This window comes from Pelodiscus sinensis, chromosome 2 (assembly GCF_049634645.1).
Source record: "Pelodiscus sinensis isolate JC-2024 chromosome 2, ASM4963464v1, whole genome shotgun sequence".
NCBI lineage: Eukaryota > Metazoa > Chordata > Testudines > Trionychidae > Pelodiscus > Pelodiscus sinensis.
The window spans coordinates 77,145,022-78,298,454 of NC_134712.1; the positions used below are offsets into that span (position 1 = coordinate 77,145,022).

Genomic DNA, 1,153,433 nt, shown 5'->3' on the forward strand with positions numbered 1-1,153,433 from the left:
GGAGACTCGGGAATTTTTTTTTCTTCCTTATTTGCACAAAGTGTACAATGTCAGTGTTGTAACTCCTTTTGATCTGTCCATACAGCGCCTAGCACCATGGGGGCCTGGTCCATGATTGGAGTTCCAACTCCTACTACAAGATAAATAATAAACTTTTCTTTCCCCTCACCTCACCCACTCCATTTGTTCCATATCTTCTTAGATTGTCCACGTCTTCAGGTTGGGACCAGAGTGGCCCCTTCCTTCATCTCTGTGGGCTGCAAGAGTGCCGTGACCAAGACTGGCTCTCAGGAGAGGAGAGTTTTGTTAACTAAATTTGCATAACTAGAATTTGCATTGAAATGTAGCAGCACTTTGTTTGGCTTAAAGAGGGAGCACGTGGCTCTCATAATGTGTGTAATCAGCACGCACCTCACTTCACGTGCCCTTGCTTTATGTGTAGGTCACTTCTGTAATACTGGTAGGAAAATAATCTATGCTGATGAAAACCAGCAGAATCTGGCCACCCTATGCATGGGCAACAAAAGGGCCCACACATTGTAAACAAAAGTAAACAAAAGGGCCACACATTGAACCCCAATGGGCTACATGTGGCCAGTGCCCACCACTGACCCAGAGCCTGTGTGGGATGGTTGACCACTAGTGCTGTTCTAATCAAACGTAATATATTACAAAGCAAGACTTAAGACCAATTTTTTCTACTCACTCTTGCCACAGGAAGTGTTAGGAAGATCAGAAGTAATGATAATGATGTTAGGCTTACTGCTGTACATATAAGGGCAGTTACTGACCTCAATAAGGTGAAACAGCCCTTGTTCCTGCTGTGGCCTATTTTCTCTGAGTCATTATTTACCCCCACTCTTCACAACCCTGCTGTGCTAATTCTGTTTCAACAGTGAGTTTTAACAGTTGATGAAGGAGCCATGTTAGCGTTTACCCAGTTGATTGTTAAGCTCCATGTAGCTAAATCTAATTTTTCCCCCTCCAATTTCTTCTTGAAGCTAAACATCACATTTTATTTCAACCCAATCACTCCCTTAACAGGCCAAATCTAAGCCTGATGGAGCTTGCCAATGACTTCTCTACCAGTGGAGCATGTAACAATGTCTAGCATATATATGTTTTTGCAATTTAATTCCGAATGATAGATCAGGAACCAAACTAAAAAGGAGGTTAACTCAGATCAGGGTCTCTGTCTTAGGAAGTATTATATCCTTAAGAAAGGTTGAGGACCTCTGATCTACAGGATAGACCAGACTGTGAGCGGTCATGAACTTGAGTATGGGCAGGACTCAAGGAGACTCCCCCATCCTCCATAGCCCACCTGTGGGGGTTTGCTATAATTACAGGCCTTGTGACCAGGGGAACATGTGAGCCAATCCCTGAATAAATCCTAGTGCAGGTGGAGGGATGGGGAAGAGGCAAGTCTACAGTACACCCCAGTATGAGCACCAATAAGCTCAAGGAGGGCACATCTACACTACAGATCCATGTCCTCACTGCGGGGAAGAACTGAATGTAGTCCGAAGTAGCACATCCCCAGTAGGGAGCCTACCATTGACTCAGAGAGTGATGCACCATGGGCAGCTTTGCATTCTGGGATATTCTCATGGGGCTACGTCTACACTGGCCCCTTTTCCGGAAGGGGCATGTAAATTTCACCAGTCGTCGTAGGGAAATCCGCGGGGGATTTAAATATCCCCCGCGGCATTTAAATAAAAATGTCCGCCGCTTTTTTCCGGCTTTTAAAAAAGCCGGAAAAGAGCGTCTACACTGGCCCCGATCCTCCGGAAAAAGTGCCCTTTTCCGGAGGGTCTTATTCCTACTTCAAAGTAGGAATAAGACCCTCTGGAAAAGGGTGCTTTTTCCGGAGGATCGGGGCCAGTGTAGATGCTCTTTTCCGGCTTTTTTAAAAGCCGGAAAAAAGCGGCGGACATTTTTATTTAAATGCCGCGGGGGATATTTAAATCCCCCGCGGATTTCCCTACGACGACTGGTGAAATTTACATGCCCCTTCCGGAAAAGGGGCCAGTGTAGACGAGCCCATGGTGTCTGGTGGATCCAAAACTCTGCAACAGGTGGTCAGCTTCCCAGAATGCACTCATTTACTCCCTCCCCCCCTTGCATGAGGCAGTTTGCTCATGCCTTTTTGTGCCCTGGTTGCTCATGCAGATGTCATAGCAGTGCAAGCATGGAGCCCAGTGTGCTGCAAAGGGTAGTCATGTTCATGTGTGTTGTGGTGTGCCTCATGGTGCTGTGTTTCGAGAGTATATGCATGTTGCTCTTCCAGGAAGAGGAGGACGACAAAGCTCAGCATGGCATGGAGGTGCAGCTCAGGCAAGGCCTAGTGCACCCACCAATCTTTCCTCTGGACACTCTGCAATGCTGGTTCTGGCACCATGTGATAAGCTCAGACTGGTGGGACCACATTGTGAGGCAGACATGGGATGATCAGCTGTGGCTGTGGAACTTGTGAATGTGCAAGGCCACATTCCTAGAACTGTGCAAAGGGTCTTCCCCTACCCTGGGGCACCAGGATACCCGCATTAGACCCACTCTAATCATGGAGAAGTGCATGGCAACTGCCCTATGGAAGCTAACCACACCAGAACGTAACTTGTCAGTGGAGAATCAGTTCAGGGTGGGGAAATCTACAGTCCAGGCTGTTGTCACAGAAATAGACAAGGCCACCAATAACTTTCTGCTCCAGAGGATTGTGACTCTGGGAAATGTAGACACCATAGTGCAGGGGTCTCCAAACTACGGCCCGCGGGCCGGATGCGGCCCGCGAGGCCCTCTCATCCGGCCCGTGGAGACCTTTTTGTCTACGGAAAAAAAATTATGTGAAGAACAATTTGAGAACAAACTTGTCCGATGATAATTTCAGGTCACTGTTGATGTTAGGGACAACAAATCTAAAGCCAGAAATGTCTGCTATTTTGGCATCCAGGAAACAATTTCACCATTCACACTAATACAGGTGTTCATGTGTAGTGTATCAATGTGTTATTAAATAACGGAATAAAATAATATTAAATAAATAATTAAAAACAACATCCATGTTTTGATTGTTTTTTATTTGGACCTCAAGTGTGTAGTCAGCCCCCGAACTGCTGTTTGATAGTTAATGCGGCCCTTGGGCTGAAAAGTTTGGAGACCCCTGCCATAGTGGATGGCTTTGCTGCGGTGGCACCATCGATGGAACACACATCCCCATGTTGGCCCCCAAACACCTTGCCACGGAGTATATCAACTGCAAGGGGTAGAGTGGTCAGGGAGGCAAATATGGTCTCATGCTGTCTCACGAGCTGTTCCCGGGTGTCTTTTCTCCCCTGCCACTCTGCAATCTGGCCCTGCCATTCTGCCCGGATCTCTGCTACGAGGGTGTGCATGCAGTCCATTTGCTCACAGAACAGCTCCTCTCTCATGTGTTTACACCTGCAGATGAGAGTCAGGTGGGCAGATGTTGGAAGAAGTGAAGATGCACTGCGCTGGCAGCTGTCCCAGCTGCAAAGAAAAGTTACAAGGGCAGACGATGCAGCAGTTACATTGTTTTAAGCCTAGCCCTAATCTGTTAGCCTACACCGAATGTCTCTGTAAAGACAAAGGAAATGTGTTCTGTGAAAAGCCAAATGTTTGCTTTAAAGTGGGCACTTTACAGCAGGTACTCAGACTTCTCAGGGGAGCATTGGGGCACACTTGGTCTGGAGGCAGGCAATCATGGTAAGGAGCCAACCAGGGTTGGAGTCTGCAGGAGGGAGAGGGTGGTGGCAGAGGGCGGCTTCCCACTGTGTCTGGCACATGCTGCTTCCCAGGCCAGTGCTACTTTCCCAGGCAGGGCAGGAGCCTGCAGGCAGAAGGGGAGGGGGGAGGGACAGGTCAGCTTGCTACTGTGTCCAGCAACATGCCATGTCTGCCACATGCAGCCTCCTGGGGACATTGGTTCTTTTCCTGCTGGGGGCGGGGGGATTGTATGTCCAGAACATGCAGCTTCCCAGGGAAAGTGCTACTATGTTCCTCTCCTCCTTCAGGCTGCCATGTGAGATTTCAGTGTTCTCTGAATCACACTGAGTGATCAGGAGTATATGCTGCTGAATGTGGCCATAAACCTGAGCCTTAGGCTGCAATGCTTTGTGGTACAGTGATGTCAGACTGCTTACCGGTGGTTTGGTGTGGGAAGGTGTCCTACTGGGGAGGATGACATAAGGCTGGCCCCCCCAGAAACTTTGTGAGAGGATCAAAGAATTCCTATGTGAGAGCTTCATGGAACTGTGAAGACAAGACTGCCGCTCCATCTACAGACATATGAACAAGCTGTTTCAGGCCCCCATGGTATGTAGACAAAGTCTGTGAACTCACCAGAAATGCCCTCCCAGAATTCGGTGCTAGAGTGGGTGGTAGGACGGGGTAAGAAGCTGGCCGTTTGGACAAAGGTTTCTGGTTTTCTGTCTGCCCTCTTCCTTAAGACCCTATGAACACAGTTGCACCCAATCAGCCAGTGGACAATTTACCGCCTGAGAAACCTCATGAGATAGCAGTTCAAGCATTATTCCCAAAACATATAAGGGGAGGAAGTGGGTTAGTTTACACTGAGAATCAGGGAGTAAATGTGAGTTTTCAGCCAATAAGAAAACACCTGTTTTGATAAACCTAGAATAGATGTAGTACTGGGGGGGAAAAACAACCAAAACAAAACAATGAGTCCACCTTTGATCTCATGAGGCTTAGGCGAGTTGTAAATTAGACAAAACATGTTCTCAATACCTAGTTTTACATACAACAGAGATTCAGCATTAAAGTTCCTTACTGCACAGTGGACCCAAATTGCATCGCAAACTTTATTTCATATAGCCGGCTTCAGATCTCTCCCCTTTCTCCCTTGGGCTTGGTTACTGCTTTCAGCATCACTTCATGGCCACTCAGCTTCTTTCAACTCTTAGAAAAGGTAAGTGGCCTGACTGCCTGCAAAGCACCGGCTGTGGCAATGGGACAGTTTGAAATGCAGCCTCTTTGTGGACTGACTGTCTCACCAGAAGGCTCACCACAGCCCCTCAGGTGACCAGAATGTCCTGGAAGCTTTCCTTTCAATTAATAGTTCTAAACCAGGAGCCGTTATGGAAGATGAAGAATTATTTATCAGAGTCAAAGGAGACAAGACAGAGGCTAATGGCCTGAAGCTAGGAATAAAGACTATCTGAGATCAAAGGAATCCTAACAGAAAGTCAGCTGAGTAACACGATAATCACCCAAAGGAAGTCAGCAAGGCACCATCACTGGATTTATTCCAGTCAAGATGGGATTTAACACTTTCCATAGGGCAGAGTAAAACCTCCACTGGCGGCTTTGGGGAGCAAAAAGATGACTTCCTAGATCAGTGGTAGTGCATGAGTGGCTGATACCCTTCTTCCCCACCTGTCCACCCCTGCCTCAATGCACTGTGCCCACCCTCCCTGCCTCCTCTCCCAAGGGTGCTCCATCCCCCATTTTCCTGAACACCCCCCAAGCAACCCGGACCCCAGCCTTATTCCCAGGCACTCCCTGCCCCCATCTGAACCCCCTCAGCCATGCTGACCCCCAGCTTTATCCCCAGGCACCCCCTGCTTCCATCTCCCTGCCCCTGGCAAGATACCCTACCCCAAGGTCCCTCCTACACCCTCCCTCCTGGCCAGACACCCTTCCCCCAGCCTGCTCCTGCACCCTCCCTTACTCCTGCACCTTTCCCCCAGGACCCACACAAACCAAGCTCCTGCATCCACTGTTGCTCCTTGCACCCTCCCTCCTAGCCACACACTGCTCCCTCCTACTGGCCAGACACCCTACTACCAGCCTGCTTCTGCACCCTACCTCCTACCCAGACCTCACAACCTCTCCCCCTTCTGCACCCCACCTCCCTCCCAGATCCTGCACCCCATCCCTATCCCACTCACTGGCAGTCCTGTCATTGCACACTGAACCCCTCATTTTTGTCCCCATCCTAGAGCCTAAAAGGGTCCATAAAATCCACCAACTCCGGAAACCCAGAAAAGTAAATCTGGCCTATGGGAAGCCCTGAACCTTAATCCTGCCTGTTCCTTTTCCTCGCCCCTTGATGCTGGAGCACTAGAGGAGTCTCAGTCGGAAGCCACATCAGTGAGGGTTGGAGGTTTTGGAGGAGTTCTTTTGCTTCTCACTTGTGTGGTCCCCAAGGCTATGTCTAGACTGCAGGCTTCTTTCGAAAGAGGCTCTTTCGAAAGCATCTTTCGAAACAGCCTCTTTCGAAAGAGAGCGTCTAGACTGCACGGAGAAATTTCGAAAAAGCAGCTTGCTTTTTCGAAAGAAAGCATCCAGTGAGTCTGGATGCTCTCTTTTGAAGAAGCCCTATTTACATTGAAGAACGCCTTCTTTCGAAAGAGGAACTTTCGAAAGAAGGCGTTCTTCCTCGTGAAATGAGGTTTACCGCCATCGAAAGAAAAGCCGCGTTCTTTCGAATTAATTTCGAAAGAACGCGGCTTGAGTCTGGACGCAGGGGAAGTTTTTTCGAAAAAAGGCTACTTTTTTCGAAAAAACCCCTGAGTCTGGACACAGCCCAACTGACTTTTCTGTGGGTCAGTAGCCCCAACACAAAAAAGACTCCCCACACCTGCCATAAATAAAGAAAACAATGAAACCTTTTGTGTTGGACATAAAGTAAAATATTAATTTATTTAAAATGAAGTTTGATAAACTAACATGAGAAATTTAAAACACTTGATCTGTTTAATAATTTAAATTAAACCATTTTCCCTACTTGTAGCACTAGCAAAATGGCACCAGCATTAATTATGTAATTAACAGTGAGTTTCCATTAGCAAGTGGTAGTCCATAGAAAAGTTTGCATTGAGCCAGGTGGTCCATGGACCAAAAAGTTTGAGAACCACTGTATTAGATGGAGCCTTTCTGCCTCTAACTGGATGATACAAAGAAAACCAGTCTAGAACTAAAAACCACTGTAGACTTTAAGCCACTCCATTCTTGGTGGGGAAGTGCATATCCTTCCACATTTTTTAAGCTGCATTACTGCACAACAATAGCCAAGGGGAGATTTTATTACCTGTTTTTTCCCTTGACATCTTATTTACATATCCAATGTACTTGAAAACCAAAGAAACCATCTTTTGTGGCTAATGATCTCATAAACTACTGTCCAATTTCTAACCTCCCTTTTTGAAACAAGTTAATTGAGAAGCTAAGAAAGAAAAATTAGGGTTTCCAGTTAACCCTCTTAGCCGCTAGTATCCTGGATCCCTCCTAGCTAGGGGTCTGCCAGGGTATGGTATTGAGATTACACTTTTGCTCACCTCTTCCTGGCTGTGGACAAGGGAAAGGTAAATCCTTACTAAATTAGTGGGAGTTAGGCACCTAACCAACAGAGGAGCTGGGTCTCAGACATCATGATTTTGCAGGGTACAGGTAAGTAGGCAGATAGACAGGTCTGTTTGTAAAGACCTGAGCTGGTGGTTTACACTGGTGCTATAATTCTAAAACATGGATGGTCCTTTTAGAGTCTGCTGAGACATCACCAAAAATATAATTGACCAGTCAGAATTCGACACTGGACATCTGTGGCATAATCAGAATAAGATTAGCTGATGTATAATAAAATCAACTAGTTTAAATTAGTTATTTGTAGGAAATTGAAAGGACGAACTATACATGCAAAAAATGATACTATAAAAGCAATGCAATAAATGTATCTAAAACAGCAACAGTGGGACAGATTGGAAAAAAAATGTGTTTATCTGAATAACACCAGAGGGCCTGACCCCAAGTGCCTTCTGCATGAAATAAGTGGCTTTCCAAATGGTTCAGTACTTCTGAGGAGCTGTTCATCTTCTAGCAGGATCAATTCCCAAACGTGTAGCAGTGAGTATCCCTTCACATTGGCAAATCACACACTGAAGTCCAGATCCTCATCTGATATAAGCTGGTGTAGCTCTATTAAAGTCAAAGAGCTCAGCTGATTTACACTACCTTAGGCGCTGCCTTAGCAGCTACTTTGGGAGAACAGCACTAATCATAAGAGGAAAAGAATATATTTTTTCCAGGTGAACATTCTGCTTCTCTATACAGTCACATGTGGCTCATTACCTCTTTACAATGCTGAGAGGTGGCCTTGGGATTCCAATGCAGAATGCAAGGCAGCTCCCACACTAGAGTTTAGACAAAGTTCGGTATCAGGATATGATTACCTGTATGATTAAACACTTGCTTTCTTCACAGGATAACGTGTCTTCCCGCTAACTTTTTTCTTAATCTGATTAAATAGAAAGCAAAATGTAAACGGTTTGGTAGCTTTTGAGGGGGGCCATAATTATCTGTCTCATATTATATGGCTTTGCGCAGGGAGTTGACTCTTGAAAAAACCATGAATCTGCAAAGTTTTAAAATAACATGGAGCGTTAGTGACATCTACTGGGGGGAGCCTGTTGAAACTGATAGGAAAACAAAAGTTGAACTCGGTCTCCTCCTGCAAATGCCTCATTTGTCTACATAGACCCAAAGTTTGGACTATGGCAGTATGGGTATGGCTGTACTGTAACTTCCCTGTAGGGGGTGTCACTGTTTGAACTAAAAGTCATCTAGCTTGCATTAATGTAGCCCTGTTTGAAGAGGACTTTGCTAACACAAACTAGGGACCCTTCAGTTTTCACAACCAGCCTCCACACAGGGGAGTTACAGCTCTGCACTTCACATTTCCTACAGCCTACAGGGGAGCATAATATTAGATACAGCCTAAACTCCAACTTTAAGTCAGTTTTGAAATACATGCCATAGTTCAGGCACTTAGTGGAAGCAGTTTTGCATATACTCTCAATCTCTAATTTTATTCTAGACGATCTGTTTGTGAGCAATAATAGAATCATTGTCAGTAGATGTTTGTGTGGCTTCCTCCATCAGTCCCAGAGAGACTGAATCACGATAGACTAACATGTAACAAACACATGAATTAACATGGTTAGATCCTTGTCAAAGAAAGGACAAAAAAAATAGTTTTGTTTTTCCAAGACTCATGGGCTACGTCTAGACTGCAGCTCCTTTCCGGGATACCAGATGTATCCTAGAAAAGTTATGCCGAATCCAAAGAACACGTCCGCTTTTCCGAAAAAAATTCAGAAAAGCAGACACGTTCTTTCATCATCCCTGTAAACCTCATTTCACACGGAAGAAGGGATGGCTCAAAAGATGTTTTTCCAAAATTTGGTATCAGGTAGATGCACCAAATTTTGGAAAAACCTCTTTCGAAAGAAAAGTGGGAAAAGATACACAAATTGCAAATCGCAATTTGTGTATCTTTTTCTGACTTTTCTTTGTAGTGTAGACATAGCCATAGAGAAAGCAGGCCAGTAAAATATCAACCAGTTAGAGCATATTGAGCATAAACTTTTTTTCCATGTGTATGAGGATGATGGACAGCAGTGCAGTGTGATGGGGCATTCACACACACACCCCCACCCCCTTTGTCCTAAAAGGCAGGCTGAGACGGGGATTTATTAATCCAACAGACCACACCTGAAGGGGATTATGTAAATAAGCAGTTCTCTGATTGAATGAGGTAGCCCAACTGAGGGGGAACCAGCTGGGGGACTATGAAGACAGAAAACTGGAAATAGAAGAGACTGCTGGAAAAGTCTGCAGCCATGTCCTGGGAGAAGGGAAGAGTGTTTGGCCACAACGCTGACCATTAATCTGCAGTTGCCCCAAAAGAGGGTATGTCTACACTACCCCACTAGTTCGAACTAGCGGGGGTAATGTAGTCATCCGCAGTTACAAATGAAGCCTGGGATTTGAATTTCCCGGGCTTCATTTGCATGAAGCCGGCCGGCGCCATTTTTAAATGCCGGCTAGTTCGGACCCCGTGCCGCGCAGCTACACGCGGCACGGACTAGCTAGTTCGGATTATTCCACGTTCCACAAGGCGTACAGCTAGTTCGGATTAGAAGCCTAATCCGAACTAGCTAGTCCGTGCCGCGTGTAGCCGCGCAGCACGGACTCCGAACTAGCCGGCATTTAAAAATGGCGCCGGCTGGCTTCATGCAAATGAAGCCCGGGAAATTCAAATCCCGGGCTTCATTTGCAACTGCAGATGACTACATTACCCTCGCTAGTTCGAACTAGTGGGGTAGTGTAGACATACCCGGAGGGAGTAGTGAAGCTATAGACCCAGAGAAGGAAGGCAGGAGCAAATTGTATTTAGGAAAGGGATCAGGGAAATACTCCAAGAGCATGGATGGCACAAATCTTTTCTGCTGACTAGAGGGTCTGAGAGCCAGAATTTTGGGTCTGACTAGGGAAGTTGCACGGTTGGGCAGTGAATAGGAAGATTTTCCAGGAAGACTTTCCACACATGTACCTCTCCCAGAAGGGAAAAAACAGATAGTGATTTGGCTGGAAGACCAAGTCACAAAAACGTAGCAGCAGCAGCTTGTGGAGCGAGAGAGGGGGTTCAGAACCAGAGAAAGGGAGAGGCAGATGGTAGCCTGCAACTGTCAGAAGGATTGTTGACCTTATGAGCTATTTCCCAGAATGACGAGGAAGAGGTGATTCATGGTAGCACTCGGGAGGTACACTGCCCTCTCTGGGTTCCCCCCAATTTTAATTGATAAATGGGGTGCCCCTCATGCCCCTTCCCCTCCTTTTCTCCATAGGCACCAGTTGCCCTTGGAAGCCATCCAAGCAGGGCGTGAAGCAGCCCATCACCTGCAGGAAGAAAAAATTGCGATATAATCAATATCATTATGCAGGATGGTAAGATATACTGCAGTGAGCATTGTGAGTGCTGAACAGTACTCTGTGATGTTCACCCTTCCTCTATGTCAGTGGTTCTCAAAGTGCGGTCTGTGGACCATTAGAGGTTTGTGGCCACCTTACAGGTGGTCCGTGGCTAGAGCTCAGGCCCCCACCTCTCAATTCCGCTGCAGCGGAGAGCCCATGTTGTCGCTTCTACCTCAGACCTGCCGTGCAGCCATGAGACAGGAGCACAAGCGCCATCTCCCTACTTGGAGGGCATTGGGAGAGGGGGTGAAGAAAGCACTGACCTTCCCCGCCAGACTTGGCTCATGGAGACAGACAGAGCAAGCGGCTCCATGTGCTCCTGCTCCCTCACACACACACACACACACACACACACAAACACCCGCTGGGGGAATGGCAGCACAGTGGCGAGCTGTGTGGAGGCTTTCCCCACTACTCACGTTGGCCAGAGTTGCAGCCGATGGGTTGCAGCCCTCCCAGATGTGCTTGTGAGTTATGGGGGCATGAAGCCAGGTAAGCACCCACTTTTATGCCCAGATTCTGAACCCCAAACCTCCTCACTCATCCACCCCTGCCAAGAGCCCGCACCCACAGCTTGCTCCTACACCCTCCCTCCTGGCCACACTCTGCACCCTCTCTGGCTCCTGAACCCTCTCCCCCAGCCAGACACCCTACTCCCAGCCTGCTTCGGCACTCTACCTCTCACCCAGACCTTATATCCTCACCCTCTTCTGCACCTCACCCAGACCCTGCACCCCCATCCCTATCCCACTTGCTGGCAGCCCTGTCCCACACACTGAACTCCTCATTTTTGGCCCTACCCCAGAGCCTAGGGAGGTCCAAGTAGAGTTAACCTGGCCTCTGGGAAGCCCTGCACCTCAGTCCTCTCTGTCCCTCCCTCCCCAGAGGAGGCTGGAGCACCAGAGAAGTGAAGTGTCTCAGTTGGGGGCACATCAGTGAGGGTTGGGGGTTTTGCTTGGTTTTTTTGCTTCTCACTTGTGGTCCCCAACTCAAAAAAGGTCTCCACTCTTGCCATAAATAAAGACAATGTTGAAACCTTTTGGGTTGGATATAAATTAATGTTTTACTTTATTTAAAATGAAGTTCGATAAACTAACATGAGCAAGTTAAAGCACTTAATCTGTTCAATAATGTCAATTAATATTTCCTTTACAGGCAGTCCCCGACTTACGCGGATCCGACTTATGTCGGATCCGCACTTACGAACGGGGCTTTCTCGCCCCGGAGCTCACAGGCAGCGGTCAGCCACCTTGACCTCCGGGGCGAGAAAAGCTGCTCCCGGTGCCCCTGGTCTGCTGGGGACCGTCTCCAGCAGACCAGGGGCATCGGGAGCAAAGCAGCAGCCCCGGCGGGTTTGCTTGCGGTGCCCCTGGTCTGCTGGAGACGGTCCCCAGCAGACCAGGGGCACCGCGAGCAAACCCGCAGCAGCGGCGGGTTCCCCCACTTCTGAGGCTTTGCCAGAGCAAAGCCTCAGAAGCGCGGGACCCCACCACGGCTGCGGGTTTGCTCGCGGTGCCCCTGGTCTGCTGGGGACCGTCTCCAGCAGACATGGGGCACCGGGAGCAAAGCGGGTCCCACGCCAGAGCAAAGCCTCAGAGGCGAGGCACCCCGCCGCTGCGGCTTTGCTCCCCGTGTCCCTGGTCTGCTGGGGGGGGGGGGCGCAGCTAGTGTGCCCCCCCCCCAGCAGACCAGGCTTTTGTTGTGGACCCTGGGGCAGAGCAGCTGGGGCGCTGCTGGTTGGTCCCGCAGCGCCGCTCTGGGCACTACTGGACCAACCCGGCAGCACCCCAGCCCTCTGCCCCAGGTGTCCTGATTCAGCCGCTGCTGGTCAGTTTCAGCAGCGGCTGAATCAGGACGCCTGGGGCAGAGCAGCTGGGGTGCTGCTGGGTTGGTCCAGTAGCGCCAAGGAGCCGTGCTACTGGAGCAACCCAGCAGCACCCCAGCTGCTCTGCCCCAGGCGTCCCCAAGTCAGCTGTTGCTGAAACTGACCAGCGCTGACTACAGGAAGCCCGAGGCACAGTTGCTCTGCCCTGGGCTTCCTGGAATCAGCGGCTGATCAGTTTCAGCAGCAGCTGACTTGGGGTTCTTAAGTTGAATCTGTATGTAAGTCAGAACTGACGGTCAGTTTCAGCAGCAGCTGAATCTGGACGCCAGTTCCGACTTACATACAGATTCGACTTTAGAACAAACCTACAGTCCCTATCTTGTACGTAACCCGGGGACTGCCTGTATTTCTGGTTAAATTAAACTGTTCTCCCTAACTGCAGCACTAGCAAAATGGCTCAAGTGCAATTAACAGCCAGTTTCCATTAGCAGCTGGTAGTCCACAGAAAGGTTTGTGTTGAGCGGATGGGCCATGGGCCAAAAAATTTGAGAACCACTGATCTATGTGATTGCTAAACTTTTGAACTCCACCTTCCCCTACCATAGTGTGCTGTTCCAGTATTTCAAAATGCATACCCACACCCTCTCAACCCAACCAATAACCACATGCACCATTTTATAGTAAAAAAGAAAAATTGTTTAAGCTTTAGTCAGACATTGCTAAACAATGTAATTAGACCAGAACTTTTATAGCTCCAGAAAAATTAGAAAGATCTCTAAGAGTAACTGAATGCTCTTCCACTTTGGGCATGTTTAGTGTGTTCCTTGGCTTAAAATGCCAGCTTTCTGTTCTTTCAGAAGATGAAGCAGAATTTTATTTAGTAAACAATACTTCTGCACATAATAGTGCTTTTCATCTAAGGCTCTCACAGAACTTGCTCCTAAGTGAGTGTAAATAGCCATAACTGTATTGACATAAATCAGGGCTACTCAACATGTGGCCTGCTTGTTTGCGGCCTGTATTGGGTTTACAAGGGGCTCAATACATGGCACGCGGGTGGGAGCCAAAACAAAAAAGTAGCCGATATAATGGTCTTCTGTTGATAAGAGTTTTAGTAGTTCAATTCCTGGATTGTCATTGCTCATTGAAAGTGCTGTCATATGGGTGGAAATTGGGTAAAGATTGCATTTTATTAGCATCAGCAGAACTGACTTAAATGTAGCCAGTGTGTTGTTCAGTCTTGCCTTAATCTTTATATTCATGCCCATCGGTGTGAAAAACTATTTGCATATATTTGCATATATATTTGCCTTTATATACAACCACACTTAAGTTGCGGTCCTCCGCATGTGCTGTGAGTATCATTGTAGCCCTGATCCAAAGTTGAGTAGCCCTGACATAAATGGTACTAGGACAATTTACACCAGTTAAGAATCTGATTCACTAAGTCAAAACACAGATTCCCTGTGAGGTAGAGAGGAATTTACAACATTTTACAGCTACATTAGGGCATTGAAAGAATGATACATTAAAGATCACTCTGTAATTCTGTATGAAAACTGGCAATAGAACCCAGAAAAATCTGAGTACTTGTTTGCCCCCTAAGAGACTAAGGAGAGAACAGGATTGCCTTCAATATGCTCACAACACTGATTGCTCTGAATTAAGATCATGGCCGTTGACTAGATGTATTTTGTATATTTCCTCTGAAACTTCAGGAGTGGCTGTGGTGGAGACACCTGATGAGATGGATTAGTGTGTGAAGATGGGACCAACAATCTTTTTAAATGCCTGGCTGATGTGTGTCGCCCACATACTCAGATTGCCATACTGATCACAGATTTGAAATCAGAAAGAAATTATCTCCCGAGGGCAGATTGGCAAGGGCTTAAGGGTTTTTCACACCCCTCTGCAGTATGGAGTGTGGTGGCCTGCTGAAATCATGTGGGCAGACAGGGCTGGCCTTACCATGAGGCGAACTGAGGCAGCCGCTTCAGTTGCCAGACTGTAGGGGGATGCCCCTAGGACCCAGAGTGTAGAAAATTGTGTCTGCTGCTGTTGCATATGTATTCTCTCTGCAGTACCATGAGAGGAGTAGAACAGGAAGAAGGCAGAATTGAGACCTTTCAAAGTTTTGGCCCAAGCGAGGGGACATGAGGGCGTCATTTGAGCTCCCTGCCTCAGGTGCCAAAATGTTGTGGGCCTGCCCTGTGGGCAGAACTCATATAATAGCTAGGTCTCTTCAATTGCATGGTGACATGTTGGTCTCTTCTGTTCTCTCCCTGGTTTACAGCATTTCAGTCCTCAGCCTTTTACACTATCCTACATGATAACCACTTTATGGAAAAAAAAGAAAGATGTAGTCCCTGCTCTGTAAAGATCAGTCTAGTTTTAGACAAACAAGACAGGAGTGGGCAACAAACAGTAAGGAGAGTGAGGAAGAATGACTTTTGCAACAATATGATCTCACAGTTATTAAACCCAGGCATGTGGAAATCTTGATTTCAAAGATTCATAGATTATAAAACCAGAAGAGAGCCTTAGATAATCTCTCTCACTTCCTGTATTACACAGTCCATAGAATTTCACCTAGTCACCCACATGCTGAGCCCAGTAAATTGTTCAAGGCATGTCCTGAGAAAGGCCTCCAGTCTTGATATGAAGACATCAAGAGATGGAGACTTCACCATTTCTGTTTGCTCCAATAACTAATAGTCCTGAGGGAATTCTGCAACAAACGATCAAAAACTCTGCAAAATTCTGCACGTTTTATTGTCAATAAATAAATGCAGAGAGTGGGTGATCACCTTGCAGCCTCCCCAGCCTCCACCCCCAGCATAGGGACTAACTGCTGAAACAACACAGAGCCTGACCCAGAGACACCCTGGGACCCTGCCCCTATGCAGTAGACGTGCGCAGGCAGGCTCAGCTGAGCAGGATCGAAGTGTGAGGTGGCTCAGTGTAAGGGCATCCAGCTGTGGGGTGAGAGGATTCTTTGTGAGACAACCCGAGTGCAGGCATCTCTGTGGGGGGATCAGGATGCACAGAGGCTTATTGGGGAGGTTCCAGGTGCAGTGGTACTGGGACTCTGCAGGGACTTACAGGTGACTGTGGGTGGAGCTCTGTGGAGAGGTCTGGGTGACCCAACAGGGGGGTCTGGGTGCTGAGCAAGTGAGATTTGGGGGGGGGGAGTGGAAGTCTGAGTGCAGCTAATTGGGAATCAGTGGCATTGGGGCTCAGAGTAGTGCAGAGGATGGGGCTGGACAAGGTGAGAGTTTGAGTGAAGCTTAGAGGGGGTAGTCTGGGTGCAGAGAAAGGGTCTGGAGGCAGGAGGTGTGTCTGCAGGGGCTGAGATTCTGAAAGGGGGCATTCAGACATGGGGGGCTAGCTAGGTTCTGGATGTGCCAGGTGAGGGGTGCCTAGGTATGGCAAGTCTGGATGCTTGGTGGTCGGGTTAAAGGGGTAGCAGCTCCCCATGCAGCGACCCCTGTAATTGAAGAGCAATAAGGGTAAAAATCAAGGAAAATTGCTGAGCTTCCTGGAGCTGGGGAGGTTTCTTGGAACTAGGTTTGACACAGCCCCAGCAACTCTTTGCAGGGGAAGAGGAACCCCTGTCCTCTCCCGCCTCCAGCTCAGCCAGGACTAGCAGTTGATCCCGGTTCATGGTAGCAGTCATTGGCTAGGGTATCTCCAGCCCCGTAGCAATCTATCCCTCTGCTGGCTGCTCTGGGTGCCTGAAACTATATATTTGCACTGATGGGGAGTGTTGTGTGGCTGCTCTTGCAGTTTCTCTTTGCTTCCCTGTCAGAAAGTCATTTTTCAGCAGGGAAGCAAAGAAATATTTGGGGGACATGAATTCTGCATGAGCAGTGGTGCCAAATTTTCCCAGGAGTAAACTAAGCAGCCTCCCAATTAAATAATGTGAGTTTTGTTTCCAATTTGAATTTGTCTAATTTCTTGTTATGCCTTGCTCCATTAAATTAAAGAGTCTCTTAATACCTTGTATTTCTCCCTGTGAAGGTATTTATAAACCATGATCAAGTCACCTCTTGATTTTCTTTTTGAAGCTAAACAGATTGAGCTCATTAACTCTCCCACTGTAACCTTTGCCAAAGGTTACACTGCTTACAAAGTAAACAGCACTTGCTTGTGCTGGAGGCCAAAGCAAAAGGACTTCCGTGTGCAAGAAAGGTATCCTTTTGCACCCTACTGAATTTAACAAATAGTCTTGAAACTAATAAGAGCCAATCTCTATGAAGGACAGAACTGATGAAGATGACACTTTAGAGACAGCTGATCACATTGGCCACTTGTGCTTCAATTTCTGGCTTGCTTTAGATATTTCCTGCAACTATTAGTGAACATCTTTTAAAATCTGGCATGGAGTTTAAATCATAATACAATAGAATCCTCTTGATCAGGAGAAATCAATGGATGGTCGATAACCATCATTAAATGGAAGTTCTAGTCAAAAGGAGAACCTTAATAAAGGAATTTGAAATGTCAAATGACAGAATATTCTTCTAAATAATGATTAAAGAATAAATGGATATCACTATAATTTACATTTAATATTGTTTTACTTTTTAAATATTTGGCAATTACTGCCTTACTGCCAGTATGATGCTAGATAGCATTCTAGAGAGTTGGTTCTGCTTATGTCTGTGGTGAATTTGGTCCAAGATCTCAGAATTTGCCTGATGAATACTTTGGAAACTGGTCCATTATGAGGAAGTTGGGCTCATATGGTCCTAATTAAACAACAGCCATTACTATCCAATATCATTAGACTAAATTGGTTCTCTGGGAATGGTGCTAATTAGGCACATCCCAGTGATGGATTGTATCCTTCATTAGTTGTACAATCAAAACTTATTAGCTGTATTGTACCCAAAAAGTGTGTAGGTACTTTAAACACCTGTCATAAAATAGGTCCTTGTCCCATAGAGTTTATAACCTAAACAGATAGCATACAGACAGAGGAGAAGAGAAGAGTAAGAACTCAAGACATTTTGCTATAATAATTGCTGCCTACTGGCACATTGAATTCAGTGGGATTTTGCATGCACATAGAATGCGCTTGACTGAAATGGAGTATGGTTTCATTGGAAATTGAAAAGGCCTGCTGTCAGATTATGTTAGCCTGTTTAGTCTCTCGCACTCTCTAACAGAGGCAACTCATAGTGACCAAAAGGTCTTACCTAGCTTCTATAACATTCCTGCCAAAAATATTTCTGCTCCTCAAAGGATTTCTGTGTCATTTCATTCATAGTTGTTGAATTCCTGTTCCTTTAAATGATAGTTATGGATGCATGAATATGCTCTACTCTAAATTTTCAGCAACCACATTGAAATGTGTGATGCAGACTGATGTGTCTTTCCCATGGATGCTGCTGTAGCAGTCTTTAAATATATATGACTTGTGTTGTCCAAATTGTAAATAAATAGTATGAATAAAAGAAATGGATCCTGCTCTGTGCCTGAAAAACAAAATTAATAAATTAAAGGTATAGTGCACAATCCGGTAAAAGTGGCTGTTGAATTTGACATGACATGAGCAAACGAAAAGGAAACTAATGCAATGAAAATGATTAGACTATTAGCAAATTCACATTTATTGCATTCTTGACTGATGCCACCTAAGACACACATTTATCTACTGTATTACTGAAGATAATCAGAACAAGCTTAACTAAAATAAGGTGAGGGTGCTTCTCTTGTCTCTTCATAGTGAGCCAAACTAAGAAACTGACTGGGCTGGTGTCAATACCTCAATCTTCTTGGGGCACAATATTTTCCTGAAAGCCTGTCGAAACCTAGCATGGCAGAGAGGGTAGAGGAAAGGATTCACAGAAGAATTGAGCCACAAAAGCCAAAATGTTATTTCATACATGGATTCGTGGATACACCCTTCATAGCAAGCTGCACGAACTATCATAAGTAATGAATATGGTGCCCAGCAAATGACAAAGACAAAGACAATAATGGCAAGTGACTTGGCAATTTTTTTGTCCCTGTCCAATTTTGATTTGGTCTTCATTCTGGGGGCTACTGACTGATCCTTGTCAGGGGTTACAGAATAGCCTCTAGCCACATGTCTACGGCTGGTCCCCAGTGACTGCATCACTGTCCTGGAAGAAGTAGAAGTACTGTCCTGTGTTTCTAAATCATGAGAAGAAACTTCTTCCTTAAGTGAGCAATGGTCAGCCATCAAAACTTTGTTTCCTGTTGAAGATACAGACATCTGTTTGCTACAGGTGACTGTGCTCTGGAGCCTGATTCTCTGGCGATTTTGTATATCCTGGTAGATTTGAATGTTGAAATAGGCCACAAAGATACAAGGTATGAAGAATTCAAAGACGGAAGCACACAGGAGAAAGGACCAGTTGTTATGGAATCCAGCATAGCAGTTTCCATCATGTGTGATGTTTTTGTCAACCACATGTTCCCAAATGATGAGTGCAGGGCCATAGATTAAGAATGCAAAGACCCAGATTGCCAGCATTTTAGCAACAGTATTTGAAGTCATTTTCTGTTCAATCCTGTATGTCACCTAAAAGTAAAAGACTCCCATGTCAGTCACATATTGAGTTCTCTTTATAACTAGTATAAATACTTTGTAAAAATTTCTGGGAATAACCGAATAAACGCTGCAAAACCTGTGATTCCCAGAGATAAACGTATTCAATCTCAGTCCCTTTGAGATTAAAAAAAAACAAAACACAAGACTGGTTCTTCCCTGCCACCACCCAAGTGATTCCAAGAACATCAGGGAAGAAATCACTTGGGAAATCCCCTCCCCAAGGTAAAACTCTCCTCCCTCTGCCCCAGCCTCTGTTTTGCTTGGAGTTGGAAAAACAGAGGGAATCCACAGACAACAATGGACTCTGCCCTTGTAACTAGGCACTTAGTCCTAAGGACACAATAAACCGGTTAATTAGAATAAAAAGAAAACTCTTTTATTATAAAAAAACAAACTATTTTTGCAAGCGTAGGAAATTGGCTAGATGGTAAATAGCCACCATTTGATATATACTCAGAGAAAGTCCCTGGGCTGTAATCCTTAGTTACAAAAGAGAAAAACAATAAGCCAGCTCAGACATGATTTCCAAACTCCCAAACAAAGAAAACAATAAACCCTGACAGACTATCCTCATCTGAAGAAGTGGGTTGGGCCCATGAAAGCTCACGATACCATCTACATGTTTTGTTAGTCAATAAAATGCCACTAGACTATTCATTGTTTTTTAAGTTTTTCTAGTTACGGACTAACTTGGCTACCCCTCTGAAACTTCTGTAATAAGAAAGTAATTATGACTGCTTCCAAACATTAGATAGCATCTAAATTTGAAGAGTTATGATGCTTTATTTATCATTTAAATGTTCACTCAGATTCCTTTAGTTGTTTAGGGTTATATAGATTACCAGATTTTTTTTTAAAGTATCCAGCAGCAAAAAGGTTGCCTGTGCAACCTTAATTGAGACCCCTTGTGTATATGCACTACGACAGTGATTAATTACATGGTCACTTACTACTTTTTCCCACAGGACCCTGACTCATTCAATGCATAGGATTTATGGTATTTCCTGAATGAGCAGTTATTCAATAGTTTGTTGTTTTCCTTATTTTTCAGTATTTGGCCCCAGGATTTATTTATTGCACACTATTCAAATCCTGCTCTCAAGACAGAATTAGTAATTTCCTCATGGGCTTGTCTGTGGCACTTATCACTATAGCATCTGAGTGTTTCACCTGGAAATAGAGAGAGTATCAGCATTCCTATTTTACACATAGTGACTGAAGTACAGAGACAATGACAAAATTATCCACTAATTTTGGGTACCAATCTAAAATGGTTTAATTTTTTTTCATAAGACATAATATTTTACAACACTTTTGTCTGTTCAAAGCACAGCTCCCTCTGACTTCAGCAATAGCAGTGAGTGCTCAGGACTGTGCAAATAAGACCCCGGGTGTCTCAATTTGGGATACAGACAATAAAAAATATAATTAAGTAGCCACTTGTGAAAAGTCTGGTGTAGGTGATTTGCCCAGCATCACATAGGAGCTCTATGGCAGAGGCAGGGATAGAACCCAATATCCCAGGATTCTATTCCTGCTCCATTCACTATGTACCTTCCAATCCTCCCTCTTAGCAATGGGGGGATAGGCCTTTGGTTTTGGCATAGGCCTACTCCTGCCTGTCCCAGACTTGCAAGTAGTATACACCTTCCATTTCTGCACTTAGGGGATGTCTAGACTAAATGGCTCCGTCGACGCTTCATTTTTTAAATCACTTCGTTATTTAAATCGCCGCTTCATTTTCCTATGTCTAGTAAACTCATCTACAAGGCTCCGTTGATGGAGCCATGTAGTCTAGACATACCCTTAATGAGTCACAGATCCAGAAGTAAGAACAGCCTGTGATCATGTAATTAATGATTGTTTCATTCTACACATGCATTCTTCCTAACTTTTGAGGGCTAAATACTGCAACTTTAATACTCCATAAGAGAAAGTTACTCACCCTGTGCAGTAACGATGGTTCTTCGAGATGCGTGTCCCGTGGGTGCTCCACTATATGGATGCTCCACTATAGGTGTTGGGCTTGTCCCGGTGCCACAGATTGGAGAATTTTCGTAGCTGTAGTCCGCCGGACCGCGCATGCACGAAGCGCAGCTCGTGCTCTTTCGCCCCGTTTGTGTTCATGCGGTCCGGCTCCCGCCAGTTCCTCCTGATCCTCTTGGTCTGAAAGACAAATAGAAATTCCGAAGAGGGGAGGAGGGCGGGTCGTGGAGCACCCATGGGACACGCATCTCGAAGAACCATCGTTACTGCACAGGGTGAGTAACTTCCTCTTCTTCTTCGAGCAGTGTCCCGTGGGTGCTCCACTATAGGTGAATTTGCAGCAGTAGCCCCTAAAAGGAGGGGGGTTCGGAGCTATCGTGCTGCAACTGAGGACAGCATCGCTGTTGCCACTGCTCCTTCTGGAAGGTGGAGGTTGGGAATGGCATAGTGCTTGGCAAAGGTGAAATTTGACGACCACGTAGCAGCCCTACAAATGTCTTTTAGAGGTACGCCCTTCAAGAATATAGTTGATGTAGCGACTGCACGCGTGGAATGCGCTGTCGGATTCTGTAGCAGCGGTCTACTACATAGGGTATAGCATTCCTTTATGCAATTCACTATGATTGACGAAATGCGTTGTGCTGACAACTGTTGACCCTTAGAACGATCGGCTGTAGACCCGAACAGATTGTTTGTCTTCCTGATGGACCTGGTTCTGTCTATGTAGAAAGCCAGGGCACGTCTGGCATCCAAAGTGTGTAGCCGAGCTTGTTCTGCCAAGATGTGGGGCTTTGGGTAGAAAGTGGGAAGCACTATCGGCTCATTGATGTGAAATTTTGAATTCACTTTTGGAAGGAAAGTGGGTTGAGGACATAAAATGACTCCTTGATCAGTAAACAGAGTGTATGGGGGTAAGGCCAATAAGGCAGCCAGCTCACCAACCCGTCTTGCAGAGGTTATAGCCGTGAGAAAGATAACTTTCATTGTGAGAGTGCGCAAGTCACATGTGGCCAAGGGCTCAAAGGGTTTTTGAGTTAACGTATTAAGAACGAGCTCTAGGTCCCATGGTTGCGCTGGTTGTGTTCGGTGTGGAAAGAGATTATGTAAGCCTTTCATGAAACGTAGCATCGTCGGGTGAGAGAAAACTGAGTAACCATCCACAGTGTGGTGTAACGCAGTGATTGCGGCGACGTGCACTCTAAGAGAGGTGAGCTCTTGAGGTGCACGAGGTAGTCCAGAATACGGTGGATGGGCACAGAGTAAGGATCCAGGGATGCCGACGCGCACCATGCAGAAAATCGTGCCCATTTGTGAAGGTAGGTGGATCTCGTGGATAATTTCCTGCTATGTAAAAGAATGTGTTTGACCTCTTGCGAACAGATCATTTCTGTTTGTTGGAACCAACTAGGAACCATGCCATCAGTGCCAGAAGATCGATCTGGGGATGGAACAGGCACTGCCTGTTCTGGACAAGGAGGTCGCACCTCTTGGACAGAGGGAATGGACGCTGCGCTGACATATGATGGAGGTAAGGAAACCACGTTTGTCTTGGCCAAAAAGGAGCTATCAGGATTACAGTGTCTTTGTCCATCAGTATCTTTTCTAGTACTCTGGGGATTAGAGGTGTGGGAGGGAACGCATACAGCAGTTGATGACTCCAATTGTATAGGAAGGCGTCTCCCTTGGAGTTCCGACCTATTCCTGCCCTTGAACAGTATTGGGGGCATTTGGCGTTCATGCGGGTCGCAAATAGGTCCACTGTTGGGAATCCCCAGGAGCGGAATATGGTTAAGAGGACTTCCGGGTGAAGCTACCATTCGTGCTTCAGGGAAAAATGTCTGCTTAGTGCATCGGCTATAGAGTTCTGCTGACCGGGTAAGTATTCTGCAATCAGGGAGATTTTGTGGTGGATGCACCAATTCCATAAGGCAATTGCCTCGGCGCAGAGTGACCGGGACCGGGCCCCGCCCTGCCTGTTTATATAGTATACTGTCGTCATGTTGTCAGTAAAAATTCAGATAGTTTGGGCATGAATCTTTGGGAGAAAGTGACGACAGGCATTGCGCACCGCTCGTAATTCTAGGAGATTGATATGCATTATCGACTCCTCTGGGGACCAAAGCCCTTGTACCTGATTGTGTTCCAGGTGTTCCAGCCTATTAAGGATGCGTCGGTGGTCAGCTGTATTGTCGGGTGTTGGCAATGAAATGGCACACCCGACATCAGATTCTTGGGGACTGTCCACCAAGTTAGAGAATTTGTGACGTGCACGGGGATTGATACCCGTTTGTGGACATCTCGAACATTTGGAGTATAAACCGTAGCTATCCAGTGCTGAAGGCAACGGAAGTGTAGTCTTGCATGCTCAACAACGTATGTCATGGCTGCCATGTGTCCCATAAGCCGGAGACATTGTAGGACCGAGGGTCTGGGACTGGTGGTGATGGCCTGTATAAGGTCTTGCATTGCTTGAAATCTGGTTATTGGCAATAGAGCACAAGCAGTGGTTGAATCGAGTTGTGCGCCTATAAATTGTATCGACTGTTGTGGCGTCATGGCCGATTTTGAAATGTTGATGATCAGGCCCAAGGTTTCGAAAACTGTTTTCATGAGGCGTGTCGCACGGAGAGCCTCCACCGCTGAAGGAGCCTTGATTAGGCAGTCATCTAGGTAGGGGAATATTATTACGCCTAGACGTCGTAGGTACGCTGTTACCACTGCCAGCGTCTTGGAGAAAACCCTGGGAGCCAACAAGAGACCGAAGGGCAGGACCCTGTATTGAAAATGGCCTGCTCCTAGTTGAAAACGTAGAAATTGTCTGTGAGCCAGGTGTATCGCTACATGAAAATAGGCATCCTGTAAATCAAGGGACGTGAACCAATCTCCGCTGTGAAGCGCTGGAATGATAGTGGCTAGAGTAACCATTCTGAAGCGGTACCTGCGGAGGTACCAGTTTAATCCTCTGAGGTCGAGGATCGGTCTCCATCCCCCTGATTTTTTCTCTGTTAGGAAATATCGAGAATAGAACCCCCGTCCCCAGAATTGTTTTGGTACTATTTCTATTGCTCCGATGGCGAGGAGGTGATCAACCTCTTGTTTTAAGAGAGGCTCGTGAGATGGGTCCCTGAAAAGGGATGGGGCGGGGGGATTGGGTGAGGGTAGAGTGGTGAATGGAATGGTATGCCCTAGTGTGATTGTTTGCAGTACCCATCTGTCGGTGGTGATATGAGACCATCGGAGTTCGAAAGGTCTCAGGCGGTGGTGGAATAATGCCTGTGGAAGTTTGGGATGGGTGTTCAGCAGAATGGTGCACAGTCCCTCGGCTGGGATGTCAAACTTGTTGCTTGGCATTTAGACGGCCAGATGTTTTTGGCTGAGGTCTTCTCTTCTGCTGTCGCTGCCGGTTGCGTTGCTGGTCCTGCTGTCTGTATTGGGATGGCTGAAAGGCAAACGATCTCTGTTTCTGATATGGAGTATACCTTTTCCGACGGAAGGGAGGAGTATACATGCCCAGAGTCTTGAGTGTGGTTCTAGAGTCTTTACCCGAATGAAGCACCTGATCAGTTTTTGTCAGAAAAGAGATTCTGTCTGTCAAAGGGTAGGTCTTGGACTTTGGTCAGAAGGTCTTTAGGAACTGCCGCCTGGTGTAGCAACGAGGCCCTGCGCATGACCACGGATGTAGCTGTGGTACGCGCTGTGGTATCAGCCATGTCCAGAGCTATGTGAAGAGCTGTTCTGGAAGCAATATAGCCCTCATGGACCACCGCTTTAAGGACCTCCCTTTTGCCCTCAGATAGATGGTCCAGTAGGGGCGCTAGTTTGGCATAGTTATCAAAGCTATGGTTAGCTAATAGCGCCGCATAATTTGCCATCCGGAGTGAAAGGGTAGCAGACGAGTAGACCTTTCGTCCGAAGAGGTCTAGCTGTTTCATGTCCCTGTCCGGGACACTCGGTCTTTGCTGCGGGCCCCTCGTTCTTTGTTGGGCCGCATCGGCGACCAGAGAATTTGGTGGAGGATGAGAGAAAAGGAACTCCATCCCTTTCGCCGGAACGTAATATTTTTTGTCAGCCTTTTTGTTGGTGGCCGGTGCAGAAGCCGGCAGCTGCCATATGTCATCAACAATCTCCAGGATGGCATCATCCAATGGGAGAGCCACCTTCACCTGTTGTGAAGGATGAAGGTTTCTAAGCAAGTGGTGGGATTTCTGCTGAACTTCCGCAAGCTGTACTTTTTGTGATACCGCCACTCTTCTGAAAAGGTCTTGAAACTGACGAAGGTCGTCCGATGGAGATGTGTCTTCCTGAAATACGGCATCATCCGAGAGGAAGAGAATTGGTCGGTAGGAGATTGATGTTGAGACTCATCCTCAGTGGTATGTTGTAGGAGTACCTGAGGCTCAGGTGGTTGGGGCGGCGGGATACTTGATGGAGTTGGTGGTCTGGCTGTTGCTGGTAAGGATTGACAGTCCCTGCTGTGTGGTGTGTGTGAACGATGAGGAGAGTAGGACACCGAGGAATGTCGAGACTGGAAGTAGTGTCTATAATAACGGTGTTCCGGTGACCTATGATAATATGAGGAGCGGTGCGGAGATCTAGAATAGTAACGGGATCTGTGAAAGGTATAATACGCATAGCGCCCGGAACGTGACGGAGACCGGGGAGATAGAGATCGTTCTCTGGATCTCGGGGTCAGTGGAGGTGACCAGTGATAACGGCATCTTGGCGAGACACGTGGAGAATGGTAAACCCTCTGCGAGTGTCTGATAGATTGGGGAGAGAGTCCTGATGAAGGAGAAGGCGGATCAGGTGAAAATTGGATGTTTTCTGGTGAGGGAGAAGGTGTAATGATTCTCCTCGATGTTCGGTGCGTGGATGACTCAGTTCGTCCCGCAGAAGGTCGTGGAGGCTGCACATTTCCTTCCATCGGTGCCGACGGTGCCATGTCAGAAGGCGGAGAACGTTGTGGGAGAACAGACTCCCGAGCCAGAGTGAGTTCCCGCACCGAAGAGTCGCTCGGCGCTGGCGAGTTACTCGGTGCCGGCGAAGCGCGCGGTGCCTGACCATCTGACGGTGCCGGGGGGCGACACGGTGCTGGCGACGCGTTCGGTGCCAGGGGTTCCTTCGGTGCCGAGGTGGTCGGTTCCGTAGGAGTGGTCTGCGTCGGGGTCGCTTGCGGTGCCGCCGTCGGCAGCGCAGCGGGTGTTCTCGGTGCCGCATGTAACGTCGGTGCCAGGAACGGCTTCGGTGCCGACGATGACTTAGGTGCCCGAAGAGTCACGGGCTGCGGCGCCGAGGTACTGCGGCTGGGCTTTGCCTTAGAGCCATGCACGCCCGAGGTACCAGGTTTGTCCCCCATGCTAACACGTGTCGGGGGAAGGGAACGAGAAGGCGATGGTCTTTTCTTCACCTTCTTTGGGGACGGCTCAGCTGAAGGAGCAGGGAGGGATCCGGGATTTGCTCCATCTTGTGGCTGTAATGCCCTATCAAAGAGGAGCATTTTGAGCCTCACGTCCCTGTCCTTCCTCGCTCTCGTGGTAAGCTTGGAGCAGTGAGGGCACTTCTGGGGTATGTGCTCCTCACCCAAACAGCGGATGCAGAGAGCGTGACCGTCGGAGGCAGGCATTGCTTCGTGACATGAGCTGCACTTTTTAAAACCAGGAGAACCGGGCATGGTCACCTCTGTCTTCTTCTGACGGGGTAAGAAGAAAACTATATACAGTAGAAACTATTTACAAATAAAAAAAAAATATTTTCTTCAGAAGTTAACTAACGACTATGACTAAAAGTAATGTCAGTATATAACTGGAAAGAACTAACTATGAACTAAACTAACTAAATCCTAAAAGTTCTCTCTCTCTCTCAGCCTGACAGAGTCTGAGGAGAAAACAGTATTCCGTCCGCGGCCGAGGACGATCAGGAGGAACTGGCGGGAGCCGGACAGCGCGAACACAAACGGCGCGAAAGAGCACGAGCCGCGCTTCGCGCATGTGCGGTCTGGCGGACTACGGCTATGAAAATTCTCCGATCTGCGGCGCTGGGACAAGCCCGACACCTATAGTGGAGCACCCATATAGTGGAGCACCCACGGGACACTGCTCGAAGAAGAAATGTAGGTTTTCTGGGTGCAATGTTATAGAGCTTTTTTGTTTAAAGCAAACTGGAAAAAAATTCTATCCTATAGCATCCTACCAACACTCACATGGGTCATCAGCAGGCTTGGAACCTTTAGATCCAAAGCACATAGCCTCTTGAGCTAACCCAGCAAGTGATATCAATATTAGCCTGTCATTCTCCATATAGGCCAGACACTAGGGGGAGGTGAACCCCACTTTGCCAGTGGGTTTCATGGACATTTACTGGCCACAGAGAAACATTAAGACTCAGGAAACAGGGTTTATTCCGGGTGGTAGATCTACGAAGGTGGTTACAGACCTTTCTGTCCTTGCTGCTCCGATCTGTCCTTGGTCCAGTCCTAGTGTAATCTCCTGTCCTCTCTTAGTCCCCATCCAAAACTCCCACTAGCTCCAACTTGGCTCCATTTCCCAATTTCAATCTCACTTGAGTTCCCACCCTCCCCATTTAGCTCCTTTTCCTACTCTTCCCCTTCATCCACTCAACTCAGGCCCTGTCTTCCCATCATCAGCCTCTTTCAGGTGTTCATTCTCCCACCTCTTCATTCCGGCCCAATCCCCCATTCCCACTTTCTCCCTGCCCCTTGTTCTCATCTCCCCCCTTGCCACTGCCCCAGGCCTGATATTTCACAAGTCTGCCTGCAAGACAAGCAGCTTCTTCTTCATCATCGGGAGCACAAGACAGACATATTCCCTGTACCCAGTCCTAGTGCCACAGCAGCTCGCAGCATCCATGTGCAGCAATTGCAGCAGAAGACCAATTCCACACCCGCAAGATGATCAGTGAAGATGGAATTGTTAGAGAATTTAGCTGCCAAACTGACAACTCCTTACCAAGCCTACTCAAACAGATTTCCAGAGACTCTTAAAATGGGCTAATTTTCACAAGAATAGAAAAAAAAACATGCCTGAAAGCAGGGTAACCCTGATTCCAAATGTCAAGTCTCTGCTCCAGAGAATGGAAGAGCTAGAGCTACTCCATGAAACACTTAAGAGTTTTTATCACTGTCAAAACTAAGTATTACCTCTAATCTTATTCTGAGAAACAGATGAATTGTTAGCTGACACTTTCAACAACAAAGAATTCAGCCTGAGGAAGACAGCCAACATAGAAAACATCAACCAGGATGGTAAAAGTTTGTAAAAGTTGTAAGTTACATGAAAATAAGATCTTATAACTCCAGAGAACATGAAATATAGGCACTATTACCTGTGCCACCTATAACTTAGATTAGCCAAATTCACTGGTCTGGGAGTGTGGAGAGTTATTTCCAGGTCTGCCATTGACTCAGTGTGTGACTATGGGGAAGTCTCTTAAATTCTTTGCTGGATATGCTTATCCATCTTTGTAAAGTGCCTTCCACTCTATTGGTGAAAAGTGTTTATGTAAATGTTAGGTAGGATTCTAAACACACACAATTACATATAAATATCACAAGGCATATAAAATTATCTATGAATGTTATACTCACAGCTTTAGTAACTGACAGGAACCGATCATAGCTGATAAGGACAACATTAAATGCTGAAGCTGTGCACATAAGATAGTCTACAACTAGCCAGAGCTGGCAGACATGTCTTCCAAATTTCCACTTGCCTGTCAAGATGTAAGGGATATAGAGAGGGATACAGAATGCACCTAGAGAAAAAAATCAATTCAGTTATAGACAGGACTGCAAATGGTGCTATCCAGAACACAGAACAATTTTTGTGGTATCCAATTGAAAAACCACCAGATTGGAATTTTCAAAGCTGATGTCTGAACTACTACAGAAAGTTGACCTAAGATATGCAATTACAGCAGCACAAATAACATAGCCAGAGGTGATATACCTTAGACTTTGCAGTGACTCAACCTACACTGAGAGTGGTCGACAAAAGACACTCTCCCATCAACTTACCATACTCTTCTCCTCAGGGGGGCAGAATATAAGGATTGACTGCAGAATGATCAGCAGTCAATTAGTTGGGTCTTCACTAGACCCTCTAAATCAACCACTAGTGAATTAGTCTCAGAGCATTGATCTCCACTGTATGGTAGATGTAGCCAAACTCAAGTTCTCATGTTCTCAGTAAATTAGTTAATGGGTTCCTTTATACTTGATCTCAATGATGATTTTATGCACTGTTAATTCTCTGGAAGGTATAATATAGTTATTATTATTGGTATTTTCCAGACTTGCATGATAACTGAAGGAAAGAGTAACTAGTTTGTGGAATTTGCCTTACAGTTAGTGGTCTAAATGAAATAACTAAAGAAGTGAAGTGCAAAGTCTGGTATAAACAAATCAGACTATTGAACTGTATCAGCAAAAGAGATAATAAGATTTTATAGTTACCTATATTTACTCAGGCTAGAATTTTCCTCTTTTTGGCATTGAACTGGTAAGATATTAGCATGGAACATGCATGAAGCGGTCTCAACACCCAGGCTAAGCCTAAATTTAGGATCCTAAAATCCACATGTTGGCACTTAAACCTCTTTTCTAAGATGATGAGCACCTATACTTATCTTCAGTGGGACTAGATGAAGCTTAGAACCTCTGAAAAATCAAGTTATTTTTACATAGATGCCTAGATGTGGATTTAGGAATCTCTCTTTATACATGTAAATTTGAAAACGATGGCCACACTGGCAATCTTTCTCCTTTAGTTAGTACACAAAAGGCACAAGGTGTGAATTGTCTGTTTCGAGCATATCTGGGAATGACTTAAATATTCTGATGGGAAAGAGGAGCTATACAATAGAAACATGCATCAGGCACTTCTTGAAGTTATGTAGATGGCTCACTAGGAGGTTCTCCTTCTCCTGGATCAGTGAACTAATGACTGTCTTGCATTGGAAAACAGAAAGTTCTTTCTGCTGATCCAGGCTATCTTGTGAACTCGCTGAAAATCAGGGTGCCCCATGAGAACATTTATAACACCTCAAAATATGGTGCCCTCACTGAACTCCTAAACCAAAAGTTTCAAAAACAGAAACCTACAGCTACTGCTTAAATAAAATAAACAGGATATAAACATGTTACTTACTGAAAATTCAATAGTATCTTGGAAAAATTAACATTCTTGAAATATTAACATAGTAAAAGTTCTTAGTCTGAACTTACAATTATTTATTTCTCTTCTATACATTTGTTTAAATTCCATAGGGGGGGTATAATTTCAGATTTCAACAATCAATTTTGTTTATTTCAAGCATAGTTTTTTTTAAAGGGGATCTCTGTGTGTGCATGCATACATAGCATCAACCCACAGAAATAATCATTTATTCTTTGAGTATGTCCTTAAGTGTGCAGCCAGATACAGAAATGTACAGTGGAATGCTTACAAAAACTGCCTAATGCTAGTAAGTTAGCTAACAGTGAATGGAATGATGTAGTCTGTGTGCTCTTGAGGTGGAAAAAAATCTCTAATAATTCTTAAACTTTGGGCTACTGGCTAATTTCACCTGAATACAGAAAAATCAAAGGGTATTTGCAATACATACAAGATCTATTGATTAGAATATACCATGCTCCATCTGACAATCTACAATAAGAAGTTAAATTCCAAGTTTTAAAGATAAGTGGAGATTAAATAAAACAAGTTACAAACAATAACCCCTAAGCGGCAATGGTTTCATATCCATTCTACGTACAATAGTTGTTCTCTTTTCCAGAGCACACATCTTTCACATTACTAATAGTTCAATTTTTCTTTGTATTGCATTTCTGAGAATTAATAGTCTCCTAAAGTACTTTATACAGTTTCCACCCCATTATTCTGATCTTAAGTGTATGTTCAAGAAATGTGCATGTTAAGATAAATGCTACAATAAAAATAAACCTTTCTTTGCTTTAAACTATACAATGAATGTTACATTTGTTTCATTATAATAACTTACCCACTATAAAGTCTGAAATAGCAAGATTAAGAAAGAAATAATTACTCCGATGCCTAAGATTTTTGTTCACCAAAAAGGCTAGGATGACCAAGCCATTTCCAAAAACTGTAATCACGACTACCAAAACCATAAGAACTGCCAGAAACACCAAAACAGCCAATGTAAATTTTAGTTCTGAGTTCAATGTAGGTGAAGTTGTCCTTCTGCTATATGTTGTAGTCATGTATAAATCTTCAGCACTGTTGTTATCCATATCATGAAGCCTCTTCAGTCTCTTTTATGAAAAAGCAGTACAACGTTTCTAAGAAGGTAATGAAGATAAAGAATGTAATTAGGTACCATATATTGAAAAGCAAAATGTCGAGCATCCAAAATTATTTCATAAAGTAAAAAAAAATTGCAATATTCTGATGCTCAGTAAATCTAGATTTTGTACAGCTTCCTTGTTTTTAAAAGCATGCTTTGTTTAACTGAAATGTCTTGAAAACTGAATATGCAGAAGTATTACCAATAAACAGTGACGTTTTCAAGTACTCACTTTAAAGTACAGTGACTGTGTTTCCTTTAGTCTTTTCTTTGTTGCTGGAGGTCAAAAAAGCTGGCTTGAGAAATAGCTTTCTTGCTCACTCTTATTATAGACAAAAAAAATTGATTTTTAGAATAGTGTGTGGACCAGATTTTCTCTGAAATTTGTTAACCATGTACATGTATTTGCAGGAAATTAAATCTAGAGAAGAAAAAAAGAGGTTTAATTGCTTCAATATTTAGCTGGAAACAACAAATGATTATTTTATTCCTATAGATTGAGGTCTCATTTGCTTGATGATGTATGAGCATAACATGATATTGAAGATTAGAATTTTATATATTTTCCTTTTTATACAGTCTCTTTAGTTCAAAGCTCACATACAGCACAACTATTTCAGATATATTTTGGACTGATGTTAACCAATAAGATTTTAATCTTGCACCCACTAACACCTATTGATGTCATGACCAAGATCAGAAGCAAACTTTCTAAAAACAGGAGAGAAGTCCTGACCCTGGTGAAGTCAGTGGAAACTTTGCTTTTGGGGCCAGTGAGGCCAATGACTTCACCAAAGGGCTGGTAATAAAAAGAGAGTTGCAATTATGTGTGCACTTTAGTTTTTATTTGTATTCAAGCCATTCACTGGGCTCTTCAATACAGTTCTGGAAAAAAACCAAGCAATTTTTATTCAACAGACTAAAATATTTTTGGGGGCTCTAACTGTTAAGTACACCCATGTTTGCAAATGCTGGTCTCAATCTGTAACTCTAGTTACCCATCTTCAAAATGGGAATACAAATATTTAGCCTGAAGGATGCTAGCGTAAATTCATTATTGCTTGCAAAATGTTTTCAGATAATCCTTGGATATAATGCATTATAGGCATGCAAACCATTATTATTCAGACAAAAGTCTGCATGCTATGTTGTTATGAATTTAAACTATATAAGAAAATGCTTACTTCTGTTTTGAGCCTTACCATTTCCAGGTATTGCTGTACAAACCACAGACCTTAACAGATGATAAGTAGTCCTGCAAACTGTTTTTCTGTACAAACCACAGACCTTAACTGATAAGTGGTCCTGAAACCAACATACTATTTTTTGATCTAAATTGAAAATTAAAAGTAGAAGCAGCATATTATTTCCATATATAGAAATAGAAATAAAAGCTTTCATTTAGCCATATGGAAATTTAAGAGACCATCTTACCAATTCTTCCTGTTAGCTTGGACACCTTGCTTAACTTTGTCAGGATTTTGGCAACAACTTGTGGAATGAGGTTTACACGGATGTCAGAATAGTGAGCCCATTATTTTGAAAGCTATTTCGAAATAACGTGCATGCTGTCAAGAAAGAGAATAGCTATTTCAGCATACTAAACGTATCCCAAAATAGCGCCGCAGTGCAGATGTACCCTTAGTTGGAATTGATCTTGCTTCTAATAGGGGATTAGACTCTATGACCTCCTGAGGTCTCTTCCAACCCTGTGATTCTAAAATTCTATCTTCTGCTCCTATTGCTCCCTTGTATGATAATCTTTAAAGGCAAAAACATTATTCATAGAATCATAGACTACTAGGACTGGAAGGGACCTCGAGAGGTCATCGAGTCCAGTCCCCTGCCCTCATGGCAGGATCCAGTACTGGCTAGACCATCCCTGATAAATGTCTATCTAACCTACTCTTAAATATCTCCACAGATGGAGATTCCACAACCTCCCTGGGCAATTTATTCCAGTGTTTAACCACCCTGACGGTTAAGAACTTTTTCCTAATGTGCAACCTAAACCTCCCTTGCTGCAGCTTAAGCCCATTGCTTCTTGTTCTATCCTCAGAGGCCAAGATGAACAAGTTTTCTCCCTCCTCTTTATGACACCCTTTTAGATACCTGAAAACTGCTATCATGTCCCCCCTCAATCTTCTCTTTTCCAAACTAAACAAACCCAATTCTTTGCAGCCTTGCTTCATAGGTCTCTAGACCTTTAATCATTCTTGTTGCTCTTCTCTGGATCCTCTCCAATTTCTCCACATCTTTCTTGAAATGCAGTGCCCAGAACTGAACACAATACTCCAGTTGAGGCCTAACCAGCACAGAGTAGAGCGGAAGAATGACTTCTCGTGTCTTGCTCATAACACACCTGTTAATACATCCCAGAATCATGTTTGCTTTTTTTGCAACAGCATCACACTGTTGACTCATATTTAGCTTGTGGTCCACTATAACCCCTAGTTCCTTTTCTGCCATACTCCTTACTAGACAGTCGCTTCCCATTCTGTATGTGTGAAACTGATTGTTCCTTCCTAAGTGGAGCACTTTGCATTTGTCTTTATTAAACTTCATCCTGTTTACCTCAGACGATTTCTCCAATTTGTCCAGATCATTTTGAATTATGACCCTATCCTCCAGAGCAGTCGCAACCCCTCCAAGCTTGGTATCATCTGCAAACTTAATAAGCATACTTTCTATGCCAATATCTAAATCATTGATGAAGATATTGAACAGAGCCGATCCCAAAACAGACTCCTGTGGAACCCCACTTGTTATACCTTTCCAGAAGGATTGAGAACCATTAATAACTACTTTCTGAGTACGGTTATCCAGCTAGTTATGCACCCACCTTATAGTAGCCCCATCTAAGTTGTATTTGCCAGGTTTATTGATAAGAATATCATGCGAGACCGTATCAAATGCCTTACTAAAGTCTAGGTATACCACATCCACCGCTTCTCCCTTATCCACAAGACTCGTTATCCTATCAAAGAAAGCTATCAGATTGTTTTGACATGATTTGTTCTTTACAAATCCATGCTGGCTGTTCCCTATCACCTTGCCACCTTCCAAGTGTTTGCAGATGATGTCCTTAATTACTTGCTCCATTATCTTCCCTGGCATAGAAGTTAAACTAACTGGTCTGTAGTTTCCTGGGTTGTTCTTATTTCCCTTTTTATAGATGGGCACTATATTTGCCCTTTTTCAGTCTTCTGGGATCTCTCCTGTCTCCCATGATTTTCCAGAGATGATAGCTAAAGGCTCAGATACCTCCACTATCAGCTCCTTGAGTATTCTAGGATGCATTTCATCAGGCACTGGTGACTTGCAGGCATCTAACTTTTCTAAGTGATTTTTAACTCGTTCTTTTTTTATTTTATCTTCTAAACCTACTCCCTTCCCACTAGCATTCACTATGTTAGACATTCCTTCATCAGACTTCTTTGTTTAGGTCTTCACTGAGAAGTCATTAAGCATCTCTGCCATTTTCAAGTTTCCTGTTACTGTTTCTCCCTCCTCACTGAGCAGTGGGCCTACCCTGTCCTTGGTCTTCCTCTTGCTTCTAATATATTTATAAAAAGTCTTCTTGTTTCCCTTTATTCCTGTAGCTAGTTTGAGCTCATTTTGTGCCTTTGCCTTTCTAATCTTGCCCCTACATTCCTGTGTTGTTTGCCTATATTCATCCTTTGTAATTTCTCCTAGTTTCCATTTTTTATATGACTCCTTTTTTATTTTTAGATCATGCAAGATCTCATCGTTAAGCCAAGGCGGTCTTTTGCCATACTTTCTATCTTTCCTACGCAGTGGAATAACTTGCTTTTGGGCCCTTAACAATGTCCCTTTGAAAAACTGCCAACTCTCCTCGGTTGTTTTTCCCCCTCAATCTTGATTCTCATGGGACCTTACCTATCAGCTCTCTGAGCTTAGCAAAATCTGCCTTCCTGAAATCCATTGTCTCTATTTTACTGTTCTTCCTTCTACCCTTCCTTAGAATTGTGAACCCTATGATTTCATGATCACTTTCACCCAAGCTGCCTTCCACTTTCAAATTCTCAACCAGTTCCTCCCTATTTGTTAATATCAAATCTAGAACAGTTTCTCCCCGGAAGCTTTTTCAATTATTAGTTTCATAAGCTATTATTCATATTATTGTTTAGTCTCAGAATCGTGGCGTAATACCCCATTGTGCTATGCACTATTCAAACACAGAGCTAAAGATGGTTTCTGTCCCAAAATACTTTGCAGTTTAAGAAAGAGAAAATAACTTCTTAATTTCTAATAATACACTTATGGAAGAATCTGCTACAGGTTGAAAGAAAATTATATAAATATCCATCAGTGGAATATCCTGCTAACCAGTGTAGACAACATGAAAATCTGGACCTATTAATTTAGATATTTCCAGTATTGTTAGAAATGAAGCAGGGTCTTGGGACCTCAATATCAGTTTTAGGTGGGAGAAGTGTGTATGATATCACCATGGCCAAAAAGAAGTTAGTTAGTGCCAACTATCATAGAAGCTTTAGGGGTATGATAAATAGACCAAACTCACAAATTTAGTTCACATAGGTCATTAAACAGCAATAAGCTCTATCAGCAAATACGCTTTTCACCCACCACTGGTTGGGAGCAGCCAGGTACAGAGAGGTGAGAGGGAGGAGAAATGGCTGTGTTCCTGACAGTGCCCTGCTCATGGGACCAGTTGAGGAGTCACAAGGTATGTTGGGGACAGACAACATGGGACACATTGGACTGCCTGGGGGAATATGTCACAGACTGGAGTTCAGAATGGCTAGTGTGGGAACAAACTAGGGTGGAAGCTGAATGGCACTGCAGGGCTATGGGCAGATGTCCCTGACTGAACAAGAGGATAGAGTCAGCCAGAGTTTGCATGGGAGTAGTTCCCCAACTCTCTAAGAACACCTTTCTTTTCTCTTCCCCCCAAAACGTATTCCATATTTCTCCTGCTCACTTCCAACAATCCTGCAGGTTCACTCCTAAGCTTCTTCCCAGCACTTACTTCCCTTCTCCCTCAGTTCCTCCCTTAGCCCTAATTCCTCCAAGCCTTTGAACTCTGGGAAATACATTTCTATACTGAAGTCTACTGTGCTCCAAGTTCTATATTAATATGTTTAGTAAGGAATGTGTCAAAACCATATCCTGACTCTTATGTATGCATCACAGACATACTTGCCAAAAAAGTATTTTTTGAAATTAACAAAATAATTAAAAGTGATTCTATTGTGCTTTTCACAAATATGCAGAATTTTACAATATTATGTGCAAAATGTTTAATTATTTTGGTACAGAATTCCCCCAGAAATATGAAATGCAAACATAAAACTGTAGAATAATAGGTACAATAGATCTGCATACAATACTTTTTCAAAGTATTAAGACACTACAAGACCAACCTATTACTACAAATTCAAAATTTTAAATCACCATGTTGGAATAATAAAATTATTTTATCTTTTGTAAAAAAATGTTTAATAATCAACTAATCCTTTTGAAATTTACGTACTACAATTCCAAGTAGACAGGAGTGTTAGATTAAATGTTTTATGCAATCATTTTTTTCACCATAAATAACTTCTTACTGAGAGCAATCAAAGCACATCCTGCAAACCATCTGACCTCAGGACCCTACAGTCTATAAGACCAACTGTATTAGAATTATTACTAATTTATTACTTGTAGTATTAAACCTCCCCATGGATCATCACCTTGTAGTGGTGGAGAGGCTTGCATGTTCCAATGATGCCCAAGAACAATGCTGCCTGGAGTCATGTACTCCCTTAGGGTACGTGCTGATGACTGCTGGACTGACCATCACCTCATTCAATCCACAATGAAAATTAAGACCGCCCCCAAATGCAGGCTGCAAAGAAACAGATCAGGTGCAAAGTGAAGGTTCAAGAACTGAAAGACCCCATTAAGTGTGACCACTTCCAAGCAGTCATAGAAGAAATGCTTCCATCAGAGTTTCATGAAGAAACTGAGGAATATTGAAGCCAGCTGAAAGCAGCAATCATTAGTATCTGTGAGGAAACCACTGGCGACCACACCAGACAGCATCAAAACTGGTTTGATGAGAATGATGTTGAAATTGAGCAGCTCAACAATGAGAAGAAAATGGCATTTAGTGCATGGCAGAATGATATAAATTGAAGACAAAGACTACGGCAAAGGTGGAAGTCCAATGTAAAACCAGAGAAACTCAAGAACAAATGGTGGACTGAGAAAGAGCAAGAACTCCAACATTTTGTGGATACCCATAATACATGTGGTTTCTTTTGTGCTATTAAGGCTGTTTATGGGCCAGCTTGCCATGGCATGAGCCCCCTCTGCTCAAAGGATAGAACCATTGTTTGAAGGACAATGAAGCCATTAATTTTCTCTGGAAAGAACATTTTGAAGATCTTAATTGTAACTCCATGGTTGCAGATGAAGTTCTTGAACAAGTTCTGTGGGGAAGCAGAGCAACTGGGCTGGCCTGGAGATGGCAGCAGAGCAGAGCAGGCTGCTGCTTCATTCCGCTTCCCCACTACTCCTGCTGCTGTGGTGAGGCCCTGACCACTGCTGCCAGCCCCAGCCCACCCAGGCCCCATAGGATGGTTGGGTGGCCACTGCAGGGCTCTTCAAGGAGCAGGGCCCAGGGCAGCTGGTCCAAACCATCATATGAATGGGATGATTCTGCACACACCACCCCGAGGCCACAGGGACATATTGGCAGCAGCGTTGAGCTAACAGCAGGAAGTTGTTCTACTCTGCACCATCAGTGATAATAGTGCCCCCCCCCGGGGGGGAAGTTAACTGCCTGATGGTGGCAGATGGGGCAGGACACATGCAAGGAGGTGCACATGGGCTGGCAGTCAAGGCTGGGTGACATCTCCACCCCCCAGAGCCCTCTGACTCGCTAGGAGGATTTGAGAATTGGCACTGGCCCTAAAGTAAGTTTGAGACCACAGATCTAGACCCAGGCAAGAGGGCACGCTGTCTGTGTCTATCTATTCTGGCATTCCTATTGAATTCACACTGGCTCTTGGAGAACCCAGCACTTTGATAGAAGAGGCTTTTTAACGATGGGGGGGGGTGTTTAAAATTCTTATCAGACACCAGATTATCAATGTCAAAAGGAGCTGTCGGCAGAATGATAGCCCCCTTCAATTTAAATACTAAGAAAAAAAGAAATGCAGATACTGTTTCTAGGCACTTTAAGGTCCTAGAGTAGTCAGATGGGCTTCAAATTTCTGATTTGCTTCAAATATAGCAACATCATTACAATCACAATAATCAAAACATTTAAAGAACCCTTTTCTCCTCCCCCTCTGTTCTCCAGTTGCTATATGCACCCTTTTATGGGCATATTTGTACAGAGGAGGAAGCTGTATTTAATGACTTGCAGGGCGACTAATGCCATAGTAATTTCTCTCTCTGAATTGTCTTCTGACACATAGATTGCTCAATTTTTTTCAGCCTGCTGGATAATTCTTGTTTATCTACTGAATTAAATATGTATATAGTTCATAATTTAGTATCTAAATTAGAGTAATACAGGATATTTAACAATGAATTGGTTTCTGTGACTGTTTTAAAGCACCATCATAATTTATTAGGAGTATAAAATATATTTGGATAATTGGTTTTAATGTATAGCAGGGGTGAGGAACCTAAGGCTTGTCTAGATCCAGGCCCCCCCACCAAGGCTCAGGGCTCACACTGGCACTCCAGCTTCCCCCCACCCACTCCTCTGTTTCCCTCGTGGGACTGGAGTACAAAATCTACTAGCTTGGGCCCAGCTGATTTTTTCTGTGGGTCAGCAGCCCCTGACCCAGTAAAGGTTCTCCAAGCCTGACATAAGGGAATCAGAATGATTTTTGCATATTTTGATCCTATTTGCCAGTTAAAGTCTTGCAAGATTTGCTTAAATGTAGCGGATCCTATAGTAAATGTAGCATTATTGGGTTTGGAGGAGGAGCATTGCTTTGTATTTAAATTGTGTTAATTAAAATGCAGCTATCCGAACCCTTATGAAAATACTATAATATTTTGCAACCAAGTTCTAAATCACACCAACTTGCAAAAGTCAGCAATACTCCTGCAACGTTTTGGGTTATTACTTTAGAATATAGTTCATAATTTAGTATCTAATAGTACCTAATTAAGGGTGTGTCTAGACTACAGGGTTGTGTCGACAGCAGTGGCCTTTTGTTGACAAAACTATACCTGTGTCTACACTACTGCCAAGTTCTTTCGACATAACATTGACAGAACTCGGCAGTTTTGTCGACGGCGGTAAACCTAATTCTACGAGGAATAACGCCTTTTGTCAACAGGGTTATGCTGACAGAAGGCATTATTGCATCTACACTGTCCTTTGAGTCTACACTCTCATGTCAACAAAGCGGCTTGCTTTGTCAACAGAACTGGATGGAGTCTAGACGCTCTTTGTCGACAGTATCTGCCGACAAAGCCTCTGTCGACAAAAGCCTGTAGTCTAGACATACCTTAAGATAATATGTTTCACTACCAAAGTGAAGTATAGGAATGTCCATTTATTTTGCATTAGATTTGCTGAGTTAAGAGACAGACCAGGAACCATATTTTGACTCAGGCCCAACATACTGCCTGTTTCACCCCTTGCTCCATTTGGGGAAATTACACTGTGTCAATCCAGATTGTTTCTGCCACATGCTGGCTGGCACAGTTAAATTGGCATGGAGGGAATGGTGTGAAATCTCCACCCACTTCACCAATCTCTGTCAGATCAGGGAAAATCAGCCTTACAGAGTCTGCTATTCCCTTAGGCTATGTCTACACTGCATGCTTATTTCAAAATAACTCATGTTATTTCAAAATAACAGTGTGCGTGTCTACACAGCAAGCCAGTTATTTCGAAATAACAGGCTTCTTATTCTGACTTCTGTAACCCTCATTTCATGAGGTTTAAGGGAAGTCGACAGAAGAGTGGTCTTCCTTTGACTTCCTGCAGTGTAGACAGCACCAAAAACCGAATTAAGCTACTTTGACTTCAGCTACACTATTTATGTAGCTGAAGTTGCATATCTTAATTTGACTTTTGCCCTGCAGTGTAGACGTGCCCTGAAAGATCCTTATCTCACACAAAAGAGAAAGAAGGTGTCCTACTCCTATTTAGTCCTCTGAATTGGTGCATGCTACTAAAACTATGCTTTTTATTGCCTATAGATATCTCTCAAAATCACCAAGAAAGTTTTTACAGCTCTGATGTAATCCACCAACAGACTATCATGGCGAGAAAGTTCCCTATAATATACTGATCGGCAGGGGTGGCCCATCCATATAGGCGAACTAGGCGGTCGCCTAGGGTGCCAAGTTAAATGGGGCGCAATGGGGCGCCAAATGGTGGCACAATATTGTTGAGGGGTTTGGAGGTGGGGGCACCGATTGCATGGTTTGCTTAGGGCGCCAGTTGCTGGCAGCTAGTCTAGGGCCGCTCCTGCTGATCGGAACAAAATTTACATCAATCTAGAATTTAACAGAGATTAAACTAGAAGTAAATAGCATACTCTCGGAGTTGCACAAATTGTACTCCAGCAGAGTATCCTTAAATGCCATGCACATCTTCACTGTAAGATTTCAATCATCTCCTCAGTGATCCTCATATCTACAATCCTAAAACTTTTGATATCTGACCTATGTTGCCCTTCTGTGCTTAGTTTAGAGGACTTTGAAGAGACAGTTGTATGCAATCAAATGACTGAGACCAGCCCACCGAAAAGTTTCCCAGCAGTCCAAAGTATCACAGGGAACACATGTTCTTTATCTGTAAGATACATTGAAGCATTTCTCACAATGTTTGGAATAAAAATCTATCATCATGTTTTTGTTGTAAAACAACCATCTTGTGGAAAGCTACAAGCAAAACTGTTTTCAACCAAAGAAGCTTTAAATTAGAAAAATACCTTTAAAAAAAGAGCATGTAACTTCTCTTAGCATATCAGATCAGAAAAATGAAGTAGTACACCAGCAGTTAACACTCTTGCAGAAGAAACAATTGTAAGCGTGATGGAGTTGACACAGGGAACTGAACGAGGGACATCCAGAGCTAAAACAAGCTTTAGCTAAATAGAAAAGGCTTTGTAGTTGGCTGCAGTAACAAGTCAACTATTCTCTGTGTATTAGCACAAGATTTATTTATTCATGCCAGTGGATTACACAAACAGACACATACTGTCATTTTGACTATTTGTTCTTAAAGATGCTGTTTGCCACACGAATTAAATAGATTTGGTTTTGCCCACTGATTGGTTCACAAACTTTTGTACCGTATTTTCCGGCGTATAGGGCAACTGGGCGTATAAGACGACCCCCTATCTTTTTAATTAAAAGATAGGGTTTCATCTTATACCCCAGCGCCCCTCCGCCTCCTTTGCTCCCGGTGTCCCTGGTCTGCTGGAGATGGTCCCCAGGCGCGCATGGGCTGCCCGCCCGCCGGAGCCCCTCCGCGGCTTTGAAAGCCTCGGGGGAAGCTGGCGGCGGGGCATCCCAGGCGCGCATGGGCTGCCCGCCCGCCGGAGCCCCTCCGCGGCTTTGAAAGACGACCCCCGATTTTTGGGGGATGTTTTTTAACTTCAGAGGTCGTCTTGTACGCCGGAATATACGGTAATAGGAAAATAAATGTCAAACTACTCATCTGAATTTTCAGCTAATTATTTGGTCTAAAATTCATGGAACTTTGGGAGTTCCCTAATGTCTTCATAAATAAACTGTCATTTGTCAATGTAGTCAAACAACAAATCATATGACGACAGGAATAGCAGCTTAGCAAATCACTTTTAGTATTATTTGAACAGTTCTAAACTAGAGACTTCCAAGTCAACCTTGCCTAAGTGCTCTCAAGTCTCTTAGCTTTGACAGTCTGCTTCCCCATCTCCTTCAACATGAGTATTGGTTTTTTATAGTTTATTTTAGGAGACACTTAGACCTTAATTTTTAGTCATGACCAAGGATTATGAGTTTTGAGGTGTCTGACTTGACATTCCAGAGAAGGACTTGCTTTTCAGAGGGCAGGGACTCGGCATTTTCTGAAAATTAGATCCCTTTAAGGTATCTCAACATGGGCACCTAAAAATCTTAGAAACTCAAAATCACAAGTCGCTTTGGAAAACATAAGAAAATGTGCATTTTGGAAATGAATTAAATATACATATTATTGTCATCGTTGTGGGTCTGGAATCAATAATGTCTGTAGTAAAATATCTGAAGCCCAACCTGCTTTTACCTAAAATAACTGGGACCATTACTACCCCTAAGGAAAATACTGGAACATTGGGAATTTTGTCAATAGCTTACCAGAAATAAAGGATAGTATTTTGACTTTAAATTAATCCATCTGTAATATAACTAACTGGCTGCAAAGGGATTTATGGATATTCCATTCCTTTCAAAAATCAGGCCACTAGATGACTTGTCTGTAACTTTACTGTGATTGAACATGTTAATATTTCTCCATTTCTCTGTGACATTCTGTAGTAACTAATTTAATCAGCCCATGTCTATCCTACAAAAAGTGGGTATGTAAAACTATCCCAACAACTCAAGGGTAGATCCATGTTATACCAGCAAAAAAGTCAAAGAACTTTTTTGCTGGTACAGCTACATCTACACGAAGGCTTTGCTAATATATAAATGCCTTTTTTTTTTTAAGTATCTCTCATCGACATTACTTATTACTAGCAGTTTCTAGTGTTATCACTGGAAGTGTTTATGCCTATGTGGCTTTGTTAGAACCCAACAGAAATTATCAGCCCCAACAATTAAAAGATCATAAAGGTTAAGAGGATGGCTACTGCAGCAAAAAAACTTCAGGACCAGACTTCAAAGAGAAACTGCTGAGCTACAGTTCATCTTTAAGTTTGACACAATCAACTCTGGATTAAACAAAGACTGTGAATGGCTTGCTAACTACAAAAGCAGCTTCTGCTCTCTGGGAATTCACACCTCCAGATCAGCTGCTAGAAGTGGGCCTCCTCCTCCTTGATTGGATCCACCTCGTCATCTCCAGCCTGATCCTGGCCTGCATATTTATTCCTGCCTCTGGAAATTTCCACTACATGCATCTGACGAAGTGGGTCTTTGCCCACGAAAGCTTATGCTCCTACACTTCAGTTAGTCTATAAGGTGCCACAGGACTCCTCGTCGCTTTCGCAGATTCAGACTAACACGGCTACCCCTCTGATATTATTAGGTGGAATCCATGGTGATTTCAAAATTGCTATTTCCTGTTTCAAAAACATTGGCTCTTTCAATGTTACGACATTTCTCCTACATAGGTTTCAACCTAACACTTAAACAAAATGAACAATTGCTTTGCCACCTTTTGACACGCTTGAATCAAGTGGACATCAAACTATGTTCAAGGACTAGATACACAAGAGATCCTCTCAAAGGCAATTTAGCAGTATATGATCTGTTTTTCTTCTCAAGTACAGAAAGTTTTAAATGACAATATTATAAAACTTTTCCATGTCTTCATCCTGATGGTGAAGAATCCTGCTCAAGTCTCAGTACAAAATAGGCAATTGATTACTGAACTGATGGTATGGAGGACAGTTGATTCAAACAGAACATGGATGAAGTGCAATTGACCAAAAAAAAATTGTTCTGGGTAGACACAGCATCTAGTTTAAAGGTATGAAACTGTTAATCTCTCCATTTCAGAAAAGCAGAGGCAACCATAGAACAGAGGAAAATGTTTCTATGCCCTTCTTGAATTTTCTGCTGAATAAAAATATATATTTCTCAGAGTCTTTGCAGCAACTGAGTATCCTTCATGTTTAATTTTATATAAATGTGTAAGCTAAACTTTTGTAAGTGATTTTTAAATGAATTAATGTTCAGCTTGCTTCTTTTCCTTCCTTATTCTTTTGTTCTTTCCCAAATGCTTAGCTGATTCTTCCTGAAAGAAAAAAAAAAATCACACAAATATTATTCGGTTATCTCTTCCCTTCTAGTAAAGGCTATCCTGCCTGTACGCTAACTTTTTTTGAGGTCACTCATTCACTCCATTTAATAGTGTAATCTGTTTAAAATATTTATAGTTCAGAAATTTTGTTTATTCAGACCTGTACAGTATTTAACAAGCTACCTTTCTTATTTAGTACATTTTTGTCTTGAGCATTCTAAAACCTTTATGTTCATACTTACAGACGTAATTATTATTTTCCTGCCTCTGACCTTGCTTACAGCTGTTAACTTGGGGTGGGCAATAATATTTTATGGGGGGCCACTCCCAAGATTTTGGTAAATGGTCAAGGGCTAAACTGTCAGTTCTGGAAGGTTTCTTTCCCCCCACCTGGTAAAACTAGTAAGTTGCTGTGAGTTTTTACACTTTCCACATGGCATCCAGGAGGTCTGTTTGTGGGAGATTTAAAACAACTGTTATAACGTTAGTGCAATCTGGTTTGCTTATTGGATTAGGAAGAGTACATTTAAAGGCCTTAAACTGAGCAGGGTGCCTGGACATTAGTACAGAGTACTTTCACGGATTAGTGAGGGGGTATGCCTCTACATCTCATGGAACATGTGGTTCCCTTCAACTCCTGTCTCTTACCTCTAACATGGAGAAATGTAGGGAGTCAGGATTTTAGCTACCAGGCTGGGCTGCCTAGTAGACATGTGGGTGGCCTTCATTCTCCTCTGAGGTTTGTAGTATATTGGGGTGTAGTATGGGGGGGCCATATCCTAGTATGGTATTACACTAGTGATTAAAAATATGTCCTCCACATTTAACCACATTATAGTACCTGCATCTCACTCTATCCCTATCCAAATCAAGAGCCAGTGTTTATAATCTTACCACAATACAATATTCATTTATCTGGTATGAGCAAGTACTATAGTTTACACAATTTATTACATGAGAATTATCATCTGAATTTTACATATTGGGAAACAAAATCCAAAAAAATGTAAGAGACTTTCTTATGGTGACACACAGAGTCTGCAGTAGGATCAGAACTCAGATCACCAAACTGCAAATTATATATTTTAACCACAAGCCCAACTTTACTCTCTGCCTCAAGGACCTTTTAGGAGTAATGCCCAAATTGGAATTTTACTCTGGAACGCTACTTTAAACCATATAAATTTGATTGCTGGGATCCTGTGCTAAACAGAAGTGTGAGCAGTTAAGGGAAGACACAGGAGAGGAAATATAGATTCACTCTGGACTTTATAAAACTATAAAAGTGTTTAATTCAAGCACTGTATAAGTGTATTACAGTAAATATTTTCAAAACCAGATATGTAATGTAGGAGGCTAGCTCCCATTCAAAGACAATCCACTTGAGTGTTTTTTTAATTACTCTCATTCTTTTCTTTGTTTTTGCTTTCCACTCTTCTAATCTAGTTTAAAAAGGGGAAGGTTTGGTGATTTACAGTTTATAAACTGTTTCCATATTTTCTGTACATATACATTTTTTCTAAGAGCTGCTTTCTCTTTGATAAAGCATCTAAGGTGTTGAATAATACAATCAGTGAAGAGTGAATTGTGTCATTTCTAAAAAAAACACCTCACTGTAGTTAAATAACCTGTGATTCACAAAGTGTATCAAAACAAATGAAGTGTCTAAAAAAATATGAATATCAGATAAAATCCTGACCTCTTTGATGTTAATGTCAAAGCTTCCACTAATTTCAACAGAACGGCTGTGTCTATACTGGCCGCCTATTACGAAATAGACATGCTAATGTAGAACTTTGGAAAAGGCAAATGCGCGGGGGATTTAAATATCCCCTGCGTCATTTGCATTTTCATGGCCGCCGCTTTTTTCCGGCTTGGAGATAAGCCGGAGAAAAGCGTCCAGACTGGTGCGATCCTCCGGAATAGGGCTTTATTCCAGAGGATCGCGCCAGTCTGGACACTTTTCTCCGGCTTATCTCCAAGCCGGAAAAAAGCGGCGGCCATGAAAATGCAAATGCTGCGGGGGATATTTAAATCCCCCGCGGATTTGCCTCTTTCAAAGTGCTACATTTGCATGCCTATTTCGTAATAGGGGCCAATGTAGACGTAGCCCACTAGAATTTGGCTTCCCTCGATCTGTGGGTCATTTGAGGATATGTCCCATGATGGTATCTTTCATGAAATTGGTTATCGAGCACATACTCTAACTTAGGGATCTCTAATGCAGTAGACTTGAGCCATATAAGGCAGTCAGATATTTACAAATTAATTTTATTATTACTTTTACATTTAACAAGCAATAAAACCAAAACTATACAACACAAGGGAAAATTCCAAAGAAATAAGAAAACGAAGAGAAGTCTATGGGATCTTAATAAGGAAAAAAGTTGTTAAGGAATCTTTTTCATTGAGCTCTCAGGAAAATTTAGCATAAGCATTCAAAATGTACCACAAGACAGATCCTTTGCTGGTATAAATTATCATAGCTTCATTCACTCCTTAGAATCTTAAAACTGGAGAGGACCTCAAGAGGTCATCTAGTGCAAGTCTCCTGCATTCATGGCAGGACTAAGTATTATTTTAGACCATTACTGACAGGTGTTTGCCTAAGCTGCTCTTAAAATCTCCAATGATGGAGAGTTCACAATCTCCCTAGGCAATTTATTCCAGTGTTTTACCACTGACAGGAAGTTTTTCCTAATGTCAAACCTAAACCTCCCTTGCTGCAATTTAAGCTCACAGCTTCTCTTATACTCAGAGGTTAAGGAGAACAATTTTCTCCCTCCTCCTTGTAACAATCTTTTATATACTTGAAAACGGTTATCTCCTCTCAGTCTTCTCTTTTCCAGACTACATAATCCCAGTTTTTTCCTTCTTCCCTCATAAGTCATGTTTTCTAGATGTCTAATAATTTTGGATGCTCTTATCTTCTTCAGTTGAGTTATGACAATTTACACAAATTGTGTATGTTCAGATATTGACATCGTCAATCTATCAGTAATAACTTACAGCTGAATTTATGTAATTGTATTCCACCAATATACTTCTGGCACAATTGTTGATGTGTTTAAAGCGATCTGGTCCCAGCAGGATCCCTCCATACCAGCGGGATACCACAACTAAAACATTACGCACATTCAAAATCTGTTTGGGGAAAAAAACATTATTTTAAATAGATAAACACATAAGTTAACAGTGAAACTTGTTTCTTTTGTACAATGGACAATTTTTCCCCAAAGGAACTTGCAATCAGATTGCTACCATTCAGTTGCAAATTAGTTTGGAGTAGGGAAGTCTACCAGGGCACCACTTACGCAAATATGCAGGGCAATAAATCACATTTTGCTGCATAGGACTGTGACTCTGGGAAATGAGGATGACATAGTGACTGGCTTTGCTGATAGGGGCTTTCCAAACTGTGGCGGGCAATTGATGGGACACACATTCCCATTATAGCACCACCCATCTTGCCTCAGAGTACATCATTTGTAAGGGGTACTACTCCATGGTCCTTGTGAATCACCGTGGGTGTTTCACAGACATAAATGTGACGTGGTCTAGAAAGGTGCACGATGCATGCATCTTTAGGAACAGTGGTGTGTACAGAAAGCTGCATGCTGGCACTTTCTTTCCAGACCAGAAAATTACAGTGGGGGACATGGAAATGCCCATAGTTATCCTAGGTGACGCAGCCTATTCTTTACAGCCCTGGGTCATGAAGCTTACCACGGGGCACCTGGACATCAGTAAGGAGTGGTTCAACAACAGGCTAAGCTGATGTCACATGGTTGTTGAATGTACCTCTGGCAGACTGAAAAGCAAGATAGTGGTGTTTCTATGACCGGCTGGACCTTTTGAAGCATCATATCCCCAAACTAGTGGCCGCATGCTGTTGCTTACATAATTTATGTGACAATAAGGGTGAGAGTAAGAGTTTGCCTGTGCATGGAATAATGAAACATGGTGCCTGGACACACAGTTTGAATAGCTAGACACTTGTGCTGTCAGAGGAGCCTATAGGGTGGCCATAAATATCTGAGGAAGCACTCTGACATGAGGGGTGCTGACTTTTCTGTGTGTTGGGATTGCTTCCCTGCCTCATTCATCCCACTGGTCATCCTGAGGAGGTATTTCCAAGAAACCAAGAGAGTGCAGGCTTCCACAGGGGCCAGAGCAATTGGTGTGGATTGTGCCACACAAAATAAACTCATGGAAATCTGCATCACATTTGTCTTTATTGATGTCTTGTGGTAAGGGATGATAAGGATTATTGGAAAACCTCATAATAATGTTAACATCCAGCTATCAAACTCACTGCTTTCACAGGCAGTGGAGTGTGCTGAGAAGAAACCATTACTGGATTGTGAAAATGAGCGTGTGGATGTAGAGGGAGGGTTGCTGGATAAAGATGTTCTGCACGTGCGACCATGGAGGCTGATGTCTGGGCGCAGAGGGATGGTTGCTGTGAAAAGAGTTCTGCATGTGCTGACAGGGAGACCCTTGGTTCTGGTCACTCTGAAGCTTGATAAGACACTTCAGCATCTCATTTTGGTCTTCCATGAGCTTCTACATGCACTCAGTGACTTCTGTTCTGACTTCCATCTCTCTAGCTCTTCTTTGCTCCCCTTTCTCTGTTTGAAGTGTTGAATGCTGCAACACATCCTTGACCAGATCCTCCCTCATTCTCCGAGTTTTTTTTCTTAGTTGACAGAGCGTGTCTGCTGGTGGATATGCCTGACTTCTCAAAACCTGGTCTGGAAAAGTAACCATTAACAATATAGTAACTCTACTTTTTATGACAAAGATTGTAACATTTCACTAACATGCACGGCTCTGAGTAAAATGGCCCACTTTTCTCGTTACCCTAAAGGCAATCACAGATCTCTCCAGACACTCTGATCATGGTGAGTTTTAAGGGCGGGGGGGGTGGGGGGAAGAGGAGGGCATAGGTCCCCAAAAAAGTACAAACCGTACTTGTACTGCAGGTGTACATGGAAACCCACTGTAATAATCTTACTCTTGTCCACAGGCTGTCCTTACTCTGGCTGACATATCCTTGCTAAAGGTAAACAGGCAAACCCAGACTCAGTTTCTGAATGCAAGTGGAGGGTACCTCCGCTCCTTATGCAGCCAAACAATGTGCTGGCTTGGCTCTGGCAGCACAAATTGAGGAATGGTTTGGGAGAGTGTTGTATCATGGCAGTGGGGAAATGGCAGCCCTGCCAGGGAATCTCTGTGAGAAAATTAGTAAGCACATCTGGCAAAACTTCAACCTCACCTCCTAGCAAGATTCTATTGTTATCTGTGTGTACGTTAATGCTGATTGGACAGAACACAGAACCAGGCAGGGTTTAGTCAGCTCACAGAAATATAGCCTCTGGTCACCTATCCCAGTTGCAAGAGCAACTTCCTTTGCCACTGTCCACCTCACCCTGCTGCAATACATAGCAACTACTGCCCCATGCCACCCCAACCTCTCCCCACCCGGCTCGCTAGAGTAACTTACTGCCCTGCATAGCCACCGCCTCCTGCTCTGCTCCCCCCAGCCTGCACAGCTACTTACCCTGCATCTCTTCCCTTGGTTCATGACTCTGTGTCTCTTCCACATTCAGTTGCTGAAGAGTCCTCACAAACGTCAGGACTTGAGAACAATTCCTTGCTGCCTGGTGCATAGGTTTGTCACTGGATTAACCCTCAACTCCTGGTCTGTTTCACTCTCTTCACCAATAACTTCTGCCTGCAGGCTAATTGTTTCTGACTCTGTACTATAGGAAATATCCACATTCTCCTTGGGTATAGTCGTGGGATCCTCATCCAGGACTGGGCCCAATTCTTTATAAAACCAGCATATTGTGGGTGCAGCACCAGACTGGCTGTCTGATAGGAAGCAACAAACCGGGGGGGTGAGAGCAAGTGGGTCTGCGGAGCTGGCAGGCATGGAGAGCAGGCTGAAAAGATGGCTCCATGTGCGATTGGCTCCTGCCTGCCCCCTTACCCTCTTCGTTGCTGTCTTTCTATAAGAGGCAACAGCACAGAGTTGGGGGAACTCTTGTACATTTCAAAGGAGGAATGTGGAACTCCACGTGCAGCCCGAAGTCTCACTGACTCCGGGCTCCATGAGGGCACTTTTGTGCACTTCAAAATGGAAGCACCCGCATGGAGCCTGCATCAAGATGTGGTAGAATAGAGATTAGTTAGATAGCAAATAATACAAGAATCTGAAAAACATTGTAACCCTGCAAATGAAGATTAAAATCTGAGAAACAGCAGAAGTGGGTTAACCTAATGAATTTCCCAATGTATATTATCAGTCATAAGTGTGTAAGCAGGAAGTCAAGAAAACTCACTGAGGAGCTAACAAATAAACTTATGAACAGCAACTACCCAAGTGCTGTGGAATCCATCTTGTAAAATAGCTGCCATTTCATGTAGGCGAGAAGGTCACGTAGTTTCAAAGTGTGAGAAAGCGAAACATTTTATCATAAAAGAAAATGTAATCATGCTGAAAGTTTGCCCAGTAACAAGCATGCACAGAGTGATAGTTTGTTATGTAGCTCCTACTATAAGAGGAATTGTAGTTGTATTCTAAGGTAGAACACACTTTGGTGGGTTCTCACTATGCTGCAGCATTTCTAAATAAACTATTCTCCATACCTTTTACTGAGTGTAAGGCTCATTTCGACAAGTCTCATACACTTATTTCCTCTGGGAACTATGTTTTCCTGATCCACGAAGAATAATTCTCTCAAATATCTAATTGATGTAGTGTTAAGCAAAGTGATGGTCATAAGAAGTACCTTACAAGCTGGTTTGCACTGTTCCTTTGGAAATAGCAGACCTGGTAATTCAATAATTGTTCAGTTGATAAGGGGCTGGACACTGCAGGGAACGCTCTGAGAATTGGTGGTTGGTGCGTGCTGTAGTAAGATGAAGGCCTAAAACAAAAGCCCATGTAGCACAGCCCTGATTTGAGGCCTGAGGCCTAGCTAACAATGGACAAAACATGGCTAATATAAAGCAAAGCTAAGCAGTGAGCAAGAGGCAGGCCCCTGCTCACAGAACTTGGCACGAACAGGGATGAGAGTTCACAACACTAATTGGTAATAGGCCCAGGTGTAGAACAGTAATTGCTATTTGTTATAAGTTAAAAGCACATGGTAACACCAGCTCATTAAAAAAGACTTTGATACCCACTTCCCACAGATACTGACCCAGGTTCAGGAAAGGGTCTAAAATGACAGCATGATGGACAGAGATGTTCTAAGCGAACCACGAGGAATAGGGCGATGGGTGGTATCTAAGTAGTTTCAGAGGGTGGTAACCAGACAACGTCAGAGAGTGGCAACCTCACACATCAGCAGGGATGTGTAATTTGTTTGTACCTGTATATTAAGTGGTGTCTTGGGGGACAGTCTTTGTCCAGCTGGGAGGCAGTGGGAGTTTCCCACTGGTTGAGCTGAGGCCACTGTTGTAAGTATGTGTGTGTAGTTATTCAGTAGAGTCTACTGACAACTATTACTGTACTTTGCTTAACAAAAAACTTGGCCAGGCACCTTCAATCCATATCTGATTTGTGGTCTTTAGGGACTCTCTTGGGGTCGCCGGTGGTCATTGGGCCCACATCATCGAGCACACATGCAAGCAGCCTTCTGGTTGTCATCATCAACAGAGCTAGAAACCCGTCCGGATGCTACGGCAGTAAATCCTGACCCCTCCTGAATTTGAACATGTGCCTATCACTACCTAGAAGAACTTTTTTTTTTTAAGCCAGGTGATACATAGAAGATGGCTAAATCTACTGGGCCGTATACAGAGCAAGAATGAAAATCAGCTTAAGTACTTAAAGTTCTGAGCCTTATTTATGAGCTGCAATTTTTAAAACTATTTAAAGATAAAGTTTGTTTCCTTTAACCTGCATAAGATGAAGGAGGCGTCTACCTGCTGCTGTCTCCCCATCATCTTCACAATCCTGTAAGTACGTCTGTTTGTCCTCACAGTATATTCTGAAAACAAGCAACAGCATCAGGACCTAATCCAAAAGTATCAATCAATATTTTTAAAGATTTTCTGATATCTTCAAAAACTTTCATAAAGACTATGTAATCACAACTTTGTTTACCCAGGACACATGCCTGAAAACAGGATACCCTGTTTAAGAGCCAACCTGTAGAGACTGAATGTATAAGGTGGTTGGTAATAGAAAGCATAATTTTTTACTTTTTGGACACAAGCTCATATTACCCAGGTGAGCTGTCAGTTATTACTATTTGATGGCTGTTCTGACAGGACTAGAACTCTCACACATGGACAGAAATTCATCCAAAGGCTCAAACTAAACACAGAAATTCTCAATGGAGTTTTCAATTTATTTACAAGTTTTTTAATGTGACCAAAAAAAAACTAAAATAATGTGACCAAAATAAAACTTCCATATGTAGCTCAATAGATTTTTTTTAAACACTTAAAACAAACAAACAAAAAGCAAAGTAGCTCTTATCTCTCCAGTAATCCCTGCCCTGGATCTCAGATGCACACTTCTAGAAACTGGAAGGAAGCCTTACATGCTTCTTACACAGATATGTGGTGTTAGAGAGTGCATGGGTGTGTGTATTCATTTCTTTTCTCACTCCATTCCCACAGTACCATGTTTACTTATATTGCAATAATGTCTTGGGGCTTTCATCACAGATGGGAATCTTATATAGATACATACAAACAACAACAAAAGAATTCTATTTTCCTTTATTTTCATTATGAATTAAACAGCTCTACTGAAACAACTGTTTTCATCCAATAGTTTCCATAGGTGTATGACTAGATTTAGAAAGATCAATAACTTTCAAACCATAAGCAATCAATATATACACTTTTGACTTGCAGTTTTAGGTCACAATTGGGCTTTGTTTGACTCCCAATGCAGTCTTTTGTACGATCCTATAACACAATTTCGGATTTATATTTTACATTTGTGATCTTCAGGGTTTCTCTGAATATTAATACTTTTAATGTATAGCTAGAGTCAAAGTTACTGAGGCTCAAAGAAAAATACAAAAATGGATTTCATTAGCAAAGAGTTTGTATGAGGGATTCTTTCTGAATAGCATTTCATTTCTCTCATACATTTCATCAGATTATAAAAAAGTTTGCTGAAAATTCTTTACTCTTCACTAACCTGTATGCATATATGTTGTGGGTAGCGCTTGCTATTTTCTTATTCTGATATAACTTGGCAAGAACCATTTTCACCTTGAAAAAGAACAACAGGGTTTGTAAGCATCATTTGTAAAGGATTTGTATACAGATCTTGAATTATCTTAATGTATCAAAAGAAATTGGTGTTTTTTTTTGTTTTGTTTTTTTAAAGGTAAAGTATCCAACAAAGAAGAAAAGAAAACCCTATCCCTTCATCCTCTCAATGTCCCGGATTCAAGCAGGTACTTATGCACATGCCTAACTTTAAGCACAAAAGTAACTCCAGTGGACCTATTCAGATGTTTATGTAATTTGTAAAATCAGGGCCCGAACACAGTTCTAGAGCTCCCATCATACTAGAATTTAAGTGCTATTCTGACTACAGCATACTCACTTGACATGCATGTGTAACTACTGAAAGCAACATGACAGTTATACAATAATTTCTGTATCATCAAAGGTGTTTACTTCTGGGAAGAAGCATGAATTTGCTAAACTCTCTCTTTTTTGTGTTAATATGCAATGCATCTGTTGTTCACACTGTGAAAAACACTCGTATAACATGCGTGATGGTCTTCACAGTTGCACATTACATAAGTTTCACAAGCATAAATATTGCAAACTCAGCAGATGACTGGAATTCTATTATGTATTCTGGGGACAATCTGAGGAACACTACTAATATTTCTTAAAGGTTATGAACAGTTCATTCAGTACAGCTTAATGTAACATTCAGAAGAGCTTTATTTATTCATCAAACTTCACTCTTTGAGTAGGAAGCCTTTTGAAATTGCTTCGGTAAATGTAGAGGAAGAAGATTTCCTTCATTTAACAAATATAGCACAGTATGTAAACACTAGAGCCAGTTCTTAGTAAAACAAAAACATTGCAAAGTTATCAATATTATATATTAAAATAGTTCTATCTTTTCAGCTCATCAATTTCTTACATTGTCAACGATGTGCTCAACTGGAACAATAATCAGTAAGGGTACGTCTACACTTGCACCCTAGTTCGAACTAAGGATGCAAATGTAGGCGACTGAAATTGCTAATGAAGCAGGGATTTAAATACCCCGCGCTTCATTAGCATGATCTTGCCGGCGTGTTACTCCGCTCAACAGCTGTTCCGAAAGTGAAAGTGCGTGCCGGGACTTGTTAGTTCGAACCAAACCCCTTGGTTCGAACTAACATTTCTCCTCATTTTTTGCTATTTTCATTTTTTGAGGAGTAATGTTAGTTCGAACCAAGGGCTTTGATTCAAACTAACGCGTTCCAGCGCGCACTTTCACTTTCGGAACAGCTGCTGAACGCAGTAACGTGCCAGCAAGATCATGCTAATGAAGCACGGGATATTTAAATCCCCTCTTCATTAGCAATTTCAGTCGCCTACATTTGCATCCCTAGTTCGAACTAGGGTGCAAGTGTAGACGTACCCTTACGATTATTGTTCCAGTTGAGCACATCGTTGACAATGTAAGAAATTGATGAGCTGAAAAGATAGAGCTATTTTAATATATAATATTGATAACTTTGCAATGTTTTTGTTTTACTATGCAGGAAAATCTCTTAAATTGCTAACTCTGCTTTTCATAAATTGTACTTTTAAAAACATCATTTATTAAATCAATATTAGTTCCTCTTCTATGTTTAATTAAACTTGCAATTGTTCTGCCCTGATCAACTGAATCTAGCAAAGAAAACAGCTTTGATAAAGACACCGTTTTAATAAACAATGCATAATTAATATTACTCTAAGCAAAACATTATTAAAGTTGTTAGAGCTTGAAAAAGCATGCCTGGTAGCAAATTATTTTTAATTCAAAAGAAAAAAGGTCTCTCTAGAGTAATCAGTATACAACTACAATATTAATCTTTGCAGTATGGTGCTATTCTCATTTTTTTCACGGTAAAACCAGTCAACATGGTGCAAACATAGGCCTAATACACCTCAAGAAACAATTTACTGCATCTTGGAAAAAAATCCTTCTTCAAAAAGCTATTTTTCCTCATCTCTTCCTTTTACATATATAAATACTAGCTGGAGTTACCCAGCATTGCTCGGGGTGGACGGTGGGGTCCTGCCAGGGGTGCACTGCGTGGGAGGCAGGTGGGAGGGGACGAGCATGGGACTTAGGGTGGGCGGGGCAGCCCAGCTCGCGCCCGGGGCTGCAGGTGCCATGGGGGGCAACAACGTGACTGCCCACCCCAAAACTTTCGCCCCACTACCGGCCGCACCGGAGGCTCCCCTCTCCCGCTGGCCACGCTGAGCAGCTGCCGGGCTCCCTGCCACGCAACCAGGAAGCTGCGCCGGACCCCGAGCTGCTCCCAGCACCACCGTCTCCCTGCTGAGCTCGCCCCACTGCGCCTGCAACAGCCCCCTATTGGCAACCGCGAGCCTCTGCCTGCCGCTCGACAACCCTCGGCTGCTGCTGTAGGGGAGGGGCCCGGGCCAAGTGACATCACGGGCAGGAGGGAGGAGAGGGCTCTTCCGCCCCACAGGTGCCTGCGCAGTGGAACGGCCTGGTAGAGTGAGTGGGGGCAGCTGCCACTCGGCGCACTGCCCTCCCCCCGGGAAGCTGCTTCTCCCTGCACTGCCAAAAGTACCTTAAAACCTTTCCCTGGAGGAAAGGTTACCCCATGCAAAGTTTGGTTGCTGTAGCTCTTATAGTGCCCAAGTTATTAGTGCACAAACATACAAACATTCTCCTTTACATATTTTATATATATATATATATATATATATATATATATATATATATATATATATATATATATATATATATAGAGAGAGAGAGAGAGAGAGAGAGAGAGAGAGAGAGAGAGAGAGAGAGAGAGAGAGAGAGAGAGAGGAGTTATATCACTTAACACACTTTCAGACATTTGTCTGAATGGATGCAATTAATGATATAACACACAATATTATCACCAGTATTGAGATTGCTTACCTAAAGAAGTACATTATTTATTATGTGTCAGGTTGCCAAAAGCATGTAATAAATGTTCATTCTAAAGAACATTTCAGACATACACATAAAACTAATTAATCACGTGATGTTCTCTATTTCTCCTCCCCATTGATTCTCCATAAGCTACTAGAAGCAGAGAATATGACTCTATATATCCATCAGGCACTTGGGATGTAAACATGTATTTAAAAGGTAACCGTGTAACCGCTAAAGAACCTAGCAATTAGACACTGTGAGCTCTGCAGTATAAAGCTTAAATAAGCCCCCTCTCTGGGAGTGGAGCCACCAGCCCCTGCCAATCCCACTGCCGCAGCAAAGCTTCTTCCCTGGGAGCGGAGCTGGCAAGGCTAAGAGACCAGGAATCAGAGGAACTGGAATTGCTAATTTATTATCATAAATTCAATCTAGTTGATATTACTGAAACCTGTTCGGGTGATCTGAACAACTGGGATGTTAAAATGTATGGGTTATAAACTATTTAGGAAGGATGAAGTGAGCAAAACAGGAGGAAGAATGGTACTGTATCAAATATAGCATTAACTGTTTCTGAATCACTGATAACTCAGAAAAAACAATTTTGTATGCATTTGAATCAATGTGCTAACAGATAAAGCACAAGGGTGGGTTATTAGTATCTGTCACAGATCACCAAATCACAGCAGGAAACAGAACAACAAACTCCTTATGTGCCTGTCTACAAAAAGGCAGCATGATCATGGGAAACTGATGAAAATGACATTAATGCTGCGAGTACTAAAATATCCTTAGAATTACTAAACATTAAAAGATGAGAATTTCCTAACAGAAAAAGTGTTGCAACCAACATAGGGGAATTCTGTATCTGACCTTGCCCTAGCAGATAAAACAGGAACTGATCACATTACTAAAAATTAATGGTCGCTTAAGTACAAATTATCATAACTTTATCACATTTACAATGTTTAAGCGGACTAACACCCAGAACAATAATATATATATTTGGTGCTTCAAAAAGGACCAATTTCACAAAGTTCAAAACAACTATGACTAATTTAAAATAAAAATTGGTTGCTTTTCAAAAAATATGCTCTAGGAATTATTTCAGGGAAAATCTTTGGCCTGTATTATACAGCAGCTCATACTAGATAATCATAATGATCTCTTTACTATTTTAGGTAAAAACAAGGAGTCCTGCGGTATCTTGTAGACTAACAGATTTATTTGGGCATAAGATTTCATGGGTAAAAACCACTTTGTCAGATGTATGGAGAGGAAATCACAGAGATTGGTGTGTGTATATGTACTAGCATATCAAAAGAAGTGAGTTACAGGACTCCTTGTTTTTGCAGATACAGATTAACATGGCTATTCTCTAAGGGTATGTCTACACTACAAAGTAAATTCGAACTAACAGACGTTAGTTCGAATTAACTTTGATAGGCGCTACACTAGCGCTCCGCTAGTTCGAACTTAATTCGAGCTAAGAGAGCGCTTAGTTCGAACTAGGTAATCCTTGTTCCACGAGGATTAAGCCTAGTTCGAACTACCTAGTTCAAATTAAGGGGTGTGTAGCCCCTTAATTCGAACTAGTGGGAGGCTAGCCCTCCCCAGCTTTCCCTGCTCGCCACTCTGGCCAACACCAGGGAAACTCTACTACCCCCCTCCCGGCCCTGAACCTCTTAAAGGGGCACGGGCTGGCTACAGTGCCCGTGCCAGGTGCATGTCTGCCAGCACCCAGCTAGCAGACCCTGCACCTGGCACGGCTCGAGCCAGCCACCCGATGCCCCCCAGCTCTCCCCCTCTTCCCGGGACCAGGCTGGCGGCTCCCGGGAGCTTGCCCGGGACCGCAAGAGGCGGGCACCCGCCTGGTCTAGTGCGAACATCGTGGACCTCGTCCACGATCTCTGCAGTAGGCACAGGAAAGTGGCTGTCTAGGGCAGGAGAGCTGCCAGCCTGGCCACCCAGGAGCAGGTGTGCATGAAAATCAAGGTGGTCCACTGAGACCCCCAACCCTGAGCCCTGAGCTTACAACGGCCGTACTGGGTCAGACCAAAGATCCATCTAGCCCAGTAGCCTGTCTGCCGACAGCGGCCAACCCTAGGGACCCTGAAGGGGATGGACCGACGACAGTGACCAAGCCATTTGTCTTGTGCCATCCATCTCCAGCCTTCCACAAACTTTGGGCAGGGACACGACTCCTACCCCCTGGCTAATACCACTCCATGGACCCAACCTCCATCACTTTATCTCACTTCTCTTTAAACTCTGTTCTAGTTCTAGCCTTCACAGCCTCCTGCAGCAAGGAGTTCCACAGATTGACTCTTTGCTTTGTGAAGAACAACTTTCTGTTACTAGTTTCAAGCCTGCTACCCATTCCTTTCCTTTGGTGTCCTCTAGTCCTTCTATTATGGGAACTAATGAAGAACTTTTCTGTATGCACCCTCTCCACCCCACTCATGCTTTTATAGACCTCTATCCTATCCCCCTTCCAACTCCTCTTTTCTAAACTGAAAAGTCCAGTCTCTTTAGCCTCTCTTCATATGGGACCTCTTCCAAACCTCTGATCATTTTAGTTGCCCTCCCCTCTCCCACCCTCTCTTCCCCTCTCCCACCTCCTTTTCCCAGTCTCCCCGAGTTTTGTTCAATAAAGAGAGATTCTATTTTTGATCACACGTTTTCTTTATTTTGTACATCAGGAAGGGGAGCTAGGAAAGGGTAAGTGGAAGGAGGTGAGGGAGGAATGGGGTACGAGCCCCCGATGGGGAGGACTGGGCTGGCTCTGTGTGCTTCTGGGGGTGGAAGCTCTCCTGCAGCCCCCAATTGCCCCCTCTCCCCAGATGGCACCCTGCGGCAAGTGCAGCCCGTCTGATGGCCGAGTGCTGTGATGTGCCCAGTGTGGGCACTCAGGGCACTCCAAGACAGGATTGCTTTGCAAGCGGGGCACCCCTGAGAACTGTCTGTCTGGGGTGGGGGTCGGGTCCCTTTAAGCACAGCCCTCGGCTAGCCTGAGGAAGCAGCTACACGCTCTAAGTCCTCATCTGATGCCCTGCCGGCACTGCTTCCGGCCATCCTTAACCCCGGTTCAGGGTCCACTTAATGTGGACGCGCTAGTTCGAATTAGCAAAATGCTAATTCGAACTAGTTTTTAGTTCCAGATGCGTTAGTTCGAATTAGCTTAGTTCGAATTAACTAATTCGAACTAAGTTAATTCGAATTAGCGCTGTAGTGTAGACATACCCTAAGACAATTTTAGGTAACAAGTATCAGAGGGGTAGCCGTGTCAGTCTGAGTCTGCAAAAATGACGAGAAGTCATGCGGCACCTTATAGACTAACAGGTTTATTGCACATGAATCTGACGAAGTGGGTCTTTGCCCACGAAAGCTTATGCTCCAATAAATCTGTTAGTCTATAAGGTGCCACAGGACTTCGTCAAATTTAGGTAAGTAGACTATATACTGGTGATATTATACGTCACAAAATATCATTCCATCCATTCAGATGAATCTTTGCAAACTTACTATGGTACAGATTTAAACTGTGATCCAAGATATTCAGAGAGAGTTCAGTTATTTCTACTATGAGTTTTTTTGTATGCTTCTCATGAATTTTATTTACGGCAAATTGTGAACAACAGAGTGTGTATGTGGGGCTGGCTATTTTAATCTCTAGATCATTATTTGAGCAGCTCTCATCTATTATTTCAAATAAATGTATCTGGGATGTTTTCTATTTCTAAATGGTGTAATTTGTCATACTTGTTACTAGGATACAAGATTAGAGGCTTGAAGTTCTATTTATTTCAAATTTTGTATACTCTTCTCATAAAGAATTCTAAACAATTTCTATCAAAAGTATATTGGTATTTTTCCCACATATTTCTCTCCAGCTTTTTTTCAATTTTTTAACTGTGTGTTAAAGTTAAATACATACACATATTTTCCATAACAGATTTAAATCAATCTCTCCCTTATAAAGGCATTTTCAATAACATATAATGAATATGAAGATTTGTCAGTATGACTTTTTCTAAATCAGCTTAATCTGATTTCACATTAGCAGCTAGATTATTCCCCACACTTCTGTGAGCAAAAGAACTGAACTCATAAACTCTCTCAGTTGGGACATACTGGGAGATAAGCAGCCACTACACTACTCTGAAGCCAAATAAAAAATGCAGAGTCCCACAAAAGCTCTTGTGAAGCTCTGAAGCAGGGGTGGGCAAAAGCCTCTCAGCAGGCCAAATTCAGCCCACTTAGGGTTTTGATCTAGCCCGCAAGGCAGTTCCAGGCCCCACACCCTAACGGGCATGCCCAACCTGTGGCACATGTGCCGCGGAGGAAGGAGCTCAGCTCCTACCTCTTCCCCCGTGAAGCCACAGGAGAGCGCTCCTTCCTCTGGCTACAGGTTAGGCTGCAGTGGAAAGAGACAGCACTAGGGCTGAGGCTCCTCAGCGATGCCTCGGCTATGCGGTCCAGGGCTGGCCCCGGAGGCGCCACTGCTGCGGCCATGTGGTCCAGGTCCAGTCCTGGAGGCACCAGCCCCGGAGGCGTCACTGCCACAGTGCCTCTGGGGCCGGCCCTGGGTTGCATAGCCGCGGTGTCTCCTGCCTCCAGGGCCAGCCCTGGGCTGCATAGCCATGGCAGCAGCACCTTGAGCCTCCGGGGATGGCCTGGGGCCACGTAGGACCACGGTGCCTCTGGGGCTGCATGGCCATAGTAGCAGCACCTCCAGGGCCAACCTCGGGCCACGTAGCCATGGTGCCTCTGGGTCCGCGGTAGCAGCACCTCCAGGGCTGGCCCCAGACTGCATGGCTGCAGTAGCGGTGCCTCCAGCCTACGGGGCTGGCCCGGGGTTACATGGCTGCGGCAGTGGCACCTCCAGCCTCTGAGACCACGTGGCCATAGTAGCGGTACCTCTGGGGCTAGCCCCAGGCTGCATGACCATGGTAGTGGCACCGCCAGCCTCCAGGGCTGAGTGGCTATGGCAGCAGCACCTCCAGGGACAGACCTGGACTGTGTGGCCACCATGACAGCAGGGCCTCTCTCCGGGGTGACTAGGACAGCAGGGCTGCAAGGGGGCACAAAGCCAGGTAAGGTTCCCCCTCATGCCCATACCCTTGCACTCCAATCTCTTCACTACCCTCTCCCCCAAGACTTGGCACCCCCAGCTTGTTCTTGCACCCTCTCTCCTGGCCACACATTGCACCCTCCTTTGTTCCTGCTCTCTCCACTTGGCCAGACACCCTACTCCCAGCCTGCTTCTGCACCCCAGCTCCATCCCAGATCTTGCACCCAATCCCTATCCTATTTTCTGGTAGCCCTGTCTCACCCACTGTACCCCTCATGTTTGTCCCCACCCCGGAGCCTATGGGCAGGGCTCAACAAATAATGCAATCTACTCGCCTGTGGCGAGTAGATTACAACCCAGAAAAGCCAGGTTCGGGCGATCTACGCATGCGCAGATCGCCGGACAGTGTGGCTGGCGAGCAGGGCTTGCCGCGGTTCGGCAAGCTCTGCCTATGGGGATCCACAAATCCACTAATTCTGGAAAACCAAAAAAGTTAATCTGGCCTATGGGAAGCCCAGAACCTCAGTCCTCCCTGTCCCTTTCCCTCACTTCATTGGGCTGGAGGGCCAGAGGAGTGAGGTGTCTCAGCTGGGGCCATATCAGTGAAGGTTGGAGGGTCCGGGGAAAGTTTTTTTGCTTCTCACTTGTGTGATCCCCAACTGATTTTAAAAGGTTCCCCACCCTGCCATAAAAAAAGAAAACATTGAAACCTTTTGTGTTGGACATAATATTTTACTTTATTTAAAATAAAGTTTGATAACTTTCTCATGTTAGTTTAAAACACTTGATCTGTTTCATAATTTAAATTAAACTATTCTCACTAGCTACTGCTGGTTCAGAAAATAAGGTCACCGTACCCAGCAGGGTAGCTCTCAACCCTGCCCCTTCCACCTGAGGCCCTGCCCCCTTCCACCTGAAGCCCATGGCCACTTCCAAAATTTGTGAAGTGGCCTCCTCTTCCAAAATTATTGCCCACTCCTACTCTGAAGAGTTTTTCTTCCACCTTGGTTTGGAGGTGATATCAAAGGTGATAGAACTCTCCGAGTCTTCTGAGACATCATGCCTAACTGACCACGCAGATATCTAAGTGGATAGCCAATTGAGTGTTAATACAGAATTAACTCTTTAAGAGCATGATTCTTCTGTATTTGCTACTTTACAACTCCAGAGGGATTCAATGCATGGATGCACAGGAGCTGAAAAAGACATACTGCCAGGGCAGGGATGGATGCCAATGGAGAACCAAGAAGAGAAGCCAGCCCTCCAAGTAGACGCCTCTAAAACCATAGCAAGAGGGTTCTCTTTCACTTTGAGCCAGCAAGAATAAGAGCCCAAACACTCCACCTAGTCCTTACTCCCTAAATATCTCCCAGCAGAAAGGATAATCAATTTGGAGGCTAAGCTTATATATTTCTGGCCTCCTCCTGAGGGTAAGCACAAACTAGCTTAGGTAATTCATTATTGCTTTTTCATCTCACCTGTCAGAATTAAAGAAGAATTTTTTCAGTGTCTCTTGTATGAATTAATTTGTTTGGTGGGGAAAATGAGGATACTCAAACGGAGGTAATAAGTTCAAACTGTATTAGTATTGTTTTACTTCCAAGCATATATATGGAAAAGATGCCAAGTAAAGATAGCATCCAGAATGATCAACCAATCCAGTCACACAGATTGTATACGCAATGACATGTTTTTTGTTTCTTTTATTTCAGAAGAATGAACAAACAACAAAACATTTAGAATAATAAATAATGTTCAATAAATGTAGACCCAGAGAGAATAAGGAAGCCCCTTTGCAAACTCCCAATATAAAAGACAAAAATGGTCTTAAAAATACCAAGTCAACTCTTTGTAGCATTTTCCAAAAATGTAAATACCAACCATGGAACCTTTGTGCATTTTAAACATCTAATCCATTCAGACAAAAAAGATTAGAAAAAGCAATGCTACAAAACATGCTAAATTGTATCCTTTAACTTTGTTTTCCATTTTAAAATAATCATGATACCAATTAAAAGTAATATTATTTAAAAGGAAATTGAAACTGTTAGAAATAAGTGTGAAATACTGAAGTTATAATTTGCATAACATTTTACATTTTCATAGTGCTTTATAAATATTAATTAATACAGTGAGGTAGGCAAAGTATTATGAATAGATGCTACTCCCTCCATACTTACTGATGAAGCTAGTTTTTGTTGTGAATCCTGTTTTAACCACACATACCATCACTTTAACTTTGCCTAATCAAAACCTGTCTGTTTGAAATTTCCTAAGTATTTCAGGGAGGGAATGATGGGAGGAAAAGAGAAGAATTACTTAGTTTTCTGCATAGGTAGCTCTAAAAACCTAGTCATATGTCCCATGTTTTAGGGAGCCCGCACTCACTGGTTATAGGCTTCCATCAACCAATATCTGCTAAGTATAGCTTAAGAATGTTAGTGCCCCCCAGTCACTATAGTCAAAATAATATGAATATGTCAAGTAATAAAGATTCTGTAGGTCACATTATGCCCTCCATGGCAACCATGCAACTCTATTACCTCTATCAGGTTTGTTCTATGTATCTTAAGTACTGATATGGTCCCCATTTCCATAGAGTCAGAGCTCTTCTCTATCTTTAATGCAAGGGTGGACAAACTTTTTGACCTGAGGCCCACATCAGAGTATGGAAGTTGTATGGAGGGCCAGGAATGGTCATGAAATTGGGATTGGGGTGCAGGAGGAGATGAGGATTCATGCTGGGTTTGTGGGCTCAAAGGTGGGGTCAGAAATTAGGAGTTCAGGGTGCAGGTGGGTGTTCCATGCTGGGGCAAGGGGTTAGAGTGCAGAGGAATAGGGGGATAAGGGCTCTAGCTTTAGGGTGGGGCTCTGGATAAGGGGCTTGAGGCACAGGAGAGCGCTCCAGGCTAGGACTGAGGGATTCGGAGGAGAAGAGGGAGATCAGGGATAGGCCTGGGACTCAGGGTAAAGGCTCCTGGCTACATGTACCTTTCTTCCTGGAAGCAGCAGCACATCCTCCTTCTGGCTGGCTCCTATGCAGAGGTGCAGTAAAACAGCTCCATGTGTTGCCTCCTCTCCATTGTCAGGCACTGCCCCTCCAGCTCCCATTGGCCATGGTTTCCACATCCATGGGAGATGCCAGGGCAGTATTTGGTATGGGGGCAGTGCATGGAGTCTTCTGGTTGCCCCTACATGTAGGAGCTGATCAGAAGTGGGACATGCTGCTGATTCAGGGAGATGTGGCACACACAGAGGAGGGCAAGCTCCAAACATCAGTTCCCAGGGGGAGATTGAGGGCCGAATTCAAAAGCTGACAGGCTATAGTTTGTCCCACTCTGCTTTAATGCATTTAATCTTCAGCAGGCCTCAGAGGTAGGAAAGTACTTTTAGTCAATGTTTTTCCTGTAAAATGGAGCTAAGTGACTTGTCCAAGGTCCCACAATCTTCTTGTGAACTCCCAAGTCCTTGGCTATACCCTACCATCATTCTCTTCTTTGTAACATCTGTCCAAAATGTAAATGCCAATCACAAAAGCTTTGTGCATTTTTAACAAATCCCCTTATAATCAGCCAAAGAAAAGCAGAAAAGATAATGCTACAAAAAAGACTAAACTGCATCCATTACTCATGTTTTCTGTTTTTGTTCAAGTACAATAGACATAAACAATCCGGATCACTTTGCCATAGCAGTATTAGTTATGCAGAACCAAAGGGACTGTCACTAAAGCAAGTAACTGTGTCTAAGAATACAAAAAAGATTACAGCCGTTGAGCTAGGAAATGAAATGTGCATGCATTTCCTTTGCAGGGTAGAAACACCATTTTAATTGATTTTCCTAAGGTCACAGTGTCACAATCAGGACTAGAACCTAAATCTCCTCACCAGAGGTGTAGCGAGGGTTTTATGCACCCGGGGACAAAGGCAAAATTTGCACTCCCGCCCCCCGCCGCCACTGCTGTGCGATGGGGCCCAGAACCTGGTTCATGGCTGACCCCGACCCTGGGAGGAGGTGGGGAGCTTGTAATATGTCTTTGCCCGCCACCTCCAGTTTGGGGCCAGGCCCCTGCACACACTAACCCGCTGGTGGAGATGGAGGAGGATCGGGGAGGAGGCTCCAGCCACTGCTGGCGGGCGGAGGAGGAGCAGGCGAGCCAAGAGATGACAGAGGAGCAGAGGGGAACTAAACTGGTGCCCCTCTAGCATGGTGTCCGGGGCAACTGCACCCCCAATTCCTCTCGCTACGCCACTGCTCCTCACTCCCAATCCCATGTCTAGTCCACTTAAAAGCAAATGATAATAATATTTACTTTCTTCAACAGTAAGATGGAACAACTGCTTTAATGGGAATTATCACAGGAACGGATTCGGCTAATAGTAAATGACAGTGACTGGTTCTTATTAGAACAGTAATTGCATACTGTTCACAAAACAGAGATGCATTCAGATAATTCCAAGTACATCAGTGGTATTTAATCAAGCACAAAACTAGAGACTACAAATTTGACATACAAGATTTACTAACCTGTTTGGGGTTCACTACAGGAGCCAGATGTGCCTGAAAAGTACTCCTTCGGTCCGAGATTGGATTCCCGTGATTAATTGGGGGAAGTTCTTCATCTACAGATTTAAGATTAAGGCCTCTTTATTTTGTATTTTGGGGAGAAATGTGTCTACAAATTTCTAACACTTTATTTAGATAGGTAGGAAATAAGGCTAGCTAGGAGATAAGGTATAAAGAAGAACTCATCAAAAGTTGAAATGACAATATCTCTCACACTACAAAAAAGTATGTTTTATAGTTACTATACAGTATTGTAGACCAGGGAACCAAAATACTTTTTTTAAACCAAAGACTACATTATTGTTTGCTAATATATAATGGATAGTGATAAAAAGTAGACATAGAAAGGTTTTCTCTTCTAAATTATTGCATCACAATTATCAGTGATTCTTTTACCTTCTTGGCTTTCAGATATAACAAAATTCAGTGTTTTAATTGCTTCTTCTTGAACTGGTTTATACTCCAGGGAATAATCATCTTCATCAATCTCTTCTGTAATTTTCTTAACATCTGGTTCTGCTGGAATGGAGCAATAGAATTTGTAACTAATTATATCAGGGTGGTCTAGTGCAAAGTAAAATCTTCAACCACTTTGCTGGTCTCTAAAACCAACAATACAAATCATTTTATGACTGTGATTAAACTATTCAGTATATTCGATAGGGATGTAAAAATTAATCTAAAAATGTAACCATGTAACTACTAAAAATCCTAGCAACTACATGTGCTGCAGGCTCTGCAGTATAAAACTTAAATATTCTTTATATTGCAGAGCCCACAGTGAAGCCACCTCCTTCGAAGCAGGGCTGGCAAAGGCTGCTGCGGGCCCCACTCCTGTGGAGGCTTCCTTGGGAGTGTTGCAAACAGCTCCTTGGAAGCCAGCATGTAACTGTGGTGGGAGGAGGGACATGTACTGGGGCTGCCCATTAACCAGAGGCTTACTGGTTAACCATTTACATTCCTAGGATTTGACAATAACAGTAATTACAGCTGGCATTTTTGGTCAAATATTCATTATTGCAATCTTGCTAAAAAGCGCTGTTGCAATACTGACAGTATGAGAGATATATGCAACAGATTATAAAACAGATTCTGTTTTAATATTGGTTTAAAAAAAAAGAAAATCAAGTTTAAAATATTATTGCTGTTAAACTATGGCATCAGAATAAACTGAAGTTTAGCCATCCAATTGTGATTCATGTTAAACAGGGTTCCATAACATAAAAACACTCCACAAAATTCAGCACAAATTATAAGCTTTGGTCAAGAAAGAGTGAAGACTGATCTCTTCACAGAATCAGAAATTAAATTAAAATGTCCTGGAAGGTTATCAAACCTATTCCCTGAGAAAGTAGGATTGTTCCCTATAGACTAGTGCACGCTTTTAGTATTTTGTCTACTATATTTTTAAGTATAAAGACTAAGCTTTTTAGCCTCATCTAGTGACTGTTACTGTTAGGCTATGTCTACACTCGCAAAGTTATGCACCAAAAGTTATACTACTTTTATTAAAGCGCTTTGCATGTCCACAATAGCTCCTTATGTTGGTAGAGCAGATCCATACTAGCAGCTCTTGCAAAAACAAAGAGAGCAGTGCAATATACTAACTCTCCCACTGTGCAAGTGGCCAAAGGGTTCCTTGGGAAGAGTTTGCAATGCCTCAGGAGGCAGGTACATGATCACATGATGCAGGTTTCTCAATCCAATTCTTTCAGGGATATCCTATATTGCCATCTGCTTTTCAACTGAAGTGTGGGGGAGAGAGTGTGGGATAGGGAGAGGCAGTGTGATGGGGGAAGGAGAGCAAGCATGTTGGCATTCTGTCTCATAAATTCAGTTAGTCACAGGAAGCAACGAGTCATGACTTGGGGGTGAGGACACCAACCTCAGCCCCAACCTCCTTCGCTAGCACAGCACAGCACCTGAAGAAGTGGGTCTGCCCCATGAAAGCTCATCACCTAATAAACTATATTATTAGTCTTTAAAGTGCTACATGACTGCTTTTTATATCCACTCCTATCTTTCTGACTGTTTCTATTCTGGGAGACATCAAGAGCATTCCATTGTGATGATTTGCTTTGTGTCCCAGAGCAGAGCAACATAGCATGTCTTTCCCCCTTACCCCCCTTTCCCTCACTGTCAGAACGAAGCTTTGAAATGGGAGGGGTGCATGTCTGCAGAGTTCAAAACAATGATCAGAGCCTTCAGTCCAGGCATTGTGGGACACCTCTGGAGGCCAATTACAGTGATAAATGCAGTCAAGGCATTCACACTGGCACTACAGCGTTAAAGCCTTAGTGCAAAAAGCTTTATAACTCTCATCAAGGTATATTACAGTACTGCAACTGAGGAGTTCTGGTGTAAAAATGGCTTTTCAGTGTAGATGCCTCAGCTGTTTCTTCACCAGAAGATGATTTTTTTGGGAAAAAACCCAAAAAAAACACCCTTGCCAGTGTAGACCAGACTTTAATCACTTTTCCCTCCAGCTCAGGTTCAGGTCACTAGTTGAGCATTGTATGAAAGATCTCAACCTAATGCTCAACTCTAACTAGTCTGGGTTGATAAAATACTTTACTTTTTATAAATTAAAAAAAAACAATGATGGTACCATGGGGTAAGGTACTGAGGCACTCTCCCAGACTGGGGAGGTTTCCTGCAGAGCTATTACTTGTTCCTCCACTCAGTTATTGAAGCTTGTGTTGTGATCTGAACTGGCAGTGTTGTGGGTCGTTTCTCCAAGATGGTCAGAGAGAAGTGATGCAAGAACAACACTGATATCATTGAGAGACCCAATGCAATCCAATAAGGCCATTGAGCTGGTCAGTGACTTTACTACCATGTAGTTGTTGTGGGTACCATGCTGACATCCAGCACTCAGGGTGATCCGTGCTTGTGTGGCAAAAGGCTGAATTCCTGATCCAATTCAGAGGAGTCTCTTCTCATGGACCATGGAGAAGCCATGGAAATCTTTGTCTGGCACCTGATGCCTAGAGTGGGAGATCGGTGCTGAGCAAGCAGTGACCAGTGCACTTGAGACAGTTTGGGAGGTGGTGACTTGTACTGGGACATCAGTTGCTAAGAGGGAGGGCAATACTGGGAGGGCAGGGACCAGCATCTAAAGACAAGTGATCTATGCATCTGCAGTGAGAGAGACCTGGATCACAGAATTAGGGTACAATGCCTCTGTTCCAAGGACTACTGACACTGCCCTTTGAGGTGATCTCACAGTGGGCTTGCCTTTGGATGAAGGAGCCTTAACTATATCTATGCCAGCCAAGGCTTAGACGATGTCAGGAGGGCCATAAAGCTTCAATGTTAAAGCCACTGTCAAGTGCCAGGGTCCCCTGCCTCGGATTCCTGAGCAGACTGAAAGGTGTAGCCAGGGAAATACCCCCTTGGTAATCCAGCGCAAGCAACCCGAATAGGTCTCTTTGCTCACCACTCTCTTCCTCTCTTTACTTGGTACCAGGAAGCACATGCACTGTTTTTTCTAGTGCTTGCCAGGCACCAGCAAGGGGGAAAGTTGCAAGGAGGAAATTGGTTCCAGCAGAGCCCTCCACATTGACACCAATGTGCTCAGAGTTGAATCGCAGAGGAGCAGCTCCAATACCAGGTGAAGTGCAGCCTCCAAGAGGAGGGCTTTTAGGCAAAGATCCCATTCTTTTTGGGTTCCTAGCCTAAAGCTTTTACAAATCATGCACTTCTCCTTCATATACAACTCCCCTAAACACTTCAGGGAGCTGCTATGGGGGTTGCTAACTGGCATAGACTTCTTGCAAATTGAGCACAGTTTGAAGCCCAGGGACTGGGGCATTCCCCATCCTTGGGACAAAATCCCAGTGAGGACTCTAGCTACTACACACTACTCACTAACAATGTAATCAGAACTATATACAATTAGAAATAATGAAGCATAGACGAGAACCCTTATTGCACTTGAAGATGCAAGAGGGCAGGTGCTCTGACCAACAATCACAGGCTGTAAGAGAGAACTGAGAGGACATAGGGTCACCAGTGATTCTCATACCACCAATGAGTGCAGAACTTGAGAGGTGACAGAGCCATTACTACAGATACCATTAAGGCAAAAAATTCTGACAGTAATGCGCATGGGCATGCATACACCTAACATACAACTGACATGAGCAAGCATCTTAAAATAAGAAACGTACAACTGACACGAGCAAGAATCTTAAAATAAAACCAAAAGTAAACAGAAAACAGTACATATTTTTTACATCACCTGGATCAGATGATTGAGATTTGTCTATCAGAACTTCTCGTATCTTCTCCACCCAGAGATAAAGTATGCTTTCACCAAGATTCTTCCTGGAAGTTGTATAAAATTCATGGTAAGTAAAAGAACCTTTTCATAGGTTTCACTTGAGAAATTATTTATGTTCAATAAATAATATGAACAAATTTTAGAAGTACAAGACAATACAGATTGAAATACTGTAGGACTTAAACATACACATTAAAGTAGAATAGAGTTTTACAAGTGAGGGTTTACAGTTTGAAATTCTTGATCACTTCCATTACAACATACTACAATTTCGTCTTTCTTTAGCTTCAAGGATCCCACTCAGATTTCCCTTAGCATTCCCTAGGAATTTATGTATTGCTCATGACTCCCATTATCACATTGTATATGAAATCTCTTTAAAAGTCTCAAAATATTGTACAATTCTATAGCATAAAACCTCAGTAGAATACTGTCCCCTACCCAGAATGTGAAGGTCTTGTTTTTGCAGACCGGGGGGGGGGGACAAAGCAGAGCCAAGCCGCGGAGCGCCCGGCCAGCTGACAGCCCAGACACGTCTGGGCTGTCAGCTGATCGTGCGCTCCGTGGCTTGGCTCTGCTTGGCTCTGCTTTGCCCCCCCACCGTCCCCCTGGTCTGCAGACCAGGAGGACGGGGGGGAGCAAAGCAGAGCAAAGCCGTGGAGCACGCGGTCAGCGGACAGCCACGGCGCGTCTGGGCTGTCCCGCTGCCCCCGTGCTCCGTGGCTTTGCTCCAGACACCTGTGGTACAGCAGCTGGGGCGCTGCCAGTTGGTCCCGTAGCGCCGCTCTGGGCGCTACTGGACCAACCGGGCAGCACCCCAGCTGTTCTGCCCCAGGCGTCCTGATTCAGCCACTGCTGGTCAGATTCAGCAGCGGCTGAATCAGGACGCCCGGGGCAGAGCAGCTTGGGTGCTGCTGGGTTGGTCCAGTAGCGCCGAGGAGCGGCGGCGCTACTGGACCAACCCAGCAGCACCCCAGCTGCTCTGCCCCAGGCGTCCCCAAGTCAGCCGCTGCTGAAACTGACCAGTGGCTGACTACAGGAAGCCCCTGCCCCAGGCTTCCTGGAATCAGCCGCTGATCAGTTTCAGCAGCAGCTGACTTGGGGATGCCTGGGGTTCTTAAGTTGAATTTGTATGTAAGTCAGAACTGGCGTCCAAGATTCAGCCGCTGTTGAAACTGATCAGTTTCAGCAGCGGCTGAATCTGGACGCCAGTTCCGACTTACATACAGATTCAACTTAAGAACAAACCTACAGTCCCTATCTTGTACGTAACCCAGGGACTGCCTGTATTTCACTTGTCAGATTCATATCATGCTTTCAGATCTGATTGGATAAAACAGACTATATAAAATTATTGTTTCCCACAAATACATAATCTGAGCATTTCTCAATATTATTTATTTATTCTTACATATTATGAGAAGTTCTGTCATTCAAGCTGTGGAATGACTTATAGTTAATATTTTCTAAAGCTGTTTAAAATTTACCTTTTCTTTAGTTATTTTATTTTAATTAAAACTGGTTTTCCACTTGTGTACATAGGTCTGAGTAGGTATTTTCACATCTTACATTTTAATATATGAATATAGATTGGACATCAAAAATTTGACTTATTGGGACCAAACTCTAAAAGTAGCCCAATATATATTAGCAGTCAAAATAAGGACTTCTGTATCAATGTACAAAGGGTTTAAACATACAATTATAACAGAAATTATCCATCAAGATTAATGCTTGTAATTTTATATTATGCCCTGTTCAGCATGTACAAATGTACAGTATCTATTAGATTATTTTATTTATGCAGATGTCTTATTTTTTCAGCTGTTACAGCAATTACCTCAATTCTTCTGATTCATGCATCTAGTTAACATGCTAGGTTTAGAAAGATGTGCAACTGAAAATACTTTAAGTAATTTTTAGAATTTTCCATTTACTGACACTTACACATAGATTTCTTCCAGACTATTTGCTAGTTCCATATATTCTTGTCCTCGAAGCCAAGGGGCACTAGAATTACAAAAAACAAATGAAGTTAGCACCATTAACTGTGAGTTTCAGTGTCTTTGCTCAGCTCAAAAAATTATAACTTCAAAAAATACATTCAAAAGTAAGACTTTTAAGAACAGTTTTGTCTTACTGATACATATTTTGTCTTACTGATACAGATTTTAGTTTTGTTAACATCTCAGGATAAGCAGTCTTCCAAGATCTTCTACTGGTCCCCTTTAATGCTCTTCTTTGGGATGACCCCATTACACCATTTGAAGAAAGCTGAGCACACATTCCATTAACATGGCTTCAGAGTTGCTCAGAGTATAACAAATTATCCCTACTGCCCACCGCTTTTTCTGACAAAACTGTGCATGCTGCTGCTTTTGTTCTCTCCATCCCAGTCTGACGCAATTGACAGTGCTCCTTTAATCCTGTAGTGCTAACATTTAAATCCCAAATTAACCTGTAAATTTTACAAATGTTTGTTAATATCTCTAATTTCCTGGATGTATATTCAATTCAATCAGCTAGCTATCTTAAACTTCAACAAACAGCTGCAATAAACATTTGAAAAAAAATACAGTAAACTTTTAAAAGAAAAATCTGCTGACAAAGGCTAGGTCTACACTAAAAAGGGAAGGTCAAATAAAGATATGCAGCTGGAGATGACATAACTTGTTTTGAATTTTCCTGCTGTCCCCACAGCAGGGGGCTGACGACAATAAATGCTCCCATTGGCTTCCCTTACTTTTTGCAGAAGCAGGAGTACTGGCAACCACCAAGGGCATCATCTGAGTTCAATTTAGTGAGTCTTAACGAGACTCACTAAATCGAACCCCGGAAGATCAATCATTTTTTTAGTGAAGATTAAAGATGTTAAGATGTGGGGAATTAACTAATCGTGTGCTCGATACAATTTGTATCAAGTACACAATTAGTCATTAGGGGCCCCGCTGCAGCAGACGGTCCCAGACCTGGCACAAATTGGGACAAATTGAGTCCCGCTCATGATGGGTCCCGAAGCTACCCCGCTGTAGCTCTTCCTTTTAAATGTAGTAAGAGCTTGGGGGCTTTTACTACTTTTAAAAGGCAGAGCTGCAGCAGGGTAGATCTGGGTCCTGGAGCAAGCCAGGACTGCTGAGATCTCCCCCCGTTGCAGTTCTGCCTTTTCGATGCTTTACTACATTTAAAAGGCAGAGCTACAGTGGTGTAGGTCTCAGACCCAACACGAACCAAGACTCAGCAGTTCCAGCTTGCGCCAGGTCCCTAACCGCTGCTCCTCTGTCTCTCTTGTCCTCCCACACCATGGGGACAAACCAGCTTATAAACTGGCTCCCCACAGCACTGGCTTCTGCCCCCCCTTTGCTGCCTCTGATATAAAGGCAGCGGGGGGAGGGAGCAGGAAGCAAGTAGTCGACTAATTGACTACTCTTTTACATCCCAAATGAAGACATGGCCAAAGAGACATCACTTACTTTAGTTGATAAATAGGTGGGGCAGTAGCTGGATATTCAGAAGGTAGAATCACCTAAAAAGAATTTTAAATGTAAATAGTCATCAGGTTGGACCTCCAAAACTAGCTAAATAAAATAAGTACCATAACAAAACCAATTAAGAGTATTTGGATGGTGAGCAGTGTTATAAAAAGAAGAAAATAGACTGCTTCATTATTATGTGATGAAATAAAGGCTGTATGTTTATCCTGAGGGTATAATTTAGACTTTTGCTCATCCATGATACACAGAAGTAACTTGACATACGGTCTACTCCAGGGGTGAGCAAGATAAGGTCTGTGGTCCGGATCCAGCCCGCCAAAGCGTTTGATCCAGCCCCTGGCACACTCTGCTGCTCCCCCAGGGTCAATCAAGACCTCCCCTCGCAAGGGGCATACAGCACCTAGAGGAAACAGCCAGCTGCTCAAAATAGCTGGTGGTTCCCTCTAGGTGCCATGCAACCTGGGCAGGGCGGAGCTGGAGGGCTGAGAGAGTTTGCACACTTCCCTGCCCTCAGGCCCTGATTAGCCTAGGGGTGGAGAGAGTGTGTGAAGTCTCCTGCACCCACCAAGGGTATTTAGCAAAGGGCCTCTGCAGGCCAGATCCGGCCCACCAAGAGAGTTGGATAAAGCGAGATTCTAGGATTAGAATCTATAAAATGCTAGGATTAGAATCTCACTTCATCCATAAATTCAATTCACACGCTAATGGACTCAATCATGATATGGGCTGGCTAGGACACTACCTACTTCATAACCACTGAAGGTGCTAACTGCTCTGTGAGCCGTATCCTTCCTGTCTTAGCATCTATTTACTTTGATCTACTTAGGGTTAAGTACCCATTCTCCAGTTACTTAATGATGCTCTGTCTCACACACCCCTTCCTTTTTTCTTCCCCGCCCCCCTCCTTCCCCTCTCCTTTTTATTTCCAGTTTCTATATCCCCTACTCATAACTCCGGACATCTGAAGAAGTGGGCTGTGCCTACGAAAGCTCATGATACCGTCTACATGTTTTGTTAGTCTCTAAAGTGCTACCAGATCATTTGTTGTTTTTTTTCTGTAACAGAGTCACTCGGCTATCCCCTGAAGTAATGTTTTAAGGAGACAACAGCTAAACAGACTACTGGATTCATAGGAGTGGACCCTTGAGTCTAGGGATGTTAAAATGTGTTTAATCAAGTAAATGTGTAATTGCTGAAAATTTCAGTGGTTACTCAATTACACACAGGAGGGAGAAGTGGAAGTTCCTGTCTGCCCAAGCCCACGTTGCTGCCTCTGTTACACGCAGGCTCCCAGTAAGCACAGGAAACCTGGTTCCCCACACATACCGCTTCCCTCCCCACTCTGATGCCTCTATATCAGAGGCAGCAGAGCTGTGGGGCAGGTGGCTCCCCAGTTGCCAGTGTGCTCTGGAAGCTGGCTTTTAAGCCGTCTCCCCACGCATACTGGGACCCTGCATGTATGTGAAGGTTAACCAATGAGCCCAGGTTCCTCAGTTAACCATGCACACCATTACACTTTCACATTCCTACTTCAGTTTATATGGAGCCCCTTTAAATGTGGCACAAAGATCCACCTGCATGATTCTGATCATAGAATCTGGGCCAAACGCTGCACCAACACCATACCTGCAAACAGAGAGTCCATTTTGGTTGCTCCAAACAATCACTAATCTTAATGCAAAATATCTTTTCATCTTCATCAACAGCACACCAGTCATCACCATATATAGATGAGAGAGCATCAATTTCATCAATCTACAAGAAAAGTATGTTAAAAGACACACACACAAAAAAGGATCCTCTAAGGTATTTAGCACCTTCAATTCCTAATCACCAGAATTCTGCCCCATTGCAAGTGAAATGAAAAGTGGTCAAACACATAGGCTACGTCTACACTGGCATGATTTTCCGAAAATGCTTTTAACGGAAAAGTTTTCCGTTAAAAGCATTTTCGGAAAAGTGCGTCTAGATTGGCAGGATGCTTTGCCGCAAAAGCATTTTTTGCAGAAAAGAATCCGTGGCCAATCTAGACGCGCTTTTCCACAAAAAAGCCCTGATCGCCATTTTCGTGATCGGGGCTTTTTTGCGGAAAACAGTACTGTGCTGTCTACACTGGCCCTTTTGCGCAAAAGTCTTTCAGAAAAAGACTTTTGCCCAAATGGGAGCAGCATAGTATTTCCGGAAAAGCACTGACAATCTTACATAAGATCGTCAGTGCTTTTCCGGAAATTCAAGTGGCCAGTGTAGACAGCCGGCAAGTTTTTCCGGAAAAGTGGCTGATTTTCCGGAAAACTTGCCAGTCTAGACACAGCTATAATGTACTTCATTGATATGACTTTTCCAACTTTTCAGTGTTAACACATCAAATATTTTAAATATACACCATCATGGGTGTCTGGTGTGTAAGGCAAGGGAAGGCTCTGCCTTCTCAAACCATCAGTCTGTGTCCAACCATGCTCTGCCCCCAGAACACCTACTGTAGGGCTACGTCTACACTGGCATGATTTTCCGGAAATGCTTTTAACGGAAAAGTTTTCCGTTAAAAGCATTTTCGGAAAAGCACGTCTAGATTGGCAGGACACTTTTCCACTTTTTGCAGAAAAGCGTCCGTGGCCAATCTAGATGCACTTTTCTGCAAAAAAGCCCTGATCGCCATTTTTGCGATCGGGGCTTTTTTGCGGAAAACAAATCTCTCCTGTCTACACTGGCCCTTTTGCCCAAAAGTTTTTCAGAAAAAGACTTTTGCCCGAACGGGAGCAGCACAGTATTTCCGCAAAAACACCGACAATCTTACATGAGATCGTCAGTGCTTTGCGGAAATTCAAGCAGCCAGTGTAGACAGCTGGCAAGTTTTTCCGCAAAAGCAGATGATTTTGCGGAAAAACTTGCCAGTCTAGACACAGCCTAGGTGTTCTGGGGGCAGAGAGTTCCTGCCCCCCACATCCACCCTCCCAGTGCTGGAGAGCCTGGGCTGCTCCACATGGCGTGCCCTACTCCCTCCATTGGTGCTCTGGGGCTGGAGAGGCTAGGCTGGGCTGGGCTTCACGGCATGTCCTCCTCCCTCCTCCAGTGTTCCAGGGCTGGAGAGGCCGAGCTGAGCCACGTGGCATGCCCCCCTCCTTCTTCCTCCTCCAGTGCTAGAGAGGCTAAGTGGCATTCCTTCCTCTGGGGAAGTTGGGGAGAATGTGCACCCACCCACTTCCCTCACCATGGTTGGAAGGGGGGAGCTTGTGTGAGACATGCTGCTCCATCTCCCCGTGGAGGAGGGCGGAAGGACCTCAGCAGACAGGGGAGGGCTGGAGGTGGGGCTGGGAGCTTGCCTCCCCCAGCCCTGCCTTCACCAACCACTCATGGACACCATCAACTTGAAAAACCACACCCTTGAAAATTAGGGATCTGAATGTTTAATTGGATAACCAGTGGGTGCTGGGGCAGCTACCTGCCTGCCATGGACAGAGGCTGCTCCAACCTCGACCCCCTCTTTAATTAGTTAAATGGCTAAACTGTATGTTTAGCTGGGACTTTACATCCCTGCTGAAAATATCACATGCATGGAACCCAGCTGAAGTCAATAGATCCGACTCTGAATAACTGGAGTCTGTCTGAAAAAAACTCATTGCAGGATTGGGGCCTATGTGAACACATTATTCTGTCTTTTACCTATTATTTTGACAGGACAAATGGAAAGTTTGCAGACAATACCAAGCTGGAAGGAGTTACAAATGCGTTAGAGGATAGGATTATAATTCAAAATGATCTGGACAAACTGGAGAAATGTTCTGAAGTAAATAGGACAAAATTCAGTAAGGACAAATGCAAAGTACTCCACTTAGGAGACTACCTGGAGTTGTGAACTGGTAGCCCTGAGGGTTCAGAAATCCCAATCTGAGAACTCCTGGTTAAGCCAAAGCTTAACCCTTTGTAAAACAAAGCCAAGGACATGGACCTCTACCCCTGGGGAAGGCTGCCAGGTATCACAACACTAAACATACCAATGCGAATGGTAGCAGCCAGGGCCAGGCCATATTAGGCAATGAGGTTATATGAGGTCATGGGGCCCCTGCACTAGGAATATTCCCAGCCCAGGGCTAAGCTCCATAAAAACTCTCTGTATGGCCCTGCATCACTAAATCCCCGTGTGCTCCCCCATGCTTTCCATAGCCCCACCTGCCACTTCCACATGCGTTAAAACGTGTGGGGAGGGGAGCACGGTCACCACTGGCAGCGCAGCAAGGCTAGAACAACTTCCTACTGCTCACTAACCCCAGCTATCAGCATGTGTCCCCCTGCAGACAGGAGGAAGGGAGAGCAGGGACCCACATGCCAGCAGCTGCAGGGATCATAGCTACTCTAACCCTGATGTGCTGCTCATGATGGCACCCTCCCCCCAGGCATATTAACTCACCTGGGAATGGTAGGTGGGGTTGGAAGAAGCCTGGTGGAGCATGCAGGGGCAGCAGCACCCAGAGACCCCTGCCCCTCCAGGAAAGGGCAGTACCCCCTATCCACTTCCCTCACACCCTCTTGTACACCCCACTCCTTAACCGTCTCCTTCTATCCCCATCCTGCCTCCAAACTTTCTGGCAGTGGTGTCCAACCAGTTCTGAAGCAATAGCCACTGTATAGTGCAGAGCTACTCAACATGTGGCCTGTGGGCCGCATGCGGCCCGCAGCCTGTTTGTTTGCAGCCCACGGTGCAGCTTGCGTTTACGTGGGGCTCAACATGCAGCTCACGGCTGGGAGCCAAAACAAAAACATAGTCAATATAATGGTCTTCTGTTGATAAGCATTTTAGTAGTTAAATTCCTGGACTGTCATTGGTCATTAAAAATGCTTTCATATGGGTGGAAATGGGGTAAATATTGCATTTTATTAATTATCAGCAGAACTGTCTTAAATGGGGCCTATGTGTTATGAAGTCTTGCCTTAATCTTTGTATTCATGCCTATGGGTGTGAAAGAAGCTATCTGTATGTATAGTTGCATGTACATGCAACCACACTCAAGTTGCGGTCCTCGGCATGTGCTGTATCACTGTGGTCCCCAGAGCTTCCAAAGTTGAGTAGCCCTGCTATAGTGGCTACTGCTAGAGCAAACTAACCACTCTCACCCATCCAAATAGCCACCTGTAGCTAGTGGAAAGTGTGTTGGACTCCAGGGGCCTTAGAGCCTGCATCCCCGACCACCATCACCTGCCCCAGGCCAGAGTCAAAGCCAGCACCCCTCCCCCCACCCTGCAACCACATTGCCTCTCAGACTCTGTACCCCAGACTTCACCTGCACCTAACCCCCCCCCCCGAGATGCAACCTCACCCCTCCTGCACCCAAACTTGTTTCCAGAACTTGTCCCTTCTCCTGCCCCCACCCCCTGCTCCAGTCCAGCGCCTGCACCCCTCCCCCACCCAAACTCCCTCCCGGAGCCATAGGAAGGCGGGGGGGGGGGGGTAGCGAGTTTGAGTGGGGGAGGGGCGCGTGCGCTGGGCACCACCCAATATTTCTGCAAACCCCCCCCCCCCGCAGGCCCCAACGTGCAGCTGCTCCGGGGCGTGTGGGGGAGCAGGGGGCGAGAACCAGGCAGCGCCGGCCTCACGCGGCACCCGACGTGGCGGGAGGAGATGTGAACGCGGGGCCAGGCTTGCAGGGGACTCTGGCGGCAAAGGGGGGCGGGGGCCACTCACTTGTCTCTGAGCCGTTTCCGGGTCACTCGCCGCCATTGGGCCGGGGGGGCGGGGCACGTTCCTCCCCTCCCCGCCCCGCCCACGGGGCGTGTTGCTACGGCGCGTGCGCGCGGACGGTTGGACGCGGAGCCTCGGTGCTGATGTTGTGTCCCGTTCCTGGCATGGGCAGCGGCGCGCGGGCGGGCGGGCGGGCGCGCGGCCCGAGTTCCGAGGGGGGCCGTGTCAGTGATCCGCGCCAGCCGCCCTGGGCTCTGCCGCTAGTGCCCCGGCCGCGCGCGGGCCGCGCGCGGGCCGCGCTCTCGTGCTGGCCGCTGCTGCGCGCGCTTTGTAGGGCGCGCGGGCTCGTCCCCGGGACTCTGCCGCCGGCCGGCCAGCCAGCGCGCGCGCCGGGCTTGCTGCGCCCAGTCCTCCCATGGCGCGTGCAAGCGCTTCTCGTCACGGGGCTGCAAACCCCGGCGCGGCCCGATCCTGATTTTGGCTTCAGTCTCTAGACCCTGATACCTGGTGACAACAACCCTCAGGGGGTTCATGTCCGCGAAAGCTGCCAATCCTGGGTCTGCCGCAGCAGAGGCACGAATAACAGTTACCGGGCCAGCGGCACGGCTGTCCCCTTCCTGATCTTTCAGCGCACCCAGCTGTCTGGGCTTGTGCGCGCTCATCTTTTCTGGGGTGGCATTGTGCAGATCTCCCGCTCCTAGATCAGGCCCAGGACTCCGGCACCCTATCAACCACGCTGACACAGCATGTCCCATGTTCTTCCTTTTAGGTGTCTTATGGCCAGTAGCATGCAGCGATCAGGCAACCTTTTTAAACAAAAATGTACTGTTCGTTTTAACAGGGAAAATATGTAACATTACGGTAGCACGTAGCAGGCCTCGTCATTGACTAGGACCTGGTGACTAGCAATACACAAAACAACAGCAAGAATCTTTCTGCAGCTAAGAGGTTATGAATGAAATATAACAGAAGAGACATCCGAAAGTGACAAATTGATGAGGGAGTACAAGAAATCAGCATGATAGAAAATGGTCGCAGAGCAGCAGCAGCAGCAGTCGGACTTAAGTTTCTTGTAGGCATCACAGAAGAGAGTTTTGAGAAGGGGATTCAAAAAATGATAATTAGGCAGCTTTGAAAGTGATTATGAGGAACATATCCCAAGAATGAGGAGCAGCATGCATAGAGGTAAAGCACATACCTAAGTTCTCTTGAATTAAGAGTCTCCTGGCTACGTCTACACTGGCTGCGAGTTCTTGCGCAAGAACACTGAGGCTCCCGCACAGGAATAAGCCCTCGTGCGCAAGTGTTCTTGCACAAGAGGCCAGTGTAGACAGGCAACACGAATTTCTTGCGCAAGAAAGCCCAATGGCTAAAATGGCCATCGGAGCTTTCTTGCGCAAGAGAGCGTCTACAAAGGCACAAATGCTTTTGCGCAAAAGCACATCTCTTGTCCATTGTAGACGCTTTCTTGTGCAAATACCGTCCCCAGCAGACCACAGGCACCGGGACTGGAGCCGCAGCCGCGGGGGGGTCCCGCGCCCCTGAGGCTTTGCCAGAGCAAAGCCTCAGAGGCGCGGCACCCCGCTGCCGCTGCGGTTCTGCTCCCCGTGTCCCTGGTCTGCTGGGGGGGGGGGCGCGGCTAGTGTGCCCCTCTCCCAGCAGACCAGGCTTTTGTTTTGGACCCTGGAGCAGAGCAGCTGGGGCGCTGCCGATTGGTCCTGCAGCGCTGCTCTGGGCACTACTGGACCAACCCAGCAGCACCCCAGCTGCTCTGCCCCAGGTCCTGATTCAGCCGCTGCTGGTCAGTTTCAGCAGTGGCTGAATCAGGACGCCTGGGGCAGAGCAGCTGGGGTGCTGCTGGGTTGGTCCAGTAGCGCCGAGGAGCGGTGCTACTGGAGCAACCCAGCAGCACCCCAACTGCTCTGCCCCAGGCGTCCCCAAGTCAGCCGCTGCTGAAACTGACCAGCGCTGACTACAGGAAGCCCGAGGCAGAGTTGCTCTGCCCCAGGCTTCCTGGAATCAGCCGCTGATCAGTTTCAGCAGCAGCTGACTTGGGGACGCTTGGAGTTCTTAAGTTGAATCTGTATGTAAGTCAGAACTGGCAGTCAGTTTCAGCAGCGGCTGAATCTGGACGCCAGTTCCGACTTACATACAGATTCAACTTAAGAACAAACCTACAGTCCCTATCTTGTACGTAACCCGGGGATTGCCTGTATCTGCATGCCATTGTTACTTTTAAAGTCAATAATACTTACATTGGGTAGGATGTGTGTACGACTCAGGCTCTGTATTAGTCAACTGCTTCTGTCTGTCGATGGGGCACTCAGAAGAATGAAGCTCCCTGCACTTTGTCAAGGACGGTGCAGCGGCTGGTCTGGCAAGTAGCAGCCGAGGAGCAAGTTATTAAGGGGTGGGGGCCATGGGAAGATGCGGGCTTCCCCATCCTCCCAACTGAGGAGAGCTTTTACTCCTTCCTGCCAGAGACCCAGGGGCCAATGCGACTTTGGGGCAGAGGGACCCCCTATGTATTTTCCTCTCCCCTCAGCTGCCTCTGTCGCCGTCCAGCCCCAGAGCCACAGCCCGGGTAACAGTCACCCTCTAGCGGGGCCCCGTAGACGGCGATGCTGGCAGCTGGGCGAGACTTCAACACCATCTTCAGCCCACCTGCCAGGGACACAGAGGCAGAAAGGGAGGTGAGCGGAGTGAAGAATGCTGAGGCTGTAGAGCTGGGGCTGCACAACCAGGGGAAAGCAGCAGACTGGAAGAGGTGGGGATGGGATTGCCAGGCAAAGGTGGTGCAGGAGCTAGAAGTCGGTACCGCACCCCCATCACATTATTGAATTTTAAAAGTGAGCAGACAGATCATTGTCGTACCCACTTGTGGCATTTGTCCCAAATTCTGTACAAAGTGGGCCATGTGATGTGTCAAACAAAAGCTTATGCTCTACTGATTCTATGTATGATACTCATGTACTTGTATCGTTTTTGTATTTGAAATTATGAATATGGTCTCTGGTCTTGTATTGTAAATGTTCTGTCTGTGAGAGAGCAATGGGCTGGACTGTATTGTGAGGAAGGATTGTTCAGTAAATGGCTATGCTAACTAGCCCTGCTTCATGGACAATGGCTCTCGGAGTGGCCAATACACACCTGAGGGATGTGTCTGGAAACCTGCAGACTGGCCAGTGCATAATGGCTACTTGCATGTGAAACTGATATAGGTCACTTGATCATGTGACCAGCTCCAGCTTGGGAGACTCCAGGAATATAAAAGTGCCATAAGGCCATCTCCATCTTGTCGTCAATTTTGCTACTGATTCCAGATGCATCCTTGCTAGGGACAGAGAGCCGGAAAGGATTGCTGATCCATCCTAATATAGGATGTATACCAGAGACTTTTAAGCTAGCAGATTGTAATATTTCTGCTAAGAATCTGCATCAAGAACTTGGTAATTGATGTATGTAATATATTCTCTCTCCTCAACAATCTTACGCTCACCTTTTCTTTATTTTATTAATAAACCTTTAGGTTTTAGATTCTAAAGGATTGGCTCAACATGCTCTTGTGGGTAAGATCGAAAGTGTACATTGACCGGGGACTATGGCTGGTTCTTTGGGACCGGGAGGATCTGTTTGAGATAGGTTTTACACCTGTCACCTGTGTGTAAGGCCCGGGGCTGATTGTGGCACAGGGAGAGCTGGGGTGTCAGGGGTTTTGCTCGTGAAGCTTTCTGCTGGCCAGATTGGCAGCTGAAGCACTCTGTATGACTGGTTGGTGGCCTATTTTGGGCAAGGTCTCCAGTCAAGGGTTCTAAGCAGCCCTGATTCTGAGCAATTCACCCTGAGCAGATGCCCTCAGCGGTCCGCAGACCTGGCCCGGTCTGTCACACCCCCCACTCTCCAAATCAGGAAAACAGCGCCCCAGAGTGAGACTCCCTCCTTTCCGCAGCCACCGTACCTCACCCCAGCCTAGCTCCAGCCTGAGGCTAGCAGCCGGCTCGGGGGCACCTTTGACTACCCAGCCTAGCCGCTGTGCACACAGCCTAATCTGCTGCCAGGGAAAGGGGAGGGTGCCAGGTATTTGTGCACCATGAGAGCCCCTTGCAGCTCAATCTGCAGCCTCCCTACCTGCCCCCCAGAGCTGCTGCTGCAGCCTTACGGCAGTTTAGGCTCCCCGGTGTAGAGGGAGGGGGGAGGGACTGAGCTCCCACCATGAACCATGCCCATGACACTCAAAATCATCTTGAGTGCCTGTGACGGCGCGATGGGGTTCCCCCGTCTCCTGGACCCCGAAATGGCACAAACAGACTGCACCAGCTGGTGTAATGGAGGTTGTTTATTGCCTCTCCAGGATACAGCACAGCACAGATGTAATCTGGTCACAGAGCTGGGCTAGGATGCCTCAGGCCCCCTTGAGATGGGGGAGACTGGGCCCCTAAACTCCAGTCCCTTTCCCTAGGCTGTCTCCTCCATGCTTCCAGCCAACAACTCACTAACCCTCTTCCAGCCCTGCCCCCCAGCCAGGGCAGCATTCCACCTTCCTTTGTTCCTCTCCATGGGGGGTGTCTGGCCACTGGTTTGCATAGTGACTCATCCTGTTTTGCTGGGTCGTGGTACCCACAGCAGCCAGTGGGGGTTACCCCAGAGCCAGCAGCATAGAAACCAGCCAGGTACCCCCACTACGTCACAGTGCCACTTATGGCACCCGTGCCATACATTGCCAATCCCTGAACTGGAGAAAGATGTGATTACATGCACTCAGTAAAGGAAAATAACTCTCTTTGACTTCAGTGAGAGTCAAAGTGTATGTTGTTATGTAGACCATCCCTGATAGGTGTTGGTCTAACCTGCTCTTAAAATTTTCCACTGATGGAGATTTCACAACCTCCCCAGTGTCATCCAAAATTAGTTTTGTAAAAATTAATTCCTATCACCAACTTTATGTCCTCTAAAAAGCATGAAACGTTTTGTTATTCCATAAGAAATAATTATAAACATGCATTGCAATACCTTGGTCTGTTATAAGTATTATTCACGTATTTTCAGTCTGGTACCAATTTTAAAATAGAAAAAACAAGATGGTAGATATCCTACGATATTTTCAATGTTGACTAGTTAATCTCTGTGACAATCCATAGGGGATAAGTGAAATTCCAAATGTTAAAGATATATGATTCAATTCATGAACAAAACTAGCATCAAACAACAACTTTTAAACTGAGTTGATTTTAATATATATACTACTACAGTTGTTGCTTTTTTTCACAATAAAAATATTGCATGTTGTGATCTAATAAATCATTAATTAACTTATATCCCTCTGAATTGCAGCATTCAATTTCCTGCTCATTAGTCTGCTAAGTATATTATATGTTTGGTAATTTTTTTTAAGATGAGAAACAGCTTAATGACATAAACCTTTTTATTTGCCTTAAAGATATATTTAACATTGACGTTATAAATAATACATTATTTCATTATGCTAATATAATTTACCGACTTCAAAATCCAAAATAGCCAAATTAAACAAGAAAGAAATAATTCTTTGTCTAAATATTTTGTTCATCACAAAGGTATAGTTAACCACGGCATTTCTAAAAAACGATAATAAGGACTAAAAGTCCCATAAGAACGGCCAATAATATCAAAACACTCAATGAAAAGATTGTTCCTAAGGTCTTGCTGAATGAAGTTAGATTTTTGATACATGTTATAGCCACACATAGGCTACATCTAGACTGGCAAGTTTTTTCCGCAAAAGCAGCTGCTTTTGCGGAAAAACTTGCCAGCTATCTACACAGGCCACTTGAATTTCCGCAAGAACACTGACGATCTCATGTAGTTACGCGACCCCCGAGCATCATCTAATAAACCATCTTGTTAGTCTTTAAAGTGCTACATTGTCCTGCATTTTGCTTCAACTACCCCAGACTAACACGGCTACATTTCTATCACGATCTCATGTAAGATTGTCAGTATTCTTGCAGAAATACTATGCTGCTCCCGTTCAGGCAAAAGCCCTCTTGCGTAAATGCTTTTGTGCAAGAGGGCCAGTGTAGACAATGCAGTATTGTTTTGCGCAAAAAAGCCCCAATCGTGAAAATGGTGATTGGGATTTTCTTGTGCAAAACCGCGTCTAGATCGGCACGGACGCTTTTCTGCAAAAAGTGCTTTTACGGAAAAGCGTCCGTGCCAATCCAGACGCTCTTTTCCGCAAATGCTTTTAACGGAAAAAGTTTTCTGTTAAAAGCATTTGTGGAAAATCATGCCAGTCTAGACGTAGCCATAGAATACTGGTACTGTTGTTATTCATATTTTGCATCTACTTCATCTCACTTAACAAAGGAATTCAGAATAATCCAGTAAATTAATGCTAAAATATTTTTTCAATAAGATACATTAGAAAAGCAAGTATTGGTACACCCAAAAATATCTCAAGTGCAAGATAAATGGTTTCAAGATTGTGATGCTTCAACATTTTTTAAATTGCATCTTTCATGTTCTAAAAACAAGTGTAGGTGTAATTTCTTTTAAACTCAAATTGCACAATTTTAAATTCAGTGTTTGTTTCTTCATTGTACAGGCAGTCCCCGGGTTACATACAAGATAGGGACTGTAGGTTTGTTCTTAAGTTGAATTTGTATGTAAGTCGGAACTGGTACACATTGTAGGGGAAACTCTAGCCAAACATTTCTCCAGAGCTCAGTTTTATTCTCCCACACCTCACTTCCCTCAGTCCTTTATTCTCAAGCTGAGGTATCTGCTGAGAAAAGCCGCTCCGCATCTCCCTGGTCTGCTGGGGGAGGGGCGCTAGCTTCGCATCTCCCTGGTCTGCTGGGGGGAAGCAGCTAGTGCGGGGTTGCCTCACCCCGTTTGTAAATAGGGATCCGATGTAAGTCGGATCCATGTAACCCGGGGACTGCCTGTAGCTGTATTTTCCTTATCTGTGATAGTAAAGATGGCTTGAAAATATATTTATATTAGTATATCATTTGAGTATTAATTTCTCTATTTTTGAAAAATATATGAGCCACCTTTTCTCTGCAATTTTAAATTTGCATGCTTTCTTTTTGTATATTTTCATAGAGATTCCATAGTGAAGAATTAAGATAAGATACATTTTCCCTTTCCTCTACATTTCTTCGGAAAGAGATCAAACTTTTTCATATTTTTCTGTTTATAGTGTTATAGTTGAAAGCTCAGATACAGCAAAATTAGATTTGATGGACTCCTCAAATTAAGGGGCTGATGATAGAAATGATTTTGCATTAGCAAATTTCTGATTTATATGTACAGTTTAGACAAACAAATTTTGTTGTGAAAGTGAGTATGAACTAGTTCAGCAGCTGGCAATCTACTTGAAAATGAAATAGAGGAGTCCAACTGCTTCTATACACAGTAACAAAAAAATACAGTTAACTGTACTGTGTATTTTTTTCACCTAGCCTTCAAAAATTATTACTTTGTTACATGGCCTTGTTAGCCTCAACATTTTTGCTTCCTTTCTAAGGATTAGTAACAACAAGAAAATCAGCTGACTTGAGAAGTATATCAATATTTTAGAAATGCCTTTTTGACTTTGATGGTTAGTTACAAGGCTTGAGCTCTTCTGCTTTTGCTCTTCTGATTTTTTTCACGGAAGAACAGACACGCTCTTTTGGAAGCCCTGTCTTCCTCATTCCACGAGGAAGAAGGGCTCTTCCAAAAGAGGAAGTTTTTCTGAAATGTGGGCCGATGTAGACAGGCCAAATTTCAGAAAAGCCTCTTCTGACAAAACTATCGGAAATAGGTACACAAATTGTGGACCACAATTTGCATACCTTTTTCTGATAAAACATTGTAGTCTAGACATCCTCAGACTGGTAGCTGTGTTTGTCTGTAACTAAAAAAAAAACATAAAAAACAACTAAACAAAAGCACCTTAGAAACTAAGCAAAAAATATATAGATAGTGTCATGAGCTTTTGGGGGGCACAACCCATGTCTTCAGATGACAAATATGAAGCCAGAGGGACAGAGCTTTAAATAAAAAGGAGAAAAATAGGAGAGAGGAGGAGGGGGAAAAAACCTGCCAATTAAAGTGTCCTTGCTAAATGAGGTTAATAGAGTGGGCTGTAGGTGTTTAATACTTAGCTTTTGATGTCATTTGGGTATTGAATATAGCGGCCCATCCAGTTCATGTCTTTGTTCAAGCTGTGAGAGATAGTGTCAAATTTGCATATGGCCAGTTCCGCAGATTCTCTCACTAGATGATTCCTGAAATTACTTTGTAAGGGTGCATCTACACAGCAGGGCTTAACTTGAAATAAGCTATGAATTAACTTTGAAATAATGTAGCTTATTTTGAAGTAGCTTTATTTCAAAATTGGGAGGGTCTACACAGCTCTTATTTCAAAACAGAGCACTCTTCCTCCGACTTCCCTTACTCAATGTACAATGAGGGTTATAACACTCAGGCTGTGTCTAGATTGCATCCCTTTTTCGTAAGGAATAAGGGATCTTTCGGAAAAGGCTTTATTTTCCAAAAGATCCCCGTCTAGACGCGCTTTTTGCCGGCAAAGCCCCGAGCCGGAAAAAAGCAGCAGCCATGTTTATTCAAATGAAGTAGGGGAGATTTAAATCCCCGCTTCATTTGCAATTGCGCTGTGTCTAATTTGCATCCCTTTTACGGAAAAGGGATGCAATCTAGACAGCCTCAGAGTAAGAAGTCCTCCAGCTTGACAGTATTTTGACATTAATTCAAAATAACTGCCTGCTGAATAAACACGGACTAAGTTATTTTGAAATAACGCTAGTTATTCTGAAATAATGTTGCTGGGTAGACAAAGCTTTTGCACAAAAGGGCCAATGTAGACAGCTCAGATTTGTTTTCCGCAAAAAAGCCCCGATTGTGAAAATGGCAATCAGGGCTTTTTTGTGGAAAAGCGCGTCTAGATTGGCACATACGCTTTTCCGCAAAAAGTGCTTTTTACATTTTCAAACCATGTCCAAACATCAACTAGTAAGTAACATTATTATTAAAGTAACATTATAATTGTCCAATCTTTTTTAAGTCTCATAAGAGGATTTGACCTCTTGCAGCAGTGAATTCAACAGATTGATTATGTGCTGCATAAAGCAGAAGTTTCCTTTTATTGGTTCTGTATTTACAACCCATTTAGTCAGTACTCTTTTTGGTCTTGCATTCTGGAGCAGTTAAAAGAGATGGACTGATCCTTCAAAACTTTGAATTCTGCAGTGAAGTTGCCCTTAATTCTTTACCTGTCCAGCATAAATAATTACAGCAGAGGAGATGGTGTACAATATATTCTGTTAAAGAAAATAATTGACAAAACCAATTCACATCATATGCATTAATTTTATCCTGAAGTGGTTGCCAACACTCAATCATCCAACATAACTTGTTGGATGTTCTACTTTTTACTAACTCCAGCAGGGCACCTGAAAAAGAAAGGAAAAGATTACCCAATTCATGGGGAAACATGTGCTTGTGGTTGCCAAACTTTAAAGAGCAAAACTGACTAGATTATTCTTCTTTATGCAGTGCTGGGAATGTACACAAGGGGCTGTAAAACTGGCAAACTACGACGAAGAAATAATAGGACTGCCTTGGAGAATCTGCAAATATGAGATACAGTCCAGTTAGCTTCACCACAGACATTGTGTTGTGTGATAAATTACAGCTAGGATCCTTTGTGGAAGAGGTAGGTTATTGTTTGTTTTTTGTTGCTTTTTATATGGGGGCTTGGCTGTTCCATGCAGTCATGGTGTTGTGAAAGAAGGCACAAAGCTATGAGTGGGTGAATGAGAGACGCTTAAGTGGAGCCAAGGGTGTAGCTTCATGCGTGGGAGAAGAGGTGCTGGAAGAGCAGAGTTATGCTGAAAATAAGAAGGCCGAAAAGTTATGGAAGAAGAAGAGGCCAGTGTGAGCATGAATGTAAGTGAATCTCTTCAGACAGTCAATGCTGAAACTAGGCAGAAAATGGGTTTCCTGTCCTGAAAAAATATAGATTTTTTAAAAATCCATACTAAACCAGGACAAAAAGTCAATCCCTACATTTTTCACAAACTAAAAATATATTTAAAAAAAAGTTTAGGTCAATGTAAATGATTCCTTTTGATTTTGACCTTTTAATTTATTTTTATTGTAAATTAAATTGAAAAACCATTTTGAAGCAAAAAAAAAAACTTTTTATTTAGAAAATGTTAAAATGGGACATTTTTAAAACATTGAAGTTTTTTGTCATTTTTTTCAGTGAGAAATTGGTAGAAATCAAGCCTTTCTGATTAAGATTTGATTTTTATTTATCATAATTTTTTACTTTTATTTGTGAAATTCCTGACCATCTCTACCATACACCCATTGCCAAAGCCCACATGTGGAGTGATGTCTTACTTAACTTCAGAAAGACCACATTCACTAGAGAAGACACAAATCAAAACATGAGACTAGCAAATTCTGATTAATCAACTCTACAGATAGGGAACTATTATATTTCCTCGTTTTGTATACTGTAATTTCATGTTTAGAATTGCCATATTTTAATATAGAAAATAAATGAGAAACAGTAATCTACAGTTAAATAAAACATTCTTTATTAATCCCTCTTTATGTGATCTTGGTTTCTCAATAATTTAGCAATTAGTTTTAAATTTGTCCATTCAAGGACAGGTGATCACCCTACCTGGCTGATTGGTGTACTGACAGCACTTGTAGCTCATAATCTTTCACCAAATGCAGTAGAGTCAATGTCTCAATGACATATGCTACAATAATATTAAATGATTGCACATCCTCCTGCAAGGCTTCAAGCAGCATCACGGGAGGATTCCAAATGCAAAAAGCATTCTCCACTTGTCAGTTATGGGAAGAATTAAATAGTGGCAGGCAAAGTGGAACAGATAGGAAGAGAATGGTGGATCAAAGGGTCTTGAACCAAAGTACTATTTCAACTCATACAGCTGTATAGTCACTCTGAATTCCTACTCGGTGGTATTGTATTTGTATATAAACTGAAGAGCCCGCAAAAAGTGTATTTTATAACTATATCCATATAGAAGAGTTACATTTATCAGAGTTCCTGTATCTATTTATGAATTTAATCTAGTTTTATTCATATCTAGTTCTAGCATACTATGTCCTCTTTGTACTACAACTTTTTAGAAGCAAATAGATGATGGGGTCAGAGACTGAAGAGATGGAAAACCTAGCTCTGTTCCCCACTCTGCCACTCAGTGTGGCGTTATGCTTAGTCGTGCCTCAGTTTCCCCTTCTATACAACTACTACGGGCATCATTGTAAATAGCTTCGGAGTCATCAAATGAACGATGCTGTATAAGCACTTATTATGAAGGTCACGGAGGCCGTTTAGTTTCAATGTGCCCAGCCTCTCTCACATCCCAGGGTCTTGTCATCAGTTCATTCCCGGCGGTTCACACAGAGCTTAAGTGGAGCCAAGGACGTAGCTTCATGCGTGGGAGAAGAGGTGCTGGAAGAGCAGAGTTATGCTGAACATAAGAAGGCTGAAAAGTTATGGAAGAAGGAGAGGCCAGTGTGAGCATGAATGTAAGTGAAACATCCCCCAGGATGTTCACACAGAGCTTTCGGACAGTGCTCGCCTGCAGAGCAGACCCCTGTTACTGTTACGCCGCCTGCCAGGCTGTGCTGCAGACCCACCCCTTGGAGCAGGGAAGAGTGGCTGCAGGAAGGCTCCGTAGAACCTCTGGCTCAGCTGCTGCGGCGCCACCGAGCACCCCCCTCCCCAAGGACCACGGGCGGGGCTGCGGCTGGGAGAGGAGCTTTGCCCCCTCTCGCTTCCCGTTGGGAGAATCCCCGAGCCGGGCGGGGGAGGCGGAGGGAATCCTCCCCGCTGGGGCGGGCGGGTCACGTGCGGGGTGGCTGCGTATAAAGCACTCGGGAAGGGGGGCGGCGGGGGAAGCTGGCGCGCGAGCGAGGCTCGGTGGCTGCGCGAGGGAGGGCGCCTGCCTGCTTGCAGCGGTGAGGCGGCGGCGGCGGAGCGGGCAGGCTGGGCGCGCGATGCGGTTACCCCGGGCGCGTCCCAGCAGCCGCTGTGACAATGCGGCCGGGAGCCCCTTCGTGCCGGGAGCCGCGCAGGCCCCTGCGGAGCGCGGGGTGTCTCGCCGCGCCGCTGGCTGCCCCCCGAGGGGCTGCTTTGCGGACCCGTCCCGGGGCTGCGTGGCGCCTGCTCCCTGCAGGCGCGTGACTGGTTTCCGGGCTGCTCGCTCTGGCGGGGCCCCCCCAGCCGGCCCTTGGCGGCTCCGGTGCCTCTGGGAGCCTGGCCCCGTTTGGCCAGTGGGGCGCGGAGAGCGAGTGAACCCCGCTGTGAACCCCATGTCTGGCGGAAACCGCCGTGAGCCGGCCGGCGGGGCTGGAACACCCGCCTGGCTCCGGCACCGCTGAGTTGCGTTCGCATCGCTACGAGCTGGAGCGCTGCCCCCAGAGGCTGAGCCCTGTTGCTGTGCGATAGGAAACATTCCCCCTCCCCTCTGCGTGATTACAACATACATGGCTGGCTGCATGTTCGCATGTAGTAGTGTTGGTCTGGCGAATCATAAGACTCGCGATCAGTTACAAAAATCTAAACTAGATGCTTGATGATCAAGGCCCTCAGGAAGTAGCTGGCGCTGTCACGCTAGCCTCTGCCCAGGCACACACAAACTAAAGTGGATGTACAAGTGACCCCGCTTCCCCTCCCTGTCTAGCTCAAGCAATCGGAGTTATGCACCCGTTGAGTAGAGGGCAGTCAGAGTGGTGGTGTCAACTATTGATTGTGTTTAGGGCATGCCTTGTTCTCACCCATCTTACTTATGCTTCAGATGAGGGAATTTCTATATAGCCTGACAGGTGTTCATGTAGACATGTCCTTAGTTAATACTAAGTAATCTTGAGACTGCTATGACAGTGCAGGTCTCTGGATTTTAGCTTTTTTTATTTGAGACTGAATACATTGGTTGCTATACAATGTAGTTAGACACTTCAAACTTCTTTCCATTGCATATCTAGTAGCAGCTCTAGAGTGGATCAGTATTAGTAGACTACTACTGTTCTTTATTAAAGCTGGAACAATAGAGGAGTGCCATCAAAATTGGCAGAATCTTAACTTTCATTTAACTGTCTGAGTTTCAGGGTCCTGCTATGTATGTTAATCTACCGAACCGTGAATCATTGTAGTGTTATTTTAGGATGATTGTCTAATGATGGATTGTAAGTGGTGGCTTCCCATAACTTCAGACCTTTGTATGTGAATGGTTAGCTTCAATGCTGCTGTGGCTGCTCCATCTTGTAAAACTGCAGCAGAGTGAAAAGGATGCAGATTCTTGGCTTCCACTACTGACCGTAGAGTTCTGAATAGTAGTCATGAAACAGAAAATCTGTCTTGTATTCAAACTAATGCTTCTGGTAAACTCTACATATTTGTAGGAGCAAGCCCAGGATCACTTCATTGAGGAGGATCCAGAAGTGAACTGGCAGGTGTATACATCTTTTACCCTGGCTAGTAGGTTTGGTTGTCAAGTTGGTATGTGTTGGATCTGGGGGGGGGGGGGGAGGAGTTTGGAATTACATAAGCCCTAATTGCAAGTTATAACTTATGTATTAGCTTTGCTATGTAAATCCAAATTAAATTGTGTATCAGGCCTCCAGTTTCAGCTAGACAGCACAACCTTCAGGTGATTAGGGTTCAAATGATATAGAGCTTTTCCCACCACTAAATCACATGTCTTAGGAGTTGCAGCCTTGACTACAATGGAGAGTTTTGGGGCGTGAAAAATAAAATTATTGGTTAGTAGTACTCAGCATCAATATGTACACTTGTTTCAAACATTATATAATTGTGCCTAATGCCCTCTATGTGCCCTGCTCTGTGCTACTCCTGAATGTTCTTCCTTGGCTCTGTGGTGTCCAACCAGTTCTGAAGCAATAGCCACTATAGTGGCTACGGCTAGTCACACTCAATCGGCTAAATAGCCACATGTGGCTAGTGTGTTAGATACATGGCCTTAGATGGTGCTCTTGTATGAGATACTAGTGTAGGTAATGACCATTGGTTGCCTAGTTTGAATATTACAACTGTCTTGCGACACACCAGCCATTCTAAGCACATAAATTTCCCACAGGCCAATGCCAGTAGTGCCAAGAAATGTAGGATAAGTTTCTAGAAGACCATGCATAGGTAGTGTTTGTGGGATAATTGCAATCAATATAGCATGATGTAATGTGCCGGGTACACATGGGCAAGTCATACCGCTTCTTTCATGTGGCACAATTTTCTAGTGTAAACAAGACTTAAGCTCTTACTATTTAAAGACTCGCTCTTTATGTGAATGGTCAGTCTTGATTATAGTAAGCATACACATTAAACACCATCACTGGTTAGCACTTTAGTGTTTTCAAGAGAGGATTGCACGTGATACAAATTCCCCTCTTTTCTTTAAAGGTGGTCTCTTTAGGTAAGGAATCAGGCAATTTGGTGGAAGACTATAAGGAAATCTTACTTGATGAAGAGAATGTCAGTGTCCAGGACTGTCAGTGTGGTGCCTTCTCACAACTGCTAAATTTGCTTAGAAGAGTTTGGGAAGAACAATTTTCTCTGTCTCCTTGCATGACTCCCTTTGCCCTGGAATTTCATTGCATTTAAACTGATCATGTCTGTAACCTTTATTGATTGTTACGCTTTGCTCTCTAGTATATGTTGTCAGCTAGGTTATAAAAGTATTTTTTTCAATCCCTTACCCTAAAATGATGCTTTGTGAACATGCATACTAAATGGAATAAACTTCTCTAGTTGAAATCTTAAATGTGGAGAGTGACCGCAGGCAGATTCACTTACATGTGTACAAATTTCCATATAAATAATCCCTCAAACATCTATGACTAATAGTCAGTCAGCGTTCTGCACTAGTCTGTATCTTACACTGTAGTTTTCGGTTATTCATTAATGCAAATATATAATGCTCATTCTAGGATGAGAAACGTGATTAGATAGTGAAGTACCTGAGTAAATAAACCTTGTTTAGTTTTAGCATACATATTTAATACTCTTCCAGTGTATGCAATTGCAAGAGCAGAAATTGTTTACCTTAGTTAGTAAATCAAGATTTAACAACCCTGAATTCTAATGTCCATTTCTCCTAGACAGGTGATTGTTGCTCAGTGGTTCCATAACATGGGTCTCAAATAGTTCTTGTAACACTAGCTATTAGCACAGCGCTGATCAAAAGAGAACCAATTTCTATTGCTGCAGAAGCACAGAGGAGTGCTAAGCAAATGGACTGGGTTGCCTTCCCATCTGCCCAAAGGCAGGGGAAGGGAAGACAAAGTGCTAAATAGAACAATTTATGTTGAAAGAGTACTGCAGTGTTTGCACACTGTCAACATGATGCAAAGTTGTGGTATAAACTTTACAATTGGGATGTCCATCTGACTTTAAATGGAGTGAGAGTCTCCCTGAAGAACTGACTGGTTTGGACTATGGCTGATGCCTCCTGTCTTCCTACTGCATTCCTGGGGCCAATGGGAAAGACATCATGCATCATAGCTTGAGAAGCAGTGTTCCAGATATTGATCACAGTTCACTCAAACTTTAAGAATATTTGTTCCATGAATTCTGTCATGGTTTGGGTATTCCTATTATTCTTGTGTTAAGTACCGTATTTTCCGGCGTATAGGGCGACTGGGTGTATAAGACGACCCCCTATCTTTTTAATTAAAAGATAGGGTTTCATCTTATACCCCAGCGCCCCTCCGCCTCCTTTGCTCCCGGTGTCCCTGGTCTGCTGGAGATGGTCCCCAGCAGACCAGAGGCACCGGGAGCAAAGCCGCCAGGAGCGCCTGGGCTGCCCCCCCCTCCCGCCGGAGCCCCTCCGCGGCTTTGAAAGCCTCGGGGGAAGCCGGCGGCGGGGCATCCCAGGCGCGCATGGGCTGCCCCCCCGCCGGAGCCCCTCCGTGGCTTTGAAAGCCTCGGGGGAAGCCGGCGGGGGGGCATCCCAGGCGCGCATGGGCTGCCCCCCCGCCGGAGCCCCTCCGCGGCTTTGAAAGCCTCGGGGGAAGCCGGCGGGGGGGCATCCCAGGCGCGCATGGGCTGCCCCCCCGCCGGAGCCCCTCCGCGGCGGCGCGGAGGGGCTCCGGCGGGGGGGCAGCCCATGCGCGCCTGGGATGCCCCCCCGCCGGCTTCCCCCGAGGCTTTCAAAGCCGCGGAGGGGCTCCGGCGGGGGGGCAGCCCATGCGCGCCTGGGATGCCCCCCCGCCGGCTTCCCCCGAGGCTTTCAAAGCCGCGGAGGAGCTCCGGCGGGGGGGCAGCCCATGCGCGCCTGGGATGCCCCCCGCCGGCTTCCCCCGAGGCTTTCAAAGCCGCGGAGGGGCTCCGGCGGGGGGGCAGCCCATGCGCGCCTGGGATGCCCCGCCGCCGGCTTCCCCCGAGGCTTTCAAAGCCGCGGAGGGGCTCCGGCGGCGGGGCATCCGGCGTACAAGACGACCCCCGATTTTTGGGGGATGTTTTTTAACATCAGAGGTCGTCTTGTACGCCGGAATATACGGTACCTTTTCTCAGTGCCTGGTAGAATTGTGGCAGAACTCAGTCTGCTTTGATTATATTAAATTGTCTGTATTTGACTAGCATATGCCTATGATTCCCTTCCCCATTGGAAGTAAGTTTTGTTACTTAGTTTCTAGTATTAAGGATGTTGCATAACTAGCATGTGTTTAATAGATACAGGATCTAAGACAGTCAAGAATGGTATGTTACTGAAGTGATCTTTTTCAAGAAAACCAGAAATGTGAGGGGAGGGGGAAGGAAATGAGTAGTGGCAGAGCCCCAGCAGCAATGCCTTCTAAGAAAACAATGTGTAGGCACCATGTGCCCCTGACAATCCCAACAGACTGGGTTTGTCATCAGGTTGCTCTTTCTGGACCCTGTTTGGAAGAGAGAGCTAGCTCAATCTTTCATGTTGGCTTTGGGCAAGGAGTCTTTTGTTTCAATCGGAAAACTTTTCTCTCCTTCTCTTCTCCCCCCCCCCCCCCCCCAGCTGCTTCTGTCATCTTCAAAACCAGAGTCTTTGAGAGCTTTTCTCTGCTACTGTATGTTTCCCCTGCCTCTTATGATGCTGTAAGGTTGTGGCTTTATGTGATTTCTCCCCCCTCCCCTGTTTACCCCCCTCCTTCCCAGTGTCCTAGTGTTTCTTCTTCTGGAGCATTTGCTATGAGTAGCTCCTATACTCCAGGCATAGGGGAGTCAATTCTCTGGCTATGATCCCCAATTGCTATCCTTCCTCTGGCTAGTGCATTGAGGGCTAGCTTCTGACCCAAGCTACTGTAAATGCTGCTCCTGACCCAAGCTACTGTAAATGCTGCTCATAGAACTCTGAATAAGTGTAACTGATCAGGATTGTTAGCTTTGCCAGGCAGCTAGGTGAAGTTATGAGAAGCAGCAGAACAACTGGAGATTTCTCTAAGTGGGATAACTATGCTGAATTATAAATTCATTTAACACTTGGCCACGCCCTTGCAACTTGTTGCCCCTGTGGTTAACTTGCACTTACTGGAGAATTTGCTTCTGCAGGATTCAGCATAGGCAATCCTTGCATGTGTCTAGTGGACTTGTCAAAACCTGACTTCTATCCTCTACCAACCTGCTAGTCTGCTGATGTCTCTGGCAAAAGCAATTTCCTGGATTTTGCAGAAGCAAAGTCTTTGCAGGCTATTACGTAAAAGCAGCACCCTGATTCTTTTCAGAGGGATCAGGCTTCACTTAAGACTTGAGGATTTCTTGCAGGTAAGTTCTGAGAGATGCTGTGTATCAAGGCAGTTTTGTTGTAATAAGCAGCAAGCCAGGAAGAGAGAGAGAGAGAGAGTGTGTGGGTGGGTGGGTGGGTGGGTGGTGTGTGTATATCAAGGCAGTTTTGTTGTAATAAGCAGCAAGCCAGGAACACATTTTGTGTGTGTGTGTGTGTGTGTGCGCGCGCGTGTGCATTATATTACTCTTGCTTTGTGTGAGTGTTGTACTTTTAGAAGTGAACCCCATAAATCTTGGTAATATAAAACTTTCTAAAATAGTACCCAGTAGTGCTGAGCAGTCCCAGTTACAGATCACTTCACACTAATGGGCCTCTTTTTAAAATAAAGGATTAAGTCTCTTATAGGGGCTTATTTCAATGGCTTATCCTTCCTGTTACCATAGGCAGCCAGCGAACAATGAGAATTTTATCCCACAAACTGGCTCCGTTCTCCAGTTGAGCTTCATTTGCTAAAGGGATTCCAATTAATCCCCAGCCAGATGCTCGGACTAAACGTTATACTTGTGGTGTCTCAAAGCATTAAGAGGTAGATGGAGGTAAAGGGGGAAAATAATTGCTACAGATGGCATCTATATAATCAATGGCCAGGGCTGGCTCTAGGCACCAGCAAATCAAGCACAGGCTTGGGGTGGCACATTTCCAGGTAAGCAGCCACCCCCCCAATTTTAAAGGGACATGGGAGATGCCACTACCCACTGTGCAGCGCTGGCACCCATGCATGCCCAGAGCCTGCTGGCCACCCTCTGCCTCCTGCTGCTGCCTCGCTCCGCTGCCTACTTTGGGTCAGCCCTACCTGAGGGGGGCCAGGGCGGGTTCGTGGGGGGATGTCCCCGGTGCAGAAAGTGCAGTCTCTCCTCTGGCCAGGGCCATGGCGGCTGCAGGGGGGACGGGCACCCACCGGGGTCCCTGGGCATGGCCACACAGACTGTGCTGGACAAGGCCCTGCAGGCGCTGGAGAAGCTGCTGCTCCACCAGTACCTACTGGGCCTGGGGCTGAGGAGCAGCCCCCCCACCTGTCCCAGCTCCTGCCCCAGACATGCCAGCACCTGCTGCTGATCTGGGCCCAGCCTGAGCTGCCTCTGGGAGGCTGGCTACTTCCCCATCCTCATCAGCAACCTCCAGTGCAAGGTCTAGCAGGCCACCAAGCTCTTCAAAGGAGACCCCGAGGGAATTTGTCAGGAGGGGTTGGCCTCCAGGTACTGGCTCCTAGGCAGCGGGGGCGGGGCGAGGCAGGGATGCCTAGGGCTGTAGGTCAGGGAATGAGGGGCACCGGCAGCTGGTGGGGAGAGCCCATGGCTGGTCTGCTGTGGGTCAGGAGTGAGGGGCACCAGCATGTGGGGGGACGACCCAGGACTGAGCTGGCTGTGGGAGCTGTGGGTCAGGAGTGAGGGGCACTGGCAGCTGTGGGGGGGCAGGGCTAGGCTGGCTGTGGGTCGGGAGTGAGGGAAGACACTAATGTTTTTCATTAGTGTAACCCAAATTGTTTGTAATTGTGATTTTGTAAAAATTAAATTACACTAGTAGGAAATTGTTTTATTTCACTAACTACAAATTTTCTGTGTTCATTTTTAAAAAAAATTTAAACAGTCAATCCCCTCCCCCCCAAAATTGCAAAGTGCAAACGTGTAAAAGCCAACAAAAAAGCGGGGGGGGGGGGGGGGGGGAAGGGAGCATGGCCAAAATTTTTTTTGCTTGGGGCGGCAAAAACCTAGAGCAGGCCCTATCAATGGTGTTATTTGCTCATTAGCTAGGAACGTGAACTGAAAGTGACCAATAAGCAGGAGAACATCTTCTATTTAAGCCATATCAGTGTAGTCTGTAGGTTCATTTTGCTTAGGATATGAATATTTAGACTAAGTGAGCACATCGCCAGTTTACAATAATTGCCCTATGACGGAAATTTAAATGTGAGTAGCAGCATTAAAAGGGAGGCTACAATACAGTGAAGTAACTTAAATGGACTGGACACCTCTTGGAATATACTGTAACTTTTACAGTGATTTATCTTGTTTTATTTTGGTGTTACTGATGTTATTGTTGGAGACAGAGGAGAGAATGAAAATGTAGCAACTAATAGTCTGTATTTATAATCTAGTAGGGATGAGCACTGAAGCAGAACAGCAGCTTCTCCATGATGCTAGAAATGGAAACTGTGAAGAAGTTAGACAACTGTTGGAAACTATGGACAAAGGAGAAGTAGTTGTTGACATCAACTGCAAAGGTTAGTATGGCTAACTGGTCAAACAAGACCCTGATAAGGTTATAAACCTTAATGGCTAGCTTAATTGATGTACTGCCCAATCGTTTTCCTCTAAAAGGAACAACAGAAAACTGTATCGTTTGTGTGAACATATGTATATGCATAAATGCTGCTCTATGCACCTTACGTAGTAGGTACGGTACAATGCTTTTAAAGTTCTCTTGTTAAAGCAGAGTGTACTACTATATACAAATGACTACAAGATTGCAGAAATCTCATGTGTTGGGTTGTGTGTGGTTTCCTGTTTTAGTAATTAAGTGGTGCCATTTGCAAAGAACATTGATGCCATGTGCTAGCACTTCCAGTGGTGGACATGCACTAATAAGTCTTGAACATGTGTGCTGTAACTGCTTGTCTCTGTCTTGTGTCTTTGAATCTTTGTAGTACAGCACACCCCTAGTCAATACTTCTTTATAACTCGGTTGAGAGGTAAGATTGCATATTTGATATCTGTAGAACTTGAGCAGAATCAGGGACTCTAAACAGGGAGGAGAGGGTATGGAAGAGGGTAAATAGTTGATGTTAATATAGCATTAGCATTATAGTAGGGTCTGCAGACCCCACCTGGGACTACGTGCCCCACTATTACCTTTCTGTAAAGTTTATAAAAGCTGCTGTATTGACACATTATGATGTAGTTCGATGAAACACAAGGTAGAGGAGAAAATGGAGCCTTTGCAGAAATGAGGTAACTGACTTTGACCAAAATCACACATCACATCTCTGGCAGCAATGACAATAAAAGCCAGATTTACTGAGTCCACTCCAATGCTTTTTCTCTTGCACCATGCTGCATATCCTTTCCCTTAAGCTATAGATGTTTCACTTATTTGTGCCTCCACTTCTAAAATATTAGAGCTAATCTCCAAAAAAAAAAAAAAAAAAAAAATTGTTCCATCCTGTTCCGTGTAGGAAGAAGGGAACAAATGGCTTAAATAGGAGGTTTTTTGTTTGACTGATAGCAGGATAAAAACAATTCCCTTAAAGGATCTTTTGCATAACTCAAGCCAGCAGTTTGGACAATTAAAATTTACACTTATCAAGATTTTTGCATCAGCTGGATTTGTCATAATACAGGTACAGCTGTGCCACCAGCAACTGCCCATTATGAATCAACTTCCTCAGTTATACACATGTATGTGCTAGTGACATGGTATTATGTATTTTTCTGATGTGAACATTAAGACTATGCTACTGTATTGTACAGGTTTTTTTTACTATGCTTACTTCATTTTGGAGTTAAAATTTGGGACAAAAACAAGACAAGCCCTGCAAACTCCACTGTAGGGTCAATGATGGATCTTTTAAAAAAAATCTTTATTGCTCCCCCTCTATCCCTAAACAGGGACATCTGGAGCTTAGCCAACAGGTCTAATTTACCTACCAATATCTCAACGCTTCTCTCAAAGGACCCTCTGAGGGAATAGTTCAGGTACCATGGTAGTTCAGTCCCTGGTATGTACAGATATTTTCAGTAGTGTCATTCCAAGAGGTGCCACTTTTAAGAACATAAGAACGGCCATACTGGGTCAAACCAAAGGTCCCTCTATCCTGTCTTCCAACAGTGGCCAATGCCAGGTGTCCCACAGAGTGAACAGAACAAGTAATCATCAAATGATTCCTCTCCTGTCATCCATTTCCTGCTTCTGACAAACAGACTAGGGACACCATTCCTGCCCATCCTGGCTAGTAGCCATTGATGGACCTAACCTCCATGAATTTATCTAGTTCTTTTTTGAGTCCTGGTCTTCACAACATCCTCTGGCAAGGAGTTCCATAGCTGATGCTGTGCTGCATGAAGAAAAACTTCCTTGTTTTAAATCTGCTACCTATTAATGTACATTGGATCACCAAAAGACTATAAAGTGCACACTTGTTCTATTAGAAATAGATTGAAAGATCAGCTTATTTTCCCAAAGGCTAAGCAACATCCACGGGCAAGTAAAGACCCTTTTATCTATTTAGTACAACTGTTAGGACTGTGCTAGGCACTGTGGACTTATTTAAAAACTAACTTGCCTTATAACTTTTAGCCTAGAACAAAGAATGTGGAGAAGGGATGCAACTTTAACTTTTGATCTTATATTTTTTCCTATCAACTTGGAACTGGGTAATCCTTTCCTTTCACAATCTGTTTAAATTTCTTCCACACTTGCTCCTAGTACTCATTGCCTCTCATTCCAACAAAATGAGTTGTGTTAATGAAAAATAGCACTGCTGACATTAGTGGGCTGTGTAGAATTTTATTATGCAGTTACTGCCTTTCTAGTTTATGGTTTGTATTTTCCCTTTAGCTACAGCGTAGTTGCTATCATGACTTGCACAAAATGCAAACAGGAAGGATAATCTATTTTGAGTGGTGGCTAATTAAATTTTCTTAGAAGTAGTAGAGCTTTGGTTTTCTATTTGTTTCTCCACGCTGATGCTTTCTTGTAATGTCTGCTCTTGTAGAAACAGAAGCTTTATGTGCAGGTGTGACAGCCTTGGAATTATCTTAACTCGGTCTTCATTCTTGCCTACCTTTGTGCTTCACTAAACCATCTCCTAACAGATAGCTTGCATGTTACTGAACAGTTGAGATGGCTGATGGGAAAACATTGCTGGCCACCTCAGTTCTGGTTTAAGAATCCAACTTAATTGAAGCTGCAGCAGCTTGCACCCATTTGGGTCACTATTCTGTGAAACAGTTTTATCCATACTGCAGTAGCATAACCCGTCACATAAGTGCAGCATGATGCTCTTAAAGCCATCTGCTAGCTGCCACCATACTTTACATGCAAGCAGTACAAAAGAGCAAACTACAGTATCTTTTAGTAAGAGCTTTCAGAGGCTAACATTAAATGGCTTCAAAAAGGCTACACAATAAAGAGATTTTAAAAATACAACGAATAGTCCTGCAGCACCTTAGAGACTGATTTAAAAAAATGTACATGGGCACAACCCACTTCTCCAGATGAATGAAGTTAAGGTGTCCAGGGTACAAATAAATAGCGGTGAAAGAGAGAATGTGGGGGGAAGAGGGAAAAATATTGTCAATTAGAGTTCAAGCTAAATGAGACTAATAGTGGGCTCTAAGTACCCAGTGCTTAAGTTTTTATGTTAGGGTGTGCAATGTAGTGGCCCATCCAATTCAAGTCTTTGTTCTAGGGACGTAAGTGACTAGTTGACTACCCAATAAGCATAAACTTATTGGATAGTCAAGTAGTGACTCAACTAGTCACTTCCCTCTCCCCCTTGCTGCCTCTATCAGCCTCCATAGGGGCAGGGGAGGTAGAGGCACAGCAGGAAAACCATACGAGCAGGGACTGAAGCAGTCTCAGCTTGTGCCAGATTCCAAATGCTGTGCTTCTGCTTTTGCAATAGTGCTTGCTAGTATAGCAGAGCCACTGAGGTGCAACCGGGATAGTGAGCATCCCACCTTCCCCTTATCGACTAATCAGTAGTCGATGGAAATTCCATCAACTATTTCATTAGCTGATTTAACCGAAATGTAACATCTCTACTTTTTTTTCAGACCTCGATTTCAGGTGTCAAACTTATAAAAGAAATGAAGTTCTACAGCTTCTCTCAAGCTCGTTTTTGAAATTGCTTTGTAATATAGTCATTTTTAGATCCATTAGTGAGTTGCCCGATCAAGTTGAAATGTTCCCCATCAGGTTTCTGTGTTACCATTTTGAATATTTCATTTGTGTCCATAATCCTTTGTTGTAGAGACTGTCCAGTTGGCTCACGATACCATTTACACTTTTTGTTCATCTCTAAGGTGCTGTTTAAAAAAAAAAAAAATTCAGTTGGACTAAGACAGATATCCTGAAACTTTTGAACTTGAGACTTTAAGTTCATTTATAGGAAGTGACACACTGCTTAGTTATTAAATCGAAACTTTAAGATTTCACTTTGCTAAAGATTCAGTTTCCTTATTCTGTACAAATTCCCTCAGTGATTTGTCCATATTCCATAAAGCTATCCTAAATTACCAGTGCTACAAGCTGTTTTTGACAGGACAAGTTAAGTTTTGAAAGCCATTTGTCTGATATCTGTGGCCATATCATTAATGTAGGCTACTTAAAAACCCATGACTTTTCATTGTAGGTGTTCCTTGTCCCTCAGCTTCTGAAAACATGACTCCTTGTGCACAGAAGGAAGACTTTCCAGGTTAACACACAATACTGTTGGGTGACTAGTAGACCTTTCTGGACTTGTAGAAGCAAGTGAGATGGGAGTATATTTGTCCTTACTTAGACTGGATATGAAATGTTGGCTTTTCCCCAAGTGTTAAGTTTAAATGAAGGTTTTGTACTATTGGTATTCAGGACTTCAGAATTATGCTCAGTTTAAAAGCATACATTGTAGCTATTTCTGCATTTGAGTTATTGCAGAACAATTTTCTGCTAACTTTTTTATGTGGATTTACTCTTGGTGAGAGCCAGGCTCCCTGGGAAAATCTGGCAAACATGTGCATTTCAATTGAGATGCTGCCCTTGAGCCTCTCCAATGACACTGTTTCACACATTCCATTTCACTTCTGTGACATGGATGTCATATTTTATGTGTTTGGGTTTACAGTAAAGAGTGCTGGGTGCAGGTTTAATGCTGTAGCATTCCACTTACTTTCCACTTATGTTCTGCACTGAACATACCAGCAAGTGGTGAGATGGAAAATACAGTGCTACGTAAAGAGGATAAACTGTTACAGGGCTCTCATTGTATGCCTACTTCAGTTTTATCTGCAGTACTTCTGGCAACCTTTGCACTTTATTCTTCCTTTGCCCTCATTGCTTATATTTTCATTATCTGGAACAGGATCATAACACTAAAAAATAACCCTGCACACTTTACACTTCTATTCAGTAGACTTCTGTTTGTAGTGGCAGATATTAGTTTTGAAACAAACTGTACAACCTGCTGGTGGCATTCAACATGGATATCAAATTGTAACAGTAAAAAATTGGGGTAGTAAGAGAGACTAGCTTACATTCTAGGACTTATGCATTTTGCTTGGTTACCATGCCTTGTTAGAGGTTACACATAGGATCTTATTCCAACATAACACAAAGGCAGATTTAACAATTGTGCTTGCTTGTGTGGGTTTATATTGGGAATCCAATGATACCTATAACTCCTACTCCTACTGGGCTTTCACTTTAGCCCATGATAGCTGATCATTAACCAGTCTGCCTATACAGTACTGTTGACTAAAGACATTGCCTCTTAAAGCATGAAGCTGGGAAATACCTGTCTTCCACATCAACCTTGTGGGGAAAATATGAACAGTTTCTAGCTAATATCTTTAAAAGATGTAGGCATGGGGATGTAAAGTTAGAAGACCTGAAGTATAGGTGAGGGGGGTCTTGGGAAAGAGAAGACAATATATTACCACGTTTGGTTTGGGGTGTGTGTGTGTGTGTGTGTGTGTGTGTGTGTGTGTGTGTGTGTGTACACACACTGTTATCCTAACTATACTGGCAGACTTCTTGGTTAGAACTCTTTGGAAGAGATCCTAATCTCATTTGCTTCACTGTCTTATGAGAAAATGTGTAAATAACCCAGTTTGGTACCACTTGGAAGGTATTCCTCTAGTGTGGTGAAAGGCACTGATGCATGGAAACTGAAGTGAAAAGGACAAGCCACATTTTACACAAAAAAGATGGATATGGTTTAATCTAATGTTAGAATCCTAACACTCTGAACAAGTGGAAAAACCATTGGAGGAAGCCAAATGAGGTGGTCTTGAATCTTTCTGCCAGTAACTTGCCCATGCGAGTCACTGTATTTAGCAAGTATAAATATAGCATCTGTTTACTGTGAGGTGATACTGCAGAGCAATCAAGGCTGTTGCCATTTTGCAGGCATGCAGTAAAGATTCCTTTCCCAAGGAGCTTACAGTTGAGGCTATGGTACATGGCAGCAGATCAATGAGACAAACTAGGGAGGTGGGCACAAAAGTGGAAGAGCTCACAAGGTAATGAAGTAAGCAAATATACTACAATAGGAAGGCTCATCTTGATGCTTGAAATGAAGGGGATAAGGGACAGCAAGGTGTAGCTTGGGAAGGGGTTAAGGGACCACAATCTTCAAATCTTTAAGTGTTGAGGAAATTTGTGAGGGGGATGGGGGTGGGGGAGGGGCAGCGACCCTATTTAACCATAAGGCAGTTTTAATTTGAAGGCACTTAGTGCTGCTTATCTCTGCTGAAATTGGTAGCGGGGGAGGGGGGGAACTACATGAAGATAACTCTCATATTCAATTAGTGCTTTGAGCCCCATTTTTAAGAACGGTGTCAGGTTCGCTGCCAGTGATTTGTCAACTTTGACAAAATTGCATAGGCTGCAGAGGTCAACTTGGAAGGCAGTCATAAGATGAAAGAACTTGCCTACACTGTAAAAGTGTTACTAAACCAAGGTCCTCTTAATGCCCCCTCCACACCCAAAAACAAGTTTTATGGCTGATATTTAAAAAGCATCATCAATATGCAACATGTTATGTTGTAGTCCAGAACAGCTTAAGTTGTTGTCTACGGCTATGTCTAGACTGCAGAGCTTTTCCAGGGTACCAGAGGTATCCCGGAAAATCTATGCCACATCCAAGGAATGCGTCTGCTTTTTCATAACAATCTCTGAAAAAGCTGATGTGTTTTGGTTTTTTGCCATCCCTGTAATCCTCATTGAGGAAGAAGGGATGTGTCAAGAGGAGGTTTTTCCAAAATTTGACCCTGTGTTGATGGACCAAATTTCAGAAAAGCCTCTTTAGAAAGAAAAATTGAAAAAGATATGCAAATTGCAGCTTGCAATTTGTATCTTTTTCCGACTTTTCTTTTGTAGTATAGACCTAGCCTACATGTAGCAACTAGGGAAACTAAACTCTGTTACCAGCTCAGTGTAATGTATTTGACTACAGCAGCGGTTCTCAAACTTTTTGGGCTCAGGAATCCTTTACATGCGTAAAAATTTATGCAGAGCCCCAGCAGTCCACTGATTGCCTGTATTGTACCTATCGATGTTTCCAGTTTTTCAACCTTGAGGAGCCCCTGGAGATGGAGCTCCGCGGAGCACAGTTTGAGAAACAATGCACTACAGTATTAACCTAGAAATTTTAATCTAGAAGTCTACCAAGTTTGTTCAAGAACAGTGAATATTTAACTAAAGCTGATGTTTCAGGGAATGTCTAACACAGCTAGTTGCTACTTTAGCTTTGTTTTAAACGTATCACAATCAGATTCAGAAAAAAATGGTGGTTATCCAAGAACCTTGTTCTGTGTCCACTTCCTGCTGATTCTATACTGTTAGATCTCACTCTTGCGGGGTGGTGGAGCTGAACTTATGAGCTCTGTGGACTGCAGACTGCTTTTACCAGTTCAACTTGCTTGACATAGAAAGCTTTCTATGCTGTTGCCAGTGCATAGTATTTCTAACATAGTTTATAACCCGAGTTACCTTTTAACTTGTTTTTCGTGTTCTAAGACCGTGTTTCTCAACTTTTTTATAAAGTACCCCTTTAAAAAAAAAGTACCCTCAGTACCTATAGTTTTCAGACACACTTTTTTTTTTCTACCATTGCAACTCATTTGTTTAAACAACTTAATCGTAGTTGGGCGGGTGGTGAGATTTTTGGGTGTAAAAGTACAAAAATAATAAAGCGCTGTAAAACTTAAAACAAATTCAGTTTTCTCCAAATTTCAGTTGTGTTGACACATCCCTCCTCCCCCAGCCAGACTTCTCTCGAGTACCCCTGAGGGTACTCGAACCACTGGTTGAGAAACACTGTTCTAAGTTCTTAAATGCAGGTATTTGCTCTGACTCTTAGAGTTGTGTAATAGGAATGGAGGTAGTTAAACTGGAATTGGCTCTTTTGACTCTCCTAGATCTTTTTTTTAAAAGATAAATATCTAGTTCTTTGAATTCTCTTTTTACCCATGCATGTCAAAGAACACAGAATAAGAAATATGGAAGCCACAATTTAATGCTAGGCAGCTACTCTATTAGGGTATGTCTACACTACCCCGCTAGTTCGAACTAGCGGGGTAATGTATGCATACCGAACTTGCTAATGAAGCCCGGGATTTGAATTTCCCGGGCTTCATTAGCATAAAGCCGGCGCCTCCATTTTTAAAAGCCGGCTAGTGCGAACCCCGTGCCGCGCGGCTACACACGGCACGGGCTAGATAGTTCGAACTACGTAGCCATTCCGAACTATCTGTACTCCTCATGGAACGAGGAACGTGGAACGAGGAGTACAGATAGTTTGAACTACGTAGCCATTCCGAACTATCTAGCCCGTGCCGCATGTAGCCGCGCGGCACGGGGTTCGCACTAGCCGGCTTTTAAAAATGGCGGCGCCGGCTTTATGCTAATGAAGCCCGGGAAATTCAAATCCCGGGCTTCATTAGCAAGTTCGGTATGCATACATTACCCCGCTAGTTCGAACTAGCGGGGTAGTGTAGACATACCCCTAGAGATGCTCTCATTCAATCAGAAGCTATGGGTTTGATGCCATAATTAGTGGGTGGAATTTTTTATTCTGCTGAGGGTCTGATTATGAATATTTAGTCCTCTCTTGGCTGAAATCTATAAATGATTACTCTCGCTGTAGAGTCTAACTATGCTTGTTATGTGTTTGAGAGTTGGCAAGAACTTAGTTTACACTGAATTGTTCCTGTAGTCTTATAGTACAAAAACCTTTGTTTACCTGATGTTCTGTTTCATTTTTAGGTAGAAGTAAATCTAATTTGGGTTGGACACCTCTTCACCTTGCATGCTATTTTGGACATGGCAATGTGGTCAAGGATTTGCTGAAGGTATACTTAAAGCTTTTTATATTCTAAAATGAGTCTGAAGCTCCTATGTAACCAAGCGGTACCATGAAAAATATTGCTACTTTTTTTTCGTAATACTGCAAGTTGCTCTTGTTAGTGGAGGAGAACCTCCCTCTTTTACTTAAGCTTTTTTTTTAATGCTAATTTGGTGGCTATAATTGTAGGGCACTTGGCTCTTTCTAGCTTAGTTTGAAATGAGATTTCCTCCTCCTCCTCTTCCCCACCCCCAAAAAGTTTTTGCATTTAATCTAAACTAAAGCTAACCAACTGCACACTATTGCTAATGGCAGCATTCAGATACATGTACAAAGAGTAAATATAGCTTCTTGTTTTGCTTTTTGTGACCGTTTCAGTGAGGGGTGACTTCTTACAAACTGATTGGAAATGCAAAGAATAGACCCAGGTAAACTGGGTCTCCAGGGAAGAACTAATCAGGTTCTGATGTTGGAACAGATATTTCACAAGGATTCCATCTCTAGTCCTACAGACATAACTAGTATCAATAAATGATACTGTCCCTGACCTAAATACTTTGCTTACAACATAGAGTAAACAATGGCAAACTTTCAGCAGTGAGAAGGGTAGATTTATTGTGTCAACACAGCCTTGGCGCTAAAGGTCAGCCTGTGTAAGTGCTGGCTTTTGGCACTTTTGGGAACAAAATACTTTACATACACTGTTCCCAACAAAGCAGTATTCATACTTGCTGCACATAACTTAGTCTTTTGGGGTAAGTGAGCTCCTCATCTCCTGACACTAGTCCTCATGAGCTCAATCACTAGACCAGCTTCCCAGGTAATAGTAAACCATCCCAGTTAGTTGTGTTGCACATGCAGCTTGTCTTGAGCTCTTTCTGACTGTATTAAGAATAAGGTGCAGCAGGAGCAGTGTAAATGGTAGACTTTAAAGAATAAGAAGGATTTCAGGTGCAGGAAGGGAATGGGGAAAAAATTAGCTGAGATTTAGCTAGGAAGCTAAACCACAAAGGCAATGTACATAGTTTCTACTTGATATGGAAAGAGGCAAGGACCCAGTAAAGAGATCTTGAAACAGACTAGTTATGGCCCATTTAATCTCAGAGAAGACTGCACTGCAGTGTATTTACTACTACTACTGTGTGATGTCTTCCTGCTATAGTGAACTTAAAACTTTCATGGCTGCTGTATGCCGTTTGTAGAGATGAATGACAAAAAGCTGTACCTTTGAGCAAGGTGGTTAAGCCAATTTAATGGCTGCTGTTGACAGCTCTAGGGCTGTGTCTTAACTATCACTTACGTTGTAGAACTTATTTTGCTCGGGAGGAGTGATAGTGGTGGAAACTCCTTGCTCCCTCGCTAAGTGACATAAGTTGGTGTAACAGTGTAACTTAAATGCTGGGGTGGGCAGCACTGTCAGTGGAAGAGTTTCTCCTGCCATCATGGCAGCTCATTGGGGGGTGGTTTAATAATACCGAGGGGAGAACTGTTTCCCATCAGCATAGAGCTACTACACTAGAAGTTGGACAACAGTTCAGCGCATTGGCACAATGGCACCTCTGTAAGCTCTTTAGTGTAGACATAACCTAGGTTGACAGGCTTCTTGACCTCGCCATTGCCTCTCAGGGAGATAAGCTAACTAACAGGAGCGGTTCTCCCATCTCTGTACTGTAGTGAGTGTCTATGCTGAATCAGTAGAGCAGCACTGCTGTAGCAATTTACATTCAGATTGGGGCGATGGCTACACTTAATGCTCTCTTTCACAAGGGCTCCTTATTGTAGATTTCCTCCCCTCTAAATCTTTCCAAGTTGTCACTGATTAGTCATTACAAATATACTGGGATAGAGAGAGAGAGTTAGAGCCTTGCATGGATACAAAATGTGTACTGTATTCACATCTGTATCTGCAGAAATGGGCTGCAGACATCTGCACTGACATCTGCCGATACGGATACCCACGTATATAAAGTAGATATCCACAGATTTTCAGAGCTCTACAAAAAACCTCCTAATTCATGTTATTGATCTTTGACAAATATAAGTCAAGAGGTGTTGGTAGGAAGGAATGTTAAAGGAATATTTTTATTGTAGAGGTAAACTATTGATCTGCCTGTGTTTCCAGCATTACTTAACAGTCTCTGCATTGGCAGGCTGGTGCAGAAGTAAATGTGTTAAACGATATGGGGGACACTCCACTGCATCGTGCAGCCTTCACTGGACGCAAGGTAAAATACACTGATTCTAACTATGTGTGTTCCACCCTCATGATACAAAAAGGCAATGCAGCATAAGATTGTGTCCCTATAAAGAGTGCTATAATATGTCAAGAGCATCTAAAATGTTAATTGATTTTTAAATAGGTATAGATTGAAACCAAAGCATTTGAGGTAGGAAAAATCCTTGTAAATACCAAAAAGCAAAATTTTACATGCCTAACTTCTAATCTGTCTAGTCTTCAAATGGGATTGGGTTTTTTTGGGGGGAGGGGGGTTGGCAAAGGAAGAACTGCTCCCTCCCTCTGCCCCTTGTGAGGATAGAGGAAACATAAGTAGTCTTTCTCAATAGCTGCTCTTTCCTTTTTTGTTCTACCGGATGTGGCTGGCAGCTATAAAGGGGGAACAGTTATTTTCTTGTGAAGCCCTTCACCAGCACGCTTATCTGTGCAATCACTTCCTATGTCACTCTTGCTATGTGCATGGGATAAAGTGCTTTAGTGCAGGAGCATGGTGCTTATCAGCCTCCCAGCTGTAAATGCTGGCTGTCAGGTGGAAGCCAGTTTAAAGGAATAGGATAAGTACCTGTTTCTACACACCACTTGACAGGCCACTTATTAATCCCCTCACATACCATAGCATGAAGTAGTGATGCTCAGACCGCAGAGGTTCAGAAGCCAAGTTAGTGATTAGCATTACCCAAAAGAGCCACAGTAATGTGACTTGTTTCATTTGTATACTGTATATTCATGTTTATACAATATAGTGGGGAAATATTGAGTTGTATATTTCCTATCATAGGGTGCGTCTCTACAGCACAGTTGTTTTGAAATAACAATGCGAGCCTCTACGCAGCAATTCCATTATTTCAAAATAATTACGAAATAATGGGTGGTATATTTAGAAATCTGTAAACTTCATTCCCCAAGGAATATCGCCTATTCTGAAATAGCTATTTTGGAATAGCAGTACTGTGTATGCTCCACTGCTGCTATTTTGAAATAGCTCCTCCTCAGGGCCATTTAAAGTAATTACTCCCCAGTGCCTCCTGGGGCTCTAAATTTTGGTAGCAGGTCCACATTAGGAAAGCCTAATTGTGAGGCTTCCCTGTAGTGTAAACATGATATGTAGCAATAAGCAATTTTGGAAAAAATTCCAAATAGCTTATTTCTAAATAAGCGTGAATATACTTCTTCATTTTGCTGTGAGAATATATTCTTTTCTTACAATTGGCTAGTAACATAAGAAAAGCATCCTGATTGGTTAATAATTCAATCAATGTTTTAAAATATCCTGTGATGCAAATTTCTGGAAGGAATATTTTTGTAGAGGTAAATTATTGACCTGCCTGTGTTACCAGAATTACTTAAGTCTCTGTATTGGCAGGCAGGTGCAGAAGTAAATTTGTTTAATGAGTCTCCCATATCCTTTAAGAGTCACTTATAGCTCTGTACCCTCAGTCTGGGTATCACTGGCATAAAGAATAATTAAACTTAAGAATCGCCATCCTGAGTCAAACCAGTGGTCCATCTAACCAGCATCCCATCTCTGATGTTGGCCAGTGCCAGATGCTTTGTAACTCTTGCAGCCAGCTTTCGACTTGCCTATCTTGAGTAATTTTGTATCAGCAAATTTGCCATTTTACAGTTTCTGGTTTTTCCAGATCACTGAATATGTTGAATAGCAGGGTCCCACAGGAACAGGTACTATTTACCTCTCCATTATGAAAACTGGCCCTTTATTCCTACCCTTTGGTTACTCTCTTTAAACCGGTTACTGACTTAGGAGCACCTTCTATAATCCCATGATTGCTGCTTTGCTTAAGAGCCTTGTCAAAGTTTCTTTTCAAAGTCCCAGTACGCTTAGTCAACTGGATCACCCTTGTCCCAGTGTTTGACACACAAAGAATTCTAATAGATTAAGCCATGATTTTTCTTCACAGAAGCTGTATTCACTCTTCTCAACATATCACATTCATCCATGTGTCTGATAATTCTGTTCTCTAAAGTAGCTTCAAATTTGCTGGATACTGAAGTTAATCTTACTAGCCTGTATTGGCCAGGGGTACCTCAAACATTTTTAAAAATTGGTGTTAAATCAGCTACCCTCAGCTGCCTGGTACAGAGGCTGATTTCAGTGATAGGTTCACAGTTGATAGTTCAACTCTGTATCTCCATTTCTCAGAACTCTTGGGAGAACAGACTCATAGACTTTAAGGTCAGAAGGGACCATTATGATCCTCTAGTCTGACTCCCTGCACAATGCAGGCCACAGAATCTCACCCACTCTCTCCTAGAATAATCCTCTCACCTATATCTCAGATATTGAAGTCCTCAAATGGTTTAAGGACCCCAAGATGCAGAGAATCCTCCAGCAACTGATCCGTGCCCCATGCTACAAAGAAAGGCGAAAAATCTCCAGGGCCTCTGCCAATCTACCCTGGAGGAAAATTCCTTCCCGACCCCAAACATGATGATCAGCTGAAGCCTGAGCATGTGGGCAAGACTCACCAGCCAGACACCCAGGAAAGTTCTTGATAGTAGCTCCTATCATCTCACCATTGGCCTATTTACCACTGATAGTGAAAGGTCAATTAGTTGCCCAGATCATGTTATCCCATCAGACCATCCCCTTCATAAACACATCTAGCTTAATCTTGAAGCCAGAGAGGTCTTTTGCCCCCACTACTTCCCTTGAAGGCTGTTCCAGAACTTCACTCCTCTAATGATTAGAAACCTTCATCTAATGTCGAGTCTAAACTTCCTAATGGCCAGTTTATATCCATTTGTTCTTGTGTCCACATTGGTATTAAGCTTAAATAATTCCTCTCCCTCCCTGGTATTTATCCCTCTAATATATTTAAAGAGAGCAGTCATGGTCTTGGAGACCTATTTCTGTATAACTTTCCAGTTTGTTCCAAATTTCTTTTGACACCTCAATCTGGGATAATTCCTCGGATACGTCACTTGAAAAGAGGCTTGATATGGGAATCTCCCTTGCATCCTCTGCAATAAAGCAAAGAATTAATTTAGTTTTTTCTGCAATGGTCTTGTTTTTCCTTGAGTGTTTGTTTAGCACCTTGATCATCTGGTGGCCCCGTTGATTGTTTTTGGTCAGGCTTCCTACTTCTGATGTACTTAAAACACAAACAGCAAAAAAAGTTTTAGTTGCGTGGTGTGGTTTTTTTTTGTGATCTGCCTAATTATAGACTTTAAGGCTGACTTGGTTGGCTTAGTTAGACACTAATGCATAGCTAAAGAGGATTGTTTAAGTGCTCATTCATATAAAGCTCTACATCCAATAATCATGGAAACAGTGTTGTTAATACTGGTTTCCTGTCCACTTACTGTATAGAATACTAGAATTAAGATGAACTGATTCAATAGCTAATCAATGTGAACAACTTGTTCTTTCAAATACAAGCTATTTGCCTCTTACTGCTGAGTAGGCATAAGCATGTAAAATGTAGAACTGGTTCTCATACACAGCAGAAAGTGTTTGTGCCGAAGTGATACTGAAAATTATCCAGCACCACAAGGTTCCTATTGCATATGTTTAGTGTCACACTTTTTAGTATGATGTCTCTGCCTGACTTCACTGCAGTGTATTTTCAAGTTCAGCTAACTTAGTGTGGTCCCCCTAGTCCGAATAATACAAGAAAAATAAGCAACATAGCTGTGACTATCTCTTCCCTTGGCACGTTTTACCAACTCATTTGGCAGTGAATCATTACACACTACAAAACAATAGACCAGCCTAATTCTGGGGAAGTGCCATGGTGATAAAATATAATACCTTTGTCTTTGTCTTCTAGGAAGTGGTGATGCTGCTCTTGCAGTATGATGCTGATATATCTATTGTTAATGGGGGAGGTCAGATGGCAAGAGATGTTACACAAGACAAAGAGATCAGACATATGCTGGAAGGTAACTTCCTGTGTCTTCCCTGCCTTTCGTAAGCATTTGTAACTCTGAAGAAATTGCTGCTTCACCTACAAGTTCACTTGATTTCAAAGTAACTTCTGGTTCAAAATTAATGTTGTCACTTATGTTGTAAAAACACTGACTAGTCAGTACAACAGGGCTGGCTGTTAGGTTTTAAGACTTCTTCCAAAGACAGTATTGTAAGTGTGGTTTCTGATAGACATTAAGGCCTTAAAAGCAACAGAGGTGTTTTTTCCCCCTCAGAGCCCTTTAATGATATAGACTTGGCTGAAATTCAAAGCCATATGTAGCGCTTAAAACCTTAGCTCACTGCATAGGGGAAAGGAATTCATGTGCTGATAACAAAAGCTGCTTTGTGTAAACAAGATGAGATATAAACCACTTCACTTGGACGCAAACATTTCTAGCATTTTGCAGAGATGGTGGGCAAACTTGCTCAGACAACATTAACTTAATTTTTCCTGTAAATAGTTACTATAGTTAGTATAGCTGCCTCGGACCGTGCCCGGATCACCCGGCTTCAAAAAATGCAACACTTGCTGTGAAGCGATGTTCCTTAAAAATTGAGATTTAAGGGTTATTTTGAAATAGCGGTTGGACCTGATTATGCAAACATAGCGCAGGAAATTCAAATCCGCGCTTCATTTGCAATTTCACTCTGCTACATTTGCGTTCCTCTCTCGAAAGAGGAATGCAGTGTAGACATACCCTTAGAGAATAATATCTCTGCTCTAAAATTCTAACCAACGAAGAGGCCAGGTAGGCTTTATGGGCATCTTTATAGGAGAATGGAAAAGGGAAATCTGCCTACTTTCCATTTGGATACAAAATGGTCAATGGGAGAAGATTCACTGACTTAGCTCCAGGCTGTTTCAGTTCAGGCTGAAGATGCAAAATCTCTTGGATAAAGCCTCCATTTTCAGATATTAAGTGTGTGACTTCCAGAAGGCATGTGCTTGACTCTTCTTGGAAACTGGTCCTTTTTAGAAGTGTTCAAAGCTGAATACCCAGTTGATTTACTTTTTAAAGCAGGGGTGGGGAACCTCCGACCCGGGGGCCGGATGCAGCCCCCAGCTTGCTTGGATCCAGCCTCCCCAAGGCTCATTGACTCCCCTGCATTGGGGAGCATGTGCTGGTGCTCCAGCCTTCTCCTCTTCCCTCCCCCCAAATCCACCATGGGTCTGGAGCACACAATCTACTAGACTCGGCCCCCTAGGCTCTGGTGTGCAAGAGAAATGTGAGGAGTGTCTTTCTGCTTCTCAGTCGGGCGCCGTGTCAGTGAGGGATTTTCGTGTGGTCCTCAACTGATATTTTTTTCAACGGGTCAGTGGCTCCTGATACCAAAAAGGTTCACCACCCCTGTTTAAAGTCTTGACTAATTCTACTTTAAAAAACAAGTATGCTATGTATCAATTCACGGTTATGTTATCTGCAAACAAAGGGTAAGAAAGCAACTATCCCTTAATCGCGCGCGCGCGTGTGTGTGTGTGTGTGTGTGTGTGTGTGTGTGTGTGTGCGCGCGCGCGCAATATATATTTTTTAGACATGGGTTCTTAACCTAACACTGAATAGACTTTATGCATTAATGATCTTAATTCAATTGTAATTCTTTAATCTGAACAGATCGGTAAATGTGTCTCAAATTTTAAAAGTAAGGATTGAGACTGAAACTTTCCAAACAAAATCATTCCAAACAGTACTTTTCCTGAAAACATGGTATTGCTTAACTGTACATCAGATTAGTGATGGTTCTCATAAACAGATGCTCTAAAAATAAATTCTAAGAATGAAGACCATTATCAAATGCACTCAGTGAAGCATTTATTAAAGCTCTTATTAATCTGGCTAACAATGTCAGTTTCACAGTTGTTGCTATGGTTGAAATCTGAAACCCTGCCTCCCCCATTCCACATTTCTGAAAATCAAGACTTCCAAGTCTGATTAGCCTGCAGGGGAATTTACTTTTCTATTAAATCTAATTAAACTTTTTAAAACACTTGATCAAATTCTGTTAGTAAATGAAAATAAATCTACCAGAGGAATTTACCATGACACATTTGTGAAGGCAACAAGATAATTCTGCATGGTCACAAACTTCCATTGTTAAAGATGGTGTTTGTATACTTACATATGTATGTGCCAACAGCCAGATTTTTTGGGAAGATCAAAGCACACAGTCTCCAACTGAAGTCAGGCTACTGCTCTGCACTTCTCGAAAAACCGGTTCAAATTCTACAACTGTACCTAAAATTCTGGCTCCATAACTTGGAAATCCTGGAGTAAATATCTATGTAAACCAAGGAATTCTTGAGCTTTGTCCCCTACAGCACAGGCAAGCTTGTCTACATCCTTCTGTTATCCAGGTTAATCAGTGTTTGTATCTAAAATGCTATTGTTTCCACTTCCTCTTCATAACTTGCCAAATGGTTATGCCAGTCACATGTCTTTGATTTCAGATGCATGTAAATAAATTACTTCAATATTTAAAGGAAGACTTCTGCATAGATTCTTGTTAGGTAGTAACCCATCAGTGCTTGAAAAATCTTAGTGCTAGTAGTTGGCAAGAGAACTTTCCAAATGTGACTAGTATAAAGCAATGCTGTGATATCATTTCAAGTCTGCAGTCAGTTCCAGGACTGGTGCTCATAGCATTGACAAGCACCAGCAGAAGGAAAACAAGCCAGTATTCGTTTTCCCTATTGCCATTAGAACACTGGATAGCAGTGAAAAGGATAGTTGCAACAATACTACATACCACAGTCATGCAATAACAGATCACAGTTGGTCTTGGCTGAGTGGGGGAGAAGCTCTTTTCTTCAAAAATATTAGAGTTATAAGTAAAGAGCAGGATGTGAAATATATTTGAGAGGAGTAAACTAGTAAAGACCTCTACAACTGATGACTACCACCAGGAAGAAATGAGGGGGAAATAGCAGAATCCTCTATGCTATGCTGTAGCATCCAGAGAACTTCAAGGTGGAATAGAGGGTAATTTAAACTATGCACTTTCTTAGAAGCCCTTGGCAGGTAGGGCTCATAGGGATTGGTAGTGGGTTGTGTCCTAGGATAATAGCTGGAGCCATTATGGGGCAGAAGTTAGTGGTAAGTAAAGGGGAGTAGAGAACATCTTTTATAGGAAGAGAGAAAATATAATCAAGATGCAAATAGAGCAGGTTAAATAGTGTTGGTGTCCTGTTACCACTGAACTTCCCTGTTATTGTGGAAAAAACCTCAAGACAAATAACTTCTTGCACTATTGAACCTGTGCTGCTTGGTAAATGTATGGATACTTGTGAAACTTAAGTAACTTCAGAATCTTTCTGCAGTGATTTGTCATCTTTTAGACTTGTGCACTATATTTGACTCTGGAGAGCACTGTTCTAAGTGTTTCACCATGTCTGGTAGACATAGCCTTCAAATTAATGTTAGGGAAATTGTTTGAACATTCCTTATACAAGGACTGTATACATCACTTTTTGCTGATTTTTCATGTGTCCCTCTGAGAATACAACTGGGGTTGCTAAAGCTATTTTTGCTTTGAAAACAGCAGTGGAAAGGACACAAGAAAGGAAACTGGAAGAACAGCTTTTAGGGGCAGCGAGAGAAGGGGAGACTGCAAAACTATCAGCACTGGTAAGAATCTGAAATTGTTTGCTACATTATGCTGTCTTGACACCAAGCACCCCCTATTGCATGCAACAATCAAAAATACATGAAATCCTGGTGATTTGTGGAATCCCTGTTTGCAGGTCTCTCCCATCCCCTGAATTGCACCCCATCTCCCAAGCTGGGAAGGGAGGTGGCCTCGGGAGTCTGTTGTGGGATGGTAGCAGCAGTCATCCATCCCCTCCCCCACACACTGCAGCAGCTGGGGGCTGTGGGGAAACAGAGCATTCACCCCATTTCTCTGCCCCCAGTATTCGGTGGTGTTAGGAATCAACCCTCACCATGGTGGATGAACTGTACAGTGCTTCACTGTTGCTAGGGTTCTCCTTGTTGTTGTATCAGATTGATGCAAAATTTTCAAGTGTTTTCTAATATCCTTCCTGATTTCTAACATCCTTCCTGAGTTAGCTAAAGGATACTGTAAAGTGCTGAATGTTAAACTTTTACAGTACCTCAGTCACTGGTCATTCCAGGAGAAACACAGAATCAGTATCTGTTAGTAGCTGCTAGTATTGTAATATACCTGTGTCTCCAAGAGAAATGGATCTGTCCTTGCAGGCCTTTTGGTACCTCCAAAGAGCACTCATGGAAGTGATGTCTGTACTGAACCAATATACCCAGGTGTTAATAGGCACTTTACTGCTGAAGATGCTGGCCCTTGGATGAAATGGCAAACTAATGATTCAGTGTGATGTTTAAAGTTTTTGTGTTGTAATGTGAATCTCATACTATTTGTGGTACTCTTTTTTTACTACCAATATAATTCTGACCACACCAAGGTCATCAGCAGGCAGGAATAAACTTGAGGTCTTTGGAGCTAAACGTGCAAGCTTCTACCACATGAGCTAAATGCCAGCTGTCCCTTAATTGAGGGTGTAGAACAAACTCCCTAATATCTTTCTTGATTCTCTGCTACTGGGTTACATATTAAAAGCTTTCATAGAGTGCATGGAAGAAATGTCTTAAATGTGTGTCTAGGAGAAATGAATTTTTCACCTGTCACCTGAAATGGTTGGGAGAATAAGTTTCTAAAAACGCCTCCTGAAATGAGAGCAATGTGAAATTTAGTTGAAATGGTATCTTTCTGGGAAAGTTGTAAGCCCATCTTGTCATAAGGCTTTGAAATGATCAGATTTCATTACAGCAGAAATCCAGAAACATCAAATGTGGTGCAAAAACTGACAATCTAGAAGTGACACCTACCACTAAGATAATACAATTGTACTAGTAAAGAGAAACTGACTACATACTTCAAAGCTTCTAAAGGACCTTTCCAACCATTACCTGAATGAGGAAATGATTCTACCACTTCCTTTTTTTTTTTTTTTTTTTTTTTTTTGGGCTGAAGAGTACATGTTTGGTTGTAAATAATTTTCCTGCTAGCTCTATCTGAGGCTGCTGATCACTTAGAATATTCCTTTCCTTAGTTTTAATGGACTTGTATGGCCATCTGAGCTTACGGTGGCTCCCCCTCTGGCCTTATAATCTATTAACATAATGGTTCTCAAGCTATGCAGTGGACTCCCAACGGAGGTGCAAGCTGTGTACTCTGGAAAGAGCTCTCGTGGTCACCCTTGATTGGCTGGGGTTTGTGCAGAAGAGTAGTGTACACCTAAGAGGTGGAAATAAAGGGGAAGCCTGAAGCCCTGCCACCTGGACTTGGCCTCTCCACCCTGCCTTGTTGGGAGGTGGTCGAGTTCTAACGATCAGCCCTGGAGTAGTGGTAGCAGTGCAGAAGTAAGGGTTGCAATGGACTGCAAAAAGTTATATTAGTGAAGATCACTATTCAGTGTCACCCTTACTTTTGTGCTACTGCTGGCACATCGCTGCCCTTAGAGCCAGGTACACAGCCAAGAGCTGCTGCTCTCTGCTCTGCCTTCAGATCTGGATAGCGATGTGTGTAAAGTGCCAGGAGGAATAGGCATGAACAACTACAAATTCAAAGAAGCGGGGCCTGATCAAATAAGTTTCAGAATTACAGTATTAGTACAAATAGCTTCAACAGAGTAAGGGACTTTTGGCAGTAATTTGTCTATTTTCCATGTTACAGAAGACTTATATGGGTTTTCGTTTGAATCTGTTAAAATTGTTCTTGTATATTTATTACAAGAATAATCCCTTTCCTAATGAGTTAGGATTTTCCTGAGAATCTTGTCTTGTATGCACTGGGTTTTATTAGCAACTGCTTCAGAAGTTTCCTATTGAGTTTTTTTTTGTACTCCTTCCAAACATTCATTTGAACAAAATGAGGCTATATTGGGGGCATAAGTGATGGGTGCATGCCTATACAGAATTATAGATACTATGAACAGATTCCCCCCCCCTTTTTTGTGTCATACTGTCCTCCTCAACTTCAGAAACTGTGGTGGTAAAAGTCTCTCTGTTTTAGAATCTCTATTTTGGACTCCTTCAGGAACAGAACGGCACTCTGTTAATACTTTCTAAAAACTGTTTCTAGAGTACCTTGGAAATGCAGCCAGTTGTATTCTATATTTAGGGATGTAAAGGGTTAACCAGCCACCTGGTTAGCATGTCTCTTACCATCATGCTTATCTGGGTAACCAGTTAACTATTGTGGGGCTGCTCCAGACCTGCTGTGCCATGGATGGGGGGTTGCTTCACCCTCACTGGGCTGGAGCAGCCCCCAGCCACAACTGGGATTTAACATCCCTAGCTATCTTGCCCATTGGAGATAGGAAGGGGACATTTGAGCCAAGAACACAGGAAAGTAGCTACTTGTAACTGAACATCTTATTTTACTGCTGTAGCCCTCACTCTTCTCATAGCATGGCCCCCTTTTGCCACCATACCTGTCAGTGCCTAGTCTATATTTCAAGGCAGTGAGCAGAGCGTTACTGGGTCTATATGTTGTGTAATAGAACTAACCTGTAACTGTCTGTTTTTGTGTTTTTGTTTTTTTAGTTAAATAGGCCAAAGCCTCCTGATATTAACTGCACTGATCAGATGGGAAATACACCACTACATTGTGCAGCATACCGTGCCCACAAGCACTGTGCCTTAAAACTTCTAAAAAATGGTGCAGACTCTAAAATCAGAAACAAAAATTGTAAGTAAAACTCTTACAATTTTAAATGGACTGCAACACTGATTAAATTATAAGAAAAATTAGACTATGTAATCCTAGCCAAACGCTTACCAATGTTAGAAAATTCAACTTGCCCATGATTTTAGCATAACAAATGTAATATGATTTATCTTTCAATTAAAAATTGCTCAAGTCTAGCAGGTGAGCAGATAATTTTGTACAGTAGAAGTACTGGTGTAGAAATCTAGAAATTTCAGAAGGTGTCTTGCTATAGGAAGTGAATTATAGCTAACATACTGATCTCCTGACCGCAGTTTTCTATTAATAAAATGAGTGGTTCTGTAGCACCTTAAGGTACATCTACATAGCAGGGCTAAAGTCAAATTAAGCTACACAACTTCAGCTATATCAATTATGTAGCTTAAATTGAAATAGCTTAATTTGGCTTTTGGTGCTCTCTCAACACCAAAAGGAACACTCTTCCTTTGACTTTCCTTACTCCTTGTGAAATGAGGATTACCATGAGTCAGAGTAAGAAGTCCTACAGCTGACGTTATTTCGAAATAAAGGCTTATGGGGTATTTGTGCACTCCGTTATTTTGGAATAACATTAGTTATTCCGAAATAATGCTACGGTATAGATGTACTCTTGGACGCTAATTTGTGTGTATGTATATAAATAAAAAATAGTACCATGACCTTTGGTGGGCACAACCCACTTCAGATGAGTCAGATTTTTCTATTGATGATATTCAAACAAGCAAACAATCGCTGTTCTAGCTAGCTCTTAGGGAAAGCAACACTTGTGCCATATTAAATGCATCCAGTATACAGGCAGTCCCTGGGTTACGTACAAGATAGGGACTATAGGTTTGTTCTTAAGTTGAATTTGTATGCAAGTCGGAACTGGCTCCAGATTCAGCTGCTGCCACTGAAACTGACCAGGGGCTGACTACAGGAAGTTGCTCTGCCCCAGCTTCCTGGAATCAGCCTGATCAGTTTCAACAGCTGCTGAATCTGGAGCCTGGGACAGAACAGCTGGGGCGCTGCCCGGTAGGTTCCCAGAGGACCAACCCGGCGGCAGCACCCCAGCTGCTCTACCCGAGGCATCCAGCAACAAAAGCCTGATCTGCTGGGCCCTCCCGCCCCCCCCCCCCCCCGCCCCCAGCAGACCAGGGAGACCCGAGCAAAGCTGCACAGGTGGAGGGACCCCGCTGCCCATGTGGCTTTGCTCCTTTGCCCCCGAGCAAAGCCACACAGGCGGCAGGATGCCGCCTGTGCGGCTTTGCTCCTGTCTCTCTGGTCTGCTGGGGAGGTCCAACAAAGCCGCTGGACCCCCCCCCCCCCCAGCAGACCCGGGACACCCGAGCAAAGCTGCTGCCTTGGCGGCTTTACGAGCAAAGCCGCCCAGGCGGCGGCTTTGCTCGGGTGTCCCTGGTCTGCTGGGGGGGTCCAGTGGCTTTGCTGGACCCCCCCCCCCCCCCCACCAGCAGACCAGGGAGACTGGGAGAAGCTTTTCTCGCCCCGGAGGACACGGGTGGCGACCCGCCGCCCGTGAGCTCCGGGGCGAGAAAAGCCCCGTTCATAAGTGCGGATCCGACATAAGTCGGATCCGCGTAAGTCGGGGACTGCCTGTAATTACTTTCTAATACCTATACACAGCATTAAATACCCTACAACAGAGCTAACGCATAAAGCTAAACTCTCCTTTGAATTTTATTTCTGTTATTAAACAGCCCAGACACCATTTGATCTAGCACAAGGTGCAGAAATGAAACTGATACTTGGAGGAAGCCTTGAAAAGGTAGGTTCAATAGATCCTATGTTACACTCATCAAGGAAAAATCAGACTGGTTTTAAAATATTTTATTTTATATAGGTGATCAACAAACGCCTGAAACGATATGAAGGTCTCCTGTGGAAGGTACGTCCTCTTTTCCATTTTTTGTAATATGTAAAACAACATGAATTATTTTTTCCAAATCTCTCCTTGAAGATTGTCTTCTGCTCTTGAGAGGGGGCTAATAGATGAGACTTATCAGTGATATCTTAACTGGTACATTTATAATCCATTTCCCAACCTAATCCTAGGACAGGAAGGCTAGTCTGAGATTCAAGATTTCTGGGTGTAATACCTGGCTCAGCTGTAGATTCCCTGTGACCTTGGGAAAAATCTCCCTTCAACTGCCTTGTCACACTTCACATCCGTACAATGGGGATAGTACTTGCCTACTTTTAAAGATCAACTTGATTGATAACTGAGCAGTGCTTCTACTACAGTTTTGAAGGCCACAAGTATCTAGATAATCTAATTGCTGGTTCACTGCAGTTCAGCACGATCCATTGGATAGATCCTGTTCCCAAAAGCCTTGAAAACTGAACAGCAAAGAAGATGGTAATAATTTAAAAAAAATGTTGTTCTGTACCGTTCCCAAGAGACGTTCTATCTCTCATGACTTATTATAGGCAAAAATATGCATAACTCCACTAAATCCCGTTAGATGTTTGATAAAGTTGCTTTACCTATTGTACCTAAAGTTTTTGAAGAGTGAAATTATTTTTTAAAAAATCCTATAAATAGTTTGGCTTAAACCAGAATTCAGTGTAATGATTTATAGTTGGCTAACTCCAGATACAAAGCTATTTATTTACATCCCAAGAACAACATAGTATGCTGTAGTTTGTAGAATGCACTCCCCTCAATCTCTAATGGTGACTAAAAGGCCTGATATTTAGGTGTTACTTAATATTGCTATGAAGTCTTAAAAGCAGATACCACCATGCATCTGCAACCCTTTAGGTCACTTCCCGCTATCTGCATTTCATCCTCCATTTCTCTGTTGCATGTCAGACTGTTTAGATGAGTTATTTTGATCAAGGTAATATGTAAAACACCTTTCTGGTAGGTATTAACAACCACTCTAGTATAAGGGATCAGACACATGGATGACCATAACAAGTCCTGAATTAAAACAAACTTAATTGACCAGGAAAGGTTCCGATTGAGTAACACTGTTCATTAAAACTCCATAAATGTGTTTCGGGGCAACAAAATTTATATTTGTTTTTTTATGTTCTCTCCTTTCTTGGGAGAAAGAAATAGAATAGTTTCAAAAACCACAACTATTAAAATTCTGAACATAATAATTTGTTTTTTAATCACATTTGAAGTTATTTTATTTATATATAATTTAATTGCAAGCTACAAGAAATGTAGACCATTGACTATTGGCCACCAAGCTCTGCTATCTATTATCAGGAGTAGCAATGGCCTTTGAAATGACTAACTTTCTCTTTTTAGAGTTTAAGGTTTTTTGGCTGGAAACTTTACTGGGTAGTACTAGAACATGGAGTCCTTTCCTGGTATCGCAAACAGTAAGTGTCACACTTAAGAGATTCTAATTATCAAGAAGTTAATGACCTCCTTACCTTTCCACTTTAAAATCTCCCCTTTTTTTGTTTAAATCTTCCAAAGGGCTGATGCAATAAATAATGATCGTCGCCAAGGCTGCAAGCATCTAACGCAAGCTGTTTGCACGGTAAGGTGTGAAGCAGGGCTTCTAAAATAGCAGTCTGTGTGCACAGTACCAGCATGTAAGACTGAATTCGTTTGCAAGTCACTACTTACGGCTTCTAGTTCAGTTCCTTCAACTCTTTTCCCCAATCACTGTGGCTTAGACAACCTTCCATATTTCATGCTTTGTATGATACGTCTGATATATAGGACAGAATCATTATTTTGTTTGTAATATGTAGCATGAAATAACAATTTTACAAGGAATATTATCTTTGTGTAACTAAAGCTAGGTCTGCTTCACCTGTAGTGCCCATATTTTACACACTGCTGTGTATACATGCTACACTGCAGCATCAGGCTCCATCCATACTTGTCACTGCACAGCATTGCTATATGCTGCAGCTAAGGGCTCTGGCAGGAGGAGGCTATTGTAGTGGGTATGAACCTACATCTCAAGTCCGCACTATCAGGGTAAAAGTGTGCGCATGCAGGGGCAGATGAGAGCGCCGCGGGGCCCCAGGCAGCGAAATTTTGCGTGGCCCCGCCTTTGACACGGCGCATGCGCCGGGCCTCGGGAAGCACGGGGCCCGGGGCAGCCGCCCCGCTCGCCCTGCCCTAAATCTGCCGCTGTGCGAATGCACTTGCATACTTCCCCCTGCCATTGCTTTCGCCTAAAATCTTAATCCCTATGCAACCTAGTTATACCCGCTATCTAAAGAGAATGAGAGAGACTGTTTACTTCATTTTTTTGCCAGAAGTCTGAGCTGCTAGTGGTGACTTTTTTGAATTAAGCAAAAATGGCTGAAATGTGCTTTTCTTAAAGATGAGGAATGTTGCAAATACGGTGCTCTAGCAAAATTTAATGTTGGCAGTAATGATGCTACTTCAAGTGCTTGTTTATGTACATGTGAGCTGTGTGTGTATGGTGCCATGGTGCTGGAAGGCTTTCCTTAGTGCTTCATATAAAGGGCAGTGCTGTCTACCCTTTGTACTCTTGCTCTTTCTTACCATTCATAGCTGGAGCATTGGTGTTCCTTGTGAACAGCTCAGTCTGCTCAGTATTAATTAATAGAAAAAGGTCTTTGGTCTTTAAGTTACTGTCTTTTGATTTAGCCCTGCTTTTGGGGTTCTTCCAGTCTGGTGGGTCTTTAAATCCTGCCTGGTACCAGAGAACCTATATTGAGGTCCTGGGGGTTCAAATCTTGCCGAGGCTGTGGGAAGTTTTGCCTTAGCGACACCCCCCCACAAACATTGCCTCCAGTGTTTGGGTGCAGGCTACATCAGAGATGTAGATCACTTACCTGTTAGTCTTCAAGACCTGGATGAAGTTGAGGAAGGAATGCCTTCCTTCTATTCTTATGGAAGCTGTTCTTAGACCGGCACTGAAGCCATAATCATCAAAGGGAAGCTCTTCAGACTCCTTCACCAAAAGTGCTTTCCTAGTCACGAAAGCTGAGAGAATGTAAAAGATCCCAGTCTCCAGGGCTGTTGTCATAAAAGGACAGAGGATCCAAGTCCTGGCTTGAAAGCACAAAGAAATGGACATTTGCGAGTCCTTGAAGCATAAAGTATAGGACTCCTCCAAAAAGATCGTTCAAATACTGATGGTAGAGTGCTCCCTTTGACTTGCTGCTCCCCAGTACAGACTCACTCAGATTTCAGACTTCGACCCTGGTGCCCTATCAGGGTCTATTGTGACAGACTACTTCTACAGCAGTGACAGCAGTCTTTGCTGATTGCTGCAGGTCAGCAGCCTGTGGATACAGTCTCAAATGGAGGCTGGACTTCTCATGCCTGTCATCTCTGCTTCAGTCTAGAGACTGATAGTCTTTTGGAAGCACCAGGTCGCTTGTCCTTGGCACTGCCTGCCTAGGCTCAGTACTGCCATGTTTCATGGGGACAGCTTAACATCCCCTGTGCAGAGTAATACAGGCTAGGGAGCTATCCATGCTATGTCTGTACTGTGTTCCAGTAATAGGTTCTGACTGAGGTGACAGGACCTGTGCTAGCACCAAATGCTCCCGGTGCTCCATGACTTCTCCAGACTCTTGGGTTCCCTAGTACCATGAGCATAGAGACATCTGTTTCTTATTGCTGAATATTCATGTGCGTGTGCACCAGTAATTACTCAGGTCACCAGAGCACATTCAACTTTGATTTTTTTGGGACATGTACCAGTTGTGGAGCAGCGATGTGGTCTTTACATCAGTTTCACCAGACATTATGCAACATCTGCAGCTTCAAGGAATATAATGCAAATGAAGGCAAAGTGTCCATAAATCCCTTCCCCGATAAGACTGAGCTCTACTTCCTGGGGTAATAGCTTTGGAGTCACCTGAAATGTAGGGGACATATGCACACACCCGAAGGAACAACAGTTACGTACTTTCTTGTAACTGTTTTTGGGTTGGTTTCATATACCCATTACACAATCATCCTTCTTCCCCGATGCATCAGAATCCAGTGTTGGGTTCAGGTACAAAGAAACTGGAGGATGGGTAGAGTTTCTCTGCCCCTTATCCTTTGCTCCTAACACAGGGAGCTGAGTGGGGCTGCCCCATGGATACAGCGAGGAAAAATTCTCCAGCACTGGAGAAGTGCGCCCATACCTCCAATATTATGGACATATGCAATACATCTTGTACAACAGTTAGGAGAAGGTAAGTACCTGTTTCTTCTTGTATTTAAAACCTATATTAAACTTTCTTCAGTGAGTCTTTGTGACTTGCCTTACTTTATGCAGGTCTGCTTCTTGTGGATGGTCACAGCAGCCTTTTTTTCCTACTCTTCAGTCCTGCTGAGTGTGTTTATGCATCCATAAGCTTGCCAAGTTCCAACTGCTTCCGGTGGCTTGCACAGATACAGCCAATAATGGAACAGGGCTTGCCAAGGGCTTTAAATTTAAAGATATTCGGAATGTGCAGATTTAATAACTTTGTAGTCTGAACAGCCTTTATTTGTGATGCATGAGATAAGGGCAAGGAATAACTTGGCTAAAACAAAACTCCCTTTGAATGGCAGGTAGCTAGTTTAAATCATTTTTGCTTGTAAAGTAAGTTCAAATTTGCTCACAAGGGCAGCAGTTACTTTTTAGTTTGGTTTACTTTGCTCTAGTATCTTTTATAACTGCTAATAAAACTTTTTTTAAAAATTAGTTGCCTGTTTCTAGAGTCTCTAAACTCACTAGTGTTGGTTTTGTATTTGTTTTTGTTTTTTAATCAAAGGTAAAAACTACAGACAGCTGCCTTTTCTCTGTCAGGTGCTTCGATGACACTATTCACAGTTTTAAAGTTCCTAAAAACTCTCCTCCTAAGGCCAGAGAGGTAACTACCAATTTTATTGTCTCTAATCTAGTAACATTTGAGTAGATGGAAGAAAAAAAACTAATTTTGATTGCATAAAGCTTAGTCTGAATCCTAGAGCTGTACATATGAATACTGTACTTTCAGATTCCCGAGTAGATCAGAGACCTGGCTAATGGCATTCAGAATAGTTGTATGTTTGTTACTGTTTCCCTGCTGAAAGTATTTGAATGGCTGACTTTTGACAGTCTGTGGGCACTGCCTAAATGTGAGAAGTTGTTTCTGTTTGCGCTCCTAAACTTCTGTTCCAGCCTACTCTATCCCTCATCCCAACAAAGAAATGTAGCTAATTAGTGTATTCTTGCAAAAATAGGTTCAAAGCTATCCCTTCTTTAAAACACATGGCTCTGATCATAATGTCCTATCCAAAACTGGGAGGTGGGAGAAACAAAAGAGCACTGTTGTGGACTTCTAGGTGCTACAGTAAAAAATGCACTGAACGTAGTATTTATCCTTCACTTGCAAGTCATGATTAAGGGCTTTCAGAGGTAAAGAAAGCTTGGGACAAAAAGCTGTTTGTCTTGCAAGTAGTACCTAGATGCCCAACTTGATCATAAGCCCCATTGTGGCAGGCGTTGTACAATATGGTAAAGTAGTCCTTGCCCTAGAGAGCTTGTAATCTAAATAGACAGGACTATGGAAGAGAGATTGGAAACAGAAGCACAGATTCCTTGTATGACCTCCAGTAAACCACTTTGCATCTAACAAAGTAAGGAAACTTACCCAGCTTGAGTCCCTGTCATAATGGCCATTCTGGATCAGATTAAGGATCCATCTAGCCAAGCATTCTGTCTTTTGACAGCTGCTAATGCTGGGTACCCTGAGGGAGTGAATAGAACAGGCAATCCCCAACTGATTCAACCCCTGCTGCCCACTCTCAACCTCTGTCAAACAGCATCCCTGCCCACCCTGGGTAATAGCTTTTGATTGACCTATCTCCATGACTTCATCTACCTTTTTTATCGTTATTGTCTTGGCTTTCACAACATCCTCTGGCAAAGCGTTCCACAGGTTGATTATGTATTGGGTGAACAAATACTTCAAAAGGCAGCTGGTTTAAAAAACAAATGTAACTTCTAGCTCTTGTTTTTATGAGGAGTAACTAACATTTATCCAGCACCTTAACTATGCCATTCTCCTTTGTTTTATATATGTAGTTTTGAAAATGGAGTAACTATCTTAAAACGCTAGACATTTTTCTAACCATGTCAGTGTATTTAAGAAAAAAATAGTTGTTACTACTTCTGAGGCTCCAGTTGTCTCTTGTGTGCCAGGGACCTGCTGCAAACTAATAGTGTGCTCTTAAAATGAGTGTGCTGAATTCTTGCAGTGGCTTCTTTAATTTCAGAACTGGCTGGAAGCAATAGAAGATCACTCTGCATACAGCACCCACTATTGTATGCAAGAGCAGTTGAGTGATGATGAGGAAGAAGATGATCTCCTATCTGTTGCAGAATTGCAAGACACGTTGAAAGTATGTATGGGAATGTGACTTTTTTTTACATCTGGCAAACTTTAAATTGGTGCTCATGATTCTTTATCTACAAAATACTGGAGCAGTATTAGAGTAGTATTACCATATCTTGTTGGGGCAATATGTCTTCTGCATTTATTTGGCTGTTCAATGGTCACAAACACTACTGGTATTTGGAATACAATTTGTGATCTCATGCTCAATACTGTCCATCTAATGGTAGAATGTCTACAACTTGCATTTTAAAACGAATGCTCCTGCAGCACCTTAGGGTACGTCTAGACTACGTGCCTCTGTCGCCAGAGGCATGTAGATTAGGCTACCAGACATAGTAAACTGAAGCGGCGATTTAAATAATCGCCGCTTCATTTAAATTTACATGGTTGCCGCGCTGAGCCGACAAACAGCTGATTAGCTGTTTGTCGGCTCAGCGCGATAGTCTGGACGCACGGGTGGCGACATCAAAGGTATTTGTCAACCACCCAGGTAAACCTCATCCCAGGAGGCTAATCTACATGCCTCTGTCGCCAGAGGCATGTAGTCTAGACGTACCCTTAGAGACTAACAAAAATGTAGATGGTATCATGAGATTTTTGTGGGTGCAACCCACTTCTTCCAGTGAAGAATTACTTGTATTTAGTAATTTAAAAATGTACTGTACATACAAATGAACTATTGCAAGTTAAACTGTTTTGAGCACTTCTGGCCAGAAGAGGGCAGCTGACACACTTGACTAAATGTTCTCTAACACTTAAATCTTCGCTCAGGTATTTCAGACTTACAGGATGTAACCCTCAGCAATATATTGTATTGATATAATATGGTTTTGTTTTATATACTGCTTAGAAAGTGTTAATGCATAATTCCCTTATTTGAATTGTCTTAATGCAAGGCACTCTTCACAACTTCAGAGTAGCTTACAAGAAGGTCTTCAGTTTATGAACCTTAAGTTCCCGCTGTAGTACTGGTTCTACCATCAGACTTCTGGCTTCAGAAAATATGCCAAGCACATTAAATGAAAGTAGCCGGATACAGAAAAGTTCAATTATCTAGATAAGAAACACTGAAGGCTACACTAATGAAAAACAAACCTTTATTTCAGGATAACTTGGCCATCTATATCTAGAAACTTTATCCCTGCAGGTCACTGCAGTCATTTTATATTGTGATCAGAGCTGACTGGGGGGAGGAGTGACACTTCAATTTGGAAATCGTGGTTCATGCACCGTTCTTCATTGTGGGCTGTGCTCCTCAGCCAAATTACATGTCCTTTGATAAATTTAAACAACAAATGGTCTGGTAGCACTTTATAGACTAACTCGGCTACCCCATGTCCTTTGATGTACCATTAGGGTGGTACAACATGGGAGATGGGTCAGGCTCCTCTGCCAGACCAGAGAGGAAGATTAGATGCATGACCCCTAAACTACCGCTTCCAGAAAGCCCTATGGATGCATTTCCAAAACTTAGTTTATTTTTGACAACTTTTTTTTCCTATGAGAAAGCAGATACTCCCCCCCCCCCCCCAAACAAAATATAACTCAGTCTAAAACTCAATTTGCTGTCAAGAAAAATTTGAACCATCCCTAATATTGATACATTCTTAATTCTGTAGAAAAATCTCATAAAATACATATGCTTTTGGGCAAAACACTACTGTATTTGTGCTCTGGTAATGTCCACAAAGGAAGAAAATAATACCTTCTGCTTTAGAGTATTCTTTTTTAAAGTCTTCAGAGAAGTTGTCAAACTGTGGTCCATGGATCACCAGTGGTCCATGAGCTCCATTCGGGTGGTCTGTGGATAGTTGCGTACCTGCGTGACCACACGAGAATGAAGTGCTGCCCACTTAATTAATGACTCATAGACATGGCTCCACTAATTAGGTGCCTGGACCGTCACATGTAAGATGAGGAGGTGGCCTTAGAGTAGATGGCAGAAATAGGAGTTAGGTGCAGGGACAGTGGGGCAAGAAGGAGGTGGGAGGATGTGCAGGACTGCAATGGCCAGAAAGTCAACTTTCCCCAGCTCCAGGGCTGTAGCTGCTGGGGAGAGGAGATTCTCCTTCCCAGCCTCAATTGTATGTTTTTATTTGTAGAACAATACAGGGTTTTTTTATAGCACTTTTATCCAGAGCACTTTACACTAAGGAATTAGCTAATAGGACAAACAACATTTGGAAAGATCATTAACTGGTCATGCAGATATTTAACTTTTTTTAAATTGCTTCAACTACATTTTTATGACTCATTCTTTGAAGACTTTTTTTTTTTTTTTTTTCCAGCAAGGGTTCTGAACAGTTGTTAAATAAGCCCCATGGTTTTTACCATGTGGTTTTCAGTCTTGGATTTGACATTTCAGAGTGAAAGATTCCCCCAAGATTAATCTTCACAGCTCATGCCAATACAACTTCATTTTTCTAATGAAATAGGGTCATCATTGTGCCTTGGCTACCCCTAACACTTTTTCAAATCTGCACACTGTCTCGCTCCCACCAATGAGAATGCTAGTGTAGAAAGTCTGCTGGAATTCTATCTTTGTCTACTCCTTTGAGCTGAGTAGCTAAAATGCTAGTGTCACTCCTACACTAGCTCTGATAGCAGTGCAGAAGCTTAGAGTAGTGATATTGCAGGCAAAGCTTTCATAACTGGTATTATGGTAGATACTGCAGTAGGTAATGGCAAGGCTTCCTTTTTACGTTCTTGGAATCTAACCACACAGAAGTGAGATGCCTGGAGGATTCCCACATAAAGCAGAACTAGCAGTATGTGGTACAGCACTTTGCTCCTGAAAGGATGGCATGCCCAAGGCAGTTAATTGTAAGTGTACTAGTCATGCTACAAGAAGAGAGAACAAAACAGCACTATGCCACCCTAGGCCTCTGATTGAGATGACCTACTACTAGTTGACCAGGTTACTAACCATTTTAATCTGTTTGAACACCAAATTTAGAGCTATCATGCCAGCAAATGTATACATCTCCTAATTACAGTAACTTGAGTGAACTGGTAACGAACACCTTTTGTAAATGCTCATATGAACCCTCTCCATGTTTGTTCCAGGCTACAAACTGATTCTTTACCATAAGCTGATTAGTCTAATTTTAGCAAAAATCAATTGGGAGGGGGATGCTTTTTTCTTGATGCTTTTTTCTTGCTTAAAGTGTAGAGTTGCTGGGGGTAGAGTTCTAGAGTAGCCTTTCACTTATGTAGACCCCAACAGTGGCTTTCTCTTAGTGTATTCTTACCCCTGCTCTACCTCCTCCCCCAACAACCTCATGTCATAAAAGGAAATAAACATAACTCTTTCTATGTGAACTTTTGTCTAGACGAATGTGATGCTTTTTAGCTTTGAAGTGACTTATTATGCCCTATATGTCGTATTTATTATGAAGTCTTATGAGTTCATGCCCAATAGCTTGTACAACACAACAGTATTACATCACTGCTCCCTTTACCGGAGAAACAGCATCATATCTCACTTACATGATTAATGAGTAATTCTGCTCTCATTAAACTAAACTTCATTAGTGTTTAAATTTATGCTGTGAAATCTGAGTTTCTTAGCTATGTCACCTTGACACGGGCAGTACGAAGATTTATTTAGATATACATTTTATGAATAGCTTACATCTTCCCCCTAAAAGGAGTTTAAAGAGAAGAAATGGCATGACTTCAGATCAGACTTCATGTATTACAGAGGCTAAGTGTCCTGGTTACTCTGTAAATACAGCAATGTATGCTGAAATCCCTGTATGAGAAGAAAAGAGTATTTGGAGATTCATTGGTAAGGGAATGTTTTGTGTAAGTCAATGTTTCTAAATTAAAATGGACCCTAAGGAGGACCTGGGACCCTGGGAGGCAGGGCCCACTCCTTCCTGAACATTTGGAGATCTGAAAACGATGCTCAGGGTTTGATAATTCTTCTTTTGCTGGTATTTGCCCATTCTAATCAGCTGAAGCATGGATAGAAGCTGCTTGTGAGGATTAGGTCTCTGCTGCATGCAGTGGCACAGCTCTGACTGTGCCCAAGCCTCATTTCCATCCACACACCAGTAGGCCTCAGGTCAGCATGCACTTGGGACTTACATTGTAGACCAAGGATGAGAGCCAGAGTACCACTATGATTGAGGGCCAAGCCCAGTCATTTTGCAGTATAGATAAAGGTCAAGGTATAGACCCATGTTAGAAGAGCTGTGTAGTGCAATATGGACACATTCTCTCAGTTGCAAGAACTGGAGCTAGCTACTGCAAATGCAAGTTTAAGCTGATGTGTGTATGCTCAGTCAGATGTTGCACAGAACTGGGCTTTAGCTTACAGAACAGACATACCCTAAATGACAAGACTAAGTGGAAAGAAAATATCTTGTATAACTCTTCCTCTCTGACCAAAACTTGATTGCTCCTAAAAAAAGCTTATTGAAATGCACATGCTGCAGATGAAGTGGTTTTAGATGGAGCTGTGTGCTGTGACCCTTTTTGAGCTAATGAACACTATATATGAAGCTTTTTTACTTTCTATCAGAAGTGCTTCAGCTGTATGACGTATAGAGAAGATAGGGAGAGTGTTGCTTCTGCTACCCCAGCAGCAACTGAGGCTATGTCTAGACTGCAAGCCTCTTTCGAAAGAGGCTCTTTCGAAAGAGAGCGTCTAGACTGCACGCGGAACTTTCGAAAAAGCGGCTTGCTTTTTCGAAAGAAAGCACCCAGTGAGTCTGGATGCTCTCTTTCGAAGAAGCCCTATTTACATTCAAGAACACCTTCTTTCGAAAGAGGAACTTTCGAAAGAAGGCGTTCTTCCTCGTGCAATGAGGTTTACCGCCGTCGAAAGAAAAGCTGCGTTCTTTCGATTTAATTTCGAAAGAATGCGGCTGCAGTCTAGACGCAGGTGAAGTTTTTTCGAAAAAAGGCTACTTTTTTTGAAAAAACCCCTGAGTCTGGACACAGCCTGAGTAGGGAGAGAGGTGGGGGCAGAGCCTTTCCAGCTATTAGGATGCTACCTGGTGCAGTGCTGTGGCTGGCTGGGAGCATTTGTTTGCAGGAGTGGCAGGCTACCCCCTGCCCAGGCTCAGCTTCTGGGGACTATGGCCAAGCAAGCCAGTGCCCTCTGCTTCCCTGCATTGCTCAGCCCTTATCTCCAGAGAGGCTGTGCCCTGGTAGGGAGGGTGGAGGAAAAAGCATTGGGGTTCCTGGGCTAGATGCAGGGCAGAGATGCATGGGGAGGTTACAAATCCTACTCTTTAGTCATATACCATATAAAATAACTTCTCATTTTTCTGCAAAGAAACAATTTACAAATTGTTAGGTATTTCTAATTTGCTTTTCTGAAAGCTTTAGGTTTGTATAATACAATGTATGAACAATCCTTCAACTTAGCAGTTCATCTTTTAAATAGCGTTTTATTTTTGTTTGCAGAAGGCACAAACATGTCAACAAAGGCTAGATAAAGAGATTGTCAACTTCCTCACAATGATTAAATCATGCAACACTACTAAAGGTAACATTTTTGTTAGCAATTGTAATTCTTTCTGCAGTTTCATTATGTGCTCTGTTTTGGATAAGCCACATGATTTAAAAAAAAGAAAATCAGGATGTCTGCTTTTTTTTTTTTTCCCCGTCAAATAAGACTTCCCCAAAATGGAAACATAAAAGCTTGCAAATATAGGACCACTGCTTTTAAATGAGACATTGAGAATGAATATTTCTGTTTTCAAGTAAGTAATAATTTGACATAACTGCTAAATAGCTAGTGCAAAATCAGGAGTCAATATGTCTCCTAAAACAGCTCACCTTTGGTACTTTACATTTTCAGGAATGCCGCCTTCTTTTCTTCAGAAAATTGAGGTAGTCTCTGAAGTGTCAAAAGAAACTTGTGAGGCTCTGGGTAACTGCCTTAAGCTCTTCACAAAGCAGGAAGGGGTATGTATTGCTGTACTTCTCATCCTTAATGTGTAAACTATTTTAAGAGCAGCATTCTACCCATAGCTAATGGGAGGTGGGGAGAAAGGAGACAATTGTAATGGGGCTTCCAAAATGTCTTCAGAATCCATATAAATGAAGAAATGAGCAGGGCATAAGCCCCAGCAAACATGTATCGGGTCCCTAAATTTCTCTCGACAGGCCTGTAAATACTGGCTTGCTTAACGTGCTGAACCAAATATACCTCTAAAGTTTCTGCCTTTACTAGATGAGCTGTCTTTCACTTGCTAACCACCTCATGGAATCTAGGTAGTACATCAAGGAATGTAGCTATTTTCCTCTGCAGGTAGGAATCAATACAAAAAATCTTAGGTTTATGTACTGTACAGATTAACTGATGTTTTGCCTTCTTCCATGTGTTTCGGAAAGGTCCGTCTTTTGACTTAGTTTTCCTGGACAGTTTGAAAAAGCTATTTAAGTGTCTGTTTTATTGAATTTACTATTACGAATATGCAGGACTCCTATACAGATGGTCCTTCCCTCTGCGTGAAATTGGTTAAATCCAAGGTGTTAACAGCATCTTTACTATTCCAATGAATTCCTTTTTGTGTGTATCTTTAGTTTATCTACCTTCCCTACTCATTGGACTTTGTGTAGGTTTGAGTGTAATTCCAACACATCAATGCAAATACTTCATGTTATCTGGAGGGAGCTTTCTAACCAAGTTACCATAGATTGACTGTTCTCCTAAACTGTGACCATACTAAATTTCCTTCAGTTCAGCTTTGTTTTCATCAGTAATTTGTATTACAAAATGAGGAAAATGATGTTGGTGTTGAGTCATTTTCAGTTCCTTAGCAATGAGCCACACACACTGGATCCATTGTCAAGGCTTGGATAGGAATGAAAAGTCTTAATGCAAACCACCTTTAGTCACAAGCCTGCTCTGCTTGCAACAAAATACAACATAATGGAGTGAGTGAATGATTAGTTTGTCTTGTCCTAGATAAACTTTAATTTTCCTCTAATAGTGAACTAATACCTAATTGTCTCAACTCCATTTGTGCATGATGCAGAGCGTTCTAAATGGTAGTTCTTATTCTGTGTTTTATTTTTTTTTATAATTGGTAGGTATGCTGCTTTATGCAAAACTAAACTTACGCCTCTAATGTTATTTTAATGAACAAAGTAGTGTTAGAAATACCATATGAAGTTACAAAAAGGCACCAGATTTTAAACTTTGCATTTCTGACCTTTATAGTAAGATACAAATATGGGCTTGATAGAATTGTTTCCATGAAAGAGGTGGCAAAGTTTAACTATTGTGTTAATTGCATGTTGGTAATCTATTGCCATTTTTAATTTGAATAGTTGTTGGTAATCATGATAAAGAATCTTAAAATGCTTAGGCAATACAAATTCTAACTGAGTTTCAAAGCATTGCTCTAACAAGCTCACATATTAATATAGAAAGCTCTTAAACCCTGAAAAGATGGTCTGATACCTTACAGAGAACTTTTAGTAGACTGCTTCTGTCCCTGATGAGCTGAGCTTAGCGAATGTTGCTACTTAAAACCAGAACTTAGCTTTCTGTTGGAAATCCCATTCAACAAAAAGCATTAATGCTACATGAATAGTCCCTGTTCCTGCTGATCTCTCCAGCTTTGTCTACACTGCAGCGTTTTTGCACAAGAAGCTTTTTGCAGCAGAGATCTTGTGCAATATGTTTTGGCGGAAAAGTGCATCCATGCCTCAAAAGCACATCACAAAAGTAATGTGCTTTTGCGCAAGAGAGCATCCACGCTGCATACACTCTTGCACAAGAACGTCGATTGCCATTCACAGAATAGCCATCAGAGCACCTGTGCTTTTTCTGATAGGCTCTTTTTGCGCAAGAAACCCCTATTGAGTGTCCACATGTACCTTTTTGCACAAGAACTCTTGTGTAAAAAAGAACTCTAGCTCCTTGCCAGGCCTGGATAAGGGACTGCTTCAGCCCTATAGGGGCCACCAGAGCAGATCTGGTCTGTGGCAGGACTTGCCCCATCACCCCCGCAGGTTACATGCTGGCCCCCCAGGAGCAGAGCCAGCAGAGATTTCTGTCCCCACTTCTGGATGCAGGAGGTCTGGCTCCATTTCTGGAGAGCTATCTGCTTTATACTGCAGAACCTGTACCACTATGATTTTTAGCATTTTTAAATGCATTTTTACATACCTACTCAAAAACAGAGTTAATTTAGATTGTGCCATGCACAATTGGAAATGTAGGCAAGGGAAGGTACAGCCTTTCCAAAACTGCCTAGACAGCCAACTGCCTAAGGTTGGGGCCACTGCCGGGGAGGGCTGGGGATCAGGGCATGGCAGCTCGGCTGCCAAGGGGTGCAGGCTGCGACACCCAGTGATTGTGCCAACTCCTTCCATAAGGGATCTTGCAGTCTTTCAGATGTGGGCTTCTTTGACACTCATGTCTGCTGCAGTCTCTGGGGCTCTTTACCTAGACACTGCTTGTTTTCACAGCCTCTCTAGAGAGATCTTTACCCCTTCTTTAAGTCACTTTAGGCAAGGATGAAATATGATCAATGTCCACTGACTAACTGCACTAATGTTGTTGAACTTTGCAGCCAATGATGTAGTTTGACAGGTGGCATTAAATACAAGTATATAATTGTACAAAAAATGCCTTCTCATGCTCAGTGGCTTATGTAGTTTTATCAAACATTGACTTTTTTCTAGTGTATCCTAACTTAAACTTTTCAGATAATAAAAAGTACTACCTGAGAACTAGTTAGAATGCAAAGTTAACTTTTAGAATGCTGCTGTGTAGCAATTGTATGGCATCTAATTTTTTTTAACCTTTGAAAAAATGCAAATGACAGGTTGAACCTCTATAATCCAGACTTCCCCTGGTCCAACATCAGTGACTTTGGGGCTGGAACACTCATGGGGAAAGCCCCTTTAAGTCCAGCAACGCTCCTGTCCCAGGGAAGAACGGAGTCATGAAATCTGGGAGCTGAGTCCTAGGGTCTGGCACCTTTGTGGGCCAGCATTGAATTTGCCTGGTTTGGGAGTGGTCAGTTATTGAGGGTGCAAAGAGAATGTTTGCTTGTCCATAGCACTACCCCTTCATGAGTAAAGCTGTAGCATGATTATACAGTACATACACAAATGGTACTGAGACCTTAGGAATAATGCATTACGAATTACATGCCTTCCACCTTCAAACTTTTTAACTAGTGTGTGAATTCTCTTTCCAGCTCCTGGTTGAGAACTTCAGCCCCATCTCCCACACTTCCCAATCTCCTAATCATATCAGGCTGGGCAAAGTGATTTATGAAGGGTAAAGCTGACTTACAGGAAAGCCTGGACCTTTAGAACATGCAATGTTTATAAAGAATCTGAATTGGTAAAGCTTGGGCACGGTCAATGCCTGCCTGCAGCTCATCAAAGCAAAAAAGGCACTTTCCTGTCCTTTTTAGGAATAAGTCAGAGGGCAGTGCATTGGCGTAGGCTTATGGCACATGGAACTGATGCACAAAGTGCAGCAAGACCTTAAGAGGGGCTATTGTGGCGCCTAAATGCAAGGAAATTAGGAAACTAAACCATTAAGCACGTACCAACCCATTTTGCCCTGAGAGCTTTAGAGAGAAGGGCAGCAGTTCACTGCTAGGCTGGCTCTGAACACCCAGCGCTTGCATGAGTCCCCACAGGGTCCTAGCTAAGTACAGCCATATGGCCAAGTTTCTGCAGTGCTGTAGGGATCACCTCCCCAGCCCGTCTCTGTCCCACGCCACCAGCTGAAAAGCATCATGCCCGGCAGCTGTGGGTAACGTGCAGGAGCATGGAGGGCTCGGTGGCAGCAGCCCGGCCAGCTCTGGCCCTTCCTATTCACCCTGTGTGCAGGTGGCTGCAGCAGTGCAGGGCTGGGGAACTTCTGCCTAGTGCAAGGGCCCATTGCTTTGGGAACCATCTAGTCTCCAGCAAGCCTGCAGTGGGACCTGCTCAGCTCCTGTGATACGACCCACAGAAGGGCTAGGTGCCAGTTCCTGTGGACGGCTGAGGTTTGGTGGCTGAGGCAACGGGCCTCTGGCAGCACTGAGCACTGGATCAGGCATTCCCCTGCCGGCTGCAGAGTGCTCTGTCCTGGCAGTGCCCTACTGGGTGTTGAGAGCCAGGCCAGGCACTACAGGATTGGCAGCCTAGGATAAGGTGCGTCTGAGGCACTCGCTTCTCCTTTCTAAGGCAGGCAACTACAGCAGCCTGGAAGGCAGCTGTGACAGGAAGGTGATGAGGGGCTGCTGCAGACTAGCCCTCAGCCAGTGTTCCCTCTAAGATTTTTCCATCCTTGGCAAGTAGAACTTTCTTTTGGGTGGGTCTACCGGTACAGGCAGTCCCCGGGTTACGTACAAGATAGGGACTGTAGGTTTGTTCTTAAGTTGAACCTGTATGTAAGTCGGAACTGGCGTCCAGATTCAGCCACTGCTGAAACTGATCAGTTTCAACAGCGGCTGAATCTGGACGCCAGTTCCGACTTACATACAGGTTCAACTTAAGAACCCCAGGCATCCCCAAGTCAGCTGCTGCTGAAACTGATCAGCGGCTGATTCCAGGAAGCCCGGGGCAGGGGCTTCCTGTAGTCAGCCACTGGTCAGTTTCAGCAGCGGCTGACTTGGGGAGGCCTGGGGCAGAGCAGCTGGGGTGCTGCTGGGTTGGTCCAGTAGCGCCGCCGCTCCTCGGCGCTACTGGACCAACCCAGCAGCACCCAAGCTGCTCTGCCCCAGGCGTCCTGATTCAGCCACTGCTGAAACTGACCAGCAGTGGCTGAATCAGGACGCCTGGGGCAGAGCAGCTGGGGTGCTGCCCGGTTGGTCCAGTAGTGCCCAGAGCGGCGCTACGGGACCAACTGGCAGCGTCCCAGCTGCTGTACCACAGGTGTCCGGAGCAAAGCCACGGAGCATGGGGGCAGCGGGACAGCCCAGACGCGCCGTGGCTGTCCTGCTGCCCTCGGGCTCCGTGGCTTTGCTCTGCTTTGCTCCCCGTCCCCCTGGTCTGCAGACCAGGGGGACGGGGAGCAAAGCGGCGGAGCGCGCAGTCAGCGGACAGCCCAGACACATCTGGGCTGTCCGCTGCCCACGTGCTCCGCGGCTTGGCTTTGCTTTGCCCCCCGTCCCCCTGGTCTGCAGAGCCAAGCCGCGGAGCGTGCGGACAGCCCAGACGCGTCCAGCTCCGCGGCTTGGCTCTGCTTTGCCCCCCTTCCGTCCCCCTGGTCTGTAGGACCGGGGGGGGGGGGGGGGGGGCAAAGCAGAGCCAAGCAGCGGAGCACGTGGGCAGTGGACAGCCCTGCCCGCATGTTCCGCCGCTTTGCTTCCTCTCCCTAGTCTGCTGGAGACCAGGGAGAGGAAGGGCCCCGTTCGTAACTGCGGATCCGACATAAGTCGGATCCGTGTAACTCGGGGACACCCAATATTGAGAGAGTTTTGGAGTTTTCTCCAAGAGGCTCTTCCTCACACATGTGCACACATGTGCAGGAACCTGAATTGTCTTTCAGTGCATAAGAAGGAGACTCCTTGCAGCAAAGTCACAAGGGTCTGTGAGATTGCCCCTACCCTGCAGCCTCTCTTACTTGTCAATTGTCATGGGCTCTCTGAGGTCACCGCCTCCTTTGACCAATCAGCTGAGGTTCTACAAAAGGCCTTGTGGTATCCTTGCCATGCCCATAATATCCTGCCTCTGGTCAGCCCCTTTGGATGTTTTAGCTGCTCTCTCTCTCTGTCATCCCCACTCACTCAATAATACACATGATAATATCAGAGCTCTGGGTATGAGTTCTTGTCTGTACCCAGGAGGTAAGGGCTTTCTCCCTGTCTGCACTCCATCATTCTCCTCCAGCCCACCAGACTATGGTTGCTTTCTTCCCAGACTCTTGTATAGCCCTGGGCTAATTGGGCTGGCAGCTGGTTTTATTTACCCAATTCCAGCAGCTCTACTTTAGTCACCTAAATGGGGCTAACATGGCAGGGGGCTGATTCTGAGTATATGGATGTGCACCAACCTGTACAAACAAAGTGTAGTTATAAATATATATTTGAAATAGTCCATAGGTGTGGATGAAAATATATTAGACAGGGGATAATTAATATGAAATCAACTAAAAAAAATTAACACTATCCTTGGCTGTAGAAATGGGTTGTGCCCACAAATTCATGATGCACTAACAAATATATAAATACCGTATATTCCGGCGTACAAGACGACCTCTGATGTTAAAAAACATCCCCCCAAAATCGGGGGTCGTCTTGTACGCCGGATGCACCGCCGCCGGAGCCCCTCCGCGGCTTTGAAAGCCTCGGGGGAAGCCGGCAGGGGGGCATCCCAGGCGCGCATGGGCTGCCCCCCCGCCGGAGCCCCTCTGCGGCTTTGAAAGCCTCGGGGGAAGCCGGCGGCGGGGCATCCCAGGCGCGCATGGGCTGCCCCCCCGCCGGAGCCCCTCCGCGGCTTTGAAAGCCTCGGGGGAAGCCGGCGGCGGGGCATCCCAGGCGCGCATGGGCTGCCCCCCCGCCGGAGCCCCTCCGCGGCTTTGAAAGCCTCGGGGGAAGCCGGCGGCGGGGCATCCCAGGCGCGCATGGGCTGCCCCCCCGCCGGAGCCCCTCCGCGGCTTTGAAAGCCTCGGGGGAAGCCGGCGGCGGGGCATCCCAGGCGCGCATGGGCTGTCCCCCCGCCGGAGCCCCTCCGCGCCGCCGCGGAGGGGCTCCGGCGGGGGGACAGCCCATGCGCGCCTGGGATGCCCCGCCGCCGGCTTCCCCCGAGGCTTTCAAAGCCGCGGAGGGGCTCCGGCGGGGGGGCAGCCCATGCGCGCCTGGGATGCCCCGCCGCCGGCTTCCCCCGAGGCTTTCAAAGCCGCGGAGGGGCTCCGGCGGGGGGGCAGCCCATGCGCGCCTGGGATGCCCCCCCGCCGGCTTCCCCCCAGGCTTTCAAAGCCTCGGAGGGGCTCCGGCGGGGGGGGGGGGGGGGGGGGGGCAGCCCAGGCGCTCCTGGCGGCTTTGCTCCCGGTGCCTCTGGTCTGCTGGGGACCATCTCCAGCAGACCAGGGACACCGGGAGCAAAGGAGGCGGAGGGGCGCTGGGGTATAAGATGAAACCCTATCTTTTAATTAAAAAGATAGGGGGTCGTCTTATACACCCAGTCGCCCTATACGCCGGAAAATACGGTAGTAAGGTGGTACAGTTTTTGAATTACATACTAACACAGCTACCCCACGGTAACCTGGGAGTACATGTATCATCATCTCCTAACATACAGACAGATGCAGGTTTCAAAGATCTTACAAATAAGGTTACATTCTAAAACCGCTAGCATCACACAAAGTACTTGCTATTTCTGACTCATAAGAACCAGAACTCTACCACATAGCAAAAGATCTGGCCTTAATGCAATACAGTTCATCAATTATGTATTAGCAACACAGGATTTAAAAAAAATCATTAAGGTCAGAGTGTTTGACATCTACAACGCTAAAAAAAAAAATCTGTTAATCTTTTTCTTCATTATTTTAAGTCAGTCGTCTCCAACCTTTTTAAGCATGAGATCACTTTTTGAATTTAAGTGCAATCCAAGATCTACCTCAAATATAAATACCCTTGCCCACCTCCTTCCCATGGCTTCTGCAAGGCCCTGCCCCTGCTCACTCCATCGTCCCTCTCTTGCCCATCCTCACTCACTTTCATCAGGCTGGGGCAGAGGCCTGGGGTGCAGGTTCTGGTCTTAGATTAAGGGATTTGGAGTGTCTCTGAGCTGCTCTTGGGGCAGGCAGTTAGGATGTAGGAGGGGGTTCTAGGTGCAGGCTCTGGGACAGTGTTTGGATGCAGCAGTGCTTGGGGCTAGGACGAGGGTTTAGGATGCAGGAGTAGGTTCATGACTGGGGTAGGAGTTTGGGATGTAGGCTCAAGCTGGGCACTGCTGGTGGCTCCTGGTGCACTGGGGCTAAGGCAGGCTCTCATCCCTGCCCTGGGTCACTCCCTAAAGCAGCCAGCAAATTCCATCCCAAGTCCTATTCCCCTTCTCTGCTCTGTGGAGAAAGGATAAAGAGTGGGAGAGGGGGCACCCTGACATCAGCACCCCTCATCTGCCCTGCACAGAAAGCAGGAGGCTCCGAGGGGGAGGGGGAGAGCTCCGAGGCAAAGGGCCGGAGATGAACAGCGGCGGGGGGGGGGGGGGGGGGGAGGGGGGAGGAAGCTGAAGTGGTTGATAGTCTCTTGGCCAAACTAGTCAGGATCATCTGTCAGAGGCTCCAAATCTACTGGTTGGTGACCACTGCCTTAAGCCATTAACACAGGGGTGGGCAGTTTTTTGGGGGGAGGGGCTACTCCAAGAATTTGGTAAATGGTGGAAGGCTGCACTCTTCCATTATATTAATGAGCTGGGGGAAGGGTGCTTGGGGTAAGGAATTGCGGTGTGGGATCTGGGAGGGAGTTTGGGTGAAGTATGGGATTGTGACCTGGGGTTAAAGGGATGCAGGTCCTGGGAGCGGGTTGTGACCTGGGGCAGGAATGCGGGGGGTGGGGGGGGGTGCAGGGATTTGGGCTCTGACCAGGGATAGCAAATTGGGGTGCAAGTTCTGAGAGGGCTTTGTGACCTGAGGAGTGTAGCGGGGGACAGTGTCTGGGAAGGTATATGGGGGCTGGAGCAGGGGTGCAGAAGGTTTGGGTTACATGGGGTAGGAGGGCAGAGGGTTGTGGGAGGGAGGCTCTGGTGGGGAGACCTTACCTGGCTCCCAGCCAGCAGGTTTCTTAGCCGGGGTCCCTGTCTTCCAGCACCTGTACATGCTCAGGGGAGAGGCAGGAGCCATGTTTATTGCTCTGCACCGAATGCTGTGAGCCCGGGGAAGAAGGGGCACTTCACATGCTGCCTGGCCTACAAACAGGCAGCTGCTATAGGCCAAACTGGCCAGTGGGAGCTGGGGTGGGAGGGGGCAGCATGAGAGCCTGTCTCCCCTCCCTTCAGGCTCTCAGCGTTCAGAAACACACACGTGGCCCTGCACCCAGCTTTCCTGAGAGGCGGGCGGGTGTGGGGCAGGCAGGGAGCTGGCCGAGGCTCTCGCGGCTGGATCCGGCCCACAGATCATCTTTTGCCCAGCCCGGGAGTAGAAGCTGGAGCCAGCTTCTCCATTTATAGCAGGCAGCGGCTGCTGCTGTTTCTGCAACTCCTCCGAGAGAGCAAGTGCTCCGCCCCCCTCCCCTTTCTCGCTGATCAGCTGAGCTCCTTGCCCGAGCTGAAAGCTCCGAACCTTGCACGGGACTCAGACAAGGGCTGTGCGGTTACGCGTCTTAGACTGAGGGCAAGGTTCCCTGTAAGGCAGGATACCGGCAGGGAGGGAGAGGGAGGAGAGCAGGCTTTGCCCTCTGGCTTTAGCTACTCGGTTGCCTTGATCATAGCGTCTTTTTTGCAACTACAAACCTGTCAGCTGTTTGCCGTGGCGTTCACCCTCTGAGCTGCTGGGGTTATTGTGCTCCGTGTTGACATTGGGATGAAGTGTTTAAAGAGAATTCCCCAAACTATGGAAGCCTGAAAACTGAATAGCTTCCTAAGTCCTCCTACCCTCTGGATTTTGACTGGAGCTTAGTTTGTCATTGAAGCTCCGTTGTCAGAACAAGTCGACTTGGAATGTTTCCTGCAATGACTTTGGCACAAGGTTAGTTAACATTGTTAAAACACTTTTTTTTTCTGGATCTAGTATCCTAGCTGGACTTGCCTTCGGAATACAATCGAAGGGCAGTTTAACCTGGTATTGATAATGACATCAGTAACATAAAATTACTGCATCACTGTAGCAATAGCACTGTTAAGGGGTTCTGCGTAATGTCCCAAAATTATAAAGGTTCAGACTGATTAGTTAAATTCAGTATAAACAGATATGAGAATCTGTTTCTAACCATATTAGAACTTCATACATTGCATTACTAAGGACCTGAAAGAGAAGCTCGATAAAGCGAAGCTGATTTAACTTGTGTTGGAAGATCCTAGAAAAAATTCTACAAAAACTGTGTTGGAGGATTAAATCATGAAAAGTGAGTTTTAGGAGGCTCTAAGTGGAATTAGTAACAAAGATAGTAACCTCTTTAAAGATTTAAAAATTGATGCTGTTCTTTTTTTAAGATTGAAATATTACTTGCTCATTGCCTGTTTTCACTTTCAACAATTTTCTCCTTCCTTATTCTAGCCTGCCTGATTTTCATTGCCTGTGGTAAAGCTTCCAAAAGAGAATTATCTGTAAATGGCTGAAAATTTTTTATTAAAGATGGTAAATGGGAAAATGCAGGTTAATTTGTGTGGCTTATTTGGCCAGTGTCAAATATCAGGCTTCTTGTTCATAATGCAGAAATACAGAACCCTTAAATTTTGTCTGGAACTAATCACAGTATATTTAACTTAGGTAGCTATATCAAGGCATGATATTTCACTAGTCACACATACATAGCTAGCATTATCTGTCATATAAGAGTTTGCAGTTTGAATGATCATAGTGCTTACGCTATTATGTAGAAGACCACTGGGACAGTGATTGCTTTTTATGTTTCATGTTGCTTTAAATAGCTTGAAAGCTCAAGCTGCTCCCAGGACTCTAGCCTTGTAAATGTTTGTCATTGTTGCCTCACTTGGTTCTCATTTTACACTCCTATCTTTAAATTGGATTGCATGGTCTTCCAATCATGAAACTATTTGTCACGCATAGCCCCTCTCACCGGGGTATCTATGTTGTGACTGAGAGACCTCTTGTGAAAATCAGAGCTCTAAATGATTATACTTCAGAGTGACTGTGGTAACAGACTTGATAATAAATTGAAAACTGAGCTGTCTCCTGTGTTGACGTGTATTGTGCATTGAGTAGGCTTTACAGCCTCCTGTGGGGAGAAAGTGGTGGGGGAGGTGCCTCCCCATAGCCTGAGATGACCTGGGTGTGAGCATTTTGAGCAACTGCAACAAAGCTCCCTTCACTGCCTGCCCATGGGTATTGCAGGAAAGTGAGGAGAGCTGCTCTGGTTGCTGTATTGCCTGCCACACTTGTGGGACCCTTGGGATGGAAGAATAAAAGCTCAGTTGGCTCTGTGAAGGATGCCTAACAGCCATCCAGGAATCTGGGAGACAGGGAAAAAAGCTGAGGATGAGCAACCAATTGATTCCATGAGTCTCTTTCCCAGCCTTGACTCAGGTTAGAGCTGTCTGAACACTGTTCTACTTAAACTGGCTGCTTGTGGTCCTCTAGAGACCTTCTGCCCTCTGGGGATAGTTAGAATGCTGTTGCCATACACACTTCCTAACCTCTGGCTTGCCATCTGTTATGAAGGAGGCATGGAAGCTATCTATGCTGGCTCTGGAATATTGGGAATGCTCCCTTTTCCCTTGCACCCAGTGGGAAACTTGCAGGTCAGTACCGCTCCCTTTCCACCACCTGAGCACAGCAGAGAGAGACCAGGACCAAACACCTGCTGTAAAGTGCATATTATGCCTCCTTGGCCCCTTAAAGTAGTTTGTGCTTTTGGTCTGAATACACTTGTCTGTGACTAGGACCTAAGGTATAACGAAAATATCCTGATGTGCAGCCAGCTGGCTTCTTCACTGTTCCTGTTAGGAAGAACCTTCAGGCCTGTCATAGTCCATATCCTAGAGAAAAATTGTTCTCTATGTAGCTAGGCCCTTACAATTAGGATTTGCAGTCTGAACTAGAGCTTGTCTGCTTCGGCAAGTTTTACCAGTGCAGGTTGCACCTCTAAAATCTGGGATTCTCTGGTCTGGTAACATATGTACAGATGTTCCAGGATCAGAGAGTCCAGTGCGCTGCAGGGAGGTGGGGACGCTGGGAGCCGGTGCATGGCTCAGCTGGGCTGCAGAGAGGTGAGGTGGCAGCAGGGCGCTTGAAATGATTTCCCCTGGTCTGGAAAAATCCCTCATCTGGGACCAGTCAGGTCCTGAGGGTGCTGGATCAGGGAAGCCCAACCTGTACTGTAATTATTTCACTAGTTATGCCAGTATAGTGATGCTGTTAGTGTTCCACTCCACATCCCAGTCTGAACAATTTTCCTGTAGAAGAATAGCTCTTTCTCCTGTGAGCCCATTTCTCAAGTGACAAACTGAACCAAAAACAATATTTTTAATACTGGAATGAGTGTCCACATAAGTATTTAACCCGGGTTAAATACTTACTTGGGTTCTACCATAAAAACATAACTACATACATGGGTTATGGGAGGACATTGGTGATGTAACCTGTAAACCTTTCTATAAACTTATCATGAATCATCTATTATTGCCCAAAGGCTTCAGGCATGGGAAGGTCTCATTGTGCCGAAGACGTGCCTAACAATACTTGGCCTCTCCCCCAAAAGAGAACTAGTCTTAAGAAGGAAATGGTGAGTGGAAGAGAGGAGATGGATTACTACGCATGAGAAGAGTAAGGGTGAAGTTGAGCACACATCTTGTTGGATCCAAGTTTTTATAAAGGCTATCCTGACAGCATGCTAGGTACTATTCTTTTCCACCCATGCAGGAAAGATTTTTTTTTTCTTCTCACTGATGTCCTGAAAGAGGAAAAACTAGTCTTGTAAAAGGATTTTCTTTCCTCCGTCACATAATCTAGGAGAGGGAGCTGCTGAAATTCAGGGAGCCCAAGGCCTCACGCTGCCAACTCTTGAGCAGAGCGGTTGAGGAATGTTCTTCTGATTCCAAACTTTTCTGCCTGGACTGGGTTTAAAGCATCTCCTCTGTGTGCAGAACAGCTGATAGCTCTAAAGGACAGACCTACCTGTTCACTCTGTAATGGCACAGTCCAAGCCTTATACCATTGTATATCTTATTTCAATTGATATCATTGTGTTTCATATTTTTACTGTCTTGTTTTTAAAGTTAATTTAAAAAAAACCCGAAACATGGCTCGGTACCGGCACTGAGGTAACTTTAAATATCCAACAGGTAAATATCAGAGGGGTAGCCATGTTAGTCTGAATCTGCAAAAGCGGATTCGTCATGCATCTGACGAAGTGGGTCTTTGCCCATGAAAGCTTATGCTCCTACACTTCAGTTAGTCTACAGGTAAATAGACCATTAGCCTATTTCTTATGCTTGAGGAGGTTTAAGACTTTTATGCTCTCAGAGCACTATTGATATTTGTAAGATATTTGCAGCAGAGATCCTTCCTTTATACAGTTACCAGTAGAGTGGGGTTCTGGCCTGTGACTGGGGCACTTATGTGCTGTGGTCATACGTATGCTTCTATTCTGATAGTTAAAATGCAAACTCTGAAATTATTGCTCCCTTGTCAAAAGCTCTATTGATGCAACGTTTTTCCTTAGAAGAATGAGTTTTGATTCAAGGAAAGTCTTGTGTCCTCTCAACAATTTTATTTTTCACTGTAATAAGTAATATGTTTGCATATAACTCTTATCAGCAAGATTCAGAATCTCTGGCGGTGTAGCTATAATGGAACTCTGTTGGGAGAATTAAATTGGCCCATGTAAAAGTTTTTATCTGGCTTGGATCAATTTGAGATGAGACTGAAGGGAGAATGTCTTCAGCCTCTCTAGTGCATTAGCTGCTTATTAATGCACATACTGGAGTGACCGATTGCTGATGGAATACAGTTTTAGTTTGATTTCATTTCAAACAGTCCCCTGCAATTTATGCAGCATTTCACTAGGAATGCTTTACATAGGACTCTGAAGTTGAGGCATGGCTGAAAACTGTCCTTTTTCTTTAATGTAGCCTCTCATTCTCCTGCCCCTTGCTTGACCTCTGTTCCCACAAGCTGTCCCACATAAATATCTTTCCTCTTCATGCATTAATAAACAACAACAAAAAATCCCCACAGCACTTCATGTTCAGAACCTCAGAACAAAAATCTTAGAGTTGGTGTACAGCTGTAACGACATAAAGGCCCAAACAGCTTAAGGAATCTGGTTATGGAGAATCTGGTTCCAACAAGCAGCGACCAAGCAATCTGTAGACTACAGAATCCTTCTCCTCTTAAGTGACTAGAACCATGTTAGCTCTAGATGGGAAGCCTGGAGGCCAAAGACATAAAATATATTTTGGCACTTAGGCCTATACTACAAACTTTGGTTGACTCAAGTTGTTGACATAAAGCAGCTGCAGTTGATATATCGTTTGTATACATACATGGCTTCCAGCATTGGTGCTGTACATAGTCACCAGGAGTACATCTTGATGCAGAGTAGTGCTCCGATGCAGAGTAGTGCTCCATGGAAGGGTATCACAGTGTGCACTCCTGCCACCACCCAGCATGCTACCTTAGGGAAAGTTTTGACAATGGGGGGCAGACATGAGTCCTGCAGGGGTGATTGGGAGCAAGGGATCAACTCTCTAGCATGCAACTGTTTCCATCCCATAATGCCATCTGTGTCCCACAATTTTTGTATCTTTTTAAAAATCCATGAACTCTCTGTCTTCCTTACAGTCTATCTTCTCTGATAGAAGCATGGAGCCTATGCAGCACTCTACTATTTTGTGCTTGCAATGCTTCTGATAGTTGATCCTCTGGGATTTGCAGAGCCATTAGAATAACAAAATCAGCAGGGAACATGACTTTCTTGGAAGACAGATTTCTGTGGTACACCGTAAGAACCAATTAAATGTTAGAGGCAGTCATGGAGCAGCTGCAGATGGAGTGCCACTTTGGGGACCAAGAAACAGGCCCTGATTGGTAGATCACCTTGTTATATTGGTGAGACATGATGAGCAGTGGATGCAGAACTTTCAGCTGCACAAATCAGAGTTCTTGAATCGGTCAAGCTTGCTCTAGCACAGGGCTTTTACCAGAATAAGAGCTCCACTACAAGTGAAAGTGAGTGGTGACCACACTGTGGGAACTTAGTTCTGGATTGCTACCAGTCAGAGGGAAATAATTTTAGACTTGGAAAATACATTGTGTGGGCCATTGTCATGCAGGTGTGCAATGCTGTTGACCCTCTCCTGCTATGCAATACTGTGACTTTGGCAGTGAAAAGGGCATAGTGAATGGATTTGTATCAGTTTGCTTTCTGAATTGCAGTGGAGGGAGTGCACTCACTTATTTTGGCTGCCGCAGAGTATAGCTACAGAAAAAGCTACATTTTCTATGGTTATGCAAGTGTTGGTGGGTCACTATGAATGTTTTGATATCAGGCTTACCTGATGGTAAGGTGCATGACGCGTGCAACTTTAAGAGAACAGGATTGTTCAGAAAGCTTCCAGCAGGAACTCCTCAACCAAAGGATTACCATTGTCGAAATGCCAATAGTTACCTTAAGGAGCCCAGCCTATCCCTTTTTCCCTGGACTCTTAAACCTGTACTTTGGCCACTTCAGCACCAGTGAAAGATTCAGCTAATGGCTGAGGAAGTGAAGATAGACAATTTTTTTTAAGAGGTTGAAAGAATGTTGGTGTTTATTCTCAAGACTGGATGTTAGGGAAACAAATATGCCAATGTTTACAGCTGCCTGCTTAGTCCTACATAATGTACGTGAAGCAAAGGGGATGGGGTATTTCTCTTAGTTGGCAGTATAGCAACATTTAGTCAGACAAGGGCTATCAGAAGAGCTCAGCACACAGCTGAACAGCTTAGGAAGGGTTTTAAAAAGCAACTACTTGTGACTGTTTTCAGAATTAGGTATTCTGCAGCATGTTTTGTGAACTAATAAAGATGATTTTTTTTCCAAATTAAAATTTTGTATTCTGTAACCAAGCCAGTGCACAGAAGAATGTGCACTTGAAAAGCAAATATATGAAAATGCTTAATGGAACATAACAAAGGGAAAGAATATTCATGTCCATTTTACCTATTTTTACTGGTTGATTGTAGAAGCTTCAGTTGCTATATGTGAAGCTATGGTTGCCTTGATGTCCTCTAGGGTAGAGTGGTAGCAGAGGGAACATGGCCTCTGATACTATATGGAATGTGGTAGGAGGAGTGGATTTGTAATGAAGTTATCCATGGACTGCAAAGGGAAGCAAGGCTGGGATTGAAGTTACAGGACCACCAAAGTCTACAGTATGTTTGGGTTTTTTATTCCAGAGAAGCCCCATGATGTATTGGCTCATTTCCCTCCCTTTTTTAATGACTGTACATTTGGGCATTTCTCCTCTTTATTATTTCCTTCATCAGACTGTCTGCAGTGTTCACCCTCCAAGCTCTTTGCTCAGTCTGATTAAGGATTTCACAGAACATGTCATCTGAGTTATCATTTTTCACACGCCTAATCTGGCTTAGGTATTTGACAGTGTGGTGTGGGAAGCCTCACAAATCTGCTGCACCAGCTACAGAAAAAACAGATTGCATATAGTTACAGAGAGTCAAAGTTAAGAGTCAGAATTCTCTTCCCTTGCTCCCCTGAAGCTTTAAGACATGCTTATGACCCTTCTGCTTAAAAGTGCTTATGCATGGTGCCCCTTACAGTTCTAGCCATGGTAAACATAGTCAGCCATGGTGAATATAGCTTGCTGAAGTGAGGAGGGAATTGCTTAGTGAACATAAGAATGGCCATAATGGGTCAGACCAATGTCCATCTAGACCAGTATCTTGTCTTCCAACAATGGCAGATACCAGATGCTTCAGCGGGAATAAACAGAACAAGCAATCAAGTGATCATCTCCTGTTATCCTCTCACAGTTTCTGGAAATCAGAAGCTAGGGAGCCTCAAGCTGGGGGCTTCATTTTTCCTACTTGTCTAATAGCCATTTATGGCTCTATCCTCCATGAGCTTATATAGGCCAGGTCTGCACTATAAACCTATATATGTATAACTGCTCAGGAGTGTGAAAAATCCACAACTGAATGGTATAATTATACCATCCTAACCTCACATTTAGACAGTGCTGTGTCAAGGTTAGGGATGTTAATGGTTAATGAGGTACCTGGGGAGCAGCTCCCTGCCAGCAGCCCTGTTTAATCAGTTAACCAGTTAAACTTTCCCATTTAGTTGACCAGTTAAATGTTGTTTTACATCCCTAGTCAAGGTACCATCGCTCAGGGAGATGACTGACTACACTGCCATGAAAGCTTCTTCCATTGGCATAGGAGCATCTTTTAAATTGCTATAACAGGGCAGCACCACTGGAGTACTGTATGTGAAGCCACTACAGGAAGTCCCCAACTTGTGTTCCAAAAGTTCATTTGTAAATTAGTTGTCTGGAACTCAGAGTACATTTTCCTATAGAAACAAGGCTATAAATGGTAATTAGGTTGCCAGGCTAGCCTGTAGAAGCCTATTAACCCATAATGTAGCTGAAATATTGTATACTTGCAGTGAAAAATAGTAGTTGTAGTTTTTATTTAACCTTGAGTGCTGGGCGCCCTTTTTCCTCCCTCCATGCATGGCCATGGGCCCAGCTAGTTAACTGGTAAGCATCACCCAGTAACAGGTTAACCACTGGCATGGCTAGTGCCTGTAGTTCTTTTTTTGAAAACTGTTGGTGTCAGCCAGTAACTGAGTGTCAGTTTGTGTTGTGTGAAGAAATGCTTCCTTATGTTTGAAATTAACAGATTTTAAAACATTAGGTGGTTCCTAGTTCCTGTGTTATGTGAATTAAATAACATTTTCCTTATTCCCTTTCCATATATCATTTATGATTTTTATAGTCTTCTGTCCTATCCTCTTTAGTAGTCTCTTCCAAGATGAAAAATCCCAGTTGTCTTAATCTCTCCTCATGTGACCGCTCTTCTGCATCCTTAATCACTTTGGTTTCCTTTCTGTATACCTTTTCCAGTACCAATATATCTTTTTGGAAGTGGGGTGTTAAGACAAATATAATAACACTATATAAATCCATGACTTTATATAGTGCCATTATTATATTTTGGACTTTTATTATTCATCCTTTCCTAATGGTTCCTAACGTGGTTAGCCCTTTTTTTGGGGGGAGGGGGGCTGCTGTTGCACACTGAGTAGATGCTTTCAGTGAACTATCTACAGTGACTCCAAGGTCTTGAGTGGTAACAGATAATTTATGCCCCCTTTTTTTGTGTCTATATTGTTTTCCATTGCATGTTACTTTATTAACACTGAATTTTTATCTGATACTGTTGTCCAGTAACCTAGTTTAGTAAAAACCCTCTAACTCTTGAGTCCAGTTTTGGACTTAAAATTTGCAGGTAAATATCTTGAGTAATTTTGTATCACCTCACTCTTTACACCTTTTTTCCCAAATCATTAACACTGTTCCCAGTGTAGATCTGGAATGGGAATGCAGGAAAAGTTTCAGTTTGTCTCTCTGGTAAAAATTGATCAATTAGTCATGTTCTTTGATTTGTCTTTTAACCAGCTACTCTATCACATCTTCCTGCTTTTTTTGGGGGGGAGGGAAGTGTGTGTGTGTGTGTGTGTGTGTGTGTGTGTGTGTGTGTGAATACATTGGAATAGGTAGGAGTACAACTCACCTTAGCTGTCTTCATGAGCAGTGAGTGAACTGATAGTTTGGGGAGGCACCATTGTGGCTGCTGGTCCTGGCTCTCCCAGCCCCAGCACTGCAGGGGCTGTCAGGCAGCATGCCCCCAGCCTTGCTGGCTTTGGAGTGCCATGGGGCTTCCAGGCAACATGGCCACAGGAGAGCCAAATGTAGGAGGGGTTCTGCCAGAGTATGGGTGGTCCACACCTGTCTGTTGGGGAAGGCTTTGTTTGGGATTATACTGAACTTGAAAGGTAACAGATAAGAAACTGAAGTTCCAAAACTTGTTGTATGTTAATGCTCACTGGATTGTATCCAGCCAGGCAGTATATTTTTGGCTAGCAGTGTCTTTTGTGCAAAGAACACAAATATCTATTAGTAACATTCTGACTTCTGTTTGTACAGCTAATTGTGACTGTATGAAACTGCATAAAATATTAGGTTATGTCTTTTAGTAGCTTACATAGTCCACAGTTGAATATGTTGTGTGGGGATTTGTTCAGTCTTGCCTTTTTTGACCTTCATATGAACCATGAGGGTTTTTAAAATGGACTATACTATTTTTCTTTTATGGGACTGCCTTTATGTATTAAAGCCACACCTAGTTTTGAACATCTAATTTATTGCATCTCTCATTATTTGACTGAATTTCAGGGATCATCGCTTTTTTTGAGGTTGAAAAGATGTAGTGGGATACTAACGGTTACTTATCATTTTATGCTTGTTGACTTCATTTTCTTACTGGCTACTCTATTTTGTGAGTCTGTCACTGAGCAGAATTAATAGTTCTTATTCAGCATTAGTTAAGCTTTAGCTAAACCTCATTCAGGACTTGGTGTAGAAGTGTGAGAGAGAAGACCCCCTCAAATTTGTTAGACACCATGCAAATGATTTGTCTTCACTAATCATTAAGTGCTCAGACTTCATGGCATTGCAAGTATCAATGATTGCAAACCAAAAATCAATTTCACGTGTGCAGTCTGGCTACTATAATGTGGGTGCATTATTGGGTGGATAACTGTTCTCAGAGTAGGTGTGAGTGGTTCAGTCATGCTGGAAGGGCATAACAAGTGAGGTTCCTGATGTCTGTTTTGGGACGGGTTCTGTTAGATATCATCATCAACTATTTAGATGATGGCATAGAAAGTATGCTTATTAAGTTTGTGGATGATACCAAGCTGGGAGGGGTTGCAACTGCTTTGGAGGATAGGGTCAAAATTCAAAATGATTTGGACAAACTAGAGAAATGATCTGAGGTAAATATGATGAAGTTTAATAAGGACAAATGCAAAGTACTCCATTTAGGAAGAAATAATCCATTTCTCATACAGAGTGAGAAGTGACTGTCTAGAAAGGAATCCTACAGAGTGATCTAGGGGTCATAGTGAACCACAAGCTAAATATGAGTCAACAGTGTGATGCTGTTGCAAAAAAAGCAAACATGATTCTGGGATGCACTAACAGGAGTCTCAGACACGAGAAGTCATTCTTCCATTTTTACTCTGCGCTGGTTAGGCCTCAGTTGGAGTATTGTGTCCAGTTCTGGGCACCATATTTCAAGAAAGATGTGGAGAAACTGAAGAAGGTTCAGGGGAAGAGCAACAAAAACGATTAAAGGTTTAGAAAACAGGAGCTATGAGGGAAGACTGCCTCAGACATATTAGTAAATTGTGAAACCTGTGCTGCTATTTGACTTGCTTGTTAGAAGCCTATGACTTAGTTTTAATCTTTTGTAAGTAAACGTTTCTTGGCCTTGCATCCAAAGGGCAGATGATGGCATTGTCATTACATGGGCAGAGCTGATAAGCAATCTACAGTGTCACTTGTGTGAAAGTTGAGGGCAGAATATGGCTGCAAATGAGCAATGAACTGAAGGTCTTTCCTTAAACTATTAGAAGTCATATTTTGTCATAGATATCCTGAGTACCAAGGGTAAGAAGAGCACAGTCACTATCAACTTAGCTTTGAGTAATCCTTTGTGGTATCTGAGTGCTCACAAATGCATTTGGCTTTTTCACTCAGTATTGTGCTATTTGCTTGAAAGCTCTGTAGTAGGAATGTGAATGGTTAACCAGTAAGTATGACCCTTATTGGGTGGTACTTAACCAGTTACAGCTAGCCAATGGGGGGCAGGAGAAGCCACAACAGGGCCTGTCTGGTTAAGCAGCTAACCAGTTGAAATAACATTTAACTAGTTAACTGATTAAACAGGATTGTACATCCCTACTCTGCAGACAGAATTTCTCCATCACAAACAGATATAATAGTCCAGGCTTTTTCAAACCCATGTGCTCTACCTCAACCTTCAAGGGCCATGTCTTTAGGTAATGAGTAATTCAGTCTCTGTGCCCACCCATGGTTTCTGGTCTATTGAGTCGCATAACATTTATAGAGGCAGTTGTGTGGCCCAGCACTTCTCAAATAGAAATTCTTCTATTAAAACTTCAGTTAATCTTCAACTGAAGCTTTTTGGGTATTAAAATACATCTATTAGAAGAAACAGACTAGAAACTAGAGTGAAAATGGATTATCTGAGTGGGCTCAATATCATAGCAGAGCTATAGCTATAACGGTTCACTTCTTTGAATGCTCTTATCTTCTCCAGATCTAAATGCCTCAACACGGGGGCTTTGTCTACATGTGCAGAATGCGACCACTGGTCATGGTGCCAGCACTAGAAGACAGGCTCCTAGCACTGGGAGCTATGTCCCTCAAAGATGGTTTTCCTAAAGTGCTAGGAGAGCATTCCAAACTGGCAAGTTACTTCACTGAAACTTTCTGTGCTTAGGGGATTGATACTTTTTTCACACCTTTTGAGTGAGTTTCAGTGCCATAACTTACCAATGTAGACAAGCCATATGCTAAGGGCCAAACTTTTGCCCTCAGCCATAAGCTACATCTAGTGTTATGCATGATATTTCCATTGAAGTATTCAGAGGGCTGTACTGTAAAAACAATTCTAGAGCCTTCCCTTTCATTTATCTTCCCTGCTCCTTCCCCCATTCCCCCCCCCCCAAAAAAAAAACCTGTCATATCCATACACACTTATGGGAAACAACTCTATTCTACAGAGTGGCTGAATGGACTATTTGGAGAATCTGAGAGAATGGTAAATGATCTTTCAGCAGACTTCCCAAGTAGCTTTCTCGATTTCATAGTTTTAGGTTCAAGGAAGCTGTTCTTCCAGAGCATGCACCTTGGTGACCTTAAGTCATGTTCTGATACTCTGTTCTCCCCCACAATGGTCAGAATAGAAAACTGGATTTCCATGATGTCTCCTCCTTTAATGGGGTCTTTAATATTGGTGTATTTTCAACAGCATGCATGTGAATTACAAAAATTATACCTTCCTTTCGCCTTCATTGGAGGAAGGTAACCTCTTCAGCCTGGAAGCAGTCTTTCTTTCTTTAATATATGAAAATTTTATTTAAAAAACTGCAAGTAGAATTGCAGAATAAAAAAGCAGATGAGCAGCAAATAACAAGCTATTATAATTGTTACTCCAAGATCCAACAGCATGGCTTAAGGCAAGGCTACTCAACTTTGGAAGCATCAATGGCTACAATTATACTTGCAGCACACACGGAAGGCCGTAACTTAAGTGTGGTTGCATATGCTTATAAATATATATGCAAGTAGCTACTTTCACATTGACGAGCATGAATGCAAAGATTTAAGGCGAAACCACACATGCAGGCCCTATTTAAGTCAGTTCTGCTGATGCTAATAAAATCCAATATTTACCCAATTTCCACCCATATGACAGCACTTTTAATGAGCAATGACAGTCCAGGAATTTAACTACTAAAACGCATATCAACAGAAGACCATTATATTGACTCTCCATTGTGGAGCATGTTCCCCGTGGAGGCCATGTTTAAAGGATCCCACCCATGGGCCGTGTGTCGAGCCCTGTGTAAATCCAAACTGTGCTGTGGGCCGCATGCAGCCTGCGGGTCACGTGTTGAGTAGCCCTGGCTTAAGGCAATCATATCACTTACTATAGACCCTGTGTTTTTACAGTGTACATAAAATGAAACTAGTAAGTAGGATGGGAAGGAAAGCTTTTGTTCAAAAGCATGCTCATATTGTTACCCTCAGTTTACTCCTCCACAGCTTTCTCATTTATTTTATCCACCTGCTGCTGTTGGTTTTATGATACACTTTTTGACACGGGCTTACTAGAAGCTTGGTTAATGCCCTAGCACAATGAGAACCAGATCCCTGATTCGGGTCCCTCTCCATTGATATGCTTAGCAGATAATGTAATACACTGAGGAAACTTTTTTTCTTGTATGTCTGCACCACACAGCTTTCAGCAACAAAATTGTCAACACAGCCTTGTCACTAAAAGTCTGCATGTATGAATGCTGTTGACACTTTGCCGACAAAATACTACTTCTCCCACCCTGCAACCTGAATGGCTTTCGCATTGTGGAAGGAACATGCTCCTGCTGCAAAAGCAGCATTCACACTTGCATTTGCTACAGCAAAATTTTTGTCCTTTTGGGAGGTGGTGTTTAAACACCTGTAAGTGATCAACAAAATGTGTGTTGTTCTAGTATAAACAGTCCCTTTATTCCAAGGACAGGCAGATTGAATCAGTGCTTCTAAACTGGCTAAAAGATAAAATGGATATTGGATTAAAAAGGGATAACACACTTGCTGACTGTAGCCTCTTATAAATTGTGAATTCATCAGGCAGTTCAATAACATTTAGTATTGAGGTGTCTTGTGTAACAGACCTACACGTGTAACATAATTGATCAAAACTTGCTTTTCCTGTAAACTGTATGATAAGAATGTGTACCTTGGATTACATCTTTGATAAAGGTAAAGCAATTCTATCCTGAGATGCCATGTGTTGCTACTACATTAGAATAAAAATTCAAAGTTCTTGAAAAGCAATAAAACTTAAATATAGAGTAGTAATTAAAAGATGCTTCAAAATGAAAATCTTTTGGTTTGTTCAAATGAAAATCTGTACAGTTCGGCTTTTTGGGTTTTGAACCAGTTAAAATTTCTGGGGCCTAAACAATAGCGCATCTGAGGTTTTTTGTGGTCTTTTTAAACTACAAATCTGTATGTGTTGCACTCAGTCTCAGGATTTACATTCCTCTTATAGAACGTACATGTTTTGTTCTAAACAGACTTAGTCTGTTGCAAGCAACTTATTTTCCATTGTTAAACATATCACATCTTTATTGTGTAAATGGCTTTTGTTTGTTCAGCGTCTTGTTTTTGCTAGCACTGCATAAAACTTTTTATGGCAACACTTCCACGGGAGTCTGATTTAAAGCATATGTAGAGGGAGGGGAACCCCATGAAACAGCTTCACACTGTGGGGAGAGTCAAGCTTCCTCACTGCCTTTCTGGTTATTCTGTTGCACACTCTTGTGTGCATGCACCCTAAAGGCCTATATGAGACTGCCCTACTAGCTTGCATAACGTTTATTTTTAAGATAAGCTGAGATCTGCAGGTAGATTGGGGAAGAATCCCTACTGAACGGGAGAATCTCACTGAAGATGACTTAAACTTGTCAGTTTAAGCCTACGCTGGCACTTTACAACACTAACTTTCTGGCTCAGGAGTGTGAAAAAACACCACCCCAGTGCAGCAAGTTAGTGCTGTAAAGCACTAGTGTGAATCAGGCTACAGCACTGGGAGCTGCGTTCTCAGCACTGTTAGCTACTCTCCTCTCACAGAGGTGGCTTATATAGAGCACTGGGAGTTTACATAGAGTGCTGCTATGATTTGCCAGTTTATCCTTTGGTGTAGAAACTGTATAGTTTGGCCAACATACATGGCAGAGGGGCATGATACATGCCATCAAGTGCCAGCAATGCCCCTCTGCCTTGTAGATTGGCTAAACTGAACAGTCTGTACACCCAAAGGATAAATGGACACAAATCAGACATCAGGAATGGTAATACATAAAATCTGTAGGGGAACACTTTAAACTCCCTGCACTTTCAGTAATGAGTTTGAAAGTAGCAATCCTTCTACAAAAGAGAAATTCAATACTCTAGGATTCAATAAGGATCTCAACTAGTTAATGCTTTACAAAGGTAATTTCCCCCTCGGTGGATATTCATTTTTCCACACGGAACACTGTGATTGACCCACTTTCACCCTGACTTGATTAGCTTAATTAACTCAAGCAACTTCTTCCTTGTATATACACTGGAGTGGAAGTTACAGAAACATGAGTATCTGATGAAGTGAGTTTTACCCACATAAATGTTACCCTCCGTGGTTGTGTCTACACTGCTAGGTTAATTTGAAGCAAGTTATTTTGAGATATGCTTCTTCCTCTTCAGAAGCAGGAGTTATTTTGGTAGTGGGACTGCTCATCTGTTTCAAAATAGGGGGCGTTATTTTGAAATAACTCTGTGTAGACATGCCCTAAGGTGCTACAGGACTCCTCATTAATTCCTCAAAATTGAGAGCTCACAGCTACACATGATACTGCTCAAGTCAGCTGAAAAGGCTGTGGAAGAACTCAAGGAGTCCCAATCTGATGCAGCAATCTGCTCCACCTTCTCACCACACTGCATTATGTGATACATAACCACAGTACACTGCTCACACTGTCCGTAATGATGCCCCCAATGTGGACATGATCTGTGGCTAGAGGGAGCAAATGTGGACGCTCTGATTTTCTTTTGTTTGTCTTTTTTGTTGACTTTTGGATGTTGGCATAAGTTTTGTCAACAAAACTTGGTAAAATAGACAAGGCCTAAATGTTTTCCAACACACTCCTTTATAGATGTGTAAGAATCTCTGGGTACATCTAAACTACTTTTTTAAAATGATATGCAAATTCTGTGGGAATTTGCATATCTTCGGATCTCGCTTTCGAAAGAGGATCTTTCAAAAGTGAAAGTAGTCTGGATGCGTTTTTTGGGAAAACCCCCTTTTCGAGAAACTGTGTAAACCTCATTTTTTAAGGATGAACAGTTTTTTGAAAAGGCGGTTTTCCCAAAAAAACTGCATCCAGACTACTTTCACTTTTGAAAGAGCCTTTTTTGAAAATAGAACGTAGTCTAGACATTGCCTTCTATAAAAAGGTGTGTAACAGAAATGTGGCATTGACTATGGAACAGAAGTAGAATGTCATTTGGAGCCATCAGTTTTGTTCTATTTACTCAGTTTAAATGCGTCTATGATAATGATGGTCAGATCCCTGTACAGCAGCATTATTTTTCATTGTGGGCAGAGGAGTTTGTCAGAATCAGCACAAGCCTCTGATAGCTGCCTGCACAGGGAAACCGCCAACAAATTAATGCTGAAATAGTGGATGTAAGGATTCACCAGGGATAAAAGGGGAAAATGTAATTATCAGGAACACAGTCTCTGGTGTTCTGAGACCTGAAATATAGCGTGTTCTAAACATTCCTTTTATCTTACTAAATTTCTAAAATCTTAATCAAAAAAGGTTTCCAAATTACAAGGTGCAGTGGCCAGGGTGTGTGTGTATATATTTTAAGATCTTACTGCTCTAACGTTTTGGTCTCTTGGGCATCCCTTGCATTCATCCTACCATCACTGAAAATCTCTTGAAGCTTATGGCCTTGATCTTTGGTTTAATGTTTAACATATAATCTTATGCATGCAAACAATCTTGTTGATGCTACTATTAGATGCATGAGGTTATTAATGGATGTAAGTGTTTTTAAGGAAGGGGACCTAATTTTCTAAAGACTACTTTTTTTTATCTCTCTTCTGATTCTGCTGCAAGTTATTCTAAAGCAAAATCCCAAAGATAGTGATGTACAAAGACTTTGGCATAAGTTTAGCACCAGCCGTATTGATTTCAGCTCAACTCAAAAATAGCATAGTAATAAAATATTAAATGGAAATCGACAAAATTGATTAATTTGAGTCTTAGTGTTTGACTAAATAGGATGGGGGCAGAATGCATTGTTTGGCATCTCACTGGTTTAATGCTGGATTAGAATTTGTGTATATGGCTGAATATCTCATCTCACAACTGTCATCTAAATAAAATGCAAGGTAAAAATACTCTGAAGGAGAGGCTTGTCTATATGTGTACCCATTGCAAATTTCTAGTTTTAAAAAAAGCTCTAAAAGGGTCTGGCTCTTTGAGTTTGATAAACACTTAATTCCTGTCTCAGACTTGACACCCATATTGTTGGTTAGAAACACAGTGCAAAAACCACTGTAGAATCACAATAGCACTTCTTCCCCTAAAGAAAGCAGTAAGATAGGAAAGCATGAAACAAATCAATGTTCTAACACCAGCTCCTTCAGCCTTCCTCTGGAAGCTTTCTGGAAAAGATGGATTTTGCCTCATCCAGGCTTACACCCTAGAGTTTAGTGAATTTCTTCTGCTGTGATGGCTGGGGTGAATTTCAGTCACAAGGTCTTATTGGAGAATGTTCTGCTGATAGCAGCTCCCTTGTGCTGTAATGTCTCTGGGATACTCTTGCTGGTATTGAGTGTAATAGAATCTTGCAAGGACAGAAGTGTATATGGCTAGGCTAGGATCACTTTAGTTCAAATCAAATACGTGAATTGTAGTCTGTTCGGATTGTGGAGGAATGTGGTCACATTCAAATCCTAGTTGCCTCCCTTGACCCACCATTATCACCTCAATTTTACTGATACATTCTAGCCCTAGTCTGAGCATCTTGCAATTTCTGGGCAAAAGTAGTTTATCAAGCTAATGGTAAGAGCTGTGATCAGAGTACTCTGTCTAGTAGACCTTTTTCTGTAAACTTCAGTATTTAGCAGGGCTACTTTAAATGGCTGAGGTGAGCCAATGCTGGTAGCTTGTTTGCAATGGGAAAATAGACTCATAAGGGAAGGGATTGGCTCTTATTTTGCATGCCAAGGTGTGACAGTGTGCGGATAAACTTATTTGCAAGGCTCTGGAGAGGATTCCTTCAGGAAGCTTTGGGGTGTTTCGGAAGTGTGAGATGCCTGGAGGGGCAAATCACCAGTGAGAGTCTTGTGCAACTTACCACCTGTGTGGATCTATTACTGTGCTGTCATCAGTGACTTTTGGATTAGGCAGAGGTGATAAATTGTCAGGATGCCTGGATTAGCTTTTGGATTTACAGATTAGGTGGGATGTACTGAAGGAATTTTTTTTATTGGAAGCGAGCATTTTCTGCGTTTGAGCCAGGAAGGAAAAGAAATATCATCTTTGGAGCTGATGACTAAAATATCCAGAGCCTGATGTCGTGAGCCAACTCTGAGTCTATGGTATCGATCAGCCACCCTTCTGTGATGCAGACCAAGATGTGCTTTGGTAATAGTCTGACACTTTACCTGTCAGTGTATTCAGCTTACCTCTTTGATTACCCAACATCTTTTTTTGTCTTTGAAGTGTACCTATAGTAGCAGCATAAATCAGTTGTTAATGACATACCAATATTCTATAAATTTCTCTCTAAAATGAGTAAACAGCAAATGTTATCAGAGCTGAGCAGGCATCTCTCTGAGCAAGAAAAGATGATTGCATTGCAGTATTTTGCAACAAAGCATGATAGATGGTTAAAAAAAAGTCTCATTGTTTACTGGCTCCGCGAAGTCATCCTTGTAGCTTTCAGCAAAGTCTCTAGCTTTCTTTCTTTGGCAGAGTGAAGCCACAATGTGACGTGGTTGTAAGCTTCCTTATTGTTAATGGCTTTAGCTTCCATTTAAAGTCGGGGTGGGTACAGATTGTGGGCTGAATCTGGCCCACCAAGCCGCTGGAACCCTCAGGCACAGAGCAGCCCCACCTTGCTTTAAACAGCTGGCTGCTCACTGTGGCTCTTTGTTCCAGGTGCTGGGGAGAGGAGGCTTCACGTGCTGCCCCAGCCCTAGCACAATCTCTCAGCTCATATTGGCCAGTTTCTGAGAGATTGTGCTGGGTGCGGAGGCAGTGTGCAAAGCATCTCCCACACTCTGGCACCCAAAGCAGAGAGCCACAGGGAGCAGCCAGCCATTTTGAGCAGACTGGGAGTTTTGCCTTGGGGTCCTGCAAGGCTGTTGGCTGGGAGCTGGCTAGATAAGTACCTCCCAGCCACAGTCTGTTTGTGGCACTGCAACCCCTCCTTCCATCTAACTCCCTGCCCCTGGTCACCACCCCCTCCTGCAGGTTATCATGCAAACCCTCTGTACCCTTCCTCTCCCAAGTCACACTTCCCTCCCAGGCCCTGCACCCTCTCCTATACCTTTTCCCCAGGCCAGAATCTTCTCCTGCACTCCTGTTCCCTACCCCTACCTCCCTTCTGCACCCGATCTCCATCCCATATGCTATAACCCCCCATAGAAAAGTGCAGCCCTTGAACATTTACCAACATCATGGAGTGGCCCCCTCATCAAAATTATTTCCCACCCCTGGTTTAAAGCAATACGTGGGTGAAAGCTTTCTCAAAGTGTATTTAAGTATTGGGGCACTATTAAATACTCCAGGAACTTTGCTATGCCATCTAAACTGTTACCCTCACAAGTCTTTGTTCTATGATTCCATTCTCTTCCAGGCTAGTCATCTTTGTCTTTTTACTGTATATTTTAGAAATATGCATCTGTCTGTCTGAATTCATTTTGTTCAAGAACACTCTTACCCGGTAAGAGCTAGGACCTCCAAATTTGGTATCCTAACTTAAAGTAAGGTCAGGGTTTATGCAAGGACAATGGGATGTGCCTGGAGTGTGATTGCTTCTCATAAAATGGAAAGTGAGGGGTCTGGTAAGAGGAACAATTATACTGTAGAATGACCACTGGGGGGCAGCAAGGGGTCAGATGGGGACCAAGACAGCTGTAACCCTAATGGGACTGCAGGGGAAAAGGGAATGGCTATAGACAATATACTTATCAGACCTCCTTGGTCCGGCACCCTTGGGACCTGACCAGTCCCAAACAAGGGAATTTGCTGGACCAGTGGAGGTCCCCTGTCACCGGCCTCCCAGGCACCTGCTGGCTCTGCTTCTGGCCTCAGATGGCTGAGGGCAGGGGGGCTAGCTGTTCTGCCAGCCTTGGCTGGACCCGTCAACCCTAGGACTTCCAGCTATGGCGCTCTCCAAGCCAATTGAGTCCCCTGCCATTGGTGGCTCCTGCAGAGCTGCTCCTTACAATGATGTGCTATTAGAATCCTAAGTTCTCCCTAAGTAGCACAGGGAGCCGCTCTGTACAAACCATTGGCATTCCCTGCTCCACTTGAGCCCCTGCTGCAGGGCTCCCAACTGCATCCCGGGATTCCTCACACCCCCTGAGCCCTCTGGTGCTGTGCTTCCTGTGTTGCCTGAGCCCCTCTACTCACCACTGGCCTCCCTGCCCTTGGGTGCTCTGGTCCAGGAACATCTATGGTTCTGCTAGACCACAGATGTTGTTGGGCCAGACAGTCCCAGTTTAGCAAGGTACAGCCTGTATTTCAAAGAGCTTGTGCATCTATTTGTCTGTGTGTCAGTCCCCAAGCTGGGGGACATGCAGCCCATCCTCAGCTGTGCCTGCTGCAGCAGATAGGTACAGGCGCTTCTCAGCTGGCTCCAAGCTGCTGAAGAGAAGGTTGTGGTTGTCCTGTCTCCGAGGCAACCTGCAAACTGAACCCCTCATCCTCCGCTACACCTCAGAGCAATGATTTAAATGAAGAAAAAAAACTTACTTGAGTTAAGGACCTGAGCAACACTGGGTAAATCTTCTAGTTGCTTTTACTGAAACTCAGATGATGCTTAAAACCAGGAATACGTGTCATAGAAACTTATGTGCATCCTGTTGTCTGTATACCCGACTGCCTTCAGTTTTCACTTCAGTGCAGCATGTTAGTTAATAAGAAAGGACTCTGGCCCACCTTTGAAATGACCACATATTTGCATTTGTTCTGCTCAGAGGATGTTGGGAAGATTCCTATAATCTTATCAATGATGAAGGTGCTGAAAGATCAGTCACTAACTGTAGCTGAACTGTAAGTGTTTGGACAGACAGATGGAACTATGTAGATGCAAGTAATACCAGATATTAAACATGGAAGCTGTAAGTAATAGAATAAATTACTCCACACTAGTTCAAACTGGTCATGACTGAAAGGAATGGACTATGCAGGGAGAAACTGGCACTAGGGAACAATGAGCTGCATTGTAGCAGTTGAAGTAGCAATTGTGGGCGTTTGTTTTTGTATTGGAATAGATAGCTGTGTGCATGTTTCAGACTTCTCTCTGCAGTTGAAGGCCAACTTTTATAGTATTACGCTTTCCTTGGTGGTCATCTTATATTGAATACCAAGTATCACAAGTCAAACAATCCCCTATTTTGATTCCTACTACAACTCCCTGTAGTTGTAGCTTTACGAAAGTTCACAAGGCACACTAGGCTTGGAGCTGGCTGCAACACTTTAGTTAAATACTATCTTTCTAGATCAAAATAAATCTCTAAGAACTTTTATTCCAAAAGGTGAAGCTGATTTTGGTAAACATTTTGCAAAAACTTTGACTTTTCATAGGTGATTAAAGAAAAGCATATAAGAGCAGTTCTAACTTTGGTGAAATATGCATGCTTAAAATTCATTTTAAATGTTGTAACAATATTTCTTAGCTACAAAAATTGAAACTGGAGAACAGCTCACCTTAAATTGCAACACTAAACTTGTGCAATGGATTAATTTTATTCAATAGCATGCAGTCTATTGGGATAGTATTTCTCAAACAGCTGTGGGGTGAAATGCAGAACCTGCAAGTTGAAGAGCTGATTGTCAGAAGCAGTCTTGAGGTGGATAGCTGAGAAGAGTTGATTGAAGATGGGACAATTGAGGAACAGGAGGTTTTTAAAAAAAGCTTTTTCTAAAGCCTGGCAGGTATACATGTGTAAGCGGGGGAATGGTCCTGCTATTGTGGGGTACTTTCCTGGCTTCTATACAACCCTGGTGAAATGGACCAGCAAAAGCATCTGAGTCCCCACTCCCACTTCCTTTACCCCACAGCCTCCCTGATCCTGAGGGCTCCCCTTCCACTCTCCTGAGTAGCAGAGTCCTCGAAACCCCAACAAGGCTGGGCCCAGGTTTCCTGGGGCTTAATCCCCGACCTTGTAGTCACATGGGGTAGGGAATAGGGTATCCCCACTCCGGGGTGCTCTCTTCTCACTGGATGCTTTCTTGGCCCAGTGATCATTTCATACAGTTCAAGCAAATACAATTTATTAAACATCAGCTGATTAAAGAGAAAAGAATAAGAAAAAATGAGTGGTTAAATGAGAACACACAGTCTTGCTCTGTAGCATGGGGACATCACAAACAGCAGTCTGCAGAGTGTAAGGACAGTTCACAGTCTGTTCCTTATAGATCCTAGCTGTGCTGCAGGGAGGCTGCAGGCTGGACACACTTGCTCTGACCGTGACCACACGGCCTCAGGCTCTAGGTAGCAAGACCGCAGTGACGGACCGGGCTGGTCTGGGCACATCTGAGGGCGTCTGCTTAGGGCGAATTGCTCAAATCCGGGGCTCCTTATAGCCCCCTGACTGGTGACCTCTCCAAACAGGCCACAAACCAGTCCCACCGAGCGCTTCAGCTGCCTGCCTGAAGCCTCACTAGCAAAACCCCTCCGACACCCCAGCAATAGCCGTGCCCCAGATTGCCCCGGGCCTCATACACCGGTGGAGGGGGAGGTGTCTTAGAACCCAATCCCATCTACCCCGAACAAGTTCTGTCCGGTTCCAAGAAACCAGCCAGAAATCCCTGGTCGATTTGCCCTCTGGACCTTACCCACAAATCACGCTGGGCCAATCCTTTAGCATCTAACAACTAAAGGTTTATTACCACAATAAAGAAAAGCATAAGAGTAAGGTTGTTAAAGGATAGTACATTACATGCATCAAATCTCCCAGTTCTTGATGCAGGCTCTAGCAGAGATGTTACAGCTGCTGGTTTAAAAGTCCTTGTTGCGCATCCTAGGATCAGGATGGGTCCACAGGTCTTTCTGGCTCTTCGATCCCTGCATTGCTGCCTCTGGGACGAAGTGCTGAGCTGAAGACCAAAATGGAGTCCACCACATGGCCTCTTTATACATTCTTCCTGGCCTCTTCTTGGCTGCAGCAGGTCACCTGGCCAGCGGCCTATCCCTGCTGGCAGCTCTCAGCTGTCCGCCCTCATGCTTTAGGTGTGTCCTTGGCCCATGGAGTGCCATTGTCCCACAGAGCCCCGCTAATTAGCATGTCCATAGGCTGGGTGGGCTCTGCCCAATGCTCAACCACATTCAGAGAAATATTCAGTATCCACACAGATTAGATTCCTAACTATACACACAGACATTATATACTCACATAAATAGCATATACAGGACCAGCAGACAGTAAGCTCCTATTCAACACCCCACATGGCCCCCTTTTATATCATTTTTTAGGCCAATTCTTGAAGAGTTGATGATTTATGCTCCGTGCTGCATTGAACTCCAGACCTGTAGATGTTTTTAAATTCTGGGCTCTGCCTGAGTATCTTCACACTTGACTAAACTGATATGTTCAGAGCCTGTACTTGATGTTAAGCTTGATTTTTTTTTTCTCCCTTTTCTCCCCCATCCCCTTCCTTTACTTTGGATTTTTAATCCCTGAGACGGATTCAATTTTCAATTTCTATCTACATTAAGTTGAATAATCTAATTTTCCCCTCGCTTTGTTTACTTACTTAACTGCTGTCCTAATGATACAAGAATTACAGAGGGAGAAGCTTTTTTTATTCTAGTATAAGACCTTTAAATATTTGTGTAAGTGTTCAGCAGCTGTTAAACCTGACACTTTATGGAAGACAGTTGTTGCTGAAAAGCTGGTTATTTTTCAGAAATAATTCACTTTTGGGTTATGGTACTTGTTGCTCAATTATGAGTAACAGTCCATAAATGGCCAAGCAGACTAAAGGACTGTAAAAGAGCTGTTTTAAGATCCTGATTCTACCAGTAAGAGAGCAGACTGAATTACTGGGCTGCTTATTGGAACACATGGCATGGAAGCTTTACCTAATGTCGTCCTTTGATGCCGTGGGAATCTTTTCACAACATTTAGTAGAGGATTAGATTGTATTAGCTTAATTACTTTGGTACAGTTTTCAAAAGTACAGAAGTTCTATTTGACACAGGCACTTAGAAGCCTAAATCACTTTTGAAAATGGGAGTTGGTAAAAATTTCCAAAAAGCACCCATCTTTTATCACTATGGTGGGATAAAGCCAGGAAGTAGCAACTTTAACATTTCATCTACCTGAGAAATTTAATATTCTTTCTATTTAAACAGGCAAAATTTAAGGGAATCATTTAACTTATTTTGTTAAAATACCCCAAGTGAAGTTTTGCATTAAATCTTTTTTATAAATTGTGAGCACAGCTGACTTCAAACATGCTACCTTGTTTGAGGCCCAAGGATTGTAGCACGTGATGTCAAAAGTAAGCTTCGCTATAAACAAAAATGAAACTGGCTTAATCCACTTTAAATGTTCAAGCAGTCATTTGATGCAAAAAGCATGAAGGCAAGTAAATTACATGTATAAAATTGTTTTAGAATCTTTGCTAATGTTGGTACATGAGCAATTTTTGCTTACAAAATAAGCTGAAATTGAGTCACTACAACTGTTCCAATGCTGTTTCTGTTAACAGTGTGAGAGAACTAGGAAGGCTGTGATGGGGGATGTAAAGAGAACAGAGGGAAAGGAGGTGGTTGGAGAAGCTGAATGCCTTTACACTGGGGATCAGGAGGAAAAGCAGAGCAGGGAAGAGAAGGTTGAAGACTGAAGCAGTCTTTGGATTGGAGGGAAGGCAGCGGGTGGAAGGCTTGTTGAGGTGAGGGAGGCTCTGGGAGAGGTTCAAGTGTAAATCTTCCCTCCCTTTCTTTCCTTGTAGGGGAATAGTACAGGGAAGAGGAGGAGGGTTAGTAAAAATGTTACTGTTTTCATGTTAGTAGCTCACGAAGTTCAGAAGAGAGTGACACTAGCACCATCTACATCCATATCTTCTTCCCTCTTCCTTTCCTCTCCTTTTTCTCTTGTCAGTTTGTGGCTGTTCTGTGCACAGTTTGATGTGGTGATAGGAATATTACATTGGAGACAAATCAGCCAGCCTCACTTTTCCTCCTTTCTTCTAATCTGTTTTGCTTCCTTAACTAACTTGCAAACAGAAATCCTAGGGGTAAACATTCTCCAATTTTTAAAATGTTAATTATTTACACCAGTGTAACTTACAGCTGCTTAGAAATGCAATTCAATTTATACCAGTTATCCCACATTAGAGTAGAACAGTAGAAGTGGCTTATTGCATGTGGATACAGGTTAAACACTAGAACAGGCTTTTTATCCTGGCTACAAACAAATCGGGGAAACGTTTAAAATTTAGTAATTCTTTGGAACATCAGCCAGATAGTTGTGTTGAATTCAGTTGCAGAATTCTGATTTATATGAAACGTAATCTTCTTTTCCGCAGAGACTTTTCAAGAGTTTAAAAAATGCTGTGACAAAAAAAATCATGTGATGGGAACAAAATTATCCTATAATATCACTCTTTTAATCCACAAGTAACAGCTGCTTCAGTTCTTATTGTAAATAGCTGGTTCAAAGACAAACTAAAACCTCATCTCTTCCAAGAATGTGTGGCTCAAAGCTATTTCAGAGGATAGATTCTATTCATGTATGTATCTACTTATAGGTGAGGAATTTGAAACTGGAGCATGAGCAGGAGAAAAACAAGATCTTGTCAGAAGCACTAGAGACCCTAGCCACTGAACACCATGAATTAGAACAGTCTCTTGTTAAAGGATCACCACCTCTAAGCATCCTTAGTGAGGAACAGTTCTATGATGCTGTTTCAGGTAAGCAAATAACATCCAGTACTTAAACATGTGGCAAATGTGTGTATATATTTGTTTCTTCCAAAAATGGGAGGGGCCCAGATAATCAAATTGTATCATAGGACACCAGTATGGAACAGTACTTCAACTTTTGCTTTACTGCAGCAGGGTTTCTTACGTACTCAGTTAAATATGTGCGTTTATATCTCCTGAACTTGGGCCTGGTATGTGAAAACATGCATGTGACATGTTTCCATCTACCAGATGCAAAGGTGCAACATCTTGATCATAGCAAGGCTGATCACCAGAATAGCTGTTCCCTCAAGTTTTTTCTGTCAAGTAAAATTTAAGGATGTTCTGTAAAGATACAAGCTAAGAAACTTACCGCTGACATTGATTCAGAAAACTTTGCTTTCTTTACAATGTTTCATTATGGATTGGGTTAAGGATTATCTTCGGCCATGAGCTGGAAGATGGCACCTCGCAAACATGCAAATTCTCCTTCTCCTTCCCCAAACTGAAATGTCTGTACCGCAACAAATATTTTAATGCAAATTTTTAATTAAAAGTACCTGAGACCATGGCATCTGTGCCTCCCTCGTTCTATTTCACTGAAAATAAAGAATGTTAGTTTTTTTTCCTCTCGGGCATAAGGGTGTGGGATGTGTGCATGTATTTTTATCTTTCCCTATGAACACTTTCTCAAGTCTTTAAAATATATTTCAAGTCTGAATTCTAATCTGAACATTAAGATTTGAACTCCATCTAAGTTCTCCAAGCAGTGAGTTTATTGATTAGGAGCCTACTGCTGAAAACACAGTAGTGGACACCTACCTATTAGTCTAGGGCAGATCTATAACAATGGGTATGCTACACAAGGATCAACCAATACTGGTACAGTTCACTACCACAGGCTAATGGGACTCAGGCTTTGGGGCTGAAAAATCACTGTGTAATCTGGGTTAAGCTAAAGCAGAGGTCCCCAAATTATGAGGCCTTCCCCTTGGGGGGGGACATGGAGAAATATTATGGGGGATGGGTCAGCCCCCATAGTGGGGGAGAGAGTGCCATCCAACTCTGCTCCTGACCTTTGGGCTCTGGCTGCCAACCTCAGTGTTAGCCTTCCTACTCTTGTTCATGCGTGATCCTCTCCCACTTCCCCCCCGCAGCTTCTGCTCTACTCTTGGCTCCTTGGTGGACACGGACAAGGGTAAAGACGGGCACAAGATAAAAAGTGTAGGGACCACTGGGCAAGAGCCTGAGCTCTGGTACCCCATGAGTGGAAGGTTACAGAGCTCTGGCTCCAACTTGGACCTGGACATCTACACATCAGTTTTTAACCCCATAGCTTGGCCATGCTGAGGTCTATTATTCTTGCGTGGACATACCTATTGTGGTAGCTTATAAGTCTCATTCTGAGTCGAATGTCATTAAATTTTATTCCTTGGCCCTGAAGAACTTCAAATGTCCTGGGAAGTGTTCTGTGACTTAGAATAGAAATAAGAAGCAGTGGTATTTGTTTTTCATCAGATCCATGTTGGTTGCTCAAGGAGTCTTTCCTAAGTAATGTTTTGGAAGTAGATCCGTAGGGCTTATCTTTGGCTAAAGGGAAAATTAAGTCCTTTATTGATGATGGTGGCAGCAGGGATACAAATATAATGAACAATGGAAATTAATTTTTAAATTTATATCTTTGGCTAATGCACCCTCTAAGTTCTGTCTACATTTCATACTTTTAAAAAAGGGGATTGTCAGACAGGATTTCCTATGGTTGAACTGCAGGAATTGTATGAAGCTGAAAAATACAATTTTCTGATTTTCAGAATTCCAGTCTAGCCATAGATTAAGGCAAGAAGGGGCCCAGCCCCTGCCAGAGCTCTTACCCCCATGCACCCAACCCTCAGTCCCAGTCTGGCACCCCCTCCCATACCCTGAAACCCTCCCACAATACTCCATACACATTTTATGTGCACCAGTATGGAGGCCAGTGTGTGTCATTGCTATAATGGTGCACATAACAAAACTCATTCCACACCTGGATACGAAAAATTAGAGGGAAGACTACTAGAGACCCAAATTAAAATCTGTGGGCCTTACTACACAGACACTTTGCAATTCACAACATTTACAAGTGAAAGTCAGTGTTCTAATCTTAGGTTTGTACATATACTCTGTACTGCTTTTAGAAATACATTGATCTGTGCTTGTCTATAATTCATAACATCTAGTGGTATAGCAAGGAAGGCCAGTAATTGTTGTCTGTTGCATCAGATTTTTAAAGGAGCTCTGACCTTCACAAAACTAAATTCCTCATTTAGTATGTTTTGACATTTGAATATATTAAATGGTGCTTATTGTAAGTGCGAACTCTCTGCTGACAGAGGCCTTGTCCAGAAAACTAACCCAAATTAGCTAACTGAGTGAGTTTCAAGTAGGTTGAACTGCATAAAACTTATGTGGACATCCTTATTCAGAATTGACGTGGCCTAAATTCAGTTCTATGTAACGAATGTTGGAAGTAAGAGTATAAAATTGAGTTAAGGTCATTTTATTGATGCAAGACAGAATCCATAAGGGGTTTAATGTGATTACTCCACTTCATATCTTTAGTTAATCTGGATTAATTTTCCTGTATGTCCCTTGTGCAGACAAGCTGTCAGACTGAGCTCAGCATTGAATGAGAGGGTTAATATTGTTTGGGGATAAAACTTTCCAAGGGTTAATGGTATTTTGTCTAGTGAGATGGATTACATGGATAAGCTTTGGGAGGCTCATTCAAACTTCAGGAGGTGCATTCAAATGGAGTCTAATTGTGGAAGTTCTATAATCACTAGCCAGTTTCTTCACTGCAGACATTAATTTAGTAGGTAAAAATCGAGTATGAGTCCAAAGTAAGCCAGCCTATACCTCTCAAATCAAAACTTCCTAAGATTAGTAAGCCTGATTTTGGTAAAACTAAAACTCTTCTGATTTGGCCCATCTTTTCATGTAGTGTTAAGACCAGACCTAGAGCTGAAACATGGTTTTAACGACGTTTATGCAAAATGCTAGTGTGCTGCTTTTACACTGCTGTTAAAAGATCCATATGGCTAGCTATAAGCACCTTTATGATGTAGCTGTATGTTAAATCTGTACACTAATCCCTCCATTTGCAGCTTTAGTTAACTTGAACAATTGATCTTTGGTCAACAGCTTCCTGCTTAGGAGATGTGAGTTTGTCCCCAAGTTAATGTTTTTGTTGCTTTGGTTTGGTGGTGGTCTAGTGTCTGGTCTCCGTTTTATTCTTTCCTTGTACATATTTGTGTGTTGTCATGTTAGTCAGGCATGTTTATTCTCTGAATTCACCCCCCCCCCCCTTGCCCGCAAGACAGCACTTTATATACAGGTACAACAAATCACACCTCACTGCTGACGTCAGGTTACCACCCTCTGATGTTGTCCGGTTACCACCCATCACCCTGTATCCTGGGTTGATTAGATCATCTCTATCCATCATGTTGTCATTTTAGATCCTTTCTTGAACCTGGGCCTGTATCAGAGGAGTGGGTGCCAAGGTCTTTTTTTAACCGGAGCTGGCCTAAGCCATTCGTGCACCCTGGGCTCCGGGAGCACGGCGCCACCCACGGGAGTGCGGCACATGCGCAGCCCCGGCGCATGGCTCCACCGGGCACGAGGCGCATGCACGGCCCCGCCCCCGGTGCCCAGCGCATGCGCAGCAGTCCTGCACAGCGCCCCCTACAATGGAGCACCCTGGGCGGTAGTCCGATCAGCCTGTAGCTTGGGCTGGCTCTGTTTTTAACTAGTGGTATTATGTGATTTCAACTTATGATCAGTACCAGTTATTGCTCTGCAGTCGATACTTATCACCAGTTAGTGTTTTGCGCGCTCAGCCCTGTTCATGCCAAGTTCTGTGAGCAGGGGCCTGCCTCTTGTTCACACCTTAGCTTTGCTTTGTTAGCCAAGTTTTGTCCATTGTTAGCTGGGCCTCAGGCCTCTGACCAGGCCTGTGCTGCATGGGCTTATGTTTTAGGCCTTCATCTTATTACGCCACCTCCTGCAGGAAGCTGGAACTGGCACTGTAATCTTGAGAGGGAGAGGGAGGGTAACGGGGCTGGAGGGAGCTTGGGCCAGCAGGAAGCCCAGGGTGTACCCTGAGGAGGGGTTGGGGGGGGGGGAGGGAACCCCGAGCTATGGCCAGTGCTTCTGTCTCCGCATAGGCTGGGAAGGTGGGAGTGATACAAAGTGATGGGATTACGTCACTGTCTTCTCACAGGAAACTTTTGGAAATGTTTGTATGTACCTTGCCCCTAAGGGGGCTGCGTTCACATACCCCTGAGGGGTTGAATGTTAAGATAGCCTTGTAAGTGACCAGTAGTGCAAACTGTGTACATATGACAAGCGAGTTTCTCTTCTCTTTTCCTCTCTGGGGTCTTATGGCATTTCACAAGTGTATTGTCTAGTGGAATGTATTGGAGACCTTTTTATTATTATTATTATTTTATTTCAGAGGTGGAGAAACAGCCACAGAGCAGAGGCTTTTATAGATGTGGTTTTCACAAATAGGAAAGTGGGAGGTTGCTTCAGTGCAAATGAGAATGAAATGGTAGAGTTAAGGATTCTAAAGAAAGATAATGTATTTCAGGAATGCAGACTTTAGAAAACTCAAGAAGTTGGTAGCAAAGATCTGATGGGAAGTAAGTTGAAGGGAATAAACAGTTGGTGAGTTGGGAGTTTTACGAAGAGACATTAGTAGGGTCACAAGCAAGGACAGAATTTCGGGAGAGGAGAGGAGTAGCTGCTGTGCACTCCAGGATGTGGCTTGCTTTTCATCCTGTTCCCCAGATGCTAAGGGAGTGAGGGAAAGTGCTTGCATTCCATGCATGTGCCTCTCACCTGGCTGGTGAGCAACCTTCATCAGCCAGGTGAGGCATGCATGGGAAGCAAACATTTGTGTCTCACTCCCTTAGCATCCAGAGAACAGGATGGAAAGGAAGCCATGTAACAGAGCACATGGCTGCTGCCCCCTCCCCCCTCCACAAAATAATTCTGCCCTTGGTCACAAACACACTATCTTTGTAGGTAGAAATAGGAGTGTTACAAAGGATGAATATCAACAAAAAACACAAGTATGTAGGAACAAAAATAGAAAAGCTAAGGCACAAACCAAGGGACTAGCAAGGGACATAAAAGATAACAAAAAATATTCTCTAAATACATTAGAAACAAAGGAAGACTAATGAGAAAGTAAATCTGTTGTTCAGTGGAAGCTGGGGTGGGGGCAATTACAGAACATATGGAACTGGCAGGAGTGTTAAGAGACTTCTGTTTCAGTTTTCACCAAAAAGGCTAGTAGTGATTGGACATCTAACATAGTGAATGCCAGTGAAAATGAGGTGGTAGCAGAAGCTAAAATAATGAGTGAGTGAGTCCTCATTTTTGTTCCCCTTCATCCTTCCCACCTCCCAAAAGATCCAGGATCCTTTCATCCATTTATAGGTACAGAGTATCAGCAGTATCTAGGTACTAGTAGTTACCAGACGGATGCTGTCATCAGAACAAAGTAACCTACTTAGGTTTCAGAGTTTTGTATGAGGAAGAAGGTGTGTTAATCTCTGAAGGCTAGCATTCAAGTTTATATTAACATGAACCTGACTCTCTTGCAGATTCAGAATCTGAAAAATCATTAAGTGGATTTGAAACAGTAACAACGTACTCATTAGAGGATAGTCTGGAGTCAAACAATACAATAACCTCCAGCATGTCCGAAGAAAAGGTCTGTGGTGGTGGAGGAGAGTCTCTGTCTAACGGCATCAAAAAACACAGGTAGGATGTTGACTAATCTTTTTAAAGATATACTGTAAACTTTATTGCCATGTAAGCAAAAACCATGAGATTCCAGTGAAAGGTAATTGTAGGTATTTTTCTCCTGGGTATGAGAACTGAAAAGCAGATAGTTGCTTTGTACTTTTAAAAAGGTTTCCTTTTCTCCTATATTAACACCATTTTGAAGTAAATTATTACATGCCATTTCATATTTAGTAAGCAAGGGTACACACACACACACTTATATATAGGGAATGCTTTAAAATGGACATGTGTTAACTCATTTTAAACAACTTGTGTTGAAATTGAAACTGGTTCTTATTTCTTATCATGCATTTTTAATGACTTGTGCATCCTATTGCTTTTTTAGTTTCCAGGCACTTGGTCTCCTTACTTGTATTATGGATAGTAATATTGCTATATTAACATCACTATAAGTCTAAGTATAAACACAATGATTTTATTTTAAAACTGATGTACATTGTGTAGGTTCATTTTATGCTGTCAAATAATCCATTTTTGTTTGTTCCTGTCTTTGCTGGTAAAGGAGGACAATAGGGCTAGAGTTAATGAGCTGTAATAGATACCACTATTCTCAAGTTTCAGTGCAGAGGCAATTGAACGTGTACATTACAGTTCAGTCCCAACACTGACATGTTTTTAAAATACTGCTCTAACTGGCCCTTCATAATTATCTTCTTTATTTCCAAAGAGATGGGATAAAACTTTTTAAGGCAGGCACTAAAATGGCACTTTTTACTCAAGTACGTTAAGAAGTACCGTGGTTACTTGACATCTGAATTGAATAACTAAATTTCAGTGGCTACAGCAGTGTATGGTAATGTAAGAGACTTGATGTGAGGTTCAACCTCTGAACTTCAGCTCCTCCGAAACCAAACAAAGACAAGGAGTGATGAGGATGTGAGGCAAAGATGCTGACTGCCTATATTGTTCCTTTAAGATGTCTTACTGATAGTGATCTGCGTATTAGTGATCTCTTCTAGGGATATAAAATCCTGATTATTCAGTTAACCAGTTAAATGTTAACTGACTAACCAGGCTCCTGCTCCTGGGCACTAGTTAACACAGGCCTGGGCAAAATATGACCCGCAGGCTAAATCCAGCTTGCCAAGCCACCAGATCTGGCCCGCAGACACTGTGGGGAGCACCAGGCAGGCTCCCCACTTGCCTTGCCCCACCTGCACACTGCTCAAATGCAGCTGTGGGGTGGTTTTTCTTTAAAAACAGTAAGTCTGGAGGGGAGAGAGGAAGCTTTAGGAGCTGCTTCCACCCCCAGCACAATCTTGTTGGCCAGTTTCTGGCCAGAAACTGGCCAATGGGAGCCGTCTGTTTTGTTTCAGTAACAGGCAGCCATGAAGTAGAAGAGGTTCTAGAGCACATGGCTGCAGCCTGGGTGGGATGGGGCAGGCAGGGAGGCTGATTCAGGAACTGCTGCTCACGGGTAAGTCTCCTGACAGCACCTACCTCTGGCACCCCAGTCGCTCCCTTTCCCAATCCTCTGCCCCCTACTCCACATGCCCAGATCCAGCACCCTGCCCTAGATCACAACCCAAATCCCTGCCCCCCGTCCTGTAATCCAAATCCCTGCCCTAGGTCACAATCCAACCCCTTCCATCCCAGTCCAGTGCCCCAGATCACAACTGCCTCCTCCTATCAAACTCCTCCTTACCCCAAGCTCCCTTCTGCACCCAATCTCCATCCCAGACCCTGCACCTCCTCCATTAATATCATGGAAAAGTTCGGCCCTCAACCACTTTCCAAATTCTTGGAGTGGCCCCCCCCATCAAAAAGTATTGCCCACCCCTGAGTTCACCATTCACATCCCTAAACTCTTCTCTATGCCTTCCTAGTTACAGGTGAAAGTCCTGTTAGTGGCAGCTGGAAGGGGAAAGGAGAACACTAAGTGAAAGTAGGTGTTGCAGAATAGAGACTTGTAATCCCTCTTTGTTGCCTGAGAAATTGGGAAGGGAGGGAGAGGAAAGTTAAGACCACCTGTAAAAATGACAGCTGTATTTGTTATAGTGTATAAATACAATCCATTGGAAAAGTTTAAATGAAAGCCAGATTTCTCGAAGTACAGGATACAATAGCTTGGCTAGTTTCCTTGAGTCTCTTGTTATGAAATGACACTGTCAGGATTGTAAACAAGAGGTGACTAGAGCGTCTAAGCTCCATTATTCATTCTCCAGTCCCCTGATGCTACTCCGCTTTCCACCTAAATGCCTCATTAGACTTTTTGATCACTAGGCTGCCTTTCCATCCCTTAGTTGCATATCTTGCCCTTTGTCCTTTAATGGTCAGTGTATAAAACTGATACAGTTGTGATCATCTTTGTAACATTTTCTAACAGCTTGCTGTGGCACATTATTGAAGGTTCAGACAGTAAATATATATCGCGTAGTAATGTCAGTTCTTTACTTGTCATCATGGTAATGCTAAATTGGTTCCCCACTCTAGAGCTCTGCCAATCCAAATTTTGCCTCAGCTTTGCTTGTGGAAGAAGTTTTTGTGTTTTGATTTGTCTTGGGATTCTTGGCTGATGCTGTTGCTTGTGTTTAGCTTCATGACATAATTAATACTACAGCTGAACTGCAGTTACATAATAAATGCAGCTAGACCTATAGGCACTGTGACAGTGTGTTGGGGTTCACCCCGATCCTGTACCCCGGTAGCAGCCAGAACAGACTCCACCAGCCAGTAGAAAAAAGGATTTATTGCTTCTCCAGGATACAGCACAGAAGTGATGTGGTTACAGTAGTCAGCGTCAGGGTGCCTCAGACCCTTTGGGTTAGGGGATCCATTGCCCCCTCAGCACTCACTTAGTCTGTTCCCTTCATGTTCACCAGACCCTGCTCCCCACCCAGGTGGCTGTCTCTGCCTTCCTTCCTTTTTGTCTCCCTCTGGGAAGAGACTTGTTATCTGCTCAAGCTGGGACTAGGTGTCTGGGCCAATACACATGTGGGTGAGTCAGTGGGAATCACACATCACAGCGCATGGGAACTCCGGGTTACAGAGCAGACAGCACCCCCACTATGTCACAGGTATGCTTTTAGAAAATGTTTATATGCACACTACTTGGATGCTTCTTTTAGAATACATCCCTCAGATGTATTCTGTCCTGAAAGTGCAACACTCAGATGATCGTGAAACTAACACTCAAAGCTTAGAATGCTTTGAGGAGCTATGTAGTACATAGTATGGAGAGCCCTGCAAATCCATGGATATCCACCTTATGTTCGCAAGTATCCACATCTATGGATGTGGTTATCTGTTGCTAAGTTTTGTCAGACATGGATACAGTGGGGTTTTTTCTAAAAACTAGCAAACTTTCAGTTATCTATCTTATATCCATGGCTACCCGCAACTTACTTTTGTGAAGGCAGATACAAATTTTGTATCCTCATAGAGCGCAACTAATAGCCTTTGTTAGCATCTCTCCCCTTCCAGGATGTATTGGGCCCTAAAAGAAGGAAACATTCATCTTTACAGTTCTATGTGATTGTTGGCTCTTGTTTTATCGGGTTTCCTTTGTGTTGTAGAGCCCTGCAAATCTGTGGCTATTTGCATCTGCCAATGTGGACATCTGCAGATCATTTTTTGCAGATGTGGATATCAATTTTATATCCATACAGAGCTCGATTGTGTTGGACAGGTTCAAGACTTGTGTATCTCAGTGGCCTAGAATTTACTATTTTAACTCTTGCTTTCTGTTTTGCCTTTCAATTTGTCTTACTGGAGACCTTTGAAGAAATGTTGTATATCCAGCCTACTGACATTTTTACCAGGCCTGTCTCACTGTCCATCTATTTCCTGTCAAAAACATTCTGGGCTCTCATCTGCCTTTATGTTTGTGCAGTGTGAACACACTGGTTGAGCCAAGGAAATGGGAAAACAGTTTATTCATATGAGGAATATTCCCTGTTGTGACCACTCCATTTTTCTCTATTACTGTCAGGTTATTTAACATTTATGGCTTAGAAACACTTCAGTGTTGTGCTCCAGCTGTTTGTTTGCGTGATCATGGACACTTACTAGACAGGTGGGTAGCATATCACGTGAAAACGCCAAAGATCACACTGGATGTCCTGATAATGCTACTCAGTGACACGGTACCCATCGGTATGCTTCTGGGTGACATAGCAAGTTCTGATATGGAAGATGGGATGCGTGCTCTGATAGATGTGATTGGAAACTTGATGTGGTGTGGTGCCACTTGGATCTGTGAGTGGACTTCATCAACCTAAAATATGGCTAATGCCTTTGCCACTGACCTCAATTAAGGGGTATTGAAAAAATAGCAGCAAGAATGGTACTGAAATATGACCAGCCTGGAGATGTTCATAGTCAAATCTGTCACTTAGATTTAAAGGGACAGTTTGAAATCAAGCCAATTTTTAAAAAAAGTTAAAAGTAGATTGTTACAGCTGCCACTGAGCTGCCCTGCCATGTTTTTTATTTATCATTTAAAGTATTTTCTGTTTGGATGGGTCTTTTACATACAAATTAGAGAAAGTTTGTCTATGGGGACATTGCATTTGACATTCATAAAGAAAAGAAGCTGAAAAAATAAACCTTATACCTACTAGTAAGGCTTTTCAGTCAGGAGTGATTTTCTTTTAGGGGTGCCTCTTTAAAATATGCTGCTTTCATTGCTTCTAGTTATTCTTTGCAGTAGAGCAAATATTTTCATTGCTTTAGCTTTAACTTTCTGAAACTTTCCTGAGTTGTTTGCCTTCTATAAATGACATCTGAAAGGAAATCTGCTTGCAGACACTGAAAGTCAACTTCTCGTTTACATGCCTTCTTTTATTTATTGGGACTCTGTCAATGTCAGTGGGCCTAATATTTGACTTTCTTTCCATATCTTTCAGTCTGTCACTTTTACCCTGGTAAGAACATTTTGGTCCATTTAAAAACTGCTATTGTAACAACAGAATAAATGTGAGCAGTTATGGAGAAAAGAACAGATCTCGCTTTCAGATTTAGCTGATGTAAGCAATGTAGGAAATTGGCTTAATCCATGAAAAATTACTTTCACGCACTATCACTTTATGTAATAAGGGGAGTGTATTCCTTTGTAAACCTACCCTCATGTACAATTCAGTAAGCTAGAAAAATATATTCATAGCTCCTTGTGCAGAAGTGCTAATTGCTAAACACCGTGTAAACTTCACAAATTGCCTTTTTTTGCAGTTTAATTAAATTACAAATAGATCAAATTTAAAATACTTGCTGGACACTGTCCTCTTCTGGGCATATGCATAAAAGCATCACCAGAGGAAATATTTATACTTAGTGTTCAGGATAACCAGTTTATATCATTTCAGGTTACTGAAGTTTAGAATAGCAGGTCTATTAAAATGTAAAGGAGATGTGAGATGTTTCATATTTGATCCAAAAGGAGTTTTCCATTAGTTAACACTAACTTTCTCTCACTGAACACCCACACTTCAAAGGTAAATAAATGTTGTTGAATAGTTGTGGCAAACTAGTACAAAACTTAACTTTTTCCACAGATTCCTATATGCAATTGGAAGCACTATATTTGTAGAAGATTGGCATTTCTTTGCTTTCAGCCAGACTTTGAACAATGTCTTTTCATGCACATTTAGCTACTGGATTTGAGAATGGTATTTCATATTCTGAAAATTTAAACAATCAGCCTTTGCATGGCTTTTCAATAGTGGAAGTGTCAGTGAAAGATGCATGCAAAAGTGAGAGAAGTGACTCAAGTTAATAAAATTAACGAATTTTGCCATTGCAAAGGAAGATGATTCACTTAAACCTTCTACCAAAAGAAAATGTGCTGCTCTAAAGATCTCTGAAAACATTTAATTCCTTAATTTGGGAGAAAAGGAGAACCTTGTTTAGAAGCATGGCATGTGCCTGACCATTTTGCTAAAGTAACAAAAATTGAAGACTTAAAAGGTACTATAGAGTGCGATGATCTGTGATTCTCAAACCACATAGTGCTAACTTTATCTTGGATAGAAAATTTTATTTGTTACCTTCCTAATATGGGTAATTGTTTCATGGTGCCAGTCTTTTAATTAGGATTATCAGTACTAAAGCCCTTTTTAAATGAGACATCATGAATGTTAAAGCGCAATTTTATAAGAACAGCCATGCTGGGTCAGACCAAAGGTCCATCTAGCCCAGTATCCTGTTTTCCGACAGTGGCCAATGCCAGATGCCCCAGAGTGAGGGAACACAACAGGTAATGCTCACATGATCCCTTCCCTGTCACCCATTTCCAGACAGAGGCTAGGGACACCATATGTACTCATTCATAAAATGACTATTTTTGGGAGGGAGGAGGTGAAATGACCCCTGCTCTTCACACTGGGATGACTTTCTTCACATTTTTCCACTGGGGGGAGGGGGATGGAAACTTCCCATTAGCTAATGGCCCCTGCAGCCAAGGTACATGCAGCCAAGGTAGAAGACCAGTGGGCAGGAGCCCATTGGCCAATGGGAGCCACAGGAAGCAGCGCAGGCTGAGGGATGTGCTAGCTGCAGGCACGGAGCCTCACAGCTTCCAATGGCCTGTAACAGAGAACAGCAGCCAACGGGAGTGGAAGAGTCCCATGCCTGCACCCAGCACGTCCCTCAGCCCATGCTGACAAGCTTGGTCTGGGTGTCTTTACGCTGGAGTCAGCTTATAAACAAGTAATTGACTTAACATTTTTTTCTGTAAGTTTAGGGGGTCAGCTTATGAACAAACAGGCTTATTCAAATATATACAGGCAGTCCCCGGCTTATGTACAAGATAGGGACTGTAGGTTTGTTAAGTTGAATCTGTATGTAAGTCAGAACTGGTGTCCAGATTCAGCTGCTGCTGAAACTGACCAGTGGCTGATTCCAGGAAGCCCGGGGCAGGGGCTTCCTGTAGTCAGCCACTGGTCAGTTTCAGCAGCGGCTGATGTGGGGACATCTGGGGCAGAGCAGCTGGGGTGCTGCTGGGTTGGTCCAGTAGCGCCGCCGCTCCTCGGCGTTACTGGACCAACCCAGCAGCACCCAAGCTGCTCTGCCCCAGGCGTCCTGATTCAGCCGCTGCTGAAACTGACCAGCGGTGACTGAATCAGGACGCCTGGGGCAGAGCAGCTGGGGTGCTGCCGGGTTGGTCAAGTAGCGCCCAGAGCTGCGCTACGGGACCAACCGGCAGCGCCCCAGCTGCTGTACCACAGGCGTCCGGAGCAAAGCCACGGAGCACGGGGGCAGCGGGACAGCCCAGACGCGCCGTGGCTGTCCTGCTGCCCTCGGGCTCCGTGGTTTTGCTCTGCTTTGCTCCCCATCCCCCCGGTCTGCAGACCAGGGGGACGGGGAGCAAAGCAGAGCAAAGCCACGGAGCACGGGGGCAGCGGACATCCCAGACGCGTCGGGGCTGTCCGCTGCCCGCATGCTCCGCCGCTTTGCTTCCTCTCCCTGGTCTGCTGGAGACCAGGGAGACGGGCCCCGTTTGTAACTGTGGATCCGACATAAGTCAGATCCGCGTAACTCGGGGACTGCCTGTACAGTAGTTTAGCTGGCTGTTAAGGATTTGGTCCTAACAGCTTTAAAGAACTAGGGTTTCACACCTGTGAAGATCTAGGTTAAGGCCACATATTTTACAAGGCACCAAATCATAGTAAATCCATTTGGTCTGAAATTGTATAAACCATGCGTAAGCTTGTATGTTAGTCTTCTCTAAGAAAAGTGTACATTATCCACTCCTTTACTTTTCTGTTCTTTCAGTGACTGTTTCCCAATCCAGATAATGTCACTTTTGGCTAATTATAATTTTTTAATTAGCCTTTTGCTAAACACTATAAAACTGAAACCTGTTCACATATAAATGGATTATCTTCACCTTCTCTCATGAATATACATTTTGAAAGTGTAGTGACAGCACCATATTTAAGTACTTTTCAGGAAACTGAGGTACAACATTCTTTCCACTCCTTTAACATCAGCATTTGATATATTATTTGAACTATTGCTTTCTTTAGAGAAACAATTATTTGACTAAAACATGTAAGGGTTGGGATATTCACACGTTGCTTGTGTCCTCTATGGACACTGAGTGAACACCCAAGATATTTTACGTGCTTTCATTAAAAGTTATTGTAATATAAAGAACATTTATCTTTGTATAGGTCTGTCTTACCATTAAGTCAATTCTGAGAACCTGAAAGTTAAAACAATATTAATACAGTTAACAACTGAAATCATTTGTTAAGAGGTTAATAAAATTGTTTGCTTTCTCTCTCCCTTTCACTCCCCCTCAGAACAAGCTTACCATCTCCAATGTTCTCCAGGAATGACTTTAGTATTTGGAGTATCTTGCGAAAATGTATTGGAATGGTAAGTAAAATATATATGTTGTGATAGAGAAAAAATTAGTGATAAGTTATAGCTGTGGCTATCTCTACAAAGGATCACACAGTGAATTGAAACCTCTTTACTTGCTGCTTACACTGTGCTAACAACCAAAAAGACAAAGGGTGACTCCAACAGCCAATGTATTAAATAAAGGCATTTTCTCTTCTAAATCCTCTCAGCATCATGTAGCATGAGAGCTTTCACAGTTCTATTTTATACTTGTAGCATAAAATCTTCCAATTTCACTACAGTACTTCAGATGAGTTAGTAAAATACTAATCTTCTGGGCACCTCGGTGACAGGTCAACCAGGATCATTCTAGTAGAAAAAGGTATACAGGCAGTCCCTGAGTTACGCGGATCTGACTTATGTTGGATCCGCAGTTACGAACGGGGCCCGTCTCCCTGGTCTCCAGCAGACCAGGGAGAGGAAGCAAAGCGGCGGAGCACGCTGTCCCGCTGCCCCCGTGCTCCACGGCTTTGCTCCGGACGCCTGTGGTACAGCAGCTGGGGCGCTGCCGGTTGGTCCCGTAGCGCCGCTCTGGGCGCTACTTGACCAACCCGGCAGCACCCCAGCTGCTCTGCCCCAGGCATCCCCAAGTCAGCCGCTGCTGAAACTGACCAGTGGCTGACTACAGGAAGCCCCTGCCCCGGGCTTCCTAGAATCAGCCGCTGATCAGTTTCAGCAGTGGCTGAATCTGGACGCCAGTTCCGACTTACATACAGATTCAACTTAGGGACTGTAGGTTTGTTCTTATCTTGTACGTAACCCGGGGACTGCCTGTAGTATGATCCAGTGGCTAGAAGTTTGATAAAATAAGGCCAGAACGAAGTCATGAACATTTTGATTCAGAAAAAATCTTTGGCCTGTTTGACAAGAAGTCAAAATGGCCCCTTCTGGTCTCCCTTACGGATCCTAGGGCTGCTCACTGTTAATGGTTAATTGGTGGTACTGCTTTTCTTTACTTTAAGAAATCCCTCCACATAGGCAGGTTCATCTTGGGTGAGCCTCTCTGAAGTGCAGTGTGCCAAACTGAAAGTTACGTGTTGCCTTACTAAGAGAATCTGCTTAGACATGAGGTGAAACCACTTTCTGGGAGTAAGTTTCCTGTGTGACAAAATTACATGAACTTCAAAAGCTCATTCCTCTCTCACTGCAGTCAGAAAACAAACACGATAAGTAAGAAACCCACTGAAAGTCCATACAATAGAATTCCTCAGAAATGTTTTGAACTCCCAGGGCACTCCGTGAAGCACTTATCTGATAAGTGTTAGCTGAAAGCTAAAAAAAGGGCTGTTAGCTGCAGGTCTAGCTTGCTCTGCAATGTAGCTCCTCTGTGCAGTGCCCAAAGACATCTGAAAAGCCCTCCATGTAGTCAAGAAGGTACCAGTTGAACAGAGGTTGGTGCTATCTTGGTCTCTTAGCTCTTTTCCTTGAACAGATCATTGAGGCATCTGTTGTGCTTGTTGCAGATTGCTCCCTATTCTGCGCCCGCCTTCCCCACTTCTCTTCCTCCCTCTCCCCCCTCATGGGTAAGATCACAGTATTGTATCTAAGTGCAGTGTTGAGCAATTTCACACATGGTATATGAGGCTGAGAGGAAGCTAAAGGGCAGGGAAAACTGCATTTGGGAAATAAATTACCCCATTCTAAAATATTGCAGGTTTATATTTAAATCTGAAGTTAAGTGAGTCACTTGCATACCATGTCTTCTGACTTACTCCATTCTTTAATTTTTATTAGAGTTAAATACTCTTTGCCAGTTTCCTATTTATACACTTAATGGGATCCACTTTCACTTGAGAAACTTAGTTTACTGCACCTTATCTAGAATACCAACTTTGAGAGAGGTTTTAACTTGTATGTTTACTAATACAGTAAGGCTGTGTCTACACTGGTGCGATCTTGTGCAAAAGCGGCCGCTCTTGTGCAAAAACTTGCTGCCTGTCTACACTGGCCGCGTGTTCTTGCACAAGTAAACTGACATTCTAATGTATGAAATCAGGGCTTCTTGCACCTGAACTCTGACGCTCCTGCTCAGGAATAAGCCCTTTTGCGCAACTGTTCTTGCGCAAGAGGTCAGTGTAGACAGGCAACATGAATTTCTTGTGCAAGAAAGCCCTATGGTTAACATGGCCATCAGAGCTTTCTTGCGCAAGAGCGCGTCTACACTGGCAAGGATGCTTTTGCGCAAAAGCACATCTCTTGTGCAAAGGCATATGCCAGTGTAGACTCTCTTGCGCAACTGCTTTAACTCAAGAACTCTTGCGCTAAAGAGTTTTTGTGCAAGATCACGCCAGTGTAGGCATAGCCTATATATTTGTTTATAAATTATTTAAATAATTAATTACATTAAAAATTAATTTAATTTTAAAATGTCAAAAGCGTGAGCAGTTTAGAAGTACAGGCAGTCCCCGAGTTACAGCAGCGGCTGAATCAGGACGCCTGGGGCAGAGCAGCTGGGGTGCTGCTGGGTTGGTCCAGTAGCGCCGAGGAGCGGCCACGCTACTGGACCAACCCAGCAGCACCTGAGCTGCTCTGCCCCAGGCGTCCCCAAGTCAGCCGCTGCTGAAACTGACCAGCGGCTGACTACAGGAAGCCCGAGGCAGAGTTGCTCTGCCCCGGGCTTCCTGGAATCAGCTGCTGATCAGTTTCAGCAGCAGCTGACTTGGGGACGCCTGGGGTTCTTAAGTTGAATCTGTATGTAAGTCGGAACTGGTGTCCAGATTCAGCCGCTGTTGAAAGTGATCAGTTTCAGCAGCGGCTGAATCTGGATGCCAGTTCCGACTTACATACAGATTCAACTTAAGAACAAACCTACAGTCCCTATCTTGTACGTAACCTGGGGACTGCCTGTAGTTTGTTAGAAATTGTAAGAGATTCCTTATCCATCTGAGTACCAAACTTAAACTAAATTGTTGGGTTGTATCAATTTTCATGCTGGATGCCTCAAAACATGTTTTTCTCCTTTTCTGGGTGTTGGAGGTTAGCTGATATTGGAACTGTCTCAGTTTTTAATAGGTGGCAGCTTAACATGAGGATTATCTGGCACAACTATTGTACTGATCCAGTAGGGAAAATAAACACCTTTATTGCTGAAATTTGATTGTCCTGTCTCTCAAGTTTACCAAGAATGAGTCTTAGATTGCTTTAATGCAATAGCATATAATGACAGTTAACTTAAAGGGATTTAGTTAACTCTATAGTTGAATTTTATAATTTATAGTATCTGATCATTCCAGTCTGTCCAATAAATAAAATGAATAATGGAAAATAAGTGTTGTCTGAACTGAAGATTAAGTATTCCAGATTCATTAGGTTGGTCAGTTTAAGTGAAGAATGAATAGATTTCTTTCAAGACTTTACATAATGTATTCATATTACACACCATACCATATTTGACCTGGATTCCTGTAACACTATTTGATCAAGGTAAAGTTCATTGAAGAAGCTTATGTCTTTCCCTTCACACCACCCCTCTCCTCTCCCAAAGATGACTGTTTGACTAATCAGATGGCCCGTACCTATTATAAAAGCATTCTGAATCATGTTGCTTTCATTTGGTATGCTTCTCTCTAGCTGTCCCTTCACCAGTGCAAAGGAGAGGCTTAGCTCAACAGACTTTGGGCTCTTTCAGAGTTTGCTGGCTAGGTCAAAGGGATGTTGCACTGTCACTCGATTTGCTCAACTTACCTCTCTGAGTCAATTAAATTCTGCTTCTTTAGTTCATTGTGTTTAATCTCTGTTTCCTGTGTCAGGAGCTGTCCAAGATCACAATGCCGGTTATTTTCAACGAGCCACTGAGCTTCCTGCAGCGACTTACAGAATATATGGAGCATACATACCTCATCCACCAGGCTAGCTCGCTTTCTGGCACAGTTGAAAGGATGCAGGTAGTCTACGCTGTAGTGGTGTCTTAAAACACTTATGGTTGCCTGTTTGAGCAGGTTGGCCTGTGGTTCAGCTTTCAGCTAAGAACACAAGAATGGCCATACTGGGTGAGATAGGGCACTGGGTTAGACAGAGCCTATTTCACAATGCCCAGTGCCATGTGTTTCAAAGGGAGCAAATGGAACAGGGTGGTAGAGTGAACCATCCCCTGTCGTCCAGTCCTAACTTCTTTTGTCAGAGGTTTAAGAAGGCTCAGAGTACGGAGTTACACCCCTGACTATCTTGGCTATTTCTCTTTTTGAACCCAGTTGCACGTTTTTGCTTTCATAACATCCCCGGCAACGAATTTTAAAGGCTGACTGTACATTGTGTGAATCAGTTATTTATTTTTGTTTTCAAACCTGCTGCCTTTTAAACCTTCTGGTGGAGAGGAGGGACTCTGTGATCTGCTGCACAGAGAACTGCTTTACTAGTTCTGTTAGCCAGTGCTGTTTAGTTAACGGAATGTGTCTTCAATTTTAAACATTTTAATCTTTCTTTCTGCAAAACGATCAAGATCTTTTTGCATTTTTTTCCAAAACTCCCTGGGAGGAAACATTTAGGCTGAAGACAGAACTAATTTACAGAGCCCTGCACACCTAGAAATGTCTACCCGCAGCTATAGATATCCATGGACACATGACTAGATCTGTTGATCTGCAGGTGTCTACTCCTGGAAGACACTGCAGCCAATGGAGAGGACGTGGTCTGATCACACCTGGGAACCAGCACCCCAGGCCAGCAATTCGAGTCTGTTAGTGTGACCACACCACCCCCCACTCTACCGCCAGCGGGGCTGTACAACCCCAGACAGAAGATGCCATGGCTGGGGATGGGGCAGCCACACTGCTGGGAGGAGCTGCCTGCATGGGGCTCTGGCTCCCAAGCATGATGAACCACACTCATCTCCATTGGTCTCAGTGGCTCTTGGGAGTAGAGCCTTGTGGATCCCAATGCCTATCAATGGATATCTGCATCTTTGGGTAGACCTTTCTATCCGCACAGGGATGAAAGGATTTAAGAGCAAAGATGAAGAGCAATAGGATAATTGTCTATTTAAAGCAGAAATATTAAAGGGCCAAAGTTAATTGAATGTGTTTAATGTTCCATTGAACAGTGTGTAGCTGCATTTGCTGTGTCTGCTGTTGCCTCACAGTGGGAACGTACAGGGAAACCATTCAACCCACTTCTTGGAGAGACCTATGAACTAGTCAGGTAACACATGCTTTTAAATGCACTTTCAACATGTTATGAAACTTGCAGGTTCATGTAAATTGCTTGGTGTGTTTGAAAATGGGCTGTATTTTCAGAGCAACTGGTTCATATACTCAGTGTAGGTTGTTGCCATTTCTGTTGTTAGTTCCTCTCTGTGGGAGTCTGACTTGCCTGTAAAATTGCTCTGGGTTGAAAAGTTATGAAAATGTGTCTTACTTGAAAGCAGCCTTAATGTAAATCTAAGTGATTAGAAGAGTATCAGCTTTGTAGTGTAGAAACTTAAGCTTCCGCTCTATACATGGCAAGTCTTTATTTAGTGAACACACTATTCCCTGAAACACAATTGCAATCTATTATGCAAATGTCCATTGTTGCACAAACGTGGATAAGGTACACAGATTGTTTTTAATTAAGAACTATAAATGAATCCCCTTCTCTTTTGGGTCACTTTCCTGCCTATTGTATCAGGCTCTATCAGATACGTAATATGGATGCTGTAATGTGTAGTCAAAAATGTATCCTTGAAAAATAACTACACCTGTTAGTATTTCTGTTAAACTTCTCTGAGACACTCCTGTGGTGGCGTAGCTACAATGGTGCAAGTTAGTGCAGTCACACTAGAGCCTTGAAAGTAATGGGGGCCCAGTCATTCTCATAGATGCAACAGCTGTTGCTGCTGGTGGCAGTAATGATGCCTGCGGTGCTGTTGCTGCCCACCCAGCACTACTGATGCTCCTGCTCCCAGCTTGGGTGGGAACCTGACTGTGCTTGCCTGGAGGCTGAGTGGTGTGGGGGGTGTGCACTGTGCTGCAAGGTTCCACTGTTACCTGCACTCAGACACTGAGCTGCCCCTGCAGGTTCTGGTGCAGGTGAGGAGGAGCCCAGGGGAGTGGGTGAGGAGAGGCTGGTGATGGGAACAGGAAGCCAGGAGGAGTGAGTGGGGTGTGAATCATGGATGAAGGTGAGGGGGGCTGGCAAAGTGGTGGTAGGGAGATGGGATGTTAGCTGTCAATTAATTTAATACTCATGTAACCACATCAAATCTGAGTGGTTACATGATTATTCAATAGTCCCCGGGGCAGGGCCGGCACCCAGTGCCTGGCCCCACTCCCAGGGAGCCCCCCACCATCCCGTGCTGCTCCCTCTCTATTGGGGTGGCAGGTGGGAACTGTTCCGGGGGAAGCAGCTCTGCAGGAGCCGATACGTGTGCAAGCCAGCTTTCTGCATGTACCGGCTCCCACCTACCCCTCTCACCCTCCGTGCTGCTGCTTCTCTATCAGAAGCAGCAGGGTGGTGGGAAGGCAGCTCCATGGGATCCAGTGCTCACGGGGAGCCAGCTTGAAAGCCGGCTCGCCAAGGGTTCTGGCTCCTACCTCCCACTGTGGTGCCTCTGATAGAGGCAGCATCGGGTGGGGGAATGTGTGTAGTCATTAGGATTAACTGATAAGCCCAGGCTCATTGGTTAATCATGAAGTTGGCTACATGTTGACATCCCTAGTAAGGCCTGGCAGGGGTGTGAGAGCAGAGCACCAAGTGGTAGGACGCAGATAGCTGCAAAGCACAGGGATGTGGTGAGATGAACCAGGCATTGGGGCACAAAGGAGGAGCAACGGAGGCAAAGCTGCTAGCATGGGAAAGATTGAGGCTGGGGATCTGAGCTGCCATGTTGGAGATGTGGGAGCTCTTCTCCTGTGACTTGCATCCTCACAGGATTCTCGTTGTGTGTCCTGAATCCCTACCCCCCCCCCCCCCCCCCCAGGGAAGCACCACCAGCAGCTAGTACAGCAGAAGGAACAAAGTGTGTCTAAACACTTCTGGACCTGTTGCTCTAATGATTGTGGGAGGATACTATGCTGAAGATGTTAGCCCAATACTTTTCCCTTTTAAAAAAAATCATTATTGATTCTTCAGAAGCTTTCTCCCTTTGATTCAGATCCTTAGCTTCCAGAACTGTATTGTGGTGGGAACAAACACTCCCAATGTAAACATTTTTTTCCCTTGACTTTTGGATTTTTTGGGATTGGGGTCAAAGTAGAAACATTTGTTTTATTCCTGTAGCTTTTTTTATCTTGCTTATATCACTGGCTTAGGCATCCAGTTTGAGGCTCTTCTCCTTCACTTCCTGAAACTCATTTAAAGCTTGGCAAAGCTGTTGGATGGGAGGGCAGGACTGGGGTTATGGGAGTTCGAAAGGCGTCGAAGGGCTGAACTGGGGCTGTACAGGAGCTGGATGGGTTGGGTTTCAGAATCAGGAAGAGATCCCCCTAACTTATTCTTGCACCAGGGAGAGATCTGTCTTCAAGTGAGTGATAAGTAATTGGTGGCTTAAATATACAGATCCATAGAGCCCTGCATAGATACAGAATTTGTATATCATCTGTACCTACAAAAATGAGCTGGGGATATCTGCATTGACCACCATGGATATGGTTACCTGCAGATATCCACAAATTTGCAGAGTTCTAGACATAAAATTTGTATCGACATGTGCACCCATATCTGCAAAAGTGAGCTGTGTATATCTGTGGATTTTCAGGGCTCTATAAATCCATATGTAATTATAAGTTTAATTTTGTATTTCAGAATGGGTAGAGGGAATTCTTTTACTTTGGTACCAGTCACATCAATGAAATGCTCTAAAATGCAAAGTTTTAACTGAGAGAATAATGATCCTGGAAATTTTACCTTTTTTTTTTTTTTTTTTTTTTTTTTTAATTATTATTATTTTTAGAGATGATCTTGGGTTTAGACTCATCTCAGAACAAGTTAGTCATCACCCACCAATCAGTGCTTTTTATGCTGAAGGTTTGAATAATGATTTCGTGTTTCATGGCTCAATCTATCCTAAACTCAAGTTCTGGGGCAAGAGTGTGGAAGCAGAACCTAAAGGAACTATAACTCTGGAACTTCTTGAGTAAGTTTATCTGATTAATATTTTAGACTATAGTTTTGAGGCTGTGCAGAATAAAGGCAAATATCACTGTTTAGTGCTGTAAGGTGACACCGTATCCACCACTCCATATAGATGAAGCACAGGTTTGTTTTTGTTTTTGTTTTTTTAAATGCAGTTTGCATATTTCCTGCTTTTGTGGAGTGTCTCAATGTCAAACATGTGTCTGCCTCCTAACCCTTTATTACCCACTTCATTTTTAGTGGTCTCCTACAGCATGTATGACCACTGATACAAGATGGGACACATTGTTAAGAGTTTATCTTGATGCTTCAGTTGCCTTCTCCAAACCTGAGGAACAACTCTGTGAAGCTGAAACGTTTGTCCCTTCCATTGGAAATTTGGTCCGATAAGATAGTACCTCACTTATCCTGGAACCAAAATGCAAACAGTACCACTGCAAACAGAATTGTACAGTTCACTGACACCCCGAATTGCAAAGGCTTCAGATAATTAAGGCCTTAATTCTGCAAACGCTTGCATGTGCTTAACTTGACTACTGTAAATAGTCCCATTTATTTGCTGGTTGTGGTTGCACTGAAGATGCCTTGCTAAGCAGTTAACAAAATCCAGCAGTGTCTCCTATTCTTGCCCCACCACGCATGGCTCTTGCATCTTGTTTCCTTGACTTGCTGCCATTAACAAATAGAATTCCAGAATCAGATATTTGCTGTAGAGTTATTAAAGTACATTGTTGAAAGGTGTGATTATGCAAATGTTTTTTTCTTTCCTTCCCCACCCTCCAGGCACAATGAAGCCTACACATGGACCAATCCTACGTGCTGTGTGCATAATATTATAGTGGGTAAACTTTGGATTGAGCAGTATGGAAATGTAGAAATAACTAATCACAAGTAAGCTGAAACACGACTCGTTAATTTACTATGTTTTAAAACGTTATTTCAAAGTAATTTGAGCTAAATTCTTTTCTTAGAACTGGTGAAAAATGTGTATTAAACTTCAAACCATGTGGGCTTTTTGGGAAAGAGTTGCACAAAGTTGAAGGCTACATTCAAGACAAAAGGTAAAAATCCTTCCTTTTTTATTAAACCTTCTGTATAATAAAATGCTGCTTAAATTTCTAATATATGTAGGAACTGTTGGAATTAAATAGTCACAAGGGCCTGAATAACTTGGCTTTTTTTGTTTGTTTTTAGGGTAGCTTGTTAGTAACAATATATAGTAAGATTGTCATTCAGTCTTAAATCTGTTCTTAGATCCCTTTTCATCTTATTAAAATCAGAAAACCATGAAATCTAACTTCATAAATTGTTTAAGCTCTACCTAAAATCAGTCTTTTTTTTTTAACAGCAAAAAGAAACTTTGTGCACTCTATGGGAAATGGACTGAGTGCTTGTACAGTGTTGATGCAGCTACATTTGATGCTTTCAAAAAAAATGACAAGAAAAATACAGAAGAGAAGAAAAACCTTAGACAGGTACTAGATAAGTAAAAGAGATGGTATGTCAAAAACAGAATGGGACACTGGGAGCCAGTCTAGGGTGCCTTTTTGGCTTTGCTACTGTTTTATGCCTTTTCCTTTAGATTTTTTTTTTTAAGTAAGAACTTGGAGTCAAAGGGTTTGGACATATAATTAATGCAGATAATACAAGTATTATGTGCATTAATTATAATTATACTGGCTATTATCCAAACAGTTTTGGAAGGGTTAAAATCTTTGTTTCAGCATTTAAGATGATATCTAATTATGAATTCTCATGAAAGTTTCATGAGAGCAGATTTCCTCACACTGCATCCTGTCAGATTATTTCACTAGACTGGACTAGTGGGACCATGTGTCTCAGAGCCATAATGAAGGTGGGATAAACAGGGTGCTCACTCTGGGGGCATCATAATCGGGGCGCAAAGACGCAATAAGTAAAAAATAATCTGCAAAAGAAAAGAGCCTGACACGTGCTCCTCTAAGGAGAGGCAGGCACATAATAATTTGCCCGGGGCACGAAAGTACCTAGTTACGGCACTGATGGGTCTGATCTATTATGGAAACTACAACCTGATGCTTTTCAGACGCAAGGTAGATATGTTTAAAAGGGTTTCATAACTTGCAGGAATAATAGTTTTGCAGGGATTTTTAGTCTGTACCCTCATAGGAAATCTTACACTTCATGTTTCCGTAACCCCATACGTTAATCTTTAATGATGCATTCAGTAGAAAAACACTCTTAAACCAATGTCAGTGAACATTCTTACAGTAATTACACATACTTGCCACCATTCGTTTTAAAGGAGTAGAGAACATTTTAAACAAATATCTAAGAACCTTAAAAGTAGGTGTTCACCTTTCCATGCCACTGGAGATCATGATGCTAGCTACTCTGGTGCCCTGTTACATTCTAACCTCTCTAAAGGCAAGTATGCCTGTGTAGATTTACATTATTGTTGTACATGAGAGATCCTGTGTTTTGTAATCAGGAGAGTGCTAAAGCTCTGGGGATTACCACCCTCTCTTTGAGGCTGCACTTCTGAGCCTTTGGGAGTAGGAGAAAAGAAAAATATACCCTACACACTTGTTATCATCAACCTACTAGTTTGTTTACCTTGAAAATACCAAAGCTTCATTTGAATGAAATGCTTTTGTGTACATAGCTCAAGCTTCAGATTACTTTTGACTTCTCATTGGCTTCTACTTGATAAAATATACTTGCCTATTTTGCCTTTTCATCCATGTAGTTCTTAACTGGATCTGCTTTTCAGAATTTTATTCTGTTCTCTCTAGCTAGCTTTTTAGTGTGGTTCCCTTCCCCTCCCCTTCCATTTCTCTGACTAGACAAGGTTTTTGACATCCTTATCTAGTCTGTCTGATCTTGGGAGTTGTCACAAACTTAAAATGCAAAATCTGCTGAAGAATGATTTTCTTCCCCCGTCAGTCTTATAAGCAGTTCTAATTTAACAATCTAGTGAAAACATGTTTTTCTGACCATATCTTAGAACTGTCAGGACTCTGAAAGAAGTACAGTGATGTTTCTTGTATTTAAAAAAAAAAAAAAAAAACCTCCTAAAGAGCAGCCTGAAAGGTGTGTGGTGATGTTTGGCAAACAGAATGACTGAGTTGCTAGCAATTGGGGTGTTCTCTGAAAGCACTTCAGGTTAGAGACTTGGGTCCCGCAGAGAGCCTGCCCCCCACTCTGCAGCATAACTCTAGGTGCCAAAATTGCCTAGATAAACACTAATAGTTCCCTACGGTTGTCTACACAGCCCCCTACACTCAAAATAAGATACGCAGTTTGTTCAATTTGCTAGATTATTTCAAATCTATTTAGAAATAGCTTATTTTGAAGTTTGGTGTGTCTGCAAAGTGCCAAGTTTCAAAATAATGTGCTATTTTGAGAGATTCCTTAATCCTCGTGGAATGAGGATTACTGGGATGCTGAAATAGCGCACCCATTATTTCAAAAAATATTTTGAGATAATGGGTGGCTTGTGTAAATATAGGGGAGGAGGGGAAGGTAGCTATTTCAGGGTACCTCCAGTTCAATCACCTAACTCGTGTCTAAAACCTGGCAGGGTTGTCAAACTGGGTTTCTCCCAATCTCCCATGCAGGGCCCAATCCAGTAAGCATTCTTGGGACAATCCTAAGTGACACAAGATAGGACTAAGCAGATTGGTGGTGAACCTTGTTATATTTGATGGACCACTGGTTAGGGACGGATTTAAACCCTAGTATAGACAGCTTGCCAGTCTAGATGCACCCAAAATGTACAGAATAGTGATGGGGATGTTGTTCCAGTAGTTTTCAACCTTTCAAGACTACTGTACTCCTCTCAGGAGTCTAATTTGTCTTGTGTACCGAGAATTGCACTTCACTTAAGCTATGTGTTCACAAAATCAGAGAGAAAAATACAAAATTGCCTACTTTCTCATTTCTACCATATAATTATAAAATGAATGGATTGGAATAGAAATACTTTGTATTTACATTTCAGGGTGATATTGAGCCTGTGTTTCATTTTAGTCTCATCTGAAGCCGGAGCCTTGGGCAGAGTGGCTGAATTCCAAGCCCTGCCTCCCAGGCTGAAGTGTGTGACTTAGCTTCGCAAGGCCTGCTGTGGTGTGGGGCTCTGGGCAGCTGCTTTGCTTGCACCAGCCCTGCACTTGCAACCCCCTTAAGCCCATCTTAGAACCCCTGGTTGTGAAACACTCCTCTTGAAGAGTTGAGTACTCCCTGCAAGCTCATGCCTTCATCTCCTTTCACTAGCACTTTTGTAGGACTGTTCTGTAGCTTGCTTAAAATTGTTTAAATAGCCTGTGACTCAAATTTTTTTTCTTATGTTGCTTATAGGTGGGCAATTCTGAAGAACCAGATGAGATGCCTTTGCCAGATTCTGAGAGTGTGCATGTTATACCTGGAAGTATTTTACTCTGGAGGATAGCACCAAGGCCTCCAAATTCTGTCCAGGTTAGCCAGGGCTCTGAACACTTGGTGGTTTGACAGTTTGTTAAACTGTAAAATGTACAAGGAACATCTTAGCCACTGACTTGCCTTGCTCGTGATGCACCACAAATAATTTTTGCTGCAATGACCTTGAACTTTCGCATGAAGACACATGCTCTAATGAGCTATGTAATGTGGAACTGCATATATAGATCTTACATTGTGGATAGACGGGAAAGTGTGCATGCTTGGCTTCTTTCTAGTTTAGCATAACTTCACCACAGAATCCTTGATTATGATGAATTAGGGAATTGCTCTACTTAGTGGTGGCCTAGAGAATTCAGTCCCACTCTGCTGCTACTTAAGTGCTGCCATCCATTTAGGAAGCAGGGTTAGTGCATGACAGGCAGTTCATATGAGAGCTCACCAGAGAGGGTCCATAGAGGAGCACAGTTGTCAAAAGACCAACCATGGAACAAGAACCCATAAGTCAGGCGGCTGAGCAGGACAGAGGAGTAGATGTGTGGCTAGAGACATTTGGAAGCAGAAAAGAGAATAGAGTAGAGTGGCTGGTTGGGTAGGTGCATACAGAGAAAAGGGAAGGTTGCTTTAGCAGAGGCCGTAAGAGTCCCTGCAGGATGAAGAATAAGGACAAATGGAGGGAAGGAAGGAGGGAGAAATTATGTTTCTGGCTAGTCAGATCTCATTCAAATTAGATGAGTATAAAGGAACATCCACATATACCAGGAACACTTTCACCTTGCTAGCATCTTAAAACTACTATTTTTATAATTAAGTGATTAGAAAGCGGCTATGATTGCATGTTACTACAGATCAGTCAGTGTTCTTTTTTTGAAAACCTCTTTTTATATGTAAAGACTCTTAACAGCCAAAATTTTCATAGTGATCCTTCAATTTTTGTTTCTCTCTTTCAGATGTACAATTTCACTAGCTTTGCTATGGCTTTGAATGAATTGGATAAAGAAATGGAGAGTGTTGTTCCTAAAACTGATTGCCGGTTACGGCCAGATATAAGAGCAATGGAAAATGGTGAAATAGGTAACTATTTTAAAAATAAATACAAGGTAATTTAAAGTTGAAAGACTCATGGGAACACCAGCTGAAAAGTTATAAATATTACTTTGGGTACAATACCAAGCTGCCTTTACAAATGAGCTTTGTGGTGATTGTGGAACACAACTTTGAAATATACCGTCGTAGGAGTGAGTGAAAAATGTATGCTCACGTCAAAATTATTCACAGCAAAAGAGTAAGGAAAAAGCACTCCCCAGGGAAGAGAGAAGCTTTCCTCTAAATGTCTGTGAGCCTAGTACAAATTACATGCATTTCTAAATCTAGAAGTGTCCAAGGTGCCTGTCGTCATGGTGTCAGTGCAGTGTTTGCTGATGGGATAGTGAGCACACAGTTCTCTTAGAGCATGGCTTGGTGCTTCATATTCTGACTTGTAACACTTGGTGGGGTTTTCTAAAGGAGCAATAGGCTTTTCCCCTCCCTGATAACTGATACCAATTTATATGAAAGCAGCATGTCCTAGAGCTGTGGTCCCCAACCTTTTTATGCATGAGATCACTTTTTGAATTTAAGTGCAATTGAGGATCTACCTCGAACCCAAACATGCTTGTCCTTTCCCTTCTCCAAGGGCCCACCCCTGCTCACTTCACCCTCCCTCCCCCATCCTTGCTCACTTTTATCAGGCTGTGGCCAGAGGCTTGGGGTGCAGGAGGGATTCAGGACTGGGCCTGGGGTTTGGAATGTGGGCTCCAGCTGGGCACCAATTACCACAGGTGGCTTCTGGGTAGTGGTGCAGGGGGCTAAGGCAGGCTCACCCCTACCCTGGCCCTGCACCACTCCCTAAAGCAGCCAGCAAACTCTCTGCTCTATGGAGATGGGGTATAAGGTGGAGGGAGGGGCATCCTGACATCAGCACCCTGCCTTTCCTCTTCTTTCCATGCCCTGCACAGCAAGCAGGAGGCTCCCAGGGGTGAGGGGCACCTCCAAAGTAGAGGGCAGAAGCAGCACGGCAATACTGAGAGGGGCAGATGAAGTGCCGGCACTTGATAGCCTCCCAGCCAAACCATCAGGATCACCTGTCAAACGTCCCAAGATCTACCAGTAGATCCCGATCTACGGGTTGGTGACACTAGCCTAGAGGATGCAACTCAGGAACTGACTATTTGGGTTCTGTTGCTGGCCTGGAGGGTGACCCTGGGAAAATGTCTTCACCTCTGTGCCTCTGTCTGCACACCTGTAAAATGGGGATAACGCCTTTTTCATCGGCTTTAATCACTTTGAGATGTATAGATTAAAGAGTATCTTGGCATTGCAATACTGTGATACTGGGGAGCTCTCAAAAGCAATGAGCTCTTTTGAGGCTTTTTAAAACTCCCTGTAGACAAGCTGCTTTCTTTGACCAGTCTGACTTGTCTCTACTTTCCCCTGTATTTTGTGGCTAGCGGAAGTAACTCTTACAATGTTGCCTCCTTATTTACCTAAAGTATGTAGTGTTGCATTCTTAGCTTACCGAATGTAGCAATATTCAGTGATCTGTCAATATCCGCAAGCTGTGTACTGGTGGTAGTGTCTTGTTTCTACTCAGCAGTCAGACTGCCACATGCCAAGTGCTGCAGTAAGCCAGTGGAGCAGGAGAGTTAGAGAGGTTGTGATTCTTCTGATTTTCTTGGATAACCATTTTAAACTCTGATCATTAATTGAATACTTGGTTTATCATGGGGAGTTGAGACCCAGATATGAAACAGAGAGGTCACACAATCTTGTGACACAGGTGGGAGGTGAATCTGAGTCTTAATCCCATGCAGCCACGTAACCATTTTCTCTTCTAAAGGAATCTTAGATACTCTTCTCAAGAATGGGAACAAATTCTCAGGTTCCTTTGCTCATGACTCAACCCAGAGTTTGGGTATATACCAAGACCAATCTCCACTTAATCTGCCTGGCAGAGCTTGTCCTCTAGTTGGCCTTCCTTCTAAAACAGAAGTACTTCTCATAAACTTGCCCCTCTGCTCTCTTGGGTCTGCTCTTTAAAGGAAGCTTTTAAAACTGGCATGATCTGACCAAATTAGTGTTGGAAACAAGTTGAAACTTCAGTATAACAGGGACTTCAGGGAAAGTGATCAGGAAACTGTTAAGATGGGTTTTTTTCAACTTCTGTTCCTTTTCAGATATAGCTAGTGAGGAGAAAAAAAGGCTAGAGGAGAAACAAAGGACCGCCCGCAAAAACCGGTCCAAGTCAGAGGAAGAATGGAAAACAAGGTCAGTATGTTTGAGAATAACCTGAACAGCAAAGAACTATCAGTCACCAGAAGCACTTGACCTCATCAGTCCTGCTGCTCCTATCCTATTTGTGAGCTTGGTCAGAGTATTTGTCGTGCCTGGTTTTTAGCGAGGGATGTACTGGGCTCTGACATCAGCACAGTTCTATTTTCCCATTAAGCCCCTGCCAGTCTCTAGTCAGTTGTGCCTTCTCGGTCAAGAACAGAGCTGTTTTCCTTGATGCCTGCTCTGTGGTGCTGTACCGCTGCCCAAAATACATGTGCTCTGCCCTGCAATAGAAGAGATTCCGGTATGATCTGATCTCCTTAGGCTATCAGATGAAAATAGAAGAGATGACAGTGTGCTTGGCCCCAGAGGGAAGGGAGTGTCTTTTTTTAAATGATTGTTCCAGTAACTATTAAGTTTTATGTATCCTCACATCCATGATTCCCTAACCCACCATGTTCTATTCCTGTGGGTGCACACTGGTGCCAAAGACTAATCAAAGGAGTGTTCCTTTCCCAAAGACTATATTAGAAAGCAAATCAGCTGTATTTAAAACAGTACCCACATTATACATCCTATGACCTTTTTTGCTTCCTGCGAGTTGATTAATATACCCAACTATTGCAGCTGCTCATGATCTAGCTATCTTCACAGTTAGAATTGGGAGGGGGGGAAGTCCAATGCTGGGACAGAGGGTTGAGGAGTGGGCTCTGGGGTGGGGCTAGGGATGCTCTGGGGCTAAGGTGGGGAGAGGACCTTACCTGCCCCATCTGCTCTGTAGCACTGGGGTTGGGGCAGCAGGATAGCCACCCTGGTCCCAGTAAGTCCAGGCCAGGGGAGAGGTACTGGGGTGGGTTGGGGAGTTCCCTGAGTGCCTGTATGGTGCTAAATAGGCTGCCATGTGGCCATGCAACTTACAGGGAAATTACCCAGAAAGCCCATGTCAGTAATAGATGCGTGACCATAAAGTCTTATCGCAACTTTATGAGCCTTTTATGCAGAATTATATACACAAAGCTTTGGGACTTGACATTATGTCTCTGTCACTCTGCTAGACTGTTTCCAACTTAGTTGAAATCCACTTCAGTAACCTCTAACTTCATGTGCATGTGCTCTTGAATTCTTCACTGAATTAAGAAGAGCTTTAGAAAGTTCTGTAAAAGAAACATGAGTGAACGAACCTGGGAAGCGCTAGGGTAAGAGGGTTTAAATCTGAAAAGTAAATTAAGAGTAAAGACTTTGCCACGTGGTTCAGAAGTTAATGGGGAATGTGCCTTTCCAAGTATCCTCTCACGGTCATCACTACCTTGTAGCGAACCAATATAGATGTATGCTGACCCAGGCGATTGTCCTTCTGGATTTAGACCAGAAAATCTAGCTGATGGTTTCAGTGGACTCTGCACCAGACACTGATGATGCTCATCACCCTATTTCTCTTAAGAGAAATTGAGCTCTGCTAGCTAGTACATACTTGGCTATATTCCATAAATGGTTCTATTCCACTTTTGGGAATTGTAGGGATGTGAAGGACTAGTCGATAAGCAAATGCTTATCGGATAGTCGACTAGTTGCTTCCCCTCCCCCCTTCCTCTGCTGCCTCTATTAGATAGAGGCAGCAAGGGAAGGAAAGGGGGGGATACTTCAAAGCCCAGTGTCAGGCTCCTCACAGCATTTCAAAGCAGCAGCACTGTGTGGATCCCGGGGTCAGCTCGGCACTTTCACCTTTGAAGTGTGGCAACAGCCCTAGGGTTGTTGCCACACTTCAGTGGTGGAGGCGCCTTATCGACTAATTGATGAAAAATGTATTGACTAGTTGATTTAGGGTGTGTCTAAAATACACCCCTCTGTTGGCAGAGGGATATAAATTAGACACCTCGAAAGTGCAAATAAGGCTGGGATTTAAATATCCCATGCTTCATTTGCATTATGGCGGCCACCGCTTTTTTTCAAAACGGGGCTTTTTTGAGGAGTACAGGATCTTTAGAAATGGGACATTTCTGTCGAAAATGCCCTGTCTAAACTGCTGGGTTTTTTCAAAGCCCCATTTTTGGGGGAGGGGGAGGAAGTGGCAGCTGCCATTATGCAAATGAAGCACGGGATATTTAAATCCCAGCCTCATTTGCACTTTTGAGGTGTCTAATTTACATCCCTCTGCCGACAGGGGTGTAGTTTAGACACACCCTTAGTGAATTACGCGATACTTAATATCCTTAGTCATACCAGAGCAGTGCCATGATCCTGGAATGCCACATTGCCTCAGGGGTTGAGTCTATACAAGTACCTTTCTGAGAACTTTCCACTGGTAAGCAAACTCATTGCTGCCGTATACCCACATAGTGTAGTAAAGCCACCTAATCAGACTGTTTGGTTTTTACACAATGTCTAGTTGTAACTAAGTTGCTTTTTTTCCTTTTCCAACTCAAGTCGTCTGACAGCCCAGGGTCCCAGGTTTGGACTTGTCTGATTTCCCTCTTCCCATGTCACTCCACTTTTTGCTTTGCTTTCTCAAAGTGCTTGGCTTGGTTTGGTTTGCCCTAAGACTAGCATAGAACAATGGTTTGTAATTTTTCTGAGTAAGACACAGTTGGTCTCATCTCCTCCTTGTCAGAATGCCACGGCTCATTTGTTTTGTGACTGAATCATCCCACACATTGGTTAGATTCCCTTGCCTTCATGACTGTAAGTATACAGACTGCAATAGATGGGCACAGCATGCATTCCCATAGCCTTCTTTTCAACTTCCCCATTATCATTCTGCATCAGGCATTCTTCAGTTTACTTAAAAGAAAAGTGGAGGGGAAATATTTGAAGGATTGCTAGGATCTAAAAACCATCTCTTGGACAAAAGCATTCAGCACTTCTTATCAGAAGATCAAGGTGTGATCGTGAAAAGCTAGATTGCCTTATCGTCTCTCCATTTAAGAAAATTATGCAGGAAACAATCCACACTTTGAGATGAACCCTTCTGCATATTTTCAAGTATGTTTGTGCCTCTGTCAGAGGAGGGAGTGCGTAACAAGACTATACTGTATTGTAGAGAAGAACATGACTTAGGGCAAGATCCCTATTATCTACTACTGTCTCCTTTTGTCTACTCTTTTCATAGTAGGTAGAATTTTCATAGGGACTAGGGGTGCCCAGTTTGATACACCCAAAAGAGACCTGACATCCTAGGGCTTGTTTAGTTGTTTCTGGAAAATGAGGTATTGAGTAGAGCACCAAAAGTTACTAGTCCACTTTTGAAAATCGTGGCCAGTGTCTTTGATCTAAAGACTGTAAAGCTTCTTGGGAAAAGGGCTTTGTTTTTCTCTAAAACACAACTGCTGTTGCAAGTAATATTAGCACTTTCTTCTCTCTCTCTCCTCCAAGCATTCCAAGTTCAGTGGTTTATCTAGTATATCCTAGATCCTTCACATTCTAAACCTCCTCTCCCATTAACTTCACGGGTGCATAATCTCTAACACTATTCCCAGTAAACTAAATTTTGCTTGTACAGCATCACCCACTGGAAATAACATTAACAGGGAGGCGAAATTAACTATTGGAACAACGTAGAAAGGGTCACAGAATCCACTTCATCACTGGCAATTTTAAAATTGAGTGGATATTATCTCAAAATATTGGGGCATTATATAGGAAATATATTGGGGGCATTTCTGTGTTCTGTGCTATACAGAAGATCAGACTAAATGAACACAGTGGTCGATTGTGCTCTTGAAATTTGTGAACTAGTAGCAGTAGATCAGCTATAGTAAGCAGTGCAACAGTTTTGCTGCATGTTCCACAGTCCTTCCTGCTCACTTTAACTAGTACTTGGCACAGGTTGCTACAAAAAATACGGCATAGTCTAGTAGATGTATGTCACCATGCTTTTAATTCAGATAAAACATTCTACAGTTTGCGAGCCCATTTTATTATGTCATAGAATGCACTGTGTATATATAATTTATAATATGTAATATAACAGTGCTATGAGCCATTCTGTTTTTTAAAAGGCAAAATATATAATACCCAAAGATCCCAATATGCTAAACTTCTATTTTATGAAATTCTTTCTGAAATCTTACAGTAATCCTGAATAGTCTCTTATGCTGGACAGTGCTTACAGATGAGTATACAAAGCAAGGGTTATTCTGTTGTGCTTTAAGCTCCAAAAGGAATCTGGGATGTTAACTATAAAACAGTTTACAGCAGGTGCTTTCACATGCTATATTCATTTTTATTTAGCAAATACAGCAGGCCGATTTAAAAAACCCAACCTTTTCTGAGGGTTGCTGCTGTCTGAGTTATTGCTGAGAGGCAGAGCTGGTTAACTGGGCACATTTAATGGTGAATAAAGACTGGGAGAAGGTTGACATTGTGTGTTATGTTAATAGCAGTGTTTCTGTTGGGGGGGGGGGAATACATGTGAGATTATCTGGGCTATGGTAAGATGGGCTGCTTGTTATAACATAGAGATGAACACATACTATTGGGTATCTGAAGATGTAGTATTGCTGGAGAGAGGGGAGTAGAGTTGCCAACTATGAAGCCATGAAAGGGGACTCCATGCTACATCAGAAATGTAAAGCCCAGTGCAGATACAAAACTGGTATCCAGATCTGCAAAAATGATCCATGGATAACCATGTCCGCAGATGTAAATACCCATAAATATCTGCAAACTTGCAGAGATCTAGATATAAAATTTAATATTCACATCTGTAAAAATGAGCTATGGATACCTGCAGAGATCCACAGATTTGAAGGGCTTTACAGAAGGGTACTTATCAATAGTATGGCTCCTTAGTACATCTTGCCTTGCAAATGTGTAACTCTCACTGTGATGGTGTATATACTGTAGAGCTGGGAACATTCACAGACTTTTCAATAAGTGAACTTACAGTATTTCTAGCAAGAGGCAAGCAAAAGCTATCTGGAAGCATGAAAATAACCATGAAAATTAGGGACGTAAAAATTGTTTAAAAAGGTAACTATGTAATCACTAAAATTCCTAGTGGTTACATGCACTGCAGGCTCTACACTAACCCACAGCATGGGGTGACAGTCAGCTCCCATGGAGCCAGTGTGCGACCATAACACAAACCGATAAGCTCATGCTTATCTGTTAACTATTTAGATGGAAATGGTTACTTACACATCCCTAATGAGACCAATCTTGTGCCATAGAACGGCTCTACAGTCTATGCTTCACACAAACACATGTCTTATAATTGCTGTAAACTTGCTGGGACTGTTCTGTATTTTCATCGACAGCTGTATTGCTGTTGGAAAGCAAATCACCAGTCTGCATTAGCGTGAGCTGTGGTTTTTGACACTTGGCAACACAATGATCCCATAATCTGGGGAAATCAGATTGCTGATGGAAATGCATAGATTTCTGCTTTCAGGAATGCAGTGCTTGTGGTGTATTTGTGTCCTTCTGTAATAAATTGTTCTTAAATGCATGCCAAAGATGGTTTATTCAAAGCTGCTTTGAAGTAAATAGTTTTTTACAAAATCTCTCTACCATCTATTCATAATATATCAGCACTGATTTTGGTCTCAAACTACTGAGATGACAAAGCACTGAATTCTGAGTGTGCTACTTTGAAAATCAACACGAAAGATGCAACAAAGCTGCTTTGAACTTCATTACAATGAAATGTGGGGTAGCTTCCTTACAAAAATATTATCTTTTTTTACAGGTGGTTCCATCAAAGTCCCAATCCCTACACTGGTGCACAGGATTGGCTTTACTCGGGCAACTACTGGGACAGAAACTACTGTAATTTACCTGACATTTACTGAAATGTCAAAGGAGCCCCATGACTAATGCAAATTAAGTCTTAATCTGTTTTTAACATTTTCCCATTTCTACTCATCTCTTGGAAAAACTGACAAGTTACTGAACAGTATATTAAGCATCTTCTGAAGTAAATATGGTGGTACAGATTTGAAAGCCCATGGGTAGGGAAGTCATTTTGTCTAGTGAAATATTTATTGAAGGTAGTTACTTGCATGGACAACTGCTCAGAACTGTTGTTTTTCTGATGGGTTAGTGCTACCGTATTTGCTGAATTCACCTATTAAGTTTTGGTGGATAACAAATAGAGCATCTGAAGGTGTTCTATGAATCCTTTCTCTTAATGATTATGCTGGCACAATAGCCCTGTGGGGTGGATTTACTGTGGCATGGAAATGTTTAAAAGCACAGGTATGAATTGCAATATTCTGTGCTTAAACTAAAGAAGGCAAGTTTATTTTTGTGAAAATGTATTTAACTTTCATAAGATGGCTTTCTATTAATAAACTCTCAGAATCCTGGGTTCTGGTCAATGATTCCAGAACTATTGCCCTCTCCCCAAATGCTCATGATGTAGGTTACACTGGTAACACTACTTCAAGTATTTATTCCATGTTTAGTGCAGTGTTTTGAATTTGCTCTTTCATGCTCTGTTAAGGAAGCAAGAGCCATTTGAACTGAACACTAGTAAGAGACTTAAAAAAAAAAGCTGTTTACTGCACTACAAACTATAGGTATGCAGCACCATCAGTGTACAATTGCAAACACTTTTTAAAAATCAGGACTCCGTGGAACGTAACTACCGGAGAAATTAAACTGCACCTGTGTATGCACTGTACAGACCACACTTTCTAGAAGAAATTCATGTGCATTTGAAGTCCATAAGGCACCATAGAGAGACTGCTGTACACACCAGCTTTACCCCTTTAATTGGGGTGCATTAGCTCTTGCATATAAATACATATTTATACAGAACTGGGGTACAGTGCTTCCAGCTGCTCTTTATACACTATTTTAATTGCTATCTGGAGGCAGGTTTTAATTACATTAATTGCTGCTAAATAAAGGCTTTCAAATGTTCCAATGCTCTGATTTCTCAGATTCTTTTTAATAGGGGTTGCGTGAACTGATAGGAGCAAAGGCATCTGCTTGTAAGTCCTCTTGCTGAGATTGGGTTTAGGATGAAGTAGCTGAAGCTTGTTGTTCTGTTTTCATAAAGTCTGTAATTTTCTCAGGCAAAAGCTGCTCAGCAAACAAGGAACAAGGTTTCTAACTCAAGGCTGAATCACACAAGATTCTCCTGCATCACTGTGACACATCAACTGTAGAAGAACAGATTATACCTCAAACTTGGAAGGGTTTTCTTGTGAAATTACTCCTGGAATGTCTTTGCCTCAATTGTAATAACTTCAGAAAGTGGCAGTCCTATGCTATGGAATTGGTGGTGGGAGAGATTGACTAGAAAGAAGCATTCAGGGGCATGTCTCCCAGCCCCTCAGGTAATGGTTTCCTTTACTGCAAGAGGGGACTGAAGCTACATCTAGACTGCAGAGTTTACATACCCTTCCCCCCCCCCCACCCCCCCGAGGCTTTTCTGAAATTTGGCCCATCTCCATAGGGCCTAATTTTCGAAAAACCTTTTGGAACATCCCTTATTCCTCTCACCAATGCAACAGAGCTTTTCCAGGATAGCTCCGGTGTCCTGGAAAAACTCTGCAGTCTAGACAGCCTGAGGCGACTGTGGTTCAGTGGCATTTGATTTTTATTTTAAATGTAAGAAGCTGTGCAAGAGGAGCATAGTGAGCTCCTAAAAACTGGGCCTCTAAGAATAGATTCAGAAATGAAGCTATTTTCACTAATAGTTTAGAAAAGATACTAATTTTCTGATACAGTTCTCAGTGGTTACGAGGGAGTAAGAGTCCAACTGTAAAGCAAAAGTAGATTGTCTTCCATGTCCATTGTAATTGAATAAATGCCTGGAGCACTGGCCCTCTGTGTGGCACAGTACTATCTGCTAGATATACAGTGGTTCTCTTCTCTCTCTTCCCCCCCCCCCCCCCCCCCCCCCATTGCAGCTCCCAGCTGTAATGTCTGTTTGGTGACATCCCAAATATAAAGGCATTGCTTAAGAATCTACAGCACTGTTGGAACAGTATAGGATGGTTTCAAGTTAGTTCCATGCACACTTAGCTAAGGGTAGGTACCATGTAACCTTCCATATAGCCATTAAAAAGTGCACTGAACTCTATTAGCTAAACATTGCCAGGGGAACTCAGCCACCCACATGCTACAGTGAGGAAGCATTCTTATGGGTATAAGTGTCATTGCCTGTGCTGCTGGTGCTATAATTTCCCCTAGAAGCCTCATTATGTAATTATCTTCAGTAAGCTGTTAGTATTCTACCAACACTCCAGAAAGTGTTTAAAAAAAAAAAAAAGCATTCTAGCAGACTGCCTAGTTTTTGAGTGCTTGTATTAAGGTGATTTATTTTAAGTTGCAGATTTCCATCCCAGGGTGAAGTTAACATGACATCTTCTTTCAACCTGTTAAAAAAATATATACTTAGTTAATATGTTTTCATACCATTCATCCACATGCACAGTCCTCTCCTATCCTTTCCAAAAGGATTTGGAAATAACACCCCCCCCACACACACACACACACACGCCTGGGATCAGTCTACTAAACAGGGCACATGGGGTTGTATGCAATGGAATTGGAAGGTGTATATTGCAGCTTGGAGACAGAATTGGACTAACTCTTACCCAAGCTAAAAATCCACAAGTGCTTGAGGTTATAGAGGGGATTGTACATAGGATGACTAGCCTTTTGTCCAATTACATTTACACTCCTGTTTTGCATGGGCCCAGGTCTTGAAGCTGTAATTTGTACCTCTGTGCTCATCTGTGGCCATACACTGTAACGGAGTATAAAGCTACAGTGCGTCTAGTAGAGGATTCTGACAGAGGGTGATGAAAATAGTTATTCAACCCTAACTAGCAACTTACAGGATTTGCAAAGGCCAGAGCTAGAAAACTCCAAATCTTTTCAGAGCAAGCACTCATCACAGCTTATCTAAAATCAAAATGTACTGAACCTCCCTCTGCACTTGCACTGTATGTCAGATACACTAGCTCCAACCTTGTGAAGCATCATGGGCTAAGGCAATGGGAAGAGGAATCAATGTCCCCAATCAGTGTTAAGCAGGCTTCAAATCAAATATGTTGTGTGGTTTCAGCTGTCACTCAAGGCACTTTAGGTTCAGGGGAAGTTATGTCGTCAGCACCTCTAAATTCCAGGCTGTGTTCAAAATCAGCCTTGCCATAAATCTGAATGTAAAGCAAAACTTCAGCTATGCACATTGACATGAAGCTGCCTACCTTATGAGTCTGCTCTGCGGACCGGGCCAGAAGTAAATGTAATCTCGCCTGCTATACCATAGCTTCCTGCAAAGGGATTTATGCCTGTTTGTTTGTCACCAGCTGCACCTCTCTTTGCAGCCATTACATCATCCAAGGGGATGGCAACTGAAAGAAAAACTGGGGTTGGTGGTCTAGCAGTTTCTTGTGCAGAATTAGAATTGGGGCTTGGAGTGGCCATTTTCAGATCTGCTGGTCTGGCAACTGGTATGGGTACGGTAGTGAATCTCCTCACAGCACTTGTCTCATGCTGTGCAAGAACAGCATGGCCAGGAATAGATTTCCAGTCCTGTACATTCTGAACAGTAGAGCCCACTAAAATGAAGGGTGGTGCATTTCCCCTCTTGCCTTCTTCCATCACATAAGTTGGAGAGGATACTTGTGGCGGTGGACCTTGTGGTGGCAGCTGCTGTTGTAGGAACGGCTGTTGTTCCTTCCCACTAGATATATAGAGGGTTGCTTGGGGATAAGGAGCACCAGTTCCAGCAGGAGGAAGGGGTGGTGGTGACTTTCGACCTTGTTGACTCAAATCAGTTAGACAATAGAGTGTCCACACATTAGAATATGGTGGTGGTTGTCCTGCTTCGGTTGTTGCCATTGCTATAAAATAAAAAATTTAAAAAATTGCTGGTATCAGGAGCTATGAATTGCAATCTAATTGCAAACCCTTACATATAACATGCCTATACTTACACATGCCATACGAAAGCATGTTAGAGAGGACTGATGGGGATTTTTGCACAGGCTGAAATGAAGAGAGCAGCAGTGTTGCAGCAAAGGGTAATGGTGCTGAAGTTATGTCCAAAGAGATCCTTACTCTTCCTCTGACTATAGACCCTCAAAGAGTCTGTTAGCAGCACAAGAGGAATTTCTACAGTCTGCCCCCACCTAAAAGTCAGAGGAGGCGCTTACTTTTTACAGCTGTTTTCAAAGGAGAATTTGATAAAGAACCTTTATCAACACCCAAACGGGGATCAGAGTACGTGTAGTGCTTCCAATCATAACTAAAACCCCACTGCCCCCACCACAACACTTCTTTCTTCATTTCAGCCATGAAAAATCCCTTGGTGTTGCTTAACATGGTTTGGTTCAGTAACATGCTTTGATATGTCTCAACACCTCTACCTTTCTTGGGGCCTGGAAGGGGCTCGAAGGGTTCTGCAATAATAGGGAGAGTCAGGAAGGCACTTCTTGCTGGAGAAGGGGGCACAGGAGGGATTCTCCAGCTGGGAGAAGGGGATGGGCTGAGCACATGTTAGAGGCCAGAGAGTGGATTTGCAGCTGGGAGGGGAGTCTGCATAGGGTGCTTGACAGGTGAAGAGTTTGTTCCAGCACCACCTCACCAGGACAAGTGCCAGACCCTCTTGCCAGCTGCAGCAGCTCCTGCCAAGTGCCTCGTCCTTCCACCTCGACCCAGCTGCAGAACAGGACAGTGCAGGCAAACACCACCATTTCTTTTTTAAAGGCAAACAGGCTATGTTAATGCAAGGGCTAGGATTGAAAGGTTTCAAAGTCAGGGCACATTCAAAGTTCTGACCACCTCCAGCACCTTTCCTCAGCCACAAGTATTACATCTTACACCTCTGCCATTGCTTCAAACTGAGTGGCTCATTTGCAGCAAGACCAAGGCTTGTTTAAAGGCAAAACACACCTCCACCTCTCTCTTACATAGGCCTAGAGCTAGTGCTGTCTGCATCCCTGATGCCACAACAAATCAATTTGAAGGCACCTGTGAACACATTTCTCTGATGCGGACAATACTAATCTCCAAGACGTTTACAGGTCTTACTCACAATTAGTCACACATTTTGGAACAAACTGCAGAGAGATCTAATACCTGTGCATTGGGGCCAGGTGATTGTAGAGGAAACCAGAACTTCTTATGTGCCCCAAAGTGAGGAAGTTCAATCTCGCTCCCATAGCCTTGCAGTGGCATAGGTGCTTGCATTTAATAATTTAGCTATTGAGCTACAGCTACCTTTAACTTGGAATATGAAACTTTCATTAAGAGCCAACTTTCTTACCTGACATAATAAAACCTTGCTCAGCTGATGCCATTTGCGCAGTAGTTTCCATTCTTTCAGGGTCACATTCTGCATCATCTGCAGATGGATCTAAAAGCTTAGCGCATGTAAACTGACCTGCATTTAGTGAAGGCATTAGTGGCTGCTGAATCTCTATCAGACAAGCTACTTGTTCTAAAAAGGGAATTACTATTTGCTGTGGGAACTGCTCTATATAAGGTGGAACTTCTCCTTTAGTAGTGAGCTCATCATCAGTATGTATTGACATAGCCTGAATGTTTGATGTAACCTCAATTTCGCTTTGGGAAGACACAGCCTGTATTGGTGGTGGTGGAGGAGGAGGAGGTGGTGGTGCTGGTGGTGGTTCATCCTGCAAGGGGGTTGAGGAAGCTTGGTTTACATCACTTGTTGTTCGTTCAACCTGACTGCTGGAGGACCTTATGGCAGTAGAGGACTCTGCGGCAATAGAAGCCCGACTCTGGGCCGCGGCAACGGACGCCTGACTCTGGGCCGCGGCAACGGACGCCTGACTCTGGGCCGCGGCAACGGACGCCTGACTCTGGGCCGCGGCAACGGACGCCTGACTCTGGGTGCCTGACTTCAGTTTAACAGAATGTGCAGAACCCTCAGCGGCTGGGGAAAGTGGAGCATCTTCAGCAGCAGCACCCTCTACTGGTGCAGCTGTTGTGTCCTCTGCGCTCAGACATACTTCAGGAAGAGTCTGCACGCTTGTTGCCACATCCTTCAAAGAAGGAACAGAATCAGTGTTACCTAACATCTGTGCAGCAAGCTGGGCAGGATCAGCTGGAACATAGGCAAGTTCCGGTCCCTTAGGGGAGGATTCTGGTCCTGTAGGGGATGGTTCACTTTCTACAAGGTCACCGTGAGCGGATGGGTACTGAGTAGTTTTGCTGCTGTATTCAGGTTCAGGGCCTTCATGCAGCTGGTCCTCCTCTGTGTCTGTGGATTTTTCCTTTCGTTTCGGTTCCTCAGTAAGTGGAGACACGGCACTTAGGTCTCCAAGATCAGGTCTCTTTTCTGGCAGTCTTTCTGTCCAGCCCTCGACTAATTAAAAGAAGACAAAGACAGTTAGCTGGTGCTTCCAAAACTCTTGGTGCTCTTGGTATAACCTGTTTATCAAGCTTTTAAAGCAGGGATAGTTAATAGGCAAGGCGAATTGCAGGCCCAACATCAGACTGCTAAAGACTTATAAACTGATTCTGAAAACTTTTAGTTTTTATTTTCTCTGGAGTCTGGATGGACCTTGACATACGCAAAACTGACTACACCTGCTTTAAAGTTAATTCAATCAGTTCATTCTAGATACAAGAGGAAGACATTGGATTTTTGTTTAACTTAACATTTCAGGCTAAAAATCATGGAGCAGAATATGTACAATTTCACTAATACTAAACCCTCTCTTCTGCCATATTGTAGCTACCATCTTCTTCCCCAGAGCACCAAACAAATTAAGAGTTGTGAGCAAAACAAAACAATACGAAAAAGCAAATCAGTCCAACTACGATCGAGCGCTTAGCTTGAGAAATTATCCTTCCCTGTGGGACCTATAAAGCATTTATATTGGCCATACACATCACAAATCCTACAAAGTTGGAATGTTTGTATGGTCAGGAGAGGTGTGTATGTGTGTCAGTGGGAGGCCCGGAACAAAGTTTTGGCAGTAGAGATGGAAAGGTGGATTTGAGAGAAACAGGAACTACTGAGTGGTTTCTGTGGGAACTAGGTCCATTTTTTTCAACCATATCACCAGTGGAGAGGAGGAGAAGAAAAGTTCTGTTTTTTATTGTGTTTCGTTTGGCCACTGCACAAGCAAAAATGGCACTACTCAAGATATATAAGACTAGGACTGGAAGGGACCTCGAGAGGACATCGAGTCCAGCCCCCTGCCCTCATGGCAGAATCACATACTGTCTAGACCATCCCTGATAGACATTTATCTAACCTACTCTTAAATATCTCCAGAGATGGAGATTCCACAACCTCCCTGGGCAATTTATTCCAGTGTTTGACTACCCTGACAGTTAGGAACTTTTTCCTAATGTCCACCACGAGAGGGTGTGGGAGATGTAAAGAGGTGGATATTGAGGGCAGGAGAAATGAATTGGTACCTAATGTCATACAGGGATGAGATCATCTGGAGAGGTTTAGGAGGAGAAAGGAGCAGGAGCTACAACAAATCTAAACCCCCTATTCTAGGCAAGTTTAAACTAATAGCAAAAAAACCTCTATAAACTGTGTGCTTTGACATCTCTCTCTGTGCACACATCATTAATAACCCAGCAGAAGTGCACACCCTTCACAGCTGCAGAAACAATAGGAGCCATGCTTACATGTGTTCTTCCCACTTTCCGCCCCCACCGCCCACTCTCTTGCCTTCCCACAAGCATTACATGTTCCCTGCTGGGGCATCGCTGACTAACCCTGTCAAGAGCAGTCACCGGTGCAGGGCACAGCATCACACAGTGCAGAGGATCATCTTCCCTGTACTGAATGTCCAGGGGTACTGGAGTAGTGAGAGTGGGGGCTGTGTGTTAGGCATTATGAAGCAGTCCCCGCCTACAGTCTCAATTTGGGAGGTAAGCGAGTAGTAGACTATTCGACTACCCAATAAGGAGGACTCGACAATCTATATAATCTACTTGCCCGTAGTGAGTAGATCACAACCCGGAAGAGCTGGGTTCGGGCGATCTGCGCATGCACAGAATGCCAGGCAGCGCGGCTGGCGAGCGGGGCTCACTGTGGCTCAGCGAGCCCTGCCAATAAGTATAAGCTTATTGGGTGGTCAAGTGGAGTACTCAGCTACTCGCTCCCCACCTCCTTGCTGCCTCTGTATGAGAAGCAGCAGGGGAGGGGTGACCGGACCAGATGGTGGGGTGAGCTGGCTTAAAAGTGTGTTGCAGCCAGTACAGTATAGATGTATAAGGCATTTGCATATCTCTGCAGTGCCACCTGCTCCTCCTCCCCCAACTGTTGTCTCTATCAGAGGCAGCTGGGAGGCAGGGGAGGCTGCTACTGGAGCAGCCCCTGCCTCTGGCCAGCCCATGCCACTGTAAACAGGCTGCTGGTTCTGGCATGAGCAAGAATTGAGTAGTCCTCGCTTGCGCTGGTCTGTGACTGCAGTGCCTCTGCATTTTAAATGTAGTAAGAGCTGCTGGGCATTTAAAATGCAAAGGCACAGTGGTCCCAGAGGGATCCTCCTGATATCGACTAACTGTGCAGTAGATACAAATTGTATCAACTACACGATTAGCAAAATACCCATTCCTTAACAAGATTAGTGTGAATAGACAAAGCAGGCTGAGGAAAGAGCTATAGAGGCAAAACTCACATCTGCCGATTCCTACTCTAGCATCTAGCCCCTAAGTCCTTAGATCACCTGGCTTGTCAGTTCTCAAATACAACCAGTACCAATTTATTCGCACAGCACATCAGCCTAAGCTACTCCAACAACTCGAGTCCTTTTAGCTAGAGACAGGCCTTCCTCCCCGCACAGCTCTGCCTATGATGTCACAAAGACAACTTGTGGCATCAGAAACATGTTCCAGGCCTATGGCATCATGACAATACAATGACAGAGGGGCAGGGACAAGAGACCTTTGGCTTCTGAGAAGCACCCTTTATCTACTGGGTTTATGTGCAACTGACTAGACGGGGAGGGGCAGGGATGAGCATACTGAGGTAAAGGGTGGCATTCAGGTGAGATGACTGGATCATAATGGAGTTGATGGGTGAGCAAATGGTCAGTTCAAAATGATCCAAGCAGATGACTGATGAGCTGACAGACTAATTTCTGATATGACATAATTAATGCAATACTTCCTAGTACCCGACAACTGAGATGTGGCCCCGTGTGATGCACTCATGTTACAATCTCTGCCAGAGAAATTCTTTGCTAAACAGAAATGACACCTCAAATACCAAAAACAATTGTTGTGGGAGTGTAGAGACTAGCCCCTAAACTGAGAGCCAGTAGTCCCAATACACATTTGCAGGGATTCCTGTATAGAGTCCCAGCCTGTGAGGAGTCAAAAGAAGGCACTCAGCAGCTCACAGAACTAGGCTCATACTTGATAAAGGTACTTTGTGATGACTGGTACTACATAGTACTTTATTATTAATAATGAAAATGGTCAAATTATCAGAGAGAGGATTGTGCATGACAATACAGGTTTGACCGATTTGTAATCACAATATACTGTTATTTTAAAACCTAGTAGATTAAGAGGCCACATTTGACACTTTTCTTACCTCTAGTAAAATGAAATTCTCTAACCAGGTCTGTTATATCCAAATTAGGATTTTCTGGAAGTAAAAATATAAAGCAAGATGGACAGTTTGGTTAGCGTTCTGAAATAACACAGCTTTCCAAATGTACTGAAAAGTATCACAGCATACAAGTAGGAACAAACCTTCTCTAAATGCAATTAGCTCTCTGAAGTAAAGAGCTGCAAATTCAGTGATGTTGCTTGGACTGGTTTTGAGAACAGCTCTGCTCACTCCTTCCAGTAAAGTCTTGAGGCCATATGGAACAACAAGCCTGGGCTTTACAGAATGCATCTTCAACTGAAGACAAATTGCACTCTCACAACTACAATGAAAAACATCGGCGTAAGTACTGTGTGTGGCGCAGTGGGGACCTACTGAGACGTGTCTAGTTCCAGGATTTATCACCATGGCACCTGATTTCTCCTGGCCCTTCTCAATCCCAACCCCACTAACTACCGAAGAAAGGGGGTTTCTGGTCTATAACAACAAACCAGAAATGGTGATTTGGAAACGGTGTCAAATTCCTCTGTTTCCAAATGATCCCTTACACACCCACAAACCTGAGTGCCTGTTACAATATTTAGCTCTGCAAGGTCCCTGCCACTGCTCAAAAAAACGGCTCTCAGGGACACCAGCTTGTCTTAGACCCCTCTGAACGCAGCCGCTGCTGGGCAGGGTGCGGTGCACAGCTCGGGCACACCAGCCCCCGCGTACAAGCAGGGGAGCCCCCCCCCCCTCCCCGTAAGGCGGGGCTCGCACTGAAAAGCCGCTGCCGGGCTTGGAGAGCCCGATAAAAGGGGCGCATTACTGTTAGCTACTCGCTGAGTCGCAGGGTGGGTTGGGAACAGCTGAACCTCCCGCTCAACCCCCGCCGCGGTGGGCCCGGCCGGGCACACGCTGCCAGCTGCTCGCCTGCTGGGAAGCCCTTTGCCCCCGCCCCAGGAGCGGTTCACACCACACACACCCCGCTCCTCAACGCTGCGGGGACAGAGAGCCAGGGGCGACAGCCCGGACCTTTTTGCTTCCTCGGCTGCGCAAGCGCTTCCTCCTCCGCCTCCCTTGCCGGAGCCTCCTCTACAGGGGGCCACCGCAGGCCAGGCCTCTTATAGGTAGGGGGTCGTGGTGGGCGTGGCCAGGGGAGGTGATGGCGTACCATTTGTGAGGTCACAAAGTCTTCTCCACACTTACCTAGCCAGCCAGGGTGGTCACCAGTGGGGCGGGGGGCCTCTGCTGGCGCTCAGCCTATGAGAGAAGAGGGTGCTGCTTCCTGTGGCATTGCCTCCAGCTGTTGGCAGCTGGATTCAGGGTGTACAGCGAGGGGCTTTTGCCCCGCTACACTCAGAGCTAGACTTCCTTGCTTTCTCCAGCCGGGACAAACTATGCGGAGCTTTCTTTTTCATTCATGTCCACAATCGGGACCTTGCTAGGTTACTTAAATAACGTCTGAAAACTGAATAAGTCATTACTTCTAAACCAAATTAGAAGTCAAAGTTTTACTTACGGGGGAAGAGGGGACTTTTGTTGTCAGGTGTATGGTCCGTTTACAAATGTCCATACCCATTCACGTTTTTTAAAGTTTTGGAAATGCCAAAATTACCAGCAAAATGCAGATTGATGAGGCTGCAACTGCCGTAGGGGTTTTTCTTATGATTTCATATAAACAGGAGGAAGTGCTGCAGAGATTAAATTGGAGACCTGATTATTATCCAGGATTGTATCAGAGCTGCTTTCTTACAGAACTCAGATCTTCGTCTTTTAACATTTAAAACTATTTATCTTAGAAATCAAACAATCCAAGATTTCTTGTATCGGTGAATATAAAATAAGAGTGGAGAAAAGAGAGAGTAGGTAAAACAGATTTTGCTACAGGAGATTTTAGTTTCCTTGACTGAGACAGATTGTCAAATTTATATACAGTAAGAGGAAAAACTTAAAAAACAACAAATAGTCTGGTAGCACTTTATAGACTAACAAACATGTAGATGGTATCATGAGCTTTTGTGGGAACAATAGACTTCTTCAGATAACCTGGACTGATGAAGCAGTGGGCTGTGCCCACGAAAGCTCATGATACCATCTACATGTTTTGTTAGTCTTTAAAGAGCTACCAGACTGTTGTTTTCTATGTTTTTTCCTGTTATAGACTAACTCTGAATCTAAAGTAAGAGTTAGCCATGTGCTAAATCCTTCGCCAACCTCATCAGACTTTTCACTGAGGTGGGTTTAGGTGGGGCTGTCCAAAACCTGACCCAGAATAATAGTTCAGATTTGTCTTGCCTTATGCCAGAGACTAGACTCTCAAACAACTGCCTCAGTATCAGGTTGCTGGAATAAGTTTCCATATCATAAGGGCATCTTCATTCCTGGTTAGGATGTAGAAGCAGAAGACAATTAATTATACACAAAGGCTTTGCCAGCCTCTCACAAATTAAGGACTGCTTGAGCATCAGCAGCACTCAAGCCCATCCTGTTCATGAAGGGTCAGGCTAATTCAAAGCACCACTTAACTTGAGCTAGAAATGTGTGTATGGATGTGTACTGGGTTGGGGCAAAATATGAATTCTAGTTCAAGCTAACATGCAATGAACACAAGCCCTTAGAATTTCAATTTCACATCTCTGCCTCCTCCCTTCTGGGGGCTAAAGGAGTTCTATTGTTTTAATATCACACCTATATAGACTACAGACTGTCAGCCGATGGTCAGGGCAGTGAGTCCCTTCTGACCGGCTGAAGTTCTTTTAAATTGTGCTTGGTTCTGTTACAGCAACTGAAGGAGTCAGGTTAAAGCTTAAACAGTTACTATTTTATTGTTACAGGGTAAACTTAGTTGTTAAATGCTACTGCTGTGTTACAGATAACACAGCCACTACAAAGGACAGGACAGAAATTACACTAATAAGTCACTTACAGGTACCATGAAACCCTTTGGTTCTCTGAGCTCTTATTAAATGCATGCAAAATACACATAGCAGGTATATATTCTCACCCCTGCGTTCCAGACTTGGCGTGGCCAGCGTCTTTCTCTCAATCCCTCGGGAAGAAGTAGGGCGAGGTTGGGCGTCCCACAGACCTCGGGAGACAATCAATACCTGCCAGCAGGTATAGATGATTGGAGCTCAAATGGGGTGGGCTGCTGAACCTCTTTTATACCCCTTGGGTCATGTAGGCTTCTTCCTGATCTCAAATGGCCAATTAGGAAAAATGGCTTTGAATGCCAAGTTTCCCACGAAGGGTGCAAAGCATAATTCACACCTGGGAAAATGCAGACAATGGGCACCTCTGGTATGTGATGGGCGAAGATTCCTCTCTGGGACAGTGCAGGCGTGTCAATTACTGGTACTAGCCATCAGGGCGACGGGAGGCCCCGGGTCGTCAGCTAGCCCATTTACTGTCTGGTTTCTGTTTATGGTAGAGTCAGGGACAGGCAGCAAACCTGTGTTCCCAGGGCATCAAAGGCTGACTGCCTTTCTCTTGCTCTCTGGGGGGGGGGGGGGGGGGAGAAGATGGGGTTTTGTGTCTGGCTACATTCCACCCCCTTGACACGCCTCACTATGTCCCAGAACGCAAGATGGCGGTGATGCCAGCACCCTTTGCCCTCCTTGGAGGAAGCTAAAATCGCCCTATCAGCAGGGTCTGATCAGATAATTTGGATCAAGGGATTGATTAGGATCGCTTCCCAACGCCATATACCAGATTTGTGCAGAGGAGGTAGCAGTGTACACAAAACGCCTAACAATACATAGAAGCATGCAGCAAGCAATTACAACAAGTAAAATGGTTAATATAGTATTTACAATAGAGTGAAGGAAGGGAGTTAACGAAAGTCCTAGGTGTTGGGCTAGACAATCTAGCCATGAGGCTTTACATTTTTAGTTACAGCATGTCTTAGCCCATACCGTTTGTTGCCACTTCCCTTGCCTCCCCCCTTGACCTCCCCCCAGAGTTATTTAGAGGATTGCGGTAGTCGCTGTCATCGAACCATACCAGTCCCCATCGGAAGATGTCACTTTGTTTCACCAGTCATTTGGGCTGAGAGGGACAAACTAGATTCCCAGTCCAGTAGAGGAGTCAAGTAAGGTGTTCTGGTACAGCAGTAGCAGTTGGGATGAGGAAGAAGACCATGGCGAGTTGGAGTACCATGTCTCATTTCAATAGTCTGTAACTAACAACAGTGGTTGCAAGCGCTACAACAGCAAGCGATGTATATATACAAAAAGTTCATGGTGGTTTCCCGGATCCACACCAGCACTGGGAGGGATCCATCCCACTGGAGCACTGTTTAGGGCTATTGCCTCAGTTTCCTGTAAGAAAACATAAGGTTTGCCGGTCTTGGATACAATCCAAGCCTCAGTGATGGTTATTGGTGTTAGCCCAGCATCTGCAGTTGTCCAGACTCCTTTTCCCTTATAGGAGTGCAGTACATGGGTTTGTGTCCCCAAATTGGGGTGTTGGGACAAGGGCTATTAAGTGGTTTAGTCCCATGACTGTAAACAACCCTGTTGCCACTGGGGTTGAGTAAGCAAAAACCAATTCCTGAAACAATTTCCATTCCAGTTAAAACATACTCCCACACTTGCTTACTGGTGGGTAGTGTACCAATATAATTTACTTGCCAGGTTGCCCATAGTATTTTTCCATCTCTTAGCCTGGCAAATCATTGCCTTTCTGTTATGTTTCCTGAGTTCAGCACATAGGGTGCAAGCTTGTACCAGATCTCTGGCTTGTTTGTGGGTGATAGGCCACCCCCTGGCATGTGCCTGCCACACCAGCTTATCGCTCTCTGTGTGTCCCAAGGTTTCATGTAGCCAAATGTACAGGCGTTCCCAATCCACCTGGGCAGCAAAAATTTGTACTGCTGCATCTGCTAGGTTATTTAGCTGTGCAGTCAGGGTGTTATTCTTTTGGTGAGCTGCCACATGACCTATGCTTAACTCATTTTGGGTTGCATAGTGGTATATCCATTTCCAATATTCCAATCTCCAAACAGGCTTTCCTATTTCCCAGTTATTATTCTTCCAATTAGTTATCCACTGGGTGGCTCCAGCCCATACAGCATAGGAGTTAGTGTAGATGGTACTGGCCCCTGCCTCACAAGCTAATCGATTGCTGCCAGCTCTGCAAGCTGAGCTGTTCCTTCTATGTTTGTGGACAGGGGTGCAGTGGATGTGTCTGCTGAAACAGCAACAGCCTTCCCTGTCCACTTTCCTTTGAAATAACCAGGCAGCCTGTATTTACATATAATGTTGAATTTAAAAGCAAGCCAAAAGTGTTATTAACTCAGCCTTGAAAGAGACAGTTAAGTTTCAAAGCTTGAATTTCTAAACTAATAATTTGGTTTCTAGAAAGTTAAATTTAACCTTAAAAGTTGAATGCCCAACAGAAGCACTAACCAATTAAGTTTCAGTAGAATCCTTAATTTTCCTTTGCAGATTTAACAAAGGTGTCCATAGACAAAATGTTTACATTTGATTGTTTCTTTGCCTACATGATTTGCACAGTGCTTAATGAAGAGGCTGCAAAGAAACAAGGTATCATTTTTAAAACAAGATTTCCCTTCACATATTACTACCATTGCTTAATTCCTTCCACACTCCCATGGAGTCCACCTTTATCTTCACATTCCCTCAAATCACTTGCTTTGTTCTTTCAAAAATGTTTCTCATTCCTAGTAACTTTCCAATGTCTGCTCTACTTTCCTTATTCCTTCAACTTTGCCTATAGGGCTCCAGACTTTTTGCCTTCCCCTTTTCACATGCTAAATGACTTTTCCCAATGACACAGGTTTGTCTACTATTAATTTGGTAAGGAGGGTGAGCTTGTTTACTAAGCCTCATACCTCCTGGTCCTTTTCTTAAACATATTCCTGAGGGAAGAAAAAAAATAAATAAATCTGAGAGTTGCTTTAACTCTCAGCACCCATCCTTAAGGGAATCTAGCTCTGTCTGGGTACTGAGGGGCATGCATTTCTACCTCTCCACTTCTGCAGTAGAGGCTTTTACATTTTTCGTTTCATGTTTGCATTCTTATATTCAGTTAATTTTGAAGAACACCTCATTACAGGTTTTCCATAGAAGTTAAGCTGCAGCTGTTTCCCTCTCCATTTAAGTTTCCCTCTCCATTGGAGCCAAGGGTTTACATATTTACAGGTAGTTAGCCAATTTGTACTTGATCAGACCAAGGGCTATGCCCAAACCTTTGCAAGATTTTGTTCAAAAGGGGTAACATCTTTTACAAATGCCAATTTCTCAGTCTTCTCTCTGCCTTCTTAAGAGACTGCTTACATTTAAACTTTTCTAGTATACCCAACCTGCTATTGGGACTAAAATAGCAATACCAATACCTCATTTTTCTTTCTTTCTGGAGGGCTACAATTTGAACTTTCTGATATTAGGTAGTTTGCTAATCAAACTTAGCTATTACCTGCAAAGCTTCTTTGTGCTGCCAGCTAGGGCATTTGCACCACAAAGGAAATCACAACCTGTTGTGGCTCCTGGAGCTTTCACAGCATTTTAGTTTGTTTGCAGTTTTTCCCTTCTACAATATACATAGCATTTTACAGGAAAAATGTGCAATCTTTGTTTACCACACTACTTAGCCACATTAAACTTTGCATAGAGTGTAACTCTTTCTTTATGCTTACAGTTTTCCTGTACTTTCATTAAACAACTTGGACTAAAATGGTCTTACCAAATCAATTTGTTTTAAACCTGCAAACAAGATTACTGGACCTTAAAACTTCATTTATTTACACTATATATATATATATATATATATATATATATATATCTACACACAGATACACATACATTCTCTCTGAACCTTTCTTACACTATTTCTACGTAGATGTACAACAATTACATTCCCTTTTTATTCAATGGGGTAGTTTAGTTCCAATAGAACACCCTCCCTTTAGAGTTCTTTTGACAGTCTCTCTCTAATCAAATGTTCAGATTTGAATCAAATTTGCCTGGATTATTTACAGACATTCCTTTGGAAAAAGGGCCCATTTTTCCTTCAGAATGACTGTAAAGAAACCACAATTTCCTATCTACACCATTTTAGCATTTGCACAACTGCATTTGCTCTCCATTCTCTGCAGAGTTTAAATTCTCTGATTCTCTTTTCTTAAAACACTTTCTTATCTCTAAAATAAAAACTGGCCTTGTTTCAGATATTACTCTTGTAAGTATGCTTAAGGACTTAGATTTCCAGTACTTACTGCCTTTTTCTCAGTTTCTACCACAAGGCTTTCAATCTTATCTGTTACCTGCCTGCTTGTCTGGGCCTGATCCTGTTTTCCTTTTCTGCCTGCTTGTCTGGGCCTGATCCTGTTTTCCTCTCTAAATGGAAAGTGGCTCCTTTCCACAGACTCAGGCTTTGTCCCATTCTTTAGCTTGCAGGCAGTTCTATACTTACAGAACTGCACCCACAACTCCTCAGGATTTCCCCAATCCTTTCCTAACATTTCTCTATTCCATTTTGGGTTGCCCCAACCTTCCTGGGCAAACCCTTTCTCTATACCACTAAAATCCATGTCTATCATGACAGGCTTCATGTTGCTGTATGTGAACCAGTAGCACAATCCTGCCGACTACGCCAATTCTGTCAGCCGATGGTCAGGGCAGTGAGTCCCTTCTGACCGGCTGAAGTTCTTTTAAATTGTGCTTGGTTCTGTTACAGCAACTGAAGGAGTCAGGTTAAAGCTTAAACAGTTACTATTTTATTGTTACAGGGTAAACTTAGTTGTTAAATGCTACTGCTGTGTTACAGATAACACAGCCACTACAAAGGACAGGACAGAAATTACACTAATAAGTCACTTACAGGTACCATGAAACCCTTTGGTTCTCTGAGCTCTTATTAAATGCATGCAAAATACACATAGCAGGTATATATTCTCACCCCTGCGTTCCAGACTTGGCGTGGCCAGCGTCTTTCTCTCAATCCCTCGGGAAGAAGTAGGGCGAGGTTGGGCGTCCCACAGACCTCGGGAGACAATCAATACCTGCCAGCAGGTATAGATGATTGGAGCTCAAATGGGGTGGGCTGCTGAACCTCTTTTATACCCCTTGGGTCATGTAGGCTTCTTCCTGATCTCAAATGGCCAATTAGGAAAAATGGCTTTGAATGCCAAGTTTCCCACGAAGGGTGCAAAGCATAATTCACACCTGGGAAAATGCAGACAATGGGCACCTCTGGTATGTGATGGGCGAAGATTCCTCTCTGGGACAGTGCAGGCGTGTCAATTACTGGTACTAGCCATCAGGGCGACGGGAGGCCCCGGGTCGTCAGCTAGCCCATTTACTGTCTGGTTTCTGTTTATGGTAGAGTCAGGGACAGGCAGCAAACCTGTGTTCCCAGGGCATCAAAGGCTGACTGCCTTTCTCTTGCTCTCTGGGGGGGGGGGGGGGGAGAAGATGGGGTTTTGTGTCTGGCTACACAGACACAACTATACGTGGGGATTATGGCATAGCTACAGCACCATAGCTAGTGCAGGGTAGACACCACCTACACCAATGGAAGGAGTTTTTCCTCTGTGTGTAGGAACATGAACTCCCCAAATGACAGTAGGAAGGTCAACAGAAACTTTCTTCCCTCAACCAAGCTGCATTTGCACCTGGCATGGGCATAGTTAACATGGTCAAAGGTGTGGATTTTTTATGTTGACCTATAGACCTGTGCTACACTTAAAATACATTTTTCTAACAGCACAGAACTGAATCGCCAGCATGCACTTCCTCGTTGATCCCTTTAGCAAAAGAGTTAAAAAGGCACAGGAACACTTGTGTATTAAAAAGCACAGTGACAAGAGCTAAATCCCTGCAAGCTGCATGGAAACTTTTTAAAGACACCATAATAGAGGCCCAACTTAAATGTATACCCCAAATTAAAAAACATAGTAAGAAACCTAAAAAAGAGTCACCGTGGCTTAACCACCATGTAAAAGAAGCAGTGAGGGACAAAAAGGCATCTTTCAAGAAATGGAAGTCCAATCCCAGTGAGATATATAGAAAGGAACAGAAACACTGTCAAATTAAGTGTAAAACTGTAATAAGCAAAAAAAGATTTTGAGGAACAGCTAGCCAAAAACTCAAAAAACAATAGCAAAATGTTTTTTAAATACATTAGAAGCAGGTAGCCTGCTAAAAAAACCAGTGGGTCCCCTAGACAATCAAGATACAAAAGGAGCAATCAAGGACGATAAAGCCATTGCGGAGAAGCTAAATGATTTCTTTGCATCAGTCTTCAAGGCTGAGGATGTTGAGGAGATTCCCAAACCTGCACCGTGCTTTGTGGGAGATGAATCTGAGGAACTGTCCTGGACTGAAGTGTCATTAGAGGAGGTTTTGGAACAAATGGAAAAACTTAATGTGAACAAATCTCCGGGACCGGATGGCATTCACCCAAGGGTTCTAAAAGAACTCAAATGGGAAATTGTAGAACAGTTAACTGTGGTTTGTAATCTATCCCTTAAATCGGCTTCCGTACCTACTAACTGGAAGATAGCTAACGAGACACCAATATTTTAAAAGGGCTCTAGAGGCGATCCCGGCAATTACAGACTGGTAAATCTAACGTCGGTACCAGGCAAATTAGTCGAAACAATAGTTAAGAATAAAATTGTTAGGCACGTAAAAGAACATAATTTGTAGGTCAAAACTCAACATGGTTTTTGTAAAGGGGAATCATGTCTTACTAATCTATTAGAGTTCTTTGAAGGGGTTAACAAACATGCGGACAGGGGGGATCCAGTAGATATACTTAGATTTTCAGAAAGCCTTTGACAAGATCCCTCACCAAAGGCTCTTGTGTGAGGGTATGTCTACACTACCCTCCTAGTTCGATCTAGGAGGGTAATGTAGGCATACCGCACTTGCAAATGAAGCCCGGGATTTGAATTTCCCGGGCTTCATTTGCATAAACTGGGCGCCGCCATTTTTAAATCCCTGCTTGTTCAAACCCCGTGCCTCGCGGCTACATGCGGCACGAACTAGGTAGTTCGAACTAGGCTTCCTAGTCCGAACTACCGTTACTCCTCGTGGAATGAGGAGTAACGGTAGTTCGGACTAGGAAGCCTAGTCCGAACTACCTAGTTCGTGCCGCGTGTAGCCGCGAGGCACGGGGTTCGAACGAGCAGGGATTTAAAAACGGCGGCACCCAGTTTATGCAAATGAAGCCCAGGAAATTAAAATCCCGGGCTTCATTTGCAAGTGCGGTATGCATACATTACCCCGCTAGTTCGAACTAGCGGGGTAGTGTAGACATACCCTAAGTTACATTGTCATGGGATAAGAGGGAAAAGAATGGTTACTTATTTGTAACTGTTGTTCTTCGAGATGTGTTGCTCATGTCCATTCGAATCAGGTGTGCACACCGTGTGCACCGCGTCTTCCGGAGTGTTTTCCCTAGCAGTATCCATAGTGCCAGCAGGGCGCCCCCTGGAGTGGCTCCGCTATGGCGGAGCATAAGTACCCCTGCCGGTGCTCCCCCTCCTCAGTTCCTTCTTGCTGGATGCTCCGACGAAGGTTAAGTAGAGGGGGAATCGAATGGACATGAGCAACACATCTCAAAGAACAACAGTTTACAGGTAAGTAATCGTTCTTTTCCTCTGAGTGGTTGCTCATGTCCATTCGAATCAGGTGACTTCCAAGCCAACACCATTTACGAAGGAGGGGTCGGAGCACCAAGAAAGAGAAGTCCAGGAAAGTTGAACAACCCAAAACATACTTATTCCAGTAACATAACACAGAGAACTATTGAATAAAGTGCACTGTGGTATAGAGAAAAAATAAACATATTTACAACACAGAACTAAGGACCGCAGAGCCCAAACCCTGTGTCCTCCCTGGCCTGCTGTGTCAGTGCATAGTGTGCCGTAAAGGTATGCACTGACGACCACGTGGCCGCCCTGCAGATTTCTGTAATGGGAACCTGCGCCCCAAAAGCTACGGAGGAGGCCTGTGCCCTGGTGGAATGTGCTGTAACGCAGGGCGGGACCTTCCCGGCCAGGACATAAGACTCCCTGATACACCCCGTGACCCAATTGGACAACCTCTGGGTCGAGATAGAGAGCCCTTTCATTCTGTCCGTGAAAGCCATAAACAGTTGTGTGGACTTGCAAAAAGGTTTTGTTCTATCAACATTAAAGGCTAACGCCCGCCTATCGTCTAGGGAGTGGAGTACTTGCTCCCTAGGAGAGGCATGGGGATTTGGAAAGAAAATCGGGAGGTAAATTTCTTGGGACAGATGGAACGGTGACACCACCTTGGGGAGAAAGGTCAGGTGAGGGTGAAGCCTCACATTATTCTCTGAGAACAGTAGGTAGGGCGGGTTTACAGTTAGCGCCCTCAGCTCGGAGACCCTGCAAGCCGACGTAATGGCTACAATGAACGCAACCTTCACAGAGAAGTGCTTTAAAGAGCACGTGGTCAGCAGCTCAAAAGGGGGCAACAAGTCTAGACAACATGAGGTTAAGGTCCCAAGCTGGGAGAGGGGGTTTAACCGAGGGGTATAACTTATCCAAACCCTTAAGGAACCTTTTGACCACCGGGTCAGAGAACAGAGAGACTCCAGCCGATCCAACATGGAAGGCGGAGAGTGATGCCACATGGACTTTGATAGAAGAGGTAAAGAGGTCACCAGACCTAAGCTCAAAAAGGTAGTCCAGAATGGATGGGACAGGTGCACAGGATGGGTGCATCCCCCTTCTGGACACCCAAGACAAGAACCGCTGCCACTTGGCTGCATAGGACCACCTGGTAGACGGCTTCTTGCTACCTAGGAGCACCATCTGCACCTCCTGGGAACATTCCCTTTCTGGTTGGGTCAGCCACGGATAAACCAGGCCATCAGGTGGAGAGAACTGAGATGCGGGGGACAGGGGCTCATGGTTCACAAGGTTGGGTGAGGAGATCCCGAACCAGCGGGAGCATAACAGGCTCCTCAGTGAGCATATCCACCAGGATCGGGAACCAGAACTGCCTGGGCCACCGAGGGGCTATCAGGATGACCATGGACCTGAAGGTCCTGACCCTGGTCAGAACCCTGGGAATTAGGGGGAACAGAGGGAATGCATAGAGGATGCCGGCCGGCCATGGTACAGTCATGGCATCTCCCCTGGAGAGATCCTCCAGGCCCAACAGGCAGCAGTAATTCTGGCACTTGGTGTTGAGTGCTGAGGCAAACAGGTCTAGTAGGGGACAACCCCACCTGTGGAAGACGGGACAAAGGGCAGAATCCTTGAGGGACCATTCTTGGGCTCCGAAAGACCTGTTCAGAGCATCGGCCAGCAAGCGTTTGCACCCCAGCAGGTACTCTGCCTTCAAAGCTATATTGTGCACTATGCATAAGTCCCATAGCCACAAAGCCTCGTGGCAGAGGGGAGGCGACCCACCTCCTCCCTGCCTGTTGAGGTAAAAATAGCTACCGTGTTGTCTAGGCACACCAGGACAGAGCGGCGGAACAACTTTGAGAGGAAGGTCTCACAAGCTCTCCTAACCGCCCTGAGCTCCAGGACATTTATGTGCAGGGCTCGCTCTACCAGAGACCACAAGCCCTGGGTCCTGTGACACCCCAGGTGCACTCCCCAACCCAGGTCCAAGGCATCTGTCACCAGTGTGACCGAGGGGGGAGGCACAGTAAAAAGAACCCCGCTACACACCACAGCCTCCTGAGTCTACCACTGTAAGGTGGCGATTACCTGTGGAGGCACTGTGAGAACCGTGTCCCAGAAGCCCTTGGACTGGTTGAATGACTTTGCTAACGAGGCTTGCAGGGGTCTGAGCTTCATTCGAGCATGGCGTACCGTATATGTGCATGCCACCATGTGGCCCAGCAGTCTTGAGCAGACTCAGGCAGTCGTAATGGGGAACTGGGTTAACTTGGAGACCAGCTCCACTATGGCCAGAAATCTGTTTCTGGGGAGGAATGCTCTCGCCACCCTGGCGTCCAAGAGAGCCCCCACGAATTCGAGGCACTGAGAGGGAGTCAACAGTGACTTTTCCTCGTTGAGCATGAGGTCCAGTCTTATGAAGAGAGTTCTTGTAAGGGAAACATGAGCCTCCACTTGTTGGTAGGATCGACCACGAATCAGCCAGTCATCTAGGTATGGAAAGACGTGTACCCCTTTTTTGCGGAGAAAAGCCGCTACGACTGACATGCATTTCATGAAGACCTTGGGTGTTGTCGAGAGACCAAATGGGAGCACCACAAACTGGAAGTGACAGCGGAATACAATAAAGCAGAGAAACCTCCTGTGGCTGGGTCTTACTGCCACATGAAGTATGCATCCTTGAGATCGAGAGTTGTGTACTAGTCTCCTATCTGTAATACCGGGATAACAGAAGCCAGGGTTACCATTCTGAATTTGGATTATACCACCTTCTTGTTGAGGTCCCTGAGGTCTAGGATGGGACGAACCCCACCCTTGGGTTTTGGGACAATAAAATACTGGGAATAAAACCACTTGCCCCTTAAATGTGGAGGAACCCTCTCTACCACTCCCTTTTGGAGTAGTGCTGACACCTCTTGACGGAGAATGCCTTTGTGAGAGGTGTCCCTGAAAAGGGACAGGGTGGGCAGATTGGAAGGGGGCGAACCCAGGAAGAGGACAGTATAGCCATCTCTGACTATTCACAGAACCCAGGCGTCGGTGGTAATTCCTGCCCAGGCGTGGGCAAAACAGGATAACCTGGCCCCAGAGGACCGGGGGGGAAACTGGTGAACAACGCTCTAGAGGACCGTCAAAACTGCTTGGACTGTTGAGAGGGGCCCTGTCCAACCCCACGGGGGTTGTCCCCTCTTGGGCGGTGACGACAACCTCTGGCAGACGACAGGGCCATGGTCGCCCCCAAACCCCCCACTGGGAGCACGAGGACGGCGTCTCCAGTAATTCCCATGGGGGACCTGGGACTGTGTTCTTCCCTGCTATCTGTAGGGAAGTTGACGTGTCTGAGGAGCCGGCGTGTGGATCCCCAGGGACTGGAGAGTAGACCTCGTGTCCTTGAGTGTATGGAGCCTCGAGTCTGTATGCTCCAAGAATAACGCCTTGCCATCAAAAGGCAGATCCTGAATAGTAGTCTGGACATCAGGAGGTATTCCAGACACCTGCAGCCAGGCACCACGGTGCATAACTACACCTGACGCCATGGTGCGGGCTACAGAGTCAACAGTGTCCAGGGAAGCCTGAAGAGCTGTACAGGCGATAATCCTGCACTCTGTGGTCATAGCCGCAAACTTCTGACGCACCTTGGCAGGAAGCCTATCCTTAAACTTATCCATCGCCTGCCATGTGTAATAGGCATATCGGCTCAGCATTGCCTGCTGGTTAGCAATGCGGAGCTGCACCCCACCAGGGCTATGTCTAGACTGCAGGCTTCTTTTGAAAGAGCCTCTTTCGAAAGCATCTTTCGAAAGAGCGCGTCTAGACTACAATGCGCGGATCGAAAGATCGATCCGCTATTTCGAAAAAGAGTGTCCAGACTGCTGGACGCTCTTTCGAAATTCAAAGCCACCCAGAACTGCTTCTGCCAGGGCATGGGGGCAGCATTTCCTTCCGGGTGCTGCCTGCCTGCCCTTTGCAGAGACGCGTGGTTAAAGGGACGCCCCTGAACACCCGTTGCTCTGCTCCTGCAGCTGCCTTTGCTGTCCCTCGAGGAATTAAGCAAGGCATTGCAGTGCTGGTTTGGAGTGCTCAGCTTCCTGGGACACCCCAGCAGCTTTTTTCTTTTGAGGTTTTTCGCTTTGACACCCTTTTTTTTTGGCATGGAGCCAGAGCTGCCCCTGGGCAGGCGATGGCCCCACACCACCATACTGCAGCTGTTGCTGCATCTGCATGACACTGTCATGAGGCTCCTTCCCGAGCTGCTCCCAGACCAGAGGGACGAGAGGTTCCTCCGTCAAGCAGCCGCACTGCCCTTGCCTCCTAACTTTTTTGTGGACAGGCGTGTTTGGAGGTTTGACACCAGCTCTGAATGGTGGGACCAGCTCGTGATGGAGATCTGGGATGACCAAGACTGGCTACGGAACTTCCGGATGAGAAAGACCACTTTCCAGGAGCTGTGTACCTGGCTCGCCCCTGCTCTGCAACGGCAAGACACCCACCTGCGGCCCGCCATCCCCCTGGAAAAGAGGGTCGCCTTTGCCCTCTGGAAGCTGGCAACCCCCGACAGCTACCGCTCCGTGGGACACCAATTTGGCGTGGGGAGATCTACTGTCGGGGCCGTCTTGATGGAGGTAAGTCATTGTCTGGGGACAGTTACAGTTTGGGGTGGGGGGAAGGGAGACTGTCAGGAAGGGCCAAGTGGAGTGGGAGTGGGAGGGAGCTCCTCCACTCACCCTGAATTGTGGGGGGGGGGGTTCTGAGGAGGGGATTCCCGGGGTGGTTGAGAGGGAAGGTGGGCGGTGGGTTCTCCTCCTAAGACATAAGGCACCCCTTCTAACATTTTGTTGTCTGTCTCGTTCTGCAGGTGGTGAGGGCCATCAATTCGGAGCTGCTCAACAGGCTCATCTGTCTACCAGATCTGGACAGCGTCATGGCCGGCTTTGCTGCCCTCGGCTTCCCCAATTGCGGAGGAGCGCTCGATGGGACACACATTGCAATCCGTGCACCGCCCCATCGAGCAGCCCAATTCATCAATAGAAAGGGCTACTTTTCTATGGTCCTCCAGGCCCTGGTCGACCATCGTGGCCAGTTTTCGGACATTTGTGTTGGGTGGTCAGGGCGGGCACACGATGCCCGGATCTTCAGAAACTCATACCTCTACTGGAGGCTTCAGGCAGGAACATTTTTCCCCCATCGCCAGTTTGCGGTTGGGGATGTGCACATGCCGGTGTGCATAGTGGCTGATGCCGCCTATCCTCTGATGCCGTGGCTGATGAAGCCCTACACCGGCCAACTGGATGCGAGCAAGGAGCAGTTTAATGCTCGCCTTAACCGGGCTCGCAACCAGGTCGAATGTGCGTTTGGCCGTTTAAAGGGCAGATTCCGGTGCTTGCTCACACGCCTCGACATGGGGGAGACCAACATCCCCGAGGTGGTGGCCGCGTGTTGCGTCCTCCATAACCTCGTGGAGAGGAAAGGGGAGGCCTTCCTACCAGGGTGGGGGAGAGCTGCTGATGCCCAGGAGAGGCTCTTTGCCCAGCCCCGGACAGCTGCCATCCGCCAGGCTCACCGGTCTGCAGTTGGCATCCGGGAGGCCCTCCGGGAGCAATTCTCCAGTGGAGGCCACTGAGACTGAGTGCACTGAGGGGCTTCTGCCTGGGGACTGGGCCCTGGCCCAATAGAAGCTTCCCTCCACAACCCATCTCCTGACCCTGTTTGGACACATCAGTTACAGCAGGGTGTGTTTCAAAATAAAATGTTCTGTTTACTTATTTATAATTTTGTACATATTATCAAACAATGTTGCAAACATAACAATTTTTTTCATTTTTGTTGTTGCCAAACTATATACAATAAAGAAACATTTCGTTTAACCCTTTGTTTGTGCTTTAACTGGGGTGATGGGGGTGCTTGAAACCTGGACGGGGGAAGGGGACTGGAAACCTGGAGGGGAGAAGGGGACTGGAAACCTGGAGGGGGGAAGGGGACTGGAAACCTGGAGGGGGGAAGGGGATCAGGTTGAACGGGGCTTGGCAGATTTCCCTTTCCTGCCTGGGCCTCGTGTTTGGGGTGCTCCCCGGGTGCGGGATCGGGTGGTGCACCTGTCGGTTGGCTGGCTGCTGGGGTGCTCTTGGGACGTGGAAGCCTGGGGGAGAGGAGAGCCAGGGGGACATAGGGGCTGGGGAACTGTGGGGGCTGGGGGAGAGGGAGGTCCAAGGGGGGAAAGGGATGCTGTTGTGGAAGGGGGGTTTGGTGGGGTGGGGTCATGGGGTGCTGGAGGAGCAGGACCAGGCACAGCAGCAGGCAAGCCGCTGACCTCCCTCAGGGTGCTGTACAGGACCGTGCGCTGCAGGACCAGCTCGTTCATGAGCCGATCATGCCAGCGATCCTCTGCCTCCGCCCTCTGTCGCAGGATGGAGTTCTGCTCCTGCACAGCCTCGACGTGCTGCCAGAGGATGTCCGCGTAGACACGCCTGTGTCTGCGGCTCCCATGTCCCCGAGATGGAGATGGAGATGGAGATGGAGGTGGGGCTGGGGTGCTGCGGCCCTCTTCCACGGCTGGTCCGGCTGTGGAGGAAAAGAAGAACACACAATCAGTCCTATAAACTGGACTCTGTAGCACTTAAAATACAAACAGGATGGTTTATTAGGGGATGAGCTTTCCTGGGCCAGACCCACTTCCTCAGATCAGAGTAACACAGCTACATTTCTATCACAATCAGTCATGTGTGCAACAGCTGTCCAAAAGGGCATGCCCTCTCCCTTGAGACAGGGGAAGCAGACATTCTGAAGGTCACACTGTGTGTGTGTGTGTGTGACCTGGGCATCAGCCTGAGCATGACAGGTTTCCCTTGTGCATCACCCACTGTGCACCCACCTACCTCCCCCCCCCCCCCCGGGTGTGACACAAACTCACTGTACTCACCTGCTGCTTCCTCTCCCACGCCAGATGACGCCTGGGAGGCCTCAGAGGTCTGGGTGACTGGCTCCAAGGTGGTGAGGGTCGCCGTCTCCTCGCTGTCCTCCTCCTCTGGGACCATGTCCCCGTCTCCAGAGTGCTGTAGCTCCTGCTCTGGAGCGTCCACCACGGGGTCTGCCAGTCCAGACTGTACGAACCTCCGTGGTGTGCGTGCTTCTGCACTGCCACCCAGGATCTGGTCCAGCTCTGGGTAGTAGGGGCAGTAGTGGGGGGCTGCCCCAGACCGGGAGCTCTCCTCCCTGGCCTTGACGTAGCCCTGGCGCAGCTCTTTTACCTTTGAGCGCACCTGGTCCTGGGTGCGGGGGTAGTGGCCCTTCTGGGCCAGGGCTTCAGCCATGCGGCCATAAATTTCGGCGTTTCGCCGCCGGCTTTTGAGGGCCTGTAAGGCCTCCTCCTCTCCCCACAGCTCCAGCAGGCTCTTTATCTCTGCGCCAGACCAGGATGGTGCCCGGCGCTTGGAGCCCTTGGCTGGGTCCCCAGAAGGCTCGGTGGAAGGGCCAGGACGGTCTTGGGGCTGGGACATGCTGCAGCAAAGTAGCCGTGTGCTCTGGCTCCTTGTCTGCAACAATTGTCTGTGAGGGTGCCTGTCCCTTTAAGGAATGGCTGCAGCCAGGAACCACAGACGTGCAACCCATGGCCCCGATTGTCCACCAGGGCTTCTTCCTGGAGGCCAATTCTTTCGAAAGAAAGGGCTCCCCCTGTCCACACTCACGTTCTTTCGACGGATCTCCCTCGAAAAAGGCGTTCTTCCTCGTAAAATTAGGTGTACAGCCGTCGAAAGAAAAGCCGCGTTCTTTCGATTTAATTTCGAAAGAACGCGGCTTGAGTCTGGATGCAGGGGAAGTTCTTTCGAAAAAAGGCTACTTTTTTCGAAAGAACCCCTGAGTCTGGACACGGCCCAGTAGCATACACCTTATGCCCCATCAAGTCAAGGCGTTAGGGCTCTCTAGCCTTCGGGGACAGCCCCGGCTGCGGGAGTCTCTCCTTCTGGGCCGTGGCTTGGACTACCAGGGACCCTGGAACAGGCTGGGAATATAGGTGCTCGTGCCCCAACTGCAGGACATAATAGCTCCTCTCGACTCCCTTTAAGGTAGGGGTCAAAGAAGCCGGGGTCTGCCACAGGGTGTTAGTGATCTTAGCCACAGTCTTGTTGAGTGGCAAAGCCAAATGGGCCGGCGCATCGTCGGACAGGATGTCTATCGTGGGATCCGTGTCTTCCACTACTGGTTCGACTGGGACACCCAGGTTGGAAGCCAGGTGCTGGAGCAGATCTTGATGCGACCGAGCTTGATCCACTAACGCTTTGTCAGGAGACGAGAATGACGACAACTCCTGGAGCAGCACCAGATCCAGCGTAGGGCCCAATGGAGGAGGCGGTTGAGCAGGTGGCACCACATGCGGAAGCAGGTCCGGCACCAAAGCCTGTGGATCTCTAGCGGCCTCGATAGTAGCAACCTTCTGGGGTGAGGGAGGGGGTCATGACAGCAACGCTGACAGAGGAGCTGGTGCCCAGAGACACTCGACACTGCGGAGGGGGGCACAGGCCCTTGCTACTGGTGGTATGCCCACGGCGTCCAAACAGGCCAATGCGGCTGAGGCAGCCAAGTCTGCTGCACGCGTGAATGGTCACGCCGGTGCTGGGAACGGGATCTATGATGCGACAAAGCTGCCGAGGAGTCTGACCTGAAAGAGCCCACATCAGAATCCGAAGACTAGTCAGACTCAGGCCAGGGTGGTGCCGATGACGAATGCCCTGCCACTATCAGGGGGCAAACCTGGCCATAGATTCTGGCTTGTCCGCGTGCGTGCGGTGAGGGCGTACCAGTACCAGTGCCGGTGCGGGGAAGTCGGGCCCCTGTGCCTCATGCAGCATCGACCCAGTGAATGTGAACTGCGGTGCCGAAGTCGGTGCTGGTTGCGGGCATGGAACTCCCAAGTCCCGTTGCCCAAAGGCAGCGCCCCAATCATCACCCCCATGGACACCACAGCAGGCAGGACGGAAGGCGCTGGAGCCGTAGAGGTCGCCACCAAAAAGATCGACGTTATCAGCGTTGGTGGTACTGGCATGGCCACAGGGCCGATGCTGGTACCTGCAGCGGTGCCAAAGAGCCCGGTGCCTGTGCTCATATCGGTGCCAAAGAGCCTGGTGCCCAAGACTGAAGTGGCACCCTGGCCAAGAGGGTTAGTGCTAGTCCGTTGACGGTGCCACAAGGCTTGAGTAATACAGTGCCGTTGACAGTGCCACAAGGCCTGAGTAATACGGCACCGGAACAGCCAAGACCGGTTCCGGGAGAGGTCCCAGCACCTACAGGGGTCAAGGCCAGTTGGGCACCGCGTGAGGCCTGGCAGCCTGCGTCGAGGCTGGCACCGAGGTAGAGGAAAGCGGTACTGGTCCCACAGGGGATGGTCCAGCTGCATATGTAACCAGTGCCGACCAATCCAACCGGTGCGGAGGAGAAGCCGGTGCCAACATGGCTCCCAGCGTTGAAGACCTCGACCTCTCCGCCTCAACCGACAATGGAGGGGAGGTAGTGAGGCTAATCAGGTCCTGCGCTGCCTCAAAAGCATCCAGAGTCGAAGGACGATGTGAGGGTAGCTGACGTGGACTTGATGGTGGTCCAGCTCTTATGCTGCACCGCAGTACTCGGAGATGCCTGCACCGCAGATTCGAGGCGACAGTGTAGGCCGGAGCTGGACTTCTGGCTCGGAGACCTACCTCACGAAGATCTTGACTTCTTCAGCTCCGGGGAGTGAGAGCGGTGCCGAGGCCTCGGTATCGAAGTCTGTGCATGGGACAGAGCGTCAACGCCGGTGCACTGCGCACCATGGAATGTCCAGTCGGTGCCGGCTGTAAAGCCACCTCCACGAGGAGAAGCTTCAAACGAGAGTCCCGCTCCCTCTTCATGTGCAGCTTGAACGACCTGCAGATCTTACAGGCGTCTGCTAGGTGACCCTCACCCAAACACTTTAAACAGCTATCATGAGGGTCTCCCTTGGGCATGAATTTAGCGCATACAGCGCAAGCCTTATAGCCTTGCAGCCCAGGCATTCCTCACCCCCGAAAGGGGAGAAGGAAAAAACAAAGAACTGCCAAGAGAAACAGGAACCATTAACTGCTCTAACAGAGAGACACGCTCCAATGACTGCCACAGGCGGTAAGAAGGAACTGAGGAGGGGGAGCACTGGCAGGGGTACTTATGTTCTGCCATAGCGGTGCCACTCCGGGGGCGCCCTGCCAGAGCTATGCGTACCGCTAGGGAAAACACTCCGGAAGACACGGTGCACACACCTGATTTGAATGAACATGAGGAACCACTCGAAGAAGAAAGTTTCAATTCATGGTATCAGGCTATCCCATCCAAGGTGTGGTCAACTAAACATGTTATTCTGTGGAGTTGCCTGAGCTTTGTGTATTTAAAAGGCATGTATGGGGTGAGAGAAGGGGTGTCTCAGTTCTGTTAATGTGTCTATCACCTTGGAATCCAAGGGCAGACCAACTAGAATTACTGAAATTGTTTGACAATCTTGCCTTTCACAGATTTTCAAATATATTTTTATTCCATTCCTATACCCCCTTACTATAAACAACCACACAAGCCTCAGCTTCCTTTCTTTATAAAAGTGCCACTTTTTTTGTTAAGGATATTTAACCTGTTTGGTCAATCTGAACTTTTACTCAAAGGTTGTGTAGGAGTTTTTTTGACCTTACAAAGTACGTTTGTATAGAGTGAACACAATAATAGAATTTTCTATTTTTTTAATAAAATATTATTACCTTATAAGAACATAAGAGTGGCCGTACTGGGTCAGACCAAAGGTCTGTCTAGCCCAGTAGCCTATCTGCCGACAGTAGCCAGTACCAGGTGCCCCATAGGGGGTGGACTGAAGACAATGATCAAGTGATTTATCTCGTGCCATCCATCACCAGCCTCTGACAAACAGAGGCTAGGGACACCATTTCTATCCCCTGGCTAATAGCCTTTTATGGACCTAACCTCCATGAAATTATCTAGCTTCTCTTTAAACTCTGTTATAGTCCTAGCCTTCACAGCCTCCTCTGGCAGGGAGTTCCACAGGTTGACTGTGCGCTGTGTGAAGAACTTTCTTTTATTAGTTTTAAACCTGCTATCCATTAATTTCAGTTGGTGTCCTCTAGTTCTTCTATTATGGTAACTAATAAATAACTTTTCTTTATTCGCCCTCTCCACACCACTCATGATTTTATATACCTCTATCATATCCCCCCTCAGTCTCCTCTTTTCTAAACTGAAAAGTCCCAGTCGCTTTAATCTCTCTTCATATGGGTCCTGTTCCAAACCCCTAATAATTTTAATTGCCCTTTTCTGAACCCTTTCCAAGGCCAAAATATCTTTTTTGACGTGAGGAGACCACATCTGCAGAGAGTATTCAAGATGTGGGCGTACCATTGTTTTATACAGGAGCAATAAGATATTTTGGCTCTTATTTTCTATCCCTTTCTTAATAATTCCTAACATCCCATTTGCCTTTTTGACTGCCACTGCACACTGTGTAAAAGTTTTCAGAGAACTATCCACAATAACTCCAAGATCTCTTTCCTGATTTGTCGTAGCCAAATTAGCCCCCATCATATTGTACATATAGTTGGGGTTATTTCTTCCAACGTGCATTGCTTTACACTTATCCACATTAAATTTCATTTGCCATTTTGTTGCCTAATCACGCAGTTTGGTGAGATCTTTCTGAAGTTCTTCACAGTCTGCTTCTGTCTTGACTATCTTAAATAGTTGAGTATCATCCGCAAACTTTACCAACTCACTGCTTACCCCTTTCTTCAGATCATTTATGAATAAGTTGAACGGGATTGGTCCCAGCTCTGACTCTTGGAGGACACCACTAGTTACCCCTCTTCATTCTGAAAATTTACCATTTATTCCTACCCTTTGTTTCCTGTCTTTTAACCAGTTCTCAATCCATGAAAGGACCTTCCCTCTTATCCCATGACAGTGTAATTTACACAAGAGCCTTTGGTGAGGGACCTTGTCAAAGGCTTTCTGAAAATCTAAGTATACTATATCTACTGGATCCCTCGTCTGCATGTTTGTTAACCCCTTCAAAGAACTCTAACAGATTAGTAAGACAGGATTTCCCTTTACAGAAACCATATTGACTTTTGTCCAACAAATTATGTTTTTCTACGTGCCTGACAATTTTATTCTTTACTATTGTTTCGACTAATTTGCCCGGTACCGACGTTAGACTTACCAGTCTGTAATTGCCAGGATCATCTCTAGAGCCCTTTTTAAATATTGGTGTCTCGTTAGCTATCTTCCAGTAAGTAGACACGGAAACCGATTTAAGGGATAGAGTACAAACCACAGTTAACTGTTCTACAATTTCCCATTTGAGTTCTTTTAGAACCCTTGGGTCAATGCCATCCGGTCCCGGTGATTTGTTCACATTAAGTTTTTCCATTTGTTCCAAAACCTCCTCTAATGACACTTCAATCCAGGACAGTTCCTCAGATTCAACTCCCACAAAGGACGGTGCAGGTTTGGGAATCTCCTCAACATCCTCAGCCGTGAAGACTGAAGCAAAGAAATAATTTAGTTTCTCTGCAATGGCTTTATCGTCCTTGATTACTCCTTCTGTATCTCGATTGTCTAGGGGACCCACTGGTTTTTTAGCAGGCTTCCTGCTTCTAATGTACTTAAAAAATATTTTGCTATTGTTTTTTGAGTTTTTGGCTAGCTGTTCCTCAAAATCATTTTTTGCTTTTCTTATTACATTTTTACACTTGATTTGACAGTTTTTATGTTCCTTTCTATTTATCTCACTAGGATTGGACTTCCATTTCTTAAAAGATGCCTTTTTGTCCCTCACTGCTTCTTTTACATTGTGGTTAAGCCACGGTGACTCTTTTTCAGCTCTCGTTTTGTTTTTTAATTTGGGGTATACATTTAAGTTGGGCCTCTATTATGGCGTCTTTAAAAGTTTCCATGCAGCTTGCAGACTCTAGTCACTGTTCTTTTAATTTCTGTTTAACTAACCTCCTCATTTTTGTGTAATTCCCCTTTTTGAAATTAAATGCCAGAGTGCTGGACTGCTGAGATGTTTTTCCCACCACAGGAATGTTAAACATTATATTATGGTCACTATTCCCAAGCAGTCCTGTAATAGTTATCTCCTGGACCTGATCCTGCACTCCACTCAGGATTAAATCGAGAATTGCCTCTCCCCTTGTGGGTTCCTGTACCAGCTGCTCGAAGAAGCAGTCATTAAAGCCACTGAGAAATTTTCTCTCTGTTTCTCTTCCTGAGGTTACATGTATCCAGTCAACATGGGGATAATTAAAATCCCCCATTATTACACAGTTTTTTATTTTGGTAGCCTCGCTAATCTCCCTTAGCATTTCAATGTCAGTATCACTGTCCTGGTCAGGTGGTCAATAATATATCCCTACTGCTAAATTCTTATTATTGGAGCATGGAATTATTATCTGTAGTGATTCTATTGATCATGTTGATTCATTTAAGATTTTTATTTAATTTGATTTTATGTTATCTTTCACATATAGTGCCACTCCACCATCCACATGGCCTGCTCTATCCTTCCGATATATTTTATATCCCTGTATGATTGTGTCCCACAGATTTTCCTCATTCCACCAGGTTTCAGTGATGCCTATTATGTCAATCTCCTCCTTTAATACAAGGTATTCTTGTTCACCCATCTTATTAGTCAGACTCCTAGCATTTGTGTAGAAGCACTTTAAAAAATATCCGCTATTTACTTGTCTGCCCTTCCCTGATGCTTTGGATTCCTTTATATGTGGTTATTTGTCTGCTCTGGCCCATTGTTTGTCCTCTCCCCTCCTCTCTTTCTGACTACAGACTAGAGAATCTATCAATAGAGTCTCCTCTAAGAGAAGTCTCCATCCGATTTATGTGCTTCTCTGCACCAATCGGCTTTCCTCCCATCTCTTAGTTTAAAAACCTTATATTGTAATTGATCAATCCTTCTCCCTTAATTTTGTTAAGGGATTACTACCAAATAAAACTATTTAGTGGCAGATAAAATGAGTTAGAATTTAAGTCTACAAAACAATAAGATGTGAAGTATTTTTCACATTTACGACTTGTAAATAAGGAAAAGTAATAACATTTTAAACTAAAATAGTTGAAAATTAAGTCCTTTCAACAGTCTTAATGAACCATGTGGATTGTCAGAACACTGAATATTTCAAATTCTTTCTAAGAAATTCATTCAATGGGTGATCAGGGTGGGGGGAAAGGGGGAATTAAACCCAACAGAGTAGGACATCAAAAAGTTGTTAGCTTTTTATCCTAAATTGTGTATTTCAGTTCAGAAACTTCAAAGTATTAAGAAAGACTTGAACAGTTAAAGGTCTTTGTTGCTTAAAGCTCTTTATAAAGTTGAAATATAATACATTAAACTCAGTAAGAATTCATTCAGAAGCAACAGACCCAACCACATACATTGTATTACTGTTATCTATGGTCATGACACCTACACAACATGACACCTTAAAGGTAGCCTATGGTCACCACACTATGGTCATGACACCTACCTGTGGCCTGAGTGTTAATAGCCTTGAATTTCATCCTGTTTATTTCTGATAAAATTCTCCAATTTGTCACTTTAATTTTGTTTTCTAATTACTTAATTTGAGCTTCTGAAATGAATTATTAAGACATTTAACTATCTCATAAGCTATCTTCTGAAAAAGACCTTCATGGTAAAATATATGCATGGTATACAATATTCTTCATGAAAGCCGCAGACTAGTAATTACATACCTTCAGTTGTACTGTTGGGTCCTTGTATCTGTGTTGAGGCTTGGCAAGAAGTCCCATATACCTGCCATTCTAAGTTACTGGATGCAATGGTGGTTGACTTATGCCTTTTCTGTTGAATACTCAGGGTGCTTAAAGTGATCCTTTTGAACGAGTTAAAAATATCACCCTAGAAAGAGCCAATAAAAATTAATATGAAGTTACAGATTCTACAGTTTGGTGTGTTGGAAGGTAGCCACTTTTTTGGTAAACCACTGAGAAGTGTACCGTCTGCGGGGAAAATCATGTCACTAATTACTTCTTTGCTAAAGAAACTCCACTCAAAGGCTTCTCACTCTTGGAAAATAAAGACCTGGACCGTACTACAAAAATAAAATATGAAGCACTGATATAGGACAACTGTTATGATCCTTCTTGCCATGAACATAAAAAAAATTAAGCAACCATGGCTGGGGCTAAGTTTTAAACTGGGTTAGAACATGCAAATAAGAAAACTCCATGAAACAACACACTGAGGCTCACAATCACATGTCACAGCTGTGATTTTTTAATACTCATTGTAGTGAGAAATTTCAAATTGTCAAGTATGTCGCTAAAATAAAAAAAGGCCAACTACTGAATCAGTCAATGAGAAACAACAAATAAAGTGAACAATTCATGACTAGTAAGATTAACTATATTTTCATATGTGGAGAAATAGGATACTCCTTGAAAGTATAACAGAGGTCTAAAATAATAGATAAAATTCATGGGAATGAGAGGTAGGACAATTAAGGTAACCACCCTGCCTGGCAAAGCAATCTACCTACAGATTTCAGTCTGGAAGCCAAATCTAAGCAAAAGGATTTAGTATTGATAACACAATGGCTGGATGCACCTGCCTCCTACACCAGAGACTGACATAACGTTCAAGGTCTGCAAAGCTGTAACAGTAAAAGTTGCATAATCGTCTTGGAAACAAAAAGCTGGATGGATTTTCAAAGACTTTCAGTCAACAGCAAATATTCACCCATTTTGAGTTTGAGAACACAGGAAAAAAGTCTGGATAACTGATTCACTTATGTAGAACTCCATCACTGCCTTTGAAATGAGCCAAGGATAAATCCACCACACCACTTTTATTTGAAGAGTTTAGCATACATTGGACTGGACATTATGGTCTCATGTTTACTTGTACAAGGTGAAGTTTCTTTGCCCCCCCCCCCCCAAATTAACTTCAGTGTAAAACTTGTTCAAAAGTATCTGCTTAAGACATTAACCATTACTATTTTAGAGAGTTTGTCTTTTTGATCAAAAATTCCTCCTAAACGGTGAGAGCTAGGACCACCAAATTCAGTATACAGCTTCCTCTTATAACTTAAAGCAACATAAGGGTTTGGTTGTGCCAGAGAAATGGGACATACCTGGAATGTGATTGCTTCTCAAAAAACCAAACAGGAAAGAGACAGAATCATCAAATCAAGTACAATCCTCACAATTGACGTACCTGAATGAATGTTGGAAGAGATGGAATCAAGATCAGCCAGAAAAATAGGATGAATCTTCACTAGGATTGCTTCTCAAAAACCTTTCAGAAAATAGATAAAATGGAGAAATTTGGAGTAGTGCTCTGTTTTGGCACAACTAAATCAATGCTTCAGGTCTGAAAACTAGAAAAAAATGTTATTGGAAACCAAACTGAGTATAGCCTTTTTTGTTAAAACATACAAATGATAAAACATACAAATATACATTCATTTGAACGAAATGAGGCTATATTGGGGGCATAAGCGATGGGTGCATGCCTATGCAGAATTATAGATACTATGAACAGACCACTTATTTTGTCATACTGTCCTCATCAACTTCAGAAACTGTGGTGGTAAAAGTCTCTGTTTTAGAATCTCTATTTTGGACTCCTTCAGGAACAGAACGGCACTCTGTTAATACTTTCTAAAAACTCAGTTTCTAGAGTACCTTGGAAATGCAGCCAGTTGTATTCTATATTTAGGGATGTAAAGGGTTAACCAGCCACCTGGTTAGCATGTCTCTTACCATCATGCTTATCTGGGTAACCAGTTAACCGTTGTGGGGCTGCTTCAGACCTGCTGTGCCATGGATGGGGGGTTGCTTCACCCTCACTGGGCTGGAGCAGCCCCCAGCCACAACTGGGATTTAACATCCCTAGCTATCTTGCCCATTGGAGATAGGAAGGGGACATTTGAGCCAAGAACACAGGAAAGTAGCTACTTGTAACTGAACATCTCATTTTACTGCTGGAGCCCTCACTCTTCCCATAGCATGGCCCCCTTTTGCCACCATACCTGTCAATGCCTAGTCTATATTTCTACACCAGGGAAGTGGCAGGGAGCAGAGCGTTACTGGGTCTATACGTTGTGTAATAGAACTAACCTGTAACTGTCTGTTTTTGTGTTTTGCTTTTTTTACTTATATAGGCCAAAGCCTCCTGATATTAACTGCACTGATCAGATGGGAAATACACCACTACATTGTGCAGCATACCGTGCCCACAGGCACTGTGCCTTAAAACTTCTAAAAAATGGTGCAGACTCTAAAATCAGAAACAAAAATTGTAAGTAAAACCCTTACAATTTTAAATGGACTGCAACACTGTTTAAATTATAAGAAAAATTAGACTTTATGTAATCCTAGCCAAACGCTTACCAATGTTAGAAAATTCAACTTGCCCATAATTTTAGCATAACAAATGTAATATGATTTATCTTTGGATTAAAAATTGCTCAAGTCTAGCAGGTGAGCAGATAATTTTGTACAGTAGAAGTACTGGTGTAGAAATCTAGAAATTTCAGAAGGTGTCTCGCTATAGGAAGTGAATTATAGCTAACATACTGATCTCCTGACCGCAGTTTTCTATTAATAAAATGAGTGTTTCTGTAGCACCTTAAGGTACATCTACATAGCAGGGCTAAAGTCAAATTAAGCTACACAACTTCAGCTATATCAATTATGTAGCTTAAATTGAAATAGCACCAAAAGCCAAATTAAGCTATCTCAACACCAAAAGGAACACTCTTCCTTTGACTTTCCTTACTCCTTGTGAAATGAGGATTACCGTGAGTCGGAGTAAGAAGTCCTACATCTTGACGTTATTTCGAAATAAAGGCTTGTAGGGTATTTGTGCACTCTGTTATTTTGGAATAACACTACGGTGCAGATGTACTCTTGGACGCTAATTTGTGTGTGTATATAAATAAAAAATAGTACCATGAGCTTTTGCGGGCACAACCCACTTCAGATGAGTCAGATTTTTTCTATTGATGATGTTCAAACAAGCAAACAATCGCTGTTCTAGCTAGCTCTGAGGGAAAGCAACACTTGTGCCATATTAAATGCATCCAGTATAATTACTTTATAATACCTATACACAGCATTAAATGCCCTACAACAGAGCTAATGCATAAAGCTAAACTCTCCTTTGAATTTTATTTCTGTTATTAAACAGCCCAGACACCATTTGATCTAGCACAAGGTGCAGAAATGAAACTGATACTTGGAGGAAGCCTTGAAAAGGTAGGTTCAATAGATCCTATGTTACACTCATCAAGGAAAAATTAGACTGGTTTTAAAATATTTTATTTTATATAGGTAATCAACAAACGCCTGAAACGATATGAAGGTCTCCTGTGGATGGTACGTCCTCTTTTCCGTTTTTTGTAATATGTAAAACAACATGAATTGTTTTTTCCAAATCTCTCCTTGAAGATTGTCTTCTGTTCTTGAGAGGGGGCTGATAGATGAGACTTATCAGTGATACCTTAACTGGTACATTTATAATCCATTTCCCAACCTAATCCTAGGACAGGAAGGCTAGTCCGAGATTCAAAATTTCTGGGTGTAATACCTGGGTGTAGATTCCCTGTGACATTGGGAAAAATCTCCCTTCATCTGCCTTGTCACACTTCACATCTGTACAATGGGGATAGTACTTGCCTACTTTTAAAGATCAACTTGATTGATAACTGAGCAGTGCTTCTACTACAGTTTTGAAGGCCACATAAGTATCTAGATAATCTAATTGCTGGTTCACTGCAGTTCAGCATGATCCATTGGATAGATCCTATTCCCAAATCCTTGAAAACTGAACAGCAAAGAAGATGGTAATAATTAAAAAAATGTTGTTCTGTACCGTTCCCAAGAGACGTTCTATCTCTCATGACTTATTATAGGCAAAAATATGCATATAACTCCACTAAATCCCATTAGATGTTTGATAAAGTTGCTTCATCTATTGTACCTAAAGTTTTTGAAGAGTGAATTTATTTTTTTAAAAATCCTATAAATAGTTTGGCTTAAACCAGAATTCAGTGTAATGATTTATAGTCAGCTAACTCCAGATACAAAGCTATTTATTTATATCCTAAGAACAACATATTAAGCTGTAGTTTGTAGAATGCACTCCCCTCAATCTCTAATGGTGACTAAAAGGCCTGATATTTAGGTGTTACTTAATATTGCTATGAAGTCTTAAAAGCAGAGACCACCATGCATCTGCAACCCTTTAGGTCACTTCCCACTATCTGCATTTCATCCTCCATTTCTCTGTTGCACGTCAGACTGTTTAGATGAGTTATTTTGATCAAGGTAATATGTAAAACGCCTTTCTGGTAGGTATTAACAACCACTCCAGTATAAGGGATCAGACACATGGATGACCATAACAAGTCCTGAATTAAAACAAACTTAATTGACCAGGAAAGGTTCCGATTGAGTAACACTATTCATTAAAACTCCATAAATGTGTTTCAGGGGCAACAAAATTTATATTTGGTTTTTTTATGTTCTCTCCTTTCTTGGGAGAAGGAAATAGAATAGTTTAAAAAATACCAAATTATTACGTTCAGAATTTTAATAGTTCTGGTTTTTGAATCACATTTGAAGTCATTTATTTTTATTTTTATTTATTTATATATATATAATTGCAAGCTACAAGAAATGTAGACTGCTGACTATTGGCCACCAGGCCCTGCTATCTGTTATCAGGAGTAGCAATGGTCTTTGAAATGACTAACTTTCTCTTTTTAGAGTTTAAGGTTTTTTGGCTGGAAACTCTACTGGGTAGTACTAGAACATGGAGTCCTTTCCTGGTATCACAAACAGTAAGTGTCACACTTAAGAGATTCTAATTATCAAGAAGTTAATGAGCCCCTTACCTTTCCACTTTAAAATCTCCCCTTTTTTTGTTTAAATCTTCCAAAGGGCTTATGCAATAAATAATGCTCATCGCCAAGGCTGCAAGCATCTAACGCAAGCTATTTGCACGGTAAGGTGTGAAGCAGGGCTTCTAAAATCGCAGTGTGTGTACAGTACCAGCATGTAAGACTGAATTCCTTGGCAAGTTACTATTTACGGCTTCTGGCTCAGTTCCTTCAACTCTTTTCCTTGATCACTGTGGCTTAGACAACCTTCCATATTTCATGCTTTGTATGATATGTCTGATATATAGGACAGAATCATTATTTTGTTTTTAATATGTGGCATGAAATAATTTTACAAGGAATATTATCTTTGTGTAACTAAAGCTAGGTCTGCTTCACCTGTAGTGCCCATATTTTACACACTGCTGTGTATACATGCTACACTGCAGCATCAGGCTCCATACATACCTGTCACTGCACAGCATTGCTATACGCTGCAACTAAGGGCTCTGGCAGGAGGAGGCATCAAGAATACTACACTTATAGTTAGAGGCATTATTTGGGTATGTAGAAAGCCATGTAGGGTGAAAACTGGGGGGGCTCAGGTAATAAGCACTAAAGAGCTAGTATGAACCTACATCTCAAGTCTGCACTATCAGGGTAAAAGTGTGCGAATGCACTTGCACACTTCTCCCTGCCATTGCTTCCGCATAAAATCTTAAAATCCCCATGCAACCTAGTTATACCCGCTATCTAAAGAGAATGTAAGAGACTGTTTACTTCATGTTTTGCCAGAAGTCTGAGCTGCTAGTGGTGATTTTTTTTGAATTAAGCAAAAATGGCTGAAATTTGCTTTTCTTAAAGATGAGGAATTTTGCAAATACGGTGCTCTAGCAAAATTTAATGTTGGCAGTAATGATGCTACTTTAAGTGCTTGTTTATGTACATTGTGGGCTGTATGTGTATGGTGCCATGGTGCTGGAAGGCTTTCCTTAGTGCTTTATATAAAGGGCAGTGCTGTCTATACTTTGTATTCTTGCTCTTTCTTACCATTCATAGCTGGAGCATTGGTGTTCCTTGTGAACAGCTCAGTCTGCTCAGTATTAATTAACAGAAAAAGGTCTTTGCTCTTTAAGTTACTGTCTTTTGATTTAGCCCTGCTTTTGGGGTTCTTCCAGTCTGGTGGGTCTTTAAATCCTGCCTGGTACCAGAGAACCTATATTGAGGTCCTGGGGGTTCAAATCTTGCCGAGGCTGTGGGAAGTTTTGCCTTAGCGACACCCCACACACACATTGCCTCCAGTGTTTGGGTGCAGGCTACATCAGAGATGTAGATCACTTACCTGTTAGTCTTCAAGACCTGGATGCAGTTGAGGAAGGAATGCCTTCCTTCTATTCTTATGGAAGCTGTTCTTAGACTGGCGCTGAAGCCATAGTCATCAAAGGGAAGCTCTTCAGACTCCTTCACCAAAAGTGCTTTCCTAGTCACGAAAGCTGAGAGAATGTAAAAGATCCCAGTCTCCAGGGCTGTTGTCGTAAAAGGACAGAGGATACAAGTCCTGGCCTGAAAGCACAAAGAAATGGACATTTGCGAGTCCTTGAAGCATAAAGTATAGGACTCCTCTGAAAAGATCATTTTCATATGTGTTCATTTTTTTTAATTGTATCCTTTGGTACATATGGCTGTGACTATTTTCTTCTGCTATTTGATCTGAGGAAGTGGGTCTGGCCCACGAAAGCTCATCATCTAATAAACCATCTTGTTAGTCTTTAAAGTGCTACATAGTCCTGTATTTTCTAATCATATCAGGCTGGGCAAAGTGATTTATGAAGGGTAAAGCTGACTTACAGGAAAGCCTGGACCTTTTTATAAACATTGCATGTTCTAGAATCTGAATTGGTAAAGCTTGGGCACAGTCAATGCCTGGCTGCAGCTAGTCAGAAAGCAAAAAAGGCACTTTCCTGTCCTTCTTAGGAATAAGTCAGAGGGCAGTGCATTGGCGTAGGCTTATGGCACATGGAACTGATGTACAAAGTGCAAGACCTTAAGAGGAGCTATTGCGGCGCCGTAAATGCAAGGAAATTAGGAAACTAAACCATTAAGCACGTACCAACCCATTTTGCCCTAAGAGCTTTAGAGAGAAGGGCAGCAGTTCACTGCTAGGCTGGCTCTGAACACCCAGCACTTGCATGACTCCCCACAGGGTCATCTAGCTCAGGGGTCTCCAAACTTTTCAGCCCGAGGGCCGCATTAACTATCAAACAGCAGTTCGGGGGCCGACTACACACTTGAGGTCCAAATAAAAAACAATCAAAACATGGATGTTGTTTTTAATTATTTATTTAATATTATTTTATTCAGTTATTATTTAATAACACATTGATACACTACACATGAACACCTGTATTAGTGTGAATGGTGAAATTGTTTCCTGGATGCCAAAATAGCAGACATTTCTGGCTTTAGATTTGTTGTCCCTAACATCAACAGTGACCTGAGATTATCATCGGACAAGTTTGTTCTCAAATTGTTCTTCACATATTTCATTCTTGAAAATGTTTGTTCACACAGGTATGTTGTTCCAAAGATTGAAAGGTACCTTGATGCAAAAGTTTTGACATTAGGAAAGTCTTCCTTGGGCAAAAACTGGTAAAAACCCACCAGTCCTATTTTGAACTTGTCCCTAAGGAGGTCATTTGCTTGCAATTCAATGACTTCCAGCTGCAGTTCATCTGGGCAACTGGCCACATCTGCTTCAAATGGGTTTTGAAACAATCTCACTTCTTCTGCCTTTGAATCCAAGTCAGAAAACCGCTGCTGAAACTGCAGCTGGAGGTCTTTGATGATCTCACATGCAAATGACGTGGGGAACTCAGCTGTTGCTTCAGCCATGAAGACCTTGCACTGCTGAAAGTGCGTCAAGTTGTTGGCCTGTACTTGTTCCAAAAACAAGACAAGTTTGGATCTGAAGGCCTTTAGGTGGGTGTATAGATCAGAAACTAGATTTTGCTCTCCTTGTAGTTTTAGGTTCAGAAAATTTAAATGACTAGTTATGTCTGCAGCAAAAGCCAATTTCCATACCCACTCTTCATCAGACAGTAATGGCTGTGGCTTGCCTTTACTTTCCAGGAAGTCACCTATTTCCTTTCTTAACTTAAATACTCTGCTCAGAACTTTCTCACAACTTAGCCATCTTACTGCTGTGTAATATGGTAAATCTTGTGATTCTGTGTCTGTATCTTTCAACATGTCTCTGAACTGTCTATGGTTGAGCCCATGTGACCTTATTAAATTCACCATCTTCACCACAGGATTCAGTACACTGCTAATGTCCACATATTTAGCACACAAAGCTTGCTGGTGAATAATACAGTGCAGGAACATTGGTTGTATAATGTTTTTCTCATTACACATCTGCTTCACTTGTCCAACCAAGCCTTTCTTTATGCCACTCATGTTCTTTCCTCCATCAACAGTCAGGCAACTGAGGTTAGTCCAGTCCAAGTTATAATCAGCAAATGTTTTTTTCAACTCATTGAATATATCCTCTCCGGTAACAGTGCCATACATGCTATGTAGGGAAGCCAGCTCTTGTGTTATGTTCATGTCTTCATCCACACCTCTAATGAACACAAGCAGTTGAGAGGTGGAGCAGCTGTCCAGCGATTCATCCATTGCAATTGAAAAATGGCGAAACTTGCTTGCATTTTTCGCTATTTGAGTCACAATGTTTTCACCCATGTCTGCAACACGGCGGGCAATGGTATTCGCACCCAAAGCTACGTTTTCAAATTGTTTTGACTTTTCTGGGCAAAGTTCCTCAGCCACTTCCAACAAACATTCCTTCACTACTTCACCATCTGTAAAGGGTTTGCCACTTTTAGCCAGGACGTAGGCAACTTTAGAACTGGCCTTAGTTAAGGATTCATTTTCATTTGAGGATTTACTGAACAATGTCCTCTGAGATGTGAGTTGATTTTGTAATTTAGAAAATTTTTCGGCACGGACTTTACCCTTCAACTGTACATATTTCTCCTGATGTTTGCTTTGATGATGACGGCGCAGGTTGTATTCTTTCATCACAGCCACGGTTTCGTTGCAAATCACACACAATGCTTTCTCGCCGGATTTGATGAAGAAGTATTTCAAACTCCATTCTTCTTGAAATTGCCGACACTCATCGTCTATTTTTCTTTTCCTCTTCTCGGCCATCGCTGGGCACTAAAATAAAGTGAATTCAACATGAATAAATAATGAAACTGAAAGTATCTTGCACACAATATCGCTCAAAAAACCTGATTATGCGAACTAATTTTGTCGCAATAATAGCTGCAAATGACCCGAAACAATTTTTAAAAATTCTTATGATTTCTTAAGTTAAACTTACCTGAATATAGTGTGCAAATATATCCACTTAAGGTAGAGAGATTGTTGCTTTTAATGTTTCCTCTTCAGAATATTCGCCTGCGAATCCGTTTCTCCTGGAAGGGGGGGGCTTTTCCCCCTGCTCTCCCCTTCCTCTGCACGCTGTCCTCCCCTCCTGCTTGCCACCGCTCACTCCTTCCCCCCCCCGGGCGGAAGGGGTCACCTTTTTAAAGTTCCCGCCGGGGTTCACGTTCCCCCGCACGTCGCCGGGCGGGCGTTACCACCACCGCCTATCCTGCCCCCTGATTGGCCGGCTGCCCTGTCAGTCTGGGCGGGGGAACGCCGCCCGTGCTAACCCCCGCCCCTGCGCCGTTTGCCGCCGCGCGGCTGCTTGTCAGAGGAGCGGCCCGCTTCTCCTGCCCCCTGATTGGCCGGCTGCCCTGTCAGTCTGGGCGGGGGAACGCAGCCCGTGCTAACCCCCGCCCCCTGCGCCGTTTGCCGCCGCGCGGCCGCTTGTCAGAGGAGCGGCCCGCATCTCCTGCCCCCTGATTGGCCGGCTGCCCTGTCAGTCTGGGCGGGGGAACGCCGCCCGTGCTAACCCCCGCCCCCTGCGCCGTTTGCCGCCGCGTGGCCGCTTGTCAGCGGAGCGGCCCGCTTCTCCTGCCCCGGCGCGGCGTGAGTACACGCCGCACAACCCCTAACAGGGCAAGAAGGGCCCGTTCAGCGGCACCCCAGGGACGGTCTCCACGGGCCGGATGAGAGGGCCTCGCGGGCTGCATCCGGCCCGCGGGCCGTAGTTTGGAGACCCCTGATCTAGCTAATTACAGCCATATGGCCAAGTTTCTGCAGTGCTGTAGGGATCAACTTGCCGACCCATCCATCTGTCCCATGCCACCAGCTGAAAAGCATTATGCCCGGCACCTGTGGGTAACGTGTGGGAGCATGGAGGGCTCGGCAGCAGTCCAGCCATCCCTGGCCCTTCCTATTCACCCTGTGTGCAGGTGGCTGCAGCAGTGCAGGGCTGGGGAACTTCTGCCTAGTGCAAGGGCCCATTGCTTTGGGAACCATCTAGTCTCCAGCAAGCCTGCGGTGGGACCTGCTCAGCTCTTGTGATACGACCCACGGAAGGGCTAGGTGCCAGTTCCTGCGGATGGCTGAGGTTTGGTGGCTGAGGCAACGGGCCTCTGGCAGCACTGAGCACTGGATCAGGCATGCCCCTGCCGGCTGCAGAGCGCTCTGCCCTGGCAGTGCCCAATTGGGTGTTGAGGGCCAGGCCAGGCACTGCAGGATTGACAGCCTAGGATAAGGTACGTCTGAGGTACTCGCTTCTCCTCTTCTCTAAGGCAGGCAACTACAGCAACCTGGAAAGCATCTGGGACCGGAAGGTGATAAGGGGCTGCTGCAGACTAGCCCTCAGCTAGTGTTCCCTCTAAGATTTTTCCATCCTTGGAAAGCAGAACTTTCTTTTGGGTAGGTCTACCGGTATATGAAATTTCTTGTGTAACACCCAATATTGAGAGAGTATATGGATGTGCATCACCTGTACAAACAAACTGTAGATATAAATATATATTAGAAATAGTCCATAGGTGTGGATGAAAATATATTAGACCGGATAATTAATATGAAATCAACTAAAAAAAATTAACACTATCCTTGGCTGTAGAAATGGGTTGTGCCCACAAAAGTTCATGATGCACTAACAAAAATATAAATAGTAAGATGGTACAGGACCATTGTTTTTGAATTACATACTAACACAGCTACCCCACGGAAACCTACATCATCTCTTCTAACATACAGACAGATGCAGGTTTCAAAGATCTTACAAATAAGGTTACATTCTAAAACCGCTAGCATCACACAAAGTACTTGCTATTTCTGACTCATAAGAACCAGAACTCTACCACATAGCAAAGATCTGGCCTTAATGCAATAAAGTTCATCATTTATGTATTAGCAACACAGGATTTAAAAAAAATCATTAAGGTCAGAGTGTTTGACATCTACAACGCTAAAAAAAAATCTGTTAATCTTTTTCTTCATTACCTTAAGTCAGTCGTCTCCAACCTTTTTAAGCACAAGATCACTTTTTGAATTTAAGTGCAATCCAAGATCTACCTCAAATATAAATACCCTTGCCCACCTCCTTCCCATGGCTTCTGCAAGGCCCTGCCCCTGCTCACTCCATCGTCCCTCTCTTGCCCATCCTCACTCACTTTCATCAGGCTGGGGCAGAGGCCTGGGGTGCAGACTCTGGTCTTAGATTAAGGGATTTGGAGTGCTTCTGAGCTGCTCTTGGGGAAGGTAGTTGGATGTAGGGGGAGTTCTAGGTGCAGGCTCTGGGACAGTGTTTGGATGCAGGGGTTCTTGGGGCTAGGACAAGGGCTTAGGATGCAGGAGCGGGTTCGTGACTGGGGTAGGAGTTTGGGATGTAGGCTCAAGCTGGGCACTGCTGGTGGCTCCTGGTGCAGTGGGGCTAAAGCAGTCTCTCATCCCAGCCCTGGACCACTCTCTAAACCAGCCAGCAAATTCCATCCCAAGTCCTGTTCCCCTTCTCTGCTCTGTGGAGAAAGGATAAAGAGTGGGAGAGGGGGCACCCTGACATCAGCACCCCTCATCTGCCCTGCACAGAAAGCAGGAGGCTCCGATGGGGAGGGGGAGAGCTCCGAGGCAAAGGGCCGGAGATGAACAGCGGCGGGCTGAAGTGGTTGATAGTCTCTTGGCCAAACTAGTCAGGATCATCTGTCAGAGGGTCCAAATCTACTGGTTGGTGACCACTGCCTTAAGCCATTAACACAGGGGTGGGCAGTTTTTTTGGGGGGAGGGGCTACTCCAAAAATTTGGTAAATGGTGGAAGGCTGCACTCTTCCATTATATTAATGAGCTGGGATTTGGGCTCTGACCAGGGATAGCAAATTGGGGTGCAAGTTCTGAGAGGGCTTTGTGACCTGAGGAGTGTAGCAGGGGACAGTGTCTGGGAAGGTATATGGGGGCTGGAGCAGGGGTGCAGAAGGTTTGGGTTACATGGAGTAGGAGGGCAGAGGGTTGTGGGAGGGAGGCTCTGGTGGGGAGACCTTACCTGGCTCCCAGCCAGCAGGTTTCTTAGCCGGGGTCCCTGTCTTCCAGCACCTGTACATGCTCAGGGGAGAGGCAGGAGCCATGTTTATTGCTCTGCACCGAATGCTGTGAGCCCGGGGAAGAAGGGGCACTTCACATGCTGCCTGGCCTACAAACAGGCAGCTGCTATAGGCCAAACTGGCCAGTGGGAGCTGGCGTGGGAGGGGGCAGCATGAGAGCCTGTCTCCCCTCCCTTCAGGCTCTCAGCGTTCAGAAACACACGTGTGGCCCTGCACCCAGCTTTCCTGAGAGGCGGGCGGGTGTGGGGCAGGCAGGGAGCTGGCCGAGGCTCTCGCGGCTGGATCCGGCCCACAGATCATCTTTTGCCCAGCCCGGGAGTAGAAGCTGGAGCCAGCTTCTCCATTTATAGCAGGCAGCGGCTGCTGCTGTTTCTGCAACTCCTCCGAGAGAGCAAGTGCTCCGCCCCCCTCCCCTTTCTCGCTGATCAGCTGAGCTCCTTGCCCGAGCTGAAAGCTCCGAACCTTTGCACGGGACTCAGACAAGGGCTGTGCGGTTACGCGTCTTAGACTGAGGGCAAGGTTCCCTGTAAGGCAGGATACCGGCAGGGAGGGAGAGGGAGGAGAGCAAGCTTTGCCCTCTGGCTTTAGCTACTCGGTTGCCTTGATCATAGCGTCTTTTTTGCAACTACAAACCTGTCAGCTGTTTGCCGTGGCGTTCACCCTCTGAGCTGCTGGGGTTATTGTGCTCCGTGTTGACATTGGGATGAAGTGTTTAAAGAGAATTCCCCAAACTATGGAAGCCTGAAAACTGAATAGCTTCCTAAGTCCTCCTACCCTCTGGATTTTGACTGGAGCTTAGTTTGTCATTGAAGCTCCGTTGTCAGAACAAGTCGACTTGGAATGTTTCCTGCAGTGACTTTGGCACAAGGTTAGTTAACATTGTTAAAACACTTTTTTTTTTCTTGCTGGATCTAGTATCCTAGCCGGACTTGCCTTCGGAATACAATCGAAGGGCAGTTTAACCTGGTATTGATAATGACATCAGTAACATAAAATTACTGCATCACTGTAGCAATAGCACTGTTAAGGGGTTCTGCGTAATGTCCCAAAATTATAAAGGTTCAGACTGATTAGTTAAATTCAGTATAAACAGATATGAGAATCTGTTTCTAACTGTATTAGAACTTCATACATTGCATTGCTAAGGACCTGAAAGAGAAGCTCGATAAAGCGAAGCTGATTTAACTTGTGTTGGAGGATCCTGAAAAAAATTCTACAAAAACTGTGTTGGAGGATTAAATCATGAAAAGTGAGTTTTAGGAGGCTCTAAGTGGAATTAGTAACAAAGATAGTAACCTCTTTAAAGATTTAAAAATTGATGCTGTTCGTTTTCTTAAAGATTGAAATATTACTTGCTTATTGCCTGTTTTCACTTTTAACAATTTTCTCCTTCCTTATTCTAGCCTGCCTGATTTTCATTGCCTGTGGTAAAGCTTCCAAAAGAGAATTATCTGTAAATGGCTGAAAGATTTTTATTAAAGATGGTAAATGGGGAAATGCAGGTTTGTGTGGCTTATTTTGGCCAGTGTCAAATATCAGGCTTCTTGTTCATAATGCAGAAATAAGGAACCCTTAAATTTTGTCTGGAACTAATCAGTATATATAACTTAGGTAGCTATATCAAGGCATGATACTTCTAGTCACACATACATAGCTAGCATTATCTGTTCATATAAATGTGTTTGCAGTTTGAATGATCATAGTGCTTACGCTACTATGTAGAAGACCACTGGGACAGTGATTGCTTTTTATGTTTCATGTTGCTTTAAATAGCTTGAAAGCTCAAGCTGCTCACAGGACTCTAGCCTTGTAAATGTTTGTCATTGTTGCCTCACTTGGTTCTCATTTTACACTCCTATCTTTAAATTGGATTGCATGGTCTTCCAATCATGAAACTATTTGTCACGCATAGCCCCTCTCACCGGGGTGTCCATGTTGTGACTGAGAGACCTCTTGTGAAAATCAGAGCTCTAAATTATTATACTTCAGGGTGACTGTGGTAACAGACTTGATAATGAATTGAAAACGGAGCTGCCTCCTGTGTTGACTTGTATTACGCATTGAATAGGCTTCACTGCCTCCTGTGGGGAGAAAGTGGTGGAGGAGGTGCCTCCCCATAGCCTGAGATGACCTGGGTGTGAGCATTTTGAGCAACTGCAACAAAGCTCCCTTCACTGCCTGCCCATGGGTATTGCAGGAAAGTGAGGAGAGCTGCTCTGGTTGCTGTATTGCCTGCCACACTTGTGGGACCCTTGGGACAGAAGAATAAAAGCTCAGTTGGCTCTGTGAAGGATGCTTAACAGTCATCCAGGAATCTGGGAGACAGTGAAAAAAGCTGAGGATGAGCAACCAATTGATTCAATGAGTCTCTTTCCCAGCCTTGACTCAGGTTAGAGCTGTCTGAACACTGTTCTACTTAAACTGGCTTCTTGTGGTTCCCTAGAGACCTTCTGCCCTCTGGGGATAGTTAGAATGCTGTTGCCATACACACTTCCTAACCTCTGGCTTGCCATCTGTTATGAAGGAGGCATGGAAGCTATTTTTGCTGGCTCTGGAATATTGGGAATGCTCCCTTTCCCCTTGCACCCAGTGGGAAACTTGCAGGTCAGTACCGCTCCCTTTCCACCACCTGAGCACAGCAGAGAGAGACCCGGACCAAACACCTGCTGTAAAGTGCATATTATGCCTCCTTGGCCCCTTAAAGTAGTTTGTGCTTTTGGTCTGAATACACTTGTCAGTGATTAGGACCTAAGGTATAACGAAAATATCCTGATGTGCAGCCAGCTGGCTTCTTCACTGTTCCTGTTAGGAAGAACCTTCAGGCCTGTCATAGTCCATATCCTAGAAAAAATTGTTCTGTATGTAGCTAGGATCAGAGAGTCCAGTGGAGGTGCGGACGCTGGGAGCCGGTGCATGGCTCAGCTGGGCTGCAGAGAGGTGAGGTGGCAGCAGGGTGCCTGAAATGATTTCCCCTGGTCTGGAAAAATCCCTCATCTGGGACCAGTCAGGTCCTGAGGTTGCTGGATCAGGGAAGCCCAACCTGTACAGGCAGTCCCTGGGTTACGTACAAGATAGGGACTGTAGGTTTGTTCTTAAGTTGAATCTGTATGTAAGTCAGAACTGGCGTCCAGATTCAGCCGCTGCTGAAACTGACCAGCGGCTGACTACAGGAAGCCCGAGGCAGAGTTGCTCTGCCCCGGGCTTCCTGGAATCAGCCTCTGATCAGTTTCAACAGGCTGAATCTGGATGCCAGTTCCATACAGATTCAACTTAAGAACCCCAGGCGTCCCCAAGTCAGCTGCTGCTGAAACTGATCAGCGGTTGATTCCAGGAAGCCCGGGGCAGAGCAATTCTGCCTCGGGCTTCCTGTAGTCAGCGCTGGTCAGTTTCAGCAGCGGCTGACTTGGGGACACCTGGGGCAGAGCAGCTGGGGTGCTGCTGGGTTGCTCCAGTAGCACCACTCCTCAGCGCTACTGGACCAACCCAGCAGCACCCCAGCTGCTCTACCCCAGGCGTCCTGATTCAGCCGCTGCTGAAACTGACCAGCAGCGGCTAAATCAGGACGCCTGGGGCAGAGCAGCTGAGGTGCTGCCGGGTTGGTCCAGTAGCACCCAGAGAGGCGCTGCGGGACCAACCGGAAGCACCCCAGCTGCTCTACCACAGGCGTCCGGAGAAAAGCCTGGTCTCCCGGGGGGGGGGGGGGGGCGTACTAGCTGCGCCCCCTCCCCCCAGCAGACCAGGGAGACGCGGGCGGTGGACCGAGACACACTGCGGTCCTGCCGCCTGGGTCCTCCGCGGCTTTGCTCTGCGTCTTCCCTGGTCTGCTGGACACCAGCAGACCAGGGAGACGGGGAGCAAAGCCTCTGAGGACGCCGGCAGCGGGACAGCCGTGGCATGTCTAGGCTGTCCGCTGCCTGCGTGCTCCGCGGCTTTGCTCCCCGTCTCCCTGGTCTGCTGGTCTCCAGCAGACCAGGGAGATGCGGAGCAAACCCCGTTCGTAACTGCGGATCCGACATAAGTCGGATCCGTGTAACTCGGGGACTGCCTGTATAGTAAGATTGGCATTCAGTCTTAAATCTGTTCTGAGATCCCTTTTCATCTTATTAGATTTCATGGTTTTCTGACTTTAACTTCAAAACTTGTTTAAGCTCTACCTAAAATCAGTCTTCTTTTTTTTTTAATAGCAAAAAGAACTTTGTGCACTATATGGGAAATGGACCGAGTGTTTGTACAGTGTTGATGCAGCTACATTTGATGCTTTAAAAAAAAATGACAAGAAAAATACAGAAGAGAAGAAAAACCTTAGACAGGTACTAGATAAGTAAAAGAGATGGTATGTCAAAAGCAGAATGGGACACTGGGGGAGCAGTCTAGGGTGCCTTTTTTGGTTTTGCTACTGTTTTATGCCTTTTCCTTTAGATTTTTTTTCTTAGTAAGAACTTAGAGTCAAAGGGTTTGGACATGTATTATCTGCATTAATTATGAGTGTTATGTGCATTAATTATAATTATACTGGCTATTGTTATCCAAACAGTTTTGGAAGGGTTAAAATCTTTGTGCTTCAGCATTTAAGATGATATCTAATTATGAATTCTCATGAAAGTTTCATGAGAGTGGATTTCCTCACACTGCATCCTGTCAGATTATTTCACTAGACTGGACTAGTGGGACTATGGGTCTCAGGGCCATAATAAAGGTGGGATAAGCAGGGTGCTCACCCTGGGGGCATCATAATTGGGGCGTAAAGATGCAATAAGTAAAAAAATAATCTGCAAAAGTAAAGAGCATGACACGTGCTCCTCAAAGGAGAGGCAGGCACATAATATTTTGCCCGGGGCACAAAAGTACCTAGTTACGGCACTGATGGGTCTGATCTATAATGGAAATTACAACCTGATGCTTTTCAGACCTATAAACAAGGTAGATAAAGGTATGTTTCAAAGGGTTTCATAACTTGCAGGAATAATAGTTTTGCAGGGATTTTTAGTCTGCACCCTCATAGGAAATCTTACACTTCATGTTTCCGTAACCCCATACGTTAATCTTTAATGATGCTTTCAGTAGAAAAACACTCTTAAACCAATGTCAGTGAACATTCTTACAGTAATTACACATACTTGCCACCATTCGTTTTAAAGGAGTAGAGAACATTTTAAACAAATATCTAAGAACCTTAAAAGTAGGTGTTCACCTTTCCATGCCACTGGAGATCATGATGCTTGTTACTCTGGTGCCCTGTTACATTCTAACCTCTCTAAAGGCAAGTATGCCTGTGTAGATTTACATTATTGTTGTACATGAGAGATCTTGTGCTTGTTATCAGGAGAGCGCTAAAGCTCTGGGGATTACCACCCTCTCTTTGACGCTGCACTTCTGAGCTTTTGGGAGTAGGACAAAAGAAAAATATACCCTACACACTTGTTATCATCAACCTACTAGTTTGTTTACCTTGAAAATACCAAAGCTTCATTTGAATGAAATGCTTTTGTGTACATAGCTCAAGCTTCAGATTACTTTTGACTTCTCATTGGCTTCTACTTGATAAAATATACTTGCCTATTTTGCCTTTTCATCCATGTAGTCTTAACTGGATCTGCTTTTCAGAATTTTATTCTGTTCTCTCTGGCTAGCTTTTTAGTGTGGTTTCTTCTCCCCCCCCCCCCTTCCATTTCTCTGACTAGACAAGATTTTTGACATCCATATCTAGTCTGTCTGATCTTGGGAGTTGTCACAAACTTAAAATGCAAAATCTGCTGAAGAATGTTTTTTCCCCCGTCAGTCTTATAAGCAGTTCTAATTTAACAATCTAGCGAAAACATGTTTTTCTGACCATATCTTAGAACTGTCAGGACTCGGAAAAAAGTACAGGGATGTTTCTTGTATTTAAAAAAAAAAAAAAAAAAGACCTCCCAAAGAGCAGCCTGGAAGGTGTGTGGTGATGTTTGACAAACAGAATGACGAAGTTGCTAGCAATTGGGGTGTTCTCTGAAAGCTCTTCAGGTTAGAGACTTGGGTCCTGCAGAGAGCCTGCCCCCACTTAGATGTAGCATAACTCTAGGTGTCAAAATTGCCTAGATGCACACTAAACTCAAACTACACAGCCCCCTAAACTCAAAATAAGATACGCAATTTGTGCAATTTGCTAGATCTATTTCGAAATGGCACTTTGCAGACACACCAAATTTCAAAATAAGTGAAGTCTCAAAATAATGTGCTATTTTGAGACATTCCTTAATCCTCGTGGAATGAGGGTTACTGGGATGCTGAAATAGCGCACCCATTATTTCAAAAAATATTTTGAGATAATGGGTGGCTTGTGTAAATATGGGGGAGGAGGGGAAGGTAGCTATTTCAGGGTACCTCCAGTTCAATCACCTAACTCGTGTCTAAAACCTGGCAGGGTTGTCAACCTGGGTTTCTCCCAATCTCCCATGCAGGGCCCAATCCAGTAAGCATTCTTGGGACAATCCTAAGTGACACAAGATAGGACTAAGCAGATTGGTGGTGAACCTTGTTATATTTGATGGACCACTGGTTAGGGACGGATTTAAACCCTAATCTTTCACACAAGAGGAGAGTGCTTAGATTGCCAGTTGATGGGCTGTTCTGATGTGGGATTCTGTCTCTCCTGTTGAAGATGTTCCACTTTCTAGAAATTGAATATTCATTGGGCAAGAGAGTGCCCATGAGGGGCACACTCCTGGGAGAAAGACCTGGATTGCTTTAGGGGCTGCAGCCCTGGGATAAGGGAGGGAGCCCACAAAAATGAGCCACCAAAAGTGCAGATCTTTTTATGGGATTCACTTAGACCAGGGACCTCGGCTGCAGCCCCTGAAACGCTTGTATTCAGCACTGCTTGGCACAGAGGGCATGCAGCTCCATGCTCTGTTGTTGCCCTCCCCCAAAAACAGAGCTGCAAGCACCAGGAAGTTCCCCCACTTCCCTCACCTGCAGACTCAGCCCCTGCATCTCCCATTGGCCCAGAATCAGGGACAATGGGGGCTTCAGAAGGTTGGTGCCTGTGGGTGAGAGCAGAGCCACCAGCCACCTCCTGTACTCTTCCTCCCCTCCCCCCCCCAGGTTTAGGCTACAATAGGGGAGCTGTTCCAGGTAAATGCCCTGCTCTCCCTCACCAACTCCCTCCTATTCCTACCTCCCGCCCTGAGCTCCATTCTGTATCTCAAACACCTCATCCTCACACCCAATCGGAGTCCTCCGCTCCTGCACCACTTGCCTTAACCATAGCCTCCTCCTGCACTCTGAACCCCTATCTTGTTCCTTCTCCAATGCCTACATGCCCCCCCCCAAATTCTAATAGCCCCAGGTACCCCTTCTCTTTTTTTGACCAGGGTATGTCCAGAAGTCCCCTTCAGAATCTCCACCTTACTACTTCACTTTCCTTTAATTAAAACAAACACAATTGATTAAAATAGTTTAGGCAGGTTTAATTGCTAGTATTACAACAGAAGTATTTTCTACTACTTTCCATTGCAAATATACAGTATTTCAGCTACAGTATTTCTACATTACTAACCACCATTTAAGACATCATTTCTATGGGAAAGTGCATTTCAAGTTCCAAACAGTTGACTTACAAAATAACTTTTGGAACACAACCCACTTGTAAGTTAGGGGCTTCCTGTCATGCTATCATGTAAGTTCACTTTCCTTGTCTTTTAGGGGCCTATTTGGATGTGCTACAAGAGACCCTGGTCTCATAGGCAAATTATCCTGCACCTTCACATAAAGCCTTTGATTTGTTTAGGGATAAATCTCACTGTGGAAAAACTTGATATCTGTGTCCAAGATGTTGAGACACTAGACCAGTCTCTGTGTGCAGTGATGGATATCCCATTAGCACACTGACAGACTGAATGAAATGAATAGTGTGCCTCTGTTATATGAAGGCTGTCACACCATTATACCAGGGTGACCTGCTGTAACTCCTAGAACTGGAGAGATCTCTCTGATCAAGCAGGAGTATTCCATGCTCCGGAATGTTCCTCCTGCATTTAAAGATGAGGGCAGCTACAGTCGACTTTCTTGTGTGTGCTGGTGCAGTCCTCAGAAGTTTCACTTAGGTGAAGTCCGGCTACTATTGGATTTAGGGGTCCTTGTAGCCTAAATGGAGTGAAGCTAGAGGGATGATTTAACAGACTGGAAAGCTAATATCCTTAATGTACAGAATAGTGATGGGGATGTTGTTCCAGTAGTTTTCAGCCTTTCAAGACTACTGTACTCCTCTCAGGAGTCTGATTTGTCTTGTGTACCGAGAATTGCACTTCACTTAAGCTATGTGTTCACAAAATCAGAGAGAAAAATACAAAATTGCCTACTTTCTCATTTCTACCATATAATTATAAAATGAATGGATTGGAATATAAATACTTTGTATTTACATTTCAGGGTGATATTGAGACTGTGTTTCATTTTAGTCTCATCTGAAGCTGGAGCCTTGGGCAGAGTGGCTGAATTCCAAGCTCTGCAACCCAGGCTGAAGTGTGTGACTTAGCTTCGCAGGGTCTGCTGTAGTGTGGGGCTCTGGGCAGCTGCTTTGCTTGCACCAGCCCTGCACTTGCAACCCCCTTAAGCCCATCTTAGAACCCCTGGTTGTGAAACACTCCTCTTGAAGAGTTGAGTACTCCCTGCAAGCTCATGCCTTCGTCTCCTTTCACTAGCACTTCTGTAGGACTGTCCTGTAGCTTGCTTAAAATTATTTAAATGGCCGTGACTCAAACTTTTTTCTTATGTTGCTTATAGGTGGGCAATTCGGAAGAACCAGATGAGATGCCTTTGCCAGATTCTGAGAGTGTGCATGTTATACCTGGAAGTATTTTACTCTGGAGGATAGCACCAAGGCCTCCAGATTCTGTCCAGGTTAGCCAGGGCTCTGAACACTTGGTGGTTTGACAGTTTGTTAAACTGTAAAATGTACAAGGAACATCTTAGCCACTGACTTGCCTTGCTCGTGATGCACCACAATTAATTTTTGCTGCAATGACCTTGAACTTTCGCATGAAGACACATGCTCTAATGAGCTATGTAATGTGGAACTGCATATATAGATCTTACATTGTGGATGGACGGGCAAGTGTGCATGCTTGGCTTCTTTCTAGTTTAGCATAACTTCACCACAGAATCCTTGATTATGATCAAGTAGAGCAATTCCCTAATTCGTAGTGGCCTAGAGAATTCAGTCCCACTCTGCTGCTACTTAAGTGCTGCCATCCATTTAGGAAGCACGGTTAGTGCATGACAGGCAGTTCATATGAGAGCTCACCAGAGAGGGTCCATAGAGGAGCACAGTTGTCAAAAGACCAACCATGGAACAAGAACCCATAAGTCAGGCGGCTGAGCAGGACAGAGGAGTAGATGTGTGGCTAGAGAGATTTGGAAGCAGAAAAGAGAATAGAGTGGCTGGTTGGGTAGGTGCATACAGAGAAAAGGGAAGGTTGCTTTAGCAGAGGCCGTAAGAGTCCCTGCAGGATGAAGAATAAGGACAAATGGAGGGAAGGAAGGAGGGAGGGAGAAACTATGTATTTGGCTAGTCAGATCTCATTCAAATTAGATGAGTATAAAGGAACATCCACATATACCAGGAACACTTTCACCTTGCTAGCATCTTAAAACTACTATTTTAATAATTAAGTGATTAGAAAGCGGCTATGATTGCATGTTACTACAGATCAGTCAGTGTTCTTTTTTTGAAAACCTCTTTTTATATGTAAAGACTCTTAGCCAAAATTTTCATAGTGATCCTTCAATTTTTGTTTGTCTCTTTCAGATGTACAATTTCACTAGCTTTGCTATGGCTTTGAATGAATTGGATAAAGAAATGGAGAGTGTTGTTCCTAAAACTGATTGCCGATTACGGCCAGATATAAGAGCAATGGAAAATGGTGAAATAGGTAACTATTTTAAAAATAAATACAAGGTAATTTAAAGTTGAAAGACTCATGGGAACACCAGCTGAAAAGTTATAAATATTACTTTGGGTACAATACCAAGCTGCCTTTACAAATGAGCTTTGTGGTGATTGTGGAACACAACTTTGAAATATACCGTCGTAGGAGTGAGTGAAAAATGTATGCTCACGTCACAATTATTCACAGCAAAAAGAGTAAGGAAAAAGCACTCCCCAGGGAAGAGAGAAGCTTTCCTCTAAATGTCTGTGAGCCTAGTACAAATTACATGCATTTCTAAATCTAGAAGTGTCCAAGGTGCCTGTCGTCATGGTGTCAGTGCAGTGTTTGCTGATGGGATAGTGAGCACACAGTTCTCTTAGAGCATGGCTTGGTGCTTCATATTCTGACTTGTAACACTTGGTGGGGTTTTCTAAAGGAGCAATAGGCTTTTCCCCTCCCTGATAACTGATACCAATTTGTATGAAAGCAGCATGGCCTAGAGCTGTGGTCCCCAACCTTTTTATGCATGAGATCACTTTTTGAATTTAAGTGCAATCGAGGATCTACCTCGAACCCAAACATGCTTGTCCTTTCCCTTCTCCAAGGGCCCACCCCTGCTCACTTCACCCTCCCTCCCCCATCCTTGCTCACTTTTATCAGGCTGGGGCCAGAGGCTTGGGGTGCAGGAGGGATTCAGGACTGGGCCTGGGGTTTGGAATGTGGGCTCCAGCTGGGCACCAATTACCACAGGTGGCTTCTGGGTAGTGGTGCAGGGGGCTAAGGCAGGCTCACCCCTACCCTGGCCCTGCACCACTCCCTAAAGCAGCCAGCAAACTCTCTGCTCTATGGAGATGGGGTATAAGGTGGAGGGGCATCCTGACATCAGCACCCTGCCTTTCCTCTTCTTCCCATGCCCTGCACAGCAAGCAGGAGGCTCCCAGGGGTGAGGGGAACCTCCAAAGTAGAGGGCAGAAGCAGCACGGCAATACTGAGAGGGGCAGATGAAGTGCCGGCACTTGATAGCCTCCCAGCCAAACCATCAGGATCACCTGTCAAACGTCCCAAGATCTACCAGTAGATCCCGATCTACGGGTTGGTGACACTAGCCTAGAGGATGCAACTCAGGAACTGAAGATTTGGGTTCTGTTTCTGGCCTGGAGGGTGACCCTGGGAAAATGTCTTCACCTCTGTGCCTCTGTCTGCACACCTGTAAAATGGTGATAATGCCTTTTTCATCTGCTTTAATCACTTTGAGATGTATAGATTAAATAGTATCTTGGCATTGCAATACTGTGGTACTGGGGAGCTCTCAAAAGCAATGAGCTCTTTTGAGGCTTTTTAAAACTCCCTGTAGACAAGCTGCTAGAATTGGGAGGGGGGAAGTCCAATGCTGGGACAGAGGCTGGGACAAGAGCTGGGACAGCAGGTTGAGGAGTGGGCTCTGGGGTGGGGCTAGGGATGCTCTGGGGCTAAGGTGGGGAGAGGACCTTACCTGCCCCATCTGCTCTGCAGCACTGGGGTTGGGGTGGCAGGATAGCCACCCCGGCCCCAGTAAGTCCAGGCGAGGGGAGAGGTACTGGGGAGGGCTAGGGCAGTTCCCTGAGTGCCTGTATGGTGCTAAATAGGCTGCCATGTGGCCATGCAGCTTACAGGGAAATTACCCAGAAAGCCTGTGTCAGTAATAGATGCGTGACCATAAAGCCTTATCACAACTTTGAGCCTCTTATGCAGAATTATATACACAAAGCTTTGGGACTTGACATTATGTTTCTGTCACTCTGCTAGACTGTTTCCAACTTAGTTGAAATCCACTTCAGTAACCTCTAACTTCATGTGCATGTGCTCTCGAATTCTTCACTGAATTAAGAAGAGCTTTAGAAAGTTCTGTAAAAGAAACATGAGTGAACGAACCTGGGAAGCGCTAGGATGAGGGTTTAAATCTGAAAAGTAAATTAAGAGTAAAGACTTTGCCACGTGGTTCAGAAGTTAATGGGGAATGTGCCTTTCCAAGTATCCTCTCACAGTCATCACTACCTTGTAGCGAACCAATATAGATGTATGCTGACCCAGGCGATTGTCCTTCTGGATTTAGACCAGAAAATCTAGCTGATGGTTTCAGTGGACTCTGCACCAGACACTGATGATGCTCATCACCCTATTTCTCTTAAGAGAAATTGAGCTCTGCTAGCTAGTACATACTTGGCTAGTACATAAATGGTTTTATTCCACTTTTGGGAATTGTAGGGATGTGAAGGACTAGTCGATAAGCAAATGCTTATTGGATAGTCGACTAGTTGCTCCTCCCTTTTCCCCCCCTCCTCCTCCGGCTGCCTCTATTAGATGGATCCCAGGGTCAACTCGGCACTTACACTTCAAAGGTGAAAGTGCCCTACTGTTGTTGCCACACTTCAAAGGTGGAGGCGCCTTATTGACTAATCAATGCAAAAATGTATTGACTATTCGATTAGGGTGTGTCTAAGCTACACCCCTCTGTCAGCAGAGGGATGTAAATTAGATACATGGAAAGTGCAAATAAAGCTGGGATTTAAAAGCAAATAAAGCTGGGATTTTTCAAAACGGGGCTTTTTGAGGAGTACAGGGATCTTTAGAAATGGGACATTTCTGTCGAAAATGCCCCATCTAAACTGCTGGGTTTTTTCAAAGCCCCATTTCAGGGGGAAAAATGGTGTCCGCCATTATGCAAATGAAGCACGGGATATTTAAATCCCAGCCTCATTTGCACTTTCGAGGTATCTAATTTACATCCCTCTGCTGACAGAGGGGTGTAGTTTAGACACACCCTTAGTGAATTACCCGATACTTCACATCCTTAGTCATACCAGAGCAGTGCCATGTTCCTGGAATGCCACATTGCCTCAGGGGTTGAGTCTATACAAGTACCTTTCTGAGAACTTTCCACTAGTAAGCAAACTCATTGCTGCCGTATACCCACATAGTGTAGTAAAGCCACCTAATCAGACTGTTTGTCTAGTTGTAACTAAGTTGCTTTTTTTCCTTTTCCAACTCAAGTCATCTGACAGCCCAGGGTCCCAGGTTTGGACTTGTCTGATTTTCCTCTTCCCATGTCACTCCAGTTTTTGCTTTGCTTTCTCAAAGTGCTTGGCTTGGCTTGGTTTGGTTTGCCCTAAGACTAGCATAGAACAATGGTTTGTAATTTTTCTGAGTAAGACACAGTTGGTCTCATCTCCTCCTTGTCAGAATGCCACGGCTCATTTGTTTTGTGACCGAATCATCCCACACATTGGTTAGATTTCCTCGCCTTCATGACTGTAAGTATACAAATTGCAATAGATGGGCACAGCATGCATTCCCATAGCCTTCTTTTCAACTTCCCCATTATCATTCTGCATCAGGCATTCTTCAGTTTACTTAAAAGAAAAGTGGAGGGGAAATATTTGAAGGATTGCTAGGATCTAAAAACCATCTCTTGGACAAAAGCATTCAGCATTCAGCACTTCTTATCAGAAGATCAAGGTGTGATCGTGAAAAGCTAGATTGCCTTATCGTCTCTCCATTTAAGAAAATTATGCAGAAAACAATCCACACTTTGAGATGAACCCTTCTGCATATTTTCAAGTATGTTTGTGCCTCTGTCAGAGGAGGGAGTGCGTAACAAGACTATACTGTATTGTAGAGAAGAGCATGACTTAGGGCAAGATCCCTATTATCTACTACTGTCTCCTTTTGTCTACTCTTTTCATAGTAGGTAGAATTTTCATAGGGACTAGTGACTTTGGGTGCCCAGTTTGATACACCCGAAAGAGACCTGACATCCTAGGGCTTGTTTAGTTGTTTCTGGAAAATGAGGTATTGAGTAGAGCACCAAAAGTTACTAGTCCACTTTTGAAAATCTTGGCCAGTGTCTTTGATCTAAAGACTGTTAAGCTTCTTGGGGAAAGTTCTTTGTTTTTCTCTAAAACACAACTGCTGTTGCAAGTAATATTAGCACTTTCTTCTCTCTCTCTCTCCTCCAAGCATTCCAAGTTCAGTGGTTTATCTAGTATACCCTAGATCCTTCACATTCTAAACCTCCTTTCCCATTAACTTCACGGGGGCATAATCTCTAAGACTATTCCCAGTAAACTAAATTTTGCTTGTACAGCATCACCCACTGGAAATAACATTTTTAACAGGGAGGCGAAATTAACCATTGGAACAACTTAGAAAGGGTCACAGAATCCACTTCATCACTGGCAATTTTTAAATTGAGTGGATATTATCTCAAAATATTGGGGCATTATATAGGAAATATATTGGGGGCATTTCTGTGGTCTGTGCTAAATGAACACAGTGGTACATTGTGCTCTTCATATTTGTGAACTAGTAGCAGATCAGCTATAATAAGCAGTGCAACAGTTTTGCTGCATGTTCCACAGTCCTTCCTGCTCACTTTAACTAGTACTTGGCTCAGGTTGCTACAAAAAAATATGGCATAGTCTAGTAGATGTAGGTCACCACACTTTTAATTCAGATAAAACATTCTGCAGTTTGCAAGCTCATTTTATGTCATAGAATGCACTGTGTATATATAATTTATAATATGTAATATAAAACAGTGCTATCAGCCATTCTGATTTTTAAAAGGCAAAATATATAATACCCAAAGATCCCAATATGCTAAACTTCCATTTTATGAAATTCTATCTGAAATCTTACAGTAATCCTGAATAGTCTCTTATGCTGGACAGTGCTTACAGATGAGTATACAAAGCAAGGGTTATTCTGTTGTGCTTTAAGCTCCAAAAGGAATCTGGGATATTAACTATAAAACAGTTTACAGCAGGTGCTTTCACATGCTATATTCATTTTTATTTAGCAAATACAGCAGGCCCATTTAAAAAAAAATTCCTTTTCGGAGGGTTGCTGCTGTCTGAGTTATTGCTGAGAGGCAGAGATGGTTAACTGGGCACATTAAAAGGTGAATAAAGACTGGGAGAAGGTTGACATTGTGTGTTATGTTAATAGCAGTGTTTCTGTTGGGGGGAATACATGTGAGATTATCTGGGCTATGGTAAGATGGGCTGCTTGATATAACATAGAGATGAACACATACTATTGGGTATCTGAAGATGTAGTATTGCTGGAGTGAGGGGAGTAGAGTTGCCAACTATGAAGCCATGAAAGGGGACTCCATGCTACATCAGAAATGTAAAGCCCAGTGCAGATACAAAACTGGTATCCAGATCTGCAAAAATGATCCATGGATAACCATGTCCGCAGATGTAAATACCCATAAATATCTGCAAACTTGCAGAGATCTAGATATAAAACTTAATATTCACATCTGTAAAAATGAGCTATGGATACCTGCAGAGATCCACAGATTTGAAGGGCTTTACAGAAGGGTACTTATCAATAGTATGGCTCCTTAGTACATCTTGCCTTGCAAATGTGTAACTCTCACTGTGATGGTGTATATACTGTAGAGCTGGGAACATTCACAGACTTTTCAATAAGTGAACTTACAGTATTTCTAGCAAGAGGCAAGCAAAAGCTATCTGGAAGCATGAAAATAACCATGAAAATTAGGGACGTAAAAATTGTTTAATAAGGTAACTATGTAATCACTAAAATTCCTAGTGGTTACATGCATTGCAGGCTCTACACTAACCCGCAGCATGGGGTGACAGTCAGCTCCCATGGAGCCAGTGTGTGACCATAACACAAACCGATAAGCTCATGCTTATCTGTTAACTATTTAGATGGAAATGGTTACTTACACATCCCTAATGAGACCAATCTTGTGCCATAGAACGGCTCTACAGTGTATGCTTCACACAAACACATGTCTTATAATTGCAGTAAACTTGCTGGGACTGTTCTGTATTTTCATCAAGAGAGCTGTATTGCTGTTGGAAAGCAAATCACCAGTCTGCATTAACAAAAAAACAGGACTATGTAGCACTTTAAAGACTAATAAATATCACCTAATAAACCATCTTGTTAGTCTTTAAATGCTACATAGTCCTGTTTTTTATTTCAGCTACACCAGACTAACACGGCTACATTTCTGTCACTTTCAGTCTGCATTAGCGTGAGCTGTGGTTTTTGACACTTAGCGAAACAATGATCCCATAATCTTGGGGAAATCAGATTGCTGATGGAAATGTATAGACTTCTGCTTTCAGGAATGCAGTGCTTGTGGTGTATTTGTGTCCTTCTGTAATAAATTGTTCTTAAATGCATGCCAAAAATGGTTTATTCAAAACTGCTTTGAAGTAAATAGTTTTTTACAAAATCTTTCCACCATCTATTCATAACATATCAGCACTGATTTTAGTCACAGAATTCAGTGCTTTGTTATCTCAGAGTAGTTTAAGTGTGCTACTTTGAAAATCAACACGAAAGATGCAACAAAGCAGCTTTGAACTTCATTACAATGAAATGTAGGGTAGCTTCCTTACAAAAAAATATTATCCTCTCTTACAGGTGGTTCCATCAAGCTCCCAATCCCTGCACTGGTGCACAGGATTGGCTTTACTCGGGCAACTACTGGGACAGAAACTACTGTAATTTACCTGACATTTACTGAAATGTCAAAGGAGCCCATGACTAATGCAAATTAAGTCTTAATTTGTTTTTAACATTTTCCCATTTCTACTCATCTCTTGGAAAAACTGACAAGTTACTGAACAGTATATTAAGCATCTTCTGAAGTAAATATGGTGGCAGATTTGAAAGCCCATGGGTAGGGAAGTCATTTTGTCTAGTGAAATATTTATTGAAGGTAGTTACTTGCATGGACAACTGCTCAGAAACGTCGTTTTTCTGATGGGTTAGTGCTACCGTATTTGCTGAATTCACCTATTAAGTTTTGGTGGATAACAAATAGAGCATCTGAAGGTGTTCTATGAATCCTTTCTCTTAATGATTATGCTGGCACAATAGCCCTGTGGGGTGGATTTACTGTGGCATGGAAATGTTTAAAAGCACAGGTATGAATTGCAATATTCTGTGCTTAAACTAAAGAAGGCAAGTTTATTTTTGTGAAAATGTATTTAACTTTCATAAGATGGCTTTCTATTAATAAACTCTCAGAATCCTGGGTTCTGGTCAATGATTCCAGAACTATTGCCCTCTCCCCAAATGCTCATGATGTAGGTTACACTGGTAACACTACTTCAAGTATTTATTCCATGTTTAGTGCAGTGTTTTGAATTTGCTCTTTCATGCTCTACCAGCCTCATTTTGTTAAGGAAGCAAGAGCCATTTGAACTGAACACTAGTAAGAGACTTAAAAAAAAAAAGCTGTTTACTGCACTACAAACTATAGGTATGCAGCACCATCAGTGTACAATTGCAAACACTTTTTAAAAATCAGGACTCCGTGGAACGTAACTACCGGAGAAATTAAACTGCACCTGTGTATGCACTGTACAGACCACACTTTCTAGAAGAAATTCATGTGCATTTGAAGTCCATAAGGCACCGTAGAGAGACTGCTGTACACACCAGCTTTAACCCTTTAATTGGGGTGCATTAGCTCTTGCATATAAATACATATTTATACAGAACTGGGGTATAGTGCTTCCAGCTGCTCTTTATACACTATTTTAATTGCTATCTGGAGGCAGGGTTTAATTATATTAATTGCTGCTAAATAAAGGCTTTCAAATGTTCCAATGCTCTGATTTCTCAGATTCTTTTTAATAGGGGTTGCGTGAACTGATAGGAGCAAAGGCATCTGCTTGTAAGTCCTCTTGCTGAGATTGGGTTTAGGATGAAGTAGCTGAAGCTTGTTGTTCTGTTTTCATAAAGTCTGTAACTTTCTCAGGCAAAAGCTGCTCAGCAAACAAGGAACAAGGTTTCTAACTCAAGGCTGAATCACACAAGATTCTCCTGCATCACTGACCTATCAACTGGAGAAGAACAGATTATACCTCAAACTTGGAAGGGTTTTGTTGTGAAATTAATCCTGGAATGTCTTTGCCTCAAAACTTGAATATCTTCCAGTCACCCTCTACCCCTTGTGATACCTTGGGGATTGTTCCAATTGACTGGGGATTGTTCCAGTTGACTGGGTTTCAAAAGTCAATCTGAGCACCAGAAAGTGGCAGAGTCTTGTCCCTGGAATTGGTGGTTGGAGAGTGACTAGAAAGAAGCATTCAGGGGCATGTCTCCCAGCCCCTCAGCTAGTGGTTTCCTTTACTGCAAGAGGGAACTGAGGCTACATCTAGACTGCAGAGTTTACATACCTTTTTCTGCCTCTTTTCCTCCCCTCAAAAGAGGCTTTTCTGAAATTTGGCCCAGCTCCATGGGGCCCAATTTTGGAAAAACCTTTTGGAACATCCCTTATTCCTCTCAACAAAATGCAACAGCTTTTCCAGGATACCTCCAGAGTCCTGGAAAAACTCTGCAGTCTAGACATAGCCTGAGGAGACTGTTTGTGGTTCAGTAGCATTTGATTTTTATTTTAAATGTAAGAAGCTGTGCAAGAGGAGCATAGTGAGCTCCTAAAGACTGGGCCTCTAAGAATAGATTCAGAAATCAAGCTATTATCACTAGATAGTTTAGAAAAGATACGGATACTCTCTGGTAACCGCTGAGAACTGTTAAGAGTCTAACAGAGCAAAACTAGATTGTCTTCAATGTCCATTGTAGTTTAATAAATGCCTGGAGCACTGGCCCTCTGTGTGGCACAGTACTATCTGCTAGCTATGTAGTGGTTCTTCCCCTCTCCCCCATACCTCATTGCAGCTCCCAGCTGTAATGTCTGTTTGGGGACATCCTAAGTATAAAGGCATTGCTTAAGTGTCTACAGAACTGTTGTAACAGTATAGGATGGTTTTAAATTAGTTCCATGCACACTTAGCTAAGGGTACCATGTAGCCTTCCATATAGCCATTAAAAGTGCACTGAACTCTATTAGCTAAACATTGCCAGGGGAACTCAGCCACCCACTTGCTACAGTGAGGAAGCATTCTTATGGGTATAAGTGTCATTGCCTGTGCTGCTGGTGCTATAATTTCCCCTGGAAGCCTCATTATGTAACTATCTTCAGTAAGCTGTTAGTATTCTGCCAACACTCCAGAAAGTGTCCCCCCCCCCCCCCAAAAAAAAAAAAGCATTCTAGCAGACTGCCTAGTTTTTGAGTGCTTGTATTAAGTTAATTTATTTTAAGTTGCAGATTTCCATCTCAGGGTGAAGTTAACATGACATCTTCTTTCAACCTGTTAAAGAAATTATACTTAGTTAATATGTTTTCTCATACCACTCATCCACATGCACAGTCGTCTCCTATCCTTTCCAAAAGAGATTTGGAAATAGCACTCCCCCACATGGGATAGGTCTACTAAACAGGGCACATAGGGGTTGTATGCAATGGAATTGGAAGGTGTATATTGCAGCTTGGAGACAGAACAGGACTAGCTCTTGCCCAAGCTAAAAATCAACAAGTGCTTGAGGTTATAGCAGGGACTGTACATGGGATGACTAGCCCTTTGTCCAATTACATTTACACTCCTGTTTTGCATGAGCCCAGGTCTTGAAGCTGTAATTTGTACCTCTGTGCTCATCTGTGGCCATGCACTGTAACAGGGTATAAATCTACAATGCATCTAGTAGAGGATTCTGGCAGAGGGTGATGAAAATAAGTTATTCATCCCTAATTAGCAATTTACAGGATTTGCAAAGGCCAGAGCTAGAATCAGCTCCAAACCTCATCACAGCTTATCTAAAATCAAAATGTACTGAACCTCCCTCTGCACTTGCACTGTATGTCAGATACACTAGCTCCAACCTTGTGAAGCATCATGGGCTAAGGCAATGGGAAGAGGAATCAATGTCCCCAATCAGTGTTAAGCAGGCTTCAAATCAAATATGTTGTGTGGTTTCAGCTGTCACTCAAGGCACTTTAGGTTCAGGGGAAGTTATGTCGTCAGCACCTCTAAATTCCAGGCTGTGTTCAAAATCAGCCTTGCCATAAATCTGAATGTAAAGCAAAACTTCAGCTATGCACATTGACATGAAGCTGCCTACCTTATGAGTCTGCTCTGCGGACCGGGCCAGAAGTAAATGTAATCTCGCCTGCTATACCATAGCTTCCTGCAAAGGGATTTATGCCTGTTTGTTTGTCACCAGCTGCACCTCTCTTTGCAGCCATTACATCATCCAAGGGGATGGCAACTGAAAGAAAAACTGGGGTTGGTGGTCTAGCAGTTTCTTGTGCAGAATTAGAATTGGGGCTTGGAGTGGCCATTTTCAGATCTGCTGGTCTGGCAACTGGTATGGGTACGGTAGTGAATCTCCTCACAGCACTTGTCTCATGCTGTGCAAGAACAGCATGGCCAGGAATAGATTTCCAGTCCTGTACATTCTGAACTGTAGAGCCCACTAAAATGAAGGGTGGTGCATTTTCCCTCTTGCCTTCTTCCATCACATAAGTTGGAGAGGATACTTGTGGCGGTGGACCTTGTGGTGGCAGCTGCTGTTGTAGGAACGGCTGTTGTTCCTTCCCACTAGATATATAGAGGGTTGCTTGGGGATAAGGAGCACCAGTTCCAGCAGGAGGAAGGGGTGGTGGTGACTTTCGACCTTGTTGATTCAAATCAGTTAGACAATAGAGTGTCCACACATTAGAATATGGTGGTGGTTGTCCTGCTTCGGTTGTTGCCATTGCTATAAAATAAAAAATTTAAAAAATTGCTGGTATCAGGAGCTATGAATTGCAATCTAATTGCAAACCCTTACATATAACATGCCTATACTTACACATGCCATACGAAAGCATGTTAGAGAGGACTGATGGGGATTTTTGCACAGGCTGAAATGAAGAGAGCAGCAGTGTTGCAGCAAAGGGTAGTGGTGCTGAAGTTATGTCCAAAGAGATCCATACTCTTCCTCTGACTATAGATCCTCAAAGAGGAATTTCTACAGTCTGCCCCCACCTAAAAGTCAGAGGGGGCTCTTACTTTTTACAGCTGTTTTCAAAGGAGAATTTGATAAAGAACCTTTATCAACACCCAAACGGGGATCAGAGTACGTGTAGTGCTTCCAATCATAACTAAAACCCCACTGCCCCCACCACAACACTTCTTTCTTCATTTCAGCCATGAAAAATCCCTTGGTGTTGCTTAACATGGTTTGGTTCAGTAACATGCTTTGATATGTCTCAACACCTCTACCTTTCTTGGGGCCTGGAAGGGGCTCGAAGGGTTCTGCAATAATAGGGAGAGTCAGGCAGGCACTTCTTGCTGGAGAAGGGGGCACAGGAGGGATTCTCCAGCTGGGAGAAGGGGATGGGCTGAGCACATGTTAGAGGCCAGAGAGTGGATTTGCAGCTGGGAGGGGAGTCTGCATAGGGTGCTTGACAGGTGAAGAGTTTGTTCCAGCACCACCTCACCAGAACAAGTGCCAGACCCTCTTGCCAGCTGCAGCAGCTCCTGCCAAGTGCCTCGTCCTTCCACCTCGACCCAGCTGCAGAACAGGACAGTGCAGGCAAACACCACCATTTCTTTTTTAAAGGCAAACAGGCTATGTTAATGCAAGGGCTAGGATTGAAAGGTTTCAAAGTCAGGGCACATTCAAAGTTCTGACCACCTCCAGCACCTTTCCTCAGCCACAAGTATTACATCTTACACCTCTGCCATTGCTTCAAACTGAGTGGCTCATTTGCAGCAAGACCAAGGCTTGTTTAAAGGCAAAACACACCTCCACCTCTCTCTTACATAGGCCTAGAGCTAGTGCTGTCTGCATCCCTGATGCCACAACAAATCAATTTGAAGGCACCTGTGAACACATTTCTCTGATGCGGACAATACTAATCTCCAAGACGTTTACAGGTCTTACTCACAATTAGTCACACATTTTGGAACAAACTGCAGAGAGATCTAATACCTGTGCATTGGGGCCAGGTGATTGTAGAGGAAACCAGAACTTCTTATGTGCCCCAAAGTGAGGAAGTTCAATCTCGCTCCCATAGCCTTGCAGTGGCATAGGTGCTTGCATTTAATAATTTAGCTATTGAGCTACAGCTACCTTTAACTTGGAATATGAAACTTTCATTAAGAGCCAACTTTCTTACCTGACATAATAAAACCTTGCTCAGCTGATGCCATTTGCGCAGTAGTTTCCATTCTTTCAGGGTCACATTCTGCATCATCTGCAGATGGATCTAAAAGCTTAGCGCATGTAAACTGACCTGCATTTAGTGAAGGCATTAGTGGCTGCTGAATCTCTATCAGACAAGCTACTTGTTCTAAAAAGGGAATTACTATTTGCTGTGGGAACTGCTCTATATAAGGTGGAACTTCTCCTTTAGTAGTGAGCTCATCATCAGTATGTATTGGCATAGCCTGAATCTCTGATGTAACCTCAATTTCGCTTTGGGAAGACACAGCCTGTATTGGTGGTGGTGGAGGAGGAGGAGGTGGTGGTGCTGGTGGTGGTTCATCCTGCAAGGGGGTTGAGGAAGCTTGATTTACATCACTTGTTGTTCGTTCAACCTGACTGCTGGAGGACCTTAGGGCAGTAGAGGACTCTGCGGCAACAGAAGCCCGACTCTGGGCCGCGGCAACCGACGCCTGACTCTGGGCCGCGGCAACGGACGCCTGACTCTGGGCCGCGGCAACGGACGCCTGACTCTGGGCGCCTGACTTCAGTTTAACAGAATGTGCAGAACCCTCAGCAGCTGGGGAAAGTGGAACATCTTCAGCAGCAGCACCCTCTACTGGTGCAGCTGTTGTATCCTCTGCGCTCAGACATACTTCAGGAAGAGTCTGCACGCTTGTTGCCACATCCTTCAAAGAAGGAACAGAATCAGTGTTACCTAACATCTGTGCAGCAAGCTGGGCAGGATCAGCTGGAACATAGGCAAGTTCCGGTCCCTTAGGGGAGGATTCTGGTCCTGTAGGGGATGGTTCACTTTCTACAAGGTCACCGTGAGCGGATGGGTACTGAGTAGTTTTGCTGCTGTATTCAGGTTCAGGGCCTTCATGCAGCTGGTCCTCCTCTGTGTCTGTGGATTTTTCCTTTCGTTTCGGTTCCTCAGTAAGTGGAGACACGGCACTTAGGTCTCCAAGATCAGGTCTCTTTTCTGGCAGTCTTTCTGTCCAGCCCTCTACTAATTAAAAGAAGACAAGGACAGTTAGCTGGTGCTTCCAAAACTCTTGGTGCTCTTGGTATAACCTGTTTATCAAGCTTTTAAAGCAGGGATAGTTAATAGGCGAGGCGAATTGCAGGCCCAACATCAGACTGCTAAAGACTTATAAACTGATTCTGAAAACTTTTAGTTTTTATTTTCTCTGGAGTCTGGATGGACCTTGACATACGCAAAACTGACTACACCTGCTTTAAAGTTAATTCAATCAGTTCATTCTAGATACAAGAGGAAGACATTGGATTTTTGTTTAACTGTCAACAATTCAGGCTAAAAATCATGGAGCAGAATATGTACAATTTCACTAATACTAAACCCTCTCTTCTGCCATATTGTAGCTACCATCTTCCCCAGAGTAGTAAAAAATTAAGAGTTGTGAGCAAAACAATAGGAAAAATCAAATCAGTCCAACTACGATCGAGCGCTTAGCTTGAGAAATTATCCTTCCCTGTGGGACCTATAAAGCATTTATGTTGGCCATACACATCACAAATCCCACGAAGTTGGAATGTTTGTATGGTCAGGAGAGGTGTGTATGTGTGTCAGTGGGAGGCCCGGAACAAAGTTTTGGCAGTAGAGATCGAAAGGTAGATTTGAGAGAAACAGGAACTACTGAGTGGTTTCTGTGGGAACTAGGTCCATTTTTTCAACCATATCACCAGCGGAGAGGAGGAGAAGAAAAGTTCTGTTTTTATTATGTTTAGTTTGGCCACTGCACAAGCAAAAATGGCACTACTCAAGATATATAAGACTAGGACTGGAAGGGACCTTGAGAGGTCATCGAGTCCAGCCCCCTGCCGTAATGGCAGAATCAAATACTGTCTAGACCATCCCTGACAGACATTTATCTAACCTACTCTTAAATATCTCCACAGATGGAGATTCCACAACCTCCCTGGGCAATTTATTCCAGTGTTTGACTACCCTGACAGTTAGAAACTTTTCCTAATATCCACCATGAAAGGATGTGGGAGATGTAAAGAGGTGGATATTGAGGGCAGGAGAAATGAATTGGTACCTAATGTCATACAGGGATGAGATCATCTGGAGAGGTTTAGGAGGAGAAAGTAGCAGGAGCTACAACAAATCTCAACCCCCTATTCTTGGCAAGTTTAAACTAATAGCAAAAAAACCTCTATAAACTGTGTGCTTTGACATCTCTCTCTGTGCACACATCATTAATAACCCAGCAGAAGTGCACACCCTTCACAGCTGCAGAAACAATAGGAGCCATGCTTACATGTGTTCTTCCCACTTTCCGCCCCCACCGCCCACTCTCTTGCCTTCCCACGAGCATTACATGTTCCCTGCTGGGGCATCGCTGACTAACCCTGTCAAGAGCAGTCACCGGTGCAGGGCACAGCATCACACAGTGCAGAGGATCATCTTCCCTGTACTGAATGTCCAGGGGTGCAACCTACTCTTCAATACACTACATTGTTTTAACCTTTCAGTCAGGCATTAATATTGATTTTACTGGAGTAGTGAGAGTGGGGGCTGTGTGTTAGGCATTATGAAGCAGTCCCCGCCTACAGTCTCAATTTGGGAGGTAAGCGAGTAGTAGACTATTCGACTACCCAATAAGGAGGACTCGACAATCTATATAATCTACTTGCCCGTGGTGAGTAGATTACAACCCGGAAGAGCTGGGTTCGGGCGATCTGCGCATGCACAGAATGTCAGGCAGCGCGGCTGGCGAGCGGGGCTCACTGCGGCTCAGCGAGCCCTGCCAATAAGTATAAGCTTATTGGGTAGCTGAGTGGAGTACTCAGCTACTCGCTCCCCGCCTCCTTGCTGCCTCTGTATGAGAGGCAGCAGGGGAGAGGTGACAGGACCAGATGGTGGGGGGAGCTGGCTTAAAAGTGTGTTGCAGCCAGTACAGTATAGATGTATAAGGCATTTGCATATCTCTGCAGTGCCACCTGCTCCCCCTCCCCCAACTGTTGTCTCTATCAGAGGCAGCTGGGAGGCAGGGGAGGCTGCTACTGGAGCAGCCCCTGCCTGTGGCCAGGCATGAGCATGACCTGGCATGAGCAAGAATTGAGTAGTCCTCGCTTGCGCTGGTCTGTGACTGCAGTGCCTCTGCATTTTATATGTAGTAAGAGCTGCTGGGCATTTAAAATGCAAAGGCACAGTGGTCCCAGAGGGAGCCTCCTGATATTGACTAACTGTGCAGTAGATACAAATTATATCAACTACACGATTAGCAAAATACCCATTCCTTAACAAGATTAGTGTGAATAGACAAAGCAGGCTGAGGAAAGAGCTACAGAGGCAAAGCCACTTGTCCAAAACTCACATCTGCCAATTCCTACTCTAGCATCTAGCCCCTAAGTCCTTAGATCACCTGGCTTGTCAGTTCTCAAATACAACCAGTACCAATTTATTCGCACAGCACATCAGCCTAAGCTACTCCAACAACTCGAGTCCTTTTAGCTAGAGACAGGCTTTCCTTTCCGCACAGCTCTGCCTATGACGTCACAAAGACAACTTGTGGCATCAGAAACATGTTCCAGGCCTATGGCATCATGACAATACAATGACAGAGGGGCAGGGACAAGAGACCTTTGGCTTCTGAGAAGCACCCTTTATCTACTGGGTTCATGTGCAACTGACTAGACGGGGAGGGGCAGGGATGAGCATACTGAGGTAAAGGGTGGCATACAGGTGAGATGACTGGATCATAATGGAGTTGATGGGTGAGCAAATGGTCAGTTCAAAATAATCCAAGCAGATGACTGATGAGCTGACAGACTAATTTCTGATATGACATAATTAATGCAATACTTCCTAGTACCCGACAACTGAGATGTGGCCCCTTGTGATGCACTCATGTTACAATCTCAGCTAGAGAAATTCTTTGCTAAACAGAAATGACACCTCAAATACCAAAAACAATTGTTGTGGGAGTGTAGAGACTAGCCCCTAAACTGAGAGCCAGTAGTCCCAATACACATTTGCAGGGATTCCTATATAGAGTCCCAGCCTGTGAGGAGTCAAAAGAAGGCACTCAGCAGCTCACAGAACTAGGCTCATACTTGATAAAGGTACTTTGTGATGACTGGTACTACATAGTACTTTATTATTAATAATGAAAATGGTCAAATTATCAGAGAGAGGATTGTGCATGACAATACATGTTTGACCAATTTGTAATCACAATATACTGTTATTTTAAAACCTAGTAGATTAAGAGGCCACATTTGACACACTTCTTACCTCTAGTAAAATGAAATTCTCTAACCAAGTCTGTTATATCCAAATTAGGATTTTCTGGAAGTAAAAATATAAAGCAAGATGGACAGTTTGGTTAGCGTTCTGAAATAACACAGCTTTCCAAATGTACTGAAAAGTATCACAGCATACAAGTAGGAACAAACCTTCTCTAAATGCAATTAGCTCTCTGAAGTAAAGAGCTGTAAATTCAGTGATATTGCTTGGACTGGCTTTGAGGACAGCTCTGCTCACTCCTTCCAGTAAAGTCTTGAGGCCATATGGAACAACAAGCCTGGGCTTTACAGAATGCATCTTCAACTGAAGACAAATTGCACTCTCACAACTACAATGAAAAACATCGGCGTAAGTAGGGTGTGTGGCGCAGTGGGGACCTACTGAGACGTGTCTAGTTCCAGGATTTATCACCATGGCACCTGATTTCACCTGGCCCTTCTCAATCCCAACCCCACTAACTACCGAAGAAAGGGGGTTTCTGGTCTATAACAACAAACGAGAAACAGTGATTTGGAAATGGTGTCAAATTCCTCTGTTTCCAAATGATCTTACACACCCACAAACCTGAGCGCCTGTTACAATATTTAGCTCGGCAAAGTCCCTGCCACTGCACAAAGGAGCAGCTCTCAGGGACACCAGCTTGTCTTAGACCCCTCTGAACGCAGCCTCTGCTGGGCAGGGTGCAGCGCACAGCTTGGGCACACCAGCCCCCAAGTACAAGCGGGGGAGCTAACCCCCTCCCCGTAAGGCGGGGCTCGCACTGAAAAGCCACTGCCGGGCCGGGAGAGCCCGATCAAAGGGGCGTGTTACAGTCAGCTACTCGCTGAGTCGCAGGGTGGGTTGGGAACAGCTGGCTCACGCCCCGCTCAGCCTCCGCCGCGGCGGGCCCGGCCAGGCACACGCTGCCACCTGCGCGCCTGCCAGGAAGCCCTTTGCCCCCGCCCCAGGAGCGGTTCACACCACACACACCCCGCTCCTCAACGCTGCGGGGACAGAGAGCCAGGGGCGACAGCCTGGACCTTTTCACTTCCTCGGCTGTGCGAGTGCTTCCTCCTCCGCCTCCCTTGCCGGAGCCTCCTCTACAGGGGGCCGCCGCAGGCCAGGCCTCTTATAGGTAGCGGGTCGTGGTGGGCGTGGCCAGGGGAGGTGACGGCGTACCATTTGTGAGGTCACAAAGTCTTCTCCGCACTCACCTAGCCAGCCAGGCTGGTCACCAATGGGGGGTGGGGGAGGCCTCCGCTGGCGCTCAGCCTATGAGAGAAGAGGGTGCTGCTTTCTGTGGCGTTTGACTCCAGCTGTTGGCAGCTGGATTCAGGGCGCACAGCGAGGGGCTTTTTGCCCCGCTACACTCATAGCTAGACTTCCTTGCTCTCTCCAGCTGGGACAAACTATGCGGAGCTTTCTTTTTCGTTCATGTCCACAATCGGGACCTCGCCAGGTTACTTAAATAACGTCTGAAAACTGAATAAGTCATTACTTCTTCTAAACCAAATTAGAAGTCAAAGTTTTACTTACATGGGGGAGGGGGCTTTTGTTGTAAGGTGTATGGTTCGTTTACAAATGTCCATACCCATTCACATTTTTAAAAGTTTTGGAAATGCCAAAATTACCAGCAAAATGCAGCTTGATGAGGCTGCGACTGTCGTAGGGGTTTTTCTTATGATTTCATATAAACAGGAGGAAGTGCTGCAGAGATTAAATTGGAGACCTGATTATTAACCAGGATTGTATCAGAGCTCCTTTCTTACAGAACTCAGATCTTCGTCTTTTAACAACATTTAAAACTATTTATCTTAGAAACCAAACAGTCCAAGATTTCTCATCTCACTGCATATAAAATAGGAGAGGAGAAAAGAGAGTAGGTAAAACAGATTTTTCTACCAGAGATTTTAGTTTCCTTGACTGAGACAGATTGTCAAATTTATATACAGTAAGAGGAAAAAAACTTTAAAAAGAACAAATTGTTTGGTAGCACTTTATAGACTAACAAAACATGTAGATGGTATCATGAGCTTTCGTGGGAACAGTCCACTTCTTCAGATGACCTGGACTGATGAAGCAGCGGGCTGTGCCCGTGAAATATCATGATACCATCTACATGTTTTGTTAGTCTTTAAAGTGCTACCAGACTGTTTTCTTCTATGTTTTTTCCTGTTACAGACTAAGTTTAGTTTCTCTGCAATGGGTTTATCATCCTGGATTGCTCCTTTTGTATCTCAATTGTCTACGGGACCCACTGTTTTTTAGCAGGCTTCCTGCTTCTAATGTATTTAAAAATATTTTGCTATTGTTTTTTGAGTTTTTGGCTAGCTGTTCCTCAAAATCTTTTTATGCTTTTCTTATTACATTTTTACACTTGATTTAACAGTGTTTATGTTCCTTTCTATTTATCTCACTAGGATTAGACTTTCACTTCTTAAAAGATGCCTTTTTGTCCCTCACTGCTTCTTTTACATTGTGGTTAAGCCACGGTGACTCTTTTTTAGGTCTCTTGCTTTGTTTTTTAATTTGGAGTATACATTTAAGTTGTGCCTCTATTATGGTGGCTTTAAAAAGTTTCCATGCAGCTTGCAGGCTCTAGTCACTGTGCCTTTTAATTTCTGTTTAACTAACCTCCTCATTTTTGTGTAATTCCCCTTTTTTAAATTAAATGCCAGAGTGCTGGACTGCTGAGGAGTTTTTCCCACCACAGGAATGTTAAACATTATATTATGGTCACTATTCCCAAGTGGTCCTGTAATAGTTATCTCCTGGACCTGATCCTTCACTCCACTCAGGATTAAATTGAGAGTTGCCTCTCCCCTTGTGGGTTCCTGTACCAGCTGCTCGAAGAAGCAGTCATTAAAAGCCACTGAGAAATTTTCTCTCTGCTTCTCTTCCTGAGGTTACATGTATCCAGTCAACATGGGGATAATTAAAATCCCCCATTATTATAGAGTTTTTTATTTCGGTAGCCTCGCTATTCTCTTTTAGCATTTCAATGTCAGTATCACTGTCCTGGTCAGGTGGTCAATAATATATCCCTACTGCTAAATTCTTATTATTGGAGCATGGAATTATTATCCATAATGATTCTATTGAACATGTTGATTCATTTAAGATTTTTATTTAATTTGATTTTATGTTATCTTTCACATACAGTGCCACTCCACCATCCACATGGCCTGCTCTATCTTTCCGATATATTTTATATCCCCGTATGATTGTGTCCCACAGATTTTCCTCATTCCACCAGGTTTCAGTGATGCCTATTATGTCAATCTCCTCCTTTAATACAAGGTACTCTAGTTCAACCATCTTATTAGTCAGACTCCTAGCATTTGTGTAGAAGCACTTTAAAAAATATCCACTGTTTATTTGTCTGCCCTTCCCTGATGCTTTGGATTCCTTTATATGTGGTTATTTGTCTGCTCTGGCCCATTGTTTGTCCTCTCCCTTCCTCTCTTTCTGACTACAGACTAGAGAATCTCTATCAATGGATTCTCCTCTAAGAGAAGTCTCCATCCGATTTATGTGCTTCTCTGCACCAATCGGCTTTCCTCCCATCTCTTAGTTTAAAAACCTCATACAGTATATTGTAATTGATCAATCCTTCTCCCTTAATTGTGTTAAGGGATTACTATCAAATAAAACTATTTAGTGGCAGATAAAATGAGTTAGAATTTAAGTCTACAAAACAATAAGATGTGAAGTATTTTCCACATTTACGACTTGTAAATAAGGAAAAGTAATAACATTTTAAACTAAAATAGTTGAAAATTAAGTCCTTTCAACAGTCTTAATGAACCATGTGGATTGTCAGAACACTGAATATTTCAAATTCTTTCTAAGAAATTCATTCAATGGTTGATCAGGGTGGGGGGGAAAGGGGGAATTAAACCCAACAGAGTAGGACATCAAAAAGCAGTTAGCTTTTTATCCTAAATTGTGTATTTCAGTTCAGAAACTTCAAAGTATTAAGAAAGACTTGAACAGTTAAAGGTCTTTATTTTGTTGCTTAAAGCTCTTTATAAAGTTGAAATATAATACATTAAACTCAGTAAGAATTCATTCAGGAGCAACAGATCTAACCACATAAATTGTATTACTGTTATCTATGGTCATGCCACCTACACAACATGACACCTTAAAGGTGGCCTATGGTCACCACACTATGGTCATGACACCTACCTGTGGCCTGAGTGTTAATAGCCTTGAATTTCATCCTATTTATTTCTGATAAAATTCTCCAATTTGTCACTTTAATTTTGTGTTCTAATTACTTAATTTGAGCTTCTGAAATGAATTATTAAGGTATTTAACTATCTCATAAGCTAACTTCTGAAAAAGACCTACATGGTAAAATATACGCATGGTATACAATATTCTTCATGAAAGCTGCAGACTAGTAATTACATACCTTCAGTTGTACTATTGGGTCCTTGTATGCCTTTTCTGTTGAATACTCAGGGTGCTTAAGGTGATCCTTTTGAACGTGTTAAAAATATCACCCTAGAAAGAGACAATAAAAATTAATATGAACTTACAGATTCTACAGTTTGGTGTGTAGGAAGGTAGCCAGTTTTATGGTAAACCACTGAGAAGTGTACCGTCTGGGCAAAAAGTGTCATTAATTATTTCCCTGCTAAAGAAACTCCACTCAAAGGCTTCTCACTCTTGGAAAATAAAGAACTGGACTGCATGACAAAAATAAAATATGAAGCACTGATATAGCACAATTGTTATGATCCTTCTTGCCATGAACATAAAAAAAAATTAAGCAACCATGGCTGGGGCTAAGTTTTAAACTAGGTAGTTAAGTAGGTTAGAACATGCAAATAAGAAAACTCCATGAAACAACACACTGGGGCTCACAATCACATTTCACAGCTGTGGTTTTTTAATAGTCATTGTAGTGAGAAATTTCAAATTGTCAAGTATGTCGCTAAAATAAAAAAAGTCCAACTACTGAATCAGTCAATGAGAAACAACAAATAAAGTGAACAATTCATGACTAGTAAGATTAACTATATTTTCATATGTGGAGAAATAGGATACTCCTTGAAAGTATAACAGAGGTCTAAAATAATAGATAAAATTCATGGGAATGAGAGGTAGGACAATTAAGGTAACCACCCTGCCTGGCAAAGCAATCTACATACAGATTTCAGTCTGGAAGCCAAATCTAAGCAAAAGGATTTAGTATTGATAACACAATGGCTACTTTACAAGTGTCCTGGATGCACCTGCCTCCTACACCAGAGACATAACATTCAAAGTCTGCAAAGCTGTAACAGTAAAAGTTGCATAATCCTCTTGGAAACAGCAACACTTTTTAGCATCACCTGAAACAAAAAGCTGGATGGATTTTCAGAGACTTTCAGTCAAGAGCAAACATTCACCCATTTTGAGTCTGAGAACACAGGAAAAAAATCTGGATAAGTGATTCACTTATGTAGAACTCCATCACTGCCTTTGGAAAGAGCCAAGGAGAAATCCACCATAGCACTTTTACTTGAAGAGTTTAGCATAAATTGGACTGGACATTATGGTCTCATGTTTACTTGTTCACAGTGAAGTTTCTATCTCCCCCCCCCAAATTAACTTCAGTGTAAAACTTGTTCAAAAGTATCTGCTTAAGACATTAACCATTACTATTTTAGAGAGTTTGTCTTTTTGATCAAGAACTCCTCCTAAACGGTGAGAGCTAGGACCACCAAATTCAGTATACAGCTTCCTCTTGTAACTTAAAGGAACACAAGGGTTTGGTTGTGCCAGAGAAAAGGGACACACCTGGAATGTGATTGCTTCTCAAAAAACCAAACAGGAAAGAGACAGAATCATCAAATCAAGTACAATTCTCACAATTGATGTACCTGAACGAATGTTGGAAGAGATGGAATCAAGATCAGCCAGAAAAATAGGATGAATCTGCAATAGGATTGCTTCTCAAAAACCTTACAGAAAAATAGATAAAATGGAGAAATTTGGAGTAGTGCTCTGTTTGGGCACAACTAAATCAATGCTTTAGGTCTGAAAACTAAAAGAAAATGTTATTGGAAACCAAACTGAGTATAGCCCTTTTTTGTTAAAACATACAAATGATGAGTTTATAGGGATGAAGAAAAAATACACTTTATGGAATTCCCTTATAAAAATATTACTACAAATATAAAACTGAAAAAATTTAAACAATCCCTTTTTAAAGAAATCCCAAAATATTTACTTCATAAAAATAACACTGTATTTTTAAAAAAACACAATCATTTAAATAATCCATGCACTTTTTCCTTTTATTTTCAAAAAAACCTTGTGTTTCAGACCCGAGCACCACCGGCCAGGTACATCTGCTAAGTTATTTAAATGGGAATGGTTTAACTGACTCACAACCCCTAATGAACCTGACAACTTGAAACTGCAGAGAAACAGCTTTATTATCAATATATTAAAGGCCAAAACAGTAAACAAACGGATTTGAGGTTGTTTTCCCCCCCACTAACCATGATAAATGAAGAAGGCAACAGAGCAGTTTTTGAGGGGAGCATGACTCTGACACCTTTTGCATCTTGTAACTAAACTTTTCCTATTTGTAACAGTCTTTTTGATGGACTCTTGAACAATTAGAATTAGATGAGACATCTTTTTCAAAAACACTTCAGATTTCATCTTCTACCTTTTTAGGAGTTAGGCCCCAGAAAACGGTATCATACGTTGGAGCGGAAAGAGGTACATTGGGTGTCTGAGATCAGATGTTGAAAGCTATGAACCTCAAAGATTAAACTTTACTGGTTAAAGCACAAAAGGATTTTTCCCACTTAACTATTGTATTTTATTTGGAATATTACATCAAATGGTATTAGTGGATGGAGAAGGAATGTGTTTCCAATACAATGTATGTAGGCTTGAAAGGATTAGATTTTTATCTGGAAATGTTGACAAATGTTAATTTCACCATATATAAACCAACTAAATATAATTTCCATTGATGACTAACCCCCTATTATCTTGCAGGGGGCTCTCTTTGATCAGTCTCATCACAGCAAAATACCCTCATTCTATATATGTGTGTGATCACTGCTGCCAAGCATTTTGTGAACACATACTCTGCTAACAAAGACAATACACAGAACTGTAAGGGATATTCCTCTAGTCTATGAGGAAGTATATGTTTCCCCAAGCAGATGATGTAACATGCCTATGTATATCTGAGCACATAGGCATTTAAAATGCACAGTAAATTACCAGTTGCCTGGAAGCACTACTATTGGGTGGAGTGGCTGAACTAACATTCAGACAGAATATCAATTTGCAAACACTGTTACAGGATTTTGGTTTTTCTTAAAACAGTTGCATTGTTTTCTAGTGTATCTTGTAAATGGGATTCAGAGATTCCAAGGCTAAAAAGGATCATGGAGATTATTTAGTCTGACTTCCTGTACAGGCAGTCCCCGACTTACGCGGATCCGACTTAAGTTGGATCCGCACTTACGAACGGGGCTTTTCTCGCCCCGGAGCCCACGGGCAGCGGGTCGCCATCCGTGTCCTCCAGGGCGAGAAAAGCTTCTCCCAGTCTTCCTGGTCTGCTGGGGGGGTCCAGCAGCGGCTGAATCAGGACGCCTGGGGCACAGCATCTGGGGTGCTGCTGGGTTGCTCCAGTAGCGCCGAGGAGCCACACTACTGGAGCAACCCAGCAGCACCCCAGCTGCTCTGCCCCAGGCATCCCCAAGTCAGCCACTGCTGAAACTGACCAGCGGCTGACTACAGGAAGCCCGAGGCAGAGTTGCTCTGCCCCGGGCTTCCTGGAATCAGCCACTGATCAGTTTCAGCAGCAGCTGACTTGGGGACGCCTGGGTTTCTTAAGTTGAATCTGTATGTAAGTCAGAACTGGCATCCAGATTCAGCCGCAGTTGAAACTGATCTGTTTCAGCAGCGGCTGACACCAGTTCCGACTTACATACAGATTCAACTTAAGAACAAACCTACAGTCCCTATCTTGTACGTAACCCGGGGACTGCTTGTACTACACAGGCCAGAGAATGTCCCCAAAATAATTCTTAGTACAGAACTCTTAGGAATAAAAAGAGCCAATGTTGATTTAAAAATTGTCAGTGATGTTCAGTCCACCACAACCCTTGATAAATGGTTAATCTATTTGTACCATTAAAATTTACATCTTATCTCCAGTTTGACTTTGCTAGCTTCAACTTCTAACTCTTGAATTACTATTACTTTCTCTGTTAGACTGAAAATCTCATTATTAAATATTTGTTCTCCATATAAATATTTAGATACTAATCGTGTCACTCATTAACCATCTCTTTGTTAAACTAAATAGACTGAACTTGTTAAGTATCACCATAAGATATGTTTTCTAACCGTTTATTCATTGTGATGGGTATTCTCTGATTAGTCTCTAATTTATCAACAACCATCTTGAATTATGGGCACCAAAATGGGACATAGTTGTTCAGGGCTGAGTAATTTTTTACTATTGTTTCATTGATTTGACATAGATTAAAATTATACAGGTGCATGCAATTCAGAAAAACCAGGACAAGTCCCAGTGATTCACCTATCAGTATACAGACTGCTTATTATGCCATGTTTTGATTGTGCATGCAACATAACGGGCTAGAATCAGACCTTGTTATAAATGAAGTTATTCCATTGATTCCGAGTAGACTCGCATTCTATTCATTTTTATGAGGCTCTGGCCCACAGAGTATATTTATTTCTTGCTTCTTACAGTTAAAGATTAGTGGAGTCTAGTATGTAAGAGATTTCCAAATTGTGGCATATAGAGCACTGTTGGTGGTTCCAGAATAGCTGGCTGGTCAGATGGCACTGGCTGCTGATCTCCAACTAATAAATTAAAGACAGCTAAACATACATTACATATATTTTCCTTGTTGGCAATAACTGTTATTGTTACAGGGATTTTGATTTGTCATCATTACTGTAAAGGGAGGTGGTTTGTGCAGCCATTTCATGGACAGCTAACCCTGTCACAACCTCAGTATTAAAATGTGTGTATTGTGTGGCACTACCAACATACTGCTTTGCATTTGGAATCTGGAACATAATTTTGAAAACTTAGAAAATGTCCAATAAGCTCTTTAGACAGGACTATATTTGGAAAATTGACAGGCAATTCAATAATAGGTTTTGGGAATTTTATTGAAGAACCAAGCATGGCTAGAATACAAAAGTAGCATCTAAAGTCAGCAAAGGAAGAAATTAATGTGCTCACTTGAGAGAAAACTAGAGGCATTTTTGGAAAACAAAGAAATACTGTGGGTACAGATTTTTAGGGAGAATAAAATTAAGGTCTTTACAATTCATGTCAAATCTTCATGTCCATGTCATGAAGTGAGCTCAATACGTAACCCACTTTCTAAACCAGAAGACTAAAACCATGATGAAAGAACAGAGGATGAGATAACTGCTGACCAAAAAACTTTGTTACACAGTTAACATCCTGGATGTTTATGAATACTTCATATCTTTGTATTTGGGAAGCCACTCACTAAGTGTAATTTTAAAGAGCAAGAGAACAATAGGATTTGTGTTTTCTTTTAATTTTATGAGCAGAAATATAAAAGTGCAAGTTCTGTAAATTAATGACATTTACAGTACATCACAATAAATAATCTTATTTTGGTGACATCTAAAAATTCTGGTTATTTACTTGAAATGAGCCATAATGAGATAAAAAACTGTGTAAACACCAAAAAATACCTGACTCAATAAAGATAAAATATTAAACATATTCACCAGGAAGATGCATATTGCATTATTGCTATTAGACCATGCCTCCGAGCTCTAAAATATAAAAACTCATTCAAGTTACATAAAATACAGTTGAGATTGTTCTCATCACAGGCATAATCTAATATAAAAATAACTGACATTTACAAATAAGGATATTCTCCTATGAGGGGAGAAAAATACAGAAACAGTTCCACTTCAGTGATAATTTTCTGACTCCTTGAAGAAACTGAAACTTGCACAGAGCTTAGGTGTTGTATATGAATACATAATGTGATAAGTCTGTTTCCATACCACTCCAACTCCACAGGCCCGGTGACAGGAGTAGGCCATTTTGTAAACCTACTTGTATACTGTCTCTACTGTACAACTTGGTTATCCAGACCCTTCACATCCCAACACTAAGTGAATGCAGGAGTTTTGTGTTCTGGACGGTGTGTTGTTGTGTTCAGTTCAAATGGTGCACTATAAGAAATCCGTGGGTAAAGTAAAGTTACTCATTTGCTATTTATCCAGAGTGGAGTATATCCTTGATTAAAAAACAAAAAGCAGATAAATCAGAAATAAAAATAATTAAAGTATATTAAGCTCACTTTTAAATCACAATCAAGGTTACAATTGAAAGGGGAGCTTGGACTACTCCTAACTGAATCCTTAACAGTGGGAATTCTGTATTTCTAGTTAGAAAGCAAAGGTTGTTAATCTTTTCTGTTTTCTCCCTGTCTAAAGAATTCAGAGCATTATTTCCCACCCCCCAAATACTAGGTAACATTTGAGTCCAGGTCTACACTGGGGGAGAAATTCAACTTCAGATATGCAACTTCAGCTACAAAAATAGCATAGCTGGAGCCGATGTACTTTAAATCAAATTTTTGTGGCAGACAGCTATGGGAGGTCAGGGAGTATCAGCACTGAATTTAGCGAGTCCTTACTAGACTTGCTAAATCGAACCCCAGAAGGTCACTCTCCAGCAGTACTGATCTCTGGGTAACTATAGACAAGGACTGAAATGCAACTCCTAAAGCAAACCCTCACAGGTGAGATGTGGACTATATTTTGAAAACATTCAGGGGGGGGGGAGGGGGGGGGGAGGAGAGAGAGAGAGAGAGAGAGAGAGAGAGAGAAACACTAGAGAAACATTTAAAGTAATCTGGCCAGAGCAAAGATAAGGTGTGAAGGTAACCTTTTCCAAGGAAATCCAGTCATCAGTTATACAAAGCAGCTATTATTCCGGCCAGGTTTTTGATAAACAAAATGTGTATCTCCATAAAATATTATACTAAAAAAATGACAACATAAAAAGACAGTGAGTATCACTGATTGACAAACAGATTACAGTATTATTACACATTTGGCCATGTTTTTAAAGTTATATGGTTGTCAATATTCTTAGGCTGACTGAGGTATATGAATACTTTAAACACCTGAGGTTTAGAGTACCATATATGGAAGTAAGTGAAGTGATACTATTCAGTAAGACATCCTTGCTTAAAAATAAAGATTATTTTTTAAGGTTACTGCCTTATCTTACAAGATTTAGCAACTTGAGTGGGAAACAATATGCTAAGTCTTGTAACATACAGCCTAGCAGGCCACTGCACCATTTAGAACATTAATAAAACAAAATATTTGGCGGGAAAATATCAGAAGAAAAGACCCTAAAATGTTCATAATTTATCACAATAATGAGTGAAAGTTTTCTAAAATACACACATATTATGCACCATAAAGACATTGGATTAACTCAGTAAATATAATGAACAAACTGGCTGTTATCCTGGCTGAACAGTTTTCTTTTGTGCCCCTCCTTTTCGTTGGCTTTTGAAGGAAAAAAGTTCTGTCGATCTCTGATAACTTACAATTTTCCCACAGTTATTTATATGGTATTATTTTTATCAAACAGGAGGTTCTCCCTAGAAAACATCTTTTAGACATATTTAAATTGGTAAATTATATTTGTCAAAACTGAGCCAATGTTGTTCCAGTAAATTAGATATGTGCTTATTGTAGCCTTACCTGCACAATCACAAACTACACATGTTCAGCTTGGCTTAAACTAAATGAAGAGTTAAAACACAACATCACTTAACCCTCTCCCTCTGGCTGACTTATTTTATTTTTAATTATTAAGATTGTAATACTTTTACTACACAACACCAATCTCAACATTCTAGGAAAGTGTCTCTGGCACAGTGGTATTCAGAAGAAAAGCCAATCTTCTCAAAAGCTTTATCCTCTGCTTTATCTTAAAGTGCGGAACTATGGGAAAGGATATGTAATGAATTCCCATCTGTCACTGTGGAACCACTTCTTTCAGAGAGGCTAAGGCTGCATGTATGCGGACATGCAATCTGTTCTCAAAATCATATCCAGTGAATTCCTCCTGCAATACAAAATACATACAACTATTAACCTCATCCACCTCAGGGGTTCAAGGTGCTTAAGAAGTCACCAAGCTACAAAACAGTAACTAGAACAAAAGTAGCAATGATGCTGGTAGAGAGATTTCCACCCAGCACAGTCCATGAAAGAAGGGACAGGAGGTTCTCCTCTGCCTCCCAAGTGCAAGCAGAAACCAGTCTACTTGTCTATTAAAGGCTTGCACAATAACTGGGAAATTGTACATGTCCAAAAGCTCCAGGAAATCCCAATGCAATGAGTGGAAGGACTAGTTCCATTACGTATAAAGTTATAGGACACTGGTGATAGATAGCAACCCTATTAAACCTGCACCACAAGCTGAACTCTTAAATGCACTTAACTGCAGGGCAGCAGATTAGGGTGTGTTGGTTTATTACCTTTGCCTGGAGAAGTAAGATTTTGCCTCTTGGCACAGTCTAGAAAAAGAAGAAAATATCACTTTTGGAGAGCATACACATGGCAGAAAAGAAAGAATCTTCTAAAGTATAATGGTGAGTCAACAAGAACTAAGGTCTCAACCTTGTAAATACTACTGGACATGGTGTTTACTGGGACTACTCAGAGTAGTAAACACTATGCCCTATAAGGCTGTGTCTAGACTACATGCCTCTGTCGGCAGAGGCATGTAGATTAGACACATAGGCAAAGGCAAATGAAGCCGCGATTTAAATGATCGCGGCTTCATTTACATTTACATGGCTGCCGCGCTGAGCCGACAAACAGCTGATCAGCTGTTTGTCAGCTCGTGTGCTAGTCTGGACGTTCCCCCTGTCGACATCAAAGGCCTTTGTCGGCAGCCCCGTTATTCCTCGTGGAATGAGGTTTACCGGGGATGCTGACAAAGGGCTTTGATGTCGACAGGGGGAACATCCAGACTAGCGTGCGAGCCGACAAACAGCTGATCAGCTGTTTGTCGGCTCAGCGCGGCAGCCATGTAAATGTAAATGAAGCCGCGATCATTTAAATCGTGGCTTCATTTGCCTTTGCCAAAAAAACAAATCTACATGGCTCCGTCGACGGAGCCATGTAGTTTAGACGTACCCTAAGTGTTTACAGCTCCTAACAAAGAACCCAACTGGTCCTGCAGTATGTATTTCTATATCTATACTCTTTTGTCTACTTTAAAGAAGAAATAAAATCTACTTTAGAACTATGAGCACTATAGTGAAATACATTATACAATGAAAGCACCAAAGTTTAAGAATTTCAAATTTACTCCTTTTGACCAATTCAACTTGCAAAAATACACCAATTATTCACTGAGCTTTCTGAAGAATTTCCAGTTTTAATTGTTTTTTCTTATCTATTTCAGTTTATTTACTTGAATCCCATCTTTGGAAATACCGGAAGATTTCTATACTTCATACAACTTGCGCTTCTGCAATAATAATCATGGAATAAATACAGACCTTATTAGAATGATCTGGAAGAGAAAAAGGAATATTTTGTTTTTCAATAATGAGCGATTTTTCTTGACATAGCAAAGGTTACTCAAATTTATGAAAAATTTGTTGATATTTTCAACTGAATCTCTGGATTTGAAGGCTTCTACTCTATTCCCCAGTTAGATGCACGTGCTCTTTTATTTTAAATCTTATATAACAGAAGATTTTCTATGCCATAAAAAGATACTGAGAAAGATTAAAATGATTCAGATGAGTCTTATTAATTTTTTCTGAATATAAATACCTTAAATATTTGAAGTTTTTATTTCTAAATAGTATAGCTGCATTTAACAGTGTATACAAATATTATCTATGAAGTCTGTCTTGCACAAACTGATCTTAGTCTCTTATGAGGGCTTGATGAATGGATGAGTTTAAAAATGTTAATTCATATTAAAAGTTGTTTTACTTGTTAAATCTGAGTAACTTCAAATTAAATTGGAGAGTAAATTTTTATGAAAATTATTTTTATGATAAATTGCAAAAATGATAAAAATCTTTCAGTCATTAATTTCAGTATGTTTAATTCTTTCTTCTATGTCCCAAGTTGATTTCTAGAGTTTATTTTTATGAGATCTAAACCTCTGAGAATCATATAGTAAGTAACTAAAGATGATCCACACTTGTGGGATATGCACGCATATTCTTTGGCTGTGAACTCTATCTTCTAGGAAGCACTGTATGCTGGGATCCACTTACCCCCATGCCTAGTTCTGATGGTATAAAATGGTGAGCAGTTACAATCATCAGTTAATTCCTCTAATTCACAAATCTCTTCACAAGAGACTCCAAAGAAATAAGAAGGTGACAAAGATGTATCTATAACATCCAAAACATATCTACAAATATTAGAATTGAAAAGTCAAGCTTCTAAAAGTTAGGCCTGTGCACCTACCAAGACAGGGGTCCCATGGAAAAGATAACAAGTGAGCACATAATTCATAATTAGACTATATCATAATTAGGCTTGGAAGGATTAGATTTTTATTGGTCAATGTCAGTAAATGTCAATTTCACCACACACACAAAAAATATTTTCACTGACAATCACATTTTCAGATATGCAAAGAAAGAAAAATGAAGCTTGAGACCTTAGATGACACAAACACTGGGGGAATGATAAATAAAGAGGACAGGTCACTTATGCAGAGCAATTTGGATCGGTTGGTAGAATTCAACCACTTTGCAAACAGTAAATATTTTAAAACAGCTACTTGTAAATGAACAGAAAATATAAATCAGATTTATATAATGGAGGGAAGGACTCTTAGAAAGCAGTGATTCTGAAAAGGAGTTGGAGACATAGTGGGTAATCAGCTGAACATGAGCTCCCAGTGTGACACTGTGGGGGAAAAAGTTATTGTAATCCTGAGAAACAGAAGGGGAATCCCAAGTAGAGAAGGAATGTTCCTTGCCCTCTGTATTTAGCACTGCTGACCCACCAATGAAAAACTGCCCAGGTTCTGGTGCTCATAAACGGAAGAGCTTTCAGAGAAGAGTCATTAGAATGATTAACGGATTAGAAGACATACCTCCCAGTGACAGATTCAAAGAGCTCAATCCAGTAGGTTTAACAAAGAGGTTACGGGGTGACTTGACTATAGTTTGTAAGTATCTACCTGGATAACAAATATTCAATAATGGGCTCTTCAATCTAGCATGGAAATAAGACATGGGAATGGGTGGCCCCAATAAAAATAGCTTCCAGAAGATTATGAGTTCATGAGCCAGGCATGTACTAATTTCAAGACTGGGGGATATATATCTATATAGACAATCCTTAAAGATGTTTATTCTGACACAGAACTAATCAAGCTTGCCAATATTCTTGCTTCAATCATTTTTGTTGTTCAATTAACGTTCTTTTTTTTAAACTTCAGCTATCCAAAAGACAGCAACTAGGAGTGATTCCACTGATCTTACTGCTAGAGTGTCAGCCTCATGGCCAGGACGGAAAATGCTTCAATGCAGCTCTCCTGGCCAAAGTCAGATCCATATTTATTATTATAATAGCTAAAAATAAGCAGTATTGAAACATGTCATTAGTATAGCATCACAGGTTTACAAAAAGCCCCTGCAAATGTCACAGTGTGAACTTTGTATGATGTATGTTAATCTCTATAGGATATCACCACCTAGACAATAATATGTTATCCGACACACTAAGGACATAAAATTAAAGCAATTCTTTATATATAAAGTGGAAAATTCAAATTAACTCTTAAACTCTGATCACTTGTAAAATAACACATTTTCATTGTTTGTTTAAAGCAGTCATAGGTGGCCCCCTTTTTCACTTCCAAAAATTCAAGATTTACTCTACTATTACCTCTGGATTGTCCAACAATAGACAGCCAAGTTCATAGCAAGCATACGGCTGAATGTATAAGTTGTTTTGACGGCACAGTTCATCTTTAACAGCTCGCTGAAAAAACTGTAAGAGAAAATCAATATTTATACATTAAAATTACAGGTTTAACCTCTCTAATCCAGCTTGTTCGGGATCTGACTGGTGCAGAGCCAGAGAATATGCCGAATCACATGAGGTCAATATTGTCTAGCAGCATAACTAACACATCCACTGATTACTGGGCTCTTACAAGACATTTAGGGGTTAAACTAGAACTAAATAAATGTTGCTAAACATTAGCCCTTAAGAGAAAATGGGATGTCACTGAAGCCTGGCTCTTAGCCTTTTACCTGCATATAATTTGAAATCCAGTGATACATATTTCACAGAGTACTCTGAAAAGACTTAGCCTCTACTATCATTCACCTAATGTATCTGTAGCATTGACAAACATACATTTGGTCTTCATCAGGAATGGGGCCATTTATAAAGACAACTGGGTGCAGCATTACTGTACTTGTAACAACTTACCTGAACAGCATCTTCAGAATTTCCTAAGCATTTATGTATGGCACCAAGAAGCAAATTTTTCAAACCGACAGAAGATGAATCATCAACCTCCTGACAAGCTAAGCAAAAAAATCAAATTAAACTTTTAAATATATTACACTCACATTAAAATAAACGTGCCTTTATAGTGTATTCTTTTTTCAAAAAATTGGATTAGAAAGTGTCTCATTTCTGTATCTTAATTGTAACTAGAAATAGCCAATCTATAGCTTTAATGTTCACTTCCTCTCAATCACCTTTGTTTTAAATAAAATGATGCATATCATCCACAAAAATGAATATATTTATTACAGCACAAAAATATCTCAACTCTATTTTATTTTTACTTTTGTAAAAAAGTAAACTGCAGGTAAATAGTCAAATATGTAAAAACATTTAAAACAATAAAATGGGTTTACAGAGTTGTTTTATTTAATATAACATTTTTAGGAGAGTTCAGTTACTGAAAGCCCTTAGTCATGTGAATAATTCTTACTCACAGGAGTACCCCCACTGAAATCAATGAAATCTTCTGGAACTAAGAACTAATAAGCCTCTAGGGTTACCAGATGCTTTCAAAAAAATACCGGACACACTTGATCTCAGATTGGGGGTGGGGGAGAACCGGCCAGGAGGGGAGCGGGACTGGCTGGGGGATACTGGGAGAGGGGAAGTTGGCGAGAAGCAGGGTTGGCTGGGAGGAGGTTGGGGGCAGTGGGGCTGGCTGGGAGAGGGAGAACTGGCTGGCAGGGAACGGGGCTGGCCCTGGCACATGCAGATCTCGGGGTGCTGCCCATCCCATGCATAGTCCCGGTGGGGCGCACGGGTGAGTCCAGCCCCGGGGATTCCATCCCGCCCCAGTCCCTCCCCCCCACTGTGTGGTTGTGTACTGCCTGGCTGGTAGACACGCTCATGCAGTGGGAGTGTGTCTACCAGCCAGGCAGTACACAACTACATACTGATACTCATGATAATAAATAAAACTTACTTAATCAGAAAATACTGGACATTTTTATGTCTGGTATTGTCTCAATTTGTTTTCCAGACAGAAAGCTCAAATACCAGACTGAGTTCAAAACCGGACACCTGGCAACTCTATCAAGCCTCTGTTCCAAATGCAAGGCACATTTCTTAGACCTTGCACCGTCTCGAATATAAATGCACAGCAACATGCATATTTAAAAAATCCTACCAAAATAATACACTCCACTGCACACACTCCTCCCAAACTAGAGGAGACAGGCGACCAAACAACACATGACAGAAGTTAGTCATATTGCTTGATGCACTCCAGGAAGGCAGTAAGACACTATGGTGATGAGCACAGTACAAGAACCTACATAAAACAGACCACAGTCGTGCAGTTTTTCACAAAATGCAGGGTGCACAAGACTGCTTGGAGGAGTGGACAGCATTCCTCAATGTTCTCCAGAATCTGAGATTCAAATTTTTTTTAAAGACAGTAAGTCTCTAGGGGTGCATCTACACTGCACAGTTATTTCAAGATAATTAGCTTTATTTCAAAATAATGCGAGAGCCTACAAAGGCACAGTTATTTCGAAATTATTTCAAAAGAGCAGATGGCTTATTCTGAAATCTGTAAACTTCATTCTATGAGGAATAACACCTATTCCAAAATAGCTATTTCGTAATAAGGCATGTGTAGATGCGCCACTGCTGCTATTTCAAAACAGCCCGTCACCAAAGCCATTCTAAGTTATTCCTCCCCAGTGCCTCCTGTGGCTCTAAATCGAGATAGCATGTCTACATTAGGGAAGCCTACCTCAGACTAGTTTTGAGGATTCTCTGCAGTGTAGACGTGCTATTTCAAACTAACTATTCTGGAATACCTTATTTCGAAATTAGCGTGTGGTGTACAGGTACCCTCGATGTTATACGATGCTGCCAATTGTTGCACTTTCCTCTTGAGTCTTGTGGCATTTGGTGTTTGCACCAACACATCCCCACATTTAAGCTGAGTGGTAATTAAATCAAGAGTAATTTTCTAGCCCTCATGTCATAGAGAAAGCTTGAAAATGTAATTCAAGTGAACTTTAACAGCTCACAATCAGAAGACAAATTAAAATAGACCATTTTTGTTTTATTTAAAACTCAGAACTTTTGGGGCTTGATAATGATATTTGAATGTTTGGGGGTAGCAATACTGGTTATGACTGGGAAAACAGACTCACTTCACGTCAAGGTAATAATGCAGACATATCTACCTGAGTTTACATAGACCCTCAAACTGAATGTCTGAGATGTGAAATGCACCATGCATTTCACTGTTCAATAGACCATGTAAGAAAAAAGAAGTATCCATATTATGTAGATCTATATAGTTTCCCATTATGGGACTGGGACATGTATGCATATATTATGGGTAGGCCTTTAACACCACATGGTAAGTTTGCAGGGGGAGCACAATAGGTTTTTATTTTCCTGAAATAAACAAGGCTTAGCTTTCAGAAGTGTGGGAAACATGTTAGTGAGGGAAACAAGATTTAGTATTTATTATTTCAATGTATTTTGAGTGTCCACCTTATGCTCTAGATGCTTTACAAAAATTAACAGACATTAGAAACATTAACATTTATATATCACAAGAATATAAACTAATGTGATCTAAAGGTTATATCAGCATGAATATTGGGTTATTCATGAGGTATGAGCAGAATATAATCACATGCTAAAAGAACCTTAATATCATACAGCACAGTGAATTTATTCCGCATGTGCTACCTATATTTCAGAAAAGCTTTTATAAAACCTGTATAGGAAATATTTTTCATATATGTGTACTATAAGAACCAGATGCCTTAGCACCTAGAAGTCCAAATGTACAGAGCACAGATGGAGCTATTTTTAAAAAGCACCCACAAAAAGTCCTCTAGAAACTTATTTTTAGACAAAAACAATTTTTTATTTAAAGATCTTTATAGCTCCTTCCAGAACTAGAAGATTGAAGATCTGAATTGTTCCCCTTTCTAAAGTATAACACTCCTGCAGGGGTATGAATTAAGGTACTTTAAAGTTATTTTCATAGATAGAAAAACTATTACTGGGGTAGGCCTGTGGGCCTCCAGCAGACATAATTTCCAAAGTGTTGAGTGCATATGTGGCATGCATAGAAATTCACTATGTAGAGGTGGAAGGAAGAGAGCTTTCAATGGTGGGTGGATTTTTTTTAAGAGGAATTATTTGAAGCTGCACAGAAATCCTAAGGGAAATTGATCAATAGGCAGAGAGGTGGTCAAAGATGCATGATACATTTACACAGTTCTGTAATTTTACACATGGATATCACCATTACTGCTACTTTTTAAGGGGGAGGGGAAGAGAATTGTGAGTTGTGAAAGAGTGAAGGTGTGGATATACACACACCTTTCACTGTTGAGTGATTTAGAGCGATTTATAATCGTTACAATTTCCTGTCTAACTATCTCTCTCTAATCTTCAAATATTTATGGAAGTTATGTACACTTAGAGGATAATTTAAACAAAAATAGATCACTGTGGTTTTTGGTTTCTTTTGTGGCTAGGTTAAAAGTCAATCAACAAAGTCAAAGTAATACAATTATCTTCAATACACTGGATTTTAAACTTAAAAGATGTTATGAATGTCAACTCTTTTAGCTCTTTCCTTCCTAGTGTCACCTTGTATTTAAAAATAAGTGTTAAATTGAATCCTAATGCATGCCCTTTTCCATAACTATCCAAATAATTTAGCTCACTCATCAAGCATCCATACATATTTTGGCCTTCTTACTGTTGCAATCACCTAGTCTTCATGAAAGAGAGAAAAAAGAAAGAGATATTATCTGACTGAAAAACATAGCCAAGGAAGCATCCTACCTTGGCTCATATGCTGAAGATTAGAAAAGGAACAGTTTGGAAGGGCTTTCCATAAATACAACACTTCAATAGATGCCAGAACACAGAGCTCTTTGGTTGGTATTTGCTTCCTGAATCTGTCTGCCTGAAAACAGCAAACATAGTAGTGCTAAATTCCTCTCAGGTGAAGAGACAAATAAGAGTCAAAAACAGTAATTCTGATGTTTTCATTAAAGCAAGTAACAGTGTTAAAGTTGTCAGGATGTGAAAATTTAGTTTGCAGCTCTTTAGGACTTACTTTCAGAATGAGCTAACTACATGCACATCAGAGTAAAATGAAGTAGGAAAAATGAAGCTGGAAGAAAGACTAGAGCTGCAGCTTTAGTACCACAGTATTTTTTTTCTCTGGATAATTGTGTAAGCCAAGCTTAGTTGCAAGCTACCAACCATTTTTCTGTTTGTAGCTTATTAAACTATAAAGCACTATTCATTTTTCCTCGCCAAGTTAATACCAGGAAAAAAAAGATATTTTGTTCCAAATCCTGGAATAATTGTCCATTGTAGTTACTGTACTGAAGTGACAATACATGCCAACCAAACCTTTTTGACTGAGAATTGTTCAATTTGATTGTTTTTTCTTTTGAAAAGCTTCTGAACTTCCTTGAATACATTCTGTGCACCATCCACATCACCAGTGGCTCCTTGACACACTGTAATAAAGTGCACACACACAAAAACTCTGCTAAAGCTTTCAGGATATGAAAGAGAGGGACAAATAGAGACAGGGCATTATGCAGGGAAAAGCACGGTATTTTGATAAAGGCAATTCAGAAAAACTGGATACAGATTCCAGTGCTGCCACAGGCTTTATGTATGGTATCTGACAAGTCAATTTCTTGGTGCCTCAGTTCCTCAATGTGTAAAAGGAGAAAAACAATATTTCTCTCTTAGGGTATTGTGTGTATTAATTCATTATTGTTTGTAATACACTGAGTAATTATGGTAATGGTGGTCTTATAACTTTCTACAAAATTTGAACCACAGCATTTTCAAATGGACAATATAAAAGGAGGGGTCAAAGTTCCAATTGTGCAATTAATTTCCACTATCACACAGGTTGTAATCAAATATCTGTGTCCCCCTCTCCCCCATACATCCCTATTAATTTGATCACTAAAAATACTAACCTGCTGTCAGGTAGGCATAATAGCACTGGGACCATCTCGATTCATTTTTAAGCCTTTCAAAGGATTCAAATGCATCTTTGAAATTCATTTCTATCATGCTGCACCAGCCTTAAAAAAAACAAAAAAACCAACAACTTTAACTTATGACAGTAGTCATGTTTGCCTATATTATGTAAAGCTATTCAACTAAACAAAGAGCTAATGTTTGTGAACATTTTAGACTGCAACAAGCACAAGAATTTTAAGATACCCTGAGGAATTCTACAACATTTAAAAAAAAATTGTTTCTGAAAAATCTGAAGAGAAGTGTACCTAAAACTTTATTGGAAAGTGCCTTGTTACACATAACCACTGTATTATACAAGATAAACACATTTTTAGGGACCAATTAGAGGGCATCAATAAAACAGATTTCAAAACTTTCAAGCAAAAAGATGTATTTTTATCTTCAGTTCTCAAACTAATAACAGAGTAGGGATGTTACATTTCAAGTAATTGATTAATTGAATAGCCGATGCAATTTGCAGGGTGTCCCCAGCTGAACCCAGGCTCCACGTGGCGCTGCCACTTTGAAATGCAACAGGGAGCCCAGCGTCAGCCCACACACGGCATTTCAAAGCAGCAGCGCCACACGGAGCCCGGGGTCAGCGGGGGAAGCCCCAGCTGATCCCAGGCTCCATGTGGCACTGCTGCTTTGAAAAGTCGCGTGCAGCCTGGGGACACCCCAGTTGGCCCCGGGCTGCATTCAGCGTTTCAAAGTGGCAGCGCTGTGTGGAGCCTGGGGTCTGGCCCCTGGCTCCACACAGTGCTGCCACATTGCTCTTCTCCCCTCCCCTCCCTTCCCCCTGCTGCCTCTTTCTCAGAGGCAGCAAGGGGAGGGGAGAGAGCGTCTAGTTGACTAGGCCATTGACTAGTTATTCACATCCCTGTAACAAAGAACTGCTGTACTCACCTGCTGTTTATGTGAAAGGAGATTCAGTAACAAGGAGCTCTTCTAAGTACTTACAGGTATACCAAAGTTACAGAACCTTCTGTGTTTCTCACAGAATCAAAGAATTGTACACTGGAAGGGACCTTGAGAGGTCAGCCAGTCCAGTCCCTTGAACTCATCGTAGTACTAAATATCATCTAGACCATCCCTGACAGGTGTTTGTCTAACCTGATTCGCATCACTGGAGATATTAAAGATTCCAGAACATCCCTAGGCAATTTATTTCAGTATTTAACCACCCGGACAGAAAGTTTTCTAATGTTCAACCTAAAACACCCCTGCTGCAATTTAAGCCTACTGATTTTTGTCCTACTATCAGAGGTTAAGCACAACAATTTTTCCTCCCTCCTCCTTGCAACAATCTTTTATGTACTTAACAAATATTATAGTGTACCACAGTCTTCTCTTCTCCTGACTAAACATACCAATTTTTTCAATCTTCCTCCACAGGTCATGTTTTCAAACATTTTAAACATTTTTATTGCTTTTCTCTGGATGTGACAGTCCTCATCCCCATGCCTTATGAAAATTGGCTTAGGAATATGAAGATGCATAACTCAAAGATACTTATGCAAATCAGGTCATGTGATGTATCAATTTTACAATTACGATCCGCTGAATCTGTATATCCTATTTTTGTGAATGTATCATTCTTGTATGTGAAGTTAGAAATGTGAAGTTTGGATCTGTTTATAGTTTAAAACAGGGCTACTCAACTTTGGAAGCCCCAGGGGCCACAATAATACTCACAGCACATGCCAAGGTCCACAGCTTAAGTGTAGTTGCATATATATATATATATATATATATATATGCAAATAGCTTTTCACAGTTATGGGCATGAATACAAATCACTTCCCATTGTGCCCCGGTGATCCTGACACCTCCTCCTTGGGGGCTAGAAACACCAACACCCTGCACTCGTCTGTTCCAGCCAGCCCATCCACTTGCATTTTTCAGTGCTCACCCTGCCTGGGAGATGCCTTGCCATTGTGGAGTGTGTTCCCAGTGGAGGCCATGTTCAAAGGATCCCTCCCGTGGACCATGTGTTGAGCCCGGCATAAACCCAAGGCGTACCATGGGCCGCAAACAAACATGCTGCGGACCTCATGTGGCCCATGGACTGGGTGTTGAGTAGCCCCCAGTTTAAAATATGCTAAAGAGATCCATTAAAGGTGCCCTGAATGCCTAGTGTCTTGGTGATCAACTTAACAACCTGTAAATAGGTTTGTTTGTCCTGTAAGTCGAAAAAGTGGTTGGTGTAGAAAAACGTGACCATACCACCATTTTGAACCTGGTGTTTTAGCATGGGAAAGGGGACATGCTAAACAAAAGATGCCCTAGGGGAAAAGTCTATTTAAGCAATAAGAAGCTTTCGGCCCTTTGTGTTCAGCTAGCCTTTGAAATTACCTAACCTATCCTAAGAGGATACTTGAACTCTGACAGGCTGGAGACCCAAGTCAAAAATTTTTACTCTGATTTGGAACTTTTACTTGAAATAAGAACAGCTATTTAGAGTAAGAATTTGCATGTAACAAGTTTCTGAGTGGATTAGAACTAGCTATGCTTTTTCTATTCATTTTAATTTAGTAACTAACTTGGATCTGTTTTCACTCTTAAATCCTACATTTCGTATTTAATGGAACTCTTTTGTTTACTATTAAGTCCAAAGTAAATACAGTAAAACTCCATTAGTCCGGCATCCAATGCTCCGGGACTCCTGATGGTCCGGCACCATCAGGAACCCGGAAGTGCTGGGGCAGCCGGACAGGCTTCCCCATTCAGCTGCTGCTGAAACTGACCAGCAGCTGAATCGGGGAAGCCGGGAGCAGAGCAGCTGGGGTGCTGCCGGGTTGGTCTGGTAGCACTGCCCGCCGGGGCTTCCTGGAATCAGCCGCTGATCTGTTTCAGCAGCAGCTGACTTGGGGACCCCTGGGGCAGAGCAGCTGGGGTCCTGCCGGGTTGGTCCCGCAGCGCCGTCCTTTGGCGCTGCGGGACCAACCCGGCAGCACTGCAGCTGCTCTTCCCCAGGCGTCCCCAAGAGCAGCTGGGGTGCTGCCGGGTTGGTCCCGCAGCCCCGACGGGCAGTGCTATCAGACCAACCCGGCAGCACCCCAGCTGCTCTGTCCCAGGCATCCCCAAGAGCAGCTGGAGTGCTGCTGGGTTGGTGCCATAGCGCCGCCCCTTGGCGCTGCGGGACCAACCCTGTAGCACCCCAGCTGCTTTATTGCAGGCATCCCGATTCAGCTGCTGCTGAAACTGACCAGCAGCAGCTGAATCAGGGACTCCTGGGGCAGAGCCTGACTATCGTAAGGGGGGGGAGGGCTATGAGGGATCTGGGGTGGCATCCCCTCCCACCGCACTCCAGACCCCTCATAGCCCCCCCTTCTGATAGTCCAGCATATCTGATAATCCGGCACCCCCTGGGTCCTAAAGGTGCCGGATTGTCGGAAGTTTACTGTAACATATTTCCTGAAATGTGGCTTCCAAAACAGGACACACTACTCCAGTACAGAATGAGCAGAAGTTTTACTTTTTGTGTCTTGGTTATTTCCCTGGGCTGTTCTTGTTTACCTTTTTATAGATGGACACTATAACTACCCTTTTCCAGTCCTTTGGAATCTCTCCCATTTTTCATGACTTTTTGAAGATAATCGGGCCCTGATGACCTGAAGACATCCAAGTTGTCACATTAACTTTTAACTTGTTTTCTCCCTATTTTAGCCTCTGCTTCGACCTCATTTTCCACTGACATTCACTATGTTAGATGTCCAATTGCTATTAACTTTGTTTTTCCACCAAAAAAAGGTATTGAGTTGGCACTTCTGAAATCTCCACATTTTTGGTTATTGTTTTCCTCTTCTTTTTGAGTAAGAGACCTACTCTGTTCTTGGTCTTCCCTCTTGCTTCTAATATATTTATATAATTTTTTTGTTACCCTTTTAGGTCTCTAGTTCAATCTAATTTTGTGCCTACGCCTAATTTCTTTCCCTACAGACTTGTGTATGTTTCTAGTCATTCTTTGCCATTTGACCTAGTTTCCACTTTTTGTACAACTCTTGAGTTTCAGATAACTGAAGATCTTATGATTAAAGCAAGGATGGTCTCTCACCATACTTCCTATCCTTCCTATGCATTAGAGTAGCTTGCTCTTAGTTTTGCTAATCATAAGAGTTACACTGAAAGAAAAAAAACAACCCTGTGTGAGATCTCCAAACTTTAATTGTTGAATTACATGTTAATAAAAGGCAATAGACATGTATATGCAAGCCCTGGCAGCTCTGAAGCACCAGCAGGATTGTTAATCATTGGCATAGAATCATTGATTTAATGGCAATGGACAGAAGCAGGCTTTCAGTCTTATGGAGTGGACACTAAAGCCTTAATTTAAAAAAGGCAGAGTAAAAAGTAGCTGGCTCTAATTTGTACACTGTGCTCTTGATTCTATGGTAGCTTCTACATATAGAAAATCATGGAGTACTACAGATTGTATATCTGTTGTATGTTCAAAGATCATGCAGTCCTAAAATGTTACAATCCAATAGGCAACTAAGAAATCATAGGAAGGAGCATTATTAACAATCCATGCAATTAAGACACTCAAAATTTAATAACTTTTAAGGCATCACATAATCATAAAAGCTTAACTAGAAAGAGCTAGTGTATACAATGGTGTTATTTAATCATAATTTCCATGCAAAATATGTACATGGTATTGAAGTTGTATTATTTACCAATTTCATATAGACAGACATGTTGGATCTCTCTCTGATCTGTTGCAAGCTCCAAAGCGGTATGAAAGGAGGTCAAGGCACTGTTGATTTGACACTAAGAAGAAAAAAATAGAGATGTTCATAACTCTACTATTAAATAAATGCAAATTGGAATGGAATAAGTACCATTATAATCAATTCAAAATGAGACAAATCACTATTGTGAGTAGCAATTTAAGAAAACATTATTATATAGCAAACAGAAGACCCCATACTTCAGACAATAGTCACTAGGTTGCTGAGAAGGAGCACAATACTCTGCTAAGTGAAAGACTTGAGTCCAAGACAAATTGCCGAAATTCCTAACCTTAAGATGAGCTGAGCAGGAAGAAGGTAAAAGAAGTGAAATTAATGAAGTATTTGAATTAGTGAATTATTAATAGCTTGGTGATATGACGTAGTCTGACTGGTTACATAACTTGAGGGTGCTTTCTGCACTGAATAATACCATTAGTCCAAGCTAAATCAAATATTTACACCAAGCAATCTGATGCCTTTCATAGCCAATTTAGTTCTGAGCCAACAATGGGATCTGTCTCCACCTTTGCACCCAAGTGGAGCCAGAAAAAGCCAATGGTTAGTAACCGAAGATTAATGACAGCATACTTGGTAAAGGAAGAAGGGACTGTGTAGCATACTTAAAAGTATTTAAACAATATAAAAGGTACCACACATACACACACCCCAGATAGAATCACATAATTTCTGTCTGTAAATGTGAATTCAGAGTGTTTGGTGAAACTCAGCCTCCCCCAGTTTGCTGAGAACAGTGAAGGTGCTCCTTTCTCTTATTAGACAGATTTCCAAAGAAATAGCTCAGGGGTGGGGGAAATCTACCCTTAGTATCAACCTAAAACAAGAAGATGCCTGATCAATATGTTGTCCTTCATTTTGCCCTCTTTTAGTAGCTAGAAAGGAGATGCACATGTTTTCATGCCTATCTCATGAATAATTCCAGTATTTTGTTAAGTTGTATACACTAATTGCTTGAAATGATTATCCTTCAAAGACTAGCCTCCCAAACTGATGGTATCATATGTGCAAATCAAGTAGGTTTCAGACCAAACCATAGTACCTGTAATTGTCGGCATTTAAAACTCTACACTGAGAACGCCTTCCACACCAAGCGGAAAACATGCAGTATTTCTAGATCCTGCTGGTCATGACATGATCCAGCATACAGGCCTACTGTACAAACTTTTATTGATCCTACTATATTATCATGGCTATAGAACTCCTGCTGAGAGACCACTTGCTCCAAGTTTCAGTTGGACAAAAAATACACACTCCCCAGCTCCTACAGGTCTTAGAACTAAATCCTGAGGTAGACCATTTTTATCACAACATATTTGAATCTCTTCCCAAAGGACCTTTCCTACACCACTGCCAAGTGTTTTATCTATGCAGACATCTCTCTGGCAGTGCAGGATCAGGATTTCTGTCAAGTCCTAAATGCAGTTGCTATTTTCATTTAAACCATTCAAGGCCAATCAAACAACTCAATATCTTCCTGAATGACCACCAGCTAGACCATGATCAAAAAACTGTAATTAGATGTTACACTGGACTCAACTTGACATTCAAGGAATACCTTACCAAGACTTTGCTGAAAATTAAAGTAAACACCTTGATCAGCGAACAAAATGCTGAGGAGTCAATACATACACAATAAGCATTTCTGAGCTTATCTTGAGCTCTTTTGTAGCAGAGTGTTGCTCCTCAGCATGGCTCAGCTCGTCTGACACTGATCTAATGGACACACAGCTCAATGAAACTAGGCACAGAATAACTGGTACTAGGAGACCAGCCAGCCTGGCTTGGAAGCTGATTCTGTCCAACACTGCCTCTTCTGACATCAGGCAACAAGTCTTGTAGAATCGGTCTCTTATGGTGCAAGACATGCCCATCTACTCCTGTTTAAAGATAGGTCTAATCCACTACACCACCTAATTATTAGTTCAAGGCACCCCATTTGAACAATTCATTTAAGGGGATCACAATGTCACCGTGACCAGACGGCATACTAGGTGGCAAGAACAAGCTTCAAACATAGTGCCTATCTTGTGATAGATTCAATGGTCCAGCCACTGGTTTTGACTTTCCATGCCACCTGTAGGAAATTACTTCAGATGCAGAGTGATGTGATCTGCTACAACAGGATAACCAGATAGCAAATGTGAAAAACTGGAACACTTTTTTTTGGGGGGGGGAAGGGGAGTAGAATATTGCATACAGAAGACAAAGCCCCTAATATTGGGATACCTGGTCATGATACTTTCACTTTAAGAACTGTAAAATGTCTGTTGAAGGAGTGCCTGTAAAGAACAATGTGTAGCCAAGTTTGCAGACATCACATATGAAGCCTGGTATGCTTCACAACAAACATAAATGTAATAGGAATTTTACATAATCTGGGTGAAATTTTCAGACCCACAGACTTCAGTGGTGCCAACATTTCACTCTGATTGTATTTTAAAGTGATGTTCTTCACAATATATTTCTCCAGTTGCCTAAAAGCTTTTATTGAATGTGTCTCATACCTTTTCTATCAAAGCATGAATTCTCTCTTTTTTCTGGACACACACAAATCATTTTAGAAATTACTTTTATCAATTCAACTCATTAGTTTTGAATTGACCTACATCAACTTGATAAAAGCCATTTCTAAACCAGTTTAAGAGTGACCATGCGAAGGTTTGCAAGGGTGTAACTAAACTAGCATAAGTTTGTACATGGTCAAGATCTGATTCACATTATGACAAAGATTATAAAAATCTCACCATTCTAATGAGTGATACACCCCTTAACACTTCACAATCAGCATGACCCAGCACCGTTACTTCTGACAGACTCACAAACCCACCCCATGTACCAATACCATTTATTTTTATTCACACATATGTGATGAGCTTTTCTAAACAACCCGATATGTATTTCCATTAGTCAGTGTTGATGGGAAGCAGAATGAAAGGGACCCATAAATAAGTAAAGTAAAGTATAATATAAAATTTCCAAGAATCCTTACTAATTTTATGTGCATCTTATGGCACCAAATGAAAGGATAGTTGTTAATTGGTTTTCATGGACTTGGCATGGGGTGAGGTGGTTTTGTTTAATTTGCTTCTCTCTCATCAGGGAATACTATTTTAGTTGCTAAGAAACTAGCTCATTGTAAAGTATACGTGCTGCAGTGATATACAGAAACTCCCTATGGGAGTAAACCACAGTTATAATGTAACAGTGTAAACAAGCACAGTATAAATTATATAGTTTTCTTGTATAGAATGTTTGTTGATGTGATGCGAGAATATGCAATGGAGAAAGTAAGGAAATATTTTCATGACAGTATACTTAATTGTCCCATGAGACTGCATGAGTGAGTTATGGTATGCTTTGCTTGCTCTCAAGGTTATCAAGATGTCATCAAGGACCCTGTGTGTATATATAGTATAATATGCCTTCTACTTACACACACCAATAATGTATTTTAAAAACAAATGACAACACTGATACTAACATTACAAAATCATAATGTTTCAGTTGTGATTAGGCAAACTTCAAAAATAAAGTTAGATTTTCCAGATTTTGCAATCTTCTAAAAAAGTGTTAGACACATAAAAAGCTTCAGCCTCATCCCAAAAGTCCAATTTGATAAATTTGTAAAATTTTATTCTGAACATTTCTGGACAGCGGTGTTAAAACAAACAAATGAAGATTCTTTTACATATCTGTAGATAATTTAATTTTCAAATATAAGTTTGTATTCGCAGAACTACTACAAGTTAGCATAAAATATTACACAATATATAGTATAATAGTCTCCTTACATGTAATGCCAATTAAAGCTATTGAGAGAACTGTAACTTTAGCTTTTTTTTTTTTACTTAGTATTTGCACACAATACTTTTATTTATATTGAAGCCAAGATTTACTAAATGTAGTATATTTAACCTCAAATCATTGTACTGACACTCTCTAACGCCAGCTAACTTGGGGCAATGCTGGTCTTCTCTCTACAGTGCTCCAATCCCTTTTCAATGTCAACCAGTTTTATCAGTACCAAAGGAGCCAAACTAGTAGCTATGAGTCTGCTGGTATTCTCTAAAAGCAGGGGAAATTGCCTTGAATGTTTGAGGACTTCACATGTAGGTTTCAAGAGCTGGAGAAATTCCTCTGATTTTATGTTCCAGAAACCTCAATTATTTCTCTCAAGGTTTCAGGTATCACTCCAAACTAACTGAAAATTAAGATTGCACTGGATTGTTACATGGTTTATAGCCCAGAACACGAGTAAACAATTTTCTTAGTACTTTTGATTAAAAATAATTCAATTTCTTAAAAAGAAAATATTGGTAGTACAGCGTTTTTGGGAAAGTTTTCATCTCGTATATATCTAACCCTTTATTTTAAGTATTATTGGTTTAAGAAGCTCTAATGGTTACTATTTAATTTTGGTGGTGATCTGTACATTTTTCAATCAAAATTATACCAACAGCATCCCAAATTTCAGGTAACTTTTTTTTCTAAATTCCTGAGTGTCCAATGGGATAGAAGGCGTTTTAATATTAGTTGCAAATATGAATTTTTTAGTGCAAGAAGCTTATGCTCCTGACAAGTGGAGCATGTTACTCTGATGGCTAAAAGCTAAATGAAATACAAAAGTTGTAAATACTCCCACGTATAGTGACAAACACACAGTTAAGTGTGCGTTTGTTTACTACTACTCATCTCTAGAAACTTGGGAACAGATTATTAGGTGGCTTAAGCTGTCATAGTTTTATTGGAATCAATGGAGCTATAAAACTGAAGTCAGCTCTGGCTCTGCCCCTTGGCTGGTGTGTAGGGACCAAATGGCTTACAAAATTAGGATTCTGTCAGATGTTCATTCTTACTGGTTTATATTATTTGATGGTATTAATCAGCTGCTTTTAGTTATTTCAGTGTATGGACATTCATGTCTTCCTACTGAGGAAAACAAACAGATAAAAAAGTAAGTACTAGTATGTGAAACACCAACAGCAAGAAGAATGATAAACCTTAGTTAAGGATTGAATACTACCACCCTTAACTTTGCCCATTTACCTGATACTATTATCCCCATCTATCTTCAGTTACTGGCCACAGATACTGGTGTTATAAATAAATGACTATTTAACAGTAACAAGCATTCATCAGCATAATTACCTTAAACAAGTTTGGTTTGGGAATATATTTCTGTTTACTTAATACCACCTACACTCCAATAATGAGAAAGCCTCCAAGGCACAGCCAAAAAATGCTTAATTTCGGGTAGTTAATTAATTGTAATTTTTCTAATATCAAACTATTTAAATATTTTTCAGATTCACTAATGAAGTGGTGCCCAAACTTCTTCTGTCATACTTCCCCCTTACCTGTAATGGTATCTGTTCACCCACCTCCAATACTGCACAGTTTGCTCTGCAGCAGAGCTTGGGCTGAAGACATAGCTGGGAGCAGAACTAAGGATGGGGGATGAGCTGAGGCTGGGGGAAGAACTAAGGACGGGAAAGACAGGAAATGGAGCAGAGCTGGGGACAGATCAGGGCAGTAGCCAGAAGACGGCCAGGGCAAATGAAGATTTCGTGGGGCCCAAGGCCAGAGTAGGTGGGGAGCCTCCACCCCTTCCATCTGCAATCCTCTCTCCCTTTCTGTGCCTTCTGCCTGGGCCCGCCATGGTCTCACACCAATCTGTCCCTTCGTCCACAACTTCCCCCTGCTCCCTCCACTCTCCATGTGTCCCAATCCACCGCCCTCCCCCCCCCACACACACACTGTATCCTTACAACCCTTTTGCTCCTTTCTGAGCCTCCCACTGCTGCCCGAAGACCAAGGAAACTCTCCTTCCCACTCTGTCACAGCAGAGAGCTGGAGCTCCCCCAACCTCAGGACAGGGGGCCACAGCTAGGATCCAGGTACTGGGTCTTCCTCTACTTGGCACATGGAGCCATTGGCACCCCTTCTGCACACCTGCCCCTGGAGCTGCACCTCCATCCCCTGCCCTCTTCTAACCAGACCCCGCACCACCTCTCTGCTCCTGCAGCCACATCTACATATAAGAACATCAGAACGGCCGTACTGGGTCAGACCAAAAGTCCATTTAGCCCAGTAGCCTGTCTGCCGACAGTGGCCAGCACCAGGTGCCCCAGAGAGGGTGGACCAAAGACAATGATCTAGACCTCACATTTCCAGCCCAGCCTTCTCCTGCATCCTTCCTTCCACCAAGACCCTGCACTCCCACCCCCAGCATGCTCCTGGCAAGACCCTGGAAAGGGTACAGAGAAGAGCGACAAGAATGATTAAAGGCCTAGAGAACATGACCTATGAAGCCAGGCTTCATGAACCGGGCTTGTTTAGTTTGGAAAAAAGAAGATTAAGGGGGGACATGATAGCGGTTTTCAAATATCTAAAAGGGTGTCACAAGGAGGAAGGAGAAAATTTGTTCCTCTTGGTTTCTGAGGACGGGACAAGGAGTAATGGGCTTAAAGTGCAGCAGGGGAGGTTTAGATTGGACATTAGGAAAAAATTCCTAACTGTCAGGGTGGTCAAATATTGGAATAAATTGCCAAGGGAGGTGGTGGAATCTCCCTCTCCATTAAGAGGAAGCTCCATACCAAAGTTGGTGGTCCTAGCTCTTACCGTTTAGGAAGAGTTGCTGAACAAATGGTCTCAGACAGGAACAGAGACAGGTGGACTCTCAAAAGCACAAATCTCTCTGTGTGCATGTGTTTTAAATTTATAAAAGAACATCCCACTCAAAGGCTTGCTGTGTGAAAGGGGTTGCCAATACAAAACTTTGAGAACCGCTATTTTATAGCAATTGAATTCTTGGAGTCTGTCTCGCTTAATGAAGAGAAGGTTAAGAAATTACTTGACTACAGTCTTAATATCTCTTTGGGCATCAAATAACTAATAATGAGATCTTCAGTCTTGCAGAGAAAGATATAACAAATCCAACAGCTGGATGTTGCAGCTATAAAAAAAAATCAGACTGGAAATAAGCCATACATTTTTAATGACACGAGTAATTAACCACTGAAACAGTTTACAAAAGGTTGTGGTAGATTCTCCATCACAGACAATTTTTTTCTAAAAATATCTGCTATAAGAAATGTTTTGGAGAAATAGCTTTTATTGTACAGGAGATCGAATTAGATAATCGTAAGGATCCCTTCTGGCCTTGGAATCTATGAATCTTCTCCCTGAGAGACATCAACCATTTGCATGGCTTCAACTATCATGAAACTCTCAAATTTACCTTTTCACAACAATCCTCTCTATGCCCAGTCTGGCATATCTGTCTCTTATCTGGATGTCTGACATCTGTTCATGGTTTACATAGCCAGACAGAACTGTTTGCTCATTATATCTTCACATGAGTAACACCCACATGCAGTACAGTATGCAATAATATTCCATGCCAACAGTTGAAATTACAGAATATACACATTGAGCATGTACAGGCCCAAAGAATATAAAAACCCAGTGCTGCCACTCTCAGAACAAATATAGCCTACAAATTCTGTTTTTCTATCAACCACTATGAGAACTACTGGCTTCAGATATACAAGCTATTGTGAATCCTTGATACAAGTAAAGTACTTGTAATCAGCCAGATAGTTTGAATTTTCACAGCTGGTAAAGTAAATGAAATTCTAACTATATGGTTCCTTTAAGACAAAAAGCAAGACTTATGTTTAGATAGCGCCCAACATTACCTTCAAAATCAGAAGACTCCTTTGGCAGATTTGCAGCGTTAGATTTGTCTATATACAATGAAATTCAGTCCTGCTGTTAAAGTTTCATCAGGAATTACACTACATTTTTCCATAGGCCTTTACATATGAAACATCCTTTCTGGCACTGACGACTTTTACTTTAAGCCCAATACACTTCTATTGTATCACATTTCTTTCTATATTTGCTGTCTCTTAAAAACATTTACATTTCAACAAAGGGTTGCTCCTTCCCAGCTCATTCTTCTTCTTACTGGATTACATACTGAAGTCACAACATTGAATTTGTGATATTCTGAATTAAATGTATAATAAATTAATATAAAAAACTGTGATTTGCGTTTGTAACATAGTATTGCATTTCCATGGCAACAATGTGCCACAAAGGATACAATACCATTCAGGACACTGCTTGTAAAGGAAAAATTTCTTATAAAAACAAGTAAGTCCAATAATAGAAAAGAGAACTCACAAAGTACCTCTCTGTCATCGTCTTTCACATTCACAAGAGTATGAAATTTTCCCTGAAGTGCAAATGCTTTCTCCTTACTGAGATGGAGGAATAATTCTAAAGTGACTGTGTGAAACTGACACCCTGTTACTCACGAGATCTGTGCCCTGTATGTATTCAGGGTCATAAATGTTCATTTTATTGACAGAAATGTTTTTACTGATTTTATTCTGGTTAGTCCCACAGAGACAATATTACTATACATGTTAATAGTTCCAAATACAAGGTCATATTCTGGGATGAAGCATTACCAACTCTAACTTCTATGAACTTCGCAGTATGTATTTTGCATATCTATACCTATTCCACCAACACTTTGAAACACATTCAATCCCATGGAATGCCTGAAGGATTCAGCAAAAGGCAGTTAAAATATAGCCCACCCACAAACAGCATCAAAATAATGCTCACAAAAGAGTTTGCCTGGGACAGCACAAAATCAACTCAATTTAGAAATTTATTAGCGTATTTCCAGGTAAAACCAAACAAGATGAACACAAATCTGATCTGTCTAATAAAGCAAGGCTAAAAGCCTTGTTATTCAGGCTTCCTCCATAGAAACAGCAGGATCTATTTCAGAATTAACCACAAACCACAGCAGATATGAGTACACTAAGATCTGAACTAGCCCTAGCAATTAATGAGTTCAGATATAGCATTTCAGCAGAATGGCTGTAGTTTGCCCAAAAACAATATTTAGAATAGCTCTAGCTGCTAGTGTTTTTATTAAAGCAGCCCTGGGAATATTCAGACACAGACAGATGAAGCAGCAACAGATAAGAGAAGATGTTTAAAGTTCTCTTGCCTGCCTCAAACTAGTATGAGAACATCAAAAGGACAGGATTCAGAGCCAAAACGTGGGACTGCTTCAGTAGTTGAACACCTTTTCAACTCAGGGTACGTCTACACTAGCTCCCTATAGTTCAAACTAGGGAGGCTAATGAGGGTGACCGAAATTGCAAATGAAGTGCGGGATTTAAATATCCTGCACTTCATTAGCATGTTCCCTGGCAGTCGCCATTTTGGAAACTGACTAGCCCGGAATAACTGCCAGCGTCTACACGCGATAGAGAAGCGCGATTCCGAGATAACAGTTAAACCTCATTCGAACTAAGGGGTTTATCTCGGAATCACGCTTCTCTGCCACATGTAGAAGCGGGCAGATATTCCAGGCTAGTCAGTTTCCAAAATGGCGACCGCCCGGGAACATGCTAATGAAGTGCAGGATATTTAAATCCCGCACTTCATTTGCAATTTTGGTTGCCCTCATTAGCCTCCCTAGTTCGAACTAGAGGGCTAGTGTAGACGTATCCTCAGACAGTATTATGGAATCATATTTTCAGCAAACAACCCTATTCAGCTCACACCTCTGTGAGAATTAAGAATACTCCGGTTTAATGTCTAAACAGCAAAGGAAGTTACCTAAACTTTATAAAGTTACTGAAATGGGTAACCTATACTTGAACAGAGCACAGTCAGGAAAAACACATCCAAAAGGAAAATATATTCTGCTCATATTTTCAATAATATTAAATTCAGATTTCAATGTGACAAATTCAAAGCTTAAATACCTATTAATACTGCAATAAATACATTTTATTTTATTAGGGTGCTGCAAATACACCAAGTAGCAAAAGAACAAGAATCAGATCTTGATAATTCAGTTGGCCAGAGCTAAATTACAATAGGACGGAATCAGACTGTGGACTTAAAAAAAATCCCTTTCACTTTATTTTCCTTCATGTTTGATTTATTTAGCTCTATTGTTTTAACATAATAGATAAACCAACTACATTTACAATACAAAGAAAAAATAATCTATATAATACCTCTAATCGCTGTATTCTTCCCTTAAAGAACATAAACAGAGAAGAATTTGGATAAGCAGCTTCTTTTTTCAGAAGAATCTCTTTAGCCTCTTTCAGTCCTGCCTTGTTATCACTGCCATCCAAAGCAAAAAAGGGACGAACTACTGTGTGGTACCACAGTAAAGCTAATCTGAAAGAAAAAACAAGAAAAATGATGATTACAGTCTGTTCACAGCATATGAATCTATTATAAGATGAAGAGCATGAGTATTCTCTTGCTTGTCCTGGCTTTAAACCAGTGTCCTCTATTGACAAACAGATTACTTCAAAATTACACCACAGTATACAAAAGTAAAATGAGGCTCACAATTTCCAAAGTATTGGATGATTTGGGTTTTTTAAATCTCTAGAACTAAGAACAAGATAATTACTTTTAAAAGTTAAGTTTGTAAAAACACTGTAAGGCAAACAGCAATTAAAGATGTGAGGGAAAAGGGGAGATACTGAGCTTGCTATTCCAAAGTGTTGACAAACAACTGACCTAGATCAGACTCACTGTGGTTGAGATCAGGAAATGCTCGTTTCCTGGGCCAACTGACAGGAGAAACACCAAGAAAGGATAGTATTCTCAATTTTCACACAGAATGTGTTATGTCAAAATTACTAGAAGAATGAATCTTCAAGGAATGTTAAATCTGATTATTAGATCAGTTTCTTCTTCTGTCCAGCATTCAAAGCTTGGTTCTGCTCCTGTTAAGTCAAGAGGGCTTTTGGCTTTGACTGCAAGGGAAGCAGGATCAGACCCAACCCTGGCCAGTCCTAAGCTCACTCTGATCCTTCTCTCCAAGCAGAAAGGGTTTAGCGTGACACTGTAGACTTACGGCTATGGGAAACTGTAGTTCCTATGCAACCCCGATAGTAAAGGAATGAATTTTGCAGCATTGAAGAGTAAAAAGACCTTCATGAGGAGCTGTAAATTAAACCTGGGTGAAAACTAAACCATAACAAATAGCAGAATGCAGCATGAAGAGTCACGAAATCTTGTTATGAGGGATGCCCACCAAAGGCCAATATACTGAATACCCTTTTTGTGTGTAAAAAGCTCCAATGCTCCCAAATTTTTGCACAAGGAAAATAGACAGATAGAAAAAAAAGTCATCATATTAAAATAAGTATATATAATGAGCAGGTAGACATTTATGGTTTTTATGACATGGACATTCTCCCTGGCAGACACTGTAAAATAGTAAGCTATTTAAATATTTCAGCTGTGTTTTTTAGGTTACATTATTCTGTTTTAAGTGCAATAATTTATCCCATCATAGAAACTATTCAATGATATAATAAAAAACTTCAGGAGAATACCCTCAACACAATCTAAATCTAAATATTTTAAAGAAGTCAATAAAAAGGTCTCATTATAATAGATCAGATTTAATAAAAATCGGAAAGCTTTTTACCTGCTATTTCCTTTAAAGCAACATGCTTTTTATTTTTTGTTTCTCTGTTGTTCATTCTCACTACTAAGTTATCTACCAAAGAATTTCAATATAGCTACTCACGTAGCTAAAGGGGCCTTCATGTCCTTACTTTCACTTGCATACATCAGTGATGAAAGCCCCTGTAGGCGGTCTCCAGGAAAACCCAGCAGATTGATGATTTTGAGCAGGTTTGGGGGCACCATGGATATGCAAAGATGAAAAAGTCCATATCCAAAGCTAACAGCACCTTTCAGTCTGTTTAGCGAATCCTCCGTTACACCTTCTGCAGCAATATGATTATCATTTGCAGCATCAGAAGTCAAGGATTCCTGAGTTATCTTCTTTTGATATATTTCCTGAAGCATATTAATGTCCATGTAGCATTTATTGTAAATTTTCCAGGCTTTTCGAAGGATCCACCCACCTTTTATATATGCTGAAAACAGAAATAAAATCTCTCAATGGTTGCCTACAGAGAAAAGCTAACAAAAAAAGTCATAAACAGTCTTTTACAGAATGACAATTAATACAATTTCTCTTTATTTAAACTGATTTCACTTCACCACTACAAAAACGTTCTGTAGGGTTTATAGCAATTGATAGTCTGTTACCTTGAGATTATCTAATTAAAATAAAATTTTAAAGGAATACTATCACATACCTTTGGCCGAAAACCTGATTTGTTTTGTAGAATATATAATGTAGGGGGAAAAGTTAATAGTAATAATGCTATGAGTTTATAAAGTACTTTTTAGGCAAACTTATGGTACAGTTACTCCCTGTAGCAGGCAGGCAAACAAGGATGATGCAGACAAATAGAAAAATAAACAATGCTAGCCTCTGCTACTTTACCAACACATAGTGTGGAGTAGGGGGAATGTAGTGTCTAACAAATGGAAAGCAGCAAAAAATTAAACATTTTCCTGTTTCAGTTTAATTCCAAATGGTGTTGAAATAATAGAGAATGAAGAAAAAAATACCAAAACTTGATCTAGAGTAGATGACAATTTTTTATAACTTATTTGATTTTTTTCCCAACTGTATTCCAAAATGTTTTGCACAATTAAATAGTGACTCATAAAAAAGATGACTATTAAAAAGTATGAAAGAAGAGGAACGTGAAGCAGTGAAATGAGAGCAAGAGCTGCCAAGATGTATGGGAAGTGCATTTGAGACAGCAGAATATACAAGGAAGAGTTAAAAACTAAAAGTGGAAACTTGTATGATTGGGCAGAGAAGAGACACATGCTCAACAAATACCAGGGAAGTTAAACACAGGTTGCAGTTAATGAATGGACAAGGGAATAGTTCTGAACTTGAATTATTGAAGGATTTGAGTTTATACTACCATTCTTTGTAAGCATGAGAATGTAGACAATGACCCCACTGCATGTTTGAAGAGTTGGGCATTGAAGTGATACAAGAGCAGAGATGCAATCTACAATATATATTTGAGAGCGTTTGTGCATTTGGCTGTACGTCTGTCCATCTGTGAGTTACTTTGTTCAAGAACAGTAAAAGCTCAGACCAAATTGGTATACAGCTTCCTCTTATCATAACTTAAATTATGGTCAGGATTTGACTGTGCCAGAATAATAGGTGGTGTGTGGAATGTGAATGTTTCTCATCAAGTGGAAAGGGAGGGTGTGATAGCAGGGAGAGTTGTACTCACAAATGACTACAGTGGGCAGCAAGCATAAGGGACAATTATACCCCTGAATGATCACCGGCAGGGAGGAGAGTGGCAGCAAGTGCCCTAGCCCTAGGAAGCAGCCATCTGCTGGCCAGCATGGCTTCTGCTACCCTGGGCAGACTTTAGGCCAACCCCAGGGAGCAGCTGCTAGCTGGACCACATGGTACCTCTGCTGCACTGGAGAGAAGGTGCCAGGCACCCCCAGCCCCTCCCTTGAGTGCTCCCATACCTCCCAACTCCTTGCCCTGACTTCTGCACCCCCACCACATGCCCTGATTCCCTCCACTCCCTACTCTGACTCCTGCATCCTCCACCCTGAGCCCGTCATCCCCCAACACTCCCAAGCTTCCAGCCTGAACCCCTCTTCACCCTCCAAACCAAAACTCTTGCATTCCCCCATACCTCCAGCCTCCTGCGCCCTGAGCTCCGCACAGCCACCAAGCCCCTGCCCTGACTCCTACACCCCCACAACCCCAACTCCTTGCCCTGAAGGACCTGAGTATCTCCAGGTTAGTCTTCTAGTAGTCCATACAGGAAGAAATGTAAGCAAGTATTTATGTGGATACTGTTGTAGGTAGAGGGATAAATAGATTCTCAGACACAAAATTCAGTATCCACGATTATACCAATTTTACAGAGTGTAAAGACAAATAGGGACATGAAACAAAAAAAGGAGGTCTGGAACAAAAAAGGAGGTATGGAGACTAATCTACTCTCTCCGCATATTTGTATATTATTGTATTATTCTTGACAAAAAAACCTCTCTGCGCTTACAAAAGGAAGTAGAGGAGAAGGATTTGTGAAAGAATTCTCAACTACCCTAACCACCCTTAGACACGGGGTTCATGAAATGGAAATAAAGTCACAAGCTTACTTTAGTCCTGGTCTACAATAGGGAATTATTTCAAAATAACTCCCCTTATTTCAAAATAACAAGCAGCGTGTCCATACTACCAAGCCCGTTATTTCGAAATAAGGGCCTGGTTATTTCAAAATAACTCCTCCTTTCTCTGGGGAATAAGCTTATTTCTAAATAGTTATTTCGGGAGCTATTATTTCAAAATAAGTTATTTCAAAATAATTTCCTAGTGTTGACATGCCCTTACAATATTCAGGGTGATATAATTGCACAAAGCATTAAAAATTATGTTTGGGCTCTCCATAAGAAGCCATGCGCAGACAGAAGAATAACTCATATTGGGTACTGAGTGAAGGAATGGGAGATTACTATAATACTAGGAAATGTCCAAAGCTATTCTGGACAGGGACTTACAGAATTTTCAGTCAGCAGGCTTTATAGATGAAGTAACAAGAAATCAACATTCTGTATACAGTTCTATAAGGTGCTGCAGAATAGCAGATTAAAGGTGAAATTCATGTTTTTTATTTCCAAGACAAACCAGAGATCTGAATCTGTTCTATCATTGTTAATATTACCAGCACCATATACTGTGCCAAATACTGAATTCCCTATATTGTTTTAAGTATTAGTGATATCGTGAGCTGTAGCAAGGGAAACAGATTTGAGGGCCTGATCACAGATTTTAGCAGGTAAATAAAGGTTTTTAAATAAAGTAAGTTCTATGTCTATTATATTGAACTAAGGCGCTCGTTGGAAATAAATACAAAAATAATTTAATTAAGATCAGATTTCTAATCTCCAATTGCTTTGTTCAGCAGAGCACTTCAGGGCTGCAACAGACCTCCTGGGTTTTAAGCTTTTTTACTGTGTGTGTTGCCAAATGATGGTTTGTTGGTTTTTTTTTAATACTATCTCAACAGGAAAAATGAACTTATTTATTGTAATGAAATATTACAGCCACAACCATGATTCAGCTATATTGCAAAGCTAATGTTACTTCAGTTTTCTGTAATTAGGGCACCTTTTTGATGCATAAAATATTCAGTACTTTTGTGGTTTGCCATAGTACAAGTGATTGTACAACTCTCTATAATAACGCAGTAGGCATAGAGCAAGGAGAAAGAAACAAGCCACATTTCACTCATCCCTGCAGACTATGTTTCGGTTAGTGCCTTTGATAACATCACTGCATCCCTGATGCATACATTGCAGAACATCATTCTTCATGCTTACCAAGGTACCACACTTTTAAAAAAATGTCTGAGAAAAAAAGCACATCTGCTGGTATGCTAACATATTAAAACCCATAAATCTCAGCCTTTATTTATTCAAAATGTGGATTATTTAACTCTGAAGACATCTGAGTTGAGCTTTCCTGACATTAACTATTAATGGATTATCTGTGCTATGACTGCAGTGATTCGTTTGAATTTTTAAATCTCTGCAACAATGTTAATGCACCTAAGTACCAGACCAATAGACTTGTTTTATAAATTTAGTAAGATGAAAACAGCTAAAATATGTGTAGGAGAGGGGGGATGGTTTATAACTGTTAGTTCAAGGAGTCACTTAAAAGCAAATTGTTCATAAGACTCAAATTGTTCAGCGAAGAGTCACTGATTCAAAGAACTGATCAACTTACACATGAAGATTTTATTTCGATAATTTGGTTCTCTTCCTATGCAAAAGTCTAGGCCTAATACCATACAAACTAAATATGTATGTAACAACAAAAAACTAACCCATCTAAAAGCTGCATTTCTAAATAATTAACGGGTGACTGATTCAACTGGTCAGCAGTTCACTCTCTTAGGGTATGTCTACACTACCACCCTAGTTTGAACTAGGGTGGTAATGTAGGCATACCGCACTTGCAAATGAAGCCCGGGATTTGAATTTCCCGGGCTTCATTTGCATAAGCCAGCCGGCGCCATTTTTAAATGCCGGCTTGTTCGAACCCCGTGCCGCGTGGCTACACGCGGCACGGGCTAGATAGTTCGGAATGGCTTGCTAGTTCTAACTATCTGTACGCCTCGTGGAACGAGGCGTACAGATAGTTCGGAATGGCTTGCTAGTTCGAACTATCTAGCCCGTGCCGCGTGTAGCCGCGCGGCACGGGGTTCGAACAAGCTGGCATTTAAAAATGGCGCCGGCCGGCTTATGCAAATGAAGCCCGGGAAATTCAAATCCCGGGCTTCATTTGCAAGTGCAGTATGCCTACATTACCCCGCTAGTTCGAACTAGCGGGGTACTGTAGACATACCCATACTGAGAAGAAACTGGTGAATCACAGAGGCAGCCCTTAGCATCAGGAGAGTATAGCTTAAGATTTCAAATTTATGTTTCTGAGTGGACAGACTGAGCTGTGCTGCAAGGTCTTTTCTATCCCGAGTTGTTACGTCTGCTGCTTCAGCACTATCAACAGCAGACCAGAGGAGGAGAGGAGACCCGAAAGCTGAGAAAACGGTCAATCAGATGCTGCAATGCAATTATGGTATAAATGCTGAAAGGAGGGAACATTTCAAAGGAAAAATAATGAGCAAAAAGAGTGAATGAAAGCCAAATACTGCCCAGTTGGAGTACCAAGAAATCCTAAATTGGTTTGCAGCTAATTGGTATGAAGTGTTGTTGTATCTATGTTGGTCCCAGGCTATTGAGACATGATGGGTGAGGTATTATCTTTTACTGAACCAACTTCTGTTCAAGAGAGATAAGCTTTTGAGCTCACACAGAGCTTAAGAACAGATCTTGTAAATCTGAAGGTATGTTTCACCCACAGAAGTTGGTCCAATAACAGATTACGTCACCCATTTTATCTCATCTTATTGGTACAGGCAACAATAGTCCCTTATTTACAACCATGCAGACTGGAGAAATACTGAATGTTCTGGTTTTGAATAGGTATTTCCATAATGAAAGGACCTATGCTCTCAACCAATGACATTTACATTATTCTAATTTTCATTGGGATGTTACTTCTTGAATTTTCTTCAGTAATTCTCCCTCAGTCTTTAATAATATAAGCAAATACTTGGGAGCATGATCAGTTAGCACATAATCTGGATCAACTTTCTGTATAAATTAATGGGGAGAGGAATGTCTTTCAATGCAATGAAACCTCAAAATAGTTTTACAGCTGAGACAAGGAGAGGTTTGTGTTCCCTAAATCAAGATTAATTTCTGTGGCAAGCAAGTACCTGAAACTGTCATGCTCCACGGTTTAATAATACAATCTTTAGTGCATTAGAAGTTTAAAGTGTTCAGTCAGCTTTTCCATCTGTAGCACTATACTTGTTAATTCAAAATCACTTTAACCAGAAATTTCTTGCTACCTCCCCCACTTCCGGAACAGGATTGCCAACAACTGTATGGGTGGGGGAGGGACAGGCATGAGTCTGGTCCCATTTCCTGGGCTTTGTAGGACAGAATTTTTTCATACAGTTGTAGCCAGTATAATATAGATGTATAAGGCATCTACATATCTTTGTAGTGATTCCTGAGATGCCTCCATGAGGATATGCAAAGTATTCTCAGGCATATATAAGGAGAGACAGTAGAATGCTCGATATTGGTATAAAAAGAGAATGCCCTAATTTATACAAATTAAATATACATTATTTAAAGGCCCTACTATATATCTATGCATACTTATGTGAAAAGATATCATATATATTTTAAATTTGTATTTAGGATTAAAGTTGCCTTGTTTTTGGACTACTGAGACCCAATTTTTAAAACTACCAAAAAACTGTCAAAAGAACCTGCAAATATACCCTTTTACCAGCAAAACCTTCTATTTCCATATGCAGCTGAATAATTGTACATAACTATTGGTGCATGCGCACATATAAATCTGTATGAACAAATATAGGGGTTTAGGCACGAATCAGTTTTGAAAAATTTAACCCCCATTTCAAATGCAAAGTGTCTCTTTACTCACATCGATAAAGATGGTTGCTTTGTGTAAATCATTCTCGCATTTTAGAAATCAGAAATTAATATTCCCTCTACATGCCATGGGAAAATAAAAACTAAAATATTATTATAGTCACACCACACCTGACAATTCCTGTTTTACAAAAGAAAGCACAGCCAGATAAACCTGACAGTCTGCTACAATTATCTGTCTCTGTAGTCGATCCATCATGGATTGTGCAGATTTTCGGCCATCAACCTGTTTGAAATATATAAAAGCAGGGTGTAAAACTAAATTATTTTAATTTCAAATTAAACTCTTACAATCTGTGCAATATTTATTAAATCACATAATTTATATTGTATGAATTTTTCAATTTTGACTGCTGGTACACAGGAAACCTTGATTTTTCAGCAAGTAGTTAAACATTCTGTATGGCAACTGTAATAATCTGAGAGTGTGTGTGTGACGAGACTTGGGGTGCACACAGCTCGCAGCTCCCTTCCTCTCTCCCCCTCCCCCCGGAGCACCAGGGAGGAAAGAGGGGAGGAGGCTGCGTGGCTCCGGCCCCGCCAGAGTACTGGGGGTGAGGGTGGGCGGGGGGGAGGGGAAGGGCAGAGAAGAGGCAGGGCAGCTGAGGGCAGAGAGGACATAGATCTTTTACTTTGTCTGAGCAATGCTCACCACCCTTTTTCTGTAACAATAACCCTCAACTTGTCCATAAAGTATCATTTTATACAATTGTGAAAGTCTAATGGCATAACAAGTTCAGGTAATGATAAAGCCCATGTAAAGGTGCATCTTGGGAAGATTAGATTATTACAAAAAACTGCACAAGAGATTCAACTAGGCCCACTAGTGGCAGAAGACAGCATATTTTCTTTTACTACATATTGTAGGTAATGCTGCTCACTTTGGCTGGTGAATTCCCTCCTCAGATTCTTCTTAGAGTGCATTCCTCTTCTTTTGGGTTAAGGTGTACATTTATTTACACTAAAATCTTTTTGTATACTACACTTACCTAACTAGAGCAACTGTCACTTTTTGAGGAAAGATGAAATTACAAAAGTTTCAGAGGTAGCCAAGTTAGTCTTTACAGGATAAACTGTAACAACAAATAGTCTGATAGCACTTTAAAGACTAACAAAACATGTAGATGGAATCATGAGCTTTCGTGGGCACTTCTTCAGATGACCAGTGTGTTGGATTTCCAGAACGAAAACAAACAGGGGGAGGAGAGGAAAGAAGGAGCGGGGGGGGTGGGGGGGGGGGGGGGGGGGGGGGGGGGGGGGGGGGGAGGAGAAGGAAAGAAATGTGAGGGGAGGGGGAACAAGAAGAGGTAGTGAGTATAAAAAAAAATATCAAGGGGAAAGCCATGCTGGAATGCAACAGGAAAAACAAATAGTCTATAAACACCTAAAGACTGGGTAGTCAAAAGAAGTAGATAAGGACCTTAGTAAGCAAGGGTATGTCTACACTACCCTCCTAGTTCGAACTAAGAGGATAATGTAGGCATACCGCACTTGCAAATGAAGCCCGGGATTTGAATTTCCCGGGCTTCATTTGCATAAGCGGGGAGCCGCCATTTTTAAAACCCCGCTGGTTCGAACCCCGTGCAGCGCGGCTACACGGGGCTCGAACTAGGTAGTTCGGAATAGGAAGCCTAGTCCGAACTACCTAGTTCGAGCCCCGTGTAGCCGTGCTGCACGGGGTTCGAACCAGCGGGGTTTTAAAAATGGCGGCTCCCCGCTTATGCAAATGAAGCCCGGGAAATTCAAATCCCGGGCTTCATTTGCAAGTGCGGTATGCCTACATTACCCCGCTAGTTCGAACTAGCGGGGTAGTGTAGACATACCCCAATAGAGAAGAAGAGTACTAACACCAAATTACAAGAATCTGAAAATTCGTCTTTTCCTTATAGGACCTGATTCTGCTCTCACTGCAGCGAGAATCGGACATAACACTGAAATCCCTTCTCTATCACTGATTACATAACCTTGGACAAATCACTTCACATTTCTGTGTCTGTTTTGCGTAATTTAGAGGGTACACTTTTCAGGGGGAAAAATGCATCTTATTACATGTTTGTACAGCACAATAGAACCCTAATCCAAAAGTCTTGTTTGTGATATTTCTGACCCAGGAACCCCTTAGTGCCAACTAACAGAGGGTATAAGGCAGGGGCAGACAAGATGTGGCCCATGAAGCTTTTGAATCTGGCCCACAGCCGCCCCCCCCCCCCCCCCCCCACCTGCATACAGCACAGAAACCAAGATGGTGCAACCATCTGCTTTTGAGCTGCCTGGGACTGCGGCAGGCAGGGAGCCTGCCTGAAGATCCTGCTGGGCTGCTGGCAAGGAGCAGCCTAGGTAAGTGCCTCTGAGCCAGAAGCGGCATCTGGCAACCCCGCCCCCCCGCCACACACACACCAACTCCCTGCCCCACGTCACCACCCAAGATTTCTGCACTTCCCCCTCTGCCCCAGGTCACAACTCCCTCCCAGACCTGCACCCCTTCCTACACCTCTCCCCTGGTCAGAATCCTCTCCTGCACCTCCCCCCCCCCCAACCCTGCAATCCAATCCCCTGCCACAGGTCAACACGCCCCCCTTCACCCAAACTCCCTCTCATACTCCCAACTCCCTTTCCTATGCCCCAGTCTCTACCCCAAGCTCCCTTCTACACCCAACTTCCACCCCAGACCCTGCACTTCCTCCATAGAAAAGTGTGATCTTTGACCATTTATCAAAATCTTGGCATGCTCCCCCCCAAAAAAAAAATTATTGTCCAACCCTTGCATAAGAGTCTGATGTCTACATAATGACGTACTGAAGAGCGGCATGTGGAGTCTCTACCAATAGCCAGTAATACAGTGGTCATCCAATCATTGCCAGATGCATGTGCAGATGTTATTTAAGGAATCAGGTACCTATACTGAAAATTAAGCTCTTAAAAGTATGGGTGACAGATTCTGTTCAGGGGGAGAGCGGAGCAGTAAACATTTATCTCCCTAGTTGGTCACATGAAAGATCTACAGGAAATAACAAAACACACGTCATATTGTTTATGAGTAAAGACAACTTTTTGGGCTATACCTGGGGATATTGCAGTACACCCTGGGTCCCTCATTAAGAAGATGGATTGTAAGCGTGCTCTGTACGCATAGAGCCAACTAGGCTAGAAAATACTGCAAGACTTTAAGGGAGTTAAACTTCATTAGACAAGAAAAGTATCTTGTTAATTAAATCTAGGCTCTAAAAGGCATTAGGATTTTATTTTATATGTAAACATTTGTTTCCAATACTTTCACTTGCTACCTCTAGAATCTGTAATCTTTGTTAAATAAATATGTTCAGTGAAAGCAAGTAAAAGCTCAAGTGTAACTTTTGTGCATTAAATGGAGTGGTGATCTTCAGGTAAGCAATGAATTTGTCAATTTTTGAAATTCTGGGACACTCCAAGGGGATACTCAGGGAGCACAGGGGTTGGAGTGTACCTAGCTCTCATCTGTAGAGACAACAGGGTCTGCATAGATCTAGAGCAGTGTTTCTCAAAGTGGACCACGGGCTCACTTTTGGAAAGCTGCTAGTGGGCCTGCTCCACTTTGTTTACCTAAAAGGTTCATAGCCACGGAGCCTTATGGCTCCCATTGGCTCCAGTTGGCCATTTCCAGCCTAGGGGAACTACGGAAGTGGCAGCCTGGGCCATGCTGTTTCCCGTGGTTCCCCTTGGCTGGAAATGGCAAACCAGAGCCAATGGGAGCCACAAGGCTCCTTGGCTATGCACCCTTTAGGTAAAAAAAAGTGGCATGGGCCACAGCCCATTGTGAGGAACGCTGGCCTAGAGTGCTGGTGTTGCCTGTGGTTATTGAGACTGGAAAGCTAACCCCTGGAAAGCACAGACAAGCCTTCCTCATTCTAACAGCAGGCAATAGTGAGGTGCCTCACAACCCTGGCTACCCCTAAAAAAGTGTCACAAGGTATTACAATATGTATAAACTAAACAAATAATTATCCAGAGTAATCAAACTGCATGCTTCCTGAAAGAAATTCCAGATGGTCCCTTGAAGGGAGCATGCTGAGAGCACACAATATTTCTTGGAAGTAATCACAGCTCTTCTGTAGAGTCACAAATTCCCTGTATAAAATTTTTAAAAAAAATCAGACTCCAGGTGGCTCCTCAGATAACTTCATCTCAATATAGCCCAATTAATTAAATTCCTAGAGCTCATCATTAATTCCCAATCATGGCATCCAGACACCAAAGTCACCAGGTTACAGTGAGGAACTAGAGTGAAGAGCCTCCTCTAACAGCTGATAAATGCAGCTGGTAACCTGATGGAAATGTCATTTGGGAGGATAGATCAGGCATGCTTCATCAGCAGAGACCACCACACATCTGTGAGGTTATGACTTAAAACCTGGCTCTGATGCCAACCTGGGTATAGGATAGCCTCTGCATTAAAATGGAAGAGATGATGACTGGGCCACCCAACAATATTCAGAATATCCAGGTCCTGCAGAAGACAACTCAGGCTTACGGGAACTGTCCACATCTCTGTGTTGGGGGGGAAGGGATAGCTCAGTGGTTCGAGCATTGGCCTACTAAACCCAGGGTTGTGAGTTCAATCCTTGCAGAGGCCATTTAGGGATTTTGGGGCAAAAATTCATCAGGGATGGTACTTGGTCCTGCTGTGAAGGCAGGGGACTGGACTTAATGACCTTGCAAGGTCCCTTCCAGCTCTAGGAGATAGGCAATCTCCATTATTAAAAACCTAGGAATTCAATATGCCAGGCTCTAGCACATCTGAACTGACAATGTCATGCATACTGAAATTTTAGAGAACAAGCCACCAGGATTCCCAATAGCAGTTCTGACATAACTCACTCATGAAAACCAGTCTTGAATGCCAAAAACAAGATGGCTAGAAGGAAGTTTTCACAAACAGTTGCACACAATACACAATAGCTAATATTTTACAGATACTCCACTTACATTCCTTTTAATTTTATTCTTGATTGTTTCTATAACTCCAGTTTCTTCACTCTCACACAGTTTTTCTGTGGCCTTTAAATCATCACAAGCCAACTGCATTTTCTCTTCTTCAAATGTCATCATGGCATTCTTCCAAATAAAACAAAATGGATTAGAAAGACAAAATAATAAAAACAATTAAATCAGCTATTGGTGCAGAAACTACAGAAAACCCCCACAAAATTTAAAAAAAAGTTAGGATTAAATTGCACTTGACTCATGTAGTATATACACATAGCTAGCTATTTATACACCCCTGCCCAATTGCATCCAAGCATGCCTCACTAAAATGTCAAGAAAGTGAAATCAGAAATTATTAGTCGATTCTCTCTCTCTCTCTCTCTCTCGAGAGCTGAATGTTTAATATACAAGTGAACAGAAAATACTGTCATATTACATTAGCTGAGAAACTAATTACATTATATAAATTCATTTTCTATTACTGTTATACAAGATGCAATTTGCGTCTGTGCACATACTATTTTCTATAATTTATCCACAGAAATACCATGCCTCAAAGTCAAGAACAAATAAAACCTAATGCATTATGAGCGATAATGAGCAGAATCCCTATACTTGTGGTTAACGTCAGTTCAGCTTCCATTAAACCTACCTAAAGAAAGTCACAGGACAACGGACTTCTTTTTCTGATGCTTTTGTCTAATGGAAATTCTGAATGACATAGGCATGCAAAGTGCTGTAGCTATCTTTAGAACAGTAACTAAGCAGAAGCTTTTCAAGGTGCAGTGATGCTGTACTGTGCTGTTACACTGGTTCCGTGAACCAGCTCAGATGAGCAAGCCTAAAAATTTCATCATGTTGGCCTAAGGCAAGAGGGAAAAAGCCTCCTACTTAATATGCCTTTCCAAGTTACATAGTCCACAGACTGAGATGTTTAAATTAATGTACAAAAATGCATTTCTGGAATAACGATAAATGAGATTTAGGAATTAACAGTTTATTATAGAAGAAAATTGTAATTATTTTTTTAAATGAAGTAAGATAATCTCTTTGGATTTTGCTTTTAATGGAACATTTAAATGATGTTTCATATATTTGAGATGCTGAATTTATAGAATCTTTTACTCCCAATTAAAACACAAAGAAGCAAAACAAGTTACGATTCTATATATACACACACAACATCATGAGTTATGCACACTTTAAAACTACATTAATATTCTGAAAGAGTTGAGCCTCACAGGAAAAAAATAAATTACAATATGTACCAATACATACAAGGAAATTAACAGTGAGATGAACACACTCCACCAATTTGTTCACCCACTTACCAAAAAACTAACGAAACTGGCACCAAAACTCATTAATGGACTGTGGTTTCTGTCAAAAAACAAAAATATAGTTATATGTAAACATACATGTTACCATAATAAGCACTGGGAATAAATCTGCTTCACTACATCAAATTCTGAAATCAAAATGGTTTTTAATCCGCCACTATATCTTCATGCAAACAAACAAACAAACAAAAAATCAGGAAGCCAAAAGCTAAGTCCATTGTATCAAGAGGTCAGCATACTTTTTCTAGGGATGTTAAATTTAGTTTAATCAACTAATTGACTAGTCGATGGATTTTCCATCAACTATTAGTGGATAAGCTGGGGAGCCATAGCGGGCTTAGCTCCCAGCCCCAGGAGCTAACCCCGTTGCAGCTCCGCCTTTTAAATGCATTATGAGCCAGCATACTCTTAATTAATTTAAAAGACTGGAGTGCAGCAGGGGTGAGAGGGACCTGGCATGAGCCAGTAATCAGCTGTCTTGGCTCGCGCCAGGTCCCTCCGCTGCACTTCTGATTTTAAAATTTATTGAGACAGCATGCTCTTAATACATTTACTTAATACATTTAAAAAGCAGAGGCGCAGCGTCTAAGACTGGGCTCAAGCTGGGAATCTGGAACTGGGTGTGTGCCCTACTAGTTGCTAGGGGAATGACTAGTTGGCTATTAGATAAGCCACTTACTTCCCTAATTTTTTCAAAAAATATATTGATTGCATTTTCAATTTACTCATCTAAAATATAACTAATCAATGATAAGATGTTTAAAAAAAAAAAATCTATTGTTATTGCCAAAATATATCTAGTACTGATTAAATTACATGAAAAACTATACAAGTTTGATGCACTCAAACTGTTCATCTTTTTGGTGGTTGTGTGAAAAATATGCTTGTCCTCTCATATAAATGTTAACTGGTTCCATTTAAAAAGTTGTATTTGCTTTTAATTGAAATATCATAATTTGAAAGAAGTGGATACATGCTTTCTCAAGGACAAAAAGGCACAACATGGAAAGAATTCAATATAATTCTCTATGGTTATGTCTACACTGGCAGCTTCTTGCGGAAGAACAGCCATTTTTCCACAAAAACTTGCCGGCTGTCTACACTGTACGAGCATTCTTCCAGAAGTAAATTTACAGTATAGCGTTGTAAAACAGGGCTTCTTCCGGAAAAGTTATTCCTCTCCCCACGAGGAATAAGCCCTCTTACGCAAGAACTGTTCCAGAAGAGGGCAAGGTAGACAGGAAGCATGAATTTCTTGCGCAAGAAGCTCCTACAGTTAAAATGGCCATCAGAGCTTTCTTGTAGAAGAGTGCGTCTACACTGCCATGGATGCTCTTGCGCAAAAGCACATGGCAGTGTAGACACTCTCTTGTGGAAGAGTTTTTGCACAAGAACTCTTCTGCAAAAGAGTTCTTGTGCAAGAAGCTGCCAGTGTAGACATAGCCTATGGATTTGATTCATCCCTACCAGTACAAGAAGTGGCAACTGCAAATTTCTGTCTTTCAGGGTCTCTGCAGTGCCACTGATCCTCCATTTGGCTTTCGGCAAATCATTTATTTTCCCCATGTATAAAGTATGTAAATATATCAGTAAAGCTAGAATGGTTTGTGTTGCTCTCAGAAATCCAAGATGTCATTATGTCAATACAGGTTTTTCAAAGTTTACCCATGTTTTACTTTATGTATCTTATGTAACCCATAAAAATCAATAAGCTTAGGGGAAGCAAGAGAGGAAAAGGACAGAGGGAAATGCAAAGGAAACAAGAACTGAAAAACCTACACCTCAAATAAATATGATCGTGTGTTGATAAGTTTGTAAATATAAACTAGGAGTATTAAAAAACAGTTAATTAGGTAACGGTTAAAAATCTTAGCTGCTACATGCTGCAGGCTCTGCAGTATAAAGCTTATACTGCACAACCCACAACGTAGCCAGCTTCCCGGGAGTGGGGCCAGCAGCCAGTGCACACTGGGAGCCAGTTGCCTGTCATACTCCCAGGGACATGATTGTGCTGTGGTCCCTGCAGTAAAAGCTTTCTACTTCAGAGCTCACAGTGCGGGATGGCAGCCAGTTCCCAAAAGCTGGTGTGCACTGGAAGCTGACTTGTAAGCCAGTTCCCAGCATGCACAAGCTCCTGCCTGCTGCCACACTCCCAAGGAGCTCTCTGCTGCCCCGTGGTGCTAGCTCTGATACAGAACCAGCAGTGCTGGGTGACAGACGGCTCCCTGGGAGCGGGATCAGGAGCCAGTGTGTAACAGTAACCAATAAGTTCATACTTACCGATTAACCGTTTAAACTGTTACATGCTTACTACATACTCTCATTTTGAAAATCTAAATATCTTGCTGTAGGTTTCCTCAAATAAATATTCTAACACAGGTTGAACCTCTCTAGTCTGGCACCCTCAGGACCTGACAGAATTTGCCAAGCCACAGGAAGTCAATATTGTCTAGCAGCATTATCAACACTTCCACTGCTTACTGGGTTCTTAGAGCACATTTAGGGTAAATTAAAGCTAAGTAAGAGCACAGAACACTAAAGCCAGGATTAGTGGCTCTAAACAAACTTTATGGAACCATGCGAAACTGTCATACCCACGGTAAGTGGACATCCAGATAACTAAAATCATGTCAAACCATGGATGTTGCCAGACCAAAGAGTGCCAGACTAAAGAGGCTCAACCTGTATATAAAAATCAAGAAAGGAAAGCACACACTTCAGAACAAACTTTCTAGATATTTTAATTTGCCTCTCAATAACATTCGGGAAAAACAAAGAAGCAGCCACCAGAAATATTGTTATATAGTATCTAAACTTTTGTCTAAATAGAACCTGTGTTATGGACCTAGTATCAAGCCTGCCATCATCTTGTGACCCATCTGGACTCTCAGGCAGGCTCCCTGCCTGCTGAGCCCCCATATTCTGCTCAAAGCAACTGCTACAGGGGCCATGTGTGTCTCTGCATGGCAGGGGAGGGGGATGTTGTATGCTGTCCCCATCCCAGTATAATCTTGCAGTTCCCATTGGCTAGTTTCTGGCCAACAAGAGCTGCCTGAGCTGTCTTTGCGACACAAGCAGCACACAGAGGGCCCCCTCCCAAAAGGTGTGAGGTGCACAAAGTTGCAAATAGCTCCCGCTGCCAGCCGCTCTGAGCAACATGCAGGGGTGCAGCAGGCAGGGAGCCCACCCAAAGGTCCTGCTGGGCTGCTATCTGGGAGCCACTTTCCTTCCAACTCCTTGCACCAGGTCACAGCTCAAACTCCTGTACCCCACCTACACCTCTGCCTCAGGTCACAATCTCCTCCCAGACCCAGCACCCTCTCAATACGTTCCTCCTCCAGGTCAAAATCCTCTTCTGCACCCCAGTCTCCTGCCTCAGGTCACAATTTACTTTACCCAAACTTCCTCCCAGACCCCACATCCCCTCCTGCAACCCTAATCCCCTACCCTGAGCTTCCTTCTGCACCCAGCTTCCATCCCAGAACCCACACCTTCTCCATTAATATCACAGAAGAGTGTGATGCTTGACCACTTACCAAATTCTTAGAGTGGCCCCCCAATCAAAAATTACTGCCCACTCCTGGACTAGTAGAAATTAGTCACCCATGTTGTGTGTTTCCATTATGCTTCCACCTACAATTGATAAATTCCACTGAACTGCTTAAGTACTCTTCTGAATATAGAAGCATTCCTGAATTGGGGTCTTTATTGCATTATTAGTAACTATGCACTAACAAAGATGTTAAGAGGCGGGTAATTCATTGTTAGTCAACAGAATTTTTATCAACTACATGATTAATTGATAAGGGAAGAAACAACTCTTGTTGTGGCTCTGCAGTTTAAATGTAGTAAGAGCCGGGCGGGCAGGCAGCCCGGCTCTTACTACATTTAAACTGCAGAGTCGTGGCAGTGGTAGCTCTTGGATCCAGCGTGAGCCAGGACTGAGCCAGGCTACATGCCCAGCCAGAGCGGCCGTTGGCCATGGACAGGGGCAGCTGCCAAAGCATGGCGGGAGGGGAGAGAGAGTAGGCAGCACCGCAGAGATGGTGCTGAGGGGGACCAACTTTTAAGCCAGCTTCCCTCAGCACCAGCTCTTGCTTTCCCCACTCCTTGATGCCTCTGATACAGAGGAAGCAAGCTGGGGGGAATGCAAGTAGTCAACTACTTGCTTACATCCCTACAATAACCTGCAAAATACTGAATTAGTTTCTCAATGAGCAACCAATACTTCTAGCCTCATGCCCCCCCCTTCCCGCCGCATTAATCCTGCCTCTGATTATTCAGCATTTTATCCGCTGTCTCCAATTCTTTGCACTCACATAATTTCCACATTTTAATCTCATAATTTCTACCTTTTTCATTTGGGTGGGCATTTTTCCCACATCATTACCATGCCAATCCCTACAGCTGTTTACAAAAATATCATTACCCTGTGTAGTGGGTCTCTCTTTATTGCAACATATTCTCCTATGCATTGATGTCTATGCCTCCTAATCATTTTAATATTTCCTGTCATTTCATTTCATCACATCAGTTAGCTTGGTGTCCTAGCCAGAAACATAATTAAAACACTGTTATCCTCACCATTCCTTTTGAACAATAGAGAGCCATAAGAAATATAAACCACTAAAGTGTTGAAAAGAGATTTACTGAATAAAAAAGAGTGCATCTCCTTTATTTGCTAATCTTCTGGAATTTAAGAGAACTAGAATGAAATGTGCATCCATAATTTATTATTTTTTTAAAAACAATGTTGGGGGAAGATTTTCTTAAACACTCAAAGGGAAATGAACTTTTATCATCTTTAAACAGTTTGCAGAATTGCAGAGGGAGGGTGCTACGATTGCTTACCCTATTGCCTTTTGCTTTTTTCCCTCCCAAACTACTCTTGTGAAGATCATGTTGCTGTATATTTTTCAAGTGAACATAAAAATTGCTTTTGTTCCATGTTTCTTAAAAAATTACTTACTTAAATTCCATGTTTTAAGATGACTATGTCAAGTAGTGAAAACAATCCAATAGCTGAATTGTCTTCAAGAACAATTACTGAAGTGAACTCATGTATTTAGTATGGTGGTGATCTTTCTAGGCGCTAAGCTGTCGATCAGTAAGTTTTTAGTTTCTTAGATCTCCTGTGCCACCTTTCTTGTGTGAAACAGTAGTATCACACCATTCTCATGCCCTTCATTTGCTCAACTGCATTCTTTGAACATTGCCAGTTATTTCTGAAGACTTCCCTATGCTTTAGAAAGATCTAAATCAATACATCCATGCTAGCTATTTTCTTTGTTCAGTGATTCTACGTAGGCAATTATTTTATTATGATAGATAACTAACTTAGAACATATTATAAAATCCTTAGCCAGCTTACTGAATAAGTGACAAAAAATTAGGTTGTACCTGTGCAGTACATTTGTTAAATAATATTTTGCAACATATTTTCAATGTTACATTAAAGTTTACATAACTATAAACCTCTACAATATGCTTTAACTTACGAAAGTACAGAAATATGTTTGAAAAAACCTGTTACTTTGGATATCTAGCTGCCAGACAGAAGGGCTATGCCTAGACTGGCATGATTTTCCGCAAATGCTTTTAACGGAAAAGTTTTTCCATTAAAAGCATTTGCGGAAAAGAGCGTCTAGATTGGCATGGACGCTTTTCCGCAAAAGCACTTTTTGCGGAAAAGTATCCATGCCAATCTAGACACGGTTATGCACAAGAAAGCCCCAATCGCCATTTTCACCATCGGGGCTTTTTTGCGCAAAACAGTTTTCAGTTGTCTATACTGGCCCTTTTGCGCAAAAGCATTTCCGGAAAAGGGCTTTTGCCCGAATGGGAGCAGCATAGTATTTGCAGAAGAACACTAATCTTACATTAGATTGTCAGTGTTCTTGCTCAAATTCAAGCGGTCAGTGTAGACAGCTGGCAGGTTTTCCGCAAAAGTGGCTGCTTTTGCGGAAAAACTTGCCAGTCTAGATGCAGCCAAGGTGTTTTGTGGTAAAATAATGTAAAAACAGGATTAACAAGTGCTTACAGGATCTTAATGACAGTACTGCTGCTAGATGCCACAATACAATTATGTCTATGTAGTTCCTTTCAATATGGCTCTTAATATGGCCTATTCTGTTCAGAGGAAAGGTGCTTGTCCTGCTCCTCCTTGATATATCCATTTAAATCCTATAATTAATGTTAATCAGAGTTTCAAGCATGGTTTGTGGAAAGACTACAGCATTTGTCATAGAAAAGTTGAAGTGTGAGGCAGAAGTGACAACCAATCTTTTCTTTCACAACTCTTCCTTTTCTACCCTTATTTTTCTTGAGTATATTCCACAAAATTTAGAAATACATTTGAGACTTTCCTTTCAATCTATTATCTTATATGTATATCGCCATCAAGAAGGAAAACAATGGCAGGCTTCATCAAATGCTACTTTCCTAGTTTACATGTCCAATGTAGCTATTTTCTATAGCCTATTGTAGGATACATTAAGGTATGTATTGCCATATTAAGGAATATGGCATAGTGTCAGAGAGCTACAAGCAACCAGCTCGCTGGTAAGCTAGAAATGGTTCAACTTCTATCTCCTGGAACTGAACTCTGAAAAGGAGAACTGACGAGTTGAGCATCAGAGGAAACCTGATTTAGAGGGCAGATGAATCTTAAATACTGAAAACATCTACATTACTGAGAACACATTTCTGAAGAATCCAAAAATACTTGCTCACTTCTGTAGCTAATTAGAGAAAGAAAATGTGCTTCTGATTTTCCCTCTACCTATTAGTTCTGCTTTTGTCTTAGAGGCACTGGCCACTGCCAGAAGACAGGATACTGGGCTAGATGGACCTTTGGTCTGACCTAGTATGACCATTCTTATGTTCTTATCCCTAATTAGTAGCCGGAAAACTCTTTTTACTATATCAACCTGTTTCAGCCTCAGTTCCAGGTGCCCTTCTTTTCTCCGATATGCTCTCACTGTTTAAAGAACTGTTGGCAACAATTTTAAAGCCAATAATTCTCCAACAACGACCCATATTTTAGGCAAGTGAAATAGAAGTCAGTGACCAGAACAAGAAAGTGTTAGCTTCACCGAATAATCATCTTAGGCTGCTGAAGTGCTGAGACTACCTTGTTTTATGCTAAAACAGTCTCATCATTTGTTTCTACTCTTGCCTGTATCCATCTGTTGTCTCTTATCTTAAGCTTACACTGTAAGCTCTTTGAGGCTGGTAAATTTTTTGTTCTGTCTTGCACAGCACCTAACACAGGGTGGGGCAAGATGTAGCCCAGGGGTTCAATCTGGCTTACATAACATTTTGATCTGTCTCGAGGACTGCATCTGACTTCTTTCTATTTACATCCTGCTGCCCGGGCCACCAAATTTCCAGGCGGTGGCTCAGGCAGCAAGCACCTATTTAAATGGCTCACGGCTCCCAGTCACAGTGCTGCCCCGGTAGTGGCCTGGAGCTGTGAGCCCTTTAAATATTCCAGGCGCCACCCCTAAAAGGACCACATACCAAAATTATTGCCCACCCCTAGCCTAACATAATGGAGTCTGTGTCTCAGACCCTGAATAGGGCTCCCAGTCACTAGAATACCAATAATTAATAATCTTTCCAATTTCACATTTAAATAATTCTTCCCACAGATGATGCTATATCAAGGGTGGACAATAATTGTTAATGGGGGTCCACTCCAAGATTTTGGCAAGTGATCAAGGGCTGCATTTCTACTGAGGGGCTGTGGGGTCTGGGACAGAGGTTGGGTGCAAAAGGGAGTTTGGGGAACGGTACTGGGGTGCAGGAGGGAGTGTGGAGTCTGAAAGGGAGTTTAGGTGAAGGAGGGGATTGTGAACTCGGGCAGAGGCTTGGGTGCAGAGTCCAGAAGGGGGTAAAGGTTCAGGAGAGGATTCTGGCCTGGGGGAGGGCCTCTAGGAGAGGGTGCAAAGTCTGGGAGGGACTTGTGACCTGGGTTAAGGAGTTGCAGAGGGTTTGGGTGGTGACCTGGGGCAGGGGACTGGGATGCCCGGTCAGGGAAAGGATGTACATCCCGGTGTTGGAGGTAGCAGAGAAAGAGACTTGCAGCACAGCGGTGGCAACCTCGGTGGCGAAGAGGATGGTGCCGGCAAGAAGGCTGGTGATGGAGGAGAAGGACTGCAAGGTCTATCAGACTTTGCTCATGCCTTCCTCGGTGCCGATGGGTCCAGTGCCAGGGAGGGAAAGGGGGGCCCATGCCGGTGCAGATGGCAGTATCAGTGCCGAGGACTGCGGTGGCTGGTTCTTTGTAGAGGCAGCTGCTGGTGCCAATGATGCCTTCGGTGCTGGGTGCTGAGAGTCGGAATGGATTTTCAGGTCCAAGTGAGCCTTTGGGTGAGCGGAGATGGAGCCGGACGTACAAGGCTTGTCTGCACTGCTGACCCTAGTTATGGGCACCAATGGCAAGGAGCGTGCCAGACACATGAGCTTCTTTGACAAAGACTCTGTAGCTGGAAAAGAGGCCCTGCGTTTTTGGGGCCAAGAAGGATCAGAAGGAGCCACAGACAATGTAGAGTCTGAAGGCTGGAACGCTTTGTCAAACAGGAGCATGCGAAGTCGCATTTCTCTGTCTCGGCAAGCCCTGGCAGTGAGCTTTGAATAGCACAGGCCCTTTTGTGGTACATGTGCCTTTCCCAGGCATCTTATGCAAGAGGAGTGCCCATCTGATGCTGGCATGGGTTTGCAGCACGAATCATATACCGTATTTTCCGGCGTATAGGGCGACTGGGCGTATAAGACGACCCCCTATCTTTTTAATTAAAAGATAGGGTTTCATCTTATACCCCAGCGCCCCTCCGCCTCCTTTGCTCCCGGTGTCCCTGGTCTGCTGGAGATGGTCCCCAGCAGACCAGAGGCACCGGGAGCAAAGCCGCCAGGAGCGCCTGGGCTACCCCCCCCCCCCGGAGCCCCTCCGTGGCTTTGAAAGCCTCGGGGGAAGCCGGCGGGGGGGGCATCCCAGGCGCGCATGGGTTGCCCCCCCGCCGGAGCCCCTCCGCGGCTTTGAAAGCCTCGGGGGAAGCCGGCGGGGGGGCATCCCAGGCGCGCCTGGGATGCCCCGCCGCCGGCTTCCCCCGAGGCTTTCAAAGCCGCGGAGGGGCTCCGGCGGTGGGGCATCCGGCGTACAAGACGACCCCCGATTTTTGGGGGATGTTTTTTAACTTCAGAGGTCGTCTTGTACGCCGGAATATACGGTATTTAAAAACTCAGTAAAGCTGTTACTGTGTGAAGGGGATGACCGCGTTCCCCTCAAAATAACAAATTGTCCTTTTCTTCTACCTTTCTCTTACTACTTCTCTCGCTCTCTGTTTTTTCTAAAACAAACAAACGGATGCTTAATGGAAAAAAAAGAAGGCCTTAATTTAAAAAAAAAAAAAATGGAGGGTAACTATAACAAGAACTAACTAGGATTTTCTTATTCTGACTAAACAGGCTGAGGAGAGGAGTTCACTCCGTCTGCAACCGAGAGTGGCAACAAAGGAACTGACGGGAGCCAGTCCACGTATATGAGGAAAATGGCACAAATGGCACGAGACGGTAACTGTGCACGCGCAGTCCGGCTGACTACTGCTCTTCAAATTCTCAATCTGCAGAGCTGGGACAAGCCCGACACCTACAGTGGAGTACCCATGGTTACATCACTCAAAGAAGAAATGCTATTTATATCAGAAGTTCACTTTTAGTAATGAAATCTTAACTTTCAATATATATATTAATTTTGTCTAATGCTTTAGGAGAAAAGTTTCCCCTAAAGAATTATCCTTTCTGCTCCTATTTTAAACTATGTACAGTATTTTGGAAGGAATGGACGCTTTAGGTTAAAACGAATGCAACAATTAAGACATTTTAAGAAGCGATCATAAAAATTATACGTAGGCTTAGTCAAATCCATGCCTATGTACATCTGTATATTCTATTGTTGTAAAAATATTTTGTTTTATAGCTCCTTACAGAAATTAAGTACATTTGTAACATGTAGGTTTAATGCATGATCGCCTCAGCAGAGTCTACACTGACTTTCAAACAGTATTTACATACAGTACCACATTATACGGAAGGAAGCTACCATTCAAGTTCCAGTTGCCTCTAAAGCAAGTGACAACTTGAATAGCTTTAAAATCTGAAAGCCATGGCAAGAAAGCACTGAAAATTCAGGCCAGTGACCGCCAGAATAACTAACAGTATATCAACAGTAAAGCAGTAGTACAGTAAAAAGATAACTCCACAGTTATGGAAGTTGAAAGACTGTAACTTTTAGTTTTAAGTCATGTCTTTTGTAATATGGATTTCAAGAGAATCGGACATACATTTAGGCTGTGTCTACATTGGCACCCTTTTCCGTAAAAGGGATGCTAATGAGACACTTCGGAATTGCAAATGCCACGGGGGATTTAAATATCCCCCGCGGCATTTGCATGAACATGGCTGCCGCTTTTTTCCGGCTCTGGGTTTTGCCGGAGAAAAGTGCCAGTTTCGACAGGATCTTGCGGAAAATAAACCCTTTTCCGGAAGATCCCTTATTCCTACTTGAAAGTAAGAATAAGGGATTTTCCGGAAAAGGGTTTATTTTCCGCAAGATCCCGTCTAGACTGGCGCTTTTCTCCGGCAAAACCCCGAGCCGGAAAAAAGCGGCAGCCATGTTCATGCAAATGCCGCGGGGGATATTTAAATCCCCCGTGGCATTTGCAATTCCGAAGTGTCTCATTAGCATCCCTTTTACGGAAAAGGGTGCCAATGTAGACACAGCCTTACTGAAACTACTGCATTATATGTGCAAAGTCTTAAAACAAGAGTCCCTAGAATAATTTTGATATGGCAAATTAAATGTGACATTTTCTCCAAAGAAGCTGATGGGAAGATATTAAATTGTGACACCTTACATGGGCTAAATGTGTATTCTCATTGATTTAAGGTTATTTTTTAAACCTGACTGACGGCTTCAAGTGTCTGGGTGAAAGATCCTGTATTCTCAAAACCTGAATTTATTTCTTGAGTGAGGTTGAAAGATCAGCTTCCCTTAGCTCCTAGTAAATTAAAAGGCCTGCTTTCCACCAGAATCTTTAAGGCACTTCTCTGGGTCTCTTCATGACAGAGGCTCATCTCTCATATTTCTGCAGGGGCATGAAGCTTCTCAGAGCACAGCTCCCTAACTTCCTTTCCCATTAAATTCTACATTTCTACTCCTCATCCCATTTTTATTGCTCAGAAAAAAAAAATCTTTCCTACTTTTCTCATGTCTGTACTTTCTGTTTCGTACTTCCCCTAATTGTGGACTTCTCCTCTGTCTCTCTTCTTACTGCTACAAGAGAGGGATTACTTTTTGCTGGTCTGGATGTGGGTTACCAATGCCATCCAGAGCATGGGCAGAAACCATACCTTTTACACTGTTCTGATGCTGCTCAAAGTCAAAAAGACAAACACAAGGAAGGGGAAATGAATTTGGGTTAGTTTTAAGCTCAAGTCCCACTGATCAAGCCTATAAAACTCTGAACTCCCAACGAGAGCCACTAAGTTATCAGTTATTTCAACTGATTGCCCTCTTTTCCTCGAACTTAAGAAAGTCTTTCAACTTTTTCCACGACTAGTCAGGGGGCGCAGGGTGGGGGTGGGCAGCCCTCAGAGCTTCATCCTCCAACAGCCTACAGGGAGGGCACTGGAAGTGGGAGCAGCCTCTGGAGCCCGGACCCTCCCCAGAGAGCTCGGATGTGGTGTGCAGGGGAATCGCTAGAGAAAGGAAATCGCAGCACCCGGAGCCTCAAACCTCCCCCCAACAACCTGCAAAAGTCACTGGAGGCCAGGGGCAGCCCCCCAGAGCCTCACCCCACAGACAGCCTGCAGGCTGAGGGGGCCACTAGAGGGAGGCATCTGAAGGGGGCAGCCCCCAGAGCCTGGCACCTCTCCAGACAGCCTCTAGACTCCGGTGGGGGAGGGAGGGTGCACTGGAGGACGATGTAGCCCCCAGAGCGTCATCCCCCCCAGACAGTCTGCAGACCACAGAAGGGCATTGCAAAATGGGGCCCTCCTTGAGCCAGCTCCCCACCATAATCTGCAGGCCAGGGCAACCCCTGAAGCTGGACCCCTCAACCCTGACTGCCTATGGAGGGGCCTTTGGAGAGGGGAGAAGCCCTCAGAGCCTTCTCTCCCCACACATACAGCCTGCAGGAGGGGCACTAAATGCCAAGACCAGCCCCCACAGCCTAACACCCAGGCAGACAGCCTGCTGGCCACCAGGAGCCCTGAGGGATGAAGCAGTCCACTGAGCATTGCCAGACCCCCAAAGTGCCCCCCCAAACAGGCTGTAGGAAGGAGGTGCCCACTGGGGGTAGCCCCTGACGTGCTGCCCCTCCCCCCCAGAACAGCTGGAGGCCAAGGGGCATCCTGCAGAGCATCCCCCCCCCCCAACAGGCTGCAGGACAGGGGGTCACTGCCCAAGCAACATCCGCCTCAGAGAAATTGCTGTCCTCCCTTCCCAACCTGCAATTTCTCTGAGGCGGATGTTGCTTGGGCAGTGACCCCCTGTCCTGCAGCCTGTTGGGGGTGGGGACCAGCCCCTAGCCTGTAGCTGTCCTCCCTTCCCAACCTGCTATAGGCTAGGGGCTGGTCCCCACCCCCGACAGGCTGCAGGTGGGGATGGCAGCTGGAGGCCAAGGCCAGCTCACAGATTTCCCCCCCCCCCCCACTCCTCCCTTGGGGAGGAACCACCCTCCAGGTAACACAGCCCTGGCCCCTCGGGAGGAGCCACCACCACAGCAGCTCACCCACTCCACAGGCAGCCCTGATAACCTCCCCCCACCTTGAGCCCTGCACCTCCCACCTGCCCTGACTTCTGTACCCCCTCTCTTTTCCTCTGCCCTGAGCCCCTCCACTCCTGCCTCTCCTTACCCCTGAAACTTCATTCCAGCATTTTTTTCCTTCATTTAAAAAAAAAATAGTCATAAAATGTAAAATGTACATGCTTTATTTTTAAAAAATTACTTCAGTTAAGCAACATCATGTACATCTGCTAGTCACATAATATATCTTACATATGCACAATTGCTACTTTTCATGACCAGTAGATACCAAAGTGATTTATTGTATAGTCAAAGCCATGTCCATCACCTGGAAAATTTTGTTCAGATGTTAGTATTACTGATTCCAGTGACAGTATTCAGGTACCACCAGTGTTCCCTGTGAGCTGAGCACTTGGGACAGCCATCCAGAAGAGATTTAGGTGCTGCCCAGCTGATTAGCAGAGTGCCCACAGTTGATACCATGTGTTTCCACTGGTGGTACACATCTGTACTTGTCTTAGTTCACATTACAAAATGTATTTCTGGATGAAAAAAATAAAAGGAACACGGGATATCACTAGAACAGGTTTTCCAAGTGTGGTCAGCAGACCACTAGTGGTTCGTGGCTCGAATGCAGACCCCTCTCCCTATGCAGGCTTGGAGCACCAGCTCCAGCTTCCGGGCTCATGGGAGGTGAAGAACGCCCAGACCAGACCCAGCATCCAAGAGTTGCCCCGGCTCCCAACCTGCCATCCCTGGGCAACATAGGGACCCCCGTGCAGAGCCGAGGCCCCCCTGCCACAGGATTGAGGCCCTGCTCCCACATGTGTGCCACTGCTGTTCCAACTGCCATGGCGGCATGCGGTGGTCTGGGGAAGAAGGAAGCAGTGGGGTGGGGGAATCCGCTTCAAGTGCCCCTGAGAGCCACCCTGGCTCCCCACCCACTTCCACTGAGCAGAACAGGGACCCCACACAGAGCCACAGGACTGAGGTCCCACCCACACACTTCTTCTGCTCCACCTATCGGCAGGCGGGCATCCACAGGTGGGGGGGGAGGAACAGGCTGCTCTGCCCCTAGGGCCTGGCCAGGAACGTCCCTGAGCAGGCGCCACCGTGCAAGATGGAAAGGGGGGGAATCTGGGGTGTCAAAGGTTGGGGAGGTAATGAGGCAGTAGGGGAGCTGGGAGAGGAGGAGGAGGAAATAGGGTGGGGGAGTCTGCCCTCGGTGCCTCAGAGCTGTCGTGGCTCCCTGCCCACCACCAAGGGCAGCAGAGGGACCCCACACAGAACCAGGACCCCACCATGGGAGGGGTGGGGGAATGGGGATCAGAGGCGAGAGAAGCCAGGGCAAGGAGGCAATGGGGGAATTGGGGTCTGAGATGTGATGGGGTCAGGCTCAAAGATTGTAGGACCTGGGGGCACATGGTAAAGTGTGACCCCACCCCACAGGCAAGACTGTGCAAGGAACAGACCACAGGATCTGCCCAAAACTCAACCCATGCCAAGGAACGGGGCACAGACAGAGCGCAAGCCCTGGACTATTACAGGGGGAGAGCAGGCCTGGCTTGCTTTGAGGGAGGACAAGGATGCCCGGGTCAGTCTGTTGCTCTGAAATCACCCCCTGCTCCAACAAACCTGACCCTCCCACCCCTAGCTGAGGACAGAACATCACCCTTTTAGCATCACATCAGAGAACTGAGGTCAGTGTCAACCAACAGTTCTTCCTGAAACTCACTGAATGACTGTGCAGTGCTGCTTTTACACAGTGCCATCCCAGAGGTAGCTGCATCTCAGCATTGAGCAGGGAATCCCTGCCTAAACAACTCCACTGCCCCACCCAAGGGACAACTGCTTCTTTGCACCAGGTGAGAGATCCCTGTATAGCCAGCACTAGTGTCAATGCTGCACAGTCCCTGGCTTGCACTCTTACCCCCTCCTGCCCAGATCCTGCACCCCATCCCTATCCCACTCTGTGGAAGCCCTGTCCCACACATTGAACCCCTTTTTTGTCCCCTAGAGCCTAGGGGGTCCCCACAAATCCATTAACTCAGGAAACCCCAAAAAGTAAATCTGGCCTATGGGAAGTCCTGAACCTCAATTCTCCCTATCCCTTTCCATTGCCTCATTGGGCTGGAGGGCCAAGAGTGAGATGTCTCACATCATTGAAGGTCAGGGGCTTTTGGGGGAGTGTTTTTGCTTCTCACTTGTGTGATCCCCAACTGATTTTTCTGTGGGTCAGTGGCCTCTGACCCAAAAAAAGTTCCCCATCCTTGCCATAAATAAAGAAAATATTGAAACCTTGTGTGTTGAACATAAATTAATATTTTACTTTATTTAAAATGAGGTTTGATAAACTAACATGAGAAGGTTAAAATGCTTAACCTGTTTAATCATTTAAATTAAACCATTATCCTTAGCTGCAGCACTAGCAAAATGGCTCGGGCATACTTATGCAATTAATGGTGAGTTTCCATTAGCAACTGGTGGTCCGTGGAAAGGTTTGCATTGAACCAGGTGGTCCACAGACCAAACAATTTGAGAACCATTGCACTAGAACCTAGTTTCTGTAATATACATATGTGGTCCAGTTTCAATAAATAGCATTGAAAAGATACGTCTCTTAATTAACTTTGCAATGTATTGTGCATACTGCAGAAAATCAGCCTCCCACACATCGGCACTAGATGAAAGACACAGAGATCATTCTTCTAGTAAAAACCACCCATACAGAAAGAGAAAAACAGAAGGAATTAGTTTCCACTCAAGCTAAAAGTAGCTTTAAAAAATTAGAAGAAATTTTTTTTTTTTTTTTTTGAAAACTGGTCCTGCGGCTTTGAAGTACTCCTTCCTCTTCCTCCCTCCGCCCACCCTTGCTGCTTCTTTCTGGTAGAGGCAGCAAGAGGGGGGAGCAACTAGTCATTCACATCCCTATTCATTTCAATAAGTTTTTTCCCATTTCTAACTACATCGGAATAATTCATCCAGAGAGCACAAGCTCAAGGAATAAGCCAAAGAGCAAGAATGATTTCACTGCTCTTTGCCCAACTGGCCAGAAGTAAAGAGGTTGTTGTCTCTATAACGGCCTCCTCTGGAACTGGTGTCAATAAGGTAAGAAGGCAAAGGTGCTCCTAAACAGAGCAGAGAGGAACAGAAAGTGGCTGGACCAAATGAAGGACATTTTACGTCTAGTTGACACTGCAGGGAAGGAGGTGCGGGGTGGGGGGGAAAGGGAGAAGGAAGATTTATAGCTTGGTCGGTTTTGGAGAAGATCCCTCTGTGAATGAGCTGTCAACATTCACACTCACACCCATGGAATCAGAGCAGGACTGAGTTTTTTTTATGATCCTCTGTATTACACTAGTCAGCTTTTTCCTTCAGGGCAGGAAAGGAATTTTACCCCTCACTACCAGATAAGCAGTGGTTAGAAACAGAGTTTTGCTTTCCCCACATCAGGTTCCAGACCCAACGGGATAGACATGGAGTTTAAGTTAAAATGTTGTAAGTCAGTAATTAAAAATAACAGCTGCCCAGAAATAGGTACTCCTTACAGAAGTGATAAAGTTATTAAAAATAAAAAGGAATGGAAAGGGATTTATAAGATAGCACCCCTTAATGTTAGGGTAGTGAGATTTGGGGCTCAGTGTCTGGTACAGCAGGGAATCAACTCCCCTCTTTTTTCCAGCCACTTAACACTCATATGTACAGGTTGGGAAGAGCTGACAGCAGCTCCCCCCAGAAAGGGGAAACAATTAAGGAATGATGACATGCACTATGTGATTTGTTGTCAGGTATTCCCAAATATTTTAAGTGAACAAAACTGCAGCCTAAGTAAACCACATCCATTGCCACCTAGCTTTCTTCCAGAGTGGCTAGGTCACAATGTTGCAACATCCTACTACAAAAGCAATGCCTTTGCAATTTAAAAGAATGAGATGGATACTATACTTCATTGTAACATTAGCAACTTTACTTTTTTTTAAATGTAATGAAGTAGAATTACAGTAGAATCTCAGAATTATGACACTAGTTATGAATTGACCAACTATAGCTCATTTGTAATCAGAGGTATGCTATCAGACAACAGTGGAGACAAAAAAAACCCACCCCCACACTACATTACTGTGTTATACAAACTAAAAACAATAACAGGAAAGCAGCATTCTTCTTCTGCATAGCAAAGTTTCAAAGCTGTCTGAAATCAATGTTCAGTTGTACACTTTTGAAAGAATGAGCGCAACATTTTATTCAGAGTTACAAACAACCTTCATTGATAGACTCATGGAGATTAGGTCCATCAATTAGCCAGAATGGGTAGGAATGGTGTCCCTAGCCTCTGTTTCTCAGGGGAAGAATCACGTGAGGACTACCTGTTGTGATCCCTCCCCTCTGGGACATCTGGTATTGGCCACTGTCGGCAGACAGGATACTAGGCTGGATGGACCGTTGGTCTGACTCAGTATGGCTGTTCTTATGTTACAACCACTTTGGGAATGAACTCTGAGGTTATACTGTACTCCTCTCACTTTTATTTTTAATCTTTTCACTTGTCTTTACCCTGCTTTTCACACAGATCATGGTGCTGTTTTCCTGTGTGTCTTCTCCTTTGTTGCCACTATCCCCTCAGACCTTCTCCCATGCTGTCTCCCCTATAATCTCTTTTCCCCCACAAACTTTATTACATTTTCTTATGTTATATTTATCTTTCCTCACTTCTTCCCCAGGCACCCACCTACAGCTTGAAATTTTTATCACATCTCTTAGCAAAACAATTAAGCAGGAACAACACCCAAGTAAGAAGCCAAACACCTTTTTTTGCTAAGAAAGGGAAGGTTGCTGGATTCTTAACAAGATGCTGTCCCTGGACCTACTTGGAAGCTTCATCTTTCACATTAGTTTCCAGTTAGGAGTCACATTTAAAGAACCTTCCTCTCTCCAGTGTGATTAGCAAAGGAGAAAAAAATCACTAACAGGTGTGTTGTGTGCAAGACACGAGAAGTCATTCTTCCGCTCTACTCTGCGCTGGTTAAGCCTCAATTGGAGTATTGTGTCCAGTTCTGGGCACCGCATTTCAAGAAAGATGGAGAAATTGGAGAGGGTCCAGAGAATGATTAAAGGTCTAGAGAACATGACCTATGAGGGAAGGCTGAAGGAATTGGATTTGTTTAGTTTAGAAAAGAGAACATTAAGAGGGGACATGATAGCAGTTTTCAGATATCGAACAGGGTGTCATAAGGAGGAGGGAGAAAACTTGTTCATCTTGGCCTATGAGGATAAAACAAGAAGCAATGGGCTTAAACTGCAGCAAGGGAGGTTTAGGTTGGACATTAGAAAAAAGTTCCTGTCAGGGTGGTCAAACACTGGAATAAATTGCCCAGGGAGGTTGTGGAATCCCCATCTCTGGAGATATTTAAGAGTAGGTTAGATAAATGTCTATCAGGGATGGTCTAGACAGTATTTGGTGCTGCCATGAGGGCAGGGGACTGGACTCGATGACATCTCAAGGTCCCTTCCAGTCCTAGTATTCTATGATTCTCTCTATGTTTAAGCCTATCTGATGCTACCAGGTTGGTACTCTGACACTCTCTCATCCCACAGCCTTTGATTCTGGTGCCCTTTTCCAATTACTAGATTTCCAGGTCTAATTCCATTTTGCTTTCACAAGTACAAGAATGAAGTTAACCTGTTTGTATTATTTTCAGTGTTGGTCAAAAACCTCTGAACAGCTTCAGTTAAATCTGAGTAATTTTTTATTCAGGGGCAATCTTACAAAATTATAGTAGAACCTTAGAGTTATGAAAGCCTGAGGAATGGAAGTTGTTCATAACTCTGAAGAAAGCATTACTTTTTTTCTTTCAAAAGTTTACAACTGAACATTAACTTAATACAGCTTTGAAACTTTACTGAAAAAGTGAAGCAGCATTTTTTTTCTGCACAGTATTTTATGTTTAATGCAGAACTGTACTGTATGTATTTTAAATCTCTGCTACTGCCATTGCCTACTTCCAGTTCCAACAAGACGTGTGGTTGATTGGTCAGTTTGTAACTGAGGTTATACTGCACAAGTATCCAACAGAGGCACTGGAGCTGTCTAATGAATTAAGGCAACACGTAATCAGTTTATATTTGGTTCATGATTGTTTAAAATGTCGCCATGGCAACCACTATTGCTAGAATTTAAGCTTTTATTTAAAAAAAACTGCAGACATTGATTAAACTCATCCTGGAAAACTGTCTCCTCATGAACAGCAAACTCCTTTTTCAAGCCTTGAGGGTCCCCCTCTGTCAGGTGTGCTTTAACATATGGCAAGTCACAAGTTTTGTCCTAACAAGATGCCAATAAGTTTACAAAAGCAGTCATTCCAGTTGCAATTATTTGCATGACCTGACATGTGGTACATTAGTTCAACTGCCTAGTTTGTTTGTTCTCCAAATAGATATATACAGATATACACAGAAACAAAAAAGTTCTTTCTTTAATAGCTATTCACAATACTGAGGAAAAATAAGCCTTCTTGTGAATCAGGTCAGTGGTTCTCAATGAAGGGTAGGTGTACCCTTACTTGGAGGTCTTCTACGGGGGTACATCAATTCATCTAGATATTTGCCTAATTTTACTATAGCATATAGAAAAAGCTCTGGCAAAGTCAGTACAAACTACTATTTCATATAGACAATTACTTGTCCATACTACACTTACATGTAAGTACCATATTTATATTTCAATAAATTTATTTCACAATTACATAGTAAAAATTAGAGAGCAAGAAATTTTTCAGTAAGTGTGCTGTGACTTGTATTTTTATGTCTGCTTGTGTAAGGAAGCAGTTTTTAAGGGGTAAAATTTAGGGGCAAATACAAGACAAATTATATTCCTGAAGGAGTTCAGCACAGTTGGGAAAGGCTGAGAGTCACTTAGTTCAAGGAAGTATTCATTGAGAGCCAACATAGTATTACTATGGTAATATGCAAGGAGGTCTAGTTAGGAAGGAAAATTGGTTTGGAACTGAAATCCTAACTGGGCTGTAGGTAGGAGGAAGGGAGCAAGAAAGATCCCAACTAATTTGGGATGATGTACTTAGTAGCACATTATGTTCCTAAAGACTGATTATAAATTCATAGGTTAGAGGCCTCAATTAATATGCTTCATGGGATCTTCCAGAAGCCAAGTGATGAAAGAAACTAAACACAATAGTTTCATTTCTGAAGAGCAGTTTCAAATTAGTTAGGTCAAAGCATTTGCTGCATAATTCAATTTTCAAATAGGGAGTTTCCATAAGAAACACGGATTTCTGCTTCACTCTCTTTCTGAAACCAATCAAGAAGGGGGATGTCAATGTGTAGTCAAGTACATGATTAACCAATAACCCTGGGCTTATCGACTACACACACTCTCTCCACCCCCCAATAAAGGGGAGAAAGTGAGAGCTAGTGGTGTGGAGAGCTGGCTCCCCACAAGCATCAGATCCATGGAGCTGTCTACTCCCCCACCACCACCACGCACGTCCCAGGGCTACTGCCTCTGATAGAGGCAGCAGCGCAAAGGGTGAAGGGGGCAGGCAGGAGTTGGTGCATGCAGGAAGCTGGCTTTCAAGCCATCTCCCCATGCATATCAGCTCACAGGAGCTGCTTCCTTCCTCCCCGTGCTGCTGGCTCTTTATGCATGAATCTACACTGTAGAGCTGAACTAGAAATAAGATACAGTAATTCCTCATTTAACACGTGCCCGCTTAACACGTTTTCACGATAGCACGATTTTTTTTTAGGGAATGTTTTTTGAATTATACAACTGTCCCTGGAATAACATGATTTCTCCAACTGGCCTGTCGCTGGCAGCTGCAGGGGGCTTCCCCCACCTCTCTACAAAGCGGAAGAGGGTTCGCCGCTCACCACACCTTTCCCCGCTGACTCCCCCTCGCCGGACGCCTTGCCCCCCTCTCCTCCGCCCCCTCCTTGCAGGCCGGCGGCTGGGTTTCCCCAGCTGGCCCGTCACCGGCGGCTGTGTGGGGCTTCCCCCACCTCCCTGCAAAGTGGTGGAGGGTTTCCCCCCTTGCCGGATGCAGCGCAGATCCCAGCAGACCCATCACAAGGGCATACTCCCACCCAATCCCCCTCTTCTCTCCTCCTCTTCCCTTCCCCAAAGCCAAACACCTCCCCTACCTGCTGTAACCATTCCCCTTTTTTCCCCCCAACCTTATGTCCCGGTCCCAACAGACACCACCGCTTGAAACGCAATCCCCACCTTTTTCATTATTGTCAATGAGAAAATTGACCCCACATAACACATTTTCACTTAACACAATCATTTTCTGAAACATATCTATAGTGTTAAATGAGGGATTACTATACACAATTGATGTAGCTGAGTTTGCATAGCTTATTTCAAAATAGCTTATTTTGAAATAGGGAGCGTCTACACAGCGCTTATTTCGAGCTAGAACACACTTCCTCTGACTTGCCTTATTCTGCATACAATGAGGGTTTCAGGAGTTGGAGTAGGAAGTCCTCTAGCTTGACAGTATCTTGACACTATTTCAAAATAATTGCCTGCTGTGTAGACACGAACTAAGTTATTTGGGAATATCACTAGTTATTCTGAAATAGTGTTGCAGTGTAGACCTATCAGAGGCAGCAGCACAAGGGGGCAGGCACAAGCCAACATGCATGGGGAGCTGGCTTTTAAGTTGGCTCCATGGAGCCCCCACCTTCCATGCCCCGTTGCTGCCTCTAATAGAGGCAGCAGCAGAGCAGGCGGTGGAGCAGGGGAGGCTGCTCCATAGGATGCCATCACAGACCCTGTCCACAGAGGCAGCAGCACAGGACAGCAGGCAGGAGCCATTCTGCACAGAGAGCCGGTTTTTAAACTGGCTCCCCTCACAAGGTGGCAGGGTGTTCCCTGGAGTGGGGCCAGGAGTGCACTGGCTGCCAGCCCTGCACCAGGGACTAACAAATTGTAATGTAAACGATAATATTTTATGCAGTTACACAACTATTAAATTAATCACTATCTAACATCTCTAATCCAGAAGCCATTTGAAAAATGACACAGACCTGTTTCTGAATCTTAAACTAGCTGGCTAGACAGCACTCTAAACAATTTCTATCATAGCTAAAATACTTATTTGAAGAAACACACATAAATAAATATGCAAAATGCACATGCACCTTAACAGTTTTCTGAGTGACACTGATGTCAGTAAGATTAAGACCCATCTCTAAATTTGACAAACAACAGGCTTGTCAATGCAGCAAAATGCTGTTCTTTGGAAATAGCACTCCCAATAGGAGTTAATTTAGAATTAGCTATGCATTTCAAGCACACAAGAACAAAAATATATTGCTTAATGACTAACAGGTACATGGAAGTTAATGATGTTTATTCAGTCCCAGTTAGTAAGAATATACCCAACACAAATGTACAAAAAAGGAAAATTGATAGAAAAACAGTCTAAAATTTTATTTATATATATATATATATATATATATATATATATATATATACACACACACACACACACTCCCCCCACCCCCAGCTAGAAATCTAAAGATTATGGTTAAAAAGTCAACCTTGAATATTCCCTTCCCTCCCATATTCATCTCTACATTCTGATCAGTTCTATTATTTAGGAACAAAATATTTAAAAGATATGGACTTCTGCAGTTAAAGTTGCAAGGCTAGAAATTCTTAACCTATGGATTCATAATATAAGCAAGAGTGATAAACCCTGATCCAGGCAAATGTAGTTTATTTAAGCAATCTGTGTAACTAAATTTTCCTTCGTTATAAATTATTACTATTTAAGCATCAATGAGAAAACTAAATCAACAGATTTTAATGAAAGACTTTAGAAACAAAATAGCCCTGTAACAAGATGAACAATCGGAACACACAACTTGAAACCGGAGCACAGTATAAACCAGTGGTTCCCAACGAAGTGCCCGCGGGTGCCATGGCGCCCGCCGGGGCATTTGTGTGCACCAGCAGACAACCTGGACCGGCCCCACCCGCGGCGCACGGGAGGCGCCGGCCTCAGGCGCTCGACACACACCGGCGCCGGGTGCACGGCAGTCGGGCGGCCCTAGCCCCAGGGCATATGCAGGCACTCGGGCGCGCGGCGCTCGAGCAGTGCCGGTGCCAGCCCCAGGCGCACGGCTTGGGCGGCAGCGCCGGCCCCGGGCACAAGGCGCGCCCGGGGCCGAGGCCGCCCCAAGCAAGGCGCTCGGGCGGCCCCAGCCCCGGCCCTAGGGCACATGCCGGCGCCGGGTGCAAGGGCATCCCAGTTCCCTGGCGTGCTCCCGGACGCGCGGCCCCGCCCCCAGGCGCCCGGCGCATGAGTGGCACCCACTCCCGGGAGCCTCTAAAGGTTGGGACCACTGGTATAAACTAATTTTAATGCCCCAGTTTTTTAGTGCTTAAGTTTTCATACACCAGTCCACTCAAAAATTTGCATCAGATTTTAGTTTTTGTAAAGGAAAAAATAAGGATCACTATGATGTACTTGCAACACAGGCTTATTTTTAAAGTCTATTTAGGTCTCAAGTGAATTGTGCTGTACAGAGAACAGCACTGTTGTGCATATACGTTTTGAAAACAAAGTCTATCCAGTTGGATTCATTATGGAACTGGGTAATTTCTCTCACCTATGCAGGAAACATAACTATCTTAAGACTAGTGTAGTAAACATCCGCTGTTATTATAGTCAAGGAATCTCTGAAAGAGACCTCTTTGTTAATCTAAATACAACGCGTTGTACAGATTGTCTAGTTATTTTGTGGCTCATCGCAGTAGCATTCAAACACTTCTGTTTATATTCTCTCAGTCCAACTCACTCACACACATAGAAGCTTACAAGATAAAAACCGCAGGAGGTTCTCTTTGGAGACCGGGGCATATTAACCAAATCCTATTTATTCTGCTGTGCACATGCACAGCTAATCATCAGCATTTGTGAGAGTTAAAGTGCCCATGAAGGAAAGAAATTACCCTTATTTGTATATTTAAAAATGGTGGTTCGCCTCTGCCAGATGAGGAAACACAGACGAACCGTTTGCAAACGTCATATATTAAAATGCTTCCCTAGTGTGAAGATGCCATGAACAGAAGCGTGCGACTCCTCACTTCTCACGCAATGCTGGCGCGGCACCTGTGCTGAACCAGTCAGAGGCGCAGAGGCGCAAAAACGAAACGCCAAGCGGCTACATCTGCCTCAAGGAAAAGCCTGACGGCGGCGGCATGGCACGAGGCACCTCCTGCAGGAGCCGCTCGCACGAGGAAGCGCCCCGGCCCGGCGTGGCTGTGCGCTCCCGCTCACTGGGGCTGGCTCCAGGCGGAGCCCGCAAGCTGCCGGCTGCGCGCGGTGGCCGCGTGGGAAGAGCGGCGCGCGCTTTGCACTGGGGGGGGGGCGGGGCACGAGCCAGGGCAGGTGTCGCGGGGGGAGAACGAAGGGCCTGGGCCGCTGCAGGAGGGGCCCGGTACCCGGGGGGGGGGAGGGGCACGTTCGCTGCCCCAGGGGGCGGGACAGGCGGGGCCGGTACCGGTATTTCCTGAAGAGCTGGTCGGACTCGCGGAAGCCGTTGTTCAGCAGCATGTTGATCCCGGCCAGCGCCAGCTCCGCGTCCTCGATGGGCAGCGGCTCGTCCGCCGGCTGCGACCCGGCCATGACGACGAGACCGAGCCGGCTCCCCGGGCTCCTGTCACCTCCGCCGGGATGGAGGGGGAGGGGGAGGGGAGCCGGCCGGCAGCGCCGCCGCGTATGGGAGACCCCCCCAGGGGAGGGGGAGGAGCCGCAGCCGCGCTCTGGCTCTGGTGACTGGAGCCGGTTCACATTCTCCCCCTCCCGCTCTACAGCAAAGACTTAGATAACGCGCATGCGCTGAAATCCCGCGCGTGCGCACTGTGGGGCGGCTGCCCTTGGTGCCTGTCAGCTTCTGCTGCTGCAGCCGGCGGGACAAGGGTAGCACGAGGCTGGAGGGGTCGCGCGGCGGAGGCTGCGCGCGCGCGGGACAAAGCCGCGAGGGGCCGCGCACAGCAAGAAGCGCGGCAGGGCGCTGCGCGGGGGGGGGGGGCGGAACCTTGGTCCGAGCCACTCAGCCAACTCCCGTGTCCACCGCAAAGCCACCACCCACAACGTGTCCCCCGCCTGCAACTGGGTCCCGAGCCCGCAGTGATTCACCTCCAGCCTGGCCGGCTGAGCAGCAGGATTTAGGCTCCAGTCCTACAGAGGGACCCGAAGAAGAGCTCTGTTGTATAGCTGGGACGCTTGACTCACCAACAGAGGTTGGTCCAATAAAAGCTACTGCCTCACCCATCTTGTCCCTCCAGCGTCCCACAGACGCACAGCTAGGGTTGGCAGTCCTGGAGTCCATGAGGCTGCTTCCAGGTACCAAAGACCACACAGTGGTCTTTAAACATTTCCATCTTACAATGCACATGAGACTCTGTCTCAAGGACTCAGCCCCTTCCAAACTCAAATTCCTCCCCTTGCAAACGTCCTCCGAATTGGACTCCTGTGCACAAGCTGGTTGGCAGGGATGGCGCAGGAAGCCCATGTAGCATATGGGGATTTCTGCCTAAAGCTTTTCTAAGTTTCCTTCCTCACCCTTTGCATCTTCTCAGCACTCCCGCTCTTCCCTGCATTGGTACACAGAGCACATGAAGCAGCATGAGTTTTCTCCAGCTGCAGGGCCTGCAGAAGAGCTATAAATAGTTCTGAGTCCCTGTGCAGAATCCTCTGTTTCTCTCCAGGAGACATAGTGTCTCAGGCTGCAGCAGCTAAGCCCCCAAAGCTGTGTAACTGGGAAACTCAAGCCTTTCTCTGCATTGTAGCTTTCACTTTTCATTGCATTTTTTATTTCATTTTTAAAGTAATTTTAGTGCTAGTGAAAGGGTGAATTCATTGCTAGGCTTAGAGATGGAAGGTTTTGTTTTTTTACCTAGAGCAACGCCTTTGCAGATCTCTCTGTGCCACTCTGCCAATGATCAGCACTCATATGAGTTTACCTCTCCCCACCCTCACCAATGTACCTATTGCAGTGGTAATGGGAATTTTCCCCTGCAGTTGACTGTAAAACCTCATGTCTATGCCAGAGCATCCCTTTTTTAGTTTCATTTAAATCCAAATCATGCTGATCATTCAATTTACTATGGACAAGTGTACTACTATAAAGTTATCACTTAGCCCCAAAATTTAAATTTAACACACTTCTAAGTTCCCCCCACCTAAACAAGAGACTATTATTCTCACATTCAGTTTTAAGACACAAAACACCACCATCTTCATAATCCTGAACCCCTCTAAGAAGTATACGAGTGGAACAAAATACAAATCTGTTTATCGTTGGGATAGGTATAGGGTGAGGAAAAGGCTTTCCCTTGCATCTAAAAGGAATGGGGTTGAGGTCACATTACCATCACCGAACCTTTCCTCCAACCTGGTGCAAAAGAATACTGAGCAAATTAAAATTGCACTCAGGTGATTCTAGGGGCATCTGCTCATTGGAGCCATGTGATCATGGAGTCAGTGAATCCAAGAAGCAATGTAGAAATATGTGGCCTGTGGATTTCCTGAGCCTGAGAGCGACAGATGTTCAAGGCTAACCCATCCATCTCCCACCTCCATTGAGCAGCAAACAGCCACTGCTCTGTTCCCCAAAGTCATATAGTTTCCCAGTCATTGTGTGTGAATAACTTTAGCCCAGGGCTCTGTGTTAAGCACTATTGTTCTATGGATCCAGAGTGTAAGGAACTTGGAATCCTCACAGTTTTGTCTTCAGGCCTATCTGGACCATTTTGATAGAGCTGCTACTACTAATCTATGTCCTGAAACAAATGCTATTGTTACTACTTTGCAGCTAGTTATCCATTTTAGACTTAGGAAATTAATTACTTACTACTTCAGAAAAGAATAGGTATATGGAATAGTTTTGCAGCATAGGGCTGCAATTCACCTGTACAAGGAGAAATGTAATGTATTTAAACATCAGTGAACAGGCAATGTGACTTTTGCAGTGGGAGTTGCAGCCATAGTTTTATAGTGCCTTGGTTGTTATTAACTGCATTTTATTCTTTTAGTGCAGATCAGATCAGCTGTTGAGATCAGCAATGCTGCAAGTTTCATTGTGTGTTGCATAGTGATAAAGGCTTTAGCAGATCCGAGGATGGATTAAGGTTAGTACAATTTACACAGGGGATATGAAACTGCTGATTCAGTTTACAAGATGGGCTGTGGTAATGAGAAAACCAGAATGCACAGAGCAACATATGGGATTTGTACTGGTTAATCTCAGCTAATGTGTGCTTTCCACCCTACCAGCCTCATAAAGCACCATTCATTCTTAATGTCACTTTAGTAGTTCAGAATCATATATAGTAGTATTCTTTTTAGAGAGTGTTTGATTACTAATTAATTTTTTCTCAACACATCTATTAGTAGCAATGTAGCACTATTATCCCCTTTTTCAAAAACAGAGATGGTAACATAACCACGTTACATAATTTTAACCCCACTTTGAAAACTTTTAATGCTATCATGCATTTGAAATAAATTTTGTAAATACAGTAAAACTCCATTAGTCCGGCATCCAATGCTCCGGGACTCCTGATGGTCCGGCACCATCAGGAACCCGGAAGTTCTGGGGCAGCTGGACAGGCTTCCCCCATTCAGCTGCTGCTGAAACTGACCAGCAGCTGAATCGGGGAAGCCGGGAGCAGAGCAGCTGGGGTGCTGCTGGGTTGGTCTCGTAGCGCTGCCCCTCAGGACTGCGGGACCAACCCGGCAGCACCCCAGCTGCTCTTGGGGACGCCTGGGGCAGAGCAGCTGAAGTGCTGCCGGGTTGGTCCCGCAGCGCCAAAGGACGGTGCTGCGGAACCAACCCGGCAGGACCCCAGCTGCTCTGCCCCAGAGGTCCCTGATTCAGCCGCTACTGAAACAGATCAGCGGCTGATTCCAGGAAGCCGCGGGCAGAGCTGCTCTGCCCGGGGCTTCCTGGAGTCAGCCGCTGATCTGTTTCAGCAGCGGTTGACTTGGGGACCCCTGGGGCAGAGCAGCTGGGGTGCTGCCGGGTTGGTCCCGCAGCGCCGAGGGGCGGCGCTACGGGACCAACCCGGCAGCACCCCAGCTGCTTTGCCCCAGGCCACGGGATTCAGCCGCTGCTGAAACTGACCAGCAGTGTCAGTTTCACCAGCAGGCTGAATCCGGACGCCTGGGGCAGAGCAGCCGGGGTGCTGCGGGGTTGGTCCCGCAGCCCCAAGGGGCAGCACTATGGGACCAACCGGGCAGTACCCCAGCTACTCTGTCCCAGGTATCCCCAAGAGCAGCTGGAGTGCTGCTGGGTTGGTGCCGTAGCGCCGCCCCTCGGCGCTGCGGGACCAACCTGGCAGCACCCCAGCTGCTCTATTGCAGGCTTCCCCGATTCAGCTGCTGCTGAAACTGACCAGCAGCGGCTGAATCAGGGACGCTTGGGGCAGAGCGAGACTATCGTAAGGGGGGGGCTATGAGAGGTCTGGGGTGGCATCCCCTCCCACCCCACTCCAGACCCCTCATAGCCCCCCCTTCTGATAGTCCGGCATATCTGATAATCCGGCACCCCCTGGGTCCTAAAGGTGCCGGATTATCGGAAGTTTACTGTAATTGTCAATGAAACTTTGATTTTGGGAGAAAGGGTCTCAGAAAACTGGAAGAGAAATACATTTTGTTGGAAGTTGGATTTATTTTTGCATAGCTCAAGTCCTATGTATCCTTGTTTTTGAATCTTAAAATCAGTCTAATATTTTTTTAGTATATTCCAGTTATTGATCACAAATTAACTCTAAAAAACCCTAAATCTTTGTACTGTGAATGGCTCACTAATGAGATAAAGGGATACTGGAAGTGCCTTTCACTTCTAAGTCACAAATTCAGATTTGCCCCAGTTTGGTAATGGCTGAAAACTATTACCGTATGATGGCTCTTCAGAAGTCTATATGAAATGATTTTATGTTTCCAGTCCAGTTTTTAGTGGCTAGAGACCCAAACTGCAAAGCCACCATCACAGTTGGCTCTCATTAACATGTATGTTGACAGTCTCAACAGTAGAGAGGCCAACAGTCCATTACAATTAAATTACCCTCTCTCCTTTAGAAGAGCTCCCTCCAATACATTATGAAGAAGCCTGCAGTGCTGCTGCCTGTCCTATATTTTGTTAGGGATAGACAGAGATCTTCTGCCTCCCAACTGTCAGACTAACATTTTTCAAGATCAATAAAATTCATGGGGCAAACAAGAATTGAACTCTTTCATTTACTAGCCTAAATGTTCTCTGTAGCTTCCAGGATACCTTTTTTTTTTAAAAAGGATGACAGCTACATTATTCATATCCTTTAAGAACTACGAGACATTCACAACTACTAAGCGTAGTAAAGGAAATTAGAGTCGAAGTTCATTACACTCACTTTGTAAATGTCCACTGTCACACTTTAGGTGAGCTGTATCTTAGTCTAAAGAGGGGTCAATCTGTGGAGACACCTTTAAAGTAACATGCCTGCTCTTGTGGAATCTATCCTTCAGCAAGATTTTGACATCAAGAGAAAGGTCTGGGTTCATTATCTAGGGCCTTTTAGCTAATGCCAGCTTGAGTCACCATCCAGAAACCTAGGAAATTACATTTACTACCATAGGTGTCCCCTCCAGTTGCCAGGAGAACTGAGTTTGGGACTACTATTAAAGCCTGCCACAGGGTTGAAATCTTGCCTCAAATAATTTGATTTATTATTTCTGGCTTTTCCAAATTTATTCTATCTAGCCCGCTTTCTCTCCCTACTAAAGTTATCTTTGTTTTAACCCTTAAGTGCCTGCAAGTTGGGAAGTATATTGCTGTTGGTACCATGTGGCTGGTACATTCTACCCATGTCACTCCTCTCCCATTCCCCTCCTCCTCAATTAGTTGACCAGATTTGGAAATGTCCAAGAATGCTGGCAGACCAGGGTTGCCTGGACTACACTGGAGACTCTACCATCTAACCCAGCTAGAATATTTCAGCTTTAACTGAATGGCAGGGCGGGCCATACCAGTGTCTCTTGGGTAGGCTGCTCTTGTCTCTGCAGTCTTGGCCCGAACTACCTCATCTCTGCCCCATCTATCACTTTGAAAGTGCCTTGGCTACTCTGCATCATCTGTTGCCTCAGAGCTGCCACCACGGGACAGTACCATCAGAGAGAAACAGGTTAAAACCACAGACCTCTATACATACTATCTCATCTAAGCCTTAGCCTTGCAAATTTAGAAAGTCACAGTTGTCCCAGGCACTCCCTAGCACTGAGGTTGGTGAGTAGATCTGCAACCCTACAGTTGCTGCTTCCCTCTGACAGACTCTGTCACTATCTCCACCTCTGCATTCCCCTGGCCATTTTTATCCATTTCAAAGCTCCTTTGTCTGTCCTGGGTCACTCCAACTTGGGGTATCCAGTTTATGTATCTCATCCCCAATTTCCAGCAGTGGTTTTGCTGTTTTTGTCCATTTGAATACCAGCAATTGAGTTAAAGTCATTGTCTTCTTGGAGATGTGAAAAACCACTCATGATTGAGTAAATTCCCCCCCCCCCCCATGTAGCAGAAAACATGATGATAATCATATAAAACAGAAGTACACACAATATTTATAAAAAGAATGCAGATGTCTCCTGTGATCTTCACAACTGCTAAGGTGCAAGAGTGTTAGAATCAGGCCCCCATTACTTTACAGTCCTTCCAAGTACTTGCCATTCTAGTTTAAGATTAAATATAATTCCATTGTTAATTTTGAAAAGGGGTTAGAATTCAGCATGCTAATGTCACTTTCAGACTGGCCTGTCTGGAATGTTTTAGCTGTCAGTAATAGCCAGTGAATGTATAACTTTCAACATTTTCCTCTTTTATTTATAAATTCTGTTTTTTAAGAGTGATATGACAAGCCCAGGTAAATTCTAAGGAGCCATCATTTGTAAATATCTAAAAATCACTTTGTCTTTGTGCCTCATAATATACCACCAACCAGTGGATGCAATAATGTAAGTCACTGCCTATTGTGTATTATCACTTAAATATTTATGAGGTGAGCTTTACATTTGTTATCATGTGTTGTTTATAAAGCACAGCAGCCAAATGAAAGTACATAATCACACTAATCTTCATAGCTTGCATGCCACAATTTCCTTTTAATGTGATTTGTCATTTTTAGGCTAAATCCTGACATTTGGTGAATACATGTGCCAGCTGGTGAAGTGTTTTTCCACTCAAGCACTCCTCGCCTGTTTTTCAGTGGCCTTCTCAAAGCTCGTAGTGAGGAAGATAGATAAGCCAAAGATGATCCACAGGAAATGGCTATACTTTCAGAGTTGCCAGGCTGCTCATAGATGTCTCAAAACTCCACTAGTGGCAAGTTGGCAACTGATTCTTTTCTTTTTTACTGCTATAGAGCTAACAAAATTCAGGCTTTTTCCAGGTTTACTTTTGCTCTGGACCCAACATTTACTCAGTCATTCAACTAGAGGAATTTATGGGTTTACTTGTTACTGCTTCTGGCCTTTCTGGTACTGTCAGCTTAAATCAAACAAATAATATTTTTAAAAATCTGTAATATAAAACAAAATTCACTGTCATATGCACAGTCACACAGCTACTATTTTGTACTGTGACATATGGTGTGTTATTTAAGGAACACAAAATAACATTTTTTTTTAAGAACAGACACCAAACATAGGTCCATAATTCCAGAGAAAACAAAGGAAAAACAAGTACTAAAAATAGCTCTGTTCATGCAGCAGCTACATGCTGTCCTGGTTTACCAAAATTACTTGGGAAAACTTCTGTCCACACAACAATCTTATCTGAGGTACCATCACAATATTATAATTTTTAAAAGACAAATTTAAAATGTTACTTTCAGAAGGCTAACATCTTAGCAAGAAAAATATACCTACTTAGGTTGCTTCTATTACAAATAGTGATAGAAATGTAGCTGTGTTAGTCCTGTATTTTGTTTCTTCTATTACAAAGGAACCTAAATGCTTACATCCAGTTAACAGACTGGCTTTATGGATAAAGTGCTCTTTCTTTCTCTTATCATTTGCAAATAAATGGTAAAACCATTTTTATAAGTGCCATTATGCTTCACGCTTGTGGGGGGAAATTAATGATCTGTAAAGCTGTAGATAATTACGACAAACATTTCAGCCTTAGTAAACTCAGTCTAAATTAGTGTCTCGAAAATGTTCATGTAGTTTAAAATGAAAAAAAATGCTGGTAGGTCATAATCACAACATAATAAATAACCCAGAACAGCACACTCCAGCTAAGGGTTATTATGTTTCCACTATTTTAGCAATACTTTTTCAGTACACTTTCACATTTGTCATACTGCATGATGTATTAATATGATTTGGTAGGGAATTATTTAAAGATTATTCACACTTCTTCTATCTCACTTTGGGGCTTTAGACATATGTAATATCTTAAATATTCCAATTCTTTCATCATTTTGTCCTCTAACTCTGCTCTACAAAAGTAGAAAGTCTGCAAGGTATGAAACGTCACTGGGTGAGAGAGATTGTTTCAAGGATTTTGGTATCATTTATGTGGTAGAATTTTGAGGTCAAATTTTGGTATTCATCTCACTTGCTATTCTTCCTGGTTAGAGAAAAGGGCTGGGGGAGTTTTGTTGAAAATGCCTGTCAGAAAACCAGTTAACAAACACAGCAACAGTTATGCAGTCTTGGTAGGCTTGGAAAACTATTACCTGCTAGCTTAATTTTTTACATTCAGATTACTCCTTTATAGACCCAGTTGGGAGAAGGTGCGTGACAAACCTACCTTTTATTTAAGAGAGGAAAGTCAAAAATCAATGCTGTCAATAGCAGAGGTACATAGAAGGGGGTAGCTATATGGGTTCACAGAGCAGACCCTCCTAAGGAGAGTGGGTCTTGAATCCTCTGTAATAGAACTATGGACTTCATTTTCATTTCCCTAAGACCCCTCAAGCAATAGTTCCTCTCCTGGCAGTACCAAAAGCACATAATTCTTCTTTGAGTGCTCCCCATGGGTGCTCCACTCAAGGTGTCGGGTCCCAACCCGGTACCGCTAGTCGGAGATTTCCAGAGCCATAGCCGGGCCGGACCACGCATGCGCGAGAGCAGCACGTGGCGTTCGTGCCTTTGCAACGTCTCGCGGTCCCGCCCCCCCTCGCCAGTTCCTCTCAAACGCCTATGGTTGCTGGCGGAGCACCGTTTATCTCCTCAGAGAAAGCCGTTTTGTTAAAAAAACCCACACAAATTGTTTAATTCTAATACTTATAGGTAGTTAGTTAGTAGTTAGTTAGTTCTTTCCTCAGAAAAGCAAAAAAAAAAAAATTTTTTTTCTACTCACTGTTTCTTAGTTTTATTAGATTAGTCACTGTAAATAGTTACGCTGATCAAGCATAATGCCTGGGTCACCTGGGTTTAAACGGTGTACTCAGTGTAAGGACACGATGCCCGCATCTGATGGGCATGCAGCATGCATCAGATGTCTAGGGGAATCGCATGTCCCACGGAAATGCTCCCATTGTGCGAAATTGACTCCGAGAGCATGCAGGGAGAGAGACATGTGGTTAAAACTCCTGCTGTGCAATAAAGCTTTACAGCCTTCTGATGACCATGGCTCAGAACCTCCTGCAGGGCAGAAAAGGAGAGCGCAATTGGTGACAAAAAGGAAGAGAGCCTCTCCTACGCGCTCTCTTCCAGCCAGTTCACTGTCCCGGATTAGTCATGGGGACAAGCCGGAGTGATGGGACAGCCAGAGAGATCACACTGGGCGCTGTCAGTTATGCCTGCACCTCCGAGCCGGTCGGCATCGGCACCGGCACCAGCACCAGCTCTTCAGCCCTGTAAGCGCTCGGTGTCTCACCGCGAGCAATCGGCACCGCCAGAGGTGCTTGGACCAGTAGCGTCCGCGCAGCTGCAGACTCTAGCGGCACCAGAAGCGGCACCAATGAGCCGCGAGAAGCCGGCACCGGAGCCAACGCCAAAGTTGGCACTGAGGGACAGGCCCGTGGAGGAGCATGAACGGGCCCGACGGCTGAGCGCCCCGCAGTGTGCCGAGTCGGCACCGGTAGGTCGCTCTCTGTCAACAGTCTCGGCAGAGACAGAGCTGCCCACGGTGCCATGTGGGATCCCAGCACAGCAGCAGTGTAGCACAGTGCACCTGATGGAGGGTCAATCCCCTCCTCTCTCCTCCCGTTCTTTACCATCAGAAGAACGTGAATATGCCCATACAACTAAGGTCCATACTAAAGCGGCCAAGGCACTCAATTTTGCCCTCACCAGTTTTTTCCCCAGAATCTTCGCTTTCGCCGCATCATTCAGCGGTGGTCAGAGATTATTCAGCGTCTCACAGTCGTACAATGCGCTCTCCGTGATGGAGATCAGTGTCTCGTCACTCTGATTATTACGACCGGTATTCCTATTATCACCAGGGATCATCATATAGGTCTTGCTCACCGAGCTACTCCCCTCCGAGATCTTATCACAGGAGGCATGCTAGCAGATATTCCTCACGACGATCGTCCCCTGAGCACATTGACCACAGGAGTCACCATTCATCCTGTGGGCATGGTAGATCTCAGTCCTGTTCCCATCTGTGCTGCTGCCATACCTTTTATGGGTCACGACAGTAACCTCCGATCCAGGATTGTCAAAGGGTGAAATCTCGTCTAGAGACCCCCTCGGCCCCAGCTCAACTGTCGGAGCCTGAGGAAGGGCAAATTTCTGATACGGACGATCGCCCACATCCTATATCTCTGGAGGATATTTCGTCATCCTCCCCAGATGATGCTGTATTTGAGGGGGATTCCTCACCTCCTGATGACACAAAAGAATTTCAGGATCTTTTTAGGAGGGTGGCTCAGTCGCAGAACGTCCAATTATCAGATGTCCCGATGAAGCAATTCAAGCTCTGGAGAAATTTACACCCAAGCAACAATCTAAGGTCGCTCTCCCTATTGATGAGGCAATCCTCCAATTGGCAGCAGAAATCTGGCATACCCCAGCTTCGACCACTCCAACTTCGAAACCAGCGGAAAAGTGTTACTTTGTCTCATCTAAAGACTCAGAATTTCTTTTTACCCATCCTCAACCAAACTCTTTGGTCGTCGATGCAGCTCTACAAAGGGCTAAGAACCCGCAGCTAAAAAATATAGGGGCAGATAAGGAGGCCAAGAAATTGGATATATTTGGCCGCAAAGTATACTCATCGGCCATGTTACTTCTCTGCATTGCAAATTATGCAGCCCTATTGGCAAACCATAGTTTCGATAATATCGCGAAGCTTACAGAGTTGGCCCAAAGAACATCAGAGGCCGATAAAGAGCTCTTACGGACAATCCTCAAGGAAGGCTACGCGTGCTCAAAAGCGAATCCCCAGATAGCTATGGATGTGGCAGACACAGCGGCTCGAGGAGTAGCAACAGCAGTGTCTATGAGACACTCGTCCTGGCTTGCCAGAGCGGCGGTATCCAAGGAGCTACACTCCAAAGTCGAAGACCTCCCGTTTGACAGGATAAAACTGTTTGTGGAAAAGACTGATGAGGTACTTCATACTGGCAAAGATTCAAGAATGACACTCCTTATGCTAGGAATGTATGTCCCACCATTCTGTCGTCATCGTTATTTTCCGTACCAGAGACGGTATGATTATCATCTCATAGACAGCAAAACCGCATGTTTGACCAATCCCGCCCTAGACAGCAGACTCAGCGAAGGTGCCCACAACCACCTAGAGCGTCCGGCATGTCCGCCTCAAAACAGCAAGTTTGACTTCTTTGTCGAGAGCATGCAAACTCCGCCAATTGTTATTGCGCACACAGATCCCATTTTCCATCATCATCTATGACCCTATTATCACCAATGAGTCAAAATAACATTGGACAAATGGGTGCTGGAAGTCATAAAGGTTGGCTTCACCATCCCCTTCACTTCCATTCCCCACACCACCCCACCTTCCCCGTCCCTTTTCAGGGACCCATCTCATGAAGGCCTCCTGCGACAGGAAGCCTATCGTCTCCTTACCCTCGGAGCGATAGAGAGGGTCCCAGATCAGTTCAAGGGAAGAGGGTTCTATTCAAGGTACTTCGTAATGGAAAAGAAAACAGGGTGTTGGAGACCCATTCTCGATCTACGCCACCTAAATCGTTATCTCCGGAAGTAGCGCTTCAAAATGATAACCTTGAATTCCATAATCCCGTCCCTCGAATACAACGATTGGTTCGCTGCCCTTGACTTACAAGATGCGTACTTTCACATAGCCATACATCCCGCGCACAGGCGTTTTCTCCAATTTGTGATAAACGATGATCATTTTCAGTATCGAGTTCTGCCTTTCGGTCTCACCTCAGTGCCCAGAGCTTTCTCGAAGACCCTGGCTGTCGTAGAAGCTCATCTGCGTCGGCTACGAGTGGTAATATTCCCGTGCCTGGACGATTGCTTAATAAAAGGTTCCACGGAGCAAGAAGCATCACAGATGGTGGCGACGTTCGAACGCACATTCGAATCCTTCGGTCTTCTCTTGAAAAAACAAAAATCAACACTTATCCCGACGCAAATTATAAAGTTCATAGGGGCGAACCTGGATTCCCTCACGGTGAGGGCATACTTACCGCAGGAAAGGTTTCAGGTGATCAAAGATCTCGTCATCATACTCAACGGGAATGTGAGTGTCTCTGTTCACAATTGCCTCCATATCCTGGGACACATGGCTGCTGCCACCATTGTAGTTCCTCACGCATGACACTATCTGAGGAACCTCCAGCACTGGTTGTCGATGATTTCTGTTCCTGTGAAACATGACATTCACAAGACAGTATGGCTACCCTTGCATGTTCAAAGGTCTCTGCGTTGGTGGACAAAAGCCCGAAATCTTTTGTTGTGGATTCCATTCCACTGACAACAACCATCGGTACAAATAATGTTGGATGCCTTATTCATCGGCTGGGGTGCTCACATGGCCAACGAACGAATCCAGGGCAAATGGTCTCTCATCGAGAGGCATCTTCATATCAATCGACTAGAGCACCGAGCAATTTTCTGTGCATGCAAACATTTTTCTCCCACGTATCAAAGGTCTCACAGTAAGAATACTGATGGACAGCATAGCAACGATGTATTATGTGAACAGGCAGGGAGGAGCACAATCATGCTCCCTATGCGCCGAGGCAGTATGGTGTTGGAATTGGTGCATACAGAACAACGTAACCTTAATAGCATTGTACTTACCTGGCACTGCCAATGTAATTGTGGACTCCCTCAGCAGGCGTTTTCCCATGGACCATGAGTGGGAAATAAGGACAGATGTGATTCGGGTGATATTTCGCAAATGGGCTACGTCTAGACTGGCATGATTTTCCACAAATGCTTTTAAAGGAAAAGTTTTTCCGTTAAAAGCATTTGCAGAAAAGAGCGTCTAGATTGGCACAGACGCTAATCAGTGCATCTCAATAATCCTGATCAAGGTGACAAAGATGGTGAGTTTGCTCCTATGCATATGCAGGAATCTGAACTACGGAAATCCTAAATCTTGTCTGACTTAGTTACTTACATTTTAAGATTGTGATCCTGCCCTCTAGTAAGTGGCGTTCTGTGCCTGCTTGAGTATATATAAAAATTAGTTCTGGGGCTTGCATACATAAACACAGTAGTTGACTTTTCCAAGAACAACAGTATTGTTGCATACCTCAGAAGGCAGAACAAAATCCTAAAATACTCTAAGGAGCAGGAGAGGTCTCTGACTGTCAAAATTAGTCTTTCTAGCTGCTGGGTGGTTATCTGTGAAATAGTGCTGTGGTCTGAAAAGTTTTGCCACGTCCTCAGTCAAACTGCTGGCTGTGCTATATTTAAAGGAAGTGAGGAGAATTCTTTCTCTTTCTTAAGTCCAAAGTGAAGGGCTCTTCCTCTGTTAAATCTGTTAAATGTGTGCATTCAAGCAGGATAATTTTCATGCACAATCAAGAGATAATCTCCAGTGGCAATAGCTGTGTAGTGTTGATCATGATTAGATAATATTTATACCAGTGCCTTTCATTCTTTCATCTGCTCTTCTAATATAAAAAAACTAAGTGTTTTGATAAGAGTATTTCACCTAACAGGCCCTGAATTTTGACTGTAACTATACAGCAGAGAAAGTGGCGAGGAGTCCTGTGGCACCTTATAGACTAACTGAAGTGTAGGAGCATAAGCTTTCGTGGGCAAAGACCCACTTCGTCAAATGCAGGGTGCCAAGCCAGGTAAGCCTCCCCCCTCATGCCCAGACCCCGCATGCATATCCTCTTTAATCTCCTCCCACTGCCAAGAGCCCGCATTCTCAGCTTGCTCTGACACCCTGCCCCAAATCCCCTCTTCTACCCTCCCTTCTAACCTAGTGTGCCCCCCCCCAAGGTCGGCCGGAGAGCACCCTCTGCAGTGTCCTTTTATAGACAGGTACAAACAACTTACATCATTTCTTTACGTACCAGGTTACCACCCTCTGTTGCCTAGTTACCACCCCTCACCTTATGGAAGGGGAGCTTACTTACTATCCTTCATGCTGTCAATCTCGACCTGGTCCCGAACCTAGGTCGATATGTGCATTAGTTTTTAGGGAGTTTATGTTCCAAGACATTTCTTATTAAGATGTTCCAATACTCCCCTTTGGCTTACAGTCTGTACCCAGTACCTCCCTGTGTCCTTCCATGCTCGACCTAACTTACACAATCACACAATTTATCAATAGGGCCTCTTTCTTGGCTCCTGTTACTGAACCAAAGTCTTGCACACTAGATTGCAGGTCTGTTGCTGTTTTTATGTTATAGGCCTCTATTTAGGCCTGCTGACTCGTTACTGACCTCAACTTATTACAGCACCTACTTGTGTGAAACTGGGTTCTCGAATTATGCAGCAACAAAAACAAAATACATAAATTGACTGAATGCAGCACCAGATATGCAAATCCAACTTTTTAGTATTAAAAAAATGTAAAAATAATTTGCCAAGAAAAGAAGAAAAAACACTCTTCACATTTAAAACTGCTAATTCATATTAGTTTTTGAGCTTTATTTTTTTGTACACATTAAATGTGATTTTTGTTTTTAAATATGTGCAATTAAACTAAATGTTGATCTCATGACCTTATTTAGCATTTGTTCATTATTATTATCCTTACTTATTTGTGGTCTACTTTTTCAGCTCCATATACCAGACTGTCTTCCTAGGAGGGGATGGGGCATGGTGTTTCGTGGCGCTTAGGTCTGGCGGCTCCTTTTTTTTTTTTTTTTTTTGTATTATTATTATTATTTTGCTCAACAAATTTTCCTTACGGGTTCCTCGAAATTCTTCCAAGTTTAAAAGGGTTCCATGGCCAAATAAAATTGGAAAACACTGCTATAAGGTATTCTAAACATCCCTTTACTTTAAAAAAGACCTCTAATTTTGAGCCCTCAATGAACTCTGGCTTGCAAGTGACAGAACTGATACACCAGACTACTTATACACACACCATTTTAATTCTGTGCAGTGTTGTTATAGCCATGTCAGTTCCAGATATTACACCTAAAGAAGAGCTCTGTGTCCGTTTGAAAGCTTGTCTCTCTCACAAACCAATAAAAGATATCACTTCTCCCACCTGTGATCTCACTTCTAAATTCTGTTGTTAGAACCACAGATGAAATCCTTGCTTTGTGGAATCAATGGCAAACCCCTTATTGACCTTAATGGGGGGTCAGGATTTCAAGCACAGCCTGTAGCACCTGCAAAATGTAAAGCAGTCAGGTTGAAGCTCCTTTGAAAAATAGCCCAAAATAAATTCTGTCACCTATGAACGGAAGTGATAGTGTGTCAGAATGAGTAACAGTTTATGCTCCAGCCCACACTGTTTTAAAAATGTTGCCCTGTGTATTTATTCTCCTTCTGGTCATATGAACCTTCCCTACTAGATTTAGCACTTGACTTTTCAAATGAAACTTGGCATTTATAGACATCCTTTTAACATGTTTTCTGAGCTTAGGGCAAAAATTTCCAACATGTCCCTTGATTCCGACTATCTCAATTGATAGATGCACATCTTAGCACTCTAATGGGTCAGCTTCTGCCCTCCACAGACAGATAGCACATCCCAAAATGGGCACTCATCAGACAAGGGACTCAGATTAGTGGACACTTGATAACATTTATCTTTGCTATCAAAAAACATCAGGACCAATTCATAACTATGGACTGAGGAGAGATTAGACCACAGCTTATATTTTGCAAAAGAAACAGCTTATATTTTGCAATTAAAGTGAAATTACAAACTCAAAATTGCACGTGTAATGATAATTAAAGGTGAAACTAAGAACATTTATTATTTTATTATCTTAATTAATATACAATATGATCCATATTCAAATATGGCAGAACCAATATTAACAACCCTAATCTTTTTTAATGTCCTTGGATCCTAAATGCTCACAACAGCGCCTGATACAGAATATTGCCTTTTTACACCATATGCTGGGTGAGTTGTTCAGTATTAATTCATTAGGTGCTCCATGTTATTTCACCACTATCTGCCCAAGAGGCTTAGTGCCCTATACCATGAAAGCTTCCTTCAGTGGTTAGTGAACTGTACCACATATAGTGTGGTAGCACTTTATAGACAAACAAAACATGTAGATGGTATCATGAGATTTTGAGCCTACTTCTTCAGATGACCGGAGTTATGAGTAGGGGATATGAAAACTCGAAATAAACAGGAGAAGGGAAAGGGGGTTATTTCGAGTTTTCATATCCCCTACTCATAGCTCCGGTCATCTGAAGAAGTGGGCTGTGCCCACGAAAGCTCATGATACCATCTACATGTTTTGTTAGTCTATAAAATGCTACCGATCATTTGTTTTTTTCTGTAACAGACTAACTCGGCTACCCCCTAAAGCTCCTGTACCACATATGTGTAACACACAACAATAATCATGATACTAGAGTCGGGAAATGTATTGAAGACCATTGTTTTGTAAGTATCTCTTCTATACATAACACAGGAAAATCATCTCTTCCTCCCCATGAGGGCTCTTCATTTTTTATTCCATTAACATTTTTCCACATGAATTTTTTTTCTTTTTATCAGAAATCATTTTACTCAGTTGCACTTCCTTCAGAAAGCAGTCTTCTCTCTCTTTTTTCCCCCTCTCTTTCTCCCTTCCTTTCTTTCATCGGGTTGTTTTTTTAAAGAGTTGTAGCCACACACATCCACATCTTATAGTCACACCTTTTTTTAATCTCTCTCATGGTGTTTGGGTTACATTTCCCCTTAGAGTGCCATATCCTATATATCACATAGCAGTATCATTCTGTGTTTGCAGGGGAGGGAGTGTGTGTACACACTCATCTCTCCAACCCTTCAAATATCATTCAATACAGAAGATAATACCGAGGTGCTGAGAGAAGGATGCTGGAATGATGGGGAAATACTAGTGTGGTCTATGAAAGCCATTTCACCTGCACCCGGGGCTCATATTAACATCATGATGAACTGTTGTATCATCAGCACAGAGATGCACGCAGCTAACCACACTACACTTAAGTAAATCAGTTAAAAAAAACACTTGAGTAACCAAAGCATTAATAATAGGGAGTTTCCCTTGTAATTGGAAACAGGATTGCTTTCACTCTTGTGAGCCTCTTCCTTTATTGAGCTCTACTGATAGCAATGTGGGCTAATTATTTATTGTGACTGAATTTTATACAAAGGCTGCATCCACCTTCAAAGGGTTAGCAAAGTGACTTTCCTGGCAAGTGCATTGGGAGCTCAGTGGTGCTGGAGCCATGTGGATAGCCCCCTCATTTTGCTTTCTTCTTGCTCTAATTAGGTGGAGGCGGAGGAGGGCAGCTGGTGGTGGAACTAGAGTCAGGGGAGAGGAGATTAATTGGCTAGATCAGAGGCAGGAAAAAGCAGAACAAGAGAGGAGTAAAAGCAGAGGGACAGAACTGGAGGAGACTGGATGAGGTTGGAGACAGAGGTAGTGGAGGTAGGAGAAAAACTAGGTGAAACAGAGTGGGTAGATGAGGGCTTCTATGTAGATTCATGGTAGGATTTCGTTACATTAGTGCTAAGTGTTATTATAAAGGGCACTACGGACATATGCTGTGGACTTTCACGATAGTAGGAGAAACAAGTCCTGTGGCATGTTAAAGACTGACAGATTTATTTGGGCATAAACTTTCCATGGGTACAAACCACTTCATCAGATGCACATCTGACAAAGTGTTTTATACTCACGAGGCTAGGTCTACACTAGGAGATAAGTACAAATTAAGATACACAATTCCAGCTATGTTAATTGTGTAGCTTGAGTCTAAGTATCTTAAATTGAATTTTGGTGCCATTCATACTGCAGGAGGTTGATGGGAGCACTCTCCCTTCGACTTCCCTTACTCTGCTTAGGAGCAGGACTACCAGCATCAATAGGAGCACCCTTCTCAGTTAAAAATTAATGTCTTCCCTCAACTCACTAATTCAAACCCCAGAAGATCAACTGCAGCTGCATCAATCTTCTCTATAGGGTAGACATGGTCTTAGTCTTTATGGTGCTACAGGACTTCTCGTTTTTGCAGATCCAGACTAACATAGCTACCCCTCTGAGACTTGATATTAGAGTTAGCATGATGGGGGAACATCACATAGTAGTTCCTCCCTTATAGTTGAAGCCCATCACATTCAGGCTTTATTGAGTTCTGTAGACATTGTCTAACATGTTCTACAAATGCTATGAATTCTACTGAGCACACTTGTGGTATGATGTTGATCAGCAGCCATATACTCTCAAGCAGGCACAGATCTACATGTACTGTATGGGTAAGTCTACACTGGCGCATTCTCACGCAAAAACTCTTTCGCGGAAGAGTTCTTCTGCAAAAACTCTTCTAGAAGAGAGCGTCTACACTGGCATGTGCTTTTGTGCAAGAGATATGCTTTTGCGCAAGAGCATCCATGCCAGTGTAGATGCTGTCTTGCACAAGAAAGCTCTGATGGCCATTTTAACCATAGGGCTTTATTGTGCAAGAAATTCATGTTGCCTGTCTACACTGGCCTCTTCTGAAAGAGCTCTTGCACAAAAGAGCTTATTCCTGAGCAGGAGTGTCAAGAGTTCTAGCGCAAGAAGCCCTGATTTTATACATTAGAATGTCAGTTTACTTGCACAAGAACACGCAGCCAGTGTAGACAGGCAGCAAGTTTTTGCGCAAGAGCAGTTGCTTTTGCGCGAGATCGTGCCTGTGTAGACACAGCTTATCTGTATAGTTTGCCTTCATTCAGTTATATCATCATATTCCTGAACTTTCAAAGAGTTCCAAAGAAAGAATTGATTCACGTCTTCTAGAAGTTTGTCTTAACATTTTTGCCTGGATATGTTTTGTTCAGTCTATCTCCACTCAAACGATCCACACACATGTAATAACACCACAGTGCTTGTTAGTGCCAGCCAGGCTCCATGGTGAGGATTTGTTCATAATTGTTAAAGGACAGTGATTCTTCCAAAGAACCATACATTGAATTTGCATTAGCTATTGATCTCCCCACAGACTTTTTGGCACTTGTAACAAACATACAACTATTTTCATACAGGTTTTCAAAAATAAGTTTTTTCCTGGTTTTTTAAATTTTCTTTAGGGTTTTTGTACCCAAGTTATTATGAGAAATGGTGGTGATACCAATAAAACCAAATTGATGATAAGCTATAGCAATTGGAAGTTATAAATTAGTTAACTTTCAGATTAGTAATACAGTAATTATCTAAAACATTTTAAATAGTGGCTCTCATGCATATTTTTAAATGCTTCAACACACGGTGAAAACCTCCATGATTTTCTTTACTGTAACTGTTTGGCTTTAATTTAATTACTTGAATTATTTTTATCTTCATCTACTAAAGTTTGCTGGCAAAGTTATGGTTCGGTGTGGCGTATGTAATTTGTGTTTGTTCAGTTGTCATAATTTAAAGGGCCTACCTACTAGAACAAGAGAGGCACAAAAAAAATCAATAAAATACATAAATAAGTCATATGGAAATGTTACTAAATATACCAAAGAATCTCTTTCAAACATATAAGGATTGTTTATCAAAGATGCTTGCATAATTGTCAGACCCTCAGTTGAAGGCAAATCCATTGCCCACCTCAGCTCAAGAAGACAGAGCTGTAGCAGATAGGAGGTGGATGGGATGGCTAATCCCCATCTTTAAAGTTAAGTAGCCATTTCATGGAATCTATCCCATTCCAATGGCTATAGTTGCCCTATAACTTCATTTAGGCCTGCCCTTCTCTAGCTTGTCCCTATCCCTCCCCCCTGCTTGCCCTGACCTCTGTTGCAGGAGAGATTTATTGATAGAGGTTCCACTAAATGGCACTCACGAATCCACTACACAGTACTGTACCTGGATTGTGTAGGACTAATCAAACTTGTTGTACATGGCCAGTGGTAGCTTATATGTAGTTCTTCACCTGGAGCTGCTAACACCCATCCCCCCTGTCCAAAGTACTGGGCTCTGTCATAAAAGGGATGAGAATCTCCCTTATGTTTCCCACAACAGTATGTGCAGCAAACCATACCCCAGGTTCCATTGCTAGTAGTCTGCACAACATTGAAAGCAATGGTAGGATCTGTGAATTTCCCAGGTGTGATTGTGATCCAGTTTAGTTATATGTCTCCTAAGCTGAGATGGATCTGAGGTGCTGAATTCAGATCCAGAGCCAAACTTTCCTACAGTTTAAAAGGTGCTTGGATTCAGGTTTTTGTTTTGGCCAGATGCCGGGAGACAGTTTCTGACACAAAGTTCTGAGCCAGAAATGAATCTTCTCAAGAGGCCAGAGGACAGGATTGGGAACTGAACTAAAGGCCCTGATTCTATCTTTTCTTTCAATGGAAGTATTGGATTTGGATGAGGTTACAGTACTTGGGCGGAGGTTGATTAGCTCACTTGTTACACACAAAGTACTGTTGTTCTCAGAATGGATCAAAGAAGCAAAGATTCAGTCTGATCAAAGCTGCACAAAGGGGTTTAAGCTCAGTCACACAACATTCTTCATAAACATAAGGAGCCCAGTTTTCAGTGTGCCACAGAAGAGACGTGCTTCAGCTGGCATTCTTAATGGGGCCAGCAAAATAGGCAGGAAGAGGTGTGGAAAGCTTTAGGGATGACTAATTGCTATTTGCTGCTGTAAACAGACGTGTTTAATTAGCTGGTAGCTGCATGCATTTAAATTTGTTTATCTGTCATTAGAAGCCAGATGTTTTCTTGCACCACACACATTGGAGCAAAGAGGAGAAAGAAGAGTATGAAAGGAGAAAAGAAATATGTGTGTGTGGCAGCCTCACATCATCTTTCTTCCTCTTTCCATCCCTGTTCCCTCAGATCTCCTTGGTGTGAACACACTGAGAGTTTGCAGGGGAATGCCTGGCCTCAGAAGAGATGGAGCCACAAAGAACCTGACAGCCTGCTGCTGGGCAAACTGGCAGGAATGAATGCTGCTCAGTAACAGGGAGCCAGGCTATACAGGCACATGGGAAGCAGGTTAGATGATCAGGATCAGAGCCTGATTTTTGCACAGACTGTGTATGTTGCCAGGTTTAATGGCTGGACCACTTGCTGCCTTCATGGAGCTTGAATGGATTGCCTCTGGACAGGACCATGTTCAGTCACAGAGTTTGTTCATGGGAGGCCATGAGAGCCTGCCTGCCTCCTAGGCAGGTGCTTATTGAGGGTCTTTCCTCAACCCTCTTTTTGTCTCTACTTTGCCTATAACCACTTTTTACTTGTTTTGGCAGTGCATGTGTAACACCAACAGGTGAAACCGAACCAGGGACTTCTGGAGCTTAGTACATGAGCTTCCACTGCAGGAGCCAAAAGCCAGCTGGCTCTCACCTATGGCTGAAGAGTAGACTCATTCTCTCTGTAAGTGGTCACTACCAGTAGATGGGGCAGCACAGCATACCCAGATGATGTGTGGGGGTTACACACGGATTTTACCTTTTTCTCCTGTCAGTTTTTTAGGCAATGTAAGAATTATGTTTCTGTAAGAATAGACATATTTGCTGTGGCTTAGCTATATGAAGACTGTTTCACACTTGTATATACTTACATAGCTTTTTCCCCCCTCAATATTGCATATTTAACTGGAAGGAGGATGGGTGAATATCAGAGAATATGTATTGAGAAAATGGTCTCAAGTTGCAGTGGGGAAGGTCTAGGTTGGATATTAGGAAAAACTGTTTCGCTAGGAGGGTGGAGAAGTACTGGAATGGGTTACCTAGGGAGGTGGTGGAATCGCCATCCCTAGAGGTTTTTAAATCTTGGCCTGACAAAGCCCCTGGCTGGGTTAATTTAGTTGGGATCGGTCCTGCTTTGGGAAGGGGGCTGGACTTGATGACCTCCTTAGATCTCTTCCAGCTTATGATTCTATGATTTTTTTTAAATGTTCATAAAGAGCCTGATTCAGCAGCTCTTTCCATGGTCTTCAGAAGACTTTGGATCGAGCCCACATACATTCTTGGAGAACAGAAGAGAGCTTACTTTGCCCCTTGCATGTACTATTTTGATTACTGTATTCTTGAATAATGTTTCAGTGCTCTGATTTCAGTAAAGGGATAGTTAAAAATTATGAATTATTGTACATCCTTATTCCACAAATGGGATTCTTTCACCACAAAGTGTGTTAGTGTAGTCTCTGGGAAAAGAGTTGGTGTCCATATATCTTACATATTCCATAAGCTATAGGGTCTGCTTGATAATATGATCATTCAATCTTACAGAAAGTCATCAGAATGCTTCCCACTTAGGATTAATGGTAAATGCTGTTACTGAAGATAAATGCTAGAAACACAGGCAAGATGTTTCCGAGTGCCTTTGTCCTCCTAAATTATTTTTTCATATTTATTTGGTCCTCAGAAACAGCAATTGGTTGCATGGCAAAGTAATATTAGTCAAGTATTAACATTTCCCTTTTAGCTGTAGTCATAGACTCACAAAAATGTACAGCTGTAAGGACCTTAAGAACTGAAGTCCAGTTCCTGTGCTGAGGCAGGACCAAGTAAACCTAGACCATCCCTGGCATGTGTTTGTCCAATCTACAGTAATTCCTCATTTAACACGTGCCCGCTTAACATTTTGCGACAGCACGATTTTTTTTAAGGGAATATTTTTTGAATTACATGACTGTCCCACGATTTCCCCAGCCAGCCCATTGCTGGCGGCTGCACAGGGCTTCCCCCGCCTCCCTGCAAAGCGGCAGAGGGTTCGCCGCTCACCACGCCGTTCCTTGCTGCCTCACCGGCTGCTTTGCCCCCGCTTGCAGGCCAGTGGCTGGATTTCCCCAGCCGGACCATCGCCAGTGGCTGTGCAGGGCTTCCCCTGCCTCTTGCAAAGCGGCAGAGGGTTTGCTGCTCACCACTCTGTTCCCCAGCGACCCCCCCTCACCAGACACAGTGCAGGTCCCGGCAGACCAGTCACAGGGACATACTCCCAACCCAATCCCCCTCCTCTCTCCTCCCCTTCCCCAGAGCTAAACACCTCTCCTACCTGCTGTAACCCAATCCCCTTTCTCCCCCAACCTTATGTCCCGGTTCCAACAGACACCACCCCTGGAAACACAACCCCCACCTTTTCCATTATTTTCAATGGGAAAATTGACCCCACATAACACTTTCACTTAACACAATCATTTTCTGAAATAGAGCTATAGTGTTAAATGAGGAATTACTGTATTCTTAAAAACCTCCAATAATCCAGCTTCCTCAACTTCCTTTGGAAGTCTGTTCTGGAGCATAACTACATTTAACTGTTTGGAATGGAAATCCATCAACCATAACACCAGACTTTATGGCAGGGTCACTCCCACTCCTGGGTCCCAGAACCCTGTCTCACTCGCCTTGTTTCAGCATTTGGCTTTCTGTCCCTGGCAAACCAGTGGTGTGTTGGGGCCAATGCCCTGGGCCAGTCCTCCTCTGGCCACTTGAGGAAAAGGAATCTCCAAACACTCCCTGCCCCAGTCCCTCCCCTCCTACCTTTAGGGGCTCCTTATCAGTTGTTTGCTCCACTCCCCCAGTATCTTCCCCCACAGGGAAGGCTTTTAAAGAGGTCCCGTGGCAGCCTGAATCAACTCACCTGGCCCTTGTGTTATAGCAGCCCTGTCTCAGCTGCCCCTGATTAGCTAGGGCTGTTGCTGGTTTTTTAAAGAGCTGCCTCTCTCCTCTTCTATCAAGCCCTTTAAGTGGTCCGGTCACACCTTAAAGTCAGAAAGTTTTCCCTATTTTCACACCTACATCTTTTTTTGCTACAGATTAAGACCGTTACTTCTCATCCTGCCTTTCGTGGACATGGAGAACAAGTAGGCACAGCCTTCTTTATAACAGCCCTTAATGTATTTGAAGACTGTTATCAGGTAATACTATGTATCAGCTGGAAACAAGGCACTCCAGCTCAGCATGACCAGCCCCTTCCCCACCTCTGCCTGCAAATATGATGCCCGAGTCAGCAGTTGTGAGAAGGAGATTAGTACTCATGTCTTGTAGAGTTAGTGCCTAGAGTAATGCTATCCAATTAGTTTGCAAATCTATCCATTTTAAAATCAAGTGGTTTCTTCTGCAAAGGGTCCCACTTAATGTCCTTTTAGGAGACACATGGGGTGCGTCTAGATTGGTAAGATTTTGCGCAAAAGCAGCTGCCAGCTGTCTACACTGGCCACTTGAATTTGCGCAAGAGCACTGACTTTGTAATGTACAAAATCAGTGCTTCTTGCACAAATACTTTCACGCTCCTGCTCGGGAAAAAGCCCTCTTGCGCAAGAGTGCCAGTGTAGACAGGGAAGAACTGTTTTGCACAAAAAAGCCCCGATGGCTAAAATGGCGATTGGGGCTTTCTTGCGCAAAATCGCATCTAGACTGGCCACGGATGCTTTTGCCCAAAAGCACTTTTTGCACAAAAGCATCCGTGCCAATCTAGACACGCTTTTGCGGAAATACTTTTAACGGAAAAACTATTTCCACAAAATCATAGAATCATAGGACTGGAAGGGACCTCGAGAGGTCATCGAGTCCAGCCCCCTGCCCTCAAGGCAGGACCAAGCTCCGTCTACACCATCCCTCACAGATGTCTATCTAACCTGTTCTTAAATATCTCCAGAGAGGGAGATTCCACCACCTCCCTTGGCAATTTATTCCAATATTTGACCACCCTGACAGTTAGGAATTTTTTCCTAATGTCCAATCTAAACCTCCCTTGCTGCACTTTAAGCCCATTACTCCTTGTCCTGTCCTCAGAAACCAAGAGGAACAAATTTTCTCCTTCCTCCTTGTGACACCCTTTTAGATATTTGAAAACCGCTATCATGTCCCCCCTTAATCTTCTTTTTTCCAAACTAAACAAGCCCAGTTCATGAAGCCTGGCTTCATAGGTCATGTTCTCTAGACCTTTAATCATTCTTGTCGCTCTTCTCTGTACCCTTTCCAATTTCTCCACATCTTTCTTGAAATGTGGCGCCCAGAACTGGACACAGTACTCCAGCTGAGGCATAACTAGTGCAGAGTAGAGCGGCAGAATGACTTCACGAGTTTTGCTTACAACACACCTGTTGATACAACCTAGAATCATATTTGCTTTTTTTGCAACAGCATCACACTGTTGACTCATATTCAACTTGTGGTCCACTATGACCCCTAGATCCCTTTCCGCCATGCTCCTTCCTAGACAGTCGCTTCCCATCTTGTATGTATGGAACTGATTGTTCCTTCCTAAGTGGAGCACTGTGCCAGTCTAGACACAGCCATGGAGATTGATAGAAAATTGTACCTGTTTGTTTTATTTCTGACATGAGCTAAAGAAAGAAGTAGACATTTTTAAAAATTACACTCTCCCCCCCCCCCCCCACACACACACACAATTAAACAGGCCAAGAGCACAGCAAGGAATGCATTGTGAAGCCATAATATAATGCAGGATCTGCTCAGGGAGGCAGGGCCATTGTGTGTATGGTTATGCAGCCATTGTGTGTATGGGGGAGAGATGTACTTCATAGGAGGCAGCAGGATAAACAAAGCTTTGATGTTCCCAGCAGGGGGAGAACAATATGAAATAAAACTGCTCATTGCTGACTGGGGAAAAAGGATACAAATACAGTAGAAAATAAAGACAGGAGAGAGCCACCACACTTGTTCTTTTGTTGGAGGTGGAACAGTTGGGTAGCAGATGAAAGGGCCATGGATTGGCTGAAGGGTTTATTAGCCAATTGTAGATCTGTGTGTGTCTAGGTGCATATATATCCAAGTTCTTGATTGTTTTACTTGTTGGCACAAGTTGCTGAGACGAGCTGATGTTATGGAACAATCAGTTGACTATGGGACTGACAGAAATGATGAAAAACAGAACTGACTTTGCAACACAATTACAGTACATATTAGAGTTTGTTAGCTTTTAAGTAATACCAGTCACTAAAGATTATTCAATATAACTGTCTAAATATATTTCCAGTCAGCACTAGAACGAGCTCTGGTTAAATGAAAGGGTCTGGAATCTGAGATCTGCCTAGGGCTGTGATACAAAATCTTAGCTATTGCAAAATTAGAAATTATTTTTGGGGTTGTTCTATGGCCTGTGCTATACAGAAGGTCAGACTAGATCAGGGGTGGTCAACCCATTTAACAGAAAGAGCCAAAACAGCGGTGGAAAAAATGCGAAGAGCCGCACCAGAATTGTCCAAAAAAAAAAGAAGCTCCCCCCCGGAACAGAATTGTCAAGCAAAAACAACAAATTTTTTTTTAAAGGTGGCTGCTCCTTTAAGATGGCCACCATCTTGGCCTCCATTTTTAAAACCCCGCAGCTCTGACCCAGTAAGCACAGGGAAGCCGAAGGCCCAGGTGGGAGCCAGCAGAAGCCATTGTGGGGGCGCAGGAGCAGCTTCACAAGCCACACTTTTGGGGGGCAAGAGCCGCATGCAGCTCAGGAGCCGCAAGTTGGCCACGGCTGGACTAGATTATCACAGTACATCCTTCTGGCCTTCGAATTCAAGAGCTTTCTGGGTTGTGGGGAGGAGGACTAGACTGACTGACACTACTTTGGGAGGCAGGAAGAATCTGCTGCAGAGAGCGGTTTGGCACGCAGGAATTATGGGAATACTGCTGGGCAATTGCTGGAGAATTTATCATTGTCTTGTGCAAGAGGGGACTCCAGGCTGGTGCAAAGTGATAGGGTGCAGAAGAGGATGAGGGCTGTGGCCTCTGGAAGGAAGTTTGGTGCAGAAGGGGGCTCTGGGCTGGGCCAAAGGACTTGGGTGTTGGGTCTGGGAGTCTGAATGCAGGAGAGGGGGTGAGGTGCGGGAAGGAGATGTGAGGTGTAGGCTCTGACAGCATAGCAGGCCTGAGGCAGGCTGCCTACCTGCCATGGCCCCACGTTGCTCCTGGAAGCATCTGGCTGCTGGCATGTCTCTGCATGCTCCTTAGGGGAAGGGGGGCATCTGGTCTCTGTGTGCACCTGCACCACCTGTAGCTCCTATTGGCTGCTTCCTGGCCCGTAGGATTTGTGAGGACAGTGCTGGGGTCAACAGCAGTAGATGGACCTGCCTCCGTCCCCACCATGGGCGTGCAGAGACATTTCAGCAGCCATCTGCTTCCAGCCAGCCAGCGGGTAGCCTGCCTGAGTCCTGTTGAACCGCTAGACTTTTAGCAGCCAGGAGATTGCAATTGACTGGCAAAGGCTACAGCTGTGGTCACCAACCAGTAGATCACGATCTACCGGTAGATCTCGGAGGCTCTAAGAGTAGCTCTTGAGCCCTCTCTGAACTGCGCGCCTGCACAATACATTTACATTAGATTTCCTCATTTGAGGAGCAGCTACTCACCGAGCAACAGCACAGGTGAGTAGCTGCGAGGAATGGTGGGAATTTTTTTTTAAAGTAGCAGTATAAGGATTGGGGATAGCAAGTGATGGAGAGGAGGAGAAGAGAGGGCGGGGCTTCAAGGAAGAGGCGGGGCGGTAGATCTTGGCTTGGTCTGTCATTTAAAAAGTGATCTTGGGTGTAAAAAGGTTGGAGACCACTGGGCTACAGGATCAACCGGTTGATCATGATCAATGGGTTGCGGACCACTGTTGAGTATAAAGAAGCAAATAAAGTAAATTTAGTGGGTTTTTTTTCCAAAAAATAGCTGCCCGCAAGGGCACAGCCAAAGAGCCACATGCTCTAGTCTCCGTCACAGTTCATCCTCTGTGCAGTTTCTTCACACCCTGTCTGCCCCTCACCCCCCACTATGATGCAATAGAATTAGACTGCTGACATGCAGTGTTCTGTGGCAGCATAGCCAAAGAGGGACTGGCTTTGCCCATCACAGAATCACCATCCAAAAAGGAGCAAGTTTCAACACAGATCTGGTATAATGGAGGGTTTTTTGTTTGATTAACAAATTAAAGCATTGAAGCCACAAGATAATGTATGCAAGTCATGCTCAAATCTATCTAGCTAGGCAGCATGTGTTATACCCATTCTACATGTCCTGTAAACTCTCACAGGTAGGAAGGGCTTCTGAATCTTTGGCTGCAAGGCATTGGAGGTGAAACTCACAGACTTGTTTATACTGCCACCTAATGGCTAACTTTAGGAACAATGTTAGAGCTTCCAAAGAGACTTGCCTAGCTAAGCCTTGGAAGGGAGTGAGTGGAGTTGTCAAAGATGGGGACTACAGCCCTGCTGAGGAGTGAACTAAAGCTTAAATACGTAGAAAATGCTGGGCTTGAATGAGGCTGGCGATTGAAGCCCCACAACATCTACTCAGTCCAGCCCTATATCCATAACAAGGTAAACAGGGTTCTGAAGGGATTATAGACAAAAAATGAAAATTTGAACATCAGATTAAATATTTTCCTGATTTTAATATTGCACAGGCCTGCTGAAGGGGGTGGGAAAAGGAGGCAGAGGCCCCAGGGCCTGGCGATTCAACTGGTGTTGCAGCTTGTGCTGTTTAAGTGTGTGAGGTACCTCTGTGTTAATATATCTGCCTTGTCTTCATTTCATCGCAAAAAGAAACAGAGCATCTATCCTGGCTCTGAGGTCCATAGGGAAAATTATCTTAATCAGAAGTGTTTCAGATCTAAATTCTGTTGAAGAGAAATATGGCACCAGTCCTGCTTACTCAAGTTGTCTCCTTGAAGTCAATGGCTATGGGTGAACAAGTTAAGGGAAAAAATACATATTTGAAGAATTTAGTCTTCTTACCCAAATAAGAATATAGAAGACTTAAAAAGAGCACACTGCATTTATTTGGCTCCAGAACTTTTAGCACACCAACAATCTTCCAGAGTTCTACTCTTTAAAGTGCTTCAAAAATAATAATATTTATATTATTATTGTTTTTAACATTAATATACACTTCAGTATAAATGCTGTTCATCAACCCAAAGACATGTATATTTTTAAAATAAAATTATTTATATTAGGCCAGATTCTGCAATCACTTACACTAACATAAAACCAAAATAACTCCAGTTAAGTCAATAGAGTTATTCTAATTCTACATCAAGGATGCTGAATTCAGTGTGTGGCCCACAACGTGTATATACAACACTAGTTTATATTTTATGTATATGTCACACACCCAATGAATTACCATGTGAAGCAATACAATTTAATAAAAAGTCCAACAAAACCAAGACTTAATTAGCTCTAGCACAGGCCGCCATTCCAGAAGATGCATCAACTTGTAAGTCATTTTGAACATCATAATTGATGAGTGAAACAGTGCTCAGGGAAGAGAAAACCATACTTAAGTAATTCTCTCAGTACATCAGGTGATCCAAATCAATGAGTGTACAAATAATTTCCTTAATATGTAATGGCAAAGTTAATTGGCAGGGCACCCATGCAAGCTGACTACTCCGTGGACCTCTGAAATTTTGCTGATGGAGACAGGCTTATCATTTATTTTAATGTTTTGCAGACAGCCAAGGAACGAGTCCCGAACAGGAAGCCATGGTGTTTCCAAATTCGCTGTAAAGACAAAAATGAAAGAGCAGCTCAATAATATGACCTATTTTCACTGGCTACAGCACGCAGGTGGCTTTAGGAGTAAGAGGATTGGAGAGTCTTTATTTTCAGATGCCAACATTTGATGCCAACATTTCAAGTTGAACTTTACTACGGTAAATACAATAATTTCAGTGATATTGATGGGTGTGAATGCACCCTTCAGTTAATACAACTGGAAGGATAAATTCATCTCAAGCCCCCACCTAAGACGAAAGGAGTATGAGAACCTGCCAAGGAGTTGGGACTATATGGGCAGAGGGCCTTCTTTGTTTTGGTGGGAGGATGGGGGAACACAACCAGGCAGTAGAGACACATGCGACTAGTCGACTACCCAATAAGCATATGCTTATCGTGTAGTCGAGTAGTGACCCAACTCATCACTCCCCCCATCCACTTGCTGCCTCTATCAGAGAGAGGCAGCAACGGGTGGGGAGAGCAGGAGCTGTTGCTAGGGGGAGCCAGCTTAAAAGCCAATTCTCCCCAGCACCGTCTCTGCAGGGGGGAGGAAAGGCAGGGGAACACAGGGTGAGCGGGGACTCAAGCAGTGGAGCTCTTGCTACATTTCAAAGGCAGAAGTGCAGCAGGAGAACACTAGGGCTGTGTCTACACTGGGCCACTTATTCCGGAAAATCAGCCGCTTTTCCGTAATAAGCTGTGAGCTGTCTACACTGGCCCTTGAATTTCTGGAAAAGCAACGACGATCTACTGTACAAAATCAGCCGCTATTCCAGAAAAGCTACGCTGCTCCCGCTCGGGCATAAGTCCTTATTCCAGAACACTGTTCCGGAAAAGGGCCAGTGTAGACAGCCCAATAGTCTTTTCCGGAAAAAAGCCCCGATCGCAAAAATGACGATCGGGGCTCTTTTCCGGAAAAGCGCGTCTACATTGGCCACGGATGCTTTTCCGGAAAAGCAGCCTGCTAATGTAGACACTCTTTTTCCGGAAATACTTATAACGAAAACTACTCTGTTTTAAGCATTTCCGGAAATTCATGCCAGTGTAGACACAGCCTAGGTGAGCGGGGACTGCTTGAGTACCCGCTTGTCCCGTGTTCTGACTGCTGCTCGTCTGCCTTCAGTTCTGACTACATTTAAAAGGAAGAAGAGCAGCCGGGATAGCGTGCACCCCACCTCCCCCTTATCAACTAATCGAGTAGTCGATGGAAGTTCCATCGACTACTCAATTAGCTGATTAATCGAAATTTAACATCCCTACCAGGCAGGTGTCTGAGACAGCATGATGTGACCCGGAAAGATGCTTAGAGAAAAATGCTGTTTGGGAAGTTTTGGTCAAAAGAAGCGTGGGCATGTAAGCTAAGAAACTCCTTTTTGCTTTTGCTTCCCTCCTGCATTCAGAAAAGCAGGACTTTGGGTGAATGAAACTCCATCATCGGTTTTTACTCTGAACTGAAGCATCCCGAGGATCCCTAATTTAGATGGGGTGAAAACAGAAGAAGGGCCATCAGACTCAGTATAAATACTGAAATGTTCATAGTATTGCCCCTTTTTGATCAGAGGCCTAGCTTGGATTGCAGAAAAGAGCAAGTGTCAGATCTGAGGCTCTCTCTGCCTTCCTCACTGCACCCGTTCATTTTTACACTAGCATTTTTTACCTCCCTCTTGGCTCAAATTTCACATAACAGAATTGTGACCCCTGTAGCACAGAAAAAACCAAACTCTGAGGCTACGTCTACACTGGCAAAAACTCTTCCAGAAGAGAGCGTCTACACTGGCATGTGCCTTTGCGCAAGAGATGTGCTTTTGCGCAAGAGCATTCATGCCAGTGTAGACGCTCTCTTCCGCAAGAAAGCGACGATGGCCATTTTAATCATAGGGCTTTCTTGCGCAAGAAATTCATGTTGCCTGTCTACACTGGGCTCTTGCGCAAGAACAGTTGCTCAAAAGGGCTTATTCCTGAGCAGGAGCATCATAGTTCTGGCACAAGAAGCCCTGATTTCATACATCAGTACGTCAGTGTTCTTGCGCAAGAACTCACGGTCAGTGTAGACAGGCAGCAAGTTTTGGTGCAAAAGCAGCCGTTTTTGCGCAAGATCGCACCAAGGTAGACACAGCCTGATTGTGGGGCTAGGACAGTGAGGAGGTATTGACAGCACAGACCCTGATAGAGCCAGGCAGACTTCGGAGCGATGGGAAAGTTGGGATACAGTGCAAATCCATAGGGTTCCCAATGGATGGCACTGACCTCTAAAGATAACAGATGTGTGGGTTTACAGCAGTGGGTCTGCTCCCGATGCCAGGTTTGGTTGACACATGAAAGTTATATCAGTATAACTATGTAAGTTGAGGTATGCAAAAACTATTCCCCTGACTGATGTAGCTTTGCCAACTTAACTCACAGAGTAGACATAGCTATGTCTACTGAAGAGTGCTTCTGTTCCTAATGGATGAAAATGATGAAATAATACAAGCTAAGTCTCCTGTCATGTGTTTTTTCCCTTATAGGGGATGATATGGTTCATAGCATGTTTATTGTTTTTTTCTGAAAGGAAAAAAGTCAAAACACCAGGAGGAGCAATGAAAGATTAATTTTAAGTAATATTACCTGGAATGCTTCCAAAATAAAGTGAATGAGCCACATTAGCAGAAAGTGTGGCAGAGAAGCCAATGGTAGAGTTGCTCTTTGTATCCACATCCAGCTGCACAAGGTGTTGTTTCTTAGTTACTGTAAGAAATTTGGTAAATCAGTAACTTTGCACTAGTTAAGCATCCACTGGCCCTAACTTACTATTTTAAGAAGCATTTGTCTTTCAGGAATGTGATTTACAGGGGAAGTTTTAGTTCACTATTATTCCAAAGTCAAACTGACATATCAAAAACTCTGGGACTGAAAAACGATTCAACATGAAAGCCCAGATGTTTTCTCCCCTATATGCAATCTTAGAATAATAACAGGTGTTCTCAGAAGAAACAACAATGGAATTACTTAAAATTTGGGGCTACGACAGTCTTTGTTGTTTTCCCCACCCTTTCCAGTTTCAGAAGCGCAGGCAACAGGATACTGTACCTGCTATCGAGTGCCACTGTCCATCACACAGTGACTGCTGAGGTGTGACAGTTGTCTGGAACTCTCTAGCACCATTATTTCCAGAGACAGCAACCTGTAATACAGTCATCTCTCAAATTATTAGGGAAAAGAGAGACAAAAGAATATCCTGCCCTAAACAATTTACTGAACTTGCTGACTGGTGCATTCTCCCAACACTTTAAAAGGCAGAGTCAAAATATTTGGACTCCCAGACTTCCTTAAAGGAAGGTAGATTCTACAGTATCCTCAGAGAGCACTGTTTATACTCTATAAACACATCCCTCCATCCCCTTGCCTTGACTCCTTTGTTTCCTCCAACCTTTCTGACACATCCTTCAGCTGCCACAAAAGATACTAAAATAGAGCTGCTGAGATTCTGCGCTGGGTATGTGCAGAAAGCTAAGGAGAAACTACACAGGGGTTTGCACAGAGCAGTGCTCCATGGATGTGCTCTTCCTAGCAGCTTTGCAAAGGGCGCATCTAATGGTTCCACGATCCACTGTCCTAAACCCTTTTAGATTTTTGCTCTTTGTCCTGAGGAGTGGAGGATTCTCTGCACGGTTATGGAGCTGCCCCTTGCAAGCCTGTGTGCATATAATGGAAGCTGGTCATACTGGTTTAGTAACAGATTTAGGGTCCAAGCTCCCAAGAGGTGATTATAAGACACCACCATGATGGGGTTTTTTTGTATAAAGTTAGTGTGGTTTTCAAAGTAAGGTCTCTCTCTTCTAAGTTATGGTAAAAAAATGCAAATGCAAATGAATCATATACTCACCCTTCCTGCCTCCATGTAAACAGTAAAATAGTTGCCTTGTTTGTTTCCGGTATGGAGTAAGACACCAGTGAGGCTTCTGACACGGATGTTAAATATGATTTTAAATTCCAAACCCATCACAAAAGAATTATCTGCAGGTATAAAAGGGGGAGGAGGGAGAATAATTAGAACAGCACATTAAAAAGGGAAACATATCATACATACACACAAGTATCAGTTTGTTATACAATACAGATACACACACACACACACACAAATATCAGTTTGTGATACAATACAGATACAGCTCCATTATCTAGCTAGCTAGGATTATTATATAATAAAGACATATCTTCCTGTAGTGATTGCTGCACTACTTACCAATGATGATATATCCCCCTTCATTAAAGAAATATACCCCAGTCTCCAAAGAACCATCCAAACATGGAGGGACACCAATGTTCTGGTGAGGAGTATTAATGACCTTTCCATTCATTTTGAAATTTCTCAGGCAACCCACAAAACTCTTTCTTGGTATATTCTGAAAACATATTTAAAACATGAACAACAACAACATGGTTTATTTTATTTTTTATTTTAGCAATGGATCAGCCAAGCAGTTCTTCAGCATTGTTTGATGGTGGAAAACCCACCTAAAGACTCTTCCTGATACAGTGAAAATGGGTACTATGTCATGAAACAATGCCAATGAATTATTAAAAAGTCAAGCATTCTAGAAAATGTTGAAATATTGGAAGGGTTATTACTAGGATCCTATCAATTACATAGCCATGAAAAACATGTCACATACTGTGAGAAAAGCCCTTTTTCTGTGAAATCTTATTTGTAGAACAGATGTCTTCCAATGAGACATCAAAGTACTGACAACATACTGTCCACGCACCCACCCACCCTAACAGGTCATTTTTAAAGGTGACAGAAGCAATGCATACCTAAGATTAGAATCAGGTTCTACATCTATAATTAATCACTGTGATTTGAGGAGGGATAAGTGGGAATCCCTCCCTCTTGTACTGAATATTACTAAATCTAGTATAGCTGGAAACACCTGAAGTATCTACTGAAGTAAACATTCTAAGGGAAAGGGATGTTCATGGAGAAAAGAGAAATTTGACTTTTGGAGGCAAAGGGGAATTGGGGCAGCACATGGCTGCAATCAGTTTATAGACTGAAATGCTGATAATCTGTGTCAAATTGAGGACTGAGCATACAGGTGGGGATTGAAGGAGCCTATAATTAGGAATTTGCGGACACCATATATAGATGACCGTAGTAATCTAAATCTCATCATTATGATCTCCCTTTACAACACTTCAGTGTCTTCATCTGCAGTGCATGAAAAGCCAAACAAACAAAATCTCCATTATTTACCTGTACTTTCAGGGATGGAAGTCCACCCAGATAGACTGGTGGCTTAATGCTGAAGGTGGAATTACTTGCCAATTTTCCTTCCTTGACCCTCAGACCATCAATAACAAGACGGCCATTTTTCCCATCTATACTGAATACCACCTTTAAGGAGAAAAGCATAATTAACATTAGACGCATTGGGTGGGATTTCAAATCACATATGTGAGGTAGAAGCACAAGTCCCAATGAAAGTCAGTGGAACTTGTGCTCCTAAATTATATTGGTACTTTTGAAAATCCTATCCACCAAGTTATAGACTGGATAGTTCTAAAATCAATGCACATTTTTGAAAGCTCACTTGAAACTAACAAAAATATAAAGAAAGTTGGTGCACAACACGCTATTTCAAATGCCTTATAGTTGAAAACTAAGGGTATGTCTACACTACCCCGCTAGTTCGAACTAGCGGGGTAATGTAGGCATACCGCACTTGCAAATGAAGCCCGGGATTTGAATTTCCCGGGCTTCATTTGCATAAGCGGGGAGCCGCCATTTTTAAAACCCCGCTGGTTCGAACCCCGTGCAGCGCGGCTACACGGGGCTCGAACTAGGTAGTTCGGACTAGGCTTCCTATTCCGAACTACCGGTACACCACGAGGTGTACTGGTAGTTCGGAATAGGAAGCCTAGTCCGAACTACCTAGTTCGAGCCCCGTGTAGCCGCGCTGCGCGGAGTTTTAAAAATGGCGGCTCCCCGCTTATGCAAATGAAGCCCGGGAAATTCAAATCCCGGGCTTCATTTGCAAGTGCGGTATGCCTACATTACCCTCCTAGTTCGAACTAGGGGGTAGTGTAGACATACCCTAAAAGACTATTTTGCACATCCAGCAATGCATCAGTTACCCAAGTTCATTGTTTTTCATTGCTCCATTATATAACCAGTGTAATTCCATTGACTTTCTAGATATACATCACTGGGCATCAGAATAATGCCTTATACCAAAATGTCTCCTCCCCACAGATACATAATCACTACTTTAATGTTCTCTTTTGTGGGGGGGAGGCAAAGTTTCCTCAAATAATACCAGTATTGTTACAATACTAATTCCCTTAGAACTACGACACTACCATAAGCTCTCTGACAACTAAGACCTGTCATCCACATGAACCTTCAACCTCAAGAACTCACTCCTCAAGATGAACATATTCCTGGCATATTACAATTCTGAGCATTTATGGCTTTGCATGTTAAGTGCTATGCATATTTTTCAATGGTTCATACAGTTAACTTTGTCCCAAATGTCGTAATACTTACAGTATGCCACTGCCCATCATTGTATTTTGCTTTGCTTTTGATTTTAATTTTCCTTCCTCCAGCACCAAATGAAAAGACAAAACGTCCCTTTGAAACATAAAGAGCCATATAAGAGCTCTCAGGCTTACTTCCCACAAAAAATATCATTCCTCCCGTAGATGCAGTCCGTACATCGACTGAAAAATGTGACCTTTAGTGGAAAGAGAGTAGCAAAGAAGACATTAGAATGTGGCCTTGTTTTGCTTATTGTCATACCTTTTCCACATCCTTTAGAAAAATGCAAGGTGGCCTGAATCTGCTCTGACTTATACCAGTGTAAATAAGGAATCACTCCACTGAAGTTGTTGGCATTATCAATATAAGACTGGATGCATATGTGATCCCAAATGTTACACTTACTGTCATGCTGTGCAGGAAGTTGTATGTGAATTAAGGATGCTAAATATAGATTAATTTACTAGTCAAGTAGTCGATGGAACTTCCATCGACTACTCTAGAGACACTTCCGCATTCCTCCTTTGAAATGTACAAGAGCCCCAGCGGCATCTCTTGTGCATTTCAAAGTTGGAACTCTTCATGGATCAACTTCCTGCTGGCCCTGGGCTGCACGCAGCGTGCCGGCTTTGAAATGTACAAGAGTCCCCAGTGGGAGCTCTTGTGCATTTCAAAGCAGAAGTGCCCGCCTGGAGCATGGGGTCAGTGGGGGACTCAGAGGCCCCACTGACTCCGGGCTCCATGCGGCGCTGCCACTTTGAAATGCCGCACGGAGCCCAGGATCAGCTGGGAACTCCCCAGCTGACCCCGGTTCTGTGGAAATGCCACACAGAGCCCAGGGTTCCATGCGGTGTTGCCACTTTGAAGTACTCCCCTTTTCTCCCTCCCCTTGCTGCCTCTATCTGATTGAGGCAGTAAGGGGGGGAGCAATTAATAGACTATGCTGTCGACTATCCAATAAGCATTTGCTTATTGGATAGTTGACTAGTCCTTTACATCCCTAATGTGAATTCAGTGGAACAAATATATATAGTCATGTATGACCAGTGCTTTAAAATGAGAGGATTTATTAAGTATTTGAATGCTGATGAGGCATTCAGTACTGTAGTAAATTTAAAGTAGTGGATATCTTCACTGTTTGGTAGCCACTGAATTAAATATCCTCTCTGAACAGAGAAGCCATATAGTGTGACCTGAATTCTAGTCTTGGCAAACTAACAGAAGCAACAACTTTGACATAAAAGGACACTGTTCTGAAAAATCTAGTCATTGGTCTCAGATAGTTCCACCTCAGAAATCAATAATGGAAGCAGTCTCGTCTTAACTGTTCGATGGAATGTAGCAAGAGATTTTTTTATATATAAACACAAATCAAATAGTTTGCTAACAAAATAGTGCCTTTTGGTTGGAATCATAATTATGTTTTATACCATTCATGTTTCTGAATGTGGACTGAAGTTGCCAGGTTTAGACTCAATGGCTGTGTCTAGACTGGTAAGTTTTTCCACAAAAGCTACTGCTTTTGCGGAAAAACTTGCCAGCTGTCTACACTGGCCGCTTGAATTTCCTCGAGAACACTGACGATCTCATGTAAGAAATCAGTGCTTCTTGCGGAAATACTATGCTGCTCCTGTTCGGGCAAAAGTCCTTTTGCGCAAAAGAGCCAGTGTAGACAGCTCAGGTTTGTTTTGCGCAAAAGCGTGTCTAGATTGGCATGGACGCTTTTCTTCAAAAGCACTTTTTGTGGAAAAACGTCCGTGCCAACCTAGACGCTCTTTTCCGCAAATGCTTTTAACGGAAAACTTTTCCGTTAAAAGCATTTGCGGAAAATCATGCCAATCTAGACGTAGCCAATGTGCACTAAATTCAAGCATCTCACTCCAGGCAACCTGTTCAGCTTTGTTTTGTAGAAACAAAGATTGGGAGAAAATGTTCTCTGTCAAGCCCTTAAGAGAACAATCAAAGTGCATCCCATTACTCCAGAAGAGAGACACATTGCGAAATCATAATCCTTAGCACCTACAGGTTCATTGAAGAATACAGCATTGGAAGTTGAATGGAGAATAATCACATTACCTGTCTGTCAAGGATGTCTGGGAAAGTGTATATAGCAAATGACTGTTAGGAGTGTTGCCAAACTGATAAGATCCATTGATGAAATTTAGCTGAGTAGATAAAACACAGCTTTTCTGGTCTAGCTGCACTTCAGCACCTCTCAGATAAGCAAGGTGCTTTTCCTTCTGTAATCACAAGAGAATTTAAATCTATAATACAGAGAACTATAATAAAATAATTCAGTATACCTATTTCATAGTTCACAACAGAATCACTGAGCATCCCCTTTGAGTGGCTAATGAACTGTTACCATTCTGGAGAGTTGGTATGTTGAGTATGGGATATGGAGAAAGGAGAGCTGTTCTCGATGCTAGATGGAAAAGGAGTAACACAGCCCTGGCAGCCCATGATGGTGGAGCCTAAGCCTGAGAATCAATGTAGATTGGAGTTTATTATAAAGATAAACAAACCTTAGAGACATTAGAATCTGCTAATTCTTTCAGCAGCATTGGCTGGGGTGGCTTGTATATCCTGCAGGCTCCCACAGAGACACCAGTCTTCTCAGTATAATTGATTAGATTTTGAACTTGAGGGAGCTGATCTGTCCTAGAATGAGGAATAAACATGAGGAATGAGAATGAACAAAGAGTACTCCAGGAGACCACCCTTTATCATCCCTATTCGTTAATGAAAACCACCAGCTGTATTGTTGAAACTTTATTCTAAAGCAGGATTGTTTGGACACACAGTCTTACAAGTTGATCTACTTTCAATGACAGTGTGTTCTAGGGACATCTGCCAATTTTCACCTGTCACAACAGCATGATTTATATTAGTGATCCTAAACTCTTGGCACAGGCATATCCAGAATCACTATAAGAAGAACTCATATATTTTGCCTTAGCATGTGATGTTACTAGGAAATCATCTGGTGCTGTAACACTGGCAGCTTGTGCAGGCCAAGCCTAATTAAAGATCTCAGCTGCTCCCTTGGGGGGAAAAAATCCTTGAAGATATTGTATGATCTACTGAGTGGGAAAACTGCACCAAATGAAAGGAGCTCTTGCCTGATTAATCCCACTTCTGCTATATTCATACCGCTAAGGAACTGAGGTACCCTGTTGCCAGAAATATTTTAAAAACCAATTTTTTTGGTGCAAAGGTCAAATCAATGAGAATACATGTACATATATGTAGGTTGTAAGGTTGAAAGAATCTCTCCGGAATTGGCCTTTGTAGATCACAGATGCACAACGCTAAGGCAAAGATTTAATGAAGATATATATAAACTAGGGATGTAAGTGACTAGTTAAGTCACTACTTGACTAGTTGCTTCTCCTCCCCACTGCCTCTATCAGAGGCAGCAAGGAAGGAGGGAGCAGGAGCCACTTCTTAAAAGTCTCTGTAGGGGGAGGGGGAGGTAGAGGCACAGCAGGGGACTGGGCGTGAGCTGGGAATCGGATGTCCCAGCTCGTGTATGGTCCCAGAAGCTGTGCCTCTGCTTTTGAAATGTAGCAAGAGCATTTCAAAGGCAGAAGTGCAGCAGGGATAGTGAGCGCCTCTGCTCTCTCTTTATCAACTAATTGATTCCATCGACTACTTGATTAGCTGATTAATAAAAATTTAACATCCTTAATACAAACCAAAAATACATCATAGTTTTTGGGACACCACACACACTCATGTACATTGAAACACTCAATAGTCAGCAGAAAGAAGCAGGCTCCAGTTGGGATAATACCTGTGACAGGAATTAATCTGATGATTGAAAACACTTTAGGTGAAATTTCTTTTTTAAATTGGCCTGCAAAAATACATCTGTGTGGAGGGAAAAAACTGGGTAACATAAATCAGCAATCAGATCTTTTTACAAATACCCCTAGTTGTTGATGTAATTATTCATTTTGCAAATACAAATGTGGTTTGCTCATTCAGCTTATCTGGCTGCACATGTATTTGTGGTGAGTACAACTTAGGCATACATGTTTGAAAATTTTGGGCTTTGCAATATATGTATCTCAATATAATGATGCCTTTAAAACAAACTTCTAATGAAGGAATAAATTCATATTGCTCAATGCATCAAAAGATCAAAATCCATTAATTCTTACAAAAGTAATGAATTGGACAAACACAAGAATTTGCTATGCAACAAGGTATGCATTAGCAAGATTTTATATTTCTAGAAGAAATGCAGATTAGTAAGAAACAATTCCAATTATTCATAAAGGAAAAGAGGATTTTTTTTCTTTACCCCAATGTCTTCAACTAAAGAGATTCCCAAGTTAAGTACCTTTGTATAAAAACATTTGAGACGCAACCTTCAAAATTATTCCCACCCAATTGTATAGGTTGACTCAGTCTTATTTCTTGAAGTTCAGCAGTCATTGACAAAGGCAGATCATCAACCAGCAGCCTTGCCCTGAAAGACAAATAAAAATAAGAGTGAAAAATGTAGGAAAAACTAGTCAAGTAAATGAATATATATTTTTAAAGAAAGATTTGACACACATGTGCCTTTCTCTTCCATTTTAATTCTGAATGGAGTTTACAGGCCTGGTCTCCTATCACTTCCATGGGTTTTATACCAGCACTGGTTCATTGATTTAAATGCATTGACAGTCCAATGTAGCCTTACATTCTTTGGGGAGATCTTCGCTTCACTGAAGTCAACTTCTGTAGACTTCAGTGGGACCAGGATTTCACCCCTTATGCCAAAAGGAAACAGTTCTTGGCAAGTCAGACACTGCGAGTACAGAAAACTCTGAAAGTTATCATTAGCCCACAGTTTTAATACAGCCACAGGCAATTTTTCAACCCATTCTTTTTATCTCGCACAAGTTTTATGTTATATAACCCTACAGAGATCAGCATGTTTTAGAAGTCATCTAATTTCCAGTAAGTTAGATACATTTCTATAAATCATCTCATCATCTGTTAGATCACTATTGAGAAACTTAGGAGAGATATTACCCTTCCTTCTCAGGCCTGTAAAAAGAGCTACATTAAGTAGGTTTGCAATTTACATTCAAAGATGTGAAGACAATGAGTATGAGAAGCTTTCCAAAGCTACAACTTGCCTAAGAACATAAGAACAGCCATACTGGGTCAGACCAAAGGTCCATCTAGCCCAGTGTCCTGTCTGCCGACAGTGACCTGTACCAGATACCCCAGAGGGAGGGATCACAACAGGTACGTCTCATGTGATTCCGCCCCTGTCACCCACCTCCAGAGAAACAGAGGCTTGGGATACCATTTCTATCTATCCTGGCTGAAAGCCATTGATGGACCTGACCTCCATGAATCTATCTAGCTCTATTTTGAACCCTGTTAAAATTCTAGCCTTCACCGCATCCTCTGGCAAGGAGTTCCACAGGTTGACTGTGCGCTGAGTGAAGAAAAACTTCCTTTTGTTTGTTTTAAACCTGCTGCTTATAAATTTCATTTGGTGACTCCTAGTTCCTTTATTGAGGGAATAAGTACCACAGAAAAAAGACGTTTAGTGCACAGAAAAGCAAGTTCTAGCCTCTTGGTTTGAAACCTCAGACTATCTGTGTTGCTGACATGCAAATATGCAGACCAAGAATCTTCCAGTGCTTCAGAACATCCGTATCCAGGGCTAGCACATAATTTAGTTTTAACTACGTTCCATTTTATAGCTCAGGGGTAGGCAATAATTTTTGATGGGGGGGGTCACACTTTTCTATGGAAGGGGTGTAGGATCTGGGATGGAGGTTGGGTGTAGAATGGAGCTTGGGTAGCAAACTGGGGTGCAGGAGAGGGCGCGGGGTCTGAGAGGGAGTTTGAGTGAAGGAGGGGATTGTGACCTAGGGCAATATATTGGGGTGAAGGGTCTAAGAGGGGGCATGGGTACAGGAGAGGATTCTGACCTGGGGGAGGGTGCAGAATGGGATGGAGAGAATTTGGGTTATGACTTGGGGTAGGAGATTGGGATGCAGTAGGATGTGTAGGGTTTTGGAGGGGGTATTGGTGGAGGACAGGATTCAGGCCTGGGGGAAGGGCGTAAGAGGGGGTGCAGAGACTGGGAGGGAGTTGTGAACTGGGGTGAGGGGACCTGTGAGTCATTTCGCTCACCCCTGTTATAACCAAACATCTGGTCAAGCAAAAATTCTACAATTTTCTTTTTCTAACCAAAGCTTTCATTCCATGCAAAAACCAAATAAAAAGCTGGACTTACATGTTGCCCTCTTTGATTACTGACACATAATGCATCAAACCATCTTCGTATTTCTTGCTGGATTGTTTTTCCTCTTCTCTCATCTTTACAACTACAAAGCCATCTCTCAGGAATATGGTAAGAATATTAGGCTAAAAATAATCATATAAAGTTATCATTAAATATAGGCAGCTTCAGGTTTTCCTGAAAGAACAGAGTGGCAGCGTGCATTGCTCCTAAGAGTTCCTCTAATACAACATGGCTTCCTGGGTAGAAAGCTTTCTTCCTACAAAACTGTTCTGGGCCAACTGTACTCCTTCCAGAGTGATTTCTCATATCATACTTTTCCATCCAGAGCCCTGCAACTAACACAGCTCCCGGAAAAGGGAAGAGACTGCCCAGCCATCCCCACACCCAGACTTTGGGATACAAAAACTAAAAAAGATAAAATGTTATCTAAATATTTTTAAACTGACTTTTGCTAGAGGAAAGTATTGTTCTACGCCTACATTCCAATGTGTCCTCCCAAAGCTCAAGCTCATAGGAGCTTCTTCCAAACTCTGTGTTCTAGTGGAGTTACTTCTCTCTGACACCATGTATTAGCAAACAAGTAATTTAATCTCTATGTACCTAAATGTACCCACACTACAGGAGTGCTGTGAATAGTCATCATTGGAAAATGGGAACATAGTAAGGGACCGTTTCCATCAAAAAATGTCTATTCTTTTCAATGAAAAAATTCAAAACTCATTTTTTTTTTACTAGTACTAATGGAAGTACAGTAGGGCTGGAAACAACCTTCCTGTTTTACAAAAATCTGAGATTTTGAAAAAAAAAATTCTGTCCCAAACAGACATTCATTTTCTTATCCAGAAACAACAATGGACATTTCATACCCCTATATTGTAATTTAATAATGTTCCACTGAGTGCCAATGAACGAAAGCCAAATCCAATTTGGAAATTGTCGTGAAACGGGAAACTGTCAGCGTTCAAACCCAGGATTCCATTCTTGGAGAAAGTTGCAGATCTCACAAGCTAAAAGGAAAAGACATGAGGAATTAGTTTTTCATTTATCACTTTTTTGCTGCCGAAGGTAAGTTATGAAATTGGACTCTCATTCTTTTACGCGGGCTAATGTACCCATGCATGGACTCTAATTGAAAACATACACTAGACAAACTGAACAACATTTTATTGACATCCATGGAGTTACTCTTGATTTGAACCAGTATAATTAGTTGAGGCCTGCTTAGTGTAGGTTGGACCTCCCTGATCCGGCACCCTCAGGAACGGGTTGGTCCCAGACAAGGGAGTTTGCTGGACATGGGGAGGTCAGGGCTCTTCCAGGAGGCCTCCAGCCTGAAGCTCATGAACCAGAGAGTGGCTGCCAGGCTATGCTCCCAGTCACTTACCCCACCAGCCGGGCTCTGCTCCCTGCCCCCTTAGCTGCTGACTGGGGTCCGCTCCCTGCCTCAGGGACTGCTGGCCACCAGTCCCTCTCCCAGCTGACAGCCACTGTGGCTCTCTGGTTCATGAGCTCTTAGGTCCAGCAACATTTGTAGTCCTGCTGGATGTTGCTGGACCAGTAAGTCCTAGATCAAAGAGGTTCAACCTGTATAATACATTACTCTGTTCTATTTAGTGTCTACATTATCGAAAGAGGCCATATGATTTTATATTCAAAAGGAAAAATATAGGCAGGCAAGATCGGTGTGCACATGAATGAGCTTTGGACTGGAATGAGTGCATTTAGATTTGAATCCCTTTCATTCATCCATTAGGCAAAGAAGTAAAGAATGCTGTAGTACAGTGGCAGCAGACTCAACTTCAGTGGGAAGGAAGGAGAAGGAGAAACAAGAGTCTTCCATGAGCAGACCAAGTGGCATTCAGGCTACATCTAGACTATGGAGTTTTATCAGAAAAAGATAAGCAAATTGCGCTCCACAATTTGCGTATCTTTTTCCGATAATTTTTTTGGAAGAGGCTTTTCCAAAATTTGGCCTGTCTGTACTGGGCCAAATTTTGGAAAAACCTCCTCTTTCGGAAGAACCCTTATTCCCTGTGAAACGAGAAATACAGGAGCTTCCAAAAGAGCATATCTGCTCTTCTGCAAAAAATAGCGGAAGAGCAGATGCGTTCCCTGGACGTGGCAGAGTTTTTCCAGGATACCGCCGGAAAAACTCTGTAATCTAGACACATAGCCTCAGAGTCGAAAGGGAGTCCCATCCCGTTGGCTGCAGCAAGAATAATAGAGGGGGGAGCAAAAGCCTCTGGAGATGGATTTGCACATTTGAAGTTGTGACAGCCATGGGATGCAGAGAAAAAGTCAGAGGATCCATCAGAGGTAGGAAAAGTAAGAGATGGCAAACTATATCATCACCCCATACACACATATCATCACCCAATAAATTCCTTAAAGTAGAGACTGGCCCACTAGTCACCATTTTTCAAGATTATTTCAGAATGTCAATTCATAACTCGAAAATCTAGAGAAATTCTGGAAGAGTTGATGAGGCTGTCTCTACACTGACTTTTTTTCCCATCAGAAGATATGCAAATTGTGCTCTCATTTGCATATCTTCTGCCAGTCCTTTTTGTGGAAGAGGTTTTGCCGCGAAAAAGCCCTGTGTAGACAGAGCCATTTGTTGGAAAAAAAAACCCTTTCGTGCAAGATTCTGTAAAACTCGATTTTTGAGGAATAAGGGATCTTGCATAAAAGGGTTTTTTTTCTGACAAATGGCCCAGTCTACACAGGGCTTTTTAGCAGCATAACCTCTTCCACTAAAAGGATCAGCAGAAGATATGCAAATGAGAGCATGATTTGCATATCTTCTGCCAAAAAAAACCCTGCAGTGTAGACATAGCCTGAGTGCTAATGCTGTGCCAATATTCAAAAACAGCAAGCAGTATGACCTGAGTAACTTGAGACTGGTGAGCCTGACATCAGTCCTAGGCAGAACCATGGAAAAACTGATACAGGATACAACGGATAAATAACAGAAGTACAGGAATACAATTAAGGACAATCAATATGATTTTATGGAAACAAAAGTCTCAAACAAACCTGACTCCATGCTTTGAAGAGATTACACATTTGGTTGATAACAAGGTTCCCTCTCTGCTGCGTTGCACCACGGCCCCACAGCTACTTAATGAGCCCCACCCAGACAGGGGCTCAGGGTTCTGCACAGGGAGCTGCCTAACTGGGCGGGACTGATTAAGCAGCTGTGGGACCGTGCTGCCGCACAGCTTAGAGGGAACCATGGTTGATAAAGATGACTGCACAGATGTAATGTATTTAGACTTTTGTAAGGCATTTGACTTAGTATATCTGACATTCTTACTGAAAAATCAGAACAACTCAGTATCAAAACATAGGATAAATGGATTAAGAACTGGCTGATATCTCATAAAATTGTTGTCAAAGGAGAATCATCACTGAGCGGTGGTGTTTTTAGTGGGGTTCCATTAGTTTCAATACTAGTAGGCCCAATATCTGGAAGCAGATATATAGCTGATAGTATTTGCAGATGACACAAGATTGGCAGAGTGGTAAATAGTGAGGACAGAACAGTTCTATAAAGTGACCTGCATGGCTTGGTAAGCCGGGCCCATTCATACAAGATGTGTCTTATTACCCACCCAAATGCAAAGCGAGACACTCAGGAACACATGAGTAAAACCAGAGGGCTGTATCTTGTAAAGCAGTGACTCTAAAAAGGATTTAGGGGTCACAGCAGACAAACAAATGAGCATGACCTCTCAATCTGCTGCTGTGGGCAAAGGGGCTAATGTGATCCTGGATTTACAGGGAGGGAAACAGAAGGGGATGGGGAGAATGAGGAGGGGTAAGAAGGTGTCCACATTTTAAAGAAGATGCTGAAATATCACAGGAAAGAACTGTAAAGATTTGAGATCTTGAGAAAATGCCTTACCGCAAGAGAATTAAAGAGCTCAATCTGTTCAAGTTATCAAAAAGAAGACTGAGAAAAGTACCTTCACAGAGAGAAAACAGTGGATACTAAAGAGCTCTTTAATCTAGCAGAGAATGGCATAACAAGAACCAATGAATGGAACCTGAAGCCTGCCAAATTGAAATTACAAATACAGCGCACATATTTATCAGTGAAGATGGTCAGTCACTGCTGGAACAAACTACCAAGGGAAGTGGTGGATTCTCCATTTCTTGATGTCTTCAAATCAAGAGTAGATGTCTTTCTGAAAGTTATGCTTTAGCCAAACACAAGGCTGGATGAAAGTTAATTGCCTATCTATACAAGAGGTCAGACCAGATGATTTAATGCAGGGGGTGGGAGAACCTTTTTTGAGTTGGGGGCCAGAGGAAATTCAGGTGGGGGCCACACATTAGTAAGAAGCAAAACAAACCAACCAACCAACCCACCCTCACTGAGGTGACCCCTGACTGAGAAGAAGAAAGACACTTCCCACATTTCCCTTGCACACCAGAACCTAGGGGAGCTCAGGCTTGTAGATTTTGTGTTCTCCAGCCCTGCATGGGAAGGGGAGACTGGTGCACCAGTGTCGGCTCCACGATGCTGGGGAGGGGGAGGAGCTCCGAGTCTCAGGGATCAGATCCAGGCAAGCCGGGGCCTCCACCCAACCCCCAGGCCTTAGGTCCCCCTCCCGATTTAATGGTTTCTTCTAGCCATCTGCGAATAACACTCATATTAAAAGCATCTTTGTAACTTACCTTCCAGTCATCGGAACACTTCCTACTGACACCAATAGTCTCATTAAAATGTATAGGTCCATTTGGATGTTTCACATTCTTCATGCAGCCTCGAAATGGAGATGTGGAGATATTAAAGCTGGTTTTAGAGAGTGAAAAAAAAGGGAATGTGTCACCTTAATCACTCAATAGTACAACAGGTCAGCCAGCACTGGCAATAGTCTGATATGAAATTAAAAAAAATTTAAAAAGTCCAAGATGAATCCTTACTGCCCACAAATTTTCACTGTCATGTTTTGTCTCCAGAGCACATCCTAATGAATGAAGGGCCAGATGATTTTCTACAACTCACAGATGTTGAAATATATTTACACATCACATATGACATACAGACTCTGCACCCAGTCCTCTAATAGGATATACTGCACACCAAAATCTTCCACTAATCACAGTGGAAGAGCCTGCTGAAATTTTTAACAGTAACTCACCGTTCCCGGAGAAAAGATGGAATTCCACCCAGATAGTATGTGGTGAACTTGAAGATCTTAATATTGGGGACGTTAAGCCATGAACCAATACGAACAATGTTTCTCGAACCCACAATGTGTAATTTAATCTGAAATAGACAGATAGTGAGAATTAACACACACAAAACAAACAAAAATAAATAAGCACAGCAAAATGTGCAAACACAGCATAACACAAAAAGTCTGTTTTGCTCTGATTTATACCAATTAAAATACAGAGAAACTGCATTGCTTCAACATTTTTTAAGTAACAAATGCTTAAATGAAGCATGTATGCAGATTTTTGTGCATGAGTGGCCTAGCAAAGAAGAAATATAATCACTCAGTGTCAGATTATGCATTTTCCCTCAAAACACTTTTGGAAGAAGAGTAAGTATCATTAAGTTTATTTTACAACAAAAGAGACTGAGGTGATATGACTTGTCTAAGTTCATACAATGAAGCAGTGCCAGAAAAGGAACAGAATACAGATCTTATAACTTCCAGTCCTAACTACTGGAACCCACTGCCTTCTAGTGAATATGGCATACCAAGTTGAGTAGCAAAGCTGAACACCCACATGGTGTGGAATCAGTCTGACTCATGAAGCTCTGTGTGTGCATGGCTAGCACCACTGAAAATCAGGTACTAAATTTCTTCATTAGCCAATTACAGTATACAAGTTATTCCTCAAATTTCACCTTCTTGTTTGTAAGCAAATTGTCTGTGAACAGGCTGTGGTTTCCACAAATTAATATGGTGTTTGAAATTCCATTTGTTTTCCATGCAAATATATCTCTGCTTACCAAGTGCTTATAGAGGGTTCACTGGGAGTACTGCTTTTGGTTTTTGTATTTGTAAGTCAAAATTGAGCTGTTTTGATTGGACACACGGTCTCATCTTGATTGGATGGGTATGACTTTTAGAATGAGGCTTCTGGTGCAAACATTCATGTGTGTGAATTTAAGATGTGCCTGTTGTGAATGATCAGCAATATTCTCCTAAAATTTGCTGTTGAGGCCTATGATCCTACCAGTAAACATACTTGCTAAAACATCCAAGGAAAGAGGAACAAAAAAAGGGACATAGCCATGCAAAGTCTTTTTAACTGATGTTTACATACAACTATTTGTAATGTTTTCCCAGCTCTAATTTATACATCCATAAATACACACGCCATTGTTATTTTTATTTTTAAGCCACGTTTTCTTATTGTTGAAAAATCTGTCTATTTTCAAGAGTATAGTTCGACTATGATTTTGGACAAAATAATGGCCAATAAAGGGATTTGATTATGTATTTCATAGAAGACTTCAGACAAATAGCTCCACAAAATAATTGGACTGCTTTTAATCAGATGAGCTAAAAAAAATGAGGTGGTTGTATAAAGGTCAGCTAAAAGTTTTTTCTTAAAACTGATAAAAATACCAAATGAATATGAAATTAATGGCATTTAAAAGAATATTAAAATCCTTAAATAAAGCAATACACTCTCAAGAGGGCAAGTAGTTTGAGTGGTTATTCTGCCAGTAATAGTTTGCCCACAGGAATATATGATATTGGGCAGTTAAAGATAAATTTTCATATGAGATTCACACATAAACTAATTTTTTTTTTCTAACCTAATCATGGAAAAAATAAAGGCAAAACTTGTTAGTCAGAAGATTCTGAAACAGGATTTAGCTTCAGCCATTATGATTTACACATTTTCAAAAGACTGTGGTATTTTTAACATGGAGCTAGATCTCATAGAGCTGGAAAGGACCTTGAAGGTCATGTCATTGAGTCCAGTCACCTGCCCCCATAGCAGGACCAAGTACCATCCCTGACAAATTTGCCCCAGATCCCTAAATAGCCCCCTCAAGGATTGAACTCACAACCCTGGGTTTTAGCAGGCCAATACTCAAACCACTGAACTAACCCTCCCTCTGAAAAAAGTCTGTGCCAGTGAACTTCAAAGTCCAGGACAGTTGACCCAGGTTCAAAGGACATGTTGGCTGTCCAGCTGTTCCCAAGCTGGGCAGGACTTGAATCTATCACCCTCTGTTCCCCAGGTGAGCACTAGCCCTAGTCCACTCCAGAACCTACCCCCCGGTATCTTTAATACATGAGATCATTTGTTTAAATGACATACTTGCTGATAGGTTCCATCGTTTACTGCTACATTGCTTACTACATCCTTTGCAGGTTCTGAGTCAAGTTTGTATTTGAAAACCAGACGGCCATTGTCAATGCTCACACTAATGAAGTGATCCTGCAATAAGAAAAACAAACCAAAACTCTATGTAAAAAATCACATGTGTTTTTATTCTCTTGTGAATTATTTGAATAAAGTTAATAATAATACTACAGGTTGAACCTTTCTGGACTCTCTGGTCAGGCAACATCTGTGGTCTAGCAAGACCACAGAGACCCTGCACCAGAGAACCAACCCCAGGATCTGTAGGCTGGGAGTCTGGCACTGACAGCATCAGGGCCAGGATTGCAGTCCAGCCGGCTGTCACTGGGGGCTGGCAGCAGAACACACCTCAGTAACTGCTTAGGTCTGAGATCACAGCCTAGCCAGCCCAGTAGTGCACCCTAAACAGCCAAGCAGACCCAGACGTGGCAGCTTCCAGGGCTGGGAGCAGGACCAGTGGCCAGGAGGGGAGCTGGCTGAGAGGTTGGTGCCCCCTAGAGAACTCTGACCTGCACTGGTCTGGCAAACTCCCTTGTCCAGAACCAGACAGGTCCCAATAGTGCCAGACCAAGGAGGTCTGCTTTTCTAGCGCTTCTCATCTACTGAAGCATAGGGCAGTTAAGTGACTTGCGCAAGGTCATCCAGCTGGTTTGTGGCACAGCTGGAAATGGAACCTAGGTCTCCTGAATCCCAGCCCAGTGCTCTATCCACTTGGCCACACTGTCTCCCATGCCAATAATTAATAAGAAAGTTTTTGGCAAAAAAGAAAAGAACATGAAACATTCCTGAATTTACTCTTAAGATAAATATAAAAAACGCAAGCTCATGAAAATCAGTCAATTCAGAAAAAAATCACTATATCTTATTATAAAATTTCAATAGCATTCTTTTTATTTCAGAATGTTTACTGAGCTTTATTATAGCAATAAGGCAATTATTTATTAAATTAACAACCATACCTAATATATCACCAGCATTCTTCTTAGATAAATAATAGAGCAGATGTTGTTATGATCAGTTTTACAGGTTGGACCTCCCAAAACCAAGACTCCCGCTTCTGGCAACACGGGTGTTCCTGTACCAGGCAGTCCTGGCTGTGAACCCCAGTGGCAAGAGGGCTGGTGGCTCAGAGCCCAGTGGGGTTGGGGCTGGGACCAACGCTGGATCCCCGGTAGAGCAGCAGGGGCTGGGGATATGGCAGTTGCAGCAGCTGTGGTAGCGGGGCTGGGGGCAGAGAAACGGCAGCCCTGATAGCAGGGCCAGGGATGCTGGGACAGTCTGGGCTACCAGGGCAGAAGCAGCCCAGCAGCTCGACAGGTGGGGCGGCTGGGGCTGACAGCAGAAAGGGAAGGTGGTTTGGGGAGTCGGTTATGGATGTGAACGACTCGTCGACTATCCAATAAGCAAATGCCTATCGGACAGTCAACAGGATATTCAACTAGTCATTTCTCTCCCCTTGCTCTATTAAATAGAGGCAGCAAGTGGGAGGAGAAGTGGGGGTACTTCAAAGCAGCAGCGCCGCTTGAAGCCTGGGGCCAGACCCCAGGCTCCACGCAGTGCTGCCGCTTTGAAAAGCCACATGCAGCCCAAGGCCAGCTGGGGTGTACCCAGGCTGCACGCAGCGTTTCAAAGTGGCACTGCTTTCTGGAGCCTGGGATCAGCTGGGGACTCCCCAGCTGACCCTGGGCTCCGTGTGGTGCTGCCGCTTTGAAACGCCATGGGGAGCCTGGCACCGGCTGCACACAGCATTTCAAAGCGGCAGCACCGTGCGGAGCTCGGGATCAGCAGGGGAATCCCCAACTGACCATGGGCTCCATGCCGTGCTTTCGCCTTTGAAGTAGCTGTTGCTACACTTCAAAGGCAGAGGGGTCCTACTAACTAATCAAATAGTCAATGTAAAATGCATTGACTATTTGATTAGTCAGTTACCCGACATCCTTAGAGCCAGTAGCAGGGGACCTCCTATGGTCGGGCAAATTCCGTTATTTGGGAGCAGTCAGGTCCTGAGAATGCCGGACAAGAGAGATCTAACCTGTAGTACCTAACACATTACCTTAAGCCTTCAAATTTATAGGAAGCATCACCTATACTTTTAAGTTTCTCCTTGCATTGTCATCTACTACAACTAGAGCCAGGCAGAGATAGGTAATTCCATCTGGTATGGAATTTCAATATTTTGAGATTAGGTTTTGTTCCAGATGGAGAAAAATGGGGCATTTCTTCACCATAAAATATCTCACACTGTCTGTTCAGTGTTATAATCATCATCTGTTCTTTCATTGTACGCATTTTAGAAACAGCCATTTAAAATTCAATAGCAATAAAACATGACAGAATTTACTAATCCATTTCACAGATGACTACGGTAGTTTTTAGAGCTTTTACTCCAAGCACCTTCTTGATTAATTTCAATAGTTTAATTATTATAAGTATTATATATATATATAAAATCATTCAACCAGTTACCTTGTTTACTGCAAAAAACACCACACCTTCATCTGCAGTAGTTTGAATTGCCTGCTCATAGATTAAAGAAAGAGCATTTACTTCATTAGATGCAACAAGTGCATAGCCTGTGCCTTCAAAATAGTATTGATCAGACTCCGCTTTATATCTGTAACAATGAAATATCACAAATCAGAATATGTGGGAGCAAATAATTGCTACCACATGGACATAACAAGAACCACAATACATCTGATTTTTTAAAAAGCCTAAAACAAAATATTCTGTAACAGTGGTGACCAGATTCTATTTATTGCAAATCCTGACCCCATTAAAGTCAATTTCCCATTAACTCTTGTGGGATTAAGATATGGTTTCTAGAGAAGAAAACCTTATTTAAAATCTTTTAGTAACCAGATTGTTCTTTTTAATGCGATTTTAGGCTATGTAAGAAACCAAATACTATATGCTTTGGAGCTCAGCAGTTTTGTGTGTGTGTCTGGTTATTAGAATATTTGGGTGGCAGGACACAGGAACTGAAGTTGTTGTAGGTGTGAATGCTTTATTAAGTGGCAATCTGCTCTGATTTTAAATGGTCACATCGACAGGAAATATAGTTAATCTTAATTTATCAGTGACTAGTTTTATCCAGCATTGCTCGGGTCCTTAACTCAAATAAGTTTTGTTTTATTTCATTTATATCATTGTTATGGGGTAACGCTGGGGATGAGGGAATCAGTATGCAGGCTGCCCCATGGAGAGAGGACTACCCCAGTTCTCTCTCACCACAGCAGCTGAGGACCAGCTGAGAAGTGTCTGTCCATGTTCACTGCAGGTGTAGCAGTCACAGCCGGTGGAGGGGTGCTTGACAGCAGTGACTTAGCGAGGATGTTATGTGCCTGGGGGCAAAGGCAAAATTTGTGCCCCCCAATCATTTGTTGTAAGAGCATTTGGCAATCGCTAATTTCACTCTTACTCCTCCCCCAGTCCTCTCCACTCCGGTGCCTGTTATGCTCGCAGTGACACTTCGCAGCCCACCCGCTTAGGGGGAGGGGAGGAGTATTGGTGTCTAGGTCCCATCCCCAGAGTCTCTTCTGCAACTTCTCTCCCCTGATATGGGCCAAGCCCCTCCTGCCATTGGCTCCCAGCATGCACCAGTCCCACACACTCCATTGGCTGAGCCACCACACGACCGGTGCGAGGAGGGCAGAGGGTAGGACAGAAGGCAGGCGGGGGAGGGACCCCAGCGCATGCCACTTTTTAAAGGGGGTGCAACCCATCCCTAACCAAAAAAGGGCTGGTTGCATGTGAGCGGTTCATGCGCACAAGGTCCTGGGAGCCAGGGTGTAAAAGTGAAAGGAAGAGGACGGGCGTGTGCAGCAGAACTCGCCAGGGCTGTTCTGCCCCAGCTTGCGCTTCCTGCTTCCCACTCCCCTCCCGCCTCTTTTCGGTCTGCAGTACGCGGCACAATGAGCCACTTGCAGGCAGCCACGCTGAGTGGGTGGAAGGTGGCAGAAACTTGGGGGCCTAGCAGCTGGAGCAAACTCAACAACATAACTTTTGGCAGCTAAATTGGCACCTCCCCCTAGTGTGGTGCCCATGGACAACTGCTCCTCTCCCCCTCTCCCCCCCCCCCCCGCTCCTCCCTCATTGTGCCACTGCTTGAGAGACGCACAGACAGACACACTCTCTGAAATATATAGATAGTAGCCATGTCAACGTGTAGTCGAGTACATGATCAACCAATAAGCCTGGACTGATACAGAGGCAGCGAGGGAGGGGGGAAGGGACGGGAGCTGGTTCCATGGGCAGTCGGCTTTTAAGCTGGCTTTCCACGAGCACTGAATCCCACACTGAATCCCCATCCCCCCACTGGGCTGTCTCTGCTAGAGAGACAACAGTGCAGACAGCGAGGGGGGGGGGGGCAGGGAAGAACATAGAATCATAGAACTGGAAGAGACCTCAGAAGGTCATCAAGTCCAGCCCCCTGCTCTAGGCAGGACCAATTCCAACTAAATCAACCCGGCCAGGGCTTTGTCAAGCTGAGACTTAAACACCTCTAGCAATGGAGACTCCACTACTTCCCTAGGTAATCCATTCCAGAGCTTGTGGCACAACAAAGCCCTGACCTTGCTTTAAGTGAGGGCTACTCAATTTTGGAAGCCCCGGGAGCCACAATGATACTCACAGCACGTGCTGCGGGAAGCAACTTAAGTGTGGTTGCATATACATGCATATATATATGCAAATAGCTTCTCACACACTGATGGGCATGAATACAGTGGGGGAAGTCTAGGTTGGATATTAGGAAAAACTATTTTACTAGGAGGGTGGCGAAGTACTGCAATGTGTTACCAAGAGAGGTGGTGGAATCTCCATCCCTAGAGGTTTTTAAGTCTCGGCTTGACAAAGCCCTGGCCAGGTTGATTTAGTTGGGATTGGTCCTGCTTTGGACAGAGGGCTGGACTCAATGACCCTCTGAAGTCTCTTCCAGCCCTATGATTCTATGAATACAAAGATTAAGGCAGGACTACACAACACGCAGGCCCTATGTAAGTCAGTTCTGCTGATATTAATAAAATGCAATATTTACCCGATTTCCACCCTAATGACAGCACTTTTAATGAGCAATGACAGTCCAGGAATTTAGCTACTAAAACTGATATCAACAGAAGACCATTATATTGACTACTTTTTTGTTTTGGCTCCCACCCGTAGGCTGCAAACGAACAGGCTGCGTGTTGAGTTGCCCTGCTTTAAGTTATGATAAGAGGAAGCTGCATACCAAATTTAGCAACCCTAGTTCTTGCCATTTAGGAGGAGTTCTTGAACAAATAAATGGACACACAGACAGATGGTCACACAAACAGATGCACAAACTCTCTCAAATATATAGTACATAACGTTTTTCAATTTCTTAATGTACAACACTTGCTGTATTTATTTCTTACCTACTGCATGGTTTCACTTCAGTAGTATCAAGATTAAATGTTCTCTTAAAGTTGTACAGGCTTATAACATTCTCATTTAGGTTGTCTAATTCAATGCAGCCTTGGTAACGAGGATAGTCCAGTGCACTAGGAGGCTGTAAAAAGTAAAAAAGCCATAAGAAAACAATCAAAACATCAATATGCATTTAATAATATTTACATAGACATGAAAATAGTAATGTTGTAATTATTATAATATATTGTAAATAAATGATATTGTTTAAGCTATGTGTTGCCATCTAGCAAGCACTGTAACATGGTATAAATAATCAAAAGTGTTAACTATAGAATACTCAATGTTTAAAAAGCCCTAGTTTTGATGATTAAACATCGTTGTAACCCAGAATGATATTTCTATTTACCCTAAAATCTGGCGGGTATCCTCCCACATAAAAGACAACACTGTCGGGATTCAGATTTAGGAGTGTGTGACTGCTCCCACTGTTACTATGAAAAGTTTTTTTGTCTGATGTGGCTGCTGTAACATAGTTCATCGTTGCATACTGGTAAATCCTAAAAGCAAAGAGAAAAGACAAAGGAATAGCACATTTTCCAATAAAGTAAAATCTAAATAGGATACGGAAAAAAGGGATAGACTGGGTTTTATTTTAAGAGTTTTGTACCTTTCAAACTTCACCCGATCTAAACGAGCTTCCTCAGTGTCACTCTCAGTTACCGATGAGCCCACGTCTATTTCAGCTTCATCACCTCCAAGGTTATAAACACAAATGAGACGACTATTTCTCACGGCCATACCAATGTAGTCTTTGGAAGCCTAAAAACAGAACAGCAAATTATTGATCAATGATTGATGTTAGAGCCGATAAAATACATTTCAGGGACACTACAATGCTTTGAAAACTAGAAATCTACCTTCCTAATGTAGTGATCCCTGTGTTCAGTAACTTTTTTCAGTTTACTAATTTTGAGATGGATGTTTTGTAATTTCATTGGCTATACTGTTTCAATAATAATAATAATTTCAAATCAGTTTAAGAGTCCTACACACTTGTGTTGAAAGAGGTCATAATACAACTCCTTTACTTATTTTTGTAGTGCCTTCCATCTAAGGGTTATCAAAACACTATATACATACTATTTTAATCTCTCAATGCCTCAGAGAGAACTAAAATGAAAGAAAAAACATTAAATTGCTCCTATTGCAATCTCTGGAAGCAATAATCTACTATACAATTACTATTTTACTTCTCCCATACACAATATTTCAATAAAGTAAAACATAATGAAAGCCATCATGGGTCAAATGCGACGAGGAGTCCTGTGGCACCTTATAGACTAACTGAAGTGTAGGAGCATAAGCTTTCGTGGGCAAAGACCCACTTCGTCAGATGCATGTGATACATGGGTCAAATGTTCGGAAAGACTAGAACAACAGAGCCACAGGTTTAGAAGGTATCTAAAGGGTCAGCAAATCTAATCCCCTGCCAACATGAAGGATTTAAGTCTAACCATACCAAACAAATGGCTATCCAGATCCGTTTTGGAAGCCTCCAGTGAAATGTCCATGACCTCTAGGCAATCTATTCCACTGTTCTACTGTTCTTACTGTTAGGAAGTTTTTCCTAATCAGGAAAGTAAAATTCAGTGTGGAATAACTGCACTTAAACATGTATCTGCATATGACCCATATTTTACAGTGAAAGCATATACAAGTGGGTAATTGAACATTCAAACTGATATTTGTTATCTACATACATGGAAAAATTGGAAACCTATAGTAGGTGCTTGTGCAAATGGGAATGCATGCATAAGAATGTACTCTTTTGCTTCTGGAGAGAGAAAATAAGGAGTTAATGGACTAAATTTTATATAAGGGGACCACTTATAAGCCTAATTAATAAAAGGGTTGTCACTAGAAATACAGTGGTAACACTCAGAGGTCTGAATCTGGATCAGGATTTCACAATGCAAGGGACAATACAAACACACAAGAAGCATGAAGCAAACATTTTTATGCTAAAGTCCATGGTTACAGGTTAGGGTCATTACCAAGATTAAATGGTGGTATCTATTACTGGGAAATAACTTTTGAGGCAGAACAACAGGACAGGAGAAATAGACAAGAACGTACCAACGGCCATGCAGGGTCAGACCAAAGGTCCATCTAGTCCAGTATCCTGTCTTTCGACAGTGACCAATGCCAGATGCCCCAGAGGGAGTGAACAGGACAGGTAATCATCATGTGATTCCTCTCTTGTCATACCTTGCTAGCCTCTGAGAGAGGCTAGGGACACCATTCCTACCCATCCTGGCTGGTAAGTATTGATGGACCTAACCTCCATGAATTTATCTAATTCTTTTTTGAACCCTGTTAAAGTCCTCCTCTACATAACATCCTCTGGCAAGGAGTTCCACAGGCCAACTGTGGGCTGGGTGAAGAAAAACTCGCTTTTGTTTATTTTAAACTTGCTACCTATTAATTTCATTTGGTGACCCTTAGTTCTTATATTGATTGAAATCTCTTGTTGCCGAATATGATCATCTTTCATGGGAGCTGTGGCCCATGAGGTGGCTGATAAGGCTGATCCTTGAGCCACAAATTCTATTACAGTGAGGACAGATGTTTCCTGGTACAGCAGGAGGCTGTTGACTATGACTAGAAACCAGTCTCTCCTTCCTCCTGCGCCTCTTCTCCTCCTCAGTTTGTTGGCAGGCAAATTCAAAATGCAAGGAACAATTGCCTAGGACTTGTCTCCATTTTCAGCATCCTTGGGTGAGTGTCTCCCAAGTGTCAATGTCAATGTTGCACTTCTTTAAGTTATTCTCTAGCAAGTCCTTATAATGCTTCCATTGTCCTCCCACGTTACGGTATCCTTTCAGATCAGGAAACAGGACCTGTTTTGGGAGGTCTGGCATCCGAACAACATGACCAGTCCAGACCAATTGCTGTCTGATGATCATTGTCTTGATACTGGTAGTCTTTGCCTCTTCCTCAACACTGATGTCAGTGCGCCTGTCTTCCCATTTGATCTTCAAGATTTTGCGGAAGCAGCATTGGTGATACCTCTCAAAGACTTTCAAGTGATGTCTGTAGGTTGACCAGGTTTCAGATCCATACAATAGTGTTGGGAGAATGACAGTTTGATAGACAAGGAGTTTGGTATCTGTTCAAATGATCTTCAAAACCCCTGTGCCATAAATGAGCAAAGGCTGCACTGGCGCAGCTCAGATGATATTGGATTTCTACATAAATAGCTGCCTTGGATAAAGACAAATTCCAAGGCAGAGAAAATGATCAACATTCTCCAGTGCCTCTCCACTGATTTTAATAGATGGGATGCATGGTACCTCATTTGGAGAAGGATGATGGAGCACTTTGGTCTTCCTGATTTTAAGGATGAAACCAAGACATGAGTAAGCATCAGCAAACACATTCAAAATGGTTTGAAGATCTTTCTCAGAGTGGGCAAAAACTGCATTGTCATCAGCATACTGAAGTTCCACAATAGACGTGGTGGAAATCTTACTCTTAGCTTCCAGCCTGCTACGCCTAAATAGCTTTCCATTCACTCTATAGATGATTTCAACGCCAGCTGAAAGTTTCCCAGCAATTAGGTTGAAAATGACGGCAATAAAGACTAGGGACATGGTTGGCGGTGATGATACAGCCCTGTTTGACTCCTGTTTGTACTTTGAAAGGTTCACTCTAGGAACCAGTTCTGCTCAGAATAGTCACTTTCATGTTGTCATGAAGCAACTTTAGGACACTGAGGGTATGTCTACATTGAATTCCTCCTTCAAAAGAGGAATTCAAATGCAGACAAGTGAAATTGCAAATGAAGGGCAGATTTGAATTTCCCATGTTTCATTTGCATAATCACGGATGTCCACTTTTCCAAAATAGCGTATTTTGAGAAAACAAACATGGCCCACGCGGGGTTATTTCGAAAAGAAGCCCTTCTTTTGAAATAACCCTTACTCCTCATTTTTGGGAGTAACGGTTATTTCGAAGGACGGTTTCTTTTCAAAATAACCCTGTTGTTTTTGTTTTTTTTTGAAATACGCTATTTCAGAAAAGCAGCCAGCCGCCATTATGCAAATGAAGCATGGGAAATTCAAATCCACACTTCATTTGCAGTTTTGTTTGTCTGCATTTGCATTCCTCTCTCGAAGGAGGAATGCAATGTAGACATATCCTGAGATATTTCTCAGGACATCCATTCTTCGAAAGTACAGTACAAAGGGCACAGCAATTCACTGTGTCAAAGGCTTTAGTTAGATCAATAAAAGCCATGTACAACGGGTGGTTTTGCTCCTGACACTTTTCTTGCAGCTGCCATGCAAAGGAAGATCATATCCACAGTTCCACAACATGGTCGAAAGCCACTCTGACTCCAGTAAAATTTCTTCTGACAGAGGCAGAAGATGTGTTGCAAGACCCTGTGCCAGAACTTTTCCTACAACAGCAAGGAGAGACACTCCACAATAGTTTCCACAGTCTACTTTGTCCCCTTTCCTAAATCAAAGCGTCCCTCATTTCTCTGGGTATCTCTTCCTTTATCCAGATTTTAAAGGTAAGCAGGCTAAGATGCTGAACTAACTCTGGTCCACCATCTTTAAAGATTTCAGTGGGGATCCCATCTGAGCCTGCAGCCTTGTTCTTCTTCATCTGCTTGATGTCACTGTATACCTCTTGAAAATTGGGAGGGTCTCCGAGCTCATCCCTAGAATGTCATTGGGGGATTTGCTCAGGAACTTCATCTGCAACCATGGAGTTATGATTAAGATCTTCAAAATGTTCTTTCCAGAGAAAATTAATGGGTTCATTGTCCTTCAAAAGTGTGTTTCCATCCTTAGAGTGAAGGGGCTACATGCCATCACAAGCTGGCCCATAAATAGCCTTAATGGCACTAAAAAAACCAAGTGTATTATGAGTGTCCACAAATGTTGGAGTTCTTGCACTGTCTCAGTCCACCATTTGTTCTTGAATTCTCTGGTTTTACATTGGACTTCCACCCTCACCTTAGCATGGGCTTCTCTCTTTGTCTTGCAATTTATATCATTCTGCCAAACACAGAATGCCATTCTCTTCTCACAGATGAGCTGCTCGATTTCAACATCATTCTTATCAACCAATCCTGATGCTGTCTGGTGTGGTAGCCAATGTTTTCCTCACAGGTATTGATGATTGCTGCTTTCAGCTGACTCCAATGTTCCCCAATTTCTTCCAGAAACTCTGATGGAAACTTTTCTTCTAAGGCTGATTGGAAGTGGTCACGTTTAATGGGGTCCTTCAGATCTTGAACCTTTAATTTGTGCCTGGTCTGTTTCTTTTGCAGCCTCCATTTGGGGATGATCTGAATTTTCATTGTGGATCAAATGAGGCGATGATCAGTCCAACAGTCATCAGCACTTGTCATTGTTCTTGTGAAAAGTATGTCACTACGAGCTTGAGCACGAACTATGACAGAGTCGTGAAGATGCCAGAGCTTTAAACGTGGGAGTGTTCACGATGTCTGGAACTTGTCCTTTTGTCCAAAAAGGGTGATCGTGATAAGTTCATGTTCACGATTCCATCTGCGTTGCTTTGGCCAACTCCTCCTTTCCCAGTTGTTCCTTTCCATAAGAGTGAGTCTCATCCAACACATGCATTGAAATTCCCCAGAAGAATTATCGTATCTTTTTTAGGGGTCTCTGATAAAATGGTTTCCAGGTAAGAGTAGAAATCGTCCTTTACATCCTCATCGGTGTCCATTTTGGTTTTTGGTGAGCCTCAATTGGCGTGACATAAGCTGCTCCTTGATGCCTACTGGCAGCTCAGAGAGGCACCTTATGAGCTTGTTCTTAATAGCAAAGTTTACTGCATACAATCGAGGTTCATCTAAAGAGTTTCCTTTCCAGAATGAAGTGTATCTTCCTTTCTCGTCCTTCATCCACCCTTTCATCAGCTCTTCTAGTTTTGGACAAGGCAGAAATATTGATGTTAAAACAATTCAATTCACAATCAATGACAGCTGTACCTTGCTCTGGTCAGTCACTGTCTGAGTTGTCCATCAGGGTATGTATGTTCCAGGTTCCAAAGTTAAAAAGGGTAATGTATTTTTTGAGGAGAGGTGACCACATCTGTATGCAGTATTCAAGATGTCAGCAAACCGTGGATTTATACTGTGGACAGGCGAACCCATTCACAAACTTTTGGCAGACTGGTAACATTTAATTTGCATATTTGCATATCCAGTATGTAATTAATTAATATGCAAATAAAATGTTATCTGTCACTAAAATACGTACCTTGGCCCCCAGAGCTGCTGCACAACAACTGGCTTTAGTTCCGGCAGCTGCCATGTGATGGGTGATGACTCAGGGGGCCAGAGTTGGGGTACATCCTGGCCCCCGAGCCACCACACAGCAGCTGGCTTCAGCTCCAGCAGCAGCTGCCACTCAGCAGCCAGCAGTTCACAGCCCTGCACCAGTTTGCAGATGGGTGATTGAGAACCACTGATATAGAGGCAAAATGATATTCCCTATCCCTTTTTTAATAATTCCTAACATTGTTTGCTTTTTTAACTGCCACTGCATACTGCGTGGATGTTTTCAGAGAACTATCCACAGTCACTCCAAGATCTCTCTTTTGAGCAGTTATAGTTAAATTAGTCCTCATCATTTTGTATGTATAGTTGGGATTATTTTTTCCCCAATGTGCATTACTTTGCATTTATCAACATTAATATGAATTTGCCATTTTGTTGCCCAATCACCAATTTTGTGAGACAGCTACTTGTTCCATGGAGGAAAGGACTCATTTTTTTTTTCACAATAAATGTATTCCTACACATAAAAATTAAGCTGGTGGAAGTTATCTGCAGTGACATCCCTTTGTGCTCCAAAATGTATTTTCTGTTCTAATTATTGGAGAAAATCACAAAGAAATACGTACATCCTTATTACCCAGGTACATTACAAACATATTTGAAGTCTGCTGGAAGCCATCTAGTCTTTGTAGAGGTCTTTGTAGAAAAAAAGAAAGGGAAGTATAGCCGCTCAAATCTTCAAGGTCACTTGGCGGTCGAACCTCTACTCCAGAACGACCATTGAACCTCATGGGAATAGCAACCTACCAAGAAAAAAGAAATACAGTAGGTTGGACATTTCTACATTTAAATTAAAAAAGACATCATCTCCCTTATGCCACTGGTTTGTGTCAGTGCTGAGTGACTTATGACACATAACATGTATGTGGTCATAATGTACCACTGAGCCATGGATTGCCACAATGCCACGCTCATTCAGACTGTAAATCAACACAATTGTACAGACGTGTAGGTACTACTCTACTATTACTATTACTTAGTACATATATCAGCACTTTATGTCTTCAGACATTAATTAATCAGTCCCTACAAAGCCTCTGTATTGCAATTATTATTCTCATTTTACAGATGAGGCAACAAACAAAGAGTCCTGGTCAAATGGAACTGTCACTTTTCAACTTCTCTGATAATCAGGCATCTTATTCAGATGCCTATGCGTAAATATAAATGCCTCACATTAGACACCTGGGTTAAAAGTTTGGTCTTAATGCTTTGCTCAAGTCCCAGAACTTAGGACCAGTGCTTAGTCCCTTAGTTTCACTGCCTGTCAGATACTTCCACATGTCACTGATAAAGATTTATAGTAACAATAGTCGTGAGAAGTTCTCTTTAGGCCATGGTTTGGGCAAAATATTTTTCTGTGTGTATCCCATCTGAAAGGAGAGTGTCTTGTGGACATTTCCCCTGCTATTTGTGATCACATCATCCCATGGCAGTGAATGGAAAAAATTATACTATGAACGCAGCATATATTTAGCAGCCTTTTAGTGAAATACAGCGGTTAGGAACAAAGACCAGCTGCACCATGTGACCTGTGAGCTCTCTGTGGATTGCCAGTGAATTACAGACCAGTTTGAGAATTTCTGTTCTGATCAACATTGATTACCTTCAAAGAACATCATCCAGCCCTCCTGCATGGGACGGAGGGTCACCCACAACAAGGGGCCTTTGAAAGAAGAGGGAATACCAAAATGGCAATTGTAGGAATGATCTTGGCTAGGAGACAAACCTTGGCGTGAGGCAGGAGGAAAGGTATACTACACTGTTGTATAGAGCTGTGGCTTTAGTCTGGTGTCCATCATCACAGTTTCTAAAGTGCTCACTAAAACTAGTGGATTAATTTTTATGTCGAATCCTTCACGCGTATTACAACAAAATATTTTACAGATGGGATTGAAAACATCTTTGTGTGCAAAAAATCTCTACTGTCAATTAAACACAGACGTTTTTGTGACAGACCTTGTTGGCAGCATCTCTGGCTTGCTGAATGAGCTCTCTAACGCGGTTTACATTCTCAGATATGTTACTTATTGGCATCAGCTGTTGGTTGATGCGCTCAATCTTGTTAAACAGATCTGGGAGCCTGCTTGTTAATTTCTTTACTGTTATTGGGATGAGAGAGAAAATTATTGTGGGTTTGAAAAGGAGGAGAGATATAGATGCAAAAAATAAGACATATAAGACTCAGTATTGCCAAATTTGACACTTTTATCACACGTCTCATAATATTTGGTATTTTATTAAAGGTCCAGCTCTTGGAGGAAGCAGACTGCATGAGAATCTTAATGTTCATTTACAAAAGTTCATTTACATTCCAAGTTTCTAACACTCATGGTTGTGGAAAAAATCCTGAAAAGATAATATTAGTGCCTACAAGCTTAAAAGCCAAATACAAAGAACTGAATTTCAGATTTATTGTTTTTAAAAATCTCATGATTTTGAAGCCAATCTCATAATTTTTGGATGCTAGACACTGCATAAATTTGCTGTACATATGATCGGCTACATTGGTGTAAATCAGGAGTAGCTTCATTGAAGCCAGTTGTTATTCTAGAGTAAAATACTTGTAAATAGGCAGAAAATCTGGTCCACTGTGTTTCAAACAATGTAGTTGTGCTTACATAAAATACACCATCCAAAAACTCACAAGAGTTTTCATTGTTATGGTTTAACTATCCACCTTCTCATAACATTATTGTTTAAAAAGCCACTTACATCTCATGCACTGTTCTGTTATTATTACATCATTAACAAGGGGGTTAATTTCACATACTCTTATTTTATTTTATTCCATCAGACTCAAATTCTACAAAACTGAAAACATATTCAGAATATAGGTTCCTCGGGGCAGCGACTATGCTTCTTGTGTTTGCCCCAGTACCTTGTACACAGTGGGTGCCACCAAAAACAAACAATAATTACTACTATCATAATGTCTAGCTGGTTACTCTGACAGAGATTTGAGAGGTGTTAAACAGCACATGCTAGCCAACAGCACACGATAGCCAATAGCACCTACTAGCAAACAGCAAGCACAGAACCCACCTGAATTGTTTGCTTCTGTCAAAGCCTTATTGAAGTCGGCACTTTGAGCACTCCCATAGGTGCCCTTTATTTTTTCCACATCTGCTTTAATTGGATTCAGTTCATTCAGTACATTAGAAGTGATATCATTGGCACTTTTGATCATGTTCCTTGCACTGCTAATGATGCTGTCTATGTCGTCTAAAACACACATGTACAAAAGATCAAGTGAATACTTTAAACAACGGCAGAATAACACAAAGTAGATATGCTCAGTAAATGACTGACCTCTCTGTATGCCTTTGAGATCACTTTGAAAAGTAACAAGCTCAGTCCGCACCCTATTCTTCTTCCCTTCCACGGTACCCAGTCTCTGCTTTATATCTTCAAGTGCTGGATTAATATCTGCAAAACAATGCACTATGAATCAGCCTTGTAGGTGTTATACAGAGCTACCTCCGCCCCTTGGTGGCATGGCAGCAGCACTCTGCACCGTCACATAGTTCTCACACCTTCTGTTGCCTGAATTAATGGGGGTTCACCGCATCAGAGATGTTCAGCAAAATTAATCTCTGTCATAACTCCAGTAACCCCGTTCAGCTTGTTGCACCTACATTTTGGGTGTGGGAGAGAGGGACCTATCATGAGCACTGAACACATACTTTCCCCATCCCTGTTAATGGAGTAGGATAGGTAGTAACCAGGGCTGAAGATATCCATTCGGCCCCTCAGAGTAGGTGCATGCTGATAGATCACTGGCAATGATTGATGGATTATTTCTATCACATACATCTATCACATACAGCCTTGTTGAGCCCCAAATCTTGCCTTATCTTTTTTTTCCCTGTTTGAATAGGTGTTTTAACCAGATCAAAATGTTCCTACTGTAGTTGAGGATTCTGTTCTTGAAGCCAGCTGTTAGGATGTGTACAATGATGCTCAACCTTTCTGAGACATTCAGGGTACACTAAACTACAGGTTGTACCTCCCTTAACTGGGACTCTGTGGTCCAGCAACATTCGTGGTATAGGCAGGTCAGGCTGTGGGGTAGGAGCGGCAGGAGGGCTGGCAACTGAGCCAGGAGCCCTGTGGGGAGAAGGGGTGGAGGAGCAGCAGGTTGTTCCGGCTTCTGCAACTGGACAGCTGCAAGGGCCTGGCAGTGGCAGCTGCAAAGCTCTGGCCCTGGCCGCAGAGTTTGGGGCTGGTAGCAGTAGCCGCAGAGCTCTGGCCCTGGCGGTAGCCATGGAGCTCCAGACTGGGGAGCCAGAGCTGGGCAGGCAGCAGCAGGGCTGGGCTGGTGCCACAGCCTGGGGCAGCAGGGCAGCATGGGTCATGTTGGGAAGGACCTCCCCTGGTCTGGTAAATCCCCTTGTTCGGGACCAATGAGAAACCCAGGGTGCCAGACGAGGGAGGTACAACCTATAGTGGTTCTTAAACTCCATTGCACCGAGGCCCCCTTCTAGCAACAAACATTTCTACATGATCCAAGAGGCAGAAGCAACGCCTGAGCCCACCCAAACCCCACTGCACTCGGTGGGCATGGTGGGCAGGAAGGGCAAAGCCAAACCCAAGAGCAGCGGACCTGTATCCTCAGCCTTGCCACCCACAGCTGAAACCCTTGGATTTTGGCCCTTGGCAGCAGAGCTTTGGCTCCGGGAAATCTAATGTCAGTCCTTAGTGATCCCGTTAAAACTGAGTCTTGATCCACTAAGTCTTGACCCACAGTTTGAGAACCACTGCATCAAGCAACACAATAGTCTTTGTAATTTGCATACTTCTCTGACAATCTCATCTGTGGCAGAGACAAAAGTCTCTAAAGTCTCTAAAATACAATAATTCCTAGTTACTGTATACTATTGGTCATCAGTAGATGCCAAAGCACTTTACAAAGGAGATTGGAATTAGTATCCCCATTCTACAGATGGGGAAACTGAGGCATAGATAAACTACAGTGATTTGTCTAAGGTCACCCAGAAAGCCAGTGGCAGAGCCAGTTTTGGACCAATCTCTTCAGAACCAAAGTCCAGTGTTCTATTCGTGTGGCCACACAGCCTGCCTTCTGAAGGCCTGGTCAGCATCCAAATGCTATCAATACCACAATATATTTTATAGTCCTTTTTGTAGCATTCTTGGTTAAAGACCTCTCATTACAATTTGAAACATGTTTACAAAATGGCAGTGTCCTGGGATTTCCCAGACAGGTATCTTGATGTAAAAACACACTTATTTTCTGTTGTGAAGACAGATCCCTCTGGTTCAATGGGAGACTCAGGCTGAACTGAGCACTTTAAGACTATGTCTAGACGCGGTCTTCTTTCAGAAGAAGCTTTTCCAGAAGAGATCTTGTGGAAAAACTTCTTTTGAAAGAGAGCATCCACACAGCAAAAGCACATTGAAAAAGCAATCTGCTTTTTCGAAAGATAGCATCCACATTGATTGGATGCTATCTTGCATTTAAGTTGTGATTGCTATGGGTGGAGTGGCCACCAGGGCACCTGTATATTTTCCTGGAGGCCTCTTCTTTCAAAAAAACCCAAAAAAACTCTTCCCTGTCCACACACACCTTTTTCCGAAAGGAGCTCTTTCGGGAAAATGCTTTTTCTCACAGAAAGAGGTTTACCACTGTCAGAAAAACCCCTGTGTTCTTTCAACTTTCTGTCAAAAGAACACAATCGCAGTCTGGATGTAAGTGGAGTTTTTCTGGAAAACAGCTGTTTTTCCAGAAAAACTCTGGAGCATAGACATACCCTAAGAGTGGGACAGCTGTGAAATTAAAAATAAGGTCTTGATGTAGAAGGGAATTGTGGGGAGGAGGCAATGGGAGAGTTAGCACTGCACAGTGTGGACCATAATTTATTTGAAGAATCCATTCTTCACCCTCTTGCAGAAAGAAATAAACGATAGTATCATGTTCCATTATAAAAAGAATGGCACTAACTTCTCCTGCTTAAAGTTAGGCATGAGCTAACAGTTCTTTGCTACGTCAGAACCATAAACAGTGACTTTTAAATGAGAGTGTTTAATACTGTATCAACATTCCTGTTATCAGCTCGCTTTTTACAGTACCTTGAAATGTCTTTCGTGTGACCTGTGCTTGATTTAATAGATTGTTGCTTTCAGTGTTCAGTCTCTTGGCTTTTCCTGCAAGGTCTTCCCTTTCCACGGTCTGTTAATAAAGCATGGTAATGTGAGATTAGTTTTATAATTCAACTAAAAGCAGAAAATCAAACCAGAAAGAATAAAAATGTATAATCTAATCTAGATTAAAACATAAAATGAACAAATATTTACGAAAAAGGAAGACACCTCCCTTCACCGTTAGTGCTACTGGTGAAGCCCTGAGAATAACACAGCTACTTGTCCTTAAAAGCAAGGTTTGTTCTTAGTGGATTGTGTTTTCTGTTATCTTGTGTACTGTCTATGGACCAATATTCAGACATGGATAGAACCTAAATTGTGACCCAAAATCTGAACATACAGAAGAGTAATAGTGCCTGCACATGGATAATTTCTGTGAAAATATATGTCTTGTGTGTATACAGTGAGCATGCATGGGTTCAACTCCAGTGCCCAGGTAATTATAAAGCTCACCTGTTTTAACAAAATTACCATCACTGAACCACAAAATGCTCTTACCAGTAAAGCTGAATCAGCTGCATTTACAGCTTTGTTGGCTGCTTCCTCAGCTGCTTTGATGGCATTAATAATATTTTCATAGGCAGTAGCAGCTTCCATAGCACAGTTCACCAACTCATCATTGCTAGTATTTTTCTTAATTCTATGAAAACAGAGTGAAAATTAACAACTGTCTGAAAAACTGCAAGCTAAAAAGGAAACGATGGTTAATTTAAACAGCATTTAACCTGAATAGCTGCTTATTAATACTGACAAAAATGCAACTGTTTTACAACAAAAACGGACCAACAGCAAATAGTATTTTGAAATAAGGGGCCAGGTTCTGGTCTCCAATAACTCTGCCTATAAGTGAAAACGCTTCTTGATGATCCCAATCGGACTGCTCAGTAGTGGCCAGCTCTGTGCCATCCCCATCACAATTCCAGTGTAAGGGTCTTGTTAGAGTGTTGCAACCAGTTAATCCCCAGCTACTGGAACAGCCCTGAGGGTGTAACATCTTAGCATAAGCCAGAGTACCATCCCGGCAGCTCTATCTTGTACCAGGAAGCAACCCAGCAGCATTGAAATCAGGGAAACAGGAGACAAAAACCTTTGCGCTCAGTTCACCATGAGCTGTGCAGTGCCAGGCATCCAAGACTGACTGGTTGACTAAAATTTCTGTTCCTTCTCAATATTCAAATTTGACCTCCTTGATACTCATGCTCACTCCAGTATTGTATTGGCAGCCCGAGGCCCAATTACAACCAGGCCTGCATCGTGTCAGATACTGCCCAAACTCAAGTACCCAGGGCCTGTAAAAGTCTTTCATGAAAAAACAGAGACTTAAATCTCAAAGGGTACGTCTAGACTACATGCCTCTGACGACAGAGGCATGTAGATTAGGCTACCCAGCATAGGAAAATGAAGCGGCGATTTAAATAATCGCCACTTCATTTCAATTTAAATGGCTGCTGCGCTGAGCCCATCAGCTGTTTGTCGGCTCAACGCGGTAGTCTGGATGCTCCGCAGTCTACATCAAAGGAATTTGTCGACCTCCCAGGTATGCCTCCTGGGACGAGGTTTATTTAAATCACTGCTTCATTTTCCTATGCCGGGTAGCCTAATCTACATGCCTCTGTCACCAGAGGCATGTAGTCTAGACATACCCAAAGGATGCATCTATACAGCAGCATTATTTTGGAATAACGGCTGTTATTCTGAAATAACAGTGTGAGCGTCTACTCAGCAATTCCATTATTCTGAAATAAAATTTGAAATAACAGACAGCTTATTCTGACTTCTGTATACCTCAATCCATGAGCAATAACACCTATTCCAAAATAGCTATTTCAGAATAGCAATAGTGTGGATGCTCCATTGCTCCTACTTTGAAATAACTCCTCACCAGGGCCATTCAAAGTAATTACTCCCCAGTGCTTCCTGGGGCTTTAAATGGAGGTAGCACATCCACATTAGGGAAGCCTGCCTCAGACTAATTTTGAGGCTTCCCCCCTGTGGTGTGGACTCTCTATTTCGAAATAAGCTATTTCCAAGTATTTCTTCTGGAATAGCTTATTTTTAAATAAGCATGCAGTGTAAACGTACCCTAAGACAAAAGACAAGCAGAAAACAAAACTTTAGATTAAAAAAAATCCCACAAAACTTTAAGGCCTTCTTTACACACCACAAATCAGCAAAATAAAGCACAAACCCCATTTTTTTTTCCTGCCTTAAGGGTCACCTTAAAGGGAAGAGAAATTATGCATAGTACATTACAGTATTGTACATCATGTACTTGAACTGTTCCTCTACAGAAATGAGAACATACTCAGCCAATTGTCTTGCCAGGTCTTGTAAAAATTTGGCATGCTCCTCTGCCCTCACCACGAGCGGTTCTTTGCTGGCTGATAAGGAAAGGCTCTTCAGTTTTTCATTCAAGTCCTTCCTTGCTCCATCTAGTTTGGCAGCTAGACTTTCATATTCCTGTAGTTTTATAAACAAAGAACTTATTTTCACTTGCACATATAACAAAGTGTCTGATACTCAGCACTTTGCCTTTAGTCCTGCCTGTGAAGTAATCCCCATTTCCTAGCACAGCTGAGTAGAGCAAGCGAAAAAAGAAAACTCTTCTTCACAGTCTGCAATTCATAGGAGCCAATCATGCTATTGTGTTTCAGTTAGAATGATGTAGGTTGCTACTCAATATTTTTTAATATAAAGTGCCACACATTGATTAATTATACCTCTTTGCTCTTCCGCAGTAATCCAAGTATGCTGTTAGTCTGTGTCAAGGAAGACTGGGCAGAGTTGAGACGATCCAAGACATCAGTCTGTTGTTTACTTGTCACTTCAATTTGTATCTAAGGAAAACGGGAGGATTGGAAAGTATGTGATCAATACAATGATTAGGGATAGGGGAAAAAGTCATATTATCATCTACCCAATCTAGTTAGCAGCAGCATTTCCAAAACTCTCATTGCTGTGTTTTCTAGATGCCTTGGGGGGCGGGGTCTAATAACTTAGTGATATTCACAGGTATTTGGGAAAATTTACACTGGTATAGCACAGTTTGTCAGGTAGAGCAAAGAGCTGACTGGAGCTATGTTTGGCTATCTGTGTATAGACGCAGCCAGACAAGCCCTAATCAACTCACAAAGCCTGGAAGCATTGATCCCTGGGCCTCTCTCCTCTCAACCCTGGAGGATAAAAAAGCAGGAAACCGAATAGTGACCTGGTCCCCTTCTCCCTAACCTTCTGAAAGACTGAAACCAGTAGTTCCAGAGCTAGACTACTTCTTTGGGCCTTACCAGTGAGGGAAATGGAAGGCTCCCCAGATTCCCCTCTCGGGAAAGCACTCTGAGGGGAATGAAAGGAAAACCTCCTGCCCAGTGGAGGGATCAACAGGAGAAAGAGTTCAGGTCAGATCTACAATATCAAGTACAATGGCCTTGTGGTTGTAGCACGACTGTGTGTAACCACCACCAGGCAGGTTTGAACCTGGGACCTCTGGAGCTTAGTATAGGAGCCTCTACAGCTTGAGCTATAAAAAGCCAGCTGGCTCTCAGCTTAAGCTGTAGCGCTCCCTTGTCTCTCGCTGTAAGTGGTCTAAGTGCCACTACATGGGACAGTAAACCATACTAGGTGTGTGGGTTACATACGCACATCATAACAACAGGCATGTGGCACTTGAATCCATGTATGTGAAAGTCACCCCAATAACAGGCTCCTCTATCATCTTATCTTCCCCTCAATCTATCATCTCAATTCGAATCTTATCACAAATACACAAAAATTTCAACTAGTGGCAGAAGCAAAGGCAAAAATGGTTTAATTATCTGTGCAGATACATTCACTATTTAAAACCACAGGCGTGTGCATGGGATGTGCCGGGTGTGCCCAGGAACACCCTAATGTCTCAGGCCAGCTAGCCAGAGCCATTTTTATGCCCTGGGCCCCACCCGGCCCGGCAGCACCGCGCGGCCCAGCAGCATGGCGCGGTGCCCAACGCGCCTGGGAACGCCAGCACAGCAGCACAGTGCGGTGCCCTTGAGGTGCCTGGGACCGCCCCCGCCCGGCACGGTGCCCCTGAGGCGCCCAGGCGCGCCCCCGTCTGGCCCGGCAGCACAGCGCAGCACACCTGTGGTGCCCGGGAGCACCCCCGGCAGCACGGCGCAGCGCCCCTGAGACACCCAGGGGTGCCCCCGTCTGGCCCAGCAGTACGACGCGGTGCCCCTGAGGTGCCCCGGGCTAGGGCCTGGCCGGCCTCTAGCTTGGGCCGGCTCTGACTCCAGCCCCGCAAATAGGAAGGCAGAAGCCGAAGGTAAGGTAACGGAGGGGATGGGAGGAGAAGGGGGAAAAATAAGAGGAAGGGGTGGGAGAGGAAGGGGTTTGTGCTGAGGGGAGGGGGCAGGTCAGGAGAAGAAAGGGGAAGGCACCAAGGGACAGGGTAGAGGAGAGACAAATGCCAGGGGGCCAAGTGGAGACAATGAGGAAAAGGGCAGGAGGGGAGGTGTCAGTGGGAGGGGGGACAGGGTGATGCTGGGAGAGGAGAGGGGAAGGGCACTGGGGGCGAGAGGAGGAAGGGAGAGGTGCTGGGAGAAGGCTTGAAAGAAGGGGTGGGCATGAGGAAGGCCGGGATGGAGCAAGGCATGAGGGGAATGGGGGCAAAGGGTGGTGAGGGAGTGGGCACCAGGGAAAAAGGGGCCAGGGGTAGTGAGGGAAGGGGGAGGCACCATGAGGACGCAGGACTAAGGGAAGGTGCAGGTACCAGGGGATTCTTGAGGTGTGGCCAATGGGGGTCAAGGGTGTGGTTAACAGGGGTCAGGGGTGTGGCTAATGGGGGTCAAAGTACATTTTCAAAAAATTCTTTGGGTGCACACCCTAATGAAATGTGCTGCACACGCCTATGTTTAGGACGGTCTGTAAATATTTTTAACTGTATGGTCAGAGGTGACGACCTAGACTAACAGGTAACATACCATACAACTGTAATGTTTAGTTGACTGTAGTGATTCTCTTGTCAAACAAGAGCTGATTCTATTGTCGAAGAAGTGCTAACAAAACAGCTGAAAACTTAGCTTTGATAAAACAATGCGGTGCTCTTTTAACTGGAAATGCTATTTGCTTAAGACAATACAAACTCCAAGACCCTTACGTTCCTTGCATTAATTCCATGTCAGACCCACTGGCTGTGTCTACATCGGCACCCCTTTCCGGAAAAGGGATGCTAATGTAGACTTTGGAATAGGCAAATCTGCGGGGGATTTAAATATCCCCCGCGGCATTTGCATTAAACATGGCTGCCGCTTTTTTCCGGCTTGGGGAAAAGCCGGAGAAAAGCGCCAGTCTAGACGTTATTCTCCGGAAAATAAAGCCTTTTCTGGAGGATTTCTTATTTCTTGAATAGTAGGAATAAGAAATCCTCCAGAACAGGCTTTATTTTCCGGAAAATAACGTCTAGACTGGCGCTTTTCTCTGGCTTTTCCCCAAGCCGGAAAAAAGCAGCAGCCATGTTAATGCAAATGCCGCGGGGGATATTTAAATCCCTCGCGGATTTGCCTATTCCAACGTGCTACATTAGCATCCCTTTTCCGGAAGGAGTGCCAATGTAGACGTAGCCAGTGGCTTTTCCGGAAGGGGCATGGTAATTTTTGAAATCGCAATAGGGAAATCCGCGGGGGATTTAAATATCCCCCGTGGCATTTAAATAAAAATGTCCGCCGCTTTTTTCCGGCTTTTAGAAAAGCCAGAAAAGAGCATCTACAGTGGCCCCGATCCTCCGGAAAAAGTGCCCTTTTCCGGAGGATCTTATTCCTACTTCAACACCTCCCTCTACACACCTGCCCTGCCTCTCTTCTCTGGTGCTGGTCCCTCCCCTGCAGATGTCTGCCCTTCTGCTTCACCCCAAGAATCCCCTGGTACCTGCACCTTCCCTTAGCCTAGAGCTCCTGACTCTTTGTCCTGTGCTCAGTTTACTATACCCATAGAAGACAAAATGAATAATTATAGCTGAAAATGGACATACTCCTGGCAGAGAGTATCCAGATTCTTATTTACACGAAATCCCCTCTACATTACCTTGGTTGTATGAAGGGGCCTTTAAGTGTGCATATAGGACAGTTGTTACACCCATTTTGAGACCCCTTTGCACTGGCAGAGAGGTGGAAAGAGACTTTTGTTCAAGAGAGAATCAGGCTTAGAATGAATAAAATTTGGCCAAATTTTACAAGGAGGCCAAAAGTAAGACAAATATTTTCTTTTGTTTAATAAATCCAGGTTTTTAAAAAGTGTTATTACCTTAATCTCTTCCAAGAGCACTCCATTATCTTTGTTTAAGTTTTCAGCCTTCCTTGTTTGGCCAGTTGCTTCATTCAGAGCTTCACGAAGGTCACTGAGTTTGGATTCATATTCGTTTAATGATTCTCTTATAATTTTAACAACTCCATGGTTTTCTTGCTGATGCTTTTGTCGTTTATTCCTAACATCCTCCAACACTGCAAGATTAGAATGGAAAAAGATTCACAGAAACAAAACAAAATTAACTTTACTCTGCGAGGTGGGTTCTGTGTTTCAGATGAAATAGCCCAGGCTTGTGAGATTCTGAGTATCCTTAACATATGTAGTTCAGTGTGTGTAATGGGTACCTCACACAAACAGTGATAAATGTGCTGCTTTCAGGATACAGAACACTATTGATAATTTAAGATAAGAAATTGGCTCCCACTGACATATTTTTGAATTAAATATGCTGAAGGTGAACTTTTGGAAATGTTAGATTTAAAAAAAAAACACCATTAATCTAATTCAGCTTCATCACCAAACAAGGCCAGGTGGAACTGAGTAAAGCCATCAGCTCCAAAGGTGCAAACAATCTAAATATTTATTTAAGTGATGCTGAAAATGTGCCACAAACTCAGCTGAAATTTGAATGTATAGTTGGGGCTTCGCAATCTGTTCTGTCCCTCATGATGGATGAATTATATGACTGTCACCTATAGAGCATTGAGAGAATATTATCACGGGTAAATCAAGCAGCAGGCCCATTTCTCGCTGAAGGTGCATCCATGATAAAGTATAACCTGGAGTTCTGCAGGGCACCTCAACAGCTGCTTGTTCTAATCCTGCAGAGAAAACCCCTCAGAGGGAGACCATGTCTGCCTTTCTTCTCCACTGCACTTCCTTTCCAGCAGAAGAATGTGAGACCTTGCCTTCCCATCCATTAATTGGGGCAATCTGAAGAAAGGTATCAAAGGAGAATGGTCTTTTCCTAATGTCCCAGTGGAAATGGCAAGAGATGGAGTGGGAGGTATTCCTACTAAGCAGCATGACACATGGGATACTATGGGTCACACATAACTCAGAAATAGAACTGTCAGCCACTAAGAGAATGGCTCTAAAGATTTCCTACCATGGCAAAGGGAAACATGATCATAGATGGAAGTCTGTGCCCTTATTACACAATTTTTGTCGAGCACCTTAGATAGGTATGTGCCTCATGCGCTGCTCTGATGCATGCCGTTGCACAAGTCAGAAAAATAGATCTCATGGTCATCATTTATGTACAGTTTGTTCAGTGAATGACACAGGGAATCCTGCTAAGTCCTATCTCTCTCAAATACCTGATCCAAATACCTTCTGAAGGCTAGGGAAGACTTTCCACTAATTTCAGTGGGGCTTGAATTTGGTATCACAGTACACATAAAAAGTTGCAGAAAAAATACATATATTATACTATTTCAGAAATAACATACGGTCATATAATTATTGACCAAATCATCATGTGTAAGCACATGGAGGATACAAGATTAGGGTACAATCTTAACTTTTGTCCTTCTTGACCTTTGAGTGCTCAACTATACTGCTTTAATAATTTCTTAATGTAGATTTTTATGAACTCTCTACACACATTGTATTATTTTAGAAAATGTGTGTTTACACTATCTGTGCTTAATAACTAGCCAGTCAACAGATGAGTATAGGACTTTCTCATTTAGATTCATTTAGAGATCCAATAATGCATTAGAAATAAGACTTCAATACAATATTTTGATTTTTTCCCAATGTAACTTTTCATGATTAAACATTCTTAACCTCCTCCAGAATCACTCTGTTCATTTGACTAAGCTGATCACTGAAATACGCTGCAAAGGTGCAACCCATGCTAAAATTCTGTAGAACTCCCTGAGCTTTATCATTTGTAGTTTCTTATTTTTCAGACATAAGATCTAAGATTTTTTAACTGAGCAGAATGAGCTAAGATCTCAAGAAGGACCCTCTTACAGAGTTGAGCTTCTCTTCTCTCCCTCTCTGCATCCATTTGCAGTTGTACAAAGTTGCGTTTTCGCATCTCTTTCATCATCCGTTCTGCTTCAGCCAGTTTCTTGGCAGCATCCCCCAAAGGCAATGTGTCACTTCCTGTACTTGTGCCAGCTATCTGTTTCACGAGCACTGAAAAAAGGAAATATCACATTCAAACAGAGAAGGTACTTAGACGTACACAAGGGAGACAAATTCCAGAGCTGCTCTTCTTTTTAAGCACATAAAGTCCAAACTTGTACTTACTGCTGAGGGATTATCTATACAGTACATGGAAAACTGGAGGGTAAATCTACACTCGCACTATCTTGCCATGAACTAAATGTCTGTGTACAACCAACTGGTGTGCACTAAAAGTTCCCCAGTGTGCTTTGATCTTCCCCAATTTGTAATAGGAGTAGATTAAAGGGTACCAGGGAGTTTTTAGATTAATTGCATTAAGCTGAAATTAATCAACAATACTGCCACTGAAGCTAGCAGAATTGCACCACAATGTGTCCATTGTGTTTAATTTTTTGTGTTATAAAAGTGGATTTCTGAAATTTTAGACAGTTTCAGAAGTTAATTAAAAATACTGTACATTTGGTGACAAGATTTTGTGAAGTAAAACATCACATAATAGTAGAAATCACTCTTACCCTGAATGTTGATGATGACGATTTGTAGTTTTGAAATCAAATCTTTTCCTTTTTGATTAGTCTGACCAAAATTATTAAATAATGTCTCAGCTGTCCTGTAATTCATCTCAGCCTAACAAGAAGGAAAAAAAAATCAGCCACTTAACAAAAGTAGACTAATTAATATTTTGTTATAAAAAGAGACGATTATTTTTACTTTGATTTAGTGAGTCACCTTTTCTTGGAGGGCATTTATCTCTCGATTCAGGTTAATCAAATCCGTCTCCAGCTCACCAGCCTTTGAGCCCTGATTCAGAACAGTTGAACGGTAATTGTTCAACAAGACCTGAAAATAAAGAAAAAAAGTACACACAACTGAACCAAACATACCACCTACAGAGAGTATGGAACTGGTAAATAAGGACCTTATTTCTTTTAATAAGTTAAAATACATCAGTCCAGATTTTCACCTGGTATAAAGATGAGGATCTCCTCATTGATTTCACAAGTAATCAATTTACACCAGCTGGTCTTTTGAATCCAATGTACTCCACCAGCAGCAAGGTGATCTCAACTAAAGAATATTCTTTGATTGAGGGATGCAGAATATAAACGAAGGATGTTAAATAATGAGTAATTGACTAGTCGAGTAGTCTATGGAATGTCCATCGAGTACTCGACTAGATAATAGGCACTTGCGCATTCCTCCTCTGAAATGTACAAAAGCCCCTATTGGGGCTCTTGCATATTTCAAACGAGGAATGCTGAACTTTGAAATGCCACTCTGGAGCCCAGGATCAGCCGGGGAATCCCCAGCTGCTCCCGGGCTCCACTCGGCATTTCAAAGCAGTAGCACCACATGGAACCCGGGATCATCTGGGGACTCCCCAGTTGACTCTGGGTTCTGCAGAAATGCCGCAGGGAGCCCAGGGTCAGCTAGGAAGTCCCTAGCTGATCCTGGGCTCCACGCGGTGCTGCCACTTTGAAACGCTGAAGCGGCGTTTCAAAGGAGCAGTGCTGCATGGAGTCTGGGGTCAGTTGTGCGGCGCTGACACTGTGAAGTATCCCCCTTTTCCCCTCCTTTGCTGCCTCTATCTGATAGAGGCAGCATGGGGGGGGGGGAGGGACTGACTAGTTGACTAGACTATCGGATCACCAGTTGCTTATCAGATAGTCGACTAGTCCTTAACATCCTTAATGTAAACTGCCTGAAAGTAGTAAGACTGAGAGTCTATATGGCATAAGCCAACGAAGTAAGTGAGGATGGCTTAGGAGAAGAAGGAACCACTGATGTTGCAAAGAACCCCAGTAGGATCCCAGAGCAACTCTCCCACAATGTAAACCCCAGGGAAGAAGAGTAGTGTATTGCAGAGTCAGCAACTTGTCTATGTTTGCTTGCACTCCACCTTGACACAAACTGTCATGAATTCTAGTGTTCAGATGCCAGTCTGCACTTCAGCTGAAGCTTATTCCTTTAGGCTTGTTTCATTGAAGGTCACTTACTTGTAGCTCCTTGGTGCGTGTTTCCAAATGCCTCATCTGCTCAAGTGTGTGGGTGCTTGCATTGACATTTTGCAGCTGAGACTTTATCAGCAGAAGCTCGTCACCCATTGTGCTCAAATCTTTCAGCAAAGTAATGACACAACTATCACAAGCTGAAAAGAAAATGTCACAAGCAAAGGAAAACAATGAGAATCATTGCTGTTTTGTGCAGAAAACATTTCTGTGGCCACAGTGAATGGAAAACTTTTCACTGTGCACTACATTCATAACAAAATACAACATCAAAAGTCACAATTTGAAAGTGACTAAATCCAGAAATAAGGAGGCCCATTTGACTTGCTTCTTGTCTGGCATTTTCTCCAATAATGTTTTTTCCCATCTCTAAGTACATGGCTGACTCTTGTTTGAACTGGTTTGTGGTTACTGCCCTTACTGTTGCCTTTTCTAATTTGTGACCTTGCAAACAATTAGCAGTCCTCCACCTAAGCCTGAGGCCAGCAATCTAGAGTGAATGACCACTATTACCTACCATCGCAATCTTCATCAGGATCCACATCTTTTGGGTCTTCATTTAAGCATTCTGAAATGAGATATATATATATTCAGTAACCAAGAAACTTTTACTAAAATTTTGCTGTTTTAGTTTTCATCTTTGTAAAAAACAACTTTAAGCTTTGCACTGTAGGCCATTAAAATGTGGGGGCAGGTGTGGAAGTGGGGCGGGGGTTTGGTGGTATGAGGCTCCTTCAGTCTCAATGGTACTGGGTGCTTACTGGCAAAGTAGGCTGTGCCAATGATATAGGGGCATGGCCAGAGAGGATAAGAGATGTTTTGATTCATCTCCCTTTGGTGGGGCTCCCTATGGAGCACATGCGAGAATTTAAAGCTGCTCTTCATTAGTGCAACCTCAGAAGAAGGGGAGTTGTCAAACAATGTTGCCCCACTGTGCAAGATGAGTCCCCCAGCAATTTGCAAATTCCCATGCTACATAATGGAGAATTGGGACCATACCACATACTGTAAAATGAAAAGTTTAGAATTGGTTTTACTAAGACTGTCAGAATAAAGATCCTCTAAACTTGATATACCATCAGTGCTGGGAAATGAATAAAATAGAAATTATTTACTCCTGAAGCTGATTTTTAGCCGCAAAATTCATCTGACCTTGGTGGGTCTGTGCTGAAAAATAACTCTGCAAGAATGGCATTGTAGGGCATTTATCATTTCACCACTAATTTCTGTCCCTCCTTCTCTCCCCTTCCCTTCATTCCTTCCTTTCCATCTATCACTATGGCCATATCTACACTTGCTTTGTACAGTGCTGTAACTTTCTGGCTCAGAGGTGTGAAACCCCTCTCCCTTCCCAAATGCAGTAAGTTACAGCGTTGCAAAGCACAGAGTGAACGAGGTTACAGTGCTGGAAGCCATGCTCTCAGTAGGTTAGCTATTCCCCTCATGAAGGTGGTTCACATAGAGCATGGGGGGTATGTCTACACTACCACCCTAGTTCGAACTAGGGTGGTTAATGTAGGCAACCGAAGTTGCAAATGAAGCCCGGGATTTGACTTTCCCGGGCTTCATTTGCATATTGCCGGGCGCCGCCAATTTTAAATGTCCGCTAGTTCGGACTCCGTGCCCTCGGCTACACGCGGCACAGACTAGGTAGTTCGGATTAGGCTTCCTATTCCGAACTACCGTTACTCCTCGTGGAACGAGGTGTACCAGTAGTTCGGAATAGGAAGCCTAATCCGAACTACCCAGTCCGTGCCGCGTGTAGCCGCGGGCACGGAGTCCGAACTAGCGGACATTTAAAAATGGCGGCGCCCGGCAATATTCAAATGAAGCCCGGGAAATTCAAATCCCGGGCTTCATTTGCAACTTCGGTTGCCTACATTAACCACCCTAGTTCGAACTAGGGTGGTAGTGTAGACATACCCTGGGAGAGGTCTCTTCCAGCGTTTGGGACATGGCCACACTTTCAGTTTACAGTGTTGCCTCAGCTTCACTTTAAACTTTTAAGTGTAGACAAATCCTAGATCTGCAAACTTACCCTAAGATTTGAGAGTCAACGCCTAACTGATTGTGCCTGCAGATGTTATCCAGGAAACCATTTTGTTAATGATTCACAGGAAGGAATAGAATCCAATTCACTATCTCTTAGCAAAACTGTCTCTTCAATGCCAATGAGTGCAAAACTTGACAAACATTTTATTGTCACAGAGAGAGAAAATGTGACACAAATAGGTATGTGTGGTGTAAGATGATGTCATTTTTACATGGTCACTTTAAAAGTAGAACCAAGTGACAGACCCCAGTTCAGGAAAGCAGCATGCTTAAATGTCTTCCTGGCATGCAGATTTAATTATCTGTAAAATCACAAGGCAGCTGTCCTTCCATAATGCAGCTGCTCACTTAAATCTTGACATTTTACTCAATGCAAATAATTCAGACATTTTCACCTAGTTGGCACAAAGGATAAGGGTGAGTTTCTACCAATGCCCTTGACAAGCCAGTGCTAGACCTCATGTGAAATTAAAAGGATTCAGAAATATACATGGTGCCTCTTCATTATCTCCCTCTTTCCTCTTCATAAAAACACATAGCCCTAAATTAAGTTTACATGGTAAAATACTGGCAGTAAATCAGACCAGTGTTCTTTAAACTGATTAGTAGGTGTTTACTGCCAGATGCTAGTGCTGTCAACTCCTGTTGCAATTGAAGGAAATTGTGAGTACCCTAAACCTTGAAGGAGGCACTCAGGACCAGCCTCCCTGCTGTCCAGAGTAAACAACAACTTTCTAGGGGTCAGACTACAATGTTAAAGTTTGACTAAAACTTTTATGAGATCCTTAGTCCGATAACAGCAGCATAAAGCAGACTAAAGAATCATAGCCTGAAATTTCAGAATGCTTTCAGGAACTGCATGGCCCTCCCATTTGCATCTTAGATATCTGGTAAGTTCGACTGATTGGCAGCAGACACTTCAGCAATGCCAGAGTGGGGACAGGAGTCACAAGGGACCTACTGTAAGAGGATAGAATTTATTCTGAATACAGACACACTTGCACTCCTGCTAGTCCATTATCCAGCCATGATTAGACATATTGCAAGCAATCTCCAAGAAGTGCCAATTAAGTATGACTTTTATTATGGTCTCTGGTCCAACTATAGTAGCCACACAAAAAAAGATGAAATTAAGGAGTTCTACAACAAAGCGCAGAACATCACTCATATAACAACCTACTAAAACACACTTTGATACTGACCACAGGGGATTTTAATGCAAATGTGAAGAAAGAGTTGGCTGATCAGAATATAATGGCAGAGAGAGGGTATGTCAACACTACAGCGCTAATTTGAACTAACTTAGTTCGAATTAGTTAATTCGAACTAAGCTAATTCGAACTAACGCATCTAGAACTAAAAACTAGTTCGAATTAGCGTTTTGCTAATTCGAACTAGCGCGTCCACATTAAGTGGACCCTGAACAGGGCTTAAGGATGGCCGGAAGCAGTGCCGTCAGGGCATCAGAGGAGGACTTAGAGCGTGGAGATGCTGTCTCAGGCTAGCCGAGGGCTGTGCTTAAAGGGTCCCGACCCCCACCCCGGACAGACAGTTCTCAGGGGTGCCCCGCTTGCAAAGCAGTCCTGGCTTGGATTGCCCGGAGTACCCACACTGGGCACATCACAACACTCGGCCATCAGACCGGCTGCACTTGCCGCAGGCTGCCATCTGGGGAGAGGGCGCAATTGGGGGGTTGCAGGAGAGCTTCCACCCCCAGAAGCCTGCAGAGCCATCCCAGTCCTCCCCATCGGGGGCGCGTACCCCATTCCTCCCTCACCTCCTTCTACTTACCCTTCCCTAGCCCCTCTTCTTGATGTACAAAATAAAGGACAATTGTGTTCAAAAATGGAATCTGTCTTTATTGAACAAAACTGGGGGAGACTGGGAAAAGGAGGTGGGAGAGGGGAAGAGAGAGGCTGGGAGAGGGGAGGGCAACTACAATGATCAGGGGTTGGGAACAGGTCCCATATGAAGAGAGGCTAAAGAGACTGGGACTTTTCAGCTTAGAAAAGAGGAGACGGAGGGGGGACAGGATAGAGGTCTCTAAAAGCAGGAGTTGGGTGGAGACAGTGCATACAGAAAAGTTCTTCATTAGTTCCCATAAAGAAGGACTAGAGGACACCAAAGGAAAGGAATGGGTAGCAGGCTTCAAACTAGTAACAGAAAGTTGTTCTTCACAAAGCAAAGAGTCAGCCTGTGGAACTCCTTGCTGCAGGAGGCTGTGAAGACTAGAACTGGAACAGAGTTTAAAGGGAAGTGAGATAAAGTGATGGAGGTTGGGTCCATGGAGTGGTATTAGCCAGGGGGTAGGAGTGGTGTCCCTGCCCAAGGTTTGTAGAAGGCTGGAGAGGGATGGCATGAGACAAATGGCTTGGTCACTGTCTTCGGTCCATCCCCTCCAGGATCCTTAGGGTTGGCCGCTGTCGGCAGACAGGCTACTGGGCTAGATGGACCTTTGGTCTGACCCAGGACGGCCATTGTAAGCTCAGGGCTCAGGGTCGGGGGTCTCAGTGGACCCCTTTGATTCTCTTGCACACCTGCTCCTGGGTGGCCAGGCTGGCAGCTATCCTGCCCAAGCCGGCCACTTTCCTGTGCCTAGTGCGGAGATCGTGGACAAGGTCCACGATGTCCGCACTAGCCCAGGTGGGTGCCCGCCTCTTGCGGTCCCGGGCAAGCTCCCGGGAGCCGCCAGCCTGGTCCCAGGAAGAGGGGGAGGGCTGGGGGGCATCGGGTGGGTGGCTCGATCCGTGCCAGGTGCAGGGTCTGCTGGCTGGGTGCTGGCAGGCTTGCACCTGGCATGGGCACCGTAGCCAGCCCGTGCCCCTTTAAAGGGTCCGGGGCCGGGAGGGGGGCAGTAGAGTTTCCCTGGTGTTGGCCAGAGTGGCCACCAGGGAAACCTGGGGAGGGCTAGCCTCCCACTAGTTCGAATTAAGGGGCTACACACCCCTTAATTTGAACTAGCTAGTTCAAACTAGGCTTAATCCTCGTAAAATGAGGTTTTCCTAGTTCGAACTAAGCGCTCCGTTAGTTCGAATTAAATTCGAACTAACGGAGCGCTAGTGTAGCGCCTATGAAAGTTAGTTCGAACTAATGTCGTTAGTTCGAACTAACTTTGTAGTGTAGACAGAAACAAAAAACAAACTTTCACTGAAGAATTAAATTGTCGTCACAAACTCTTACTTTGGAATGAGGGTTGGAAAAAGGATAAATGGTCTTTAGAACAGTGCCATCAAAAACAGAAGCCTAGTAAAGTGGAATTATTGTGATGATGGACGGGAAAACTAGCATTAGCTAACAAAAAATTCTAACAGGTGCCAACAGCAACTCAGATTACTATCTGTTTCTGTAATAACTTAGACCAAACTCAACCAATAAAGCAGTCATCTCAGCCACTCAGTTAACAATCTGAGTACAGTAAGAAGAAGCACAGAGTGGAAAAATCAGTAGTCTCTGATTTTGACTGGTTTGAAATGTGGCTAAAATGTGAGAAGGAAAAGCTGCCTTTGGGAGAAGATGTAGTGTGTTTATTGACATCAGAAGAGGAGTCAAGGAGCAATGAAAATAAAGTAGATCTCATCAAGAACAGAGCCCTACTTTCTATGAACAGGTCCCATTGCCCAAAGAACAGGAGTAAATAAGGTTAAAGAGGGCCTGGAGTGCATAAAATCAAACCCTTTATTCCAGAATGGCAACAGATAAAGCAAATGTCAGGCATAGATGTGGTAACATGTTCAAAAGCTGCTAAGCAATTTAGAGCTCTGAGACCTATTTTCAAGATCCTTAGGCATCTGGGAGCTTAAATCTCGCTACCTTGATGTACGTTCCAAAAAGTCAGATTTACAAATGTGTTTAGTTGCTTTAAGATGCAGATAGCAGCCTCGGGGGACACACAAACATGCCTGAAAATGACACAGGCGCCTAATTCTCATTGACTTTCAGATACCTAAATACCTTTGTACATCGGTTCTTTAGGAGCCTGTATCTCATTGACAATCAGGATCTTCAGTCTAATTAAGTGTCTAAGTCCCTTGGAAATGGAACTTAATCACTTCTAAAAATTTTACCCATTATCTATTTGAAAAATGTTGACTGAGTCACTTATAACTCTTAAGTACTAAACTAGACTGCACGCTGTCTAAAAATACAGCCTATTTCCTGAAAGAGACAGGTACCTAAGATTTAGGAGAAGTTATGATTGTATATCTTAGGGGACAATCTGTCCCACATAAAACAATGTATACTTGTTCACAGCATGTACACTTTTAAGTTACAACTGCTCTGTCCCAGATATATTTAATAAAGGCACATTAGAACTTTTCCATGACATATGCTTTGTAAGCTTATGTACAGCATGGAAGGACATGGCTTTGAGGTTGGCATAAAAGGATAAATAATTAACTCAACCATCCATTTGCTGTGGGATGGAGAAGTAGATCATCAATAGTGTTAAGAATTCAAGTCTTAACTGTTATTAAGTCTGAACTACATTCCTCAGAGTTTTTCCTTACATTCAGTTACATCAAACTTTTTGCATTCATTCATTGAAAGACAGAAAACAGGATTCAACAAATTGTCTGTCTACTCTCACATACCTCCCGTCAGTCGATCACAGCTAACCAGCTGACCATTATTATTGCAATTACACTTCTGACAGTAACCTCCATATTTTAGCGGATTCCCAAAATATCCTGGAGCACAGCTAGACAAAAGAAATATAGATATGTTATTAAATACTTGAAACTGCTTCCATCCCTTTTCTAAGGTACATTTTCATTTACTAAAAACTTACTAAGCCTTTGTTTCACGAGGTATACCGGAGCGGTCGACAAAGGCTTCTCTTGTCGAACACGCCGCGTCTAGACTACCGTGCTGTGTTGGATCAGCTGATCGTCGGCACAGTGCGGCGGCCATATTTCTTTTAATGAAGCGGGGATTATTTAAATCCACACTTCTTTGACTATGCCGAATAAACTAATTTACATGGCTCTGTCGACAAAACCATGTAGTCTAGATGCACCATCGGTGTCGATAGCCTCTGTTCACCAGAAGCTAGGAGTGGATGACACGGGATTACCTGACAAGATACTGGGCTAGATGGACCATTGGTCTGACCCAGTATGGCTGTTTCTATGTTCCAACAATAGATATCTATATCCATGTTGCCACCTAATTATATATGCATGTATATTATACACATAATATATAAACGCTTACACAGTACTCTGCAGCAACATGCTACGGTAGGTACTCTAGTAAATATATTAGGTAAATAAATAGGCATGTATCCATTTGAAAAAGCTTTAAGAGACTGTGACGTAGTGTGGGTACCTTGCTGGTTGCTAGGCTTGGGCTGTGGGTGACCCCCACTGGCTGCTGTCTGTACCACGGCCCAGCGGAGTAGCTGATGGGACAGGGAGGTAACCTGTTCTACCAGTTACCCCCCAGGGAGAGGAACAAAGGGAGGTGGAATGCCGCCCCTGGCTGAGGGGCAGGGCTGGAAGGGACAGTTTTTAGTTTCGGTCTGGGAAGCAGGAGAGAATGAGCTAGGGAAGGGGCTGGGATTGTAGGGTCCAGCCACCACCCATCTCAAGTGGGGGCACTGAGGCCTCCTGGCCCCAGTTCCCGTAACCAGATTACATCGGTGCTGTGCTGTATCCTGGAGAAGCAATAAACTCCCTCTATTCTACTGGCCGGTGGAGTCTGCTCGGGCCACTACGGGGGTGCAGGAGGCGGGGGACCACGACACGCTGCCACAGAGACAAGTCACTTACCTTTCACAATGTACTCCAGTATAGCCTTCTTTGCAGAAACACTGAACTTCTTCACCATTTGCCACACAACCAGTTGCAAAACTGTGAGAAGATAAAATGATTCTTTTAATGAAAGGATAATCAAGCTGTTCTGATTAGTTAGAACAGGGGCCAAATAACTTTCAGGAATAAAGGGTAATTTGGTTATGCAAACAACCAGTTGTATAGGTTAACAATCATTAGACAAATTGCAGCAAATTATCCATTGATGCTTCACATTTTTCTGCTAAAATAATTTCTCTGCTATTGTACAGTAAAACTCCGATGGTCCGGCATCTGACGATCGGGCACTCCTGATGGTCCAGCACCATCAGGAACCCGGAAGTGCTCTGGGCAGCCGGACCATTGGAGCTGCTCTGCCCCCAGCTTCCCCGATTCAGCCGCTGCTAAAACTGACCAGCGCTGAATCCGGGAAGCAGGGGGAAGAACAGCTGGAGTGCTGCCGGGTAGGTCCAGTAGCGCTGGCCCTCGGGGCTGCGGGACCAACCCAGCAGCACCCCAGCTGTCCCGGATTCAGCCGCTGCTGAAATTGACCAACGGCTGACTCCAGGAAGCCCGAGACAGAGCTGCTCTGCCCCAGCTTCCTGGAATCAGCCGCTGGTCAGTTTCAGCAGCAGCTGACTTGGGTACACCTGGGACAGAGCAGCTGGGGTGCTGCTGGGTTGGTCCCCGCAGCACCGAGGTTTGGCGCTACCAGCCCAACCCAGCAGCACCCCAGCAGCTCTGTCCCAGGTGTGCCGATTCAGTCGCTGCTGAAACTGACCAGGGCTGACTCCAGGAAGCCTGGGGCAGAGCAGCTCTGCCTCTGGCTTTCTGGAGTCAGCCGCTGATAAGTTTCAGCAGCAGCTGACTTGGGGACACCTGGGGCAGAGCAGCTGGGGTGCTGCTGGGTTGGTCCAGTAGCGCCGCTCCTCGGTGCTGTGCGACCAACCCAGCAGCCTTCCAGCTGCTCTGCCCCAGGCGTCCTGATTCAGCCGCTGCTGAAACTGACCAGGGCTGACTCCAGAAAGCCTGGGGCAGAGCAGCTCTGCCTCTGGCTTTCTGGAGTCAGCTGCTGATCAGTATCAGCAGCGGCTGACTTGGGGACACCTGGGGCAGAGCAGCTGGGGTGCTGCTGGGTTGGTCCAGTAGCGCCGAGGAGCGGCACTGCGGGACCAACCCGTCAGCACCACAGCTGCTCTGCCCCACGCGTCCCCAAGAGCAGCTGGAGTGCTGACGGGTTGGTCTCGCTGTGCCAAGGGTCGGCGCTACCGGACCAACCCAGCAGCACTCCAGCTGCTCTGCTGCAGGCACCCCCGATTCAGCCGCTGCTGAAACTGAATGGAAAATTAAACAACCATAGATACAAATTATTTAAATGTAATGAATGTAAAAGTCAAGGTTCACATGAAATTTCAAAGTAAAATCACAGTATTAATTTCTTAAAATTTTACTACAAAAGAAAAGACTTTTTTTGCAAAAAAAGAAAAAAGCCTCAAGAGTACTCAAGTTCCCATATAAACATGGTCATTTCATTGAAAGCTCAACAGTTCTAATATAAAATATTGTCCTTTCCTCCCCTGACTTGGAAATCATCAGATGGTCTTCTGCTAATAGTCCTTGAAAGGTTAGAGCCTACACATGCTATGTCTACTTTTTCCTGACATAACTGACATTTTTATTTATAATGGAGATTGATAATTCTTGGTATAGATTTACTCTACACTTGAAATATTTAAAAGGCATATTACGAAAGAAGGAATCAGTCAGCACTGCAGATGGCCAATGCACTCACAAAGCTAAGAACCTTCTAGGAAACTGTACCTAACACAATTTTTCTTTTCCTGGCAGAAGGAGGAAAACTCTCCAGGGGGAGAACTTATGTTGGACCAGGCCTACTCTTCCTGACATACCCAGGTAGCTTCAAAGTCCAATGTGGAGGGATTACTGTTTCTTGGCTGTGTGATGGAGTATGTGGGATGGAGATTGACCTGGGCCATACATGCCTGGATGAGGCAATCTGATCTATGGAAGACTAGACTCAAATACCCCTTCCACCACTCTCTCTTCCAAAAATATATATTGCTCTTACTTAGGAGGGAAAGTGGATGACTCCACTGATGCTAAGTGGAGCATTCACTGTGCAGAGAATTGTACTGATCAGAGCAATATGGATTTATGAAACTAATGCAGGTTTCATGGTTTCTCCAATTATTTCAGCACTCTTAAAATGAAAGATGAATAAAAACCTGCTAACCTCAGGCAAACACCTGCAGAAGAAGCCAATGCAATCAGGAACAGACCTATCAGAGAATCTTCTTATGTATGAATAGCCTGTTTACTGCTTACTAGTTAAAAAAATCTCTTACTTAAGGCTATCTACCTAGCCTCTGCACCTGGCAAATAATGTGTCGTGTTCTTAGCAACGCAGCACCTAAGTTTTACTAGAGATATTATTTTTTCCTTTTTCCCGATGATACATACACTCTACGCATACGCATATTTTAGCATGGAGCAATCACCAAATCACCACAAACAGATGTCTCAAAACAATATGCAATACAGTTCATTTTCCTGCTAATGGCTTTCAAAATCTACAAAAATGACAAGGAGTCCTGTGGCACTTTAAAGACTAACAGATTCATTTCGGCATAAGCTTTCATGGATAAAAACCACTTAATTAGATGCATACACATTAACATGGCTACCTCTCTGAGACTTTTCAAAATCTAATAACCCTTTTTAAGATCCTAGCAAAAATAATTGTTTCTAATCATTCAGTAGTGTTTGATGAGCTGCAGTTTGGTGAGTATGTTTGCACTTATATGTATGTTTCATGTGCTAAGCTAGTGGGATTGTTCAAACATAGTCAAACCCACATCAATCCAGTTACATGTTTACAAGTTATTTTTCTGAGTGCAGGCTTCACAATGAACTCCCACAAAGGTTTATTCCATCATAGCTAATTATTTCCTCTCTGGTTTGGTCACCAAAAGGTACAGCAAAAATTATTTCCATCCCATGTCTCAGGAATATGGCCTCACTATCAAAGAAAGAGGGTATGAAAAGGAGAAATCTTTATTGGAAACATGTGTTTCCAATAGCTCGTGGATGAAAGCCCTGGGAAAACTGATATGTATGGGAACAGATTCTGCACATAGCTTAAAAACAAAACAGGCCCCAGTCCTGTAACTGACTGCATGTGGGTGCACCACTGTGTCTGTGCAGAGCCCCATCAAGGTAAGGGGGTTACCCTATTGCTCCTTGGGGTGCTCATTTCAGGATTAGGTCTACAGTTAGCATCTTAAACATATTAAAAAACCACAGTGAAATAAGTTATAGGACTTAGGTATTATCGTGCGTATAGTGCTAGCATCTAGATGACTCAACTAAGATTAAGACCTCAAAGAGTAAAACCCAGACTATACCTACTTACCATAAATAACTTCCATCTCCCCTCCCCATATCTCTTTTTTAACTTGACACTATTTTGTACAATACCTGTTTGTGTAAGGACAAGGGCACACCCTACAGGAACCTTGACTAGCATCACCAAAGTAACCTTCTTTACAGCAGTCACAATTTTCCCCAGCAGTATTATGTTGACAGCCCTTAAAAACAAAACAAACAAGACAATTAGCTATGGCCTGACATTTTAGGGTTTATTATCATTATAACTAGGAATCACAGAATCATAGAAAACTAGAACTGGAAGGGTCCTCGAGAGGTCCTCGAGTCCAGTCCCCTGACCTCACAGCAGGTCCCAGGAAATTATAGCTGATCTCTTCCAAATCTCTAAGGCTGTGTCTACATTGGCATGATTTTGCGCAAAAGCAGTTGCTTTTGCGCAAAAACATGCTGCCTGTCTACACTGGCGGGGAGTTCTTGTGCAAGAACACTGACGTTCTAATGTGTGAAATCAGTGCTTCTTGCGCAAGAACTATGATGCTCCCGCTCAGGAATAAGCCCTCTTGTGCAACTGTTCTTGTGCAAGAGGCCAGTGTAGACAGGCAACATGAATTTCTTACGCAAGAAAGCCCTATGGTTAAAATGGCCAACAGAGCTTTCTTGTGCAAGAGTGCGTCTACACTGGCACAGATGCTTTTGCGCAAAAGCACATGCCAGTGTAGACGCTTTCTTGCACAAATACTTTAACACAAAAACTTTTGCATTAAAAGTATTTGCGCAAAATCTTGCCAATGTAGACGTAGCCTAAGAGTGTAGTTTATTTCAAAACTGCTTTTGCTATAGAAATAAATGTGTTCCACTGATTGTCAAGTGGTAGAGAAAGCACAATTTTTCCATTACTTGTTGAGGGCAAACAGACTATGTAAATACTATTACACTTGTTTCAAAAAATAGCCAAAGCAGCAGTGCAGTTGCTTAATGAGCTTTGTCCCTTACATGTGCATCTGTCTTGGTATTCTGAGTGAATCCATTAAAAATTCATTAGGCTTGAATCCACTTTTAAATTTTGCATTTTAATGTATCTTACAAAATCCAGGAAATTATGAACAGTGTTTAAAAAACCACATATCTAATTGAGCCTCCTCCTTAAGTCCCAGGAAATTAATTTTAAAACTAGGGTATTTAATAGATTCTGTTCAGATTTGTATTTTATGCACTTTCTCCCAATATGCATGTAATTTGTATTTAATTTACTAAATGGAATGAACAATTAATTAATAATTAATGTTGAGAAAACAAATTTAACTGCAGTAGTCAGCTTTTCCATGCTGAGACTCCAGAGAATAAAATCTCATTTTAGAGACGTTCTTATTCCCATTTGCATCAATGAGTCACATGCGTATGTAGTGACATTGCTTTTTGCATCAACTAAAATTCTCACACACAAATTAATTGTTAATTTACAGGTGAAATTGCTTTTTGCATTAACTAAAATTCTCACACACAAATTAATTGTTAATTTACAGGTGAAATTGTTCAAACTCATTTTCAGCAGTGATAGAAATCCAGGAAATAAAACAATAACACCAATATTTGTATCCAAATTTACCCCGATCACATATCCTAACATCTACACACCATAACCTTCTAACACACTCAAACCACCCCACTCCACAGCAGTGTCCCCTTAGCACTCCAATGTACAATCTATGAGGAGTGCACACATTCATTTCCGAACAGTAAAATGTATAACCTGATCTCCAAACCTGATCTCCAAAATCTGGTAAATTAAGATACATTATCTATAGACATAGGCATAGCAGAAAAATCTATAATCTGTTAGTTGTATATGACAGTATAGGGTTATAAGTAACTATTAAATGTGGAAAAGAAATAGAGGATTTGAGAGGCAAGGGGTGGACCAGAACTGTGGGCATGGAGTAGGAGTACAGGACTTTGGAGGGCAGGGAGAAGCAGACCTTTGGCTGCGTTCAAACAGATGTATGGTAGATCGTAGTTCCATTCTCATGAACCTCCTATGGCTCAGAGCAAAACTCCTTGAGGATCCGATTTGCAGCAGAGGGATTCCCATCCCCACAGGCAACAGCAGGCTCCTCTGCCTTTTCCACCTCTTCTTGCACTCACACCACCACACCATCTTCACCCAAGCTTCACCCACTCCTGCACAATAGCCCATAATTTGTTCTGTGCTTAAGAAAAACAATTAAAACGATGGCCTGTTTGTGAGATGTTATGAGAATGGAAGTATGAAGCTGCACTTTGTAGTAACTATCTATGGCTGTTTAACCGGAGGGAATGAAATAAACACATAGTCAGGGCCAAAATTTCTGAAAGGACCTTTTTTGAAATGTGGCCTCCTCAAAAACTGATGAATACTTTCTTTAAAAAATTACATGAAAAATTCAACTGTCTTCTGCCAGTTATTGTGGCTAATTGAAGGCTAAATTCAATAGTTAACAGGTGAAAGAAAGGGATTTTAATGCTGCTGCAGGTTCAAATCGCAAACTACGCTTAACTCTGGAGTCACTACTGGCCCTTGCAAAGTATACATCCTTATTGCTGGGGACTTGTCTCCATGGTATATTAGTGCACACCAGCTGGGGTATGAATACTATTGAATCCAAGATTGGCGCACACTGACTGGTCACACAGACCCTGCCGGAGCCCACTATAAGTTCCACAGTGTGCATTGATATACCTGTCTGAAACTGCGGAGTAAATGCATGCTGGGAAACTTTCTGGCTATGTCTGCTCTACAAGTTGGGACTGTGATTCCCAGGACTGGTGCACCTACTTGTGCTACCTCAGTAAGAAGTAGTGTGAGTATAAATAGCAGTACTGCCATGATAACACAGACAGTGGCAGCACAGGGTTCTGGTAAGTTTGTACTCGGCATGACTAAGGTGACCCCTGACGCTGTCCATGGGACTGGTGACTACGTTACTATTTATACTCACACTAGCCCTATGTATCTGCAAACTGGGACTTGCACCCAAATACATAACGTAGCCATAATGTTAGTGTATGCTAGTACAATACATGGGAGACGTGCTGGTGCGCACCAGAATTTACATCCCAGCTGTTCTGTATTAACACATTACATAGAGAAACCCTGCATGGCTGAAGCCAGGAGAAGTCTTCAGAAATGGAGGAAAAAGGGTTTCATGTGGTTTGGGGAGCCTTTTATAGATTTCATGCAAGGATTGGACTGAATGGGCCGCATCATGCTGTTGGCAATATGGCATCTAGCAGATGAAAGGAACAAAAATCCTACAATGTCCCTAAAGCATGACAGAGGGAAGCAAAAGCAGCAACAGTCACATTATTGCTCCCTCAAAAATTAGGGGGCATAGCCAAATAGATATGAGACAATACTGGAGTGACAGTGTCTCTATGCAGCAGCATCCTGTAAACATCCATAGGAAAGCTCCAGTGGAAGCTATTAGTATCCTTGTCAACATTAACTCACCGATTCCCCTACAACAGGAGTGGGCAATAATTTTAGAAGGGGGACAACTTCACAAATGTTTGAAGTTACCCCAGGCCACCCTGGGTTGCACTGGAAGGAAGGGGCCCCCTGATTGTCCTGGGGGTGGGAGACCACATGAAGTCTTTGCTCCCGCCCTCCTAGAGAGAACCTCCAGCTATTCTGAACAGCTGGCAGCTCCTTCTAGGTGCCTGCACCTCTGGCAGTGGGAGGAGATTTTGTACGCTCCCCCCTCCTCCTCACACCCAGGTCAATCAGGGCCTGGGGGTAGGGGGAGTGCACAAAGTCTCTTGCTTCCTGCTCCCACCATGCAAGGAGCACACGGTGCTTAGTGCGCCCCTGGCAGGAGAGGAGAATTTGCCGCTTCCCAGTTCCCAAATGGCCTGGGGGCGGGGGAGTGGGAGGGTATTCGCAGGCTGGATCAACCCAACCCACAGAGGCTCTCTTGCCCACCCTACCCTACAACCTATCCATATTACTGGGAAGAATGGGCAGGCTTTGACAGATAGCTTCAGAGGAAGCTGGGCTGTTGGTGGAAGAACTCAGGGAGCACAATGGAGAGTGCATCAATGTTTTGATGTCTGGCCTCTGCTCATCCTACAAACAGGCAAACCCCACCAATGAGGGCAGAAGCTGGCATCTCTGGGCATGATCTAAAGCCTACTGAAGCCAATAAATAGACTTCTATCAACTACAGTGGATTTTGGATCATGCCCTCTGTGAGTTTCCTCTGCTCCAAGTTTTTCTGCATGAACTCTGCTCATCAGATAGTTTGTCTCAAGTGAAGGGGATGATTTAACTCAACATATTCAGAAGTGAATCGTGTTTGCACCTTAATGACATATTTTAGGCTAAAAAAGAGATGTTAACACTTTTTAGACTTATCTTGAGCTAATCTAAACAAACTCATCTCTATCTTTCTGCAGTGCTTTCCTGTCATGGCTTGTCCTGTCTCCCAAGGAAGCACATTGTGAGTGATTTCCTGGAACACACTGAACTGTCTCATAACTCATTTAACCAAAAGGATTTGTTGAAACAAAGTCTGAGGGTACTGCCTAATGCAAAGGAATGCACTGTAGGCAGTATGCATGAATAACTTACAAAATATAAACCGTGAAAGAGAATTTGGCAAGATATTTATTTACATAAAAAGAGTGCAATTAAGAATTTTTCAGAACAAACCATAAAAACGGAGGGTGTTATTCAACTGTCAAGAGTATAAACTAGAAAAACACACCAGGTCAAATTTCATGCTCACACAACCACTGAGGTTCCATGACTTCTGTGTAGTTACTTCAGACATAAAATGGTTGTCCAGGATCAGAATTTACCCTTCTGCAGAGGCAGTTCAATTGAAAATTTGTAATTTATCTAACTTCTCTTCCCCAGCCCAATCCTGTCTTCTCCAGTACATTTTATTTGTGTAACTGTAATCTAAGATTTGCTTTGCAAAGTGAACAAGCAAACAATGTCTTTGTCTAGACTACACTGATCTATCAGAAAAAGGTATGCAAATTGCGCTCCGCAATTTGCTAACCTTTTTCCGATAGTTTTTTCGGAAGAGGCTTTTCCGAAATTTGGCCTGTCTACAGTGGGCCAAATTTCGGAAAAGCCTCCTCTTTCGGAAGAGCCCTTTTTCCTCATGGAAGGAGGAAGACAGGGCTTCCGATAGAGCACGTCTGCTGTTCTGCAAAAAAAAGTGGAAGAGCAGATGTATTCCCTGGAAAAACCCTGTATCCCAAAAAACCCAGTAGAGTAGAAATAGCCTTAGCTTTTTGAGAATGTATTTATTTATTTATTTATTTGAATATGGGTCAGCTCCCGCAAACTCTTACATGCATAGTTCTATGGACTACTCATGAATGACAGTAAAAGTTTGCTCCACTGCAAGCTTATTTCAAGATAAGCTATTCCGGAAGAAATACTCTGAAATAGCTTATTTTTAAATAATGTGTCTATGCTACAGGGAAGTCTTAAAATTAGTCCAAAGCAGGCTTCCCTAATGTGGATATGCTACCTCGATTTACAGCCCCAGTAGGCACTGGAAGTATTTATTTTGAGTGGCCCTGGGGAGGAGCTATATAAAAATAGCAGACCACACATCTGCTATTCTGAAATAGAGATTTCAGAAAAGGCATTATTCCTCGTGGAATGAGGCTTACACAAGTTGGAATAAGCCGTCTGTTATTTCAAATTTATTCTGAAATAACAGAATTGCTGTGTAGATGCTCGCATTGTTATTTCAGAATGGCCATTATTCCGAAATAGCACTGCTGTGTAGATGCATCATATAAGATAACTAAAGCCCCGATCCTACAAATACTGGCCCATGTGCTTAATTGAGGGGACTTGGATAGCATGGGACAACTACATTTGCGGGAAAAGGCATGGGAAGAAAGACTGAATGAAATTATACATCTGTGCAAAGTTAAACATGTGCAAAGTATTTGCAGGATTGGGACCTAAATGCATACACAGTAAAAAATTCAGGTTAACATAATTCAAATAATTGAACTAGTTATCCAAAGATCACTTTGTAGCAATAATGAAGAAAGGAACTATGCATTCCACAGTTTAATACAGTAGTGGGTTGTCTGCTTTTCTACATTACTTTCAACAGTGTTCATGTCTTACTTACAATACATATTCCAGAACCATCCTGGCATCTGTTTGAATTTCCATTGCAGTTGCAGGGTAGGCAGTGTCCTGTAAATAATCCTTTATTCTCACGATAAAATCCAGGGCTACAGTCCTATTAAGTATATAGGAAAATATACACATGTAAATTGTTTACTTTTTTAATAAGAACTATTTTAGCTTACAAAGTGACACCAGATCAGCAAAAAGGGACCACAACTGTGTATCAACTGGTGGTCAAATCCTTTCCAATCATTTTATAAAAATAAGAAAGCTTTCAAAGTGGAATTGTATCTTGCAGCTTTTGCAGATCGGGTCTGGTAATAGACAGTGAGTTTGTTTCTACAAAGATCTGCTGGCCAAACCACAGAATTGCAGGATGGGAAGGGAATGAGTGGTAGATGAAAATTCCATTACTCGAGTCCATCACTATTAAAGCAACTGGGCACTGATCCTGAAAACACTTACGCATGTTCTCACCTTTACGCTAACAATTTAAATGGGACTACTCACAGTACTCCAATTAAGCATAAGTATTTCCAGATTGAGGCCTTGCTGAGTAGCTGGCCTGGTGCTCCCTTTTCTGACAGGGGGATGGCCCCTCACAGAAAAGCCCAGAGCAAGACATTTCCTGTGGCTAAACATAGGGGCCTAGAACTGGCCTTTAAAAGCAGTCAAAGAAGATGTTAATGTAGATTTATACCAGAAGGTTCTGCAAGGGCTGCCTATAGGCACTTTATATAGTACCTAGTTGTTTCATCAGTTCTCAAACCTCAATGCACCCTAACCCCTTTCTGACAAAAAAATTTTCTACATGATCCCAGGAGAGGGACCAAAGCCTGAGTTTGCCCGAGTCCCACCGCCTTGGGTGTAGGGGCCAAAGCCAAAGCACTTCAGCCTCAGTCAGACGGCCTGTAATCTAAGCCCCATTACTCAGGGCTGAAACTTGGTGATGAGGCTTGGGCTTTGGCCCTGGACCCTAGCAAGTCTAAAACTAGCTCTGGTGATCCCAGTAATATAGAATTGTGACCCTCTTTGGGGTCCTGACCCACAGTTTGAGAACCACTGGGTTACATAAAATCTTAGTGCCTGGGTAACTACAGTGTATTCTGTAGAAACACTTGCACTGTGGTAATGTCTATATTAACTCAGCACGATTTCTAAAATTATTCTACCTGGAGCTATATGAAGCCATGTTTAGGCAGAGTAAGACAAGGTTCCAAAATATGCAGCAGCTTGATTTTAAAGTACAGACTTGTCCTAGGGACCAGTGAAACATGAAAAGAACGTTCAGCCACTGAAAGCACATGAGCAGAAATATTGTACATCAGATCAAAGTCAATTTTAAATAGGAGAATAGGGCAGCTGAACCAGAGGGAAAAAAATGAAAGAAGCAAGAGGCAACTGTCAGCAATGTTAGCCAATATTATGTAGGTGCTAACTAATATGCTGAAATGAGATCATTGCTGGCATGGGTTTAGAAAACGGTGCAGGTACAAAAAGTTTTCCCTGCTATTTGAACACTTCTATGTGTGGACCATTGATAAGCGCAGTACCCGTGTTCTTCAGACTGCTCCATGTGGAGGCTCTACTGAAATACCAGGCAACCCAAAAATGGTATAACATGGTCATTCACGCTAACCACTGCTCACTGGGTTGCCAAGCTGGCTGGCTGTACAGGAGATCACATGCTACATCCTTCTAAGAGGTGACAGGGGACTGTGATTCCTGGGGCATGCTGTGCTTTCCAAAATGCCTCCAGAAGTTACCTCTCAGGCACTGCAGCTCTGTATGGTTCCCATCAGGCCTTAATAAAACAAGTGGCATATGAATTATAAATCCTGCAAATTCTTGCTTATATGAAATCAATGGGAACTCTCACGGGAGAAAAGGTTGGCAGGATAAAACTATAAGATGTGATCTAGTTGCTTTTGGCATGAGTATTTATGAAGGATTCTGAATGAAAATTAGCATATTTATTAAATGTACATTTGGCAGAGAAAAACCTCATCCCCCAGAGCAGCACACGGATTTTAATACAATACAGCAATAAAAGATGTTGATATTTAAACAATGATAGTTCTCCTGTGATCTGCTGGAAATTCCACTCGCAGTAAGTATATTGGATTAATGTAAATAAATACACAAAAAGCCTGATCCTGCACCAGCTCAATCAATATGAGTTTTAATACTGATTTCACTGAGAGCAAGGCCCAAACCCAGGGTCTGCACTGCTCTGGCTTTCTTCAGATACATTTTAATAATGGTGGGGAGGCAATTGGTACACTTGCCTTCTGAGGAGACTGGTCTCATTACTTAAACTAGCTCAATCAACAGAAATATTGCTTCAGAAGGGTTATTTATCAAAAATGCCCTAGGCAAAGCAAAATTGAATACACTTACTTTATTGCGTATCCACATGCATGTGAACAAATCTACGCTGCTCTTTCCTCTTTCAAATTTTACCCTTTATATTTATAATTTGGAACAACACTAACATGCTCACTGGAGAACTGAAGCACTTTGTTTTGAGGACAATTGTGACAGCAACTTCATTTTGCAACATTCACCCATATGAACAAAAAGCTCCAAAGTACAACACAGCAGCTCTTAGGAGAGCTCTGGCTGTTTATGGTGATAAACGACCTACAAAAAGTATCAACTGGGTGCTATTATAATGTAATTCCAGGTTAGGAGATTAGCATTCTTATTGTTTGAAATTAAAGAATTGCACAACAGAGACAGAGAAACAGAGAGAGAGAGTGAGGAAAAATTACCTCTCTTGGTTTAAAATCCCAATGAATTTGTTGCTGCTGATCTCTGCCTTGAAGGTGAGGAAATGCTACCCTCTGTTGTACATCTTGCCCCAAGCAATGCCTCAGAGTTATTAACAAGACAATTAGCCATCCTATGTTCTTCTTCTTCTTCGGCCTTTGTATTTCGGCCGTCATTGTGCTTAGCTTTTAGCTCGGCTGTTCACAAACAGTATTCTTTCACTATTCAAACCTTCTCTTATACTCTTCCTTATTGTTCAGCTTCTGACTCAGATAAGTGAGGCTGTGATGGGCCCCACCTTTAAACTTTATACGAGTCAGGCTGTATAGCACAAGAACAGTTCCTGGGGTTAACCGATCATGCTGTAATTCCTGTAAGTGAATGTATACCTAATGTAAGGTGTGGCAGGCAGCACCTTCTCCCCACCTAACATAGTCAGACAGAGCTAGACGATTAGAACAGTAAATCATAGATTGAGTAATACTGCAAAAATGTGAAGGGCTTATGACCTATGCTAAGTCAGTGGTTTAACTGCTTCCTTTGGGCTATGTATTTTCCTCAACACAGGGGAGAAAAAACAGGTAGTATATAAAGATAGCACCCTGCAGGGTGTACATTAGGAGTGGTAGAATTTCAGTCACACTATTACTGTGGCCAGGAGACAAAAATGAAAGACCCAGACCAATAATAAATGCAGCTATTTCAGTCTCTCAGTGGCTGTTAAGCTCCATTTCCTACTCTTTCACCTTCATTTAAAAATGCATTGTTTACAGGTTTGTATACTGTAGTAACTGCTACTTTAACTCTTAAGCATTTTTGACTGACTGAGCAAAAAACTAATTCACTCTATTCAATCTGTTCGTTTCTCTCTTCCATATTTCACTCTGTTCCCAATATCAATGGACAATTTTCCTCACTGTTAAAAATGTACCAATAACTTCTAGTCTGCATTTGTCTCTCTTCAGCTTCTAGCCACTGTATCTCATTATGCCTTTGCTGAATTAAAGAATCTTCTATAATCAGAAATCTCCTCCTACACCACCACATACATACTTAAAAACCATGATCAATTCAATGCCTAACTTTCTCTTGGCAAAGCTAAATTAGATTGATCTTCTTTAGTCTTGTATTTGACACAAAATATTATTCACATAACATTTGCATGTTATACATGAATAGTCGCAGCTAATATGAGCACAAATTCCACAGAAGGTATCTAATTCCCCTATTTCTCTTCAGAGTACCTTTTACACAGTGAAAGGATTTTAAGCCCAGATCCTCAAAGTGAGGTAGGTGCCTAAATATGCCTGAAGATCCAGGCTGTACGTATCACAACTGTATGTAAATGTATCTATAAAGTGCTTAAAATTAACCAATACTGCTTAACAATTAGTCTTTTTTCCTCTAACTAAAATCAATATAGTTGTGAGCAACACATCAAGAATGATGTAACGAAGAGTAAGAGAAAATTACTTACCTGACATGAGTCACCCATGTAGTCAGGGGGGCAAGAGCATGTCTCTACACTATATGCAATGCTTCCACTTCCTGTACTGCTGGCTTCTTCCATCCCAACCTCACCCAGAGTTAACCTCTGAGTCTCTGTGTAGTAAAGTCCTCTGATGTGTAAGCCATCTAGTCTAGACAGGATCATCATCAGTTCTTCTCTAGATACCAGGTTATTGTTACTTGCATGTCTGAAGTTTCCCTGTACATTAATGATATAAAGTAAAAATGGTCTGGGATGAGTTAACCTCTAATCAACTCAGTGAAAACAGACACTGCAACAAAAAAGGGATGAAGTTAAACAATCACTTCCCACCATTTCTTGCTGTCTCAGGGAAGGAGGGTGAAACAGATTTAAGGGGAGTATGTAGCAGATATATATGGAAATCAAGGGTTGGAAAACGAATGGGGGAACACAGAAAAGTGACACAAGAAAGCCATATGCATACTTTGCATATTTGCTACCAATAGCTGAGACTATGTATCAGATCTCAAGTGACTGTCTGGAAGTCGGCTGGAGAGCAGTATAGAAAGAGCATTGGTAGGGATCTCTCCCCTGGAAAGAAAGGAGTTGATTCAAAGAACTGGAGATGATGTTGGTGCCTGAAAGCCAACAGTGGAAGAAGGAAATGGTGCCACAGATTGTTGCTGAAGTAGTGAGACTCTGTAGGCAGTGGACCTGAGGCAACTGGGGATTTGGCTCAAGACGAGAAAGCTAAAGACTCAATTTGGTGTTGCCTCATTTACCCCAATTTATAGAAAGTCACTGAGCAGCCCACATAAGGATCCAGGAAAGAGCTAATTCTCTTTAAGAGGAAAATATTCACAAAAGAGCCTTTTTTTTTTTAAAGCGTAGGCCTTTTTTAGAAGTCCCGTGCCCAGGGACATAGTTCTTTTAGTTCAAGGTGATGACCTTAAATGGGGGAATCAATCCATCAATGGACACAAATTTAACTGAGTGAGAAATTTGGCTGGAAAATCTTCATTTTGTTGTTGATACATGAGCCAACACCCCCCCCCCCCCCCCCCCCGATTGAAAACTACTATTATTTGTAATCTGAACACATTCGACTGAGAAACCATGAGAAGAAATATGGTACTTCCTGAGACAATTTTTAAGGGTCTGCTACCAATACTAATAATATATTATATTTTAAAGACTTTTGTCTTCCCACTTGTAATTTAAGTTCGCAACACATATGTTTATATCCATCAACATGATCAACTATTGAAGTCTAAGGGTATGTCTACACTACAGCGCTAATTCGAACTTAGTTCGAATTAGTTAATTCGAACTAAGCTAATTCGAACTAATGCATCCAGACTAAAAAACTAGTTCGAATTAGCGTTTTGCTAATTCGAACTAGCATGTCCACATTAAGTGGACCCTGAACCGGGGTTAAGGATGGCCGGAAGCAGTGCCGGCAGGGCATCAGATGAGGACTTAGAGCGTGGAGGTGCTGCCTCAGGCTAGCCGAGGGCTGTGCTTAAAGGAACCCGACCCCCACCCCGGACAGACAGTTCTCGGGGGTGCCCCGCTTGCAAAGCAGTCCTGGCTTGGAGTGCCCTGAGTGCCTACACTGGGCACATCACAGCACTCGGCCACCAGCCCGGCTGCACTTGCCGCAGGCTGCCATCTGGGGAGAGGGGGAAATTGGGGGGCTGCAGGAGAGCTTCCACACCCAGAAGCCTGCAGAGCCAGCCCAGTCCTCCCCATCGGGGGCTCGTACCCCATTCCACCCTCACCTCCTTCCACTTACCCTTCCCTAGCCCCCCTTCCTGATGTACAAAATAAAGGACAATTGTGTTCAAAAATAGAATCTCTCTTTATTGAACAAAACTCAGGGAGACTGGGAAAAGGAGGTGGGAGAGGGGAAGAGAGAGGCTGGGAGAGGGGAGGGCAACTAAAATGATCAGAGGTTTGGAACAGGTCCCATATGAATAGAGGCTAAAGAGACTGGGACTTCTCAGCTTAGAAAAGAGGAGACTGAAGGGGGATAGGATAGAGGTCTATAAAAGCATGAGTGGGGTGGAGAGGGTGCATACAGAAAAGTTCTTCATTAGTTCCCATAATAGAAGGACTAGAGGACACCAAAGGAAAGGAATGGGTAGCAGGCTTCAAACTAGTAACAGAAAGTTGTTCTTCACAAAGCAAAGAGTCAACCTGTGGAACTCCTTGCTGCAGGAGGCTGTGAAGGTTAGAACTAGAACAGAGTTTAAAGGGAAGTGAGATCAAGTCATGGAGGTTGGGTCCATGGAGTGCTATTAGCCAGGGGGTAGGAGTGGTGTCCCTGCCCAAAGTTTGTGGAAGGCTGGAGAGGGATGGCACGAAACAAATGGCTTGGTCACCGTCTTCGGTCCATCCCCTTCAGGGTCCCTAGGGTTGGCCGCTGTCAGCGGACAGGCTACTGGGCTAGATGGACCTTTGGTCTGACCCAGTACGGCCATTGTAAGCTCAGGGCTCAGGGTCGGGGGTCTCAGTGGACCACCTTGATTTTCATGCACACCTGCTCCTGGGTGGCCAGGCTGGCAGCTCTCCTGCCCTAGACGGCCACTTTCCTGTGCCTAGTGCAGAGGTCGTGGACGAGGTCCATGATGTCCGCACTAGACCAGGCGGGTGCCCGCCTCTTGCGGTCCCGGGCAAGCTCCCTGGAGCCGCCAGTCTGGTCCCGGGAAGAGGGGGAAGGCTGGGGGGCATCGAGTGGCTGGCTCAAGCCGTGCCAGGTGCAGGGTCTGCTGGCTGGGTGCTGGCAGGCTTGCACCTGGCACGGGCACCGTAGCCAGCCCGTGCCCCTTTAAGCGGTCCGGGGCTGGGAGGGGGGCAATAGAGTTTCCTTGGTGTTGGCCAGAGTGGCCACCAGGGAAAGCTGGGGAGGGCTAGCCTCCCACTAGTTCGAATTAAGGGGCTACACACCCCTTAATTCGAATTAGTAAGTTCGAACTAGGCTTAGTCCTCGTAAAATGAGGTTTACCTAGTTCGAACTAAGCGCTCCGCTAGTTCGAATTAAGTTCGAACTAGCGGAGCGCTAGTGTAGCGCCTATCAAAGTTAATTCGAACTAACGGATGTTAGTTCGAATTAACTTTGTAGTGTAGACATACCCTAACTACTTTTAAAGTAGCCTTTGCATAAATGTTATCCATATTTTTTGATTATATGGGGAAGAGGTAATGTCACATGAAGTAAAGAGTAAACTTGTAAAAACAAAGATTAAATTTTTATTTTATTGATTTCCTCCCTCCCCCTAAAAAAAAATAAGGTGAGGAGAAAAAAAGACAAAAAAAGAACAAAAAGAATTAAAGGAAGGGAAAGGAAAACAAGGAAGGAAGAAAGGAAGGAGAAAGGAGAGTTATATCTAGGTCTTCTGTCATTAGGAATTAATCAAAGATTTCTGAAAGGGCAAACCAATTGTGTTTGAGATCCCTCTTTTCCATAATATTACTAGATCTTTAGCTGCCAGATCAACCAAGCCAATGTGCCAAGCCTCTGCCCCTGGAGGCGGTCTGCTCTTCCATCTAAGCAATATGAGTGAGTCACTTGGCTACAAGCGCTGCTCTAGAGAACCCAGATTTCCATGTCTTGGAGGGCTTTCAAGAGGATGGGATATAACCCATAGCACCATTCTGAAAAAAATTTTTTTAAGGAGGTGCCCATTATCATATTAATCCTCTTGCCTATTTCTAGCCAAAAGGATTATATTCTGGTACTGTCCCAAAACATGTGAATCAATGTGACCTCAGGAGATCCGAATTCCCAGCAGCAGCCTGTTTTGGTAATGCCAATGTACTGTAACCTATGCAATGACATTTTAAACTGTTCCATAGATATCTCTTACCTCAATGAGCTGCAAACGGCCATAATACTGTCGGTCAGGCAATGGGTTGTTAGGATCCACATAAACTATTTTCATTTGATGACCCTGTGTAAGAATAATGCTTTCATGCTGAAATTTGAATACTTTTAATGTCACAGTGTACAGTATAATTTGCTGAGGCACAGTAATTCTGTCATTCTGCAGATACAACTTAAGTGACAATACTTTAATGGTATTCACTATGGCTACGTCTATACTGCAGCACTATTTTGAGATACCAAATAGCTATGCTGTGTTTTAACAGCAAGTTCATTATGTCAAAATATAACAGGCTCACTATTCCAATGTCCCTGTAAATCTCATTCTATGAGGAGCAAGGGACGTTTTGGAATAGTGGTTTTTTTTTAAAAAAAATGGTGCTGTGTACACAGCACCAAATTATGAAATAAGCTATTTTGAAATTGACTTGAAATAAGAGATGCAATTTACATAGCTCATTACATAGCTTATTTCGAGCTACAGGTGCAATGTAGACACGCCCTATGACATAAAAAAGATGCACTTTGGGGTGGTGATGTGAGGGGTAAATAAATGTGATCTAGGAAAATTTCAGACCTTCAGTCTGATGTGGTAAGAGGGTCAGACCAGAAAGTATTAAAGTGCTGCACACAACATATTTCTCATCCAGCACATAAGAAGGTTGAATCAAAATAAAATATGGGCTGAAGAAGCTGTCCTCAGATTCCCAAGAAGGTACACTTTGGGTTTGGACTTGATATCATGAGAACAGAAATCTTGTAAGATTACAGCTGCATTTGAACCAGAAAAGAAGCTCTCTTCCTAGTTTTGCACTAGGTCCAGAGCCATGGTGATTTAAATTACAAATGTAAGTACCTAATTTTGACCTGTAACTAGTTAACTCAAATCTGGTTGATCTGAAGTGTATTTTTAGCCCATCCAGAACAGGCTAATGTTTATGCTTAACTTTACACATATGAAAATTCCCAGTGAAATCAATGGGATTAATTCCACATATAAACTTAAGCATATACAGAAGTCCTTCCAAGATCAAGGCCTTCCTTGGTAACAAATGTGCCAGGTTATTATTTATCTTTTTAACAGTTATATTTTAAGGAGAAAATTCTATTTTATCTTTTTGTTGCACTCAAGTCAGACACTTGCAATAAGAAATTATTTTAGCAAAAGAGATAAATATTAGAACGACTTTTGAACAAAGTGCAATTTTAGAAATGTAGCATCATCATGGTATTCATTTTAGAATGCACTAATAAGGAATAATATTTTCCAATCATGTATTTTAGATAACTGAAAAAAAATCACTGTGTCGCAGTTTCTTGAAATTAAATATGAAATTACGAATTTTCCTGATTTCAACACACAGCAATACTTACAGTTAGTTGTACATCAGGTCTTTTATCTAGAAGAATCATGCCTTCACTAGGTAAGCCAAAAGATTTTACTAGATAAGTTAGGTAGCCACCATACGAAGAAAGCTAGGACAAAATGATCAAGATGATAAAGGGTTTACTGCCACGTTACTAAATGCTAAAAACAGTTTGCATTTTTTCTCCCTCCGACCCCTCCATACATTTTAAAGGACATATTTTCTTTTTGTTCCTCCATCCTAAATGTGAAAATATGCTTTGCTTTTAAAACAAAACCTGAAATGAATAGAACAGGAACATCATTATTCTGAGGCTCTTATTCTAATAGCCAGTTTATTTGACAATGGGGTAACCATCAACTTGAAAATCATCCATCTGTGGATTTTGGTTCTACCACTGCTGTAAGAAACCTCTAAAAGGACAATAACTGAAAGAGTTTAGAGGTTTTTTTTCTATTTTCCAGCTTGTTTACTCTGTGCATTTGATGGCACTGCATGTAGTCACTTCCATTATTCTCCTGAAAAGACAGCTGCACCTTGTCTCTCAAACACTGGCATGATGACAGCACTCTCCTGCAATGCCCTTGGGGCTCGTAGGACAGGCTTGTACAATTTTTTTTTTCTGCAGGATCTCCCGAGGGGTTTATGAATAACAGCAGCAGTAAAGCTGACAATAAAATTGAAAAGGCAACAGACAACCATATTGCACAGAGAGGAAAGATGGGCAAGAAGAGGCAAGTTTGAGAATGTTTAGTGACAGTTTTCTCAAGCATGTCCACCTTACCCCTTATCAGACCCCACTAGGAAATCTCAGCTCAGCTCCTACTGACATTAATGTACATAAAAAGAGCACACTAAAGTAATCAAGACCAGTTGTAGAGATTTCAGGAAAGAATTTTGTCCAGATTGTAAAACAGGCATTTTACTGCTTTTTCTAAAAAGGCCTGCTCGGGCCAAAGCTTTTAGAATCAAACACAATTTATTTTGGGTTGCTCTTCAGCAGGAAGGAATTTGAAAGAACTGATGAAGTTCAGTAGAGGTTGAACCTCTCTAGTCTGGCATACTTGAGACCTCATCTGTGCCTAACTAGAGAACTTGCTGTATCACTGAAGGTCAATATTGTCTAGCAGCATTACCAACACTTTCACTGCTTACTGGGCTCTTAGAAGACATTTAAGGGTAAATTAGAGCTAAATAACAGACAGAACACTAAGAGCCAGGACAGATGGCTGTAAACAAACTTTATGAGACCACAGGAAACAGGATGATAAGTGGACATCCAGCTAACTAAAATTATGCCAGACCATGGATGTTGTTGGACCAGAAAGTGCTGAAATAGAGAGGTTCAATAGAGCAACCTGTAGCACTAGATTTTGATTTACAAATACATTTTATTTGCTACACAAGTCAAATTCAAGCCCACGTCTCTGGAGGTGAGTAATTAATAAAACAAGTTCATTTGGCTAAAAGGCAAAAGGAGCACTATTGCCAAAATGCGATCAGTTTTGGTTTTGGGATTTTTTGCAAATGGAGCTAGCAACATTTTATCAGCCAATTCCCATAGCACCCCATCTTGTCTAAGCATACAGATTTTTGTTTTTGACAAGGAATGTACGATAAAGCAGAACTACTTCACGGCTACGTCTAGACTACATCCCTTTTTCGTAAAAGGGATGTAAATTAGACGTATCACAATTGCTAATGAAGCGGGGATTTAAATCTCCCCCGCTTCATTAGCATAAAAATGGCTGCCGCTTTTTTTCCGAAAGGAGCTTTGTTGGAAAAAAGCGGCAGTCTAGACGCTGATCTTGCGGAAAATAAAGCCTTTTCCGAAAGATCTTATTTCATAGAGGGATAAGGGATCTTTCGGAAAAGGCTTTATTTTCCGCAAGATCAGCGTCTAGACTGGCGCTTTTTTCCAACAAAGCTCCATGCAGAAAAAAAGCGGCAGCCATTTTTATGCTAATAAAGCGGGGAAGATTTAAATCTCTGCTTCATTAGCAATTGCAATACGTCTAATTTACATCCCTTTTACGAAAAAGGGATGTAGTCTAGACGTAGCCCACCAGTTTTAATCTCTTGTGAGTAAACATACTTTATATGCTGCACATCACTGTATCAAAATATGCATGCCACACACACAGCCACTGTAAATAAAACAATTATTTTTTGGTTTATAGTTTTCTTTCCTTTATGTGTAAGTATGTATTTTAGTAGACAGTGGCCATGGTCACTGTAGTTAAGGTGACAAAATAATTTGAATTGTAACACTCTGGTTTTACAGATCCACAACTTTCCAAATCATTGACTTTTTTAGACTGAGATGTTCCACACTTGGTCTCTATGACCATGACTACACTATAGAGAAGACTGAAGCTGCTGCAGTCGATCTTCCAGGGTTCGAATTAGTGGGTCTAGTGAAGAACTGAGAGGACACTACCATAAATGCCGGTAGTCCTGCTTCTACGAGGAGTAAGGGAAGCCATAGGGAGAGTGTGCTCCCATTCACTTCCTACCGTGTGGACAGTGTCAAAATCCAATTTATGATACTTTGACTCAAGCTACGCAATTAACGTTGCTGGAGTTGCATATCTTAATTTGAATTTATCCCCTTGCGTAGACCTAGCCTATCTAAAGAAGATTTTCTCTCTTTTCCAAAAAAAAAAAAAAAAAAAAAAGAGAGACCTCCAGAAATTTCTGACTTTGGGTAAAGTGAAAATAGAAATACGCTTTCAATATTTAAAAAAAAAATAAATTAACGGCATGAAGTTTAGAGAGCCTTGGATTCTTAACTTGTTCCATTTCAATGTTAACATTTAGCATAATACATTTCTTCACTTCTTTCTTTTTAAAGTTGTAATTAATATAACGAGAACCTAATAAAATCAATAATAATTATCCTCATCAAATCTGCTGTTTTCACCTGTGGTGCACTCACCAGTGTGCAGTGGGGCAGCATGAGCACTATGTACTACTTATTTCCTCGAAATGGAGTCAAGGTGGGATTTGAATGATGAACTATATTCTCCTGGACTATGACAAGTGTCTGTCCTAGTGGCTTCCCATCTGTGATGGGGCATGGGGATGCCACACTGCATTTGACAACCACAGTGTTGAAGCTATTTGCTGTATATCCAGCTACCATTACAAACACAACTGGGATTGCAGTTGGACAGAGCTATAGGACACTGAGGCTGCAAGCAATCAGCAGCAATGTGTAAACTGGTCAACCTGATTCCCATGGTGGAATGCTGAGATGTTTAATAGGCGGGAAGTTGATGCTTCCTTTAGGAAGTAGAAAGAGCAGCAAGGAGCTCAATGAAACAAATGGTTAAAAGAATAGACAGTGTTCTCAAAAGACACTTTGTCATGTTCCAATTAGTTAATAAGCACACAGTCATTAAGTAGGAAAAAACATGATAATACTTTAACAAGCAACAGTACATTCATTTAATATTCATAACACCTACAACTGTTCACACCTTTCTTAAATCGGTCCCAACAGAATATCAACAAAAAAGAGGGAGGTTTTCAACAGGAGTGGAATATTAACTTCCATTTATGCTTTTGAAAATCTTCTCTAAAGATGTCTAGTGAGTCTTAAATGGTACTTTGGGACATCAGCAAGAGGTTTTGATAAAGCTGCGGTTCAAAAATTGCCTCATGAACACCAGCTCCACAACACTAGCCAGGCCAGGAACAGAGTCAACCATAGTGTTCATGTAAACATCTCCCCACCATCTTACCAAGGCGATTAAACCAGCATTATTACTGACTATACTTTCAGTGCTGTCATCAAAAGCCAAGTGATGGGATTTCAGAAAAGTCAGAGGAGGGCTAGGAATACATAGGGAAGAAAACAAACTGCTCTAAAAAAGACAGGATGAACTATGCAAATGAATAGTTAAGTGTCTTTTACCTTCTCTCCCAAGTAGGATTGTGGTGCCACCCAATATAAACTGTGCACAAAGGAAGGCAATTCTTGAACATCAGCAACTACACTATTGCTGCCTGGATTGAAGGTTACAGGGACATCAATTTGATTGTCAGGTGTCTCCATGCGCCAGTTCCTCATATCAACAAACTAATAACAAAATATATAAGGGAAATTAGGGCATGCTTCCATCATTTATTAAAACCTTTTCAGGTTCTGTATATAAAGTCAGTTTATGGGATATACCATACTGACTGTACAATTTACTGCAGATAAAATTCATCCCTCCAGAGACAGACATCACAAAGCCTATGGATCACTTATATCTCACTTAAATATGCCTCAAAAGGGCTTAAGTGGGACATAAATAGTGCATAAGATTATTGTTGACCTTCTGTACAAGTGTGTTTAATTTGTGATGATGAACTAAATTCTGTCCTTGGTTACATGTAAACACAACTCCTCTGAGGTCAATAGAACCTGTGTATACAATGAAGGATAGAATTTTAGGTTCTGTTTTAAGCCCATAAACAATTCTCCCTCTTTAAATAATAAGCCTAGAAAGGTCTTCCTAACTCTTCTACTTCCTGACACTTGCAATTTCACTAATGCTCCACTAACCCTGTCTGTTACTAGAAATGCTTCTTGCAATGTCCAACTTAAATAGCCCCTTATTTATTTTCAGGCTTCTTGTTTTCAACACTTAACAGCATTAAATAATTCCTCCTATTAATTTATGTTACCACATGAGTATATCACCATTTTCCTCATCCTTCTGATGTCACATTTTTCTCTCTGAAAAGGAAGGAAAGAGCCTCTTCTCATAGAGAGCGTATGTTGAACATCCCCACAGGACCTTTTGCACACAATCTAGGTCTCAAAATACACCAGTATTTCTTATTTGAGCTAAGCCAGGTATAAAATGAATTCTTCCTGAATTTATTGGAAAAGTATATTGTAAGTAGATAGCGCACCTCAACAAAGTATTTGAAGACTATAGCCACCCAGAATAGAGGATCAGCTCTAGCCTGACAGTACTTTCAGATTCTGCAGGGGTCTTAAGGAGGCCGCACCATAATTTGCACTGTTTCTTGCAGAGACGATATCTCATGGGAAACACAACACTTTTCAGTGGCTTCCAGAGACTATTTCCCATTCTCATCATTCCATAAAATACAGTTTGTCATTTGGGACAAAATCTGATACTTTCTTAATGGGATACCGACCATCCTCGCTATAAGTCCAAGATACCTTCCATAAAAACTTGGATTTATAGCGAAACAATTTAAAGCAGAGAATTTTTTCCCTGTAGCTGACTTCCATTTGTGCAAAAAAATGTTGCGCAATTTAAGAACGGGGAATGGGAGGACTTACACATCAGTTCCTACGAGCGTCAATGACTTTAGTGCGGAGCGGATATATATCTGATAGTAACTAAAAAAATACATTAAATATACCTTAGTTCTGCGATTACTTGTGCTGTGACATTTGTTTGTTACTCCAAAACAAAAGCAAGAAGTGCAGCCCTTAGGATTAGAAGGGTCCAGATAAAATAATCCTTGACGGCAAATGTCACATTGTCTACCTTCAACATTCTCCTGTTAAAGAACAATTGAATAAGGTTATAAAAATGTTCCATGTGTCATTGATTAATCCCCAAAATACCATGCACATGCATATACAGCAAAGTTCATACAGGAATATTTAAATATTTATAACATATAAGATAATATAAATATGAAATTGTTACTTATGGACTTCTGTAAATGGTATTCCAAATGCAAAGTTCCTTTTGAAAAGGAACTTTTATGCCAATAATTTGTTCAATGCTTTGTTTCTTGTATGAACAACAGGAAGGTCTCCCATTCAGACCCAACTGAATATGAGCACAATGAATATTGGGTATATATAAAAATACAATTCGACATGGAAAAACTATGGCACTTGTGAGAAGTCATTCCACTAAACCGTATAAAGATGTAGTGGCATTACTGTAGCTCATTGTGAAGTAATGAACATTGATCAGACCCAGATTTGAATACTACTAGGTGATTTCCTTGCCAAAATCCTCAGGCTGGCTCTTCCAAAGCTACATGTGAACGGTAAATTATGAAACTTCACATTTCTAGAAATCAGTCTATGCAAATCACAGCAATGGCAATCATCGTACACTGACTGGGGCACTTAAAATCCTGGGTAATCAGTCAAAGAGTTAACCGGTTAACCCACTAGCGGGATTTTACAGCTCCAGCCCCCCAGCCCTAAGCTGGGGCTAGCTGCCAGCTCCCAGCCCCCATGCTGTGGCTTAGGCTTCCACTGGGTCCTGGCTCTCAAGTCCCTGCACTGGGGCTGCCTCTACTGGTTCCCAGCTCCCAAACCCCATGCTGGGGCTGGGGTTGAGGCTGGTGGGCTGCTCCCCATGGAACCAGTTAACCATTACCTGGTAAGCATCACCCAGCAAGAGTGATGCCTACCAGATAACTGGTTTACTGATTACCTGTTCACATTCTTAATATCAATTATATCATACAACAACAACAACCAAAAAGCCTGAGACCTGGTGGGTGTAACCCCCTCCTGCCAAAGCTATAGATGCAAAGCAGAGATGTGTATGTACATAGAGTTTCAAAATATATGTGCACACATATCATGTAGTACCTTCCTGTACTGCATAAACTCTAGGTTGCTCTGTGAAACTGATCAACATTAAATGTATTCTACAAACGTCTTAATTGCAGTTTATTTGCAATCCAGGCATGTTCTACAATCCATTTTTATACAACTGTATTTAGTTCTTATCTAAAAACTGCAAATAAATTCATTTTATTATACCCATCCAATATGAAACAGCCACGGATACACAAATTGATATTTGGAAATGCACGAGTATCTTGATGTATCTGACCTTGCAGAGACAAACTCCTGTCTGTGGATCACATACTCCTGGCTCTGTTCCATCTCTGTTACAATTACAGGGAATGCAATCCGGGAAACTGTAAGAACCAGGACTGCACTGATCACATTGTCGCCCTGTTATTCGGGGCCTGCACCTTTACCAACACAACAAAGAGAAACATTTAGGTATGTTTGTGCAGAGAGGAGATGTCACAAGCAAAATAATGCAAAGGACCCGAAGTGATCACCTGGTTTTAAACACCACTCATAGGGATCAAATGAAACAGCTCCACATTTTTCTCAAATTGTGAGGAGTATTGCAATCCCTAGGAATTCACAGTGTGGATGGTGTGATTTTCAACACTACAAGTGTTGAAGATAGGGTTCATATTCTGAAGCTGTTCTGAAAAAAGACTAACTATTATCTAGACTAAATCTGACAGGTGTTTGTCTAACCTGCTTTGAAAAATCTTCAGAGACAGAGATTCCACAACCTCTCTGGGCTATTTATTCTAGTGCTTAACCATCCTGTTTGATTTTCTATTGCTTAACCATCCTGTTTGATTTTCTGACTCCTGTGTGTACCTCCCTAACTGCAGTAGGGAGGCACACACAGGAGTCAGAAACCAGGCAAGAGTCTGTATTCGGAAGAGCTATAAAGCTGGAAGTGAGTGGCCATTTACGAAAGCGCCTAGCTGCAAACAACAAGATGGGGTTTCCCAGTGGAAAGATTATATAACTTACAGAGCTGTAAGCCTTTTTTGTATAAGACTGTTCACATTGGGTGAAATCTCCTTGGCTCACATACAAAGCTTGAGTCATTTGGCTTTACCTGGGTATCGGTGGGTGGAGTGGGGGATTGTAAAATGAAATCCAACCCCAAAGGCAGTACATGAGATAGCAGAGCATTTATTTCAATGAAAGCAGCAACTCCCCTCCCTCCCATGCTCCAGTGTCAGGTATGGCTTTGCACAGTCTGGTGAGGCCACTGGATCTAATGTGGATCTTGTTACCTCTCTACTCATCACCATCTCCATCCTGGCCTCTTCCCTCTGCAACTTTTGTGCAGGGCTTCAGGGGAGCAAAGGCTGGTTGTAAAGGAAAACACTTCCAAAGTCTAAAAATATTAACATCTGGGTCTCTAGGTTTTCTCTGTGCTGGAACAGTTTTTAAAATCCATTGGTAAGCATTGGTGTGTTTTTGGCTCCCAGCACCCATGTTTTGAATGGTAGTGTACCTAAGCACTGGACATTTACAACTAATGAATAGTTTTAAAGTGCTAGATACAATAGGCTGCATTTGATACAGCACATGAACACAATTATGCATTTCACTATTATATTAGGCAGACTTGTCACTCTCTTTTAAAGTACACGATCTACCTAGCCTGATAATAGAAAGTAAATTTGCACATAGAATTAGGACTTTGGACCTTACTGTAATCCATAGAACTGAATATTTTAATTAATATGTAATGGCTAACTTGACAGCTTAATGATTAGTGCTTTTCAGAGAACTCTGCTACCTCAGCAAGTACTGATCATTTACTTTCCACCATCAAGTACTGCTTATGTGGAAAGGATACGGGTTAACATGAGGGAAAAGCTTCCTGTCAGAATGAGTAAGCACTCAAATAAATAGCCCAGAGAGGTTGCGGAATCTCTGACACTGAAGATTTTTCAGAGCAGGTTAGACAAACACTTGTTGTATATAGTCTAGATAATAGTTAGTCTTGTCATGAGTACTAGGGACTGGACTAGATGATCTCTTAAAGTCCTTTCCAGACCTACAATTCTATGATTTTCACTAACTGACCAACAAATACAAAATATCACCATTATGGACAGCTGATACAGATTTTACAAAATGGACAGCTGATACAAAATTCCACTTCTTTGGCAAAATAGTGAGTTTTCCTCAGGCAGAAATTTGCTAATATCGTGGTGGGAGTACTGCACTCTGAAAGGGTATAGTACATTCATCAAAGGAATCTGGCTTGGCAGGATTCTCTACAGGGCTCCAGAAAGAGAAACAGGAATTGCTCACACCCAAAGGGCCAGTCTTGGAGGACATAGGCATGGCCATGTGGAAGCATGTACAACCTTGTGGCCCACCACCATAACAGGATTAGTCCCAAAAGACTGATTATAGGGGGGGCATAGACCAGACCCGGTGAATCCATGAGAAGTGTATCTAATAGTTACAGTACATGTCTGGGAGTCAGAGTTCTGCTTTCTATTCATGGATCTAACAGGTGACATTGTACAAGCCATTAGAAGACACAGTGGGATTCAATGATTATCTCAGAGTCACATGGCAAGTCATTGGCAGAAATAGAAATAAAGCTAAAGCTTATGAGTCCCAACTAATCAGTTACCACAGCAAACCACGTTTGTACCATGCTGTCCCTGGGAAACACATTTTCTAATCCCTGGATAGCATCGCATAAATCTCTTTACATCAAAATATCAATACATCTGCCCACTCCAGCAATAATTAAAAAGACAAGTGAATCAATCAACACAACAATTTTCCAATATATATTTGTAACACGAGTAAATAACATTTTAACTCAATAATTCAAACTTACTTGCACTGCCCATTGTTTTTATCACAATCTGAATTTGCCACATTAATTATTCCTCTGCTTGAGCAATTGCAGCCTTCACATCCAACAAGGGGGTGGTAATTGAAAAATTGTCTTTGGCATACTTCACATTTGGGCTTCACCGTTTGAGGGGGGCAAATACATTGACCAGTTATGTCATCGCAAAGACGTTGGCCACAGTTGCACACTGGGTTGGGGGAAATGTTTTACAGATTAATCAAATTCGATTTGAAGAAATGACTCTCATTCCATTCAACTCAAGACATGCGTAAGAACATAAGAACGGCCATACTGGGTCAAACCAAAGGTCCATCTAGCCCAGTTTCCTGTCTTCCGACAGTGTCCAATGCCAGGTGCCCTCAGAGGGAATGAAGAGAACAGGTAATCATCATGTGATCCCACCCCTGTGCCCATTCTCAGCTTGTGACAGAGGCTAGCGGATACCATTCCTAACAACTCTGACTAACAGCCATTAATGGACCTATCCTCCTTGAATTTCCTAGCTCTTTTTTGAAAACTGTTAAAGTCATACGGGGCCTCGTTCTCTTCTCCCTTTCATCAGCTTTACACTGGGTCATTTAGCTGATTTTAACATAGACAATAGCATGAGTAAGAAGAAAAGCAGACTTTTGAAGACTAGCCATGTAACAACATCCAAAATTTCATAGGGTAGTCTGGTACCCTGGGCCTTTTCCATAAAATTGTGTCTCAAATTCAACATAAGTATTATTATTTAATACTTTCCAACACTTTTTGCTACACATTGGGCAAATCATAGTTTTGTTGTGAATATCAATACTTTACAAGTGTATTCAATGTATAATCTCTCTCTCTATATAAAAAAGGTTTTCCTGCCAGACAACAGAATGTTCCTGCCGGGCAACAGAATGACATCATCACATCATCAGTGTCAATGGGCTCTCTCAGCGAAACGAAAGTGGCCAGAGAGAGGGGGTATGGCGAGTATAGCAAGCACAGAGTGCAGCCCCCTTATAGAATAAATATAATATAATATAATGCAGATTATTGACATTACTTCATGTAAACAATAAATCTGTCAGTGCTACCCAGTTAATTCTATACCATGCTTATTTATTAAAGGATTTGTAGCCATAAGCTGGGACACAACAGCTGGTAATAAATCAGAAACTATGATTTACTAGGCAGTATAGAACAAAACATTAAACTCTGGAGGAGAGAGAGGCATTTGGGTTCTGTCTGGCAAGGCAATGAGCACACTGGCCCTGATCCAGCAAAAGCACTTCAGCGCATGCTTCACTTTATATGCATGTTTAAAAGTGACTGGGACTACTTGTGTTAAAGTGAAGTATGAGATTAAGTGTAGTGCTGGATCAAAGTCACATTAATCAGCATCTTGTAGGATTGAGTCCCATATGCAGAAAGTGAAGCTGCAGCATACATACAGTACATAAAGTCATAAAATATTTCCACTTAGAATGTACTTACACTTGCAGAATGGAAACCCGTAGTACCCAGTTTGGCATCGGCTACATCGACGGCCAATGATGTTAGGTTTGCAATTACATTGTCCCCCCAGAGGGTTGCAAGCAGAGCTAGCGGCACCTGCTTTATGGCAATTGCAAGGCAATGCTCCATCATTGTAAAAAGCTACTAACGACCTTACAGAATCCTTACAGAATGCTGAAGATGTTACTGGGCTAGTGAAAGAAAAATATAAATCATGGAAGAACTGGTATTAGGAAGTTAAAAAGACTACATTCTGCACTAGCTTAATGAATTATGAAATTCTGCCACAGTTCTCTTGCATAATACCAATAGCAAAATACATGCACTGACATATTTAAACAAATTTACTAGTACTGAAATGATCTGGCATCCATTTTAGTAAATAATTTTTTCAAATAAAGTATACTACTCATCTCTGTTCAGATATCCCAAGGTGATAGGCACTTCATCAATACCAAGGATAACATGGCTTTTCCTTTTTTGTACAATACATAATGTTACTTCACCTTTAGAGTTGATTAATAGTGCACAGTCATGGAAAAACGTAGACCCATATTTTAATTTTAAAACATGCCTATGTAGGGATATTATAAATGTTTTCATATAAAATCAATTATTAGCAATTCACAATTCTCTGCAAAATGTTGAATGTCTCAGAAATTGATGCTTACTCAGTATAAAAACTGTTTCCTCCACACTGGTTAATAAAGTCAAATGACTTGTTCACAGTCCTTTTCTGAAGTAGGCTATGACTGTAGCTGTCTGCTGGAACAACTAAAACATGTTCCTTAAAACAACAAAAAAACTAAATTGTATATTTCATAGAAAAAAAGAAGAAATGAGCCACGGTGTTTATCTACAGTAAAATGCATTTTCAGTATCATCCCTGGATTCTTCTATAATATCCAATCCCCCATATAGAAGAAGTTGATGGAATGGAAAACTCAGCGGAACAATTGCTTTCCCAACCTGTGTGTTAAGCTATTTTCAATAACTTAGAATAATGATGGGTTTCACCTCCCCAATTTATAAGAAGATCATACAGGTTGAACCCCTGCAGTCTGGGACTTTCTACTCCAGGAACACCGGTGGTCCAGAAGGACCACGGATGTTGCTGGACAAGAGAGCTCTGGCACAGAAGTTGCTGATAGCTACGAGTAGAGATGGCCAAAGGGGCAGTAGAGCCAACGGGGCACCAGAGCTTGCATCTGTCCAGGCTGGAAAGCCAGCAGGGGCTCCAGAGCCTGCAGGGTGGGGGGGAGGGGCAGCAGAGCTCTCAGCAGGCCAGGAAGCCATTGAGGCTGCTGGAGTCTATGGTGAGAGGGGCTTCCTCTGATGGGCCAGGAAAGGTATGGCTGTGAGCACCTGCAGGACAACCACCGGAGCTCCCAAGACCAGCGGTGCCACCAGTACTCACAGGGCTGCTGGAGCTCACGGGGCTGCTGGGGCTTCCAGGGCCACCGGAGTTTGAGGGGCAGGGAGCCCACAGGACTTCTGCAGCCATCGGGACAAGGGCAGTGGTGCCAGTAGCTGGGGAGAGGAGCCCAGCAGAGAGGCTGGTGCCCTTCCCTTCTTACAAGACCTTCCCTAGTCCGGAATACTCCCATGTCCAGCACAGGTCAGGTCCCAAGGGAGCTGGACCTGGGAGATCAAACTCATATTTGAAATTCAGCTATCCTGAACTGAGACAGTTGTTGGATTCCTTACTCAAATTTCTACATTTCTGAAGCCCATTCCCTTACTTTCTTTGGACTGTAGGTAGAAGTATGTGTCTGAACCTCTGAAATTAGGCACAGGAAAGCCAAGAGGGCAAGGCACAATATCTGTGGAATCTCAGTATCTCCTCACAAGCATTTGCCTTGGTCAGACCCCAGACTAATAGGTGTCTACTTTATTGTTGAGAAGAAGTTAGGAGAAGTTAGGAGCAGAACTTGATGATTAAAGTCATGGGCCAAAGATAATCTGTTATTATTACAGTATTTCAGGAGTTTCCAGAAGCCCCAGTTTGGAATGGGGTTTCTTTCTGCTAGATGTTGTACAAACTCAGAGTGAAATCCTGGCCTCTTTAAAGTCAATTGTTTTGCTATAGATTTGATGGAGGCAGGATTTCTCTCAGTACAATATAATTCTGTTTCCAAACAATTTACAATCTAAGACAAGCTGCAACAACAGCAGAGACAGTGGAGTAAGGATACCACTGACTTGCTTTGGCCATGATCCTGTGACTGGTAGCTTGTGGGCAGAGGCATCTGTACCATGCTGAATCCCACTGATTTTAGTGGGACCACTCACATGGTTAAAGTCAGCCATGTGCTAAAGCTCCTCCTTATATCAGGGCCTATGGGTTTGTCTAGACTACATGGCTCCATCGATGGAGCCATGTAGATTAGTTTACTAGACATAGGAAAATGAAGCAGCGATTTAAATAATCGCCACTTCATTTACATCAAAATGGCTGCCGCACTGTGCCAATCAGCTGTTTGGCAGCACAGCGCGGTAGTCTGGACGCTCTGCAGTCAACAAGGGAAGCCCTTGTCGACCGCCCCGGTAAACCTCATTCCACGAGACATAATGGGGCAGTCGACAAGAGCTTCCCATGTCAACCGCAGAGCGTCCAGACTAACACGCTGTGCTGCCAAACAGCTGATTGGCACAGCGCGGCAGCCATTTTGATGTAAATGAAGCAGCAATTATTTAAATCGCTGCTTCATTTTTCTACGTCTAGAAACCTCATCTACATGGCTCGGTCGACGGAGCCATGTAGTCTAGACATACCTTAAATGACTGTTTCAAGAGAAGAACAACATAACATAAAAGAGAGAGAGATTTAGAACTAGCTGAAAACACTGACATTTGACTAAATTTGTCATCAAGATTTTCAATTAAATAAGGTACAAAATGTTATGAAAAAAAGAAAGTGCCCCCTGTTAAACTCTTTCAAAAAAATACGTAATAAATTTTTTAAAAAATATTGCATTCACAGTAATCCATTTCTAACCCAAAAAAGCACTACTATTCCAAAGATAAAAAGAACATTTTCAAATCTTGAGGTATAACAAACTTACCAAGACCAGTGATTTTCCATTAGGGATCTTCACAGTAACAGAAACCTCAAGGTCCGGGATATCCAGCTCAATTTGGTGTTCTGCGATCACCTGGTCTCGACAGCCAAAAGCATGTGGGCAGAAAGAAGCACTGAAGGCACCTAAATGACATTTTACAGTCTAGTTTGCTAACATGCTCAGAAAGAGAAAAGAGCTGACTTAACATAAAGCATTGCTCACCTGACCACAGGTGTCCCCCTTCCACAAGCACCTGCACAGGAAATGTTGGGTGCTCTGGCTGATAGAAATGTACCACAAATACATATCTGCCCAAACGCGGTACTCTCCCACTCAAAGTAAGCTGGTTCTGCAAAAACAAGGACAGATGAGCTTATGAGTTTGTTTAATTCATTCATTTTTACTATGGGTCTGCTCTTATCTGCAATGGGAGTTGAGGGAGTTCAGCATCTTCCAAAAGGTGAAAAGCATCTTGCAGGATTTGTCCTATGTTTCTATACTCATGTCTATGTACTAAAACAATAATACATGTATCTGTCTATGCCAACAGACCTAGACAATTCTGACGTCATAGGTAACTCAACCACTACCCTTACTCTACATTGCTTGTAATAAGTCAGTGATATGAAGGCAGTGATATGAAGAAGTACTTAGCCCAACTACCACAGTTCTTCACAGGCTGATTTGACACCCCTACCAATCAATCAACACTAACTCTCCAATGCACCCCAGATATGCAAACAAATGAACACAAAATCCTCAAGTACAATCCCCACACAAATCAATATAAAACAATCAACATCTCACCGCACAACACAACCCCCACACAAATCAACACAACCACTCACACAGCTCAACCAACACACACAATAATCCTAAACACACCTGACCTTCCTCCACAAACATACATTTCTCATTTGTCAACATACAAACCAGCACAAATCTCCCAGCACAACACACAGAACTTGCCCACACTCACTTATATTAGTGTAAAACTATACACTTCAATGGCTAAACCACAAGTCTATTTACATTATAAAATACCTTAATTAATGTGCACAGTCCAGCAAAACAGTTTTTCATTAAATTATTACATACATACAAATAGAATTTAGCTTAGTTCTGATTTTTGTTTCTCTGTTTGTGAATATTATCCATCAGACTTCACCCTGTAATATTTTGGCCCTAAAACAGCATTTAACTTTAATTCTCATGTCGTTCTCGGTCTACTTAACATAACTGACAACATACTTTGTATCTTAGAGATAATACATTCAAACGTGAAGTACCTGTAATGATGTCAAGGTTATTCCATTAATTGCACCAGCAGAAGGTAAAGGGACCCCCAGTGGATTGTATGGAACATTTCTCTGCCCTTCTGAAATTTTCCCATCCCTACATGCATCCAAGATCAAGGCCACGGGTGGAGTTTCATACACTGAGGGAATGCATGATGAACTAAAAATAGAATTATATTAATTATTCATAGAGTGGGGAGAATTGCTTATATAAAATAGGAATGAAATGTTAGGCCTGGTGGTGCAGAAAAAGTATGAATTAAAAAAAGTAGGAATAGTGGTAAAATATAATGTATTAGGATGAATACACATTAAAACTTAATAACTAATTTCACTTTTTTGCAGTCTACATAATTGATATCAAATAAGGAAAATGAAGATGAATTAATTTAAATCACGGAATAAAAGTATAGCTAAATTTACTCAAAACTTTTGTATCATAAACAGCCTACCTGTCAAATATTTGTTAGACAAGATGCAAAATCACAACCAATGGTTTTCAGAACACTTAACTACATTTTCGTGGATCAGGTTATTTAGGGTTGCCTGGAGCCTCCCAGAATTGGGCTTAGTCTCCAAGAGGCTATTGAAGCTAATCGGTTGAGATTTTAAACCACTAAATATCTGGTGGTGCAGCAGGACTAACAGTTTTCCTGCCTGCCTGGCCCCGTGCCACTCCCTGAGAAGCGGCCAGAACATTCCTGTGTCCCCTAGGTGGGCGGGCAGGGCCACAGGTCTCCCTAAACTGTCCCCACCCCAAGCGCTGATTCCACAGCTCCCATTGGCCAGGATTCCTGGCCTATTTGAGCTGTAGAGGTGGCACATGCAAGCAGAAGCAGTGCACAGAGCCACCTGGTCACTCCCAGGGGTCGCAAGAACGTGCCAGCTGCTCTCAGGAGCTGCACAGAACCAGAGAAGGCAGGAAGACTGCCTTAGTCCTGCTGTGCTGCTGACCAAGAGGTGCCTGAAATAAGCACAGCTCAGCCACAGACCTCATACCTCGCCCCTCTGAAATCCCAACTTCTGCCCCAGCCCTGAGCCCCTCCCAGATCCAACATCCCACGCATCAATCCCGTCCCAGTCATGAGCCTCCTCCTGCACCCCTAGCACCTCCCCAGCTCTCAGCCCTCTCCCATAGTCCCGCAGCCCAAACCCAAGGCTCCTCCCAGAGGTAACACCCTGCTCCCTAAACCTCTACCCCAGCCTTGAGCCCTCTCACAGAGCCCCTATGCCTCACCCCCTTCTGTACTCCAACCCCTCGCCCCAGCCCTGAGCCCCTAGAATCATAAAATCATAGAATCCTAGGATTGGAAGTGACCGCAGGAGATCATCAAGTCCAGCCCCTCCTGCACCCAAACTCTGTCCAAGATCCCATATCCTGCTCTCTCTCCTTCACCCCTACCCCTGGCCCAATGCTCAGCACAGAGCCCCCTCCCACACTTTGAACCCCTTGGCCCCAGCCCAGAGTCCACAACCAACCCCTTGACCCATCCAAGGTGGGGGAGAGAACAATGGGGAGGGGGATGGAATGAGAGAAGGCGGGGCCTCTGAGAAGGGGAGAGGAAGTGGCAGGATCTCAGGGAAGTGGCAAGGCAAGGTTGTTTGAGTTCGTGTGATTACACAGCTGGCAACCCTACATTAGTTACAAATTAAAAGAATCTAGACTACTAGCAAATATCTTTTGCTAAAAATATTTGCCTCCATGCTGAACTTTAAACATGTGAGTAATTCCACTAAAGTCAATGGGATTGCTCACGCACTTTAAAATTACACACATGTGCAAGTATTTGCAAGATTAGAGCCCAAGCAGTTATATAGACAACATAGCTCCCCAAAAGGGATTCTACAGGCCACCCAATATGTTTAACTATCCATCTGGAGACACGTTTACTTCATACCATCTGGACTGAAATAAATCTTTTTAAAGGCGCCAAGTGAAAATGAATTTGGTAAGTTCATTCTAGTCACTCACAGATATTTATTCATTTCTTTTAAGCACTAGGCAATCACCATTCTCTGCTCAAGAGAGGCACAGAACTGGAACTGCAGGTTTGTTTCAGGCCCAGAACAGAGGTGCATTTGCCAGGCCTGTTTGGGAAATCTCATATGGCATCTGCTCATAAAATGACAAAACTGAGCCAATGCCGTTAATCTTTCAATTTCATGAAGACTAAACCCATTTACAAAATTAAAAATGAAGCCAGTTATATATTTAACAACAGAACAAAACTGAAAGATAAATGATTTATGCTGGAACCGAAGCAAATGTGAAAACATAACAACAATGCATTTCGACAAAACCTATGTATTCAGAATATCTTCACAGACATTTAATTTTTAACCAACCTGAAATCATCCTTTTATTCATATTCTGATCTGTGTGGGTAGGGTTTCAAAACTACATTGCTCTGGAGTCCAAGATTTCCTATATTCACTCCTCAGGAAATAGTCCCAGCTATAAAAAACTGATCCCTCCAGGATCAGCAGGACTGAAAATGAGTGTTGTGCACCATTTGGAAGCCAAGAAAGATGAAGCATGGGACCTTAAAAGCTCTTCATTCTATTGCCATCCTGATGTTTCTTCCTTCCATTTCAATTCAAATATTATTTTAGCAGCTCCTATCTTGAGAATTATTAGATTGAGTAAACACTTCTTTCTACCTTTTGAAATCTTGTAAATTACAAGTTATATTCACTTTAAGCCCCATTACATTTGCCAAAAGAGTAGAAAAAGATCTGAGTGTAAAGACAAACCATTTACAGTCTTTGAAATGGCATACATCGTTGATATCTAAATTAATGAGAAGCAGCTGCTAAAATCCAAGTAGATATGAAATGGTGAAGAAAAGTTCAGAATAAAACTCGTATCAGAATAATGACAATTTAAGAACTGATATTCCATGATTTGCTAGGCTTGAAAAAATGTATTTCTACAGCCTGAGGTCCAGGATATTTCACTCTACACGTTACATCTCTCCCAAAGCTGTAGCATACAGTAGTTTAATAGGCTAGGAATCCACTACCAAGGGTTTTAACTAAATCCTAGACAGACTGTTTTGATTAACACGTATGCTTTTTATCAAATACTACCCTGTAATATCTTGGCCTACAATCACCTCTGAGTCACAGAACAAAGGCATATAAAGGCAATAAAATACAACTTAGGACATATGTCTGTCCTTTCAAGTTATCTTTCAGAAAGAAGGAAGTATGCAAATTACCTTTGATTAAAAAAGCTCCCGTAAGTGGCTATGCAGTATACTTTAGGATCCACATATTCTAGAGAAAATTCTTCAGCTGGTATAATGCAAATTTTGTGCTGCAAAACACACACAAAGTACAATTTCCAGTTATCATTGTTATCTTTCTAGTCAGCTGCAAATATAGAAGCCAGGCTCAAAGAGGAAAGATGATCCATAGTTAGGTCACTAGCTATAACACTAGTAGGGCATGTCTACATTAGGAAATTATTTCATAATAACTAATTTCAAAATAAAAACTCCTGAAATAATAATTTCAAAATAGCACGTCCACACTACGGGGAAGCCTTGAAATTAGTCCAAGGCAGTCTCCCTTAATATGAATGTGCTATCTTGAGTCAGAGCCCCAGGAAGCACTGGGGAGTAACTGGTTTGAATGACTCTGGAGAGTGGTTATTTAGAAACAGCAGCAGTGGGGCATCCACGCTAACTATTTTGAAATAAGCGTTATTCCTTGTGGAAAGCAGGAGTTATTATTTTTAAATAATCAGCCCCTTATTTCAAAATAACTGGCTCGGTAGTATGGATGCTCCACTTGTTATTTCGAAATAACTCCCTAGTGTAGACCAGGGCTAGGAGACCCAGGTTCAAGCCTCTGCCCTGCCATAGAATTTCCATACCTCACAGGTGTGTTGTGAAGATAAATACTTTTTTTTTAAATAGTGAAGAGCTTACGTGTTTACACTACTGCAGTATCTAAGGCTACATCTACACTGCCACACTATTTCTAAATAACTAGCTGTATTCTGAAATAACTTAGTCTGGTTCTACACAGCAGGCAGTTCTTTCGAAATATTGTCAAAATACTGTCAAGCTGGAGGATATCTTACTTCAACTCCTGTAGCTATTTCGAAATAAGATACGCAATTGATGTAGCTCAATTCATCATCATCATCAACAACCATGGGCTCAACTCCTGTTGGTGTCCGATGCCTCCCTCACTATTTCCTTCCATCTTTCCCTGTCCAATGCGGAGTGGCTTAGTTTCTGTAGACTAGCTCTGCACCAATCTATTATATCATCTACCCATTCTCTGTGTGGTCTGCCTCTCCTATTCAGACCATCCATTATGCCGAATACCAGGGTCTTAACTTTTCACTCATCGTTCATTCTGCTGATATGCCCGAATAGCTGTAACTTCCGTTGTATAACCTTCTGCAGCAGGTTCTCTTTCAGCTATATCTTCCTATATAATTCCTCATTGGTGACCTTCTGCATCCATCCTATTCTCAGGATCTTTCTATAACAACTCCTCTCGAACGCCAATATTCTTCTCTTTGCATCTTTCGTTATCACCCATATCTCACAACCGTACAACATGCTGCTAAATACACACGTTTTCAAAATGCTCAGCTTCGTTCCTAAGCTAATTGCTTTACTTTTCCAGATCTTATCCATAGCCTTCAAACTCACTCTTGCTTTCACTATTCTAGTCACTATTTCCTTCTTACAGTCTAGATCATACGTCATGTTGCTCCCCAAATACATGAACTTCTCTACGTTCTCTAGTTTGATCCCATTTAAATTGATCTTCCTATTTCCTTATCTCCAAATACCATTGTCTTCGTTTTATCAATATTCATAATCAGTTCATACCGCTTCCCCTCCTTATTTAGCACCTGCACCGTTCTCGCTAGCTTCTCTTCATCTTCCTCGTTGATGACTATATCATCCGCAAACCTCAAGTTGTTAGTTCTCATCCCGTGCACCAATATCCCTTCTACCTCTTCCTTGATCTTGTACATTGCTCTGTCTAGGTGCATGATGAAGATACTCAATTAGTGTAGCTTATTTCGAGTTAAGCCCTACAGTGTAGATGCATAAGAGGGGTAGTATCTTCAGCTATGTCCACAGAGCACACAGCACCAGTTTGGAAGGAAAGGACTTAACTCCTCCATTTTCTGTCCTATGACCTTATGGACAGTAGGTGAAATCCTCGGCCTAATGAAATGACAGAAGCAGCTGCTAACATGAAGACAATAGCAAAAGTCATATCACTGGGTCCTGAATTTTACCCACTGTGTTCAGAGTTGATCTCCAGGCATATGGTCAGGCAACTTGACCTAATTTCTCCCATAAGAAAATGGATAAAAATAAAAAAGGTATTTGAGCACAAGCTACTTAAAAAGGAGGCAAAATATGCTAAATGAGAAGCAACAAAGTTAGCAGCAGTCTAGTGTAGAAATACTGGGACAGCACAGCCTGCGTTTTAGCCCTTGTGAATGTGAAATACAGAGTCTGCAGGGTAAGGGTTAAAAATGTATTTCCATATACAGAGTCAATTGCAAAAGCCTGTCCTTATAGTAGGAAATCATGGGAACCCAGCCAGTGGTGATTAGGGAATGGGGTGAGGCTCAAATGCCGTGAATTACACCTTTAGGGGGGAATAAAAAAGGGAACTGTTGACAATTACTCACTGTCTGGATTTGGACAGCTCATTTGACTCACTGTAGTACAAAAGGAAACAGGCTGTAAGAAGCCCTTGTATTTTTTTTATTTATTGGACTCTGTCTGCAAAAAGCCTGTTTGCCAACTGCAAAAAGCCTCTGTGCTCCAAAACTGGGTGTTGCTTCTCAAAGATCTCTCCTTGGTATGCCTAACCAGCCTGAATCTTTAATTCCTAAGCTGCTGGAACATTAACTGCATGCTACTGGCAGTCAGCAGTGTCCCTCTTCCCCCACTTACAAGCACTAACACATTTTTGAGCACTGGGAAAACTACATTTTCTGCAACTAAAGTATTCAGAAATGTAGGGTAAGTATCTTTTTTTGCAGAAAGGGAGAACTCTCATACCTAGAATTAAAGACAAAATTGATAAAAAAGCTTCTGCTTTAAGTCAGCACGGTAGATCTAGGTATTATTCCACATCTTTTGGCTATGAATCTTGTCGACACAACACTCGCTATGGAGAGCTAACAAAGATTTCAGACAGTGTCTGGTAACACTGAACAATGCCTTGCAACAAGAGGATATAGAGCAACTATCATCCTATGCTGTATATAACAATTGTAGGCTAGATTCTACTCTCTTTCCTTGGACATATCCAGGGAGCTGCACTGGATTTTCACTGAGAGCAGAATCTGGCCTTGTGTCTCTAAAATGAGAACCACAGGAAAAAACTTAGGCCATGTCTACACTAAATGGGAGATCGCTGCTTCTGCGATCGATCTTCCAGAGTTCGATTTAGCAAGTCTAGTTAAGACTCGTTAAATCGAACCCAGAGGGTGCCCCTGTTAGCTACTGGTACTCCTGCTTATGTGAGGAGTAAGGGAAGCAGACAGGAGCATTGGCTCCTGTTGCCCTCCTGCTGTGGGAATGGCGGGGAAACATGAAATAAGGTTTGTTGACTCCAGTTATGTAATTAATATAGGTGGAATTGAGTATCTTGCTTTGACTTCCTTTTTTAGTGTAGACCTGGCCTTAGAAGAAAAGTCAACCCAGGAAAGAAAAACTGTTCATGTGACCAATATATGGCAGCAAAGGTTTAAAAATTTCTATTAGAAAAAACCACGTGTTTCAAAATGAAAGCTTTCATAACCTGAAACTCTGAGGGAGAGCCATGGAATTCCCTGGAAGAATTTTAGAAATAAAGATTTAAAAGGTAAGGAGTAAAAAAATAAGCCCACTGATAAAATGTAAAAGCTAACAGAAGTTACTTCATTTAATTGTACATAGGAGAAATTTAATAAAGTAAAAGTTTATTGGTGATGCCTAGGCCAAGAAAGGCTATTTTTTAAACACTTTGAAATTGAGTTTATATGAATTCTAGCAATCGCAATCTTCAAATTGTTTCCTAATCACCATCCTCAAGAACTTAAAATATACCATTTGAAAAAATCACCACATGACATATCAAAGAGGAGAAAAGAGTCTCAATTTTTTTCCTGGGAAAATTTTTAGAAAAAGAAACTTACCAGAAGAAAATTTATCAACGATGCCTTAAAATGTAACTTTGCATCAGCTAAAAGCTCATAGACTGCAATGCGATTCATATTATCAACCACAACACTGCGACAAAGGAAGCTGTAGCAAAAAGTAGAATTAAAAATTAGACTTCTGACAGTGCCATATTTTGTATTGCATGTGCTAGTGACAATGTTTTATCTTTTCTTCTGGACAATGGACAACAAATAACTTCAGTCGTTGATGAAAATGCAGCATCTCAATAGACAGACCAAATAAAAGGGAAGAGAGCAAGAGCAGTCATGTATAAAGCAGAGCTTCCAGTTTGGCATGGTCTAGCCATAGCCCCAAACCCATTTTTAGTTCAAGTCACTGCTTGAATCAACATTATACATAGGCTTTGAAATGAGCAGCAATCAGTCACTTTTAGCAGCTTTAGCGCTGTGTAACATGAAAGGCCTTGCTTACCTAGCATTTTCATGTCATGAGGATTTTTACTGAATAATTCTTAGGGTTTTACAAAAGTTATTTGTTTTTTACTGATTTGTACCACAATTTTGGACAACTCATCTACATGAACACACTGATGATGGAATTAAAATTCAATACATTACATTAGATCGTTGTGTTTGTGTTAATAACCAATCAGTCTAAACTTAAATACAAGGTTGTCTGTTGAAGTATGTACTGTAGTGCAGTGGCTCCCAACCTTTTCAAGCATACAGACCCCTTTTCAATCTAATAACATGTAATGGACCCCTCTAAACAATACAGCTGTGCCTGCAGTCTGCATGTCCCTCAGCCTGTACTGCTTCCTGAACCATGTCCCTCAGCCTGCTTGGGAAGCAGAATTGGTTGAGGGACTTGCTGGCTGCTGGCATGCAAACTTTCAGCTCCTATGGGAGCCGAGAAGCTGCATGCCAGCAGCCAACATGTCCCTCAGGCCTGTTGCTTCCCGCGGCTTGGGTAGCAGTGCAGCCTGAGAGACCTGCTGGCTGCAAGAGGCTCCATAAATTTATTTTAACTTCTATTTTAAACTTTCCACAGGCCTCCTCCAGTATCATTGTGGACCACCACCATCTGAGGAACACAGGATGGGAACCATTGATGTAGTGGAAGACACAACAAGCATTAGTGCTTAAGTCCTAAAAAAAAAAAAAAAAAAAAAAAAAGAAATGCCAGAACTCGCATGAACTGGCTTCCTGCTTCTGAAGGAGAGATGATGGCTCTGTGACCTGGACAGCCCAGGTAACCGCACTGACTTCTCACCTTCTATAGCAGGCCGAGAAGTGAATGACATAGAGGCGGCAATGTGAGGAGATGACATCTTCTCTTTTTCCACCTCTTTGGCTTTCAAGGTTGCTCTTTATGGAGAGATGCTGACTCAGTTACCTAGATCACCCAGGTTACTAAGCCATCATCTCACCTTCCAGAGGTGGGAGCTTGGATCTCCCTGAAATGCATCCAGGCTACCAAGCTGTCAGCTCTCTTTCTGGAGTGGGAAGCCAGAGAAGAAATATGCTTGCTTTTTCTCCATTTCTTGCTTTTTTCTGTCCTCCTGTAAAGCCTGGACCATAAACACTCTTGGTTGCCCATACTGCCCTACAACAGGAGTGGTTAATAATTTTTGATGGGGGGGGGAGATCACTCCAAGAATTTGATAAGTGGTCAAGAACCGCACTCTTCTATGTTAATGGAGGAGGAGTGGGGTCTGGGAAGGAGGCTGGGTGTAGAAGAGAATTCAGGGTGGAGGATTGGGGTTCAGGAGGAGTGTGGGGTTTGGGTGAAGGAGGGGGTTGTGACCTGGGGTAGGGGTGCAGGAGGGGATGCAGAAGGTTTGTATTGTGACCTAGAGCAGGGAGTTGGGGGGAGGGAAGAGGTGAGGTGCCAGGTGCAAGGTCTGGCCAGAAGGCGCCACTTACATTAAGCAGCTCCCAGTAGGACTCTTGGGCAAGCTCCCTGCCCGCCGTGCCCCAAACACTGCTCAGAGCAGTTGGCTGCTGGGCCATGTGCATCCAGCAAGGCTGACATCCTTGCTGGGCCCATAGGCAAGACAGGAGGGCTACTCTGTGCTTCCAGAAGGGCCGGGGCCTCAGGCAGAAAGAGCGGGGTTAGGGGTAGGCAGCCTTCAGCACAGCCTGGAAAGTGGCATGCCTTCCCCAGCTAGCTCTCAGTGCTGCCTCGAGCACAGACCATTTTGTATCACCAGGCCCCAGGACAATTGCCACCCTGCATCTGAGCTGCACATCCCATGGGCATGTGCCCACAGTCATGGCCCAGGCAGCTCCCACTGTCTGGTTTCCATCCAATGGGAGCTGTGAGATTGTTCTAGGGGCAGGAGCAGCATGCGGAACCCCTCCTCATGGGGTACTCAGTGCAGAGATGCACATGGCCCCAGCAGCTGGCCGCTTTGAGCAACGTGCAGGGGCATGGCAAGCAGCAAGCCTACCCAAGGGTCCCGCTGATCCACAGGATGGTGGTGACCCAGAAGATCGTAGCAGGCTGGATCTGAAGGTTTGGGGGGTGGACCATATTTTGCATAAGTTTGTGGGCCATATTTTGCATAGATTTATAACTTAATTTTACGTAGCAACATTTCATGTGAAGATACAGTGCCCAATTAGCCAAATAGTAGTATTAAGTGCACAGATGCCACAGTAGGGAGAGTGATATGAAAAACCTAAATAAACCGAAGAAATATAAACTGTACGATTCAAAGGTAAAAACCAGATAACTTTAAACCCCTAGAAAATAAAACTATACACCACAATTTACATGTTTTGCAAAGAAATCTTTGATTGCAAAGTATAAAATTCCATCCCACCTGATAATGTAACCATTCAATAATTATTTCTGAGATTCCTACCTGTATTTGCAACTGTATATGTTGACTCTGGCATTTAGGACAGGCCCAGGACTGTTTACTATCACATCAGCAGTGTACAATTGATCATCCTCATTAGCATATTCAAGAACAACAACATAGCGACCGACTTGGGGAATGTTCACTCTCAGTTGTAAATCAGCCTATTGAAGATTCAACAAAAAAAATAAGCTGGGCATCATTTGAAAAAAAACATTTCCTATATCACTTTTCACAAACAAACTGTTTTTCAGAAATAAAATCTCTGTATACAGAGATTATTTTGCCTGCCACCAAATGTAACCATCTCAGGAAACACCTGCCCTCATAGTAATGCCAGGAATATTATGACACAGTTTTGGACAAAAGAATCTTAGTCTATCCAACAGACAAACAATTTTTATAGGTGGACTGTACTTTCCCAAATTTTGCCAGGAAATGGGGTAATTATCATTCCTCCTCCATGGAATTTTTAATGCCAGGTCAATACTATTTTCATGTCTCAAATGAATTACAAAACCACCAGTTCTCCTTACCAAGTACTGGGCATTGGTGTAGTCCTGACTGAGAAGAAGGGTGCTATCTAATAAATAACCAACAGCACTTTCTGAAGCATCAAGTTTTCCTTTAAGTCATAAGCCAACTACTTAAAATATTTAAAATTTCTATGTATTGAGATACTTGCATGAAAAGTGTTCTACAGCTACACATTTTTGTTACTGATGAATTCAGTATAATTCTCCTGAACTAGTATTTTCCTCAGTATTCTTTCAGGTCCTGATCCTGTAAACACTTAAGTATGTATTTGAATCTGTTTATGTGGAAAATCACTTTGAGTTCAATGGAAATACTCACATGGGTAAAGTTAGGACATGTCTAAGTGTTAGAAGGATTAGAGCCTTTTGTGTTTGACTGTTCCTGTTTCAATATACATTTTCAAGACTGAGTTGTATCAGAGGGTATGAACAGGAGACAAAAGTAGTAATTACCTTTATGTGTTATTCCCATGCACAGAATTAGATCATACAGATGTTACATTTTTCTAGTAATGTGTTGCTACAAAACTGTATAACTGCATGAGATCCTCTTTTAATGGATATACTTTACATAATTGTTCTGCTTCTTTGCTTTTTTTTAAACAGATGCAACCATTAATAAAACAAATGTACACATATCTATCTATATCTATCTACATTTATCTATCTATGAAACCACAAAATGCTAAATTTCACATTACAGAAAGCCCTCAACTAATGAACAGGGTGGATTCCAAAAGATTGTTTGTAAGTCAGTTGTTTGGAACTGAGAATGCATTTTCACATAGAAACAATATTATAAATGGAAGTTAGATTCCCAAGCTAGCCCACAAAAGCCTATTTAACCCATAATATAGCTGAAATACTGTATACTTGCAGTGAAAAATAGTATAAATTGATTTTATTAAACCTTGAACGGTGGTGCTTGAAGAAAGGCAGGTTTAATTAGAAGAGAAAGGTGGAGATTCTGTACAGGACTGCTGGGCATCCCCCAGCTGCCACTCCCCACCCCCTGCATCCAACCTCCACTCACTAGGAGGCAGTGAGCAGCATGAGTGCAGACTAGAAGACTCAGGGGGTACGTCTACACAGCAGGGCTAAAGTTGAAATAAGCTATGCAAATTCAGCTATGTCAATTGCGTAGCTTACGTCAAAATAGCTTAATTTGTCTTTTGGCGCTGTCTACACAGCAGGAAGTTGAAGGAAGAACACTCTCCCTTCGACTTCCCTTACTCCTCATGAAATGAGGGTTACCATGAGTCAGAGTAAGAAGTCCTCCAGCTCAATGTTATTTCGAAATAAAGGCTTGTAGTATAGATGTGCACTATGTTATTTTGGAATAATGCTGCTGTGTAGACGTACCCAGGAGGAGCAGGGGCAACCATGCTGTCAGGGGCTGGAGAAAAGTGGCGGTTTCCTCTTCAGAATGTCGCTTCTCTCCAACTGCTGGCTGCTCTTTTTAGGGTGCATCTACACAGCACCCTTACCTCAAAATAAGCAAATTGCATAGCTTATTTCAAAATCCGGCACTGTCTATACTGCACTACATTTTTAAGTAAGGCACTATTCTGAAATGTCCCTTATTCCTCATGCAATAGGTTTACAGGGACATCAGAATAGCAAGCCCATTATATTTCGATAGAACAGGCTTGCTCTTAAGATGCGGAATAGCTATTTTGGGATACCTGAAATAGCTCTGCTGTGTAGACGTAGCCTAAGAGTCCTCCGGCCAGCACTTGTGCTGCTTACTACCACCTGTGCCTCTTGCCTGCTCCCCTGAGGTTGCAGGTGAGCTTCTGTTTGTATATGTGGATGTTTGTAATTTGGATGTTTGTAACTAGGGGAGTACCTGTAGTTTTGTGTGTTATCGTTACTGATAGATGATGCAATTTATTTCTAAAACACTTTGACAGTACATGAATTATCTTGCAACTGCAGGATTTCAGTGAACGATTCTTTACAACGGGTCAGCAACCTATGGCTCACGGGGCAAATATGGCTCACTAGGGAGCCACATACGGCTCTTTTGAAGCTCTAGCCCAGCTCCCCTTTTCTCCCCCCATAGCAGGGAGCCTGCTCAAAATAATCTGGCCCACGAACACAGCAGAGAGCACCCCGGCAGACTCTCCTGCTTGCCCTGCCCATGCACACTGCTCAGAAAAGTGGCTACGGGGCCATTTGTTTTTCACACACTGTGAGCCAGGAGGGGAGGGGGAAAATGGCGCTTCATGGCTGCTCCCGCCCCCCGCACAATCCCATTGGCTGGTTTCTGGTCAATGGAAGCTTCCTATTTCAAGAACAGCCAGAGCATGAAACACCAATCCCCCCTCCCATCAGGGTCATATATACAGAACACATGGTCCTGCAGCCAGTGTGGGGGCAGGGCAGGCTCCTGAGAAATGTGCTGGGCTGCTAGCCTGGAGTCTCACTGGTAAGTTTCCCAGACAGAGCCTGCCTCGGGTACGCCAGCCCTTTCCTCCTCTCTCCTACCCCACATACCCAAATCCTCTGCCCCTTCTGAACCCATACCCTCTCCCAGATCCTGCTCTCCAATTCCTTGCCCCAGATCACAATCTTCTCCTGCCCTAGGTCACAATCCAAACCCCTGCACTGTAATCCCCTGCCCTACGTAACAATCCAAACTCCTGCACCCCAATCCCATGCCTTGGGTCACAACTGCCTCCCCCACCCAAAAAAGGTTCCCCATTCCATACATAAAGACATTGCTGAAACCTTTGTGATGGACATAATATTTTACTTTATTTAAAAATGAATCCTGGCCAACAAGTCCCCAATTGGGGCCCAGCCCCATCTGGCCGCAGCATCATAACACTCCTACACCCTCCCCATACCAACCCTAAGCCCATCATACACCTGAACACCCTGCTCTGAGCCCCTCATAGCCTCACATCCCCAGACCCTGCACCCCCACATCCCCAATCCCCTGCCATAACACACCTGCATCCCTGCACACCCCAACCTTGTGCCTAGCCTCTCATACACGCCAACCCAGATTCCTGCACCCCCTATTCCCAACCCCTTGCTATAAGATTGACAGAAGACAGCTTGAATGCATGCATGAAGCTGGATTTGACCAGTTATGATGTAAATTTCAAAGAAATACATTAAAAGATACAGCAGCAGAAGGCCCATTAAATAAACTCTGTGAGTACAATGTTTCATTTGTGCTATCATTAATCATTATGTCAATTATCAATAATATTAAGTTGTATATTTTCAGTCATGCAAATGGTCATTCTTATACAGCTCTTTGTTGACCATTTGTTCTGAACTTTTATGTAGTTTGGCTCTTTGGTTTGTAAAGGTTGCTGACCCCTGCTTTGCAACATCTTTTGACTTTTATAGACTAAAGTACTCACTTACATCACAGTTATATATTTATTGCAGCCAGGAATAAGACTAGTTGATATACCAGATTCTGATCTTACAGCATGTCCACACTGGTCAGCACTTTCACGAAACGGCTGTGATCCCACCATATGGATGCTGTGAGTGCAAAATTAAAGGTCCTTAGTTCTCACTAATGTAGTTCCTTTAGTCTGAATTGCAGGCCAATGTAGACATGCCCTAAATTATGCTTCTATAACTCCCAAGAAACTTCGTTGAGACTAATGATAAGAATTTGTAGCTCCATCTATCCCAACAAATTTACAGTTAGCTAATTTACAATTAGCAATAAAAATACAACTTATTTGTATCTGTTAGTATGGATACAGGAGTCTGACCTCTCTTCCACTAACGTGCAACATCACTGGATGCTTCGGGGTTGGCTGTCGGACAGCTATTTTTCTGTACTCTCCACCAAGCAAGAAATGTGTCGCCTCTGAACCGAAGATACAGGAAAATCTGGCTAGCGGTAAATGCTGATAAAGCAAGCAGCTTTAAAACAAAGCAAAACACCATGATATCCTAATTACCAATTACAACAGGAAAGGAAAATAATTAGGGTAATCAGTTTATTATACAGTGTAGATATACTAACTTATCTGTTGTAGCACTTCCTGAATAGGTACAAGGCTCTGTAACTTGTAATTGCAAGATGGGTGCTTCGTAGTAATCACTAGGTAACAGCACCAGGTAATCCTAAAAACAAAGATTGTGATTCATTCAAGAGTACACAGAAAATTATATCTACAGCTCTAAAATGTACACAGAGCTCTTCTAGGAGGTACCTCAGCTCATCTAGATATTTGCCTAATTTTACAACAGGCTAGTGAAGTCACTACTAACTATAATATCATAAACTTAAAAAACAACAAATGGTCTGGTAGCACTTTATAGACTAACAAAACCTGTAGATGGTATCATGAGCTTTTGTGGGCACAGCCCACTTCTTCAGATGACTGGAGTTTTGCATTTAGGACCTCATAACTCATCTATGTACAGATAGTCCCCGACTCACGAATGAGTTACGTACCAAACACTTGGTCGTAACTTGATCTGTTCATAAGTCGGACTCCATTCATTTAAATGTGACCGTGCTGTTCGTAAGCAAGGATCGCACGTTCGTAACTCGGGGACCACCTGTATAATATCATACAATGACTTGTTTATAATGCTTTATATACTATGCACTGAAATGTAAGTACAGTACAATGTTTATATTCCAATTGATTTAATTTATAATCGTAAGGTAAAAATGAGAAACCAAGCAATTTTTCAGTGAAAATATGCTGTGACACTTTTATATTTTTATTTGATTTTGTAAAACTTGGGAGTATGTAAGACAAATCAGACTCCTGAAAGTGGTACAGTAATCTCAGGCCCGTTCACAGGGATTTCTTTAGATGCGTGGGTTTTTTTGTAAATGTGTACCGCCAGGGTGTGAATGCACTCTCCATGAACCCCCAAGTAAGTGGGGAAATCAGCCCCAGCCTTTCCCTGGCTGGCCAGAGCATGCTTACTTGGGAGACCATGGGCGTGCTTTCACACCCTTTGCACACACACACCCTGTGTATACGGGCCTGAATCTAGAAAGGTGACAAGACACTGAGTTAAGAGAACTAGGTTTCCCAGCAAAGGGCTGCAGCTGACACTCAAACTTCAGTGTGGTCAAACCACTAGAGGGGGGTAGAGTGCCATGTGTTGTAAGCATGAGTTACATAAAAAGTTTTAGTACACAGTTGCTTCTGCACACTAGTCACCTATGCATGCAAGATGTTGAATTTATATGCACAAAAAACACTTGAGTTTGAATTACATATGCAAATAGGATTCCCACATGTGCACCAAAGTGACTGCGCATACAACTTTAGTTCATTAAGTAAAGTCAAGCATGCATAACAAGAAGATATAATTTAAAACTCTGGCTCTACTGCTGTATCTATCTATTTCAATCTACATACTGAAGTTTATTTGATTTTAAAGTTTTGTTTACTGAAGTTTTATTGTAAAAAATAAATAACATGATTTGTTAGGATGACCAGCAAATCTCCTTTCAAAATTATGTATAGAACAGACAACCAAACCAAATACATACTGCTTTTATAGGCAAGAAATAAGATTTAATAGTACTTCAGTCATTATATGGTCTATTCCATATATTTTAGTGTAGTGACAAGCTTGATACATGCTAAAAATGTTAAAAAATAAAAACTGATTTTGGCATAACTTCAATTGTTTCATAAGTGATCACTTGAAACATTTTACCTTTATTAGACCTTTGCACTAACTTTTATGAATCTTTATCAAGGATAGTTTGCTAGTTTTATAGGCAATACAAGGAGTTGACAGTATTTAACAAACAACTTATTAAAGACAGAATTCCTCTTACATTTTTTCTGAAAGAGTTCCCTTTCATTGGAGCCCCATTAACATATCCAGGGGGTTTGATCCATCAAACACATGAAAGCTTAGATTGCTTTCATGAGTAAGGTGAGCCATTGACTTTTTTCAGGATTGGACTCTAATTCTATAGAGTTTCAAAGCAGAACTAACCCAAATTTTGGATAAGGCCAAAACGCAGTGACTACAGGTTTGTATAAGCATCTGTGAATTTTAAAAGATAAGTGCATCCATTGGAGAGGCACAGTCTAGATAGATTTAAAAGTCTGATATATACAAAATGAGGGCAAGTGAAATTCAAACAAGAGAAACTAAGTGAAAAGCAGAATTTTCATTCCAAAATGACACTGTGCTCTCCTCTAGTATTGAGCTTCACGTCCTTTACATATATCTTTCTAAAACTGAGGTGGTTCTATCATTTTGTTCTCAAAAATTTAAAACATTTTTCCAGCCATTTTCTTACCAGGAGGACTCCATCTGCCTTAATATTGATAATCCAAATTCCTGGAATAAGTGAGAATTGATCTGCAATGGTGTTTCCTGGGACTGTGATAAAAGCTGGTTCCTTGCTGGGTGGGAAGACAATCTCCTTGCTCTGAACAGCCCCTGACAGCAAAATATAAATTAAAAATAATAATGGTTATGCCAAATGATTCCACTTTCTCAAGGCTCAACGCTTTCATTCACTAAAATCAAGACTGACAACAGATCAATGCTGCATTTTCAGCATGCATTGGGAATACACCTCCTAACGTGCATGTTAAACTACAAATCTATGTAATTATTGTCCTCTCCATTCTTACTAAGCTCGGGAGAAGTCTTTTAGAAAAATAAGAAACACCTCTATTTCCACCTGAACTTGTGTCACAGTTTGGGAAGGTTCTGAAATGCTTGCTTCACTTTCCCTTTTCATTATTTTTTATTCCATCTTTCTCTACACTATTTTAATAAAGACAATGAAAGGCCAACATTGTGGAGTTTTCAGCTGATCCAAAGTAGCAGGAAATGAAAATCTTGGGAGACCACCTGTTCCTATGTGATTTCCAGCCAAATTCTGCAGACTCAAGAGGATCTGATAAGCATCTAAAATTTTAGTGTCTGAAACCTAAGGATTTCTCTTCAATTGTACAAAGCTAATATACAAGTAACACTGTAGTTGCAGTGTCCCTCATGGAAAAGAAGAAATGGGAATCAATTGCAATTATTATAATGAGCATTCTTTATTGAAGCCACTGATCACAGACAGGATACTATGTTTGCTTCTGGCTCTCAATCTCCCTGACCAATCAACACAGTCTGTGCTGTTGTGTAGCCACACAAAGTCTTTAGGGGGTACAGCTACATACCAAAAACAACCTATGCAGCAGTGAGACTCAGCTTGGGTCTACAGATTCAGGCTTGCACTACAATGCTAAAATTAGCCACATAGATGTTTGTGCTCTGGCTGGAGCTTTGATTCTGAAATACACTCCCTTCACATTTCATAGCCCAAACTTCAACAGCTACATGGCTATTGCTAGCATTTTAGTGCAAGCCTAAGTCCATAGAACTGGTTTCTGAGACCTTCTGCTGTAGGTGTTATTTGCTGTGTAGAAATACTCTGTAATCCCTGCAGGTCCAAGTTATAAAAGGGACTGATCTTATACTTAAAAACAGAGAAGAAATAGACCTGAACTAAACCCTAAAATCAGACGCACTTCCACTTCTCCCAAGCATGAAAGATCTAGAGTCCTTATCTCCATAATGGTGTGAACCAAAACAAACCACTCCAAATTCTGTTGATAACTGTAACCAGGTCCACCATTTGTCCATCAGGACCCATTCTTAAATATTAGTGACTCAGTAAAGACAGCAGCCAAGCAGCTTTTGAATAAAAATATCATTTGTAGCATCGAAAAGCAACTGAGTCATGTTAAACTCAATGAAATTTTCAGGGTATTGTCATCATGAACCATCTATGTCAGTATTGGAAATATTAAGTTTGGTAATGTAGACATCTAAAAATTATTAATAGTTAAGTCAATAAGTATCATGCAAGCAAGGGCAGCATCAGTTACAGCAAAGTATACTAGAAAAACACACAGTACTCACAGTTGTTAAAAATAATACATTTAAAATGATATTATTAGTTGAGCGTGGCTGACAGTATGAACTCCGATCTAACACTCAGTTTTCGCTCAGTTCTCACATTTTACCTACCTGTTTCAGGCAGAGATTGACCAGCAGTTATGTGGCCAGACACCATTTCAATTCCAGGGTTAATATATCTCAAGATAACACGAAATAAGTAGAGGTTTGATTTCTCCACATTCAGAGTTATCCTCACTTCATTCTGTAAAATGCAAGTTAATAAACACAAACAGCCATAAAGTGCCAAATGGATAAACAGTTAGAAGCCATGCAAGCACAATGCTAAATTCCTAGAGAAAATAAACACATACACTTTCAGACAAATATGTACAAAAATACCAATTCTGGTGTATAATCAGAGAAAAAAGACAAGCCTAACAAGAAAAATAATTAACTTACAAGTATAATTAGTGTCAAAATGTTTCCCCTCAGCAACTGAGATCCTCCCTTTAGAGCTCTTTGAAACCAGGCTGACATAGCGGAGTACTAGGCGGAAGAGCTTAGAAGAAGTCACAGTGACAGGCACAACCACCTCTGGCTGGGAAAAATAAAAAGAAGGAGAAAAAAGAAAGAAAGGAAAGTATATTATTTAACACACTACCACCCAAAGAGAGAAAAGTTACAGAAACCATTTAGCAAGGATAAACTCCATAACAGGAAAGAAAAGTTATGGTAGCAAATGGAAGAATACAGAACACAACATTCCGCTTATGTTTAACACTGATACTAAATTGCGTCTTGCCAGCTAGTCCTAGAAAAGCAGAATCAAGATGCAAGATGTATTGATACTATGTAATTAATGGTGCACAGAACTGCTGGAATCCTGCAATTACTCACACAACATGCAAGCATACTGTAACAAGGGTCGCCTGTATTCGTGGATTAAATCCAGAATTACACATCTAAATCCTGAATCTCATATACAATTTCTAACAATGAGTCTTAGAATGTCCTTGCATTTCCTTCTGATCCCCAGCAAACCTCTTAGCCTTTTATTTTAATGATGGCTCGGTTATATTTTTGCCCTTCAGATGAACTGACACTTCTGGAACCAAGTACCTCTTCTCAGTCACTAACTGTCAGAACCGCCCCCCAGAAGACACAATTCACACTGCACATTATGTAGAAAAAGCTTGCACAACAGTAAGAGCAGACTGCAAGATTTATCCAGACAAGCAGAGAGGTTCAGTGATTGGTAGAGGAAGAGCAAATTAACAAACTTAGCATGACCTCAAAGATCCCCTTTGCCTTGTTCCTTCATTCTACCTTATGCTTCCTCTCTTCATGGTTCACCTCTCCCCCTTGTCAACATAACCAGGGGGTTGTCCCTTTATACTACCACCACCATTTAGGTCTGCTCTCCCTTTCAAGCACACATACATTCCACTTTCCCTACCTTCCAAAGCAAAAAACACCTGATAGAGTTGCCAGTTATAAAGGCCTCACCATCTTTGATCTCAGCTCAGGGCTAATGCCACCAGGACAGGGCCTTACATGTCATTTTTAGAATATATGTTTATTAGTCATCATTAGAGAAGAAGATTTGTATATAAGTCCTCTTCTTTATTAAAATAAAAAAGGAAAGCAGGAGAAGAGAAGAGAATCTAGAAATGGGAATGATACAGAGGGCAAGGGTATAAACAATGAAGTATAACGGGGGCAGAAAGATAGGGAAGCAACAAAGAAAGATCAACAGAAAAGATGGAAAAACAGGAGAAACTTTTACAACTATTCTGAATGGAGGGAGAGTGATAGTTCAGAGAACCGAGGTGCAGAAGAGGAAATATTGAAAGAATATGAATATATATATATATATAGAGAGAGAGAGAGAGAGAGAGAGAGAGAGAGAGAGAGAGAGAGAGAGAGAGAGAGAGAGAGAGAGAGAGAGAGAGAGAGAGAGAGAGAGAGAGAGAGAGAGAGAGAGAGAGAGAGAGAGAGAGAGAGAGAGAGAGAGAGAGAGAGAGAGAGAGAGAGAGAGAGAGAGAGAGAGAAGGCAAAAGAAAAAGAAACTGAAGCTTAACTAACAGAATAGTGTTTGAGACATGGTAGAAGTTTGAAAGTATAGACAGAAAAGCAAAACTGAAGAGACAGAAGAAAGATACCTGTGAGAGGGATGGACATTTTTGCATTTAAGGCAAAGGGAAGAGTGGTGGAGGAGGCAAGACCAAGGTCTGACACAGACTTGAGCAAATTGCTTGTCAGCATTTAAAATTTGGGTTTCACACAGAAGCATATTAAAATACATTAATGGCATGATAGTGTACTCTCAGCTCTTGCCATTATCACACACTAATTATTTCACCTGAATGACAACAGTGCCACCTTTTAGATTATCACTTTATACAAAATGTTGTTGCATTAGCATATCATGTAACAATGTTTCAGCCCCCAGGAAATCCTGGGATAAATGTTTCTTTGCCCTGTAAGACATGGGTAAGGTACATCAAAAACAAAAAAAATGCCCTTTGATATAAGGAGTGTTCAGATAATTCACCTATCCTACAAGGACACAATTATCTAAGGCTTAGATCCTACAAATACTGGCATAAATGTATAGCCTTTATTCATGCAAATAAAGTTATGCACAAGTGTGTTTGCAGGATCAGGATCTCAATTATTCATACATTGTCAAGTGGGTATGAAACTAAAAAGGGATGGTGTACAGTGGAAGTTAAGAAATCAGATCTTCAAAGATAGCTTTAGTGAAAATGGGGTGATTTCACAGAAATTAACAACAGCCACCCCAGAGTAAAAAAGGGACAGAGAGAAAATGCTTAGCTTGCACAATGGTTATGTACTTACCCTTCAGTTTATGGTTGCCCCACTGATCCTTAGATACCCTACCAAAGCTGGACATATTTTTTTTCTAATAACTGTAAAGCTAATCTGCACCAATTTAATAACAGAGTCACATATTCAAGGAAAGTGACCAACTAGCCTTTATTACTTAAATTTACTGTTTTATAACTCTGTTCCTTTGCTCTAAATTCAGTGCAAATCTTCTAACTCCTGTCCTAGACAAAGCCAGTTGATGGACATTTTCTTCCTTTGATTTATGCACTCGGACTCTTCTGATAAATCACAAGACTGTAATATTCACACATAATCACATGCTTGCTTGGATGCTGTTGCTTTATTCAACACTCAACAGGCCTATTGCTACAATACAAATGTGTCAAGCCTACTGAAGTATGCTCCTGTCTGTCTCTCATCCATTGCAAGTAGCAAGGAAGAGTGAGTGGGCTTGTAGGAAGTTGCAGTGATGATTGCAAGGAAAAACTTTATTGTGACTACCTCTGTGACTTTATATGCAGGTAACAATACTGAGGAATCATAAGCCCCAATGGCTGCATTGTCATCCAAGAGCATTTAGTCAATGACGTACTTGTATGGAAGACATCCGTGCATATCCTCTCCAACTAAAGCCAGGAAATTCCTGAGGGTCATAACCAAACCGAATGCCTCGTCCATTGGCAGTGGTACCATCTTCGATCTCAAATTTCATGTGGTGTAAATCCGGAAAAAAGTGGTTCTTTTCGGGTCTTTCATAAAGGAAAAAAAAACACAGGGGATGCTATTTATTTTCTCTGAATGTCTGAGTTTCTTTATATAAAAAATGGTAACACCTCATTGTCAGCTATCATACTGTTACCAGAAAATACAGCTATAACTGCTGACTGAACATCAAATATGACTATGGAAGTAATTATGTTTTGGTCATCTGACAAATTCATGTGTTACCTCACCATCTGTGAGTAACAAGACAAACCCAAATTCATTATTTCACCATACCACCATGTAGGCCACTGATGCATGGTGCATTTATGACATCAGTTTATCTGCAGTGGATATTACCTTCACAGGTGGATGGGGTACATATGCTAATACTCAGCATAGCGGGACACCTCCACCAGGCCACCTCCATACAATTTGAAGGCACTAGCTAATCTCAATATAACTTTATTCTCAGAAAATGAAGCACTGAGGCGGGGGCAGGCTGGTCACAGTGGAATCCTCTGAACCCTGTTCATACATTCCTGGTGACAACTGGAATGTATGATAACAGGAAGAATTCAAAATGCTTCTATTAATGAGCTAAATTCTATTCTCCATTATACTGGTACAGCTCTACTGACATAACAGAGAGGGAAACTTGGTTCATTTTATTTTTTAAAACAACATATGCAATGCTATGGAACTGCAAAAGATGGAATTGATGGTTAATTAAATGAGTTTCAAAAGTCATAAATATAAAGTTAAAAGAAAAGTGGTGGGCAGGAAACATCAGAAGGGTAGATGATACCAAGGCCTACCAACTAATTTATTAGCAATGTTATGTGAAAAGATACCAAGCAATCTTGGGCAGTTTTAAATGATTGTTTTGAAGCATGAACTATGGTTATATCTGCACATGTGGGGTGCGATTCCCAGACTGTGTAGACATCTTTGCCCTAAATCTACTTGAATTAACTCACTAAAAAATAGTCGTGTAGCCTCTGCACAGGCAGTGACATTTGATGGGAGGAGCTAGATATCCCAAGTACAAATACCCAAGGGGTCCCAGTGGGATTGTGCTCAGGGCAGCTACCCTATCCTGCTGTTCACTACACCCTGTGGCTACACTACTATTTTTTAGGAAGCTAACTTGAGGCAGGCTAGCATTAATATAACTAAGCAAACTGGGAATCACACATGTGGATACAAGTATAGACATAGCCTAAAGGTCTCAGCAAGACTTACGTCTGACAGGTCATTCCCACTACGTGGTTTCTGCACTGGCAGGCACCTGATGGCTCACTGCATACAAGACTGACAGATCCTCCAACATCACACTGGCAGCCTGTCAGGTAAAGAAAAGATACCATATTTTCTTCATAAAATGTAATAAGCGTTATCAGAAACCTTCCTCTAGCATCCTCAGAAACTATCTCACTTCCTCTAGCTGCCATTAAGTGGCAATGCAAGTTTCCCTCTTCAGACTCCCTTGTGAGATTTTCAAACAAATGTTAATACATACAGGCAGTCCCCGACTTACGCAGATCCGACTTACGTCGGATCCGCACTTACGAACGGGGCTTTCTCGCCCCGGAAGTCGGGGCGAGAAAGCCCCGTTCGTAAGCTGCTCCGGTGCCCCTGGTCTGCTGGAGACCGTCTCCAGCAGACCAGGGGCACCGGGCGGGTTCCCGCGCTTCTGAGGCTTTGCCAGAGCAAAGCCTCAGAGGCGCGGAGAACCGCCGCTGCTGCCGCTTCAATCTGGGCGCCTGTGGTCTGCTGGGGACCGTCCCCAGCAGACCACAGGCTCCCGGACTGAAGCCGCAGCCGCGGGGGGGTCCCGCGCCTCTGAGGCTTTGCTCTGGCAAAGCCTCAGAGGCGCGGGACCCCCCCCGCGGCTGCGGCTTCAGTCCGGGAGCCTGTGGTCTGCTAGGGACGGTCCCCAGCAGACCACAGGCTCCCGGACTGAAGCCGCAGCTGCGGTGGGGTCCCTCCCTCTGAGGCTAGAGCAAAGCCTCAGAGGCTCTGCTCCCCGTGTCCCTGGTCTGCTGGGGAGGGGGGGGGGCGCAGCTAGTGTGCTCCCCCCCCCAGCAGACCAGGCTTTTGTTTTGGACTCTGGGGCAGAGCAGCTGGGGCGCTGCCGATTGGTCCTGCAGCGCCCGCTCTGGGCACTACTGGACCAACCCAGCAGCACCCCAGCTGCTCTGCCCCAGGTCCTGATTCAGCCGCTGCTGGTCAGTTTCAGCAGCGGCTGAATCAGGACGCCTGGGGCAGAGCAGATGGGGTGCTGCTAGGTTGGTCCAGTAGCACCCAGGAGCGGCGCTACTGGAGCAACCCAGCAGCACCCCAGCTGCTCTGCCCCAGGCGTCCCCAAGTCAGCTTCTGCTGAAACTGACCAGCGCTGACTACAGGAAGCCCGAGGCAGAGTTGCTCTGCCCCGGGCTTCCTGGAATCAGCTGCTGATCAGTTTCAGCAGCAGCTGACTTGGGGACGCCTGGGGTTCTTAAGTTGATTCTGTATGTAAGTCAGAACTGGCAGTCAGTTTCAGCAGTGTCTGAATCTGGACGCCAGTTCCGACTTACATACAGATTCAACTTAAGAACAAACCTACAGCCCCTATCTTGTACGTAACCCGGGGACTGCCTGTATTTCAGTTATTACTGGTTTCTCATCAGGGTTTCTTTTTTTAAACATGATATAAAATTGATTTTCCTGATCAAAATATTAAATATAAGCCATGCTTACAGTTTGCTGTGATTAAGGTTCAATAGTATAAGCATTCAATTTTTCTATTCAATGGGACAGATTTTTGTAATGATGGTTAAAATAAGCATATAGTGGGAATACAGTGGCAATTTATTTTTCAAGAAAATAAAGAACAAATGCATGCAAAATACAAAAGAAAGTTTATTTTTGAGGGGTTGCTTTGATTTGTGAAACAAAAATTATATATTCACTAGCATACAATCATATATTTATTTATACATAATTTTTGAAAAAATATTGGACAAACTATAGACTTGAAAGAGCAAATAGGACTTCAGGCACAAATTAAGAACATCCTTAAGGGAATGTCTAGACTGCATCCCTCTGTTGGCAGAGGGATGCAGATTAGGGAGGTCGACATTGCAAATGAGTTAGAGATTTAAATATCCTGTGCCTAATTTGCATAAAAATGGCCACTGCATTTTGCCAACTCAGCACTTTGTCAGCAAAAAGTGGCAGTCTAGAGTGGATCTGTTGAGAAAGAAAGCCTTTTTCAACAGATCCTGTAAACCTCCTTGCAGGAGGCATAAGGGATCTGTCGAAAAAGGCTTTCTCTCTCGACAGATCCCCCTATAGACTGCCACTTTTTGCTGACAAAGTGCTGAGTCGGCAAAACGTTGTGGCCATTTTTATGCAAATTAGGCACCGGATATTTAAATCCCTAACTCATTTGCAATGTCAACCTGCCTAATCTGCATCCCTCTGCCAAGAGGGATGCAGTCTAGACATACCCTCAATGTATATCTTGGTCAAAAATTTTAAAGCTGAATGCTTCAAGGTTCACATCTTAACAACAAAATGTAAGTGGCCTATTTTTCTGATGTGCTGAGTACCCATAAATCTCCCTGGACTCAATGGAAACTTTAGGTGCTCAACCCTTTGGAAAATCTGACCATTTTTGCTTAGGTAATTTAATTTTATTTTCTAGGTTTGATCATTTTGACCATAATTTACAACTCCACACACTGAAGAAGGGATTGATTAAAGAACTGAAATGATCTAAAAATGTACCTCAAATAATTAAAGGACCAATCGAAATCTCAATGTAGTCTACGGGGATGTCTCAGAAAAGGCTTTACATGACATAAATCTTGAGATGGAGGGAGAGAAGGAGAAAGTAGTTTACTTTCTGCTAGGACCTGAATTCAGTAATTCACATTTTTTTCCTGCAGCAGCTGATGACATTACAAACAGCTAAGCACAGGATGGAGCTGCAGTTTTTACAGGAATCAGTGATGTTATTAATTCTTTCAGAAGAAACAAATAACCCTGATCTAAGGTCCTGAAAGGCAAAGGAAAAGGAATAAATACTTTTCAAATACCTTGTTTTAAAGTCTATTTATCTGTGATATTTAGGTCTTTGTGTATGTTTTGTTTGGGTAACATTTATTTCAGCCTGAAGACACTTCACATTGCTTTCCACTTCATTTAAACCTGCTCAAAGTCGGGAATGGGAAAGTATCAGCCTTTGTCAGAGAGGCTCTGTATGCTGCAGAAACATCTGCCATGTTCCCTTTCCCTTTGATGGAAATAAGTGACTGTTGCAGAGTGCTTTAAGGAAAATGCCAGAATATTCATAAGCAAAAGTAATTGCTCATGAATGAGCTCAGTTTGCACAATCAAACGGGGGTTTGCACCTTTACATGTATAATGAGCACTCACAAGCTATTTTCCATTTTACCTTGGCATCCAAAGTAATTCCTGAATTCTAGAGCGTAATAGCCAGCTTCACAAGTGTCACAGGAACTTCCACAAACATCAGGCTTGCAGTGACAGTCACCATTGTTCTGGGGGAAAATGATTTGATCAAGATGGTTTCAACATTTTGTTTAATATTTCTGATGCAAATGGGGGGAAAATCCTCACCTAACAAATAAGATATTTTCAGGATAATACTTTTGTCACCTGTCACCTTGAACAGACAGACTAAAGGGAATGTGCTCAAGAGCCAAAAAAAATATTTCAGGGGAAGTTTTATGGGGCATATAGCTGGAATGCCACCAGTTATTTGTCCATACAAGGATAACAGATAGTTCTAGCAATTCTGCTCTACTAAACATTAGAATAATTCCTTTTTATGCAAGCTTAATTTCTCTTTACCTGTTGACACTCTCCGACTCCACTTAGTGTCCCCATCACATCACACCGGCACTCTGTGGAAACAGACACATTGGCCTGAATTTTGTCTTTCTAGGAAACTTTTGGAGCAGAAGCCACAGAATCTGAAATAGCGATTCACTGAGCACTGATGTGAATTTTCTTCTGAAAACCATAGTGCCTTCCTGAGTTCTAAATATGCAAGAGGAACTCACACTTCACAAGGGTGCACAATACACAGCTCTATGGAAAGTGTGAAGGCTTAGAGAGTAAGGACAAGCCAGGGCATTGCCTCCCAACTGCCACTGTGTTGATGGCTTGCACTCCAGACTAGGCTAGCACAGAGCAAGTCCTTCACTCAGGTGAGTATAAGAAATACAACTTTGGCCAGTCCCTGAATAGCAGGGGAATAATGGGATGAGAGGAGAGGGAAAGGAAAGGGAGAAAGGAGGAGGGCTTCTTGTGTCCTTCACTCCCATGCATAAAATGGGCAATTGCCATCCACACATTAATCTGAAATATTCTAATCTGTGTTTTATAAAGACAGGCCTGAATTGAGAGTGAGGAATTGTTTGCCTTTCTTTCTACCCACAATGAAGATTGATATTTTCTCTGATTGTTAAAAGTGCTTATATGGAAAGAGAAAAAAAACTCCTCCTGCCAACATGATTGATTATTCTTTATTTTCCAGTGCTACCCTTGGGACACTTACAGCATGCTTAATGAAATATGAATGAGACAAATATCATCACAGGAACCATTTTTGCTGACATAGTTGCACTGTGAAGCCATGGAAGTCCCACTACTAACATTGCAACTTCTAGAAAGGTGATTGTAACTGGTCTCTGATGAGGTACAAACCACACTTTGATCTTACCCAGACATAAATAAAGTAGGCTGTGCAAACTGTGAAGCCAGTAAGAGTGCTTTCTCACTCATGATAACTTAGGAGACTAAATTATTAGAGGAAAAAGGAAATTTTCTTCAAATTATTGGGCAAATTCTGTTCTGAATTATAATGGTGTAAAGCAGGGGTGGGCAATAAAACAGCAGCAGTTCCTTATAGGCCATTAATATATTTATCTGCAGCTCTGCAGATAGCTGCAAACACAGCTCTCATTGGCCATGGATCGCCATTCCTGGCCAATGGGAGTGGCAGAAAGCTGCACGTACTGGGACACCATTTTCTGAAGCTCCCATTGGCCAGGATCGGCAACTCATTGCCAATGGGAGCTGCAATCACCAGTACCCATAGAGGCAAGGGAAAATATAGCAGTGGGGGGTCAGGATCCAGCCCACAGGCTGGTATTTGACCACGCTAGGTGTTAAAGTTTCCACTGAAGTCACAATGGGGTTACACCTGATTCATACAAGTGCAACTCAGAGAAGAATTTGGTCCAAAACCATCAAATGTTGGGGCCAGGATAGGGTCTGACTTTCAACACAAGTGTAAGCATGATGGGTAATTTGGTACCAAACGTCAATAGTATGAAAAATCTGCTGTTATCAAGCAGTGGTTACAGTAACCAACATAGAAGGCTTTTTTCACTAATTAGCTAATGAAGATGAATAAAAAGAATTTAACCATCTTTGATATACTGAAGAAATGCATGTGTGAAATTTTACCTGTACATCCATTGGGGTTTTCTCTGGCAAGATTCCAATAAAGTGGTTTGCATCTGCTACACGTAGGACCTTCAACATGCTGCAGACACTGACAATAGTCCTAATGGCAGAAAAGAATCAAACATTAGGCATTCCAGTATCCAGATTGTTTTTAAAAAATGAAAAGAATGTCTATACACAATGAGGCATTTTTTTCCTACCAGGAAATTCTAAGGCATGTGAATAATGTGCAGTGCGGGAGGGGGAAAAGCACTAGCTTACATCACTTTTATTTCCAAAAAGGATACTTTACTTAACACTCAAAGGAAGCATGCTAACTTATAGCCATAAGACAGGATACAGAACTTTTACTATATTCATATTTAAACAATAGATGCCAAGACAAATTTCAGAACAAATTTCTGGGCAAACCATCCATCTTCTTCTTGGTATACTTCAAACTGTGAAAATTTACTGGGCCCAGGAAAGTGCACCCACATTAGCTACCAAATGAAATCCCATAACACTATAGGCCTCGCTTGACATGAGACATCAGAAATGGATGTGGCCTTATTTCTTGGGAAACAGGATTAGGTATGTAAACATTTCAGCAAGCTAGAAATAGAATGTCTATGCTATGGCCACGTCTCCGCTTGCTGTGCTGAAGATCGATCTTCTGGTATTCAATTTAGCGCGTCTAGTAAGGACCCTCTAACTGAACACTGCAGGTGCTTTTGATCAGCCCAGTACTCCTCCATTTGTGAAGAGAAAGAGAAATGATCCCGTCGACCTCCCACTCTGAAGATGGCACCAAGCTCGGCTTAAGGTATGTCGACTTCAGCTATGTTATTTCTGTAGCTGGAGTTGCGTATCTTAATGAGTGATGTACAGTAAATGCAATATAATGTATAAATGTATATAAAGGAAGATTTCTGTGTAACTTTAAATGTGTGATATGCCTTATACCCTAAACAGCTCAGTGACACATAGCTAAGCTGTGCTTGAGTCTGAGCAACTCAGAGTAGTTTTGTTTAGGGATGTTAAGGACTAGTCAACTATCTGATAAGCAAATGCTTATTGGATAGTCGACAGGATAGTCAACTAGTCTCCTCCTCTCCCCCCCTTCCACCCTTCCGCCCCCGCCTCTATCTGTCAGCTGGAGAGTCTGCAGGCTTTGTGCAGCACTGCCCTTTTAAAATGCTGCAGTGTCGTTTCAAAGGGGCAGCGCCACCCTATCGACTAATCAAATAATCAATGCAAAAATGCATCGACTATTTGATTAGTGAATTACATGATACTTAACATCCTGAGTTTTGTTCTGTGCCACATAAAAATATCTGTGACAAAACCTAGAATTGAACTGAGTCCTTGGGAAGCCAAATGAAAAGAGGTCTCAAAGAATATCCCAACACCGTGGTTTCTTGTCTTGGGCTATGTCTAGACTGCAGGCTTCTTGCACAAGAAGCTTTTTGCAGAAGAGATGTTCCGCAAAAATTTCTTGCGCACGAGCACATCCACATTGCAAAAGCGCATCAGAAAAGCAATGTGCTTTTGCGCAAGAGAGCATCCAGACTACATGGACGCTCTCTCGCAAGAAAGCTCTGATTGTCATTAACAGAATGGCCACCAGGGCACCTGTGCTTCTTCCGATAGGCTGTTTGTTTTTGCACAAAAAAACCCTGTTTCCTGTCCATACACTGCGCAAAAGCTCTTGCACATAAAGGAGTTATTCCTCATAGAAAGAGGAATACCTATACCGCAAAAGCCCCTCTGTTCCATCGATTCACTATAAATTTTCTTGCGCAAAAACGAGTTTGAGGTGTGGACGTTCCTCAGGTTTTTGTGCAAAGACCCTGTAGTGTAGACGTAGCCTTGCAATCCAGATTCCATTTGTCTGGAGCAGGTAATATATAGTGTATTATACGTGTCACTTAGCTGTCAAGGATCACAACCAAACACCTTAGCAAAGGCACTAGAAGGGATCAAATTTAAGTGTGCTTCCCAGGGCACAGCAGGAGTTGGTTATCTAAAGGAGGTTCTTATGGATTCCAAGGGAAGTGACAGGGTGAGACTGGAATTGGATAGAAAAGAAACTCCAGCAAATAATATTAAATAAGAAATACAAAGGAAAAAAACAAAAATAATTAAATTAAAGTACAGAAATGTTGCCTAAAGAGGAATTCAGTAAGGGGAACAGAGGGAGATACTTTGGATACTTATATAAAAGAATGTATGGCAAAGCACAGCAAAAGTCTGCTAAATGTCAGTAAAACTTTAAAGAATAACACCCATGGCTGACTATGGAGAGAACAATAATTGTATCTTAAGAACAAATGCAGAAAGAAAGGATAAAAACAAGCTCAGAGCCACTAAGAGAAATAGCCTTTGGAAGATGAGTGATTTAAGGAAAGAGAGGGGGGAGTTAAAACAAGCATTTATGAAAACATCAAAACCTTACAAAGTACTGAATGCAACATTAAATACACAGAGGGGGAATGCTCGGTTTAATAATAAAATATAGCTATGGTAGTACAACTTGGCACAGTCTTTCCCCTTGGAACTGTGCAAGTCCAACAAATTATCCAAGTGGACGTCTGATGGTAACAACTACCACTGCCAGGCTTTTGTCCGCAGAAATCTGTACAACCATTCTGAAAGGACATGGGTCCTTTTCCAAAGGAAAGATTTGTAAACAATCAATTCTAAAAGTCATGGAAGATGGGAGAGATTCCAGAAGATTGGAAAAGGGAAAATATAGTGTTCAGCTATAAAAAGCAAAATTAAGGACAACCCAGGAAACTACAGATCAGTCATCTTAATTTCTGCGCTAAGAAAGATAATCGAGTAAATAATTAAGGAATCCATCTGCAAACATCTGCAAGATAATAAGGTGATAAGTAACAGTCAGCATAGATTTGTCAAGAACAAATCTTGTCAAACCAACCTAACAGCTTTCTTTGATAGGATAGCAATCTTTGTGGATAAGGGAGAAGTGGTAGACGTGGTATTCCTAGGCTAGCATTTGACTTTCTTGTCAATAAACTAGGGGAATACAACCTAGATAGAGTTACTACAAGGTGGGTGCATAACTGGCTGGATAGCCATTTTCAGAAAGTAGTTATTAATGGTTCACAGTCAAGCTGGAAGAGCATAACAAGTGGGGTTCTGCAGGGATCAGTTTTGGGACCAGCTCTGTTCAATATCTTCACCAATGATTTAGACAATGGCAGAGAGCATATGCAGATATTATCAAGTTGGGAGGGGTTGCCCATGCTCTGGAGGATAGGATTATAATTCAAGCAAAACTGAAGAAATAGTCTGGGAATTGTGGTCAATGGGAGCTGCAGGTGGTGGTCCCTGCAGGCAAGGAAGCTGCCCCTGCCCCAAAGGGGAGCTGCCCCCAGTAAGTGCTTCGCAACCCTGACCCATGCGCTGAGCTCCCTCCCATAACCTAGTTCTCTCCCAGACCCCTCATGTCTCCCAACCACCTGCCTTGAGCCCCCTTCATACCTTAACTTCAGTCCAGTCTCCACACACCCTGGCTACATCTACACTGGCATGATTTTCCGAAAATGCTTTTAACGGAAAAGTTTTCCGTTAAAAGCATTTTCGGAAAAGCACGTCTAGATTGGCAGGATGCTTTTCCGCAAAAAATCCCCGATCGCCATTTTCGCGATCAGGGCTTTTTTGCGGAAAACAGTACTGTGCTGTTTACACTGGTCCTTTTGTGCAAAAGTCTTTCGGAAAAAGGCTTTTGCCCGAACGGGAGCAGCATAGTATTTCCGCAAAAGCACTGACGATCTTACATGAGATCGTCAGTACTTATCCGGAAATTCAAGCGGCCAGTGTAGACAGCTGGCAAGTTTTTCCGCAAAAGCAGATGATTTTGCGGAAAAACTTGCCAGTCTAGACACAGCCTCCAAGTTGTGAGCCCCCTCTTGCATTCTAACTCCCTCCCAAATCCCACACTCCCACCTCCTGCCCTGAGCCCCTTCTAACACTCCAAACCTCTTGGCCCCAGCCTGAAGCCCATCCTGCACCCCTGATGCCTCATCCCCAGCCCTACCCTAGAGCCCACACTCCCAGTTGGAGCCCTCACTCCACATCTTCCACATCTATCCTCCTGCCTCAACCCACAGTACCCTCAAGCACACTGAATCTCCTCATTTTGACCCCACCCCGTAGCCTTGGAGGCCCCACAAAATCTAATAGCTCTGGGGCCCAGAAGAGATAATCCAGCCCTGCTGGCCATGTCACTGTTCCACAACCTCCCTGGGCAATTTATTCCAGGGGTTAATCACTGAAAATAAGTTTTTCCTGACGTCCAACCTAAAATGCCCTTGCTACAATTTAAGGCTATTGTTTCCGGTCCTATCCTCAGTGGTTAAGGAAAATATTTTTTCTCTTTCCTGTCATAACTTTTTATGTACTTGAAAACTGTTATCATATCCTCTCAGTCTTCTCTTGTCCAGATAAAATAAACCCAGTTTTTTCAGTCTTCCCTCATGTGTCATGTTTTCTAGACTGTAATCATTTTTGCTGATCTTATCTGGACTTTTTTTGTCCACATCTTTTTTGATGTGTTCCAGAATGGGACTCAATACTTCTGTTAAGGCATAATCAGCAAGGAGTAGAGCAGAAGAATTGTTTCTCTTATCTTGCATACAACACCCCAGGTAATACATCCCAGATTAATATATGGAGTTTTTTTGGAACAGTGTCACACTGTTGACACATATTTAGCTTTTAGTCAACTATGATCCTGAGATCCACAGCACTCTTTCTTAGGCAGTCATTTCCCATTTTGTATGCGTGTAACTGAATGTTCCTTTTTTGGTGGAGAACTTTACATCTGTCCTTACTGAATTTCATCCTGCTTACTTCAAACCATTTGTCCAGATCACTTTGAATTATAATCATATTCTCCAAAGCACTTACGATGCCTTCCAACTTGGTATCATCTGCAAATGGTATGTGTACTCACAATGCCATAATCCAAATATTGATGAAGAGATTAAACAGAAATGGACAAAAGCTAGAAGTGGTAGAAAATTGAAAAGGGAAGCAAAGGTATACAATGAGAAATCTGTGTCCACCGGAGTTAAGGATAATAAGGAGGTTTTTTAAAGTATAATAAGAACAAAAAATGTCCTAAACAATGGTAATTGTACTTTACTGGATCTAAATGGCAGGATTATCAATAGTAATTATAAATGGGGAATCATCACTGAATGGGTGTGTTCCTGGTGTGTTAATTATGTGCAGTTAAGAAAAGTTTATTAACGAGTTTCTGGGTTTTGTTATTTTATGGATGCAGTACTTTTGCTGCTTCCTTCTGTTTTAATCCTTGGCTATGTTCCTACAGCATATTATGTCAGCTTGATTATAGAGTGACATACAAAAAAAATTAGCTTTTTTGCCAATTATACTAAGCTCTATCAGGTTTTGTTGCTGCTCTACTTTATGCAAGTCATGATCACTTGTACCAAAGCTACCATTAATTTTTAGTTCTGTGACCAGTTCTTTATCAGGACTAGGAGTAGTATATAATTCACCCATGTTCATTGCAACACTCCTTGAGGTAGGAAATTGTCATTTATAATTTTTAGAAACTCCAAGTCAAAGTATTTAATAATTACAGACATAGAAAATCAATTCTTAACATTTATTGTAAATGCCAAAAATATAATACTTACAGAATGGGAACTAAGAGTACCTGCAGGGTCACAGTCATTGTTGGCTCCTTTATATAATTAAAAAAATAAACATATGATCATTTTTTTAATGAAACAATGGAATAGTTGCAAATTTTTAACTTTTTTATACCAAGGTTGCCCAATGATGATCCAGATACTTTAAAATGAGTGGAAGTCTTTAATAATGACAGCATAAATGGATAATTAACATCAATGCATAGACCTTTTAGTTTTATATGTAATCATATCAAGATTATTTGCAAAGTATGGCAGGGATGCGAAGAGACAGAGAGAAAACACTGAATAATCAAGAGTATTTTTCCTAAATCTACAATGCCATCAACTAAAGAGTGCCACATTTCTTCAAAGCAGTTTATGAAGCATGAAAGTGAGTGACAAAACAAGATCTTTTAGATCATCCACTCTATCTCCCTCATTTGTCTTGTACATGTTTCAATGGGATTTCTATCGCATTATGTGATGGGGTGACAGGGGCTGAAGGGATAAGCCCCGCACCCGGCCCCGGCGCCGTGGCACGTAAGCAGTGCTGCAGAGCCTGTTAGGTCGCAGCCGCTTGCATAGGAGGAAGGAATTCCACCGGCAGACGGACCAGAGGGCCGAGGAGCGCATTCACCAGCATCCCGGGAAGAGGGCGCTGGCTTTGAAAAGGAGGGCGCCCACCCTTGGGAGGAGGAGAGAGCGTGGCGGCAGGAAACTCCAGAGAGGCAGGCGAACAGGGGTCCTGAAGAGTGATGAGACCCCAAGCGGCCGAGACCGGAGAGGCTGACAAGGGGTGACTGAAGTGACCAGACGGAGCCCAGCCAGAAGGAAGGAAGGAGCCCAGGACAGTGCCAAGGACAGCCCGTGGGCCCGTGAGTTGTGGCTCCCCCCGGCCGAACAGGACGTCATTCACGCCTGTTCTTAGGGTCCTGGGCTGGGACCTGGAGAGAGGAAGGGTCCAGGTCCTCCTTCCCTCTCGGCAGTTATGGGGACTCCAATACCAAGGAGGAGTGCTGAGACTGGACTAAAACACACTTGCGGGGGAACAGGGTTGCAAGGACTGGGGAACCAACCCCTAGTAATGGGACTAAAGGCACGAGGGTGAGAAGGGGTTACAAAGACTGAGGGAGTTGATCCCCTAACACGTTATCTATACAGTGGAGTGCACTGGGAAATACAGTGGCACAAATGTATGCATTTTGCATCAAGATACAGTATTTTCCATCATAAACCTTACCTTGGCAATAGGGGAAACTGTAGGCTTCTGAAAGGCATGTGTCACACTGCTTCCCTGTAATTCCTCTTCGACACTCACATTGCCCTGTTGATGACTCACATGTGGTCTGGTAGGAACCATGAGGAGAACACTGACAAGCTGAACAAAAATCATTATTTAGTAAGATTCAAGCTACATCTAGTAAGAAATAACCTATTTCAGGACTGTGAAATTTTAAAACTTAATATTACGTGTCTGCAACATTCCTGATCTTCTTTGCAATAAGACTATTAAAAACACTCTCTACTTAGGAGCTTATTAATTATGCACCCCTCAGTATAAAATCTGAGTGCCTTATTTCACACAAGTGTTACATGATGACTTGATCTTTCCCTTCTTAACATAAGCAGGTAGGATTATCAGGAATTCTCTACAATCATTCTTCTGTTCTTTGTTTCAATCTGAGGGCAGACTGGGAGGAGGGGGTCTGGGTTTTCTTTGCTGGTCCTGTTTAAGGTTACAGAAAGTTTAAGGCAAAGACCTTTCCTAGGCCAGGAGACAGCACACAATATGTTCTAACATCAGATTGGGAAGGGCTAAAAACTGAGTCTTGCCTTTGACCCGGAGAACATTCAGGTTTGTGGTCACCTTCACATTCCTGTCCACACTACTGACCCCAATATTGCAATGACTTACATACATGCTTAACTTACACATTTTGAGTAGTCTCACCGAAGTGAGTAAGGCCACCCATTATGGATGAGGTTAAGCATGTGGCTTCACAGGATCAGGGTCTAAAGTTGGACCTATTAATAACAATAGTTCTTGTTGAGTAGCAGCTGGTTCCCTAACAGCTGTTGGATGTTTTCCTGAGAGCCAGTTATAATCGTACTGTGCAACATATAGCTCCTCTGGTGCTGTCAAACTGAAATAAATTTTTAATGACCCTGATTCTTAGGAAAGAAAAACACCCGTTCAAGATGGTCAGTGACACCAGACACATGACAACCACACCTATAATCGAGCACATAACAACCATGTTTAAACTACTCAAACACATTATTTCAATATCATTGTGACAGGACAGACCCGCAACGAGCGGAGGCACCCCCCTGCACGGCACTGTACGGCGGGGTGTCAGGCGCCAGCCGGCTCTGCCCAGCCTGCTCGGCAGCCGCGCAGGACACTCTGGTCCTCGGCGCGGTGGGTGACGTCAGCCAGACGCCGCAGGGCTGTGGGATACGGCGCCGCGGTAACGTGAGGCCGTCCGGACGCGGGAGGTGAGGCCGCTGGGAGAGGCTGGGGTCACGGCCTCGGCGCCAGTTTTAAAATGGCCCGGCCGAGGAGCGCGGAGGGGAGAGCAGAGGTGATCGCCCCTGACGAAGGGCAACAGCCGGAGGAGTACGCGGCAGACCGGTACCCTGACCTCCCCCTCCCCCCGAGGAGACGCCGGGCATCTACGGTGAGCGACTCGATCGGTACGGCCGGGTGCCAAGTAGTGCCGATGCGGGAAGGGGAGGAAGCAGCCCAGGGCAGAGTCGGGAATTGACTGGTGGGCTGACGCGTTAAGGGTTCACCCCCCGTCAGCCGGGTCGGGCCCAATTGAGCCCGAACCCTTAGGGCCCTGGGCTGGGGCCCGTGAGAGTGGGTGGGCCCGGGCCCCCCTTCACCTCCCGCCTCACTAGGGAGTGGGAAACAGAAGACAAAGACGTCTGAGAGGAGACTAAAAGGATTGATTCAAGGTGTTAGGGGAGAGGTTCTAGGTGAGACGCCGCGGGGCGGCACGGGGCGGCACAGTCATGTTAGACAGGGTCAGAATATTTCACTCTGTGTGATAACTCTCCCGTCTAGGTTTCTGTAGTATCAATTATATAATCCATTTTTAGTCTGATCAGTAGAACTGATCAAGTGAGCAAGGTTCCTAAGATGAGTAAAGATACGCAGGATCTAGCCCTTTTAGTTCTCATGCAGACAAGGAGTTAAGGTGTGATGTAAGCACTTGAGAGCTACTACACACTAACATCCTTTGAAAGTTTACAAGGCAATGTCTACTTTAATACATGTCAAACTAGTTGAGTTAAAGCTGAGGATCCCCTTTTGGCTCTGACTTAATCAAGGTAGACTTGCTAAAGGCAGCGAGCATTAGACTTTTAGAGCATGTTAGTTAACACATTAGCTAACATCATACTTTAAATCCCAGTTTAGACAAGGCCTGAGAGGTTAATGAGGCTTTTAAGAACTACAGTTGGTAGCCTCAGCCACCTGACCCACAGAGCAGCTACATAACAATATATCAGAAAGACAGGGAGAGGAGGGAACTACTTACTATTTCTGCCTACAATAACTCACACCTTTGCTATCTGTAGTTTTATATGGAAACACTGTTGGGGGAATTAACTGATTTTCTCTGAGTAACAAAACAAAAAGAAAGCAAAGCAAAACAAGCAGCTGCTGTTACTCACGCAAACATCTGGGATAGCTGAAATAACCTGGAGCACACTGGTTGCATCTAAGTCCAGCATAGTTTGTACGACACCGACACTGACCGTTAGGCCCACATGTATTGTCCAGTGATCCAATAGCATCACAGTTGCATTCTACACAGGGGGGGAATTGATAAATAACTATTCATACAGCAGTTATCCAAAGCTGCAGTTATTTTACAATAAAATGTTCTAAAAAACTCACTTTTGGCACACAAACACAAAGCATTCAGCCAAAACAATGATTTTACCAGCAAAAATAAACATCTGCAAACAGCAGCTTAGAATATAATTGCCTGGTCAGCCAAGATAATAGTGTCTTATTGTAATGCTACAATGTATTGTTCCAAAAAAGACTGAGTTTGATCATTGGCAAACTACACCGAGGATAGAAATTCACCTTAAAACTGAAGGAAAATTATTTGAGGAAAGTACATAAATTTTGAAAAGATAACCTCAAACAGTAAGGAAGTAGAGCAGTATGATATGCCATAATGACAAGTGTAATTTATTAGCACAACAATTTGATACATAGTGTTCACCTTAAAAGCTGCTGACTGATTTTAGTTCAATAAACTCTCAAATGAATTTCTACCACAGTGCAAAAAAACTAGTTTATGTGCTGTGAAGTACTGCAAAAGAACTAGCACATAGTTTGTGAATCTGTGTCGGTATATAATTGCTATTCAGCTGGGTGTTTTTACTGGATCTGCCTCTATTTTAAGCGTTGCTTCTCTGTTCCATTTATGTGTTTCTGGTTTCCCTCTCTCAGTTCCTCTCTGTTCAGCTGCCAAAGCTGTCTTACTCTGCTGTGTTCCTTTCACGGGATTAAAGGAGGCAGCAGGACTCACTGCCCAGTCAGTATGTGAGGGAAAGAGCTGCTAAAGCAAAACACATCCCACCTCTTCCAAAAACATGTCTTCTTCAGTGGTACCAATGCCTATAGTTGAACATTATATTGTAAATTCTTTGGGGTAAGGGCCTTCTTTTCTGTTCTATGTTTGTATTGCATCTGGTACAAGGGGGTCTTGGTCATTGAGGCTCCTAGCCACTATAGCAATATAGTAAATAAATACACAAAATTTAAATGTTGAGAGTTAAAGTCTCATTTCATTTAAACACACTTACATCGGTGTAAGGGCTTGATCCTGCTCCAATGAATCAATGGCAAAGCTCCCATTGACTTTAATGGGAAAGGATCAGGCAGTAAGTGAGAGGAGAATCTGGCCCAGACTAGTGTGTATAGCTGGAGGAACAGTGATTTAATCTTAAATGGGATTGGCCCACAGATTGATAATGTTATACTAAGCCAAACTGTTTTTCTTACCCCGCCTCCCAAACAAGTTTTCCAAGGAACGCTGATGTTACACTACATAAATTTTTTTTTCCAAATATCCTGCCATGTCCCATTACATCAGTTTTATAACTGCGCACAGTTACAGAGTGGTTAAAGAAACTGTGTCTCCCGTTTTACTTTGATTGCACAACCCCTTTTAAATTTCTCTTTTATGTTTAATTATCTTTTACAATCTTTTTTGTGACTTACTTTTGCATGAGTTCTCCTTTTAGATGTTTCATTGCAGATTTCAGGGTTAAAAGTTTAAACCAGTTCACTATGGGCTACATTTGCTACACTAGATTGCTATTTGATTCACCTCCAACTAAAAAAAAATTATAGCATGGTCTAAGTACTTTGAAACCACTGAACTGTGTGTACCAATGAAGAACTCTGACTTGATGTTTTTCATTAACTATTTTAATGTACTCCAGATCTGTAAAAAAAAAAAAGAGCCATGTGGTATATTTTATTCCATCCATTTTGTTTGTTGACTCAAACTAGTACTTTGGATTTTTTTAAGAGCATGAAGAATTCTCTAGTCCTTTAACAGGCATACAATGAGAACATCAAGTAAATTCAAGTGTCTCTTGAATTTACTAAATCAAAATAATGATTGTGCCATTTTGTAACCGTTTAGAAGATAAATGCTGTATAAAGCACAACTTGTGAGGTACCATTTGAAAACTTACAATCTGCTGAACGTTATTATACTTGTAAAATATGTGTAGCAACATTGTATGTAAAATTATAAAATTCTGCTCTATATGACATATTCTAAGTCTGGGGAAACAGTTTCAAACCAGTCCCCCAAAGATAAAAGTCTATTCAACAGCTCAGCAAGGTGTCAGCAAAATCAAATGGATTATTGCTGGGTTAAGCAGCCATTCTGGGCAGGAAGATGGATGTGAAAAAGAACTTTATATTACATATTTACAGTGAAACGCCAGGAAGTTCCTGTTCCCACACCTTCTGTCTCCTGAACCCCAGCTAGAGATAATCTTCAAAAGGAAAGGAGAACTATAAGAATTGGCAGGGGAAGCCCCAAAATGCTTCTCCCCTTCTTTCTGCTCACAGAAGAATCGCATGGTGACTTGCCTGCTGGGTGAGAAGGTTGCACAACTCTTGAGACAACTGGACAGACTATGTGTAGTGCTGCGGAGCAGCCAGTGATTGTGGTACATGTAGGTACCCATGGCATAAGGAAGGATAGGTCCTGGAGGCCAAGTTTAGGCTGCAAAGTAAGAGACTGAAGCAGAAAACTTCCATGGTAGCATTCTCTGAAATGCTTCCAGTTCCACATACAGAACCAGTTAGACAGAACTGTGGGGTCTCAATGTATGTGTATGAGGCAATTGTGTAGGAGGAGGGAACTTTTGGGAAAAGGGGAGCCTATAGAGGAAGGATGTGCTTCACCTTAACCAAAATGAAACTAGATTGCACGTATTTAGAAGGTGGTAGAGTTGTTTTTATACAAAGGACTGGGTAAAAGCCAATTGGTGTGGACCACGTTGTTCAGATAGATGCTCCCCTAAGGGATGTCTCTATTAATGGAAATTCTCTAGGTCCTAGTAAGGAGGAGAGGCTAGGAGATGATAAAATACAAGTAGGATCTGATGAGAAGCAGATGAAAAAGAGTCTAATGCAGTTACATCACACAATGACACAGAGCTAAAAGTGACATTTTAAGTGCTTATCTACAAATGCTAGAAGTCTAAATAATACGATGGGTGTAGTTGAGAGTGCCTCGTATTAAATGAGGATGACTAGAATAATGATAGTGACTATGAAATGCTCAGGGAGTTTATAGAGGCTATAAAAACAAAAACCACAATGAAAATGTGGTATTTCAATGATACCCATATTGACTGGGTAAATGTAACCTCAGGACAAGCTATAGAGATAAAGTTTCTTGACACCTTAAACAACTGATTCTTGGAGAATTTAGTCCTGGAAACCACAAGAGGAGAGGCAAATCTTGACTTAATTCCCAAGTGGGGCACAGGCTCTGATCCAAGAGGTGACTACAGATGTACTGCTTGGTAATAATGACCATAATATAATCAAATTTAACATCCCTGTGGTGAAGAAAACATCATGACTGCATTTAATTTCAGAAAAGGGGATTATACCAAAATGAAGAAGAAGTTAGTTAAACAGAAATGAAAAGGTACAGTGCCAAAAATGAAATCCCTGCAAGGTACATGGACATTTTTTAAAGATATCAAAATAGAAGTTCAAACTAAATGAATACCCCAAATCAAAAAACACAGGAAAGGAACTAAAAAAGCATCACCATTACTAAGCAACAAAGTAAAAGAAGTCAGAGGCAAAAAGACATCCTTTAAAAAGAGGAAGTTAAATCCTACTGAGGAAAACAGAAAGAAGCATGTGTAGAAATGTAATTAGGAAGGCCAAAAAAGAATCTGAAGACAGCTAGCCAAAGATTCAAAAAGCAGTAGCAAAAAAAAAAACCAAAATATTTAAGGACCTCAGAAGCAGAAAGCTTCATAAACAACCAGTGAGTCACTAGACAATCATAATACTAAAGAAACATTCAAAGATGATAAGGTCATTGCAGAGAAACTAAATAAATGCTTTGCATTGGTCTTCACAGCTGAGGATGTGAAGAAAATTCCCAAATGTGAGCCATTCTTCTTAGGTGACAAATTTGAGGAACTGTCCCAGATTGAGATGTCATTAGAGGAAATTTTGGAACAAATTGATAAATTAAACATAATAAGTCACCAAGACCAGATGGCACACACCAAAGAGTTTTGAACAAACTCAAATGTGAAACTGCAGAACTACTAACTGTGGTATGCAGTCTGTCATTTAAACCAGCTTCTGTACCAGATGACTGGAGGATAGCTAATTTTTTTTAAAGGCCCCAGAGGAGATTTCAGCAATTACAGGCTGATAAGTCTGACTTCAGTACTGGGCAAAGTGGTTGAAACTGTAGTAAACAACAGAATTATCAGACACATAGGTGAATATGATGTGTTAGGGAAAACGTTTTTTGTAAAGGTAAATCATGCCTCACCAATCTACTAAAATTCTTTGAAGTGGTTAGCAAGCATGTAGAAAAAGGGATCCAGTAGATATAGTGTTCTTAGATTTTCAGAAATGCTTTGACAAGATCCTTCACCAAAGGCTCTTAAGCAAAGCAATCATGGGATGAGAGAGAAGGTCCTTTCATGGGCCAGTAAGTGGTTAAAAGATAAGACACAAATGGCAGGCATAATGATCAATTTTCAGAATGTTGTCCACCAGGGATCTTTACTGAGACCAGTGGTATTCAACATACCCCCAAATAACAGCGAGGTGGCAAAATTTGCAGATGATACAAAACTATTTAAAATAACTAAATCCAAAGCAGACTGTGAAGAATTATAAAGGGATTTCACAAAACTGAGTGACTGGGCAGCAAAATGGCAGATGAAATTCATGTTGATAAGTGCAAAGTAATGCACACTGGAAAACATAATCCCAATCATTCATACAAAATGATGGGGTCAGAAAAACAAACAGAATGTTGGAAATTATTAAGAAAGGGATAAATATAAATCCATGGTATTTCCACATCTTGAATACTGTGTGTAGATGTGGTCACCCCATCTCAAAAAAGATGTATTGGAATTGGAAAAGGTACAAAGACAGACAGAAAAAATTATTAGGGGTATGGAAGAGCTGCCATATGAAGAGAGGTTAATAAGACTAGAACTTCTCAGCTGGGAAAAGAAACAACTAAGAGGGGACATTGACAGAGATCTATAAAATCATTCCTGGTGTAGATCAAGTAAAAAAGGAAGTGTTATTTACTTCTTCTCATAATATAAGAACTAGGGTCACCAAATGAAATTAACAGACAGCTGGTATAAAACAAACAAAATGAAGTATTTCTTCACACAATGCACAGTCAACCTGTGAAACTCTTTGCACTTCAGACAGAGGATGTTGTAAAGGCCACGGCTATAACAAAAAAGTCCTAGATAAGTTCATGGAGGATAGGTCCTTCAATGGCTGTTAGCCAGAATGTACAGGTAAGGTGTCCCCAGCTCCTGTTTGTCAGAAGCTGGAAATGGATGACAGGAGAGGGATCACTTGATGATTACCTGTTCTGTTCATTCTCTCTAGGGCATGTGGCATTTATCACTGTCAGAAGACAGGATATTGGGCTAAATGGATCTAGGTCTGACCCATTATGGCCATCTTTTTGTGTAAGCTTAGAGCAGATGAGTACAGATCAGGGCAGTAACATAGGCTATGGAAATTGGAAACCCGGGCCAAATTCTTTGTTTAGAAACAACTGTGCAATCCCAATGACATCGATAGGTTTTTATGACCGAAATGAGACAGTGACTAGTCCAGGGTCCTTCACTTGCTCTCAAATACATAAGGAATGACTGACAAGGGGAGAACGGATTCTTAATTACAAAATAAAAAGCAACTTCTTTGTGAATTTTATAAAACAGAAAGCTTATATCGATGACCCTCTAACAAAAGACTTCTGGGTACATCTACACAGCAGCGTTATTTCGGAATAATTCACTGTCTACACTACAAAACTTTATTTTGAAATAATGTCGAGCTGAAGGATTTCTTACTCGGACTCATGGTAACCCTCGCTTCAAGAAGAGTAAGGGAAGTTGAAGGAAAAGTGTTCTTCCTTTGATTTCCTGCTGTGTAGACAGCGCCAAAAGCTGAATTAAGCTATTTCAACTTAAGTTATGCAATTGACATAGCTGAAGTTGCGTAGCTTAATTTGACTTTAGCCCTGCTGTGTAGACGTACCCTAAATGAGCGAGCAGAGACCCTCTTCAAAAAAACAAAACAAATCCTTCATAGCACATCTTTGTATATTTTATTTTGTTCAATGTCAGTGGTACTGCTAGTGCTGTAAACATCCATATGAAAAGAGTCTTCATAGCCATTTATTTTTAAAAACAGCATTTGTGCTGGTAATTGACCCTCCTTCCCCACTACAGGGTTCAATCTGTCTATGTGACATAGAGAAATATAAAACTAAGATCTTACTAAATGTGGAGACTTGCCTGCAGTTAGTGTTCTAAATAGTCAAGAGCAGGAGAAGGGGAAAATATGAACTTTCACCATCCAGGATGTAGGAGAATCTTAGCTATTTACAATAACAAATACTACCTCAGCCGATACAAAGACAGACTCTTAAAGTATGGTCATTCCAGTCTGGCCTCTCAGTAGCCAGGTCAATGCTATACACATCACCTGTAATCTTACCTTGACAGAGAGGGAAAGAATGATAGCCGCGGCGACAGTTGTCACACTGAGGTCCATCTACCTCAAAGCGGCAGAGACATTTTCCAAGGAAATCACAGATTTCAGGGAGGACACCAGCTGAGTTACATGCACACACTATAAACAAGAAGAGAATTTTACAGGCAGTATCAGCAGAGAGATTCCTCTTTCCCCTTCCTAAAAAACATTACCTTCTTCCTAGTCTCCAGTATAAAGGGCTAGATTCTGCCACCCTTATGCTGTTGATTAGCACTAGCTCTATGGATTTCAAAGTGATTATTTGTGGAAAAAAGGTATAAATCACTGTGAATAAGCATGACAGAATCTGGCCCAAATGTCAATGTCATGAGAGTACCATATGGTTCTCATTCAGGGCCAGATGGGACAGTACTCTACACTGGAAGTAATACCACTGTTTTCAGGCCTACTTGTGAAGTAAACAACAGTGGGCTAGTTGTATAATCTCAGTTTGGAATTGGGCTACTGAAATTCATTTTAAACATTCTCTGTAGACTATTACCAACAATAGTATGTAGGCATATAGCAAAAGTACTTAAAAACAGCTTTCTAATACTGACTGTAGCAGTTGTGGGGGCACTGTCAAATCAAACTAGGCCCAAACTTAAGGTTTTGTAAAACCAAGGTAACAGAACTTTTCCCATTTTTGTTCCACTGTCATCAATCGCCCATTATTAAATCCATAGTCACATCAGAATCCAACAGATGCATCATGCATTAGATATCAGTGAGCTGAAGGTGCCCTGAATGATTTAGAGGGAAAAACGCCTTCTCTGGATTTTTTTTCCACTTTTTGATTAATATCGGACTATGCAGAAAAATTTACTAAAAAGTCTACATAGAACAAGGATGCATCCATGTGATCAGGGTCTTATTTACTGAAAGAGGGTACTGTTGCTTACCCTGACAGAAAGGGTAATAAAAATACCCTAATGCACAAGCATCACAGGAAAGCCCCCGAAATCCAACTCGACATTGGCACTGTCCTGTCTTTCCATCACAGTTGCCATCCACCACTCCAGAGCCATAGCACTGGCAAGCTACACAATACATTTTGTAAAAGAAAACATTTTCTGTGTTACAGGCTTGAAGATCACATTACACTTTGATTTAAAATGTTGGCATTTGTATATTATTTGAGTTCAGGCAGTAAAAAGAAAACAATGGAACTTACACTGACATGGAGGGCCAAAAAATCCTGGTTTACAGCCATCTTCAAACATAAACAGAAGAAAGAGCTGTACAAAGCTTCAGCACAAACCCATAAAACCCCTTTACATTTCTGAGCAGCCTCACAGACCACGGGTTAATACTGGTTAAAAACCAGCACTATGGTTCTGTAACTAATATAATTATTTACATGCCACTTGCACACAAATCCTGTTTTAAAAACAGGAGCAATCACATAAGTTTCAGCTAAATTATTTTATTAAAGGTGTCAGGAATACAAATTTACAATTTACATAACCATAGGAGCATCTAACAGGAGACAAGGGTCTTTCTTGTGCCTCAAATTCTGGTGCTACTAGCTAAAATTTGAACAGTTGTAGTTCTGGGTTTTTCCATGGAAATTTATTCACTTATTTAACATCTCTAACAGAGAGTCATAGCTATCGATTAATTGAATAGTCGATTAACCTCATGAATTCTTATCCGTTACTCACCTATTCTATAGTCCCCAGGGATGGAGTCGGCAGCCAGTGTGCTTAGGCCCCATCTCGAGGAGCCCCCCTGCCACTCTGGGCTGCTGCCTCTGTATCAGAGGCAGCAGCGCGGAGTGCCAAGCAGGAGTCGGTCCACAAGGGAAGACAGTTTAAAAACCGGCTCCCCTTTGGACTGGCTGCCTGTCGCCCTGTTCTGCTGCCTTTGATAAATAAGCAGTAGCACGGGGAGGCAGCAGCCCCTGTCTGGGGGTGGGCCTGAGCTCCCAGACCAGGCCCAAGCCGGAACTGAGCCAGGCTGCCTGCCCACCCAGCTCCTAATACACTTTAAATGCAGAGCCACAGCAGTGGTAGTTCCTGGACCCATTGCAAGCCAGAACTGAGCTGGGCTGCTGGCCAACCTGCTAAAAAATTCACTGGCAGGGGGTGGAGGGATACATGTAGTCTATAGCATTAACCTAGAAGCTCATCAGTTAATCGGTTAATTCACTACACTATTATATCCCTACTCTTTCCTATTCTTTTCATTTTAGAAATATGAATGAGAAAGATTTATCCACATACATCTGACCCAGGGAAACTATTTTTGAGGTCACAAATCTAGTGTCATTCTTCTCAGCTCAATCAAATGAGGTGGAGATGGTTGGCTCTAAAGGACCAAGGTTTTGGGTGAATGGAAGGATCTAAGACTATACTATTATATCCCTCTCTCATCCCACTGTCACTTTTCTCATTCAAACTACTGGAACTTGTTTTTTAATTTATAAATCATACCTGCTAGGATGAAAATACAGTCACCCAAGTTGAGAACAACATGGACATAGAGTCAAGAATATGATGCACGCTGTGCATGTAAAAAGTACAGTTGTGTTGTCAAAAATAAGGAACAAGGAAAGGAAATGTCGAATGCAACTGTAAACATGTAAATAGATTTATGTTTGTCTGATTATATGTGAAAGATTTCACTAGTTCAATATCGATTAATCTGAACAGATTGAAAGCCCTTTTTCAAACACCAATAGCATCTCAGCTAATATTGCTAAATATAAGAAAATGTAGTATTTGCTTAGGATCTCAAAAAGGGTGCTAGATCTTTTTTAAATTATCAGCAGCAAAATGCAGTTTGAATACTTTCACTTGAGTCATGTTTGCAGTGTTCTGCAATGTGAAAATATATACTTGTGTTAGGACTGTAGAAACCATTTCATATTTAGCTAGAAGCCATTCTGTATAACAAAAGCCATTTCAGTTTCTTGTGTCTGCACGTATACTAGAGGGAGTGAACTGGCCTTCACCGAGGTGGGGAAGGGCCAGAAGGATGCGCTGTTGGAATGTGTTAATGAACTATTTTGAGCTGAAGCTCGAACTCCCTCTAAACCTGTTTCTTTCTCTGCTGATAACAATTCCTCTTTGAAGTTCGCTTTGATTTCTTGCCCTGACGTCAGACTTGTTTGGTTAAGGGTATAAAATACTAGGATTGATTGTATTAGCCAGCCTTACTGGGCCCAGCTCTGCTGGGACCACGTTTGGCTCACTTTGCTTTTATTGGCCAATAAAACTGTCTGTTTAGCTGCGTAAACTGAGTGAGGCTTTTGCTTCGACAGGACTTACTGGAAAGCCCTTTAAATTGAATAGAGTCTTTCCAAGGATTTTAATTGGTTTTGCACTGTCCTTTAAATAAGAAACATGTAGCAGTTATAAAAATCAAAGTGCTGCATTGCCAAGGGCATTATTGCAGTATTTGTCAGGGTAGGAGGGACCAGAAGAAGAGAATTAAGTAAGAGAATTTTCTTAAGGTAGCCTTAAGTAAGAGAATTTTCACTGTCTGACAGTTGACAAGCTGTTCATATATAAGAAAATCCTAAAATGGATTTGTTTATGATGCTGTCAGGCAAAAAAGTCAACTTCTTAATTTGCCTACATCCAACTAAAAATATATTTACCTGCCTTTCATTCTGGGGCTAGATTGTTTAATATAAATATTAATATATGTTGAATTTCTAGTAAGAAGACAAATACTGAAAAAGTTGTTATTACAACAGCACCAAATATGACAACATAATCAAAAAAATATTTCTGAAACAATACAAGAAAAGAAAGGACTTGCCTATTATACTCCCAGTCACAGGGTATTCTGGATTTGGAGTAGTAAAAGGATAAACAGGAATTCCTTTAAAATAAAGAATAGTATTAGGAATATTAGTTACAAATAAGATCATAGGTTTGCAACAATTCCTGGGCAGATTTCTCTTTGGAAATCCACCAGGTAAGCAGAGGGAGACATGACCCCACAATATTCTCTTCTGCCAACTTTGATTATGGACCTGACTCAAAGCCTGTGGAAAGTCTTCCATGGACTTCAGTAGGTTTGGATTAGGCTTCTTATGGTTCCTTCCTTCCCTCCTGCTATTCCCTGTGTAAGGGGACTGTTACCCCTTACTAAAACTCTGTGGGAGTTTTTTGGTTTACCAGCTTCAGAAGGGGAAGGGTTCATGAGACTGACAGACCCCAGAGACAATGGAAAGCAGTCAACACTCCAGCTCAGCCTGACTGACAGGTTGTAAGTGGGGATTGTTCTGGCTCTCTCTCTGGGCAAACAGGGAGCTGAAAGAGCAGTGCGAGCTGTGTGCAGGAGAGGTCCTGCAAAGACAGAGATCTGAAAGAGGAGTACAAGAAGAAGTCCTGCAGCGACAGAACCAGACACAGACAGGCCAAGCAGTGCAGACCCTGTGTTGAGCAGCAGACTGGCAGTGCTCAGAAAGCCAAAAGGAACAGAGAAGCAACACAAAGAGCTGGAACTGGCCAAGCAGCACAGCCTGCAGCTGGATGTGGTGAGCTACTGGGACCTGCAAAGTGTGGGGAAAGGCTCTGGACTGGGAGAGGGGTCTGGCCACTTAGAGACTGAGGCTGTGTGGTCACTGCCAGTGCAAGCGTGTCCAGCCTGCAGCCCCTTGCAGCACATCCAGGGCTTCTAAGGAAGAGACTGTGAACTGTCCTTACACTCTGCAGACTGCTGTGTTGATGTGCCTGTGCTACAGAGCAGGGCTGTGTGTTCCCATTTAACCATTCTCATTGTTTCTTATTCTATTCTCTTTAATCAGTTGATGTTTAATAAATTGTATTTGCTTTGAACATTATGAAGTGATCACTGGGCCAAGAAGGCCTGCAGTGTAAAGAGAGCACCTCGGAGTGGGGACACCCTAACTCCTGCCCCTAGTGACTACAAGGTCAGGGATTAAGCCCCAGGAAACCTGGGCCCAGCCTTGTTGGGGTTTCAAGGGCTCTGCTACTCAGGAGAGTGGAGGGGGAGCCCTCAGGATCAGGGAGCCGTGGGGTAAAGGAAGTGGGAGCGGGGACTCAGATCCTTTCGCTGGTTCATTTCACCGGGGTGTATAGAAGCCAGGAAAGTTCCCCACAAGAGCGGGACCATTCCCCCGCTTACACCTGCCTCCAAGATGGAGTGAGTTGAGAGGGAAAGTGCAGGGAAAGTGGGTCCTCCAAGCTTGTCTAGAGAAGACTCTATGGAGCAGCTATTTTGGAAACCACAGAGACATGGTCCTATACAGGCTAGAAGGGCACTTTCAAAAAACCCTTTTTTGAAAAAGCACTAGGACACCATTATGCAAATGAAGCGTAGGATACCTAAATCTCCGCTTCATTTGCACTTTCAATTTGCCTCATTTACATCCCTCTTTCGAAAGAGGGATGTAGTCTAAACGAGCCGTTAGTGTCCAATAGTTCTAGAACTTACTCCCCATGATTCAAAATGGCCTTGCTTTGTTGACTTCCTTGGGATGCTTCAGGGCCTGCAGTTTGGGAAAGTTCTAGTGGGAAACTGTGATGATCTTAAACATGTATTTTCCTCCTACACTTTTGCTGATACACTGATTACTGGTTTAAGAACAAGTTATGGGAGTGATTTAGGTCATAACTGTGTATTGGACCAAGGTTGTATGTATAATGAAAATAAAATAAATACATTAATTAAAAATGATGTGGCATGAAAGCATCTGATATGTAAAATTTGCCCCATTCAAAATTGCAACTAAACAGTGTCTAGCTCTATTGTTTAAAAAAAATAGGCTGTTGCTTTAAAATGGAGTGATGAATGTGGAAAAACAATGCAATGATGGCCGTTTTATATAAGTGCATATAGCCCACTCTATTAGCCTCATTTAGCACAGACACTTTAATTGACAGGGTTTTTTTTCCTCCCCTTTCCTCCACTTTTTGTGCTATATATTCATACCCCTGGATCCCTTGCTCCATATTTGTCATATGAAGAAGTGGGTTGTGCCCATGAAAGCTTATGATACTATTTATATTTTGGTTAGTCTCTGAGGTGCTACAGGACCATTTGCTGGTTTTTTAATTTTTTTTTATGTAAGTACAGTGTAACTTATAATACAGTTGAATATGAAAGTGATTAGAAGCCTGTGAAAAAGAGATATGTCTCATTAAATACTTACGGACACAGAATGGGAAACTATAGTATCCTTCAGCACATTGGTCACAGTTTTCGCCACTGAAATTCACCTTACAATGACAGCGACCAGATCCTTCCTCACAACCATCTGAATGCTTGGGATTACAGCTGCAGCCTAAATAAATAACAATAAAACCTTTTCTTCAGATGCACTGATTTGTTGTTCTGGCAAAGAAACCACATTGTAACTATAGGAGTTTCAATTGTACTTGTAAATGCATCATAATATAAATAATACTAGAAATTAACAGGTACAGATTACTTCACATTTTCAAAGTGCTGAATAAATTAATTAACCCTGAAAGATAGGTATTATTATTTACAAACCCCTTAACTCAAAGCTTTACTTTTTCTGTATTAAGTATCTTCCTCTCATCACCTCCAGACAACAATGGTATTTATACAACACTCTACCTATGCAGAAATCTTCATCCATGCCTTTTATTACTGCTACTGCCTCATAGTAGGAGCCTAAGTCTCACTAAAAGTCAATCAGACTTAAGCACCTTAGGCCCTTCAGAAAATTTTATCCCAAAAGACACAGCCCTTGCCCTGACTGAATAGGAAATACCATTGTGACATCTAAACAAACAGCAAAAGACTTACGTATACACCCATCAGCAGCTCCCACTGGAATGCCATAAGGACGATAGAACCCCTTTCCACATTGTTCACAGTTAATTCCAGCTGTGTTATGCTATGCAGAATGGAGTAAGAGAAGAATATAAGAAGAGAAAGAAAAACAAGCAGAAGAATACATAAGCAAATAGAGGGCTGAAAGGGTACCTCTACACTGCAACACTATTTCGAAATAATTAGCGCTATTTCAAAATAACTTAGCCCGTGTCTACACAGCAGGCAGTTATTTCAAAATAGTGTCAAAAATACTGTCAAGCTGGAGAACTTCTTACTCCAACTCCTGTAACCCTCATTGTATAAGGAATAAGGGAAGTCGGAGGAAAAGTGCTCTATTTCAGAATAAGTACTGTGTAGGCACTCCCTATTTTGAAATAAGCTACACAATTGACGTAGCTCAATTTGCGTAGCTTATTTCGAGTTAAGCCCTTCAGTGTAAACACACACAAAGATTAATTTAAGTTCTTTTTATAGACAATCAGGATAATTTTGGGGAAAAATCCAATAATACTGCAATAAAGAGTGCCTTTAATTCTTGTTCCTTATCTGTAAGGTCAGCTATGATGTTATGAATCTGGGTAATTTCACATAAACGTGGAATTTTTAACGATTACTACATTTTAGACATTGCACACAATCCCTTTATCATTTTGCTAATTTATATCAGGGGAAAAGCACTGCCATTTTTATACTGTTGTCAGGTATTTCTTTAATTTTCTTTTCATATTGCCTTCTTATAATTACATACATACATACATGTGTAGTTTGATTGCAACAGCATCATGCTGTTTCCACATTGCAAGATACACTTTTGTGACTAACTTGTCTCAAACGAAGATTAGTAACTTCAAATAAAAGTTAAACTGTTAGTCTAGAAATAAAATTCAAAGCACAAATACATTTTATGTAAGTAGAGGAGACAGTCTTTTAAACATCTCAATGTGTTCGACACATTAATGTGTTTCATAGAAAACACAGCACACATGAATTTGAATTACAACTAATTTCTTGTGTCAAAAGGCTAAGTCCCTAGTGGACTTCATGTTATCTGTGTATCTTTTCGCTTTTAAAGCAATATTGGGGGTAAAGGGGAACATGGAAAGCACAATTCTCTCTAATTAAATAAATCTCTTCAACAGCAATATATTGTCTGACACACAGATGTAGAAGAGACTATATAGGGCACTATTATCGGACTTGAAAAAACAGTATCTATCTATATGTCTCATGCATCAGGTTCCACTAGTTGTTTATTCAAGCATGCATTTCCAACACTTTCTTTCCATGACACAAATAGAAAAAGTAAAGTAAAATCTATATGCTTATCTATGAAGATAATGTTACAACTGGATTTCATGGTTAATTCATTTAATGCAATTTAATTTCCATAAAATCAAATTACCAACAATTATCAGTTGCAGGACTCATGGATTTAGGTCTGGTTTGCTCTTTTATGTACTGGAGGCAATTTAGAAATCATGAACTTTCATGAATAAAGAGCTAACAGGAAGTATGAGTATGTCAAATCTTACAGCATTGGTTGAACAAAGCCTTATATAGAAATGTCAAGTGGAAGACAAAGATCTCTTCATCCTCTTTTTATTAAAAAGAACTTTTATTGACTCCTGGCTGCCTTTTGGGCAATCTCTGATCTTTTTTTAATGATAAGATGGAAAAAAATACTCAAGCTACAGTTGCATTCGACATTTCCTTTCCTTGTTCCTTATTTTTGACAACACAACTGTACTTTTTACATGCATCATATTCTTGACTCTATGTCCATGTTGTTCTCAACTTGGGTAACTGTATTTTCATCCTAGCAGGTATGATTTATAAATTAAAAAACAAGTTCCAGTAGTTTGAATGAGAAAAGTGACAGTGGGATGAGAGAGGGATGCGAGAGCTTTGGGATGAGACAGTGGGATGAGAGAGCCTTGATTGGAAACAGGAGTTGTCTATCCATTTATCTTAGAGTTTTGTACCATTGTTCATTACTATAATATCTGAGCACCTGCCACATAAAATAGATTGGCAATAGCGAAGTCTCTAGAGGACTTCATAGTGTCTATGTCTAGCCCTTTTAAAAATAATAGTTATCAGTGTTGTCGTCAAGTCATCATTGTCAAGTCCAAGTTGAGTCTCAAGTCACTACAGTTCAAGTCTCAAGTCCCTAAAGTCACTTTCGAGTCAAGTCCTAATTTAAAAAATGTCAAGTCACTTTTGTACAAGCCATCAATATTGGCATTTTCGGACAATTTTTTCACCAAGTCGATTTAACAAAATTAGCAAGTCTCAAGTCGAGTCTCAAGTCACAATGAACCCAAGTCGAGTCTCAAGTCAAGTCACCTAGGCGACTTAAGTCGGACTCAAGTTCAAGTCGTGGGACTCGAGTCAACAACTCTGGTCATTATAGAAAAGGGAACTGGGGGAGACCAAGCTCTCCCTCTTGAACCACAGCAGAGGAAGAGCTCCCTCTCCTCTCACTTACTTAAAAGAGCACTGATCCCCTGCACCTCCCTCTACTTGGCTAGTGCATTAAGAGATCCCTTCTTCACTCCATGTGCTTTAACCTGTGTAACTCCTTGCCAGAGGATGTTGTGAAGACCAGGACTTTAACAGGGTTCAAAAAAGACCTAGATACATTCATGCAGGTTAGGTCCATCAGTGGCTGTTAGCCAGGATGGGTAGGAATGGTGTTCCTAACCTCTGTTTGTCTGGAAATGGGTGACAGGAAAGGGACTGCGTGAGGATTACCTGTTTGTTCACTCGCTCTGGGGCATCTGTCATTGGCCACTATTGGAAGACAGTGTGGCTGCTTTTATGTTCTTATGTTCTTAACCACTGAAGTAGTACATTCATTTTAAAAGTGTAATAATCATAGGTGATCCCTTTTCAGACTTTAGAGAACATGAATTCCTTTCAGTGAAGTCTTCTGTGCATACTTTCCAAGTCTCATTTACATATAGTCTATAAGATCCAAGCACCTTATTACCTGACAATTAATGCAGACCCCTCCACCTTCATGCCGCCCATTGACATTTAAGCTTCCTTTGCGTCGATCAACATCAGGATCATAGTAGCAATCAGTAGCATGTCCATGGCAGTTGCAGGCTGAGACAGTAATATTACAAGTCAGCTTTCATTATGCAATAATTCAATTATCTATTAACTTGAGATCATCTCTAGACATAAGATAGCATTTGGTATTAGGCTTGCCAGAGGGAGGGGCTATGCCCCTCTCAAAACCAAAAAGAGTCAACTGCTTTACCATAACTATTGTTCTTCAAGATATGTTGAAGATGTGTTGCACATGTCCATTCTGCTGCAGGTGTTTGTATGTACCCTGTGCACAGTTCTCAGAGATTTTTCCCTTAGCAGTACCTTTTTGAGGAGCACTCCAACCGACTCAGAGGTGTCGCTCCCTGTTCGGAGTAGAAGGATTCCAATGGTGGGCGAAGTGCAGACTACGAAAGCGGGTACTACTGTCCTTTTTTGAATGGGGTTTGATCTTTCTACAGATATGGCACCTGTCACTTATATGCACCACTCTGGAACACTAGAGGCAGTTTGAGAGTGGGTCACTCAATGGCATAGGCCTGACGACATGAATGACAGGCCTTGAATCCAGAATAGGGTGCTAGTTCAGTAGCAATAACCCTATAAGGCAGTATTCTAAAAACTTAACCCTATAAATAACTATTTACAGATATACCATACACGATTAAAAACTAATGCTCCAGCTACTATTTATACTAAGAGAGGGACAATATGAAGAAACAAAGACTACAGCTCCAGCAAGGAATGTGCCTGGTGGTAAGAAGGAACTGAGAGTGACTGTGGCAGCATGACCCTTTATATTTGTTTGCAGTGGCACAAGGCACCAGCGAGCACTCATTCAGCCCCAAAAAGTGCTACAAAGGGAAAAGCCTCCAACACCTGTGCACAAGAGGTGTACATACACCTATACTGGAATGCACATGTGCAGTTACTCAATGAAGAGCTATATATGTGAGGCTCAAATAAATTACAGGGATGTTTCCTGACTAGGTCACCCCCAATCTGGGTGAGGTATTTTTCAAAATAAAACATGACCAAACGTTCTATATTTTTTTTAATTTACAAAAATATTCACATCTGGACTGAGGTTTGAGTGCTACACTGTCACTTGGCAGAAGTATTTTTTATGTATAACAAGGCTTATGTGGAGGAACTCACAGAACCCCAATTGCAGTGATGCTAGAAGGCACAACTAGTCTATTACCAGAGGACTATTCACTGCCCAAATATGTTTAAATCAAAAAGCCTGTCACATTTTCTAGCATTATGGACTTGATCCTACTCCCATCCGTGGCAAAACTCCAACTGACTTAAAGTAGCAAGATTAGGGGGAGGATGACTGTGATAAGTAACTCAGTTTCCTAGTTTATATGGATTTAGAATCTCAGCTCTGATGTGTTTTTATTCTGTGTGTTTCATAAGGGTTTCTGTGTGGTTCATAAGGGTTTGTTTATTTATTATGTTGAAGATAATGTAGTTGTACTCACACCAGTTCTGAATCTTGTTCAACTCTTCAGATTGTGTCCTAACTTTTGATCCCTTCCTGACTGAAGTAATTTTCAACATAGTGAAATACCTAAGACCAGAGAAGAACCCACAGCCTACCAGAGCTCATATTTTGCCTGCATATGTAACATAAACATCAGCCCAATAGACAGTTCTATGACCTGGGAGTACTGTTCACATGTTGGAAAAAATATGAGATACATCAGGTTGTGTGTTATAGACTTGTGTGAATATCAGCCTCTTGGTAATCTGAAAAATATTATAGGTCCATTTATATGAAGCTGGTCTAAATCCAACAAAATCTCCTGTTATTTTGTCATAGCCTTTTGCTAAAAGTAGTCTATGTCCAATATTGACCTAAAATTCTTGCCTTGGTTGCAAGGCGAGGGTTAATCTGAAAACAGCTGAACACTTTGGACAGTTGCTGCAGATATGTGTAGGGTTCAGGGTGGTGGATGTTCCCAGGATAGAATTTCTTATCTAATTATTTTCTCTTGCTCTGTTACACTACTGTATTGCAAACGAATGAGCAGCACCTGTAAATCTGTCCATCAGGCACAATATCAGCCTATCATAATCTCTTATCTTCATTCCCTCAAAGCACCTGAAACCTTGCCCTCTCCTTTTTCCAGAGTTGTAACATAATTCAAAGAAGTGACTAATCAGAGTAGCAAACAGATGTAACAAACCAAAGGCTAGCTTGTGACTTTGTCTTACTGAATTTCTCAATCTCACCTTTAGCCTACCTGCAGTGCTTAATGTGTCATGAAAAAAGTGTCAGGGCTCAGGCAATTAGGTGGCACGGTTCGAGCAAGTATTTACATTCATAACTGATGTCGTACGCCTGAAGATGCCAGGCTATGAACTGCCAAGCCTAGAGGTGTGGGACTCAGTCCTGGCACAAATTAAGCACTGCCTGCTTAGATCTCTTCAACTTTCACTGAAGAGGGAGACAGGAAAACCCTTTCTTTTTTACATAACTGAGGAACATGGAGATGGCATTGGCTTTGTCCTTTTCCACTCTTATCTGAATATTAAGGGATCAGTGACCTACTTAAGTAAGAACACTTGCAGAGTGGCTCTGCATCAGACTTGGGAGGAAATGTCTTCTTTCCTTTAGCCAGGCAACTAGGCAGAACAGTATCAACACAACAACAGTGGTAACAATAAAGAGGTTCCATGCAAGGGAAACCCTACAAACAAGGGCTACGGGCCCTAGCCCTACCCACATGTGCTTTGTAGCTCAGAAAGAGCAACCGAAATAATCCTATTAAAAGCCAGATACAAGTGGGAGTCTATCCTGGGAACAATGCGCCTTCCTTACCCAGTCTTGCTGTTTGTATAATTAAATGAGTGGATCCTCTAGATCATCCTCCATATTCTGATATTCCTCTTGTCCCTCATATCTGAAAGGTCTCTGACTTTTCCTGAACCTTTTCTCCTACAGTGTGGCATCCCGGCTGTGAAACAGCCTGGCTGAGTAAAGTCATGGGCCACATTTTGTTGTGTTGACAGGAACAAAATCTTGACCCTACAGGCTCTGATCTGATTTACGTTTTCCAGTCCATACATGAAGTTCTTCCAGAAAACTAAACACAGTTAAGATGGAACTAGCAGGACCAAAATCTTCCAAAATGACTAGGTAACCTTTGGCTAATCTGCTCTCTGACAAGGCAGAAAGGGAATGGAAAATGTCAAAAAGAACCTCAATATCATTGATGGCCAAAGGCTACTGGCATCCTGAGCCCACGACTATGTCTCTTACTGTAAGATCACATTACCTACTTTGATAGAAGTCATGTCACTTTTACAGCAGGTAGGTAATACCCTTCATGCATCACAATACAATTTCTTGAAGTTTTGACTATTTGCTAAAAAGTACAATATTATGGATGTATACAAAAATTTGCAGGTTTTGGCAGGTCTCTCAATTTCCCAGGGACCTACTGATTTTTCAGTAGAAGAGTTAGGAATTTCTGCAAGAGATAGAAATTTTGTGAAGCCTTGCAAGGTTGCTCTAATCTCCTGACCTACAGGGGGGACGAGGATGGGGACAGGGACAGACAGACAGACAGACAGACAGACAGACAGACAGACAGACAGACAGTCTCTCTCTCTCTCTCTCTCTCTCTCCCCGCCCCCTTTCAGGCTGAAAGGATCCCTTTTCCAAGTGGCAGTAGATGTTAAATATTTTTGGCACAGAACCTTATGAATTATAATTTATTCAATGACCAAGTCGCAACAGGCCTAGTTTCTATCTACTGCTTTTACAACTTTTCATGTCATTTTTACTATCTCAATTTTGGGAGATCACTTCTGAATTTTGATTAAAACAAAACCACTTTTTATTCCCCACTTCTTCAGTTATATAAATATATATCTGCTTGACATTCTAACAGGGTTACAACTTGAAGTCACAACATCTGCCTTTTGGCGGGCCAAGTTGACATAAGGGATGTAAGGGAGTAGTTGACTACCTGATAAGACTATGCTTATCAGGTAGTCAAGTCAACTACTCGCATTCCCCCTCCCTTGCTACCTCTTTGTCAGAGGCAGCAAGGGTTGGGGAGGAGTAGGAGCAGTGCTAGGGGGAGCCAGAGTCAAAGCCGGTTCCCCCACAGCACCAGCTCCATGGTGCTGCTGCCCTGCTCCTACTGCCTTTAAATTACAGAGCCACAGCAGGGTTTGGTCCTGCACCCAGCGCAAGCCGGAACTGAGCTGGGCTGCCCATTGACTAATCAAGTAGTTTATAAAAATTCTATCAACTACTTGGTTAGTTAAGCACCCGCCTCTTAACATCCCTAGTTGACATGAGAGAAGAGAATCCTGTGTTTGTTCAAAAGAGGTGAAGACACAAGAAGAGCAAATGCTATTATCACCATAGCTACAATTTTGATGCCATGTGGTTACATATCATGTATAGAAGGTAGCGCAGACTCTTCAAGATATAGGGTATGTCTACACTACAGAGTTTTATCGGAAAAAATGGCTATTGCAACAAAACTTGAGGAATGTCCAAATTGCAATCGTGTTCTTTCAAAAAAAAATCGAAAGAACTGAGAGGGGTTTCCAACATTGATAAACCTCTTTCTAAGAGAAAGAAGGCTTTTTTCCGAAACAGCTCTTTTGGAAAAAGGCATGTGTGGACGGGGAAGAGGGAGTTCTTTCGAAGAAGAGGAAAGAGGAAAAAGCACTGGTGCCCTGGTGGCCATTCCACCCATAGTCATCACAGCTTACATGCAAGATATCTCTCGAAAAACCAGATTGCTTTTTCTATGAGCTTGGGCAATATGGACGCTCTCTTTTAGAAGTTTTTTCGGAAGATCTCTTCCAGAAAAGCTTATTCCGAAAGAAACCTGCAGTCTAGACGTAGCCCCAGAAAAGGGTCCCATGTCCCAGTTTTCTGAACAAAAGAGTGAAATGTTTGTCTGAAATGAGGGAAGCTTGGCTGCAAAGGAAGTCCTCCATAGGGGAAAAGGAAAGAAGGCAAAATATCTGCCTCCATTTACTAGAGGCAAATATACAGTGACTAGGTTACTACAAAGGGTGACTGCTGGTGTTCTGAGGAGAGCAACTCTCCCCTCCTTTCTGTGTGGTTTTGTTTTGAGTACAGGCAGTCCCCGGGTTACATGGATCCAACTTACATCAGATCCCTACTTACAAACGGGGTGAGGCAACCCCTCACTAGCTGCTTCCCCCCCAGCAGACCAGGGAGACGCGAAGCTAGTGCCCCCCCCCCCCCCCAGCAAACCAGGGATATATGGAGTGGCTTTTCTCAGCAGACACCTCAGCTTGAGAATAAAGGACTGAGGGAAGTGAGGTGTGGGAGAATAAAACTGAGCTCTGGAGAAATGTTTGGCTAGAGTTTCCCCTACAATATGTACCAGTTCCGACTTACATACAAATTCAACTTAAGAACAAACCTACAGTCCCTATCTTGTACGTAACCTGGGGACTGCCTGTAAGCAGTTTGAAGATCCAAGAATCTTTTGAAGAACTTAGATTATGTGATAGCACTCTTAAAATAAGAAAGCACACCTCTTCCCAAAAGAGGGTTTTCTTTCTGAAGTACCTGGTTGACAAGAAGGGTTTTTCACCTGAGCTGTGTCACAAAACCATGCACAATAAATAACTCTGTTTCATCTTCCAACTCAATATATTGTTTCCCTGCTAAATATTAAAGTGGCATGGGTCTAAAGTAACTTATGAATATTTTAGTGGATGCATCAAAATGAGGCTTGTAATATCAGGCAAGGTACATCTATGGAAGTTTCATTTTCCTCTAACCGTTCCCACCCTACCAGGGCTCAAAATCTAGGGGCTGGATTCAGAGCCCTGCTTGGGTACAATTTAGATAAATGCTAATAAATATGTAAATAGATTCAGCCATTTTCCTCCAGGGTACAATATTCCAGGAAGTCCGGTTGAAGGCTATGTATGAAGGAGACGGTTTGAGGCAGTGCCAGGTACCTGCAGTCTCTGGTCAGCTGGGAGCTTTGGAGCTAGCCAACACAGTATACGTGCTGGAGATACCTCCCATTAGTACATCAATATCTGAATTGTATGGATTGTTACTTGTAAACTAGCCTCTTTTCATGCTACTCACATTCACACTCATTTGCGTTGTTGGCAGTTGCAGGCTGCCATTGTTTCTGATTATATCCAGGGCAGCAGCGATCACAGGTTTCTCCACACGTGTTATGTTGACATTCACACTGAAACCTGGATATTGAAACAAATTCTCATTGAACTGAAATAGGAGTTAAAAGGATATATGTTTTCTCATTTTACCACAATCCGCTTGTAATGTGAAAAGAGTAAGATCAAGTGTAAAGAAGTCAACAAATAATACTAAACCCTTTCACAACCATCCTAGAGGACATTTATAAGTAAGCTAATAAACAGTGGCTTAAGAACCCTTATCCTAAGTAGTATTAAATCAGGATGATAGCCCGTAGTTGAAAATATATCTTATTTTAGCTCTTGATCCAAGGCACAAATTTGCTGTTTTATACTATATCAAAAAGTTAGTTACCGTTATACACTGGACTCAGTTTTTCATTATGTTTCATTACAAAAGGTATTAGAGCTTTATAACATATTATGATGGGGTGACCTCTTCACACTGGCTCTGAGAGAGTGAAATTAGGCTAGGTGAGCCCAATCAATCAATTAAGCTGGAAATGACGGTGAGGTAGTTTTATGTAGAGGGCACTAATCAGAAGGAAGTTCACCTGTGAGGAAACAGGTGGGGCTTCTAGAAAGCCAGGAAGCTGGCATCAGGGTGGAAGTGGCAGGGAGGAGCTAACGTCTCTATCTCTGATGTAAGGGAGAAGGAAGAAGAGGTAGAAACTCCAGAGAAATAGAATAGAAATCCACAAGGAAGGGTCTGTCTACTAGGCCTAAGAGGGGTCTAAAGGTTAGTGAAGGAGAAACTTAAAGAAGCACGAGAGGAAGTAGTCCAGAGAAGAAAGTAGTAGAGTTGCTGCAGACCCAGACCTAAAGCTTGGGACCTTGGCCTAGAATCCAGAGTAGAGGATGGGACTGGGTTTCCTTGCCATTCACTTCAGTGTGGTTCTGCTTGGGACAATGAACAGGAAGATACATGGGTCACTGTGGGAGTGACAGAAACAGGGCAGCAAGTGTGAGGACTCCCTGACACTGCCCGAGAAGAGAGACTTCGAAAGATTCCCCTGGAAGGGGAACTAAGTGTGACCTGGCTGGAGGGCTGAGTCATGAAAAACCCCTACTGTGACTCAGGGTATGTCTACACTACAGAGTTTTGTCGGAAAAACGGCCATTTTTCCGACAACTAGAGGAACGTCCACACTGCAATTGCGTTCTTCTGCAAAAAAATCGAAAGAACTGAGGAGTTTGTCCGGTGTTGGTAATCCTCATTCTACAAGGAAGAAGCCTTTTTCCGAAAGAACACTTTCGCAAAAAAGCATGTGTAGACGGGGACGAGGGAGTTCTTTCAGAAGAAGAGGAAAAAGCACAGGTGCCCTGGTGGCCATTCTGTCCATCGCAATTACAGCTTACATGTGAGAGAGCATCCATTCAGTCTGGACACTCTCTTTTGAAAAAGTAGGTCACTTTTTCGATGCACTTTTGCAGTGTGGATGCTCTCTCTCAGAAGTTTTTTCAGAAGATCTCTTCCAAAAAAAGCTTCTTCCAAAAGAAGCCTGTAGTCTAGACATAACCTCTGTGAGTGGGAAGAAAGCTGAAACAGTGCAAGAGAAATAGGGGATGCTGAACTGGGCAGAGCTAATCCCCAGAATTGCCAAAAGAGGGTGCAGTGAGTAGAGTGCACTTTTACACCTATTTAACATCATAACATCTTCTCAGTCACAAAAATAATGCAAAATGAGGACAATTATGTAATCAGAAATAACTAGAAAGCTGTTTAAATATTAACCATTCTCCAAAAGGAAAAAAAAATATTTTGTACTTATTTTGATTTAATCAAAATGCCTACCCAAGGCCTCAGTCCTGTAAGTACTTACTTCAAAGTTAGTGACAATAATGAAGACATTTGTAGAATACAGTGGAATCTACACATAATTTTCTGAAAAGGTATAGCTGGCTAAGGGGATTAGTAATAGGATCTAGTGCACTGACTTTCTTGTTGGGATCAACATAATAATCAAAGGTACTTTCTGATCTCAGTTTATTGCTGTAAAACTGGAGTAACTCCACTGACTTTGGTCAGAAACTAGCCTATGTTATGTGTCTGTTCAATGTGAAATAAACTGGTGATCTAACTGCAGGTTTTAAGTATCCCAACGAGTTGAGTAAAATGAAGCAGTTCCCAAACTTTTTTTAAGATGATCCACTAACTGAGGTTATATTCTTATGTATTTTAGTGACCCAACAGTTTAATATATATGCCCTCTGCCCTAGCACAATGCCCACTAATCCTGAGCCAGAGGGAAGGCCCAGGGAAGGGGGGCTGGTTAGTAAGCCCATCCCATACTGCCCCCACAATGCTGATTCCTGTTACATGGGGCTAGTCCCAACTCTCACCTTCAAGTGTTGTGATTTGATCCACACGGTCATTGAGTCACTCAGATTTGACCCAGCCACCCCTCGATGGAGGAGCAACAGGGTGAAACCTGAGTGGCACTGCAATCCCACGCACCAAATCTCACACTTGGAGCAGGGAACCAGCTCCATCCCCATGGAACAGCAGTTACTGCTGTAGGGTAAGTGCTGGCAGGGTTCATTCTCCAATCCTCCTGCACCCTGGGCTTGCCCTCTACTGCAGGCCAGAAGACGTATGTTTGCCTAGGGCCCCCTGGCCATAGATCTAGAATCTTTCCATAATCTACAGGTGGGTGGAGACCGAACTTTGGGGAAATACCAGTTTAACACACCACTTGGTCTAGCAAACCCTCCTTTTGTGTTAAAAAGACCTAATGCCCACTCATTTCATAGAATCACAGAATCCTAGAGCTGGAAGAGACCTCAGGAGGAAGAGGCCCAAAGCAGGACCATTTAATTGTCACACTTCACACAGAATATCACTCAGCCTATCTTCATACACATTATCAAGCCTCACTTTGAAAACATTATGAAGAATACTATAAGACACACTTTTTTATAATAAAAAAAATCACAATTTGAAAATGCCTGTGTATTGGTTTACAGTCTGTGAAACAAGCATGCTGCTCAGTTTACTTACTGGTATTGGTTTTCAGAACTTTTTGCATTACAGGCTTCAGCATGACCATTGCAAACACATCGTCCACCAATACTGATGTCCTTTATGCTGTAGTAATACTGTAAAACAAATCAAGAGGTCTGGGTACATCTTTCCTTTACTTGTGTGATGGCAGCCCAGAGCAAATCAGAAAACCATTACTTCCTCACTAAATCTTGCTTCTCAGAATATTCAACAAACATAACCATCGAGGACCTGATCCAGTTTTTCTCAACAGCCAAACTCCTACCTATATTCATGTTTCAGGATGAGGCCCAGATTCATTAATCAAAGCCATTCACACCAGGTCAGCCTTACCCACCGCACAGACAGTAACCCATGCTGTCCTGATAAAGTGTCTTGTTTCTAGAATCACAGCCCCTACACATGAATAGTTCCATCTCCGTTCCCATTCAGCTGTTGACCTTTCTGCTGTGTATCTGCCAACAAGGGTGCCAGCTGATGGGTGAGGGTGAGTTATGACCATGGGAACTCTAGGAACTGAACTGAGCCCCACCCGTTCACTTACACTTATCACTGACATGGCCAAATTTTGAACTAGTGACCTAGAGTTGAAAAGTATCCGATCTCATCACCACTCCCTGCAGCCACCCAGGCTGCGGCAGATAAGAATTTAGTCATTTCAACTCACTCAGTGTAAATACCACTATTTATAGTAATGTCTGTGTACAGTTAAGAAACTTTGGAGCAGATTCTCTGCTCTGCTCAATGGCTAGGAAAGGCTGTAGGGAGCCTGTTGCAGCTTCCTGATCCTCAGTGCATGTTAAAGGGTCACCTCTATTTCATTCCAAGCACAGCTGAGCTTTCTCCATTCCTTCCTCTACTGTAGCCCACATCACCTCCAAGTGTACCCTCCCTCTCCTTATGCCGGGGAGCGGAGATGGCTGGCAGAGAGTTCCTGATATAGGGGGACTCCCTCACTGGTCCTCTCTGGCTACTTTCAGGCTACTTTGAGCCAAACAGACATAATAAATTGGCTTTAGTAGAGCCGAGAATTCAATCCATATTTTTACTTCCTGAATTAGTTCTATTTAGATGGACACATTCACATCTAACCACATTTAGTGTGTGTGTGTGGGGGGGGGGGGTTCCCCCACATTAACCTCAACCAAACTCCCCACCTTTGTGCTTTTAGTATCTTGGTCAAAATTAAACATGGTCCCTGACGCTTTATCTGGTAGTATCTCCTAATGCATTCACTCCATAATGATTGCTTGTAATTCAATCTCTGGATTCTTTCTACTTTGTGGCATTGCACTGGACTAACAGTACTATGTCCAAGTTGTCAGAATTCAGAAACCACATTCCTTGTACTGCAGATAATTTCTAACCTCATGAAATCAATGCATAAATTGAGGAAGTATGGCAGTTATTTGTACGGAGGGAAGGGTAGGCTCATTTGTGTGTATACAATAGTTTTTAATACAGTGGCTCTCTACTAGAGTGCTTGATCCTCTTCATGTCAGCAAGTTAATGAAACTTATTACTTTATAAGATCCCTCCCATATGTCCTCTGACCATCAAAGAAGGCTGATTATATCAAGAGAAGTTCCTTAGGCTGAAGTCAAGCTGCTTGCCAAACACCGTAAGTACTCCATTTATTTTAGCCTGTAGATAATACCTTAAAGAAATCCTAAAGACACACTTAAGTCTCATGGGCTTACATAATGTATGCTGCCATGCACCTGGAATGGGTAAGTTTTTGTTGTTGTGGAGGAGACCCATACATATCGGTACAGTCCCTATGCAAATGGCACTGACTGGAGCCACGGTTGTTAAAGTATAACTGATAGGTAAATAAACATTGTGTCAAGAAACTGCAAATTCCAATGCGTAGAGATTCTTATGGATTATTCCATCAGAGAGTCTGCACATCTCTTATTTCCCCACAAAATGGTCAGGGGACTTCTAAGCTGTGGCACAGTGCTCCATCAGCCCTCTCCAAATGGGGTACCATACACCTCATCTATTAAAACCAATGGAGAGGCACTAGAGAATGTCCATCATTTTCTCTATCTTGAACGTTATCCTTCATCCAAGGCAGATACTGATGTAGAAATCCAACATCGTCTGAGCTGTGCCAGTGCAGCCTTTGCTCATTTACAGCACAGGGTTTTTGAAGATCACAACATTCAAACAGACACTAAGCTTTTTGTCTATTAAGCCGTCATTCTCCCAACACTATGTTATGAGCTACAAGCTACAGACGTCACTTGAAAGCCCTTGAGAGGTATCACCAACTCTGCCCCCACAAGATCTTGAAGATCAAATAGGAAGACAGGTGCACTAATATCAGTTCCACTAGTATCGAGGAAATGATCATCCATCAGCAACTTCGCTGAGCTGGTCATGTTGTTCGGATGCCAGACCATTGCCTCCAAAAACAGGTCCTGTTTTCTCAGCTGAAAGAAGGATACGGTAACTTGGGAGGACAACAGAACTGTTATAAGGACTTGCTAGAGGATAACTTAAAGAAGTGCAACACTGACGTTGATACTTGAGAGACACTCGCCCAGGAGCGCTCCAAATGGAGACAAGTCCTATGCAATGGCCCCCTGCATTTTGAATTTGCCCGCTGACAAGCTGAGGAGGAGAAGAGGTGCAGGAGGAAGGAGAGACTGGTTTCTAGTCATGGTCAACAGCCTCCTGCTATACCTGGAAACATCTGTCCTCACTGTAATAGAACTTGTGGTTCAAGGTTCAGCTTATCAGCCACCTGAGGGTACATAACTCCCAGGGAAGATGATCATACTCGGCAATGAGTGATTGCCCATCACCTAGGGTTGAGACAGACTTTATTACCATCTTCTCTTAGTATGAGGAAGTCTTATCTGTGCCTGCCATGCATCAGCTCCCCAACTCCATTGGCCATGACTAATACAGACACTTTCCTCTAGAGCCTGCAGAACTACCTGTCAGCCTACAGGTCAGCAGTGGGCACACCCCAAATATCAAGTCTTACAAGCATCTCCTTGGGGCCTCCCTCCTGTGGTTCACCAACTAGTCACAATATTCACACACTGGGTGAATCCAAAGAAGCAGTACACCCCAGCTCACCAGTTTCACATTGGACCACAGCTCTGCTAACACAGCACTTAGATAAGTTTATAATGAAATTAATTTCATTCAACAAAGCAGAAAGATTCAAGTTATAGCAAGCAGAAACCATTTGAAAACAAATGGTTACATATGAAAAAAATTATATACATTAAATAGAGATTTGACTTAATTAACTAGATACTTTCATGTGTTTTAAAATATTGCTCATCTAAAATCCTTGCAGTGCTTTACAGCAAAGTTGATTATGACCCAAGATGAACATACTGACTTATAAACTAAGTGAAGGATCCTACTCTTTTCCCTGCATCCCAAGATATACCAGAACAATCCTTTGTCTTTATTCATACACAGGCTCTCCACCCACACACCCTTCACAACTCCGCAATTGGTTTCATCTTGCAGATGTTGCTATTTCTTGTTTGGCCTATGGGTCACTATGTAAAAAGGCGTACACGGTGAGTGATACAATACACAAATGACCAGAGAGGGAGATAATGTCTGTTACCTCCTGCCTTTCCAAGGTGTATCACCCTCTGGTGACTTGCCTGAATGCCAAGATTTTAAGTACATAATGTTCAGTGTACATACATAATTTTTTAAATAGCACACATACCTATACTTTGTAATGATTACAACCACCAGTGTACTGCTGACCCTTAGAAGGACTTTAGACCCCACCCTTGAGTGAACTATTATGTAAATATCCAACCCAGGGAATCTCTGTAAAACCCCATATACTGCTGGTAATTCATATTAGTTGGCATCAAGGGGTCCCTAAGTCACACAAGTACATGGACAGCCCAAAAGACCCACATGAAAATCCTGTGGATCCCAAACCGTCCATAGAGGGTTAAAAAACACTTTCCCTAAATAAAAGAATTAGATGTTCCTTGGCATACCCGCAGGCAGTTATGTAGAACTGAGTGGGGAAAGGGAGCATTCTACTGAGCCACTCCTCTCTGTGATCCTAAGAGGCCCTATGTTCTAACTAGCAAAGGGCACACTCGACACACTACTGTCAGAATATTTAGCTGAACAGTGTCCGGTGAGATATATAGAGAATGGTGACACATTGGGGTCCTGACAGTCATTATGTGATGTATGCATGGGTTGTGTATATACATGTGCTGATCATATGTTCTTAAAATTATGTTATGCAGCCAGCTGAAAAACAAATTTACCCCTAAACAAAGGAAGATTGTTTTGCCTGTTTCATCATGGTGAATTGAGCAAGGTAATGCCAGAGACAATGGAAGTACACTCATGTTTGAAATAAACATGAGCTATCATGAGAATGAGACAACAGCATGGGACACAAGTGGCAGGAAAGAAAAATCTTTTCCTGAGGGTGCATTTCAAAGGGAATAAGACCCTCTGATTATGTGAGAGGTGAATCTTCCTCCTTGAAGAACTGGAGTTACTGATCACTTGATGTACATAAGACACTGTTTTAGGAGAAGATGTGGCTTGCTAGAATTCAATTAATGGCAATACAAAGCATTATTTTTGTTTTGTTTGAAAGAAACTTACCTCTTTCTCTTGCTTACTGTCATAAATCTTTCTTGGTTGATAATATTATTCTTGGTTTTTAATATAAACCATCTCAGTGCTGTTATATTAAAGTTAAGGCATGCATCCCCACTAGAACTAACAGGCTGCTGTATATTCTATGTATTTGAAGATGGGGGGCGGGGCTGATTAATTTCTGTGAGTGTCCAGTGAGAGCAACTGGACACTGTTAAAAGCCTTATTCGGGGAACTCAGGAATTGGGATTCATTGGATGGTATCTGCAAAGCAAGGTTTGGATAGACAGAGACTCAAGAATTTTGCTGGCAAGGCAGATTGGTGTGGCAAGGAGCTATCATACCAGTTTTAAGTTCCAGCAAAACTCTTTTGCTAACAGAGCGGTAACACAGTAGCGTACAGTTCTGGACACCCTGAGAAAGCATGACCCTCCCCTCCACACAAACCTTACTATGCTGATCTGTCCCAACTTAGCTTCCTTCCCCAATGGAGCTGAAGGGAACCATATAAATTTTTGTTGTTGGTTTGCAAACAAAAGAAATTCATGAACTTTAATTTATTGTAATACAGTAAAACTCCAATTGTCCAGCATCCAGTGGTCCGGCACTTCCAATAGTCTGGCACCAACTGGAACCCAGAAGTGCTCCGGCCAGATGGACAATTGGAGCTACTCCGCACCACTTCCTCAAGTCCGCTGCTACCACTGCTGAAACTGACCAGCTGAAGACCTGGGGGAAGGGTGCAGAGCAGAGCAGCTGGGGTGCTGCCGGGTTGGTCCCACAGTGCCTCCCTTCACCCCCCTGCTCGGCTCCCGGCAGCACCCCAGCTGCTCTGCCCGCCCTTCCCCAAGTCCGCCGCTGGTCAGTTTCAGCAGCCGCGGACTTGGGGAAGCCGTGGGGCAGAACAGCTGGGGTGCTGCCAGGTTGGTCTCGCAGCGCTGCACCTCACCAGCACCCGGTTCACCCCACATCACACCGTTCCCTGCCCGACCTCCCCACCCCAGACACCTCACAGCCCCCCTGCCGGAGTACCTCCTGATACTCCGGCATATCCAATAATCCGGCACCCACTGGGTCCCAAAGGTGCCAGATTATCGAAAGTCTGCTGTACAATGAAGGGCAGCCATTGAACATCCATTTGTGAATAATGCTACTTACTCTGCGGGTTACAGTGGGGTCCCGTTGAGCTTTGGATATCAAGTGCCCAAGAAGGGTATTGGTTCTGAGAAAACGCAAGCGGATGTTTGTTGCCTTAGTAAATTCCCTCAATGCGGGAGACTGAGTGAAGTTTTTTGCTCCTGGACGGCCATTTACCAAGGATACCACAATCTAATAAAAAAGTAAAGATTTTATTTTGTCAAAACATAGCAATCAGTAACATTAACAATAGGGCATCATCTACAGGTTTCCATAATAGAAGCAACCACAAATTTGCAGATTGTTCATTTCTAACCCTGTCTAGTATTCATGGAAATAAAGTTACGAAGTCAGGCCTCTATATTTCAGTTAGAAGTAACTCTTCTACTAAATCAAAATTTAAATATTTTTATGTGTATAGTACAAAGTAAGAGCCTATATTAGAATTTCATGATATTGCCCTTTTCCAACATTTATAGGTTAAGGCACAAAAATTCCTGGAATAAGTTTCTGTTAATAGCTACAGTGCTTGGGAGTGTGTTCATGTATTTTAAAAAAGAGTACACAATGTTACTTAGAATTTCCCTCCATGAGAGAACAGGTTTGTTTCATAATTCAAAACATATGCTTCAGTGCTCTTATTCAGAAAAATAAATTGATGCCTGTAACCCAGCAATCATAAGTGAAACCTAAATTAACACACCAAAGTGTGCCTACAACTTAGCAAAAACTTTTTATTTTTAACTGAACAGATTTAAGATTCATGTTTCCAAGTGGCTACTATAAACTTTAAGTACATAATATTGTATCGCTGACATTTCCAATTACAAAATTACTCCTTACGAAAAAAAAAGTCATGCAGCATTTTATGGGGGATGATTCAACAGGATTCTCAGGAAATTAATAAAAAAAACCCCACAGAATGCAATGGAAAATGCTATTTTTTTCTATACGTTTTTGGACCATTCTGAAGACTTGTTCATAGACCATTATAAATCAAAACTGGAACACTAGATCCAGCCCCTCCAAATTTTCAAGAAGTTTGAATCTGGATACAAGGTTCATCACAAACCTCCCGTTATAATGGTATATCCCATAATATCCAATTCTCAAAAACCTGAGGAATGAGGAAGTTTGGGTTTTGATCTGACACAGCCTGTCTCCAGCAAAAGATTATGTTGGAAAGAATGGCAGGTACAACCACTAATACACATTAGGTTAAAGGGAATACTCCCTCTGCCTCCAACCAAAGCGCTGCTGTGGTTCAACTGGCACACCCCCTCAAATTGTAGTTTCTCAAGCACAGTTAGCAAAACTAACCTATCCCAGGAGATCACCTTGGTTATGACAATCTTGTGGCCCACTGAAATGAAGGAGAGCAACGCATGTGGCCCAATCACTAGGCTGGGTTACCCCTCACTGCAGAGACCCCCATTTGTTCTCCACCTAACAGACTAGAGTAGGGGGAGCTTGGGGCTTCTGCCTTGTACCAGCATGGTAGGGCCAAGGGCTTCTGACCAGTGGGAAGAGGGATCTAGGAGCTTCAACCACATGGAAGGCACTTATCAGGGCTCAGGGCTTCGCCCTCTGTGAGGCACCTACCAGAGCTGAGGGGCTTCAGCCCCAGTTTTGGTAAAGACCCAATGCCAGCAGGTGCCTCCGCCAGGACTGAAGCCCTTAGCTCCTCCATCCTGCCGCAGGGCAGAAGCCGCATGCCTTGGCACATGCACCCAGCTCTCAAACTTCAAAAGAGTATCATATGCAGGTCAGTAAGTATGGCCACCCCATATTATACACTTAAAGCATTTTACTTTTCTTTTTTTTTAATAGAAGACTTACTTCTCATTGAAATTTAGAGGTCTGATTCTGAAAACTTTCATTCCACGAGCAATTCTCACAGAGCCAGACCCACAGCAGTCAATGTGATTCCTCAGAAAACGAAGCCAACATTTTCACTCAGGTGTCCAAAGCAAGGCACCTAAACTATATTCATGAAGCTAAACAGGTGGCCTCATCTCAGATGTGCTGAACACTCATTTCTCAATGTGAGTAGTGTTGAGCAATTTTATAAAAATTCAGAAACTTTCTTAAATGTCTGAATATAGATTTACATACCTTATGTTAGGCATCCAAGTTCAAAAAATTGACTTAAAAGGCCAAGTTTTATTGAAATTGCAAATGTTCCATAATAATGCACAGGTTGAACTTCTCTAGTCAGGCACTCTCCCGTCCAGCAACATCCATGGTCCAGCATGATTTTAGTTAGCCTGATGTCCACTTATCATAGGTGTGACCAAGTTTTCTGCAGTCCCATAAAGTATATTTAAAGCCACCAATCCCAGCTCTGTGTTCTGTGCTGTTTTTTTAGCTCTAACTTCTCCCTAAGTGTCCTCTAAGAGCCCAGGAAGCAGTGGAAGTATTGGTTATGCTGCTAGACAATATTGACCTCCTGTAGTTCAGCAAATTCTCTGCTTTGGCACTGATCAAGTCCTGAGGGTTCCCTAGAGAGATTCAACCCGTACTAACAAGCTACCACTGTTTAACTGTGTTTACTTCCAATGTAAAAAATTAAATTTTCCTGTCTTCTGAAAAGCACTTACCTCACCATTTTCAAGAGGCACAATTCGAGAATACTCTGTAGTGCAAATAACATCATCATCCCTCCTAATACGAGCATTAACTTTTTTTCCAAAATGTTCCAAACAGTCTGCTTTAGAATCTAGTAAAGTAAGAATAATTTTCACATATAGAAACATGCATTGTTGTGCTAACGAAAAACTATAAGGAACGATCCTCATGCTTTCAAATAGATTATTTCCTTGAATCAAATTATCTCTCTGTAGTTATGTCAACACTATAGGCTTCTTGTGCAAGAGAGCGTCCATAATGCAAAAGAGCATTGAAAAAGCGATGCACTTTTGCGAAAGAGAGCGTCCAGACTGCATGGATGCTCTCTCAAAAGGAAACTCTGATTGCTATGTACAAAATGGCCACAAGGGCACCTGGGCTTTTTTTTGATTGCCTGTTTTTGTACAAATACAGGCGGTCCCCGGGTTACATGGATCCGACTTACATCAGATCCCTACTTACAAACGAGGTGAGGCAACCCCGCACTAGCTGCTTCCCCCCAGCAGACCAGGGAGACGCGAAGCTAGCACCCTCCTCCCCAGCAGATGAGGGCGACACAGAGCGGCTTTTCTCAGCAGGCACCTCTGCTTGAGAATAAAGGACTGAGGGAAGTGAGGTGTGGGAGAATAAAACTGAGCTCTGGAGAAATGTTTGGCTAGAGTTTCCCCTACAATATGTACCAGTTCCGACTTACATACAAATTCAACTTAAGAACAAACCTACAGTCCCTATCTTGTACGTAACCCGGGGACTGCCTGTAACCCTGTTCCTGTCCATACACACCTTTTTGTGCAAGAGCTCTTGAGCAAAGAGAAGTTATTCCTCATAGAAAGAGGAATACCTACACAGGAAAAAACCCTCTGGTCTTTCATTTTACTTGCGCAAAAACGCACTTGAGGTATGGACACTCCGCAAGTTTTTGCGCAAAAACAAATGTTTTTGTGCAAAAAACTCCATAGTGTAGACCTAGCCTGTTTGAAAACAGAAATATTACTATAGAAAAATGAAAAATATTAAAGCAAATGAACACATTCTCCTTCCCATTCTGTCCTAAACTGTCCTTGGTGTTTGGCAATGCACTGACATGGCTTCCACATATCACTACAAAAATGGCTACATTTTAGGGTGCTTGTACATGTGTTTATAAAGAATGTTGAGATTCTGGGAGTGGGGTGAAAGGCACTATTAAAAGACATTAACGAGAGAAAAAGAAAAACCCAAGGGCAATGTTACATTTTTGCAGTACTATACTGAGTTTTAATAATGTGTCCTCCACTAGTTATCCGATTAAGTCAGTATGCCCTGCTTTGAAAATTACCTCGTCGGAGGATACGTCTAGACTCCAGGCTTCTATCAGAAGAAGCTTTTCCAGAAGAGATCTTCCGAAAAAAGTCTTCCAAAAGAGCGTGTCCACACTGCCAAAGCACATCGAAAAAGCGATCTGCTTTTTCAAAAGATAGCGTCCATACTGAATGGATGCTATCTTGCATATAAGGCCACCTGGAACCACTTCAGGCAGGGCTTTAGGTCAGCAGTTGCTTCCGAGTGCTCTTGCCTTAGCCTAGCTGAGACGTGCTTAAACAAACAGCTGTTTCTCTGTTTCTGTTGCGTGCTTGCCTACCTCTTCAAGGGATAGCAAAGCTCTTGCAGTGCCTGCTTTGGATGCCACAGCTTTTTTCTTCATGCAATGGAGCTGGAGCTGCCCCTGGGCATGCAATGGCCCCACATGGCCATGCTGAAGTTTCTGCAGCAGTTTGTGCAGGCTGCCTTTCTGGCCCTGCACAAGCTTGACTCAGATCTCATTCTTGAGACCCTCTCCCTATGCGTGGGAGCAAGACCTGTGCAACCACACACCATAGTCGAGAGGCATTTTTGGAGGCTGGATACAGTCCCAACTGGTGGGACTGGCTGGTTGTAGAGTGGTGGGACGACCAGCAGTGGCTCCAAAACTTCCGCATGCGGAAGGCCACATTTTTGGAGCTGTGTGCCTGGCTCGCTCCCGCCCTCCTAGACACCCACCTGCGGCCCCCATTCCCCTGGAGAAGGTTGCAGTCACCCTCTGGAAGCTTGTCACCCCAGACAGCTACTGGTCAGTGGGCAACCAGTTCGGCATGGGGAAGTCCAACGTCAGGGCCCTCCTCATAGAGGTAAGGCACTCTTGCGCTGCAGTCCCTGCATGAGGGGGGAGAGGAGAAGTCCTGGAAAAGGTGGTCCCTAGGGAAAGCGGGGTAGGGTAGCCTGGAGAGAGAGGTAAGCCCCATCCCCAGGGGGTTGTGTCGTCTCGCCCTCACACAACCCTGCTGCTGGGAAGACAGCCTCATAGGGGGTGGCTCCTGGGGTGTTGGAGGGGGAAGGGAGGGGAAGAGGCAGGCACTTTCCCATGGCTCAGGGACTCCCTCTCATGCTCTTTTTTGTGTGTTTTTTGGTCTCCTCTGCAGGTGGCGAGGGCCATCAACTCCATCCTGCTACACAGGGTCATCCGCCTGAGAGACCTGGACTCAACTGTCCCAGGATTTACCGCCCTGGGGTTCCCCAACTGCGGGGAGCCATAAATAGGACTCATGTCTCGATCTACACACCTAAACATCAAGCAGTCCAGTATATCAAATCTACTTTTCTATGGTCAGGGTGCTGCTCCAGGGTCATCTTCCTGTCACAAGGTTTGTCCAGGGTGCCTGGAGCTTTAAGAGGGGACAGGAGACAGGAACTATAGAATTGTGATTACTTTGGATGGAGTGGCCACCAGGGCACCTGTGTTATTTCTTGGAGGCTTCTTCTTTTCAAAAAAAAAAAAAAAAAAAAAAAAAAAAAACACCCCTCTTCCCCGTCCAGACATGCCCGTCCAGGCGTTCTTCTTCGTAGGAAGAGGTTTACTGCTTCCTCAGTTTTTTCGATTTTTTTTTCGAAAGAAAGCAACTGCAGTGTGAATGTAATTGAGTTTTTTCAGAAAAACAGCCATTTTTCTGAAAAAACTCTGTAATATAGACATAGGCAGAGACTTCTTAAGGCTCTTTGGAATAAAAGTTACTGGCAACAAGTGACTAACCTGTTTAAAGTGTACGTCTCTGGGCTAATTTAATCAAAAAGTTTCTTAACTTTCAAATCATGTTGTGTTAATTTTGCTAATGAATGCTAAGAATAAGGCTTTTCTAGGATAATGAGTTAATAGTTATGCTGGATCCTTTTCAAACACATGTCACATTGCCAAACTTTATTCAGTGAAACCCCCAGGTTGATTTTTGTTTTTAAATTGTACAAATGATTAAAACCACAAAAACCACAGTGATGCAAGAATTACTACTCACAAGCAAAATATTGCCAAGGTGCATACGTTCTTCCAAAGTCTACAGATCTTTCTAACACCCAAAGGTCTGGGCGAGGAGAATTTGCAAACTTGATAAGGATGTAAGCAACATGGAAAAGCTGGAAACAAAATACATGTAGATATTAACATAAGTAATGCTAGAAGCAAACAGAAGAGCTTAAGTTGTATAAAATTCAGTAATTAGTAAAACTAATATTAAATTAACAACTTGTATTTTGTAAAATGGTAAGAAAGCAGATGGTTTTTCAGTTGAATGCCTACAAAAACAACAGAGCAGATTCTCAGCTGGTGAGTTCAGCAGAGTAGCACCATGTGGCACAATGGCCCAACGCACTGGAAAAGCTACACTTGGATTATGCTCAATGTCAATGTTTCTGAATCAAACTAGCTCAGTCTAGCATGTGATTAACTACACAGATGTGAGTAACAGAATTCACAGTGAAAAGCTAGAGATTCAATTCACCATTGACTAGAGCCACAAATAACCCCGGTGCCTCATTTTGATTATCCCATTGCAATATTTGTGTCACATACTTAACATCATTATGATGTAGTCAAGCAAAATCACAAGGACAATGATAATAAAATAGCATAACACAGAAAATTAATCTCAGCATTTAAATGCCCTAGGAAAAAAGCAAAAGATTTTCAAAAATTGCCAACTGGTAATATCTTTTTTTTTAATTAATCTGCTGTTAAATAAATTATATAACTTTTATTGACAAGTAATCACACTCATCTTTACAAACATTTTCAGTGGTTTTTTTTTCTTTTCTGATAAATGCAAACAATGGAGGTGTATTTGATGTTTCTCAGATTCCCCCTTAGCCTCCACTTCCTTCTGGGAAAGTAACAGCACTGACATTCACAATGAGATATGAAAGTCTGAATTCAGCATGGGATGTAAGCATGTGTCTATCTTGATGGCACCAGAACTATTCACATGCTTAAGCTAGACCCATCCAGTGCTTAATTTATGCCAGTGCTTCCAGGATTTAAGCCCTAGCACCACTAGGTTTGGCTGTTCATAGCCCCAGCTCCTTTGCCTTGTAGCCTTAGTTATGAAAGTAAAACAACTGTTTGAGCCTCAGCACCTAATTAATTACTTGAGACCTGGTATGCATTTCATTACAAATTAAGCATTGGATGCATGGTTCAGTGCCTCACTGAAGTGAGGTCTAAAACAGCAACTATTATTTCTAAAAACAATTTTGAACGATCAGTTTAATTATATATTCTTAGCAAACCTTTAACTCTCTAGAGTTCTTATCCCACAGACTTCAACAGAAAAGGGAACAGGAGGTAATATATAATACCTAATCATTTCGGCTTTCTTTTGCTTCCTTTGTAAGACAAATTTCTGACAGCACAAGACAAAATTTCAATTAGAACTGCTCAAAAACTTATCGCCAATTACCTTTTTCCTGATAAAGTTTCATACCAAGAGTTATCAGTTTTAGCTTCAGAAAATCAAAAGATTTGCTCAAAAAAAACCTAACTGAATTTGAATAAATCAAGAGTCAGAACATGATTCAAATAGAAACTATATTTTAACTGCTCTTCCCCTCAATGCAACTATATTTTATGTCACTTTCCAGATACTATGTGCTGTCTTTGAAGTAACAGAACATCTGCACAAAATCCAAATATACAGCAGGTGAAAACATGCCACTGTATAATTTTTCTATATTTATTAAGACATGCTGCCAAAGAGACATAATTTAAGATCACCACAGATTGAATGAACTTCTCAACTTTCAGCATCTACTTGTTGGAAAGTTCTACATTAAAATACTACCTATCACTTTCATGTCTCTTAAATGTTCTTAAACCACTCTCAGAAAGTTGCATTAAAGTGATCAAATATCTAACTAAAATAATTTCTGGTATCATTAAGTTATCTGCTCTGGAAAAGTATGCTTGAAAAGAGAATGTGTGTTTGTCAGTAACCTCACGTGTTCATTACACTACTCAATAAATAGTTTGTGCCTGTTTCTATTTAGCATGGGCAATGTGTCCATATCAATATGGAAGGACAAAGAATACAGTGACATGACCAGTAGTGCCAAGAGCCCATCTGGAGGTTATAATTAATATATGAATATAGACAAATTCTATAGAAATGAGTTTCTAGGTATGGATTTAAATGAAAAGATGGGGAATGGATTAACAAGCTGTATGATTCAAGCCACTGGATGAATACAAAGGATTATTATTTTATTACTGATCAAGACTAAATAAAATATATCAAGAAGGCATTAATTTTTTAAAAGCTTCATATTCTAAAGATCAGTAGTGGCCCAACTTGGACTTGGAAAATGAGTTCCATGTACAGGGGTTCTCATGGTACGAGACCTAGAGGCAAGAAGGAAGAAGGCAAGAAAGGGATGCCAAGGAAAGTGGTTTATGAAGATGAAGAGACAAGGAGGAGGAAGAATGTGAGAGGAAATAAAAATAGAGAGGTAGCCTGCAGTGCACGGGGATGTGCCTTAAAGTGAAATCAGGGAGTTTGAGCTGGAAGCACAGAGAAAAAAGGAGCCAGTGGAGGGATTCAAACAGAGCAAATGTGAACAGATGTGAAAAGCAGAATGTGAACAAAATGATTTTAGCAACAGCATTGCGAACTAAATGCATTGGGCAATGTGTGAATGGGACTAAGCTTTTAATTCGTCAATTCCAGTTGCAATCAAAGGGTGTGTGGTCTTTTTTCAAAAAAACTTCCCCTGCTTCTAGACTGTTGCCATGTTCTTTCAAAAGTAAATCGAAAGAACGTGGCAGTTTTTTCAACAGCGGAAAACCTCATTGTCATCTTGGAAGATACAATACAGACTTTTCCTGTGAACCTCCTTCAAACTTGACATATGCATGCAGATGGCCTTGAAATGCTAACAGATATCCAGACAAAGCAAAAAAACATTCAAATCAGAAACATAAACAAAGTTTCTTCAGGCACAAATGGTAGGGATACTTCACAGTTAGAAATTTCCAACTTGACATTACAAATACCCCACACTACCAAGCCCACTATTTCAGAATAATGGGCCATGGAATTCAAACTCTGTATTCCAGCTTTTCATCAAGAATAACACTAATTCCCAACTTGTAAGTCCAAAATAATATTAGTATGGACACTCCAGTGCCACTAATTCGAACTTACTGGCCTCCATGAGCCCTCCCCCAGAGTGCTTCCTGGGGCTCTGAATCTGAGGTAACATATCCACATTAACAGAGCCTGCCTCAGACTACATTAGATTCTTCCCTGTAGTGATGACATACAAGTTCAAATTTGTTAAATCAGGCATTCTTAAATCAAATTTAGTAATTTTGAAATAATTTCCTAGTGTAGACATGGCATAAGGTACTACAAGACTACTCTTAAAATAAAGGCAAGTTCAAGAATCTTTGACAAGAAATGACTTTAGCTGGGTAGGAATCTCAATGAATTTGTTTGTTTGCTTAAGTTTGTTTGCTTGTTTGTTTTTTGCCAAATCCTTATTTTATCCTATCAATGTTTAAAGGTTTTCTGTGACTCTTCGATTTTTCATAAAAAATTTCTGACATCTTTTTTTTCTTTAGAACTTCAACAAAGGTTCTCCCAAGATACACTTGCACTTTGAAACACATTGACAGAAAAGGATACCTGAAGTACACCCTCAACTATGTATTTTATGTGCAATTATTACAGCTGCATGTGTAAACCAGATAACTATATGAATCAACTGCTTACTGAGCCACCTAACTTGTCATTTGCTCTTTCACTCACACTGTTTATTCACAAAACTGCAGTCCTCTCTCTGAAAGCTGGGCACTGAAGGTGAGTGGAAGATATGCTACTCTTTGTTATCTAGGCACCTGTAAGCCTCTCGTAATAAAAAGACGGGGGCAAAACAGGCGTAGGTTCCAATTCTGCAAAAACGTACATACATGCGTAACTTTATACATGTGAACAGTCCTAATGACGTTAGTGGAACATCTCAAATTCATAGCATTAAATATGCGTGTGCATGCACAACTGGGCTTCTTATTCACCATGTTGCTTCAGTATCTTACTTTAAATTTACCAAACATTTGCAGAAAAAAACTTCTTGTTCTTTCTTCCTTGATAGAAAACTAAATCAAATGCTTTGTTCACTTGATGCTGAAATTAAACTATTATGTAACAAAAAAGTTGTATAAACTAATGGTTCTAAACTAGGGGTCCAGAACCCACTGAGGGGCCACAAGAAGTTTTCACGGTGACTGCCAAGCAAGGCCAGCATTAGATTTGCTGGGGTCCCAGGCACAAAGCCAAAGCTCTACTACATGGGGCTGAAGCCCAGGGCCATATGCCCTGCCACTTGGGGCTGAAACAGAAGACTGAGCAACTTGATTTTGCAATGTGGTGTTGGGCCTCTTTCAGTTCTCTTGCTTGCTATCTGTGAACAATGACCCTGGCTTTTTATAATTAGAAAATCATCTGTAGTAGCCGTGGAGTTTATATTGCAAAAGGTGAGAACCAAATGAGCATTTTGCCTCTGTACAGCACTTGAAAAAAGGGTTTAACAAGAGTTTTCTTGTAATATAGTTCAATCAGTAGTTTCCTTTAAAACTAGTTTTAAACACTAATTTATCTTTCAATAGGAATAAACACTATTGCAGCTGGCAAGCAGCCTACATAGTAGCAGGAATTATACTAATTTCAAACCAGGAATGCTGATGTTAGATATGTGATTTACAGTTATCAAGATGAGAATCGTACAGTGTGATTTGATTTATGGACCACAAAATAATCTCTAATTCACATTTAACACAATATTTACAATTCACACAATATAACTAAGAAGAAAAATATACTGTGTACTATTCAGGATCTAAACCTGGCTAATTTGCCAATCTAACTGCAATCCTCCTTGTAATCTTTTTAGTGCTTTGTTATTTGTTGAGTGATGACTATTGTGCTTAGCACTGTACATTATGCAAAGGACAACAGGATGTCTACTCTGCTCATACAAACTAATGACCCAACTCTACAAACGCTGACTGCGAAGAGTACTGTAGTCTAAACTCCTTACCAGCGGTCACAGGATCTAATTTTATTTGCTGCCTATAGAATGTGAAGAAGGGAAAAGTATATGAAGTCTATACATATAGTATCCAGCCCAGAGAAGGACCCAATCTTGAAAAATGAGGATCACCTTGTAAGAGGCACTGACAGCCCTCAATTGTAAGTCCTAATTCAGCAAAGCACTTAAAAACACATCTAAAAATCCATTGATTTGAATGTGTGTTACCCACATGCTTACCTTTAAGCATACGTGTAAGTGCTTTGCTGAATTGTAGCCTCCAGCACCACCCAGGAATCACTCTAGGCAGTGTGCAATTCTTTTAAATGAGCCCTAAAATGAGCCATTCTTTTAAATTGGTCAGCTTATGATCCTGTGAATTTTGGTTACTGTTGCCAAATCCTGTGATATTGATATAGATTAAACTTCTGGTTTCTTCAGGGACGGAATCAAAGTTATTTCTATCATTTTTTGTTAACATCTCTGCAAGATCTAAGAGCTACCACTTATCTAAATTAGTAATTACTACTTCTGAATAATAATATCTGGCAAATCCCACGCCAGAAATTTTGCAGCTGAAACTACAGTATATAAAAGCCTGCACCTGAACCACATTTCTTACCACACTTGCTTACCCAGAAGCAGTAAATTCTAAAACCCAAGATCCATCAACCCAAAACCACAAAATATCATTCTTCCCATAGATTCAAGTACCCACTTGTATTTACATTTACAAGACTTGATACACTTTCAACGTTTATGTCATTTTACCACTTATGCTAGCCACTAACACTAAACTGATAGAGAGATCCACAAGTGGAAGCAGCTGTTGTACAAATTGCTTTGCTTTTCAAGCTCCTTTCAGGCAATGGTGTAGATAACAAAGTCAGTGATTATAAATAACAGTGCCTTGACTCCTGCAAAGAAGTACAGCACAATCACGTATTTTTTTTATTTTGTTGTATGCAGCTAGTGCTCATTAAATGTGCCTCAATGACAGCACTAGAGATTCCAATCCTTTGTTCATTGAACAGGAATGCTATCCCACCAGCACTGTAAGGTTTCCCATACTTCTTGGCCAATGAGCCTTCTCCATGTTCTGGAAGAACCAACTTCCAGAGGCAAAAAGGTAGTTCAATATTCAGGCACAGTCAACCCTGAATCCTTCTGCTGAGACAGCTGATAAGTGTGCCATTTAGTGACTGACATAACCATGTAGTTTTTTCATACAGGCACTTTTCCACTGGAAACTGGAGCAAAGCCAACCTCAATGTACACAATAATTCTTACATATTGGCTATTTCTTCACAGAACAGCAAAGCTATTCATACAAGTAAGGACTTGTGGGATTGAACCCATAATCAGGCAAGAGATAAAACAAATCATTTTATGAGAGCTCAAATCTAGAGAGACAGGGAGAATGGTAGCATTGTCAGCACACTGACAGAGAGCGGGCGGAGGGAGAAGAGAGGTTTGGCAGAAAAGATCAGGGGTTCAGTTTTGACCATGTTAATTTTAAGATGACAATGAGATATTCAGGAAGAAATGTCAATGAGACATGTTGAAACATAGGACTAAACTAGAGAGAAAGCAGAAGGAGACTAAGGGTAGAGCTATGAGTCAACATCCTAAAAGATGGTAATTAAGCCAATAAATGAGATCAAATGGAGAAGAGGAAGGGATGAATGACAGGCCTCAGTATGATCTATGCCAGGGGTGGGCAATAATTTTTGCAGAGGGGCCAGGAGTAGGGCCTCGGGCATAAAGGGCAGGGCCTTAAATAGAAGGGGCAGTTACTTCTACCTGCCACACACCCCTGGCGGGGGAGAAGAGACTTCATGTGCTCCCTGTCCCCAGGCCAATTGCGATCTGGGGGCAGGGGAACACGTGAAGTTTCTTACCCCCCACGCTCACCCTGCCAGGGGCACATGATGCCTAAAGGGAAACACCAGCCATTTTGAACAGCTGGCAGCTCCCTCTGCGCACTGCGTACTCCTGGTGCAGGGAGGAGACTTTGCATGCTGCCCCTCGCCCCCCCACTGGGCCTGATTTTGCACTGCCCAATACTTGTATACACATCTCTGGAGCAGATGCTTTTCCTGCCCCCCATTAGTTATGGCCCTTTAAGATGCAGCTGTCTGCTGACTGAGTGCAAGCGGTCCACAGATTGAGAATCACTGCCTTAGAGAAAAGAGCCAAGTGTGGAGAGCTATGAAGTGTCTCCATGACAACTCTAGGGCCCCTGGTGTTCCTTGTCATACTCCCAAGCAGCATAGCTCCTTTGGAAGTGTACTGCCATAACTTCCTCTGCAGGCGGATGCCTCCACAACCAAGTTTCCCTTGTGCAGTGAGAGGCAGGGGATGGGAAAGAGTGTGTGATTTTTTCTGCCTAATTATTGAGGCATTAATACACAGCCCTGCACCCAGGTCCCCAAAATTCCTAACTCTTTTCCACAAGGATCTCAACACCAGAGAGAGCCAGCCAAGGGGACAGCGCTACACAGGAATATCTGTGGGTCTGTGAGGAAGCAATGTCACACATTAATCTGAAAATCCCTTCACAGGTTCAAGAGACTATAATATTGTTCTTCCACTGATGTTTTAATGCCATGTATAGAACTCACCTGTACTGTTAAAAGAGCTGCTACTCTACACATTAGAGCTGGCTGCATTTCCATGATGGTGAATGGATTCCTATATATATCCCTTATTCATTTTACAGAAGAGTTGGGAGGCTAAATACTTTGAAATCTTCAGTTGAAAGATGCTATAGACGTGTCAATTATTATTTTTTGTGAACTGAATTTTACAGTCCTCAACCAGGCAAATCTCCAGTGGGAACTATGCCTAAGAAAAAAAGACTGCGTGTTTGGATACTTCATATTTAACACAGAGCTCTGTGTAAGCTCAAATGCTTGTCTCTCCTACCAACACAAATTGGTCTACCCACCTTGTCTTTCTAGTACCCTGAAACCAACACAGCTAAAACACTAGAAACAACTAATATAAAGTGTCAGTTTTATTACAAAAGAGAAGAGATTTTACATCACAACATGATACCAGACAGCTGATTAACAGTCTCAGCAAAGGCTTGCTAATTGGAGCACATAAAGGGGTTAATCATACAGGACACATTCAATCCACAAAAATCACCTAATGTAAAAACACTTCTCCACAAGATTTGTCAAGTATTGAGTAATGTTTAAAAATTTTCATTATTGGCAGATTTTGTAAGAACCTCAAGTCTTTCAAAGATCATGCCACTGGCTTAAGGTTCTTGTTTTGGTTTGGAGGAGGTATGAATACTAATTAACATTAAATATAGCTGTAAAACTGGATAAAAGCAAGATCAAAGTGGAAATCAAATGCTGAATATGAGTTGCTGAGCTTTTCTGCTTGTAGTTCTGCCACTGACTTGCATGATCTTAGGCAAGTCACTCGTATTGCTGTGTGTGCCCCAGTTTCTTTTTGATAAAATAGGACTGCAATAGTTTACAGAGGTAATGTGAGGTTAATTCAATAATATTTGAGATCTGCTTACATAGTAAAAGTAAAGATAGAAGGAAAAGTAAATACATAATTACTGTATTGCAACACAGTTACTTGGAGAGATTTTGTAATACTTTTCATGGTGCTGTTGGTCTATTCATAGCCCATATAAGGTACAGCTGTGATCATGGAAAAATAAAATCTAAAAAATATCTGCCTGATCCGGAGACAAGCAGGGACCTGACCCCCGTTGCTAGCTGAGGGCATCACATTTGCTGGCGCAATTAGTTTCACTGAATACTTTAGGATTATGCTCCTCATTCATGGGGAAAGCCTGACATGCAACACGTTGCCATGCAGTGATTTTCTGGGAAGAAAAAAAAAATAAAAATAATAAAAAAATCTAAATCCAACACACAAATTTCTTACTTTTATGAGAATTTATTTCTTGAGGTGCCAAATGTTCTAGTAATATTCTGAATACAGCAATAAAAAAAAAAACCAGTAAACTGCACTGTGCTTATTCTTTTTCTTGGAGATTCAGGACTACCACAAACCATTTCTCCTCATATATTCTTCATTGTCCTGACTCTCTTAGGGCACGGAGTCCGCACTAGCGGACATTTAAAAATGGCGGCGCCCGGCTTTATGCAAATGAAGCCCAGGAAATTCAAATCCCGGGCTTCATTTGCAACTCCGGTTGCCTACATTACCACCCTAGTTCGAACGAGGGTGGTAGTGTAGACATACCCTCACTGGTTGAACCTCCCAGATCTGGGACTCTCTGGTCTGGCAACATCTGTGGTCCGGCAGGGCCAGCGATGCTGCTGGACAAAAGAGCCCCAGAGAAACGCAGGGGCTGAGGTTGGGCCAGGAGGCATCTGGGGAGTCCTGCCCCGGCCCAGAACCCTCAGCATCAATGGGGCCAGGTAGTGGCAGGAAAGCCCCAGTGTCAGCAAGGCCAGCGGTAGCCTGGGAGCTCCTGCCTGGGCCTGGGAACCCCTGGTGTTAGAAAGGCCATACGGCTGCGCACTCCTAGCCCCGCCAGGGAATCCCCGGCTGCAGCTGGGCTGCCTGATGCCAGGTGGCCCCAGCCAGGAACCCTGAGAGACTCGTGGTGGCAGCAGGGCTCGGGTGACTGGGCAGCCTCCACCAGGGAACCCCCGGTTGAAGCCCGGCTGGCGGAGGCAGCTGGCCGGAATCCCAAGTGGCAGCAGGGCAGCCCCAGCAGCGGGGCTGGATGGCTGGGCAGCGGCAGTGAGGGAAATCCCGGTGGCAGCAGGGCCAGCGATGGCAAGGTGGCCTAAGCCAGGATCTCTGGAGAACACCCTGTGGCAGCAGCCAAGTGGTATCCACCAGGAACCCCGGGAGACTCTAGGGCAGCAGGCAGGCAACAAGGTGGGGAGCTGTGCTGGATAGCTTTATTGGGGCCAGCGACAGGGCAGGGGCCCCATGGAGAGAAGCCCAGGAGCAGGGCAGCCAGGAGGGGAGCACTGACCTCCCCTGGTCCGGCAAATTCCCTGGTTCAGGTCAGCTCAGGTCCCCAGGATGTTGGACCAGAGAGATCTCTCCTGTACTTAGAGAGATGACTCTGTGTGTGTGCGCACATGCACACAGAAAATCTGACCCATGTGCATCTACAGTAATTATTCATTTAACACGTGCCCGCTTAACATGTTTTCGCAATAGCACAATTTTTTTTTAAGGAACGTTTTTCAAATAACACGACCATCCCCGAAATAATATGAAAATAATCAAGTAGTGGACTACTTTGCGCAGCAGTATAAGTTGGTGAAAACAGTGCTAACATGCATGAGCGGATGAATTCATGTGGTCACAGCACTCCTCCGCTCACTCACGTGTTTATCTTTGTGTTTTAACAAACCGCGGCGACTTGTGTTGCAAGATATCTTGTGTTGCTAGATATCTGATGTTGACGTTGACAACCCAGCACCAACAAAAAATTGACTTTACCACCACCATCTGAAACGCAGCCCCTACCTTTTCCATTATTTGTAATGGGAAAATTGACCCCGCATAGCACGTTTTTGCTTAGCACGAACATTTTCAGAAATGTATGTATAGTGTTAAATGAGGAATTACTGTACACACAAAGGCATCTCAGCAACATTTTTTGGTCTTCTAGATATTTCCTTAGAATTATCACTGACAGGTGAATGATAAATCGACTTTTTACAGTATTTCTCCACATTTTCCATACCGTGGATGGCTCTGTGCTGCAACAGAATAAAGGGTTTTGGAGCGCCTCTCCCATCTGCCAGTGTGCCATTGTCTCATGATACACTGAGACCTGCCTGTTAACCTCAGTTTAAGAATCCATGATTTCAAAAATATATTATATTCTATTTATAGAGAGGAAAAATAGTATTTTGGACATAGCAATCCACTCCTTATCTTCCGTTTACTATAGAAATGTATTTAAAATATAATTAAATGGAATAAATTACATAGAACATTTTTTATTTATTGCACAGAATCTTACTGAGTCTGGACATTTGAACATTTATTTTACTGTCAATAAAACACAGTGAAGATACCAAGCATAACTAAGAGCAATGATAAATCTTTTTTAAAATAATTTTTACAATCATTTTAGCTGTCAGACATCCCTTTCTTAACAGCCACCATTATGTTGCTCTCCTGCATCTTCACCTCTGCCTTCCAGAACAGAGAATTTTGAAAGATATTCAGGACAGTCTTAGAGCAATGACTTTCAAAGAGTTTAATCTCAACTGGATGTCAAATCTGAAGTCACATCAGCTAAAATTAAACATCCCAGAGAGTCAAGTGCAAACTAATGAATTTCAGGAAGACGTTCTACATTCAAAAGGACAAAAGACGTAGAAACCAATGTTGAAAGAATCTGGCCTGCTTCAATTATCAAAATCAACAGTGAAATTGTAACTTAAAACAAGTTACAAACAGCCAGTAACAGTAGGCATGTTATCATGAGGGAGAGATTGCTTCAGGTAGCAGCATTATGTTTGTCTTATTTTTCAAGAGAACTGTGATTGACTGGAAAAAATGTAACTGTAATGTATCAAGCCAGATTGGAAAGTGTGCCAGGATATTTCCATTAAGTAGTCTGAAAACACAAGTGCAGCCCTCAAAATAAAAAAATGTTACTTTCTACAGCAGGCAGATTTTGAGATTCTGGAGGGATTTAAATTTTCCAAAACCATATCACTCTCTTGTGAAACGGACCCACTCTGGGTGGTTTTCTGTTTTGACCAGCTTTCAAAGGTTCTCCACAGAACAGAAAATACCCTTGTTCAGAGAACCAAAACAATATCTTCTAAACAAGGATATTAATACAGGAAGTGAGAGACTCCACTGAGAGTCTTAAAATTTATAATAGCAGGAACACAGCACTTGAAAAACATTTGGTATTATGTTTGACACTGTTTCCTCTAATTGTGGGTATCTGATGACCAAATCATACTAAGCTCCTGTTGTTCCACATATTAATATACTTATTCTTGGTCAATGTAATAGGAGTGTGAAACAGTTCGCAAGCTTCATCTGCACGGAAATTTGCACTGTGTTAAAATAAAGGGTAGAGCAATTACCCCCCTAGTATGTTTAGTCATATTACCCTCTTGCTTTTAGTATTACAGCTCCAAGTTCTACAACACTTTTAAGCAAAAGTGACAAGGAGTCTTGTGGCATCTTACAGACTAACAGATTTGTTGGAGCATAAACTTTCGTGGGTAAAGACCCACTTCATCAGATCTAGCAGATTCAGACTAACACGGCTACCCCTCTGATACTTTTAAACAAGTCACTCATTTTAAGCAGGTGAGTAATTGCATTGAAACTAGCAGATCTATTCAAATGCTTAAAATCAGGCCTCTGCTTTTGCACCTTGCTATTTGTGGGGTCACAACCCCGGGCATGTCTTCTCCAGAAAAATCATGTAGGGGATCCTCAAGAAATCCAATTTGAAGCACTTGGAAGAGGGGAAAATGATCAAGAATAGTTAACATGGTTCCACCAAGGGCAAGTCATGCCTGACCAATCTGATTAGCTTCTATGATGAGGTAACAGGCATGGGAAAGTCAATAGATGTGATATACCTTGACTTTAGCAAAGCTTCTGATATGGTCTCCCACAATATTCTTGCCAGCAAGTTAAGGGAATATGGATTGGATAAATGGACTCTAAGATGGATAGAAAGCTGACTAGACTGTCAGGCCCAACGGGTAGAGATCAACAGCTTGATGTCAGGTTGGTGATCAGTTTCTAATGGTGTGCCCCAAGTATTTGTTCTAGGCCCAGTTTTGTTCAACATCTTTATTAATGACCTGGATGAGAGGATGGGTTGCACCCTCAGCAAGTTCGCAGATGACACTAGGCTGGGGGGAGAGGTAGATATGCTGGAGGGCAGGGATAGGACCAGAGTGACCTAGCCAGACTAGAGGATTGGACCAAAAGAAATCTGATGAGGTTCAACAAGGACAAGTGTAGAGTCCTGCACTTGGGACGGAAGAATCCCAAGCATTGTTACAGGTTAGGGACCGAATGGATAAGTAGCAATTCTGCAGAAAAGGACCTGGGGATTACAGTAGATGAGAAGCTGGATATGAGTCAACAGCGTGCTCTTGTAGCGAAGAAGGCGAATGGCATATTAGGGTGCATTAGGAGGAGCACTAGGATCAAGAGAAGTGATTATTCCCCTTTATTCAGCTCTGGTGAGGCCACATCTGGAGTACTGTGTCCAGTTCTGGGCCCACCACTATAGAAACAATGTGGACTCATTGGAGAGAATCCAGCGGAGGGCAAACAAAATGATTAGGGAGCTGGAGCGCGTGACCTATAAGGAGAGACTGAGGGATTTAGGTTTGTTTAGTCTGCAGAAGAGAAGAGAGAGGGGGGATTTGATAGCAGCCTTCAACTTCCTGAAGGGAGGTTCCAGAGAGGATGGAGAAAGGCTGTTCACAGTAGTGACGGATGGCAGAACAAGGAGCAATAGTTTCAAGTTACAGTGGGAGAGGTCTAGGTTGGATATTAGAAAAAACTATTTCACTAGGAGGGTGGTGAAGCACTGGAATGGGTTACCTAGGGAGGTGGTGGAATCTCCATCCCTAGAGGTTTTTAAGTCTCGGCTTGACAAAGGCCTAGCTGGGTTGATTTAGTTGGGATTGGTCCTGCCTTGGGCAGGAGGCTGGACTTGATGACCCGCTGAGGTCTCTTCCAGTTCTATGATTCTATGATTAACAGCACTGTGCAAATGGCCAATATAGAATGTTTTATATACATTATGCTGGTGTGGAGCACATGTGTGGGTATCATCCTAAATATTACGAGTGAGCCTCAAATTCAGATTGATCCTGGGTTTGAAGTTTAATTCACTAAACAGAGAGGAGTGGATCTAGATCTGTAAAGTGGGAAAATCCAAGAACTCATCAACCTATCTTTCCCAACCCCACTGCTTCCTAATGTCTATAAGTATTCCCCAATACCACAAGACCCGGGGCCACCAACCTATCAGTTCTTGGGGTTCCTTACTTCTCATGTGAGGGAACATGGGACTATCTCTGACAAGTGGTCTGGAGCAGCAAGGAGAACATAGTCCAGAAAACCTTTGACTGAGAGATAACAGTATATACTAGAACAAAATACAGGACTATGTAGCACTTTAAAGACTAACAAGATGGTTTATTAGATGATGAGCTTTCGTGGGCCAGACCCACTTCCTCAGATCAAATAATGGAAGAAAATAGTCACAACCATATATACCAAAGGATACAATTTAAAAAAATGAACACACATGAAAAGGACAAATCACATTACAGAACAGAAGGGGAATGTGGGGGAGGGGGGGAAGGAAGGTGAATGCCAGTGAGTTAATGATATTAGAGGTGGGGAAGGGGAAATGTCTGTGAGTAAATAGTATTAGAGGTGATAATTGGGGAAGCTATCTTTGTAATGTGTAAGATAGCTGGGGTCTTTGTTAAGTCCAGTGCGGAGAGTGTCGAATTTTAGCATGAATGCCAGTTCAGAGGATTCCCTTTCAAGTGCAGATTTGAATGTCTTCTGAAGTAGGATGCAGGTTAGCAGGTCATTGAGACTGTGTCCTTTCTGGATGAAATGACAAGCAACTGTTTTTTCTTTGTGATCCTGTCTAATGACGCCCCATCATCTCTGGTATTGGCACACTCACTACTGGTCTATCCAGCTATGTAGACTCTCTCCTCAAACCCTACGCAACCAACACCCCCAGCTATCTCCGAGACACTACTGACTTCCTAAGGAAACTACAAAACATCGATAACCTCCCCAATAACACCATCCTTGCCACCATGGATGTAGAAGCACTATACACCAACATCCCACATGAAGACGGATTACAAGCTATTAGAAACACTATCCCAGAGGACACCACTGCCAACCTGGTAGCAGACCTATGTAACTTCGTTCTCACCCACAATTATTTCCAGTTTGAGAACAACTTATACCTCCAGATCAGCGGCACAGCCATGGGTACACGCATGGCCCCACAGTATGCTAATATCTTTATGGCTGACCTAGAACAACGTTTCCTCAACTCCCGTCCCCTTTTACCCCTTCTCTACTTACGCTACATTGATGACATCTTTATGATCTGGACGCATGGCCAAGAAACACTGGAGACATTCCACAGAGATTTCAACAACCTACACCCCACCATTAACCTCAGCCTGGACCATTCCACACGAGAGATCCATTTCCTGGACACCACAGTACAAATCAACAATGGAAAATTAGACACCACCCTCTACAGAAAACCCACTGACTCATACAGTTACCTACATGCTTCCAGCTCCCATCCAGCACACACCATACGATCCATCATCTATAGCCAAGCCCTTCGATACAACCGCATCTGCTCTAATCCCACAGACAGAGACCAGAAACTTCAGGATCTCTACCAAGCATTTATAAACCTCAACTACCCACCTGGAGAAATAAAAAAGCAAATTGAAAGAGCCAAACGAATACCTAGAAACCATCTACTACAAGACAGACCCAAGAAAACCAACAATAGAACACCACTTGTCATCACCTACAGCTCCCAACTTATACCTGTCCAACACATTATCAATAGATTACAGCCTATACTGGAACAGGACACTAAACTCCAAGAAGCTCTGGGAGACAGACCCATAGTCTCCTATAGACAACCACCTAACCTCAAGATGATTCTTACCAACAACCACAGGACATACCACACTAATACCAACCCTGGTACTTTCCCTTGCAACAAACCCCGCTGCCAGCTTTGTCCACATATTCACTCTGCTGACACCATTATTGGGCCTAACCAAGTGAGTTACAAGATCAAGAATACATATTCCTGCGCCTCCAGAAATATAATCTATGCTATCATGTGCCGAAAGTGTCCGTCTGCTATGTACATTGGACAAACGTCTCAGACCCTTCGCCAAAGAATCAATGCCCACAAAACAGACATTAGACAGGATCACAAAGAAAAAACAGTTGCTTGTCATTTCAACCAGAAAGGACACAGTCTCAACGACCTGCTAACCTGCATCCTGCCAGCACTGGTGAAGAAACAGTAACTTGAATATGCCTTTGCAGTGTAGTCATTCACACATGGAATAGGCTAACAAGTTTACCAATTACCCAAGTATCAGAGGGGTAGCCGTGTTAGTCTGAATCTGCAAAACACCATCACAGGACCTAACCAGATCAGCCATACTGTCACTGGTACATTCTCCTGCACATCCACCAACGTAATATATGCCATCATGTGCCAACAATGCCCCACTGCTATATACATCGGCCAAACAGGACAGTCCCTACGTAAAAGAATCAATGGACACAAATCTGATATTAGGAATGGCAACATACAAAAACCTGTAGGGGAACACTTCAATCTTCCTGGACACACAATTGCAGATCTAAAAGTAGCCATCCTGCAGCAAAAAAACTTCAGGACCAGACTTCAAGGAGAAACTGCTGAGCTACAGTTCATCTTTAAGTTTGACACAATCAACTCTGGATTAAACAAAGACTGTGAATGGCTTGCTAACTACAAAAGCAGCTTCTGCTCTCTTGGAATTCACACCTCCAGATCAGCTGCTAGAAGTGGGCCTCATCCTCCTTGATTGGATCCACCTCGTCATCTCCAGCCTGATCCTGGCCTGCATATTTATTCCTGCCTCTGGAAATTTCCACTACATGCATCTGACGAAGTGGGTCTTTGCCCACGAAAGCTTATGCTCCTACACTTCAGTTAGTCTATAAGGTGCCACAGGACTCCTCGTCGCAATTACCCAAGCTTACTCTGCAGAGAAGTCATGGCCTATAGCTCTCTCTGTAGAATGCAGCGGAGAAAAATAACCAAATTATAATATAAATATGTGTGTAATTCATTTACATTTGTTTTAAATAAAAAAAAAAATCTATAAAACCAAAATCACAAAAGTTTAGGTTAACCACTGAAAAGCCTCTATTTCCAGCTTGCATTTCTGCTCCACTTGACAAAGTATGCTAAAGGGCTCCAAAACCATTGCAGAATTAATCCTGAACACTTATGTGAGGTATAAAAGGGTCAACTCCATTTTACAGAAGAGAAAACTAAGGCACAGAGCGTGATTTGCCAAAATTACCTAGTTAGTTAGTGGCAGAGTCTCATATAAAACTCAGCCTTTCTGTTTTCAACTAATGGAGCACATCCTCCCCTTAAAATCCATTAACTTGAAAATTTATTAAACAAAAAATGAACAGCCTATATAAATAATGACAATGAACAGTTAGTGAAGTCAAAAAGAAGCTCTTCTGTAGCACCGTGTACTTTTATACACAAATTTCCAAAAATGGCCTCTGATGGTGGGTCCCCAATCTGAGACATGTTGTCCCAGATCCTCAAAAATCTGTACAGGCGCACTGATTTCAACAGGTGTTAGCTGCCTAAATATCTTTTAAGAATGGCAATGGTGGGACCTGATTTACAGAAGTGCTGTGCAGCTTCCGCTGTAATCAGTGATATATCAGCAACTTTAAAGAATGGGAGGAATGGTAATTCAACCTGGGCACAGAAAAACTCAGGCAACTAAAAGTAGTGATCTCTTTTTAAACTGGAAGCTCCAACTTTCAAATTATTTCCTAATAGTCACAGATTACAAAAAGATGTGATATGCAGATGTCTCCCCGACCCCTAAAAAGCCTTCTGTGTTATCTAACTATATTTAATTCAATGTTTACTCCTATTTCTTGTTTTGGTCTATAGTATGTTCACCTATTTTTATACTGAATAAAAGCAACCAAAATATATTTAAAAGCATATAAAATAGTAGAGATGCAGATTTACATTGTTTCCTCTAAGATGCGATTACAAAATCTCATGCACAAAGAAAGATATGCCACCTAAAACTGAGGAATGTTTTCCCTACTTCAGAGTTGGAAAGCTTAGAGAAAAGAATTGTGCATCTAAAAAGTAGACCCCAGAGCTATCAGTTTGGGTCCACAATTCAGACAACAGCAATAATATGAAATAACTAAGAACGAGAAGAGGGTTATAATAAATAAATAAATAATAATAATAATGTTATTTTCAACTCCACTCCAAGAGAACAGTTCTCAGTTGTGTTTTCATCTCTTTGAACTTTCTATAAACTGAAACTTATATTTGCAAACTTACATGCTTAACTTTAAGCAAGAGGGTAACATCACTGTCTTCAATAGAACTACTCACACAAGTGTTTGCTGGACTAGGACCACAGTTTGGATTAAAAAAAAAAAGTTTGGCAGAAGTGTGAGTAAGGTCAACAATGGCTATTTACCTTTACCATACAATGTGTAATGCAGTAGTAATTTGTGCCTGTTCAAAATTTGTTTTGTGTTTAGAGGTTCTAATCATCAGAAATTCAAAAGATTCCACACCAAAGTACTTATTGCCAAAATGATAGAACACGGCAACCATACTAGTTCAAAGAAAATTTTCTAAGAACCCCACATTGGACAGATCTGGACTGAGCAAAAACACAATGGGAATGAAAACCATGGGCAATATTGGCAGCTCGTATAAATTGGCAGTGCACAACTGACTTTAATGGAGCTGTGCCTATATATGTCAGCTGAGGCTATGTCTAGACTACGGGGCTTTATCGAAAAAAAGTATGCAAATTGTGCTCTGCAATTTGTGTACCTTTTTCCAATAGTTTTTTCAGAACAGGCTTTTTGGAAATTTGGCCCTTCTACACTGGGCCAAATTTCGAAAAAAAAAAAAAAAAACCTCTTTCAGAAGAGTCCTTCTTCCTCGTGGGAAGAGGAAGACAGGGCTTGCGAAAGAGCACGTCTGCTTTTCCAGAAAAAAAAAAGACAGAAGAGCAGATGCGTTCCCTGGATGCAGTGGAGTTTTTCCAGGATAGCACTGGTATCCCGGAAAAACCCCATACTGACATAGCCTGAGACTCTGGCCCTACAGGTAAAAAAGCTGAATTTACATATGCCGAGTCTTTAGTATTAGCTACTTGCCTCTCTTGCAGAGGAAGCCTGAGTATTTGAAGGGCCCTGGCAAATTCATCGTCTAGTTTGGTCAATTTCAAAGTCATAGGATTTTAAAAATCATAAATATCATGATTTCATATTTTAAATCTGAAATTTCACAGTGTTGTAATTGTAGGGGTCCTGACTCAAAAAGGAGTTGTGAGGGGATCGCCAGGTCATTGTAGGAGGGGATTGTGGTACTGCTACCCATACTTTTGAGTGGTTGCTGGTGGCGGCATTGCCTTAAGAATGAAGTAATGGTGGATGCTGACTAGGAGCACAGCTCTGAAGATAGAGATGCTGCCAGCAGCAGTGCAGAAGTAAAGAGTAGCTGGGATGGTATAACGCTCTGAAATCAGCACAGAAGTAAGGGTGGCAATACTGTGACCACTTTAAAATAACCTTATAGCTCCCCTTCAACTCTCTATTGAGTCAGAACCCCCATTCTGAGAAACACTGTTCTCCCCATTAAATCTGTATAGTATAAAGTAAAAGCACACAAAAGACCAGATTGCATGCTCTGTAACGCATTTTTCATAGCTGTGAATTTGTCGGGCCCTAAATAGTTATATTAGTACCCAGCTATCCGCGTCTGTTGTATCTTTCTTTCTGGGCTGCTCTACATCAATAGTTTTCTTCTTTTAAGACAGGGTCCACCAGAGAACAGAAAGCCTCCTGTGGATGGTTAATGGACTCCACCTGAGGCTAAAGTAATCCTCTTCCAGCTATTTTCATCAAGAGACAGTGCAGCATGAATTTCCCCTTGAGCCATGTGGGAAGGGTTATGGAATAAAAGGCAGCGACTGAATTTCAGGGAGCTGATCCTGTGCTGCATAAGATTCATGAATTATGTTTAGATTCCAGTGATGCCAATACAGAACAATCAATATAGTGTCTGTGGCAAGAAGCCCCAAGAAACATACCTGAGAAAGATAATTGCTTAAGTAAAGTTAAATCTGTAACAATCACAGAACATAAACCACAAAAGAATCACATGGTGGACCAAGATTCTCAATTCAAACATTTTTATCTTGCTACTTTAAAGCCTTCATATTGAAATAGAATACAATCAGACCCATTAACCTTCCCCATGAAAAGTTCATGTACTCACCTGTCCAAGGTCTAAAGTGACATTGACTTCATTATACTTTAAGCCTAAAGAGAGAGGAGGACTTTGCCACCAACGTTCAGTTCCGTCAATAGCATTGGTTATTGGGTGAGCTTTATTGGGATCTCCTGCATTGCAATAGTCACAAAACTGTCCCTGAAAAACACCAAAACAAAAGATTTATGCTTAGTTTGATCTAACTGAGAATCAGACACCTCTCTCCATGAAATAACGAATGATGGCTACTACTGCACTATAATATTGAGACAGGGCTTTGACTAGACTTTCTTAAGTGTTGTTGTGGGGTGTTTTGTTTTGCTTTGCTTTGCTTTTGCATGGTATATTTCTGGTTTATATGTAAAGATACTTACCTAATAATTAAAATGGAATGCATAATTAAACCACAAGCATTCATTTTCTTATTTATCATAAACAAACCTCCTTCCAAAGAATCTGCAGTAGAGCAGTGGATATTAATAATTTTACTGATATTCCAGTGAAATTATCAAAACCCACTTATGTAATGTTCTTAATTAAGATATACACACACAAGCCCCAAATAAGCACTGCACTTCATTCAAGAAAGTACTTTGGCCTACATCCACAAGGGTATTTATGTACCTAACTCTTATTGAAATCATTTAATTTTAAGCACATTCTCAAATCCTACACGTTTGTTAAAGTTGCCATCATGTGTCGTCATTATGTTTCAAATATTATAATCCATTCACTGGAGCCAAAACTTTAAAGGGATTTCAAAGTGGTTGCATCCTGAATTTTGCATGTGGACTTCTGAACTAGCTGATAACAGGGTAACATTACAGACAACCCTCTACTGACTAAAGAGTGGCAGATTCTGAAGTGTGCCCCAGTTCTACTGACCTAACTCCCAGTGCAGGCAATGCTAAGTTGAATGGAGAGTTTCTCCCATTGACATAGCTACTTCCCCTCAGGGAGGAGGAATACCTATGCTGAAGCTCTCCTGTCAGAGCAGATAGCATTTTCATTGAAGTGCTACAGCACCACTTTAGAGACAAGTGTAAAACCCTAAAAAAGGTGAACTGTGTTAATAAAAGTGGGAAATGTTGTTAAAACTGGCATAAACAAGGCCTAAAGTAGATATTAACTTATACTCAAAATTTTCCTCAAGTTCTGTCTGGGTCCGGAAGCATAATATGTTTTTGCGTTCAATCATGAACTTTTGACAAAATTCACCCCAAGGCAATCATAAAAAAAACATGTAAATCTGGAGTGATTCCTTTTAGGACAATTAGAGCGTCCCAATAGATCCTCAGTTATTTTCAGAGGCTGCTATCCAGCTCTTTCAATACATAATTAAAACCAAGTTCTGGAGATCACCTTTCTCTCTCTGATGATATCATATAAATCCTATTGTACATTAAAGGAATAATACTGAATACTCTTTAGAAATCTAATTGGCTTGTAATTTGGCTGCTAATAGGGTTAACAAAGCTATATTTTTCCTTCATAAAACTATGGAAATAATGTTAGTCAGTTAAATTAGTAAAATAAATTTCCCAAGATTTCTCTCCCCATTACATTCAACTCCATTCATTACTTTTTATATACCCTACCTGCCTGCTCCTAAATTTTTCCATCTTATTCATATATCAGATTATCATTTTGCCTCTTAATTCTGCTATACTTAATTTTCTGAACACTTCACTTACATTTTGCATTAAGAGCCTTTTACTCAGGACCATTATGTGGGCTTTAAAGTATATTTTTTCATTAGTACATAATAATTTGGCTGAAAAGCTAAGTATAAAATAACTTTCCAAACAGAAAAATGGCAGAGAAGGAAGTTTAAATAACATTTTTTCACTATGCACACATCAGCTTTTTCCCCTTATGTGTCCTTTCAAGTTAAAATTATTCTGATTCAGACACAATAAATATGCGTTCTGAGAACTTACAGAGACATTAAAATAAAAAAAAAACTTTCAGTCATCTCTGTCCAGATCAAATCTGAATCGCTTTAAAGCAATAAACTTGGACAGACCCTTTGCCTTACACAAGTTTTTGTAGAATCTGGATCTTTGTCATGAAAAAGAAAAGATTTTTTAAAGAAAGGCTTGTATCCCACACCCTGCAATCCTTACATTCAGACTGCAATTTATTTCAGTCTAAATAAGAGAGAATGACTACTACCAATGTTTATACATCAATCATTCTAAGGTCTTGATTATGCTAAACTACTGCAGCTCCACTAATGACCTACTCTATTCAGCTATAATTGACTCAGGGGTAAAAACACTAATGCCATCATTCCTACTCTTCTACCCTCACCTTTACTACCACAGATGCAGTTGACCTAGTGTTAGTGCACTGGCAGGAGACTTCCCAAAAAAGGCTAGTGTAGACACAATCTTACCTATGGAACATGCTGTGGTATCTGAGAGTTGTGAACATATATGGAGTTCACTGTATACACCGAGATTATAACAAAGGCAGCCCATTAACCTTGTCTATACCAGAACATTTTGTACCTGCCATTAACAAAAGGTGCAGCAGCACAATGTCAACAGATGGTTAGCACTCGTGACACAAGGCTAAGGTTGTCACTATTTCAAGAATTCTTCATCCAAGACTTATTGCAGTGTTGAAAACGATTTAGTCCTGTCTATACTAGCATTTAAACCATTGTCCACCGGCAGCTACCCCTGATTCTGACAAGAAACAAATGTGCTTTTGCATACAATGCTACAGACTTCATGAAAAATAACTAGTCTGAGTTTGTGTCAAACAATACTGTGCTTCTCAGCCTGGGTCCAGGCTTAACTCTTGAGAATGTCAAGGGTCATTTAGAAAAAAAATACGTGGTCAAATCCCCATGTACATAGGCTGATGAACTGGATCCAGGGATTACATGACAACATGATGCTCCTCCACTCATGCTACAACCTTTTTACTTATGTACAAAGAAGCAAGGTAAACCAGGGTGCTACTGTAAACTCAGGCTGTACATTAGTGTTGTTGCCACTGTAGGTCCAGCTTGCATATTGCACTAAGGATTAGTGATACCATTTTCTATCACAATTAGAGAAAATATGCAATAGTGACCAGACAGCAAGTTTTTATTACAATATTAAAGCATAAGCCTTTAAAAAATTCCATGTATGTACTGGTCAGACTAGAACTATACAACAATAGCTTTGTTTTAACACAATTCTTGCTAGGGTAGTTTCATGCTCTGGTGAGAGCCTTAAAGATGAGAGTGAACAGAAAACTGAATAAGGAATATAAAATGCATTTTGTTGGAAGATGGGTTATTTTAAAGAAACTGCATCACTTGAAGATCTAAACTCAAGATTTAGTAATTTTCCCAACACATAATTCAAAGAATGATCCTGAAACAGCTGGAGTTTCAGTTATGTAAAGAACATTCCACCAGACTTGCCAACAAGACAGAGAGTGAGAAATGAAGGAAAATAAATTGTTGGTCAAAGCATTCTCCCTTGCCTCCCTCTGGCAAGATCTACAGGCATTCCACCCTGAATCCTTCGGGTCAACTGCACGTGTCTCAATTTCAAGAAATTGAGCCTTGAGACATTGTTTGATTTTGGCTTGAATTCATCACCAGGACAGGTGTGCATTTGCTAGTGCTTTCAATATCCTCGTCTCTTGCAGTTATTCCAACTGCGCAGAATGGAGATCTCAGTTAGAAAGCTGCATGCAATTGCAGCAAGAAAGCTATGGAAGTATGCTAATGTGCCAAGTTGACACCCAATGAAGATAAAGGTCCTATCTACCCTATAGAAAAGAATAGGGTTGCAAGACTTGGTTATACCATGATAATTTCTGCCAGTTATGTGCCCTGCAGCAGGCCAGGTCTGCTACCAAACACTAATTCATATCTGCACACTACCCCTATTAGTCAACCCCAGACATGCCCCTTATCCATTATTTGGAATCACTGAAATGCACAGCATTGCACTAAGTCTATTCCCTGAAAATCATCCTAGTTTAGTGAATGGCCCATTACCAATATGCTGAGAAAGAGAAATACACTGTACACTATACTGTAGGTTGGACAGTGCTTTTCAGACTCAGCTTATGTCAGGTAGTTGAGTGACTCACCAAGAATTCTTAATGGAGCTCCCTGAGAGCACAAACTCGAGTAAACACTACACTACGCATTGAAACTGTGCACTAAGGGTGCCAGGCTAGTGTCAGAGAGCAACGGTGGGGTTCCTCCTAACCCTCTGTGGGGGATGCGACTGATGGCACTAGCATAGAGCAGTGATTCCAGTCCCTATTCACTTTGTGGTGAACTGAGGATAAGAATGGGAGCTCCGTGGCCCATCTCCCCTGGCACTTACAAACTTGTGCAGGGGCAACCACAATCAAGTCTTGTACAAACATCAATAAGGCATAACGGATGGAGTTAAGGGCAGAGTATCCACCTCAAATTGGAATTTTCTTCTTATTGTGGCTCTTATCAATATAAGCTTTAAACTTATCTAAAGGAGTGTGATGCTCGATCTGTGAGTTTTTTAAAGGCTTAGCTAGGGCACTACCAATTTCACAGCTGTGAAAAATGCCTCGTGGACCATGAAATAAGTCCTTTCCCATGAAACCCACCTCCAAGCGCCTGCCCTGCTGCAGGATGCTGTCTGAAACTGGGCAGCAGCCTGAGGTTCCTGCAGCTGGAGGAGACTTGTGGAATTGAATAGTATCTTCTCTGTGCTGCTGGGAGTGCCCCATTAAAGGGGATTTCCTAGCTCTGACTAAGCAGTCCATCTCCTTCATTGCTGCCAGGGATGAGGGGAGATCAGACAGATCCACCTCTGGGTGCTTTCCCCTGCTGTAGGACACTGTTTGGGACTGGGCAGCAGCCTGAGGTTCCTGTAGCTGAGTGTGTGACAAGGGTTGCAGAGAGCAAGTATTATTCTTCCAATCTGGTCAGAACTAGGAGCAAGGAGCACTTAGGTGGGGTGCTGCCAGCAGCACAGGGAAGATCAGACCCACTTCTACCTCTGGAACCTCCTGAGGTCACAGGAAGCTCTGTGGTTGCTGCCTTCAGAGTCCATCTCTGAGGACAGCAAAGAAGGGAGGGTGGCAATCCCATGGCCTCCCTACAACAGGTGTGTGACACACACACACCCAATCTCCTTTTGGTTCGGGACCCTATGGTTATAATACCATGACATTTCAGGTTTAAACAGTGTGCTTGTTTAATCTTATTAGGTAAGATTTCATAGGTATTTAATTCACTTTTGTCCATTTTTGCAAGTCTAACTATGAAGATAGACAATCTTCCCTTATGTAACATGTATTTGAATTTGAAAGGTGTTTGATAATATGTATATTGTGATCTTATCACATTTTCTGTGGCTGGATTTTCTGGCCTTTTGAAAGAATCTTCAACTCCTCTTGAACCAGAACAGCTGCTGGTAATCTACAGAAGTATTCAGGTTAAGTATCTCAATGGAGCTTTGTTAAAAAATGGAGAGAAATGCTTCTGTATGCACATTTATACAAACAGTGAAAGAAGCACAACTTGTTTTCTTGAGCCAGGGCTGAGTTATCAGTAACTCTTCCAGGAATTTGGATCAGGCACAAACCACAACTGGCCACTAACCCAAGACCTGTAAGGTAAATATTTAACAAAGAGAACTCTGCTTCTCTCTGTCCTCTCCCTACATACATTAAAATCTCATTAATTCACACTTACAAGTGGATATTAGTATACAAAAATACAAAAGACAAGAGAGCAAGACTACTGCACCACAAATTCACTGTGTTTACTTTTCTGATTTTGTTTACTTATCTGATATGTCATAGAATGTTAGTATGAGATCACATTACACTATTCTGCTATTAAAGCACTTCTGAGAAATTGGGAGAGATTACTAAATTTTCCTGTTCAAATTATGTAGTGTTTCTGTGTTAACGGAGTAGCAAACAAAAAGATTCAGCTGAATAAGTAATGAAGAACAGATAGGCTTATATGTAAAGCACAGAACTAAGAGCCAAGGTATTCCTGCCTGTGTCAAACTTCCTGTGACCTTGGTCAAGTCACTTAATCTGCTTCCTGGTTTTCCCATCTGTAAAACAGAATGTTGTGTAAATTGTTAGTATTGGTAAAGCATTTTGAGATTTCCTGATGGAAGACATTAAAGAAATACAAAGTAAATTGAGAATAGATGATAGTGTGATATGGAAAAAAGGTAATACAGTATTGATAAATTGAGGATAGCACACCCTCTTGATCTCTTACCCAGCCCTTCTATCAATAGTAGCCACGCCCATAACTCTGTAAAAGCTTCTTTAAATTCTATTTTAACTCTTTCTCTCTCCCCCTCATACTTCTATTCCATAACAAAGTCCTAGAATGCTTATCAAGCTTTCTCCACCATCTGTCCTGTACTAATGTACCGTCAGAGCTGATACTGCCCGTCCATTACATAGGATCACAGTGGTTAATGTTTCTTTTTCCTACCCTCCTGACAAACAAGTTTACACAAGTTTCTGCCAAACCACCTGGGAAAAGTGTATTTCTCTTAGCTAGTCAATGAGAATTTTCCTTTCTGGTTTTCTTTTTGTAGCTGTCATTGAGTGCACCTAGGTCTCATGACCAACTAGGCTAATTCAGCAGCTGCAGCTTTATCATCATCCTTTTCTACCACCGCTGCCCTCACCTGCTCTTCTCACAGAAACCTTCCCTTCTCCTCCCCCACCCCAACTCCCACAGGAATCACTGGCATCATCTCACAAGCTGCTCAAGGGGTACATTATGAGGTTCAAGATTCAGAACTTGCAAAAACCAGAACATGTGTTAGGGTTTCTTCATACACCTTAGAAAGGCACTTTCCCAGCCACAGTTCAGAGGTCCCTTCCCTGATGCAGCAATTACCCTGCCAGCATTGAAGAACTGGGGAGGAACAAGAGTGAAAGCCTTAATGCATGGGATCTACTCTGCCTAACCCTTGCTTCTTCAGAGCTTGGGAGGAATCAGGGGAGCAAGGTGATCTTGTGGCACTAACCCCTGCACCAAACAGCTTAGCAGGCTGGGGGGAGAGGGGGAGGACGACTGCTGTCCAAACTGTATTAAGAAAAACTAAGGAAGAGGAATTGGGCAACTGGGCTCCTTCCCTCAGCACAGAGCAACCCAGGATCCAGATGCTACAGCGGAGACACTTACAAACACGCAGGGAAGCACAGCTTCAAGCTGACTGGGGATTTAGCAGGAGGCCAAACCACATTGCACTGAGATACAATTTGGGGGAGCGGGGTTCCCGAGTGTTCCCCGAGCGCAGCGGCGCTGGATCCTGAGCGCAGGCTGCACGATGCTAACCCGGCTGCAGGCTACTTCCTAGAGGAGGGCCGCCCACCCCCAGCCTATGGGGGAGGTGAGAAGCCGATGGGGGCACTTTGCAGGGCGGGCCCACGCGACCCTGGCCCTCCTAGAGCTCGACCCCCAGCCGCTCCCATCCCCACGCAAACTCTCGCTGGGGCAGGGGAAATCTCGCCACGCGGAGCGCCAGCAGGGGAAGGAGCCCAGCGCTGCCCCGGCGCGTACCTGTCCCGCTTCCCCAGGGCGGGCAGCCCGTGTTGGGCCATGCCCCCCCGGAGGCCCCTGGCCCGTGCGGCCGGCCGGGGGTCCCCGCCGCGGCCAGGGCAGGTACCTGGATGGTGTGTCCCGCGGGGGCGGCGGCCGGCCCTCCCACCAGCTTGCAGTACAGCTCCAGCCGGGGCCTGCCGCCCCGCTCCTCCTCGCCGCAGGTGGCCGTGGCCCGGATGCTGGCTGTCTCGGCCAGGTTGAAATAGGGCGGGTGGAGGCTGAGCCCGAGCGCCCCGGAGTCGGGCGGCCCCCGCTGGGCAGCCGCGGGGCGCAGGGCGAAGAAGCGGGAGAAGAGCACGAGGAAGAGCCCGGCGCCCGCCGCTGCCATGCTCAGCGGGCTCCCCGGCTCCTGCCCGCGCTTGTCCCTCCCTGGCGCTGATGGGGCAGCCGGAGGTGGCAGGCGCGTTCTGCCGCCCGGCCCGCGGAGCCGAGGAGACTGACAACACCCCCCTCTGGTGCACGGCGCGAGGCACGCAGGGCAGCAGACGCAGGAGGGCTCCTGGCTTGTGAGGAGGCGTGAGACATGCAGGAAATATTTCGGTCCTGAGGACCAGGAGGGGAGAGGCCTCTTTCTGCTGGACGGAAAAACAGTGGCTGATGACTAGAGATGGGGCTCCCCATGGGGGAATCTGGCTCCCAAGCCATAGAGCTTGGAAGAGGAATCAGAGAACACTAGAACTGGAAAGGACCTGGCCAGATCATCAAGTCCAGTCCCCTGCCCTCACAAGGGCTGCCTTTACCGTGAGGCGAACTGAGGCTGCCTCAGGTGCCTATCATTTACCCCATACTTGGTCCGTGATGTGTACGTACTTAGAATACTTCAGTAGTGATTCAGGAGGAGTTAAGTACTGCAAAACTTTATGAGGGCTTTGCTATATGCCATGCAGCACTTGTTTGTACTGAGGATATCCCTTAGATCAGCCAACAGTCAATGATTCTGGCTGCATATCAACAGTGCCACCCACGTGTTTCTGGGTTGCTTGCCACTGTAGCTGTTAGTGCTAATGATGGCCAACACCCATTTGTGGGAGAGTACATTCATTTTTAACACAGAAAAAGTTCTCATTCATTTACATAGGATGTCCTGGGTTCAAATACAACAAAATCTGATTTTCTTCTCTCCGCAGATAATGACCATTTCTCCTCAAGAGCAGTTTACAGGTTTCTTACACCCTAAAGAAAGAGGGTTTTTTTGTCTCATTTCTTCATTATATACCAGCTCCTATGAGAGTTCAGGTTATCCAACAGTATTAGAGGTTTGGATCACAAAAGCCATAGGAATATAAATTATTATTGAAATTTCTTGGTTCAAATGCTCCATCAAAGAAGGAGAGACATCATGTTATTTTAAGAACATCAGGTGGTCTTTTCAATCCATTTATTGGTGCTGTTAGGAGGCTTGGCTTGTATCCACTAGACCCAATAGAAATCTAGAACTATCAGATGTTGGTATCTTTAACATGCATAGCCACTATGCATAGATGACTCGTGGTAGCACTGGGGAGGTGCACTGCCCCGCTGTGCCCCTGCCAAAATTTTAATTGCTAAATGGGGTACTCCCACATGCCCCCTCCCTGTCCCTCTAAACTACCTAGTCTGTGCCGCGTGTAGCCGCGCGGCACGGAGTCCGCACTAGCGGACATTTAAAAATGGCGGCGCCCGGCTTTATGCAAATGAAGCCCGGGAAATTCAAATCCCGGGCTTCATTTGCAACTCCGGTTGCCTACATTACCGCCCTAGTTCGAACTAGGGTGGTAGTGTAGACATACCCTAAATGTGTGTCATCTGCAAATGTTGCCACCTAACTGCTTATCCCTTTTTCAAGACCATTTATGAATAAGTTTAACAGCAGTGGTCCAGGCAGACTCCTGGAGCACACCACTATTTATTCCTACTCTTTTTTGTCCTTATCTTTTAAGTGGAGCACCAGGCAATTTTTTCATGATCACCTAACCATCCCTCAATTACTTTAATGGCAAGCCTTTTGTTATCTTAATCACCCTGCAAGGGGAGCAGTGCAAGCTCTAATGCAGTTAACAGCTGCCACTAGAGCATGAGCTTTAAGCAGATCTCAAGTATGAAATCCAGGGTTAAAACTTTAGGGGGGACTACAGACTCCCCTGGGTCCACATGAATGGCACCCTTGCAGAGGAAGCAGTAGAGGAGGCTCATGAGTTAAGGAAGGAAACTACTGACTCCTTTCTAGTGGCATGTGTTGTGGGGCTGAAAGCCAGGCCTTTACCGTGCTCCTAGAGAGGCAAGGATTTGGTAGAAGTGACTCAGGGTGTAAGCTGGGTGGTACTCTTGACCAAGTTGAACATCCAAACTGCCTGCCCCAGAGCCTGGTGGAGCAGGAGGTTCTGTGTTCCCCTACTGCCAAACCCAGCATTTAAGGCACTAAATGCCACTGCCAACTAAGGATGTTAAATTTCAATTAATCAGCTAATCAAGTAGTCTTGAATTTCCATCAACTAGTCGATAAAGGGGAGGTGGGGCACTCGCTATCCCAGCTGCTCTTCTGCCTTTTAAATGTAGTAAGAGCCTCCCACGGGGCTCTTGCTACATTTAAAAGGCAGAGGCACAGTGGGGAATGGGGCAGTCCCTGCTCACCCCAAATTCTGACTGATGTGCTTCTGCCTTTGAGATGTACTAAGAGCCCCATGGGTGGCTTTTACAACATTTAAAAGGCAGAAGAGCAGCCGGGATAGCAGGATAGTAAGTGCCCCACCTCCCCTTGTTGACTAATCAAGTGGTCGATTAGCCAGGCTAGCACCGTAACCACTGGACCATCCTTCCTGTCCTTACCAATGCATCTCAATGAGTCTCATCAAATGCCCACTTCTTGGAGAACCAGATCAGCTGTGTTAGTCTGGGCAGTTCCTGACTTCAGTTTCATATGGACCAGATGTTCCACACCTTCCATTAATGTCATTTATTAACTCTGTTGTGAAGTGCAGGTCTGAGGACAGTGTGAAGTGCAGGTCTGAGGACAGAATCTGACCCTTATAAATTAGCATTTTCCATCTAAATTTCATTTGGGAAAGTTACATTTATTCAGGAAAAAGAAAAGAAAGGAAATGTTCATATTGAATCATCCTACCTTTGATGAATCAATCCACCTCTCAGCGGTGATACTAGAAATAGACACTGGCACTCCTGAGTAATTTTAAAAAATTAACTCTTTACTTAATCTTTGACTAATCTTTCTAATCAGATATGAATAAATGTGAATGGGTGTTTAATATTAACTTGTTTTTACATTCCACATAAATTACAAAGTCAGAACAGAATCAAGCAATCAAAGTTGTACCCCCATTTGAACTAAAAGGTGAATAATGGGCTTAATCCTCTGATGAGCTGAAATGCTTTGTTAAATAGGGATACAGAGTTGCCAATTTTGGTTGGACATATTCCTGGAGGGTTCATCACATGACATAACTTTCATTCCTGAAGACTCTAGGACAATCCTGGAAGGCTGGCAACCATAATAGCAGAGGATTTAATCACCTGCTTTAAGTTAAGTGGAGAACTTACATGCTTTGCTGAATTGAAGCCTGAAGAAAATGCTTAGCTTTAAGCACATGAGTAATTCCACAGAAGTCAGTGGGACCATGCACATGTTTAAGAGCCAGGAGTATGCAGATGGGAGCAAGCAGGGGAACAGGCTGCAGAGAGGAGAGCAAGCTCCTGCTGGGACAGAGGTTGAGGGGCGTTAATGGTGGAAAGAGTGAGTTCCTGCCAGAGCAGGGGGGAGGGAATATGCCCCCTCAAAAGATGTCAAAGCACAGCCCTGTTAAGAGATTTGCTGGATCAGGTCAGAGGGCTCGGTATCTTGCAGCACTGATCATATAAGGCAAAATTCTGCCGGCACTGAGTGAACAGGAGTTTTGACATTGACTTCAGCCGAGTCAGCATTTCACCCATAATGGCTAAACAGTTTTATACCAGGAGACAGTAGTTCCCTGGTATCCTCCAAACTATCCCAGCTACAGATAGGGTCCAAATAAACCAATAGATATGTCCAGCTGTAACCTTTGGTAGTGATGGTGACTGGGTTGACATTTGCAGCTGGTGTCCATCTCTAATCAGAACACACAACAGCTAATCAAAGACTGTCTAAACAAATTACATTTGATTGTCCTTTGTGGGGCTACGGACCTTACTAGAGCTGGTCCCATTTTATTTTAATACGAACATACATAAGGGCCCAACCCTTCTGTCATTTGAATGGGAGGCAAATGACCAATTGGGAAGATGATTGGAAGCTAAGCTTCTGTTTGTACTTTTGTACCCAAGAGAAATGTTTTATAGCCAGTATGAAAACACTGGATTATGTATACATTTTAATCATTGGCTGATGTACTTACAAATGCTATTTTCACATTGATCAAAGTGCTATATGCTCTGCTAAGGGTTTTTTGTTTATTTGTTTTTAATGGATTTCCTTCTTATTCCTGGCTTTCCATTTCTTTACTGGGAGCTGTTTAATTGATTTGAAATTCCAAAACATGAAAGGCTCTTCTCTGAGTATCCCGGCCAGGCACACCCTGCTCCTTTGTCTGGGAAGCTCATTTTCATTATTGTTGACTCCTGTCCTGTAGGCCTGAGTCAACCAACCAAATATTTGAAGGGAAAATAAAATGTTTCATCTCTTGCATTCCTGTTCTTTCCTCTGTTGCTGACAGTGCGCTCATCTGAGGAAGCAGGTTTCATCCACAAAAGCTCATGATACTATATATTTTTGTTAAAAAAGATGGTTCCCCCCAGCACCAGCTCCGTGGTGCTGCCTGCTCTATCAGAGACAGCAGCACAAGCTGGGGAGGAGGCTGCCATGAAGCAGACTGATTGCGGCGGGCCCAAGCTCCCCATGGAGAGAGGCTGCTCAGCATCCCACAGAGCCTGGGCCAGCTGCAGACAGAAGCTGCTTTGCAGCAGCAGTCAGCCTCTGTCTATGGGGAGCTCAGACCCCCATGGACAGAGGCTGCTGCCACCCTGAGCTGGTGTCCTGGATCAGAGGCAGCACAGAGCAGCAGGCAGCCGGTCAGTGAGGGAAGTGGGTTTTTAAACTGGCTCCTCTTGTGGACAAGCTCTGCTTGCCACCCCAGCTGCTGCCTCTAATACAGAGGCAGCAGTGCAGGGTAGCAGGATTCTCCCCGGGAGTGAGACCAGGAGTGCACTGGCTGCCAGCCCAGCCCCTGGGGACTACTAAGATTTCATGCAGTTACACAACTACTCAATGACACAATATCTAATATCGCAACTAGCTATGCTGACCATATGACCTGGATTTCCCAGGACTGTCCTCATTTTCAATACTCTGTCCCTGTGTCCCCATCAAATAGTGAAATGTCTTGAAATCCCCACCGGACATTTCATTACTTGATGGGGACACCGGCTTGCAGAACGAAGTGACTGAGTCCATGCACTGTCACTGCTCCTCGCATGGTAGGACTCCTCCCTCTCCCTCCCTCCGCCCCCTCCCCCCCAAATGTGTAGGCGGCTCCACTGGAGCTTTGCTGGCTAGGGTGGGCTTCCAGTGGCATGCAGTTTCTGTCCCCACTGAGACAGCCCCAGCTCCACAGGCCTGGGCAGGAGCTCTCACAAACAGTGCTTAAAGGGGCAGCAGCAAGCGCATCCCATCTTGTTTCTGGGCAGTCCCTGAGCCCAGCACAACTCTCAGGCAGGACAGGTACCTGCTTATGCTTAGTGCCTGCATGGTCACTTTCTCTTTACCAGCCACCCACTGCCCCACCACCACTGTAAAGGCTCCTTCCCCACTCTGGCATGATAAATGCAGAAGTGGGGGCCCGCAAAAGTACCCCAAAACCTAATCTACCAGGCTCTGTTATAAAACTTCCCCCCAAAATCTTAACCTAGATTTTGGGGATAAAACTCTGCTGACACCACCCAAGTAATGATAAAGACTACTTGGGAAATCTCACCCCTAAAGTACAAACCAGGACACAAAAATTAACCAATACCAGGTTAATAAAAAGAAAAAAAATAACTTTTTATTGTCACCACAACGTTCCTGTTGCAAGCATGACTAAATGGAAAAGTCACAAGTAATACTCATGGGGAAACTTCACCATGGCCCTAGAACTTAGTTACAAAGGAAAGCAAACATATTTTTAAAAAATGCACAGACATCAGATCCCAATTCCCAAACCATAAAACAATAAAACCCGATGGATTCATCTAAACTTTACCCACTCTTCTGTAAGTAGAAGAGTCTATTATTGGAGGGCAACATTCTGTCTGACTCCCTCAGTAGCTGGAGAGAAACTGCCCAGGACAAAGGAGGGAAAAAACCAAAAATTCCTTTGTCCCAGTTTGAAATTCCTACCTACATTCCTATTGGCTGAATCTACCTGATTAAGGTAAGGTTAACTCCTTAGTTCCCAGGCTGCTGGCTAACCCTCATGATCATGACAACCATGCAGCCCCTCCTTGACCCTGCAGGACTTTCCCCATTGCGCAGGGCCCCCAGTCCAGCTGTACAGCCTTCTCCTTCACAAAACTGCTTGTTTGGTGTTACAGCGGCCGCTGCTGCCAGGAGGGGAGAGGGGCTGGTGTAGAGAAAGAAGCATTTGCAGACAGAGGCAAAAGGCATCAAGGAGCCCCTCCCGGACTTCAGCACTTTTCAGCCGCCACCTAAGCTCTGGCAGGGCTGCGTGGAACCCGGCTAGGGTGCTGCCACCCCCACAGGACACACTCAGGCTTGGCAAGTGCCCTCTGCTCCATGCACTGCCACTCTCTTCCCCCCCCCCCCAACCCTCCGCACCCTGCTGAGGAAATGGCAATGAGCCTGGTCTGGCAGGGAAGGTCGGGGTTTCTTCACACACACATCCTGCCTTCCCAGCAGAAAGCTGGATCTGGTGCAGAAGCTTCATGGCTGTGCCAGGATCCCTGCTGTGTGTAGGGGGGGAGCTGAGTTCCCTCCCACTTCCCACCTGGCTGGGGGAACAGAAGTGTGCTGTCCAGAGGCTTTCCCCACTGCAACGGAGTATAAGGCCAGGTAAGCGTCCCCCCCTCATGCCTAGACCCCTGCACCTCACTCACTCCTCCCCCATGAAGACCCTGCATTCCCAGCTTGCTCTTACATCCTCCCTAGCTCATGCACCCTCCCTTCTGGCCAGATACCGTCCATCCTGGGCAGAAACCCTACCCCCAGTCTGCCTCTGCACCCTACCTGCCACCAAGACATCACAACCTCCCCCTTCTGTACTCTACCTCCCTCCCAGATCCTGCACTCCATCCCTATCCCACACATTGGCAACCTGTCCTGCACATTGAACCCCCTGTTTTGTCCCCACCCCAGAGCCTAAGGGAGTCCATAAAATGCATTAACTCTGGAATCTCAGAAAAGTAAATCTAGCCTAATGGGAAGCCCTGGATTAGGGATGTTAGGGAGTAGTTGACCATTTGATAAGCAAAAGCTTATTGAGTAGTCAAGTAGCGTATTGACTACTTGCTTTCACTCCTCCTCCCCGCTGCCTCTGAGAGGCAGCAAAGGGTGGGGACAGGAGCCGGTCCCCCCAGCACCATCTACACAGTGCCGCCTGTCCCCCTATATTAGAGGCAGTGGGGGGAGGGGAAGGAAGGCTGCCACAAAGTAGCCTCTGCCCCTAATGGGGCCCAAACCCATCCCTATTGGTAGAGGACAGTGGGGGGAGTTCTTACAGGGGGTCACCCTTTACTTCCAGTCATGTGTCCATATTGACCACAAAAGTACTATCTCCAGGGGTGGGATTTCATGTGACAGGTGGGCATGGCTAATGGGGTGAGGAGCATAGCTAATAGGGTCAGGGAATGTGGCTAACATGTCTCCATTTTTGGTTCTGAAAATATGGTCACCATACTACTAGCTAAGTGAAGATTTGGCCCAGAGCATTTCCCATAAACTCAAACTGATTCCAAACTGAAAGCATGTTAAGATCCACTGACTGGATATGGGCAAACAAGACCATAACTGAGATGCTATTATTCCTAGCTCTTGGGGCACATATAATACATAAGGTCATGTACTGTTCTCAGACTCATACAACAGATCAGGAAACGTATGAATACAATAGCAGGAAACTCCTGAGAGACAACTCAATTCGCTGCTTTGGCTGAGCTAAGTAAGGACAGATGAATAGTTAACGCCAGACTGAGTCATAAAATGTACCTATACAGTAATTCCTCATTTAACACTATAGATGCATTTCTGAAAGTGTTCGTGCTAAGCGAAAACATGCTATGCGGGAACAATTTTCCCATTAAAAGTATGGAAAAGGTGGGGGTTGCGTTTCAGGTGGTAGTGGCAAAGTCAATGTTTTGTTGGTGCTGGTTCATCCACATTAAATATCTAGCAACACAAGTCGCTGCGGTTTGTTAAAACACAAAGATAAACACGTGAGTGAGCGGAGGAGCGCTGTGACTACGTGTATTCATCCACTCGTGTATATTACCACTGTTTTACCAACTTACACTGCCGTGCAAAGTAGTCCGCCACTTGATTATTTTCGTGTTATTTTGGGGACGGTCATGTTATTCAAAAAATGTTCTCTAAAAAAAAATTGTGCTATTGCAAAAAACGTGTTAAGTGGGCACGTGTTAAACGAGTAATTACTGTATTTAGAAGAAAGAGGAGAAGGCAGGGAAAAGCTGGCAGAAGCATGCAGTAACAACCTGAATTACAATGAAAGCTGTAAAAATATTCATGAGGAAAAATGCAACATTGGGACTGGGAAGGGACAAAAATATTTTTAAACAAGCTGTATCCTTATATATCTGCAAAAATAAGACATTTAGTAACATATATAGTAAGGATGAAATTAATTCAATAGCAAAAGAGGGAGTGTGAATTAGGGTATGTCTACACTACAGGATAAGGTCAAATCAGGATACTCAATTTCAGCAACATTAATTGCATAGCTGAAGTCAAAGTACCTTAACTTTTGGCACTGTCCACACTGCAGGAAGTCGAAGTGAGAACACTTTCCTTTCAACTTCCCTTACTCCTCATGGAAGCAGGACTACTGGCATCGACCAGATTGTTCCTCTCCATTTGAATTAGCTGTCTTAACTACAGGCAAGCCCTGCAATTACGACCTAATTGGTTCCTGGAGAACCGTCGTAAATCGAGCCATCGTAAGTCAAACCCTTTTTTCCCTATGGGTGCAATGATTAAAATGGGGGTTCCATTCCTGGCCGTTTTGTCTCCTAGGAGTTATAGTCCAGGGCACCAGCTGCTCCCACAGCTGGCGGAGGGCTGTGTCAGTGGAGGCGGCAGCCAGAGCAAGGCAGTTGTAAATGTAGGGCAGTTGTATGTCTGGCAGTCGAAAGTCGGGGCTCGCCTGTAGACCCACTAATTCGAACCCTGGAAGATCGACAGCCGCAGTTTTGATCGTTCTCTGTAGTGTAGACATACCCTTTGTGCTTAAAATTGGAGACCGGACCTTAGTTCTGGATTATATTCCCAGCTCTGCCATTTATTTTCCTTGTGATCTTGGGCTAGTCAGTTAACTGCTATGGCCAGGTCAGTGCTAGCCTTTTTCTACAAATTTGCCATTTGTACCTCTCATTGGTGCAGCTGTAATATCACGGACAAGCAGAACCAAACCTGGTACCTCTGGAGCACAGTGCATGAGCCTCTACAGCTTGAGCTAAAAGCCACTTGGTTCTCAGCAAAGGCCATGGAGTACACTCATTCTTTTGCTCTGTAAGTGGTCTAAGTGACACTAAATGGGACAGTACACCACATCCAGAAAGTGTGCAGATTACTAAGCTTCACCAGTGACATCATCTGTCAGAGCACTAATACATACAGACCATAGCTTCTTTAACCACAATGTTGTCTAACTCTGTTCAGATCAGGTCCAGATGAAAAGGCAGCTAAAATGACAATTTGTCTGTCCCAACGCTCCCACCATTACTACCATTGGTGGAGATACAAATACGAGGGAAAAGAGCTAGTGGGGGTAAGGCTTCTCTGTCTCTCAATTTTCCTGTCTGCAAGAGGCAGATAATTGTACATACCTTACTGAGCTGTTGTGTTGCTTAATTAACATTTATGAAAATCTTAGAGATTCTTGGAAGAAAGGTGCTGTCTATTTACAAGTTATTACTACTACAGTCTGACAACAGAGTGAAAGCTGCATGAAGAAAATACAGGCCAGAACCACAGTCCCAGCTGATAGGGTTGCCAGATGGTTTCAGAAAAAATACTGAACCAAAAAAAAAAAACAAAAAAAAACCCCACCCACAACATGGCCCCTTTAAGAAACATGTGGTGAGGCTTTTTGGTCCTAACAAGCTGCCAGAGGCCACCCACCATCTTGCCTCCCTGTGCCGGGCCAGATAGCTCCCCTGTGGATCACAGAAAGCATTAGAGTTGTCAGGCTGCCTCTGTACTGAGCCGGACAGCCCGGTATTTTCGCCTCCTGGCTGGGAAAAAAATTCAGAAAGTACCGGACATTTTAGGTGTCCGATATTTTCTGAACTTTTTTACCAGACAGGAGGCGAAAATACCAAACTGTCTGGTTCAATACCAGACACCTGGCAACCCTACTGATGACAGAAAACAAAATAGAAGTCACTTATATTACGCAATTGGAGCTTCCAACTAGAACTAAACACACAATTTGCAACAGGTAACTTCTATTAAAGTTTTTTAAATTTCAGTTCAATTTGGCTTTCTATTTGAACTGCGTCACTCAGCTGCAATTGGTCACATAAGTCAATCTGCCATTGTTTCTGTTCTCTAACTAGAAGAGCAAAAATGCTAAATGCAGATTTCTATCATATGTGTAACATATGTGCTCGTGAAAAACTAATGTAGTTTTCTGTGATTATTTGAATGTTCAAACTAAAATTCACTTTCCATGAACACCTGTGTTATTACAATTCAATTGCACAAATATCTGTTAAAAGCAACTAGACCAGAGGAAAGAAAACAGTTGTGGCAAATTCATCCAGAAATTCAAATGAAGATTTGTGGCAATTATTTGTGCATTATTTACTCAGATACAGTGCCAATTTGCCTTTCCCTTCTAGGTCACTATCTCATATCCAATCTTCATCAGACATCAGTTAGATGTCGTACAGGGAATGGGTTAATGAGTTTGGATACGAGATAGTGACCAGGTTCTTAGCAGCCAAGTATCCTCATCATAGAAACTATGCCCAAATTTGGCACTAATTGTCCTATTGTTGACAATCTTTGCAGAGGGACCATGGTGTCAATGGTCAAAGAGATTGGTCTGCCTGCTCCTAAAGGTACTCTCTTCATAATAGGATTAAACACATTTTTAGGGTAGTGAAGGGAAGCAACTGCCTTAGTGTTGCCTTATTTGGGTCCAGTTTTGTCAGTCCTCCACTTCATGTGAGCAGTGTTTATGGGATTAGGCCCTCTGCGGATAAATATTTGATTTCAAATTTAGAGTTTGCCTGAATTCAGACCTTAGGTTTTGATTCCAAAAACTATTACTGTTATCATTACTCTTTAAAACAGCATACCAAAATCAATACCTAATGGCAAACTGTTGACATAGTGCATTTAATCATATAGTTCTTTATTTTTATAAAGATTAAGGAAGCCAGAAATACCAGCACTGACAGAATGTTACAGTCTTGTAATGAAAGGTTTGTAACAGGTCAGATAGAAAATCTAGTGTTTTATTGACTGAATTATCAGTTACTTTTGATGGGATAATGAAAATACATTTTTGTTATAATTTATATTCTTTCAGGACATTTATATCTGTTATTTTTGTGGAAAGAGGAAGAGAGATTAATTATGATTTCATATGATGATTATTAGGCTTGATGTAACCTGCATGACTCTGTAACCTGTCAGTCTAGTATAACTGACTCACTGAGAAAATGCAGTGGAAACAATATATTTTAAATGATTAACATCATACTACCTAGACGCCATTGTTCCAGCATTAGCCACCAATACAATACTGGAATGCAGATTTCATGGTATAAAGTTAAACAAATCCTAAATTTCTGCCTCTTTTGTTAAAAAATGTAATTAGTGCCTACATTTGTAATTTATCACAAATTGGTAAATGAAAACCAATTTTCACGGATGAAAACAGAACCTAGTCCTCAGCACAAACTGCTAGTCCACATTCTGACCATGGCATACTCCATCAATCTAGGTCTTGCATCTTAAGACAAATCATATTGTTAAATGAAAGAAGAAAGGCTTTAAAAAGATCCCTTGCAGCAGTTTAAGTAAATTACAATTTAAAATTAATTTTCTTTTATACTTTTGGCTCAAAGCAATTTTTCTGCATTTCTGTAATATTCCAAAAAATATGTTGATTCTAGATTAGCTAAATAATTAAAGGCATTTTATTATTTATGACAGGAAAGACGACAATGCAAGTACAGCTGTAACCAATAAAGCTATATTAAGATCTCTATTTTCTCTTAAGTTCCTAAAGGAACTACTGAATGTATGGGAGAAAAATCATCCTGTGTAATATCTAAATGATCATTGCTCCGTACAGATGAGGACAAGGGGAAAAATAAATCTATGCTTCAGTAAAAAGACAGTGTAAGAAGGAAGATAATTATGAACAGAAACATTTTCAATTAAGATACATTTTGCTCAAATTGTCTTTGGTAGATGTAGATTGTGGTATACCAACAATCCCAGATTTGAACACATTTCAACACTGAGACACATGCTTACAGATATACACTATCTACCCATGTATGCATTTATATTGTAGCTATCACCATGGTCTTTGAACACTGTTAAATGTTAGACAGTTGCTTAGTTACCTTGCAACAGCACCCTGCCACAGTTACCAAAAAGCACATCCTTATCTATATCTAGATTTACCACAGTCACAAAGAAAGTTTGGATTACAACAGTCTCCGTGTTTCTTTGCAGTTCAGGTGAAAGGAATTCTTTTGCTTTTTTTCTTCTATTGGAAAGCTAGTGTTTTGGTTATTGAAGGTCATTTGGCTGGCATAAGAGTCACAGAACAATAGAGTATATGAATACCGGGATTTTCCAGGGGTGGAGCAGGGAGTTTGTACAAATTACCAGTATTTTCCTCGTCAGAGCAAAGAAAACTGTGTACTCATTAGCTGGATCAGAGTGAGAATGATTCTAGCTCTATGCTCTACTTTATTCATTCAGTATATTTTAGATAGAACCAAAAGGATCACCCATGTCTATACATACATCTCTGATGAAGTTTAAGGTTAGTCTGACAACAGGCTATACTTTTAAGGTGGAGGGGAAGTATGGCTGGTGCATGAGATTATACATCTGTTTTTATCTAGAAATGCGTGTAGTTTGTTTTTATCACATGCAGTTTTGCCATAGGGAAAAAAAATCTGCAGAAAATGCTGCAGTTGTTGACATGTAGCAATAACTATGTGGATCTCAGTGTGATATACTTTCCTTTCAATAAACACATGAAAGTCCCACTTATGCAGTCATGGACAACCTCCAGCCCATGCCACACGCAGCTCCTCAGGGTACGCCGCTGGCAGGCTGCCAGACAGATTGTTTGTCTTGCTTGTATCTGCAAGTACGGCTGTCCACAGCTCCCACTGGTCGCAGTTCACCATGGCCAATGCAACATGCAGGCAGCTGTACCTGTGGACACTAGGTAAACAATCTGTCTAGTAGCCCATCACTGGCTTACCCGTGGCTGCAGGTTGCCCACTACTGCAGTAATATGTATGCAAGTGACATGTGCATATCAAAGGGAGAACCATATCCCTAAGGGCCTAACATAAATGAACAAAAGCAAATAATTTTGTTTAAACTCCAATCTTAGTGCTCCCTGTTCTGTATCTTGGATCAAGCAGGTTTTCAGCAAGGTCTGCTACATCCAGACAAAGTTGGGCATGTTATAGACATTATTTCAGCATCAGTTTTTAAATTCCTCATTTTTATGGATTTCAAGTTAAGCCCTTAAGTAAGAGTCTCATCTCTCCCTAATGAATGTGCATTACTCATATAAAAAGATAGTGGCATTACATACCCTTGCCTCCACATGAGAAGGGACATTACCACCATAATGTAGAGTATTTTAGATTTCTTTTTTTAGAGTATACTCCTAAATCTTCTGCCAGGTCTTTTCAAGCTGTATTCATTTGAATGGAAGTCTATGAATAAAACTAAACATGTGGGTGGTCATCAGAAGAACTGGATAAGATGAAGAATAGTAAAGCAGATGGTTAAAATGTGATAGCTGTTGATACTATTGAGGCAGTTGGAGATACTGCAGTAAAGTGGCTTCATCGATTACTACATGTTTACTTGAATCAAGCATGAATACCCTATGACTGGAGGACAGGATTGATTATGTCTCTTTGGAAGGGTATGACTGATGCAAATGATTCAAACACCTATTGGGACATCACTCTCTTTGAGTCAGCCTTTCAGTGTCCTTGGGAGTCCTTTGAAGGCAAGGTGACGGAAAATATAGCAACAGAGCAACATGGCTTTAGAAAGGGAATGACTACTAAAGATGCAAGATTTACAATAAGATAGAAGTTTAAAGGAATGACAAATGGAGGGTGTAACACCTGTGTAGCATTATTGATCTTGAGAAAGCATATACCTTGGTTCCACGGAACCTGGTGTTCGGATTATTCAAATGGGTGGGAGGGGAAGTGGAGATGAAAGTCAAGAGCTAAGTGAGAACATACTTGGAGTTCCGGAAAGTTTTGAGATGATGAAATTGAGAAGGCAGTGTTCTGAATCTACTTTACTTCATCCTGCTATGGTGTTATTTAGGAGGAGATAAAAGCCTGTAGAGAGAAAAATAATGCATGCTGATGATGACGACCTAACACTTTTGGTTGATAGCAAAGAGGAATTGGAAAATGTTGGAACAGAGTCTGGACACCGTGTATGAAGCAAGCAGAAGGGTTTATTAACACACAGCGCTGGTGAAGTGTCACTTCGCTTATCAGGCTTGGTGAACACTGCCAGACAATAGGTTACAACTGATTATATAGGATGCTAATGGGTGGATGAAGTGATGGGAGAAGGGAAGATCCCGGACCCCCTGGATAGGTGCTAACCATGAGACAAATGATAGAAATGTAGCCGTGTTAGTCTGGTGTAGCTGAAACAAAATACAGGACTATGTAGCACTTTAAAGACTAACAAGATGGTTTATTAGATGGTTGTGACTATTTTCTTCCACTATTTGATCTGAGGAAGTGGGTCTGGCCCACGAAAGCTCATCATCTAATAAACCATCTTGTTAGTCTTTAAAGTGCTACATAGTCCTGTATTTTGTTTCATGAGACAAAATGAGAGCAATAAACTAAAGGTTACATAGTGTTTTCCACCCATAGCTTACAGAATACCTTATATCTAGTTAAACAAGTATTTAAACAAAGCAAACATCAGTTGTCAATTATTTGTTAAGTGGCGATGTGTCTGTTCGCATCAGGAAGGTAACTTTGCATGGATGTGATCCATTGGCGTTGCACCTGGGGGATTAAAGCAGAGACAGTAAAGGGTACTTGACAATTGCACACTGTTGAATATGTTATGTCCTGTCTTTCACCAGTAGGGCCTTTCCCTGAGATGTAATTGGATAGTTATCTTTATGATGACCTACCTTGGATGGGCTAAGCAAGGGGGGGGGAGGGCGGTAACCTTCAGGTACTGTACCTGTGGTATAGGTGTTTGTGTGCCTATTCCAGACTTGAAATTTAGAGTAGGGGTTCTTAACAGAATATTACAGTCTGCCTCAGAAATCTTTACCCTACAGAAAATATGGCATTAAAGTGGGCATCTGTGTTTGAACACCCTGGTTTGAAGGTAAACAAAGAAAACTCAAGTTATGCAAGTAGAGAAGAGCGGTTGATTGAATGTTCAGAAAAGAAGCTGAAGTGTAAGAAACAATTTGTGCACTCAGGAAGTACAATTAGTGCTATCAGAGAGAGGCCTGGAAAACTGCAAAGAATGGAAGATGCATGGATGGCAGCAAAAAAGTGGCAACACTGAGTGACTGGCAATCATGCAACAAATGGAAAAGAAAAGTGAGAAGAGCTGCCAAGCCATGGTGAGGCAGTGCGCATGGAAGAAATTAGGGGTAAGATGAATTTGGGACACTCAGGATACGTTTACGCAGCAGGGCAAAAGTCGAATTAAGCTACGCAACTTCAGCTACATCAGTTGCATAACTGGTGTCAAAATAGCGCCAAAAGCCGAATTAAGCTATCTACACAGTAGGAAGTAAAAGGAAGAACACTCTTCCTTTGACGTCCCTTACTACACGTACAGTGAGGGTTACAGTAGTTGGAGTAAGAAATCCTCCATCTCAACATTATTTCAAAATAATGTCTTCCTGTGTAGATGCGCACTTTATTATTTCAAAATAATGTCATTCCAAAATAATGCTGCTGTGTAGACATACCCTCAGAGATATACCCTCAGAGATATGTAGACTGGGTAGCACACATTTGAGATGTGCTGGACATGTGATAAGATTGTATAGCCCAAGGTTCCGTCTGCTTCAACAGTAGCCATGGGAACAAGTTGTGAACTATTCATTGTGACATGTTGTGAGAGCTTCCTGGTTGTTGCCAGGGAATTCCTGACTCTCCCAGCAGGAAGTTTCTGCACTGACTGAAGCTGAGAGTAGGACACAAGTAGTAGAAAGGAATCGGCTGAACTGCAACCGATTGGGGTTTTTTACAGAATAAAACCTTGTACCTGGTGGTTTGTCTGAGTAGGTCTGGTCTGAGGCTACACAACACAGAGCACACAAAGGAGCCTCAGGCCCAGTTTTCCAAAGTTGTGTAAAAAGTGACAAGGCAGATTTTCCTTATGTTGAATACCTTCATACTGAACAGGAGGGGGACTACAAATGGAAGAAGAAGGACCAGCAAATAAACTTTGGGAGGAAGAAGATGGCAAGAAAGGATGTATGGGTATGTCTACACTACCCCGCTAGTTCGAACTAGTGGGGTAATGTATGCATACCGCACTTGCTAATGAAGCCCGGGATTTGAATTTCCCGGGCTTCATTAGCATAAGCGGGGAGCCGCCATATTTAAATCCCCGCTGCTTCGAACCCCGTGCAGCGCGGCTACACGGGGCTCGAACTAGGTAGTTCGGACTAGGGTGCCTATTCCGAACTACCGGTACACCTCATTTCACGAGGAGTAACGGTAGTTCGGAATAGGAACCTAGTCCGAACTACCTAGTTCGAGCCCCGTGTAGCCGCGCTGCACGGGGTTCGAAGCAGCGGGGATTTAAAAATGGCGGCTCCCCGCTTATGCTAATGAAGCCTGGGAAATTCAAATCCCGGGCTTCATTAGCAAGTGCGGTATGCATACATTACCCCGCTAGTTCGAACTAGCGGGGTAGTGTAGACATACCCTATAAGACTGAAAATACAATGGAAAGAATCTGATAAAAGAATTCTGATGAGAAGAGGGCTGGAGCTCCAAGACTCACAAATGCACGCCATGGATTGGAAGAAGTGGCAAAGTACTGTGAGCATGTAAACAGGAAAAGAAGTCAAGAAGTGAAGATTTGGTGGTGGGTGTGTGTGACATCAGTGGACATATAAAGGCTTTTCTACCATTTTAACTATATCTGTTAGAAACCACTATAAAGCCAAATGGTAACTGCCTCTCCCCCTTAGATGGGTGTGGTTATACCTGGATAAAGGTGCTTATGTAGGTTTTTCCTGTAAATTTAGGGGAGCAAGCTATATAGTGTTATAAGGTACCTTTATATTTTTTGCATTCTTATTAGAGAATTGAGCTGATTTAACTATTGTGGGTTTTTTTTTAAATCGCAGCTCTAACTGAAATAGTTAATTGGTGTAAAAACTGTGTGGACTAAGCCTAAGATTCAGAACACAACAAAAATTATAGCATTATATATATATATATATATTCAGAACACAACAAAATTATAGCATTATATATATATATATATATATATATATATATATATATATATATATATATATATATATATATATATATATATATATATATATATATAAACCTGTGTCTTGTTTTATCCTTGATCTTATTGATCATCCCCTTGGTAGTAAAGCTCCACACCTTTGTAAGCAGGGCATAGTTTGGCTCAGTAAGCTTGCATTTTTGTGAGTTTGTACAATGCAAATGTCTGTCTGCATTTGGTTATTGCATATCGATAGTGTCTGTCATGCATACATTCATATTTGGAACATATGTATCATTAAACATAACTTAATAGGATGCTTCCGTGTGCACATTTGAACACAGTATTACAGGTGCTTGTGTGAAGCAGATGCACGTGTCTGTTCACTGAGAAGTATGAAGGGTGTAAGGCAAGGAGGAGGCATCTGCATACTTGAGAATGTGTCCATCTGTGGACACACGAGTTTGCATGAAACGTGGGTGGATGTATGCACTGGTTCCACAGACCTGCACTGTTCTATGCTGGGATGAGGGTGGACGACAGACGTGTGGATTCCTGAGTCAGTGAGCGGTGCAGAGTGTAGCTGTCTCTCTAGCTGTGAGCAGCTGCTAACTCAGCCGTGATGCTGCATGCAGCCCCTGCAGACGCTGTGCTCCAGCCACTCTGCAAAGCGAGTCTATCTGCCAAGTGGGTGAAGGGCTAGAAAGTGCTGGAGAGGAAAGTCGGCTGCGCCCGTCCCCCTGGCTAGCTCGGAATGAGCCGCTGCTGTGATGTGCAAGATGTCTTTCAAGGTAAGCTTTGCACTGCCGAGCTGGGGGGGGGGGGGATCCCATCCCGTCCTCCTCTTCCTGCTGCCGCTGCCATGTCCCGTTAGCACTGCAGATGCTGTGGCTTTAGCAGGCCTGGTTGTTCGGCTGCCGAGTGGGTCTGTCTCTGCTTACAGCCGCGGCTCTCGTTTCCTTCTGCAGTCACTATTCCCCTCCCCCCGCTCCCCACGACTTTCCTTGCAGCCGATGGTCTTGGGGGGTAATGGGCACAGCTGCAAGTGTTTATATTTCATATGTTGTTGACCTTCCTGTATATGAAGCAAGGAGAAGGGGTGGTGGTTAAAGTCTGCGTGGCTCTTGGCGACTCATTTTGAGATTTAGTTTAATTGTGGGATAACTGAACATGAGTGCCGATTGCGAGGGGTAGTAATGGAGTGTGGAGGAGAACAGTTATACTTAATACAGAGCACAAGTAAGGGGGTATAAATATAGAAACGAACTACATTTTTTCCCACTTGCTAATCTATGAGCTACTAGGCCCATTTTACATCATAGCTCTTGACTTGTTTTATACTTGGTCACAAAAGCCCATCTCTTTGTGAAACTCTCCATAGTTCTTGTTTAAAGAAAAACAGGGATTGTTTGATCTTAAGGGAAACAAGAAGTAAACTCTGTAGTTTTTTGGGATATATACATCTTATGTTAAGTGTCAATGAGACTTTTTTATATATTAAATTTATTAACATAATAGTTCGATAAGTTATAAAACTATGTTAGTCTGCACTTTTGCTTTAGGACAGTCAGAATATACATGTGTACATATTATTTGTAATCTTAAAACCCTCACCTGTCATTGAGTTTTAAACAGTTTTAAAAACCAATTTTTTTTTATCCCAGCTATATCATTTGTTTACAACATGCATTTCACTCAGTTAGTGAAATTAGACTGTTTTTTAGTCTCACTTTCTGGTTCTAATCAGTTTCAGTTTTGTGAACAATGTTTAAAAAAATGTTTTAATTGGGTTTTCCTATCCCACTGGAATATTTACATTTGAAATCTGAGTAGGCCTTGTTCCTGAGTCATCCTGATGGGAACATGCATGAGGAAGTATCACAGGATCTGACCCTTATCCTTGATCTCATAGGAAAAAAAACCATAGATCCAAAAAGGAGATTTAAGGACCAATAAGGAAGGAAGAAAGCAAGAAGCAATTTATAGATAATATTAGAGAACATTTACTCTGGACATATGGCCTATAGCCAGTTGTGCAATTTTCATATAATTTACCTACTCTTCACCTATTGATTGCCAACTCAGCACCAGTTCATTGCTTTGATTGATTATTTCTCCTCTTTCCTGTAAAGCCTTTTCTTTGTTCCATTGTCTCCTATTCTCTCCCTTAACAGCAGCACCTGCTCTTTCTTATGTACTGCCTTTGTGCATCACCACTGTATTGTTTAAGTGGTGGTAGTGTCTGAAATGTGCTGGGTTCCAAACACAGAGGAAGAATCAATTCCTACCCTGAAGAGCATACCCCTTCTCCTAATGCTCTTATTTTCACCCATGCTCATTTTCCCTCAGTCTTCTATTTTCAAAAATCCTTATCCTCATCATCATCATCACTCCCTCTGTTTCCATTATTCTTCTTATCCTTCTGATATCTCATCTCCTCCTTTCTGGCCTCACAGATATTCATCTAATCTCCCCCCTTCTTCCACTCTCCCCCCCCCTTCTCCTGGACGCTGGTAATAGATGTTCTACATAATTCCAGACCCATGTAACTACATTTTCCTATCTCTGCTTGTCCTGCCTTTTCACCTATTCCTCAGGCGTTGCTCCTCAAACCTTGCTCCTCTTAGCTGTCTCTCTCCTCTCCCATAACTACTTCCCTTTTTCCTGTTCCCTCTGGGACATTTTATCTAGCTCACTGCCTGACTAATGTAACTCTTGCAAATTCTTTTTCTTCACCCTTATCTTTCCCTGGCTATCTCCTTCCACCTTTGTCTGTGGCTGCCCTGTTCTGTGGTGTTCTCCCCTCCTCCCACTTTCCTGCCCAGAAGGCTACAGTGCCTCCTTTTTCCTCTTCTGTTCCATCTCCGCCTATAAATTACATGTGCTTTTGATTTTCTTGTCCATACTATATTTCATGGGACTATCATCTTTTCTTCTAGCAGCTCTTCTATACTTTTGCTTATGATAGGTGCCAGTTTAAAATGCATCCAGTACCAGCATATTGCCTTTAAAATCCACTGAAATTATATGTGATCAAAAATACCAGCACAGCCATAGTTTAAAATAATGCTTTCAAACATCTTCATGAAGTGAAGGAGATCAAATCATGGTGCCAGAACAAATGACATATTGAAATAAGTTAATCACATTTTCACCAAAACTATCAGCTGATAACTTTTCAAATCAGTATTATATTCTGCATCACACTTGTCAATGTTCGGAATTAGTTGTATACCTTAATTATCCTTTTTTTCCTGGAGCTTAACTCACTTTAGAAATATAGCACAGTTTTATCTAACATCTCCCATAAGTTAATAGTGCCCCTCCCCCAAATAAAACCAATCCAAGTTGATTTTTTTTATACTGCACCCGACACAATGGAGTCCAGGTACCATGGTCATACAAATAAATAATAAAGCTAGGACTGAATCAGGAAGTGAGCAATAATGATCAAGGCTTACAGCATTTCCTGGAAAGTAAAGATCAGTGAGGAGTCCCTTGCTCAAGGGTCATTAAATCCAGCTGGTCAATAATCCCTTAATAAAGCCCTGTTCTCAAATGACTATTGCCCTATTATCTGATAATGAAAATAAAAAAGCAAAAGGATATAGAACTTTGTTTTTAACTTGGGATATAATTCCAGTTGGTATGTACCAGGTATTTTTAGAGGATTAATGTCCTGTACACTGGCCAGACAGCTTGAATCATCTCTGTGCATTCCATTCAGCTTAGAACATAATAGCAAACATTGGTTCTCTTCTGATTGTTACATGATTGATGCCTTAAGTCAGTATTCCCCAAACTTTTTACCTCATGCCCCCCTTTACTTCTGTTGACACACACCCCTCTATCCGATTGTGCTAATTTCTATGCTCCTTCTCTGCCTCCTGCCAGCCATGTCTTGGTATGTAGACGTGCAAAACATTTTATAAAATGTCTTGTGATTTATGAAATGGTTGAAACTTCTCATGTAGTTGACAATTATTCTAGTGGCTAAAAGCTATACAAATAGCTATGTCAGAGGGGAGCTGGCCCCATGAGATCTTTTCTTAAAGACTTCAGTTACCAAAACAATGTTAAGATAACATAACATACAAAACAAAAAGAGTCAAAAACACAGACCATACTCTGTAAAAGGGTCCCACGTCAGCAGGTGGGGCACCGCTGACTCCCCAAAGTGCCCACAAGTCCATGAGGGACGCCTCGGTCTTGGCTGAGTGACAGTTTGTGAAGCCCAGCCCAGGGTCAGGGTGGGCAGACAGACAAGGGGTTAATACAAATAGTCACCAGCAATCAAAGCCTTGGCTGGGTCCCAGCCGGACAGGGGGTTGGGTCTCCTCGCTCTGGGAGAGCGGACAAGTGCAGGGGGGTTTGCCCCACAGGAGGGAAACTGCCACCCAAAAGGAGGGATGGCAGGTGGGACAGGGGCCCTCTCTACTCCACCGCATCCCAGCCCAGGGCCCTGACAGTGGTGGCCTTGCAGTCACTAGGTCGGCGGGGATCCAGGCCGTTACATGCTAACGAGGTCAAGGTTCAGCGGGGGTCCAGGCCACAACGTGTTGCCCACCCGACCTCTGTGTCTTCAGCCTCCCTGAGGTTGGCTATCCCTGGGCCGCTTTCCAACCCCCTTCTCAGTGTTCCACCTCTCGACAGACAAGACAGCTCAGTGAAAGGATACTTCTTCCATCCCCACAAGAAGAGACAAAATAACCCCATCACTGTCCCCATCAGTTGTGGCAAGGGCAGCATATACACACTCTGGTCAAATGAAGAAAGAGCAGAAGCAGGTACATATGTATCACATTCATTCTGTAAAACATGGAAGGTGCCTGCCAGCTCTTCCATCACTCCACCACCCACTTCCCCAGTTTCCCAATTCCATCTCACAGTCACTCCTTTCAAGCAGAATCCTACCTCCAAGAATTTCAATACGTCTTCCTGCTGTTTCCACAGCAGCCTTTCCAAATGTGCAAATACTAAATCACTGAGAGACTGGTGGCCTGAGCAGCTGTCAGGGGCCAAGTTAAATTTGACGACGAGTAAGTCATTGTGGATGGGAAATGTGGGGAACAAGAATGGCATTTTCCTCAAGATTCACAACCAGAACGAATATAAATCAAGGAAATTGCCCTCTCCTCCCCCTCAGTAAACTCTTGGAAGTGAATGGTGAAGTGATAACCAAGAATACATAGCACAGAGGGCTCAAAGGAAAGGCCTGCCTCACCCCAGCAGAATAGTCTTCTACCCTTGCCTCAATGTCTGCAGCCAAGCGGAGAAGGTACTCAGGATCCCATAGTGCTGTGGCACATTCCACAAATACTCACACCATACTTGATCAGAGGTCTTACTTGATCCAGGAAATAAATGTACTCGTGCCAAAAACCTCCCAAAGATGTCACTGACTCCACTAGCAGCCTATCCTTGACTGCATTAGCCTGGCTGGCTGGATTCCATTTCAGATCCATGGTACACATTTTGGGACTTGGAGACATCAGGAAAGATGGTGGCCAGGAAATTGGCTGAAAACCAGGAAGTCCCACAATGGGACATTAGACTGGTATGTTTGAGTCTTCATGGTCTTTGGTTTCTCTGCTGAGACTGTCAATATGAGTTTCGGTTGTCATTATTCGTGACACTCCTGTGGTGTGGACTCAGAGGTAAAAGTAAGCAGGTGCCCAGCAAGAGCTGGCTGAGCTGCAGCAAAAGCCTACGGGGAGCTATTTAAAGAGCTGGCAGAGACCAGGTTGCAATAGGACAGTACCTGTAAGAAATTCTAAGTTACTTTCACCGCTGTGTTGACTCCTTTTCTTTGGGAGCTGGACTGAGATCTCCAACTCACATTATTTAGGCCACCAAGAGTCAATCGAGTTTAATGACTTTCAGTCAGTATTGACACGGGAGAGATTTGAAACCAGATAGAATCCTTGACCTTTGTAAACTGCCCAATGTAAACAATGAAAATTAACACTCTTGCCCCAAAATGGTTATCAAAGAATGACATGCTAGTTGTATTGAGAGCATATGATGTTTGTACTTGTTCCAAAACAGATTTCAATCTTTTTTGTCTTAACAGAGGGAAACACCACTCGCAAATGCTGCATTCTGGGCTGCAAGAAAAGGAAACCTGGCTCTTCTTCAGCTGTTGTTGAACAGTGGGCGAGTAGATGTGGACTGCAGAGACAGTGTAGGCCCTCAATATGTGCTTGCCCAGATCATATGCTTTACATCACTTTACGCAGCCCTCTATGGGTGCACCTACACTGCACTGTAGCTCAAAATAAGATACTCAATGTGTGTAGCTCAAATTGCGTATCTTATTTCAAAATAGTTTATTTTGTACTTTGGTGCTGTGTAGACAGTGCCAAATTTCAAAATAACGCACTATTCCAAAACATCCCTTACTCCTCATATGGAATGAGGTTTACAGGAACGTTGGAATAGTGAGCCCGTTATATTTCAAAATAACAGGCTTGCTGAGAAGATGCGGGATAGCTATTTTGGGATACTCCGGTATCCCGAAATAGCATTGCAGTTTAGATGTAGCCTATGGCGGCAATGATTTTAATGCAGTCATTTGAGTATCTTATGCAAGGTTTAAAACCTCTAGCTGCCATGAAGTATTTTGTCGGCAAAAGTGCTGACAAACAGCATTTACATTGCCTGACTTTTAGCAACACAGCTGTGTCACTAAAAGCTCTGTGTTGTAGACAAAGCCTTTGTCTCTGACCTTCCTGTGTAACATTGAGCAAGATCAGTCACTTCTAAATGTCTGTTTTCTGCCCTATGAAACAGGTTAATGATGCTTTGCAAAGCTCTTTGAGATTCCCTGACAAAAAAATCATATATTGAAATTAAGGATATTATTGATTAGTATTTATTAATAGGGATCATAACATGAGATCACTGCATAGTGATTAGTATCAGAGGGGTTGCCATGTTAGTCTGAATCTGCAAAAGCGATAAAGAGTCCTGTGGCACCTTATAGACTAACAGATTTATTGGCACATAAGCTTTCTTGGGCATCTGACGAAGTGGGTCTTTCCCCACGAAAGCTTATGCTCCAATAAATCTGTTAGTCTATAAGGTGCCACAGGACTCCTCGTCGCTTTTTCACATTGATTGTATCCTGTTTGGACTTCACTGTTAAACTCTAATCCTGCAGTGAGCTCATTGCTGGGTGCAATTTTTTGCAGGTTTGGGCATTAGCATTGAAGGCAAGTGAGTGAATGTTTGGTGCTGTAATTACTTGAATTAATTTGATTCTTTACTTTTCACAGAATTTACAATGGCAAATTTTTAAATCCATTTTAAAAAATTGTTAGCCCGCAATTATATGTGAAGAGATAAGACAGAAGGACACGTTTTGTTCTTTGGGGAAATTAGAATCAGTTATTATATATGTCCCCCCAGTTCTGCTGAAAAGTTGCGGTCCATTTCTGTCAGTCTGAATTATTATTAGAGATAAGTCTAAAGTGCTGATTTGTTTTTCTTTATGCCCAGCTTGGCACAACAGTTCTGATGGTAGCTTCTCATTATGGCCACATAGAATGTGTGCGGGAACTGGTGTTACAAGGAGCAGATATCAATCTGCAGAGAGAGGTAGGAGAAGTTCTGCATCTTAAAAAAGGAATTGCAAAAGCAGCCATTACTGATTGGAATTATAGAAACCCTAGAGGAATATTACCAAGTGCTTATCTGTTAGTTTCTGTGCAGTATAAGTATAAACAGAATCTATTCAGTAGGTTCTCCTGACAATTCAGATTTCTGGAATTTTAAGTTGAAAAATGAGGTGCAGGATCTACCCCAATATGTAATCCATCAAGAGTTTCTAATTGCACCCAGTTTGTGTGGACTGGTTTCATCCTTATTGTAACCCTATTGACATCATGCATACATTGATCTTTATATTCACAATGCAGTAACATTCAGATTTCAGAAAGTGATTAATAAGGAGAGGTTGATTACCATTTAAATTAGAGACCAGCTATTAAAATGGACTTGGCAGAATTACCCTGGGAATTATTCTGGTCCAGTCAGTGAGCTTTGTACTGTGTTCATTTAAGTTGGCAGCAGAAGACTATCACACAACTAAATCACACCTTACTTTGTGAGGCCAGGACAGTTGCCTCCAATTTGTTTGTATAACATTGATTATAACTTTAAGTCAATGGTTAGGTTTTGTGAACATCCCTTCAGTAGCCAAATCTATAGTCATTCTGATTTGTGGGCTGTCTAGACATATAGCAATGTTACTCTGCTGGCTAATGGTCTTGAGAGAATAGTAATTTAACAAGAGTTTGCACTAATGTTGGCTGACTGCAGAATACAGTGATCAAAATAATGGCACTGTTGTCTCTACTGTAATAAAAAATGTATTTTTAACCTCTCTTGGTTACCTGGAACTAAGACATAATTCCCCTGCTGACATCTGTAAATCATTGCCTCAAAGTAGTAGTTGATTATATAAGTTTTCTGGAATTGATTCAACCAGTATAAAATTGTTGACTAGTGATAACTATAAGGCCCAAATTGAGCAAAGCACTTGAGAACAAGCTGCTGCAAAAGTTATACCACAATGGAAAGAGAGTGAACAACAGATTTTTTTGAATGCATTTTTGTGCATCACTTGGCAGGTAGCAAATAAACAGAAAGGAACAACCCCTTTGAATGGTGCAGAAGACCTTGTAAAAGGCCATCTTCACTGAAGTGAATTTCCTCCTGTCGCTCCCTTTTTTCCTGCCTTTCCAGATGAGGTGAAAAAGCCACAAGGGAGAAAGGTGTGAGTTTGAGGAGAATGATGTTAACCTTCCTTTGTAAAGTGCTTGGAGATCTACTCATGAAAAGTGCTAAAGTGTGACATACCAGGATACAATCTAGAGGTGTCAAGACTGAATGCCCTTCAACCTTGGGTGCCTAACAATGCCTTGCTGAAGTAGCTCCCACCTGTATGGCTCACAAGCAATTTTCCAGCATGCAAGCCACACTCAAGTGCATCCACACAGCAGTGTTATTTTGGAATAACGGCCATTATTCCAAAATAATACAAGCGTCTACACAGCCATTCCGTTATTTTGAAATAACAGATGGCTTATTCCAACATCTCTAAACCTCATTCCACAAGAAACAACATCTATTCCAAAATACCTATTTTGGAATAGCAAGAGTGTGGACGCTCCACTGCTGCTATTTCAAAATATCTCCACCCCAGGGCCATTCAAACTAATTACTCCCCAGTGCCTCCTGGGACTCTAAATCAAAGTAGCACATCCACATTAGGGGAGTCTGCCTCGGACTAATTTTTTAGGCTTCCCTGTGGTGTAGATGCGCTATTTTGAAATAAGCCATTTCAGAGTATTTTTTCTAGAATAGCTTATTTCAAAATAAGTGTGCAGTATAGATGTAGCCAGAGAGAGAGAGAGAAAGAAAGAGACTGACTGACTGTCAGTCATGCAGTTATATTCTAGCTCTCACAAGCCTTGGTTTTAGTGCAGGCTGATCCCAACAAACTCCAGTTCCACATTTTCCCATTATAGGTGTATGTCCTATATCACCCAGCCATTTCCTGGACAGTACAAAATGGGTATGTCTAAACTACATGTCTCTGCCAACAGAGGCATGTAACTTAGACATACCAACATAGTCAATGAAGCGGGAATTTAAATATCCCTTGCTTCATTAGAATAAAAATGGCCACCGTGTTATGCCAGCTCAGCTGTTCATTGGCTCAAAGTGGCAGTCAAGATGGGGATCGATCAACAAGGAAAGCCGTTGTTGTCCAATCACTTATGCCTCGTGAAACGAGGTTTACAGGATCAGTCAACAACGGCTTTCCTTGTCAACCGATCCCTGTCTTGACTGCTGCTTTGAGCTGAAAACAGCTGAGCCAGCACAATGCGGTGGCCATTTTTATTCTAATGAAGCGGGGGGGGGGCAGATTTAAATCCCCGCTTCATAGACTATGTTGGTATGTCTAATTTACATGCCTCTGTCGGCAGAGACCTGTAGTCTAGACATATCCTGTGGCTACGTCTAGACTGGCATGATTTTCCGCAAATGCTTTTAACGGAAAAGTTTTCCGTTAAAAGCATTTGCGGAAAAGAGCATCTAGATTGGCACAGACGCTTTTCCGCAAAAGCACTTTTTGCGGAAAAGTGTCTGTGCCAATCTAGAGGCGCTTTTGCGCAAAACAAATCTGAGCTGTCTACACTGGCCCTTTTGTGCAAAAGCTTTGCGAAAAGGGACTTTTGCCTGAACGGGAGCAGCATAGTATTTCCGCAAGAAGCACTGATTTCTTACATGAGATCGTCAGTGCTCTTGCGGAAATTCAAGCAGCCAGTGTAGACAGCTGGCAAGTTTTTCCACAAAAGCAGGTGCTTTTGCGGAAAAACTTGCCAGACTAGACACAGCCAATATGTTTAAGTCCATTATTCCTTTAAGGGAACCATATGTCATCTTATTACTTTGAATAGTTATTCCGACATCAATTTAAACACATTGGATTAGATAAAAAAAGTAAAAGTTTATTAACGACAAAGAGATTTTAAGTGAATACAGATAATGAGGAATTGAAGTCAGAAATGGCTACAACAAAAATAAAGATAAAACATTCACTAATATCTAACTTAAACTATCAGATTCAAGCAAAGTTTCTCCCCACATACTTTCAGCAATCTTAATGACCAGATCCCAGATCCCAGTGAATGCTTTGTCACTTCAGGTGCAGTGAATGCTATTGGCAGGAGGAGAGAGGCAGGGTAGCTGTGGGGTGTCTGCCTTTTTTCACATGTAAGGCTGCTATGTGCATTTGGCCATGATAATATTGATTAGCAAATGGTGAGGTTAAAGGAAATGATACCCCATAAGACACACCTTGTATAAAGATTATCACAGTTCTGTGTAGGGTATGAACACAGGAAGATATTGTCACAATAAGATCTAAGTATTAATAAAAACAATAATATTCTCTGGTAATTTTTGTCTCCCGCACATTTAAATCTGAAAGAATGGAGTCCCATCCTGATTTACTGGTATTTTAGTGACAGAAATAGGCATGGAAAATATTTTGGCTTTGAGTCTTCACAGTATGTGAGCTTAGTTCATAGTAGAACTGGTTGCAGCTCCCTGATATCTACACTTACTGTCCTTCCTTGTGCAGCCCTATCTTAGGCTGGTGGTGGGGACCAGGCATCAGTGATGCTGTCACAGGGTGGTAAACCCAGCCCCCTCAGAGACAGGGAGTTGAACCTCTCAGGCCTCATCTGGGGTGCTCCACCCCATAATTGTTACCGTGCCAAGTCAGTAGCAGCCCCCATCAGCAGGGCAATGGGGCCCAGTGGCCAGGTCAGTAACAAACAGTCCCTTTTGCAGGGCAGTGAGCTCTATTGCCCAGAAGTGGTAGTCCAGATGTAGTGTCCCCCACTTCAGGGTTAATGGGATGGAGTGAAGTAGGGGGAATCCAGGCCCTCCCTCTCCACCAGGTCCCAGCCAAGGGCCCTATCAGTGGTGGGTGTATCCCACCATTTGCTCAGCAAGGAATCCACAGGGTGTGCCAGCTCCCTACCCTGGGTTACTTCCTACCCTGTTCTAGACCATCAGCATCTTCCCCACCTACATCCTCCAAGCTGTGTGCTTTCCCTGCTGGTCTCCACTGCAGTGTTCTCCTCCAGACTGGGAGCCTCCCTGGCCAGTCTCTTCTTGCTTGCCTCTGCTGTGGCATCCAACTACTGCACCTTCTCCAGCACACTGGCAGCAGCTCCTTTCCCTACAGTGGTCAGCCCTGATTGAGCTGTTACACTGGCCTTTATACTGGTCTTCCATTTGAAGCATGCCCAACAGGGCTGTGGGGGAGGGGCTCTCTCAGCCAGGTAGGCCTGGTTAACCCTGCAGGCCCAGTGCAGGGTTGGTACACCCCATCACAGAAGCATAAAGTATAGAGGAGCTTTGCTGTGTGACATCCCTTCTGCTCTTACCGATACTCCTTTCCAATACATCTCCTCTTTCCTCTTGCATGGGGGGTAGAGTGGCACCTGGTGCACTGTAAGGAGTTCTCCTCTGCTGGGGAGATTCTCCATTCTTTTCCTCCATCCACTTTGTCTCCACTTTGGGCTTTTTATGGTGACTCGCTGCTGGACTGCAGAATCTGGTCCTTAATTTTTCAAAAGGAAAAAAAAACTATTGGGAGGGCGGGCACAGTGCGAAGGTGAGACAGGAGAAGCAATAATCTGTAAACTATCATTTGTAGACATGGTAACCCTTAAAATTTAATCATCTGGGATACAAAAATTATCAGAGAAAGAAAGAGAGAGAGACTCATGCCTATCTTACTTGGGCTTTCTGGTCTCACTTGAACTCACAGGGCTTCATGGAGAAGTCTGTTTATGTGAGTGGAATGGGGAATATAGATTTTACGCAGGTAAACTGGAAATGGGATAAGCATCAGTAAGGATACAATTCTCCCACAGAGGTCACGGATTCCGTGACTTTCTGGGACCTCCATAATTTCTTATGGACAGGGCTGGTGCAGCTGTTAGTCCTAGGGGCTGCCGGAGCAGCTGAAAGGCAGTCAGCCCTGCGGGCTGCTGAAGCAGCTGACAAGTAGCCAGACTGCCAGGCCTGGGTCAACCCCCTCTGGGGCTGGAACACAGTGGTAAGCCCAAGCCACCTGAGCAGCAGCGGGGCTGGAGCAGTCGCATGACCCCACAGCTATTTATCCTCCCTGCAGGGTATTTGTAGTGTTCTGTGGTGCCAGTAGGATTACAGTAGGGATGAAACCAGTCCACACAGGGACAGGTTATGGCAGGGGTGGGCAATAATTTTTGATGGGGGGGTCACTCCAAGATTTTGAAGTGGTTGAAGGCCACACTCTTCCATGATATTAATGGAAGAGGTACAGAGTCTGGGATGGAGCTTGGGTGCAGAAGGGAGCTTGGGGTAAGGGATTGGGATGCAGGAGGGAGAGTGGGGTCTGGAAGGGAGTTTGAGTGAAGGAGGTAGTTGTGATCTCGGGCAGGAGACTTGGGTGCAGGGTTTTGGAATGTGACCTAGGGCAGGAGAAGGTTGTAAGCTAGGGCAGGGGACTGGGGTGCAGTGGTTTGGTTTGTGTCCTTGGGGAATGGACTGGGGTGCAGGAGATTGGGTTGTAACCTAGGAAACAAGGGGATTGTGATCTGGGACAGAGGATTGGGGTGCCAGATCTGGGAGGAGGTATGGGTGCAGGAGGAGGGCAGATGGTTTGGGTATGTTGAGTGGGGGGGCACAGGGTTGGGGAAGTGAGGGGCTAGGGTGCCAGAGGCAGGCTCTGGCCAGGAGACTGACCAGTCAGCAGCCCAACCAGCCTGCTTGCCTGCAGAGCTAAATGCTTGCAGAGCTTAAAAAGTTTCCCAGCCAGCCTGCCTGCCCTGCGCCAACTCAGGCTGCACAGCCATGTGCTTGTGTGAATAACTCAGCTGGAGGGGAAGGAGGCGTGGTGTTTTGTGCGCTTCCTGTTATTCGAACAGGTAGTTCCCATTGGCCAGTTTCTGGCCAGAAGCTGGACAATGGGATTGTGCTGGGGGTAGGAGTTACACCTGAAGCCTTCCCTCCTCCCCTCCAGACCCGCAGTTTTTAAAGAGAAATGACCCCACAGCCGCTTTTCTGAGCGGTCTGCAGGGCAAGCAGGAAAGCCTGCTTGGGGCTACCCACTGTGTCTGTAGATCGGATCTGGTAACTTGGCAGGCTGGATTCGGCCTGCGGGCCATATTTTGCCCAGGTCTGGGTTACAAGCTTCCATAAATTTTTGTTTATTGCCCGTGACCTGTCCTTGATTTTTACTAATAATATCCATGACAGTATCTTATCCTTAAACATCAGACATTTCAGTGCCATTGAGATAAGAAATGATTCCTTACCCTAAGTTCTTTGGTAATCCCAAAGATCATCTTTAGTCAACAACAACTCTTGTTCAGTTATTCAAGTTCAGTCTGTTTTAACTCTGAAAATGAAGTGTGTACTCTATTGACATTTGATCCATTTGTTTGTGTGTGTTTCCTCCCTTCCCCCCTTTACAGTCTGGCACGACTGCTCTGTTCTTTGCTGCACAGCAAGGCCACAACGATGTTGTGAGGTTTCTCTTTGAATTTGGCGCTTCTACTGAATTTACAACAAAAGTAAGAGACTGGTCTGCTTTACTTCCAAAATTCACTTGTATTAATTGCTTGTTTTCTTTTAATCTGAAACATGGCATTACAGCAAGAAGATCATAAAAGAGTTTCCCTGCTTGCATGTTTTCTGTTATATGAGTAATGCAGTCTGCTGGCAGAAGATTATTTCAGAGTTAATTTGTATTGTCTAGATTTGATTAATTGAGTTTGGTACCATCTGATCTCATTACAGTATATATTTTTAGATTGTGAAAGCTACAATGAAGAGAACAGTCCCTCTTCTCATGCTGTCCCATATATAGGAACAAGCGGCCACACAATAAAAAGTAAATTTAGAACAAATTTAGAACAAATAAAAGGAATTAACACAGTTTGTAGTGAGCCCATGGAATTCACTGCAGTAGGTGGTTACAAAGTTAAGTACTATAGCTGGATTTTAAAAAGCACTGGTTAATCATGTGTAAAATAGATACATAAGTAGTTACTGTATATGTGTTGAGAGAGGGGAAATAAAATCGGTTTGCTTCAGGTTTTAAGATGATCACGGAAAAAATCAGGGAAATTTTTATCTTCGTGGTCAGCATTGCATTGTTGGCTGGTGACATTATATATTACTAAGGCTGCCTGACGCTTCCCATTATAAGATCCTGTTATAACTGTATGATTTTCATTGTTTGAGCTGATTTCTTCCAGGATGGTTGTCTGCCTTAGACCATTTTAAAAAAATAGTCAAAATTGTTGAACTATTTCAAAGAATGAGGCTAGTGAAGCTTTGTTTTGTTTTGTTTTTCCCCTGTGCTAAATGGTAGTGAAATTTTCCTTGAAAATCTCTAGCTCTCCATTCCCTCCCCATGCTTTAGAGCAGAAACTTGAAATTTTGGTGGGTGACAGCCTTAGTGTCAGGGATGCACCTTTTGCCATCCCTATGAAAATCTGCCCAAAACTGGCCAAGTGATAAGCCTTTGAAATATTGCAGTTCAAACATGTTCAATAGAGAGTTTTAAAATTATTTTTAGCAGCTTAAATCTTCAAGATCCAATCCTCGTTGAGCATGCTCCATCCCCTCACAGCTCCTGTGCATATGACTGGTTTGTGCGTGTGTCATCCCCACTGAGCAACTGAGCATGCTACAGCAAAGAGCTGGGTGGTGGGGGGGAGAGACTGGACTCAGAAAGACTTTCTCTGTAATGGCTGCTCCCAGCTTTCCCATCCAGGGTGGTGGATGGTTCCTTTGTGCCCCGGAACCTCTCTGCTGACCCTCAGGTGTATTTGAATGCAGAGGGATGAAAGCTAGACTGAGGAGGGAAGGAAAGGAGTGGATTGGGACAGTGAATCTGGTGAGACTGGGGGGGGGAGAGAAACTGGGACTGACTGGGCAAGGAGACGGGGACTGGGAGAGAGGAGAGGCTGAGACTGAGAGCTGGGCAGGGGAGGCGCATCCTGGGACTGGTTGTGTAAGGGAACTGAAAGCTGGAAGGCAGGGAGGGAAGGATGGGACTGAGATCAGGTGGGGAGAGTGCTGGCCAAGGAGACTGGGAACTGGTGGACAGGCTGGGACAGGCTCCCAAGAGAGACATGGGAGATGGGACTGGGAGCCAGTTGGCTGAGGGATGGGAGGGGGAAAATAATATGAGCCCATGAGAAGCTGGAGGTAGGAAGGCAACTGGGACTGGCAGGACAAAGAGACTGGGACAAGGAGCCAGGGAAAAGATGCAGGGAGAGACTGAGACTGGATGAGGGGTCTGGAGAGGTAGCCTAGGACTGGGAGCTAGTCAGATCAATCCAAGAGCTGGGAAGGACGAAACTGGGATAGGGATGTAATAGTGTAGTCGATTAACTGATTAACCGATAAGCAAAAGCTTATAAGCTTATAGGTTAATGCTATAGACTACACACATCCCCCTTCCCCCCAGCCAGTAACTTTTTAGCAGGCTGGCCAGCAACCCAGCTTAGTCCTAACTTGTGCTGGATCTGGGACCTTTCCCTGCTGCTGTTCTGCATTTAAAGTGCATTAAAGGAACCTGGCAGACAGGCAGCCTGGCACAGTTCCAGTTTGTGCTGGGTCTTGGAGCTCAGCGCCCCCCCAGGATAGGGGCCATTGCCACCCTGCACTGCTGCCTCTGTATCACACAGTGGTGCAAAGCAACAGTTCAGCGGGTCCACAAGAGGCGCTGGTTTTTAAATTGGCTTTCCTTGCAGATCAGCTCCTGCCTGACACCTCACACTGCTGCCTCTGATACAGAGGCAGGGAGCTCCTTGGGAGTGGGGCTGAGGTGCACTGGCTGCCGGCCCCACCCCCGGGGACTATAGAATAGTCAACTAACTGATAAGAATTCATGAGGTTAATGGACTATTCAATTAACGGATATTTAACATTCCTAAACCGGGACTGGCTGAGGAAGGAAACTGAGAATGGGGAGAGAGTCGGAGTTGGATGGTGAGACTGGGACGTAGACACTGAAGCTAGATATGGAGACTGGCCAGGGAAGGAGACGAGGATGATAAATCTGAGAAGATGTTTCTAATTATATGTTTCTAATTTTTCATATAACACCCCTACATATAGCGATATTAATGACAAATGTGTTGCCAATTCACATATGATCCCTTACCTTGCACATTTTAGGTACAGATTATGACAGTTAGTTGGGGTGCATGAGCTTGCTCCCTGTCCCATATGAGGGATCTCCTTGCCCTCTGAACTGGAATGCTCTTAGGATCACAGTCATGTATTGTATCAGTACTGCTAAGCTGTCCTCCCAGAGACAGACCTGGTTGCTGTCTCCTCTCCTTTCCTGCTCTTCTCTTGCTCTTCAGTCTCTCCCCGCATCTTCTCCCTGGCCCAGTCTCTTTGTCCTGCAAGTCCCATTTGACTTCCTACCTCATCCTTAGCCTCCACCTTGGCTGACTCTTCTGTCCTGTGGGAGGAACAGCTCTTACTCATCTGCACTGGGAGATGTCCAGCCTGGGAATTACCCTTTTTTGGCACAGCCACCAGTGTTTAGCAGCATGGCAAGATAGGTATTCTGTTTCTCCTGGAGAAGTTGCTAGTTATTTTTACTGGTGGCACTGCAGCTGTTTTCTTTCCCAGAGTGCAGTTAAGTTTCATGTGAGGGAGCAAATTATGAACTTATTTTATATACCGATATAATTAATGGGGCATGTCTCCCTCTGTTGGTTGACACTCAGAAACTACAACCATGTGAGATTGCTGCTGACACCTGGGGACATTACCTATAGCTGAAGTGGGGGCTTGTGTTTATAGTCTCTGGTCTGATCGCCTTTCCCAGCCAATGGGAGCTGCGGGAAGTGGAGCAGACCAAGATGGCGCTTCCTGCAGCTCCCATTGGCCGGGAAAGGTGATTCATGGCCAATGGGAACTGCAAGCGTCGGTTCCTGTGGCTGTGAAGATAAATATAGTGGTAGGGACCTATCAGGAGCAGATCCAGCCTGCATACCGGTACTTGCCCACCCCTGATCTATTGGCTGCTAGAACTGATGTTGACAGCATGCAGCTTAGTCCATTGGATCAGAGACAGGGTGTGCCGGCAGTCACCTTGCAGGGCTAAGGTTTGTATTTGTGAGAGGAAAGAAGACTAGATTAGGAGTGACAGGGAAGTAAGCTCATAGGAGGGGAAAGGACAGACAGAGCAGAGTTTTCCTGGTTTCCCATTCCTCAAAACAAGAATCGTCCTACTGACAGAGCTGAGGTCTAACTTATAGGGAAAAGACTCAAAGGACTACTCACAACCATTTTCTGGCTTGATAATACATAACTTCTGTGAGCCAAATTCTTGGAGGTAGTTAGCACTTGCTGTTGCACCTTTTCTGTTGCATCTTTTCTGTATTTGTTCTGTTCTTATTGTATTTTGTTCTGTTTGTAGGATGGGGGTACTGCTCTGTTAGCAGCTTGTCAGTATGGTCACACACGAGTGGTGGAAACTCTATTGAAGCATGGTGCCAACATACATGATCAGCTTTGTGTGAGTTCATTAGAAATAGATATTAACTGTGTACTGCATATGACACTGGGAGATATATACAAAGCTAGAAAAAGAGATTTAGTTAATCTATATGGGTATGTCTACACTACCACCCTAGTTCGAACTAGGGTGGTTAATGTAGGCAACCGAAGTTGCAAATGAAGCCCGGGATTTGAATTTTCCGGGCTTCATTTGCATCTTGCTGGGTGCCACCATTTTTAAATGTCCGCTAGTTTGGACTCCGTGCCCGCAGCTACACGCGGCACAGACTAGGTAGTTCAGATTAGGCTTCCTATTCCGAACTACCGTTATTCCTCGTGGAAGCCTAATCCGAACTACCTAGTCTGTGCCGCGTGTAGCCGTGGGCACGGAGTCCGAACTAGCGGACATTTAAAAATGGCGGTGCCCAGCAAGATGCAAATGAAGCCCGGGATATTTAAATCCTGGGCTTCATTTGCAACTTCGGTTGCCTACATTAACCACCCTAGTTCGAACTAGGGTGGTAGTGTAGACATACCCTATTTGCAAAGTTAAGTCATCTGAACTACATCGCTTAGGGCTGTGAAAAATGTTACTCCCTGTGTGATGTCACTAAGCCAACCTAAGCCCTAGTGTAGATACCGCTTGTCAAAAAAAAATCTTGTCTTGACCTACCTACCATCTTTCAGAAGATAGTAATAGATGGACACCTTCTGACACTGTATCAAGTGTTTATGCTACAGAGCTGCAGAAGTAAAATGCTTTTAGTGAATACATACTCTTAGGTATATTGTTGCTGAAAGGAAAACCTTAAAATCTGGTGGTCTGATTCTCCTTGCCTAATGTGTTTGGTTTTTTACAGCTGTTCAAAATGAGTGTTATCACATCAGAATGATAGTGTTTTACACTCTGGAATAAATAACTTCAGAAATTACCAAGCGGTGCTGAAACAGACCTTTAGTTTTTCTCTTGACAAACAGATATCATTAAAGTTAGAACTGCACTTATTTTTTCTTAACATCATTACATGCTGACCCTCAGGTAAAGTGAAGATACCAGGGGAGTGTGCCTCTGTCACCTGATAGTGTTTTGATAATAAATTAAAACAGAGAACCGTACAAATGACCTGATGGATGTCAGTCAGCTGGATTTTCAGAAAGCTGGATGAATCCCCCTGTGATTTACTGTGATGGAGTTGCATACAACCTGGCTATCATAAAACAAAAATGCATGACTTCCTCCCCCTCTACCATTCTTGCTAACTCAAGTAAATCAAGACTGATAAAAAGGAAGTCATATACCCTGAGGGGTTATGATGTTCTCTGAGCTAACTACTGGGTGCTCCCCTGGTGGAGACTGTTCCCATGAGATGCTGAGAGCCTTCATCCCCACTGACTTCATAGTAGTATTCAACATCTTATCATTTCAAGCCCTAAACACACAGTATAATGTACCTGGCTATGACTTTCTGTACAGAAGGGTTGTGCCATGTTTGCTATTACACAGTAATTACTTTTTTTAGTCTGCATGGCCGTAATTAGACATGTTTGTCACTTCCTAGTAGGGAGTGCTAAGTATTTCCACTGAGATCTGAAAATAACATTTGCCACACCCAACGCATACACCTAGATGTGAAGGCAATAAAGTAACCTCCCTGCCATCTCTCCAGGAACTGAGCAGCACTCAGTCTTATTTATAAGCTTGTTTTGATTACTCCAGTTGTGCAATAACACTCTTATGCAGGCCATTAAAAAATTAAAAGTGAATTCACAGGAAAACAACTATTAGTCTAGCTTCTTTTGCACGGTGCTGCAGAATTGAATTTGCAAAGTGGTGATGTCTGGCTGCCTACGTGATTGGCAAGCTTCCATACAAAAGGGATTTCAAACCTACGCTTGTCAGAGCAATTATTCCAAAAGCATCAGGATTTTACTTTCAGTGTTTAAGATAACTAAATGTTAGCAGTGTGGCAAAGAGAAGGAGCTCTAATTAAAATGGAAACCCATTTGGCATTGATTGGGGCTGTAATAAAGAGTGATTTTCAGATTACTGAACATTACTTGTTCTGAAAGAGGAACCGGAACAGAAGGACTCCTGTTATGTCTGTCTGGTGTGCAAGGCCTATCAAAGGGGCTAAGCACAGTTACCCAACCTTGAGTGCCTGCCTACTAGCTACCAGATACAATCTAGTCTTTGATGTGTCCAGGAACCCATAGATTATTTGTATGTTGGAAGGAGCCAGTGTGCAATTGACTATAATAATCTAAGGGCTTGTTCATACTGCACATTACTGCCTGGTATGCCATGGAGTGAATTTACAGACCACCAGGTTGCCAAGAAATAACATCTTGTGCGGATGCTGTTACAACACAATGAAAGTCCCAGTGTGTGGCTTAGTGTATTGCCCTTTCACATAGGTGTATGCTCACCCACACTCCAGGACTTTCACTGCAGTTTAGTAATGTTCACACACAATGTTACTGCACAGTAAGCTATACACCTTAGATTCATATTGTGGCTTGCCATGTAAGCAAGCCCTAAAACACACAAAGCATAAGAATCCCAGCCAAAGAGATATATGGGAAATAAAATCCCATCCATATTGGCATTAAGGGCAAACTTTCCAAATCTGGGGCCTGAAAAAGGACCACTGCAACTCACTGATGCTAATTCAGGCTCCTGGTGATTGGGAAATAATATCTTCTATGATCTAAGTAGCCCAGTTGAGTATAAACAACTTCGGTTAGTCCCAGTGTAAATGATTTGCCACCCAACATTTAAGCAAGACACTTTTGCTAAAATATTCTCTTTAGCCTGCATGTGCCTGGGGAGCATGCAGAGGGAGGGGGCTTTAGCATTTAATTCATTTATTTACCCATTTAAGCCAGAACATTTCCTCTCAACCAGGCTATGTCTAGACTGCAAGCCTCTTTCGAAAGAGGCTCTTTCGAAAGATACTTTCGAAAGAGCCTCTTTCGAAAGAGAGCATCTAGACTGCACGTTGAACTTTCGAAAAAGCGGCTTGCTTTTTCGAAAGAAAGCATCCAGTGAGTCTGGATGCTCTCTTTCGAAGAAGCCCTATTTACATTCAAGAACGCCTTCTTTCGAAAGAGGAACTTTCGAAAGAAGGCGTTCTTCCTCGTAAATTGAGGTTTACCGCCGTCGAAAGAAAAGCCGCGTTCTTTCGATTTAATTTCGAAAGAACGCGGCTTGAGTCTGGACGCAGGTGAAGTTTTTTCGAAAAAAGGCTACTTTTTTCAAAAAAACCCCTGAGTCTGGAGACAGCCCCACAAAGGGAGCAAATTTCCCTTTATATGCACTTCATTGGGAACTGCACCAGCAGAGACAGCACGGGCATCGGGGATGTAAGGGGGGAAGAGACTCTGCTTTCCCAAACCGCCAGGCATAGCCCCACCCACACTCCGGCCTTAGAACACCTGCAGTAGGCGTTCTGGGGGCAGAGTGCTGGTGCCCCCAGCACCCACCCTCCTGTTGCTCCAGGACTGGGGAGGCCAGGCCTGGCCACGTGGTGTGCCCTCCTCTCTCCCCCAGTGCTCCAGGGCTGGACAGGCCAGGCTGGGCGGTGCAGCATGCCCTGCTTTCTTCCTCCCCGGTGCCTCTCCAGCCCTGGAGCAACGGGGGAGGGAGCAGGGCTTGCTGCACCTGGCCCAACCTCCTCCCTCCCCTAATGCTCGAGAGGGTGGGCTGGGATTCTCTGGGCCGTGTGGTGCGCCTTTCATGGGGGCTGGGTAGGCTGCGGCGAGCACAAACCCACTCTCTCCCCTCCCCGTAGTAGGAAGGGGGAGCACAGGTGTGGCTCCTGGGGGCAAGGAAGGGGCAGGGCCTCGCAGAAAGGGTGGAGCTGGGGGCTTTACCTCCCCCAGCTCTGCCTTCACCGACTGCCCATGAGAGATGGCACCATGTCTGAATGCCTGTCCCAATACCACTGCAAGTTTTCACTCTTATCTAGTCAGATAAAAAGACAGCCAGTTGACATTTTGAAACATTTTTTCAATCGAAAATGGCCTTTTTTCAAAGCTTCCTGGAAGAAACAACCTCCCCCCCCTCCCCCCAAAAAAGAAAAAAACAACAAAAAAACCCAACAACAACAAAAACCAAAAATCAGTTTGACTGTTGAAACCCTAACACAGAAAATGCTTTGGTTATCAAAAGCTGAAAAACATCTACAATTTAAAAAATGGTTTTGTTGAAAACCCAAAAACTTTCAGTGAAATATTTTTCAAAGTCCACACACTATCTTCCTGTGTATAAGCCCCTCGTAATTTTTGTTTATATTGCAAGTCCCCCTTTCATGGCTGATCAACAGAGATGAGTTTACTGCAGCTGTCACCCAAAGGAGTTACTCGTTCAGCTCAAGTGGTAGAAGTGAATACTTTTAGGCCCTAGTTCAGCAAAGCACTCATGTAGATTCTTTAACTTAAATACATGCTAAAGTGTGTTTTTCTTTAGCAAAGCACTTAGGAATTTTGCTGCAATAGGGATGAAGTATGAATTTTTAAGTGTTTTGGTGATTTAAGAGCCTTGTGTTCAGTGTCAGTTTTGACCTATGATCGCCTAAATTACATTTTTATACTTAAGAGGAATCCTATACCTTATATCTAGTTTGTTGTGGACTAAGTCAAGATTTTGATGGGGAGGAGTTGCTTGTGTGTACCTATTTATATGTTATTAAGTTGCATAAAGGCACAGGAAGGGAAATATGTTTTGATATATCTAATGTAGTTTTGCCAATTAAGAAACTTAATTTATTTTTACTCAGGATGGAGCTTCTGCACTTTTTCTGGCTGCCCAGGGAGGTTATCTGGATGTCATCCGATTATTATTATCTTCAGGAGCAAAGGTCAACCAGCCAAGGCAGGTAATGTTCAGCTCTGCATTACCAAACCAGACATGGCATTTAATTAACATTACTGATGGAATTTTCAAAGGCCCTAAGGGAGTCTTCAAACTGGAGCATAGCTCAAGTTGCGTAGCTTATTTCGAGTTTAGCCCTGCTCTGTAGACATGCCCCTAATGTCCTCAGGCCGCTTTGAAATTTCGTCTTAAAACACTTGCATGAGATAGCACTCCATATATCCCCTGCTGAGGTCAATCAGTCAGACATATGCACTTATTAAAACCCTATCACAGCTATGACTTTAGTATCAATCTTAATCTTTGATTAAAAAAAACTCTTTTAATTTTGAGTTTCCTTCATGCTATCTATGTATACTGTAACAATCAGAGTAAATTGTAGTTTAGCCATTAAACATTTGGTACTTCTATAATACTCTGCCATCCCTGTTTCCACTTACGTTCTGATGCCAGAAAGCACTTAACTCTGGGCATAACTTTAAGCATGAGAGGAGTTCCATTGAAGACAATGGAGCTATTCTCGTGCTTTGTTACACCATGTGCTTAGCGATTTGCTGTTCTGATTGTCTGATTCAATTCTCATTAAAGTCAAGTGGACTCAAGAGAATGCAAACATTTTAAACTACATCAGAAAGTAAAGACAGATGTAAGGTTCCTAACATATCCATAATTTTCCCTTCTTATATCTGTATACAGTGGGCCCAGTTTTCAAACAGGGAATCTTAATTGGTCAGCTACCTTCTTGCACTTGGATGCTGAAATCAGCTCTTAAATATAAATTGAGCACTTAGATACTCATATTTGAAAATGGGGCTTCCCAGAGTGCATGATTCTACATCCGAGAATCTCATCTAAGGATTGCTGAACTAGTTCAAATAAGCTAACTAGCCGGAATCTTCACCACTCTTAATCTGTACATTTAAAAATCTCTGGATAGTGTTCTCTTCTCGCATTGTCAATGTGGCTGTGTCTAGACTTGCCAGTTTTTCCGGAAAATCAGCCGCTTTTCCGGAAAAACTTGCCAGCTGTTTACACTGGCCGCTTGAATTTCCGCAAAAGCACTGACTTCCTACTGTAAGAAATCAGTGCTTCTTGCGGAAATACTATTCTGCTCCAGTTCAGGCAAAAGTCCCTTTTGCGCAAAGCTTTTGCGCAAAAGGGCCAGTGTAGACAGCTCAGATTTGTTTTCTGCAAAAAAGCCCTGATCGTGAAAATGGCGATCAGGGCTTTTTTGCGGAAAAGTGCTTTTGCGGAAAAGCGTCCGTGCCAATCTAGACGCTGTGTTCCGAAAATGCTTTTAACGGAAAACTTTTCCGTTAGAAGCATTTCTGGAAAATCATGCCAATCTAGACGCAGCCTGTATGTCCAGCTGGTTTCAGCTGGGTAAGAAATCAGGAAGTAGGAGCAAAGAGGATGGGAAAAGCCCCAATTCACACTAGAATGTAACACGTGAATAGGCTGTCCAGCTTTTCCTCTATTTCCTGTCAAAATTTTATACCCAGAAGAGCCCAGCAATTCATAGTCAGGCAGCAGAGAACTACTTCAGCAACTTCTTTGATGGCCACGGGGTGTCTTGTCCCTGGAAAAATCTCTGCTGTTACTTAGCACAAGAAATAGAACCATCCATTCATATACCCACATGAAGACCCTCCTACACCTCTGTCTGTTCCCTCCCTCAACCACAAGATTTCTCTTTATAGGTAGGAAGTTTGGCAGGTATCCCCTGGGCTGTTGCTTAAATTACTCCTTGACTACCTGAGACTGTACTGTCTATCTAGATTTGTCTAGACTGTGATTTGTTAAAAGGTGATAAACAAGTAATACATTCTATATATCTAGGGCAGTGTATACTTCAATATGAGCTCAACTGGTCAAGTTAAAGCCATGGGGGGAGCTTTGGCCTGACCATGTTAGCCCATGTTAAAGAGTACACTGCCTTGTCTACACTAGTCTCTTAGAACATTGTACTTAGGTCACATGTTAGCTAACACCACTCTTAAACCCTAGTGCAGGCCAAGCTTCTCTGTCTTGTCTCTAAGGGTAGGCACAAAACACCTGCTGGGTGTGGCACTTTGTGTACATCTAGTGACACCTAGACAACCTAGAAATAGATGAGTCTGTTACAGACTTGGTTAAGATCCATGTGGCTCATGTCATCCTCTGACAGCATTAATTTTACATTATAATTAAACTCCTGCAGCTGGTCTGGGTCAGCTGGCTCAGGATTACTTGGCTTGGGCTGTGGGGCTGTAAAATTATGGTGTAGACATTCAGCCTGTGGCTGGAGTCTGAACTCTGGACAGCAGTTTTACAGCCCCACAGCCTGAGCTCCATGAGTCAGGTGACCTGGACCCACCTCTGTTCAGTTGTGCATCTTTTATTCCAATGTAAAAGTCCCTTAGCAGTCTAGACCAGTGTTTCTCAACCAGTGGTACGAGTACCCTTAGGGGAACTCGAGAGGAGTCTGGGGGGGTACATTAACACAACTGAAATTTGGAGAAAACCGAATTTTTGTTTTAAGTTTTACAGCACTTTATTATTTTTGTACTTTTCACACCCAAAAATTTCATCACCCACCTGGTTATGATTAAGTTGTTTAAATAAACGTGTTGCAATGGTAGAAAAAAAAAGTGTGTGTCTGAAAATTGTAGGTACTGGAAGTATTTATTATTTATTTACAGGCAGTCCCCGGGTTACGAACAGATAGGGACTATAGGTTTGTTCTTAAGTTGAATCTGTATGTAAGTCGGAACTGGCTCCAGATTCAGCCGCTGCTGAAACTGATCAGCGGCTGAATACAGGAAGCCCGAAGCAGAGTTGCTCTGCCCCCGGCTTCCTGGAATCAGCTGCTGATCAGTTTCAACAGCGGCTGAATCTGGACTCCTGGGACAGAACTGCTGGGGCACTGCCGGGTAGGTCCCCGCAGGACCAACCCGGCAGCACCCCAGCTGCTCTACCCCAGGCATCCCGCAATAAAAGCCTGGTCTGCTGGGGGGGGGGGGGCGCACTAGCTGCGCCCCCTCCCCCCCAGCAGACCAGGGAGACCCGAGCAAAGCCGCACAGGCAGCGGGACCCCGCTGCCCGTGAGGCTTTGCTCCTTTGCCCCGGAGCAAAGCCGCACAGGCGGCGGGGTCCCCCACCTCTGTGGCTTTGCTCCTGTCTCCCTGCTGTGCTGGGGAGGAGTCCCCCCCAGCACACCAGGGAGACCCGGAGCAGCTTTTCTCGCTCCGGAGGACGCAGTGGTGGGACCGCTGCGCTCTGGGCGGTCCCGCCGCCCGTGAGCTCCGGGGCAAGAAAAGCCCCGTTCGTAAGTGCGGATCCGACATAAGTCGGATCCGCGTAAGTCGGGGACTGCCTGTATTTATTTTTTTGAAAAGGGGGTACTTTATAAAAAAGGTTGAGAAACATTGGTCTAGACCAGGGGTCTCCAAACTTTTCAGCCCGAGGGCCGCATTAACTATCAAACAGCAGTTCGGGGGCCGACTACACACTTGAGGTCCAAATAAAAAACAATCAAAACATGCAATGTAATGATCGGTTGGAAAACATAACGCACTACTGCGTGCCTCTATTTTAATTCGGTAAAAACATAACGTCCACATAAGCGGCGGCTGATCTTGGCAGGATACACGTAAATTTCCGTAATTTTTTTTCCGTAGACAAAAAGGTCTCCACGGGCCGGATGAGAGGGCCTCGCGGGCCGCATCCGGCCCACGGGCCGTAGTTTGGAGACCCCTGGTCTAGACCAAGATTTGTTCAAGATACCTTTTGGCCTTTGCTACTTTTGGTACATAGCAGACAGGTGCTGAGTTTAGTTCTGGATAAATTCAGTGGTGTTTACGCCTGGGCTGTGTCTACACTGGCATGAATTTCCGGAACTGCTTAAAACGGAATACTATTCTGTTTTCAGTTTTTCCGGAAAAGGAGCGTCTACATTGGCAGGCTGCTTTTCTGGAAAAGCCCTTTTTCCGGAAAAGCGTCTGTGACCTATGTAGACACGCTTTTCCGGAAAAGACTACTGGGCTGTCTACACTGGCCCTTTTCCGGAACAGCGTTCCGGAATAAGGACTTATGCCTGAGCGGGAGCAGAATAGTTTTTCCGGAATAGCGGCTGATTTTGTACAGTAGAGCGTCGTTGCTTTTCCGGAAATTCAAGGGCCAGTGTAGACAGCTCGCAGCTTATTCCGGAAAAGCGGCTGATTTTCCGGAATAAGTGGCCCAGTGTAGACTCAGCCCTGGAGTCTTCGTTTGGGTCCCATCTTTAATCTGAAATGTTTTCTTAGCAAATGAAAAGCCTGCTCTTATCACTCTGATAATTCAAGAAATGGCTTAATGGCTTTCATCATTTCTCCCTCCACAAAAAATGAGCCTTGGTTCAAGTATCCATCCAAGAGTGATTTTCATAACTGTGACTCCTCCCAACAACAGCAACATTGCTCTACTAACATAACTGAGGGATAGATATATATATAACTGAGGGAGTATTTCCTGGTGCTGTGTTGTACTAGATACAAGTTTGGCCCTAGGCTTTGTAGGACCTTATGTGAAGTCAAACTGATTGGGCTCCATCCTTCTCTTTCTCCTTTTATGACCTGGCCCTCTTTCTGCCTTGCTCTTGTGAATGTACATCTCAGCATTTATATTACTTAGTAATGTAGCTTTGTGACCCAATTCATTTGTTTCTTCTTTCACAGTATCATTTCCGCCTGCGCAGACATCATTTCCTTTTTTGTGCCATTGTGACAGGGTCTCTCTGTCACTGTGACACTGACATTCTTTTGTCATCATTTGGTCTAGAGCAGAGATTGGCAAAATACATCCCAGGGATGGATCTGACCCACCAAGTCACTAGATCCAGCCCGCGGACCACTCTGCCAGGACCCTCAGAAACACAGCTGCCTTGGTTTAAAGCGCAGTCCGTGGGCTCTCTACTCTGCAGGGAGGGAGAGGCTTCGTGTGATCTCCACATCCCCAGCTCAATCCCCAGCTCCTATTGGTTGGAAACAACCAGCCAATAGGAACTGACTCCAGCCAGTCTCTCAGCTCCTGAGAGATTGGCCTGGGGGATGAGGCCAGTGAAAGCCTGTTCCCCCTCCTGGACCCGAGAGCCACATGGAGGGAACAGCCTGCAGTTTAAAGTGATCTGGGGCTGCAGCAGGAAGAGAGCCTAGCCTGCAGGGCTGCTGGCCAGGAGACACTTAGGGAAGCGCTTCCCAACCAGAACCTGCCTCTGGCACCCCCACCCCTCCTGCACCCAACTCCCTTCCCCAAGTCACCATCCAAATCTTCTGCACTCCCTGCCCCAGGTCACAACTCCCTCCCAGACCCTGTAACCCCTCCTACACCCTCCCCCAGACCAGAATTCTCTCCTGCACCCAAGTACCCTCCCAGAATCTGCAACCCATTCCTCTGTCCCAGGTCACCACCCAAACCCTCTGCAGTCTGCAAACCCCTGCCTCCAACTTCATTTGTTTTTGTCAGCTTAGCTTGTAAGCTCTTCAGAGCATGCACCGTCTTCTATTATATGTTCTAACAGCACCTACCTTTGGCAGTGCCCTGATCCTTTGGCACTACTGTAATATACAAAAAAATGTTATCATTTCCTGCTGCTTCTAAAACCTTAACTTAGCCTTAACTAAAACAAAGCTAGCATGTCCCCCTGTGCTTAACGTGTCTCAGCTGGAAGTCACATTTTGCAACTACTTATGTAAGTAAAACCACAAATTGCACAATACATGTTCTATGTGCAGATTTCCCTGTTTTGACGGTACTTGGATCTTTTCCAAACTTTTACAGTTCATGGCTCTGGTACTTAAGCTTAACATTCTCTGCTGGAGAAAGTTTAAAAATGACCATGAATCACTTGAGTCACTGAGCAGGGAGGGAGAAATGTACACTGGAGATGGACAGTTTTTGCCATCACAATTGTTAGCTTGAGTTATATACTCTGCATACAAGAGAGTCTTTGAATTTTATTTTTGGACCACAAAGAAAATTTACCGTGTAAACAGGATGAATACTAGGGTGTGGGCAGCTAGTGTAATATAAATGAGAACACTTATTCAGAAATTATGCAAGAAAGGGAAAAGCTCCTTTTCTTTATTATTACTGTGTATTGGGCCTTGAAACCATGATTTCAGGATGTATCTTTGTTCTGTCTGTGCGTCAGAAAAGTCAGGAATGTAAAGTCTAGGCTTGTGTCAGTGGAAGGAATGCTCCGCCCATTCTACCAAGGGTGTGTCTAAACTACATGGCTCCGTCAGTGGAGCCATGTAGATTAGGCTGATCTGCAGAGGGAAATGAAGCCGCGATTTGTCCCATTTGCTCTTGCCAACTTGATCGGTGAACAAGAGCAAATGGGACAAATACCCACTTTAGTAAAAAAGTAGGGTGTGGAAGAACATGCGGGGGAGCAAGCAGCAATGCCAGCCCCATGCATCGGGAGAGGTGAGGCTCGTGGAGGGGGCAGGCAGGGCTCCAGCAAGGAATGATGCTAGCCCCAGCCTTCCCATGGTGGGGAGGGCAGGGGTTGGGCAAGCAGGTTGGGTCAGCCCCAGCATAGGCTAGCCCCACATAGTATCCCATTTTCTCTTTGGGAAATATGGTCACCCTAGCAACGAGGCTGAGGCTGGGGGTGGATCTGGGGCTGGGAGCAGAGCTGCAGCTGGGAACAGATCTGTGGCCAGGAGCTGAGGTTGCGGGGAGGACTGAAGCCTGGGCCAGGAGCAGATGCCGAGTGGGCTATGGTCAGGGACCTAGACTAGAGTCAGGAGCAAGCTGTAGTCAGAAGCCACAGCAGAGCTGGGGGTGGGAAGGGGTTAGGTGGCACTTTCTCCCCACCCCCAGTGTAGGCAGGCTGAGGCCCCACCACATCCCCCAAACAATGTTCCTTACTCCTTTAGAAAGGCACTCCCCATGGTTTGGGGGCTACTCTTTTAATGGCAATAAGATTTTATTAAGGGACCCACGTTCACTCCTTCCAGTAGCCAGAGTCTAGTCGTGAGCTGCCAGAGTGTGCACTGTCACCAAGGAAAGCCTATATCAGTCTTGTTTTACTTGAAGGATGGAACAGCTCCGTTGTGGATTGCATCTCAGATGGGTCACAGCGAGGTAGTGAGGGTAATGCTGCTCCGGGGAGCCGATCGAGATGCTACACGGAACGTGAGTAATTTTCACTTTTGCAGTGACTCTTAAAGGGAGATTATCTCCATGTTACATTCTGCCTTTTCGCAACAACTTTCATCAGAGGATCTCAGCACATTGGACATCAGTTAATGTAGTCTTGAAACACCCTAGTAAGGTAAGCAAAAAATCATTACCCCCAATATACTTTTGGGGAAACTGAAGCAGAGACATTGCCGCTTACTCAAGATCACATATGCAAATTTTATGCTGGACATGGAAATAGGACTTACATCCTCTGGCATCTTCTAGGGCCACCTGCAAGAGGCATTACACCTTTGTGCAAGTTTTGGGATCCCTGCATCCCCTCTATTTGTCAGGCAGTGCAGCTCCAGTGGAGCCAGAATGCATGAACTGCCCTATCTCTTGGTCCCTGAATGCATCCTTTTGGAAGGGTTCTCTAGTGTGGGAATAGGGCAGGAGTGGGGAACCTAAGGCCTGGGGGCTGGATGCAGCCCCTGGCTTGCCTGGGTCTGCCCCCCTCCCCCCGCCAAGGCTCAAGGCTCCCCCCCAACCTGTGTAGGGCTGGACCACACAAAATATATTCGTGTGGGCCCTGTTAGGCTCTGGTGTGTGAGGAGTAAGGATGTTAAGTAACGGTTAATTGACTAGTCGAGTAGTCAATGGAATTTCCATTGACTACTCAACTAGTCGATAGGCATGTCTGCATTCCTCCTTTGAAATGTACAAGAGCCCCCGCTGGGGCATCTTGTACATTTCAAAGGCGGAATGCATAACTCTGCGTGCAGCTCGGAGCAAGCAGGAAGTCCAACTTACTCTGGGCTGCACGATAGCATGCCGGCTTTGAAATGGACAAGAGTCCCCAACAGGGGATCTTGTACATTTCAAAGTGGCAGTGCGTCATGGAGACTGGGGTTAGCGGGGGACTCAGGGTCAGCAGGGGATTCATGCTGCACTGCCAATTTGAGATGCCACATGGAACTGGGGTCAGCTGGGGACTCCCCAGCTGATCTTGGGCTCTGCGTGGCATTTCAGCAAAACCCAGGATCAGCTGGAGACTCCCCAGCTTACCACGGGTTCCGCATGCCATTTCCCCAGAACTTGGAGTCATCTGGGGACTCCTTAGCTGATCCCACTTTCCACGGAAATGCTGCGCTGGAGCCTAGGATCAGTTGAGGAGTCCCCAGCTGACCCCAGACTCTGCACAGCTGATTCTTGTCTCAGCTGTGCGGCACTGTCTCTTTCAAACGCCAAGGCTGCGGTTCAAAGGGGCAGCGCCGCACAGCTGATTCAGAGCTCAGCTGTGCATGGAGCCCAAGGTCAGCTGGGGACTCCCCAGCTGAACCCGGGCTGCAGTGTGGTATTTCCACGGAACCCAGGATCAGCTGGGGACTCCACAGCTGACTGCAGATTCTGCTGGGGAGTCCCCAGCTTACCCCGAGCTCCATGTTCAGCAGCACCGCACAGCTGATCCTGGGCTTAGCTGTGCGGCGCTTCTGCTTTGAAGTGCCCCCTCTTTCCCTCCTTTGCTGCCTCTATCTGATAGAGGCAGCAAGGAGGTGGGGGGGAGGGGGATTGACTAGTCCTTAACATCTCTAGTGAGGAGAATGTGGGAAGTGTGAGGGGTTTGGTGGGTTTTTTTTCTTCTCACTTGTGTGATTTTTCTGTGGGGCCTCTGGCCCAAAAAAGGTTCCCCATCCCTGGAGTAGGGGAACAATGAGTTCATATCTATTCTCTGTGGTGATTGAAATGAAAGTGAAGATGATGCACATTGTCCCCAGCTTTCCCTCTCCTCCATTCTCCATCCATGCTTCCCATTCAAAGATCCCTAGATCTACAGATGACCCACCATGATTTCCAGCAACAGATGGCATTATGTTGTGGAAATGGATATGCAAAGATCATGCATGGAGGGGACTATCCCTATATGGATTCAGAGGGGGGATAACTCTTCCATTCAGTCAGAGACCATGCAAAGCTGTCATAATGACTGAACCTTTTTCTTTCTCTCTCCACTAAAGGATGGTACCACTGCTTTACTTAAAGCTGCTAACAAAGGGTACAATGATGTTATAGAGGAATTGCTCAAATTCTCTCCCGCCCTTGGCCTGTTGAAGGTATGTAATGATGTGTTTGATATTGTCATATAAACTTTGAGAAACAAAAGGCCTTTGAGTAGTCATTGACACCTGTAAAAAATGAGTGTCTTGATTAGGTGCTGATTAACACCCATTTTATAGGTATTTATGACTATACAAAGGGAAGGAAGTAAAGATCCAGGCCCAGAGAAATCAAAAAAGACATGAAATCTATATTCTTTTCAATTCAATATTGTTTTTTAAAATCTTACATATACTTTGGGCGGAAGATGCATACTGTGCTGTAAATAGAATTCAGTTTTGTTTGCTGTTATTTTTTTCTGAAATAAAATGGATTGATGTGCCAAATATTACCCTTTATTGCACTGATGTTACCGAGGGAAGAATTTGGCACAGCAAACTAGAATTCTAAGAGCACTATTCCAGGCAAAGCAATTCTGTATTTGATTTTGGTTCTCTTTGAATGAATGTAGAGTCTTTGAAAATTACATTGGATATTTGGGGGCAGATTTTTAAAAGGTGGCCACTTTTCATGTGCTCATAGATTACAGGTTCAAACATTAACTGGCATGTTTTGCTGCTGTTGGTGGGTGTAACTCTTTGAGATGTTAGAACCAGATTTGCAAGTAAAGCCAGGTACACAGACATTCAGGTGACATTAACTATAAATGTCAGTTAATAATAAAGTTAACTATTACTCTATCACTTACTACAAGTGCAAAATTGCACCCTACTTACTGCTCTTTCAGTTTTGTGGCCACAAAAAGGAAGTAGGTCCAATTCATATATTTTTAAAGTAATTACATTTATCTAGAAAGAAAGAGAGAAATAAAACAGGTTTGCCTGAAAATTAAATATATCACTAATGATTTTATTTTTCTTCCTAAAGGCCGAGTTCCAGATTAGCCTTTTGTTGTTTATTTAACATACTTAATATACTTCTAGTCTATTGAAAATATAATTAGTAATATCAGCCTGACTCTCATTTACATTTATACTCTCTTTAAAGCCCCTTTACACTGGCAGGAAGGAGACTCATCTTAAGGCCCCATGTCTTTACTTTAAGCATGATCAGATCATTTTGATAGTCTAATCTCTGTAGTGTTGTTTCTCTTTTCTTTATTTACAGGTCTGTCTTTGCTGCTGTTTTTGTCTGTGTTGTTTCCCTCTATGCACACAGCACAAATGTTTAGATGTATGTTTATATTTTCTAGAATGGGACTTCTGCTCTCCATGCAGCAGTGCTGGGTGGCAATGTTAAAGCAGTAGCACTACTTTTGGAAGCAGGAGCAGATCCTTCTCTTAAGAACAAGGTACATTTTGGTGCTTTATCCAGAGCTTGTAAAACAAACCAGTGAAAACATTATACATTATTTCTTCCATGTAACTACTAAACTCATTTTGAACAGCCGTAGTTTACACTTTTGCTGGTCCCCTTTGCAATGATCCTGGACCCTCATCCAAATAAATCATTCTCCATGTCCACTCAGTCATTAGTTTCTCCATAACACATATTACAAGGATGCCAATTAGTGCCACTAAGCAAAGTGGCATGTGAAATGTGAACATGAACCTAAGAAGAATTGGATGGAGTCCGTGCACTTATTCAGTATATGTAGATTAAAGATAACTAAAGATTAAATTGTAACAGTATTTTGTCATACTAACTCTCATAAGTCAGCTAGAGGTGAAAAGCTCCAGTTATCATTACTGCTCCCCTGAGCTATCCAATCTCACTAAATCATAAACTCTGTATTAGTATGGAAGCTATATTTGAGAGAAACCATGACCAGTTAATATTCTGAACAATCATAAATTATGGATATTTATGCACAAAAGCTGGGCTGAGGCACAGGGTTTGGATCTGAATTCAAACTATGGAGCTGAAATTTTGGATTAGGCTTCTCTCTAATAGAAACAGCAAGTTAAAATCATGTCTTGTTATTTTCAACTTTATATGGAAAGGGTCCTTGAGAAGAATTAATTTCCTGGATCTCCCTCTATTAATTATATTTGAGAGCGAGAACAAGTCATTCAGATCCCATAATTTTATTACATGAATTCAGCACTTTTCATGTTTGCAGATTCCCTGCAAACAAACTTTTACTTGATTCCATTAAGAATTTAACATTATATATTGAATAACTCGTGCAAATATTTCTTCCTCTGAAGTTTATTGCAAGTAATTGTTACAAGGCATCCTCGCTATAAGTCGCCCTGGTATATATCCGGTTCCACACTAAAGCCATTGACATTTGTAGTAACTGATGCTTGCTCTTATGTCACGCAAAAAAACCCTCAATTTGCACAAATGGGAGTCAACCGTGTGGAAAAAAAATTCCCAGTTATAAGTTGTTTCGCTATAAGTCCAAGTTTTTTGGAACGTATCTTGGACTTATAACAAGGACCAGGGCCGGATTAAGGGGGGGCTAGCCGGGCAGCTGCCCGGCGCACCAGCCTATGGGGGCGCCTGATGGCAGCTGTAAGGGAGCCGCGTGCCTGAGGTTGGGGGCCACACAGCGCCCCTTTGAGCTGCCATACGGCGCCGCACGCCCTGACTGGGGTCTGTGCAGCACCCCGTAGAGCTGCAATTAGGCACCGTGCACCTGATTGCAGCTGTAAGGTGCACAGCGCGCTGGGGGGTAGGGCTGCACATGCACTGTGGCCTGAGGGCAGAGCCACGCATGCGTCACAGGCCCTCTGCCTGGGGCGCAGGAATGGCTCGAGCCGGCCCTGACGAGGGCAGCCTGTATCAGGTTGGGTTGGTTAGCTGTGATTGGATACAAGTCACATAGTATTGTTTGCTGATCTTTGACTGAATGACTGAAAGTTTCAGAATCAGGTTTCTGGTACAAATATTTATGTTTATGAATTCATCATTTATTTTCATAGTATTCTCTAATAGTTCCTTAAAATGTGCCATTTCTGTGAACATTCCTCCCAGTAAACTCATCTGCTGAAATACAGAAGACAAAGGATGCAAATGGAGGTGGAACAAACTGATTTTAAATCAAGGGAATAGTTGCATACAATATTTCAATAGTCAGGCAGGTTTAATATTGGGAAATGTCATGATTTTGTCAAGCGTTTTAAAAGGAATTATAATTATCTTGAATAAAGGATATAAAAAATACATATACCATTTCTATCACTCCACTAGATGGAAGCAGAGACCATCTCTTTAAAACAATAGTTTATATTTTATTACTAGTTCGTGCTTTATTTTGATAGTATTATCCAAACAGATGTGACAGATTTTGCAGTTACTAACAGTTTTTTGCAGTGGTTGGAGGCTGATAGAAGAAAGCTTAAGGAAATGAGTCTGTATTTCTTTTCTCTCCCCCTCTTTAGGAAGTACTTGGAAAACAACATGCCATTTAGTGTAGTTGGATGGATTTCCAAACCAAGAACATTATTCAGCAGAACTATCTCTATTATATTTAAAAGTTAAATTCTAGTCCTGTTATTTTTGTTTTCAGTGGACAAAAACTAAGATAAAAGTCTTTGATACTCTGGTCACTAAGAACCTAATACAAAGCCCATTTGCTGCTGATTTGGGGGATGGTTGTTTTCCCCCATACAAACAGTATAAATGTTTAGATGTTTGTTTACTTCTGTGGGCTTTGGCTGATGTCCTAACGATCTGACCCTGTTCCCATTGAATTCAATGGCAACATTCTCCTTTGCTTCTATGGGACCATCATAGGGACCTCGAAATCCCACCCTGCACAGAGCCTGTCAGCTGTTCACATTCCATGTAAACCTTTTGAAGTCTTGAATGGAGCTGACATGTTACATGATATAGGCCTTTTGATGACCCCTTTGCATGGGAGTAAATTTCACTTTTAAGGTCTCTCTGCACTGTTTTAAATTTGAAATAGTTTTAAAAACTGATCCACTAAATGATAAAGGAGCCCTAGAGTAGACCCGGCATAGGTAACCTGAATAGCTTGTGATGAAGTGGTCTCAAAACATATATATATCAAGATTATAGGACATGAACACAAGGAAGAAAGAAATTGTGATTACTCTTTCAAGAGTAGATTTGAATTGGTCCTAATAAGATCACGCAGCTGCAGAAGTGGGGCAGGGCAAAGAAGGTGAGTGTGGCCACATTAGGGGTACCCAGAGCACAGCATGTAGAGGTGGGGCTTAAACAGGAGCTGCATGCCAATACCACCACCATGAGAAAATGGGTAGGACCACAGCTCTACTGCATGCTATGGCCATGCATCTGTCCAGACCTTTGGGAGGAAAATAAGCTGTATCCAAAAAAGGGGTGAAATAATTTAACCCTCCTCAAAGAGCACAGAGAAGGAACTATGACTGAGTCATAGACACCGTTACATAGGGCTTAGCCTAAAAGTTCATCCTCACCTTTTGTAGCTAGAATGAAGCCTACATTTAAACATAAATGATTCTTTAGTGCACCGAACCTTTCCTCTAGGACTTCATTGTTTTGGAAATTCTGCCCTGCATTTTCTAACCATGCTGTTTCTTGTTTCAGGCAAATGAACTGCCAGCAGAGCTAACACAAAATGAACGCATCCTCCGGCTCCTCCGAGCAAAAGAAAAGCAGAGGAAAAGCTAACACAGTTCTGTTGGATGTAGTTTGACAAAGAGGAGCCCTTCCCACACTGGCACTAAAGCAAATCTGGTTTTGAAAATGGCTTATTGAACCTATTTGCAGAATTGATTTAGCATGTCCAAGATACCACTGTGTGAACATGGCCAGCCTTCAGCACAAGGCAGAGGTGCACTAGAGCACCATTAAACTCAGTAGGAGTTTCGCCATGGGCTTCAGTAAGATAAGGCCCTAAAGGCTTGTTTGTACCACAGTTCTGTCCATACTTGAAAATCACTGTTTCCAGCATTGGTATGAGCTCCTAAAATGTTTGTAGTACACCTCATAGTCACAAACAAGTGCTCTAGCCATTGCACAGGCATTCCGCCTCTTGTTATGATTGCACCAGCTGAGAGCAAGTCCTAATACCTCTATGCACCTGTGAACCATTCAGTCCTGATGTGGGTGGGAAACTCAGATGCACTGGTCAGTTAATATCCCTAGCATAGTCCCACAAGGCTTCAACCCACCCTTCAGTGATGGCATTGGCAGTTTGGAGACCTGGCAGTGTCCACCTTCCTGTTCCAAACAGGCCTGAGAGAAAGTTGTGGGGTGCTCGCATTTGGGTGGCTACTCAGGAGAGATTCAGGTGCCTCCCAGCTGATTACAGTGCCCACAGTCAGCAGCATATGTTTGAGTTGGTGGTGCACATCCACACATGTCTCAGTGCACATAAAATTTATTCCACACTGATGGAAAAAATAGAGGGAATATTGGGTGCTCATCTGGTCTCAGTTGTGTTCCATAGCATCGTCCCTGTTCGCAGCCACCTGTGGGCGGGAATGTAGAATACAAAATAACCTATTGAAATAAAAATGTTATTTAGAACAAGGAAAAATTTAATTGACCAGTAGGAAAACAATTCACAATACAATGGGAAAGTTAGTGAGTGCAGACCCCACAGCATCCCACACTAGAATCTTCAGTTACATATGTATTGGACTACCTTACTCTGGAGTTGGCATGGAGCTGAGGTAACTGTTTCATCTGTATCTCATACTTGCTTCAGACCTGAGAAGGAGACTTAAATGAAAACATATCCAAGGCTATCCCTCCCTCTTCTCAAGTAAATCCTAGTTCTCTTCATTACAAGCAAGGGGATGTAAGTAACTTCTGGTTCTCCCCACTATCCTTGAAATCAGAACATCTGCTAGAGGGGCGACTACCTGAGCTGGGGAAGGAGGACTGGAGAAACTGGCTTTATTTCAGTGCGTACCTCAGAGGGAAGTCCTCTCTCTAGCCACTGGCCTTGACTGCTCTGTTTGGATTGTAGAGGGAGACACAATAGTAAAACAATCTGTTATTTAAGCAACAACTCCTTAAAATGGTCCAAAACTTCACAACTCACCCAAAAAGCTATCAAGCAAATGAGAGCAAACTCATTTCCTTCTCAGAGTAAACTCTGACCTATGTAGTACCACAGTTCATCCAACAGTGAGTATGGGGGCAGCCGGTGGCCTTCTGCAGTGTAGTTCTGTGAGAGCAGAAGCCCTTTCCCTCCTCATGCATGCTCAACTCCACGGATAGAGCAGAACCATAGGGAACTGTCACTGAGCAAACCAAATGTTGCATGTTGTTAACATATATTTAGCTGTGAAGCATGCCTGGATGAGTGTTATAAATGTACAGTATATACTGTGCACAGTATATGACACTGTTTAGTGTTCACCAGCTACTATGCAATGCAGCTGCTCCAGGGATCAGTGCCTGAAATTATAGGAGAGTGCCATATAAGCAGGTATGTCAGAAGGCCAAATGTAATGTGGGCACATTACGCCAGTTTATACAATATAGGCCTGCTAGTGTATCCATAACAAATGGCTGCCTTAATTAATAGTTCTAGAATACTCAAATGCTATGATTCAGTTCTAGAATGCTCAGCTTGCTATGATTCAGACCTCTAGTATAACTGGGACTGATGCTAGTAATTGTGTCAAGGACTCTGATACATCATGATCAGGTTAAGGGTTCTGTAAAGTAGATAGGACCATGACATATTTTAACCATGATCCTGTACCATGCTACATCATTATAAGGTAGTTATTGCAGTCAGTATACATATGCCCCAAGTTATGCTAGTCAAAACCATGTTACAGATTTTCCTTGAGGAAGTTCAGACCAATACTAAGTCAGTCCATGAACAAAATACATTTGACCCACCTCCAGATCATGGCAAGTTGCTTCAAAGTGTTAGTGTGGACAGGACTTTGGCTCCCAAGAAAACATGAACTTCTACCCCGTTAAAAGGCTGCAAGTGTGACGTTTAGTTGAATCTCTGCATTCTTCTGTTAGCTAATAAAAAAAGAGTCACTTTACTATTGCTTGAGGGAGTATAGTTCACTTTAGTACAAACTGTTTTCTTCAACATATGGATCATAGCCATAATTATTCAAAAACCAGGAACCTGGTACTTAGTGCAAATTATTCTTTTTCTTGGGGGCAAGAGCGGTAGGGGACAATCAAGGTCCTCCTGCTTAATAGAAGAAGTGATGAATGTACTTTTGCTTGCAAGTTACTGTTGCTATATATGGTGGTAGTAGAAGAGAAAGCTGAATGCTTTCCTGTTAAGAGTATGAGATGGTACCAGAACAATCTGCTGGATTGGTTATTTAACACTGTGCTTTCCTTGAATTAAAGCAATACTTCTGCCTAACTGAATCTTGTAGACAAGCTAGTATGGGATTAAAGAATTATATGCATAGATACCTAAAGCATTGCTGTCTCCATGACACTGAGCATCTGCTCCTGCAAGAAGCTGAGAAGTATTAAGCACCCTCAAACCCCATCAACTCTAATAGGGACTCTAGTGGTGTGGCACTTCACAGAACTGGACTTCAACTTTGTTACATGCAAAAGTGAGACTTGTGTACATTAATAGCCCAGTGTGGATCTGTGGGCTTGTTTTCTACATTTGTTGTTTTGGAGGAAGTTAATTGATTCAAGGCAGTCCTGCCCCCTCAGGAGTAAATCCAATCCCCTCCCACCACTACAAGGAAGGATCTCCCTGGAGTTTCTTCAGAGCAGCAGCGGATGGAAACAACTAGAGTGAACCAAAGTCATACAAAAAGAAGCTAATTGTGAGACAGGCAGACAATCATGTAAAACTCTGAACAGCCAGCTTCAGTGGGTGAGCCAAGGACAAACATATTAGTCATACAGTACTGGGCAAGCCACACATCCAAAGGGAGGAATATTTAGTGTCTCTGACTCCAGAAGAGAAAGGATTTGGGCACTGACAGGCCTTTTTTTCACCCTCTCCTGATGTCAGATTGAAGTAAAGAGGATAGAGTAGCCAGTAGTGGCCCTGCTTGCAGCTGGAATAAAGGAACTGAAACGTCAAAAAGTACAGGTGATCTATTTGTGCCGGTTGCTCCTCAGTCCTGGGAGGTGGTGGCACATTTTCTCAGTGAGTGCTTGTTTCCAAATCCTGCCTAAGATGGGCAGAAATCCAGGAGGGGTCGGTTCCTGACCTTTCCATGTGTGTCTGCTCCCTGCATTACTGCATGACTTTTCTGATTCTTGAGTCTATTCCCACTTTCCTTCACAGCTGTCTAATAGCTGTTGAAGAATGTCTGGGATACGTGCTGCTATGGGCCTCTTTTAGAGATGTCAACAGCAAAGAGTGCACATTATCCTGGAGAGGAGAGAGCACTACTAGTTTCCTTGATCCCTCTCCCCTTTTAAAATAGAGCCATATTGGGCTGTGTTTAAAAAAAAAAAAAAAAAAAAAGGAGAGAGAGAGAATCAGGGGGAAAGTGCCTACAGCCAGATTGGGGTTGAAAAACAGGAAAAATTCTGAGTATTTATTTGAGCTCCATGCTTCTAAAGGAGGCTGTTTCAATCTCAATTATCTATTAGTAAAACAATCAAAGATCCACAGCCTAAGTGCAGATAGGAAATGGTGCTTGGAAATTGCAGCACCATATCTTCCCATGCAATGAAATATCCCTCCTCACAGAGTTATAATAGTTCTGTACACTGGGATCATGCCTTTCCTCTTCACAGTGCAGCACACACTTTAAATAATGGAATTTTTTTATTATTCGTAAGCAGAGACCTGCTTTCTTTTCTCTTTGTTATTGGAATGAGTCAGCATTTATATTAATCACAATACTTTGTGCTACTTTGCATTTTCCCCAGGATCCTAAAACACTTTATTGACATCACAGGCAGACCCCGACTTACAAACGGGTTACGTTCCAAACACCTAGTCGTAACTCGATTTGGTCTTAAGTCGGAAATACCCTTAAACGTGCTGCCCACGCTGTTCGAAAAACTTGATGTACATGGTTCTCAACTCGAAAATATTATAATGGGTTAATGGGAAGTTGGTCGTAAGTGCGGATGGTCATAAGTTGGTGTGTTCATAAATCGGGGAGTGGCTATATTAGCTTCAGAACGTCTCTGTGAAATATGCAGGCAGATATATATGAATCACTTCATCCACCACTGAATTGCATTCCTTTCTGGGAGGATGACGGTGAGGACAGAGCAGCTGCTATTTAACAGCTCCCAGGAACACTACACAACAGTTTAGGCCATGCTTTAAGGCATACTGTACGTAGCTGGAATAACAATGGAAATGAGAGTAGGAAAGTGAATTAAAATTTGGTCACGACTTCATGGCTAATAGCTTTCTCTCAGAAAAAGTTCTGAGGAGTCTCTCATAATCACAAGTCCCTGGGCTTTTACATTTCACCCAAAAGACAGCATCTCCAGAAATACAGTGTCCCTGGTTTGGCCACTAGACAAAGTAAGATTCATGGGGCTCCCTCCAATACTCCTCTCCACCTGTGACCTTTTCAAACTCCACGCCCTTATGACCTCCCCTCTCAGCAATGAGTGAGTGTGCAGTCTGTGGGAGTACACGCAAGCTAGGAAGCAGGCCACAAACACAAAGTAAAAAAGGAGGAAATCATCTCTAGCACCACCCCTTTCAAGCACTAATGTCACACCTTCGAAGGAAGAGAGGATGAGCTTGGAGGAAGGGCTTCAAGGTATTGAAAGAGATGATATCCCTGCCTTGGTACTGTGCCATTAGAGCAGTGGTCTCCAACCTCTTTAATCATGAGATCACTTTTTGAATTTTAAGTGCAATCCAAGATCTACCTCAAACCCAAATACCCTTGTCCCGCCTCCTTTGTGCCCCTTCCCTGAGGCCCCACCCCTGATCACTCCATCCTCCCTCCCCCAGCCTCCCTCATTTTCACCAGGCAGGAGCAGTGGGTTGGGGTGCAGGCTCTGGTCTTGGATGAAGGGATTTGGAGTGGGTGAGGGACTCTGAGCTGAGCTTGGGGCAGGCAGTTGGGGTGCTGGAGGGGTTCTAGGTGCAGGCTCTGGGAGGGTGTTTAGATGCAGGGGTGCTTGGGGTGTACAAGGGGGTTCATGACTGGGGCAGGGTTTCAGGATGTGAGCTCCAACTGGGCACTGATTACCTCAGGTGGCTTCTGGGTGGTAGTGCAGTGGGGCTAAGGCAGGCTCACTCCTGCACCACTCCCAAATGCAGCCTGCAAACTCTATCTCAAATCCTGTTGTTTCCCCTCTCTACTGTGTGGAGATAGTATACAGGTGGGAGGGGGGCACCTTGACATCAGCGCCCTCCTCCTCTCCCTCCCCTGCCCTGCACAGCAAGCAGGAGGCTCCTGGGGTTGGGAGGAAGCAGCTCTAAAGCAAAGGGAAGGAGAGGCACAGCGGTAGGGGGAGGGGCAGCAGAAGTGCCAGCACTTGATAGCTTCTTGGCCAAACCCGTCAGGATCACCTGTCAGAGGCTACAAGATCTACCAGTCGATCCCGATCTACTGGTTGGTGACCACTGCATTAGAGTCCATAGACATGTAGAACTCTCAGTGAACACATAAGCTTAAGCCCACCACCACACATCCCTAATAATGTGGTAGGGGATATGCTTAGTAATGACAGAAGGGGAACAGTTACACCAATTGAATTATAGCACCACCACCACTTCTTGCAACACCTACGTCTTTCCTGAAGGTCACCTCGCCAAATATTGGCCTTACTCAGCCCTGGGTTAGTTTACGAGAACAGGCAGGAGCAGAGAACAAGGTGGTACAGCTGCAGCCCACAGTAAAATGCATTTTATTAACTACAGTGTTAATTTGCCTCAGAGTCAGGACCTAGCTGCAAGAATAATCTAGCTTGCTTTACTCAGCCAACCATAATAAATAGCATGGCACTTACATTTTAAATTAAATTGTCCTTTTAATATCATATTCCATTTCCCCTTTAAAAGCCAGAGCTACAGTGGTAGCACATGATTCAGCCCACACATCTGCAACCACAAACTGGCCCTCAGTTAATAGATAATTCATTACTAATGCCCAAAATATGATGGGCCGTCTTGATTTCTGGGGAAACCCTTCTAACCTTAATAATAAATTTATTCCTTATTCTTTTTACAGAGGCCTTTCTAAATGTTTCATGGGGTGCACACAAAATTTATTTATAATAAAAAGTTTAATCAAGTGGGCCATGGTGTTTGAATTTAAAAAGAGTATATTACCAAAATTATTCCAAGCATCAAGGTCTTTTGAGGTGCACACAGTTAACTTATGTATATAAATTCTCCCATATGGATCAAGAGCTAACTCTAAATATGCCAGATTCAATGGACTTCTACTGGATTGCACAAGAAAATAAGCTGCACAGAAATAGGTCCATAGCATTATATTTAAAATTAACACGGGAAAGGAATAAAATAGCTTTAAAAATGTTTGTTTGGAATCCTTATTTTACAGTAGTTGCACTACATTAGACATTGATACTGTATTTATATGTAACATATGAACATCCCCAAAGACTCTACTGGGTCCACACATAGAGATAAATGGAACTGCACCTTCTGATAGCACCTCCACATTTGGTCCAGAGGAGGTGTTATAATTTTAATTCTTTTCTGAATTCTATTGTTCTCTTTGATCTTTGGGGCTGTGCATTTTATAAAACTTATGCACATTTATATTGTTCAATGAAATATAACTAGTCTACAGTCGGTATATTGCTTTGTCAGAACACACTTTTCCATGCCATTGTTCAAATTAAAATTGACAACACTACTCAGCTTCCCTTTACTGTTGTAGTTCAGACATTATTTACTCTCCTTCTGTGTGTATTTGTTTCATGTAATGGCAGGGTAGAGTTTGAATATGAATAAGCTTAAACTGTTATAGAATATACAGCAGACTTCCAATAATCCAGCACCTTTGGGACCCAGTGGGTGCCGGATTATTGGATATGCTGGAGTATCAGGAGGTACTCCGGCAGGAGGGCTGTGAGGTGTCTGGGGCGGGGAGGCTGGGCAGGGAACAGCGCGCCGTGGGGCGAACCGGGTGCTGGTGAGGTACAGCGCTGCAAGACCAACCCCAGCTGTTCTGCCCCATGGCTTCCCCAAGTCCGCCGCTGCTGAAACTGACCAGCGGCGGACTTGGGGAAGGGTGGGCAGAGCAGCTGGGGTGCTGCCAGGTGCCGAGCAGGGGGGTGAGGGGCGGCACTGCAGGACCAACCCGGCAGCACCCCAGCTTCTCTGCTCTGCACCCTTCCCCAGGTCCGCAGGTGGTCAGTTTCAGCAGTGGTAGCAGCGGACTTGAGGAAGCGGTGCAGAGCAGCTCCAATTGTCCAGCTGGCCAGAGCACTTCTGGGTTCCAATTGGTGCCAGACTATTGGAAGTGCCGGACCACTGGATGCCGGACAATTGGAGTTTTACTGTAGTAAGTTTTTTTCTGGTCCTGTTTTTCTTACCACCATTCTGTTCCAGCTAGTTCATTGTACTTCAGTGTTTTTCAAGCCTATGGAGATGACTTAGGCACCCCACAAAACAAGTAAAAGTAATGTTCCCACCCTGGAGAGCATCTAGATTAAATTTAGCATGACAAATGAAAGGCCTGATCTAAAGATCATTGAAAAACTCCTATTGACTTCAATGTATTTTGGATTGAGTCCCAATGTATTTTGAATTGGGTCCCAAAACAGGGAGAGGTAACATAGGAAGGAAAAATAAATGTGAACAAGATCACTCTGTTGCTGCTCAGTAAGTCATATACACCTTTTGGAGGAGTTGGTCCTTTAAAAAAAAAACCCTATAGACTGATTCCACACCCATTTCAGTTCAAAGAAATGCCTACCAATGATTGCTATGCATGCTGTTGTATTCAGTGGATTTTGACCTTTATAAAAGACAGTCTACATTGCCTTTGTGCGCAGTGCCTTAGGCATTTTTTCCGATTACAACAGTTGTCTATTGCAAGGAATTGTGTTTTCTAGAGATTGCCTACATCCTTATCAAATATTTCTACAAGAGTACTGCAATAAAAAAGACTTAAGGAGCTCAAGCAGCTATTTAGTTTTTCCCAGAAAAAGTTAAGAGCCGACTCAATCATGGTTTATAAGCACCTACATAAGGAGAAGATTTTTGATAACAGAGGGATAGTTAGTCTAGCTGACAAAGGCATACAATAAATCCAAGGGCTGGAAACCAAAGATAGACAAATTCAGACTAGAAATGAGCTGTAATTAACCACTGGAATATTTTCCTAGGAAAGTGGTAGATTCTTTATTGCTTTAAGTCTTTAAATTAAGACTGTATTTCTTTCTAAGAGGTATGCTCTATCTTAACTAGAAATGATGGGTGTGATGCAGAAATCACTTGGTGACATTCTATGGCTTGCATCATGCAGGAGGTGAAAGTAGAAGATCACAGTGGTCTCTTCTGGCCTTAAAATCTATTAATCCATGGGTGCCACGTTTGTATAATTTTTGGCGGTGCCCAGAAGAAGTCCAAGCAGAGCCATTCAATCCATAGGACAGACCAGGGCAACTACTTTGGGGGACCCTGCACTTCAGGAGATGTGGGGTGCAGGGAAATCTGGAGGGCTGCTGGGGGGCCTGGTACCCACAGCAGTGGGCAATCCAGCCCTTCCTACTAACTCTCAGCATTGCTTGGGGGCAGGGATGAAAGCTGAGAAGAGTTAGGAGAAAGGCTTGGGGGAAGGGGTGGAATGGGGGGGGAAGGGGTGGAATGGGGGCAGGGCAGTGGTGGAGCAGAAAAGGTGGAGTGGCTACAAAGGCTTTTAGGGAGAGGGTGATGTGGAGGTGGGGTGAAGTGGGCTGAGGTTGGGTCACTTGCTGCTGCCGGCGCTAGGCCCCCATTAACCTCCTAGGCTGCCCTGGATCCCAATGCCCCTGAAGTGTGAGGCCCCCCCAAAGCACAGATATGGATGGGATGGCTCTAAAAATATCACACCAAACTTTGGTGGAGCTGGGCTCATGTTCCGGAATATTGGTGGGACACAGACACCACGGGCCCATATAACTTACCTTCTATGATTGAATCAGTAGCTGTTTCTGATTCGCTAATCTAAAGAATTAAAGAAATCATCTCCCCCATAAAATTGGTATAAAACCCATGAGTCCAGTCATAGGCTACGTCTAGACTGCAAGCCTCTTTTGAAAGAGGCTTTTTCGAAGATACTTTCGAAAAAAGCCTCTTTTGAAAAAGAGCGTCTAGACTGCAACCAGTACTTTCGAAAAAGCAAGCCGTTTTTTCGAAAGAGAGCACCCAGACAGTCTGGATGCTCTCTTTCAAAAAAGCACAGTTTGCATTACATAGCGCCTTTTTTTGAAAGAGCACTTTCGAAAAAAGGCATTATTCCTTGTGAAATGAGTACCGCCGTCGAAAGAAAAGCTGCGTTCTTTCGATTTAATTTCGAAAGAACGCGGCTGTAGCCTAGACGCAGGTGAAGTTTTTTCGAAAAAAGGCTACTTTTTTTGAAAAAACCCTGCAGTCTAGACATAGCCACAATGTGAAAACACTTGATCAGGGAAAAGCAGAGAGAGCACTGTCAAAGTACATCCTTTTCCTCACATCGGGAGCTGGGAGCAAACTGAAAGGATGCATGGAGCTGTTAGCTAGTCACAGTTAAAGGTGCGGTTTGAATTTCCTCACATTTTCATGCTTCTGAACTGTGTCAGATTGACAGCACTGCAGACCGAAATTCTTTATCCACAGAATGTGTACAGTATGGGCAGCAGAAGAGTAGAAATTCCTCAAACTCTGATGAAGCTGTGAAAAATTATACTACTACTTCCACTACATTGCTTTCTTATAATGCTTTCCTTCTGAGAATCCCCCAAAGCTTTACAGACTTTAGGAATGACATCACTGAGAAAATAAAGGAAACTAGCCTCATTTTACAGATGGTGAAATTGTAGCAGAGAGGCTGTGACGTGCCTGCATTACATACAGCGAGTCTGTAGTAGAATTGGAAGAGAACCTTTATCTTTTGACTCAAAGATCCACGCTTTAGTCACTACTAGAAAGTGGTTCCCACCCATGATTTACTACAGTTGAACACATTCCAGTGACTGCAGTGACAGATACAGAGAAGACACATTTACAAATTGCAACAGGGCCTGCAATCATTTGATGAGTAAATAAGGGTACTACATAGATGGGTGAAACAAACACAGAAGTGTGCAGAGTGTGATATGGTTATCAAAGACACAATGCGGTATTCGATGCACCAGCACTGGGCAAAACATGTATACATTTCTGCATAGGCTGCGGCAAATTAAGGAAATGAAAGCATTTCAATGCCTAAATGCACTGGGACACATCAGCCGAGGTATTTAGGTGCCTTTGTAGATTTGGTCCATTATGTCTTTTTATATAAACAGATGATTGCCAGCAGCAGAGGCTCTATCAGGTATCCTATCAAATTCATGGCCATGAAATAAATGCCATAGACTATGAAATCTAGTTTCCTCCCAAGAAATGTGGCCTTTTCGGTTCTTTTACCCTATACTATACAGATTTCATGGTGGAGACAGGTATTTCTTAAATTGGAGGTCCTACCCAAAAAGGAGTTGCAGGGGAGTCACAAGGTTATTTTAGGAGGGTTTCAGTATTGCCACTCTTACTTCTGTGTTGCCATCAGAGCTGGGTGGCTGGTAAGTGGTAGCTATTGGCCAGGCACCCAGCTCTAAAGTCAGTGCCCTGCCAGCAGCTGCCCAGAAGTAAGAGTGGTCATACCATGCCATGCTGCCCTTGCTTCTGCGCTGCTGCCTTCACAGTTGGGTGACCCGAGAATGGCAGTTGATGATTGAGGGCCCAGCTCTGCAGGCAGCATACAGAACTAAAGGTGGCAACACTATATCAAGCCATTCTTCTAAGCTGCTGCTAGCAACGGCTTTGTCTTCGGAGCTAGGCTCTCATCCAGCACCTACAGCTCTCTGGATGCTTAGCTCTGAAGGCAGTGCTGTCGCCCGAATCAACAGCATAAAAGTAAGGGTAGCAGTATTGCAACCCCTCCCGTATAGTAATTTTGTAACTCCCACCACAACTCCTTTTTGGGTCAATATCTCCTCAATTACAACACCATGAAATTTCATTTTAAATAGCTGAAATAATTAAATATACTATTTAAAAAATCTTATGACCATGAAATTAATCAAAATGGACCATGAATTTTGTAGGACCTTGTCTATATGGCTTGTTGCTTCCAGCTAGAAACTCAGAAGCTAACATGTGGCCATAGTATTAATTATACTAAAAGAGTAACAAAAGGTGTAACTCTTCCAATACAGACAAAGAAGGTTAACTCAGAAAAGGTTCACAAGGAACATGTACAGGACCAACTTGGAAACACCAATTTTCTCAGTCCTGGCATCATTATTCTGATTTAACCTGAAGATCAGCTTTGGAGCACGCTGTACCTGTTTGGATTTAGTAGGAGGTGGGTGTAACATTAGTTGAAAAGTACTAACTCGTTTGTTGCATCTTGTCTGTAACTAGATTGCAAGATCTCCAAGGAGAGAACAAGCCTTCCTGTCTATTTGAGTAAAGCCAAGCATAATGTAGCTTCCGCTTTCTACCGGGGTCCTTTGGGTGCTGTTGCAATACAAATCACAAATGGAAATATTAATACTACGTTAGTGGAAAGCCAGCAATTTAAATAGTAATGTTGCACAGATGTACGTGTAATGCCTTTCCACTTGTTCATGTAGATCTTCTTTAGCTGATTCCACTTTTAAAACTTCAGGGAAGTAGTTGTGGTTTTTGTGGGAACTGTGAACTCAGTTAAATGTCTGTACAGGCCAAGCCACAAGAGGGAAGGGAAGGAGAGGTACCACTCAAGACAGGCAGCATCTAGATTCATTATGTCTTTGAAAAGTTAAAAAGTGTGGCCTGGGCCCTGGAAGAAGCATGATAGGTGGTGGCACTTCTTACATTTATTCAACAAGGGTAGCCAATTTTCTACTCAGCATAGCACAGCATAACACGATGGGTCCTGGACCATTGTCCCACCTCCACTTTGGTCGCAAGTGTCCCCTGTGGGCCAGTGATACTGTTGATGAAATGGGGGCTTGTACTTTAATATTTATAAATAGCAATTCATCTTTTCACCAACAGATGGTGATGGTTAGTTATCTTTTGACATGCTTTGTTGCAGGGGTATCACTTATACCAAGTATTCTTGCAAGACAGCAGTTGCTCTATGTGAGTTACTGGTGAGTGTGCCTCACTCTCTGATTACTCAATCTGTATCCTTTGAGTCAGATTACAAACACAGTAGCAGATTGGATACTCCTTCCTCCCAAACCAGTGATTGCAACATGGATCAGGCCATTTGACGTCATCAGTTTGTACACGATCATGTTTCACCTATGTAAACAAAAGTATGTGAGCCAGTGAATTCAATAGGATTACACTATGAATTAATTTAGTACCCCATCATTTCAGCTACTTTGTTTCAGAAGATAGTGTTAAAACATATTGTTATCCATCTTGCACAAGACTGAGATTAAAACTATTTTTAAAATGTAAAACAATGTGTCTTGTGGGATCTTAAAGTCTAACAAATTTATTTGGGCATAAGCTTTCATAGACTGGAATGAACTTTGTCGGATGCATTAAGTCATGTACAAAGTCATGCATCTGACAAAGTGGATTCCGGCCCATGAAAGCTTATACCCAAATAAATGTGTTAGCCTGTGGCACCTTAAAAACTAACACTGCTATCCCTCTGGAAAAAAAATTAAAGTCCTATCCAAAGTAATGTTTTTGCAACATTTAGCAGTTTGTAATGTTCAGTATATAAGTTATACTAACAGATTTATAGAATAAATGTATTAGCTAAACATCTAATAATATAATTTATACAGCATTTTTTATCCTGAAGGGCCTCAAATCACTTTACAAATTTAGCAAACCAATATACAAAAAATCCACACAGGGTAGGTTATAGACTCAGCCAAAGTAAAAAGAGGTCTAAGTCTTGGACAGGTTGGTTACTGGTGAGCAGATGGTCTTAAGTAATCCTCAGTTAAGAAAGAATGTAGTGCTGGCTATCTGTAAACTCAGGGACTGTGTCTACATTGGCAAGATTTTGCGCAAAAGCAACTGCTTTTGCACAAAATCTTGCTGCCTGTCTACACTGGCCGCGAGTACTTGCTCAGTACTGGCCGCTCCTGCTCAGGGATAAGCCCTCTTGCGCAACTGTTCTTGCACAAGAGACCAGTGTAGACAGGCAACATTAATTTCTTGCGCAGGAAAGCCCGATGGCTAAAATGGTCATCGGAGCTTTCTTGCACAAGAGAGTGTCTACAGAGGCACGGATGCTTTTGCGCAAAAGCACATCTCTTGTGCAAAGGCACATGCCAGTGCAGACGCTCTCTTACTCAAAAACTCTTGAGTTACAGAATATTTGCACTAAATCATGCCAGTGTAGATGTAGCCCCTAGGCTGTTTCCCTATAGGTTTGCTGCTCTTTTCAGGACATGCCTCTCACTGGCAAAGCAGCTAGTATACATTTTGGATTGCACAATGAGTCATGGAATTTTTGTTTTGTGTCTTTACTAGAAGACTTAACTTGCAATGTCCATGTCCTGTACCCATGGGGACTGTAGTGCCCAGCTACCAGCTTCTCCCCAAGGCCACTCTGGAGTGACGGAGGCTGCATGGCATGCTGGGCAGTATAACTGTAATTTGTGAGTATAACTGTTCCCGCTGTCACACCTCTCCTTTTTCATATGATGCAAAACCATCACATTCCATGCATGTTCCATTTTCCTGGCATAGCTAAATCCTGACCTTGACATTATGATAAGAGAAAGCTTTATATCAAATTTGGTAAGTCTTAACTCTTACTGTTTAGGAGGAGTTCTTGAACAAATGGACTCACGGATGGACACACAGACAGATGAACAAACTCTCTAAAATATATAGTAGATTTTTAATGCTTGGTTTGGATACATTGAATCACTCATCTGTGTCTCCTGCTGGCTAGTCTCTCAGTAGGCTGACTGAAGTCTTGTGATGCTCATAAATTGGCAAATTCAGACCACTTCACTTTGACAGCCACTGTTTTTGCTACCTAGCATCTGAAAAACATTTCTGTTCTTCACAAAAGGAAGCTATTTTAATTCATAAAAAGATGTCCAAGCCTTAAAATGTTATGAATTAACGAAATTCCACCTGCAGTTCACGATAAACTCAGCACTTCTCTGCAGCTTCTAGGATGCTGGAAACACACAAATGAGCAGATAAATACAATCTACCAGACTACTCACACACTGTAAATATAAGCACACACATAGGCGTTTGATAGGCATCAGGGCCTATCATAACAATTTCAGGTCCGATAAAATGTCAAAGAAACTCAAGCTCTGTTACACGTGTACATCTTTAAAGGTGGATTTAATGATAACCTCCTGCTATTTAGAGTGACAAGGAGGGTGAGGTATTATGTTTTATTGGACCAACTTCTATCAAACTTTGGAGCTACATGGTGCTCTGCTAAAGTCTGAGAGACTAATCAGAAGTTATGCCTACACGGGTATAAAAGCCCTATGGCATCGCTGTGTCTGACCCAGGTCCGCTCAGGCCAGCAGCGCTAGGACTGCAGGGATGAGGTGGTGTTGAAGTGTGTGTGGAAATACAGTGTGAATCAGATTGTTTCGCATGAGCAGTTAACACATATTCTAAGAAAAAATCAACAACGAGGCATCCTGGGGCTCCTTAAAGACCAGAGATGATTTGGGCATAAGCTTTCTTGGATAGCAAACACTTTGGCAGATGCATGGCGCGTAAACCACAGAGCAGGGGATATTGCCACAACATGGGGGGCCCTGCAGGCAGCGGGGCTCAGGGGAATACTTGGAACAAGCTGCCACCAGCCGGGGAAGCTCCCCTCGCCCGCCAAAAGGCCCCGGCCTCTGCGGTGACTGGAGGCGCCCGGCGCCGCGCGTGACAGCCCCTAGGGGGCGGAGCGGGCGGGCTGACAGCGCGTCAGCTGGGCAGGGACAGGCCCGGCGGTGGCGTGAGGCGGCGGCACCTCCCGCCAGCGCAGGAAGAGGCGGAGTCTTGGCCGAGCCCGGCAGGGGGCGGAGCCGCGCTCGCTCCAGCCACTCGCCCGGCCCCGCCCCACCCCGCGCGGCCCCCAGACAAGCTGCGGGAGCGGCCGGTAGCAGCGTTCCCCGCGCCCCCCGGCAGAGACGCCCCGTCGGCTCCGGCATGAGGAGGCAGCAGCGCAGCCCCAGGCGGGGCCTCTGCAGCCTGAGCCTGCTCGCCGGGCTGCTGGTGCTGCTGCCGGCTCAGGTGAGCGAGGGGCCGCCCGGGCCAGGGCAGCCCCATGGGCGCTGGCTGGCAGAGAGGGAGGGTGGCGCGGCCGGAGGCTTCGCCCTGCCGCCTGGGGTCCCGTCCTCCGCAGTCGTGTCTCCGGCATGACCGCCTGTGAGGCGGAGCCAGGGGCTAGGAAGGGCCCTCGGCTCCGGGGTGGAAGGGGCTGGATGTGGGGCTGTGCTGCTGGGGGCTGTTGGGCCGCGTGCGCCCCTTCCCCCCCCCCATCCTGTGACCGGGCTCAGCCTGCTGATGCGGCGCTCGGCTGCGCCCACACGTGGCGCCCTCTGCCCCGCGGGCCCCCTAGGCGGTGGGAAAGTCACAGCCACTCTCGTTCTTTTGGGAAACGCCCGGGCTCGGTGGCAGTTTGCACGGGTGGTGCCAGGCCACACAGTCATGGAACGGGGCTCACGTGAGGCAGCAGACACTGAAGTTGCACTTGGGGAAGAGAGCGCTGATGACTTTTCCATCGGAGCGCTTGTTGGAGCAAGCGATTTCTTCTCTTCTCCCAGCCCCCCCACAGAGCTGCATGCCTGCAATCGCAGATCTGTTACTGAAATAGGGGGTTTTAAAAATCCAATCTATTTTAAAGACATTGCCGAATTAAAATATTAAAAGTTAGGACCTTTTGTTCTGCTAATAGTTGTGCATTTGTAGTCACCTTTTCCCTCCCTTGCAAAGAGTTTATATTGCTTGTTGGAAGGATGGAAATCTCCCAACAAGAGAAGCTGGCTTTCCATACTAGGAGAGCATGGAAACTGATTATGCTCCAAGCTTACCTTGCAGACATTTATGAACCATTGGTCCCATTGATTTAATTGGACTAGACTGCCATTGTTCTGCAAACACTTTATACTTGTGAGTTGTCATGCAGCTAAACGTGTAAGTATTTGCAAATACAAGGCCTGAGTTCCCAATTTTGTTGGAAGTCTTATAAATATCTTCTGTCACAGTAAATAGATTTAGTAATCTACTGTCAGTATCCTGTCATTATCAACTGGACATGCTGGCATTTGGTATATAGTAATATATAATACTTAGCACTGTTCATAAGTAGGTTTAAAGTCCTTCACATTTATTTTTATATGTATCCTCAACATGTGAGGTAGAGAAGTATCTTAATTTTTACAGCAAGAAAGCTGATGCACACACAGGCTAAGCAACTTGTCTAAGGTCACACAAGAAGTATGTGGTAGTGTGGGGTATTGATGTTAGATCTTCTGGGTTACTGCCATAATCAGAGCTGTCTTTTCTCTCCTTGTGTTGTACATATTTATATCTATTGATGATATCTCAGTGTAAAACATACATAAAATACACAGTTTTATGCTTAAGGTCTCTTTCATTTTTATTACAAAAAGGATACAATCATCATTGAAACCTTTTAGGGTGTCATGGTACAGATTTAGGTTAGTGATCCTCCATGAAGCACAGCACAACTGATTTCACATGATGCTTTACGCCAGGGCTACTCAACATGCGGCCCGCAGCCTGTTTGTGGCTCAAGGTGTGGTTTGGGCTTACGCTGGGCTCAATGCATGGGATCCTTTGAACATGGCCTCCACTAGGAACACACTCCACAATGCCAAGGCGTCTCCTAGGAGAGGTGAGCATTGAAAGATGGAAGGGGATGGGCTGGCTGCAACAGACAGGTACAGAGCGTCAGTATTTCTAGCCCCCAGGGAGAAGGTGTTGGGAGCACTAGAGCATTGTGTGAAAAAGCTATTTGCATATACATTTGCATGTATATGCAACCACACTTAAGTTGTGGCCCTCAGCATGTGCTGAGAGTGTCTTTGTGGCCCCTGGGGCTTCCAAAGTTGAGTAGCCCTGCTTTAAGTGGCACAAAACAAAGTGGTCTTTAATGGCCTCTATAACCTAAAATTCATTATATATGATTTTACTTCTAAACTAAGGGCAGGTTTTTAAAATGCAGTGGCACAGCTGCACCATTTCAGTACTTAGGTAGAGACCTTTCTAAGTTGATGACAGAGAAATTCTCCCATCTGTGTAGTTAATTGACCTTCCTGAGAAATACTTGTAAGTGGGAGCTGTGTCCAGGGGAGAGTTAGATTGATGTAATTATGTCACTCAGGGGTGTGAACCTGGCCTTAGGCTAGGAGGCATTAGGAAGCCTTGCACAGCTCTAATAAAAGAAGAGGTATGTTAATTACAGGTATATTACTGAGTACTTGTTGCTTAGTGAAAATTCTGCACTGTAAGATCATCTGCACCGGACCTCAGTTTTGTTTTGGAAAGAGAGAGCTACCCAGATGGATAAATGTGGTCTATAATCAAGATTGTTTATTAATATGTTTTCCTTTGGTTTTGTAAAAAAGAATCTTATTTGCCTTTATTTTAAAAGTTTGCAGCCAGCTTTAGTTGCAGCCTGTATACAAATATATAAATTTAGTACATTTTAGGAAATGAGTGTTGAGAAGGGTGATGGTCTTTTTTGTTGTGTTGGTGGTATATGGCTTTTACTTACTTGGAAGTGTGAAAAGGAAGCATTCAGAATAAACATTTACCTCTTCGAATAGATTGCATTCCTTTCTCCCCACTTATTTAATAAACACTAATGTAACATTGTGATCAGTTGGTTTAGTGTTTCATAATATAAACAGGTTTTTCAGTTCTTGCTCAGCCCCAAACTTGCTTTGTTACCTTGGACAAGTCATTATACCTCAGACTTTGTACCTCCGTTTTTCCAGATGTAGAACGGAGACATTATATACCCATCTTTCAGATGCCTGGATGAAAAACACTATGTAAATGTGATAGTAATTCCAAAAGTATTGGTCAGGACATACTGTTCAAAATGGAGGAGAAAACAAAGAGAGTCACTGAAGAGACAAAATGTTTCCAGAAAAAAAAATAGATGGCTGTTTCAGTATATTAAGATTCTGATTTGGGTTTTGCAGTGTTCCGGTGGAAGGTGAGGATAGGGGTTTTTATAAGGCAAGGGATGATGGCTAAATTGTTTTTGGGAAAGTGAATGCCCAGTGCAGTGGTCCCCAACTGGGCACCGCGGCGCCCGCTGGGGCATTTATGGATAGTGACTAGGGCCAGCCTGAGCCATTCTTGCACCCCGGGCGCCCTGCGCATATGTGGCCCCAAAAGACTGGGGACCACTGGCCCAGTGGATATGGTTACAAGCTGACAAACTGCTTGTCAGCTTTCCTAGTTATCTCCCAAGAGTGTTCTTCATTCCTGATGTGAAATAGACCCACTAATCAAATGTAGAATATCTGAACAGGGACTGCCTCTGGTACTGAATTGTTAGTACTTTTGTGATTGTAGACGGATATTAGGTAGGGGCTTTGTACTGCGTCCCCGATACGCATGCAGCTTTCCCACTGCTAAAATCATTTTTACTTGTGACCAAGTCAAATTAAAATCCAGCTCAAACAATAACACAGTGCATCTGCTAGCCCACCTAAGTTACTAAAAAAAAAAAAAAAAATTAACCTAACCTTGATTACAACTTCAGTCTGCTTTATTATTTGACCCTGAAAGGCCATTATGCTTATCAGTTGGAGTTGTCAATTTTCAGTCCTGTTGTCCATGCTGGGAAACTTGGCCTATTAACTCCCAGTGAATACGTGTCCTCATAGACTCCAAGGTCAGAAGGGACCATTATGATCATCTAGTCTGACCCCCTGCACAGTGCAGGCCACAAAATCTCACCCACCCCTCCTAGAATAATCCTCTCACCTATATCTCAGATATTGAAGCCTTCAAATACTTTGAAGACCCCAAGATGCAGAGAATCCTCCAGCTGTGATCTGTACCCCATGCTACGGAGGAAGGCGAAAAACCTCCAGGGCCTCTGCCAATCTACCCTGGAGGAAAATTCCTTCCCGACCCCAAATATGGCGATCAGCTAAACCCTGAGCATGTGGGCAAGACCTGTTACCTTGGAGTAATAAATCCCTCCTTTTTGGCACCCACATGAAAATTGGGAGGGGAGGGATGTAATTAGAAGTGCCACCAGGAGTATTGATTCTGCATTAAAAGAGGTTAGGTATGGTACATGTCAAGCTCTTTTTTGTGTATTAGAGAGGGCGTGCAGCAGCACAGAAGGAGGGAAACACAGCTGTATCTCACTGGTGCTGCTATCTTTTTTCACTGAATTCCTTTCAAACATTTTAGCTTAGAAATGATAAGGAAGATAAGGCAAGCTGAGTGCAGTCTTTGATAATAGTCCCATGTTTGTTGCAGGATGACACAATTCCTCATTGTTAATTATACAAAGCAATCATTGTTTTCTGTGTTTGCCTTGAAGTTCAGGGTTCCATCATAGTTTTTGTTTTGTGATGGTCAAGGCTGTCTGAGACCTTAGGGATGTTAGTCTCAGAGTTTGAGATATAGGACACCCATTTAGTTCATGCAGACGTTATGCTGGAGTGAGAGTGGGCAGCTAGTGGTTGTAGTTTGTGGAATCCTGGATAGTGTAGTACTACAAGTTTCCTTACATATGCTGAATTATTTTAGCACTTTATCTTGGAATAGTAAGATGACAAATATGTTCAGTTCAGCATAAGCTAAATATTAAGCTTTCTGTGGTAACTATTTCTTCACTGGAGGTGTGTGTGTGTGTGTGTGTGTGTGTGTGTGTGTATATATATATATAATATATAATGCTGAAAGTCTAATAGTCCGTGTGGTGTTGCTGATTCATTAAATGGATTTTTTTGGTAGAACTATGACTTGTCATCTCTCAGCCCAAACAGCTGTAGGTAATAGTGATTTAGTAGGTGATATGCTTCTGTCTGAGTTGATATCCAACTAAGACCATTGCATGGTGTAAAACTAGACTCTGCCTGTGGATGTGCTGTTTCAGAATAGATATAAAAGTGGAGTCCTGGCTGTGGGGTGGTATCAGGCAGCCTGATGGTACTGTTTCTGAAAGTAATTCTTATGCTCTGGCTGAAGTTGGTTAATTTCAGAGCATTCTGCTCAATTAATCCTCCCCCCACCCTCCCATTCCCCATATCTGTTAATTGGTTGAGTGACTTTTCCAGGGTCAAGGTACACTGTCAACTTGAAATGTAGTCACTGTCAAATAAGTTGTAAGTAGTTTCATGTACTGCACCTGCTTTTGACAACTTGCCATTTTTATCACAATTTTAAAAGGTAATATGTCACTTGCTAAACATGTACAGAAATCCTACCAATGTCAGAGGAATTAGTAAGACCTTCAGTTTGTATACCAGTAACAGAGATTAGAGTAAGGTATATTCTCCTTTTTTATAATTGTTTTAAATACTACAAAAGTGACAAGGAGTCCTGTGGCACCCTTATTGACTAACAAATGTATTGGAGCATAAGCTTTCGTGGGCGAAGACCCACTTCGTCAATGCATGTAGTAGAAATTTCCAGAGGCAGGTATAAATATGCAGGCTAGAGATAATGAGGCTAATTCAGTCAGACGGTGAGGCCCACTTCTACCAGCTGATGTGGAGGTATGAACACCAAAAGAGGAGGAACTGCTTTTGTACTTGGCTAGCCATGCACAGTCTTTGTTTAATCCTAAACTGATGGTGTCAAATTTGCAGATGAACTGTAGCTCAGCAGTTTCTCTCTAAAGTCTGGTCTTGAAGTTTGTTGCTGCAGAATGGCTACTTTTAAATCTGCTACTGTGTGTCCAGGGAGATTGAAGTGTTCCCCTACAGGTTTTTGTATATTGCCGTTCCTAATATCTGATTTGTGTCCATTTATTCTTTTATGCAGGGACTGTCCAGTTTGGCTGATATATATAGCAGAGGGGCATTGCTGGCACATGATGGTGTATATTATATTGGTAGACGTGCAGGTGAATGAACCTGTGATGGTGTCGCTGGTGTAGATATGAGGGCAGACTTGGCACCGAGGTTCGTTGCATGGATTGGTTCCTGAGTTAAGAGTTACTGTGGTGCAGTGTATAGTTGCTGGTGAGAATTTGCTTCAGGTTGGTGGGTTGTCTGTGGGTGAGGACTGGCCTGCCTCCCAAGGGTTGTGAAAGTGAGGGATCATTGTCCAGGATAAGTTGTAGATCACTGATGAAGCGTTGGAGAGGTTTTAGCTGAAGACTGTAGGTGATGGCCAGTGGTGTTCTGTGGGTTTCTTTCTTGGGCTTGTCTTGTAGTAGGAGGCTTCCAGGTACACATCTGGCTCTGTTAATCTGTTTCCTCACTTCCTCCTGCTGGTATCATAGTTTCAAGAATCCTTGGTGAAGATCTTGTAGGTGTTGGTCTCTGTCTGAGGGGTTGGAGCAGATGTGGTTGTACCTTAGTGCTTGGCGGTAGACAGTGGATTGTGTGGTGTGTCTGGGATGGAAGCTAGAGGCATGAAAGTAGGCGTAGTGGTTGGTAGGTTTTCAGTATAGGGTGGTGACCATTTATGTGACCATTACTTATTTGCACTGTGGTGTCCAGGAAGTAGATCTCTTGTGTGGGTTTTAAATACTCAGGATCTAGCCTCCATTGACTTATGACTTGTGTGAATCCATTGAACATTTTGGTTGAAGGTGATGAGCACTCTTTACCATAATTATAGATAGATGGAGTATTCATGAGTACTGGAGTACTCAGTTTGCTAGTCATTTGTCAGTGGTTGAGAGTTTTAACTTGCGGCTTCATGCTGCTAACTTGAAAGGGGGTTGGGATTTTACACTCAAATGGTTTAGCAAATTTCTTGTAAGTGGTGGCAGGAATTGACAAGCTTGGTAACATTTTTTTTTTCTAGTTTTGTTGGTTAGAATCTCATTAGTGCATGTAAGTATATACCCTCTCTGAGGGATGATCTACAATGAAACTTACTTTGGCATAGATGTATCTTGTCTTGTAGATATGTGAAAAATCTACATATCTGAAAAATGTAGGTAGGCCATCTTGACCATAGATTCCAAATGTATGTAACTGTCTCCTGAATTTAAAGAACTCTGGACTTTCCATAAGCTCAGTGAGGGTACATCTGGCAGCTCTCTACTTTGCAACAGAGGTGGGCAGGTGCAGACCAGATGATGTGATAGTCCCTTTAGCCTTAAACTCTGAGTCTACACTTAGGCTGTGTTTTCAGTACAGTGGAGATCGGTAGTTCCAGATCAATCTTTCAGAGCTTGATTTAGTAAAGACCTCCTAAATCGAACTTAGAGGTCACCCCTGTCGGTGGCTGGTGCTCTTGCTTCTGCAAAGAGTAAAGGAAGCTGTTTCCTACATTGTGGGACAGTGGGGAAACCTGAATTAAGGTGCGTCGACTCCAACTACGTAATTAATGTAGCTGGAGCTGCATATCTTAATTTGACCTTACCTTAAAGGGTTTATGAGCAGGTCTCGACAAATAATGCAGTCTACTTGCCTGTGGCGAGTAGATTGCAACCTGAAAGATCCAGGTTTGGGCGATCTGCGCATGTGCAGATCGCCGGACAGCATGGTTCGGCGAGCCCTGTTTATGAGGATTTACAAATAGAGCCCTGCATGCATAGAAATATCTGTCTGCAGATATAGATATCTGTGGACCAGTGTTCCCTCCCTGCAGGGAACTGTGAGCCTCTAACTGTGCGGGACTGATTAATCCCCTGCAGAGCTGTGCTGCCATGCATCTTAGAGGGAACACTGCCATGGACACACATTGGTATCTGCTGATCCTCAGAGGTCTACTCCCAGGAGACACTGGCAAATGGATTGGTGCATGTACCTGTTGTTCCTGGGAGCTAGCGCCCTGTACTGGCAGCTCGTCTTGGCAGTGTTGTTATACTTCCCCCAGTGGGGCTGTATAATTCCAGACAGGAGGTGGTGTGGCAGCACTGCTGCGAGAAACTACCAGCAAGGAATGCTGGCTCCTGAGAGTGATGGGTCCCCTCTGTTGGCCGCAATGTCTCCAGGGAGTAGAGCCCTGTGGATTAGGGATGTTAAATATCAGTTAATTGAATAGTTGAGTAGCCTCATGAATTCTTATCGGTTAGTCAACTATTCTATATTTCTTGGGGGTGGGGCTGGCAGCTGTTGTGCTCCAGCCTCGCTCAAAAGGAGTATCTTGCCACTCCACGCTGGAGTTTAAAAACCAGCTCCTCTCTCTGACTGGCTGCCTGTTACTCTGTGCTGCTGCCTTTGATAAAGAGGCAGCAGCGCAGGGTGGCAGCAGCCCCTGTCGAAGGGTGGTTTGAATTTAAAGAACCCCCAAGCCAGGCTGAGCCAGGCTGCTAGCCAGCCTGCTAAAAACTTTACTGGCGGAGGGGAGGGAAATGTGTGTAGTCTATAGCATTAACCTATAAAACTTTGCTTATCAGTTAATCAACTACACTATTACATCCCTACTGTGGATCAGTGGATACTGATTTCTGTCCATTCAGGGCTCTGATCATAAAATCCCTCTTCCCCCAAGGCACTTGGTTAGGGAATCTTTCCCTCCCTGGAATCTAAATATTTTCCTCCAAGTATGAACAGGCTTATCTTTTGAACCCTTGGTTACATGTTCTCTGTTTCTTCTTTCCATTAAAACCGTCATCTTGGTCATAATATCTCTCAAGAGTGTCGAGGGGAAACAAAAGTCGATTGTAAGGCCCCAGAATATAATTTTCCATAAGGATGGGGTTCTTTAAGTCCTTACCCAAAATTTCTACCAAATATAGTCTTTCATTTAAATCAGATCCAATTATTTCAAAATGCATACAAATTCTCTCGGAGTGCTTTATTTCTCTATATGCGGGACAAAATTATTTAGGGCATTCCTTGGCTTATTCATAGCATTTGGAGACATGGTTGAAGTGCACGCTGTTTCAGCACACTTGTGGGTTGTATCAAAGTTTGTTAATTTACTAATGTTACCTCACTTGTAAGTTACAGTGATAGAAATGTAGCCATGTTAGTCTGGTGTAGCTGAAACAAAAAACAGGACTACGTAGCACTTTAAAGACTAACAAGATGGTTTATTAGGTGATGAGCTTTCGTGGGCCAGACCCACTTCCTCAGATCAAATAGTGGAAGAAAATTGGCACAACCGTATATACCAAAGGATACAATTAAAAAAAAAAAAGAACACACATGAAAAGGACAAATCAAATTTCAGAACAGAAGGGGGATGAGGGAAGGGAGGTAAATGTCTGTGAGCTAATGATATTAGAGGTGATATCATTGGGGTGGGGCTCACAGACATTTACCTCCCTCCCCTCATCCCCCTTCTGTTCTGAAATTTGATTTGTCCTTTTCATGTGTGTTCTTTTTTTTTTTTAATTGTATCCTTTGGTATATACGGTTGTGCCAATTTTCTTCCACTATTTGATCTGAGGAAGTGGGTCTGGCCCACAAAAGCTCATCACCTAATAAACCATCTTGTTAGTCTTTAAAGTGCTACATAGACCTGTTTTTTGTAAGCTCACTCAACTAGGACATGAGCAATCTCTATTGCTGCCTTCACAAATGTTCCCATTCTGGATGCTTGCAGAGTAGCTTTGTGGTGTTAGGACATGTATTTGCCCAATGTTGCTTTATTGTGAAAGCATCCAGATTTGACCTTAATTTTAGAAAGGCTGGACTATAATCACTCAATAGAAGAAACTTCTATTTAACCTACAATAACTGTGAGTCTTTGAGCCATAATTTCTAGATAGATTCCATGACCAAACCCTTTTCCCTGTTATTGAGTCTGATCGTATCTGGATTAAGAATGTCAGTGTGTAGTCGACTATACAGTTTACCAATAAGCCTAGGCTTATTTACTATACTGCATTCCCCCTCCTCCTTGCTGCATTTGTATCAAAGGCAGCAAAGGGAGGGGAGTAGGAGCTGATGCAGAGGCAGCAGCACAGGAGAGGAGGGCAGGAGAGACTGCTACGCATTTCACAGAACAGCCTCTGTTTGCGGTGAACCTGGATCCCCTGCAAACTGAGGCTGGTCCCCAGAAGCAGCCCCTGTCTGCGGGGAGTCCAACCCCCCTGGACAGGGGCTGCTGCCACCCTGTGCTGCTGCCTCTATTGGAGGTAGTAGCGTGGGGCATCAGGCAGCTGGTCTGTGTGGGGAGCTGGTTTTTAAACTGGCTCCCCTCGTGGACCAGGTCTTGCCTGGCGCCCTGCACTGCTGCTTCTGCTATAATCACAGAGGTGGCAGCACGGAGTGCTCCCTAGGAATGGGGCTGAAGTGCACTGGCTGCTGTCCCTGCTTCTGGGGACTATTGAAGGTTGTGTAACAGATAATTATTCATTCCATTACACAACTGTTCATTTACCCAATATCTAATATCCCTAACCTGGATTCTGTATGGCTAGGGAATTGAAAGGAGGTTGGGGCTGCCAGACCTTTCCTGTCCATGGCCCAAGGCATGGGTATGCAAATGCAGCTCCTCCAACAGACACTTCTGAGCAAAATCATCTAGATTTGATTGCATGCCAGTAGTGAAATATATGGACTGCTCATCTCTGCCAGTGTCACGGTAATGTACATACAGTTTCTCTCCACCTGACAAATGTTGCATTACTATTTTTTCCATTATCTTTTGGGTGGGTTTCTAGGTCAGCCATCCAGTACAAAAATGTGTAGTTTCCCAATTTTATTTGGCCATGGAACTCTTTTAAACTCGAAAGAATTTTGCGAAACCCCTATAAGTCTTGTATATGGAGCTGAAAAAGTAGACCACAAGTAAGGATAATAATAAACAAAGGTCATGAGATCAACACAAATGAAAATTGTTTTCAATAAAATTAATAAATGCTTAAATATTTTTTTAAATCATAAAATGTTGTTATAATGGAATTTTCTTGCGGAACCCTTATTTTCACTTTGCGGAACCCTGAGGTTCCGTGGAACACCATTTGGGAAACACTAGTGTAGTGTAGTGAATGCTGTGGAACCCTTAAGTGTAACTTTGAGTAGTCCTTAGCTGTTACGTTTGGAGATTGTCAGATGTCCTACGGATTAGTGAACAAAATTATTCATGGTCAAGCACAAGGCATAGAGGAGTCTGTCCTTGGCAGTGTAAGCATGTGATGTATGACAAACACTAGTAAAGGTTGTTTAGAAGATAAAGATGGGGCATAAGTTATCTGTAAAACTGTCCTATGCAACTTTCAGAATGGAAAAACTTGCAGAAATATGTACTGAGGGTATGTTTGTGGTGTTAGTTGAACATTGCTTCTATTATATATTTGCACAAATGCTTTTGCAAAGACTTAGAGGCTGTTTAAAATACTGTTTGGAATAACAGAATGATTGTATATTGTAGTGTACATTAATACATGTGTTGAATTTGCCAGAGTAGATGAACTGTCAGTTTAGCTGTTTAGTGATAGAAAGCTGGTTTCCTAGAGTTTTATTTACATATAGTAGAATCCAAAGGGCTAGTAAAAGATTTGTATTTAATTCATGATTTAAAAAAACAAAAGGGAGGAAGAAAAGCATACAGTTGGATGTGGTCTTCTAAGAACGTCAGGCTAAGCTTCCCAAAAAGAGGTTCCTTGATATACTACTGCGTTGTAAATTTTGAGCTAGTACCAATAAACTTTTCTGCATTTCTAGTATTGAGCTCAGGTTCTTTTCTGTAGCTAGTTAAAAGCAGTACGGAGAAGGGGGAACACTGTACTGCTTTTATGTTAGTGACAGTCTGCTTAAATTGGAAGTGCTGATGGGTAGCACAAATCCCTAAATTTCTGCCATGACCAGATGACTCGTGTGTCTCAATCATGTGATGAATGAGGCATGTGAAACTTTTGCTTACACAATCCTTGCTGCTGCATCTTTTCTGAATTTGTAATTATAGCAAATTACTGACAGCAAACTTGTATTTCAGCTTTCTCATCTTAAATCAACTTGTCACATTATTTTTGCAGCATGCAAATTAGGGGTGTTAAAGTGCATTTAATTATGTAATCATGTAACTGCTGAAAATTTCAGCAGTTAAACACTGGGGAGAGAGGGAAAGCAGGGAGCAGGCAACTCCTGCCTGCTGCCTTGCACTGCTGCCTCTGTATAAGAGGCAGCAGTGTGGAGGGAGGGTCAGGCAGGAGCTAATACATGTGGTGAGCCGACTGTTCTCCTGCCCACATTCCTGCTTCCCTTTGATACAGAAGCAGCAGCGCAGGAGGTGGGGATCTGTGTGTGACTGTGCATGTTAACCAGTGAGCTCAGGCTCATCGGTTAACTGTGTAAACTGTTACACACTCACATCCTTAATATAAATGTTACTGATTCACACTATTCTCTAGGGTTTATAACAGTAATGGTTGTGAACTGCTGTCACCTGTGAACATTTTACCTAATATGTGCAGGTGCTTTTCTGTATTACCCAGCATTAAAATTTATTTTTTGGTGTTCTTTGATTTGAAAAGTACCACCCATGTGGGATAGGGAGTCCCCTAAAACTATTACATATTCTAACACTGGGAATATGGTTTCCCACACTTATCTTGTCACCCTGTCTACTAACAGGGTAAGAGATGTGCTTTCCATGGGAATACAAAGTAGGGATGTTAAAATAAGGTTAATTTACTATTTGAGTAGTCGATAGAATTTTTATCAACTCGTCAATTAGTTGGTAAGGGAAGGCAGCCTGGGCTCAGTCCTGACTGGCACCCGGCCTGGGACCAAACCCTGCAGTGTCTCTAATTTAAAAGGCAGTGGGAGCTGGGCACCTGGTGTGGAAGTGGGAAGAAAGTCAAGGATTCAACTTGACTAACTGATAAGACTAGGCTTATCAGTTAGTCAACTAGTTGACCACTCACTTAGGCCCGTGTGTGTGAGGCCAGCAAGCCAGGGCAATGTGTGTTTATTGCTGGAGGAAGAAAACGATATTGTACATGGGGAGAAATTAAACTTATTTTTATCTTGTCTGCTGGTCCTATGTTAGCTTTTTCTTGTGATATTTAAAAGTTTTCACTGTCTAGTATCTACAGAACTGATATGATTCTAGTTTGATAGTACCCTGCTTTTGGTACTATGAAAATAAAAGTGTGTAGGTGGAGGTCTTTCTCCTATTTACTTTTTATATTTTCTGTATCCATCATTTTTTAAAATTCTCGGAAAGCCTGTGGTTTGAAGCGTATGCAACTTTGGTACAAAGTATTTTGTTTTAGATACATAATTACGCAGTAAAGAACTAACACAACTTCCTCTATTTAGGTACTTCCACAATCATGTGTTTGGTATGGGGAATGTGGAATAGCTTCTGCAGATAAAAGATACAACTGCAAATACACAGGACTACCAATACCATTACCAAAGGACGGATATGACTTAATGCAGGTATGTTTCTTTTGGACTGTTCTTCTATAAACTAGAAGGTAATTAGACTGTGAGGTGGGATGTGTGGGGAATAAGACCTAAATATAACTTTCTGCATGGTTGCACACAGTACAGAGCTGACTATGGTCCTAGGTAATGGTGCCAGTGACTTCACATCTTTGTTTAATAATGTTTAGGTGAGCCGCCCATACTTACTACTCTGCGTTATAAAATTGTGCACACTTTCAAGCATGCATCACTGTATGATTTTAGGTTCTGCCAAATTCATGCCAGTACATTGTCTATCACTAAACTAAGCTTCTGTGTTTCTGTAACGGATCTAAACTTTGGCCTCCGGAGTATGTTGTCTAGACAGCTCAAGAAAAACCAGCCAATCTCTACCAACACCTCACTGTAGCAAGTTTCAGACTGATTAGTTGACTTGGGTTCATGGGTCTAAAAAGAGCCATGTAGATGCTCAGGTTAGGATTGGAGCCTAGTTTTGAGACTTGGAAAGGGTCTCAAAATATCCAGGGTGGCTGCAGCCTCATCCCAAGTGTCTACACTACTATTTTTAGCCCCATAGTGTGAACCTACAACAGTTGATTACATCTCTTAAACTCACTGCTGTGGGTTATTTTTTTGCTTTGTAGAGGTAACCACAGTGTTCATGGTAATCTGAACAAAATGTTCTGTGTATATTTCATGTTTTTGTGGCTGATGAGAGTAAGTCCGTTTCTGTTGGTTTGTAAATTTGCCTTTTAAAATCTTTTGACGCTTACAATCAAATTACACCAAACCGCAGGAGTAAATCATTTAATTTGGGATACCCTTATACTATATTTATGTACAGGCAGTCCCCAGGTTACGTACAAGATAGGGGCTGTAGGTTTGTTCTTAAGTTGAATCTGTATGTAAGTTGGAACTGGTACATATTGTAGGGGAAACTCTAGCCAAACATTTCTCCAGAGCTCAGTTTTATTCTCCCACACCTCACTTCCCTCAGTCCTTTATTCTTAAGCTGAGGTGTCTGCTGAGAAAAGCCACTCCGCGTCTCCCTGGGCTGCTGGGGGAGGCACTAGCTTCACGTCTCCCTGGTCTGCTGGGGGGAAGCAGCTAGTGAGGGGTTGCCTCACCCCGTTTTTAAGTAGGGATACGATGTAAGTCGGATCCATGTAACCCGGGGACTGCCTGTACTGATGAATGGACCAGAGAGTGTCTATGCAGCTCTGAAAAGATGCACACAATCCCTTGCAGGCAAATTGTTAAGTCTAGTTCAATATCCTGACAACTTTTTAATTGAGAGGGTAATTTTATCAATTCTTTGTCACAGAAACAGAGTGACTAGTTCTCTTAAGTGACCTTTTTAAGTTACCGTCTACTGACATCGATGTATGAAGTAGTTAAATGCCTTAATCATACTTTTTTCCCCTACTTACTTTGTGACCTTTTTTATTTAAGGAACTCTGCCCGGGTTTATTCTTTGATAACGTTAGCGTTTGTTGTGATGTTCAGCAACTTCAGACTTTGAAAAATAACTTGCAGCTGCCTCTGCAGTTTCTCTCCAGGTATGCTGACAAACAGCTTGAAATAACTAGTACTTTGTACTTTTTTTTAATTCATTAAAATAATATTAGCTATTTTTTGAGCTGACCTACAGTAGCATTTTTGAGACATTGATGTTAATGGAGAAAGCTTGTCCCCAAAAAAACTTCATGGGAATGGTTAAGAGAAACTTGTATTCAGGCAGAGGGGTTCTACTGTTCCACATTATGGGAATGTGAGCTCCCTTTTGTCAAGTCTGGATGCCACCCAAAGGAGACTTCATTCCACTGGCTATTTATTTTAAGGCCCTGTTTCTTAACCTCCCCCTCATAAACTCCCACCATCACAGATATTTTTGTTTTGACAATAGACTGCATTCAAATGACAGTGAGTCAAATTTAAATTTCCCCTTTTACAGCTCCCACCATTTCTGGTGGTAACCGGACAATTCCCTAAGTTTCTTTCTGACTTGTATGAGGACAGAAGAAAGGAATAAACAAGAGTGGTGAATTGCAGTTGGGAATGACAGGAGTTCTTAGGAGTGACATTTCATAAGGAAAAGCTAGAATAATTGTATACAGTTTGCACTTCTAAAATCCAGGATTCTCTGGTCCGGCTACATCCGTGGTCCAGCATCACCATGGATGTTCCAGGATCAGAGAGTCCGGGCGTGCTGCAGGGGAATGGGGCACAGCTCAGCTGGACTGTGAGTGGGGTGCAGGAGCAGGCACATGGCTCAGCTGGGTTGTGAGGGGGTGGGAGAGCTCAAGGCAGTGTGTGGCTCAGCTGGGCTGCAGGGGAGTGCGGGAGCAGGAGCTGGCTTGTGGCTCAGCTGGATTGCAAGGGGGAGAGGAAGTGCCAGGAGCCAGCGCATGGCTCAGCTGGGCTGTGGGGGGATTCAGGAAGCCTGTGGAGAGGCAGCAGGGGAGCCTGAAATGCCCTCCCCTCGTCCAGAAAAATCCCTAATCCGGGACCAGTTAGGTGCTGGACCAGGGAGGTCCAACCTGTAATTGGTAACTGCACTACTTAAACTTAAGTCTTGATAGGTAGAATAGTTTGCAAGGCTAAATGAATTATTAAAACTTGGGTCTTCAGTAGTTTTTGAAGGAAACTTTTTACCAGGAAAGGTAAATGTTTCTTAATCGAATCTTTGTGTTTTATGTGTACATACATGTATGGTGTTTAAGTGGCTTTTTTTCTCCTGCAGATGCCCATCCTGTTTTTATAATTTAATTAACCTGTTCTGTGAGTTGACCTGCAGTCCACATCAAGTCCACTTTCTGAATGTTACAAAAACTATCCCTTATTATGATCCTGTTACAAAGGAGAACAAAACCAGCATCACAGAACTAGAGTATTATATTGGAGAGAGTTTTGCTAATGGTAAGCAAACCCAGTTATGTTACTATAATTCCTGGGTATGGTGTATTGTGAATTCCTCATGTGCCATGTAAATTTTCAGGTAAACACTATTGTCTTTCTGATCATAGATTTCTTTCAATACGATAAGTATGTGTGTGAGAGCACAGAGATGCTCCTCTTGGTCATTTGACATTTGCCTGTAACTTAGAATATCTTTCTTGGCTCATGCAGTTGCCTAAAACTATAGCGATAGACTCCTTAGAAATTTTATTATAAGACGTTGCTTAAAATATTAATGTGAATGTAGAATTACAATAAAAAATGACCACCTCTGGTCTTTCTGAAGTGGTTTTGCATTATTGTTATATTTTGGTAGTGCCTAAAGGCCCAATGAAGATTGGGCCCCTATTGTGTTGGGCACTGTATAAGATATTAAAAAGAAATAGACCCTCTTCTGCAAGCTTTCGAAGAATTGTAAACTAAGTCTGTGGGGAACAATGAACATATAGTGGCTGCAAGGTTTATTATAGGACTAATAGCAAATTTATTTCAGTGTAAGAAATGAAGTCTAGATACTGCTGTAGTAAAGTTGCTCTGCTTTTCATAAAGCATTGCTACTTACAAAAGATAAAATGTACTAATGTTTTGTTAGTTTCCAATATTTGGTGGCCCCAGCTCTTACTGTTCAGGAGAGTTTGTGAATTTGTTCAAAGACAGACAGATGGACAGACACTTGAGTGCTCTTGCGCTCTATAATATAGATAAAAGGTTGAATGATAAAAATGTGCCTCGTGGTAGTTAGAGGGCCTCTTGAAATGTCACCTCTCCCCCCTTTTTTTAGAAACTCCGGGTTGAATGTCCTTAGAAGTTCCTCTGCTAAATACATTAGGATTGATAAACAGTTTTCCATCAGTTCTATCTCATTCCTCCTTCCCTAGTCTAGATGTAAACTCTGCATCTGCTGTTGAAAGCTTAAGATGTCTTCTGTAAAGAACTTACAATACATCTGGACTTCCAGAATTCAAAATGTAAAATCAGGTGTACAAATTGCATCATTTTGTTGTAATAGCATGGAGTTTTATATTTTCCTAATCACTTTTTTTCTAGCTATGTATAATGCCTGCAAAGATGTGGAAGCACCATCAAGTAATGATAAAGCATTGGGGCTGCTATGTGGGAAGGATGTTAAAGACTGCAATGCTACCAATTGGATTCAGTACATGTTTAGTAAGGAAAATGGACAGACTCCTTTCAGCATCATTCCTTTTTTTTCAGGTAAGAAATGGAACTCTCTCTCTTCTGTGGATGATGTGTGTCTTGAGCGCAGGTGTTTACACTGTTGTGCCAGTATATCCAGTCATGTATTAGAATAACATAAGAATAGTATATCACAGTAGTATACACGGTATAGCTTTATAACGCTGAAGTAAAGCACTTGTCTTGGCGTGTTGGTGAGTGTTTCTCAGTGTTGTGTTGAGAGCGATCACATTTACGCTGAAACAACATAGAATGGTAGATAATTCTTTTGATAGCAAACTTTGAGTCCTTCTAATTGCGTCCTTTTTATTCAGTAGTAAGAGCTGAGCTGTTTAAAAGGCAAGCAGTTTAAAAATCAGCAGTATTTATTAAGAGTTTAGATTTCAGAGGGTTTACTTGAGCTAGGAAAAGTGGTTAATCAGGGTGTTTTTAGTGAAGACAGACCGAACAAATTGGCCCTTATTCTCTAGAGGTTTTCACGTGCTAAAAATGTGTGTGGGAGGGTTTCTCCCATTTTATTAGCAACTTTTGGCCTAAGCTAGTGGTTTTCACCAGTGTAGCATTCTGAGGCACATATGCAGCTCTCTTTGTTATGCAGCCATGCAATATTTACCACCTGTATGTCCTGGACGATGTCGCATGGATCACAGCTGTATGCTGATTCAGCTGCAAACAGTGTTTGGATTGAGAACCATTTAGGGATGCAATAGTGTAGTTGATTAACTGATAAGCAAAAGCTTACAGGTTAATGCTCTAGAGCAGTGGTCCCCAATGTGGTGCCTGTGGGCGCCATGGCGTCCGCCGGGGCACTTATGTGCACCTGCTTAGTGACCAGGGCTGGCCTGAGTCATTCTTGCACCCCAGGTGCCTGGTGCACACGTGGCCATCGCGCCCGGCAGCCCCAAAAGGTTGGAGACCACTGCTCTAGACTACATGCATTCATCCCCTCCCCTGACAGTAATTTTTTTTTTTTTTTTAGCAGGCTGGCCAGCAGCCCTACTTAGTTCTGGCTTGCGACGGGTCCAGGACCTACGCCGGCTGTCGCTCTGCATTTCAGATACATTAGGAGCTAGGTGGGCAGGCAGTCCGGCTCATGCCAGGTCCAGGAGCTTAGACTCCCCTCTGCCCAGACAGGGGCTGCTGCCACTCTGTGCTGCTGCCTCTGTATCAGAGGCAGCAGCACAGGGTGACAGGCAGCTGGGCTGCAAGGGGAGCTATGTTTTTTAAACTGACTCCCCTCACGGACCAGCTCCCACCTGACACCCCATGCTACTGCCTCTGATACAGAGGCAGCAGTGCAGACTGGCAGGGGGCTCCTCGGCTGGCTGCTGGCTCCCCTTTCCTCCTCCCTCCTCCCCCCCCGTACCGTAGAATAGTTGAGTAACCGATAAGAATTTCATGAGGTTTACCCAACTATTCAGTTAACCAATATTTAACATCCCTAGAACCATAAGTGTAAGCACTTTTTCCCCCCTACATAGGAGTACAAATTTTTCCAGGTATCTTGAATTTGTACACTGTAAAATGTTACTTGTCTTAATGTTCTCACTTTGAGCACCAAAATTACTCTTAACAAATTTAACTTTTTAACTTACTACAGCAGTCTGATGGGGGTGTGTGTGTGTGTGTGTGTGTGTGTGTGTGTGTATATAAAAATAAAATAAATAATCTGTATTGCCAAAGTTAACAACTTTATTGTTTTATGATGTTGGATACTTAAAGCCCCTGCTTCTTTGGTCATTTGTTTATATGAAAATCTTAGCTTTCATATTTTAAAATAAATGTTTGGCCCTCATGGTTGTGGAGAATATTCTGAAAATGTAAACTAAGTGCATCCTGAAGGCTCAAAAATCAAATGGCAAATAGCTAACTATTTTGGTGGGGACTGATTTGTGAATTTTCAATATTTGAAGCCATATTGCTATTCCCAAAAATAAACACTGAAACAAAATGAAAGTTTCACATTTGTAACTAATTTCTCTTAGATATTTCTCTCCATGGAATGAGTCCTATGAACAATGCTACCAAGGGCTGTAATGAATCCACAGATGATGTTACAGGACCATGCAGCTGTCAGGACTGTTCCATTGTTTGTGGTCCCAAGCCTGAACCCCCTCCACCTGCTGCCCCTTGGCTTTTGCTTGGTTTGGATGCTATATATGTCATCATGTGGATCTCCTACCTGGGATTTTTACTTGTGTTTTTTGCAGTCATTTTTGGAGTCTGGTGTTACAGGTAAACAGACAATTCAAAAAACGTAACATTGATGCAAATAAACTACTCTCTTCTTAGTTTGTATTCTGGGAAAGTAAGCAAAGTATTTTATGTTCCTAACAATTTTGTTTTTCATGTACAGTGTATAGGAAAAGTGTATTACATTGTTGATAGCATTCCCCATATAGGTATATTTTAAAAATAATCTTGGATTAGAAATTGAAAATTGTCAGAAACTTAAACCTATAAATATGTGCTGTCGAATGTTTTCATCACATTAATTTGTATAACCTTGATCTCTTTTCATTTCCTGACTTAATGCATTTAAATTTGCATTAGTGTAGTTTGTTGGATTCAGCTTTCTTCCTTTTTTTTTCTTCTTTTTTTAAGAGCATCAGGGTCAGAAGGCATTCGTTATTTCAAATTGCCCACCTGAATAAGTTTGGAATCTGAAGTGAATGTGGGATAAGTTCACAGTAGGGATGTAATAGTGTAGTCGATTAACTGATAAGCGAAAGCTCATAGGTTAATGCTATAGACTACATGCATTTTCCCCCCACCCCTTGCCAGTAAATTTGTTTTTAGCACACTGGCCAGCAGCCCAATTCAGTCCCGGCTTGCATTGAGTCCTGGACTTAACCCCCTCTGTGGCTCTGCATTTAAAATGTATTAGGAGCCGGGCGAGCAGGCAGCCTGAATCAGTTCTGGCTCGTGCCAGGTCTGGGAGCTCGGATCTCTTTGCGCCCCCTTCCCCCCCCCCCCCCCAAGACAGGGGCTGCTTGTAAATGTAGAATATTCAACTAACCAATAAGAATTCATGTGATTAATCGATCATTCAATTAACCAATATTTAACATCCCTAGTTCACAGCTTTGTTTTGGCTGAGGACGGTTTTCAGCAAGGGGAGGTTAATAGCAGCAAAACACTAGATTTTTGTGAGGAAGCTGTTCTTGTTGGGATGCGTGCATACTTCTAACAGGAAAAAAGTTGGGAATTGTTAGAGGGGATGCTAGAATTTTCAGATAATTTGTGGAATTCTGTTGCAGTTATGGCAAAGAACTAAAAAATATCAGGCCACAAGCTATTTTAAGGAACTTGATTTTTCATTGGCCTTGCAAGGGAAAGATTAAAGGCTAGTGCAAAATCTCCTTGTGAGATTCTCAGTGAAATGTACTAACAAACACGTGTAGCAGCAGCTGTTGTGCCAAGTCAGGCCATGGAGAGGGAGGTTATCTAACCTCGTATATCTTTGGCATACATCCTGAAGTCTCAGTAAATAGCTCTTAACATGAATTAAAAATTATTTACACTTTCAGTTTGTTGTCCTTTGTAGATACTCTTTCCCACTGAAACTAGCAAAGTGTTAAATTTATAGGTTAGCTTTTTTTCTCCAGTGTAGTTGGGTTTTTTGGGAGGGAGCTAAAATCTGACAACTTTCAGTATAAAGTGTATATATGTTTAATTCTCCCATAATAGACATATGGCTAAAGAAACTTTTGTTAAACTCAGTGCTCTCTCCTACCTACGAACTTCCTTCAAAAATAAGTCACCTGAGGGTTGAGACAAAGCTTGGGAAATTTTTCAAGCTCAAAGAGGAACTCTTCAGAAAGTTACACACAAGTAAAAATAAACCTGTCTAGGGTTTTTTCCAAAAGACTTTCACCATTTCATCTAGACTATAGAGCCACCATTGATAACTATGCTATAGCAACAGTGACAGGGCATGTCTAGATGACATAGTGGGTACATCTACAATGAAATAAAAAATTCCTGGAAGAACTGTGGTTGACCCAGCTGACTTAGGCTCACAGAGCCAAGGCTGTGGGGCTAAAAATTGTAGTGTAGATATTCAGACTTCTACTGGAGCTTGAGTTGTGGAACCCTGCAGAGGGGATGGTCCTAGACCTCATACTTGAACCTGAGCCCAAATGTCCCCCCACAGCCATGAACTTGCAAGTCTGAGTTTTCTGAGCAAGGCCATCTGCAGTTGTTGGTTTCCTATTTGGACCCACTCAGTAGAGGGAAAACTCTAGAGACCTGTCGTCACTGGCTGGTTACAAAGAACTGTGGTAACAGTAGGGGAATTTTGTCCTTGTTGGCTTTCTAGATGCCTAGCGGTGGGAATAATAGAACTCCATGTATAACGTTTCACAAAAGCTCTTCTTGTAGCTGTAGAAGTCTAAATCTCTGACCCGTAACAATGCGAGACAGTGGATAGTGTAATAAACAATAACTGCCCTGTGACAAATGGTCATGAGTTGATTTCATCTCTGTTGAATTCTAAAAAATACCCTGAACTGAACTAAAAACAAAAGTTGTTGAACTGATGGTAAATATAACTGGCTTACTAAGCATTATCTCACAAATGGCTTTTCTACCCTTGGTACAATCAAATCATTGAAACTTGTAGTAGCGCAGTGTGAACAGACTAGCCCGTCTGACAAGTGTAAACTTGTACCTTGGCAGAGAACTCTGCAAAGTAGGGCTTGAGAGTAACAAACTGCAGCAGAAGAGTCCCCAGCAGGGATGTTTGATCAATTAGGTCTGACGTAGGTTTTGCATATATCCACTGAATATGATCAGCAATCTTAATAGAACTTTGTATTTGGACAAGATCTGCTACAACAGAAGCAAGTGCTTGCAACACATTGAGTGTAGGAAAGAACACAAAAAATTAATGTTCTGATCTATACTGGCTACTCGTTGACTTCTGGATTACAAAACTCTAAGTATCTTGACTGATGACTGTGACAGGATTAAGTGGATTTTGCTGATTCACTGAAGGCAATTAGCAACTCACTAAAACCATCTTTTCTTCCCCTCTCCCCTCCCCATATGGTATTGCAGCTGTTTTCTAAGGCAGCCTAGTAAATAGCCTGTGGATTTAACTGTGTGTGGATAGTGACTGTTGAATGACGGATGGAATTTACATCCCCGGTGGTCGTCTTGAGCTTTGATTTGGTTACTTTTGGGACATGCTGCGATATTATGTTTCCCCAGTTTGTGTGTGCGTGTATAAGTGAAATTCATTTTGGGGTTAGGAAGACTTTTCAGGGGAGAGCTTTTTAATGTTCCTACTATGCTAAGATTATTTTGATAGCCACAAGTGGAAAAGGTTTAAATAGCTATTGAACATGGAAATAGATGTGGTTCCTGTTATCTAACAAGATGCACAACATATAAAGGGTGGATGGCTAAAGTCACAAGGGAATGTATACAATATTTATTATGTATGCTTGGCTGTTTGTTTAGCTTCATGTGTGCAGCTTCATGTGTATAGACATTTCCTAGCTGCCTCTCCACCTAGCCATTACAGGATAGTGGTGGTCTTCCAGGTATTGCATCAGAGTTGGCTCTTGAAGAAAGTGTGTAAATATGGGTCTGTTCAAGGAAAGCTTAAATGGTAGTGTTTGAGAGTAGTACAGAGTAGGGTTTTTTTGGGAGCGGGGCGTGGGGGGGGGAGACTTGTCTTTATTTATTGCAAGAGAACCATATATATGCTCTGTTTTCTTTCTCTTTATTATTATTTTTTTTTTACAGAAAAAGGCATTTTGTATCCGAGTACACGCCAATCGACAGCAATATAGCTTTTTCTGTTAATTCTCGCCATGACAGCGGTACGTCTGGGGTTATAATGTTAGGGTTTGATTTAGTTATTTCCTTCTCTGAGATGTGGCCCACATGAGTCAGACATTTTAAGAAACCCAAAAGACTACATAGTTCAACATTCCTGCCCCAGTTCATCTCAATTTAGTTTTTCTTTACTTTCTTGATACTCTTCATGTCTGAGCTGACTTTAAATCTTATTCCTAAATTCTCTATAGAGACCCAGCTAAACTACTTTTTGACCTCATTTGGCCCATCATTGTGGATGGGGCCAATGGATAGTGGTTTGGCATATTTGGGAATAATTTTTACTTTAACTATGCTGTCCTAATCACAGGACAAAGAGAATCCTGTATGACCTAATGTGACTGTAACATTCTACAGATGTCCCAGACACACTTCAAATAAGTGCAAAATCTCCAATACCCATGACTGGGATGATTAGAGGCAACCCAAGAGTAGATGGGTCCACTATGAGCCATGTTTATAGACGACATGCTAAATCTAATTATGCCACAGTGACTTCCACATTTAGAAACTACTGTAGCTGGAACAGTATTTTGGCAGTCTTTCTCATGCTTGCCCCCCTCTGTTGATAAGACCTCTATCTCTTTTTAACCATAAACCAATTAAAAAAGTCTAATGCTCTCTAAGATTGTCTGGAAGCATCTGACTGGTTCACAAAATTACTGGGCAAGAAAGTAGTTAATATTAAGTGCTTGTATCTCGTGTTTACTCTTGTCTCTCCTGTTCCTACAGGCGAGGCTTCCTGTGGTGAAAGACTTGGTGAGAGGTTTGAGAACTGTTTAAGGCTCACATTCATGTCCTGGGGGGCTTTCTGTGTTCGAAATCCACGGCCTGTTGTTCTCTTCTCTGTCGTCTTTGTTGCCATGTGCTGTTCTGGCCTCATGTATATTAAAATCACTACAAACCCTGTGGACCTCTGGTCGTCCCCAAACAGCCAAGCTCGCAAGGAGAAGCAGTACTTTGACACTTATTTTGGACCTTTCTTCCGTACTGAACAACTTATTATCCGAGCCCCACACAGTAAGCCACACATCTACTCACCGTACCCATCAGGAAATGATGTACCTTTTGGGCCTCCGCTTGACAAAGACATCTTATACCAGGTAACCTGGGTTTTGTATGCCTGTCTGGGCAGAAGAGGGGTGAATGCAGAGTGTTTTGCAAAACTTGTAGGGTGTTAAAAGGGCTTAAAACCCAGCTGCATGCTGTTAATTATTTCCCTTACATGATTAGCTTTTCATGGAAACTCATAATATATGCTAATATTATACATTTCTAAAATGCATTGTCCTCCGAGTTAGCAAAAGACTGCAAGAACTTCTGATCTGCCTTTCAGCAAAGAGCTAATCACCTTTCCCCACTTCCCAGCCCATGTTTTAAATTTATGTACCTTCATTTCCAACTGCTCTGGACCACAGTATGTATTAGGGATCCTGATTAATCAGTTAAACATAATGTTTAACCGGTTAATTGATTAAATGGGATTTTACATCCTATAATGTGTGACACATACTCCTCTAGTACTTAAAATGAAAACCATGTTTTGCTTCATTTGCTGTTTGCTTATTTTTAAATGCACGATATCCAGCTGAGAAGTTGCCCAAAATGTCCTGTGACTCTTTAAAGTATTTGATCTTATACAGAGAAGAAAAATGCTCTTTCTGATCAACCCAAGTTTTGCTTGTTTCAGGTGTTAGGTTTGCAGAATGCTATTGAAAACATAACTGCTTCTTATGACAATGAGACTGTAATGCTGAAGGATATCTGCCTGGCTCCTCTTGCTCCCTACAATAACAACTGCACTATCCTGAGTGTGCTCAACTACTTTCAGAACAGTTACTCTGTTCTAAACCATTCAGTTGGGGATGAGTTCTTTGTCTTTGCTGATTACCACACTCATTTCTTGTACTGTGTCCGGTAAGCAGAGCACTTAAGTATATTCTTTAAAAATACTTGTGTATTGATGGACTCTTAAAATTGTGGGGGTTTTTTCCATTTGTCATGCTGTATCCGTGCTCATGCCAGTTATGCCTGAATTTTTGCCCCCTGGTTTGATAGTGCCATCTGGATTTGTACTTTTGAAGGGTAGTACAGCATAAGGATGTTAAGGACTAGTTGATTTCCCAGCCCCCTTGCTGCCTGTATCAGAGTCAGCAAGGGGGAGGAAAAAGGGGGTACTTCAAAGTGGCAGTGCCACACAGCTGATTCCAGGCTCAGCTATGTGGTGCTGCCCCTTTGAAATGCTGCTGCGGCAGCATTTGCATGGTGCCCGGGATCAGCTGGGGAGTGCCCAGCTGATCCAGGCTCCACGTGGCATTTCAAAGTGGCAGCGCAGCATAGAGCTCGGGGTCAGTGGGGGACTCGGATCCCAGAGGCATAGATCCCAAGCTCTATGTGGGTGTTCCCCGCCCCCTCCCCCAGGCTCTATATGGGTACTCTTCTCTTCCCCCGCCCCCCGGGGGATTTTGTACATTTCAAAGCTGGCACCCACGTGCAGCCTGGAGTCAGTGTGACTTCTCGCTAGCCCCAGGCTGCACGCACAGTTCCACATTCCTCCTTTGAAATGTACAAGAGCCCCAGCAGGGACTTGGTACATTTCAAAGGAGGAATGTGGAAGTGCCTATTGATCATCCGTCCACTACTCAACTAGTAAATTACTTGATATTTAGCATCCTTAGTACAGCATCTTTTTTCTGCATTTCCACATTTACCTGCCCTCCACTTGGGTTATTCTGTGTAATAGTGATGGGTGTAGAATCAGAGATCTTGTACAGGGGCTTGAGCAAGCCTTACCTACTGGTGGTAATGCTGAATATTCTTCAAATAAACAACCTGTAGATTCCTGTCTTTATTTCTTCAGGGCATTAAAGAGAGAAGAGTCTTTCAAAAGTATTTTACCTTTGATGTTAACAATCTTAAAAGCCTTCACCCTGAGAAATCTAGTTGTGGTTTTGAAGACTTTTTCAGCATATTATTTTTTAAATCATGATAAATAACCAACAGAACTTTTCACCTTGCAGTTTACATAATGAGAAAAGCAAATTTTTGTGCTCCATTTATAAATGTGAGGCGTTACTGCTCAGTCGCTCAGATACCCGAAGTAATCACTATAAACTGTATAGAAGTGTGTAAACTTTCAGTGCTGCTTCCCACCTCCAGTGATCAGATTCTGAAGGAAAAAAAAATCAATAAACTGACTTTTTTTAATCTTGCAGGGCACCAGCGTCTCTAAATGATACGAGCCAGCTTCATGATCCCTGTTTGGGAACGTTTGGTGGACCTGTCTTTCCATGGCTAGTGTTAGGAGGCTATGATGGTAGGTGTAATTGAGAACCGAGACACAAATGATATTCATGGATTTAAGGTTGATGCTTCTTAAATTAGAACTTTGCCTTTGTGCGTTTGTACAATTGTGCTCTGTTCCCCTTGTCTTTCATCATTGTGAATGCTTTCTATTTACTTGTGCCGTGGCCAGTTTACAGCACAGTATAAATGTACTCCAGAGAGTTAGGCTTGGGTAAATTGCTTGCTTGCAGAATGATTAGATAGTCAATATAATCTCAGGACTTTCTCATAGACTTTCACCAGGAGAGATTGAAAAAAACTGTTTCAGGAAGAACATTAATATTGTGGCATATTAGCAAAAAAATTGTAGGGGACATATGATGTCTCCTGAATTTCACCTGGCCTCTTAAAGGTCTCTGCATGTGTGTTTGGTTTATTGGAAATATTTAAAAGATTTACAGGGAAGAAATGAAGTAGACAAGTGTTTGAGGGATGGTGGGATACGCTCTGTTCTTTTGGATCACTTACACCATCTCCTCTGCTCTGTTTTAACATTGATGGAAAAGTAATTATTTTAGGGAAGTTTATAGACTGGGTAGGCCACCTATGGCACATGTGCCATAAGTATCACACAAGCCCACTTTCACTGGCATGCGAGCTTCTGCGCTGGATCCTTGCACCGGATCCATATGGGACTCTTTGGATTTTTAAATACTCTGTTGTTGTTTCCCCATCGTTTGGGGGAGGAAGGGGGAGAGAAGCTACTGAGAAATGGCTCTGTGTTCTGCCATTGTTCCTCGTGTGGCACAGCAGCAGAACTCAAAGGCAGCTCCATTGAAGCTTTGCCAGCAGGCAGCCAGGTCAGCTTCTGGTGGCGCACGGTTTTCGGCCACTCCACCGTCCACTGCCCCACCACCAAGTGCCACGTGACCGTTTCCTTCCCCCCACGGGACCAACTCTGGCAGTGGGGGGCCCCTGGTCCAGCCACACTGCTGCTGCCTTCTCCAGGCCATTTGTTCTTTGTTCCAGCAGCTGCTGTTACTGGGCAGATGGGTCCAAAGTAAAACCCAGCAGAGTTGCTCCTGGACCTCCATGCCTTGGAGCTGCTGCTTCAGCTCAGGCAGGGGCCACGTGGAACCCATCTGGGGTGCTGAAGGGTGGGGCATGCTTGGTCTCAGCAGGTGTGCTTCATGCATTGCTGTTGCTCTCTCGACCCTGCTGGGGGAGCAACAGTGAGCCTGGTCTGGCAGGGAAGGTCAGGGTTTCTTTACCCCCCCCCTTCCCCCACACACTGCGCCAGGATCCCTGCTGTGTGGAGGGGGGGTGCTGAGCTCCCCCTCTACTGTGGAAACAGCATCATGCTGTCTGGAGGCTTTCCCTGCTGCAAAGGAGCACAAAGCCAGGTAAGCGTGCCCCCCCCACACCCCTTTCCCCACCAGGACCCCCACCCGTACCCTGCTTCTGCATCCACTGTTACTCCTGTATCCTTCCTCCTGGCCTCACTTACTGCACTCTTTCCCTGGCCAGACATCCTACTCCCAGCTTACTTCTGCACTCTACCTCCCACCCAGACCTTGCAACCTCTCCCCCTTCTGCACCCAGATCCTGTACTCCATCCCTATCCACACACTGGCAGCTCTGTCCCGCACACTGAACCCCGCATTTTTGTCCCCACCTCAGATCCTAAGGGGGTCCATAAAATCCACTAACTTTATCAAACATGAGTTAAAATGTTCCATCTGTTTAATAATTTAAATTAAACCATTCTTCCTAGCTGCAGCTGGTTCAGAAAATATGGTCGCTGTACCCAGCCTACCTCTGCCTACCCCCTTCCCCAGTGCACAGATTCGTAAATAGAATTGAATAAGTTAAATCTTGCCGCACCGCTTCGGAAAGGTTGCCGATCCCTGTTATAGACACGTGGGACTAGGAGGGATGGATTTTTTTTTTTTTCCTTCCAAAAGAGCACTCTGGCACCTCCAAAATAAAATTTGGGCCTATTCACTATCCCAGTGTCCCTTCTGAATATTTAGTGAGTGTGATAAGGTAGGATCAAGGAGAATCTGATCATAGTCCTTTCTGCCAAGAACATATATGTGATAAATGTGCATGCTGAGAAGTGTGTGTGCGTGTGGTTTTTTTAATTTTTTTTAATTGCTCAGTCTTGTTCATTTTAGATAAATGGTAGCTTTGCTAAGGAATCAGTTTTTGTACAGGTTAATATAATATAATATATAATTCTGTTCCTTTTGATTTTATTTTCTATTGTGACACAATTTCAATGGGGGTGAATGAGTGCTGGTCACTTATGCGCTAGATTTATAGGCATAATACCCGTTTGAATTGGTTATTTAGGTTATGAACTACTCCAGGATTACCTTTCTTATTAGTTTGTGATATCACACGTGGCAAATAAAGGACATTTCTCTTTGGATGAACTCCAAAATTCTCAAGCCCATGTGCTGCTGTAGATTTTCTCTGCACTAGTTATGGGTGCTTCAGACATCTGAGGAGTGGTTACACGTGACTTGGTATGTTGGATTCAATGGGATACCAGAGACAGGAAATGAGCTGCTTAAGAGAAACCCCCCCATTAAAATCATAGAGAAACTTCAAAAAGTGCTTTGACTTCTACACAAAGAGAGAGAGATCTGTGTTCTCCCTCCAACCTCTTCCTTTTTACTTACAGGTGAAAACTACAATAATGCGACAGCTCTTGTCATTACCTTCCCTGTCCGAAATTACTACAATGATACACACAAGCTGATGAGAGCTCTGGCCTGGGAAAAAGAGTAAGTTTCTTATAATTAAGATTAGACTGCGACAGTGAGAGAGCTCTGAGTTTAGCAGAGTTCTCAACATACACAGTAATATTCTAAATATACACTGAGAGCACAGAATGCTTCTGTGAATAAATGTGAAGTGTCACATTGATTTAGGATCAATTGTATCAGCAATCATATAAAGCTGAATCAAATATGAGCTTTCACTTTCTGTGTAACTTGTTTAGTTCTGATGAGATCCTTGTTTGGCAAACACAAATGATGAGTTGTATCTGCTCTTGTCAGCAAAGTGCTATTGGGTAACTGATTCTTGTGAAAACATTTATATATGTCTCACTGAAATAACTGTCAGTTCAGACTACTGCAGTTTCACAGGCAGATTTACTTCAATGGGTTGTAGCAATCAACCTTGTGAATCTTTTTAAAATTGTCTATATTTGAAATTAAATTAAATTTCTCCTCTGCCATAATATAAAGAAGCAAAAGGCCAGTTTGCTTTCTCCTTGAATAATTGTCCTTGTCACATCAAGGAACTGAGATTGGATTTACAAAGACAAATGTCAGTTCTGTATCAACATTTCACTGAGAGAATAAGTTATAAGAAAAGTATATTTGTGGAAGATGAGACTGGGAAGGAGAGTGCATTTCTAATTGGTGTGTTAGTGGTTTAGCTTCATAAACTCCTCAACTTCATGGTTTTGGGGCTGAGGAAGCAAATGGCTTCTCTAAACACATGTTTACCAAGAGAGATGTTTAACTTATGCAACTTTCTGCATAAGCACTCTTACACTGGTTTAAACCTGGCTTACGGATGCAAGCCAAACTGATATGAATGTCCACAGAGTTGTACCCGTTTTTATAAAGATGTGGTGTTAAACCAATTTATTTAAATTGGTGCAATTCTATGTAGTCCAGCCTGACAGTCAGGTATTTGGTGCTAGGAAATGTTTCAAAGTTTTAGGATACAGATTTGTCAGATACTTAAATCATGTCTTCCACTTCTTGCACAGCACCAGCTGTTACAAAGTGGGGGCTGGGGAAAATGGGAAGTGTTTGAGATGTTCGTGATAAAAGTGGGAGATATAGGGAAGTGAGTTGACTATTATGTGCTCTTCTTCAGAAGGGGTTGATATGTCCCACTTAACATTAAAGACTTCTCTTGATGTTTTTAATCCTTTCCCTATCATCTCAACTCTTTCAAGGGGTAGGTATACCATACCTTGGTTTGAAATGTGTGTCTCTTCCTTAGCTTGGCATTTGTAAGAAAATACTTATTTTTCTTTTCAGGTTTATCAGCTTTGTGAAAAACTATCAGAATCCAAACTTAACCATTTCATTCTCTGCTGAACGGAGTGTTGAAGATGAGATAAACCGTGAAAGTAAAAGTGATATCTATACTGTTGTAATCAGCTATGCCGTCATGTTTCTGTACATTTCACTAGCCTTGGGACACATCAAAAGCTGCGAAAGATTTCTGGTATGCTTAGTTATCTTGAAAATAATACAAAACATAATCATAATAACTTTTGTGTGTGTATATGTAGCACCCAGTGTTTAACTTACTTTAAATGCTAATATTTGTAACACTTATTTTCTTAAATAGTCTAATCTCACCTTTGGTTAGTGGAGTTGGCATTATTAGAAAGCTTCCCATTTGTTTCCTTATTTGTGTCTTACCAGAGTGTTCTGGGATACAAATAGCTTCTATCTTTCTAAGAATCCTAGGCCTAAAAAGCGACCTCTAGTCTTTTACTGGACTAAATGACTCTTGAGAGAAGGAACTAGGAAATCATTGTCCCACTTAATTTCTTTTCCTTCCATCATTATCTTCCCCTTTAAAAAATGTTGTAATTAATTAAGGTATTTTAGTTCTTTTTGAACCAAGACCTATCCAATTAAGTTCAGCTTTACTCTTCAGTTTCAAATAACATCCTGAGTGTTTAAAAGGGACCATGGTCAAGGCAGCCTCAGTGAAAATAAGTAGTTTTACTAATTAATCTCATTCTGAGAATGGGAGATACTTTTCACAATGTTCTGATTGGACTGGCTTTGACGTGTATATTTTAATTACAGTTAATACGGTGTATGTTCTGTTTTTGTTCACTTGTCAGGTGGATTCAAAAATCTCTCTGGGCATTGCAGGCATCTTGATCGTATTGAGTTCAGTAGCATGTTCTCTGGGTATCTTCAGCTATTTTGGAATCCCGCTAACATTAATTGTCATTGAAGTCATTCCATTTTTGGTGCTGGCTGTTGGGGTAGACAACATCTTCATTATAGTCCAGGCATTTCAGGTATTATGATGACCCCTTCCGTTTGTAATGTGTGCATTCTATATTGGCTCTTACCTTGGGGCAGGGCTACTCAACTTTGGAAGCCTTGGGGGCCACAATGATATTCACAGCACATGCCGAGAGCCGCAAGTGTGGTTGCATATACATGCAAATATATATGCAAATAGCTTATTTCACACTTACGGGCATAAATACAAAGATTAAGGCAAGACTGCACAACACCCACGCTCCATTTAAGTCAGTTCTGCTGATATTAATAAAATGCATCTGTAATCCCTGATGAGTGAACTACTTTTCCTTAAACAGAGAGATGAGCGTCTTCCAGGTGAAACTCTGGATAAGCAGATCGGCAGAATCCTAGGAGACGTGGCTCCTAGTATATTGCTCTCATCTTTTTCAGAGACGGTAGCATTTTTCTTAGGTAAAAATTTAGTCTTTTTTTTTTTTTTTTTTTCTGTGCTTGGAGATGCTGCACTGTACCTGTTGCACTGTATATTGTTTGTAAAATGCTTATCCAAGTAAAATGAAGTATATTAGACACAATAAATTGACACCCCTGCCTGGTTGGATTGATTGCTGCCCATCGACCCAGTGGTTAGTGAAGACCTACCCTTACAGTGAAATATATCTAACTCCACCTCTGCAAAGTAGGCATTATCCTCAATTTGCATTGAGAATACTGTGGTGCACATGAGGCAAAGTGACTTGCTTATCATTGCACTTACAAAATACAGATTTAGAAAATTGCCCTTTGAGTGGAGAAACTGGCTAGCTAGATGTATAGTTAGTTGCAGGAGTGGGAAGATGGACTCTTAAACTCATTATTTCTGTCTTAAAGAACTTAAATATTCCCTCTCATCACAAACTCCCTGTAGAGTTTATAGCCTTCTCCAACACTATAACAGGGATGCCTTAACTGGCGTAAAGGGATATTTCAGGTCCTATTTTGTGCAGCCACTAGATTAGACTGAAGTTTCCAGTGACTGTTAACAATATTTTCCCACAGCACCTGCATGAGAGTGGACAGGAAGGCTTGGCATAGAGCTGCCTTATAGTATCCCACTTGATTTACCCCTTACTCTAGGAAAATCATCCACTGGCAAATCAGCCCTAGGGCTACTCCCACATACTGGTGAATTAGGCTGGCTGTGTGTTAATATGTGTGTTATTTTGGGATTGGGACAGAGCTAATGTTCTGACCCTCTTTTTTTTTTTTTTTTTTTTTTTTTTTTTTTTTCCTCCTCCTCCTCTCAGGGACTCTGTCCACAATGCCAGCTGTCCGCACTTTCTCTCTTTTTGCTGGAATGGCTGTGTTCATAGACTTCCTTCTTCAAATTACCTGCTTTGTAAGTCTCTTGGGATTGGACATTAAGCGTCAAGAGGTGAGTCTACTGTCATTCCGATTCCACATATTGCTACACAATATTTGGTGGTGACTGCATTAATTCTAATATGTTTCTAATTCTAATTATTTTCCAGAGAAATCAGATGGATATTCTGTGTTGTTTCAAAGGTGGGGAAGAAGAAAGAGTCCAGCCCTCTGAGAGCATCTTGTTGCTATTCTTCAAAGACATATATTCTCCACTTCTGCTTAAAGATTGGATGAGACCAATAGTGGTATGTACACCTTTTCTTATAGTGAGACTTGACCAATAAATTTTTTTGAACCAAATACAGATAATTCAAGAAAACTGAGAACTGTCTTAGAACTAGAGTTGCTGTTTAATTTTTACAGTATTGTATACTTTTCCAAAAATAATTGTTGCTCTTGTATAAAGTATTTAGTAATTGATATTGGGTGCATTTGTCACAAGTAGAAGTAAACATTTTTCTTTTGGATTTGGATACTTGAGCCAACTTCCATTTAAACTCTCTAGAAAGACTTCCATTGACTTAACTAAGGGTATGTCTACACTACCACCCTAGTTCGAACTAGGGTGGTAATGTAGGCAACCGGAGTTGCAAATGAAGCCCGGGATTTGAATTTCCTGGGCTTCATTTGCATATTGCCGGGCGCTGCCATTTTTAAATGTCCGCTAGTGCGGACTCCGTTCCCCGCGGCTACATACGGCACGGACTAGGTAGTTCGGATTAGGCTTCCTATTCCGAACTACCGTTACTCCTCGTGGAACTAGGGTGGTAGTGTAGACATACCCTGAGGGTCTAAATCTCTTAGTCCCCAGTACCATTTACTACTGATATGGTTAACTCTGTGTGTCGTTGGCATTCCATAGTCAGTAATACGGTAGTGTATTTAATTTGGGCTTTGACACAACCTTCCCTGTGAGATGAAAATGACTCTTCATGTTTCTGCATACAAATCAAACATAGTATACTTATTCTGGAAGTTTACAGCATGGCAGAAATATAATGGATGACTGATTTTCTAAAATTAGAAGTATTAAGGCATGGAGTCATTGTGTAGGGCTGGAGAAAACTTTAAAACTGGTGTGTTATTTCTTACAGATATCCTTGTTTGTGGGCATTTTGTCATTCAGCATAGCAGTTGCTCACAAAGTAGAGATTGGCTTGGATCAGTCTCTTTCAATGCCAGATGTAAGTGATTTTATTTTATTTTTGCAGAAGGGAATGATTTAATCGGTACCAAGTAATTGAAACGTATCTTATACCTCTGACTAGACAAGCTATCATGTAACTGTTCCTCAGCATTAACAACGTACAGATGACAACTATTGACAGACTGAGTTGTTTCAGAGATTTAACTCAAGTTTTCTTTTCTAAGGACTCCTATGTAATGGATTACTTCAATTATCTCAGCAAATACCTGCATGCTGGTCCTCCTGTGTATTTTGTTCTAGAAAAAGGGCACAACTACACGTCTTTGGAGGGGCAAAACATGGTGTGTGGTGGAGTGGGGTGTAATAACAATTCACTCGTGCAGCAAATCTTCAGTGCAGCAGAGATTGACAGCTAGTAAGTGCAGCATTTTTCTCCTACTAATCTCTAGAATAAGTATTATAGCTACATTGCCCAGCACGTCATCTTACAAGGAACACTGCAACCCAAGCGGAAACAGGAAGTTTTCCATGGTGGGATGCTGCTCTGTACTGAACTTTTTGGAAAGCATGAACAAAAAATGCTCTGCAGTTTTCCAGAACAAGATTGAGGGGAATTTTTTTGTTTATAAAATCCTACTACAATGACAGTGCCTCCATGCTTTGGAGTGGGTATCTAAAATTTTGTGATGCATTAGCTTTGATGTCCGAGACATGCCCTCCTGCTGATCCCATGAAAAATCCCACGTTTGGCAAAGTTAAGACCTGCTCAGTTAGAGCATGGCAGCTTAATCTTCAAAGATTCCATTTATATCTTGCATGCTCCAGCTTGTGACCGCAGGGGCTAAGCGGGACTTTTCCTGCAATTGTTGCTCCCAGCTTGCATAGTGTTGGTCTCAGGAACCGAGAGGAATTTTTTCCCTCTGTTCTTGATTCATCTGCTGATGTCTAGGCAGCATGGAGAAGGAAGTGGTCTGGTGTCAAATGCAAAGTGGACAAGAGGCAACTGGGGCTGTGGTTGTCCAGCCTTTCCAGGGGTCTGGACCCCTTTCAGATGTCTGAAGCCTAAACCCCAGGGCTGAAGCATGTAACTTAGCTTTGCACAGCCTCCTAAGGGGTGGGGTCCCGGGCAATGGCCCTGCACTTGGGGACCTCCCATCACCTGTTCTGTGACCTGCAGGTTGAGGAACACTGATCTAGATGAGTTGAAGTCTCCCTTAGCAGATCTGTGTGCCCCCACGGTAGCAGAGAATGACTGTTTTGGAGCGTGGTGGAGGGTGTTTGTTGCCCAGTCAGTCCTCTCTCTCCCCTGCCTGCATGCTCCCAGGCCCAAAGAGACTAGTACTGGGAAGCAGAAGAGTGGGGACTGTGGTGGGGAGAGGTTGAGATTATGAGGAGCCTGGGAGGGAGACTGGTGTCTAGATAGGGAGCCTTGAAGCAGAGGGACTAGGATGAGGTATCTTGAGTGGGTGAGATGGGGATTGGCGGGGTGAGGAGTCTTGGATGAGGAGCTAGAATTGGATGGCAAGAAGAGAACATGGGGACAGGGCAGAACACACTAAGTACCACTAGAACATTCTCCCCTCCAGAATCTGGAGGGGAACCCAAAATTCCTGTTGCTCACCACACCTCTGCTGTCAGCAAATTTCACATCTCCATCCCTCCCCCACTAATGCTAGTCCTTGTAAAATATAACCTGGTATTCCCATGGGCTCCAGTGGCGGAGGGCTGTTCTGTGCTGTGGATCTAATGATGTTGAACCATGTGAAATATTTACCTCCACAGTGCTGGAAACTTGTGTGTTCCTTTTTTTAAAACCTGGCTTGTGTATAATTTCCTGTGTTAGAAGAATCCTGGTGTGAAGTCAAACACTTTTTAGGAAATGCCAGAATTAAGATTGTGTCACTTACACCATTGATAGGTATGGTCTCCTTTGTATTGTGTTTCAGCACAAGAATAGGTTTTCCCCCTTCTTCATGGATCGATGATTATTTTGATTGGGTTAAACCGCAGTCTTCCTGCTGCAGAGTCTACAACACTAGTGGACAGTTTTGCAATGCATCAGGTACTGTGCTTCCTTTTTAATGTTTCTGATGGTGTTTTAATCATATTTACAAAAGTTTTTCAAATATTTTCTTCCAAACAAAGACTAGAATCTGCCTTTTATTTGATGTCAGTGTTCAACCTGCTTTGTGCAACTTTTTTTAATGGGGTGAGGTGTGCTTTTCAATTCTTTTCCATTCTGGAATTATTGCCATTTCTGGAAGGAGGGTAAATTTTAATTCAGTTTAAATGTTAAAAGGCTGTGTGGTGGTTTTTTTTTTTTTTTTTTTTTTTTTTTTTTTTTTGAAGATGCCTTTTAGACAATACTGTTCCCAAAATAACTAACTGGCTTATGAGCTGCTTTGATCCTTACTAGATCTAGTTAATACAGTCAGCAGTTTATTGCCCTCATGTGTCTTGAAAATTGAATGAAAGAATGTCTGTCTGTCTGCATATGTCTGTCTATTCAAGAACTCCTAATTGGTAAGAGCTAGGACCACCATATTCGGTATACAGCTTCCTCTTACCATAACTTAAAGCAAGGTAAAGGTTTGGTTATACCAAGAAAATGGGATGTATCTGGAGTGGGATAGCTTCTCATAAACCATACAGAAAAGAGAAACAATCACCAGGCAAGTGAAAGGGGCTGGCTGAGGAGATTCCACTCACCCCCAGTCTGGGAATGCCCAAGCCCTGAGCCTCTCTCTCTCTCCCAAGACACCTTTTATGGAAGATGGAGGGGGGGGGGGCTGAAACCTCGCTCTGTCCCGATTCATACAGGAATATGGCTGGGTGTTCTCATTTGTCAGGGAGCCAGGCGAAAGTACACAGTTTGCTGCATTCCTTACTCTGGCTGGGGAACACCGGGACCAGATGAACTTGGTCATATACCTCTCCTCTGGCTTTGCTCGCTGGAGCAGCAGCTGCCATGGAGAGGCACTTCTCACCTGGCCCCTAGCGGCTGCAGTGAGAGCCATATTACCCCACAGCAGTGATTCAAATGAAACACACATTTTCATTTTATTTTCCAAAACTTGAAAATTGAGTTAAGGATCTGAGGGAGATGGGGAGGGAGTGTGTGCTACATTCTCTAGCAGTTAGAGTTTTTAGAGTTGGATGAGCCCTTCAAATCACTGAAGTGAAACGGAGTATAGTACAACATGCTGCATTCTGGCTGATATTGAGTGCTTTTTCTGTTTTCTGCTCTTGGTTTTATTTTCCAGTTGTTGATATATCTTGCGTCCGTTGCCGTCCACTGACCCAAGAAGGCAAGCAGAGGCCTCAGGGTGAAGACTTCATGAAATTTTTGCCAATGTTCTTGTCTGATAACCCTAATCCGAAATGTGGGAAAGGGTATGTGGCAATATAGTGAACCAGTTTCATTTGCTCATTTTCAACAGAAATTAAATAGGATCCAACAGTGACATGAGTTTGTATTTATGAATTGTATACTCCACACCCAAGCCGCTGGGTACAGTCTTGTTTTATTTTAAAAACATGCTGAAATACAGACTTAAAACCAGCAAATCCTTGTTGTGCCCCTGTGAAGCAAAGTTGTGGGAAGAGAGAAATGTTCTGCTATCAGTTAAATGATCCTTAATCCCCCCCCCTCCTCCTCCCAAATTAAGTACAGTTTCCCAGACAAGATAACTAAGACAAAAGAAAATCTGATACTTAAGTGATTTTTTTTGTGTGTGTTGGGGGGTAATCTTGTATTTCAGGAATATCTTCTCATATGACTGTATAACCCATAGCCTGTATTATATAGGTTTGCAGAGAGTTGGATTCCTCTGCTATTTGTGTTATATTGAGAAATCCCACTTCTTGGCATCACAATGGTGGGGGCTGATCCTGTTGCTTATCCAGGAAGTAATTCAGTTCTATTTCATTTATAGAGGACATGCTGCATATAGCTCTGCTGTCAACTTCATAAACAATAATTCTGTTGGAGCTACTTACTTTATGACTTACCATACAGTGCTAAAAACCTCAGCTGACTTCACTGATGCCATGAAAAAAGCACGGATGATAGCAGATAACATTACTCAAACCATGGGTATCAAAGAGAAGAATTACCGTGTGTTCCCTTACAGGTATGTGGATTTTTTTTTTCCCACTCTAGGAATGTGTGTGAATAGTAACTTTGGACAGAAAACAGGAGGAGGTGCATGTTGTATTGAGAGTTAAGAAAGAGTCTTAAAGTCTTTTACTTTTTACTGTGATTAGCAGATGGAAATCATAGAATACTAGGACTGGAAGGGAGCTTGAGAGGTCATTGAGTCCAGTCCCCTGCCCTCATGGCAGCACCAAATACTGTCTAGACCATCCCTGATAGACATTTATCTAACCTACTCTTAAATATCTCCAGAGATGGGGATTCCACAACCTCCCTGGGCAATTTATTCCAGTGTTTGACTACTCTGACAGTTAGGAACTTTTTCCTAATGTCCAACCTAAACCTCCCTTGCTACAGTTTAAGCCCATTGCTTCTTGTTCTATCCCCAGAGGCCAAGATGAACAAGTTTTCTCTCTCCTCCTTATGACACCCTTTTAGATATCTGAAAACTGCTATCATGTCCCCCCCTCAATCTTCTCTTTTCTAAACTAAACAAACCTAATTCCTTTAGCCTTCCCTCATAGGTCATGTTCTCTAGACCTTTAATCATTCTCGTTGCTCTTCTCTGGACACTCTCTAATTTCTCCATCTTTCTTGAAATGCAGTGCCCAGAACTGAACATAATACTCCAATTGAGGCCTAACCAGCACAGAGTAGAGCGGAAGAATGACTTCTCGTGTCTTGCTCACAACACACTTCTTAATACATCCCAGAATCATGTTTGCTTTCTTTGCAACAGCATCACACTGCTGACTCATATTCAACTTGTGGTCCACTATAAACCCTAGATCCCTTTCTGCTGTACTCCTTCCCAGACAGTTGCTTCTTATTCTGTATGTATGAAACTGATTGTTCCTTCCTAAGTGGAGCACTTTGCATTTGTCTTTATTAAACTTCATCCTATTTACCTCAGACCGTTTCTCCAATTTGTCCAGGTCATTTTGAATTATGACCCTATCTTCCAAAGCAGTCGCAACCCCTCCTAGCTTGGTATCATCTGCAAACTTAATAAGCATACTTTCTATACCAATAGCTACATCGTTGATGAAGATATTGAACAGAGCCGGTCCCAAAACAGACCCCTGCAGAACCCCACTTGTTATGCCTTTCCAGCAGGATTGTGAACCATTAATAACTACTCTCTGAGTACGGTTATCCAGCCAGTTATGCACCCAAGTTGTATTTACCTAGTTTATTGATAAGAATATCATGCGAGACTGTATCAAATGCCTTACTAAAGTTTAGGTATACCACATCCACTGCTTCTCCCTTATCCACAAGACTTGTTATCCTAGTAAAGAAAGCTATCAGATTGGTTTGACATGATTTGTTCTTTACAAATCCGTGCTGGCTGTTCCCTATCAGCTTGCCACTTTCCAAGTGTTGTACATTTCAAAGGAGGAATGCAGAACTCATCCACTGGCCCTGGGCTGCACACGAAGTCCCGCTGACTCCACACTGCATGCGAGTGTGCTTGCTTTGAAATGTACAGGAGTCCAAAGTGGAGCCTCTTGTGCACTCCAAAGTCATGGAGCCTAGGGTCAGCAGGGGACTCAGAGCTGCACTGCTGCTCTGAAATACCATGTGGAGCTCGGGCCAACTGGGGATTCCCCAGCTGACCCTGGGCTCCACAGTGCTACACCTTTGAAATGCCAAGGTGGTGTTAAAAGGGGCAGCTGCCGCACAGCTGAGCTGGTGATGAGCTGTGTGGCAGTGCCCCTTTGAAATGCCACCCTGGTGTTTCAAAGGGGCTTGGCATAGCATTTCAGTGGAAACTGGGATCAGCTGGGGACTCTACAGCTAACATTGGTATTTTAAAGGGGCAGCGCCGCACAGCTGAGCTGCGGATCATCTGTGTGGTGGCTGCCCCTTTGAAATCCTGCCTTGGGGTTTCAAAGTGGCAGTGCTGCACAGCTGATCCCTAGCTCAGCTGTGCAGTGCTGCTGCTTTAAGTACCCCTTCTCTCTCCCCCCCCCCCACTCCCTTTGCTGCCTCTGTTAGATAGAGGCAACAAAGGTGGGGAGAAGAGGGGGAGAGGTCAACTAGTCCTTAACATCCTTCTCAGCCATATGTCCTATGATTTTCTTTTTCCTATCTGAAACTCTAGAAGGCTCTGGAGCACCCATTCAGGAACTTATGCATGGTTTTAGGATTTTCCTTTTGATGCCACTATTTCTTCACTTTATCTTCTGCTGCTCCCAGTCCTTTAAAACCTGTATCTTTTATATTACTTGTACTGAACTTCTGAGTTCACATGATTCAGTGCTCTAAATTCCTGCTTGCTAATTATTGCTCTCCTCTACTTTCCTGACCTTTTCCTCACAATTTGGAAAAAGTATCAGGGTTCTTTCTTCATTCTAAAGTCCCTTTGTATGTAAACAAAAGACCTCTTTTTAATGCCTAGAGGAGAAATTTCTTGCTCCTCAAACCTGTTTAAAACAGCTGATGAAATGGAATTAAAATTGACAATTTGCAGTAAAACTTATTCCTGTGATTCATTTGCCAGCTTAAAAAAACTTGAAAGAATCTTTTAATTCCAGAACATTAGTATTTCATGAAATTCAGTTTAAGATTTAGCTTTATCTGTATTTGATATAATCTTTATTGCCCTGTTCTTAAATAATTTTTTTTTTAAAAAGCAGTGAGGAAAATAGTCTCTCCCCCCGTCCCCCCATACCCCTGAGTTTAAGAAAACAAGTTTGTTTCTTAGTCTGGTTCCTCTGGTATTCTCTGGCTATGTTTACACTTAAAATGTTACAGTGCATAGCTGTTGCGCTTCAGTGCGGGCAGTATGGTGATGTGAGGTGGGAGGGGAGCTGCTGTAGCTGTAGTTAATTGATCTCTGAGGTATTTGCTAGGTTGATGGAAGAATTCTTCTCTTGACCTACTGTGGTCTACCTCCAGGTTTAGATCAACTTAACTAGCTCTCAGGGTATGGATTTTCATCTAACTTTTCAATGTAGTTAGGAAAAATATATTGTGGATTTGTACAAACCTCAGTAACTCACTTATGCAACCAAGAATCAGTTCCTAAACAGTTTTAACCAAATAGATGGCTAATTGTCTCTCTTTTCCACAGTGTGTTTTATGTCTTTTATGAACAGTATCTGACAATTGTGCATGACACCATCTTTAACCTCTGCATCTCCCTGGGATCAATATTTTTGGTGACAACTGTGTTGCTTGGCTTTGAAGTGTGGGCTGCTATGGTGGTATCCATTACTATTGCTATGATACTAGTCAACATGGTTGGAATGATGTGGCTTTGGGGCATAAGCCTGAATGCTGTTTCACTGGTTAACCTTGTCATGGTAAGGGGTGTTTGTGTATTTAAAGAGACTATAATGTTCTCTGTACAGAGCATGGATGGAAAATCGACTTGAATTACATCCTTACAATTGCAACTTAATATCTGTTTTCTAATCAAAACTTGCTAAGGGCGTTTAAACAAGAGAGTTTACAGTGGCATGGCTGAGCTGCTGCAGACTTCGTAGCCACCCTAAGCTGAAAGAGTGCTCTTTCCCTTGACCCTGGAGTGATACAAATTATGCTGACATAAGCTGTAGGGTAGACATAGCCTTAGATGTTCTGACAGTGAAAAGGTTAATTTCTTATATTGTGCTTTAGAAAAGCTGCAAAGTCCCCCATGTGTACAGATACTGATGGATAACTGCACAGGGTGAAATTGGTTATGTGCGCCATCTCTTTTACAGGCAGTATGCATGCACAAAAGAACAGAGCTTGGTAATGTTGTCTTTAACTTCATTCCACAACAATTGCTGCAGCGTACATCTGTAGTAAAAACAGAATGCATATCTCATTGTCTAGACCTGGTCTTTTGTGTGCATGCACGCACATGCCATACTGTATCTATACCTTTAATCACTGCAAGGTTAACACTTTATCCAATTGATGCCTCTATAGAATAGATCTATGTGCACTAGAAACACTACAGCTGCTGAATCGAGTAAAAATGCCCATGGCCAATCATAGTTAAGGGATACAGAAGCATCACCAATACAGGTTGTAAAACAGTGGAAGGGAGCACTTTAAACTGCTAAGTGTAGATAAATCATTTCTTAAACAATGGGTTTAAAGCAAGCTGAAAAGGGCAGTTGGCACTCTTGTGCCAGACCGTGTCTGTTGTAATGGAAATATGTGGCAAATCAGTGAAAGCCTGGAAAAACCCTTTTTAGCTGTATTTGTCCTATAGGCGAATGAGAATCAGACAGCCACGAACTATGTACGTGCAGCTCATTTCTTGACGCTTCGTGTCCTGTCCATGCTAGACAATGTTACTGATGGAGTAAACTAAACGTACAGCTGAAGGAAGGATTTAAACCAAGAGATGCACTTGGCACAACCTCAGAAGAAAGTGCTAATGAGGGAACATAATTCTAAATGCCTTTTTTCAGTGGAGACTTAGAACTCTCTCTCTGAATTTTTTCATAATGCAATTTAGATAGGATCTCAGTGGGTATTAATCTGTAAATACTGGACCTATTTTTGGAGTGAGATCAACATCTCAAGGTTTGATGCATTAGAGAATGAATCAGACTAATTGTGTATCTTTCCTCCCTCTCCCTTGTTCAGTCAGTAATCATCAATCACTAGTAAGTTTCCTAGGGGGTCAATACTCTGGTGCTCTTGCATATTAAGTGCTTTATTAAATTATACTTCATTCTCTGAGCTATGTGTTCACGGTTTTATCACCAGAACCCCTTTCACCATTTGCCCTGGAATCTCATTGTTCCCAGCTTTTTAAAAAACACTTTGTTATCCAAGATGCCTAACAATGTTATAGCCTCTCAGGTATTCAGTTGGGGGGCTGAAGTGATACATTGGTACCTGGAAACTAATTGATCTGTTCTTACTTTAGAGCTGTGGTATCTCAGTGGAGTTTTGCAGTCATGTCACAAGAGCATTCACTGTTAGCACTAAGGGTAGCAGATCAGAGCGTGCAGAAGAAGCACTCTCCCGCATGGGCAGTTCTGTAAGTATCTGTTCCTTTTGTAAATAATGTTCCTTTTGTGTAGACAAAATCACTTCAACAGAAGTTCGTTTCCTATCATCACTGCAGTATTAATCAAGAGGAAGTTATCTTACTACAGTCTTATGTTGTAGGATCAACTTTTATCATACTGAGTGTCATTCTGCAATGGTTAAACTTCTGTTATAATGGTGTCTGCTTCAGTTCCCTAGTCTAGATTTGTTAACCCTTGTTTTCAAGCCTGTAACTTCTGATGGAATTGATTGTAAATTGTGATGCTTAATTTTAGAAAATTTAATCTAGCTACTCATTAGATTAATGAGGTCATTGCCTATAGTTTAAAAAAATGCTTGTCACTTTATTGGCTCTGCATTCTAGAATTCCAAATTGTACAAACGGTTCTTAACTTCTCTTAGGTTGTCTTTAATGTAGTTAACCTTTTGGTGGTGCTTTCAACCAAAATTAGTTAGGCTAAAGCCTAAGTAAAGCTTGCCTTCAGCTAAAACATGTTATGAACATACCTTTGTGGGGATCTCTGTAGTTACTTGGGATCAGTCTTATTGCAAAGCAACATCTTAGTAGGTGTTCTCACTGGTGGTGCATTACTCAATGTATGTCACTAGGACTTCCAGGAGCATGGCTCTTAGCACTACGAGTTGCTGTGGCTCTTACACAATTCACTGGAAGAGAAATCTTCCATCCTTCTGAGTGTACAAAGGGAACTGTTTCAGACAGCACTACAATGGTTTAGCCTGTGTCATCACTATTAACATAGGTAGGTTAACAGCCTGATTACAAGCTTTAGTGAACCACTAGCCTGGAGTGGAAACATCACTGAAATTGGGTCTGATGTCTCTGTGAACGGGAATTAGGTTATTTTTTTGGATGTTGTCCCCAGCCTGAGTTAAGAACTTGCAGTGAAGTCATGCCCACAGAATAATTCTCAGTGAACATAAGGGCAACTTCAGTTTTCCCACCTATTAGCAAGTCAAGATAAACCAGAGGACTTTTTTTTTTTCTAAGGAAGATGCTCCCATGCAGATGTCTTTAGGGACATAAATATAATTCAAGCACATGAGGCTCTTGAAATTAAAATCAGCTAGCTATACCATGATTAAATGGAACCTTATTGTGATCATCACACCATGTCACATAGAAAGGGAAACAGTCAAAACTTTTAGCTAAATCAGAATTCCCTCTTCTAGTCTTTGTTCCTCTAACATCTAAATATAAAGTGAAATTACTAAGGGGGTAAGAGGAAGTAGTATTACAGACAGATGCCAAGTAGACTTTCTTGATCTTATTTCCTCGATTACCTGCTGTCCTTTTTTGAACTTCACTTATTTTAAGATTGATCCCTATTATTCTTCCTCTATTGTTAAATTTACCCCTACTCTAGATATAGTATAAGGATGATTGTACTTTCAAGAAATATTGAAATATTTCAACGTGCAGAGTATCTTTCCTACTCAATGTTTTGCTATTGACTCAGTCACTACCATATTTTGCATAAGCACTTACTTTTAATTTCTTCTATTATCAGGTTTTCAGTGGTATCACGCTGACAAAATTTGGAGGAATTGTAGTGTTGTTCTTCTCCAAATCCCAAATCTTTCAGATCTTCTACTTCAGGATGTATCTAGCCATGGTGGTGCTTGGAGCTACCCATGGATTAATATTTCTTCCTGTTCTGCTTAGTTATATAGGTAAGGATAAATTTGACTGTTAAAGATGGATTTTAAAATTCTCTCCTGCTAATTATCCCTTTCATTCAGTGAGAAAATAAGCCCACAATTGTATATTTATATCAACTTGTCTGTCTTTAAAAATAGCTAGGGATACCTGGTATAGCTACTTCAGATCACCTACTTAGAGTAAGAGGACAAATTACTACAGACAACTGTCTAAGTCTGTTTACAGCGAACTTTTCACCCTCCCTTTTCAGGAGTCTAATTATAGTAGCACACATTGTGGTAATGCTGAAGTGCTACTAAGTCTAATTTCTTAGTGTTTCCTTTCCATCTTTAAATGAGACTCCTTCCCACTCTACCCTGTGGTACAGAAATGTTCACTATCAAACCGTCATAATTAGCAAGAACATCTGTTAAAGGAAAAATGCTTAATTCTGCTTCTCCTTTTTACCAGTTTTAGAAAGGGGGATTTTAAATCTATGCTTTCGTAGATCACTTCTGTTATGAAAGTGTATATTAACTAGTAGGGCAGTAGCAGCTGTGCTGAATATAAAACTTAATCAAATTTAGTTTGGCATATAGTGTTAAGATCAGCTCACTTAAAGAAAATTCCTGCCAAGACTCAATGTTTAGGGGAAATACATAACTGGAAAGCAGATAATCCCGTTTGACTTTGACTAACAATACTGCCCACATTACTGAAGGATTTCAGAATGTAACTGTCCCTTTTCTTTTACTCAGGCCCATCAGTAAATAAAGCTAAGACTCGTGCTGCACAAGAAAGATACAAAGGTACAGAACGAGAGAGACTTCTCTACTTCTAGCCCTTTTAACAGTGTTCAGTGGACTTCATGAACTGTGGCTTAGGCCCCATTCAGCATAAGACTGAATTGATTGCAGCAATGTTCTATGACTATCACACTGTAACCACTGGTTGAGTTGTGGTTCAATCCAACTACAGGATAAAGCAGCTTTGGACAAAGCTTTCAAACTCAGGAAATGGTACATGTGACTCGAGGACTAGTATTACTAAAACTAACAGGATTTCTATTTTAAGAGAGACTGGGAAATAAGTTGAAAGCTTTTTTTTTTTCCAGCAAACTCAAGGTAATGTGTGTACGAGAATGGACTGCCAACCACTGACACTACTTTTAAATGCAACTCAATGCAATTTTTGGCTCTATTTTTAGGGGAAAAACAAGCCATCACTTAAGAGGTTGTGTAATATTTTTAGTAATTTGCCACAATGGTCTGTATATATACTTTATTATAAAATTTGTAGTTCAAAATCTTGTTAAATGCAATAAGTTATACATTTTGTATGAATACAGTACACTCAGAAAGTTGTAGGCTTTAGGAGAGCATGTTCTCCAAAAATCTGCTTAAAGGTGGTGACATGTTCTTCACAATGTTCTCCTACAAGACAGGATAAAAGTTTTAGGTACAATGTAATAGGATTTTGTGCTAAAACAAATGGGGTGACAAATTCAGAACAAAAATCAATTGCACTGATACTGGTGTTCAGCTTTTTCCTACATGGAAGCTGTCTTTGCTTGTGCTTGTATTTTTAGCTTTTTCATTAGAAGCAGCCACTATTTTTAGCGTGAGCTTCCATTTTGTGATCTAGCACAAAGTGGAAACTTTGTCAAGCTTTTGTTTTTAATTGTGTTTTCAGCTTGGTGATATGGTTTAAGATTGCCTGTAGTGAAAGCTGCTAGGCTAGAAGTACATGTAGCACAAATTTTGCAGTAATGGTAAGGGAAGTATTCACCCAGTTAAATGGAAACTGATAGTAGGTCTTTAGTTTAGCAAGGTTGGGGGTAGGTTGAGACTTACATTTTGGGGTCTAAAAGTGTTAGTCACTAATCCACAATTCCATCCTCCGTTCAAATGATTTCACACAAGGAATGAGACTGTAGGGCTATGTATGGTTTAGGTCAACTTTTGTATGCAGTGGAGTTTTTCAGATTTCTTTACATCTTGATGAGAATGTTCACTTAACTATAACTTTGAAAGGTTCTTTCTGTATGCACACTCTTGTAAACTTGACCTTGGGGCAAAGGGCATTGAAAAGCCTAACTTGCATTTTTCTAATAAAGTTAAGAGACTGTTTGTTTATACTGTGATGTGTAACTTAACATCTACTGCTTAGAACTCCAGGAAACTATCTTAAGATGTCTATACTGTAGCTGGTATGACAGATGCATGGTAACTTGAGCAGAGGGGGTGCTGCAGCTGTTTGTGTACAAAGGTGGCTGATGGCCTAGATTACAGTGTCTCCATGGCTATTTAGTCAAGCCATGTAGGTTGGGAGGCACACTCCCTGGTACAGTGTAGCCACAGCAGGTAAAACATGTAAGTGCTATTCTTTTCATATGCTTATTCATTTTGGTATAAGCATTCATTGGATCCCAGCCTCTGATTAAAGTTACCTGCTAAAGTACTGATGACTTTGTAACATTTGTCATTTTCAAGCAAACACTTGATCTCATGGTAACTTAAATCCTGCCACCAACTAGCATTACAGGAATCTGCACACTAGGAAAGCTGAGTTCTGTTGTTGGTGGGTTTAGGGATATTAAATGTTAACTCAATAGCCAATTAGTTGAGTAATAAGAATTCATGAAGCTATTCTAGTTTCAGGAGGTGGGGCTGGCACCATTTGGAGCTCCCTGCCACTCACCACAGTGGTGCCTCTGATACAAAGGCAGTAGTGTGGGGTGTGAGGCAGGAGTTGGTCCACAAAGGGAGACAGTTTAAAAAACAGCTCCTCTTGAAGATCAGCTGCCTGTTGCCCCATCAAGTGTGCTAGGATAGCTTACAGCTAAAATTGACAGCCTGACATGCCAAAAGCCCTATTCATACATTATGAACTGTAAGCTACTATTAACTCAACACCTATTTACAGTAAATGAAGTCAGATGCTGGCTAGCAGATGTAAACTAGATCAACTCATTAAAGGATGAAGTTTACCTGGGGTGAAATTAGGGTTCCCTCGTAACCTCTGATTTCTTTGTTCAAAGAACCTGAATATGGTATAAAAAAGCATGTCGTCATCTGCCTGCTTTGCTGCATCAAGAAACTTGCGGGCAGAAATGCTGTCATGTCCTCCAATACCCCTGATGAATCGCAAGGCAGCCAGCACCTGATGCTTGGACAACAGAACCTCTACTATTTCATCATTTGCTGTAGAAAGTCTCTGCACAGTCAAACAAGATAAAGGCATAAAGTGATTAATATTTCAGGAAAAACAAAATGATGCTGTATTACAGTACTAAATCTAAGTTGCCTCATTTATACACTGATCAGGTACAACAGGATAGGGTTCTTCATAATGTAGGATTATAGAAGAATGTTTACACACATTCTTACCTTTAACATATCCAGAGACAATTGATGTGCAGGTGGATAAATGCTCTCAAGAGACAACAGGAGACAGGCCTGAAACAGTAGCAATAGCCTAACTTTTTGAAACTGTACTTTGAAGTATTACCCTTTTAGCGGTTTTAATTTTACTTATCAATCCTATCATGAAATCTGTATTAACATACATACCAGTGGCTTTGAATCACTTAGTACATGATACTGCAGAAACTGATGAAGCATGTAGAACAGGTTGTGCTGAACAAGTGTTTTAATGACTAGTTCATATAGATAATGCTGAGGAGGCAAGAGAGAGGGAGGGGGGAAATCAAGTTGTCAGTTGGTTTTTTTGGGTTTTTACATGTTCTAGAAGGTGGAACTTAGAAACAAAAGGCTTCTAGTTGAATACTAACTCCTCCCCCCCCCCCCCCCCCATGCCTGGTTAAGTGTTTTCATTCGGTAGCTCAAATAACAAGGCTACCAGCTTTAGTAACCAATGGAGATGGTACATTTATTTTTTATTTCATGCTTCTGCTTGGTCTGAGTGTCCTGAATTGTACTAAAAGCAACCTTAGAATCATAGTGTCAGGTAGTCATTAGAAATAAGATGCTTAACTTTAAGGTCAGACATACTTCTCACCATATGGTGAATATGCTTCCAAATCTTACTGATTCTTCCTCTCCTGCTTTTTGAAAATCTGGATGCTATTTTGGACTAGTCTCTAGAACCCAAAGGCACTGCTTCTATTACTATAATAATTTCAAGGCCCACACCACTTTCCTCCCCTTGTCCTGGACACAAGATTTAAAAGCATGAGCAGCACTTCCCCTTCTTACTGTTTGAGGAACTTTACCTGGACTGCAATCTGGAATTGGTTAAGAGAGCGAATGTACTCCATCAAGACTGCTATAGTGAACTTGTGAGGTGCTTCCTATGCAGCAACAGGAAAAATTATGGTTGTTAAAATCCTGAAGTGGCAACTTATCTGATTAATGGATGAGTCAGGGCTGCACGTGCACAGCAAAAAACAAAACTGAGAATAGACACTCCCTCCATTCCCCTCATACACCAGCACTTAATGGGGCCCAGGCTAATTGATTACAGGCTGGAGCCCCAATGCTGGAGGGGGAACCTGGATCCAGCAGCAACATTAAGCCCCCAGGGATTAGGGGCCTCACCTCTGGATAAATGGCTTAGATTAGCATCAGATCTTCATGTCCAGTATTAGAAGTTTTATGACTTAACACTCACTAGATTACCCTATTTTTTACTCCTCATAGTTTTGATATTTGACTAGTCTGTTACCAAGGACAGTTTTTGTCCTCCAGAAGAAGTGTAATAAGTACCACTAGTCTTTCCATAGCCCCATCTATCCCACCCTTCCCTGTAGGAAATTTTCCTGGCTAGCCTTATTAGTTCTTTACATTTGATCTATTTGCATGTACAAGTTATGTTTCTTTACTAACCTTCTTTTCAGTAAATACTGACAGAACATGTGTGTACATGTCAGACTGATCAATAACTGCTTGGGTACGAACTGGTCGTTTCAGAAGGGGATTACCTCGGCTCTGACCTGTTTCTACCACCTATAACAAGGCAAAGGGAAGATGAATAGTCTTACAACAGGAAGCTATTTTGTGCTGAGTAGGCTTTATGTACATACACAAGGTTAAGTAATTGAGCATTTATTAGCCTTAGATCAAACCAGTGACTTTGCTGGAAAGGTTAACATTCTGTTTTAACTCTGACAAATATTCTTGACCCAATTTTAAGTCAAGTTTTGGCAGAGCTTAATGCTTATACACACTGTCAAATGATGCTTTATTGCAGTCTAGGTTATTTCTAGTGGTAACCAGCTACTCAATAGGTCCACCAGAAATACTTAAGTTAAGTAGCACCTAAAAGGACTGAATTTTCTGACTTGTGCTCTAAAAATGTTTAAAGTATTGGTTCTGCATCAATATATATAAAGAGTAGTTAAGCTGTAAAGTTGAAACTCTGTATGCATGCAAAGGTGAAGAGACACTTGCTGCAGCTAACTGACTTAAGTTTTCATCACTCAAATGATAACCATAAGGGTTAGGATTTTTTGAAAGTCACTGTCTACGTAGCCATTGGTGAAGATTACTTACCATGGTATAACTCTGCTCTGCTTCCAAGTACTTTTTATATTCATGATTGAGCTTATCAAAAACAGTAGCAACCACAGCCAATGTTCCCCTCTCTGGTTCACTTAACACTGAAAGACAACAGTCAAAGACACACTGATAAAACAGTCTGTCCCTAGCTACTAGAGCAGGGGTGGGCAAATACCAGCCTGCTGGAGTTAGCCCTTTGTGGGCCCCTGCACTGCTATATTTACCTGTGCCTTTGCTGATACTGGGGCACACAGCTCCCATTGACTGTGGATCACTGTTCCCAGCCCATGAGAACCGCAGTCACCTGCGCCTGTGGAGGCACAGGTAAATAGCAGCAGCCGCCTACCAGGGGTAGCCCTAGTGAACTGCCCTTGTTTTATTACCGAGCTCTGTACATTTACCACAGATTCTCTACAAAGTGAATGTTACATTGAGGAAATGCTCTGAATCACAGCACAGTAGATCAAATGACTTAGAATGCAAGATGTTTATATTTCCCCTTTTCACTAAGGGCATGCTTACACTATAGGTGATAGAATTGTAGCTGTGCTGCTGAAGCAAATGTAGTGTAGACGCTTCCCACATCTCCCCAAGTGGTAGTAGCCTTGTCTATACTGGAGCTCAGATATGTCAACACAGCTAAATCTAAATTAAACATAGGTTACAGTAGGAGCTACACTTAACTGAAATTTCATTTGGTAAAATCAAGAATTGGATTTAAAAAAGGAACCAGATTCATTTTATATTTTTCAAGTGTGCACACACACGATAGCCATCAAACAATTTGTTATGGGAGAGATGCTGGGCAGCACAGACATTATCACAAATAAACTCAGTTCAGAACATGGTTCAGTCAATGATGCACAGAATTCCACCCTTCCCCCCAACACACACACTTTAGCCCTGGTAGTTCACAATAAGACAGTGATTGTATGAGAACTAGTCTTGAATGAGGAGGACAGTGTAGGAAGGCAGACCTGAAATGCTTCAAGAATGAGATGAAGAGACACAACCAGTACAAGTAAGACTTACTCTGAGAACACACAGATAGAATAATCATTTTGCATTCCTTTCTCTGGAGAAGAAAATCCATTAGCTTTCCTTTATCAGGCAAGAGGTTAACCACAGGCTCAAGCCTCACCTCGAGATTCCATAGATAACCTAGTGTGAGAGAATCAACCATCAAGCCTTACATAAACAAAACTTATTATACATGTAGTGAGGCCACATGATCATAAGATGAATCTTCCGTATCCATACAAGTTATTTTACGCTTAGTTTCAAAATCTTATTCTGCCTCTTAAGAGATATCCAAAATAGATTCATTAAAGTGATAAGCATGTAATTTACCTTCAGTTATGCTTCTTTAACCCTGATGTCTATTAGTGAGCTTCATATTGGCCACTTCCATTTAGATCGGTGTTTCCCTTAGTGGGGTCCTTGCACCCATGGAATTCCACTCTAGGTCCATGCCTAGAGCCAGCATACTGCAGCAGGCATTTCTGCCACATGAAGTATGCCATTTTGTTTTTGCATGCACGGTGGGAGAGAGATCGTGCAGGGAAGGGCACTGGTCTTTCTTTGATACAGTTTAATGGCGTAACAAATAACCTCTAACTATTGCAGACTGTTTATTTTATGTTCCTTTGAGTCTTAATTACAAAAATATTTTTAAACAGTCAGTAAAGCAACATGACACTTCTATATCACAAATGAAAGGGGTCCAGAAAATTTAGGCAGATGCCAAAAAACTGCTGATTTTAGACTATTAAAAAAACTGATACTGGAATTAACAGGATACTGTACTTCAATCTAAAAGTAAGAAATAATATCCAATTTACCTTCACTGGCGCTGATTATAATATCAGGCTGAAAGACAATCCAAGAAGAGGAATCTAAACGTTAAAGAAAATTCTTAAAAAATAACACACCAGCCTTACATATGAAAAGTAGCATCTCTCTTCATAAACTCACATATTAGCATTGCTTAAACAAGCCCCCAGAAATTGCTGATTATGACTAAACTCAAACAGCCTCATTCAGATCTCCAACACTGTCCCCTTTGTAATTTGTCACAAGATGATTTCCTCATTTCCCTATGACATTTCAGCTGAATACATTTAAGGGATTTCTTTACTAGATCTCTTAATATTAACATGAATTTTGATTTTGTATTGCTGCTATAACAGACTTTTGCTTTCAAAAACTCTATACCACCATTTAATTCCCAGAGAAGCTTTATCTAAAATGAGAGAGAAACTATGAATCACACAGTGCCATCTTAGTTACATTAGAGTTAGGATGTTAAATGTTGATAAATCAGCTACTGGATTAGTTGATAAGGGGGAGAGTGGGGTGCTTGCTATCCCAGCTGCACCTCTGCCTTTTAAATTGAGTAAGAGAACCTCTGCACCACCATTTAAAAGGCAGAGGCACTGCAGGAAGCCCAGGGCAAGTGGGGACTCAAACAGTCCCCACTTGCCCTGGGTTCCCCACTGAGCCGCTGCTGCCCCTGCAGGGATGGTGCTGGGGGGAATTGGCTTTTCAGCTGGTTTCCCCCAGCACCAGCTCCTGCTCCCCCCCACCCTTGCTGCCTCTGATACAGAGGTGGTGGGGCAGAGGGGGTTGGAAGTGACTAGTCAAGTCGTGACTCAACTACTTGATAAGCCTATGCTTGTCAGTCAACTAGTCACTTACATCCCAAATTAGAATGGGACTACATTTCAAATATTTGTTGAAATATTCCAGTACACTCTATTCTTTCACCAAAAAAGAATATTAACAGCCTTGTCTAACAAGAAAGGAAGAACAAATATTTGATTCCTGCTTTTCACTTTATTTCTAATTGCAGAAATACTCCAAATTTGTAGTTGCCTAGAGAAATTATTACATCTGGACAAAGTTCCAGAATATAACTGAACCAAAGGATACAGAGTTTACAGGGAACAGGAGATTGATTAGTCACGGATGCTGGACCTACACATGGGGAGAAAAAGTTAACATCTGAAATAAAAAGTTCCAGGACAGATTGGTTTCTGTAATGACAGCATTTCTGGATTGCTAAATGCTACACAAATTATAGCTTCTAAAGAGCTGAAGTCACAAAGAGTTTACAGTGTATCTTTAGTGCATTACTATGCAACTACTATTAAAAAGTGACAATAGCAAGTGTGAATCATGACATTTTATTATCTGAAATACTGTATCTTGGAAAGGAAAACACAATTTTTGCATGAATAAGAATGTGTGCTAATCATCTAATAAACCTTACCTACTTATGACACCACACTAATGATTAGCTTTCAGTTTGAGAAGTGGAGAGGCAGAATGAGCAGAATCAAGTGGCAACAAGTTCTGCAGTCAACCATGATACATAACTTCTTGTTCATAAAGCTACATCACAGCAACAAGCTACTTAGGGATATATGTTTAAAAGACTTTGCAACACTAAGTGGCAAGTTATGATTTCAACACAACACACAAGTATTCCACAACTCAGTTAAAAAAACAAAACAAAAACAGGTCACAACCTATGCTAACAATAAAAATCCTGCTCTGTTTGCTAGATACTGCATGCAAGCACATTACTGTATTTCTTAAGTTCCTCAAATTAGACAGTGGTTTTTGCATTCTGAAATTAAGCAATCCTGTTTGTTACATAGTATTATGTTACATATGTACTCAAAACACATATATGCCAGTTGCCAAATCAGGTCTCTCTCAGTCATTATTTCCATTGTGACATTATGAAAAAGAACGGGTCAGAACTAAGCACTTTAAAGTAGACGATCCCATCCCAGGCAAAATATTTACAAGATCCCTTTAGTCCAGTCTAGGCTACTGTGTGCTTCACTGCTTGTAGAATCGTAGCTGTGGTAATACTGTATCTGACCTGGGGTGAACATCCCAGTGCTGGAAGGATCGTCAGGTGGTAAAGTATTTATGTAAGTTGATGTTTCTATTCCACCTATGACTAGCATAAGGAACCTGCATGCTGCTACGTTGAGCCTCTGCTATGGTTTCAGGATCTTGGTGCTGTTAGCAGTTACAGACTATTACAAAGGACCTCAGTTGTTCTAATGTATGCCCAAGGACCAACTCTAAACATTGCAAGCTCTAAAAACAGGGGTGTGCAAAAGCACACTTTACACCACCATAGCTTTATAGCTGTAGCACACTATGTGGCATACAGAAATCAGAAGATAGTTTAACAAGTGTGTCTCCTACAGTAACAATTCAGTACCTTAATTTTAAAAGTAAGCAAATAGTTCACAGACACTGAACACAACTCCCATACACCACTTAAATTGTACCTCAAGATACAACTGTAGGTGAATAAATATCTATCTTAAGGAGTAATTGTTACTTTTGTGCATTTTATCATAGTTTAAGCACAAGAGGAGAAGAAGGGTGATCCAGTGATTAGGACATTCAGCTGGGGCTCAGAAGACTGGGTTGAAGTCCTTGCACAGCCACACACATCCTCACCCTCACCTCCACAACAGGAAAAAAAAGTTCACCGTGTTTAATAATGTTACCTGCCACAGGGATCTGATAGGGTTGTATTGATCGAGCTGGAAGAACAAGTTGATGAAGGGTAACGGTCCCATCAAATTCTCCTTTTAGCTTGATATCAAATATTACAGATGTCTACAATTGAAAAGAAAATTCCCCCTCATTTTTATGTCCATAAGATATTAAGCAAATATAAGAGCACATCACAAGTTATCCATGTTCAAATGCTTTTACATTTATTTCATCCTCCACTCTTATAACAAACTGTTACTTATTCCACTTGGTTTACAGGTGCTTCAAATTACCAGAAGTATGTTTTCCTCAAAATTATTACAGAACCATGTAACGTATCAAGATTTTCACTAACTTTAAAGCCAGATTTGAGTTTTGTTATTAGTTAAAAATACAGATGATGCAATTCTGCCACAAATGAGAATGTATTCTCTGTAAGAGACCTGTATTAGAGACATCTCACGCTCAATACTCAATTTGAATAGGTTACATACCATTCATTTTAAACTTGCTTTTCAGGGAATCCTATTCAAATTGAGTATTGTCTGCCTTCCGTGTGTGTACGCCAGCACTTGCTGCTTGACCCAGATAGTACCAGAGAATAAACACATTGTATAAAATGTTAAATTAACATACTATACTAAAACCACAATTAAAAATCCTGCTCTGCAACATCTTCTAATGGGGCAAATTCTTTTTAATCTGCCTGGAAGAAACTCATTTAGGATCTTTTGTTCAAGTAAAGATCTAGCCACCATATACAGTACTTCCTCATGGACACATTAACTACTGAGACTCCAATGCTGCAAGAGCTCTGCTTTCAACTGGACAACTATGTACAGACGATTACACATCTGCCTAGGAGCTTTTCCTGTACTAGGGCTCTATAATTTAAAAACTAGCCTGAATGCAACATTAAGGTTTGGAAGTCAGACACTCAAGTCTCAGGAAATTCCCAACGTTTAGCATTTAATACTCAACTCAGGCCCTTCTTGCATATATGTCTTTAAAGTCTCTATTTCAGTCAAATACTACAAAGTAATTACAACTAAATTAGTATTGATGTATTTTGTTTTATTTTAGGATTACACAGAAAATGCTCCAAATATTCAGGGAGTAGTTAAGGCTCCAAAGGGAGCATTGGTTCAGCATACTGCACATATTCTATTTTATGGCATAGTATTTTATACTAGACAGTAATGAAAGTGTTTTTCAAGAAGACGTTTACAATTTCTCATGCCAACTGTTCCAGCAACTGTCAGAGGAGCAGCTTAGCTAAGCTTCCAGATCAGTGAGAATGTACAGTGATGACAAAAACAGGAACAGGCTTTTATTGAGCTCTGGGACAAGTAAATCACCTACATCGCTTCTCATCACAAGCAATCTCCAGTTGTTTTTCCTCCCAAAACCAAGCAGGGTGTCTAATGAGGACTATGCCAGTGGTTCCCAACTTTTTAATACCACAGATCGGCAAACTCATTCACAAACTTTTGGCAGACAACATTGTTTTTGCATATTTATTATGTTAATTAATTTTTAGTGGTCACGTGTTATTTTAAGTTGCATCTGTATGCACACAATATATGTGATTGATCAGAGTTTGCAGATCTCTACAACATTAAAAAAAATTCACAAAAAGAATTCCCCTCTGGCTGCTGAGTGGGGCATCTCCTTCCCCAGGGGTGAGTGGTGCTTGCAGAGGCAGGGGTGCAGAGAGGGGCAGGGGGCATGTGGGGCACCCTATTTAGCAACTGAAATTTTGTCTGAGGCATAGGAGCTGGTGCCCCCAAGAGCTACCACCAGTCACCTTTGCTCTCCCTCACTTCTGCCCCACGGGGTGTGGAAGCTGCCATTGTAATCTCCATCGTCTCCTCCTGTACAATTCCTGCCCTATGTCTCTCCCTTCCCCAGCCATGCTGCTCTTGTTCCCACAACCTTCCCCCAGCCTCCCTTCCCTGCATCCCTCCTTTCCCTCCCTGTGACCTGCCCCTCAGAATTTCCCTCCATTGCACCCCTGCCCCCATTCGCTCCATAAGTCTCCCTGAATCCCCCCAACCTCCCTTCAGCACTTCCTGCATCCTCCTCCTGCCCCCATCACACATCTGTGTTCCCCCTCACTCCCCTTATCTGCCCCCACCCCTCTTCTGCCCTCTCCCAACCCCACCGCCTCGCACATGCTGGGAACTGGCGGCAGCTTCCCTGGGCCCCGGACAAGAATCACAGCCAGCTCCTCTGGAAGCAGCCCCGGGCACTGGGGTCACCACTCCCAGGGCAGAGCAGGGGTCTCTCTTACCCTTCCTGCACTGGGACAGGGGCTGGCCAGGCTTGGGGTGCTGCCCTGAGAGAGGTTCCTGGGGAGCAGCAAGACTGGTGCTGATGGAGATTCCCTCTCTCAGCTACAGTCAGGACTCTGGGGTCCCAGCAGCAGCCCCCACTGGTACTTGGGCATCTGGATGGAGTCTGGCCCCAGAGTCACCACGAGCAGTGGCTGCAAGTTACTACCTGCTGCAGGGGCCAAACCTAGCCCTGGCTCCCAGAACTCCCATCCGCTGCTGCTGGAACCTAGCGAGCAACCCACCATGATGCAGTCCCTGCCTCTGGGGGCCCTCCCACCCCTGGGCTCAGGCAGCATCCCCCGCACCAACACAGCATCATGCAGAGAAGCCAACACGGTGCTGGGTGCAGGTAGAAGAGACAATCCCAGGGAGAGGAGAAGGGGAGTTTCTGGGCAGACTGGAACTTGTTCCAAAGTCCCGCTGAGCCAATCATCAAGGCATGGCCCGGCAGTTGGGAAACAAAGGACTATGCGATAGATTTTCAAGGCACAAAGGGCGGTTTAGTACCAACTCTTATTCAGTGGGAGTTGGCCATATAATTGCCCTTTGATGATCTTCTGCATAACCATGGTGAGTTGTAAACGTCCGCCATTTTTGCTACAATTTTGTTTAAAAGTTGTATTTTATGAAAACACGCACAATACGGAAATAGTTTTACCATTCTCTTAACTCAAAGACATGCAGTAAGATTCTTCTCAAACTTTCCTAAAAATAAACTTCACTTTTGAAGACAGCCTCTAAAAAGGTGAACGTTTTGTAGAGTTAAGACCACAAAGATGACAGTGTGCAAGAATGGTAATTGTTTTGCAATCTGAAAAGTACTCAACACCAACTATGCTACAAAATAAAAATCTGTTGCACCAGCTTAATTGTATCCTATAAACACATGCTCCGACGCAAAATGGAAAAATTATTTTGTACACACGACTTCAAATTTTTTTTAAAAGCGTGAACTATTATTTTCTTCCCATATGTGGGAAGATCTTCTAGCTGAAACTATGTGAATTATTAAAATGCAAAGTTTCTAATAACAGGGTGACAGGGCTTTCAGTGGCTGTACTAGCTTTGCTCCAGCTGTAGATATAAATCTTATGCTGAAAGAAGCACTTTTATGCCCCAATTTTTTTGAATGAGAAACTGAAAAGATGAATTATGATTTTCATTCTAATGCATTAGAGTTAGGAGTGAGATTTTCTCCCCCCTATGCATTATGAACTCGCACCCTGATCTGGAAGATATTTACACACATCCTTAGCTTTACTTAAAAAAGGCTAAGCACATGCAAAATATTTGAAGGAATGGGCCATTGCCTCCAGAATATATAGCACAAACTTTAAAGACAAAATATAAATAATCTGTAGGCAGATCATACCTCAGTGTCCTGATGATGAACTACAACCAAGTTATCTACAACATTCAATGCAAACTTTCCTGTCCTGTTCAACTTTAATATATGCATCTTCTTACAGGAGCCTTCCCTATGAAAACATCATCATCATCATCATCAGAGAAAACATGCACTGATCAGCAAGATCATTTATATCTACAGACATAAAAAACAACACAACTTACCTTGGTAAATGATAAAGAACTACTTCTGCTCCTGTACTATTGGAAGTCCTTGAATGATGCCTCAGATAGAGAACATAAAGCTGACCGTATCTAAAAAAACATGACTAAAATGTTATCCATCAAACAAATGAATGTACTAGCAGAAAAATGGTACCTAGGAGACTCTTTCTGCAATGAAAACAGCAGGTTTTTCTATGAATACAGTGTCTGCTCAGTCTGTCCTGGTCACATTGTTTACCTTCAATAAGCAACTCACGTGATGTTACACATAAGTAAAGTTGCTTACAGAATCTAAATAAGGTGACAAATATCTATCATTCAGGCCAGCTCTGTCCATACAAGATTGTTCTCTATTGTACATTTACCAGCCTTCTGTAATGTTTAGTTTTACATCTAGAGTAAAGATGTTAAAATGGAGGTAATTGATTAATTGATTAGTCGACTAATTGATGGAATTTCCATCACTAGTCAACGAAAGGCACTTCCACATTTCTCCTTTGAAATGTACAAGAACCCTGCTGGAGCTCTTGTACATTTCAAAGTAGGAATGGGGAACAGTCCAGGGCCAGTGGAAAGTCCCGCTGACTCTGGGCTGCATGCAGGTGCCTACTTTGAAATGCACAAGAGTCCCCAGTGTGGGCTCTTGTGCATTTCAAAGCCATGGAGCCTGGAGTCAGCAAGGGACTTGGAACTCCCCCCCGCTGACCCTGGGCTCCATGTTATGGGCTCCCCTGCTCCTCTGAATCGCAAGAAGGCAGCAGTTTCAAAGGGGCAGCCGCTGCACAGCTGATTAGCTGTGCGGCCACTGTCCCTTTAAAACTGCTGCCTCCGCACAATTCAAAGGAGCAGCAGGGGAACCCGGGGTTCAGCTGGGAACCCCAGGCTCTAGGGCTGCCCCTTGAATCTCCACACACTGCAGAGGTGGTGTTTTAAAGGGGCAGCCCACCACACAGCTGATCCTAGGATCAGCTGTGCAGCTACCGCCTTGGGGTTTCAAAGTGTATTTTGAAGTACCCCTTCCCCCACTCCCCTTTTGCTGCCTTTATTTCATAGAGGCAGCAAGGAGAGGGGGAATTGACTAGTTGACATTACAATCCAATAAGCAAATGCTTATCTGATAGTCGACTAGTCTTTAACATCCTTAATCTAGAGTGATAAAGATTTATCTGTCTCCTAATCAGTTCTCTCTTTTTATAAGAGTTCTTCAGGTTCCTTTACATTCAGTCAAGTACTATGCACTTTAACAATATTCTGCTAAGAGATAAAAAAGCAGACTCAATTGCTGCAGTCATTTTACCATTATTGAACCACATCCTCCTCCCTCTGGACTTCCACTGCAAAAAATTCTTAACACTTTTCAAATGAAGGAAAAGACTGATTATTCAGCGATACATACATTGTTGCCATAGCAATATCTCGTTCGGAAAGGCTGAGTTTGGAGGACTTGGGTGCAGCAGGTAATTCAATTTCAAACTTGGATAATTTTGACATTGTTCCTCCCTATTTAAAAAAAAAAAAGTCTGCTGAGTCTAATCTAAAGAAAGTTTCTTCTTTCCGTTCTGTGAAGCACTGTGATAATATGAATGACAACTAGTGGTGAGAAAGGGTGATTACTGTTCCAAAAAGAAAAGATTTTAGTGCAATCAACTTATTTATTTACTACTATCTGTAGTGTGTCCCAATCCCTGTTTTGGTAGGCACTTTATAAAGAGCAGAGTTATTACTTTAACATTGTACTTCACCAATTATAGTCAATAAGACCTTAGGCTTCCGTTTCAATATAATTAAACCAATATAAGAATCATAGTCAAACCCATTTACAGTTGAGTATGGAATTCTAGACCAGAATGGCCTGATTTTCAGAGGGGCTGACCACCACAGATCTCTAATGAGAACAGTTACACAGAGCCTCTCTGGGGTGGGCATGGATAACTTACATAGATCATGAAAGCTTTTTGTTTTACATCTGACCTATCCTGAAAATTTTTTTTCACATTTTATATTGTCAAAGGTCTTTTGAGGAAGTTAAAACAATATTAACATTTTAAATGAGAAACTGAAAAAACTCACCAGATACCTATTAGTAAGCAAGGTCCTTGGCAATACCATGATCACAAGCCCAAGCCTTCAACCACCTGTTGGGAAGATGCTAAGACTCCTGGAACACTGCTGTCTCAGGAGCCTGCTTGGGGATGCCTTCCATATAAACTGGAGCCAGTAAACATGATACATGGGAAACACCCATTGTACCTCCTCCCTGACTACTGGAAGAAGAAAGTATGCCTTCTTTGGAGACGGGGTGGGAAAGAAAAAGGATCTGTGCAGTTCTATCCCCATCTAATCCCTCTCTACCATGAATATTTCCAGTGTCCAGTTGCTGAGCTCAGTCAGTTTTCCTCAACCCTCAGCAACATGAAATGGGTTTGATTCTCGTGAGACTGAGATGCTGACTAAAGGATTTGAAACAGCAGCTGCAGAAGTAACAATTTTTTCCCCCAAGCATCACAAAATTGTGCCACTAGTGATGCTTGGGAACAACTGTGCAGTTGTCTCCATAGGCTAAAGATAAGAACAATGCACTCATTCACATTTGCAAGGTTACTGTTAAAAGCACAAGTATTATACACTTAGTTTTTCCTTTAAATGAAAGATCACTTCTGCAGAAATTGAAGGCTTAGGCTACTGCAGTTGCTACTGGGGTTAGATTTACAAGTTGTGTTTTAAATATATTTAATGGAAAGGGACATTTCTGGAAAGATAGCATCACAGTCACTGTCAGTGTTCCCTGTAAGTTGTGCAGCTACTGAGAGATTCAAATGTTGTCTAGCTGATTAACAGAGCACCCACAGCTAGCTTTTGTTCTACTGGTCTGCACATTCACACAAGCCTCAGGACATAGAAAATGCACTCTGCACATGAACGGAAAAATCCACACATGAATGGAAAAGATAACATTGGTCACTGTGTCACCAAAATATATATATACAGTAAACTTCCGATAATCCGGCACCTTTAGGACCCAGGGGGTGCCGGATTATCAGATATGCCAGACTATCAGAAGGGGGGGGGGGCTATGAGGGGTCTGGGGTGGGGTGGGGGGATGCTACCCCAGACCCCCTCGTAGCCCTCCCTTCTGATAGTCCGGCTCTGCCCCAGGAGTCCCCGATTCAGCCGCTGCTGGTCAGTTTCAGCAGCGGCTGAATCGGGGAGGCCTGCAGCAGAGCAGCTGGGGTGCTGACGGGTTGGTCTCGCGGCGCCAAGGGTCGGCGCTACCGGACCAACCCAGCAGCGCCGACCCTTGGCGCCGCGAGACCAACCCGTCAGCACCCCAGCTGCTCTTGGGGACGCCTGGGGCAGAGCAGCTGTGGTGCTGACGGGTTGGTCCCGCAGCACCGCTCCTCGGCACTACTGGACCAACCCAGCAGCACCCCAGCTGCTCTGCCCCAGGTGTCCCCAAGTCAGCCGCTGCTGATACTGATCAGTGGCTGACTCCAGAAAGCCAGAGGCAGAGCTGCTCTGCCCTGGGCTTCCTGGAGTCAGCCCTGCTCAGTTGCAGCAGCGGCTGAATCGGGACGCCTGGGACAGAGTAGCTGGGGTGCTGCTGGGTTGGTCTGGTAGCGCCAAACCTCTGCGCTGCGGGGACCAACCCAGCAGCACCCCAGTTGCTCTGTCCCAGGTGTACCAAAGTCAGCTGCTGCTGAAACTGACCAGTGGCTGATTCCAGGAAGCTGGGGCAGAGCAGTTCTGTCTCGGGCTTCCTGGAGTCAGCCGCTGGTCAATTTCAGCAGCAGCTGAATACGGGACAGCTGGGGTGCTGCTGGGTTGGTCCCGCAGCCCCGAGGGGCAGCGCTACTGGACCTATCCGGCAGCACTCCAGCTGTTCTGCCCCCTGCTTCCCGGATTCAGCGCTGGTCAGTTTTAGCAGCGGCTGAATCGGGGAAGCTGGGGGCAGAGCAGCTCCAATGGTCCGGCTGCCCAGAGCACTTCCGGGTTCCTGATGGTGCCGGACCATCAGGAGTGCCGGACCGTCAGATGCCGGACCATCGGAGTTTTACTGTAATTGATTTTTTTTTTCTTTTGCTGCTTTACTCCTCTAATGTCAGCTATCCAGAATCATCTTAATACACCTCCTTCTGAAGGGAAGTCCATCTAATGTCTCATAAGTATATAGGAATAGAAATTTCTTCCTTCTCAACTCATAGGAGAAAGATTGTCATGTAGATTTTCATTTTGCTTGCTTATTTTTGTTTGTATGTATGAGGCACTGAATACATTACACATCTAGGAATGAACTAAAAATATAAAAGACTGATATGTGATGTGAAGGAAGAACAAGACAGTCACCTGAAAAATCAATGTATCATACGAAATTTAGGAATGGGAACGTCCCCCTTACCTTGAAATAGAATGGCTGGAGAACGTTGCCAAGTACTGTAGTCGACAACAAAATGACGGCACTCTCTGGACAATACATGTACCAGTTTACATTAATATTCTGATTTTTCACCAGTTTCAAACTTCGCTTCTCTGGTAATACCTAAAGACACAAAGTACTAGCACCTTACTATTCCAGTACTGGCTTGCAGCTGAACTAGGTGCCCCACCAAGATGGCTAAATATTGATGATTTCTTAAATAAAAAGAGATTCATTTTTCTTTTTGAAAATAAATCTCATTGAGTTTTAATTTATGATACTCTATGTTAAAGCCTAAACTTACTATCTTTTAAAACCTATTTAAATCGATATGCAGCAATGAGCCCTAAAGGCATTAAAGGGTCATGCTTATTTATTTATAGCAGGATTGGGGAAATACATCTTTTCTTTTAAGGTCAACTCAACATTTACAAATATGCCCATGTCATATATTGCAAAAAGTTTTTTTCAGTCTTTAAAATGCAACAAATGCTGATATTTACATTTTTTCCTAACACAAATACTTTCAGTTTCTGTTGTGCAAAAAGCTTCCATCTTGTTTTTGGTTTCAGTTTAGACAACAGGTGGAGAGAAACTATTTTTTTCATTTGGACTAGCTCATTCAAAATTGAGAAACTGATTGGGAGTTGAAAGAAAGAAGAAAAGCTTTTTATCTAACATTAAGTATGGATTAAAAAAATACAGTTGGGAAAAGATGAGCTCTATCAGTTCTAAACTCTATCAGACATGCATGGGACCAGATATTCATACACTTTTAAAGCACCTGAAGACATACATAGGCATTTTTGAAAATTCCTCTAGGCAGCTAAGCAGGTTAGGTACCTAACTCCCATGGTGCTTTGGAAAAACCCACTAAGCACATATCTCTATCTTTAGGCACCTAAATACTTTTGAAAATCTGGCCTGTGATAATTAGAAACAATCTGTCAATTTACTAAACTATAGTTAATACTTCATTTGTGCAATAAATCCGTTTTAAATGAAAATGTGTTTTGATAAGCTTATATGTCTTATGTATATAACGCTTAAGATGGTTTTATTAAATAAAATTAATTTTACACTGTTGCGCATTTTAATGCAATTCCAATTTCCATCCAAATGCAACTTAACAAAATGAGTAAAAAAGTAGTGTGTCATTTGCGAAAATAAGAATCAGAAAAAAAGGTATGTTAAGCTGTATAACTGCTTAAATAAATGCATATAAACATAATAGCCCCCTGGTTACCAATTTAGTGGAAAGATTACAGTCAATAGCATATTCACAGTTTAGTTTTAACAGCTATAGCAATCAATGAGAAAGTTATTTTTCTAAAGAGAGATTCTAAGTAGTGTAAACACAAAATAAAGATTAAAATCAATTATTTAAATCCAGGTTCCCTGATTGCTGATTTAAATCTTTAAAATTACTGATTTTAATCAATCCACCTTATGCTGTACATATAGAAAACAGTCCCTACTCCAAAATTCTCATGATAGTGGGCTGGAATCCCACAACTTGCTTCACATGAGTAGACTCTTAGTATAAATGCTACCTCACTTAAGTGAGAGAACAGATGGTTTTATTTCTGCAGTCCAATGTCCATAGCTTTATTCTATGGATTTTTAATTTTTAATAAATTCCATCACTGCCTTAACAACACACTCCATTGGTATTTTCATCTAGTCACTAAAAGGAAGAACGTTTATCCAGTATGTGACTCCAAGAGGACACAAATACAAAAGCTTGAGAAGAATTCAGCAGTTAGGGAACTTAGGATGAGATGGGTTTAAGGTGGTATATTGGACATGTTAGGGATTGGCAGGTGTGGCATGGTATTAGCTATGGGGCATTAATTCTGTTAACCTTAGCACTGAATTTGTGTACTCTAAAATGGGGATGTTAACGAACGTGTATTTGGGTAAGCATGTAACTGCTGGATTTTTTTTTTAAGAGATTGCACATTTACACATAGTGGGGAGGCGGAGAGTAGGCAGGAGCCAGTGCTCTTGGGAAGCTTTTAAGTTGGCTCCACACGAGCATTGACTCCTACCTGCCCCATGCTGCTGCCTCTTTATCAGAGGCAGCAAGGAGGGGAAGCACGCGACTCTGTGGGAACCAATACATGCAGGGAGCCAGCTTGAAAGCCAGCTTCCTGCGTGTACCATCTCCTGCCTGCCCAGCCCCCCCCCCCCACCCAAATACAAACACACACACTGCTGCCTCTATTTCTTGAGCATTGTCTCACAACTGCCTCCCTCCCACTGCCTCTGTGGGAGGCAGCATGGAGAGGCAGGCAGCTCTGTGGAGCTGGCACACTTGGAGAGCTGGCTCCCACAGGGACTGGGCTCCCACCTGTCCCGTTTCCGCCTCCCCCTGTTCCCCCCCTCCCCCCCGTGCTGCCTCTGATACAGAGGCAGCAAGGGTTGTGTGTGTGCACATATGTAGTCATTAGGGTTAACTGATAAGCCCAAGCTTATCAGTTAATCATGTAAATAACTACATGTTAACTTCCCTACTCTAAAATATATTGCTTTACTTTGCATAAATAAAAAATTTCAAGTTTGCTAACATTTATATTAATTTCACTAGAATTAAAGACGTTTATTCAGCCATATCTATTGAGTAGATCCTTGTCATTGGAGTATATTTTCCCTTAATTGCATAAATAGATTATTGTGACCATAAAACCACAACATACACAATGTCCAAAAAAACTGCACTTAGCACTCAAAGAGAAACACATCAAAAAATTCTCCAAAATAAAATATTCACTTACTCCTTATCTCTAGGTGTCAGTTTCCTTGTAAAATCATATTAAATAATTCAGGGCTAGAGGTAAAAAAATTCAATAAGAACATAAGAATGGCCGTACTGGGTCAGACCAAAGGTCCTTCTAGCCCAGTAAACTGTCTGTTGACAGTGGCCAGCACCAGGTGTCCCAGAAAGGGTGGACCGAAGACAATGATCAAGCGATTTGTCTCCTGCCATCTCTCTCCAGCCTCTGACAAACAGAGGCCAAGGACACCATTTTATCCCCTGGCTAATAGCCTTTTATGGTCCTAACCGCCATGAAATTATCTAGCTTCTCTTTAAACTCTGTTATAGTCCTAGCCTTCCCAGCCTCCTCTGGCAAGGAGTTCCACAGGTTGACTACACGCTGTGTGAAGAAGAACTTTCTTTTATTAGTTTTAAACCTGCTACCCATTAATTTCATTTGGTGTCCTCTAGTTCTTCTATTATGGGAATTAATAAATAAACTTTTCTTTATTCGCCCTCTCCACACCACTCATGATTTTATAGACCTCTATCATATCCCCCCTCAGTCTCCTCTTTTTTAAACTGAAAAGTCCCAGTCGCTTTAACCTCTCCTCATATGGGACCCGTTCCAAACCCCTAATCATTTTAGTTGCCCTTTTCTGAACCCTTTCCAAGGCCAAAATATCTTTTTTGAGGTGAGGAGACCACATCTGTACACAGTAGTCAAGATGTGGGCGTACCATAGTTTTATACAGGGGCAGTAAGATATTCTAAGTCTTATTTTATATCCCTTTCCTAATAATTCCTAGCATCCTATTTGCCTTTTTGACCGCCGCTGCACACTGCGTGGAAGTTTTCAGAGAACTGTCCACAATAACTCCAAGATCTCTTTCCTGATTTGTCGTAGCCAAATTAGTCCCCATCATACTGTACGTATAGTTGGGGTTATTTTTCCCAGTGTGCATTACTTTACATTTATCCACATTAAATTTCATTTGCCATTTGTTGCCCAATCACTCAGTTTGGTGAGATCTTCTTGGAGTCCCTCACAGTCTGCTTCTGTCTTAACTATCCTAAACAGTTTTGTATCATCTGCAAACTTTACCTCACTGCTTACCCCTTTCTCCAGATCATTTATGAATAAGTTGAAAAGGACTGGTCCCAGGACTGACCCTTGAGGGACACCACTAGTTACCCCTGTCCAATCTGAAAATTTACCATTTATTCCTAGCTTTTGTTTCCTGTTCTCAATCCAAGAAAGGACCTTCCATCTTATCCTATGGCTATGTAATTTACACAAGAGCCTTTGGTGAGGGACCTTGTCAAAGGCTTTCTGAAAATCCAAGTACAGGCAGTCCCCGAGTTATGCGGATCCGACTTATGTCGGATCCGCAGTTACGAACAGGGTTTGCTCCGCGTCTCCCTGGTCTGCTGGAGGCCAGCAGACCAGGGAGACGGGGAGCAAAGCCTCTGAGGACGCCGGCAGCGGGACAGCCGCGGTGCGTCTGGGCTGTCCCGCTGCCCACGGCTTTGCTCCGCATCTCCCTGGTCTGCTGGTCTCCCTGGTCTGCTGGGGGGGGGGGGGCACAACAGCTAGTACGCCCCCCCACCCCCCCCCAGCAGACCAGGCTTTTCTCCGGACGCCTGTGGTGGAGAGGCTGGGGCACTGCCGGTTGGTCCCCCAGCGCCGCTCTGGGCTCTACTGGACCAACCCAGCAGCACCCCAGCTGCTCTGCCCCAGGCATCCTGATTCAGCTGCTGCTGGTCAGTTTCAGCAGCGGCTGAATTAGGACACCTGGGGCAGAGCAGCTGGGGTGCTGCTGGGTTGGTTCAGTAGCGCCGAGGAGTGGCGCTACTGGAGCAACCCAGCAGCACCCCAGCTGCTCTGCCCCAGGCGTCCCCAAGTCAGCCGCTGCTGAAACTGACCAGCGCTGACTACAGGAAGCCCGAGGCAGAGTTGCTCTGCCCTGGGCTTCCTGGAATCAGCCGCTGATCAGTTTCAGCAGCAGCTGACTTGGGGACGCCTGGGGTTCTTAAGTTGAATCTGTATGTAAGTCAGAACTGGCGTCCAGATTCAGCCTGTTGAAACTGATCAGCGGCTGATTCCAGGAAGCCCGGGGCAGAGCAACTCTGCCTCGGGCTTCCTGTAGTCAGCTACTGGTCAGTTTCAGCAGCGGCTGAATCTGGACGCCAGTTCCGACTTACATACAGATTCAACTTAAGAACAAACCTACGTCCCTATCTTGTACGTAACCCGGGGACTGCCTGTATACTATATCTACTGGATCCCCCTTATCTGCATGTTTGTTAACCCCTTCAAAGAACTCTAACAGATTAGTAAGACAGGATTTCCCTTTACAGAAAGCATGCTGACTTTTGTCCAACAAATTCTGTTCTTCTACATGCTTCACAATTTTATTCTTTACTATTGTTTCGACTAATTTGCCCAGTACTGAAGTTAGACTTACCAGTCTGTAATTGCCAGGATCGCCTCTAGAGCCCTTTTTAAATATTGGTGTCACGTTGGCTACCTTCCAGTCATTAGGTACGGAAGCCGATTTAAAGGATAGGTTACAAACCACAGATAATAGTTCAGCAATTTCCCATTTGAGTTCTTTTAGAACCCTTGGATGAATGCCATCCAGTCCCAGAGATTTGTTCACATTAAGTTTTTCCATTTGTTCCAAAATCTCCTCTAATGACACTTCAATCCGGGACAGTTCCTCAGATCAATCACCCCAACGTCCTCAGCCGTGAAGACTGAAGCAAAGAAATCATTTAGTTGCTCCTCAATGGCTTTATCGTCCCTGATTGCTCCTTTTATAGCTCGATCATCTAGGGGACCCTCAGGTTTTTTAGCAGGCTTCCTGCTTTTAATGTACTTAAACATTTTGTTATTTCTTTTTGAGTTTTTGGCTAGCTGTTCCTCAAAATCTTTTTTTGCTTTTCTTATTACATTTTTACACTTGATTTGACAGTGTTTATGTTCCTTTCTATTTATCTCACTAGGATTGGACTTCCACTTCCACTTCTTAAAAGATACCTTTTTGTCCCTCACTGCTTCTTTTACATGGTGGTTAAGCCACGGTGACTCTTTTTTAGGTCTCTTGCTATGTTTTTTAATTGGGGGTATACATTTAAGTTGGGCCTCTATTATGGTGTCTTTAAAAAGTTTCCATGCAGCTTTCAGGGATTTGGCTCTAGTCACTGTGCCTTTTAATTTCTGTTTAACTAACCTCCTCATTTTTGTGTAATTCCCCTTTTTGAAATTAAATGCCAGGGTGCTGGACTGCTGAGGTGTTCTTCCCACCACAGGAATGTTGAATGTTATTATATTATGGTCACTATTCCCAAGCGGTCCTACAATCACGGACTACAAGCCAATTAAGACATTTATGCACTAAACAGCATTTTAAAAGACAATTATTTGGATTACCTGATAGAATTCAATTCCTTGATCTGTTATGAAAACAATTTCTGTAGAACTTGTCCAGCAAAATCCTAAAATGTTGGCATTCTTTGTCTTTAATTAAAAGATATAAACAGTTTTTAGTAGAAATTAATAACCATATACATAAACATATAACATTTGAGTGAAGAGTGTGGGAAACTGCATCTGTCCTAGTACATTTCAAGTTTGGTTTGCCTGATATTGGTTTTGTCTGCTACTACTGGTCGAACTGCAGGAAGTGCTGTCATGAAAGGTACCAAATCATAACAACATGTATATTAAAATACTCAGTCCGGCCTAAAATACTTCTTCGTCCTATCTATTGATATTTTGCTCATCTTCTTGCACAGTCACAGAGTAACACATGGATGTCACGCTGAGCCATTCTTTCATTATTAATATTGGAAAGCTATTATGAAGAGATGATCTTACACTTAAAGGTACTGAAATCCTATTTTTGGTAAAAATCTGTAAAAGACACAGCAAAGGTACTTAAAAAAAAAAAAGAGTATTTCTGTCATTCTCTTATCCTCACAACCTTAATTGAGGGTCAACTTGTAGGAAAGATGAAATTCAGCTTTCATGTCCATTAGAGCCAAACATAGTGGTGGTCTGAGTAATATGGATAATAGTTTCCAAGTAATAGGATTGAGAGAAACAACCACCTACACTCCTCTAATTCATATTAGCTAGCTGATCATAATACTAAAGTGACTTAGCTTTGGGGATATAAAAAGTTGTTTAAAAATGTAACTGTAACTGCTAAAAATGCTAGTGTTTAGCTGCCAGCCCTGCTCCTGGGGAGGCTTCACTGCTGGCTCTTTTAATACTGCTACGAGCCCTGTTCCCAGGGTAAAATTATACTGCAGAGTCTACAGCAAAGCCTCCCTGGGAACAAGGCAGCAGAGACTGCCAGCCCTGCTCCCAGGGAAGCTTCATTGCTGCAGGGCCAGCAAATGCATCATGAAGAGACACCTCCCTCGAAATCCCCTGCTGGCCCTGCTCCTGCCACAGAGAGGAGCTGCTCCAGGCAGCCGAAGCAGCTTGGGGCACCGCTCCAGCCCCTACCAGTTAACCAGCACCAGTAAACCTCACCCATTTATATCCCTATTTAGCATTACCAATACGCTAGCAATTTCCTGTTTCCAATACCCACCACTAAGGGGACAACTAGTGCAAGTTCTAAAACAATAGCTTCTAAGAGCTAAGCCCATTCAATCATAATACAGTAGAATCCCTATCATCCGACCTAAACGGGACCGACACATGGTCGGATTACCAAATATGTCGGATGATACGGACTCTACTATAGAGAGCAACGGTACAGCTGATGCTGCTCCTGCCGGGGACGTCCCCCGCAGGAGCGGCATCAGCTGTTCCGTTGCTCTCTAGGAGAAGCTGCTGCCGCTCCTGCCGGGGCCGCTTCATCCCCGGCAGGAGAGGCAGCAGCTGCTCCTAGAGAGCGACGGGGCAGCAAGTATCCGACCCTGCAGCTCCCGGGGACTTTGATAAAGCGGAGTGTTGGATTACCAGGTGTCGGTTAATCCAGACTCCACTGTAACTGTAAAATGTTACCAGTTTGAGTCATATTGCCACTAAGTATGCTAACAAAAACAAAAACTATTAAACACTTCCATTAGAATTGAAATGCAGAGGGACGCACTAAATGGAAAGAGAAATTGTATTTTGAGGCAGTCAAATGAAAAATGAGGAGCCAACCCTGCAAGGTACTGAGCATCCTCTATTTCCACTCACGTCAGAGCTAAGGTACACTCACCATCTTGCAGTATATGGTCCTGTACAGTAGGAATGTGTAGTCCTCTCCTCCATTCTAGCAGCTAGAGGTTCATATAAAAAGTTTGTGGAGCATTTCTGCTTCCTGCTAAAGGACGTAAGAGAGCCTACTCCAACATCCACCAAAGTCAATCTCTGACATTAGTCCTTTAAAATCAAGCAATGGAGGGTTTATGCTTTTTGTACTGAAAGTCTAAAAGTCCTGCCTATACTGGCAGCCCACACTGGGAATGTTAAAACGGTTAATCAGTTAAATGATAACATTTAACTAGTTGGCCATTTTGACTTAAGTCCCACTGCTGGCCCTATTGTAGCCGCAGCCACAGTGTCCCACCACCGTTCTCAATGCTGCTTGTCAGAGTTCACTGGCAATTAGCCAGTAAGGGCCGATTAACCAGTAAACCTCAGGCTTACCACTATGCTTACCCGTTAACATCCCTAGCCCACACAGGTTTTGATTACATGTGTAGAAAAAAAAATGTACTAGGGAATTAACTTCTGAAACTCAGATGCTACTAAGAACAGAACATGCTGTCTGGACCTCACTTCACTCCTGTCAATATTCATGTGCATCAATGGTTCAAAGAATATATACAAAATAGCCAGCTTCATATTAGCACTTCATTTAAACTAAAGACCAAAAGAATGGCCAAAGTGGATCAGCCCAAAGGTCTATTTAGCCCAGTATATTGTCTTCTGACAGTAGACAATGTCAGATGCCCCAGAGGGAGTGAGCATAATAGGGAATCATCAAGCAATCCTTCTCCTGGCTCCCATTCCCAAACTCTGACAGAAGCCAGGGACACTATTCCTACCCATCCTGGTGAACTGCCATTGATGGACCTAATCTCCATGAATTTATCTAGTTCTTTCTTGAACCCTGTTAAAATCCTGGTCTTCACAACCTCCTCTGTCAAGGAGTTCCACAAGCTGACTGTGTTCTGTGTGAAGAAATGTTTCCTTTTATTTGTTTTAAACCTGCTACCTATTAATTTCATTTGATGACCCCTAGTTCTTATGCTTCAGAGTAGCCACCGAGTTAGTAACAGGAAAAACTTTAAAAAACCCAAATAGTCTAGCAGCACCTTAAAGACTAACAAAACATAAGCTTTCGTGGGCACAACCCACCTCTTCAGATGACAGGAGTATTAGAAATCCAGATCCTAGTTATTATGTTATGGGAACAAGTAAGTAACTTATCTTTATTCACTTTTTCTACACCAGTCATGATTTTATAAATCTCAGTTAAATCCCCTCTTAGTCTCCTCTTTTCTAAGATGAAAAGTTCCAGACTTTTTAAATCTCTCTTCATATAGAACCTGTTCCAAACCCCTGATCATTTCTGTTCCCCTTTTCTGACCCTTTTCCAATGCCAATTTATCTTTTTTTGAGATGAGGTGACCACATCTGTACGCAGTGTTCAATATAAAGAAGTGCCCAGGGAAAATTCACAACATACCTTGCATTCTTGTGTATATTCTAGTTGAGGGCTATCTGGAATAAAGTTCAGAAAGTCCTGAAATAGGTAATATTAGAACATTAGCAACTATGAAGCACTTAATCTGATGAGCACAAACCAGAAACTGAGTAAGTTTACCAGCTATCTATTTTGGATTAGATATACTAGTGTAAAACATTACAATGCTCTTTTATTTGGAGAAATAATCCTATCTCCTAGCTAATTCTAAGAAATCCATTTTCATTTTTTAAGAGTTTGCACTTATAAGGCTAAAAAAAAAGTAGTCCTGGAAGAGCTAGGTAATAAATTTCAGTTCAGAATTGTCTAATGCTTATCCTGAAGGGTTTGTCCCTCTCAAGAGTGGACAGCAAGAACAACTGTCCACAGATGTCACCAGATTTTAAGAAACAAACTGGCTTTTTGTACATCAGAGTGTAAAGATAGTGATCTCTTCTGTGACAGAGCCTGAAGGGGTCAGGGAATTATTACTTCTGTTGTCAAACAGAGGAACTCTTTTAACTTGTATGGCAGAGATCAGCCAGAGTCCTAATTCCAGCTCCCTGTGTTAGTAGCAAAATTTCTTACCACACTCTTTGAGGTTCTCTGAACAGCCAATATCTTGTTCCCCAAGGAAAACTTGATGCATTTCACTTCCCCTTTGTCTTCCATTCTACAAAAAGCATTAGAGAAATTTTTCACTCTCTTCCTTTGTATACTTCAAAGTGTCCCAACCCCCCCTTGCTCTTTTCCGGAGACAAAACAAATCCAATTTTTTTCAATCTTTCCTCATTGCCACATTTTCTAGACCTTTAATCATTTTTATGCTCTCTTCTGGACTCTCTCTAATTTGTCCACTTCTTTTCTGAAATACAGAACCCAGAATTGGACACAGTACTCCATTTGAAGCCTTATCAGAGTAAAGAATTATTTCTCATATCTTACTTACAACACTCCTGCTAATGTTTGCTTTTTTTGCAACATTGTGATACTGATGACTCATATTTAACTTGTGATATACTGTAATCTCCAGATGCCTTTCTGCATACTCTTTCCTAGACAGCCATTGCTCATTTTGTTATTTGAGAAACTGATTGTTTCTTCCTAAGTGAAGTACTTTGCATTTGTCCTGATTGTATTTCATCCTATTTACTAGGGATGTTACCATTTACTCATTTACAAGATTAACAGATAAGAGAGGGGGCGGGGAGAGGAGAAGAGGGGAGGCAGGAGCTAGTGGCTGCGGGGAGCCAGCTTTTAACTCCCACATGCCAGTTCCTACAGAGCAGCCTGCCGCCCCACCCCCACCTCACTGCCTCCCACAGACAGAGCAGTGCAGGAGAAAGGGGGCAGATGGGAGCTGACTTAAAAGCCAGCTCCCCACAAGCACTGGATCCCGCAGAGCCACCTGCTCCTTGCCCCAATATCCATGCTGCTGCCTCTATATCAGAGGCAGCAGTGTGTGGGGAGGGGGGCGCGGACAGACAGGATGCTGGAGCAGTCTCAGTCTATGGGGAGCTTAGGCTTCTGTCCATGGAGGACGTGGGCTTGCCACCAACAGAAGCTGCTCCATGTGATGCCAGAGCAGCCTGTGTCCGCAAGGAGCTCAGACTTCCCGTGGATAGAGACAGTAGGCAGGAGCTGGTCTACGTGGGGTGCTAATTTTTAAACTGGCTCTCCTTGCAGACTGGCTCCCACCTGCCACCCCATGCTGCTCCTCTGACACAGAAGCAGCACCATGGAGTGCTGGGGGCTCACTGAGAGTGAGACAGGGAGCCAGGAGTGCACTGGCTGCCAGCCCTGCCTCCAGGAAGGGGAGGAAGCATTTTAGTAACTGTGTAACTGCTAAAAATTGTTGCAGCTACACGATTACTAAAATAAACAATATCTAACATTTCTACTACTGACTTCAGACCATTTCTCCAGCTAGTCTAGAACATTTTGAATTTAAATCCTATTCTCAGCATGGTATGACCCACAAACTTTAATAATGACATTAAGAGTGCAGTTGTATTCAGTAGGAAAATTTGTTTATTTTTATTAACACATCATAAATATAAGGTCAGAAAAGGACAGAGCTTTTAACCACAGAAGTGTTCTTCCACTGATACTGCACAGTTAAGTAGTTTCTTTGGGCTACTGCTGCCACATTGGCACATGAAAATTTGTGACTCATGGAAGTTTAAAGTGCATTAGCAAAATACGCCATCTATTTTACAGAAATGTAGTTAGATTAGACAAGATATTAAACTGATAAGAACAGATTGACAAGTTTTATTGAGCAAATGTTTCAAAATAAAATCACATTATAGGTTTAAGCGGTATGAAATGAATGGGAGATCTGGGGACAAATTTGGGTTAATGGGGGTGAGGTATATAACGAACATGGTCAGTTACATAGTGCCCATGCTCAGTGCGTGCAATCACTTTACACGTCCCATCATTGCATTACATCATGTACTAGGTCTGAGTTACATACAGTAGAAAATACACTACACTGGATATTAGCCAAAAATATTAAATGCAGTATTTACATTAAGGAAATATGGCTTGGGACTATAAATGCACAAGTAGGTAAATTCAACATCATGGTTCCCAAAAAAAGCCATAAATTGACCCTTGAGTGTTTTAAATACATCTGACTGCTAATGTTCAATTATGCCAAATTTCAACTTATGCTAAGTCATAGTTGATATGTGAGCCATTTTTTTTGTTTGTTTGGTTTAAACTCTGAAGTTTGGGGTATGTTTGAATTTTCAACCATAATGTTATATTAATAACTTTCTTCAATGCAGGTTTTTTTTTTTGTTGTAAAAAAAATCTGAGTGATCACAATGAATATACTTATTACCATGTGTATTTGTTATTTAATGAAAATATGTTTTTTAAAACATAGCAACAAGATCAGGATATTCCAGTACCTCACAAATATTGTATCTATATGACAAACTATAGTCCAACCAAGAGATATATACAGTATAAGATAGCTGTGATATCACATATGGTATCCTAGAGCAGCACAGAACACAAATGAAAATACCTTGCTGATCATACCTGAATGAAATGGGATTTTTGTCTTCCAAGCCTTTAACCACCACCCCAGTGGCTCCACCAGATCGAACAGCAAAAACCTAACAGTTAATATTGCATTTAAAAAAATATATATTAAGACACAACTTCAAAGCTAACTCAAGGTCATATCATGATCTCAACAATTCTTATTTCGGCAAAACCATGCATTTTGTAAGCGAAGAGCTCTAAAAGAAAATTCATTGAAATAATCTTATATAAAAAGATAGCAGCAATTCTATACTGGTTGAGACCATACAATATAGCGTGTTGCTGAATTTTTGCTATGGGAGTCTTAAATTCAATTTTTGATTAAGTCATTTGTCAAAAACTCCAGACGTAGTAGCTAAATGGTCCAGTGCAACAGCTGGACGTGTAAACAAGAAAATAGCTCATAAAATTAGAAATATATTACTCTGCCTCCAACTTTGGAGAGACCATTACTGGAACATGGTGTCCAGTTCCAGTCTCCACACTGGAAAATGGATGTAGACAAGCAGAGAGGATTCAGAAGAAAATTACAATAATTTGAGATCTAGAAATAGATCTCAAATGCTGGTTTGCATGTACACTTGCATTAAAAAAGCAAAACATATGAATTTAAAAGGCTTTATTATTTTGGTGCAAGTGTGTGTGTGGACACTTAACTTTTTTTTACAAGGTAAATCAACTTTAGACCCTTTTAAAAATATATACAAACTTGCACCAAAATAAACATTTTAATTCATACATTTGTATTTCACTTCAAATTTAAGCTCCTGAAATCTATTTTGGCTGGCCTACCAAATCTCTTCAGTTTATCAAACAGAAGGCAGAAGAATGGCAACTTGGTCAAGTTGTAATTGATGAAGTAATAGATACATTCTGATCCACAAATAGCTCCAGTGCCTGCTCCTGTTAATGGCCAAAGTTTCACACTCTCGTACGTGGGCTAGAGGAAGGAGAAGACATCAATGGGAGAAACTTTACCGTTAACTTCCCTTACTCTTCTTCCCCAGAGTAGAACAACAGAGCTTATCGAAGAGCAATCTGAAGTCAACTTGGCAGGTCTTTGGTCCTTAGAGAGCTACAACTCATTAATTTTACATCTGCAGCACATGCTGAACTACAACAACCATATTTGTTCACTTTTGCAGACTTGACTTTGCTGAAGCTATAAAAATCTAAGCACAGCAGAGACTTTAGAGCTGTCACAAACTAAGATATGTACATATGTTCATATTTGGAAGGGTGTCGCCATCGTAAAGGCTAGTAAGACAGCTTAGTGTTCAACAGACGTCATATTTGGAAGTGAAGAGTGGTCTTAAAAATTACAAATAAAGGAAAAATATATTTTCTTTAACAGTCCAGTAGGAGACACACCAATTAACATTTAAAATTACCTTAAACAACAAGAGGCATTTGTTCACAGCGCTCCAAGGGATTTAGGCATTTTGTAAAGATCATACAGGGGATATATAAAAAGGGCAATGCAGTCACCTAGTTCTAAGTTTCAAAAAATGCCTGAAAAGTTGTGTCTGTCAAATGGAAAGGAAATCAATAAGCCTCTATTAAGTAATAATTAGAACCCTTCATTTTAGTTATTTAATTTTCCCCAGAAATGTATTGGTGTTTATTACCAAAACAAATACAGGTTAAAAAATGGTGGAAAAAACTATTACTATTTTTTCTGGATAAATATTGGAGTTTATTTTGGTGAATGGAAGGATAGAGGGGAAAAGTATTCAACGGATTAATGCTCATGATTGAACTCAAAACACAATGGAGTTAAAAAAGATAATGTATCTCCAAATGAAACTTTTCATTTGAATGAATAGTTTACTGTTGTAGACTTAGAACTATTGGCCTATAAATATTTACCTTTAATAACTGGACTTCACCATCTGCAGTGCATACTCTCAAATTTATCCTTTAAGCATGATTTTTTTTTAAACTTTGGAATACTTCCTTGTGATCTGAAATGTATTCTGATACAGATTTCCATTTTCTTCCCAATTTAGAGTATCAGATCTTTAAATGTATCTACTAACAACTAAAAGTGTACAAATGGTAGATATCAGATTAATCAAGCGAGCATGCATTTAAGAATGTACATGTTCATCTTCAAGATTAATGCTAGTGATATAAAATCCCTACTAACTGGGATCCCTACTAGCTGGTCCCCCACAGGGAGGGGTGGGGTACTACTGCTTCCAGACTCCTTTTGTAGGGTGGGGGAGCGGCCGGGCCAGGCAGGGCCTGACACAGACAGGGATTGCTCTGGCCAGAGCAGCCCGCTGCCTGGGGTGGGTGGGGAATTGCTCCAGCCCTACAACATACCAGTTCCAGTTAACATTACTCATTTAGGGTGATGCTTACCAGTTAACAGGTTAACCTTTCACATCCCTAAATAGATGTGTTAGTAAGCCTAAGTGGAAATGAGACCTAAGAATCTCCAAGATGTATTATTCGAGTAGCACCAGCCCCCACTCAAAGAAACATAGTTCCTGTTTCTTACAATATCCAGAGATCCTAAGTGGAAATTCACCGTTACTATAATATTTTAACCTATCCTGCAAGATTGTTACCTTAGTCAAAATGCCTTTAATTAATTTCATTTTTTTAATCTTTTCTTTATTCTCTAAAGCTGGTATTTTAATTTTTTTTTCCTTTTAATTGGGCTGACATTAGGATAACCTTTTGTCACTATTACCAAAGATGAGGATGCAGAACTTATAACTAGAAGTGAGAAATGAGGTACAAGGTGCCTGGGATAGAGCACTGAGGACTTGTCTCAACTATGTGGTGGATTGACACTGCAGGAATCGATCCACCAGCCGTCAATTTATCACGTCTGCTTAGACACAGCTTACTGTCTATGGATATTGTAAGAAATGCCTGCTTAGATGCAATTAACTGATCTCCAAGCACTCTCCTATCAACCCTAGTAATTCAGTGGGACAAGAAAAGTAGCCAAGAGAATAATTAGAAGAGCAACCCCTGCCAAACTTATCACACAGAAGATGCCTTGGTGAGCATTTAAACTTCAGCTATGCCATTTTCATAGCTGAAGTCATGCAGATTAGATCAACAGTGGGAGGGTCAGTGTATAAAAAGCCTCCGTAAGAAGAGTGAGGCACAGGATGTCCATATGAAAAAGAAGATGCAAAGACACTGGCTGCAGTTAGAGGCATATGGAAAGTTTAGTGACCAGTACCTATTTTCTGCCATGACTTGTGAAGTTCACAGTTGGAAATTTAATTTCTCTTTTAAGAGAAAGCTTAAATCATGTAGAAACTGATCATTTAGACCATCACAGAAACAACATGAGTAGGATAAATATCTTTTACTGAACCAACTTCCATTGGTGAGACAGATAAGCTTTCAAGATGACAGCAAGATCTTCTTCAAAGGCTTTTCTCTCCAGAACAGAAGTTTGCCAAATAAAATATATTACCTCACTGAACTGCTCTCTAAGAGTATGTTTACACAGCAAAGTTATTTCGGAATAATGGCTATTATTCCAAAATAACTACGTGATCATTTAGACCATCAACATGGCCATTCCACTATTTTGAAATAATTTCAAAATAACAGACAGCTTATTCCAAAATCTGTAAACCTCATTCTATGAAGAGTAGCACCTATTCTAAAATATAAGGGGCTCTAAATCGAGATAGCACATCTACATCAGGGAAGCCTGCCTCAGACTAATTTTGAGGCTTCCCTGCAGTGCAGACATGCTATTTTGAAATAAGCTATTTCAGAATTACTATTCCGGAATAGTTTATTTTGAAATTAGTGTACAGTGTAGACATAGCTTAATATCCTAGGATCCAACTTGGCTGCAACTGCACTGCATATATGTATGTTCACCACCCTTATTCACTAAATTGCCTAGTCACCACAGGTGAGTGAGCTTTTCCAAAGCCCTAATCATTGTTAATAAGCTTTAACTTTTATATCAACTGTCAAATTATACATAGAGGCCTGTCCTGTAGGGAAAGGAGCAGACACCAGAACTGCCCAGAGGGACATGGAGTTTCACTACTTGTCTGCTGCAGCACCTGTTTTCCAGGTGTGACACCACATCTGGTGGCACCACCACCCCTACCACAGAGGCATGGGCATGCCCGATTCAGCAGCGTTCCCTGCAAGCTGGGCACTTTGGGTGGCCACCCAGGGGAGAGTCAAACACCGCGCCCCCGCTGATTACGCGCACATCCGCGTGTGCCTCGGGGCAGGTAACAAAACTTATTCCGCACCAGGACGGAAGGGAGCGAGGACGCCCCCCGTCAGGAGAACAGCAGGGCGGCGGTTTCCGCCAAGCCCGCCTTCCCCGCGCGAGCCCGGCAGGGGGCTGCAGGCCGCGGCGCCAGGCTGGGGCAGCTCCCGACCTGGAGGAAAGCCCCGGGGAGGTGTGAGGGCGGCGCCAGGCCCGAGAGCCGCCCCGCCCGGGCTAGTGCCAGCGGCGGCTCCCGGGGGCAGCGGGCCGGGTGGGGGGAGGGGTCCCGGCCTCGCACCTGCTTGTTGGCCTCATCGAAGAAGACGCAGTTGACGGGATTCGCCTTCTCGAAGTGCACGGGCCGCGCGCACAGCGCCAGGTAACAGCCGCTGCTCATGGCGGCGCGAGCAACCCCCCCCCCCGGCACGGATGCAGCAGCAGCAGCGCCCGCTTCCGGCGCGCGCGCCCTTCTCCGGCACGTGACCCGGGAACAGCTGGTCCCGACAGGCCGGGACGGAGGGAGCCTGGAACTGACTGGAACCCCGCCCCCCTCCTTACGCGCGCGCGCGCCGTCTCCGCCCTGGGGGCCGGGGCACGAGGCGACGAGTCCGGGGCGCGATGCCGCCCGAGGGCGGGTCCTTCCCCTGGCCACGCAGCTCCCCCCGCCCCTCCCGCTGAGAGTCCTGAGCGCCTGCCCCCCGCCCGCCTCGCCTCGGGCCTCCAGGCTCCTGCCGAACTCGGCTCCTCCTGTCCCTTTACAGCCCGCCGCTGCAGCGGACCCATCTGGTCCGGGGAAGCCTTCGGGTTCCGCCTTGTTCCAGAGCCCGTTCTGCCCAGCCAAAGATTAAGAACTACTGGGGCTAGGGGACCATCTGTTGTTAGGGTTTACAGTGTGTCAATGGTACAGAAATGACTACACATGTACATCCAGTCCTTCTGCAGAAAGTAAACCCATCCTAGAAACAGGATGTACGCAGTTGTCCATCAGTGATTCCACAACCAGTACAAATAGGCTGTCGAGAGTTAGCTGCAAAAAGCAGCAGAAAATAATACTGTCTGGAAAACGGTACATGGTTTGTTTTTAAATAAAAGAAGTATGCCTCTTGCTGCACCTGTTACATTTTGGTAGAGGGATCCTTGTTCTGCCCCTCTACAGAGTCAGATCTTTCTGGTCTTACATGCAGTAAAGTTTCAGTCTGTTTCTAAAGTGATTTAGAAATTCCACCACCCCAGTGTAAATCCGGAACAGAATAAATCACTGGAAGAGAAGCATATAAGCACAATGCCATTTTGGCAGTTACTTCTATTAAGTAATGTTGAAATAACTGACTATAAATTTACCTAACTATAAGCTCAACTGTAAAAAAAAAAAGTACATGAAAGTTCATGTCACAATAACTTATAACAAATATTGGTGGGAAAAGGGTATGAAAAGGAGACAAATTAAACTAAGTTTAAACAAAAAGACCTCATGCTATAACTCAAGAACTGCTGAAGTTATACTTGGTAGAAACAAAGCGTGGAACCAGAAATTAATGAACCAAAATTGGTGTGTTGGACACTAGGCCTCACTGGTGGACAAAAGGGGATAGGCTATTCTATCCATCACTTTGTTTTTGGATCCTTAAAGAAAGACCTTATGGGAGCAGGTGAGGCAATAGAATAGAAGCTAGTAAAAGAGCTAGCTTCACCATCATGGCTGCCCATCCCCACATCTCATTTTTTCTAATTCCGAAGAGTGTTCTGGTCAAATCAAGTCAGAGAGAGATACAAGATTACATCATCATCCCCTCTACCAACTCCAACTGAATCCCCACCAACTACCTGAGAAGTAATAGGATTGGACTTTAACATCAGCAACAGCTCCAGCCTACCTCAACTAATTTTTTACTCAAAAGGAGAGTTATCATCTCTGCTATCATCCAACATGGGGTGGCCAACCTGTTACAGGCAAAGAGCCAAAATAATATAGCACAAAGAGCTGGGGGGGAGAAGAAGAGTTGTCAAGCAAAGAAAATAAAGAAGCCCCCCACTGCGTTTGATCAAGCAAAAAAAAGGGGACTGCCCCTTTAAGAAACAGTTAAAGTTTTTTTGGCCACATGAGGCTCCTGCTGGCTGCCACCATCTTAAAGACGCCATTTTGAATGGCCACTACAGACAGCTACCCTACCCCGGTGAGCACAGGGAGCCAGGGACTGTTTTCAGGGGTGCTGGGGCAACTTCTGTGGGGAGACATACATGTGGCTCACGAGCCCCAGGTTGGCCACAACTGATCTAACAGATTCAAACATGGGTCTTTTTCTTTTAAAAACTCTCCAGTTAAAGGGAAGGGAAACAAAAATATTAGAATGAAAGCCTTTACATTTCCATTTCAAATACTTTGACTGATTCCCCTTCCTTTCTGGAGACTTGACCAGTTAAAAGAATTTTTCAGTGGTGCATTGTGCCATAGTACTCAGCAGGGTGAAATCTCTGGAGTCAGGAACCTCATTTAACCAATCCATTGACCACTATTAAACAGTGTTATATTAACACTTTGGGCCCATTTATTCCATTTGAATACAACAGTAGGCAGAACGTAGTAAAAAAGCATTATAATCATGCTTTTCAGAAAGATGTGATTCTGTAATGGTATATTTTTGTGACCTATCGTGTTTGTTATATGCCTGGGGAATTCTGTGCCATTGCACAAGCATCATATTAACACCCTCTGCAGAATAACTGATTCTGGCAGGGAGGAAAAGGGAAGCTGCAATTACACCTTTTGCCAATGAGAGGCTTATATGCCACCAGAAAAGATAACCGATTCATGGGCAGTAGTAGCCAGCTGTGGAGAGGGAGACGCTGTCTGCCTCCCTAACCAGGTGAAGAGGCATGAGATAAGGTGGAAAGAGACTAGGTCACATGGGGGAGGGACACAGGAGCTAGTGGGCTGACAACCACAGAACCACTGCTGAATGGCAGTGGGGATACCTGGCAGGGTCTGCTTTGCCTAGCTGAATGGGCAGTAGGAGTGCAAAGATAAATGGAGATGAAGACAGCTATGCCTGTCTGAGTGTGCAGGGACATGGGCATAGTTGGGAGAAGAAGCAAGCCTACATGGGGACGTGCAGATATGCCTGGCTGAATTGAGAGAGTAGTAGGGCAGACACATGGGAACAGTGACAGATGTGCCTGATGATGTGGAAGGCTAAGGATCATCTAGGGTCTGTGGGAGGCTCTCCAACTCTAAGGCTCTGTCTAAACTGCCCCCTCTTGCGCAAAAAAAATGCAAATGAGACAAAGTGTGGAATATTGATACACCTCATTTGCACAATTAATGAGGCTCCATTTTTGCACAAAACTCCCCTCTTGCGCAAGAGCCGTTCTTCCTCTTTTTTTCCCAGGAAGAACAGCTCTTGCACAAGAGGGAAGGTTTGCACAAAAAAGGCTTTTGCGCAAAAACGGAGCTTCATTAGTTATGCAAATGAGGCATGGTGATATTCCACACTTCGCCTCATTTGTATATTTTTTTGCACAAGAGGGGGCAGTCTAGACATAGCTTAATAGTCTCTCCCTTCCAAAAAACCTTGTTCATACCATACTACTTCTGCCAATACCCAACAATTGTCCAGGTTCACCCTCAGGCTCCTTCCGGGCAATTACTTCCCTCTCCCTCAGCTTCTTCCCCAAGCCTTTGCACTGCTGACTGACACTGGAAATAAGGTTCTGCATTGCACTTTAAAATTATTAATGCAAAATTTTGAATAGTCATGTTTACTAAGGAATCTATTTGTCAAAAGACTTTTCTTGAAACGTTTTGGTGTCTGTATACTTACATAGGTGTTGACAGCTATTTTGAAATAAAATTACCAAAATAATTGAAATTGGTGTGATATTGTGTTATTTTGACAAAATATGCACAATTTGAAATTGTGTAGAAAATTTTTGGTACAGAATTCACCTAGGAGTAATCAATGCTCTGGATCTTGGAAACAGAAGGAGGCAGCTAGCAATGGTCACTAAACCTTTGGAAACATCCGAGATTAGAGGCGAGATTACTCAAATCTTCTTAGGTGACTGATGTATTAGCCACCTGATCACGCTGCTTTGTATAATGATGCTGACACAGTTTAGTCCTGCCTTGAATACTAATTCCAAGTGACCTATTACTTACAAGGCTTTTAAGTTTAACTCAAGTCACTGTAATTGCTTTATGTTATCCAGCACAAGAATATAGCCACAAGATCTCAAGTTTTTACTTCACCCTTAATTTTCCAGCAGGAAGAGCACCACTTTCACAGCACACTGTGAGAATGTCACACACAGCAACAAAATATCCAGCCTGATAACAAGTAGCATTACACAAAGGGCAATAAAATATACAGAAAAGTATTTAGCTTCAAGATTTTCTATTTCGTACCACCCCATAAAATCAGTTCTAAATGCATTGTTTCACAGAAATAAAGCTTTTGTCAGACAAATTCTAGGAAAATCTAGATAGGATTAAAAGTTTATATATAAAATATAAAAGAAACCAAAGGTTGACATTTTGATTAGAAAGTATTTAAAGAAAACCCACAGGAGTTTTCTTGAGTTTTGACCTACTTCAGCAGGAGAAAAACCTCAATACATGTTCACCTTTATTTCTTGTCTCAGTTCCTTTGTGTAATAAATCAATTCTGATAATCACCTTTGGTTCTGTTACAATTTCTAATTTGACTTAAGTTGAATCAAGAGTGTACAAAGTACAACCCACAGAGTTCAACAGTCTGAATGAAGAGGATCCATTTTTAGCCAGCCTGCAATCTCTGAAGGATTTCTACAGAGAAAAAGATTATAGCTATCTGCTCCATTTCACAAACTGAATGCAGCCATCAGAAGGCTACCATGTTGCCAGAGCAGCCCTCTGGACAGTTCAGGCATGCTCACAACCATATATGCATCAAATTATATTTGGACTGGCAACTTAAACCACATTCCATTTACATGAAGGAAAAAACCCCACCAAAAAACAACAGCCTAGGTTTTAAAAAGTATGAAACATGGTTATATTGAGAAATGAGATTTTTTAAGTGACTACTGTCCATAATTTAATTCCTTTTTAATTTTAAATATGGAAAAATGGGCTACACTTGTGTGTATATAATAGAATTTTAAACCAGATGGTTTTTAGGGGTGGCAAAGGGAAGGAAGACTATTGCTCTTCCCTACCATTTACACTGTAGACACCAATCTGGAATTATTAAAAATAAAACTAGGATATTTAAAGTCTCAATCATGTAAAATATTATTAACTCAGCTACAATAATCTAATGTAACTGAAAGGTTGGTTAAATCAGAACATTAGAAGAGGGGATGACATTCCATTCTCACAGTGCCATTCTAAAAATTCCAAGAGCCTGACTTGCAGATCAATAACACTGAAGCACCAAAGTACACTCATTGTGCTTTCCTTTTTGGTTTTCCAAGTCAACCACACATTCCCTTGACCTTGGAAGCTAACATTTACCACTGCATTAGTTTGGTTAGAAGCAGTGAACCTTGTTTCTTTTAAAGTGTTATATGCACTCAGTGCTATTCATTGTATATTATTGGAGGATCTCCATCACTTGAAAATGGAGACACCTTCTTTCCATGCTTCTGTACGTGATCTTCATTCATTTTCTCCAACATTTCAATCTGTAGGACAGAAATATATCCACTTAAGTTTTTTTTATAAAGAACAGACATGAAAGCAACTGCTTCAAAATATTGTGTTAAAACAGCAAGTTTAGAGGAGTAACTGGTGCACACAGTATGATCCATATCCTTAACATATAATGTTTCCAATGATTGAGTCACACCAGCTTAAATCAAGGATATGAATATGCCAGGTTTAGAAATATCAACATTTTAAGAAACATCTACTTTGAGCAGATTAATGGAACAGAAGTGCATACAATGTTTTCAGGTTGCGGGACATGGTTTTTAAAAGGGGAGAAAGATCCTCAGAGTCTAGTCTGTGACCAGAATTTCCCTAAAAACACTTCCATGTCAATTCTATCAAGCCTAATCTACCACTGCTGAACCTCATTTCCTCCATGAATGGTTGTGGTGGAGTTCAGAGCAGCCTCATCGTAAGTAGACACCTTCTCCATGATGTTGATGGTACTAGCAGAGCAGTAAATAGAGTCACACTCACATGCTTTATGATTAAAGTAGTACAGTCCTATTGTATTTTGGTCTGCAGCCCGTGAAGAGCTAGTGTGGGGCACCACTTTCTCTAATACAGTGGCTTCCCAACCTTTTTGATACCAGGGACCAGCAAATTCATTTACAAACTTTTGGTAACATTTTATTTGCATATCATATGTTAAGAACTCTTTCCATGATCTTAATTAAAACAAAATATGAGTTATATGTAAGTATCAGCCTCTGCTCTTATGTCAACCTAAAAAAATTGGAATTTAATATTTATTATATTTTTACCAGCTATCCTAACAAGACAACCAAGAATATTGAAGAAACAGGATTGTGACTGGCTGCTAGATAGTTAGCTGGATGATCTTAATTGACAAATACACAGTAACTTTCTTACTCCAGGTGTCCCTAATTCAGGAAGACTCATTGCATGGACCCTGACAGGGGGACGAGGAAGCAGCTCTGCATGCTACCACTCTTTCCCCCCTCCAGTTGGGGGAACAGCAGACCAGAGATGCACTCTGCTGGATGTTTTTCCCCCACCACTCCCAAAGTGGCGGGGGTGGTGCCTGGGAGCAGCAAGAAACTTGCCTGGTGTTTACAGAGTAGGGTTGCCAGATAGTTTCACAAAAAATACCGAACATAGTGGGGAAAAAAAATGGGTTGAGTTTAAAAAAAGCAGCTCGGGGACCAAAGTTGTTGAACAAAAAACAACAACAAAACCCCCAACTGCACAAAAAAAATGATGCTCCCCCACCCCTACCAGACGCAGCAGAGGAAGAATGTCCCAAGCAGCCTTTCATCAGAGAAAAACATTTTGCATGTCCAGTATTTTCTGGGTTTTTTTTAACCGAACAGAAGCTCAAAAAAAACTAGACTGTCTGGGCCAATTCTGGACACTTGGCAACCCTGTTACAGAGCACCAAGTAAGTGTCCCACTCCTATCCCCCTTATGCCCTCCCTAGCCTGGAAAAAATCTTTAACTTGGCAAACCTTGATACCAAGGGTTGCCAAATTAAAGAGGTTCAAGTGAACTAGATATCAACCAGAGAGAGAATCTTACCTCAGCTAGAAAATCAGCTTCATTGTCAGCTGTAATATTTAAACCGGAGACCTCATTGAAGAGCTCCCGTTCATTAAGTGCTTCTGATACACCTCCCTTCTGGAAGAACTATTAAAAATAAAAGATTACAGTGTCTTTAACCACATTTTATAAAATATTGCACAGTGCATTTTATGAACTACAATTAATAATCAAGTATGGAAGTAGCACTTCAGCTTTGACTCTTTTTTCCTCCAGACAACCAAGCATCATGGTCCCAGAGCAGGTTTTGATTCCAGGAGCACTATTTTATTCTTCTTCTATAGTAAATTTCAGTCCAATATCATATTTCTGTGTCTAACACACACCATTCAGCATTTACAAGTGAATTTGTATAGATAAGCTATCACTTAAACTGAAACTGATGATTTTATCAATTTAATGTATTAAAAAATCAGCTCCCCCCCCCCAAAAAAAACTTTTACATCAGAGTTTAACTGCAGAAAAAACACAAGCAAAAATCAACTGCAGAACCCCTACCTGTGAAACATTTCTGCAGTCTCTGAACAAAAACTCAAGTCCATGAGGATGGGTTGGCTCCACAGATTGACTTACATCAATTAACCAGATCTAAAGTAAACAGAAAAAATATACTGGTTCACACATGCAGGGGTGGGGAACTTCCCACCTGTGGGCTGGATTCAGCCCATTGCTTAATTTCATCTGGGCCACTGCAAATCCCTTCGGCATTGGCCGGAAGCCCTAAGCCTCTGCTTGCTAGCATATCTCTGTGGCCCTGAGGTGCAGGAGAGAGGAGGGAAGTTCCATATGCTGCCCCAACTGCTAATGCAAACTGCAGCAAATGGGAGCTGTGGGGACAGAGCCTGTGGATGCATGTAGCGTGCACCACGCAGAGCTGCTTGGCCTCTCTTAGAAGCAGTTGCTATGTGCAGCTGTTTCCAGGAGCAGCATGGGACCAGGACAAGCCTACCAGGGAGCCTGCCTCTGCCACGTTGAAAGGGAATCCTGCCTTAGGTAAGCCCGCCCAGCTAGACCCTGCAGCCCCAAAACCAACCCCCACACTCCAACTCCTCCCCCACACACACCCTGACCCAATTTGTGGCTGGAAGGTTGGAACAGCCTTATGCTCCCCACACTCCTCCCAGACTGCACTATTGATGTTAAAATGCATATAATTAAGTAACCATGTAACTGTGGGGCTGCATGTGTCTCACAGTTGTTTTTTTTGCATGTCCCCACCCCTGACATAGTGCATATAGACAACATTAAGTACACCTTTTTTCTACCTTAAGAATATGCTCACCTTTCCGTCATGCCATAGCATGTTGTATTCACTCAGGTCAGCATGGACAAGACAGCACTCTTTATATAACTGTTGCATCATCTGGGAGGGGTCAAAAAAATGATCCATTAAGCAAAGAATACTCAAATGAGTGGTTATTAATCAGCACGATTTGTACAACCAGCCAAAGCAAAGCACTGTTTCACCCCAAGTGGTATTCACATTTCAAGTTTACATGCAGTCGGTTAATGTGAGGAATTGTGACCTCAAGTCTTCTACTCCTGTTCAATAGAAACTAAATGTTCAGAATTTCAAGGAAAACAGTTATGGTAAAGAAATGAATTAAAACTAGTGAACTTATATGAATTCTGTCCACCAGTCCCACTGCAACAGACAGATAGGCATGTTGGACTTACACTTTTACTCCACCCTCTATCAAACAGATAAGCAGTCACAGATGACTTTTCACCCAATCATGACAACTTCATTTTGTGTATTTTTTTCCTCAACTTCACCAATAAGAGTCAAAGTACTTCAATGCTAACTAGGAGAAAGAAACCTTTAAGATTCAGCTTTACACTATTCATTACAGGTTTATGCATCTACATTATATCCACAGACAGATTAAGTTCAGTTTAAATAACCTGTATAGCTCTGCAAGTCTCAGGGTTAACTATAAGAAATTTTTAGTTTCCATTTAGTTTCTCTCACTAGAACTATAGAAAAACAAGGCATAACAGTAATTGAGAGTATGTACACAGCTGACAATGTATTATTTGATCAAGCTGAAGTGGAGAATAAAGCAATTAAGTATTTACAATACCCGGTTAAAAGCTATAATTTTATTCTCTAGCACTCACGTTAATGGGTATACAAGACTGGTTGAGGCAGTTAAAGGGCTTTAGAGTAAAGTTCTCCTCTGTTTTTGTTTTTTAAACCACAATAACTTTCATCCCAAATACCTCATTGCTTTCCTCCCCCCCCCCAAAAAATCAACAAGACTGTTTGATTAATGGAGCCATTTAAATGTTATTTAGCAAAGGTATATTAAAGAGATTAAAATAATACATTTATATAGGATCAGAACACCTAATTAAGAGGAGCCACTCACTAAATCGCTAATATTCTTTACTCCTTAGGGAATTCTACACCAAAAAGTTTATGCCCAATATTTTGAAATTTGGCAAATTCTGTCAATAAAATAAATGCAGAAGCTCCAGCATGGTGTGGGCAGGCAGGCTTAGCCTGACAAGATCCAAGTGTGGAGGGGCATAGTGTGGTGGGGATCAAGGTGTGGGGCGAGAGGGCTCTGTATGGGACAATCTGGATACACAGACATTTGCTGGGGGTGGAGGGTTTGGGTGCAGGGTAGTGGGACTCTACATGGGGATTCCAGATTAAGATGGTTTTGACCTGGTAGGGTATGCATCCCAGCAGGGTGGGGGGTGCCAGTGTATAGTGGTTGGACACATGGGAAATCAGACCTCCCCCCCCCCACAGAGGAGGAGTGATCGGGGCAGGAAAGGGGGAGAGGAGATGGGTCTGAACCAGCACCAGCCCTTGAAGAGGAAGAACAAGTCCCATCCCCTCAGCCTAGGGGAGACTAGCAGCTGAGCCCAGCACAGGGTATCAGCCACCAACCATAACCCTAGCCACCCCCAGTGACTGGCCCTCCAGAAATTGCTCCAGGAACTTAAAGTGACATGCCCACACTGCTGGGGAGGGACATGTGACTGCTCGTGGCTTTCTTTTGTTTTCCCATCAGAAAATCATTTTTCTACAGGAAAACAAAGAAATCTGCAGAGAACATGAATTCTGCATGTACACAATGATATAGAATTCCCAAGACTGATTTTTCCTGAACCTAAGACATTTTAACCAGGAATAGCTGTTTTCTACCAAGGACCAGCTTGCCACTGGTCAGCATTAAGATTATCTTCCCAAGTTAATTCCAAGTCTAATTTTTCTCTACTGCATAATTTCTGATTTATCTGTTTATTCATATGCCACAAAATATATCTAGTGCAAAACACTGCTGATATGGAGGTTCAGAAGTTTTATATACTGTAAAGAATTCAAATATACAGCTTGCTAGCTATACTACTCTACCACAAATTGTTAGCAGATGTTGAATAAAGACATTGGCATCATCTTACATGAAGAATCTGATAGTAGGCCTTCTTCATGTCTTCACTATTCAGTTTTACTTCCTTTAGTTTAGGAGCTGGAACTTGATCCTGGCCAATGAAAGACATGACTAAAACATGCTTCTTAAGCAAAACCACTTGTGGACAAGAGATTCCTGCTTTCTGCATTCTGTAGAGCAGAAAATAGATAATTGCAAGAGTAAGTCAAATTCATACTAGCCCTTCTCTAGTTCTAAAATGCTTTTGCAAGATTATTCTGGATCAGTGTAGCAATTCACATAGAATACACATGAAAGCACTGGAGCCATACAATGGATTCCAACAACATTATGCCTTGAAATCCACACATCTGTTGGTTTCATTTCAGATTGCAATTTTCAGTGTTAGAAACTAGTTGCTTCAAAGATGTGATTACAATAGAGGTCTGGCAACAGATGTTAAAAATTACCAATAGTGGACACTTTACTTTAAAAATTTCTCAACAAACAAAATAAATGTGCTAATTTTACTCCAAGTTACATAATCATGAATTTAAAAACATATAAGGAATAAGGGGATGAACATTGTAGTATCTCAACTTTATGAATAAAATTAAATTCTCACATCTTAGTGCATGTACGAGTTAACTTATATATGAAGGCCCCCACATCAAAACTTCCTTGAAAAACAAAAACAGTCAGACACTAATGCCAACTATACTATTTTTGTACCTTGTCAGATTGTGCATTTCTTTCTCTGCCCACATACGGATAATCTTTCGTGGATTCAGTTTACTGAAGCGGTCTTTAAATCTGTAGTCATCTTTGATGTATTTGTCACGGTTCTTGAATTCATTAAGGGTAGTTTTAAAAACTTTTATGGCACATTCTGGAGGTACAGCTTTATCAGCCTCATCACTCGTACTTGTGACAGAAAAAGACCACAACATAGGACAAAATTAATGTTTAATTTACATCTAGGTCTAGGAGCACAATCAATGATTTTCTTAAAAAAAAAGTGTTCTAAGATCACGCAGAAAAAAAAAAAAACCATTGCACACAATACTGAAGTTAAATTTTTAATGGAAGTTGTCCACAAAAAGACTGCAGAGCTCCCTGGCTAAACCTGGTTCTTAAATTAATTGTAGCATTAGCTTGTGAAGAACTTCAGTTAGGAAGACTGAAAGTTTATCAAATAAGTTTATTCATTTCTAGATTGAAATTGAACTGATAGTCTAAGCATTACTTGGTTAAATGCAACCTCTGTAAAAGATGAGACGAGGAAATCTTTGTAGTCAACCAACCCACTAGCCCCTCTTGTATGGTCTATTTTCTTCCCTTTGTTGATGTTTATTGTAAAGTGGATTGTGTTAAAACCCAGGTTAAAATTTTAAGTCCATTTTTACATAACTTTTTATGATAATTATGGAGCTACCCTATAATAATGGTAGGCCTGGTTATTGGGATGATGTTTATCGCATGAATATGTTTCTTATGTAAACTGATTTATTCTGGAATATAGGCAGGAAGAAGAAGAATGGCTCACATTTAAGAGTTAAGGGACAATGCCAGAATTATTAGCTTTGCTGATTCTGTCTCCAGTCAGCCTATTAAACTGTTTTGACCTGGAAAGGCCAACCCCAGATGCAGGAGTACAAGGACCTCTTGCAGGGTTAAAGGACATTTCAGGTACCTTTAAGAATGTGCTTAATCACCTTTATGAATGGTAGCACTTTATGGAAGAGACTCAATTGTTGATGTTAATTTGTTGTAAAATCTTCTAATGCTTTGTTTCCATCGCTAAATAAAAACAATTATTGGGGTCCTTAGCCACTGTTTGTCAGAAGCTGGGAATGACTATAGGGGCTGGATCATGTGATGATTACCTGTTCTGTTCACTCCCTCTGGGGCACCTGGCACTGGCCATTGTCAGAAGACAGGATACTGGGCTAGTGGACCTTTGCTGCTTCTTTCCACTTTTATACTCCCCATTAAGGTCAGTGTCAGTAATAGATCACTGCTCTGTGCCAGCAACTCATCACACCTGACATTCACTACAGCTCCCACACTGCTGTCATGATATATCATTTGAAAGCTAACACCAAAATGGTCATTAACGTCATGGTGAAATGTGTGCTAGAATTTTGTAGGTGAAATTATGGATACTGTGATATATCCTGAAGACTGTCAGCCAAAAATGGGTTACTTTATATAAAGGGGCAAGAAAAGATGGGGGAAGATGCCCCATTTAGGGAAAAGATTCTATGTATTAATACTGTATAAGGACACTTGGATATCATGCTTTATTGTCTATGTTCAAATAGAGAGATACAAGTTTACCCAGACAGGAGGGAAGGCAGCTATATTCCTGTCTCCAATAACATTAAGCAAGGTGTGAACAAACACAAAGGAAGATATATTTACATAAAATCAGAAGGGTGTAGGAAGGAAAGAACAGCATGAAAACTTTCTGCCTTTTGAAACAAGGCCATTGAACTTTGAGGGATAAGTAAAGACAGAAGCCATTTTCACATTCATCACTAGATAGATAAGGGAATCGAAGACAGTTGGCGCTGAGTCAGTTGGCTCCTTCAACCAACTGGGCAGTGGCTGAAATTAGGGACGTGAAAGGGTAATTGGTTACCCTGTAAGCCCCACCTGGAGCTCCCCCCTCCCGCCCCCATGGCTGCTGGCTAGGAGCAGAAGATGAAATACACCCGAGTGATGTAAGTGACTAGTTGACTACCTGATAAGCATATGCTCAACTAGTCACTCTCTCCCTCCCCCATTGCTTCTATCAGAGAGCAGTTCCAAGCCGGAGGGGGGAAGAGGAGAAGAGGAGCAGGAGCTGTACTGGGGGGAGCCATCTTACAACCTATTTCCCTCCAGCACCATGTCTGGGGGAACAGGGAAAGCAGAGGCGTAGCGGGGGACCTGGCGCAAATTGGGAATCAGCTGATTCCTGGCTTGCTTCCAGTGCCTCCAGCTGCGTGTCTGCTTTTTAAATGTATTAAGAGCCTAGTGGCTCTTAATACGTTTAAAAGGCAGAGCCGCAGTGGGGTTAGCTTCTGGGCTGGGAGTTAACCCTGCTGCAGCTCTGTAGTTCCCCCACTTATCAACTAATCGAGTCGATGGAAATTCCATCAACGACTCAATTACCTCCCTCTCCGCCACAGCTGCTGGCTCCTGCTGCCACCTCCTGCTGGAGAGAGGGTGGCAGCAGCTACCTGGAGGGATGAGAGCAGGATCTTGCTTAATCAGTTAACCAGTTAAACCTAAGCAATAGTGACAACCCCATGTTTGCACCCCAAAGCATGACAATCACATACTTACTTTCCTCCATAAGCATGAAAAACAACAGATTCTTTTCCTGTGCTAATGCAGCCAGTGATGGTCTCTAGTATCCCAGCATTGACCATCTTGTACAAAAGTAAACGTGTTTTAGGATCCACTGCTTTCTCCTACAAAAGAAAAGGAGAAATAAAAGTAAACATGTGAGCAATTTATCTACATTCACTTAAACCTACTGGTATTTCTCAGTTAAAGGATAATCTGATTTGAATCAGCTGGCAAAAACGTGTTTTCATGAACAAATCCAAGAGAAAAAAAAGCAAAAGTAGGTTGGTCTGATTTTACACTAAAGAGCAACAAGACTTACTTTACTTAATACTATTTTTTTTTAAACTAGGGATGTAAAATGCCAGTTAATCAGTTAACCTAACATTTAACCGATAAAGCAGGATCCGGGTTGGGGACTACTCCAGCCCAGCAGGAGCAGCCCCCGGCCCATGGAGACTTGGACTGGCTCTACCAGCTCCCAAACTATACCAGAGCAGCCTCTGCCAGCAGGGCTCTCAGGTCCACTGTAGCAGCCCGTCCATGGCAGGCCTTCTGATGGTGGCAGGCAGGGAGCTACTCCAGCTTCCACCAGTTACCTGGAACCAGTAAGCATCACCCATTTAAGGTGATGCTTACTGGTTAACCTTTCACATCCATAATTTTACAGAGAATTTAAGGTTTTTGGGGCAAGGACCACATATTTTCTGTAATACACAGAGAAGAGCAGTTCCAGCACACTTCACACTTGAGTCTGACAGCTTTACAAACATGAAGCCTAAATACCTCAGATGAGGAAGTTTTATACCCATTTTACTGACTGTTAACACCATGGCAGATAAAGTTTAAAAGATCTGCCCAAATCTACCTAACTCAGGCAAAACAACAACAACAAAAAACAAAAACAAAAACAAAAACAAAAATATCAAGGACACCAGACTAGAATTCATTTCCCTCCCAAAATCAACTGTTTCAGCCAATCAGGAACATCGACTGTTTTCCAAATGCTAGTTGAACTTCATCAATTTGTCAACCTGTCTTCCCAAATCTATAGTTATTAAGAGAATTTAAAGTAGTCTATTCCAGGAATCTAGGATTAATCCCAACTTCTCAGGATTTCCTTAACTAAATACTACAGTAAATTACTGTAATACTTAGTTGTAAAGTACATGATCAGCTCTAAGGAATTAAAAGATATAGAAACCCAAGCAATGTTACAAAATAAAAACAGGAATACAAATATTAAACCACGTAACCAATAAAAATTATATCGGTTACACTGTTAACCACTCAACGAGCTATCCTATTCAGAGTTTAACCATTAATTGATAAGCTGATGCTGATCAGTTAACTGGTTAAATTCTAACATCCCCGAAGTAAGCTGGTAATAAAACTTGATTACTCTCATTTGGGAAGCCTACCAAAATATTGCATGCATTTATATGGCAGTTGCAATCACAGTATCTAAGCACAATACATAAGGCTTAGAAGAAAGCAAAAGTTTCCCAGTAGAAGAGTTAATACAAGCTTCTCAGTAATTCCCTAATTCAAGCATTGCTCACTGGGTTTAGCCAAAATGATTACTCTTTTAAAAACATTTCAAAATGACATGCAAGTTGGTACAGAAGGTTTCGTATATAAAATGGCTCAGCATCAAAACATACAGCAGTAGAATGCTCTTTCTTCTCGTGGAGTCTGGCACTTCGACGTTCCTCAGAGTATGCATGTTGCTTTAAGGCATTAAAGACTTGATTGGACAGTTTTAAATCCATTCCAATTCCATCTCCAACCTGGAAGTCAGGTCCAAACTAGAAACAGACAAAGTATTTACAAAAACACTACTACTGAAGACAGAGAAAGATACAGCAAATGAACTAGATTTTGATTCCAATATTCAAGAACCATCTTTTACAATACTTAGCTTCAGAAATAGAAAAGTGGTTGCTGCAGTTAATGGCTTCTGTGATAGTATTCAAGCATTCAACCAATCAAGTTTTAACAAAAGGTTGTAATATACATTTTAAATTAAGAGCTAAGCAATTACTCTCATTCACAATAAGTACTTATCCTATAAAGATAGCACTGGCATGCATTTCTGTATTTCCAATTTCTTTGATGCAACTACGATAATGCAAATTGCTGAGGATAAACAGATTACAAGCCAATGTCCAGCACTAAGTGACAAGAATTCAGTTTGCCTGACCTCAGGAAAGATTTTTTTTTCCTGTTTTTAAGTAATTTGGATTACATGACAGCCATGTTTACCAATGTAAGCTTGATGATTTTCCCCTTTTGTTACTGAACTTACTGATATCTTCGTGATAAAATATTTTATTTCTGTACATAAACATTTTGTATCACTTACATACACTATTACTTGAACAGTCTGGAAGTTCAGTTTTCTACCAATACTAATCTCTGTCAAAAAAACTGATCCAAATGTTTCACGATCTTCATTTAAAATGACAGGTTGAACAACATACACTTCTCTAAAATGCTACAAATATTGACTGAATTAAGACATTTATACATATTATGCTTGCATAAAAAGGTGGAGCTTACATTTTCCATTCGAGCAGTGTTCTTTCTTCCACATACAACCTCATCATGTTTGGTGGTAATTTCTTTTCCTTTTCCTATAAAGCCCTTTTTTGGAGTAGTAGTGGGTTTATCTGCCAACAGCGAACAATGCAAGTCAAAATTTATGTATACACAAATATAGGTATAATATATTTCATGATGCCCACAATAAGCAAGTCAATTACATTATTTTAATTAATTAAAAAGCAAACAAATCCCTTCTGTGAAGAATCCTGCACACCTTGGGGAGTTATAAAACAAGCCCTATGTTACAGTCTGGCACATATTCTGGGAATGAACAGATGATGAATACATAAATCCCCCAAACAGGTAACCTCAATTATCCTGATATTAAGACTAACCAATCAGTATCTATGCTACATATTGGAAATTGAAATCTTCATTACAATGCACTGTCTTTCCAACGCACAGAACCACAGACAACTTAACTTTTAATAAATAAGAATTTTATAAAGGCCACATTTAATCAGAGACCAACACACTAAAAATAGGAGCCTAAAGCTAGGCTCTTACATTCCCAATTAGGCACCCAATAAATAAGCAGCATAATTTTCAGAAGTGCAAGTACTCAATATCTCTCATTTTTAATTTCAGGATGCATTTTTGAGAATCTTGACCTATATAGTACATTTTGTACACACAGTAAATGCAATCCGTACCTGCTCTATAAGGATCATGACGGGTATCTTGCCAGTCAACCTCATCTTCTGAGCTGTCACTATCCACATAGGGATGCACCTTTCGGTAATTTTCAAAGGATATGGAGACTTGGGAAACAAAACAAATTAGATAGTTTGAAATTTACATGCATTCACCACTCCCTTGCAGGTCAATCAATTCAGGGGGCTTTAAAAAAAAAAAAGTATTTGTTTTTCTAACAAGACTGTCACATCAGATGTTAGTACCTTTGCTATCTCCATTGAACTTTTTTTCTTCACGTCGAAGCTGTGCATCATACTCCCTGTCAAACTCCATTTGTAGCATCTGGGCTAGCACTAAGTCATTTGAGGTGTCAGTATTTTCTTCTGTAATAAATGGCCCTTCAGCAACACTAAGCACAATAAAAAAGGAAATAAATTCTGTTAAAACACACACACGCACAGAGAATAATGAATTCCCCTTAACTTATTCCAGAGAATATTGAATACAGAATCGTTAAGACACTGCATTTAAATGCAAACATTCTCAATAATTAACTTTGGTTATGATTAAGATTTTGTTATGGTTATTTTAAGTAAAAGTCACAGACAGGTTGCAGGCAATAAACAAAAATTCACATAAGCCTGTGACCTATCTGTGACTTTTGCGTAAAATAATGGGAAGGAGAAGAAGCTGAAGCTATCACAGAGGTCACTGAAAGTCAAGGAACCTGTGACAAAAATACTGAACAGCACAAGAAGTCTCGTTTTGTTTTCACTCTTCTCTTCACTATAAAAGATCCAAGATTACCTCTTATGTACAGGCAGTCCCCGGGTTACGTACAAGATAGGGACTGTAGGTTTGTTCTTAAGTTGAATCTGTATGTAAGTCGGAACTGGCGTTTAGATTCAGCCGCTGCTGAAACTGACCGCCAGTTCTGACTTACATACAGAATCAACTTAAGAACCCCAAGCGTTCCCAAGTCAGCTGCTGCTGAAACTGATCAGCGGCTGATTCCAGGAAGCCCAGGGCAGAGCAACTCTGCCTCGGGCTTCCTGTAGTCAGCGCTGGTCAGTTTCAGCAGCGGCTGACTTGGGGACGCCTGGGGCAGAGCAGCTGGGGTGCTGCTGGGTTGCTCCAGTAGCGCCGCTCCTCGGCGCTACTGGACCAACCCAGCAGCACCCCATCTGCTCTGCCCCAGGCGTCCTGATTCAGCCGCTGCTGAAACTGACCAGCAGCGGCTGAATCAGGACGCCTGGGGCAGAGCAGCTGGGGTGCTGCCGGGTTGGTCCAGTAGCGCCCAGAGCGGCGCTGCAGGACCAACCGGCAGCGCCCCAGCTGCTCTGCCACAGGCGTCTGGAGAAAAGCCTAGTCTGCTGGGGGGGGGGGGGTACTAGCTGCGCCCCCCCCCCCCCCCCAGCAGACCAGGAAGACGCGGGCGGCGGACCGAGATGCACCGCGGTCCCGCCGCCTGGGTCCTCCGCGGCTTTGCTCCCAGTCTCCCTGGTCTGCTGGGGAGACAGAGAGCAGACCAGGGAGACGGGGAGCAAAGCCTCTGAGGACGCCAGCAGCGGGACAGCCGCGGGGCATCGGGGCTGTCCCGCTGCCAGCTTCCCCCGAGGCTTTGCAAAGCCGCGGAGGGGCTCGGGCTGCGAGGCAGGCCAGGCGCGCCTCGGCTGCTCTGCTGCCAGCTTCCCCGAGGCTTTGCAAAGCTGCGGGGGGGCTCGGGCAGCGGGGCAGCCCAGGTGCGCCTGGGCTGCTCCGCTGCCAGCTTCCCCGAGGCTTTGCAAAGCTGCGGGGGGGCTCCGGCAGTGGGGCAGCCCAGGCGCGCCTGGGCTGCCCCGCTGCCCGAGCCCCTCCGCAGCTTTGCTCCGCGTCTTCCTGGTCTGCAGACCAGGGAGACGCGGAGAAAGCCCAGGAGTACACGGCCGGTAGGACCGCGAGGTCCCGCAGTCCGTGTCCTCCGGGGCGAGCTCCGTTCGTAACTGCTGATCCGACATAAGTCGGATCCGCGTAAGTCGGGGACTGCCTGTATTCACTTATACTTGCATTAGAAATATTGGAGTGTGACTTTAAGAGGTTGGTTAAGTCCTCCAGCAGACAGCAGAAAATGTACTGCACTTGAGACACCAGAACTATATTACTCTGCTTCAGAAAAAGCCTAAAGATGTATCTTTGGGGCAGGGACTGTCTTTTTGTTCTATGTTTATACAATGCCTAGTATGTCAGTGTCGATGACTATGGCTCCTAGGAACTATGGCAATACAAAATAATAATAAGTTTTTCCATTTTGTAATTTGTCATCAGTAAGCTTCTCTTTGGAAGTGACAAAAGAAAATAGAGTTCTATAGCAATAGTTCCTGAACTATGGTTCATAGATGCCCAATGGTTGACTTTTTCCAGACTACTAGGTCCCCTTCAGGAGTCTGATTTGTCTTACATACCCCAAGATTCATCTCATTTAAAAGTACTTACTTGGTTTATAAAATCACACCTAAAAATATTAGTGTCAGAGCACACTATTACTGTAACATTGCTTATTTTGTTTATATAAAATTTTAGTTTGTGCTGACTTTGCTAATGCTTTTTAATGTAGCTGTTTGTAAAACTAGGCAGATATCTATCTACATGAGATGATATATCCCTGAAAGACCTTTGTGTAAATCTGGTAGAAAATCACTAGTCTGAAGAGCCCTCTCCATGAAAGTGAACAGTTAGGAAAGAAATATGAATTTGGGAGAGAATGAGATCTATGAGAGGATCTCTCATGAAGAGACCCACGTGATTCATACATCAGAAAAGCACCAATATAGGGGTTTTCACAGTACATTTCTGGAGAAGTTATCATACCCAGGATTTATAGCTAGGGGTGTTTAACTTACGTAACCACCTCAGGAAAAGCAACTTTTTCTTCTTCCAGTTGCAATTCTTTTGCCAACTGTTCACTCATCACATCAGCAAGAGAACATGATACTATTGCAGTTTTAGGGGTTCCCCATGGACACTGCAAAAAAAAAGTGTTGAAATATGGCAACTGGATAGATAGACTACTTAGTACAGTTAAACTACCACTACTACTTCTCAGCAACATATTAGACTGAAAAAGTGAAAACTAGAGAGCAGACTTAGCTGTTTCAATACCCTTTGAAATATCAAAAAGGAAAGATGTGTTTGCCAAATGGCAATAGAGAGGAAAATATATTGACAACTTTTAGTCAGTCAATATAAAATCCCATGTGGGGTAGGGGAAATCACCAAATAATTACTATCACAACCAAATGTTTCCTTTCCAGTCTCTGAGATGGGTAATAGCCACAACACATTGTCTCAGAACCAAGAGAGACATCTGAGATGTAACCAAAAAAGATTTCATAGATCTAAATTCTGAACCTGATCTGAGTTTTGTCACTGACTTTCACAAGTAGAATTTTGCCCAGAGTCAAAGTGTGAGTGTACTGTGCCACTGGTTAGGAGTCCAACAGGAACTTTATCCAGCAAGCAGTTAGCTGAACAGAAACATTAATTTCAGTTCACTGCTGACTTAAGGCTGTAGAACAAAGGTCTGCTCATCAGTTTTGGCAACCAACTCTGAGCCTCTTTTTCACAGAAAAGATCTGTACTCTTGATTTCTTCAGGCAATGTAGAGTAAATAGTGCACTAAAAAAATGTTCCAAAAGATTTACGAATTTCATCTATGTCCTTTTCTTCATTGGCATGCACACAATCTGCTGTGTGAGAGTTGAACATGCCTGGGCATGTCCTTCTGTGGGCATTCTTAAATTTTTTTGGTCTAAAAACATGTGTCATTACAGTGAAGACAAAGTTAATAAAGGTACATCACCATCTTTCAGAGTTTAAGACAGTACATTCAATATTGCTTAGGGCATATTCAGGGTGGATTGATTTAAATCAAGGAGATTTAAAATAACACCAAAATCGATTTACATCAAGTTTCCCACTGATACTTCTTCACACATTCTGTCAAACAATTAACTAAATCTGATCACTAAAAAATGTTAATTTACACATCAGAACAGCAGTCTACAACATTTTTTAGATAACTTGATTCTGACTGAGGTAGGAAATACTGCAAAATACTCATTACCTGTGTCAAACTGCAGCTGCAGTACATTAGGAATGGTAAGAATTAAATCATACACACAAATACACCACTTATATTTTATTAAATTAAACCTTAAATGTTACATAAATGTTTCACATTTACAATTATAGCACCCTCCTGAATTGCTGGCTGTCCTTAACTTACCAAAAAAATTCAAAGTTTATTAACTCTAACAGACAAGCCCTTGGAACACTAAATTTACAATTTCCTTAAAACTTCTATAACTAGCTCTCCTTTGCTCCACCCCCACTGTCATTATGATGCAGATCTGTTTCCAAGTTACCAAAAAACCCTAAGACTGAGCATGCATCTACACAGCAGGGCTTAACTCAAATTAAGATACGCAAATTGCATAGCTTATTTCAAAATTGGGAGCGTCTACACAGCACTTATTTCAAAATAGAGCACTCTTCCTCCAACTTCCCTTACTCCTCATACAAAGAGAATTACAGAAGTTGGAGTAAGACATCCTTCAGCTTGACAGTATTTCAAAATAACTGCCTGCTATATAGATACAGACTACGCTATTTCAAAATAATGTTGTTGTGTTAGTGATGCCCTGACTGTGCTTACAGTGCACTTAATTTTGGAGAAAGCCCCATAGAAAACAAGTATAGGATGAGGTAACTTTGTGAAAGCTGAGTTGGGCTGAAATGAAATAGGGAATAGACTTATGGCATCACCATTATGGTCTGTTACCACGATGTTCTAAAATAAGGAGCATGTAGTATGTAATATAAAATAAAAAAATAACAGTTAGTGGCTACTAGCAACACTAGATTTCCTGAACTGTATACTTGGGTGACAGATTCTAAACCAAGTTACCTAATTAAACAAGCCATACAGACTAGCTAAACTCCCCCCCCCCAAAAAACATTCAACATAACAAACAGCAATTTACTTGTTAAATCCCACTTATACAAAAAGGCATATAGAGCGTCTTGAAGAATGACACACTGCAAAGTTGATCTACTTTATTATTCAGAAATAACCACTAGGGACGTTAACCCATTATTGGATATTTGTGTAAATGTGTAACCACTTGAAATATTAGCGGTTACATTTACCTCTGGGGGAGGAGGGCAGGTAGCTGGCTCCCCGTGGGCACCGGCTCCTGCCTCCCCTTCCTTTGCTGCCTTTGATACAGAGGCAGCAAGGGGGGAAGTTATGTGTAGAAACTTGAATTCACCGATAAACCTAGATGGTCTGAACTAGACTTTATTATGGTGGATTCTAGGGATGTAAAACCCCGTTGAATTAGTTCACTGGCTAAAGATTCGAGGCGTTCAGAGACTAACCAGTGTGTATTTATTACCGGAGTAGGTGGTTGACATTCTGTGCCTGCAACGTGCCTCGGGAGGCCAGACTAGCCCCTGAGGAAGTCTTGTTCCCTACAGAGCCCTAACCCTAAAACCTCACTCGTCCCTGGAGAGGAGGGGCAGCTCCCAGCCCCAGGAACCGCCTCTCTCCCGAGCTCTAGAAGGAGTCGGTGAGGGAGGCCCGGGCACCCTCTTTCCTCCCCCGCGGGACTCGGGTCAGCCCTGAGCGTGGGGCGCTCGCTGGGGGGGGGGGGAGAGCGGGGGCCTGCGGCGACTCATCTGCGGCTCCTCCCTAAGCGGACGCTCCCCACGAGCAGCGCCGGGGGGGGGGGGGGGATGGACTCAGTGTCCCGCCACCGCCTCCCTCACCTTGCTCTGCCAGGCGGGGCCCGGGCTGGTCTCGGCGACTCCTACGGGATCCATCTGCGCACCCAGAGAGCGGGGCGGCGCGCGGGGGGAGGAGACGAAAGCGGCAGAGAACAGAGCCACAGACCCGAGCAGCGTCAGACCCGCAATGAAACCAGGACTTCCGGCTTCTCTCCGCTCCCCCCCCCCCCGCCGTGACCTTTAGCTCTGGCCTCCCATTGGTCGGGGGAAGTACTTCCGTTGTTCTGAAACGCCTCCTGACGGTGATGTCATCGCTTTCCCCGCTCGCGTCCCTGACGTTCCATTTGCCACTGCCATGCTGCGTGGTCTTTTCTGTGCCCCCTCGCGCCTTCCCCCACCCCAGAGCCTGCCGTGGCGCTGCAACCCCGGCAAGCTCTGGCGCCCACTGCTGCGCGCAGGGGGGAGGGCGGCAAAAGGGTGGAGCACTCGAAGAGAAGCAGACAGCCTGGGCACAAAACCTCTGCCCACCACTAGCACAGCTGGGAAAGGAGTCAGAGCTGCCTCAGAAACAATGAACCGGCCTGTGGCACTGTAAAGACTAACAGGTTTATTTGGGCATGAGCTTTCATGGATACAAAACACTTCATCAGGTGCACATCTGATAAGGTGTTTTTTTCCCACTAAAGCTTATGCCCAAATAAATCTGTTAGTCTTTTTAAGGAAACGTCTGCTCTGCACGCTACTCCGTGTCGACACAAGCTGCCTGTTATTTACAAAATTTTTCGAAATAACAGGCACGCTATTTTGGTATCCTGGTAACCCTGGGTTAAGAGATGTCTCAAAATAGCATGTTATTTCAAAATTTGGCACTGTGTAGATGCGCCATTTTTCAAAATAAGCTATTTTGAAATACATTCAAAATAAGATGCAATTTACGTAGCGCAAATTGCGTATCTTATTTCAAGTTTAGGGTGCTGTGCAGACACACTCTAAGGTGTGACAGGACTTCTTGCTTTTGCAGATACCGACAAACACAGCTACCCCTATGGAAGATGCTTCAGCTATTATTCAGGACAACTAAACGCCCTAAAACTGGACAGACACACTCCTCCCTGCTGTGTTCTCTTGTCCCTATTCATCTTCTCTCAAAACACTATTCTCATCACCAGGTGGAAGACTAAAATGCAGCATTGCCAATAGCCAAATTTCAAAAATCATGAGTCAGGTCTCTAAAGATTATGAGATTGGCTCAAAATTAATAAAGTTTTTTTAAATAATGCATGTGGGTTATTTTTGTCTTCCAATTTCTGAGTCTTCTGTGTGCAGTCAATCGTGTTTAGGATTTCTTCACAACTCTTGAGGGCTAGAAACAATTTTTTTAATGCAAGCTGAGATTCTTATTAAATCACTCATCTCTAGGATCCAAATCCATAAAGGAACATAGGCTCCTACCTTCCAGTATTTCCATCAGAGTTAGGAGTCTGAATACCTTTGAGAATCTGAACCTAGAAGCTGAGACACTGAGAAAAACACTTAGGCTACGTCTACACTGGCCCCTTCTTCGGAAGAGGCATGCTAATTTAGAACTTTGGAATAGGGAAATCCGTGGGGGATTTAAATATCCCCCGCGGGATTTAAATAAACATGGCCACCGCTTTTTTCTGGCTTGGGGAAAAGCCGGAAAAGAGCGTCCAGACTGGCGTGATCCTCCGGAATAAAGCCCTATTCCGGAGGATCTCTTATTCCTACTTTCAAGTAGGAATAAGAGTACTTGAAAGTGCTTGAAAGTAGGAATAAGAGATCCTCCGGAATAGGGCTTTATTCCAGAGGATCGCGCCAGTCTGGACGCTCTTTTCCGGCTTTTCCCCAAGCCGGAAAAAAAGCGGCGGACATGTTTATTTAAATCCCGCGGGGGATATTTAAATCCCCCGTGGATTTCCCTATTCCAAAGTTCTAAATTAGCATGCCTCTTCCGAAGAAGGGGCCAGTGTAGACATAGCCTTAATATCCCAAGAGTCTGCAATACTGGGAAACAGAACCTAGTGCTATAGAACCTCTGACACAAAGCTCAGTGGTAAGAGGGGTGAAGCAAAATACAGGACTATGTAGCACTTTAAAGACTAACAAGATGGTTTATTAGATGATGAGCTTTCATGGGCCAGACCCACTTCCTCAGATCAAATAATGGAAGAAAATAGTCACAACCATATATACCAAAGGATACAATTAAAAAAAAAGAACACATATGAAAAGGACAAATCAAATTTAGAACAGAAGGGAGGGGAGGTAAATGTCTGTGAGCTAATGATATTAGAGGTGATAATTGGGGAAGCTATCTTTGTAATAGGTAAGATAACTAGAGTCTTTGTTAAGACCCCCACGTAAAGTGTCGAATTTTAGCTTGAATAATAGTTCAGAGGATTCCCTTCCAAGTACAGTTTTAAAAGGCTTTTGAAGCAGGATGCAGGTAATTAAGTTGTTGAGACAATGTCCTTTCTGGTTGAAATGGCAAGAAACTGTTTTTCTTTGTGATCCTGTCTAATATCTGTTTTGTGGGCATTGATCCTTTGGCGAAGTGTCTGAGACGTTTGTCCAATCTACATAGCAGACGGACACTTTCGGCACATGATAGCATAAATTATATTTCTGGATGCACAGGAATATGTGTTCTTGATCTTATAACTTACTTGGTTAGGTCCAATAATGGTATCAGCAGAGTGAATATGTGGACAAAGCTGGCAACGGGGATTTGAAAATAAAATAATTTCATGGAATCAGCAACAATATTAAATGCTATCAATTACATGAAGTAGTTAATAAAAACATTTTTGATCATGAAAAAGGTTATTTAGCAAGTTAGTTTATCAACACCTACAAAACAACTCTTAACAGAGAGAATGTGCAAAAAGTTTGATGATGTGAAATACATTTTGCACATCAGACCTACATCCAATGAAATGAACAGATAAAAGTAACTTGGGAAAACAGATAACAATATGCTTATAAAAGTACACAAGAGGAGAGTGTTGCTAATAAGCAAGAATAGATAATGCCAGCTTTCTAACTAAACAAAATGAAAATGACCTAAAGAAGAAAAACAGATCCCACCAAAAAAATAAAAATAGCGTACTTCTCCCTAACCCCAGAAATCAAACCCAGAAACCATAAATTCAAAATTATAATTTGGTAGATGTAATGTCCATAGGTGGAATTGAACTGGGATCTCTGGAGTTTAATGCATAAGCCTGTATCAGCATGAGCTAAACGGCAGCTGCTGCTTAGATAATGTCTAGAGGAAACTCATTCCTCTCTCTGCCTAGATCTACCCTATACCAGGCAGGTCAACTTAAAGTACATCATCAGCTTACCTTAAGCCAAGCCGCAGCAGCATCTACACATGCTCCTGTCAGCTTCCCTTACTCCTTGCAGAATGAGGAGTACCAGATGCTGCTGGGAATTGTCCTCAGTGTTTGATTTGGAGGTCTACACTAGACCTACTAAATCGAATGCTCAAAGATCGACCTCTGGAGGGTCGATCTTCTCCATAGTGTAGACATGTCTTCTAAGTGGTCTCAGTGCCACTAGATGTGACAGTACACCATACACAGTAGGTGTGTGGTTATATAGACACAGAAGGAAAATATTTAATGAAAACTACTTTTCTTCGGGGAGTAGTTATCAGTCAAAAGGAATTGATTCTTAGGTACACGGTGACAACTTTATGCCACTGTGAAAACACAAAACTGCTCTAAAGCCAGCTTACTCAGCCTTTGACAGTTTTCCCCAGCCTTTGACAGTTTTCCTCTGGCAGCATAGAGCCACAAGAGTGGCTCCTACACAATTTCCTTTCCAGTTGCAGGCATAGTTGAGAGGTCCCTATGTCTCACTGATCACATGATGTAAGAATGGCTGTAAGAGTAATGCTACAGTAGCTTTTCTGGTTGCTGTTATTTATATTGGCACTATACTATATGAAATTTACTCCAAAAGAGCTTGCATCTGTTCAAGGTTCTCAAATTCTCACGTAGTTAATTTCCATTGAATATGCTTATGTCAGTCATCACCTATATCACGTGCACTAGTATGAAGTAATAATACACACACTCACCAAAGTAAACAGTGCTAGAGTGAAACGCTAGTTGCCCTTTTGCTACTCTTGTACCTCTTTCCTCTTCCTATGCCATGATCATGTTTGGAGAGCTACTGATAAGTAAATGTTTCAGCTACAGTTTTCTACTGAGCAGCGGGTCAAAGGAATAGAGAATTAATGCAATACAGCCTCTTCCCGACTTACGAACCAGTTATGGACCAAGCAATTGGTTGTAACTCAGTTTGTTCGTAAGTTGGACCGCATAGAGTTACACGCGACTGCGCTGTTTGTAAGTGCGGATCATGTTCATAACTCGGGGGTCGCCATTTACGACAGCTTCAGTCATAACCACGAACAGGTCGTAAGTTGACCGTTGGCAACTCAGGGACCGGCTGTATTCTATTGTGCTGGAAAAATCACTAATGTGCCATAAGTGTATACAATTCTTGTAGCAATGAAAGGGTTAAATAAGATTGCCTAATTAATTAGCTATGACATAAATACAGCCAGTCGCTGAGTTACGAATGAGTTACGGACCAGACACTTGGCCGTAACTCGAAATGTTCATAAGTCAAACCCTATTAATTTACATTGCAACCATGCTGTTCGTACGCATGGATCGCGTTCATAACTTGGGGACCGCGTTCATGACTGCTTAATGGGAGGTTTGGTCGTAAATGCGAATGGTCGCAAATTGACCGTTCGTTAATCGGGGACCGGCTGTAATACATTGTTCCCCAAGTTGTTAGTCTGTTTATAGTTCACTTTCTCAAAGAGTAATACAATTACTCTTATGCATAAGGGTTTTGAAGATTGAAACTTCACAAAATATTGCAGAAAGCAGAAAAAAATACAGAATTCACATTACATTAGATAAAATACATCATTATATCAACAATCAAATATATCATAGATTCACAGAATATTAGAACTGGAAGGAACCTTGAGAAATCATCAAACCCAGTCCCCTAGACTCATGGCAGGACCAAGCACTATCTAGATCAGGACTACTCAACATGCGGCCCTTGGGCCACATGCTGCCTGTGGCCCATTTGTTTGTGGCCTGCGGGTGGGAGCTAAAACAAAAAAGTAGTCAATAGAATGGTCTTCTGTTGATATGCATTTTAGTAGTTAAATTCCTGGGCTGTCATTGCTCATTAAAAGTACTGACATATGGGTGGAAATCGGGTAAAGATCGCATTTTATTAATATCAGCACAACTGACTTAAATAGGGCCTGTGTGTTATGTAGACTTGACTTAATTTTTGTATTTATGCCCGACAGTGGGAAAGAATCTATTTGCATATATTTGCATTTATATTTGCATGTATATACAACCACACTTAAGTTGCAGCCCTCGGCATGTGCTGTGAGTATCATTGTGGTCCTTGGGTTTTCCAGTGTTGACTAGCCCTGATCTAGATCATCCCTGGCAGATGTTTATCTAACTTGCTCTGAAATATCTCCAATTATGAGGATTCCACAACCTCCCTATGCAATGTATTCCAGTACTTAACCAGCCTGAAAGGATGTTTTTCCTAATGTCCAATCTAAACATCCCTTGCTGCAATTTAAACCCATCACTTCTTGTCCTATCTCCTAACAAGAGGTTAAGAGGAATAATTTTTCTCCGTCCTCCTTATAGCACTTTTATATATATTTATATATTTTAATTATTTGCTCAGTATGCTGTTTCATAGGTATCGGTGCAACATTATCTTAATTTTTGTTGATGCATTAAAAGTCATTCATGTTGAACAGATTGCATAATAAAAAGGGTGCTTTGTCTTTGGTAAACAGATTTGACCTTCTTAAAACTGTATTTTGACCTCTTTAAATCAATATTCCCATATGTCATACAATGGATCTGAGGTGTAATCTAGCTAGGCATCTCTCATGTATCTGTCACTGTGGCATACAGGTGTTCATATCTAGGTTATATTTACTATTCCTGTGATTGCACTATTTTGTTTGTCCTATGCCATCTAAACATATTTGTAACAAAAGAGTGACCACTAATCATGGCAAGGTGGGACAGATCTTTTATTGATTTTTTACTCAACTAAAGTTTTTACAGAGCACCATTCACTGTAATAGGAGGAGGCGTGCTGTAAAAATCTAGGTGTTTACAGTGTTCTTGTATTTCATCATCCTTCCACCCGTCCTTTCCTGGACGGCTTACTCAATAAACAAGTTAAGCCAGTGAAAGAAAGTTAAGCAATGAAGACAACAGCTTGTGAACTGAGCTTTGATTACATTTCCCAGACGGCTAAAGGAACACACAGGGACATTTCAGTTGAGTATGTTGGGCATTTGTTTAGAAATATTCTGCTATAAACTGATTTTAACTTGGTTGTGAATTTGTGTAATGCTTTCATTGATTTGTCTAAAATTAGACACAGATATAATCAGTTTAGTTCTTTTTTTCAGCTTGTCTGTTGTCAACATAAATGGGTGATTTTGTTCTTGTTTTCTTCAAGGTGATATGCAAATGAAAATTTCAAAAATGGTATTGTGCACTTTTACTACTGCTTTATAATGTAAGATGCTCTGAAAGGTTTTTGGTTTTGCTTTGCTTTTTTAAAAGAAAAAATTGTATTTTTTAACAGACACATAATCTCTTGACATTGCTATTTTTACTGGAAAATAGAGACTCATAGAACTGGAGAGGGAACTTTTGCAACCCTCAGTTGTAAATGTGAGTGTGTTTGAATATTTCCTCAGCTGTTTGCCAATTATTTGAGTTAAATACATATTAAGAAAAACTTTTCTTGAAATAGAGAATTTACAGAACAGTCCGATTAAATATCACCTCCCAGTTGCTAAGATTTCACTCTATTTTTTTCTTGTGAGATCAATCTCACTAATTCTGCAGTTATCCAGAAAGTCTTCCAGAAAAAAAAAAGAGTAGACAAATAAGTGAATTTCTAATGTCCCCCCTCCAACCCGTTCCCCCCGAAAAAACAGTATTTAAAAATATCATATTCAACCTTTTAAGCAAACTTTTCCTTCCACACTTTGTAAGTGACCTTTTAGTTATTTTCAGAGAAAATACAGCACACGTCTAAGTTAAAATTTAGTGGTTAAATTTAGGATTGGTAACTTTCATTCAATATTGTAGTCAATGTTATTTGTTATCTTGTCAGAATTTGGGAATAAGGTAAAATTCTGTCTATGAGTTGCATGATGGGTTTCGGTTCTGTGTTCTCTCCACATATACAGAATTGCCATGCGTGTCAATGAAAGTTATGCAAACACAGGAAAAGAAAAATATGGAAGTCAAAGAATATCATAAGAATGTAAGGGGATATGGATATGTGGATTTTAAGCAGTCTAGTTATGTGAGTATAAGTCCCCATGTAGACACTTTTATTCCAAAACTTAAAAAAAACAACGAATAGCCTAGCAGCACCTTAAAGACTAACAAAACATGTAGCTGGTATCATGAGCTTTCATGGGTACAATCCACTTCTTCAGATGACTGGGTTGTACCCAGAAGTGGGTTGTACCCACAAAAGCTCATGATACCATCTACATCAGGGCTACTCAACTTTGGAAGCCTTGGGGCCACAACTTAAGTGTGGTTGTATATACATGCAAATATTTATGCAAATAGCTTCTTTCACACTGATGGGCATGAATACAAAGATTAAGGCAAGACTACACAAATAAAATGCAATCTTTACCTGATTTTCACCCATATGACAGCACTTTTAATGATCAATGACAATCTAGGAATTTAACTACTAAAACATATCACATATCAACAAAATACCATTATATTGACTCACCGCTGTGGAACATGTCCCAGTGGAGGCCATGTTCAAAGGATCCCATCCACTGGCCGTGTGTTGAGCTCCGTATAAACCCAAACTGCACCGTGGGCTGCAAACAAATGGGCTGCGGGCTGCATGTTGAGTAGCCCTGATCTACATGTTTTCTTAGTCTTTAAGATGCTGCTAGACAATTCATTGTTTTTTTTAAGTTTTTCCAGTTATAGACTAACTTGGCTACCCCTCTGAAACTCTTATTTCAGTATGAGTGTCTTTTCCCAATTTATGAGAAACAGGAAAAAGTAACTCTTATTCTGGAATAGTGATAGAAATGTAGCCGTGTTAGTCTGGTGTAGCTGAAACAAAAAACAGGACTATGTAGCACTTTAAAGACTAACAAGATGGTTTATTAGGTGATGAGATTTTGTGGGCCAGACCCACTTCCTCAGATCAAATAGTGGAAGAAAATTGTCACAACCATATATACCAAAGGAAATAATTTAAAAAATGAATACATATGAAAAGGACAAATCAAATTTCAGAACAGAAGGGGCATGGGGGGGAGGTAAATGTCTGTGAGCTAATGATATTAGAGGTGATAATTGGGGAAGCTATCTTTGTAATGGGTAAGATAATTAGAGTCTTTATTCAAACTTAAGTGTAAAGTGTCGAATTTAAGCATGAATGAAAGTTCAGAGGATTCTCTTTCAAGTGTAGTCTTAAAAGGCCTTTGAAGCAGGATGCAGGTAATCAAGTCGTTGAGGCAATGTCGTTGCTGGTTGAAATGGCAAGAAACTGTTTTTCTTTGTGATCCTGTCTAATATCTGTTTTGTGGGCATTGATCCTTTGGCGAAGTGTCTGAGACGTTTGTCCAATGTACATAGCAGACGGACACTTTCGGCACATGATAGTATAAATTATATTTCTGGATGCGCAGGAATATGTGTTCTTGATCTTATTACTCACTTGGTTAGGTCCAATGACAGTATCAGCAGAGTGAATATGTGGACAAAGCTGGCAACAGGATTTGTTGCAAGGGAAGGTACCAGGGTTGGTATTAGTGTGGTATGTCCTGTGGTTGTTGGTAAGAATCATCTTAAGGTTAGGTGGTTGTCTATAGGAGACGATGGGTCTGTCTCCCAGAGCCTCTCAGAGTTTAGTATTCTGTTCCAGTATAGGCTGTAGTTTATTGATAATGTGTTGGACAGGTTTAAGTTGGGGGCTGTAGGTGATGACAAGTGGTGTTCTATTGTTGGTTTTCTTGGGTCTGTCTTGAAGTAGTTGGTTTCTAGGTATTCATCTGGCTCTTTCCATTTGCTTTTTTATTTCTCCAGGTGGGTAGTTGAGGTTTATAAATGCTTGGTAGAGATCCTGAAGTTTCTGGTCTCCGTCAGTGGGATTAGAGCAGATGCGGTTGTATTGAAGGGCTTGGCTATAGATGATGGATCATATGGTGTGCTCTGGATGGGAGCTGGAAGCATGTAGGTAACTGTATGAGTCAGTGGGTTTTCTGTAGAGAGTGGTGTCTAATTTTCCATTGCTGATTTGTACTGTGGTGTCCAGGAAATGGCTCTCGCATGTAGAATGGTCCAGGCTGAGATTGATGGTGGGGTAGAGGTTGTTAAAATCTCTGTGGAATGTCTCCAGTGTTTCTTGGCCATGCGTCCAGATCATAAAGATGTAATCGATGTAGCATAAGTAGAGAAGGGGTAAAAGGGGACGGGAGTTGAGGAAACGTTGTTCTAGGTCAGCCATAAAGGTATTAGCATACTGCGGGGCCATGCGTGTACCCATGGCTGTGCTGCTGATCTGGAGGTATAAGTTGTTCTCAAACTGGAAATAATTGTGGGTGAGAACAAAGTTATATAGGCCTGCTATCAGATTGGCAGTGGTGTCCTCTAGGATAGTGTTTCTAATTGCTTGTAATCCGTCTTCATGTGGGATGTTGGTGTATAGAGCTTCTACATCCATGGTGGCAAGGATGGTGTTATTGGGGAGGTTATCGATGTTTTGTAGTTTCCTTAGGAAGTTGGTAGTATCTCGGAGATAGCTGTGGGTGTTGGTTGCGTAGGGTTTGAGAAGAGAGTCTACATAGCTTCCCCAATTATCACCTCTAATATCATTAGTTCACAGACATTTACCTCTCCCCGCCCCCCCCATCCTCCTTCTGTTCTGAAATCTGATTTGTCCTTTTCATATGTGTTCACTTTTTTAATTGTATCCTTTGGTATATATGGTTGTGACAATTTTCTTCCACTATTTGATCTGGCCCACGAAAGCTCATCACCTAATAAACCATCTTGTTAGTCTTTAAAGTGCTACATCGTCCTGTTTTATGTTTCAGCTACACCAGACTAACACGGCTACATTTCTATGCCTATAAGTAGTCAGTTCAACGTCCCCTTGATGCCATTTAATTGTCTCTTCCCTGTCTCCTAAACTCTTATGACACTGAACCCAGTCCTATGACTGAAACTGTGGTATGTTGGTTATGAGGAGATAGGTAAAGAGTGAATGAAATATTGCAGCTAAGGAATAGGAGAAGGAAACGGACAAAATGCACCAAGATTACAATCAAATGGGAGATATCCTGTGCCTAATTCTGGTTTCTCTTGTACCAAGTTTACATTAGGGTAACCACAGGATATCTCCCATTTCACTCACAACAGTGACATTAATTTTGATTTATATTGATATAAGTGAGATCAGAAGCAAGTACATATATTTTTTAGGAGGCTCAAGCTATCACCAAAAAGCACAAAAAAAGTCACCCTTCTTTAGCACTTATGTGTGGGTTTCACAGCATTCAACATTGGAGAATATGAGCAGTAAACATCACAAGTGAAATGCTCCACAAATGTAAAATGGTACATCTACATTGATGTCAGTGCAGCTTTGCCAGTTTACAGTTTCAGCGTAGACTTTGGCATTTCAGCCTGTTCTGGGTGTGGGGCGATCCCCATCAACTTTAAGTTTCCTGTGGTGGCAGGTTTGCCAACAACGTCTGAAACATCCCTGATCAAGAACAAATGAAACACTAAGGGTACATCTACACAGCAACATTATTTTGAAATAACTAGCGTTATTTCAAAATAACTTAGTCTGTGTCTATTTGCAGCAGGCAGTTATTTTGAAATAATGTCGAAATACTGTCACGCTGGAGGACTTCTTACTCCAACTCCTGTAATCCTCATTATATTAAGTATAATGTGCTCTATTTCAAAATAAGTGCTATGTAGATACTCCCAATTTCAATTTCAAAATAAGCAACACAATCAACGTAGCTCAATTTGCGTAGCTTATTTCGAGCAGACATACCCTAAATGTTGTTTTGCAACAAGGTGGTTTTAGCTATGGAAAATGACTGGTGAGAGATATATGAAAAATTGCCATGTATATAGCCTTATTTATTAAAAATAAAACAACACCAAAATGAAGGAATTCACATTTGTTGGTTTGTTTATTTCCTTTTCTCCCCTGTGTTCCCCTACAGGCTGTAATGATGGTCTCTGTGCAATTTCTGCTGCTCTTTGGATATGTCCTTTCAATGCCTGACTGCCCCCAAAAGTGTTTATGTACCCCCTTTCTAACGGATTGCCGCGGAGCCAGTTTATATGAAGTTCCACATGGCATCACTCCGAAAACAGAAACATTGATCTTGAGTGACAACCATTTAACCCTCATTTCTCCAGGAGTGCTTCAGCACCTTTTCAATCTCACATTCCTTGGTATAGCCAACAACAAGCTGTCACTTCAGAATGACTCTTTCGACGATATCAGCAAGAGCATCCTCTCCCTGGATCTCTCTGGGAATAATTTAATGGATCTACCATCAAACTTGTTCAGGAACACAAAGAAACTGGTTTGGTTAAACTTAGCTGAAAACGGTTTGAGTCTTCTGGACAGTACAGTTTTCAGTTCCCTAGGAAAACTCACCTATTTGGAACTCTCTAATAACAGACTGAAGATGCTTACACCAATGTTTGTGGGGCTTTCCCAGCTTGATACCTTAATGCTGGCTGGTAACCATCTCTCCACCATACCACAGGGAGTTTTTGATCCCATCCCTAACCTTAAAATCCTTGTTCTATCCCACAATGAAATAAGCCATTTGCCTGAGGGTTTGTTTGATAACCTAAAGAGTCTTAATGACTTGCTGCTAGATTATAATAATTTTACCGAGATACCACATGCTATATTCACAACCCTCCACAACCTAGAACATTTTTCCATTTCTAAAAACAGAATCCAAAATATTCCACCTCTCTTGTTTGCTAGCAGGTTTACCTTGAGGAAACTTGATCTGTCTAGTAATTTACTATCAGAGCTACCTTCTGACTTCCTTTCAGGTCTGGAGAAGCTGGAAGTTCTTAATTTATCTGCAAATTGTATTGGTAATGTTCCCAAAAATCTATTCATAAATAACACTAGGCTAGAGTTTCTGCATTTGGACAAAATTTGTCTCCAGACTCTACCTATTTTTTTAGGCCTTCAAAATCTGATTGAGTTAACTGTATGCTGTAATGGATTAAAATTTTTACCAAAATCATTCACTAACAATATGGTTAATTTGGAACTACTAGATCTCGCCAAGAACAATATCAGTCAAATAGAGGACGATGCATTTAAGATGAACCCTAATATCACAAAAGTAATTTTGACTGGGAATCCAGTTTGCACAACTGAACGATTTATGCATTACTCTTTTAAAGGACTAGACTGTAGCAATAAAAATTAAAGGATTATACTGTAGAAGGATGATTTTTATCAAGAGCTGTACTTCTGCTACTTTCAATAAAAGTCTAACATACATATTGCAAGAAGTGTGATTATTTCTGAACTCTAAAGGACCATCCTAAAACAGTACAAGTATTCTAAGACGCTATGTACCTAATTTATGACACAGTGCCTTTGATCACTCCAACTAAGAAGATGGATGCCTTAGTTAGCAGGGTATCATTTACCTCCACAGAGGGGCACAGGTGTTTAAACCCCCAGACAAAATACATGAGTCTTACTTTGAGTTTCTATGAAGCTATACAAATCAAAGCAGTTGGTGTTTAGCTTTTAGCACAGGGGTTAGAGCACTCAGCTGGCATGGGGAAAATCCAGGTTCAATTCCCTCCTTTGCCATATGGGGAGCAAGGGCTCTAATAATCAAATTATAGAAGGTCTCCTTCAGTCTCTCATGTTGAAGCTAACTAAAGAGTAGTGGGTTCAGGAGCGCTTAACTCTGGATCTCCTATCTCAGTGGCATAAACACTGGGCTATGAAGTTATTTGGAGTTATGTTCATGCTCTTTGCCTGACCCTATGAGTGTTCCACTGTGGAAAAATACTTAAATAGACATTGGGATAGAAAGTGAGTGCATGAGAGAAAATGACTCTGATTTGAGGTAGGGCACTCACTTGGAACAGGAGAGACTTGGGTCTGCACCCTTTTCAATCATGCTTTCATTATTTAGCCACAGTGGAACAGCTTTATTAGGAGAGATTGAGATTACCCCATATCAGAGTATCCTAGCTCTGTGGATAGAGCAGGCCCTCTCAGAGGTGGAGAGACACTTGTTTGAATCTTCTCTCACCCCCTGACAAGAGAGAAGAGTTAAAATTAGACCTGGTGCATACTAGGCAAGTGTTTTAACCATAGGGGTCAGAGCATATCCAGTGTGTGATTCTTGCATTTGGGGAGCAGAGCCCTTCCTAGGCATAACACAGAATACACAGCTATGTAGGGCCGCATCTGTGGCAAGAATCGGCTGTCAGCCACCACTGATCAGCTATTTCCCTTTCTGGCAGAAGGGGAAACTGTCATTCATCTCCAGCTGGATGTATTGCTGCCCCTTGCTCCGTCTCCACAGCTCGAGTAGTGCTGTTGCCACCTGGGTCTGTATCTCTCACTTGCTCCTCTGTCAGCCTCCCTGCCCTGCTCTTACCCCCTGTAGCCCTGGATCTCCTCCCCACAGCTCCTGCCCCTGTGGTCCCACAGCCCTTAAGCACAGACTCCCTGTGGCATGGTCACCCCCACATAGGGGGTGTGCAGGTGCTCAAGCTGCACAGGGCATCATGTGAGGACAGCCCTGTTGGGGAGTGAGTGCTGGAGGCTCCCTAGAAAAGGAGATATCCTGGAAAAACTCCACCATGTTCAAAGAACGTGTTTGCTATTCTGCTTTTTTTTTGTGGAAGAGCAAACGCCTTTTTTCGGGGAGCCCTGTATACCTTGTTCTACCAGGGATGAGAGCTCCGCGGAAAGAGGAGGCTTTTCTGCCATTTGGTCCTATCTAGACTGGGCCAAATAATAGAAAAGCCTCTTACGCAAAAGCAAATGGAAAAAGCTACACAATTTGTGTAGCTTTTTCCAGAAAAACCTATAGGCTATGTCTACACTTGCGGCTTCTGCGCGAGTAATATGCAAATGAGGCTAAGCATGGAATATCGCTGAGCCTCATTTGCATACCTAATGAGCCACCATTTTTTTCAGAAGGGAGTCTTGCTCAAGAAGGAGCGTCTACACTGCCCCTTCTTGTGCAAGAAAAACCCTCTTGCGCAATGCCGTTCTTCCTGAAAAGTAATAGGTGTAACGGCATTGCGCAAGAGGGTTTTTCCTGCACAAGAAGGGGTAGTGTAGATGCTCCTTCTTGTGCAAGAGCCTCTTCTGAAAAAAATGGTGGCTCATTAGGTATGCAAATGAGTCTCGGCAATATTCCACGCTTAGCCTCATTTGCATATTACTTGCACAAGAAGCCGCGAGTGTAGACATAGCCATAGTGTAGACCCAGCCTTGGGGCGGAGCATGGACAGGGCCTCAGGGATTTGGGTGTCAGTACTTCAAAGGCAGTAGGCCGGTTTGATTCCAAAGAGAGACATGCCCATTTCTTGGCCCATTTGGGTAGGCTTAGCCTCTTCAAGTATCTTATACCTGCTGCCCATTGGCTAAGTGTTATAAGGTGGCTTTCTGTTCCTCCTTCTTAAGCCTTTTTGTATGGAGAGAGGTGGGCACCTAATTAATTCACACCAGAAACTGCTTTGAGGCTATGATGCTCAAAACCCCTGTATTCACACCCAACACACTGCTGTAATAATTGTTGTGCAAAATATACTTTAGGCAATATCTTTTTAAAAACAATAATTCACTGCTCATTAATGTTCTTGCATGATATATGCACGTTGTGTAGTAAGAGGTACTGATATAGGCCTAAATTCCCTCAGAACTGTGCAGCAGCAGCAGCGGCCAGGAGCCCCAAGGCCCTTTTTAAATCACTGGACTCCAGAGTACCTGCCCCCATTGCTCCTTCCCCAATCAGCAGGCCTGATAAAGATGAATCAAGATGTAACCAAAGCAAACGGAAGCCCCATTTGTAGAGAACAGCATGAGATCATCCTACCTCTTGAGGCAAAGTCATCGAACTTTAGAAGAGATAAGCAAAGACAGAAGCCATTTTTGGCATTCATCGTTAAACAGACACAAATGGACAGAGATCTTCCAACTAGAGAAAGATGGGTGTTTCTACCAAGGGAAAGGGAGGTTGAAGTCCCTGGGATTTGAATATAGTAGAGAATCCTGCTGAGGCAAAGATCTTTCATGTAGACAGACAAGGCAAACTATTGCCTTGTATTTCTGTGGAAGGTTTTGACTGAAGGAAAGTCAGTCATGGCTGGGAAGAGGGAAGATTAGTAGGGGTATGTCTACACAGCAAAGTTATTTCGAAATAACTGTCCTAGCGTCTACACAGCCATTCCGTTATTTCAAAATTAAATTGAAATAGCGGAGGGCTTATTTTGAAATTGGTAAACCTCATTCCACGAGGAATAACACCAATTTTGAAATTGCTATTTCAAAATAAGTGCTGTGTAGACACTTATTTCGAAATAAGGGGCCTCCAGCCTTACCTGCTGGCCACTCTGGCCTCAACCAAGAATACTCCTCTCCCTCCCTCCCACCTCTCCAGAGCCCTTAATGGGGTAGACTCTGGCCACAGTGCCTGTGCCAGCTCCAAGCCTGCCAGCTCAGAGCCAATAGTCACTGCCCCTGAATCAGTGGCCCCAAAACATGAGACAGCAAGCCACTGGCAGCCAGCCCTCCACTGCTCCCCAGGAGCAGTCTGCCAGCTCCCAGGAGTCTGCCAGGGCCCGGAGAAGGCAGGCGCCTTCCTGGTCCAGGATAGAGATCATGGACCTTATTCAGGTTTAGGGGGGATGTCCCCAATGTCCATGATCTCTGCACTAGACAGAGGAATGCGGCTGTCTATGGCAGGATAGCTGCCAGCCTGGCCTCCAAAGGCCACATGCGAACCTAGGAGCAGGTTTGCATGAAAATCAATTTTGTCTGGAGAGACTCCTAATCCTGAGCCCTGAGCTTCCCCTCCCCCTTCTTCTCATTGCTTCCCCCTTCCAGCTCCCTTCTCCCAGGTTTCCCCTCCCCTCTCTGACCCTCTCTCTTCTCCTCTCCTGCCTCCTTTCCTCACTCTCACCAGAGATTCATTCCCCCCCCCCCACCCCAGTGTTGTTAAATAAAGAGAGTTTGTGTTCATGAAAATATGTGTATTTTATTTTACATCAGGAAGGAGGGTTAGGGAGGGGTAAGTGGAAGGACGTGAGGGAGGAATGAGGCACAAGCCCCCAATGAGGCAGACCCGAGAGGCTCTTAGTGCTCCTCAGGGTAGAAGCTCTCCCACAGGGCCTCCTGGATAATGACAGCCCCCCAATGGACCTCCCGGATGGCAGCCTGAAGAAAGTGCAGCCAGGCTTGAAGCAACATGTCCAAGAGAAGCACCAGTGTGCCCAGGGGCAGCTCTGGCTCCATGCAGAGTTCTGTGGTGTCCCCGAGTGAGGGCAACCAGAGCATACAGAGACAAAATGCTTTGCTGTCCCTCATCGAGGTAGGCAAGCAAGCAGGGAAACCTGAGAACTGGCTATCCGGGGCGGGGGGGTGGAGGAGGGCGGGGGGAGAGGGTTCCCTTTAAGCACAGGCCTTAGATAGCCTCAGGCAGCAGCCACACAAAGTAACGCCTGACCTGATACCCTGTCGGACCTGGTTCCAGCCAGTCTTAAATGCGATTCAGCATCCACTCAGTGTGGATGCACTATTTCAAAATAGCAAAAAGCTATTTCGAAATGCATTTTGTGTGTAGATGCATTATTTCAAAATAAACTATTTTGAAATAACTATTTTGAAATTAGATATTTTGAAATAACGCTGTAGTGTAGACATACCCTGGGAGAAATCAACTTGAACAAAACCTTTACCTTTCTAGAATATATTTTAGACTTTTAGATGCATTTTTTCACTTTTTTTTGCTTATCTCTACTTTTATTTCTTTTACTTGGCATCACTTAACCCACATTCTATTGTAAATATATTTGCTTTATTTTTTACTATAATTCAATTCAGGGCAGTGGTTAAAGAGAAAGGTGTGTATATAACCCCCAGTTAATTAATAAGGTATGATGTACTTGCATGTCTTTAAAGGAACAAACAATCCTTATTATTTCACTGAACCATCCAGGAGTGGGCTGGAGCACATGGCTTTGGGAAATCTGAGGACTGGGAATGTGTGGGGTCACTTTGCAGATTGTAACTAGAAAGTCAGAGTGGAGCTATGGGGCTGTAAATAGGCATCTGGGGTCAGAGGTGTTGAACGAGGGCTATCTAGTATACAGACAGACACTTAGGCTACGTCTTACACTGCACAGTTATTTCGGAATACTTATTTCAGAATAGTTATTCCAAAATAGCTTATTTTGAAATAGCATGTTTACACTGCAGAGAAGCCTCAAAATTAGTAGGAGACAGGTTTCCCTAATGTCGATGTGCTATCTCGATTTAGAGCCCCAGGAGGAATAACTTAAAATGGCCCCGGTAAGGGGCTATTTTGAAATAGCAGAAGTGGAGCATCTAAACACTCCTTGTTTCAAAATAGCTGTTTTGGAACAGACCTTATTCTTCATAGAATGAGGTTTACAGAAGTCGGAATAAGCCATCCATTATTTTGAAATTATTTCAAAATAACAGAATTGCTGTGTAGACACTCACATAGTTATTTCAGAATAACAACCATTATTCCAAAGTAACTTTGCTGTGTGGACACACCCTAATTAGAGTGTGACCTGCATGCTTATGAGCTGGCTGTAAGTATTCCAGGCAGAAAGCTACAGAAGCAAAACACTGTATGGCACACAGTGTTGCAGGGCAAGTGATGACACAAACCTTCACTGCTCAGGATTGCAGCTCAAGCCCAATGACAGATACCTAAGCTATCTAACTTCAGGAAACAGGTTCCCATTTGTTGATCACCAAGCAGAAGTAGGCACCTTGCCGCAGCTGGGATTTAGGTACCTATATCTGTGAGAGGGACAGGGCTTAGGATATACCTATGTCATTGGCATCTCCCATTGGTTAGCTTAGGCAGCTCCCCACCTAGCATCCTGGGTTTTGAGGATCATATTATATAGCATTTCTCTTTCCTCATTCATTATCTAAGGAGCGTAGATCCATAAAGCAACTGTTGTGAATGACAGTGTTATCACTGTGATTTCTAGGAGTCTAAAAGTTAGGTCTTGTGATGCTGAGCTTTACAGTGCCTAACTCCCTTAGTGGATCAAAGCTCGTGAGTCCAACTAACTCTACCAGGCTCAGAGAGGGCTGTTAAAATTTCCAAAGCTACCTAACAGCTTTTCTATATGTTAAAAAAACATCATTTTTTAAAGTCCTGATATCATGGATTCTATCAGGGCTAGAAATGAATACTGTTGCCTGTTTTGAATTTGGGCATCTTCATTTCACAGTAGGATCATGCTGCCATTTCAGGCTCATTTAGGCCATAACATATAGAACTCCCCGATTATTTTGTACAATTCCAAATTTTGGGGGATGAAAAGGAAGAAACAACCTATGGCAGGCTTATTGATCTGTTTTGCTTTAAAAAGCTGTTTGAAGCCACTCAGACGTTTGGGAGGGCAGAAGACAACCGCTGGGCCACCAGCAGCAGCTAGAATGATTTAAAGATGTCAAAGGATGTTCAGCAGGGTTTTCAGTCTTGCTACATAAACTTGCTACATAAACTTTAATTAAACTAATTAAATTTAAACCCTGCTGCCTGATTTTATTATGTAGGCAAGCTGTGCAGTTTAAAAGAGAACATAATCATCTGAAAAGTGGGCTATGCCCACAAAAGCTCATGATACCGTCTACATATTTTGTTAGTCTTTAAAGTGTTACCAGACTATTTGTTATTTTTTAAGGTTTTCCTGTTACAGACTAACTTGGCTACCCCTCTGAAACTTCTGATCTTCTGGAAGGGCTGCAGGATTATAGAGCAGGGCTGTATTTCCCAGAGCCCTTCTGCAGGAAAGTTCCCCCAAAACAACCTATAGAAAGGTTGGCATTTGCTATTCAAATCCGCAGGCATTTCTTTTCCACGACCAGCTGGCGTGTGAGACCCACACGAGAGTATGTATGTGTGTGAGCAGTGCGGCTGATGACGGGGAGAGTGAGAAATGTGTGTCCTCATCTTTTACATGTTTCCTAGGGCAAGAGGGAGCATCGCCCCTTTAAGAAGGCAGTTCCTTAGGAGGTTGTTCTTGTGCTCATTGGAGCAATCATCGAGCAACGTGTCCCTGTCATGGCAGCTACTCCAGGTGGCAGTTTCCTGAGCACTGTCTCCAGCTGATCATAGCGGGAAGAAGCAGTGCCTCGCCTTCCTAACCCGGACGGGGGAACATGCGTTGACAGATGTATTTAAAGAGACCCGTAGCTGGTCTCTCCTTCTGTCTCTTCTATTTGGCTTCTTATTTCACCAACAAGGTGAGGATCAATCAGGGAGGGAGCTGCAAGTTGGTTTGTAGTGACTGATTGCCTGAGTACTTTTATAATTCACCTCGCTGGATTTTCTCCCAGATCTGACAGCAGGAAGGCTAACTGCATTTCTCTCTCTCCTCTCAGCATCTTTCCTTGCCCGCTGAAAGAGGAGGAGCTGCTATTTCACTTTCAGTTTATTCTGAGAATTGAAACTCCAGCTGGTGATAGTAGGGTATACAAAGCCCCTTTCCTCCTTGCAAATAACTGCTGTGCACAGACAAAGGAATTGGGAAGGGATACTTGTATTGTTGAGACTTCCAGCCCCTCTGTATGAGTAAGACAGGACCCAGCAGAAACGCCACATCCCATGTTAAAAGGATGCATTTCTGTATCTCCCTTTAAAAGAACAGCCCATCAGTCATAAAATACAATTCCTTCACTCCATATATCCAACTCCTGCCCTTTCCCCAGGCAGCAGAGAGGGGGAAAGTTAGGTCCAAGGAAAATCTGGAACAATTGAAAGTGATGAGAATTTTTAGGGGCTATTTGTAAATATGTAGATTACAATGTTTCTGTAAGGCTGAGAACAAAGCCCTAGACAAATGAGTGAAGTGTGGCTAGCTGTGGGAAAGGGGCTGGGAAGAATTAAACAAGTATTAATTACACATTATTATTACTGTACAGGACTTTCATAGTAGTGTCACTGCCATTGTATATTTCTTCTCACTTTTAAAAATTCTTTTAGAAGCTTGAAATTGAAACATGAGGTGTCATTATCTTTCCACCTATTCAAGTGTAAAGCAGGACTAGTTGCACAGAAGATCTGGTTTCTTCATATAATTGTTAAGTATTATTATTGTTATAGTGTTGCTCATGAGTGCTGTGTTGCTACCACTTTTCTCCCCTAATAAGAAGAATTATTTAAAATCCTCTTAAAATTTTATTGGAATTAAAAAGAAAAGAAAGAATAGGACAAATGTTGGGCGTCTCACATCTCAGAGTATCCTTTCAATACAACGGAAGGCTTGTAAATATAGTAACTGTTAATCTATAGTGGCAGACAAAAGCTGATAGCAGTAAAAAAAAAAAGCACAATCAAAATTAAGAATTATACTGATTAGGAAAAGTTTGCTGGTTACTCCAAAATTAGGCCTGCAATTAGGGTTGTCAACTCTGACTGAAGCTATTCCAGAGATTTTTTTCCCCCAACATGATGTAATCACGTTTTCCTAAAATAGCCTATTAAAATCTCCAGGATTGCTTTCAATAGTCACCAGGAGATTGACACCAATTCTAGAAAAACTCCAGGCCAATCCTGGAGGATTGGCAACTCAAGATGTCACCTAAATCAAATCCCAGGTTCTCAACTAAAGCTCTAGTGGGTCTCTATTTGCTGTTGTGGGTATATGATTATCCATGATTGCTTGCACATTAGAGCTTCATGGAGCTGGTTCAGCTTTTAGAGATGTGCAAATAAGCAACATTTTCAAGGTATGTTAATTGCAATATCCTGCTTACTTACAAGAGCAAAGGGAGAGCCTCTTTGTAATCCAAACAAAAACTGATAGCTACAGAGCCAGTAGGTATGTTGCTTTGACAATGTTAATTTAATAGTCTTATAGTGTAATTATTAACTGTCTGACAAACATAGAAAGCAGAGGTGGTAAAGACCTGTTACATCATCCAGTCCTTATTCTTTCCAGCGCAGGATTAAGTATACCAGAAAACATCCGTTGCTGTTAAAATAGATTGGTAGCTTTAGTACTTGCAACATTCACTGGAGAATACTGCAGACACCAAGGTACATTATCCAAGACAAAACTGCTGAGGTTGTAAAGGTGATTGTGGTAGCTGAGAAAATCTTAGTATCCATTGTAGCCTCATTAAACTGTAAATTAAAGACAAAAATCTACTTTGCACTGTGCTGTCTTATGGAATTTCCAGTGACATCAGTGAAGAAATAGAAGGAAAATATACCAGATTACACATTGTGGATGAGAATCTTTATAGCCTAAATTTATTCTATAACTTTTATTTGTTCCCTAAGTACTTGTGTATTATGTAGTTTTAATTTCATGTTCTGAGTTTCACAGATTTATTTTAAATGCTGTTAGCTCAGGGTTGATGGCATCAGTAAGTCTGATTCTGCTGTCAATGAGAATGGTGAAAACTAGCAGTAATTCCATAGTAGAATTCTAGAGGCAAAATTGACACAAGTGAGAATCAATCCCAGAGTTCCCACTTTGTCATAATTTTTTTGGGGGGGGGGCAAAGAGGAGAGCATGGTAGTCTATTTTTATCTTCTCTGTCAGACGGTGCCTCTGTGGCATTGGTACAGGTACCTTGCAAGAAGAGAGACCTTGGTCGTACAAACAAAGGACATGTGAAATTCCTTGGGATAGATGGAGAAATGTAGCTTTTCATGAATACACAATGTAAAGCCCTTGGCCCCCTCCCCAGCCAGGCTTCTGAGTTTGTCTCCCACACTTTCTATTAAGAATGTCAAGGAGGGTTGAAGTAGCTGGTAGGAACTGAAAGGGGCCAAAACAGCAGCTGTATTGTATCTAACTGGTGCTGGACTGGAGACACTGATTGGATAAATATATTTTATATAAGATAAATTGAATTCCCTCATACACCTAACATTTGTTTATGGCTTTAATGCAGGAAAATTGAAGATAATCAGAATAAGGCATTTTCATTTGTCAGAGAAGGAGAGAAAACATGTATCAACTTAGTAAATAAATGTTTTACAGATATTCTTCAACAAAACATTTGAGCCAAATCTTACAAGAGACTCATACCCTCCATGCCCATTAAGGGCAATGAGTGTTGAGTTTTGCTCAGATCCTTTCAAGATTATGTCAATAGATTTTTGCTACAGGCATTACTAAGCAACTGTTGTTAAGACTGAAACCTGCATTATTTTCTGGCTCAGAAGGTTTGTTAGTTACATTTAATCCACAGGGCTAAACTCTACTTTCAGTTACATCTGTACAACCTAATTGTTGCAATTGCAATTATTCACATATTTTCTTAGAAAAGTGTAGCAGGTGTATTTATTCACATCACAACTAAAAAGTTAGTGTGGAGGGAGAATTTACTTAGTTTCACTACGAGGCAAGCTACATAAAGACACATCTGGAACACTCGATATCCAGTATTAGAATACATACTGTTCAGGTGGATATGTGTATGAAAAGTATAATGGAGTGGATGATCAACTATGATTTTATTTCTCAAATTCTACAATTCTGCTTGTAATTTTAATTACAAGAATCATGAGTCTCATATATGAGGTGGGATGGTAGCTTTTGCATAGGTTTGGAGCCTGTAGTTTTAACCAAAGACACATATCTTTGGGCTCGGTATTATTAAAATATCAGTAATGAGTGTGCATTACATTATATCCAATAATGCTGTAGCTAGGAAACCCAGCTTGGACTGACTGAACTGGAAGAGATACTGTAATAGAGGAACTGGGCCCCCACACAAATGCTTATAAACCCGTTAATGTCAGGGAGGCTCTAAGTGGCAATTTGTAAAAGAGCATGGCTGCAGTGATAGCATAGGGCCAAAAACTATCTCATATGATTCCACTGCAAGTCTGGCAACCCCCACATAATCATTAGGGTTCAGCCACGTTCTAGATTCAAATGCTAAGGCTCACCACCACTAGAGCTTTATCAAGAGTGTGATTTAAATCTTCTCCAAGGATTCTCACCATTCTCACCACAAAATAACCTTGGCTTTCAAGGGAACATTAACAACCATTTAGACCCTGAACAGTCTATGATCAGTCTCTAACCCTCCATACTGTTCACTGCTGAGCCCTATGGCAGAGTCTTTGCCTGAGGACTAAGCAAAGTATGAGTCTAATGGAATAAATGTCTCTGTAGTGGCCAATGCCTTACTTCTTAATTTGGCCCACTTGCCTGCTCCTCTCTTCCACACGGACCACTTCCTGTGTTATGCCTTTTTTGGGGATGGTATTTTTCCTCCTTTTTCAGACAGTTTAACTACTCTTCTTTACTGGGGATGTTTTCAAGTCCTTAGATGCTGCATAGTCATCTGTGAAGGCAGATTTTAGATCCTTATTTGCAGAGGCACATATGTGGGAAATCACCCTAAGGTCCACATCCCATTCTAAAGAAACAACTTCTGCTTCTTCAGTATGACGATCCATTTTCCAAAGCAGTTCCCAAACACTAGTACTTAATATTCCATCCAAAAAAACTATACTAACCACACTGAGACTAGAAAGCACAACACTCGATGTCAGGAAATGGCTACACTAACATGCCAGTTCAACCTTGCCTCTGTGCAAGGATAGGCCTGCAATATAGTAGCTTTAATTGCATTGTCATTTTTTTTCCCTTCTGGATCCTGATCTTGTGTAGTGTGGAAGGTGCTCAGTGAATGTGACTGCAGTCCAATATTTATATTTATCTATATTGTTCAATGTGTAGCCCCCATCGTTTATTTACTTGAATGCCATGTAAAGTCCTGCACTGGGGATGTGTGTTGATTGCACTGATTTTTAGAATTCCTTGCTTGTGCTTCTTTCTGTAGGAGTTTCTTGTTCTCCATTGCTTTCATGAATGTCTGTTAATGTTATAATATCATGTTCATTAACTTGGTATTTGTTTTCCAGTATGTCCTGTCTGTCCTGAAATTCACCTACCCTACCCTTTTTCAAGGGTAAGTACCATTTGAAAAACACGTTTGCTTGAAATATGATTCTCATCAGTTAATGTCTAGCTGTCCCATTCTGAAGCTAACTTTAGCATCTCCTGTCATTACAAGCTTTCCTTGTCTAAAGAACATACAGTAAAATTTTAGTTAACTAGTCTAGCTTTGTATTAATGTCATTTTTGTAAACTATCTGTTTACAAGATCAACAGTCTCTCCATCAATTCTAGTTTTCATGGTTGCCTGATATTTTAAGCTAGGAAAGCAGTAATTGTAATATGTCCACGCTTCTTTTAAGAAGTATTCATTTTGATGCGCATATGTGATCTATTTAATTTCTTCCATTACGCTGACAAACACAAATCAGTATCTAGGCTAATACAAATACAGGGGACATTTTAATTTCCAAGCTCTGCCCATTTTTTAATTGCAATTCTGTATCTCAGCTCACAACTTTATGCAAGTTACTCTGACAAGCTTTTTGTTTTGGTCAAGTTATCTGATTTTACTACACTAGACTTCTGATAATCCGGAACCTATGGGATTTAGGTGGTGCCGGATTATCAGATATGCCGGACTATCAGGAGGTACTATAAGATGGTTATATATATACTGTATACATTATATACTGTATATAAAGTGTTCTAAACCCTTTTTACTGTACATACTGTATACAGTATACTGTAATGTTTTAGTTTTTTAAGCCTTTTTTACCCTTTTTGCTCAGTTCAGCTGCTGCCGCTGTTACCTTGTGACTCATTTTTTGCTGAAGTTCACTCACTAGGCTCTTGCCATTTTGATGCCGGACTATCAGGAGTGCCGGACTATTGGATGCCGGACTATTGGAGTTTTACTGTATTACTGCTGTCATCAAAAGACATTGAGTAAAATCCTGGTCCGTTGATGTTAATGGAGGTCAGAATTTCACCCATCATTTCTGTCCTCTTGGCATATGTGACCTGCCAATAATGTTTATAGAAGGTGAATATTTTCAAGTCCTGGATCACTATCAAACTTTTTCTATCTTCTCCCTCCCACCTTGTCTGCTTTGTGGCACTTTGACTGCAATGTACCCATGCGAATCTCCATTTTCTCTGAGTCCTGTTGGTTCTAGTAATCCAACAAGAGTTATGAACTTTTTTAAGGGAAACTTATTCTACTGTCTATGTGTATACAAAATATCTTATATTACTCTATCATCCAAGACACAAGAAAAAAACACCACACCTACTCACCCCCCTCCCCACACACACACACACTTGTTTTCTGGGAGTAAGCAGATGTGAGGGGAGTATGTAGAAGACAAATATGGTAATTCCTCATTAAAAGTCAGTATTCACTAGCAGCTACCACACTGGGCTATCTAAGCTCTGGTCTTCAAAATCACTCCCCTTATTTCAGAATAACAAGCAGAGCATCCACACTACCATGCTGTTATTTTGAAATAAGGGGCTGGTTATTTTGAAATAATAACTCCTGCTTTCCACAAGGAATAATACTTATTTTGAAATAGCAGTAGTGTGGATGCTGCACTACTGCTATTTTGAAATAACTACTCCCCAGAGTTGTTCAAAGTAATGACTCTCCAGTGCTTCCTGGGGCTCTAAGTCGAGGTAGCGTGTCCACGTTAAGGGAGCCTGCCTCGGACTAATATTGAGGCTTCCCTGTAGTGTGGGTTCGCTATTTCAAAATAGTTATTTTGGGAGTTATTATTTTGAAATAAGTTATTTCCAAATAATTTCATAGTGTAGACATGCCCTAAGTTGCTGCAGTTATTTCCAAATATATGGAAATAGTGGACTACCTCACTGTAGTAATGGTTGGTAAATAACAGACTTTTAAAGGTGACTGTTGTCTGAGAATTGTTAAAGGCCTTTGCTTACTATCTCTTTAGATTTGCCAGTCAGAGAGCCAGGGAGCAAAACACCTTATCCTCACCATCTTATTGTGCCATGGGTCTCTTGTCTTTGCTTGTGTTCTCTCTCTGATATAGGATTCTCTCCTGCAAGGTGCTGAGGCCCTTCTACTCTCATTGACTTCAGCAGGAGTGGTGGGTGCTCTGCACCTTGTAGGATTATCTGCAATGCCAGAGGTGAGTTTCCTCTCTGGGACTTGATGCTGCACCATTGTTATTGTGAGTTTTGCCATTGACTTGAATGGGAGCAGGATCAAGCCCCTGAGGAACATCCAGTTTACCCAGCTTTTCCATTATTGTATGTCCCTCATCTAAATAAAGTAAAATGAACTGTTGCAGCTGCTGATCTGTGAGCACTGATCTGTCTGCTTTCTACCACCATCAGGTGGTAGCATATTTCATGTGATGGTGTCTTTTTTTCTTTTTTCGCAGCACACTGCTTAAATCGAATGCTTCACAATGAAAGGACTAACAGGCAAACAAACCCTCTGTGCCTAACAGTTACACAAGTTACAATGGTTTTGCATTACAGCACAGTACACTACTATTTGCTTTATATTCAGTATATGTTTATTCAAACTCTGCGCTCCTCTACTAAACCCAAGGAAAAGGAAATGTGCAACTTAAAACTAGCACTGAATATACAGATTTCCTTTTTATAACTTAAAACAAATTCCCTCATGGTCTTTCCATGATTTTACAAGCTTTCTCTGGAAGGCTAGAGAAGGCTATTCTGATAGGGCAGAGTGTTATTAGTTGTTGTGAAATGCCAAAATAGTGGCAGATAGTATGTTGGCATTATATAGAAGAATATACAGTTTGTACGATAGGAACTTTACAAGCCAGACCTACTGTGACCTATTGTGAGGAGTCATGTTTGAGTTGATATCTGAAGTCAGTGGCATTACACATTGTATCCTGGTGCTTACTAACATGAATGATCTAATTGAAGTCAGTTGTTGAAGTCCTAGTTCCAATAACATTTACTGGATTAAACTTAAAAATATGCACAGTTCCCCTTTCCCCCCCCTTCCCCCCCCATGAAATAACACTAGAAGGCAAAGAGGAAGTTCAGCCCTAAAACGTAGTTTATTTAACCATTTTCTTTCCCATTCTCCCTTCTATAATATACTGGAGCAGAAAGTTAGCATCTAGGTACCATTAGCATGCATAGTGCATGTCAGACAAATAAATTGATAGATCTCTGCTTGCCATCTACAACTCAGAGCAAGGGGCCATAAACCAAGGGCATGGGGAGAGTATATATGAGTATAATGTAAGAGAGCAGGGGTTCTAACTTTTAAAGTGGTCAGTTCCTTCTTTGTAAAGTATATTTGAAGAGAATTAGATTTGTGGCAGTGGTGATGGATGGGGTGGAGAGATTGAAGGCTAATGAAAAGAAACATTTTAAAAGTAAGGAACAGGACAGCATACTGTACAGCACTGATGGGACAACTGAGGCTAGTGAGTGGGCCGCATGAATGGCCCTACTTCATCTCAGTTGGCTGCAAGATTGTTAAAACCAAGACCATCTCCTGGTAGTTTTGATAACTGCACTTGCATGCCTAGAATTTGCCAGGTGTGCCAAATAAATTGTAGCAGCACTTTGCCTGTGACAGCCGTGTGCTTCCTCTGCAACCAATGTTGTGTGCAATCAACACGCACCTCATGTCACATATCTTTGTTTTGCGGGTGTATTACTTTCGTAATACCTGCTGGGAAAAAATACATGGACAGAAGTGAGCAGAATCTGGCAACCCTGCACACAGGCAAAGGTAAACAAAATGTCTTTTGGGCCACACGTAGAACCCCGATGGGCTGCACGTTGCCCACCACTGCTGTACAGGCTCAGGGATGACATTCCAGGGCTAGAGGACACAGCAAGAAAAAATGCCAAGCTACATAAGGGGGAAACCTAACTTTGGTATGGGAAATATGCTTTGTGATTTAAAAACACATACACACAAGTGACTGTTCTGTGTTGTTTCAGGTGGCAGACATTAGTTGGTGGATTTTTGCTCCACATCTCCTGGAAGCTGGGCTGGGTGGAGATCAGTTACAGTTCAAGGTACGGTGAACTCTGCAGTACACGATTAATATTTACTTTTTGTTGTTGGACTGTGACACTGTTGGGTTCGCTGCAGAGGAAAGTATTGAGCTGCCACGTAGGAGCAGATGGAAAATGAGCACAGTTCAGACTATAAGTGTACTGTGTTCAAACAGACTCACTCCGCATAGCAGAGGCATGAGTAAGGTGGAGGTTCAGTTTTCCATGAAGAGTGAGCAGTAAAAGTTAGTGGCATAAAGATTACTTGACTTAACATGTTTCTGGTTGTAATTAAAAAGAGACATTTATATTTATTTGATACAGGAGTGAAGTTTCCATGGTGCTATTAGTTGATAGCATACTTTTATGTTGAGATCCAAACCATTTGAATAGGGCATCCTTTATTTTGCCAGTAATGAGCCATATTCTGCTTTCACTAATGTGCAAGTAACTATATGTTGAACCACTCTGGTCTAGGACTCTCTGGTCCAGCAACATCTGTGGTCCGGCAGGACCAAGGATATTGCTAAACTAGAGACCCCCAAATACAGAGGTTGAGAGCAGCTGGGAATGGAGCTGGTCAAGCAGGTGGCGGTTCGCAGGGCCAGTGGCCTGGGGCTAGGAAGCCTGGGAGCAGCTGTCACCCTGCATGGAGTCAGGTGACTGGGAGCAGAGCCCTGTGAGTCAGCTATGGGCAGCAGAGCCAGGCAGGAGGGCCAGGGAAGGTTAGGCCCCTGGATTCTCCCTGGGTGGCAGCCAGGAAAGGTGCTCCGGAAGCATGAGCACCCCTGGTCCAGCAAACTCCCTTGTTCGGAACCACTCAGGTCCAGAGGGTGCTGGACCAGAGAGGTCCAACCTGTACCCTAACTTCCGAGAGGTTGCAGGGATGTAGATGGGAGCAGAATTTGTCCCAATATGTTTTTATAGGCAATTTGGATAGAGTAATATTTTGGACCAAAACTCTCATTGTCACAATCAAACTCTTCAGGGAACAGCCTTGTTCTGTTGGTAGTAGTTGTTGACTATTGTTACTTAATAAACTTCTATTCTGTATGCATTATTTTTCTTTACCCTTAATACATCTTGGAAATACAACAGGGATGCAGGCATGGAAAAGGTTCAGAAAAGGGCAAGAAATGATTAGGAGTATAGAATGGTTGCCATATAAAGAGAGATTAATAATATTGGGACTTTTCAGCTTGGAAAAAGATGACTAAGGGGGATATGATTGAGGTCTATAAAATCATGACTGGAGTGGAGAAAGTAGATAAGGAAGTGTTATTTACACCTTCTCATAACACAAGAACTAGGGTTCACCAAATGAAATCAATGGGCAGCAGGCTTAATACAAAAGGAAGTATTCTTTCACACCATGCACAGTCAACCTGTGGCATTCCTTGCCAGAGGATGCCGAGAAGGACCAGACCATAGCAGAGTTCAAAAATTGCTGGATAAATTTATGGAGGCTACGTCCATCAATGGCTATTAGCCAGGATGGACAGGGATGGTGTCCCTAGCTCAGTGTTTTTCAAACTTTTTATACTGGTAACCTCTTTCACACAGTAAGGTTTTTTTTTCAATGTAATGAATGTATAAATTGAAAATGGGGAGGGTTAATTTAATTTCATCAGGGCCTAGGGCTGTCAGCTCCATAAAGCTGATAGTTTGGAACCCCTCTGCAACCACTTTGTGACCCCCCTGGGGGATCATGACCTTCAGGTTTGGAGAACATGTGTTCTAGTTTCTGCCAAAAAATGGGAATGGGCTACACAGGATGGATCACTTGATCATTCCCTGTTCTGTTCGTTCCCGCTGGGGTATTTGACTTTGGCCACTGTTGGAAGATAGATACTAAGGATGTTAAAATGTGGTTAATTGACTAGTCGATAGGCACTTCTGCATTCCTCCTACACTACAAAGAACTACCACTTTGAAGTACACCTCCCCCCCCCCCCTTTTGCTGCCTCTATTTCACAAAGGCAGCAAGAGGGGGAGGGGAGGATTGACTAGTCTACTAGTTGACATTACTATCCGATAAACAAACACTTATCAGATAGTTGACTAGTCTTTAACATCCTTAATAGATACTGGGCTAGATGGATCTTTTGTTTGATCCATTATGGCTGTTCTTACATTTTTATAAGATAAGTCTTGGTTTTTTTTAAGTATAACTTGTTCAGAAATGAATTTTTGTGAACATTTTTGATTGGAAAAAAAACAAAGTTCTTTGTGAGTTTGTATAGGTTGTTGTTTAAAAAAATATAAAGCTATATCCAAAACAAAACCAGTTATTTTTGTTTGTTTGTTTCTTTCGGTAAAAACTTGAAAAAAATTGAAGACAATTTTTAGATAAAAACTTTGGATTTTGTTGAAAGGCCATTTTCTGTCAAAGAAAAAAGTTGATGGAAAATTTTGACCAGCTCTTTCTGTGTGTGTTTTGGAAATAACACCTAACATCCACTAGATGTCAGTCTGATATAGGAAACAAAATGAGATTAACAACCGCTGAGAGACAAACAGTTATGGAGCAAGCATTTTCTAACTATTAGTTATTGACTAAATTAAATAACTAGGCATAGCGGATGCTTTAGGCTCATTATGCTAAGCACAGTAATTATATGCTAGTATTAGTACAAAGTCTCATATTTTGCTTTTCCCTCAGCTAGTTTCCTCAGTTTGAGTCAGTCAAAGATCCAGATTTTCAGAAGAGGTCTCTAGTTGTGGGTAGGTTTAATTTTTGAGTGCCCATCTTTACATAGCTAGGCAGGGAGTAAGAGACTATAATTCATATTGCATTCACTCTAAGGGAATTTTAGAACCCTACAGGTCTGATTTAAAGCCCACTGAAGTTAATGAGCCTTTCTACTGACTTCAGTGGGCTGGATCACATCCTAACAGCCAGGCAGCTGTTTTTTTCTTTCCTTCCTTAATGTTACAACAGTTTACTTCCCTGGATGGATGTCACTAATGCTATCCGTCATGTTAGTAATAATTTTAAAAGGGGGGGGGGACACTTCACAAATTTTTGAAATGCTCCTGGGCCACCCCGGAATGGACGGGGCTTTGGATGGAAGGGATGGGACGAGGACACTTCTATGTTCCCCTGCCCACAGACCCTGATTGGCCTGGGGGTGGGGAGAGCGCATGAAGTCTTTGCTCCCCTGTGCCAGACGCCTAGAGAGAACCACCAGCTGTTCTGAACAGCTGGCAGTTCCCTCTAGGTGCCGTGTGCCCATAGTGGTGAGGGGGGACTTTGCATGTTGACCCTGCCCCCAGGCCAATTATGGCTTGGGGGCAGCATAGTGAGCCTAGTCTCTCACCCCGCCCCCACAACTGCCCTGCAAGGCCTGTAAGTTCTGAACAGTTGGTGGCTCACTCTAAGCGCCGTGCACCCCTTGCAGGGCGGGAGGAGACTTTGTGTGCATCCCCCAATCCCAGACCTCAGTTAACCCAGCCAGCTGCCTCCCATCACTGTATCTTGGCTTAGGGTTACACTACAGGCAGCCTTCTTCAGTTTCCTCTTGAATTATTCAAAGAAACTTCACTTGAGGCTTTTTCTTGGTCAAACATACCTATCCTTAGGGATTGGGCTTATTAATAAAAAAATAACTGTAAATTATGATTCAAATGGTAACCCCCAATAAAGTTGATTCATAAGTCCACACAACTCCAGGTTTCTCTTCTCCCTCTGGGGCCTCCCTATCTGACAAGTTTGCAGTCACTTCCTTGCTTGATAAGGGTCTCTCCCAGGTCTCCACTTTCTGCAGGCTTTGCCACAGCTTCTTGAGGTTCCCCCTCTATTGTAAATTTCTGAACTTTTTATATGGGGAATCCTCCCAGGTGGAGCTGATCTCTTAATCAGGATTGGCTTAGACCCAGGTTCTTCTGCTCACCTAGCTACATTGAACCTGATTATTTGACTGGCCTGCAAATAGGGGTGCTTATTTCTGATGAAACACTTCATCTGATATCTAGGCACTCTTTTCCAGTCCTGATATTTCCTCTTGGCAGAATAGAACTCTGCTGTTACATCCTGGGAACTATTTCGGAAGTCGTTTTCCACTGCATTTTGAATGATTGCATTGGAGATATACACATTTCTGGAATTCCTGAAACTTCACAACATGGTCAGTTTTTCTTTTTTATGTTCCTAATGGGAATCCAGTTCTCAAGTTGGTTTTATTTTTTCAGAGTTCTGCCAATTCAATGGCTTAGTTTGCTATGGGTAGGCCTCTGATGTGAACTCATTGGTAGAACACTCCAGTAGGTTTAGAAGCAAAATTCCAGTTGCAGTCAATAGCCTTAAAAGGCGCATTATTCCTATAAAGATGATAATGACTAGCCAATAAACAAGGAAGACTGGGGATTTCTGTGTCAGTGACTTTTAGCTCTTCTGGTTTTTTAGTCAAGTGTCCTCTAAAGCGTATATGAAAAGAAATGTGCAAAAGGAAATGAAACATGATGTGTGTGTTTTTCTTCCATTGAATTTGCATAAATCTTTGTACATGTATCCTCTTTCAGCTTATTTTAATTTCACATTCTTCAATAGAGTTTTTTTTGTTTTGCTTTTTGCAGCATGTGACTGTATTTCATGAACATGATATAAACCAGGATTTTAGTAGTACAGTATTCAATTTCTGAAGAACTAAGATTTCACACTTTTAAACATAAATATTCTGGAGTTACTTCATGATCTTTTAGGCCTGTTCCAAAGCCAATGAAAGTCAATGGAACAACCCTTTCCTTCCTTACTCCCTTTGGTATAGGGATGTAATTGACTAATCGAGTAATTGACTACCCGATAAGCATATATTTATTGGGTAGTCAAGTCACTACTTGACTAGTAGCTTCCCCTGCTTGCTGCCTCTATCAAAGACCACAAGGAAGGGAGCCAGCTTAAAAGCCAGTTCCCCCCAGCACTTTCTCCACCGGGGGGTGGGCAGAGGAGGCAGAGGTGCAGCGGGGGATCACAGGAATCAGCTGTCCCGGCTCACCCCGAGACCTAGAAGCTGCACCTCTGCCTTTAAAATGTAGCAAAAGCCATGGGTATCTCTTGCTACATTTCAAAGGCAGAGGCACAGCAGGGGTAGCGAGTGCCCCCTTCCCGCCTTATCAATTAATAGAGTAGTCAATTCGCTGATTAATTGAAATTTAACATCTCTAATTTTGGTACAGGTTAAATCTCTAAAATCCAAGACTCTCTGATCCGGCAACATCCATAGTCTGATATTGCTGGATCAGAAAGCCCCCGCTGGTCAGGTTCAAGGGCTGGACTGGTGGTGGAGAGCACAGCACTGATGGCAGCAGGCTGGCATGGTGGAAAGCAAAGTCTCTGGCTGGAGTTGGTGGCAGGGAGTGCAACCCTGCTGTGTCAGCAAGCAGCAGGGACAGCACCCGAGTGCATAGCCCTGGCCGAGTAAGGCGGCGGGGCCTGGGAGTCAGCCCCAGCCAGGGCTGGCACAGCACAGCGTGGAGCCAGGCTGGAGACAGCGGGGCCGCCTGGCATCTCCCATGCAGTGGGGAGCACAGCCCCATCCCCAGATGGGAGGGCAGGGCTGGGGGCAGTGGGGCCAGCAGGGGAGTAGAACCAACAGCCAGGAAGGGAGCGTTGGCTTCCCCTGGTTCGGCAAACTCTGGTTCAGGACCGTTTAGGTCCCGAGTGTGCCGGACCAGGGAGGTCCTACCTGTACTATTCCCAGCAAAGATAACCTCTTGACAGGTGCTTTTCCGACCCTACCCTATGAGATTTGTAGAAGAAAAAATGTCCGCCTGTTAAAATCAATCTGAACAGCTGCTATGAATGGAAGTCACACGAGTATTCTGTGGAGATATATAAGGGAGCATAACTGTTGATTCAGTAAAAGAGAAATGTTGTGGTTAAATTAGTTAACTTGTTCCTTTCTGTTCTGGATATTTCCTAATTAAGTTGGGGGGAGTATGTCAGGGCAAAACACTGAATTAAATATATACAGCAGAAATCCCTTTTACATTGTCCATCCTAAAGAACTGCTGCTGATGGTCATTTGTAAAAGGAATGTGGTAAATAATGGTATTTTTAATTCTTTTTACAGGTCTGAAGTACTGACATGGCTCCCGGCTTCAGTATTTTTTGTGGGCATTATCTATGCAGGTTCCAGGGCATTATCTAGATTGGTAAGACACAAACCAATGGCAATTAATAGTATAGATTCTCTGTGCTTCATGACTGCTAGAAATTAGAGGCTTGATCCTGCAAAGTGTGGCATGCCACCAAGAGGTACCTTGCATCCTGGACTCCCACCAATTTTAGTAACAGTTGAGAAGACCCAGCATCTCCCAGGAATAGACCCTCACCAAACTACCTTATGCAAACAGCGAAGTTGGTAGAGGACTTCATTAGTTCTCATTTTTTGTTTACATCTACTGCAAAGGGAAGGTACAATGAGCTCAGTGGAAAAAGCTCATTAGAAAAGGCTTGTGTCCCTTTTACAGGATATTTTTGATACAACACAGGGTTTGGAAAAAAATGGCACAATTTCTATATGGGAAGAGATTAAGACACTGAATAGATTCATAAAATCATTTAAACCATAATAACCCAGTGAAGAGCTATGAGAGGTCAAGTATGCTTTAAGTAATATTTAATATCATTTATCAATATAAATTGCCTTTAACATATTTGGTTCTTGACTATCCCATGACCTTACTATAAAAAACTGTTTTGTTTTTTTAATACAGGCAGTCCCCGGGTTACATGGATCCGACTTACATCGGATCCCTACTTACAAACGGGGTGAGGCAACCCCGCACTAGCTGCTTCCCCCCAGCAGACCAGGGAGACGCGAAGCTAGCGCCCCCCCTCCCCTCCCCAGCAGAGCAGGGAGACGCGGAGACGCTTTTCTCAGCAGACACCTCAGCTTGAGAATAAAGGACTGAGGGAAGTGAGGTGTGGGAGAATAAAACTGAGCTCTGGAGAAATGTTTGGCTAGAGTTTCCCCTACAATATGTACCAGTTCCAACTTACATACAAATTCAACTTAAGAACAAACCTACAATCCTTATCTTGTACGTAACCCGGGGACTGCCTGTAATTGTCTAGTCTGTGCAAACTTCCCCATGAGTTTTGTCAATACATTCCAGTAGAGACTTAGATAACACTCTTCAAACTCTATGGCCAGATCATACTCACCCATATTTAAACCCTGGCTGACCCACTACACCTTTGGCTTACCAGTTTCCGGCCCTTCCCTACTGCTTGGATACCTAAACATTCAAGAAAGACAAGAATGTTTTTTGGGGGTAGAGGAAGAGTTGAACCCACTTCTGTGCAGGAAGGCACAGAGATCCACACAGTGAGGTTCTTAACCATGCATAGATTATATTGGCCACTGTCCTAACCTCTCTTGGACCGAAGCTGCCAGTTGTAGTTGGTTTTGTGATGTGTCCAAATAGGGACTTTAGGTCCAATCCTGAAAACACTTAGGCATATGAGAGAGTTGCTCAGGTGAATAGTCCCATTAGGTTCATGGACCCTAACTGGTGTGTAGGTTCATATATTTGAATGAATTTCACTCCTGAATGCATGCTTCAATGTCCAACATAGGTACATAATATAGACATAAGGAAAATAGATTTAACAAATCACTGGAGTGGGGCATGCTCTCATCAGCAATGTGTTTGGCTCTTAGCTCCAGTAGAAATTACATTAATTTCATGGGCTGAGTCAGGGACCCAATCCTGCCAATACTTTGAGTGAATAACTTACACACAGTTGTTTACTGGATTGGGCCCTCTTTGGGGGTGTTTTTTTTTTTTTTTTTTTGGTGAACATCACAAAAACATTGCCCATCTCTCTGCTCAGGAAAGGTCTGAAACTGGAAGAGGATTGCTTGTGTCTGGACTGAGATGCACTGAGAGAACTATGTGAGGAAATCTGCATAGAATCCAACTGCACTGGCTGGTCCCAGCTAGTATACCTTCCGTTCATGAGAACTAAAGCCACTCATAAATTTAAAAAAATTCACATCAAGACAAACATATGGAGCAGATTAACTGAGCTGGGCAAATTGGAGCAATTTTGGCGCGAAAACGTATTTCTTTTGACTTTAGAAGGAGCCAATAGTACAAAAAAAAATCCCACTAGTAAATTAGCGCCACAAAAGGAAGAATGTAAATCCTGGTGTCAGCTTTCCTTGGATATCATTACTTCTGTGTTTCCTAATATTGTGTCTAGCTTAAGATGCTTATATTAGATGGTTTCATTTTAACTTTCTCACTTGGAAGCAAGTACAAGTCCAGCTTTGGGATTAGGACTTGTTAGGTTTTCGGTACCAGAGAAAAAGCAGCTGACAACTTACTTTCTACTGTACATGACTTTTGTTTGCTTGCTTGTTTGTTTTTTCTGTTTTCTTGCTAATGTAAAGGTGGTTAAAGTGATCATTATGTAAATGTGCATGTGTTCATTGCTCCATCTGAATTGTCATTAGAGCTAGGGTTTTTTTATAGGCACGATTTGTCTAGCTATGTGGGAAAAAAGAACAAAATATTGAAAAATCAGTTTGTGGCTTCTTTGCAGAGTAAATTCTAAGATGTGTTTAGTGCATACATACACTATCATCCTTGGGGAATCTCAAGTACATTGCAAATGTGAATTTATCTCACCAACTCTGTTTTCCCCATCTGTGGATACTAATATTTACTTTCCTCACATGAGTATAAAGAATTAAAGTCAACATTTTCTGAGTTTGGGTTGCCTTAGGTTTTTCACTGCCAGTCTGAGATACCTAAGATATGATTTTCAAAAACTGCTGAGCCCCTGTAATCCAGGGGTTTGTCTACACAGCAGGGCAAAACTCGAATTAAGCTACGCAATGTGAGCTACATCAATTGCATAGCTGAAGTCGAAATAGCTTAACTTGGCTTTTGGCGCTGTCTACAAAGCAGGAAGTCCAAGGAAGAACACTCTTCCTTCAACATCCCTTACTCCTCATGAAATGAGGGTTATAGGAGCTGGAATAAAACATCCTCCAGCTTGACATTATTTCAAAATAATTGCTTGCAGTGTAGACACTCTTTTGGTTATTTTAATCTGAAATAACGCTGCTGTGTAGACATACCCAATGGACCTCCCCTGGAGTCACATTAATCATTATCATTATTGTCTGTTTCTTTAATATTTTCATTGGAATAGCAGCAAGAGACTCCCTGGGTCCTTTTGTCTCAAAAGCATAAGTCCAGTACTGCTTAGGTACCCTGTTCTATACTTCTTCCCTAGTTTGTGGCAATTCTTCATAGGAGAAACTGATGGCAAACCTGTAAAAATGGCATTCAGAATGCTGTGACCTAAGTAACTCCAAATTTCTGTGTTAGTAGACAGATATAGGAAAATGAATAAGAACAGCTTACTGTAGAGAGATAGGGTGCTTATTCTGAATGTTGTTTTTCTCCTTTGGTGGCAGCCAATTCCTGTGTTCCTTACTGTGCACAATGCAGCAGAAGTTATAACCTGTGGATTCCAAAAGTTTGTGCAGAAAGAGGTAATTGATATATGAAAGGCCAGCTCCAGTACCTTAACTGCTCTGTAACAAGATGCTGTGTTTCTTTTAATACCTAAATTAGTCCTGCATGCTTTCCTGTCTGCGCTGCTGAGTCCCAGAGACTGCATTCACTGTCAGCAAATATCAAGTTGTTGACCTAGTTCTTGGCTAGGGAAATATGTTGAATGAACATTGACAGTTTGATCTGTATTTGTTTTAAAGACTGGTTTGGTTCTGATGACTAATTCATTTTAAAAATGAATTCCCCTCTCCTTTATGGCAGATATTAGAACTTGATCCTTTGACCTCAGTGGCAGGAGAACTGGGCCCCTTAAATCACACAAGTGCAGCATGTCTAGTGATTTGATAAATGGTATGAGTCTCATGTGAACTACACACAGCTGGAATTGATCACATCTCAATGTGAAAGTTGGGGTGGGGGTCACACATGTTTCTAGGTGCTATCGGATATGTTGCATTGCTTTTCAAAACCTGTGGCTGCAAATATAAGGATACACCTACACTGCATTTTAAAACACATGGTAGCAAGGCTTGGTGTCTACAGACTCAGGCTCATGGGGCTTGCACTACAGAACTAAAAGCAGTTGTGTTGACATTGGATTTAGGCTGGGGTTGGGACACTGAAACCCAGGAAGAGGGTGGGGGTGAATGTCGGAGACTAAATCCCAGCCTGAACCATAATGTCTACACACTTGTCTTTAGGGCCATGCTGCAAGCCTGAGTCTGTAGACATGGTGCCATATTTTTTTAAAATGCAGTGTAGGTGTACCCTTAGAGAGAGTAATTCCTGTCTAATTCAGGAGTATTGCCATTTCTTTTAACAGGAGCGGGATCTGTTGCTTAAGATGCAATGGAGAGCCTGGTTAGTAGATATCAGTGTGATTTCCTTTGTAGAGTGGTCCTGGCAAACACTTCACACCACAAGAACCCTACTCTAGTATGGCCTACTTTGAAAGGAATCTTTCATTAGTTATGTTTATGGTGTGTAGAATAAAAGCCAGCCAGCCAGCACCGGATGCCACTGTAAACCTGAAGTTCAAAGATCATAATTTCATCCGATATAAATACAGATATGTCCGTAATTTCATCCAGCTCCCCCAAAGTTTGGGACATATTGACATTTAGGATTTTGGCTCACTTCAAGATAAAGATAAAGGCCAGGTATGAAATTCATGTCTGGTATCAAGTTAAGACCAGTTCCCCTGAATATTCAGTTCTGAGATAGGATAACAATTGGTAAAAACCAAATTCTGTTGCGAAGTAAGTGTTCCAGTCAGACACAATGGCTGGTTTATTGTTGTTTATCAACCTCTTGGAACCAATGTATGTGTCTGTTGGGATGACTCTTTCCCATCATACATAGAACTTATTTTATTAAATTTTTAGTTTTTAATTTTTGCTACTTATAGCAAATATTTAGAGTTATCAGTGAAAATGTTTGAAATCTACCTCCCATCTTAATGCAAAAGAATGAAGAAGTGGGCTGTGCCCATGAAAGCTCATGATACCATCTATATGTTTTGTTAGTCTAGAAAGAGCTACCAGACCAGTTTTTGTTTTTTAAGTTTATCCTGTGCAGACTAACTCGGCTACCTTTCAGTGATCAGTCACTTTACATCTTTTGAGCATGTTTTCTTTCTTTTTATACAGCACACCTCTCTCCTAAAAATCTGCAGGTAAGTTTTTTAAGCTAGTCAAATGGGGTGAATTGCACTGGTTTTGGCTCTGGTTTCTATATTTACTTCAGGTAATGGAACACTAAACCATTGTATAACTTAAGACACATTACTGTGGGCAGTAGGACCATGATGCAATGTTCATTAATTAAATTTGTTTTAATTATCTAAAAACAATTGTAAATATATATTTTTTAAATAAAATAAATGGTGTTGCTGGAAGGCCTATGATTATGACTAACAAACTTACATGATGGAGGCAAAACATGTTTTTGGAAAGAAAACATTTCTAGTTTAAGCTTCCAAAGGCTAACCATAAACAGCAAAAGAATAAAGCTTTAACGTGATGCCAAGTAGCTCAAGAATGGCCCTTCCGAGACTTGTAGGGCCCAGTTTGGCCACCGTACTCATGCTTGTTGTAAAAATCTGGCTCTTATTTTGTTGCCGCTATATATTTAACCTCCAAAAAGGAGAAGAGAGAATGGCAAATAGAAAACCACTCACTCAGCAGGCCAAGTGTTCCTTCCCTCCCGCACAACCCCTTAGAGTATGACCTAGCCACTTGATTTTGGAGCTCGAGAGTACAGTTGTTCCCTTGGCCCTGATCATAGAATATTGGTGTAGCATTTATGCTGCTCACAAGCAACATGTTCATTGATGCGTTAGAGATTTATTTTTTTTTAGTTGAGGTGTTTCCCCCCCCCCCCCCTGATTTTGTCATGCACAGGTTTTGATCACTGGATTATCTCCATCAAGCATTCCTGAGTTTTTCGTGCTTGGTTTTGCTTTTTTCCCCCATAGAAAACAAACTTGCCCTCTGCCCTCCTGAAAAACTAACTGAAAAAATAAATGTTAATTAGGGTTACTATTGATGCAGAATTCCTAACTTTTCATGGTGCATTGCAGAAATAGAGAGATGTGAAATTTGGCTGAAGAAGCTTACATTCTGAATTAGATGAACTTAAGCATTGACGACAACAGATGAAGGAAGGGAGACATAGGGAGGGATGAGGCTCATTTCCGCTCTGTATCTGAGTCCTGCCTGGAGCTGTCAAAGAGCAGATTATAGCTACCTGGTTCTGCAGTTGACTCAGGCTTAGTGTGTGTAAGAGCAGCCTGTGGGATCTTACACCAGTGAAGGATTGGTAGAGTAGAGCTTCTTTCCATTGCACCCTCTGTCCACTATGGCCCCAGTGTGCCCCCTAAGCTAGGAGCTGGGGGAGGAATGGCTGGTGCAGGTGCCACCTCTGCTGGGGACAGCAGGGAACTCTCCTCAACAAGTGGACCTCTTTGCTGGCCATTTATCTCCATTATCTGATCCTCTTTGTGCTGCCAAAGTGGCATAAAGGGCTTGGATGGTAAGGGAGAATCTGGCATAATATGATTAATACTCTCAAATATGAAGCTTGTCCACAGCATTAACTCATGTATATTTTGCACAGATATTCTCTTCCTCTGATTCAGTTTTTTCTGTTAAATACAAAGGAGAACCTGTGGATGGAAAAAGTTCCTAACCTCATTGGATGGGACAGCAGTGGGTTACGAACTATAGGTCTTTGTTTTCTTCCACACAGTGTGCTGTTCCTCCTGATCGCAGCAGGGTGCCTTCCTTTGTTTGACACAGAGGTGGGTCCTATTTTGTCACCCTTCTTTGACCTTGGTATTCAGGAGCCCTGTGTACAAAAAGGGAGAACATTCATGCATGGTTTTTGCTAGTGCATTAAGGCAATTCAGTTAGTTTTGTGAAGGATTATAAAATTGTCTCCTTGGCCTAACTACATAATATTTCATTTATTAATTTGTATTGTGGTAACTCAGAAGAGACCCAGTCTTGTGGAAGGATGTTCTAGTGGTTAAGGTGCTAGTCTTGGGACTCAGGATACTCAGGTTAAAATTTCCTGCTTTTTCCCCAAACTTCTTGGGCAAGTCACTTTGCTTCTCTGTACGTCCGTTTCCTGTCTTTAAAATGGGGATAATAGGACTTCCCTTCCTTTCAGGGTATTACAAGGAAAAAATAAAGATTATGAGATACAAAGAGGCCATCTATATATCATAGATAGCTGTAGATCAGGGCCCCATTATTTAGGCACATTGAACAAACAAAAAACAACAAAGATGGGGGTCTTGCACCTCACAATCTGAGTAGAAATTGTCTTTTTTTTTCCACAGTGAGTTTTTCTGTATGTATGAAGTGTGTGTACTGCAAGAGTGCTTATTTTGATACTGTAATAGAGGTATACATCTGGGGCAGGCCTACTGCTCTGCGCTGCAATCTTTGTACGATCCAGGAATATGGTCTCTCTTGGCACAAGTCTGCAGAGGCTGCAAATCTCAGCGTGCATCTATATAGCAAAATAAACTCCCCAAACCGTGCAGCAGTGAGTCTCAGAGCCTGAGTCAATTCACTCAAGGTTGCACAGCTTGGGTTGCTGAACTAAAAACTAGCAGTGTAGATTTTTGGCCTAGGCTGGTGTTGGGGCTCTGAACCCCTAAAAAAGGAGAAAGGGTCTCAGAAGGCAGCCTCCAGCCTGTGTTCAAACATCTCTGCTGCTATTTTTAGCTCAGCAGCCCAAGCCCAGTACGCATGAGTCAGTTGACCTGGATTGTGAGAGACGCTTCTACAGGTCTTTTTGGCTATGTAGACGTACCTTGGAGAGAGGGCATTACTGACTGCTGTGGGGAGGAACATTTTACAGCATTTTGCAGCAGGCCCCTGTCTGCTACGCTAATTTAGGGGAATTGGTTGTGACAGGTTTCTGAGGACATCATGTCTCTGCTTTGCTTGAAGAATAGTAGCTGCAATGCCAGGTTTTGACAGCAGAGAATGGAGAGTAGGGGGTTGAAGTCTCAGGCCAAGTCTTAACTTGAGGGAAGAGTGATGCTGTGGCAGTTAATCTTCCTGGGTTTGATTTAGAGGAAATAGTAAAGACCCACTAAATCGAAGTGTGAGGGCACCCGCATCGATGTCGGAACTCCTACTCCTCATGAGGAGTAAGAGAAGTCAAAGGGAGTGTTTCTTCCATCAACTGTCTGCTGAGAGGATGGTGCTAAAGCTTGGCTTACAGAAAGTCAACTCCAGCTTCGCTTTTTAACTTAAGCCAACCTTCCCCTGTAGTGTGGACCTGGCCTCAGAGTATGTAAATCAATGTAGCTTGTCCACTGAAGCCAATTGAGCTATACTGATTTTTACCAGCTGAGGAGCTGTCCATGGACTATAAAGTCAAGGTACATAGGATGAGCCTTTCGGCTCAAAAGAGTCTCTGGGAAATCTTTAAACTTGCTTAATGTGGTGTTGTTTATAGGGCAGTTCCCATTGTGTTTGGTTTGTGAAATCAAACATAAAGGAAGTATTTGTGGATGCATTTACATGCATGTGCATTTATTTATTTAGATGTTCTCTGTTATAGTTTGATCCAGATGGCTATCTCTGGGCTCTCATTCACTTCATCTGTGTTGGTAAGTTTTGAAAAACTTGTCTGAGGAAAAAGCAAACTCATCAAGCAGGGAAATTATGGCCTTCTTATGACTATAGGGAAATTTTAAATTCATGATAGGAGATAGAAGAAATACTTTGATGAAAGATAAGAGGGTTTCTTCTCATACTGCATCATATAACAGAAAATAGGAATATTTCCCCACCATAGCTTTTAAAATGGAAAACAAGAATAGAGGAAATTCAATGGGGCAGTCAGTGGTCATGCTGGATCAGAAAATTCACATAATTTAATAAGCAGTGGTAGTTTTGCAGTGTTTTGATGATTTTGCTCACTAATGGCTCTTCCTTAGAAGACATTTACAAATAGCTTGTGGTCTGGGCTTTACTTACACACACTGATATGATTTTATTTAAAAAGTTTATTGGCAGAAAGTATTCTAAAATATTGAACATTTGTGCAACACATGTTCACCACCCAGAGGAAGGGTGGTGAAATGTTGAGTTGTATTTGTGTGTGAGTATACAATCATCTTTCATTTTTTAATTTAAACTGTGATTTTTCCTTTCTAAGGGCATTTGGATATATTTCTATGTTTTTTCTGTAGTTTGGATAAATTCTGGAATTTTTGGCTTTGGCATAGTACATCTGATGTCAGTGACACACTCTTTAAGTTACTGTATAAGCTAAATATTGTACTGAAACAGTCAAGCCTGGAGAGTCTGCAGATTGGAAAAATAGCAATTAAATAATCAGATACACATTTATTAATACAAGGCCTTAGTCATAGGCCATTTTGCCCAAATAAAAGTAAAAATAAATGCTACTTTTAAATTGACACATCTCAATAAAATAGATATGCATTTTAAAAGAACAAAATTGAAAAACACAATATTAAATAGTCTCTGAAGTGGTGATTTTAAAAGAGTAGTTGAATCTGGCTAGTGGCTAAAGCATTGGACCAGGTTGCAGAAAACCTGAGCTAATTCTTGGCTCTGCAATAGACTTTCTGTATAATCTTGGGCAATTCACAGACCCCTCCTGTTTGGTGCCTAAATACCTCTGAAGATCTTGGCCTTGATTTCTCTGTGTATCATTTAGCCATCTGTAAAATGGGGATAACAGTACTTCTTTTTCATCTGGTCTGTTAAGGTTTTATGTAGAGCCCTGCAAATCCTCAGATATCCACTTTATATTCATGGGTATCTGCATCTGCCGATCTGACTTTGGATATCAGCAGCTTATTTTTTGTGGATACAGATGTCGATGCAGATACAAATTTTGCATCTAGAACCCTGCGAATTTTCAGATATCTGCTTTTTATCCATGGTTAACCACATCCGCAAATAGGGGTATGGATATTCCCAGCTCATTTTTGTTGATACAGATGCAGATACAAATTCTATATCTGCACAATGCTCTAGTTATATGTTCTTTGGGGCAGGGATTGTCTCTTGCTGTATGTTTGTAGAGTGCCTAGAGACTTCACTCTAGGTGCTACTAGAACAGAAATAAAAAATAATACTGTACTTGTAACTTTCCTGAGTAATTGTCATGTTATAAATACTTGCTTATTTGTATTGGGATAAAACAACAGTACAATGTTAAACTAACAAGCTAAACATTGTTCAAGATTTGCTTAGCATATATTTTATGCTTTATCATGATAAATAATATTATTCCTTCTACTAGCTCTGGGTTTGTCTATGTGAACATTTAGTATGGGACAAGCTATGGTGTTAATCTGTGTGTGAGGCATCCACCCCCCACAATAGCACAGAAGGAGTGAATAGAGCCCTGGGGAGATCACAAGGGCAGCAGCCAATAGGAATGGGGCTGGTGAGGAACAGCCAAGAATGGCTCAGCAGGCCCATATAAAAAGATCCCCAGAGCAGCGCAAGGTAATTTGCTGCTGAGAGCCCAGAGAGTAAGCTCTGTGTCTCTGGAGGGCTGAGAGAACTGTAACTAATAACAGACAGTGGCTTGCTCCTGTGATTGAGCAGCTGAATGCCTTGCGATGAGGGTGAAGAGGGTGCTGGGGCCATGAGGAAGTGTCCCAGAGAAACAGAGCAGTTGAGAAGAGGATGCTGCGAGAGGAGCTGTAGGCAGGAGCAAAGACAGCGTGTGGATGTGCAGACCACAGATGGGTTGGCTTCAAGCTAACTCCCAGCATGACCAATAGGAAGTGCCAGTCCGGCGATGAGGGCTGCACCCTGTGACAGCCTGTTCCACAGTGCCTTGTTGCACACTAAGGCCTGGTCTACACTAGGGGATAAGTTCAAATTAAGATGCGCAAGCAACTTCAGCTATGTTACTTCGACTTAAGCTATGCAATTATCTTAACTCAAATTTTGGCGCCATCCACACAGTGGGAAATCGAAGGGAGCACACTTTCCCTTCGACTTCCCCTACTCTTTGTAGAAGCAGGACTCCCAGCATCAACCGGAGTGCCCCTGCTATTTCAAACCTGGGAAGATTGACTGTGGCTGCTTTCCTAAGTGTCCTTGTTGACACACATACACTTTTCTAGTGCTTTTTGCTCTAACTCGCTTTGAAACAGGAGTAGATTGAAGCACACTGAGGAATTATTAGGTTTTGTCTATGCTGCAATAAAAAACTTGTGGCACTGAATCAGGATCCTGGAGCTTGGCCCATAGGACTAAAATTTGCAGCATAGAACCTCTTGTGGGATCTCAGAGCCTAGATGCCAGCCAAGAATACAAGTCTAATTGCTGTTTTGTAGCTCTGCAGCCCAAGCCCTAGAAGCCTGACCCAGCAGTAGCTGTGCCAGGGTTTTTTTTTTTTTTTAACTACAGCGTAGACATGCCCTCAGTACATGGCAGTAGAGCTCACACAAACACTTAAGGTACATCTACACTGCCTGTGAAGCCTGGAATATGATTCAGGTTTGAGTCCAAACTCTCCTTCCGTCAGCGCACACCAGTTTGACCTGGGTCAGTGTCCCTAAGAATCTTGTTGGGGAGTGGGTGGGTCAGAGCTTAAGTCCCACTGTGAGTCCGGTCCAAGCCTTGTCATTTTGTGATGCGTTAGATCCAGATTAATCCACAAACCTGAAGTGAAAGGTCGGAGTAGTGCAGTAAGGATTCATTAGCATGGCAGCAAGACCAGGATCCAGCAATTTTACACCCAGATTTACAAGGAAGTGAGGATGTTCAATTGCAGGCCTAGAAACATTGAGTCCATTAGTTTGGGTCCCACAGACCCAAGGTTGTGCAGGGCAGACTAGGTCGGGACAGATTTACACCTCAGCTTGCTGTGAATGAAATCTTTGTGTAGACACAGCCTCAGTGGGTCTCAAACTGTGGTTCATAAACATTGGAAGTCCACCAAGAGGAAAGGCTGTATACAGAGATCTGTGACAATGGATGAACAGTATGACTGAAGCAAGGAGCTCCAACCAACTGAGAGAGATGGACAATTGATGTTGCTTAGCTGAAGAGCTTGCGTGCATTCCTCTGCTTGAAACATGAACTAAACACATTTGTGTGTGTGAATGCAATTATAATCAACATTTTGCTGTAGTCTGTAAAGTGTTAACTGGTCCCTGCCTGCCACTTGGGATGGGGTATAAAAAGGAGAAGGAAGTTAACTTTTCATCTATTGTCTTGGTTGAATAAAGCAGGGAAAGCCTATGGGATTCATTACACAATGTTTCAGGAGAATTGCTTTTTTGTTTTGTGAGTATTTGGAAACAATAAAACAAGCCCAGATGAAAGGACCTGAGACTAATGCCTGAAGCTTAATTTTCTCCTGCCTCCTGTGGATGAATCACTTTACAGACAGCAAAGAGAGATTGGTAGCAAACAATGGACAGATCAAAGATGTAAAACAACCTTGAGAGATTAGAGCTGGGGACACTGCAGATAATAGAGATTCAGTATCAACAAATGTTAAGTCCTCTACCTGTACTGGAAAAGAAATAAGCAGGGCCAATACAAACTGAGGCAGGTGCAAGCAGCCATTGCATTACCACAAGTTTATGTCTATATTGTCTCTTGAATGGTGTCCTGATTTAACTTTTAAAATGTAATAATCCCTATAGTTGATGGTATGAAAAAGGTTCAGAACAGTTATTTTAGGTTATATTTGTTAGCAATTGTGTGCATCCTTTGTGCCATGCTTGTAAAAAGTACAAATAAATATGTGTGTACCACTGTCAAATGAATAAAGCACATTAACCAGCACATACTAGACCAGTTACATGTCATTTCAATTACAGGTGTCTACAAAGTAATTCACAAGTTGTGGAAAACGAATTCCTTAAGGTAACTTTAATTAATTAATTAATTAATGAACGAACGAATGAATAATGGAAAGGCATGGCCATCACAGAAGAGTAGACATTTATCTAGTGGGCAGGTAAACTGTAGGCTTCTCTCCTCTTCTTTATCAAGATGAACTTTCTTTTATGGCTAGCAACTGACCAGTAGTAACTTTTTTGATAAAATAAAGTGTTGATTGTGACCCTTATGATACACCTAAGTGTATTGTATATAGCACTAAGATGAACACTGCTAATTCATGCTTGAATTCACTTTAAACAATACATTATTAATGAATCATGGCTCAATTCAGAAAAATCAATTATTGGGGTTTTTTTTGGCACAGCTATTTGAAAACCATTGGCTTCTATTAGCTTGAGTGCTGCAGAGTTTGTACTTATGTTTCTCTCTCTCTCTCTCTCCCCAATATAAGAGATGCAGCATCAATTTTTCAAAAGCATTTACACGGCACCCTAAACTCGAAATAAGATAAGCAATTTGCACTATGCAAATTGCATATCTTATTTCCAAGGCTCGACGATCGCAGCAAAAACCCACTCGGCAGCCCCGCACCGTGCATGCACCAGACCTGCACTATGCATGTGCGCACCGCCGGTGAACGGGGCGATCGGCTGAAATCTACTTGCCACAGGCGAGTAGATAAGCAGATTTGTCGAGCCCTGCTTATTTCGATTATTTCAGAATAGTTTATTTCGAAATTTGGCGTGTCTACACAGTGCCTGATTTTGAAATAACATGCTATTTTGAGACATCCCTTAACCCTCATGGAATGAGGGTTACAGGGATGCCAGAATAGCACGCCTGTTATTTTGAAATAATGGGCGTGTTTAAAAGATGTGCGTTAGCTATTTTAGGATACCTCTGGTATCCTGAAATAGCCCGCTGTCTAAACGTACCCTTAGTGACTTAGTCCCTGAAATCCATGGACTTCCAATGAGATTTAGGTGCCTTAATCATTTAAACACTTCTGAAAATTGTATCCCCAGTCTTAGCAGTACAAATGCATTGTTGCGTTTGCAAGTTGGTAGTCATGTGAATACCTTTGAAATTACGTCAGCCTGAATATTTGTCCTGTCACTAATCTGCAAAAATATACATGGACATAATTGCCTCTGACTGCAGTTATGGACATGCACACTGTGTTATAATATGTTTGGACTGAAACTTATTTACCAGAATGTTTGCCATATATGTTTAAAGATGAAGGGTCTACACTGCAGTATAAGCTCAGGGTTAACCAAACTCGAGTTAGCAGATCTTGGATTTGTTATTCTAGTGCTTGAGTGTCTACTCTCACTTGTAATCCCAGATCAGGAATTGTTGAATGTTGGGTCCCAGCCTGAAGCTCCAGCATCTACACTATATAAAGCAGGCCTGAGTGCAAGAACCCCCCCATATTCAAGACATGCTGGCACTCTCCCAAAAGGTGGCTGCTGCAGCCCTTTGGTCATGGTGCAATGTGGGAAAATTTGACTGTCCACTAACCTGTCTTTCTAGAGATGACAAAGAAAGCCAGCCCATGGGATTCTAGAGAATGAATCCAGTGGGGCTGTGACTACACTGCAGAGATAGAGTTTGAACCCTGGGTCCCAGTTTGACTCAGGCTTGAACCTTCCACTCCCCTGGAGTCCTGGAACCCTGAGTCTGAGCCCTGAGTTAGTGTGAGTTGTTTGTAGGTGGGAAGGCTGGTTAAATTTGACCCTGAGTTCAAACCCAGGGCTTAAATTGCAATGTGGACATATTTTATAGCTAATTTATAGAAGTTAATGGGAGATTTTCCTTAGTAAGGACAACTGAGCAATATACTTAAATACTGTTAAATGTTTTAAATTAATATGTTGATATTTTAAATTACTGTTAGCTAGAAAGTGCTGCCATTAGACTGCTTTACTGACAGTTCTTTTTTTCTCTTTTTTTCTCTAGCGATTTAGACCAACAATATATAAACTATGTATTCAGGTAAAACTAATTTGCTTTTGATACTCAGTGACTGTTCTTATCTTGCAAATGGTTCCATTTTCAACAGTGTCTTGTTTCAGGAACACAGCTAATGCTCCTGCTAACTAAATAAGTCTAATGTACCTTTATACAAGGGGCTGGGTCCAACAGTAGAATATTTTGACGTGAGATAATAGGTATACATGCCAAGTTACACCTGAAAAGGTAACTGTGTTAACTATGAGTGATCACTGTTCTCCAAAGGTAAGATTGACACCAATGACTTGATGAAAACAAACCAAGCAACACCAATTATGAACAAAGGGGAGTATTACATATAGACACATCCCACACAAAAAGCATTGGCAATAACTATTATGATTAAAAATGGCAATTTATGTAAGAATGGCTGTACTAGGTCAGACTAAAGGTCCAGCTAGTGCAGTATCCTGTCTTCCGACAGTGGCCAAAACCAGGTTTCTCAGGGTACATTACACAGCAGCGATATTTTGGGATACCGAGGTATCCCGAAATAGCTACCTTGTGTTTTAGAAATGCACCAGTTATTTTAAACTATTTTTCGAAATTATGGGCACGCTATTTTACCATCCCTGTAAACCTCGCTGCACAAGGGTTAAAGGATGGCTCGAAATAGCGCGTTATTTTGAAATAGAGTTGAAATAAGCTTCACAATTTGTGTAGCACAGATTGAGTATCTGATTTCGAGTTTTGGGTGCTGTGTAGATGCACCCTCAGAGAGAATGAACAGAATAAGTAATCCTCAAGTGATCCATCCCCTGTCACCCATTTCCAGCTTCTGACAGACAGAGGCTAGAAACACCATTCCTACCCATTCTGGCTAAAAGCCATTGATAGACCTGTCCTTCATGAATTTATCTAGCTCTTTTTTGACTAGGGTTGCCCGATGGTTTCAACAAAAATACTAGACACACTTGACATTACATCACAATCTACATTACATCTTATTTAGAAAATACCGGACATTTATATTTTCCCAAACAGAAAGCTCAAATACTGGACTGTCCGGTTCAAAACTGGATACCTGGCAACCCTATTTTTGACCCTGTTTAGTCTTGGACTTCATCATATCCTCTGCCAAGGAGTTCTACAGGTTGACCGTGCATTTTATGAAGAAGTACTCCCTTTGGTTTGTTTTAAACCTGATACCTATTAATTTGGTGACCCCTAGTTCTTTTGTTATAGGGAGGATTTATTCACTTTTTCCACACCAGTCATGATTTTATAGACTTCTATCATATTCTCTTAGACATCTCTTTTTCAAGCTAAAAAGTCTGTCTTATTAATCTCTCCTCATATGGCAACTGTTCAATACCCCTAATTTTTCTTGCCTTTTTCTGAACCTTTACCAATGCTAAGATATCTTTTTTTGGAGATGAGGTGACAACATATGTATGCAGTATTCAAGATGTGGGGGTACCATGCTTTTGTATAGAGTCAATAAGATATTATCTGTCTCATTCTTTGTCCCCATCTTAACGATTCCTAACATTCTTTTTGCTTTTTTGACTGCTGCTACGCACTGAGTGGATGTTTTCAGAGATCAGTCCACAATAACTCCAAGATCTCTTTCTTGAGTGGTAACAGCTAATTTAGTCCCCATCATTTTATATGCAGAGCTGGGATTATGTTTTTCAGTGTTTGTGACTTTGCATTTATCAGCATTAAAATTCATCTGCCATTTTGTTGCCCAGCCACCTAGTTTTGTGAGATCCTTTTGCAGCTCTTCACAATCTGCTTTGAACTTAACTCTCTTGAGCCGCTTAGTATCATCTGCAAATTTTGCCACCTCACTGTTTACCCCTTTCTTCAGATAATTTATGAATATGTTGAATAAGACTGGTCCCAGTATGGACCCCGGGGGACACAACTAGTTACCTCTCTCTAGTCTGTAAAATAACCATTATTCCTCCCCTTGGTTTCCTATCTTTTAACCAGTTATCAGTCCTTGAGAGGCTCTTCTCTCTTGTCACATGACAGTTTATGAAACAGATAATTCAGACATTTAGTTGTTGGCATTAACTTAGCGTATCAAATCGCAGCCAAGAGGAGTCAGTGAGCATGACTGTCTTTGGATTTTGCAAGTCCTTATCTGAAGTAACACATGTAGGGGCCCTGTAATCAAACTCCCTGCTTGCCTCTGCATACCCATGCTGACCCCAGTCACCTTTTGCCAGCCTTGCCAAACACGAAGGGATATCTCTAGGCAGGCACACAGTACTTTCATAGTTTTACTACGGGTGTAAAATCCTATGTAATTGGTTAACTGGTTAAACAGGAAGTTTACTTCCTGTTTAACCAGTTAACCAATTAAGGAGGGACTGCTTCAGCCCAGCTGAGCTGGAGTGGTGCCTGCCTCCCAGTTGTGGCTGGCCTGGAGCGACCCACCATTGCAGGCACCATTGTCCCCCTGGGCCTGCCTGCAACATGCCAGGCCTGCCAGGGACAGCCCCCATCTGTGGTAGGCCCTATGCTGGAGCAGCCCCCTACTTGTGGTGGGAGGGGAGCTGTTTCAGCCCCCACTGGTTAACCAGAACTGGTAGGCATCACACCTTAATGGGGTTAAGGCTAATCAGTTAACCTTTCACATCCCTAATTTTTATGTTTGCTTTGTTATTGAAGGATGGGAATTAATATTGTGGCAGCCTTCACCTGCTTGTGAGTGTCTCTGATTACCTTTTAGCCTCTGCATGCACAGTATTAGATGGTGTTAGAGAAAGATGACATTGAAAGGAAAATAAAATAAAGAGCTAGATGAAAGAATGACTGGAGATGGAAATGTGTTCTGAGGTTTATGAACATGTGCCTTACACAGACAATCAGTGAGATGGATTTAAGGCAGTTACTTGACTACCTTTACCTTGTAACTCTACAAACAAAGCTGAAAGCATGAAGGGTCCAGTCCTAATCACCTTTGTCAGAAAAAACTCTTCAATTTGCATGAATAAGGTAAGCTGGAGTAGGCCGTTAATACAGGCTTTGTACGTGCCCAAGAAAATCTAGCAGCGGGGCATGTATTGACAGTGTCTGACTATCTATTTGCATGATGTAGTTTCATGTCCTAAGGCAATCAATCTGTCTTCCTAGATTTCCCAAGTAGAAAGCAGAATTTTGACAAAGGAGACAGACGTGTTTGTTGTATTTATTTTGAACACTGGTCCATTCACATGACTGCAGATATAGTGTTTATGCACAAAAATAATCTATTAATTCTTGTTTCTGCTGAAAACATCCTAAAAGGGTCTATTTGTCTAATGATGAGATGGAAAAGTGAAGCAAACAATAAGATCCTATTACTTTTAATTAGCATATGGATAATCTATGAATCTTCATTGTCATATAGTTAAAAAATACAGATGATCCCAAACCCTAGATTCAGATCTTGGATTCAAATCTGAATTTTGCAGCTTCAGTTGCAAATGTAGGGCTAGATTCTCCACTGTGTAAATGGATGAAATTCTACTGAAGTTGTGCTCAGGCCCTATCAGAGGGAAGGCCAGGAGAGCCATTTGGCCCGGGCCTCAGGAGACAAAGGGGCCTCAAATTTTGACATTTTTCTACCAAGCCATTTCCATTTATTATACATCTTGCAGTTATAACAGAGACAACAAAAGAAGCTAGCAAAAATTGATTTAAATCATTGAGAGACCTCAGGCCTTCACCAATTTTTCAGTTACATCTGAGTTTTCATCTGCCTGACTGGAGTAGCTTCTGTGATTAGTGATTCTGTGTTATGAAACACTGTTTACAGTCTTTGCATAGTTTAGAGGTTTTGAAAGTCGTAATTAATTCTGTTACTGTAAAGTGATTTTGCTTGATCTGAGGGTGAGTTTAACCTTTGAATTAGATGTTTATTGCTGCATAGGAGATTTTCATATTCCTGTTTTCTCTTATGTGCCTTTGTATGCAATAACCATATCAGGCTCAGCTATAAGCTACCTCTTTGCCCAGTTTTAGATTTGCCTTTGAAGGCTTTTTTGTGATAATGAACTTTTAATTCTAGTTGTTTAATAAACTTTATATCTAATATGGCAATTGCCCTATGTTCATATTCATAATAATGCACCAGTTATTAGATTAATTTAATAACAGGTGTGTATTAGACAAAATTAGCATGTTCAAGTACACACTGCCTTGTCTATGCCAGACTTCTAGAATGTGTTATTTGGCATGTGTTAGCTAAGAATACACCTTGTATCCTAATGTATACAAGGCCCCGGTCTAAACTCCTGAATATGGCACTCTGAGATGCCATGTTCTGTGAATGTGTGGTGCTTGCCTCTGGCCTTGTTTACTCCAGTATGAAATTTGCTAAAAAGTGCTATTGGGCTACAGGTTGGATCTCCCTGGTCTGGCACCCTCGGCACTTACATGGTTCCGATCAAGGAATTTGCTGGACCAGGGAGGTCAGACCTCCGGCTCCTCTTCTGGATGCCAGCTTTCAGCCAGTGAACTGTTCCAGGCCTGTCTACCAGGCTCCACTGCCCCTAGTTTTCTGGTGAGACACCACTCTAGACTGCCATCCTCGATCTGGCTGGTGGGGCTCCCTGCCACTGGGCTGCTTGCCCTGCTCTGGCTTCTAGCCTACTGGCTGGGATCCCTGCCCCGAGGCCACTGACCCTGCAGGCTGCTGGCTGCCCGACTGGCTTTGCTCCCAACCAGACTATGGATGTTGCTGGCTCAGAGAGCCCCAGACCAGAGTGGTTCAACCACTAGTAGCTCTGCTGTGTACTGAAGATCAGAGTACTAGTCTCCACATGCTGTTGGTACCTGTATCTCTGTGTTATCTAAGCCTCAATAGATGGTTTAAATGTTACCGTGCAGGAAAAAGCCACTGTGTGAACACAGCTTGACTGTGATTGCTGTAACACGGTCAGGTGAAAGTGTTACTGGTCTGGTTATGGAAACAAAGTTTTGTTTTTACTGTAGATGGTACCAAAATGGAGCCAATTAAAATTTTTGCCTCCAGTTATTGGATGGCTTGACTATATGTATAAAGTTTTTCTTAAAAGATCAGATATATTGGCTCCAGGTAGTAATGCCAAGAAACAAACTAAGGGTATGTATAAACTACATCCCTCTGTCATTTTTTGAGGAGCACGAGATCTTTCGAAAAAGGGTTTTTTCCGAAAGAAACACATCTAGACGGCGCTTTCACTTTCGAAATACCCATTTTTGAAAGACTGCTGTGACACAATTATGCAAATGAAGCACAGGATATTTAAATCCCCGCTTCATTTACTCTTTCAATCTGCCTAATTTACATCCCTCTGTCGACAGAGGGATGTAGTTTAGACATACCCTAAGTATCTTAATGCCTCTCGTCCTGGCATACACTGGAATTAATTTTTTGGGAGACTGTCTTTCATGTGAGCATTAGAAACATGGAAGTGGATTTTCCAGAATGAGATAGGCTTGAAGAAGGTTTTGCTGTATTTTGAAAATATTGCATTTCTCCCACCTCAGCACTTCAAGTATCTCTCTTAGAAAGTTGACCACCATTTATGTGATGCCTCTTAAAATTATTAAACTAAGCCTATTAAAATTCACTTTTCCTATCTGCAAACAATCTGTCAGCCACATAGCCTAGATAGAAACTTTTTTGTCTCTAAGCTCAGAAGTTTGGTTCTAATATCAAATTGGGTGCTCTAGTTGACCATTTTCAGGGCTGCCCTCGAACATGGATTATTTTCTTCAGATCTCTTCTCCTGGCCTCTTTAGGGGGCATTTTGCTGCTCTAGAATAGAGCAGTAGGACACAGCTGCCACTCCAAGAGCAACCTCATCGTGTTGCTTTCAAATTATCAGCACTTAGAGAGGTCTGGGAGATATAGCTGGGTTCAACTAGTAAATAAATGTGTATTTACTGCTCTGGTTCTCCCTGTTCCTCCTTTCCCATTTAATGTGCGTTTGGGCTTTGGTCATTGCCCTCCCCCCACCTCCACCATAGCCCACAAAATGAGTGGTGTATTGACTCATAGTTTAAATATTTAAGAAATCTATTTTGACAAAATGGTGGAAGTATTATATACACTTGGATGGAATGCTGAGTATTCTGTTCACTAGCAAAAATGATTTAGAGCTAATTCCAATAATGGTATCATCCCCGGTTCTTATCTGGCCTATTTGGTCATGACTGAAAGTGGGTTTGTTACTTTAATCAGCACCTGGAAGGTAAATCAGAGGGAATTAATCTGCAAAATGCCACAGTCTGCCTCTGTTGCGATTCTTCACAAGGCAAGTTGCAAATAATTTTAGACTCAGATTGAAAAGACTCTTGCATCTACTTTTTCAACTCTGTGATAGCAATGAGGTGCTAGGACATGTAGCGTGGTAGCAAAACAGGTTTCATTTCTGACGGGCTATCTCCAGTACCTGCATGGGAAGAAGCCTAAATGAAGGGCAGGTTGTGTCCCAGCCTCAGAGTACCAACCATGCAGAGCCGTAGTCCTGCTCTTACACATGCTGATGCTAGTGCTCCCTGTCCCTTGGCTGGAGTGTGGGTGACACATAAAGGTGGGAATGAATGCTGGATTCTGTCCCCTACAGCAGATGGTCCAGGATGGGGGTGCAGTTTTGGTTCCATCCTCCTCCCCACCCCATGTTCGGACTAGCGGAGCTGGCAGAGTGTGTAGTGAGGTAATGTGCACCTGGCAAAGGGATGGCACTAATTGGTTCTCCCAGAAATAATGAGTCATAATTCCATTCCAAATATTTGCCTGTGGAGAGATGGCTGCTCCTTACACAGAATCCTAGAAACATGGACTAGAAGGGGCCTCGAGAGGCCAGCTGAGCCATCCCCCCATGACGAGGAAGGATTAAATACATTCCAACTTGACAAGTGTTTGTCTAGCCTGTACTTACAAACCTGAAATGATGGCAGTTCCGCAGGCTGAGCTTGTTGCTTTCAATCTAATAGATGCTTGTCTGTGAAGGTGAAGTGCCAGACAACCGACAAGTCTCTGGCCAAGAGAAACCTACGGCACAGAATGAGAGGAGTGTTTTCAGGTTTTGATTAAAGTGTGTTGAAAGAAATATGTGTAAAGTCTGTAGAGTGCCCACCCATGATTTTAGAAAGAGCCGCTAGGCTTTCTCGTTTATGAGCACCAAAAGCTGCACTGGATTTTTTTGCTGTGGTGAAAGGCAGCCTTGCAGGAATCAATTGCTTTTCTTGTTGACAAAACTGCCACACAATCTGACATAAAAGCATATGAGGTGCTGCCCAAAATAAAATATTATGGGCTTGGAAAAATCATGGCATTCTAGTGCCTCTACTCCTTTTTCTCCCTTGTCTGGTGTGCTAAGTTGTCTTCTTAGGAAGCCTCAGAGTGCCTCAGGCAGGCCCCCAAAATGCCCACCAGTATCCTCTCGAGATCATAGGTGCAGTGCAGCTTACTGCAGTTTGAACTCACTGGCTTAGGCTTTCCCTCTCGATACACAAGATGTTTGTTTTCTTTGGATCTGAGCCTGGGATGTTGCAAGGGGTATCAGTTCCCCTCGCTTGCAGATGAAGTTTCTTGTCGAGGCAAACACATACATTTCCTACTCTCCACTGGAGGCTAATCAGTAAAATATTTACAAAGCAAAATCAGGGACGGTAGCCCAGCCATAGCTCTCACCACAGTTGACACAGCTTCATTTGTGTTTCCATTGCCCTTATTGTGTTTCTCATTGAGTAATAAGTAACACGTCTTCACTTCTTTTGCTGTGTTTACCAGCAAAAAAGATGTCAGTAAATTTGGGGAACTGAAAAACCTTCTGGGTATCTAGTTTGGAGGTAGCAGCAGCAGATAATTACATACTATATGTCCAATAATCTAGTAATTTTACTCTTTACAATCTTTGTGGCACAACAGAGGGTTGTTTAAAAATACAGATATTTATACTCTATATTTTCCACTAGGATATATTTTGAAGTATTTTGAAGAAAATGATAAGCCTAAGATACTTGACCATCTCCTTTACACTGTGTCAAAGCTCCAACCGTGTCCCATGGTCCTTTGCTTCTAGGTGGTTATTGTGTCTATTGAGGCTCACTATGACCCTTCACATTGCCTCTTGCCTTTTCTAGAGGCCAGGGACACATCTTACTGAGCCATCCATATCATTGGCAAAGTCAAAGGTGAATCCCCTCTGTAATCTTGGCCTCCCTTTCCAGGAGCAGACTTTTTAGTGGTGTGGAGAGGGTTGGGGGGAATCCGGGCCCACCCACTACTCCAGGTTCTAGCCCAGGGACTGTAGCGGTAACTGACAGGGTTTTTCCTCTAGGCCCAATACAGCAGCTTTTTCCCTGGGCCATTTCCCCAAACGCTCCCCTAGTACATTCTCCCTGGTACCTGAGCAAATCTTTCCTGTTTCAGCACAAACACTCTTTCCTCTTTGCAGTCCTCAGCTCTCCAGCCACACACTTTCTCCTCTCTGTCCTTCCCTCTTCTTTACGTCAGGAGAAAACTTTAAAAGTAGCCCAGAAGGCCTTAATTGGCTGCAGTTGCCTGATTAGCCTGCTATTTCAGGTAAGCTCTTAATTAGCCTCAGGTGCCTGCCTGCTTGATTATGTGCAGCAGTCTCTGGCAGTTTATTTAGGAAATAGAAAACTATTTACCCAGCTCCCGGTATGTCTGCCCTCCACCAGACTATTGTAGCCAGATGCCCCAGGTCTGTCACAACATGTAATTTCCCCCCTTTGCCTTGTGTGCTGGACAACTGGTTTCAGAGCAAGGACCCTCATTCCATGCCCTTTGGGACCTTAGTATCAGCATATGCCTTACACTAGGCAGAAAAGCTCATTGGAATATACTGAGACCCTGCTTCAGGCACTATCTTTGGCAGCCTCAACTCCTTCCTATTGTGCAGGCCTCCGTAGCTGTTCTGGTTTGGGTTGGTAGCTGGCAATGATGCTCAATTTCCCCTGGGACTGTAGGAGACAGTGGCAGTTAATTGGGGGAATCTGTGATGCCTTCAGCATATCTTTTTTACCTTCATAACGGCAATGCCTACTAATAGTCAGGTGAAAATCAGGGCTTCTAGCTGATCTGCTGCCCTCCATCTTTGTTGCTTTCCCTCCATTATCATCACCAACATGTGTCTTGTTCCAGTTTGGAAGCTGCTAGAACTTTGCTTTGGAAGCACAGCATTGTTGAAGCCATAAAACCCAGAATCTTTGCACATGGTGAAGGACCAGTAATTCTGCAGGGTTTTTTTTTACCCTCAGAGACAGGGTGGCAACTGAACAACAGGGTGCTTTTTGGTCTTAGAAGTCTGTCTAAGGTCTCACAAATCTTAGTTCAAAGGCCACAAACCAGAATTAGAACCAGCCCTTATTAGTTTTTAATTTGTTTGTGTGAAAATATGCATTGATAAATATTCTTTAAAATTCCCTTTCCAGTGTTGTGTGTTTGGAACTCAGAAGTGAATAGCTTTAGAAAAGAAAACAAAATGCTCTTAATTCTGCTAAGGCCAGGAATTTTGCTAGCATGCTTTGTAGATATTCTACTTGTAACGTGACTACTTGATTCCTTCTTTTAAATTGCATTTTGAAGTGATACTTACAAATATGGATTCACAGTGCTTGCAGAAACATTCATGTGGAACTGGATGCTTTAATTTGCACATACAGTTACCACAATCATGCCTACAAATCACATGTTTGTACACACACAGTCAACATTCACTCTCCTATAGAGAACCAGCTCAAGGCTTATGCACTACAGTCCCACTTAAGCTCCATTTTTGATAGAGTTCTGTGTTATCCCATTGCATAGGAAAGAACTTCACTCATTAAAGAACAGTTAGGTGCATTGTCCACATGTGGGCAGTTTGTTTGTACCCTCCTTTACTCATAACTTTTGTATTAATTTTATAGTAAAATATTTTTTTGTTTTTGTTTTTGTTTAGTGTGGTGCTTTTGGCCTCTGCTTCCCATCCAGCAGGTAAAGTGATTAGATAATGTGTTAACATTTATTTTTAGGGCCCTGGTTAGATTTTATTTTTTCAGTGCATGCAGTCTATAAACAGACTCTGCAACATGGAGTTACCCTGGTGCAAAACCAACAAGAAAGCCACATGGAGTTGCTTGTGCAAAGACCATGACAAAATAAGCATAGCAAACTTGTCTCAGGTCTTCCCTTGAGAACAAGAGCTACCAGTCAGCGTGGACGCCAGGTTTCCTTCCTTATGCTTTTCTCAATGCCAAACAGAGGTTTCACTCTGCTGTTTGCACACGGAGTAAGAGGATCTCTTTGTTCACTATTCACTTCTCCCATCCATCATAGCCAATGGTAGGATTTAGCAGAGTTGTTGAGTCGAGTCCCATGACTTGAACTCGAGTCCGACTTAAGTTGCCTAAGTGACTCGACTTGAGACTCGACTCGGGTTCATTGTTTGTGACTTGAGACTCGACTTGATACTTGCTAATTTTGTTAAATAGACTTGGTGAAAAAATTGTCTGAAAATGCCGATATTGATGGCTTGTACAAAAGTGACTTGACATTTTTTAAATTAAGACTTAAGATTCGACTTGGGACTTGACTCGATAGTGACTTTAGGGACCCGAGACTCGACTTGAGACTTGAACTGTAGTGACTTGAGACTCTACTTGGACTTCACAATGACGACTTGAAGACAACACTGGGATTTAGTTAATCACTGTGCAGAAAAAGTCAATGATAAGTAATTATTCAGGTGAGGTGAGGTATGTTAGAACAGGCAATGTAGAAACAGCCATTCTGGGTCAGACCAAAGATCCATCTAGCCCGGTATTCTGCCTTCTGATTCTGGCCAATAGCAGGTGCCCCAGAGGGAATGAACAGAACAGGTCATCATCAAGTGATCCCACCCCTGTTGCCCATTCCCAGCTTTTGTCCAATCTATGCCCTAGTCAAAGCAGTGATGGTGAAACCTGCCCATATTTCTTTATATGGAAGAGTCAACCAGCTAGAAAGACAAAGAAAAAAGCATGTAGGAAATGAACAGGTACCAATCTTCAGCTAGTGGGAGCTTTATAAAGCCACTGTGTCCTCCCATCAGGAATTACGAATGAGAAATGCCCAGTGAAACAGGCACACATTTTAAAAACTCACAGGGAAACACTTTGAGAACTTACAGAGCTTGGAAGTGAGAGAACTCCAGACACTAGGCACTCCTGAAAGCTCTCTGGGCCAGGCTTCCTGGAAATACAAATATTCATCAGCCCACTATGCTCATATTTGGAAGGACATTTTTAAACCTCCTGACTTGCTGTTTGTGACAGAGTTCAAATTCCAGAGAGGGAAGCAGCCAATACATGTAAATGTTTCCTGTTGCACAGCATGGAACTAGAAGAATTAACTGACTTCAGTGGAAACAAATTTACCCCTGGGGGCACTCCAGTAAAACTAGAAAATATGGTGCATGTCTGGTCATTGCAAACTGCAGTGTCAACACAATCATTCATGTGCCATTACAAACATATTAGCCAAGAATACTTTTACATATTTTACAACCCCTTTCCCCTTTTTGAACAAAAGGCAGGAACCCGCTAGAACTGAGAGAGTCAGGAATGAATCATTAAAAACATTTGAAATGTGGAAATCTTGGTAATTTAAAGAGTCAGGCAGCTGTAAAGGAATGTTAAATGAACACTGTAATGGCTGTTTAATTGCTGTTCCCCAGTTGTTTGTAGCTATGGGTATTTTTGCCAATTTTCCACTGAGCATGTTAGTTTCTTCCTCAGGTGACCTCTTCAGTGCCTTGGACTTTCCATTTCTCTACTTCTACCGATTTCACAGTAGCTGCTGTGCCAGGTAACTTCTCCATACTCAGGGGTGTGAATAGTGTTAGAAGAACTGGTTCTGTCAGCTTCCGACCTTGACTCTCAGTTAAACACTAGTAAAACCTTGGTTGGATACAACAGTCTGTTTTGGCAAAAGCCAGTAAAGCTGCAGAGTAGTGACTTCCTGTGGAATGCAACCAAGGGCCTGAGATTCAAATTTGTCAGGGGTTGTTTCATCTGAGGGAGAGAGGGTATGGGTATGTGCAGTGTGGTCGTGAGGGTTCCCAGCTGCCAATAAAATAGTTTTACTTACCTCAGCAAAGCTTTGATAGAAAGCATAGAATTGCAGGACTGGAAACCACCTACAGATGTCCTATAGTCCAGTGCCCTGCACTCATGGCAGGACTTTTATTTTAGTATCTCTCAAACACTTCCCAAATTGGATTAGGCTTTGTAAAACTGGCTGTTTTCAGTGATTACAAGGTATTAGACTTAAGTGCTATATTGGTATGTATGGATTTATTCATCTGTACATCTTGTTACTTGGCAGGATAGGTTAGTCCTATAAAACAGGAAGGCTGCAACAAGAGTCATTCTGAGTAGCAACAGTTCACAGCCTATTAATGTTATTCTGTGATAATTATGTTATTTGTTCTATATCTCTTTACCCTACTGAAATTTGGACTCTTCTTTTAAATTTCTTCTCTTTATGCACTAGACTATTGTTTTTTAAGCTGAATTTCAACTTCTATGCTAAATGGTTCAAAAGTTGTGGTAATTCTTGGGACTTTTCTAATTTTCTTTACTTGAGCTTATTAAAAGGGTTGACGTAATGTAAAAAATGATCATGGTCCAGAAGCTACAATTTATTTTCATCAGGGCAGAATTCTCTCTTCTAGACTAAATGCTCCAGTGTGGATCCTCTGTTCTGGAATAAAAGTGACTGTATTGCAGAATAATTACTTCTCTTGTGAGTGAAGAAATTATTTTGTAATCAAGTCACTTTTATTCCAGAATAGTGTCCATGTCGAGGAGTTATTGCACAATAGCTATGTGATCACTCCTTAACTAGACAAGAGCCAGCTTCAGACTCCAGAGAATGCAACTAGACAAGAGACTCTCGCGCTCAATAAGGCTTAGTCATGGGCAGTGGGTGGGTGAACTCCACCACCAGCCCCCCCCCACCTACTTGAACCCAGACTCACTGTGGCTGCTGCCCCTCACACCCCATGGCCTCTAGCTCCTGCCCCAGGCTACTAACTTTAGCACCTTCCCCTCACAGCCTCAGCTCTCTTCCCTGGCCATGGAGAGTGAGCCAGCCAGGCAGCATGGCCCCAGGCTCCCCTGATCCTACAGCACCAGAGAACCAGGTGGCATTGCCCCAACCTCCCTGGGCCACCCTGCCCAATCTGACTCCAAGCTGGCACATTCCCGTCCACCCCCACCAAGCCACCAGCCCCAGTGCTGGGCAGGCAGAATGGCCCCAGCACCAGGATGATGGGGGGGCATTGGTTGTGCAGCTCCCAACCTGTCTGCCGCAGAGGCCTGGAGGTGGAGCCTGGATACATCATGCATCTGGGAAGGCAGAGCTTTCCCAGGCCTATGATATATACCACCCATACTGGGGCCTCAGTTTTTGTCACCAGGCTTCTAAGTTGTTCACTGCCTATTCTACCACCCTCATGTGTGTTAAGTAGTACTTGACATCCGTGTTTCCCAAAAGGTGAGGCGTGTACTACAGTGGAGGCAGAAAGGAGTAGCTGGGGGGCGTAAGGGCAGATCTCCAGTTGCTCTCCAGCATCTCACTTTCCTTTTTTTACGTTAGTCTCTAGCTGTTATGGTTCTGAAGAAAGCCTCCATAAATGTGAAGCAAGGGTAACCAATGCAGCAATGTCAACCTGAGTGTGCAGAGTGCCTGAAGCAATAGTGCTCAGCTGTAAACTGCCCCATTTATTTCAAGGGCTGCTCAGTAAGATGCCAATGATGAAACTTCAGATGTCACCATTGTTAACTATTTCACTGCTCCTCAAGGAGCTACACCAGCCTTTAAAAAAGTGTGTGTGTTTGAGGAGGGGTGAGGAAGGACTTGCCCAGGACTCTAAAAGATGCATAATACAAGTAAGCTGCATAGTCTTTACAAATACCCAGGCTGTATTCATCTGAAAGCAGATGAGTTTGGACTGCACTGTAGGTATAAGAACTTACGTAAGTGAACAAAGAGCAATGAGAACTAGTTGTTAAAACTGATGTCTTAGAAAGCATGGAGGGTATTAAATGGCACAGTAAGACACACTCAACCTTGGCCTAAAAAGAACATCATCAGCAAAACCCTACTGGGCATTTTATCTATCTCAGGACTTGGTTTTAATGAGAGTCTTAAGAAGAAATGTTCCCGTGTTCTCACTGCCTCCATTTGTGGGTGCACAGGAGTGTTTCTGACATACAGTTACAAGCTTTCAGCATAGAGGAGCAGGGCTCAGACATTTCCAGCCATGCACGCTCTGCCCTTTCCAGAAACAGAACCTGTCTGTGCCCCGTACTGCACAGCCCTGGCTTCCTCAGCAGCAGAACTTGAGCCGAAGGCAGATCTGGGGGCCGAACTTGAACTGGGGTTGGGGGCAGAGAGGGAACAAGGGCAGAGTTGGGCTGGGACCAGTGCAGGGGGCAGTAGAGGTAACCACCTTGCTGTGGTTACTGTGTATGTGTGTGTGGGGGGGGGTCAGATGTCCTCCTCAGCCCCCCTGATTTCTCAGGATGCTGCTGGAGCAGGGGTCTAGCAGTGAGGAGGCAGCATTTGCCTTGTCTTCTGCACAGTGCTCATGATAAGAGCCAGAAGGCTGGGATCCATATTTTCTCGCCACAATTGCTTGAATTGGTGTGAAAGCCAGAAACCCCAGGGACATCTGGGAAGAAAAGAGATGGCTAACGGGACGTTTTTCACATTCCCAGCGTGCCTAGTGCTATGTTGCACATTCCCAAAGTCCTTAGAGGGTGAAGGTGATGCAAGGCACTATGGGATACATTCCCATAATGCTTTGCTCTTTGTCAACAAGGGTATGTTTACATTGCATTCCTCCATCAAGAGAGGAATGTAAATGCAGACAAACAAAATTGCAAATAAAGCGCGGATTTGAATTTCCCGTGCTTCGTTTGCAAAATCGCATCCAGCTACTTTTCCGAAATACCGTATTTCAAGGAAAAAAAGGGGTTATTTAAAAAAGAAACCCTTCCTTCAAAACAACCTTTACTCCTTAAAAAATTAGGTTTAAGGGTTATTTTGAGGGAAGGGTTTCTTTTCGAAATAACCCAGTGTGGACTGAGTTTTTTTTCTCAAAATATGGTATTTTGGAAATGTGGCGGGCCGCACTTGTGCAAATGAAGCACGTGAAATTCAAATCCGTGCTTCATTTGCAATTTTGTTTGTCTGCATTTGCATTCCTCTCTTGATGTAGGAATGCAGTGTAGACATACCCCAAGGGAGCTGCAGATGTGGCCATGAGTTGTCAACAGCAGATACCAGAAAAAGCAGTTTGACATGTTTCCAGTTTTGGAGACTTCTGCCTGTTGACAACACTTTTGTTGCCAAAACTTGCAAGTGTAGACACAGCTTTCCGGTGTCCGGGCAACTTGGGGAGGAATGAAGCGGCCAGGGTCTACATCACCCTGTGGGTCTACATCACTTTCCTTATTGCTGGGATCCCACTGCTTGCCTCTGGCCCACCCCCACTCACCTCAGGGCTATGGTCTGCAAAGCGGGCAGCAGCACCGGCACTCCAGCAGCAAGTAGGCAAAACAGTCCCATTTGACCATGGAGGAGCCTAGCAAGCAGCCAGCATCTTGCTGCTTCCTCCCTTCCCGGGCTGTAGGAACACAGGGAGAAGGCCGCCTTCTCACTGCTGGATATCCCTGCCTAATGTGCCCTGAGAAATGTGGGGGAAATGTGGCCCCTCATGCCCTCTGCAGCTGCAGTCAGAGCTGGGCCTGGAGGTGGAGCTGGACTGCGGGTGGAGTAGCCCTACCATGCATCCCCCTGAGTGATCCTCTGCACTTCCTATAAGGTTACCTCCACACATTGAGACCCGCTGGCATGGAGTATTACCGTAGGTACTTAGCACTGTCCTTTTCCCTTCCTATTTGTTTTAACACCATATCAACTATGCTAATTGCAGGTCACACTTCTTGATATCACTAACTCCAGCTATCACTTCAGTGTTTTGTGGTTATGTTTCAGTGGAATAAGGTTGTGTTAACTCCTTCCTCTGTGTGATGTAAATACTGTAACTGCACACCCTCTGTGACTGAGGGTGTGCACCCTTTGTGGCTTGGCCCTCCCTCCATCCAGATCACTGTGTTCTCCCCTGCCCCCATCCATCTGAAGTATTAAAGTTTGTCCATAAACTGTCTCTGACAGACTTCTCCTTTACTGTCTAGATAGTGTTGCTTCCCACATGGCTGGTATGAGTATCCAGGCTTGCCCTTTTTTCTGGATGTCAGCCCAGGGACTCTTTAATCAAGGTCTTCACAGTCAAACATTGCTGTCCTTTTCTTACAGCTTCTCTTCTATGTTTCCTTCCTCGCTACCTGATGTCCAAAGTATGTTTCATGCTCCTTGATGCAGCCGTTTTCTATTGCCAGCTTCCTGGCTTTATACAAGCCTTGCCTGTCCTGTCTCAGCCTTTCCTGTCCTGTCTCCAGCATCATTCAGGAGATTACTTAGGCCACCTAATTCCCTTCAGCTGCGACCTTTCTGGTTAGTTGGCCCCTTCTCAGCCTTATTCACCCCAGGTAGGGGTGAACAACTCCTCTCACTCGCCTGTGCTGTTAGTGATGATGTCCTATAACTCTGTATGCCCCCTTTTCCATTGCAATAGCCAGGCTGCTATTTGGCTTGTAAGCGTTTCTGAAGCAGTTAGTTGAATCCCTTCTTTTCTCCATCCCTTGTTAACCCTAAATGGCTTTGTGAACTCACTTAATCTTTTAGCTGAGAACATCAAGACATCTTATTACCCCTACACTACAGGTTTATTCGTTTATTCTTTACCACCCACCCCACATTGAAGATAAAAATTAAAAGTCAAATGTGTGTCTTTAGGAAGGTTAAGCAACATGGCAATATCAGAAACTGAAATTTTCCAGTGATTGCTTCAGCTCAAGAGATAAAAGAAGTTGAAATGAGTGAGAATATGGGCCACATATTTACATATGGCTTCCATTGAAATCTTAAATGATTTGAATGAAACTTCATGTTTTAGTTACCTGTACTTTCCTAGAGTGCACTGGTTTTGCTAGTATATTTTGGCACTTGTTAAAGACCAAGCATGAGGTCATCAGTTGTTCTTATTTATTGTACATATTTAACTGGAAAAAACCAGGGTGTCTTAGACATAAAATAAGTTCATAATCTACTAAATAATCAATTCCAGTTCTTGAACAACACTGCTTTTTTTTGGGGGGGGGGGGTGTTTGGTTTTGTAATAAGAATACCAATAAACCTGTAAGATTCTAGTTAATAGAAGCTGAGAGAATTCTCTTTATTCATTTAAGCTTTTTCATCTCCTTACAGTGGACTGTTGGGATTCTTTCTGATGCTCCACACAGTGAAGCTAAAAAGCATCACATCATCATGGCAATATGCAGCCTGGAGTTTCCTTGCAAAGGTAAGAGAGATCCTCAGCTGAACTTGGATGATCTCTATCTCCAGTGGATAAACTGTGAGTTAGTTGAGCCTCCATACCCCTGTTCTTTCTCCCTCTGTTCTAATTAGACATCATGTGAAGTATTTAATGCCATACACATAGCAGATGTAAATACATTAAACTACATTAGTCTGCTATGTAATGCCATACACATAGCAGAGTTGAGGCAGCCCATATCAGTTGCCAGTGGGTACCCCAAAATAATAGGCCATACCAGTTGAGACTCTGACCTACTGGCTCCAAGCAGTTAAATACTTTCAGGGATGGCGTGGATGGCATTTCTTTCCAGTTCCTGCTGTTGAGAGTAATGGTGGTGTCTGCCAGTAATTGTTTCTCGTTGCCTCTTCCTTCCTAGAAGCATTGGTTTTCAGAGTACAGAGCCAAAACCTAGGCCCATAGAAGCCAATGTCTCCACTCCCTTTGGCTTCTGTAAGGGCAGAATTTGAAATGGGTGATACTCTTAAACTATCCACAGTTTAAAAATTCAGACGCGCTGGTTTGATTCCCATTTCCTAATTTCATTTTACCCAGTTTAATTATTGCCATGTGTGATACCCTGAAGCCATAACTCCCCTGGACAGTTTGTTCTCTCGTTGTTCATGCTAAAATGAATGAAGCTGCTTTTTAATAGTGTTGTGAAACACATTTATTTACAAGTTGTAGTAAAATGACTCCTCATCTTTGTTCTATTGGCTGTGGGAAAGAAGTGTCACTTGCTTTATACTAAAGTATTTCTGAAGTCTGTCTCAGTAAAACTCTGCCAGTCCCTTGGCATTTTTTGTGGGTTTGAGTTTCTCTTAGGAGCTCCTGAAAGAATCTGGCTAAGAAGCTTTTAGTACCTTAATCTTCTTGTTGTTCTTTGGTAACAAGTCAGTTGATTTACTCTGGAGAGGTACTAATCCTAACAGCAGATATTGTGTATAAGGAGAAGAGGTTCTATGTGCAGCGTTCATGAAGTAGCAAAAGGCAGGAGGATGAGAAGTAATGGGAGATACTACAAAGCAGACTTGGGCCTTTCCCAGCTGAAATGGGTCAGAATAGCAAAGTTTGTATCTGGATCAAAGCTTCAGAGATATTTACATTTGGGGGTTTTTGGTCAGAGTCAGCTCTAGAGGGAACTATCACAAAATGTAGTTATGCATTGATGTTAATGGAGTTTCACCAGCTTACACTAGCTAAAGATATACCCCTAAACTTTCATGGTCATTTAACATCTGTTTTCTTGTAATCAGCCCATAAAGGCTAGGTTTGTTTGCACTGAAGTCCTTTTATCCAAAGTAAAATGATTTAACAGAGAAAATTAATTTTCCTCCCTTTTTGTAAGCTTTCTTGCAATTTCCACACAATTGCTCAATAGTCATTTTTATATCTTGTCTTGAGTATAAAGGGAACACAAGTACCAGGGACATGAGGTATCTCTAGCTCCAGTTAATAATGATACATCTGGTACTTTGCATTTCTGTAGTGCCTTTCATCCAAGAGTCTCAAAGTACATTATAAGCATTGTATTTTGCCACATATTACCCTTCTTAATATGTAAGGAATACATACAAATCACTGCATCTATTGCTGAACTGCAGCCACATTCAGGGTGCAACTCTGCAGCTGATTTCCAAAATACCTGAATATTACCCAACAGCTTTGGGAGTGGAAGTAGAAAGGACTAATTTCTACTAATAGAGGGAGTAAGGGTTCAGATGGACAGAATATCATTTCTTGAACTGGAATTTGGCCAGAACTGTGGAAATAACATGCCAAGTCTTATAAAATTGTCATGGGATATATTATGACCCCAAGTGCTCAGGACTCTGGTTTTATGTTTCCTCTGAAGGATGGCTGTTATTGCATCATATTGCCATTCAACACTATGCAGGACGTTGATTGAACTATCAACTCATTTGGAAAAAAGAGACCTATTGAATCACCCACACCAGAAGCTGTGGCGGCTAGGTGTCCTTTGAAGGTCTCCCAACCTTAAAAAGGCTGGTAGGACTAGATACCATAGCAGCAGATTCAGGTTAACCTCAGTAAAATGTATTTTAGCTACACTTTTAGTAGTCTCTTTTAAAAACGACAGAGAAAAGGGGAAGGAGTCAGTGTATATAGGAAATAATAAAGAGTTAGAAATGATTTTTTAACTAGACACATAAAATGAGAAAGAGGTGGTCAGGGATGTAAGTTGCCCTGCCCCCACTCTTGGATTTCAGCAGCAACAGTACATTTCCACCTAAGCATTTTTCTTGGACTGAGTTGTGCCCCAAATCATCCTCTTAAACTCTCAGACTGACTGGAGTTTTCACCGGCAGTTGGAAAGAAGCAGCAGTTGAGGCCAGAATGTGTTTATCTTGAGAATTAGCTCAGAAAAGGGAGTGCTGTTGTCCTCAGATAGCAGCGCTGGCCTTGAGGGAAGTTCAGAGAATCAAGAATCAATTTGCCATCGCAATGCTTGTACCTTTGGGTATGTCTACACTAGCCCCCTAGTTCGAACTAGGGAGGCTATGGTAGGCATTAGAAGTTGCAAATCAAGCCTGGGATTTAAATATCCCGCGCTTGCTTCGCATCTTCCCGGCCGGTTGCCTTTTTTTTTTTTTTAATTTACAAGTCCGGACTAACTGCCCGCGTCTACACGCGGCAGGGACCCGGTATTTTGAATTAAAGCCCTAAATCGAACTACCTGTTATTCTTCCTGCAAGGAGGTTTAACAGGTAGTTCGATTTAGGGGCCTTAATTCGAAATACCGGGTCCCTGCTGCGTGTAGACATGGGAAGTTAGTCTGGACTTGTAAATTTAAAAAAAAAAAAAGGCAACCGTCCGGGAAGATGCAAATCAAGCGTGGGATATTTAAATTCCGGGCTTGATTTGCAACTTCGAATGCCTACCTTAGCCTCCCTAGTTCGAACTAGGGGGCTAGCGTAGACATACCCTATGAGACTGGTGAACTGATGTTATGATAGTGGACATACTTCATTTCTTATAAAGCACTGATGCACCAACCTACCATCAGTAATACCTGTAGAGTCCTGCTTTACAGATACACAAACATTCTTTATGGATCTACATAGCTGGTCTCCTTTTCCATTGATTTTCATTCGGTTAAAAATGGACTAGAGGCGTAACTTGTTTTTTTTTAATATACTTTGACTGCAGCAACTTAGGGTATGTCTAGACGGCATAGCTATTTTGGGATGCCGGAAGTATCCCAAAATAGCAATGCTGTGTCTTTAAAAGCCTCTATTTTAAAAGTCTCTATTTCCTGAAATAGCGGGTGCACTATTCCGGCATCCCTGTAACCCTCATTCCATGAGAGTTAAGGGATTTGTCGGAATAGAGCCTTATTCTGATATCTGGCTCTGTGTAGACACAGGAGGGTTTTCTGTCTCTTGTCTGAAACAACTGTTAGAGAGAGAGAAGGTTGTTGAGGTAATATATATTGTAGTGACTCAACTTCTGTTGGTGAGAGAGACAAGATTTGAGCTACACAAAGCTCTTCAGGGCTGGCCCAAAAGTCAATCTAATAAAATATATTACCTCTCTTTCTCTCTCTCTCTCTATCCTGGGACCAATATGGCTACAACTACACTGTAATAATTGTTGGCAGTTCTGGTGCTGAAGCATTGATCTGAGCACCCCAGGATCAGACTGTGTATACACTCTGGTGCATGTTCATACTGATAAATGCATTCAACATATTGAGTGTGAAAACAAATACTGTGTGTATGTTAGTCCTATCTGTATAGACATGTGAGAAACACTGAGAGGTGTCCATAAAACAAAAACTACCTTTAAGATGTATAAGATGTAATCCTTGTTCTCTGCCTTGAATTGGTATACTATTGCAAGACCAAGAATTAGAAGAAATGTTGAGACTGCATGTTTTAATTCGCAAGATATGTTAGTATCATAGGTCATATACTCGAATGACGCATCAGAGTCACTTGTATACACAAATTGAAACATCTGGTGAACACTCTAATGAGCTCTAATAGTGTTGTCAGTGAGGTTTATTTAGACTAGGGCTTCTACTCTGTACAGAGAGATTAAAGATGTTGGGGTCTCTAGGAATTAGAAGACAGCTGTAGTTTAAATCGCTGTGTTAGGAGAAATAGTGTCATGGCTTCTCAGTGCTGTATTTGATCAATGTGCTGAAGTTTATGGGAATGTAAGCATATGTCAGATTTTGTACAGCTATCCCATTAATATTTGGGTGTACTGTTGTATGTTTGGCCTGTATCCAGCAGGTCCCTGCTGAATTAATATATTACAAGGGGTAGAATGGGGAATAGATTTTGGTTGTTCCTTTTCTTTCTCCTTCCTCCCAAGGATAAAAAAATGAATGCAATCTAATTGAAGTTAAACTGCATTGGCTCTTTGGCTGGCTTCTTGTATTCTGACTATAAAGAGTTAGATATTTTAATTTGATTTAAAGATTGTAACTGCCTTCTCTCTGGTCTCCCCAGATCCCAACACTACAGGCTGTCGCATAGGCAGGTTGCTACCATTAGCCATTTTACACATAAAAGAAGCACAATCTATACCCCTGTCACCCGGTAGTTGCACTATCTCCTTATTCATTATGGCTGGATACATTTGCCTCAGGATACCTCATGCACCTTGTCTTTTTCTTGTGGCTATTACTGGGTGCCAGAAATGGCTCTAGTACTTTTGTGGAGACTTCTGGAACATTATCTTGCTCACCTCACCTCAAATATAACTGACTCCAGTCTGGTATGAGCACAACACAATGCACAAAGTCAACATAAAGTGTTTGGAGAGTTAGTGAGTTGGTTCTTTAGGATGCGCCCTAAAATGAATAATTTTTCTTTGTACATGTATGTCATTATGTCCTCATAGATGCCCGCTGAGGAAGTGTAGCACAGATTCATATTCTTTTGAGCTCTAGAAAATGGATTATATCTGTTTACATGTGAAGACTATCTATCATCAGGAAGGGCTAGAACCATACTTGTTTGGTTTTTAAAAAAAAGAAAGCTAAGATTCTCCCACACTGGGAACCCATGGCCATAAACTTCATGAAGCCCAAAAGCTAGCTCTGCTGACTGCTTCTCCATTTCTTCTCTAATGACCAAAGGCATTCTCTGCTAGAGTTCCAGCCGTCTGGAACAGCAGCTAAATTACCAAGGAAAGCAAGACAAAGAACTCTGAACTCTCTGTCTTATAAACATTTCACAGTCTTTGAACCTCCCCGAAAGTGTGTGTCTCTCTCTCTCTCACTTATGTGCCTCTTAATTTTCCTCTTGCTATGCTATTAGTTATTGTTCATAACACTATAAAATATTATGGGTCAGGTTGTGAACCCCTTATTCCTGTTGATACTTTTGTAAGGACTTCTCATGTAAAGGATGCACATGGGTCATTCCTAAGGAAGTCAGTGGAATCAATGGTGTAACTAATTTCTCACCATGGGCCAAAGGGTTCACAGACTGTCCCTGTGTGATCACTTGTGTAAAAGTTTGTCTACAAAATAACTTTGGGTCAGCATTTGACCAGTCAGTGTTATAGATTAAAGTTTATTTTCTTCTCCGTATACAGGTATACTCAAACTAATATGAGAGTAGCTCTTGGCTGACAGTCACCTTCCTTTTTTGGTTTGGAACTTATAAAATTGCTTATACGGGAACGGAATAAACATTGACTGGAGTTTTATCCATACTGTATATTATCTTTAGTCCTGGTTTCTGTGCAAAGGATAAGAATTTAGCTCCCAACTTCATTCCCTGATCTGGAAGAATCCCACCTGGGGAGAGGGAGAATCTTGCATCACTTGTCTCTTCATTAGCCTCTTCTGCCAGGTGCTTTGAGTGGCATAGATGTGAGCCATGTCTAACTTTCACTTACCAAGGCTTGAGGGATGGAGGTGGGGGCAGAGAAAAGCAGAGTGGAAGAAGGGATTACAGGGAATATAGGGAGATTTTTGAAAGTTATCTTCTCCCATCTCTAACATATATATCTCAGTCTTACTAACCATAAGAATATTGTCATCAATCTAACTTGTATGGAATATGTTCCATCCATGATGGCACATGGGCAACTTCTGTTGAAATCAATGGGAACTAGACATGTGCACTAGAAGAGAGAATTTTACCCTGTGGTATCTAAATTGAATTTAACAAGGCAATCAGTAAGCCCTTAATAGTATCTTAAAGGCCTGTTGATGCAGATCAGTTGCTGCCTGCAACCATAAAAGTATAGGTTTTTTGGATGTTTCCATGGCGATAACATGATAGTTGTGTTGTAACATCCAACACTAATTATACACTGAAATTTCTAGGAATACTTCAGAACAGTCTCCATAACAACCTCTTAGAGTATAACATGTCCATTAAGCTAAATAAAATATGGCCCTTGGACATTTAAAACACAGTCATAATAGGGAGTCTGTCATAAGAATAACTGAAATGTTTGGGGCTTTGAAATCTCTCAAGAACAGAAGATTTTAGTATGTATTTTAAAGCTCTTCATATTTGGAAAGGAAGTATAGAGGAAATTAATTACACAAGTAAACATCCATTTAAAATACACAAAGAGTTGTACAGGTTTTAGGTGTGGTGTTGATACATAGCTAACTGCCAAAGCGTGTAGGGGAGAACAGTTACACATTGCTACTCGATGCAGCATTGTCATATAAAAAAAGTTTTGTAGTTACTTCCTCAGTATGAATAAACATAAATCCTAGGCACAAGAGACTCTCTTTTTAATGATTTGTGTTCATTTAGCCATAACCATATCCATCACTGTACACTTATATAGCTTTATTAAATGCCATGCTAACCTCCAGTGAGTATAGATGCTAGTTTGAAATATGACACCATTAGGTATCTTCCACTACCGCCTTTCCCATATATATATATATATATATATATATATACACACATACATACATACATACATACCCACCATGTCTGCTTTCATATATTCAGGGGAAGCAGAGAATGATGCAGTTTAAAGAGACTCTGGACTCATCAGTTCCTATGCATAGTAGATACCCACCCACCCCCATTTTTATTTAGTCCCCTGAGTTATTTATACATACACAGCTAAGCTGAATGAGGAATCATAAGTGTAAGTGGCAAGGAGAAGGAAAAAAAGAACAAGTACTGGCTTGGAAATCATTTCCAATGCTAATATATATACCAGATGGATGGAGGATTAAGTAATAAATAATATGATGCTACTGGTGAAGATTTCAAAGGTATCTGAGTTACAGCATACATCTGAAAAGAATTTAATGAGCAAAACATACCACATAGCATCCCTCTTCTGTTGGCTCCCCTTTCATTTTAGGATGGAATTTCTCCAGACTACCTCACAGACAACAGGCCTTAGTCTGAGAGAGACCATATCTCTCATTGACTTCAGTGGGCATTCAGCATCTATATCTCTTGGGATCAGGTTTCTTTCCTTCCTCTCCCCCTTCCCCTCCCCCTTCCTCTTCCAACCCCCACCAGGTCCCTGATTCCTCAGACACACATCACCAGTGTTGGTAGGAGAGCTCTCGATGCAGCTCTTTTCATCTGGAACAAGTCTCCTGTGTCTTTCTGGCTCATCAGCTATCCAATTATTTTCCAAATTTCCTCTGAAACCCCCGCCACCCTTGCCTGCACTTTTAAATTTTTTCCTCTATTATTTAAGAATCATATTATAGCACTTTGTCCCCCTTTGGATCAGTGTGAAGCCACATGCCTCCAGAGAATCAGCATGGATGAATGGCTTGAGTTCCAGGAGTACAAACTCTCTTTGAAATCCACAATGCACAGGGGATACATGCATCCTGCTCATTTTCCTGTGTCTGGCTGGCCCTGTGGGCTGACATGAAATGGAATGGGGTAAGTCCCTGTCTCCTACCCATTCCCTTTACTATGAATTGCTCCCTTGATGGAGCTAGAAAGGAACAATCTTTACACTTCCTTGGTTGCAAGGACTGGATTTGTTCCCAGTCATTGCTGAGGAAATGGGGTGGGGGATGGAAGAAGATGCTTTGCCTACACTTGCCGTCTCCTCACGTGCATGAAGAATCCAAGGACAATACCTGGGGCAGTATGTCTTAGAGACACTATTCAGAATGAATTGATTTTGTATTAACATTTTTTGAAATATTTAAAAAATACTTTACTAAATTACTGATGATTCCTGACAGAATATTTTTTGACTTTCTGTACGCACCCAACCGTTATACAGCATTTTGCTCTTTTTTTTTTCATGGAAAATTAAAACTTTCAAGAATTCAAGGAAAAGTGGGAAGTCTTTAGCATAACAATAACAATAATAATGATGATAGCATGTTAATTTCTTTCCATTACCTCAGCGGTAAAGCAGCACAAACACCACCAGAAAGTTACAGTACAGAGCATTGTTGGATTGTATGGAAAGAGTTCAGCAGAGAAATTAGTTATCTGGTCTGGGAATTGTTTGTTTATGAATCATATTTTCCCAAAGGAGTCATGCGATGGGACATATAATAGGAAATGGACTTTTAACACACTTTTAAGTATCCCCATATGTGTGTTTCACAGGGGAGGGTAGTGAGGTTGATGGAAATTTGCTATTTTGGTTAATGGATTTAAAAAAAAATCAGATTTGTACCCTTAACTTTCTTGTGCCATTAATCTCCCTTACAGAGTGTTCTCTGTTGCAGAAATATGATAATTCAACAATTGTGAAACACTGACGTCAACCAGGGAAGGTGTTTAGACATACTGTGAAATCAGAAACAAAACAGTGGACCCCTAATGCTCAGTCTTTTCACAGCTAACACCGGTAGTTTGGTAGGGGCTGGGAAATATTTCTGAATGATAAGCCAATCAAATTCATGATATCAACTAGTGTGTAAAGCACCACTAAGGGGAAAAGGGGATGGGATGCTGAACACTCCGGCCCTGGTCCAGCAAAACACTTAAGCGCATTATTAAATGTAAGGCGAAGACACTACAGATTGGACCCATGAAGACTTTTTAAACAATTATTTTAAGAGTCTTTGAACTTGATTTAAAAAAATATAAATGGAAGTTTTCATTAAACTCTAGGTGTAAATGTTTCAAATTTATTTTGCATTCATATGTGACTCTCAGAGAATTAACTACCAAGAATATTTTGTAAGTTCAGCATTGATTGGCATATATATTTTCCATGATCTCTGAATCTGTTCACTTCATAAAAACCCTGTGCTCATACCCATATAACTCATAGACTCATGGACTTCAAGGTCAGAATGGATCATTGTGTTTATCTAGTCTGACCTCATGCATATTGCAGTCTACTGAACCTTGACCACCCAATCCTATAATAGACCTATAACCTCATGCTGAATTACTGAAGTCCACAATTAGGATTTAAAGCAGGTGGTGAGGAACCTTAGGCCCTGGGGCAGATGTGGCCCTGTCTTACCTGGATTTGGCCGTCGAAGTTCAGCCCCCCCCCCCCCCCCCCCTCCAGCATTGGAGAGTCCGTCCTGGTGCTTCAGTCCACCCTCTCCCGCCTTCCTCCCCCCCCCCCCACCCTACCACTGGACTGGAGCACACAAATCTATTAGGCTGCTCCCCCATAGGCTCTGGTGTGTGAGGGGAAGGTGGGGAGTGTCTTTCTCCTTCTCAGTTGGGGGCCACAGTGGGTGGGGGGGGGGGGTTTGCTTCTCACTTGTGTGTGGCCCCCAACTGATTTTTCTGTGGATCAGTGGTCCTCAACCCCAAAAAGATTCCCTACCGCTGATTTAAAGGGGGGACCAACTTCTAGAGAATCCACCATTTACACTAATTTAAACCTGCTAGTGAGCCATGTCCCATGCGTCAGAAGAAAATGAAAAACCTCCAGGGTCTATGCTAGTCTGTTCTGCAGGAAAGTTATTTCCTGACTCTAAATGAGGTGATCAGGTATACCCTGGTCATGTGAGCAAGGCCTACGAGCCAGACACCTGCGAAATAATTCTCTGTAGTAACTCAGAGCCCTCCCCATCTGCTGTCTATCACTGGCTGTCAGAGATCAGTCACAGATCAGCTATTGGCCTCTGTAGGCAATCTCATCATATCATCCCCTCCATAAACTTATCAAGCTCAGGCTATGTCTCCACTTGCCACACTGGAGATCAATCTTCTGATGTTCGACTTAGCGTGTCTAAATTAACACCTGCTAAACTGAACACTGAGGGTGGCTCCGGTTGGCATTGGTACTCCTGGCAGTCATGAAGAGTCAGGGAAGCTGGCAGGAGTGTTTGCTCCTGTCGGCCTCCCTCTGTGGCTGCGCCAAGCTTGGCTTAAGGTAGCTCATTCCAGCTATGTATTTGGACTTTTCAGCTTAAAAAAGAGAAGACTAAAGCCGGAGGGGGGGGAGGGGAATTTATAGAGGTCTATAAAATCATGACTGGTGTGGAAAAAGTGAATAAGGAAAAGTTATTTACTTATTCCCACAATATAATGAAATTAATAGGCAGCAGGTTTAAAACAAACAAAAGGAAGTTTTTCTTCACTCAGAACACAGTCAGCCTCTGGAGCTCCTTGCCAGAGGATGTAGTGAAGGCTAGGACTTTTACAGGGTTAAAAAAAGAGCTAGATAGGTTCATGGAGGTTAGGTCCATCAATAGCTATTAGCCAGGATGGGTAGAAATGGTGTCCTTAGCCTCTGTTTGTCTGTAAATGGGTGACAGGGGAGGGATCAAGTGAGGATTACCTGTTGTGTTCCCTCCTTCTGGGGAATCTGGCATTGGCCATTGTCAGCAGACAAGATACTGGGCTAGATGGACTGTTGGTCTGACCCAGTATGGCCATTCTTATGTTCTTAATACTATCTTCCCTCAGCCTTTATTTGTTTGGGCTAAACAAGCCAAGATCTTTGAGTCCCCACTTAAAATGTTAGGGTATGGCAAACGGTGGGGGGAGGTTTAAAGCCAAGAGTATTTTGAATACTGTTCATGCCCACTCAAAGGTTTGTGTGTGTAGAGATATCTGTTGACATTGACCTAAGTATGTGTCATAACAATAAATTGCAAAGTTCCTGGCCTATTAGATATGTGTTCCCTTTCGGGGAAAATTAAAATTTAACTAGACAGGTGACTAGGATTATGTACAGAGATGAAGGACTCTCAAAAGGAATTTTCACACTCGAGCTCAGCCAAAGATGGAATTCACGGAATTTTATGAAAATGGATATTTTCGTGAAATTTTGTACTTGGGATTTCTTCTTCTCCACAAGAAGAAGAATTTAATTAATTTATCTTTCGCAGACAAATTAACATGAGGTGTGGGCTGGGTAGATCCAGAACTGAACGAAGTGTAGGCTACATGCTTGTCTAGAATAACTCTATTGACTATGGTAGTAGCATTACATCTTCAACTTCAGTGGAGTTGTACCAGCAGAGAATTTGCCTCTACAGGGGCCCTGTATTTTAAACCATTTCTAGAAAGGATCTCCTCTCAGTGCTGACTGCCATAGCCTGCTTACTCTGGAATTTCCAGAGTAGCTGGAAGTCTGTCATGCAGCCTTCTCCCAGATGGTGCTGTGTTTAGTGGAGTACTGTCGTACATCAGATGGTAGTTTCAACAGCAGTAAGCTCCACAGCTTCAATGAAAGTGTTTAAACAGTCTGGTGAGGTTGCAGTACTAATAGTTACCAGGAACCAAGGATAACAACTTTCTAATTGCTGACAACTGAACCCTCCTGCCCTGCCCCTGCCAGCATCTTTCCTCCAGGTTGCATCCTTATCCCACCTCTACCCTCCAGGCTCTGCCCTTCTTTGCCTTTCCCCCAAGGTCCTGCCCATACTCCACTTCTTTCTTCCAGGCCCCATCCCTGCTTGTTCCTCTTCTCCTCTCCCATACCCTCTCTCCCCCCAATTGCTTGCTGCTTTCCCCCTTCCCTATAGCTAGATACTTTCTATTCCCCTCCACCCCAACCTCCCACCTGGGCTCCCTCTGCTCCTGAGCTTCAGTCTGACATGGAACTTACCTGCCTGTCTGCCCATGAGATGCAGGTAGAATGTAGCCCCAACTGAACAGGGGCTGGTGTGGGTTGATGACCCACCCTGCAATAACATGGACTTCTAGGCTACGTCTAGACTGGCATGATTTTCCAGAAATGCTTTTAACGGAAACATTTTCTGTTAAAAGCATTTTCGGAACAGAGCGTCTAGATTGGCACAGATGCTTTTCCGCAAAAGCACTTTTTGCGGAAAAGCGTCCGTGCCAATCTAGACGCGCTTTTCTGCAAAAAAGCCCCGATCGCCATTTTTGCAATCAGGGCTTTTTTGTGGAAAACAAATCTGCGCTGTCTACACTGGCCCTTTTGTGCAAAAGTTTTGCGCAAGAGGACTTTTGCCCGAATGGGAGCAGCATAGTATTTCCGCAAGAACACTGACAATCTTACATGAGATCATCAGTGCTTTTGCAGAAATTCAAGTGGCCAGTGTAGACAGCTGGCAAGTTTTTCCGGAAAAGTGGCTGATTTTCCGGAAAAACTGGCCAGTCTAGAAACAGCCCTAGTGTTGAAAACCAGGCATCTGGCAACCCTACCAGGGAATTTTATCATGTTATGGCTTTGCCCTGGCCATGGCTATGTTAATAACCCTCCACTAAACCCATAGCTGTGTTTGTGATCCATTCTTTAACTTCAGACGGAGGAATATTTGTATTCTAATGGTCCCATCTTCTAGGGATCCCACCTGCAGTGCAAAAGTGCAAGTCTTATGCATGAATGATACTAGAATGAATTATTCAAGATCTGCTGCAAGCATCCTGCTTTGTTAAAGATCTGCTGCAAGCATCCTGCTTTGTCTTCCCAGCAATATCAAGGTAGCACCTTGATATTCCAATCAAGCTCAGCCGTCTCCATGTAGAAGGTATGGTACAAGCAGACTGGAAGACATGCCCTGTCCAAAAATGTTTCTAATTGCAACACAACGCGGTGTATTATGAGAGGCTGATGCATTCTTCTGAAGCATCTTGCATTTTTTTCTATGGGAGAGAGGATATCTCATTAAACGAACTATTGGTTTGCTCCAGGCCTGGCAAGTGTTCACTTGGAAGCAGGGCTGGTGAAGGAAGGCAGTAATAAGAATGCGTGTGTACATGGGACAGATATGTACGACCCAATGAATTAGCTGAGTATTTTTTCTTCTTCTTAACTTTCCTTTTTAATATGAGCGTGTTTATGTATTTGCAGGTGCTAGAATGTGCGCCACAACAGGCCCTAGTGCATAGAACACACTCCTCCTTAACATCTGTCTTGGACCCACAGGATCTTTCCTCTGCCCCAGCTTTTAAACCCTCTCTTGGAGAAACTCCTGTTGTGTGGCAGTTAGGCGCCAATTGCCAGATTTCCCAGGGGATGCTTGACCCCTTGCTCTGTCCTAAGCCGTGCCCCCACCCTGCTCCTTTTCCTGGTGTTCCGGCCCCACTCCACCTCTTGTGCCCCTGCTCTGCCCCCTCCTGCGAGGGTGTCCTATATTCAACTGGTGCCTCTCCCTAAGTCAGGGAGCACAATATAAAGGGTGGGTCATGTGTTTCCCCACCTCCACACCCAACCCTGGGGCAACCATGCTCTCCCTGCCCCCTGGTACCTGCAGGGGGCTCTTTGTCCACCCACTGCATCTATCCCCTTGTCCTCCTCAGCAGGGACCCAAGAAGCCAGCAGAAGAAAGCCGCTTTTCATGCCAGCCCTGGCTCGTTGTTCTGCAGCCCCAGATGCCTGGGAGAGTCTGGCTGGGGTGGAGGTGGCTTCTGCTCCGGATCTGGGCTTGGCTGTTGGGAAACCAGCACCCGAGTCCAGGCAGGGAATCAAACTCACCTGACACCTCCCCAGCCAGGCTTGGGGTATGTCTACACTACCCCCCTAGTTCGAACTGGGGGGGGAGGGTAATGTAGTCATACAGAGTTGCAAATGAAGCCTGGGATTTGAATTTCCCGGGCTTCATTTGCATAAAGCCGGCCGGCGCCATTTTTAAATGCCGGCTAGTTCGGACCTCGTGGAACGAGGTGTACAGCTAGTTCGGATTAGGAAACCTAATCCGAACTAGCTAGTTCGTGCCGCGTGTAGCCGTGCGGCACGGTGTCCGAACTAGCCGGCATTTAAAAATGGCGCCGGCCGGCTTTATGCAAATGAAGCCCGGGAAATTCAAATCCCGGGCTTCATTTGCAACTCCGTATGACTACATTACCCCCCTAGTTCGAACTAGGGGGGTAGGGTAGACATACCCTTGCTCAGACAGCTGCCCGGCAAGGCTGCAGAGTGGAGTCCCAGCAGCTGGAAGGGGCTGGTCCCGCCCCTTCCACTCCTGACATCTGGGCTATGTGTTGCCCAGACCTGTCTCCTGCTCTTTCCCCTCTCCTTCCCTTTCCCAGTGCCTCCTGCGTGCTGCCATCAGCTGTTTGGCAGCATACCGGCGGCACTGAAAGGGCCAGGGACAAGCTGCTTGGCAGGACCTGTCCCAGGCAGGAGGAGCGGGGGCAGGGAAGGAGAAGTCTGCCAGTGGGTGCTTGGCACCCACTATTTTTTTTCCCATGGGTGCTCCAACCCTGAAGCACCCACAGAGTCAGTGCCTATGGCATGACAGACCACCAAGACCATTGCTTCCTCAAGGGAGGGCCATGCAGCCTCATTGCCTCCTCGACTGAGCAGCTGGACTCCAGTACTCCTGTTTCCCATTGCAGCCTCAGGCTCTGTCAAGTCCAGCTGAGGCAGATTCTTCTACTGATAGATTTGCACACCCTTCGGGGAACTAATGCACCTCAGGCACTAGTGACACCCATGGAGTGTTTTCAGAACAGTAGGGTTTATGAGTCATTTGGAACACAGCATCGGAAGTCATTAGGTTAGCCTTAGCCTAGAGGAATAAAGTATAATGCACGTACTGCTCAAGGCAGAGCAAATCACCAGCCAACCTGTGCTGGATACCATCTTAGGTACTGTTTTTCCTTTTTCCTTTCCAGTAAAGAGCAGCAGCTATTCCAGAATCCATACTTTATTCCCTGCCTGTTGTTTATTCTTGAGCTGGGGTCTCTGCCTACCTTCCCTGCTGAGAGATGGGGGGAGGGACCAATGTCAGAAAAACCCCTCTGTTCTTTCGATTTTTTTGTTGTTGACGTAAGTGAAGTGTGGACATAAGTGAAGGGTTTTTATTTTAAACGTCCGTTTTTCTGAAAAACTCTGTACTGTAGACATAGCCTAAGTCTTTACAACTGTTCCTGGAAGAAACACAACTGTTGGCTCCCTATTCATTGAAAGGAAAAGTATGTGTGAGTGGGGAGCAGGGGGGATGGGTAAAGAAGAAAAATGTACAGCTATGACTAAAACTGGCAAAGTAAAATCCAGGAGTCTGCAAGGCTCCCATCTATCCCCAGTTAAGTTTATGTTGTTATGTGCGGCTGGGTTTCTTAGGTCTAATTGCCCAGTGTCACGGGGAGGCAAGAGGGCGAAGGACATAGAAAAAACACACTTCACTTATGAAACTGGTATTAGCCTTTGCTGAAATGTGGAGGCATGTATCAAGGTCATATCTCCTCTAATGTCAGACCCTGACACTGTCTCAGGTCCCTCCTGCCCCCTTCTTCAGGAGGGCAAACCAGCACAACTGATGTTGGACTGCTAACCCTCTCCTCCCCCCCCAGCCCACTTCAGAGGCTAGTTTAACATAAAAAAACCATTTAACTCAACATCAGGATCTCCTAGTCCTTCTCCAGGCTCACTAACCCATTATGTTCTGGCAGGGCTCCTATGTTTCTCTGAAGAGTTTTTTTTCCTGCATCTTACTGCAGTAGGGTGACCAGATATCCCAAAGTGTCTCAGTTTTTCACATTTGCTATCTGATGGTACTGTACAGTACTGCAGGTAGCTTTAGCCAGGCCTTTACCTCTGGCAGATTCAAGGAGATCCCTACCCAACGTGACCCTAGCAGACCTCTGTTTCTATGTCCTTGTAGCAAGAGATCAGACCCAGGCTTCTCTCAGCAGAGGTGTTTTATTAGATCCATTCTATGGCCTCCCCCTGTTATCCTTGGTCTCACTCTCTTATAGGAAGCCCCACCCTAGGCTTAAAATAAAGTGATGCTTGGTCACCTGACCCAATCACCATCCCAAGGCCAAACCATCACCTATGAGCAGAGACCTATGCTTGCTGATAGTGAGGGAAAGGGGAAGAGGAACAGAGTGAGGGCAGCCAGCTTCAGTCCATGTGAGCATTCTCAGTACAAGCTGAGTGGAAAATCTGGGAGACCTGTGAGGCCACATGCCCCCTCCCTCAGCCTCTGCCTGGGAGGGGGCATATAACTTAGGCACAGCTGGAGTTAACCCAATGCCCCTTAAAGGACCAGTCCCACTGCTACAGGACAATAAAGCTGAAACGGAACTGACAAAAAGCCAGCCATCAGTTGATTTTTTTTTGCTCTACCTGTAAAGTTGTTTGCATAGCTATAGTGCTAGTGACCACCTTCTTTTGGGATGAGCATGTCTTAAAATTTAGTTTACTTCTTATGTTACTAGGCTACCACCATCTCCTGTGCTGATCCTTTCCTGTTTTGTAACCTTGTAAAAGTCTGAAGGCTGAGGTGCAGAGCCACTCAGAATGCAAACACACTAGGTGATACTGGGCTTAGCTTTGGATCGCGTGTATTTTACTGCGTAACACACAGCAGCAACGCATTAGAACCACTGGCCACTCCACAAATCAAAAGGCAGTAATTTTCAAACAGATAAAAGACAATGTTATTTGATGCAATATACTGCACATTTAACCTGTGAAATTCAGGACATAAAATCAACAATGTGGAAGCAATCAATTTACAGTAGTAGGGTTAAAAAGAGAGGATTCTACCTTTTACAAGACCAGTTCTGTTTCAGTAAAATCTGCGGCAGCACTCTTGCTGACTTCCATAGATGCAGAAAAAGATCCTGTATGACATTCTTTCTAGGACAAATGCACATGGGCTAGAAAACCACATGCTTCAGAGCAAAAGATGAATACAAATTAGGGTGAGGAAGAAATCTCCCTCCTGTTGTGGGTACAGCTATAGCACAGCTCGATGCATGACGCGAGGATTGTATTCTTCTTCTGAAACATCTTATAATGACTAGCATTTGAGACAGGATACTTGAGTAGAAAACCATTGATCTGTTCCATTACAGCAATTCCTGTTATTCTTACATGTAAAACATATTACTATTTTTGTAGCTGTCATTTCATGCACACCTATTGCACTATATATAAATGTAATAACCACAATAATAATACTTAATTCATAATAGGACAAAGAGTGAGACACCAACAGTTTGAGGCATCTGGTTAATGGGAAGAAATTGAGGGGAAAAGAAGACATTTGGGGTGCTGAAATGATAGTGGAGGAAAAAAAATCTTATATGGTATCCTTCACTGAGCTGGGGGGGGGGGGGAATAGCAACACATCAGTCTTTAATTAGAGTGTTTTTTGACGGTGTGACTTATTGAAAATATGAACATGGGCCCTAGAGAATTGATTTTTTTTAGTCCCAAAATTCAAGAATATCTATCCAGTGGTTTATTGTACATGTGCCAACAGCAGTGATAATGGAAAAATAACCTTATATAATCAAAGAAAGACAAAGTTAGGAGGGCCTAATGAAATTTATTATTTCCACTCCATCAATGCTCCCCTTTATCCTTATTTGACAGGACTTCAGCTGTTGCCTTGATTCTCCAGTGCTCCAAGGGCTCTGCTAAACAGGCTTTGTTAGTAAAGGATATGCTCATACACTTGTTTGAATCTTGGTTGAAAGCAGTTTTATACAACAAAGCAGACCTAATGGAAAACTTATATGCATAGGAGGTCTCTCTTTTCTTCTTTGAACTGGGGAAAAACATCACTGTCTGGTTTGCAATAGTCACATTTCAGAGAAATCTTTCAACACAAATAAAAACTGATAAAACTGAGTTGAGTATTATAACTGCTCTGCATTTTATAGTCTGAAACTAGCTGGTATAGTGCCACCAATCACATTATTCACAGGAAGGGGGAATGTGTGTTTTGGCAATTGTCAGTAGCAGATACTGCATGCTTCTTGTTTTGGTTCTCTCTGTATTATTACAGGACTTCTCTTGCTTGTATACAAGAGAGAAGGTAGGGAGAGATGGATATTTGATGTCCAAAAAGAAATAGCTACCACAATTTCAACCGACTCTCACATTTTGAGAGAAAAAATGTTTTTTGTTGAAGTCCCAAGATGTCTTTTGTTTTTGGGGAAGTAATTAAAGTGAGTCATGATGTACTTGCAATTTTTCAGTCATCTGACCCTGCAAATTAATGGGTTACTTATGATCATATTACATGTGTTCATACAGATTACACACTATATACATGAACAAATTGTAGACTCTCACATGAAAAGAGTGGCCTTAATCATATATGATCTTTAAAAATATAAGGGTGCTTTTCGTTAAAAAAAAGAGGTACCCTGCCCAAATTCCAAATAATCAATATACATTCGAAAGATACTCTTCACTTTCTGTTTTGACTTTTTATAGTGTTACTGTGTGCTATGAAACAAGTGCTGTGTTCTATTCCAAAAGTGGCTGCATAAAAAATCATAATACAATTTTAAAACATAACAAATATAAAGACAGAAATAACTAGTTTATGTAGCATAATTGTGAACTCTGTAAATAGTTGAGCAGTTCTCTGGCATTCAAATGCTCTTCCAGAATAAGAAGCAAACACAGTCAATAAAATATAATTCTTATGATATAAGGTGCTGATTGAATTTGAGTATGTTGGGAATGTTGGCTTAACTATCTAAAGCACTGATTCTGGAATCAGTGTAGGACTGGGGCCTTAGTTTTATATTGCAAGGTTATTTCAACAAATCACGGAGCAAAGAGATAGTAATGATAACAAAAGAAACATACCAAACAAAGAGATGGACATTGAAGAAATAATATCCAAGATGGGAAGTAAAGACTGGCAGATAATAAATCAGCAGAATGGTAATGCTGTCTAGGTGTTGGTTACACATCACGATGGTATAAATAGTACCACGATGATCAGTCAGTTACAGCAGCAACTAATGAGATGACATAGGCTATAGAGAGAATTCAGTGGCAGAGAGCAACACTCAAGCACAAGAAGATGGATCTCCCTAGTCTAAACCCTGTGGCCTAACAGATACACTGAAAATCTCTTCTGAAACAAACAAGACTGGGAAAGGCTTTGGTAGCCTCTCAGAGTTTCATTAAGGGAAGCACCCTTTGATCTAATAGCCATCATTCAGCAGACTGGTGATGGAAGGCTGAGAAAAGCCACTGATAGGCTGCCTAGAACTGCTGGTTAGCTGAGTGGAGTAGGGGAGTAGAACAAAGCTGCCACTCAGCTAAGTGCAGCAGTTGGGAGAAAGCCCCAGTCTTGCTCTCCCACGCTGTGTAGAAAACAGGGGGTGTGGTGTGGAGGGAGGTGTGTATATATAGGCTGCAAGGATGCTGGGAGAGTTCCACATACCCCCACACACAGGCCAAGGCCCACACAAATTTCTTCCTGAACCTGTCCCACATAAGATACATCATTGATCCTTCTCCACAAGAAAGGGTAGTACAGAAGGAAAATAGAGGCCTGTCAGATATGGCCAGACCACTTCCAAACAGGCCAGGGAGATGACACAAATAACCTTCCTTAGAGACAAAGGAAAGAGGAAGAAAAACTCCCCTGCCCTCATAATCACCAATCAAAATATAACCTAGGGACACTTGTGCTGAGTGGGCATTATCCAAAGAAGATTTCTCCCATGGGTGGTGGGTGAAGGTAGGGCTGGGGAAGGCAAGCCTCCAGCCCCACCTCAGCCCTTCCCCTTCTGTTCTGTCCAAGCCCTGCTCCCCACAGGAGCCAAGGTTCTCCCTGGAGCACCATGGGGAGATGGGGTGACACGCAGCCTCAGTTTCCCAGGCCCCAGGGATGGAGAGGGCAGATGCTCAGGGGCAGCAAGGCTGCCCCAGTACTCCTATAGTAGGTGAATGGAGTATGGACGGTGCCAGGCTGGCAGTTTGGGAAGGAATTTGCCTTGCCCTCATCTATTATATCCACCAGCCCTGATTACACCAAATTCTTGGACAGGGAAATTTCAACCCAGAAAATGTCACTGTATGTCCTCCCCAATCCTGAATAGATATATAACAAGTGTTCTCCAGGAACACCAAGACAAAGGAGTACTCTAGGACAGATAGCTCCCACTGGAGTTAGAAGGAGAATTTGGGGATAAAGTACTGGGAAACCTAGCATTCCCCCTATTAAACTCCCAAACAAACTGACAATCACAAAGACAGGGCATTTCTTGCCAAATTTGGAAAACTTTTGGAAGCTAAACACCCCACATTGGTTCCCTAAAGTTGGCATTGCAAAATGGTAATGGCATTCTCCAGATACAAGATGAAAGGAAGCGAGGGCAGCACTTTGCCTCCGCCATACTATCCTCTAAAGTCTCCTTTCCCCTGGATTTTGAGACAGATTAATTAAACAAATATGGCAAGGTGGCAGGAAGGGCCCCTGGAAAGGATTTTACTGGACTGTAAGGGTCTGCCAGGATAAATACATGGACAAAATATGCCTCTTAATCCAGTTGTTTCAGATAGTGGAGTAGCCTCTTAAATCAGGACACTACAATTTGGACATCTCTTGGTCCAGCACCCCTTGGGACCTGATGGAGCCTGGACAAGGGAGTTTGCTGAACCAGGGGAAGTGAGACCACTGGCATCCCTCCTGGCTCCCCTCCTCCTGTCCCCTAGTGGACTGTGTTCCCAGCCCACAGGCTGCAGGGCTGGCAAGGCTGCGCTCCCAGCCCCTGGGGCTGGCCAGAGTGCAGGGCTGGCAACCCCCAGCGACTGCCAGCTGAGCTCTGCTGCCAGCCCCTTGCTGGACTCCTAGCTGACAGCTGCTGGGGCTCTCTGGTCCAGGGTTCTCTGGTCCAGCAACATCCGTGGTTCTGCCAGACCATGGATGTTGCCGGACCAGAAAGATTCAACCTGTCCTAAATCTTCTGACAAGGGAGAGTGCAGTCAGAGAGCCACCTCTTTCAGAAGCAGTGCAAATGACGCTGTAATATGAAAGCACTGGAAACCTTTGCTTCCGAGAGTTGTGACTCTCTTCTTAAAGATCAGCAGATCAACCAAGGAAAGCAAGTTATCTGAAGTGAAATGTATTGGAGCAATGTTTCTTAATGACCTTCCCATGGGCCAGCGCCGGTCCCTGAGATCTCCCTGACGCAGTTCAGGAAGGCAGCAAACTGGTCCTTGGTATCATAAAGGTTGCTCAACACTATATTAGAGAACTGGGAATAGCCCAGAGTTCTTTGCTTTCAGTCACACAGATGCCCCCACACCAAATATAGCCTGGTCTTTAGACAACAACTAACGCATTTTCAGTAAGAGTGTTTCACTCTCAGGTATTTTGACTGGCTGGAGAGGGGAGGGGGCAAAACAGGCCCCATAGCATTGAGCCAGGAAGACCAAGATATGTGCTGACAGCATATGGCTAGATTCTCCTGAGCCCCTTATGCAGCTGCTCAGCAGAAGGGAAGGGAGGAAGGAGTGTGAGAGTTCCTCACTCCACATGTCTCTGTGCAGTTTGCATAGGAGCTGCCTGGGTGGGAGCAACAGGGCTGCTTTCAAGATACTCCCCAAGAGGTGCCTGACAACCCTGTGATGGGGCAGGCAGAGGAGGGAGTAGCAGGTAATGTTATGGAATACTTTGTTCTGAGTCAGATACAGCATGAGCTTCACCTGCCTCTACAAACTTGCTCTGAGCACCTTTGTTCCACATTTGCCTCCTCCCTTTCAGGTGTCTTCAACCCCAAAGGGAAATGTTATTCCCCTTCTCATGCCCTTTCTGCATTACTTCTGTATGCTCTTTCATTTTCTCTACATAATGAATAATTAACAGAAAGATGGTGTATTCAAACAGGTTGCTGAAAGCACAGCTAAATCCATGCAAAGTGGCTCAAAGGCAAGAATGACAGCAACTATGATCTACATAGGAGCTGGAAATCAAACCCTTTCGTTGCACTGCTATGACATCAATCTTAGAGTAAATAAAATAAACCTGTTTTATTTTCACTGCAATTAACTTCTGACCCACCATGAAACATTCAAAACACAAAACAACCTATAGGAAAGTCTTTGAATAAATGACAAGGGACAAGCAACATAACTTGCCTTCCCTCTCATATGCTTTCGGGAGAATATCAGTAAAAAACATTGAAGGCTGACAAGTGTCATCAAAATTCATTGTTTTTTTTTACAAAATTGATACTCTGATGAGAACCTCTGATGAAAGAGGAGTCTCCGTACATTAGCTTTTATATATTCGTAGGAGTCTGGAGATTTTGACTTAATTTCTGGCTGTGCCACAAATTGCCTGAGAGACCTTGGGCAAATCATTTAGGGCTAGCTTGCCATCTTATAGTCTACCATAAAGGGCAGTACCTACCTCCACTGCCCCAGAAGCAAACCAAGGAATAAATAAAGATCCAAAGAATCTCAGTAACACAGATGTGTATTTCAGTTTTTCTAGTTGTAAAATGGGATATTAATACTTCCCTAATTCACTGAGGCAGGAAGGGTTTTGAGGCCTACTTCATTAACATTTATGAAGTGACTAGGGACCATAGGATGGACATCATAGGAACATCTAATTAAAAGCAAAACCTTTTATGAATGGAAGGGATGTTTCTTTATACCACCAAGCCTGGTGCTTGTGAGGGGAAGGGATGCAGGGAGGGTCATACAAAGGAACAGGGAGGGGACATGAGGGAGCACCCCATTTAGCAATAAAAATTTTGGCAAGGGCAGTGCACTTCCTAGGTGCTATCATGAGTTCTCTATGCCACCAAGTTCTCTAAAGATCTCCCTACACATTCGTTCCTGTTATTACATCTTCTCTCTTCAGTTGCCATGTCATGAATACCATCTTTCTGGATGACGATGACTGGTTGGGGGCTCTCTTTAAAACCAGTCCAGGCTGAACTTTAATTGGTCTCAGGGGCCAATGATGAGTTACATGAGGATGCAAATGAATAAGGGTCATGAATTCCCAAAAGCACATTTGCAAATACAGGCAGTCCCCGGGTTACGTACAAGATAGGGACTGTAGGTTTGTTCTTAAGTTGAAATTTATGTAAGTCGGAACTGGTACATATTGTAGGGGAAACTCTAGCCAAACATTTCTCCAGAGCTCAGTTTTATTCTCCCACACCTCACTTCCCTCAGTCCTTTATTCTCAAGCTGAGGTGTCTGCTGAGAAAAGCCGCGCCGCGTCTCCCTGGTCTGCTGGGGTGGGGAGGGCGCTAGCTTCGCGTCTGCCTGGTCTGCTGGGGGGAAGCAGCTAGTGCGGGGTTGCCTCACCCCGTTTGTAAGTAGGGATCTGATGTAAGTTGGATCCATGTAACCCGGGGACTGCCTGTACAAAGTGAAATTGACCCTATTTTATCTGAGAATGCAAGAGACTGTAGGAGGATGCAAACTACTGGCCTTAAAACATGCAACAGCATCAAGTGACAAATGCTTTGATGGCTAGAAATAGTTTTTTCTTAATTATTACATGATGTGCCATAATTATTTTAGGGGAAGGCAGATTATGAAGAATGACCCTAGATTGCTACACTAAGGATGCATTTTTAAAGTTCTGTCAAGAGCACCTAGAACATCTGGATAGTATCTTTTTCTGTCATTTTATAAGTATAAATAAATGTATATGTAAATTAAAAACAAGACAACAAATTTCAAGTTTAATAAATGAAAAATTAAGTTCTGGACTGGAGCCATGTAGTCTCAATTTTACCTTGAATAACGTATTTGTTTGACTTTCCTGGAAATTTGTTTTTCATTTTTTAATGTTTCCTTTTTTTTTTCCAATTCAAGAAGTTGGGAATTGGAGCTGGCTGAGTAAACCTAGGCCTGCTTGACAAATGGATGCAGGTTTAAAACAAACAAAAGGAAGCATTTCTTCACACCATGCACAGTCAACCTGTGGAACTCTTTGCCAGAGGATATTATGAAGTCTAAAATTATAACAATGTTCAAAAAAGAACTAGATAAATTCATGGAGGATCGGTCCATCTATAGCTATTAGCCAAGATGGGCAGCAATGGTGTAAGTAAAGAGCACAGGTGATTTGTGCCACTGGAAAGTTCTCTGGCTGGTTGTAGGTGGAGCAGGAGCAGAACCAAGGGAGGCCCTGTTACAGTCCTATACCTGTTTCCCTTTTTTGATCTCCTGTCAAGTTACCTGTAAACACAGCTCTGCAACATGGACATAACCTTATCTTGGAGCAAACAATTTAACAAGATAAGTAGTTCTGTAATTGTTTTCTATCCATCCTATATTGATTTCTATTTACATGCTTGGTAATGAGCATTATACTTCTCAATCTCATCTCAGTCTAGTGCCTCAGCATTAGTGTAATGCAAGCTCAGTCCTCTTGACTCTACTCTCTCTTCCACTCAAGTAAATCAGGAGTAATTTCACTAAAATTAGTAGAGATACATTAATATATGGATGGTGAAAAGCAAGCCATTCAGTAAAGTGCAGGTTCTTAGATTTTGCAACATCCAAATACAGCAACCAGGCCAAGTGGATTTATATGACCTGCGTGATTTACTCAGATTCTCTAATATCTGGACTTTCCTTTTTTTTCCAGTAAGTTTCTAACCCTGCTAGTTGCAAAAGATAACCTTCCAAATGTGAATGGCATGGAAACTGTCACATTCTACCTTGCTGTGACTGCAGATAGCCTCAAGCAGTGACTTAGTCAAGAACTAGCCCACCCTCCACTAATCTCACTAACACTGCAGCATTTTGGACTTTTAGGACCTTTTCCTGGTTTGGTTTGGTTTGGTTTTTGTTTTTTGCATTTTCATTGGCACGTGCATATAAGGAAAAAATAATGCAGCTAAGTAGTGAGTTTTGACATGCGTTACATAGGCGTTTTTAGTAAAATGTTCTCATGAAGAGGTAGCTTAATTAGTCTTAGTTTCATGCTTTACATCTTTTCATATTAAAATATATACAATAGTGGTAGGCACTTTAGAAACACCTAAGACAGATGGCCGGGTAGATTATGTTAGAGATGCATATGGCCACATTAATGACAATAATTCCAGGCAGTAAACCCAAAGTCCCGATGCTACACATGGTTGGTCAGATGCTAGCCCCTGGCTTTGGCCCCTCTGCACTGCCCCAGTGGTACAAACGGGAATTTCTTGAGTTTCCCCTTATTTACATCAGTTCTTAGGAGGCATAAAGCCAGCATAGCTATCTCTTCTCCTTTCCCCACCTCTTGCAGGTGTAAGGAGCATTCCTTGGTGGGCTAGGGCAGCAGAGGACCTGGCTGAGGTGCACTGTGCTTTGACAGTTCCCAAGCAGCATAGCAGTTCCCATGAAACAGTTCTAGCTGACGTACTTTGGGTTACTTGATTGGCCTCAGGACTGGGAGTGGAGAGATGGCTCGGAATCTCCTTTCTGTTTGGTGTTGGTCTTGTGCTGAGCACAGCTTAGACAGAGGCAGGGATCTGAGCTCTGCCCCCTCCCCTTTTTTAAAGGGCAAGGGTAAAATTATGTAACTGATATGAGCTGTAACTTACTGTGAAGCAGAGACTGCTCTGAAATGGTTGTGTGGTTCCTATTGCACGTTAGTGTTTTGTCAAGTTTTAAATAAGCCTAGTGCTGGGGTTTCCAACATTCCCTTGAGAGACAGACAGGCTAATAAATCTTACTGTCAGGAAGTCTTTCCTGGTAATCGTTTGGCTAAATATTTTGCTTCATCCTATTACTCTTAGTCATACCCTGCTGTACTACCCCAAAACAATCCCTTTCATGTCTCAATGTTTGCATTTGTAGACTGTCACCTTGTCATCCTTTTCCATAGATGTTATTTATCCTAATCTTTCACTGAAAATCAATTCCTTCTCCCTGATCACATCTGTCACTATGCTCAGAACTCCTTCCATTTTCTGTTATTTAAAGTGCCACTGTAGCTGTGTTTTAAACTTTTAAGTGTAGACAAAGCCGTAGCATAATGCTCCGGTGTTTGCAGACCAAGAGTACACCGGCCTCTTCCCCCCGTGTACATGAGTGCATTCGACATTATCTCCTATTGTCCTCGAGCCTTGCCCACCTTTACTCCCATCCTGAACCCAGCTGCAATGCCCCATTCCACATGTGATTCCCTGGCTGCAGCAGCAGCCTGCTCTGCACACAGTTCCCTGGTGGTTTCTGCTGCATTCAGTGTGCTTGCTGCTCCTGGCTTCCCGTGTGGCCCCTGCTTTCGTAAGTGCTAGTTCATTTCCAGGTTCTTTTAATAGTTTTTGCCCCTTCCTTCTACTGTCCAGGGGTTTGATGGAAGTGATGTTTTCCTGATGAGCTATTTCTTTGCCCCAATGGCTGGATTACTAACCTGGGGGTAATTGCCTATTTGGTGTAAGTGCACCTGTATAATGTGCTCAACTTTCATTGATGACATCAGGCAAATCCTTTCTTCTTGTTAATTTTACAGGTTACCACAGCTGGTTTATCACCATTCATCTTTGGCATGACAGCTAATATACCAATGATTTGTTGGTAAGTAATTTTCTGAAGTGTATATGGTTATTTTGAAGTTCCTAGTGAATTTCCACACAAGACTCGTTATTTTGCCCAGAAATGCTTTTAAAGAAATGCTAGTCTGACAAATAGCAAAAATATTTTGCAGTGAATGAGCCAGGTGTTCAGACACCTTGGTGATAGGCACCATATAATAATATATCTGAAAAGAACAGAATTTCTTTTGAGGCTCTCAGAACTCTTTACAGATGTTACACGTCATGAGACCTCAGTGAGATATAGTCGACCCAACACATTTTACAAGCATGATAAAGTGAGGCAAAGGCACTTAAATGACTCATCCAGTGTCACTTAGTGAGTTAGGGTACGTCTACAGTACAGAGAGCGAAGCTGCTGCCGTCAATCTTCCAGGGTTCAGAAGTGAGAAGTGAGAAGTGCGCTCTGGTAGATGCCGGTAACTCTGCCTTCATGAGGAGTAAGGGAAGTCAAAGGAAGAGTCTGGAGGATAGGAAAGGAGGAGTGGGCCTCATCCTCCCTGATTGAATTTACCTTGTTATCTCTAGCCTGATTCTTGCCTGCATATTTATACCTGCCTCTGGAATTTTCCACTACAAGCATCTGATGAAGTGGGTCTTTGCCCACGAAAGCTTATGCTCCAATAAATCTGTTAGTCTATAAGGTGCTACAGGACTCCTTGTCGCTTTTGCAGATCCAGACTAACACAGCTACCCCTCTGATACTCCAACTCCTGTAACCCTTATTTTATGAGGAGTAAGGGAAGTCGGAGGAAGAGTGCTCTTTCTTGGATTTCCTGCTGCGTCAACAGCGCCAAAAGCTGAAATAAGCTATTTTGTCTTAAGCTATGCAATTGACATAGCTCAAGTTGCATAGCTGATTTCGGCTTTAGCCTTGCTGTGTAGACATGCCGTATGTGTCCATTGCAACTGCATCCTCCTTCCACAAATAATCTTGGTTGCCTTGTACTTAACTTTCCTGCATTGTTTTAAAGAATTTCCAAGTCAACAAACCATTCATTTCCTTCCTGTATTTGGTTCTTTCTTAGTTATCTTTAGATATTCATGCCTAAATACGCGGCAGCAAAACATCATTATGAAATGTGACCTCTACATTGGGAAGTTAAAGTATTAAAATACTTCCTCCACCCACATGCATCCATTGCTTCTGAAACTTTCTGTACATGAAGCTTTTCACTAACAGACCTTGAAAAACTAAAGTGAAATGTGTATAAAATCTATTTATACAAAACTGACATTTCATATTCTACCTTCTTTCCCCCAAACAATTTCTCATGTTGTTTTTTTCAGCTACAGCTCATAGGTTAAAACAAGTTGCAAAAAGCATACTTTGAATTCAAACTGGACTCCTTTTTTTAAAATAAGAAATGCCAAAATAAATCTTTTGTATTTTTCTCCAATTCCAGAAGGTCACTTCTGTGGCCATGTGCATGTAACTCAATATATCCTGCTGAAGTGTTGCCAAAAACAGAAAACAGCAGCACACCCAGTCTAGGAAATTAGCAAGTATGCCTCAAAATAAATAAAAACTACTTGTGGGCATATATATAGCATATATATGATAGATATACATGCAAACACTAGCATATATTTTATACATTGATCTATATGCAAATGTGTGTACATATAGATATAGCATAATTGCATGCCTAATATGTACACTGTATACCCTATGTACATTTATATGTAAGTTTATGTGTTCACAAATAACAGATACATTTATTATTTTAAAAGAAAGTTTGCTTGGGACCCTAGCCAAGAGTTATATTCAGATTGTTGAGAACTCAAAGGTGATTTTTTTAAATTATTTTTGTCTTTCATTATTGTGCGTGCACCAGCAGCATCAGGGATTTCAGCAGAGCTCCTGGAATAAGGTCTGTTAGTTTACAGTAGCTGCAAAGCAAGCATAAGATCACACAAGCACTGAGCAGTTTGGTGTAGGTCCAACATTAAGAGTGGCTGCTATCATTTTGTGTGTTAGGCTATGTCTACACTGGGAAGGTTTGATGACTAAAGTGCTGTTGACATGCAAAAGTTACCAAAAGTGAAAGCCAGTCAAGGCAGTTTTTCTGCCTCCTATTGTCCTTATTTCATGGCCATATTGCTAGCACCCTGTCGACAGATAAAGCAAGCGTCCCACGGTGCAGTGTTGTGGGAAGGCAGAGCTGATTCCTGTACTTCTTGGGATTCCCTCATAATTCTATGAGTTCTCTGTGCTGAGTAATGTCAAAGCAGCACAGCAATTTCTCCAGCATTCCCCTTATAGTGGCAGTCTATCTGCTGCTGTGTTCCTAGTGCAGGGCAGAATAGGAGCATTCCAATTATTTGTTCTTTCTTTGTTCCCCAAACAGAGTAGCTAATTCAGCAGTCCGATACTTCCCTGAGCTTTGAAAGGGGAGAGGGCGCATACCTGCAAGGCAGCAGAGATCACAAAACATTGAGCACAATGAGGGCCAGGCATTGTGGGAACTGGTGGAAGCCAGTTCTCTAGACAAAACAAACAGCAGAGTCTGCACTGGCTCTATGTTAGCAATAAAGGGAGGGGAAAAGACAAAAGTCAGTCACAGGGATGGAAGTTTCTGTTGCCAAAACTGGGTTTTTTCCGAACAAAAGTCACATTTCAGTCTAAATGCTCTCAGACTATGTCTAGACTACAGGATTTTTTTTTAAAAAAAGTGGCCTTTTTTCAAAAAAACTTCACCTGCGTCTAGACTGCCGCCGCGTTCTTTCGAAATTAAATCGAAAGAACGCGGTGGTTTTTTCGACAGTGGTAAACCTCATTTTACGAGGAAGAACTCCTTTTTTCGAAAGAGCTCTTCTGAAAAATTGCATTCTTGACAACAAACAGGGCTTTTTCGAAAGAGAGTATCCAGATTGACTGGGTGCTCTTTTTCAACAAAGCAGATCACTTTTTCGAAAAAAGTTGTAGCTGACTAGACAATCTCTTTCAAAAGAAACGTGTAGTCTAGATGTACCCTCACTGTTTTATTGCCAAAAGGCTTGCTTGCTTGCTTTTTGTGTGTGCCTGTGACAGAATGTGCCCTTATTTTCTAAGTAGACAAGCCCTTGTTTTCTACGTGACACTGTGCTACTTTTAACTCTCATCCTTTAATACAATCCAGAAGATTCATTGTATTTTAAATCAAGATAAGTCCAGGGTTGAGGCTACATTACTTGAGAGTGATCTGTTTTGGAGTTAAAATGAAAGCTAGTAATCTAGTGGTTGTATGCTACACTGGTACACTTAGGCAAAGGAGCAGATTTCAGATCTAACCTGGTTTTACTATTCAACTCGTGGATAATCCATAAAGCCATGTATTGATAATAATTACAGAGAAAATTTTGTTTAACTTTGGACAGAGGATTACGATGAAGTAGGAGGGAGGAAGGGGAAATATGGATAAAATCCAGCATATAAAAGGACCTGTGGATAATGAATCTAGTTGCAGAATGTAAAGCCTGACCCAACAATTTTGAAAAAAGTTTTGAACACTCCAAAAATCAGAAAAAATCCAAAGTTAAGGGTCTTGTGATAATATAATCCTGTCTTTCTATGGAAAAAATCTGATTGTGTATTACAATCTCCTATTAAAAACTCCTTACAAAATATGCTGAGAGAGAGAACACTTTCTGATTTTTATGGAACCCTGTTGACTAAATGCCAATTAAACTCTGAAGGACTTTCATATGTGGATAAAGACCATATTTTCCAATTGCAATTTGAAAAGGAATTAATGCCAATAAATGTTAATAACTGGAGCTGAAATTTAGGTGAGAGACTTGGGTTAATGGTTTCATGAGGAAAAGTACTATGAATTTGTAGTGATTGCAAGTTACCAGGCTCTTTGGCTTTAAAAGTCTTTAGAAAGCCTGCACTTTGTAATAGTTCAGTGTTGCTTAATAATAGTTCCATAGTCAAAAGTGGACTGTTTCTGAATATGAAAGTTGCCATTTTCATAGCAGATAGCCTTCCAGGGCTTTATATTGCATTATAGTATCATTGTAATAATAATAATACTCTATAATTGTTATATAAAGTTTGCATATTTCAGGAACAATGGGAAATATGGTGTTTATAAACAATTCAGTGATGCTAAGATTTAAGTCAAAATAATGCTATTAGGCTATGTTTACACTATAGCCTCTTGTGCAAAACATATGCAAATGAGGCGAAGCATGGAATATCACCGCTCCTCATTTGCATAATTAACGAGGCTCTGTTTTTGTGCAAGAGGCTTTTGCGCAAAACCCCCTCTTAAGAGTGCAAAAGCTGGTCTTCCTGAAAAAAATGTGGAAGAATGGCTCTTGCGCAAAAGCCTCTTGTGCAAAAACAGAGCCTCATTAATTATGCAAATGAGCGGCAATATTCCACACTTTGCCTCGTTTGCATATGGTTTTGCGCAAGAGGCTATAGTGTAGACATAGCCCTTGTGTCCAGACAACCTTATCAGCTTGACATGCTTTTTGAATAACATAAATTAGTGCCTTCTTGCCACTAACCTGTACAAAAGTTTGTTTTATTTATGAAGTATAATAAGGAGCTTTACTGTTTCATAAGTTAACTAAGCCCTGAGGCTAAAATGCAAAGTAGTTACATTTAGCTTTTCACTATTGTAATGGCAGTGGAGATGAGCCAGCATTCCGCCATATTCCTCTTGGCTGTGATTTCAGGGAAGATTTGGAGATTACTGGCTTTTACACAAGATGGACAGGCTGATGACTTACATTTATATAAACAATGACAATGCCACTGAACTCGGCTAGCTTTGGTACCCTACTTCCAACATTTGCTGCTCCCTAGATGAGAATAAGAAGGGGGAATGATAGAGTTGTCCTTGTGCCAGGCAAGGCAGGAGTAAATAATATGTCTTGGTGCACATGCCGCTCCAATTAGAACAGTGTACAGCTCTTCTGTAAGTGCACAATAACTATGCAGACATTTCTAGGGAGCAGCTGGTCCAGTATCATCTGCCCAGAATGGAAGTTTTTCCTTCAGCATCCTAAGTTAGATGTTGGTTCATTTCCCAAAGCAGGAGAGTTTATCTCCCATCCCATTCCTGTCAAGCAGTTCGTCCATTTTCAAGTTAGAATACAAATTAAAATTGCTACAGGAAGTCTGCAGTTTATATCAATAACTAGTTGGAGTTCAAGGCCTTCCTTCTCCTTCTCTCCCTCCCTCCCTCCCGTGTATACATACATGTATAATTATTTTAACATCAATAAATAAAGCAGCTATTTGTATTTATATAGTTACACATATGTACCCATCTCTAAAATGTTGGAGGGGGTAGTGGAAATATCTCAGTGAGATTCTAAGAAATGAGCCCTTTCTGGTTTCAACCATTTGTTAGCACTTTCAGGGCATGTCTACACTAGGAAATTATTTTGAAATAACTAAATTTGAAATAATAACTCCTGAAATAACAAAATTGAAATAGCATGTCCCCACTATGGAGGAGCCTCAAAATTAGTCCGAGGCAGGCTCTGTTATTGTAGATGTGCTACCTTGACTTAGAGCCCCAGGAAGCACTGGGGAGTAGTTACTTTGGATGACTTCTATTTCAAAATAGGAGCAGAGGAGGGTCCACAGTACTGCTATTTTAAAATAACTATTTCAAAATAAGCATTATTCCCTGAGGAAAGCAGAAGTACTGATATCAAAATAACCAACCCATTATTTCAAAATAACGGGTTTAGTAGTGTGGACACACCACTTATTATTTCAAAAATAATTTTGAAATAACTCCCTTGTATAGACCAGGGCTCAGTGAAAAAATGTATTGTCATGAAAAATGCGAGAGTTCTGTAATGTCACCCTCATGAAACAAATGTGCATGCATGTAGACAAACAAACTCCTTCCTTTCCTTTCATGCTCTGACATTTGCTGTTGTGAAGTGTGTCTACTTGATCATTGCTAAAGGTACACCTTGCTTTGTTTGCAGCCTTCTGCTTGGTGGACTTGGAGAAGCCTTGCTTGTTTATACAGAAAGGATGGATACATAACTCAAAACAGTGAGGATTCCAAATCCTCACCCACAATTAGAATAAACAGCTGACACCCAAAAAGCTCAAAATGAAAACAAAAGAAGCTACAGCAGCAAGAATGGAAAAAAAATGTGATCAAACACCAGGTCCCTTCAGTCTACTTTTTTCTTCCAAGGGAACAACATGCTATTAATAGCACTGGTGAAGGAGAAGCATGGTTGGTCTGATGATTACGAGTGTTTGCCTCAAAAGTACAGGACGAGCTATTTCTGACAGACGCTGTGAAGGAAAAAACTGTATTGTGTCTGTAGACGGCTTAGTGTGAGAACCTTTTTCAGCAGCACCTTCTCACGCAAGGAACTGAACTTGTCTGCAGAAACAGGAAAAGTAATGTTCTTCTTTAGATGCCCCAGAGCTTTTGTTAGAAACAGAGAGTAGGTTACAAGAAACAATGTGAAAATCCAGGCACTGCCATGAATCAGATATCAGTGGGCATGGATTTTGTTTTAAGTTGTCCTGTAAAAGGCAAGTTTCCATATGTTAGTCTCTGGTCACGTTGTTTGGATTGGCACCGTGTGTGAGATCATGGGGCATCTAGAGATAATTCCTTGCTGACTGGGAAATCAACAAATAAATCTTACTATATATTGTACTGACTCTGTTTGTGTGTATTTTTTTCTCCTTATCAAAGGTTTCTCTTGATCATTGTACATTTTTTCAGGGAGGGCTTTGTTTTGGTACTGTTTGCTAGCAGTAGATTGTCTATGTTATCTTGAGAGGAAGCAGAGATTGATTCAAGGTTTATAATGTCATGAGGAGTGGGAAGAAATTAATTCCAAAAAGCCTTGAAATAATTTCATTCCTGTTACTTTAAATTTTCACATCTCTAGATGGTAAATGTAGGATGAGATTTTTAAACATCTCTAAAGATTAGATCCACAAAAGGGACTTAGGCATCTAATGTGTAATTTAAGTAGCTTAAGTCCAACATTTAGGCACCCCTGAGATCCTCCAAACTCTTGCTTAATTGCCATCTAAATTTCCTAGGTGCCTAATTTTTGCTGCCAAAGTCTCCCAGGTGCTTAAGTTTCTGCTGGAGGGAATGTGCAAAATAGCCCAAGTCATGAGAGTATAAAGTGTATCTTAGCAGTTCTAGCTCACACCTAAGGTCTTGTCTCCACTTACCAGAGGACTGATGCTCTTGACAATCAATCTTTCGGGGTTTGATTTAGCAGTCAAAAGTTTACTGAGAGCACCTGCATTGACTATGGTACCCTTAGCTGTTCCAAAGAGTAAGGAAAGTTGATGGGACAGTTTCTCCTGTCAACATTCCACTGTGGGGCCACCTCAGAAAATCAATGCAAGGTATGTTGACTTGAGCTACGCAAATCACAGTTGGAACTGTGTATCTTGCATTGATTTTCTCTGCCAGTGGAGAGTTGGCCTAAGTGTCAGTGAGATTCCCAAACTACACATTCCCCTGCCTATTTTGTTTGCTAGGCCCAATCTGGTAGGAGTGTTAGAGTACGCCTACCAGATGGGACCTCACACAAAAGGCAGCCAAAAGTGACCAGAGAGGTAATTTTCCAGGATTGAGGGGTAGGATATACATCTCAAAATACCCCCTAATGAGGACACTCATGTGCATTGTGAGAAGCCTGCCTTTGAATCCTTGTTCTGTCTGATTGGGAGCAGGGCCTTGAACTTGGATCTCCCACCTGTGTGTCCAACCACCAGAGTACTGGGGCATTCTGAGGTAGTATGTTCCCCTGTTGAAGCCATTCTATTTTGTAATGAATAAATATTCATTGGGATACAGGAAGTGCCATCCCTTGGGGAGTGTCGTGCCCAGGACACTCTCCACTCAACTCCAGGCCCCGCCCCACCTCTTCCCACCCCTGCTCCACTCCCTCCCCCACATGATGTGGCCCAGGGACTAGCAGAGAGCCTGACACCAGCAGCAGGAGTGGGGCCAGCCCCCACACTTACCAGCAGAGCAGAGGGAATGGAATGGGCTGGGAATGGGTTGTTCTGCTTCCTGCTGCTGGTGAGTGTAGGAGCGGGTCTGACCCCTGCTGTCAGCGCCAGGCCTCCTGCTAGTCCCCCTGGCCATGCTCCTGAGATGCGGGAGACCCAGATTTAATTATTTATACAAGGTGGAACAGCTCCAAGAGAAGAAACTGATAAAGAATTAAGTGCATCATATTTATGCCATGCAACAGGGGCCTCCAGAAAATAAATCTTACCAAACAAACTTGGGTTTTTTGGAGGAAGTTATCTGTGGCTGAGAGAGGTAACGGTGTTCCTGTAATAAACTTTTAGAAGGTGGTGAATCTGAGGAACTGTCCCGGATTGAAGTGTCATTAGAGGAGGTTTTGGAACAAATAGAAAAACTTAATGTTAACAAATCTCCGGGACCGGATGGCATTCATCCAAGAGTTCTAAAAGAACTCAAATGGGAAATTGCTGAGCTATTATCTGTAATTTGTAACCTATACTTTAAATCGGCTTCCGTACCTAATGACTGGAAGGTAGCCAACGTGACACCAATATTTAAAAAGGGCTCTAGAGGCGATCCTGGCAATTACAGACTGGTAAGTCTAACTTCAGTACCGGGCAAATTAGTCGAAACAATAGTAAAGAATAAAATTGTGAAGCATGTAGAAGAACATAATTTGTTGGACAAAAGTCAACATGGTTTCTGTAAAGGGAAAGCCTGTCTTACTAATCTATTAGAGTTCTTTGAAGGGGTTAACAAGCATGCGGATAAGGGGGATTCAGTAGATATAGTATACTTGGATTTTCAGAAAGCCTTTGACGAGGTCCCTCACCAAAGGCTCTTGTATAAATTACATGGCCATGGGATAAGAGGAAAGGTCCTTTCTTGGATTGAGAACTGTGTACAGATGTGGTCTCCTCACCTCAAAAAAGATATTTTGGCCTTGGGAAGGGTTCAGAAAAGGGCAACTAAAATGATTAGGGGTTTGGAACGGGTCCCATATGAGGAGAGGTTAAAGCGACTGGGACTTTTCAGTTTAGAAAAAAGGAGACTGAGGGGGGATATGATAGAGGTCTATAAAATCATGAGTGGTCTGGAGAGGGCCGATAAAGAAAAGTTATTTATTAGTTCCCTAAATAAAAGAACTAGAGGTCACCAAATAAAATTAATGGGTAGCAGGTTAAAAACGAATAAAAGAAAGTTCTTCTTCACACAGCGTGTAGTCAACCTGTGGAACTCCTTGCCAGAGGAGGCTGTGAAGGCTAGGACTATAACAGAGTAGCTAGATAAAGAGAAGCTAGATAATTTCATGGAGGTTAGGACCATAAAAGGCTATTAGCCAGGGGATAAAATGGTGTCCTTGGCCTCTGTTTGTCAGAGGCTGGAGAGAGATGGCAGGAGACAAATTGCTTGATCATTGTCTTCGGTCCACCCTCTCTGGGGCACCTGATGCTGGCCACTGTCGGCCACTGTCGGCAGACAGGATACTGGGCTAGAAGGACCTTTGGTCTGACCCAGTACGGCCGTTCTTATGTTCCTATGTTCTTATATGTAAGGTGTATTGACTTGCTACTGTGTGACATTTTGGTTAGGAAACTGGAGCGATACAAAATCAACATGAAATGGATTGCAAACTGGCCTGTGCTTTTCAAGAGGTCTGACTGGATCCTATGGGTCCTTCTGGCCTTGGGAATCAATGAATCTTGAGGTAGTGCAGACTGTCCAGCCCCCAGAAGCAGCTTCGTGAGGCACTGAGCTCCTGGAGAATGCAGATTCTGCCCCATCTGTTTGGTTCTCTGCTGTAAGACTGGTCAGCTCTGCCAGCCAGGGGAAAGGGGACAATGGCGCCAGTGCCAAGCCTCTTCCTTGCTCCTTGTGCAAAGGCTGGGGCTGCAGCTGGTTGGCAGGGAGAGCACAGGGATTGCAGTTGTGGCTGGACCCTCCTATGAGTCATGGCTTCTTAGGCACATCTCCTCTTGTCCAGATGTCAAGGGCCAGCTATAGTCTGGACCTTTCCTGTGTTTCCCCTAATCACTCTAGTTTTTACACACTATAAAAAGTGCCTTGTCTGAAAGGAGCTATTCACCTCAGTCACCTTCTCAATTGACAAGGGTCTGCCAAGAAACACCCAATGTAACTGTACCCTTGTTGGCAGAAGCCAAGGGTTGAGACCGCATGGAGACTAACCTAGTCCTCTGAGGTTGCCTTGAAGTCCTGTGGGCTGGGCAGATGGAGGAAGCTTGCTTTGCCAGAGACCAGGTCGCACAGGCAGTGTGGTAGGCTTCAGCCTTTAGGGCCATTGAACTGGAGTCTTCATCAGTATGAAACCCATTTGGTTCTTATTTTTTGTTCTTTACATTTAACAAGCTGGGTTGGTTATTTTCACTTGGGTTTAATCGCTTTCCTTTCCCTTTGCTAGCACCATGCTGCTGTGTTTGTATTTCCAATATCACATGGGAATGGCAACCAACACCCCCACCCCCTCCCCAACTGGTACTTCATAGTAATGTTTGGCTCTGCTGTGCCAAGGAGCTGTAAACAGGACACTCCACAGATCGGCTGCTTTTGGATGAAACTGGCCTCTGTGCCGATGGCCAGCACAAGGCCTTATATGTCATTAAAATAGGCTCAAGTGGAACTCCAGAGCTGCACAGGGCTGAATGTCAACCTTTGTGTATTCAGAATCACATTGGCTCACTTTAGTGACTAATTAAAATTGCTCTGCAGGGTCAAGAGGGAGAGCTGGACTCAGTCCCTTCTCCTGCAGCAATAGAATTGTTTGCTAAGTTCCAATCACTTACACCTGTGCCAGCTGGCGGAAAGGGGTGTTGCACATGTGTCACTGACCAATGAGCTAATTTGGCCAGCACTCTCCAGGCTGCTGCTGAGGAGAGACCCCAGAGTTAAATGTGCAGCAAAACCAAGTAACTTTTTACTTCCTAAAAGTGGTAAATTTCAGTCTGGGACCAATTAGATTCAATAGACATGAAACCCTAAGATGGCATTTTATGGGAAAACTTCAAAGTAGACCCACAACAGGTCTAATTGCAGCAGATGTCCCCCCGGCCTGACACTAAGGATGAGGGGGACAAAAGTGTGTTTTCCTTCCCATCTTCCAGCTGGTGCAAGAAGAGAATGAACTGGAAACAGTTCCCAGCAGTGCTGTGTGCGTGTAGCTATCACAGTGGCTTCAGTTCTCCCTGCCACATTTTTCTGGGGAATGTCTAACCACAGCTAAGGGACATTCAGAGCACCTGCTGAAAAGCAGACAGCACTGGAGGGAGCAAGAAGGAAGAACACTTGAGCTTTGTGTCTGCTGGTTGCAGAACAAGCAGGATATCTTTCTCTGAGAAGGGATAGAAAGGAAATACCCACTGCTGGCTTCTATGGAAGAAGGCAGGTACTGCTGGGGAAGGGAAAAGACAGCCCCAGTCAGGGAGAGTGAGCCTGAGTATCATCTAGAACTGTGGTTCTCAACTGGTGGTCCCCTGGTTACTTTTTCGGTGGTCCACAGGAACATTGTCCAAAGTCACACGGCGTGGGCAGGCACCAAAAATCTGTTAGTGAGAAATAAATTTCAAACCAAAATGTTCGTTGTCTGCTCTTTTTTACCATGTCTCAAAAAGGAGGTGATCCATGAAAATTTTGTGATTGGCCTGATGGTCCGTGGACTGAAGAGAGTTGAGAACCACTGATGTAGAACTAAGAGCACTGGAAAGGGAAGCACGATCCAGGCAGACAATTGTGGGGTGACAGTCTCTGGTGCGTGCATGCACACACTTGTACATCTAAGATGTAGCATTACAAAGAGCTTTCGGGAGGAGAACTGAGCTCATCTGTGGAACCAGCTTCTTGTTCGCTGTGATTAGCTTTTGAGTAAAAATTACTCCAGAGTCCTCCCCTGCACTGTTTCAGGCCTAAGCCATGTGACAATGTTCCTTTCAGCTGCTAATACAAGCTCAAGAGTTGGTCAGCATCACTAGAAGCTACAGGGAAAGCATCAGAGCTGTAGAAGCTTTCCAAATTTTGAAATTTCAATGGAATGGTTGGGTGGAATGAGCTCTTTGTCTCCCCCCACCCCACCCCCAGAAAAAAAATCATTTTGTTTCCAGCCAGCTCTAGAACTAGTAAAAATTTCTTAATTATGACACACAAACTTTGGAGCAGAAGAGGAGTGATTTTTTTTTCCATGGAAAAAAAAAGTTCTAATTTTTCAACCTCTAATGTGAGTAGAGGGGATTAAACCCCTTCAGCAATAGTAAAACTGACAGTGAGTCTTAATTTCTGCCATCCCGTAGATTTAATCTCTTTAATATAAATTCTTAGACAAAAAGCTATGCGTAAGACGGAGTTTAAGGCTGGCGGTAAATGTCAGTAATTTATGGGTAAAAACTACTACAGGCATATTGTAATTATTCCACAACCACACAAGTTAATCCCTGGAAATTCAGAGTTGGGGTTACACCTAAAAGAAATCCAAACATAAGGTCAGAAAAGCACCCAAACAACCCTAATTCTGTCCTGTAATGACATCATACAATAACCACCTCAACCTAAGCCACCGGGAACTTGCTCACTGTAAAAGCACTGTGGCATTGAATTTAATCCAAATACATCATGATGGCTTTGTCAGTAAAACAGTGGGAGAACCTCTGGTTTCTCATAATCAGCTAGTTAGTGTTGTTGGGGTCTAACAAGCATCCTGTTTTGTTCTTGGCATGGAAGAGTGTGCAGGGGGCATCTGAGGGGTACAAGAGGGCTCTCCAAAGGAAGAGGAGATCATTAGTAACTTTTTCATAACACTGTAATTGCACAAGGCAACTTGCAAAGTTTCACATCTTAGGTGAACTTCAAAGGTGGTTGCTAAAAGAATAAGGCTGGTTGAAAACTTAATTCACTCCTGCAGCGCCAGTGGTACAATTTGTTTTCCATTATCCACCAGTGGGGGCAGCTGTGCTGGGCAAGGAATCACCACTTCAGGAAGGCAAGTTGTGGTACTGTCATTGCCTTGTGTTGCAGGCTTCATAGAGGAAGGATGGTCCCATATTAAGCGTGCTAGCCTGGATCAGGACACCCATGTTCAATTTCCTGCTCAGCTATAGACTTTCTGCCTGTGAGCTTGGGCAAGCTCGTTATAACATTACTATGATATAGCCTATGGGGGCATTCATTGTAAATGATTTTCTATATCAGTTTGTTTTTGTTACCATGAAAATTTGCAGCTGGAGGCTTTATGGATCCTGATGTGCTTGCAACATTAATATAATCTCTACTGTTGAAACACTTCTGTTTTCTTTTAATCTGTCATCGCTTCCCATGGCCCTGTGATCTTTGCACTTTGATACTGGAGATGGGGAAGAAGTGAGGTGTGTTAATCTCCACAAGGATGAGTTTATAGCAAACTTGGAAATCTTCTGCATGGCAAATAACCTGAACAAAAATGATAATAAAGTATTTTGCAAAAACAAGGAGCCTATGAACATATTTACTCAAAGGTAGAGAGTCATATTGTAGACCTTCACCTAGGATACAACACGATAGATGAATATAGCTACTTTCCCTCTTCCCCCCAAACATCAATAATCCCTTAATTTGCAACAAACAAACAAACAAACAAACAAACAAACAAAGGGGGACCTTGACAATAAGTTAGTGTATGTAACACATGTGAAGTAAACTTTCCAAGGATTATGACCCAGGGAGTCCCTCAGTGCCGACTGCCATAAGTCATCATAAAGTATCATAATTCACATCAGGCCTAACTGGGATCAAGTAATGTATCAGAGGCTACGTCTAGACTACGGGGTTTTTGCAGGATACCCCGCTGTGTCCAAGGAATGTTTTTGCTCTTCCACTTTTTTTCGCAGAAGAGCAAACGTGCTCTTTCAGGAAGCCCCTGTATACTTTGTTTCACGAGGCATAAGGGCTCTGCCAAAAGAGGAGGCTTTTCTGCCATCTGGCCCCATCTAGACTAGGCCAAATGGCAGAAAAGCTATTGGAAAAAGCTACGCAAATTCCAGAGCACAATTTGCGTAGCTTTTTCCGATAAAGCCCCATAGTCTAGACCTAGCCATATGCAAACTGGTAACATGCTGATCATGAATATTATTGCATGATGTATGGATGGGAGATGTATAAAATTGTAAGTGTCCACTGAGAATATATTTTTAAAGAGTGTTTAGCAAGCAGTAAAATCGGCCTGTGTTATACAAAGAATGTTGTCTTGCCTGTTTTCCTGTGTCACCAATGTAAACTGAGGCAGGTAATACTTTAGAGGACAATGTAATGGACATCTACGTCTGAGATAAACAAAGCCATCAAGCCAAATGAGCCCGGCTGGGAAGCTAGACCACTTAATGCTCATGACAGGGGATGGAGCCTGCTCCCCTATGAAGCCTTCGTGGCTCTTCAACCAGAGACAATAGATTTTGGGAAATATAAGCAGAAAGAGAGAGCCATTTTTGCATCTCTTACCTAAGGAGCAAAGAGCAGTGTCCTATGAGCTCATGAAAAGTGGACCTTCTTGGCCTAAAAATCAAGAGTAGCTGGAACTGACTCTAGTGCTCAGATAAAGATTATAATGCTGAACCTAAGTTTTAGTCATAGAAAGCACCCACATCTGTCTCTCCTATTCCTGCTTATCATTTAAATATTGGTTCATTTTATTACAAAACTATCTCAGTGCTATGTATTACACGGAAGAGTGGAATCTTCAGGTAAACTAACAGGCTGGTGCGTGAAAAGAATTAAAAAACAATTAATGGACCTGCAGCACCAGAGACTAACAAAAAATGTAGATGGTCTCATGAGCTTTTGTGGGCACAACCCACTTCTTCAGATGAATGGAGCAAGGGTTCCAGAGTTATAAATAAATAGCAGAAAAAGGGAAGATGGGGAGGGAAAGAGAAGGGGGAAAAAACTTGTCAATTAGAGTGTTCACACTAAATGAGGCTAAGAGTGGGCTGCAAGTGCCCGATACTTAACTTTTGATGTCATTAGGGTGTTGAGTGTAGCAACCCATCCAGGTCAGATCTTTGTTCAGACCTTTATTAAAGGTGTCAAATTTGCAGATAAAGGCAATTTCTTTAGCCTCTTTTCCAGCTGTTTATTGAAATTGCTATGTAATAGTATAGTCACTTTTAGATCCATTAGTGAGTGCCTGGGCAGGTTAAAATGTTCCCCAAAAGGTTTCTCTGTGTTATCATTTTGAATATCTGATTTGTGTCCATTAATCCTTTGTCGTAAAGACTGTCCAGTTTTTTGGCAATGTGTGTGCTGTGTCTCTTTGGAAGCAGCATATTTATCAGTGAGAGGTCACTGCAAGGGAGACATGGGACTTGACGGGCCTTTATTGTCACCTTATAAGGAATAACCAGGCTCGTGGCAGCCAGGAGGAGGTCAATGTGCTGCAAGAACAGTGCTGGTGTCTGGGCTCAGCCAAAGCTGCACAGCACAGAAGCACCCAGGGTTACAGGGCAATCAGTGAATTGATCCAACCTTTTCCTGGACTGGGTGAAACCCTGAAGTGTCATAAAGGTTGTTTGAGTGGTATTGCAGAACAGTGCCTAGTGACTAAGAGCTGTGCTGAGTGCTGGTGGAAGAACAATCCTTTCTACTTTGTGTTTTGTCTGTAAACCAAAGAGGAGGGGGAGGTGGAAGAAAATGTTACAGCAAATCGTGTTTAGCCCATGGCAGAAGCTGAATGAGCAGCTTTCAAGCAGATCATCTGTTGCTGTAAGCCAGGCAACAGATCAATGTGAAATTTTAATCCCATTTCAGACAGGCAGCACATGGACAAGCTGATTTTGTTTAGAGAGTGGTGTGTGTGGGGGGGAAAGGGGGCAGGAGCGAGGAGTGATGGTGAAAAGAAAAATTGAGATTGGAAGATTTTTGTCGTGCAAAAAGAAAGATATTTTGCTTCTAAAACTGTGATACATGATCATGGTCTGTTTGATTAGCATTTACCACAAGCACTTGACTCTTTCAGTCCCTTTCAAGATGGATTATACCAGGCACTGGTCACAGTCCACTAGAGTGAAAGTTGTGTAACTGCTTTTGTGCCAGTTTCCTGGCTTTAGTAATTTATAACTTCACTTCTGGGGCTGAAAATGTGCAGGTCTGGTTTCTGCAAGAAAGTGGATTTTTGGAGGGTGGGAGCAGGTGAGACATCTAAGCCATCTTTGCTTAGTTGCTTTTGAGGGAGTGAAAAGGAGAAAAATATACTTTCCCCCATTATTTGGAGGAGAACAATGTGTCATGCCCTTTAATGAATGAATTTATTTTAGTGCTAAGATGGCTAGAGGCAAAAAGTTTAAATCACCATGGAACTGATACACTTAGCTAACTGATATTGAATTTTGATTTGACAATCACATTCAATATATTTTGCTCATGCTTTGTTGCTAAATTTATATAATATGCAGTTAAATTTGATCATGTTATATCTGTTATGTGTGGCTAAAATGGCAACACATGGTGACCAAAATAACTCCAGTATTTACACCCTACAAACTACTGTAATGGTCTTTGTACAAAAGATGCCTTGTGAGGTATCATTTGAAAACTAATAACTTGCTAGTCAATAATGTTATGGTGAAATGTATGTAGCTGCATTATATTTAAAGGTATAAAATCCCCCAGCATAATGTTCATTCAAAGCGATGCAGCCCTGCCCAGGCAGAAGTATCCTGAACAAACAATATTTACTTCACTTTACATGTAAATAGTAAACAGGGTCCTCAGATAGCATGGAGAGGAGATGGCAAGAGACAATTAACATCTCAGCAAACGCAAAGGAGAGCTCCTTCACCACCAGGTTCCAAGTCACCTTTATTAGTTTTTGAATAAACTTTGCTTTGAAGGGTAATCGTCAGAAGAATCCACTTCAAACGTGAACTGGACTATAAAAAGAAAAGGAATCTCCCTGTGTGTGTGTGTCTCAGATACATAGCTCACAAGACAAAGGAACCACCTTTTGACTTTGGGTATGTCTACACTACCCTCCTAGTTCGAACTAGGAGGGTAATGTAGGCATACCGCACTTCCAAATGAAGCCCGGGATTTGAATTTCCCGGGCTTCATTTGCATAAGCGGGGCCCCGCCATTTTTAAAACCCCGCTCGTTCGAACCCTGTGCCGCGCGGCTACACGGGGCACGAACTAGGTAGTTCGAACTAGGCTTCCTAGTTCGAACTACCATTACTCCTCATTCCACGAGGGTTCGAACGAGCGGGGTTTTAAAAATGGCGGGGCCCCGCTTATGCAAATGAAGCCCGGGAAATTCAAATCCCGGGCTTCATTTGCAAGTGCAGTATGCCTACATTACCCCGCTAGTTTGAACTAGCGGGGTAGTGTAGACATACCCTTTGAGAATTTGGTCAGCCATGTTACTGGGAAGCTGTAAGTGGTTGCAAAATTTGTATCTGTATCTGCATCCATATCTGCAAAAATGACCTGTGGAAATCTGTACCTGCATCTGCAAATGTGAATACCTATGGATAGAAAGCGGATATCTATGGATTTGAAGGGCTCTACATGTAAGGATTTTCTCTCGAACTAAGTCTAGCTTGTTAAATGATTTCTAGTAGCTAAAATGTATCTTTATTTCTCTTTTAACTATTTGGTACCTGCTAACTTGAATTCACTGTCTCCTTTTATTAATAAACTTGTTTTATTTTTAATCTAAACCAATTCTGTGCTGTATTTAAAATGAACTATTTGATAATTCCAGTTAAAGCAGCAAACTGTTGAATAATGATCCTTTATAGGGGCAAAGAACATTTAACATCTGATCTCTCCAGGACACTGCAGAACACATGTATTTAGGAATATAAGGACTGGAAGTAAGTTTGGGTCAACCTTCAAGTACAGGTTGAAGCTCTCTAAACCGGGACACTGGTCCGGCAACATCTGGATAGGGTTGCCAGATGGTTTCAACAAAAATACCAGACACATTTGATCTCAGATTGGGGGGGAGGGACTGGCTGCAGAGGGAATGGGGCTGGTTGGGAGGGAGTCGGAGGAGCGGGGCTAGCCGGGGGACATGGGGAGGAGAACCAGCTGGCGGGGAACAGGTCTGGCTGGGAGGAGGTTGCGGGGAGCGAGGCTGGTGAGGGAAATTGGTGGGAACTGGCTCGTGGGGAGCAGGGCTGGTCGGGAGAGGGTCGGAGGGAGCAGGACTGGCCGGAGGAGATTGGGGGGAACTGGCCAGTGGAGGGAGTGGGGCTGGTCAGGGGAGATCAAGGCGGGAGGAACTGGCTGATGGGGAGCAGGGCTGGCCAGGAGAGGTGGTGGGGGAGCAGGGTTGGTGGGATAGAGTGGGGGAACCAGTTGGTGGGGAGCAGGGCTGGTCGGGAGGGAGTCAGGGGGAGCGGGGCTGGCTGGGGGACATCGGGGGGAGGGAGGTGGAACCAGCCGGCAGGGAGCAGGATTGGCTGGGAGGCGGTCGCAGGGAGTGGGGTTGGCTGGCAGGGAGTTAGGGGGAGTGGGGCTGGCCGGGAGGAAGCAGGGGGCGGAAGAGGAACCGGTTGGCGGGAAGCGGGGCTAGCCCAGGTGCATGCAGATCCCGGGGCACTGCCCGTCCCGTGCATGGTCCCGGTGGGGCACATGGGCGAGTCCAGCCCTGGGGATTCCATCCTGAGCTGGCCCCACCCACCCCCTCCTGCGTGAGTGTGTCTACCAGCCACGCAGTATGCAACTGCGTTCTGATACTCATGATCATGATGATGATAAAACTTATTTAATTATATATTGGACATTTATATATCTGGTATTTTCTCAATTTGTTTCCTGGACAGAAAGCTCAAATACCGGACTGTCTGGTTCAAAACTGGACACCTGGTAATCCTACATCTGGACAACAGCTGCTGCTTTTCACCTGCTCATCCCTGAAGCCAGTGCTGCCGGTGGTAATCCCATAATAATCTTGCCTCCTCCAACTTCTTTTTGGATTAGATCCCTACTATTTCAACTCCATGAAAGTTCAGATTTTAATAGCTGAAATAATGAAATTATTAAATACTGTGAGCACGAAAATGACCAAAATGGACCAGGAATTTGATAGGGCTCTACCTATTTCCAAACACTTCAGGGAAATGCAAAGGTTGGTAAAAGAGTAGTAACCTTATCCATCAACATGCCTCATTGCTAGAGAATGTGCATAATGCTGGGAGCCAAGAATATCCGGAATTCTCTTTCTACGTTCTACTGACTGCTTCTGATAGTTCGATGTACTTCATAACTCTTACTCAGTGGAGCCAAACACCATCCCCTAGGAGAAAGGCAAACTTATTCCCATTATACAGATAAGGTAACTGAGGTGTTGGGTGGCTGATGCAAGTGTTTTCAAAAGTTTGCTTGGGGAGGATTAGCTTGTTGCCTGTTCCAAGTTGGCCTCAGTACAGGACTCCAAAGGTAGCGTTACAGCAAACAGAAACTTCCATTCTGTAAGTGTGTTAATAAAATGTAAAGCTTCATGTCAGAGCTGTATATTTAAATGTAGTGCTTTGTTCTCTTTAGCTAATGAATGTTTGTTCAGAGAAGGGTTGACTAGCATGTTTGGTTTGGAATTGCATGTAGTAACCTTTGCACCAACTCAGCAAAAGAAGACAACTGTTCCCAAGACTGTGCCTTGATATAGTGCCTAGGAAACCCATAGTGGATAGTAATACCATTTGTTTGGCTATTTCTATTTACAGTATAAGGAAGAAGAGGAAAAAAGGGGGAAGATTTAAACGTTACAACATACCCGAAAGAGAGAGGAGTACTGTTTTCCTAGTTTCTATCAAATATAGATGGAAAAGGAATAACATCACTAATACCAGGCAGATTAGCCATGGGCTTAAAGCTTTCTATGAAGAATATTGTAGTTAAAGCAGTACAGAGCTGCTAATTTGGAATGTCTTAATGGTTTACAGTTGCCCATTGTAAAGCTTGAGGATAATCTTTTGCGCTAAGCTCTGACTGCATTGTGCAAAAAACCAAAACTGTACAGGTTGGACCTCCCTGGTACGGCATCCTTGGGACCTAACTGGTCCTGAATGAGGGAATTTGCTAGATGAAGAGAGGTCCCCTGCTACTGGCTCTCCACCTGTTGTGCCCCCCCCCCCCCACCTCCCAGCCCTGGTCGAGCTGCTGGACCTTCTGCCTCCACCTCCGCCTCCTGCCCCAGCTGGGCTGCCAGAAGCCCTGAGGCTGCTGGGTCACAGGTTCTGGCCCCAGCCAAGGTGCCAGGGGCTCTTGCCCGGTGCTGCTGTGGGCTGCTGGGGGCACTGGCTCCATTCCCTTGCTGCTGTGGGCTGCCACGGGCTCCTGCCCTGGTCCCCCCACTGCCAACCCTCCTACCACTAGGCTCCCATGGCTCTCTGGTCCAGGCACATCTGGATGCTGCCAGATCAGAAAGTGTCGCTTTTGGGAGGGGCAATCTGTACTATGAATGTCTGTTTGTAAGTGTCCTAGATCTTATAAAACACATACACTACTAGTGTTTTCATTTTAAAAGAGACGTGCTGAAGCATGTTTGAATAAAAAGTTCCTTCAGGTTTGGAGCTGGTGAAAACCTGCAGGAATTCTGTTGCGTTTCTGTCATGTGACTTATTTGTTATCAAGTGGTCAGTCACTTTGGACTCAAGTTGAAACAAGACATGGAGCATTTCTCATACGGAGGTCTATCTTTGTTCCAGTACTCCCTGAAGACATAAGTGCACACCTCTGCCTCTTAAATGTAGGATGTTTCATGCAGCTGCCCTAAAGTCACAGGAAATTATCAAATTCATTCAGCTCAGAGCAGTAAGCAGAAGAACTTCTGAGAAGTATATCCAAAGAATTTACCCTTCTTTACAGTAAGGATACAGCCTTACAAGGAGGTTTCAATGTCTGTTGAAGATAGCAACATGCATAAGGCACTCAGCACTTCATGTGATCGGCTCTCAACAAAAGGAACTCGGTGGATGTTTTAAGGCAGTCACTTGCTTCCTGTTCTAGAATCTAAAGCCTATCTCTGTCACTAGAGAGCAGGCAAGAGAAGGAAAAATACATTTGAATATGCAAGTGTTGCCTCGGTCTGCTTTGCCACTGGTTGATCAGTCTGATCTATAGCCACTTTACAAGAAGTACATGTGTGCCAGTGCAATTAACAGAAAATGTAAGGGTGGCTTCAAGTGTGAGAGCTAAAAACTAAAGCATGGGAAAAACAGCATCAACATTCTTCTTGCTTCAGACTGGCAGACAGCCCGATCTGCAAGTCATTCCTACCCAGATCCATTAGAGAATGGGGTTGAACTTAAAAAAAAAAAATCTTTCAGTGTGAGCCTATTGTGACCTCTTCATTTAAAGACTCTGATTAGTTGTATCCCAAGAGTTAGGATGTAGGAGAGACATGGGAGCGAAAAATCTCAACCAGTCAGCTTTTGTTTCTTTATTATGCTTGTCAGTACAGGGCTTCTTCAGCATGGCTGCTCCTTGGACTTCTTATTGATGATGAATAAGAATGGACTGCTCAGAGATTAACACAGATGGCTGTAGCCTCAAGACTTGACAAGCTGTAACCAAGAGAGAATAATTCTCTACTTTCAAAGGGAGGGCAAGGAGCCTTATACAACAGGATTTGGTACAGTTCAATTACATTTCAAGTGGAATATTACAATTGACAAGTGGAGAGCTGAATGGGCTCTGTTCTGAAAGGGCATGTTTTATAGCTAGTTCACAGATTGCAGCTACCAGCTTTAAAGTGCCTCCATGCAGCTGATCACAGGCTAACTCTATTTGTTGTTTTTTTCCCCTTCCTTATCTGATAAAGAACCTTCCTGATCCAAAAGTCCCTTGGAGGGAGCGTATGTGGTTCAGTGGCAAGGAAACTGGACCAGGTGTCTCAGTATTACCAGTGTCAAACTTTCATAAATCTTGAGTCCCCAAAAATCAGGAGATTAAAAAAACCTAAATTCTTCTACCCCATGCCCCATTTAATTTTCCCCCCCTGGTTGCTGTGCCTTTAGGGTGGCACTTTGGTTGCCCTTTCAAGCTTTTTCTCTATATCCAGCAGGGCTAAACGCTAGCTTTTTAACAAATAAAAGCTGTGATTTGCTCACATAAAACCCAATCTCCTGTAGACAAGCTATTACATGACGTCAAATAGCTTAAGCCTCAGGATAAAATCACAAGAGTGGGCAAAATTGGAGACCTTGATTCTGTTGAAGTGCTTGGAGATGGTGTGCAAGTCATTTAGCCTCTCTGTGACTCTGTTTACCAATTTATACAATGAGTGTAATCTGTGCAATGGCGACATTTATAGAATCATAGAAATGTAGGCCTGAAAGGTACCTCAAGAGTTCAAATAGACCATTCCCATGTTGAGGGGATTTAGTTTATCTAGGCCATTCCTGACAGGAGCTGTCCAACCTATTTTGTAAAAACCTCCACTGGTAGGGATTGTACATCCTTGATCAAATGCTTAGCGATCTTTATAATTCAAAAGTTTTTCCTAATATCTAACCTAAATCTCCCTTGCTGCAGGTAGGCCCATATGCTACCTTGTTGGGCCTGGAGACAAACTGATCACTCTCCTCTTTGTAACAACCTTTTACTTATTTGCTTTTCAGGACTCCATGTGCCCTGTTCTTTCAACCTTTACTGAAGTCACGTTTTTAAAGTTCCTATTGTTATGTTCACAGCAGGCACATAAAGAAGCTAGATAAAAACATTGAATACTCTTGTTGCAAGGTGGCAACATAATGCTACTTTTAACCTTAGAATCGAGAATGAAAACGTATGGTAACGAAAGAGAGACAAAGCAAGCTGCTTGAAAGTAGGAATAAGAGATCCTCCGGAAAAGGGCTTTCTTCTGGAGGATCGCGCCAGTCTAGACGCTTTTTTTCCGGCTTTTCCCGAAGCCGGAAAAAAGCGGCGGACATGTTTATTTAAATCTGCGGGGGATATTTAAATCCCCCGCGGATTTCCCTATGCTGACTTACCTGATTTGCATCCCTTTTCCGGAATTTGTGGCCAGTCTAGATGTAGCCCTGCTGTCTGTGTCACATCACCACCAGGAGGCCAACAGAAATACATCTAAGGGAGCACCATGGAGATTAGGCAACATGAGATGTACCACCAAAAAGCTCCAGGGTAACAGCACCTTATAGCCTTCTGATTGGCCATGCTCACTATTTAACCCTTTAGTGTGCCCCAGGAAGTTGTCTGGGCACCCACACAGATTTCTGGCTTGCTGTGATTCCAGACCTCACCTGGCTTGCTGATTCTGCTTGACTCTTGCCTCCTGATTCAGAGTTTAGTAACTACCTCTAGCCAAGAAGGCTAATGGCATATTAGGTTGCATTAAGAGAAGCATTTCCAGCAGATCCAGAGATGTGATTATTCCCCTTTATTCGGCTCTGATGAGGCCACATCTGGAGTATTGTGTCCAGTTCTGGGCCCCCCACTACAAAAAGGATGTGAATGCACTGGAGAGGGTCCAGTGGAGAGCAACCAAAATGATTAGGGGGCTGGAGCATATGACCTACAAAGAGAAACTGAGGGAGTTGGGTCTGTTTAGTCTGCAGAAGCGAAGAGTAAGGGTGGATTTGATAACAGCCTTCAACTTCCTGAAGGGAGATTCCAAAGAGGATGGAGAAAGGCTGTTCTCAGTAGTGACAGATGGCAGAACAAGGAGCAATGGTCTCAAGTTGTGGCGGGAGAGGTCCAGGTTGGATATTAGGAAAAACTATTTCACTAGGAGGGTGGTGAAGCACTGGAATGGGTTACCTAGGGAAGTAGTAGAGTCTCCATCCCTAGAGATTTTTAAGTCTCAGCTTGACAAAGCTCTGGCTGGTTTGATTTAGTTGGGATTGGTCCTTCCTAGGGCAGGGGGCTGGACTTGATGAACTTCTAAGGTCTTTTCCAGCCCTATAGTTCTATGATTCTGTGACTCTGTTTTGCAATTATTCCTCATTTTGTATTTCCAGAGCATAATAGAGGGGTCAGCAATGTTTGGCATGTGGCTTGCCAGGATAATCCACTGGCTGGTCATGAGACAGTTTGTTTACACTGAGCAGCTGCAGACACAGACCCTTGAAGTTCCCAGTGGCCATGGTTTGCCATTCACAGTCAGTGGAAGCTGCACATCCCCGTGGCTTGTGCCATTTTCTGCATCTCATGTAGGCTGGGAATGGTGAACCATGGCCAATGGCAGCTGCAGAGGCCAATGCCTGGGGATGCTTAACATAAACAAACTATCTTGTGACCCACCAGCGGATTATCTTGATGGGCTGCAAACCAAAGGTTACTGACCCCTGGAATATTACTTTGTGCTTGTCAAATTAAATTTCATCTGATTTCAGACCAATTGTCTAATTTTTCAAGATAATTTTGAATTCCAATCCTGTCCTCCAAAGTGCTTGCAACCTTTCCCCGTTTGGTGTCGTTTGCAAATTTTATAAGCCTATTTTCAACTAGTGATGTAACAGTGTAAACAATTAACCATTTAACTGATAAGCAGATGCATATCGGGTAATGGTGTCAGTTAGCCACAGTGAAGACACTTCCCTGTGAGGCTGAGTGTAAGATTTATACGTGGGTAATGGTGTAACCACTGAGATTTTCAATGGCCACCCAGTTACATTACATGACTTTTAACATCCCTACTCTCTACTCCATTGTTCAAGTTACCTCCTTGATAAAGTGCTGTAAAAAGCAATTAACTCTCTCTCAAAGAGATGTTAATACTGACACAAACATCTTTCACTACCATTTCAGTTAGACAAGACAGAGTAATGAATGCTCTTTTAAGAGAGGGAACTGTGTTGCACCTTCACAATAATTTCACCAGTGACGGAATGAAGCCTTTGAAAAGTTTTGCAAGTACCTGCCACCTCTGCTTATGGAAAAGGGAGAGGGGAGCTTTCTTTTAGAGAGCCATAGATTTGAACGCCTGTCTTCTTCCAAACATTTTTTTTATCTATCATGGAATAACTTGAGCACACATTTCTTTGTAAACTAGAGTCCTGATCTCATGGAAAAAACCTGATAGAATTTAATAGAAAAGGTAGCTTTTCTAGATTTGTTTTTTAAACAGTCTGCCATGAGGCGCCCCCGTGACCGCCTCCCCCACCGTGCCTCAGTTCCCCAACCGACTGTCTTCACTCAGCCCATCGCTGGACCGCCTACAGTCTGTCTCAGGTGCTCATCACCATCACCCCTCCCTTGAATCAGCCTCGACCTTCTATTCCCCGCTTATAGCGCCACCGCGACACCCTCGTTACGGCGACAAGGGATACTGTGGAGGAGGTAGGGGGGCCCGGACCCGCCCTTGCTCATGGGCTCCAGCCCAGGGCCTTAAGGACTTGGATCTGTGAAGGATCCGGTCCGGTCAGTGGGGCGTGCCGCCGAAACGCACCAACCCGCCAACCACACCGGGTTCCGCCCTGGGCTACTTCCCTTCCCCCGAAAGTCCCCCTACCACGGAGCTCACCTTCCCCTTTGTGGACAGGATTGCTGGCAGAGCAGCGACAGTTCCTGACCGCGGCTGGCCACTTTCTCCCGGGCTTGGACTTTTTCTCCTGGCTGGGCTGGCGGGCCTTTTGAAATGGCCGCTGCCGCCCCGTTCGTCCTATCCCCGGTGGGGGCCATGCCGGCGGCTTGCCCCGGCCTCGCCTAACGCCGGCGTCCCCGCATGACGTTCCCGGTCCGGGACGTCACACACCCCGCCTCCTTCCTTGGAGGTGGGGCCTTTCCTCGCTCCCTCCGCCCGCCCCGGGGCATCCCTGACGTCGCCCCTCCTGACGTCAGCCTGGGGCAACGGCCGAGCGGCATGGGAGCAGGCTGCGCACGGGTGAGCCTCCCTACCGCGGCAGCTGCCCAGCACTTTGCCGGCAGCGGAGAAGGGACGGGGCGGGGACGCCCCATCACAGAGTCTCAGAAGAGAACAGAAAATGCTATAGAACTTAATAGAATTGTTAAAGGGGGAAGGGGAGAGGAACTTAAGCATTCCCTATCAAGTTCTCTAGCTAGTTAGAACAATTTGTGAGTTCTGGTAAATTTCCACAGAATGTTTATTTTATCCTCTGCTAAATTCTATAGGGCTCTCCCATAAGAGTGATTGAGATGGAGTCTAACTTTCTGACTATTGCTAACATTCATGCTGCCCCATGGCTGGTAGCAATGACTGGAGCCGCAGTGTAGCCAAGGCATCACTATTTAAAACCTGGATCAGTGCAGATCCACATAACACTGGTTAAAATGCTGGCAGCCCCAGGGGTTTGCTTATAGTAGGACTCCCACTTGTGGAGCTGCACCAATGATAACAAAGGAGAGTTTTTAGAAGAAAAATCCTAGCATAAGCAAGTGCTGTGGGCATCTCCCCACAAAACTGGAGACAGATTTAGTAACAAGAAAAGATGAAAGCCTACCACTTGAGGGTTACAGTAAGTTGTATAATTTTCAGATCAAGTTTGGGGTGTGGTGTAAGTGTGAACAAGGACTACAAAACAGGAGGAATTTCTTTCACACTGTAAACCATGGAACTGATTATCTTCTCACACCAATTATATTCTAATGTAACTCCACTGAAATCAATGGAGAAGCTCTTAAGCTACTGCAGACTAATTTTAGATGTAACCCCGATTATATATTGGGGCAGTATTTCTGCTCCTCTTTTGGTCTGTTTTCAAAATAAATTAGTCTGCAGCTGACAGTAGCAAATATCCTCAGTGACCAGAAATGGGACATCAGACAGGGAGGGCTCTGAGTTACAACTAAGAATTCTTTCCCAGATGTCTGACTGGTGGGTCTTGTTAATATGCTGAAGGTCAAACTAAACACATTATTTGGGGTCTAAAAGGAATTTTCACTTTGACTGGCAGAGGCCCTGTGGTTTTTTCATCTTCCTCTGCAACATAAGCATGAGTCACTTGCTGGTTTGAATTAGAGTAAATGGTGGATTCTCTGTAAGTTGAAGTCTTTAAATCATGACTCGAGGACTTCAATAACTCAGCCAGAAGTTATAGGTTGATAACAGGAGTGGTTGAGGTTCTGTTGCCTATGATGCATAGGACATCAGACTAAATGCTCATGATGTGTCCTTCTGGCCTTAAAGTAAACAAGTATAACCATAGTGTTGGGATCTCTTCCTATTCATGCTTCAAAACCCCCCAGTATGTCCGTAATCTCTAATAGATTTACAGATTTAGGAGGCATGACAGCTACATAATGGTCAATTTAAAACCTCCATCAATAGCGTTAGCATCTTCTTGTGAAGCTGGAAATAAAATTTATTTCCAAAAACCACTTGAATAAGCACAGATGGCCATTTTAAGAACAAACTAATGGTTAATCGATAGAGAAGAACCTTTATTTTGAAAGATCCATTCTGCAAAGTGTCTTGACTATCAAGAGATGGAAGGAAAAACCAAAGTGGTGGTTGAAACTTTTGTAGTCAGTGCAATGAAAGGAAAAGAGATGAAAAGTCTCTATATCTCAGGAGACTGCTTGTAAATCCAATTAATCATGTCTGCTAGCACATTTTTGCTTCCTATAACCCTGTGGGTGGGTGACTTTTTTTAGGTCGGGGACTGCTGTCCCACAGAAAAATCAGTCAGGGCACCACACAAGTGAGAAGCAAACCAAACAAAAAACTCTCCAAACCCTCACTGTCTGGGACCCCACATTCACATTGCACACTAGAGCCTAGTGGGGCCCAGGCTAGCAAATTTTGTTGCACTCAGCACTCCCAGGCAGTTGCCCTACCCCCTAGGCTACTCCAGAACCCACCCACCTCCCTACCTTGAGGACGTACCTTATCCTGCCTTCTTAGTGCCGGAGCCAGGTCACCTTGGGGGGTGGGGGGGAGCCCTGAGCTTCACGGGCAGGATCCAGGCAAGCCAAATACCTGAGGTTCCCCACCCCTGCTATAAGCCAATTCAGGGAAATTCACTGTAAAAAGGATGAAATTAGCCAGCATAACTACTAGTGGTGCCACCATTAGCTATCTCAGGTAAGCACAGAGAATGAGTAAATGAATCACTCAGGTGGGCCATAAGCCCCTTCTATCATTGTTCTCCCCTACCTACCATCAGCCTCAGGAAAGCATTTCTAAGACAGTTATTGCCCTACTGTAACATATTTTAAAGGCAATGGCTCACATCTCTATGTTCCTGAAATTCGTCTTGTCAGCTTACATTCCACATAAGTTTACCACTGATCTGTGTGTTAGTGCTTGCCAATGAGTAGGTAGATTAAAACACCAGCTTTTCTAAAGCTCCGTGATGTATACTGTGTCCTGATAACAATAAGATGATAACAGTTATCAAAGATTAGATTATCTCTAATGAGATAAGGGACCAAGTCTGAAAATGAAACCCTGTGCGGTTATGCATTTTGCTTAAACAAATCCGGGGAAGATGTGATGAAACATCTTGGGACTGCTTCCCCTCTGACACTGATTTTTACACCTGTGGAATACTATTGACCTGGCTGGCATTACTTTCTCCCTTACATCATCGCAGATCAAAACAGAACCGGGCTCCTTGTTTCTTAAGGCATCCTGAGCCACAGGTGAAGGCAGTACACACAGTCTTGTCTTTTTTTCAGCAGCTCTAGATGTAGAGTATTAAGAAAACGTACCCAAAATTTTAAAGTCTAGAGACAACATATATGCAAATCCTCCATAAAACAGTCCCCTTGAAGGTCTGTGGGAGACAATTCCAACTGAACTCAGCACAGTATCAGAAGAGGGATGGGGGAATGGAAAAGTGCCTTCCTGCAAGGTTAGCTCCTCCCCAATCCTGCAGCTGTCTACAGTTACGGATTTTCTCCTGTTGCAACTTAAGAGTATCCTCACTTCTTCTTCTGCCCGTGTAGACAGGGGAACTGACAGCCTTGCTGGGCCCTGGGCCAAGGTGTGTGTGTGGTGGAGGGGGGCAGCTCTGTGCTCTCAGAAGGGGTGGAGCCTCAGAAGGAAGGAGTGGTGCTGGGAGCATCCAGCATTCAGCACCACCTGGACTGCACAGCACTCTGACCCAGAAACAGCCTGCCAATAGGAGCTGAGAGATTGGCCTGGAGTATGGGGGCAGCACAACCTGCTTCTGAAGCTGAGAGCCACCTGGAGGGAGCAGGCTGCATTTTCAATGCTCTGGGGCTGGGGCAGGCAGGGAACCCAGCCTGCCTTGGGGGTGCTGCAGGGCTTCTGGTTTAGGTAAGTGCCTCCCAGCCAGAGCCTGCCTACCCCTCCCACACCCAACTCCCTCCTCCCTCCTCCAAGCCACCGTCCAAACCCTCTGCACTCTCCTGCCCCAGGTCTCAACTCCCTTCCAGACCCTGCACCCCTCTAACAACCCTCCCCCAGGCCAGAATCCTCTCCTGCACCCCCCCCCCCCGCCACTCTCTCCCTGACTCCACACCCTAATCCCCTGACCCAGGTCACCCCCTCCTTCACCCAAACTCCCTCTCAGACCTCACACTGTCTCCTGCACCCCAATCCCTTACCCTGTGCGCCCTTCTGTACCCAACCTCCATCCTAGACCGCGCGCCTCCTCCACAGCAAAGTGCGGCCCTTGACCACTTTCCAATATCTTGGAGTTGGTCCCCCACCAAAAATTATTGCCCACCTCTGCTCTACAGGTTGAACCTCTCTAGTCTGGCAACATCCATAGTCTGGAATTATTTTAGTTAGCCAGATGTCCACTTATCATGGGTGTGGCCAAATTTCCTATTGTCTCAAACTGTTTGTTTACAGCCACCAGTCCTGGCTCTGAGTGTTCTGTGCTGTTATTTAGTTCTAATTTACCCCTAAATGTCTTCTAAGAGCCCAGTAAGGAGTGAAAATATTGATCTCCCATGATTTGGCAAATTCTCTCATTCAGCACTGGTCATGTCCTAAGCGTGCTGGACTAGAGAGGTTCAACTTGTCGTTTTAAATTATGACACCTAGTCTCAGGAATTTCAATGGGAGGTCAGTACCTTGCTGTTTCAGGCTGGCTGATATATTCTGAGTAGTCTCAGAGGGGACGCTGTGGTAGTCTGTATCTGCAAAAACGAGGAAACTTGTGGCACCTTAGAAACTAACAGATTTATTAGAGCATAAATTTATGTGGGTAAAATACTCAGAATATAACAAACAAATAGTCACAGAAAAGTGAAGCTCTAGCAGTACTACAAACTTCCCCACCAACATGCTCAATCTCTAATCGGAGAAGATCACCAAAAGGAAAAAGGATGGTTTGCTCTCCAGACTTCCTCTCAGCTAGGAATGCCAATCATGTGTGCATACTTTTATATGGTCACCTGTCCACTGGGAAATGGACTATAACCACTAAAATAATATCACATAGACTACTGAACACTCTTAGATGATAACAATTCTTTCATAAGAAACAAAAGCTTTATATCCAATTACCAATCCCTGAGTCATCAATTCCCCCTTACTTTTGAATATTTGAGAAATAGGTTTTAGAGCTTTACAGCTAGTATGTTTCTACATCAGTTTGATTTTTTTTCTGATTTTTTTAAAATTAAACAGATTGTTTATTGCAAACATAAAATCTGACAAGGAAATGCAGAGACTCCTGGTGTTTTCATCTAGATATATGATGTTGTGAGACATTCTCTCACCAAAGATTCATACCATTAATTTCTGCAATTTTTCTACACATGTTCATGGCATGTAATCTTCCATCCCTTTCAGGCAACTATCACTTCTAAATTAGCTCATATGGAATCCACTTGTTAATTAAAGTAATATATTTTGCAACGCTCTCCATTTTTGGTATAATTATCTTGAATAAATGTAACCAGCATTTGTTATATCTCAAATTTAGCATTTGATGGTATTTTCCCTGGTCATGCTATAACATATGCAGATGCTTGTCATGCTGCATGTTTCTGCTTGCTGTGTTTTACAACAGGTTACCAACAATAAAAGAGAGTGGATACTCTGCCCCCTTCAAGATTGTATAAAACCTTTTGGAACACAATGTTTTTAGTAAAATTTACTATATAAATCCAAAGCTTGGCAGACCTGCAGAGGAACAGTAAATGGAACCACTGTGTATTTTGCTGTGACAGGGAGTGGCCGACAGTCCTGTAATTGAACATTTGTGCTACAATACAATGCTTTTGTGCTTCAGAAAAACACAGCACAGCACAACTATGTGATCAAAGTCCACAATGAAATAATAGAGATAAGGAAATGGCTTCAAATTTCTCTAGCCTTTGAGGCCAGGGGGTGAGCTATGTTGGGCCTCAACTTTACTGCCTAAATGACACCTGATAACTTCAGGGGGAGAAGATCTTAGGCATGATGTTGGCAGCTCTCATGATATCTAATGTTTTCTTCTTAACGCTCCACCTCATAGGCCACGGCTACACTGCTGTTTTTTTGCAGAAGAGGATATGCAAATCGGGCTTTCATTTGCACATCTTTTCCCGATTCTTTTTGCGGAAGAGGTTTTTGCCGATAAAAAGCCCCGTGTAGACGGGGCCATTTGTTGGAAAAAAACCGTTTTTTGCAAGATCCTGGAAACCTCGATTTTCTGGTGATTGAGCTTCCAGGGTTCAATTTAGCAGATATAGTAAAGACCTGCTAAATCAAATGCTGAGGCACCCCTGTTGGCGCGGGTACTCCTTGCTATCAGAGAAGTCAACGGAAACATTTCTCCCATTGAACTCCCACTGTGGAGATGGTGGCAAGCTCGGCTTAAGATATGTAGGCTCCAGCTATGTTATTTATGTATCTGGAGTTGTGTACTTTAAGCCAACCTTCTGGGTGTAGTGTAGACCTGGCTTTAGTGTGTGCAGCCACTGCCATGCCAACCCTCCCTCCATTTTACTACAGCCATACTACTACTAATTGAGTGCTAGTTCAGATGAGAGCTAGAACAAGTATGTCTGTGTGAGCTGGAAATGATACCCCTAAATCATAGTGTAAACTGAGCCTAAGAGGGATTTGTTTACGAATGACCTTTTTATCTTCCAGTTGAACTAGAACCATCCTAGTCACAGTTTCAGATATGTTTGAAAAACACTAACAGCAATTTTTCTTTTCTGGTCTACTAATATTTGGCAATTTTTCGCACAATTGTTGTATTTTTCTTTAGTCTTATTTTACCAATCTTTGTTACTGAAAACCCAGTACGCACTCTTCAGTAGCATAACTCTGCCATTCATGCTTTTACTAATGGTCTCCATTATTCATAAATATGTTAACTTCCTTTTCAGTAGGTTATTACAGTTATAAATTCCTTTTGCAAATATGTAGGGTATTCTATATTTTTGTAAACTGAAGAAAGCACATTGGTTTTTCTTCCAGCCAGCTCCTTATACTGAAGGAAAAAGGTAAGAGCGAAGGATGGCTAAAATGCCATTAAAGCCACAGACCTGCTACATGTTCTATGTCACTACGCCAGCCTGGAGTCTTTCTGAAGTCAACAGGCACCAAAGTCCAACTGTCTGGAAGAAACTTAGCATTAGGGCTTACATAAATTCATGCTCCTGTGTCAACAATGAAAGGCTTGGGGATGAAGGATTTTGTTAGTCATGACTGATTTTTTCTTGCAAGTTACAGAAAAACAGAGAATTTCATTTGTATGAATCATAAATATAGTCAGAAAGGGCAACCACAGTAAGCAGACTTCTATGTCCCAGTAGAAAACAACAACAATTAACCCTCTCCGATACATGAGTAATAACTCTGAACAGATTTACATGTTGTGACTCCGGAAATATAGTTGCTTTTTTATTTGTTTTAAACCTCTGTATGGAAGAGTGTATGTTACATAATTTCAACATACTATGACTTATATGGAATGAATTATTTCCCAACCCATTTTAAATCAAAACTGACACTTTGTAAGTCAACTGTCATTTATGTACAAGACAAAGGCAAACAATCAACATTTTTTGTTTAGTATACATTTCCTTTATCACTTCAGCTTGTGTTTTCAAGCTGTGTTCAACTGTGGGCAGAGAAAGGGGAAATACTATCCTTTGGCCTAACCATCATTATACTTACCACGCTTTGTGCTTTGATACTTTGTATCAATATGGCTTTATATTCTTCCATGTGACCAGTGCAACATTTTAATCTTTTAAGTATTTATTCAATATTCAAACTGTAGCTGAACATTATTCCAAATAAAAGCAGGAAGTCTCTAAGCAATCGGATTTCATCCCTGACACCTATGTAAATTGTAGATCAGAACTATGTAGCATTACAGAAGACAACAGACATGAGATATTATTCAATAACCTTTCTAATGACTGCTGTCATCCTTCAATCAGTATTTTTCAATGATGATACCTTTCCCCCTGTCAAACTACAGCAATATCAAAACCAAACTCAAGCAAATGAAGTATTTATACACAGGCAACAGTTCCTTCTAGACTTAGACCATATTATTAAAACCAAAACTCTTTAATGAAAAAAATCTGGAATGTGCATTCATGATTTAAATTAGAAGGACATGGACAAGACTAGAAGGACTAAACTGAGACATGCCAGCTGTGTTTTGGTTTATGAGCCTGTTCACGTGATATGGGCCTTCTGCTACACGATGAAGCAGGCAAGGTATTGAAATGTAAAAATCCCAAATAAATGTTGCACGAGCCTTTTGCATCCTTCAGTTGTTTACCTCCTTACAAGACTGGAGCCAGCTGGCAGAATCAAGGTACAGCAGCACGTCTGATTGGAGAACATCATGCCATGTCTTTCCAGTGAATAAGGAATGCTGCCATTCAGCAATGCTGGAGCAAATCCTTGGAGGCACCATTTCTCTGTCTCTATTCCCCATCCCCCAATATCAGGTTGACATCTAAAACTTTTGTTTTATAAACTGTATACACAGAGAGGAATGAGGTTTAATTGTAGCATTGACATGTGCAAGTAGCTCTTTTTTAAAATGGGAAAGCAGCTACAACATTGCATAAAATTCCCATTCATCCTGACTCTTTTCCATGACCTTTCCAGACAATCTTTGTCACCACGTGAGGATTAAAGGAGTAGTGCCGCAAAAGAAACTGGCTTGACATTTTTGTTAGGCGCTTTAACTGAGGTGATTCCTGGTATAACTGAGGAAGACATCAAAGCGGTTAAAATAAAACTGAAATAAAGATTAGTGTGTGTTTATATATTTGTTTGTCTCACTCTTGAGCCATTTCCATATCATGAACCCTCTCAAACATAGAGATAAGGCTGCAGTTGGAGTTTCCTACCTGAGATTTGTTTTCAGATTAATTTTTATACACCATGAAGGTTAAGTATTTGATTTTATTGAAGTTTGTTTCAAGCATGTTGGGAATCAAGTGGATCAGCATTAGAGAAGGTTGGACATCAGTTATAGATAGATTATATAAAAATAATTTAATTCTTTACTCTAATACATGTCCTTCAGCATATGAGCATAGCATATATAATGCTGGAGAGCCAGAATGATTCTGTCCAGTTTTTCTGGTTATCCAGCCAGAACCATGTAAATTGCAGGAAACAAATTGTTAAAACTCCAGTACTGCAATGTCTATAAAGGTACTGGACCATACATAACAATTTAAATGGCCATTGATTAAATTTTGCACAATTATTTTTAAAAATTAAAATTTACCAATATGAGGTGTCTCCCATATTGAAGCCTTAAGACACCAATTATACTCCTCAGCCCTACTCTTGATTTTATAAAATACTGTTTAAGATGTAGCACAGTTAATGTGCTGCGTATGCACTCTAACATAGAGCACAGAAATACAACACTACAAAGTGCAAGTCTAACCATCTCCACAGTGGGAAAAGTGCGAAGGTTAAAAATATGAATGTAGCGTAACACAAGACATTTAAAAACTATTACATATAAATTGCAAACTAAATACTTTCATCATTATCACAGAGAAGACAGAAAACATATGGTCAGCTGCTGATTCATCTCTTGCAGTAGTAGTGTAATCTTCAGAAAGATAAATGATGTTGAAAAATCAGAGATAAAAAACAAGTGTCCAAAAATGATCCCATTTACTACTTTTCCAGTAGTTATGTTGTCAAGAAGTAAACACGGAGAGTCTCCTTGGTCTTCAGCATCAGTAAATGATATCCTCTTAAATAGCCAAACCAGCCCACGTGGACCAAAATCAAATCAATGTCTCATACACACAGGCATCCTACAGGAAAAAGTGCACTTCCAATAGCAGGTACAAAAATAAATTGGCACGCTCTTTTCGACACAGTGAAGATACCATTTTAAAAGCTTTTCCACAATGTTAATAAAATTGTTTTGTAAGTCAGAGCAAGTCTCTACAGAACACTACAAGAATGCATTTGACTAACTTACAAAGTGTACAGGTGATTGTAAGATGGATGGGAATGGAGGCTACCATTTTAATTTTGTTCTTATATGACTGATATGAGTAACTAATTTTACTGCTTTGGTCCCCATGGTAAGAGTCTGTTTCCCCCAGTTCTGGCATCTACTGTTAGTTCTTCATCAATATGCATCTCGTTGTTCACATGCTCTGAGTAGTTAACACTACAAGAATTCAGTTAGTCTGAGAGTCTTAGGAAATTCAATGCAGTGTTCCCAATATGTTGCTGGAAAAATGGGGTATTTGAAGGGAGAGAAGTTTGGTATTGAGTCCTATTTTTGCATTTCCAGTAGTAACAGCAGCTTGATAAAGCTGAACAGAAACAGTCTTAAGACCCCTTCTTCGAAGGGTAGCCTGTGCTAGGAATTCCGGATCAAACGTCTATAATGTGGCATCACTTCGTGTTCGGGCAGATGGAGAGCAAATTCCAAGGCCACTAACACTGGAAATTCGAAGGCTATCAGCTCTCGCCTGTTCAGTCGGAACTTCTCTTCCAGTTTCTGTAACACAGCCAAGGGTTTTTTTTTTGGTTTTTGTTTTTTTAAAGAAAAGTCTCAGTGCATTTAGGACCCAGTTTCATGTATCATCTCACTGCTGACAGTACTCACAATATCTACCTGTAAACATTCTGCTCTTATTCAAACTTACTGCCTATTCATGAAGTCTAGAGACTGGAGAGAGAGAGCTGGGGCATTTGCATTTCCTAATATTGGATCTTGCTAGCCATGGGACCAACTGGGGTTGGTCTCTGCATGATGGGAGTGTTCCAGGAGCTGTGCCACCAGTACGGAGCCCATCAATAACTTAATTCTCTTTGCTCTCCCGAGTGCAGGGACTGCTCCTCGGGGAATGCATAAGCAGACACAAGCCATTCCAAGAGAGACAAAGGAGGGAGAAGGGCCAAAGGCCTGTTTCTTCTCTGTACTGGTTGAAAGAGCTGGCTGGCCATGAGCGGAAGAGCAAACTGTGCCCTTTGAAGGAGTGCAGCTACTGGCTCCCCTTGAGCATTCACAATGCCTCCCAGACTTGTTCCTGAGGCAATGGGGCTCTGTGTCATCTATCACTTGGACCTGTGCCTAATAGGAACATCACTAAACTGATCTGAACATGCCACATACCAGCTCATAATTGTACATGTTAAGCTCCAAATTGGTCAGCAAGTGACCAGCTATCAGAACCAACAAACCCTTGTAATTTCTTACTAAAAAAGGCTGTTTGTTCACTTCATAAACTCACCTGAACAGGTTTTTATAATAAGGCATAGATGGTGCATCAGTGGTATTTTCATTCATTCCATTTCTTTCTTTTAGCAGAAAAGCAAAATCTGGTTTTCTTGCAGAGACTACTATCAAGTCAGGGTTCTTAGGGAGGTAAGACACAACCGCTTTCACATACTTTCTTTCAAAATGTGGCACAAATGTAGGTGCCTTTCCTAACCACATCTTGCCATATGATTTATTAATTGCACCTATTCACACGCAGGGCCCTCAGCAAAAAGGGTTTTTCGAAAAAGAAACTGCAGTTTAGACGGGGTTCTTTTGGAAAAAAAAATCATTTTTTGAAAGAACCCGTACACCTCATTTTTGTTGACTTTTTGGTAGGACTTTGACTCTCTGATGACAGTGAACAACCATGTCTGAAGGGATGCTCAGTACCTACTCAGTCAGAGCACCAGAGTAGTTGTCCCAGACTAGATCTTTAGCTGCATCAGCAATCCTTCTTTCAGCTCCCTAGAGGCTGTTCTAACTCAAGAGGTTGCCAAACGAGTTCAATGTGCTCATGAGTGCAAGGAGTACTGGCGATGAACAGAGCCAACTTCAGTTTTCGATTTAGCAGGACATAACTAGACCCACTAAATCGAATGCCAGAAAATCAATCTGTAGTGCGCAAGTAAAGACATGGCCTCAGATTTAAGTAATTGCTGGATCAGAGCTTCAGAACATTTTCGTCCTTCTCGTATTTAATGAAAACCTAGCTATGGAAAGAGTCAGAAGACAGAATATTCTACTCTGGAAATGGTGAATTACATATGAAGTGCAATGATGAAACTAGCACTCAATCACAATTTAATTTTCTGAATGAAACCAGAGATATAGGACATAGGGGGACTCTGAAGCTTTATCAGGCAAACCATATTGGGTTAGTGTCTTGTTGAGACCTCCCAGCCATGTATTGGCATTAATTAATCTTTCCAGACAGTTGTGACTGCACTGACCAGCTCTTTTCTCCTAGTGATCAAGTAATTTGCCCGGTGCAACTATTATAATTGCACAAAATATATTAAGGACAGACTTAGTTGTCTTTGAATCTAATTTAGCAGCTCTAAGTTTTGAGAACCACTAAGACTATGTTATTATCCAGCACTGAGAATCACAGTTTGGGAACTTCGGCATTGGAAAACATTAGTGGTCAGAGGATACTTACATCTATAAGATGTTTAACTTCATGTTTTCTGAGGTCACTGCCGATTTTGGCTGCTAGAAGAACGCATGCTCCAGCACAAAGCTTTCTGTTCTGCTTGTTTAGTTTCCCTTTGAGAGCAAGCTTCTCAAAGTAGACAAAGGCCATGGCCACAGTGGGTTCCTCAAAACCACACTCTTCTTGAGCTAGTTTGCGCATCTCCCGCTTTAGGCTGAGGAAAGAAAACACAGAGGCAATGTTATGTGAGATGACCCAGAATTCACAGACTGAAGCAAGAGACACTTTATTTTAAAACAACTTTCCTATGATGGACTTTTGTATGCAACAAACAAGAATGGGGTGGATAGTGGGGGTGCAATTTACATTGATGGTATTCTTCTATGTTCTATTTGCTATGATTTAATATAATTCAAATTCCTCAATTGACTCTGAAGTTTCAGTGATGAGAAGCAAGTAAAAAGCCTTCACTAACCATGATTTAGCAGAACCATTCAGATACATATGCCTTACTGAATAGCTGTGATCAAATTATTGTAATCACCGCCCTTTCCTCTCTTCTTCGCCCTTTTCTGTCTGACACATTTTGTATCCTGTCAAATTTAATTGGTAAGCTCTTTACACTACTCCAGTATGGCTTCCCTATTTACTTCTGTAAAGCATCAAGTACGCTCTCTGGGGACTTGAAAATAACAACAATTTGAAGGTTCAAATGAAAGTGTTTCCTTTTTTAAATGAGCAGCTCCTTCAGCTGCATCTGACCATGAAGTCATCATTGCAGCCTACTGTGTTGGAAACAGCGAGATAAGCACCAATTCCATGTTACATCTTCCCTGCAACACTGAACAGAAGAGAAACGCTATCTATAAAATGGTTAAGAGTAAGTGCCCCCTTGTAAAATTATTGCCTACTCCTGCTGTAAGGGCTTCTTATTTTTATGTAACTGGCAAGAATTTTATGCCCAGAAACAGATTCTCGGACGTCCCTCTCTAATTTACTCAGCTCCTGAGTCAAAACAAGCATTCTGTGCCTTTGAAGGTTGTTGTTTCTGAAAATCAATTATTATTGTGATTTACTTAATGTAACAATGGCAACAACGATGTCATTAAAATGTGAGTCCAGTTGCAGGCTGTGACAGGCTTAAAACGCATTTCATTCTGCACCATACCTTCTTATTTTACTGAGGGTTAACTTGATGTGAGGGAACTTCTCCTTGAAGGTCTCATTCATGTCCTTCTTGAGATCGGAGGGCTTCACATAGTCAATTACTGTAGTCTATAACAAATGAGTAGAAATGGGTTACTTATTGTAGACTCTACCAGATCACTCAAAAAAACAACAACCCCAAAACAACACAAAAACAAAAGCCACCAAATGGTGATTTGTAGGTCAGTTGTGGGGAAATACTCTCAGTAAGCAACACAGAGTTTGGGTGCTCTGTCAGAAGTGAACTAAAATCTAGAATGACGACTGCTCACTGCAAATAACCACAAACCACCATCATCATAAGATACATGTTAAAATCGTTTTTCAAATGACATGTTGAAAATGGGTTCCAAATATGTGGGTGGATTGAGTGCAATTAAGAAGTGTTCTTGTTAGGACAAAGCAAAGTCATAAATCATTGCAGTAATTGATTTAATGAACTTGAGCTCTGTGTGCATGGCTCTATTCAGAAGTATACTGCATATTTGTCTTTCAAGCTTAGCTGTTTTGCCTTTTCAGAACTTACACTTGAAGTACCCTTTTGAAGTCCTTATTTCATACATTTCTGAGTAAATAGATAACTACATCCCATATTTCTTTAAATAAACACATTCTCGAGCCTAAATGGCAAGGAATTCAATGCAATATGAGGTTGTATAACTTAGCTTAGAGCAATAGTAACAGGTAAAATAAATGTTTAAATCAATCTGCACAATTTTAAGAATATCCTTGTGCCAGCTTCATTTTAGTGAGGTCTCCTTTCCTTTTTGTTATTAAAGGAGCTCTGCTGTAACTGGCTATAGCTACACTATGAGTTTTGCCGAAAGAGACAATGCAAACGAAGCACGGATTAGCATTTTCTCATGCTTCATTTGCATAATCTCTTTCGGTCCATTTTTGCGCAAAAACAAGTGGTGTGGACGTTTCCTTTTTGTGCAAAAACTCCTTTTTGCACAAGATTCTTATGCCTCTCCCCGGGAGCCTAAGTAGTGACAAATTTTCCTTATGGGCACGTCTACAAAGCAGGGCAAAAGTCGAATTAAGTTACGTAACTTGAGCTACGTCCATTGCATAGCTCAAGTCAAAATAGCTTAATTCAGCTTTTGGCACTGTCTACACAGCAGGAAGTCACTCTTCCTTTGACTTCCCTTACTCCTCATTAAATGAGGATTACAGAAGTCGGAGTAAGAAGTCCTCCAGCTCTCCATTATTTCGAAATAAAGGCTTGCTGTGTAGACACGCTCTTTGTTATTTTGGAATAACATCAGTTATTCTGAAATAACGCTGCTGTGTAGACATAGCCTATGTGACAGAAAAGAACTATGGAGGGGAATGCTAGGGTGTTATCTGCTATCTAGAAAACTGCCTTTCTTGCCTGCCTGTCTTTAAGATCTTCCCAAATTCCTCTGACAAATCAGTAAACCTCAAATATTCATGTTGGAAAAATACAGAGATTTCCTGATTTGTTAAAAAACTGTTTTCACTTGAATAAAGGACATGAATGAGAGAAACGCTAATTCATGCAATTTTATGTCTCAGAGGGGTAGCTGTGTTAGTTGGTATCTGTAAACACAACAATGCCCATGCATCTAACCCATGAAACCTTATGCCCAAATTTTTTAAGGAGCCATGGAACTTCCCATTGTTCATGCAATTACGGGGCAACAAACAACTGGTTCTGATCTGCCAGGCTTTTTGCTCTCAAAGTCAAATACAGAAACTTAAAAAAGTACCAAACACATAATCCCGGGCATGCATCTGTTATGAGAAAATTATAAGTAGAGTGCTACAGGTACTTGCCCTCCTGCTTGATCACCCCACCGAAGCATGTGGGTATATCACTTATGTATTCCACGTAGTATGCCCTATCTGGCTCCCCAGCCAAGCCATTGGTAACATCTAATTCCTGTTATAACATGGATTAATCTTTGACTTGCTTTTCAGACAATGCTAAGGGGAAAAGGGTGCACCACAGGTAGGCACCACTGGCAGGCACAATTAGTAAACTTGTTTTGGTTCTCACAGCTCATGGTGATTATTTAAAAGATTAAGCCCAGCAGTACTTTATTTGTAAACCAGCTCAAGAGGAGTATAAATGTGGGTTATTTTCCAATAACTAACTAACAAGTGGTGTGGGGGAAATGTAACTATTCTTTTATTTCCCATCAGTTATTTATATAGTGGGCAACATGATAATCATAGGAAATGCCATGCAGGCCCTCCTGTTCTCACAACATTTTTTAAAGAAGAAACGAGAGGGCGCAAGAAGTAATCTTTCTGCCTCGTTTTAGAAGCCATAAAGGAGGAATAAGGTATAGATATGGGAACAAACAAGAAAAAGCGCACTGAGACATCTTCCAATTAACCCCCAAGTCTGACAACCTCACCCCCTCATCCCCCCAACCCTAACATTCTACCTTAAATCCCCATCATGCAAATTGAAAAAGGGCAGTATTTTGGAAAATGATTTTCCATAACTGAAGCTAAGTAGCTGATTATGCATTGCTTGTGCAAACCCTTGCAGATGGGCTGGCATTAGTCCATTTGTAATGGTAGCTATTTTGCTTGGCTGGCATTAGTCTCTTCAGCTGGACAGAAGGAGTGCAAGAGAAATATGCAATCACCTTGAGAAGCATGTGCTCACTCATTCCAAGGTGTTACATATTATGCCAATCATTAATTTTTCTGAATGCCCAACAAATGAGGAAAGTTATTAGGAGGTTGTAGGCCAACACACAGCTTTAGCTTCTAACCAAATTTCCAACAAGAAGGATCCAAAGACAAAATCCAAATAAAACTTTTCTGTCTACCCTGGGCCCCTTTGTAGATATACCATAGCTTAATTCTGGGATACACAGAGACTAAACAGATCATTGTTTGAAAAGTTACTGTCTGAACTGTATGCCAGTTTGCAAACTTGCCTCATGTATACTTTAAGAAGGTCTGCTATGCTGACCTTCCATAAAGAGCGACAGATGTGTAATGTGCTAGCCCTGTTGGGAATGTGCCGATTCTATTATTAATAGATTGTAAGGTGAGAAAACACCGTTATCATCATCTAGTCCAGGGGTGGGCAAGAGGCTCAGCAGCCTGGATCTGGCCCACCAGGCTACCGGATCCAGCCTGCAGCTGCCTCGCCAGCACCCTGAGGAAGAGAGCAGCTCGTGCTTTAAGCAATGGGCTGCTCTCCATTCTGGACAGCTGGGGTGGGAGGCGGGAGGCTTTGCACGCTGCATCTGCTCCACAGCAAAATCTCTCAGCTCCCATTGGTCAGTTTCTGGACAATAGGGGCTGAGAAATTTTGTTGGGGGCAGGGGTAGCATGTAAAGCCTCTCTCCTTCCTTCCTTCCAGGCACACAGCAGACTCACGTGGAGCAGCCAGCTAACAGACCTCAGCAGAGAGCCTGCCTTAGCTTCCTGCAGGGTTGCTAGCTGAAAGCCATCTAGGTAAACGTTTCCTAGCCAGAGCCTACCTCTGGCACCCTACCTCCTCTCTCCCCACAACTTCCTGCCTCAGGCAACCACCCAAATCCTCTGTACCTCTTGCCCCCCTTCTCCAAGGTGATAACTCCCTCCCAGACCATGCACCACCTCCTACATCCTCCCCCAGGCCAGAATCCTCTCCTGCACCCATATTCCCTCCCTGACCCTGCACCCATTCCCCTACCCCAGGTCACCACCCAAACCCTCTGCAGTCTGCACCCCCTTTTCCCCTTCACCAACTGCCTCCCAGACTCTGCACCCCCTTTTAGAGCCCCTCCTCCAGGCCAGAATTCTCTCTGCATCCTTACGCCCTCCTGGACCCTGCACCCCAATCCCCTGCCCCACATCACAACCTCCTCCTTCACCCAAACTCCCTTGCAGACCCCACATTCTTCCTGCACACCAGTCCCCTATCCCAAAATCCCTGCACCCAATCTCCATCCCAGACCCCACACCCTACCCCGGAAGTGCAGCCTTTGACCGCTTGTCGTTACCCCTCTGCCTTTTAAAAGTATTAAGAGCCTAGTCTTAATACATTTAAAAAGCAGAGCCACAATGTGGTTAGCTCTCGGGCCAGGAGCTAATCCCACTGCAGTTCTGCAGTCCTCCAACCCCCCCCCCTCCCCCGCATCAACTAATTGAGTAGTTGATGGAAATTCCATCAACTACTCGATTAGCTGATTAACCGCAATTTAAAACCCCTAGCATGAATCCATTTACCTTCAATTCCTGGCCCCTTAGTTTCGTTATGCCTTTACATAACCTCATTAGGAGTTGATCCTGCTCAGAAAGGGTTAAGTAAATTCTGCCTGTTTTCTGAGGCAGGCAGATCATGGCTATGCCTGGATAAAAATCAGGTGGGAGGAGCACTACAAAGAGGGGAGAGGAATCCTAAAAGCAGCCAAGCCAGGGGAGAAGGTTTCAGCCTAAACTGAGCTTTCTTACTGCTTTTTGTTAATGAAGTCAGGAGAGAGAGGAGTTTTGGACTCTACACAGTGTGCAGACTTAGTTTTAGAACAGGCTGGAGGGCACATGCTCATCAGGACTTTCTTTATAAGCCTTATCTGCTATGTCCCAGGGACACACGTTCATTTTCCATATGGAACCTTTATTACAAAGAAAACAAACACAAATATGATATACTACCTGGCAACTGTCCAACATCTCTCATCTGAGCTCAGTGGGAGGGCTTCCACCGACATTTGGATCAGGCCCAAACTGTTTAAAGAATTAAGTGTCACCCAGAGCCATTTGAGGTAGATATTACACCCACTTTGCAGGCAGGGAAAATTAGAGAGTGAAAGTAATTTGCGCATGGTTACCCAACGAGTCAGAAGAGCCCATGCAGGTGGCATGAGCCAGAGTGGCCCAGCAGCCTGCTCCACCCCACCACACTGCCCTCCTGGCCCGTTGTGCTCAGCTTCTCCCTGGCGGCAGGAAGCAGAGTGCCCCACCCGCGGTGAAGCAGGACGCAGCAGCTGGGAGAGGGTGGAGTGGAGCAGGCTGCTGGACTGCTCCGGCTCCCACTGCCCGTGTGGTGAGTGGAGGAGTTGGGGCACCCCTGCTGCCACTGTGCCATGCCCCCCATAACTCTTTGAGACATGTCACATGGTGGTGCGGGCAAAGCGGCAGAGCAGAGGCAGAACAGAGGCAGGGCTAGGGAAACGGGTGGCGTGGGGATGAGCGCAAGCCTGGGGGAGAAGGTTGCCCTAGACTCTGCGCCCCCTTCGGGATGGCCCTGACCAAGGGTGACACTTTTGTAAAGCCAATGTAAGAGAGATCAGAATTAGGCTCAACAGGATTCGAGGACACCCCATGCCAAGAAAAATCAAATCCCAAGCCCACATATTTCAGTGTGAAAACAAAACAAATGGGTCAGGAGTCTGTCATATCTTGAGCCAAATCCCAGTTTTTTACTAGGGCAAAATTTCCCTTAACTTCACTGTTTTACTCAAGTAAGGACTATGGTCCATAGAGTTTAAATCAGAAATCTAGAACTGAAATAACAATGTACAAGCCTATAATTATATTTTGAAGTTAATGAAGCCATGAAGATTTAACATTTCACTTTGTTCAGATCATCTCGTTACATTCCCTCCCTCCCTCCCCCTATTAATTGAGCTTCAGGAGGGGAGAATTCTACAAGATTGCAACTGACAAACTCTGACAAATGCCTGCCAACTACTAAAACTTTATAATTATAAACTGGAGCTCAACACATACTGAACAAAATGTCCACTGCTCACACAAGGGTCACCTTCAGCTCTTCCTGTTTCTGCACTTATGTGAAAAGTAATCATTAATGCTGTATTCTGTTCAGGACTGCAAATGGATTGGACTAGAAACAGTAAGTGTACAACTGCTGTGGTCACTTTGTAGTGGTCTGTTAACGTTAATGCTCATTCAGAAAACTGCATGTTTATTTCTCAGAGCTCCTGCTGTAGTTTGCTTTAACTGCAGCATATGGTGAAATGTAGCCATGAAATGTCTGAGGACAAAAGTAACTTGAAATAATTATGCAATCAAACTAACAGCGCTTGATTCTGCTTCCACTCCTGCTGATGTAAATCACAAGTAACTTTAATGAAGTCGAGGGAATTACACCAGTTTTGCCCTGTTTTAAAGAAAAATCATCATCTCTGAAATCACACTGGCATCTTTAGTAGCTACTCTCTCTCTCTCTCTCTCGGGTGAAGCCAGTGTTCTGAAAATCCAGAACAAAGAAGGAAATTATGAGGAAGATGAAACCAACATCAATTAGAGAAGCACATTCTCAATTCAGGCTGAATACCCTTCAGAGATACTATTAGTTAACTTCTGCTGTTTTGTTCTAAAATGGAGCTATCCTGTTATGACATTATAAAATAGCATGTAACAAAAAACAAGAGTTTTGGGAATGGTTTTGGAATGCATAACTTTGCCCATCTGAGTAGTCCCATTGACCTATGTGGGGCTGCTCATGTGAGTAAAGTTACAGAAGCATGTAGGGACCCGTGCTACAGATATTTAAGTCTGAGCTGTGTTTACAAGATGGCACAATCTGAATGTCAATGTGGATTCTAATATAATTGGTCCATATAACAGGATATATTTTGCCCAGTATTCCACCTAGCAAAATGCCATCAGCTTGCAATACTCTGGTTCTGAATTAAGAGTTCTAATGCTTGTTTCCTAGCTTAAGAGCAGTTTAAGGTCACTGACATCACTTTAATAAAAACCCACCCTCTATGGTTAAGGTGAGTAATGGTCAAAGCTGTTCCTCCTGATGTTATTCCAGTGTTCCTTTTAGATGTTTGGAACCCTCCAATGTCAGCTGAAGGTGGGAACCTTGGCTCCTACCATCATGAACAGGGGGTAGAGCCAGCAGGATCTGGGGTGTAGCACAGGCTGTTTGCAGAAAACAGCAGCTACATAAAGTGCATAGGGAGAAAGAGAGAGAGAAAGAGAGACATACGGAGCCCCCGAGGAGACGATCACATTTTCCTTCCTATCAAGCTGGTGTGCAGTCAGCCTCTCTACAGGCAGTCCCCGGGTTACATGGATCCGACTTACATCAGATCCCTACTTACAAATGGGGTGAGGCAGCCCCATACTAGCTGCTTACCCCCAGCAGACCAGGGAGACGCGGAGTGGCTTTTCTCAGCAGACACCTCAGCTTGAGAATAAAGGACTGAGGGAAGTGAGGTGTGGGAGAATAAAACTGAGCTCTGGAGAAATGTTTGGCTAGAGTTTCCCCTACAATATGTACCAGTTCCGACTTACATACAAATTCAACTTAAGAACAAACCTAGAGTCCCTATCTTGTATGTAACCCGGGGACTGCCTGTACTCTTTTTCCAGCAGTCTTTTGACTTGCTGGAAGGAGAGGAGAAAGGGGCTATGGTATGGAGCCTAGGAAGTAGTGTAGTTGAGGGTAAACCTGAGAAAAATAATGAGAAGTCCTGTGGCACCTTATAGACTAACAGCATGAGCACCAATTAATCCGTTAGTCTATAAGGTGCCACAGGACTTCTCGTTGTTTTTGTAAATTCAGACAAACACGGCTATCCCTTTGATACCTGAGAAAAATAAGTTTATCCACTTCTCATTTGGGCAATCTGACATTTACTTTAGGCTAAGTTACCCTCTTCTTTTTTACCACTACACCAATAAACATAGACCCCTTTCATCACCAGTCCTGTTTCTCACATAGACCTTTGAATGGTGGGGGAAGAGGAGATGACAGAGGGATGCCAGGAAGAGAATAAAAAAAAAATCAACTTTCTCCTGACAATGCCTTGGTGTCTGACCTTTAAATAAAGGTAGGAATCCTGCCTGAGTGCTCCAGCAATGTATTGCGAGGCCATGTCAGTCTCTTTAGTACCCAGGTCTCAAATTTGGAAGGCTTTACATATCAGAATAAATGTCACAAATTAAGCTTAGCTGCGAGTAGAAAGCAAACGCTGTCTTCACAAAACTGGTATGATTCGCATTGTTCAGTGCCTACTGCCAAGCAAGGAGCTGAAGTCTCTGCAACTAAAAAGTCTTCAGTGCTAACACCATACAAAGAGCCCTGCAGTAATCCTGCTTATTGATTTGGCATTCACAAAAGCACAGACAATTGTGGCAAGGTCATTAGGTAAACAGTTTCAATCAACAGCACCTAGAGTTGTGTTGAAAGACACTTTTGGGTGGCCGTACTAGCATTACTGAATTTGTGAGCCTCCTGGACATGAATTAGGTGAATTCCCTCTAAAAATAATTGTACATGCATCACTTGGCATCACCTCTTTCTTGTCTGAAATGGGCTTCAGCCTCATTAAGTCTATATTTCTGCCAAGCACTGTGAGATAAAACACTGCTCATTCTTGGTTTCTTGAAGAGACTAAGAGCTGCATATCAGCTGCATGCTATATTATAGCCAGACTGTTTCCTTATTTCACGCAGTGGCTTCACAAATGCTGAGCAGCAGATGTCAGAATACTTGCAGAACTCTGACCAATATCACCCTTTGCTGTTTAGCTTATGAATAAAAAGATTGGCAAGTGACTTGATTATGACGGATAGATATTTTGGTACCTTCACAGCTAGAAAATACTGGTGATTAAATGCTTCTTTACTCTAATGGAGAAAAGTGTAAGAACCAGTGCCTGGAAGTTAAAGCTAGACCAATTCAATTAGAAAAAAAGCATTGGTTTTTAACAGCGAGGATGATTATTCACTGGAACAAATTACCAAGGGAAGCCATGGATTCTCTATCTCTTGATGTCTTCAAATTAAAACTGGATGCTTTTCAGGAAGATCTGTTTTAGCCTAACACAAGTTATTGGGCTCCATATAAGGATAATGGAGTAAAATTCTATGGTCTGTTCAATAATTTTTGATGGAGGAGCCACTCCAAGAATTTGGCAAGGACAGCACTTTTCTACAATATTAATGGCAGAGGTGCAGGGCCTGGGATGGTTTGGGTGCAGAAGGGAGCCCAGGTTAGGGATTGGGATGCAGGAGGGGGTAATGTGCCAGCTGCAGGCTCTGGCCCAGAACTACTTACCATAGGAGGCTCCCAGCTGGTAGCCTAGCAGGACCCCTTGGGCATGCTTCCTGACGTGGCCCCACACAACGCTCAAAGCAGCCGGGTGCTGGGGCCAGCATGTGTGTCTCTGTGCAGTGTGCCCCTTAGGGGAGGGAGGCACTGGATCTCTGCATGCTGCATGTGCTCACAAGCACTACCCTTGCAGTGCCCACTGGCTAGTTTCCAGCCAATGAGAGGCTGCAAGGAAGGTGCTCAGAGCTGGGGCAGAGCACAGAGACCCTGTTTCCCTAAGGGATGCAGCTTGCTTTGAGCAGCTTGTGGGGCTGAGGCAGGAAGGGAGACTGCCAAAGGGTTCCGCTGGGCTGCCAAAGGGTCCCGACACCAGCCTATGGGCTGTATTTTGCCTGCCCTTGGACTAGATGATCTGCTCCTCCCTTCTGGCCTTAAAATCTGTAATCTCTATAGAAGACTGAAAAAACCCAGCTAATGCCATCTGTCCTAACTCAAGCCCACAGGTGTACAGCAAAATCTTGTGGCCAGCACAAGTGAAGATGTATAACAAGTCAGAAAGACTAAGAATCAACATCTGATCTCTGTCCATTGCTAGACAAAATTCAACCGCAAAGGAAATTAAAGCATCCTCCCTGCTATATCTGTGACAAAGCCAGACTGAAAAGAGATCAAGAAAAAATAAGTCAGAGGATTCTAGGTCAAACAAAAGCTGCCTTGCTCCAGACTTCCCAATATCCTTATCCATATGGGGAAAGTTAGAGACAAAGAAATGACTTGGCTAGTCAGTTTCCATGGAAGATTTCTTGAGCAATGGCTTAATGATCTTTTGGTTGAGAGAAACTTGTTTTCCTGAAGGACGATAGGGGGCATTAACAATCTCAAAAGAGTATTTTCCCCAGACACGAGGTGCAAGCCAAAATACCTCTAAAGCTCCTAGAATGAAATTAGCAGGAAGTAAAGCAGAAGAGATTTTATGTGTGTCCCTTAAAGAGACAGGTGTATCACCAAAAAGATCAGCAGAATTAAATCAAATTATTCTATGCAATAACTAGAAAACTTCTGGCACTGAGGAGCAGAATTTACTTCTGATTGGAGCACACAACATGTTACTGTAGTTTGAAGAAATAATGGTTGGAAAGAGAACACTTGTATCCTGTCTATCAAATGAAGACTGATAGGGGAATAAAAGAAAATGTATGCAGGATAGGTTTAGCTGCTCTTATACTAGTATCAACAAGATCTGTTGAATCATTTGCTTTCTGCTATGTACCAATTTTTCCAAAATTTTAAACCATATAGATCCATCTGTATATACAGTTATAAATGTAAACAAGACTTTTAGAGGGGGTGGGTTCTCCCTTTTATCCCCTATTTTCTCACCTTCTTTGGATTCACTGTGCATGTGCACAAATGCTCTTATGAAATGCTCCTTGCAAGACTACTTCTGCCCTCCACCCCCGGACCAAAAGATGTGTACCAAATTCTAGGAAGGATAATGCAAACTTGATGCAATTTGAAAATAAATGGAAGGCTGCAGAAACATCATTCTTCTCCTATAAAATACTGAGATGGGCAGAATTATGAGCCTGAATTGTTACAGCTTTGGACATCATGAAAAATACATGGCTTATACTAGTGATGGGACTTTCCTTCTAGGTCTGAGATTACAAAAGCAACCCATGCCAAAACAGACAGCAGTCTATAAAACACCTTCAAAGAATGTAAACAACCTGTTGGAGGCCAGAGTTCTGTCCGAGTGATGACAGGCATAAAAAACCACATTGCTGTATGTGTCGCATCATACAAAACTAACAACAACAGATATCACATCTACATGAGAAATAAGTCTCAAGGAGAGGAAATGAAAGTAACACACAGTGGAAGAGGGAATAGAATAAATGCATTATTAACCAACAAGACTTTCATCTAAAATGCCCATGAATTAAGCAGTAATAAAAGCTTTTACTTTTATAACACCCACACTGACCTACTTTTACATGTCTCTTGTCATTTAAAACAAGGGGTTCTAAATTGCTGCTATTAGGAGATATAAACAGTTTGTGATGGTTTTAAGCAGGACCAAATGAGATTTCAAAGTCCTTACACATATGACCAGAATGCATCTACTAACTACCCTATTATCAAGTGTTACTCACCATATATGAAGGGAATATTAAAACCCTCTTGTGCTTGCCACACGGCCACTGAGGATCATCTAAAAGATTTGGGTCATAGTCAATATAGTCTCCCAGGTCACTGCCTATGAAAAAGACATTTAAAAAAAAGTAATTGAACAATTAACTGCATCAAGAAATGTTATGCAAAAAGCAAGTTCACAGTCAATGACAAAATGACCTATGTTTGGCACTTCTGAAGGAACCTCAGAAGAAGAATCCTGTTGAAATTGAATGGTAGCTCAGTGTCCGTTTCTCCTAGCCTTTGAAAATCTTAAACTCTTTTGCTTACCATTCCCTTTATATATACAGATGTGTGCCTTCAATAGGTGTGTGATAAACCCTGTGATAAATTAAAAACATTGTGCGTGTGAAGTCTCCAAGCTTCAATGACAATCTCGTTTGCGAAAATCTGTTGACTCCAGTATCTATGAGTATAATCTGTCATTCTCCAAGTTTTGAATTCACAGCTCTTTGTTAATTTGCAAAGTATAACCATGGGTCATAAGTTTGCCATCTAAACGTTGTTTTTGCATTACAGTTTACACCCCTCTCCATATTTAAATGAAAGGCACATGAGGCAAAATCTGATCAGAGATCTATAAAATAATGACTGGTGTGGAAAAGGTGAATAAGGAAAAGTTTTTTACTTATTCCCACAATATAAGAACTAGGGGTCACCAAATGAAATTAATAGGCACCAGGTTTAAAACAAACAAAAGGAAGTTTTTCTTCACTCAGTGCACAGTCAACCTGTGGAACTCCTTGCCAGAGAATGCGGTGAAGGCTAGAACTTCAACAGGGTTCAAAAAAGAGCTAGACAGATTCATGGAGGTTAGGTCCATGGATAGCTATTAGCTATGGGTAAGAATGGTGTCCCTAGCCTCTGTTTCTCTGGAGATAGGTGACACGGGAGGGATCACTGAGGATTACCTGTTGTGATCCCTCCCTCTGGGGCATCTGGCATTGACCACTGTCGGCAGATGGGTGACTGGGCTAGATGGACCTTTGGTCTGTCTCAGTATGGCCATTCGATGTTCTTATGATCAAGGACATGCGAAAAAATGTCAAATTTTTTAATCAGCAAGTGAATATGATATAGCTTCATTTTCCTTCTATTTATATAGACATTTTCAGTTTCTTCAAGTAAAATGTAAAGATATCCTAAACCTATAGTACTTAGCTACTACTTTTAGGGAGAGGGAGAAAAAGGCCTTGTTTATTCTGATATTGAAAATGCAACCTTCATGATCAGTAATGTAAAAGTCATAAGAAAGATTTTTACGTCTGTGACTTGGATAGTAATATCTGTTTTCTCCACAATCATTTAGCAGGAGAGACCAAGTTGGCTCTTGTGTATGATGAAAATAAGACAACCACAGACAGTCACATTAAGTGAGAGTGATGGCTAAGAAGATGGTAATAGGCTACAAGCTACGGCAATATTGTTCTTTTGAGGTTCTATGAACTTTAAACCAATTTGGCTAAGCGAAGTTTGGGCCAGTAAAAAAAGATTTCCCCGTAAACTATATCACCTGCTACCATGTTTGGAGACTGAACTTTGCTTCATTAGAAAAGATTCTCCCCAGCAAACAATCTTGTGAAAAAAAATCCAATAGCAAGTATGAGGAGGAATATGAAAATAAATAACTCCCACTAAGTTACCTGTGTCAATGCTGCCCTGGGTGCTGTTAGCTCTTGCCAAGGAAAGGCTACGATGGCTTGCATTGCGAAATTGGGAGAAGGAGGAGGTGGAGTCAATTGTATTTCTCCGTGTTCCCAAGGCATTGGTTGGAAATAGAAACTGTGTGTAAGAAACACTCTAGACAGAAAGAGCCAGAATAGGCATACAGTTAACCACACAACACAACCTTAGTAGGATCGAACTCATGTGACCAGATTTGAAACTGGGAATGCCATGCAGTGTGGCTGGCATTTACTATCAAATTCAATTCTTATAGTTGAGATAATCACAGATTAATACACAAGCCACTTGTTCTTCTTTCAGTATGATCAGTTCATCCATGCCGAATACATGTTATGCTCTTTGTAAAAATGCAGATATGTTGTATTTCCCAAATATTTATGAAGGGCCTAATTCAAAGTCCACTGAGGTCAACTGACAGATTCCTATTGACCTCAGTAGGTTTTGGAAAAGGCCTCACTTGCATTTATCTCCTCCTAGGAAAGTTCTAGCAGATTTCCACAATTTCTTTACTGAAACAGCATTCCCATATTACAGTTCTGCAGCTCAGCTGGGACCAGAGTGAATCTGCTTGACAAGTAGTATCAGCTGTTTCATATAGGTGAACTAAGGAGTCACCTAGGGCACCAAGTTAAGTGGGGCGCCAAATGGCACAATATCATTGAGGTGTTTGGAGGTGGGGGCACCGATTGCATGGCTCGCCTAAGGCGCCAGTTGTTGGCAGCTAGTCTAGGGCCACCCCTGGCAGTGTATAATTTATTCAATTAATTTCCTTTTAAAAAAAAATCTACTTATGCATTTAACAGGAAGCAGGTATTGTTTTCCGAAATGAATAGTGCAATGTTCCCTTTAATCCTTTGCATCCATGTGTGGATTTTTTCCATGCATTTGTGGAATATTTTAATGTGCACCGAAATAAGTGTGAACGTGCACCACAAATATAAACCCAAAACTTAGCTGTGGGCACTGTGCTAATCATCTGGAAGGCATTTGAATTCTTCCCTGAGTGGCCACACAGACACACAGCTTACAGAGAACACTGGCATATTACCCTGCATGGATTCAAAATTTGTATCAGCATTCAATCCACAAAAACGGTCCATGGATGCAGATATCTGAGGATATAAAGAGGATATCTGAGGATTTGCATGAATCAGCAAATGTATTTGTTGTTAAAAATTAACAGGGCTCGACAAATACACTTGCCCGCTCGCTCACGGCGAGTAGATTTTGCCAGCTGGCGAGTGCAGGGGCGGACTGGCCCGGTGGGCCGCTGTAACAGGCTGGTCGAAGCCCGCACTTTGGGCGGCACGGCCCCATCCAATCCGCTGGTCAGCGGAGGAGCAGAGCGCTGCTGGGGAGGGGGAACTACGGCAATTCTCAATGCCGGACTACCCGCGTGCAGCTGCGGCACAAGGAGGCGGGGCGCCGGCAGACAATTTTAAAGGGCCGCGGCAGCTTGGCTCTGGCCACGTGTCCCCGGCAGCTGGCTGCGGCGTGCGGCGCAGCCAGGCCCCGCCCCGCTGGCTCCAGTCTTGCCATGGCCCCAGCCTCCTCGACGGTGAGAGACCGCTCCCGGCCAATCGCCTGGCTCATTGTGCCCACCCCATGCCCCATCTGGCTCCCGCCACCCATTCCCCATGCTGCCCCTCCACCCCGGATCCCCTGCTCTCCCTCTGGCTCTGCGCCACCCTTGCACCCCACACCCTGCTCCCCCCGATACCTGCCCCCCAAGCTCTGTGCTCCTCGTTCCCTGCACTGCCCCTCGACCCCGATCCCTGTGCCCCTCCCATTCCCCGTGCCTCCACCGCACCCTGCACACTGCTCCTCCCCTCCCCCCCCCCCGATCCCTGAGTCCCTCTGGCTCTGGGCCTCCTGTTCCCTGTGCCACCCCTGTCCCCCCCCCCCCCACACTGTTCCCTGCACCCCTCTGGCTCTGTGCTGTCCCTGCACCCTGTGTCCCCTGTGGGTTGGGAGTGAGGGGTGCTTTCCATAGGGAGGGGCTGGACAAGGCAGGGAAAAGGCTGCTGTGACCCAGCAGCGAGTAAAAGGGGGAGTTCACTTGAAGCGCCTTTGCCTTTATGGAAAAAAAATGAATGAAAATGCTATTTGCTATTTATAGGGCTAAAATGCTGGGACAAAAACGAAAACAAACAAACAAACAAACAAACACCATTGCAAAATGCAAACATATAAAAGAAAACAAAAAAAGGGGGGGGCTAAAATGTTTTGCTTGGGGCAGCAAGAAACCTAGAGCTGTCCCTGGGGGAGGGGGAGGGGCTGGGCTGTGGGGAGAGGAAAAATATGGGGAAGGGGCTTGTGCTGAGGGGAGGGTAGGGGAGGAGGTCAGGAGGAGGAGGAGGAGGAGGAGAAGAAGAAGAAGAAGAAGAAGAAAGGGGAAGGCACCAAGGGACAGCGGTGCAGGAGACACAAATCCCAGGGGGCCAAGTGGAGACAATGAGGAAAAGGGCAGGAGGGGAGGTGTCAGTGGGAGGGGGGAACAGGGTGATGCTGGGAGAGGAGAGGGTAAGGGCACTGGCATCTAGAGGGGGGATGGGAAGGTGCTGGGAGAAGGTTTGAAAGAAGGGGTGGGCATGAGGAAGGTGGAAATGGAGCAATGCATGTGTGAGGGCACAGGGTCATGAGGGCAATGGGGGCAGAGAGTGGTGAGGGGGTGGGCATCAGGGAAAAAGAGGGCAAAGGGGGCAGGGGCAGTGAGGGAAGGGGGAGGCACCAGGAGGGTGCAGGTGCCAGGAGATTTTGGGGGTAAAGCAGAAGGGCAGGCACCTGAAGGGGATGAACCAGCACCAGAGGAGAGAGGCAGGGCAGGTGTGTAGAGGGAGGTGTTAGGAGAGGGGATGAGGAGGGGTAGCTCACATGATCAGAGTGGGGCTACTGGAGGAGTGGGCACAGGGGGCAGAGAAGGGCTGGCGGAGGGGGGCAGGTCTCAGGAGGGCTGAGGGCAGTGAGAAGGGCAGGAGTCAGGACAGCAGAGGAGAGTGAGGGGTTGGGAGGCAGCAGGCACCAGGGGAGCTGATGGAGCAAGGGGAGGAGACATGGCAGCAGAGGGAAAAGATAGAGGTTTATAAGATATTTATTAATAACTTGGGTGATATTTATTAAGAACGTATTAGTAATTACTGTTATTATTCTTATTAGGAATTTATGCCATTAAAAAAACACTTTTTTGGGGTGAGGGTGGCAAGTCCCTTTTTTGTCTGGCGAGTAGAGTTTTCCATAATTTGTCGAACCCTGAAAATGAATCATGGAATAATTTCACCAAATTATTTTTGGTCTGCCAATTGTTTAAGCAGTTCAGTGTGGGTGCATCTAGACTACATTCCTCTTTCGAAACAAATAGCAGGGTATTGTTTCTATTACTGCTCATCTGAATACCACTAGTTGAATCAAGTTTTCAGCACAAAAACATGAGTCATATTTTCTGTGCTTAAAAATCCATAAAGTTTTAGAATTAATTTTTGTATTCAAGCAAGTATTGATGGATTTTTGAGGAATTCACACAGCACATAAGTTCTCTAACTGTCATATATTATGTTCAAGATTAACTAAGATTAAAAAGGAAGCTATAATACTGTTTGTCTGTAATACCACCGGACACATGATTTTCTAGCACCCGTCAGTATGATCTGACGAGGACAGAGCAGTGCTGTTGGATTTGCTAATCATTTTTAGCCCCAATTATGATCAGAAAATGACTCTTCGGGGGAAAAAACCTAATGGGTTTGCACTGACAGCTTGTACACTTTTTTTTCTATTTGTTTTATAATAATTTAGAATGTACTGCATTGTAACCTACTCTCTTACATTATTTAGATTACAATGCAACACGTAATTTGCACTTGGCTTTGGTTACTTTACATTTTCATAATAAAATTAGATCTAATAAGCTAGCATTCTTACCTTCCCATCAGCCCCTAGTTCCACACCTTCAAGACCAATTATCTCTTTTAAATACACTCCTCCAGTAGAATGGCACTGGCGTCCTATTTCTAATTTCATATCCCTGGAAAACAGAAGCCAGTAATAAATACACTTTTCCTAAGATGGGAGCAGAAACACTACCTATAGCTACCCTCAAAGACAGGTGAAATAAGAAAATAAAATTAATAAAACATACAACACAATGTCAGATTAGATAACTTCTACAATATAGAATTATGCTTCTCAAAATAGTTATAGACATACATTCTATAAAGCTTAATAGTTTGTTTTACCCATTCAGAACAGAAATGAAACCGAACTCAGGTGAGTCAAAGAAATGTGCACCATGCTGGTATTGGTAATTATAACACATCTATCTCATAACCAAAATAAAACAAAGAGGATAAAGTAAGGAGGTCCACAGATGAGCGCTTCCCTGCAACTGCAAAAAAATATGTCTTCTTGGATTTGCTCAACTGATCCTCATGTGGGCATGAAAACACACTGGCACATATTTAAGTCCTCCTCTCTTGAGCATGGGCTTAGCTTTAAAATACATGCTTAAATCCAATTAACTACAATGAAACTTTAAATTGTGCTTAAAGTTAGGCACATGCTTAAGCATCTCTATTCAGGAAGGGCACTATAGACTTTAGTTCAGTAAAACCCTTTAAATACACGTCTAATCAAATTGGTTTTAGTGAGACTATTAAGTTAAGCATGTACTTAAGTCCCTGGATGGGTTGGGGCATTAGGGCCAAAAGAAGCTGGGAAGGCTACATAGTAGTGTTAAAGATGAGAGACACTGTGAGGGACTTTCACTGGACTTGGGACTAAAGGACTGGGACCCTACTCTGTGATATTTTGTGTTTTGCATGATTGAGTCTCCAGGAGTGTACCCTGACTTGCATCCTTCTGTCCACAATGCAAACTGTCATTCAGTTTATTCTTCAAAACTGGAGGGGTGCAGTTCTTGATGAATCATACTAAACTTTTATGAACAGTAAAGTGTATCCACCTTGTGGATAAGGTATTTCTATAATAAAGCAATATTTTGTACTGGGTATTTAACCCTTTGTAAAAATGTAAATATTTAAGTGAATTTCACTAAATACAGTGCCACATTCTCATTTTGTTACCTGATATTTTATATGAGTGATCAGAACAATTATATAAAAATAACCTTCTAGCAGAAGCACCAAATTAAGTTCTGTACCCTTGGGAATAAGAGGCTTAAAGGAACACTTTCTATTAAAAGAAAAAAACAGTATGTGGCATCATTATTATGATATTTAAGACCTTATAGCATTAATTCCCCCAACAAAAAAAAGCTTAATTTAAAACAAATACATTTTAAATTAATATGTTTAAAAAAATACCAAGATTCTAAAAGAATGATTTGAAATAATACAAAAGCAGTCTAGTCTCCTTCTTAAAAAGATTATGGACACTATGAAGGAAATCAGACCATTATGACTACAAAACAAACAAACAACAACAACAAAAGACCAGTTTGTATTTAATGCAATCAAAAGGGAAAACCAAAGTTAGATACTTTTCCTAACATTCAAAAGGGAGCAAGCCGGCATATTTGAAACAATCAGCACAGCTGTCTTTCAAAAGCGTAAGCTCTAGATGCTGAAGCAGAACTGATTCCATGTCGGCGAGATCAGGGGCAGCTGACAAGTAAGAGTATAAACTACAATGTTTCCTAAACAGTCGCTCAAGTTTAATGAAGAATGGGTGCCTCAGTCTTCTCTGTCACTTTTATTTATTGAAATGAATGTAGATCCTTGGGGCCCTCCTGCTACACTGTGTTATTCCCACCCTGCTCAATGGGTGCGTCTAGACTGGCAAGATTTTTGCGCAAAAACTTGCTGCCTGTCTACACTGGCCGCGAGAATTTGCGCAAGAACACTGACTTTGCAATGTACAAAATCAGTGCTTCTTGCACAAATACTTTGATGCTCCTGTTCAGGCATAAGCCCTCTTGCGCAAGAATACTTGCGCAAGAGGGCCAGTATAGACAGGAACGTTAATTTCTTGTGCAAGAAAGCCTGATGGCTAAAATGGCCATCGGAGCTTTCTTGTGCAAGACAGCGTCTACACTGGCACGGATGCTTTTGCGCAAAGGCACTTGCCAATCTAGACGCTCTTTTGCGGAAATACTTTTAACAGAAAAACTTTTCCGTTAAAAGTATTTCCGCAAAATCATGCCAGTCTAGATGTAGCCAAAATGTATACGGTTCTGCCAGTGCTATTTAGTGGGGTTGTAATAGTGTAGCTGGTTAAAGGATTAACTGATAAGTGGATGCTTATCGATTAATTCTATTGGCTACATGCAGATATCTCCCATCCCCACCCCATGGCTCTGCCAGTAAATTTTTTAGTGGACTGGCTGGCAGCCTGGCTCAGTCCCAACTTGTGCTAGTCCCAGGGCTACCCCTGCTGTGGCTCTGCAAGGAAAATATTTTAGAAGCTGGCGGGCAGGCAGCCTGGCTCAGTCCACTTCACTGAAGATACATCCTTCTCTCATGCAATAAAGGACTGTGGAGAACAGTGACAGAGATGCAGCCGTGTTAGTCTGGTGTAGCTGAAACAAAAGTCAGGACTATGAAGCACTTTAAAGACTAACAAGATGGTTTATTAGGTGACGAGCTTTCATGGGCCAGACCCACTTCCTCAGATCAATATATGGAAGAAAATTGGCATGACCATATATACCAAAGTGATACAATACAAAAAAAAGTGAACACATATAAAATTGACAAATCAAATTTAAGAACGGAAGACGGCTGAGGGGGGAAGGTTAGTGTCTGTCAGTTACAAGATCAAAAACACATATTCCTGTTCATCCAGAAATATAATTTATGCCATCGTGTGCCTAAAGTGTCCATCTGCTATGTATATTGGACAAACTTCTCAGACACTTCGCCAAAGAATCAATGCACATAAAACAGACATCAGGATCTCTTGCTTGCTATTTTAACCAGACTTACCATTCTCTCAATGATCTTAAAACATGCATATTGCTTCAAAGAGATTTTAACTCCAGACTTCAAAGAGAAGCCTCAGAACTATCATTCATTCTTAAATTTGACACTTTGGCTGTGTCTAGACTGGCAAGTTTTTCCGCAAAATCATCTGCTTTTGTGGAAAAACTTGCCAGCTGTCTACACTGGTCGCTTGAATTTCCGCAAAAGCACTGACGATCTCATGTAAGATTGTCAGTGCTTTTGTGGAAATACTACGCTGCTCTCGTTCGGGCAAAAGTCTTTTTCCAAAAAACTTTTGTGCAAAAGGGCCAGTGTAGACAGCAGAGATTTGTTTTCCGCAAAAAAGCCCCGATCGTGAAAATGGCTATCGGGGCTTTTTTGAGGAAAAGCGTCCGTGGCCAATCTAGATGCGCTTTTCCCAAAATGCTTTTAACGGAAAATTTTTCCGTTAAAAGCATTTCCGGAAAAGCATGCCAGTGTAGACGTAGCCGTTACGTATGGGTCTTAACAAAGATGCTAATTATCTCACCCATTACAAAGAAAGCTTCCCCAATTATCACCCCTAATGTCATTACCTGACAGACACTAACCTTCCCCCCTCACCCCTCCTCTGTCAATTTTATATGTGGAGAACAGTGCTTACTCAGATCATGTAAGGCTGCCACGCTCTACTATTGTTCTTGCCCATTAACAGGACCTAAAGCAAGCCAAGTCTACATGTGGCCAGGGCCGAATAGCAGAGGAAGCTCCAAGGACTCATACAGGTTATCTTTAAGCTCCCTGCTGAGCCAGACATACCTAAACAAACAACCTTTTTGGAGCATAGGCAAAGTCATTCAGTAGCTACTAGAGATGTTAGCAACTAACTGAGTAGTCAACTACCCAATAATCTGAGGCTTATCGGGTAGTCGAGTGGACCACTCACATTTCCCACCTCCCTGCTGCCTCTGTATCCTGGAACACCCTCCCCCCCCCCCGCAGACAGGGGCTGCTTGTCTGAACCCTTCCCTGGCCCAATCCCTGCTCCTGCTCAGCCTCTACCCTCCCCTGATCAATGGGAGCTGGGGGATTATTGAGGGATGGTTTGGCATGGGATGGCAGCAGAGCCGCCCTCCCCAACTCACTGTGGCGCTTCAGCAGCCTGTTCCCCTCTGCTGCCCCCTCCCAGCCATTCCCCCATCCCCCTCCGCACATGTCTAACTGCTGGAATTTTCTGCAATTACACCTGAATAAACACATTCTAATATTCCTAGTGCCTAGGTGACCACTCTGACCAGCTCTATTGCTCTGATGCCAGATAAACAGACATCTACCCCTACCTCTGTAAAAACTGTGAAACTCCCCTTCCTGTTTTCTTGGCAAGTGCTCACTTTTCATCAAGCCACATGCTAATGGCTGCTCCACAGAGCACACAATCCTCAGCTTGGAGCAATGCTGAGCCCTGTGCACATGCACGCATTCCCTGTGAGTCGCCTGTGCACTGACCCGTCCCATAAGACCTGTCCTCAGAATGGAGAGAGCAGATCAGTGGGATAACTGTTCTTACTGGTGACAGAAGTACTGGAAGTGTGAACATGATCTGATGCCTGTGGAAATAAGTGAGAACGCAAACCAGGGCTTGACTTTTACAGGTTCCCTATCACTGATAAAACTGACGGCACAAAAACTCTGCAAGTGTATGTAACCACCACCAGGTGAATTTGAACCTGGGACCTCTGAAGTGGAGTATAGGAGCCTCTACTCTCTGAGCTAAAAGCCAGCTGGCTCCTAGCCCATGCTGTAGAGATCTCTTGGTCTTAACTGTTGCTGTGGTCTAGGTACCACTTCCATTGCTCAGTAACCACAATAGGGCTACGTCTACACTCGCGGCTTTTTGCGCAAGTACGGCCATTCTTGCACAAGAATCCGCAGAGCGTCCACACTGCCTGCCTGCTCTTGAGCAAGAAAATTTACAGTACGGCGTGGTAAGAGAGGGCTTCTTGCGCAAGAGCTGCGCTCTTTTTTAACAGGTGTAAACCCTGTTGCACAGGAGCTCTTGCACAAGAGGGCAGTGTGGACGCTCGGCAGGGATTTCTTGCACAAGAAAGCCCTACGGCTAAAATGGCCATCATAGCTTTCTTGCACAAGAGAGTGTCCACACTGCCATGGATGCTCTTGCGGAAAAGCACATCTCCCACATGGCAGTGTGGATTTTCTTGCACAAGATTTTCTTGTGCAAGAAGCCGCCAGTGTAGACATAGCCCAGATGTATGGGTTATATACTTCCCCTAGGTGAGGAAGTACATCCCGAGCTTCAGAGACCCAGTTGAGATCCCAGACGAGCCCCCACTTGTAACCACCACCAAGCAGATTTGAACCTGGGACCTCTGAAGCGGAGTACCAGAGCCTCTACCCTCTGAGCTAAAAGCCAAGTGGCTCCCAGTCCATGCTGTAGAGGTCTCTTGGTCTTAACCGTTGCTGTGGTCTAGGTACCACTTGCATTGCTGAGTAACCACACTAGGGCTACATTTACACTGTCAGCTTCTTGCGCAAGAACTCTTTTGCGGAAGAGTTCTTGTGCAAAAACTCTTCCAGAAGAGAGCGTCTACACTGCCATGTGCTTTTGTGCAAGAGATGTGCTTTTGCGCAAGAGCATCCATGCCAGAGTAGACGCTCTCTTGCGCAAGAAAGTTCTGCTGGCCATTTTAACCATAGGGCTTTCTTGTGCAAGAAATTCATGTTGCCTGTCTACACCGGCCTCTTGCGCAAGAACAGTTGCGCAAAAGGGCTTATTCCTGAGCGGGAGCATCAGAGTTCTGGTGCAAGAAGCTCTGATTTCATACATTAGAACGTCAGTTTACTTGCGCCAGAACACGCGGCCAGTGTAGACCGGCAGCAAGTTTTTGCGCAAGAGCGGCCGCTTTTTCTCAAGATTGCGCCAGTGTAGACACAGCCTAGGTGTGTGGGTTACATGTATACTTAGTGTTAGCCTCTACATTTCACAATACTGTTATAAGCCTGTGACTAGGGATACAACCAAAAGCAACTTCTTAAATAGCCAACACTGCTACAAGTTTGCCAGTCAGAGTGGCTGATAGACTTGTGCTTTATGCCTGTGTTTGTTTCAGCAGTGTGACTGCAAGGGAAGATCAACACCAGAAGCTGAATTTTCCATCCTAGCAATTCTTTTGTGTCTTCTTGTAAACAACAGCTCCAGTCATTTCAACTAACTTCTCTTTTTCCCTCAAAAGGACATGGTATTGTTCATACTATCTATGAGTATCTCTCCAGTTAAAGGAAAGGGAAACAAGGGATGTTATTAAAATAAAAGTCTTATTTAATACGTTCCATGCCAAGAAGGTCTCTTACATTACCTGAATGGATAATAACACACTTAGTTTTTTGTCTCCATTAACTTCTTGGAGTTACCTTATATTTATGTAGGAGTTATAGGAAAATCAGGCCCTAAACATTTTATTTATGCACTTTGTATCAGGCAATATGTTTCTGGTTGGGCGTTATTTACCTATCATAAATAAAAAAAATAAATCTTAAATTTTTACAGGGTTCAGCATTCAGAATTCTAGTTATTTGGGAGCTACAGTGCAAGTAGTGAAAATGTGCTATTTTTCCTTTCTACATTTTACTGCAATACCGTGGCATGTTTCCTGGAATAGCAATTGTGTAACTTGTGATCCCATGGCAAAATTATTCTAAATTATTTCTGCCCTATATAGGAAAGAATAAACAATCAGAATAAACACAGATCAGAACAGGAACTCACTACATGCATTTTAAGCCTGGATTAGCAGTCCATCAATCACACATTATTGGCTTCAATAAGGAAACATTTCTTGAAGGATTCTAAAACGGATGCTTGGATAGATAACTCCACCCTAAAAGAGTCCTGCTGTGCACTTGCTCTTTAAATGACAACAACAGTCCAACATTTCTGTGAATTATTTAAAAGTCAATTAAATATTAATCTGACTCCTAGAAACCTAAAAAAGAAAAAAAGGTCTATTTACAACTACAGGTGCCTAATGAGTGAATAGTATTGGAAATGTAAACTCTTTGGGAGATATGGTTAGAGTAAATATAATGGATGGATCCAGACCATTACAGATTAATTATGACTAGCCTGAAAACAATAGCCCTTCACATTCATGGGAATTCAAAGTAAAATATTGTTCTCATCGTTCACAGCAAAGAATTCCTGTTTTATTGTCTCTGATGCAAGGATAAGAGTAATTACAGCTTTGGCAAGAATCAGATGCCAGACTTACCAACAAGCCTTTCCTTGACAATACTGAGTCTGCCCACCATAACTGGGCTCCTTAATCACACTTATTACTGGAACAAGAACTATGGCTATAGTGTGTTGGCAGAGGAATCTGAGAAACTGGTAATAAGCCCTTATAATTGTGTTGTGTACTTTCTCACTAAGCACATAAAGGACTCAGCATTTCAGCATCTGCCTTGATGTTTTACCTAATATAAGAGAAATCTCAGAAAAATAAATCCTACCACCTTAATGAGATTTCCTGCTTAATCTCAGTATCATGCCAAAAACACACAACAATGAAGCGCATAGTCATAGCATTACATAATTCTTATACTTTGAAAAATTCTCACTATGTGGGAACAAAATTAACATGAGAAAAAAAGACTATGAATCTGTAATTTTCCACAGCACTATTATTAGGGTTTTTTTGTTGTTATTGTTGCTGTTGTGTGGGCGGGATAAAGTAAAGCAAGGAATATTTATCTTTTTCTTTTAGTTTCTAAGAATAGATAGAGCGCCTGTTCTCCATGTCTACAGAATGATAAGCATTCAGGAAATGTATCTCAGATTGATGACTTCATCTAAATTGCCTTGAATACCAAGTTCTGACAAAGGAGGGAAAAAAGCACAAAAAACATAGGTTACATCTACACCGCTTTTAGGAGACATAATTTCCAGTTTAGTAAGACATATAAATGGTAGCTCTACTTGAGAGTCAATTGATTTAGTGATTAAATAGTGATTACAGCATTTTTCTTAATGTACATATTTTGTCTATGAGACATGCATGTTTATCTCAGCCATTCCATACTGGTCTCTGTGATGTCAGTCTAAATCATGCTCAGAAGAGCAAGATTTTGTTCTTTCTTATTGCAGAAACATGAAGATCATAAATACTTTACCGATAAATAACCTTTTCTGAAGCTGAAATGTAACAAACACAAGTTTTCCAGGCAAGGACTAGATTGATACACCAAACAAATGCAGAGCTTTATAGGGATAGAACAATTCATTTTAAGTTTTATACCACATGGTTTCTTTGCATTTAATGTAAATAAAATCACAGTCAAAGTCAATCACACAGCCCAAGCAATGCTGGCATCCTGCAGTTCCCATTAACTGCACTGTGGGTGTTAAGCATCTCTCAGATTTGGTCCATTTTTCATAGAAAATAAAGTGTCCATTATTCAAACATTCAGATGAAGCAATAACATTGTTGCAATATTTCCAGATTATTGCACTCTAGAACATTAGTGAGAGTGATCCATGCCACTACTCCGTACTTAATTATCTCACAGCAGTATTCTAGGGATTATTTTACTTTGGACTGATTTAGTTCTCGGGGAATTTTGCAATTGTTGTATGTCGAGCCATAGTAAAATTGCAGAATTCCCAGAGGACTGTAGATTGTGACATTCAGTTGAGCCCTATGTAAATTCACAAATTCCAAGGTCAGAAGAGGGATCATTTAGTACGGGGGAGGAGGGAGAGACTTTTTTTCAATCAGGGGCCAGTGATACACAGGAAAAATGAGTCAGGGTCAACATGAGCACACAAAAAAACAAAAACAAACAAACACCCTTACTCACACTCTCTCCAATTTAACATCCTTCTTGAACTGTGAGCACCCGAACTGGACACAGTATTCCAACAGCATTTGTACCAGTGCCAAAAACAGCATTTGCATCCTACTCCTAGTCAAGATTCCCCTATTTATGTATCCCAGGATATACCAGGGCTGCATTAGCTCTTTTGGCCACAGAATCTCACGGAAAGCTTATTTTCAGTTGATTATGTATCAGGACACCCAAATCTTTTTCAGACTCACTGCTTCCAAGGACAGATTTCCCCCATTCTGGGAGTATAGCCTATGTTCTTTGCTCCCAGATATGCATATTTAAATTTAGTCATATTAAAACCACATTGTTTGCTTGCGACCAGTTTACCAAGATATCCAGATTGTTTTGAATCAGTGACCTATCTTTTACCACTCCCCCAATTTTTGCATCATCTGCAAACTTTCAGTGATGATTTTATGTTTTCTTCTAGGTAATTTTTTATCAATGTTAAATGACAAATGACTAAGAACTGATTCCCAAGGAATCCCACTGAAAACAGACCTGCTCAATAGCTAGTCTGTTTTTATGACCTAGCAGTTTTTAATATGTGCCATGTGAATGTTTATAACATTATAGTTTTTTAATCAAAATATTGTGTATACTACGTCAAATTCTTTTAGAAGCCTAAGTGTATTATGTCAACACTGTTACCTTTATCAGCAAAACTTATAATCTCATTAAAAAATCAGGTTTGTTTGATAGGATCTATTTTTCATAAACCCATGCTAATTTGCATTCATTACATTACCCTCCTTTAATTCTTTATTAATCAAGTTCCATATTAACTACACCATTATCTTGACTGGAATTGACATCAGGCTGACAGACCTATAATTACCTGAGTCAGCCCATTTACATTTTTTAAAAACTGGCACAGCAGTGGCTTTCTTCCAGTCTTCTAGAACTTACCCAGTGCTCCAAGACTGATTTAAAATCTATGTTAATGGTTCAGCAAGCTCCTCAGTGTGTACTTTTAAAGTTCTTGGACACAAGTTATCTGGACTGGCTGATTTAAAAATGTCTAACTTTGGGAGCTTCTGCTTAATATCCTCCAGACACACTAATGGAATGGAAAGAGTATTATTGTTCTATGATTATTCTGTATAACACATCTTTTCCAAAATATAGACCACAAATATTTTTTCTGACTTTTCTGCATTAATAATGATAATTCTACCATTTCCATCTAGTAATATCAGTGTTAGAATTATTTTTGCTCCTAATATATATTTTTAAAAACTTTACTGTTCTTAACTCTATGAGCCACAAAATTCTTCTGGTGTCTCTGGTCTTCCCTTATCAATTTTTCATAATTCTTAATTTCTCATTTATATTATATATACATTTTATAACTGCCTTCACTTCCTCTTTAAATCAGATTGTTTTTTAACCAGCATTGCTTTCTTCCTCTAATGTGGGACTGTGGCTTTTTGGGCATCAAGTAAAGTGTTCTTAAATTATTCACATTTTTCTGATTGAATTCTTCCTCCTAGCTGATTTTCCGCATAATTGTTTTCAACTCAGTGAAATTCACCCTATTAAAAGTATCAACTATTTATATTACTAGCCTGGACTTTATTCTGCTTGCACATTGCAAGGATGATTAAATCGTAATCATTGGTACCTAAGCTACCATTAACTTTTAGTCCTTTTATGGGTTCTTCTTTATCTTTTAGGACAAAGTTTAATATAGAGTTCTCCCACACCGTCTGGAACACTTCTTGAGTTAAGAAATTGTCATCTATAGTGTTTAAAAATTCCAAGAATATTTTAGTATCGGCAACATGAGAACTCCAGCATATGTCACTGAAACTATGAGGTCATGAGCATCTTCAAATTCTCCCTCCCTCCCCCCATATATAATAGATAAATATGTAAGGAGATGGTCATCCTGTTCCCTACTGTGATTTGATAATCTCAGGCAGACCCCAATTAGTATCCCCATCATGTGCTTTGTCTGTTAGGGTGTTGATTCATAAACATTCATCATCATTTGTTTCCAAGTTATCAATAACTCAAAAAGGTAATAGAGAGGTAGCCGTGTTAGTCTGATCTTGGTAAAACCAAAGGAAAAAGTATGTAGCACTTTAAAGACTAACAAGATAGTTTATTAGGTGATGAGCTTTCGTGGTGGGTCTGGCCCACAAAAGCTCACCACCTAATAAACTATCTCGTTAGTCTTTAAGGTGTTACATATTTTTCCTTTTGTTTTATCAAAAAGGTAACACCATGTTTGACACTCTCCGTCCCCTTTTGTCCATTTGATCTTTCCTAAATAGGTTAAAACCATTGATTTTAAGATTCCAACTGTGTGAATCATCTCTCCAGGTCTCAGTAATCCAACTAGATTGAATTTATGCTAATAAATGAACAATTCCAATTCTTCTTGTGGTGTTACCCAGGAGCCTAGCATTAGTGTCTAAGCAACAGCAGACTTTCTTTTCCTCAGAGCCTTTTGGTTTTTGATTAATTTTGTTTTCCACATCTCAAATTTGTGCTGAAAGTTCATGTCTTCCCTCTTTTTACCCTCCTCTTTTGCTGTTACTTTACTGACTGCTCTAGCCAGCCTGTCCCCAAGAAGACTGGTCCTCTTTTTACTGTGGTAGAGGCCATCCAACCTAGACACGGCCTCTCCCCTGAATTTTGTACCAGAGGTCTCCTCACCCTAGCCCAAGATAGACCTCTTAACCACAACACAGCCTGAGGTTAGTCTACCCTGGCAAGTTATGGTGCAGTAAATGAGCTCCCAGTGCTGTAACTCCCAAGGTGTCCACAGTGGCATGTTACTTAGTGCGCACTAACTCCACAGCTGCTGCGCTTTAGGAAAACCACCTCGACAAGAAGCGTAGACCTTGGTGCACTCTGGACACAGCGCTGGTTGCCAGCATAGACATTTGAATTGTTTACGGCATTGTGGCCCTCAATTCCCCTCTACTCTTTGTTTCAAACTTGGCTCTTTGCCCTACAGGCATGCATGTATTGCCTTTCAGGGCTCACTTTGGGACTGACTGCATACAGTGCTGACTTGCTCAGGGGCACACAGCATACCATTCTGGTGGATCGCTCCTGCTGTTGAACACAGAGGCTACATTTACACTGGCATGATTTTGCGCAACTGCTCTTTAATGCAAGAGTTCTTGCATTAAAGTAGTTGCGCAAGAGACCGTCTGTATTAGCTGGGCTCATCGTAAGAACGATGCGCTTTTGCGCAAGAGAGCGTCTACATTGGCGAGATGCTCTTACGCAAAAGCAGGAGCCTGGAACCATTTTGGAGAGGGCAAAAGGCACCAGCCCTTTCCGGGGCAGGGGCTGGAGCTCCTTTGAGACACATGCTTAAAGGGATCCCTGGACAGCTGTTTCTCTCCTGCTGCGAGCTTTAGGACCTCTTGCAAGGACTGGCAGCAGTTCTGGTTGTGGTTGCCCTCTGCCTTGTTGGACACCACAGCCTTGTGCCTTAGTGCTATTAGCTGATTTTTTGACCTCAGCTCTCTTCTTCTGCCATGGAGCCCGGGGTGGCCTTGTGCCTGCTCTGGCCCCTTCCGGCCATTTTGGAGTGCCTGCAGCTGCTGCTCCATGCTGCTGCACTCGTCGTCCAGGACCTCGAGGCGCAGGTCGCTCTGGACTCCTTCACCAGGGAGGTCATGGCGTCCCTGTGGCATCCCCACCCCACTGTGGAGAGGCCTTTGTGGAAACTGGACACCGGTACCGACTGGTGGGACCGGCTGCTCCTGAGGCAATGGGACGACCAGCAATGGCTCCAGAACTTTCACATGCGAAAGCGGACGTTTCTGGAGCTGTGTGCCTGGCTCGCCCCTGCGCTCCAGAGAAGCACCACCCGGCTGCAGGCACCCATCCCCATGGACAAGAGGGTCACCATTGCCATATGGAAGCTGACCACCCCGGACAGCTACCGATCGGTGGAACACCAGTTCGGGGTGGGCAGATCGACCGTCGGTGCCGTCGTCATGCAGGTAAGTCCTGGGGGGAGGGAGGGAAGGGTGCTGCACTCCATGCTCAGGGGCAGGTAAGACTCCAGGCTGGGGCGATGGGGAATGACCTGTCACCCAGGGGCTTGGGCTGTCCCTCCCTTGCACAGGCCTGCTGGGGGGGAGGGGTGGCCTATGGGGCGAGGGGGCCCTTGTGTGTGTGTGTGTGTGTGTGTGTGTGTGTGTGTGTGTGTGTGTGTGTGAGAGTGAGAGGACAGAGGGCATCATGGGGGGGGGGGGGGAAATCACCCAAGGGAGCACGCACTCACCCTGCCTTATGTGATGCATTCCCCTGTGTTTCTGTGCACCCTTCTGCAGATCGTCCATGCCATCAACGACGTCCTGCTCCAGCGAGTCATCCGCCTGCGGGATGTGGAGGCTACAGTGGCCGGCTTCGCTGCCCTGGGGTTCCCCAACTGCAGGGGAGCCCCGGATACAACCCACATCCCCGTCCATGCCCCGGAGCATCGAGCAGCCCATATCATAAACTGAAAGGGGTACTTCTCCATTGTACTCCAGGCCCTCGTGGACCACCGTGGCCACTTTCTTGACATTATGTGGGCTGGTCCAGCAGGGAACACGACGCCCGAATTCTACAAAACTCCAGCCTGTTTGGCAGGCTGCAGGCGTGAGACGGGAGATGTCCAGGCTGCCTGAGAGGACCTCCAGCTGGAGGGTCACAGTGCTTCCCTGGTCCTCCTCCTCCTCCTCCTCCAACGCACTGGCCAGCTCTTCCTCATCCCCCACCTCGCTGGACCTGGTGACGGGGGGAGGGGTGCCTGCTGGTGTCCACTGGCACTGATGGTCCCTGGGATGGTGCCTCGTCCAGGATGGCGTGGAGCCGCTGGTAATGGGGGCAGGTGTCAGCTCCTGTCCCCTGGCCCTCGCTGGCCTGGACATAGCCCAGGCACAGCTCCTTGACCTTAGCCCGGACCTGCTTGAGAGTCTGGGCTGGATGACCCTGGTCAGAGAATGCTTGGGCCATGCAGCGGAAAATGTCCACATTCCTCCGATGGGCATAGTTGGTGTGGAGGGCCTCTTCGTCGGCCCAGAGGTCCAGGAGGGCCTCGATCTCCCCTGGGGACCAGGAAGGGGTGCGCCCCTTGGGGCCTTCTGTGCTGGGGGGTGCAGGTGGTTGTTCCCACCTTCCTTGCAGGAGGAATAACAGGTAGTTCGAATTAGGGCTTTAATTCAAATTACCATCTCCCTGCCGCGTGTAGCTGCGGGCAGTTAGTCCGGACTAGTGAAATTTCAAAATGGCGACTGTACGGGAAGATGCAAATGAAGCCCGGGATATTTAAATCCCGGGCTTCATTTGCAAGTTCGAATGCCTACATTAGCCACCCTAGTTCAAACTAGAGGGCTAGTGTAGACATACCCTTACAGGGTTCAAAAAAGAACTAGATAAGTTCGTGAAAATAGATACCTCAATGGCTAGTAGCCAGTGTTGGCAGCGATCCAACACCATGTTCTGTATGTCTCTCGCCTGTTCCCCAGAAACTGGGAATGGGTGATGGGATGAATCACTCAATGACTGCCTGTTGTATTCATTCCCTCTGAAGCACCTGGCATTTACTACTCTCACGAGACAGGATACTGAGACTAGATGGACCTTTGATCTGACTCTGTATGGCCACTCTGATGTTCTTACATAGAACCCAAATGTATCTTCCCCCTGCTGTAACCCACTAAACCCTACTCTCCTCTCAGAGCTGAGTTAGAGCCCAGGAGTTCTGACGGGGACTCTCTCTCCACAGATTTAATAACAAAGAAAGAATATATATTATGATTTTAAATCTAACTGTGTCTCCTGAATGACTTAGATGCAGTGCTCTGTCAGCTAACTACTAAATTATCTGCTAGAAAACTAGAGTTTTCAAGTACCTAAACAGTCTCTGGAATCAGGGTTAAAAGTGCTCTCTCCATCCAAAATCTGAAATGGTGACCCTGGCCCCCTCTCCCTGAGGATGGGGACCGCTTACCTAGCCAGAAATTTACATCCAGAATCTTTTGCCTTCCATCTTCTTTTGCTTATGGGAGAGCAAGGATCTCAGAGAAGATTGACTGGACATGACAACAATGTTAAAAGGCTGAATACCTCTCAGAATCCTCCAGGGTACTCTTCTTATTCCTCCCCTTCCACCTGAGTAGCTCTCCTGAGTGGGAGTGAGGGCAAAAAGGGAGCCATGGCTCTTCCCACTATCCACTCACTTGCCATGGAGATAGGTGTAAAAGAGCAGCCAGCATGCAAAGGATCAAAGATATGGGCAAACTTAACAAGGCTGCTGACTGGGGAGGAGAGATTTTACTCTCACCTAATTCCCTTACATAGCTGTACTAATGTGAGTGATAATTTAGCACTTCATGTTTTTAAAATGTTTTTGAGGATAAAAAACTATAAGTGCTACTTCTGCAGTATTAGTTGGGAAAAAAAAAGGAGGAAACCAAGAAAGTATTTTCTGACTACCCTACAGCAAAATGCACTCAACCTCTCTCAGTCCCAGGATGTACAATGTAACTCTGCTTCTTGAAGTAGCAGATTGAGCAAAGCCTATTTTGTAATGCTGTCAACTTTTTGGTTCTTTTTTAGAACAGTCTTCTTTCAGAAACCATGTGTGTTTCATGTTCTTTACTAGCTCGCACAGCACAACAGAGGGGAGGGTGATGTGGGGAGGATCAGAAAGTCATGCTCAGTACTATCTCAGGCTTCATCCTCTTCTGCTCTTTGATCCCCATATGCACTGATGCACAACTGTATAGAAAACATGGTTTTACAAGGATTCCTACTAAATTGCTTTCACTTGATTATAAAGCCACTTGATTCTTGAACACGGTTAGTTCTGTCCTACACTGGCTGATAAAGAGCACTGAAACTGTGTTAGAAGGACCTGCTTTTCAATCTGTTTTAAAATGGTTTTAAGTGCCAGTGTGAATACATTCGAGGTCTTCTGTGCTGCCTTTGGTATCATGGGACTGACAGTCTCCTCAAAACACAACTATGCCCAGTATTCCACTCTGTCCACAGAGACTGGTAGCCTGAGATGAGGTGGAGAGGAAGAGCAAACAGCAATACTCATAACAGCTCACATCAACTCTTCTGCTGAAATCATCTCCACCACAAACACAGAATTCTCCTGCCTGTTAGAATTTTGTTATTTTTAGTGGAAAATACCTAAAATATTTGCAAGAATAATTTGTTTTGGCTTTAATACCTATTGGCAATGGTTATACAAAATAAGTATTCAGGACCCCAGCAGTACCTGGCTACGGATATGGATGAATTAGAAATCCACAGCTGGATATTAAGGAGTGATACACAAAAGTGAGGTTAAGGAGATGCTATCATTATACTGTCACAAGAGTGGACCCTCACTGTGTCTCACTCTCACTCTCACATCCATCAAAACATGATGCAATAATCAAAGCACTACACACAGTCTGCAAATTGGCAATGAAGTCAATGAATATGGTGCTTCAGTTGCAGCTCACAACAGCTATTACTTGAAGGGGATGTTAATTAATTGTGTTCCTCCTCCTTTGCTGCTTCAGCTGATAGACAGAGGGCATCTCTTATCTTAGCTTTCCTAACAATGGAAGCAGGACTGGAATAATAGGTCACAGCACTTTCAACCTCCTCATTCCACTCCCTGTTGCTTTACACATGTTGTGTAAGACATAATATGCTGAAATCATATTGGAGACATAATCTGTCTTGTTATCACTGCAGTTCAGAGAGCACAGCCCCTTGCTTTCAGTCTTCCAAAGGCATATTCAACTCTTGGAGGCTATCTCTACATTACCAGTTTATTTTGAAATAAGGTTATTCCTCTTCATAAGCAGGAGGTATTATTTCAAAATAACAGGCGTGGTAATGTGGATGCTCGCCTTGTTATTTTGAAATAACTCCCCTGCGTAGACATGCCCTGAGACAGCAGTTAAATCCCACATTCCAATGATCATAAATCTAATGGAAAGCACAATAGATGCAAATTGCTAATGTTTCAATATTTGCTTGATGAATCTTTCCCGTTTAATTAGCTAAAGACATTTTTTAATCAATGACAGGAGAAATGAACTAATTTCATCATATGGTATCTGCTTCTTTTTGTACACAGAAGAATTTGCCACTCAAACACTAAACAATAATGCTAAAAAAACTTTACTGTGAAAAATGGGCCAAATACAACCTGGAAGAACCACAGTGATGTAAGAAAAGGGTTGAATTTGACCCAAAGTGATCTGTGGGTCTCCTTTTTTACATTGTTACCCCCCCCCTTCATATGTCCTTATTTGATATCTTCACTGATGTATTTTCAGTTTGAAATGATGTGCAGTACATGGTCTGTATCTTTGGAAATTTACAAACCTATTGGTTGAGATCCTCAGCTGTTGTTAACTGGCACGTGACTGTCACCAACTGAGGAGCTGGCCCAGGCTTTTTAAGTTATTTGTCTCCATTTTTTACAGCTGGTCTGTTCAGTAATTAAATACAGTTTTTAAACTGTTTAATTAAATGGTTAAATTCAGACTATTTTGTTTGAATTCAATCATTTCTATACAATGCTGGAAACTAAATATTGTAGCATTAGTCTAGAGTAGGAGAATCAGAAAATGAAAGCTGACTATAACTAAAAGTAATAGTGTCTAGAATATTTGCATAGTCCAAGATGAGTGAAACATGAAAAACAAACATTACAAGTGGTAAACGGTACAAGTAAACTAGATTTTTGAATTATTTCAGTTTTAATAATATAAGACATTGTAAAACAAATAAGGAAATCTGTGATTTAAAAATATGATTTTAACCTAATACTACCCAACAAACTAAATATTTCTCTTTTGGGGGTAGATATTTTTAAATGACATCCTTATTGTCTGTATTCAGTACAATTTATGCTGTTATGACCCAAGAGACAAGTTAGTATGCATAAAAATACATACCCGATCTGGGTACAGTCTCGATACGGCAGCACTGAAAATATGCTACAGAAGGATCTTCTGCCACTGATAAGGACTATTCTAAAAAAATAAACGAAAAAAAGACTAAAATTTAAAAAACCAAATAGCTAAATAAATAAAATAACAACAAGCATTGGCATTACGGTATTTAGCAATTAAAAGCTTCTATCATGGACAATTTCTTCCTTCCTCTTTTTTTAGAAATTGGTCCTGTATTTCCTTGAAAAATACTATTCAGCTGAAAGGTTTACACGAAATCACATTCAATTACACTACTCCACGTCATCTAGCCCATCATACTGAAGCTAACTGAGCTGAATCTCACAAGGTCCATATTGAGATTCTATTTAATAATTTCAGTTGTAAAGGAAGTTTGGTGATAGGCTCTATTTGAAATAAAATATGAAATGCATATACTTGGTATTGGTTGAATCAATCTATCTTAGACATGTCAAGTTATAAATCATAGTTTAGGCAATTTCAAATAAGTTTAAAAACTGTTCTCTTTCCGAGAGATCAGCAGAGAAATATAAAAACCTCATAACATTTTAAAAATGTATTCTTATTATAACATCAGTTATATTTCTTGTTTAAAAACAACAACAGTAAAGTACTCTTTTGCATTATTAACAAGATCCTCTATTACCAGTTCAAGGGTACGTCTACACTAGCCCCCTAGTTCGAACTAGGGAGGCTAATGAGGGCGACCGAAATTGCTAATGAAGCACAGGATTTAAATATCCCACACTTGATGAGCATATTTCCGGCCGGTTGCCATTTTGGAAACTGACTAGCCCGAAGTAACTGCTTGCGTCTACACGTGGCAGAGAAGCGGGATTCCTAGATAAACCCCTTAGTTCGAATTAACTGTAAAACCTCATTCCATGAGGAGTAACAGTTAATTCGAACTAATGGATTTATCTCGGAATCCTGCTTCTCTGTCGCATGTAGACGTGGGCAATTACTTTGGGCTAGTCGGTTTCCAAAATGGTGACCGGCTGGGAATATGCTAATCAAGTGCAGGATATTTAAATTCTGCACTTCATTAGCAATTTCGGTCGCCCTCATTAGCCTCCCTAGTTTGAACTAGGGGGCTAGTGCAGATGTACCCCAAGACTAGTAAGCAATTAATTTTAAACTGATTTAGCTCCACCAATTAGAAGCAGGACACAAAACAAGTTTCAGACAACTATTTATAGATTATAAAGCCAGACAGGATCTTTGTGGTTATCTAGTCTGACTTCTTGAATAATACAGGCCATACAAGACTTCCCTGAATTAATTCCTGATTGAATTAGAGCATATCTTTTAGGAAAACATACAATCTTGACTTAACAGTTTCCATGAGTGAGACTCCATCACAACCTTTGTTAAGTTGCTTCAGTGGTTGATTATCCACACTGTTACAAAAATGTACACCTTACTTCAAGTCTGAATTTGTCTAGCTTCAACTTTCTGATACTGGATTTTATTATACCTTTCTCTGCTAGACTGATAAGTCCTCTATAATCAAATTTCTGTTCACAAACTCTGGTCAAGTCACTCCTTAATGTCCTCTTTGATACATTAAATAGATTGAGTTGAGTTAATCACTACAGTAAAACTCCAATAGTCCGGCATCCAATAGTCCGGCACTCCTGATAGTCCGGCATCAAAATGGCAAGAGCCTAGTGAATGAGCTTCGGCAAAAAATGAGTCACAAGGTAACAGCGGCAGCATCTGAACTGAGCAAAAAGGGTAAAAAAGGCTTAAAAAAACTAAAACATTACAGTATACTGTATACAGTATGTACAATAAAAAGGGTTAAGAACACTTTATATACAGTATATAATGTATACAGTATATATATAACCATCTTATAGTACCTCCTGATAGTCCGGCATATTTGATAATCCAGCACCACCTAGGTCCCATAGGTTCCGGATTATCGGAAGTCTACTGTATAAGGCAAAATTTTCAATCTTTTAACAATGTTTGCAGCTTTTCACTGAACCCTCTACAGTTTATGAACATCCTCCATGAATTGTGGGTAGCAGAACTGTGCTGTCTTCTAGTGCCAAACACAGCCAAATACAGATTCCCTATTCATATCTCAGATTCCATGGTTTATGCATTCAAATATTGCACTGGCTATAGCATCATGTTGGAAGCTCATTTTCAACTGATTATCTGGCATAACCTCAAAGTATTTTTTCAGAGTCACTGCTTCCCAGGACAGAATCCCCCAGCCTAGAAGTACTGCCTACTTTCTCTGTTCCTAGATGCATGACTTTATATTTGGTAATATTGAAATGCATAATTTGCTTGAACTCAGTTTACCAAGAGATACAAATTGCTCTGTATCAGTGACCTGTCTTCATTATTTACAACTCCCTCAATTTTTTTATGTCACCTGCAAGCTATATCAGTAATGATTTTATGTTTCCTCCCAGGTCACTGATAAAATGGTTAAATAGCATAGTAGGATAGATGCCTGATGGACCACACTAGAAACAGACCCATTCAGTGACTACTTTGGTTACAATTACATTTTGAGGTCTACAAGTTAACCAGTTATTAATTCATTTAATATGTGCTCTGTTGATTTTGTATCATTCAAGTTTCTTCATCAAAACATCAGGTGGTATCAAGTCAAATGCCTTACAGAAGGCTAAATATTCTGACAGAATCAGGCCAGTGGGCTACAAAAGAGTGACAGAAAGGAAATATATTAGCCCTAGATTAAATAAATCCCTGTTCCCAGGGTAAACTAACAACGGCTAATCTAGAACCAGCAGGAACCTGTTAGAATCAATCAAGGCAATCAAGCCAATTAAAACACCTAGCACTAATTAGGAGGTTTCCAGAATCAAATGTGTCAGACTAATCAGAACACCTGGGGGTCAATTAAGACCCAGTTCAGATTGGTTTAAAAAGGCTCCCCTTCTGTTAGGTCAGTGTGAGAGCAAGGTGTTGAGGAAGAAAGGAGCTGTGGAGAGTATGGGAGGAAGGTGGTGGTGGTGGTGGTGGTGGTGGTGGTGGTGGAGGAAGTGGCTAGGGATTTGTAATTGTCATGCGGCTGATATTAAAGACAGTATAGGCAGCTACTATCACAAGGTCCCTGGACTGGAACCCTGTGTACAAGGTGGGCCTGGGTCTCTACCACACTCCCCATTTCAGCATCAGAAAAGATGATGGTAAAGTGGTCTGTCATTCCCTGTACCACTTGGAGAGGTAACAGAAGTTATGGAGTAGGGATGTTAAAATGAATTTAATAAGCTGAGTAACTGCTGAAAATTTCAGCATTATGGGTGGGTGGTGCTCCCCTGGGAGCTGGTAAGTATAGGAGCTGTCTTAAAAATAGATTCCTGCATGTACCAGCTCCTGCCTGCACCGTCACCCATCCATGCTGTATCAGAGGCAGCAGTGCAGGGGGTGGGCAGATGGCTCCCTGGGAGCCAGTGGCAAGGGTGGAATTTCAAGAGGATGGCGGGGCAGCAGCTGTGCGCTCTGGGAACCTTCTGCAGCCTCCTGAAATACTGCCCTTAGCCACTAGGTGCAGAAAGCCAGCTTTTAAGCCAGTTCCCCATGTCTACCAGGAGCCTGTGTGTAACCGTGAAGGTTAACTGATGAGCCCACTTTCACACACTACTATGGAGTTTAGTCTCCCCTCTCTTTTCCATGCTGGCCAATGATGAGAGTGGCTTAAACAAATAGCAAGCTGTTGCCCTAGAAAATGTGTCCAAAGTGAGGGTTGCTGTGAACCTCTAAGGTAAGCAATCCACCTGAAAGTGCAGGACCCATCAATCTTGAGGAGAACTGTCACTATGTATTTGAACACAGTTACCGTTAGCACCAAACCTGTAATCTCATTGAAGAGAGATATTTGGATAGTTTGACTATCTATTTTCCATAAACTCACACTGCGTGGCATTAATTACTCAGGATAATGAGGAAGTGGATGGGAGTTGGGCAATGAAGATCATTTTCACCAGCAAAAACTGGTGAAAACCTCCACAAAAAACTGCAACAGTAAACAACTGGCATTTTTTAATGTCTCCTGTTTCCTCACTCGTAATGGATTATTTACTGCTTCTGGACACTGCGGGCCTCCCTACATGCACTGGCAAAGAATGCTAGAAGGATGTGATGTATAAAATGCTCCAAAGGGCTGTGCTCTAATTGCCTTGTGTGGACTCTGCTGGTGTGCTCTAAAAGGTACTCAGTTTATATTTATGTAGACCCATGCAGGACTGTCATGGTGATCTGTGCACTGAGGTTCCTCCAGGTTTGATTAGTGCAATGCTCTATATCTAGGAATAAAATGAAGACCTTAATAATCCCCTGTTGGCTCAGAACGCTGCCAACACCTATTTGGCAACCTAGTTTACAGAAGCATATCACTCTGGTGCTTTGTACTCCAACCCTGATCCCCTCCCTTATGTCACTGCCACTGACTTCATTGGGGCAAGGATTTTATCCCTTATTTTTAATCTTTTCATTATATTGGTCAAAGTTTGGTGGAATCTTGGAGCAAGGACTATTTTAGTTCAGTATCAGTAAAGTACCAGGGCTGCAACATAAGCAATTTTAATTAAAATTATAGATAAGCCCTCAGCAATTGTGCTATTCTGAAGCATCACCACCTCAATCACCAAATAGCATCCATGATGCTCCAGTACTCTGAAGCACACTTATGTTGCCAAGAGAGTTGCTTCATGCTGCTCTCGGCACCCACCCAGGGGAAATCCTGACTGGCTAAGAGGTTAGTCTGCCTCCTGGAACATTCTATTGTAGCAGAAATATTTTCTTCTTCTATTAAAAAATGTATTTGGAAAAAGTGAAGAGAATATTTATGCTGCAATAATAAGCAAAGGCAAAATATTTTCTAATAATAACCAACTACATACTAGTGGGGGGACATTCAGCATAAGAGTATTATGTCATTCTTTATCTAGGTGCCAAAATACCTCTTATTTTGCCTGTCATCAAAACAGCACTTTACCCTATAAGATGCCTTAATGGTATTAAAGTCAGTTATAAACCAAGATGGATGTGTTTTTCACATATGAGAAAGACAGTCAAACAAAAACTGGCACGAGATTCATTTTCTGCTCACCACTGCTTATTGCCAAACGATTTTATTACTCAGAACAGTTCCCTCACTCACTGAAAGCCTTGTTTGCTGATGTAAGTAACTTGGCACAATTTTTCAGGCTGACATCAGAAAACATCTCTGAATTCTGAAAACCACAATACTCACCAGACATGCTCTCCCTCCCTGCCCCCCAGCTACTTCTGGAAATTCAGCTTTTTTCCACTAATGTCCTACTCCTCTCAGAAAGAAAACCAAACTGGTGCTTTCACATGTCCAAATGTAGAGAGAGCTATGACACAATGGGATTCCACCAAGAAAACTATGAATATATATATATTATGGATCAAGAAGGAAGCAAACAGGTAACAGCACCATAATTCCAGAGCAACTTGGGGGTTAAAACAACACCTACTTTTCTCACTCAAGTTTTCTGCAGGTGTCCCCTCTGCTTCTATAAACAAATTAGGATCTTGATCCCAAAAAGCTCTCCTGGAGACAACAGAAGGGGTGTTTTCTGACTCCATGATAATGGCCTGTTTTATCTGGGACCACAAGGAAGCTCCTTCATAAGAACTTCGTGGGGTTGGTGCACCATAGGGCTTTGGAACCAGATGAGAATCTACTCCTCACCAGTGCCATCCTCTGCTAACAATTCCCTTACATAAATCTGACTGTGAGCTGCCTGAAGCAGCATGAATTCCTGCTGAATCTGTTCCGTGGGTATCTGTGCACGGCTGTGAGGAGGCTTTAGCAAGGGAGGCCACAGCAGCAGTGTGGGGGGCTAGGCCTTTCACAGGAATAAGGAGACAACTTTTATTTTCACCCCATAAATGTGCATTTGGAGAGGAAAATGCAGAGGCAACCATCTTATTTCCAGAATAACTCTGAGTTCCTGCTGAGGAGAAAACATGTTCAGAGATGTGACATTTGCACCAGTATTTCTGGACAAGAAGGGAAATAACTCAGCTGACTTAAAAGAGGAAGAATGAAAATCTGTTTCACTCTCTCTCAAGCTCTTGCCAAGAGAAATTACTATGCTGACCAAATTCTGAGGTCTTCTACAAGCTGAGCCATGTGATATACACTTAGTCCAATATTCCAGCCCTTATTAATTAAGTGTAACCATTCTGGCTCTGTTGCCCTGCATCAAAAAATACACCAATAGCTGAGCATACTCTCTATGCTGTCTGGGGAGATTTCCGTAGAACCTCCGAAATGTAGGACTGGAAGGGACCTCAAGGGGTCATCGAGTCCTGCCTCCTATGCAGAGGCTCAACCAAGTACAACTGGACTATTGCCAAAAGGTGGTGTCTACTCTAACCTGTTCTTAAAAGCCTTCAGGTGGCACTGTGAGAATGGTGGCCTCCCCAGGCACTGCAGTATCTGGTAGGGAGTAAGGATGTTAAACATTTATTTTTGTAAACCTATAACTGCTGAAATTTTCAGCAGTTACATGTTTATATATGGAGGCCAAACGGGCTGGTGGCCACCCACTCCCCCTCAACTCCCTAGCGCTGCTGCCTCTGATACACAGGCAGCAGAGCAGGGGGCAGGTGGCTCTGTGGGAGCCAACACATGAGGGAAGCTGGCTTTAAAACCGGATTCCTGCAAGCACCAGCTCCTGCCTGCCTCCCATTCCGTCCCCCCCTTTTCCGCCCTCCCCTCCACTCTCTGGCAGAGCTGGACATTGCAGAGAACATGGTTTGGGGAAAATTAAGGAGGGTTCTTGGGATCAGCTTGCCAGGTGTAACCAAAGTTGGTGGAGGCCAGAGGAGTGTGGTAGGGCATGACAAGAAGGCTGCTGGAATCAGAACTGCTGAGTCAAAGCTGCTTAAAGATACTCAGTGCATGCGTGTCTGTTGGTAGCATCCAGACAAGAACACCACAGTCACAGAGCATTGTGAAGTGCTCAGGTGTACAGGGCAGATGGAGACACGACCCCTCACTGGTCTAGCTTGAACCTGGAAAGTGACAGTAATTCTAGCCAGTAGGAAGAGCTGAGCAGAAGAGTGCAGTTAAGACCTAGCCCATAAAAGGGCCCAGACACCTAACTTTTTTCAGGATTCACAGCTGTGACCCTCTCCCAGAGTTTGGCGCCTAAGCCAGGCCAGCCCTTCCTCAAGAAAAAATAGAGAGAGGTTCCCCACTATTACATACACTAGCCCAGTGGCAGGCCCTCAGTGGGAAGTGGGAGATCCCTTTTCAAATCCCTGTTCTGCCTGATTTGGAACACAAGCTGGTTTCCCAGATCTCAGGGAGTAGCCTAACCATTGGGCTACAGTCATTCGTCAGTGAGTCTTTCATTACTGCTATGAAGCAGAACAGATTCAAAAGGAGGGAGAGGAAGGGGAGAGAGAACAGCCCCAGAAAAACCAATAACTGGAGGTTAGGGCTCTCGCTTTGGATATGGGCGACGTGAGTTCGAGTTCCTGTGCCAAATCAGGCAGAGTGGAAATCTGAAAACAGGTCTCCCAATATGAGTGACAGAATCACTGGGCTACATGGTATCCTAGTACATATCTGATGAGAATGCAGCCTTCCTTAGCTGACTTTTTGCTGCTTAGGTGAGTTCTGACTCCACCTACTGGTTTGGAGCTCCCAGGTGAGATAGGGGTTAGGAGTGAGCTGACCACACCAGAACTAAAGCAGTGGTGCATGTGCCTACAGGAGGAGACTTAGGCACCACAAGGATTTTGCCAGTGGAAACTTGGGAATGTAGGTGCCTACAGGGGGCAGCTGAATTGGATCCCCATAGTGCCTAAATGCTGGACTTAAATGCCTAAAATGGAAGTCAGGCACCTAAATCCTTTTGTGAATCTAGCCCTTAGCCTCTCTGTACCTCAGCTCCCCTTCTGTAAAACAGGAATAACAAAACTTATCCCACCTCACAGCTGGGGTATTGTGAAGATGAATATATGCATTAAAGGCTAAAGTGCTCAGAGTCTACAATGATGGGACACAGCGGAATACAACCAGATTTTCAATGGTGCTTTGCATTCAAAATTCCCATTAATTGCAATGGGAATTGAAGGTGCTCAACATTTTGGAAAATCAGGTAATATATACTTACCCACGGATCGATGCTCCAGAGGTTGATCTTCTGGCATTCGATTTAATGGGTCTAACGCTGAGGGTGCCCCTGTCAGTGCTAGTACTCCTACTCCTTGCAAGGAGTAAGGGAAATCGACAGGAGAGTTTCTCCTATCTACCTACCACTGGGGGACGGCACCAAAGTTCAAATTAAGGCACATTGACTCCAGCTATGCAATTAATGTAGCTGGAGTGGTGTATCTTAATCCAAACTTATCCCCTAGGGTAGATTTGGCCTTAGATGCCTAAAGGAGGATTTAAATGTCCAACCAAGTTTGAAGGTGTTGACTCAACATTTTATTTTTAACCTTTATCTCTGTGATTGTTTGTCTGTATGATGTATAACATTTCAGAAATCATCTATCTTTTGTTTACTGTCTGTGCATTCTAGATAAAGGGATCTTTAATATGATTATGGAAATACTCTGCAAGACTCCATCTGCCAATTAAGATAAGAAAGTATGCAAAAAACAAAACGTACTGTTTTCCTTACAAGTAAGATATTCAGTGTTCTTATCAGACATGTAATTATTGTTGTATAAACTAAGAAAAAATACTACATAGATACTATACATACCCTTTTAGCAGTTGTTGGAAAATTTTTTAAAGGGGCCTCTACCAGTGTTCCCTCTAAGGTAAGCTGTGTGGTAGCACAGCTTCACAGATAATTAATCAGCCCCACCCAGTCAAACAGCTCTATGCACAGATCCCTGAGCCTCTGACTGGGTGGGGCTGATTAATCGCCTGTGAAGCTGTGCTGGGGCACAGCTTACAGGGAACACTGGCCTCTACTCTTTCACAGACGAGTGTTTATGACCAAGTTTTTGTGTGCACATTACAGGGAAACAAAATACATTTACATGCACACCACAGGTATTAAGGTGCTTTTCTAGTTTTAACCCATCTTGCTGGAGGGAGTGCTCTACTTCATGCTTAAAATGACAGGTGCAAATTTGGAGGTTGCTTTTGAAAAATCAGACCCTAACCATCAGCCTGCAAAAACAACGTTGTTGTACAATATAGTCTCTGCACCAAAAGCTGGTTTAAAAGGAACTATAATCATACATAGCAAAATGCACATATCTTTACTCATGTTGAGCAGCACGTTACATCACAAGTAGTCTTATTTCAGGGGGACTAGTTGCAGAGAAATGCATTACTCAGTGTGGGTAAAGCTATCAGATGCCGGCTGACAATGATCACACTAATCAGTGTTAAATGTGAATTTATATTTGTCTAGTTCTCCATTTGGTAAATTACATCCTATGGGCCTAACTCCATGGATGAGTGCATAGTCCCCACTGATTATCATGGGAGCTGTGCATACACATGCAGGTCAGACTAAATGGTAAAGTTTAGTCTCTTAGTTCCTCCTGCACATATAGATATCGAGCTGTAGGTTTTCAAGGAGAGTCTGAGTGAAGCCATGAGGCACACAGTCGGAAGAATATCTGTATGGCAAAACACATGGAAATTATATTTTTAATTAAGGGATAGGTTTTATCAGGAGGTAATTCATCTTCCATGTGGACTGGATGAAAGGCATTGGAATAAAGGTCCATGTTTTGTAATGTGAAAGTCAGGATCATCTCTGTACAGTTACTGTATCCTCTTGTGTACCATCCCTACAGGAGTACCAAGCAGCAGCCCACACTAGGCATCCCTGGAATTTAGGGTGAGAAGCTGACTAGTCATGGTGGTACATGGCCTTAGCTCTGTCCCTCCCTATACTCATGCTGGCATCTGGAGTGTTGTGTGCCTGCTGCCCCTTTACAACGTAGCAGCCAGGGCTCCTACTGGATGCACTCACTCAAGTGTTTCATTTAAAAATGTTCAGAGCATTTGCTGTGCAAATGCTGATTCTCTCAGGTTGCCTTTAACTCAACCACTCCAGCTGCTTCTACTGCACTGCACCTCTCTAGCACAGGAGGCACAATCTTGCCCTACATCCGTCAGAACAGACAGAGAACTTGTCATATTTATTGTTTAGTTTGACACAGGCAATAACACTATATTTCCTTCCCTTATCTGCCTTTCCTTCTTTTCACAGAGCTATCCTTTTCTGCCTCTTCTCAAAGCTCTCTTTCTCTACTCACATGCTTTTGACAGATTCCCTTTGGACAGATTTCTGGAATTCCAATTCTACCATTTTCCTCCTCTGGAAAATTAAACAACTCCCTTACCCTCAAAGGACTCTCCATTTCTTAGACTACCAGTTCTCTTCATCTCTCTTTCTCTTGCTCTCTGTCTCTGGGGGCCCTATGTTTCTAGCAACCTGAGATGAGATCCTCAGCCCCATTTCCATAGAACTGCTGTAGCAGCTGGCTTTATGCCTCCTGCTCCTGTCCTCTGGCTCATCTAATTTATACTGAGGACCAGTTTGGTCCTCAGTGCTTAGGTGTACCCAAAGATCTGGTTCTAATCTCGAAAATGGTTTTAAGGAACAGTTTTAACCAAATTTTGCTTGGTCCAACAAAATGGTAAAGCCTGGTTAACTTTATTGTAAACAATTTTTTTTAAATTACTTTCCTATTACACAACTCTTTTTGTAAAGTAGATGAGGTCTTAAAAATCCATTGAGTAGCACTTCAATCAATCAGTAGTTCACTTGATGACACTAGTGTACATCTTCATTTTTTATTTTTAACCTTAATTGGTTTTTATTGACTGTATTACATGGTGCCTTCTAAAAAATTAACTTTGCTGTGTAATAGTGCTAACTGCACTCTAACCTTCCTTGTCATCCCAAACCCAAACCTCTGAACTGAGCACTTTGCTTGTGCAGTACCTTCCACTTCTGGTATCGTGTTGCCTCATGCTCTTGATAAAATGAATCTTCTTAAAATTCTTTGGTCTGGGTGAACCTGAAAGAGTCCGACATCTGAAAAATAAATCAGTTAAAACTATTTAGTCAGCTCCCTGCTGGACAGCTGAGAAACCTCAACACAAAGGCAGGAAGGAAAGACCAGACAAATGATCTGAGTCACCCTGTTTTAGGAGTCAGCAGGAATGATGAAGACAATAAATCTGGAAACAACAAGGCTTAAAATTAAACACACATACAAACTCCACAAAACCCTGGCAACATACAACTTTTCAGACTTTGCTGAGGTATGTTTGACAAAGGTTTTTGGAATTTGTAGCTGAATTCTTGGTATTACTCAAGATGCAACACACATTTTCATTTTTGTGTCCTCCTCATCCACTTAGAAAAGTTTCTGTTAGAGTTACAATTTAAAAAGAGCATGCAGTAATCTGTCACCTACGTTATTGTAGTGATTCTCCTGTTCCTTTTATTAAAGAGCTCAGGGTTTTTTTTCTGCGATAAGTTTTAAAACACTTGCATGATACAATAATTACCTAGGAAATAAAATCTCAGAAGATATCCATTCTAAAAGCAATTTTTCGTCTTAACATATTTTTCTTAAAATAGGAGAAAAATTAAAATATAAACAGTGACAATAGATTGAAAAAATGGTGTATTCTGCAGATTTTTGTTTTAATTACCAGTTGATTTATGCAGACTCACTTCCCAGAGTGAATGCATTAAGGCCCAGATTATAAACTGAGCAGCCAGGCTATGCATTTGGAGTGTCCCTGAGGAGGTAGAGAGAAAGGACTTCTTTCCTGATGATGAAGTAGCAGAGCCACTCTGTGCATTCAGGCTGGAGATGCCTCCATGGTGCCTGTACCATCACACAAGGGACAGAACAGCCATTGTAACAATGTAATAGTAGCAGATCCACCAGCCCTGCCTCTAGCTTACCCTGGTCTCAAATCCCAGAGTGGCAGAAACATGCAGAAAGGTCTGCGCATCAGAGAGGGAAAGTAAACCCCTATTTGAGACTGAGAAATCCTCCTTGCCTTTCCAATGAAATTGCATTTGGATACACTCCAGGAAGAGAGCTCTATGCAAAAGAGGCAGAAGGGTGGGATCTGCTCTAAAAGCTCAAGCCTGCCTTTTGCTAGATGGTCTGTATGTACAGTATCTTAAAAAGCCAGCTACAGTGTGCGCATGGCCAAGCATGACAGCAGATTTAGCAAGATGCATGGGCAATGCCTGTCACACACAGGAGAGGCTAGGACAAAAGTTCTGTTTGATTTTTAGTAGTGGAGCTATTAGCAAAACCTGCTGGAGGCCAAATACCCAGCACATCTGGAAATAAACTGCTGTGAGGTGCACTGAATTTCTCATAGATCATTCTATGAACAGCCATGGGTGTTAGGGGAATTGGCCCCTGCAGAACAGGCCATAGGGCACAGCCACATACTACACATCTTAGTAGAAACTGTATTGCTTCTCTACCTGCACCCTGGGACCACAGTTCCAGAGAAAGGTTTCCCCCATGCCAGCACCTCCCCATAACACCCTACTAAAAAGGGACATCCCCAGTATGGCAGGGATTAGAGCCACTGTTGATTTTATGAATTAGCAAGGAAATAAACAAAACACCACTTCACCAAATACACTTTTGTTTATTTCTTTTGCCAATTACACTTCTGCCTGAATCATTTATAAGACCACTTCACAAGGTACTAAAAAGTGTCCTCTATAAAAACAATTAAGTACTAGTAATAAGGCAGCTTGCTTCAGCCTCTACTAATAAATCGTTGGGGGGGGTGGGGATAGACAGCTATTTTTGTGCAGATTAACAAAACGTGGCTTAGCAAAATAATGTGGTAATTACAAATATATGCCCTCTGAATTACTGGGTCTCGAGTTAAAGAGAATGCTAAAATTAAACTTTTGCCTTACTGAACAGCTGAACAGGCAGCTTAACTCTCTGCCTGAACTCTTTGTATACTTTTAATTTTTAAACCTAGCGTTGCAGAGTGCATCACTCTGGCTAGTTGCATAGTGACTAGTCATACAATATCATGGCAATCTCCAAAAAAGCCATCTCTTCATGGTTGCATGGGATCGAGGATACAAAAGGGGTGAGAGCAGACTCCGTAAGGGGAAAAGCTAGTGTGCTGGTTAATGAAAGAGCACAATGGAGCATTTTCACCTAAGAACAACCAGTATCAGAAGCATCAACCTCAAAACAACAACAACTCCACAAAACCACACATTCACAAATAGGATGAACAATTAAGAAAGAGTGACAAGAAGCTTAAACTATATTTTGTAGAAATAAAATGTCTGTTAAATAATATGATTTATTATCATTAAGGCTCTAATGAATCCTACCACAGAGAATAACACTTGTAAATACTCTTCCATTCTCTACTCAGCTAATTTGTACTGTCATTTCTTACTGTCTAAACCACTTGACTTTTGAGTCAAATTCAGTCCACCAATTTGTCCTACAGGTGAGGGAGGATAAACAGTATGGATCAGATTCAAATACTCTTCATCCTGGGTAAGGTAGTTTTACTCTCTGAGCAAGGTATGGCTCAATATGAGTAAGAGCAGTATAATCTGTCTCTATTATACATCGCAGGGAGACATACAGACAGTTTATAAAATCACCTCCGTAGCGGAGCATTTTCCTCAATGTCCTCCAAAGTCTCCAGAGAAGACCGCTGGGAGATTAACCGACGCCTGAGGAGAAAAGAAAAAAAAACACCACCGATTAAAAAAAATCAGAATTCTTGTTTCTTAAAGGCAATGTGCTGTAGTGTTGACCTGAACTGAGCTACATGTTTTTATATTTGACAGGTTTCATTCTGTTCAGTCCTACTTCTCTTGGAGATCCACGTTGATCCCTACCATAAGTAAACCATTTTAAACAAGCTTTTCTATCAAATCAAAAACTGAATCTTTCTGTTGCCAGCCACTGATTTCATTCTATAGCACTCTCCCCAGTTTATACCTAAACTTGCTTTTTGCTTTCTCATTTCCATTCTTTCAGCCAGTTTAAATGCCTTTATAAGGAAAGCAACTTGTTTATTTTGTTGCAGATGATGTAGGACTATACCTATATCACTACAAATAAGGTGACCAGAATTTGAAAATGTGCGAGGAGGACACTGAGTTGACAAAAAAAAACCATACTTGTATATTAGGGTTGCCAGATGGTCTCCCAAAAAATACCGGACAGATGGTATTTTTTGGTCACGCAAAAACAAAAACAAAAGGAACATGGGATTTTTTTTGGCAAAGTAGACAAGAAGGACAATTTTTTTCAAAGGAGGACAAAAGGAGGACATAATTATTGGGGAGGACAAGCCCCTCGAAAGGAGGACTCTCCTCTTCAAAGGAGGACATCTGGTCACCTTACTACAAACCAAAACTGACTTCCTATTATTCACACTGTGCATTGCACTGTACTTCTCTTCACACTCCACTTCCCTCCAAACACTATTTTTCTCCACTTTTCACACAGGTATGAGCAATTGTTGTCTCCTGGTGTCTCTCCTGTTGGAGGTGGATCTAAAGATTGTAAAACTGGCAGTAGAGGGTGTTAAACTAGCAGTTTAAAAATGAGCTCTGATTAGTCTAGCCTCTTCTGATATTAACTTTATGATGTTCTATATGCAGCAAGGGGGTTCCCTCTGTTAAGCCAGACATCCCTTTGATGAAATGTTGTTGTCAAGGTCACATACGTTATCTCCTTTACTCTCAAGTTTTTCTAACTGTATTTTTATTATGAGAAGGTTGAAATATAGAAAAAAAAATGACCTAATACTTAATAGGACAAGATTTACTGTTTAAAAAAAACCCCAAAAATACAGTGTTTGGATGATCCCTTACGCTAACAATGGTTGTCTCCTAGGACATACTGGACCCTCAGCAGCTGTACCGGAACACAGATCAAAGGCTAATGTTTGGCAAAATGGCAGACACCCTTCCTCCCCCGCCATCCTGAACTCTGCTAATCACCACACCCTCTGGCCCACTGCAACACCCTCAACATTCTCCCTCTGTGCTCTGGCCCTGCCTCCAATATTCCCTAGTTTTGAACCCCCCAAAATCTGAAAATATTATGAGTAGCTCATGATGGCAGAGTGTGTGTACAGGCAAATGACCCTAGATCAAATGACCCAGCAAATTGCCTTCCTTTGCACTCCATCCCATTGTCCAGGACATAGCTGAAGATCATAAGTTATGATTATATTACTCTAATTGCTTATTAGAATTGTTCATCTTCCCTCTCTTTAATGAATGCTGACTTCCCTGACAACACCTGTTAATTAAAAGAAAAATATGCACGTGGATCAGTGTTCCCTGTCAGAGTGCCCACAGCTGCCAGCATGTGTTTCTATGGTGGTGCACACCTGCACATGCCTCGGTGCACATAACATTTATTCTACGCCTGGATGGAAAAAGGAGAGGGAACACTGAGGTGGATATTAGAACACTTTAAAATATCGCTCTGAAACTGGAAATGTTGGACTTCCAAAAGAAAACCAAGCAGAATGGAGGCAGAGAGTATGGAACAAGCACAAAACACGTCCGTGAAAGCTGTCGGCTGAAATGTAACTTGTGTATGGATGCAGCTCCGCCTCAAAGGACAGAGCATAGCACAGTGAGCCAGCCAATTGCTGTGACAATATACTGCCAGCAAATCATGTCCAGCGACAGAGCACGAGTCTTGCTGCACATACACAATTTGCTCTCTTAGGCTCATTGGTTCTGAGTTGACCCCTGGTGGAGTAGTCGGCTCTACCCTCAATTTTTGAAATATTGCCTCTCTATAAGGGCAATGAGTGCTATGCACTAGCTCAGACAAATGCCTAATAGGTGAGGATCAGAACAACTGCCTGAGGCCCATGTATGAGCAGAAAAAAAAATTCTAAGAACCGGGTGACTTTATACAAACACACAATTTTTAGGAGATCTGTATTAGCTTAAATGACCTCAAATATGGACAACTGATTTTACACTGCAGCCTCTGAGGTGCAGCAAATTTGAATACAATCTGAATATATGATACTATGTGGATTTTGGAATATTTAGCAAATTTGTCTTTCAAACCCGTCATTCTCAAACTTATTTGATTTCTTTGTGTTTGTAGTAGTTTATTGTCATCAGACCCATCAGCCTGCTAGTAGCTGCCATTCTGCAGCTGCCCAGCTCTGAAGGCAACATTGCCTCCAGCAGCACAGAAATAAAAGTATCATTGTACGGTGCTGCCTTCAGAACTGGGCACTTGGTCAGCAGTGGCTACTCTCCAGATGCACAGCTCTGAATGTGCACAGTAAGCTTTTTTCAGCCAAAAGCATATCACACCCCAAGTTTGAGAATCTCTGCTGTAAACTGTAGTCCCTCTAATCTTTGTCTTGAGTAGGTGTTAAAGGTGTGCATTAGATCATACTACCTCCCTTGATCTAACTGTCATATTCTAAAATGCTAGTAAACACAAATAAAGTTGCACCTAGCAAGTGCTAAACTGTTTGCATTAAAGTCTAGGCTACACGTTAAATTTAGGCCACTTCACACTACCAGGAATATAGTGGTGTAACTACAGCACTGTAGTTATGCTGGCATCACAATAGGAATACAACCTCCCATAGCAACAGGAGCTAGGCTGAGGGACTTCTATCAACCTAGCTGTGACTACCCTGAGGTTTAGGATTTTTCACACCCCCGAGTGCTGTAACTTAAACTCAACCAATTTGGCACCTGCTAAAGTACAACTTTTACTTGCCTAGAAGAAGGCATCAGACTATGTCAAGTAACATGATTTAACATCATACCTTTAAACCCAACTCAAGACAAAGCCAAAGACATGTCCATTTTCTTTCCACTTCTAGTCCTTTTTCACTTTGTGTTCTTGACAGGGTGGATTTGATTTAAATCAAATTGATTTAAATCATGATGTAAATCATTAGTTAGGAAGACTTGAGTTAATCATGGTTTTCTACATAAAAGTGCATTCGTGTTGATTGTCATAACCTTAATACATATTCTTCACAACTCAGACATAGATGTAGGTTTCATTTTTAGAAGGTATAAAAATGTACACTATACATTTTTAAACAGTGATTTATTTTGAAAATTTTCAGATTAGTTTTACAGCTATATATATATATCAAAAAAAGGAATGATTATTTGGTTATTTCAACTACCAAAGGAAACTGAAGCAGATATTTATGAAATCATTGGGAGGTGATTGATCTCCAATTCAACAGGTTAACTATTAATATTTGGAGGATTTTCTTGTCATGCTGTATTAGGAGGAATACATCACCAGAAAGACATTTAAATTGTATTTAACTAAAACAATAACATTATGTATTCTGGATTTTTTTCTTCAACAGAAAATATGTAATATTTTAACAAAACAGGTGTATGAATTTTTAAAAATTCATGTTTTTAAAATCAAGTGTGTTTTAGCTAACATTGTTTTTAACTAAATTAAATATTTTAAAATGAAAAATTGAACTGACTGTGTCACCCAGGTCAATATGAGAAACTTAAAATATTAACGTCTATGCATTGAACTTTTTGAAACTTTGCAATTTACGGCTATGTCTAGACTGCAGCACTTTTCCGGTATCCCGGAAAAGCAATGTCGTGTCCAAGGAACATGTCCGCTTTTCAGAAAAAATTTTCAGAAAAGCAGATGTGTTCTTTCGCCATCTTATAAACCTCGTTCTACAAGGAAGAAGGGATGTATCGAAAGAGCACTTTTTTCTGAAATTTGGCACCGCGTACCTTTGTAGTCTAGACGTAGCCTTAGAGAGGTAAGGAATTGACACCGTGTAAACAAATTTGCAGAGGGACAATAGGATTGAGGGCTGTTATTTCTCAGCTCTGTATATTATGTATTTATTGAAAACATGTTTGAGGTTAATAAACATGTAAATTCTGGAGACACAAATTCACAGTTTGAGAACTACAAAAACAATAATCTCTGATGATATCTTCTAGACTGAGCACTGAGTCCCACTGGGTAAACAGAAAGATTAAACTAAACAACCTGCTGAAGCCTCTGGAACCCCATTAGAATGGGTCCCTAATCCATGAACTATTGGAACTCATTTACAATGTTTTCTTAAACGTTACATGAATAAGAATTTATAATCCCTATTCTATAATGAGATATCTTTGAGCTTTGATGTATCTTAAATAAAATACATTAAACTTTACATAGGTTTTATCCCAAAAAAATTTTTATCAAAAACATCTGATTTGAATTTTTTAAAAATTGATTTTTATCCACCCTGGTTGTTGAGAAAAAAAAGTTTTCAACTTCATTCTCTCCAGTGTGTAGGACTAATCATAGTGCTTTACCTTACTTGTGCAAATGAGTAACCTTTGCTTATATTCACCCTGGAATGCAGCTCCCTGTTTTTTGCAGTCATTTGCAGAGTAGAGATTACAATAAGTGAGCCAAACTAAGAGCTACAGTAGTAACATTCCTTACATTTACAGTGAAGTATTAGCAAATGCCCAACCAAAGAAATTCCAAAGATTATGGTTCCGTAGCGGAATACTTCAGAATCTGAGTTTTCACTGAAGCAAGTCCGTCTGGATGTGAAGGTAGCCTTGAGGTGTATGCTCTGAGTCTGCAACCAGACAGACTGAAACAATAGCACAGAGTGTGAATTTCCTCTAATTCATCACAGGGAGCCAGTACTTCTGAACTCTAATTATAATCACTTAAATGCCAATATGGTAAGCCTTTTCGCAGCCGAATGTTGTAGTAGAAATACCAACTAACGAACATATCTGCTGTGAATGAACCCACATACTGTGTTGCACAAACATTAAAAAAGGACTTTTTATAGGAATAAAGCTTTTGAAATGGTAAACTATAGAAATAATAGTGCAAGTGGGACAATAAAGTCATATTCAGTATATAGCTTGTTATTCATAAAATTATCCTTGCCCAGGGTGTTCACTGCTACTCAAATCCCAACATGAGTACAACAACTAGAGATCAGCTGCAGATATGCCAATAAGCAAATATTCACATGATTCACAATGATGAAAAAATGGTCAGGATTCAAGAAATCATGTCAACTTGGGATTGTCATCGTTCACATGTCTAGTATGTTCTACTCATTTCTGCAGTGACCAGCACCAATATGAAGAACAAGTGCTAGAGAAGCAGCAGGATTAGACTGGCAGGGTTGTTAATTACTGTTTATACCAGAGTTTAAAATAATGGATCAAAATGATCCAATTACCTGGGAGACATGGCAGATGTGATTTAAATGTACCCTCTGCTGTGAATACTCAAAAAGCCACTAGACAGGTGTTTTCAGTTAAAAAAGGCTGACTAGGACCGTACTTTATTAGGTTACGTCTACATAGCTAATGTTATTCCAAAATAACATAGGGTGCGTCTATAGTACAGGCTTTTATTTCAAAATAATGGTGAGCTGGCTCCTGACTCCTGTATCCCTTATTTCATGAGAAGTAAGGGAAGTCGAAGGAAGAGTGTTCTTCCTTCGACTTCCTGCTGTGTAGACAGTGCCAAAAGCCGAATTAAGCTATTTCGACTTAAGCTTTGCAATTGACTTAGCTGAAGTTGCATAGCTCAATTCAAGTTTTGCTCTGCAGTGTAGTTGTGCCCTAACAGAACAGTTAGTGGATTTGAGGTTTGATTTTTTTTCTTCCACTTAGATCCTAGACTTTTCAGGAATCAAAGAAGAGCCATTAAACAGCACTATCAACATGCTTTATAAAAACCTAGGCGCCTACAGCACTATATAGTAGGAAGGTAGTTTTTGGTCTCTGCTCATCTAACATTACAGAAAGAGAAATATGGGAAAACAAATCTTGTATAAGGTTTTGAAAAAAGGGAAAATTGTCCGGAGGTACCCAAAGTGATAGGAAAGAACAGGATAGGCTGATGCAAGAGCTGTAATTAATTAGATGTAATATAATCTACAAAGAACTGCCTTCTCTATAAAACCTGGAAAGAAATCCAACACATGATTCAGATCTTTAAAACTGTTTAATAGTTTTGGAATGCAGCTGCAGCTAAGAGCTAAAAAAAATTCAGCATACAGGCAGTCCCCGGGTTACATGGATCCGACTTACTTCGGATCCCTACTTACAAACGGAGTAAGGCAACCCCGCACTAGCTGCTTCCCCCCAGCAGACCAGGGAGACGCGAAGCTAGTGCCCCCGCCAGCAGACCAGGGAGACGCGGAGCGGCTTTTCTCAGCAGACACCTCAGCTTGAGAATAAAGGACTGAGGGAAGTGAGGTGTGGGAGAATAAAACTGAGCTCTGGAGAAATGTTTGGCTAGAGTTTCCCCTACAATATGTACCAGTTCCGTCTTACATACAAATTCAACTTAAGAACAAACCTACAGTCCCTATCTTATACATAACCCGGGGACTGCCTGTATTTTGAAAAAACACATAGTTTTGCTAATTAAGAAACAGTAATTCAAACCACACACACAAAAAAAGGATGCTTAGAAAGATAACTCAGTTTAATAGCTACCTCTGTGCAGGATGAAGTTATGGTTTGGAACGTGACTTTCTCATTGATATATTGATTCACGTGAAAGTAGTTATCTGAGGGTATGTCTACACTAGCCCCCTAGTTTGAACTAAGGAGGCTAATGTAGGCATTCGGAATTGCAAATCAAGCCCGGGATTTAAATATCCCACGCTTGATTTGCATGTTCCCGGCCGGTCGCCATTTTTGAAATTTACAAGCCCGGACTAACTGCCCGCGTCTACACATGGCAGGGAAATGGGCGTTCGAAATAAAGCCCCTAAATCGAACTACCTGTTAAACCTCCTTACCACTAGGTAAGATGGGATACTGAAGCCTTGGTGGAAGTGAAACCCAAAATGTTGTTGGATCTGGGTTCTAGTTCATAGTTATTTTTCCTAGGCCCTGCGTGAAGTCCATTGTTTTTGCTCTGCAGGCTGTTCCTCTGTTACCCATTTGTGACACTGAACCTCAATATTTTTATGGAAATATGTTTTTAATATGAATATGCCAAATTTTGCATAAAGCACACATGCTTTCATAGAATCATAGAACTGGATGAGACCTCAAGAGGTCATCAGGTCCAGCCCCCTGCCGAAGGCAGGACCAATCCCAACTAAGTCAACCCAGCCAGAGCTTTGTCAAGCTGAGACATAAACACCTCTAGGGATGGAGATTCCACCTCTAGGTAACCCATTCCAGTGCTTCACCACCCTCCTAGTGAAATAGTTTTTCCTAATATCCAACCTGGACCTCTCCCACTGTAACTTGAGACCATTGCTCCTTGTTCTGCCATCCGGCACTACTGTTAACAGCCTCTCTCCATCCTCTTTAGAACCTCCCTTCAGGAAGTTGAAGGCTGCTATCAAATCCACCCTCACTCTTCTCTTTTGCAGACTACACAAACCCAAATCCCTTAGGGTATGTCTACACTACCCTCCTAGTTCGAACTAGGAGGGTAATGTAGGCATACCGCACTTGCAAATGAAGCCCGGGATTTGAATTTCCCGGGCTTCATTTGCATAAGCGGGGCTCTGCCATTTTTAAATCCCCGCTCGTTCGATCCCTGTGCCACGCGGCTACACGCGGCACGAACTAGGTAGTTCGAACTAGGCTTCCTAGTTCAAACTACCGTTACTCCTCGTGGAAACCTGTCCCCCCCAGCACTCTGTCCCCTGATGCAAAAACCTGTCCTGGCACCCTGCCCCCTCTCCCCTGCCCCCACTGGCACCCTGTTCCCTGCTCCAGAACCCACTAGCACTCCTTCCCAGTACTGTGTCCCCTGCTCCCAAATGACTTTTCTATGGGTCAGTGACCCCTGACTCAAGGCAGGTTCCCTGCCATTCTCATAGTATTCTATTTAAAAATGAAGCCTGGCCAACAAACCCCCAATTTGAGACAGGATGTGTAGGTTCTGGGGTGGGAATGAGGGATTTGGGTGTGGGAAGGGGTGAGAGGTGCAAGCTCTGGGAGGAAATCTGGATGCAGGAGGAGGTGGAGAAGGGGACACTGGCTCGGGGAGGGGGGCTCCAGGCTGGGCAGTGTTGAGATACTAAGCAAGCCACAAGCTTGCGGATGTGAGGGTGCAGGAATTTGGGTTGGGGTATGTGAGGGGCTGAGGGCATGAGGTTCCAGGGTTCCAGGGCATGAGGTTCCAAGCCCCCATCTGACCACAACCACTCCTGCACACCCCCTTCCTCAGACCCTAGATCTGAGCCTATAAAACCCTGGAACCTCATGCCCTCAGCCCCTCACATACCCCAACCCAAATTCCTGCACCCTCACATCCGCAAGCTTGTGGCTTGCTTAGTATCTCAACACTGCCCAGCCTGGAGCCCCCCTCCCCGAGCCAGTGTCCCCTTCTCCACCTCCTCCTGCATCCAGATTTCCTCCCAGAGCTTGCACCTCTCACCCCTTCCCACACCCAAATCCCTCATTCCCACCCCAGAGCCTACACATCCTGTCTCAACACAGCAAGGGTCCAGCTAGACTGCAGGGCTATGTCTACACTGGCACCCTTTTCCGGAAATGCTTAAAACGGAACAGTTTTCCATTATAAGTATTTCCGGAAAAAGCGCGTCTACATTGGCAAGATGCTTTTCCGGAAAAACACTTTTTCTGGAAAAGCATCCGTGGCCAATGTAGATGCGCTTTTCCGGAAAAAAGCCCTGATCATCATTTTCGTGATTGGGGCTTTTTTGTGGAAAAGACTACTGTGCTGTCTACACTGGCCCTTTTCCGGAACAGTTTTTCCGGAAAAGGACTTTTGCCCGAACGGGAGCAGCATAATTTTTCCGGAAAAACACTGACAATTTTACAGTAGATCGTCATCGCTTTTCCGGAAAAGCAAGCAGTCAGTGTAGACAGCTGGCAAGTTATTCCGGAAAAGCGGCTGCTTTTCCGGAATAAGTGGCCCAGTGTAGATACAGCCCAGGAGTTTTTCAGGATTCTGGAGATATCCCAGAAAAACTCTTCTGCATCCAGGGTTGCGTTTGTTCTTCCGCTTTTTTAGTGGAAGAGCAAACAGGCTCTTTTGGTCACCCCTGTATTCCTCTTTCCACAAGGAATAAGGTGGCTTCCAAAAGAAGGGTTTTTTTCTGACATTTGGTCCAGTGTAGACAGGCCAAATGTTGGAAAAACCTTTTCCTACAGAAGAATAAAAACAAAACAAAAAATAAGCAGCAGTATAAGGATTGGGGATAGCAAGTGATGGAGAGGAGGAGAATAGAGAGGGCGGGGCTTCAAGGAAGGGGCGGGGTGGTAGATCTTGGCTCGGTCTGTCATTTAAAAAGTGATCTTGGGTGTAAAATGGTTGGAGACCACTGCTCTAATCTGTCCAGGTCACTCTGGACCTTATCCCTGCCCTCCAGCGTATCTACCTCTCCCCCTAGATTAGTGTCATCTGCAAACTTGCTGCGGGTGCTCCATCCCCTCATCCAAGTAATTAATAAAGATATTGAACAAAACCGGTCCAAGAACAGATTCTTGGGGCACTCCACTAGAAACCGACTGCCAACCTGACATCGAACCATTGATCACTACCCGTTGGGCCCGACAGTCTAGCCAGCTTTCTATCCATTTTACAGTCCATTTATCCAATCCATATTCCCTTAACTTGCTGGCAAGAATATTGTGGGAGACGGTATCAAAAACTTTGTTAAAGTCAAGGTATATCACATCCACTGATTTTCTACATCCACTGATCTTTCTATATCATAGAAGCTAATCAGATTGGTCAGGCACGACTTGCCCTTCATGAGTCCAAGCTGAGTATTCCTGATCACCTTCCCCTCTTCCAAGTGCTTCAAAATGGATTCCTTGAGAATCCCTTCTATTTTTCCGAGGACTGAGGTAAGGCTGACTGGTCTGTAGTTCCCTGGATTGTCCTTCTTCCCTTTTTTAAAGATGGGCACTACATTTGCCTTTTTCCAATCATCTGGGATCTCTCCCGATCTCCACATGAGTTTTCAAAGATAACCGCCAAAGGTTCTGCAATGACATTTACCAACTCCCTCAGTACCCTTGGATGCATTAAATCCAGGCCCATGGATTTGTGTATGTTTAGCTTTTCTAAATAGTTCCTAACTTGTTCTTTCCCCACCAAAGGCTGCCCACCTCCTTCCTATACTGCGTTGCCTAGTGCATTTGTCTGGGAGCTGACCCTGTCCATGAAGACAGAGGCAAAGAAAGCACTGAGTACTTCAGCTTTTCTCACATCATCTGTCACTAGGTTACCTCCCTCATCCAGTAAGGGCCCCACACCCTCTCTGATCACTCTCTTATTGCTAACATGCCTGTAGAAATCTTTCTTGTTGCCCTTCACATCTCTTGCCAGCTGCAACTCCAATTCCACTGCATTCTCAAGCAATATTTTTATACTCCTCTCTAGTCATCTGTCCAAGTTTCCACTTCTTGTAAGCTTCCTTTTTGTGTTTAAGCTCACCATGGATGTCCCCGGTAAGCCAATCTGGTCGCCTACCATATTTGCTTTTCTTGCTGTGCATCAGGATGGTTTCTTCCTCTGCCTTTAATAAGGCTTCTTTAAAATACTGCCAGCTCTCCTGGACTCCTTTCCCCTTCATGTAAGCATCCCAGGGAATCCTGCCCATCAGTTCTCTGTGGGAGTCAAAGTCTGCTCTTCTGAAGTCCAGGGTGTGTATTTTGCTACTCTCCTTTCTTCCTTTGGTCAGGATCCTGAAATCTACCATCTCATGATCACTGCTTCCCAGGTTGTCACCCACCTCTACTTCACCTACTAGTTCCTTCCTGTTTGTGCGCATGGCCCCTGGTCAGTTCCTTCAGCACTTGTACACCAAGAAGTTATCCTCAACATTCTCCAAAAACTTCCTGGATTGTCTGTGTACTGCTTTATTGGTCTCCCAACATATGTCAGGGTGATTAAAGTTGGCCATGAGAACCAGGGTCTGCGATCTGGAAGCTTCTCTCAGTTGTTCAAAGAAAGCTTCATCTATCTCATCCACCTGATCCGGCAGTCTATAGCAGACACCAACCACAACACAACTCCTGTTGCTTCCATCTCTAAATTTAACCCATAGACTCTCAACAGTCTTTTCTCCCTCTAAGTACTAGAGCTCTGAGCAATCATACTGCTCTCTTACATACCATGCAAAATGTGGCATGTAATCTATCATTGGAGAGCTTGTAATCCCCTTGTATATATTCTATGTGTGTGCATGTATCATTCCTATATTTCAAGTTAAGAATATGAAGTATAAACCTGTTTATATATTTAGGAGATGCTAGTGAACACCATTAGTAGTACTCAAGGAACTTAATGGCCCAGTACTCAAGACAATATCTATAAATAGTCTTGTTCTTTCTCTAAGGCTGGACTTTGGTTGGTCCTGCCAAGACATGTGGTCAGGTCACCTGATGCTGGAACCCATTTTGGATGTGGTACTTTCCTCTGGGAATGTGAAAGGGTTGAAACTGAAAACAAAGGATTCCTGCCTTAGGCAAAATCTATAGGCAAGAAATGCATCAATTTCTATTTATAGGCACCAATGCACCCCCTGCTTACCACCCAGATGATTGGTGGAAACATCTGAGATTGAACAGGGGGAAGAATTGTGCTCAACGTAGAAGGCTGCCTAGCTTGTAAGTAAAGATGATCAGAACTACTGTTAGGGTAAGGAATTGCATGTAACAAGTTCCTTAGAGTATTTAGTGTTGCTAGTGTATTTTGTTTTATTTGGCTTAATAACTTACTTTGATCTTTTGCTGTGTTTGAGCCACGTCCACCCTGATTGAAATGGCCTTGTAAACACAAGTCCAATTCTTGATAAATAACTCCCTTCTTTTATTATACTAGTACTTTATCTAATCTATCTATCTATATCTACCTCTGTAATTTCCATTCCAATTTATCTAGTGAAGTGGGTTTTACCCACAAAAGCTTATGCCTAAATAAACCTTAGTCTCTAAGGTGCAACAGGACTCTTTTTGTTTTTACTTGTCTGTTATCATATGCAACCTTTTAAACTTTACCTTTTCTATTTAGTAAAATCACTTTTATTTATTACTAAACTCAGTGTACACAACAGTTACCTGAGGGGAGGACTACAGCTGTGTGTATCTCTCTTTCATTGATAAAGGGAGCGAACAACTTATGAGCTTGCTCTGTATAAAATTTTTATGCTGTGCAAGACGTATTTATCTGAGGTTTTGAGCCCATTGAGGTTGCGGGCTGGGTTAAATGCCAAACTGCTCTAAATGTTTGTGTCACTTTGCTGTGGGCTAGGACCCCAACACTGTGCCTTTGGTAGGGGAGACAAGGGGTTCTGGCTCAGCAGGACAGAGTAGTGGGGTGCCTCAGAGGGCTGGTAGGTGAGCTCAGTGGTTTGATCAGCCCATGAGGTGAGCATCTCAAGGGGATCTCAGTGTCCCAGCCCATCACATCCAGGCGGGGAACATGAACCCATCCCTCAGCTGTGCCTGCTAGAGCTGCAGTGGTACTTCTCCTCTGGCCCCAAACTGCTGCGGTGAAGAGGGCTGGGGTAGTCCCTGGGGCAGCCTGAATACTGACCCCTCTTCCCCAACCCCATCCCAGAGAAATTATTTAAATGAAGTAAAACAAAAATCAAATGTGTTAAGGACCCAAGCAACACCAGGTAAAACTTCTAGTTTAATATAAAAAAACCCAACCCTCTACCTGCTTAAAACAATCCCCTAATATAGCCATTTCACTAATGTTGGGGAAACTAGGGATAAAGCATATGTGGACAAACTAATCAGTATAAAGGGGTTTTCTCCCTGTAACCTCTAGGTCTTTCTAATTCCCTTTCCTCTCAAATGTTCCATGTTGTTACTACCATTCTTTCTGTGAATGCTTCTTTTTATAGTTAGGAGGAATTTGCTCTAGTGTGATTTATGGCTGTTTCCCTTCCCGTTTTGAGCCTGAGTGGGAAGCCAGGCGTGCGCGACCCAGTTGGACTACCCGCGGGAGCAAGAGAACCTGGCGCACAGCTCAGCTGGGGCTGGGTAGGGAGGGGGAACTGTGAAGCCTAGTGTGTGGCCCAACTGGGCTGGGGGAAGGGGAGTGAGGGGGGGCAGGAAGCCTGACACACAACACAGCTGGGCTGCCAGGGGAGCTGGGAAGCCCGGTGGGGCAGCAGGGCAGGCACCATGAGGGCCAGAAATGACCTCCCCTAGTCCAGCAAAATCCCTCATCCAGGACCAATCAGGTCCCAAGGGTGCCACACCAGGGAGGTCCAACCTGTAGTAATTAAGAGGTGGTGTTTTTAAAGGGCTGATATATTAATCTATCGGTATAAGGATGTATGTTATAATCGTTAGATGTGTGTTCCTCTGAGTATATTGTTTGTAACTGGGACGTATAAAGGGTAAGATTAATCACTCCTTTGGGAATTCGAATGAATTAGGATGTCACTAAAGCTAATTTAATTAGGACCAAGAGAGATTTAAATTACCTACAAGATCACTGCTTAACTTTGAGCCTAGTATGGTATCAGTTATATATCAGTTCATTTGTTGTGATTTTTTTTAGTATTAGAAAATGTTTATTGGCTAGAGTGAATGTTTAGTTGACGAGAACCCCATTAGATTTTTTTTGTGCTCGTGTTTGGTATATGTCATTACTAGTTGGTTTTCAATTTTGAAGATTCTATTTTATCTTGAGAAACCAATGATGAAATGGAAATACCTAGATACAACCTGAAACAAATTAACTAAACCACAGAGATAATTATCATTCTTTTTTTCAATCTCCAACCGATTTCATCTCCTCTCCCCCTCACCCCAGGCCTTAGGTTACATCAAACAAGTTCTATTCTTGAATGCATTGAACAAAGTATTTCCAAGTAAAAAATCAAACAGCATCAGAAATTAAATGTTATACTTCGGGGTATGTCTACACTACCACCCTAGTCTGAACTAGGGTGGTTAATGTAGGCAAGCGAAGTTGCAAATGAAGCCCGGGATTTAAATATCTAGTTTATGGTACTGCTGCCACTATCTGAAACAGTGATTTGGTTCTTTTATAGCTCATTTGGAGTCTTCAGAGGCTATGTTATTAGTACATCTTCTCTATTGTAAACATAATTATCATTCAGAATTCTAATTACCATGCTGCTCAGGAAATTAGCTTCAGATCAGACGTTCAGCTTGAGAATTTTGGAAAACAGACAAAGGGAATTCAACTGGCCCTTTCAGAGGTTTATTCATCGCCAGTATAATGTCAATTCACCCATCTTCCTAAAGAGTGCACCCCGCACCCCAAACCCCTTGCCCTACCTTGGTGAAAATAAGTGAGGGTGGGGGAAAGTGACTGATGTAGGAAAGAGGGGATGGAGTGAGTGGGGGGTGAAGTCTCAGAGAAGCCAAGCAAGAATTCTGAGGATCGCAGTGGGTGCTACACACAGCGACTGAGCTGAACTCTGGAATTTAGGTTTCTAAGTTGTTCTATGCATCATGCCCTCAGTTCCTAATTTAAAGGTCCAGTTCTACAGCCTTTACTCACACTATCAATGGCACTGAAGTTAGCAGGACTAGTTCCTTACGTGCTACTCAATGTGAGCAATTACAGAATTTGGACCTGAATGCTGAATCTCTGGGCTGTCACCCATTTCACCAATATGTGCTTCCCATTCACAAATGTGCATGCTATAACCCTCAAGATTTTTCTTGAGGAAAAATTAGAGATATAAATTGAATCAAGTACTGCACAACACACGTATGCTCTACGTGGACATCTTCCCCCAAACAAAGTACAATGCATTATTAAAGAAAAATGTGTTAAACATCTCTGAATAAACTACAGAAAATATTCAGATAAGTAAGACCTAGCCCATTTTGAACTACATACAACCAACAGAAAATTTACCATAGTATTTGGCTGGCGATGCATATCAGGAAGTCATAATAAATTATCAGCCTTTTATTCCCACAACAAAGAACACTATTTCCATTAAAATGCTATTGAAAATGTTAATTTTTCCAAAGTAATTATAACATTTGAATAGTAAATGTAATTAGTTGCCTTAGTGTCATAGTACAATGAAGTTTAAAAGGACTGCATAATCTGAATTACTGGAAATGCAAGCTGATTTTCACAGAGACTGTTCTAACTGATTAATGACAAATTTAATTAATATTCATTTATCCTAGGTCCCAATATTACAAGGACTCTAAAGACCAGAAAGAACTAATCTTGCTCCTTTACGGTTAAAACAGTTTTGTACATACATATGGGACTACCTCTGGACTATATAAAGTCCTCATAGCAACTAGGAACTAAAACTTTTGGGAAAAGACTCCATCACAAACAATGCCTCCTTTCAACTACAGAGTTAAATTAAAACTATTATGAAATTTAGAAAAAGTGATTTTTCTGATTTTTTTTCAAGTTGGTTCAACAATTTTCAAGGTAAACAAGTCTCTGTCCTCCTGACCACTTCCGCATTATGGAGTACTAGAAGATTTACCTGGTGTTGTTCAGGTCCTTAATGCAAATACATTTTGTTTTTCTTCATTTAAATAATTGTTCTAGGGTGGGACTGGGGATGAGGGGTTCAGTATGTGGGCTGCCCCAGGGAGAGGACAACCCCACTCTCTCTCCCCACAGCAGCGTGGGGCCAGGTGAGAAATGCCTGTCTATAGCTGCTGCAGCTGCAAGCGGGCACAGCTGGGAGAGGGTTGCATGTTCCCTAGCTGGGGGACAGACATACACACAGACAAACAGACAGACAAACTCTGAAATATACAGGCAGTCCCCGGGTTACGTACAAGATAGGGACTGTAGGTTTGTTCTTAAGTTGAATCTGTATGTAAGTCGGAACTGGCGTCCAGATTCAGACACTGCTGAAACTGACCGCCAGTTCTGACTTACATACAGAATCAACTTAAGAACCCCAGGCGTCCCCAAGTCAGCTGCTGCTGAAACTGATCAGCAGCTGATTCCAGGAAGCCCGGGGCAGAGCAACTCTGCCTGGGGCTTCCTGTAGTCAGTGCTGGTCAGTTTCAGCAGAAGCTGACTTGGGGATGCCTGGGGCAGAGCAGCTGGGGTGCTGCTGGGTTGCTCCAGTAACGCCGCTCCTGGGTGCTACTGGACCAACCTAGCAGCACCCCATCTGCTCTGCCCCAGGCGTCCTGATTCAGCCGCTGCTGAAACTGACCAGCAGCGGCTGAATCAGGACCTGGGGCAGAGCAGCTGGGGTGCTGCCGGGTTGGTCCAGTAGTGCCCAGAGCGGGCGCTGCAGGACCAATCGGCAGCGCCCCAGCTGCTCTGCCCCAGAGTCCAAAACAAAAGCCTGGTCTGCTGGGGAGGGGGAGCACACTAGCTGCCCCCCCCCCTCCCCAGCAGACCAGGGACACGGGGAGCAGAGCCTCTGAGGCTTTGCTCTGGCAAAGCCTCAGAGGCGAGGGACCCCGCCGCGGCTGCGGCTTCAGTCCGGGAGCCTGTGGTCTGCTGGGGACGGTCCCCAGCAGACCACAGGCTCACGGACTGAAGCCGCAGCCGCGGAGGGGTCCCGCGCCTCTGAGGCTTTGCCAGAGCAAAGCCTCAGAGGCGCGGGGAACCGCCGCTGCTGCCGCTTCAATCTGGGTGCCTGTGGTCTGCTGGGGACCGTGGCTGTGGTCTGCTGTGGTCACCCAGCAGACCACAGGCACCCAGATTGAAGCGGCAGCAGCGGCGGTTCCCCGCGCCTCTGAGGCTTTGCTCTGGCAAAGCCTCAGAAGCGCGGGAACCCGCCCGGTGCTCCTGGTCTGCTGGAGACGGTCTCCAGCAGACCAGAGGCACCGGAGCAGCTTACCAATGGGGCTTTCTCGCCCCGACTTCCGGGGCGAGAAAGCCCAGTTCGTAAGTGCGGATCCGACATAAGTCGGATCCGCGTAAGTCGGGGACTGCCTGTATAGCTATCCCTTTCTCCACCTCTACCCCCTGCTGGCCCAATGAAGTTGTCCTAGTCCCAATCTCTGGCCCCTTGCTGCCTCCCTGTGGTTATTCTGCAATATAACTTCCTCCTACCAGACTCCCCCCCCCCCCCCGCCCCTTTCCATTTTATGAGAAGCAATCAAATTCCACGCACACATTCCATTTTCATGGCACAACCAAACCCTGACCTTTAAGTTAGGCTAAGAGGAAGCTGCACACCAAATCTGGTGGTCCTAGCTCTTACCATTTAGGAGGAGTTCTTGAACAAATTGACTCTGAGGGATATCCAGACAGATGCACATTTCTAAAATATATAGAAAAGAAGACTAAGAACAAACTTCCTGCTTCCTTTGATTTGATGGGAAGGAAGACATGGCTTCTACCACATAGAGGTGTTACAGTCTGTAGGACACAGCCCCCTCTCTCTTTGTTGATCCAAGGACAGAGGATTAAGATGGGAAGAGAAGATAGAAATTTCCATGCCATAACACACCCTTTACCACAGAAAGCAACCAGAACTCTGAGGTAACCCCTTTCTGTGAAAGAAGAAACAAGGAGATTCCTCCAAGACTGGAGTTACCAAGGATAGATAGTCAGAACTGAGTTTTGGCTGGACTTGGACTAGCCAGAGAAGGGCTTTGACTTTGTCCCCTTGTTGGGCATGCACTTTACAGAGAACTTTCTCACTGAAGTGGGGCTGCTCTTCCTGGAAGATATGGAGAATCCCTAGAGATTATGACAGAGCTGCCTTGGTGCAGGTTCCATGCCCAGGAGAGGTTCTTCTTTGGGAATTTCAGTGGAGCAAGGTGGGGGGAAGGGAAGAGGTAATGTTGCCCTCAACAGGAAATGCAAGAAAGTCACAAATACTCAGTGCATGCAGGCCATCACCACTGGGTGGAAAAATTGCCCAGCTGGAAAAGTAGAGAGACCAGGGTGTCTTTACTTCCCTAAGATTCTCTAGAATTCCCCTCTGATTTTATACCATCAAGCCTTCTGAGATGAACTGCTTCTCCGGGACCCACTCCCACATATAGTGGCAGGTGGTTGCTGAAATGTAGGGTAAGCAGTCAGCTCAGAGCTGGCCTTTGGTCCCAACCACTGATGGAATAGGCTAGGGATGTTAAAATTTCAGCAGCTACAGCCAGGCTAGGTCAGGGAGGCGGCTTCCTGACAGCTGGTTCACACCAGGAGCTGGCTTTTAAGTGCATACCAGAAGCTTGTACATAACCATAAAGGTTAACCATGTGCACGGTTACACTTTCAGATTCCTAATATAGACCTCTTAATGAAAATAATTTTAAGCAACTGCTCAATTTCCAAATGTAGACTGGGTTTTAAAAGGCAGTATGAGTAGACACACTTCATTCCAACCAGTAGCATCCAATGGTACACCCATACATTAGTCAGTACATTACAGTGTATTCCCTTATCTTCCCTATCTTGTTTTGAAAGTTACTTTGAATCCAATTCCTCTTGTTATTTTCCACAGACTTGTGAAAAAAAGAGTGAACAACCCAACTTGACATTTGTTTGTATAACTTGCTCAGTTTAATTTACAATCTTATAACATTCAGTCTGTTTCTCAAACAGCAGAAACTTCTGTTTTCTCTCATAACAATTCTCATTTTTGGTTTGGTGCACCTTGTGCTAGACTGATCTCCGACCCATTTCCTAAATAAACAGTAACAATCCACAAACAGTTATTTTAAAAATGTAAAGGTTTCTGCTCTATACATAATAAACTAAAACCGTGACAAGCATCAAGTAAGAGGCATTTTATAGAACAGCTATGGTGATAGCAGCTGCTACGCTGTCATTAAGGTTCAAAAAACACATTCTATTACCATTCCCCTATGTTGTCATGTGCACCTAATTTTCCAAACACTCATCTCTGCGGATGACATTTTCCATGCTTGGTCTCTGCCCAAATTGAGTGAAATTTCCTAAACAATTTTTGTGATATTGGAAACAGATAACAATAAAATATAATAAAAAAACCCTTCTATTTCCCCTTCTTTGCTTTACTTTCTTTGAAAGTTCTCTCCATCTCATTCTCTCCATCTTGGTCTATTTTGTTTTTAAACAATAAGGCCTGAAAGTTTTTCCAGGGGAGAGAAAAAAGGAATCTCGTTTAATTCACATTAAAAACATAATTTCTCATCTTCTCTGGTTTTGCTGAATGGTTACAGAATTGGAGAAGAACCTTTGTCAGCCTTCATCTGGACTGTTGAATCTTTGATAGAGCAATCTTTAATTCTAAGGCCTTGTCTATACTTTTGGAAAGAGCAACGATCTAGTAAGTACCCACTAAATCAAATGCTGAAGGCACCCCTATCAACCCCAACACTCCTTTATTTGTGAAGAGTACGGGAAATTGACAGGAGTTTCTGCCATTGACCTCCCACAGTGAGACCAACCCAGAAATTCAATTTAATGGTCATTGACTCCAGCTATGCGATTCTTGTAGCTGGAGTTGAGTATCTTAAGTCAAATTTCTGAGGTACTGTAGACCTGGCCTAAGTGTTTGTTTTTTAACTATTATTTCACAAATCATTTGTCTGCTCCTAAATAACTAATATACATTGAGTTTTTCCCAGAGTGAGCCCTTAATTTTAAAATACATATTTATTTTGACATCTAAAATACACGTATTCAATGCGCCGGATGAATGTACACATAGCTTTGCTAGAAGATTTACCCGGCATTGCTCGGGTCCTTACCTCAATTAATTTTTGTTTTTCTTCATTTAAATCACTGCTCTGCAGTGGGGCTGAGGATGAGGGGTTCAGGATGCAGGCTGCCCTGAGGAAGAAAGGACTACCTCAGCCCTCTCTCACCACAGCAGTTTGTGATCAGGTGAGGAGTACATCTCCGTGGCTGCTGCAGCTCCCACCTGGCACAGCCAGAGGATGGGTGCAAGTCCTCCAGCTGCGGCAGATCCAGGTTCATCTGCCCTTGCACTCCCCAGCTAGGGTGAGGAATGGAGCAAACTGTGTGCTTTCCTCATCGACCATTAAGAGCAAATAACTAACTTCCCTCCAACCCTTCTCTTTCAGAAAACCGGAGTAAAGTTAATACTGCATATTATGAAGTGGGCCCCAACCCTCAAAAACTTATGCCCAAATAAATGTGTTAGACTTTAAGGTGCCACAGGACTCCTTAAAGTTAATACCTGCATGGTTAGGGCCTTAATTTTAAGATACTTAACACTTAAACAAAATCAGTGACCCTCCCTCCCTCCAGAGTAGAGAGTCACATGGAGCAGCCCTGAACTTAAATCAGCGGCTGCTATGTGACTGAGGGTCCAGGCAGGGTGGTCCGTGGGCTGGATCCGGTGGCTTGGCAGGCTGGATTTGGCCCATGAGAGGTATCTTGCCCACCCCAATATAGATAATAATAAACACAACAATGAATAGGGCTAGTTTCCTTTAATATTATACTGATATTTAACATTAAAGAAAATAGGTTTTACTAGGTTATTAAAAATTATCAGAATGTTGGGCATTACTTTGCTCCCATGGAAGTGAATGACAAGACCTCACTTTATCTGAAGTAGGAGCAGGATTGAGGTTCTTGAGAGAAATGACAGAAGAGAGAGAGAGAGAGAGAGAGAAATCAAGTATCTTGCATCTTCTCCCTAATGTGTTTCTAACAGTTAAAACAGATTGGAAGAATTGATATAGTAATGTTTTCAAATTGTTCTTTATTTGATGTAGGTGTTTATTGTCCATCTGCTACTCCCTATTGGAAAGAGACTTTTCTATGTCAGATTCAAAGATATAACAGAGTGCTACCTCAGAAATTGGGGTTGTGCGAGATTGTGTGCCAAGCAATTAAAGTTATTGTTGATAGGGTTTCAAAGCCAGGCCTCAAAATACTTTCTCATGCAATAATTCTTACTCAAATAAGCAGTCCTGTTGAGTCTATAGGACTACTGCTTGAGTAAAGGTTGCAGGATTGGCAACCAATATTTAAACACCTTTCTTTCCCCTATCCACCATTATTCTTGCTTTGCAGCATGGAAAGATACTCTGTAAAGCTCTTCTCCCAGGGAGCAACTGTGGGCTACTTTCTGAAGTCCCAAACACACATTGCTCCATTTAGGGCACAGGTGGGCAAGATACCTCTCGCAGGCTGGATTGGGCCCCCCCTAGTCACCAGACTCAACCCATGGATCATCCTACTGGGACCCTCAGTCACACAGCAGCTACTGTTTTAAGCACAGGACTGCTCTGTGTGACTCTACTCTGGAGGGAGAGGGACGCTTTGCATTTTCAAGTGGTCTGGGGCTGAAGCCCAGCCTGCCTTGGAGTGCTCCAGGGCTGCTGGCCAGGGGATGCTTAGGTAAGTGCCTCCCAACCAAAGCCTGCCTTTGGCACCCTTGCCTCTCTGCACCCCCCTGCCCAGGTCACAACTCCCTCCCAGACATTGTATTCCCTCCTACACCTCTCGCACAGGCCAGAATCCTCTTCTGCACCCATACCTCCTCCCTGATCCTACACCCTAATCCTCTGATCCACATCACAACCTCCTCCTTCATCCAAACTCCCTCTCAGATCTCACACCGTCTCCTGCATCCCAGTCCCTTACCCAGTGCGCCCTTCTGCACGCAACCTCCATCCTAGACCCATACTTCCTCCACAGAAAATTGCAGCTCTTAACCACTTTCCAAAATCTTGGCATGCCCCCCCCCCCACACCAAAAAGTATTGCCCACCCCGATCTATGGCATTTAGAATCATTATTTCTTTTTGAAAGCTGGGCAGAATATTTTTTTGAGCTCTCAGAGCAGCAATTGAGATCATGTCACTCCAACCTCTAAAGGTTTTAAAGCATTAAAAAAGTTACCATCAAAGTTGTTCATTTGGCTTAAACCAGCAGTGACTTAAGTATGTGAGTATCTTTCCTCCCCTTGGCTTCAAAATTATTCACATGCATAATGGTATTAATGGTCTTAAAACTTTAGTGAATTGGGCCTTGTTCTAAAAACAGTTAAGCATATACTTAATTTAAGGCCTTACATTTGTCACACTGACTTAAAAAAGTAATGTCAATGAACTATTCATATGAGAAGTTAAGAGCATGCATTAACTATTTGAAGGGGAAGATTTTTGCACACCTGGTTATTTTTCAACAAACCACTTACAAGTAAGTAAGTAAGCAAAATTAATACTTCCCTCCCTCCAAAACAACATTACTAATTAGTACTCAACAGGTCACTTTTAAACAGATTTTTAAAAATAAATAACTAAGTGTGCCTATGTCTATTACACTAAATTAATAGAGCTAGATCTATAGTCACTCAATGAATAGGTAACAATTTTGCAATATCAAGACTGTTTATATGTAAAGCATATCTTTTAAAATGACACAGAGCTTAGATCATCTGACTTGTATCTCTAGCAGTGTATACAGCTTCGCAGACTCAAGCTGTATAAACATAGGCAGAGAAGAAAGAGACACTTGTTCTCTGGTAAAGCTTACTGCATTATAAAAACTGTGTGCAGGGCAAAGGGTCCATTTTAAATGTATCACAAAACACTTTGCCACAGACATGGGACCTTTCACTACAGGCGTGAGAGCTTTCTTGTAAGAAAGACAAATTTTGAACAAAAATATTGCTTAATGGGATTATGTGCACAAAGCATAGTTTCCTATTCATAATACCACATCACTGAGTCAAACACAAGCTGGGACTCTACCTATGCCAGCACTGATTGCACAATTTCAAAACCAATAGTAAACACACAAAACAAAACCTTTGTCTAGGTCATGAACTCTTGTTGCAGATAAGCTATCCGCACAGAAGGATGTAAAAAAATAAGCAAGTAATCAAATGCTCTTTCCAAAAGATAACTAATGTTCTTTTACATTCTGTAAATGTCCTTCTTGTCTAAGAATAAGAGCTACATGATTGTAGCACAGATTTTTGGTTACTTCTGTATTTCAATAATGTATTAAATGATTCCATGTAGGTGAGTAATTGTTTAAAAGTAAAAGAACAGAAGGCATATTCTGCGGGTAATATTACTCCAGTATAAAGGACTGAGTTCAGTAAGATGGTGGACTTTATTCTCCTCTCACCCACACTTGACTTCAACAGAGTTACTCATGATTTATATCAACATACGAGGGTAAAAATCAAGCCTATTATATGGATTATTTTGCCAAAACAATTTTGGAGGGGGGCAAGAAGGAAAGAGACTTAACATTTTTAATAAAACTTTTTTTTCCAGTGTTTCTCTTCTCACCACCTGTTATAGTGTGGTTCATTAGAAAAATTACTTGGAAGCTGAGCTGGGATTTATAATGTTGCAGAGGTCTCAGAGTGAAAAATTGATTTGAGCACCTAGCAAGCCTTATCAGCTGTTCCTAGTTACCTACTGATGTAACAGAAACATCCCTGCTTGTAATATATAAGGTCAAATATAGCATGAATATGAAATACTGTTGGAAATATAATAATTTAAACTTTACAGTAACAACTGTGTTCCTGCCAACATTCTCAAAAAAAATCTGCAGAGCTGTTCAGACTCCAGTAGTATAGTATGAGTCAGGAAAATGTCAACAAGGAAAAAACTGATGGCAAAAATATGCCATGTGCTGGCAATCAGGATTCATTATTGAGCACAAGTATCAGAAGGATAAAGAGAGGCTTATGGTAGAGGGACAAAGAATGTGTACACTGATCCCTTGATTTTTACCACCTGTTGTCTACATGCCAAATGCATTCACACAGCAATGAAATGCTCTTCTAGCTGCACTCAGCACTAAGTTGAAAGGAAAATGGTATTAGGCAACTGGGTCCTGTCACCAGTGTACAAGTTGAACAAAACAAAATAGGAGATGCTAATAGACTGTTGTCTGAATTCCCTTTGCCAAGGTTATAAAAAGAATTTGGAGGTTTCCTCCCTCTTGTTTTTTTTTCTCTTAATTGCTGTTTCCAAACTTCCAATTTTTTATGTCTGTAATAGCCTTTCTTTTCTTACAAAACAGCAGCTTGCTTTTTTTTTTAAATCAGCCTAACTAGAAAGAGTAAAACAATTTACAACATTTCCTTTCCTGATCTTGATTCCTTGCAGTTTGACAAAGTTCTTTCTAACTTATCACTGTTGTTCCAAATTAAAGGGAAAGCTCAAAATAAATATTTTCCCTATAACGTACAGTGAAACTCAACTAGTCTGCTTTATTTTCACAAGTTGAGGTCTAAACAATAATGAATTTGTCTGGCTCTGGAAGAAGCATATTTTATAATACTTCATTCTCAAAGTATTTACAACAAGTAGTGAGTTTGATGATGCTAGCTCAGTGACTGTGTAGGAAAAAATGCAATTGTAACTGTGCCCTCAAATACTAGAGCTAGTATTTGCCTTTGATATTTAAAGATTTGTTGTAGGGACTATTCCTTCTTGCATTTGTTAGACATGCAGTGAGCTAAAACTTGACCAGTGTGCTATCATAAATTATACATAGAACATCTTTAGAGAGGAGTATGAATTTTAGTTGACTGTGTCCTTGAAAAAACAAACTTTTCAGCAGTCTACAGTATACATCACCAGAAACACTTATAGCTAATATATTGCTATTTAAAAAGTACTAGAAGATTTACCTGGCATTGCCCAGGTCGACAACTCTATTTTTTTTAAAGAAAATAAAATTAAAATGTACATTTTTCATTTGAATCATTGCTCTGGGGTAGAGATGTTAGTTATCGTGTAATTGAATAGTCATGTAACAGCAAGAAATTTTAGCGGTTACACAACTATTTGATAGTTCCCAGGGGTGGGGTCAGCAGCCAGTGCACTCCCACCCACACTCCCAGGGAGCCCCCTGCCACCCGATACTGTTGCCTCTGATACAGAGGCAACAGTGCAGGGTGCCAGGTGTGAGCCAGTCCAAGAGGGTATCCAGTTTAAAAACCAGCTCCCCTCGTGGAGCAGCTGCCTGCCAGATACTGAGGTAGCAGTGCAGAGTGGCAGCAGCCCCTCTCTGCGGGGCTGGAGTGGGGGCATGTTGAGCTTACAAGCTAGGGATGTTAAATTTAGATTAATTAAATAATCAAATAGTCGATGGGATAGGCTGGGGATGAAGGATTCAGTAGCAGGCTGCCCTGGGGAGAGATGACTGCACCAGCTCTCCCTCACCACAGCAGCTTGGGGGTCAGGTGAGAAGTGTCTCTCTATGGACTCTGCCGCTCCAGTAGGTACAGCTGGGGGAGGGGTTCATGTCCCCATCTCGGGTAGGTCCAGGTTCATCTGCCCTCTGGACTCCCCAGCCAGACTGAGGAATGGAGTGATCTGTGCATTTTTCCTCACTCCCTGATGAAGGTGAAAAGCCAGCAATGTTCCTGTACAAATCGGGGCGGGGAACAGCCTCCCTAAAGGATGCCTGAGAGGGGAGGCTCTGAGTTGAGACAGTCCTGGATAGGGGAAAGGAACATGCTCCCAGCCAGCTCCTTTCCCCTACTTGGTGATTCTGTCTCCTTTCTGTATGGTTTTGAGAGACACAATCCTATTCCAGGCACACCTCATTGTCCTGGTCAAACCAAACCCTTATGTTGTTTTGGAAGCTGTGTATACCAAATTTGGTGGTCCTAGCTCTCACCATTTAGGGGTGGGCTCACTCCATCACTCACTCAAATATAGAGAAGATTTCATGTTAACCATCCCAAAATGCAGTAAAAAATGACAAGTTAAAAAAGCAGTTAACTTGGGAACAAATGAGAAGTTCACAATAGACAGACACCACTTTGGAAAAATTCTCTTTGATGTTTGCTAGTACTGTATGAGCCAATTTCAGTTTACATCTGACTGGGGAAAAGGAATAAAAAGTAAATAAATGTCTATTAGAAAAAGAGAAGTGGCTAGAAGGAAGAACCATGATAAGACAGTACTGTAACGTGCCACACTTAGACACCTGTATCTTCATCTTTCTTGAAGATCTTCTGTTTGATTTAAATGTGAGAATTCTACATTATGTGGTCTTAGACAATATTTTTATATATTCAAGAGATGCAGAATTTGGCCTGACCATTTAATTTCCTTTTCTCCTCAAAAGTGAAATTTGATACACTTTACCAGAGCTAAAAACCCGTCAAGAACAGAGACCACTATTTTCTTCTAAAAGTTGCAGAGAACAAAATTGAAATTGTGCTGAATTGAAGGATAAGCCTTCATCTCAATCAAAATTTTCTATTGAGACAATCAACAAATTCAGGAATTTTATTTTTCCTGTTTCATCCTTCCCAAAGCAATCAAGGGCAGAATTTCAGGAAGGTGGGGGGGCAGTTGCCATGCACTCTGGGACGTGGCTTGCTTTTCATCCCATACCCTGGATGCCAAGGGAGTGAGGGGAAAGTACTTGCATTCCATGCATGCCTCACACACCTGGCTGGTGTAGGAAATTCTGCCCTTGAAAGCAATAAGAAGAACTTCTTCATCATGAAAAACTGGCACGATGAGATTTTATTTTATTAAATTCAAACTATTACACTATCAAATGAAAATGTGAGCAATAATATCTGGGCCATTAAAAATAGATGCATACTAATCTAATCTGACTGGCAAAAGCCAAGTTCTCATTTTGGTATCTGTTGAAACGCTCCACTGGGGAAGAAGAAAACCTGTGACTTCCAGCAGAAAATCACCAACCAAGTAATAAGTGTAAACTCTGAGATTAGCACTCAAACTCATGAGCTACTCCAGACAGCATGACAATATACACCAGTGAAAATGGGTGTAAGATGTTGTCACTTTACACTGATGTAACTGCCTACACAATGTGCAGCACAACAGAGAATCAGGCCCAGGGGCTTGATTCTCCACCATTTTGCACCTAGTGCTATCTCTGGCACTTGCACAAAGCAGGCAAAAACCTTTCCCAATAAGAATTTGACCCCATTTACTTATTTCTGAGTATGAGTAAATGTCTACTTAGAGTAAAGCAGAACAGAGTCAGGTCCAAATTAATTTAGCAGCATGTAACTTAGACCACTTCTTCCTTCCCTCTCCAGTGTGTAAATTACCCCAGCTTTACATTATCTTGCACATCAGAAAGTAGATGCAAGAAGACCTGTGGGAATCAAACCTTTACTAAATTATGCATCACCTCAAGATTTAGGTGATAAAATTCTAGAAATCTATAATTTTAAAGACCTAGTGATACACCTTTTTCCCCTCTGAAAATTCTCAGACATATAGGCTACAAAGAAGTCATTATTGTTGATGTGACAGCATCTGAAGCTCCACCTACTTCTCGTTTTAACAGGAAGTTTGCAGTTGATTTCAAGAAGAGCAAGATCAAGCTTACAATTATCAGCATCAACTATTCACCTGTGAAGTGCTAATTACACGATGGCATGACAAGCAGATAACTGAGAGCAGAAAACATGCCTGTTGTTGGTTTAGGGTGAGATTTTTTTCAAAGGTACTTGGATGTTAAGTGTACCCAAACTTAACATAGGTTCCTAAGCCGCACAGAAGACTCCTTAACTTCTCCCCTTCCATGTTGTCTTTGTCTTAATAATACAATGTGCACTCCCAATTAAAAGGAAGGTGAGAAAGCTACATCACCTCTACCAGCATATTGCCAATCTCTGGAAATGAAGATTTGAGAAGTCAGGAAGTTTGTCCACAGCTGCATCTTTTCTAAACCATAAAGCTACACAGGAAACTAAGTGAGAGCTGAAATACTCTTCTTGGGCATCCTGCAAGATAATTTCATCAATTATAACTCACTGGTGATGCAGGAAAGATACCCTAATCCTCAAATATTGTCATATACCTTTATGCAAAAAGATATTGAAAATGTACAGTATCTTGGAAGCCTGAAATAGTCCCTATTGCATCTTTAAAAAAGCAATTCTATCTTCGTTTACCCCTAAACCATCCAATAAATGTCAGTTTTCTATACAAAATAGCATTGTTGGTAAGGTTTCTTCCACCACTTCCTTTTCACAAAAGCACTACATTAACATTTCAGTTATGAGCCTGAGTGACATTATTGAAAAAAAAAATTATGGGTACCTCCCTGATTGCTCGCTTGTGACACAATAGACACGTCCTAGTCTTGCAACCTGATAAAAATATGGTTGTCAGCTCTTCTGACTGGGCAGACTGGAAGCCATTCATGGCAATGGTATTTGGTCCATCTGGTCTGGAAGAGTTGGCAACCCACACTCATGCCTAGGGATCCTCTTGGGTGCAAGCAGCAAGTTGGACAGCTCTCTGAACACAGCTGCAGGGAAAATCATTCTTACAACTCTCAATATACAGTATGCAATAACACTGTACAAGAGAAAAGTAGTGTTTCTTCATCTGCATCATGCTTACACTCTTTCCTCAAAACACAAGATTAGTAAATAACAATTTTGTCTTACCATCCTTCACAGTCCCCATATATTTATATTTTTAAACTTATTCTAACTCCTCCATCAGTTACATCATGGCAACATTATCAATAAACTATAGCCTATACTGGAACAGGATACTAAACTCCGAGAGGCTCTGGGAGACAGACCCATAGTCTCCTAGGGTATGTCTACACTACCCCTCTAGTTCGAATTAGGGGGGTAATGTAGTCATTCGGAGTTACAAATGAAGCCTGGGATTTGAATTTCCCAGGCTTCATTTGCATGATGCCGGCCGGTGCCATTTTTAAATGTCGGCTAGTTCGGACCCCGTGCCGCGCGGCTACACACGGCACGGACTAGCTAGTTCGGATTAGGCTTCCTATTCCGAACTAGCTGTACACCTTGTTCTTCGTTCCACGATGCGTACAGCTAGTTCGGAATAGGAAGCCTAATCCGAACTAGCCGGCATTTAAAAATGGCGCCGGCCGGCATCATGCAAATGAAGCCCGGGAAATTCAAATCCCGGGCTTCATTTGCAACTCCAAATGACTACATTACCCCCCTAGTTCGAACTAGGGGGGTAGTGTAGACATACCCCTATAGACAACCACCTAACCTCAAGATGATTCTTACCAACAACCACAGGAGATACCACACTAATACCAACCCTGGTACCTTCCCTTGCAACAAACCCCATTGCCAGCTTTGTTCACATATTCACTCTGCTGATACCATTATTGGACCCAACCAAGTGAGTTATAAGATCAAGAACACATATTCCCGTGCATCCAGAAATATAATTTATACTATCATGTGCCGAAAGTGTCCATCTGCTATGTACATTGGACAAACGTCTCAGACACTTTGCCAAAGGATCAATGCCCACAAAACAGATTTCAGACAGGATCACAAAGAAAAAACAGTTTCTTGCCATTTCAACCAGAAAGGACATTGTCTCAACGACTTGATTACCTGCATCCTGCTTCAGACCTTTTAAGACTTCACTTCAAAGAGAATACTCTGAACTGTCATTCATGCTTAAATTCGACACTTTACACTCAAATTTGAAGACGTTAATTATCTTACCCATTACAAAGATAGTTTCCCCAATTATCACCTCTAATATCATTAGCTCACAGACATTTACCTGCCCCCCTTCTCCCCCATCCCCCTTCTGTTCTGAAATTTGATTTGTCCTTTTCATGTGTTCATTTTTTTTATTTGTATCCTTTGGTATGTATGCTTGTGACAATTTTCTTCCACTATTTGATCTGAGGAAGTGGGTCTGGCCCATGAAAGCTCATCACCTATTAAACCATCTTGTTAGTCTTGAAAGTGCTACACAGTCCTGTTTTTTGTTTCAGCTGCACCAGACTAACACGACTACATTTCTACCACTATCATGGCAATAGTTTTACTAAATTAGAATTTGTAACAATGGGGATTTAAAAGCATAAACGATGAAATCTGGCCCTCTACTTATGATGATCCCTAAATAAAAAAAAAATGATTGAAATCCTCTTATCAAAATTTCCCCCTTAAATCAGATATGTGCAGACAGTTCATTGTTTGGAAGGTTGCTCATGAGTTCTGTGGTGTTGGGAATGGCATTTTAAAACATAAAAGCACTTTATTCAAATGTAAAGTCACAAAGAGTTACCTGGATTTTTCAAATTGATCTAGGAGGGGAAAAGGGTCACTTTAGGGTACTTATTATTCTGATTGTGCTCCTTGAAAAAGTCAGAGAGACCATTAACAATTTCCAATTCTGTATCAGTTTGTTCTTAATCATGTATACATTCCTTCTAGAATGAGACTGGAGTATTATTTAAATTCATGCCTGGTTTTGCTTTATGTGAGTAAATCTGGCAGACTTAAGGTGGCTCCAAAGAGGTAAAAGACACTCAATAGTCATCTGAGCTACCGGCAGTCTCCGGGTTACATGGATCCGATTTACATCGGATCCCTACTTACAAACGGGGTGAGGCAACCCCGCACTAGCTGCTTCCCCCCAGCAGACCAGGGAGACGCAGAGCGGCTTTTCTCAGCAGACACCTCAGTTTAAGAATAAAGGACTGAGGGAAGTGAGGTGTGGGAGAATAAAACTGAGCTCTGGAGAAATGTTTGGCTAGAGTTTCCCCTACAATATGTACCAGTTCCGACTTACATACAAATTCAACTTAAGAACAAACCTACAGTCCCTATCTTGTACGTAACCCAGGGACTGCCTGTACTTTTTAAAAATGTAGTTGTGCCTTTGTTAGGAATTTAACATAAGCCCCTTCTAGATTATTAACAGCAGACCATAAGCCTCCCATATCTTTAATATGTGGCTAGTTGACACACATTTTTTACCCACCTATGAAGTTGTTAATCCCATCCTCATCACTGCAGCATCTGAAGATCATTCCTCTATCCTCTCCCTGCTGTCTGCAAAGTATCTTATTGCGCTATACTGTCTGATTAATCTCTGATTTAATTTCAGTACTTCAGGAGAAAATGGGGTTTTTTCTAAGTGTCAGTTCTGCAAACTTCGCCTGAGCCCTGTTAGTCAAAGCAGGTTATTTATTTCCATGCATCAACACTAGTAAAAAAAAAAAAAAAAGATTCTGCAGACCAAACAAGCCCTTAGTAACTCCTGTGCATGCCCACTCTCAGACTACACATTCAATGACACATGAGCAAACTCTGTTGATTGTGCATGGGTTTGCACTTAAAATCAGTAAAATTTTCAGATCATGTATCCAGAAGAATCAAATGCAGCCTATTCTCCCTTTGTTATTTTGCATTTGCAAGACTAAAGTGAAAATAAGTAAATTCTTTTTGGCATTTCAGTAAGCAGAAGTTCCTAGCAATGTACAGGAAAAAAAGCTGAAAAGTAAAATGACATTTTAGTAGCTTTTCAGAACAGAACTGCAATTCAGCTTTTCTTTTACATTGTTATTTACCACACGTGCTTAGGGGCCTGAAGTGTGTGTTGTAGGATGTGATAAGGACACACGATTCTATCTGCCCCTGAAATGAGGCAGATTGGTTTTGGGGGTGAGGAGTAACAGGAACCTCTTGGACCTTCACCCCTCCCACACAGAATGGGTCAGGTGTCTTGGATGGAGCAGGGGTCACCATATGGATGGACCAGCCTGTGCACTGGGGAACTTGCGAGTGACCTGTACCTCCAGGAAAGCACAGTATCTCTCAGAGCTCCTCTGAGTGGTGAAATTCTGTATTGCCTCACACTTGAGACTTGTGCCTAATAAGCCCAATCAAGTCCCAAAGAAGCAGCTACATCACATCTATCCCATTGTCGCATGGTGGCATGATTGTGCAAAGAGATCAGTCTGATTTATAATGGCTATATATACTAGAATCTGTTCCAGATCTCTTACTCACTTGACAGTAACTGAGTGTTGTACACTTTTCCTATTTTTTCTCAAATTCCTTTGTTTGACAACTGAACCTTACTAAGTGTTCTAATAAAGCCATAGAATTTGTTGGAGTGGAGCCTTTTCTTCAGGATGCAATTATTTCTCTTAATTTCCAATCTCTTACCATACTAACATTGGAGAAGCTGATATAGTCCATTACCCCTGCAGTGTATGTCAGCTGGGGCATCAGAGTTATTATACTAAAATACATTTTGCTGCTTCATTATTATAACAGCACAACTTGATAGCAGAATTTTGCATAATAAAATAGTTGTCTAACTTTCCCCCTATCTGTCCCCTAATGCACTTCCCATAAATATGGAAGGGAAAGGAAGTTACAAAATGTGTATTATAGGTGGATTTACTTTTATTTTTCTTAGAGTACTGGACAAAACTCAAATTTATACACAGCTTTTCAACTGCTATACCTCAAAAGAGAATTTCAAGTTTATGTGTACATGAGTACTGTAATGAAAAAAATATATAGCTATGTCTGACCTCAACGGCTGTGTTCAGTCATTTTACATCCCATTACTGCCTTCTCATATGCTTCTTTGGTAATGAAAGTCCTCCAAACTAACCTTGGCAAAGAGCAGCGCCCCTGGAATATTTTTCCATTCTTTAGTTCATCTGAGGAAGTGATTTAGAGGGTGACCATCAACTAACTTCAGAAGAGTTTTCTAGCAGTTATTTATTATGGGGATCAACTTTCTATATTTAATTGCTCTGGAACTTTCAGGATTACCATCTTTGTTCCTGGTTTTAGTGTTGCAGCTGCTACAGTGGGATTGGAAGGGTTCCCATATTTAGGGAGACAAGGCAGTGGCTGAAGTACTCAATGCTTTTTTTACAACTGTCTTCACAGACAAGGTCAGCTTCCAGGCTACTGCAGGAGGCAACGCAATATGGGATGGAGGTAGGCAGCCCTTGGTGGAGAAAGAACAGGTTAAGAACTATTTAGAAAAGACAAACATACACAAACCCATTGGTCCAGATTTAATGCATCCGAGAGTACTGAGGGAGATGGCAGATGTCATTTGCAGAACCTTTGGCCATGATCTTTGAAAACTCTTGGGCTACGTCTACACTGGCATGATTTTCCGAAAATGCTTTTAACGGAAAAGTTTTCCGTTAAAAGCATTTTCGGAAAAGCACGTCTAGATTGGGCAGGATGCTTTTCCGCAAAAGCAATTTTTGCAGAAAAGCATCCGTGGCCAATCTAGACGCGTTTTTCTGCAAAAAAGCCCCGATCGCCATTTTCGCGATCGGGGTTTTTTTGAGGAAAACACTACTGTGCTGTTTATACTGTCCCTTTTGGGCAAAAGTCTTTCGGAAAAAGACTTTTGCCCAAACGGGAGCAGCATAGTTTTTCTGGAAAAGCACTGTCAATCTTACATGAGACCGTCAGTGCTTTTCCGGAAATTCAAGGGCCAGTGTAGACAGCTGGCAAGTTTTTCCGCAAAATCATATGATTTTGCAGAAAAACATGCCAGTCTAGACACAGCCTTGGAGATTGGAAGTGGTCCCAGATGACTGGAAAAAGGCAAATGTAGTACCCATCTTTTAAAAAGGGAAGAAGGACAATCCAGGGAACTACAGACCAGTCAGCCTCACCTCAGGCCTAAGAAAAATCATGGAGGGGATCCTCAAGGAATCCATTCTGAAGCACTTGGAAGAGGGGAAAGTGATCAGGAATAGTCAACATGGATTCACCAAGGGCAAGTCATGCCTGACCAACCTGATGAGCTTCTATGATGAGGTAACTGGCTCTGTGGACACGGGGAAGTCGGTGGATGTGATAGACCTTGACATTAGCAAAGCTTTTGATACGGTCTCCCACAATATTCTTGCCAGCAGGTTAAGGAAGTATGGATTGGATAAATAGACTGTAAAGTGGTTGGAAAGGTGGCTAGATTGTTGGGCTCAGCAGGTAGTGATCAACGGCTTGATGTCTGGCTGGCAGTTGGTTTCAAGCAGAGTGCCCCAAGTATCAGCTCTAGGGCGAGTTTTGTTCAACATCTTTATTAATGACCTGAATGAGGAGATTGATTGCACCCTTTTAAAGTTTGTGGATGACACTAAGATGGGGAAAAGGTAGATACATTGGAGGATAGGGATAGGGCCCAGAGTAACCTAGACAAACTGGAGGATTGGGTCAAAAGAAATCTGATGAGGTTCAACAAGGACAAGTATAGAGTCCTGCACTTGGGACAAAAGAATCCCAAGCATTGTTACAGGCTGGGGACCAAATGGCTAAGTAGCAGTTCTGCAGAAAAGGATCTGGGGATTACAGTGGATGAGAAACTGAATATGAGTCAACAGTGTGCCCTTGTAGCCAAGAAGGAGAATGGCATATTAGGGTGCATTAGGAGGAGCATTGCCCGCAGATCTAGAGAAATGATTATTCCCCTTTATTCAGCATTGGTGAAATCCCATCTGGAGTATTGCATCCAGTTCTGCCTCCTCCCACCTCCCCTCTCCCACTATAGAAACGATGTGGATGCACTGGAGATGGTCCAGCGGAGGACAACCAAAATGATTAGGAGGCTGGAGCACATGACCTCTGAGGCGAGGCTGAGGGATTTGGGCTTATTTAGTATGCAGAAGAGTGAGGGGGAATTTGATCGCTGACTTCAACTTCCTGAAGGGAGGTTCCAAAGAGGATGGAGAGAGGCTGTTCTCAGTGGTGACAGATGGCAGAACAAGGAGCAATGTTACAATGTCTCAAGTTACAATGGGGGAGGTCTAGGTTGGATATTAGGAAAAACTATTTCAGTAGAAGTGTGGTGAAGCACTAGAATGGGTTACGTAGGGAGGTGCTGGAATCGCCATCCCTAGAGGTTTTTAAGTCCTGGCTTGACAAAGCCTTGGCTGGATTGATTTAGTTGGGATTGGTCCTGCTTTGGGCATGGGGCTGGACTTGATGACCTCCTGAGGTCTCTTCCAGCCTTAGGATTTTATCACTCCTCCCTGAAAACCCAGAGGAGTATGTGTTGGGGGAGGGGATTGCCGTCAGCCCAAAGATGCAACAAATACTACTTTGCACTTGTGTAACACACTTCATCCAAGAGCCTCAAAGCACTTTGCAAATATGAATTTAATCAAAAACTATCCTGCGGATTGCAGAAGTATAATCCCCATCTGACAGAGGAGGAAACTGAGGTAAAGGACCTATGTGTACTCAGCTGCATCTAACTGTGTCCAGGCTCAGCACTACTGCAAATCAGGCTTTACGTTACTTGTCCAAGGCACACAGAACGTCTGTTGCAGACCCAGGAACAGAACCTAAATTTCCCATGTCTACGTCTATTCCTTAACCCAGCTGTGGCCAACCTGCCACATGAGCCACATGCGTCTCTTCCTGCCCTCCCTCCCCCAGGGTGCAATTCGCGAACCCCCCGTGGCTCATAAAGCCGCCACCGTGCCCCCAAAAACGGCCCTCTCCCCTCGGCTTCCTGTGCTGACCTGGGCAGAGGAGCCATCCGGCTTGGCAATTAAAGATGGCATCAGCCAGCAGGAGCCTAATGTGGCCAAAAAGTCTCGAAATGTGTTTTCTTAAAGGGGCAGAGCTTTTTTTTTTTTTTGCTCGACAACTTTGCTCTGGCTTTTTGCACTGGATCCACTGATATCTTGGCTCTTTATCCAGAATGGGTTGGCCACCCCTGCCTTAACCCATCCAACCTGGGGAAACAGAGCCCATTAGAAAATCCACCTTCCCTCAAACGCAGCCATTATGAATAGGGCATACTATGGAGTTTGGGATGCCTTAAAACAGTGATTTTCAAACTGTGGTTGAGACCACAAAGTGAGTCAAGACCTAAGTTCCCTCTAGGGCGCATGCCTGTGCAGGCACGCAGAGAGAATTTTAGTCCACCCACCTCCACAGCGGAGCCACCCAGCAGCGTGCTGGTTCAAGGTTAGCTGCTGCTGCTGCTGGTGGGTTTGGTGGGGATATGGGGGTTCAGCCAGGCAGCTCTTTGCTGTTCCCAACTCCCCAAGGCTGGAGCTGTGGCCAGGGCTGCATGGTGGCTGCACAGTTACTCCTGGGGCAGGTCACCTGGCAAGTGACTGCCAGGGCTGGGGCTTAGGCTGGGGCCCCCTGCATCCCTGTTCCTCCCTTCCCCAGGTCTTTTCCCCCATTACTGCCCTCTGGCTCTCAGAGCCCCCTGACTGCTCAGCCCCTTGCTTGCATCCCCACATCCCTTTGCTTGCTCCTCACAAGTTGCTGCTCCAGCCCTCCACTCCCTGCAAAACCTGGCGGCGGGAAGCAACTTCCCTCTGCCCCAGGCAGGGCCTCGCAGCCAGCCCTGAAGGGAGCAGCCTGGGGCAGCCCCTGCCCTGCAGCGCTTTCTGAGGAGGGACAGATCTCACCTTCTCCCCACAAGGGGGGTGCTGCCTGGGAGCAGGGAGATGGCCAGGCTGGGGTCTCTGTGCTAGGAGAGTCTCTCAGGGAGCAGCGCCACTGTTGGGTGCCACAGTGGCACACACCCGAACTAGGGATGTTAAATTTAGTTTAATCAACTAATTGACTAGTCGATGGATTTTCCATCGACTAGTTGATAAGCAAGGAAGCCGCAGTGGGGTTAGCTCCCAACCTGGGAGCTAACCCCACTGCAGCTCCGCCTTTTAAATGTATTAAGAGCCAATAAGCTCTTAATACATTTAAAAGGCTAAAGTGCAGCTGGAGGGACCCAGCGTCAGCCAGGATAACTCATTCCCAGCTTGCGCAGGGTTCCCCCTGCTGCACACCAGCCTTTTAAATTGTATTTAAAAGGCTGGTATTTAGTGCAGGGGAATCCAGCACAAGCCAGGAATCAGCTGTCCCAGCTCATGCTGGGTCCCCGCCGCTGCGCTTCTGATTTTTAAATGTATTAAGAGCTGGCAGGCTCTTAATATATTTAAAAAGCAGAGGTGCAGTGTCTGGGACTGGGCGTGAGCCAGGAATCAGCTGATTCTCAGCTCGTGCCCAGTCCCCACTACTCCCGCGGAGACGATGCTGGAGGGGCTTTTAAGACAGCTCCCCCCAGCACTGGCTCCTGCTCCCTCACCTTGTTGCCTCTATTAGAGGCAGCAAGTGGGGCGAGAAGCAACTAGTCGAGGGACTAGTGGACTATCCAATTAGCTTATGCTTATCGGATACATGACTAGTCACTCACATCCCTAATCCGAACAAGCACACGTGACCTAATTATTGGTGCACAACACAAAACTCACTCTGTTCACGGATGGAAAATCTTAGAAGGAACACTGGTCAAGACCCCCTTTTAATGACTTACTGGGACCTGAGGCTGAAGCCCAAGTTTTCTTTCCACTCGGGCAGTGGGGCTTGGGCCCTCTCTTCCCCCATTTGGAATAGCAGGGCTTGGACTCTGGCCTCCGTACCTCCCACCTATGGCAGCAGGGCTGTGGCCTTTGCCCCAGCCCCCATACCCACCCTGGTTCATGCGGTAATTTTGTTGTCAGAAGGGGGTTGCAATGCAACAAAATCTGAGAACCGCTGGAAGGTTCAAGTTAACCTTCAAGCATTTTTCATTCACTACCAACCCTTCACAAACTTGAACTCCAGGATTCAGCTCCTGAACAGCATCCTAATGGGTTATTGCAGCTCGAGCACCCAGGGCTCGGTTTGTCCTTCCTTCTACTCTCCTCCCTCCCTTCCCTTGTTTCTTCCTTCCTTTTAGATACCAACAAAATAATGGGCATCTAAAATTCTAAGGATCTTGCCCATCTTTTTCAAGGAATTGTTGCTTAGTGTAGGTCCAAAATAGGTTCTGTAAGTTAAAAATTTCCAATGCCATTGTTAATAAACATTTGCACGTTTTAAACAGGTTTTGTTTGTTTTTTAAAACAGCCCCTCCTCATGAGTTTGCTACTCAAATGTCAATATGCTAGTGCATGAGAACTTGAGTGTGAAAGTGACTCCTGTTGGCATTGGCTAGACTGAGTAAACTGGAAGATAAACAATACCGGTGAACTTCAAATAATGAAAAGTAAACTAGATTTGTAATGTTAAAAAACTAATCCAGATAGCTACTATAACATGTAAAGAAATGCGGACTTCTTTTTAGTTGGACAATATACCTTTTAAAAGTGAATGTCTTTGCAATGTCTAAGTAAGTGTCTTTTTAAATTAACAATACTCAGTTACTTGGCATCAATTCCATTCTGTTCTTTTGCCAGTAATCAGCTGTCCAGAAAGTAATTCCTTACCCTTAGTCTACCGTGATGAGAAAGACAAATGCAATTAAAAGTTTTACCTAAATCTGGTAATTAATGCCAGCAATCCTCAAGAAAGATAGACTCTATAACAGGGCTGGGTAAGATGTAGGCCAGGGACCGGATCCAGCCCGCTTAACTCTTTGATCCAGCCCACTGACTGCATCTGGCCACTTTCTACTTACATCCTGCTGCCCATGCCACTGAATTTCCAGGTTGGGGCTCAGGCAGCAGGATCCTATTTAAATGGCTCACGGCTCCCAGTCAGAGCTCTACTCCTGCAGAGGCAGGAGCTGCAAACCCTTTAAATAGCCACAGCAACCCTGGGGAGCTGCCAAGCAATGCAGTAGCAGTGGGGCTAGGAGCCACAAGCCTTTTTCTATGTTTTTAATTTAAAGCCTCTCACCACAACCAACTCAGGGCGGGGGAGACTAGTCCCCAGCCCTGCTCTCTTCTTCTACCTAGGCCCTACCCTTTCTGGGGATGGAGCTGGCATATGATCACATACCAATATTCATTAAGTGGCTCCCTGCAAAAATTATTGCACACCCCTTATCTATATGCTAGTATCTTAATTGCATTTGTCTTTCTCATCACATTGATATTTTGTTTGGTGATGTTGCCCTCAGTTATGTGAACTTCAGTGGATTAACTGAGCCAGATAGTAGGGCTCTCTAATATTTAAAGGCAAAACCAAACCCCTTTTGGGGGCTTAAGCAACATCACCAAACAAATATCAATGTTTATTTTCCATAAATAACTATGGAGGTAAATGCTCTAGCTTTAAGTGAAAAGCAATCACATTTGTTTTTTAAGGACCAGATTCTACCCCTTTATTCATATTTACTCCATAAACAGGCTCAATGGGACTACTAGAAGAGAAAGATGCTACTTAACATGAGAAAGACTGGTAGTATTTGACTCTATATCTCAAGTGGTCCCTGACATTTTAGCCATCTGTTTAACTGACCATTTAAAATAAGTAACACCTTACATACCAGACAAGTTCAAATGAATTTCAGCATCTATGTGGCAACTTTAAAATCAAATTTAGAGGGGGGTTTTCTTGCATACACATAATTATATATCAACCTCCAAACAGCAAGCAGCTCCATGCTCTTATATAGTTTGTTTCTTGTAAATGTACAGCACAAACCCAAACCACATTAATGATAACCTTGTTAAATATAAACTCGTATGCAATTATTTGAAACTGCTAACACAAACAAAAAGGCAGGAAACTCTGATTATATGTTCACAATGGCTTCTGAAAACTATGTGAAAACAAAAACATATTACAGCATGTTTTGTGTGATATTTTAATAAAAATGATTTCATGTTATTCTGTAACGATGTGCATGTCTAAGCAGAGGACTAGTCTTTCAAATGATAGATCAAACTCAAGTTTACTACAAGACTAGGGAAAACACAAATACAAAGTTCTTTGAATGCTTTATTTTACTCTCCACTCTTTTCTACTCCCTATACTCTCATCATTGATAACTACTGTCTAACGACCCTCATTCAGGAGAGCTAATGACTGTCTCCTGGCAATTTCAATATTTTTTCTCTCCCTGTCATCACCCTCATATAGTAGAAAGCCATATACAGAGCATTTGGTTATTCACTCACCATTAGCTGAATAGCAGAAGGTTTCACTTGAACTCTGTCCTAAGGCTTATGTCAGTATGTGCTTATGATTTATCTGGTATGTAGCTCTCTTATAAGACTAGGATTTGCTGGATAATTTGTAAGTATGATAGTCTAATGGCTGTTCATTGTGCATAATTTATACTTGAGCCCAAAGGCTAGTTGTAAAACCTTTTGAAAGGATACCTTATATACTGGGTGCAAGCTAGGGATGCAAAAATGAATAAAAATATTAACCATGTAACTAATAAAAACTCTATGGTTTACATGGTTAACCACTCCCAGAATTGCTGGCGGCCAGCAGCCCCATGAAGAATTTTACCGGTAGGAATAACCACTTAAACTCTTAGGCTGTGTCTTCACTGGCACGATCTTGTGCAAAAGCGGCCGCTCTTGCGCAAAAACTTGCTGCCTGTCTACAAAGGCCGCGTGTTATTGCGCAAGTAAACTGACGTTCTGATGTAAGAAATCAGGGCTTCTTGCGCCAGAACTCTGACGCTCCCCTCAGGAATAAGCCCTTTTGCGCAACTGTTCTTCCGCAAGAGGCCAGTGTAGACAGGCAACATGAATTTCTTGTGCAAGAAGCCGCTATGGTTAAAATGGCCATCACAGCTTTCTTGCACAAGAGAACATCTACACTGGCATGGATGCTCTTGCGCAAAAGCACATCTCTTGCGCAAAAGCACATGCCAGTGTAGACACTCTCTTCTGGAAGAGTTTTTGCACAAGAACTCTTGTGTAAAAGAGTTCTTGCGCAAGAAGCTGCCAGTGTAGACGTAGACGTACATCCCTAGTGCAAGCCAGAATACTCAGGCACGTGCTGCTTTATAATTGTATTATCTGTTTATCTGATCTTTTAAAAGGTACCACCTGCATTATTTAGGGGCAATATACTCAGTGAGGGCAAAATTCTGCCCTTGATTACATCCACTATAGTTGATTACATTACACTATAGTTAGCAAGGTTGCCCAGGCATAACTGAAGAGAAAACTTGCCATTAAAGAGCACACAAGTGATACAAAACTCAGGGCCAAATTTGCTAGCCATCCTACTTATGCCAAATTTGCTAGCCATCCTACTTATACATAAGAAAATACTTTTAACTTCAAATCTAAAAAACTGAGTATACTGCCAGCACATGGAGAACACAGACAGGGCCAACTAGTATTGTATATTGGGTGAGCTGTTGTTCAGATGTCTCCCTCGGCTTTGATTTGTTGCAATAATCCACTCTACTCTACACACACACACAAACAGAAAAGTGAAACCTACAAGATGCCTCATAACCAGTGCTTTTACAGCATTAAACATTAAGCCAGTTTATGAAACACTTCTTTGTGGGGCTTCCCCTAGTGTATGTAATATTTATTACCTATTAGATTAGAAAATGCAATCTACAAGTCAGATCGAATAAGTAGGGTACACAGCCATCACACAATTTTCATTTGCTATATCTCCAGTTTTTCCAGGCAAGCTAATATAAAATTCTGTATGTAGTGGGGAGGGAAACAAAACAACCAAGCAGCACAGAAATGAGAAGGGAAACACTGCAGAACAAGAGATGTAAGGGGGAGGTAAGAAGAAAAAAGAGGTCTAATATATGACACAGACGAGAGCTGAAAAAGTCCCATCCAGATTTCTGCATCTGGAAGATATGTGGTCTAAACTACATGGCCCAACATGTGCATGCAATGAAAAACAAAAAGGCTCTTTGAGACTATGGGAAACCTCTACAGAAGCATTATAGTGCAATACAACTATTATTTGGTATGCAGAAGAACAAGGGTAAGAAAAAATCTTCTCTTGAGCAGTAACAGAGCACTGCTCAGAACATATCTTTTGACAGAAGCAAAATACAGGACTATGTAGCACTTTAAAGGCTAACAAGATGGTTTATTAGATGATGAGCTTTTGTGGGCCAGACCCACTTCCTCAGATCAAATAGTGGAAGAAAATAGTCACAACCATATATACCAAAGGATACAATTTAAAAAAAATGAATTCACATGAAAAGGACAAATCAAATTTCAGAACAGAAGGGGGATGCGGGGGGGGTGTGGGGGGAGGTAAATGTCTGTGGCCTAATCCTTTTAACAGAAGAACTTATAAGGGAGGAACTACAGGAGAAGACTTAGAACTAGACTGAAGCTTGGATTCAGCAGGTAAATCACCAGCATCTATTTTACTGAGGGCTTACCCCAGCAGCAGCAGTATCTGCATAGAAAACTATGGCTATAATTCAGATCAAATCAAGGACAGCAGGTATATAGTATTGAGACAATTTTTATTTGCTAGAGCTACAATCTTTCCACTACAGCTAACTCTTAAAAAGGCTGTTTCCACAGCAGTCTCTGGTACTTTTATGATCCATTACCCTCATAAACTGATGAAGCATGAGAGTCAAAGTCTACTTAACTAAGTCTATGGAAAAGACAGAAAGAAGTGAGCGTAACAAATGCGGAATGTAGGAGTGGCAAATTATGCTGGTCTGGAGAGCACAGTCACTGCCTCCTGTTTCTTCCCTACCCACTGTGACACCTAAGGATATTAAGCAAGTTCGGATTGTTATGTACTAGAAGATTTTTCCAGCATTTGCTTCGGTCCTTTAATTAATTTGTTTTTTGGATAATAAAGACTTTTGCCCTGCTGTGTACACATATCCTCTCACCACAGCAGCTTGGGGCTAGGTGAGAAGCACCTCTTCAAGGCCACTGAAGCTCCAGTGGGCACAGCCTGAGGAGGGATGCATGTTTCCCAGAGGAAGGAATGCAGCAAACTGCGCACTTTCCCCTTGGTCCATGATGAAGGGGAACAGCCAGCAATGTTCCTCTAGGACTAGAGGGAGGAGCTTTGCCGCTGCCCCCTCCCTCCCCCGCCCTAAAGGGTGCCTGGGGTATGGGAGTCTCAGGGCTGGAGTAATCCTGGATGGGAGCATGGTGCACCTCCAGCCCATCCCCTTTCACCCACCTTCTGATTGTCTCTTTTCAGTATGGTTTTATGAGAAGCAATCCCATCCCGGGCACATCCCATTTTCCTGGCACAGCCAAGGCAGAAGCTAGATACCAAATTTGGTAGTCCTAGCATTTATCTTTAGGAGGAGTTCTTGAACAGACAGACAGACAAACTCTCTCAAATATATAGCAGAATCTAAATTTATGATGCATATATTCCATAAATGCACATATACATTTGCACATGGTTGAGTATTCTTAATAGATGTCTTTAAAAATGTTTAAGCAAGCAACATTCTTCTGGGGGAGAAGCTCTTAAAAGGTCAAACTAATAACTAGTAGCACAAGATGGTAAGGCATTCACTATAGGAAAAAATGGTGTCTGTAGATAAAGGGCCTGCTTTAGGAGTGAGCAAATCTCTGTTCTTTCATGTATTTTTGGACTTCACCTCATTGAAGTTAATGGAAAGTGTGCTCTGGATCAGTGTCTTTCAATAGAATTGGTGTTAGCAATCTGCCTAGAGAGCACTCAGAATGATAGATTCAGTCCATTCACAAATGAGAAAACAATGGAGTAAATCTTTGGATTTATTAATAATTAAACCAATGCTGTACTAACTATAAAAAGACTATCTGCTGTGAATATACATATGAGTTTAAATCTAATCCACATTTAAAGTGAAACTTCGAAAAACCTGACTATTAATTTACCAGTGAATGCATTAATCAGCATGACACAGCTAAAGTCACAGTACACATATATAAATATCCTCATTCATATACTAAAATAATTATTTGGTCTCTCTATGATGCCTCCATCTGATGGGACATAAATTGCCATAACACAAAAAGTTTGTACTGCAATTTACACAATTATGACTGTCATAAATTCTCTCACCTTTCTGGTTCCCAGACATTGAGCAGATACTCAGCAATTTAAATATTATCATTTGACAATGTGCATGCTCAAAGAAAATGCTTCAACTCTGAAAACGTTAATGGAGGTTAAATAAAGGATGTGTGCTTACACTGAGATCTGTGCAGAACTGTCATTTATCGCTCATTTATTCTTCAGTGTTGCTACAACACTGCAATTCCTAATCTAACAGGTAAACAGAAATCTTACACTGGAGGGGGAGGAGGGAAACCACACTGATCAATATTTCCCAATCCAGAGCTGTATCTGAACCCTACAAACTAACACCACTACTTGTGTCAGCTTGTAAAAAAAAAAAAGCCCGATTAACATTAACAAAAAAAGGGGAGGGAGTAACATAGTAGTCATGCCTTTTCCCCAGTCAGAGGCCCAATGACTCCCTAATAATTAGCATAGTCTATCAACAGCTATTTTTAACCCTGTATCTGATCTGCTGTCTAACCTGGCCACTGCATAGATGTTCACATGCCACAAGCCTCCTGAGCATGGGGCTCCAGCCCCTAAAACAAGCATGAACTGCACATCTAGCTCATCTCATCTCATCTCATCTATCCAAGCCGGTTTTGCCCACCAAAGCTCATGATACTATCTAGATTTGTTAGTGTCTAAGGTGCCACAGGGCTACTGGTTGTTTTTAAAGTTATAGACAGGGCTACCTCTATGGGCTAATGGGATGAGTAAGAGACACAACTTCAGCGGGGTAGGGGGCGTTTTACAAGCATAATGATCTTGGCCCAGCTGAAACCAGAACTAGCGGTGGGTTGGCCCAAGGGGCCTGGACTAAGTTGAAGCGCAGCTCCCCCCCCACCGCCCCCGAGGCTGGGTGTTGCGTTGCTAACCCCGGCTGGAGTGAGCCCCAGGAGACGGGTCCCCCTGCTGGCCCCGTTAGGGGTCGGTGTCGCCTGCCCGCTTGCAAGTGCCACCAGCCCGCGAGTGGGCACTGGCGCGGGAGGGGCTGGAGAGACGGGCTCGCTTACCGGGACCTCTGCAGCTCCAAGGCGCTGGGGCCGCCCTGCTCCAGGCAGCAATAGCCCTGCGGGATGGGTCTGGAGAAGGAGACGGGCAGGATTCCCTGAGTGAAGGAGTTGAGGCGGCCCCTGCTGCCGCCTCCCGCCGAAGGGGTCCCCGAGGCCACGAAGGCGGCTGCCGGCACCTGCCCGCTGGCAAAGGCATCCTCCTCCTCCTCCTCCTCCGGCGGCTCCCCGCCCGCTGCCAGGGGGCTGGAGAGCCGGGCGCTGCCGCAGTGGCCCCCCGGCTGCTGCGGAGCCGCTGTCGCGGCGGGGGGCGGGAAGGCGCCCAGGCTGTGCCGAGTCCTAACGCTGCCGCCCGCCGCCTTGGCGGCGCCCCCGCCCGCCTCTGCCCCGCTCTCCTCGTGCGGCAGCCGCGGCCGGCCGTCCAGCGAGATGTTGGTGAGGAAGGAGAGCGCTGCCTGCCTGCGCCGGGGGTCCATGCGCTGCGGCGGCAGCGGCTTCCTCAAGCAAGGCTCCAGCGGCGGCGGCTGCAGCGGGCTGCTAGCGCTGCCAGGGCTGCTGGTGGCAGCCGCCGCCGCCGCCGCCATTGTCCGGGTCTGGCTCCTTCCCTGCTCCCGCTCCCCCAGGCAATCACAGCCGCGGCTCGCGGGCAGGCGGCGGAGCAGACGGGTTAGCAGGCAGGGCCAGGGAGCGGGGGGCTGCCTGGCATGCTTCCCTGCCTCCCTCCCGCCGGCTGTATGTGCATGGATGGCTCGCTGCCTACTTATCCCCCCACCCCTCCCCTCCCCTTGCCGTGCCTAGCTCCCTGCCTCGCTTCCCCCTCTCCGTGGGCAGTGTTAGTCCTTCTAGGTGCACTCGGCCGGCGAGGCACCCTGTGCCACAACACAGCAATCACGTGTGGGGACTGGCGAGCTGGGAAGAAAACAAAAGCCCCAGCCAGCGGCCCGGAGGAGGAGGTGGCGGAGGCTGGGTCTAAGGCAGCTCCCTCCTTTCAGCCCGTTTGGGTTTTTTTTCCGCCTTTTCCCTCCTCCTAGTGTCTGTGCGCTGGGGAGAGGCGGCGGAAGGTGGAGTCTGGGTGTAGAGCCCAGCACATGGTCCCGAGGTGCTTACATAAGTCCGCGCGGGCTCCCAGTGTGCAGCCCTCAGGCTCCTCTGCCAGGCCGTGGCGCTCACAGGAGCGCTGTGGGCAGAGGGGCCCGGTGGATGAGGCATTCCAGAGCCTCAGGCCCAGTTTAGCCAGTCTCTGGATGGGTGGTCTGGGGGGAGTCACTTATTCCTGGTGCATTTCATGTCCACAGCTTTCAACCCCGGCTGTAACTGGCTCCATCCCAGAGACTTAGGACTTCTCCAGCCTCTATGATAGCAGTAAGCCCCACAAGGCAGAGAGGAGTGCTCTTCACTCTGCTGTCAAACCTTGACACACCAATCACAATCATGAGGTTAAAAAGTAGAGGCCGTTAATGGCCATTTTAATGGCCCTGTTAACAAAAAATAGAGCAACCATTTAAATTCAGCATGGAACCATGGTCTCTGGCATGGTGGTCAAAGCATGAAGGACAGCTGTCCTGTCCATTGGAGGGTTTGGGGCAGCCACCCCAGGTCCCACACTTTGGGGGAGAGGGGCCATGGCAGCCGCCTCAGCCATCCTATGGATGGGTCACAGGGCGGCCCAGGGTATTACAGAGGAGGAAGGGGGATCTGGTGTGGGATGATAGTAGGAGTACCCCCCTGCACTCACCATGGCAGCAGGAGCCGGAGTAACCTGGCAGCCTTCTCTGCCCCACCTCGCAGCCCTCTCCCAGCTTCACATGGCAACAGGAAGCAAAGCGCCCCAGCCCCAGGGTATTCTGCCACCATGATGAAGCGGAGCACAGTGGTCTGGGAGAGGCCGGTGGGGAAGAGCTGAGCAGGCTGCTAGGTTGCTCTGGCTCCTGCTGCCATGGTGAATATGGTGGGGGGAGAGGGCCAACTCCTGCTACTGCCCCACACCAGGTCCCCCCAGTAATTCCCCAGCTCACATTGCTCGGGGAAGGGGGCTTTGGGGTGATGAAGGAGCTGAGCTTGGGAGAAGAGGTGGGGTGGAGCCTGCAGTGTGTGTGTGTGTGGAGGTTGCCCTGGGATCCAAGCCTGGGGCACTGGGGCAGGTTGCCCCAGGCTCCACCCCCTACTCCCCCCATAGGGATGGCCCTGATGAAGAGGCATATGAATGTTTAGCATATCTGTCACAGTGGCTCCCCGCACAGACCAGAGACTGTGTGTAACCATGTAGGTAAAGCTACACAGATAGATTTTTCTATCCCTAAAGTCCTTAAGCCGAAGTCCCATAGACCACAGCTTAACTGTGCAGTGTAAACCTATAGTGACTTGCTCATTGTCACACAGGATGTCAGTGGAACAGTCAAAGATAAAACTCAGATGGTCTTACACCCACTCTTCTGCCTAACCACCAACCATCAGCCCTCTATTATCTCCTAAATGAGGATAATAGTTAGGAGGGAGCAGTTATTTACAGAATTTTGTTGAAATATGAAAACAAAACATTTTTCAAGCATTTCTTATAGAAGTTATCTACGGCACAGGAATGATGTATGATTTTTTGGGGGGGGGGAGTTGCAGTCTTTTAGTTTGCCTTCACCCTTAGAACTGTAAATAAATGTTATTTCTGTACTGATTATTATCATCCTTGGAATTTATGTCTTCAAACTTGCTCTCTGTAGCAGTGATTCTGAATCCTCTTACCAGAATAGTGTCTGAAGTGCTGCCTTGAACCTCATTTATTTCTGTTAACTCAACCTGTTACAAGAGTTTTTCTTCTGATGATAATTTTGTCAATGGCTTAAGACATGGTTAGATCTCATACACACGTAGGGTGTGAAATTGGTTAGATCTCACACACACATAGGGTGTGAAATTGTCAGATAGCCAACTGCCTCAGGCTGCATACAGAGGTATAACTAGTATAACGTGATCTGCATTCATTTCAGGTTACATTTACTGATACAGTAGTTAATATGTTATTTCCAGTTGCAAACCATGGAAATATGAGACGCTTCTGCTCCACAATTTTTATCAATATTTTCTAATATAATTAGATACAAATGCAGAAAACAAATAAGTTTAAATTTGGCCTTTGAGACAGATCCTACTCCCTAGTCTCCATTCCTTGTAAAACTGGAGTTTTGAACACCCAAACATTTCGGAATTGGGTTCCATGATGGGATGTTGACTCAGTCTGGACTTCCTTTATTTACTCTACTCCTTTGACATAAAATCGAAGCTGGTGACAATGTCAAGGATGAGAGACAGCAGCAGCTTTTTCAGATAATAGTTGCCTGAATAATTTTCAATTGACAGCTGGCTGGAAGGTCATTGCTGTAGGATTTCCCACCACCAGAGCTGAGGATAAGAGCCCAGAGGCTTGTCTACATTAGGGAAAGTTGCACCCATGGTAGTTATACTTGTGCAAATAAGTAGTTATACTTGTACAAATTTCCCTAATCAACACCAGCCTTTAATAAAGTAAATCACATTGGTGCAAGCATTGTTTTGCTTAAGCCTTATTTATAAACCTAAAGGGAACACTCTCAGAGATATTTTAGAAGTGAATGCAAGCACCTGAGATTTTAATTTGCAGCTAATATAGCATACTTTATACTTATGTATTTCTAACACACCCATCATGTTAATAACCCGGTGCCATACACTTAATTAAAAGTATCATTTCCATCTGAAAAGGACTAAGCTGTCCTTTTAGTATGTCTGTGGTAGAGGTTTGCCTCCATAGCTATGTCAATGTAATTAAACTGGTGCAAATGTTGCAGACCAGTGGCCTGCCTATGTTTTCTCTCTCTAGGCCTGCCTTTAACAATGACTGCAGGATGACCTGATATTTCTCTTATTACATACAAATCTAAACTCATTTAAGAAAGTAGCATAAAACAAAGAACAGTTTAGTCGTTTCAGATGAAAATGATACTTTTAATCAAGTGTATGGCCCCCGTGTTGTTAACATGATAGGTGTGTTAGAAATACATAAGTATCAAGCATGTGTATTAGCTGCAAATTAAAATCTCAGTGCCTGCATTCACTTCTAAAATATCTCTGAGAGTGTTCCCATTAGGGTTATAAATAAGAAAGACATCATGGCTCTGATTGCAAAGTATAAATTATGTCCATTAAGTTCATGGCCTGACTCAATACATATGACTTCTTGCATGATGTCAGTTCTGTTTGCCTGAGTCCAACCTGAAAAAGATTATCAAACGGAGTTCATTGTGTGAAACTGGAAAGCTTGGTCCTTCATGTAGTATTATAGACAATAAGGTTATTGGTATATAAGGATTGAGAAATTCCAATCTGTGTAGAGCTGCACAGAAAATGTTGATGAAAATAGAAAAAAAATGGACTTTGAAATTTTGTGACATTCTCACCCCCTCCCTTGCCTCTGTGTGTGTGTGTGTGTGTGTGTGTGTCTGAGTGGGGAAAATTGCAAAGTTTTAAATGAAAAACAATGGAGTAGGGAAACATTCTAATAACTTTTGTGACTCTTTTTCTCTTTTCATTTTTCAACCCTTAACTGAAAAAAAAGTATTGATAAGCAAGGCCAGAGACTGATATAAGTGGTAAGATGATAAGTGATATTCTCAAGAGGCTGCTATAGGTGGTCTATCTTCTTCACTCTGAACACCGTGAAGTGGAGGATACATTAGGCCTGTGCATGTGTGTAGAGAACCTGAAAGGCGGTGGCTCAGTTAAGACAATATAAAAGGGGTATGATTTTAAAGAGACCTGGAAGATTAAGGGTATGTCTAGACTACATGCCTCTGTCACCAGAGGCATGTAAATTAGACTACCCGACATAGTCAATGAAGCCAGGATTTAAATATCCCTGGCTTCATTAAAATAAAAATGGCTGCCACTTTGTGCCGGCTCAGCTGATCGTTGGCACAGTGCACGAGTCAAGACACGGATCAGTCAACAAGGGAAGCCTTTGTGGACCACTCCCTTATGCCTCGTGAAATGAGGCTTACAGTAGCAGTTGACAAAGGCTTCCCTTGTCGACCAATCCACATCTTGACTTGCGCGCTGTGCCGATGATCAGCTGAGCTGGCACAGCCTGGCGGCCATTTTTATTTTAATGAAGCCAGGGATATTTAAATACCGGCTTCATTGACTATGTCGGGTAGTCTAATTTACATGCCTCTGGCGACAGAGGCATGTAGTCTAGACATACCCTAAGATATAGCCAAACAGAAAGCTCAGGCAAGTTGTGTGGTTCTCGTCTGAAAAATGATTATGCCAAACTGGCACCTTCTGAATTGCAATGTTTGCTGTAATGTAGCTAAACTCAAATACCTCCTCTCAAATTAGCTGAATAACACCTGAGTTATATAGATGGTTGTGTGAGGAGTCAACAAAGTGTACTAGCATGAACCATACCCTATAATACCCATTGACTTGACCAAAGACTGTTATCGCCCATGAGTTAAGTGTTTTTGTGTGTGGATGAGACTCAAGTGAGGGGTAACCCTCAAGTGATAACTCAGATTAACCCTGCAGTGAGGATAATCCTGGAGTCAACAATCAAGTCAACAATATGCTTCCTGTGTGAATTCAGCATAATATTTGCCGTCTTTAGTATAATAAAAAAGGACAGGTATATGCTGTAGAGCTTTTCGGCATAGCTAGTCAGTGGGGTGTGAAAAACCATATCTCTAGTCAATATAGCCAGCAAAATCATCAGCATAGACTTTGTTGACATAGCTACTGTAATTTGAAAGAAAAACTCCAGTTGGCATAAACTACATCTGGGCAATGGAGGCTGCTGGCATTGCTACATCAGCAGAGCATGTGCAGTGTAGACAAGGCCTAAGTATTTATTTTAGACCTACACAGCCCCACAGCTAAGAGAAAGTAAAGTGAATTCTATTCTCTTTGGGCAACACCAACCAAATTGTTTACTAAATTCCAGTAACAGGACCGGTCAGATAATTAAATTAATTATGGGGTTGTGCAGATGTCAGTGAAGGAGCAGTGTGACGACAATATTTCTGCATAGGTGTTACCCAAATAATAACTGATTATTATTGATGATATCTCAAAAGAGAATGTATTCAGCTTGATTTTCAGAGCCCAGACTGAGCTGGCATTAGACAAAAGTTCTACAGCTACTGTGTACATTTGAAATGCAAGTGCATCCACAGACAGTAAATATTCAGACCCACAATGTCCATTTTTAAAGTCACTTCTCAATGCACAACTGACTTGAAAAGGATAAATATAGTAGCAGTAAAGGTAGTCTCAGAAAATTGCATATAGTCTTGCTGCTCAGGGAAATTATCTGGGATGAAAGTGGAGAGAAGCTTAAAACATAATTTTAAAAATATGTAGCAATAATTAAGAAAGAAAACTGAAGGCTGAAATGCATACTTTAGTCACTACAACCAAAAATTCTGAAACCTGGATTAAATGTATCCAAAAGTGAGCTGATTCTCAGAAGTGCTGAGCTGCTGCCCCACTGCTCATATTAACACCCTTTCTAAAACTTCAGTAGTTACATTTCAGTGGGTATTTTTGTCTTGCATGTTGAAATGTAAAGTCTTGGTGCTAATGCCTAATGACCTATTGTCACCACATGTGACAGCCTGTTAGATACAAATCTCCAGCTGTATATTTGCTTCTGGTCTTTTTATAAAGGAGACTTAGCTCTTACATAATTTAATGATGTGTACAAATATTAGCTAATGTATCTCCATAACAACCTACGAATGTTTAAGTTTAGTAAGTAATATAGGTTGCTGTCTCCTCTATCTCCATATGTCAAATCTCAGTTTATCTGGAATGGGAACGGGGTAGAGAGGATTTCCTAAAGCAGAGATGGGGAACCTCAGGCCTGGATCCAGATTCGGACCCCAGTTTGCCTGGATCTGGCCCCCCAAGATTCAAGCCTTCCCCCCAGCATTGGGAAGTCCACGCTGTTGCTCCAGTCCCCCTGCTGTCCACTGCTGGGCTGGAGCACACAACATTTAGGCTTCCCCCTTCCCCCTGCCAAGTTCTGTGAGGGGAATGCAGGGAGTGTCTTTCTCCTTCTCATTCGGGGGCCATGTGAGTGAGAGTTGGTTTTGTTTTTTGGTTTTTTTTGGCTTTTTCAGTTGCATGGCCCCTGACCAATTTTTCTGTGGGTGTGTGGCCCTCGACTCAAAAAGGGTTCCCTACCCCTGTCCTAAAGGTATTCATCACCCTTATTCTTGAACCATGCAGAGCAATCTTTTTGCATATACTGCAGCGGTTTGGGGTCTGTGTTCTGAGATGGCCATGGCTTGGTGCCATGCTTGGTTTCCCCATTGTTGAAATTTTGGAACCCGTTCTAGGTAAAGTAATGCTGAATTATTTAATAATTTTGCCCCATTTCCACTTCCACTCTGTGTGAGTGTTGGGGGAAGATGTCAGGGGCAGCAGCTGGTTTATGATTACCTGTCAATATGACTGTGCTGGCAAGATGCCTTAGGTACCTGGAAGAAAGTACAGAGGCCCATGGCTTCTGAGGATGATGCTGTGCTGACATTTGGGGGAGAGGGGAGAGAGAGGTTGAACATGCTATTTCTGGGGAGAGGGTGAAACATGCCACAAACACTCATACACTCACACACCTTTACACAAAGTATGCAGCCTTATGGAAACTCCATGAGACTGCAGAATTTCCATCTCCTTTATGGTAGTTGTGATCCTGCACCTCAAGTTCTTCACAGCGATATTATTATGACACGCTTATGACAGAATTATAATGTATTTTATGCATGTAAGATGTCATTGCAAATGTTATGATTTGTCAAATATGATTATTCTGTTTGTATGCAGATATCATTTTTGTATCTGAAGTTATTAATATTGACTATGTCTCTGTGCTTTAAACATAGCTACACCTGCATAACACCCACTAGACAAGATGCTTTCAGTCTAGATCAGTGTTTCCCAATTTTATTTGGCCACCGAATCCTTTTAAACTTTGAAGAATTTTGAGGAACCCCTACTGCCAAGGGGAAAATTCGTTGAGCACACACACAAAAAAGCCACCAGGAAACCAGAGAAGGCTCCTCTTCATCTCTTTAATATGAGGGGAAGAGGGGATGATCGAGTTCTCATAGAACCCTTAGTTTCACTTCACAGAACCCTGGGGTTCTGTGGAGCACCATTTGGGAAACAATGGTCTAGATTGTGGAGTCACAATAGTGGCTACTATATACAGTAAACTTCCGAGAATCCGGCACCTTTAGGACCCAGGGGGTGACGGATTATCAAATATGCCGGACTATCAGAAGGGGGGCTATGAGGAGTCTGGGGTGGGGGGGGATGCCACCCCAGACCCTTCATAGCCCCCCCTTCCGATAGTCCGGCTCTGCCCCAGGCATCCCCGATTCAGCCGCTGCTGGTCAGTTTCAGCAGCAGCTGAATTGGGAACGCCTGCGGCAGAGCAGCTAGGGTGCTGCCAGGTTGGTCCGGTAGCACCACCCCTCAGCGCTGCGAGACCAACCCGGCAGCACCCCAACTGCTCTTGGGGACGCCTGGGACAGAGCAGCTGCGGTGCTGCCAGGTTGGTCCTGCAGCGCTGAGGGGCAGCGCTACGGGACCAACCCAGCAGCACCCCAGCTGCTCTGCGCCAGGCATCCCCTATTCATCCACTGCTGAAACTGACCAGCCGCCCGGAGTCAGCCGCTGATCAATTTCAGCAGCAGCTGACTCTGCAAGGCGGTTTACAGGATCTGTCGAAAAAGGCTTTCTTTCTCAACAGATCCCCTTCTAGACTGCCACTTTTTGCCAACAAAGTGCAGAGTCAGGAAAAATGATGGTCATTTTTATGAAAATTAGGCGTGGAATATTTAAATCCCCACTTCATTTGCAATGTCGACCTGCCTAATCTGCATCCCTCTGCCGACAGAGGGATGCAGTCTAGACATACCCTATACGAATAATAAGGCCCATTTGACAGGTGTTTATGTAGTGGGGAAACTAAGGTGGACTACTTAAGTGGCTTGTCTGTGGCCGTAAATGGAATTAGAATAGGGGAGGCTAGTAGCACTGCCTACTATTAAGGTTCCTTCTACGAGATCCAGTTTTCCATTGCTTATACCTTTGCCAGACATGAACTGTTCGGGCTTTAGTGTCCATTCCGAGAATCTGCCTCAAACTGAATATTTTTTTACTAGAATATTTCAACCAGAAAGTTGAGCCATTCCCAAGAACAAGACCAGAGGGAAAATACACCGTTTTGTCTACATTAAAATGTGGTTTTTCTTCTTTGAAAAGCTCTGCCACCATCATGCTTTTGAACACAGACATGATGTTTGGCAGAGCAGTGGTCTTTGCCTCAGGGATGTTCCTTTTGCCATCACTGAAAATCTGTTCAAATGTAGCCAAGTTATAAGGCTTTGAGAAATCAGCAGATACACAGGGACTTGTTAGACTTTAACAATTAAAAATATCAGAAGATTCTATCCTCACTGAGCATGCTTGAGCCTCTCACAGCTCTTAATGTAAAAAAAAATCATCCCCACAGAGAATGAGAATGCTCCATAGTTACCAGGAGCTTAGAAGGACTTTCCTGTAATAACTGCTCCCAGTGGTTCAGTCAGACAAATGAAGAGCCGGATGTTTGTCTTTCCTGCGCTCTCAGTGACCTCCTCCCTCAACTAACATCCAGAGTGTGTAAGAGAAACCTGTTTTATTTGAATGTGGTGGGGACAAAAATCTGGACCAAGTGGGAAAGAAAGGAATAACTTGGGATAAGAAATCTAAGACTGAAGGAGAGGAGAGAAACTGGGAGTTGGAGCCAGAGGGTACCGGGAACACAGTTCCGGAAATTCATGCCAGTGTAGACACAGCTCACATGTTTAAAATAAAGCAACACTGAAATGGCACTGAGCTCAGTATTATGGCTGCATAGATAGACAGCATGTCATTAAAAGCTATCATAGTGCATATGCATGCCAGCTCCTTGTCTCTCCTCCCCTCTGATTCCCTTGTCCCAGGCTCCATGTCTAGCCAGTCCCAGTCACTTCCTCTCACCCAGCTCTTCATCTAATTTCATCCATCTATCTCCCAGTTCTTTCCCCGCTATTTTCGTGATCGGGGCTTTTTTTCGGAAAAGACTACTGGGCTGTCTACACTGGCCCTTTTCCGGAACAGTGTTCCGGAATAAGGACTTATGCCCGAGCGGGAGCAGAATAGTTTTTCCGGAATAGTGGCTGATTTTGTACAGTAGAGCATCGTTGCTTTTCCGGAAATTCAAGGGCCAGTGTAGACAGCTCGCAGCTTATTCCGGAAAAGTGGCTGATTTTCCGGAATAAGTGGCCCAGTGTAGACACAGCCGTGGAACTGAAGGGCTTCACTAATGACATTCGTATTGTCTTAGAAAAATCGAACGATTACTGAAATTATTGCCTGGTTGTCAATGCGGGGCACACTGTCTCAAAGAAGCATATGCCACCAGAATGCAGAACAAATGATGTGCCAGGACTAACATCTGAGCTATTGGATTGGTGCACCAAATGCAAGCAGAAGTCTGAAGCAGACCCATTTATTGAGGATACCATTGCAATTGGCAAAGAAATGGTCTGTACACTAAAGGAGGACAAGCAGAGGTCATGGCAGAGTCACTGGGTATGTCTACACTACAAAGTTAATTCGAACTAACGAACGTTAGTTTGAATTAACTTTCATAGGCGCTACACTAGCGCTCCGCTAGTTCGAACTAGCGGAGCGCTTAGTTCGAACTAGGTAAACCTCATTCTACGAGGACTAAGCTTAGTTCGAACTTACTAGTTCGAATTAAGGGGTGTGTAGCCCCTTAATTCGAACTAGTGGGAGGCTAGCCCTCCCCAGGTTTCCCTGGTGGCCACTCTGGCCAACACCAGGGAAACTCTATGCCCCCCTCCCGGCCCCAGACCCCTTAAAGGGGCACGGGCTGGCTACGGTGCCCGTGCCAGGTGCAAGCCTGCCAGCACCAAGCCAGCAGACCCTGCACCTGGCACGGCACAGAGCCACCCACCCGATGTCCCCCAGCCCACCCCCTCTTCCCGGGACCAGGCTGGCGGCTCCCGGGAGCTTGCCCTGGACCGCAAGAGGCGGGCACCTTCCTGGGCTAGTGTGGACATCGTGGACCTCGTCCACGATCTCCGCACTAGGCACAGGAAAGTGGCCGTCTAGGGCAGGAGAGCTGCCAGCCTGGCCACCCAGGAGCAGGTGTGCATGAAAATCAAGGGAGTCCACTGAGACCCCCGACCCTGAGCCCTGAGTTTACAATGGCCGTCCTGAGTCAGACCAAAGGTCCATCTAGCCCAGTAGCCTGTCTGCCGACAGCGGCCAACCCTAGGGACCCTGGAGGGGATGGACTGAAGACAGTGACCAAGCCATTTGTCTCGTGCCATCCCTCTCCAGCCTTCCACAAACTTTGGGCAGGGACACCACTCCTACCCCCTGGCTAAGACTACTCCATGGACCCAACCTCCATGACTTGATCTCACTTCCCTTTAAACTCTGTTCTAGTTGTAGCCTTCACAGCCTCCTGCAGCAAGGAGTTCCACAGGTTGACTCTTTGCTTTGTCAAGAACAACTTTCTCTTACTAGTTTGAAGCCTGCTACCCATTCCTTTCCTTTGGTGTCCTCTAGTCCTTCTGTTATGGGAACTAATGAAGAACTTTTCTTTATGCACCCTCTCCACCCCACTCATGTTTTATAGACCTCTATCATATCCCCCCTCCATCTCCTCTTTTCTAAGCTGAAAAGTCCCAGTCTCTTTAGCCTCTATTCATATGGGACCTGTTCCAAACCTCTGATCATTTTAGTTGCCCTCCCCTCTCCCAGCCTCTCTCTTCCCCTCTCCCACCTCCTTTTCCCAGTCTCCCTGAGTTTTGTTCAATAAAGAGAGATTCTATTTTTGAACACAATTGTCCTTTATTTTGTACATCAGGAAGGGGGGCTAGGGAAGGGTAAGTGGAAGGAGGTGAGGGTGGAATGGGGTACGAGCCCCCGATGGGGAGGACTGGGCTGGCTCTGCAGGCTTCTGGGTGTGGAAGCTCTCCTGCAGCCCCCCGATTGCCTCCTCTCCCCAGATGGCAGCCTGCGGCAAGTGCAGCCGGGCTGATGGCCGAGTGGTGTGATGTGCCCAGTGTGGGTACTCCGGGCAATCCAAGCCAGGACTGCTTTGCAAGCGGGGCACCCCTGAGAACTGTCTGTCCGGGGTGGGGGTCGGGACCCTTTAAGCGCAGCCCTCGGCTAGCCTGAGACAGCATCTCCACGCTCTAAGTCCTCCTCTGATGCCCTGCCAGCACTGCTTCCGGCCAGCCTTAAGCCCTGTTCAGGGTCCACTCAATGTGGACTTGCTATTTCGAATTAGCAAAACGCTAATTCGAACTAGTTTTTAGTTCTAGACGCGTTAGTTCGAATTAGCTTAGTTCGAATTAACTAATTTGAACTAAGTTAGTTCGAATTAGCGCTGTAGTGTAGACGTACCCGAACTGTGCCACACTCAGTGTTTCCCCCTTCCAGGGGATAGTATCACAGTCCCTCAGTCCAGCCATTTTCTCCATGTTCACTGGGGAACGGGGCGGGGACCCAAGCCCATCCACTACTCTGGATCCTGGTCCATGGGCTCTGTAGATGGCTGCCACTTGCTGAATCCTATCCAAATCCTTTGTAGACCTCCCTGAGACACTTGCCCGCAACTCCCTCCTACACCCCTCCCCCAGGCCAGAATCTTCTCCTGCACTCATAGCCCCTCCCAGACCCTGCACCCCTATCTCATGCCCCAGGTCACTACTCAACCCTCTGCACCCTCCTCCCTCCACCCCAGGTCACAACTCCTTTCCAGATTCTGCAGCCCTTCCTACACCTCTCCCCCAGGCCAAAATCCTCTCCTGCACCCATATCCCCTCCTGGACCCTGCATCCCAATCCTCTACCCAAACCCTCTGCACCCTCTTCTCCCCCTCCCCAGATCTCAGTGCCCTCCCAGGCTCTACACCCTCCCCCAGGCCAGAATCCTCTCCTACATGCATACCCACTTCCAGACCCTGCACCCAATCTCTAGCCCCAGATCACAACCCCTTCTGTAACAATATAGTTTTTCTGTAGCCATATTGGAAGGCCTCTAGCCATACTGGAAGACCTAAAGCCTTCCTCTGTATCCAGATTGAAGAGCAGCATCCATTAGCTTTAAGGCTAGAGTCACATACTCACATTCCATCTACATTACATTAAAATAGTGTCACACCAAGTTGTTAGAAGGAGATCCGGTCCTAATGGCACCCACTGTTACTAGATAAAGAAATAGATTTCAAAATGGGTAAAGAAAATTTATTTTAACAGCATTTCATCTGGCAAGAAACTGTTTATCAGTAGTTGAGATTGTGGAATCCTCATTCTATGATTATGGTCCTCGCTTTCCTATTGTTTGTATGATCTCTGTCTGGTTCTTTATTGTTTCTGTCTGCTGTATAATTAATTTTGCTAGGTGCAAATCAACCAAGGTGGTGGGGTATGATTTGTTAGGTAATTCTGTTACAGTATGGAAAATGATTGGTTAGTAAAATTATACTAAAATAATTGGTTATTGTATAAGAACATAAGAACGGCCGTACTGGGTCAGACCAAAGGTCCATCTAGCCCAGTATCCTGTCTGCCGACAGTGGTCAGCACCAGGTGCCCCAGAGAGGGTGGACCGAAGACAATGATCAAGCGATTTGTCTCCTAAGCAGGACTCAATTTTCACTATATAAACTGGGGTCCAAGAAGGAGAGCAGCAGGAAAGAGGAAAAAAGAAGGGAAGGCAAAAGGAAGAAAGAAACAGAAAGAAGAAGAAGGAAAGACCTGGAAGAAGAACTCACCTCCAAGACCCAGCCTAAGACCAGAACTGCCAGAACTCCTCTGCACAACGATGACATGCAGCAACCTGGACCAGACGAGATTGATTTTGCCTGGCCAACAGGGGAAGTTTGTCTGCCTTAATCAGGATTGGTGAGCATGGCAGTGTATACGTAGCATGTGTACTTTGCTGGCTTGCTAATTGTCAATAAATAGAGAGTAAGGATATTATAGGTGACCCCTATACTTACTACCTAATTGGTTCCTGGAGAACTGTGGTAAGTTGGGCTGTCGTAAGTCAAAACCCTTATTGTCCATAGGAAGTATGTTATGAATGGGGGTTCTGTTCCTGGCCTGCTTTGCCTTCTGGAAGATGTAGTCACCTGGAGCCAGTGGCGCAAACGGTGCCCTAAGCAGGTCAGGGTCTGTGCTGGGCAGGAGGCAGCCCGCAGTGCAGCACAAACAGCATCCTGAGCCAGCCGGGGGCTGTGCTGGGTGGTGGGTGGCCCCGGGGCATGGTGCGAATGGTGCCCTGAGCTGGCTGGGGGCTGTGCCAGGCAGTAGATGGCCCCGTGGCTCTCGGAGCAGGGCAACCGTAAATGCAGGGAGTTGCAGGTTAGGCGGTCATAAGTCAGGGGTCTCCTGTACTGCTTAAGGCTCTTACTTTGCTATTTGATTGTTGAATAGTCATGTCCAGTATGAGAAAGATCAACTCATGCAAAGAAGCTGGACTCTGTGCTGAATGACAGCTGTCACTACATTATAGGATGATTAAAACCAACAAACACCAGCAGCCTTTATGTGCTTCGTGGAATTGCTGCAGGGAATATTAGGAGAGTGGTCACCAAAAAAAAAAAGGAACAATTGTGAAAGGTCAAAGATATCATCTGCCTCTGACCAAAAAAAAAAAGGTTCACTACTCTGCTCTGTGAGGATATCAAAATGTACATCAACACTACTCTGTGCCTTCACCCAGGTATGGAGAAAGATTAGTTGACCTGGAGAGGTTTAAATCACCTATAGACAAGAGTTTTATTCCAATGACCCCCCTACATGTGGGGTGATTTTTTCCAATGACCCCCACACATGTGACTGTAGCGAAACATAAACCATGGAATATCTATTGGCTTATGGAGGAACTGTGCTCCATGATCTCACAAAGGCTACAAACCAGATTATATCATTTCCCAGCCATAGGCGTGCGCATGGGGTGTGCCGGGTGTGCACAGGCACACCCTAATGTTACAAAGGGCCGCCCGCTTCAGTGCTCTGGGGAACGGGCTCCCCACCGGGTTTGCTGTGCATGCGTGGCTGTGCAGTCAAAATTGGCGGCTCTTAGGACCCTGAGGAAAGAGGCGGCAGGGACGCAGCAACGTCACCCTGCCGCCCAGTCAAACGCGGTGAGTTCAAACCCCGGGCTGGGGCAGGGAGAGTAGGAGAGGTGCCCCAGGCAGGGGATTGGGAGCAGCGCGGCTGGCCCGGGTAGGAGGGGGGAGAGGTCGGGAGCAGTGCAGCTGGCCCTGGGGGTCGGGCCCTGAGGGGCCGCGTGCGCGGGCTTCCCTGCTCGGCGGGAGGGAGCATGCAATGGGGCTTCCTTCCTCTGCGGGGTCGGCCCTGGAGGGAGCACTTATTGGGAAGCCCCCAGAGGCACGCGCTGGGACTCCTCTTCTCTGCGGGGGAGGCGTCACGTGCATTGGCTTCTCTGCTCGGCGGGAGTGCGCATCGAGGCTTCTTTCCTCCACGGGGGGATCAGCCCCGGAGGCAGCGCGTGGCGGAGGCTTCCCTCTGAGGCTGGTGTAGGGGACTCCCTGCCCCCACTGGCACCCTGCCCCAGAACCTTGTCCCCCACCCTCCTGCCCCCATTCCCTCTCCCCTGCCCCCAGCCACAGAACTGTCCCCCTGTCCCTCCCCTACAGAAACCTGCCCCCCTCTGCTGAAACCTGCCCCCCTGGCACCCTGCCTCCGCTGCAGAAACTTGTCCCCTGCTGGCCCCCTGGCCCCTGCTGCAGAAACTGTTCCCTTCCCCCCCCCCCCCACACCCTGTTCCCTCTCCCCTGTCCCCAGCTGCAGAACCCTTCCCCCACTGGCACCCTTCCCCAGTACCATGTCCCCTGCTCCCAAATGACTTTTCTGTGGGTCAGTGACTCCTGACTGAAGACAGGTTCCCTGCCCTTCTGGTAAATAAAGACAATGCAGAAACTTTTTATGTTTGACATAGGCTGCGTCTAGATTGGCATGATTTTCTGGAAATGCTTTTAACGGAAAAGTTTTCAGTTAAAAGCATTTTTGGAACAGAGCATCTAGATTAGCATGGACGCTTTTCCACAAAAGCACTTGCTGGCTAGTCTAGACACAGCCATAGTATTTTATTTAAAAATGAAGCCTGGCCAAGAAATCCCCAATTGGGTCTAAGCCCCCATCTGGCTACAGCCACTCCTGCACTCCCCCTTGCTCCACACCCTATATCTGTACACTGGAACCCCCTGCCCTGAGCCCCTCACATACCCTAACCCAAATTCCTGCACCCTCACATCCACAAACCAGTGGCTTGCCTTAGTACCCCAACACTGCCCAGCCTGGAGCCCCCTCCCCGAGCCAGCATGCCCTTCTTCACCTCCTTCTGCATCCAGATTTCCTCTTGAAGTTTGCACCTCTCACCCCTTCCCACACCCAAATCCTTCATTCCCATCCCAGAGCCTACACATCCTGTCCTCAACCCAGCAACGGTATGGCTAGACTGCAAGAATTTTTCAGGATTCTGGAGATATCCCAGAAAAACTCTTCTGCATCCAGGGATACGTTTGTTCTTCCTTTTTTTTAGCGGAAGAGCAAACATGATCTTTCGGTCACCCCTATATTCTTCTTTCCATGAGGAATACGGGGGCTTCCAAAAGAAGGGCGTTTTCTGACATTTGGTCCAGTCTAGACAGGCCAAATATTGGGAAAACCTCTTCCTACAGAAGAATGGGGGGGAAGGGGAAGCAGCAGCAGTATAAGGATTGGGGATAGCAAATGATGGAGAGGAGGAGAATAGAGAGGGCGGAGCTTCAAGAAAGGGGTGGGATGGTAGGTCTTGGCTTGGTCTGTCATTTAAAAAGTGATCTTGCATGCAGAAAGGTTGGAGACCACTGGAGTAGGGGGAGCACCAGAGGGGTGAAAATCAGGGCAACCCTAGAACTCTGTTACAGACCAGCTGGTGGCTGCTGGAGGAGGAGGGGAAAATAGGGGGAAAGGGTTGGAGAGGAAGGGGCTTGTGCTGAGGGGAAGGAGGCAGGTCAGGAGAAGAAAGGGGAAAGCACTAAAGGACAAGGTGGAGGAGAGAGACAAGTGCCAGGAGGCCAGGCCAAGTGGAGATAATGAGAACAAGAGCAGGAAGGGAGGTGTCAGTTAGGGGGGGACAGGATAATGCTGGGAGAGGAGAGGGGAAGGGCTTTGGAGGCTAGAAGGGAGAAGGGAAGGTGCTGGGAGAAGACTTGAAAGAAGGGGTGGCCATGAGGAAGGCAGGGATGGAGCAAGGCATGTGTGAGGGCACAGGGGCATGAGGGGAATGGGGGCAGAGGGTGGTGAGGAGGTGGGCATCAAGGAAAAAGGGGGCAAGGGCAGTGAGGGAAGGGGGGCACCAGGAGGCTGCAGGGCTAAGGGAAGGTGCAGGTGCCAGGGGATTCTGGGGGTGAAGTAGAAGGGCAGAGACCTGCAGGGGAGGGACCAGCACCAGAGGAGAGAGGCAGGGCAAGTGTGTAGAGGGAGGTGTTAGAAGAGGGGATGAGGAGGGATAGCTCACATGATCAGAGTAGAGCACCTAGAGGAGTGGGCACAAGGGGGAGAGAAGGGCTGGTGGAGGGGGGCAGGTCTCAGGAATGCTGAGGTCAGTGAGAAGGGCAGGAGTCAGGACAGCAGAGGTGGGTGAGGAGTTGGGGGAGGGGGGCAGCAGGCACCAGGGAAGCTGATGGAGCAAGGGGAGGGGACATGGCAGCAGAGGGAAAAGGTAGAGGTTTATAAGATATTTATTAATAACTTGGGTGCCACAGTGGCACATCCAAACAAGCCACATGAACTCAGTACTGGTGCACAACACAAAATTTATTCTGCTCATGGGAGGAAACTCTTAAAGGGAACACTTCCCCCAGCCTTTCCGCCCCCGAGTTAATGTCACACACATTGGGTTAATGCATTTGCAGGATAGTTGCATAAGGGGGGTTTGGTGGAGGCCAAACTAATCCCTATTGGTAGGAGGATGGTGGGAAAAGTCCTTGGGGGGGGGTCACATGACACCTTTTACTTCATATGTCCATCTTGCCCTGAGAGTGTTACCTCCAGAAGTGTGGATAATGGGAGTCTGGGGGTGTGACTAATGGGGGTCAGGGGCGTGGCTAATGGGGGGTCAAAGAGTTTTACATTTAAAAAACCATCTTTGTGTGCACACCCTAATGAAATGTGCTGCGCACGCCTATGTTCCCAGCACTGGACAAACTAAGATTTTTTGTGTTGTGAAGGCCACAAGAAGAACAAGAGTGTTGTATTTCCCCAGGGCCCTCACCTTATTCAGTGCACAAGATGGATCTGCCCCATGAATCAGGGCTGTATAGTGAAGGAGACTTGTGTAGTAGGCCTCTGCTTTATTTCTTGAAGTTGGAAGGTGTGTAGTGGATGAGGCGGGGTATCGCAGGAAGAGAAAGAAGAGTCTCATGGTTAAAGCAGTTAAATGCTGCTCTGGAAAATTGGAGTCTTTCTCTGCCTCTGCTTCAGAGTTCCTTTGTGAGATGTAGCTAGTCACATAATCCAGACTTTTCATAGCTGGTCACTAATTGTGGGTTCCTTATTTTTTGGGTGCCCAATTTGAGACCTGAGGTCTGATTTACAGAAGTGTTAAGCATTCTGGAGCTGTGCTTCAATTCATAAGGGATTTTAATGCTAATTTCTCTGAAAAGTCCAGTTCCAGGTGTCTGAAATTGGGCACCCAAACTTAGTGGATACTTTTGATCTTCATCTCCTTGTGTCTTGGCATCTCAAACTGTAAAATTGGGATAATATCAGCTCCTGACCGTACAGAGTTTTTTTGTGAAAATAAATTAAATAATACTTGTGAAGTACCTGGGCTTTCTATGGCTCCTTATTATACTGTCCATGAGGGAATTAGTCATTTGTCCTTCAGAGCACCGTTTGAATAGTGTGCAGTAAGTAAGACGTGGAACAGTGAAGATTAAACAAAGTATTGAATGGCAGCCTTTTATTGAGTATTGTCTATCCTGTGCACTGAATGAGGCCAGGATCCTGGGTCAAAAATAGTATGTGTTTGTGCAATTAACAATTGTATCATCGTGACCGGATTCCCAGGGGAGCCAAATGAGGTCACTCAATTAGGGTGAACTGCAAAGAACGGGGGAGCCACTCCCCAAACCTGGTGGATACTCCAATACTGAGATTTACAAATACTTATATTTATTAATAATGGTGGATAGTCCAATACTTAGATTTACCAACCCAGCACAAATCAGCTTCTGTAACACCTTACTGGTTACCCAGAAACCAATAATACATTTCTCTTAAAACAACCCAGCCTTAGGCCTTCACTCAGACACCCAAGTTGAATAGGATGAGAATAACTGTTGACCTTACTCATCAGATAAGGAAGTGCCACCAGTCATAAAGGATGGAAACATTACTGAATATTTCAGATCTTACCCCTAATATACACTTATAGCCAGTGCTTATTAACTAAATAAAAATGTAGTTAAAAATATAAGAGATTATTGGTTAAAAGAGATCAATATGCATATAGGCATGAATTCAGTTCTGAGATCAGATTCTTAACTTTTAAGTGCTTAACTTTGCAAACTAAGTAATGATTTTAGTATCATTTTTGTGTGTAATTTGTATTATAGCTAGGGTGACTGTTCGTCCCGATTTAACTGGAACTTTAAGCTGTATTTAAGCTGTCTTCCCAGGCTTCCCGACTTTTATTTAAAAGGGGCATATTTTGCATGCCCCCTGCTGGTCCTTGAATTCCCTGGTCAGTGCATCCACAGTAGCTTCCGATTTGTGGCTGGCAATAAAGCAGGCACCAACACATGGTGTGTGGAATTAGGCAGGGTGCCGAGGGAGAAACCAGGTAGTAGTGTGTGCCAGACTTTCCAGAACATGGGCCTGAAGCACCAACCCTGGTGACCGCCCTCCCCCCCCCATGGCTGAAACCCCTTTCTCTGGCGCTCCCACTGCTGACTGAAACCCCGTTCTCAGGTGGCCCCTGGCATGGCACTGGAGCCCTTTCGCCACCACTGGGCTCATCCCTGTTCTCAGGCAGCCCCCGCAGCAGGGCTGAAGCCCTTTTGTACCACGGGACTGAAGCTCTTTCGCTGCCGTGGGTCTGAAGCCCCATTTTTGGGAGGCCCCCGCAGAGGGGCTAAAGCCCTTTTGCCACTGTGGGGCTCAGCCCCATTCCCGGGCAGACAGTGGTGGACAGCAAGATGAGGACAAGGCAAGCACATCTAAAGAGCAGTAACCATTAATTGTAGGTATATATTTTAAATTTTTACTTATTGTTGGTTATAATAATGCATATGGCTCTTTAATGGGTGCTCAATCAGCTTAATATTATTTTGAGTGTTTGTATTGCATAGTTCTGCTCGACTGAACATGCTTAAATCCGAGCGATTTATCAGATGTCCCGTATTTGGCAAAAGGAAATATGGTCACCCTAATTATAGCAGCACCTATAGGCCCCAGCTATAACTGGGGTTCACTTCGCTAGATGCTGAGCAAACACCTAGTAAAAGACAGGCTCTGCCCAGATAAGCTTCCAATATAAAGGTAGCAGTGTCACAATGGAGATTGGTATGTGGCAGTTGTTGGTCCTAGATGAGTGCTCTAACTATAAAAATGTAGCCACATAGTTGCATTTGTTGGTTGCACAAAAACAGCATAATTATTGCTTAGGAATTTTTCCACTCTCTTAGGGTATGTCTACACTACCCCCTAGTTCGAACTAGGGGGGGTAATGAAGTCATACGGAGTTGCAAATGAAGCCCGGGATTTGAATTTCCCAGGCTTCATTTGCATAAAGCCGGCCAGCGCCATTTTTAAATGCCGGCTAGTTCGGACTGCGTGCCGCGTGTAGTTCGAACTAGGGGGGTAGTGTAGACATACCCTTACTTCTTATTTCCCTTCCAAAATTCTCATTCTCATTTTGTTTGTAACATCACACTTAGTTGCTGTTGACATGATTATGATGTTAGAAATGCAGAATTACGACTTCAAGTGGGAAATCAGCAAGCAATTGGGTGCAAAGATGCTACATTCCTGCAAATATCCTTAAAGCAGTAGTGGTCAGGAAAAATCAAATTTAATAAAAATGAAAGAATAAAACAGAAGACATATTTAGAGCTAGTTCTGTTGATACATATTTTCAAAGTTTTCCATGAAGTGTCAGCCAAGATTTAAGTTCTCTCCTAGTTCAAGACTATTTGGCAGCAAGCTATAGAATGTCTTGGGTATTAAGATTTCAAAGGAAAGCTTGGAGAGTTCCATCATTATGGTGTTTTTCTGTTAAATTTTAATCATCCCAGGAAGTTTAATTTTAAAATGTACTACAAGGTTCTGAAACATTGATGTGAGCAAACCTTTTTAAGTATGTGGGCTGCCTCAGGGAAGAAAATTCTCCAGTTCATAGGAAACAGAGCACTGTAGAGTTGTATTAGAGTGAAAATGCTGTTGACAACTTTTGAGATCCAGTCTTCAGCGATTCTAAAAAATTAAATGAAAATGTCTCCTTCAGAGGAGGACTTGCTGGACATTGCTGGTAAAATATTTTACTTCTGAGACCCTGATATTAATTCAGCATAACTAGAAATGCTTTAAATCCAAATAAGAGGAGCTCAGAGAGTTTGCTTTCTTTTTTTTCATGAAAACATGAAATCTAGATGGTGTGAGGGCTAGGGGTGTGAACTTGTGGCAGAGCAAAGCCAAGTCTTAGCCTCAATGTGATGGCACGTCTGTCTGTCCTTTTGTAATGTAATAACTTTTGAATGCTACACCCAGTAAATTCCAAAATTTCAGGGAGTGTTCTAGACATGAATGGGCAGTACCTTATTGACTCTGGGGAAATCTGGAAGGGAGAAATAGGGACGAATGGGGCAAATGGAGACCTGTGCACTGGATTAGGAGACCCTACAGCTTCAACAACTTTGGTCCCCTTTTTTCCTTTTTTTTCCCAACAAGGTTTGGCCAACAAATTTTTTCCCCTCATGTTCGGTAGTTTTTGTGAACGTATCTGGCAACCCTAATTAGAGCCATTTTTGCACAAGAGGTTTTTGCGTAAGAACCGTTCTTCATTTTTTCAGGAAGAACGGTTCTTGCTCAAGAGGGGTTTTTTTTAGCAAAAAGATGCTGTGTAGATGGAGCCTTTTTGCACAAAAACCTCTTGTGCAAAAACGGCTCCTAATTAATTATGAAAATGAAGCATGGCAATAAGCTAATCCGCGCTTTTGTGGGAGAGGGAAGCTGTGTAGATGTAGCCTTAGAGTGCCTGTTTGCCAAGGGCCAAATTCTGATGTGCTTACTCAAGTCAAGTAGCATGTTACTGCATAAAATCTTGCATTGATTCAGTGGGACCATTAACAGGTTAAAGTACTAATCAACATGAGCAAGGGTATTAGAAATGGCTTTATGTCAGCATAGGTTGTTTGGAGTAGGATATCTATTTGCTCTTCTGCAAGAAAAGCCCTGTACTGCATGCAGTCTTTGTAATTATATTAGAAGCAACACTTGCAGAAGAAAACTCTAGAGTTTTAAGAGAATAGCATTGAATATGTGTGAAGAGAAGGGATTCTAGAGAAGAACAAAACAAAGTATTACAATATTAGAAATCAGTCAAAAACTAAATGAAGTACTGCAAATAGGTTTCTTCCTATAAGTAGTGTGAGCACCTGAAATCTGCACCGCTGTATATCACATGTTCACTTTATTTTCACCCTCTTTTGGTCTTGTGCCAACCTGTAATTGTAATGGCAATTTGTAACCAGTTATTTAAATAGGAGGTACAACTTCTTTTAATAGATGGAGTGTTACCCAGAAGCATTAGATAGTGAATGACATATACTTTATTAGGGGATACCACAGAGAATGGAACTGAAATTTCAATAGGCAATTTTAGAATTCAGGCAATGATTCAGTTTGAGCTATAATGAAGCTAGGTGTACTGTACATCTAGAGCATTCAGTGGGACCATTAACAGGTTAAAGTACTAATCAACATGAGCAAGGGTATTAGAAATGGCTTTATGTCAGCATAGGTTGTTTGGAGTAGGATATCTATTTGCTCTTCTGCAAGAAAAGCCCTGTACTGCATGCAGTCTTTGTAATTATATTAGAAGCAACACTTGCAGAAGAAAACTCTAGAGTTTTAAGAGAATAGCATTGAATATGTGTGAAGAGAAGGGATTCTAGAGAAGAACAAAACAAAGTATTACAATATTAGAAATCAGTCAAAAACTAAATGAAGTACTGCAAATAGGTTTCTTCCTATAAGTAGTGTGAGCACCTGAAATCTGCACCGCTGTATATCACATGTTCACTTTATTTTCACCCTCTTTTGGTCTTGTGCCAACCTGTAATTGTAATGGCAATTTGTAACCAGTTATTTAAATAGGAGGTACAACTTCTTTTAATAGATGGAGTGTTACCCAGAAGCATTAGATAGTGAATGACATATACTTTATTAGGGGATACCACAGAGAATGGAACTGAAATTTCAATAGGCAATTTTAGAATTCAGGCAATGATTCAGTTTGAGCTATAATGAAGCTAGGTGTACTGTACATCTAGAGCATGGATGTGAATAAAAGCTTAAGCATAGTCATTTTATACTCACACACTACATATTTGTTGTGTCTCTGTAGATCCTGAAATACGACTGTGACTGTATGATGATTCTCAGGGCTATGTGGCAGAAAGATGGTGCATTTTAAAAAATAACTGTTATTAAAAATGTGTACCACCATGATTCACTACAAATTTTAAATGGACTTGTGTATATCACAGTGAAGAGTATCATAATTTTTCTAGGAAACCTGACTTGCAGCTTGATCAGCCAAAGCAGCTAGGCACAAGAGAAGGTTCTTTAATTCTGCTTACTATTTTCTGGTACATAAAGGACAATGTAGGGGGGGAACAGGATCTAGAAACACAGCTTTCAAAAATGTAGAACTTTGGGTAGTTTTTCCTGTTGTTATCAGTATAGAAATCCATCTTTGAATTCTCCAGACATTTCCTGGTTTCAGCGTCCTAACAGTCTGTGAAGAGATGACATATGGTCACCTCTCAATGTTTTGCTCTTTCATCATCCTAACTGGTCAATTTAAAATCCTTCTAATTAGCATCTCAGTAGAGATGTTTACTATATTGCTAGCATACTCGATATCCTCTTGAGGTCCCTTCTAGTTCTAGTGTTCTATGATTCTATGATTCGATACAGAACCCTTAAATAGTTAAAGGGTTTTTGCATCTGGACTACGATGGGGGGACTGGGTGGATCCCCAAGTGCTCACTCAGCTCATGGGGCTCTCCACCCCCTGAACTCCCCTGCACGTGCTCCAGGAGGTGAAGGCGGCCTTGTCGCAGCCCGCTCTCGACTTCCTGCAGTGGTCCCTGCGAGAGGGTATGCCCGTCCCCTCCCCCCACACTGCAAACCCTTCGGCCCTTGTTATCGGGCCTCTGTTCTGCGGGTCCCCCTGGCTTCCTCACCCCTGGACCCCCAGCTGGCTGCCAAATTTGCAGCCGGTCTGCTTTCGACCCGCGCCTAGGAAACATCTGTACACGCTCGTGCTCCACACTCTTTATTTCCTCACCCTCATGTCCCGCCCCAATACCAAGTGGTTGGACTACCTACGATCAGTCGAGGGTGGGGAACCCCAATGGACCAGTGTGTATTCCACCTTAACTCCATGGCCCATCGGGGACATCAGCTGACGACTTCTTCATGGAGCCGTGAGCACTGGTGTGTACCTGGCATGGTTCACCCCTATCCCAGACACTTGTCCTTTCTGCAGCGTGAGGGAAAACCTGGTGCACGCATCCTTAGAATGCGCCAGGTTGCAGCCCCTGTTCTGGCTCCTCCAGAATCTCCGAGAGTATGTCTACACTACCAGCCTAGTTCGAACTAGGGTGGTAATGTAGGCAACCAGAGTTGCAAATGAAGCCCGGGATTTGAAATTCCCAGGCTTCATTTGCATCTCGCCGGGCGCCGCCATTTTTAAATGTCCGCTAGTGCGGACTCTGTGCCGCGCGGCTACACGCAGCAGGGACTAGGTAGTTCGGACTAGGCTACGGACTAGTGGAATGAGGAGTAACGGTAGTTCGGAATAGGAAGCCTAGTCCGAACTACCTAGTCCGTGCCGCGTGTAGCCACGCGGCACGGAGTCCGCACTAGCAGACATTTAAAAATGGCGGCACCCGGCGAGATGCAAATGAAGCCCGGGAAATTCAAATCCCGGGCTTCATTTGCAACTCCGGTTGCCTACATTACCACCCTAGTTCGAAGTAGGGTGGTAGTGTAGACATACCCTTATTGAGGTTCTGGCTGCACTTTTCCCCACATCTTTTTATTTATGCACACCCTATCCGTGGCCCCACAAAGTTACGAGATCTCCTCGTCAACCTCCTCCTGGCCCTAGTGAAAGCAGCCATATTCAGCACTAAGAGGGAGTGCTCTACAACTGTGGGGCCTGCTTCCGTTCCTCCCTGGTCTCATGTATCCAAGCAGAGTTCCTCTGGGTGGCGTCCACTGGCTCCATCGACAGCTTTGAGGAGCAGTGGGCGCTGTCGGGGGTTCTCTGCTCAATGTCCCCATCTAGTTCCCTTTGATCCATACACTTAGACCCTTTTGTCATTATTTGTCCCCCGGAATTAGTTGGACCCTGGGTCTAGTCATCCCTCCCGCAGGGCTGGGGGAAGGACTGGGTTCAAATAGTGCGCTCTTCAGGACAATTCTTATAGTTCCCCCCCTCCTCAAAAAAAGCAAGTGGTGAACATGGGTGTGTTGATTCTTTGCATAGAATCATAGAATACTAGGACTGGAAGGGACCTTGAGAGGTCATCGAGTCCAGCCCCCCCGCCCTCATGGCAGGGCCAAATACTGTCTAGACCATCCCTGATAGACATTTATCGAAGCTACTCTTAAATATCTCCAGAGATGTGGATTCCACAACCTCCCTGGGCAATTTATTCCAGTGTTTGACTACCCTGACAGTTAGGAACTTTTTCCTAATGTCCAACCTAAACCTCCCTTGCTGCAGTTTAAGCCCATTGCTTCTTGTATCAGGTATGCATTTTTTTGAAGAGCAGTATGTTGTGAGCAGTGAAATGTGGTTTGGAGGCTTCCCTTACTTGCCTGCAAATTGGAACAGGGTAGTTTGTTCCTTGTTACTGTGAGTGAAATATATCTGGACTCTAAAAAGAGACAAGATCACAAGGGTCTGCAAAAGCACAAAGGATGACAAATGCAGACCTGGACAATAAAATTCATGGAACAAATGCTCTACATGCATTATCCCCTGGTTTTTAAACGGTTGTTTTTTACAGATGACCCAGATAACTAATCCTATGCCCAAAATGTAGATGTTCACAGGGGATGCATTACAAAACACTGGGTTTGAAATTCACTCTAGTGCAGCAACCCCGCACAAGTGCTAGGCACCATTTTAGTGCCACTGTTGTCTTAGGGATCTACTCCCATTGGCTTCAATGATGTCGAATTGCACTCTTCCGTATGAGTTGAGTGGCACACAAGTCTTGGGATAGAAATGTAGCCGTGTTAGTCTGGGGTAGTTGAAGCAAAATGCAGGACAATGTAGCACTTTAAAGACTAACAAGATGGTTTATTAGATGATGAGCTTTCGTGGGCCAGACCCACTTCCTCAGATCAAATAGTGGAAGAAAGTAGTCACAACCATATATACCAAAGGATACAATTAAAAAAAATGAACAAATATGAAAAGGACAAATCACATTGCAGAACAGAAGGGGGATGCGGGGGTGGGGGGTGGGAAGGGGGAGGAAGGAAGGTAAGTGTCTGTGAATTGCTGATATTAAAGGTAGGGAGAGTGGGATGTTTGTGAGTTAATGGTATTACAGGTGATAATTGGGGAAACTGTCTTGGTAATGGGTGAGAAAGTTCAAAGTCTTGTTAAGTCCTTGTTGGCAAGTGTCGAATTTTAACATGAATGACAGTTCAGAGGATTCCCTTTCAAGTGCAGATGTAAAAGGTCTTTGTAGCAGAATGCAGGTGGCTAAGTCATTTAGAGAGTGTCCTTTCTGGTTAAAGTGGCAAGAAACTGTTTTCTCTTTGTGATCTTGTCTGATATCTGTTTTGTGGGCATTAATCCTTTGGCGAAGTGTCTGAGATGTTTGTCCAATGTACATAGCAGACGGACACTTTCGGCACATGATAGCATAGATTATATTTCTGGATGCGCAGGAATATGTGTTCTTGATCTTATAACTCACTTGGTTAGGTCCAATAATGGTATCAGCAGAATGAATATGTGGACAAAGCTGGCAACGGGGTTTGTTGCAAGGGAAGGTACCAGGGTTGGTATTAGTATGGTATGTCCTGTGGTGGTTGGTAAGAATCATCTTGAGGTTAGGTGGTTGTCTATAGGAGACTATGGGTCTGTCTCCCAGAGCCTCTTTGAGTATGGTATCCTGTTCCAATATAGGCTGTAGTTTATTGATAATGTGTTGGACAGGTTTAAGTTGGGGGTTGTAGGTGATGACAAGTGGTGTTCTATTGTTGGTTTTCTTGGGTCTGTCTTGAAGTAGATGGTTTCTAGGTATTCGTCTGGCTCTTTCAATTTGCTTTTTTGTTTCTCTGGGTGGGTAGTTGAGATTTATAAATGCTTGGTAGAGATCCTGAAGCTTCTGGTCTCTGTCAGTGGGGTTAGAGCAGATGCGGTTGTATCGAAGGGCTTGGCTATAGACGATGGATCGTGTGGTGTGTTCTGGATGGGAGCTGGATGCATGTAGGTAACTGTATGAGTCGGTGGGTTTTCTGTAGAGAGTGGTGTCTAATTTTCCATTGTTGATTTGTACGGTGGTGTCCAGGAAGTGGATCTCTCGTGTAGAATGGTCCAGGCTGAGGTTGATGGTGGGGTGTAGGTTGTTGAAATCTCTGTGGAATATCTCCAGTGTTTCTTGGCCATGTGTCCAGATCATAAAGATGTCATCGATGTACCGTAGGTAGAGGAGGGGTGAAAGGGGACGGGAGTTGAGGAAACGTTGTTCTAGGTCAGCCATAAAGATGTTAGCATACTGTGGGGCCATGCGTGTACCCATGGCTGTGCCGCTGATCTGGAGGTATAAGTTGTTCTCAAACTGGAAATAATTGTGGGTGAGAACAAAGTTACATAGGTCTGCTATCAGGTTGGCAGTAGTGTCCTCTGGGATAGTGTTTCTAATTGCTTGTAATCCGTCTTCATGTGGGATGTTGGTATATAGAGCTTCTACATCCATGGTGGCAAGGATGGTATTATTGGGGAGGTTATCGATGTTTTGTAGTTTCCTTAGGAAGTCAGTAGTGTCTCGGAGATAGCTGGGGGTATTGGTTACGAAGGGTTTGAGAAGAGTGTCTACATAGCTGGATAGACCAGTAGTGAGCGTGCCAATACCAGAGATGATGGGACGTCCGGGGTGCCCAGGTTTATGGATCTTGGGAAGTAGATAGAACAATCCTGGTCGAGGGTCAGAAGGTGATTCTGTGAGGATTTGTTCCCGAGTAGCTGTGGGGAGGCTTTTAAGGAGACAGTGTAGTTTCTTTTGGTAGTCCAAGGTGGGGTCAGAGGGGAGAGGTTTGTAAAATGTGGTGTTCGAGAGTTGTCTGGTTGCCTCCTGGTTATAGTCGGCCTTATTCATAATGACCACAGCACCCCCTTTGTCAGCTGGTTTGATTACAATGTCCAGGTTGTTTTTGAGACTCTGGATGGCATGGTGTTCAACGCGGCTAAGATTGTGTGTCGCTTGGGATGAACTTCTGCAGGGAAGTTAATGGTTCTATAAAATGAAGAGAAAGGTTTTCATGGGGTTACTTTGTTCACAATGTGAATGTTCCCTTGCAAGGGTGTGAAACTAAATACACCAGTATTGTATACTGAAACCTAAACATAAAATGAACTAGAAAGTGGCTAGCAGAAAAAGTGAAACTTGCCAGCCTCATTTAATATTCTTGGCTGAAGAAGGTTACATTAAGCAGGGCCTCAGGGTGTCCCCTCTGTTAAACCAGGGCCCACATAGAGGCAGGGCCTGCCACCTCTAGCTTGAAGTAAGAGTCCTAGAGAATTTACTGATGATGAAATTGACAGAATCCTGTTACATGCCTGTAGAACCTTAGAATAATTATTTTACAATTCTACAAAGTATGTAAAGAATGAGGTCCTTTCTTTTTTAAGCCCATCCTATAGAATTCCACAGCAGAGAGACTTCTCATTAGCACTCTCTTTTTGGAGAGACCATTAAAGTGGATCTGAGGCACACTTGCTCAACCTCTGCAGTCATGCAGTGAGAACATCTGAGCCTGTAGTATGATGAGTGGATCTGGAGAAAAAGAGTCAGATTTTAGTAGGAACCTAGTTTGCTGTGGCACCAGGGGCTCCGGCTGATAACATAGAAACTCAGCACCTCAGCATGTAGCACTGTCATTCCTACCACCCTGCCTCTGTGCCAGGGGGCCCATAACTTTCCTATTACAGATAACCAGATGGACACCAGCATGGTCCTATGCTAAAATAGAATTTCACATCTTTTCAGCATGTGAAAGTGTGACTTAGAAAGGGCATATTGAACCAGTGCATAATTTTGATAATCTGCAAAAAAAATAAAAATAAAAAAATAATGAACTACAAATTCAGGCTCCGCAGTGTGTATAATGTTGAAATGGGTATCTGGGGAGGGTTGGCTTTGCCCCCAAATGGGCATAAAGGTGGGAATTTGAGACAGTTTTAAATGGCTTTCAGGGGTGCAAGAATGTTCACTCTTCCTTTAAAATTGGCTTGCTATTAGTGGAGGAGGGGCTCGGAGGTATTAGCTTTGTTAGGAAGCTGGGAGATGAGGGGAGTGTGTAGCTTCAGGCATAACAACACTGCATTTTTCTTTATTCTAATGAACTTCCTCTTTCAGTGCTAGAAGAAAATTACTCTTCCTGTGACACTCTGCTTTTGCCGAATGATGAGGCATTTGTGGCTTATGTGCTTTCATTCCCTATGGACTTTGCTTCAGTGAGAGCATTATGTACTAAGAGGAGAGGACAATAATTTTTCAGTGCCGTGGTGCTGTTATGTGCCTCCATTTCTCTTCATAATGGCACAGGGAGGTGACATGACTGGTAATACCCTTTACAAAATTAAACAAGTTATTTTCCTGCCTTGACTGGTGTTTCTGCACCACATAGTCAGCTAATGATTGTACAGCATCAAAAGGTACAGGGCATCTAGCTAGTTGCCAGATATCATTATCATCACTATACGGTCGGCATCAAGAGACTCTTTTTAGCTGCAGGAGTATCCTTGTTGAGGGCACAAGTGTCCTGGATATTGCTCTCCTTGGCAAAAGTTAAGCTTTTGAGTAACCTGCTTTTGGTCTTTTCCTCTGAAATTGAGAATTGAGTTTAGTGGCTAGTTTGTTTGTTTTCCCCACCTCAGGTGGCTGTTCCATCAAACTTGGACAGCAGTTAATATGGACTGGAGGGTAATCCCGGCTTGCACAAAAAGCTTGTGAAAGGGGATTGGTATTGCTGCCCCTTTTCTCTTGAGACCACAATGTTCCTCCTTGCAACCTCTGCCTGGGTTAGACGCCTTGGATTTGGGAGGAGTAGCTAGTCTATGTGGCATGTTCCACACAATTGCTAGGATGGCTTCTGTGTCGTAGTAATCCTCCTCAAACACATGTAGCACCTTCTGTACCTTCTCTCAGGGCAGGAAAGGTGCAGATGCAGGAGGGAGATGGCTCATGAGTGAAAAGAGACTCCAGGAATACAATAGAGGGAGTGTCTCTTCCCAAGGGTGCTCTGGGATCTGGAGGGCTGGGTTTTGGAACCATGAGGTTTGCTACCTACTTCTTTCTTAGTCTAGAAACCTTTTGCCCTGAGAGGAATACAGGGTGCCAATGCTGCAAGTTCTAACTTGGAAGAACTTTGAGTACCTTTGCCTTCTCAGGTTTTTCTGTGAAGACAACTTCTGCCTCCTGCTCTGTGTCTTGTGAATTTAGTGGACTCCATTGGAAGTGCATCAGTGCAACTTTTGCTGCATGTTTTGATTGAGAAAAAGATATTTTTGCTTTGCAAGCATTTTGTATTGGTAGTACAAGGTGCAATGTGCAGCACATAGTGCTGGCTGCTGCAGCTTTGTTTCGTGGAACAGAAGTGTGCTGACAGGATAAGATGCCAGAGGGCGCAGCTTCTCCACCCTTGCTGGTCCTGGAGAAGTTGGATAGAACTGTCAGGCCTGAAACCTGTTTTTCCAGTGACTTTTTAAACTAACCTATTAAAACAAGCAGTGTCTCCATGAGACCTTTCAACTCAGAGGAAACGCCCTTATTTAAGTGTACTCTGGTGGTTATCCACGCTCTCTGGAGTTTTTCTGTAGTAGGCCTTCCACTTTCCTTTGAAAGGGTGAAATTTGCCCCTGTGCTAAAGGCTAGCACACAGCCTAGGTATCACTTAAATCTCACTTATGTCCTATTTTGAGGACTTACTGATGTATCGGCATTCTTCTAGCCTCATGCACAGAGATGAGTTGCTCACTGTGTAATGTGTTCAGGCAATAACTTGACCTGATGAGAGCAGGTTAGTATTCAGATGTGGCTGGTACAACAGGGTTGTTTAACTAGCTTTTTCATAGGTGTTTTTATATGTGTTTGTTTTTAATATACTGTACTATTCTTTTTAACTAAATCCTTAAGCCTGTACTTTGGGTTCTTCTAGGACAACTTCCTATTGACATTGGTGGAGTCAAAACTGAGAAAAGAACTGCACAATTTGACCATAAAATGATATTTGTTGTATAGAAGTGAGAAGGGAAAATGTGATGGGTCAAGGCATGGGCTAGGGATAGATTCAGTTTTAAGTTCCATTTGGGTCCTGGTCGCCAGCTATCTTAGCTCAGTTCCTAATGGCCAAAGGTCTACATATCAGCACTACTGAAATAGATGATTATTGGTAGTTACAATAGAATGACCAAGGACAGCACAGCCATGCAAACTAAATTACTTTCCATTACTGGGGCTCATAGGAACAACAGCATTACAGATATTTAATAATAATAGTAATACTTCTTCTGGAGCAGGCTCTGGGCACTTTGGGGTGGGGAAGTTTGCATGCTACTGTTCATACTGTCCTGGTTCTTTCTGGATTTAGAAGGTTTAATTTGCCAGGGATGTAATTCCAGAGCCTTTCATGAGTATTAAATTTATACATTCGTTTTTTAAAATTAAAAATTAGGGACAAAAATCTTTCAACCCACTCATGATTTCTGGTGCGCAACTTGAGTCACCTTAATTGTTTCCAATCCAGTTTTCAGAGGGCAGGTACTCAGCACTTTCTGATCAAGCTCTTAAAATTGTCTCAAGTTGGACTCAACAAACTGAAGCACTCAAAATCATGAGTGAAGTCTTAAAATCTTGGCCAAAAGATCTTTTTTCTAATTAGTAGATGGGCATGAGGGGTGATAATTTTAATGAGAATTGTATGCTTAAAATCCTTTCCTACTTTATTCTCTTAAATGCCAACTAGACAGTACAGTTTATATTGTAGTAGCTTTTAAAATGCACTCACTCTTCCCTAGATCTAGTGTGAGTGAATAAAATACTGAAATAACAAATATACTCTTTCACTCAATATAAATGTTTCTTAGTATGCGATTTCATGACATATGTTCAGTAAATAAGTCTTTCCAATACATTTCTGTGTGAATTGCTAATATTCACTGTGATCTCTTAATAATTTGTCTCATGATCAATATTAGTTTACAGTTTCTTTTGTATCTGAATGTGTTTGATTGTGCTCTTCTGGCTCTTTGGAACCTGTGTTTCTTTTGGGTTTATTTGGTAGCTTGAATTCTGTCTAGTTGTTTCTTTATTTGATTTTGTTGTTAGCTGTGTCAGGGATGAGCCTGGGTTGGTTGTTTAAAGGCATTTTTCTGGCACAGTCAATGGTGGGTTTTGTTATCCAAAAGTTTGATTGTATTGCTACATGTGATTTTTGCCTCATTGTGCACTGCTCTTCAGGGTCATGCTGGTGGAACATTGTGTTTACATATTAATTTAGTTCCATTCTGTGCCTATATCTAGTTAGTCTGGAAATATGTTTTCCTAGTTGCAAGATTTTTTTTTTCAGTGAATCTTCGTGGCTGCCATTCCCATGTGTATATTATGTACAGGCATGTGTGCGTGGGTGTGTGTATATATACTTCTGTGGCAGTGTTACCTTCAGAGCTGGGCAGCTGGAGAGCAGTGGCTCCTGGCCAGGAGCCCAGCTCTGAAGGCAGAGCTGCTGCCAGCAGCAGCAGCAGCACAGGAGCAAGGATGACTTGTTATGGTTTTGCCACCCTTCTGCACTGCTGCCTTCTGCACTGCTGCCTGTAGAGGTGAGCTCTCAGTCAGCAGCTGCCACCCTCTCGCCACCCAGCTCTGAAGGTAGCAATACAGAAGTAAGGGACGGGTGGCACGATATGGTATTTGCACTCTTACTTTTGCACTGCTGCTGGTGAGGCACTTCCTTCAGAGTTGGATGCCCAGTCAACAGCCACTGCTGTCAGGCTCCCCAGCCCTGAAGACAGTGCAAAAGTAAGGGTAACAATACTGCAATCTCCCTAAAATAATCTTGTGACCCTCCCCTGCAACTCTTTTGGGTCAGGGCCCCTAATTTGAGAAATGATGGTCTCCGGTGTTCCCTCTGAGCTGCGTGGCGGCACAGTTTCACAGGTGATTAATCAGCCCCGCCCAGTCAGTCAGAGCCCCGCCCTGAGCCTCTGACAGGGTGGGGCTGATTAATCACTTGGGAAGCTCTGCTGCTGTGCAGCTTAGAGGGAACACTGCTGGCCTCCCCCATGAAATCTGTATCCATATAGCAGTGTTTCCCAATTTTATTTGGCCACGGAACCCTTTTCAGCTTAAAATAATTTCAAGGAACCCCCCTAGGATTCCCAGGGTAAAATTTGGCAAACAAACAAACAAAAAAAAAAGCCCTGCCAGAATTGGTTGAGCAAAAAAACCTGCAAAATACTCTGTCTCTTTAAGAGGGGGCGGGGCAATCCCACGTTCTCACAGAACCCTTACGTTTGCTTCGCAGAACCCTAGGGTTCCACAGAGCACCAATTGGGAAACACTGCCGTATAGGATAAAAGCACACAGAACAGTGGATTTCATGGAGGAGATCAGATTGCATAGTCCATGTCATATTTTTTGTGGCTGTGACTTTGGTAGGGATCTCGCTATGTCTGAGGATCAGTCCTGTTGCACTTTCCTTCTCAGTATTTACAAATTTCAGCCCCTTCCTTTCTGTTCTGGATAGAAAATCACTTGTCTGTGTCTTCATTATTTCCTGCCTTTACTAAAGCCATCTCTTCACTATTAATCTCATCAGTCCACTTGGTGCCAACACCAAGTTTCACCTTTCACATCTGCCATATTGTCCCACCCGATTATGGGCTCCTCATTACACTGAGTTGACTTTTCTTGGGCTGGATCAAATAGGTGCTGAATTTATGCTAACTGGAGAAACTGGCTTCATGCAGTTCTGTCCTATATCTCTGTTATGCTCCGTGGAGTGGCTCACCATCATGAATTGCAGGGCAAATTGTCAAAAGCCAGGGCAAAACCCCCCACCTGGTGATATGTTTTATAACTAGATTTCATCAATCCAGGAACAAGTGTGAACTCCTAAAGCTCTGTGACAGTTTTACTATGGAGTCACAGAGGCTATATCTACACAGCAGCGTTATTTCGGAATACCTGACGTTATTCCGTTATTCTGAAATAACAAAGAGTATGTGTACATTGCAAGCCATTATTTCATAATAATGTCGAGCTGGAGGACTTTTTACTCTGACTTCTGTAACCCTCATTTCACGAGGAGTAAGGGAAGTTGAAGGAAAAGTGTTCTTCCTTCGACTTCCTGCTGTGTAGACAGCGCCAAAAGCCAAATTAAGCTATTTCGACTTCAGCTACACAACTGACGCAGCTCAAATTGTGTGGCTTAATTCAACATTTGCCCTGCTGTGTAGATGTACCCAGACTGTCCTCATAGACATTCTGGGCTATGTTGCCATCCAGGGAAGCTGGACTATGGGATAGATGATTAATTTACACCAAAAATCACAGCTAGGAGAAACTGGCTCTCTTCATGCTGTTTGGACTCTGAGAGGCAGAGTTCACTAGCAGGCCTCCCTTTTCTGGAGAGAGTGAGGGATGCAATCAGCAAGGTCTGCAGAGCCATCCTTAGGCATACGTAGAATATGCAGCTGCCTCCCAGCCCCAATGACCCATTGGCCCCAATCTCCCAGCCCTCTCTTTCCTAGCCTACAGCTCTGGCTGACTGCACAGCTCCATCTTCCACCTGTTCCCTCAGCAGCTTCCCTGTCCTGTTCATGCCCCTGGGTGCAAGCCTCTCTCCCGACAGAGTGGCAGATCTCATTGGCGGGGGGAGGGGCGGGTGCTCAGGCTGTGTAGGGCACCAGAATTCATAAGAATGGCCCTGAAGGTCTGTGTCCTTGGATACTCCACAGTGCCCTATTTGCTTTCTAGAGGCCATCTTGTGTGCAGGACAAGCACTTAGCCCTACTTAATGCTGCTTTTCCTGTTTGGTGAGTTACTCAAATACAGAAAGTGACAATGCACACACTCTATATTGCTTTTTGGAGTGCTGCACGTGCTAATCCTGTTTAGCGTTATCTGTATCCCAGAGTATAAAGTCTAAGCACCACACAGTGTTATAACACTAACATCTATACTATTCCACAGGCAAGGCACAGTAATGCCCAGCTGTGCATTTATCAGTGTTCATGAGACCTGGAACAAAGGACAGGACTATGCAGCACATTAAAGACTAACAAGATGGTTTAAGCTTTCATGGACCAGACCCACTTCCTCACCTGGCCCACAAAAGCTCATCACCTAATAAACCATCTTGTTAGTCTTTAAAGTGCCGCGTAGTCCTGTCTTTTGTTTCAGCAAGACCAGACTAACACGGCTATATCTCTATTACTATTCTCCATGAGACCCGCGACCTTAGCATGAGCTGATAACAGGCCTGCCAGCATCACAATCTCCATTCAAGAATACTTTATCATTTTCCCCAGAAGCCCTTTACTCTGCTTTCTTCCTCATCCCCATGATCCCAGCTCAGGGCTGCGGAAAGAGGGGGGAGGCGGCCAAGAGGACAGTTGCCCTGGGGCTGCAGGCTGCCACTGCCACTACCACGGCAATAGCAGGAGCTGGAGCTCTAGACCCTTTAAATGCCCACCAGAGTCCTGTGTGGCACAGTCTGGGTAGTACAGAGGGCTGGGTGGGGGAGGCTAGCCCCCCAGCCCTGCCCCTTCTCTGGGGCCTGGAACTAGGCCCCTCTTTGCCACAGGCCCAACTTCAGTAGAGTGTCTTTCTCTTTCTCTTTCTCTCAAACCATCTTACATGTTGTTGCTTAAGCTTGAGGCTCCATCCTTAAACCTGTTATGCTAAGCTACCTCCCTTGCTGAATTTAAATGTCTCCTAAATTTCACTTCTGCCATCCAACCTACAGCAGTTAGGCATGTCATCCTTATCCTGCTCCACCCCTTATGGCCTAGCTATGACCTTCACCTGTTGTGTAACCCCCTGTGCCACATAACACAGCATTCTGAGAGACCACTGTGCACCCAATCACCAGCCATGTGGGGCTTAAATGGGGCAAAGGACCTTCTCCTGGACCTCTGCACTGTGGGGAATTTCACTGATGAGTTGAATGAAGATTACTCATGGGAGACCATGATTATGGAGTCTTTTTTTTTAAATCATGACTTCATCAAAATCTGCAAATATTGATTTAATTCTTTCCAAGCTCACCAGTGTTATCTCAGTAACTATTGAACCTCAGTCATCTTTTTTCTGTCCATTTATATATACCTGGAAACATAACAGTTCATTTCCCGTTAAATAGGATTTTTTTATTTTTTAGTTAAGGTCATACTTTTCTCCTCTCCTCCCTCCCACACACAGATTGGAAAGCACCAATGAGAGTAACCAGTTTTCCATTACGAATGTTTTCTCTACTGCTTCTTTAGTTACAGATGAGGCTGAAAATCTTGACAAATTAAATGCAGATTCTATTACTGAAGATAGATTTAGTGTAGTTTCCAGCTGTTGTTCTGCTACATCAATCAGGAAAAGTCACTCCAGGTTTCCTTTGTAATACTTTTTTTAAATTTAAATGCATGTGATTGCTTTTAAAAATGCCCATTTCTGTTGCAAAATAACGATCCTTACTGACATAGTATGTGTTTGTAGTGTTGTAGCTATGTTGGCCCCAAGATATTACAAAAACAAGGTGGCTGAGGTATCTTTTGCTGGACCAGCTACTGAGACAACCTTTCAGGCTCCAAAGGGCTCTTCTTCACATCTGAAAAAAATCTGTGTAGCTCAAAGACTTGTCTCTTTCACCAACAGAAGTTGGTCCAATACAAATATTACCTCATCCAGATTGTCTCTGATATTTTACATGATATTTTAGGACTATCAAATTCATTTTTTGGTTGAAGCTTGTTATTTCCAACATTTAAGCCACTAATACTTCAAAACTATGACATTTTGACATATAGGAGATAAAGTTATGACATTCCTCTAGTCTTACGTCCTTTAAAAAATCAAGTTATACAGCATTATTAAAGTGATTCTCACTATTAGAAGGCCTAGTCACACCTGAGAAGCAAACCAGGTACAAAGGGAGGAACCTTGAAGATAAATCCCATAAAAGAAGTACTCTCTTCTACCCACCCAATTCAGCCTATTTATTTAAAAAAAAAAAAAAAAAAAAAAAAAAAAAAAGTCGGTCACAGGCTTCAGTTGACAGAGCTTCTCCAAATATTTCCAATTCTTGGGAGCTTCAGCTTTTCAAGAAGACTGTGTCTGAAGAATCTCCAGTAACAGAGTAAAAAAGAATACATAAAGGCATTGGTAGTCCACTGACCTGAGAAGAAAACTTCTTAAAACTTTAATATTATCAGTATACTCAGTGGATAGAAACTAACCTCCCCCATTTTAGAATATCAAAATAGGTAATCAATAAATGCTGACTATGATACCTCTCAAAATACAGCATCAGGACTTAATTTTGCAGCCTTGCTCACTCATACATGAATAGCTTCATTGGCTTCAAAGTGCTACTCAATGGGTGTAATTCAACCCAATGCAAAGGGATCTGTATAAGAGCGATGCGATTTGAATGGGTTTATCTGAGACCTAGTCATAGGCTTTTTGCTGCCCCTCTGCCCAGGGGTTTCACTCCCCCGCTCCTAAGAGTAAGAGTTGCTGACTTAAATTCATAATAAACAGAGTTCACTATTTCAAAAGAGTGATTAAAGGACCATTAACATTTATTTTGGTATCAACTCAAATGTTAAATATTGACAGAACACAAAAACAGTCTCACTGAAAATCTGGGCTATCAGGAGGGGAAGCTGGGCCCTCGCAAGCCCCCAGTGAAGGGAAACGGGGAAAGCCTAGTGTGTTATGCCTTAAAATAATGACTGTTCATGTTTGAAACCTCAATGCAAAGTCAGTCTCTCCTGAAGACACTTGTTACTGGGGATTCTCTATTGTCAGTAGCTTTAGTAGAAGTTTTCCAAAATAAATAATTTTCTGTAAAAAAACACGGTTTCATCTATATTGACATTTTCCATAGAAAAAGTCAGTTTGAATAACATTTTTTTCAGTCTCTGGATTGGGCAAATCAAAATGAAATCTGTTGTATCAACTTATTGAATCATTTAGTTTCAAGTGTAAATGTCAATTGTTTTCTTTCAACATTTCAGAGTCAGAATTTCCAGAATATTTTTTATTCTAGTAAACTCTTCAATGTTTTGACTTCCTGTTTGGGAAACATCTGTTTGTTCCACAGAGGAGCAAATCCTGCCCATCAACAGAAGAGCTAAAGAAACCTACCCAAGAACAACTTCCAGCTTTCCTGCTCCAGTTGCCTGTAAGTGTAAGTTTACTCAAAGAATCAGTCTGGTTCATAGTTTGCTTTTATTGCTTCCATGTTAGGTAACATACAGTTCAATAAGGCTCATCCTAGTTTCAACCATAAGAGCTAACTGGTTAAAAGTCAGAAGTTTTGAGACTATCTGGGAAATTATTACCATTGTGGAAAGACTCATATTGTTACAATTTTCTAGTCTTGTTGAAAGCTATAAGAGGTGTAACTAATCAAAGGTAAAGAAACAGAGCCAATTGTATTCTCCTGATGGCTATGGACAAGCTAACATGTTAGATTTTGAAAATCCCAGTCCAGTGAAGCATGTGATTATGCCATGAAAACACACACACACACACACACACACACACACCACACATCCAAGGAAATTAATCTTCACACACACACACACACACACACACACACACACACACAGATCCAAGGAAATTAATCTTGATGAAAACAAAGATTTTGTAACTCAAAAGGCTTCCTATACATATGTTTATTTGGCACCTGAGGGTATTGGAACAATCTTTATAGTGGGACTAAGAGTCATTGAACCAAACTGTAAATCTTGTATATAATGGAAATCACATTAAGCCAGGGGGTGCTGCAGTACACCCAGCACACCAAGTTCCAGTCTCCCTCCTCCCCTTCCCCGCGTTTGCATCCTCCTGTATTCTGACTTGCTACAGGCCTAAGTTAGTTAGGTTTTCCTGTCAACAAGAACTGCTTGAAATATTTTCTGTATCTCAAAATTTAAGGTTATGCCTGAGCCATACAAATAGGTAAGGGTAGGTGCCCACAGAGCATGTGAATGACAGAGAATTCTGTGTGGGTTACATGTCCACAAGTGTTGTGTTCGGTGAGAGATCTACAGTTCTATTGAGCTGGGGAAAATGACAGGTCCTCTGGGCCTGGGAGTAACCTAAATATTGTTTCAGTGGGTTAACTGTGTTAGTCTGTATCTGCAAAAACAACGAGCCGACCTATGAAACCTTAGCGACAAACAGATTTATTAGGGCATAATCTTTTGTGGGTAAAACCCACTTCATTAGATGAATTGGAGTGGAAGTTACAGAGGCGGGGTATATGTATTGTGTTAATGAGGCTAATCAAATCAGGGTACAAGTGACTCATTCACAGCATTTGGTGTGGAGATGTGAATATCAAAAGAGGGGAAATTGCCTTTGTAGCGTGTTAACTAGTTAAGATCCTTATTCAATCCTAAATGATTATATTGAATTTGTAAATGAAATTACAGTTTAGCTGTATCCCTTTGTATTTGGGTTTTGAAATTCTTTCATAGAAGGATGGCTACTTTCAAATCCATTACTGAATGTCCAGGGAGGTAAAAGTGTTCCCCTACAGGTTTACATGTGTTGCCTTTCCTGATGTCTGATTTGTGTCAATTTATCCTTTGGTGCAGAGACTGTCCAGTTTGGCCAATATACATGGCAGAGGAGCATTTCTGGCACTTGATAGCATATAGCATGTTAGTGGGTGTGCAGGTGGATGAGCCCCTGATGTTGTGGCTTATATGATTAGGTCCTTTGATGATGTCGCTCGTATAGATATGTTGAAAGAGTTGGCAACAAGATGTTCCCTAAGTGTTTTTGTGGTGTGGAGTGTGGCCGCTGCTGAGTATTTGCCTCGGTTTGGGGGGCTGTCTGTAGGCCAGGACTGGCCTGTTTCCCAAGGTCTGTGAGAGTGAGGGATCGTTTTCCAGGATAAGTTGTAGATTGTCAATGATGCGCTGGAGGGGTTTTAGTGATATTGGTGATAATCAGTGGTGTTCTGTTATTTTTCTTGTTGGGCCTGTCCTGAAGTAGGTGACTTTTGGGTAATCCTCTGGCTCTGTCAATCTGTTTCTTTACTTCCCCAAGAGGGTGTTTAAATTGTAAGAATGCTGAATATGGTTGTGCTTGTTGGTATAGGAGATCATGTATGAAAAAGACCAGCTCGCCTAGGTGGCAAGATAATCTCCTTGGCCACCCTATCTGCAACCCCATGTCAAGGCTGTAGTAGTGCTTGAGGAGTTCACATCAATTATAGAACATACAACCAATTTGCGGGTTTGTGCTCTGGTTTGTAAGAGGCTGTCCTGAGATTGGCAGCCACTTCAGACAGCTAGACTGTCCCAGTAATGCTGACAGTCTCCACTTATGTATTGTCCAAATATGGACAGCATGGTACAGATTAAGACGCTATTTTAGGAAATTAAAGATGAGCTGAATTTGAGTTTTGTCATTAAATACCTTAACATCTTTTGATTTTCAAAAAAGATTCTCTTGAGCTTTTTACTATTTAATACTCATGAGTGTGTATTCATTAGAAACAATCTGGTGTGCAGAAACTTAAATAAAATAGACAGTGATCAGAATTATCCTACACATCTGAATTAATTCTCTAATAACTTAAACAAGTTCTTTAATGGGGGACCCAATTGCGTAGACTACGCTTGAATAAAAATCCCAAAGAAATCAGTGGGAGTTGTGCCTGGGTAGAATTGTGGAAACAGGCCCTTTAAGTCATAAAGGTTCTCCAGTTCTTGTTTAGAAGTTGATCTAAATTATTTACTAGTGTGTTCTGCACAGGTGGCAGAATGGTTCCTCTCAGGTTAGCTGTTATCAGGGAAACCTTCCTTGTCTTTCTAGGGGAGAGGATCACTTACTGGAAAGTTCCCAAGTAACACTGGACACCAAGTAACAGAAGAGATATCTACCTCCTCAAGCCCTCAATTTGATTAACTTGGTTTGAAGTTATCTAACCTGTGCATGAGGGAGTAAGGCTCATAATAGGGACAAATGACCAATGGATTGACACCCAGGGTACATCTAGACTACATGGTTCCGTCGACGGAGCCATGTAGATTTGTTTGTTTGGCAAAGGGAAATGAAGCCGCAATTTAAATAATCACGGCTTCATTTAAATTTAAATGGCTGCCCCGCTCTGCCGATCAGCTGTTTGTCTGCAGATTGGGGCAGTCTGGACACTCCCCTGTCAACATGAAAGCCCTTTATCGACCTCCCCGGTAAACCTCATCCTACAAGGCATAACGGGGAGGTCGATAAAGGGCTTTCAGGTTGGCGCGGGAGCATCCAGACTAGCGCACTGAGCCGACAAACAGCTGATCAGCTGTTTGTCGGCTCAGTGCGGCAGTCATTTAAATGTAAATGAAGCCGCAATTATTTAAATCGCGGCTTCATTTCCCTTTGCCGATCAGCCTAATCTACATGGCTCCATCGACGGAGCCATGTAGTTTAGACACACCCCCAGTGACTACAATAGCAATAATATCCAGCCCAAGATACCCTCACTCACAATTTCTTTCTCTATTCTATTTGTAAAGGAGGTTGCCGACTGCCAGCCTATGGCTTTGAGCTGAGAGATGACATTTTTGTGAAATCCAGGGTTAAGTTTTCAGCAGCTGTCTGCCTTTTTGCACAGATATATTTAGATTTATAAAAACAGTTACAAGAGCTATTTATATGGACACACGAGGTGTTTCTGACCTCTGCTTTAAAAACACCTCCAATCATACAAACAGCTCCCCCATAACAATACTCTAGGACAGTGGACCCCACTGCGCAGGTCAGTGGGGAACTGAGGGATCCTGGTAAGTGGCAAGCTATTAGCACCTAGCTGAGATGGGCTACAGCTGTGAGCTAATTGGACCACATGCAGCATGCGGGTTGAGAGTTGCTGCTCTAGAGCCTGTCAGCACAAAAAGGAAGCCATGTTTCCTATATTACATTAACAACATTCATTTCTTCAGCCTCTCTTCTAAGGACGTGCCCAGCAGTGTGTGCCCATATCTGTGCCTGTGCAACCCATCCCTACTTGGAGTGTCACTCTGTCTCCCTCTAGTGGAGGCCGGACCTGCACTAGAGAACAATGAGTCTGCTACAGGTTTGGCTAAAAGGGCTCTGCCTTTTGGTTCAGATAGAGGAGGGTTATGTATTAAACTCTAGTGGTCTTGTGTTTAATCCTGGCTGCTGCCAACTGGGGTCTGTTGGCATTACAGCAGCATTTCATGTGTCGGTTCCTGAACTGCACTTATATCCCCAACTGCACTTTTTAGCTGGATGCCTGTGTATAGAGAAGGATTTTGCAGGTGCAAAGACTAACACATGGTTGTGTACTGCCATTAGACTACTTTAAGGTGTATGCATAGGACCCGGACTTCTTATAGTTTTTACACACAGATTTTTGTGCGCGAGAACATCTGGGGATGGAGGAAAGGACTCTTTGACAAGAAAAGGTGAAAGAAGTTAGCATCACAGTTGTGTAGTGGTAGCTTGTATTTTTGAACATGAGCTACTTCTGCATTGCAGGTGAAAGCCATTTCTGTGCTAAAAGTCCAACATGTGCCCCGTTTGAATTAGGCTAGAGCTCTACGTTAAAGGCTAAAGGAGGACATAGACCTTTTGCTAGGCCAGGTGAAAGAGATGAATTTGTGAACACAGATCATGAGTACCATGCATGTGAGTCCAAGAACACCCACTTTGTGCACCTGCTCCTGATCACTATTTTTAAAAAGGAAAAATCTTTAAAAAAAATTTTTTACATTGAATGTGTAGCGTTGTCAGTGCCTCCTGGATAATGAACAACCATACCAATTGCTTCTGCTGCAGCAGAAACCCTAATCCATGGCAGCTGTACTGCGGCTCCCATGAAATTCCACACCTGGCGTGCGCCACAGGAGTCTTGACTTGTATCTTTTCAAATGAAAGCCAAGGTGTTTGTATCACAGCAGCTTTAAAAACCACAATAAATATTATGATCAGAGTTGACACCACAGTAATGACACTGCACAAGTGAGTAAATACACCACACTTTAACATGCACGGAGGGAGACAGTCAAAGAGATGGCAGGAGGCCAGCAGTGTCTCAGAATGGCTTTATGTGACAGACATTTCTCAAGATATGCAGGCCGCTCTTACGTAATGAATGGCTGTCTTCTCTACAGCAAAGCTTTAAAGGTGAAATAGGTTTATCAGTGGGCTCAGCTACTCTTGAGATTCACGGAAGCCTCTCTGGGAAATGCTCTCCTTTGGGATGCAATAGTTTTAGATTTTCCCCAGGAAATCATCTTGCCCTTTGAAAGAGTGACAAATCAGAAGCCACTTGCATGGGAGTCACATGTAGTACCATGGAAAGGCTGTTCCAGGTCTGATTCAAAGACCCCTACTTCCCCCTGCCTTCTCACCCAAAAATCCCCTACAACCGTCACTAAAGTAATTTTACAAGTGACCTTCCTACTTGTCTCTGACACAGTCTTATTAATTAGCTCAGCCTAGTCCATCCGCCTTGCTTCTGAGATCTCTGTGAAATGACTGCCAGAGAGCATAACATTTCCTGCCCTCTATGTGTTCTTAGATAGATCTTGATTAATTTTAGCTTGCTGAAACTCCTTTCATTAGCAGCCATAGTTACAGGAGGACAACAAATAATACATGATGCTGTTTCTGTGTTAAGGGAACTTTTTGGGACTATAGCTAAGGAAATCAATGGACATCTTCATTTCCAAGTCATCTTTCAAGGTTTTTTTTGAAAATATTAGTAAAGAATTCAATTTTAGTCCCAAAATGTTGAGTTTAAATTCTATGGTTTTGAGCAAGCTGCTTTAGGGGCTTGCTGCTGAGCATCTTCAGTTTCTTGCTCATCAAAAAACAAACCTTTCTCCAGCTCCATTGTGCTTATGCATCCATTGGTCTATTTGTATTTACAGTGTATTTAAGATGGGGCTGAAAACCTCGCAGTCAAAAACTTGTTTGAGATCTGATGAACTTTCATTCTTTGTGGATTAGCTGGCATTACTTTTCTCCTTCAAAGTCATTTATTTTTGAATTGTTAGAATTTCCCAGAGAATGGTCATTATAAAGTGTGAATTCTTACTTGCCTACTTGTGAGGATTGATGTAAAGGTATTTCATTAATACAGTCGATGGTAACAGTGCTTGCAATTCCTCAAAATAATTTTTGTTTATGATTCAAAATTGTAATATTACTTTTAATTTACCACTTCTAAGACATCTGGTTAAGATTAAAAGAGATATCAGAGGATTATCCAATACATGCTCTATTGGGTTATTGTTGATGGCTTTTTCATGTTTACTTTCTGGCAACAGTGTTCCCCAGATCTCTGCAGTCCCTAAATGTCACAAAATGCATCATCAAGGGTGCCATTTCAAACCCCTTTTATAATCTAGTTCTTTTCTCACAACTGATTTTCCCAAAAGTATGAATAAAGCACGTGTAACAAATTCCCATTAAACCTTCTACAGTTCCAACAAGTGTCATTCCCTTTTTAATCTGCCCTAAACTGATTTTTCTGTTGGGTAAGATTGATCTTTAGCTAATGGGTGGCTTTTTGCAAGAGCTGGGTCCAAACTGTTAAGTGGATCTGGTTTTTGTCTTCCACTTCGGTCATATTCAGGTATGTCCAGAGCTGTGGTTTGGGTCAATTTCCATTTCTAGTGTTTTCATGTTCTAGCATATCCAGTTCTGTGCTACCATTGTGTTATGCTAAGAGCTTGTCTATGTTAAAGTTATATCAGCAGAACTAAATGGATCTATTCAAACAGCACAGAGACATGTTTACATCTCACATAAATGAATTTAGCGTAAATCAGTCAAATACCAAGTCACAGACTTTCTCTTCACTATTGAGAATGTGACCTTAAGTATCTACTCCAGCCTCTGTCAATCACTTTAGACTATTAGAAGTCACTATTGACAACTGAGAGAAAGGGAGAATCTGCTGTTCCTTCAAATGTTTGATTACATTAATTGATATTCTGATCCAATTCTGCACTGCCTAATGTCTTGTGGAGTCATTTATACTTGTGGAAAGTGGGTGTAAAATGCAACAGTGCTGAGCTGGTAACACCTCGCCTCCACTCCAGCTAAAGGATGACACACAATTGGCAAAACAGTGGCTAGGCAGACTCAATGGATTTATGGAAAAGCCTGGCAAAAGTGTGTTTTGGGAGAACTAGTTTGTGCTACCACCTTAGGAAGAAAAGAGATTTAAAACCTCATTGTCAGCCTTTTGCCGCAGTGGCCACTTCAAGCTTCATGGCTAAACAGAATGTATGATGGGATATTTAAGGCACTCCATGATCATAGGAGTGTAGTGGTTTAACCCAGGCTATGCTGACCCGCCACTTTGAAACCTGTCAGATATTTCATAGGGGACATGACTATGTATCATAGGTAGCCTCATCATTTCTCCATGTCCTGTATATGCACAGAATGCAAATTGTGTTCAGAGTGTGTAAACCAAAGGCACTGGAACACTTGTAACAATAGTTTACTTTGCAGCCTTTTCTCTTGTCTTTTTAGTTACATCTTTCGCAGTGCTGGAATTTGGGCATGATTCTCCACTGCTTTGCCCCCTTCCTCTTGCAGCTATTTGTACATGTGCAAAACATGTTAAAGTTCTGATTTGTTAGTTTTGCCTCATTTCTGTACAGGGCAGGACAAGCAGGGTGGCCGCCCCAGGCCCCGCGCTTCAAGAAGCCCCGCGTATGTGCCATGGCGCCACTGCGCATGCGCCGTGTCAAAGGGGGGGCCCCACGAAATTGTGCTTTCTTGGGCCCCGCAAAATCCTCATCTGCCCCTGTGTACAGGGGCAAGGCATGAAGAGTCTGACTGTAACATGACAAGTAGCTTTATATACAGCCAGTCTATGCTTTCCAATTATTACCTGCATTGATCTGGGGGTTAGAGCATGAACCTGATATATTGAACAGGGATGAGAAAACAAGGCTGATATCATGGTGTTGGCTAACAAGGAGAAACCAGATTTTTGAGGCCCCATTATAAAAATCTGAGGATATCACATATTTAAAATAAAATAAAATATCTAAAGTGAGCTGTGTAACCCTAACTCCTCATGAAATGAGTGTTACAGAAGTCGGAGGAAGAAGCCTGTTATTTCAAAATAACGGGCTTGCTGTGTAGATGTGCACTCTGTTCAGGGGCGGTCCGTGCCTATAGGCAAACTCAGTAGTTGCCTAGGGCACCAAGTTAAATGGGGCACCAAATTCCCTGCCACTTCTCCTTCCTGGCGTCGGCCCCGGAGGAAGGCTTCCCTGCGCCACAGGAGGGGTGAGTTGGCCCCAGAGGAGGAGCGCGGGGAGTTGGCCCCCGGGGAGGCACGTACCGGCTTCCCCTGCACTGTGGGGGGGAGTGTTGGCCCTGGGAGAGGCAGCGTGCGGGCAGTGGCGCATATAAGGCAGGGCGAGCGGGGTGGCTACCCTGAGCCCCGCGCTGCAATAGGCCCCACACCGAGCCCAAACAGCCGCTTGAGCTGCTTGCTCCTGCGCGGAGGCCCGGCTGAGCAGTGCAGAACTCAGCCGAGAGCCACGGCGGGAGGCGAAGGGGGGCGGGGCGGTGATGTACACGGCCAGGGGGTGGGAGGCGAAGGGCATGACAGAGGCTCCAGGTCCCTCCGCTGGTCGTGTACATCACCATCCCGCCCCCCTTCGCCTCCTGCCGTGGGGCTTAGTTGAGTTCTGCGCCGCTCAGCCGGGATGCCGCGCGGGGCCCAAACAACCGTTTGGGCTCCGCGAGTGAGAGGCAGGAGCGGGAGGACTAAGGAGAAGAGAAAGAGAGAGAGAGAGAGAGAGAGAGAGAGGGAGGGAGGAGGGGGAGGAGAAAAGAAAGAGAGAGTGAGGCAGGAGGGGGAGGAGACTTAAATACAAATGAAAACTTTTAATTATTAATGCAGAATTTTGTTTAAGAATGACTTACAATATAATTAAAATAAAAATTATCCAACTAAATTAAGTTTCTATCAAATTTACCCAATCCACATTTAATATGAAAATAGCCTTCAATTTGTGCATTTGACGCTTTTTTTCTATTTTTTTCTCCAAAGGGGGGCCCCACTAAACTCTCATCCGACTGTGTGTGGGGGTTTCCCCATGCTGTAGGGGGGGACGTTTGGCCCCGGGGGAGGTACACGCCAGCTTCCCCTGTACCACGGGACGGGGGATCGACCCCAGGGGAGGAGGTGTGCGAGGGTTCCCTGCACCACGGGGGGGGGGGGGTGGGTTGGCCCCAGGAAAGGCATGCATGGGGGTTCCCTGTGCTGTGGGGGGGGAGGAGCTTGGCCCTGGGAGAGGCGCACGCCGGCTTCCCTCGGGGTGGGGGTATCCTGGGAGGAGGTGGGTGCAGGGGACTCTCTCCCCCCACTGGCACCCTGTTCCCTCTCCCCACTCTCCTGTCCTCAGCCACAGAAGTCCATCCCCAGCCCCCCTCTCCCCAGCGAAGTGGTAGTAATGGCAGTTAAAGCAGGATAGCATAATAGACTATTTTGGATTTGTAATAATAACAATTATCATTAACATTTGTAATGCATTTTTATTTGAAATCATACTGAAATATCGTCTGCCGTGTACAAATCTATTCTGAAAATTTTGTGTGTCTATTTTAATCTGATCTCAGAAACAGTGGTTGGACAGACAAACTGAATAATTATGCGTTTAAATAAATATGCTTAAAAAACATTAAATGGAAAATAGGGGCAAAATATTTCCCAGTTTACCAAAAACCTCAGCCTATATCTGCCCTTGGGGGTTTTTTTGGGGGGGGGAGTTGCATGGTTTGCCTAGAGTGCCAGTTGCTGGCAGCTAGTCTAGGGCTGCCCCTGACTCTGTTATTTCAAAATTAGTATGCAGTGTAGATATAGCCATGGGGGCCAGAGATCCTAGGTCTGAGCCCTGGCTTAGTATGACTTGTGTATAGATGGAAGGGAAATTAGGGTTGAGTCTAAATTCAAACCTGAGCCTACATTGCAGTATAGCTGTACTCTATGAGGTAGCAGACAGACAGAAGCTGGTTCTGAATTGCTGCCAGAGGCTTTAAGAGGGTAATGAAGGACAGTTGTGGCGATGCTACCCTGGGTGCCATCAGGTGGAGGAGGCATGAGGCCATTCACAGCACAGAAGCAGTCTAACAGACATTGCTATTTAGATTCTTAGCTCACTCATATTAGGAACACATGCACCCGAGAGGGGCAGTCACTCTCACAAATACTCTAATCAATCACTTTTATTTCTCTCAAGTATGAATATTCTTGCCATAAGCAAATGCAAAAAAATATTGTCCAACTCTAATTCAACTGCATTACCTCTTCTGGATTGATTATACCTGTCACTTGTGCCAGCAGACTTCACTATAGCTTTTTATATGGATTCTCTCGCACATATGCAGGACAAATTACTTTCAATGTGATAATCTATTTATTACGAACCTTTACTCACTTGACCTTTACTTCTTGATTGGAGTGTCTAAGTACTAGCAGAATCTAAATAATAAACTGATACTTACTATCTCTTCTGAATGTAAAGCTTGATGGTTACTTTTGGATAGTTCTCTTTATTGAGTTTAAAATATTTTGCACAAATTGGGGAAGTAACAATTTGTATTCCAGAAAAAAAATATTTCAAAGATAATTAAAAACTTGAAATTAAAATATTTCAAAAAAGTTGATGTGCTAGTACCTTTTCCCAATTCATTAGAAATGGATAAAGAGCTGGAGCAATATGCCTTTTTAGAGGGTGATGGAAACCTGAGCACTCTAAGTGCAAACATACTTAAAAAAAAAAGTATAAAGCTACTCTAGGCTTTTGAAAAATTCTTTGTTGTTGTTTTAACTATTTCTGGAAAATGTGGTGTACATCCATCACATCTATTTCTCCCTTTTTTACCTGTTGTAGCTTCTTCAAGTTGTCAAAGTGAAGTCCATGTTGTAGCTGCATCAGTCACAAGACCAACGTCTGCTGGTGAGAGCCAAGCTTTCAAGAAAATCTGTGTTGCTCAAAAGCATGTTTATCTCAGCAACAGAAGTTGGTCCTATACAAGGTATTACCTCATCCAGCTTGTCTCTCTAAGATGCAATCCAGTTTACAATAGCAGAATAGCCTTTTGAGGCAATATGACAGCTGTGAAGCTCATCTTTATGTAAAAACTAATTTGTGCACTGGCTTACTGAAGGAAAAAAGATTTTTTTTAAAGCAATTTGACTAAATTCTAGGTCAAAAGGAGACATTTTAAAAACTTTTCAAAAAATAGTTGTAACTGAGATAATGAAAATAAGCACAACTTTCATAGACATGTAGGGCTAAAAGTACCTTAAGAGGTGCTCTAGTCCTCTGCCCCTCGGCACTCAGACAGGATCAACTGTACCTACACATTCACCTGTCAAGAATGCACTTCTTAAAATCCTCTGAATTCCACACCATTCTTTGACTACCCTTACACCTAGGAAGTGTTTCCTAGTATCTCATCTAAATCTCTCTTGCTGCTGATTACTACTTGTCTTACCTTCAGGGGACAAGGAGAGCAATTGAGCAGTCTTCTTTTTAACACATTTGAAGATTTATCAGGTTTCCTCCTTAGGGCATGTCTATACAGCAGGGCTAAAGCCGAAATAAGCTACGCAACCTAAAATACGTCAATTGTGTAGCGTAAGACTTAAGTCAAAATAGCTTATTTCGGATTTGGTGCTGTCCATACAGCAGGAAGTCCAAGTTAGAGCACTCTTCCTCCAACTTCCCTTACTCCTTGTAAAAAAGGAGTGCATAATGATGGTTCTTCGAGATGTGTCCCCCTGTGGGTGTTCCACTGTAGATATCGGGTCGCCCCGGTGCTTCAGATCAGAATTTTTTGTAGCAGTAGCTGATCGGGCTGTGCATGTGCTTTAAGCGCCTTGTACCATTCACACCTTTCGCTTCGTGCATGGCCCAATCTCCCCATAGTTCCTCATGAACGGCTGAGTATCTAAAGAGGGAAAAACAGAGAGAGACTCCCCAAAGAAGAGGGGAGGAAGGTGGGTAGTGGAGCACACACGGGGACACACATCTCGAAGAACTGCTGTTACTGCACAAGGTGAGTAACTTCCTTTTCTTCTTTGAATGATGTCCCCATGGGTGCTCCACTGTAGGTGACTACACAGCAGTGGTCCTTTGAGACAAGGATGGTGGACTTCGGAGTCACCTTTTATAAGCCACGGAAAGCACTGTGGAAGCTTCTGCGGTATTGCTGGCGAGATGTTGAAGTATTGCATAATGTCTCATAAAAGTATGGTCTGAGGACCAAGTAGCCACCCTGCAAATGTCACGGAGAGGCACGCCTCTTAGGAAGGCCACAGAAGCTGCTACTGCTCCAGTGGAGTGTGCACATGGTTGAGCAGAAAGAGGCTTATGGCATAAAGCATAGCATTGTGTGATACATGAAGTTATGATGGTAGACAAATGTTGTGGTGATAGTGCAGCACCCTTATATTGGTCCATAGCTGCGACAAAGAGACGCTGTGAATTCCGGAAGGGTCTTGTGTGGTCGATGCAAAAGGAGAGGGCCCTCCTAATATTTAGGGTGTGAAGAAGTGCTTCATGTGCAGATGAGTGTGACTTTGGGTAGAAAGTAGGCAGTATGATTGGCTCATTAACATGGAAATCTGAGCACACTTTGGGTAAGAAGGATGGGTGAGGACTCAATATAATGCTGGTAAAAACTGTACGGTGGTGATGAAGCGAGGGCCGCTAACTCACTGATACTGCGAGCAGATGTTATTGCTAGAAGAAAAACCACCTTGGAGCTCATTAGAGTGAATGAACATGTGGCTAGTGGTTCGAATGGAGGTCTGGATAATATGTCCAACATTAATTCCAAGCTCCATGATGGGGTGGAGGTCTACGAGGTGGGCTTATGTTTGGTAGGCTTTTAAGGAAGAATCTAATTATTAGGTGTGAGAACACAGAATGCCCTTCCACCAGAGAGCGGAACACATTGATGACAGCAAGGTGGACCCAAAGGGAAGACAAGGATAAATGTGACTGCTTCAGATCAAGGATATAATCCAGGATCATGTGGAGAGGGGTGTTGTGTAGGTCAGCAGCATGCTGTGTGCACCATCGTGAAAATCTCGCCCACTTCTATAGGTATGTCGTTCGCGTGGTACTGCGTTGACTATGTAGGAGGACATGTTTTATTCTATCAGAGCAGAGTGTTTCTACATTCTGAAGCCATCTAGGAGCCAACCAGTTAAGAGTAGCATTCAGGGGTGGGGATGTTGCATCATTCCCTGGTTCTGAGTCAGCAGATCTGGTGGGCAGAGAAGGAGACAGGGGTTGAAGAGACATCCGAGATAGATAGGGAAACCATGTCTGCCTGGGTCAAGTGGGAGCTATGAAGACTACGCAGGCTTGATCTGTTTTGATCTTGTGGATGACTCTTGGGAGAAATGGGATCGGGGGAATGGCATAAAACAGTTGTGCCTTCCATAGCATCAGGAATGCGTCCCCTAGAGAACTGTGCCCTAGGCCCACTCTGGAGCAGAACTGCGGACATTTAGCATTAGTACATAGTGCGAAGAGGTCAATTTGGGGATACCCCCATATCTGAAATATGGGTGTGAGTATTTGTTGATTCATCTCCCATTCATGAGCTATATTGAAAACTCTGCTGAGAGTATCTGCTGCGGTGCTGTTGATTCCTGGCAGGTATGAAGCTATCAGGGTTACACTGTGGGCGATACACCAGTTCCAGAGGCGGAGTGCTTCTGAGCACAAGGAATGGGATCGGGTGCCCCCATGACAATTGATGTAATACATAGTTGTTATGTTGTCCATTAATATTCAGACTGTAGAATGGGCTATATGTGGCTGGAAGTGCTTGCAGACATTAGCAACAGCATGAAGTTCCAGGAGCTTTATGTGCAGCGATGTTTCATGGTTGGACCAGCGGCCTTGGACTAAGTGGACATCTAGGTGGGCTCCCAATCCGACCTTGGAAGTGTCTGTCATGATCTGGGCGGAGGGCTGCTCTCACTGGAATGGAACACTGGCCAACAAGTTTAATGGAATGGTCCACCATTTGAGGGACTATATGACGTACAGAGGTGGAGAAATGTGTTTGTGGATGTGATATTTCGAGGGAATGTAGACTGACGCTAGCCAATGCTGGAGGCAGCGCAGGTGTAAGCAGGCATGCTGCACGACATATGTCATGGTGGCCATGTGGCCCATCAACTGCAAGCATGAGGGGACTGGCACAGAAGGGCTCATGGAAATTATGTTGAATAAGTCTTGTATCGCATTAAACCTGTTGGATGAAAGGTAGGCTTGAGCGGTGGGAGAGTCGAGGAGAGCCCCTACACACTCTAGGGTCTGTGTCAGTTGAACGGTGGATTTTTGGTCGTTGATGATGATGAGATTCAGGGAGTCGAATAGGTCTCTGGTGTTGGATATCATTGGTAGAGTCTCTGTCCGGGATTTTCCCCTTATGAGACAATTGTTGAGGTAGGGAAATATGATCACTCCTTGACGATGTAGGTATATGGCCATGACATCCAGGGTTTTTAAAAAAGCCCTGGGGGCCGAGGAGAGGCCAAACGGTAGGACACGGTACTGGAAATGTTCGGAATCTATAAAAAACTGGAGGAAACATCTATGTGATGGGTGGAGTGTTATATGAAAGTACTCATCTTGCAAACCAGTCTCCCTTGTCCAGCACTGGAATTAAGGACACAACCATGACCATCTTGAATCACTTTTTTTTTTAAATGTTTGTTGAGCTTTCACAGGTCTAGGATGGGTCTCCATCTGCCGGATTGCTTCTCCATGAGAAAATAGTTGGAATAGAACTCCTTGCTCCTGCACTGGTCGGGAATTGCTCCGATGGAGAGGTGATGATGAACCTCCTGTTTGAGGAGGTGCTCGTGATAGAGGTCCCTGAAGAGGGGTGGGGCGGAAGGGGAGGATGGGAGGAGCGAAGTGAATGGAATGGAGTACCCAGAGGCAACTATTTCCAAGACCCAGTGGTCTTTTGTGATGGCAGCCCACTGTTGGTAAAATGGGCGCAAGCGGTGGTGAAAAACAGCAATGTGTTGTGGAAGGTGGACATGGGAGAGGTCATGCAGGCCCCCGACCTGTATCTCAAAGCTGCTGTTTGGTAAGGTGAGAAACAGAGGAGCAGTTGTTGTTTTGACATGTCCTCTGGACATGAGATTCGGAATGAGGTTGATCATAGGACCTAAGCTGGCTCCTCCAGGAAGATGTCTCATGGTGACATTGGTATGACATAAACCTCTTATGTCTATAGGGAGGCGTATACATCCCAGGTAGTCCTGAGTGTAGTCCAAGTGTTTTTGCTAGTATGGAGGACCTCGTTGGTCTTTGCTGTGAAGAGTTTCTCCCTATCAAAGGGGAGATCCTCCACTTTCCCCTGAAGGTCCTTAGGGACTCCTGCGGCCTGGAGCCAGGAAGACCTACACATAATGATCAACGTTGCAGTGGATCTTGCTGCAGTGTCTGCTACATCTAGCATCTATGAGCTGTGGAGTATCCCTCCTGGACGATTGATTTGAGTACCCTTTTTTTTGGTCTGGCAGATGGTCCATCAAGTCGGACAGTCTCGTATAATTGTCAAAACTGAGATTTGCCAGAAGGGCCATATAATTTGCTATGCGCTGTTGGAATGTGGAAGAGGAATAGACTTTTCTTCCAAAGAGGTCCAGACATTTGTTGTGGGGAGTATTATTGGATCTCTGTTGGGCAGCATCCACCATCAATGAGTTGGGCTGGGGGTGGGTGAATAGGAAGTCCAGACCTTTGGGGGTGGGGGGGACAAAGTACTTTTTAATCATCACATTTATTGGTAGGAGGGGCAGACATAGGCATTTGCGAGATCTCATCTGCCGACTCCATAATCGCTTCGTCTATCAGAAGCGCGATCTTGGCTCTCTGAGTGGGTTGGAAGTTTTTAAGGTGTCCGTGCCGTTTTTCTTGGACCTCTGTGAGTTGCACTTGTTGGCTCATGGCCACCTTTTTGAACAGTTCCTGGAACTGTTTAAGGTCATCTACCGGTATCGGTGACGGTGTTGAGACTGTGCCGGTAGCTTGCCGTGCCACGGATTTAGTGGAATGGACGGTTGTGGTGCCGGAAGAACTCAGTTTGTCACTGGTGCTAATTCAGGGCAGTAAGGAGCACCTTGAAGAGGCTCTCTTTTTTGCCACCTTTGGTATGGGAGAGCTTGCCCGTCTCTTTTCTGGCATAGGGAGCTCCATGGGTTTGCTGGAGTCCCTGGCGCTGGGCGGCTGAAGAGCCTTGTCGAAGAGGAGCATGCGAGTCACATCTCCCTGTCACGACAGGCCTCGGCTGTAAGTTTAGAACAGTGAGGGCATTTCTGCAGGATATGCGCCTCACCAAGACATCTGATGCAGGAGGAGTGTCCATCAGACATTGGCATCAGATTGCAACGTGTCGCATTTTTTTGAAACCTGGTGACCCTGGCATTATGAGGGCTTATGGTTATGTTTCTTTATTCTCTACTTCTTGTTTCTTCTTCTTCTTCTTTTTTCTTTTTTTTTTTTTTTTTTAATTTTAAGGCCGCGGCCTGTGAGGTCTCGTGGCTCCATGAAGGATTTTTTAAAAAAAATTATGCTAACACTAAGAAAACTATGCACTATTTAACTGTAAAACTCTAAATTCAACACTAACTAAATAGTCCCTCTGAGATAGAACTCAGACGAACAAGGCGAGTTCCATTTGCAGCCGAGGGCAGTAATGAAGGAACCGAGAGGCGATCAGGCCACGCGTAAAGCGAAAGATGTGAACGGCACAAGGCACTCAGAGCACATGGGCAGCCCAATTGGCTACTGCTAAGAAAAACTCCGATCTGCAGCACCAGGGTGACCTGACACCTACGGTGGAGCCACCCACAGGGCATCACTTGAAGAAGAATGAAGGTTACAAGGGTTAGAGTGAGAAGTCCTCCAGCTCGACATTATTTCAACATTATGTCAGAATAACTGCTTGCTGTATAGACGTGGACTGTGTTATTCTGGAATAACATCAGTTATTCCAAAATAACACTGCTGTGTAGACATAGCCTCAGTCTTCTTTTCTCCAGACTAACCATGCCCTTTTTTAAAAACCTTTTTGCATAGGGTCGGGTTTTTCAAACTTTTTATCATTTTTTTTCTCCTCTGGCTCTCTGCAACTTGTCCCTAAGTTACTTAAAATGTGATGTTTCACCAGTACCAAGTAAAGCAGAACAATCTTTCTTGTGTTACATACAATATTCCTGTTTACACACCTCAGCATATTAGCCCTTTTTGCAACTGCATCACAATGTTGGCTCATTCTATTTGTGATTTACTACAACCTCTAGATCTTTTTCAGGAGTACCATCCACACAATTATTCCCTATGGTGTAACTGAGCATTTTTTTTTTCTTTCCTAAGTAGAGCACTTTGCACTTATCTTTTTATTGAACTTCATCTTGATTTCAAACAAATTCTCTAATATGTCAGGAATTCTTATCCTGTCCTCCAAAGTGCTTGCAGCTCTTCCCAGTGTGGTGCCATCTGCAGATTTTATAAGCATACTCTCTACTTAATTATCCAAGTCATTAGTGAAAATGTTGATTGGTAACAGATGGATGAGACACTCCCTCCCCCCCATCCCCACCCCCTGACTGGGCTCCACTATGGGCATCCTCTCAATCTGAGAGTGAACCATTGGTAATTGCCTTTGAGTACAGGTTTTCAACCAGTTGTGCACTTATGTGATAGTATTTCATCTTTCCACAACAGAATATGAACACACAATCACAGCAGGAGGCATACACCAGCATCAGAATGTAAGCAGTGATTATTTTTTCTTTGCCTCGGAAAGTTTAACAGAAAGGCACACTTACTGGGGGAATATGAATAATTTAACTATTCCTGTCTTTTTGTTGCTTATCTAAAACATTCCCAAGTATTATGGGTTCTGTGCTCTCTTGGCTATTTGAATTACTTTAAAAAATATTCAGTTGTCCTAAAATTAAGAATTGACCAGCATTAGAATAGTTCGTATTTCATTCCATTTATCTACCACATCTCTCATGCAGTCTGTTTATTGAATCCTTTAACTTGGTTAACAAGCATACCACTTTCAACTTAAATTGTCCACTCAGTCATTTCGGTCTAAGTTATCAAAACATTGTACTTCTGCATAATGTCCAATATGCGAATCCAGGAATGAAACAGAGGGTTTTAACATGTGCAACATGCCTTATTTACATCAGCATTAACTGTCACCTATGCTCACTGGTTATGAGAGCTTTAAGAAGATAACATATGTGGCTCCCATTTCTACTTTTGTGAATGAAGTTTTAAAAACCAATCTCTAAATAACTGTGCAGAGTTCACGAAAAGAGTTGTTTAACTGGAAGGACAATGGCAGTTTCTTCCCCATATTTTAACACCAGAACCTTGCTGTCCTCTGGTGGAGTAATATCAAGCTAAAAGGAAACTGTCTTATTAGAGTCCTTGGTTTATACTGCAGAAGACATTTATGTACTGAAGAATTTTGCAGGGTTCTCCTCCTACTTTTTAAGCAAAATAGAAACACTGGATGTACTAGTGACCTCAAAGCAGAAATTACTATTAAAAATGGCAGACAATCCAGTAATTAAATTCAGAGACATTTCAACGTCAAGTTAAAGATTTGAAGGGCATAATGTAATGAAAATGCAGCAAACCTGACCTCTACCCTATTTCTGTGTGGGTGTACAAGCATACCAGGAGACTTAGTACCTCACCTGCACATATAGGAATAATCCAGAGATAGGAACGGTAGCTCTAAAATTAATGCTCTAGCAAGAAAACTGTCTGAGGCATCTCATTGGCACTGTGATGGACATAGTCCTAGCAGATGCAAACCTTCTCACATCTAAAAAGATGTAGAAATGAGAACTAGTTCTGGCTGGGGTAGGATCAGCAGGAGTTAAGACTTTTCTTGCTATGCTTTTGCAAACCGCATTATTTCTATGCATGAATGCTCAAGTGGAAAATAAAGCACACCAATTTTGCACTTTTTCCAGTTTTCTAGTTCATCCAGACATTTGGTCACTAGAGCTTAATACAAGAATCAATGGGCAGCAGCATCCTGCCAAAGTACAAGCTAATTGGAAACACAGAAGGATGAAGCCAAACTCTTTAGTACCCAAGCAAAATTTTCAAGATTGGGTGAAGACTACACGATCAAGTCCTTCTTATAACTGTTTCTCAGTAGCATCACCACTTCATATTTTCAATTATTCTCTTTCCTCAGTCTCTGTTGCTAATAACATCCTTAGGAAAATAAATATTTGTTTTCAAATTCAAGTGTTGCCACTCCCTACTTCCTTAATTAAATTCATTTTAAATCATTAATGTGTTTGACATCTCAACTAGTATGCATGAAAGTGACTGTCATTAGTGGACTAATTGTAAAGAAAACACTCTAACAATTAAGAAGCTAATTTAATAAACACTGAAGAACTACATTAGTGAACAGTAAATGAGTGTGGTTGTAAAGATACTATTAACTCCTGAGCACATTCTGTGTCAATTATTTTTTTAAATCTGCAAAATTCTGCAAATGTTATTTGGCTGATGAATGTGGAGGCTCCAGCCTGATATTGTGGAGCACAGCCCCCTGGCTGTGCAGAGGTGGGAGATCACTAGGCAGCTCCCCCCGGGACATAGACTCAGCAGAGAAGCTGCACTCAACCCTGACAGCAGACCAGGTTTGCCTCAGAAATACCCTAAGGCCATGCACCTCCAAGTCAGGTGTACTAAGTGTGGGTGTGCAGGCTCAGCAATGCATGATGCAAGTGTGGATGGGCTTAGTATGGGGGAATCCAAGTGTGGGTTGAGAGGGTTCTGTGTGCAACAATATGGGTGCAAGCAGCTCAGTGGGGGATAGAGGCGTGGGGTATTATGGATGCACAGGGTCTTGTTGTGGGCTGTGTTCTGTGTGCAATGTAATTGGTCTCTGCAGGAGGGTCTAAGGTGAAGGTGTTTGGGGCTTACTGTGTGAGGAAGGAGTAGAGCTTGGCTGAAGTGGGCAGGTGATTCAGTGCGGATGCTGTGGGGAATAAGGCTTAGTGGAATGCGGATCCAGGTGCAGTTAGAATCTGGATGTAGGTGGCTCATTGGGGTAGTGCAGGTGCAGGGGGTTGCAGAACTTCCTGCAGCTGGGGGAGAAATCTGGAGGTCTGTCTGACCTGGCCCCTGATGCCATATGGGAAAGAGGTCCCTTCCTCCCCAGCCCAGCCTGGACTAGTAGCTAAGCCCCACTCAGGATAGGAATCACCAACTGGATCTTCCCTAGTCCTGTCCCCGTGCCACTGATTTACCTTTGCCAGCTGCCCTAAACACCTGAAACAAACTGTTGGAGAGGGTCACATGACCACTCTTGTAGCTTGTCTGCTTTTCCATCAGAAAGTGATATTGCCACCATTACTTTTGTGCAGGTTTCAGAGCTGGGTGGCTGGAGAGAGGCAGTTGTTGGCTGGGCTCAGTAGTATTCTATTCCATCCTTTCTTGTATGCTGCTGGTGGTGGCAGCTCTGCCTTCACAACTTGGCTCCTGGCTAGCAGCTGCTGCTCTACAGCTGCCCAGCTCTGAAGGCAGCACTGTCACCAGTAGCAGCACAGAAGTAAGGGCAGTAGTATTTCCACACCCTTTCCCCTTACAGTAACATTGCAACACCCCTTCCCCATTCCTTTTTGAGTGTGGACCTGTACAATTACACCATCGTGAAATTTCAGATTTAAATAGCTGAAATAATGAAATATGATTTTAAACTCCTATGTCCATGAAACTGACCAAAATGGACCATGAATTTGGTAGGGGCCTACTTATAGTGCTGTTCATAGAAGTCATTTTTAAGCTAGAAAAATATTTCACTTTGTCTGTGTACACACTTTCCACTGGTTTAAATTAGGCAGCTCTCTCATCTTCCTATTTCACAATACTACATTCCATCTTTTAATTTAGTGGAGTACCAAGGCAGTTGGACTATATAGTGAGGTATCAACCTGTGTACTTTGTGAACTTAGAAATTTCTAAGAGTACATTAGAATGCATGTCTTAAGAGACCACTCACTCTAATGTAGGATTCTAAACCTTTTTCTTTCTAAGCCTTCCCCGCCTCATGCTATAGAAACTTTGTGGTCCTCATGTGCCATAACAACTGGTTTTCTACATATACAAGCCAGGTCAGCATGAAGCAAACATGGCAACTGCCTGGGGCTCCTTGATATAGGGGCGCCTATAAAGCCAAGATGCTTAAGGCTTTGGCTTCAGCTCCAGGTGGCAGGACTCAGCCCCATCTGGTGGGGCTTCATTTTTCTGCTCTGCACCCCAGCAACTCTTAATGCTGGCCCTGCTTGGAGGACCTCCTGAAAGCTGCTTGTGGCCTGCAGGGGGGCCCGTACCTCTGGTTTGAGAACTACTGGTCTAGTGGATAGTGCTGAAGACCTTTAGGAGGACTCTAGGCACAATAAATTCCAAACGGTATTGACACTCTACCCTCAATTCAGACATCTTCACAATGAGAGAGACACTAACTTTGGGTATTTATGAAGGAAAGGTAAACAGATGACGCAGAATTAAAATTAAAAGAAGACAGTCATGTGATAAGCTAGAGCAGAAATTTAAAGATTCCAACTTAAATCACTTAAATTGTGAGGAAGAAAGAATCATTTTGGTATGCAAATCGGCACAGGAAGTTATGATGGAGAGCTCTGATGGATGAAGTTTTGAGGTGGTAAAATCATTAATAAATACTACTTTTAGTTTATTGCAATTAGATATATCACAATTATTACAAAAAAGGGAAGGTGATAAATCCTTTAAGTTATCCAGTGCAAAATGGAAGCACCCCACCAGGTCCAGTCCTGTTTCCACTGAAATTTATAAGAAATATTTAGACTTAGAATGAGCAGGTACAACTCCATGAAGTTCAAAGTTACAGCCATGTTACTTAAAGTTTGGATGTGGTCCCAATGGGTATTAACTTCAATGGAGGAAACAGGAGTAGACCCACTATCTTAAAGGTGCAAAATCAAGACAAAACATTAACATAAAATGAAACAAACATTAAATAGCAGTGTTTCCTGATCCATACTTCAGATTTTCAAATGAACTTTCTAAGATGGAAATGATTTACATACTTAATGAAATGATTTATCATTTTGAAAAAAAACAGTATTTTTATTTCAAGTTTATATTAACTATAAATATCTAATGGCAGGAAAGACTTTTCCCACATTTACGTGCTTTGTTTGCCCATCATTTATGTCTTCTGTTCTTTGCCTTTTGGAGAAAACATCACATTGTAAGGCTGTCTTCTTTTTGGACGGTGACAGGGTGCAAGATCCTCTTTAATGTATCCTTAAAAGAATGTAAAAAAAAAAATCAATCAGAATAAAGATTTCAAAACAATCTGGTTGAGAGATGGTACAGTATAAAAGCAAAAGCAATATGCATTTAACAGATGACTAAGTTTTGCTTACCATAGAGATATTTGTTTAAAGTTTTTTGTTTGTTTGTTGTTTTTGGAAACTCGTGTGACCAGCTAGGGGACATTTAAAATGCTCTTGGCACACAGAAAATGATGTCCATTAAAATCAATAAATTTAGTTATATTGCTTTACAGCAGTTTCCTAATAGCTAATACAGAGTATATTTACTGATGATCTACTGAGAAATCAGGCTGTAAAATGTTCAATTATTTTGCAACTCCTTAAACATTTCACTGTCCTTCCTCACAGAAACATTTATATTTTACTATAATATGTTATTTCTGTAAGATATGTAGAAATACTGAAAAATCTGAGATATTTAACACACAAAATCTATTTCTGAAAATATTTCTCACATTCTAATTTATCAAATGCACTCAATACAACTTCTCTGGACACATGTATCTTACATAACAGAACACAAGCCTCTAATAAAATGATGTGGTCTCTGCTGTATTTTTCTGTGGATTAAGTATAGGACTTCAGCCTTCATATTTGTCAACTTTTCTCTGTTCACAAACACTAAATTCATTAAAATCAAGTTTACTGGTAAATTCCTTCTTTGCAGCTGATGAAATGCTATGAGTGACTCACTTCAAGGTATTGTCAAGGAATAGCTATAATACACCGTTTTACACAGGGACATTCTGTTTTTGAACAATAGGATCCACTAACAGGATCACTGTCTGAGCCCAAAGTTTGAAATTCCTTAGAATTACAGATTCAAATTTCAGTACGATTGACTTAGTCCTTTATCCTTTAAGAGTATCCTAATTAGCATTGCTGTTACTTGTTTGACAGTTTATTGCATAAGACCTCACACATCAAAACCCCATTTCTTCTGAGATATTGAAGATTCATACCCTTTTTGATTAGGTAACGATTAGTCAATTACATTTGTGGTTTAGCCAACAAAACGTTGCTTCAATATCAGTTAAAGACAGAGTAGTACAAAACAAAAAGGAAACACATATGGACAGTCTTGCAGCATTCACCTTACACAGGCTTGCTTCAAAAGTATGTGTTTACAACTACCTATATTTCTATTACAATTGTTTACAAGCATGGCAGGGTCAGTCCCACTCCTGGGTCTCAGACCCCCAGTCAGTCCACTATCCCACAGTCTGGTATTGCAGACCGAGCCTGCCTGCCCTTGCTGGGGTTGGGCTTCTGTTCTCCAGCTAAAAGGCTGTGGGGCAGATGCCCCTTGGTCAGCCCGGGCAACTAGTCCTCCCCAGTTTCCAGCTGGAGTCTCAGTCTACTTAGAGAAGGGAGCACAAACGCTTCCTACTGGAGACTCTTACCTTCTCCTGTGATTTCTGGCAACACTGATGTTGTGTCTCAGCTTCTCTGACTCCTTCCTTATCAGTTACACTCCCCCACCCCCCGGGGAAGACTTTTAAAGAGGTCCTGTGGCAGCGGGAAGTCTGATCAGCTGGCCCTTAATTGATTTATCTCAGTCCTGACTCAGCTGCTCCTAATTAACCAGGGCTATAGTTGTTTTTTAGAGCTGCCTCTCTCCCCTTCTAATCGATCCCTATAACCTGCCCTGTCATACAAGCTAAAGGCTCTCTGTACATCATCCAAGATTCAACCCACTAGTCTGTATCTTTATGTTGGAGCACATTCCAGGCACCAAGCCGTGCTTTCATGACTTACTAACTGTATTAGAACACGATTGATTCATGCGTCTAGTCCTGGGGAGGGCAATAAACAAAATAGCAGCCCAACAGGGATAGTCCCTGGCAGGCTACCACCGCTATATTTACCTGCACCGCCACAGGTATCGCAGCTCTCACTGTTTGCAGCCAATTAGTGTGACGGGAAGAAGCATGGACACCGCTTCCTGCCACTCCCACTGGCCAAGAATCCACAACCAGCGAGAGCTGCAATTGGCCAACGCCTGTGAAGTGCAGGTAAATACAGAGGTGGGGACCCGCCAGGGATTAACCCTGTGGATCAGATCCGGCTTGCAGACCAGAATTCGCCCACCCCGGATCTAGTCGCTGATAGGGAAGTTAGCATGTAGTCATTTACTTGATTTATTTATAAACTTGGGTTTATCGGTTAATCCTAACAACTACATGAACAACTCCCTCCCCCCCGCTGTCTATATCAGTAAGCAAAGTGAGGAAGAGAAGACAGGAGCTGGTGACTGTGAGGAGCCAGCTTCAGTGGAGCTGCCTCTCCCCCCCCCCCCACTGCTGCCTTCCACAGAGGTAACAGTGGGGTTGGGGAGAGAATAGGTAGGAACCAGTCCTTGGGGGAAACTTATATGCACTGGACTGCCTCTCCCTGCCCTGCTGCCTCTGATAGGGTTGAGGGAGGGCAGGCTGGAGTACACAAGGGAAATGGCTTTCAAGCTGGCTTTCAAGCGTGTATCAACTCCCACAGAGCCACCTGCCCCTTCCCCTCCTGCTGCTGCCTCTTTCTCAGGGGCAGCAGGAGGGCTTGGGGGAAGGCCAGTCCTGCTGCTTGCAGGGAACTGGCTTAAAAGCCAGCTCTTCACAAGCACTGACTCCTGCCTGCTCCCCCTGCCTGTAAAAGTGTAACCATGAAAAATCCAGCAGTTACACGTTTACACAAATACATGGTAGTTAACATCCTTAGTCACTGACAAGCTTTGTATTTGCCTGTGCCAAGAGCAGAGTTGTGCTGTTGTAAAGTATTATAGGGTTACTTTTTCATGAGAGAAAAAATGTCTGGGAAAATCCTAATACAATTCACACTCATACAGCTTAGCTTAAACTATCTAACGTTCATACGTGATATAATGTGCAATACATATTAATGTGATGTGCAGTATGTATATGTTGATTAACATTCTACTAGGTAAAGATGGAGATTCATCCAATGTTCAAGGCCAAGTTTTCCTGCAATCCACCTTAAAATATTGGAGAACAGATTGTTTTGCATAACCCTTAAGTATTAAAGTATATATGCACTGTAGTAATTAGATAACAAAGAATACAGAAATGCATGGGACTCTTAATTCAGAATTTCAGTTCCTCTGAAGTTATCAATGAAATCCCTTATAAAATGTACATGTATTAAAGACCGTACCCAATTCAAGGGTATGGTGGTATTGTTTAGTAGAATCAAAGTGAAAACTGTAGCAAACAACCAATTACCTCGTTGTTTCTCACTTAAAATGTAGGTAGTTGGAGCCACTCTAAAGGCTAGTTGCCTGCAAAATGTGGTTTTAAGGATAGAGCTTTCCAGCAAAGCATTTGAAATATGATGTATTTTGCAGCACCATAACTGAAGAACAGCATAATAAAAAAATCCACACATTTTTAATTCAGATTACTGTACCAATGTACAATGACTTCTTTAAAGATATTTCTATAAAAAGAATAATCTTCCATATATATAAAAATCTAAAGAGACGTTTGTGTTTTTGCAATAAACCAGGATATGGGCATAAGAAAGAGCAAACCACAATGTTCAGAAGGCAACCACAGATAACCATTGACAATATAGTCATTTTATCATACATCCCCATTCCCTGTGACACCTAGCACAGTTATGAAGACCTGTCAAATCAGCTTGTTATTCAAAGCTTAAATACCAGAATGAACCAGATTTTCACCTCTGAAAATTCAGGTCTAGCTTTATATTAGTAATAAATATGGTCAATTTAGCTGTGTGGGTATTCTTCCCATATCCTCTCACTCTATCTCAATTGTTAGGAATTCTTTTCACATTCCTCTTTCCCAATGTCCCAGGAGCAACTGAAAAAATGGCAACAATTACCCAGGATTATAGTAACTGGTGGCCAAATGGAATTTGACAGAGCTGTGTAGGGAATCTTTCGTTAAAAAGAGCATCTGAGTGTTTTTAATACTTGATTTCTCAGCATCACATTTAAAAACAACACATGCAAACTTTTCCACAAAACAGTTTTACATAATCACCTCTTTCCATGCAAGTTTGAGTTGAAGGAAATCCAACCTCCCAGAAGTTTTCCGGGGTATTAGGAGGAATGTAGCGGAATCGATGTCTTGAACAAGCAGATAGCTTCTTTTCTCGCTCTCCTTCTGGAACATCTGCGTAATACTAAAAATGAAAAATATGTAATAGGTCATACAAATAAATAACGATGTATAAGAGGCAATTTATATAACTTGTATCACGCTGTCATACAGATCATTGTACTTGAATAAATACATCTTGGTGAGGATTGCCAAAATTACAGATTTAGGTTTGCATGTCCCTGACTTCAAGTGTTAGTCTGTTAAATTTGACTTATTACTTACTTCATCTTCACTGCTATAATTTTGAAAATGCATAAAAAAGAAACTGTGTTAGTATTAACAATACAAATACTCCTGCACATGTGTACCTACTCATGTGAATACTCCCACTGACTGGTCTCCTGTGTAAACTTAAGCATGTACCTAATAAGTCTCTACAGAACTAGGACTTAAAACAGATTGGCATACATACAGAAGCATCAAAGTTAACCAACAAAAAGGAGTAATGTTCAGATTAAAAAAATTGAGTTTCGGGTATAAATGAAACACAAAGTCCATGGGCCAGATTCTCTGCTATTAAGAAAGAAATCCAGAGGAGCCCTGATTTACTACACAAACAAAAGGCAAAGTTAGAGCAGCTAAGAAGTTGGTCTAAACTATATCAACTAACTATGATTCTTGATTAACTATCTGGTGTACAGAGTGATCTAGTATCCTCTTCTTCCCTTCCCAGCAGCTGTATTGTGGGCTGCATGGAGAGAGGCACAGCAGCTAGTTCTATGCCCAATGGAAACTCTCTACTCACAGGGAGAATCTCATGCAGGAAAATTATGGTGAGCCTCTATTATGTTTGTACTGCCTGAGCAACTAAAAATAATTAGATCAGGGTGAAAATGTACCCCACAAACTTTGAACCAATTCTACCTTCACCAACAGTAGTTCAACATCACTGGCTTCAACAATGTAATCCAGTATACCTGGACTAATACAAAGGTTACAAATAACTTTTTAAATAAAAAGAGCCTGATTTCCATGGTTCAATCATTTATAGGATTCAAAGGGGTAGGCATGTTAAAGTTTCAGCAAAAACAAGGGGTCTTGTGTCACCTTAAAGACTAACACATTTATTCGGGCACAAGCTTTTGTGGGTTGGAATCCACTTTGCCAGATGCATGAAGTCACTTATTAGAGTGGCTGCCATGTGCATCATGAAAGAGAATAATTTTTCATCCTTCTAGTATTATAGACCATGCTTCTTGCCAAAAGCAGAATGCCAGTCTGCAATTTAGACATTATAGAGTACCACAGTGTTTATGTATCCAGTACTTTCTTTCCAAAGCTTGAATATATGATTTAATTCAATTGACGATACATTAGTCTTGTGCCATCCAAACTTTTATAGTTGAATCTCATCAAAAGCGCTAAAGTAATCATGCCAAAATACTACAATGGAATGATCAGAAGAGACAAATCCAAGTTAAAATCTGAGTCCAGCCAGGCAGAAAGTAATTTGGAGTAAGAGACGGGAAATAAATGGAATGCTCGTCCAGTACAGGATTGCTTTTATTAAAGGCTACCCCAAAGTTTTGTTTACCAACTCCATCTAGTGGTAGCAAGATGGTGCAGAAGGCTGCATAGTGGGAATATTAAAGAATACTAGCAAACTAATTCAGTATTTAGTGGGGAAACATAAAACAGTCAAAAACAAAAAAGAAAGGATGTCAGTAATGATGATGGTGTGGCAGCAAAACAAGCACAGCACTGAAAAAGGCCTATTCATGAGAGATGTCATACAGTAAGATGAATAGGAGAGTGATTTGACTGTACTGTTTCTGTAGAATGGGGTGAAGTGCAGGTCTTCTTCCAGAAGCTATCTGCTACAGATATAACTGGCTGAATTGGTGTTATCTGACATTGATTTGACAGTGGAACAAAATATGTTCTAAATGTTATAGTCAGTATATGATTTTCAACATCCGATGGTCTGCAAGCTTTCTGTGTCATCAAAGAAGCAAGGGGTATAAAAGAGATCCAGGCCTTTTTCAGGTAGTACCAATATTTTCAGAATCTCTCTCTTTATTCTGAAAGACTTCTGGTTTGCAGGTTAGACAGAAGAACTAGATCTGCAGACATGATTAATTTAAAATTACTTTTTGTTTAAACAAAAGCTCAAAGGTTTTGGTAAAAAGTCTGCTAAGAGAGAAATCCTCAGCACTTAAACATCAGGAATCCACCTGTGACTTAATTCTCTTTACTGATATAAAAATGTTCGACCTGCCTCTTTACATCCAGCCACAAGCTATAAGCTTGTTTTGTTAATTGGTATGACTATATACAAATTAGACATTTCTCATTTTCATCTGGAAAACATGTTGACATACTTTGATACAACATTACTATGCTTAGAAGTAGATTAGAATTTCTTCCTCATCACACAGATTCACAAAGGAATTTTAGCAGTATGTGTTTAAGATTATAGATAGGCTGATGGAAAAGCAGAACAGCAATCAGGTAATGATTATTTTATACAAAGTCAGCTGGCCAATATCAGAAAAAATATCAACAACTTTAAAAAAAAAAAAGCAGACCAACTAAATTAACAAATAATGTCTGTTCCCAGTAGGGATGTTAAGGACTAGTTGACTATCTGATAAGCAAATGCTTATCGGCAGGACTCGACAAATACACTCGCCCGGGGCGAGTAGATTTTGCCAGCTGGTGAGTGCAGGGGCGGACTGGCCCGGTGGGCCATTGTAACGGGCTGGCTGAAGCCTGCACTACGGACGGCGCGGTCCCATCCAATCCGCCAGCCGGCAGAGGAGCAGAGCGCTGCTGGGGAGGGGGAACCGCAGCGATTCTCAGCGCTGGGCTACCTGCGTGCAGCTGCAGCGCAAGGAGGCGGAGCGCCGGCAGACGCCAGGATGCTGGCGTGACGTGGCCCCACCGATTTTAAAGGGCCACGACAGCTTGGCTCTGGCTGCATGTCCCCGGCAGCACCAAGCCCCGCCCCACTGGCTCCAGTCCTGCCACGGCCCCAGCCCCTCGCTGGCGAGAGACCGCTCCCTGCCAACTGCCCTGCTCGCTGCGCCCACCCCGCGCTCCATCTGGCTCCCGCCGCCCATTCCCCACGCCACTCCTGCATCCCAGATCCCTTGCTCTCCCTCTGGCTCTGCGTTGCCCTTGCACCCCGTACCCTGCTTCCCCCGATCCCTGCTCCCCACCCCAGCTCTGTACTGTCTGTTCCCTGCACTGCCCCTAGACCCCGATCCCTCTGCCCCTCCCGTTCCCCGTGTCCCATTCTCCGTGCCTCCACTGCACCCAGCACACTGCTCCCCCCAATACCTGCGTCCCTCTGCCTCCTGTTCCCCGCGCCACCCCTGTTCCCCCCCCGCCCCCGGCTCTGTGCTGTCCCTGCACCCTGTTTCCCCTGTGGGTTGGGAGTGAGGGGTGCTTGTCCATAGGGAGGGGCTGGACAAGGCAGGGAAAAGGCTGCTGTGACCCAGCAGCGAGTGAAAGGGGGAGTTCACTTGAAGCACCTTTGCCTTTATGGAAAAAAATAAATGAAAATGCTATTTGCTATTTATAGGGCTAAAATGCTGGGACAAAAATGAAAACAAACAAACAAAAACCACTGCAAAATGCAAACGTGTAAAAGACAACAAAAAAGGGGGGGGAATGATTTGCTTGGCCCAGCTGGGCTGGGCTGGGGGAGGGGAGGGGAAAAATATGGGGAAGGGGCTTGTGCTGAGGGGAGGGGACGGGAGGGGAGAAGGTCAGGAGAAGAAGAAGAAGAAAGGGGAAGGCACCAAGAGACAGGGGTGCAGGAGACACAAATCCCAGGGGGCCAAGTGCAGACAATGAGGAAAAGGGCAGGAGGGGAGGTGTCAGTGGGAGGGGGGAACAGGGTGATGCTGGGAAAGGAGAGGTTAAGGGCACTGGGAGCTAAAGGGTGGAGGGGAAGGTGCTGGGAGAAGGCTTGAAAGAAGGGGTGGGCATGTGGAAGGTGGGGATGGAGCAAGGCATGTGTGAGGACACAGGGTCATGAGGGGAATGGGGGCAGAGGGTGCTGAGGAGGTGGGTATCAGGGAAAAAGAGGGCAAAGGGGGCAGGGGCAGTGAGGGAAGGGGAAGGAACCAGGAGGGTGCAGGTGCCAGGGGATTCTGGAGGTGAAGCAGAAGGGCAGACACTTGCAGGGGAGGGACCAGCATCAAAGGAGAGAGGCAGGGCAGGTGTGTAGAGGGAGGTGTTAGGAGAGGGGATGAGGAGGGGTAGCTCACTTGATAAGAGTGGGGCTACTGGAGGAGTAGGCACAGGGGGGAGAGAAGGGCTGGTGGAGGAGGGGCAGGTCTCAGGAAGGCTGAGGGCAGTGAGAAGGGCAGGAGTCAGGACAGCAGAGGAGGGTGGGGCAGGGGGGGCAGCAGGCACCAGGGGAGCTGATGAAGCAAGGGGAGGAGACATGGCAGCAGAGGGAAAAGGTAGAAAAGTTTATAAGACATTTATTAATAACTTGGGTGATATTTATTAAGAATGTATTAGGAAGTACTGTTCTTATTAGGAATTTATGCCATTAAAAAAAAACCACTTTTTTGGGGGGGAGGGTGGCGAGTCCCTTTTTTGTCTGGTGAGTAGAGTTTTCCATAATTTGTCGAGCCCTGCTTATCGGATAGTCAGTCGAATAGTTGATTCCTCCCCTCTCCCCTTGCTGCCTCTATCAGATAGAGGCAGCCAAGCGGGGAGAAGAGTGGGTACTTCAAAGCAGCAGCGCTGCACGGCTGAGCCCAGGATCAACTGTGAGGTGCTGCCCCTTTGAAACGCAGCCTCAGTGTTTGAAAGGGACAGTGCCGCACAGCTGAGCCAGAGATCAGCTGTGCGGCACTGCTGCACGTGGCGCCCAGAGTCAGCTGGGGACTCCCCATCTGATCCCGGGCTCCAGCGTGGCATTTCTGTGGAACCCGGGATCAGCTGGGGAGTCCCAGCTGACCCCGGGTTTTGGGGAAATACCACACGGAACCTGCGGTCAGCTGGGCTGTCCCTCAAAGTCCCCCGCTGACCTCAGGATCCATGCTGCACTGCTGCTTTGAAATGCACAAGAACCACCGCTGGGGACTCTTGTGCATTTCAAAGCGGGCATGCTGCATGCAGCCCTGGTCAATGGGACTTGCCGCTGGCCCCGGGCTGCACACAGAGTTCCACATTCCTCCTCTGAAATGTACAAGAGCCCCACGGAAGTGCCTATCGACTAGTCGAGTAGTCGATGGAAATTCCATCCACTAATCATCTAGTAAATTAACCATTACTTAACATCCTTAGTTCACAGAGAAAATCCACAGCCAATCAGATTAATGATAGCTAATTATTAACTTAAGGATAATTAGAAACTGGCTTAAAGTCTGTCCTAAAACAGTTTATTAGGAATTTTAAAACTATTAAAAACCTTGTATTTTTCTTCATCAGATCTGTTGTAAAACAAATATTAGGCCTAACTATTAAACAGTTTAAACTGCTGAGGAATGCAGTGAACAGGGATTAAAACAATTAAAAAGCTACATTCTATTTTCTGTGGTAATTAAAAACAAACAACAAACAGTAAAAACAAACTGAAGTGTCATCCTTTTGCAGAAAGTAAGGTTTTTAATTTTAGCCCTATTACTATACCAGGAATGGGTGTGTGTGAAGAAAACATTGACAGAGGTGATTTTAGCATCTAAAGTGACTGTAGATAAAGAATAGAAAAAAAAGTACAAACAAATCATCAATATCCTATTACAAACTGTATATGAAGTCATCATGACTGAAAATGCAGTTTCATGGGGGGGGGGGGGGAATAAAATAGGGAGTTACCATTAACTTGCAAAAATGCTGTTTAGAAGCAGTTTTGTTGGAGTAGCTCTTACAGATATCTATATACTAGAAGACTTATCCAGTGTTGCGCAGGTCTTTAACTCAAATAAGCTTTTGTTTTTCTTCTAGGGTGGGGCGGGAGGGGAGGGGGGCGGTTCATTATGCAGGCTGGCCTGAGGAGAATGGCCAACCTCAGACCTCTCTCACTGCAACAGTTGGGACCAAGTAAGGAATGCCTGCAATGGCTGCTATAGTGGACACAGCTGGGGGAGGGGGGCCTGTACCCTGCCTAGGGCGGGGGGGGGGGGGGGGGGGCGGACAGACAGACACAAAAATAGACAAATTCTCTGAAATATATAGTAGATAGCTGCCCCTTTCTCTACCCCTGCTCCCTGCTGGCCCAATGAGATTATAGATGTTCCAGTTCCCATCTCTGGCACCTTGCTGCCCCCAGAGATTATGCTATAGGATAACACTGCAATACCAGACACCTCCCTTTCCATTTTATAAGAAACAATCCAATTCCAGGCACATCCTATTGTTGTGGCACAACCAATCCCTTACCTTGTTTAAGTTATAAGAAGGGGAAGCTGCATATCACATTTGGTGGTCCTACCTCTTACCTTTTAGGAGTTCTTGAACAAACAGACTCACAAATTGACAAACAGATGCACAAAGATAAGAACCAAAATCTGATGGTAACATACTGTAGTGCTAGAGACCAGAAATGGATATAGTAATGGCTTCTTAGGTAATGAGGACAATGTTTTCAATATTGATGCTGCTTTGGAACGGTGACTGGACCAAAGTATGCAGAGCTATGCAGACAATTAACCAAGTGATAGCTTCAGTTAAGAATTTTTTCAAATCCAGACATTTTACTGCATTGTTATTGTCAAGCATTTTGTACAATTTTTAAGGCATTCATCTTGGAAAGTTTACACTAAAAAAATCTTTTCAAAAAATAATTAGAATAAAAACTAACGCTTGTACATTATGAATAAAGTCTACAAATGTTTCCACGATGTTACTTGCCAAAATATAATGAGAACTGGCTTCACTGGGAGAAAAATCCTGTAGCATGCAGAGACAGGAAATTAAAATAGTTAATGCATGGCTCTTGGCACAAGAAACAGAATAGATTTTTTTAATGTTCTGTTTCCATTCAAACCCTCTATTTCTCACATATTTTGGAACAAAGAATTTACTTTTACAGTCAGCTGTAAATGAAACTATGTGCATTAAAGAAGAATTTTACTAAAGGGTTTACCTTGAGTTCAAGAGATTTTTCATGAACTTGTTTTGTGCAAGAAATTACTAATAAGCCACATTACTCAGTAGGAGAAATTTAGCTACCAGTTGTACAGAATGAATGGAAGGAAAAATATTGGTTCTCAATAAGAGAGGAAATTAAGCAATAAAACTCAAAAGCAACTTTTTTATTAACTCATTAATCCACACCACAGGCACATTGTGAAGTATGAGATTGTAGCTCAATAACTCCAGTAGATTGAAAAGTATATTAATGACCAAATGAAGCATACCTTAATTTTATGTGTATAATAGACTAACACACATATAATATACGTATAATGGATCTGAAAGCATTTCAATTACTTGAAAGGGATAAAGACATTTTTACATCTCTTTTTCTAATTTTTTTCTCTACCATTTACATTAGCGGTATACAAAATTTTCCAGTTGCATTCCCCTCTTACTGCTACAGGAATCTGTCACTTGATTTACAAGTACTCATGCTTCTAAGTTTTTAATATGAGAAGCATTTCAGGCTTCTGTACCAAGCAAGTTAAAAGAATGCAAATTGACCAGCACTTAAGAGTTTTACTTACTATTTCACATTCCTTACAGGTATGGCCCAACAATTTTCTTCTCTCTTCTCTCTTCCGAACAATCTCAATGTGAGGAAAACCTAATACAGTATTCTTTCTGAAAAGCAAAAGGAAAAAGTCACTAGGAGCATGTCTGCTCTACGGGGTGCATTAACTGCAGAATCCACCAGAATGTTGCATTCTAATTGCCTCATTCAACTCTTTCAAATGGGATTATGTTAATACAAACCAGGCACCTTTTAGTTTGCACCAGTAGCATCCACGTGGGGCACTTGGAATGCAACATTCTGCTGCACGCTGTAATTTACTCCCCATAATATGCACAGTAGCCTAGGTTTTCATTTGATAATGTATTTCTGTCTTGGGAATTAAAAACTTCAGAGGGGTAGCCAAGTTACTCTGTAACTGGAAAAACTTAAAAAATCTTTAAGGTGCTGCTAGACCTTAAGGAAATTAAAAAGTTTATTAACCCAATGACACAGACAGCAGCAAGGAAATAACAGGATTTCATTGGAACAATCTAACAGTTTATTTTCAAGAACCTCAGCTTCCTGACAACTGGTATATAAAAGTGGCAAGGAGTCCTGTGGCACCTTATAGACTACACTTCAGTTAGTCTATAAGGTGCCACAGGACTCCTCGTCGCTTTTGCAGATTCAGACTAACACGGCTACCCCTCTGATACTTGGTATATAAAAGGCCATCTTTCACATCTGAACATGAAGGATTTGCAGTGTTTTTAAAGAACGATGTCTTACATGTATGTATGTCCTCTGTGAAAGAGGAACTTCTGAACATCTCATCTCTACTTAAAATCTTGAATTGTATTAAATCACTGTACTAAATCATGGCCTGCTCAACTTAAGATTTCAGGGTTTTTTTTCATAAATGCTTCATGAATGCTGTGATGGTTCTAACTATTTGTTGCAACTGTATAGGATTTTTCAACTTTGCAGTTCCTTTGAAGAAAATGTCAATTTCTTTCCTTTGCAAAGTGGGTATAGAATAGTTGTGTTAGCTAGACAGTAAATGGAGTGTTTAATCTATCTATTTAGAAACGTGCATCTATCTGCCCATCCATGAGTCTGTTCAAGAACGCCTCCTAAACAATAAGATTTAGGATCACCAAATTTGATACGCAGATTTCTCCTAACTTCATCCTAACTTAAAGCAAGGTCAGGGTTTGGTTGCGCCAAGAAAACAGGAAGTGCCACGGAATGGACTGATTTCCATAACATGGAAAGGGAGGGGCACAGACAGGTGTTACGCAATACTAAGAGTGGCCACTGGGGCAGTTGCACCACCAAGAGAGTGGCTAGCTAGCAAGGCTGGGGCTCCACCATCTTGCTTGACAATAGATCAGGTAAGTAGCCCCCTCTAACCCAAACCCTCCTCCCCCCCAGCCTTTGGCTGCAGAACCAGGGGGAGGCAAAGAGAAAAGGCCCTTGCTGCGGGGGAAGAAAAGGACCCCGTGGGATGGAGGCCCCCCCAGCTTGAGCCCCTCCTCACCCCCCAAGCCTCAGTCTTGCATCCGCCATACCCTCAGCCTCCTGCTCTGCCCTCCCCCCCCCCCCCTCCCATCCTCAAGGCCCTGCCTTGACTCCTACATCACTCCATACCACCAGCCCCCTGTCCTAAAGGACCAGGGCAACACCAGGTAAGTCTTCTAGTGTATTATGAAATTTAAACTAACAGGTTATGATGCAAATAGGGATTTCTCCATTCATGTCCTTATATATACAGTGGTCTGTTGAATATTCCTTATTTAACGTCCACAGGAATTTCAAAAAACTTGAACTAAACAAAACAAAAAGATTGAGACACTGAAAAAAACCCTCACTTACAAGAAACCAGTATACTTTCTGGCCTTAGAGAAAAACTGCAGATAGGAGCCAGCCAGTGACTCCAGCGAGCAGGAGCAGCAAAACAGCAATCTTTTTCAACTTTGGACATTCCACTCAAAACTCTAGAAAATTCTCTGACTTTCTCTTCACTGTGCAGACTGCCTGTTTACTCTGGCTCAGCCCGTCCTCTAGTCTCTTCATCCAAGATTTACTTCACACCTGCACCTCTTTCCCTTCTGCTTCCCTACCTTGTTCCCCTGATTCTCCTTCCCTTCTCTTTCCAGTTAGCTGACCCCCTCCTGAGTATTACTCTCACTACCAGTCATGGAACATACTTGATATTTGTTACCAACACACTGTTTATTCTCCTCGTCTGTCTTGTCCATTTACATTGTGAACATTTTTGGGCAGAAACCATCTTATATTATGGATGTTAAATTTAGATTGACTAATTTGCATCAACTGTTTGATTAATTGATAAGGGCGCATCTGCCTTTGAAGTGTAGCAGCAGCCAACGGGCTGTTGCTACACTTCAAAGGCAAAAGCATTGTGGGGAGCATGGGGCCAGCAGGAGACTCAAGCAGTCCTCCGCTGGCCCCAGGCTCCCAGTGGAGTTTCAAAGCAGCAACGCCACATGGAGCCCAGATTCTGGCCTCTTTCAAGCACCCCTACCTCTTCCCCCCACACACACAGCTTGCTGCCTCTCTCTGATAGTTAACTAGTGTGTTGACTATCCGATAAGCATTTGCTTATCAAATAGTCGACTATCTGTTCACATCCCTAATTTATATTAGATTTGTCTGGCATTGCTCGGATCCTTAACTCAAATAGTTTTGTATTTCTTTATTTAAATCATTGTTCTGGGTGGGGCTGGAGATGAGACAAGGTAAGGTTACAGAAGACCTGGGGTTGGTGTGCTGACAAAGCCTCTGAAACCTCCTTCCTCTCTGGGGCTTATCATCATCCTGTCCTGCTGGTCCAGATCTCCTGGTCTCCCTCTGCCCAGGAACAGAGCTGAGATCACTACTGTCGGCTCCCTCCCTCTCGCTCCCAGCGCTCCCTGAAGAGCAATGCAGACACTCAATCTCTTCAGGTCTGAGGAGAATGCAGTTTTAGGCACTGTATCCTGGAACCCTCCCACACCAAATAGGATCAGAACTCCAAATAAACCATTCAGACAAGACCCTTTAATAATGAAAGGAGAATGTACATACTGATTGCTCCCCCAGGTAACAATTATTTACACTGGGCTTGACAGGAAATAAAAGTAATTTAAGTGGTTGCAAGTGAAAATGGACAGAGCATAGTAAATTACAAATTTAAAATAAAATGCATAGCTAGTTCTAACACACTAAAGCTTATTGCAAACTTACCCTAAAACTGTTCTTACTTCAGCTAAAACTCCAAGCCAGCGAAGATCTTTTTATCCCTGGGGTCTCTGGATCCTTTTTGGGTGTCTCAGGCCAGCCAAAGACAAAGAGCCTGAAAACTCTGCATCTTAAACAAATTCCTTTTGGGGGGGAATTCTGTTTCTGCATTCCCATATTCCATGTAAAATTACCTGGTGAGATCCTACCAGCTGGGGTGGTCACATGTCTTCCTAAGACCATCCACTGCTTAGACTTAAAGGACAAAGGAGGCTATTTACAGGTGATCACCCAGATACTGAGATGTGCAAGCACTGGAAACACAGCTGATGGCTTTTATTTGCACTTTAAAATCACAAACCATTCCTTTTCCATATCTCTAACTTTACATTCAAGGGTGACACATGCACCAAAATAAGATATACAGATCCAGCAGATTGTGACATTAAAATTGATAGGTTACATGAGGTATTTTGTCCAAAGCTTCATTGAGTTATGCATATTTATATACATAAGACAATTTCATAAAGCATGGGGGAGAGGAACTGTAAGAAAAGGATTCATTATGCAGACTGCCTGGGGAAGAGAGAACAACCCCAGCCCTCTCTCACTGCAGCAGGTTGGGGCCAGGTGAGAAGCACTTGTTCATGGTCGCAGCAGCAGGCATGGCTGGGGGAGGGGTGCATGTCCCCCAGCTGGGGGACAGACAACATAAAAACAGAAACTCCATCTCTGGTCCCTTGTTGGCCCCCCAATGGTCATTCTACAGTGTAACTGTCTCTCCTACCCGACACCTCCCCTTCCATTTTATGAGAAACAATCAAAGTCCAGGCAAATCCCATTGTCCTGGCACAATCAAACCCTTGCCTTGCTTTAAGTTTTGATAAGAGGAAGCTGCATACCAAATTTGGTGGTCCTAGCTCTTACTGCTTAGGAGGAGTTCTTGAACAAATGGACTCACAGATGAATGGACAGACAGAGATGCACATTTGTAAAATATATAGTGCGTGCCTATAGCATAATGGGACCCCATTTTCAGCTGACCCCTAAGCACTCCCATAATAAAAGTGAAAACACATCTTCATTCTCTAATACTACTCAGAATTCATCTACAGATTTTCCAATTGTACAGCTTCAGCGTCTTTGTGGGAATTATTTAGTCATTTTATTTTATGAAAGGATAAGGACTCTTCAGAGAGGAAAACTCTGTTCTCATACATTGATATAAATGTTTCATTACCTTTCATCACTTTTAAAATATGGCTCCACAAAAGCTTTCTGCTTAGTTTTATCTTGTTTATCCTCATGCTCTGTAAATAAATAAATTCATGCCGTAAGTCTGTTATTGAACTGCCTAGATTTAATGACCATACAATGAGTTAGACATACTGCATAAATTGTAAGAGTAAATTTTAAAAAAATTAGCATAAAATTATTTGAGTTAACCATTATCATCCAGAACCAAACCACCTCTAAATTTCTCAATTTTACTATTTCACAAAGGAAAGTTACTAAGCTTGTGCAGTAGTGACAGTTTTTTGAGATGTGTGTCCTGTGGGTGCTCCACTGTTGATGTCGGGCTCATCCTGGTGCTACAGATTGGAGTCTTTTCTAGTAGTATCTAGTCAGGCTGTGCATGTGTGCGGGGGAAAAGGGGTGCATGCCAGTCACACCTTTGGAGTTCATGAGCACAGCCCGTCTCCCCTCAGTTTCTTCGTGTATGCCCTCCTGCGTGAATGTCAAGCTGAAGAAGAGGGAAGGAGGGTGGGTCGTTGAGCACCCAAGGAGACACACATCTCGAAGAACTGTTGATACTGCACAAGGTGAGTAACTTCCCTTTTTTCTTCGAATGATGCTCCCGTGGGTGCTCCACTGTTGGTGACTACACAGCAGTATGCCACAGATGGTAGGTGGGCTTTGGCTAGGTCTTATGCGCAGATGAAAAGACTGCATTGGCTACTGTGGAGCTTTTGTCTGCTGATGTGGCTATTGCATAATGTCTCGTGAAAGTATAGTTAGAAGACCAGGTAGCTGCATAGCAGATATCTTCAAGCAGGACTCCTTTCAGGAAGGCTGTCGATGCTGCCATTGCTTACCTTGAAGGGAGTAACACTGAAGGACGCAAGTCATTATCACTTTTGAGACACACTGCGACAAGAGAGGCTTTCCTCTTGAACACTCCAGCAGTGAAACAAATAGAGTCTGTGATTTGCAGAAAAATCATGTACAATCTATATACAATTATAATGCCCTTTGGACATCTTGGGTGTGGAGAATGGCCTCCTCCAAGGAAGCATGAAGTTTTGGGCAGAAGGTAATGAGAACAACAGGCTTACTGATGTGGAGATCTGAAATGGCTTTAGGTAGGATGGAGGAGTGGGGTTGGAGGACAACCTTGTCTTTGTGAAATATGGTGTAGGGTGGTGATGCTGCGAGAGCAGCAATCTCACTAACTTGCCTTGCTGATGTGATAGCCATTAAAAAAACCATTTTTACTGTTAAGAGGTAGAACAAACATTTGGCCGTGGGCTCAAAGGGTGGTCTAGTGCATTAAGAACCAAGTCCAAGTACCACATGGGTGGTATAGGTCTACGTGGCAGATTAAGATAATGTAGTCTTTTGAGAAATCTTTTAGAGATAGGGTGAGCAAATATGGAGAATAAGTCAATTGGTGGCTGGAATGCTGTGAGCACAGCTAGGAGTACTCCCAGCTAGGAGTGATGAAACTGACAAACTTGTTGTTTAAGAGACATTAGTCGAAGACTGTGTGAAGACGTACAGTAGATGGCTGAACCCCATTACTCACATACCAGGCTGAAAAATGGTCCCACTTATATAGGTAAGTATTATGAATGGTTTGTTGCCTACTGTGAAGTGAGACAGACTTCACTTGTTGTGAACACATCTGCTCCGCCTCTGAGAGCCAGAAAGAAACCATGCTGTCAGATGTAGTGTTTGCACCTGCAGGTGAAGAAGAGTGCCTTTGTTCTGTGATAGGTCTGGTCGGTTCATTAGTGGGTAGGGAGGCACACAGGGAAACCAACCCCGGGATGGGCCAGGCAGACCTATGAGAGGATGACTCAGACATTGTCCCACTCTATCTTTTGGAGGACTCTGGGAATGGGGTGGGATGGAAGGAAAGGCATAAAGGAGGTGAGTATTCCATGAGATAAAGAATGTGTCTCTCAGCGATATTGCTTCTATGCCCACTCTGGAGCAACACTGGGGACACTTGGTGTTCTGGCACATTATGGAGAGATCTACAGATGATCAACCCCATTGGTGGAAGATGTTGTGTAGGACCCAGATATGGATTTCCCCACTCATGATCTATCGCAAATGGATGGCAATTGTATTCTTGATTCCAGGTAGGTATGATGCAGTGGTGCTGATATTGTGTGGATACACCAGTTCCACAGGTGCATTGCTTCCACACAGAGGCATCGAAAGTAAGCTCCCCCTGCTGGTTGATATAAAACATTGTAGTTACGTTGTTGGTGAGAATGCGTACCATGGAATCCCAGATATGTTGAAGAAAGCATCTGCAGGCATTGTGCACAGCATGAAGCTCCAGGAGATTGATACAGAGGCTAGACTCTTGGATGGACCTGAGGTAGTATGGTATCCTGAATGTAGTGATGTTGCAAGTGGGTGCCCCAGCTGAGGAGCGAAGCATCTGTGGTAATATGGTTGGATGGTTGTGCCTGATGGAATGGGACACCGGCAAGGAGGTTCTGTGAATCGGTCCACTATTGTAAGGACGAAAGGACCCTCTGTAGAACTGCAATGTGTTTGTGCACCTGGTGTTTGGATGGTGTGTACATCGAGGCAAGCCAGTGTTGAAGGCCCTGAAAATGCAGAGGTGCATATCAATGACATATGTTGTAGCAATCATGTCACCATGAGATGAAGGCAGGTCAGTACTGAGACAGTTGGGCTCAATATCATGATTGAAATCAAGCTTTTTATGGCATCAAAATGTTGATTTGGCAGGTATGCTCATGCAGTCATAGAATCAAGATGAGCTTCTATGAATTCTAGGGACTGAGTGGGGCAGAGGGTAGACATCCGCTCGTTGATAATAAGGCTCAAAGATTTGAAAAACCCATTGGTGAAAAGGAACCAATCTTTTGTGGCTTGCTGGGAAGGGCCACGAATGAGGCAATTGGCCAGGTATGGAAAAATCATGATGCCTTAGCTAGTGATGCTGCGGCTAGTGCCAGGATCTTGGAGAAGACTCTGGTGGCAGACAAGAGTCAGAAAGGAAGAACTCTGTATTGTAAATGGTCTGAAGCAACCGTAAGTGTCTATGCGCTGGGTGTATGGTTATATGAAAATAAGCATATTAGAGGTTGAAGGCTGTAAATCAGTCTCCCTTGTCTAGTGCCAGAATGATTGCCGTCAGTGTGACTATTTTGAATCATTTGTGGAGGTATTTGTTTAGATAGTGGAGATTGAGGTTGGGTCTCCAACCGCCTGTGTGTTTTTCTGTAAGGAAGTAATTTGAATAAAATCCCTGCCCTGTTATTGCTTTGACACCCTTCTCTATGGCTCCTATGCATAGGAGGTGGTGTACCTTTTGATGGAGCAGCATTTCATCCTGAAAAGGGATGGTGGGGGGAGGATGGTGGAACTGAAATAAAGAGGATAGAATAACCGCACTTGATGACTTCTAGGACTCAGCGGTCCGTGGTGATTGCTGCCCATTGATTGTAGAAAGGGCATGAATGATGATGGAATATGGTGCATTTGGAAGGCACTGATGGAGTAAAGAGGTCATGCTGGCCCTTGACCAAAGACTCAAACTTACTGCTTGGAGGCCTGTTGGTGGGACGAGCAGGAGTTAGGAGCTCATAGGTGCTGGTTCTTTGCCCTAAAAGCAGTTTTGGTCGAATGGCCTCTACTTTTGTTGCTTGCCACAGGAGAAGTCTCTCTGTCTTTGGCAGGGAGTGTACCATCTCCTATGGTATGGGGGCATATACCTCCCTAAAGTACGTAAGGTGGTTCACGGGTCTTTGTTAGAGTGAAAGACTTTGTCTGTTTACACAGCAAAGAGTTTGTCTTTATCAAATGGTAAGTCCTTGACTTCAGTCTGAAGCTCTTTCGGGACACCTGCTGTCTGCAACCATGATAAGCCTCTCATCACAACAGATGTTGCCATTGCTCTTACAGCCATGTCAGCAGGGTTGAGCACCATTTGCAGCACTGTGCCAGATATAGTGTAGCCTTCCTGTACTATAGATTTTAATATGCACCTTTTATCATCAGGGAGATGCTGCACTAATTCTGTCAATTTTGCATAATTATTGAAGTTGTGATTGGCTAATAGTGCTGTGTAATTGGCTATACGAAGCTGGAGCGTCAATTAGGAATACATTTTCCTGCCAAAAAAATCTAGCCACTTATGGACCTTGTCATGAGTGGTGGACTTATATTGTGGGTTCTTGGATCTGTGCTATGCAGCATCAACCACTAAGGAATTTAATTGTGGGTGAAGGAATAAAACATCCATGCCCTTGGAGGGACAAAGTATTTTCTATCACTCTTCTTGTTGTTTGGGGGGCTGTGGCTGGTGTCTGTCAGACCTCAACTGCAGTTTCCATAATTGCTTCATCTATGAGAAATGCAATTCTCAATTTTGTGGCAGGTTGAAGATTCTTTAAAAGCATATGTTGTTTTTCATACACCTCTGATACTTCTACTGCCTGGCTGGTAGCTACCTTTTAAGTCCTGAATTTAATTCAGGTGATCAGTTGGTGATGGGTCATTAGGAATGATCAGCTCCTCTGGCGAGTACAAGGATTTGTCAGTTGGTGATATGTTGGGTTGCTTGGTATCAGGGTCAACAATAATCTGCTCCTCTTCCATTTCACATCCTCCATTATGAAAGGGGAAACATGGGGATGAGAGGGAGATATGGACCTCTGGACCAAGAGTGATGGTGCCAGTGCCCAGTGATGGTAGGGGGACCAGCAAGGTGGATAACAGGAGTGATAGGTCCATTCAGGATACCATGGAGGATGATGAGAATACCGTGTCCGATGTCTTTCATATGATTGTAGGCTCTAGGTGGAGAGCAGTGTTGAGATGAGAGTACACTCCTGCGATCGTCGTCATAGTTGCTATACAGCCGGTCCCCGAGTTGCGAACGGTTGTCTCACGACCGTTCGGAGTTAGGACTAAAGCTGTTGTAAATGGCGGACCCTGAGTTACGAATGCGAGCCGCGCTTACGAACAGTGCAGTAGTGTGTAACTCTATGGGGTCCGACTTACGAACAAACCGAGTTATGACAAATTGCTTGGTCCGTAACTGGTCCATAAGTTGGGAAGAGGCTGTAATGTAAGAGTACTAGTGACCGTGGTGGATGAGGAGAGCCATGAACTGACAATGGAGATCAAGACTAATGCCTCAAAGAGGAATCACAGGGAGATCTAGGTCTTGGTTCCGGATCTGGCACTGGAGCATTATAGTGTGTATAAGCAGAAGAACAATAACAGTTCGAAGAAGTGTCCTGCTGTGCCGGGGAACACCGTGCTGGTGGAGGCAGCACTGGTGCCGGAGGGAATGGCACTGACTCTGGACTTGGGGCGTGAGGCCAGGGCTTGGCTGATTTAGACCTGGCCTTTGTTGGCACTGAGGTCTTAGTCGGTGCTGCAGTCTTGTCAGGTTAGCTGGTATCAGAGCTCTACGGTGCTGGAGCAGTTGGTGCCGCGGTCTGATCAGACCAGGATTTTGGGTCCATCAATAACACAGCACGCAGGTGCCTGGTGCAGGAGGTGCCCAGTTTGTCTCCCATGCTAAACCCTTCTTTAGCCAAAGGCTTAAGTGAAGGAGTTCTCGGGGTTTTCTCATGTACTTTACTGCCATCTCTATCTGACTGAGGCTCGAGTTCTTTGTCAAATAGGAGCATGCGTAGCCTCAGCTCTCTGTCCTTGTGAGCTTGAGCTGTGAGGCTATGACAATGCACACACTTTTGGGGGACATATGCCTCCCCCAGCCAACAAATAAAAGACCAATGGCCATTTGAAACAGGCATTTTGTTGTTCATGCCTCTTTGTGTCTTTGTTTTCTCTTGCTTTTTTTGGTCTGCTCTGGCTGTGGCGGGTTTTTTTTTCCTTGCATGCTGTTCAATGTGTTCGGTGGCTCTTATTTTCTGATTTCCTTTTTGATGACAATCATTTTATCCTGTTTTTCTTCTTTTCCCTCGTTCTTGCGGTGTTTTTGGTTTTTTTTTAAACTAAATATGCACATGAGGGCCATGACCAGCTAGTCTGGTGATGCGCTGTACCTCAGGAACTGCACCTCAACTATTTACAGGAATAAATGCAAAGAAAAAAAAATGTTTGTTATCTAATTACTACTAAGATAATGAGAACCAAATAAGTTTTTACAAACTAATTAGAGTCAATTCCTATCTACAGAGTTCTGAAGAGAAGGCGAGGAATTGAGTTCCATCTGCAACCAAAAGCGGCAAAGAATGAACTGAGAGCAGTTGGGCCACATATGCAAACTCCAAAGGCACAAACAGGAACTCCCCCCTACGCACATTGGCGGCCCAATACTGTTAGATACTGTTAGAAAAGACTCCGATCTGTGGCAACAGGACAAGCCTGACACCAACAATGGAGCACCCACGGGGACATCACTAGAAGAACTATTTATCCTCTAATGTGCTGAATGAGTACTGAAATCAAGCTTCAATTAAATACATGAATAGCTTTGAGGCAACAGACAGAATACACTTACAGTAAGAGAAGCATGGAATGGGGTGAGCAAGAGAATTAAAATCTCATGTAACTGAAAAGCAAAAAGACAGTAGTGGGAGATGTAAAGTGAAATGAGAGAAGGGGAAAGAGGAAATACAAAGAAGAGAGAGAAACTAATAGGATGCAAAATATTAAAAGAGTCTCAGAAACAGTTCCCCATGGAAACCCACCTTCCCCATTAATTGAGCAGGTAACTGCAACCAAATCAGTACATTAACACCAAGAATTGGTGATTCTTATAAAAGACATCCTACTGTACAACCCCTATGTTGACTTTTGTGATACTTTCCTGCTTTTGTAGGATTGCTAAATGAGTTACTTAATGCAGTAGTTTTTAAAAAGCCTTCTCTATTCTCTAAAAATTCTGGAATACTGAATTAATTCACATATTTGGCATACTTCTGTTTCTAGTGGGATTGTGTCCCAATTAATAAAATTCCCCTTTAGTTTGACCAAATTATTAACATAAATATTAAAGAAAAAACACCTGTATTACTCATTAGTTTGCTTGCTGATGACACTTCCTCTTTTTCCTTCTCTTTCTCAAGAGGATTTTCTCTTGCACCACATGGTGAGGCACTATCTTCCTCTAGATAAGATTTATATTCTTCATATGATGTCTGATCAAACATTTCCGCTAAGCTCTCATTCATTTTTCTTTCTCCCTCTAAAAAAAAGGTCAGAATGAACATCCAAATCAATCTTTTGACAACTGAATTCAACAAAACATATGTTTTTTTTTTGAGAATTAGTCAAAAGAACAGGTTTATACTTCCAGCTCTGTCACTAGCTCACTACAACTTGGGCAATTGACAATTTTTGTGTGCCTTGTTCTTCATCTTTTGAATATGGATTATGCTTATCTACCTCAAAAAGATATTTTGATTGATGTAAATGTACATATGCAAAGTGATGTCAATAACAAATCCTTAACCTTTGCACTACATGAATGGATTTTTTGTTGTTACTGGCTGCTATTGTGGAGTTATCCAAACTCAAATATCTGCATTCTTTACTGGTGAATGATACTCCACCTTCATCCGATTTACCATAGGTATTTAAAATACAAATAAATCAAATGGATTTACATAAGACATGAAATAATTATATACATATATACACAATTATTTTTAGCATATTAAAAATGATATCTTTCCACAGATAGTTTAATAAGGTCAATAATGGGGTATTTTTGTGTCATGACAGTACTTTAATGTTTAATTCAGGTTGGACTACAAATACTATATGAGGTATATTTAATTTGTTTATAGAACTGGAGAAGTACAATCTCAGCCATAAACTATTAGCCCTATCCAAGTCTTTGACCTTAATATAGTCTTTTACTGACTTTGACAGGAAATGGATTAACAATGAACCTGTAGTTGTTACTGCAATGTTACAGTAATGCTACAAATAAAAACTGTACTAATCAATTTGAGAAAGGGAGAAAAATACACACTTGGATTGCCTTCTTCTTTCTGCTCTTGGTTTTTCAATTTTAGTAGCATGCTTTCACTAACATAGGTATACTCCAGGTCAGTCTCTCCTTCTCTTGATTGAGAGCCTTCCTGAATAAATAAAGCATAGTAATGGTTATCACACTTAAGTTACAACTAATTAACATATTTCAAGCTTCAGGGAATGTGGGGTGGGGAGAGGGACCCAGGGCAGAAGTGCCTATGAAAACAATGACTATTTAGGAAAACACTCAGCAAGCCCTTACTTCATTATTGATCAAGTGTCAGTGATGCTAATCAAGTCAAGGCTTGTAAGTGTCAAACTATTTACAATAGAGTTCACACTGAATGTTGACAAAAGACAAACTGTGTAATTAAGAATTTTCATTCTTTTTTTCCCAAAACATTTTAGTAATGACTATTCCCTTTTTCCATAGCTATTAGGAAACCACTCAAAAGAATGTGGCACTAACTTTGTAATGGATAATGGAAAGCTTTGCCAAGTTTAGTTTTAGATTTCCATTTTGCAAAGTTGTTTTAGAAATACAATTAAAATGCATTTGTAATGTTTATGTCTAGTCTTGGCATTTCTCAATTTTTTCCACACCATCCTTTAGGTATGTAGCCCATTATCAAGTTAAGCTTAATTTACTCTTTTGTAAAAAAAAAAAAAAGGTAACTTTACTATTTATTTTATGGGATATGAGGGTGAAACTCAAATTTCTGCTTACCTTGGTATCAATAACTGTAATATCCATTTTGTACTGAGAAAGGTCTGCTCCTGGATCTATACTCCACTGGATATTTTCTAAGGATGATTTATCTTAGATGCGGAGATACAGGAAGCAAGAGTGAAAAGACAAATCAGATTCAAACTACTGACAGCATCTAATGACAAATTTTAGGTCTGTTTCCTTTCCAGTTATTCATTATTTTAGGCTCGATTTTTCTCATGACAACGCTGAAACAGTGTAGCATAAGCACACTATTTCAATATAATTTTGTTCAGATATAAAGAATTTTTAAAACATTTAGATTTTTCTGTATAGTCACTGTATACTGTTACTTTAATGATGCACTCTCGCTCTTTTGTATACCTATAAATATGGTGATCTTAAATAAAGATAATATTGCAATAAAAAGTTTCACATGGTCTGTCAGTTCATCCAATCAATTCAGTACTGATAATGACCAAAGAAGTAACGATACTAATAAACAAATGGCTAAGTTGAGGGGCAGAGTGTATTGTTTCAGTTGACTCCAAAATAATTCTTCTGAGAGAACAGTTAAAGAGACACAGTGATTCAGAGACCTTAATTAGAAAAGTGAAAATATATAGCATAATTCCTGTAAATAGAAGTAAATGGTGGTAATGCTCTCCATTGCAAAGTTGTACCCTGGACGCCTTACTCCATTCATCTGAAGAAGTGGGTTGTGCCCATGAAAGCCCATCTACATTTTTTTGTTAGTCTCTAAGGTGCTGCAGGACCATTCGTTGTTTTTTAAGTTTTTTCATTTACAGACTAACACGTCTACCCCTCTGAGACTACTAAAAAGCAGGAATTTCTGAGAAAGAACATAAATGCAAACAAACATTCAGACAGATTTAGCCATCTATCATTAATTTTAATAGTCTAGGTATGCGACGTTTTTATACGAGAAAGTGGTGTATTGTAAAACATCAGAAACTTATTTTGTTTCAACATCTTACTCATATAGTGCAGTGCATTGCAATATACAGTTATTATAATGTAAAGTAAGCTAGATTAAAAACATCTTTTCTGCCCCGTTGAGTTAAAAATATAGTAAACTTCCAATAATCCAGCACCTTCAGGACCCAGGGAGTGCCGGATTATCAAATATGCCAGAGTACCGGAAGGGGGACTATGAGGGATCTGAGGGGGGAGGGGTCAGCGGGGAACTGGGCAGGGTGGGAGAGCGCGGCGTTGTGGGACCAACCCGGCAGCACCCCAGCTGCTCTGCCCCCTGCTTCCCCAAGTCAGCCACTACTGGCCAGCAGCGGACTTCGGGAAGCCGGGGGCAGAGCAGCTGGGGTGCTGCCGGGTTGGTCCTGCAGTGCCGCCCCTCACCTGAGCAGCGCTGTGGGACCAACCCGGCAGCACTCCAGCTGCTCAGCCCCCGGCTTCCCCAAGTCAGCCACTGGTCAGTTTCAGCAGCAACGGACTTGGAGAAGCCGGGGGCAGAGCAGCTGGGGTGGTCTGCCCCAGGGCTTTCCCAAGACCACCGCTGCTGAAAATGACCAGCGGCGGACTTGGGGAAGCTGGGGGCAGAGCAGTTCCAATTGTCCGTCTGGCCGGAGCACTTTCGGGTTCCAGTTGGTGCCGGACTATCAGGAGTGCCAGACCACTGGATGCCGGACAACTGGAGTTTTACCATATAAAGTCATGGACAAATACTGTCCAGTGAACAGAGAATGACATGGGGACATTATTGATACAAGCTTCATGAAACAGGTATGTTTTGAAAAAGTGATTTGAGGTATGTGAGGATGGAGACAGTTAAGGAAGAGGTAATTCTATGAATAAGAGGTGGCGTATCAAAGGACATGAAGTTGGAAGTAGGTTCAGAGGAAGGGAACAAAAATATGAACATTTCACTCCTTTAAACCATAGGCATTGGCTAAAGAAAGAAAATTTTAAGTTACCTTGTTCATTTTGCCGTGGTTTATTTTTTGTTATTCTACAAGGGTTTGGTTGAAGTACAGATGCCAGTTCACATTCTCTATGTCCTGTCCTGGTTTTCTTTCTAATTGGTTCATGGCCATCATCAACCTAAAAACACTACAATTTTAGTATTTCTCAGTCTTTAAATGAAATATTTGGAAAGGAAAAAGCATAAAATACACAATTCCTGTAGGGAAGCAACATACCTTCATGTCATCAAAAAGCAGTTCTGTCTCCACTGTGTTTGGCAAAGGTGGGATTTTGAAAGCAGATATTTCTTCTTTTATTTGTATCAGAGGTTTTTTATCTGGGCATGTTTTGCCCCGTGACTGGAGAATCATTTCCTGTACATAGGAATCTTCTTGTGACTCTTTCCCTAACAAATAACTTCCACTATTAGTATTTTGGCTAGATGAAGAACCTTTCGGAATGGGCTTCACCATCTGTGAAAAAACCTCATGCATAGCCACCTGTCTTACTCTATTTTTACAGATCTCGTCACCTCCTATGCTTTTTTCTTGACAGAGAATAGTAGAAAAACGATCAGACAGGTCCAGAGGCTTATCAATTATATAATCTCCATTAACAGGTTGAGCATCTGCTTGAAAAGGGAAAGAGTTTTCCTTGTTGAAAGATGTTTTTTCACAGCTACTCACATTCTCATCTCCTGTTTTCTTTCTTTTGGTACATTTATCAGCCTCTTGTTTGTGGGGTTTAAGGAGGAAGTCATTCTTGATCATCTCATCTTTACCTGAGCACGTGTTGACCATACACCTTATGGATTCATTTGTATCCCTTTTCACAACCATCTGCCTTCTGGTTGAGGCCTGGCTGATAACAGAATTTACTTCAGTTCCAAGATTAAGTGGTGCAACAAGAGCAACATCTTCAGATTTTGATCTAACTTTATGGGATCTAGAATTGAAAGTACTGTTGAAGGGGTTATTTTTGGCATTGGACTTCAGTTCTAATTCTAAAACAGAAGCAGACAGACTTGAAGTCAGACTGTTCTTCATGTTGTTAGACGCTCCAAATACAGGAGAAGCTACCTGAGAATCCCAGTCTACATCTGGTGGAGTGTTCTGAGATGGATCTGAAAGTCTAAACATATTGAGAGGTGAAAGACATCTTTGTGCCACTGGGAAAATAATTTAAAAAAATTCAGTCCCCTAAACATGAGCATTATTCAGCAATTGTCCAGCAGCAACTGAATAAATTGAGAGGGAAATTGTGTACACTCATCAGAATGTATTCCAGTTGTGAACAAAAAATTAATAAATTGTAATGGCTTCAGTTTGTTAGTATAGTACTATGTACAATTTCAGTAGTCAATATTAGCAAAGGTTTATCTGCCTGACACCTGTAATACAACACTATTCCTGACTATTTTTCTTACCGAATTCAAAGGAAAGCTGAGAAATGAACATTGTTTTTATGCATACGAGAGCTGGTCAGTGATCACAGTTAAAACCAGAGGACACAAACTAGGCAAAAATAGATACGGTTTTCTGTTTCAATGTGACACTGAGTCCTTCCCTGGCTTCTCTCAAATATGGAAGAGAAAGTTAGGGTTAGCTTTCAATCTATTCAAGGAGTGGAAGGTGGAGAAGGTCTGGAAGAGAGGCCTATCTAGGTATATATATGAATGCTATCACTGTTGTAACTGGCTGTTTTTTATAAACCCCTCAATAATGTCCGTGGGACAGTCAGTGATTCCCTCTTGGGATCTTCAGGTGGCAACCAACCCCCTAGCCAAATGGCCACTCCCGTCCATGCCACCTTACAGAAGAAATTAAGGGGAATGGGCCACCTGCCTGTCTCTATTCAGCAAAAGTGAATTCCTGGTGCCTTCCACTATCTTACAGGAGTCTGAGATTGAAGGTGTTCCAAAATGTACCATACAACAACTAAGAAAATCTCAGAAGTGGGAATTCATTGCCCTGGGGTACTTTCCTCTCAAACATTTGATGTCATTTGGGTAAGAGAAAAATAAAAATCAATGATTTAGTAAATCTCTCCAACTCAAAGAATTTTGTGTGGTTTTTACAACACTGACCTGTTTTGGTCCACAAACCCCACATAAAATGAAACTGGTGAGGTTTTGTAGAGTCCTAACTTTAAAATAAGACACTATATTCTCTCAAAATTAAGATTTAATATAAGCCTTTGTAGAGTCCTAACTTTAAAATAAGACACTATATTCTCTCAAAATTAAGATTTAATATAAGCCTATTTGCCTCTATTAATTTATATTTGCTATAAATTAAAAATAAACTTACCCCAAGTTGTCGTCATTTCTTGATGATTTATGAACTAGCTGTCTTCCAGAATCTTCCTGCTTGGGACTGAGAGGCACTTGGGTCATTGGAATGTTACTTCTAAGAGCACTCAGTACACTCTGGGACTCCTTGGACACCATAAAAAGAAAGCACATTTGTATGAAAGAATAGGAAAGAATTAAAATGATAAATATTAGATTTGTAAATAAAAATACCAAAATCCCATTCAAACTAAATAATTAAAGTTTGAAAATCTTGGGATGAATAAGTTACTGAATTTTACCATCCAGATATTATACTACTTTTAACAATCTGACTTAAATAATCCACAAAAAGGCTTTAAAAAGGCTTTTAAAGACCCAGTTAGCTACTGTATTTCATGCATGCAAACCAATAAAGGATTTGCTTAATTTTGTATGCCTAAGAAAATACTATTCTATACAGATTTTACTACCCACTCCATACTGGAATCTGAGACTATGTCTACACTTCAATGTAAATCCAGGTTAGTGAAACTCTAAGTATTTGGACCCAAGACATCAGCATCTACCCTATGCCAATCCTATGCCCGAAACCAGGGCTCTAGTGTCCACACTGTAGTATGCAGAATCAAGTCCAACCATATCCTAGACTTCCTAACTCTACTCTTTCTTTGTGGTGTGACCTGGGAAAACCTGCATTTTACAGGAAGTTTCAACAGGTTACCAACATATCCTGTCAAGCATTTGTCTGCTAAGACCTCTCTTTTTGGCCTGAATGCTCCCAAAAGCCAGCAATACAGAAGCAGCACTGTGAAAGAGTTACTATAGTAATCTAAAAGCTGGGTATCCCAGACTACGCTATGTCTGTTGTCAACAAGTTTGGCATTGGAAAGAACTGTAGGTAACGTGGTGGCAGAGGTTTATTAGGTGATCAAGTGTGGGGTACACCCCAAAGTGGTGGGCATAAAAGATATTCTGGAAATCACTACTGGCTTTGAGGGAATAGTGTTTTCAAGCTGTACTGCAGCCACTGATGGGACACATGGTTTGCTTCCCTCAAAAAGCATGAGTACATACACTGCAAATGATAAACTCCATTGTTATGCAAATGTTTATAGACCAACATAACCAGTTTATGAATATCAACACAAGTTACACTAGAAAAAGAATGTATGATGCAGTTGATTGGCAGACTGTGATGCTATTCCCACCTAATGACATTGTCATAAATGGAATGAGTAGTTTTGTGGCACAAATGAAGGTGAATGCACACAGGCAACAGCAGTTAAGGATGCTTGGTGGTCCCATATTACAGACTTGCATGGGCTGATGAAGAGGGAGAAGAGTTGCTTTATGAATATTCATGTTGACGGGAGAAAGGGGGAAGGCACTAATTGCCATGAAATGTACTTATGAATGGCCTGAGAATTTATCAAATGTGAAATGAGGAAATGCTAATTCACAGTATGAATTCATGTACAGACATGACTGATACCGGTATTGATATAGCTAGAGGTATTGAAAAACAGCACTTATATAAAATTTCCAATGATCTCTGATCATGTATTTGCATTTATTATTTGAAATACATATTATGATGTGTGGCAGTGATAGCAATAACATTTATTACTAAAATAAAAAGCTTTATTTAGAAACATTAGATAAATACAACAAACACATTGCCTGGTAGGTAAGGATGTTAAAACAGTTAACCACTTAAATAGCATGGAACTGGTTAACCATTTTAACCCAGGTCCTGCCATACAGCCCCCTGTAGCTGCAACCATGAGGTCCTGACAGTGGCTCTGCAGTAGTTGTGAGGTCCTGTTGCCCAGCCCTGCTGCGGCTGGGGCTGCTCCAGTCCAGCATGGTGGCTGCTGCTATAGATAACTAGCAAGGGCCAGTTAACTCGTAAGCATACTGATAAGCCTCATGTTTATCACTATGCTTACTGGTTACCCGGTTAACATCTCTCCAGTGGCAGGCCAACTGCCATTACCACACCAATACATCAGTAACAGACAGGGCCGGACTAAGGGGTGGGCGAGCTGGGCAGCTGCTGTAAGGGGTGCACGGCGCTCCTTATAGCTGCCATCAGGCGCCGCGCGTCTGGCTCCCACAGCACCGGCCCCACCCCCATTCCCACGGCGCTGGCCAGCAGTGCCCTTCCCCCATGGCTGCGGGACCCTGCACGGCCAGGCGCTGCGTGCCAGCAGCAGTAGCCAGGCCGGGCTGGGCTGGGCAGCGCATGCACCGTGCACCCCGGTGGTGAGCACGTGCTCCCTAGAGGTGGCCAGACCGGGCAGCGCATGCACCATGCGCTCCGGGGACGGGCCTGCACATGCGCCGTGTGCACGGGGCGCCAAAATGGCTCGGGCCGGCCCTGGTAACAGAACCTTACAAACAGTGCATGAACAAGTACCAACAGTGAAACCATCTACAAGACATCTACTCTTGCACGACCCCTGGCTGCCCAATCTTCTTTCCCTTCCTTCTACAGTTGCCAAGTGCTAGGAGCCAGGGAAAGGGAGTTGAGGCATTTATGGTGGATGATGTCAAAATGGAAGACTCAATGAGTCACTGCTGCCCTGCCCAGTCACTGATGGGGCCCAATTGCATGGGCCACCCAGTAATGGAGTTTCCAAGCTGTTCCTTGACTGCAGCACAGCATACTGCAGAGGGGACTCAAGCCATGATGTGGTTGTAGCAGGAGCCAGTACTTATGTGGATATTAGTGGTAGCAGCCATTCAAATAGTTCTTTTCTGTTGAATTCAGTCATCCTCCCTTTGCCACTATTCTTTTCTAGAACGAGGAAGCAAATGTCAGCTTCTATGCTGCAACCCTGTCCTCAAGCTGTATAGTCATCCTGAACCTTTCTGCTTCCCTCTTGTTATGCCTTTTTTCTAGCTATAAGTCCTTTGGTCCTGGACCTCCTTGTTGGCCTCGTCCAAAACTTTATGTTTATCACAGAAATGCTTCCTTTTGGAATGGTCCCTGAAGGTACACTGATACAGGCTTCTGCTGCATGGTAGCAGTACCAGCCTGTAGCAGCTGAGGGACTTGAAATAAAACAAGACACAGGGGGTTATTATCTTAAATAGCTCAATGCTGGAGCACAGAAAAAAATTCTTGTGAAGTTTTAAGGATGTGAAATGTTACTTTTAAAACTGAACTTTGGTAAATTTTGAGAATGTTTCATCCCACAGAAACTCCCTGAACACAGCTAAATTAATCACAGTGAAATAAATACAGAGACAATGGCAAGTTAAAAATCACAACTGCTTCCATCCTCCCCCTCCACCAACTAAGAACTGCCAAACAACTTGGGCTCTGGGAGGGCAATGGGGACGTCACTATCTGTTCTACAAAAGGTTGTTCTATCATTTCATGCATACCACGTTTAGGAGGACATAACAGTTCTTGTGGTGCCTGACTGGAAAAGGTGTTACTGCAAGTTGCCTGGGGGAAACCACTGAAATATTTAAAGTAGTTACTGAACAGTGCCATTATGAGTGGAGTGGGATGATCAGCTATCAAGGTAGCCCTGGAAAACATGCCCTTCCCCAAAATGTGACTGCTTGGAGTTCCTGCTATGGGAAAAGTTTGCAGCATTCAGTACTTGGGGTTGGGACAGAATTCATGAGAATCAAGACTCAACAGAATGTTGTGCAAGCTTCCACATAGCTGAGCCTGTTATGACTGCATGCAAATACACACAACTCCACTGTCATGCTCACACTCCTGGCACAAAACCCCAGTCATATCTGAAACAAAGGACTGCATGAATATATTTAACTGAAATGAGACCATATTTATCAAAGGAATATTTCATAATCCTTCACAGTTCACTGTTTCCATGCACCTTATTACACTGTTACATGGTTACAGAGCAATGTACTTATGGGGATGGCGATATAAAATTATTTTTAACAAGTAGCAATGTGCTATCAAAAATTTGTGGCTTTCCTCTAAAAACTCACTTTTAAATATATTCTTTACTGTTTGCATTTCCCAGTCTCCATTCTGAATTCCATGTAGTGGTGAACACAGAGGTGCTAGTACACAATCTGCCATTAATGGATCTGCACTGCTACTCAGGGATCGTATTAAATTTTGCATTTGTTCATAGAATAGAAATTGCTCCCATTTCTATATTAATAAACATTAAAATGGAGCTGGAAACTTACCAGGCTCCATGACAGGCCATTCCTGTATGGGGCACCAAAGAGTTCTTCTGAGTACAGCCCTGGGACAAACTACAGCTGCTTTTGCAACAAAGCCTCCTCTGGGGTTGGTGTCAACAGCAGTCAGTCACTTTGCTGACCTCATTTGGTTCCACAGGTTGCCATCTTGGTTGACCAAGTCATCGTGCACCACTGTTGATTCTATGCTCAATGCAGTATTTAGCAACTGATCAAATTCATCATAAAATAAGCATTGGCAGGTTGCCTGACGTGGGGTTCTTGTCACTATTTTTCCAGTAGTCAGTCTTGAGTCATTTAATCCACTCTCTGCACTGGTCAGGTAAACTTCCAATACTGCCAGCTTCTTCACTATTTGGTAGTAAAAATGGTCATTCCTTGAACTCTTACTAAAATCTACTATTCAGCTGGACTCACTGCAGAGATTAAAATCTGCCTGTGCTCCCACAATCATGAAGCACTGTGTTTTGCAAAGGATTTCTTCTTGTCAATGTCCGCTGCAAATGCAGAAGGCTCCCTGAAGTTTTGTTTGCAGAGCAGTGCTCAGATTAAAATAGAAGAGGGAAACAAAAGCAAGCCCCTTGTTCTAATACATCAGATCATCAAGCTGGTGTTTACTGCAAGTCAACTGTCCTCTCCCCCAAGAATTGCCAAAGAAAGTCAGTCCAAGGGATTGAGAGATACTTTTGGCAGACTCACGGAACACGAGCCCAAGGTGGACTGGGTTTACCCAGGTTTGAACCCAGGGTCCTGACTTGAACTGTCCAAACTTGTGGGGTGCTAGGACCCTTGGTTGAAGACTAAGTCCAAGAGATTTGTGTGCAGATTTTAAGCTCATGTCTGGGTCTGGACTTACACTCCACTGTAGACGTACCTTTAATGCCTTCCAATAATTCTTTAAGTGAATATGACTAATGTCACACAGAACTAAGAGGAAGTTATTCACCTTGGTGCAGTAACGACAGTTCTTCGAGATGTGTGTCCCCATGGGTACTCCACTGTAGGCGTCAGGTCATTCCAGTGCCGCAGATTGGAGTGTTCGTGGGCAGCGGTCGCACCGCTGTTCACACTTTTTGATCTCTCGCGTGGTCCGGCTCCTGCCAGTTCCTCAAGTCCACCCCAGTGTCTGAAAGATATAACGAGACTCTGAAGCAGGGAGGAGGGCAGGTAGTGGAGTACCCATAGGGACACACATCTCAAAGAACTGTCATTACTGCACCAAGGTGAGTAACTTCCTCTTCTTTGAGTAGTGTTCCTGTGGGTGCTCCACTGTAGGTGACTGTGTAGCAGTACTTGAATATAAGGAAGGCAGCTAACGGAATCGTTGCTTGTCCACAGTAGAAAGCACTGAAGACGCTACAGCGGTGTCAGTAGATAGTTTATGAGAGATTGCATAATGCTTCATGAAAGTATTGTTAGTGGATCAAGCCGCTGGTCTACAAATATCTTTTAGAGGAACCCCACGAAGGAAAGCTGTAGCGGTTGCTACGGCTCTAGTAGACTGGGCCTTCAGTGTGTCCAGTAATGGTTTGTTGTGTATAACATAGCACTTCTTAATGCAGATAACAATAAAGTTTGAGATACGTTGCGATGAGATAGGTTGACCCTTGCTACGTTCTGCTAGTGAAATTAGCAGGCAGTCCATCTTACAGAAGTTCTAGTTCTTTCCAAATAGAATGCAAGCAATCTTCTCACACCTAGTGAATGAAGGATGGTCTCGTGAGCACTCCCGTGTGGCTTGGGGTAGAAAGATGGGAGTACGACAGGCTTGTTTATATGGAAGCCTGAATAGACCTTTGGAAGGAAGGATGAGTGTTGATGTAACGTGACTTTATTGTTGCTGAAGTTGGTGTATGGTGGAACTGCCATCAAGGCTGCTATTTCTCCAACTCTGCGAGCAGAAGTAATGGCTAGCAGGAATATAACTTTAAGCATCATTATTATAAGTGGAGCGGTTGCTAGTGGCTCAAAGGAAGCACAGGTTAGAGTGTCCAAAACTAGCTCCAAGTTCCACGCAGGCAGTGATAACCTTTGCGGAGGATATACGTTGAGGAGACCCTTGAGGAACCTACGTGTGGTAGGATATGCAAATACTGAAGAACCATCCACTGAGGTGTGGAATGTGGTGATAGCTGCTAGATGTGCTTTCAAAGATGCTAGAGCTAACCCTGTTTCTTTTAATTGTAGGATGTAGTCCAAGATGGCAGTATGTGGATCCAACTTCCTAGCAGTGCACCAAGATAAGAATCTGCGCCACTTTTGAAGATAAGTGGTTCAAGTGGACTGCTTTCTACGATGTAATAAAATATTTCTCACTTTCTCCGAACGTTGGAGTTTGTGTTCTTGGAACCAATTTTAAGCCAGGCTGTCAACTGTAGCGTATCATGTTGAGGGTGAATTAACGTCCTGTTGTCTTTGGTTAGGAGATCGGAATACATGGAAAGGTGATAAGGTGAGGAGATATCCGGTAAAGGTAAGGGAACCACGTTTGCTGTGCCCAGAATGGAGCTATGAGAATCACTGCTGTGCCATCTCTGTTGACCTTCTTGAGAACCCTGGGGTTGAGTGGTGTAGGAGGAAAAGCGAATAGGAGGGGGCCTCCCCAGTGGAGGAGAAAGTCATCCCCTAGAGCAGTGGTCCCCAACCTTTAGAGGCTCCCGGGCGCCCAGGGGGTGGGGCCACTCACGCGCTAGGCGCCCGGGGGCAGGGCTGCGCGTCCGGGGGCATGCCAGGGGACGAGGATGCTCTTGCACCCGGTGCTGGCATGTTCCCCAGGGCCGGGGCTGTGGCCACCCGAGCGCCTTATGCTGCCCGAGCTACGCGCCCGGGGTCGGCACTGGCGCGGCTCGAGCGCCACGTGTCCGCATGTGCCCCGGGGCTGGGGCCACCCAAGCGCCACGCACCTGGCGCCAGTGTGTGCTGCGCGCCTGGGGCCGGCGTCTCCCATGCGCCGTGCGCCGGGGCCGGCCCAGGTTGTCGGCGGGTGCGCACAAATGCCCCGGCGGGTGCGCACAAATGCCCCGGCGGGTGCCATGGTGCCCGCGGGCACCGCGTTGGGGACCACTGCCCTAGAGATCCTTGACTTATGCCAGCCCTGGAACAATAATGCTGGCATTTTGCCGCCATATGCCCCAAGAGGTAAGACAGGTAAGTTTTGAAATTCTGGGACTGTTTGTGATGGTAAAAACAAGATCTTGGATTACTTGGAATCTCTGCATTCGTAGATACGCCCTTGCTGCGGTTGAATCTGGATAGGCTCCAATGAACTCTAAGGTGTTTATAGGCAAACACATTGACTTCTGTTAATTGAGAACGAGGCCTAAGAATTCGAAAGTGTGTTTGGTTATGGATATCATGTACAGAGTATTTGTCTCCAATAAACCCTTTATTAGACAGTCGTCTAAATAGGGAATAATCATAAATCGTTGGCGACGTAAGTATGCCGCTACGACAGCGAGCGTGTTGGAAAACACTAGGCGCCAATGACAGGCCAAAGAGTAGGACACGGTACTGATAGTGGTCCGAACCAACCACAAAGTATAGGAACTGCAGGGATGGAGTCACCACTCACCTCACCCCCTTGAGGGATTATTCTAGTAGCTGCCCCAAGTTACAATGGGGGCTGGGTTCAATCCGCAGACTGCTGGAAGCATGAGAATTATAAACATGACACCACTCTTCCCTCTAGCTCTGTGGCCCTAGCTCATTGTTTTATTAAAATGAATAGTTGCAAATAGGGGGAAAATAATGTATTTTATAAACTACTTAAAGCCTGTAGACAGAACAGCCTGCTCATTTCTCTTCATCATAAGTAAAGGTAGGACAGTATTTAGAATACCTAGAAAAGGTATTATTCAGAAGGCGTCTGCTGAATCTTAAATTGAAAATAATCAAGAACCAATTACTTTTCTTTCTTCTTATATCTTTTACCTACCTGGAGAGCAGCACTTTCCAAACAAGGTGAGTTACATAGCTTCACAAACACTGTATTACACAACTGGCTTATAAGATTTTTTTTCTTTTTTTGAGAAATATGGGAGCATTACTTACAGATTCTTCTTGATCAAGTCCAATGGTTTCTGCAACAACTGCAGCCAAGTTAAAAGATGGCTTTGCAATTGGATAGTTTCCCAGCCCTTGTTTATCTGTGTGTATAGAAAAAGGAATGAATATTGAATTATACATACAGTGAACCCTCGTTTATCGCGGTAGATAGGTTCCAAACCCGACCGCGATAGTTGAAAATCCGCGAAGTAGGGACATGTATATTTAACATGTATACAGCGAGCCCTCGCTACTTCGCGGTTCGACCATCGCGGATTCACGTATATACATAATGTAATGAAAAAAGTCCGCGAAGTCGTGAATCCGCGATGGTCGAACCGCGAAGTAGCGAGGGTTCACTGTACATAATTTGATTCTACTTTTACAAAGAGATGGTGCAAATTGATTCAGATGTAAAAAGAGCCCATACATTGAAAACCACATCAAAGTGGTAGAAATGTGCTGAGCTGTTTTGGAAATTGTCAATTTAGTGAACAAATTGGGTTCTTGTCTATGCAGAATGGAAGATATCCCTTGTATTCATATGGAATCCCCCAAAATCAAACTGTACAGAGACAATCTGAGCAGAAGTTTCCCTTTCAAGCTTCCTATCTAGAGTATGAATGCTATAACAGTGGCAAATGGACTGGTATAGTACTTGTGTCAATGGTGACAGTACTTAAGAATGTAAAGGTAGATGATGTAAACTTTTAAAGTCTAACTTTTCTAATATGCTACATGTAGCATAAAACATTTTACACCTTCATGACTGAGAAGACTAAGTAAAGCATGATGTTCTACATTCTTTAGAATAAGAGGAACATTAGCTAAAGAGAGTATTATGCAAGGTTATTAATTACTGATTTTTAAAATGTACTTAAGATGCCTAATTACTTCTTAATGATTACATCTCTAAAACATAAACGGTAAAATTTCAATATAGGTTTAAACAATAAATATATTTGATCTGATTTTAGTAGATAGGTAAACAGCAGAAAAGGAGAATATTAAGATTCCAGTCAAACAAATGTGTTAAAGAGTCATTACCTTTGGCTAGCCTCAATGATTACTCTTTGCAAGCTGCCATGGATCTTTTCCCTAAAGTCCATGCGTATCTTGAAATAGCTATCTTTTCCAACACACTTCTTTACTGGTAACCAGGCAGAACAATTAGAGTGCTGAGTATAGCAGCAATATCCAAACAGACAAGGAAACACAGATCAAAGGGACCCAGAAGAATGGACTGTGTTCCCTTTGATTTCTGCCTATCCTCAAAAAATATCCTAGTGGAGCATAAAGGAAATAAAATCCTGAATAGGGAAAGACAGGGTTTCTCACCTTGGTCAGTAATGAGGTTCTTTGAGGAGGTTGTCCCTCTGGGTGGTCTACCTTAGGTATCTGAGGTGCTGCTGTCGGAGAATTTAGGTAGCAGTGCTCTTGAGATAGGCTGTGCACACAGAGCAGCCTGCACACGCCTGTGCGGCTACTCCACATGCGCAGCCAACTGCCCCTTCAGTTCCTTCTCTGCCCCAGAAATAGGTAGTTCTGAGGCAGAGGGGAGGAAGGGTAGGTGTGGTAGAGCACCTACAGGGCCAACCATCTTGAAGAACCTGTTAGTGCAGAAGTTAAGTAACCCTCTTTTCTTCTTCTTCTTCCTCTTCTTCAAGGAATGTTCATGTGGGTGCTCCATTTTAAGTGACTAGGAAGCAATACTCATGCTCTAAGGAGGGAGCTTCGGCTCATTGCTATTATGCACAGCACCTGGTATCATTTGGCCAAAGTGTGTATCCTGCAACAAGTAAGTTTCAAGTGCATAATGTTTAACACATAATGTTCCTTTTTAAGTCCAAGGAACACCAAACAATTTTTTTTATGAGGAACACCAAGGATATTTTTGTTGAGAGAAAAAAAAAGGGGGAGGGGGAAGAGAGAAGCTATTGGCAAAAATCGGGGGTGGGGGTGGTGGAGGAGATTGAGCATCAAAAAAAATAAAAAAGGTCGCCTGCCCATTTAAAGGCAGCCATTTTGAACTCTGTCATTCTCCACAGCACACCTCCGACTGCCTCACGGCACACAAGTGTGCTGCGGAACATAGTTTAAGAAACACTGGTCTAAATAAAACGTAACTGCCCTGCAGACGTCCAGTGTGTGCAATGCAACCTCTCTACTGTCTGCATGGGATTTAGGGAAGAAGACAGGTAAGTAAATGGGTTCATTACAATGGAAGGGAGTTGGCATCTTAGAGAGTAATTTGGGGTGAAGGCAGAGAATAACTTTATCCTTGTGAATAAAGTAAATGGTGGATCTGCCATAAGAGCACCTAATTCCCCAACTCTCCTGGTGGAGGTGATCACAATCAAGAAGGCCACCTTCATAGACAGGTTGCTAAGGGCTCAAAGGGCTTGCATGTTACTGCCCTAAGCACTAGGTTGAGGTCCCAGGATGGCGCTGGGTTCTTTGTGAGTGGGTAAGTGTTTTGAATGCCCATCAAAAACATTTGATGGTAGGATGAGTGAAAACCAACTTCTCTTCAATTGGGAGGTGAAATGCTATTATTGCAGCCAGATGAACCTTCAGGGAACTAAAGGAGAGCCCTAACCACTTCAGGAATAATAGGTAATACAGTACAAGAGGAAGTGAGGCAGACGTGGGAACTATTTATTTCTCATGGCATCACAGAGAACCTACACCATTCATATAGGCATGAACTTCAAGTAGTCCGCCTGCAACTATTCAAAAGAACTCGCACAGGTCCAGAATAAGCTGCTTCTATTGAGGTGAGCCAATCAGATACCATGTTTGCAGATGGAGTTGTCCAGATACGGGGATGTTGTATCTGACTGTTGTTCTGAGTCAGAAGAGCTACGGCTACACTAAGGGTATGTCTAGACTACAGGGTTTTGTTGACAGAAGTTTTGTCGACAGTATGCTTCTGTCGACAAAGAGTGTCTAGACTACATCCAGTTCTGTCAACAAAGCAAGCCTCTTTATCGACATAACAGTGTGGACGCAAAGGACAGTGTAGATGCAATAATGCCTTCTATCGACAGAACTCTGTCAACAAAAGGCGTTATTCCTCGTAGAATGAGGTTTACATACGTCGACAAAACTGCTGAGTTCTGTTGCCGTTATGTCGACATAACTCAAAGGCAGTATGGACGCAGGTATAGTTTTGTCAACAAAAGTCCACTTTTGTCGACAAAGCCCTGTAGTCTAGACACACCTTATGAGTTTTGCTACAAGAGCCAATGCAAATTAAGCACAAATTAGCATTTTCTCACGCTTCATTTGCATACTCTCTTTCGTTCCGTTTTTGCGCTAAGGGTTTTTGCGCAAAAATAAGCAGTGTATCCGTGGCCGTTTTGCGCAAAAACCTCTTTTCCTGCAAGATCCTTATGCCTGTCCAGGAGAGTATATTAGTTAGTTTGTGCTGGGTCTCCAGCAGGTTCATTAGGGAGATCTCCAGCACATCTGCCACTCTCTTATATAGCTCTTGAAACAACTTGAACTCATCCCCTGAGGTAAGGGGAGGGGACATAATATTGTCATTGGGTGACAAAGATGGAACATGGGAGGTGGGAGGGGGAGAGTTGGCGGAGATGTATTCATCAATGACTTCTGGGTCATCCTCTTCCTCCACAAGTGATCAGTCCAGGGATTGTACTGATGGAGTCTGTGGTATATAGGAGGGCACTGACTGTGGTTGTGTTGCTGTTGTGCCCTATACAAAGCCCATGGGTCTCAGTAGGGCCAGTTAGAGGGCACTGGCACCAGAGGGTGGCTGTCACTGAGGGAGAGGCTGTGACTGCTTCAGGGTGGAATGCTTTGGGGTGTTGGTACCTACTAAAGATTCCTCATCTTTGTCACTCATCAGTAGTGGTGCCGACCTCACATGAGTAGAAAGGCTGAACCTCACCGTGGTCGGAGTACTATTGGGGCCAAATGATGGCATCCCTAGCACCGAGATGACCCGGAGCTCCTTGCTCGGAGTGAAGAGATGTGGTCCTGGAGTCATTGGTGCTGAAAATGGTCCTGGGCATGATGCCAGCAGGGCATGTTGTACTGTCGGTGCCGAGTGTTTGTGCTTCTTCGGTGCCGAAGGTAACATGGAAGCAGTTGGTGCCGAGCTGGAATGCGGCTTTTTCGGTGCCGACAAGCATTCTAAAGGTATCAGCGGTGCCAACTTGGATTTTGTCCTGCCCACTACTTTAGACCTGGCCCTAGTAGGGTCCTTAGCCTCTTGGGATGTGTTGGTACCTGACGGTCCTGGTGCCTCTCTCTCCGGGGCCTTGGGTGCTGTTGGTGCTGAGGGCATTTTCTGAGATGGTGCCCGCTTTTTTAAAGGGGAGTCATCTCTGGAGGCTGAGTGGGCTCAGTTTTTGGACTGGTGGTCCAACACCAACTCCTTGGCGCTCAACCCTGAAGGAGCTGCTTTTCCCAACACCACCATTGGGGATGGCTGTCTGGGCAGTGTGGAGTGCTCGGGGTCCGAAGTTGGCCACACGGTGTTCTCCAGTAGGAACAACTTCAGTTGGAGCTCCCTGGCTTTTCTGGTGCATGCCATGAACTGCTTACAGTGCTCACACGGTCTCATGGAGTGTGCCTGTCCCAGATACACTGCGAATAGCTGTACGAAACTGGTATGGAAAGCCTGCAGGACAGGCAGCTTTTGAAACCTGGGAAACCAGGTATCCCAGGAAGCAAAACAGCCAAAAGGAAAAAGGCCCAAAAACTAATCAAGAAATAATTTTTAAAATAATTAATTAGAAACAGTCTTAATCTAACAACTATAACACCACCACCATCTAACTCTAATCTAATACATTTGAAAAATATCGGAGGGCAGCTATAGGTTCTGACTGAAGCCAGCGGTGGCAGAGAAGGAACTGAAGGGATGTTGGCTACACATGAGGAGTAGCTGAATGAGCGGATGCTGGCTGCTCCACATGTGCAGCCTACCAAGGGTACTGATACCTAAATTCTCCAACTACAGGTGCAGCGGCACCTCAGACACCTAAGATGGAACATCCACAAGGACACTCCTTGAAGAAGAAGCAGATGATATGTTATCATCATCATGCTTCTATGACAAAAGACCCCCCAAACACTACTCCCACGTACCAAATTAAATACTTCCATCTCAATTCAATGGAAAACTGAGTTTAGGAAGTGGTATTAGGAAAGGTACATTGAAAAAGTAGTGGCATAGTTTTGATGACTTGATAAGGATACTGGAATACATCTTTCACACCTACATCCACCACAGTAATTTCACAGTTCTATAGAAGATGCAGTAATAGGATAACACATTAATTGTCTGTCACCTTTAGTCTGTTCTTTAACTAATTGATGAAGATTTTAGAATTAGCTACATAAACTGAAAATTTAAACACCCATCAACTCAATGCCAAGAATGCATGAACAAAAACAAAGTTTGAACATTTGGAATCAAATGGGAGAAAGCAGATTTTAGTTGTAACTTCTCATACTGAAAATACTACTGGATGACTACAAGAATAATAAGATCTAGAACTTACAGTATTTTAATCTATTTTACAGACATTAAAAGACTTTCCCAAAATAAAAATGTAACTCTGTGGCAAGAACAGGACCTACACCTCAGGGCTACATCTACACTGGCATGATTTTCCAGAAATGCTTTGAATGGAAAAGTTTTCTGTTAAAAGCATTTTCGGAAAAGCGTGTCTAGATTGGCAGGACGCTTTTCCGCAAAAGCACTTTTTGCGGAAAAGCGTCCGTGGCCAATCTAGACGCGCTTTTCTGCAAAAAAGCCCCGATCGCCATTTTCATGATTGAGGCTTTTATGCGGAAAACAAATCTCTGCTGTCTACACTGGCTCTTTTGCGCAAAAGTTTTTCGGAAAAAGACTTTTGCCCGAATGGGAGCAGCACAGTATTTCCGCAAAAGCACTGACAATCATACATGAGATCGTCAGTGATTTTGCGGAAATTCAAGCGGCCAGTGTAGACAGCTGGCAAGTTTTTCCGCAAAAGCAGATGATTTTGCGGAAAAACTTGCCAGTCTAGACACAGCCCAGGAGTGTATGCTAGCTCACTTATCCACAGTAATACTGCGATTAAGATAACTCCTTTTTTCTGGCTCGTGAACTCAAATTGAAGACTACAAGTTGAATTTGAGTTACTGATTACCCATAACTACCGGTGTTTTTTACCTAGTGAAATAAATATGATTAAACCTAGTATTTACTTGCTATAGGAGACAGTCGTTGATCACAGGTGTCTGCCACGAGTATTTCCTTCCCATGGTGGTTAGGAATTTGAGTAGATGACGACAATGGAACTTTTCCAAACTCTAGATAAAGGAATAAAAACAAATGTTAAATTGAATATAACCTGGCTTTATAATTAAGAATAGGCGCAGAATGGTTTAAATCCTGTAAACACTTATGCACATACTTAACTTTATGCATGTGATCAGTCCCAATATCTTCATATGCTTAAAATTGTTTCCATAATTAAGATTTGAAGGGAAAAACAAAGAACAAGAATGATAACAAATAGAAGTTACATCTCTTGTGATGTAATAATGCCACAGAAGCTCAAGAAGAGTACTTGTTATAATGAAAATGGAAAAGAAGCCAGCCAAGCAAAATTAAAGGTATCTGACAGATAATTATCACTTTTTATGCTGATGCAACAAATCAGTTATGTATGTAACACATTAGAGTTTGACCTCATTTACTTCTCTGAGTAAGCCTATGTTCTGTACACCTGCCAGCCTCAAGGGAAGGCAGTTGAAAATTATTCCCCAGTAGTAAAAATTCTATGCAGTTGTCCCAGCAACAGGTCAGTTAAGACAATGGTGAACATAGTGAATAATTTGCATTTTGGATTACAAGCATGACATTTTGTATGGTTATACACTGATACATAGTTAAACTTTTCCACTATGGTATCAACAGCTTGTAAGAGTTGATAATATACTTTGTGATTAATATCTACTGTTATTCCAAAAAGAAAATAACTGTTGCCTTTGAAGAGTCTTCAGAAACTTCAGCTGGTCCAGAATGCAGCTGCTTGAGTCCTAACTAATATTCGTTATATTGAACGCATTATGCCTATGCACTATCGTGCTCCAGTAGCTACACTGGCTTCTGGTATGTTTCTGGGCACAATTCAAGGTCGTTGTTATGACCTATAGAGTCCTAAACGGTTTGGGACTAGAGTACCTGAAGGATCGTCTCCTTCCATACGAACCTGCCCAAGGATTAAGATCAACTGGGGAGGCTCTGTTTCGTGTCCCTTCACTTATGGAGATAAGGTTGTCATCTATGCGGCGCAGGGCCTTCTCAGCTTTTGCTCTCAGGCTATGGAATTCCTTCGCCTGGAATATTTGCCTGGTGCCAGTGCTAACATTGTTTCGCTGCCAAGATAAAGCCACCCTTTTTTACCTGTGCTTTTAATGATGCTTGAGTTTGGGGGAGGGAGAGAGAAGGAAAAGGAGACCTCTCCTCTCGGCGTGTCCTAATAGGTTTTATGCCCTCTTCTTGTGGTCTTTTAGTCTACTTTTGTATATATTGTGTTTTAAAATTTTGTAAGCCGTCTTGAATATTTTAAATGGAGAGGCGGGGTAAAACTATTTTAAAATAAATAAATAAATAAATAAATAAATATCATAATTTATACTTATAATTATACCTGCAGGATACATTCCTATTTCACAAGAAATAAATTAACATAGTATGAGCATCTAGAATACAATAGTCAGATCTAGTAGCGTGCATTCTGTGATTCATTATAATACATGCAGGAAATCTTACTGAATCTTATTATTTACATTTGGTAAGTAGATGTCTTAGACCAAGTTTTGATTAATGCAAATGCTTCAAGTATTAATTGATTTTTGTGCAAGACAAATGTAAGCAGGATTCCTATAGCAAAAAAACATGTTTTGCAGTTACTTAATTCAGATGGCTTGTTAATTTTGATGCAACTTGTTCTGTAACAAATATTGCAGGGTAACTTTTCTTTTGTTCACCACAAGGTGGTGCTACAAGCATACATATAGCAGAAACTTCAGTTTCAAACTTAAGTATTATTCCAAGAAACTAAGTTAGGGAAACCTAAATGGGAAGTGCAAAGTCCTGAATGGCTATTAACAAATATCTAACAAATAAGATCTGGTTTGCATAGGTATTAACTTAGGCTACAGCTTTTACTAAATAAATAGTACAGCCAAGGCTGTGCGTGAAGGAAAAAATATAATTTAACTTTCAGATTTTTAATGGTGAGGGTAATTAATATTAGCACAATTTACATATATGATGGAACTTCCATGGCCTGTCTTTGAATCAAAACTGTGTGTGTTTCTAAAAGATATGCTATAGCTGAAAAAGAAGTTATGGACTTTGTGCAGAAATTATTGGGTGAGGTTCTTTGACCTGTGTTATACTGAAAATCAGACTAGAGGATCATAATGGTCCTTTCTAGACTTAAAAAATAGTCCGTGAATTTATGATTCCAAAGCAGTTTTCAGAGTTGACTTAGTTTTTGCTTACAAACTGAACAAGTTTGGTTCTAAATACATAACCCTATGAGACCATTTTTGCAATTACTTTTAAACTAATAAATTCCATTTAAAATTTAAATTGATCTAGTGTAACAATGAGTCACATTTGTTAATTATCTGAACAAAATTTGGTGTCAGTCCCTCAAAATCTTTTAATTATTAAGAAATTCTAGAAATAAGAAGTTTTTCTAATTCTATTGTCTGCCAAAATCGTACACTGATATGAGAATTCAGAAACCTTGAGAGAGCTTGACAAACTTTAAACATACCACTAGCATAGTGTTCATACCAAAACAACTTTTCACCCTAGGACACAAGCACAATTTTGACAATGCACAACGAATTCACTTTAGGTTTACAGAAGGCCTTTAAATATTTTTTTTAGTTCAAAATTAAAAGTGGCTTTTGTTTTCTTTTCCCCTTTAAAATCTTTACAACACATTACAGAAAAGGATGGCAAAAATACTTACCATTAGTGCTTTCAGAATGTTCCAAATCTGCATGTGTTTGCTCTGTGTATCGAACATGCCTATTCTCTTTCTTTCTTCGGATACGATTAACCATTGATAGTGAAAAAGACTGAACTGGTGAATCTGGAATGACCCCTTCTTCCAATTCCACTGCTTGTGGGTCTTTCCCCCTTAGGACAGAATTCAGAGCTAAAGTAAAACCTAAATCCAGCAAGATTAAGAGCTAAATCTTTAATTTTAAAAAGTTTATGAAAATCAGCTTTAGAAAATGACAATCACAGATTCAGACTATATACAGGCAGTCCCCGGGTTACGTACAAGATAGGGACTGTAGGTTTGTTCTTAAGTTGAATTTGTATGTAAGTCGGAACTGGTACATATTGTAGGGGAAACTCTAGCCAAACATTTTTTTTAGTTTTGGATAGCATAGGGAAAGGTTAACTCCCCTCTAATGTTTGTTTTGCTGTCTGTTCCCCTGTTCAGAAGATTTCACATCTATTTCTGTCCCTGTGACAAACTCAGGACTAAAGGAGTAACTCATCAAATACCAAACAGCTCTGCACCATGCTTTGAGCTAATAGCTTTATTTCCACACACCACCCAGGGTTCTAGGAGGAGGGTCCTTTTTTTGCTAACACAATGAGGCCAGCACTTTGTTTTGGTGGAGTCTTTGTTTGCCCAGGGAGCCCAGCATGTATAGGGGGAGGAGGGGCGGAGAGGCTGCTTTTGTCTGCTGTTCGGCAGCCTGTTGCTCAGGGGAGGGGGCAGCCTGTTGCTGGCAGGGGGGGAGGGGGGAGGCGTGCAGGATGCGAGGCCACGGGGGGGGGGGGGGGGGGCACTTTTCCTCTGCCCGGCAGCTCTGCGGGATCCCTGTCCCTGTGGCCAGCTGCTGCAGGCAGAGGCCAGTTGGAGCCAGCAGAAGAGGAGGAGGAGGTGGATTCTAGGACCCAGGTGAGCGAGCCCCGGGGACGCTGCAGCGCTCCGGGAGCCCGGCATGTATAGAGGGGAGGAGGGGCAGAGAGGCTGCTTTTGTCTGTTCGGCAGCCTGTTGCTCAGGGGAGGGGGCAGCCTGTTGCTGGCAGGGGGGTGGGGGGGGCAGCGGGCGTGGGGAGGCACTTTTCCTCTGCCCGGCAGCTCTGCGGGACCCCAGTCGGAGCCGGCCCGAGGAGGAGGAGGATCCTAGGACCCAAGTGTGCGAGCCCCGGGAATGCTGCTGCGCATGTGCGGGAGTTGCCTCACCCCGTTCGTATCTAGGGATCCGACGTAAGTCGGATCCACGTAAGTCGGGGACTGCCTGTAGTAAAGCCAAGAGCAACATGATATAGAATTAATATCACCATCATGACGCCAGATTATTAGAAGAGATGGACCTACTAAGAAATTCAGAAAGGCTAGATCATCCTGTGAACTTCATAAATGTTCATGCTTCGGGGCTTAAGTCAATCTCTTACAGTAAGAACCGTCAAGTTCCTGTCACTTTCGATGACAAGATACAGACGTAGTTAGACCACTGGTCTGATCCATTATGGCAATTCCAGTAACCCTTAAGAATATAAAACATAAAAGAAATGCTACCTGGCAAGTTTAAAGTTGCTTATTGTCAAAATTGCTCAGGAGACAATCTTCCTCAACACACGATTTCATGCAACAACTTACTGACTGCCCTATAAAAATCTTTAATTATTTTTATTTAGAAAATTAAGGCAACTCTTAAGAGCGCCTCATACCCCAAACTGTATGCCCCCTTTTGAAGAAGGAAGTAACCTGAAACCTTTTAGAAAAAAAGTAAAATGTATCAGTAAGTGTGAAGTTTCCTTGGGCATGCTTTGTGTTGGGATCACAGAGGAAAGAACAAGCTCTAATTAGAGATTTCTGAATAGAATAAACAGATTGTTTTATCCTTTTTTGTCCTCTTATAAAAAAACAACAACAAAGTGATAAGGAAATATAACGGAGGCTGCCTTTGTCATTTTTCTTTAGTGTTACTTCTCCTTTTGAGTCCTTAAAAGAAACGAGAGACTAGGTGTCACTCTCCTGTCTTTAGACAGCAGAATATGAGGTCTTAGATCTAAAGGAAGAGGAGGAGGAAGTGTAGAGAAACTGCCAAGCAAAATCCTAGCTATATACTAAAATAAAATAAAGTAACAGAAGAGGAAATAAGACATGTTTATAGTGTCTTTACGTTGGTGATTTCAAAGTATTTTTCAAAAATGAAAACTGAGGCACAGTTAGTGAATTGTATATGGAAAGACTTGCAGAAACCATCCAACATATTTGAACATGGCAGTGTCTGATCTTTCCAAGAATAGCAGCAAAACTTGTAGTAAACTAGCACTTGAAAACACAAATGTTTATTATAAAGAAAAACGAAATAATAAGAAAAGAGCTGTTTCATGATCAAGCACTTTGATATATACATACTGTTACAGGGTCAGGTCAGAGGGATACAAAAGAGTGCTTTACTGGAGTTCGGAAGATGGGCAGGCTTCATCTAAAGGAACTCCTCCCAGCCTACAGGGAGGATTCAGAGGATCCAGAACACCAAATAGTTACAGGGAACAAATTAAGAAAAAAAAGGGACGGGTGTAGAGGTCAAAAGGCTAAAACAAGGGAACTGGATGGGAACACCATCCAGAGAACCCCATACAGAGCTCACTGCTCCTCGAAAGCATTGAGAGAACCAGCAGACGGCACCCAGTAGAACTCCGCCTGGATTTGTGAACAGATACAGGAGCAGAAATAGGCCCCAGAGTCGCAGGCCCCTCCTTCAGCCAACCTCTGCTCCCTGGTCTTATAAATGGCCATCTTGGCTATAGGAGGAGGTTGACAAAGAGGTCCCACAACTTTGTGGGGCAACAGATGGGGTGTGCATAAATTAATAAGTGAGGGGAGAAGTGCAGCTACAATGTCATCAACAGGTTCTGGAGGCACTGAAAGAGGGGCTATAACCTGGCACACTCAAGACAGATGTTCACTAGGGTGTCCCTCATACCACAGTAGTCGTAAGTGTCAGGAACAGGGATGAACTGAGCCAAGTACACACCCGAGCTCACAGTGCCATAGAGGATTCTCCAGCTAACGTCCCCAGTGGTCCACAGAACCAAGGTGGAATAAAGAGGCCCACCAGGGCTTCCCACTCTCTATTGGTGGTAAGAGGACCTGCCATTTGGTATCTGGGTGGGACACAAATGTGGGGAAATGAAGAGTGTGAAGCACAACCATGTATAGAAGACTTTTTGGCATGGTTCAAAAGAGGACCAGCTAAAATGCATGCAGCTGGTTCGGGTAATGAAGTCTTAGTTTTAGGTCTTGCTGCTAAGATACAAAAGCAATGAATATCTAAATCCTCTTGTCTAAGCTCTTACCATCATAGGACTGACTTCTAGAAACCCAGAAATGAACAAAATAGTTTGCTGTTGCTTCACAGACACATGAAAGAACATTAGCTCCCTCTCCATAATGAAATATCTCTGTATTAAGTATAACACCACACGTTAACTTCATTATATTGAAGAACAAGCAAGTAACTGAATTGAATTTATACTTGGGGGTTCTCCTGTAAAATGTATTGCTTTACAGAGATTTTCCCCCTCACTAAATATAGTTTAGAAATCTCTTTCTAACCTTAGAATCTATAGTTATAAGTTAATATGAATTTAAAATCCAAATCTATAATGACCAAGATAATTTAAAATGACCATGGTTTCTTAAATCTATCAATAAATCCAATCATTTGTTTACAGAAATTCTTCCCCCTTTCCTCCATATACACACTAGGAATGTAAAATCCCGCTTAACTGTGATGTTTAACCAGTTAATCAACTGGGGAGGGGGCAGAGGAGGCTGCTCCAGATGGCTGCTGGGCTCCATGGCTAGTGATGAGCTGCTCCACCACCACTGGTTAACCGGAACTGGTAAGCATCACTCATTAAGGCTAATCTTTCACATCCCTCACACACACAGTGTAAAATAAGGAAAAATGCTGCATATTACCAAGATAATTGTTTTCAATTCTTAATTAATTCCAAATGACAATGGACTTTCACTGGACAATTTATTTAGTGATCTGATTCATTTGAGGAATTTAAACAAATATTTAATATTTTTTAAACTTACTCCATTTGCTTTTGCAACTGTTGAAGCTGTTCAGATATCTTTTTATTTTCATCCTGTAAATTGTTCTTTTCATTCACTGAAATATATAACAAAATATTAGCACACACTAACCCTATATTGCATTTGACTTCTGTTAGTATTTCTAACATGACCAAGGTCAAATTATTATACATCTGTAAAAATTATAAGATTCTACTCTTTTATTGACATTTACAAAACAGAAGTATTTAAGTTAGAAGTTAGTCATTATCAAGGTTGCAAATTACTTTTTTACAGCAAGGTTATTACAAATCACTGAATTACAATGTTAATTAGCTCCATGTAATTAGTAGCTACTTTAATTTTGGATGTGAATTTTTTGCAGTCAAAATGAACATTTCATTTGGGTTCCCTGACATAAATGCCTATACTGGGGACATAGAAACCATGAAAAAAAAACCTAATTGAGGCTTACTTTTTTGGTCCCCAAAATAACCAGATCATCTGAGAAGCAATAATCCATTACTATGATACTGGCAGGTGGAATCTTAGAAATTAAAACTAGAAAAAAATATCACAACTTACATCTCTCATTACAACATCTCTAACTGTCCTATTTCTGCCTACACAAAGCCTCATCTTCATGTCTCTTCCCAGAATGTGCCATATTGCTGGAATGCCAGGTCTACCTGTTAATTTTCTTGATTGTCATGCTTTTGTTGCATTTTCTTCTTATGTATTTTCTTTGTATTTATTTTGTTTTTATCAAGACAGCCACAGTCACAATTATGGCTAGGGCCCTACCAAATTCACAGTTCACTATGATCAATTTGACAGCCACAGAGTCTTAAAATTGGTCTTGATCCAAAAGGGGATTGTAGGGAGTCTGAAAGCTATTGTAGGGGGTTTGCAAGATTGCCATACTCATTTCTGTTCTACCTTCAGAGCCCAGATCTAAGGACAGCAGCTGCAGAGTTTGCTGCAACTGGAGGAGGCTGCTAGAGGTGGAAGCAGGTCCAATCTCTTCAGTGCTGTTGGGAGGGCTCCAAACAGGGATGCCTAGCAGCTAGCCAGTACCAGTGGTGCCCAGGGCCCTGGACAGTTTGAAAAATGGGTGCCCTAGGCTTGGGAGGAGACATCGGGTGAAAGCCCCAACCCCAGCAGGGATTGTGGGGGTTAAAGTCTGGAGCTCAGAAGCCCCTGATCCCCAATTGTAGCCTTGGAAAGCCCAAAGCCCTGGAGGGCAAAAGCCGCCAGGCCAGGTCCCTGAACCCAGGCAGGAACTAGGGGTTGGAGGACAGAAATGCAGAGCCTGGGCACTCTGAGCCTCAACTGGAACCCTGGGTGGGGGAAAGCAGCCCCAATCCTGGGTAGGAGCTAAGGGAAGGTGCAGGGAGGCAGAAGCCTAGAGCTCAGGCAAGAGCTGTGATGGGTGAAAGTCCCAAGGGGAGGAGAGATGGTAGCCCTCAGTCCAAGTTCATGAGCCTGGACAGGACCTGCAAGCAGTGAAAGCCCATAGCCCAGGAAGGAGCTGGTGGGAAAGGAGGAAGGACCATGCTTGAACCCAGCTGCACAAATGGCAGCCCTGAAACCCTGCTGGAGCCAAGATATTCCCAACCACAGTCAGAGCTGCTGGGAGTAGGGGAGGTAGCAGCCCTAAGCCCAGGTGCCAAGAGCTCAGGCAGAAGCTACTATGGGGGAGTGGCAGAAGCAGCCCTAGAGCTGTGGCATCTTGACCCCAGGTAGGAGCCATGAACAGAGAGGAGAGATAGGGAGGAGAGGTCAGTGGCAGCCCCGGAGCACAGACATCCGGAGCTGGGAGTAGCAATCACAGCCAGTATTCCCTCTAAACTGAGGGGCAGCACAGCTTCACAGGTGATTAACCAGCCCTGCCCAGTGAGTCAGCTCCTTGCACAGAGCCCTGAGCCTCTGACTGGGCGGGGCTGATTAATCACCTGGGAAGCTGTGCTATGGTGCAGCTTAGAGGGAACACTGGTTGCAAGCCCCAGCTGGAGCCCAAGAGGTCTTCAGTCTCAGTTGCCCAGAGCTGCTTCTGTGCTGTCTGTGGAAGTCAATTAGTCTCATTCTCCCTCTCATAATAGCAGAGCAGGGGAAGGATGAATCCTGTCCCTCCCCAGCTGATTTCAGGGAGATCAGATTTCTCAGAGTAGGGCCAATTTCACACACCGTGATACGTTTCTCACGGCCATGAAATCGGTAGGTTTCTAATGACAGCCCTACTAAAGTCTTAGTTCATTGTGATCAATTTCCCAGTCAGAGGAGTTTAAAATTCCTCATTTTCAGATGTTTACGCCTGAAATTTCAGGGTGTTGTAATCCTGGGGGAACAGGTGTTCTGATCCAAAAAAGGATTATGGGGAAGGACTGTTGTAGTAGGGTCACAGGATTGCCAGCCTCTTTTCTTCTTTGTCTTTCTGTAGCTGCAAGGGGTTTCCAAAGGTGGGTGTGATTCCAGCTGGTTGGTGAGGGACAGGACTTCATTGTCTAGGGGGAAATCACACCCACTTCCAGTACCTCCCCTGGTTGCAAAAAGCCCCATGGTTATGCTGCCTTCCAAACTGGACTAGGAAGGAGGCAGCCACAGAATTTACTTCTGCAAGAGGAGGTTCTCAAAGATAGTGGTGAGTCTGAGCTGCTGTGTGAGCTGGGGAAACACAGGACACTCTTCCAATGCATGGCTGGTGTTGGTGGAGGTTATACCCATCTCAGGGTACTTCCCCCAAATGCAAGAAGCTCTGACTTCCATAGCCATGGAGTTTCCTGAAGCAAGGGGAAGTACCCAGAGGTGGGTCTAATTTCCCATCCCTCCCCTCCAAGAGCAGTTGTGCAGTGTAAGAGGAAGTCCTGTCCCTCTATAGCCTGGCCAAAGCTAGTAGCAAGAAACAGCCAGTTAGAGCACTCCGAGTAACATGGGGGTGATGAAACCTACAACTGGGAACCTGCTCCAGCTTCAAGAAGCTCCCTAGCTTCCTTTCAGGGCCCAGTTGTGAAAGTAGCCCAGAAATGAGGGTGGCAATCCTGCAAGCCCCCTTGCAATAGCTTTATGACCCCTGTTAGTCCCCCTCCTTTCTTTTTTTTTTTGAGTCAGGACTTCCGAAGCTACAATACCCTGAAATTTCAGATGTAAACATACGAAAGCATGAAACTTACCTATTTAAAAACCCTTTGGCCATTAAAACGATCAAACTGGACTGTGGCTTTTTGTGAAGTGGACACAACAAAGACAAGAAGGCTAGGGTAACAAGGTGGTTCCTGTAACTGCAACCCTTCCACTTCCAAGTGCAACACAGATCTGGAGTAAAGCATGGTAACGCAGATGGCCTGTTGACAGTACACTGTTTGCTGACCCAAGCAGTCCAACCCCATAGTGTTGAGCAAGGGAAGGGAAATGTGACAAAGTTAGGCCAGATGGCTGCAACTGAGTGGGAAAAGGCAGCCCTAGATGGGTAAAAGGCCCGCTCCCCTATTAACTAAAAGTGGGTTACTACAGGTCAATCAGGATCAGATAAAAAGGGGCTGTCTCAGGTAGATTACAATTAGTAAAGCACAGCTATCGTGGACTAACTAGAATCAGCTGATTATGTTTCAGGGCTGTCTGAGACCTTTTTAAACCCTCCCCGGTTGGGAGAAAGGGGGAAGAGGAGGAGGGAGAGAAAAAGGGACACCCATCAAAGTGACTACTAAGCTAGGGACAGGAGAGGAGTGAGCAGCTTCATGAGGAGAGGTTGGGCTCCCAACTCTAAAGAAAGACGACTATCCTAAAACCTCTATTAAAGGGAAGGCTGACTGCCCGCACGTGGCAGACAGGGGGTGCTTTACCTGGAGCCCATCTTGTTGGGGGACGAAGTACAGAGACGGGCAAGGGAAAGAAGGGCCCTTGCCACAATATATACACTAAAGACTTGCTTTATTGAATTTCTCAGGCCTATTAAAGGTACATATAGCAATGTTGTCAACCTACAGCAGTGATTATAATCACCAGGTAACCAACAAGACAGCAAAGTTCACAATATACTGCATTTTATGTTGGGGAACATTTTATTAGAGAACACTCACTAAGTTCTGTGATGAGTTTAAGGTTCTGTTGCCGGATATTTTCAAACTCCTGCTGTTTCTTTCTCATATGCTCCTCAGTCACTGCACAGCGATCACATAATCCTGCTCTTAATCTATGGGAAAAATTAAAAAATAGGTTTTCCATTTGTTAGAAAGAATGTCATACTTAGGATCCTGTCAAATTCATGATCCATTTTGGTCAATTTCACACTCATTTAAAAATAATACATTTCATGATTTCAGCTATTTAAATCCAAAATTTCATGGTGTTGTAATCATAGGGGTTCTGATCCAAAAAGGAATTGTGTGTGTGTGTGGGGTAGGAGGTCACAAGTCTATTGTTGGGGAGGCCAGCAGTGCTGCTGCCTTCAGAATCAGGCATCTGAAGAACAGCGGCTACTGCCCAAGAGCCCAGCTCTGAAGCAGAGATGCTGCCAGCAGTACTGCATAGGTAATGATGTCATGGGACGGTGTTGCCACCCTTACTTCTGCACTGCTGCCTGAAAAGCTGGGCCCTCTCCCACCCAGTCAAAAGCTGCCACTCACGACCCACTCAGCTCTGAAGGCAGCAATTCAGAAGAAAGGGTGATATGGTATTGCCACCTTACGTCTGTACTACTGCTGATGGGGTGCTGCCCACCTCTAAAGAGAGTGCAGAAGTATGTGTGGCAATATTGCAACACCCTTAAAATAACCTTGTGACCTCCTGCTGCCAGCCCCCTCCCCCCCTCTTCCTTTTGGGTCAGGAACCCTAATTTGAGAAACCATTAAACGCCATTAAATCTGTATAGTATAGGGTAAAATCACACAAAAGACCAGACTTCAAGGGTGGGAGACCAGATTTCATGGTCCATAATGAGGCTCTGAATTCAGTAGAGCCTGAGCTATACAAGTCAGATATTGGTACTTAATAGGGATGTTAGTGTGTACAGGCCATCCTCACTGTAAGTCCAAGATACATTCCAAAAAACTTGGACTTACAGTGAAACAACATAAAGTGGGGAATTTTTTTTCCCACGACTGACTTCCATTTGCACAAACTGGTTTTTTAAAAAAAAACAAGTTAGGAGTGGGGAATGGGAGGACTTATAAAGCCTTAGTTCCTACAAGTGTCAATGACTTTGGTGCAGAGTGGATGTATATCAGGGCAATTTATAGTAGGGATGCCCTGTAATCATTTACATGATTAACCGATAAGCCTGGGCTTAAAAGCCTGCTCCCAGCGAGCACAGGCTCTCGCTGGCCCCTGCCTCTAAACTGATAAAAGTTTCAGTGGTTACAAGTTTACAGAAATACACGATTATTAACATCCCTAGTACTTAATTGGCTTTTAAAACAATAAAAGTAGTAAGCTGATGACAACTATATGGAAGGTTGCTAACTGAAGAGATTTCATAGTTTGATGCATTGATATTTGAACATCTGTACAGAAAATAGACTTGAATGTTTACTTTGAATTGAGATTTAAAGAAAGACTTCAGTAATCAGCCATAAGTAAAACAGCCAAGCAATTATTACATGAGAAAATTAATAAATTATGTGAGTTTGAAGGAAATGTAGCCGTGTTAGTCTGGGGTAGCTGAAGCTCTCCCCACCTCTAATATCATCAATTCACAGACACTTACCTTCCTTCCTCCCCCCCCCTCCCCCTGCATCCTCCTCCTGTTCTGAAATGTGATTTGCCCTTTTCATATGTGTTCATTTTTTTTAATTGTATCCTTTGGTATATATGGTTGTGACTATTTTCTTCCACTATTTGATCTGAGGAAGTGGGTCTGGCCCACGAAAGCTCATCATCTAATAAACCATCTTGTTAGTCTTTAAAGTGCTACATTGTCCTGCATTTTGCTATGTGAGTTTGTGGAATTATATACACCAATTTTCAAAATGGATTTTTGAAATACTTATCAGATATTTTCATTTAGTCAAAAATGCTGATTTCGCTCACTGAAAGCCTATATCAATATATGTATATATAAATTCCAGTTATTTGAGCAGCACCCAAAATGTGTTATGCACTTTCCAAACACAAAGCACAAAACCTTCTCTTGAACATACAGTCAAAAAAAATACAACATACAAGCAAAGTGACCAGGGAATATATGAGGAAAACTCTTTTATAAGTAATGTTACGTTACACACACACTGCTGTACAACTCCATGAATTCCTCCTGCTTATCGTCACAGTGGATTCAACTCTGTTGTTCTTACACATATCTCTACCAAAACTCAATCTTTTCTGTCCACTTAAATGAGCAGTTTGCACAAAATAAATAAATGAGAGATAAGCAGATCACGTAGTATCTTGTAAGCCAATGTTTAGCTGCTATTTTCTATCTAAAATCTGTCCAAAATTATGCAAAAATAATATAGATGTCAAACATAAAATGTGAACATTATGAAATTAAGCAAAAGAATATATACGATGGACCAGTAATTAATAATAGTATCCATTCAATATGGCATCACCATGAAGTTAATAATTCATATCCATACTGAGAGTCTGATATAACATCTCTGAAGTTAGTGCTTCCACTGATTTCAATAGGCTTTGGACCAGCCCCTTAAAGTATGCTTGTGGTCAGAAAATGATTTTATATAAATACCACTCTTGATAGTCTCTTCCTACTATGTTGTATTTGTTCACTCTATAGCAGTGTTTCCCAATTTTATTTGGCCGAGGAACCCTTTTCAGCTTTTCAGAATTTCAAGGAACCCCTAGGTCTGTCAAGCAAAAAAAGAAAAAAAAGGGGGGGGGGGAGGGGAGTGGGACCCCCCAACGCATGAAAATCACATTCCTTCCCCAAGACCCCCCACCCCCTTCCTTGAGGCCTCATCCGTTCTGTTCCCCTCCTCTCCATCACTTGCCATCCCCAGCCCTTATGAACTCTCACTAGGTTGAGACAGGAGGTGTGAGGTGGGAATGAGGGTATGTCTACACTACAAAGTTAGTTCGAACTAACTTAGTTCGAATTAGTTAATTCGAACTAAGCTAGTTCGAACTAACGCGTCTAGAACTAAAAACTAGTTCGAACTAGCGTTTTGCTAGTTCGAACTAGCAAGTCCACATTGAGTGGACTCTGAACAGGGCTTAAGGATGGCCGGAAGCAGTGCCGGCAGGGCATAAAAGGAGGACTTAGAGCATGGAGATGCTGTCTCAGGCTAGCCGAGGGCTGCGCTTAAAGGGTCCCGACCCCCACCCCGGACACACAGTTCTAAGGGGTGCCCCGCTTGCAAAGAAGTTCTGGCTTGGAGTGCCCTGAGTGCCCACACTGGGCACATCACGCCACTCGGCCATCAGCCCAGCTGCACTTGCCGCTGGCTGCCATCTGGGGAGAGGGAGTAATTGGGGGGCTGCAGGAGAGCTTCCACCCCCAGAAGCCCGCAGAGCCAGCCCAGTCCTCCCCATCGGGGGCTCATACCCCATTCCTCCCTCACCTCCTTCCACTTACCCTTCCTTAGCCCCCCTTCTTATTGATGTACAAAATAAAGATAACGTTTCTTCCAACATTGACTCTGTCTTTATTGAAAAAAAACTGGGGGAGACTGGGAAAAGGAGGTGGGAGAGGGGAAGAGAAAGGCTGGGAGAGGGGAGGGCAACTAACATGATCAGGGGTTGGGAACAGGTCCCAGATGAAGAGAGGCTACAGAGACTGGGACTGTTCAGCTTAGAAAAGAGGAGACGGAGGGGGGACAGGATAGAGGTCTCTAAAAGAAGGGGTTGGGTGGAGAGGGTGCATTCAGAAAAGTTCTTCCTGAGTTCCCATAAAGAAGGACTAGAGGACACCAAAGGAAAGGAATGGGTAGCAGGCTTCAAACTAGTAAGAGAAAGTTGTTCTTCTTCACAAAGCAAATAGTTAACCTGCGGAACTCCTTGCTGCAGGAGGCTGTGAAGGCTACAACTAGAACAGAGTTGAAAGGGAAGTGAGATCAAGTCATGGAGGTTGGGTCCATGGAGTGGTCTTAGCCAGGGGGTAGGAGTGGTGTCCCTGCCCAAAGTTTGTGGAAGGCTGGAGAGGGATGGCGCGAGACAAATGGCTTGGTCATTGTCTTCGGTCCATCCCCTCCAGGGTCCCTAGGGTTGGCCTCTGTCGGCAGACAGGCTACTGGGCTAGATGGACCTTTGGTCTGACCCAGTACGGCCATTGTAAGCTCAGGGCTCAGTGTCGGGGGTCTCAGTGGACCCCCTTGATTTTCATGCACACCTGGTCCTGGGTGGCCAGGCTGGCAGCTCTCCTGCCCTAGACGGCCACTTTCCTGTGCCTAGTGCGGAGATCGTGGACGAGGTCCACGATGTCCGCACTAGCCCAGGAAGGTGCCCGCCTCTTGCGGTCCAGGGCAAGCTCCCGGGAGCCGCCAGCCTGGTCCCGGCAAGAGGGGGTGGGCTGGGGGGCATCGGGTGGGTGGCTCTGTGCCGTGCCAGGTGCAGGGTCTGCTAGCTGGGTGCTGGCAGGCTTGCACCTGGCACGGGCACCGTAGCCAGCCCGTGCCCCTTTAAGGGGTCCGGGGCCGGGAGGGGGGCATAGAGTTTCCCTGGTGTTGGCCAGAGTGGCCACCAGGGAAACCTGGGGAGGGCTAGCCTCCCACTAGTTCGAACTAAAGGGCTACACAGCCCTTAGTTCGAACTAGCTAGTTCGAACTAGGCGTTAGTCCTCGTAAAATGAGGTTTTCCTAGTTCGAACTAAGCGCTCCGCTAGTTCGATTCAAATTCGAACTAGCGGAGCGCTAGTGTAGCACCTATTAAAGTTAGTTCGAACTAACGTCCGTTAGTTCGAACTAACTTTGTAGTGTAGACATACCCTGAGGGATTTGAGTGTGGGAAGGGGTGAGAAGTACAAGCTCTGGGAGGGAATTGGATGCAGGAGAAGGGGCTGTTGACTCAGGGAGGGGTCTCTAGGCTGGGGAGTGTTGGGCTCAGGTGGAAGGTTGGGGTGCTGAGCAAGCCATGGGCTTGTGGATGTGAGGGTGCAGGAGTTTGGGCTGGATATGTGAGGGACTCAGGGCAAGAAGGTTGTGAGTATGATGGGCTCAGGACACAGATTTGTGTTGTGTGGATGGTGCAGGAGTGTTGTGGCAGAAGACTGAGGATGTGGGGATGCAGAAGTTTGGGGATGTGAGAGGCTCAGGACAGGGGGTTCCAGTGTATGATAGGCTCAGATTTGGGGTCAGGTGGTGCAGGAGTGTTATGATGCTGCAGTGAGATGGGGGTTTGGCCCCAATTGGGGGCTTGTTGGCAGGCTACATTTTTAAATAAAATATAATGTCAAACTCAAAAAGTTTTAGCATTTTCTTTATTTATGAGAGGGGTGAGGAACTTGTTTTGAGTCAAGGGTCACTGACCCACAGAAAAGTCAGTTGGGGCCACACAAGTGAGATGCAAAAAAACCCAAACAACCCTCCAAGAACCCCCAAGCCTCACTAATGTGGTCCGAAATGTGCTGGTGGGGCCAGGGGACAGAGTGAAAGTGGGTGCTGGGGCTGGGGAGAAGGTGGCAGGGTGCAGGGGCAAGATGCTGGGACAGGCAGGTGGCAGGGTGCTGGGGTCAGGGACATGGTCTTGCTGGGCACTAGGGTGACTGGCAGGGTGCGGGGACAAGGAACAGGGTGCTGCTGGGTGCTAGAGTGGATGGCAGGGTGCTGGGGCTAGGGCCAGGGTGGTGCTGAGTCCTGGGGTGTGAGGCAGGGTGCTGGGGCTAGGGCCAGGGTTGTGCTGAGTCCTGGGGTGTGAGCCAGGGTGTTGGGGACAGGGACATAGTGGTGCTAGCGTGGATGGCAGGGCTGCCAAGGAACGGGATAGGGATGGGGTGCAGGATCTGGGAGGGAAGTGGAGGGCGGAAGGGGGCAAGGTCTGGGTGGTAGGTAGGGTGCAGAAGCAGGCTGGATGTAGGGTGTCTGGCCAGGGGGAGGGAGCAGGAGCAGATTGGGGGTAGGGTGTCTGGTTAGGAGGGAAGGTGCAAGAGGGGACTTGGGTAGGAGTTAGACCTCCCTGATCTGGCACCCTCTGGACCTGTCTGGTCCAGATGAAGGATTTTTGGACCAGGGGAGGTCATTTCAGGGCTCCTGGTTTCCCCTTCTTCCCCTCCTCCCCACTAGGCTTCTTTGCACCTCTATCCCCTGAAACCCAACTGAGCTGCCCACGCCTGCTGGTTTCATGCATCTCCCCCAAAACCATCCCCCACAATCCAAGGGAGTGCAGCACCAGTTCTCTGCAGCCCCTCACAGCCCAGCTGAGCTGCCCGTCTGCCCTCCCCCATTCACCTCAGCACAGCTGAGCCCTGCACTGGTTCCCTGCATACCTCCCCCACAGCACAGCTGAGCCCCGTTTCCCTGCACCTCCCCCAAGCCCCACAAAACTGCTGAGCCAAGCGCTGATTCCCTGTCCCTCCCTCCCCTTGAGTCTAGCCCAGGTTCCGGGCACCTTCCTCCTCCTGCAGCCAAACTGAGCTCTGAGCTCCACACACACACACACCCCACCCCACCCCACAGCCCAGCCCAGCTCCCCAGACCTCCCCACTCTGCAACCCAGTTGAGCTTAATTTCCCTGCACCTTCCCCCAAACCATGAAGACATGCTGAGCCAGTGCTGATTCCCTGCCCCTGTTTCCCTCTCGCCCTCCCCTTGGCTGTGTCTACACTGGTGCGATCTTGCACCAAAGCGGCCACTCTTGCGCAAAGACTTCCTGTCTACACTGGCCATGTGTTCTTGCGCAAGAACACTGACGTTCTCATGTATGAAATCAGGGCTTCTTGCGCAAGAACTATGATGCTCCCGCTCAGGAATGAGCCCTTTTGCACAACTGTTCTTGCACAAGAGGCCAGTGTAGACAGGGAACATGAATTTCTTGCGCAAGAAAGCCCTATGGCTAAAATGGCCATCAGCACTTTCTTGGGCAAGAGAGTGTCCACACTGCCATAGATGCTCTTGTGCAAAAGCACAGCTTGCACATGGCAGTGTGGATGTGTTCTTGCACAAGAACTCTAGCACAAGAAACTGCCAGTGTAGACATAGCCTAATAGTTTCCTCGAATGAGCAAAATGAATTTTGTGTTGTGCACCAGTACTGAGTTCATGTGGCTTGTTTGGATGTGCCACTGTGGCACCCAAGTTATTAATAAATATTTTTAAACCTTTACCTTTTCGCTCTGCTGCCATGTCCCCTCCTCTTGCTCCATCAGCTCCCCTGGTGCCTGCTGCCCTCCCAGCTCCTCACTCTCCTCTGCTGTCCTGACTCCTGCCCTTCTCACTGCCCTCAGCCCTCCTGCAACCTGCCCCCCTCCACCATCCCTTCTCTCCTCCCTGTGCCCACTCCTCCAGGTGCCCCACTCTGATCATGTGAGCTACTCCTCCTTATCCCCGCTCCTAACACCTCCCTCTACACACCTGCCCTGCCTCTCTCCTCTGGTGCTGCTCCCTCCTCTGCAGGAGTCTGCCTTTCTGCTTCAGCCCCAGAACCCCCTAGCACTTGCACCTTCTCTTACTCCTGCACCCTCCTGGTGCCTCCCCCTTCCCTCGCTGTCCCTATCCGCTTTGCCCTCTTTTTTCCTGATGCCCACCTCCTCACCACCCTCTGCCCCTGTTCCCTTCATGCCCCGTGCCCTCACACATGACTTGCTCCATCCCGGCCTTCCTCATGCCCACCCCTTCTTTCAAGCCTTCTCCCAGCACTTCCTCCTCTAGTCCCCAATGCCCTTACCCTCTCCCCTCCTAGCATCACCCTGTCCCCCTCCCACTGACACCTCCCCTCCTGCCTTTTTCCTCATTGTCTGCACTTGGCCCTCTGGCATTTGTCTCTCCTTTACCCTGTCCTTTTGGTGCCTTCCCCTTTCTTTCCCCTCCTCCTCTGCACAAGCCCCTTCCTCTCCCAGCTCTTCCCCTTCTCCTACCTTCTGCCCTCCACTTTGCGGGGTTGGAGTCTGCACTCTGTCCCCGGACTCCGAACCTGCAACTCAGCCGCACGACGCAACGCAGCGCCCAGCAGTTTTAAAATCCCGGGCCGTGACGTTAAGTCACACCCGAGCGTCTCCACACCTACCAGTTTGAGCACGCCACGCAGGGCAGCAGAAGCCAGCAAGGGGGAGCTCAGTGAAGGTTGTGCATGGCAGGGACGGGATGGGGCCAGGGTGGGAGGATGCGCAGGGGGACCAGAGCCTGCTCCAGTTCCAAATATTGGTGGAGCATGGGCACCACGAGCCCATACAACTCGCTGCCCATGCCTCTGCTGGCTAGCTAGGGGGTGGGGGAGTGCCGGCTCCTCGTGGAACCCCTAGTTTTGCTTCGCGGAACCCCAAGATTCCCCGGTGCACCAATTGGGAAACACTGCTCTATAGTGAAAACCAACTCTTTATTTATTATTGTTAGCAATCAACAGCCAAAAGTGTTATGGAAGACAGAAACAGATTCTGTTTTCCCGGAGTTTCAAAATAACTGCCAGCTAATATTTTTGCAGTATAACTTTATTCCTGGTAGCTTAAAAAGCAGAAAGAACACAGCTTAATTTTCAGATCCTCAGTCGAGCATTGGCATTAAACAATACCTTGGCTTTCAAACTTATATTTGATGTTACTGCATCGGAGAAAGAATACTAAAACATTCTTTTTAGTCTCAGAGGGGTAGCTGTGTTAATCTGTAACTTTAAGAACAAGTAGTCCTGTGGCACCTTAAAGACTAACAAAAATATAGTATAATTTTGGCCACAAAAGCCCTGGATCCCATATACAGTAAAAAACTGTGCTATCCAGAACTTAAGCATCTGGAAAACGATAGAAACCGGTAAATTTTTTACTCTGGGAAAAGAAAAAAAAAGGAAACTGGACCTTTAAGTGCTCCTCAGATGAGCAGTGCAGCACGTACCTGGGGGAGGGGCAAATGGTAGCCAGAAGAAAGCATCTCGGCTCCCCCCACTGCTCCTGACACCCTCGGCAGGCCAGCCCCCTCGCGGCTCCTGCCTCCCCCAGCAGGCCGCCCCTGCTATCTCCGCCTCCTTCCCCTCAGTTTCCACCCTCTCTCACTAGGCTGCATCTCATGGCTCGTGGCCCCCCCAGAAGGCCACATCCCGGCCCTCGCAGAGCTCCTTTGTCCCTCCTCTTCCCACCCTCCCCTTCGCCCCCCCCCGTAGGCCCCGCACAGCTCCCGCCTCCTTCCTCAGATAACCAGAATTTTTAGGTTACCGGCATGCCCTAATCTCCGGATGTGCCGGATAACCAGGGCTCGCCGAACCGTGGCAAGCCCAGCTCGCCAGCCACGCTGTCCGGCGACCTTCCAGGTTACAATCTACTCACCATAGGCGAGTAGATTGTATTATTTGTCAAGTAACAAATAACACAGGTTTTCCTGTATATGTTTGTTAGTCTCTAAGGTGCCACAGGACTACTTGTCCTTTTTACAGTCACTCTTCCGATCATAACCACATTAAACACATGGTATTCTGAGAAATAAAATTGCTGTTTGTAATAAAGTTGCTTTCCTTGAATCAGTCTTAAATACTCTTCATTTTTCAGAACAGTATTCTGTTTGTCGGCTCAGTAACCAAGCAAATTCATCTATCTGTATATCTTTGTCCACCAGGGTCAAAAGTTCAGTACTTTACACTCTTCAATTTCCCTTCACAAAGAATTTCAAGATATAAAGCAAATTACCAGGCTTTCACTTAGCTATAGATTTTGACTTAGTAGTTCCAATATATTACGGACTTCTGCTTTCAATGCATTTTAAAAGTGTTTTGGTAGTAATTTTTATTTTGTACACAAAATATAATGTTAGACTAGTCCTAGACACTTTTAAAGATGAATAGGAGACTTGATATAATTTTATACATAGTTGTTTTATTCACTATTAATAGATTAAATAAAAACAGGAACAATAAGGCATATGTCACCTAATTTAAGAAAGAGAAAAACAGAATGGAGCAAGCAGTGATCAGAGAACAACTGAGTATTAGAAAAGATTGGGAAAGAGCCAAAGCGAATGAGCTTAAAAGGAGTCTGACCTCAGAAACAAAGGATGTAAAATTTCATGGAACAGACAAACTTGTTACCGAGAATGCTGAAAATCATTATCTATTGGAAAGATGCCTAATCAGTTATCACTAGAATTTTAAAATATAATCTAATAAATGCTTTCTAATTTATTTCATTGTCCCAGGACAGACCCTTGGGGGACCCCACTAGTTACCTCTCTCCACTCAGAAAACTTACCATTTATTCCTACCCTCAATTTCCTGTCTTTTAACCAATTCTCAATCCATGAAAGGACCTTCTCTCTTATCCCATGAATAACTTTGGTTAAGAGTCTTTGGTGAGGGACCTTGTCAAAGGCTTGCTGGAAATCTAAGTACACTATATCTACTGAATCTCCCTTGTCCACATGTTTGTTGACCCCCTCAAAGAACTCTAAGGCTACGTCTACATTGGCCCCTTTTCCGGAAGGGGCATGGTAATTTTTGAAATCGCAATAGGGAAATGCGCGGGGGATTTAAATATCCCCCGCGGCATTTAAATAAAAATATCCGCTGCTTTTTTCCGGCTTTTAGAAAAGCCGGAAAAGAGCATCTACACTGGCCCCGATCCTCCGGGAAAAAGCCCTTTTCCGGAGGATCTTATTCCTACTTCAAAGTAGGAAGTAGGAATAAGATCCTTTGAAGTAGGAATAAGATCCTCCGGAAAAGGGCTTTTTCCCGGAGGATCGGGGCCAGTGTAGACGCTCTTTTCCGGCTTTTCTAAAAGCCGGAAAAAAGCGGCGGACATTTTTATTTAAATGCCGCGGGGGATATTTAAATCCCCCGCGCATTTCCCTATTGCGATTTCAAAAATTACCATGCCCCTTCCGGAAAAGGGGCCAATGTAGACGAGCCCTAATAGATTAGTAAGGCATGATTTTCCCTTTATAGAAACTATGCTGCCTTTCCCCCAACAAATTATGTTCATCTATGTGTCTGACAATTTTATTCTTTACTATATTTTCAACTAATTTGCCCAGTACTGATGTTAGACTTACTGGTCTATAATTGCCAGGATCACCTCTAGAGCCCTTTTTAAATATTGGCATCACGTTAGCTATCTTCCAGTCATTAGGTACAGAAGCTGATTTAAAGGGACAGTCATCTACTACATATTTGAGAGAGTCTGTGTGTCTGTCCCCCAGTCCTCTGTAGTAACCACGGACAGGTGTTTCTCACCTGGCCTCAAGCTGCTGCGCTGACAGATGGCTGGGGTTATCCTCCCTGCCCGGGGTAGTATAATACTGAACCCCCTTATCCCTGACCCCACCCCAGAGAAATGATTCAAATGAAGCAAAACAAACATTATTTCAATCGAGGACCTGAGCAATGCCAGATAAATCCTCTAGGGGTGTGTCTAGACTACTGAGTTTTGTTGACAAAAGTGGACTTTTGTCGACAAAACTATACCTGCATCTACACTACCGCTGAGTTCTCAGCAGTTTTGTCGACGCTGGTAAACCTCATTTTACGAGGCATAACACCTTCTGTCGACAGAGTTCTGTTGACAGAAGGTGTTATTGCCTGTAGGGTTGCGTCTAGACTACAGGGTTTTGTCGACAAAGCAGCTTGCTTTGTCGACAGAACTGAATGTGTCTAGACGCTCTATGTCGACAGAAGTTTTGTCGACAGTATGTGTCGACAAAACTTCCGTCGACAAAACCCTGTAGTCTAGACGTACCCTAGTTTACCTATATTGCACCAAGCACCATGGAACCTGGGAACTAATACAGGTATGCAAGAGGATTTGCACTAACTCTTTAACTATCGTGTTTTGAGTGTACAAAGAAAAAGTTTGGTTCAGCTCTCTTCTCCACACACCCCCCAGCAAAATAAAGCCACACCAAAATCTCACTCACCTGTCTTCTAAAACTTTGATAGTGTCATGAAGTCCTTTCTGTTGCTCTCTCAGCTGTTGATTTTTGGTATAAAACTCTTCAAGCCTTTCTGCATCTCTAAAATAAAGGAGAAAAGGTAAATGCTTTTAGAAGTAGATAAACTCTTTAGTTGTCACTAAAAGGTATTATGTTTCAATAGAGAATTCTGTTTATGATTATAATGATTTTGTTCTCTGTAGTGTTTCTTCTGTCTGAGCAGTAAAATCATTCAGCAAAAACATTAAGCTGAAGACAATAAATGAAACACTTGCACATGTTTATTGTGAATGCCTAGTAACTTAAGTAATGTTCTGAGTTATGCAGAAATACCGGTAGTTGGTGCTCCACAATTCATGATGCAATTCAATTTGCATTGATGTATGATTTTGGACAATTCCCCCATTCAAACACACACACAAAAAGATCTATGTCATTAAAGCGGTACGTTAGACCTGAGGCCAAAGCACATTTTTTTTTTTACAAAATCCCAAATAAATCTGACAAAGTCACCCAAAATTATGACATCCCAAAACCAGACCTGTTCTAAAAGTAATTTTTTTGCATCTTCATAGCAAAAAATCTGAAACAATCAAAAGAAGAAAGAGTTACTCACCTTGTGCAGTAACGGTTGTTCTTCGAGATGTGTCCCCGTGGGTGCTCCACTCTGGGTGCTGGTGCGTCCTCGCGCCGGCGACCGGAGACTTTTTCTAGCTGTTTCTGCCGCGGCGCGCAGGCGCCGTGGCGCCCTCTAGTGTTGTTTGAACTGAAGGGCGCCTGCGCGCGCGGCTCCTCCGTTCCTTCTCTACCCGCCAGAGTATCAGGCTCCAAGCAGGGGAAGGAGGGTAGTGGAGCACCCACGGGGACACATCTCGAAGAACAACCGTTACTGCACAAGGTGAGTAACTCTTTCTTCTCCTTCGAGTGGTCCCCGTGGGTGCTCCACTCTGGGTGACTACACAGCAGTTGTCGGCTCGCGGAGGTGGGTTTGGAGCCGTGTGGTAGTAACCGTAGACAGCACCGCTTGTCCAACCGCCATAGAAGATGCTATCGAGGTGGAGAGAGCGTAGTGTTGTGCAAACGAATGGTCAGATGACCAGGTAGCAGCGTTGCAAATGTCCTGTAATGGCACATTACGGAGAAAAGCGGTCGTGGAAGCTACTGCTCTAGTGGAATGAGCTGTGATAAGTCCAGGTAAGTCTTTGTTATGTGAGGTATAAGAGGTCTTAATGCAGGATGTAATCCATTTAGAGATTCTTTGAGATGAGACTGCTTGTCCCTTGGATCTATCAGCATATGAGATGAAGAGTCTAGGCGAGGCCCGCCATGGTCTCGTACGATCTATGTAAAACGCCAATGCTCGTCGGACGTCGAGAGTGTGCCACACGGCGTGGATCGGTTCCGTGTGCGGTTTAGGAAACAAGGCAGGTAAGTGTATGGGTTCATTCACGTGGAAGGGAGAGGGTACTTTAGGTAGGAACTTAGGGTGGGGTCTGAGTACCACCCTGTCCTGTAGAAATACAGTGTATGGGGGGTCAGCCATTAGAGCTGCAAGTTCACTCACCCTCCTACTGGAGGTAATGGCGACCAGGAAAGCCACTTTCATCGACAGATGAGACAAAGAGCAGGTTGCTATTGGCTCGAACGGGGGTTTTGTGAGGCTCTTGAGGACGTGGTTCAGGTCCCAAATGGGGACTGGTGGTCGAACCGGAGGGAAAGTGTTCTGCAGGCCTTTGAAGAAGCGCTTGGTCAGCGGGTCAGCGAGAAAAGAAGAGCTTTGAGGGTAACGGTGGAAAGCCGCTATGGCCGCGGCATGGACCTTGATAGTACTAAGTGCTAGGCTGGAGTGTTTTAGAGAGAGTAAGTAGTCCAATAAGTTATGTATTGGAGCAAGGTGCGGCGGGCCTGCATGGGTCTGAGCATACCATTGGGAGAAACGCGTCCACTTGTAGCGGTAGGTTTTCCTGGTGGAGCGTCTGCGACTATTAATTAGTATGTGTCTCACTTGCTCTGAACAGGCCGTTTTGGCATCATGGAGCCATGAAGGAGCCAAGCGTGGAGCTTCAGCTTGGGGATGTCCGGGTGAAGGGTTCGCCCGTGGTCTTGTGAGAGGAGGTCGCAACGTGGAGGGAAGGGATACGGTTCTGCTATCATCATCTTGAGGAGGTAAGGATACCATGTTCGTCTGGGCCAAGCAGGTGCCACCAAAATCACCCGTGCCTGGCTCGATCTGATCTTGTCCAGGACTCTGTGTAGGAGTGGAAGGGGGGGAAAGGCGTAGAGGAGAGAGGCGTTCCATGCGATGGAAAGGGCATCTCCGAGGGAATTCCTGCCCAGGGCTCCCCTGGAGCAGTAGAGGTGGCACTTCCGATTGTTCTTTGTGGCGAAAAGGTCCACTTCTGGTTGGCCCCAGTGAAGGAAGATCGGGGTGAGGGCGCGTCTGTCGATCTCCCACTCGTGCTGGTCCATGAATGGGCGACTTAAGGTGTCTGCTGTGACGTTGAGTATTCCGGGAAGGTATACTGCAGAAGGGGTGACCCCATGTGAGAGGCACCAGGTCCAAAATTTGGTGGCTTCCGAGCATAGAGAAGGGGAGTGGGCGCCACCCTGATGGTTGATGTAATACATGCATGTGGTATTGTCCGTCATAATGGTGATGGTCTTGTGAGCTATGTGCTGAATGAAGTACTGGCATGCATATCTGACTGCCCGTAACTCGAGGAGGTTGATGTGGAGTGTTTGCTCTACAAATGACCATTTGCCTTGGGCTGTGATGGTTCCCAAGTGGGCTCCCCATCCCATGAGCAAACCGTCTGTTATAAGCGTGAGAGTGGACGCTGGACGTTGAAAGGGGACGCCGTGTAGCATGTTTCGAGGGATTGTCCACCAAAGCATGGAATTGATAATGCGTGGTGGGATCGCAACATGATTGCTCATTTGGTCCCTGAAGGGTCTATATACCGTAGCGAGCCAGGACTGAAGGGGCCTCATGTGGAGTCTGGCGAGATTGACGACGTAAGTCGTAGAGGCCATGTGCCCGAGGATTTTGAGGCAGTGGTGGACCGTGACAGTAGGTGCCGCTTGTGTTGCTCGGACAAGGTCGCATATTGTCGCGAACCTGTGATCGGGAAGAGAGGCCCTTGCTGTGATCGTATCGAGGAGGGCGCCTATAAATTCCAGTTTCTGTGTTGGACGCAAAGTGGATTTTGCGTAATTTACGTGAAACCTGAGACTGAGTAGGAGGGCTACTGTGGTGTTTGTCATGGCCTTCGCTTCGTGGAAAGACGCAGCTTTTATGAGGCAATCGTCCACGTATGGAAATATTATGATGCCTTGGCATCGGAGAAAGGCCATTACGACTGATAGAGTTTTGGAGAATACTCTGGGGGCCGTAGAAAGACCAAACGGGAGCACTCTGTATTGGTAGTGTTGGGTACCCACTATAAATCGTAGGAAGCGTCTGTGAGCAGGGTGAATTGTAATATGGAAGTACGCATCTTGAAGGTCGAGAGCCGAAAGCCAATCGTGTTGGTCGAGTGCAGGAATGATAGTTGAAAGGGTAACCATCTTGAAACGGTGGTATGAAATGTATTTGTTGAGGCGCCTGAGATCTAAAATGGGGTGCCAACCTCCTGTCTTCTTCTGGGTTAGGAAGTACGTCGAGTAGAATCCCCGGCCTCGGAATTGTGTTGGTACGTGTTCTACTGCGCCCAGTTGAATGAGGCGTGAAACTTCTTGCAGGAGTACGGTTTCGTGAGAGGGGTCCCTGAAAAGGGATAGGGTAGGAGGGTGGTTGGGCGGGGTAGAGGTAAAGGGGATGACGTAGCCAGACTGGACTAAATTCAAAACCCACTTGTCCGAGGTAATGAGGGACCATTGGTGGAAAAAAGCTCGGAGGGGGTAGTGGAATTGTAGGGTAGAAGTTGGGAGGGTCGGCGGATTGGCTTCCTGGCTCTCGACCAGGCCTTCAAACCTGCTGCTTGCCGGCAGGGGGATGAGGTGTGGCATGGTGCTGTTGTTGACGTTGCGGTCTACGACGATGTGGTCTTTGTTTACGGAAATCATATTTGGGCTGTTGGCGGAATGGTTCTCTGAGTCGTTGGTAAGGCTGATATCTATTCCTTCTAAAAGGGGGAGTGTACATTCCTAGAGTTCTAAGGGTTGTACGGGAGTCTTTCATGGAATGTAGCACCTCATCGGTCTTGGATGCAAATAGGTTGGTGCGATCGAAGGGTAAATCCTCAACCTTTTGCTGAAGGTCCTTAGGGACGCCGGAGGCTTGTAGCCATGACATTCGGCGTAGGACTATCGCCGAGGCTGTAATTCAAGCCGCAGTGTCTGCCACGTCCATAGCGGACTGCAAAGCTGTGCGTGAAATGGCGAGGCCTTCCTGCATAATACTACGCAAGGTTGGTCGTTTATGCTCCGGGAGATGTTGGAGGAGGTCCTGGAGCTTTGAGTAATTGGCATTATCATAGTCTGCCAGCATAGCGGTGTAATTGGCCGCCCTAAGGAGCAGTGTGGATGAAGAATAGACCTTTCGGCCCATAATGTCCACCCTTTTGTGGTCCCTATCCTGTGGGGTTGATCTTAAATTAGGTTGTTTACCCTTGTGTCGGACCGAATCCACTACTAGGGAGTTAGGGGGTGGATGGGTGAAAAGAAAGTCCATATCCTTGGGAGCGATGAAGTATTTGCGGTCTGCTCTCTTATTTGTTGGTGTAATGGACGCTGGGGTCTGCCAGATGTTGTTAGCTGGGTCCATAATAGCCTCATCCATAGGGATGGCAATTCTAGTAGCGGTTGGAGGTTGAAGTGAGCGGAGAAGTCGATATTGCTTGACCTGCACCTCCTGAAGATCTTTTTCCTGAGCTAGTGCCACTCTTTTAAACAGTTCTTGGAACTTTTTAGTATCGTCTCCCGACGGCGGGGCTTCGGTGGTGACCACTTCGTCTGGGGAGGAGGAAAAGTTGTGTATCGGAGATCTGGTCTCGCCATCAGAGAGTGAATCATGGCCATCCGAAGGAGCAGGAGAGTTTGGCTCTGTAGCTGATGTGGTAGCAGGGGGAGAGGATGGAGGTGGCCTAGAAACGGTAGAAGAGGGTCGATGGTGAGACCTCTTTGGATGTGGGCTCCACGGTTGCCATTGGGTGGCAAATGGCGGTGGTGGATAGGCATATTGGTGTGGATACCATGGCTGCGGAGGGGGAGGGTATGCGTATTGAACCGCAGGCATTTGCCAGGATGGAGGTCTGTGAGTCGGGCTAGAATGTTGTGACGAGAACCTGCTTCTGGGTTCGGTTCCGATGCCACTAGCTGAGGAATGGTGCGATCTGGCAGAGTGGATGGAGGAAGCCAGGGATGGCGGTGCCGAAGAGGTGTGACTCCGCACCGGGGATCGGTACCGGCTTCGGCTTTGAGAGGGTGCCGAGCGGTGCGGTTTCGGCAGCGATGACGGTGCCGACGTACATCTCGGCACCAAAGTTTTACTAGATAGGTTTTCGGTGCGGGATTTCTTCGGTGCAGAGCCCGGTGCCGTTAGGTGTTGTTGCGGTACCGAGCGCTCCATAGACGGCGCCGTCGGTGCCGATGACGGCTTAGGTGCCGAAGCGGTCGGTGCCGCTGCTTTTTGTTTCGGCTCAGAATGAGCTCTCTTGTGCGGTGCCTGCGTTTTAGACCGCGGCGCACCGGAGGTTCCCGGCGTGTCCACAGTGCTCACCGGCGATCCTGAGGGCATAGCTGAGGCCGGAGGGAGTGCTGTTTTCGATGCCGCAGAGGAAGAATGGGTAGGGGGCTGATCTTTTTCCGTACCCTTAGTCGACTGAGGCGAATCCTCTGAGGAGGGACGGAGCGACTTCTCGTACAAGAGAGTCGTCAGTCCATTGGCTCTGTCACGGCGCGCTCTGGCTGTTAGCTTAGAGCAGCGCTGGCACTTTTGCGTCTGGTGTGCCTCCCCCAGACACTTAATACACGCAGAGTGTCCGTCGGACGCCAGCATGGCGTCCCGACATGATTCGCAGCGTTTGAAGCCCGGCGAGCCAGGCATGAAGGGCTGGGGAACAAGCGGCGAACCGCAACAGAAAGAAAAAAAATTTTTTTTTTTAAACTGGTTGGGGGGGGGGGGGTTTAAGAACTTGAATGATGAGGTAACTAGGGGGTAGAAACGACAAATTCAACTGTTTTTTTCTGACAGAATTGGCAGAGAGAGAGGGCTCCGTCTGCTGCCGAGGACGGTAGAGAAGGAACTGAGGAGCCGCGCGCGCGCGCAGGCGCCCTTCAGTTCAAACAACACTAGAGGGCGCCACGGCGCCTGCGCGCCGCGGCAGAAACAGCTAGAAAAAGTCTCTGGTCGCCGGCGCGAGGACGCACCAGCACCCAGAGTGGAGCACCCATGGGGACCACTCGAAGGAGAAACAAAATTACATTTAGATATTCCCCTGAAAATGTAGTTAACTAAGATTAAATGACAAAAGTTAAGGTTTTCCTCAGTAAGGCGTCTTGGGAGCAGAGGCTCTAACACTTTTCTACGTTCTCTACCTGGAATGCTTCCTGTGGTATGTCAGGAGTCATCCCGCTACAATGAAACAGAAAGTTCACCTGCTGCAGAAGTCAAGAGATGTGCTAGCGCTTCTCCCTTTATTTTCCCTGCAGTACTGAGCTGTTCCTAAGCCTCTTCACAAATCCTCCTAGGGACCCTGGTAAACCTCATTAAGCTTTTAAAGGCTTTGACAAGCCTTATAGGGATGCAACTTGGGGGTTGATTCCCCAGGAACACCTCCAACTGTCTTCAGGAGATACTGTCCCCACTAAGGGCCTTAGGTGATAAGCTTTCCTTCTGTACCCCTCAGAAGATCAGAATGAAGGGTTGGGGGAAACCAACCCAAGTCTCCTCCTCTTCTCCAAAGTCCTGTATTAAGATTATTTTAAAAACAAAGGCAAGTACCTCATGAAGGATGTAAAGGTAAAAGGCAACCTTGCAAATATTTAAAAAAAAATAAAACCATGCACATCAGCATATTTTAAATAATAAGTTTAACTACAGACAAACTTTATATTTTCTTCATAGTACAGAACAAAGTGAACTTCCACATCAAGCTCCAGAACTAAAATACACGGGGGTTACAAATATGGAAAATTATAATTTATGCTATATACTTGGAAAAATCTAGAGTTCAATCCTTTTTTCTAAACGTGGAGTGTTTTAAAACTACAGAGTCCATAAACATTAACCTGTGAAACAAATATCACTGTTGAGATACAAATATCAGCCAGCAACTGCTTACTATTATGAAAAAGATGTAATTTGCCTTAGTGACCTCAAATAAAAAATACAACAGCTTCCATTCATTGCAAATCTTTTCTACAATAACTTTTCAAACAGATGGTGGGGTAGATGGAGATGAAGAGTAAGTGTGGTATGTCACAATTCACAATTGTCCTTCCCTCATTCTTCCAAAATATGTCAATATTTGGGTGACTCATATAAAAACAGTAGTGTAGAAATATATTTTAGTTTAAGAATAATAGAAAACAAATTTATCTTCTTTCTTTGCTGTGAGGATCATGGAACAGAATGATCTCAGCACTGTAAAGGAGCATAGGGTGGGAAGTGCTGACTGAAGCACTTTGTAAACAGAACAAAACATTCAATTTCCATATATAAACAAATTAATTTTTTTACTATTTTATCTTATTCATTAAAAGATGAACAGCTGACTCTAATATGAAAGCTACTGAATTCTCAGATATAAAATAATAACAGTTACCCATTCTTGAATAGAATCAAAGAACACTAGAACTGGAAAGGACCTCGAGAGATCAAGTCCAATCCTCTGCACTCACGGCAGGACCAAGCACCAACTCTAGATCATCCCTGACAGTTGTCTGTGTAACCTGCCCAATAATGGAGATCCCACAACCTCCCTAGGCAATTTATTCCAGTGCTTTTAAGTACCCCGAAAGTTCAGAAGTTTTTCCTAATGTCTAACCTAAATTTTCCCTGTTGTAATTTAAGCCCATTGCTTCTTGTCCTATCATCAGAGGATAAGGAGAATAATCTTACCCTTTTAGGTACTTGAAAGCTGCTATTGCATCCCCTCTAAGTCATGTTTTCTACACCTTTTAATCGTTTTAGTTGCTCTTCGCTGGACCCTCTCCAATTTCTCCATATCTTTCCTGAAACTTGGTGTCCAGAACTGGACATAAGACTCCAGGTGAGGCACAATCAGGGTAGGAATGTGAAGGACTAGTCGACAATCAAATGCTTATTGGATAGTTGACGGGACAGTCACTTTCTCACCCTTGCTGCCTCTATATCAGTGGTCCCCAACGTGGCGCCCGCGGGTTCCGTTGTGCCCGCGAGTTCCGTGGTGCCCGCCGGGGCATTTATGTGCACCCGTCGAAACATCTGGGCTGGCCCCGTCCCCGGCGCACAGCACATGTGTGCTGCTGGCCCCGGGCGCGTGGGTGACCCCTGCCGTGGGCACACTGCACATGTGCGGTGCCGGCCCTGGGCTCAGGGCGTGTGGGTGGCCCGCATCCCCGGGCGTGCGGCACATGGGTGGTCCCACCCCTGGAATCATGGCGCGTGAGCGGCCCCGCCCCTGGGTGCCCGGTAGCCATGAAAGGTTGGGGATCACTGCTCTATATTATAGAGGCAGCAAGGAGGGGAAAGAAGAGGAGATACTTCAAAGAGGCAGCACCACTTGAAGCCTGAGGCCAGACCCCGGGCTCCATGGGGCATTGCAAAGCTGCGTGCAGCCTGGGGCCAGCTGGGGTGTCTCAAGGCTGCACACGACTTTTCAAAGCAGCAGCTGACCCCAGGCTCCATGTGGTGCTGAGGACTGAAACACTGTGTGGAGCCCAGAGTCAGGCTCCCCAGGGCATTCCAAAGTGGTAGCAATGCATGGAGCCCGGGATCAGCTGGGGACTCCCCAGGGCCGTTGCTACACTTCAAAGGTTAAAGTGCTGCGGGGAGCACGGGGTCAGCAGGCAACTCAAGCAGTCCCCCACTAGCCCAGTGTTCCCTGCAGCAATTCAAAGCTGCAGCGCTGCATGGAGCCCGGGGTCAACTGGGGATTCAGAATACCCAGCTGACCTGGGGCTCCAAGCGGCACTGTTGCTTTGAAATGCTGTGGGGAGCCTGAGGCTCTACTCAGCGTTTCAAAGCAGCAGTGCCGCACGGAGCCCAGGGTCAGTGGAGGAGTCCCCAGCTGACCCCCCCCCGAGCTCCACGCACCACTGCCGCTTCGAAATGCCATGTGCAGCCCAGGGCCAGCTGGGAGTCCATTCCCCAGTTGGCCCTAGGCTGCATGCGGTGTTTCAAAGTGGCAGTACCACGTGAAGCCAAGGGTCTGTTCCTGCGCTCCACGTGGCACTGCTGATTTGAAGCACCCCCTCTTCTTCTCCCACCCTGCCTCTTTCTGATAGAGGCAGCAATGGGGGAAAGGGGAAGCAACTAGTCGACTAGTATGTTCACTATCCAGTAAGTATTTGCTTATCAGATAGTCAACTAGTCAGTCACATCCCTGCTGATCACTGCAGAATCCTACTTGGTATGCCCTTCTAGAATGACTGAGCTATAACTATTCTCTGAAAACAGTTATCCAATCAGTTAGGGTATGTCTACACTACAGCGCTAATTTGAACTAACGCATCTAGAACTAAAAACTAGTTCGAATTAGCGTTTTGCTAATTCGAACTAGCGCGTCCACATTAAGTGGACCCTGAACCGGGGTTAAGGATGGCCGGAAGCAGTGCCGGCAGGGCATCAGAGGAGGACTTAGAGCGTGGAGATGCTGTCTCAGGCTAGCCGAGGGCTGTGCTTAAAGGGTCCCGACCCCCACCCCGGACAGACAATTCTCAGGGGTGCCCCGCTTGCAAAGCAGTCCTGGCTTGGATTGCCCGGAGTACCCACACTGGGCACATCACAACACTCGGCCATCAGACCGGCTGCACTTGCCGCAGGCTGCCATCTGGGGAGAGGGGGCAATTGGGGGGCTTCCACCCCCAGAAGCCCGCAGAGCCAGCCCAGTCCTCCCCATCGGGGGCGCGTACCCCATTCCTCCCTCACCTCCTTCCACTTACCCTTCCCTAGCCCCTCTTCATGATGTACAAAATAAAGGACAATTGTGTTCAAAAATGGAATCTGTCTTTATTGAACAAAACTGGGGGAGACTGGGAAAAGGAGGTGGGAGAGAGGAAGGCAACTACAATAATCAGGGGTTGGGAACAGGTCCCATATGAAGAGAGGCTAAAGAGACTGGGACTTTTCAGCTTAGAAAAGAGGATACGGAAGGGGGACAGGATAGAGGTCTCTAAAAGCAGGAGTTAGGTGGAGACGGTGCATACAGAAAAGTTCTTCATGAGTTCCCATAAAGAAGGACTAGAGGACACCAAAGGAAAGGAATGGGTAGCAGGCTTCAAACTAGTAAGAGAAAGTTGTTCTTCACAAAGCAAAGAGTCAACCTGTGGAACTCCTTGCTGCAGGAGGCTGTGAAGGCTAGACCTAGAACAGAGTTTAAAGGGAAGTGAGATCAAGTCATGGAGGTTGGGTCCATGGAGTACTATTAGCCAGGGGGTAGGAGTGGTGTCCCTGCCCAAGGTTTGTGGAATGCTGGAGAGGGATGGCACGAGACAAATGGCTTGGTCACTGTCTTCGGTCCATCCCCTCCAGGATTCCTAGGGTTGGCCGCTGTCGGCAGACAGGCTACTGGGCTAGATGGACCTTTGGTCTGACCCAGGACGGCCATTGTAAGCTCAGGGCTCAGGGTTGGGGGTCTCAGTGGACCCCCTTGATTCTCTTGTGCACCTGATCCTGGGTGGCCAGGCTGGCAGCTCTCCTGCCCTAGCCGGCCACTTTCCTGTGCCTAGCGCGGAGGTCGTGGACAAGGTCCACGATGTCCGCACTAGCCCAGGGGGTGCCTGCCTCTTGCGGTTCTGGGCAAGCTCCCGGGCGCCACCAGCCTGGTCCCGGGAAGAGGGGGAGGGCTGGGGGGCATCGGGTGGGTGGCTCGATCCGTGCCAGGTGCAGGGTCTGCTGGCTGGGTGCTGGCAGGCTTGCACCTGGCACGGGCACCGTAGCCAGCCCATGCTCCTTTAAGGGGTCCGGGGCCGGGAGGGGGGCAGACGAGTTTCCCTGGTGTTGGCCAGAGTGGCCACCAGGGAAACCTGGGGAGGGCTAGCCTCCCACTAGTTCGAATTAAGGGGCTACACACCCCTTAATTCGAGCTAGCTAGTTTGAACTAGGCTTAATCCTCGTGGAATGAGGATTACCTAGTTCGAACTAAGCGCTCCGTTAGTTCGAATTAAATTCAAACTAACGGAGCGCTAGTGTAGTGCCTATGAAAGTTAGTTCGAACTAACATCCGTTAGTTCGAACTAACTTTGTAGTGTAGACATACCCTTATACACCCACCTTAATGTAGCTCCACCTAGGATGTGTTTTCCTAATTTGCTGATAAGGCGGTCATGGAAGACTGTATCAAATGCTTTACTAAAGTCTAGGTATATCACATCTACTGCTTCCCCTTTGTCCACAAAGCTTGCTACACTATCAAAGAAAAGTGATCAGGTTGTTTTTGACAAATCCACGCTGACTGTTACTTATCACCTTATTATCTTCTGGATGTTTGCAGATGGATTCCTTAATTTTGCTCCATTATCTTTCCAGGCACAAAAGTTAAGATGACTAGTCTGTAGTTTTCTGTATTATCCTTATTTCCCTTTTTTAGAGATGGGCATTATATTACCTTTTTCCAGTCTTTTAGAATCTTTCCCATCGTCCATGACTTTTCAAAGATGATGGCTAATGGGTTCAGATACCTCCTCAGTCAGTTCCTTGAGTATTCTAGGATGCACTTCATCAGGCCATGATGACTTAAAGATATCTAACTTTTCTAAGTAATTTTTATACTTGTTCTTTTCCTATTTTAGCTTATGAACCTACCCCTTTTTCACTGGAGTGGTAGCCTGTGTACACTTATTGAGCTTGTTCTCTCTTTTAAATCCTTTTAACAGGCAGTATTTAGAGGGAAGTCTTATGGCACCAAGGATTAGAACATTATAAAATCAAAGTACCAGGTGAGATATTAAATTCTCAATGATCCTTTGGTTTCTCCTGCCACCCTGTCCCCTCTATGATGGATGTTGCATCCTCCCACCCTGCAACACAACATGTTTGGGTGGGAGAGGCTACCCTTCTCATGGATTCTAGAGTAGAGCTTAGTATTGACCACAGCCTGAGAACACATTTTGAAAGTATTAAACACAATCAAATCTATGTGCTCAGTAACATTTGAAAACATTTTAGCTAATTTTAAAACAAAAACAATCCTCCCCTAACACTTCTTTATATTCTAAATAATGGCTAGAAGAGTTTATTCAAGGAAAGCAGAGATTGACTATGGAAGGAAATAATACATCCGAATAAAAATAAGCTGCTGCCAAATGCACAACGTAAATAAAATAAATATTTGTGCTAACTTTTTCTGCTATCTTGAGGGTTACCTGTAATTATTCAATACAGTGTTCTGGAGGTTTTTTAAACAAGTACAATTTTCAAGTTGATGCTGTCCTGTTACATGTTTCCAATTTCATTTTACAACTTGATTTTGATGGACTGGTAGGGATTGATGTTCACAAATGTGAAAGGAATTTGCTTCTTCAGTGTACTACCCAGATTTTTCTGGTGGATAAGGAATTGGTTAAAGGGCAGATTACCAGAGCTCATGTGGAAAGGTGAACTGTCAGGCTGGAGGGAGGCTACAAGTGGAGTTCTTCACGGATCAGTCTTGGGACCAATATTATTTAACATTTATATTACTGGCCTTGGCAAAAAAATTGGAGTATGCTAATACAATTTGCAGATGACACATAGTTAGGAGGTATTGCCAATACAGAGTATCATAAAAGAAGACCTGGATGACTTTAAAATCTGGAGTACTAAAAATGAGATGAAATTTAATAGTACCAAGTACAAGACCATGGAATTCAGGAATCTGGCTTGTTTAGCTTAACCAAAAGAAGATGGAAGGGAAGCACAACTGCTTTCTATAAACACATGAGAGAGACAAATATCAGGGATGGGGATAATGTAAATTAAATGCCAATGTAGGCACAAGAACAAATGGATATAAATTAGCCATCACCAAGTTTAGGCTTCAAATTAGATGAAGATGACTCTTCAGAGGAATGGAGTTCTGGAACGGTCTCCCCAGGGGAATAATGGGGGCAAAAGTCCTAAATGGCTTCAAGATTGAGTTTGATGAGTTTATGATGGTGCTGGTATGATGAGACTGCCTACATTAGCATGTAGCAGTTTTCCACTGCTAGACACAAATATCTCCAAAGGCTGGTAATGGAACATTAGCTGATGAGGGCTCTAAATTACTACAGAGAATTCTGGCTGGTGGGTCTTGTATACATGCTCAGAGTCCACTTGATCACCATATTTTCCTGTGGTTCAGACTGGCAGAAACCCTTGGGTTTTTCATCTTCCTCTGCAGCATGGGAAATGGGTCACTTGGAGGTTTCAACTAGTATAAACAGTAGATTCTCTGTAACTTGAAATCTTCCAATCATTTGAGGACTTCAGTAACTCAGCCAGAGGTTGTGGGCCTATTACAGGAGTGGGTGGGTGAGGTTCAAGGCCTGCAGTGTACAGGAAGTCAGACTAGATGATCATGATGGTCTCTTCTAATCTATCAAATTCATAAACATGCAAAAAAGGAACATATCCAATATTTAAAAGTCCTTTATAGGTTACCTTTAAATTATCAAACTATAGACTTGAATTCTGTTTTACATAAAAAATATTTAAAAGAATATATAAAGGTACTCAACCATCTCCTTTTAAAACTCAGTATTTAGTTACCTGGAACAGAAAAAAGTTTTCGGTATTTTGGTACTGCTTGATAAAAGTGACTGACAATTTGGCTATGAAGCTAGTCTTTGTAATGAATAGTCTCTGACCCTGCATTTACAAGATCATTAGCTCCAACACTGAACCGGGGTATAACATAAGGAGCTTATTGTCAGGCTAGTTATCAAGTCTGAAATATTAAACCTCAGCTATTCAAAAGTATCAGGGTAAACAAAATCCTCTATGTAAGGCTACTGTATCTACAATGTGGTACTTGTAGAATGATTCCAGCAAACAATAATTACACCATTTGGTTTGGTATGTATTAAATCACAACAAAATAGCATTGATACTACAAATCTTCAAGAGACCAAACCGCCCAAGAAAATAAACTTTTCATTTTACATGGATATAGAAACAGGTCAGGATATACAGGATTAAGTCAGTAACAGCATCACCAGTTAATATCACAAATTTAAACTGGATCTGAAACTCACCTAGCTATCTTTTTGAAAGCTGTACATAAAAGAAATAAAAAGGAAGGTGTTTAATATGATTTTTCAAGATATTTAAGCTACGGATGTGAAAGACTAATTGACTAGTCGACTATCTGATAAGCAAATGCTTATTGGATAGTCAACACACTAGTTGTCCCCCTGCCCCTTGCTGCTTCTATCAGAAAGAGGCGGGGGGGAGGGGAAGAGAAAAGGGCGCTTCAAAGCAGCAGCGCTGTGTGGAGCCCAAGGTCAGCTGGGGACTCCCTCGCTGACCTGGGCTCCATGCAGTGCTGATGCTTTGAAATGCCATGTGGAGCGTGGCCCCGTGCTCCCTGTGGCGTTTCAAAGCGGCAGCGCTGCATGGAGCCTGGGGTCAGCTGGGGACTGACCCTGGGCTCCATGAGGCACTGCTGCTTTGAAACACTGCAGGGAGCATGGGGCCAGCGGGGGACTGCTTCAGTCCCCCACTGGCTCTGTGCTCCCCACAGCGCTTTGGTCTTTGAAGTGTAGCAATAGCCGTGGGCTGTTGCTACACTTCAAAGGCAGAGGTACCCTTATTGACTAATCAAATAGTCGATGCAAACTGCTGGGAGGGAGGATGGGCGGGCCACAGATGTGGGTATTTAAGGATAATGCATCGCTTATCCTGTGATGCTACCCTGCCTACACCTTCAAATGCCACTGCTAAGTCCTCCTGGCTTCCTTTTTCAGGTCCTGATCCAGCAAAGGGAGATGCAAGACAGACATTAGGCAGATGACTACTCAGCAGGTGGCCAAAACATAGAAAACCTGCTCAGACGGATGTATAAGAATTCAGCTGAGAAAACGGAACATGTGACAGAATGGAAATGCCTGACACACGGCAACATGAAAGGATAATGACAACTATAAGTAAAAGAGGGTTGTGTTTAACCATTTTATGCACACACCACTACAATTCTATAGGAGCTGCAAACAACAGTGAGGATAAGACAAATGCACGGGGACCTATAGATAAAACCCAAACAATTTAATTTGGAAAAATGCAAGTGAATGATCTGGGGAATTACAAATCAAGTAACAAATTCACAAAAGGGAATAGAAGGCAAATACCTGAAAAGCAGTAATTCTGAAAGTCGGCAGCAAACTAAGCGTGAATTCACAATGTAATAAGGCAGCACAACATGGCAATGTAATATTAATATACAAGTAGAGATTTCACAGCACAGAAAAGGGAAGTAATAATTCCATTCAATAGGGCATTGGTGCACAATGGGCATGGATAGCTGCCCTCATCTCCCAAGATCCTTAATACCATAATGATACACACTATTTATGTATCATAGTGATATACATACACTATGTACGTGACTATCATAAAAGTGCCAGATGAGAAATGACACCTGTAGGAATTATCACTGTACAAATATATAACTGGAAGACTAATAAAGATGCTAAAAAGTACATTTGGATAATGTGGGGAAGGGTTCATAGCTGTTTAAAAAGTATACAAAGATGTAACTACAAAGGAAGGAGAGGAATTATTTATCCAAAATGGCATAACTAGGAAAAATGTAGTGGCTGAAATTAACAGTGGAAAAACTAATTAACACAACTACACATTGTACATGTGTGAATTTGTTTTAGAAGAGTATGAAGAAACTGAATACAGAACATTATTTGTTAAGAGTAATATCGTTGCGTATTAAAAATTAAGAATTTATATCTTGACCACATTACACATAGGGAGTATTCGGATTACTAGCTAGAATAGTGTAACTTTGCTTCTTTAGTGCGTTTAATCCAAATAAATTTTTGCCCCCAAAACAGAAAGAAAACTATAAAATACATCAAATAAATTATCTTTTTATGTGGCATATACTATGTACAATGCAGTCAAGTTCTTGAAACTTTCATTTTCCACTCCTGAAATCGGGAATTAACATTTACAAACATGTTGAATTACCATAGGATTTGGCATTTAACTGAATTATGTAATCTGGAGGGAGCCCTAGAACCAAGCTGTTTTAATTGTGTAAGTGTAGTACATGGATTTTATTATGTTTACGTCTATTATATAGGTTAAAATGAACATTCTCTAGTTTGTGTGTGAAATAAGCCATATTCAATATTGTTTAAAAAAAGAGTAAAACTAAATTTTGCAGAGCAGAGGAGTGCATACGCCTTCAGCCTGGAGTTCTTTATACAAATCACTATGTATGACCCAGCTTAGTGGAGGCAGTATTAAAAGGTAAATTGCAAGGCACAAAATTTTAAAACATAGTTCTGCCACTTGCAGTTCCTTCATTATGTACAGAAGTGAACTTACTTTAAAAAATAAGGTTGTCTTTTTCTTTTTTTTTCTTCATATTTGAATTAACATCCTTGATGGGCACACTAGAAATACCATGGGAGACTGCATCACCAGCTATTCATGTGAATGATGGAGAACTGTAGTTCAGGTTACAGCTCCTGCAAATTTTATATATGTATATAACTAACTTCCACCTTGCTACCCAAGTGAATCTGCAGGATCAATCCTCAAATCTTCAACTCATCATGTAGGAATTACACTTTATTACCGGTTAAAACTTTTCCCTATGAAATATATGTGGAATATAGGTAGGTACTTACAAACACCTTTCCTTTTTCAGTTTGGATATTTTCAATCGTAATCCTGGAAAATGAAAAGAAGAAAACATAGATTACTTTTTAATACTCATTTTAACACAACTGTAAAGCTGAATTGTCCTTTCAGTTAAGAGAACTTTAAAAATCATTCATAATATGTAACTTGTGCCTTTTCTCTTGTCCAGAGATAATTTATTGCTCATTCTAAAAGCCGACCCATCAGTTAGGAAGCAGCATTGTTGTTTGCAAAGCCCTACTTTGGAAATAGCCTCAGTTTCCATTTTTCCATTCCAGTGTTTAGTCACATGAGAGATGTGTGTGATGAAAGAGTCACTTGGTTCTATGAGTACTCCCTGGTGTCAACCTCTATGGAAATATTCTTGCCTGCCACCTGTGAAAGTGAAAAAAACCTCTACAAAATAACTAGTTGATTCTAAGGATCAACATGATTCTATGACATGGTAGGAAAGAGAATAGCAAAATAAAGGTAATGGATTTCTAGAAGGCTTGAGCATGTTCACAGTGTTGGTAGGTAAGATCCCATAGGAAGCTAATTTCAGAGAAAAAACAATTTAAGACAGTTGGCAATTTCTCAAAGAGATATTATTAAGAGCACAAGAACAAACTATTCCACTGTGTAGGAAGGATAGGAAGTATGGCAAGAGACAACCCTGGCTTAATTACAAGATATTGAATGATCTAAAAATAAAAAAAAAGAGTCTTCAAAAAGTGCAAACTAGGTCAAATTACAAAGGATGAAATAAACAAATAACACAAGTATACAGGGGTAAAATTAGAAAAGCCAAGGCACAAAACAAACTCATACTAGCAAAACATAAAAGGTAATAAGGAAACATTCTATAAATGCATTAGAAGAGGAAGACCAATGATACCATCTGACCGCTACTCAACGAAGTGGAAAAAACAATAACAGAAAATGTGGAAATAGCAAAGGTGCTTAATGACTTTTGTTTCAGTTTTCGCCAGGAAGTTTGGTGGTGACTGGACACCTAATATAGTGAATGTCAGTGAAAATGGGATAGGTTCATAAATTAAAATAGGAAAAGAACAAGTATAAAAATGACTTAGAAAAGTGAGATGTCTTCAAGTCACCAGGACTTGTGAAATGCAACCTAGAATAATCAGAGTGCCGACTGGGGAAGTATCTGAGCCATTAGCTATTACAGGCAGTCCCCGGGTTAGGTACAAGATAGGGACTGTAGGTTTGTTCTTAAGTTGAATCTGTATGTAAGTCGGAACTGGCGTCCAGATTCAGCCACTGCTGAAACCGATCAGTTTCAACAGCGGCTGAATCTGGACGCCAGTTCCAACTTACATACAGATTCAACTTAAGAACCCCAGGCATCCCCAAGTCAGCTGCTGCTGAAACTGATCAGAGGCTGATTCCAGGAAGCCCGAGGCAGAGCTGCTCTGCCCGGGGCTTCCTGTAGTCAGCCGCTGATCAGTTTCAGCAGCGGCTGACTTGGGGACGCCTGGGGCAGAGCAGCTGGGCTGCTGCTGGGTTGGTCCAGTAGCGCCCCCGCTCCTTGGCGCTACTGGACCAACTCAGCAGCACCCCAGCTGCTTTGCCCCAGGTGTCCTGATTCAGCCGCTGCTGAAACTGATCAGCAGCGGCTGAATCAGGACTCCTGGGGCAGAGCAGCTGGGGTGCTGCCGGGTTGGTCCAGTAGCGCCAAGGAGCGGTGCTGCGTGACCAACCGGCAGCGCCCCACCTGCTCTACCACAGGCCCGGGGCTTTGCTCCACGTCTCCCTAGTCTGCTGGGGGGGGGCCGCACTATCTGCGTCCCCCCCCAGCAGACCAGGGAGACGCTGAGCAAAGCTGCGGAGGACCCGGGCGGGATCGCGGCGCTGATCTGGAAGCGCCGTGATCCTGCCCGGGTCCTCCTCCGCTTTGCTCAGCGTCTCCCAGGTCTGCTTCCAGATCAGCGCCACGATCCCGCCCGGGTCCTCCACGGCTTTGCTCAGCGTCTCCCTGGTCTGCAGACCAGGGAGAAGCTGAGCAAAGTGAGAAGGACCCGGGCGGGACCGCGGCGCTGATCTGGCTCCTCCTCTCCCTCCCCCCCCAGCAGACCAGGGAGAAGCAGAGCAGCTTTTCTCATCCCGGAGGACGGGGGCGGCGGGACCGGGCGTGCACCGCTCCCGTCGTCCTGGGTGAGAAAATCCCCGTTCGTATCTGCGGATCTGACATAAATCGGATCCGCGTAACTCGGGGACTGCCTGTTTGTATGAAAAGTCATGGAATATAGGAGAGATTCTAAAAGACCGGAAAAGAGCAAATATAGTGGCCATCAATAAAAAGGGAAATAAAGGCAACTGAAGAAATTACAAACAGGTCATCTTAACATCTGTATCAGAAAAGATAATGAACCTAGATTTGTAGAGAACAAATTTGTCAAACAGATCTGATAGATTTGACAGGAAAACAAGCCTTGTGGATAAGGGGAAGCAGTCAAGGTGGTATATTTGGACTTTAGTAAGACATTTTATAACAACCTTGCATGGCCTTCTCATTAACAAAATAGGAAAATACAACCTAGATGGAACTACGTTAAGGTGGGTGCATGAATGGTTGGATAACCATTCTCAGAGAGTAGTTTTCAATGGATGACAGTCAGGCTGGAAGGGCATAAGGAGTGGGGTCTGACAGAGATCAGTTCAGGGACCAGTTCTGTTCAGTATCTTAATCAATTATTTAGATAATGGGATAAAGAGGACACTTCTAATGTTTGTGATGATATAAAGCTAGGAGATGTTGCAAATGCTTTGGAAAATAGGATTATAGTTCAAAATTACCTATATAAACTGTAGAAAAGGTCTGAGGTAAATAGGATGAAATTCAATAAGGACAAATAGACAGTATTCCAATTAAGAAGGAACAATCATTGCACACACCTACAAAATGGAAAATAACTACCTAAGGCAGCATTTCTCAAACTGTGGGTCGCGACCAACTTACATGGGGGTCGCAGCTGGATCCGTTATTTTTCTTGAAAAAATTTGCGTCTCCTCGGGGGCTCCGTCCGGTTAAAAGAAACATGAAATACTGGATGGAAGCCCAGCGGGGACAATTTTCCCCTGCCATGTCGGGCAGGGGTGGAGGAGTGCCCCAGAGTCTAGTGAAGAGGGGGCAGGAGGGAGTAGTTGCCGGGCGCCACGCTAGGGGAGTGCCGGGCTGCGTGGAAGCGGAGCGCGCGATGCTCTGGCCAACGTGAGCAGCAGAGACCGGCAGCTGGCCACATGATGCCTTCCCTACAAGCTGCAAGCTGAGGCAGCCGGGCCAGGTGGCAGGAACCGCCACTTTAAAAGTAAGAGTGTTCTTCTGTGCCTGGCTCTGCAGGGGTGACAGAAGAAATGTGACTGGAGCAGAGGCTCCTAACACTTAGGATGCGTGCAAAAGGGGGAGGAGGGAGTGCACTGGGATGGGGGGACTCTAGGGGGGGCCTGCCTCAAGGAGAGTGCACTGGGATGGGGGGGCCCTAGGGGGACCTGCCTCAGGGGGAGGGGTGGGCGCATTGGCGGTTAGTGCGCAGTCCCAAACTGGACAAAGTGGTGCAACTTTGGCTCCCACCCCCTCTTTTTTTTTTTTTTGCTTAACAACTTTGGTGAGGGTGGGAGGTCACACAAATTCATATAGCATTTTAGGGGGTTGCCGTATCACAAAGTTTGAGAACCTCTGACCTAAGGAATATTGCAGAAAGGGATTTAGGGATCACAGTGGACCAGAGTCAACAGTGTGACACTTAAAAAATCATTTGGGGATTTATTAATGGGGGTGTTGTAAGCAAGACACAGGAAATAATTCTGAGGCTCTACTTCATATGCTTTAGTCCTTAATTGGAGTATTGTGTCCTGTTCTGGGTTCCATATTTTGGGAAAAATGTGGAGAAATTGGAGAGGGTTGCTTCAGAAAAGAGCAATAAAAATAATTAAAGGTCTAGAAAACATGATCTATGAGGCAAGATTGAAAGAACTGGGTCTGTTTAGTCTGGAAAAGAGAAAACAGAGGAGACGTGATAAGAGCTTTCAAGTACTTAATAGATCGGTACAAGAGGGAAGGAGAAAACGTATTCTTCTTAACCTTTGATGATAGGACAAGAAGCAATAGGCTTAAATTGCAGCAAAGGAGGTTTAGGTTGGACGAGGAAAATCTTCCTGTCAGGATGGCTAACCACTGGAATAAACTGTCTATGGAGGATAGGGAATCTCCATTATTGGATATTTTTAAGAAGAGGTTAGACAAACACATCTCGGAGATGGTCAAGAAATCTAGATGGTGCTTGTTCCTGCCATGAGTGCAGGGGACTGGACTTGATGACCTCTTGTTGTTCCGTCCAGTTCTATGATTCTAGCATGGAAGAAAATAGTAGCTCGTGGACTAAGAAGGTATGGCCTACTTGGACCTTGAATCTTGATTTATGAACTAGTTCTTGGTTGAGTACAACAACAGCCATGAAGATCCCATTATTGGCTATCTCAGGATCCTTAATAAATTTAACATTTCTTCTCTTCATTTAATATAAAAATTTTGCCTTTGTAAAAAAATATATTTCACCTCTACTATGCTGTAAAAGTAGGGGGGTACTGTGTACTATTCATATAAACCATTTTATTTTATTTTGCAGACATGGAGAAGTACACAGAACTACATGAGTATATAAAGTTGCAGACAAGATTTCTGACATTAAGCTTCATATATTACAATATCTGGTCATGTAATTAAGGACAGTTTCATAGATACACATAAAGAAGCAATGTTAAGGGATCATAACTTAAGGAGGGCATTCTTCTTGGACTTCTACTATTTTTCCAGCTCAAATGGAGCCAGGGACTACTCAGGATTAAAAGTTTCCCAGAAATCAATCTTTAAAATGTTTTAAGAAATGATTCACTTTGCTCTGCACTTTCCTTGACCCATGTGCCCTCACTCTTTTCATATTCAGTCATTCCTGTTCTGCAGAGAATCTGAGATATCCATGCTGTGTTGGAGAGAAAAGATTCACGCATGTGGGGGACCCTCCAAGTGTAACTGTTGGAGATAATTAGATGCTAAGTACATGGCAAATAAAATTAAGAATGGTAAAATAAAACATGTTAAGCCAATGAATAAGGACATTTCCTACCCACCCTGTGCCTTCTTTAAACATACTACTCCTACTACTCCTCCCCCCATGCCCAAAAAGGATGACTGACCAGTGGGGTTGTTAATGTGTATCCGACTACAGGCAACCCCCGTACTTACGACCTAACTGGTTCTTGGAGAACTGTCATAAGTCAAGCTGTCATAAGTCAAACCCTTATTTCCCATAGGCACAATGTTATAAATGGCGGTTCCATTCCTGGAAACCCATTTCATACCCTAAAAATACCAAAATTGATTATAGAAATTGAGAAAACTAAACTCAATAGTTCAAATAACGCACAAAAATAACTAAACAGTGAAGACCAATGTGGTGGAGACACGCACAGTTCAAGTAGCAGCTGCAGACTGGCGAGTCTGACTGACTTGTAAGTTTCCTGTTTTGGGATGATGTGTGGCATCTGCATCGTATGCCATCATAAATGCGAGCTGCAGACGTAAATTGGGGGGTTTTAGGAGCTATCTATCATGAAAAAAATGGTTGTCAATGCGGGCGGGAGGGGATCGTAAGTCGGATGGTAATAAGTCAGGGGTCGCCTGTATATGGTTAACTGAAATGCCTGGGCTCATCAGTTAACCCTCACAGTTACATGCACATCTCCCTACTGCCTCTGTATCAGAGGCAGGCGGGCGGGCGAAGAGGCAGGAGCCAGTGCCCTGCTCTCTCCCCCTTTCCCCTGGCATGTAAATGTGTAACCGCTGAACGTTTCCCCCCAAGGAATAATTGAATAAGAAAGTTTACTTGCTCACATACATGGTAGTTTTTATTCTGGCAAATCTTCTAGTTTTCAGGCTTTTGCTTGGAAAGTAAAAGTCAAGACAAAGATTCAGTGAATATATACTATAGACAAGATAATGAGGTAACAATGAGATAGAAAATATAGGGAGACTACTTCAAAAAGAAAGTTCTTGGGACACAGGTAAAGACTTCTTATCTCATAAGCACTCAACACCTGTGAGACTTACATTCTGTCACGCAGCACAGAAAAAGGGCTTATTTATTTATTTTTTTATATGGTTGCTATTCATAAAGTCAATTAGGCATCGCAATTAGAACCCCTATAAAGTGTGCTTTAATCCTACTCCACACCCATCGGAAGGAATGAGGCTGCACAACAATGTGTCTCCTGTATGAACAGGTAGTCTGTTCACCAATGTATTTAAGATTGTAACATTGGCAACCTGAGCCACCGACTGAGGAGGCAGTGCTCAAAAGGCCAAGTACTATGCTACAAGAAACACTATCTCTGCTCTCACCTGAATACAGGAAGAAATGAACTGGTTACTTAAAGGTTTTTTTGAAGTCAAATAACTACAATAAGGAGGCAGGAATCCAGTTTGTTACATTTATCTGAGAGAGTAGAATTACTAATGTTACCCATAATCTCCTTCTTTTTGTCTTCTAGAGAACCAGGAATCTTTGACCACACTAATATGCTTGTGTTTCCAAAAAAGTTTTATGTTTCCAGTATTCAACATACAGCAAACCAAATATTTGTCTAACGTGGAAAAAATGCCTCATTTTCCACTTTGGAGAATAGATCAATTTAGAGCCATTTAATCACAACTACAAAGTTTCTCCTTTGTAAAGCCGGTAGATATTTGGTGCAGGGGATTTATTGCTGGGATGTTAGGCTTTCATTCTTAAAAGGTGCAATATATAGATGACTTAAATATTTATTAAGCTCTTCATAGGTTTAAATTATTTTTAAAATCTAAATATATAAATATCTACCTCCCAACATTTAAAAGTGAATTACAGTAAAACTCCATTAGTCCGGCATCCAATGCTACGGGACTCCTGATGGTCCGGCACCATCAGGAACCCGGAAGTTCTGGGGCAGCCGGACAGGCTTCCCCCATTCAGCTGCTGCTGAAACTGACCAGAAGTGGATCGGGGAAGCCGGGAGCAGAGCAGCTGGGGTGCTGCCGGGTTGGTCTCGTAGCGCTGCCCCTCAGGGCTGTGGGACCAACCCGGCAGCACCCCAGCTGCTCTTGGGGATGCCTGGGGCAGAGCAGCTGGAGTGCTGCCGGGTTGGTCCCGCAGCGCCGAGGGGCTGCACTATGGGACCAACCCCGGCAGCACCCCAGCTGCTTTGCCCCAGGCCACAGGATTCAGCCACTGCTGAAACTGACCAGCAGCGTCAGTTTCACCAGCAGGCTGAATCCAGACTCCTGGGGCAGAGCAGCTGGGGTGCTGCATGGTTGGTTCCGTAGCGCTGCCCCTCGGCGCTGCGGGACCAACCCGGCAGGACCCCAGCTGCTCTGCCCCAGGGGTCCCCAAGTCAGACGCTGCTGAAACAGATCAGCGGCTGATTCCAGGAAGCCCCGGGCAGAGCAGCTCTGCCCCAGGCTTCCTGGAATCAGCTGCTGATCTGTTTCAGCAGCGGCTGAATCAGGGACCCCTGGGGCAGAGCAGCTGGGGTCCTGCCGGGTTGGTCCTGCAGCGCCATCCTTTGGCGCTGCGGGACCAATCCAGCAGCACTCCAGCTGCTCTGCCCCAGGCGTCCCCAAGAGCAGCTGGGGTGCTGCCAGGTTGGTCCCGCAGCCCCAAGGGGCAGCGCTACAGGACCAACCGGGCAGTACCCCAGCTGCTCTGTCCCAGGTGTCCTCAAGAGCAGCTGGAGTGCTGCTGGGTTGGTGCCGTAGTGCTGCCTCTTGGCGCTGCGGAACCAACCCGGCAGCACCCCAGCTGCTCTATTGCAGGCATCCCCGATTCAGCTGCTGCTGAAACTGACCTGCAGCGGCTGAATCAGGGACGCCTGGGGCAGAGCGGGACTATTGTATGGGGGGGCTATGAGAGGTCTGGGGTGGCATCCCCTCCCACCCCACTCCAAACCCCTCATAGCCCCCCCTTCTGATAGTCCGGCATATCTGATAATCCGGCACCCCCTGGGTCCTAAAGGTGCCAGATTATCGGAAGTTTACTGTATATTAATGAGACTTGTAACTAGGCTACAATATGCATATATGTAATATTTTTCATTAAGGATTCTGACATTTATATCTTAATTAATATTTAAATATATAAAGTTATCATAGCTGCAGGAACTTCAGCATTTTATCTGTGTATTTAATACTGAAAACTTAACCTATGGGTTGGTATTTATCACCACTGAGAAAAAAATTAAATGGAAATAGTAGAAAAAAAGCTATAGCAGTTCGTTCAGATGTATGCTATTTTACATTCACACAAACATTTATTTGAACTGCATTTCTTGACATGTAAAATGCACTTCTTTCTCTTACAGGATGAGTGTGTTCTGGGGCTTCTACCTAAAGTAGTAAATGCCTTCTCTCCTTCTTTCTCTTATTACAGTTCCCCTTCCACATGAGAAAGCAGGTAACAGCAGAAGATCTTTTTGAAGACTTCCATGTGTCTTATGTCATCTTAAAATGACATATGGAAGATATTCAGTGTACATTTTATTTTTTATGTACATTTAAAATTTATATTTCTATTAAGCTTTCATTGTTCTACTGAAGTTCCTAAATTTTGCACAAGGGTTTGAAAATACATCTAAAAACATCAAAATAACTTTTGAGGCACCTAACAAACAAAATATTTACTCTGAATGAAGGAGAGGATAAAAGATAAATGCTAAAGGTAAGGATATAATGCAGTTATGAGCATAAAGACAGGAGACAATTTCAATATAATTGTACTTTTTTCCATAGTCTTCATACTTCACATCTCCTACAGAGATCCTCCAATGCAAAAATGTTTTCTTTTTCATGGTCCTATCTGCCCTAAGACTCAGATCTTCTTTATCCCAGTCTCCTGTTCTTCATGGATATAGTGGAGAAAATTGGACTATTTATTGGATTGTTATACAAAAACCTCCTTTTCTGTTTGTTCAATGCATTACAGGTATATTTGTCTCCTCTAGTACACAGCTTCAGATTTAGTTTAAATTTACGCTCAACTACAATGTTGATGAAACAGAAATCCTACGTCTACCTCGAGACTATTCATATAAGGATGAGGGCTCTTCACAAATATTAGTATTAGATAATAATCCTGTGTGAAGTAGGAAAGTATTTCCCTAAGCATCTCAGAAATGGGAAACAAAGCACAGAGATTTACTGACCGATTTTCAGAAGTACTGAGCACCACTGACTTAAATGAAATTAATGAGAACTACAGGTTCACAATCTCTTTGATAATTAGGTCTTAAGTGACTTGTGCATGGTCACGCAGGAAGTTTGTAGCAGAAAGAGAATAAGTTTTTCAAAGGTGAATAAATTGGCCTGTTAAAAAAAGAAAAAGCCTCCACTTATCATCTACAGACAAAGTAGAGAATTGTAAATTTACATTTGTTCAAACATAGCTGTTTTTCATTTAGTGCGATCAACCACACAATGGAGAGTACAAACACTTTTTCCCCACCAATGCACTAATAAAAAACAATCCAACTTAACTAATTTAAAGCTCTTTTTTTAAAAATCACAACTTATATAAAATGTCAGGTTGTAACTCATGTATACTTGCAAATTGCTACAAAATAAAATTAGTAACAGAAATAACAGTCATGTTAGTACAGCACACAATGTACTGCTGGAGCAAACATTCCATTTCACCTAAATATTACCATCTTTAATATTTTTGCTGACATCTAGATTTGAAACTCATGAGTCAATTTTAATTCTTATTTATAGACTTCAAAAACAAGCAAAGTCCAGGCAAGTCTGTGTTTGATGTGTCTTAAATATTCTCTTGTACTGGGTTCTACAGAAGATCCCCACCTTTCGAAAAAACTAACTATCCTTCAGGCATGTCTTTGATGTTATCATGGAAGATCTAATTTTACCCAACACTGTGGGACAGACTACCAAAAGACTAGGCATGAAAAAGTTCACCTACTGGCAAAATTACCTGGCCCTGCCCAATACACATTTTACACAAGAGAACATGCACTGAATGTCCTACATAACTACAGAAAGGGGTATTCAACATTACCCAGAAGTATTAGGATTTTTGTTTTCAAATTTATGTTCTGGCAATACATAGCATTTCTGATCCCACTGTGATGCTCCAACATATAATCTGCTGACAATATCATATCCACTATTGAAACCCAGCTGAAGATTGACTCAAACCAAAAGGAGTAAAAATAATATTTTAAGAAATGAACAATGTTGTAAAAAAATAACCAGAACACAATTGGTTGTTAAATCATTCTCTTTTAACGAATGTCAAATTAATTTCCTTTTAGAGAACAACAAATAACAGATGTCTTTGACCAAACATCCTCACAAGGCTCAATCTTGCAAGTTGCTGAGTGGGATCCAATGTTCCACTAATTTCAGTGGGTATTATGTTGTCAAAATTGGGCCAGTAGATATTGGAAAGCTAAGGAGTGATCCTGAAACCAGGTATCCTCAGACAGATCCCTGTACCCATTTTTAAATCAGTGAGATACTACATAGGTGGAATCATCAGCCTATAAGGATCTAAATATATGACAGTGGCCTACATTAATTCCCAATATGTCATCTGCTTCTCTTCCAAAATGATTTGCATAGTCTTTACTGTACAACAATGCATTTTGGAAGTTCAAGTCAAATGCTGTTCTAAATCAATTCAGAAGAACTAATCATGTGCATTAAAGATTATTCATGTGATGGAAGGTTTGAGACACCAGGGTTTGGACCAAGTATTTTTAGAAAAAAACCCACATACATGGGAATTGTTATTATCGTTTAAGGAAATTTTATATGCTGTGATAATTCCGCTCAGTTTTGATGTTTTTTAATTCTCCCCAATATTCAAGCATGCAGATATATTTAAAACAAGAAACATTAGCACTTGACATTTTCTCAAATCAAAGCTACGAGTGTTGAGGAAAATCAAAAACAAGGAGGAAAAAAAGCATTGGGCATGGTAACTTATTTTTCTTTAAAAACAATGACTTTCAACTATGAAACATTAACAACGGAATAGCATGAAGTACATCTAAAGCAACTGTAACTGTCGGTTTAGGATGATTAATTTTACTTCATAGGTCATTCATGCAGTTTGACTACCTAGGTTCCAACCCTGAAAATGATTCAGATTTTAAAGCCAAAATATACCATTGTGATCATCCAATCTGTTCTTCTGCATAACACAAGGTATTTTAGAGAAGTTTTGTACAGGCTCATCTTCAGGATTAGAGCCTTAGAGATTAAACTTTTTTACTTATGCTAAAAATACCTTCCTAATCTTCTGATAAACAAAGTTTCTTTGTACAAAAAGTTACCATTTTACGTACACAGAAACATAGCACAGGAAGAGTCTTCTGAGGCATCAAGTCCAAGTCCCCTGCTACCACAGGCAATCACTTTATATAATCCTGTTCATAAATAAAACAAACTCCATTAACATACACCAGCTGTAACAATTTACCTTGTACTTCTTTATCATGACATTCTCTCAGTTTGGACCACAGATCCTTGAAGAAGTCACCAGTAGATTCAGCAGAGTTAGGGCTCCCACAACTTCCTCCAGAAGCATTCATCTTGTCTTTTCCAATGCAACTTTTTCACTTATATATGGTACTTGTTCACTCTATCCTTTCTTGTTTTAAATTACATTGCTATTAAGTTTGTTTCTGAAGACAGCTGCATGCCTGTAATGACAGATTGACATTTATATGTATCAGGGTATAAGATGTAGCCATAGGCAACATGTGGGGACACATGCTTCCAACACTATGGGTGGGAGGGGCAAGGGGTCCACCAGCAGCCAGCAGAGCGTGGGGGTGATTCCCGCAGCACAAGTTCAGCCCTCCTGCACTTACCAGCACTAATGGCAAGTGGAGCAAAGGTCCCAACTCATTCCCCCACAGGAAGTGGAGTGACGTGGCCAGGGAAGCAAAGTGGGGACTGTTGCTCCCTTTGTCCTGCCACTGCATGTGAGTGCAGGAGATGGGGAAGGGGGCAGATCCCTACTTCTGGTGCTGTCACTGTTATTCCCATGGGCCACAATGCTTGGGGGAGGGGAAGAGGTGGAGTAGAAAAGAGATCAGGAGAGGGAAGAACAGGGAAGAGACAGAGCCTGGGGTGAAGAGGGTTGTCTCGGCCATTTACCAAGCTGGGGGCAGGGTCACATGACCTGTAGTCCCCTTGAACTCCTTCACTAGTCACTTTGCAGCCATGAACGAAATACAAATCCTACTGCCTATCATTGTCAAAGTGTGCTAATTTAATGACCATCGTTCACCTTAAAAGCCTGATAAGTTCTAAATATCTTGCCAAATGCTAAAAATTATTAAATAATAAGAGTTAGATTATTTTTTAAAAAAAGACAGCTAACAAATTCAACTTACAGTAAGGATAATCTAATTCTTGATTATGCAAAACTATCTTATGCTTCCCATATTTTACAATTTGAAAATACAATACAATTTTGTATAAAGGGGCTGTCTAAAAAAATGCCATAAGTTATATATGTGTATATCTTAATGCATATAATTCTAGGGATAAGCCCAGAATGCTCATTCCTAAAGTAGGAACTGGGAAGTCACATAAAGACCCACAGTCCTATTTCTAATAGTTATCACTACATTCTACCACCAGGAATAAGATTTGTGTCCTCACAGGAGGTTGGTCCCAGAATTTACAAATACCCCAAAATCCATGAGGATCTTGAGATCCATCAAAGTCACAAAGAGTTCTGTTTCTCTGCACTGAATCAAACTTCTCTCAGATTCCAGCAATATAATTCAGATGGAGTCAGACTGAAAGGTAAGTCCAACCTACCGCTGCTTCTGGTGCTTTATGAGAGATTTCACAGTGCAGAGGATTTCCTTAGGTAATCAAGATAGGAAACAAGGTGCTGGGGTTAGAACTGCTCTAGAACTCAGAACTGGATTAATTCTTGGTGCTGACACAGATGTGTGATATTGGAATAGCCATGCAATCTCTCAATTGTGGAACTGGGGGATAATTATTTTTCCTCTCTCACATCCTTGGCATGTCTCTTTACATTGTAAACATTTGGGGGTCAGCAACTGTTTCTTATATGCTTGCACAATACCTAGCCACAATAGGTTCTGATCTTGGTTATTACTGTTCCATAATACAAATAATAAATAGGAAGAATAACCCCCCTCGTGCTTTTGAATTATTCTTAATGGTTTTGTCCAACCATGCTGGAGACTGACTTTTAAGATCTGCAATTGGAAGAGGCCAGGGATCCCCGAGATGAGGTAAAATCCAAAGCTTCTCCTCATAACAGCGAGACCTGGGAATAACCAAGCAGCAATGTACAAGTGCATGAGCTACCTAAACGTAAGTATTGAAGCTGAAACGTCTCACACAAACAAAAGGTTTCCTAAACTCTTCGCATTAAAAAGGATCATTCAACGATTTGAGAGCTAACCTAAGATTTGTCATCTGATGAAGTGGGCTGTACCCACGAAAGCTCATGATACCATCTACATCGGGGTGGCCAACCCATTAAATGAAGAGAGCCAAAACAGCGGCAAAAAAAATGTGAAGAGCCACACCAGAATTGTTGAGCAGGAAAAAAAAGGTACGCTGCCCCTTTAAAAGCTACGGATTAGGCTTTTTAGCCACAGCAGGCTCCTCCGGCCGATGCCATCTTGCCAAAGCCATTTTGCCACGCCAGACGGCTCTCCTGCACCTGGTGAGCACAGGGAGCCAGGGGCCGTTTGTAGGGCGCATGGGGTGGCTTTGCAAGCCGCACTTTCAGGGGTGAAGAGCAGCATGAAGTGAAAATCAGGGTTCCACGAGAAAATTCCATTACAAAAACATTTTATGATCTTTTTTAAAAAAATTAATATTTAACCATTTATGAATTTTATTGAAAACAATTTTCATTTTTGTTTTCTACAATAAGTGTCCCTGTGTGATGCCAGCTTAGCTAGAGAGTGGGGATGATGATGTCACTACTCAGCACTGTGTGCGCAGTCAGTCAGTGGTGTAATCCGCTTGTTAAATAGAACCGTAAATCCCTGTCACTCTCAGGGAGCGTGGATCATGTGGGTGACTGAATACGAATAAACTAGTGTCGTCGATAGTTATTATTATTCTTACTTATTTGTGGTGTGCTTTTTCAGCTCCATATATAAGACTATTAGGGGTTCTGCAAAATTCTTTCGAGTTTAAAAGAGTTCCGTGGCCAAATAAAATTGGGAAACACTGCTCTACCACATACTTTCTGTATTACTTTGGGCAAGCCACTTAGCCTCTCCGTCTCTCACTTCCCCATCACTAAAATGGGATATTAGTACTCTTTATTTTACAGCAGTATCTGAAGATAAATACATGTAAAAGAAACTGTGAGAATGCTCAAAATGTGCATCTTGCAGAGACATTGGACAGCCTCAACCTGTTTTGGCTCTTGGAGATTGAATTACGTGACCTATTTCACTGGCTATAAGTTTCAAGTTAGCTAAGTTTCTCATATTAAACAATTCGACAGAAAACAAATTACCTTTTAGAATTAGGGATTACTAGTCACCAACCGAAGTCATGATAGCAGTCTCCATGCATCTTCACAGCTGAAATACTTTGCTTTGAGCCATCACACACGCTTCTTTGTGGAACCCATTGCCTAATAACATTAGGAATCTCTTTTACATATATGTTTTCACTAGCTTTTAAATAGAGGTACCTGAAAAACCACTTCTCCATGAGCAATCAGGAAAATGGAGATAGCAAGGGTGCACCATTCTAACAGCCTTAGATTTGAATACCTAGTCATTCATAAAACAAAATACAGGACTATGTAGCACTGTAGATGGTTTATTAGATAATGAGCTTTCGTGGGCCAGACCCACTTCCTCAGATCAAATAGTGGAAGAAAATAGTCACAGCCATATGTACCAAAGGATACAATTAAAAAAAAGTGAACACATATGAAAAGGACAAATCACATTTCAGAACAGAAGGGGGATGCGGGGGGGGGGGGGGGGGAAGGGGGGAAGGAAGGTGAATGCCTGTGAGTTAATGATATTAGAGGTGGGGAAGGGTAGATGTCTGTGAGTTAATAGTGTTAGAGGTGATAATTAGGGAAGCTATCTTTGTAATGGGTAAGATAGCTGGAGTCTTTGCTCATGCCCCCGTGGAGAGAAAATCCCCTTCCTCCCCCCCCCCCCCCCCCCCGCATCCTCCTTCTGTTCTGAAATGTGATTTGTCCTTTTCATATGTGTTCACTTTTTTTTAATTGTATCCTTTGGTATATATGGCTATGACTATTTTCTTCCACTATTTGATCTGAGGAAGTGGGTCTGGCCCACGAAAGCTCATCATCTAATAAACCATCTTGTTAGTCTTTAAAGTGCTACATAGTCCTGCATTTCGTTTTAGCTACACCAGACTAACACGGCTACATTTCTATCACTAGTCATTCATAGTCTTGTCATTTTTAGTTGGAGAGCATATGACTTTAGAATTTTCTTCCATCTTTGGGGATTTTCTCTAAGGTTTTTCTGCGCAAGATACCCACAAAATTCACCTGCAGTGGTACATAACACTGAAATAAAAATAAAAATAATAGTGGAACTGTTCCAAGCTCCGTCATCTTTGCAACCCCAAAATAAGATGTCACTCATGCAGATGTTCAGTACATGATCATGCATAAGCTACCTACTCTCCTGCCTCTAACAGTGTTCAGGAATATCTCTGAACAAGGTTGAGCAGTTGCATAAGCACAATGGGAATGTGATAAAATGAACAAAGCTGAGACTGGATATTAAGAACTATTTCTAAAACAGCCTTTCTGACTCTGAGAAAGAGCTTGAAACACTCAAGATGGTTTGCAGATTGCCTCCAGCAGAGAGAGGAGCAAGAATGCTACAGTCACGAATAAAGCTATCTAATGACACCCATTGTTCAAAAAAAGAAAGGCCTGATGCTTGGAGTAGATTCGGCTGTCCCACTGCATTTGCAGAATTGGGTCCCTGTTGATGGACCTCACATGTGGCTGAGTTCCATTCCTGTCCTTTTGGCTTTGTAGGTCAGATTGGGAGAATACCAACACTTTTTGTTCCCTAAACATTATCTATTTGTGGCATCAAAATGAGAGGTCTTCCCAGTACACTGCAAGGAATTTTTAAGAGACGAAATGGACAATATCTTATAATGTTTTCAGCAGCAGCAGGACTAACTAAATTGATAATTTAATTATTGTAACTGTGTTAATGCTTCTTTGAGATTAATGGACAGTTCCTTCACACAGTGCTACTCTCTAGGGCTATGTCTACACAGGCGGCTTATTCTGCAAGAACATCTTGCACCAGGGTTCTTGTGCAAGAAGTCTTGCACAAGAAAACATCCACATGGCCATGTGCGAGCTGTGCTTTTGCGCAAGAGTGCCCATGGCAGCGTGGACTGTGTCTTGCACAAGAAATCCCTGCCAAGCATCCACACTGCCCTCCTGTGCAAGAGGGCTTACACCTGTTAAAAAAGAGCGTAGCCGAACTATAAATTTCCTTGTGCAAGAGTGGGCGGGGAGTGTAGATGCTCTGCGGATAGCCTAGCAGTTACCAATTTTGGAGTGCACTAGCTTAAGAAAAGCTTTTGCAGCCAGTAACTTTCATAACGCCATGATGCTGCTGAGACTTCTGTGGACAGCTAAACCACAAAGTGCTGGAAGCCACAAGAAACTTGTCTATACTAGGGATTTCAAAGTGTAGATGAGTACATGATGAAACAATAAGCCTGGGCTTATCGGTTAATCCTGTCAACTACACTAACTCCCCCTTGCTGCCTCTATATCTTTCTGTATCAGAAGCAGCAAGAGGGAAGGGGGCAACAGGAGCCTGTGAGGAGCTGATTTAAAAGCCAACTCCCCACAAGCATCAGATCCACCAGCCCCCCACTCCTGCTCCGCTTCCTCAGATAGAGTGGCAGCAGGGCGGGGGGAGGGGGGGCGAGAAAGGGCGAGAGCAGATACGCACAGGGAGCCAGCTTTCAAGCAGACTCCCCATGCGTGCTGGCGCCGCAGACTTGGCTGTCCCAACCCCTTGCTGCTTCCTACAGAGGCAGCAGTGCAGGGGGAGGGTGGCTGCAGCAAAGCAACCTCTGTATCAGAGGCAGCAGCACAGGATGGCAAGTGGCGTTTTTAAACTGCCTTCTCTCACAGACCAGCTCCCACCTGCCACCCCACTCTCATAGAGAGGCAGCAAATTGGGGTGGCCGGGGCTCCCCGGGAGCGGGGCCAGGAGCGCAGTGACTGCTGGTCTCACCCTCGGGGACTATCAAATAGTCATGTAACCACTAAAACGTGATGTTAAATCACGACTATTCAATTACATGTGATTTAACATCCCTAGTCTATACAAGGTCTCCCAGCAGTAGGGATGTTAGATCACGTGCAATTGAATAGTCGTGATCTAACATCACATTTTATTGTTTACATGACTGTTTGATAGTCCGCTAGGGTGGGGCCTGGAGCGCACTCTCAGGGGGCTCCCTGCCACCCCATAGTGCTACATCTCTATCAGAGGCAGCAGCACGGATGGCAGATGGGAACTGGTCACAAGGGGAGTCAGTTTAAAAACCAGCTCTCTGCAAAGATCGGCTCCACCTGCTGTCCTGCACTGCTGCCTTTGACACAGCTTGGACCGCTGTGAACAGGAACTGTTCCGCAGCAGCCTCCCCTACTCCTCCCATGCTGTTGCCTCTGATAGAGACAGCAGTGTGGGGAGAGGCAACTCCTGCCTACCTCCTCCCCACCTCTGTAGGAGGCAATAAGGGGAGGGGGAGAGAGAGGCAGGTCTGTGGTGCAGGTCCAGAGTGGCACACACAGAAAGCCAGTTTGAAAGCTGGCTCCTTACATGTATCAGCTCCCGCCCGTCACCCTTCATGATGCTCCCTATTTATCAGAGGTGGGAGTGTGGGGGGGAATGGCTCTGGTGCTCCTGGGGAACTGACTTAAAAGCCAGCTCCCCACAGGCACCAGCTCATACTTCCTCACCTTGCTGCCTCTGATACAGAGGCAGCTGGGGAGAAGGGGGGGGGGGGATAGAAATGCATGTCATTTACAGGATTAACCAATAAGCCTGGGTTTATCAGTTAATCATGTAGTTGACAGTCGACATTTTTGCAGAAAAATGGTACATAAGCCACAGCCTTAGTCTGAGTCCATCAGCTTTAAGGTCATCATGAAAACCTCATGAAGTAGGTGGTACGTTTTTACAGCTTATCTTTGGAGCCAAGTCTATTACTTTTAGATGGACGCAATTTTTAACTGCATATATACCCCAGGTAGTGAACACGACAAGGAAGTTTTGGGAAGAGGGGGAGGAAAATCAATGAGTGTGGCTCTGCTTGCAGAGGTATTTAATTTTAATTTTAATTGTTTCATAAAGGTGACCTGAGATTTCTTAAGCAAAGGAGGATAGGGAATCTACTGATAAAAGCTGAAAGAACAAGCGTGTGAGATGGAGTCATCTACTAATGGGGTGAATTCTCCCCCTCTCCCTCCCCACACACACCCTGGAGCGCATACAGCTTGTATAGCCACCAAAGCTGCGCAAAGAGGACCCATCGCTCTCCTCCCAGGTGAAAGAAGCGGGTGTTTCACAAGAGCCGAAGAGGGACACCTGCATTTGCAGCCCTGTCAGTCCCCCTCCCTTACCTGCAGTGACGGGCACTGCCTGCACCCTACCAGTGGGAGCGGGGCGGAGGGAGGATTTCAGGGTCACAGGCGGCACGGGGAGGGAGGGGGGAGGTTAAGGTTAAAGCATTTCGGGGTCGGGTTTGCGAGCACGGGGCGGTACCGCGGGGCTGATTCGGGGGGCGGGGCCCGGGCTTGCACCAGGGGGGCGGCTGGATTCTGGCGGCTGTTTGGGGGACGGAGCTTCGCCGCGGGTCTGCCCCGAGCCCGCTCGCCGCGCGTCAGAGCAGCCCCGCCCGGCTCCCGGCGGCCTCAGGGCCGGCGACACGGGAGCGGCGCGCGGATCGCACTACCAGGGAGGGGCGCGCGCCATTACCTGGCGGCGGCTGGTTGGTCTCCGGCCACTCGGCTCAAACGGCGGGAAAGAGAAAAGCGCAGAAAGCGCCTGCGCGGCACTTCCCCCCCCCCTACCCCCCAGGCGCCTCGGGACCGGCCAGTCACGCGAGACTCCTCCCAGCTCTGGGCCAGCACTAGGGGGGGGGGTAATACTCGGAACGGAGGGGCGCGTGCCGCCTCCCCAGCGCGTGTATGTGCCGCGGCTCTGGCAGTTGCAGGAAGGACAAGGCAGAGCCGCCCCCTTGGAGCCTGCAATGAAGGCTGCGGGGCGCCACTCATGTCCGCACAGCAGAAAGAGCCCCGGGCCCTAGAGCACCGGGACACCCCTCCCCCCGGCTTGTTAGCTCCCGCGAGGGGCTCTGCTCCAGCCCCGCGGCCTTACGGGTACAGGCCAGACGGCGACAGAGCAGAGTCGCAGGGCGGCTGGCGAAGTGGGAGGGGGTTGGGGTGCGGGGGTTGGGGGGGGGTGCGGGGGTTCATATGCGCTGGAGCAAGATTGTCAGGTGGGCTCCCTGCTCTCCCACGCCCTAGCCTGCTGCTCGAAGTGGCTTCCCGGATACCAGTCCCCCAGTGGGACCAGAATCCCAAATGAATTATCTTGGTGAGCCCCCTTTAACTATGAAAGGAGAACGTGCACTCTGGTTGCTCTCCCAGGTAACAATTATTTACACTGGGCTTGGTGATAACATCACTTTTATTTACTAAGTACAAGCAGTAGCATTTAAGTGGTAATAAGTGAGAACAGGCAAAGTAGATTACACACTTAAGATAACAGAAAACACTTAGTTAATTCTAACACTGAAACCTTAATACAAACTCACCCTAAAACTGTTACTTTCCCAGCTAAGCCTTCAAACCAGGGAAGTCTCTTTTTCCGGGGGCGGAGGGGGGGGGGGGTGTCTTTGGTTCATTCCTTGGGTGTGGGATGCCAACCAGCCAAATACCTGCTAGTTTCCCATTGTTTTAAAAATTTGCACTTTTGTATGAGAAGTTACCTGGCCAGTCCCTACCAGGTAGGAAGTCCTGTGGCTTCCTGAGACCAACCACTGCTAAATCTTAAGGACAAAAAAGGCAATTTACAGATGATTGTCCAGACATTGAGGCATCCCAGCATTGGAACCATCCTTGGTAGCTTTCCTTTGCACATTTAAACCATAAAGCATTCTATATGCCATATGTCTAATTTTACACACAAGAATGCTATCTACACCAAAATAAGACAAACAGATCCAGTGGATTATGATGCAGAGATTGATAGGTTATATAAGGCAATTTGTCCCAATCATCTTTGAATCATTTATATTTGTGTCCATAAGTCCATTTCATACAACACGGGGTGGGGGAGGAGTCTGTCACAAGTTATATATGTCTTAATGTATTCAATACTGGGTTTTACTTCTTTCACCTTATTTCATCTTTGGACTGTTAAATTACTCAGTGTCATACTTGAATGCTTAAATCACTAGAACAGTGAAACTCAGACCTCTGGGTCTGAAATCATATTAGCGGTCAGCATTACCTAGCGGCCACAGTATTGTGAATTCATTGTTTAATTTACTATAGCTTAGGGGGTAGCCAAGTTAGTCTGTACAGGAAACATGTTTTGTTAGTCTTTAAAGTGCTACCAGACTATTCGTTGTTTATTAAGTTTATCATTTACTATAGTTCTTTATGTCCATATTTAAATAGTATGATGGGAAATGCTTAGTTTTATATACAGTTCTCACAGAAAAATGACTGACCAATTATTTTATAAAGTAGAGGGCGTTAAGAACATAGTAAAAGCATTGTGATTGGTTAATAATTAAATCAGTGTTTTATTATGATGTGCTGCAAAGAGCTGAGCCTCTTGCCGCTTAGGAGTCTCAGTGTGACTATTGCTGCACTAGAAAGTAAAGATGGAGATAAAGTATCTACATCACAAATAGATCTAAAACCAAGATACTTTCTGCAATATTGTCAGATTATAATAGAAACTGACTTGACATGCATACGCTTTAAATTTCCACGATGCTGAAAATATTACAAAGTCTCTATAAGGATTATACTAGTCTTTAAAGTGCTACATAGTCCTGTATTTTGCTTCAGCTACACCAGACTAACACGGCTACATTTCTATACCTATTACAAGGTCTTTGAAAATCTTTCTAGCCATTTTCCTTCTTCTCAAAGAGTGTTCATTTAATAACTTTAACAAAACTGTACTTGACTTTAGCACATCAGCTACTATAGTAGAGATTTTTGTGTATTCCTTATCTCAAAGCCTTCTGAAATATGCTATGTTTTTCTTTTAAAGTCTTCAAGTTTTGAGAGTTCAAGACCAGGACTAGGAGTTCAGGACTTTGCTGACAGCTTCTGCATACTGAAAAAAGAAAGCTATCCTTGAATTTTTGCTAATCTCTGATATGCACCAATAAAAAAAAATCACCTTAGTGCTAAGTCATTAATGCTACTATAAGTCATACTCATGTTTTAGTCTACAAAGCTGCTCAGGAAAAATTATACATTGTCATGTTTGGACTCAGATTTCTTAGAAGTGAACTGATTAGTAAAATTAATTATGTCTCACTTCTCCTAAGTATGAGAAAATAAAGTTCTCACAGAAAGGTTTCAAGTGCTTCTCAAAGTTCATGGAAGTAGGACACTGTTCATATATTTGCAGAAAACCTTGTAGTGCAATTATGTAGTGTGAGCTGTAAAATTCAAACTTAATTCTGAATTTGTTTCCTTCCAATTACTGTATATATTTATAGCTAATGAATTAATACTGCAAAGAGGCATCTAAGTGGCCCAGTAGAATTTTTAAAAACAGAAATTGATCTGCTAAGTTTATGATGGGAAGTACATAGCGGTCTGCAAAAAGCATTGCAATAAACAGAACAAATCACTATTTTATTAAAATTTGTAATTACAAATAACTTATGCAGGTTGTTTTTCCCTATTAGCTGCATGGTCCCAATTCTCTCAGGCTATGTCTAGACCAGCCTAGGTCTGGTCCCAATTCTCTCAGGTTACGTTCTATTTTCGAAAGCAGATATGCAAATTCTGCAGGAATTTGCATATCTTCTTCCGATCTCACTTTCGAAAGCGAAAGTAGTCTGGATGCATTTTTTTCAGAAAACTCCCCTTTTTCTGAAAAAAAATCTTCTTTAAAAAATGAAGGTTATGTGGGATTTTTTTTTTCCGAAAAAGGGTTTTTTTCCTGAAAAAAAAAACCACATCCAGACTACTTTCACTTTCAAAAGTGAGATCGGAAGAAGATATGCAAATTCCTGCAGAATTTGCATATCTTTCAAAAATAGCATGTAGTTTAGATGTACCCTTAGGCTACGTCTAGACTGGCATGATTTTCTGCAAATGCTTTTAACAGAAAAGTTTTTCCGTTAAAAGCATTTGCGGAAAAGAGCATCTAGATTGGCACGGACGCTTTTCCGCAAAAGAACTTTTTGCGGAAAAGTGTCCTTGCCAATCTAGACATGGTTTTGTGCAAGAAAGCCCCGATTGCCATTTTTGCAATCGGGGCTTTTTTGCGCAAAACAATACCGCATTGTCTACACTTTTGCCCGAACGGGAGCAGCATAGCATTTCCGCAAGAACACTGACAATCTTACATGAGATCGTCAGTGTTCTTGCGGAAATTCAACTGGCCAGTATAGACAGCTGGCAAGTTTTTCCTTTGCCAGTCTAGATGCAGTCTTGCTGTTTTTTAAGGTAGTTGAACTGCACTGACTTAATTTGGGTTACTCTTAGTAACGGATACTAAAGTATAATAGTGCTTGAAAATTACATTATTTTCCCTCCCATATCACCTTTCCACTAATGAATCATTTATTCGATTTTCTGCAGAAAAATCTGACCCATGGTGACAAAGTTGTCCACAATTTACTGAGTAGGTACCTGAGTAATTACATTACTGAAAAGCATGGTATTCCAAATTAATTTACACTAGAAGTTTACATTAATTAGTTTAACTGGAACGCCATATCATTCATCTAACACAAGTAAATATGCAAACCTAGACAATAAAACTGTGGGAAAACAGACCAGCATTGTTGCACTTGAACAGATTAAAAAGTTTCTGTGGACTCATGGCCCATGTCCAGATTACAAAGGAACCCTTTGCATGACACATTAACCTTGGTGTTAGAATACTTATCTAAAAACAACTCAGAAACAGGAGGTGGAATTTAGTTAAATACCAATGTTGAGTGCTCTCTGGTCTAAGATGTTTACTCTTGCTGTTAATATGGATCTGTTAGTTATCAGTTATAGGTTAACTAGAAGATTTATCTGGTGTCCTTAACTTGATTTTTGGAAAAGAAAATGAAAATGTACATGCTTCATTTGAATTGTTCCTCTGAGGTGGGGCTGGGGATGAGGAGTTCAATATGCAAGCTGCCCAGAGGAGAAAGAGGAGTACCCCAGCTCTCTCTGACTGCAGCAGCATGGGGCCAGGTGTGAAGCACCTCTCTGTGGTTACTGCAGCTCCAGCAGGCACAGCTAGAGGAGGGGTGCATGTCCCCTGGCTTGGGCAGGTTCAGGTTTGTCTGTTCCCTGTGCTCCCCAGCCAAAGTGAGGAATGCAGAAAACTGCACTTTCCCCTTGCTTCCTGACTAACGGGAACAGCCAGCAATACTCCCATGCAAATCGGGGCAGGGTGAGGTTCAGCACCCTCCCTAAAAGGTAGCTGGTGGGGAGAGGCTTAGGGTTTGGGTTGTCCCAGACTGGGGAGAGGCACCCTCCCCCTGGCAGCCCATTTCACCTGCCTAGTGATTCTGTCTCTTTTTCTGTATGGTTTTATGAGAAGCAGTTCCATTCCAGGCACCCCTCATTTTCTTGATGCAAGCAAACTCTGACCTTGCTTTAAGGTATGATAAGAGGAAGCTACATACCAAAATTTCGTAGTTTTGTGGGCACAATGCACTTCTTCAGGGTTGTGCCCACAAAAGCTCATGATACTCAGAGTCATACATATATATATTTTTGTTAGTCTCTAAGGAGCTAAAGGACTACTCTTTTTTTTAAAGTTACAGACTAACACGGCTGCCCCTTTGAGACATTTAGGAGCAGTTTTTGAACAGACACACAGGGCAAGTCTACACTAGCCCCCTAGTTCAATCTAGGGAGGCTAATGAGAACGACCAAAATTGCAAATGAAGCACGGGATTTAAATATCCCACGCTTCATTAGCATGTTCACGGCCAGTCGCCATTTTAGAAATTGACTAGCCCGAAGTAACTGCCTGTGTCTACACGGGGCAGTGAAATGGGATTCCGAATTAAAGCCCTAAATCGAATTAGCTGTTAAACTTCATTCCAGGAGGAATAACAGCTAATTCGATTTAGGGCTTTAATTCGGAATCCCATTTCACTGCCACGTGTAGACACGGGCAGTTTCTTCGGGCTAGTCAATTTCTAAAATGGCGACCGGCCGGGGACATGCTAATGAAGCTCGGGATATTTAAATCCCGTGCTTCATTTGCAATTTTGGTCACTTTCATTAGCCTCCCTAGATCGAACTAGGGGGCTAGTGTAGAAATACCCATAGACATAGTCTCTCAAATATACAGTAGATATTAGTATCCTTGTTACTGGGTGGATTTACCAACAATTTTGTCAAGCTATTAGTTGAAATACTATTCTTTCATTGGTCCTAGAAGCACTAATATAATGAAAAGCCTGTTATTGCACCAGTAGCTTAGGTGCTGCATGAATGTTTAGTAGGCATTCTTAGAACATTACGTGGACCTATAGATAAGGTGAGGGTGCAGTACAGCTATGGCAGGTAACTCAGAATTCCTTGCTTTTATTAACTTAAATTTACATGGAAAAATTAACAACTTTGAATTACATATCTTAAGTAACTGGAAAAATCCACATTTGAATTTTATTTTGCCCTTTAAAATGCTTTCTTTTGACTTTAAAAGGTGTGTATGCATGTTAGTGCTCATAAAAGCCACTGGCTCAACCACTCTAGCAAATGAAATACTCTATTTATCCACATAAGTTAAGTACATTTCTTCCCACTGCACTTCCAGTGTGTTTTGACCTCCCTGACCTGGAGGATCCACCTCCAAGGTAAATATGTAATTCATTTTCCAGGCCAATTAATACTTTGGTCTTTCTATTAAGACAGTCCATAAGGATGTCCATTAATCTCAGTTCTATTGGTGCTTTTGTAGCTAGTCTTTTTCCACAGGGCATTGGACTGAGATCACCAAACCATCAAGTGATGGAAACAGCAGATGGCATTTGACCAAGCAGACTAGAAACTGGCAATCGCTGAGCCACTCAATTTCCTCTGTTAAGCAGCAGATAGATAGAGTTCTTGTTTCCAGCTCTCTGGTACTGACAGCAGTTGCTCCTGGTGGAAGGAGTGATTCCACCACCATCATTTGATTCTATTCCAGGGTTTTTCCAAGCACTTTTGAAGACAAGTCAGCATCAGTTTTTCAATTTTTCTTTCTAGCACAGTGGACAAACATGGACAGAGAAAATGCTGGATGGGTGTTCCCTCCCTGTCCACATGCCTTAGGAATGAGTTATATCATGCCAGTTTAATGAACATAAGTCATAGGACTTTACGGGCACATCTAAACTACATTCCTCTTTCAAAAGGAATGTAAATGAAGCCGATCGAAAATTCAAATGAAGTGAGGACTTACAAATCTCGTGCTTAATTTGCATAATCGCGTGAGAGTGCTTCTTCGAAAAAGAGTTTTTCAAGAAAGAAACCACAGTCTAGATGGGATTCTTTTGGGGAAAAATAAAAACCCTTTTTTGAAAGAACCTGTATTCATTTTTTCAGGAGTACAGGTTCTTTCGAAAAAGTTTTTTTCCCCCCCAAAACTCCATCTACACTGCAGTTTCTTTTTTGAAAAACCCTTTTTTGAAAAAATGCTCACACGATTATGCAAATGAAGTACAAGATTTGTAAATCCACGCTTCATTTGAGTTTTTGATTGGCTTCATTTACATTTCTCTTTCGAAAGAGGAATGTAGTTTAGATGTGCCCTACATTACCAACACTGATAGGTAGCATCATCAGCCTACAGTTATGTAGTACCCAGACCTGAACATACTCAATGCCAAGTGTAGCACTTATTACAGTGATTTCAATGTGATTACTTAAGGTAGGAATAACTATACTTGCTAGATGGACCAGATCCATAATTACTTTTAAAGCAAAGGGCAAGTTAATACTACCATGCTATAATGCTGTTGGTGGAGATGCATTATACGAACGGGAGAGACTGTCTCATCAGCATAATTACTCCATCAGTGTGAGAGGTGAAAGCTGCTGCCAGGAGTAGGGATTTTAAAATGTGTTTACATGTAAAGTGGAGGGGAGGCAGCTTTTAAGCTGGCTCTCTGCAAGTCCTGGTTCCTGCAGCACTGCCTGCTCCCATTCCCCGAGTGCTGCTGCATTGGGGTGGAGTGGCAAGTGGGAGCCAGTGGTGACAACACTGTCTGCTCAACCCCCACTCTGCTGTCTCTGATATAGAGGCAACGGGGAATAGGCAAAGCTGCAAGTAACCATGAAGGTTTACCAATAAGCCCAGGCTCACTGGTTAACCATTTACATTATCGTATCCCCATTTTTCCTTACCAGTTTGATCCTCTTCATTGATTACACAATTATTATTCCTCTGTCTTACCATTGGAGCTTAACTTGGAATATTTGGCAAGCATGCCTCATCCAAAGACTAAGTAGAAGAGTGACAGATTTTGGTAATAATAGTGTATGTTAACATCAGACACAGACCAGAGAGAAGAATCAAAAGTGCAAAATATGTTACTGTGCAGTTGTTCTAATGGCAGATTTGATTTACCCCAGCTTTGCAAAATCATAAACATTTACTCTCATCCTTTATTAAGATGTTAGAACTTTAACAGGAAAACCTACTCCACTATATAATACTTACCTTTCCATCACTCTCACACCAATATTCCCTCTAATTTTTCCATCCACGTGCAGAATACATTTTGTAAGGTGCACTGAGGCATGATGTGCACCACAAATAGAAACACATGCTGCTGACTATGGATGCTCTACTAATCAGCTGGGTGGCACCTGACTCTCTCCTGGGTGGCCTCCCAAGCACTCAGCTTACAGGGAACATTCCCTTTCACCTGTCCAAAAAAACCCTCAAACCAAAAAAAGGCACTCTGAATGAGTGGGAAAGTATCATTTGAAAGTCTGATTTATTTAATTGGAATTTTTAAACTGTACTGTGTTCTAGTGCTCTAACTTTGGAAAATGAAGGGCTACTGGCGTAATTTATAGTCTATAAGGTAACCCCCTCAAAACTATAGAGTATATTACAGTGTGAACTCTGCTTGATGATAGCCATTTCAATATAACAGTGCTGCAGGCATATACAAGTAATACACGGCTGTGAGGAGAACACAATAATAATACTTTGAACTTCTATTGTGGTTGACATCTAAGGATCTGAAAATGCTTGGGAGATATTAATTAATTAATTACACCTTAGAACAACCTTGCAAAGTTTTACCACTGTTATTTAACAGATAGGGAATTTAAAGAGTTGAAGGCTAGGTTCTGACTGCGATGGAAGTTGAGCATGCTCAGTACTACACAAACAGTGCTCTGCACTTTGCAAGTTTAGGGTATGCCTACTCTGTACTATGGGATAAGGTTGAATTACGGTGTGCAACTTCATCTTCGTTAATTGCGTAGTTGAATTCAAAGTACCTTAACTCGACTATTGGAGCTGTCCACACTGCAGGAAGTGAAAGGGAGAACACTCTCCCTTCAACTTCCCTTAATCCTTGTGGAAGCAGGACTACCCACATTGACCGGAGTGCTCCTCTCAGTTCAAATTAGCATGTCTTCACTAGACTAGCTAATTTGAACCCTGAAAGATAAACAGTGGCAGCTTCAATCTTCTTTGTAGTGCAGACATACCCTTACTTACCTAAAGTGGAACAAGAAAACCACTGATTTATCTATACAGCACTCATCACTATGATGTGTCTACTAGAAAATAATGCCATGCAATTGCCATAAACTAGAGGGCTGTGTCTACACCGGGCCACTTGCTTTTCCGGAAAAGCAATGACGACGATCTACTGTAAAATTGTCAGTGTATTTCCGGAAAAACTATGCTGCTCCCGTTTGGGCAAAAGTCCTTTTCCGGAAAAACTGTTCCGGAAAAGGGCCAGTGTAGACAGCACAGTAGTCTTTTCCGCAAAAAAACCCCGATTGCGAAAATGACGATCGGGACTTTTTTTCCGGAAAAGCTCGTCTACATTGGCCATGGATGCTTTTCCGGAAAAAGTGCTTTGTGAACTTACCACCCAACACTATGGCTGTGTCTACATTGGCAAGATTTTGTAGTGCCTACACTGTCTACACTGGCCGCGAGTTCTTGCGCAAGAACACTGACATTCTAATGTATGAAATCAGTGCTTCTTGCGCAAGAACTATGATGCTCCCGCTCAGGAATAAGCCCTCTTGCGCAACTGTTCTTGCGTAAGAGGCCAGTTTAGACAGGTAACATGAATTTCTTGTGCAAGAAAGCCCTATGATTAAAATGGCCATCGGAGCTTTCTTGCGCAAGAGAGCATCTACACTGGCATGGATGTTCTTGCGCAAAAGCACATCTCTTGTGCAAAGGCACATGCCAGTGTAGACACTCTTCTGGAAGAGTTTTTGCACAAGAACACTTCCACAGAAGAGTTCTTGTGCAAAATCATGCCAATGTAGACGTAGCCTATAGGCATAATATTTATATTTTTGGAAAAATATTCTTAATATACAGATTCCCTTAATGTTTTTACAATTTTTTCAGCAGCAAGGACACTTACAGATTTTTTAGCCTCTAAAAATGAATAAATTTTTCTAAACAGTATTCTTACACTCCAGGAGACTGAGAAGCGTTTCCTTTTGCTGTTCCATTTTCCCCGCACTTTGGAGAAAACATCTTGTTTTATCAAGAAGACATGGTGCTGCCAACGAGAAGGTCAGGTCATCCTGCCATTCACAGCATTTTTTGTGATGTTCAGGACACCTATTTACTGACATTCTATCACAGAGTAATAAAGATAACTGTTCACTTTTATATCAACCTGGAGTTCCAATGTAGTAAACATTCGCTAGGATGAGAATTCCTGTTGTGAGATTATTTTCAATTCTCCTATTCTCTGTATAGCTCATTCCCATAAACTGCTCCAAAACAGAGTCCACTAGGTACAAAAGTTTCACTAGATCTCATGTAAGACCTGTAGTTATTTCTCTAAAGATACACTCAAATAAGCTTCCCAGGGACAGGGAAGTGGTTTTAGGATTGTTTTCAAAAGTAAAGTTACATAGATGATAGGAAGATTCACATTTACTTCAGCTTAAGACTTATTTGTCCTAACAGGCATGACAAAACCTGTCTTCATTCCTTTCTATTCAGCTAAGTACTTCTGAGCGCCAGCAGTTAATCAGTGACCAGATTCCATAAGCCTTTGTTTTCTATACTGTTTTTATTCTTCTTATGTGACACAACCTGTGAATATACTCAGATTCCAGACACTCACAATTTTCAGGGCTGTATGAATCTGGAGTTCTGACTTGGGCTTTATTTATATTGCAACTGTGAATTACTTTAAATATGTTGTGATGTGTAATAAGTAAGTGTCTTACATATAAGAAACAGCAGGCTTCTTAACGTTGACCACTAAGTCAGTTATGGTTATTCTAACTCAAGCTTTTTGAATTAACTTATTCCATAAAACTGGAAAGTTTTAAAGTTGGTCTAAGAAGCAATATAACAGTATCAACCCTGTGTGCTTGTATAGCACAGGGCCATTGTGGCAAAGTACAGTTAGATATTATCACCACATTTTACAAATAAGAAAACTAACACAGAGAAATAAGTGACTTTTCCAAGTCCCCCACCAAGTAAATTGCAGAACCTCGATAGGGATTCAGGGAGTACTTGTCTCCCACTCCTGCATTTAGTCTAATAGATGACACTCTCTATTAAATATTATATAGGCAGAACAGCTGATGTTCAGCTACATAGAGAAGTGTCAAAAGTTATACATACAAAAATGTTGTCACCAACAACCACCGAAGCTGGAGTTAGTGGTATTTAGATGCATTAAAAGAAACAGCAACTCTACATCTTTAAGTTAAATGTGGTAACATTGATTTTCTAAATTGGGTTTCTTACCCAAGTTCAACATTTTAAAAAGACTTTTAAAACTCACCTTTTTTTAAGTGTGAAAAGTTCTGTTCTTGATTGGGAATGCTGAATATTTCCTGCTGACTTTTCCTCAAGTTATAAATCTCAGGCATAAATATCAGACTGTGGACCACACTAGGGAATGCTGAGAAGAGATCTGCTGTACCTAAGATACATACAATGTGCAATGGATAACCTAATATGTCTTTCATTTAACTGGCTGGGCAGGTTTCTACATTCTGTAGAACATGGAATCATACCAGAATTTGTTGGCATAATAGGCCTGTCAAACCGGTTCCTCAGCAGACCAGGAACCTGTCCAACCAGTCTGCATCAAAGGCTAGCCCAACATGCTGTAGCTCAACTCAGTTCAGTTAGGCTTTATAGATGGTAAATTATTCACGCTTCAATCAACTCTCATCATACTACTTTAATAGAATGATGTAGCCTCCAGCAAAATAATTTATCAAGGGCTGGGGGTATGATATATCCATGTCACCTACAGCAAGATCTTATTCTCAATTATCTTTCACTACATATGTAGAAGATGCACTAGTGTAAAAGGTTTGCCTTTTATTGGCATCAATACAGAGAAAAACAGGGAAGAAAACCATTTATTTTAAATAAATAACATAGGTGTATTATAATTAGATGACAGTAAATCTTTACCACAAGCAAACAAAACATCAAGGCCAAATCCTACTTTACTCTAGACCCCTTCAAGGATTCTAAACTGTTCTTTGCAAATGTGATGCAGGGGAGGAGAGGGAGGAGAGTGGATGTTCAGGGCCTGCACATGGAAATCTGGTGAAATCGGTCTGCCAGGTTTCTTATGCTTCAGTGCTGGTGGGTTTTGGAGGTGAGGCAAGTCGGGAAGTGACAGATATGGGTAGTGTGTCCATAATTATATAGAACCTCCGTACTTGCCAGAGACAATCTTCCTCCCATATAGAGGGTACAGATTCAAACAGAGCTACTGTGGCTCTTGCTGCCAGCC

At 43.0% G+C, this 1,153,433-nt stretch overlaps 16 protein-coding genes and 4 long non-coding RNA genes across 77 annotated transcripts; 8 read left to right on the top strand and 12 right to left on the bottom strand.

Moving 5' to 3' along the window:
• Nucleotides 1–18,233: 18,233 nt before the first annotated feature.
• On the bottom strand, nt 18,234–31,646 carry HRH4 (histamine receptor H4). The gene is made up of 3 exons (XM_006127206.3): nt 31,203–31,646; nt 28,789–28,955; nt 18,234–19,169 (listed from the first exon to the last, which is right to left on the bottom strand). The coding sequence occupies exons 1-3, from the start codon at nt 31,453–31,455 to the stop codon at nt 18,357–18,359; spliced, it is 1,233 nt and encodes a 410-aa protein (XP_006127268.2). The 5' UTR covers nt 31,456–31,646; the 3' UTR covers nt 18,234–18,356.
• Nucleotides 31,647–38,112: 6,466 nt separating this feature from the next.
• IMPACT (impact RWD domain protein) lies at nt 38,113–79,935 on the bottom strand. 2 transcript variants are annotated; one of them, XM_075920830.1, is made up of 11 exons: nt 79,675–79,935; nt 75,624–75,752; nt 73,977–74,029; nt 72,454–72,516; nt 70,465–70,550; nt 66,618–66,740; nt 66,183–66,277; nt 53,624–53,697; nt 52,364–52,454; nt 47,461–47,595; nt 38,113–44,445 (listed from the first exon to the last, which is right to left on the bottom strand). In XM_075920830.1, exons 1-11 carry the CDS (start codon nt 79,708–79,710, stop codon nt 44,377–44,379), a joined length of 954 nt encoding a protein of 317 aa, XP_075776945.1. In that variant the 5' UTR covers nt 79,711–79,935; the 3' UTR covers nt 38,113–44,376. The 2 variants fall into 2 exon arrangements, with proteins under 2 accessions (XP_075776945.1, XP_075776946.1); XM_075920831.1 differs by having other exon boundaries at nt 39,965–44,445; nt 66,618–66,737; nt 79,675–79,933.
• A 9,298-nt stretch (nt 79,936–89,233) lies between these two features.
• LOC102447841 (oxysterol-binding protein-related protein 1) lies at nt 89,234–207,717 on the top strand. Of its 11 annotated transcripts, none has more exons than XM_075920836.1 (30): nt 91,590–91,668; nt 97,247–97,459; nt 99,577–99,702; nt 108,450–108,535; nt 110,679–110,753; nt 114,556–114,667; nt 118,233–118,318; nt 121,274–121,418; nt 123,134–123,201; nt 123,277–123,321; nt 124,699–124,772; nt 124,873–124,936; nt 128,139–128,237; nt 129,625–129,750; nt 135,165–135,246; nt 135,562–135,668; nt 170,717–170,879; nt 176,522–176,681; nt 184,970–185,045; nt 188,822–188,956; nt 190,111–190,208; nt 192,940–193,122; nt 193,905–194,012; nt 194,093–194,182; nt 194,470–194,596; nt 197,460–197,576; nt 198,488–198,611; nt 200,753–200,843; nt 203,274–203,297; nt 206,536–207,717. In XM_075920836.1, exons 3-30 carry the CDS (start codon nt 99,582–99,584, stop codon nt 206,636–206,638), a joined length of 2,889 nt encoding a protein of 962 aa, XP_075776951.1. In that variant the 5' UTR covers nt 91,590–91,668; nt 97,247–97,459; nt 99,577–99,581; the 3' UTR covers nt 206,639–207,717. The 11 variants fall into 11 exon arrangements, with proteins under 11 accessions (XP_075776957.1, XP_075776958.1, XP_075776948.1 ...); XM_075920839.1 differs by having other exon boundaries at nt 99,580–99,702; XM_075920842.1 differs by lacking the exons at nt 91,590–91,668; nt 97,247–97,459 and adding an exon at nt 89,234–89,374.
• Nucleotides 207,718–209,088: 1,371 nt separating this feature from the next.
• On the bottom strand, nt 209,089–217,494 carry CABYR (calcium binding tyrosine phosphorylation regulated). Of its 5 annotated transcripts, none has more exons than XM_075920850.1 (6): nt 217,378–217,494; nt 216,507–216,685; nt 216,346–216,399; nt 212,848–213,141; nt 210,014–210,652; nt 209,089–209,176 (listed from the first exon to the last, which is right to left on the bottom strand). In XM_075920850.1, the coding sequence occupies exons 2-5, from the start codon at nt 216,652–216,654 to the stop codon at nt 210,015–210,017; spliced, it is 1,134 nt and encodes a 377-aa protein (XP_075776965.1). In that variant the 5' UTR covers nt 216,655–216,685; nt 217,378–217,494; the 3' UTR covers nt 209,089–209,176; nt 210,014. The 5 variants fall into 5 exon arrangements, with proteins under 5 accessions (XP_075776965.1, XP_075776964.1, XP_075776961.1 ...); XM_075920849.1 differs by having other exon boundaries at nt 210,014–210,160; nt 212,077–213,141; XM_075920846.1 differs by having other exon boundaries at nt 212,077–213,141.
• Nucleotides 217,495–218,441: 947 nt separating this feature from the next.
• On the bottom strand, nt 218,442–254,478 carry LOC106731437 (uncharacterized). The gene is made up of 4 exons (XR_012901521.1): nt 254,345–254,478; nt 243,228–243,308; nt 241,745–241,910; nt 218,442–218,726 (listed from the first exon to the last, which is right to left on the bottom strand). It is a non-coding gene; the product is annotated as an uncharacterized LOC106731437 (long non-coding RNA).
• Nucleotides 254,479–254,818: 340 nt separating this feature from the next.
• On the top strand, nt 254,819–295,635 carry LOC102449577 (oxysterol-binding protein-related protein 1-like). Of its 5 annotated transcripts, none has more exons than XM_075920859.1 (7): nt 254,819–255,270; nt 256,846–257,006; nt 258,587–258,712; nt 263,163–263,279; nt 264,187–264,310; nt 267,338–267,361; nt 270,758–270,893. In XM_075920859.1, the coding sequence occupies exons 1-6, from the start codon at nt 255,243–255,245 to the stop codon at nt 267,343–267,345; spliced, it is 564 nt and encodes a 187-aa protein (XP_075776974.1). In that variant the 5' UTR covers nt 254,819–255,242; the 3' UTR covers nt 267,346–267,361; nt 270,758–270,893. The 5 variants fall into 5 exon arrangements, with proteins under 5 accessions (XP_075776974.1, XP_075776973.1, XP_075776972.1 ...); XM_075920858.1 differs by lacking the exon at nt 267,338–267,361 and adding an exon at nt 267,527–267,597 and having other exon boundaries at nt 270,758–270,888; XM_075920857.1 differs by lacking the exons at nt 267,338–267,361; nt 270,758–270,893 and adding an exon at nt 294,136–295,635.
• On the bottom strand, nt 273,407–288,237 carry LOC102446746 (calcium-binding tyrosine phosphorylation-regulated protein). 7 transcript variants are annotated; one of them, XM_025181723.2, is made up of 8 exons: nt 286,511–288,237; nt 285,055–285,146; nt 281,849–281,906; nt 280,805–280,983; nt 280,644–280,697; nt 276,351–277,388; nt 274,307–274,945; nt 273,407–273,498 (listed from the first exon to the last, which is right to left on the bottom strand). In XM_025181723.2, exons 4-7 carry the CDS (start codon nt 280,950–280,952, stop codon nt 274,308–274,310), a joined length of 1,878 nt encoding a protein of 625 aa, XP_025037508.2. In that variant the 5' UTR covers nt 280,953–280,983; nt 281,849–281,906; nt 285,055–285,146; nt 286,511–288,237; the 3' UTR covers nt 273,407–273,498; nt 274,307. The 7 variants fall into 7 exon arrangements, with proteins under 7 accessions (XP_025037508.2, XP_075776967.1, XP_075776966.1 ...); XM_075920852.1 differs by lacking the exon at nt 281,849–281,906 and having other exon boundaries at nt 285,055–288,237; XM_075920851.1 differs by lacking the exons at nt 285,055–285,146; nt 286,511–288,237 and having other exon boundaries at nt 281,849–282,642.
• On the bottom strand, nt 289,794–355,786 carry TTC39C (tetratricopeptide repeat domain 39C). The gene is made up of 14 exons (XM_075920855.1): nt 355,653–355,786; nt 331,303–331,351; nt 329,972–330,100; nt 325,121–325,235; nt 318,588–318,942; nt 317,047–317,215; nt 306,914–307,007; nt 302,189–302,296; nt 301,602–301,711; nt 301,023–301,146; nt 297,150–297,247; nt 296,598–296,702; nt 293,201–293,239; nt 289,794–292,785 (listed from the first exon to the last, which is right to left on the bottom strand). Exons 1-14 carry the CDS (start codon nt 355,775–355,777, stop codon nt 292,696–292,698), a joined length of 1,710 nt encoding a protein of 569 aa, XP_075776970.1. The 5' UTR covers nt 355,778–355,786; the 3' UTR covers nt 289,794–292,695.
• A 165-nt stretch (nt 355,787–355,951) lies between these two features.
• On the top strand, nt 355,952–390,360 carry LOC102446106 (uncharacterized). Its single transcript, XR_012901520.1, has 7 exons — nt 355,952–356,394; nt 358,189–358,284; nt 376,516–376,674; nt 376,929–377,055; nt 379,439–379,540; nt 385,080–385,281; nt 389,569–390,360. It is a non-coding gene; the product is annotated as an uncharacterized LOC102446106 (long non-coding RNA).
• Nucleotides 384,551–579,656, bottom strand: LAMA3 (laminin subunit alpha 3). Of its 4 annotated transcripts, none has more exons than XM_014570532.3 (78): nt 578,813–579,656; nt 571,164–571,316; nt 550,987–551,104; nt 547,654–547,772; nt 545,075–545,245; nt 539,294–539,391; nt 536,219–536,334; nt 530,042–530,160; nt 527,020–527,110; nt 526,397–526,528; nt 524,035–524,097; nt 521,441–521,479; nt 521,169–521,306; nt 520,231–520,365; nt 513,618–513,752; nt 511,177–511,314; nt 509,940–509,986; nt 504,265–504,364; nt 502,642–502,694; nt 502,223–502,328; nt 499,024–499,123; nt 497,669–497,825; nt 494,353–494,485; nt 492,617–492,759; nt 490,352–490,452; nt 490,095–490,248; nt 485,816–485,976; nt 482,961–483,069; nt 479,008–479,105; nt 475,778–475,946; nt 474,711–474,837; nt 474,492–474,631; nt 472,098–472,213; nt 471,406–471,617; nt 469,921–470,125; nt 467,341–467,485; nt 465,893–466,033; nt 464,421–464,585; nt 460,509–460,610; nt 459,118–459,201; nt 455,255–455,485; nt 451,004–451,117; nt 444,951–445,060; nt 441,432–441,512; nt 440,253–440,359; nt 434,126–434,176; nt 433,597–433,748; nt 432,329–432,439; nt 432,115–432,226; nt 431,441–431,608; nt 429,458–429,654; nt 425,905–426,021; nt 425,490–425,644; nt 423,683–423,824; nt 423,113–423,212; nt 420,335–420,451; nt 420,068–420,247; nt 418,982–419,124; nt 417,589–417,765; nt 411,314–411,465; nt 411,053–411,203; nt 410,652–410,785; nt 407,722–407,869; nt 405,211–405,330; nt 403,059–403,186; nt 402,592–402,709; nt 398,775–398,915; nt 397,900–398,030; nt 395,995–396,123; nt 394,172–394,307; nt 393,723–393,886; nt 391,653–391,842; nt 390,360–390,500; nt 389,349–389,508; nt 388,989–389,119; nt 388,193–388,286; nt 387,731–387,850; nt 384,551–385,129 (listed from the first exon to the last, which is right to left on the bottom strand). In XM_014570532.3, the coding sequence occupies exons 1-78, from the start codon at nt 579,074–579,076 to the stop codon at nt 384,984–384,986; spliced, it is 10,296 nt and encodes a 3,431-aa protein (XP_014426018.2). In that variant the 5' UTR covers nt 579,077–579,656; the 3' UTR covers nt 384,551–384,983. The 4 variants fall into 4 exon arrangements, with proteins under 4 accessions (XP_014426018.2, XP_025037504.2, XP_025037505.2 ...); XM_025181719.2 differs by lacking the exon at nt 494,353–494,485 and adding an exon at nt 494,683–494,821; XM_025181720.2 differs by lacking the exons at nt 494,353–494,485; nt 521,441–521,479 and adding an exon at nt 494,683–494,821.
• Nucleotides 579,657–585,750: 6,094 nt separating this feature from the next.
• On the top strand, nt 585,751–636,202 carry ANKRD29 (ankyrin repeat domain 29). 4 transcript variants are annotated; one of them, XM_075920862.1, is made up of 11 exons: nt 585,751–585,766; nt 597,292–597,447; nt 602,730–602,840; nt 604,157–604,255; nt 610,702–610,800; nt 614,679–614,777; nt 619,537–619,635; nt 626,694–626,792; nt 628,796–628,891; nt 630,088–630,186; nt 633,381–636,202. In XM_075920862.1, exons 2-11 carry the CDS (start codon nt 597,427–597,429, stop codon nt 633,462–633,464), a joined length of 906 nt encoding a protein of 301 aa, XP_075776977.1. In that variant the 5' UTR covers nt 585,751–585,766; nt 597,292–597,426; the 3' UTR covers nt 633,465–636,202. The 4 variants fall into 4 exon arrangements, with proteins under 4 accessions (XP_075776977.1, XP_075776976.1, XP_006117269.2 ...); XM_075920861.1 differs by lacking the exon at nt 585,751–585,766 and adding an exon at nt 596,146–596,278; XM_006117206.4 differs by lacking the exon at nt 585,751–585,766 and having other exon boundaries at nt 597,110–597,447.
• Nucleotides 636,203–648,892: 12,690 nt separating this feature from the next.
• Nucleotides 648,893–696,165, top strand: NPC1 (NPC intracellular cholesterol transporter 1). Its single transcript, XM_075920863.1, has 25 exons — nt 648,893–649,107; nt 662,217–662,339; nt 663,780–663,886; nt 665,071–665,246; nt 666,333–666,500; nt 668,468–668,717; nt 672,237–672,313; nt 673,062–673,432; nt 674,020–674,246; nt 675,545–675,645; nt 678,304–678,406; nt 679,685–679,874; nt 680,509–680,691; nt 680,998–681,112; nt 681,946–682,073; nt 682,171–682,308; nt 683,158–683,247; nt 683,435–683,625; nt 685,157–685,272; nt 686,474–686,603; nt 687,146–687,343; nt 690,446–690,677; nt 692,246–692,359; nt 693,900–694,062; nt 694,789–696,165. The coding sequence occupies exons 1-25, from the start codon at nt 649,024–649,026 to the stop codon at nt 694,869–694,871; spliced, it is 3,858 nt and encodes a 1,285-aa protein (XP_075776978.1). The 5' UTR covers nt 648,893–649,023; the 3' UTR covers nt 694,872–696,165.
• Nucleotides 695,297–729,688, bottom strand: RMC1 (regulator of MON1-CCZ1). Of its 3 annotated transcripts, XM_006117205.3 has the most exons (20): nt 729,429–729,685; nt 724,912–724,988; nt 722,446–722,530; nt 721,861–721,917; nt 718,593–718,679; nt 712,381–712,521; nt 709,381–709,484; nt 707,985–708,074; nt 707,785–707,890; nt 704,088–704,199; nt 702,481–702,525; nt 701,391–701,444; nt 700,582–700,710; nt 699,544–699,650; nt 698,878–698,997; nt 698,265–698,342; nt 697,603–697,707; nt 697,420–697,488; nt 697,021–697,246; nt 695,297–695,463 (listed from the first exon to the last, which is right to left on the bottom strand). In XM_006117205.3, exons 1-20 carry the CDS (start codon nt 729,525–729,527, stop codon nt 695,384–695,386), a joined length of 1,971 nt encoding a protein of 656 aa, XP_006117267.1. In that variant the 5' UTR covers nt 729,528–729,685; the 3' UTR covers nt 695,297–695,383. The 3 variants fall into 3 exon arrangements, with proteins under 3 accessions (XP_006117267.1, XP_075776979.1, XP_075776980.1); XM_075920864.1 differs by lacking the exon at nt 712,381–712,521 and having other exon boundaries at nt 729,429–729,688; XM_075920865.1 differs by lacking the exon at nt 724,912–724,988 and having other exon boundaries at nt 729,429–729,619.
• A 3,658-nt stretch (nt 729,689–733,346) lies between these two features.
• RIOK3 (RIO kinase 3) lies at nt 733,347–752,331 on the bottom strand. 2 transcript variants are annotated; one of them, XM_006117203.4, is made up of 13 exons: nt 752,150–752,331; nt 749,221–749,342; nt 746,605–746,750; nt 746,359–746,466; nt 745,661–745,770; nt 744,763–744,906; nt 743,096–743,223; nt 740,495–740,686; nt 739,794–739,953; nt 737,659–737,739; nt 736,875–736,964; nt 736,356–736,463; nt 733,347–734,791 (listed from the first exon to the last, which is right to left on the bottom strand). In XM_006117203.4, the coding sequence occupies exons 1-13, from the start codon at nt 752,201–752,203 to the stop codon at nt 734,687–734,689; spliced, it is 1,548 nt and encodes a 515-aa protein (XP_006117265.1). In that variant the 5' UTR covers nt 752,204–752,331; the 3' UTR covers nt 733,347–734,686. The 2 variants fall into 2 exon arrangements, with proteins under 2 accessions (XP_006117265.1, XP_075776981.1); XM_075920866.1 differs by lacking the exon at nt 752,150–752,331 and having other exon boundaries at nt 749,229–749,342.
• A 6,027-nt stretch (nt 752,332–758,358) lies between these two features.
• On the top strand, nt 758,359–764,784 carry LOC102444200 (uncharacterized). Of its 9 annotated transcripts, XM_075920867.1 has the most exons (4): nt 758,404–758,497; nt 758,678–758,706; nt 759,420–759,538; nt 763,464–764,784. In XM_075920867.1, exons 3-4 carry the CDS (start codon nt 759,437–759,439, stop codon nt 764,706–764,708), a joined length of 1,347 nt encoding a protein of 448 aa, XP_075776982.1. In that variant the 5' UTR covers nt 758,404–758,497; nt 758,678–758,706; nt 759,420–759,436; the 3' UTR covers nt 764,709–764,784. The 9 variants fall into 9 exon arrangements, with proteins under 9 accessions (XP_075776986.1, XP_075776989.1, XP_075776987.1 ...); XM_075920872.1 differs by lacking the exon at nt 759,420–759,538 and having other exon boundaries at nt 758,393–758,497; XM_075920873.1 differs by lacking the exon at nt 759,420–759,538 and having other exon boundaries at nt 758,418–758,492.
• Nucleotides 764,785–771,574: 6,790 nt separating this feature from the next.
• On the top strand, nt 771,575–852,013 carry SLC35D4 (solute carrier family 35 member D4). 6 transcript variants are annotated; one of them, XM_014570526.3, is made up of 16 exons: nt 771,575–771,772; nt 776,421–776,467; nt 780,364–780,441; nt 786,492–786,573; nt 789,858–789,935; nt 791,607–791,632; nt 793,207–793,258; nt 795,040–795,088; nt 799,307–799,352; nt 801,294–801,329; nt 803,970–804,005; nt 811,241–811,275; nt 813,057–813,126; nt 818,659–818,752; nt 845,289–845,353; nt 851,314–852,013. In XM_014570526.3, the coding sequence occupies exons 1-16, from the start codon at nt 771,701–771,703 to the stop codon at nt 851,372–851,374; spliced, it is 927 nt and encodes a 308-aa protein (XP_014426012.1). In that variant the 5' UTR covers nt 771,575–771,700; the 3' UTR covers nt 851,375–852,013. The 6 variants fall into 6 exon arrangements, with proteins under 6 accessions (XP_014426012.1, XP_006117260.1, XP_075776992.1 ...); XM_006117198.4 differs by lacking the exon at nt 803,970–804,005; XM_075920877.1 differs by lacking the exon at nt 789,858–789,935.
• Nucleotides 793,173–810,459, bottom strand: LOC142827103 (uncharacterized). The gene is made up of 3 exons (XR_012901526.1): nt 809,683–810,459; nt 808,215–808,323; nt 793,173–793,305 (listed from the first exon to the last, which is right to left on the bottom strand). It is a non-coding gene; the product is annotated as an uncharacterized LOC142827103 (long non-coding RNA).
• A 23,373-nt stretch (nt 852,014–875,386) lies between the features above and the next one.
• CABLES1 (Cdk5 and Abl enzyme substrate 1) lies at nt 875,387–978,299 on the bottom strand. Of its 5 annotated transcripts, none has more exons than XM_075920882.1 (10): nt 977,388–978,299; nt 932,595–932,666; nt 929,910–930,002; nt 918,937–919,014; nt 901,110–901,212; nt 897,149–897,305; nt 895,466–895,569; nt 884,265–884,371; nt 883,103–883,310; nt 875,387–877,783 (listed from the first exon to the last, which is right to left on the bottom strand). In XM_075920882.1, exons 1-10 carry the CDS (start codon nt 977,966–977,968, stop codon nt 877,724–877,726), a joined length of 1,563 nt encoding a protein of 520 aa, XP_075776997.1. In that variant the 5' UTR covers nt 977,969–978,299; the 3' UTR covers nt 875,387–877,723. The 5 variants fall into 5 exon arrangements, with proteins under 5 accessions (XP_075776997.1, XP_075776995.1, XP_075776998.1 ...); XM_075920880.1 differs by lacking the exon at nt 875,387–877,783 and adding an exon at nt 877,790–881,178 and having other exon boundaries at nt 977,388–978,295; XM_075920883.1 differs by lacking the exons at nt 875,387–877,783; nt 977,388–978,299 and adding exons at nt 877,790–881,178; nt 952,602–952,747.
• A 59,740-nt stretch (nt 978,300–1,038,039) lies between these two features.
• On the bottom strand, nt 1,038,040–1,152,651 carry RBBP8 (RB binding protein 8, endonuclease). 7 transcript variants are annotated; one of them, XM_075920886.1, is made up of 20 exons: nt 1,152,462–1,152,651; nt 1,136,713–1,136,832; nt 1,133,659–1,133,881; nt 1,122,115–1,122,157; nt 1,105,129–1,105,224; nt 1,093,277–1,093,389; nt 1,089,222–1,089,297; nt 1,085,106–1,085,275; nt 1,082,314–1,082,418; nt 1,076,092–1,076,186; nt 1,067,858–1,067,985; nt 1,065,785–1,066,679; nt 1,065,560–1,065,686; nt 1,063,626–1,063,717; nt 1,062,897–1,063,005; nt 1,061,925–1,062,104; nt 1,054,911–1,054,980; nt 1,050,459–1,050,555; nt 1,042,708–1,042,849; nt 1,038,040–1,038,659 (listed from the first exon to the last, which is right to left on the bottom strand). In XM_075920886.1, exons 3-20 carry the CDS (start codon nt 1,133,768–1,133,770, stop codon nt 1,038,562–1,038,564), a joined length of 2,748 nt encoding a protein of 915 aa, XP_075777001.1. In that variant the 5' UTR covers nt 1,133,771–1,133,881; nt 1,136,713–1,136,832; nt 1,152,462–1,152,651; the 3' UTR covers nt 1,038,040–1,038,561. The 7 variants fall into 7 exon arrangements, with proteins under 7 accessions (XP_075777001.1, XP_075777003.1, XP_075776999.1 ...); XM_075920888.1 differs by lacking the exon at nt 1,152,462–1,152,651 and adding an exon at nt 1,141,217–1,141,337 and having other exon boundaries at nt 1,061,934–1,062,104; XM_075920884.1 differs by lacking the exon at nt 1,152,462–1,152,651 and adding an exon at nt 1,141,217–1,141,337.
• LOC142827105 (uncharacterized) lies at nt 1,141,399–1,143,668 on the top strand. The gene is made up of 2 exons (XR_012901528.1): nt 1,141,399–1,141,890; nt 1,143,533–1,143,668. It is a non-coding gene; the product is annotated as an uncharacterized LOC142827105 (long non-coding RNA).
• Nucleotides 1,152,652–1,153,433: the final 782 nt, after the last annotated feature.

Bases quoted from the DNA above. Each gene is read 5' to 3' on its own strand.
- HRH4 (XM_006127206.3), bottom strand. From the start codon at position 31,455: ATGGATAACAACAGTGCTGAAGATTTATACATGACTACAACATATAGC. The intron at 28,956-31,202 runs GTAAGTTATTAT...TTTTTTCTCTAG, and splicing joins TATTTCAGACTTTATAGTGG to GTGCATTCTGTATCCCTCTC. The intron at 19,170-28,788 runs GTGAGTATAACA...TTTTACTTTTAG, and splicing joins TCCTGTCAGTTACTAAAGCT to GTGACATACAGGATTGAACA.
- IMPACT (XM_075920830.1), bottom strand. From the start codon at position 79,710: ATGGCGGCGAGTGACCCGGAAACGGCTCAGAGACAA. The intron at 74,030-75,623 runs GTATGGTGTTGG...AATTCTTTTTAG, and splicing joins AATGGACTCTCTGTTTGCAG to GTGATTCTACCTTCTGAATA. The intron at 53,698-66,182 runs GTTAGTAAATCT...TTCTTTTTCAAG, and splicing joins CTGTAGTGAACCCCAAACAG to GTGAAAATGGTTCTTGCCAA.
- LOC102447841 (XM_075920833.1), top strand. From the start codon at position 89,547: ATGCTGAAAATAAGAAGGCCGAAAAGTTATGGAAGAAGAAGAGGCCAG. The intron at 129,751-135,164 runs GTATGTATGGGA...TTTTGTTTGCAG, and splicing joins AATTGCAAGACACGTTGAAA to AAGGCACAAACATGTCAACA. The intron at 197,577-198,487 runs GTTAGCCAGGGC...TCTCTCTTTCAG, and splicing joins GGCCTCCAAATTCTGTCCAG to ATGTACAATTTCACTAGCTT.
- CABYR (XM_075920846.1), bottom strand. From the start codon at position 216,654: ATGCATTCTGTAAAGCCCAGGCTTGTTGTTCCATATGGCCTCAAGACT. The intron at 216,400-216,506 runs GTTTGTTCCTAC...TTTTACTTCCAG, and splicing joins GCTAATTGCATTTAGAGAAG to AAAATCCTAATTTGGATATA. The intron at 213,142-216,345 runs GTAAGAAAAGTG...TCTTTTAATTAG, and splicing joins AGAATTTCATTTTACTAGAG to TCGAGGGCTGGACAGAAAGA.
- LOC102449577 (XM_075920856.1), top strand. From the start codon at position 255,243: ATGTTTCCTGCAGTGACTTTGGCACAAG. The intron at 258,713-263,162 runs GTACTAGATAAG...TGTTGCTTATAG, and splicing joins AGAAGAAAAACCTTAGACAG to GTGGGCAATTCGGAAGAACC. The intron at 264,311-270,757 runs GTAACTATTTTA...CCTCTCTTACAG, and splicing joins AATGGAAAATGGTGAAATAG to GTGGTTCCATCAAGCTCCCA.
- LOC102446746 (XM_025181723.2), bottom strand. From the start codon at position 280,952: ATGCATTCTGTAAAGCCCAGGCTTGTTGTTCCATATGGCCTCAAGACT. The intron at 280,698-280,804 runs GTTTGTTCCTAC...TTTTACTTCCAG, and splicing joins GCTAATTGCATTTAGAGAAG to AAAATCCTAATTTGGATATA. The intron at 277,389-280,643 runs GTAAGAAGTGTG...TCTTTTAATTAG, and splicing joins AGAATTTCATTTTACTAGAG to TAGAGGGCTGGACAGAAAGA.
- TTC39C (XM_075920855.1), bottom strand. From the start codon at position 355,777: ATGGCCGGGTCGCAGCCGGCGGACGAGCCGCTGCCCATCGAGGACGCG. The intron at 318,943-325,120 runs GTGTGGTGTGAC...TTCTGTTTTCAG, and splicing joins TGTAAAACAGGAATTGTCAG to CATATATAAAAGGTGGGTGG. The intron at 301,147-301,601 runs GTTTGGTTGGCA...TGCTGTTTTCAG, and splicing joins AACAATTCTCAGTCAAAAAG to GCAGACAGATTCAGGAAGCA.
- LAMA3 (XM_025181719.2), bottom strand. From the start codon at position 579,076: ATGGCAGCGGCGGGCGCCGGGCTCTTCCTCGTGCTCTTCTCCCGCTTC. The intron at 474,632-474,710 runs GTGAGCAATGCT...AATGTCATTTAG, and splicing joins AGGGGGACACCTGTGGTCAG to GTGCCTTCAGTGCTTCTTTC. The intron at 423,825-425,489 runs GTATGTTCTCAT...CTGTTTTCATAG, and splicing joins CTGGCAAGACAATTGGCTGA to AATTAAGAAAAATACTAGCA.
- ANKRD29 (XM_075920862.1), top strand. From the start codon at position 597,427: ATGTGCAAGATGTCTTTCAAG. The intron at 626,793-628,795 runs GTGAGTAATTTT...TCTCCACTAAAG, and splicing joins ATCGAGATGCTACACGGAAC to GATGGTACCACTGCTTTACT. The intron at 628,892-630,087 runs GTATGTAATGAT...TATATTTTCTAG, and splicing joins CCGCCCTTGGCCTGTTGAAG to AATGGGACTTCTGCTCTCCA.
- NPC1 (XM_075920863.1), top strand. From the start codon at position 649,024: ATGAGGAGGCAGCAGCGCAGCCCCAGGCGGGGCCTCTGCAGCCTGAGC. The intron at 665,247-666,332 runs GTAAGCAAACCC...CTTTTTTTCTAG, and splicing joins TGGAGAGAGTTTTGCTAATG to CTATGTATAATGCCTGCAAA. The intron at 680,692-680,997 runs GTATTATGATGA...TTCCTTAAACAG, and splicing joins TTATAGTCCAGGCATTTCAG to AGAGATGAGCGTCTTCCAGG.
- RMC1 (XM_006117205.3), bottom strand. From the start codon at position 729,527: ATGAGCAGCGGCTGTTACCTGGCGCTGTGCGCGCGGCCCGTGCACTTC. The intron at 707,891-707,984 runs GTAAGTTGTGTT...ATGTTTTCATAG, and splicing joins GTTCTTTATCATTTACCAAG to GGAAGGCTCCTGTAAGAAGA. The intron at 701,445-702,480 runs GTATCCTTTGGT...TTTAACGTTTAG, and splicing joins TCCTGTTCCCTGTAAACTCT to ATTCCTCTTCTTGGATTGTC.
- RIOK3 (XM_006117203.4), bottom strand. From the start codon at position 752,203: ATGGATCCCGTAGGAGTCGCCGAGACCAGCCCGGGCCCCGCCTGGCAG. The intron at 745,771-746,358 runs GTACGGATTGCA...CGCTGTTGGCAG, and splicing joins TCATGATCCTTATAGAGCAG to ATAAACCCACTACTACTCCA. The intron at 739,954-740,494 runs GTACAAAAATAG...TCTGCTCTACAG, and splicing joins GAAATGCACAATCTGACAAG to AATGCAGAAAGCAGGAATCT.
- LOC102444200 (XM_075920867.1), top strand. From the start codon at position 759,437: ATGAAAGTTATGCAAACACAGGAAAAGAAAAATATGGAAGTCAAAGAA. The intron at 759,539-763,463 runs GTGAGTATAAGT...GTTCCCCTACAG, and splicing joins ATTTTAAGCAGTCTAGTTAT to GCTGTAATGATGGTCTCTGT.
- SLC35D4 (XM_014570526.3), top strand. From the start codon at position 771,701: ATGTATTTAAAGAGACCCGTAGCTGGTCTCTCCTTCTGTCTCTTCTAT. The intron at 799,353-801,293 runs GTAACTTTAATT...TTTTTTCTCTAG, and splicing joins TGGAAAACGAATTCCTTAAG to CGATTTAGACCAACAATATA. The intron at 818,753-845,288 runs GTAAGAGAGATC...TTAATTTTACAG, and splicing joins CCTGGAGTTTCCTTGCAAAG to GTTACCACAGCTGGTTTATC.
- CABLES1 (XM_075920880.1), bottom strand. From the start codon at position 977,968: ATGGCGGCGGCGGCGGCGGCTGCCACCAGCAGCCCTGGCAGCGCTAGC. The intron at 901,213-918,936 runs GTATGTATTTTT...TCTGTTTTCCAG, and splicing joins CGAGACTGTACCCAGATCGG to GGATATGAAATTAGAAATAG. The intron at 895,570-897,148 runs GTAACTTAGTGG...TCTTTTTCATAG, and splicing joins CCAGGGCAGCATTGACACAG to GCAGTGACCTGGGAGACTAT.
- RBBP8 (XM_075920885.1), bottom strand. From the start codon at position 1,133,770: ATGAATGCTTCTGGAGGAAGTTGTGGGAGCCCTAACTCTGCTGAATCT. The intron at 1,105,225-1,122,114 runs GTAAGTACCTAC...CCTTTATTTTAG, and splicing joins CTGAAAAAGGAAAGGTGTTT to AGATGCAGAAAGGCTTGAAG. The intron at 1,085,276-1,089,221 runs GTAAGTTTAAAA...TTCTGTCCTAAG, and splicing joins CAGTTGCAAAAGCAAATGGA to GGGGAAAGACCCACAAGCAG.